We start from the raw sequence: 1,095,968 nt of genomic DNA on the forward strand, positions 1-1,095,968 counted from the left end.
GGGTCGCCTCCCTCTGCCTTCGGGTGGGGGGACGGGTTCTGACTGTTGTTTGTGCTTATGCACCGAACAGCAGCTCAGAGTATCCACCTTTTTTGGAGTCGTTGGAGGGTGTGCTGGAGCGCCCCCCCCCCCCGCCCCCCCCCCCGGGGACTTGCTCATTCTCCTGGAGTACTTCAATGCTCAAGTGGGCAATGACAGTGAGATCTGGAGGGGCGTGATTGGGAGGAAGCCCGCCCCCCCCGATTAGAACCTGAGTGGTGTTCTGTTATTAGACTTCTGTGCTCGTCACGGTTTGTCCATAACGAACACCATGTTCAAACATAGTGGTGTCCATATGTGCATTTGGCACAAGGAAACCCTTGGCTGCAGTTTGATGATCGACTTTGTAATCATGTCATCGGACTTGCGGCTGTTTTGGATACTCGGGTGATGAGAGGGGCAGAGCTGTCAATGTGATCACCACTTGGTGGTGTGTTGGCCCCGATGGCGGGGGAAGATGCTGGCCAGACCTGGCAGGCCCAAATTTGTGAGGGTCTGCTGGGAACGTCTGGCAGAATCCCCTGTCAGAAAAAGCTTCAATACCCACCTCCGGCAGAACTTCTCCCTTGTCCTGGGGGAGGTGGAGGACATTGAGTCCGAGTGGGTCATGTTCCGCACCTCCATTGTTGAGGCGGCCAATCATAACTGTTGCCGTAAGGTGGTCGGTTTCTATCGTGGCGGCAATCCCCGAACCCGCTGGTGTCCACCGAGTAAGGGATGTCGTCAAGCTGAAGAAGGAGGCCTACTGGACCTTTTTGGCCTGTTTTGGCCAATTATAGAGGGATATCACTCCTTAGCCTCCCCAGGAAAGTCTATTCAGGGTTGCTGGAGAGGAGGGTCTGTCGGGAAGTAGAATCTCGGATTCAGGAGGAGAAGTGTGGTTTTCGTCCCGGCCATGGAACAGCGGACCAGCTCTACACCATCAGCAGGGTCCTCGAGGGTGCATTGGAGTTCGCCCAACCAGTCTACATGTGTTTTGTGGATCTGGAGAAGGCGTTCAACCGTGTGCCTCAGGGAGTTCTGTGTGGGGTGCTCTGGGAGTACGGGGGTACCCTTGGTAAGGCTGTTCAGTCCCTGCACGACCGGTGTCAGAGTTTGGTCCGCATTCACGGCAGTAAGTCGAATTTGTTCCTAGTGAGGGTTGGACTTCGCCAAGGCTGCCCTTTCTCACCGATTCTGTTCATAATTTTTATGGAAAGAATTTTTATGCGCAGCCGAAGCGTTGAGGGGGTCCGGTTTGGTGACCTCAGCATTGCATCTCTGCTTTTTCCAGATGATGTGTGCTTTGGCTTTATCAAGCCGTGACCTCCAACTCTCACTGGAGCGGTTCGCAGCCGAGTGTGAAGTGGTTGGGATGAAGATCAGCACCTTTAAATCCGAGACCATGGTCCTCAGTCGGAAAGGGGTGGAGTGCCTTCTCCTGGCCGGGGATGAGATCCTGCCCAACTGCCCCCTCCGGGTCGGGGATGAGATCCTGCCCCAAGTGGAGGAGTTCAAGTATCTTAGGGTCTTGTTCACGAGTGAGGGTAGGAGGGAGCGGGACATCGACAGGCAGATCGGTGCAGCGTCTGCAGTAATGCTGACTCTTCGCCGGTCCGGTAGTGGTGAAGAAGGAGCTGTGTCGAAAAGCAAAGGTCTCGATTTACAGTGGGGAGAACACTGTACCAGTCGATCTACGTTCCTAACCTCACCTATGGTCACGAGCTGTGGGTCGTGACCATAACAAGGTCCCGGAACAGGGTCCCGGATACTAGCGGACGAAATGAGTTGCCTCCGCAGGGTGTCCAGGGTCTCCTTTAGAGATAGGGTGAGAAGCTCGGTCATCCAGGAGAGACTCAGCTTCGAGCTGATTTCCTTTTTTATAAATGACAAGTGTTTTATGAAAACATTTTCATTGGCGATTGCTTGCCAAACAAGGACACAAACGACTCATTACCTCAGTGGCTGCCATTGATGGTGATAGATGAACCAGAGTTGCTCTAAAAATGAGCCGTTTTTACATTGAACCCAGCAGGGGTAGCGTTAACCGAATATTTTCCGTCGTTGACCGATTTTTTAAAACGGTGGCGGAAAAAACTGAAGTCCATCCGTCATTTTGACCGGTTGCAATTCACACCCCAGACCACAGGGTGGCGAGTGAGCATATTAATTAGCTATTGTCTCTCTTGATGCATGACGTCGTTGGCCTTACTCTGAAAAAATGTCAAGTCAACTGAGTGTCCGAAGTGTCTTCAAAAAGCCCCAAAACGATGATGGTGTTGATAAAAGAGGTGAAAAAACAGGTACTGCACAAGCGGGCACACAATTCAAGTCCATGCGCACCTGGAGGAAAGTGTGAGACTACGTTCAGGCCACAGCAGGTGAACTGTTAATTTAATTGTTCCAAATGCTACATCTGGTAGGCTACCTACCTACTGGGGCCTCAGTGACGTTTCTTATTCTCGCTATATGATTATACAACTTTAACATTTGTTATTAATACGCTCTGTGTATAGTATCATCCATCGCTTTTCCTTTTTAAATGGGCACTTATAAGCGAACGCAAGAAGTAACAACGGGAACATTTTTAAACAGGCATTTCACGGGAGAGCGTTTCGACTCTTCGGCCAATCATATAGCGAGAGCGAGTGGATAGTGAGGGGACCGCACGCGGCTCTTAAGTGTCTCTGTCACGTGACTGTTGTAGCCGGTGTAGGCGCTTGAACCTACACCGGTAACGCGCTCGGCCAAATGGACACACAAGTACGGAAGGTGAATTATGCCAAACAATGGGTCACCACAATGTCATTATCATCATTTTAAAAATTTAAGTGACGGGTAAAAATAGATTATGACCGGATTTTTATGACCCTGTCAGTCAAAATGACAGACAACGAAAAAGTGTAGCGCAACCTCTGGAACCCAGTAACTTAGCATTTTACCATTCTACGACACTGAAAACATCAACAACCTTCCAACTGTTCAATTGGCTTTAACATTTTGATAAATGAACACATTTGCTACCATTAACAGCAATACACCAATGATTGCAAGCAATTCCAGTTCAAATAGATGTGAAGTCTGTTGCTGTCAATGGCAATGAATGAGTTAACATAAATGTCTGTAGGTCCAAACAATGTTCTACTCACCAGCTCACAACTTATGCGATGTGCAACTTGTTTGTGGGTTTTAGTTCAGGAGACATTTCGAGCACTCACACAGGATTTTAATATGGACAGTAATTCTAGCAGAAAGTCAAAAAAAGTCAGGTATCAAGTCAAAACCAACCAGAAACTTCTCCAACACTCTTACGGCTCTGCCACAAGGACTGCAGCGTGCACTTTAAATTGGATCTGTCTGCACCAGTTATGTGTGTTAGGTGCTTTTAATATTTATATATCTATATGGCGGAAAACACTCAGGTTACTTAAAGTTCCGCTCTCAGACCCCCAATTTGGCCAAATTTCAAAACTGTCCGATATGCACGTGTGATACATCATTGGAAAGTGCAAAATCTCAATTTTCTGGCGGAAGAAACATTTTGAACAGGGGGGCATTTAAAAAAAATAAAATAAATTTAAACAGCAAAACCCATCTGGAGGTGAGAGCACGCGAGAGCAGAATTAGGGACACCATTACTTTAATGAGATATTATCGCGTACTTACCTTGTTTTGATCCAAAAACTCCATGCAGCATGTATCACCGAGTGTCAAGACACAGCTGTGAATGGCCACAGCTAGATTTTTGGGGGATTTTATGGGTGAAACATGGTCATATAACAAGGGTCGCGATGCAGAAATCGCAGACATCAAGGAGTGGTCGAAATTTTCTTTTTAATATATTTATCCTTTTAAACTTTAAATTCATTTTTTTCTTTGTTTGGGTCGATTATTTATTGTCTAACATATTTGGCAAAAAGCGACAGTAGCAAAAAAAAATACAATTAAGCGATAGTTATGAGGTAGACATCCGTGACTTTTTTACAGAGAGCATTTTTTTCATTGTGACTTCATTTGTTTAAAATATGCCAGTGAATAATTTTTTAAAGTTGTTTTTATTTATTTTTTTAAACAAAATATTAGACATCAATTAATGATTCTAAATTAAAAATTACAGACATTTCGAATAATTAATACGATTACTTACCTTCTTTTTATATCTAGGTTGAAACAAAAGCGGTTGAGTGACGTCTGTAAACAGGGGTTTCCAGGGTAAAAAGGACAAATTAAAAACAGTTCAGGGGCTTATTGCGCCATGAATCTGCTATGGCAGCATATAGACCCTACCCACGTGACGTCACACACAGCCCTAAACCACGCCCCCGCACCATGTTGGCCGGCAACACATCGTTTTTCCCCATTGAGGCTACATACATTCCTCCTATTAACGGCGTTTTTCTGCTACTTAACGGCGATTAAACAAAATGGTGAAGGCGTGTGTGGCTGTTGGTTGCACTAACAGAGAAGATGGAAGGAGAGACGTGAAATTTTACCGTATTCCGAGGGATCCAAATAGAAGAGCGAAATGGACGGCTGCAATTCGACGTGAAAATTGGACACCAAAAAATCACCACAGACTATGTAGTAGTCATTTTATATCCGGTAAGATGCATTTAATATATATTTAGAGGGTTTTGGCCTGACAACCACAATTAAGATCATTGCTAGGCTAATCGCCGACAACATACGACGTAGTACGACATAGTTTCAAATTCAAGATGTTTGTGACTTCCCTTTCTTCCACCATCGTTATTTTTTGAATAATATTTAGCTGGTACCAAGTGAGGGAAACTGGCCTCGTCTACGGGGCTGACAAATAACCACAATTAAGATCATTGCTAGGCTAATCGCCGACAACATACACGTATGTATGTAGTGCGTGCTATCGCTAAACCATATAAACATTAAAAGCCTTAACTCCATTGACAGCGTGCTATCGCTAAACCATATAAACATTAAAAGCCTTAACTCCATTGACAAACGACATGAAATACATTAGACTTGACAGTGGATGTTAGCAATAACAAAAGAATTCGAATTGAAAATTTCGTAACTCACCTTTCCAAGCACAAGATAGATTCCTGCCAAACGAGGACCTGTTTCACCCAACCAGCAACGAAGTATTTGTAAGCGTCCAAGCTCTTGAAGTTTTTCGTGAGAATAGGCTGATTTTGTGTGGACAAGATCATTTTAAATATCAGCGTAGCAGATGTCAGGCAGACAGGGCGAAGACGGTGGGTCGAAAAACATCGATTTGGGCATCAAATATGGATCTGGCGACTGTATAGAACGAAGCTTTTCCTCATAACGCCTTTTATGCAACAGATCCAGTGAGTTTGCGGCATCAGAAAGCACCGGGTCTTCCATGAAATGCATTTTAAATTGCGCCATCAATTGAAACCAATGCAAATACAGAGTCAAAATGACGGCCAAGTGGGCGGAACCCTACAGCGAACACGTGGTGCGTGGGTAGGGTCTATAGACATGTTGTTCTATCAAACATAATAGTTATTTTGGCTTAAAATGCAGCAGTTTATTTTAAAGAGGGGTGCAAGAGCAGAAACTGCTTTTTCAGTCTTGTCTGTGTTTTCCGCCATATATATTTTACAGCTTTTTATTTAGTTGTTTTGTTTACTTGTAGTTCTAAGTCTTGTTCAGTAATTTGGTCTTGGTCAGAGATAACCGATGTTTCGTCCTTGCTATATGTCTTATATGTATAGCATATTAGACACATATTAGACTTGAAACTTGATACATTCCTTCTTAATTTTACTCGATTTATTTCACAGTGTTTTAGTCAGTTACTTTTTAGTTAGTTCGTCTGCTTTGAAGCATCACAGAACATTTATTTTATTTTGAATTTATTCTAAGGAACTTTTATCCTTTTCTGAGGCACCGTCTCTCAGGGCATTTCGCCAGTGTGACTCTCCATGCAGCCAAGTGTTCTTGGTCTATTTTTTTTTTTTTATTTGTTCTTTGTTGGTGGTGTCTTGGATGCGAATTTCTTTGTTTGGTCGTTTAAACTTATGTAGGGCACCAAAATACCCAAGACTACAGTAAATGTTTACAATCTTAATCTCTATGAAGGCAAGTTTGTCTGTTTGGTTGTCAGTGTGTGATGGATGCTGAAATGGCTGGGCGAATTCGAAGAAATCTTACACAGTTGTACGGTACTTTATGTGTGTGGGGGTGTTCTCTGATCTTTGTAGGCCTCCATTTAGTGCAGAAATTTTATTCAAAACTCCAAAAATTTGCATAGAAAATCTCTGATTGTCGAGGCGACAGTGCCGTCTTTTGGGCAAAAGACACATCTCTTGCGATTGCTATCTCGCAGTTGGCTTTCAAACTTTACGATTTCATGTACAAATTTAAAGGTGCTGTGATGATACATTGTGGCTTTTAGTACTCCACAACATGACGCTGGATAAAAAGACAAAATGTTTCCTGAATATTACTGAGGGATTCAGCTGGATATTTATAATGTACACAGTGATAGAAAAGCGATTGTGCATTTACTCCTTTATGGTGTCCTTTTACTATTAATCAGAGGTAGGTAGTAAAGTGTTGCATGTACTCCATTACATTTACTTGAGTAACTTTTCGAGAAAAATATACTTCTAAGAATAGTTTTACTAAGCCATACTTTTTACTTTTACTTGAGTAGATTTGTGAAGAAAAAAACGTTACTCTGACTCCGCTACTTTGGGCTACACATGAGTCGTTACATTTTTCCTCATTATTCTACGCATTAGATTTTTTTTTTTTTTTTTGCCAGCGATGCCAAGAGTAGCTCTACCAATTTCACCAATGAGACGTCACAACAATAATCACATGACTCCATTACACCGATCTGACGCAAGCTTGTCGTTCCATTTTTATTTGGCACTGATTGACAATGGAAAACCGGAGATATGTTTTTATTTATTTAATTAACTTTTTTTTAATTTTATTTTATTTTTTTTATTTTAAACCTGTCCTGTTAGCTGTTTGACACGGAGAATGGAAGTTTAAGTTCCCGGATAGTCTGAACAGTTTCAATGTTTCACATTGAGAGTCTGACATACTCCCATTGTGATCACTCAACATACCTCGTTTATTATGACAAAGCAACGAACAGGAAGGGGTTATGGGGGAACAGAAGAAAAGAAACACAAGAGAAGAAAGAAAAAGACATACTACAACAAGAAATACAATGAACATCTAGACCAATTACTAATATGTTGGTTCTATCGTCAGCTAGATGTATTTCCGGTTGACCCCATGTGGGAGGCCTGTTGACCAGGGGAAGAGGGGGACGTAGGCGGGGGAGTCTATAAGCTAAATGATTGAAAGGGGTAGAGTGTACACAAATAAGCTCTGTGAACTAAAACCCGGTAATCGTGTGAATCCCTTGTGAGTGTAAGCCTGTTGGTGACCAACCCTACACCACCCCATCACCAATCCCGGCACCGGGACCCCCCCCACCCCGCCCTATCACATCCAGCCGCACGCGAGCCCCACCAGGCGTGCGGAGACGCCATGCGGGCGCTAACCCAGGGCCACGGCCCCCACCCAGCCAGCCCAGGGAGGGAGGGAGGGTGGGCGGGGGCTGGGGGTCATGCGCAGTCCATCCCTCCTCCCGCAGCCCATTAAAGGAGCCATCACCCCCCCACACACACACACACACCCCGGATCCAGGGTGGTCCCCCGGGCCACCCGCGCACCCATCAACCAGCCTTCAGGGATGGCAAGAGGGGACGCACCACCAGCCGGGCTGGGACTGTAAAGCCCTGTCCCAACTCTCCCTCTGGAGATATGATTTTAATTATTATCATTTATTTTAATTTCATAATAGTAACTCTGAAGGAGCTATTCACTATTCAAACTAGGAACTATTTTCTCAAAGGAAAGTATGTTTTTCATCTGTGATTCGGTTGTATTACATTCATGTTACCCAAACCCGAGCAACGGCGGGCCATACTGCTAGTAGTATCCAATATCAAAACTTGTAAAAGTTCACCATTACATTCCTACAGACCATTGTTGGAGTAACTTGGTAGTTCAGTAAGGTAATGTCTGGACGTGCAGACATCCAATGCCTGATGAGGGATGGATCAGACGACCACATTATCCTTGGATCATCTCAGAAACTTGTGCCATTTAGTGGAGAAGGGGTGGGGGTGAAAAGGGTGAAGAACTTGAATGTAATCTGTAATGAAAACGAGCTGGCTTCCGATTACTGTTCCCTTGGTCATTATATGGCCATTTAGGCCAGCTTTCGCATCTCGCCTTTCACCCGTAGGGCCTCTCCATCTCTGGGCTACAAACTAATTAGCATGAGGAGGCTTAGCTAACACAGTGATGCCTCTCCCTCTGATCACATTCACTCAATGGCCGAGGATGCATGGAGAGATGAAATTAGAGTGATTAATTAGGCTTTGACACACCGCCAAAGGTTCTCAATTTAACGCTGTCACATCAATAAAAAAGGCATCTCCTTAGCAGCATGCCGGGTGACCTAAAGGAGATTGACGTGGGGGTATTACTAACAATTAAGACCAATTAGTGGGAGTAACCGGCATTGAAAAGACATACATAAATAAATGCTTTTATCAGTTGTCTATGACAGATTTTTTTTTCTTCATTTAAAAGCATTTTTTGAAAATCACTTGGCTTGTGATGGATGTATAGAATAGGGTTCATTGTTACTGTATTTATTTATTTATTTATTTTACATTTGTGGCCAATTCAAGTCATTAATTTGCATTCATTTTAAAACATACTGGTGCAATGGTTTCCTGACCAGCAAGCATGAAACAATTGTTCACAAACATCAGAAATACGATAGCATACAACCTGTACTAACTGGAATAGCACTTCTTATGAACAACTAATACAAATATGACATTGTAAATGTTCATTCATTTATTCATTTACTTCTTATTTGCATGAGGGTCATTGGGGTGCTAGAGCCAATCCCGGCTTACTATGCACAGGAAGTGGAGTAGAGCCTGAACTGTTAGGCAGCCAATCAAAGTGCCAAAGAGACAACCATTCAAGATTTCCATTTCATGTAAAAGGCTTACTGAGTCAATTTGCAAAAGTAAATACATATATGGCGGAAAACACTCAGGTAACTGCTGTTCTGCTCTGAGACCCCCAATTTGGCCAAATTTCAAAATTGTCCGATATGCATGTGTGATGCATCATTGGAAAGCTTAAAATTTCAATTTTCTGAGGGAAGAACATTTTCGAACAGGAGGACATTTTTAAAAGAAAAATGTTTTTTAAACAGCAAAACCCTATCTGGAGGTGAGAGCATGCGAGAGCAGAATTACAGACGCCATGACTTTAACGAGATATTATCGCGTGCTTACCTTGCTTTGATCAGAAAACTCCATGTAGCATGTATCACTGAGTGCCAAGAAACAGCTGGATTTTTGGGGAATTTTATGGGTGAAAGTCCAGGGGTCGCGTTAACCTAATATTTTCCGTCGTTGACCGGTTTTTTAAAACGGTGACGAAAAAAACTGAAGTCCATCCGTCATTTTGACAGGTTGCAATTCACACCCCAGACCACAGGGTGGCGAGTGAGCATATTAATTAGCTATTGTCTCTCTTGTTGCATGATGTCGTTGGCCTGACTCGGAAAAATGTCAAGGCAACTGAGTGTTTGCCTGGCACGGCCAGATTGTTCTCCCTGTATTTTTCAAACACTGAGAGAAAAGTCTGGGACACAGCCTCTCGAGTAGGTACAAAATCAATCGACAAATCAGATTTGTTTATTTGCGTGACGTGTTCTTCACGAGGAACGTCACTCTTGCGCGCCGAAAGTCGTCTCTACAACAACACGGATGGCGGGAGAGCCGAGAATATGTTCCAATCCGCGGTAAATTCAGTTTTAAATGAGCTAAAACACATCGACACGAGACATTGACAACAGTCTGTCTCGCGCTAGCCATGTTGAATAAACTCCGTTCTCCTCGTATGTTTACTTCCGCGCTCAAGTCCCTCGTCCTGCCCTCGTTGCTTTCCTAACGGCACGTCTGCCCGTCGCTGATTGGAGCACTCCGCTGTCTGTTTGCCTCTTGTTGAGCTTGTTCGGACGGAATATTAATTAAAAATGAATGAAAACTAAATACTATTGAGTATGTCATTATTATCTTTTTAAAAATGTAAGTGACGGGTAAAAATAGATTATGACCTGATTTTTATGACACTGTCAGTCAAAATGACAGACAACGAAAAAGTCTAGCGCAACCTCTGGGTGAAACATGGTAATATAACAAGGGTCGCGATGCAGCAATTGCAGACATCAAGGAGTGGTCAAGATTTTCTTTTTCATATATTCAACCTTTTAAACGTTTTTTTTTTTTTTTTTTGTCTGGATCGATTATTTATCATCTAAAATATTGGGGGAAATGCGACAGTAACAAAAAAAAAAAAAAAAAATACAATTAAGCGATAGTTATGAGTTAGATATCCGTGACTTTTTACAGAGACCATTTTTTTCATTGTGACTTCATTTGTTTAAAATCTGCCAGTGAATAATTTTTTTAAGTTGTTTTTTGTTTTTTTTAAACAAAATATTAGATCAATTAATGATTCTAAGTTAAAAATGACTGACATTTTGAATAATAAATACGATTACTTACCTTCTTTTTATGTCTAGGTTGAAACAAAAGCGGTTGCGTGACATCTGTAAACGGGGGTTTCTAGGGTAAAACGCACAAATTAAAAATAGTTTGGGGGCTTAATGCGCCATGAATCTGCTATGGCAGCATATAGACATATTGTTCTATTAAACACAACAGTGGTTTTAGCTTAAAATACAGCAGTTTCTTTTAAAGAGGAGTGCAAGAGCAGAAACTGCTTTTTCAGTCTTATCTGTGTTTTCCGCCATATATAAATATATATACTGTATATACATTTTTTTTTAATTCAAAATACCCACAGCACAAAACTTCCCAATACTCATCTGTCCTCACCTTGACAGACAAGGAGGAGAGCTCATTTAATCCAATCCAGCCATCCCCATGTCTGCTGGAAAGACTGCCTTGAGCAACCAGAGAAGAAACACAGCTTCATTATCCTTCTTTCCAAGCGACAAATCCTCCCTGAATGGAGCAGAATGTAAAAGTTTTCCGGGAACAGGCCTTGCTCGTGCTCTATTTAGATATACAGTGGAGTGCTGTCAGGGCAGAATGTGAGCCGCACAGCTGTGCGAAGCAAGTTTGAGGATGTGAACTTTGCATGGCAGCTCATGGAGTGGATGTGGGAACTTGCCAGGTTCTCCCCCTGGATGTCGGTGGGAATGCAGCACAGACAGCTGTCAGCAGAGAGGTGGCATTTCCTGGTCTGACGCTGACAGAGGCTGTCTGCAGGCAGCAGGAGCACAGCCAGACTGACACCCTGTTTACTCACAGATGACATCTGAGACGCGGATAGGTGTCACTGGCATTTTGATTCAAGCAATGTAAAAACTAGCCTGAAACACTTTGTGAGGAAGTGTTTGTGGAGAACACATAACCTGCGTAATTGAAGACCTCTAGTACGTGGGCAACCAGTTGGCCATCTGACAAACTGTGACACATACACTGAAAACAGGAAGAGAACATATTTTCCCCACATCCACCCACATGTGGTGGTAAAGTATTGCACAGACAAAATGACTCAACAACTAAACGTTCATTAAAACAATTCATGGCGATCCCTCACGACTGTATAGGAAATTAGTACAAAACTTTAACAACATGTAATTTTACAGAAACAACAGAGTCCTGCTTACCATTATTGGGACCTATGAGGTTGAAGTACATAATGTGAAAAAAAAAATCAAGTGAAAAGTATTTTTTTTACTATTTACCCTGTTAAGCTATTTTGGACCTCAAATTAAAAGAGCTTATTGAGCAATGAGCAATGAGCAATTAAAACACATTTTTACATAACAAAAGGAGCTTATTGAGCAATGAGCAATGAGCAATTGAAACAAATTTTTACATAACAATTTAAGTCAGGTGTGTGCCCAATCACTGATGAGTGGTTTAAAGCTGCCCTGCCCACTATAAATCACACACCTGGAAAGAATGAATTCTTGATGAGAAGCATTGTCTGATGTGCATCGTGACATCAGTTCAGCGCAGTATACTCAGAGAGGTAAAAAGAACCTTAGCGTCTCTGCTGAAGACTTACAGAAATCACTGGCACAGTCCAATATCTCTGTGCACACAACAACAATATGTAAATCCATGGCCAAGAATGGGAGGACTCCACGGAGGAAGTCACTGCTGTCTAACAAAAACATTGCTCGTTTAATGTTCGCGAAACGGCACTGGGACACTGCACAGAAGTTTTGTCAAAATATTTTGTGGACTGATGAATTTTTCGAGAGTAACACAGAATCTCATGTGTGGGGGAAAAATGGATCAGCTCACCAACATCAACACCTCATCCCCACCATGAAGCATGGTAGAGGGAGCATCATGCTTTGGGGCTGTTTTGCTGCCTCAGGGCCTGGGCAACTTGCAATCATGAATGAAAAAATGAATTCAAATGTTTATCAGGATGTTTTGCAGGAGAACCTGAAGCATTCTGTCAGACAATTGAAGCTAGAAAGAGGATGTATGCTGCAACAAGTCAATGATCCAAAACACAGAAGTAACTCAACTTCAGAATTGTTTCAGAAGAACAAAGTACACATTCTGGAGTGGCCAAGTCAAAGTCCAGACTTGAACCCCATTGAGATGCTGTTGCATGACCTAAAGACAGCAATTCATGCCAGACATCCCAGGAATCTGACTGAACTACAGCAGTTTTGTACAGAAGAATGGGCCAAGATTAGTCCTGATCGATGTGCCAGACTGATCTGCAGCTAAAGGAAGCATCTGGTTGAAGTTATTGCTGCCAAAGGGGGGCCTACAAAATATTACTTTATTATTTTTTCCCCCTTCTGTCATTGTTTGCATACTATCCACATTAAAATATGAAAACCTATACATGTTGGGTGGTTTTAGTTAAAGTAGACACCGTTTTTTTCATCTGTTTGATTTTGAAAAAGATCAGATCACATTTGATGGGAATTTTATGCAGAAATTTCCAAAAAGTTAAGATACTTTTTCATGCCACTGTTCTATGCAAACAAGTCCCCTCTACTGGCTGACTCATAACCTACAGGAAACACAGACACCGTAAGTCCATGTGCTATGTGTGCATTCCCTCTACTAGCTAAGTCGTAACATAGAGGTCACGCAGGCACCAATAAGTCCGCAATTAATTAATCAGCTCTGATACCAATAAATAAATAATTGAATAAATGTTTTTTTAAAAAATCAGGCTCCATGGATCGAAAGATACTGGTCCATGCTACATGGCTACTAGATTTCAAGATGATTGGTTGATGAATGACAGAGAAGAAGGACTTAAATGTTAGTGTCCAAAAGAAAAACAACTTAACTAGTGACTTGACAAGCCTTCAGCCTGTAAAAAGGATAGGGTGCAAATAATAACGAGAAGGACTTTGCATCCCATCTGATTTTATTTCTGACTGAAACTTCCAAATCTTCATTACTGCAAAGCATGATTTTAAGATCATATCAGAGACGTTATACAATGACCTTATGGACGTGGTAACACTGCACACCTTTTACAATGAATTTGTGTTAGGATTCACATTGTAGCCCGTGTGAGTTTACACTGCCAGATTAGGGAATGTACTGTGTATCATCACACACACACACGGGCATTTATACATAAGCAAACATAACAATATGCGCAAAAGCCACATAATACGTACTATATAAGATAAAATATAAACTATACTAACTTTTGAAATAGCAAAAGCATGTATCCAAATGCTATGACCAGATCCTGGATGATTAGGATTAAGATGAAAAAAGGTTATTATTATTTTTTTATTATTTCAGATGTAGTAAAATGGCAAGGTGCAACTTAACACTGATAGAGGATGTTTTTCGGAAAATATTTTTTTAACAATGTTGAAAAACTTATTAAATAAGTCTCTTAAATACAAAATGCAAATGAGAAATAAGAATAATCCTTTGAAGGTATCAGAAAATATCAGTTTTCTTTATTGAGCTCAACTCCTTTGGACATGTGTTTCATCAAACAAGCATGCTAGTTAGGTGAAATTGGAGATGTTAATATTTGCAATGGAAGAAGCCCTATTTTTAGACACAGCGTATCAGTGTTTCGTCAATGTAGCACTTTCTTGTCTTGTAAGTGAAAGAGAATACAATACCTTGACAACATCCCAAAAATATTTTTCATATTTTGATGCATTACTATGATTAACTATTGCAGTACATTGAACTGGTCTTACAAAACTCATTTAGTCCATATGTCAGAGCATCACAATTCCAAAACCTTTACAGTCTGTCTATGAAACAAAGAGATATATATTTCCCCCTTCATTATTGTGTCCTCCAGGATGCGTTTTAACACACATTGTGCTACACAGATACAAAATACATCAAGAAAAAAAAAAAAAAAAAAAAAAAACAGTGAATCCACAATTCAAATGCACGGATGCAAAGCATGCACAAAATCATCACCATATGCCGAAAGGGTCTCATTATAAATAAAGTTAGTCATGAAGCCAGGGAGCAGTGGCACATGATTGGAGGGAAAGTGTGTATAAGAAAGGTTACAAGCAGCCAGTGGGCCATTTATCTTGTTTGGATACAAACTACTTGATTCCCCAAATGAGTGGTGAGGAATCCTATGACACCAGAGCTTAATCACAGCCTCTTCACCATTATAAATCAGTTGAACTACTGACACCTGAACTTTATTCTGTGCAAAATGTAAAGGCCACAGGCAAAGGATCCCGTTATTAGCGGCACGCTGATCCATTGTGTTTGTACATTCAGGTCAGAAAGCAGGCCATGTGATACAAGCCACATGAATCACCTGAGCAGTTGTGAGTGCAGAGACAATAATATGACACACCATATAGGACAAATCTTAAGACTTTTTTTCCCCTCCACAGTGCTTATACAGTGGTACCTCGACATACGAACACCTCGACATACGATCCTTTCGACAGCCAACGTAAAATTTGACTCTTAATTGGTCTCGACATATAACGACATGCTCGAAAGATGACGCTTTACAACAGCGTTGCAATTTCATTGTAATCCCCCCAAGCAGCACGGCGGAATTTCTTGTGATAGAAAACAATAATGGGTCCCAAGAAGGTTAGTTCAGGTGGTGAAAAAAGTGATGCTTACCACTCAAATTAAGATAGAAATGATGGACTATGTCTACGATCTTGACGATCCTCCTCCGACCTCCGTTCGCCAGTCTTTATAATTTAAGATGGCAATTATTATTACTGTAACATCGGCAAGGAATAGGAATAGCAAGGAATCGGCATTTATTTCAGAACTTGTGCAACAAATCACGGCTACTGTCTGCCATAGTAGACGCCAACAACAACAACAGAACATGAAAAGTGAAAGTGAAAACTAACGCACCTCTCTCACTGTCTTGTCAGTCTGTTTAGGAACAGCATGCAAAACACAACCGCCACATTACAACCCGATTCGTTAGATTATTTTTATTATATTATTTTTGTTCTGATTTGTAATAATAATTTATCTGTTTTGCTATGTGTAATGTCTTATCACTAATTTAGTGCGATAGATTTTTATATACAATGCCCTTTTTATCATTGGGTGAACTGAATCTTATCCTAGCTGACTTAAGAGAAAAGCTGGTGTACATGGTGGACTGCTCATGACCCAATCACATCGCCGCACTCTTCACGCAATTCAGAGTGTTCAGCAACTTGCATGTTCTTCAAATGTAGGAGGAGGCGACATTACCTGGAAGAAACCCTTCGTAAACCGAAAGACAGAATGTAAACATTGTTGGTGAAGGCTGAAACTCAGATCTGTGAGACAGACCAAGGGGCCGTTTACCTGGTGACGCTGAGACACCAAGACGCAACGATTGTGCTGCAGAATGGCCTTACCTTTACATGGTGACGGAAAAAACAGAAAGTGAATACGCGAACTTTTGATTCCAGCCTCCAAAGTGGAATGATTCGATTGAGGGGCTTACTTAGCAACCATATAAATGGAACGCTCAAGCGCCGAAGAAATAAGCACTCACACGCGTCACTTTGTGCATGTGCAGTCGCTGCTATTAACTTTCAAAACAGCAAACATGGCGGATTGTCGGCTTTAATTTATTGTTTTTATAATATTTTTCATTTAAATATATTTAATGTTCGATTTTTTTTTTTGCCTTTTGAAGCAAAATAGAAAAATGTGTGGATGCTATTGCTTCGAGAGGGCGGGTATTCTGTCTTCCGAGCTGAGGAGTTTGTTTTCAAGGAAGAGCAGCATTGGCTGCCACCTTTTAAAACTGCACTGCCCCCAATGGCCTGACATGAATACTACAACATTTTCACGTGGAATTGCGACATCGTTCAAATGGAGATGGAACCATGTAAATGCAAACATGAAATGTGTCGTATTCTCGGAGCGTCACCATGTAAACGACTCCTAAGACTCACACAGACCCAATGGTAACTATTGTAACAATGGTAACTCATGCACAGCGTTACCTATTGTACATCTCAAATGTAAATGTCAAACAATTTTAACTGGATTTTTAAATGTTGAGTATGTCTGAAAGAATGATTTTAATTTGAGTTTTCACTGGTTCCTTGAAATACTGGCTTTTTCTCCAATGTTACACATCCGAAAAAGGAAATTCTATGGGTTTTTTTTTTCAATTTTTTCAACTAAATTCAACAAAATTCAAGAAAAAAGGTGCTGTCTTTCCCTTTAAACACAATCAAACTGACCAGAGAACAAGACGCACCTTGTCGAGTGGCTGGAGGAAGCTGATTGATTAACACAAACGAAAGGCTGACTAGAATGAGGTATGAATGGAAATGGCGAACTCAGTATTTCACCGTCTGCGTCTCATATGTAGTGGTATTTCTTGAGCAAAGATGGCCTTCTGCCATTGACGCCGGGTATCAAACATTTTAGATAATTTGGTGCTCAGGAGCAAGACACATGGGAGGTGATGAGTGATGGCAAAATGCGAAAGTCATCACCGTTTGGCTGAAAGCCAACACATGGGGAACGATGTGACTACAGTGGCATGCAACAGAGACACGCACCACCCTCTGCCTCTGTGTCATCACTCGTCACTGAATGGCTATGAATTTGTAGGGCATTTCAAAATTTACGGTCTTTTCAGAGCGCCAACAACCTCCCATACTGCTGCTTTTTGATTTATTTCCTGGAAATCATGCTTTGTGGTATCATAAAGTGTGTGCTGGTTGCACAATGCTAAAATGATACGCTGCTCCATGTTGACAAAGTTTGGCATCTGGATGTCAATTTCCCAGTTGGCCAGTATCAATAAATCCATTGCTGAGTGATTGTAGTGTCAGGCTACAGCGACAAAAATAAAACCATTTCCTAAATTTTTATATTGCATCAGTAGTCCGCGTGTGACCACGAGCACGAAATTTCATATGCACGAATGTCGCACGTTGCTTTGCCGCAAGAGGGTTGGCGATTTTCGCCTCTTTGTGGTCAGCCCATATAAAAAGTATTGAACACGAGCAGGGTTCACCGTCCTTGTGTCCTTCCCCTCAGGCGTCAATGGTACTTCGTGTGCGGTGAACAGGAGCAGTAACAGGTGCTTATTGCACCTATGCACTGCGTATGCCCTCATCATACTCAGAGGTCATCATCTTGAAATGGTCACGTGATTCTAAATAAATGAGCAACGCTCTTTTCTTTTCACAGCTGTGCCAACAGTGCATGGTGTGCGGTGAACATTGCTATCGGCTCTCAGGAGCCATCGGCCGACTGCACGGATGGCGTAGCGCCGATGGCGCCTCATGTGTGCCGGGCTAAATAAATTGATGAAATATGAACAAGTGACACAGGGAAGCCAGACACTGCACGAAACAAAATAAAATAACATTAAGAAAAAAAACATCGTGACAAGTGTGAGGAGTAACAGTGTCCCAGAAAGGATAGAGGTTCCCTTTTCTGATGAAGCAACTCCATTCAGTCGTCTGTTGACTAAATTGTCATTTGTGTCTTAAAATTCTGTTGCGAAAATACCATTACAACACTACTCTGTCTTAAGCATAATAAGGTTAACAGTGGATGAATTAAATGTTGTTCTTTGTGCTTTGGCATGTCCCAACAAATAGGATAGTGTTTAGGAAAGCTTACAATTCAGTGAGGCTGAACAAAGAATGACTGACAGTCCTTGGTTTCTTTTACCCATCAGCACGATCCCCACCTGGTAAGAGGAAGGTGAACATGTTTTTCAGAACATTCTTTGGGGCATAACACACTCCAAACATCTATTGGAAAACAGTTTCTGAAGCAAAAAAAAAAAAAAAAAAGCGATGAATCACAATTACTCTGAAGTTGACACAAACAATCATTCCAATCACTTGGAATATGTCATACTGTAATTACATGCAAAACACTGATTAGTCATTGCGTTTAGAGTTAATGTACATGTGAACACTCATTTTGTGAATTTTTCAGTGCTGAGATTCAGCTATCCTTATAATAGATTTGTGTCACAAAGAGCATCGCGCTACTTGTCTTGATGTTTCAATGACATGGTCAGTGAGTGGAGGGATTCTGAAAGCAGCTGAGCCAAGCTCAGTTGAAAAGCCTTGTTCCCAGCTTGTCCTGCCTTTATGAGGCTCAAACAATAGGCAGACCTCCCAGCAAAGCAGCTGGACTCGGCTCTCCATACAACCGAGTTCATTCATTCACTGTAAAACTTATCCTCACCCTAACCTTGTAACCCTTGTTTTGAATATGAACATGAACAACAGCGCTACCTGGTTGTGATGGTGTCACGTGTGTTAAAAGTACGGTTTAATATATTGAAAAGAATTTTGTTGCTGCACTTAACACAACTAGATTGTAATGAACAGAACACAAACACAGCGTGTGTGCAATGAAAAAATATATTTCAATATTAAGACATACTGTATAAGATCACGTATGTAAACGAGTGTAAAATGCATTTCGCGAAGATATTTTACAGTGTAACAAACCAATTCCTGTACTTGAGAGCAGTTGTCGGTGATTCAACTGTCACTCATGAGCACCCAAAAGCTTGGTGAAAGGCTCGGTGCCGGCTGAGTGGGGAGCGTCACTGAGGCCCAGGCGGGCGGAGAAGAAAAGCCTTTGTTCAGGGCTTCCCTCTCCACTAGGCTTGGTTTTTGGCTCTCTGGAAATGGGGCCACAGTAAACAAACAATACATCCTGATGAATGGATAATGATTCACATGTTTACTGAGTGGGATTTCTGCGGTGCATTCTTGGTTCACTTAATGAAAAAAAAAAAAAAAAAATGTGTAGAGACAAACAGATGCTTCAATTCGTTCATCATTTGTTTGAAAGAGGAATAGAAGGTTTGAATCAATAGTGTGGTAAACGTTGACGTTCTACTATTTTTTTATTCCTACTACTGCAACTACTGCCACTTTCAGAATGCAATCATTTTTATTACCTCTTATCACCTTGAGGTTTGAAGTCATTGACTGACATCAGTTGCATGTACTGACACATTTTTTTTTGTCAGAATATGGAAAGTTTGGATTTACTGGCCGTCTCAAATTTCAGTCAGACAATATGGACTTTGATAGACTCTACTGAATTTTATCTGTCTCTGACATGCTGGAGAAAAAAATGATTGCATCTTCCTATGTTCAGCATTTTGGGATTCTATGAGTCTTCAGTGTGCCGGAAGAGAGACTCCGAACAAAAGGCTGCGCTCAAATCCCTCTTCTTACATCACAAGGACCTCTATCTGACATTCCCATGCCAAAGAAGCTTTGGGCTCTCGGGGCAGCCCATCAAAGTCACTTGACTCAGGAGAGCCTCTCTCACAGTAGTTGGGGGCAATATCCTCTCTGGAGCCATTGAGTAGAAGCACCACACAGGGTACTTGTTCCAGTTTTGAAGCACTATATCTGCTCGTTAAATTCTGGCCTCCCCATGATTCTTCTCATTCAATCACTGGAAACATGTTCGGAGAAAAGGGTGTCTCTTATGCTAGTCTAATAAAGACCACTTGTGATTTAATGCAATTTCAACAAAAGTAAAATGAAAACATGTTTACAACAAACATGAAGGACAACTGTGATACTAATCTGAAAAAGACAACTATCATTTACTTGAGATAGTATAATTGTTGTTGATGTGCTTAAACATAAGGGCATCTGCAGGACTATCACATGTCTGACGAAACTCACGCATGACTAGGTGCAATTAGACACACTCAAGTAGGGAAACTCGGTGTCAGGATTAGCGATCAGGCAGCATAGAATAGGATGCCAACATATCCACACTCACAAGGGATACTGGGTTTTGCACCTGAACCTGTTGTACCTGCTCCTAGTGTATCCACCAAGCTGCATCCTTCTATGTCACCCATCTGTTCCTCGTTGTCTCGTTACCCCATGTCTCTGTGTGTATGTAAGCTCCCAGTTTCTTTTCACTCCTTGTCGCATCATTGTCAATGCCCATGTGCTCATCAGCGTTTGTTCTCTACAGTTTTCGCCTTCCAAGCCCTTGTGTTCCTCAGTATGTTTTTGATACCCAGTCTTTTGTGAGTAACAGTTTTGTTTGCCTCTGTACTTTCTTTGGATCATTACAGCCTTTGTTTTGCACTTTGTTTTTGTTGGCTTTCATTAAATAATTTTTTGCACTGCCGGTCTGCATCACCTCTTCTCCCGCAATTGGGTCCATACACCACCTACCTGCCCAAATTCCTGACAACATGGCTGATTTGTGTATACTTCACCCCTCCCAATCAGTTATCCTTCTGACCCCCCACCCCTCCTCTTTCTACTTGGTCATCAGGCCCCCCACACGTTGTCAACCAGAAATACAACTATCTAACGATAGCACCAACACATTCATAGTTAGTGTAGGCGTTCAATGTATTTCTTGTTGTAGTTTCTGCTTCTTCTGTCTCTGTCTCCTCTCTTTTTATGTCCCCCCCATAACCCCTTCCTGTTCGCTGCTTACTCCTAATAAAAGAAACACATTGAATAATTACAATGGGAGTATGTCATACTCCCATGTGATACATTAAAACTGTTCAGACCAGTGCTTTTTTTGTCAACGATGACGGGAACGAAAATATTTAATCAACGAACATTTTTTTTTCATGACGATGATACGCTGAAAATTTGTCTCGGGAGACTAAAACATAACGAGATAGATGACAGTGACGACACGAGAACGAGATGAAAGTTCGCCATAGTTTCCGCCATAAATTCACAGTGTGTGATATTTTCTTATTGTATGTGTAGTTACAACACATTTAGCAGTGTTTGGTCGTGTCACTCATGTGACGTGCTGTACCCCACCCCGCCCCACACACAGGCTTAAGCGTGTGCCCATTCCAGGCTCCTTTTGTGAAACGTGGCAGGTGCTGCTTGGTAAGCTTTGATTTCTTATCTTGGCTATGCCATGTTGCTTTAGACTTTAAAAGTCTGTGCTGAGTGATCATCACACACTAAACTAACTTGTTGCGTTAGCATAGCGTTAGCTCAGTGTTCACGTTAGCATTACTATGTAGCGCAGTGAATCGGTGTCTTCTTAAACTCTTGGAAAACATTTTACATACGTGGCATCCAGGTGAGTTTACTTAACTTCAAATAATGTGCTGTTTTCCTGTCATGTTCAATAGAAATTGTTAGAAACCTTTTATTTTTTTATTCATGGACGAAAACTTTTAAAGTTTATACACGAAAACATTTAGAGAATTGTCGACTAAAACTAGACGAAATTAGAGTTTTCGTTGACTAAAACTAGATGAAGACGAACACATTTTAAATCTACTAAAATATGACTAAGACTAATAGGTATTTTTCTCCAAAAGACTAAGATGAAAATTAAAATGGCTACCAAAAACAACACTGGTTCAGACCAATAGGGCACTCCAATACCTATTGTCTGTGTCAAGCAGCTGAACTGGACAGGTTAAAAAAAAAAAAAAAAAAAAAAAAACATAAGTGTACAACTGGGAGATAATGATGGTTACCAGATTTTCTTTAAGATTTTAACAAGGTTTTGTCACAGATTCCCAATCCCCAAAATATTATTATTTGAAATAATTAATGTAAATTCAAGACATATTATTACACGGAGACAGTGTCACCAATCAATTATAATTGCCGATCGGGTCCAATCACGTCATTTTCAAAGTATCGGAATCGGCAAAAAAATATCGGACATGCCTTTTTTTAATATATTTATATTTTTTAATTAAATCGTTTTCTTTAACGTTACAGACATAATATGTTACACTCATCCAGAGTATTTAGTTTAGGCTTAAAGTGGGGTTATCGAATTCATCCCGATAATGGCAGTAATTATTATTATTATTTTTTAAATGTATCATGTTAAAATATTTAACGCAATTAATGCATGCGCTGCACGACCCACTCATGTATTGTTGCGCTCAATCTGTAATGGCGCCGTTTTACCTATACAGAGAGCTAAAAGGCAGCGTAAAATAAGCAGAGTGAATTTTGGCAGCCTTTGGAGCCTTTTTTAATTGGCTTAAGCCTTACAATCCCTCTCCCTATGATTAGAATTATCGTGGGAAGCAATGTGGGGAAGCAAGGTAGTAATTGATCGTTTTCTTAACACCCTATGTTATTTCCCAATGCAGAGAAGATATATCAATTGGTTCCACTACGCACAGTCATGGTTGCACTTCCCATTATGCATTTGGGCATGGCTACAGTATCATTTACTGAAAGCTCAACAAATACACTAGATGGCAATATTTAGTCACAATATACAAAGTCACATTTATCCTTTAATATACAAAGTCACATTTATCCTTTAAGAATTACAAGTCTTTCTATCCGTGGATCCCTCTCACAGAAAGAATGTTAATAATGTAAATGCCATCTTGAGGATTTATTGTCTTAATAAACAAATACAGTACTTATGTACTGTATGTTGAATGTATATAATCGTCTGAGTTTTATTCATTTTTTTCTTAATGCATTGCCAAAATGTATATGATCGGGAAAAATTATCGGGAATGATTGGAATTGAATCGGGAGCAAAAAAAAAGCAATCGGATCGGGAAATATCGGGATCGGCAGTTAATCAAACTAAAACGATCGGATCGGGAGCAAAAAAACATGATCGGAACAACCCTAATTATAATCAGTTTGATTTAAAGAAAAAACATAAAAATTGAATAAAAATAGCAAGCTGATTTTTGGACTTTAAAAAGCACCCACCTAATTTTACAAAAGTATTCATTAAACCAAGGGGGTCTACTTGTTTTATGGGATACCTAAACCAAAAGACATGCTGCTCGTTAGCCAGTGAAAATCCTTAAATTAGCTACACTGCACTGTAAGCCGCAGGGTTCAAAACAAGCAGAAAAAGTAAAATTTTATAATTCAGAAATTATTATAATAGTGGGTCACAGTGTGCCATTTTGATTACACACGCCGAGTGTGAAAATAGATGGATGGAAATTCTCTTGGTTTGACTTGACCCATCCATTTACCTGATGGGTCAAGTAGGGAGTTTATAATTATCTGGTCAAATCGTCAATTTGGTCTTCAAATTTCATATGTTTTCACAATCTTCCATCTATATGATATCATTCATTTTAATACACACACATACGCAAATGCACACTCACACTTCCCTTACAAACATCAAACAGGGCTTTGATCACAATACTGGCAGCCAGCTCTGTTGGATCCTGTTTTCAGATTTGTGTCATGCCTTTTGTTTATGGAGTTGCATTTTCAGGATTTCCCTGATGTTTGATAGTAATACTGCTGTCTCAAAGGTATCAAAATAATGCCAGTTGGCAAATAATGAAATAAAATTAGTAATCACGGATTATTTTAACAAATTTAAATATGGTTATTTTCCCCTAAACTGTCGTTCATGAATAGAAAAGTGAACAAAGATAATTGCAATGCAATTGTTGTTGATATTGTTGATATAATTTAAACATAACCAACATTAATAACAAAAATACCACATTACCATTAATGGGCCAAATGATCTGCAATAAGATGAAATATTGAATAAATGAATTTTCTGTGAATGTTATGTAGTTATTTAGTGTCCAGTTTGTTTCTTTCATGATTCTGTCTCAAACCAAACAGAATCCGCCGGGCGTGCTATGGGATGTGTGGGTATATTATTCACGTGAAAACACGGTATCACAGAAACAATTTAATCTACCTGAGCTCCTCCCAAAGGGTATGAATTATGAAGGCTTTTATGGCGCCCCATATAGCTGTGTTTATTCTCAATTTATGGCTGACAGTATTGTGAGCAGAAAAGCCACTTTGAAACCCTTAAAAAAAACCCGTTTTTTATTGTGCCACCTCCACTGCACAGTTACAGTCGGTGCACAAATGACTCCCCATGGACCTGCCTCCACAGCCATCCATACATTCTTAATTTCTCAGGCATATTTCTTTTCAGAAAGACTCAGCCTCAAAGGAAGAACATGTTTGTAAAAATGTGATGAATTACCCTCATAAAAAGATAACATTTTTTTCCCTGTAGAAGACTGGAAATGCCCATTGTCAGATTATGAGTATACCTGGCATATGCATTAATGTTCTCAATGCAAGAATGAAAATAAAGGTACACAATATGCTTTTTAAATTAAATGTATAGAGTCAGTAGCATATTTGATATAACAGAAAATATGAAACATTGTTGTTGCTTCCTCTACACAATACAGTGCTGCCATAAGATAGGAGATAAATGTGTTCCATGTTTGTATAGCACAAACATTTGTGTGTCCGTTAATATTTTCCATATAGAATGAATATGAATGACATAAATCTATTCCTGAGCAAGATTCACCTGTGGCTATAGATGGCTCAGAACAAACAATACAGTGTTTAAACTACACACACACAAAAAATGCCCATTAACCCCCCCCCCCCCCCCCCCCCCCCCCCAAATTATCATTTTTTTTCTTTAACCAGGTAAGGAAATTGAGAACACGTTCTCATTTACAATGCTGACCTGAGAACAATTCCAGATGTTCTTGACCTTGGACGCTTTAACAGTAGAGAGAGCCAGTATTCAAACCCATGACCCTTTAGTCCAGGGTAGGGTTGCCACCTGTTCCTTAAAATAAGGAATAATCCGAAATTAGGAATTAAATGTTGCGCTCCGTATTGAACTAATACGGAATATAAATGAATAGATACATTTCTATGCATTTTAGGAGTTTTTGGGATGTCCCTTTTTTTCTCTGCCTGTACAGCTTTGGCCGCGAGGGGGGCGTCCCGTATTTCTTATTTCTGAAAGGTGGCAACCCTAGTCCAGGGGTGTCTAAACTATTCCACATAGGGCCGCAGTGGGTGGTGGATTTCATTCCAAAAAAACAAGACAACACTTTTTCACCAATCTGGTGTCTTACAAGTGTAATTAGCTGATTGCAGTCAAGGTGCTGCTTGTTTTAGTAGAAACATCTTTGGTTAAACTGTCTGTGCTCGATTGGTAGGAACAAAAATCACAGCGGCCCTTGAGGACCGGTTTGGACACCCTTGCTTTAGTCTGTTTATGACTTCCTCAACCACATGCACCGCTGTTGCCTCTTAAACAAAATAGATACACCAGACACTGATACATGACATACGTTTCATTTTCATTGTTAGTAGGCGTGACCAAGGGTTTAGATTTGGTCTCAACATGGGTAGGGACGATATAACAGCATAACCTTCATGTACACTTTAACAATGTAATAAAACCGAACAGATCAGGTGAACTGGGTTCAGAGCTACATTTCACTACAGTTCACTACTTTTCTCACAGTTCAATTAACGATAACAATAGAAAACACACTGCAAATTTATAATTAGACCATTAATAATTCTGTCAATCTTACTTTCAACTAGCTATTTTTCTTATTTAAAAAAATCTAAGTAAAATTTATGTAAAACAGTGGCAGTTAATTTCAATTATTTCTAGTAGATTTACACTGGTAATAAGGGATTTTAACTCGTTTTAGGGAGATGTGTTTTTGCATTGTACTCGAGTTTTGCAGGTTAGCAAGTTCACACAGTTTAATGCGATGCTAACTCTGATACAGGTCGGACTGTCAGTAGCAAAATAAGTGGCGTGTTCCCCACCGTCCAGAACATTGATGTCTTTTTACATTACCTACGGTGGCTGCTGCTGCTGGTGGTCGGGGTCTAGTCATCAGCCAATTAAACGTGCGTTTGGGGGGGGGGGGGGGCGGCACATTCAGCAAGAAAAAGGGGTAAGTCTGAACATAATGAGAATAATTCACTTAATAATGGTAGGGTCAATTCTATCTATACAACATTTGGAAAGACAATCTGAATGATCTACTGTACAGTGTATCACAAAAGTGAGTACATCCCTCGCATTTCTGCAGATATTTAAGTATATCTTTTCATGGGACAACACTGACAAAAAGACACTTTGACATAACGAAAAGTAGTCTGTGTGCAGCTTATATAGTAGAGTTCATTTATTTTACCCTCAAAATAACTCAAAATATAGCCATTAATATCTAAACCCAGGCAATAAAAACGAGTACACCGTATGGGAACTACATACATCTCTAAATGTCCAAATTGAGTACTGCTTGTTCATTTTCCCTCCAAAATGTCATGTGACTCGTTACAGGAGTGCTTTCAGCATTGCTGCAGAGATTGAAGAGGTGGTGGTGGTCACTTTTGTTGCCAGGGGTTTAGATATTAAGGACTATATTAAGGACTATATTTTGAGTTATTTTGAGAAGAAAATAAATTAACTCTATTATATGAGCTTCTTTTCATTGTGTCAAAGTGTCATTTTTTCAGTGTTGCCCCATGAAACGATATACTTAAATATCTGCAGAAATGCAAGGGGTGTACTCACTTTTGTCATACACTGCATATAACTGAAGTCATTATATAATGCAAGTAAGGTTAATTAAAAGTTGGTTTGGACAATTTGAGCATCCTAAAAAGTTGGTAGTGTTTTGTCCCTGCCGTCCCTCATTAAGGAAACGGGAAGACAACACAATGACAGACCATGCATTGATTTAGATAGATACATTTTAAATAGTCCAATCACATATTGTCAGTGATTTATTAATAAGAACCAATGTGTTCCATAAATTCAATGAAATGATGGATCTATGTTGCTGGATGTATACCATATAATACCTGCAGGTAGTAGCCCGCAACAGGCTGTGTTACATTTTTCATGTGCTTTAGAACTAGCCTAGCTGTTTCTGCAAAACAGGGACCTGTTTTTTTCTTACAATTCACGTACTTTCACAGACGACCAGTTCTCCTGGGGAATAAAAGCACAGAGACACCCTTTGGAGAAAAAAAGTGTCTTCCTTACTCTAATTTAACAGGGTAGTTAGGAAGATCAAAGCTTCTCTCTGAGTCAGTGTTGCCTCTGCCGCGTGAGTCAAAGGTTCTAAAAGTTATTGACGATGATGGTGATGATGATCGTATGGATTTTCCAAAAACTGGATCCTAATGCTTTTAAATAGACAGTTGTGGTTTACTTTCTATATATGTAGTTGTCATGGTTTTCAGTAAAGGTAAATTGGGGTTAGGCTCTGTGTAGGGTTAGGAACTGTCTTATGTTATCTCGATAGAAACCCCCAGACCTACACCATGGCTAGGGAGTTATGTAGAGCCTAATCAGCCACAGATACATCATTTCCAAGAGACCCCATTTGTACGCTACATGAAACCAGAGTAACTGAAGAAGTATAATATACCTTATTGTAATTTTTTCATTCAAATCATTTTAAAGTGTTATTAGCATCATTCAAATGTATTTCGTAACAACTATGTAGCATTTTTCACTAAAAAGTGATGTTTTCAAAATTAATTGTGACTATTCCTATTTGCCCCCAAGGGCCGTTGATTACAGACAGGTGTCGTTTGTTTCAGCAGAAACCTCATTCGTTAAACCGCATTTGCTGTCACAGTTGGAACAGAATCCTGCACTCACAGCGGCCCTTGAGAACCTGTTTGGACACCTTGAGTTAAGGGTTACCGTACTCAATATCAGTCTATACTAAAGGCAGCTATATCTGTCCATTTTAAAGAGGGCTACTGTATATCCTTCAATTCTAATACAATCTATCTAAATGATTGGTTATTTGTATATGCATATATATATATACATATATATATAAATACATATATATATATATATATATATATATATATATATATATATATATATATATTTTTTTTTTTTAAATATTTTTTATTTTTTTATATAATATTTTATATTATCAATTTATATAAATTGATGACTGTAAATCCATTCCAATGAAAGAAATATCCGCCAATCCCTATGTTTACTTTTGTGTATTCGTCAAGTTACCGACCAACAGAGTAAAGCATCCCCTTGCAATTTCACCAGAAATAGCATTTTCTGGTTTGAAATCTATTATATTAGCTTACCTATGATCTATTTTCTATTCAGTTCATCCTGTTCATCTTCATCTTCGTCTTTGTTTTAGGGTAAAATTCCACACTCTGAAACTGTCAATGATTTTGAGGATGATGACAATGACAATAAATTAATTAATTCATTCATTCATTCATGGTCACAGGAGAGATTGAGGCTATTCCTTCTGACTTCTGACAAAAGGCGGACTATACCCTAAATCAGGGGTCGAGAATTATTGCTCGCGAGCCAGATATGGCTTTTTTGACGGCTGCATCTGGCTCTCGGACAAATCTTCAATTACTACTAAAAAATAAAACATTTGTTATGTAAAGAGAAGGGCGCTAGGACCTCGGGGAAAACCTGGCGGGCGTTAGGGCCACAGGGGAAGCTTTAAAAAGAGCAACTAGTAAGGGGCGCTCACATTTTTTCCATTGGCAAGCCAGTGATCAGGCGACATTGAGGACAGATATGGCAGTGAAGAACGTTTGAAAAGTCTGATGATGCGAGTGGGAGTCGGTTGAAATGATAGCTATACATCTGTAGCGTGGTGCAGAAAGAAATTAAATGCTTCAGTCTGTTGCTACACATTTAATTTTGTTTTAGTTTCATTTTTCTAGTACAGCTGAAACAAACAAACACACAAAAAACGTCCGTCTCACATTGCTGCACACATTTCTTATTCGCGCTGAAATGCGAATTCTTATATAGTTATATTATTAAACAAATATATGTTTTTGTGACAAAACATTTAACTTCTGCATTTTAGACACTACTAGCATTCAGTCGTCGTCCGCTCGCCATTATGAACACATCTGCAGTCATAAATAAACATACTTAACGATTAACATATTTCTGAACTACATTAACACACAATCCACATCCCAATCAACCTAAAATAAAGCAATCCACTGATATACACAGTCAAATTATACTCTTTTTCTCACCTGAAACAAAAAAGTACTGGTTTACAACATCCGTCTCGCATTGCTGCAATGACTGCTCATTTCTTATTCGCTCTAAAATGCGAACATTTATTGCTCATGCACGCCAAGAATCGAACGCTGCCCCCTGCTGGTTTAAAACCGTAAGTACAACAGTCTTTTCAGGCTGAAACTCGTGTCTATATTTTCTACAAACACAACGAAATAAGATGAAACATTTTAAACATAGGGTGAATCTATCTGTAAACACAACAAAATATTATAATAACTATTTTAATATTATTTAATTATTATTTATTATTAAATTATTATTATTTATATAAGTTATTTTTAAAAATCAGAGACTTATTTTACTGTAAGTGTTGAAATTACATAAAATGCACATATTACTTGTATTTTTAGTTTATTGTATGACTCTCGCAGAATTACATTTAAAAATATGTGGTGTTCATGGCTCTCTCAGCCAAAAAGGTTCCCGACCCCTGCTCTAAATGGTCGCTAGTCAGTTGAAGGTGAAATATCCTCTATATTTATTGTTAAATCTGATCTCTTCAAGTAGTTATTCAACATTACAAAAAGAAATTTGACATTTAATGTGAACAGAATACTTCTGATAAGTGACCCGGATGGGCACAAAATTTATTATTAGTGGTATGGATATATTTTAGAATGAGTCAGTCATTTTCAACGAGTTATAGGGGAACTGCTTTCTCTCCTCCACTGCCCATTTAAAAATATAAATCTGGAAATATGTTCCTAATTTTGCAGTTCGAGTTTCTGCTCTGTTGTTCTGTTCTGTTCTTGTTAAAAATGCTGTGATTTGAATGTGTTACCTTGATTTTCTCTCCACTTTACATTGTCAAATTATGCATGTGAGAAAGTCATCGCCTATTGGTAATTGATTTTGTCTTGCTTGACAATTTTTATAATGGTATGTTGATCACTCTTTTACTCCAGACGTGTTATAGTACAATATACATTGTCAGGCTGTGGGGCTTTTCCTCCATTGAGAGGCCATACGGTTTCAAAAAATCAGCGAAAAATCAAGGTTGGTGACCTAGCAACAATAGGTAGTCCATTTGTCTTCTCTTGTGGATAGATGGAAACGAGTCAGAGGAAGAGACAGCCTTGAGTGGATAGAGAGGCCTCAGTGGGGTATATGATTGTGTGTGTATCGTCTTTTTTTCCCTAAGTTGGGTCTCCTTCAGAAGTATACGTAGTAGTATAAATTTAATGCAGAGGTCTTGGGGAGTAAATATTGAATAAGTGCAGCTCAATGGAGCCGAAAATCAAAAGCTCCTCCTCAGGAGCCGTTGGCCTCCAAAAGCTGTGCACTAGTTTGTTGACCTCTGCATTAGCATTATTTTAACAAAGATGCAATGGGAGGTTTGTAGGGAGAATAGCAGCTGGGTTGATGATGGGCACGTTGTGAAAACTAACAGACAAGAGCAAAGTCTGCATCGCAGAGGTCCTTCTACTCTGCTGCAAAGATTAGGAAGGGTTAGTAGCACCAGCCGCCATCAGGGCTGCCAAAGCCCCAGGCCATGATGAGGAGATTCACAGTAAACCTTGACTCTGTGCACTAAGCCCACACTCTGGATGGAATACTTGACCTGCAACAATTATTTGGCAGAGTTCTGGTTTTAGTTAGAATGCTTGGTCCACCTTTAACCCTGTGCACATAGCTTTCAACTTTGGATACCAGTATTAAAGATCCTATGCTCAAAGTGCATGGTTTTCCCACTCACATTTCTGTCATCATCAATTAATGACCACCAAGCCAAGTTTTTCCTGAAGGCGAGTTATGTCAAATGATAACATCCATTTTGCGAGTTATCACTTTTCTGTTGTGTAGTTGTTGTACAGTGCACAGATGCAGATAGGAATGTCAGTTTAAGTTAATCCTACTATCATTTAGCACAAACTGTGTAATGTGTTTCATGAATTTGGACCAGGCATTTGGACTAGATTAGCGAGAGAGTCAAAGAATATTATTCTAGTTGTTCTAGTTATTATTCTAGTTGAAACAATGATGTTTTGGATCGGACAAATATAAGAAATCGAAATAACATTTTTATAATCATCTTGAACCACAACCTGTTCATTGTGACAACATAAAGTAAATATCTAGCATTCATCTATATATATATATTTTTTTGTTTACCGAGAAGAGGTAACATTCAGCGCATTTGCAATCTGTTTAAAACCAGGTTTGCAAAGACCATGGGTGACCAACCTTTTTGAAACAGAGAGCTATTTCATGGGCACTAAGTCAAAACAAAGGGCTACCCAGTTCTTCTGAAATAACAAATTGGCACTGTTTGCCCTATGTAAACATTTTTAGAAATGATTGATACTCATCTATGTGTGGTGGTCCTAGCCCAGACTCCCATCTACTTTGACTTTTTTGTTGACCCTTCCTGTTTTGACATGTGGCATGAGTTCAACTTTGGCAGGCTGGGTGTGTCAGACCTGGGAGTGCAACTGCTCATCAGCAATCATCAATGCATTTAAGGAGCAGCCTGGGCAGCGAGCATGTGCCAGAATTCTGCCTGTGACAAGCGGGACTTTGGTCAACTAAGCCTTGATCTTTTTGTGAACTATTGATTCTTGAAGCGTTACCTTGTTTCTGTTCTTGCCATCAGGACACCTACCCAGCAAAATCCTCAAAGCCACAGCCACAAACATTGAACAATCAACCCGCCCGCCGCTCAACACCTTGCCTTTGCTCAATAAAATCCCTGATAGAACAATATGTCTATATGCTGCCATAGCAGATTCATGGCGCATGAAGCCCCTGAACTATTTTTAATTTGTCCGTTTTACCCTGAAAACCCCCATTTACAGACGTCGCGCAACCGCTTTTGTTTTAACCCAGCCATAAAACAAAGGTAATTAATTATATTTATTATTCAAAATGTCTGTCGTTTTTAGCTTAGAATCATTAATTGATGTCTGTATTTCGTTTAAAAAAAAAAAAAAAACGACTTTAAAAAATTATTCACTCACATATTTCAAACTTTTAAACAAGTTATGTCACAATGAAAAAAATGGCGTCTGTAAAAAAGTCACGGATATCTACCTCATAACTATCGCATAATTGAAATTTTTTTGTTACTGTCGCATTTTCTCCGATATTTTAGATGAGAAATAACAAAAAAACAAAAAATTTTTTGAAAAAAACGTTTAAAAGGCAAAACATATGAAAAAGAAAATCTCGACCACTCCTTGATGTCTGCGATTTCTGCATCGCGACCCTTGTTATATTACCATGTTTCACATATTAAAAAAAAACAAAATCCAGCTTTGGCCATTCATAGCTGTGTCTTGACACTCAGTGATACATAAAACGTGGAGTTTTTGGATCAGAACATGATAAGTATGCGATAATATCTCGTTAAAGTCATGACGTCTGTAATTCTGTTCTCGCGTGCTCTCACCTCCAGATAGGGTTTTGCTGTATAATTTTTTTTTTTTTTTTTTTAAATGCCGTCCTGCTCAAAATTTTTCTTCCCCCAGAAAATTGAGATTTTAAGCTTTCTAATGATGTATCACACATGCATATTGGACAATTTTGAAAGTTGGATAAATTGGGGGTCTCAGAGCGGAACTTCAAGTCACCTGAGTGTTTTCCGCCATATATTTTTTTGTTCATTTATTTTTGTTGCAGTTTTATTCCTTTACAACTTTTATATATACTGGATAGGAAAGTCAATTACATGCAATGACACTTTTCGCCCACCGGGCCCCCCCCCCCCCCTTAAAATCCGCTCATGTGCTAAATCCCCTGCACTTATCCAGATCCCAGTCCAACTGGTCAGCCAAGTTATCGGACATGGCAGACACCCGTCTGGCAATCGTAGATTCCCCCAGTTGGACATCAGAAAGAGTGGAGATGAGAATTGTTCAATTTTTCTCATCTTTAAGTACAATATTTACAATATTTACAAAAATCATCATTGTCTCTTTGACAACCTCTTCTTTTTCATCACAAAATTTGCAACTCTAATCAAGGCCTCAGTTCACTGCCCTTGTGGAAAAAGACTGCTGCTTACCCAAAGCTGCTTTTAGCTCGTGGGCTTTTTCTGCCTGTAGTGGGCTCCCAGCGGGTAGCATGGTAACTTTTGTGTCACATAGTAAAGCGTCTCTCCACATTGTGCTACAGCTGCCGCACAAATGAGACACACAAGATTCTTTCACAGTCCTAAAAAAGAAGTCTTCCACCTATTGCTGTAAAACTGCTGTGCTGCATTCAGTGCCCATCTAAGTTGTGCTAGCTAGCTTACTCTCCATTAGCACCAAAGTTTTGTCACATGCACAACACTGACCTTTGAACTTGTGTAAATCAGAGTTTACCTAACTGTAGCTAAACTACATAAATAATAAATGTATTTTTAAGATATTGTAAATTTGAAGATTTATAAACTGAAGTGTGATTTAAAAGAAAAAAAACAGAATAAAGTGTAATTTTAGCATGAGTTCACAAGTGAGTTGTGTTATCTTTAAAACAGGCCTGTGGGCGACTCACGTGGAACTTGCGGGCAACCTGGTGCCCGCTTGCACCGTGTTTGTGACCCCTGATAGACTGTTACGTACACATGCATTATTTTTGGAATAAGAACCTTTTTTACACCACGGACCGGTATAATGTGGGCCAATTTGTCACGGACCAGCAGAAATATAAAATAATGTTTGTTTTTAGCCCTGTCGTGTTAAGAGCAGGGAAAATGTAACTCACCAGACGCTGAATCAACCTTTTTTACCAGCGGTCTCTCCTAAAACTTAACGGCAAATATCCTTGGTCACAGGCATAATCAATTCTTCTCCAATCGTGAAAGGTTTCTTGGCTTTAGCATTACGGTTCGCCACGAGATATAATGCTCTCAGTGCATTCCCCTCTATTGATTGGTTTGGTTTGATTGATTGATTTGATCGTTTTTGTTTCAAAGATTACAAGGCTTTTATCCATTATTCCAAGGTGCTTAGTCTCTATGTGACGAAGCAGCTTTGAAGGCTTCATTGCCACGTTTGTTCATTTTTGGCCACATGTTATGCAGAGTGGACTTGGCGTAGGCGTCTCTTCCAGCTCCTCAGCTGGCCTTTTCCCCGTAAAAAGCTGTCCAAAGACATTGCGTTTTCAGTCATCTTCGCTAGCCTGTGGGATTATTATTTGTGGTAACAAATCTGATGCGCCTACGTCATACGTCGTTACCGAGGACAAGCGCACATAGATATACATTTAAAAGAAAAATGGATGAAAGCTCCAATTGATTTCTATTACGACATCCTATCCAGTTTTATTAGTATCTCTAAATCTTGATTATCTCTGCTTTGTGATTTTCTTTTGGGTGAGTGTCCTAGCAAAATGACTGGAAATACCCAATCTTCCATTGGTGAGGTGTGACGCCAGCAGCAGGCAGCTAAAGTTACTGTTTACATTGATTTACGCTGGGCTGCTACTGAGGTGTAAACACCCCAGTAATGGCGGCCACCACTAGAGGGCGATGTCCACATATCTGTCTCTGGGCAGGCAGATTGGTGTCTTAGGAGGCACAGGCCAGAATGCGGTCTTATTAAATTATTATTTCTGTGCGACCCGGTAGCATATGCGCCACAGACCAGTACCGGACCCCGGTCCGGTGGTTGGGGACCACTGCTGTAGACAATGAAAGCATGAGCGACAGTCATAGAGAGCGTGATCTGTAAAATAATAAATAAATATGCTCTTACCCCATGCTTGCCTCATTGCATTGCCCCAGGTTACCACACAAATCCTTATGCCTCAAAGCTAATTAAGTTGGTGCATCATCAACAATTAATCAGAGAGCAATAACATTATTATGAAACCTAAATTAAATATATATATTAAATTAAACATACACATTTTAATTGCAATGGTTTAAACTGTTGACATATGATTTAGAGTAAGCTTGAATTCTCAACATTTATACACAATCTGTGAATAATGTAGATTTTTTTTTTAAGTCCCCTTTTATCAGAATAAATATATATCTAATAGAGCCCTACTGCAGGCCTGTATGCCTTCTTGTTTTTTCCCTCCCAGTCATCAGCACTAATTCCAAACACCTGTCCTGCACACCTGGTAATTACCACAGCCTCCCTACATAAACACCCACAGCCCTATGCTCCATTGCGAGTTTGTTAGCCCTCACTGCGACATACGAGAAATCCTAGTTACCCTCTCTTGCCGGATTTTGATAGTTTTTGACCTTGTGGATTTTTTGCCTCTAGCATGCTCCTTGTCTGTACTTCTGCCTCGTTTCTGCGACCTGCTACAGGACCGGATCCGGATTGCGTCTGCCTGGGCCCTCGCCTTGCTGGTCCCCCCCTGCTCAAACAGCCCTCCGTGCCTCACCAAGAGCCAAGACTTCTTCCTCTCAAAATCATTGTCAATAAATCTGCTCTGAGCACTGCATTATTGGGTCCGTTTGTTCCCTGATCCTTGTCAATATCACTTTGTACGCTTCTACCGACTACCTCCTAATTGTTATCAATCCAATCGAAACAACTTTTTTTTTTTTTTTTTTAATTTAAAGTTAAACTTAAATTCATAGTTTAAATTAGAGTTGCTGTAACCTACTAAAATAATAACACGGTTTCTTATGTAATGAGGCTTTTTTATTTTTTTGTGCCAGTCAAAATGAGGCAATCACTCCTCATATATTGTCAAACATTTCTGGAAGAAGCATAATATTTTTCATAGGATGACCAGGTTGTAGGATGATGGTGATACTGCATAATGAATCTGGGACATTGCTGCTTTGATCAGTTGAAAGTTTATTATCACTTAACATTATACAATTATAACAGAAAGTTATCTATTCGAGAGATATGTGTCACAATTTGTGTTTGCCTTGAGTGTTTCACTTCGTTTGTTGCCATGCTTTACTTGTTGTTTTGGTTTGGTTTCATTCTGGTTTATTCCTCAGTTCACGTCACCTGTTGTTGCATGCGTCCCGGCATCCCGTTTGTGGCCGCCTCTTCAAGCTTCAGCTACGGCAGTGCCCTGGCGAGCCCCAGATCAGACGAACCCCCATCCTGGTGCACCGGCGCCCCGTCTCTCCTGGTCCTACGAGGCGAGGCCAGCGGCAGCCATGCGATGACATCTCACCTGTTCCATCGAGGCCAGCAGCCGCCACACAACGACATCTCTCCTGTTGCAGCAAGGTAAGCCTGGAAGCTGCCACCCAACGATGTCTGTCCTGGTCTAGCTGTGCAAGGCCTGCGGCTACTAACCAAGGTCTCTTCTGCTCCGTCAGACCAGCTCAGTCACAGTTAGGTAGAAAGGACGGCCGTGCCAGACGTCAACCACAAGTGGGAGGTAAAGGACAGCTGTGCCAGTCGGATGGTTCGCCGGCGCGGCAAGGATGGTCATGCCTGTCACCTGTTTTGCTAGTTTTGCTTGGCATCCTGGAAGCCCTTCTGACCTGCCTTGTCTGCCTCGCCACATCTGACGCCCACCAAACCGGCCCTGATGGGGACTCTTTGTTTTTCTTATAGACGTCTAGCATCCGTCCCTTGAGGAGTCATGGTTTGCCTTGTTTTTCTCCTGTGCCCCCTTCCATGCCTTTTTCCTGGTTTTGTCAGGATATGTTGTTTTTCATTACCAGTCTTTTGCTTGCATTCTTAGTTTTTGTTTACAATTTGTTTTTGGACTTTTTGAAAACTAAACCATTTTAAGCACACTCCTAACCTTTCTTCCTTACACTTAGTTTCATTCCTTGTTTCCACATCTGTTCACCCGTCTAGTACCTTTGTCAGCTTGATCCTTACTTTCTCTTCCCATTTGACTTTGTTTTCAAAAACTGCAAAATATCGAGGTCTCTTTTCTTTACTTTGACTTGTAATGGTCATCTTTGTTGACTTCGTAGACCCTCTATCAGCAGGTGATATCTATTAAACTCTTCAAGCTGCTCAGCACGTTTCAAAAATCTTTCATCCACTCCTCATATTTCCAGAAGAAATCATCCATTAATTTATTTTTTGGATCAAACCAGCTCCTTTGATCATCTACAAAATCCTCTTCAGCCATTAGTTTCTCAAGACCACAATTAGGGTCCAAAAATTCTCGCTGCAAGCCATAAAATCCACACGAAGCTTGATTGTATTTATTTATTAATTTACAGTATCAAAACCTACCCAGGGCCTGCAGAATCAGAAGTGCCGGCCCTTGCCAAACACTAACTAGGAGCAATGATAGTTTTTCTCAAAAATGAGCAATTTCAGAATCACAATACTTGACTTTGCAAAGACTTATGGAATTATGTTGATGGAGGTTTAACGCTCAAAACCTTTAGGGCTAGCCAGGAACACTGTCTTTAATTCTTCACATTGCATAGTGTTTTTGGGTATTTATTGTTTGAGGCTCCTTGATATACTTAACAATAGATGTTTCTGTAACCTTTTGCTTTAAGGGATAAAGGCCAAGAAAATAATTTTGGTTTAAATTATGCTTATGGAATTGCAAGATACAGAATATTAGTACTGTACATGGATATAAATTTCATTATCATGGACGGTGGTCCTAAACCGATGTCACTCGTTTCCCCCATGCACAGAGGCGGTCATGTTTTCATTAGCCACTGAAGGATAATTTCTTTAAAACTGATGAAAGGCAAGATATGCACAACTGTTTAAAATTTCATGCTCAAGATTTATAGACTAAGGCCTTTTCTTTCATGTATTAATAAACCTGCGGAACATCTGATCTGAGAGATTATGGACTGAAATCACCCTAAATGTGAATGAGTCAGCTTGTGTTAAAATGATTTGGATTCCTGCTTTTCATCTTAAGTGTTACAGCAGGACAGAAGGAGTCATTATAGTTATTAGGCAATGTGCCTTTGCTATTTCAATCAGACTTCCTTCCTGGCTTCTGTTTTACGAGGCCTGACAATCATTTACATCGCACAAGAAAATAGACTTGTGTTTTACTAACAGACTTGTTTGCAGTAATACACACACCTGGAGCAGCAGCGGTTCGAGTGAAAATTGCTTACGGTGGAAAACACTCAGGTGACTTGAAGTTCCGCTCTGAGACCCCCAATTTGGCCAACTTTAAAAATAGTCCGATATGCATTTGTGATACATCATTGTAAAGCTTAAAATCTCAATTTTCTGGGGAAAGAACAATTTTGAACAGGAGAGCATTTTGTTTTGTTTTAAAAAGTTTTTTAAACAGCAAAACCCTATCTGGAGGCGAGAGCACGCGAGAGCAGAATTACAGACGCCATGAGTTTAACGAGATATTATTGCGTACTTACCTTGTTTCGATCCAAAAACCTCTATGTAGCATGTATCACTGAGTGTCAAGACACAGCTGAGAATGGCCACAGCTGGATTTTTGGGGGATTTTATGGGTGAAACATAATATAAAAAGGGTCGCGATGCAGAAATTGCAGACATTAAGGAGTGGTCGAGATTTTCTTTTTCATATATTTACCCTTTTAAACGTTTTTTTTTTTTTTTCAATTTTTCTTTGTTTCGATCAATTATGTATCATCTAACATATCGTAGAAAGTGCGACAGTAACAAAAAATACAATTAATTAGGCGATAGTTATGAGGTAGATATCCGAGACTTTTTTACTGATTACAGCCATTTTTTTTCATTGTGACATAATTTGTTTAAAAGTTATGTGAGTGAATAATTTTTTTAAAGTCGGTTTTTTTTAGACAAAATATGAGACATCAGTTAATGATTCTAAGCTTAAAACGATAGACATTTTGAATAATAAATATAATTAATTACCTTCGTTTTATGGCTGGGTTGAAACAGAAGCGGTTGTGTGACGTCTGTAAATGGGGGTTTTCAGGGTAAAACGGACAAATTAAAAATACTTCGGGGGCTTAATGCACCATGAATCTGCTATGGCAGCATATAGACATATTGTTCTATCAAACGCAACAGTTGTTTTGTCTTAAAATACAGCAGTTTCTATTAAAGAGGAGTGCAAGATCAGACACTGCTTTTTCAGTCTTGTCTGTGTTTTCTGCCTTACCGGTACTTTTAAGAGTGTCAGGGCTGGTCAAAGCGAAGAGATTTTTTCTGAAGATTCATTACTTTTGTCTTTACCTCCTGCAGCCATGAGAAAAAAAATAATAATAAAAAGGATAAAAGGATCCCAATTAACTTACATTTCCCCTAATGTTCATGAATAACATCTTAAAATTAGCAATTGTTTGGTCCCATCCTGACTACGTTAACTTATATGGACTTACAATCCTTTGGTTCCAATATTTTACTCATATATCTTTATGTATTTAAGCAAATACCATCAAATGCTTGCTGTCACTATTTCACAATTCTATGTGTTTCATTACGAGCGCAATTTCGTACCTTGCATTACTCGACATTCATACCCAACTCAATGTGTGAAAATACAAGGACAATTACTGTAGTATTTTTAGATTTTTTTTTTAACTTCAAGCATTTTCTTTTCAATGAAGGTGGTTCATGGAAACATTTTGGCCTTCTTCACTGATGCACCCGTCAACAAATGTATTTTGAATAATAATAGTAATAATAATAATAATAATAATACCTCAAATTTGTATAGCGCTTTTTTGGACACTCAAAGACGCTTTACATAACATAACACATAGACAGAATTAAGAGGTGGGAAAAGCTGGTTTGAACAGGTGGGTTTTTAGGAGTGATTTGAAGTTTTGTAATGAGTCCGAGTTCCTGATGGGTTTTGGGAGTGAGTTCCAGAGTGAGGGAGCAGCAGCGGCGAAGGCTCGGTCCCCCAAGGTTCGGAGCTTAGTGCGAGTGATGGGTGTGAGGAGATTGGAGTCGGCAGAACGTAGGCGGCGGGAGGGACCGTGCTGTTGTAGAAGGTCAGTGAGGTAGGAAGGGGCCAGGTTATGGAGGGACTTGTAGGTGAGCATACCTGTTAAGTTGTAGAAATTGCAAATAGGGAGATTTCTGTTTGCCAACCCCGATGACGCGCGCGCGCGACAATCGCTAAGACAAAATGCAACCATTTTTTTTCAAGTTCATTTTGGTCACAACACTTGTGTAAAAATTAACTACCCTGTCAAAGAACCTCTTTTTGGTCTTCAACTTGCTCCATGTATTGTCTGGCATCATGTGATACTGCTATGTTGCCTGTGTCATGCCAGTTCTCCTTGTTCCTGTAATCAACATCTAGGATATCCTCAGCTTTCCTGATCATATCCATTTGCACAAATTTGGACATCAGCTTCCTCAGCAGCCTCTTCATCTCATCAACCATCACTCAAATTAGGGTTTCATCAGACTAAATCAGCAAGATTAAAAACATTAATTACATCATTTAGAAAATTCATCATATTTGTTTTTAAAAGTATCTTTGTCATGGCAGTTTTTTAATTGAATTGTAACCTAGAATTGAAACTTTATATTTTTTGTTTCAGCACAGTAATAATGATATAATGTAATAAAGTGTATAGTATACACTTTAGCTTTAGCATAATAGCGAATCTAAATGATTAAACTTCAAGTAAGTAACGATACGCTTTCTCACTTAAATTCATATATTGTGGGGGTAGGACCGCAGTGGTTTAATATTCCATGATGTTTGATCCACGAAAACACAGAGTAAAGCAGCGACTTCTTCCTCGTCATCGTTCTCCCATCATTAGCTCTAATGCTATTAGCATTAGGCTAGTTAGCTATCGCTGGCAGGTAAGACTTACGGCAATTACGTTGACGAACGTCGTTTTTCCCGAATACTGGAGGCCGACCAGGATCAGCTCCATCTCTTCCTTCCAAAATAAAGACTTGAACCAGTCTAAAAGCCGGTTTATTAGTGCCAGCATCTTGGGAAGTCGGTGGTGCTTCGCCTCTTCCCTCCCTGTCAGATGTTTGGTTGGGCTTTTCCAGCTCTGAAGGGGAGGGAGGGCAGGGAAGTTGGAGACGGCCAGGCTATTCGTTGTTGGTCACTTTCCGAATCGGGCCGAATGGTATCGTTACAAAACGGTGACAAACAAAAACGTTAAAAAAAAAAAAAAATTGACATTTTTGGAAAATCGGGAGATTTGGCTTTCTAATCGTGAGGCGTGAGCATTGGGGTCAAAATCGGGAGTCTCCCGACCAAATCGTGAAACTTAACAGGTATGGGTGAGGAGGAGGAGTTTGTACTGAATCCGGTATGAGATTGGAAGCCAGGGAAGCTGTTGGAGGATGGGGGTGATGTGCTCTCTGGAGCGGGTGTGGGTGAGGAGGTGGGCGGCAGAATTCTGGACGTATTGCAGCTTTTGGAGATGAGAAGATGGAAGACCATAGAGGAGGCTATTGCAGTAGTCGAGTCTGGATGTGATGAAGGCGTGAATGAGTATTTCAGCTGTGGCTTGGGAGAGGGAGGGACGGATGCGGGCGATGTTGCGGAGATGAAAGAAGGAGATTTTAGTGAGGTGGCTGATGTGTGATTGGTATGACAGTGTTGAGTCCATTATGATGCCAAGATTGTGTACGGAGGTGGAGGGGGTGACAGGGTGACCATCAATGAGGAGATTGAGGTTCTGTACAGAGGGGAGGAGAGCTTTGGGTCCGGTGATGAGAAGTTCTGTTTTGTTACTGTTGAGTTTGAAAAAGTTATTGTCCATCCAGGTTTTTATGTCGGACAGGCAGTTTGAGATTTTAGAGAGAATGACAGGGGTGATGGATTTAGCTGAAATGTACAGTTGAGTGTCGTCTGCATAACAGTGGAAATTGAGTCCATGGTGGCGAATGATTTGACCGAGGGGAAGCATATAGATTATGAAGAGGATGGGGCCGAGGACCGAACCTTGGGGGACACCATGGGTGACTGGAGAGGTGTGGGATTTATGGTTATTGATGGAGACGAAGTGGTGACGATCGGAGAGATAGGAGGTGAACCAGAGGAGTGCAGTGCCAGATATCCCTATTGACTGAAGACGGTGGAGTAGGATGTTGTGGTCAATGGTGTCAAATAGGGCAGAAAGGTCGAGGAGGAGGTTGGAGATGGAACCAGAGTCAGCGGCAAGGAGAAGATCATTGGTTACTTTGATGAGAGCTGTTTCAGTACTATGGTGTGCACGGAATCCAGATTGAAATGTTTCAAACATATGGGAGGAGTGGAGATGGTGCTGAAGTTTGGTTATGACGGATCGTTCCAGAATTTTTGAGAGAAGTGGGAGATTGGAAATGGGTCTGAGATTGTCCAGGTTGTCGGGGTTAAGGCCAGGTTTTTTCAGGAGGGGTGTGATGGTGGCGAGTTTGAGTGGGGAGGGGACTGAGCCAGTGGTGAGAGAGGTGTTTATGATGTTAATGATAAGAGGAATGAGATTTTGCCTCCAAAATTTGGGCTGGTTAAATCGCTGAGCGGCTACCAATTTAGGAAACAAGGAACTACAATACCTGGTGATCAAAACAGCTCAACTATAGGAGCCAGACAAAATTAACTAGCATACCAAAATATCTGTGAATTCTGAATTCCTGAATAGCTGATGACTATGCAGTGGTTTAATTACGTGTGATGTCATCCGTAACACATGCTGGCCAAATGTCCCAACATCCTGGAAGAGTTTTTTTTTTTTTTTTTTTAAATCACTGCCTTGCTTTACATCATAGCTTCGACTACCAAATCTCAAAGGAGGCTTCTGTTGGTCACGAACAGAGATGAAGATTAGATGAAAATTTCAAGCATCTTTTCATAATCAGGTGCTTGTCAGTAACCCAGTTTTGAATGCCCATAAAAACACATTTAAAAAAGCCTAAATATTGTTATGAAACGGCGAGCCGTCAACGATCCCAACATAGACAAGGAAGTTAATTTAGTATTTACATATTACAAAAAAAAAACTAAGGGAGCACACCAGAACACACAAGAAAAAATTACGAACAAAAATGGCACTAACCAAGTCGGCGAGAGAACCAAGGGGAAGGCAACAAGGGGCAGGAAAGGCAAATACAAATAACAGTAAAGTCCAACAAAATACTACCACAACAGCTACATTATAACAATAAATACAACCGTAAGCAGGCAGAGGTCAAGATGACGCACACAACAGTAAGCAATCAAGAAATTGTCCTGAAATCGCATCTGGTCAGAGGCGTCCTTAAATATTGAGCGTTCCTAATGCGCCACAGGTGTGCTGAATGTAAAAGGAACTGAGAACGCACACAAATACAACAAATGTATGCATATTATGCTTTTTTTTTTTTTAAAGGGAACTTCGGACCTAAAGACTTATAGGCTCTAATAAGCCACAATTGTTCTCTTTTACTAATATATTGTATTAGAAACATGAAATATTGCCATAGAATTAAAAACCTATAATATTTAGTACATGTTTTGACCTACGGAAGGCGCCATGTTGTATGCGTGCAATGGACACTCGGGGTGATGACATAGTTTGTCACTAAACGAACGTTCTGGAATTCTTACTACGTGGCGAGACGTCCAGCACAAGCACACGTCAGTTAAACACGGCCAGTACTTACTATTTGTGTTTTTATTGAGTCTTTTATTTCCTTTTCATTGCCTCAAAATGCTTTTTGCATGTGTTTCCCTCTCATATGTTTAAGCATTGTGTTATTTTGTGGTAGCTTTAAAGCAGATTGTTGATTTGTTTACCACATGAGTCAGGTAGCGTATTTAAACCACACTTTGTGATATTACGTTTAAGTATTTTCTTAAGGCAGCCTTAGGATGCTCTGTCTGTATGCATCTAAACAAAACAAGCTGACAGCGCAAGGTTTTGCTTTGGGTGTCAAATTTGCCTGTTATAGAACGTTTTGGCCGGTGTAGCACACCGGTTTTGTCATACTCTCATCTTGTCTCATCCCGTCTTTCCTGTTTAATTTGCTTTTTCTGCTCATTTTGTGAAATATTGACGGTGCTGTCATGCTCATTAATGTTCCTCTGGGGCTCAAATTTAAAGGGTTGAACAGATGACATGTGTAGGTTGCTAGCCCTTAAAGACCTGCGACATTTTTTTTTTTTTTATTATTATTTAATAGGGACAGTGCACATTGATGAACATCTAAAAAGATGTAAATATGCCAGATTGTAGCAAGTATATGCTAATTTACATCTGTAGTCCCTAAACAGGTGACACAAAGATACAAAAAGGAAAGAAATAACAAAAGATTACAATAAAACAACACAATACAATACGTTACTAAGAACTTAAAAGTCAGTGATTGCAAGACTGAGTTGCTTTCAACCATTGCTTGAGCTGAGTTTTGAAAGTTCGTATTGTGGGACATTGCCTGATGGCGAGTGGTAAACTGTTCCAGGTTTTACAGGGCTTTACAGAGAGAGAATTGTGACCGAAGGCTGTTTTTCTGATTGGAACCTCACAGTCCCCTCTAGAGGAGGCCCTGTTCCCGAGACCTCTGTGAGCCCTTTTTTTTAGAAAGTCCGACATGGGAGGTGGGGCAAATCCATGTAACACCTTGTACATTAGACAGGCAGTTTTAAAAACTTTAAAATTCTCAAGGCTCAATAAGCAGTGCTTTTTTAAAATGTTACACACATGGAATGACATTGGTTTTCTGGCAAAAACCTTTAACGATTTCTTGTAGTGATTCTATCTTACTGCATGTATTTACACCCGCCAGTTGCCAACAAGTAATGCAGTAGTAGTATATAATGTGTGATAAAATCATTGAGTGTAGAAACATTCTAGCAGCCTCAAGTGTTATAAAAGATCTTATTTGTTTAAAATTATTCAGGTTGAATTTTACAGTGTTAACAAATTCGTTTAATATGGCTTTTAAAAGAGAGTGTGAAATCAAGTGTAACTCCAAGGTACTTGAATTCGGAGACAATTTGTAGTTTCTGTTCTCCCAAAAATACGCCTGAATGTTTGATGTCCAAAGGTTTCTTTGTAAACATCATACAAACAGTTTTACTTGTGTTTAGTAGAAGGCAAGATTTGTTGAGCCAATCATTTACAGGAATCATAGCCGATGTGAGCGCAGAAGCTGCGTCTTGAGTATTTTTTGCACTGGTGAAGATGACGGCGTCATCAGCATACATTTGAGATTCATCATTTACACATGAATTTGGCAGGTCATTAATATACAGAGAAATTAACAGGGGGTCAAGCACTGACCCCTGAGGCAGGCCAAAAGGGACATCCCGAAATGCTGACCTGACACCCCTAATGGAGACACACTGTCTCCTGAATTCTAAATAAGATTTTATCCTTTGAATTGTGTCCAATAAGAAATTGAAACTGGTTAATTTAGACAAGAGTATGTCGTGATTTACGGTATCAAACGCTTTTCTCAGATCTAAAAATACTGCACCAACGCAAGGTTCAGAGTCCAACATGCGTTTGACCTTTTCTATAAAAAGACAATTTGCAAACTCTGTGGAATGATTTTCCCGGAAACCAAATAGTATTGGATGCAAAAGAGAGCTGTCTTTATGTAGATGTTCATTTATGCTTTTTGCTACCCATTTCTCAGCGACTTTCGAAATCACGGGGAGGATACTAATTGGCCTATAGTTGGCTATATTTAAACTGTCACCCGATTTGAAGATCGGAGTGACAGCAGCCGTTTTCCAAGATGATGGGACAATTTTTTGTTTAAATGAGAGGTTGACCATATTTGTTATCGGTGAAAGAAGGGATTCTTTGCATAGTTTAAGAACATATGTATCCAGACCGTAGACATCCTTGACTTTAGAATTATCAGAGAATCCCAAAATTTGAAAAAAAAGGTCCTAATGAAACCTTCGTTTCAAATTTGTAAAAAGAAAAGTCAAAATGAATATGTGTAATAAGTAAGGGTGTAACGGTACATGTATTTGTATTGAACCGTTTCGGTACGTGGTGCTCGGTTCGGAACGGAGGCGTACCAAACGAGTTTCTGACGTAGTGTTACCGTTACTTTTCGAGGCTGTGAGTCGATCGGGTTACAGTTTCTTTGTGTAGGTTATATTTACTCCGTCTTCTCTACTATAATGAGGACCAACACGGTAGGACAGTATAACCCAGAAACGGCAACTGCGCAACAACGTGGCCGCCGCAAGAACGCAGTGAAACGCGGGGGTTAAAGTCAATCAGCCAACGCACACCACTCGCAGTGCGGCCGCGTGTTAGACGCGTCCCAGAAGCGGCTCAACACGACGCACGCTAAAAGAACGGCAGAGTTTATTATTTGACGCGAGACCCCGCCCTCCTGCGTCAATACTACTACCGGTAGCTAGGATCGGGCAGACTGGAAGTCACTCGTGTAAAAATACGGTGGATCCAGTCAATTTTCAAACTAATATGCAATCGTAACCCACTTTTTGAGTCCATCAGATCTCTTGAGTGGTAGATCGGGGTACAGTTGACTTGTCTTTGTTGATTTACTGCTGTCTTCTCTGCTATAATAATAACCAACACGGCCCCGTGTTCAATACAAAACCCTCCTACCACAACAAAACAAGTACTACATCACATTTGTAAAATATAAACACATAATACAATAAATAATAGCCCATTTAAATAAAATAAATTGAAATGCGCTAAAAAACCTGTAATTAAATAATAAAAATAATACACAAATCCTGCTTACACAATTTAATTGATTAATATCTGTGTGGAGCTTTAACTACCAATAGAGCTTTTGAAAACCATTCAAAAGAAAAAAAAAATGATTCATTGAGGCATTTCATTTGTAAAATACATGTTAAAATCTTTGTCATTTGGATTGCTTTTCTCTTTAGCACAGAAATTCTTTTTTCTTCTTTCTTTCAGAAAGAAAGCTGACCAGTACGCGGGGTCTGAAAGGCAAATTGTTGTAGGATGATCTTTAAATACCCGCTACTTTTTGAACAGAATTCTAGCTTTGTATAGGCGAATGTTCCTATTGTTGAAAGCACAAAGGTGTGTAATAAACAACTAGCACATTTATATTTTGCATTTTGTTTTCTTACTGTACCGAAAATGAACCGAACCGAACCGTGACCTCAAAACCGAGGTATGTACCGAACCGGGATTTTTGTGTACCGTTACACCCCTAGTAATAAGCGCTCTAGTATCTATAACCCTTGCTAAATCCTTTTTTTTTTTTTTTTTTTCCTCATGGAAAATGCAGATGCATGTGTTGACTTGCATCCATCGTTTTTTTTTTTTTTTTCTTCAAAAAGAAATGTCAAAATTCTGAATTAGTCTCAAAAATCATGAAATTTATGGTGTATCAAATATGATACATTTGACAATATAGGGCTAGAGTCATACTCTAGAAGCCTGGCAGCGTAACATAGTGATGTCAACACCCTGCTACGTCAACAACAATGGCGACCTACTAGTTAAACTAATTTTACAAATTGTATAAAAATGAAAAACATCACGAGGGGGTTTGATATCAAATTATTTTAAATCATAATAACGTCTATCTTTTAAGAACTACAAGTCTTTATATGCATGGTTTCCTTTAAGATCATGATTACGCCCCCGGGTTAACCCTTTTCTTACCGAAAATATTGCCAAGGTATCTACACTCGGAATAGCCCCTTTGAAAGAAGCAATCTGTCCATGCTCCACTGGCAAGGAATCTTGTTTTTTTTTTTTATATAGAAAGTAGTCTTTGTTGTCTAGAAATGGTAAAAATATCAAATACTTTTGGAATGAGGAGGACATTTTGGCCTCTTTAGTGTAGTGAAAACCTAGTGATAATGTATTTTATTGGCAGAAGAGAACATGAATATTGACTGCATTTAAACACAGCTAGTGATCAGAGTTGTACAGTGGTGCTAAATAGAAGAGATGCTCGTGGCTCAATTACTGCTAAATAAAAAGAGAAGGAGTCATAATTGAAAGCGACACCAGCAAGCTGTGTGCACATGCCTGTAAAAAAAACCTCCTACAGTTAGAAAACAGATCTGGTAGAGGTGTTATCTATTCATCCGTCCATCCTCAAAACAGCTCACCATGCTTACAATCCTGTCTCCTGATATTTATATTTGGGTATGATTGACGGTTCACCCAAACCACTCTTCAATTACAGTTATAAAACAACAAAAAAGTCCATTTGAATTAATGTAGAAAAAAAAACAACTGATGAATGACTGCTCTCACTGAGTCAGGTGACTGGTGTCTGTCTGACAGCCGTTTGATGAGATGAGCCCAGCATTGAGCTTGTCTAAGCCCAGTGACTGGCCTTACTTTCTATCCTATAAGCTGCTCAGGGTCTGCTGGAGTGATTCAGAGTCCCCCTTCAAACCTCCACCTTTAACTGAACCAGCATCTTGAATACTAAATACAGAATACCTCTGTAACTCATAAACTGTGCTCTTGCCATGCATACATATTTGATGCCTTTACAACTTTTTGGTATTGTCCAACTCTTTAATATAAACTACAATTTTTCATTTACCTATTTTTTGTTGCAAAAGTATACCAGTATCAATGTAGACCTGTTTCATCATAGTCGTGAATGTGATTCGTTGATTATTAAAACAGCTGCATTACAATTATAAAGTGATGTAACCACAGTATCTATTTTTATTATTTATTTTTTTCTTTCACTCTCAAAATGACTAAAAAAAAAACAAGTCTCAATTGCGCTGTGCAGGCTGTACATCACATTAATGCTAGAAAAGGTTTTGAAATTATCTTTTATTTCGTCTCATTTTTTTTTATACCATGCAAATGTGGCATTTGAACAATATTTCATATATACTGCATACAGTGGGGCAAATAATTATTTAGTCAACCATTAATTGTGCAAGTTCTCCCACTTGAAAATATTAGCGAGGCCTGGAATTGTCAACATAGGTAAACCTCAACCATGAGAGACAGAATGTGGGAAAAACCCCAGAAAATCACATTGTTTGATTTTTAAAGAATTTATTTGCAAATCATGGTGGAAAATAAGTATTTGGTCAATACCAAAAGTTCATCTCAATACTTTATTATGTGCCCTTTGTTGGCAATAACGGAGGCCAAACATTTTCTGTAACTCTTCACAAGCTTTTCACACACTGTTGCTAGTATTTTGGCCCACTCCTCTTTGCAGATCTCCTCTAGAGAAGTGATGTTTTGGGGCTGTTGTTGGGCAACACGGACTTTCAACTCCCTCCGCAGATTTTCTATGGGGTTGAGACCTGGAGACTGGCTCGGCCACTCCAGAACCTTGAAATGCTTCTTACGTAGCCACTCCTTTGTTGCCCTGGCTGTGTGTTTGGGATCATTGTCATGCTGAAAGACCCAGCCACGTCTCATCTTCAATGCCCTTGCTGATGGAAGGAGATTTTCACTTAAAATCTCTCGATACATGGCCCCAGTCATTGTTTCCTTTACACAGATCAGTCGTCCTGGTCCCTTTGCAGAAAAACAGCCCCAAAGCATGTTTCCACGCCCATGCTTCACAGTGGGTATGGTGCAATTCAGTATTCTTTTTCCTCCAAACAAGAGAACCTGTGTTTCTACCAAAAAGTTCTATTTTGGATTCATCTGACTATAAGACATTCTCCCAGTCCTCTTCTGGATCATCCAAATGCTCTCTAGCGAACCGCAGATGGGCCTGGACGTGTACTTTCTTCAGCAGGGGGACACGTCTGGCAATGCAGGATTTGAGTCCCTGGCGGCGCCTTTGTTACTGTGGTCCCAGCTCTCTGTAGGTCATTCACTAGGTCCCCCCGTGTGGTTCTGGGATTTTTGCTCTTTCTTGTTATAACTTTGATGCCACGGGTTGAGGAGGGAGTTGAAGGTCCGTGTTGCCCAACGACAGCCCCAAAACATCACTGCTCTAGAGGAGATCTGCATGGAGGAATGGGCCAAAATACCAGCAACAGTGTGTGAAAAGCTTGTGAAGAGTTACAGAAAACGTTTGGCCTCCGTTATTGCAAACAAAGGGTAAATTACAAAGTATTGAGATGGTAACTTTTGGTATAGAACAAATACTTATTTTCCACCATGATTTGCAAATAAATTCTTTAAAAATCAAACAATGTGATTTTCTGGGTTTTATTTCCACATTCTGTCTCTCATGGTTGAGGTTTACCCATGTTGACAATTACAGGCCTCTGTAATATTTTCAAGTGGGAGAACTTGCACAATTAGTGGTTGACTAAATGCTTATTTACCCCACTGTATATATATATAAGGATATATGCTGTCAATTTGCTCATACTGTATGATTTTTGACAATACATCTCTATATGAAACATACAGTATAAGCTACCACTATCATTGTTCAAAAGGGACCAACATTTTATTAACTCTAAATCCACAACTCAAGCAAATGCAATGTTGTCAAAGGATATCAGCAGTGGATAACAAATATGTAAATGTAAATTAAAAAAACAAGTTTAATAAATCCTATTGCACGATACTGAGCATATTTTAGATTCTTATCCATCAACAGAAACAAGTTTTGTTTGTATCCTCTGTAACGCATGTTTATGCAGTTCTCTTTTCGATAATAAATCAGCTCTCGACCCCAATTGCACCTCTGTTCAACCGTGGTTTTGCGCATGCAAAGCATAGCATATCTTTCGGCTTGTTCTAACAATAAGAAAATGCTGCATTCACAATCTGAACAATGGCAGGGAACATAGAGAGTTGAGAAATGTTTATTCAGCAGCTAAAAGTAATGAGTATCCTCCTCCAATGACTGAGACCACATTACTAGCATGCGCTTAGTTAAAGGAGGCTCACTCTCAGGTTTAATGGGTTACTTGAGCAAACATAAACAACATCATAATGAGCAAAAATCATTTTTTTTCACCATATTCTGTCTGAAACAAAAATACCTCTGGTAAGCAAAATTAGCGACTTCAGTCTTTAGGCAAAATATCTACACATATTCATAGCACTTTGCTTATGCACATACTTACTCAGAACATTCTTTGCATATAATTAGTCTCTTAAAAAAAAAAAAAAAAAAAAAAAAAAAAAAAACATCGCAAATAAATGCACATGCTGCCAATTCTTACCGCTTTTGTAATTGTTTCCTTACTGTGTTTGAAGTTATGTATTGGGCAACTTGGGATTTAATGATCATCATATGGTGATTGTCACCAGTGCATATTAACATAAAATGAACAATCCTTTTTTTTTTTTAAGATTAAGAAAACAATGTTCAGTAGTTCACTAATTAAAAAAAAGAAAAAAATCAATAAATAAGCCGCTTCATTTTCGAGAGGAAGGGTTTTAATGGAGAGACAAAAAATTGTTCATAGTCTCATAGGCTCATAGTCCGAAAATTGCAGTATCATCCCTCGATAAAGGGATTTCTTTATTGCTTTACCATCGTAAACCGGAAGTGGTTCAACATAGAAGCACCCTCGCATACAACCCATGTTAGTACTGCTTGTTTTCTGCCGGTAATCTTTAAAAAAAAAAAAAAAGAACATGCCGAGAAACACTGCTGTTATGGAACACGTAGAAAACACTCTAGACATTCCGACACATGAAGGATGTTTTCTTAAATTAAATCTTTAATCTTAAATTAAAATGGTATCTGGCTGCCACTGTTGTTACCGATTCTGCAGTAAAAACAGCTTTAGTAAGGGGGAAGTGTAACTAAATTATAGAATCAAGATTTGTTATTAATGAAAAAAATTAAAAGTGTTCGTTGGCTGTCACTGAGTAGCATTTGTGATCGCTACACAAAAACAGCAATATAAACTATCCCCTAAGAACGATCAGAGACGTAACACAACCAGAGGATATAATATATAAAAAAGACAGGGCATATGGTGGTAAAGGATAGATTGTTGAAACAGGAGAATGTCATTGTCAGTGGCGTAAGGCAATGCACACAAGAAAAAGGTGTCGATAAAAAATCTACCTCTGGATCAGGTTGGCTCTTTTTATTAAGCCATCTCTTCAACTGAACATTTGTATGTTTTTCCACATCTTTACCAGTGATTTTGGAACCAGGGACATCATTTTCGGACAGAATTGTTAGGTTTAGCTCATTAAACATCTCATTCGTACACTATTCACATGAATTTAGCATTAGGGGCAACGTGAGCTTGACCCGCCTAGCAACAGTTGCTAACGTCATGAATATTAATGAGCAAAAGTGACATGTTGCGTACGGTACACCATTCATTCACTGCTAAAATCCTGATGCTGTATGGAAATTAGGGTTAATTATTTCCATATTAATTTTAACCAGCATGCCAATTACTACGCAACATCTAGAACGGCTGTAGCTGGTGCGCCACAACTTGGTGTATCATTATGACAGATGATAGCGTTGTAATTATGTCATAACGTTCCATATGACTAGATCTAATCCATCTTTCTTTTGTATGAAAGCTCTCCCTTTAATCAGACTCACTGTATGTGTGTATGGATGTTAAACAGGAAAGACTGTGAGTGTGAACAGTTGTCTGCCTGTCATGTGTTATGTTTTGTGTTTGGTTCCTCCCAGTGGAGCTTGTCCCTGTGATTGATTGATTATTATTTCACCTCTTGTGCCTACTCCTTGTGTGTCGACCAGAGGTCTCTTACCCCGCAACTTTGGGCTGCAATAGTCGTTACATTATTCCTCTTTATTCTACATATTATGATTTTTCTTCTTTCTTTTTTTTTGCCAGAGAGGCCAACAGTGACTTTACCAGTTTCACCAATGAAACGTTGCAATAATAATCACATAATTGATTTATACCAATCGGATTCAAGTTTGCTTTTCTATGTGATCAGGCCAACCTGTTCAATCACGTAGCGTCTTTAAAGAACCGTAAAAAATTAAGTATTTGACATGAAGCGCTGCTGTCAACACGACTTGAAAGGGCAGATTTTAAAATCTCTCCTGGTATTGTTTTGACACCGGCTGACCATGGAAAACCGGGAATATAATGTTTTTAATTTCATAATAGGAAATATGTTTTCTCCACTAGAGTGCACTCATGCTCTTTGGATAAATGATGCTTTATTACTGTAGATTTTTTTGTCACTAGGCGGAATTTCTTGTGCGACAATAAAAAAACGCATTGGTGCTTGGTACTAAAATAAATATGCTGGCCACTTTTGACTTCCTGACAACGTTTATGTCAGGCTTGGCTGTTCCCGTTTTGCGCTTGCCGAGGACTACTCTTCACACTGGGCTGACACTTGCGTGAAAAGGCCTTCATTCCTGACGTCCGAGCTGAGAGCATGCAAAACATCCGAGGTCCGAGCCCAGTGTGACAGGTCTACACGACTCATCACGTACTGTACACATTTATAGCCCAGCAACGTGCAAATGAGTGTTCGCCAAAGGTAGCGTGGATTTTAGGGGTACCATAAAATTTTTTTTAAAAATTAAAAAAAAAAACATTCAGTGATGGGATAGTTGTGAAAGAGTGTCTGCATGCGGGTGCAGAGAAATTGTTTGAAGGAAAACAAAAAGACAAAGTCTATGGAAAAATTAAACAAATCCCTATGTCAGCTTCAACAGCAACTAGAAAATCTGAAATATTAGCCGAGGATGTTCTTCAGAGCGCACCATGCATTAGGCTGGGGATTTTCGTTAACACTATTAGCTAGTCATGTCACCGCTTCCACTGTTTTTCCCATTTTTCCTGGTGGATGTGGTTGCTGGGTGGAGACCTATCAGTGATGGTAAATCATGCATTGTGTCAAGCCCCTCCCAATAACTTTGCCATTTACGCCCCCGGCCCTCCCTTCTGTGCAATGTGGCACGTGTGTGGTGAATTAGAGTTGGAGATTTCTATTTTCAGATGAGTAATGCATTCCACTAATTGTTACTGGGGAAAAAGTAATTTTATTCATTTATTTTGTTATTATTTTCAGTAAATGACACCCAAACTGTTTACCAGTAACCTAGCATGCTTGAGTATTTATATTTACTTTTTATTGTAGTTTAGAAAATTAAACACAATTAAAAAAAATATTTGATTTCTCTCATTTGCCTCATAATTTTTTTTCTTCATTTTATTTTCTAGCAGTTGAGGACTTAACTTCGGACAAACACAAAATACTTTGAAATTACCATATTTTTTGGGTGATATGTCACTATCCCCCCACCCCCTGCTTTGAACCCTGTTGCTTATAGTCAAATGCAATTTATATATAAAGAAATACCAATTTCTTGTTAAATTTGGTTGGTGAGGCTTATACCGTCTAGGCCCGAACATAAGACGGCCCTGATTATAAGACGACCCCTCTTTTTCAAGACTCAAGTTTGAAAAAAATACTTTTTGAACACCAAATTATTTTTTATATAGAAAATAATTACTGTACATCTGAAACAAATGATTATAACAATACGAGAGAAAAAGCATATTATCTTGCCTCATTCAAATCTTAATATCTGAACATTTAACCCTTTAAGGTCTGGGCCTATTTTGTCTGATTTTGCATGCCTTTGAAGTTGCCTTTATATTTCAAAGAATTGTTTACGATGGCCTGGTTTGGTCCCTTTTTTTGAACTTCATGTCCAAACTGTCGTTTCCTTCACTGACCAATTATAAATCATCATTTTGGGCCCAAAAAGACCAAAAATTCCAAAATTGTTTTGTCAAAATTTTTGATATTGATGTCCAATTGACAACCAAACATGCGTAACGAACCGTTTTGAAACTTTGTAATATTTATTCAACATGTTAGGATGAACATTCAACCCAAAAAAATTAGAATAAAGTCTTATATTTGACAATTCAACATAAACAACAGGTATAGCCATAGGCGTTTTTTACCTTTATACATGCTCTAGTCAAAACAGGTTATATACAGCAGACCAAACAGTGAAGAACAGTGAAAAAATATATACCATATAACACAAAAAGTGTTTAGAGGCCATCTCTTTATGAGTTTAGGTATTGCGGCCCATCACCTGATGAAAACTATGTACACACAATCAAGCTTCTTGAACACACATTTATATACACAAATTGAGAAGACTGATTGTGGGAAAAAAAAAATATATATATAACATTGGAAAAAGTATTTTCAAAAATATTTACAATAAACAAGTTAAATTTTTTTCAGGCATGCCACTCCGAAAAGCTGTTTCGTCCTGGAATTAGACACAGGGCTACATCACACAGCCCACATTTCCATAGGGTGTCGGTCCTCTTTCCACCCTTCCATTTTCATTTCACTTTACTTTCATTGTCACTATAAATGTACATGAAAAAAAAGTCAGTATTTATTAAAATAATAAAGTATAAAATAAAAATATATACAGGAATAAATAATAATGGAAATCTATATGTATGACAATAGAAAGAATACCATAGCTGAATATGTGCTACATCCCTAATCTTCATATAGAAAGAAGAACACCACAAATTATAAATTCCTGCCTGGGATACACACAGTGCACGTACGACTTTGATCTGATATGCACATTTTATTATTATATATGCAAACACACACTTATATTGCATCAAAATTAACTTTGTCTTGCAATATCAAAAGAAACTTTCAAAAGAAACTTTTTCAGCATAAAAAAAAAAAAAAAAAAAGTGAGTTGGCTTACCTCTGCTCGTCGATGGCGTCACCCACGTGTTCAAATCCGTCACTATCTTCACTCGAGGACTCTTCCGAAGAAGACGATGATGACGAATTTGGACCATCCTCTTCCTCAAGTTGATCAAAAAGCACAATTGCTTGCGCTAAATTTAGTTTTCCGTTCATTCTCAAAGTCACACAAAGTCGCTCGCTTGATCCAAACGGCTGTCGCTCACCACCTCGCTGCTTCAGAACACTCCTCCCTCTCGTTCGGTGGAACCTCACACGGCAGTTATATTTATTTAAAAAAAACGCATTTTGTGCTTCCACTGTGACTTCGAAAGGGTTCGTTTGATTTGTGTTTTTTTCATGGAGCTTCCGTTTTGAAAAAGGACAAGAAATGATGGAAATATAGACATAAACAAATGATCCATGCAGCGTTTTAATGTTTTTTTGAGAGGACAATAAAACTATAAAACTTAAATGACAATATCTCACGTTTTAGTTGGTCGATTGACTTCAAATAATAACGAGAGTAAACCGCAACTTCTGCACTTTAAAACGAGACCAACCAATGTCATGTGGGTGACGTAATTAAAACGTGAGGGCGGTTCAAAGACGACGTGCGCTGAGGACGCGCTGAGGACGCGCCGGCGCGTCCTTCGACTCTCAGGGGTTAAATATGTAAACTAAAGTGCAATCACATTTGTAAATGAATGTATTCTGGTTTTTGAAATGTGATAAAACAACAAAATTGCAATAACTGCATTAACCATCAAAGTGAAGTCTAACTGTAACTGTAGTCTTGAAACAAATCTGAATAAGGAAAAACATTGCAATAAAATAATGCAAACTGGTTAAACTTGAGAGTAGCTGAGATCTGTCATTACAGAACATCGCTTCAATGATATCTGGCGCCTTCTAGCGTCGTGAATGGGTATAACGTCTAGACCGCGAATATAAGACGACCCCCACTTTTTCAGTCCTTTTTCAATGCAAAAAACACAGTCTTATATTCGGGCCAATACGGTAGTCCAAAAATTACAGTGGTGATTTTTGCTGTAATACACATACACAACACATTTGATTATTATATAGTTATTTTTTAATGCTTTCCTTTTCCTTTTTAAAAAATTCATAGCACCATCATTCTTGACTTGGTCCAGGAATACATTTTCTACTGTGGTTTAGTTTGTACTGTATGAAGCGGAGTTCAGTGGAACCGAAAAGAGAAGGCTAGAGGAACACCAGAAGGTTTATCTAAATTACAAAAGGTTTAGACTTTTTTCACTGTGACAGCTACAGTACAACAGCAAGAGCGTGAAAAAACTACTACAGTAAGCTTTGAGATAATTCCGTAAAATTGACTTTAGGTTAATAATAACTTACATACAACCCCTAGTAAAAAGTGTGGCGTCACCAGTCTCGGATGAGCACTAACTCAGACATTATATCATGAAGAACAAACTCAGATAAAAAGCTTGAAAAAGTAATGAATTTGTTCAAAAGTGCAAGTCTTTAGCATTCAGACACACTAAAAGAAATGAATAAGAAACATTGCGGTGGTCAATAAATGTTAATTTTATAGAGCAAGTACAGGGAAATATATATGGAATCATAAGAAACAAACAAAGAAATAACAATCAAAACACATCTCTAGTATTTACTAGTAGCACCACCTCTGGCTTCTTTGACAGCTTGTAGTCTCTGAGGCATGGACTTGATGAGTATTCTTCATCAATTTGGTGCCAACTCTTTTTGATTGCAGTTGCCAGATCATCCCTGCAGGTCGGAGCCTTGCTGTGGACCATTTTTTTCCATTTCCACCACAGGTTATCAATAGGGTTGAGATCTGGGCTATTTGCAGGGCATGACATTGACTGGGTGAGTCTTTCTCTAAGGAATGCTTTAACAGTTTTAGCTCTGTGGCATGATGCATTGTCTTCTTCGAAAATGACAAACATATTTTCAATTGGAGGGATAAGAAAGCTGTCTAAAATTTCAATGTAAACTTGTGGATTTATTGAAGATTTAACCATCTCCCCAGTGCCTTTGACTGACATGCAGCCCCATATCATCAAGGACTGAGGGAATTTTGACGTCTTCTTCAGGCAGTCATCTTTGGAAATCTCACTGGAACAGCACCAAACAAAAGTTCCAGCATCATCACCTTGTCAAGAGTCAAGAATATGCATTGGACAAGTTGTCAGGAGTCAAGAATCTGCATTGGACAAGGTGATTGCAAGCTCTCATAAAAGCCAGAGGTGGTAATACTAAATACTAGAGATGTGTTTTGATTGTTATTTCTTGGTTTGTTTCTCATGATTCCATATTTTTTTCCTCAGAATGGAGTGATTCTATATTTCCCTGCACTTGCTCTATAAAAATAATATTTACTGACCACCTAAATGTTTTATTCATTTCTTTTGGTGTTTTTGAATGCTCGAGTTGCACTTTTGAACTAATTCATTATTTTTTCAAGCTTTTTATCTGAGTTTGTTCTACATGATAAAATGTCTGAGTGCTTGTCTGAGACTGGTGATTCCATACTTTTTGCTATGGGTTGTATTTCACATGATAACCGAGATTAATATTTAAAATCTTTGATCATAAATATTCCCTGGGGAGCGGGAAGGGATTACAAGATGTGTTGGGTTGTATTGTAGGCACACTTTACACACATGTCCTACAATGTCTTTCATAAAACGATTGTAGCAGCCCCTCGGAATGACGACGTGAGATCGACTGATGTGCAAGGTTTCTTTATTTTCCAAACCTCCTTACAACACCGTGAAACTAAAAATTCAATACAAAACAATTAACATTTTACAGTGATCAGTTATCAAACAATTCCAAAATAAAATACCTCGCTGCGCTCTCCGAGGCGTGCAAATCAACCCCAACACGGAAGTGCCGCTCCAAGACAAATTGAGCTGACATCAGCTGGTTAAATCAAATAACAGTTTAAATTTGTTAGATGGAAAAAAGGCAAAGCGTAGATATCGTAACTCAACAAGGAAGCGAGCTTACCGGCTCCTGCGTTGACAAGACGCGGCTGTCTGCTGATTGACAACCGGATGTTACGTCGTTTAAATATGCGCAGCATTGGTCCAAACAATTTATTAACAATTTACAAAATCGCAAAAGATCATTCGCAAATAAAAAATGCACTTAATTAATATTGGCCTTTTACAACGATCATTTGTAGCCATGCAAATTTATATCACTTTTTTAAAAAGGGCAGTTGTAAAAACGTTTCTCTCTGAGAATTGCCTGAACCAGAAAATAAAAGGCAGTCAGACATCAGCTTCAGAATAAAAAATGCATGTCATTGGTTTTGAAAATGAGCTTTTTAATTAATCTTTCACCTACTTTGCTGACATTGTCAAGTCAGTGAGCAATCATATTGAGATGTTACAAAAAACACCCAGCGTGCTTGCTCTGGACTCAGTGACATGCCGGACAACCATTACTTTTAGCAGGGTTTGCCTAATCAGTGTTGATGGAGTGTGAGGAAGGATGCTAATCTGGGTCATTGCATATGTAAATGCACAGCTGGGATCTTCGCAGTGCCAAAACAAGTCAGCTAGGGTGTCTGAGTGTCACCCAACATTAGCTCCAACACGGCGGGTGGAAAGAGGCGAGCAACACACTCAACGGTGTGCTGTGGGGGATTTGCGCAATCATCACCGGTGTCAATATCAAACTTCCCATCAGCCTTATTTAAAGCCATATTTAAAATACATTTTCACAAAAAGTTAAATAGTCATACAAAGTGCTCTGCTAGCAGAACTTCGGACTGGCTTGAGAGATTTTTACATGTGCTGAGAAGCCTTTTTACAAGGAGTGGCAATATTGCAGGCAATAGGTCATAAAAAAGTACCGTAATTTTCGCACTATAAGTTGCACCTCACTATAAGCCGCCACCCATCAAATATGACACAAAAACGGCATTTGTTCATAGATAACCGCACTGGACTATAAGCTGCAGATGTCCTCACTGTATTATGGGATATTTACACCAAAAGATAATAACACTTCATTTGACAGCGGCATCATACGACTGTCATAAGACCAAATGAAATACCATGAAGCTTGGAATCAATTGGCTGCAAAGCTTCATTGCTTCAAGAACCTTCATTTGGCTATCACTGCTTCCATGGGGGAGACTGTCAACCTCTGCTGCCAACACTGTTGTTGTCCAACATTTCTCCTAGCATGCATTGCTGTGCTCCAGATGTAAATAACAATCAAAATTCATGTTATATGGTAATTATTTATTCAGTTACTGTTCCAGTTAATTCATTAATTGCTAGTTATGGTATTTGGTAACACTTTATGTGACAGTGGCGTCAGAGGACTGTCATTAGACAATCATAATTATGACATGACACTGTCACAAGCATTAATGAATGCTTATAAAAGATGTCGTTTAGTGTTATCCGGGAAATTATCTCACTTTTGGATGTATGTAAAAGATCCGAGCTGGACATAAATGGAGTTAGTAACATAATTTACCAGATTACACTTAATCTGTCAAAAACATTCACTAATGCCCATGTAATGCCCCCTATTTTTGGTCAAAGTGCAACCAGTACAATCAACATTCCGCTTTTTTGTTTGTTTGTTTGTTTGTTTGTTTGTTTGTTTGTTTGTTTGTTTGTTTTTATTTTATTTATTTATTTTTATTGATTTTTATGTTCAAACTCAAATTAAAAAATAATAATTTTTTGATGTATCCTAAATCATTGCAACTAATTTTGGAGTGCTGTGGACACCAATTCTCCACCAAATTCCAAAAGATCTAATGTTCATTAATTGTTGGAGTTTTATGTTTTCCTTGTTTTTACTACAAGTTTGCAATATTGCAGGCAAAGAAGCTCACAGTTTAAAGAATGTGGATTGTTGCACATGGATGTTAAAGTCAGAAATTCTTATGTGTGATATTCATTTAAGTGCAATCAAATTTCAAATTGCACGTTGGTTTAATAACATCAACGATGCCCATTTAACTTCAGATAGACTTGAAAACATCAACAAGCCATTAAAATGACTTTCACATGCCAGAGGATGTGTTCACTTGAAATTCAGGTCAGGTTGTAATAAGGTAGGGCTTCAAAAAAGGGCAGTCTATGTAGAAGTTGGTGCTTTATGTACCAATGCAATAGAAATGTTACAAACGAAATATGAAAATAGAAATTTGAAGTTAAAAGTCAATGATATCTTGTGGTCTCTTCATGAATGACAAGTTTGGACAAAGTTGGCTCAAACTTGCAAAAGGACTGAACTGTAAAACAAACAAAAACACTTTTATCTCGGACAGGTGTATGAATTAGAAGTGTTTTATTCTTGTTTTGGCTGTTTTACTAAACAAATTGTGGGAGAAATTTAAAAAAGACAATGACAGAAAGACAAATATAGTCGTACCCACACTTAGCTTTACACATTGGCTTACCGCTTAAAAGCATACATGCCTGCAGAAGCTCCTTGGCCAGCTTGTTTGCCAACTCTGCTGTTCCACCAGTGGCTTGGTCAAACAACCACTCACACCTAACTCATTGTCCTTCATTGATGGCGCTAGATGTCCATTTTAATTGGGACAGCAGGCAGCCAATGAACAAATATTGCACCCTCCCATGTCAATTGGATATGATAAACTTCTTTAAACTCACATCAGAAGGATGATTGGACACCACACAGTTGGATATCTACCATCATTTTGGGAAGGGCGACATGAAGAGTTGTCCGATATTACCGGGGAGCCGATAATAGCAGTTCTTGCCATATCACTACGTTGTTTGTGACTTACACAAGCATCGCTTGTATATTTTTCCTGTTATATATTCATGAGCGTTGCATAGGATATTGGAGATCTTTAAATTTCGTTTTGTTTGGATTTGTGATAAAATGTGGTTATTTCTTTGCTTCCAAGCTTTACTACCAGTTGCAATTCAAATTGACAGATGGTATATTTTTTCTTTATTTTGTGACTTTATTTCATGTTATCTACAAAATGTTTTGTTGTTTTCAGTTTTACAAAAAGGATCAATGCTCCTGTCAAGAGAAAGATGACCACAGTAAAGCCAAATCAACTTTACTTCAGCGTCTGACTTCTTTTTAGAGCCTGATTTTTTCACTACCTATCAATTTGTGTACCCACACACACACACATTGAGAACAGAATAAGTGCCTTATTGGCACTTTGCACTTACACTTGATCCAAAAAAACGATGTTTGCACTATTTTGATTTCGATACACTTGATCCAAAAAAACTGATGTTTGCACTATTTTGATTTCGATAATAAATATAGTGGGGCAATATTTGCACTTTTTCCATAACTTCAGTTTAAGTTGTTCTCTCATTTTTCACAGACTGTTTATTTGGAAAACCTTGAAGTTGTTACATTCATCATTTTTAAAGCATCCAGGGGGGCATCGCAATACAATTAGCCATAAAATGTTCAGCCCAATACCGCATAAATCCATATCGGTTTGATATCGGTATCAGATTTTTGGAGTTGGATAATACCAGGATTTCGATTAGTGGTTAAAAAGCCATTAGCGGAAAACTCTAGCGACAAATGCTCCTTTTTTTACGGAGGCGTGCAAAGCTGTCAGCTATCTTGTGTAGGGCAACTAGCTGTTGGAAATTATAGCTCGAAAAGTACATTTCATTTATAATATTTATTAAAAAAATAATTGCTCTGTTTTCCGCGCTCAGCCTCAGTGCTCCAATATTCGGTAATAATTTGTATCCCTAGAAATCATTTTTTAATTTTATTTTTTTAAACTTGTGCAATCATAGCTTCATAGAGGCAGCAGCTCTGGGAGGCTGCTGGGATGCTGCCCATGTAGCTTGCATCAACAAATGCCACTGCATATTGATGCACACAGTTGCAAATTTTAAAACAAATAAAGAATACAACACAATACATACAACAAATAATGTATATTTATTTCTATGTTTTAATATTGTGGTCATTGCAATGTTTCATACAGGCTGTGATTTATGTGTTTACCTGTGTTTCCATTAATGGTTTTATCCACCCATACAACCATTCATTTTTCTGCTTATCTGGGTCTGGGTCAAAGGCAAGATCCTATGGGTGAATGTCTAGTCACTCAATGGTCGCCTCCTAGCCCCTCCCCCAGACCTGCCTCCAGGGTGAGGCCCCGATGCCCAAGGTCCTAATCTGGTGCCCTCCCTTTTTGTGTAATATTTACAGGATTTGAGGGGGTTGGGGTGTTCCTTCAGTACAAATAACTAATTTGATTTTGTCTCTTGAACTCCTAACATGCATGCTGACCGTCATACCATTCTCTCTTCTCAATTCGATCAGTCCTATACTGTCTCATGAGGGGAGAGTTTGGTGATGATCAAAGCTTGTGTTGCCCTTTAATTCAGATCGCACATTAGTTTGTACAGACTAGTGTCAGAACAGCAATATGGCTAAGACCAGCACAAAGGCCAGTGTCAATCAAACAGGCTATTCAACTGCCTCTGCAAGGTTTATGTTTCTCCTTTCTACTGGTTTGGCAGCAGTATGTACAGGGCAGGGGCGGACTGGGACTAAAAAGCAGCCCTGGACTTTGACTCAGCCCAGCCCACAAGAATCGCGTATGAAGGAAAACACAGACCCTGTAGGGGGGGCCGGGGGCATGTCCCTTCAGGAGAATTTTTTTTTTTTTTACATTTTATTGTAAAATGCATCAATTTCGTGCAATTTGAGAGAAAAATGAAGCGGCTATGAAGAACTACACATTACATTATTATACATTTTAACTTGAATACTCACAGAGAAATAAACAATTTCAATTTCAATGAAAATACAATAAACATTTCAAGACAAATCCCGTATACATAAGCTTCATTGGAAAGTATTAACCAGAAAACAAAACGTTATATAAATGATTAAAAATATATATCACATCAATTTAACTACCTAAACTTTAAAGTAAAACCATTCATTTTATTAATATTTTGTTATATTTCTTCTGAATTAATATTGCTGCTGCATGTGCATACAGTTTGTTGTTTTACAGTTATGGAGAGGCATAGTAGGACTAGCACACTGTAGCTAGACACGATTGCAAACGGGGACATGGACTAGCTGGCACTAACCCTTTATCTGCCATTTATTTCATTTAAAAGCTACCTGGTGGATAACAATTGCCAATATACCTAGCAAGTAACCCTCTTCATCCCTACTTACTTGCCCTGCGCTTGTCTGGGGAACTTCCACCAGCTCATCATTACCGTCTCCTTCGTCTGTTGTTTCTCCCTGCACCGGCTGCACGTGAGAGTGGCTGCCGCTCCCACTCTCACCATCGCCGGAGGCTGGGCTGTTGCTAGCCGGCGTGGCCGTTGCAGCCAGACTGCTGCTTGCGAACATGTGTGTCAACTTGTGACATTTCGATGCTTCGCTCTCGAGTTTCTTCAGTTTTTTTCTCTCTAACCTTCTCCGCGCCACCCTTCTCTTTTCTTTTTTAGCCACCACCATCCATATTGTTTATCACTCGTCGCTATTTTGCTTCCACAAGGAGTAAGGCTTTACCAAAGTAGGCTACTCTGTGCTTCTTCTTCTTCTTCTTCTTCTCCTATCAGATTGGCGGTTAACATCCAGGCGTATTGCTGCCACCTGTCAGATTGGATGCGAACTGTAGATAATCATAGAGGATGGGGGGATAAAAACAGTGATGTCTGTATGGCGGCCGTCCAGGGCCAGCGGCCGTTCTGTGATCCTCCAGAAGCTTCAGATTACCAGTCTGCCCGTGGCAGGGTGAATCACTGATGGTGGAGTGGTACAGTTTCCTGACTTCGGTGCAGGCAGCGTGGGATTGATTCCCAATCAGTGGCAGTGTGGTTGTGATTGTGAATGATTGTCTGTCTTTGTGTGTGGCCTACAACTGATTGGCGACCAGTTCAGGATGTACAGGAGACAAACAACCATTTGTGTTCACACCCATACATAGGGACAACTTTGGAGTGTCCAATCAGTCTACCATTTATATTTTTGGGATGTGGGAGGAAATCGGAGGTAATACAGGTACATTGAAAAGATGCAAACTCCACAGAGGAAGGCCTGAGCCCAGGATTGAACTCTTGATCTTAGAACTATTAAGCGAACGTGCTAACCACTTATTCACCGTGCCGTCAATGTTATATAATACTTCAACAGTATACCACTATCTGGCAAATGGTTATGGAACAAGTACTTAAAAATAGAGTTTACATAATTTAAGAGCATTATATGCTGCAGTTGACTGGCCCGTATAAATCTCTTACAATTCAAAGTCAATTCAATTTTTATTTGTATTTGTTTTAAACAACAGAGATCTGGGGTAATACTTATAAATGTACAATAAATTCACTATCCATTTTGCAAAAAAGAGCCATAAGAATAATACATATTGCTGGTTATAGGGATCATACTAATGTATTATTTTTAAAATCCAGAACTTTAGAACTTACGGACTTGGTTCATTTTCAAACAGCTCAGCTCATGTATAAGGTTATCCACATGTTACTTCCTGACAATATACAGAAGTTGTTTTCTAACAGAGAAGGTCATTACAGTTTGAGAGGGGAGCTTCACTTACAGCATCAGAGAGTACGGACTACATTAAAAAGCTTTTGTGTTTCTGTTCGTGGAGTAAGGCTGTGGAATAAGTTAGATGAGGGGCTCAAGCAATGTCCAAGCATGACCCAGTTTAGGAAGTAGTACAAACACATGGTTTTCACAGGGTATAGGGAAGAGGAAGGGTTTTAGTATAGGGGGTTTTCACATATCTGTTATTGGTTGGTACTTTTTATTTCATTTTATTTTATTTTGTCTTGCATCATATGTATATGGTTGCATTATTTCTTTGTTGATATGAGGCCTAATTAAATAAGGTGGACTGATATTATTGAGGAATAGAAAAGGGGGTAGGTTTTAATAAGCAAATGCTTCATCCTACTCCTTTTTGGACACAATGAATACATTCCAATATTTATTATTATTATTATTATTATTATTGTCTTAAATATTGTTGTTGTTATCTCAAGTATTATAATTGGTTTGTCTATTTTGTTTTGTTTGCTTGTTTATTACTTTTATTTTCTCATGTCCAAAAGAAAGCATTCTCATTCTCAAAAACATTAATGACCCTAGGTAAACTGTGCTAACCTTTACAAGCACCTCGCCTTCTAGATGTGAGTAAGGTGCGATTATAGGAGGTGTTTAGGAAATGGGAAAGGAAGCAATTTTTCATAGTGAGAAAATAGTGCAAGAGTTTTAACAGTAGCAGACTGGGGTGAGAGGAATGCTTTGGGGCACTCCTGGTGTATATCTGTACATCAACTGTCAAAGATAATTTTCCTCACCTCCCACTGTACAACTTAGGTGGGGGAAGGAACAGTATGATCCATGAACCTGTGTGAAAATCGATGTGGGCAGTCCAAACATTAAATCAATGCAATCAGCTGGCAAGGCAGAAGTAGGAGCTGAAAGGAAGCAGAGAAGGGTGGGAGTTGCACAGAGGAAAGAAGATGGTTCAGAGGAGTTCACAGATGCAGTGTGCACTTGGTGATGTATGGATGATCCTCCTAAGCTAGGCTGCATGGAGGAGTTAAGGTCATGGCAATGTGGGTGTGGAAACAGTGCTCAAGTTATTGGATGTGATAACTGAGCAATGCCATGGAAAGGTCGATCAGTTTAATCCCTTTTTTTTTTTTTTTTTTAACTACTGAAAATCTGAAAGCTGAAAATCAGGCAAAGTACTTGCATCTCCAAAACCATCACTTATCACGTACAGTGGTACCTTGACATACGATCGCTTCGACACACGATGTTTTCGACATCAGACATAAAATCTAACTCGCCATTTGTTTCTACATCCGACGACATGCTCGAAATACGACGATTTTTGATAGCGGCAAAGTTTCTTTGTTTTGACGGAAGACGCACGACTGATTTTCTTGTGAGGGAAATCAACATTGGATCCAAAAAGGTTAGTGCAGGTGGAGAAAAAAATAAAAGGTGACGCTTACCATTGAAATAAAGATGTGAATGATAGCAAAATATAAGCATGGTGTCTGCATCCATGAACTGGGTCAACAATGGGGCCGTAGAATGTTGATCTTGGCTGGCGGTCCTCCTCCGTTCGCCTATCTTGATAAGTTAAGGTGACAATTCTTATTGTGATAACATCGCCAAAGAAATCGCCAGCTTCTTCAGGTTTCTAATCATTCATCACCATCAAATCGCCTAGTGTCCGCTGCTGATGATGCCAGGATTGAAACAAAGTAAAATAGCGTTCTCTTGCTCACCGTTGCGTAAGCCCCGCGGTGCGCTCAGGTACAGCAAAAAAAGTCCGCCACATTAGAACCCGATTCGTTACATTATTACAGGTATTATTATTATTATTGCTATTATTATATTATTGTTATTCTGATTTTTATTCATAATTTATTTGTTATGCTCTTTGTAATTGCTATTTGCAATTGTAACAGCAGTATTTATTAAGGATTTAGTGTAGGTTTTTGGGCTGTGGAACGAATTAATGGAATTATAATGTATTCTTATGGGAAAATCCTGCTCTACGTACGACAATTTCGACTTACAAACAAGCTCCTGGAACGAATTAACATTGTATATAGCGGTACCACTGTCCATGTTTTTTTTTTTTTTTCCAGCCATAAACAAAAATTGCATTATCAAAGAGAGCAGACCATTTGTCAGGATTTGGTCCAAAATGTGTTACACAAATAAATAAATAAATAAAATAACAAATCCATGTAGGGACTGATTAAATGTACCAGTTTTAGAAAGTGTTGGATTAAGCATGGGTTGACTGGGTGTGTGAGGAATGGGTGTTAAAGGGCTGACTATGTTACCCACTTGTTTGCTGATTTCAATAGTCTGTGCAGTTTCCAAGAAAGTAGGATTTTGGGACTTTTGTGTGACAAGTGTTATTTTAGATAATGACAACATCAGAAATTAGTTTCAAACTGTCTGCACAATGAATAAAGATTGATCTAATCTAATTGCACTAAAGCTAATGCTTTGTGGTTCCATGTTCTTGACTGTTCTGCTGCATAAAATCACAATTGAAAAAGCATTTAAAAAAGAAGAAAAAAAAGGAAATATAAAAGGAGAGAAGGAAAGACAAATCTTTACTTGTGTATTAAACAATCCCAAAATTGTTCTTTTACTTTGGTAACAGCCCATACAAAATCAATTCTAAGGATGTGGATGGGTTTGTAGAAAATAATATTTTACCCAAGTAGAAGCTCTTCACTCAACTTGGGATGAGAAAAAAACAAAACAAACAAACAAAAAAAACAATATTGTGAGCGTTATTTGACTACTTAGACTCAGACACCTAGGAAGAGCCTGTAACAGCAGTCCTGGCTACAAGAGCAGCTCAGCAGCTCAGCAGGTTATTAGAAAAAATGGTTTGTATCTATCAGTCACCGCAAATTTAGAGCATAGACCTACTGCTTGCTCTAAACTTGTGAATTTTTCCAGATTATAAAGTACATTTCTGGTCGGCACGCAGGTTAATCGGTTAGCACGTCCACCTCACAGGTCTGAGTTCAATCCCGGGCACCGGTGTAGGCACACAAACTGTTCGAGTACACTAAGTGTTCAGGGAGGGCCCGCTTGTCACACTATTCACGATATGATTAGCTGAGGCGTTATAATGCACTCCTGTAAAAGTGCGTCGCGAACGTATCGGACCACCCAAACACTTCTTGTACAAACAGATTTTTATTACTTGATTTGAAAAAAATAAATAAATAAAACAGGCACATTTCATGTGACATCATATTATTAAAAGTTAACGTTACAAGCTATGGTTGACCATTTTCATTTTAAACATGTAAAATTATTAACAAATAAAATAAAAACATAACACGTATAGCTACAAGATGTGTTTGGGTAGTCAGATATGTTCGTGACGCATTTTTAACTCCTCGAATAGTGTGTGTACCTACACTGGCCTTCATGTATGGAGTTTACATGTTTTCCCTGTACCCGCGTGGGTTTTCTCCGGATACTCCTCCCACATCCCATAAACACGCATGGTAGGCTGATTGGATACTCCAAATTGTGTAAGTGTGAGTGTGAAAGCTTGTGTGTGTGTATTTGTGCCCTGTGATTGACTGGCAACTAATTAAGGGCAGTGGCGCGGAATGTGGGTGCGGAGGGTGTTGCAGCACCCTCTGGTGTTGGGGAGGAAAAAATTGTTTTGGTACATTCTTTTTTTGCTGTTGTTGTTAAAAATAAACAAATAAATAAAACATACTGAAACAATAGTATCTTTAACTTGAAAACGATTTTTTGTTAATAGCACCACCTGACACCTTGCTGGCTAACAGATCACATTAAATAAGGCGCTATTGGAATGTAAAAGTAAACCTTTGACAGAGGAGGCGTTAACATGGCACAAAAACCAATTTGTTATTTATCTCATTACAAAAACAGCAACATTTTCTAAAAATCAATTCGAGGTCGAAAATGAAGATGATTGTTCTTTGATGTCTTCAAAAACATGGGTAAAAAATGCTTGTATTGTAGCCATAGTACCTTTTTTGTTGGTGGTGTTGCTGCCGCCATGCAGGGCGCTGTTGGATATTCGTGTGCAATTTATTTTGGTGTCCTGAAAAGAGGGTGTTAAACCGAGGCTTATTGACTCTTTTAGTTTTCAAATGTGTTTGTTTGTCATTGCACTGTCTAGTTGCGGGGACTTATATTTTAATAATCAGGCACTTTTTTTTTTTTTCAATACAAAAACTCCAACACATACTGTCGGTGAAATAGATCGCTTTCTTTGTAGTAGCCTAGCAGGAGTAAGTAAACTATCCAGCATGGGTGTGTACTGCCATTGTGCATGCCTTGTATGGAGAAAATGCACGAGCATGACAAATTTGGACCAAAACGGCTGTTTTGGGATGGAAAAACTAAAAAAGATCCTCAGCACACCCTGCTGTGAGTGACTTTCAGCGCCCCTGATTAAGGGTGTACCCTGCCTCTGTGGTGGTTGCTGCCCAGACTCCCCTTTGCTTTTAATTTGGTAACAATTCCTGTTTTGACATGTGGCATTAGTTCAGCCTTGGCAGGTTGGGTGTGGCGGACCTGGGAATGATCCTGCAGCTCATAAGTAGTCACCACTGCAGCAAGTAGGTGCCAGAAAGCTCTGACAGTCACCATTGGTACATCGGCCAACTAAGCCTGCAGTTTTTGACTCTCGTTTTTTGAACCCTTGACTAATTCTGTTTTTGCCTTCAGGACACCCGCCCAGCTAAGCCTCCTGTTTGGAAGAAGCCACCTGCCACAGCCATTTACCGACCCATCACCCCTGCCAGCCACCCAGCACCTTGTCTTTGTTCAATAAAAATCACTTCACTGTCAATCTGCTTCCTGGTCGCACTGCAGTCCATATTAGCTTCACATACCCTGCCATAGCAGCCTCCTTCCCATAGTTAGCTGGGATAGGCTCCAGCACCTCCGTGCAACTTATGAGGACAAAGGATACAGAAGATAAATGAATAAATGTTTGTTACTGATACCTCCACAGATGGTGAGCTGGGACATGGGATATCAGAAGCATCAGAAGTCAGATGCTTCAAAATACCACATCTCACCGAGGCTGCACAGCAGATTCGGTGTTTCCTTTATAGACTGTAGACATGACACAATGAAAATTTTGAAAATGAAAATGAAAATTTTCTTCAATTTAAAAAAAACAAAACAATAAATGTCACAGATTAGGTTGGTCACTAGAGAACTCATTGTTCTCTAAATGTATTATCATTTTGGTCAGTTTCATTATTTCACTACCCCATTGTTGATTTTTCATTTGTTAAGGGTAAGGCAAGGGTATAACCAGTTCAGTCATTACTGCATATTTGACATTTTCTGTTGAAGCCCCAGAGTCTCACTTTCTCTAGGCTAAAAATCACACATTTATGACAGTTCACTGCTGTCTTATTTTCCATTGGTGTTGTACATAGCATCCCGAAAAGCCGGCAGCTGGTTGGTATTCAGTACGGCTTCTCTGCACAAAGTGTCTGGCGCACACAGTGGCCGGGGCATCCTCCAGGTCAGAGCAGGGGTAAGGGGGTTTGCTAGAAGCATTGCCCCAAGCAGACTGAGGCCTCAGTGGACTCATCTCTCTGATCCTCTCCCCCTCCCTTCCTTCATAAAGCACTACCATACAATTGAAACCCTGGTCTGCTCTTACTTTTGATTGTTTTTGGCTGCAATATAGAAATATTTTTTGTTTGTTTTCAAGTTAGTTTGCAAATGCAAAATTAATGTAGTTAGTTTTTCATAGATGAAAAGTAAAAACTAAACAAGGTTGGTAGTGTCTGTTTTTCCACTTGAGGTACAGTACATTAAGGTGGAAGACTATAAAAATGTTTTAAACTTGCAGCCTCCTCTACTTGTTTAGGAGGTGTTTTTCTTTTGTTTGGCGCACATGTCGATGGGTGACGTTTTTTTTTTTTGTTTTGTTTTTTGCACAAATCGTTATCAGGATATGACTATGTGATCCAAGAAAATGTTGGCAGATAAAACAGAACAAATGTAGTGATCTTGGTTTGTGGTCTTCTGTGAGCTGAACTTGCTTGTAAACGTGTTTATCAAGAAATACTTTTGAGCTTTTAGCTCATTTTTGGGGTATTATTATTTGAGATTTAAAAAATATCAGGACCGTGAATTCAGAATTCAGAAAGGCTAATATCAAGGAAACCAGGACTGCCAATACAGGCACAGGGAAGGCATACATGGAAAGATGAAACTAGACACTTGCAGTTGCGTCCTTCAGGGTGATGGAGGACAATGTTTGAGCTTTGTTCATGGTCAAGCCATGTCCATCTGGGTGCCCTGATGCCAGGGGCACTTTGCCAGCCTACTTACGACATTGGTGTGTCTCCTTTTTAACTGGGGATGTGTCGGGAAGACATGGAATTGATTGGGGTAGAGTAACCTTAAACATGTTGACTTTTGCTGTCTGACTCTGACCCCTCTGCCAAGATTCTAATTATCCTGAACTATATATGAAGGACATGTTGTATTATAAATCTGACTTGGCAGGTTATTATTCCTCTTGCCCAAAACAAAGGCCTAATTTAGGAAATTGTTTCTTGCGTTTCTTCACGGTCAGAGGTGTGTAGTAATGAGTTCGTCCGTTACATTTACATGAGTAACTTTTTGAGTAAAATGTACTTTTTAGAGTAGTTTTACGACACATTTCTTTTTTACTTGAGTAGATTTGTGAAGAAGAAACACTACTCTTACTCCGATACTTTGGGCTAAACTAGAGTCAGAGTACATTTTTTCCTCTTTATTCTACATCTTGATTTTATTTTTACCAGAGATGCAAACAGGGCATTTTAGTTTCACTAATGAGATGTCGCAAAAATAACCGCAGACTCCATTATACTAATCAGAGGTAATTTATTTTTTTTCTCCACTAGAGAGCGCCCATGTTCAAGCGTTGTTCTGGTCTGAATTCGATGATTTTTGTGTCATCCTTTTGGCCTAATTTGATCATGTATTTGGGTTTAGGTCAGTATAATAACAACAGTTCATGTAGATGAAGTTGTGCCAAGAAAAAAAAAAAAACATTATTATGAAGAAAAAAAAAAATCGGACATTGTAAGCAATTACTCACAATGTTACTCATAACTTGAGTATTATTTTCAACTAATACTTTTTTACTTGTACTTGAGTACATTTTTGATGGCTACATTTACTTGAGTAAGATTATTTAGAAGTAACGATATTCTTACTTGAGTAAAATGTTTGGCTACTCTAGCCACCTCTGTTCACGGTACCGTACCACCATAACATAAGAGGCCTAATTAAGACCAACACCATCACAACAATATAAAGACAAGGTACACAAATGCAAATGTGCAATGGCAGCCTATCTTTTAACATTTTTCGTCACACTGAAGCAGATTCGACAACTGGAAAAATTGTTAATTGGATATGGCAATAAATTTAATCTCAGATATATGAATGGAAGCTCTCTATATAGTTTATAATTTCATTTAAAAGTAAGGTAAATACACATTTAAGTTGGTTTGTCAGCAATCAAAAATATTTTGCCTTGTTAAGTTGGTGGTCACACATTGGCAGACACATTTGAAAAACAATGCTGCACCTTGTTCTGAACCTTGCTAAAGGTATCGACCCCAAAAGATGGTATCGACCCCAAAAGTTTCACCGACCCATTCGGAATTGAATAATGAAGCCATTTTTTTCAAAATCAAAACCGATATAGCTAAGCTAGCAAGCTAATATCTAAGTGAATTCCCGTTCAAATTTCTTCAAATTTCAAATTTACTACAAATAATTTTACCAATGTATGTTGATGTTTACATTGGAAAAAGAAATGAAATTCATTTAATTTAATGCTGTCCCTTTTTTGTTTTCATGTTTACAGTCAAATTTTTTGTTACATCCTTGCATTACATACTCATGGCGTAAATTGATGCAATATTATTATCTGCAAAGTCCATGCTGTTTGTAGATCTGTTTTACTTCCTCAAACCAAGCGTGAGTCAACCTTCCACTGAGCAAACCAGTTTCTCCTCCAATTAGATGGAGGACTGACAGTTGAAAGAATCGGAAGAAAGCCTGTAAATTGGGGGCAAACCAGTCCAAAATCCAGTCTAAAACGACTTTAATCCGCATATGAAAAAGGGCCCTGTGTGTCTTAACCTTCGTTGAACTCCTTAGACCTACTCAACAAACCCCTGGGGTTCGATCGACACCAGATTAAGAACCACTACTGTAGACCCTTTGAGCTTGTACTGTGATAATATAGAACTGTGAGAAATAGATATCATTACATCCTTAAGACACTGTATACATATACTATTGTGTCGATACTGTCACTGCTTAGGTAAGCAGCCATGCTAGCAAGTGGTCTTTTGCTCTTTCTGTACTCAGTACACATACACACAGCAGTTGTGCATGCGTATTATCATGCGGGGCGTTGTCTTCTGCCTGTTGCATTATGTATCAGGCTCAGGGGAGCCAGGCCAATGGTGTGTGAGACAGGCTGAAAGCGAGTCACACTGTAGGACACATGTCTTTGCTGTCACACAACCTCTCTATGGACATGAAACATACACACACAACACAGAGTTACGCAAATCACTCTGTGGCCTGACAAATCTGTTCACAAATACACTTGCCCATTAACTCAAGCTGTTAAAATTGATACTGACCCAGATGCAGTATAGTTAAATAGAGCTGCTGTAACCTTTGGGCTTCAAGTCATTAGGAACCATCAGAAAGGAAAAGTAAACTCTTTTTATAAAACATATATACAATGAGGCAAATAAGTATTTAGTCAACCACTAATTGTGCAAGTTCTCCCACTTGAAAATATTAGGGAGGCCTGTAATTGTCAACATGGGTAAACTTCAACCATGAGAGACAGAATGTGGGGAAAAAGACAGAAAATCACATTGTTTGATTTTTAAATAATTTATTTGCAAATCATGGTGGAAAATAAGTATTTGTTCAATACCAAAAGTTCATCTCAATACTTTCTTATGTATCCTTTGTTGGCAATAACGGAGGCCAAACGTTTTCTGTAAGTTTTCACAAGCTTTTCACACACTTGCTGGTATTTTGGCCCATTCCTCCATGCAGATCTCCTCTAGAGCAGTGATGTTTTGGGCTGTCATTGGGCAACACGGACTTTCAACTCCCGCCACAGATTTTCTATATGGTTGAGCCAGAACCTTGAAATGCTTCTTACAAAGCCACTCCTTTGTTGCTCTAGCTGTGTGTTTTGGATCATTGTCATGCTGAAAGACCCAGCCACGTCTCATCTTCAGTGCCCTTGCTGATGGGAGGAGATTTTCACTCAAAATCTCTCGATACATGGCCCCATTCATTCTTTCCTTTACACAGATCAGTCGTCCTGGTCCCTTTGCAGAAAAACAGCCCCAAAGCATGATCTTTCCACCCCCATGCTTCACAGTGGGTATGGTTGTTCTTCGGATGTAATTCAGTATCCTTTCTTCTCCAAACACGAGAACCGGTGTTTCTACCAAAAAGTTCTATTTTGGTTTCATCTGACCAAAACACATTCTCCCAGTCCTCTTCTGGATCATCCAAATGCTCTCTAGCGAACCGCAGACGGGCGTGGACGTGTACTTTCTTCAGCAAGGGGACACGTCTTGCAGAGCAGGATTTGAATCCCTGGCGGCGCATTGTGTTACTGATAGTAGCCTTTGTTACTGTGGTCACAGCTCTCAGTAGGTCATTCACTAGGTTTTCCCGTGTGGTTCTGGAATTTTTGCTCACAATTCTTGTTATCATTTTGACGCAACGGGGTGAAGTCTTGCATGGAGCCCCAGATCGAGGGTGATTATCAGTGGTCTTGTATGTCTTCCATTTTCTAATAATTGCTCCCACAGTTGATTTCTTTACACCAAGCGTTTTACCTATTGCAGATTCAGGCTTCCCAGTCTGGTGCAGGTCTACAATTTTGTCTCTGGTGTCCTTCGACAGCTCTTTGGTCTTGGCCATAGTGGAGTTTGGAGTCTGACTGACTGAGATTTTGGACAGGTGTCTTTTATACCGATAATGAGTTAAAACAGGTGCCATTAATACAGGTAACGAGTGGAGACTCGTTAGACTTCGTTAGAAGAAGTTAGACCTCTTTGACAGCCAGAAATCTTGCTTGTTTGCAGGTGACCAAATATTTGTTTTCCACTCTAATTTGGAAATATATTCTTTACAAATCAAACAATGTGATTTTCTGTTTTTTTTTTCACATTCTGTCTCTCATGGTTGAGGTTTACCCATGTTGACAATTACAGGCCTCTCTAATCTTTTCAAGTAGGAGAACTTGCACAATTGGTGGTTGACTAAATAATTATTTGCCCCACTGTACTTATAAAAACAGTTAGAATATATCCCACAAAATAAAAAATGCCATTCAATGAATGCATAACCACATTATGGACACACCAGACACACATATCATTGAATTTTTCCTTGAGTATGTGACTCCATTTTTTTTTTTTTTTAGAGAGAGAGAGAGAGAGAGAGAGAGAGAGAGAGAGAGAGAGAGAGAGAGAGAGAGAGAGAGAGAGAGAGAGAGAGAGAGAGAGAGAGAGAGAGAGAGAGAGAGAGAGAGAGAGAGAGAGAGAGAGAGAGAGAGAGAGAGAGAGAGAGAGAGAGAGAGTCTCACGGGGCTGGATTACCCCGCTGTCTGCTCCAGGCCAAACAGCTCTTGGGGGGATTACTGTAAAACCTGCACCCTGGCTGGATTAGAGCACTGGACCTCATTTCCATGTCCTTATTTACCGCAGTCCACAAGAGGAAATGCTCAGCTGCACAAAAACATGCTAATTGATGCCACAGAGAGGTGCAACATTCACGCATGGAAGCTCGAGTTTCGCAAATATACTTTGTCGGTTTGTTATAAATTCTTGTCAAGATTTGAAGGCTGTGTTTTGTTGTTAGGCTGAAAGTTATTTGGGAGTACATATTGTATACTGTAGTCTAAAATCTGTCTGGATTTTTTTTTTCATTGATACTACTCTCACCATTTGTCTCTACACTGTTTTCAGTAGTTTTTTAACCCTCCGTGTGCACTTGGTGTTTGTTTGAAAATGTGTGCATAAACGTGTGTGGCATCATAGTAAGGTCCTCATTACTTGGCAGGGTCGCTTACAGACATGGCCACGGCATGATAAGGACAGTTAGCGGACCTATTCCTGCAGCTTTTTAACGAGCAAGTGATGGGAAGAACAGGTTAGTTGCCTCAGCAACGGGATTGAACTCTGACCTCAGAGGTCGGTAACCTGTATATATTAGGATCACAGCCGTATGTAAATTAACTGCCGGCCCTCTTTCTCCTTCTCGTCTTCTGCCAGAATGTCCTTCTCATTCCATCCTGGGCTTGACATGCAAAACAGCGCCCTTGCTCTGGAGAGCAGAGTGGGTTCTGCATGTAACAGGCCCTCCATTAGTGATGACTGTGGAGACAAGATTCCATACTCCGGTACCAACTGTCTATGCATCCTACTCAGAGGAACCCTAGGTGACAGTAAGGTGATTTGTGCCAGGGGGAAGTTGTACCATTCCTGTTATCCAGAAAACCATAGACAAAGTTGGTCATGTGACCATTTTCCTCTTTGGGGGAAAGGGAAAGTAATTTCACTCATCCTGCAAACTAGAAAGACACATGGATTGGCATTTAAGCACAATTAAGCTCCAATTTTTTTTTTTTCTTAAGGGGCGTTTACACTCTACTCTCTCCGAGAAGACAAGAAATGTCATGTTTGCATCTATATGGTTCCGTCTCCATTCTTCCAATGTCGCAATTCCGCATGAACACGATGTAGTATTCATGCCAGGCCCTAGGGGGGCAGTGCAGATTTACAAGGCGACAGTGAATAATGCACTTTGACTCCAACAACCTCCTCAGCCCGGAAGACAACATGCCCGCCCACTCCAAGCAATGGCATTTTTCTTTTGCTCCAAAAGGCACAAAAATGGAAACATTCAACATATTTAAATTGAAAATATTATAAAAACAGTAAATTAAAGCCGACGTTCTGCCATATTTGCTGTTTTTAATGTTTAGTAGCACCGCTGCGCACGGCCAGTGTGACGTGTACGAGTGCTGACGTTATGGGCACGGGAGCTTTTGATATGCATGCAGAGCAAGCCCCCGCAATCAAATTCTTCCACTTTGGAGGCAGGATTCCAAGGTTTGCGTCTTTTCCTTCCGTCTTCGCCGACACCATATGAATGCGAGGCCACTCCGCAACACAGTCATTGCGTCTTGGTGTCGCAGATTCGTCATGTAAACTGCCCCTTACACTAAGGGTTTTTTGATTACCGTGTTTGAATAATTAATGAAATGTTTTAAAACCGCTTACATGGGTTTTAATGCTTTAGTCAACTACACAATTGGTATATACTGTCAGAGGTGGGTAGTAACGCATTACATTTACTCCGTTATATTTACTTGAACAACTTTTTGAAAATAATTTACTTCCTAGAGTAGTTTTACCACAAAATACAGTTTATTTTTATTTGAGTAGATTCTTGAAGAAACACTACTCTTACTACTTTGGGCTACACTAGTCGTTGCATTTTTCCTCTTTATTCCCCTTTATTGTTTTATTTGGAGGTAACAATGTTTTGCTACACTACGTAGAGGTCACTTATGCTTTTTGGGCAGGAAATCGGTCATAGCGTTCTGCTCTAAATTTGATGGTTTTTGTATCATCTTTTTGGCATAATTCGGTCAGGTAGTACTCAGCAGGGATCCCCAACCATCGGGTTACGAACCGGTACTAGAACATAGTGCTTTTGCTACCTGGCTGCAGAGAAATAATAAATAATTTGTTAACGGCCGCAATCTGGTCTATGCCTCTTGTCTAATCTGAGTAGAGATTTGCGAAGGTCGCCTTCTTGTAGTTGGCCGGCATTACTGTGTTGTTTGCACACCTTGTAGTAGTCCTGCATCAATCATTGTAAACAGTAAGGTTAGCTGCTGTTGCCTGTGTACTGTGGGCGGCGAGGTCTTTGGACAGCTTTTTTACAGGGGAAAAAGGCCACCTGCTGAGTCAGAAGAATTGTATTTTGCAAAATATATGGCTAAATGCTAGCAAACGAGGCAGCAAAAGCGAACGCACTGAGACTATCATACCTTGTGGCAAACTGTATTGCTAAAGCTAAGAAGCCTTTCACGTTTGGAAAACAACTCATTATGCTTGCGACCAAGGATATTTGCCGTCAAGTTTTAGGGGAGATCGCTGTTTAAAAAGGTTAATTCAACTTATGGTAGTTACATTTTCCATGCACTTAATGTTCGTTTTTAGCCCCTTCGTGGTATTTTGTATTTACTGTAATTTTCTGCCACACTGGTCCGTGGTGCAAAAAGGTTGGGGACCACTGGCTTATAGTACAGTATAATAATAATGACAACAGCTCATATAGGTGAATTTATGCTGAGAAAATAAATAAATATAATAAATAATACAGTAATTATTTTTTAAAATTGAAATTATTAGCTGTTACTCACAATGTTATTCATTACTTGAGTATTCTTTTCTACTAATACTTTTTTACTTGTACTTGAGTAAATTTTTGGATGACTACTTTAACTTTTGCTTGGGTAATATTATTTCGAAGTAACACTACTCTTATTTGAGTAAAATTTTTGGCTACTCTACCCACCTCCGTATACTGTTAACAAGATGCTAACTTTAAACAAACATCTTTTTCCAAAATAGTGAGCATAGGGTAATTTGAGTCACAGGACCTGGAGTAAAATGTTCGACTTGCACAACCTACCTCTCATATGATTATTTACAACATTTTATAGTATTATATGTTTTTTATACATTGCATTCTTACATTTTGATCACTAAAACTCTAAAGCAAAGTCTTAACATTTCTGTGGATGGAAAGCCCATCTTCACATTTGAAGAAAATGATGGAGTCATCCCAAAAGGTGATCTACTCAAAAAGTTACCTACACCATAAAACACTTGGTGATACAACAAGAACAGAGCTTATATTTATCATGTGCCTGAGCCTTCTCCACTAATTGTCAGCGCATTCCATCACACTCAGTCTGCTGCCACTCCACCTATCAGGAAGCTCATCTTCCAATCATTCCTAATCACCACAACCTGCAAACTGTTACCAGCTGTTCATTTAAGGCACGGCCTCATAGCATTCAGTGTCAGTTCGTCAAGGATTCAGCACGCTCCTACTCGTTCTTGACTGATCACCGCTCCTGACCCAGTAAGCTTAGCCCATCCTGCTTGAACTGACTACGCCAGAGCTCCAGCCTGACCTGCTCAACCTGGCTACGCCATTCCTCCAGTTCCTGTTTGTTTTCATTGCCAGCCTTAATAAAGCCCTGCTTTCTTTATACATAGTAATGGTGAGATGAAGCCTCATGAGTAGTGATGGTGAGATGAAGCCTCATGAGGCAAGCACCACATGAGCCAATTGGTTCGAGAAAGAGTTCATTTCTTGGAGCTTCATGTGTCCACGGAACCACCTACTGGCTAACTGTATAATCACAATAATTTGTCTCCCAACCACATGAGGGATTCGTTAATTTTTGTGTGTGTGTCTGTTGGGAAGGTATTATTTAGCAAAATATTGTCTGACGAAAGCCTCGATGTAAATAGATTATCACATCAGTATAATGTATCTATTTTTTCTTCAACTTTCTTTTCATTGTTTTCCAGTCACAGAAGTTGAATTTGGCCTACATCTTCAGCAATGGGATCAAACTCATAACCTGAGAGACCATGATGTATGGAAGGGGGCAGTACCTCTTGAATTATGTTAAAAAAAAAAAAAAAAAAAGGACCTAAACATATGAAACAAAAACAGTCATATAAAATATATGATATGATGTCTCTTGTAGGTTAGCAGTGTCAAGCAGCTCCCCAAAAATCAACGTACAACAAATTATACATATAAACGTTTGAACTTTTGGGTCCAGTAAGAGGAGTTGCCACATACAGTCACAGTCTCATATGTCACTCTTGAAGTAAAACCTATATGTATATATTTTTAATGTAGTCTGTATATGTGTGAAAATAATTTCATAAATGGCATTATCATAACGTGGTAGATTGTGCAATGTTTTTTTTTTTCTGATAATGACATGTGCATATGTCGCCGGTGTTGCATGGAACCGGGCCGCGCGACGCAATCCATACCCAGGACTGAACTCGAACTCACTCGCACGACGCGTCCAGCACGGTAGGCGGATGCTCTGACCACCAAGCCAGAAGCCCGGGATACCCACTTTGCCTGCCAGCGCACCCATATGAGGAAAGGGAGGTTTCGACACAACAGACTTGCGTGAACCCGTTACATGTAATCAAAGAGAACAGTAAACATGTTCGTGTAACATGAAAAGGTTACTGATGATGCTGGTGCAATTTGGACATTGATGTAGCGACAGGATGGTTGCGATTTTCATTGTTTTATTATTATTATTTTTTTTTTCACACAGAGAAAACCACCAAACCAAAATCTCCAAACCACCTCCAAATTATCCAAACTCTCACCTGATCACAACTCTACTGCTAACACCCACATTTTGAATGCAGGCAGAGGTGTTGATAGAAGGAAGCGAGCTGTCAAACCGCGCAGCAAATCTAAAGCACTCCATGAAGCCATCACGTGGTATAGCTTGGCAGCGAGGCGTCGGACGTCATCATTTTCGGAAATTCCCCTAAATCAGTACTTCTCAAATACTGGGGCGGGCCCCCCCAGGGGGGCGCAGAGCAATCCTGGGGGTGGCGCATGTGACCTTGGGGAACATAGTTTTTTGCTAGAATAAAGTGTAATTGCACATCCACTGAGTGTGTGGCAGTGGCGCTCTCATTTTCAGCATGTGCGCAGTATTTTTGAACCAAACAAAAGCACACAGCAAATAGCACTGGAGATATGAAAAGCTAAGACGAAGAAATATGACAAAGCGTATGTAGCATTTGGCTTTGCCTTTTAGTACAGTGGGAGACCAAATAAAGACCAATCTGGTTATTTTGTCAAAAAATGTTCGCAGCGGACAGCAGGAATGTTTTTTTTTTTTTTTTTTTTTTTTTAGTGAAAATGTCCCGAATATTGCCAACAATCGTCCTGTTTTGTCATTGTTACATCAGTAAACCAGCAAGCACTGTCAGCATCAAATAAGATGGCATACCAAGTTGCTCAATGCAAAATAACCCAACACCACAGCAAAGGAGCTGATGCAGCCTGCAGCAAAAATAAAAACTGTCTCTTTGTCCATTGACACTGTTGTTTTTGTTCTATTAATTCTTGTTTTTTCAGTACAATCGTTTGTCATTTTGTCCTCTTCATTTAATGTTGCTAATCAATTTGAATTAATGATTATTTATTGATTTTATTCATAAAAAAATGTCAGTATCCAAAGGTCAAAAAATGTATCTAGAGTCTATTTTTACAGTATGGGTGTGTTCTTTTTGTTTTTTTTTACACTTTGTCCTTTTTAATTTTAAAGAATTAAATAAAAATAATGTTATGCTGAGGTGTACTTATATAATAATAAGAATTTTATAGACAAATGTTACTACAGTGTATTTACAGTGGTGGCAGAGAGTTGGGGGGGCGCAGAACGTTTACGTCTTCCTGGGGGGGGGGCGTAACAGAAAATAATTGAGAAGCACTTCCCTAAATGAAGCGAGCCTCAGTACGCGCTTCGCAGAAAAGTCCCTTCATTACTCGACACACTCTTCGAAGACTCGGTGCACCTCGTGACATCACTACTCATGAGGCATTGAACCACTTGAGCCAATTGGTTCGAGAAAGGGTTCATTTCCCGGAGCTCCATGTGTCCACGGAATCACCTACTGGCTAAGTGGATAATCACAATCAGTTGTCTCCCAACCACATGAGTAATTCGTTGATTTGTGTGTGTGTGTGTGTGTGTGTGTGTGTGTGTGTGTGTCTGTTGGGAAGGAATTATTTCTCAAAATATTGTCTGACCAAATCCTCGATGTACAGTACATAGATTATCACATATGTACAAATATATTTTTTCCTCAACTTTCCTTTTCATTGTTTTCCAGTCACAGAAGTTAAATTTGGCAATCATCTTCAGCAATGGGATCAAACTCATAACCTGTGTGACCATAATGTATGAGGGGAGAGTACCCCCTGAACCAAAAAGAAAAACAAAAAGAGCCTATACATATTAAACAAAAACCGCACATGTACACATAAACAGTACCTCACAGTCATAAAAATATATGATATGGCGTTGTCACCTATAGGTCAGCATTGCCAAGCAACTCCCCAAAAATCAACATACAACAAATTATACTAGTCCTTCTCAAAAAAATTGCATATTGTGATAAAGTTCATTATTTTCTGTAATGTACTGATAAACATTAGACTTTCATATATTTTAGATTCATTGCACACAACTGAAGTAGTTCAAGCCTTTTATTGTTTAAATATTGATGATTTTGGCAAAAAAGTCAAGAAAAATAAAAAAATCCCTATCTCAAAAAATTAGCATATTTCATTCGACCAATACAAAAAAGGGTTTTTCAATACAAAAAAAAGTCGACCTTTAATTAATTATATCAGCTATGCACTCAATACTTGGTCGGGAATCCTTTTGCAGAAATGATTGCTTCAGTGCGGCCTGGTATGGAGGCAATCAGCCTGTGGCACTGCTGAGGTGTTATGGAGGCCCAGGATGCTTTGATAGCGGCCTTAAGCTCATCCATAGTGTTGGGTCTGGTGTCTCTCAACTTCCTCTTCACAATATCCCTCAGATTCTCTATGGGGTTCAGGTCAGGAGAGTTGGCAGGCCAATTGAGCACAGTAATACCATGGTCAGTAAACCATTTACAAGTGGTTTTGGTACTGTGAGCAAGTGCCAGGTCGTGCTGAAAAAGGAAATCTTCCATCTCCATAAAGCTTTTCAGCAGAAGGAAGCATGAAGTGCTCCAAAATCTCCTGATACCTAGCTGCATTGACCTGCCCTTGATAAATCACAGTAGACCAACACCAGCAGCTGACACGGCACCCCAGACCATCACTGACTGTGGGTACTTGACACTGGACTTCAGGCATTTTGGCATTTCCTTCTCTCCAGTCTTCCTCCAAACTCTGGCACCTTGATTTCCGAATGACATGCAAAATTTGCTTTCATAAGGAAAAAGTACTTTGAACCACTGAGCAACAGTCCAGTGCTGCTTCTCTGTAGCCCAGGTCAGGCGCTTCTGCCATTTCCAGCACATCCCTGTGCACGGTGGCTCTGGATGTTTCTACTCCAGACTCAGTACACTATTTCTGCAGGTGGATTTGGTCCTTTTCCACAATCTTTCTCAGGGTGAGGTCCCCTCTTCTGATTGTGCAGCGTTTCCTGCCACACTTTTTCCTTCCCACAGACTTCCCACTGAGGTGCCTTGATACAGCACTCTGGGAACAGCCTATTTGCTCAGAAATGTCTTTCTGTGTCTTAGCCTCTTGCTTGAGGGTGTCAATGATGGCCTTCTGGACAACAGTCAGGTCGGCAGTCTTGCCCATGATTGTTTTTTTGAGTAATGAACCAGGCTGGGAGTTTTTAAAAGCCTCAGGAATCTTTCGCAGGGGTTTTGAGTTACTGTAATTCGTTAATTCCAATGATTAGGTTAGTAGCTTCTTTAGAGTACCTTTTTTATGATATTCTAATTTTTTTGAGATAGGGATTTTTGTTTTTTTCTTGAGTTTTTGGCCAAAATCATCAATATTAAAACAATAAAAGGCTTGAACTACTTCAGTTGTGTGTAATGAATCTAAAATATATGAAAGTCTAATGTTTATCAGTACATTACAGAATGTAATGAATTTTATCACAATATGCTAAATTTTTTAGAAGGACTAGTATATTTTTTCCTCAACTTTCCTTTTCATTGTTTTCCAGTCACAGAAGTTAAATTTGGCATACATCTTCAGCAATGGGATCAAACTCATAACCTGTGTGACCATAATGTATGAGGGGAGAGTACCTCCTGAATCAGAAAGAAAAAAAAACAAAAAGAGCCGAAACAAATGAAACAAAAACCGCACACGTACACATAAACAGTACCTCACAGTCATAAACATTTATGATATGGTGATGTCTCCTATAGGTCAGCATTGCCAAACAACTCCCCAAAAATCAACATACAACAAATTATACATATAAACGTATGAACTTCTGGGTCCAGTAAGAGCAGTGGCTACATACAGTACATCACTCATGAAGTAAAACAGACTTTTTTTTTTTTTTAATGTAGTGTATGTGGGAAAAATGATTCCCCAAATAGGATTGTAATAATATGCCAGTGTGGGCAATGTTTTTTCTGAAAATGCCATAAGCGTAATCAGGGAGAGGACAGTAAGCGTGCTCGTGTAACCTAAAAAACGGCACATATTATGCTTGTGTAAATTGTGGGATATCAAAGAGTAAACAGTAGAAATCAAGTCAATTAGCTGTTCATTTTTAATGTTACAATGTTCCTGTTTCCCTTTTTCTAGAAAAATAGGTTTTCATGTTGCAAAATCTTTCAATAAATGTTAAATAAGTAATTATGCATGGTTTTGTCTTATTTTAATAGATCTTAACCATTTCTGAAAATGATCGGTTTTGCCAAAATCCAATGGCACAACCTACCCTGCACTAGGGGAAAGTGCCACAACTTCTCTTTATGAAGCTATATTTCACACACTGTAGATTTATGATGAACCGCATCCTAAACTAAATGTACATATCTCAGGTGGAGATATTACTGTAATCCTCTTGCTTTAAAGACACTTCAGGTAAAATCTGGCACAAATCACCCAACTCTCTCCAATTAACCCTCCCCAAAAAAGGACTAACCACTGTGAAATTACCTTGCCTTAGAATTTGTGAATGAAGGTGAAGAGATCCTGTCAAACGAACAATAAAATAGCAGCCCCAATCAATGTCTCTGGACTGTGTTGGTAGTGAACACACTGCTATTTGATGGCATTCGTCTGATTTTAAAGTTCCTGAAAATATCATAAAAACAAAAAAATTGACACACCACAGAAAAAGTAGTTAACTGTCATTCCGAATTTAAATGCTTCACACAGAGATGTCGAAGTGTTAGATGTGAGAACGCTTGCCTGGCACGGCCAGACTGTTCTCCCTGTATTTTTCAAACACTGAGAGAAAAGTCTGGGAACCACCCCAGTAATGGCCTCTCGAGCAGGTACAAAATCAATCGACAAATCAGATTCGTTTATTTGCGTGACGTGTTCTTAACGAGCAACGTCACTCTTGCGCGTCGGAAGTCGTCTCCACAACAACACAGATGGTGAACGGTAGAGCCGAGAATATGTTCCAATCCACGGTAAAATCAGTTTTAAATTACCAAAAACACATCGACACGAGTCATTGACAACAGTCTGTCTCGCGCTAGCCATGTTGAATAAACTCCGCTCTCCTCGTATGTTTACTTCCACGCGCAAGTCCCTCGTCGTTTTACTAACGTCACGTCTGCCCGTCGCTGATTGGTCCACTCCGCTGTCTGTTTGCTGTGGCTTGCGCCGCCCTGGAAATTGTATCCGCTGAATGGTGGCCAGACTCAATAGCTGGAACAGCGTTGAGTCTGGTGTACCAGGCAATGAGAACGCTGGATTTAAAAAATCAACTGTGAAGAAGAACTGGATAAAGTGCCGATCACGTCACTCATAGTATTTGGCTGCTCTCATTTGTATCTGGTTTTACTGGTCAGGCTGCCACCATGACTGCTGTCACTTTTTCATCTCGATGTTAGTGAAGCCCATATTCAGGGTATTTGGGTGGTACATGTTCTTTATGCAAATGATCAGACAGTGTAAAGATTCTGCACAATCCTGGAAATGCAAGAGGCCCTGACACCTCATTATTACTATTATTATTAGAGATGCACGATAATATCGGTCACTGATAATTATCGGCCGATAATGGCAATTATGACGTCACACAGATAATCCAGATAAAACGAAATTCAACCGATAATGCAATCCGATAATTATATACTATATTTAGCCTCCAAATGTGCACAATCAACAGTTTTGTCCAATTCTGCTAGTTTTAAGGAGGTGTTTTTGCAGTGTAGTAATGTGATATATGTTAGGAATGGCTTACTTTTAAAGGCATTTTTGTGCAACTTGGATGTTTACTCTCTAAGTAATTGTTGCCAAATCTTACCATTACACAACGTCATTGCCATTGTTTAGTTGTTGGAATTTACTACTTGTTCACATTTGATGTGGAAAAAAATAGCACTAAATTACATTTTTGCACAGTAACATTTGATCTTTGTATACTTAAAAATTTTACATACATATTTGAATAGAATTATTGGAGTGACATTATCGGTTATCGGGTGGAAGGGGCAGGAAATTATCGGTTATCGATATCGGTTGAAAAATGTATTATTGTGCATCACTAATTATTATTATTAATTTTTTTCAGAGAGACCGAGAATTATTGATTGACACTCCAATATAAACTGTCCAATGAAAAACGGTGCTTTCTAATACCAGAGGAGCCAGACACAGGAGCCAATGTCCAGGACTGCAGGCTTTTTATAACACTTCTGCGACCCTAATTTTGAAAGATGGGAGGTTGGACCTTGACTGAAAAGGAATGCCCAAGCTGCTTTGATGTCAGGGAATGAGGCCAGCTGTGTTTGTGCCTTTAATTATTACACCAGTTTTTGTGTGTATGCTAAATTATCAACACCCGGTAAACATGACTCGTATTTTGAGATTTGCGCTGGTCTCAAAAATACAGCCCATCACAAAACATGAACATGGGAAATTTATTTCTTACACTTTTTCAAGGCTCTGCGCATTCCCCAAGTCAAATCTGGCATGTTAACAGACTGCTCATTGCACACTACACAAGCTTGGCTGAATGGAACCTGATTTATGTGCTGACAAGTTGAGGAAATCCAGTGTGCCATAAGTGCATTGGAAGACATATCACTGCTGCAAGCTAAATAAGAAATCAATAAGAGTCAGGCTGGTTTGTCTGGAAGAACATTCTGTTGAGTGAAATTTAACAGTATTTTAAAAGGGACATATTGCAGGATTTCTTGAAATCTCCCCTATCTTCCCAAAGCCCTAAACACAATTCCATGACACGAACTGCACTCACAAAACTGACTTTTCTATCAAACTCAGAGGCAGTTTACATGGTGACTCTCCGAGAAGACGAAAAATTTCATGTTTGCATTTGCATGGGCCCGTCTCCATTCGAACAATGTTGCAATTCCGCATGAAAACGATGTAGTATTCATGCCAGGCCCTAGGGGGCAGTGCAGATTAACAAGGCGACAGCGAATGATGCACTTTTACCCCACCAAAGTTCCTCAGCCCGGAAAAAAATATGCCCGCCCACTCAAAGCGATGGCATTTTTCTTTTGTTCAAAAAGGCATAAAAATGGAAACATTCAACATATTTCATTTAAAAATATTTTTAAAACAGTAAATTAAAGCCGACATTCCGCCATATTAACTGTTTTTAATGTTTAGTAGCACCGCCGCGCACGCCCAATGTGACGTGTACGAGTGCTGACGTTATCGGCGCGGTGTCGTGCAGCGGGAGCCTTTGATATGCATGCGGAGATAGCCCCCCTCAATCCCCCGCAATCGAATTCTTTCACTTGGGAGGCAGGATTCAGAATTTTTTGTCTTCCCCTTCCGTCTTTGCCGACACCATATGCACGCGAGGCAACTCCACAACAGAGTCATTGCAGAGTCACCATGTAAACTGCCCCTCAAACTATCACCCTAATCCAATTATTGCATTGGCAGCTAGAACATGCCCTAAACCCAAATTCATGGTCAATGTATGTATGTATGTTGCTTCTGGAAGAGTAAAAAGTCACTAAATGTATTTTTCTTTTGCCTGGCAGTTAATGAAATAGTCCCATGATGCTCATCCTTGGATAAATTGTCGCCCTATATTGTCATGTCTCACCCCAACCGAGCTCCAGCCTTTTCTGACTGGCACTACCTGATCACCCTAATGAGGCTCAAGTACAAACCAGGGCAAGAGGGCACTGCCATTATCTGGTGTCTCTCCCATTAAAATCACCTCCAATGCCCGTGACCATCCAACGCATCACCCTCCAGTACAATTAACTGTGGAAAAAATATGCAAATCTAAACTAAAAGCTCTGTCGTGAGCATACGAGCACACAGACTTGAAAGGGGAGGGAGGTGAAGTGAAGGAGAACCATGGAGGAAACTTGTCCAGAGGGCAGCGAATGATTAGTGACACCAACCTATCCATCTTCACACGATGTTGTTTGGGTGAGGATGGTGGGGCGACAGAGTGACAGGGATAATTACTTAGGAAAGGTCAGCCTGGGGTGATGGGGGCGGACCAACATAGCTGGGGGACTGCGGGGCCTCCGTGTCACTGACAGTAACCTGCAGAACTCTCCCCTGCCTGCCTTGCTACAGAAAGGTCGCTGTACAAACTATATAGTACATAGCACAACACAGTTAAATAAATCAGCGTACTATCCAGCTCGTGTATATACTTATAAAACACACATATATGCACAAACACACCAGTGACACCAGAGAATCTTCCGCTGCTCGTTAATTTATGATTTAAAAGCAGATAAGATAAAATTTCAAGGGCATTTACCAACTGCACGTAGTGTTTTGTGAATTTAGCTTGAACGATAAAATTAACCCAGCATGTCAAGTATTTCTAGAATATTATAAATGTGCACTAATGTTATAAATGGGCACTAATGTATAATTCTTCATCACTCGGAATCAGAGGTTTACACTCTTTTGGAGTGCTGTAACTCAGTCCCTTATTAATTAATATAGAAAATGACAATGGAATGGAATGCAATTTTATTGTCATCATCATCGGTATCATTGACAATCATTGACAATTACAAAATGTGATATGATTTGCCCAAAGGAACCGAAGAAGAAGACAAAGGCGGACGAGATGAAGCATATGCTTATCAGTTTCCCGTCCCCCATACAACTAAAGACGCACATTCAGGCATGGAACATTCATCAAAACTGTACAATAACACAATCAACAATCTGAGTTTAGTAACTTAGCGTCCAGTCAAGCAGCTCAATTAATTTCAGGGCGTACAAGGTTAGGGCTTAGTCATGTCACTGACATTTTTGCACCAGTTTGCTGTGGAACATTTTGTTGTGGCTATGTGTGTGGCAAAAGTGATCATGTGTTATCACAGCTGGTGTGAGTAACGGCAACAATTGGCGCACACAAAGGTCACTGTAACAGTTTCATCAGACATGTATGTATAAAATCAAAAAACATGCTGTACATATTTTATCCCAAGATTAATGTCTCCACAACGAAAACATGCTTATTATTCGTTTTATACAGTATCTTTTCCCATTTACTAGACATTTGAATCAGGAGCTCTGTAGACACAGCAGATAATTATGTTTTTACAATTGGGGATTAGGAGCTCAATTGTAATACATTCAAGGAGATTGTCAATCATAATTGCAAACCACCCCCCCCCCCCCAGATGCCCGATTCATTCGTGTCATGTTATGAATGTCATGAGCCTTTGTTATCTTTAGTAGATAATCCATTGTGTGTTCGAGATTCTTGTAGAGACTCCTGCCGTTGATAGGTTTCAGCTTACCGTCCAAATCCACGAGTTGTTATACTGGTCCGCTGTGTAGTATTTACAGTTATCCAGCTATTATAGTTAGCTGGTCAAGACTCGTGATAGCTTTTATCTTCATATCTTGCATCTTGACAAGGATCCTGCAATCCGAGACCCAGGTCTTGGCTATTTTCCCAGCTTTCTTGAGTTGACATGCTTTTCTTGCAATTTCGGCATTTCGGCGTGTCAAGTTGTCATTCAAAAAAATCTTCGACTCTTTCAGGTGGTGGCGCTGGTTGAGCAGGGCAGTCTTGGTCTTGTGGTCTGCCAGCTTCATGAGCACCGTCGCCGGTCCTCTCCCCCCAGATGGGAGCAGAAGGCAGCGATGGATGTCCAGCGGTTCCATGTTTATTCCATACTCTTTCAGCTTAGCAATTGCCAGTTGCGCCACTGTGTCCCCTGGGCTAGGCGTCAGTTGTAATCCAGAAATAATGAGCTCATCTGCGCGTCGGCACTGGTCGAGATTGTCAGCCAAAATCTCCAGCCTCTTGATGCGAACATCTCTCTCCTCGACCGGCTGCTTGAGTTTCTCGTTTTCAGCGTGAAGTAACTGGAGCTCTCTGACGATTTCTTGATTCTGGTTTTGAATCAAGCCAGTCAAGGAGACCTCCAACTTCTGTATGGAGGATTTTATTTCATCCAAGTCTCCAGGTTTCAGATTCTTTGGAGCCATACTGGGAGTCGAGCTTGCTGGCCCTGAGCGCTTATCGGTTAAGATAAGAGAGTGCTTCAGGAGCTCAGAATGCGTCTGTACGCGGTGAAGGCTTAGCAGCGAATGCCCATAACTTTTTCAAGTGGTACAATGAATTGTGTGCTGTTTGGTGGTGTCAAGTCTTGCTTTTGCCAAAATGACCTGCTGGTTAATGTTCATGCGCGCCACCAAATTAGGAACAGATGTGATGTCAAATCGTTGACTGTGCTTCCCTCGTTTTTGTCATATTTTGGCGAGCAAAAGAACATTTGTGATTAACGGGTTTAGGCACACAAAAATTGTGCTTTGATTTTACAGTGAATTCTAGGTCTAGAATACTGTAAGTGTCTGCTATTGCAGAAACAAGGTTTGGCCCGAGAAGCAGACAAAATCTGAGGGATTCGATCAAGGGTTTATTTAAGACAAATAAAAATAGCACACGCGATCGCGGAAAAGTGATAACAAAAGGGGTCCGTGACAGCAAGTCGATGGGGCTCAATAATACTAACTCAAGGGTAACGGACGCGATGGGCAGAGTACGGTGGCTGAGAGGTGTCAAGTGAAATGCAAGGTCCAAGCACTTTGCAAATAGAAAAAAAGCACGAACCCCAATTGCAAACGCTTTGCAAAAGAAAAAAGCACGAATGCAAACTGCCACAACACGATCCCCAATTCCTCAAGCGCGATTGCAAATTGGCAAAAGCACGAACCCCAATTGCCACAACACAACAGCAAATGGCTCGCAGCACGACAGCAAATAGCTCACAGCATGAATGCAAAACGCTCAGAAAAATCCCGCAGCACGACAGCAAAAGGATGATCCAGAACGACACTTTGTATATTGCTATATGTGCTTTGTGACCATCTCTACGGACATCCATAAAGTTACACCCCTCTCCCCCCATCAGGCGCAAATTTTGCAGTAAAAGTTTTGTTTGTGCTGCTTTTAGAGATATTTACAATTCTTTTATTAATTTTGAGTGGTGACGTCACTCGTTGCTCTTCCTTAGCTTTCTCCTGCGGCTAAGGGAGCGTACCGAATCGTTCAATAACAGAGGGGTGTCCCAACAACTAGCACGATCATAACACAAACAAATTCGGGTCCATTTTGAAGTAAATTGGGGGGCTTGAGATATTGCTTTCGAGTGATGACTTCACTCTCAGCCCCTCAGTTACTCCAAAATGGTCCCGAAATGTTGCCATTCGTTTGTGCTACGTTCGTGCTAGTTGTTCGGACACCCCTTTGTTATTCAGACAGTTGGTACGCTCCATTAGCCGCGGTGAGCTAAATGAGTGACGTGTCCACTCGAAATTAATATCTCAATAAAAGCCTAATACTGTATCTACAAAACCTAGCTGACCTCATATTTACCTATATAAAAATTGTCAACATCTCTAAAACGAAAGCAGCACATAAAAAACTTTTACAGAAAAAATGATTGACATCATTTTTATATATATTTGCAACCATACGGAGGTCCGTAGAGATGGTCACTAAGCACATAGGTCTATAACAATATAGAATATACTAAGTATCGTACTTTTTTTTTTTTTTTTTTTTTTAACTTCCGGGTCATCCTTTTGCCGTTGTGCTGCATGATTTTTCTGTTGTGCTGCGAGCCTTTTGCATTCGTGCTGCGAGCCATTTGCTGTCGTGTTGTGGCAATTGGGGTTCGTGCTTTTGACAATTTCCAATCGCGCTTTCGGAATTGGGGATCGTGTTATGCCAGTTTGCGCTCGTGATTTTTTTTCTTTTTCAAAGTGTTTGCAATTGGAGTTTGTGTTTTTTTCTATTTGCAAAGTGTTTGGGCTTTGCATTTCGCCTGACACCTCTCAGCTACCGTAGCAGAGAGCCAAAAAGACAAAAAAACACTCAAACCTGTACAAGGGAGAGGATACAAACGAGAGCAACAGACGAACAAAACATACGCAGGGGACAACCTATGTAATGCAACTAGACTACAGGGATGTGTCGAACAACAATCAGCAATACAATTTCTCGGCCCCCTTCTCTTGCATAGGAATAAATTGATTGCAAAACCGAAAAGGCGTATTGAACCGTACAGGGCAAACCGTATGGTTCGGCTTTGAACCGCAAACCGTTGCACTGGTAGAATCAAGGTGATTTTTGTCCCATGCAACAATCAGCTGTGTTTTTATTTCGTGTTAACAATCCTCGGCAGGAATAAATAATTATGGGGGAATGAAGAGCTCTACGTGGTAAAGGAGACACTGTGAATAATGCATGAATTTCAACAATAAAAATATGGCTATGGAGGAAGTGGGTAAGTATGAAGGAATATGGCAATGTCGCGCATGTCAATAAAAACAGAAGAGGCCTGAAGGGAAGTGACAGTCGCCGGAAGTGTTGCACAGCCTGCTGTGAGTAAAGATGATCTCTCGCTCGCTTTCCATCTTTTTCTGTCAGTGGTTTGCATCTCTTCATTGGGCTTGTCATGATGCTCTTCTCTTCTTCACTTAAATGAAGTCATGGTAGGGGGAGGATGGGAGCTTAGCATTTTCAAACATTCAGGAGATTGGCATTAAAGTCTCGCATCTCCTTTCCACTTTCTCTGATGTTGGCCCAATGATTGTTGTAATCTATTTATTGTTGCTTGCTCATATTCACACCAAGCCTTGTTATGGGTGGGGAAATTGGGTGTTTTTTTTCTCCTAAGCAAACTTCAGAGAATCTTGATAATAATATATCAAATAAAAATGGTTGGTCAGATTGATGAACTGGGCACTGACCTCTTTTTTGTTGTTGAGACATGTGGGTTTATACAATGATCCCTTGTTTTTTGCGGTTAATGGGGACACCCCCCGATAATACACGAAGTAGAGTAGACTTTACCGGGGAGGCTGAGGAGGGGGATCCCTGTATAACTGGAACACACCCTCCGGCCCACCTTCTTAAAAAAGGGGACCACCATCCCCGGTCTGCCAATCCAGAGGCACTGTCCCCGATGTCCACGGGATGTTGAAGAGGCGTGCCAGCCACGACTGCCCCACAACATCCAGAGCCTTTAGGAACTATATATTCACTTTAATATCTTTATAATTTAAAAACTGTACACACTCTCACACACACACCTCTCTCTCACACACAGTCTCACTCCAGATTACTAAACTGTTGGTACATATCATTAAATCCTGGGTACAGATTGCCAATGAAAAATATTTTTTTCTGCCTTGGCACAAGTGGGGCTCCATGGGATTGAATAGATGAACGACAAACTACTTTATTAAACAACATCTTCAATTAACCCACCCAATGGAGCAGTGGGTGGCAAATACACAGCCCCAGGGGATTTTGTGTCAGCACTCAGATCAATGGAACTGCTTAAAAATTCAAACATCCCATGTGTAATACCCATGCAAAATCAGATCAGGAAAGGACCTAAACTCTAGGTTTAGGGCTAAACTGATCTGTTATTATGCCTTCAACAAAGTACTTTTAGATATTGTTCCTATATGCAGTTTGTTTGACATTAGAACTTTGTAACATAGCGAACGTTTAGAATTGTATATTGGTCTATATATTTAAACAAAAAATGGTGGTATCACAGGCGAATGGTACTGTAAATTCCTTGCGTTTAGGCTCATATGAACATTTTGGGGGAAGGGTTCTTTGTCTGTTCTGTATGGCAGTGCCCCTGTGCAAAAGATCAAGGTCGCTGCTGAGTGTAATGCATCAGAATGTTACTGACTCCCGCCCCATCAAGCAGTTTAAGGAGGAACTACAAAAAGAATTTGAGCCAAGCGTCCTCAGTGTCTGACTCAGAACTGCTTTTGTTGATCAGAGTGTGAGGCTGGTCTCCCCTGCATCAAATGATTTTGTGTAACCAAAAATAACAACCGACCCCCCCCAAAGATTCACAAAAGATATGGCTCTTAGGGCTCTTTTAAATGAATAACAGGAGCCACGTTTTACTTGTTTTTCCATTATAGCACGCCTAAATGATTGGTTATTCCAGTGGAGAGAGGAGGGAGAGATGACAATTACCAATACTCGGGTAAGAGACTAGAGGTGGTGGGAGAGAAAGAGCAGTAAGAGATGGAACACATACACGAACTTCTGCCGAAAAGAAAATGAATGTCGCATTTACAGCATTCAAACCTGGATCTTTTTGATGTCCGACGTAAAATTTGACTTGCTATTTGTCCCTTGCCTGGCACAGCCAGACTATTCTTCCTGTATTTTTCAAACACTGTGAGAAATAGTCTGGGACCCAGCCCATTAACGGCCTCTCGAGCAAGGTATAAAATCAATCGTCCAATCAGATTCGCTTATTTGCGTGACGTGTTCTTAACGAGTAATGTCACTCTTGCGCGCCGAAAGTCGTCTCTACAACAACACAGATAGCGAACGGGAGAGCCGAGAATATGTTCCAATCAGCGGTAAAACCAGTTTTAAATTACCAAAAACACATCGAAACAAGTCATTGACAACAGTCAACATGGCTCGCGCTAGCCATGTCGAATAAACTTCTCCATTCTCCGCTCACGCTAGTTACTTGTCGCTTTAACAACGTCACGTCTGCCCGTCGCTGATTGGTCCACTCCACTGTCTGTTTGCTGTGGCTTGCTCCGCCCTCGGAATTTGATCCGCCGGATGGTCGCCAGACTCAATCGCTGGAACAGCAGTGAGTCTGGTATACCAGGCAAATTTGTCCCTATATCCGACGACATGCTCGAAATACGACGACATGACAGCGCCACAGATCGACGAACGGCGGATTTTATTGTGAGAGAAACTAACACAGGTTCTAAGAAGATTAGTGCAGGTGGTGAAACAAGGAAAAAGGTGACACTTACCATTGAAATGAAAATGGAAATAATAGAAAAATATGAGCGTGGAGTGCGCTTCCCTAAACTGGCTCAACAATAAGGCCGTAGAATGTCGGCGATCTCCATGGTCATCCTCGGATGACCGTTCGCCAGTTTTTATAAGTTAAGGCAGTGCTTCTCAATTATTTTCTGTCACGCCCCCCAAAGGAAGACGTAAATGTTTCGGCACGTTTTCACTGAAAAAATCAAGCGGCTTAACAATGAGATTGGGGTCTAATGTCTTTAAGTGGCGTCTTAATTGATTTGGCTTCTTGCTGTCTGCTATAATTATTTTTAGACACAGTAAACAGTGGTCTTTCATCATCACCCACTGTATTGAAAGTCAAAGCTAAAAGGCAAACGGCACGAAAAAAGCGCATTCACGGCGGCCGAGGTAGAACCGTAGGTGAGGGCAGTCGTCGTGACGATCCCAAGCCGAAAATGGCACTTCTCGGGCGGCGACGTAAGAACCGGACAAGACGGTGGGTCGCTGCGTGAGTGAGTCCGGTCGGAAAATGGCGGTGGCACACTGCTCTTCATATCTGTTGTCTGTGTGTGCTGAGTGCTCTTCCTTAGTTCAAAAATACTGCGCGCACTCTGAAAATGAGAGCGCCACTGCCACCTACTGAGTGGATGTGCAAGTACACTTTATTCCAGTACGGCCAAAAAAAAAAACAAAAAAAACATGTTCCCCGAGGTCACATGCGCCCCCCCTGGCATTGCTCTGCGCCCCCCTGGGGGGGCGCGCCCCACTATTTGAGAAGTACTGAGTTAAGGTGACAATTATTATTGTGGTAATATCGCCAAAAAATCGCCAGCTTTGTCAGGTTTTTAATCATTTATTTCAGAACTTGTGCAACACAACATGCCTACTGTCCGCCACAGCTGAACAAAGTGAAAGTAAAAAGTCAGCCACGCGGTGCGTTCAGGTACACCACAAAAAACACATCTGCCAAATTAGAACCTGATTAGCGACATTACTATTATTATATTATTATTCCGATTTTTATTTATAATTTATTGTGTGCTCTGTGTAATTGCTATTTGCAATTGTAACAGCAGCATTTATAAAGGATTTAGTGTAGATTTTCGGGCTGTGGAACAAATTAATGGAATTATGTTGGTTGAATTTTTCTTTTATCGGGAAACTCCCGCTCAAATTACAACCATTTCTACTAACAAACAAGGTCCTGGAACGAATTAACGTCTTATGTACAGTCCCTGACAAAAGTCTTGTCGCTTATCCATTTTGTAGAAACAATTGCTAATAACCTCACTTTTAATTATTCAGTTGGTTTCAGAAATGGCTCATATGAAAGCTAAGACCGAAGACGAAACTTCACTGCGGGCTCCCTCCTGCAATATTTGCGGTGACTGTGGTGTATTTCAATGGAAGATTCATCTGAAAAATCCATCTTTTGCCACAAAATAGTGAAGTTTGGTGGTGGCAAAATCATTACTTCCAGTATGGGAGTGTGCGAGAGATCTGCAGGGTGGAAGGCAACATAAATAGTCTGAAATATCTACAAATCTTAGCTGCCGCTTACATTCCTAATCATAAAAAGGGACAAATTGCAGCAGGATGGTACTCCATCGCATACTTTAATCTCTACCTCAAAGTTCCTCAAGGCAAAGAAGTTCAAGATCCTCCAGGACTGGCCAGCCCAGTCACCAGACATGAACAAGATGAAAGAGGAAGCATGGAAGACGAAACCCAAGAATGTTGATGAACTCTGGGAGGCATGCAAGACTGCTTTCTTTGATGTTCCTGATGACTTCATCAATAAATTGTATGAATCCTTGCCGAACTGCATGGATGCAGTCCTTCAAGTCCATGGAAGTCATACAAAGTATTAAATTTGGATCTCACAGCACCACTACTTAATTTGCTTATGTTATGTAACATATTTTTGTATTTGAAGTACTTTTTTTTTTTCCCATTTTCTCACTACTTTCTGTAGGTGACAAAACGTTTGTCTTGCCAAAATTTGACCTTTATGTCTTCATTAAATGATAAATCTTTTTTCAGTGAAACAAATATATTTTTGTACATTCAACATCATTTGGGAGGGTCTTAGCTTTCATATGAGCCATTTCTGAAACCAATTGAATAATTAAAAGTCAGGTTATTAGCAATTGTTTCTACAAAATGGATAAGCGACCAGACTTTTGTCAGGGACTTTAGAGGTACCACTGTATTATGCAATAGGAAAAATAAAGATTTGATGACACTGTTTCTCCAACTCTACAGCCATTCCAACAAAACCAGATATTTCTTATAAAGTGCACAAATGAGATATAATTCTATTATGTGGCACACGTCCGAGCAGAGGAGAAGCTTGGGGAAAGTGGTGGAGGTAGGTACTAGGTACAACCAAGTTTTTCAGCAGACCCCACCGGCAGACAGGAGAGATTTAAAGATTTCTAAGACATATGTGAATGGTTCATAAAACCACTCCAACTGTGTTTTTAACCAGGGAAATTATCATATAGCATGATTAAAAGCTCAAAAAGTAAAATTTGCATGCAATCCCCCTTCAAATAAATACCCCAAAGTTGGGTGGTGGCGCCAAAAGCTTTAAGGAAATTAAATTACCATTCACAACTGCCTGGTGATTCTTTGCACTTTAGAAGCATACAAACTAAAACTATTAAAGGGTATGACAACACCTGGGGAAATGCTAATATTCCATCATTTATCCATAAACGCATGCCTTTTGGATTCGTTTTATGCCACTTCGTGTAATTACACACATCGCAACACCAAGAAAATGATAGAAATTTGGATCGATTGTCAAGCTAAAAGGACCCGCCCACGAGATCCCGGAAATCTAGCATATTGTGTGCGTGACGTCACTACAATGAAATAACCGGCTCAGCGCATAGTACTGAATGGCGGCGATGATAGCGGACAATTTTGTTTCTAGTTGCAGCGACGAATCCGACGTAACGAACATTCTTCTAATGGTGACGAGGAGAGTTATGAACCTTTCTTTGATGTTCTGGGTTATCAATTTGAGCCCAAACGAAAGCCATTGCAGCCTAATGAAAGGATCATTGAGAGGAGTAATCACACTGATGAAACACCGGCAACATCGTGTGGGAAACACCGAATGGCTTGTTTTGCATTTCTTTTTGTGAAGCTGATACATCGTGACCGCAAAATAATGTAATGTATAGAATAATTATCATTTATTGTGCTATCATAGGTTTTCGCTCTGCCAACAGACACAAATATGAATGGGATTCGAGGATTTGTTCTATATATTTTACGAGCGATAATTTATATATGTGTCCAGTCCTATATCCAATGCGTGATATGTTTTTATTATAAAAGAGTACTCACTCTGGCCATTTCGAGCTTGGCTGCTCCGCTCCTTTGGTTAGCCTGGGGTGGTCTCATCAGAGCCAGTCGTCCTCTTTCTTGATATCTCGGGACAGGTGGCTGCGCGTGTATGGTGGGCACCGCATCTGCTTTCATCAGCAATTTCTTAGCAAAACCTGATTTCATTTGTCCATAGTTTGAATAGCTTTCAGGTTTAAAATGCGCACCACACAAAACCATGCTGGAGGCTGGGTCCGCAAAATTAGCCCTCTTAGCACGGACGAACTTTACTCATTGTCTGCGTAGTCCAGCTCTTTTTCTCGCGTTCGGGAGCTCATGGGTACTACATTGCGACAAATGGCTATTTGTAGACCACATAGCATGACAGGTTTGAACCATTTTAGTGATTTTTTGATAAAACACGAACGCAACTCTCTCGTCGATAAACAACGATTGCACCTGCCTCGACCTTTCGTTTCTTTGTTATGACGTCTCCGCCCCATTCGGCTGTTTCCGGAAATGTTCGTAATTTTCTATCAATAGACTCTACCCACCGACGTCACAAAACCACGTGCTCGCTGTGTCGTTCCGCCCACTTGTCCGTCATTTTGTCTCTGTATTAGCATTGTTTTCAATTGATCGAGGAATTTAAAATGCATTTCATGGAAGACCCGGTGCTTTCTGATGCCGTAAACTCACTGGATGTGTTGCATAAAAGGCATTATGTGGAAAAGCTTCGTTCTATACAATCGCCAGATCCATATTTGATGCCCAAATCGATGTTTTTCGACCCACTGTCTTCGCCCTGTCTGCCTGACATCTGCTACGCGGATATTTACAATTATCTTGTCCACACAAAATCAGCCTATTCCCACGAAAATTTGAAAAACTTCAAGAGCTTGGAGGCTTATAAATACTTCGTTGCTGGTTGGGTGAAACAGGTCCTCGTTCGGCAGGAATCTATCTTGTGCTTGGAAAGGTGAGTTACGAAATTTTCAATTCAAAATCTTTTGTTATTGCTAACATCCACTGTCAAGTCTAATGTATTTCATGTCGTTTGTCAATGGAGTTAAGGCTTTTAATGTTTATATGGTTTAGCGATAGCACTCTCACTACATACATACGTGTATGTTGTCGGCGATTAGCCTAGCAATGATCTTAATTGTGGTTATTTGTCAGCCCCGTAGACGAGGCCAGTTTCTTTCACTTGGTACCAGCTAAATATTATTCAAAAAATAACGATGGTGGAAGAAAGGGAAGTCACAAACATCTTGAATTTGAAACTATGTCGTACTACGTCGTATGTTGTCGGCGATTAGCCTCGCAATGATCTTAATTGTGGTTATTTGTCAGCCCCGTAGACGAGGCCAGTTTCTTTCACTTGGTACCAGCTAAATATTATTCAAAAAATAACGATGGTGGAAGAAAGGGAAGTCACAAACATCTTGAATTTGAAACTATGTCGTACTACGTCGTATGTTGTCGGCGATTAGCCTCGCAATGATCTTAATTGTGGTTATTTGTCAGCCCAAAACCCTCTAAGTATATCTTAAATGCATCTTACCGGATATAAAATGACTACTACATAGTCTGTGGTGATTTTTTGGTGCCCAGTTTTCACGTCGAATTGCAGCCGTCCATTTCGCTCTCCTCTTTGGATCCCTCGGAATACGGTAAAACTTCAAGTCTCTCCTTCCATCTTCTCTGTTAGTGCAACCAACAGCCACACACGCCTTCACCATTTTGATTATTAATGTTAAGCAGCAGAAAAACACGCCGTAAATAGGAGAAATGTACGTAGCCGTAACAGGTTAACACTATGTTTTGACGGACAAGTGGGCGGTACCATTCAGGAGAGCGGAGTTGTGACGTCACGTGGGTAGGGTCTATATTCGATAATTGCTCATGCATGCGATTTATTTTTTGGTTAACTTTATTAATTTTTGTTATCTTGCCACATAACAGTTCTATTGACATCTCACAGCCCCTTAGTGTTTCAATACCTTTTAACAAGAAAAATATTTCATTTGCGTTTAACCCTTTCTGGTGATTAGTAATTGCAACTGTATTGCGACAGGGGATCATGTGTCTGCATATGTCAAAGAAAATTGGCAAAAAACAAAATGGGTGTGTGCGCGTGTGTGTATGTATGTGTTTATCAACATATTACGTTTGCATATTTCCAAACACACTTAACATAGTACTAAGTTTTTTTTTTTGTTTTTGTTTTCCAGATTTCAGATTTGATGGCCTATTTCTACAGTATTTATGAAACACATTGACAGTCAAAAAAAATAGTCCATGTGTGGCATATACCTTTAATTTGTTCCTTCACAAACACAGCCGTCCTGTACTGGGCTGACGGAGCAAGACAGATAAATTTAACCCTCCCTCAACCTCTCAGTTGAAGCATTCATCCGTGCAACCTCCCTCCTTTTGCTCTCACTAATCCAGTCACTCTCAGCTCTGACCATTAACTTCAATTAATGTGATGGTTCATCAGTGGTGGATGACTGTCACGGGCCATACCCTATTACTTACTTGATTACTCTTAATGGGAGAAAATACGATAAACAAATTCAATTATCCATGACCTATTTCTAATGGTAGGGACACGGGATTAATATTCATGTCATCTCTGAAATATGAATATGAAGACATCTAATTATCTTGGTGTCATGTTATAGATGGACAGGCTATGTAAATATATTTCATATTCATGGTGATGAACTACACGACTTTGTGAAGGCCAGAGAGGGAATGAGAGAGGCTGAAGACGAATACCCCCTGTTGTGTGCTCAGTAAACATCAATTCTTCACAGAAAGCAACCTTCAGCCACCCATATTGATGACCGGGCTGTTGTGGATTCCTGTAGCAAGCACACAAATGATGAAGACAGAGGGATGTAGATTTAATTAAATCCAAACCTGACTATATGAAGATGGAGTATGTTTACTTAAGATGGATGCACAACGGCTGCTCATTCAGGCAGCAATTTGAATCGTTGTTCCTCCAGCTATATAAGAACTGTTTTGTTTTACAATTAATAAACATGTTTTACACCAACTAAAATTTATTTTTTAATGTGTGTGTTTATATACTGTATATAGGAAGAAGAGTAAAGGCCATTGGTCTACCAAGTGGTGGGTGACAGTGTTTGTCACCCATTGGAAAACATTATTTAGAAAAAAAATAATGTCACAGATTGTTACTTAGTTATATGAAAATGCAGTTGAGCAAACACACTAATTATTATAAACATATTTACAATCACACAGTTACCACTTCTGCCTTAAAGGTCAGAGTTGATGGTTTCAAATCCGGAATCCGGCCTTGCTGTGTGGACTTTGGAATTTGTCACTATGCCTGCATGGATTTTCTCTGGGTATTTGTCGCAATCCAAAATCATTCATGCTATATTGGTTGAAGGTGCCAAAAGTGGCATTAGCTTTGAATTTGAGTATTGCTGGGCTCTACAGTATATGTCCTGCAATTGACTGGGGACCAGTTCAGAGTATTCCTGTAATGAACGGCAAGCTGTATATGTGGATCTCAATCACAGACTCAGAGAACACAAATGGTGAGTAGGTTTGTATTTAATAAAAGTTCAACTAAGGGAGAACGCCAGAAAATCACGCGAGTACAACAAAGTTCAAATCGGGGAGAATGCCATAAAACGCGAAGATAATACAGTACAATAAAGTGATCCAGACCCGGCGGCATGGGTGGGCATTAGGGGGCCGTGCCCGCCCTGAGGGACGGCTGTGCCCGCCCTAGCTCGATTAAACTGTACTGTGTAATTTTTTTTTTTTTTTTTAAATCTTCCACAAAAAAACACCCACACGGGGAGAATGAACCCTATATTCCAGTGTTTTTCAACCGATTGTGCCGCCGCCGCGAGAAATTATCCAATGTCGCTTTTTTTTTAACATCGTCGGGCAAAGTTGCAGTAGGAAGGAAGGAATGGGGAAAATGTTCTCGGTTGTGTGCAGATGAGTCGTGTTGCGTTCAAGAACTGCTCGGATTTCTAGCCGCCAGCCACCTTGCTCTCCGTAACAATGTGGACCCCAGCACTTCTACTGTTCATTATTTGACTCGTCAAGTGTCGATATATACAAAAGTGTCCTTTCCATTTTATCCATGTGTGACGACCGTTAATCCTCCCTCTTTGTTTTATTCCAACACATTATCGAGGACAGCTAGGTGGGAGATGCCTAGAAATCCGAGCAGTTCTTGAACGCGACACGAGCGGCTATCTAGCGCCATGGCGCCATACAAGCTTAAACGTCATCTCCAAATGAACGCCTGTCGCTTCAGAACAAGCCGATCGATTATTTTGTACGCCTTCGTGAAAACACAGAGAAATGGGCAACTTTTTTGAGGAAAACTACAAAGGTAAATAAGAACGCCCTGAAAGCCAGTTACTTTGTTGCTAAATCCCAAAAGTCCCAAACTTTGTCAGCGAGACGACCAGCCCTGATGTGCTTAAATGCATTGCTCAAGTCCCCTGTCTGATAGTTTTTCAAGCCTAATTGCTCACACTGAGTAAGTATAAATACTGAGAAATTATTTTATAATTAAACATACTATACAGAAAGTAATATTGGAACATTTTGGTGTGGTGTGCCGCGAGATTTTTTTCCAACTTAAAAACGTCCCGTGACTCAGAAAAGGTTGAAAAACACTGCTCTAGCCATCCTATCTTGATCTGTCGTCATTCAATTCAACCAATCAGAGCAGCGAATGTAGGCAATTTCAAGCCAATCACAGATAAGGGGGGCGGGCTGAGTAGCCGGCGATTGTGTACTGCAATTGGATAGGGATTGCTCCGGTTACAGAAATGGCATTTGAGCGACTCCTCCGTTGCTAATTCAAATTGGAATGGACATCCGTGTTTTTTCAAGAAACTAAAGACGAACTCAAGCCATGACAAAGACGCGGCCGAAAGTCAACATGAAGGGATAGCGCTGCCACCTCCTGCAGTTTCACTGACTGACACTATCATCAGAAAATATAACGGGTAAAAACGCGACTGTTACGGCTAAATTTACATTGAAGAAGTGTGCCCCCCCAAAAAAAATGTAATGCCCCCCCTGTAATTTCTTTCTGCAGCCGGGTCTGAAGTGATCATACTACAGTCCAGCTCCAAGTGTTGTCAGATTATGACTTTGAATGCAAAAATGAGAGACAAAACAATTGTGGAGTTAACCTTGTATTTATTTATTTATTATTTTTGTGAGGGTGGACCTATTCCCCTGCTTAGACACAGATAATGGTGAATGAATTTAAAAGGCTGAAACTGTTTTAATGTGCCACATGGGAGTTTGGTGTACTCCTTGTGGTTGTTTATATTGTATTGTTCATTAAGCATTTGCAGCCTAACAGAAAGGGGTAGAGGGGGAAGGCGAGACAAAAAAGAACAGAGGAAGGTGATACAAAAACATGTTTGAATATATGCATACAACCTAATGTAAGTAGCAGTGCTATCTCAATATGAGTTCTCTTACCAATGGGATACTATGTGGAAAAGCGAACACAAAGGAAGGAAGGATAAGATGAGGGAAAATAGGTCAGAAAGGCGTATGATTGGGAAAATTGAACCCAATATTGGGGAAATCCAATGTAAATATTAAAGTTGCACCGATACCGATACCAGTATAAGCGGGCGGGGCAATAAGGCACTAATATGATGGTATCGGTATCAGCATGTATAAAGAAATCGGGTGCCGAAACCATTTACTGGTATCACTTGCACACAGCCTGCTTTCTCTTGAGATTCACTACACTCTGTGATATGTGGCGTGACTCAGTGTTAGAGTAGTTGTCCCCCAACACAGAGGTTGTGGGTTCAATTCTCCGCCCTGATGAACTCGCCTAAGTGTCCTTGAGCAAGATACTGAACCCCACGTTGCTCCTGGTGCTGCGTCACCAGTAGGTGGATGGCGAGATAGTGTAAAGCGCTTTGAGCGCCTTGAAAGGTGTAAAAGTGCTATATAAGTATAACACCATTTACCATGAGTGTGATCACTTTGCATGCCAAGCAGCAATCACTATTGACCTGCACCAGACCAATGACAGCGGGCCAATAACCACTCTTAACCAATGCCGGGGCAGCTTTTTCATATGGACGAAAAACAAACCAGGAGAAGAAATGCCGACGGTCTGTGAATATTTCAGCATAGAAACTCCGTCGAGTACAATGGCTGCATGCAAGAGTTGTGGCCTGAAAGTTTCGAGAGGTGGAGTGAAATCGGCCAGTTTCAAAACCTCGAACCTGATAAAACATTTGAAGCCGAAACATGTGAATGAACACAAGAGGCTGCAACAAGCCCGCAACTGCTACCAAGAGAAAGAGGGCTGGACCGGACACCGGAGCAACAAACCCTGGTCAGTTCATTTTGTCTACTTTATTTTTATTGTCTTTTACTGAAAGAAATGCCGCAGTAATTTGAGACCTGTTTCAAAAGTGGGGTTGCCACCTTTCAGAAATAGAAAAAAGGGACACCCCTCCTCGAGCCCAAAGCGGTACAGGTGACGAAAAAAAGGGACATCCCCAAAACTGTATCACTTTATATATATTCTGTTTTGGTGCAATATGGAACGCAATTTTTAATTCCCAATTCGGAACGATTCCTTATTTCAAGGGACGGGTGGCAAGCCTATTCAAAAGTGCTGTTGAAGTAAGCTAAGCTAAGTGGGAAAGTTGTGTGTGTACGAGAGAGAGACTCACTCGTGTACTGCTCGCATTTGTGCTTTGCTATAAAGATCGAGTTGTTATGTTGCTGCTGGTTGAGACGCTGACTGATCGACAGGAGGCTGTGATCAATTATTATTATTAAATTACTATTATTATTATTTGTAACCCATATCAGGTATGCAATGGAAGTTGTACAGGATTCACTTTGTATATATAGATATATACATATAGTGTTTATATGAAGAGCTACATACTGGGATGTGAAATCATTACTATCATGGCTGTGTCAGGCCGCTGCTTACTCTTGTGAAACAGGAAAAAAAATAATACTAGTGAATCCAGTGCAACATTTTATTGCACACCTGGCATGGGTGACAAATAATAATAATATATATATATTTTTTTCCCAAACGGAGTGGTATCGGAATGGCATCGGTATCGGCCAATACTGCACAGCCAGGTATCGAGATCGAGGCCAAAAAATTGTACCGGTGCAACACTAGCAGTGTTGGGCAGGTTGCTTTAAAAAAGTAATTAGTTATAGTTACTCACTACTTCATCCAAAAAGCTACTGAGTTAGTAACTGAATTACTCCATAGTAAAAGTAACTAGTTACCAGGGTAACAAGAAATTATTTCCATTACTTAAAAAAAAAAGTTATTGTATGTCAAAGAATTTGAAATTTTCCGAGCAGTATTCGAGTCAGTTGAATAGAGAAGAACAGACAGGTAGTTGTGTTATAGAACCTTGTAATATTTATTGAACCTCACCAGCAACAGATTTATCCTACATTTGAAGTGCAACAAAAACAAACAGTAAACAATATAATAAAATAACAATCAGCAGTAAACAATATAAAGTGAGTTTAATCAATTAAATCTAACTCTCACGACCTGAGACAACTGGTCAAGTAGACAAAGCCTACTGTACTTCAAGTATTTTGACTTGAAATAGTGTTTATACCTCCACCTCATAAAGGACAAATGTTCCTCTAAATGCTCTGCCATCATATCCCTCTGCATCTGTTTTGCGTGTGTGTGTGTTTGCTGCACGCGCTGTTCCGGTTGATTCTAACCCTCAGCCAATCACAATCATTTCCATTGCATCTATCCAGGTGTTGCATTCAGGTAGCCTCGTCGCCCTACTCCTCCCGTCACCCTCAAAGCGTCTGCCATCCTCAAGATGGAAGCAGCATTCTTGTTGGCAGACAGTGGGGGATGGGAACGAAGCTAGCATTCAGGTTTAGCAAAAACAGAAACGTTAGCAAGCTTTGGAAAGCATTGTCTAATTGAATGAGCAGGGACGAACAGCCTGGAGTCATAAGAAGTATACGTGCTCAAATATTCTGATACAGAATTATCCGAGGCACCCTAAAGTGCACACGGCGCCAATATTGTTTTGCTCACATGATGCGGGAGTGAGTTAGAGACACGGCCTGCCGAGAGCCGTACGTTGTGTTAATGTTGAAGTTATATGTGCTATTAAAGAAAGAGAGTGCCGGCACGTCCTGTGTGGTGTATCTTTGCTAAGAAAAAGCACAAAACAAAACATGTGCGCTATTCTCGAACCTGGACGCACCCTAAGTCTTGGATGACAAATAAACAGAGCAGAGGAGACTCGCTACGGCTGGTAGTTTTTTCAATTTATTCTGAGTAAGTAACGCACCGCTTTTGACCATCAGTAATAGTAACGGCGTTGTAACGGCGGAAAAAATAATTAGTTAGATTACCCCGTTACTGAAAAAAATAACGCCGTTATGTAATGGCGTTGTTTATAACGACGTTATTCCCAACACTGAAAACTAGTAAATATTATTGACTCGACATCCAACATTTAGCAACAGTATGCGATCGCTAATCCTGGCACCAACAGTTTCATGCAACGGTATGTGTCTAGTGCCACTTTGTCACCAAGTCTAATGTGCGTCCTAGTCATCCGGAGAAATTAACTGCTGCACAGGAGCCGTCACCTCCATCAAGGGAGTAGCAGGCACAGCGCGTCCATCCACCCGCGGATGGAACACCAGCCACACCCCAGGACACCAGGGCGGTCCGCCAGCTCATCCCATTCACCCCAAACCAGCTATGGAAATAGGACAAGGGAGCTCACCACCACCCCCGCTCCCACATCCCTACCGGTGTGCGCACCTCAATTTCTGAAAACTTGTACGGTAATAGTGGTTGTAAAAAAATAACATTACAAATTATTTACAATTTTGCATACACAAAAACAATTGTTTGGTAGTTGTTTGGGTGGAATTTGGAATATGTTAATGCATGCATCCTCAGCATGAGTTTAAATGAATTCCTATTTCGTAAATGCAAACCCAAGGAACAGATCACAATGAGGAGAATGCTAAAATAATCTAGGGTGACCATATTTTGATTTCCAAAAAAGAGGACACTCAGCCCGGCCTCAAGATACTTGAATTTTACTCGGAGTTCACTCAAAGATGCCTATATCACTTTAATATATTTAAAGTGTGCCCCCTCACTCTGGATGGAAAAATGCAGTTTGAAAAAAAAATAATAATAAATAATGACTTATATATATATATATATATATATATATATATATATATATATATATATATATATATAGTTATATAGTTATATATATATATATATATATACATATAATATATACATATAATATATAATGCAGACCCATAGAAATGTAGTCCAGTCAATACACATACACATAGTAAGTAGGCTATGTGCCAACGAAACATTTTTATAAATTACTATCATGACAATTGTCCTTGACAAATTGTTATTCCCATTCAATTGATATTCTCATTCAATGTTCTAGATTGCACACAAACAAAAACCAAAATAAACTGACAAACTATTCAACCAGCATGTTTCCAAACGTAGCAGTTCAAAACTACGTTTCCCATTATGCCTAGCGCGGTTTAGCTTACTGATAGCTAGCTGAGGCAAAAATCAAACTTTGCTATAAAAGTTAACAAGCATCGGCAGCACAACGATGCGACACCAAACGGGATTTTAAAGTCAAAGCTCCGACAGAAGTCAACAGTTGCCATTATATTCGTATTTATCATAAAAAAAACTTATCAACTGGGCAGGCGTTGTGGCCAAATCGTCAACCCAGTAGATGGCGGTAATGCCTCATGATAGGGGTAAACTGCCAACAAAAACAAGAAAAACTACTCCTTCCCTCCCTACTACTAGGAGCCATGTCATCGCAGGCAGGCGCTGCCACCCAGCGGCCGGAGGGATTCTCTTCAAATTGGTCCCGTGAAAAATCATAAAAACTGGATATTTTTATTAATTTATAAAACCCGCCCAGACGTTGAGGATACTACGTGAAAGTTGGACTGGTCCGGGCAAAAGAGGACCTTTGGTCACCCTAAAATAATCAAATGATAGTGAGTCTTCTAACGCAGCATGGGTTTCTCCCCAGGTACTCTGGTTTCCTCCCACATCCCAAAAACATGCGTAGTAGGCTGATTGAACACTCCAAATTGTTTGTGCCTGAATTGTTGTTCGTCTAATTGTGCCCTGCAAATGGTTGGCAACCAATTCAGGGTGTGCTCTGCCTACTGCCCTTATAGTTAGCTGGGATAGACTCCAGCACCCCCACGACCTTTGTGAAGATAAGCGGCACAGTAGATTAATAAATGAATAAACAAACAAGCCTTTGGGAAATGTTCAAGTTTACTGTCATTGACAAGAGTAATTGTCATGATCATAGCTGCTCAATAGTTTCCTTTTATCAGTGTACTTTGTTTCATTGTCAGCAAATACTACTTATTTGAAGTATATGAATTGTACTTTTAATCTCAGCAGTACAGTATGAACCAAGTGATAGCCCACTGTCCTCTTATAGATAACTTTTCTTAAGCACAATTTCCTATCTGGAATAACTTGGGCTCCCTCTATTGGCCATCCCCAAAAAAGTCATGAGGCCAGAACCAGAAACGTTGTGGCCACTCTCTCGGCTCTATGTAAAACAGGTCATATACAGAAGCTTCTATTAAAGGCATTCACTTAATTTGATCCCCGCAGGAAAACTGACTGTTTACAAGGTCTATTTTCATAGAGCTGCTTGATGTTAGTGTACAAACCCCTTTGTACCTGCTTTCCTTTTGTCCCCTTTTCCATTTCTCTTGTACACTCTCCCTTTACAGACACTCTAGCTTCTGTACTTGTGTGTGAGAATATAGGTTTCTTTCTCTGTCTTGGAATACTTGTGAGTTCACTGACTCTAAAGGATCGATGAGAGGGAGAGATTCAGAGCCAATTATTTTCAGCTTAATGGTCCCAAGGGATCAGGGGTGAGCAACAACAAAACGCCTTCAAGAGACACCAATTCTAGACAAGCCATGTTCCCCTATATATGCAACACCACATTGTGGGCATCATCTCCTATGCAGTTTTCTTATATCACGCTTTTCTACATTCATGCAACATTGAACTTTTCAGTGTAGTAATGAATTTCTTTTCTGATAACAGATGGAGTGAATGAATCCACACAGGGAAATGCGCAGACACTCGTCCCACCAAACCCAAAGTTAATGAATACAAATAATATAAATACATTAACTAATTTCAAAATAGGGGTAAAAACTTACAAACAAACAATCGCAATGTAAAACACGCACCAGATAGCCAGAGCAAATGTTTACGACAGATCTAAATGCTAATACAGGTCATTTGTTTGAGTAATTTACTGAATGAGGAGAAAGAAATGCACTTATATGTATTTTGAGGCAAATGGTACAAAATGCAGCCCAAAATTGTATCCCTGACATTTCTTTTTGTTAAAAATTGTAATATGTGCATGTTCAGCAGCCTTAGAGAAAAAAAAAAAAAACACTTATGGGGAAATGTAATACAGTGATCCCTCCTTACGTGCTTCAAACTTTGCACCCGCAGTCCATCGCGGATTTTTTTTTTTTCAAGTAAAAAAAATATATATATATTTACACACACACACAGATGAGCCGACCACATAGTCTCATTCTCCCTCCCTCCCTGTCCCTGCTCTTTGTCGTCAGGCAGTGCAAGTGCACTGGAGTTGCTCATTAAAGTTAACGATGATTGACAGATGTTTGGGTTTGACATTGCCAGAGACACCAACTTCAAAGCGCTGCATGTGTCAATCATCGTTTAACTTGTTAAACTGTTGCTGTGGCAACTCATTGTGTGTAAGTGAGCAGCTTTAGGGGATTTGTGTGGACTCACTCAATGGAAGCATTTAATAAAGCCAAGCATTTTACTACTACTTTTTTCTTGTTTAAAAATAACTCGATGGGACAGTAACGTGTTTAAAACATAATTATTACATTTTAAGTGCTTATTAAACATTTATTAAAATAAAAATATAAATAAAAAAATCATTTAATTATACTTTGGGGGGGGTGAAAAAACATGTCTTATAGACATATATATTATCATATACATATATTTATATTAGGGCTGTCAAAATTATCGCGTTAACGGGCGTTAATTAATTTTTTAAATTAATCACGTTGAAATATTTGACGCAATTAACGCATGCACTGAATGAGTCGCTCTCGCATTGCCTCAAACAGATTTCAATGACGCCGTTTATGGACATTAAGAGTGAAGAGAATGCAACCGGCCGCTTGGGGGCAGCGCAGGGCCGTTCCATACTAATGTTATTCCTTCTAATAGTGGGAGAACTAGTAGTTGTGAGACGTTTATGCTGTTGCTTTGTGCTCCACACATATTTCGGTAAGTTTGCTTTCTTTTAGTGGCAATTATGTGTCTCTCGTTGTATTTTGGGTAAGATATGCACAGAGATACAGTATATCTGTTATAAAGGCGAGTGGACACAGGTTTTCTTTGGGCTGCGCCGTTTATTGGCATAAGCTTCTGCAACTCCTTCACAACAAACAGAAGTATCATTTAGTGAAAGCACAACAAAAAGAATATTGCTATCTCTCAAAAAAAATAATGTTCACAAAAAGAAAAGAACTTCAGTCTGTGGTAATTAGGCCCTATTCTCACACAGCTAAACAACAATGCAAAGTGAACTGGAATTACTCAGAGTTTGGTCACTCAATTCTTATTATTGTTATTTTTATTCTTCTTATTATTATATTAACTTTACTTTTGATTGAAAATTGTACAAATTTTATTAAAACGAAAATATGAAGAGGGGTTTTAATATAAAATTACTATAACTTGTAACTATAACATTTATCTTTTATGAACTACAAGTCTTACTATCTGTGGATCACTTAAACAGAAAGAATGTTAATAATGCCATTTGTGGATTTATTGTTATACAGCACTTATGTACAGTATGTTGTATGTATATATCCGTCTTGTGTCTTATCTTTCCATTCCAACAATAATTTACAGAAAAATATGGCATATTTTAGAGATGGTTTGAATTGCGATTAGTTGCGATTAATTATGATTAATTAATTTTTAAGCTGTAATTAACTCGATTAAAAATTTTAATCGTTTGACAGCCCTAATTTATATACATTGAACACACCCAATGTGGGGGATGGGGGCGCTACTTCGCGGTTTTCACTTATCGCGGCATGTTCTGGTCCCCATCAACCGCGAAAAACGAGGGATCACTATACATTCTATTTGTGCGACAAAATCCATTTAAACGGATAAATATTGCTAACGGTGTCACAATGTTTGGAACAATATGAAAATGCTGAATGCAAAAGACTACATGATTACAATATTATTCATTTAATGTTCATTTGAGAAAAAAAAGTCTTACTGATCTTTTAAGTCTGGCGTTATCATTGATAATAATGTAATAATTATTCTGGCCCAACAATTAGCAGAAATCATAAGTGGACTTGGAAGACACCAAGATTTATAAAAAGGTGAAATAAAGAAGTATGCAATTGCAACAGTTGAAATCAATGGTGTCCCCCCCTTTTGATAATTATCTTAAACATTTTTTGAGGTGATCTGAGAGCGTCTTTCTTCCCTGGTTTGCAAGCAGCAGGACGCCAGGTTGATTCAAGCGGTCCCGCAGGATGCCTCCGAAGCCGTGTTCAATGAGTCGCCGCCGGCGACACTTTCCCCCAACAGCTTAGTGCTCATCAACTATTTAGATATGCACTTAACGCTCTTGGAGAAGCTTAAGTCTAGCTGCTGGCAGGCACTGGGAGAGGAAGCCCTCGTCAATGTGATGATAGGTATGGGATCGGCCATTTCAATAATTATTTTGTTATGAAAATAGCGCTTTAAAAAAACTTTTGAAATAATTAAATAAAATTTGGTAGTTGAAATATTTCTTCGTGAGACGTGGTGTTCCTCTTCACCCCTTAGTATGCTTCGAAGGCAGTCTCTAGGCACAGCGATGAGGTGTCATGGTCTTTCATGAGACACCATCAGCTGCTTCTCTGCCTTCCTCGAAGCCAGTCTCTTGTGCTGTAAAACCCTACACCCACCAAGACACACCAAAACACATGCCTACCACCAGCAAACCTTCCATCTCTATTGCATCCCCCAGGCTCCCACAAGCAACTCCAAGAGGGGTCGCATGATGAATGAGTAGACAGTCAGCAGGACCTCTGTATGCATGTGTAGGGGGAACATCCGGGTATGTGTGTGCATGCTGGCCAGAGAGTGATGACCACAACTGCCAGGGTGATCACAGAGGGATTCATTACAGCGACAGACAGGGCCGCCTCTAAACCACGGACTGTGTGTGCGTGTGTGTGCATGTGTGAGTCTGGGTGTGTGTGCACGTGTGTGTTTCTTGACAGGCCCTCCACTAAAATGGTGTCTGAGGATTATACACTGGCTGAGATGGAATAAACAGTGCTGTGTGTGTAGGTTTGATAAATTATTTACATCAATGAGGAAGCAGCGTTGACACTGTTTATGCCCACACCTGCTCTTCTTAGTACTTAAAGGATGATTTATGTGTTATGGTCACAGTGGATTTCAGCAACTATTGGTCCGCCGTCTTTTGGGACAAAAAGTGGTGGATACAAACTACTGCTGGCTCATTTGGGAGGTAGCACAGAGTGAGGAGAGCGGCATCATATAACTGGACCAGGCAAATACCTGTCCAGAGAGCTGTTAAAGCAGTTTGTTTGCGCTTACACTCAAATGAGTTATGGACACACGGAGGGAAAGAAGGCTGACAACACTCACTGTGAATCTTGCAGCTATCATAAGAAAATAGTAAAGGTTAAAGATGAGGAAATAATGAAATTGCCACACATCTTGAAAGAATGGAAAATACTATATTTACTATTTGTATTTGTGTAAAACTGCAATAAGATAAAATTGCTTATTAATGAATATTAGAAGTGGTAAATCTTTACGACACTCAAAATGTAAGGGAGAATTTTTGCTTTTTTTTTTTTTTAACTCAGCCTCAATTTTACTTGAAAATTGTGTAACGTATTTTTCGGACTACAAGTCGCACCTGAGTATCAGTCGCACCAGTCATAAAATGCCCAACGAAGAGAAAAAAAACATATACGTCACACCAGAGAATAAGTCGCATTTTTGGGGAAATTTACTTGATAAAATCCAACACATAGAACAGATATGTCATCTTGAAAGGCAATTTAAAATAAAAATACAATAGACAACAACATGCTGAATAAGTGTACAGTGTACAGTGCATGAGCAACGAAATGTGGATATAGACCCTACTCACATGACGTCACAACCACGCCTCCGCGCCATATTGTCCGTCAACTCGTCGTGTTGACGCATTACCGCTACGTAAATTCCTCCTGTTACGGCGTGTTTTTCTGCTCGTTAACATTAATAATCAAAATGGTGAAGGCGTGTGTGGCGGTTGGTCTCAATAACAGAGAAGATAGACGGAGAGACTTGAAGTTCTACCGTATTCTGAGAGACCCGGAGAGGAGAGCGAAATACTGCTGCTGTGAAATTAAATTAGCTTCAAGTTGCTATAATTTCTCGCTGCGTATCTTCCCTGTAATGTTGTCGTACATGTCAGCGTGTCTTGTTCGGTAATATCATTATCGCGTCACATCAAACTCTTTGAAAACAGCGACTGTCTCTTTGCAAATGAGGCTGACACAGTTGCGTGTTTTATTGAAGAAATAGTCCAATATCCACCTATATATATTTTTTTATTGATTGTCGCCATTTTAGAAAAATTGGAAGTAAAGGGTCACACGGGTTAATGTTGCTTAGAGTGCTGCTCTTAAAGTTTTTCAAACTTTTGTGAGAGTAGGCTGATTTTGTGTGGACAAGATAGTTGTAGATATCAGGGTAGCATATGTCAGGCAGAGAGGGCGAAGACAGCGGGTCGAAAAATATCGATTTAGGCATCAGATATGGATCTGGTGAATGGATAGACTGACGCTTTTCCACATAACGCCTTTTATGCAAAGCATCCCATGAGTTTACAGCGTCTGAAAGCACCGGGGCTTCCATGAATTGCACTATAAATTGCAGGATAAATTGAAACCATTGAGAATACGGATAAACAATGACGGATAATATGGCGGCCGGATACAGCGACACGTCATTCTGTGACGTTGGTGAGTAGGGTCTATACTGTCCTCACCAGGACGCTACGGCTCGGTCCTGGCTATACAGCGAGCTAAACTTCAATTGACGATGCTGGATGTCCGTATAATTTGCTGAATCTACTTCGTCCTCGATACCAAACAGGTTCGCATCAACGTAAATTAATGATAATTAGGTGCTATTACAGCAATGACACAAACGGTTAGCATGCGTTCGCTAGCATCAGCACATCGTTGAAACGACCACGCAACTGGCTCTAAGTGTCCGATCGCGGGTGGAAAACACACAACAACAACAGAAAAGATGATACACACGGGCGTTGCCTCTGTTGAGATGTTTTACAAGGATAAACAATGAACGTGGGTTTGCAGCCGTGTTGTCCGTCTTCTTCTGGTATGTGAGCGTTCTTCTTCACGTAAACAAGTGCGAGTGCACCCCCACGTGGACATGAAAGCGCCACAAACTAAAAGCATGCATTTCAATATAAAAAAGTCAACAATACAATTGAACACACATTGCCAAAGGCAGACGCGAACGTGGCCATAGCTATTAAGAGTTATTCAGACAACTATAGAATAAAGAACATGCTAACAAGTTTACCAAACCATCAGTGTCACTCCAAAACACCAATATAACATGTGAAATGATATCATAATGTGTTAATAATTCCACACATAAGTCGCACCTGAGTATAAGTCGCACCCCCAGCTAAACTATGAAAAAAAAACTGTGACTTATAGTCCGAAAAATACAGTACGTATATTTTTCATTGCTATAGGTGAAATGTAACTGATTACGTGAAATGTGTACATATCGTTAGGAACTGTATTAATGCCATGATAATCGCTACATTGACTTATCACCTGATAAATGTACAAAATAGTCAAAAAATGTGTTTTTTATGGATTGCTAAATTACGTATGTGTCATCAGCATTCACGTTGCCTTGTTCTCGCTCTTCCATTGTAATCAAAGTAGCTCTCTGCTGTACATGCGACTCACCCATGTACAGATGGCGTGGTGATACGAAGCTGCATATTTTGGTTCCCATCTAGTCCAAGACTACAGGGGCTTGTTCTTCCGAAACGGATACGATACAGAAGAAAAATAAGGTAGATTGCTCATTGAATAAATAAATCTCGTTTTTCATTACCTTTCTGTGTTTCGGTGATGATATTTTGGATTATTATGCCAACAGAAAAGAAAAATAATCAACAATACTATCGTTTATCGGTTTAAAAATCATATTAAATCGATTGATTGAAGGCCCTTGAATCATAATTGAATTGTGGAAGACTTTTTAATGTCGTCAAATATTGTACAGTTATTTAAAGAATTGATATTGTATAGTATCCTCATCTAATTCATGGTGTCCACCCTTAGAAGTTACCCACACAAAACAAAATCACTACACCGGAATATGAGCAGTATTGCGTTGATGTAATGCATAAAAAAAAGTGGAGTCATTTCTCTGGATTCCTTCCTTTATAACTTCCCATGTCACCCAGTCAGTTATCTTTAAATAGAAATGATGTCAAGTTGAACATCAAATGATGATCTTATAACAATATGCTAATAACATCATATTATTACAACATAAAAGGGCATTCCTCAATTGAATATAATTTTGGATTTATCTAGTGTTTATTCAATCAAAATGAAGGCTTTCAAGCCAACTTCTCAGAGAACTGAAATTGTCATCATCCTACTTGAACATCTACCAACAATATTTGCATTCACATGATTTTTCACGAGAGACACAAACATTGCACTCTTGCGACGAATGAGCTGCAATTTGTCTACGGTATCTTAGCATCACGTTGCATCATTTCCCCTGTAGCATATCCTAACATGTCCCAGATATCAGTGTCCCACTGCAGACTGGGGTGTCACAGCCAAATTTACATACAAGCAACACAGACACCCAGCAGTAGGCCTATCACAACACCACACACCAACTCAATATTTTATACTCATATAAAATATGCCCGAATGTGTTCATGGCATCTGCCATCTTTGTGCCTTTGCAGGCCCCAAGAGACCCGTTTGATCTGTAATTGGGAACTGTGCTGAATTAATCAGCAGTTTATCCACTTTTTAATTGAAATAACACTTTCAAAAACCATCGAAACCACATAAAACAGCAGCTCTGTGTTTTTCTGCTTATGCACTTTTATGGGCTAACTGCTGAGATTGACCAAAAATTGTTTTGACAGGGATCACACGAAGATAATGAAGAGTTCTTGATTTTTTAACAGAAACATTGTATGACTACTCCTATGGCGATTCATGTGCTGTTGTTTTCTTTTGTCAGTTCCTTATGATCCCTTGTGCACCATTTTCTTGTTCAGTCAGTTAGTAGTTTACTTACTGACAGTGAAATTCTATTAGTCAGAAATTATCCACTTTTTTCTTGATGCTGCTTAAGGTGGAAGGCTCTTGAGAGAAACTAGGCTTTCATGCCATGACATAAGGCTTTTCCTTGAAAGTAAATTACAATATAATTTCTAAGTTATACTGTATGTTATGCTGTGGTATAGAAATGCCATCATTGTCTGAGTTATTGTAGTTTTGAATTTTTCTACACAGTTCATTCTTAGTTTGAATTCACTTATTGTTTTAATTCAATTTTTAGGTCAGTTTTTATTATATTTATTATTCGCTTTTCTATGCGGGGTATTTGCTAAGCTTGGGAACGATAAACCGATACGACCGGATATCCGGTTTTACAGGTGAGAGATACAGATGTATCGAAAGTAAAGTTATCATTCGACAGTAATTAGCCATTAAATATTCAATGAACCGATAGTAGAGATAGAATTCGGCTATCGCAAGCACAAAAATTGGCTTCTAATGCCTAGTTCAATGCATTGCTTAATGTGATAATAATTTAACTTTTACTTCACATGCTGCGCCTGTGTCATTCACCACACAGCGCACTTAGATCGAAACCGCACGCATGATATAATATGGACAAGCACTACTCACAGTCGTGGTTGCCTCAACTTGCCATGCATTTCGGCAGAACCGCTAGTAGTCGCCGTCATTACCCGATCGTCACAGGCGTGTCATAACAACGCGAGAGCTAACGAAACCACTGTAACGCACGCTCCGTAGCATTTTCTTCACAGCCCAAAACGAAACGAGTAGTGGCAACTAAGCAAGTAACTAACCAACATGCTAAAACAATGGACAGTGTGATCACCGACGCCAGTGACGTGCAGCGATTGATTTTCAACGCACCCAGGAAAACAAAAGTCGGACTTTGAAGTGATGAAGGCAGCCAGATCTGTTCGCATGGGACAGAGCTTGTGTGAAGTGTGGAGCGGTACAGAGATCGTGAGTTTTTAACCCTGAAAAATAACCCACTACAATGGTGGAAAGGGCAGCATATTGTTTCCACGAAACGCAGTCTACTTAAACATGAACGTGTGGATTAGTTGATCTTCCTCAAGAAAAATCTGCCCTTCAAAAAAGATATGGACAGTGATGAGGAATAAAAAATGAGGAAGCACAGGCATAACTGAATGACTTTGCTGTGTATTAGGTTAAAGTAATGATTATTGACCTGTCTGTCTAAAATGCCATGTTTTTATTCCCCCAATTATACCAGTCATAAAGCATAATTTATTATTTATTTATAAAAACATTAGCAGGTTTAATTCTTTTTTCTTCTAGAGCTGCTGCATATAATTAATATTTTTTGTTTGTAAGATGTTTACGTTGAAAGTTTGCACTTAAATTACTTACCTCTTGTGTTAAAAACACCAGGAAATACAGTAATTGAATTACTGCACTTTATTGTTGTCTGTCACTGGAGTTTTATTTTATTATCAATCCCATCCAATAAAATGACGGTCATATAGTAAGCCCTTTTTTTTTTTTTTTCATAAAAAAATAAAACATAACATTGGTATGAAATTTTGTTGTTTAATTTTGCTATATTAGAAATGTGGTCTTTTTATATGTTTAAAATACTGTACAAACGCACACAATAAATATTTACTATTGTATCGCTTTCACTCAATCGAACCATATCGTTCTTACACTGTATCGAATCGTATCAAATCGCTCGGCCTTAGAAATGTATCATTTTTTAATTGAATCATAACCTGTTATCTAGAAACATATCGAATTGGCTTCATGCCCAGCCCTAGTATTTGCTGACTGTGCTGTTAAAAAACTGTCAAGTTGATATTGTCTCATAAAACTCAGTAAAAAAAAATTAAAGCATGTACTAACAAACAAAAGAACATCCATCCACGTATCAAATACAGGTGCTGTACAATAGTCCACAATACATGCAGCGTAAATTGCCCATTCGCAAACTTTCCAAGTGGGCTTTCAAACTTTTATCTGTTATTTCCCTTGGGAAGTATTCGACTCCACTACAATGCACTTCATTTTATCTGTATTTGCAGCAGTCATAAATCCAAATTGTGCTTCTCGATGACAATGCTTTGGAGAAAAACACAGTAAAAGAGAATCACGGTTTCCTGACGACTGTTCAAATGAGGGTGTGCCTCACATTCAATCGGGTGTGCCAAACTGGCCACGCTGTGATATTCCAGTTTAAAGAGTTTTATGGAATTAAGTGACACAGATTATAATGAAAAGTGTTTACCTATAATTATACTTTTTGGTAACCTCTTGATGCCTATTGGTGCGAAATAGTCACGTTCCAGACCAAATCAGCCTAAATGTTTTTGTTTTTTTTTTAATCCATAGATGCCTGTTGGAACCATATTATTCATTAGCAAAGTTGTGTTCATAGTCCAATTTTAAATTTCAGTACTTGTCACCCATTGTATTGCTTATTGCAGTTTGGAAAGATGGCGCCCCCTTTGTGTAGTCGATGGTATGGTAGCTGCAAATTATGCACTAATCAACTGACACATATCAGGTGAGTTTAAATGGAAGTGAGAGGCTACATTTGTTTTGTTTTTTTGTTTGTTTTTTACACAGACGGGGTAGACACACAGTTTTTTGACCACTTAAACCGTTTGAACACTTTAATACACTTACAAGACTTAAGACCACGACTTACGACCAATGACAACAACTCAAGTCACTTTCCATAAGAAATCACTCACTATTATTGGGATCGTGAACCCACTTGGAAATGCCTAGATCGCAATAAACAACAATTGAATCATCATCAAAAGGTGCGTCTGAAATTTTATACCCCGATTTGGCCGGCTAATTAGTCATCAAAAGCCGGTACAATGCCTGCTGTTGCTTATTTGCATCATTCATGAAATTCTATGTACAGTGGGGCAAATAAGTATTTAGTCAACCACTAATTTTGCAAGTTCTCCCACTTGAAAATATTAGAGAGGCCTGCAGATCTCCTCTAGAGCAGTGATGTTTTGGGGCTGTCGTTGGGCAACACCGACTTTCAACTCCCTCCACAGATTTTCTATGGGGCTGAGATCTGGAGACTGGCTAGGCCAGTCCAGGACCTTGAAATGTTTCTTATGAAGCCACTCCTTTGTTGCCCTGGCTGTGTGTTTGGGATCATGTCATGCTGAAAGACCCAGCCAAGTCTCATCTTCAATGCCCTTGCTGATGGAAGGAGATTTTCACTCAAAATCTCTCGATGCATGGCCCCATTCATTCTTTCCTTTACACAGATCAGTCGTCCTGGTCCCTGTGCAGAAAAACAGCCCCAAAGCATGATGTTTCCACCCCCACGCTCCACAGTGGGTATGGTGTTCTTCGGCTGCAATTCGATATTTTTTCTCCTCCAAACACGAGAACCTGTGTTTTTACCAAAAAGTTCTATTTTGGTTTCATCTACCATAACACATTCTCCTTGTCCTCTTCTGGATCATCCAAATGCTCTCTAGCAAACCGCAGACGGGCCTGGACATGTACTGGCTTCAGCAGGGGGACACGTCTGGCAGTGCAGGATTTGAGTCCATGGCGGCGCATTTTGTTTCCGATAGTAGCCTTTGTTACTGTGGTCCCAGCTCTCTGTAGGTCATTCACTAGGTCCCCCCGTGTGGTTCTGGGATTTTTGCTCACCGTTCTTGTTATCATTTTGACGCCACGGGGTGAGATCTTGCATGGAGCCCCAGATCGAGAGAGATTATCAGTGGTCTTGTATGTCTTCCATTTTCTAATAATTGCTCTCACAGTTGATTTTTTTTTTACACCAAGCGTTTTACCTATTGCAGATTTAGTCTTCCCAGCCTGGTGCAGGTCTACAAGTTTGTCTCTGGTGTCCTTCGACAGCTCTTTGGTCTTGGCCATAGTGGAGTTTGGAGTGTGACTGACTGAGGTTGTGGACAGGTGTCTTTTATACCGATAATGAATTAAAACAGGTGCCATGAATACAGGTAACGAGTGGAGCCTCGTTAGACCTCGTTAGACCTCATTAGAAGAAGACCTCTTTCACAGCCAGCAATCTTGCTTGTTTGTAGGTGACCAAAGACTTATTTTCCACTCTAATTTGGAAATAAATTCTTTAAAAATCAAACAATGCGATTGTCTATTTTTTTCCCCCCACATTCTGTCCTCGTGGTTGAGGTTTACCCATGTTGAGAATTACAGGCCTCTCTAATCTTTTCAAGTAGGAGAACTTGCACAATTGGTGGTAGACTAAATACTATTTGCCCCTCTGTACGTATTTTACATATGAACAAAGACTCCACCATCAATTGACAAGACAACTCCCACAGACTTTGCGCCATGCACGCCCGTACCAACCCATAGAGGTGGCTTTCCCTGTCTACTGTGATAAACTCAAACACGCGCTGCGTTCTAACGGCGGATTTAGGTGGAAATAGGACGAAGGTTTTATTGCATTTAAGCAGGCAGGAGTGTCTCGAGTGATTTGGTAAAGGATTCAAGATAATTATTATATTTTTCACACCTGTTGTGAAAACAAGGAAATGAATGGAAAAAATAGCCTAACTTTAGCTTGAAATATCTATGTAAAATGAATGCCAACTGCCCGTTTGTTTTTTGTTTTTGTTTTTTGCTTTCAACCAAGAGTCTAGAGTGTTTTAGATTCATATCTACAGAAATTGCGTGATTTAAGCATTTATTTGTGAGAATTTTCAACCTAAAAAGCTCTTTGTTTTTAGTGACGGCTGCCATGTTGGATTTTGAATCCCTACACAATAGCGGAATTCAACCTAAATAAGTTGTGATTGTACACAGAAAAATGCAATTTTGCTTTGGTTGAGTAAAATTAAGATGATTCTGCATTCTTTCCTCAAGTATTAAATTTCTGATGTGAAAATTGAGTGATTTATCAGCTGTTGAAAACTTGCACTAAATTTAAAAAAAAAAATAAGTTGCTGTTTTGAGCAAAAACTTATGTTAAATATTGCTATTGATCCTGAAAATAAAGATGATTATCTCTGCATTTGGTGATTTTTGTACAACTAGCATAAAATTTGAGAATTTTATAGCAATTCTAAGTTTTGTTATCCTTGTATTAAAAAAATAATAATCGGGGATTTTATTCGGGAACGACTTTAAATTTTCTTGATGTTGCTGTTCATGGAGACTCCTATATGCCTCAGGGAGGCTGTTTTGGCTTTAGGTCACTGGCGGCTTTTGTTTTGAAAATATTTTAATTTTAAGTTTTTGAAAATAGGCCCCATACTGATCGGGCCTGAGCCCCGTGTCGCGTCAACTGATAGTGAAGTCTATGATATGATATTTATTATTATTGCTTAATATTAAAATGTATTTTAATTAACTTTCTCAATTTGATTTAGCATCTACCAGAAAGCAAAAATAAAATATTTTTAAATCTTTTTTTCTTTTTCTTTTTTTTTAAATATAATTTTGGTGTCAAGGGGTCATAAAAAATATGCCAATCTGAGTGCAGACTGGTCTACCAAATAGCAAAACGTGTATTTGATATATTTTATAGCGTATTCTTAATAGCTAATCACAGAATTCACTTGACAGGGTCTTAAATGGAGTGGGGCATAAACAACAGTTTGTTCTCCATGTTGTATGAAGTAGTGGAACTATGAAAATAAATTCAAAGGATTTTCTACTTTGCCTGAATGTTGACCATTAAACCAAGCGTCCCCCTTGACAATAGTAAAAGTGGTGGTGCGTCGTATAGTGTGATATATAGTTACAGTAGATCAATGTATGTGGGAAGAGGCGAGGGAGAAAGGAAAAGTCTTTCATTGTTTCTGCACTCTATATTGCCACTCTTTAAGGTGGATCCCAGGCTGCCCATATGACGAATGAACACCATTCTAGAGTCGCTGTTTGGTACTTGGCATCACAGAGGGTTGGGATTCTGGGGCCATTGGTTTCAGACGGTCTGTGTCCCTAGTGCATGCTAGGCATGACACCTGGGGGCCAAAGTTCTGCTTAGATGGAAAGGAGGAGCCATAAATCAGCCCGTCTGGGGGGCTGTGCTCTTTGTTTCCATCCATCTCTGCCCCTGATGGGGAAGACGGGGAATGAGGGAATGGGAGGCTGTGGGTGGAATGGGTTCACATACCTGGGGAGAAAGAAGAAAGGCTACAGATACATAGGACAGGGTTCTCTTCTCTGTCCTATGATCCTGTTACCAATGTCTTTGGAATAAATGTTTTGAACTACCAGAAAGAAAACATCAAATATTTAATATAACATATTGCATAAGAAGAAAATGACAATGATTTGGAGCATGAAGGTTATCATCATATGAATTACTAAAATACTATTTGCTGTTGTGAGACAAATGTCAGAACAGAAGGGTTCACAATGGTTCAATGAGTTCTTAATCTGAAATTGACTTCTGAGTTGACTTTTTCTGAACTCGAAAACTAAGATAATTGAGGTCCAGAATTGACTATCTGAATTATTTCAATCAAGACTGTTTTCACCTGAAGCTAAACTCATACATGGCCACAATGAAAAGACATCATCAATGGACCCGATATGTCAATTCAACATGAAAAGTTGTCAGGTCAATTTACTGGTATTTCTGCCCCTTAGGAATTAGAGGTTGAGGTTTCTCACTATGCCCGCAAGTAGTTACATATACCCCTCAAACATTTTCATACTGTTATCAATCACATTATCAATGATTATCAAAAAATAGACAAAGCATATAGCTTTATCAAATGGTAGCAAGAAGAAGCTGGAACTGTTTTAGATTGTATGGGAGGGAGTTTGCATGTATGAACAACTGCTGCACTATATGTAGCGAGTGCCATGCAAAATAGGCTTATTCTGCAAACCTTCAAAGAGTTGCATGGTTTTGTAGAGCAGAACCCTGCAGACGGTGGCAGTGCCAAGGGGTCCTGGGGTGTCTGTGAGGAGTAACACAGCTTCAAACAAGAAAGATTACTTTAGGGCAGACTTTCTGATCTAAGGATACTCTACATCCCTTAAACCATGGAAACAAGAAGGGGATAAAAGAGCAGTATCATTACAGCCCATTGTCCCTGTTTCCATCTCCCATTGCAAAAGTGTAAAACCATAAAATAAATTAGCTACTACATGATAATCAAAAATTTATATATTTTTTGTCCCTACACAGGCCAGAAATTCTGCTATTAGGCCAACAATGAGTGAAATACAGTGTATCACAAAAATGAGTACACCCCTCACATCCCTGCAGACATTTAAGTACTGTATATCTTTTCATGGGACAACACTGACAAAATGACACTTTGACACAATGAAAAGTAGTCGGTATGCAGCTTATATAATAGAGTTAATTTATTTTCCCCTCAAAATAACTCAAAATATAGCCATTAATGTCTAAACCCCTGGCAACAAAAGTGAGTACACCCCTTTGAAAAAATGTACATCCCTAAATGTCCAAATTGAGTACTGCTTATCATTTTCCCTCCAAAATGTCATGTGACTTGTTACAGGAGTACTGTCAGCATTGCTGCAAAGATTGAAGAGGTGCTGGTGGGGGGGTCAGCCTGTTAGTGCTCAGACCATATGCCGCACTCTACATCAAATTGGTGTGCATGGCTGTCACCCCAGCAGGAAGCCTCTTCTGAAGACGGTACACTAGAAAGCCCGCAAACCGTTTGCTGAAGACATGTCAACAAAACACATGGATTAATGAAACCATGTCGTATGATCTGATGAGGCGGGCCCACCTCTTCAATACCTGCAGCAATGCTGACAGCACTCCTGTAACGAGTCACATGACATTTTGGAGGGAAAATGACAAGCAGTACTGAATTTGGACATGTAGGGATCTACATTTTTTTCAGAGGGGTGTACTCACTTTTGTTGCCAGGGGTTTAAATACTAATGGCTATATTTTGAGGAGAAACTAATTACCTCTATTATATAACCTGCACACAGACTACTTTTCAATGTGTCAAAGTGTCATTTTGTCAGTGTTGTCCCATGAAAAGATGTAAATATCTGCAGAAATGCAAGGGGTGTATTCACTTTTGTGATACACTGTATGTTTTACAGATCCTAAATAATATCTGCAGAAATGCAAGGGGTGTATTCACTTTTGTGATACACTGTATGTTTTACAGATCCGAAATAACAAGCAGTGGCATATTTTAATGTAAGTTGAGTTAAAGCCATCAGAACATTCTTGGCTATCAGAAAACTAGTTCTGTGTGAGGGGTCAGGGTCATCTGATCAGATGCCTGCCCATAGCATGTCCTGCTTCACCCAAACCTCTTTTAATGCAACACATACATCATACTCTTTTGGAAGAGCTGGGGTGGGGGGGTCAGACACCGGTGAATCAGTTCTCTGTTGCTGTCCCTATGCTCCCTGGCCAAGCTCTCCTAACTCATACACTGCACTGCCTTCACCCTTCTTCTACGGTGTTGGGTTAATGGTTGTCTCTCAGTGGGTGGCGTTCTGCTCCCGCATTGGGCTGTTGAGGCTATGGGTGCCCCGCTGCACTCCAGGCTGTGTTGGTGGCATGGGTGGTGGCGGGGTGTGTGGGCTGACGTCAGGAACACATTAATAGTCACACATGATTTGCCCTAATACTGGGTTCCCCGCTACACATTCCAAGCATTGCTTGAGCACTCACCTTCCCAGATCACACTCTTATATGATCTGTCTTCCCCCTTCTTTCTTTCTTCGGTTGGTTGACTTCGTTTCCCCTCCACACACAATTTCCAGGGTCGACTGACACAGAGATTATGCGGACAATTAAAGGGTCACGTCGTAGTATAATGTCCAGGACTTTCCCGGGACGAGGCATATGTTGAAAGCAAGTGTTAAATTCTTGGGTCACAGCACGATGGCTGATGACGTAAATATCGTGGCTAGCTGATGGTTACTTCCTCTTTCTTCGCAGTAAGACGAAAAGCGGAAAACAAACATTGCAATTATCAAGCAAGCTTGGAATAGCTAAATTGGACTGAAAAAATAAAATAATTTGCTGCTGGTTCGTAGAGCCGAGGAAGAGAGTCCATCTTTGGAAATGTGTGGTTGACTTTGTTGACAATGTTAGGGTCTGCAACTGCGGAAACAAGGTTGTATCTCAAATCAGAAAACAACAGAGGGAAGTGTTCAAGGGTTTATTAAATGCAAACATAAATATACGCGATCGCGGAAAAGGGGAAATAAAACAATGAGTCTGTGACAGTAGGTCGACAGGGATCAATAATACTAACCTAAGCGGTAGGCAGAGAGCTGATAAGGCAACAAAACAAATACAGTCAAAAATCAGCACAATGTAGGGGAATTTAAAACAAGGGTAGCAGACGAACAAGCTAGCAAATGCAAGAAATTCGAGAGTAAAAGGTGTTGAATGGCGCCCAGCAATTTATTATTTCGGCACCCTTCTCTTGGATCACCTGGGCTTAAATACAGTCTTGATGAGCTTAAATTGGCTGCAGTTACAACGTCAGGAACGCTCCCACAACCGGCTCTGTAACAAAAACACGATTTGACCAACATTGTGACAGCCAATGACGACCAAAAATGACGTAATGTCCGAGTTATAAAATCATGGCAGCAGCCCTCCCCGCACAGAGAGCGCCAGTGGGCAACACGGGACAAGTCTGTGAAAGTGTCCAACCCGCGTCATTCCCAGGATATCATTACATACACAAAGCAATGACGCGAGTACATTTGGGGCTTAGGTAAGAGTTGTCAAATTGAGACAACAATGCTATTTACACGAGGTAGCTTATATAATTAATGATGTTTTCAATTCACTATTGTATTCTTCTATTTTATCCTTCTATTCTCTATTCTACTATTTTATGCATTCCCTTTGTCCCTAATAAACTCTTTACTCTCAAGATGCATTCTCTGAATAAACAACACAATCCAAACAACCACAATGGGAGTACACCAAACTCCCATAGAGCACATTAAAACTGTTTCAGCCTTTAAAGACCCTCAGTTTTCCCATTTCAGCAGCTGGACGGAAGAAAAAAAAAAAAAAAAAAAAAAAAAAAAACAAGCAAGAGAACTACCGTAATTTCCGGACTACAAGCCGCTACTTTTTTCTCTCATTTTGGGTCCTGCGGCGTGTGCAATGATGCGGACAATTTGTGTATTTTTCTGACGGCCGCCAGGGGCGCTCGAGCATGGAATGTGGGAGTGAGACACGTGGAATATATGTGTCGAGGAAGACGCTAGTTTGCACTACTACCGGTAGTTTAACTTTGTACATTGTGCATGAATAGAGGTGGCGAACCCTCGTCTTTGTGCATGAGTAGAATTGGCAGACCTGCATCATGGAAAATGCTAGAAGAAATTAAATTGGCCATCCGAGTTGTATGGGACGCTTTGATGACGAGCGGCGAGAGCTCTTTTGCCAAGATACGCCGAATGCGAAGAGCAGCTTTGGGGGAGCCTAGCATCGTGAAGCGCTGTGAAAGAGTCCGCCATCACCAGTGGGCTTTTAGGGGCCAGTCTGCTGCGAGGAGGACGGCACAGGCTGGGAGTGAATATGCCTCATTATGGGAGACATTGAAGGCAACGCGAAGGACAGACTGAGTAGGTGCGTGCGTGGCGAAGTGCATCTGAGCGTCTTCATATCCGACACTGAGGGTGAAGACTTTCATTTTTTGAATGCACAGGAAGAAGATGAAGATTGCTAACAAAGACTTTTATGTTTTTATTAACCAGCACAATTAGTGCTGCACCGCCATGCTGATGCTATGCAACTTCCGTGCCGCTGCTATATAACTGCCGTGTTTGCCGGCGCTGTTTGGAACGAAAAGTTAAGGTGTGTTATTAAACATTTGAAAACTGTATTTCTTTGTCAATGTCTCATTTTACTAAGTGGGCACACGCGGCTTATAGGCAGGAGAGGCTTATGTATGTAGAAAATGGTTTTTCCTTTAAAAATGTACTGGGTGAGGCTTGTAATCAGGGGCGCCCAATAGTCCAGAAATTACGGTAAATTGGAACCAACAGGCTCTAGAGCTTTATTCAAGGTCCAGTACTTTGGTATCCCAACACACTCAAATTAGAGTAGCTCCATCAGTAGAAATGTTTAAATCTCAACTGAAGACTTACTCTTTTTCTAGATTTTAGTTAGTTTAGTTAAAACCATACATAGGCAACTTTTATTTCCGCTTCTCCCCAGATTGCCGATCAAGCGTGTAATCAGACCAGACAGAAGGAATAAAAGAATAGGGTGACAAGTGAAATGTGGAACCCAGATCATTTTTACTTCACAGCTACCATCGCTTTCATTACAGACCCCCACTTCCCAATAATTAGCATCCTTGAGCTCATTTGCAAGTCAAACTGTGGCTGTAGGACTGGAGGCTTTGAGAGCGCCCCTGTGATCTCGGGGTCCTACAGCCCCTCCACCCTCGCACCCTTGTTACGAACCTTCCTGACAATTAATATGAAAAAAGATTCATCCTCTGTATAGCCAATACATTATTCATATTTTCCCTCACTTAAATAAATCATTATGTTCTTGAGGGTTTAGCTTAAACAACATACTTTCTCTTTTCTTTCTATACTCTCACTTCGCTAACATACAGATGAATTTGCATGCACTGACCTTGCACTATATTTGGTTGACTTCCCAAAAAGGCATGAAAAATCCATTCAGTCCTAGAATAGGGAAGCAGAAACTACTGCAGCAAATACTGCCATAAATTGTTTTGTTTTTATTGCTGTTGTTAGTAGACACCTTTTTAATTTGAAAGTCCTCCTTTGCACAGACATTAGAGCAGAATTTATCTTCATCGGGTGAATTACTAGTTTCTACGCGTCTCATGTCCTCTGAATTGATATACCGTATTGGCCCGAATATAAGACGGCCCTGATTATAAGAAGACTCCCTCTTTTTCAAGACTCAAGTTTGAGAAAAAAGACTTTTTCAACACCAAATTTTTATACAGAAAATAATTACAGTACATCTGACACAAATAATTATAACAATATATTTGAGAGAAAAAGTATGTTATTTGGCCTCATTCAAATCTTAATATCTGAACATTTAAATATGTAAACTAAAGTGCAATCGAATTCGTAAATGAATGGCTTCTGGTTTATGAAATGTAAATAAACCAATCTATTGTGATAAAACAAAAAAATTGCAATAACTGCCTTAACCACCAAAGTGAAATCTAACTGTAACTGTAGTCTTGAAACAAATCTGAATTAGGAAAAACATCGCAATAAAATAATGCAAACTGGTTAGACTTGAGAGTAGTTGAGAGCTGTCATGACAGACCATCGCTTTAATGATATCTGGCGCCATCTAGCGTCGTGAATGGGTTTAATGTCTAGACCGCGAATATAAGACGACCCCCTCTTTTTCAGTCTTATTTCATTGCAAAAAAACACAGTCTTATATTCAGGCCAATACTGTAGTATTAATAGTGACCTGCTGAATAATGAAACTTAAACAGAAAATGTCCACTTTGCCCATTCAGCAGTCTTTTGTACTATTACAGTCAGTTTGTAGCTGAAGACATGTTCAGTGACAAATGGACTTACAGAATTCAAAGCTTTAAAAAATATTTGTTCTTGCAACAATTAAGATGCTTTTTACTGGTAACCTACAATACTTGTATCAGTGAAAAGAATGCACGTTTCCATTGACAACTTTAGTATGCCCTTTCAGATTTTGATTTTCTTAATCAAATTTGGTCAAATTAGATATTTTCATTTCCGTTGCATGCATAGGAGTTTCCCCTGTTAAAAAAAAAAAATGTAACAGCGTGTGCTGTTAAAAGTTGCTTGTGAGTTCTTGTGTTGTACTTTTCTTAGAAGTTAATCATCTTATTGATGTTAAAGGGCACTTTCACATTAGACCAAGAGGATCAGGAACCGAACTATCCATCCCTCTGCCGGAAACAGTAGGGAGAAAAAACAACCGAAAAATGGAGCCTTTGGTGCAGGCATATCTTAAAGCTTTACCAACGACAAGGAAGTCGCCAGATTCGTCAGGTTTTTAATCCTTTATTTTAGAACTTGTGCAACACAACATGGCTACAATCCTCACTAGGCGATGCCAACAACAACAGAACATGGAAAGTGTAAGTATCCCGCACCTCTCTTACTCTGTATGGTGCTTTCAGGAACAGCATGCTAAACACAACTGCCACATTAGAACCCAACTCTGCATATCAAATGCAATAGATTAGTGCAGGACAACAGCATTTGTTCATGGTTTATCGTCTGTCCTCTTGCCATTGTTGATTTGGAATAGCGTGCGCACTGTACTTCTGCTTCCAAGGATGCACTGCGTGTAGCGTCACAGCCTGGAGCATCACAACTCCAGCCTTTGATGCTGCACGTAAAGTAGCAGAAGCGCAACCTGCTCCTCTTGCATTCAAAAGTGAAGCAGGGTGAACTTAAAGTGGACCGAGACCCCGATTTTGAGCGGACCATAGTTTTTTTGTTCGGTCCGGTCTAGAGTGCAGATGCGTGTTCACATTTACAAAAAGAAGCGGACTATCTGAGAAAAAGAAGTCTGGTCTATTTAAAACGGACCAAACACTGCTAGTGACCCTAACCCTAGTGAAAGCGCCCTAAGAGCGCGTGGTCTGAAAGAGCTACACTTTTTTAAAAAACTGTCATTTGGACTCAGGAAAAACAGGTAGCCCTATTGACCAGTTAACATGTTAATATGTCCACCCAAAAACAGGAAGGAGGGGTTGCATGGGGTGTGGCGCAGCCCCAACCTTATACAATCTGTTAGATTATTTAACAGTACTGAAACCTCTCACAAACACAAAGGGTGGGTGGGGGTCTTTACTCCCTCACCCCTACTCTTTCCAATTAGCAGAAGAGTCCCCCTTCTTCGGCATCTATTATACCTATTAAGTATTCTGTATGGTGCTATCACTTTTCCATAACTAGCTTGCACAAAGACCAAATGCTTCGTTTGGTGTGATTTGTTGCCCCGCTTGACCGCTTCTTTGTCCCCGGCCAGACTGGCTAAGAGCTGCGCAATGGGGCTCCCCTGCTGTTTATCAAGCTGACAGAATCTGTAATGAAATAAGTAGGGGTGACAATGACAGTGGAGCAGAGGTATAAGGAACACATAGCCTTATTTGAATCATTTAAGCAAGATGCAATTACAGCTGAACCCATCGCAGAGGAAAGGGGCCGATTTAAAGGAACCACAAATCAATGCATAGTGATGGTGATGTGTGTGACAGAAGTGCCTGTTAGCGGTACACAACTGCTCTCGAGCATCATTACACTCACTGTAGACAATATATTACTGCCTAAAGAGAGGAATGAAAACAAAAGACTGTGGGGGTCTAAGGAGGGCGACGGGGCTTTGGATAGTCATTTACGGATAGAAAATGGCAGCCAATTTGAATGTCTTGAAGGACTCTTTACCAATTTTCTGCAAGTTTCAAGTATTTGCACTTGTTTATTTATACTTTAAACTTCACATTATCTAATATATGTGGAGCCCAAGTCCCACTATAGAAGTTTCAGTATGGTTAACCTATTATATTTATGTTGCTTTCCTTTGTTTTTGTTTTTCCTTCAAAATAACTTTTGTGTTGTTGCAAAACTAATAAGCAAGGAACCGTAGATTATCTGGTTATACAGCATGAAATTCAGGTCCAAAGCTCAAGGGGAGGACAAATAAACGCTGTGCACTGGACATGGAATTTAAATTCTTGACTATGCGGTTTGATACCTGAAATATGGCCACCTGAGGTATCATAAATAACACAAGAAAACCGTGTTAGCAGGTGAGACATCGTTAAAGTAGGCCAATAAAGTAGGCATTGATCGACTGTTGAAATTTTGTTTATTGACTGACAGTTTAATAGGTCAATTCAACTGATTAGCTAGCAAACCTGTATTCTTATACCAGCATGTGCACATTTCTGGTTCCCATGCTCAAAAGAACGAAAGAAACATCTTAAAGGCGAAATAACAAGAAAATGGTCTAGCAGGTTGTTTGCCCTTCTTTTCAAAACTAGGAATTAAAATGAGGGCTTGTGAATTTCCAAGGTTTTCTTCGTCACAAACCCTTAGCTCTCTCTTCCGCTCCAGTCAATCACTTTAAGACCCATCCTTCCCTCACTTACTTCATCCATATCCCCGCCATCACCCTCAATCCCACCACAAGAAGTTTGAGATGTCGAAATGTTGCTACAGTCGGTTTCTTCTGGTTGGTTTCATCCTCCATTTCTTTGTCTCTTTCTTCTACGAGAGTCAGTGGTAGTCAGGAAACTAAATGTTCTTCCGTTTCCTCCAACTTGTTTAATTAGCGACCATCGAGAGTTGCAGTGGCCAAAGACTGGAATGCCAAGCCGGTGTTCCATCAGATTTTGCTCCGCATCAGAAATTGTGGTTCTACGTATGCGCGTAACCTTACAAACGGCCTTGAATCCAGCAAACTCAAACTCAATACTTTGTGTCCAAAGTAAACACCACTTACTTTCGATTAAGAAATGAATATGTACTGACTTTTGGTCATGGACGCACACATAGTTCTCCTCACTTACATCCTACCACCTGGCTTGCCTCAACTCGACCTCGCTCTCTCACAGCGTCTTCCTCCTGCCGTTAAACATTTATTTACGACGTATTCATGTTGTACAGGTAGATTCATAATGTAAGTTGTATATTGGCACCTTTATAAAATATTGAGAGTCCATGACAGAGACACAGAAAGGCTTTGGTAGAAACACCAGAAGAGCCAAACACCAACTACTGGTTGACAGAACTGTCGCCCGAGACTGCAAAACCAGAAATTTGATGTTGGCTAAATTACGGTCAGGGGTTACATCCAGTATGGGGTGTGCGGGAGATCTGCAGGGTGGAAGGTGGCATAAATAGTCTGAAATATCAACAAATCTTAGCTGCCTCTTACATTCTTAACCATAAAAAGGTACAAATTCTGCAGCAGGATAGTGGTCCATAGCATACTTCAATCTCTACCTCAAAGTTCCTCAAGGCAAAGAAGATCAAGATCCTCCAGGACTGGCCAGCCCAGTCACCAGACATGAACAGGATGAAAGAGGAAGCATGGAAGACGAAACCCAAGAATGTTGATGAACTCGGGAGGCATGCAAGACTGCTTTCTTTGATGATCCTGATGACTTCATCAATAAATTGTATGAATCCTTGTCGAACCACATGGATGCAGCCCTGCAAACCCATGGAAGTCATACAAAATATTAAATTTAGATCTCACAGCACCACTACTCAATTCGCTTATGTTATGTAACATATTTTTTTACTTGAAGTACATTTTTTGTTCAATTTTCAAACTACTTTCTGTAGAAGACAAAACTTTTGTCTTGCCAAAATTTGATCTTTATCTCTTCATTAAATGATAAATCTTTTTTCAGTGAAACAAATATGTTTTTGTACATTCAACATCATTTGGCAGGGTCTTAGCTTTCATATGAGCCTTTTCTGAAACCAATTGAATAATTAAAAGTCAGGTTATTAGTAGGGCTGTCAAAATGATCGCGTTAACGGGTGGTAATTAATTTTTTTGAATTAATCACGTTAAAATATTTGACGCAATTAACGCACATGCCCCGCTCAAACACATTAAAATGACAGCAGTGTCATGTCCACTTGTTACTTGTGTTTTTTGTCTCCCTCTGCTGGCGCTTTGGTGCGACTGATTTTAATCAGTCGCACAAAGAGCATTGTGTAATTATTGACATCAACAATGGAAAGCTATTTTATTTTTTGATTCAAAATTTTACATATTTTATTAAAACGAAAACATTAAGAGGGATTTTAACATAAAATTTCTATAACTTGTACTAACATTTATCTTTTAAGAACTACAAGTCTTTCTATCCATGGATCGCTTTAACAAAATGTTAATAATGTTAATGCCATCTTGTTGATTTATTGTTATCATAAACAAATACAGTACTTATGTACAGTATGTTGAATGTATATATCCGTCTTGTGTCTTATCTTTCCATTCCAACAATAATTTACAGAAAAAATATTTGAATTGTGATTAATTACGATTAATTAATTTTTAAGCTGTGATTAACTCGATTAAAATTTTTAATCATTTGACAGCCCTAGTTATTAGCAATTGTTTCTACAAAATGGATAAGCGACAAGACTTTTGTCAGGGACTGTATATATAATATACTCGGGTGCACATACGTGGTCCGCATGCGCGCATGCGTACTGGACGTAGACAAACGCGCTGGCCCTCAACGGCTTAAATGCGCTTTTGCGTACAGATAGCTGACCACTGTATTTGCGGCGGACACGAGAAAATCACTTCTCAAAATGTCAAAGAGGCAGGCCCCACTGAGTAATTATTTCCGTGTTCCCCCACCCCCATCAAAAGACAGACAGACAACAAGACGTCACCGGAGCTACAGAAAAAAAGGACTTTTGCTTAAAAGAGGCTACATGGCTAGAAGTAAATGATGCTTGCACGGAAATGTGGTGCAACATTTGCCGTGAGAATCCCAATGTCACTGATAAGAGCAGCGCATTTTATGTAGGGTCAAAGAATTTTAGCCATCCAAACTTTGAAAAGCACGAAAAATACAGAGCATGTGGCAATTAAGCAAACTATCGTCGTCAGACAGGACCCCACTCGCCCTATGGACAAGTGACGGAATAAACTTATTGAAGAACAGCGCCATGCACTGACAAACGTGTTTTTGCTCGCATTTCACAAAGCTAAACATGCACGTTCAATGAGCTCTCATGAGGATGACATCCCACTTTTACAAAGGCTTGGAGTTCATGCGGGAGCCGCATATGAATTGCCTGGCACGGCCAGACTGTTCTTCCTGTATTTTTCAAACACTGAGAGAAAAGTCTGGGTACCAGCCCATTAACGGCCTCTTGAGCAGGTACAAAATCAATCGACAAATCAGATTCGTTTATTTGCGTGACGTGTTCTTAACAAGTAACGTCACTCTTGCGTGTCGAAAGTCGTCTCCACAACAACACAGATGGTGAACGGGAGAGCCGAGAATATGTTCCAATCCACGGTAAAATCAGTTTTAAATTACCAAAAACACATCGACACGAGTCATTGACAGCAGTCTGTCTCGCGCTAGCCATGTTGAATAAACTTCGCTCTCCTTGTATGTTTCCTTCCGCGCGCAAGTCCCTCCTTCTGCCCTCGTCGCTTAACGAACGTCACGTCTGCCCGTCGCTGATTGGTCCACTCCGCTGTCTGTTTGCTGTGGCTTGCTCCACCCTGGAAATTATATCTGCTGAATGGTGACCAGACTCAATAGCTGGAACAGCGGTGAGTCTGGTGTACCAGGCAAGCATATGAATGCCCTTTATTTTGAATTAGTGCTTTTATGTTTATTTCTTTACATTTCACTTCAATGTAATGGCAATTTTGTTGTGCCAGTTGATGTTAATCAAGCGTTAATTGTTTATATAATTAAGTAAAGGTAATTGGCTCTAAGTAAAGCTTGTCATAATTTTATCTCATCAGGCAGGTCGGTTCTCAAGCTCAATGAGGACCAAGTCACATCTCCAGGTCTTGCTCTGATAACCTGGGCAAAAAAAATATGTGCACCCCTGAATATACTAGTCCGGCCCATTTGAGTGCTAATTGATGTGGTCTTGACCAATGAACAAAAATGAGTTTGACAGCCCTGATTGAACAAAACTATGTGACTTACCCAACTGCTCAACCCCTACACACATGTATCGTTAGTCAACTGTAAACCATTTCATCCGAAATTGGGTAAAACTGAGGAAGTCTTGGACCTTTGGGACATGCAAAGCATCAAGACGTTCTCTCTCTCACTCTTTGTATTTCTTTCCGCTGTTCTATTTCTTTCTGCCTGGGGTATGATGCCATCTGGCCTGGTGTTGGTGGAGGTAGACATGCAGCATGCACGGCATGGGTTTGTTTGACTCACATTGGAACACAAGGAGTTGTCTTGCCACAAACACTTGTGCTGAACATTGTTAAAAGAATGGGACGCATTTACACATTTGTAAACAAGCACCATGACTGAATCGCATCATTTACACATTACAATTGATTTCTGTATGTTATCTTTCTCCTTTCCAGAAGGAGAAGGAGAAAACGCAGGCACCTGGGAATACAAAAGTAAATGTAAGGTTTCTGGATGTTTTTTTCCTTCTTGCTCAAGTAGTCTCTCATCATGATGACCAGGGTGATTTACCCATCAGTGTCTGGAAATCAGACTCAATAACGGAACAGCATATACATTGAAGACAAGCACTATATTCCCAGGTTTTCCAGGGCTAGACTTTCCTATGCTTATTGCCCCTCACTACTGTAGCTACTATGGTTCTCTATAGAGGATTGTACTGGTCCACCCCTCATCTATCAATGACACTATTGGCTGACAGAGCACTTATTCACACTCACTCATGAATATTCAATTTACCCCCACTTCAAGGGTACATAAGACATATCTATACACAGGAGATAAGAACACCATCTCTCGCAGTGTGTCAAAAGCTTTACTCCATCTCCCTCCTCTTCTTCTTTCAAGGTTTTCATACATGACTAACATAAACATGAACAGCAACACGCGGACATTAATTTCAAGCACATGTTTCAGTAAAGGTGTCGACCATGAGACATTTTTCCCTGACACTTTGTGCAAGCCAACATAATCCTGCACCGTTTGCGCAACGGAAAAATCCCATTTGTCCTTTGTCAGCACAAACACCTTAATTTGAGGCTTTTCACTCCTGAGTAAGCAGCGACTCTCCTCTGGAGTGTAGTGAGACACAGGAAATTCATGCACACGTCTACCTCATCAACAGGGCACTTCACTCTGCGTTCATCATCCTTTATCTTTATGAAGGTATTGTTTTGTTTTGTTTTTTTTTCCCCAAAGAAAAATATATTTTAGTTATATTGTTAATTTCGATGCACAATGGAAACAAAAATTTCCAAAGCCCATCCAATACTTTGGCATATGACATATTATTTTATAAATGTTTATAAAAAGTAAGTCATTTGCTCAGACTTCATAGCAGCATTGTATAAACTTTTTTTTCTGAGAAATATCGAAAGTTGCAGGGGCCACTTTGAAATTGTTCAACTATTTTTAAAACACAAGAAAGTCAGCCTTTATTTACTTTTGACTAAACACACTGAATACTTGAGCAAGTTTAAATCATGACTGCTTCTTCTTTTTTGACAGTATTTCCCAAATTCATAGTTGATAAATTAAAAAAATCTAGGAGAGTAGAATATTTTTTTTCTAACCTATATGATACTTAGCATTATATGTTTCCTCCATGCTGCTGCCAAATCTGATCAAAATTATCTGATTTGGATAGTGTAAAGATATTTATTCCCACATATTTGTTCATTTTACATAGTATATTACCGTATTGGCCCGAATACAAGACAGTGTTTTTTGCACTAAAATAAGACAGAAAAAGTGGGGGTCGTCTTATATTCGCGGTCTAGACGTTATACCCATTCACGACGCTAGATGGCACCAGATATCATTGAAGCGATGTTCTGTCATGATAGATCTCAGCTACTCTCAAATTTAACCAGTTTGCATTATTTTATTGCAATATTTTTCCTTATTCAGATTTGTTTCAAGACTACAGTTACAGTTAGACTTCACTTTGATGGTTAATGCAGTTATTGCAATTTTGTTGTTTTATCACAATAGATTGGTTTATTTACATTTCAAAAACCAGAAGCCATTCATTTACTAATGTGATTGCACTTTAGTTTACATATTTAAATTTTCAGATATTAAGATTTGAATGAGGCAAAATAACATGCTTTTTCTCTCAAGTATATTGTTATAATCATTTGTTTCAGATGTACTGTAATTATTTTCTGTATAAAAATTAGTTTGGTGTTCAAAAAGTCTTTTTTCAAACTTGAGTCTTGAAAAAGAGGGGGTCGTCTTATAATCAGGGCCTTCTTATATTCGGGCCAATACGGTAATTTCTATAGTGTCAGTTTTTGTTTTGTAACTTGTGACTTTATTGGGAGTTGAAGTGGCGGCTTCTCTACCAAGGTTATTGAAACCAGATAAGGTTAGGGTTAACAGTTGCCAGTGACTTTCAACTTTCTTGTGATCCACTTAACGGGTTAACATGTTGGCTGCCAATTCACATTTAGAATAACAAACAAGGTATGACTTGGCCGAGACTGAATCTTTTCTAAGGCACCTGGGGCTTTGGTCCTGGTCAGGCAGCTTTTTATAAATTGCTTTTCTTAATAAATGTATTTTAGCTTAGGTGATTATTGCTTTCTTTTTGTTCCTGAATTATGTGTTGTCATCTCCTGCTCATTAACAGAATTAAAGAACCTCTTACAAAAGAAAATTAACTTTTTTCATCAATACATTATTTAGACCCCACAGATGCCTTGATGTTACACTGACCCGATCATGATCTTTCATATTCTCTGTCACTTTCAACAACACTAATTCTTTAGTTTCATAAACTAAAACGCTTTCGTATTGTGATATATATCTATTTCAACTCGTAGTTTGATTTTCTTTCCATGTTTCTATGCACAATTGAACCACACATTTTGTAAATCTAAGCCCAAAGCTCTGACTTCAAGATCATGAGTTCATCATAATTAAGTGCTTTGTTTTTTCATTAGAAAGCTTCCAAATTATTGCACCTTTTTGAAATTAAGATACATATTTAAAACGTTACAAACAGTTGAAACTTCTAAAAGGTCCTTTCAAATCTCAAGATATAATTTTTTGTTTTATATTAGTATGGTGTACATATTCTTTCAGTTTCACACTTGTCAATAATTTAATATTTCTCTCTGAGACTGAGAAACTACCATCAATATTACTCTGCTAATGCTGGTCTCATATTAATCGATTGAAATTTTATGCACATACTGACTCCACCTACCTGGCTTGAATTGTACCTTTCAACCTGCCATACTATTTGTCAAACGTTTGCTGCATTCAATCTTTTGGAGTCTCTTTTACAATCTCAACAACTCCTGTGTGTGTTAAATCCTTTTGCATTTATGTTGTCGACCACAGCACCTCATGAGGCAGTGAGTGATTACCATCGTGACAAAAGAAATTTGGCATACAGGGGTCGAAACCAAAATTTTTGCGCACTTGGGAATTTGGTGTGAAGTTAGTAACCATCTCTCTGTTTATTTACCTTGAAACAAATCTATCCTTGTGCTAAGACCAGTGCAGTGAAGCCTCTTGTCCTCCAGTTTTCTTGTTAAATTGTCTCCAAGAGACGACGAAAACAAGCACACCTATTGCGCATGGTAATATATCGGAGAAGTGAAAGATAGCATTGGACACGATCCAAAATCCTATTTTTGAAGTACATTCCACAGGCCATGAAAATATGGACGGGAGGCCGTACTTTGAACATGCCTGCTTTCCTCGAAATGTTGCCATCACAAAAAATTAAAATGGGGCAAGTTTATATATTATATTTCAAATCTGACATTTTGTTGGTTTTTTAAGAAATTTATATAATTTTAAAGGGAACCACAGATAGAAAGACTTGTTGTTCTTAATAGATAAACGTTATTAGTTGTTAAAATAATTCAAAATTAAAACCCCTCTTGAAGTTTTCGTTTTTCTACAATTTGTAAAGTTAGTTTAACTGGTAGGTTGCCATTGTTGTTGACGTCGCAGGGTGGTGACGTCACTGGGTTACGCTGACGGGCTTCCAGACAGTGGCGCCTCCAGAAATTTTTCATAGGGGTGGCCAGATGGGGCCACTAAAAATCTTGGGGTGGCACACCAACACTAAAAGCCATAATTTCAGGTTTTCATTATATTATTGCAGTAAAAAGGTCAGGGGAAAACTATCAGAAAGACTTAAAGACACGCCTACTGATATACTTTGGTGTATTGTGTAATATTTGATGTTACTAATGATTTAATGTGCATTGTACATAACTGTCCAGTCAACATTTTGAGTTATACAACCATTCTGTTTTATTGTGTGATGTATATATTAGGCATAAGGTGTACGTTTAACAAAACAAAATAAATGCATTCATTTGGGATTAAATGCGTAACTGATGCTACAACAATCTAACGATATACTGGCAAGCGGGGTGGCCAGTGGGGTGGCCAACAAATTTATAGAGGTGGCCATGGCCACTCCTGGCCACCCCCTGGTGGCGCCACTGCTTCCAGAGTATGACTCTAGCGACATAAACATGTCATCTGTGTAGCCCTTTCAATTTGAACCCGAGAGGAACGTTAATCAGCATGACAGCACAGTCGATATTACACAAAACGAGCAGCAAAAGCAAAACGAAAAGGAAATACTGGATGAGACAAGATGAGAGTAGGACAAACCCTGTGTTCTGCCAAAATGTGCGACACAGGCAAAACGTCTACAAGCATAAGCGGAGTTTAAGGGGGAGACAGGGGGGCCAGCCCCCCTTGGTGGCCAAAAAGTGTCATTGCATGTAATTGACTTTCCTATGTATGATTTTAAAATTAAGAATTTTCCGGTAAAATGTTATCTATAAAAGTTGTAAAGCAATAAAACAAATAACAAAATGAATGAAAATATATATATATATATAGCCTATATAATACAAAATTATTTTTCAAACAGATCATGTGACTATTGTAATGATATGAGCAAATCATATCTGCATGTTCGATTAGTGATGTCTGCTCGTCACAGCAAACGGAAGTCAGAGATAAGCAGTGAGCTCAAGAAAACTGATAAAAAGCTTGCCAGTGGACAGTTAAGGTTAATGCCTCTCTTCTGTTCTGTAACTAAAGACCTGTCAGTAAAAAATGTCAACTGTTTCAGTAAGTTGTCTTATTCAAGAAATCCACAAATACAAAGTAACACAACTAGCACCTTAGATGGTCATTTGCTTTGCTTAGCCAAAACCACCTTAGTAACGAAGGGGCAAGATGGATATATGTGATTTTTTTCAAACCTAAGCTTTCAAAAGCAACAACAACTACTGAGCAAGAACCAAGGATTGAAAATGTGGACCATGTAAAGCAGCTAACATGGCAGGATGTGTCTGAGGAGAACTTTTCTACATGTCCGTCCATGATCAAACGTAAGTAAATATTCCTTTATTTAAAGAAAGTTTGTAGTGTTTACTCTATAACCGCTGTATTCACAGCCATTTTTAACACAAACTTGCAATTTCTGATGGGTGAAAATTTTGACAGAACACCGGCAGGCATACCATATTCAATGGATGACGATATTGGTGAAAAGTGTAGTTATCCTAAGCAGCCTGATTTAGAATTCCCCTAAAAAATGATGAGAAACAAAAAAACGCTTATTTTCAACTTATTATTATAATTATTCTTGTAAGTTAATTTCATTGCTGACTCTACGTTTCTGGGTCATCAACATGTTGTGCCCCCCTGCCCCAAAAGTCAAAATCCGCCTATGCCTACAAGAGACGAATTTGACACCCAAAGTCCTACTTTGCGCTTTCAACTTGTTTTGTTTAGATGCATACATACAAAACATACGAAAGATGCCTTAAGAAAATACTTAAACGTAGTAATATTACTTAAAGGTGGTTATTGGTTAATATACACTACGTGACTAATGTGGTCAACAGATCAACAATCTGCTTTAAAGCTAAAACAAGAAAACACAATGCTTACAAGTATGAGAGGGAAACACATGCAAAAAGTAATAAAAGACTCAATAAAAACACAAATACTAAGTACTCGCGGCTTTTAACCAATGTGCGCATGTGTTGGACGTGTCTCCTCGTAGAAAGGAATTGCAGAACACCGGCAGTGTTCGTCTAGTGAAAGAGACGCCGTGATGCAGTGACGCCATACTTTCGCTAGATGCAGGGAATTTTTTTTTTTTTTTTTAAAGGAAGCGTTCAGGAACACACTGTTTGTAACATTAGTAACGCCACAAGGACCATGTTTTTTTTTTTTCTACATCGATAGTATGTGTATTGTTTATCGATCTGGTAGCTGCAATCAGTAACTCAAGTCCTCAGATGAAAACCAAATCTGTACGGTCCACGAATGCGGAAGCAAGGTAGGTCCCTAAATAGTAGACAACAATAGCAGAGGGATTGTGTACAAGGGTTCATTGAACAAACAAAAAACAGGCGATCGCGAAAAGGGAGACAAAAAAGGCTCCGTGACAGTTGATCGGGATCATTTTTTTAAAAATGAGGGAAAATCGCGATGAGAGGTAGACAAAAAAAAAACACACAAAAAAAAACAACCCAATGATGCAACGAGCAACGAAAGGATCTACAAATTGTCAATTGCCAGCAAGTCAATATCTCGGCAACATGCCTAGGATCGGTTTAAAGACACTGCCGATGAGCTGGAATTGGATGCAGGTAGGATGTCGGGAACTCATCCCACAGCTCTGTAACAAAACAATCTAAGCAGCAGCAGAATGTGAAAAAAATCATGGCAGTTGTCATCCTAGCTTCGCTTGATAGCTTGCACCGCTATTCTCCCAGTGCAGGCTAACTACGTAATCTCCCCAAACGTCCATTGCCCTCCGTTGGTCAAAACATGGACTAAATATTATAGATTTTTAAATCAATAGCAATATTTTATGTGTTTCTAATAACATATTTTAGTAAAAGAGAAGATTTGTGGTTTATCAGGGCCTAAAAGTCTTTAAGTCCGAGGTTCCCTTTAAAGCGGTTGTTTTAAATGTTGATGCATTAAAAACCAGAACAACAAGGTTTACAAACAGCTTTTTCCCATATGCAATAGGATTGTTAAACTCTTCATAATTATTCATCTTTCCCCTCCTTCTCAACACATGCACACAAACAGGACTGCTCTACACCCATGCACTTTACTGCTGCAAGGCCCTGGCTTTGCTGAATTATGAATGTGCAATACAGTACATCTATATTTAAGTTTTATATTTAAAAATGGCTTTTATCTGTATTTTTTGTATTCATTTTTAAAATGTGTATTATATTAGTGTTTTAAGATATTGTTACTATCTGAGCCATTGTATCGTAATTTTGTTGATGATGCAAATTAATAAGACAAAGTCTGTCTATGTCTGTCTAAGTCTATTGGCTTTACTGTACACTTGTGGCAGGTCAATCTAGGAACAATGTGTTTGTATAAATTTAATAGAAGAGGTTTAGGCAGGTGAGTCCCCTGATAAATGAGCCACTAACAATAATTTTATTTTAAGATTTAAAATTCTTTTTTCATCCATACAAAAAGTAAGAGTTTTTTTCCACCTTTTCGTGTATGAGGCATAAATACTGCTGGCACCCACAAACACACATGATTGCAGACAAGTGGGCAAAAATCTATTTTACAAGACAAACTTAAAATAATATAATGAATGCGTAACAGGGATTTTGACGCATACCTTAATTCATGTTGAAAGCTTATAGTTCTCTCTATGTAATGACGGTTATTGTGAAAGGCAGCAGCAATGACTGAGCTAAGTATACAAATCCATGTTACCTTAATTGCACATCTGTTCCCCATTGCCTGCGCCTGTAATTTCCTCCACCCCAGGTGACTGCAGGTGAATCAAGACGGGCAAACCCGTCTGCTCTCATGATCAGTGCTCACATTCAGTGACAAGTGGGGCAGATGTTTGGAACTGTCAGCGCTGGTGCACACAAACAGTCCGCTGGGTAAGACTTGAGCACCACCCAGTGGTCAGACTGAGAGTTGAAGTCTGCTGCTCAAAAACGACACATTTTAAAAAGGTTTTGTTAGACCGCACTTTGAACGGTGATTGGATAAATCGGTGTCGGTATGATTTTTTTGAGTTTGCTTTTTCTTTTGGTTTTCTTTTCTTCATATAGTTAGGCTTTCCCTCAAAATTAAAATTCACACCTGGGCCATTAGTATGAATTCATAGACTTTTAGAGCCCTCAGCCTGTGGTTTAAATAGATGTGAATGTAATTAAAATTACTGTCCATTTCAATCATTATAATGGCATATCATTATAAAACGGTTGCATTCATCTGATTTTAAAAGAAATAGATGATAAAGAGTACAGATTAAACTTGTCAACTTTTTTTTGCATCCAATTTCCTAATTGTAATAGTTTAGCTTAACTTTATGAATGAACATTTGTGATGTATTTAACATAAGGTAATTTATAGAGTGAGGCTCTATTCAAGGCGTTGGGAACCTATGGCTCGCCAGCTAGATCTGGCTCTTTTGACGGCTGCATCTGGCTCGCAGACAAATCTTTAACTATTAAAAAAAAAAAAAAAATGTTTTATTAATTCAATTCAATTTTATTTGTATAGCCCTATATCACAACAAAGTTGTCTCAAAGGGCTTTGCAGAGGCAATATGATACAGTCAGAAACAGCAGATGAAATAAATAAAGATCAAGTCCTGGGCATCCATGTCGGCAAGGAAAAACTCCAAAAACTCTTTGGGAGAAAATGAAAAACCTTGGGGAGTACCACAGTCAGGAGAGATCCACTCCCAGGGCGGATAGACAAGATGCACCAGGATTGCTAATGGGAATTAGCAGACGGAGTTACAGTTTGTAAAGATGCAATAGAGTAAGGGAACAAGAAGAGGTACATCTAGCCAGATGAGACGGGGGCGGGGGGGGGGGGATGACACGAGGACGTCCATCCAGCCAGGGGTCCGGATAGTCAGGAGGCTGCACCTGAAAAATAGCCCCTACCAAGAGGGGAGGGGGGAAGGGGGACACCGGGTGACTAGTGATGAAGAGACTAGTCAACTAGATATTAAAATTAGAAAATAGAAATAAAGTAAGACAAGTGGTAGGTAGAGTACGAAGGAGGATATAGGTCTCAGTGGCTGTACTTCCCCCAGCATTATAGCTTCTAGTGCAGCTTACACTGAACTGTGAGTCTAGTCCGATTTCAACTAGCCTGACCATAAGCTTTGTCGAATAGGAACATTTTTAGTCGAATTATATACTCATTATACTCTTTTGCTCATTTTGCAAAACGGTGACGGTCACTGGTCATATGCTGGTGTTGTGCAGTCATTAGCAGACGTGACTTTTGCGGCGTATGTTAACTTTTTTAATGCTCTGACAAAACTCGTGCAATTCGTTCGTACTAGATATCATCAAAAAGCAACCTAGATGTGCTACGTTAGATCACCTCAAGTCCCATGCAATTGGCTGCATGAGCCCAGGGTGATCATGAGACACGTAGTCCATATACTACAACTGGCGACTAGAAAGCCGGTTCGCAGTAATTTTATTGGGAAAGTGGCAAATATACACGTTGTTGTGTTTATAATATTTTTATTTATCAAATGCAGATGAGGCAGAGACACTGTTCAAGTGGAGTCGCCATATTTTGTTGTCAAAAATATGTGCGTGAAGTAAACTTCCGACGTTTTTAGTTTAGTTTTCCACGTTTGTCAGCTAATTTTAGAAACCCTTTTTAGAAGCTAAGGAAAAGGAAAAAAAGACGAGGATTATTGAAGTTTTCAGCAGGAACTGACAGAGGAATTTGATTTTGTGGAGAGTTTTTGACGACTTTTCGGATAAAGACAGTCATGATGTCAAATCAAATTGATGCAACGCAAGTGAAGGACATAAATGCGGCAACGTTTTTTCCCTTGCTTTGGATGAGTCAACAGACGTAGCAATTTATCCCAATTCAGCGTGATTGCAAGGTTTTCACTATGAAAGGGACAACAAGAGGGGATGATTTATTCAAGTCCTTTACTGAGTTCGCTAAAGAAAAAAATTTACCGATGGATAAACTTGTTTCGGTGTACACTGATTGTGCTCTGTGCATGGTGGGGAAAAACAGGATTCGTGGCGCTTCGTGAACACAAAAAGAGACGCACCCTAAGTCCTAACGCCTGCATGAAGCAAAATAATCATCAAAACCATGCAACACCAGAAGTCGCATTAATGGTAAGAAATACTCATCAGTGATTAGCAACAGCATAACAATGTTAATAAAAAGAATTCAGTGACCAATCCAAACCCTTAAAAAGTGTTGAAATTAGATCAAATGTATACATTGCTTGTATTTTTTGTTTGTTTGTTTGTTTTAAACTTATTGTATGGCTCTCACGGAATTACATTTAAAAAAATATGTGGTGTTCATGGCTCTCTCAGCCAAAAAGGTTCCCGACCCCTGCTCTATTCAATCATGACATGAAAACATGTTTGAAATAAACAGATTAGATTTAATCAAAATGGGACTTATTGTTCATTTAAAAAAACAGAAAAAGTGGGAGGTTGAGAAGAAGTGAAATGTTTGAGTACAAATGCACTTACATTGGCATGTGTTTTGTATTGATACAATAGCTTTCATATTACCGGAATGTTTGTGATATAGCATGACAATATTACAGTTAATAACTAAATATATTTATGTGCAATGTCAGCTTGAAACCCAAAGTAAAACAACAGTTTTATGTTAAAAACATTGATACTGAAGAAGTGTAAAAAGAATCTCTTTTTCAACTCCTCAGATGGCGGGGTTTTGGGTGGCGGGCCTAAACAGGGTCTCTGGTGACGTCACCTACAACCCTGCTTTCTGGACTGCCCCTACCACTATGTAAGCATATACTAAGCATCATAAGTGACTTTCTGGCGCAGCTGCAACGCGCTCATTTATTTTAGCATTGAGTAATGCCAACAAGTCATAGCCTACGATTCCCCAACTGTCATCTCTCGTGTGTTCATACTGTACGTTTCATGTTTTTTGGGCTTTGCATAATAATGCAAGGTTAAACAGACAGTTGGAAACGTGGAGAGACACAGCACACTTGAACCCCTGCAACCAAATAGTGTTTCCTGCAGCAGCGGTCATTAGATTCTTTACAGTCAACATTTGCACCAAGGGCCCGCTGAATTTCTATCACTAAATCCAAGGGTGTCAGCAAATAAGTTACAACTCACATCACCTAAATACTGTCTAGTGTCTTTATGTTTAATGCAATGTGTGCTTTGTGTAATAATACACAGAGAACTCCAGCCAACTGGCCAGTGGCAAATCCTGACAGCAGTGTGTCATGCATCACATGTCTACAGTAAGTGCGTTCTGATCAATTACACTTTTGCCAAGGTTACTTGTGAGGGTAGCAGTTAGATGTAGATAAAATGTGGCCCTGAGAGACAAACGTTAAAGTTGGTGCCACCGTCACGCTCCAGTCTATGGTGAGGCCAACTTCAACTTCCACGACAGGTGACCTTACTCAACCAAGTGCTGGCATGGGAGCAAGTAAAAATGCTGATAACGTGGACTCTCTGTACACGCTCACAAAACCTAGGCTGGCATGGGGGATAAGTGAATGCTTGTTTCATAAGTTTATACAACTTTTCTTTTGGACGCAGATCTAGTTTCATGACAGGCAGTTGGCACTTGAGCGGGGTGTGGTTGGAGTCAGCAGACACACCAGCAACGTCTGAGACCTGACGTTCCAGCGTTTTGAATCCATATTCCAAATACTGTACTTAGCAATGTTTTATTCAATTAAAATTGACAGGCTGATTATCAAAAGTATTTTCTTTCTACTACTACTACTAGGAACTAGTACACTTCATCCCCCTGCGAGACGGGAACACGTCACTCTTTGCCTGCCATCCCATCCCGCATATGTGGTCTTCCTCTTTGTACTGCAATGCATACAAAAAAAATCTATTATCTCTACACAAGACTGAAAAAGCAGTTTCTGCTCTTGCACTCCTTTTTATAAGAAACTGCTGTATTTGAACCCAAAACAACTGTTGTGTTTGATAGAACAATATGTCTACATGCTGCCATAGCAGATTCATGGAACATTGAGCCCCCGAACTATTTTTAATTTGTCCGTTTTTCCCTGGAAACCCCCGTTTACGGACGTCGCGCAACCGCTTTAGTTTCAACCCAGCCATAAAACGAATGTAATTAAGTATATTTATTATTCAAAATGTCATTTTTAGCTTAGAATCATTAATTGATGTCTAACATTTCATTCAAAAATAAAAAACGACTTCGAAAAATTATTCACTCGCATGTTTTAAACTTTTAAACAAATTACGTCACAATGAAAAAAATGGTGTCTGTAAAAAAGTCACAAATATCTACCTCATAACTATCACTTAATTCAATTTCATTTTGTTACTGTCGCATTTTCTCCGATATGTTCGATGATAAATAATCGATCCAAACAAAGAAAAATTGAAGAAAAAAAAGTTTAAAAGGGTGAAAATATAAAAAAGAAAATCTCGACCACTCCTTGATGTCTGCGATTTCTGCATCGCGACCCTTGTTATATTACCATGTTTCACCCATGAAATCCCCCAAAAATCCAGCTGTGGCCATTCAGAGCTGTGTCTTGACACTCAGTGATACATGCTACATGGAAATTTTGGATCGAAACAATGTAAGTACGCGATAATATCTCGTTAAAGTCATGGCGTCTTTAATTCTGCTCTCGCGTGCTCTCACCTCCAGATAGGGTTTTGCTGTTTAATTTTTTTTTTTTTTAAATGCCCTCCTGTTCAAAATTGTTCTTCCCCCGGAAAATTGAGATTTTAAGCTTTCCAATGATGTATCACACGTGCATATTGGACAATTTTGAAAGTTGGCCAAATTGGGGGTCTCAGAGCGGAACTTCAAGTCACCTGAGTGTTTTCCGCCCTGCCAAAATGGTGACAATTGACAACGCAGAAATTTTGACATAGAGAGCAAGTACCGAATTTCAATCATTTATCATCTAATACTAAAATAATATTTGCTGGAGCTATGAAAAAAATATCTAAAGCATAGAGAAAAAAAACTTTTTAAAAAATACAGTGCTTCTATGTTATTTTTCTGCAGTGAGAATGCGTGACTCAGGTCAGTATTGTCTGAATCCAACTGAGGCCTAATTCTGTCGAAAGACAGCTCACACAGCACCAGCCCAATCCCATCGCCCTCTGTCACTTTTTCTTTGTGTCATGCCAAAAGCCTATATCATTTATATGGCTGCTTTTAAATGCGGTTTCTGTGGCGACGACGTGACCCCTGCTGTTGTCGACAGGGCCCTGAGTAGCTAGGCTGATTGATGGTGCAGAGGTAGCCATAAAGACTATCTGCTGCTGCCAGATTAGAACAAGCAAACATGGCCCCTGATTGCTGACCAGCAAAGAATGTTGCTTTACAAGGCAGCATTCCGCCATTTTCTGCACTCAGACTTATAGTTACATACCCAGTTAGCGATGAAGAAACGACGCACAAACACGAATTAATACGTACATGATCATTCATATACAGTATTAATACAAACACACACCAGCAATAGGTGTAAATGCAATCATGATAATTCATCTTCAGTAGTTATATAATTCCTACATGATAAATCATAAGCCGCGTGCATGCCAAAAATGAAAAGTGAATCCTAAATCTACTGGAATGTTTGCAACAATGCAGTAACAAAAATTAGTTGGAAGGGTGATTATATTTCTTTTTCTGGTCACTGCTTGGCCATTCTGGGAAAACCTTTCATCCTTCCTCCACATGTAGGTCACTGGTCTTTTGTGTGCAACGATGCAAGCCCACCAAGTGTTTGACGTTTCCATACCATCCTTAGAATTGCCACGTTGCCATGGAAATGCACTGGGTGGCAGTGGAAGCAGAGTTACAGTGGAGGAAAGAGAGGAGCAAAGGGAGGGAGGTCAATTAGTCTACTTTCCTTTGTCAGCGCTGGCTCAATGCAGCTAAGTCTGTTGATTAAAAGAGCTCTGACCAAAGTTTGTTGACTTCAGGCTAAAAGCAGGACAGATTACTCAAATGACCGGGAAAAAACACACAGGAGCCTCGTTAAAAACTATAAGTCTTGCATGTGGTAAAGCACATGGGTTTAAAGTTGTTAGATTTATGTGACTTTACTAAGTGTTGTGAACAGTCCCCCTAATGTCTGCTCAAGTCAGTCGATCTTCACGACGTAAGCTTGTCTAAATAAGTGTGAAAACCTAACACAGGTGAAATGCTTTGAACTGATAAAACGCACTGCATATTAACTCAGTCACTCCCAGCCATTTCTACCGGTGCAACCCCCTTCACTGCAGGCCGTTTTACTGGATTTTGACTGACTTTGCAAGGCCCACAGAAAATTCTATTCTACTGCTATATAAACATGGAACCCACCAAAAGAAAGTTTAGACCCTCTTCTTTCAGCAGGAAAAAAAGTTAGTTCATATCTTTTTTCCATTCAGCATTAGAAAATAGCTTAGTTTGAGCAATTTTCCAATTTGTGATGAAAAAACAGAGAAATTGAGCTTTTTGTAAAAGCATACATTTCAAACATAACTTTGACTTTAACACAGCTATTTCTTGCTTTTGTGACATCCCAAACATCTGAATAATGTTTTTCTTCTACACAATAACATAAGCAACAAGACAAATAGAGCTTTTGATAGCAAAGTAACAATTTATTTATACATAACTGAACTATTGAACTGAGAGATGACGCTGCTGTGGCTGCTACAGCCAGGGTAAACATTTCCCTCATCGCCGCCTGTCTCATCAAGATGGATTTTTTTGAGTCTTTCTTTTGTGGTGACCACTGCCACGTGGTGGAGTTTGCCTGGGGAACTTGTGTGGGGCATGTTGTGTTCCTGGCGGGGGAACTGGTTTGGCCGTGCGCGATTCCGGCTGAGTCGCGGATCACTGGAGGGTCGCGGGGGACGCGAGCGGCTCGGCGAGCAGCATGGACTCAATGGCATCGTCCGCTGCACTGGTGGTCCCGGTCATTCTGCTCAGTCGTTCAGCGCCTGGCATCCCGGGCATCCTCCTGGTTGTTCTGCTCGGTTGTCCGCCTCCTGGCATCCTGGACGTCCTCCTGGTCGTCGAACTTGGTCGTTCATCGCCTGGCCTTCCGAACGTCCTCCCGGTCGTCCTGCTCAGACTTCCCACGCCTGGCGTCCTGGACGTCCTTCTGGTCGTTCCTTTCGGTCGTCCTCCGCTGGCGCCCCGGCCATTGAGTCAGGTTGCGGGTCTTACCAAATGCGCTACTGCCCTCCAGTGGCCAGTGTTATTGCTTTAAAATGCATTTTCAGCATTGTGCTTTGGAGCGAAGTTGCATCAGAACCTAGCGATGTCTCTTGCGAAAAAAAAAAAAAAAAAACGTAAAAGACGTATAAATACGTTTTTGGACGCAAATGGACGGTAGACCCACACTACATAATGCAATTTAAACAGTTGCAACTTAAATCTTTAGATATCTTCCGAAACTAAATAGTCCTGTAAAGTTTGTCAGTACTGTTTCCACAAGTTGTGGTCCATGTTGCTCATGGTTGCATGGAGAAATGCATGTCTTGCTCAGCATTACTGTTTTTATGATGTTAGTCACTAGACGAGTTAAATGACTCATGACCTCCCAGATTTCAACGTCTGTGAAGTTTATGACTTCCCTACAACACCTCAACTAAGAGGGGTAAAGACTAAGGAGCGCATATTTTTGCCCTGGGAGAGAGTATCATCCTGTTGACTTGATTCTGGTAAAACTTTTGGGTTTTAATAGTCAAAATGGGGCACGATGAGGCAGCGTGATGAACGTGAACCCACCTGGCAGCTTGGTGCGGCCCATTATGGTTGTTTTCAAGCATGTGTATATGAGAATACAGCTTTGAACCCAACAGCACTTTCGGCAGCTGCTATGGTCGCCCGAGACGCGCTGGAAGCAGGCAAAGGCACATAGAGGGTCAGTATGAAACCCCTCATCAGGTGAAACGTAACTTTGTCTTTTTTAGCCCAAAATGTGGCACTCTTGTCATTTATTACTGCAATGCACTGATAAACTGTGAATGAACGTGTAGAATGAAATAATTTGAACTTTCCTGTGCACACACCTCCTGCATGGAAGCTCCAGGCATTCACGCTTCCGTCACGACCGCGCGATGCTCATCATTTTTGGGCACCAAGACACTGAGAATTGGGGTGAAATCCATGTTCTCAGGCAAAACCTAACTTTGGCATTATAACCCAAAATATGGCAGTCTGAGGTGGCTTGCCGGGCACAAATTCCTCTGAAATCCTGAAATGCACGGATGTTCAAACTGTATAAGTGCTTCGGGAGACAGCCGTTTTGGCGAGTTCAATCATTTTATCCTTTAATATTTATATAGTTTAATATTTATTTATGTCATAAATAATATCAAATCAATGATAACAAATGATGTATCAGAGGGATGTCCTACTCACATATTTTTGCACCCGAGTCACCTAATTTTGCGAATCTGCCGATACCGAGTCCTGATCCGATACCGTAAAAAACGTGTTGTTAAAAAAAAAAAAAAAAAAAAAGTTTTAAACATGTCACTGTCCCAATGTGCCGCCTTCATAATGTGAATTATTTTTAAACAAGAAAAATGTAGAAAAATGCTTGTCTTTATTAAATGAGTGAGTCCACTCAAATCCACTCACGCTGCTGAGAACAACCTATCACTTACACAATGAGTTGCCACAGCACACTACCGCTAGTGTTTAACAAGCTAAACGATGATTGACACATTTGGGCCTTTGATGGTAGAGTCTGCTCTCAGACAGGCACGCCTTACGTCAAATAAACAACAAATTCCTCTGTGCAATTGAGTTATTTCACTATGTAAAGACCAGTGTTGTTAATAACGGCGTTACAATATAACGGCGTTACTAACGGCGTTATTTTTTTCAGTAGTGGGTAATGTAATTAATTACTTTTCTCATCTTGGCAACGCCGTTACCGTTACTGAGGACGGAAAGGCATGCGTTACTATGCGTTACTATATTAGTCGAAAAGTCTGAGGGAGACGGACTCACCGAGACGACAGAGCAGAGCAGGAGTGAGGAGGAGGCAAGAAAGTTGTGACGAGGAGCAAACGCGATGCTAGGTAGCTCCAATTATACATGTTGTAGCCGATAGCCTACAAACTACGCCCGCATGTTATGGTAGATATGGTAGACATGGTAGATATCACATGTACTGTATATAGATATAACTAGATGCAAAATGACAGACATGGCACTAAATGCGTTAGTAGACAGCTGCCATCTTAAAGCAGTAGACTTTTTAAGACGGCTCTGTTGTAGAAAACCTTCCTAGCGAACCTAAGTAACTTTTTATCTAAAATACTTCTAAATCGGCAAAATCATGACTTGAATCTATCTTTAAATGATGAAGCAGGCAATTTTAACAACTTTTAACAGTTGATTCAGGGTAAAGGGTAAATTAGGGTAAAGAATTGGGCTCGGGCCAATTGTACCAAAAACCTTCACAAAAAACTTCACATAGTGTGGCCAATGTTTTTTTTTTTTTTTCTTTTTTTTTGGAGGGAAAAAAAAAAAGTAATTATCACCAATTACTTTGCCAAGTAACTAATTACTCTTACATTCAGGTAATTGAGTTACTAACGCAATTACTTTTTGGGAGAAGTAATTTGTAACTATAATTAATTACTTTTTTTCAGTAAGATTAACAACACTGGTAAAGACACACAGTTTTGAATGTCAGCAGCATCGACTCCACCATTAATGTCGAGCTCTAGCTGTAGCGATGATGTGCCATATTTTACCTTAACTTGTTAAAAAAAACAACAAAAAAAACTTTTAAACACATTACTTTGCCACTGTGCCTCCTTCATAATGTGAATTATTTGTAGGGGCAGTTTGCATGGCGACTCTGCGTCACGAAGACGCAATGACTGTGTTGCAGAGTGGCCTCGCGTGCTTATGGTGTCGGCGAAGACGGAAGGCGAAGACGAAAAATTCTGAATCCTGCCTCCAAAGTGGAAGAATCCGATTGCGGGAGATTGAGGGGGACTTCCTCGGCATGCATATCAAAGGCTCCCGCGGCGCGAGACCGCGCCGATAACATCAGCACTCGTACACGTCACATTGGGCGTGCGCAGCGGTGCTCCTAACCATTAAAAACAGCAAATATGGCGGAATGTCATCTTTAATTTACTGTTTTAATAATATTTTTTAAAATTAGATATGTTCAATGTTTCCATTTTGAACAAAAGAAAAATGCCATTGGTTCGAGTGGGCGGGCATATTTTTTTCCGGGCTGACGGAGCTTAGTGGGATCAAAGTGCATCATTCGCTGTGGCCTTGTCAATCTGCACTGCCCCCTACTACATCGTTTTCATGCGGAATTGCGACATTGTTCGAATGGAGACGCAAATGCAAATGCAAATTTGAAATGTTTCGTTTTCTCAGAGAGTCACCATGTAAACGGCCCCTTAAACAAGAATAACGTAAAAAAATGCATATCTTTATTAAATGATCATTGAGTGAGTCCACTCAAATCCACTCACGCTTTGACGGTCACACTGCTGCTAGTGTTTAGCAATCTAAACGATGATTGACACATTTAGGCCTTTGATGGTAGAGGTACCAAGCTTATCTGGCAAGATCAAAGTTAGGAACCTGTCAATCATCATTTACTTTAAATAGCTAACTCCAGGGCACTGTTGAATAAGAAAAGCAGCAAGAGGGAAATTGAGAGGCTGTATGAGCATGAAGCAGAAAACATAAATATATATTTTTTTATATCCACCCGTTCCATTTCACCCGATTTAAATGACGCGAACAGCCCGATTCCCAATCACGTGATCGAATCTTGACTTCTTCTTCTTCTTTTCCATTCGGCTTTTCCCTTCAGGGATCGCCATAGTAAATCAGTTGTCTCCATCTAACCCTGTCTTCTGCATCCTCTGCTCCTCACACCAACTACCTTCATGTCCTCTTTAACTACATCCATAAACCTCCTCTTTGGTCGTCCTCTACACCTCCTGCCTGGCATGTGTAAATTCAGCATCCTTTTGCCAATAAACTATTGAGTGTCAGTCAAGGAAGGCAGATGTGAGCAAGAATAAAGAGAAAAGTAGGGGTTCATATCCAATGTTGTCACAGATTACTTTAAAAAAGTAATTTAATTACTGATTACTGATCACACCTCAAAAGTAATCTAGTTACTTTACTGATTACTTCATTATCAAAATAACTAAGTTACTGTAAAAAAAATAATCTATCAGTTACTGTTCACCAATTTTTCTCCCTTTGCCGACTCAACGTAAGAATGACATCAGAAAAATGCCATCACGTGTAACTGACTTTCTGATAATTGAATTTAAAGGGGATTATCAGAATTTTTCACATAAGCACCGTTGACTCGCGCTGGCTTAGCCACTCCGGAGCCCTGAAACTAACAAATAACTGAAAAACTGCGTGGAATTTGTTGAAATCAACTCCACCGACTAATTAAAGTCCGCTAACTCAAAGACTAAGCCCAATGTCAACACTTCTGAATTTTGGGTTATGGTTAACAGCTTATCAGTGCCAGTGTAAAGCAATGCAAACTGACTGCAAAATAATCATCTAGACACAAGTGAATTGTACAGTGCAATAAACACAAAGGTGGGGGCAGGCGAGGATGCGCGCGCAAAATCCGAAAGTACGCCGTACACACACGCGGTCCATTTGGCAACAAAGCATGGTGGCAACTAAGCACTTTACTGAATCTTACTTAAAAACACCCCAAAGATGCTAAACGCACACATCACCTCAAGACATAAATGTGCAACATGCATATGATGTAAACAAAGCTTGCCAACTTGGAGTGATGACTGCTTGTCATTGCAACTGCAAAGCTACAAAACGGCCGCGCATGTGGGGGTTCAAACATAGGCGGAGTTTGACTTTTGGGGTGGGGGGGCACAACATATTGATGACCCCGAAAAACAGTGTCAGCAATAAAATACAAGAATACTTACAAGAATATGTATAATAATAAGTTGAAAATGAGCGTTATTTTGTTTCCTATCGTTCTTGAAGGGAATTCTAAAACAGGCTGCTGGCAGGACAGCTATACTTTTCGCCAAGATCATCATCCATTGAATATGGTACGCCCGCTGGTGTCGTGCCAAAGTAGTTACCTCAGTCGAAAATTGTATTCCCTGGGCGGAGCCATATGGAGGTAGATTTGTGTCTTCATTATTCGATAAAAAAAAAAAAAAAAAAGTTGCTTCAATCAAAAAAAAAAAAAAGTTGCTTCGATCAAAATACATATGTTCAATTTAAAAAAAGACACTTCAATGAAAAAAATGTGTTTGAATGCAAAAATAAATTTGAAACAAAAAAAAAATTTGAAAGCTATTTTTATTTGATTTTTTGTTGATTTATTTATTTTATTTATTTCTTTTTTTTTAATGGAAGCAACTTTTTTGATTGAAGTAATGTTGTTTTGTGTTTGGGCATCATTTTGGCTAGGACATTTGTGTCTTTATTATTCGATGAAAAAATAAGTTGCTTCATACAAAAAATATATATATATATTTTCAAAAGAAAAATCAATCAAAAAAAAAAATTTCAATCATAGAAAAAAAGTTTTTGAACGCGAAAAAATATTTGAGACTCAAAGGTTTGCATTTGTACACTTAATTTTTCATTAAAAATGGTTTCTTTGATTTTAGCAATCATTTTTGTGTTTGGGCCATATTATGAGTAGGACATTTGTGTCTTAATCATTCAATCCCCCAAAAAGTTACTTCAATCAAAAAAATAATAATTTCAATCAAAGAAAAAATCATTTGAAAATTAAAATTGCTCTCCCCTATTTTTTATTTTTTTGGCGGGGGAAATAATATGCAAAGCAAATGACCGTCGAAGCTGCTAGTCACATGATATTTTCGAAAAATAATTTTGACCCATTATAAAAAATATTGTTTTTTGTTCATTTCATTCACTTTTGTTGTTTGTTTTCTTGCTTTACAACTTTTGTATCTCTATATATATATACATTATTAGGGTTGTCAAAATTATCGCGTTAACGGGCGGTAATTAATTTTTTTAATTAATCACGTTAAAATATTTGACGCAATTAACAGACATCCCCCGCTCAAACAGATTAAAATGACAGCAGTGTAATGTCCGCTTGTTACTTGTTTTTTGGTGTTTGGCGCCCTCTGCTGGCGCATGGGTTCGAATGATTTTATGCGTTTCAGCTCAATGAGTATAATTATTGACATCAACAATGGCGAGCTACTAGTTGTATTTTTTGATTGAAAATTTTACAAATTTTAATAAAACGAAAACATTAAGAGGGGTTTTAATATAAAATTTCTATAACTTGTACTAACATTTATCTTTTAAGAACTACAAGTCTTTCTATCCATGGATCGCTTTAAGAGAATGTTAATAATGTTAATACCATCTTGTTGATTTATTGTTATGATAAACAAATACAATACTTATGTACCGTATGATGAATGTATATATCCGTCTTGTGTCTTATCTTTCCATTACAACAATAATTTACAGAAAAATATGGCATATTTTATAGATGGTTTGAATTGCGATTAATTACCATTAATTAATTTTTAAGCTGTAATTAACTTGATTAAAAATTCTAAACGTTTTGACAGCCCTTAAATAAATAAATAAATATATATATATATATATATATATATATATATATGAAAGTCAATTACTTGCAATGACACTTTTCGGCCACCGGGGGTGGGGCATTGTCCCCCCCCCCCCCTTAAACTCCGCTTATGGAGTCAAACCTTATGCTGATACCCTCCACAATGAAGGAAAAACACTCACTTATATTCAACATTCCCTCGCACGTCTCAACACTTGGCTCGAATGTCCACCTGCCTGGCCCACGCCTTTCTCAGTCCCACAATACGTTTGGCTCGGGACCAAAACAGGAAGTAGCTAAGCGGTTGTCATGGAAACACGTACCGGGAACCTTTTATTTTAGCATTTTCAATTAAAAAATGCTCTTCGTACATGACTACAATATTCTTCATTCTACATACGTTACAAGGCAATGACAAAATAGTAACGTAGAGACACTAAGGAAACTAACTTGAATCAGATTAATAGTGTAGAAAAATGAATGCGTTAGATGACTCATTACTGAAAGAAAGTAATCAGATTACAGTAACGCGTTAGTTAGTAACCTGTTACTGAAAACACTGTTCATATAATAATTCTTGGATTATGGTGATGACTAGTAGATACATAATTGTAGCCATAAACATCACTTCCTTGTCCAAACAGCCAAAACAAATACAGGCATACAGGTTAAAATTGACCCGACTTACGTAGTCAAATTGAACATAATTGTACCTCTTATTGCTTGGTGGCGGAACTGCCTTGGTTCCACATCTGTCTTCATGAACACAAAATTTCCATATTCATGTATTAGGACATGGATGGTTCAGAGCTTTTCAGGTTCCTGATTGCATTTCCATTCACTGCCAATGCCATTAAATCATCAAAATTTTAAAAACTATTTTGGTTATGGCGACTTTAAGCCAGTTCTTCGTGTTGTCTTTCCATGTCGTGATGATGGCAGATGGCTACATTTCCAAATTGTCTTTTTTTAAGGGATTTTGATGTGTAGTGCCACTCCAGCTCCACTGTTGTTTTGGTTATACCAGTACTTCTCAAATAGTGGGGCGCAGAGCGATGCTGGGGGTGGCACATGTGACCTTGGGGAACATAGTTTTTTGCTAGAATAAAGTGTAATTGCACATCCACTGAGTGGGTGGCAGAGACACTCTCATTTTCAGCATGTGTGCAGTATTTTTTAACCAAACAAGAGCACACAACAAATAGTACTGGAGATATGAAAAGCTACGACAAAGAAATATGATGAAGCTTATGTAGCATTTGGCTTTGACTTTTAGAACAGTGGGAGACGAGTCAAGACCAATCTGATTATTTTGTCTAAAAATGTTCGCAGCAGACAGCAGGAATTCTTTTTTTTTTTTTTTTTTTTTCTCCCAGCGAAAACGTGCCGAATATTGCCAACAATCGTCCTGCTTTGTCAGTGTTACATCAGTAAAGCAGTGAGCCCTGTCGGCATCCCATAAGATGGCATACCAAGTTGCTCAATGCAAAATAACCCAACACCACAGCAAAGAAGCAAATACTGCCAGCAGCAAAGACAAAAACTGTCTCTCTGTCCATTGACACTGTTGTTTTTGTTCTATTAATTCTGGTTTTTAATACAATTGTTTGACAAATTGTCATCTTCAATTAATGTTGCTAATCAATTTGAATTCATGATTATTTATTGATTTTATTCTTTTTTTTTTTTTTCAGTACAAATGGTCAAAAAAGGTATCTTGAGTCTATTTTTATAGAATGGATGTGTTCTTTTTTTTGTTTTTTGTTTTTTTTACACTTTGTTTTTATTTTCTCCTTTAATATTAAAAAGGACACAATGTTATGCTAAGGTGTACCTACAGTATATAATCATAAGAATTTTATAGACAAATTTTACTTCAGTGTATTTACAGTGGTGGCAGAGTTGGGGGGGGGGGGGCGCGGAACGTTTACGTCTTCCTGGGGGGGGCGTAACAGAAAATAATTGAGAAGCACTGGGTTAGAGAAATTGTAAAACAGTTGAGAGCAGAAATGCTGAAGTAAAGCGGAAGTACCTCGGAAACCTGCCTATTCATGCCATGTAATTGGGGGCAGTTCAGTTTTACAATGCAATAGCCAATAATAGTTATTATTAATAATAATAATAATGCATTTAATTTCGGAGTGCCTTTCAGAGCACTCTTTCAATCATTCTGAACAGTGTCAAAATCCAGGTCAGACCACATGACTTCTGGTTTCACAACAAGAGCGGCTCGAAGTCTTAACATTAAAACTCGGCGTACTGTGTTACCTAAAGTCTCATGGTTTAGCGGTGTACATCTTACAGTGTGTCATAATATATTTTATAATACCTTTTCTCGTAAAAAAAATAAATAAATAAAAATAAAAAAAGTTATTCATTTAAACTAGCTGTGTGCGCTACATTGTCTATGCCATGTATTGGATTCGTTGGAAGGCATTTTTGTTCATTAATGTTGTTGCAAATGGGGGGGAAAAGTAGTTTTAGTTAAACAGGTCAAACAGGTTTGATGTAAAAAGCTAAAAAAAATAATAATAATTTGATTGTTTGCTGAATTACTTTTTGGCTAAAGACAACTTTTTATTTTTTTTATTTTTTTGTTAAAGCCAAATGGTGTTTTGGAGAAGTGAGAATTGTTATATCTAGCTATTTCATATTTTAAATGCTTTCAGACACAGGGCCCAGAATCTACCCTGCTGATGGCTTTCAGACATAGGCAAATGTACTTTATCGGCTCGTCCGTGTTTATGCATTCAAATAAAAAGAACTGCTTCTGCTTATTCAAGTGTCAAGTTGCTTTAACTTTTAAAAAGTTTCACTCGCTTTGGCTCACTGAAAAAAGCAAGAGAGTAAAGCTTGCTTCTGTTCTTTGGGAAATTCTTGGCACTCAAGGAGAATGTATTTAGTTCCAAGTGTGAGGAGCATGAGGCAGAGGGCCATGCCAGCATTTGAATAAGCCAGAAAAGAGATTTCTAAACTGGGGCCCTGACTATTTTCTTGAAGTTCAAGTGGACACTAGATGGAATACTAATAGAATGTTACACTAGTCTACAAAGTTTCGGAAAATATCTGCTTCAGAAAGAAAAATGGCTAAATCGTACTTGCTGTGGTGACATGGATTGGAAAATAAAATATTTTTGTGGTAGTTGGCTAAAATATACAAGATATTTAATGTTAATTTATAATTACACCAATGTACATTTGTAATGACTATCAGTTATATAAGTTGCAACATCTGACATGGGATGGATATATCAGTGTGTAACACCACTAATGAAATGTGTCTACATGAATGCATTTTGTCTACTTTCAAAACACCAGGATCTATGCCATACTATATTTCGCCTAAATTGCTTGGATTTTAACATTTTGGCCAGATACTGTGTCTAAAAAAAATAATAGCCAGTTGCCCCATTTTTCATTTTTAGTGACCCAAATTTAGTAAAGTCTCACTACTTTTATCCAGGAAGCATTTTGTTTGCAGACCATTGTTGCATTTCAAATGATCCTTGCCACAATTCAGCTGATAACAATATTACTGAAGAAGGATTTACTTCGGCAGTTGGAATGACAATACATCACTTCATTGAATATGTTGTGTTATATTCTTATTTTTCTCCGACTTTGAAATTTGTGGTTGTGTTAACATGTATGGACAAGTTTCCTGAGCAAAATATGGGCGGCGCCATCCAGGAAAATGTCTGCTCCCAACTTCCGGTTTAGAAAGAACAAATGAATTGCGGTTGAAGTTAGCAGTGTGTTGACAAAATTAAAACTGCAAAATCAAGCCAGAGGAACCCACGGAATCTCTAAAAATGGATTCAGCACGATTTTGTTGTTACAAGGAAATACTACAATGTAGGCCTATGTACATATAAAAAAAAAAATAGTATGTCTTTTTTTTTATGCAGATATTGATAGCAATAAAAAATTTGGACTAGTGCTGTCAAATTTATCGCGTTAACGGGCGGTAATTTTTTAATCATGTTAAAATATTTGACGCATTTAACGCATGCGCGGAATGACCCGCTCATGCATTGCCTCAAACAGATTACAATGACGCCGTTTTTTTGCACATTGAGAGCTAAGAGGCAGAAAAAAGCAAGTGGACACATGCGTTCATTGGACCACGCCGTTTATTGACATAAGATTCGGCAACTCCTTCACAACAAACATAAGTATCATTTAGTGAAAGCACAACAAAAATTAATATTCATATCTCCCAAAAAAAGTATAATGTATATATCCGTCTTGTGGCATATCTTTTCCATTCCAACAATAATTTACAGAAAAATATGGCATATTTTAGAGATGGTTTGAATTGCAATTAGGGCTGCAGCTATCAGTTATTTTTAGTAGTTGATTAATCGATAAACCATTTGTTCGAATAATCGAGTAATCGGATAAGCAACATGAAAAATTGAATTACCTGAGCTGAGCCTCAAACGGTATGAAAAAATAAATCATTGAGGATCTATGTACAACAAAATTTGCAAAAATTGGCTAATTTACATTGCAAAAGTCCGCTGGTTTAAATGCTATAAAATGCTAACATTTTTACAATGCTCTTAACAAATGGTTCAGACACATATTCCCACAAAAATTGACTAAATATACCTTTAAACTAAATCACGAATGCATTACAAAAAAAAAACAAAAAAAAACATTAGCTCAAAAAATTAATTTATGTTGGTCTTAACAGGGAGCACCTGGATTCAGCCATGTGAATTGAGGCAGACTAGAAGGCAGTGTATCCACCCAAATCAATTAAACTAAATGCAAACACTTTCAAAATAAACCATTATAACGTCACTTTAATTAAATGAATACTCGAAGCAGCAAAATTTAATTCGAATATTTTTTTCTGATCGAACACTCGAGTTAATCGATTAATCATTGCAGCACTAATTGCAATTAATTATGATTAATTAATTTTTAAGATGCGATTAACTCAATTAAAAATTTTAATCGTTTGACAGCCCTAATTTGGACAACACAATTCAATTTCTTTTTTTTTATTTAAAACGATTGCTGCATGTGCAAAACAGGTTAATAAATCACAATTTATAAAATTATTCGAAAAAAATACCATACGTGAATTTGATATCAGACAGCAGAGCTCAGTCTCGGTTTGAGAGCCTCGACAAACTTTGACCCGACATTGCTCAGACCCTCAGAGGCCTACAGACGGGCTTTCTCCCGCTGTCCTAAGTAATTCCAGTTCCAATAGCATATCTTTAAATAGCTGCAGTTAAAAAGCTCGTCGTTGGATCTCGGTATCGAGCTGACGGTCCTCCGTGAGGCGAGCCACCGTCCGTCCCAGCCTCTCGGCCGCCCCCGGGTGGTTGCAGTGAGTACTATTAAAGATCATCATAATTACAATCGTCATCGTAATAATATCAAAGGCAACAAGGCGTTTCATCCGCAAGATTTTAGGGGCAGTTTACATGGTGACTCTCTGAGAATACGAACAATTTCAAATTTGCATTTGCATTTGCGTCTCCATTTGAACAATGTCGAAATTCAGCATGAAAACGATGTAGTATTCATGCCAAGCCCTAGGGGGCAGTGCAGATTTACCGGGCGACAGAGAATGATGCACTTTGACCCCACCAAGCTCCCTCAGCCCGGAAAAAAATATGCCCGCCCATTCGAAGCGATATCATTTTCTTTTGTTCAAAAAGGCACAAAAATTGAAACGTTTGTAGCGGGATGCTTTGCTAAGTCTTCATTGCTCGATTGCTGTGTCCAACTCTCGTGCACTCTCTCTCTGGACTCTCATGAGCCGGAACGCGCGCAGCTCCTTATAATGTCTGTCACGTGACTGTGACGCAGCCGGTAACGCGCTCGGCCAATCAGACACACAATTACGGTGGGTGAATTATGTCCAACAAAAGGGTCACCACACAGGTCCCCCCAGAATTCACCCACACAGGACGCCAGGCGCAACCCGAATCAACAGAACAGAAAGCATGGGTTGCGCGGCCGGGGCGTCTGTGGAAGACGACCGAATGTCAGGCGGCCGTCCAGGATGCCAGACGCGGGACGCCCAAGCAGAACAGTCTGGAGGACGCCCAGGATGCCAGGCGGCGGGCGACGGAACGCGACGATCAGGCGGCCGTCCAGAACGCCAGATGCGGGACGTCCAAGCAGAACGGCCTGGAGGACGCCCATGACGAGGAGCGCGCCGTGCAGCACCCCCCAGGCGAGGCCGGAGAAGCGGACATCGAGAGAGGCGGCACGCGTTGATCAGCAGCGGTCGAGACGTGCGATGAGCAGCACCACCCGGTCGAGGCTGCAGACGAGGGCGACGGGCGCGGCGGCCGGAGTAGACTGGTCGAGGCCGGAGACGAGGGCGACCGGCGTGGCGGTCGGAGTCGCCCGGCCGTGGACAAGGGCGACAGGAGAGACAAACCATGTCGACCGTTCGTAGCAGGAGCAGTGGAAACGCCGAAACCAGAGACGAAGCGACGCCATCGCTGTCCAAAGGCGAAGGACGAGGAGAGACGTCGGGGGCGGCGTTCGCTGGCGCTGGCCGACGTGCAACCTCGGAGACTACCGGAGGCGCCGGCACAGCAGCAAGGCTAGCGGCGATGGCCAGCGGCGTAGGCTGAAGACTGACCTCGGAGACTCCCGGAGGCGTTGGAGTGAGGTCAGAGGCGGCGGCGTCCAGCGGCGCCAGTAGAGGGGCGACCTCGGAGACTTCCAGAGGCGCAGGAGCTGGAGCGGCGTCGTTAGGAAGGCCAGAAGCAGGCGCAGCGTCGACGAGAAGACCAGGGCCGGACGGGACGCCGTCGAGTAGACCAGGGCCGGACGGGACGCCGTCGAGTAGACCAGGGCCGGACGGGGCGTCGTCGAGTAGGCCCGAGGCGGACGGGGCGTCGTCGAGTAGGCCCGAGGCGGACGGGGCGTCGTCGAGTAGGCCGCAGGCCGGCGCACCGCCGTCGAGCAGGCCGCAGGCCGGCGCACCGTCGTCGAGTAGGCCGCAGGCCGGCGCAATGGCGCCGCAGCCGGGAGAGCCAGGGACGGGCGCAGCGGCGTCGACGGAGAGCGGCGACGGAGCCGAGGCGAGCGAGAGCGGGGCCGGAGGCAAGGCAGCAACGTCGGCGTCGAGAAGAGCCGAAGCGCGGAGAGCGGAAGCGCGCGGCGGTGGCGTGGGTACCGGGACCGAAGTACGGCTGCGAGGAACCGGGGCGGAAGCACCGCCATCGTTGGCGGGAACCTTGGGCAGCAGGGAACACGAGGCGGGCACCGTGGGCGTCGACGAAGTCAATTTGTATGACGGTACAAAAAGTCTGAGGAGGTGCGCTTTGAGCCCCGTGTACTTGTCGACCTTCGGCGGATGAACCACGAAGCGCTGTGCCTTGACCGCCGTTGAGCACCCGAGCGCGGCCACCACGTGGTAAAAGCGCATGGTATCCTCGGAAACACCATGGAGGACGAACTGCTCCTCGGCGTTAGCGAACCACGCGGCCGCAGAAGACTCATTGAACTTCGGAAGCTCGAGAAAGCCAGAGTCCGCCATTGCAAAAAAAAAAAAATGTTCAAGAGTGCCTCTGAAACTTCAACGAGGCAAGTCGGGGTCACCAGTGTAGCGGGATGCTTTGCTAAGTCTTCATTGCTCGATTGCTGTGTCCAACTCTCGTGCACTCTCTCTCTGGACTCTCATGAGCCGGAACGCGCGCAGCTCCTTATAATGTCTGTCACGTGACTGTGACGCAGCCGGTAACGCGCTCGGCCAATCAGACACACAATTACGGTGGGTGAATTATGTCCAACAAAAGGGTCACCACACGTTCAACATATTTAATTTTAAAATATTATTAAAACAGTCAATTAAAGCTGACATGATGATGATGATGATGATGATGAAACTTTTTTATTTCGAGCATGCACACACAAAAGAAACAAAAAACATACAATATAATTCCACAAAAATAATTGTACTCGAAAGGGAGTGGGAAGAAGAAAAACTTATTTTGTCCCACCCCTGATCTCATTGTCCAGCATCCTTACTCGTGGGATACTCATGTCCACACAATGAAAAGAAGAAAAAAGGAAAAACAGACAAAAACAACTAAACCAACAGACAACCAACTAATGTTGGCTCATTCCCAAAAATTTCAATATTTACACCAACTGACATAAACAGCAACACACATTGTCAGCAAATGTCATTATATTGTGACCAGACCATATTTTTATACAGCGATTTAAATTTTTGGATATTCTGACACTGCTTGAAATGATTGTCTAAATTGTTCCAGAGTTTTACTCCACATACAGACACACGAAAACGTTTACAAGTGGTTCGAAATCTTGGCAACATAAAATCTCCAGAGCCTCGCAGACTATGGATATTCTCACGAACCTTAAATAGGTTTTGTAAATTTTGGGGCAGTAATTCATTTTTTGCTTTAAATAGCATTCCGCCATATTTGCTGTTTTTAATGTTTAGTAGTAGCGCTGCGCACGCCCAATGTGACGTGTACGAGTGCTGACGTTAACAGCGCGGTCTTGCGCGGCAGGAGCCTTTGATATGCATGACGAGGAAGCCCCCCTCAACCCCCCGCAATTGGATTCTTTCACTTTGGAGGCAGGATTCAGAATTTTTCGTTTTCGCCTTCCATCTTCGCCGGCACCATATGCACGCAAGGCGAGTCCGCAACTCAGTCATTGCGTCTTTGTGTCGCAGAGTCGCCATGTAAACTGCCCCTTAGCTTTAGTATTTGTTGAGCACCGGACACATGAAAATGCAGGGATAGGATGAACATACCTTTCATAATACAGCGGCAACATGGCTACAAAAACACCCGGTCTTTGTGGAGGCACGACCTTGGTTCCACATCTGCCTTCATTAACTTGTTGTCCTCCTGTCGTAATGATGGCAGATGGATGCGATATTTTCAAATTGTCTTTTTTAAGGGATTTTGATGAGTGATGTTACTCCAGCTCCACTGTTGTTTTGGATGGAGAAATTCTAAAACGGAAGTTCCGAGCAGACATAAGGAAGTAAAGCGGTACCTCGGGAACTTATCTATAGATAAATAGGCTGTATCCAAGGATGCCATTAAATTCTATGTTCAGTCATTTTTTTCTAGGGCCCGTTCACCAATCACCATAAGGTGAAATGATTTGTTATGCCAATGTGATTTGGAGTGTTAATGTTAGATCATCAAAGTAACATCTTGTTGCCTATGAACAATGTTAAATTGGCACATGAATGGAAGTGGAGTAATAAAACTCTCTCAAAAACAAGCCTCAAATTTCATTAAGTACTATGATGGGTCGCAATAAACCAGATGTTCTGATTAACTTATAGAGTACTACACAAGTAATAAATAAGAACTATGTGGTAAAAATGTCTGCTCCACTGCTGCTCTTGATGAACTCTCTTTGCCAAATGCTTGACACGACTTGCGTAAGTGGTGTTCTTTTGGGGGGGTCTGCATTTGCATGACAAAGCTAGATCGCTTCAGGGTGCTAGAGAAGGAGGGGTATGATGTCTGGAGGGAGGGAGGAGAAATAAGGGAAAAGAGAAGAGGTAGAATAGATGCCCTGCTCACACAGACGCTGTGATTGCTGATTGTCTGCCAGTCTTGAGACCTCTGCTGGATATGTTGGACGTAGAGGCAGAGGTACTTGATGACGAGTCTGGATGGATTTACCTTCAGCTGTCCTACACATGTGGATTTTGCTTCCAGATTACTTAGGGTGTGACATTCAGCTATCTTTGCTGAAAAACACGGATTCAAGGCTTATTTTTTCTGTAACCTAATTTTTTTTTTTTAAAGCAACCTGTTGCTCTGTGTTCTGCTTCAATAGTTTCAATACACTTTTCAGTGTACTGATACAAAGATATTTTTCCTTCAAGATTTGTGAACCAGGACCTAAGGACAAGGTTTTGTTTTAACTGAACATTAGACTGATATAGAGATGACTGGAGCCTTGCATGCTGGACTAATATTGTTTTCTGTTGTGGTAAATAGGCTTCTCATTCTCTACAATATTATAAATATTTATCTAAGTTTGTTTGCTGTTTCTCTTATAGATTTATTTTTTCAATGTAATCGCAAGTATAGATCTCGAAAGAGTGACAAAAACAGGATTTTAACATCTATTCGTGATTGCTAAACATTAAATAGAAGTGTAACGTCAACTTGACTCTTTTCTGTAGGTTGTGTGCGAGAGTGAGCCAACACATGTTGGGCCTGACAAAGAGGGTGATTCACATGGTAAGTCATTCTTTATCAATCCTTCCATTGAATCTCATAGCTTTTAAATCATTTGATAAATGTTTAGGTGTGTGTGTGTATAAACCAAAAATCTGACTCCCCAGGACATTCCAGATTGGTCCACTTATCATCAAACTGGGCCTTAGTGCTGGTCAATGGCTCATTAGACTTTTCCCGGGCGGAGAGCTCCTGCCGAAGTCAGTTCAGCTCCCTTGCCACCTTAGACCAATTGGAGGTTCGTGAAGGGGCATTGGAGTTACTGCGTCAAACCGGACATCAGTCGCAGGTCTGGATCAACAGCCCCTCCAAACTGGAATCCAAGCCCTTGCCCCTGTCCAAGCAATGTGAGTGAGATCAGCCGCACAGTAAAATAAAAATTTGAAACGAAACCTGTAAAATTTGATAGTTATTCCTTTTCATTTGTTTAGATTTGCAGTTCTCAGCTCTAAACTTTCCTAAAACATCCAGGGAAGGATTTGTTCGCGTCAACAGGCCCTTCCCCGCTCTGTCATCAATCAGTGTGTGTGTTCGCATTCAGTGGGACCCAGAATGGAATGAAGTGTCGACCATCTTCTCCTATGCTGCTCGTGTCTTTACCAATGAATTCCTACTACGGGGTCAGGGTGACACGCAGGGACGAATCCTCCTGGCTCTCATTGTTCATGGGAAACACCTTCCATACAAAGCATATTTCCCTCATGATGGTGGATGGCATCACATCTGTGTCACGTGGAGCAGAAGTCTCTGGGCTATCTATGTAGATGGGGAAAGGAAGGACATGGGTTCAGGGTCAGACACTTCTCGAGATATCTATGCTGATGGGATACTTATTTTGGGTCAGGACCAGGATTCATTTGGAGGGAATTTCACAGAGCCCTTTTTTGGAAATATCACTGATTTAAATGTTTGGAATATTTCCCTGGAAACACGCCACATCCGTGCTTTGAATGGATGTTCTGCAATGAATCAGCCCATGCTTTTTAGGTGGGACCTTGACCATCTGATCAACCACCCAGCTGTCAAGGAGGTCCAGGCTCATTTGTTTTGCCCAGGTATGGCACATTTATAGTATTTGCAGTCGCTAATAGCTATTGGTCTATTAACAGGTTAAACATTCACTGACTGTTCTGACTTCACATCTGTGTCAGCACGGTGGTAGAGTGGTTAGCCTGTCAGCCTCACAATTCTCAAGATCAAGGGTTCACAGGGTTTATGCTCGTCATTAAAAACCATTAAACTAAAAGTTGGAGGCACTAAAAATATTGTAAACTTGATGGTTAAATAAACTTTTTATGCGTAATTTATTAGAGTTGACTGATATTATCGGCCGATATAAGCATTTTAAAATGATATCAGATAATATCTACATTGGTCTTGGGCTAATATTCATGTTGCGTTCAAAGCAAATGTAGAAGCTGTCTGCCTTTGTACAAGGGCTGGTCACAGCTTAGCACTGCAGGGATGTTTATTGACCATTAGATGTCTCCGAAATAAGATGCTTGGGAATTGTTATGTGAGCAGGGTCCTTGTACCTTTCGGTCATTCGTTTTTCCTTCTAATTCTGGAAATCAAAAAACGGAAAACAAACCCAATTCCATTTGTTGTTTTTATGTGGTTAACAAAAAACGAGAAATTGTCTCCCGTTTCCTGATTAAACACTGGAAATTCAATAACGAAAGATGAGCCTTCATCCGTTTTTCTAATATTACCGTATTGGCCCGAATATAGGACGGTCCTGATTATAAGACGATTCCCTCTTTTTCAAGACTCAAGTTTGAAAAAAGACTTTTTGAACACCAAATTAATTTTTATAGAGAAAATAATTACTGTACATCCGAAACAAATCATTATAACAATATCTTTAAGAGAAAAAGCAATATTATTTTGCCTCATTCAAATCTTAATATCTGAACATTTAAATATGTAAACTAAAGTGCAATCACATTCGTAAATGAATGGCTTCGGGTTTTTGAAATGTAAATAAACCAATCTATTGTGATAAATCAACAAAATTGCAATAACTGCATTACCCGTCAAAGTGAAGTCTAACTGTAACTGTAGTCTTGAAACAAATCTGAATAAGGAAAAACATTGCACTAAAACAATGCAAACTGGTTAAACTTGAGAGTAGCTGAGATCGGTCATGACAGAACATCGCTTCAATGTTATCTGCTCCATCTAGCGTCGTGAATGGGTATAATGTCTAGACCGCGAATATAAGACGACCCCCTCTTTTTCAGTGTTATTTCAATGCAAAAAACATTGTCTCATATTCGGGCCAATACGGTAGTTTATTGAACTGGAGTAGAAAAAGAAAATACGCCTAATATTTTTTTTCCACCAAGTTCGCTTTTGCAATGAGCCATGAGCCGGAAGACAATGGATGTTCTTCTCCTTCTCATATAGTATGCGGCAGGGGTTAATTTGTGCCGGATCATGCCGGAACAAGATCCGGCACCTCTTGGTTTTGGCCTCCCTGTGTTCCGGGACTTATTTGGGCAGATCCAGCACCTCTCGTGTATAGAAAATAATAATTTTTTAAAAAATGTATTTAAATAGCCCTGAATGGGGGGTACGAAGGAGGGGAGTCGTTGATGGCTTTCTCCACTTTATTGTGGCAACAATAAGAAAATAATAAACAAAATAACAGCGGACTGCCACTAATTCGACCGCGAACTTTTTCTTCTCGGCCCCCCCCCCCCCCCCCACACACACACTTCCGACTACTCACAGCTCTCCACTCCCAGCATCTCTTAAAGGGACCAAAAAGAAGGAAGACGGTTCAAAACTTGTCAGAAAAGCACAAAGAAAAGAAAGAAAAAAATAAAAGTCCCACAGCATGGAAACTGGGCATTTGCGTGTTGTTTTCAGCACCTTTTCTGCATATGTTCCGGGACCTGTGCCTGTCTTGTCTTTCCTGCACTGTCATATGTACTTTGCGTTCCGGCACCTTATGATTTACAAATTAAGAACTGGTATGCGGCTAAAACCTGGTCTTGTCTACTCGTATATATAAGAAGAAGAAGAATGTCTGCCGGGCCATGGCTGATTTTAAAAGCGAACTTGGTGGAATACAAATATCGGGAGTATTTTGCTTTTCGATTTATGTTCAGTAAACTAATATTGGAAAAAACGATCAAGGCTCGGTTTCTGTTATTAATTACCACTTTTTCAGGAAATCAGGAAATAGGAGACGATTCATTTATATTTTTTTGTTAACGCATGTATAAACAAAAATCGGATTTGGGCTCGTTTTCGTTTTTAGTTTTCCAAAACTAGAAGGAAAAACGAATGGTCGAAAGGTACACGGACCGAACAGACCATTTGCATTTATGGTGCAAATATTTAATGAACAAAAAATGATTGAAAAATAATGAATTATAAACTCATTACATACCTCATTCACTGTACTGAAGCTGCATGCTTTTGTTGTTATTATTAGCCAGAAGCGCTGTGTGAGCCATATATGATATGGCAGTGCCTTATTGGCACTTTGCACTTGCACTTGATCAAAAAAAAAACAAAAAAAAACTGATGTTTGCATTATTTTGATTTCAACAATAAATATAATGGTGTAATATAGGAACTTTTTTCCATAACTTCAGTTGAAATTATTCTTATTTTTCACAGAATGTTTATTGGAAAACCTTGAAGTTGTAACATTTATCATGGTTAAAGTATCCAGCGTGGCACCACAATTCAACTAGCCATAATATTTTAAGTCCACGCCCGCATATTTTGGTATCGATTTGATATCTGTACCGGATTTTTGGAGTTGGACAATATTGGGATTTCGGTTAAAAAGTCATTATCGGACAACTCTACTTACAATTTGTGTGTGTGAAATTATCTGCAGATGGTCATGCGCGTTGAATTAGTTTAAAGTGGCATTGAAATTGGCATTAAAAACCATTAAATTAGATTCGCTGATACCTGTAGAAACCCTGGTTCAGGCCCAGGCCCTGGGCTTTCTGTGTGGAGTTTGTATGTTTTCTCTGTAGTTAAGTGGGTTTCGCCGGGTTCACGGGTTTCCTCCCATACCCCAAAAACATGCACACTTAGTTACGACAGTGTGCGAGAAAGGTTGTTTGTCTCCTCTGCCCTGTGATTGGCTAGCAACCATTCCAGCACCGTCTTAAGGATAAGCGGGAGATGGAGAAGAATGAATAATGATATATAAACAGATATTTTAAATAATGGTTTTCGGTTTTCCGCCTCAGTTTTCTCATATTCGGTTTTGCCCAATAATTTATATTTCGGTGAATCCCTAATACAGTATATTGTATACGTATTTATATTTATAGAGTACAATTTGGTGTTCTGTTGCTAGGCTAGCTTGCTTGTCTGAGTCTGTTTTGTGAGCACTGTTATTCCTGTGTTGTTCGTGAACGTATCACTCTGCAGTCCACCCAAGGGAGCGAGAGTTGTTGTTGGCTCCTCGCGTTAATATGCTGTCGCTGTGTAGTGATTGAAATACATCTTGAGAAAACAACATCAAAAGCTTCACAGTGGTTTTGGACACATAAAAGCTGGGACTCCCCACCCGCCCGCTATCACACCTACACTAACTTATCAAGCAGGAAGGCAGATTTCTGAATTATCTTTTTTTTTTTTTTTTTTAAAGCATTTCTCATTTAGAATCAATTTTCGTGTTGCATACTCATCACTTGGCCAATAGCAAATAGAAAAGTGGTGGCGTTGCATGTGCATAACAGTGGCCAAGACAGCTGGAGCCCTCCAGTGCAGTTGTTTCGTGAGCCTCACGCTCCTGGAAATGGTGCCAATTTGACAGACAAAAAAGTAATGTCCGATGAAAGTTTCGTTTTCTCTTCATACGTTTAACTTGGGGTACCACACAGCTCATTTTAGTGGTTTAATTTTCCATTCGCATATTAAAATAGCCATATTTGCTCGGCACTGAATTAGGAAGGCCCAGCCCCTAAACTAGCTGAGCAGACAACTGAAGCTGACGAGCTCTCTCACCAAACAGCTACAAGTCTTGGAAGGCGAACTCTCCGTGCAATCTGCAACAGACAGACCACCGATGGGCAACGAATTGAAGCCTTTTATTGAGACGTATGTTTGAAGTGTCCAAGATTATTGTACATATGCTCCTCGTCATAGTTGGTTCATGTCAAGCGAGCCAGCCGGTTCCACACTTTAGGGCGCATTCACACTAGCACTGTTTGGGCCGTTTTAAATTGACCAAAGTTCTTTTTCTCAGATAGTCCGCTTCGTTTTGTAAATGTGAACGCGCATTCAAACTCTAGTTCAGACCAAACAAACAAACTCTGGTCCGCTTAAAAATCGTGGATCTCTGATCCTTGTGAATGCAACCAGGGCTGAATGCGCTTTTGCTACTTTATGTGCAACGTTACTGCCTTGAGTGGTGATGCTCCAGGCTGTGACGCAACACGCAGGGCATCCTTGGAAGAGGAAGTATAGCATGCACACTATTTAAAATCAACAATGGCAAAATGACAGACTCTTACCCGGCCAAATGTTGCTGTGCTGCGCTAAGCAGTTGCATTTGATATACAGAATCAGTGTTCTAATTTGGCGGTTGTGCATTGCATGCTGTTCCTGAACGTATTGCGTGAGGGTGACAGTGGCCGAGACAGGCGGAGCCTCTTGGGGCGGCCGTTTTGTGAGTCTCGCTCTCCTGATAATGGCGACAATTTGACACTCCAAAAATTCACGAAAGTGGGAGCAATTGCGGGCCTGTGTGACTTGAACTACCACGCGGTTCCCTTTCATGGTTTAATTTTCCCCTATGCATTTTTATATACTCTAGTTCGCTCGGCATCAAGTCGGAAAGGAGTGACACTGCCTTTATGCTACTTTATGCTAATTTATGCTACTTTATGTTCAGCATCACAGCACCCAGCTGTTATACTCCGCACTGCCTCCCCTCCCAGGATGGAGGTACAGGTAGTCCCTGGTTTATGAATGAGTTCCGTTCTTGCCCTGGCAATGTAACCCAGATGTCCGCGAAAGTCAGAATTAACCCTTAAAAAAAACCTAAAAACACCCTTTAATTTAAAAAAATATATACCCAAAAACATGTACTATACCTCATTGTACTTTCCTCGCCAAGACGTTGGAGCTAAATCCTAGCTTAACAGTGAGCTAAGTTCCGAAATGACGATGTCAGACATCCTTGTGGTTTGCTGACTTTATTCAGCTGCTCATGACATCAACACTTGCAAACTGAAATATAACGAAATTAAATCAGTCTCATCTTCAATAGCAGCAATTCAAATCTGTGTTTACAAATAGCTGCTGATACAGCAATAACAAACGATTAGCATGTATCAGTTAGCGCCCACACACCATCAAAAGCAATCACATAAACTCGCCCCAAGTATTCGACCAAAATTGAAAAACCACAATAAACGGTACAAAAGTGATTTTATACAGCCGTCGCCTCTGAATGCTTCACAAGCAACAAATGTGCGCGCAGGCTGTCACCTCTGCCAGTCGGTTGCTCTGTGTGCGAGTGTGTGGGGTGGGCGGGTGCATCTGTACATGTGCGTGCTTCCTTTTGTACGCTTCCTGCGCCAAAATAAAAGCATGCATCATAAAACAAAAGTCAACATGAAAAAAATAAGAATAATAACCACAAGACTCAGGCCTCGAAAAGTTGAAATCACGGGAATCGGGTCCGCCGTAACCCAGGAACTACCTGTATTTCCTCTTCTTTGTATTTGTCACATCAATGAGTGCTCCTTTCGTCCACATGAGGCTACTCGGAAAGTTTGGTTGGCACAGTGTGAATGTTGAAACTTTTCAACAAGTCATTTGCAATTGTTCTTGTTAGGTAGCTCTCCAATCAGACCCTGGTCCTCTTGGCCTAATGTGTAAGCGCCTTAAAATGTCGCTCAGCGGTTCCACACTTAAGATGTCGGCGGACAGCCAAATGCACTCATTAAAAGAGCCAGAAATGGCTCTCGAGCCATACATTCCAGACTCTTGGTCAACCGAGTCAGGTGTGTAATATTTGGTAGTGGGGAAATACAGTATATACAGTGGGGCAAATAAGTATTTAGTCAACCACCAATTGTGCAAGTTCTCCTACTTGAAAAGATTAGAGAGGCCTGTAATTGTCAACATGGGTAAACATCAACCATGAGATCAGAATGTGGAAAAAAAAACAGAAAATCACATTGTCTGATTTTTAAATAATTTATTTCCAAATTAGAGTGGAAAATAAGTATTTGTTCACCTACAAACAAGCAAGATATCTGGCTGTCAAAGAGGTGTAACTTCTTCTAACGAGGTCTAATGAGGCTCCTCTCGTTACCTGTATTAATGGCACCTGTTATAACTCATCATCAGTATAAAAGACACCTGTCCACAATCTCAGTGAGTCACACTTCACTCCACTATGGCCAAGACCAAAGAGCTGTCGAAGGACACCAGAGACAAAATTGTAGACCTGCACCAGGCTGGGAAGACTGAATCTGCATTAGGTAAAACGCTTGGTGTAAAGAAATCAACTGTGGGAGCAATTATTAGAAAATGGAAGACATACAAGACCACTGATAATCTCCCTCGATCTGGGGCTCCATGCAAGATCTCACCCCGTGGCGTCAAAATGATAACAAGAACGGTGAGCAAAAAATCCCAGAACCACACGGGGGGACCTAGTGAATGACCTACAGAGAGCTGAGACCACAGTAACAAAGGCTAATATCAGTAACACAATGCGCCGCCAGGGACTCAAATCCTGCATTGCCAGACGTGTCCCCTGCTGAAGAAGGTACACGTCCAGACCCGTCTGCGGTTCGCTAGAGAGCATTTGGATGATCCAGAAGAGGACTGGGAGAATGTCTTATGGTCAGATGAAACCAAAATAGAACTTTTTGGTAGGAACACAGGTTCTCGTGTTTGGAGGAGAAAGAATACTGAATTGCATCTGAAGAACACCATACCCACTGTGAAGCACAGGGGTGGAAACATCATGCTTTGGAGCTGTTTTTCTGCAAAGGGACCAGGATGACTGATATGTGTATAGGAAAGAATGAATAGGGCCATGTATTTAGAGATTTTGAGTGAAAATCTCCTTCCATCAGCAAGGGCATTGAAGATGAGACGCGGCTGGGTCTTTCAGCATGACAATGATCCTAAACACACAGCCATGGCAACAAAGGAGTGGCTTCGTAAGAAGCATTTCAAGGTCCTGGAGTGGCCTAGCCAGTCTCCAGATCTCAACCACATAGAAAATCTGCAGGGGGAGTTGAAAGTCCGTGTTTCCCAACGACAGCCCAAAACATCACTGCTCTAGAGGAGATCTGCATGGAGGAATGGGCCAAAATACCAGCAACAGTGTGTGAAAAGCTTGTGAAGAGTTACAGTAAATGTTTGGCCAAGGGTTTGACAAAGGGTACATAACAAAGTATAGAGAAGAAATTTTGGTATTGACCAAATACTTATTTCCCACCATGATTTGCAAATGAATTATTTAAAAATCAAACAATGTGATTTTCTGGGGTTTTTTTCCACATTCTGTCTCTCATGGTTGAGGTTTACTCATGTTGACAATTACAGGCCTCTCTCATATTTTCAAGTGGGAGAACTTGCACAATTAGTGGTTGACTAAATACTTATTTGCGCCACTGTATTTTATTTATACATATATTTATTATGAATGTATTTATTTAAATATTGTTATTTCTGGTGTAATCAATTTTCATACGTTATGCACTTACACTTCATTCATTCTGTCATCCTACAGACATAGAAGCCGAGTAGTGCGTGAAGTGTATTTTTTAGTGTTTGGTGGTTTTGTCCCAATGGAGTTACAGCTAATTACTTTAGAAAAAAATAAAATAAAAAATATGTATGTATTACATTTGGAAAGTAACTAGCCCAACATTGAGCAAAATATTGAACTATTCTGAAGTGTCTTTCTATGACCCCCTGATCAAATTAAAAAGCATCTTGAACATCTATGGAAGGAGCTAAAATATGCTGTCTAAATAAAAAAAAGCACTTTTCAAACTGAAGCAGTTTTCTCATAAAGACTGGAAAAAATATCTGCTGAGAGGTGTACAAGTCTCATTACAGGTCACAAAAATTGTTTGGATTTCAAAAATATCGAATTAAATTTGAATAGTATTTCTCGTCGAGGCCTGTTTCATAAGGTTTTTTTCTTTTTCTTTTTTTTTTTTAACGGGGATGTTTGAACAATTCAAATTCAATCACTGATTTTTGTTCATTGCTTTTTTTTTAATGATTAAAATGTAACTACCTTTTCATCAATATTGTTACGTAATGTTAAAACAATAAAAACTTTCCACAGTTTAATTTATCCTTGTGAGACATTCTCACAGAGTTTAAAATAAGCACACAGCAACGGGGCTAACAACCAACCCTGGATCTGAACCCACTTTTCACAGATGGGCAGCTGAGTGCACTGACCACGAGGCTGAACTGACATTCTGCCAACACAGCAACAAGTACCCTTTTTCTCCGCCACCCGCTGAGGCTGTAAAATGTTACAAACCTCTCTTGACAAAGTACAGATAACCGTGTATCGATAGGGAGTAAAAAAATTTTTTTTAAATAATAATAATATAAGACTCAACATTTTTGAAATATTTAAATTGAATTATAAGAAAGTAACAAGAGCGAAGAAAGATGGAACGGCAAAACACACATAGGTAGCCAGATTGCTACTTTCAACAACTCAGGGCAGGACAGAAATGCAATGAGTAGGTTCATAAATGTTGGGCTACTTTTGATTAAATTCAGCTGTTTTGGAAAGAATTATTTTATTAGTTTTAACGTTTAAACATGTATGTCAACACCTTAAAGCAGAGTCATCTAGAAGGAGAGTTGCGACACTGTGATCCCACTGTGGGTGCTCACGTGGTTCACGTAGACCTGAATAGTTCCAAGCACAAGTAGCTCTGTAATGGTTTTCGATGGAGCTGAAATTTTGGCATTTATGTTAAAAAAAATGATAAAATCATGTATATAAGTACTTCTTTGATTATCTCTTTGGGGACCACCCTCGCCGAAGCGCAGTGCTTAATTTGTAAATCATAAGGTGCCGGAACGCAAAGTTCATATGATAGCGCAGGGATGACGGGACGGGCACAGGTCCCGGAAGATACACAGAAAATGGTGCTGAAAACAACACGCAAATGCCCACTTGCCATGCTGTGGGATTTACAAGACTCAATTTCAGATAATATCCATGGTATAAATGTTATGAGAACAATTTACAATTATTTAGGTTATACTCTGCACAGCACGGGCAATTGCCCACATAACCACAGGTGGGACTTACAGTACACAGTCAGCAATTAGTTTCTCAACAGGTCTAACTTGTAAAATATAAAAAAAATAAATTAAAAAATTAAAAAAACAGGGATTACAATAAATAACACGAACCTATTCTTCTGTGATTTTCATCCCCTCTCTGGCCCCCAAATTCCCACTGCCTTACGAATTGTGCATCCCAAACGCAAATCTCCCATAAGGGTACTGGCTTGTTCCTCCGGCTGTTGATGGTCCACCTGGCTGACTGCTGGCGCTATAGCTGGCCCCCACTCCTGGTGGGGAACCAGACCAGCTGCTGCCATGGTAGCAGTCTCCTGCCCCGGCTTGACTAACTGACCGTGAACCTGGCTAGCTGCTGCAGCGCTAGCCTCCCGCTGCACCCGGCCCTGCCCGTTACCATGATCACTGCAGCTGCCCTCATCGGCAGTTGTTGCTTTTCTGACTCATTTTGAACAATCTTCCTTCTTTTTGAAAAAAAGACAGTAAATGCAACTCTTTTTGGCATGTTGAAATACCGTTTGATCCTGGCTGCTTGCTCCTCAGATGCCGCAAATGTCCAAATTTATTCATTTATTTTATGTCAGGGGCTTTATTTGTTGGTCCAGCTTTTCAGTGCATCAACAAATCTTTGACTCTTTCAAATGACATTATATTTATGTAAACAACATGCAATTCTTTGGATTTATTCTGTAAATGAATTTATGCATATTTTATTTTATACATGTTTTAAAAATGTTTTTATATTATTACTATTTTCTATACAAGAGAGGTGTCGGATCTGCCCAAATAAATCCCGGAACACAGGGAGGCCAAAATCAAGAGGTGATGGATCTTGTTCTGGCAGGATCTGGCACAAATTAACCCCTGCTGAAGCGATGTTTGGAACTATTCGAGGCTCCATTACCCGGAAGTATCCAGATGTAAAATCGTACAATGGATCCCTATTGAAGTGTGACAATTGTCTCTCTTAAACTTGGTGTGTTTTGAATCCTTTCCACATGATAGGTGGATTTCACTCTTGCTTTTGACACCAATCTCAATAGAAATACTTTGCCTAGAATGCACTTTGAAATCAGCTTGGGAAATTTTGGGCCTTTTCTCAATACTCAAGAACACAAATATGTGTTGGCAGACCAGGCTGGTGGTGGTTATACAAAAGAGGGAGCGGAGGGTGTGTTACAATTATAGGGGTATGACATTCCTCAGCCTCCCTGGGAAGGTCTACTCAGGGGTACTGGAGAGGAGGGTCGTTGAGAAGTCTAATCTCGGATTCAGAAGGAGCAGTTTTTGCCCTGGCCGCGGAACAGCGGTTCAGCACTATACCCTCAGCAGGGTTCTCAGGAGGATCATGGGAGTTCGCCCTACCAGTATATGCATGTGTTTTGTTGACTTCAACCGTGTCCCCTGGGGAGTTCTGTGGAGTGTGAGGTCTCGGAATCCCTATGACCCTGTATGACCGGTGTCAGAGTTTGGTCCGTGTAGCCGGTACTAAGTCAGATCCGCTTCCAGTGAGGGTTGGACTACGCCAAAGCTGCCCTATGTCATCAGTTCTGTTCATAAAGTAGTCATAAATAATAATAGTTATGTGTCTGAAAATCACATACAAACTTTCCAATGAATGGAAGGAAACAGTAAGTGAACCCTTTTATTTGATAACTGGGTAATCCTGGTTTGGCAGTAAAATATCACTGCCAATCAGATACAACAAATCAGGTTAAGTTGCTATGGCATGACCTCAAGAAGAGGTGTGGGGGGTCATTCCCACCACCATGCTTGACTGTAGGCATGACACACTTATCTTTGTACTCCTCACCTGGTCGCCGCCACACATGCTTGAGACATTCGGAACCAAACAAATGAATCTTCGTCTCATCAGACCATAGGACATGGTTCCAGTAATCCATGTGCTTTGTTGACAAGTCTTCAGCAAACTGTTTGCGGGCTTTCTTGTGAACCGTCTTCAAAAGAGGCTTCCTCCTGGGGTGACAGCCAAGCACACCAATTTGATGTAGAGTTCGGCGTATGGTCTGAGCACTAACAGGCTGACCCCCCACCTCTTCAATCTCTGCAGCAATGCTGACAGCACTCCTGTAACAAGTCACATGACATTTTGGAGGGAAAATGCCAAGCAGTACTCAATTTGGACATTTAGGAATGTACGTAGTTCCCATGCGGTGTACTCACTTTTGTTGCCAGGGGTTTCGATATTAAAGGCTTAATTTTGAGTTATTTTGAGGGGGAAATAAATTAATTCTATTATATAAGCTGCACAGACTACTTTTCATTGTGTCAAAGTATCATTTTGTCAGTGTTGTCCCATGAAAAGATATACCGTATTGGCCCGAATATAAGACGGTGTTTTTTCCATTGAAATAAGACTGAAAAAGTGGGGGTCGTCTTATATTCGCGGTCTAGACGTTATATCCATTCACGACGCTAGATGGCGCCAGACATCATTGAAGTGATGTTCTATCATGACAGATCTCATCTACTCTCAAGATTAACCAGTTTGCATTATTTTATTGCAATGTTTTTCCTTATTCAGATTTGTTTCAAGACTACAGTTACAGTTAGACTTCACTTTGATGGTTAATGCAGTTATTGCAATTTTGTTGTTTTATCACAATAGCATTGGTTTATTTAAATTTCAAAAACCAGAAGCCATTCATTTACGAATGTGATTGCACTTTAGTTTACATATCTAAATGTTCAGATATTAAGATTTGAATGAGGCAAAAAAGAAAAAACATGCTTTTTCTCTCTCAAATATATATAGTTATAATCATTTGTTTCAGATGTACTGCAATTATTTTCTGTAAAAAAATTAATTTGGTGTTCAAAAAGTCTTTTTTCAAACTTGAGTCTTAAAAAAGAGGGGGTCTTCTTATAATCAGGGCTGTCTTATATTCGGGCCTATACGGTACTTAAATACCTGCAGAAATGCGAGGGGTGTACTCACTTTTGTGATACACTGTATTTGAAGTGGCACAATATGCATAATAGGGCGTTTGGTTTTCAATATATTGCTTAAATATGTTGCTGAGAATTTTTCTGAGAAATTATTATCCATTTATTTTCTCAATCAGTTTTGCTCACAGACACCGTCTTCTTACAATGAGACATCACTGGTCAAAGTCACACGCATACATGATTCCCGTTTGAAGCTAGCCGCGACCATAGACAATGGATACTAGAAACCTCTTTGATTTGGGTTTGCTTGATACAACTATAACTATCATAATCTTATGATTAAAAAAAACTAATTTCACACAGTTGTCAGAAACATCAAACATGTACGCCTAGCAATATGGATATAGTTAGCAAGATATAATTCCTTAAAATTTTTGCAGGGAATACAAGTAATTAGTTTAACATCATTTAAAAAGGCTTTTTAATGGGGAATTTTCCCAATTGTATCTTGATAGCTGTGCACGTCTGATTTGCAACCACAGGAAAGATTTGTTTGAGGTTGTTGTTGCCATAAGAGGCGAGACCAGTTTGTAAATCAAAGAAGAATGTGTTTGCAAAGGATTTTTATTTATTAACTCTTGCAAGGTACTTTGTTGTTGCACGTTCTCATTGGGGTCTGAGCACCCATACTTCTCAATAGGACAAGCACTGCTTACAAGTAGGTAATTTGTTTTCAAGCTGTTTCATAATTGAAATACAAAATGTTAGGGTTTTTGTTGTTGTTGTTTTTTTTTTTTTTTTTTATGTTTGTCCTGTTCTTCTGCGGTGAGATGTATTGTTTTCTACTGAACAATGATGCTGCTAATGACTGATTGCTCTCATTGGCATTATGCCACGCAGAAAAACACCAGCAGATGGAGCTGCAAAGCTGCAGAACAATGCAGATCCAGTCAGATCGGCCGACATTCACGACTCTACTAGACTGCTCTGAGCCACTGGCATTTATCTGCATGAGTAGCAGAGGTATGTTCTGTTTTAAAGTATAATTCAATAATTCAATTCCAGTGGTGAATGTGGTATCCACGAATGTGTCAACCATAAACTAACAATTTGTCAATAGCCAGTGCCAAGTGTTCATTAGTTTGCAATCTAAAGCCAAATCTAGTAAAGGGTTCATTTTTCAAATTCCATTTTCTATATGGAACTATTCTAAAACTTTTAACTCAGTGCTGTCCAGAGATATCATAATAGGAGACAATGGTATTATATTTTTGATAGTGGTGGAGGTGCTGCTAATGCTGCTGCTGTTGTTTTTCACTAAACAACAAAAGAGACAGACATTGTATTGACATTGAAGTTCTAAAGGTAGCTGATATGTTGAGGATCCAGAATCAGCACCAACACCAGGGGGGCATATTTCTTTCTATTTAATGTTTGATTATTTTTACATTAATTTTCTATCAACAACTAATTCAGCAATTAGGCGAATGCGGCAAGATATGCGCCCATTATTCATACACACCGCATAGGGAGTGTCCTTGCATGTTCTCAGAGTGAAGCCCATCAATTACACATTAAAGCAAAACTATGTTTTGAAAATCTCTTGTTCCAATATGGGAAGCTTGTAAGATTTTTTTTTACTGGATACATCCAAGATGCCATGTCATTTTTAACTCCATTTGATGTAATTAATAAAATGCGTAAATAAAATGCATCGTTTTACACCACAGAATTCTGCGCTGACGCTATGTTATTGTTTGTTTGTTTTTTACCTAGAACGTTACCTGAAAATGAAACAGATAAGTGATTTCCAAAGGTCTCAGCCAACGGCCTTTATGAATCATCTGTTGAAGCACTCCAATAACAGCCAGGTAGACAATTTTAAGTTTTCCTTTCATGAGTTGACATTTATTTCTTGCTCCAAAAAGTTACACTCTAGGTTGTTGAAATAAGATGAACTTTGGTTACCGTGATTCAGTCAGCATGCTGAGTTGGTGAGGGTTTAGCAATATCAGAGCCCTAGCTTTGATGTGCTCATATTGAAATGGACTAGGGGAAAAACAGAAGGCCTGTCTCTCCTCTCAGGCCGTAGTGGGGCTGCAGTCATCCGGTCTGAGCAGCCTGGCTGAAGCATCCGCACTGCTGGACGCGTCTGTCCAGGCTCTACGGGACACAAGGCAGGAAGGACTGCAGCCAACAGACATGGTTTCCCTCATCCAGTTGCTGTCTTTGGCTGCTGATGTTCCCCCACAGCATTCAGATTCCACCGACCACACCAAGGAAAGTGTCCAGGAGCTAAGCCAGTACTTCATCAGTGTGGCAGACAGCGTCATCAGCCAAGACAATACCTTCAAGTGGCAGGCCATCAAAGAGGTAGCATATGCTGCTTTGCACCTTCTTATCTCCTATTTGCCTTGCTGTACTTTTGGCTTTGTACCACTTAATGTGGTAATTCATCTCAGGCTGATGTAAAGTAAAAACACAGCCTTACAATTGTAGAATGAATAAATAAAACATATTTTTTATGAGCTATGACCAACTTGATATCATTATGTTTCAAGGATTAAAGGACCGATGTTGTCATACCAAAAAATATTTTCACATTATATGGCACAAAATACCGGATCTGTGGTCTCAGGTTAGCTTCGTTAGTCCCAAGATTTGAAAAAAAAATTACCATTGCAATTGATTTTTAATCGTTATTTCTGCACTACCTAGTCATCTGCACACGGCTATAGACGCAAATATTATTCATGTACTTTGAAATGTTTTAATTTTCAACATTATGCTCACGAAAGGTTTTTGAAAATGCTGTCAGAAATGTTTAAATATGCCAAAATTGTTTTTTTTTGTGAGTTGCAGGGTGGACTAGTGAATAATGGGTCTGCCTTGGTTGGAATCATGGCCCGTGTCCTCCTGTGTGGTGTTTTCCATTTTCTTGTGCTTTCATGTTATCTAAATTCAAACCATTTTTAGGCCAATTGGACACTGTAAAATACACATAGGTGTATAAGCGATTGTTTTTCCATGTGTCTTACAAAGGCGTAGGTTTATATTGGGACGGTAGGGACATTACACTACCAACTTTTCAGGATGGTCAAGTTGTCCCCACCAACTTTTAAGTAACCTGATTTGCATTATATTATGAGTTCAGTTATATAGGTGATTTAGATTGTCTTCCCAAATGTTGTAAGGATAGAATAGACCCTACCATTATTAAGTGAACTAATTTCTATATATTCAGAATTACATTAACCTCTTTTGACTTGCTGAATGTGCCGGTCCATTTCTTCGCCCTTTAAAAGCACATTTGATTGGCTGATGACTTGAGCCCCCAACACACACACACGCACCTGCACACCCACGCAGCCCCGACAGATTCATGTCAACAACATGCCGCCTCCTCCGCCCGTTCGAAGAGGAGGGATTTTAGAAGTTTTATTCGGCCAGCAGCGGCAACTGTAAGTAATGTAAAAACATGTCAATGTTGTGGAGGTGGGAAACACACCACTAGCTTATCTAGAGAATGTCCAACCTGCATCAGAGTTAGCATAACCAGAGGCGTAGCAAGGGTCCCCAGGTAACAAGCAACATGGTGCCCTTCGAGCGTGTACAAGTAAGGGGGACAGTTGGACTTGGAGCAATAGCATATTTGTTAGGAATGTGCGACGAGAAGGGATCCAAATGCAGACACACGGGGATTGTGGCGAGTAGTATTTTATTGGTGATCACAAGAAGGTGGCTGATGTAGAATGCTCGGCTCGGGGTTGTTGATCTGGCGTAGTACGAGGAGGCTCGGAAGGGAGGCAGGCGTGGAATCCGACGAGGGCGCGCAGAGAGCAGGACCTGGGACGAAAGCAATGTAGTCGTAAGCCGGTGATCAAAGATATCATAAAGAGAGCGAGATACAACTGATGTGTGAAGCAGACAAGTTGATCGGGCGATGAGGTGGAGCGTCTGCTGGGCTTTTAAAGCTGGCTGATGTTCATTGCTCTCAGCTGTGGCCGCTCCACTCGTCTGACCTGCAATCAGCTAAAAACATGCACACCTGCCCAAGGAGTGACAGGCCTCAGGAGGAAGGGGAAGAGGACCTAACAGAACCCCCCCCCTACGGGCGACACCAGGCGCCCGACGGAGACGCCCAGGATGGGCGCGGTGGAAGTCCCGGATGAGCGCCCGCGACAGCACCCACCGGGCAGGGATCCAGGAGCGCTCCTCAGGACCATAACCCTCCCAGTCCACAAGGTACTGCAGCCCCCTGCCACGGCGGCGGACGTCCAAAAGGCGCCGCACCTGGAACGCAGGACCCCCAGCGACCGACAAGGGCGGAGGAGGGGGCGGAACGGGGGGGACAAGGGACTCGAGGAAACCGGCTTGACTTGGGAGACGTGGAAGGTAGGGTGGACCCGGAAATGGGCAGGGAGCTTGAGGCGCACGGCGCTATGATTCACCACCTTGGTGATTTCAAAGGGACCAACGAACCGAGGGGAAAGCTTGACTGACTCAGTCTTGAGCGGCAGGGTCCTCGAAGAGAGCCACACCTTTTGCCCAACGGTGTAGTTGGGCGCCGGCCTGCGGCGGCGGTCCACCTAAGCACAGGTCTTCTCGGAAGCACGGAGGAGCGCGGAGCGCGCCTTCTCCCAGACCCTGGAGCAACGATTGATGTGGGCTTGGACAGATGGGACGGCAATGTCACGTTCCTGTGAAGGGAACAACGGAGGCTGGTAACCCAAGGAGCACAGGTAGGGAGACATACCTGATGAGGCATTCGGCAGGGTATTGTGTGCGTATTCGATCCAGGGCACCTGATCACTCCAGGTGTTTGGGTGGGCTTGGGTGGTGCAACGGATGGCTGCTTCGAGCTGTTGGTTCGTCCGCTCGCACTGGCCGTTTGTCTGCGGGTGGTAACCGGAGGAGAGGCTTACACCAACGCCCAGGGCCGCACAGAAGGCCTTTCAGACCTGTGAGGTGAACTGGGGTCCCCGGTCAGAGACGATATCCGCCGGGATGCCATGTAAACGGAATACATGTGTGGTGAGCAGGGTCGTGGTTTCTGTGGCTGTTGGTAACTTGCGTAGGGGGATGAAATGGGCGGCCTTGGAGAACCTATCCACAACGAGTATAACTGTGTTTCCCTTGGAAGGAGGCAGACCAGTGACGAAGTCCAGGGCAATATGGGACCAAGGGCGGCTCGGGATGGGTAACGGACGGAGGAGACCAGAGCTGGGCTTGGTGGTAGTTTTGCTGCGAGCACATACAGTACATGCCAGAACATAAGACCTGGTGTCCTCTGGCATTGTAGGCCACCAGAACCGCTGGCGCAGCACAGCCAGTGTCCGTCGGATGCCGGGGTGGCAGAACAACCGGGAAGAGTGAGCCCACTCCAGCACCTGGGAACGGAGATCCTGGGGTACAAACAGGTCAGGTTGTGGGCCCGCTCGAGGGTCTGGGTGTTCACCGTGGGAGTCCTTCACCTTCCGCTCAATCTCCCACTCCATTGAGGCCATGAAGCAAGTTTGAGGAAGAATGGGGGCTGGCTCCTCCTTGGTTTCGCCGGTCTGGAATTGGCGCGACAGGGCGTCGGACTTGGTGTTTTTGCTACCTGGAATGTAGGACAGGGTGAAATCAAAGCGACTGAAAAACATGGCCCACCTGGCTTGTCGTGGGTTCAACCTCCGGGCGGACTTGAGGTACTCCAGGTTTTTATGATCTGTAAGTACGATGATGGGTTGGGGTGTCCCTTCCAGGAGATGGCGCCATTCCTCCAAGGCCAGTTTTACCGCTAGGAGTTCCCTGTCCCCGATGCCATAATTGCGTTCAGCAGGAGAGAGCCTGCGAGAAAAAAAAGCACAAGGGTGGATCTTGCCGTCTGCAGGCCGGCGTTGGGACAACACAGCGCCAACGCCAATCTCAGAGGCGTCAACCTCTACGATGAACTGAAGGGAGGGGCTGGGATGGACCAGCACCAGGGCAGTGGTGAACCGGCTTTTGAGGTCGCAAAAGGCAGAGTCTGCAGCGTCGGACCAGAGATACGGTTTGGCAGTGGAAGTGAGGGCAGTGGGCGGAGCCGCTATCCGGCTGTAATTGCGGATGAAGCGGCGGTAAAAATTGGCAAACCCGAGAAATCGCTGTAGCTGCTTCCGGTCAGAGGGGCGAGGCCAGTTCAGGACCGCAGTGACTTTTGCTGGGTACATAGGTAACACCCCCTGCCCTATGATGTAGCCAAGAAACGCAGTCTCCAGAACGTGGAACTCGCACTTTTCCACCTTGACGTACAGTCGGTTCTCTAGAAGCCGCTGGAGCACTTGACGGACGTGGTTCTCATGTTCTTTTGGTGTGCGGGAGAACACAAGGATGTCATCCAAGTACACCACAACAAATCTGTTAATCATGTCTCCTAGGACATCGTTTATCAGGTTTTGAAAAACCGCTGGAGCGTTTGTGAGTCCAAACGGCATAACCAAGTACTCGAAGTGGCCCAGAGGTGTGTTAAAGGCGGTCTTCCACTCGTCACCCTCCCTAATACGGACAAGGTGGTAGGCGCTGCGTAGGTCGAGTTTCGTGAATATAGTAGCACCTTGTAGGGGGGTGAAGGCAGAATCAAGAAGCGGAAGAGGGTACTTGTTTTTGACAGTTATGTCATTCAGGCCTCGATAATCTATACAGGGTCTTAGGCCGCCATCTTTCTTACCCATGAAAAAGAATCCCGCACCTACAGGGGAAGATGATGGGCGAATGGCACCGGTTGCTAAGGACTCGGTAATGTATTTTTTCATTGCCTCCCTTTCTGGTAGAGAGATGTTAAAAAGACGACCTTTGGGAAGAGCCGCACCAGGAAGGAGGTTGATAGCACAATCATAAGGACGGTGCGGAGGGAGCGATACTGCACGGTCCTCATCAAAAACCTGCCCCAGGTCGTGGTAGCATTTTGGCACGGAGGACAGGTCAAGTTTTCCCACGCTCTGGACAGGACGAGCAGGCACCAAAGCGGATTGGAGACAGTTAGAGAGGCAGAAATCGCTCCACGCGGTTAGCTTGGGGTGTGTCCAGTCTATGGAAGGGTTGTGAGTCTTTAGCCAAGGTAACCCAAGGACCAAGGGTGTGCGAGGACATACAAAGACAAGGAAGGGGGTCACCTCTTTGTGGTTGCCGGACAGGAGTAGGTTGATGGGCTCTGTTTGCTGGTCGACATGGAAGAGAAGTTTGCCATCTAGTGCAGTGGTTTTTAAGGGCACAGGGAGTGGGCGTGTCTCCAGGCCGAGTTGGGTTACCAGTTCATGGTCAATAAAATTTTCATCTGACCCACAATCCACAAGGGCAGTGACGGTGCGCGATTGGCCCTTCCAGGAGACTGTCGCGGTGAGCTGCAGCCGGCGTGAAGAACTGTGCGACATGTGACTCACCCGTATTCCTCCTTCAATTGGCGAGTTTGGACGAACAGGGCAGCTGCGTCGAAAATGCCCACTTTTCGCACAATATATACACAGGCGCTCTGCATATCGACGTGTGCGCTCCGCCTGGGTCAGCCTGTTGCGCCTCAACTGCACTGATTCGGCATAAACAGCGGGTGGCGACATCGCGGACGCAGTACAGGCGGCTGGTGTAGGAAGCGGGGCCGGCCGGAAGACAGGGGAGAGAGAAGGTGGGGCGGTCGGCTGTTCGCTATGCTGCCGCTGGCGTTCACGAAGTCGATTGTCAAGACATATCGCCCTGTGTATGAGGCCATCCAGAGAATCGGGCGGCTCTTGAGTGGCCATGAGGTCCTTTAGGGAGTCGTTCAAGGCATTTGTAAACACGGCCTGTAGCGCTTCGTCGTTGAAGCGGCTCTTTGTGGCTAACGTCCGGAACCCAACGGAGAACTCGGCAGCGCTGCGTGTTCCCTGTCTAGCGGACATAAGACGACTGGCGGCCTCTTTGCCACGGACGGGGTGGTCGAATATCTTGCGCATTTCTTCGGTGAAGCGGACGTACGTGGCGCAAATCTCGGAATCCTGCTCCCACACCGAGGAGGCCCAATTTAACGCGACTCCACGAAGGCCACTGATGAGGTAGGCGATCTTTGCTTTATCCCCCTGATACATGGACGGCTGCTGTTCAAAGACCAGGCTGCACTGGACTAAGTAAGCCCGACATGCACCAAGGTTTCCGTCGTAAGGAGCGGGCGCGGGGACGTGGGGTTCTCGCCTCGTAGACGAGGACGTTGGGTTAGTTGCGGGCTCGCGGCTCGGAGGAGGGGCAGTGTGATGGGGGGCTAACGTGGCTAAGTGTGCCGGAGGAAATGGTGAGAGTTGTGCTTGTATGGTCTGGAGTGATTGAGAAATGTCCGTTACCTTTTTGAAGAGGGATTCTATGGCTTGGTGGTGGTCGCGGAGTGACGTGGGCGAGCCGGCGGGGTTGTCTGCGGGATCCATAATGGCCCGATCAAACTGTTAGGAATGTGCGACGAGAAGGGATCCAAATGCAGACACACGGGGATTGTGGCGAGTAGTATTTTATTGGTGATCACAAGAAGGTGGCTGATGTAGAATGCTCGGCTCGGGGTTGTTGATCTGGCGTAGTACGAGGAGGCTCGGAAGGGAGGCAGGCGTGGAATCCGTCGAGGGGCGCGCAGAGAGCAGGACCTGTGACGAAAGCAATGTAGTCGTAAGCCGGTGATCAAAGATATCATAAAGAGAGCGAGATACAACTGACGTGTGAAGCAGACAAGTTGATTGGGCGACGAGGTGGAGCGTCTGCTGGGCTTTTAAAGCTGGCTGATGTTCATTGCTCTCAGCTGTGGCCGCTCCACTCGTCTGACCTGCAATCAGCTAAAAACATGCACACCTGCCCAAGGAGTGACAGGCCTCAGGAGGAAGGGGAAGAGGACCTAACAATATTTAATAAAAATATAATAATGCCTCGGTCTCATAGAGCGTTTTTTAGGACACTCAAAGTGCCCGGCTGCTACTACATTAGGACATAAAACTACAGTAACATAGTACACTCACTGCTGTCTTGCTTCCTTTTCTCCTCTTATGCTTTTTTTTCTTTCTTTTGTCGCTTCCGGATAACTTCTCTTCGTTTTGGATATACACCAATTTAGAAAAAAGCCGAATCGCCGCTCACTCTCACTCTGAGTCACGTGACGGAAGTGGCGGGGAGTGTAGAGCGAGTGAAGGGGCCCCTTCAGGGAACTCGGACACAAGGCTTTCACTGGCACTGTCGCACTTGTCGCTGCGATAGTGCAGTAAAGCTGCGTGTGCTAAATCTGTTGGCCCTCTGGGGACCCCTGCTTGCTGTGGGCCCTAGGCAATTGCCTGGTTTGCCTAATGGGACGCGATGCCTCTGACCATAACATTAAACTGTATGAACTTGCTAACCTGCAAAATTCGAGAAGGAAGCTGCTTAGAGAGAAGTGTCCTCCCTTATGTGTTTTCTACTGTTAACGTTAATTAAACTGTGAGAAATTTAGTGAACTCTGCTGGAAACTATCATAGCTCACACAATAACCACATACACACAACATAATCATAACTACCGGTATGTATATTAAAAACTTTTTTGGGGTGGGGGGATGCCGCGAGTCACCCTCACTAGCGTTGCGATCGACATAATGAGCACCCATGATTTAGCCTATCAATCAATTAGGTTCATATTTGTGAGAAATGTAGCCCTGACTGTCACACCGTGGTAAGGTTTGTCGTGTCATGGTCATTTCCTGCTTTATTTTGTAAGCCTTTCCCTCCTTGTTTCAGATCACTTACCCTTCCTCATGTCCTCCCTAATACTAATAGGTTCCACCTGTTCTCCATTACCTTCTGTGTGTGTATATATATAGTCCATCTCCCCTTTGTTTTGTGCCTGTGTGTCATTGTCTGACGTCGTGTCACCCATGCCCATGTTTGCCCTCAGCCTTCTGAAATTCTGATTGTGAACCTTTTGTAAGCATTTTTGTGTTTGTTTGCTAATTTGTGTTTTTGATAAATGTTTTTGCCTTCCTTGGTTAAGTGATTTTTTTGTTGAACAACCTGCCTTGTTTGTTTTTACCTTGAGAGAGATATTGTTAAATAAATCATTTTTGTAAACAAAGAAAACTGCATTTGAGTCCAGCCCTGACACTGACCCCTGTTCACCCAGTCTGTTTGGTCTTAATGTCCCGTCCCCAGCAAAAAGCGCCATGCAGGTTATGTTGTCTTATTGTCCCTACCAATGTTGAGGCGAAACCTACGCCCTTGGTTTCTTAAGAGTTTTGGGGACGAGGAGGTTCATCCTGGACTTAGTCATCAGTCAATCACAAACACATTTAGGCAAATAATCGTTGAAACGCACATTCTCCAGTATACTTATTAGCAAAGGAAAGCATTATTTCGCTCAAGGCAATACAATTACATGATCTTTAAGGTCACTACTTTTGGCAGTTGAAGTTCGTTTAGTCCAGGGGTCAGGAACCTATGGCTCGCGAGCCATATCTGGCTCTTTTGAGAAGTGCATCTGGCTTTTGGCAACTCCGTAATCTTAAATGTGGAACCGGCCGGCTTGCTTGACATAAACGAGCTGTGATGAGCTGATTGATTTTAAACATGCGTCAAACATGCGTCGCAATGATATGCTTCAATTCGGTGGCCATTGGTGGTCCTCCTGTCGCAGATTGCACAAAGATGGGCATTACACAGCTCACCTCGCGTGTTAAGTCACCACTCAGCTAGCAGCGTGGCTCTAAAGTATAGTACAGGAGTATATGAAAATGTGTAGGGGAAAATTAAACCACGAAAGTGAACTGCGTTTTACCCCAAGTCACACAGGCGGGCAATCGGCTTCACTTTCATTACTTTTTCGCCTGTCAATATATCGCCACTTCAAGGAGAGTGACACTCATGAAACAGCTGCCTTGAGAGTGTGATGCACACGTCCACCTAGTTGTCCCTGGTTGTGGTTTCCACTTCTAGGAAATATACGCAAAGCCAATCCAAGTTTCTGTTTGATTTTTATCAATCACAGCTCGGCGAGTATATAACATACTGTATGTATACTCATAGACGCAAACACTCTGTATGGCTCTTGTAGAATCACATTTTTAAATATGTTAGGTGTTTTGGCTCTCGCAGTCAAAAAGGTTCCTGACCCCTGGTTTAGTAGATAAATTGTAAAGAGAGGGTCGATTTCCGCCTTTTGCCACTAGAGGGCAATGTGTTTTTTCATAAATTGATGCACTTTGGGGTTAAAAGACTGTACAGAGCTGTCAATTGAGTTATCACACTCCATACCTTTGCTTATAAACGTATCCTAATTCAATTTCCACATTCTAGCTTTGGCATTTCTCCACATAATACCTACAACCTAAGAGTATTTTAAGCACCTCACAAAGGATGACATTTAGACATACTGATACGAGGAATGAAGAAAGAACTACCAGTACATTTTTTAGTGTAGTGAAAAGCGTTATGTAACATTCATTTATTTGCCAACCATTTTCTATACTGCTTGTCGTCATTAGTATCATAGGTAACCATATTGTATTTTAACTGACCTATGTGGTCTGGTCACTACTCAGTCACAGGGCACATTGACAAACAAAATTCCATACTCACTCGTGCTGCATGTCACTTTAAAAATGTAAATTAATAATAATAAGTATTAGTAGTATAGTCTGGGTTTCCCTGCTTAAGCTGCTGCCCCTGCGATCTGAGCCCGGGTTAAGCGGTGATGGATGGATGGATGGATGGAGTATAATAATAATAATAATTATTATTATTATTATTATTAATCAGGTCCACAGAAGCCTGAATTGAATCTTTATAAAACCCTTGTTCCACTAGTGATTGTGCTTCTGTATCCATATGGAGGCAACTCATGGCAAGTGTTGTGTTTGTATTAAGCGCTCGCCTCCCTCCCCCTAGCCTCTCAACACTCCAAGGCCATCTCATCCCAGATTCAATGGATGAGCATCTCTTTGACAAACTGTTGCCATGCTCTTCCTCTAACCGCCTCCTTGCCACACTGCCCCTGCTTGTATACAGGGCTCAGCTCTCAGGAACATTGTGTTTAGAATGAGAGGTTTCAAAACTGACAATGGAAAAATGCACGATTAACTTTGCATTACAGTCTTATCCGTTGGACTCTTTGAGTGTTTTTCAGGCAAACTGTGTTTAGGCTCAGGAAAGGGAAAACATTTTACTGTGAGATGGAGGACTAGGTTAATAATATTTGGAAACATCTCAAATAAGTCATTAGATAAGCAGCGTAGCCAAGCAGTTCTCTATTCAAGCTAAACATTGCATTTTCTTTGAGGACAATTATTGTGCTTTATAATCATTTAATTTTCTGGTGTCGCTAAATGTTTATCAATTACAGTGGGGCAAATAAGTATTTAGTCAACCACTAACTCTGCAAGTTCTCTCACTTAAAAATTTTAGAGAGGCCTGTAATTGTCAACATGGGTAAACCTCAACCATGAGAGACAGAATGTGGGGGAAAAAAAACAGAAAATCACATTGTTTGATTTTTAAAGAATTTGCAAATCATGGTGGAAAATAAGTATTTGGTCAATACCAAAAGTTCATCTCAATACTTTGTTATGTACCCTTTGTTCGCAATAACGGAGGCATAACGTTTTCTGTAACTCTTCACAAGCTTTTTACACACTGTTGCTGATATTTTGGCCCATTCCTCCATGCAGATCTCCTCTAAAGCAGTGATGTTTTAGGGCTGTCATTGGGCAACACGGACTTTCAACTCCCTCCACAGATTTTCTATGGGGTTGAGATCTGGAAGACCCAGCCACGTCTCATCTTCAATGCCTTTGCTGTTGGAAGGAGATTTTCTCTCAAAATCTCTCGATACATGGCCCCATTCATTTTTTCCTTTACAAAGATCAGTCGTCCTGGTCCCTTTGCAGAAAAACAGCCCCAGAGAAATGATGTTTCCACCCCCATGCTTCACAGTGGGTATGGTGTTCTTCGGATGCAATTCAGTATTCTTTCTCCTCCAAACACGAGAACCTGTGTTTCTACCAAAAAGTTCTATTTTGGTTTCATTTGACCATAACACATTCTCCCAGTCCTCTTCTGGATCATCCAAATGCTCTCTAGCAAACCGCAGACTGGCCTGGACGTGTACTTTCTTCAGCAGGGGGACACGTCTGGCAGTGCAGGATTTGTGTCCCTGGCGGCGCATTGTGTTACTGATAGTAGCTTTTGTTACCGTGGTCCCAGCTCTCTGTAGGTCATTCACTAGGTCCCCCCGTGTGGTTCTGGGATTTTTACTCACCATTCTTGTTAGCCTGGTGCAGGTCTTCAATTTTGTCTCTGGTGTCCTTCGACAGCTCTTTGGTCTTGGCCATAGTGGAGTTTGGAGTGTGACTGACTGAGGTTGTGGACAGGTGTCTTTTATACCGATAATGAGTTAGAACAGGTGCCATTAATACAGGTAACGAGTGGAGCCTTGTTAGACCTCGGTAGAAGAAGTTAGACCTCTTCGACAGCCAGAAATCTTGCTTGTTTGTAGGTGACCAAATACTTATTTTCCACTTTAATTTGGAAATAAATTCCTTAAAAATCAAACAATGTGATTTTCTCTTTTTTTTCCACATTCTGTCACTCATGGTTGAGGTTTGCCCATGTTGACATTTACAGGCCTCTCTAATCTTTTCAAGTAGGAGAACTTGCACAATTGGTGGTTGACTAAATATTTATTTGCCCCACTGTAGCTGATCCAAGCAATACAAATTACTAATCGGTACGGAAAATGACTGAATGTATGCTTTATATTAAGCAAATTGCCCTACTGTACTTGTATCTGATTGCTTTTCTATTTAGATTAGTACAGCAGAGAGCATGATTGATAATGTACCTGTGTTGCATGTTTTATATAGGTGGTCAATGGACCCATGGATGTGGTGAAGAGCATTGACCGGATGGTGACCAGCTTGAGCTCCGAGTTGGTGTCAGAGAGGGATCATCTGACGTTTCACAGCCCAAACATCAGTGAGTGTCACACCACAGAGGTGGGGCGCCCAAGTCACATAATTTGACTAGTCACCAATTGCTTGGCTTGCTTGGCTAACTTGATTTGGCAATGAACTTCAAATGCATGTTTAGTAAAGTCATTTTTGTCTATAGTTGAGCACATAAGGCTGCTATTCCTTTGGTTTAAGAAAGAAACACACAGGTGAAGCCGGAGGTTTACATGTACTGTGCAAAAGCACACACATCCTGCACCAACATAGGATGAATGACCACTCACCAAGAAAGAAGCCATTACTCCTAAATTAAAAAAATAATAATAATACTAAAAAAATAACGAATAACAGAGCCAGATTTCATTTTGCAAAAAGAAACCATTGCAAAGCTTTTAACTTCTGGAAACATGTCTGTGGTGTAATGAAACTAAAGTATGACGATGGCAGCCACTTGTTATGGGGCTGTTTTGTTCCAGCAGGTTCTGGAGCTTTTCATAAAACACTGTAGATTACATCATAAAAAAGAACATTACTTGGATATATTAAGGCAACATCTCTTTTGCACAGTGTGTGCAATTGGTCACAATTGCATTTTAAACCTCCACTTTGCCATATTTATATATTTGGTGAAGTTCATGCACCTAAATATATTATTTGTAATATAGAGTAATTCAGTAATCAAGAATTTGGACAAAAACCCTTGTGCAATTGTCAGAAAAGTATGTCCGAACCTTTGACAGGTACAATGTAATGTGTCTTTACAACATGCTGTTCTCTTAACATGCTCATATTAACGGTACATTTTTACCCTGATGGCTGGACAAATACTGTAACATGATTCCACAGCTTTTTAGTATTTTTTTTGTATCTGAAATACTTATATACAGGGAGACAGAGAATGTACAGTACTTCAGTGCAATAACAATGTATTTCCATGATTTGTCCTATACTGTATAAGCAATTTTCCAATTGTAAATCTTGTTATCTATAGAGTTGGCTGTGCAGCAGCAGAGGCTTCAGGAATCATCTAAGGGAACAAGTTTCTGTGGGCCTGAGAATGAAAAACACTCTAACTCTGACTGTATTTCAGTCCCACATCAAAAGATCCAGGATCTCCTTTACAAAGGTAGCCCGAACACTCCAAGACCCAACCATTTCTTTTACTTAAGTCAATTGCTTTTTCACACGTACAGTATTTGTCAGAATGCAGTCACATTACTTTGTTTACAAAGCAGACACATTCAGCCATACAGGTGAATGCATCAACTATAAACAGAAGTGAGAATGTTGTGTGCTTTCATATTTTTCCGTCCAAGGTCTTACAGGTGGAGGCACACTGTTGGGTTTTGCAACAACTATTCATGAACAATAAATGATCGTAAATGAACACTTTGACAACATTGTTTCATTTAATCTGAGGGTGGTGAAAAATGGGAAACTCTTTTTCATCTGTTATTGTGCTTATTGTACAGGATTTCATAAACTCACTTTGGTCAACACTTGGTATGGTTCTCTACGGCCACTTTTCAATCCTGAGGGGAACATTAGCATGGTTCCTACCGTCACGGATGGTAGCCAAAGGTATTGTTTGTTTGTGTTTTCTTAGCAAATTTGCTTTTTGGGCCGTCGATAGCAGTTTTATTTGCAATTTTAAGACACCTTCATCCATTTACAGACTTTACCGCTTATCGTCACGAGGATCACAGGGGTGCTGGGGCATATTCCTGACTATGGGCAGAGGGCATTGGTTGTTAATGCTGAAACAATGTAGACTACATAGCGCAAAGAATTAATATTTTCTTTTCCTTAGGCCCAATTACATGCACTGTTTATCCATAGACTTCATGGAACTAAACATCTGACAAAGAATTCACTATCAGTTGACAGGACACGGCGCTCGGAGCCAATCCATAGGGGGCCTTTTTTCAAGAACTTCAAATTCAAATATTTTCCAAACCCAAGCCGCTAGCAACCTACAACCAAAAACAGGCCTCTCTCTTAGTCATTTATGATTCTCCATTAGCAGCGACATCAAAAAATTCAAAGTCGTTCCCTAATAAAATCCCGATTAATTATTTTTCATTATATAGCTATAACAAAATATAAAATGGCTATAAAATCCTCAAATTTTACACTAGATTCACAAAAATCACCAAATGCAGAGATAATCACCTATATTTTTGGGCTCAATAGCAATATTTAGCATATCATATGAGTTTTTCCCCAAAATAGCAACTTATTTTTTTATTTTATTTAATGCAAGTTTACAACAGCTGATAAATAACTCAGTTTTCACATCAGAAAGTTAATACTTGAGGAAAGCATGCAATTCATCTTAATTTTACTCAACAAAAGCAAAATTTGCATTTTTTTCTATGTACAATCACAACTTATTTAGGTTGAATTCCTATGTTACTATTGCCTCTGCACGTCTTACCGATGTTCTGTCAAATTTTTCATGTTTTGCTCCCAAAGCTTTTGTGGTGGTGTATGAGACCTGTTTTGCATTCAATTGGACTCTGAATCCAAAGGTGCTATGTATATAAACAAGTTACATCAAACATAAATGCGCAACACGAAAATGGTGTAAATTAATCCTAACAAAACGGCGAAGTCATTAACAGTGAGAGAGTGGCGTGCAGTTGTTGTGTGCAGCTAACATGGTGGGATGTGTCTGAGGAGAACTTTTCTACATGTCTGTCCATGATCAAATGTAAATTAATGTTCCTTTCTTTAAAGAAAGTTTGTAGTGTTTACTTTGGAACCGCTGCATTTGCGACCATTTTAAACGTTATGCGCATTCGCAGAACCACAAAGTTGCACTTTAAGATGGGGTGAAAGATTTTGACAGAACACTGGCTATCTGGCCCTCATCGTTTGTAGATTGAAATGCTACATTAAATAAAACACGTAAAAGGCGGGAAAAAAAAAATGTATGGGAGCAGAAATGTCTAAATTACCACTTTTTGCGAAAAAATGGGCAGATAGCTGAAAATTACTTGATCATTTGAATGTAAAGTTATGCTACAGTGTATGGATACAATATGGCGGCAATCACAAAACAGAGAGATAAAGATATGAATATACAACAGTCTAGATTCTTGGTTAAAAGCAAAAAAAAAAAAAAAAAAAAAAACGGGCAGTTATCATTCATTTTACATAAATATTTCAAGCTAAAATTATGTAATTATGTAATCCAATTTAGCAGCCGTCACAAAACAAAGGGCTTTTTAAGTTGAAAGTACATTCATGGTGCTATTTAATATAATAATTACCTGGAATCCTCGACCGAATGACTCTTGAGACACTCCTGCTTGCTTGTATGCAGTAAAACCTTTGTCCTGTTTTCACCTAAATCCGGTGTTAGAACGCAGCGTGTGTTTGAGTTTATCACAGTGAAAGCCAACTCACTGTTCTGCCTGGGTCAGCCCCCTACGGGAAGGTGTGGTACAATGTCTTTAGGAGCTGTCTTGTCAACTGATGGTGAAGTCTATGCATCTGCCTTTTCAAGTATTACTAACAAACATTTGGGACTACACTATATAAAGCCCAGTAGATCCCCTGATTATCAAATACTTTGATGATAGGGACAAAACGTGCTATAAATCATCTGCAGACACACAGTGAATATTTTCCAAGTAAATATATGTGTGATTTAATGTTAGTTGGTGAAAGCATCATCACCGTGTTGATTGTTTTAAAATGAATGTTTGCACTTCAGGTATTTGGGTACTATCCTGGGCTCCTCTGTCATATCCACCACGGTGCTGGGAGACAACCAGCCCGTTAGTACAGCAGTCCACTTCCAGCTCCGTCACAAAGTGCAGGTGAAAAACGCAGTTATTTGCAGTTATCAAAGTAATTATTTCAATTAATTTATTGTAATTCTCTATTTATCTATTAGAATTCTGCAGGTGCTGTATACGATCCAGTGTGCGCCTTCTGGGATTTTAATATCAAGTAAGAACATTTTAGAACAAAATAACAATTTAGGAATTTGGATGCCTTTTTAATACAATATCCTACTGTGAGGTTACAAACAGTAACAATGCACCACGAATAGTTCAAGATGTTCTTCACATTGCTTGGGTTTGGATAAATATATATCTGTGTCTATCTAGTCCAGAGGCTGGTGGGTGGTGGAACACCAAAGGGTGTGAGGTTGTTTCCAAACATTATGGCTACACTGTGTGCTACTGCAATCACACAACCAATTTTGCATTGCTACTACAGGTCTACGAAGCACAGGTAACATTCAAACTGTGTTTATATAGTTATTTTCACAGTTTTTGCTGCTATTTAAAACTCAGAGTTTCATTATGTACTGTATGTGGGGATGGGGTGGGATGGTGATGGTTGTGTGTGGGAATGTGTGCGTGCACGTCTGAATGTGTGTTAGCCGAGCCCAGAAGACAAAAAAGCTTTGCAGGTGCTGACGTTCATTGGTTGTGGAGTGTCTCTGTGTGGCCTCCTCTTCACCTTCATCCTCTTCATTGCTGTGGGGTGAGTCACACATATCAAAGAGCACACCCTTTAAAACGCAGAGGATGAAAAGCATTTCAAAAACTCCAACGAGATTCACATCAGAAAGAACTATTTACTAATAGTTTTTTTCAAAGCAGATCTGAGAATTTTCTTTTTAAAGACTAAATATTCACATTGGATGTTGTATTACGTCTTTGATGACAGCATAACATGGAATTTGTATTCTTACATGAATATACAGGTAGCCAGCTTTTAAATGATTTAATTTTATGTCAGGAATTAGTTCAATTTGGAATATTTATGGTAACTTAAATACTGAATATATTTGAGTACATTGATATTCATCTGTGTTTGTCCTTATGTAGTGTTCCTAAATCGGATCGCACAACTGTCCACAAGAACTTAATTGTTGCGCTTAGCATCGCTGAGCTGCTTTTAATGTGCAGTGACTGGGCATCTGCTAATGAGGTGAGATTCCATGTTGTTTTTGTTGCCACTGCCTTATGATATGAATTTCATTTGGTCCCTGGTCCTTATAGACCCCAATCACCAACGTCACACAATCACGTGATCGCTGTGCTGTGCCGCCATATTGTCTGTCCGTATTCTCAATGGTCTCAATTTATCGTGCAATTTATAGTGCAATTCGTGGAAGCCCCGGTGCTTTCAGACACTGTAAACTCATTGGATGTGTTGCATAAAAGGTGTTATGTGGAAAAGCTTCTGTCGATCCATTCAGCAGATCCATATTTGATGCCTAAATCGATATTTTTCGACCCGCTGTCTTCGCCGTCTCTGCCTGACATCTGCTACCCTGATATCTACAACTATCTTGTCCACAGAAACTCAGCCTATTCTCACGGAACTTTGAAAAACTTTTAAGAGCAGCACTCTAAGCAACATTACCCCGTGTGACCTTTTACTTCCAATTTTCTAAAATGTCGACAATCAATAAAAAAAAAGTTGACTGCGATGGCCGACGCTTCAAGGATAGGTGGATATTGGACTATTTCTTCAATAAAACACACAACAACTGTGTCTGCCTCATTTGCAAAGAGACAGTCGCTGTTTTCAAAGAGTTCGATGTGACGCGATATTACCAAACAAGACACGCTGACATGTACGACAACATTACAGGGAAGATATGCAGCGAGAAATTATAGCAACTTGAAGCTAGTTTAATTTCACACACAGCAGCAGTATTTCGCATGAGCCCGAGTGTCGAAAGAGAACGCCACAAAGTCGAGATTGTTGAAATTATGAATTTAAAAAAATAATAATAAAGCAAATGTGACACACAGAACGGCTTGCTAAAATTTGTTTATTGTTCTACGTAAATCAGCCAAGGTAGCCCCCCACATTTTTACCACACCAAATCTGGCCCCCTTTGCAAAAAGTTTGGACACCCCTGTTTAACTGATGATCTGTAGACGAGGCCAGCTTCTTTCACTTGGTACTAGCTAAATATTATTCAAAAAGTAATGATGGCGGAAGAAATAAACATCTTGAATTTGAAACTGTATGTTGTCGGCAATTAGCCTCGCAATGATCTTAATTGTGGTTGTCAGCCCAAACCCCCCTAAATATATATTAAATGCATCTTACCAGGTATAAAATTACTACTACATAGTCTGTGGTGATCGTTTGGTGCCCAGTTTTCTCGTCGAATTGCAGCAGTCCATCTCGCTCTTCTCTTCGGATCTCTCGGAATACGGTAGAACTTCAAGTGCAACCGCCACACACGACTTCACCATTTTAATTATTAATGTTAACGAGCAGAAAAACACGCCGCAATATGAGGCATGTACGTAGCGGTAATGTGTAAATACGACGAGCTGACGGACAATATGGCGGCTCCAGTCAGGGGGGCGGAGTTGTGACATCATGTGATTGTGGTCTATAGTTTTGTAACAAAATTAATTTAGGTCAGCAAAAGACTTTAATAGACTGAAGTTATAGAGAAATTTAACACCTGAAAAGACAGATAAGGAATAAAGGCATCTTTTATAACAATGTCATTATTTCTCGACATTGATTCCTGCAGGGTGCTTGTTTTGTGGTTACGGCATTGCTCCATCTCTTCTTCATGGCCTCTTTTTCCTGGATGCTGGTGGAAGGTTTGCTATTGTGGAGCAAAGTTGTGTCAGTCAACATCAGTGAAGACCGCAGAATGAAATTGTACTACATTATTGGCTGGGGTAATCTCATACACATTTCTTTAATTTCATACTACACTGCCCAACAGTGTAAAAGTAACATACTTTGATATAGGGTATTTGTCTGGCAAAATTAATGAATTAATAACAAAGAGAATCAAGGAATAAGACATACCGTATTGGCCCTGAATATAAGACAGTGTTTTTTGCATTGAAATAAGATTGAAAAAGAGGGGGTCGTTTTATATTCGCGGTCTAGACATTATACCCATTCACGACGCTAGATGACGCCAGATATCATTGAAGCGATGTTCTGTTATGACAAATCTCAGCTACTCTCTCCATTCACGACACTAGAAGGTGCCAGATATCATTGAAGCGATGTTCTGTCATGACAGATCTCAGCTACTAGTTTAACCAGTTTGCATTATTTTATTGCAATGTTTTTCCTTATTCGGATTTGTTTCAAGACTACAGTTACAGTTAGACTTCACTTTGATGGTTAATGCAGTTATTGTGATTTTTTTTTTTGTTGTTGTTTGTTTTATCACAATAGATTGGTTTATTTACATTTCAAAAACCAGAAGCCATTCATTTAGGAACGTGATTGCACTTTAGTTTACATATTTAAATATTCCCATATTGAGATTTGAATGAGGCAAAATAACATGCTTTTTTTCTCAAATATCTTGTTATAATCATTTATTTCAGATGTACAGTATTTTTTTCTGTATAAAAATTAATTTGGTGTTCAAAAAGTTTCAAACTTGAGTCTTGAAAAAGAGTGGGTCGTCATATATTCAGGGCCGTCTTGTATTTGGGCCAATACGGTATTTAGCGCTGGAGTGAAAAACTGGTCATCATAGGTTCATTTTCTTAATATAAAGCATACATTCAGTCATTTTCCGTACCGATTAGTAATTTGTATTGCTTGAATCAGCTAAGTGCGTATCTTGTTGAAGTGGGTAAATAAGGATATTCAAACACATGCAACCATTATGACATACAATGGTACCTCGACATATGATTGCTTCGACATACGATCTTTTCACATCCGACGTAAAATTTGACTCACCATTTGTTTTTACATCCAACGACATGCCTGAAATACGACGATTTATGACAGCGCCGCGGTTTCATTGTTTTCCCGCAAGACTGACGCACGGAGGATTTTCTTGTGAGAGAAATCAACATGGGTTCCAAGAAGGTTAATGCAGGTGGTAAAAAAGGGAAAAAGGTCACGCTTACCGTTGAAATGAAGATGGAAATGAAAGAATCTGGACGGTCCTCCTCCTACCTCCATTCGCCAGTCTTTATAAGTTAAGGTGACAATTGTTATTGTGGTAACATCGCCAATGAAATTGCCAGCTTCATCAGGTTTTTAATCATTTATTTGAGAACTTGTGCCACACAAAGGGCCTAATGTCCACCACAGCTGACGTCAACAACAACAGAACATTAAAAAAGAAAGTAAAATCTCTACCTACTGTCACGTCAGCCAAGTGGTACGTTAAGGTACTGCAACGCAAAACACATCCGCCACATTAGAACTCGATTCGTTACATTATTGCAGGAATTATTATTATATTATATTTCAGATTTTTTTATTTATAATTTATTTGTTTTGCTATGTGTAATTGCAATGTGTAATAGTACCAGCAGCAAGGGCATAGGTTTGCATAGGAACAGTAGGGACATAACACTACCAACTTTTTAGGATGCTGACATTGTCCCCACCAACTTTTAAGCAACCTTATATAAATGATATAATGACTTCAGTTATATAGGTAATTTAGATTGTCTTCCCATATGTTGTAAGGATAGAATTGACCCGACCATTATTAAGTGAATTACAGTACTTTTATTATGTTCGCACTTACATTGATGCCTTTTCACTTGCTGACTGTGCCAGTCCATTTTTTCCCCCCTCAAACGCACATCTGATTGGCTGATGACTTGAAGCCCGTTTCCCCCCCCCGACACACATACACACTCATTCACGGCCCGACAGAAATACAACATGCTGCCTCCTCCGCCCCCTTCGAAGACGTGGGATAGTAGATTTTTTTCCCCGCCATCAGCAGCCACTGTAAGTAATGTAAAAAGATGGCAATGTTGTGAAGGTGGGGAACACTCCACTGATTCTGCTACTGAAAGTCCAACTTGCATCAGTGTTAGCATAACATTATTCTGTGTGAATTTCTCAAACTCGAGCAGGAAGCCGCGTTGAGCACAATTCAACACAAGGCAATTCAAAGCGCATTCCTGCAATTACTACTAATGATAATTGAAATCAGCAATGGGGATAAGCACAAGAGGAATAGAAAGCAAATAGATTGAAATATATACTGGACTGTCTCAGAAAATTAGAATACACAATATTCTAATTTTCTGAGACAGTCCTGTATATTGTTCTATGTAAAGGACGTCAGCCAAGGTCGGCCCCCCACATTTTTACCACGCCAAATCTGGTCCCCTTTGCAAAAAGTTTGGACACCCCTGCTTTAAATGGTGGATTAATGTACAGGACTGTCTCAGAAAATTAGAATATTGTGTATTCTAATTTTCTGAGACAGTCCAGTAGACAGTTATGAATATGCAGTGCTAAACAAAAGCATTTTTAGCCCTGATTTAAAGGAGCTAACAGTTTGAGCATACTTCAGACCATCAGGTAAATTGTTCCAGAGGTTAGGAGCATAATAACTAAATAATAATAATAATAACTGCCTCACCCTGCTTGGTGCTTGTTCTTGGAACATACAGGAGACCGGTTCCAGACGACCTTAGGGGCCTAGATGTTTCATAGGAATCTTAACAAATCAAGCATGTATTTTGGTCCAAGTATTTTATAGTCTATCCTTTGACTCACAGGAAGCCAGTGTAACGATTTCAAAACCAATGTAATGTCGTCCAGTTTCCTTGTATTTGTGAGGACTATGGCTGCAGCATTCTGTACTAGCTGCAGTTTCCTGACTGATTTTTTATCAAGACCTGTAAATTTACCGTTGCAATAGTCCAATCTGCTGAAAATAAATGCATGCATAAGTTTTTCCATGTCTTGTTGAGTCAGAAGCCCCTAATTCTGGCTATATTTTTAGGTGGTAATAAGCAGATTTAGTGACGGACACTAGATGGCTGAGAGAAATATCTGCCTGTATGTTTTCTACCTTAATTAAACTGTAAGAAATGAACTAAGTGAACTAAGAAGTGAACTAAGTGAACTAAGGATCACCCCCTTATAGGTAGTTAATTAATGATTAACAAGTGTGTATTTCTTGTGTAGGTTAATATTATTTGTGTTCAAATATTGCAATTTAGATTTACTAATAAAATCCAGACTTTTATTCTGGAAGTTTTCAAAATGTTTCTTTAGTAGTTTTTGAAAACAAAGGTTTTAATCGAACAGTGTATCACCTGAATCAATACACTTGAAAGTTAGTATAAGTCAATAGATTTATTTTGAATTGATCATTTAGCCTATCAATGAATTAGGGATTAACTGTAGGTTTTCGGAACGAATTAATGAAATTATAATGTATTCTTTTGGGAAAATCCTGCTCGACATACGACCATTTCGAAAAAAGGTCCTGGAATAAATTAACTTCATATGTAGAGGTACCACTGTATTTTATTGAAAATTGACAAAAAAAATGTTAACAGTACACATTCATTAACTCATACCAACCATTACTAGTTGGAAATGAACTCTTCGCTACCACACTACTACTTCGCTCACTGTGTAATCAGATCTGAAGCCTGGACGAACTGAACATGTCAGGGTCCTTCCAGTCAAATTGGAAGAGATGACAGTTGAGACTACAGTTAAACCACTATCAAAGATTTAGCAACAACAACAAAAACACACAAGCATGAAGTCAACCAGAAAATGTACAGTAAGCATACAAAGTGTGTTTCATGTTAGCATGTAAGAAGAGCCATCATGCATTGTTGACATAAAAGGACACATTGTTGTGTTTAATGGCAACCTTAACCCAGTCTTAACATTTCTTAAACATCCTGCAGCTGTTCATGTCCCAAATTGTGTCACTATGTTATATCACATAAGTCGCTGAGAACAGAATGTGAATAAGCACAACAATATTGAGATGTTTTCTGTAGCTCTCCATGCAGATGTGCAGAATGTTAGACAAAATAGGCTCGGTGATGAAGAGCAGACTAAATAGTCCAATCATGAAATGCCCAAGCAGTCACTGTTCCGTAAATATGTCTTTAAAAATGTGGCATATTTTCTCCCAACACCACAAACATGCTTAATGTGTTTTTCTTATTGTTTTGCAGGATTACCTGTTCTAATAGTCATTGTAACACTGGCAACTACAATAAATGAGTACAAGGCTGATGGTCACTGCTGGCTCAATCTGAAGACTGGCACAATCTGGTCTTTCGTGGGACCTGTAATATTTGTTTTGGCGGTATGTGGATCCATTTCATCCCCAAGGCAAAGAGGGGCTGAACTGTTTAAGACGATGCTAATGTTGTCCTCCATTTGCAGGTCAATTCAGTTGTGTTGTGCCGAGTTGTCATGGTGACTGTTTCGAGTGCCCGCCGTCGTGCTAAAATGCTCAGTCCAAGCTCAGCATCAAAAATGCACACCTTTGATCTCACCTGGTAAGATACATTGGAAATGCTACCTATCCCTGACATACGTTTTTATGTCCCACTTGTGTGTCTTCCTTCCAGTAAAGAACACACACACAAATGATGTTTCCTTGTTATTCCAGCAAACTATGGTCAATAGAGACAGTGGAGAGATTATGAGCTGTGGTTCGGGAGTCTTGTGTGGGAGTCGTTCAGCCTTATCAGTTTAACACCTGGTCCCAGTACAACTTACTCTTCGTGTGTTAATGCTAACTGTATTGTTTAATATTAAGGCCAAACAGGCAAACTAGGAATAGAAAGGTCAAGTTATTGCCATACAACAACATTCCAATGTTATTTAATGATTGTTTCAGAGCTTCCGCAGTTCAGAATTTCTACTTTTGATATTATTTCAACACTCCCCCAACACACACATTTTGCAAGTAGCATTAATCTTGCTACCTCCTTTCATTGTGTTTTACTTCAACCTGAATATGGCAGTTTTATTATTTAGTATTTTTTCCCGCTGTAAAAAGGTGCAGTTAAATATAAGAGAATGATCCTACACCCATAAATTATGATACTCCTGAACATTTTTCTAATGATGGCTTTGCCCCTGCTGTACACACAACCCTGCAGCTCCAACAAAACCTCTGAATTTGAAACAGTATTGTGTTGTTTCAAATGCAGTGGCAATATACAGTGAAGAAAATAAGTATTTGAATACCCTGCTATTTTGCAAGTTCTCCCATTTAGAAATCATGGAGGGGTCTGAAATTTTCATTGTAGTTGCATGTCCACTGGGAGAGAGATGATCTAAAAAAAAAAAATCCAGAAATCACAATATATGATTTTTTTTAGCGATTTATTCGTGTGACACAGCTGAAAATAAGTATTTAAACACCTGAGAAAACACATGTTAATATTTGGTACAGTAGCCTTTTTTTGCAGTTAGAGGTCAAACATTTCCTGTAGTTTTTCACTGCAGCAGGGATTTTGGCTCATCAGATCAGTCAGATTTCTGGGCTGTCACTGAGAAACACAGAGTTTAAGCTTCCTCCAATGGTTTTCTATTGGGTTTAGGTCTTGAGACCAGCTAGGCCATACCAGAACCTTGTTATGCTCCTATGGAGCCACTCCTTGGTTTTCCTGGCTGTGTGGTTCAGGTCATTGTCATGTTCGAAGACCCAGGCACGACCCATCTTCATTGATCTGACTGAAGGAAGGAGGTTGTTCCCCAAAATCTCACAATACAGGGCCTCAGTCATCCTCTCTTTAACACGGTCCCCTCGTCCAGTCCCATTCACAGAAAAATACCCCAAAGCATGGATGCTACCACCCACATGCTTCATAGTAGGGATGGTGTTCTTGAGATAGTACTCATCATTTTTCTTCCTCCAAACGCGGTTAGTGGAATAATGACCAAAAAGTTCTAATTTACTCTCATCTGACCACAAAACTTGCTCCCATGACATTTTTCTGCATCATCCATATGGTTATAGGCAAACGTAAGACGTGCTGATTTAAGCAGGGGAACCTTCCGTGCCATGCATGATTCCAAACCATGATCTCTTAGTGTATTACCAACAGTAACCTTGGAAACTGTGGTCCCAGCTCTTTCAGGTCATTGACCAACTCCTGTCGTGTAGTTATGGGCTGATTCCTCACCTTTCTTAGCGGTGCATTACTTACTTTGAATAAAGTGAAGAAACTACCTGCCGTAGCGAATCTACTCTGCTCTGTTTATTTTGTCATCCAAGACTTGGGGTGCATTCAGGTTCATGGCAATGAAAATAGTAAACGCACATAGCCTACCTTTGCAAGAACGATGGAGTTGCCATTTGATACGGTCATAATGTGCAGGTCCTGCACCCATCTGCAGCAAAACTGTTCGTAGCTTTGTAGCAATTTGTAATTTCGGAATCGCTGATGAGTTTAGTAACATACACCAAAAAATAAATACAGCAGAATGTCCATTCCGCGTAATTGTGGAAGCCCGTCGACATCTTTACTCCATTTGTCTTTGGCTTGCTCGTAAGGGTCAACATTGTTCATATCCTTAAGTTTGATCACATATCTGTTCTTCGCCTTAGTAACGAGTTTGTCTCTTTATCGAACTGGCAAGTTAAAGTTTAATGTCCCGCCAGCCAGACCTGCTTCCAATATGGCTGCGTTGTTGTCAAATCTCACGTGATTCCCCATTCTGTGACGTAAACGCTCGCGGCTAATAGCGCACGTATATGTGTATTTGATGTTAATAAAGTTTGTTTAAAAAAAAAAAAAAAAAACTTCAGAGCCGGTGCTTTCACACACAAACCGGAACAGCGCGTGCTGCAAACACACACACGCAAAACAGATGCATAGGGATATGATGGCAGAGCATTCAGAGGAAAATGTGTCCTTTATGATGTGGAGATATAAACAACAATTTCAAGTTGTCGAAATTAAAGGAAAGAACGTGCATGTAAAGTGTAATTTATGTCCAGGGGCAAAGCTTTTGTCGACATCTGTGGTAAGCAGTTCAAATCTGTTTATTTTTGTTGCACTTCAAATGTAGGATAAATCTGTTGCTGGTGAGGTGCAATAAATTACAAGGTTCTATAACACAACTACCTGCCTGTTCTTCTCTATTCAATTGACTCGAATACTGCTCAGAAGATTTCAAATTCTTTGACATACAACAAGTTCTTTTTAAAGTATCGGAAATAATTACTTTCCCTGGTAACTAGTTACTTTTACTATAGAGTAATTCAGTTACTAACTCAGTTACTTTTTGGAAGAAGTAGTGAGTAACTATAACAAATTACTTTTTTAAAATAACGTGCCCAACACTGCTAATGATTGCTCCAACAGTGGACCTTTTTTCACCGAGCTGCTTGGCAATTGCTCTGTAGCCCTTTCCATCTTGTGGAGGTGAACAATTTTGTCTTTGGACAGCTCTTTGGTTTTAACCATGTTATAAGTTTGAGTCTTACTGATTGTATGTTGTGGACAGGTGTTTTTTATGCTGCTATCGACCTCAAACAAGTTCATCTGATTCAAGATAATACATGGAATGGAGGTGGACTTTTAATAAGCGGACTAGCAGGTCTTTCAGGGTCAGAATTCTAACTGATAGACAGGTGTTCAAATACTTATTTGCAGCTGTATCACACAAATAAATTGTTAAAAAAACATGCATTTTGATTTCTGGATTTTTCTTTTTGAATTATCTCTCTCACAGTGGACATGTACCTACAAGGAAAATTTCAGCCTCCCTTATGATTTCTAAGTGGGAGAACTTTCGAAACAGCAGGGTGTTCAAATACTTATTTTCTTCACTGTACCGCCAACATTAAGCTCTCTACTCTAAAATCCTGCGAGAAAAAGTTTTAAAAAATAAATAACATGAAATACGTAGTCAAGATGCTGCCAAGGTTTTTTGCGTTAGAGAGGCTCTATACAATTAATCCACCAAAAAAGGGATTATTTTAAATTGAAATAAACTGCCTTTTTCTTATCACGGTCAAAAAGGTAAATGAGGTGGTCACGTGGACAACTGATTCGCACATCCATTTCACTGTCCAGATGTCATAGGTTTTATCAGGATTTCCCTCCAAAAACAAGAATCATGGGTTAATTGAAGACTAAATTGTTCGTTGATGTAAATGAGAATGCTTTGCTGTTTACCTGTACAGTGGGGTAAATAATTACTGGACTGTCTCAGAAAATTAGAATACACAATATTCTAATTTTCTGAGACAGTCCTGTATATTGTTCTATGTAAAGGACGTCAGCCAAGGTCGGCCCCCCACATTTTTACCACGCCAAATCTGGTCCCCTTTGCAAAAAGTTTGGACACCCCTGCTTTAAATGGTGGATTAATGTACAGGACTGTCTCAGAAAATTAGAATATTGTGTATTCTAATTTTCTGAGACAGTCCAGTATTTAGTCAACCACTAATTGTGCAAGTTCTCCCACTTGAAAATATTAAAGAGGCCTGTTATTGTCAACATGGTTAAACCTCAACGATGAGAGACAGAATGTGGAAAAAAAAAAAAAGAAAATCACATTGTTTGATTTTTAAAGGGGATGTAGCGCCCTGGGAAAATTTTGATATTCCATCATTTATCCATAAACGCATGCCTTTTGTATTCATATCATGCCACTTCGTGTAATTACACACAAGAAAATGAGAGAAATTTGGCTCGATTGTCAAGCTAAAACGACCGGCGCCCGAGATCTGGCAGATTGTGTGCGTGACGTCACGTCAAGTGAAGAGAGTGCCACCGGCCACTAGGGGGGCAGCGCCTGTCTGCATCAATATAATTCCTTCTAGTGTGGGGAGAATTAGGGGTGTTTTGAGCTGTTTATGCTGATGCATTGTGTTCGTCCTGCACATATTCCAGGTTCCCTCATGAAGAAACACCGCTCGTTGTCAATAAAAGAGAATTCAGAGTTGGCAGTGAGGGCTGTTTCTTCAACAAGAAAAAGGCTCAGTGCTTTAATACTGAATGGCGGCGATGATGGCAGACAATTTCGTTTCTAGTTTCAGCGACGAATCCGACGTAGAAGGACGTAACGAATGTTCATCTAATGGTGACGAGGAGAGTTGCAAAGCTTTAATCGGTGTTATAGGTGACCAATTTGAGCCCAAACGAACGCCAATGCAGCGTAATGAAACGGTCATTGAGGGGAGCAATGACACTGATGAAACATCGGCAGCAGATCGTGTGGGAAACACCAATGATTTGTTTAGCATTTCTTTTTGTGAAGCTGATACACCGTGACTGCAAAATAAAGGAATGCATAGAATAATTATAATTTATTGCGCTATCATAGCTTTTCGCTCTGCCAACAGACACAAATATGAACGGGATCAGAGGATTTGTTCTATATATTTTACGAACGATCATTTATACATGTGTCGAGTCCTGTATCCAAAGGCGTGACATTTTTTTTTTATTAATTATAAAAGAGTACTCACTCTGGCCATTTCAAGCTTGGCTGCTCCCTCCTTTGCGTAGCTTTAGCCTCCTTTAGCAGTCATCGTCTCTCTCTTGATATCTCGGGACATTTAGGTGGCTGTGCATCTATGGTCGGCACCGCATCTCCTTTGAGCAGCAATCTTTTAGCAAAACCCGATTTCTCTTGTCCATAGTTCGAGAAGCTTTCAGTTGGAAAATGCGCACCACAGAAAAGCGTGCCGGAGGCTGTGTCTAGAAAATTAGCCCTCTTTGCACGGACGAACTTTACCCATTTTCTGTGTAGTCCAGCTTTTTTTTTCGCGTTCAGGAACTCATGGATACTATATTCCGATAAACAACTATTTGTACACCACATAGCACAGCAGTTTTGAACCATTGTTGTGATGTTTTGGTCAAACAAACCCCAACGCTACTCTCTCGTCGTTAAAAAACAATGGCACCTAGCTCCGCCTCGACTTTCAATCACTTGTCGTGACGTCGCCGCCCCATTCGGCTGTTTCCGGAACACTTTCGGTAGTGTTCGTCATTTTCGATCTATTTTCGATAATTGCTCATTAATGTGATTGATTTTTTTGTTAACTTTATCAATATTTGTTATCTTGGCGCATAACGGTTCTATTGATGTCTCACACCCCCTTTGCCGAAACATCCCCTTTAAAGAATTTATTTGCAAATCATGATGGAAAATAAGTATTTGGTCTATACCAAAAGTTCATCTCAATACTTTGTTATGTACCCTTTGTTGGCAATAACGGAGGCCAAACGTTTTCTGTAACTCTTCACAAGCTTTTCACACACTGTTGCTGGTATTTTGGCCCATTCCTCAATGCAGATCTCCTCTAGAGCAGTGATGTTTCAGGGCTGTCGTTGAGCAACACGGACTTTCAACTCTCTCCTCACCCCGTGGCGTCAAAATGATAACAAGAACGGTGAGCAAAAATCCCAGAAACACGGGGGGGGCTACTTAATGACTTACAGAGAGCTGGGACCACAGTAACAAAGGCTACTATGACTAACACAATGCGCCGCCAGGGACTCAAATCCTGCACTGCGTGCAGGACGTGTCCCCCTGCTGAAGGAAGTACACATACAGGCCAGTCTGCAGTTCGCGAGAGAGCATTTGGATGATCCAGAAGAGGACTGGGAGAATGTGTTATGGTCAGATGAAACCAAAATAGAACATTTTGGTAGAAACACAGGTTCTCTTGTTTGGAGGAAAAAGAATACTGAATTGCACCATACCCACTGTGAAGCATGGGGGTGGAAACATCATGCTTTGGGGCTGTTTTTCTGCAAAGGGACCAGGAAGACTGATCTGTGTAAAGGAAAGAATGAATGGGGCCATGTATCGAGAGATTTTGAGTGAAAATCTCCTTCCATCAGCAAGGGCATTGAAGATGAGACGTGGCTGGGTCTTTCAGCATGACAATGATCCCAAACACACAGCCAGGGCAACAAAGAAGTGGCTTCGTAAGAAGCATTTCAAGGTCCTGGAGTGGCCTAAACAGTCTCCAGATCTCAACCCCATAGAAAATCTGTGGAGGGAGTTGAAAGTCCGTGTTGCCCAATGACAGCCCTAAAATATCACCGCTCTAGAGGAGATATGCATGGAGGAATGGGCCAAAATACCAACAACAGTAAGGGTGTCAACAATAATCGATGCAGCGATGCATCCCGATGCGGGGCAGGGACGATTCGATTCGATGCGGGCAACACGCTGAATCGATTCAGCGCATTTTAAAATATATAAGTACGTTCAAAAATCTTCCCTGCGCAATTCCGGTGATGCAATGGATTTGGTTTCCCCATTTGTATTGTTATTCTCATGTTTACCTGTAGAGAGAGCTACTTTACATTCAAAGCAAGCCCGTAGAGGTTAGATCGGGCCTAAAAAATTCCAGTCCAACCCAGCACGGCCCGCTGGTATTGAGGCCCGACCGGCCAGATCAATTAACTATAGATTTGCATGCCCGAGCCGAGTGATGCGGAAAAAAAAATGCAGCAGCAGCAATTTATTTTCATTTCTTCAAGTTTTCTTACTGTTTAAATAGTCTACATATTTTTAAAAGAGTTATAAAAGCATTTACACAACGAAATAATGCTGGGAAAGTTAAAAAAAAAAAAAAAAACACGGTTTTGCAGACACACAGAGGAGAAGATTCGAAAGGATCACATTTGCCTTTGTGTGCATAAATAAAAGTGTCTTTCGTAACGAATTCTCAGTTGGCAGGAAAAAAACGCAAGTTTACTCAACATTTAAATAGTCTACATATTTTTATGAGAATTATGAAAGCATTCACACAACGAAATAACGCTGGGGAAGTTTAATTAAAAACAAAAAACACGGTTTTACAGACACACAGAGGAGAAGATTCAAAAGGATCACATTTGCCTTTGTGTGCATAAATAAAAGTGTCTTTCGTAACGAATTCTCAGTTGGCAGGAAAAAAACGCAAGTTTACTCAATATTTAAATAGTCTACATATTTTTATGAGAATTATAAAAGCATTCACACAACGAAATAATGGGAGGAGAAGAAGAAAAAGAGGGCTGCGCCACAGACCTCTGCGCATTTAAAAAAAATAAAAATTATTAGTCCGGCGCGGCGGCCCGACCCGACCCACCGAAACGTGAATGCTTAACATTTCGGGTCGGATCGGGTTCGGGCACAAGATCTAACCTCTATGCAAGGGGGACGAGGAACCCAAATCCGCTTCCTCACCGGAGTAACGTCACAAACAAGCGCAGTTGTAATCGAGAGAGCAGAGAGATAGGACATAACATAACAATGGCTGAAACTGAGAAAGAGGGAGCGAGAAATATTATAGGTATAAGATAGGCTAGGCCTACATTTTACTTTTGTTCTACATTGCAATTTAGTTGATGTTTTGTTTGCAACTGAACTGATCCCTGGATTGATATTGCGATAAAGATGCTGCTGCACTACAATATTTTCTTTGTCGTTTTCTTTAATATTTACTTGAATATTTTTATTGATGGGTCGTTGTGACTAAAATACAGTGACTGTTATTACTGATTTTGCACAGGAGTTCAGATGTTGCACTGTGTGAAAGGCTGCTACTGTGTGTAAAAAAAAAAAGAGAAAGCCCTGGTCTCATTCAAAGCAATTAAATGCTGTGATCTGATTTTTTTTAATATATATGAAAGTATACTATTTTCATTTGACTTCAACCAGGAGTGACACAAGAGCCAATAAAAAGTTGTTTAATGTCTGTCCGCTTGTGTTGGCTCACGATTCACGAAAAATATGCTTTGCTTTAGAATTTTAATGCATCCCAGGCTTTAATGCATCGCAATGCATTGCCGAATCGAACCGAATCGAATCGTGACCCTCTGAATCTAATCGAATCGTGGCCCTCCGAATCGTAATCGAATCGAATCGTGAGGGCAGTGTCGATGCACACCTCTAAACAACAGTGTGTGAAAAGCTTGTGAAGAGTTACAGAAAACGTTTGGCCTCTGTTATTGCCAACAAAGGGTACATAACAAAGTATTGAGATGAACTTTTGGTAATGACCAAATACTTATTTTCCACCATGATTTGCAAATAAATTATTTAAAAATCAAACAATGTGATTTTCTGTTTTTTTTTTTTTTTCCCACATTCTGTCTCTCATCGTTGAGGTTTAACCATGTTGACAATTGCAGGCCTCCCTAGTATTTTCAAGTGGGAGAACTTGACTTAGAACTTGACTAAATACTTATTTGCCCCACTGTATGTGCCCCGCGATTGGCTGGTGACTAGTTCAGGGTGGACACCGCCGAGTCAGCTGGGATAGCCTCCACCACCAATATAAAGTAATTGGGGATATTTATGGATGAGAAAAGATTTAACAGGCAATAAAAACGATCAAAGATAAAGTAACCACAAACGAGATGCAAGGAATATGAATAATGGAATATGGTCTATTGTCATATTCTGTTGTCAACCAATGATAAAGATATGGTGGGGCTTTACTTTGAGTGTCGTTTGGGCCCAGAATGTACTGCTACACCCCATCTGATGAGACCCTATATTCTGTTGTGCTATTCAGTCAAATGTCCTTCAGCCTAATGTTAAACATACCACTACACCATACCTAATATAAGTGGGTGTCTTTATTCCTACACAAACTGTCTAAAAGTCTGTGCCAGCACAAGAGTGCGCAATCTGGGGATGGAAAGAAATTTTGAACATAAAAGAGAATAAAGTGAGTTCTGGCTTTGTCCTTGCAGATACAGCACCATCGGAAAACTCAATCTCATCCCCAGGTGCAGCAAGGTGGCAACAATAGTGGGTCAAACAAAAGGACTTTTTGCCTCATCCCTTAAAATGTTTGAAAGACACATGTACCACAAATTTTAGAAACGTTAGGACGGTTAAATTTTTTTTTTGTGACATTCCCTAAATCTTATTTGACGTCCTATTTTCTACAGTTTACTGAGATTTGTGTAAAATGCAGAAACAAATCAAACAAATCAGCATCAGTGAGGGAAGATGGTGCAGCCATTTTGCAGGGCCATACTGCTATAAACCTGTTTTTAGCTCATCACTTGGTGCATATTCTACCTTGTTTGCAGGGCTGTGACTCGACCAGTTCTCATCCTTCTGCCCGTCCTGGGCTTAACTTGGCTGTGCGGAGTACTGGTCCACCTATCGGTTGTAATTGCCTATATCTTCAGTGCTCTCAATGCCTTCCAAGTAAGTCATTTTTATTCATTTATCTATAACAGGGGTCCACAGTTGTTGTTTTTTTTTTTTTCATACAAGCATGGGACCATTTATGAAGGTCGGTCAAGTACAAGGCAGGTCGAAGGTGGTAAAGGTGGTTTTCTTTTGACCAAACAAAAATACAATGCACATTCTGATGAAATAAAAATAAATTAACAAAACATTTTCTTGACTTAAAATAAAATACAACAAAAACATGCAAGTACAAAGTTTACACATGTACACTAAATAATTGACAAGATCTGTCATTAAGGTGCAAACAATAACTATTGACAGTACATTTTGTAACTTTAAAACACTTTTGGACAAAAAAGAAAACGTGCAAGTAGTACAATACATGTTCACATGTACAGAACATAAATGACAAGCTCTGTCATTAACCCTTGAGAGTCGAAGGACGCGCCGGCGCGTCCTCAGCGCACGTCGTCTTTGAAGCGCCCTCACGTTTTAATTACGTCACCCACATGCCGTTGGTTGGTCTCGTTTTAAAGTGCGGAAGTTGCGGTTTACTCTCGTTATTATTTGAAATCAATCGACCAACTAAAACGTGAGATATTGTCATTTAAGTTTTATAGTTTTATTGTCCTCTCAAAAAAACATTAAAACGCTGCATGGATCATTTCTTTATGTCTATATTTCCATCATTTCTTGTCCTTTTTCAAAACGGAAGCTCCATGAAAAAAACACAAATCAAACGAACCCTTTCGAAGTCACAGTGGAAGCACAAAATGCGTTTTTTAAATAAATATAACTGCCGTGCGAGGTTCCACCGAACGAGAGGGAGGAGTGTTCTGAAGCAGCGAGGGGGCGAGCGACGGCCGTGTGGCTCGAGCAGCGACTTTGTGTGACTTTGAGAATGAACGGAAAACTTAATTTAGCGCAGGCAATTGTGCTTTTTGATCAACTTGAGGAAGAGGATGGTCCAAATTCGTCATCGTCTTCTTCGGAAGAGTCCTCGAGTGAAGATAGTGACGGATTTGAACACGTGGGTGACGCCATCGACAAGCAGAGGTAAGCAAACTCACTTTTTTTTTTTGATGCTGAAAAAGTTTCTTTTGAAAGTTTCTTTTGATATTGCAAGACAAAGTTAATTTTGATGCAATATAAGTGTGTGTTTGTGTATATAATAATAAAATGTGCATATCAGATCAAAGTCGTACGTGCACTGTGGGGATCCCAGGCAGGAATTTATAATTGTGATGATCTTCTTTCTATATGAAGATTAGGGATGTAGCACATATTCAGCTATGATATTCTTTCTATTGTCATACATATAGATTTCCATTATTATTTATTGCTGTATATATTTTTATTTTATACTTTATTATTTTCATAAATACTGACTTTTTTTCATGTACATTTATAGTGACAATGAAAGTAAAGTGAAATGAAAATGGAAGGGTGGAAAGAGGACCGACACCCCATGGAAGTGTGGGCTGTGTGATGTCGCCCTGTGTCGAATTCCAGGACGAAACTGCTTTTCGGAGTGGCATGCCTGAAAAAAATTTAACTTGTTTATTGTAAATATTTTTGAAAATACTTTTTCTCCCAATGTTGTATATATATTTTTTCCCCACAATCAGTCTTCTCAATTTGTCTATATAAATGTGTGTTCAAGAAGCTTGATTGTGTGTACATAGTTTTCATCAGGTGATGGGCCGCAATACCTAAACTCATAAAGAGATGGCCTCTAAACACTTTTTGTGTTAGATGGTATATATTTTTTCACTGTTCGGTCTGCTGTATATAACCTGTTTTGACTAGAGCATGTATAAAGGCAAAAAACGCCTATGGCTATACCTGTTGTTTATGTTGAATTGTCACATATAAGACTATTTATTCTAAATTTTTTTGGTTGAATGTTCATCCTAACATGTTGAATAAATATTACAAAGTTTCAAAACGGTTCGTTACGCATGTTTGGTTGTCAATTGGACATCAATATTAAAAAATTTGACAAAACGATTTTGGAATTTTTGGTCTTTTTGGGCCCAAAATGATGATTTATAATTGGTCAGTGAATGAAACAACAGTTTGGACATGAAGTTCAAGGTGTCACAAAAAAAGGGACCAAACCAGGCCATCGTAAACAATTCTTTCTTTGAAATATAAAGGCAACTTCAAAGGCATGCAAAATCAGACAAAATAGGCCCAGACCTTAAAGGGTTAAGGTGCAAACATAATAATTAGAGATGTCGATCGGGATGCCGATCGATCGGGTCCGATCACGTCATTTTCAAAGTATCGGAATCGGCAAAAAAATATCGGACATGCCTTTTTTTAATATATATATATTTTTTAAATAAATCGTTTTCTAATTGTATTTACCGTTACAGACTTAATATGTTACACTCATCCAGAGTCTTTAGTTTAGGGTTAAGGTAGGGTTATCAAATTTATCTCGTTAACGGCGGTAATTATTATTATTATTATTTTTTTTTTTTTTAACACGTTAAAATATTTAACGCAATTAATGCATGCGCTGCACGGCCCACTCACGCATTGTTGCGTTCAATCTGTAATGGCGCCGTTTTACCTATATATAGAGCTAAAAGGCAGCGTAAAATGAGTAGAGTGAATTTTGGCAGCCTTTGGAGCCTTTTTTTAATTGGCTGAAGCCTTACGATCCCTCTCCCTACGATTAGAAACGTCGTGGGAAGCAATGTGGGGAAGAAAGGTAGTAATTGATGTTTTTCTTAACACCCTTTGTTATTTCCCAACGCAGAGAAGATATATCATTTGGTACCACTACGCACAGTCATGAGTGCACTTCCCTTCATGCACTTGGGCAGAACAGATGGCTACAGTATCATTTACTGAAAGTTCAACAAATACACTAGATGGTAATATTTAGTCACAATATACAAAGTCACATTTATCCTTTAAGAATTACAAGTCTTTCTATCCATGGATCCCTCTCACAGAAAGAATATTAATAATGTAAATGCCATCTTGAGGATTTATTGTCATAATAAACAGATACAGTACTTATGTACTGTATTTTGAATGTATATATTCGTCCGAGTTTTATTAATTTTTTTCTTAATGCATTGCCAAAATGAAAGATTATCGGGAATGATTGGAATTGAATCGGGAGCAAAAAAAAAAAAAGCAATCGGATCGGGAAATATCAGGATCGGCAGATACTCAAACTAAAACGATCGGGATCGGAACGGGAGCAAAAAAAACATGATCGGAACAACCCTAATAATAATTATTGACAGTAACTTTAACTGTAAAGCACTGCTCAATGAGAGAAATGGCATTTGGGGGTCACAAAGCTGTTTACTCACATCATCAGCCAGTACTTCAGTGCATCTTGTGGTTGATGAATCTGGGAGTGAGATTTGTTTGATTTTTGTTGTCATTTTCTCCTTTTCTTTTCCTTCGTACATTGCTGCCATCACTTCAGTCCTACTCTTTTATTATTTCTCCATCAGAGAACTGCTTCATATGTCTGGCCAACACCCACGATACTCTGAGTGAGCACTCCGTGCAATTTGTTGTTGTGTCATAGATTTAACAATAATCTTGCTTTGACTCTTGATACGACTGCTTCAACCTGTTAATTTCTTCCCTCAATTTGTTGCCTCAATCCTTAATTCTAATTTAGGAGGAAACTTCTCTTGAAAAGAGCTGTGCTCTTTAACATAATGGCGTCTCACATTTGTACTTTTAACAGCACAATTGTCTTTAAACTAGGGCTGTCAAAATTATTGCGTTAACGCGCGGGAATTAATTTTTTAAATTAATCACGTTAAAATATTTGACGCAATTAACGCACATGTCCCGCTCAGAAAGTATTCTGCCTTTTGGAAAGTTTTACAGCAAGGCTTTTTATGCTGTCCAACAGCGAACTCTTGTGGTCGCTTTGCGACATGGTTTATTGTTTTCTTACCAGTTCGTTATGGCTGCACGACGTCTCGGGCTGATAATGTTGTGCTTATATGATCCTTGGACAAGATTTGTCCGTAAGTATGGTTGTTGTAAAGAATGTACATATTATGTTAGTAAGCGAAATGTTATATTTTTTGTATGAGACGCTTTTTGTTTATGTTTAGTGAACCTGTATAGCGTGCTAAGCTAACGTTGTTGCTAATCCAATGCTTGTGTACTTTTATTTTGTAGTTTTACGACGGTCTAAAGAGGACAATGGTTTGAGGCCATTTTATTAATAAATCAGATGAAAAAGGAAGAAGAATTATTAGGGCGTCGTTCACTAGCCGTCTAGCTTTGGAAAAAGTAGACGCTTCGGAGTGAGGACAGCATAGACAGATTTAAATGACAGTAGAGTGAAATGCCCACTACAGTCCTTATGTACCGTATGTTGAATGTATATATCCATCTTGTGTCTTATCTTTCCATTCCAACAATTTATTTTACAGAATATATATATAATTTACAGAAAAATATGGCATATTTTATAGACGGTTTGAATTGCGATTAATTGCGATTAATTACGATTAATTAATTTTTAAGCTGTAATTAACTCGATTAAAAATGTTTATCGTTTGACAGCCCTACTTTAAACTTGTTAAGCACATAGGTTTGGTACTTGCTGTTAGTAAAATGGACGCATATTTGTCAGTCCATTCCTCATTGAAACTGCGATTTTCGTTGTCCATTTTTCTTCTCTTGGTCAACTTTGAGCATGAAATATTGTTAGATTCGGTCTTCCACTGATGGCATGTGAACTGATTGCAAAGTGCCGGTTGCGACTCGTTTTTCACACTGCTGTGGTCCGTCAAGTCTAGCTAGCAGCATGCAGGCTCTCTCAGCCAATCAGCGCATCCATGCAGGCTCTCTCAGCCAGTCACCGCATCGTTGTCATAGAGATGACAACAGAAGTGGGAACATGGAAGAGATTTGACTAAAGATGAAACAGAATTTAGTGATAGAATAGTTGCGCTTAGCGATAGATTGGCGATTCCTACAAATAAATATATGTTGAAAATAAGTTGTTGTTTTTTTCGGGGGGTTTCCTGAAAAGTGCCATTTGCTCTGGGTCCGCAGAGAGGTGTGCTGTGGTCCAGTCGTGGACCGCGGTCCGCCAATTGAGGACTGTAAATTTCGGACTGTAAGGTGCACCTGACTTTAGGGCGCCACCCACCAAATTTGACACGAAAACGGCATTTGTTCATAGATAAGCCGCACGAGACTTTACGCTGTCCTCACTGTATTGTGGGATATTTACACCAAAAGATATTAACCCTTTCACACTTTATTTGACAACGTCATAAGATCGTCAGAATTATGACATGACACTGTCATGAGTAGGGGTGTGACAAAATATCGAAATGTTGATATATCGTGATACTTTGTATCCCAAAAGGTTATCGATATGCTCCTGCCAAGAATCGAGATATCGTTTTAAAAAGATGTCAATATCTGAAAAAATAAAAAGGAACCAACAAGTTGCTACCAAAATCTTCCACCATAATAGTGTCTCAGTTAACTCTAAGGCTGCATTGACGGTGCACGACGCCCAACCTCAACCCCAACCTTAGCTCATTGTGGGTATAAAAGACACCAGTCCACAGCTTCAGTCAGTCACACTCCAAACTCCACTATGGCCAAGACCAAAGAGCCGTCGAAGGACACCAGAGACAAAATTGTTGCACCAGGTTGGGAAGACTGAATCTGCAATAGGTAAAACACTGGGTGTAAATAAATCAAACTGTGGGAGCAATAATTGGAAAATGGAAGACATACAATACCACTGATAAACTCCCTCGATCTGGGGCTCCATGCAAGATCTCACCCCATGGCGTCAAAATGATAACAAGAACGGTGAGCAAAAATCCCAAAACCACACGGGGGGACCAAGTTAATGACCTACAGAGAGCTTGGACCACAGTAACAAAGGTTACTACCAGTAACACAATGCGCCGCCAGGGACTCAAATCCTGCACTGCCAGACGTGTCCCCCCCTGCTGAAGAAAGTACACGTCCAGGCCCATCTGCGGTTCGCTAGAGAGCATTTGGAGGATCCAGAAGAGGACTGGGAGAATGTGTTATGGTCAGATGAAACCAAAATAGAACTTTTTGGTAGAAACACAGGTTCTCGTGTTTGGAGAAGAAAGAATACTGAATTGCATCCTAAGAACACCATATCCACTGTGAAGCATGGGGGTGGAAACATCATGCTTTGGGGCTGTTTTTGTGCAAAGGGACAAGGACGATCTGTCATGATCTGTGTAAAGGAAAGAATGAATGGGGCCATGTATCGAGAGATTTTGAGTGAAAATCTCCTTCCATCAGCAGGGGCATTGAAGATGAGACGTGGCTGGGTCATTCAGCATGACAATGATCCCAAACACACAGCCAGGGCAACAAAGGAGTGTCTTCGTAAGAAGCATTTCAAGGTCCTTGAGTGGCCTATCCAGTCTCCAGATCTCAACCCCATAGAAAATCTGTGAAAGAAGTCTGTGTTGCCCAATGACAGCCCCAAAACATCACTGCTCTAGAGGAGATCTGCATGGAGGAATGGGCCAAAATACCAGCAACAGTGTGTGAAAAGCTTGTGAAGAGTTACAGAAAATGTTTGGCCTCCGTTATTGCCAACAAAGGGTACATAACAAAGTATTGAGATGAACTTTCGGTATTGACCAAATACTTATTTTCCACCATGATTTGCAAACAAATTCTTTAAAAATCAAACAATGTGATTTTCTGGGGCTTTTTCCATTTTCTCTCTCTCATGGTTTAGGTTTACTCATGTTGACAATTGCAGGCCTAGCTAATATTTTCAAGTGGGAGAACTTGCACAATTAGTGGTTGACTAAATACTTATTCATTGACTGTAGGTCATTTACTGTTGAGTCACTGCTTATTCATATTCACATTCATATCGTATCGTGAGGTACCAGTAGGTTCCCAGTCCTAGTCATGAGCATTACTTAATGCTTATGACAGATGTCATTTAGTGTCATCCAGCAAATTATCTCACTTTTGAATGGATGTAAAAGATTCGAGCAGGACATAAATGGAGTGACAAGATTTGCCGGATGACACTTAATGACATCCTTCCTAAGCAGTCATTAATGCCCATGACAGTGTCATCGCATAATTATGACGTTTTTTATAACAGTCTTATGAGGCCGTGTCTCTTATTAGGGTCTCTTAGTCTTAGTCTCTTAGGGTATGAATTCATACTCACAAAAAGTCTTTCTTTCCTCTTTCTCAAAGTGTCGTAGGTGTTGGCCAGGGAAACATGCCTCTCTGTGGAATAGGAGGCACATTCCACCTTTGGTGAGGTAAATTGACAATCCAGCTTTAATGGCTAAATCAACTTTGACCTTAAGCTATTAGGCCCGCCAAGTGTAGTATCAACACACAACTGCAATTAGCGGGACTTTATCAATGGCTTGCTCATCATGTCTCCTTTTTATATAAATTAACCTTGTCTTGGGAAGGTAAAACATTGCAGGTGACAAAGACTATACTCTGAAAAAGTGCAGGGGACAATTTTACATTTGAACTATTTAGCTGTTTAGCAATTTAGCTGCATCAAAAATCAATATGCTTTTAATTTTCGAGAGGACATCGGATGTGTTCCACATGTAAGTGAACTGTCAACTCAGATTCTCAAGTATTTACAGAAGGTGACAAATTGATTTTTTTTTTTTTCAATAATGCATAAAGCGGTTCGATTCTAACATTTTGTGTAACAGAAGAGACCCATTATTTCTCTAATCTTGCTCAAATTCCAAACTGCTTGACCTTCAGTGCATTCAGTGAGCTTCCTCAGAAGCCTACTCACCTAGCCTTATTTTGGCTGAAAGCTCGCTACACTAGAGAACATTTTGACTTACTATTATATTATATAATAATATTTTAAAAACACATAGAAACACACAACACAGATGCACGGCAAGTGAGTATCTAACACATAGAAATACACCATTGAGAGAACAAAACATTTGAGATCATTTGACTGAACATTATATTTTCTCCATTTTGACTTATTTTCAGGGCTGTTAAACGATTGATTTTAAATCGAGTTAATCGCAGCTTAAAAATTAATTAATCGTAATTAATCGCAATTCAAACCATCTCTAAAATATGCCATATTTTTCTGTAAATTATTGTTGGAACGGAAAGATAAGACAAGACGGCTATATACATTCAACATACTGTACATAAGTACTGTATTTGTTTATTATAACAATAAATCCACAAGATGACATTAACATTATTAACATTCTTTCTGTTAAAGGGATCCACGGATAGAAAGACTTATAGTTCTTAAAAGATGTTAGTACAAGTTAGAGTAATTTTATTTTAAAACCCCTCTTAATGTTTTCGTTTTAATAAAATTTGTAAAATATTCAATCAAAAAATAAACTAGTAGCTCGCCATTCTTGACGTCGCCGAGCGGTGACGTCACAGCCGTTCTTCCACAGTGTCTTTAACTACATAAGGTAGTGATTGAAATACACCACAAGGTGTCAAGGGCGAGTTTTAAATTAGAGATCTTGCCAAGTTTTTTAGTGCGTTTTGCCCCTCGACTGATGCCGTAGTTTCCGGGTTCATTGTACCTTACGTTCATTTGAGTGTTGACTTCACAACGTATGATAACTCTGATAGTTTGTATATTGTGACTAAGTATTGCCATCTAGTGTATTTGTTGAGCTAAACGAAATGTTTGAATAAAGTTTGACCAAAGTCTGAGTAAGTTTTATGTGTATTTTGCATAGCTATTTTGATTGGGAACGCCAGTTCTCTTTGCATTGAGCGCTTTTCTTTTTGTGAACATTATTTTTTTTGAGAGATAGGAATATTATTTTTTTTTTGTGCTTTCAGTAAATGATACTGTAGCGACTTAACTGTTCCGCCCAAATGCATGATGAGAAGTTAGGCAACCATGACTGTCAGTGGTGGCTGCAAATGGTATATGTTCTGCGTTGTGTTCAATGAAGCATGTTAAAATAAAAAAGATCATCTCCTGTCACTCTTCCCCACGCCACTCGCCACAATAATTATGATGGTTGTGAAAGAGTTGCCAAAGCTAATGCCAATAAATGGCGCATTCCCAATGAATTGCCTGTGTCCACTCGCTTTTCTCTGCCTCTTAGCTCTCAATAAACAAAACGGCGCCACTGTAGTCTGTTTGCGGCAATGCATTCGTGGTTCGGTCCGCACATGCATTAAATGCATTAAATATTTAACGTGATTGACTAAAAAAAAATAAATTACCACCCGTTAACGCATTCAATTTGACAGCCCTACAAGTTATTTTGTGTGTATTATGTGGCTGGCTTCTTTTAGTTGAACAGTTTTCTATAGAACAGCTTCATTGAAGTAAGATTTTTGCTCCTGACCTTACAGACATTAAAAAAAAAAAAAAAAAAAATTGTAATAATGATACATGAATATTACATTGGTCAAGCATTGACTTTATTTTAGGGCTGTCAAACGATTAAAATTTTTAATCGAGTTAATTACAGCTTAAAAATTAATTAATCGTAATTAATCGCAATGCCATATTTTTCTGTAAATTATATATATATATATTCTGTAAAATAACTTGTTGGAATGGAAAGAAGACACAAGATGGATATATACATTCAACATACGGTACATAAGGACTGTATTTGTTTATTATAACAATAAATCAACAAGATGGCATTAACATTATTAACATTCTGTTAAAGCGATCCATGGATAGAAAGACTTGTAGTTCTTAAAAGATAAATTTTAGTACAAGTTATAGAAATGTTATATTAAAACCTCTCTTAATGTTTTCGTTTTAATGAAATTTGTAAAATTTTCAGTGAAAAAATAAACTAGTAGCCCGCCATTGTTGATGTCAATAATTACTTACACAATGCTCATGGGTGCTGAAGCCTATAAAATCAGTTGCACCCAAGCGCCAGCAGAGGGCGGCAAAACTCCATAAAACACAATTAACAAGTGGGCATTTCACTCTACTGACATTTAAATCTGTCTGAGCGGGACATGTGCATTAATTGCTTCAAATATTTTAACGTGATTAATTTTAAAAATTAATTACTGCCTGTTAATGCGATAATTTTGACAGCTCTACTTTATTTATGTGTAGGACAGAACTTCAACTGACAAACTCGTGACACTTTTTGATAAGACGCACAAATTAAAAATAGGCATTAAGATTATCAAATACCAATCTCCCTTAAAAGCAGTAATATACAATATTACGATAAGCAAATGTTTGTACTGTGTCAGCAAGAATGCATAATTGCCTGCTTATTAGGGTTTAATAAATAAAAGCAAAAAAGAAAATTTGAACATGATACCTTCCATTCAGAATCGAGTATATCACTGCAAGTACTGTGTGCACAATGCATAGATGTTAGTATGTGGGAGACTCCAGTCAGCTCATACCATATCTACCTTTATAGTCCTCCTCCCCTGATTACTTAACAGCCACTTCCTCTCTCTTCTGGTCCTTCTTTTTTTTTTTCTTTTTACCCCCGTTTACCTTTTATTTTCCACAGACTCTCTGTCTTTTCTCTTTTTTTTTTTTTTTTTTTTTACCTCAACCACCCATCCGCCCTCCTCTGATCTTAAATTAATCAAAGCTAGCCCCTACTTGACCCCCAGAGAGTCGCTTGTTAATTTAGATTTACGGCATGTGTCCAGCTGAGGGCATGTGAGAAGACAGTAGGAGTTCTTCCTCATGTTGATAGGAGGAGGACGCTTAACTAGTCTTTTTTTTTTTCTTGGACCAAAATTGTTTCAGAATCATAGAATAACAAAAAATTGAATTACTTTATATGTATATATATATATATATATATATATATATATATATATATATATATATATATATATACAGTGCCTTGCAAAAGTATTCGGCCCCCTTGAACCTTGCAACCTTTCACCACATTTCAGGCTTCAAACATAAAGATATAAAATTTCAATTTTTTGTCAAGAATCAACAACAAGTGGGACACAATCATGAAGTGGAACAAAATTTATTGGATAATTTAAACTTTTTTAACAAATAAAAAACTGAAAAGTGGGGCGTGCAATATTATTCGGCCCCCTTGCGTTAATACTTTGTAGCGCCACCTTTTGCTCCAATTACAGCTGCAAGTCGCTTGGGGTATGTTTCTATCAGTTTTGCACATCGAGAGACTGACATTCTTGCCCATTCTTCCTTGCAAAACAGCTCGAGCTCAGTGAGGTTGGATGGAGAGTGTTTGTGAACCGCAGTCTTCAGCTGGATTCGATTGGATTCAGGTCTGGACTTTGACTTGGCCATTCTAACACCTGGATACGTTTATTTTTGAACCATTCCATTGTAGATTTGGCTTTATGTTTTGGATCATTGGCCTGTTGGAAGATAAATCTCCGTCCCAGTCTCAGGTCTTGTGCAGATACCAACAGGTTTTCTTCCAGAATGTTCCTGTATTTGGCTGCATCCATCTTCCCGTCAATTTTAACCATCTTCCCTGTCCCTGCTGAAGAAAAGCAGGCCCAAACCATGATGCTGCCACCACCATGTTTGACAGTGGGGATGGTGTGGTCAGGGTAATGAGCTGTGTTGCTTTTACGCCAAACATATCGTTTTGCATTGTGGCCAAAAAGTTCAATTTTGGTTTCATCTGACCAGAGCACCTTCTTCCGCATGTTTGGTGTGTCTCCCAGGTGGCTTGTGGCAAACTTTAAACGAGACTTTTTATGGATATCTTTGAGAAATGGCTTTCTTCTTGCCACTCTTCCATAAAGGCCAGATTTGTGCAGTGTACGACTGATTGTTGTCCTATGGACAGACTCTCCCACCTCAGCTGTAGATCTCTGCAGTTCATCCAGAGTGATCATGGGCCTCTTGGCTGCATCTCTGATCAGTTTTCTCCTTGTTTGAGAAGAAAGTTTGGAAGGACGGCCGGGTCTTGGTAGATTTGCAGTGGTCTGATGCTCCTTCCATTTCAATATGATGGCTTGCACAGTGCTCCTTGAGATGTTTAAAGCTTGGGAAATCTTTTTGTATCCAAATCCGGCTTTAAACTTCTCCACAACAGTATCTCGGACCTGCCTGGTGTGTTCCTTGGTTTTCATAATGCTCTCTGCACTTTAAACAGAACCCTGAGACTATCACAGAGCAGGTGCATTTGTACGGAGACTTGATTACACACAGGTGGATTCTGTTTATCATCATCGGTCATTTAGGACAACATTGGATCATTCAGAGATCCTCACTGAACTTCTGGAGTGAGTTTGCTGCACTGAAAGTAAAGGGGCCGAATAATATTGCACGCCCCACTTTTCAGTTTTTTATTTGTTAAAAAAGTTTACATTATCCAATAAATGTTGTTCCACTTCACGATTGTGTCCCACTTGTTGTTGATTCTTGACAAAAAAATAAAATTTCATATCTTTATGTTTGAAGCCTGAAATGTGGCGAAAGGTTGCAAGATATCAGATCTGCATTTGCAATGGCTTGGTCTGAACTAGACATGTGCCGATAACTGGGTTTTATGGTATAGGCTACTGTGGTTTGAAAACGTCAGTTTCAAAACCGCAAAAATTTTCTGTCACACCATCCCTATGATATTAGCGATTTTCTTTATGTCCCCAAAAGTCACGGAGCAATCCCACACTTGGAGCTTCAAGGCTTAACCCTCCCTCAGTGGTTGTTGCTCAGTGTCAGTGAGTCAGCTGTGCAACACGATGGCCGGAGGAGGTGAAACTCCTGAATTTTTCCCCCATCGAAGAAAACAAAATTGCTGGTATGGGAAACAGACGGACGCAGTTTAGAGGAGCAGGGCCAACAGACATATAAATATAAAAATTTTTTTTTAAAAAACATAAAACATGTTTGCGGAGGGTGGCTGCTGAGGAGGAAATACCTCCAATATGATTTCACATTTATACAAAATTAAAGGTTAGTAAACACTACCATGAATGTTTCCCACCAGCTACGAGACTTAACTTAAGCGTGTTTAGTGTGTCTAGCGGTGGTAAAACATATTTTTTTCTCTCTCTGGCAACTGTCTGTGTTTAGAAAAAGAGTGTGTATAATGTAAACATGATACGAGCCATACACACGTGCTTTTTATGGAATATAATTCATTTATTTCTGTTCTGATGGTAATAATGTTGAGCTGTGGCTGTGTGTTTATGCTCACCTACAGGACTGCATTTATTTTAATTTTATTTTGAATATTTTAGTTATTTTATTTGTTTGCTTTGAACTTAATATTATACTTATGTTCCAATTTGCTAATTTGTTTTGAAAAATATAAATCCTGTTCAATGAAAAAAAATTATTTTTGTTGAACCCAGATGTCTCAAAGTAACACATTTTAGAGCTGTAATTGCAATACTGTTATCATACCGTCAGAATTTCATACCTGCACATGCCTAGTCTGAACATTACGCTGTGGTCCGAATTGTACGTACACAGCAAATATTTGATTGTTTGGGGGTTTTTTTCCAATGGGAATTTTCTTGCCAAGGTTGTTTTTCCTGGGTGTTTTGATTACTGATATCAATCTCAGACAGGTTTGATTACATGCTTCATAGATAAGCTTTATTCAAGGCAACTTACTCAAGGAGGATGTACCACTTTGTTCAGCAAGTCGCATATATATCCACACATTTTATTGTTGTTGAATTTACAGTATGGTGAAATACTTGCAGTAGTGGTTGCCAGAATTATACAGTTAAAAAAAAAAAAGGGAAAAAAAGGAAAACATTCATTGTCAACTACAAACTACTTTAACCCCCTAAATACCTGCAACATGAAGCAATTATCAGTAAATCCCAAAATTTGAAAAATAAGGTCCTAATGAAACCTTTTTTTCAAATTTGTAAATAGAAAAGTCAAAATGAATGTGTGTAATAAGCGCTCTAATATCTATACCCCTTGCTAATTCCTGTTTTTTTTTCTCATGGAAACTGCAGATGCATGTGTTGACTTGCATTCATCTTTTTTTTTTTTTTTTTTAAAGAAATGTCAAAATTCTGAATTCGTCTCAAAATCATGAAATTTTAGTTGTATCAAATGTGATACATTTGGCAATAAAGGGTTAAAAAGAATTACATTTTATAAGTTATATACTGTAACAGTTGTTTTACATTAAAATTCTTGTATAATGTATGTATACCAACTAACCAGTCTGAGGGTGGTGACGTCACAGTGCTTCATTTCTTGTCGTCCTCCCTCTCCAACGAGTTTGAATCGACACTGTCACTGTGGCAGTCAGGTGTGCTAACTACTAGCCAACAGGACAGTCTAGCATCTGCCAGCAAACTCTTTTAAGATCTCAGTGAGCCTGCAATAGCTCAGTAGTTAGCGCATTCGACTAAATATGGTGTGTATTCAAATCTTGACTGGAGAGGGGAACAATGAGTAAAGGTGTAACATGATGTAACCACCAACAAGAGTGTTCATATATCAATTACAGCATAAAAAAGTAGCAATATTGAATTTTTCTAACATGATTTTCAGTTGAAAGAAATCTACAAAAGTGTTTCATAAATTTGATGATCACCACAGAACTATGCAGTGATCGCTCATTTTTCGCTGTTAATGGGGACCAGAACCCGCCGCGATAAGTGAAAAAGTGATTTTTTTTTTTTTCAAGCTCTTCAAATGTAATAATTATAACTTTTAAACATGTTACTGTTCCGCCGAATTATTTTTCAAAAAGAATAAAGAGGTAGAAAAATGCTTAGCTTTATTAAATGCTTCATTGAGGGAGTCTACTCAAATCCGCTCAAGCTGCTCACTTACACACAATGAGTTGTCACAGCAACTGATTAACCCTTTAACACCGAACGTGTTGGCAGCGACACGTTTACGCATATCCTATTTGAAGCTTCGTCCCGCTGTAATTACGTCACCCACGTGCCGCTGGTTGGTCTCATTTGAAAGTGCGGAAGTTAGATGTCCACACCAGTTTTTATTTAAAGTCAATCGACCAAGTAAAACGGGTTTGAGTTTTATAGTTTTATTGCACTCATAAATATGTATTAAAACGCTGCATGGACCATGTGTCTATCTCCATATTTCCATCATTTCTTGTCCTTTTTCAAAACCGAAAGCAGCACAAAAGACTACATATCCCAAGATCCGTTGTGATGTCAAGAAGACATTTTTAATAAATTACCGATCGAGGCGCCAACTAAGGAAAGGGAGCCATGCAAAGCAAGCAACGGCCGGTTGGATTGAGCGAGCGACTTTGAAACGTGCAGAATAATTCTAAAACTAAATTTAGCGCAAGCTAATGCATTATTTCATGAACTTAAGGAAGAAGATGAGCCTATTTGTCATTGTTTTCCTGGGATGAGTCGCCGTCTCGGCAAGTAGAAGTGACAGCAGCGCGCAAACAGCGAATTAGTAGGCTGTGTGACGTTGTGTGTGACACAGCTCCATGACCTGTTCAAGAAGAAGCTTTATTAAGTGCAATAAAAAAAATAATAAAATTTTTAATTTATTGGCTCACATGCCTGAAAATTTTGAATTGAACTGAACTACTTGTCAATGTTTTTGAAAATACTTGTTTTCAATTTTTTTTTTTCTTCAATATAATCTTTTCAATTTTTATATAGATGCGTGTTCGAGAAGCTTGCTTGCATGTACGTATATACTTTTGATAAGGCGATGGGTACAATACCTAACTTCACAAAGAGCTATCCTCCAAACCCTTTTTGTGTTAGATGATTTTTTTTTTTTCTCACTATTTTTGCACTGTATATAACCTGTTTTGACCTAGTATGTGTAAAGGCGAAAAACGCCTATGACCATACCTGCTTTTTGTGTTGAATTGTCAAACATAAAACTATTCAATCTAATTTTTTTCCTACTGAATGTTTATCCTAACAAGTTGAATAAATATTATCAAGCTTCAAAACGGTTGGTCGAGCATGTTTGGTTGTCAATGGGACATCAACATTACAAATTTTGAAAAAAGATTTTGGGATTTTTTTGGTCTTTTTGGGTCCAAAATGTGGATTATAATTGGTCAGTGAAGAAAACAACAGTTTGGACATGAAGTTCAAGGTGTCCTGAAAAAAGGGACCCAACTTGGCCATTGTGAACAATTTTTTTCTTTGAAATATAAAGGCAACATCAAAGGCATGCAAATTCGGCCAAAATAGGCTTAGGTGTTAAAGGGTTAACAGATTAAACGATGATTGATGCATGCGGCACTTTTGAAGTTCGTGACTCTGGCAAGATTGAACACAAGCATCTGTCAATCATCGTTAATAACAATAATAACAGGGAGGGAGCGAGAGTGAGACTAAACAATCGGTTCGGGACAGCTCATCTGTATTTTTTTTTTTTTTTTTTTGTTGAAAAAAAAAACGCGATAGACTGAGGGCGCTAAGTTTAAAGCACGAAGTAGCGAGGGATCACTGTACTGTTTTTACGTGGATTGTACAGTTTTCCCGTTTTTTAACGGTAAAAATTTCTGGCAACCACTGCTGCCAGTATTTTACCGTAAATATGACGGCTTTTTTTTTTTTTTTTTTTTTTTTTACAGCAAATAGATGCAAGCTCAGAAGGGTTTGTGGACCTCTGTTGATCAAAGAAAAACTGGTCAGAGAAATAACGGATAAAATTCAATCGAAATTCTAGGAAAACTAACCAATTAAAAGAAAACATTGCATATCCAAGAAAAGATTGAAAATAGTTTAACCAAAGGGACATGGAAGAGATCTACTCTGTTTGTATTTAGATTAAAATGATGATATATTATCTGTTGCTGTTGAAAACTAAAAATCAATACTGGTCTGTAAATGAAGTATATGTGACTTTTATTTTTGAGTTGCTTCCTAAATGCTGTATTTGCTTCTTCACAGGGCCTGTATATTTTCTTAGTTTATGCTGTTTACAACAGTGAGGTAAGTTGACATTCAATTCACGTTACTGTCACTGTCAGTCACTGCAGCAGTTTATTGGATTGGATTGTTTTGATTTATGAAGGGTTGACAACTTGTGATTTAAACAGTTTTTATGGTTTAGGTGAGGAATGCAATCAAGAGGATCAAGGAAAAGAGAAAAGCATTATCTTTCACAGTAAGCGTCTGAAATGTAGCACATATTGGTGATCAAGTCGAAATTAGATATACACACTGTATAAATGTATATACGTTTATACATCCATGAATTGATTCCACTTATAGTTTGAATTTGTGTCATACCTATCAATATAGAATTGTTCTCAGCCAACGACCTTCGTACCTTCTCAGAGAGTTCCCATAAGGTCTTGGGACCGCAGTCCGCTGACTCCTTCTAGTCCTGAGATCAGTGAGACCTCTGGAGCCCCCAGTTCTAGCTCCACTTCACTCGTTATCAAGAATGGTATGTTCTCTATAGTGCACATTGTCAAGACAACTGTGAAACATTTAATACATCCCTGTTTTGTGATTGTTTAATGATAAGTAACCTGTTCATGACACGTTAATTGCTCATCCTTGATGCGAGATTCTATAAGTCCCTTGAGCTATGCACCATGCCACACTCTGCCCACTCCATCTCTCTTTCATTCCTCTATGTGTGTGGTCTGCTTCTCTGTGTAGTGTGAAACAAAAATATTGAGCAATTTGTGAAGTTATTAGTTAGTAGGAGATCTCATTCAAATGTCTCTTTGAAATAATTTTTGTGGCAGAAAAAAAAATATTTTAAAAAAATGACAGGTTGTTTTTGGTCTTTCAGAGAGTTTCAGAAAAGAAAGCTTTGTGAGTTTCTCATTGAAACAACCACCAGGAAACCAAGTAAGCAACATTTTTCATTTTTAAGTACAGGTAGTCTCCTGAGTTACGAAAGAGTTCTGTTCCTGCGCAGGCGACATAACCCGAATTTCGTAAGTCGGAATTAACCATTTAAGTACACCTAAATTCCCTGTAAATTTCAAAATACCGTATTGGCCCGAATATAAGACAGTGTTTTTTGCATTGAAATAAGACTGAAAAAGAGGGGGTCGTCTTATATTCGCAGTCTAGACATTATACCCATTCATGATGCTAGATGACGCCAGATGTCATTGAAGTGATGTTCTGTCATGACAGATCTCAGCTACTCTTCCCATTCACGACGCTAGATGGCGCCAGCTATCATTGAAGTGATGTTCTGTCATGACAAATCTCAGCTACTCTCGAGTTTAACCAGTTTGCATGATTTTATTGCAATGTTTTTCCTTATTCAGATTTGTTTCAAGACTACAGTTACAGTTAGACTTCACTTTGATGGTTAATGCAGTTATTGCAATTTTGTTGTTTTATCACAATAGATTGGTTTATTTACATTTCAAATACCAGAAGCCATTCATTTACGAATGTGATTGCACTTTAGTTCACATATTTAAATGTTCAGATATTAAGATTTGAATGAGGCAAAATAACATGCTTTTCCTCTCAAATATATTGATATAATCATTTGTTTCGAATGTACTTTAATTATTTTCTGTATAAAAAATAATTTGTTGTTCAAAAAGTCTTTTTCCAAACTTGAGTCGTGAAAAAGTGGAGGTCGTCTTATAATCAGCGCCGTCTTATATTCGGGCCAATACGGTAACTATCCAAAGACATGCATTATACGTCATTCTATTGTCCTCGCCAAGACATTGGAGCTAAGTCCTAGCTAGATAGCGAGCTAAGCTGTAAAATTCCTCCTTTCTCTCTCTTTTGGCTTCACGACTTCTTCATGCGCTCTTCTTTGTGTTCGCAAATACGTTCTTCTTTGTGTGTCACTACAATTGTGACAGGCTACCAAATCGCGACGGATTGCTACTGCGCCTGCTCAAACCGACACCATTTTCACTACAGCGATGACGGCGGTATAGATATGCACGTGATGGAGTCAACTATGAATATACATTTTTCTTTTTTTGGGCGGGGTGGGGTGATAATGGTCTCTGAAAGGTTTACTTGGGTGAGGGGAGAAGAAGACTGTTTAAACTCCACTGTTTAACTCCTTGAAAGACATTAAGTTTGTGTATAGATCGTGAGGCTGAAGGCGCAGGCATGGGCGCTGCATATTTTTGTACACTAGACGGCGGTATGCGACTGAATGTTGCTTGCAATCTGCCATTAATCAAAGGAAGAAGATTGTGTTACGTGCCTCGATGTCCCTGATTTTAAGGTGATTTATGTGTTTAATTCAGACATTAAAAAAACAGAATTCAATCCACATGCCTGACCATTTGAAGAATAATTGATTCATATGTACAAATATCTCGCGTTTGTAAGCTTTAAGCCAGTAGAGGAAGTGACGTAAAGCAGTCACGTGAACAACCTATTGGAATTGGATGGCCGTACGCCGCATACACGTTAAAATTCTTCAGGCGGATTCCAAGCAACTTTCATGTGCATAACACCACCTAATGTACAAAATGCACAGCAACCATTCCCCCACCCTTATGATCGACACATCAATTTAATGTCTTTCAAAAATTTTAAAAATGCTTTCCTTACATATCTGTTTTTCTTTCCCCTCACCCCAATTAAACCACTCAAGACCATTCACACTGTTAAAATTTAAACAAAAAACTTTATTTAAACGTTACAGACTTTGTTATAACGTAAACGGTTTTTCAGATGTCAATGGTTTAACTAGCCTTTTTAGCAAGTCTTGGATAAGCTGTATATAAGAAAAACTGTTATTGTAAAAATGTACGAAAGCCTCAGAGTCCTTTGCATATTTGAATATGTGAGTATAGTTTGTTTGAGTTTATGTTCTACACATGTACATTAAAACAGTTTCAATTTTCTTTCAATGTCAAGTTCCGTTTTCTAATATCTACGGCCCTGGATTTAAAAAAAAAAAAAAAAAAATTCACCCCAAAAAGGAAAGAAAAATGTATTTTTGCCATTTAATCTCTCACGTACATATCTATATCTGCCGTCATCGCTCTAGTGAAAATGGCGTTGGTCCGCGTAGGCGCAGTAGCAATCCGTCGCAATCCGGTAGCACGTCACGATCGGTTAGTGGCAGTGTGTACATGCCCTCGTACTCGCGTGCAGAAGTACCACTTGCTCTACGCTTGCTGCACCAAAATAAAAGCATGCATCACAAACAAAAGTCAACATTATAGTCAAATAAACATTTCAACCAAGGGCAGAACAGTCATATTAATGAAATAATTTTTTTTTTAATTAAGGTACTGTGAGGTACAATAAGGTACTGTTTACGCAACTTTAAAAAAAAAAAAAAAAAAAAGACTGGAGACAAAATGGCGGACAAGACTCTGGCGTCGTAAAGTCAAAATCACGTAAGACAGGTGGCTCGTAGCCCAGGAACTACCTGTAGATTATTTGTTGAGACATATTATTTGCTGATCTGCTTCTGTTCTTTTTAATTAACAGGTGGTGCAACTCACAGCATTCAAACCATCAGGTACAGTGTCTAAAGGAGAAAATGTATATGAATGAGTAAATGTGTACAGTTGAATGTCTGTGAGAATAAATAATCTTGATTTTAGAAATTAAGTCCAATGAGAGTTGATTGGACAGGATTTGGAAAAGTGCATCCGACACAGTTGACATTGCATTTTAGAGCACAAACCAAGCATGAGGTGAAATCAATTACTTCCAGCAAGGTTGACTCAAGGAAAATATATGGTCATGGGTAGAGAAAGATGTATGCTGCTTGAATGTCTTAATGAGCATAGAAGACTGCATCAAAGTACCGTAATTCTTAGACTATAAGCCGCTACATTATTCACTCATTTTGAATCCTGCGGCTTATAGTTGAGTGCGTCTTATTTTTTTATTTATTTGGATTATTAATTAACACTTTATTTGACGGCGGCGTCATAAGACTGCAATAACACTTTCATAATTATGACATGACAGTGTCATGGGCATTAATGAATGCTTATAAGATATGTCATTAAAGGGATCCACGGATAGAAAGACTTGTGGTTCTTATGAGATAAACGTTATTGTGTGTTAAAATTATTTGATATTGAAGCCCCTCTTGATGTTTTCGTTTTTATACAATTTGTAAAATGATTTAACTAGTAGGTCGTCATTTTTGTTGACGTCGCAGGTCGGTGATGTACTGGGTTAAGCTACCGGGTTTCCGGAGTATGACTCTGACCACATAAGCATGTCATCTGTTCAACCCTCTCAATATGAACCCGAGAGGAACATTAATGAGCATGACAACACTGTCGATATTTCACAAAACGAGCAGCAAAAGCAAAACGAACTGGATGAAAGGAGACGAGAATATGACAAAACCGGTGGTCTGCCAAAATGTGTTACACCGGCGAAATGTCCTACAAGAGGCAAATTTGACACCCAAAATAACGCTTTCAGCTTGTTTTGTTTAGATGCATACAGACAGAGCATTCTAAAGATGCTTAAAGAAAATACTTAAACGTAGTAATATCAAATAAGGGGGGTTTGTATACCTTACGTGACTAATATGGTCAACAGATCAACAATCTGCTTCAAAGCTACCACAAGAAAAAACTAGGGTTGTCAAAAGATTAAAATTTTTAATCGAGTTAATCTTAAAAATTAATTAATCGTAATTAATTGCAATTCAAACCATCTCTAAAATATGCCATATTTTTCTGAAAATTATTGTTGGAATGGAAAGATAAGACACAAGACGGATATATACATTCAAGATACTGTACATAAGTACTGTATTTGTTTATTATGACAACAAATCCACAAGATGGCATTAAACATTATTAACATTATTTCTGTTAAAGGGATCCACAGATAGAAAGACTTGTAGTTCTTAAAAGATAAATGTTAGTACAATTTATAGTAATTTTATATTAAAACCACTCTTAATATTTTCCGTTTCAATAAAATTGGTAAAATTTTCAATCAAAAAAAAAAAAAAAGTTCGCCATTGCTGACGCCGTGATGTTACATGGGCTCCTTATCGTTTTCCACAGTGTCTTTAACTACGTAAGATAGTGATTGAAATACACCACAAGGTGTCAATGGCGAGTTAAATTACTTAGACAGCAAGTCAATGAGTATGTTTTGTCCCTCGACTGACGCCATAGTTCCCTGTTTACTGGGTCCATCCATTTAATTGTACTTCACGGTCATTTGAGTGCTGGCTTCACAACGTATGAGACCTCTGATAGTTTGTATATTGTCACTAAATATTGCCATCCAGTGTATTGAGCTAAACGAAATGTTTGAATAGAGTTGGACTAAAGTCTGAGTAAGTTTTATGTGTATTTTGCATAGCTATTTTGATTAGGAAAGCCAGTTGAATCGCTTTTCTTTTTGTGAACATTATTTTTTTTGAGAGATAGGAATATTATTTTGGTTGTGCTTTCACTAAATGATACTTATATTTGTTGTGAAGGAGTTGCCAAAGCTTATGCCAGTAAACAGCGCGGTCCAATGAACACCTGTGTCCACTCGCCTTTCTCGGCCTCTTAGCTCTTAATGTGCAAAAAATGGAGTCATTGTAATCTGTTTGAGGCAATTCATCAGCGGGTCATTCCGCGCATGTATTAATGCGTCAAAAATTTTAACGTGATTAATTTAAAAAATTAATTACCGCCCGTTATTCCGATACATTTGACAGAACTAGAAAAAACAATGCTTAAAAGTATGAGAGGGAAACGCTTTCAAAAACTATTTTGAGGCAATAAAAAGGTAATGAAAGAGTAAATAAAAACACAAATATTAAGTACTCGCCACTTTTGACCGATGTGCGCATGTATTGGACGTCTCGCCGCGTGGAAGGAATTGCAGAACACCGGTAGTGGTCATCTAATGACAGTGACAAACTATGTCATCGCCCCGAGCGTCCATTGCGCGCATAAAACATGGCGCCCTCCGTAGGTCAAACATGTACTAAATGTTATATATTTTTAAATTAATGGCAATGTTTTTTGTGTTTCTAATACCATATTTTAGTAAAAGAGAACAATTGAAGCTTATTAGACCCTACAAGTCAATAAATCCGAGGTTCCCTTTAATGTCATCCGGTGAATTTTGTCACAAACTCGATTTATGTCCAGCTCAGATCATTAAATCTTTTCAAAAGTGAGATAATTTGCCGGATGACACTAAATGACGTCTTTCATATGCGTTTATTAATGCTCATGTCATGTCATAATTATGACGGTTTTATGACAGTCTTATGACACCGCTGTGAAATACAGTGTTACTGGTTTAACAGGAGTGGGAACCTCTTGGTACCTCATGATATGATAAGATTTGCGATACAAAGCTCGCGATAACAATGATCTGACGATATGGTGATACAACGATTATCGATACATTTGTCAGAAAATCATTCTTCATTCAATCATAAACAGAAAAACAAGCTTCTGCTGTGAATTGGAATGAGTTTATCACTAGTAGACGTCCAATCCATTTGAACTGGGAGGGTGGCAGCGAATGAACATTTGTTCATTCGCTGCCATCCCTCCCACTTCAAACGGATTGAACGTCTATGGCCGTCAGTGGCAGCCAATGCCAGGCAATGAGGTAATTTTGGGCCAGTTAAGGTCATTTACCTGTTGATTCTCAGTTACTTCCTGTTAATTTTGGGGTATTTTATGGGTCACTTCCTGTTGATTTTGAGTTACATAACAGGAAGTGACCTGGGAATCACCCAAATGAATAGGCAGTGACTCAAACGCAACAGGAAATGACCTGTAAATGCCCTGAAAATCGGACAGAATGACTGTGAATGCTCTGGTTTCGAATGATTGAATGTTTCTAGTCTAAATGGATTGGGCGTCGAGCACCGTCAATACAGCCTTAGCGTTAACTGAGACACTATTATGGTGGAAGATTTTGGTAGCAACTTGTTGGTTCATTTTTCTTTATTTTTTTTAGACATTGACACTTTTTTAAAACGATATCTCGATTCTTGGCAGGATCATATCGATAACCTGGGATACAAAGTATCACGATATATCACCATTTCGATATTTTGTCACACCCCTACTGGTTGATATCTTTTGGTGTAAATATCCCATAATACAGTGAGGACAGTTGCGTCTTATAGTCCGGTGTGGCTTATAGTCTGAAAATTACGGTAAATGGAAGAAGTTCAAAACCAAAAGGACCCTTGGCCTAAACTGCGTGATTGAGGGGAAGGACCTTTGGTATCAAGGTGACTCAGAAACAGGGGGTCACTATGTCATAGTTCCAGCATTCCTTCTTGGAAATAGGTGAACCTCACAGAAGCACAACCGTCTCTACAGAAGCCAAGCTCAACAACGCATTAATGCCTATGTGGAGTTTAGTCAGAGGCACCTGAAAATTCCAAAGACCTTGAAAATTTTTTCTAGTCCGACGAGAAAATTATTCGACTATTGGTCAACAAACCCCAGTCCCAATTAAATTTGAACTTTGTGGGAAAATGTAAATCAAAAGAGACCTTTCCCAACCAATATACAATACTCTTTGTTCTTCCAAATCAAGAAAATGGGTGCTCCAACTTGTTTTTTTTCCAAAATATTCACTTGTTTGAATTTGTTGCCCTCAAAATGTTTCAAAACAGCTACTGTAGTTTTGTATTTGTGTTTGCGTGTGCGTGTGTGTGTGTATTTGTAGTTTCTTCAGTATTTTTTCTAATCAGTAATTTTGTTTTTATTTAAGGAAATATTGTTAGAATTAATTTACTCAGTTACATTTTAAAAAGCTTATGTTACAAAGTGGAAAAGAAAAGAAAGGCGCGAGAGAGGGGTATGATAATTTTGTGTCTGCATGCCAGTACGTTTTTAATTTATGAAGTTGATTGTTTGCTTATTTATTCTGTTGTATTATAAAGGCTGGCAGCAAGGCCAAAGAGGGACAAATGTAGTTTTGCATCTCAATTTACCTGCTCGGTGCACATCATTAGACCTGTGTGAAAACTCAATGTGTATTTTTGCAATCTGAATTAAGAAGGCACATACAACAGATGGTGCCGAGGGTTAAGTCACTTTCAATAGCACCGATCTGCCCATCAGTGGCAAGAACCAAGTTTGAAATTGATTCATTAAATGTTTTAGCGTCTGTGAAGAACGCCTGCCGGGTGCTGGAGTGCTCCTGGACGTTCATTGTTGATTAATGAGACAAAGAAGAAGTTCATTCCTCTAATCAGCAATGGCCATGTCTGGCTATTCACAGCATTAGCCATTAACCACTCCAACACCTGCTCTCTCTCTCACTCCTCGCTTTTCAATGGGCCTCACTTCTTTTTTTCTCTTTTGTATGCAAACACACTTGCACGCAATACCAAAGCATCATATTCTGATATAGTCATAGCTAATGCCCTTCTCTGTATTTCACCACAGGTTCTTGAACTGAAAATGGAGCCCCATCCGGAAACTCAATACATTATAACCTTGGATCACAATAAGAGGATAGAACTGGACACACAATTAGACTGCACAGCTACTTCACACAAATACACACATCTTGCTGATGTAAAGGAAACTCAGAATTAGGGATTAAGTGTTTTGCAGATGTTTGCTTCTCAGATCAGATCGATGCTGAAACCCAAATCTTCAAAGAGCCCTGCTCTGATATTACATATGTTGATAACCAAGATGCACATTTTTACAGGATTTGTAACCATGTACATATGTAGGGAAATAATCATGAATTCTAATAGTTGTGTCTACCATTATGTCATTTCTGGTTATGAGTACCAATTTCCTACTTGTTGAGGATTTCAAAAGTTTCAAAATTAAGTACCGTAATTTTCAGACTACAAGCCGCGCCTGACTGTAAGCCACCACTCACCAAATTTGACCCGAAAATGGCATTTTTGCATAGATGAGCCACACCGGAATATAAACCGCAGTTGTCCTCACTGTATCATGGGATACTTACACCAAAAGAAATAACTGGTAACACTTTTTTTGACAGTGGCATCATAAAACCAAATGAATCCCATGAAGCTTTGAACCAATTGGCTGCAATGTTAGTCGTCCAACATGCCTCCTAGCATGCATTGCAGCGCTACAGATGTAAATTACAATCAAAATTTATGTTGTGTGCTAATTATTTATTCAGTTACTGTTCTAGTTGTTTCATGAATTGCTAGTTATGGTATTTGGTAACACTTTATGAGCATTAATAAATTCTTATGACGGATGTCATTTTTGTGTCATCCGGCAAATTATCTTACCTTTGAATGGATTACATAAATGGAGTTACTAACATAATTTGCCAGATGACACTAAATGACAACTTCATAAGCATTTATTAATGGGCATGATAGTGTCATGTCATAATTATGACGGTCTTATGGCAGTCTTATGACGCCGCTGTCAAATAAAATGTTATCTATTAACCCAAATAAAGCAACAAATAAGCCACTATAACTGAACTATACTAACTGAACTATAAACCACATGATTGAAAATGAGGGGAAAAAAGTAGCGGCTTACAGTCCGAAAATTACGGTATGCTTTTCCAAATTATTTCAATCGGAGACAGAAATGTCTGCTTGGAAGATTATGAAAAATGGAACAATCAATGGATGGATTATATATGGAATTTTCGTACTATTACTAAACAACCTTTAGACTTCTGTTCAAGAGAAATGTCCTTCTACAGTCTGTTTTCGTTTTCAAGCTCTGAACATGTTGCATAATGACTCATCTCAAGTGGCATAAATGCAATGATGTTGAAACACACCTGTTAAATGTGATGTGGAGAAAAAAAGAAAAGAATGAAAAAAACATATTTCTGAACCTTTAAACATCCAATCTGATAGATATGTATACATTAATTTGAAAATTACCTTTATATTGGGTAAAAATTGCAAACATGACCAGTTTTTATAATGTACACAACAAATGACATTGGAATCACTGATTAAATCCTGATAAAATTTAGCTAACATAGTATTAACATTTTTGTTTTCAGGATGTGTGGTTAAAAAATGAATTAAGTTATAAGTCAGAACAACGTTAGGAAGAATAGCTTCCTCATCAGATACACGACGCCGTACTCTCCCTTGAGGACATGAACACGTACAATTGATGGCAGTGAGATTAGCAAGATTATAGTTACCAATCATCATTACTTTGGTTCAATAACTCCGCTGATCTTGGATTTTGATTGATATGCTTTGAGTTCATGAGTGACATAAATGATTTGAGCAATTCTGCGTAGTGCTAATTTGAAAAAAATGAAAAAAAAAAACCATAAAATTAAGAGTTGTGCAGTTTTTACTTCGTTGTTGCCCTTTGTACCCATCAAATATTTTAATCATTCCATCACATACTGTACATAATCAGCAAATAACAATCCCACGTACCAAAAAATTGAATGGAATATTAGCTTCATAGAAGAAGTAAAATAATTTACATTATGACAATTACGAGCAATCAACCAATGCAAGGTTTTTTGCAAGGCCGGAGTTATTACCCCGCCACCAGTGTTGTTAATAACGGCGTTACAATATAACGGCGTTACTAACGGCGTTATTTTTTTCAGTAATGAGTAATCTAATTCATTACTTTTCTCATCTTGGCAACGCCGTTACCGTTACTGAGGCGGGAAAGGCGTGCGTTACTATGCGTTACTAAGTTGGTTGAATAAAAAAAAGTCTGAGAGAAACGGACTCACGGGGACGAGAGCAGAGCAGGAGTGGGGAAGACGCCGTTGCAACCGCGATGCTAGGTTAGCCTGGTACACCAGACTCAACGCTGTTCCAGCTATTGAGTCTGGCCACCCTTCCCACGGAAACAATTTCCAGGGCGGAGCAAGCCACAGCATACAGACAGCGGAGTGGACCAATCAGCGACGGGCAGACGTGACGTTAGTAAAATGGCGACTTCAGGATGACGGACTTGCGCGCGGAAGTAAACATACGAAGAGAGCGGAGTTTATTCGACATGGCTAGCGCGAGACAGATTGTTGTCAGTGACTCGTGTCGATGTGTTTTTGGTCATTTAAAACTGATTTTACCGTGGATTGGAACATATTCTCGGCTCTGCCGTTCACCGTCTGTGTTGCTGAAGGGACGACTTTCGACGCGCAAGAGTGACGTTGCTTGTGAAGAACACGTGACGCAAATAAACGAATCTGATTTGTCGATTGATTTTGTATCTGCTCGAAAAGGCCGTTAATGGGAGGGGTTCCAGACTATTTCTCTCAGTGTTTGAAAAATACAGGGAGAATAGGGAATGGGACGTACTACGTCATTGTTTGGACGCGCCTCCATGCTGGCAATATGATTCACTTCCGGTTCAGCAGACTCAATGCGGATTGTAACGTGTGCTCGTGCTAAGCTAACTCTTTCGCTGTTTTAGAAAGAAAATATGGGTGCTTATTGTTGCGTTACCGGGTGCAACAGCGTCTCCTACGACAAAAAAAGGGGCTAGGAAAAATGGACTCACTTTTCACCGTTTTCCTGCATGGAGGACCAAATATCAGATCACGAAGGTACGACAGATGGCTGGATTGCAGCGGTTCGTCGGAAAAGCATTTCTTATGATCATATTTCTGCTGGAATGAGAGTGTGTTCCTGTCATCTCTACTCTGTAAGTTGAACGATTTATCCACTTTTGGTTTCAATACGTTTTTTGTTTGTTTGTTTTTTTACACCGTTGTGTAAATCTGCCTCGGTAGCAATGCTCGCCTACTACGACTCACCTACCTGTTGTGTTCCTAGGTAAACCTGCTGACAACACATCCTGATTGGTCACCATCTCTCTTCTTGGATCATTTGACAAAGAAAATTTGTTCAATGGAGTGGTTCCATTTGTCCTGTGTCGGACTCAAACAAGCCCCTGCAGCAGACGCCATCTGGGTCTGCCCTTCTTGTTGATGAACAGCGGGCTTTTGTGAAAATGCAAGGACTTTAATGCACATATTTATTCTGACTGGCTATTTAACTATGGCCAGTGACGTGTTTTTTGTTTTTTTTTTAACCACTTTGACAAAGACACGTTTCATTGTAATGTTTAATTTATATATTCTATTATTATTTTTAATTTATAATATTCTTATTTGCTCTAATGTAGACTTTAGACTGTCAATTCAAATAGTGTTGGAAAAGTTGCAATACCTACAATAGAAATGCAAGAACTGTAAAGTACATATTTATACACCTTTATTTACCTAAGGGCACTGGATGTTTTTTTAACTGCTTTGAAAAATACAGGTTTTGTTGTGATCTTGTATTTATATAGTATATAGCTTTTTATAATGTATTATATTATGTATTATAATATTTGCTGGCCCCTGCCAGAGTGTGGGCCATTTTGTACTAAAATGGTTTTAAACTGTCAGTTCAAATACTGTGTTGGAGACTAGTACTTGCAATACTTAAAATGGAAATGCAAGAACTTTAAAGCAAATATTTATCCTGTCTGGCAATTTACCCAAGGCCAGTAAATAGTGTTTTAAACTACTTTGACAAAGACACGTTTATTGTGATCTTGTATTTGTGTATTACTTATAATTTATTATATAATATTTGCTGCCACCGTCAGAGGGTGGGCCTTGTTTGCACTAATTTAAAGATATTAAACTGTCAATTCAAATATCGTATTGGAGAAATTGCATTACTTGAAATAAATCTATTGCAATTTATCAGTCCCAGTTTTTGTCTACAACACTGTCCAAAAATTGTCAATGCATACTCCAAATAGAATAACAAAATTAAGTCACCTGACTTTGTAATTATTACACCTGTTTATTATGAAGACCTGAAGTACACAACAAGCAGTTACAGTTTGTCAAGAAGTTGTTCAAGTCATGTTTTGGTATTCATATTTTACTGACTTTTCACAACAACACTTGGGCTCGTGTTTGTAAGAGCAGAGCAAACTGAAGTTTCAGCGTGCACTCTTCGCCTTTCCAACCTCTCATAACGCTCCGATGTGGTGCGCTTGACCTCAGAATAACCCAAGACGAGATATGGTGACCAATCGGGATGTGTTGTCAGCATTTCATATGCAGGTTTTCCTAGGAACATAACAGGTAGGTGAGGAGGAGCAGTAGGTTAGCATTGCTACCGAGGCAGGTTTACAAAATGGTGAAAAAAAACAACAAAAAAAAAACGTATTGAAACCAAAACGGATAAATCGTTCAACTTACAAGAGTAGAGATGACGGGAACACACTCTCATTCCAGCAGAAATATGATCATAAGAAATGCTTTTCCGACGAACCGCTGCAATCCAGCCATCTGTCGTACCTTCGTGATCTGATATTTGGTCCTCCATGCAGGAAAACGGTGAAAAGTGAGTCCATTTTTCCTAACCCCTTTTTTTGTCGTAGGAGACGCTGTTGCACCCGGTAACGCAACAATAAGCACCCATATTTTCTTTCTAAAACACCGAAAGAGTTAGCTTAGCACGACCACACGTTACAATCCGCATTGAGTCTGCTGAACCGGAAGTGAATCATATTGCCAGCATGGAGGCGCGTCCAAACAATGACGTAGTACGTCCCATTCCCTATAGTCTGGCAGAGCCAGGCTAATGCTAGGTGGCTCCAATAATACCTGACTGCAGCCATAGCCGACAAACTACGCCCACATGACACGGTAGATATCATATTATAGAACTAGATGCAAATGACAGACACTGCTGCACTGCAAACATGTTTTAAGGACTACATGCGTTTGTAAACAGCCGCCATCTTAAAGCAGTAGACATCTCAGGAAGGCCCTGATGTAGAGATCCTTTCTAGCGAACCTAAGTAATTTTTTAAAATCTAAAATGCTCCTAAATCGGCAAAATCTTAACTTAAATCTATCTTTAAATGATGAAACAGTTTTAAAAATTACACATGTTTAAAGTAGACAGAAGAGAACTAATGCAATAACGGGAGAAATTTTAACAACTTTAACGATTGATTCACAACTTTAAATGACTTCCACACATAGCAAAGGTTACTAGCTAGTTATCGCAATACCCTTGTGTCTAGTTAAGTGGAGGGTAAAGAATTGGGCTAGGGCCAATTGTCCCCCAAACACTTTAAGCTTCACATTGTGTGACCTGTGTGTTTTTTTGTTTTTTTTTTTTTTTTTTGAGAAAAAAAAATATCACTAGTTACTTTGCCAAGTAACTAATTACTCTTACATTCAGGTAACTGAGTTACTAACGCAATTACTTTTTGGGAGAAGTAATTTGTAACTGTAATTAATTACTTTTTAAAAGTAAAATTAACAACACTGCATGGCACTAAATGCGTTAGTAGACAGCCGCCATCTTAAAGCAGTAGACTTTTTAGGACGGCTCTGTTGTAGAGAACCTTCCTAGCGAACCTAAGTAAATTTTTATCTAAAATACTTCTAAATCGGCAAAATCTTGACTTCAATCTATCTTTAAATGATGAAACAGTTTTAAAACTTTTATATGTCGAAAGTAGAGAGAAGGGAACAAATGCAATAATGGGAGCAATTTTAACAACTTTTTACAGTTGATTCAGGGTAAAGGGTAAATTAGGGTAAAGAATTGGGCTCGGGCCAATTGTACCAAAAACCTTCACAAAAAACTTCACATAGTGTGGCCAATGTTTTTTTTTTTTTTTTTTTTTTTTTTTTTTTTTTTTTGAGGGAAAAAAAAAAAAGTAATTATCACCAATTACTTTGCCAAGTAACTAATTACTCTTACATTCAGGTAATTGAGTTACTAACGCAATTACTTTTTGGGAGAAGTAATTTGTAACTATAATTAATTACTTTTTTTCAGTAAGATTAACAACACTGCCCGCCACCCCTCTTGCTCAAAGTCATCTGGAATAGCGTCCAGCTCATCCATGCTCATAATGAGGATCAGCGGTATCGAAAATAGGTGCATGCAAACGGCACGAGAACTTTAAAACTCTAAGTGTATGTGAGAAAGGAATGTGACCTTTTTTCTCCACGCTTTAAAAAGGTACGTTTAAAACACCCCGGCACATCACCATGAGAACAACCAACCCATGGTAAAGTATGGCACTGTACCGACAAGAAAAAAGAAAAGAGGTCACTCTTCACTTGGAATTGGGACTTTAGAGAGGGAATTATGAGCAGTTCGTAAAGCTTCCATGTGTCTATCAAAAAGCTGAAAAAGAATTTCACCTTTCATCTTAACACAGCGCAAAAATGCCAAAAATTGGCTTCATGAATTGAAATGTTTGAAAAAGCCGAGTCGTAACTCCAACCAAAATCCAAATGAATTTCTGTTGGGTGATCTCAAGTGGGCTGACTTGCAATGTGGCATATCTTTTTAATTTTTTTTTTTTTTTTGCAAGGAAAACACTCCTCATGCCCTGCGCTGATGGACTGTTTACCTACTGTAAAAACCTAAACAGCGCTGTAGTAAAAGGAAATCTATTGGAATGGCTTTAATTCCTTTTTTCCCCAGTTATTCTGTCAAAATATATTGGTATATAATACCTATGATACCTTATTTTAAAAATTACCAAAACTGAATCTCTTACAGGGTGTATTGTTGAGTCCTATATTTCTCTCTGGAATGGCGCCAGATCATCATCACCTGTATAGAAGTGTACAGTATGTATAACTTGGACTTCCGTGTACAACACTGTGAAGTATCTTATGTCACCAACAGATACCATACCGATACATACCGTTAACGTGCATTTACACAAATGAATACAAAATCTAAGGAGGTTAGGGCTGCACCTATCGATTTATTTTAGTAGTCGATTAATCGATGAACTAGTTAGTTCGAATAATCGAGTAACCAGATGAGGAACATAAAAAACATTAGAATACCTTAGCTGAGCCTCAAACGGTATGTACAACAAAAGAACTGGCTAATTGATATAGCACAAGTCCGCTAGTTTAAATGCTATAAAATGTTAACTTTTTTTTTTTTTTTTTTTTTTTTTTTTTTACAAGGCTGTTAACAAATTGTTCACACACATATTCCAACAAATAATGGCTAAATATATCTATAAACAAATTTAAAAAGCATGAGCTTAAACAAAAACTTAGCTAATGTTGGTCTTAACAGGGAGCAGCTGTATTCAGCCATGTGAAATGAGTTATGTCATATTCACTGTTGCCACTAGAGGGCAGTGCATCCACCCAAATCAATAAAACTCAATGCAAACGCTTTCAAAACAAAGCATTACAACGGCACTTTAATTAAACGAATACTCTAAGCAGCAAAATTTAATTCAAATCTTTTTTCTAATAGAATTACTCGAGTTAATCGTTTAATCATTGCAGCACTAAAGGACATTAATAGTGATTGGGGGGAAAAAACTATTTAAATTAATTTTTGGGTTTGGTAGATTTGGTACCCCTGTGTTTTTCATCATCCATTAACCAGTAATTAGTCTGCTAACTAACTAACATGCACAAACAAACCCAGATGAAAAGATCTCCGTGAATTGTTTAATAGATCACCCTTTCATTGCACATTATATGATTATCGGAGCACTACCAAAACAAGTCCAACGGTGAACCAAGACATTTGCACAGTGTTTAAGGTGTGAAAGAGTGAAGACTTAAAAGTGCAAAAGAACATAACAAAAAAGATTATAAACTTGAATTTTGTGCTGTATTGTACAATATCTGCTAAGCCCTCTATTTTATTTACATTTTAAGATCTCTGGTTTTTTATAGGGAAGTACGGTGTTTGAGTGATTAGCACGTACACCTTATAATTCTGAGATTCAATTCAATCCCGGGCTTTGGCCTTCCTGTTTGCATGTTTTCCTCGTGCCTGTGTGGTTTTTCTCCGGATATTCTGGTTTCCTATCCAAAACATGCATGGTACGCTGTTTGACCACTGAAAATTATCCCTGGGTATGAGTGTTCGCATGAAAAGTTGTTTGGCTGGCAAACCACTCAGTGTGTACCTCGTCTACTGCCCATAGTTTGCAGGGATATGCTCCAGCACCCCTGCAACCCTTGTGAGGATAGGTGGAATAGAAGATGAATGAATGTTTTCTTCAGACTCTCGATTTTAAGTTGACATGAATCACACACTGTCCATTTGTCCAAGTGTGTAAAATACTTTGCATTTGTGTATATCCTGTAAGTCCTCTCTGATTTAGCACCTATTTTAGTCGCTGATGCACGATGTTTATAAAAGGCAGGTGTTTGTGTTAGTTGATATGACACGCAGTCCGAATTTTCATTTTGATGCACAGTATTTGTTGTGAAACATTAGAAGAGTCTAATGAATAAACATAGACTTCACCATCAGTTGAAAAGACAGCTCCCATAGACATTGCGCCATGCCTTCCCGTTGGGGGGCTTTCACTGTGATAAACTAAAAAACGCTGCGTTCAAACGCAGGATTTAGGTGGAGAAAGGACAAATGTTTTACTGCATACATGCATGCAGGAGTGTCTCAAGAGTGATTTGGTCGAGGATTCAAGGTAATTATTATATAAAATATCCCCATGCATTCACTTTGAAACATTGTGACAAAAATGCATGGAAAAAATTAGCGTAACTTTAGCTTGAAATATTTATGTAAAATGAATGATAACTGCTCGTTTTTTTTTTTTTTTTGTTGTTGTTGTTGTTGTTTTTGCTTTTAACCAATAATCTACAATGTTCTATGTTCATGTTTATGGAAATTCCGGCATTTCTTTACGCGACTTTTCAACTTAAAAATCTTTATGTTGTGATGGTCGCCACGTTGGATTACACAATAGCATAATTTTAGCTTGAAATGTTCTCGTAAAATCAATGATAACTGCCCGTATTTTTTTATTTTATTTTATTTAACTGCCTGTATTTTTTAATTTTAAAAAAAAAAAAATGTAAACCATGAATCTAGACTGTTCTATGTTCATATCTATAGAAATTCCGGGATGTATGCATTTATTTACATGATTTTTTAACTTAAAAGGGTCTTTGTTTTGTGATGGGCGCCATGTTGTATCTATACACAGTAGAGTAACTTTACAGTCAAATGATCTGGTAATTTTCAGCCAACTGCCCGTTTTTTAGTAAAAAAGTTTTTAATTTACACATTTCTGCGTCCATACAAAAAAAATCGACTTTCACGTGTTTTATTTTATCTAACATTTCAATCTAAAAACGACTAGGGCCATATAGCCGGCAAGACGTGCCTCTGTGATGAGGCAATAGTAACATCGGAATTCAACCTAAATAAATTGTGATTGTATATAGAAAAATGCTAATTTTGCTTTTGTTGAGTAAAATTAAGATGATTCTGCATGTTTCCTCAAGTATTAAGTTTCTGATTTGAAAATTGAGTGATTTATTATCTGATGCAAACTCACAATAAATTTAAAAAATATATTACTTTGCTATTTTGGGCAAAACTTACATGATATGTTAAATATTGCTATTGATCCTGAAAATATAGGTGATTATCTCTGCATTTGATGATTTTTGTACATCTAGTGTAAAATTTGAGAATTTTAAAGCCATTTTAAGTTTGGTTATACTCGTATAAAAAAGAATTACGGTAATCAGGATTTTATTAGGGAGCGACTTTGAATTTTTTGATATCGCTGCTCGTGGAGACTCATATATGCCTAAGGGAGGTGCCTGTTTTGGTTTTAGGTTGCTAGCGGCTTTATTTTTGAAAATATTTTAATTTTAAGTTTTTGAAAATAGGCCCCCTACGGTTCGGCCCCGAGCCCCGTGTCACGTCAACTGATAGTGAAGTCTATGTGAATTGACTTAAACGGTAAAAACAAAAAAATCAAATGTATTTTCGATCTCCTATTTTGCTAAGCATTACTGTTTTAGATGAAGAAATTATATTTGTTGTGTATTGTACTTCATTAGACAAGGCTAAAAATAGCCACACCGACTGCTGTAATAGTTGGAAATAATATGGACACTGTTGAAAAGCGGCAAAAATAGCCAACTCACAAGTGCAGCTTTATTTCATTGACTTTTATTGGTGTGATACAGTTACAATAAAATTGAAAGAAAACAAAATGCTTTGGTCAGTCACTGTGTCTTTTGGATGAAAAACACTAACATTGGACGGACTGTCAAACTACAAGGGGGAAAGAGTTGAAGGACAAAAAAAAAAGCACAAAAAAAAAAAGCTGAGAACTTCTTTAGCATTTAAATGAATCATTTTGTCACTTCACAACATAAAGATACACCATGTACAGTACATCATGTTAACGCGCACCTGCTTCACAAAAATGAATCAAGGAGTGCGCTGTCTTTAATGTCTTTCGTTGGGTGACCGTCTTATTAAGGCAAACTTAATGATTGTCTATGATATCTTTAAAATTTTGACATCAATTATTTAAATGAGAACATTCAAAATTTAGACTGTGTGCTGCACAATGTTAGGAACCTTTTTTTTTTCGTCCATCTTCATTTCAGTGAGCGCTCATGTCATTTGTATTGTGGTGTTCTCTGAATGTTCTCATCGCAGAAGTCAACGTTTCTTTTCAACTTGCTTTTTTTTTTTTCAATACAGTAAATGACACAGATACCAACCACATTGATGACTAGCACTACCAAGAACAAACGCATATTGTTCTGTTAGACGCATTATTGGGATTTCCAATATTATCCACATAAGCTTCATAAATGGAAAATATTGGAACGTAGGAACATATAATAAGCCAATAAATATTTAGGCAACAGGACACTGGCATTGTTTAAAAACAACAACTGCATGAGTGCTACTGTAAAGGACATTCTTAAAAGTTGAGCAATTTGCATTGGTTCTTTTGTGTAAATAGTTTATCACAGATAGAAATACAGTAGACAAACACTTGCATTTGTATTAAAAGTTCAAAAACCTACAGAAACCAACACTTGTACTGAGTTACTGAGCCTCTCTGAAGGAAAAAATGAAAATGTAATTGTTGACTTCATATAGAATTTTCAAACCTTTTAGAAGACAACAGCCTTGAAGCTGATGGCTGAGGAAATATCAAGTTAGGTAGAGTCACATTGCTGTCTTGTCATTGTTTTCAAGTGACTACTACACTGACAAGGCCACTATCATGGTCCCAAGTTATGTTCCCACAATGCATCATACGAATATTTCTTTGTTTTTAGGCACATGTCCAATCATTACATGAATGTCATTTGGAAAATCTAAATGCGAAGTGTCATAATTTGCCTCTGTTGTCTGTTTGTCTGACTTTAATATCTATTTGCAAGAAAATACTCCCATGACCACTGATTTCATTTTATTACCACATTTTCTCACTCCTACTGGGTAGTTTTTTTTTTTTGGTCATTTTATGTGTGTGTCTTAACAAATCTTTGTTGTGACTTCAATATATTAACATCTAAATAGATTTAAACCCAACTATTTTGACTATAAAATGTGACAAAATAAAATTGGACATTCTACAAAGAATGTCCTCACCTGTAATATTATCAGTATTGTCATCACCAAAAATCATCTGAATCCTAGAATCACAAATCTGCAATATTTTGATCATTAGAAAACGAGACTACGCTGACATTCAATTTCTTAAAAAGAGGCTATAAAATCTGTCATAAAAAGTGCACAGTTAATCGCCACCATTTATAAGATGGTTCCAGTCTAATGGGGCCATCCTAAATGACAGTTGAGCATCCGCTTCGTCAGCATGCAATAGAATCCCATAATACTATCAACATTCAAACAACTTTGTCATTGTCATTACATGCGTTTGGCTGTGGTTGTCATCGCGAGTCGGAAGCAAGTGAGCACATTGTGTTGGCAATATTAAATTCATTGGAGTCGGGTGGCAAGGATAGTGTTCATTTGCACTAAATCTGATATCATTCAAAATCTTTATGATCCAATTTAAAGAGGGCACATAAATATACAAACTTTCACGCTGAATGCTCAGAAGAATGTGGAACGTACAGTAGCTGTGGCTCCATCAAACTCGCAAGAACCTTTCTCGGCTATAAAAACTCCCAAAGATGAGCTAGCATCAAGTCCACTTTCATCACTGACTTTTTGATCCCACACATCATCTCACCAAGAACCAACAGGGTGAAACATGTAGTCTTCAACCCTCACACGCACGCTCGCTTGGCGTTAAGCATCTCAATCAGCAGGTTGTGGCAGGACACCTCTCCACTAAGATGCATGTACCACAAGTAGTCCTCAGCCTGTGTGCTGAGGGAGCGAAGCTCTGGCAGTCGCATCACCAACTGGCTGAACTTCTCCTGGAATTGTGGGTAGGTGGACAGGGTGTACTCCAGTAGAGCTTCATTCACCTGCTCCTGGACACGCACCACAAATGCCTGGTTCTCCAACGGCTTTACATCTGCAAACAGGTAGAAATCGTAAGGATAAATTAACATGAATGTACATTAGGGTCCCACTTATACGAAACTTCTCTGGTTGGATACGGAAATGAAATAAAATGATATTTGGTGTGCACGCCATGGTCGTCGCTAGCCCTGGTAAATATGCGCTGTGCCCCTCTGAAAAATTCTCAATGTAATTTCACGAACGGGTGTATATTTCATCATAGTAAGTTTCGAATCAAAGACTAATGTCCACACCTCAGCATATTTGTAACTAATGTGCGTCGGAGGTCACCCAGCCAGTAAATCCAGAAAAGGTACGTGCGACACCTGTTGTGCGGAATCAAGGGCGTAGGTTTGGTTTTAACATTGGTAGGGGCGATAAAACAGCATAACCTGCATGTACACCTGCATGCAATACACATACAGTCGGGCAAATAAGTATTTAGTCAACCACTAATTGTGCAAGTTCTCCCACTTGAAAATATTAGAGAGCCCTGTAATTGTCAACATGGGTAAACCTCAACCATGAGAGACAGTATGTGAAAAAAAAACTGAAAATCACATTGTTTGATTTTTAAAGAATTTATTTTCAAATCATGATGGAAAATAAGTATTTTGTCATTACCAAAAGTTCATCTCAATACTTTGTTATGTACCCTTTGTTGGCAATAACAGAGGCCAAACATTTTCTCTAACTCTTCACAAGCTTTTTACACACTGTTGCTGGTATTTTGGCCCATTCCTCCATGCAGATCTCCTCTAGAGCAGTGATGTTTTGGGGCTGTCGTTGGGCAACACAGACTTTCAACTCCCTCCACAGATTGTCTATAGGATTAGAGTTAGGGTTGAGATCTGAAGACTGGCTAGGCCACTCCAGGACCTTGAAATGTTTCTTTGAAGCCACTCCTTTGTTGCCCTGGCTGTGTGTTTGGGATCACTGTCATGCTGAAAGACCCAGCCACATCTCATCTTCAATGCCCTTGCTGATGGAAGGAGATTTTCACTCAAAATCCCTGTACATGGCCCCATACATTCTTTCTTTACACAGATCAGTCGTCCTGGTCCCTTTGCAGAAAAAAAGCCGCAAAGCATGATGTTTCCACCCCCATGCTTCACAGTGAGTATGGTGTTCTTCGGATGCAATTCAGCATTCTTTCTCCTCCAAACACGAGAACCTGTGTTTCTACCAAAAAGTTCTATTTTGGTTTCATCTGACACTAACACATTCTCCCAGTCCTCTTCTGGATCATCCAAATGCTCTCTAGCGAACCGCAGACGGGCCTGGACGTGTACTATCTTCAGCAGGGTGACACGTCTGGCAGTGCAGGATTTGAGTCCCTGGTGGCACATTGCGTTACTAATAGTAGCCTTTGTTACTGTGGTCCCAGCTCTCTGTAGGTCATTCACTAGGTCCCCCCGTGTGCTTCTGGGATATTTGCCAGGTCTCAACCCCATAGAAAATCTGTGGAGGGAGTTGAAAGTCCGTGTTGCCCAACGACAGCCCCAAAACACCACTGCTCTACAGGAGATCTGCATGGAGGAATGGGCCAAAATACCAGCAACAGTGTGCGAAAACCTTGTGAAGAGTTACAGAAAACGTTTGGCCTCCGTTATTGCCAACAAAGGGTACATAACAAAGCAGTGTGATGAACTTTTGGTCTTGACCAAATATTTATTTTCCACGATGATTTGCAAATAAATTCTTTAAAAATCAAACAATGTGTTTTTCGGGGGGGGGGGGGGGGGGGTCCACATTCTGTCTCTCATGGTTGAGGTTTATCCTTGTTGACAATTACAGGCCTCTCTAATCTTTTCAAGTAGGAGAACTTGCACAATTGGTGGTTGACTAAATACTTATTTGCCCCACTGTAATGCAAACAATTATTCAAATGAGGGACGGCTAGCTTGGCCTCGTTGTTCGTTGTGGAGGCTGGCATGACCGTAGTAGTTTGACAGATTAGCTGGTTCACACAGTTTAATGTTATGCTAACTCTGATGCAGGTCAGACTTTCAGTGGCAAAATTAGTGGTGTTTCCCCCACCTCCACAACATTGTTTTTTTACATTACTTACAGTGTCTGCTGCTCATCGAAAAAACTTCTAATATCCCTCCTCTTCGAAGGAGGTGGCATGTTGTCGACATGAATCTATCAGGACAGTGTGAGTCTGCATGTGTGGTGTCAAGTCATCCGCCAATTAAACGTGTGTTTGAGGGGGAGAGAAATGGACGGCACATTCAACAAGTGAAAAGGGATAAATATAAGTCTGAACATAATGAAAATAATTCACCTAATAATGGGAGGGCTATTCTATCCTTACAACATATGGGACAATCTAAATGACCTATATAACTAAACTCATGATATAATGCAAAAAAAGGTTGCTTAAAAGTTGGTGGGTAGGATTTGAGCATCCTGAAAAGTTTGTAGTGTTATGTCCCTACCGTCCCCATGCAAACCTACAACCCTTGTGCGGAATTTCAACAAGCACGTATCAATCAAAATTTAGTACATACATATTACCCTGATAACCGGCGATGGACATCAGATGTTTAAAACAGATGTTTAAAAAAAAAAAAAAAAAAAATTGTTAAAAACAAGCAGGAGTGTGCTACAAGTTGATGGTTACGATAAAGAGCGCTCATGCCCTCTACTGTTTTACTCCTAAACTACAACAACAAAAAGTCTGCAATTAATTAATCAGCCCTGATATAAATTTAAAATATGAAAGAAATAAATAATATTTTTAAAAATAAATAAATAAATAAAATTGGGCTTTGAGAACCAATAGATACCGACCCATGCTACTGTACGCAGCTACCAAGTTTCAAGACGTTTAGTTAACAAAGGAGGAGTAGGACTTCAAAGTTAGTGTTCACAAGAAGAAAAACACCTACTTGAGTGTGACAAAGGAAGCAGAAGGGAGTTGGAATGTGAATGAGAAGGAAAGGTAGATTACCTCAATGTTTGTTCAAGCAGTGAGATATCAATTCTGGAGCACCTAATATAATGTAACATGTAGCTATGCTAACAGTTAGCATGCTTATCAAGTTTAAAAGGATTGGGGCACACAAAAAGAAGTAAGACAAATGATTTAGATCGTTTCTCACCTTTAATTTAACACTTTTTTATACTTCCTCTTGTTTCTTAATCAAACCCAAACAATGAAGAAAACAGCCTACATTTGATACTAGCAGTGTTGTTAATAACGGCATTAGAGTATAAGAGTGTTACTAACGGCGTTATTTTTGTCACTAGTAAGTAATCTAATTAATTATTTTCCCATCTTTGCGACGTCATTACCGTTACTGACGATGTGAAGGCGTGCGTTACTGCAATTTGGTTGATTGATGAGAGATGTCTGAGAGACACGGAGAGAGCAGAGCGGATGAGGGAAAGGGGTTATGATGTCATTGGAAACGCGACGCTAGGTGGCTTGGAGTGTTAGCATAGCATTCGCATTCTTGCTAGCATTAGCATTTTATACAGTTCGTTGCGTTCAGGTGGGTATAATTGATTGAAAATAATGGACTGTTTTACAGTTAAGTGTGCATTATCGTCACTAAGTGGGTGTTGTCCTTGTAGATGCTACAATATAATAACAATGTTTTTTATTACCAAAAATACTCCCTTTAAACTTTTGAATGATGTACAGTATCTATAAACCTTGTGTGATTTTTTTTTAATCAAAGCAAAGAGAGCAAAGATTTAAGAGGAAAGAGATTCAAAGCCTCACCTGCATATTGAAAAGTACCTACATCTATGGAGGAAAACACAGACAAGACTGAAAAAGCAGTTTCTGATCTTGCACCCCTCTTTAAAATAAACTGCTGTATTTTAAGCCAAAAGAACTGTTGTGTTTGATAGAACAATATTTCTATATGCTGCCATAGCAGATTCATGGCACAATAAGCCCCCAAACTATTTTTAATTTGTCCGTTTTACTCTGAAAACCCCTGTTTACAGACGTTGCGCAACTGCTTTTGTTTCAACCCAGCCATAAAAAGACGTCAGCCAAGGTTGGCCCCCCACATTTTTACCACAGCAAATCTGGCCCCCTTCGCAAAACGTTTGGACACCCCTGGCTTAGAATCATTAATTGATGTCTAATATTTCGTTTAAAAAAGAAAAAACGACTCTAAAAATTATTCATTCGCATATTTCAAACTTTTAAACAAATTACGTCACAATGAAAAAAAATGGTGTCTGTAAATAAGTCACGGATATCTACCTCATATCTATGGCTTAACTTTATTTTTTTGTTACTGTCCCCGTTACGTTAGATAATAAATAAACGATCAGAACAAAGAAAAATTGAAAAAAAAACATTTAAAAGGGTAAATATATGAAAAAGAAAATCTGATGTCTGTGATTTCTGCATCGCGACCCTTGTTATATATGTTTCACCCATAAAATCTCCCAAAAATTTGGCTGTGACCATTCACAGCTGTGTCTTGACACTCAGTGATACATGCTACATGGAGTTTTTGGATCGAAAAGAGGTAAGTACGCGATAATATCTCGTTAAAATCATGGCGTCTTTAATTATGCTCTCGCGTGCTCTCACCTCCAGTTAATATTTTGCTGATAAAAAAAAAATTTTTTTTCAAAATGCCCTAGGGGTCACGGTTTGGTGCGGGTTCAATACAGCAATTCAAATCAATATTATTGCTAGAAAAAAAAAACCAAGAAGGCTTTTTTCCCCACAGCATTTAAAAGTTAAAGATAGGTAAATCTAAGAAAATGTAAAAAGGGTGACCTATGTTTTTTTGTTTTGTTTTTTTTTTAATGAAAAAGTTGAATTCAATCAATTAAAATAAACATATATGATGTGAAAGACATAGAATGGATCATGTAGTAACGTGTCGAACATGAAAAGTAATGTCAGTTACTTTGCCGAGTAAATAATTACTCTAACATTGAGGTAACTGAGTTACTAACTCGATTACTGTTTGGGAGAAGTAATATACAACTGTAACTAATTCCTTTTTTAAAGCGAGACTAACAACACTGCATAGTAGTAATGATAATGTAATTATTGTATGTAATTATAATCAAATATATAACTAATAATAATGTTCCATAACACCTGACTGTCTTGGCTCTTTAGAGGGATCAGGTTGACCATGTCAGTCACAGTCAAGTCATTGACCATTTCTCACAGTCTACAGAGAAGAAACAGACCTAAAGAAAAACAACCTAAAAATCTGTCCTTTTGCATTGTGAGTTTCCTTTAGGAACTGTAATTTCATCCCGCATTCCAAAAACATGCATGGTAGATTAATTGAAGACTAAATTGTCCTTAGGTGTGAATGAATGAGTGAATTAATAGTATATTTATGGTGAGCGTGCATGTATGCATGTGTGTATGTCCACGTAAGCGTGTGTTTGTGTGTGGAAGCGAGGAAGAATAGCAAAGCCCTCAAGTGAACTGGCATTCAGCATCAGCTGAGCCCATCTTGTAGAATCCATTCAGACAGTAATTAAATGCTTTGAATCAATGTTATGAATCATCCTTTCAAACTGCTTCGGGGCAATTAAATTACCCCTGACAAACCTGACTCTAAGGATGAGGAACAGGACTACTGTGTGCAAAGAAGCTGCCAGTAAAGACAGCAAATATTTTCTGCCTATAACAAGTGCTCTTTCCATTCAAAAGCTCTTTGTTACTGTCTTGCCTACGCCAAACAGCAAACACTTCTGGGAATCTGGGCAAACCACATCTATGCTCTTTCCATCTGCGCAAGCCACTGCATAAATGTCAGTTCTTCCACCCAATGATAGACTCGTCACGCTCCTTTAGAATGCCATTAGTGGACAATAGATGAGGATTTCTATGTTAAAATTGGCTTTTCACAAGAATAGAATTTTAATTACGGTATGTGAATTCATTCGAGGGAAAAGGCCAGTAGTGAAAACATAATATGCCTCAATATTTCATCAAATAGAATTGTTGCCATTTAAACTCTGCCTACAAGAAAAATCCTTACAACATAACAATGAATATTAAGACTTTAAATACAGAAGACTGAACAACATACCCCGCAAACAAAGATACGACAGACGAATAATAGACTGAATGAGGAAAAACACATTTTACCCAGAAAAACTAAAATTGTGTGCTTAAATAAGCATAGACTTAACTTTAAAAAAAAATGTTTTTTAATTAAAAAAAAAGATGATTATTATCAATGTACAGAATAATATAATTATTTTTGTTACTTTTAAGAGTACAGGCACGGAGTTCATAATATATTGCGTAGGCAGAGTTTGACTTTTGGGCCGGGGGGGCACAACATGTTGATGACCCCAAAATGCAGTGTCAGCAATAAAATTAACTGAATATTTATAATAATAAATTGAAAATGAGCGTTTTTGTTTCCCATCATTCTTGAGGGGAATTCTAAATTAGGCTGCTTATGACAGCTATACTTTTTGCCAAGATCGTCATCTATTGAATATGGTACGCCCGCCGGTGTCGTGCCAATCTAGTTACCCCAGTCAAAAATTGTATCCCCCGGGCAGAGCCATATGGAGGTAGATTTGTGTCTTCATTATTCGATCAAAAAAAAAAAAAAAAATGCGTTTGAATGCAAAAATAAATTTGAAACTCAAATTTATTTTTGCATTCAAACCATTCAAATGCATTTGAAAGCAATTTTTTTTTTTTTTTAGATTGAAGTCATTTTTTTTTTTTTTTTTTTTTTTGATTGAAGCAACTTTTTTGATTGAAGTAATGGTTTTGCGTTTGGGCCACATTTTGGCAAGGACATTTGTGTCTTTATTATTCAATCAAAAAATAAGTTGCTTCAAACAAAAAAATATATATTTTCAAACGTAAAATCACTTCAATCAAAAAAAAAAAAATTCAGTCATAGAAAAAAAGTTTTTGAATGCAAAAAAATATTCGAGACTCAAATATTTGCATTTGAACACATTTAATTTTTAATTTAAAAAGTTTCGATTTTAGCAATCCTTTTTGAGTAGGGGCCATGTTATGGGTAGTACTTTGGTGTCTAAATCATTAAATCCCCAAAAAAAGTTGCTTCAATCAAAAAAAAAAAAAATAAAAAAAAAATATATATATATATATATATATATATATATATATATATATATATATATATATATATTTTTTTTTTTTTTTTTCATTCAAACAAAGATGAAAATCATTTGAAAAATAAAACTGCCCTCCCTGATTTTTTTTTTAATAATATGCAAAGCAAATGGCAGTCTAAGGTGCTAGTCACATGATCTGTTCGAAAAATTATTTTGACCCGTTATAAAATTATTTTTTTTTTGTTAATTTCATTCATTTATTTTATTTCCTTTAATGCTTTACAACTTGTATACAATGGGGCAAATAAGTATTTAGTCAACCACCAATTGTGCAAGTTCTCCTACTTGAAAAGATTAGAGAGGCCTGTAATATACATGGGTAAACGTCAACCATGAGAGACAGAATGTGGAAAAAACAAACTGAAAATCACATTGTTTGATTTTTAAAGAATTTATTTCCAGATTAGAGTGGAAAATAAGTGTTTACAAACAAGCAAGATTTAGGTCTAACTTCTTCTAACGAGGTCTTACGAGGCTCCACTCGTTACCTGTATTAATAGCACCTGTTTTAACTCATTATCGGTATAAAAGACACCTGTCCACAAACTCAGTCAGTCACACTCCAAACTCCACTATGGCCAAGACCAAAGAGCTGTCGAAGGACACCAGAGACAAAGTTGTAGACCTGCACCAGGCTGGGAAGATTGAATCTGCAATAGGTAAAACACTGGGTGTAAAGAAATCAACTGTGGGAGCAATTATTAGAAAACGGAAGACATACAAGACCACTGATAATCTCCCTCGATCTGGGGCTCCATGTAAAATCTCACCCAGTGGCGTCAAAATGATAACAAGAACGGTGAGCAAAAATCCCAGAACCACACAGGGGGACCTAATGAATGACCTACAGAGAGCTGGGACCACAGTAACAAAGGCTACTATCGGTAACACAATGCGCCGCCAGGGACTCAAATCCTGCACTGCCAGACATGTCCCCCAGCTGAAAAAAGTACACGTCCAGGCCAGTCACCGATTCACTATAGAGCATTTGGATGATCCAGAAGAGGACTGGGAGAATGTGTTATGGTCAGATGAAACCAAAATAGAACTTTTTGGTAGAAACACAGGTTCTCGTGTTTGGAGGAGAAAGAATACTGAACTGCAGCCGAAGAACACCATACCCACTGTGAAGCATGGGGGTGGAAACATCATGCTATGGGGCTGGTTTTCTGCAAAGGGACCAGGACGACTGATCTGTGTAAAGGAAAGAATGAATGGGGCCATGTATCGAGAGATTTTGAGTGAAAATCTTCTTCCATCAGCAAGGGCATTGAAGATGAGACGTGGCTGAGTCTTTCAGCATGACAATGATCCCAAACACACAGCCAGGGCAACAAAGGAATTGCTTCGTAAGAAGCATTTCAAGGTCCTGGAGTGGCCTAGCCAGTCTCTAGATCTCAACCCCATAGAATATCTGTGGAGGGAGTTGAAAGTCCGTGTTTCCCAACGACAGCCCCGAAATATCACTGCTCTTGAGGAGATCTGCATGGAGGAATGGGCCAAAATACCAGCAACAGTGTGTGAAAAGCTTGTGAAGAGTTACAGAAAATGTTGGGCCTCCGTTATTGCCAACAAAGGGTACATAACCAAGTATTGAGATGAACTTTTGGTATTGACCAAATATTTATTTATTTTCCACCATGATTTGCAAATAAATTCTTTAAAAATCAAACAGTGTGATTTTCTGGTGGGGGGGGGGGGGGGTTCCCCCACTGTATATATAAGAAAGTCAATTACATGCAATGGCACTTTTCGGACACCAGGAGGGCCCCCCCCTTAAACTCCGCTTATGTCTTGACATGACTCTACCCCAGACCCTGCACCACACCTTCGGTAGGGGGCATGCCCACACTCAGCATCAGTTAAGGCTGAGTTATGCTTCGCAGTCGGTTGCAGTTATTCTCAAACACGCAACGCCGGATTTAGGTTGATTTAGGTTAAAAAATTACGAAAGCTGTACCGCATACAAACAGGAAGGATTGTCTCAGGAGTGATTTGTTCGAGGATTCAAGGTAATTATGATATTTTTCGTGCTATGCATGCATTTATGAAACGTGAAAAAAAAATCAGTGGGAGAAAATAGCCGCTACGACATCATACTTCGCAATATTTACGTAAAATAAATGCTAACTGCTCGTTTTTTGCTTTTAACCAAGAATCGAGCCTGTTTTACATTCTTATCTACAAAGAATTCAGGGATTTAAGCATTTATTCACAAGAATTTTTAACGTAAAAAGGTCTTTGTTGTGATAAGGGAGCTGCCACATTGGGTTTAACTGCCTGGTTTTTTGCTTTTAACCAAGAAACTAGACTGTTTTATGTTCATATCTCATGGTACAGGAAATGTTGGGTCTCATTTTCATTCCAAAAAATAGTCCCGTATATTGTTTAATCGACATTATCAACATAGGCATTATTATGTTGACTCACTGGGGTTGAATAGGAGCAGGAACTTCAGACAGGCAATCTCCCTGCGGTCCACCTGCAGGACCCTCAACCTTACAGCTAGGTCCTGCCCTCTTTGGACCAAACTTGACAGTGTTGCATCGCCTTGAGACAGAACAGAAGACAGCTCAATCTGCAAAACAAAAGCGTCAGATTAATTCTGAGCATTATTCACAGATCAGAAGCAATCCTGAATATCTGTGTCTAAAATAAAAATGAAAGGTTCGGTATTAGTGTTACTAACACACTAGCTCAAAGGTCAGCAACATGCAGCTCCAGAGCCACATGTGGCTCTTTAGCGCTGCCCTAGTGGCTTCCTAGAGCTTTTTCAAAAATGTTTGAAAATGAAAAAAGATAGGGGAAATATTTGTTTTGTTTTAATATGGTTTCTGTAGGAAGACAAACATGACACATACATTCTTCTAATTCATTAATTTTGTAATGAAGTTAAACTTGAGGCGGCATCGTACAACAGAGTGGGCACTTGGCGCGTCATTCTCTATAGGATGCACTGCAGGGAAAATAAACATTTACCGTAATCATGAAGGCTCATGTGTTTTTTAGACAGCTTAGTCATTTTGATAGTAGGCTAATATAGCTAATATAGATACATACAGCATTTGTTGTCTTCATTATAAGGCTTATATATGGCTTGTAGTTTTTTTGCGGCTCCAGACATATTTGTTTTTTGTTTTTTTTTGGTCCAATATGGCTCTTTCAACATTTTGGGTTGCCGACCCCTGCATTACCTAGTAGTTGGCACATTTAGGTACTGTATGCCTCAGAGACTGGAGGGTCTGGGTTTAACACTCAGCTTCCACATTCCAAAAACACATTATCATTATTTTCTTCTGTATGTCAGGTAAAGTGTGCTAATTCAAAAAAAAAAGAAATTTCCATGTGATTTATGGCAAATTGATATCTTTTTGAAAGCATTTGAAAAATGACGAGGATCCTGTCTCGCCCACTCCTTTGCATGGTTGCTTTCAATTATAAAATTATATTAGTACGTTCTCCTGTCACTGCTAAATTAATATTTTACAAAATTATATAATTCAAGAGCTCTAGAGTTTGAGATTTTCCAGTTTACGAATATGTGGTGGGTCAACCTGCCCCACTGATCAACTCTTCCCCAAAACATTTGTAATCCTTTGTTTTCAAAGACCATTGGAAATTCCAAATGTATGTTGAAAATGAAATGAAAAACAAAACAATCTGACTGGGGAAAGTGAAAGATAAATTCAGAATTACTGCTTTATTTTTCTGTTAGCAGTGTGCTGGTGGAAAGCTGCGCGGGGGAGTTGTTACCTCCTGGCCAGTCACCAGCAGGATACTGTCTCCCTTTCCATGTTGAACTTGTCTGAAAATGTGATCCAAGACCAAAAGGTCAGACCAGCAGTTGTGAAGCAGCTTCATTTGATCTTCCACCTTCAGGAAACACATGCAGGACAAAGACGAGAAAAACAATGTAAACCAAAAATTAGTCCATAGCATAGTATGAAAAATGTTTTCAAAGTATACAGTATATAATCCGGTGCTGTGAAAAGAAATTACACAATGAACTTCTTCTGATATTTTGAACAGCTTTTCTACAGTAAAAACAGTCAATAGTATGGCCATTGTTTTTATTGGGTAAATATTGGAGTAGTTTTATGCGTTTTTCTGTGCGTCATTTTTTAAATAATGTGCCATATAAACACACAGAACTGGTGGATTACACAACAACTGCAGCTAAATGGTTGCTACTCTTGCCAAAAGAGTGACAACTACGGCTGTCATTGTCAAATATTTTCATAAGCGAGGTATTCTAAGGATTTTTTTTACATCGATTCATCTTATCAACAAAAAATATGTACAGTGGGGCAAATAAGTATTTAGTCAACCACCTATTGTGCAAGTTCTCCTACTTGAAAAGAATAGAGAGGCCTATAATTGTCAACATGGGTAAACCTCAACCATGAGAGACAGAATGTGGGGGGGGGGGGGGGGGGAACGGAAAATCACATTGTTTGATTTATAAAGAATTTATTTCCAAATTAGAGTGGAAAATAAGTATTTGGTCACCTACAAACAAGCAAGATTTCTGGCTGTCAAAGAGGTCTAACTTCTTCTAACGAGGTCTAACGAGGTCTAACAAGGCTCCACTCGTTACCTGTTTTAATGGCACCTGTTTTAACTCATTATCAGTATAAAAGACACCTGTCCACAAGCTCAGTCAGTCACACTCTAAACTCCACTATGGCCAAGACCAAAGAGCTGTCGAAGGACACCAGAGACAAAATTGTTGCACCAGGCTGGGAAGACTGAATCTGCAATAGGTAAAACACTGGGTGTAAATAAATCAACTGTGGGAGCAATTATGAGAAAATGGAAGACATACAAGACCACTGATAATCTCCCTCCATCTGGGGCTCGATGTAAGATCTCACCCCGTGGCCTCAAAATGATAGCAAGAACGGTGAGCAAAAATCCCAGAACCACACGGGGGGACCTAGGGAATGACCTACATAGAGCTGGGACCACAGTAACAAAGGCTACTATCAGTAACACAATGCGCCGCCAGGGACTCAAATCCTACACTGCCAGACGTGTCCCATTGCTGAAGAAAGTACACATCTAGGCCTGTCTGCGGTTCGCTAAAGAGCATTTGGATGATCCAGAAGCAGACTGGGAGAATGTGTTATGGTCAGATGAAAGCAAAATAGAACTTTTGGTAGAAACACAGATTCTCGTGTTTGGAGGAGAAAGAATACTGAATTGCATCTGAAGAACACCATACCCACTGTGAAGCATAGGGGTGGAAACATCATGCTTTGGGGCTGTTTTTCTGCAAAGGGACCAAGACGACTGATCTGTGTAAAGGAAAGAATGAATGGGGCCATGTATCGAGAGATTTTGAGTGAAAATCTCTTTCCATCAGCAAGGGAATTGAAGATGAGATGTGGCTGTGTCTTTCAACATGACATTGATGCCAAACACACAGCCAGGGCAACAAAGGAGTGGAGTGGCTTCATAAGAAGCATTTCAAGGTCCTGGAGTGCCCTTGCCAGTCTCCAGATCCCAACCCCATAGAAAATCTGTGGAGGGAGTTGAAAGTCCGTGTTCCCCAACGACAGCCCCAAAACATCACTGCTCTAGAGGAGATCTGCATGGAGGAATGGGCCAAAATACCAGCAACAGTGTGTGAAAAGCTTGTGAAGAGTTACAGAAAACGTTTGGCCTCCGTTATTGCCAACAAAGGGTACATAACAAAGTATTGAGATGAACTTTTGGTATTGACCAAATACTTATTTTCCACCATGATTTGCAAATAAATTCTTTAAAAATCAAACAATGTGATTTTCTGGGGGGGGATCCACGTTCTGTCTCTCATGGTTGAGGTTTACCTGTGTTGACAATTACAGGCCTCTCTAATATTTTCAAGTGGGAGAACTTGCACAATTAGTGGTTGACTAAATACTTATTTGCCCCACTGTATGTATACAAGTTTATTGTGAAACATTTCAAACCTCTTTATCAACAGTAACACAAAGGGTTAATAGGTTCAGGTGGTTCAGGTTCAACTACATGTCAATTGCACGCTAGTCATATCATGACTACAAAATACAATTGCCGTAATTTTCGGACTATAATGCGCACCTGACTATGAATCGCCACCCACCAAATATGACACGAAGGCATTTGTTCATGGATAAGCCGCGCCGGACTATAAACCGCAGCTGTCCTCACTGTATTTTGGGATATATACATCAAAAGATATTAACCTGTAACATTTTATTTGACAGCGGCATCATAAGACTGTCATAAGACAGTCATTATTGGGACATAACACCAAATGAGCCACCACGAAGCTTTTAACCAATTGACTGCAAAGCTTTATTGCTTCAAGAAGCTTCATTTGGCCATTACTGCTCCCTTGGGGAGACAGTCAACCTCTGCTGCCACCTGCTGTTGACACTGTCTTCATCCAAAATGCCTCCTAGCATGCACTGCAGTGCTAAAGATGTAAATAACACTCAAAATTCATGTTTTGTGCTCATTATTTCTTCAGTTACTGTTCCAGTTGTTTCATAAATTGCAAGTTATGGTATTTGGTAACACTTTATTTGACAATGGTGCTATAATACTGTCATAAGACCATCATAATTACGACATGACACTGCCATAAGCATTAATGAATGCTTATGACTGATGTCATTTTGTGTCATCCGGCAAATTATCTCACTTTTGAATGGATGTAAAAGATCCGAGCTGGACATAAATGGTGTTAGTGACATAATTTGCCGGATGACACTTAATGGCATCTGTCATAAGCATTCATTAATGCACATGATCGTGTCATGTCATAGTTATGACGGTCATAAGGCAGTCTTATGACGCCGCGGTCAAATAAATTGTTACCTATTAACCCAAATAAATCAACAAATAAGCCGCACTGGACCGTAAGCCACAGGATTCAAAATGAGGGGAAAAAGTAACAGCTTTTAAACTGAAAATTCTTATTCTTGTCACAGATTAAACCAACTACCCCCCCACCTCCATTATTCAATGATGGGTTAATGACTGATGTAATGCATAGCGTGTCAAAGAAAAGGTTTTCCAACTGTTCTATATTGATTGAAGACAAAGATATTATTATGCTTTCATGCAGCACTTTAGAAATCAGAGCATATTAAATGATGAGTGTGAGAATTTTTTCAATTTTACTTAAGCGCATTGTTTAAAACTAGCAATTTTCAAAATACAGTAGTAGAAATTTTGTTGATCAAATGATTATTTTTTACTTCTCTCGTAACAGCCAACAATCCTTCATTATTTAGATATATTTTTAAGAAGTTAACTCCTCTTTTGTAACTGCGCCATGTGAGTTTTATTGAAATAATAATGTTTTCTACCATTCTCCTGTACATACAGTAGAAAATTTGATTGAAAAACGCATTCAAAAGACACAAGTAAAATTGAAAGCTGAGCATAATAACGACATGAGAACATACTGTAAATGATTAGCAATGGTTGTATTTGTGTGTCAGGTATTATATATTGGCATGTACAGTGGGGAGAACAAGTATTTGATACACAGTCAATGGGAAAACCCATTGGCAGTTTATCAAATACTTGCTCTCCCCACTGTATGTCTTGAAACTACTAATCTCCTTCCCCAGTTGGGTAAACTATGGCACGTGTGTGTATGTGAGCGTAGTTGTCTGTAAAGTGAAGGACACGGCAGACGGTAATTCCACTGCCACAGCTCGCAATGGGTTTTGACATACATTCATCTAGCAAGGAGCTGACAGAATTACTGTCCATCTAAATCAAACATTATAGTAGCGACAAAGGAGAGGGTCCAATCTGGGCCACACACACCCATCTGCTACAGTGGGGGCCTGGGATTGAAGTGATAAAGGAAGGGGTTAAGGAAGTAAGAGGTCTCGGCGACCTTCTGAGCTTCCTCCACCAGAGGAGTTGGACTCTCAGCTGCAGCCAAAAAAATCTTCACATGCAACATGCAGATTAAAGAGAAAGTAATTTCATTGAGAGATTAATGTGGGTTTGTGTATGTATGCATGCATTAAATTTGTTTCTATACTTATTGAGTTTCACCTTTTCTACTGTTGGGGTGATATTCTTAAACAGCCACAAGCTATGATGTCATTTTTGAGACAAAAATGATTGTATTTCCTGTCTTGGATGGCCCTGATTCTCTGGAAAGAATGCCATAAAACCGACTGGGCGAAAGTCTGACCAAAATATAGAGTCATGTGCAGCTTTTCCATGACCACTCTTTCTGTATATTGTAACAATACAACAGTATGACAATAGTTTATCAAGATTAGAGCTAAGCAAATATTACAAAATTCGCATTGTTAGAAATGGGGATATCCAGATAACATTTTTCGTTATTCCATTCAATAACTCGTCAAATGTAACCAGTTAATACTCAAACTAAAAACGTGAGATGCTCCAATTTACAGATGTAATCATATAAGAATATTTCTCGAAACTAAAAACAACGTGATATGCTCCAATTTACAAATGTAATCATATAAGAATATTTCTCGTTATAACCATATGTTTCATCACACAAGCCCAGACAATTTAACAATCTATCAAAAATTCTGGGGAGAAAGAAGCGGATCTATACATCCTGCACTGATTAACAGTCACTCACAGAGACTGCAGGCTCATATTCACGATTTCACGCCCATATTTGTGATTTAAAGGGCCTATTTTCAAAAACTTAAAATTTAAATATTTTCAAAACCAAAGCCGCTAGCAACCTAAAACCAAAACAGGCATCTCCCTTAGGCATATATGACTCTCCATGAGCAGCGGTATCAAAAAATTCAAAGTCGATGCCGAATAAAATCCAGATTAATTATTTATATATACGTACGTAAGTATAATAAAACTTAAAATAGCAATAAAATTCTTAGATTCTACACTAGATGCACAAAAATCGTCAAATGCAGAGATAATCACCTATATGTTCAGGATCAATAGCAATATGTAACATATCATACACATTTTTGCTCGAAATAGCAATTTTTTTTTTGTGCAATTTTGACATGAGTTTTCAACAGCTAATAAATCACTCAATTTTCTCATCATAGACTTAATAAGTGAGGAAAGCATGCAGAATCATATTAATTTTACTCAACAAAAGCAAATTTTGGATTTTTCTGTATACAATTACAACTTATTTAGGTTGAATTCCCAATGTCACTATTGTAGTGCTTCAGTACGTCTTGCCGGCTATCTGGCCCTCCTCATTTTTAGATTGAAATATTACATTAAAAAAAAAACACGTAAATGCCAAAAAAAAAATTGTATGGACGCAGACATGTCTAAATTGGTATGTTTTTGCCAAAAACGGTCAGTTGGTTGAAAACTACCTGATTATTTGAATGTAAAGTTACGCTATTGTGTATTGATATAAAATCCAACATGGCGGCCATCACAAAACGAAGAGCTTTTTAAGTTGAAAATTCTTGTGAATAAATGAGTAAATCCAGGAATTTGTATCGATATGAACGTAAAACGGTTTAGGTTCTTGGCTAAAAGCAAAAAACGGGCAGTTATCATTCATTTTACGTAAATATTTCAAACTAAAGTTACGCTAATGTCTTCCATTCATTTTTTTCACAAGTGCATGTATGGTACTATTTTATATAATAATTACCATGAATCCTCGACCAAATCACCCTTGAGACACTCCTGCATGCTTGTATGCACTAAAACTTACGTCCTGCTTCCACATAAATTCGGAGTTAGAACGCAGCGTGTCTTTGAGTTTATCACAGTCAAAGGTGCCATGACGCTCTGCCTGGCCCGGCCCCCTAAGGGGCTGTCTTGTCAGCTGATAGTGAAGTCTATGTATGAACCTAACATTGATATTTTCCATAACGGCTACTGTAATAATGAGAGTAAAACCTTGATACAGCACACACAAACACAAGGAAAGAATGTACATAAGCAACACAACAAAATGTTTTTTACAGAAACAATAAACTGTGGTGGGATCTAAATTCGAGTTAAAGTATAATACAAGCATAAGCGGATTTTAAGAGGGGGCAGGGGGGACTGGCATCCCCCTGGTGGCCAAAAAGTGTCATTGCATGAAATTGACTTTCCTATATATATTTATATATAAAAGTTGTAAAGCAATAAAACGGCAACAATAATGAATGCAATAAAAAATATATTTTTATAATGGGTCAAAATTATTTTTCGAACAGAACATGTGACTAGCACCTTAGATGGTCATGTGCTTTGCGTATAATTTCAAAAAAAAAAAAAAAAAATAGGGTAGGGCAATTTTATTTTTAAAATGATCTTTTTTCTTTGATTGAAAATATATATATATATTTTTTTTTTAAGCAACTTTTTTTTGGGGGGGGGGGGATTGAATGATTTAGAAACAAATGTCCTCTTGATAATATGGCCCAAACACAAAAGGATTGCTTCAATCAAACTTTTTCAATGAAAAATTAAGTGTTCAAATGCAAATATTTCCATCTCAAATATTTTTTCGCATTCAAAAACATTTTTTATGATTGACATTTTTCTTTTTGAAAATATATTTTTTTAAAGCAACTTGTTTTTTGATTGAATAATAAAGACAAAAACGTCCTAGCCAAAATGTGGCCCAAACACATACCAACATTACTTCAATCAAAAAAGTTGTTTCAATCACAAAAAAAAAAAAAACAATCCCTCCCAAAAAAAAAAACAATCAAAGAAAAATAGCTTTTACATGAAAACGACCTACAATTGCCTGGGATAAAAGAAAGAGTTTGACGAGCTTTTACATGCATTTTTTTTTTGTTTCAAATTTACTTTTGCATTCAAACCCATTTTTTTTTAATTGAAGCAACTTTTTTTTGATTGAATAATAAAGACAGAAATCTACCTCCATATTGTTCCACCCAGGGGATAACATTTTTGACAGGGGTAACTGCATTGGCACGACACCGGCAGACGTACCATATTAAATGGATGACTATCTTGACGAAAAGTATTGCCTAAGCAGCCTGATTTAGAATTCCCCTCAAGAATGATGGGAAACAAAAAAAACGCTTGTTGTCAACTTATTATTATAACATTCTTGTAAGTTAATTTTATTGCTGACTCTGCGTTTCGGGGTCATCAACATGTTGTGCCCCCCCTTCCCCAAAAGTCAAACTCTGCCTATGAGTACAAGCAATACAACTGGTCACAGTCCTGCATATTTTATGAGGTAAAAAGTCAAAGTGATTCTTGAGAATGTTGAAAACATTTTATTTGATTCTAAAGACTAAAGTATCTAAAGTATTTGACTTCGGAGGATGAAAATCAAAAACCCTTAAAAAGTGCAGAGAAGTGCTTTGCATCATTTAGGCTACTTTTGTGCCACCTTCAATTTTTTGTTGTCGGGTTTTTAAAATGAACTACAACTCTGTTGATGTGCCCTTGCATGACCGTTCAATACATTCAATATGTTTCACTTGTTGGGTACAAGCAGCAAGTATCGTTATCCTGCACCTCCATGGCTGCGAGCTACTTGAGTTGCTGGTTCAGTTGTCCACTGAAAAGAAATCTTTTCACATGGTGGTTGCATTTTTCATCGTATTAGGAAAGATTTTGCATCAATCTTGACAGCAAGCAAATAAATTTTAGGGTTTTTGATAGGCCTTCATCTCTTAAGAGAGGAAATTTTAATATACTCAACTAGTAACTACACTTCCTTTGGGTTTTGTTATTAGGACACATTTACATTCAATCCACTCAGAATTTTTTTTGGAGGTGGGTGTGAATGGCATGCACAAAGAAGAAAGCCAGGGTCAGCAAATGCTTCAAAGTCAGTTTCTGATATCTATTTTCAGCTCTACTATAAATTTGCAAAATTGTACGAAAAAAGTATGCATCTTTCCTTATCCATCGTTCAAATATTTCATTCTAGAGATAAATTTGAGAACTGTCTTAGGTAAAGTTCCTTCCAAATTTCCTGTCCAGTTCATTGCCCTTGCGCTGAACCATAATGATGTTCATTGTGCACACATCATGCGCAACATCTGCCATTCAACAGGTGAATGGAAGGTCAAACCAAAGACATGACAAAGGCTAGCTTTGAAATATCGCAGCAATCAATAGCTTACAATTTTATAACAATGTGGGCGACTAGAGTGCAGCGCTGCAATGGAAGGCTGACATTCCCCCGTTATCGTCGGCATGGAATGTAATTATCTAGTGCCGAGAAACAGCTCTTTCCTCACAGCTTTGTTCTCACTGTGCACACTGGCTGCTGAATGGCCATATAACAGTTTGAATTTCGCAAGAAACATTCATATGCACCTGCGTCCATGATGACTTAGGTTTTAAATGGAAAGTGCGTTGATTTCTATTCACATTGTATGATGTTGACATAGCGATAAATAAAGAAATACTTTAACAGAAATCATGTAAACACGTCAGCACTATTTTTGTCATGATCAATCAAACAAACAATTAATGATAAAAAACATGGAATAAATAGAATTTTTGTTGTTGGTTGGTTGAAGTTTACAGGTTAGATTTATGACTCTAAAAATTATTTAATTGTCTGTTGCACATTTCATTTCCTCGTGTCACATTGTTGTTGGTTTGATGAACAAAAATCTTGTTTTGGAAGAACTTTTTGATTAACGTGTTGAGCATTTGAATCTATCTGTTTGGAATGTATGACAAGAAGCGTGGAACTACAATGCAGTGATTCCTCACTACTTCGTGCTTCAAATTTCGTGCCCTCAGTCCATCTCAGATTTTTTGTCCAATTAAAAAATAAATAAACAAATGCAGTATTGTATAGAGCTGTCCCGATCCAATCACTGAGTCTCTCATTCTCGCTCCTGCCACTTTTCTGGGTCAGGCAGTGCACGGGAGTTGCTTATTAAAGTTAACGAATATTGACAGAAAGTTAAGGTTTGATCTTGCTAGAGACGCTTGTAAACCGAGACTTCAAAGCGCCGCATGCTTCAACACCGTTTAGCGTGTTGAACAGTTGCTGGGGCAACTCATGGTGTGTAAGTCAGTAGTTTGAACGGATTTGAGTGGATTCACTCAATGAAGCATTTAATATAGACAAGCATTTTTCTACTTTTTTTTTTTTTAATGGATTGGGTGTCTACTATTTTTCTTGTATAAAAGTAATTTGGTGGGACAGTAACATGTTTAAAACATATCATAATTATTATATTTGAAGTGTTAAAAAAAAAAAACATTTATATGGCGGAAAACACAGACATGGCTGAAAAAGCAGTTTTGCACCCATCTTTAAAATGAACTGCTGTATTTTAAGCCAAACGAACTGTTGTGATTGATAGAACAATATGTCTATATGCTGCCATAGCAGTTTCATGGCACATTAAGCCCACGCACTATTTTTAATTTGTCCGTTTTACACTGAAGACCCTCGTTTACAGACACCGTGCAACCGCTTTTGTTTCAACCCAGCCATAAAAAGAAGTGATTATATTTATTATTCAAAATGTCTGTCATTTTTAGATTAGAATCATTAATTCATGTGTAATATTGTTTTTAAAAAATGACTTTAAAAAGTTATTCACTCGCATATTTTAAACTTTTAAACAAATTACGTCACAATGAAAAAAATAGTGTTTGTAAATAACATATCTACCTCATAACTATCACTTAGTTGATTTTTTTTGTTTTGTTTTGTTTTGTTTTTTTTGTTACTGTCGCATTTCCCCCGGTATTTTAGATGTTAAATAATCGATCCAAACAAAGACAAATTGAAGAATAAAAATGTCTAAATGGGTAAATATTTGAAAATGAAAATCTGGACCATTCCTTGATGTCTGCAATTTCTGCATTGCGACCCTTGTTATATTACCGTGTTTCACCCATAAAATCCCCAAAAAGTCCAGCTGTGGCCATTCACAGCTGTTTCTTGACACTCGGTGAGACATGCCACACGGAGTTTTTTGATCAAAATAAGGAAAGTATGTACGCAATAATATCTCATTAAAATCATGGTATCTTTGATTATGCTCTCTCATACTCTCACCTCAGGTTAGGGTTTAGGAGGGTTTTTTTGTTTTTTGTTGTTTTTTTTTTAATGTCCTGCTGTTCAAAATTTTTCTTCCCCCAGAAAATTGAGACTTTCAATTTTCCAGTGATGTATCACACATGCATCTAGGCCAAATTGGGGGTCTCAGAGCAGAACTTCAAGTCATATGAGTGTTTTCCGCCAAATATAATTTAATGATCATTTGTGGAAGGTGCATTCAGTACCCTTCCTAGTTCTCCACTGAAGTGACTGAAAAGTGTTTTGTTGTGTATTTGAAATACGGTTTGTACAGCCCATTTATAGTTTGAGGCCTGAAAATACTGTAACATGTTTTATGCTGTTAAACTCATGTCACTGGCAGCAGATTTCTGTTTATTGACTGTCAGTGTCGCTTTGATTTGAATTGTTGTGTCTTTGTGTGTGCCCTGCGACTCACTGGCGACCAATAGTCTGCCTTTCGCCCACAGAAAGCTGGGATATAATCCACCATTGCAGTTTTTAGATAATGCCCAGTGGTGACTCCAAAATATATACAGTATATCATTAAGACTGATTTAACGCTCGCATTGACAAACTTTCCTATTTTAACTCAAATGTTATATGAACTTGCGACATTATGGCCAAATAAGGCAAATACCACATTGGCCCGAACATAAGACGGCCCTGATTATAAGACGACCCCCTCTTTTTTAAGACTCAAGTTTGAAAAAAGACTTTTTGAACACCAAATTTTTTTTTTTTTTTACAGAAAATAATTACAGTACATCCAAAACAAATGTTTATAACAATAAATTTGAGAGAAAAAGCACGTTATTTTGCCTCATTCAAATCTTAACATCTGAACACTTAAATGTGTAAACTAAAGTGCAATCACATTCGTAAAAGAATGGCTTCTGGTTTTTGAAATGTAAATAAACCGATCTATTGTGATAAAACAACAAAATTGCAATAACTGCATTCACCATCAAAGTGAAGTCTAACTGTAACTGTAGTCTTGAAACAAATCTGAATTAGGAAAAACATTCCAATAAAATCATGCAAACTGGTAAAACTTGAGAGTAGCTGAGATCTGTCATGACAGAACATCGCTTCAATGATATCCGGCGCCATCTAGCGTCGTGAAAGGGTATAATGTCTAGACTGCGAATATAAGACAACCCCCTCTTTTCCAATCTTATTTCAATGCAAAAAACACCGTCTTATATTCGGGCCAATACGGTAATTCTTAAGGTAAAAAAACACAAAGGATCACACTCACTATAAAAGTTATTTTCAATTCAGGATTCAACCCAGTTAAACCCAGAAAAAGTTTAGTTTTACTGATGCAAGTAGAAATGATCCATTCTTAAATGACAAGCTGAAGCCTGAAAATTACAATTTGCATAAACTGTGCGCCTTTTCCCCTATGCTTATGCATCTACTAAGCCAAAGCATGAAGGTATGAAGCGGTGAGGGATGGCTTCAAATCATTTTTATTAATTTTATTAATCATGAATCATTTTTATTAATTAGAAGAAGCAAAAAATACCGCTCAGGGTTACAATGCAAGCGACACTGCCAGCAGCGGCTAGTGTGCAAAACCTTCAATTTACATGGAAGAATCGAATATCCATCAAGTACATTTTGATTGAATCAATATCAACGTTTTTTTACTTCCTATACTCAAGTACAATGTAAATGTACAAACAGTGCACAACGTTACCGTGCTTAATAATAATTTTAGAACTAAAAACTCTTTCTCGGTTTGAAGAACAGTCGCGCATGTTACACCACTGTATTTTAAGGGTGATGCCTGTCAAGCTAAGTAATTCTTAAAGGACAAATGTGACTAAATATTGCCATCTAGTGTATTTGTTGAGCTTTCAGTAAATGATACTGTAGCCATGCCCAAATGCATGATGGGAAGTGGAACCATGACTGTGCGTAGTGCTACCAATTGATATATCTTCTCTGCGTTGGGAAATAACATAGGGTGTTAAGAAAACAGATCAATTACTGCCTTGCTTCACCTTGCTTCCGACGATATTTCTAATCGTAAGGAGAAGGATTGTAAGGCTTTAGCCAATTAAAAAAAGGCTCCAAAGGCTGCTAAAATTCACTCTACTCATTTTACGCTGCCTTTTAGCTCTCTATATAGGCAAAACGGCGCCATTACAGATTGAGCGCGACAATGCGTGAGGGGGTCGTGTAGCGCATGCATTATTTGCATTAAATATTTTAACGTGATGCATTTTTTTTTTAAAATTAACTACCGCCGTTATTGGGATAAACTTGATAACCCTACCTTAAGCATAAACTAAAGACTCTGGATGAGTGTACCATATTATGTCTGTAACGTTAAATACAATTAGAAAACGATTTAATTTAAAAAAATATATATATATTAAAAAAAGGCATGTCCGATATTTTTTTGCCGATTCCGATACTTTGAAAATGACGTGATTGGACCCGATCGATGCCGATCGATCGGGACATCTCTAGTGTTATATTATATTATATTATATTATATTATATTATATTATATTATATTATATTATATTATATTATATTATATTATATTATATTATATTTATATATATATTTTTTTTTTTTTTTTACTTTTGTTTCGTGAAGAATCCAGAAAGCGTTATTTGATTGTGGCTTTCTGAAAAACAAGGAATTTTTACATTTAGGCACTCCTGCAATCGTCACACTTTTTCTGTTACAAACTGACCCCGGCCCCTCATCAGAGAAGGCAAAAGTTATGTGGCCCTCACAGGAAAACGTTTGGGGACCCCTGGACAAGAGGAGGAACCAACTACCCACACAGGGAAGAACTGCAAAACTGCTTTCTGCTCACACCCAAAGAGTCTCAAGACAACAATGATTTAAAAACACTTGTGACAATAGGCGCTCGCTAAGAGAAAGCAAGAGAACATATAAACTATAAATGGAAGTATATAGATGAATTCATATTTATTGAAGAACTACGGTAGCTTCACCTCTTGATATTGTGATAATGAATTAATCAATCAGGGGCTTGTGTCAACCTCCTCATCCTTCAATCCATCAATTTTTAAAAGTACAAGTGTCTCCATTAGAGCCATGCATAAGACTTGCACACCCATACAAATTACATACCCTATTCGGATTTATTTCATTTACTAAATCGATGCACGTTTTTCTGTCATTCCTAATTTGTGCTGATTTATCTTATTTACTGAGACAAGGGGTTGCAATATGACAGTCATAAAGCCGTTTTTCTTTTTTAAAGTAAGAATTTTTGGAAAAGTGTTTTTGCATTACAACAAAATAATACATAATTTGAATACAAACTTCATCCATTTTTCTTGTATTATATAGTTATGGTTCACAAAACTATATATTAACTGATGTTTACTGTTTAAAAGCGTTTTTAAAAACTTTAATACTGCATTTGCCCCTTAAATTGTCCGGTAAATAGCAAGTTGAGCTCAAACATCAGAAATGTTTACCACATGAGGAATACATTTGTGAATAATAATAATGATAATTATTATTGTCATTATAACAACAATAACAACAAGCCTTACATGCATTCTAAATTTATTAACTCCACCGATTCTGTAGGATTGATTGAACTGGATTTTCTCATTTCTAGGAGGCGCTAGGGAGCAGATTTTTTTTCACGCCCATTTTGTCACCTCACATTACAATTTTCGCTGCATCAGATTTTTCCTCCAACTCTTACAACTTTTATTTTTAACTGGAACAGCCTCAAATAATCATTTGAAGTGGCAGGATAATAATAATAATCATAACAATAATCATCCTAACCGTAAGCACCAGAAATAATAGCCTCCTTGCAAAACTGACTTCGTTGCCCACTCAGGCCCGAAAATCATGCAATGATGATAATCATAATCATAATATAAATCTGTCAACAATTCAATGTGTTGTATATATGATGGATTTTACTCGTGTCCTAGTGTGCCTTTATATGCAAAAGAATCATATACTCGTAAATCGAATCGTATACTCACCCTGAGCTCCTTGAAAAAGATGCAGCTGCGAGCCCACTCCACGATGGAGAAGAGGGTCTGGTCAGCCATGCGACACATGAGGCTGAGGGCGCTGGGCTTCTCCAAGCGGCCTCGGCTGCCCTGCTCTTGCTGCAGATGAGTAACGATTTTATTCTGGACCACCAGCTCGTCCGGGTCACATCGCAGCATCTCCAACACAAGCGGCGGCAGGCTGGGGGGCTGCGGTGAGGCCGAGGGGTATATTTCAGGGTAGGCGTATCCTGTTAGAGACTCGGGAGAGCTGGTGTAGTCGGGGCACTCTGCTTTGATGACCCTGCTGGGGAAGGCTGTGTATTGGTACTGGCCGCTCAGGGCCACTTGGGACTGCATGCCCAGGGCCGGCGGGGCATAAAGGTTCGCCTCGTAGTCTGTGGGGGTGATAGAGCATGGGGTGGACGGGAGGATGTTTTTGGGGATGACTGGCATGCTGTTCAGGGTTCCGCCGAAGCCGTAGTCAGCGTGGAGCGGAGAAGCGGACGGAGGGGCTGCGCTCTCCAATTTGAAGCCATTGGATCGTATCAAAGCCTTTTTCTGTTGCTTCAAGGCCCTGTCCCTCTTGTACATGGGCCCGAATTTATTCCTCCCCCCACGCATGCGATCTGCACGCACCGCTGCCAAAAAGAGCCCAACAAGAAATCAAGCACAATGTTGGAATTCATCATGACTTTTTCTGTTCAATTTGCTGCTTATTTTACCACAATGCTCAATTTAACGGACAAGTAACTATTTCTTGTAGTTTAAAAAAAAAAGTATTAATTATTATATATTTTTATTATGTTATTACTATTATTACTTTTGGTTCTTTTTATCTATATTTTTGCACACAAACATAATTGCTTAATTTATAAAATATGATCAAAACAAAATTATCACAGCAAGATGACTTTTTTAAAATAACATGCTGCAGTTGATTTTATACTTGTATTTTTTTTTATTCTATTATATTTTATTATTTCATAGTATTTAAATCATTGCCTGCCACTGACAGCAGTGCCAGCCTCCCTCTCAAAATGGATTGGCGGTCTAGCGTGGTCAATAGAATAGAATAGAATAGAATAGAATAGAATAGAATAGAATAGAATAGAATAGAATAGAATAGAATAGAATAGAATAGCCCTTTATTGTCATTACGGTTGAACAATGAAATTGTTGAGCATCTCCCTTTACAGTGCAGGACAAAAAAAAAATCTCGAAAGTGGCTTGCAAGAATAAAGTCTAAAATCCAAATAAATATAAAATATGTATGAGGTATAGTCCTACGTATGTTCATATAGTGCAAATAATTGAAGAGAGGTACCAGCAGTTGACAGGGAATGCATTGAATATTGCACAAGTTAAAATCTAGAAAGTTGCTTGCAAGAATAAAAGAATACAATCTAAATAGTAAAAAATATGTATGTTCAGGCAGTGCAAATAATTGAAGTAACAGCAGTTGACAGTGAAGGCATTGAATATTGCAGATTAATATTGCATGTAAATAAGTATTGCACATAGAATATTTGTGAATAGGGGAGGCAATGAGTTAAATGTGTGCCCTATAAAGGGTTAAACGCATGGAATTAACACAGACACACGCACGGATATACACACACGCGCGCGCGTTGGCTTCCCTATTAGGGCTGAGAAGATTCCCAAGAGTCTGCACTCCTCCTTGTATAGCCTAAATAGAGCTTTTGATTTAAAACACGGGAGTCTCCACAGTTTTATCAGTAACTCCAGAATGTGTGCTTTTTCCTTGCTTGGAAGAAGCAGGTGCTTTCTCGCACGGCTGTCTGGCAATTAATCCCATCTCACGCGAATAGGAAGTGATGACTGAGTCACTGCCCTAAAAAGTTTTGGGCTATGTTGGAATTTTATGATTAGAATGTGTTAGAAAACGCTACAAATTCTGAACGCAAATTCATTATAACAATAATTTGACCAATGTGTTACTTTGAAACCAATGAAAAGTCACTTTGGAATGACACATGAACATTCATTGTTTCTTTAACATTCATAGGGCAAATGATCATAATTTTCACACACACAAAAAAAAGTATAATAAAAAAGACCAGACGTCCATCACATTTTGAGCATTGCTATTAACATTTGATGTGGCCTGCATGTCCCATGTGTGATGTCCACATATCACTCATTATTTTTACATGTATATTTTAAGGCGAAAAAATAAAATTGACAAAATATCAATAAAAGCATAATTAATCAAATTAAAATGAATAAAAATATAATTATACTCTGTCAAGGCCCCCAATATTATTATTCTTATTATTTCCTAGTATTTAACTTATTGCCTGCCTTTGACAACGATAGATGTCCAATTCATTTAAACTGTGAAGATTGCCTGCATGTGAATACTCATGTTGCAATGCCATTTACGGCTCTAGACGTCCAATCCGTTATGAGAAGGTAGGATGGTAGCGATCACTCGTGAATTATAGCTGCTAACCCTCCCAGTGAAAATGAATTAAGTTAAACATATACGTGGACATCACATTTTGTGCATGGCTATTAACATTTGCTGTAGCCTGCATGACCCATGTGTGATGTCCATATGTCACTCATTATATATAATATGTATTTTAAGGGAGAAAAAAATAAAATTATAAATTAACAAAATATCAATAAAAGCATACTTAATCAAATGAAAATGAACAAAAACATATTTATACTCTGTCAAGGCCTCCATTATTATTATTATTATTATTGTTGTTGTTGTTTCCTAGTATTTAACTCATTGCCTACCATTGACAACGATAGATGTCCAATTCATTTAAACTGTGAATATTGCCTGCATGTGAATGCTCATGTTGCAATGCCATTCACGGCGCTAGACGTCCAACCCGTTATGACTGGGTAGGTTGGTGGCGATCACTCGTGAATGATCGCTGCTGATTCTACCAGTGAAAATGGATTGGAGGTCTAGCGCCGTCATGAAATGAGTTCAATGAGTGCCCTTTAAAGAGTAAAATTCCACCAATCATTTGCCTTTTTCACTTCAGTTATGAGCACAAAAATAATAATGAGAATAATAAATAAGCAAACGTACCTTCTAGTCGCATCCCGACGTTGAGACATTTTTGAAAGCGACAGAAAGGACATCTCTTTCTCTGAGTCTTGTCGATTTTACACTCCTGATTTTCAGCACACGTGTATCTCTTGTTGTTTTGCACTGTCCTTTTGAAAAATCCCTTCAACAACATTCAACACGTTTCAACATATTAGTATTTTGTCATTTTTAAGTATGCAAATATTTATTTTGAAAATATTTGATACTCTCAAACATTCGGTCTGGCCATAAATACGTAAATTCAATAATGATAAAATATGATGAATACAAAACTATACAATTGGTCTGTAAAAACAGAATGACTGAGATCTTAAAAACTTTTGAATATTTAGGTCAGCATTAACATTGACCAATGCAAAAACTAAATCTTTAACCTCAGCTTCCTTTTTAACGAAATAAATCTTGTTCTTATTTTTATTTTTGCAGCACTGGAATGACTGTTTACCTTGCAGCTTTCACAGGTGAGCAGCCCGTAGTGATACCCGGACACCTTGTCTCCACACACAGGACACAACTCTTCCAGATCGTCATCATAAGTGTATTCCATAACCTTCAAAGTCACACCTGTACATGCACATACACGCACGCGCGCACACACACACAGCCACGCACGCACGCGCGAATACCAAGGACATTCAGAACACGAGTGTACAATATCAAGGCTGCAACTGTAAAGCACATTTGAATTAGTTGTGTAATATCTGAAGTCATATTTTACCTTCTCTAAATAAAATTCCTTTTGTTCGTATCAGATATGTAATCAAATCTACAGTACAGTTTTTTATGATTACACTCTTAATTAAATTTAATTCCTCAAATGTTATTCCGGTGCTGATAAACAATTGGTAAAAACTGGAAACATATAATGTGTGTATTAGGTATAAATGCATAGCTCGTTTTTGAAATTCACAAAATTATTTTAATCTTGTCTTTAACATAATCTCAGATTATTGTCGTTAAAAAAATCTAATAAATTATGGTTATCGTTTTGTTTAGAGTGACGCTGTTGCATTCACATGGCGTTGTGGTAGGCCAAACACAATTAGCATACCAATCAAAATACCACAAGTGTGGTGGATAACGAATGAATGAATGAAAATAATTTCTACACCATTTTGTTATAATTATTCAATTTTAAACAATTACAATTGCAAAAAAAAGTTTTATGTCCTCCAAAGCACATTTTTTAAAATTACATCTCAAGAACGCCTACATTTTATTTGGAAGGACTGATGATTTCAAGGCCACTACCTATTTTATTTTGGGCATCATGAACCTGTAATAACACATATATTCAGCGTTATTGATATTTTAATTATATGAATGACCAAACAGAATTTAAAAAACGTTGATCCGTTGTTGTTGGAAAGTGGCATTGCATTAATATTCACGTTTTACCATTTTAGTATAAAAAAAAAAAAAAAAAAAAAAATTCTTCTCGTTTGCCTAAGTGCAATCGATGCTGTTAAGAATTTCTTTGCAACAAGCTTGACAATGAAATATTTTTCTTCGTTTTGGACTGAATGAACAAGTGACTCCTGGCCCCGAAGCACATCGCGACAGAGAGAATTCCGGGAAAAGTAGAGAACCTTACCGTGAGCCTTGTCTCCCAGCATCTGAAGAGAAGGCTGCAGCCAGTCTCTATGATTGTCTGATTATTAAAATGTGGACGAAGGCGTTTCTGCAGTCTTGCATATGCTGCTTAGGACAACGGCAGGAGGAGACCAATAAAGAAAAAAAAAAACGTCTGTAACGGGATTGGTTTGGGTCTCTCCCACAGCCTCCTAGCTCTACTGTCTTTCCCTTATCGCAAATTTATGTTGCTCTGCTGCTGCTATTGGTGGACAGAGACTCACGTGGTCGCTTATAGTTGCCTCCTGGAAAATGCCTGGACAGGAGAGAATGGCGTTGATTTAAGCGACTCACACCATGAAGTATAAATATTTTCAACCTATACAGATTTTTAATTACAGGAGGAAGGCTCATTCATGTAATTCAAATTATAATTAATAAGAGATATGGGAGTAAGAGATATGAACGAATTGAATATGAATTTTTGTATGTATGTATATATTTGGGGGGGGTGGATGGGTGTATATGTATGTAGTGTATGTATACATACGTTTGTATACATTAATTTATATTATACAGTTACCCTACATATTTGTCACATACATACACGTACGTACGTACATACATACATACATACATACATACAAACAGTGGGGAAAATAAGTATTTAGTCAACCACTAATTGTGCAAGTTTTCCCACTTAAAAATATTAGAGAGGCCGGTAATTGTCAACATGGGTAAACCTCAACCATGAGAGACAAAGTGTGAAAAAAAAAAACAAGAAAATCACAATGTTTGCTTTTTAATAAATTTATTTGCAAATCTTGGTGGAAAATAAGTATTTGGTCAATACCAAAATTTCATCTCAATACTTTGTTATGTACCCTTTGTTGGCAATAACAGAGGCCAAACGTTTTCTGTAACTCTTCACAAGCTTTTCACACACTGTTGCTGGTGTTTTGGCCCATTCCTCCATGCAGATCTCCTCTAGAGCAGTGATGTTTTGGGGCTGTCGTTGGGCAACACACACTTCCAACTCCCTCCTCACCCCGTGGCGTCAAAATGATAACAAGAACGGTGAGCAAAAATCCCAGAACCACACGGGGGGACCTAGTGAATGACCTACAGAGAGCTGGGACCACAGTAACAAAGGCTACTATCAGTAACACAATGTGCCGCCAGGGACTCAAATCGTACACCGCCAGACGTGTCCCCCTGCTGAAGAAAGTACACGTGCAGGCCCGTCTGCGGTTTGCTAGAGAGCATTTGGATGATCCAGAAGAGGACTGAGAGAATGTGTTATGGTCAGATGAAACTAAAATAGAACTTTTTGGTAGAAACATAGGTTCTCGTATTTGGAGGAAAAAGAATACTGAATTGCACCATACCCACTGTGAAGCATGGGGGTGGAAACATCATGCTTTGGGGCTGGTTTTCTGCAAAGGGACCAGGACGACTGATCTGTGTAAAGGAAAGAATGAATGGGGCCATGTATCGAGAGATTTGGAGTGAAAATCTCCTTCCATCAGCAAGGACATTTAAGAAGAGACGTGGCTGGGTCTTTCAGCATGACAATGATCCCAAACACACAGCTAGGGCAACAAAGGAGTGGCTTTGTAAGAAGCATTTTAAGGTCCTGGAGTGGCCTAGCCAGTCTCCAGATCTCAACCCCATAGAAAATCTGTGGAGGGAGTTGAAAGTCCGTGTGTCCCAACGTCAGCCCCAAAACATCACTGCTCTAGAGGAGATCTGCATGGAGGAACGGGCCAAAATACCAGCAACAGTGTGTGAAAAGCTTGTGAAGTTACAGAAAACGTTTGGCCTCTGTTATTGCCAACAAAGGGTACATAACAAAGTATTGAGATGAACTTTGGTATTGACCAAATACTTATTTTCCACCATGATTTGCAAATAAATTATTTAAAAATCAAACAATGTGATTTTCAGGGTTTTTTTTCCACATTCTGTCTGTCATGGTTGACGTTTACCCATGTTGATAATTACAGGCCTCTCTAATCTTTTCAAGTGGGAGAACTTGCACAATTAATGGTTGACTAAATACTTATTTGCCCCACTGTACATACATACATACATACATACATACATACATACATACATACATACATACATACATAAAAAGGAAAAATGTTTTATATATTTCATTTGATAAAATCCAAGCAAAGTCACTGGGATCCCCACTGAGTTGTGGTGTATGTGAATGGGTCATTTGTACTGGCAACCAGTCAAGAGTGTAGTCAGCCTCGTGTTCATGAACTGGGTAAAATGTAAAGAAGATGGATGGATGCTTTACGTGAGCGATTCCAACACACCATGTGTTTTCTCATACTTTCTGAGATATTGCACCCTTTAGATACAATGAATATACTATATTAATTTTTTATTGATATATTCAAAATCATTAATGAATGAATTCTCACCTCAGAAACTTTAAGGTTTGCTTTATAAATGTGTTTAGCATGCTTTTGTATCCAGGCCTATCATCAGCGTTGTGCTATGTACTATAATGCATTATACATAATGTATGTATAATGTATTATAGATAGATAGATAGATAGATAGATAGATAGATAGATAGATAGATAGATAGATAGATAGATAGATAGATAGATAGATAGATAGATAGATAGATAGATAGATAGATAGATAGATAGATAGATAGATAGATAGATAGATAGATAGATAGATAGAGAGATAGAGAGATAGAGAGAGAGAGAGAGTTATTTTTTATCTATTTTTATTATATATATATATATATATATATATATATATATATATATATATATATATATATGTGTGTGTGTGATACATCTCTGGAAAGCCTGAAGGAAGGAAGAAATTTTTTAAAAATTAAACACCTAAACCCTAACTTGAGGTGAGAGCATCAGCGAGCATAATTAAAGACACCAATGATTTTAATGAGATATTATCGCGTACTTACCTTGTTTCAATCCAAAAACTCTGTGTAGCATGTCTCACCGAGTGTCAAGACACAGCTGTGAATAGCCACAGCCTGACTTTGGGGGAATTTTATGAATGAAACACGGTAATATAACAAGGGTCGCAATGCAGAAATCGCAGACATCGAGGAGTAGTCGAGGTTTTTATTTTTCAAATATTTACCTTTTTAAACATTTTTTCCTTCAATTTGTCTTTGTTTGGATCGATTATTTATCATCTAAAATATCGGGGAAAATGCAACAGTAACAACAAAAAAAGCACAATTAAGCGATAGTTATGAGGCAGATATCCATGACTTTTTAACAAACGCCATTTTTTTTCATTGTGACGTAATTTGTTTAAAAGTTTAAAATATGAGAGTGAATAATTTTTTTTAAGTCGTTTTTTGTTTGTTTGTTTTTTTAGCTAAATATTAGACATCAATTCATGATTCTAGGCTAAAAATGATGGACATTTCAAATAATAAATATATTTACCTTCTTTTTATGGCTAGGTTGAAACAAAAGTGGTTGCAGGGTGTCTGTAGACGGGGGTCTCCAGGGTAAAACGGACAAATTAAAAATAGTTCGGAGGCTTCATGTGCCATGAAACTGCTTTGGCAGCATATAGAAATATTGATGTATCAAACACAACAGTTCTTTTGTCTTAAAATACAGCAGCTTATTTTAAGAGGGGTGCAATAGTAGAAACTGCTTTTTCAGCCTTGTCTGTGTTTTTCGCCGCATATAGTCCCCTAAACTGCTCATTTTTGAGAGGCATGTTTACAGACATAATCCATCTTAATCCCGGTACAACATGCTGAGGGGAGAATTGGTGGCATCATTTATTCATAATTGAAAAAAATTAGTGTGAGATCTCAGAAAACTGTTGTTTGAAATTTAGAAATGGTTGCCACGGGGGCACATCTTATGATATTTGGCAATTTTCTCACATTTTAGGATGTTTGAACTTCTTCAAACTTGAAAAAGGAAAAAAAATGAAATGGAATTAAAATTAAAACATTTTTGCATTTTTGTAATGCTCGTAGCACAATAAAAAGAGCAAAAATGTTATTAATCTTTTTTTTTTTTTTTTTTTAATCCAAGTCTCTGTTTTTAATTGAATTGAATGATGGATGCTGTAAGTATACAAAGTATGGAAATGTGACCTTCAGTTGTTTTATTGGTCTGCCCTCACCAGTGAACCTATGGTGTTGCTGGTTTTACGTTAAAGCATACACTGTACCTATTGACCCATTGTCTGCTATGAACAGCCAAAGTTAGTCATTTTTTGGACATAAGGCCCACCTGACATGGCACACATACCTACTTTAGCAAGAAAATTTTATTTGTTCATACTGTATATAACCCACAGATTTCCAAATTGTATTCCGGAATACTTACTTTTAAACTAGTGCTGTCAAATTTATCGCGTTAAAGAGCAGTAATTAATTTTTGTTAATTAATCACGTTAAAATATTTGACGCATTTAACGCATGCGCGGAATGACCCACTCATGCATTGCCTCAAACAGCTTACAATGACGCCGTTTTTGCACATTGAGAGCTAAAAGGCAGTGATATGCAAGTGGACACATGTGTTCATTGGACCGCGCCTTTTATTGGCATAGGCTTTGGCAAATCTTTCACAACGAACATAACTATTGTGGTGAGCGACGTGGGAAAGAATGACAGGAGATGATATTTTTCTTAACACGCTTGAACACAACACAGAACATATACCGTTTGCAGCCACCACTGACAGTCATGGTTGCCCAACTTCCCATCATGCATTTGGGTGGAACAGTTAAGTCTCTACAGTATCATTTAGTGAAAGCACAACAAAATAATATTCCTATCTCTCAAAAAAAATAGCAATGCAAAATACACATAAAACTTACTCAGACTTTGCCTTGGCTGGATCTCTCATTAATTTAAAACTCACCATTGACACCTTGTGGTGTATTTCAATCACTAACTTACGTAGTTAATGACACTGTGGAAGAAAGGCAGGTAACCCATGTGACGTCCCGCTCAGTGACGTCAACAATGGCGAGCTATTATTTTATTTTTTTGATTGAAATTTTTACAAATTTTATTAAAATGAAAACATTAAGAGGGGTAATTACTATAACTTGAACTCACATTAAGAACTACAAGTCTTTCTATCAGTGGTTAATAATGTTAATGCCATCTTGTGGATTTAATTTCTCATCCGAAAATTATTTGATGTAAAATTATCTAAAACAGGTTGGATTTACAGTGGGGCAAATAAGTATTTAGTCAACCACTAATTGTGCAAGTTCTCCCACTTGAAAATATTAGAGAGGCCTGTAATTGTCAACATGGGTAAACCTCAACCATGAGAGACAGAATGTAGGGGAAAAAATAGAAAATTACATTTTTGTTTTTTAAAGAATTTATTTGTAAATCATGGTGGAAAATAAGTATTTGGTCAATACCAAAAGTTCATCTCAATACTTTTTTATGTACCCTTTGTTGGCAATAACAGAGGCCAAACGTTTTCTGTAACTCTTCACAAGCTTTTCACACACTGTTGCTGGTATTTTGGCCCATTCCGCCATGCAGATCTCCTCCAGAGCAGTGATGTTTTGGGGCTGTCGTTGGGACACACGGACTTTCAACTCCCTCCGCAGATTTTCTATGGGGTTGAGATCTGGAGACTGGCTAGGCCACTCCAGGACCTTAAGATGCTTCTTACGGATGCTGAAAGACCCAGCCACGTCTCATCTTCAACGCCCTTGCTGATGGAAGGAGATTTTCACTCAAAATCTCTTGATACATGGCCCCATTCATTCTTTCCTTTACACAGATCTGTCGTCCTTGTCCCTTTGCAGAAAAACAGCCCCAAACCATGATGTTTCCACCCCCATGCTTCACAGTGGGTATGGTGTTCTTCGGATGCAATTCAGTATTCTTTCTCCTCCAAACACGAGAACCTGTGTTTCTTCCAAAAAGTTCTAATTTGGTTTCATCTGACCTTAACATTCTCCCAGTCCTCTTCTGGATCATCCAAATGCTCTCTAGCAAACCGCAGATGGGCCAGGACGTGTACTGGCTTCAGCAGGGGGACACGTCTGGCAGTGCAGGATTTGAGTCCGTGGTGGCGCATTGTGTTACTGATAGTAGCCTTTGTTACTGTGGTCCCAGCTCTCTGTAGGTCATTCACTATGTCCCCCCCCTGTGGTTCTGGGATTTTTGCTCACCGTTCTTGTTATCATTTTGACGCCACAGGGTGAGATCTTGCACGAAGCCCCAGATCGAGGGAGATTATCAGTGGTCTTGCATGTCTTCCATTTTCTAATAATTGCTCCCACAGTTGATTTCTTTACACCAAGCGTTTTACCTATTGCAGATTCCGTCTTCCCAGCCTGGTGCAGGTCTACAATTTTGTCTCTGGTGTCCTTCGACAGCTCTTTGGTCTTGGCCATAGCGGAGTTTGAAGTGTGACTGACTGAGGTTGTGAACAGGTGTGTTTCATACCGATAATGAGTTAAAACAGGTGTCATTAATACAGGTAATGAGTGGAGCCTCGTTAGACCTCGTTAGAAGAAGTTGGACCTCTTTGAGAGCCAGAAATCTTGCTTGTTTGTAGGTGACCAAATACTTATTTTCCACTCTAATTTGGAAATAAATTCTTTAAAAATCAAACAATGTGATTTTCTGTTTTTTTTTCACATGCTGTCTCTCATGGTTGAGGTTTACCCATGTTGACATTTACAGGCCTCTCTCATATTTTTAAGTAGGAGAACTTCCACAATTGGTGGTTGACTAAATACTTATTTGCCCCACTCTTATTGCATAATTATGAAATTCATAACCACTTCAAATATAATTATTAACATGAAAGATATTTGTTTGAAAGGTATGTATGTTATATACTGTATATAATGATAGGCTATCTTGCCTCGAGCCTGAAAGTTGCTCATCTGTGCTATCCAACTGATTGCTCAGCAGAAGTTGCAAAGCGGAAGATGAGGGAGAGAAGTTATAGCAATCAATCTGCCTCACCTCTGACCTCTCAGAGTCACAACAAGGTCCTCGATTTGTCTGAATCCGTGCCTCTGGTCAACAGGGATCACAGACCAGAAAACAAGCCTGGCTTACCAGGAGAGGGGGCCTCGTGCTAAGTCGAGCCCTCTGTCACTGGGACCGAGAATGATGGTCTATCTGTTGTTTGTCTCGAGCATGATTTTGTTTTGCAAGTGTGCTGTGGCTAGGTCAGCAGAGCCCCAGCATCAGACAAGCTCTGTCTCTGTCTCCAAGATATATTTGTACAATAAATAAAGGCAAGGGATAAGGCCAAGCTCATATTTTGACTTCATCATTTGTATTTTGTTTAATGTACCACTCCCCGACAAACCACCCCAACCCCCTCATAGGCATCATCACGTGGAAAATCTTGCTGTAAGCATGTAAAAGATAGTATAGTTTCTATCACAGTGGGTGAAAGCTTCAGTCAAATGAACTGTTTAACGGTGGTAATATAAATTTCCGAAAATTTGCCCACAGAAAAACATTTCATTCTCATTGAATTAGTTTCGATCATGCAGCTTTTCCTTTCCCTACATTTTAATGTTGTCTTCGAGAAGGCTGACTCGATGAATACTTAAAGCATAACTTTTCCGTGAAAAGTCATCTAATTTCACTCAGCTTGCCAAGGTGAAGGCGCATCCAGTCTAAGTAGGATTACCAAGTTTCTCTTTGTGTACCTTGTCACATTGCTTCGCTTTGGTTGACGTTAAGTTTCGTCAAGTACTACGTACTGTATGCACAGGCGTTCACATACCACACATTTTATAGTTACTAAATCTTAATTTTAAAGGCCTTTTAAGGTACACTAAAACCCCAAAGATGACCTTAGCTTTAAACATTTTATCAAGGGAATATTCATTGCATTGTATTCATCAATCTAAAATAATAAATTAAATTTACACAAGCGGTACTTTTGTCTTTCATACCAGAAAAATAAGTAAATCACATGTACTAAGGTTTAGGCATTCAAGGAGAAATGTCAGAGTGAAAGTGGCCAGCTCTTGAGTTGGGGGTGTTGGCCAGGGGCGTAGGTTTGTTCTCAACATTGGTCGGGACGATATAATAGCATTACCTGCATGCACACTTTTTGCTTAGGTTGGGACATAAATAAGGCAAAGGCAAGGCAAGGCAAATTAATTTATATAGCACAATTCAAGACAAGGCAATTCAAAGTGCTTTACATCACATGAAGATCATAAAAATCACATTTAAATCAATACAACGTAAAAACCAAGACAAAAGATCGCATTTAATCACAAATAGAATAAAAATAAATAAATAAAAATAAAACAAAAACTACTACTAATAATAATAATTGAAATCAGCAATGGAGATAAGCACAAGAGGAATAGAAAGCAGGTAGATTGAAATATATAGCCAGTTATGGATATGCAGCGCTAAACAAAAGCGTTTTTAGCCCTGATTTAAAAGAGCTAACAGTTTGAGCATACTTCAGACGTTCAGGTAACTTGTTCCAGAGGTGAGGAGCATAATAACTAAATGCTGCCTCACCCTGCTTGGTTCTTGTTCTTGGAACATGCAGAAGACCGGTTCCAGACAACCTTAGGGGTCTAGATGTCTCATAGGAATCTAACAAGTCAAGCATGTATTTTGGTCCAAGGCCAATAAGTGTTTTGTAGACGAGCAGTAGTATATTATAGTCTATCCTTTGACTCACTGGAAGCCAGTGTAGCGATTTCAAAACCGGTGTAATGTGGTCCAGCTTCCTTGTATTTGTGAGGACTATGGCTGCAGCATTCTGTACTAGATGCAGCTTCCAGACTGATTTTTTATCAAGACCTGTAAATATACCATTGCAATAGTCCAATCTGCTGAAAATGAATGCATGCATAAGTTTTTCCATGTCTTGTTGAGTCAGAAGGCCCTTAATTCTGGTTAAGACCAAACAGATTGGGTGAACGGGGGTCAGAGCTATATTTCTCAAAAATATTAACCTAATTAATTGGTATGTTAAATCAGAGGTGCTCATTACATCGGTCATAATCGACCAGTCGATTGCAACGCTAGTGTGGGTAGCTCGCGGCTCCCCCCCCAATTTTTTTTTTTTTTTTTTTTTTTAATGTACATAGTTAATTATGATTGTTGTGTTGTGTGAACAACATTTGTGGTGTCAGGATTAGTCACGTGAGGGTTGGAACCAGAATGCAGATTCAGCAACAGGCTTGACAGTTTGGCCAGGAGGCCGTTTATTGCAATCAGAGGCAGAATGTAGGAACAGCAGCAAGAGGCAGACCAGATTACTTGAAAGCAGGCTTGGTTGGAAGTCCGTCAAGAAGAGCAGGCAGGATATCACACGAAGCAGGTCTCAGGACGTGAAGCTGTGTGCTTGAACGATCAGACAGTGAAGTGAAGTGAGTCTGCCACTTAAATACTCTCCAAACGATGATTGGTAGCAGCTGTGCCCAGCTGAGAGGCGGGAAAGGTAAATGAGTGGGCCAGAGAGGCAGGGAACATGACAGGGCCCCCCCTCAACGGCCGACACCCGACGGCCCAGGCGCCTCAGGATGGGCTGCGTGGAAGGCCCGGACGAGAGCAGGGTCCACAATGAACCGGGAGGGAATCCAGGAGCGCTCCTCCGGGCCATACCCCTCCCAATCGACCAGATACTGGAAACCCCGGCCGCGACGCCGCACCGCCAGGAGCCGCCGGACAGAGTAGACCAGGCCGCCATCCACAAACCGGGCGGGGGGCGGGGGTCTGGCCGGAGGGACAAGACGACTTGCACGGGCAGGTTTCAGCTGACTGACATGAAACGTGGGGTGGACTTTCATGGACTTTGGCAACTGCAGGCGCATGGAGACAGGATTAATAACTTTGGAGACCGGAAATGGACCCACAAACCTGGGAGCAAGCTTCTTCGACTGGACCTTCAAAGGCAGATGTTGTGTGGATAGCCAGACCTGGTCACCCGTAGCGTATGTCGGGGCAGCAGACCTCTTGCGATCCGCAGCGGTCTTGTAGATGGCTGAACGACGGAGCAAAATGCGTCGAGCTCGTTCCCAGGTCCGAAGGCACCTACGGATCAAGGCGAGAGCCGAGGGAACTGGAGAGTTGTTATCAAGAGCAGGAAAGAGCGAGGGCTGAAAGCCATGTACAACATGGAAGGGTGAGAAGCCAGTTGCTGATGATGGAAGAGTGTTATGTGCCACCACATCAGCTTCTCGCTCCACGTGGAGGGGTCCTGGGACGCCAGGCAGCGAAGACCAGTCTCCAGGATTTGGTTCAGCCTTTCCGCTTGACCGTTGGACTGGGGGTGGAACCCAGATGAAAGACTAACCGTAGCCCCTATCATCTTGCAGAAGGCTTTCCAGAAAGATGAAACAAACTGTGGTCCCCTATCAGAAACCACATCAGTAGGGAAGCCATGCACGCGAAATATATTGAACATGAGTACTTGTGCCAATGCTTTGGCAGAAGGCAACTTTGGTAAAGGGATGAAGTGTGCCATCTTGGAAAATCTGTCTACAACTGTGAGAACAACAGTGTTGCCAGAGGAGGGGGGTAAACCAGTTACAAAGTCCATACATATATGTGACCATGGTTTGGATGGAATAGGCAAGGGATGGAGCCCACCAGCTGGTCTGCGCGAAGATGGCTTGCAAGAGGCACATACTGAACAAGCGTTGACGTATTCGGTCACATCATTGCGCATGGCTTTCCACCAGAACCTCTGAGATATGACAAAAACGGTTTTGGTGATACCCGGATGACAAGAGGTCTTGAGAGTGTGGGCCCAGTGGATAACCTGACCTCGAAGATCAGGCACCACGTATAGCTTGTCTTTGGGGCACTCTGATGGGATATCTGCGGACTCGAGAGCCGATTTTACTTTGGCTTCGATATCCCATGACAGCACAGATAAGAAACAGGTTTCAGGTACAATTGGCTTCGGTTCAGAGGGGGTTTGTCTAGGATATTCGATTCAGGGAAAAGCGTCAGGTTTGGTGTTCTTTGACCCAGGTCGAAATGAGATGTGAAACTGGAACCGGTTAAAGAACAGAGACCAACGGGCCTGGCGTGAATTCAAACGTTTGGCTGTTTTGAGATATGACAGGTTCTTATGGTCGGTCCAAATCAAAAAGGGTTGGGAAGCGCCTTCAAGCCAGTGCCGCCATTCTTCTATGGCTAGCTTGATTGCTAAGAGTTCTCTGTCCCCAACATCATAATTCTTCTCTGTCTCTGACAGTTTCTTGGACATGAAATAGCAGGGGTGAATTTTACCATCTTTGGGATTTCTTTGGGAGAGCACCGCTCCGACTCCAACATCTGAGGCATCGACTTCCAGAATGAATTGGTGAGCAGGGTCTGGCAAGGAGAGAATGGGGGCTGAGGTGAAACAGTTCTTCATCAGATCAAATGCCCTCTGGCATGGCTCTGTCCACAGGAAGCGTCTGTGGGTTGAAGTGAGAGAATGCAGGGGTGAGGCAATAGTGCTATAATTCTTTATGAACTTTCTATAGAAATTTGCAAAACCCAGGAATCGTTGTAGCTCTTTCAGGTTTTTTGGTATGGGCCAATTTAGGACGGCTGATATCTTGTCAGGATCCATTTTGACCTTACCCTCTGCGAGAATGTATCCAAGAAATGGGACTGAGGTTTTATGGAAATCACATTTTTCGGCTTTGACATACAACTGGTTCTGTAGCAGTCTCTGAAGCACTGCCCGTACATGCTGCTGGTGAGATTCCTGGTTGTGGGAGAAGATCAAGATATCATCAAGATACACAAATACGTTTTTATTCAAAAGGTCCGCAAGAACATCATTTACGAGGTTCTGGAAAATGGCAGGTGCGTTGGTGAGTCCAAATGGCATGACAAGATATTCATAATGTCCGGAAGGCGTGTTAAAGGCTGTCTTCCACTCATCTCCTTGCCGAATTCGCACCAAATGGTACGCATTACGCAGGTCTAGTTTCGTAAAGATCTTAGCCCCTTCGAGTAACTCAAAGGCAGTAGATATTAGTGGAAGAGGATAACGGTTCTTGACAGTTATTTGATTTAATCCCCTATAGTCAATGCATGGCCTTAATGTTTTGTCTTTCTTCTCTACGAAAAAGAAACCGGCCCCGGCCGGGGATGAGGAAGGACGGATCAGACCGGCGGCCAGGGATTCCTGAATGTACGAGTCCATGGCCTGACGTTCAGGTGTCGACAAGGAATATATCTTGCCTCGTGGAGGGGTGGTACCAGGCAAGAGTTCAATAGCACAATTAATGTCTCTGAATGGGGGGAGTGAGGTAGCTTTGCTTTTGCTGAAGACTTCAGAGAGGTCATGATAACAACCTGGAACATTGGCAAGATCAGAAGGAGGGACAAGGGTCTGAGGAAGCCGAGGAAAACACAATTCAGTGCAATTTTTTCCCCATTTTATTATCTTGCCAGTGTTCCAATCTAATTGTGGATTATGTTGCTTTAACCACGGCAGGCCCAGGATTAGGTCATGGGGCATTTGATCAAAGACATGAAGGCAGAGATGTTCTGAATGGGTGTCCGTAAACGTCACACAAACCGGTTGAGTTCGGTGAGTGACTGATCCAAGGGGAGTGCCGTCAACAGCCTTGACCGCCAGGGGATTTTTCAGCCGGATCAGGCAGGGTGACAGATGCCTAGCGAGACTAAAGTTAATCATGTTAGCTTCTGAACCAGAGTCAATAAAAGCAGAAACCGTGATATGACTATGGGGTGAGGACAAGGTAACTGAAGGAGTGACGTTTCCTGAATTATTAATAATAGTCTGGCTCACCTGGACAGAGGTGTTAGCTGGGTACGAAGCGGCCTTGACTTGACATTTGTTGACTACATGACCATGTTGTCCACAGTAAAAACACAGTCCACCTATTGCTCTGCGGTGACGTTCCTCTGGAGTCAGACGGGTACGGCCAAGCTGCATCGGCTCCTCAGGTGTTTGTTCTCGCGGTGGAAGGGAGTGAGGCGAGAGCTGTTGAGGTGACGGCAGGAAAGAGTGGGCATTTCGTTGATCGTGATGATAATGATAATGTTGGCGCGGCACGCGTCTTCCTTGCTTTTCTTGCTCGGCAAGGCGTCGGTCGATTTGCATGGCCAGTGCAATCAGGGAGTCCAAGTCGCCCGGGATGTCGACGGCTACCATGGCAAGCTTGATGGGGTCAGACAGGGCTTGAAAAAATGCGTCAGTCAGTGCAGATGGGTTCCAATCACTGTCGGCTGCTAGCGTTCGGAAATCAATGGCGAAGTCAGCCACCCGGCGTTTCCCCTGTCGCAAGTTCATTAGGGCTAACGACGCCTCTCTCCCCGGTGGGTTACTTTGAAAAACTTGTTTCAAGGAGGTGGTGAAAGTCTGATATGATGAACAGACAGGCGAGTTGCGGCTCCATTCAGCAGTGGCCCAGGCTGCGGCTTTTTCAGAGAGGTGAGAAATGGCATACGCCACCTTGGAGCGCTCAGACACAAAAGCAGAGGCTTGCAACTCAAAGTGGAGCTCACATTGCGTTAGGAAAGTGCGAACGTCTCCCGTGTCACCCGAAAAGCGTTCTGGGCGGGACAGTTGTAAGTTCACCTGTGTGACAGGAGCCCCCGCTGGACCCTCGGAGAGAGAATTGGGTTGAAGTTGAAGAGTGATGTTTGCGAGCTGAGAGTTCAAGTTCTGGATCATTGACGCTTGTCGATCGGTGGTCTTTTTCAGGAATTCATGGAGGGAGGAAATCTGTTCCTCCTGCTGCAGGATTCGCTGTCCCTGGACTCTGAGTGCCACGTGAAGCGGATTGGAATCTGCAGGTTCCATGTTTTGGTCTGATCGTTCTGTCAGGATTAGTCACGTGAGGGTTGGAACCAGAATGCAGATTCAGCAACAGGCTTGACAGTTTGGCCAGGAGGCCGTTTATTGCAATCAGAGGCAGAATGTAGGAACAGCAGCAAGAGGCAGACCAGATTACTTGAAAGCAGGCTTGGTTGGAAGTCCGTCAAGAAGAGCAGGCAGGATATCACACGAAGCAGGTCTCAGGACGTGAAGCTGTGTGCTTGAACGATCAGACAGTGAAGTGAAGTGAGTCTGCCACTTAAATACTCTCCAAACGATGATTGGTAGCAGCTGTGCCCAGCTGAGAGGCGGGAAAGGTAAATGAGTGGGCCAGAGAGGCAGGGAACATGACATGTGGTTATGCAGCACCAGTCTCTCTCTAAGAAGCTTCTTGCTCACATTTTGCTGGTTCTATAGTTTTCAGCAAAGCTCACTAAATTTCTCAGTTTAATTAACGTTAACAGTAGAAAACACAAACAGAAGGACACTTCCCTCTAAGCAGCTTCCTACTCGAGTTTTGCAGGTTTGCAAGTTCACACAATTTAATGTTATGCTAACTCTGATGCAGGTCGGACTTTCAGTAGCAAAATTAGTGGCTTTTTTCCCACCTCCGCAACATTGACCTCTTTTTAAATTACTCACAGTGACTGCTGCTGGCCAAAAAAAACTTCTAATATCCCTCGTCTTTGAAAGAGGTGGAGGAGGCGGCATATTGTCAACATGTATTCCTACTGGGGATGTGTGTGTGTGTTGGGGGCGGGTCAAGTCATCAGCCAGTGCAACGTGAATTTGAGGGGGAGGGGGGTGGCGCATTCAGCAAGTGAAAAGGGGTAAATGTAAATTTGAACATAATGAAAATTATTCACTTAATAATGGTAGGGTCAATTCTTTCCTTACAACATATGGGAGGACAATCTAAATGACCTGTATAACTGAACTCATTATATAATGCAGGGGTGTCCAAACGTTTTGCACTGGGGGCCGGATTTGGTGTGGCAAAAATGTAGGGGGCCGACATGGCTAACGTCCTTTACGTAGAACAATATATTTCGGCAAATATTAGTAAGCCATTCTGTGTGTCACATTTGCTTTATTATTATTATTTTTTTTTTTTAATTAATAATTTCAACAATCTTGCAACTAGCCTTTGTGGCGTTCTCTTTCGACTCTCGGGCTCTTGTGAAATATTGCTGCTGTAAAATTAAACTAACTCAAGTTGCTTCAATTTCTCGCTACGTATCTTCCCTGTAATCTTGTCGTACATGTCAGCATGTCTTGTTTGGTAGTATCGCCTCACATTGAACTCTTTAAAAACACCGACTGTCTCTTTGCAAATAAGGCAGACACAGTTGTTGCGTATTTTGGTGAAGAAATAGTCCAATTTCCACTTATCCTTGAAGCGTCGGCCGTCGCAGTCAACTTTTTTTGTTGTTGTTGATTGTCGCCATCATAGAATATTGGGAGTAAAGGGTCACACGGGATAATGTTACTTAGAGTGCTGCCGCCTTTTAGTGGGTAAATGAGGAGCAGCATTTAGTGTGTAAGCTGGTAGCAGTACTGCTGACCAATTTATTAAGTCCATGTGCGGGCCAGACGTTATTGATTTTATGACAGAGGCTGGGGGCCGGATGAAATTTGACAACAGGCCACATTAGGCCCCTGGGCCGGACTTTGGACATGTCCTATATAATGCATATAAGGTTGCTTAAAGGTTGGTGGGAACAACTTGAGCATCCTGAAAAGTTGGTAGTGTTATGTCCCTATGCAAACCTACACTCTCGGGCACATTGTTTTGCTCGATGGCATTTAGAAAGTAGTCAGGAACCAGATGAGAAACTCTCCAAAAGCTAGTTGCCACACATTCTCCATGGTGTGACTTGGAGTTAAAGAGCGAGGGGGTGAATAAATGTGGAGTTATTCTGTCAAATGAGACATCAGTGTCCCACCAGAGCTTTCAAAGCCTTTCAGAACAATTGACTACATTTACAAACTAAATTGTATTCATTCATTTTTAACAGCAAAGTAGCCCTGTAGTGTGTATGTGATTTTCTATTTATTTATTTAGCTAAATCAGATGTTAGTGTTTAAGTGTTGCCATGCCAATGCAATCTGCCAAAGACTTGTGGCACATGAAGCTTGTTTGTTTTAACCAATCACATTTTGAACTATATACCTCCTGTTCAGATAGAGACTCAAATAATTTGTGCATGCGTAGAAAAAATTGATTTACCTTTTGACACTATGAATGTCAAATCTACACAACTACAGCAATTTTGTGTGAATTCTGAGAGGTCATTTACAAATATGTATCCGTAATATCTCCACATGCAGTAGGACTTAATATGGTGTCCAATATATCTTATACCTCTGATATACCTAGTCACCCTCCCAGTTTTTTATTGGTTTGTCAATATCAGCGAGACATCTAAACAGCTGGAAAAACTACAGAAAATAAATTGTTTCGTTGGATTAGAAGAAAAGTGAATTTGTTTGGTAAACAGTCTCCAATCACTGTGCATTTGTCTGTCCTTGACCAACCGTGCCTCAACATCGACAAACCACTTGGGGGAAAAAATTAGATACCATTACACAAGAATAGGGAGAACATAAGCTTGACGAGTTTCCTTACAGTCATTTGACAAAGTCCAAAAAGTAACCTCCATAAATTCAGGGATCCTTTCAACAATTAACTGTAATTATTATTGTTACTCATACAGTATAGGTGTAAGGCAGGATAATAAATGTGATTACTCATGCCCCCTGCTGGTGTATTGTGACTGGTAGCTGATGCAAATTAAATAATTCTGGGTGGGTGGGTGTGTTTGTTTGTTTGTTTGTTTGTTTGTTTGTTTGTTTGTTTGTTTGTTTGTTTGTTTGTTTGTTTGTTTGTTTGTTTCCCCCAAACACGTTTAGGTTTTTCTGAGACATTTATTTACGCTAACCTTCAAAATTTATAAGGATCATTTTTAACCCAAAAAAGAAGTGATCAGTTTCAGTATAGTGTAATATAACAGCATGCATCCCGTTGAGCTCAAGTCAAATGATGTTTCTTTTTTTTATTATTATTTCTTTCAAAACTATATTATAAATATATATGGCGGAAAACAGAGACAAGACTGAAAAAGCAGTTTCTGCTCTTGCACTCCTCTTTGAAAATGAACTGCTGTATTTTAAGCCGAAAGAACTGCTGTGTTTGATAGAATAATATGTCTATATGCTGCTATAGCAGATTCATGGCGCATTAAGCCCCCGAACTATTTTCAATTTGTCCGTTTTACCCTGGAAACCCCCGTTTAGAGACGTTGCGCAACCGCTTTTGTTTCAACCCAGCCATAAAAAGAAGTCATTATATTTATTAATCAAAATGTCTGTCATTTTTAGCTTAGAATCATTAATTGAGGTCTAATATTTCGTTTGAAAAAAAAAAGACTTTAAAAAATTATTCACTCTCATATTTTAAACTTTTAAACAAATTACGTCACAATGAAAAAATGGCGTCTGTAAAAAAAAGTCACGGATATCTACCTCGTAACTATCGATTAACTGTATTTTTTTGTTGTTACTGTCGCATTTTCCCCAATATGTTAGATGATAAATAATCCATCCAAAAAAAGAAAATTTGGAGAAAAAAAAAAAAAACGTTTAAAAGGGGAAATATATGAAAAGAACTTCTCAACCACTCCTTGATGTCTGCGATTTGTACATCACGACCCTTGTCATACTACCATGTTCCGCCCATAAAATCCCTCCAAAATCCAGCTGTGGCCATTCACATCTATGTCTTGATACTCGATGATACATGCTACATAGAGTTTTTGGATCGAAACAAGGTAAGTACACGATAATATCTCGTTAAAACCATGGCGTCTTTAATTCTGCTCTCGCGTGCAGTTAGGGTTTTGCTGTTTAATTTTTTTTTTTTTTTTTTTAAATGCCCTCTTGTTCATAATTTTTCTTTTTGCCGCCATATGCGGAAAACACACAGGTGACTTGAAGTTCTGCTCTGAGACCCCCAATTTGGCCAAATTTCAAAATTGTCCTATATGCATGTGTGATACATCATTGGAAAGCTTAAAATCTCAATTGTCTGGGGGAAGAAAAATTTTAAACAGGAGGGCATTTGAGAGGAAAAAAAGAAGAAGAAGAAAGAAAATTAAACCCCTAAACCCTAACTGGAGGTAAGACCATGAGAGAGCATAATTAAAAACACCATGATTTTAACAAGATTTCATCAGTTACTCACCTTGTCTCGATCCAAAAACTCTGTGTAGCATGTCTCACCGAGTGTCAAGACACAGCTGTGAATGGCCACAGCCGGACTTTTGGGGGATTTTATGTGTGAAACACGGTAATATAACAAGGGTCGCAATGCAGAAATCACAGACATTAAGTAGTGGTCGAGATTTTCTTTTTCATATATTTACCCTTTTAAACGTTTTTTTTTTTTTTCTTACAAATTTTCTTCGTTTGGATTGATTATTTATCATCTAAAATATCGGGGGGAAATGCGACAGTAACAAAATAATACAATTAAATGATAGTTATGAGGTAGATATCAGTGACCTATTTACAGACACTATTTTTTTCATTGTAACGCAATTTGTTTAAAAGTTGAAAATATGCGAGTGAAAAAGTTCTTTTTTTTTTTTTTTTTTTTTTTTTTTTTAAGCAAATATTAGACATTGATTGATGATTCTGAACCAAAAATGACAGACATTTCCAGTAAAAAATATAATTACTTACCTTCTTTTTATGGCTGGGTTGCGCAAATGCGGTTGCGCGGTGTCTGTAGACGGGGGTCTCCAGGGTAAAACGGACAAATTAAAAATTGTTCGGGGGCTTAATGCGCCATGAAACTGCTACGGCAGCATATAGACCCTACCCACCGACGTCACAAAATCACGTGCTCGCTGTATGGTTCCGCCCCCTTGTCTGTCATTTTGTGTCTGTATTATCAATGGTCTCAATTGATCGGGCAATTTATAATGCATTTCATGGAAGACCCGGTGCTTTCGGATGCCGTAAACTCACTTGATGCGTTGCATAAAAGGCGTTATGTGGAAAAGCTTCAGTTTATCCATTCGCCAGATCCATATTTGATGCCTAAGTCAATGTTTTTCGACCCGCTGTCTCCGCCGTATTTGCCTGACATCTGCTAGCTACCCTGATATGTACAACTATCTTGTCCACACAAAATCAGCCTATTCTCACGAAAGTTTGAAAAACTTTAAGAGCTTGGAGGCTTATAAATACTTCGTTGCTGGTTGGGTGAAAAAGGTCCTCGTCCACGAAAATTCGGCAGGAATCTATCTTGTGCTTGGAAAGGTGAGTTACGAAATTTTCAATTCAAAATCTTTTGTTATTGCTAACATCCACTGTCAAGTCTAATGTATTTCATGTCGTTTGTCAATGGAGTTAGGGCTTTTAATGTTTATGCGGTTTAGCGATAGCACTCTCACTACATACATACGTGTATGTTGTCGGCGATTAGCTTAGCAATGATCTTAGTTGTGGTTGTCAGCCCAAAACCCTCTAAATATATATTAAATGCATCTTACCAGATATAAAATGACTACTACATAATCTGTGGTAATCGTTTGGAGCCCAGTTTTCTCGTCGAATTGCAGCAGCCCATCTCGCTCTCTTCTCTCCGGGTCTCTCGGAATCCGGTAGAACTTCAAGTCTCTCCGTCTTCTCCGTCTATCTTCTCTGTTATTGCAACCGACCGCCACACACGCCTTCACCATTTTGATTATTAATGTTAACGAGCAGAAAAACACGTCGTAAATAGGAGGAATGTACGTAGCCGTAACAGGTAAACATGATGTGTTGACGGACAATTGGGCGGCACCAGTCAGGAGGAAGGAGTTGTGACGTCACGTGGGTAGGGTCTATAGACATATTGTTCTATCAAACACAACAGTTCTTTTGGCTTTAAATACAGCAGTTTATTTTAAAGAGGGGTGCAAGAGCAGAAACTGCTTCTTCAGCCTTGTATGTGTTTTCCGCCATACATAAACTACAACTTACACAATAGCTTTAAGGAATTTAGGGTTACTGATATACCGTAATAGCATAAAAACCTTAAATTCTTCAACCTTGGCCCGTTTAACTGGAAACATGAATTTGAGGACACAATTTCATCCACCTGTACACCCATTAGAACAGTTTCTAATGTCACACAGTCACTAACGCAAGTATGGTCTGCACCTCAGTGTTTAAACACTGGATACGTAATATACTAAAGGATGCGTACTCCCTCAATTACGACAATTAACTTGTATTTCAGTACCTGAACATACATTTTTAGGTTAGTTACTGAAAATGCAATATAGTTAAAATCTTACAGTATTAATATCACAGCTAACTGTGGCAAATAGCCATCCCTGAACCCGTCCTTGACTGTCACACCCCTGGAAAAACCTGGAGCAAGATCTTAGAATTGCTTCCATACGTTTCATAACAATTGGAATTGGGAGGAACAACTCTTTCACCAGGTAATCGCCAGGCTTATCACCATGTATGCCTAATACAAATTTGTTACAGCGTGGGTCTTGTGCTAAGAATGTTTTTATTGCGCAGACACCAGATGTTCAAGTATAGATTTATGCCAAAATCCCATTCACTCTCAAGGCTACAGGAGGCGAGTAGATAATTAGGTGTTATAAAAGGAGCCCTGAACAAAACCATGAACATCACACTAGAGAATAAAAAACAGAAAGAGGGAAAAGGCTGAAAGCATTAACTTTTGAAACAGGATAGCAAAATGTGAAATGAAATGAAATCCTTAGTGATCCTTGTGCCATTTCTAGGCCAGGTTGGTCAAGCAATTAATGTGGTGTCAATTAATGTCAATGCTTTTCTACATGACTGCAGGACAATGGTTTGTCTGTAACGTGTGTAATGTTGTCTAAATACATTTGTCTAAAATAATTCATCCAAATCATCTCGTGTTTTCATCAAGAGTCATGACTCTTTCCTTTCTCTGTTGTGGCCATTTTAGAAGAGAAAAATTGTCAATTTAATTTCAAATGAAAGGCAAGGCAAGGCAAATGTAGATAGCACAATTCAACACAAGGCAATTCAAAGTGCTTTGCATTGCATGAAGATTTTTAAAAATCACATTAAATCAATAGAACGTAAAAACGAATACAATCAAAACAGGAAATAAGATTATACATAAAAATCGCATTTAATCATGAATAGAATACGAAAAAATTATATATATTACAATAACAATTGAAATCAGCAACGGAGATAAAGCACAAGAGGAATAGTAAGCAAATACCGTATTGGCCCGAATATAAGACGGCCCTGATTATAAGACGACCCCCTCTTTTTCAAGACTCAAGTTTGAAAAAATACTTTTTGAACACCAAATTAATTTTTATACAGAAAACAATAACAGTACATCTGAAACAAATGATTATAACAATATATTTGATAGAAAAAGCATGTTAATTTGCCTCATTCAAATCTTAATATCTGAACATTTTAAATATATAAACTAAAGTGCAATCACATTCGTAAATGAATGGCTTCTGGTTTTTGAAATGTAAATAAACCCATCGATTGTGATAAAACAACAAAATTGCAATAACTGCATTAACCATCAAAGTGAAGTCTAAATGTAACTGTAGTCTTGAAAAAAATCTGAATAAGCAAAAACATTGCAATAAAGTAATGCAAACTGGTTACACTATTAGCTGAGATCTGTCATGACAGAACATCGCTTCAATGATATCTGGCGCCATCTAGCGTCGTGAATGGGGAGAGCGGCTGAGATCTGTCATAACAGAACATCGCTTCAATGATATCTGGCGTCATCTAGCGTCGTGAATGGGTATAATGTCTAGACCGCGAATATAAAACGACCCCCTCTTTTTCAGTCTTATTTCAATGTAAAAAACACCGTCTTATATTCGGGCCAATACGGTAGATTGAAATATATAGATAGTTATGGCTATGCAGTGCTAAACAAGAGCGTTTTTAGCCCTGATTTAAAGGAGCTAACAGTTTGAGCATATTTCAGACCTTCAGGTAACTTGTTCCAAAGGTGAAGAGCATAATAACTAAATGCTGCCTCACCCTGCTTGGTGCTTGTTCTTGGAACATACAGGAAACCGGTTCCAGACGACCTTAGGGGTCTAAATGTTTCATAAGAATCTAACAAATCAAGCATGTATTTTGGTTCAAGGCCATTAAGTGTTTTGTAGATGAGCAGTAGTATTGGAGTATGGAGTTTTGCCGCCCTCTGCTGGCGCTTGGGTGCGACTGATTTTATAGGCTTCAGCTCCCATGAGCATTGTGTAAGGAATTATTGACATCAACAATGGCGGGCTACAGTTTATTTTTTGATTGAAAATGTTACAAATATTAAAACGAAAACATTAAGAGGGGTTTTGATATAAAATTTCTATAACTTTTACTAACATTTTTTTTTTTTAAAGAACTACGAGTCTTTCTATCCATGGATTGCTTTAACAGAATGTTAATAATGTTAATGCCATCTTGTTGATTTATTGTTATAATATACAAATACAGTCCTTATGTACCGTATGTTGAATGTATATATCCATCTTGTGCCTTATCTTTCCATTCCAACAATAATTTACAGAAAAATACGGCATATTTTATAGATGGTTTGAATTGCGATTAATTGCGATTAATTACGATTAATTATTGTTTAAGCTATAATTAACTCGAATAAAATTTTTAATCATTTGACAGCCCTAATACATACATATATATATTTTGGGGGGGGGGGGCGGGGGTTTGTTTGTTTGTTTGTTGTTGTAAAGCAACAAAAAATGAATGAAATGAACAAAAAAATACGTTTTTTTATAATGGGTCAAAATAACTTTTCAAACATATCATGTGACGAGTGCCTTAGACGGTCATTTGCTTTGCATATTTCCTGAAAAAAAAAAAATTTAAATAAGGGGAGGGCAATTTTATTTTTCACATGATTTCTTTTTCTTTGTTTGAAAATATTTTTTTGGGATTGAAGCAACTTTTTGGGGGATTGAATGATTTAGACACAAATGTCCTACCCATAATATGGCCCAAACACAAAAAGGATTGCTAAAATCAAAGAAAACGTTTTAAATTAAAAATTAAGTGTTCAAATGCAAATATTTGTGTCATAAATATTTTTTTCTGTGACTGAAATTTTTCTTTTTTTCATTGAGGTGATTTTTTTGTTTGAAAATATATATTTTTTGTTTGAAGCGACTTATTTTTTTGATTGAATAATAATGACACAAATGTCCTAGCCAAAATGTGGCCCAAACGCAAAACAACATTACTTCAATCAAAAAAGTTGCTTCAATAAAAAAAAAAGACTTCAATCAAAAAAAAAAAGCCAAAGAAAAATAGCTTTCAAATGCAAATTTATTTTTGCTTTCAAACACATTTTTTTCATCAAATAATGAAGACACAAATCTACCTCCATATGGCTCCACCCAGGGGATACCATTTTTGACTAGGGTAACGACATTGGCACGACACAGGCAGGCGTACCATATTAAATGGATGACAAGCTTGGCAAAAACTATAGCTATCCTAAGCAGCCTGATTTAGAATTCCCCTAAAGAATGATGGTAAACAAAAAAACGCTCATTTTCAACCTATTCTTATAAATATTCTTGTAAGTTAATTTTATTGCTGACACTACGTTTTGGGGTCATCAACATGTTGTGCCCCCCCTGGTATAGCATTGCTAAGTTGCTATTAGCTTAGCGCCACGGAGCTAACCATTTTAATTGTTCTTTAGCATGTTGTGGCGAGCCCTGTGGGAGTGACCAGCTCGCATCGTGTGCGTGTGTTATGCAGGTACAATTATTGTTAATTCTTTGTTTATGCCGGCCAGTTGTATTTTGTCATCAGCAAAGCATGTTGTGGCGAGCCCTGTGAGACTGACCAGCTCGCATTGTGTGCGTGTGTTATGCAGAGGCAGACAATAAAAAGTCGAAACCATCCACGTCTCCTGTAACTATTTTAAAACACAACACAACGCAGAGTCCAGGTCGACGCTCCAAATCGCAGCAGACAAAGAAAAAGGGGTGACACACTGTCAATATATTTGCAACCTTTTGTAAGATGCCACAAATTGGCAATTAAGAATAAAGTTGAAGTAGTTCTTACTGAGTCAAGGGCAGAGAGCAGTCCAAAAAAGGCCAGAACAGGCATCAGAGAAATATAAGGGAACAAGGTCTTCCCCCTTCTGGAAGTGTGTCAGTTGGCAAGGGGTGAAGAATGGTGGACTGTTATCTGCTTCGAGGTCGTGGCGTGTCAGGGTCAAGGGGAATGAGATGAGAGCGACTAGGAGTGGAAGGGGTGGGGGTGTCGTGAGGGAGGAAGACCACACCAGGTGAAGGCACGCTTGTGGAGCGTGCTCAGTGCACTTGCTCACCAACATGAGCCAGCAAAAGTCAAAGAGGAAGGGTTTGGCAGCGCGCACAGCCCATTGCATCCTTGACACATGTCCCGACTGACGTCAGCACAGTAGGCCCAAACCAAACTGAGCGCACTTTATGTAACTATGAGTGGTGGGACGAGGACTGAAGATTACTCCAACAAAGGTTCGTCTGGATGTGTTACAGTATACACTACAGAATATTTATCAGATTTAGCATAGTCCAAAAATTTGAACCAGACACCTATTGCCTGTATTTGAATACAGCACTGTATGTAAAAGTGTGAAAATGGATTTGGCTTGAGTAAATTTTGACACAAAAAGGAGGATGTGAATTATGCAACCTCACACCATGTTATTTATTGTATCTTTTTGCAGCAGTACATATTCTTCTTTAAACAAACCACTGATCGAGGTCTTGACTGAGTCAACTTTGTGACTAGGTGATGTCAGAACTGTTCCATTACACACTAGTGATAACATATTTTCTCCCAACTTTTTCAAGGTCATTTGTCCAAGAAAAATATTGACAGTCTTCCTTCTTTGTAATGCCAAACAGATAAACATTGTGTAAGAAACATCAGTAAGTGCAGAACAGAGCTGTCTTGCTTCTCTGGTAAATAATGCAATGAATTAAGCTCCATCTTAGACCTAAGAAGCTAGACAGCCAGCAACATACCTATTGATGCACTGCAATAGAAAAACTGACAATGTTTGCATGGACACATTTATTCGTATTAAAATCCATATCGGAATAAAAATCCCTCATGTACACACCCCATGCAAAGTATTGTGACCTGATAAAGCCCGTTCCGATCATGATTTTATTCATAATGAGAGGGGTGGTTTTTGTGCATTTAAAATCCGATCGGCACACATGAAAACACTCACTCCAAAATATCAGAATAAATCGTCTTGTTTACGCACATGTCTTGACGTCAGTATACAGTGGGGCAAATAAGTATTTAGTCAACCACTAATTGTGCAAGTTCTCCCACTTGAAAATATTAGAGGGGCCTGTAATTGTCAACATGGTTAAACCTCAACCATGAGAGACAGAATGTGAAAAAAAAAAACAGAAAATCACATTGTTTAATTTTTAAAGAATTTATTTGCAAATCATGGTGGAAAATAAGTATTTGGTCAATACCAAAAGTTCATCTCAATACTTTTTTTATGTACCCTTTGTTGGCAATAACGGAGGACAAACGTTTTCTGTAACTCTTCACAAGCTTTTCACACATTGTCGCTGGTATTTTGGCCCATTCCTCCATGCAGATCTCCTCTAGAACAGTGATGTTTTGGGGCTGTCGTTGGGCCTCATGTTGGAAGCCTTGATGTTACCGTTATCATAAAAGCACCAAGGCACTCTCAATCAGTGGTGATGTATTGTGTGTCAACTGTCGTTGAAAATTAAAGTTCTAAATAACTCTTTTGACACCAAACCTGTGCTTTATTCTTTATATACGTGAAGTGTGACACGTAAATAGGTCGCAGACTCACAGCAAAAATATGTACACAATAAATTATGAAGTGCACCAACCAAAAATACGACATAAAGTGATAAAAAGCTGGCAGTTTTTGGCCAACTGGGTCACCGCTGTGGCCACTCGATTCCGAACACAAGTCTCGGTGGTTCTTCCATTTTTTTATTGAATCCCTGACCTTGCCATTTGGCAATCTTTATGATGTCTTGACGAGACTTGCTCTTCGATGATACTCCCGTCGGCTTGGTCCATTTTTGCGTGTAGAAAAATAATGTTTGATTCTATTCTACAATGGCGGTGATATCACGCTGAACCGGAAACAACAGCCTGAGCAAACCAATCACAGTCCATTTCCGCCAGGTAATATGCGTTGACGTGACGCTAGGGTTTGAAAATTCAATAGGCACACGTCAGGCTACGGCGCAGGGTCGTAAATCGGGTCTTCCTTGACGCGGAGGCATATCTCGGCCTTTAGGGTGAGACGCTCGGTCATCCGGGAGGGACTCTGTGTCGAGCCACTACTTCTCCGTGTTGAGAGGAGCCAGTTGAGATGGCTCAGGCATCTGGTTCGGATGCCTCCCAGACGCATCCCTGGAGAAGTGTTCTGGGCATGTCCCACTGGCGGGAGGGCCCAGGGACAACCCAGGACACGCTGGAGGGATTATGTCTTTCGGCTGGCCTGGGAATGCCTTGGAATCATGTCGTAGAAGCTGGTTGAAGTCATAGGCGTAGTTTGACTTTTGGGGCGGAGGGGCACAACTTGTTGATGAACCCGAAATGCAGTTTGAGCAATAAAATTAACTTCCAAGATGAATTATAATAATAAGTTGAAAATAAGCGTTTTTTCTTTCCCATCATTTTTTAGGGTAATTCTAAATCAGGCTGCTTAGGACAGCTTAACTTTTCGCCTAGATTGTCATCCATTGAATATGGTACGACTACCGGTGTTAACAGGTGTTCTGTCAAATTTTGCACCCCATCAGAAATGTCTACTTTGTTTTAAAAATGGCCGTGAAAACAACGGTTACAAAGTAACCACTACAAACTTTTTTTAAATAAAGGAATATTTACTAACATTTGATCATGGACGGACATGTAGAAAAGTTCTCCTCAGATGCATTCTGCCATGTTAGCTGCACACAACAACTGCACGCCGCTCTATCCCTGTTTACGTCTTCGCTGTGTAGTTAAGCATTAATTTACGCCATATCAGTGTTTACAATGTTATTTGTTTATTTAGCGTCTGTGGATAACATTGGGAATCCAGTTGAATGTAAAAGAGGGCTTATTCACCGCCACAACAGCTTTGGGAGCAAAATATTATAAGGGTGCAATTAGCGTCTTTAGTGGGGCAAATTGAAACTCCACTCACCATTTTGGCAGTGCTCTCTGGCTTTTCATGGTCCACATTTTCGATCCTTGGTTCTTGCTCATTAGTTATTGTCAATTTTGAAAGCTTAGGTTTGAAAAAATTATGTATATCCATCTTGCCTCTTTATTCCTCAGGTGGTTTTGGCTAAGCAAAGCAAATGACCGTCTAAGGTGCTAGTTGTGTTACTTTGTGGGTTTCTTGAATAAGACAACTTACTGAAAGGCAGGGCTGGCCCAGCCTATACGCAGACTATGCAGCTGCTTAGGGCCCCTGACCACTAGAGGGCCCCCAATTTGGCAATTGTTTAATTTCTATTTTGTTTACTACAGTTTGCTTTATTTGACTTTTGTGAGTTTTGATACTTGATTGCAAGCTTAAAAAAATAAAAGTCCTTCCTTAACTTCTTTCTTTCCTCTTTTAGAAAAAGGTTTGGCGCTATCTACTGTAAGTTCTGACAATCATTTGGGGTGAGAAGTTTGAAGTATGCAGTGCAACAAAATCTGATTAATATAGAAAATATGGACGTATGGGTTGGAATGCATGTATGGGTTTCACAGTACACTGTGACAAAATGGTGGGCCAAAAATATGGGCCCCTTTGCATTATTTTGCTTAGGGCCCCCAAATGGCCTGGGCCGGCCCTGCTGAAAGGGCTGAATGACAGATCTTCAGTTACAGAACAGAAGAGAGGCATCATTAACATTAACTGTCCACTGGCGAGCTTTTTATCAGCTGTCCCGAGCTCGCTGCGTATCTCTGACTTCTGTGTGCTGTCATGAGCAGACAATACTAATCGAACATGAAGCTACGATTTGTTAATATAATTACAATAGTCAGATGATCTGCTCGAAAAATAATTTTGATCCATATAATTTTTTTTTGTTCTTGCCTGGCCCCCCTGCCCCCCGTAAAATCTGCTTATGGTTGAAGTGGCTGGGGAGAGAGAAGTCTGGGCTCCCCTGCTAAAGCTGCTGCCCCCGCGACCCGACCCCAGATTAAGCGGTAGGTAATGCATGGATGAATGGATGGACAACACAAGTTGCTGGAGACATTAAAATACTTTAAATTGTTGAATGTTAAAGCGAGAAAACAGGAAATCCATGCAAAATAACGCTAAGCTTTAATGTAGAAATGGGTGAAGCGATATTTTATTGACTCCAAAGATGCTACTGTTTCTTCTACCACAATTTCCGGTATATTTGGTCAATCCGCACATGTAAGACTTCTTTGTTCTGACAGAAAGTGTGATGCATAAACACAAAAAAATCCCGCTCGACATACAACCATTTCGATTTACAAACCAGGTCCTGGAATGAATTATGTATATTCGTATGTAGAGGTACCACTCTATATACAGTATGTTGTATTAAAGCTGCTGCCCCCGCGACCCGACCCCGGAACAAGCGGAAGATAATGGATGGATGGATGGATGAAAAGAACTCTGCAAATATGTGGGGGTCAGTAATGTGAACCATTAGTCTTTTTTCAAAGACCCAGATAGTGTTATTCTAGTTTTTTTTCTGAATGGGATTTCTTCGGCGCGCCGCACAGCCCGAACCCATTCACTGATCGGCACCGTTCAAGTATCGACACGTCCGGTTTTGTTTTGCGCAACACAGGGAATTTTTCAAACAGCTCCGAAAAATTTTCCGTTGCGCCGCAAACGGCAATTTTCCGAAAAGAAAAAAAAAAAAAAATTTCAAATTGTATCTAGTCCTACAATTTTTGACCAAATTATAAAATTTAGGTATCAAAAATTCTGAGACAGTGAGGGGCATTAAATTGTGTACAGAATTTGGAAAAAATTTACGGTTCCCTGGAAATTTGACAAAAACTTGCCCATTCATTTTTAATGAGAAAAAAAAAAGTTTCAAAATGTATCTAGTCCTTCAATTTTTGACCCAATCACACAATTTGGGCATCAAAAATTCCGGCACTATGAGGGGCATAAAAATTATATACAGAATTTGAATAAAATTTACGGTTTCCCGGAAATTTGCCAAAAACTTGCCCATTCATTTTTAATGGGAAATGTCCTATTCACTTTCAATGGGATTTCCAATAGAATTTACATTGCATTGTTGCCATTGACGGGCATGTATGTCAAATCTATTGATGGTAATGTACTTGGATTCCATTGATGCATCTGTGAATCGATGCCATTGACAGCCATGGACATCCAAATTTTTTCCCATTCATTTTCAATGGGTAAAGAAAAATGTCCCCGAATCAACAGGAAATGACCAGATATCAACAGGAAGTGTGCCCCAAATGTACCCAAATCCATTGACGCTTATAGAGGGTGCTGCCATTGACGTCCATGGACGTCCAAATTGTTTCCTATTCATTTTCAATGGGTAAAAAAAGTCCCCAAATAAACAGGAAATGGCCAGATATTAATAGAATGTCTCCCCCAATTGTCCCCAATCCATTGACGCTTATGGAGGGTGCTGCCATTTACGTCCATGGAAATCCAAATTTTTTTCTCATTCATTTTCAATGGATAAAAAAAAATGTCCCCAAATCAACAGGAAATGAGCAGATATCAATAAGACGTGGCCCCCAAATGTCCCCGAATCCATTGACACTTATGGAGGGTGCTGCCATTGACGTCCATGGACGTCCAAATTGTTTCCTATTCACTTTCAATGCCATTTAATCATGTTTTTTCATTCTGTTGAGGCTAATGTACTTGGATTCCATTGACGCCTATGAAAGTCGATACTATTGACCCAAATTTTTCCCATTCATTTTCAAAGGCAAAAAAAAAAAAAAAAATTCCTCAGATCAGCAAGAAATGACCAGATATCAGTACGACGTGTCCCACAAATGTCCCGGATTCTATTGACGCTTATGGAGGGTGCTGCCATTGACATCCAAATTTTCTCCCATTCATTTTCAATGGCAAAACAAATATTCCCCAAATCAACAGGAAGTGACCTGATATTGTCCCGAAATATCCCCAAGCCAACCTGGGCGGTGTTAAGATCTGTATCACCACAGAGCAAAGACCCAGAATAATTTCTCCAGAAATTGCGGTTTCTAGTACTATGAATGACCCCCAAATCATACTAACTTAAAAATCAAACTGATACAGTGTATATGCTATACAACTTAACTTTCCCAATACATATACAGCTTGGGACTTGGAAAGTCATCCGCTGTATTCATCCAAAGTGTATTCAATCATTGAGAAAGCAAATGTAGGACATGTGCTGAGTCCATCCAAAACAAACGTAGTAGTTGGTGTTACAATCTGCCAAGGTGAGACCACAGACACCAAAACGTCAGGCAAATAAACAGAGATAATAAACATGTCCGTTCTCCTGCGAGATGCTTATCACTCAGCTGATAGTGGTGCTTAAGTCCTGCACTCTTAAATATATTCATGTCAAAAATCCATCACTAGACCGCCCACCTCCTGGCTATCACGGGTGTTCTTGTACTCAGGGGGATTCACAGCCTTGACTGGCCTCAATCTGATTAGAGGCTTGTTGGGTGGGGTGGGAGGGTTATAGGGGAGCATGTCAAAAGTCAATCTGTCAACCTTGAGGAGATAAAGCTATTGCATCCTGGTTTACCGTCCTACACAGCACTCATGATGGAGATCTGATCACAACTTACATTTAATAAAACAATAGTACAGCACAATACGAATTCGCTTGATTATTGCCTTCGTGACAAATGGAGTAGTTGCATTTAGCTATCTCACTATTTATCAGAGAATAATAAACATACAGTTTAACAATATCTCGAGCCATCACTTTTCTATAATTCTTGTCCTCATTGGGTGAGGGGCAAGTTAAAGCTCATCTCAGCTGACTTTGAGTGAGATCACCTGCTTTGAAGGTCTTGGAGCAGCAGCAGAGGAGGAGCTGCTTTCCTGATGGTGTTTTCCTATGGCACTGTCTATTTGTTTTTCGTGAATGGACTGTTGCGTTAGTGTCTTTATGCAGCTTCTCCTCGAATGCACTGTTACATTTGTTGTTTTCTCAGAATGCCCTGTTGGTGAGATCTGTGGTATGATTGTCATCCATGGCAACATGGTCTATCCTGAAAGGAGTATTCCATCCTTTCTGTGGCCTTCTTTTTCCCCAAAATGTTTTTTCCCCACAGTGTGAGGGCTTAAACAAGTGGATGTCATCATTCATTGCATGAATTGCTTTTTATTGTAGATATTTTTTTAACATTACAATTTTGTTGTACTTTTTTATTATTTCCTTAATATGTTCATGCAGTAGAGGAACAAATGTGAACAGGGCCCAGGCGCAATGGGCCCCTCCAGACAACCGGCCAAGTGGCTGGCAGAGATATTTTAACACTTTCATTTATGTTACAGCTCCGTGCATCATCTTATCTTCCTGTTTCACCCTTCCCTTGCCCAACCACACCCACTTTACACCTGCAAATGTTGTCGCACCCCAAGCATCCCACTGTTCCGCCCCTGTGTTCATGTTTACTGAAAGGTATTTATATGAGAATCCCTTTGGGATATTATTCTTTATTTAGGTCTATTAATAAATTTGATGTAACCATCAATTGTATATGGGAAATGGAGATAAGCGGTTCTCAAACTTTCCATGCCAAGTACCACTTAAAAAATATATAGCGATTTAATTACCACTTTCATAATGAACTTTAAAATCAGGTGTCTATTGTATTCATAAAAAAAAAAATCAAATGTTTTTCTTACTGTTGGTGGACTTTTAAGGGGGGAAAAAGTTTTCAATTTCCAAACAATAAATTTTACAAGGAAAAATATTATGAAGGAAAATAATCCTTGAGTCAAGTTGTGATTGTGGTATTGTGGCGGAAAAATTAACCCTAACTTTAAAGTAATATTGACATAATATTATATGGGGAAACAATATTTGACCCTAAGTTGGAATAGTAGAACGATATACATAAAAAAAATATATGCCAAAAGAAAGAAAACAATACATCAAACAACCATAAAGAAATACATTAATTATTAATTTCATTACTAGCAAATGTTTTAGATTTTTTATTATTTTTTTTTAATAGATAAAATTCTATGGAACTAAAACCTGGAAATTCCAGTAAAACCACCAAAGCAACAATATTATATAAAAACAATTACTGTTTGTGTCAGGTTTTATGTAAAAAAAAAAATAAATAAATAAACAGAAAAGACAATTTAAGAGGATCCATGGATAGAAAGACTAAAAGATAAATGTTATTATGAGTTAAAATAATTTGATATTGGAACTCCAGTAGATGTTTTCGTTTTTATACAATTTGTAAAATTAGTTTCACCAGTAGGTCGCCATTGTTGTTGACGTCACAGGGCGGCGATGTCACATGGTTACGCTGCCGGGCTTCTATAGAATGACTCTGGCGACATAAACATGTCATCTGTTCAACCCTTTCAATTTGAACCAGAGAGGAACAATAATGAGCATGACCACGATGTCGATACTTCACAAAACGAGTAGCAAAAGCAAAATGAACAGGAAAGACAAGATGAGATGAGACGAGAGTAGGGAAAAATAAATTGGTGTTCTGCCAAAATGTGCTACTCTGGTGAAACATTCTACAAGAGGCGAATTTGACGCCCAAAGTACTATCATGTGCTTTCAGCTTGTTTTGTTTAGATGTATACAGAGAAAACATACTAAAGATGCCTCAAGAAAATACTTAAGCATAGTAATATTGAATAAGGGTGGTTTAAATATTCTACTCAACTAACGTGGTCAACAAACTGCTTTAAAACTACCACAAGAAAACACAATGCTTAAAAGTTTGAGAGGGAAACACATGCAAAAGTATTTTGAGGCAATGAAAAGGTAATAAAAGACTAAATAAAACCACAAATAGTAAGTATTTGTCGCTTTTAACCAATGAGCGCATATGTGTGACGTCTCGCAGTAACCCGGTAGTATTTTTCGAGTGACTGTGACAATCTATGTCATCACCCCGAGCATTCATCGCGCACTTAAAACATGGCGCCTTCACTAGGTAAAAACATGTACTAAATATTATAGATTTTTAAATCAATGGCAATATTTCATGTGTTTTCAATAACATATTTTAGTAAAAGAGAACAATTTATTAGCTTGTACGTGCTTATTAACGCATACAAGTCTAAGTCCGAGGTTCCCTTTAACAAGTGTTATTTCAAAAATTACTCGTAATATAGAAATATGAAATAGAAGTTGCAATATGAAAAAAGATGTTTTAGAGTCAAGTATGTACCAGTAAGATTGTACAGTTTTAAAATTAAGACGTGATTCCAAGAGCATTAAGACAAAACATTATTTCAGTCAAATGTCTGGCACATATCCGTTTTATTTATTTTCAAATTGTGCATAAATAAAAAGTGTTTTTTTGTTGTTGTTTTTTTAAGAGAGAAAGAACATGTAACACCCCCCCAAAAAAAAAACACTAATGCTACTCGCGGCGTTCCAAAAAAAATCGATTGTTGGATGCATCGAGATTTGACATGTGAGGATTCGATTACGATTCATAAATGGTTAAAAACAATGACTTTCCCTCATAACTTCATGACAGCCATTAGTAGCGGAACAAAATTCAAGACACGTCTGCCTCCCGGACACTTTTAATGGACGCACGCACAATGTTTTGATGGATGCAGCTGAAGTTACTGAGAGAGAGATTAACTCCTGTCCAAAACACTCGAAAATAAATTTGTGTATGAGAACGGCAGGGACCAGGCGGTCGCGCTTTGGGTCCTCTTCTCTGTGCAAGTTAATTTTTAGAGACAGAGGGGAAGAGACATAGTTAGTTGCTCGTTGTCTTTCAGTTGTCCAGCAGTAGGTTCAAGTCGTGTTAATTGGAAAAAGTCCCTAGTGTTTTGCTAAGTCCCGTGTCAGTCCATCAAAGGTGACTAGATAAACCCTCTTGTACTTTTTAGCTTTTATTGTTGTTGTTTTTGAGATGTTACTAGATAGTAGAGGTGGGAACCTAACGTTTAGATTATGATTCAGAGACTACGATTAGATTATAAATCGATTATTGATGCACACCCACCCCCAGCTATTATCTGTTTTTAATGTTTCGTAAATTAGTTATAAAAATTGTACAAAAATCCTCCCATACTGAAATGACTATTTCATTATCAAGTTAACAGTTCAAAACAGTAAAAAATAAAAAATACTCAAGTCCCCATTTTGTATCAGCAGCTTTAAACTACATTCAATTCATTTAATGTTGTGAATCAACCGTTAAAGTTGTTAAATTGCTGTCGTTATTCCATAATTTCCCTTCTGTCTGCTTTCGAAGTGAAAGTTTTAAAACTGTTTTGAACATATATTCAAGTCAAGATTTTGCCGATTTAGGGGTATTTTAAATAAAAAGTTAATTAGGTTCTTTTGGAAGGTTCGCTACAACAGCCTTCCAGGGAAGTCTACTGCTCGAAAATGGCAGCTGTTTACTAACGCCGGCAAATCTGTCAATTTGCATTTAGTTCTTTATAGATGTGATATCTACCGTAACATTATGTGGACGTAGTTTGTAGCGGCTGTTGGCAGCAGTCAGGTATTACTGTTTTTTTTTTGTTTTTATTTTATCTAGCGGCATGAGTTGAGTCAGAGCCGTGAGTTGAGCATTGTCATTACCCAGGTAATGACAAGCATGATGTTTAGTCTGTGTCCCTTCATTATTGCGTCCCGAAGAACGTGCTGACATTGTTTTAGTTCTGCTTTACTTCACTTAACCGGAATTTGGATGTTTGTGAATCGTTCTCAAATCTTCCACGGCTGAATCGCGAATATTCTAAGAGTCAGAAATTTCGCACGCCTCTACTAGTTAGTGCAGAGTGCTATGCTAATTAGCGACTTCACTAACATGTATTTCCATTAGGGGTGTCAAACGATTAAAATTTTTAATCGAGTTAAATGCAACTTAAAAATTAATTAATCGTAATTAATCGCAATTAATCGTAATTCAAACCATCTATAAAATATGCTATATTTTTCTGTAAATTATTGTTGGAATGGAAAGATGAGACAAGATGGATATATACATTCAACATACCGTACATAAGTACTGTATTTGTTTATTATAACAATAAATCAACAAGACTGCATTACCATTATTAACATTCTGTTAAAGCGATCCATGGATAGAAAGACTTGTAGTTCTTAAAAGATAAATGTTAGTACAAGTTATAGATATTTTGTATTAAAACCCCTCTTAATGTTTTCGTTTTAATTAAATTTGTAAAAATTTTCAATCAAAAAATAAACTACTGTAATTTTCTGACTATAAGCCGCTACTTTTTTCCTTCATTTTGATACCTGTGGCTTATAGTCCAGTGCGGCTTACTTGTTGATTTTTTTTTTTTTTTTTTTTTTTAGGTAACACTTTATTTGACAGCAGTGTCATAAGACTCATAAGATCATCAAAATTATGACATGACACTATCATGGGCATTACTGAATGCTTATGACATTGTCATTTGGCAAATTATGTCACTAACTCAATTTTTGTCCATCTTGGATCTTTCGCATCCATTCAAAACTGAGATAATTTGCCGGATAACACTTAATGACATTTGTTATAAGCATTCATGAATGCTCAGGACAGAGACCTGTCATAATTATGATTGTGTAATGACAGTCTTGGCATCACTGTCAAATAAAGTGTTAGTAAATACCATAACGAGCAATTGATGAAACAATTGGAACAGTAACTGAAGAAATATTTGGCACAGAACATGATTTTTGATTGTTATTTACATCTGTAGCGCTGCAATGCATGCTAAGAGGCATGTTGGATGTCAACAGCAGGTGGCAGCAGAGGTTGGCTGTCTCCCCCAAGGGAGCTGTGATGGCCAAATGAAGCTTCCTGAAGCAATAAAGCTTTGCACTAATTGGTTCAAAGTTTAATGATGGTTCATTTGGTCTTATGACAGTCGGTCGTATGATGCCGCTGTCAAATAAGGTTGTACCGGTTAATATCTTTTGGTGTAAAAATCCCATGATACAGTAAGGACAGCTGCGGCTTATAGTCCAGTGCGGCTTATCTACGAACAAATGCCGTTTTCGTGCCAAATTTGGTGGGCTGCGGCTTATAGTTAGGTGCGCCTTATAGTGCGAAAATTAGGGTAGTAGCCCGCCATTGTTGATGCCAATAATTACTTACACAATGCTCATGGGTGCTGAAGCCTAATAAAATCAGTCGCACCCAAGTGCCAGCAGAGGGCGACAAAACTCCAAAAAACACAACAAGTACACATTTCACTGTGCTGTCATTTTAATGTTTGAGCGGGGCATGTGCGTTAATTGTGTCAAATATTTTAACGTGATTAATTAAAATTTGTGCTTTGTTTGGTGGTGTACAAAAGTTACTCCAGATGCAGAACGTTTAAAACCAGGATTAATAATATTTTAAACAAATAATGGTCATAAATTTGTTTGGCTACTTTATTAATTAGTAATGTATGATGCAGCGATAATCTTGATAATCGTCAATACCGTGATCATCGTTCAATAATCGAATTGTAGCACCCTGGATCGTAATCGAATCGAATCGTGGGTTGCCTAAGGTAGCACAACCCTAAATGCTACAACTGAACTTTACTGATTTTTTAAAACCATTTGTGGTCGTAGTAAAACATTTTGAGAACCACTTATACAGTAAAAACAACCAATCACGTAATTTCAAGTCTTCAATTAAACAAATACGCACTCAAAACTTTCTGCATTCAATTCAATGATTCTTTTGTACAACCATAAAAAGGACCCTGACTCATACCACACTGTGAGAAGCACTTGCAGTATCTCGAACCAAATCAGTTGATCAGACCGGTATTTAGTCAGCCGCCTGTATTCCTCTCTATGACTAAAAAAAAAACAGAAAAATCAAGGACGTGCTTATGCTTGCATAACGTTCACATTTATTTGGTTTTTATTTCCTAACACATTCTAAACATGCTTTAAACACATAATGGATCACATTCTTCACAGGTAGTTAAAGTAATGGGAGCAGACAAGATTTCCGAAGAGAAAAACACGAAGCAGTTTCAATTGTCTGTTCACAGTAAGCAACAGTGTGTACATCAATGAATTCCCTGAGATACATCATTTTTAAACTACTTTGACTTGAGCCCTAGACTTTCCTCACCTTGTGCTCCAGTAAAACAGGCTATGAACATATTACTTGACAAAGGTTGGACACATTATACATGGAGATGCAGGTTAACACAATATAAGACAGGCAAATAAAACGTTTAACTGCATATTAAGCATACATTGTAAATAGAAAACATGAAACATTTTAATCGAACAGTTGTGGCATGAAATACGGTGTGAAATCAGCTCCGCATTCATACACAGCAGGTCAGAAAGGCTAATAATCATCCCTGAACAGAAGGCCCGTCTTGAATAAACTCATTATTTGCATGTGTAATATTCTGCAAGTAAAGCTGTAGCCTATATTCATAGAGTACGAGTCCGAACCCAGTGATAAAACCGCAGTAGTCTCGTGCCGTAGTGCCAGGGTCACCCGACTGAGTGGAAGCATGTAAACACAAGGAGATGTCAGCGTGACCACAGCTACATTCCCTGATTGATAATTGATCACAAGCAGCATCAGATATGATAAGCAGCCCCGCCGCGAACACTGGATTACCTTGAATGGTGAACAGCAATCATGTAGCTCAATAGAAAAAAAAAAAAAACACATATCATGACGTGTTGAATATCGTGTACACACAAAATCAACTAGCATTCACAAGATAGCAAGCTGTTTGAAATAAAAAGGTCAACACGGGAAAATAAAGCATTGCTTCACGTGAATAACAATCAGTACGCTGACATTGTCATGGGCATTCTTTCATCTTTGGTTTTGGATTCATGATACCAGAGCAGAAGTGAAACAGCAGATGACGCTAATTGAAAACGAAACAAAGGGTTGGGATACACAAGGATCCCTGACAAGTATAGATTAAAATATTTGTTGTGTTCAAGCCAGAGGTCAGCAAAAATGAGCGGCGGATGGAGACTAACGACAGCAAGTAACATGAGGCAACATGCTTAAAAAGTTACAATAATAAGGTTGGAAGAACTTTCAGAAATCTGTGAGGTCGCTGAGTGAGAAAAGTTAGGCAATGAATCCAATAAATAAGACAAAAGAAAAAAAACACCTACAGTATTTGTAGTGTAAGTAAATTGATGACAAAGAGGTAGTTTCATCACAGAAATTGCAAATGACATTTTTCTGGTATTAAAAAAAAAAAAAGACAATTAAAAAAAAAAAAAACATCACGTGTATTAGATTATGAGAGAAATTGGCAGTAAGGTAGTGGAGATGACATGAAAGGAAAAATCCTCCTTCAGATCTTTTTTCCACAGTCAGATCTGAGATGTGTGTGATGTTCAATGCATTCCTGAAGTCGAGAAAAGAGTTTCTAGTGGCTCTGTTGTTGACCACCCTGAACTTTTCTCCTTCAACTGCATCACTATTGCTGTACTGAGAGGCCTCTGTGGCTACTCGCACAGGTTAATGGAGCAAAACGTAGTATTTAGCATTTAACATGGCACATCCATCAACGATGTCTCCAAGTCCCTGAGCTGAAGTAGTTGAACATGAGTGGTTCACCTAAGATCATGAACTTGACACAACTACTTATGTGTGAACTACGTGCAACGTGTTATCTTTAAGGTCCACAGGGTCAAGAATTATTTTTCCAATGACTACAAAGAAAAAAACAAAACAAAACAAAATGACAAAACGTGATTTCTCGAGTACATGTATAGTGCACTATTTATTTAGTTTTTGCTAAAATATTAGATGTACTGTTTATTGCTAGCTAAGCCTGCTGGAAAAAGCGTTGCTTTAATCCTAACATGGTTTGTATTGTCTAATGTTTCTGATTTACTGTAATTTTTGGACTATAAGGCGCACCTGACTATAACCTGCCACCCACCAAATTTGACAAGAAAACGGCATACATTCATAATAAGCCGCACCGGACAATAAGCCGCAGCTGTCCTCACTGTATTATAGGGGTGGGAACCTCTTGGTACCTCATGATACGATATGATTTGCGATACAAAGCTCACGATTTCGATAATCTCACGATACGGCATTACGACGATTATCGATACATTGGTCAGGACATCATTCGCGGATATTCTACAAAATAATTAATAAACAGAAAAACAAACTTTTCATTCTTCTGCTCGGAATTGGAATGAGTTTATCACTAATAGACATTCGTTCATTGGCTGCCATCCCTCCCACTTCAAATGGATTGGACGTCTATGGCGGTCATTGTTAACTAATTATATTAATGTAGGCGCCTTTGAGGCCATTTGCCGTTGATTTTTGTTCACTTCCTGCTGATTTTGCGGCACTTATGGATCATTTCTGGTTTATTTGGGGGCATTTATGGGTCATATCCGTTTATGTTGAGTAACAGAACAGGAAGTGACTCAAGAATCTCCCCAAATCAATTAGCAGTGACTCAAAATCAACAGAACGTGACCTGCAAATGGCTTACTGTAAAATGAACAAAAAGTGATCTCTAAGTGCCCCGATGATATATCGATTCTTGGCAGGAGCATATCGATAACCTTTTGGGATACAAAGTATCACGATATATCACATTTTTGGTATTTTGTTATACCCGTACTGTATTATGGGATATTTACACTAAAAGATAATAACCGGTAACAGTGGCATCATAAAACTGTCATTAGACCATCATAATTATGACATGACACTGTCATGAGTATCAATGAATGCTTACAACATATGTCATTCAGTGTCATCCGGCAAATGACCTCACTTCTGAATGGATGTAAAAGATCAGAGATGGACATAAATTGATTGACAAAATTTGCCAGATGACACTTAATGATATCTGTCATATGCATTTATTAATGCCCATGACAGTGTAATGTTGTAATTATGACAGTCTTATGACGCCGCTGTAAATAAAGTGTTACCTAATAACCCAAATAAATCAACAAATACGCCACACTGGACTATAAGCTGCAGGATTCATAACGAGGGGAAAAAGTATCGGCTTATAGTCTGAAAATTACGGTAGATTTAAATATTTCACTTCACAATGAATCATGACATTGCGAGCATCCTGTGTGTGTTAATATCTGCTATCATTAGGGTTGGGCTTCGTTTGAATTTGAATGGTTCCAGTTCCGATTCAGATTCCATGTTTCGATTCCGGTTCCAAACGATTCTCGATTCAGATTCTTTTAATAGGCAGGCTCCAAAAAAATGGCATAGTTTATATTAATTTCGTCTCGATTATTATTTTTTTTTTTTAATTATATGAACTTTCAATTAATTTTGCTATGAATTTCTCACACGGCTATTTTTAACATGTATATAAATATTAGTCTTTGAACTTGAATATAATGAGGTTTCTTACCAGAGGAGTGTACTTTCACAAAGATGTTTATTTTTCAAAAGCTCAAATAGAAAACATTTTCACATATTGTTTTGCCTATGCTTTAGAGTGTCTTATGCTGCATACATTTATTGTACTGCATCGCTTATTTTGTTTTAGGTGGTATTTCTGCAAGTTAGTTAAGGGCTGATGTCAGGCGTGTTCTGTCACTTGATCTTAAGTTGACTACTTTTTAGTTTGATTTCTTTCTAAACTGATATATTGTTCATCTGTCCACAAGATGTCACAATTGTAACTCCGGACTCTACAGTTTTTCTTTGGTTTTGCTATGTGCGCTTGGCTTCCCCTAGTGGTGACTAGGGGACCAAAAAAAACATTATTTGGAAGAGAATCCTTGAGGTGTACAGACGCTACACACCTCCTCTGCACTACACATCGTTTGGAACCCTTGATAAAACAAAATCTGTACCCGTCATTGCACGTTTTAACAGAGGTTCTGATATCATTTCAGTGTGTTTATTCTGTTACTTTCTTGCCATTTAAGTGAAGCAAAGCAACATGTTTTGTGCTAAGCTAAATTAGCGACGTCAAATTATTTGCTCATAATGGAGCTAGTCTTAATGTGGCTTCTTCTTCATGGTGTTCGGCAGCTATTTCTTCCGGTTTGCGGTCAGGGCATCGAAACTTGTAATTGAAATTTTAAAAATTCGAACGGTTCGGGGTGAACCAGAGTGTTAGTTCCCGATCCCATCGATGCTCGATGCCCAACACTAGCTATTATATTGTATAGGGGCAATAAATAATCACTAAAATGTATGCAGAAATAGCAACTCATGCTTACTTTAATCTATGAAAATATCACAATGACGCTCCAAATTATGGATTTTATGGACGAAAACATTTGCCTTCAAGTAATGTGCAAAAACAGTGATCACCACTTAAGTTGATGTAGACATACATACTCACAGTCACTTAATTTTGAGAGGTAATTTTGGAGAGGAAGTACTATACACAAGAGCCTTCTGTACTCGAGAAATTACGATATTTATTGTAGGGTTAAACTATTGCCTCAAAAAAAAAAAAAAAATTGTGAATCTAACTAAATGGCTTCCACTGGACTTGTGAAACAAATACTTGCATAACAACACCACTGGTGAAAATGAGAGAAAAAAAACAAAGAGGAATCCTAAGCGATCCCAAAACACCTAATTTCAGAATATCAAGTAATCCAAAAACGCTTCCAAGATGTCAGTCACGTCTCATAAAATGTATCTGACATCACATCACCTGAGTAACACTTTCATAAACTACTGTGCACAAGGGAATGAGTCTTAAATCAAGTCCACAAAAAGTTAAGAAACAGAAAATGAGAGGTTACCCTCAATTCACAAAAAGAATGAATACATGAGAACAAAAAAACAAAAAAAACAACCCAAAACATTCAAATAACTACATAGGTACTGTACATGAAAATGTCTAAAAATGAAAAGATGAAAAGGGAACTGAAGCATTTGAAAGAGAAATGCAGCGCTACTTTTGATGGTGTTAACACTGCAGATGCACACAGATATGTGGCTAAAAAGGGCAACTTGGGCCAAGCTGATTTTCCAGAGATGCGACTGCCCAAACCCCTTGAGTTTCACTTTCAAATTACATCCACTTTTTCCTGCATGAAGCAGGCGGGATAACCCTCACGCATATCAAGCGGCAACATTTTCCTACAGAGGACCTTCTATGTCCTCCTGAAAACTAAATCTACTAACACAACAAACACATCAGCATGGTCACTGGAGTAACTCATGAATGCAATACATAACACTCACTTTACCCTGTTTCGATCCAGGCCAATAGGGACCTGAGAGGAACACACTGGGTGGGCAGTGGCCGAGGTCAAGGTCTCTGAACATCACCGATGTGTGCAAAAAAAAAAAAAAAAAAACAACCAAAAAAAAAAATAAAACAAAAAAAGTCTTTGCACTGAATGCATTTTTGTCTGCGTTTCAAATGGTTTTGCACATGAATGAAACTGCTAAAAACTGGAGGAATCACAGAAGACACTGGAGCAGTTCCAGAATTAAAGACCATTTTCTACAATAATGTGCATATCCGTCACAGGGAGCAAAGGCCAGAAGTCTAGTCGTTGCCCTAAACTGAATCAATCACACTAAAATCATCACCACATCATAAACTGATTATCTGCAATCTTGTTGGCTGAACTTGGAACAGCGCATAATAAACATTCATTTTCCTAGTCTGCGGAGTCAATCGTCCCAATCAAACTCACTGAGCACCACTTAGACAGTACCTGAGGCAGGTTCAGGTCAAATCTAATCTTCAGGTTTTGGGGCTGTGCAAAAATATGATTGGACTCGACAGTACTTGATAAACGTCTAGTAGCAAAATTGCTAGGCTGATGGGTTAGAGGTGTCATCTCGACATCCTGCTCATGGATATAGTGAATCACAACTGCTCATCAGTTGTCATCTTTCCCCTAAATGATAGGAAAACAAGTCTGCTGAACACATACAGTATGTGGGTGCAGGTTTAGCAGCATTTAGGAGAAAATCTGGCAATGTGCTCATCTGTCCATCAGAGGGTCTCCCATCTGATTACAATGGATTCATTTCTTATACTTATCCTTCATTGACAAGAAATGTCTTTGTCGAGCTATCAGCTCCATACCCATCAATGGGCATTTCAAAAAAGCATTGCATAATACTTTGGTCAAAAAAAAACAACAAAATATTAAAACAAAAAGTAAACCAAGCTATCCTCCCTTACCCTTGCAATAAAGCCTTACATCCCCAGTCTATGATTGTAAAATATACCCGTATACTCCTTTTCCAAAGAAGATCCAAATGATCCAAATAGCTGTCACCTTCACTCATGGAATGTTAAGCCTCCCAAAGGCAAAATGTCTAAGATTCCATGCAGCTAAAGTAGCTCATCTTATCAATATCTAGTATTTTCCATGTAACAAAACATCATTTCGTAATGTTTGATTTGCACAGCTCCTTTGAACATCCAGACTCTGATTGAGGTGCCAAAGCATCCACTGGAATTTTGAATAAGACTGGGCAACTTTTTATTCACACCACGAAAATAGCAATAACATCTTCCTGAGGTAGTCTCAAAACACTTGTCAACACGTGTCTATCTTCCCCCATCTGAATAAAATAAACTCTTTTTTTTTTTAAAGTCTAGTTCTAACAATGGCAACACTGACGCATTGAGCAAACTGGATACACACTTGTAAACTCCAAAGACCAATGCATCTATGAGCATTTGTTTTGTACAGAAGCATGTGCACAGTGTAAATCAGCATACATTCAGCTCTGTCGTGTAATAAATATAAAAAGAAAAAGTCATTAAGAAAAACAAACTAGCTGCTTGTCACATTCATTAGAGGTGAGACCAGTCCCTCGCCTTGAGGGGTAGGAGGTTAGGGGAGGGAGGTTGTGAGGTCAGGGTCAGGAAGGCCTCTAATTTCCAGAGGAGGTGGTCACACAGGGTGACGGGGCGGTCCTGTAGCTGGTCAAACTGGATTTGCAGGAGTGCAAGACTGCTTTGAACAAGAGAGGGAGCTGCTCCAGAGGGACATTGACCAGCTTCCCTGAAAACACATTCCACTGGTTTAGCTTTTCTTCACACTTGAAAACAAAACATAATTTTTACTGAAGCCTTCTTGCGGATCTTTGGCATTAACGACAAGGTTGCCCTAAAGTTAATCTAGGGCTGTCAATAAGTGTTGTCTTCGTCAATGATGATGATAATGAAAATATTTCCTCAACGAGCATTTTTTTCACATCGATGATGTCACAATGACGAGCTAAAAGCGTGTCTTCAGAGACTAAAACATAACGAATTGGATGCCAGTTGTCGTCAGACGAGAACGAGACGAAAACTCGCCATAGTTTCAGTCATGAGTTCACAATGCGTGATATTTTCCTATCATATGTGTATTTAGCACGTGCTACTTGGGAAGTTATCTTTTCTTATTTTGGCTATGCCACGTTGCTTTAGCCTTTAAAGATCTGTGCTCAGTGATCATCACACACTAAACTACGGTAACTTGGGGCATTAGCATTGCATGTGCGTTAGCATTAGCATTTAGCATGGTGACAGAGTGTCTTCGGCTACGTTCATACTACAGGTCTTAATGCACGAATCCGATTTTTTGTCACATGTTTTTTTGGCGTGCCCGTTCAGACTGCCTTTGTCCATTGAGACCATTCAAGTATTACGCATGCGCACTAATTCGCAGTCCGACAAGCGCTGAGCAAGACAACCCGCATGCGCAGAAGCATCAGAACAAATGACCACACATGCTGGCTGTCATCCGTCATTCCAGGGATATCATATTTTGCTTTTTAAAAAGAGGACACAAATAAGAGACATAAATAATCCCAGTTTAGGTTTATATTCAAAGTATATGGATCGATAGCATGCACGCACTGTCCGTGCATGTCACACACATGTACGCGCAGTTTGCCCCGACTCTCGGCCGTGTAAGCAATGTTGAAATATTGCTTATATGGAGCAGACAGAAAACCGATCATTCTCAGGCTTATCCTCAACCCATTTTTATTTTTTTTAATGACTGTTGTCAAGTCCGACCCTTCCTAAAAAGCCGTGTTCAAGGCAAGCTAGGCGCTAATAACGCATAGCTGCACCACTACCGCGGCGTCTCTCTCGCTTTTTGATGACGTAATTGCTGCATGAATTCCGATTTGAGAGACTGGACAGTACAGACCGCCGCGACAGTCTGGAAAAATGTGGCCCAGATCGGATTTGAACCACATACGAAAGTGACCCAGATCAGATTTGAAATGGTCCAGTTCTATGCGACTTGTCACGTTCAGACCGTCAAGTTAATGCCTAACTCGAGGCGGAAAAACACGAAAAGATCGGATTCGTGCATTAAGACCTGTAGTATGAATGTAGCCTTCTTAAACTCTTGGAAAATTTTACAAACAGTTCGTAGCGTCCAGGTGACTTTAAATGATAGGAAATAAAGTAGTGTTTTCCTGCGGAGTGTGTATTATCATCATGAGGATGTTGATGTCCTTCTTGTAGACTGTACAATTATGTGCTCGTCTGTCAATGTTCATTTGAACTTGTTGGAAAACATTTATTTATTTCTTAATTAATTTATTTATTTATTCATTCATTTACTAAATTTTTTTAAGTTCATAGACGAAAACATTTTGAGAATTGTCGACTAAAACGAGACGAAATTTGCCTGAGTTTTCGTTGACTAAAACTAGACGAAGACAGACACATTTTGAAATAACTAAAATATGGATAAGACTAAGTATTTTAGTCCATAAGACTAAGGCAAAAATTGAAAGAGCAGCCAAAAACAACACTGCTGTCATTAGATTTAACCAATTATTCACACTTTTTCTGTAATTAATCTCAATCACAATCACTCACAATTACTGTAATTCACCAATAAATTAATGTGATTAAAGCTTACAAAGCTTACAACGGACATGTACAAGAAAAGTCATCAAATTAACTCAATGAAAATATATTAACATTAAAAAGATTGAAGAAATGTAGAAGCAATGCGTGGTGCCTCCTCATACATGTAAATTCTCCGAGCTCTCTTGTCATTATAAAAAGTCTGTATTATTGACACTATTGTACCTCATATGGGCGGATCCTAATTGCGATTCCCTAGTGCTTCGCGAAAAATCTTTCTCAATCGGTCATCTTCAACCAAGTAAAATTGTGCGACAGTTCTGCGCGAGCCACATCACAAGAGAATCTGTTACCTTCTCACTTACGGGTTAAAGTGCATATGACACGAGAAATAAGTCTTAAATGGCATTATTATGTGAATTAGAATCATATTTTGAGACGATTCGACTATATACAACAATTTAGCAAAGCACAGATGACGAGAAATTAGTCTTTTAATCTGCTGGTTAGCCACGCCCACCATTATAGGGCTTTAGCGTCCCCAACAGGTGGATGACGTCAGCGGTAGACTGGGCTCATCGGTTTTACTTTTCAGCCCATTGAGGGGGAATTATTCAGAAAGGGGAAAACGCGACGAAGAGAGCCACAAAATGTCATTGTTTCAGTCTCTCTACTCCAATATTTTTACAGGATATTCTTTTTATCCAAGTATTTGTCCCCAATAGCTATATAAATGGCTTGAGAAGAACCAGTCAGCCTGTCGAGGGGGAACTATTCACAACGAGGAAAACGCGACGAAGAGAGCGGCAAAATGTCATTGTTTCTCTCTCTTTACTTCAATATTTTTACAGGATATTTCTTTTTATCCAAGTATTTTCCCCAATAGCTATATAAATGGCTTGAGAGGGACCAGTCAGCCCTTCGAGGGGGAACTATTCACAACGAGGAAAACGCGACGAAGAGAGCGGCAAAATGTCATTGTTTCTGCCTCTTTACTTCAATATTTTTACAGGATATTCTTTTTATCCAAGTATTTTCCCCAATTGCTAAATAAATGGCATGGTCATGACAAATAACAGTCTTGTGCTGAATGGAATATGAAATAATAAAAATGCATTTATTCAAGACGACATGGCAAAATTACTCCATAATGGTCAAAACTGTCGACTTCACCTTTACTGTCGCACCTCCCGAACGATATTTTATGACACCTAAATCGGACATATGTCATTTCCCTTCCCCGGCTTCGGAGAATGTAAACAAACAAGAAGGCGTGACAGCTAGCCGACATGCTAACCCGAACCGAGTGATGTTTCAAAGTCTTCGAAGCGGAAAATCACACATAACTATCCTGGATTATTAGACATGACGACCCGGTTGTTGATTGTGTTTGCGGATCGGCAAACCGCCCGGCGGAGAGCAATTTACAGTTTGTTCCCCGGAGGAGGGTGGCTGGAGTTGTTGTGCAGCTAACGTGCTGCTGCTAATGAGCATTAGGAGAGCTTTTTACATGCCTATCAATGATCAAACGTAAGTAGTCCTTCATTTAAAGGAAGTTTGTAGTGTTTACTTTGTAATCGCTGTATTCGTATTTGACATAATACAAAACAAGATGTTTACTCACTTCCTCGTAAGTCCAATGGTCCCACAGTAAATATCCACGGTGAATGGGAACCTTTTGAAACTCCAAAAAGGTGCATACGCCTCTCCCTCATACAGAATGATTTTTCTGCAGCCGTTTGGCTGGCGTGATGCGAAAAATAAACGTATTAATCCGCAAAATCAGCTGAATCCTTCGTCCTCATACACAACAGTAAACTGTAGCGTGAAGAGGACGTCTTCTACCGTACACGTCACAGCGCCCTCCTCCTCAATGCAAGACCGAAGCCGGAAGTCACTCATTTTCATGGCGCGGGCTTCAAAAAACTAAATAAAAATAGCGATCGCTTCCACACACATCCAAGCGGCCCATATCATTCAGGGGCATAAAATACCGCGTGTATTATGAAATAAACATGCTTTTTCGTTTCACAGGCACTTTAAGTTATCCACTCATGAGCACACTTTACTAGCATTGATTGTTAAGACCCCTCTCACAGTAACTTCAACAGAGTGTTTTGCTCTCAGATGGCATGCCAATGACATACAGGTAGTCCCCGGGTTACGACATACCCGACTTACGCGATTTCAAATTCACGACGCCTGTCTCGTTTTTTGTTTTTGTTATTGTTGTCTTTTTTTTTTTTTTTTAAATGTTGACTTTTGTTTTGTGATGCATGCTTTTATTTTGGCACAGGAAGCGTAGAGCAGGTTACACACCGCTCAGCCCACACACGCACATATGAGGAAGAGTGAAGCGGTGACGGCCTGTGCGCAAATTTGTTGCTTGTGAAGCATCCAGACGCGACGACTGCATATAACCCCTTTTGTACTGTTCATTGTGCGTTTTCAATTGTAGTCAAATACTTGGGGCGAGTTTATGTGATTGTTGTTGATGATGTGCAGACGCTAACTGAGACATGCTAATCGTTTGTTATTGCTGTATCAGCAGCTACTTCTAAACGGAAATTTGAATTGCTATTATTGAAGACGAGACTGATTTAATTTCCTTTTATTTTAGTTTCATTCTGCAAGTGTCGATGTCATGAGTAGCTGAATAAAGTCAGCAATGCACATGGACATCTGGTATCGTCATTTCAGAGCTTAGCTCGCTGTCTAGCTAGGAATTAGCTCCAAAGTCTTGTCGAGGACAGTACAATGGCATATAATACATGTTTTTGGATATTTTTTTAAATTGTTTTTTTAGATAGGTGTTTAAAGGGTTAAATCCAATTTACACGGAAATCCGGATTACATCGCCAGCAGAGGAGCGGAACTCGTTCGTAAACCGGGGGCTACCTGTACTTTTATGGTATTTGAATTTTGAAATTTCAAATCCGACTTAACATCAAACAGCTTTTCAAAGTGAAACTTTGCTGTCCATTTTTCAATGTCCTCCTAGTTTGAATGGACACATGAGCAGAGGTTATGAGTTTGCTGACACGGGAAGTAAATAAAACTGGTACAGAGGGGCAAATAAGTATTTAGTCAACCACTAATTGAGCAAGTTCTCCCACTTGAAAATATTAGAGAGGCCTGTAATTGTCAACATGGGTAATCCTCAACTATTAGAGACAGAATGTGGAAAAAAATACAGAAAATCACACTGTTTGATTTTTAAAGAATTTATTTGCAAATAGTGGTGGAAAATAAGTATTTGGTCAACACCAAAAGTTCATCTCAATACTTTGTTATGTACCCTTTGTTGGCAATAACGGAGGCCAAACGTTTTCTGTAACTCTTCACAAGCTTTTCACACACTGTTGCTGGTATTTTGGCCCATTCCTCCATGCGGATCTCCTCTAGAGCAGTGATGTTCTGGGGCTGTCGTTGGGCAACACGGACTTTCAACTCCCTCCACAGATTTTCAATGGGGTTGAGATCTGGAGACTGGCGAGGCCACTCCAGGACCTTGAAATGCTTCTTACGAAGCCACTCCTTTGTTGCCCTGGCTGTGTGTTTGGGATCATTGTCATGCTGAAAGATGCAGCCACGTCTCATCTTCAATGCTCTTGCTGATGGAAGGAGATTTTCACTCAAAATCTCTCGATACATGGCCCCATTCATTCTTTCCTTTACACAGATCAGTCGTCCTGGTCCCTTTGCAGAAAAACAGCCCCAAAGCATGATGTTTCCACCCCTATGCTTCACAGTGGGTATGGTGCAATTCAGTATTCTTTTTCCTCCAAACACGAGAACTTGTGTTTCTACCAAAAAGTTCTATTTTGGTTTCTTCTGACCATAACACATTCTCCCAGTCCTCTTCTGGATCATCCAAATTCTCTCTAGCGAACCTCAGACGGGCCTGGACGTGTACTGGCTTCAGCAGGGGGACACGTCTGGCAGTGCAGGACTTGAGTCCCTGGCAGCGCATTGTGTTACTGATAGTAGCCTTTGTTACTGTGGTCTCAGCTCTCTGTAGGTCATTCACTAAGTCCCCCCGTGTGATTCTGGGATTTTTGCTCACCGTTCTTGTTATCATTTTGATGCCACGGGGTGAGATCTTGCATGGAGCCCCGGATTGAGGGAGATTATCAGTGGTCTTGTATGTCTTCCATTTTCTAATAATTGCTCCCACAGTTGATTTCTTTACACCAAGTGTTTTACCTATTGCAGATTCAGTCTTCCCAGCCTGGTGCAGGTCTACCATTTTGTCTCTGGTGTCCTTCGACAGCTCTTTGGTCTCGGTCATAGTGGAGTTTGGAGTGTGACTGACTGAGTTTGTGGACAGGTGTCTTTTATACCGATATTGAGTTAAAACAGGTGCCATTAATACAGGTAACGTGTGGAACCTCGTTATACCTCATTAGAAGAAGTTAGACCTCTCTGACAGCCAGAAATCTTGCTTGTTTGTAGGTGACCAAATACTTATTTTCCACTCTAATTTGGAAATAAATTCTTTAAAAATCAAACAATGTAATTTTCTGTTTTTCTTCTTCCACGTTCTGTCTCTCATGGTTGAGGTTTACCCATGTTGACAATTACAGGCCTCTCTAATCTTTTCAAGTAGGAGAACTTGCACAGTTGGTGGTTGACTAAATACTTATTTGCCCCCACTGTAGCTCTTATTTTTATTAAATACGTTATATCATTTTAAGTAATCTCCAGATTAAGATGCAACTTTGAAAGCACTTTTAATAAGACAAAACCAAAGATAGTTCCTGGTGCCTTGGATTTCTCTTGCCGTGTCAAAAATCATATTGATTACTTTCCTCATACTGGTCTTACCTGCTATACAGCGGATCTCCGGCAGACACATCATGATCTCAGGGAAGCGTTTGGGCTGGTGCGGATACTTATACTCAGTATAGTCTTGACACACGTACCAGTAGCGCTTGTTCAGCTGCTCAAGCTGAGAGACGTTTGACAGTCCTCTTATATCTGCACGGGTCCGAAAGCATATAACAGTCATGAGGAATTGGAAAAAAAAAAAAACAAAAACGCATTAACAATAAAAAAGAAAGAAAGGGAAAAATGAGTTACAGTATAATGTTTGCTCTGATACCTTGGTTTAGGAAGTTGATTGCTTTCATACAGGCATATTCTTCATTGCTGATCTTCAACTGGTGGAATTTGCGAAAGAGATATATCAGCCTCTCCATTACCTCCATGCCATCCTCACCAAAACTGAAGGATAAAACAGAAAATGTAAAAAGATGTACGACAGGTTTCAGTAGGTGTACTTTATAACAAAATGCAACTAATGACGTTTGCATTATTTGCACGTCTAATAATTGTTTTCGTCACACAGCTTACAGGAGATCAGCCACAAAGTTTCATTTACCTCAGAAAACATTTTTCTTATCTAATTCATCAGAACAACACTGAAATAGGAGTTGCCGCTTTAAATCACACATTCACTCCGAAAAGACCAGGACTACAAACTGAGGATTCAGAGTTGTGCTGTATATTAAGAGAAAGTGTGTCATGAGGTTAGATAATTTTGGCCTGATTTACACTCACTCTCTCACCCCTACACATCCTTTATTACCAATAGTGAGAGACATAACATCACATGCCAGACAGACGGTGCTAGCCACAGCACTGTATTAGGGAGTCCTCCTGTTCATGGACTGGTTCACTGGCCCCATTCCAATTCTATTTTCCCTAAAGTGATTTGAGGAATTATAAACCGTTTTGGACATACAGAGCTAACAGACTAGAACGTCTGTCTGTCTTTAGGAAGAGTTGCTGCTGTGATATCTACCTAATTCTTGGTAACGTACTGGTTGGCCATTACAGGACCCTAAAATTTGACATCTGCTATTATTTAAAACAGAGCCCCCTCACCCAAAAAACAGTAGGAGGAGGCAATAACAGGCAGTAAATAGTATAACATGTCAAATGAAGGCAGTGAAATACACTGTTGTTAGTATGATTACAAAATTCTTGTCAAAAAAATCTGGGAAATGTTTTCATCTGTCAATTTGTTTTAAAAAGCAAGTTATATACCGTAATTTTCGGACTATAAGACACTACTTTATCCCGTCATTTTGAATCCTGCTGCTTGTAGACCAGTGCGGCTTATTTATTGATTTATTTGGGTAAATAGGTAACACTTTATAAGACAGCGGCATCATAAAACTGTCATAATTATGACACGACACTGTCATGGGCATTAATTAATGCTTATGATTAGGGATGGGAATTGATAGGATTTTTACGATTCCGATTCCATTATTGATATTGCTTAACGATTCGATTCTTTATCGATTCTCTTATCGATTCTCTTATCGATTCTAATTTGGGGGAAAAGAACAACAAACGTTTTGATTGGCATCGAGTTTGTTTAATCAGAACTCACAACCTTACAAACTCACAACGAGATCAAAAGAGGCCCAAAGCCTCAATGTTAACTGTGGCAATAAGTGGCAAATACACAAGAATGTGTAACATTTTACTGAAACATTTATCTCATAGAAATAAAAAATATTGGTATATATTGGGAGATAGGTTGTTGTTCTGCGTTTGGCAATATGTGTTAAAGCAGGGGTCCCCAAACTTTTTCCTGTGAGGGCCACATAACTTTTCCCCTTCTCTGATGAGGGGCCGGGGTCAGTTTGTAACAAAAAAAGTGTGACGATTGCAGAAGTGCATAAATGTAAAAAATTATTGTTTTTCAGAAAGCCACAATCAAATAATCCTTTCTGGATTCTTCACGGAATGAAAGTAAATAAAATAAAAATAATAATATAATAATAATAATTAATAATAAAAACACTATTAATTAAATAGATAATATCCAAATAACCCGCTCTGAATTCTTCAAGGAAAAAGGCCAGGAAATAAATAACACGATTGAGAAAAAAAAAATACATTCAAAATGGCCGGACCAAATGTGGAGGCGGGCCGTATTTGGGCCGCGGGCCGCAGTTTGGGCACCCGAAGAAATGCCGCATCCAAGCGAGTGAGCGTGCGAAGTGAGAGAGGGAAACACTTCTACGAGCCTACGTTCTTTGTTAATGTTAATATCTACAGAGGCAACGCGTGTATGTATAATCTTTTGTGTTGTTGTTGTGTTTCCACTCGCGATCGGACACTTAAATCCAGTTGTGTAGTGGTTTGAACGATGTGCTAATGCTAGCGAACGAATGCTAACCATACTGTTATTAGCAGCTAATCATCGCTGATTTACGTTGATGCAAACCTGTTTGTTATTGGGGACGAAATTGATTTGTTTCATTTCTATTCTTAGTTTCACTCTTCAAGTGATGGTTGAATAAAGTCAGCAAATTATACCAACGTCTTCTGTATCGTCATTTCGGAGTTTAGCTAGCTGTGTAGCTGTCTCGGTGAGGACAGTGCAGTCTATTCCCTCCCGATGCAGTTATCTCCACCTTGCAATGACTGCAAGTCGCTTTGTTGTAATTTTTCCTCGTGAAGTGAAGACACACTGTCGAGCGTTTGAACCTACGTGCTGTCATTGTTATGTTTATGGCTGCAATGCTCGTGCTTACCCGTCGTAACCTTTCATTTTCACACTCTTTCCTGGTGAAGTGTAGTCCAACTTTGGAGCGAGTGGTTCTTGGCGCCATGCTAGTTTGATGCGTCTGGACAACAAGACACGTCACGACGCAATACGCGTCTTTAGGACTCATTCAAGGGATCGTTAAGGCTTTTTCATTGTGATGTCGAGGCCTCGAAACACTCAGAACCGGTTCCGAATTGGAATCGGATTTCGATTCCCATCCCTACTTATGATAGATGTCATTAAGTGTCATTCATCACTAACTCCATTTATGTCCAGCTTGCATCTTTTGCATCCATTCAAAAGTGAGATCATTTGCAGGATGACACTAAATGGCATCTGTCATAAGCATTCATCAATGCTCATGCCTACTATGTTTCATCACCAATGACAATTTCTGCACATCATTGTACCCTTTATCAAAAAGTTGGATGGTCTTCACTACAGTCAAGAAGAAATATCCACCTCATGTTATTCATCTATAAGGCTTTACTGTGCAAACTTCCTAACTACCTCACATCTCTCCTGTCGTTCAAATCCAGCAACTACAAAACACGATCAACTAACTACTTAAACCTAAACATTCCACTAACACGCACTAATGTTGGTAGAACTGGCTTTAGCGATTATGCTCCTTTTAAGTGGAACGAATTGCAATCTACTCTTAGACTACAGTCAATCATTAATCTTGGTGATTTTAAATCTCTTTTGTCTAATGTTTTTACTGATCATTGTAACTGTTTCCGTTAGTGTATTTTGTGTTGTCTGATATTTGTGAATTTTTCTTTGTGCTCAGGCCTCTCTTGTAAAAAAGATATTAATCCCAATGAGACTGCCTGATAAAATAAAGATTGAATAAATAAAATGAAAAATGCCTAGTGCTGCAATGATTAATCGATTAATTGATTAAATCGAGAAATTCGATTAGAAAAAAAGCTTGGAATCAAATTTAGCTGCTTTGAGGATGTTTGATTAGAGCAGACATGTCCAAAGTCCGACCCGGGGGCCAAATGCGGCCCTTGGTCAAATTTCATCCGGCCCCCAGCCTCTGTCATAAAATCAATAACGTCTGGCCCGCACACAGACCTAATAAATTGGTCTGCAGTACTGCTACCAGCATATGAAGTTGCCTCCACACTAAATGCTGCTCCTCATTTACCCACTAAAAGGCAGCAGTACTCTAAGCAACATTACCCCGTGTGACCTTTTACTCCCAATTTTCTAAATTGGCGAGAATCAACAAAAAAAAGAAAGTTGACTGTGACGGCCGACGCTTCAAGGATAGGTGGAAATTGGAATATTTCTTCACTAAAATACGCAAAAACTGTGTCTGCCTCATTTGGAAAGAGACAGTCGCTGTTTTTATAGAGTTCAATGTGAGGCGATATTACCAAACAAGACACGCTGACATGTACGACAAGATTACAGGGGAGATACGCAGCGAGAAAATGAAGCAACTTGAAGTTAGTTTAATTCTACAGCAGCAGTATTTTGCAAGAGGCCGAGAGATGAAAGAGCACCACAAAGGCTAGTTGCGAGATTGTTGAAATTATTAACTAAAAAAAATAATAAAGCAAATGTGACACACAGAATGGCTAAAATTTGCTTAAATATACTGTTCTACATAAAGGACGTCAGTCAAGGTCGGCCCCCCACATTTTTACCACTCCAAATCTGGCCCCCATTGCAAAAAGTTTGGACATCCCTGGATTAGAGTGACATTGTAATAGTTTGTTTTGAAAGTGTTTGCATTTAGTTTTATTGATTTGAGTGAATACAATGCCCTTTAGTGGCAACACCTAATGGGCCGTAACTCGTCTAACACGGCTGAATCCAGCTGCTCCCTGTTAAGAACAACATATGGTATGTTATTGTTAGAGCTAACATGTTTATAATAGGGCTGTCAAACGATTAACATTTTTAATCGAGTTAATCACAGCTTATAAATTAATTAATCGTAATTAATCGCAATTCAAACCATCTCTAAAATATGCCATATTTTTCCGTAAATTATTGTTTGAATGGAAAGATAAGACATAAGACGGATATATACATTCAGCATACTGTACACAAGTACTGTATTTGTTTATTATAACAATAAATCCACAAAAAGGCATTAACATTATTAACATTCTTTGTGTTAAAGGGATCCACAAGAAAGACTTGTAGCTCTTAAAAGATAAATGTTAGTACAAGTTATACTAATTTTATAATAAAACCCCTCTTAATGTTTTCGTTTTAATAAAATTTGTAAAATTTTCTATCAAAAAATAAACTAGATACACTAAATACACCACGAGGTGTCAATGGCGAGTTTTAAAATACCGTACATTAGAAATCAAGCCAAATAGTGTGTTTTGTCCCCCAACTGACGTCGTAGTTTCCAGTTTACTGGTCCATCCATTGTAATTCACGTCATTTGAGGGCTAGCTTCACAACGTACTTGACCTCTGAAAGTTTGTATATTGTGAATGAATATTGCCATCCAATGTATTTGTTGAACTAAACAAAATGTTTGGATAGAGTTTGACCAAAGTCTTGAGTAAGTTTTATGTGTATGTTGCATAGCTATTTTGATTCGGAATGCCAGTCTCTTTGCACTGTTGTTTAACTGTGTGAGAATGGACCTCTTTTATACAGATTGAAGCGCTTTTCTATTTGTGAACATATATATATATATATATATTTTTTAGAGATATTATTTTTGTTGTGCTTTCACTAAACAATGCTTATGTTTGTTGTGAAGGAGTTGCCGAAGCTTATGCCAATAAACGGCGCGGTCCAATGAACGCCTGTGTCCACTCGCCTTTTGTAATATTCTGATATAGAATTACCCGAGGCACCTTGAAGTGCATGCTGCGCCGAAATGTTGTTTACTCACATGATGCAGGAGTGAGTTAAAAGTTATTGCCTGCCAAGAGCCGTAAGCTGTGTTAACGTTGAACCTGAATGTGCTAATGAAGAAACAAAGTGCCAGCTCGTCGCGTGTGGTATACCTTTGTTAAGAAAAAGCACAAAACAAGACACCTTTCTCTGCCTCTTAGCGCTCAAGTGCGTCATTGTAATCTGTTTGAGGCAATGAACGAGCAGGTCATTCCACGCATGCGTTAAATATTTTAAAGTGATTAATTAAAATAATTAATTACCGCCCGTTAACGCGCTAAATTTGACAGCCCTAGTGTTTAATGCATTATTTATTTCGTTTAGAAGTATATTTCGCAGTTTATGTGGAAATATGTGTTTTAACGATTCGTTAAGATCATTGTTTGAAAATGAAAAATAAAAAAAATAAAAACATTTTTTAAAAAGTCTGCATTTTATTGCATTTAAGCTAGCGGACTTTTACTAATTAAGTTAGCCGATTGATCTTTTGTTGTACTTAGATCCCTCATTTATTTATTTTTTTATATCGTTTGAGGCTAAGCTCAAGTATTTTAATTTATGCATTTATTGCTCTCGTGAAATGAAAATCCACTTCTGCATAGTTTGAAGAAACACTCAGGAATTTTACTTCGCATTCACATTCAATGCTCTTTTAAAAGTGTAATCTTAGCAAGCCAAAATAAATATTATTGCAAGCATAAACGCTTGTTTATTTGTTTTATATATCCTTAAATCTTTTCTGCCAAATATTAAATGTTCGTAATCTGATATCTTGATTATTTTACATAAACTGTACATATTTTTATGTATAACGAATCCATAGCTGCAGCCCTACACATGACAGTGTCATGTCATAATTATGACGATCTTATGACAGTCTTATAATGCTGCTGTCAAATAAAGTGTTACCGGTCAATATCTTTTGGTGTAAATATCCCATGAGACAGTGAGGACCGCTGCTGCTTATAGACCGGTGTGGCTTATCTGTGAACAAATTCCGTTTTTGTGTCAAATTTGGTGGGTGGCGGCTTATATTCAGGTGCGCCTAATAGTTCGAAAATTACGGTACTTGGAAAATGAAGAGGACGCCCTGTAGGGACATTTTTAAAATTTGCTGTGTGTGTTCGGTATGTCTTAACTCTTCAAAGAGGAAAAATGGAGCACAAATTAGCCGAGTAACTGAGTAGTATGGTAATAATCCATAAAATAAGGGGTTGCTACACTGTAATTTTCAAAACCGCTCACCCCTGCAGCTCGTCATCAGAAGGTGTGTACTTGGCCGTGACATTGGCCAGGTTGCCAAAGATCTGTGCGCTGTAGATTGTGAGACAGGAGAGCAGGATGAGCTCCTGCCAGGTGGAGCTGAGGAGGCAGGTGTAGTCCTCGATGGAGAGCTCACAAAAGAAAGGCAACTTCTTTATCCATGAGATCTGGCGGAAGAGTAGCTCATCTGCCAGGCGACACAGCAAGGCAAACAGCTCCACCTGTGTTACCTTGTAGCTTTTAAGAAAAATACAAAACAATGACTGGTTAAAGCAATGCTTTTCAAGTGTTTTCTGTTACGCCCACCCCAGGAGGACATACAGTAAATGTTTCGTGCCCCCCTCCGTAACTCTCTGCCGCGACTGTAAATAGTATCATTTCTCTATAATATTATTATAAGTACACCTCTGCATAACATTGTGTCCTTTTAAGTATTAAAGAAAAAAAGCTATATATATCAATAAAGTCAAACATTATTAACATTGTTTTGTTTGTAACAGTAAAGACTTAAAGCGCATCAATTTGTCTGAATTAAAAAAAAAACAGTCACATCAAAACTGTAAAAATACAGTCAAGGTACATTTTTGACCATTTGATACTGAAAAATAAAATCTAATAAAACCAATAAATAATAATAAATTCTAATTGATTAGCAACATTAACTCATGACAACAATATGCCTAACAATTTGACTGAAAAAAAAATTAATAGAACAAAAACGACAGTGTCACTGGACAGATGGACCATTTTTATTTTTGCTGCAGACAGTATCAGCTCCTTTGCTATGTTTTGGGGTTATTTTGTGCTGAGCAACTTGGTATGCCACCATATATGATACTAACAGTGCTCGCTGATTTACCAATGTAACACTGACAAAGCGGGGTGATTGTTGGCAATATTTGGCACGTTTTCGCTGAAAAAAAAAAAAATCAAGCGGCTTATCAATGTGATTGGGGTCTAATGTCTTTAAGGGACGTCTTAATTGATTTAGGTTCCTGCTTTCCGCCGCAAACAGTTTTAAACACTCCTCTCCCACTGTATTAAAACTCTTCATTTTTCCTCGTCTCAGCTCTTTATATTTCCACTGCTCTTTGCTGTGTGCTCTTTTTTGGTTAGACATTACTGCGCACTCTGAAAATAAGAGCGCACTGGCAACTACTGAGTGGATGTGCAATTACACTTTGTTCTAGTATGCCAAATAACAACATTGAAACTTACATAGAGTCAAAATGAAATATGATTACCTCTATAAATGCAAAGTGTCTATTTAATACTTTTATAAGTCAATATTTTCATAGGTTTGCAGAACGACACACTAGGTACTGTACTGTGCAGTCATGATGTACACTGCCTTTGTAGAAATTTTCAACTGTTAATGAAATAAAGCAGTTTCTGGATGGCTGGCAATGTCTCTTTTTCTTTGGCCATTTCTCAGAGTTTTTGATCTCGAGTTTCCTCAAATATGAAGATGTGAAAATGCAAGTCGCCAAATATAACCGAATGTCAAACATTGCAGTTTACAGAAAGGACAGCTGAAATTCACACTTTAAAGTGTTTGACCCACATGTCTGGTTTCATTGGAATGGCTCAAATATAGTAGAAAATATATATACTTTGAAAGCTGAGAATAACTATTTGTGATATGGCTATCAATAGTCACATAATTTTATCACAAGGTTCTGCTTGACCTTATCATGACTATTGAACTTAGTGTGTGCTCATCGGTGGACTTTATTCATTTTTATCCAGTACAGTGCCAGCATTTATACGCCTGAGTATGAATAAAAATAAAAAATGGTTCACCCATTACAGTTGTTTTATTTCTTCTTGGAAGATTTTCATCAAAGTTTGGGAGTTTACGTGAATTAAAAGACCATTTGTAAGGTCACACATGGACCTGATATTTCTATGTATAATAACACAGGTATGTTGGAAAATTCCACAAACTGTTTTCATTTAGTTATACGCAGACAATTTATCAAAAACTAAAGCAAATTAGTCATGATTGGGGTAAGTTAATAACCCATTTCATATCAAATGCCTTGTGAAGAGTAGCAAAAGTTGACTGGTTAATACTTACTGTGGGAATGGAATAAAATTTGAATTATCGACATAGTATAACGTGATAGTGCCGGAAAGGGATCCGCCGATAGAAAGACTCGTAGTTCTTAAAAGATAAACATTATTATGAATTAAAATAATTTGATACCGAAACCCCTCTTGCCGATTTTGTTTTCATACAATTTGAAAAATTAGTTTAACCAGTAGGTCGCCATTGTTGTTGACGCCACATGGTTACGCTGCCGGCTTCAAGAGTATGACTCTAGCGACATAAACCTGTCACCTGTTCAACCCTTTCAATTTGAACCCGAGAGGGACATTAATGAGCACGACAGCACTGCCGATATTTCACAAAACGAGCAGCAAAAGCAAAATGAACAGGATGAGACGAGAGTAGGAAAAAAAAAACAGTGTTCTGCCAAAATGTGCTACAACGTCTACAAGAAGCGAATTTACCACTTAAAGTACTACTGTGAGCTTTCAGCTTGTTTTGTTTAGATACATACAGATGGAACATACTAAAGATGCCTTAATAAAATACTTAAATGTAAAATCAAATAAGGGTGGTTTAAATATGCTACGTGACTATAATGTGGTCAACAGATCAACAACCTGCTTTAAAACTACCACAAGAAAACACAATACTTAAAAGTATGAGAGGGAAACACACGCAAAAAGTATTTTGAGGCAATGAAAAGGTTATAAAAGACTAAATAAAAACACAAATAGTAAGTACTAGTCATTAATCGATGAGGGCATGAGTTGGACGTCTCGCCACGTGGAAGGAATCGTAGTAACCCGGTAGTATTCATCGAGGGACAGTGACAATTTGCGTCATCGCCCCGAGCGTCCATAAAACATGGCGCTCTCCGTAGTTCAAAGCATGTACTAAATATCAGGGTTTCCGCTACATATAAAAGATTGTGGCGCACCGCCACACCAAAATAAAAGCCGCCACGCCTTGCAAATAAGATTTTGAGTATGAGTTTTTTTTTTATTCATTTTTTTAAAAAGGCCGTTTCACACTAGCGGCAGCCTATTGTGAAGGGTTCACCGGCAACCTATTCATTGTGTATTGTAATGTCCGTAACTAAGCGCAGCCCCCTGAAGAGACAATCGGACTGGGGAGCTGTGACGTAGGGGCCAGCGAGTAAGAAGAATGGGAGAACGGGTGAGATGGCGAGAGATAGCGGTCGCATGTCGTGGTAGCCCGCTGTTATTTAGTTACCGTTTTTCTTTATTATTGTTGCCACAATAAAGTGGGTAAGCCAATACAGACTCCTTCTTCCCCCTATCCGGGGCATCACAGTATTTTGGATCGGACTTTTCGGCGATAATGAGTGGTGGACGGCCGTCTTGGATGGAACGGCAAGTTTGAATGAATTTGAGGCGGGGCCCAAAATAAAGCCTAGCTCTATTTTCAGAGCGCCGCCACGCTAACGTCAACAACGTATCTAAAAGCAGTGGGGTAGGCGTACTTACATCTATACACGCAATCATGGCTGACGAAACATTGATAATAGTGCTGCAACAATTAATTGATTAACTCGAGTATTCGATTAGAAAAAAAGATTTGAATTAAATTTTGCTTTGAGCATTCGTTTAATTAAAGTTGCGTTGTGATGGTTTGTTTTTTAAAGTGTTTGCATTTAGTTTTATTGATTTGGGTGGATACACTGCCCTCTTGTTTGCCTCATTTTACATGGCCAAATCCAGCTGCAACCTGTTAAGACCAACATAAGCTAGGTTTTTGTTTGAGCTCATGTTTTTTTTAATGCATTCGTAATTTCGTTTGAAGGTATATTTAGCCAATTTTTGTGGGAATATGTGTCTGAACCATTGTTAAGAGCATTGTATATATATATATATTTTTTTTTTTTAAGTTAGTATTTTATAGCATTTAAGCTAGCGGACTTTTGCTATGTAAGTTAGCTAACTGTTCTTTTGTGGTACATACAGTAGATCCTTATTTATTTATTTTCTATACCGTTTGAGGCTCAGCTCAGGTATTTGTTTTTTGTTTGTTTGTTTATCCGATTACACGATTATTCGAACTAATTAGTTCAGCGATTAATCAACTTCTAAAATAATCGATAGCTTCCGCCCTACTTGATAAAAGCGCTTTTTCCCCAAGTTTCGCGAGCTCTGGTACACTGGAAAAATGACACTCAAATCTCTCTTTGCTAAGCTAAATGGTACCTCGATGTACATTAGTGTGTTCACGAACAACAAAAAAACTATTCACCTTCTCACCGAAACTTGTAAAACTCTCTACATGGCTATTAGAATTTCCCCTTACTCCTTGAAATGGGTCCATTAACAGAAGGACTATTATTGTTGTGGTAATGTAGTACAAATTAGGGCCAAATAAAAGGAAAAGGACTACGAGATGTAAGTCGTACTATTGCTACGAGAAAAAAGTTGTATTATTACGTAGGGTAACGTAGCTGTAATCAGATACGCATTTTACTTACATGTACCGTAGCTGAGAGCTACAACATTGGCATGACGAATGAAATATTTCGAATAGATCTTTGTTATGGTTCTTCTTGGGGGGAAATGTGGAAAAAGTTGTCATTTGTCATGATATGACGCAATTTCGCCGTAGCACAACATGGTAAGGCTGTCCAATGGAGCCCACCACAACAGCTTCAAAAAAATCCTCGGGGAAACCCTGAAATATTATAGATTTTTAAATCAATGGCAATATTTTATGTGTTTGTAATAACATATTTTAGTAAAAGAGAAAAAATGTGGCTTATTATAGCCTACAAGTAAGTCCGAGGTTCCCTTACGAAGGGGTGCACATGAACTCACCCATCCTCTATGAGCATCGGGGTAGCCAGGGGTGCCAGGTCTTCTGCTGCCACCAGCTGCAGCACTAGTGGATGGGACTGTGGGTAAAGGCTGCGGGGCTGCGGTGCTAGCAGGCCAGACTGGGCAGCATAACTGAAGAGGTGCGGAAGTAGCTGGTAGTGTGTTGACATGGAGGTGTTGATGTATTGGTCTCTGAGGGCTGCTGTATAGCCGTTCATCTCTACGGAGCGACTGGAAAAGGTAAAAGTTAAGTTCAAGAAATGAGTGATGGATGATATTGGGAAATTCAAAAGCTACATCATATTCAATATATATGTTTAACTTACATTAACGCATCATAGCATTCAACCTTATACACAAATTTATACTGATACTGTACCTGCATTCCATGGCGTATTCACCATTGGCATTTTGTTATTCTCGTTCATTTTATCATAGATTGTATTCGATAAGACAAAGACAAGTATTTCTCCGATTAGCTATCAGCTGCAAATCTGAGGAGATAAAGCCGTTTATATAAAATGAGGTGAAAATAAATATTGCCACGCAAGGGCCTAGAAGCTATTTGTCCTTGTTGAGTAAAGATAGACAGTTTGCATGTCTCCGTTACAAGAAGAGCTGATAGTTGAGTGAGTTCTTTATGTTTGATGTCATCACCATGCCTGAAGAGCCGCAAACAAAGGCATTCTTCATGCAATGAATACTTTAATACAGTTTTGTAGAAATAAATGAGGTATTATACCGTCAGGGCCAGCTCATTATCTCAGTGGCAGCCTGGGTGGCGGCGATATGCAATCGAGTGGATCAGACAAGCGACTCACTTGGATGACAGCGTGGAGGCAGGTGATGGCTGGTTACCCTCTGAAGCACCATTGCTTGGAGAGCTGTGGTCGCTGTCGCCGTTGTTGCCCCACGGAGCTTCTTCCTTGAATTCTTGCCCTGACATGATGCGCTCAATCTCCTCTTCTGTGATCTATCACAAACACAATGACGCTTCTGAGACTGGGGGAAATTTACCGCATGTCCTTTTGACCAAATGCACAAAGTAGCTCACTTCTGTTAATTAGCACATACTACCACGACAGTGCTTTACACTCAAATATTCAGGAGCAAGGACACCGTCACACAATGAAAGGAACCTCGAGAGGAAAGAAACAAACTAGTGTGTTTGTGGAGGTAAATGCACAATTAAATTTGCACAGCATACGGAGAGAAAACTGACAAAAAGCTATGTTCGACATATTAGAATGTCATGAATGTTTCTGGCCAGGGTCAATTTAGTTTCATCTCAGCCCATAATCTGAAACGGTAATTCATTTCTCATCAATGGAATAAATGATTCTGCCTTTTAATGCATGCCAACATGGCAGTTTTTTCTCTCTCTCCCTTTTATCAAATGAATTGAGCCGGAATGAATTGAGCACATCTCCACTTCTCTCCTCAATTGTGTGCTGGCGCTTCGTAGCCTCACATCTCGCATTTTCCTTTCCGAGCGCGTTCACGCTCTCCAAAGTTAAAAACAAAATCCACACTGAATAGAGAATATTGTGCTAATATACTGATGACACAACAAGGTCAAGGTTTACTATCATTACATACTTCATGACGAGCATCCTCCCACAAACTCTATTGGAGTCACAGTGTTCCACATTTAAGTGAAGAGTTCGTACTCGCGTCATTATGCAAACATCCTGGCTTTGAGCCTGAATGATTGTTTACATTTCAAGAAAGACCAATGGATATTCCAGAGACATCTTTAGTATTCATTATTAATTGACAAGTTATCTACCTGAACTGGTCCGATGCTTTTGTTCCTCCCCCCTGGCATGCCATCCTCTCTGATTGCTGAATGGTAAAGAGATAAACAATGAAAATTGTTAATTGTTACTTTTCATATCATGACAGTGATTACAATGGGGATTATATACAGTATACTTTAGCACTATCTAGTGGTGAAGTCCAAATTCTCCAAAAGAATCCAAAAATTTACTACCGTTTGAGATTGGCAGGGACAACAAGGGTTTTCTTACAAATTTGAAAAAAAAAGAGCTTTTTGGGAAATGTTTAAAACGTGAGTCAATCATATTCTTTTCCTGAGTCAAGATTTAGGTGATGTAATCAAAATCCTTGAGAAGTCCAGTTATTTGGTAATCAGGATCAATATGTAGTAGTTAGTGCAACTCGCAATTTATCCATAAGAGGGCAGTAGAGAACTGGGGGAAAATGCTGACATTCTCAAACTCTAGTTAGGACTATCAACCACACGTCTTGAAATGTTTTCAGTCTTAATGTACCTGTATATAAATTGAAATCCAAAACTAGTCATGAATCTTGATTCAGAGTGAGGGGTTTTATGGCTGCAAATGACAAGTGAGTAACTGACGGCAAATGCGTGAAAAAGCATTTAAGATAAAAATTAAAGAAAATAAAACATTTTATAACAAAATCAACAGCAACAATCAAAATAAATACAATAACTTATTTTACAATATTAAGCACAAGGATCCTGGTATTTTTGTTGTTGATGTTGGTATTTTGTATGCATGCATGACAGTTTTGACACAGTTACCTTTTGTTACTTGATTTGACTTGATTTTTACTGATTACTTGATTTTAACATGACTATATTACAAGATATTTAATTAGTTACGTTCAGCAGATGTCGAGAAACACACTTGTCCTAGAAATCGGTTTTGTATATATACTGTATTTTTTAGAAGTGCATTTTCAATAGCAATGATCAGAAATTTTTATTTAAACTAAATGACAAAAGTACAAAATTTTTACTTTTCTTAACATAATTCTTTTTTTGTTTTAAATGAAATAAAGGCTTGTTTAGGATTCCGCTTAACATACGTAACCTTCTTTATACAGTGGTACCTCTACATACGAAGTTAATTCAAAATGGTTACATGTCGAACAGGATTTTCCCATAGGAACACATTATACAGTGGCACCTCGACATGCGATCGCTTCGACACACAATCTTTTCTACATCCAACGACATGCTTGAAATACGAAGATCTATGACAGCACCGCAGTTTTTTTGCTTTCCCACAAGACAGACGCACGGCAGATTTTCTTGTAGAGAAATCTACATGGGTTCCAACAATGTTAGTGCAGGTGGTGAAAAACGGAAAAAGGTAATAATTACCGTTACCACTGACATGAAGATAGATACGATAGAAAATGTGAGCGTGGGGTGCGCATCCGTGATATGGCTCGCTCAACAATACAGCTGTAGACTGTCTGAGCTCCGCGGTCCTCCTCCGTTCGCCAGTCTTTATAAGTTGGCAACTATTATTATGGTAACATCGGCAAAGAAATCGCGAGCTTCGTCAGGTTTCTAATCATTTATTCCATTAACTTGTGCAACGCAACAAGCCTAGTGTCCCCCGCAGCAACTAAACAAAGTGGAAGTAAAAAGGCTCACTATCAAGTCAGCAACGCGATGCGTTCAGGTACACTGTGCAAACACATTCGCCACATAAGAACCCAGTTTGTTGACAGTTTGTAATTGATACTTGCAATAGTAACATCAGTATTTATTAAGAATTTAGTGTAGGTTTTCGGGCTTTGGAACGAATTAATGGAATTATAATGTATTCTTATGGGAAAACTGCTCGACATACGACCATTTCGACTTACAAACAAGGTCCTGGAATGACTTAACTTCTTTTGTATAGGTAACACTGTAATTCCATTAATTCGTTCCACAGCCCGAAAACCTACACTAAATCCTTAATAAATACTGCTGGTTCTATTCCAAATAGCAATTACACAAAGCACAACAAATAAATTATGGATAAAAATCGGAATAATAATATCATAATAGTAATAACAATAATAATACCGTAATAATGTAACAAATCAGGTTCTAATGTGTTGGGTGTGTTTTGCGTGGTGTACCTGACGAACCTGGTAATTTTTTTGGGCGATCTTACAATTATAATAATTGTTACCTTAACTTAGAAAGGTTAACAAACAGAGGTCTGGGGAGGACTGTTGAGATTGTAGACATTCTACGGCCAGCTCACGGATGCGCACACCACGCTCAGATTTTTATCATTTCCATCTTCATTTCAATGGTAAGCCTCATCTTTTTCCTTTTTTCACCACCTGCACTGCCATTCTTGGAACCCATGTTGATTTCTCTCACAAAAAAATCAGCAGTGTGTCCGTCTTGCGGGAGAACAAAGAAGCTGCGGCGATGTCATAAATCGTCTCGTTTTGAGCATGTCGTCGGATGGAGAAACAAATGGGGAGTCAAATTTTACGTCGAATGTCAAAAAGATCGTGTGTCGAAGCGATCGTATGTCGAGGTACAACAGTATATCTTAAATTATTACCGTAGTGGCCCGAATATAAGACTGTTTTTTGCATTGAAATAAGATTGAAAAAGAGGGGGTCGTCTTATATTCGCGGTCTAGACATTATACCCATTTACGACGCTAGATGACGCCAGATATCATTGAAGCGATGTTCTGTTATGATAGATCTCAGCTACTCTCCCCATTCATGAGGCTAGATGGCGCCAGATATCATTGAAGCGATGTTCTGTCATGACAGATCTCAGCTACTAGTTTAACCAGTTTGCATTATTTATTGCAATGTTTTTCCTTATACAGATTTGTTTCAAGACTACAATTACAGTTAGACTTCACTTTGATAGTTGATGTAGTTATTGCAATTTTGTTGTTTTATCACAATTGATTGGTTTATTTACATTTCAAAAACCAGAAGCCATTCATTTACGAATGTGATTGCACTTTAGTTTACATATATAAATGTTCTTATTTTAAGATTTGAATGAGGCAAAATGCTTTTTCTCTCAAATATATTGTTATAATCATTTGTTTCAGATGTACTGTAATTATTTTCTGTATAAAAATTTGGTGTTCAAAAAGTATTTTTTTTCAAACTTGAGTCTTGAAAAAGAGGGGCTCATCTTATAATCAGGCCTGTCTTATAGTCGGGCCAATACGGTAGTTTGCTAGCACATCCGCCTCACAATTCTGAGATCAAGGGTTCAATCCAGCCTTCCTGTGTGGAGTTTGCATGTTGGGTGCCTACGTACATTTTTGTGTCTATGTGTGCCCTGTGATTGGCTAGCAACCAGGTAATGGTATACTTCGCCTCCTACCCATAGTTAACTGGGATATTCTCCAACACCCTCGCGACCCTTCCGATGATAAGTGGTACGGAAGATGACTGCATGAATGAACAATTGTTTTACTGAATGCACCTTGATTGAATAGTCTGTCATGTTTCGTAACTTGCTTCATTGTGCTTACTTCTGCCATCTTGTAGTGATTGTTAGTACTTTCTAATTTAAAGCAAAACTCCTTAGCAAAGCTAAAGTGCCTCTCAACGGGCCTTGTGATACACCATCTTCATAATACAGTAACACAAAGTGACTTAAATGAGCAATTTTAATCTAATTACTTGTCTGGAAATACTATTGCGTTAGTCAATAAATAGAGGGACAGTGATGAAATATTACCACTTGACTCTGAATTAGGCCAGGGAGTGATTATTTTGGAACTGTATTGTACTGTATTTGTATTACGCATGTGATGTCGAGCCATAAATTGGCAGCACATAGTATACCTTTGCGATTCATCCCCATTTGTAGACACTTGAGTAGGCGGCAGTACTGGCAGCGGTTGCGTTGCTTGCGTGACATCTCGCAGTTCTTGTCCCTGCTGCATCGGTACACGCGCTTGTTGCAAATGCTGCGCTTGAAGAAACCCTTGCAGCCTTCACAGGAGATGATGCCATAGTGCAGGCCTGTGGCTCTATCTCCACAGATAAGGCAAGTACGTTGCTCAGCTGCATCATCTGCAAGTTCAACAAAAATACAGAAAGAAAGTGCATTCTTTACTAGGGGGATTTTGTTGGCCCAAATCTTTGCTATGAAAAGGAAAAATGTGGGTGTCAAAACCTCCTTCCAGGCACAAGTTTGTAATTGCAATTTTGGGGGTGGTTGGTACTTATGTGCTAGCGGAGTATGGCTAATCTAGTGGGATTTTAAACTATAACTCTTATTTTGTGAAAGTGGAGGTGTAATCGGCGCAAAGACATACTTCTTATGTATATATTATTCAGAAGCTCTGATGAGGATTTGTTTACAGTCTCTCCTTTCTCTGTTTGCTCTAAACAACAGCCATGATTATCACATGAACAGGAAACAACGTTGTACTGAGTCAAAAATTAAGTATGGCATGAGGTAAATGATTTATCCTCTTATTATTTCATGGTACATGTCTACAAAGCGGAAACATTCAGCCATTAGGATGGCGAGAAGAGGACAAGTCTTTGAAGCTGATAGAGTATTTGGTGTAGCAGAGAATTAAGAGTGGATTAAAAAGAAACACTTTAGACTGCAGCCTGCTCAAGAAACTTCTATGCTCCTCACGGTAGGTGCTCTGAAAAATGTTACGACAGGAGTGTAGAAAAGCTGTCAAAAAGCTTTTAATCCTTCATGCCCCATCTACCTTCATGCTACATAATGCAGAAAAGGAAGAACAGCTTTAATGAGGAGCATATTAACTGCTGTTAATAATGTTACACATGATCACGGACTGGCAGTTGAGTTAATTGTAGCTCTACTGATTGGTCCTGCTGCTGATCTATAAAACTGTCAATATTTTTAATGTGTTACACCTTTTATAATGCCTCAAGTGGAAATCAGCTCAAGTGAAGCTTTTTGCCTTGCACCACATATGCAACCAGCTCACAGACGTACAAGCAGTGTTGTTAACCTTACTTTACTTTTAAAAAAGTAATTAATTATAGTTACAAATTACTTCTCCCAAAAAGTAATTGCGTTAGAAACTCAGTTACCTGAATGTAAGAGTAATTAGTTACTTGGCAAAGTAACTGGTGATAAATTTCTTGGGTTTTTTTTTTTTCCCTCCAAAAAAAAAACAAAAAAACATAGGTAGCATCAGTGTTGTCAGTAACGCGTTAGTTAGTAACGCGTACAGTACAGTAACGCGTTAGTTAGTAACGCGTTACTGTAATCTGATTACTTTTTTCAGTAACGAGTAATCTAACGCGTTCATTTTTCTACACCAGTAATCTGATTAAAGTTAGTTTCCTTAATGACTCTGCGTTACTATTATTTCATTGCCTCATAACGTATGTAGAATGAAGAATATTGTAGTCATGTACGAAGAGCATTTAGAATAGAAAATGCCAAAATAAAAGGTTCCCGGTACGTGTTTCCATGACAACCTCTTAGCTATTTCCTGTTTTGGTCTCGCGTCACGTCTTGTGGGACTGAGGCGGGTTGACATTCGCGCCGAGTATTGAGATGTTGCGAGGGAATGTTGATCTGTGGATATCCATGAATGAAGGTGAGTATTTTTCCTTCATTCTGGAGGGTATCAGCAAAAGGTTGGACCCCCTACATGCGCGGCCGTTTCGTAGCTTTGCCGTAGCAACGACGGGCAGTCATCGCTCCAAGTTGGCAAGCTTTGTTTACATCATATGCGTGTTGCACATTTATGCCGTGAGGTGATGTGTTTGTTTAGCATCTGTGGGATGTGTTGTAAGTCCGAGTGAGTGTAAAGTGCTTAGCTGCCGCCACGTTTTGTGGCCAAATTGACCGCGTGTGTGTTGAGAGGAGTTACTTCCGGGTTGTTAATGTGCACGGCTGCACGCGCATCCGCGCCCGCCACCATCTTTGTGTTTATTGCACTGTACAAACCACTTGTATAGTGTTGATTATTGTGCCGTCAGTTTGCATTGTTTTACATTGGCACTGATATGCTGTTAACCATAACCCGAAATTCAGAAGTTTTGACATTAGGCTTAATCTTAGAGTTAGCGGGGTTTAATTGGTCGGTGGAGTTGATTTCAACAAATTCCAAGCAGTTTGTCAGATATTTGTTAGTTTCAGCGCTCCGGAGTGGCTAAGCTAGCACGAAATTCTGATATTCCCCTTTAAATTCAATCATCGGAAAGTCAATTACATGTGATGAAATTTTTCTGTTGTCATTCTTATGTTGAGCCGGCAAAGGGAGAAAAATGGGTAAAAAGTAACTGATAGATTACTTTTAAAGCAACTTAGTTACTTTGATAATAAAGTAATCAGTAAAGTATAGATTACTTTGTTGAGGCGTAATCAGTAATCAGTAATTAAATTACTTTTTCAAGTAATCTGTGACAACAGTGGGTAACATTATGTGAAGTTTAAAATGTTTTGGGGACAATTGGCCGTAGCCCAATTTCTTTACCCTAATTTACCCTTTAACCTGAATCAACCGTTAAAAACTGTTAAAATTGCTCGCATTATTGCATTAGTTCCCTTCTGTCTACTTTTGACATGTGGAAATTTTAAAACTGTTTCATCGTTTAAAGATAGATTCAAGTCAAGATTTTGCCGATTTAGGAGTATTTTAGATAAAAAGTTACTTAGGTTCGCATGGAAGGTCCTCTACAGCAAAGCCTTCCTAAGAAGTCTACTGCTTTATGATGGCGGCTGTTTACTAACGCATCTAGCTCCTATACTGTACATGTTGCTAACGCCGCCGTGTCTGTCATTTCGCATCTAGTTCTATATATACAGTATGTGATATCTACCATGTCTACCATATCTACCATATCATGTGGGCATAGTTTGTAGGCTATCGGCTACAGTCAGGTATTATTGGAGCCACCTAGCATCGCGTTTGCTCTGCATCACAACTTTTTTGCCTCCTCCCCACTCCTGCTCTGCTCTGTCGTCTCGGTGAGTCAGTCTCCTTCAGACTTTTCTTGCGTCATTCAACCAATATAGTAACGCATAGTAACGCACGCCTTTCCATCCTCAGTAACGGTAACGGCGTTGTCAAGATGAGAAAAGTAACTAATTAGATTAGTCACTACTGAAAAAAATAACGCCGTTAGTAACACCGTTATATTTTAGCGCCATTATTAACAACACTGCGTACAAGCATGTAAAGAGGTATTAGAATGAAAAGGGGCTCAATATACGAGGAACCTGACATGCTGTCTCCAGTATGAGGGATATTTTTTCTGCACTGCCCCTTCTTGCCAGGAGGGGAACTATTTGAGCTGATGACCCAAACCTATGGTCTACTAGAATAGCATTAAGTGGTGTTCAATGAACTCTCACTAGCAACGGAAAACTAGTGACTTTCAACATTTAGTATTAATGATTTCAATTAAACTAAATAATTTCAATTTAACTCTGACTAGTGGCAGTGACATGATCTGTCGACTATAATTCAAAATTTTCATATCAACTACTATGTGGTTGAAGCTTAGCATAATCGAACTTCATAATGATATTGACGGGACACATTCCCTAGACACTGCGCCACGCCTTCAAGTAGGGGGCCGTCCCACACTCCGCTTCAGTCGGTCAAAGTCGGTCGCAGTTATTCTCAAACACATGCAGCGATCCAACGCCGGATTTCGATTGAATAAGTACGAAAGCTGTACTGCACACAAACCGGAAGGATTGCCTCAGGAGTGATTTGTTCGAGGATTCAAAGTAGTTATTATATTTTTCGTAGCATGCATGCATTTTGAAACGTTGTGAAAAAAAACAATGAGAGATATTAACCGCTACGGCATTGGCGTCATGATTCGCAATATTTACGTAAAATAAATCCTAGCTGTCCGTTTTTTTACTTTTAACCAAAAATCGAGACTGTTTTATGTTCATATCTATAAAGAACTCAGGGATTTACGCATTTATCCACAAGAATTTTCAAAGTAAAAAGCTGTTTGTGGTGATAAGGCCGCACCACAATGGCTTAAAGACTAGCAGCACATTTGACATATTTACGTAAAATAAATGCTAACTGCCCATTTTTTGCTTTTAACCAAGAATCGAGACCGTTTTACGTCCATATCTATAAATAATTCAGGGATTTAAGCATTTATCCAGAAAACTTTTCAACGTAAAAAGCTCTTTGTGGTGATAAGGCGGCGCCACAGTGGCTTAAAGACCAGCAGCACATTCGACATATCTACGTAATATATATGCTAACCGCCCGTTTTTTTTTTGTTTTTTTTTTGGCTTTTAACCAAGAATCAAGACGGTGTTACGTCCATATCTATAAAGAATTCAGGGATTTAAGCATTTATTCACAAGAATTTTCAACATAAAAAGCTCTTTGTCTGCGTTTCCCGCGCCCCGTCAATATATTATAAAGTCTATGGCATAATGACCTGAAAACATACTTAAATGATTATAGTATACATTATATAAATATATTTATCATGTACAGTATATATCTGCAGTATATCATGTGATATACTGTACATGATATACTGTATATAAAACTGGGGTGGGGGGGTGATTGTTGCTTGATGTTGCCAGAACTAAATGCTACGAAGATGCTCAAATTTTCTGTCTTCTGGCATTAGAATTTTGCAGCGTTAAGTTTACAGATGTTGGAGTGCTAGCTATTGTGGAACCTAATCAGGGACAAATACGTCTGCAAAAAGAGGAGACTATGTATGAGGTGTGGGATGCCGGTTGTACTATTTTATGCCTTAACTGCCCCCCCAACCCCCCGACCCCCACGTCAGCCGTCGCGGTCAGTCAAATTCAAAGTAAAGGGAGCAACCTGGTCAAATAACAACATGGCAAAGCGCATTAGGCAGTGTAATGAATGAGTTTCTGTAATTAGAGTGGAATAGTAGACTATTCTTGAATAATGTTGAACGCAATTAGGCTCCACGGTTGCTACTTGAAGACATGTTTTCATAGTATACACTGTCGGACTGTCTGTGTGCACTGACGTCATCAGTATCTTCTCCCCCTTCACTTACAAATATATTGGAGCATTGTCGCCACCTACTGTTCCGGAGCTCAGCCCCTCAAAACCCTGGCTAATAATAATAAATAAGGCTCCCAGGAAATGCTTTTGCGTTGTCACCCCCATTTCCGTTGTCGTGTAAACGGGCCCTTAGAAGTGATGAGGCGACTGAAGATGCTTCCAAAAATTCGTATATGCGGAGAACTGACGTCACATTTTGTCACGTTTGACAAAACTAACACAGCCAACTCGGCCCGTTAAAGGGATTTTGAAAAAAAGAAAGCTATCACTCTATTTTGCAATGCCATGCCATACCTATGCACGACGTGTGATTGGAGCCAATTTTATCCTACAACAAGGCAATGACCAAGAGCACCTCCAAATTATGCAAAAACTATTTTGGTAAAAATCAGACATCTGGTATTCTATCTGTAATGGAGTGGCAGACACAGTCACCAGATCTCAATCCCAGTGAGCTGGGAGAATTTTGAACGTGTGCCACGCAAGACGTGCCCATCAATCCAATACAGTACTGTGAGGTTTCATTTTTTTTTTCACAATTCACAATTTCACTGTGGGGTGAAATTTGTCCAGATCATCTCAACATATTATGAGCTAAAACGCCAAAGATCTGCAAAGCTGCATTTGCTGCAAATGGAAAATCTGTTGCCAAAAGCAGAGTATGAAGGGGAAAAAAATCAAATAAAATTATTAACAGGAATATATTTTCTATTCATTTTGCAACTAGTCTTGTGACCTTTTGTATAAAACACTAAATTGCCTTGGTGACCCAAAACTTTTGAATGATGGTCTGTATCCTTTTCACCAGAACTTAATTTTCAAATAGCCAGTTGGATGAAACAAGTTGTACTCTAATGCTAAAAATATAAATAAATGAACGAGGAAGCCACATTTAGTCTGTAAACCACAATCTCTGTCCACTAATTCCTGCAATGGCAGTAAATGCAAAATAATCCCTGTATTCTAGGTATCCCAGATTTCAGACCCCCCGTGTCAGGAAAAAAAGGCTCTTCAAATTCTGAATCTTCAAACAGTGTGCAACTGGCAACAATCCTGGAAAAGTTCGAATATAGAGTAGCCAACTAGTTTTTTGAATACCGTCACCTCAACACGCAGCTTGAAATCATATTTCTGTTACGGAACTTTGTTCAAAATGGGATTCAGTGCTTTAGATATCACTTGTCTGTTTGAAGATTGATATGTTTGTCCTCCTCCTGTGTTTCTGTTATGTTCACTGTCTTAGTATTCATTGACCTAAATCTACATTTAAATGGAAAAACATTATTGCGTCAAATTATTTTATTTCATGAATATGTTGGTAATTACAAAACCTTTGATGTCTTAATATAGCCCCATTACCATCAAACGTAGCTGGCACAGTGTCAAATAGGATGCTCATACAAATTAAGAATAACTTCTGTATTGGTCATGGGTACATTATTGCTTCAAACGTATAGCAGATGAATACACCCCTGCACACACACACACGTACCGAATTTTTCGGACTATAAGTCCCACCTGAGTATAAGTCGCACCAGCCATAAAATGCCCAACGAAGAGGAAAAAAAAACATATACAGTTGTGGTCAAAAGTTTACATACACTTGTGAAGAACATATTATGGCTCTCTTGAGTTTCCAGTTATTTCTACAACTCGGATTTTTCTCCGATAGAGTGATTGGAACAGATACTTCTTTGTCACAAAAAACATTCATGAAGTTTGGTTCTTTTATGACTTTATTATGGGTTAGCAGAAAAAGTGATCAAATCTGCTGGGTCAAAAACAACATACAGCAACACGAATTAGCAATTTCTAGTGAGTGATTATTGACTTGAACAATCATTGACTTGAACAAGTCAGGAAAGTCACTTGGAGCCATTTCAAAGCAGCTGCAGGTCCCAAGAGCAACAGTGCAAACAATTGTTTGTAAGTATAAAGTGCATGGCACTGTTTTTTCACTGCCACGATCAGGAAGAAAACGCAAGCTATCACTTGCTGCTGAGAGAAAATTGGTCAGGAAGGTGAAGATTCAACCGAGAATCACCATAAAGCAGATCTGCCAAGAATTAGAAGCTGCTGGAACACAGGTGTCAGTGTCCACAGTCAAGCGTGTTTTGCATCTCCATGGACTGAGAGGCTGCCGTGCAAGAAGGAAGCCCTTGCTCCAAAAGCGGCACCTTAAGGCTCGACTAAAGTTTGCTGCTGATTACATGGACAAAGATAAGACCTTCTGGATGAAAGTTCTGTGGTCAGACGAAACAAAAATCGAGCTGTTTGGCCACAATGCCCAGCAATATGTTTGGAGAAGAAAAGGTGAGGCCTTTAACCTCAAGTACACCATGCCTACCGTCAAGCACGGTGGTGGTAGTATTATGCTGTGGGGCTGTTTTGCTGCCAATGGAACTGGTGCTTTACAGAGAGTAAATGGGATAATGAAGAAGGAGGATTACCTTCAAATTCTTCAAGATAACCTAACGTCATCAGCCCGAAGATTGGGTCTTGGGCACAGTTGGGTGTTCCAACAGGACAATGACCCCAAACACACATCAAAAGTGGTAATGGAATGGCTCGAATGGACTTCCCAAAGTCCTGACTTAAACCCCATTGAGAACTTGTGGACAATGCTGAAGAAACAAGTCCATGTCAGAAAGCCATCAAATTTAACTGAACTGCACCAATTCTGTCAAGAGGAGTGGTCAAAGATTCAACCAGAAGCTTGCCAGAAGCTTGTGGATGGCTACCAAAAGCGCCTAATTGACGTGAAAATGACCAAGGGACATGTTACCAAATATTAGCGCTGCTGTATGTATATTTTTGACCCAGCAGATTTGACCACTTTTTTCTGTTCACCCATAATGAAGTCATAAAAGAGCCAAACTTCATGAATGTTTTTTGTGACAAAGAAGTATCTGTTCCAATCACTCTATCAGAGAAAAAACAGAGTTGTAGAAATAACTGGAAACTCAAGAGAGCCATGACATTATGTTCTTCACAAGTGTATGTAAACTTTTGACCACAACTGTAAGTCGAACCGGAGTATAAGTCGCATTTTGGGGGGAAATTTACTTGATAAAATCCAACACATAGAAAAGATATGTCATCTTGAAAGGCAATTTAACATAAAAATACAATAGAGAGCAACATGCTGAATAAGTGTACTGTTCAATTCAATTCCTTTATTGTCATTGCAAGCCAAGCAAACAACAAAATCGGAAAGCTACTCTGCGGGACCATAAAACACAAGACAGTAAAATAACACACAACTTAAACATACTACTAAATAAAAGACAAAGAATAAATTATTGTGCAAAAGTCGCTACATAGCAGCATCATGAACAATTAGTGCTGTTCAGTGTTGAGAACGCGGATGGCCCTGGGTCTGAGTCTAGTTGTACGTGATCTCATCGCCCTGTATCTCCTCCCAGAGGGCAACAGTTCAAACAGGTGATGACCAGGATGGGAAGAGTCTTTAATAATGTTCTTAGCTCTTTTGAGGTGTCGCGCAGCAGCAATGTCCTGTATGATGTATGATGTTACATGACGCGTGAACAACGAAATGCGAATATACTGTCCTCACCAGGACTAGGGATGGGAATCGAAATCCGATTCCAATTCGGAACCGGTTCCGAGTGTTTCGAGGCCTCGACATCACAATGAAAAAGCCTTAATGATCCCTTTAACGATTCCTAAAGACGCGTATTGCGTCGTGACGTGTGTTGTTGTCCAGACGCATCAAACTAGCATGGAGCCAAGAACCACTCGCTCCAAAGTTTGACTACAATTCACCAGGAAAGAGTGTGAAAATGAAAGGTTACGACGGGTAAGCACGAGCATTGCAGCCATAAACATAACAATGACAGCACGTAGGTTCAAACGCTCGAAAGTGTGTCTTCACTTCACGAGGAAAAATTACAACAAAGCGACTTGCAGTCATTGCAAGGTGGAGATAACTGCATCGGGAGGGAATACGACTGCGCTGTCCTCACAGACAGGCTAAGGCTCAGTCCTGGCTATACAGCTAGCTAAACTCTCAAATGACGATGCAGAAGACATTGGTATAATTTGCTGACTTTATTCAACCATCACTTGAAGAGTGAAACTAAGAATAGAAATGAAACAAATCAATTTCGTCCCCAATAACAAACAGGTTTGCATCAACGTAAATCAGCGATGATTAGCTGCTAATAACAGTATGGTTAGCATTCGTTCGCTAGCATTAGCACATCGTTCAAACCACTACACAACTGGATTTAAGTGTCCGATCGCGAGTGGAAACACAACAACAACAACACAAAAGATGATACATACAGGCGTTGCCTCTGTAGATATTAACATTAACAAAGAACGTAGGCTCGTAGAAGTGTTTCCCTCTCTCACTAACTCGCTCACTCACTTGGATGCGGCATTTCTTTTTTGGGTGTAAGCGCGCTCTTCTTCACGTGAGCGCGTTTGTCTTCGCGTGAGGAAGCGCAAGGGCGCCCCCACTTGAGCATGTAAGCGCCACAAAAACTAAAAGGCATGCAATTCAATGTAATGGTAAAATAATACACGTTAACCCAGCAGTCCCCAAACTGCGGCCCGCGGCCCAAGTACGGCCCGCCTCCACATTTGGTCCGGCCATTTTGAATTTTTTTTTTTTTCTCAATCGTGTTATTTATTTTCTGGCCTTTTCCTTGAAGAATTCAGAGAGGGTTATTTGGTTATTATCTATTTTATTAATAGTGTTTTTATTATTAATTATTATTGTAAAGAATCCAGAAAGGGTTATTTGATTGTGGCTTTCTGAAAAACAATAATTTTTTACATTTATACACTTCTGCAATCGTCACACTTTTTCTGTTACAAACTGACCCCGGCCCCTCATCAGAGAAGGGAAAAGTTATGTGGCCCTCACAGGAAAAAGTTTGGGGACCCCTGCTTTAACACATATGCCAAAGGCAGAACAAAAACCTATCTGCCAATATATACCAATATTTTTTATTTCTATTAGATAAATGTTTCAGTAAAATTTTACACATTCTTGTGTATTTGCCACTTATTGCCACAGTTAACATTGAGGCTTTGGGCCTCTTTTGATCTCGTTGTGAGTTTGTAAGGTTGTGACTTCTGATTAAACAAACTTGATGCCAATCAAAACGTTTGTTCTTCTTTTTCCCCAAATTAGAATCGATAAGAGAATCGATAAAGAATCAAATCGTTAAGCAATATCGATAATGGAATCGGAATCGTAAAAATCCTATCAATTCCCATCCCTAACCAGGACTACGGCTCGGTCCTGGCTATACAGCAAGCTAAACTCCCAAATGACTATGCTGGACGTCCGTATAATTTGCTGAATCAATTTCATCCTCGGAACCAAACAGGTTCGCATCAACGTAAATAAATGATTATTAGGTGCTATTACAGCAATGACACAAACGGTTAGCATGGGTTCGCTAGCACTAGCACATCGTTCAAACAACCACACAACTGGCTTTAAGTGTCCGATCGCGGGTGGAAAACACACAACAACAACAGAAAAGATGATACACACAGGCGTTGCCTCTGTAGAGATATTTTACAAGCATAAACAATGAACGTAGGTTCGCAGCCGAGTTTCTCTCTCTCTCTCTTGCCCACTCGCTCAGAGGCGCTACGTCGCTGTCCACCTTCTTCTGGCGTGTGAGCGCTCTTCTTCGCGTAAACAAGTGCGAGTGTGACCCCACTTGGGCGTGAAAGCGCCACAAACTAAAAGCATGCATTTCAATATAAAAAAAGACAATAATACAATTGAACACACATTGCCAAAGGCAGAACGCGAACGTGGCCCATAGCTATTAAGAGTTATTCAGATAACTATAGCATAAAGAACATACTAACAAATTTACCAAACCATCACTGGCACTCCAAAACACCAAAATAACATGTGAAATGATATCATAATAGGGGTGGGAACCTCTTGGTACCCCACGATACGATACTATTTCCGATATGAAGCTCACAATAACGATGATCTCACGATATAGCAATACAGCGATTATCGATACATTGGTCAGGAAATCATACTACAAAAAAAACTAATAAACAGAAAAAAAACAAGCTATAGTCATCCTTCTGCTGTAAGTTTATGTCCAGTCTAGAGCTGAAACGAATACTCGAGCAACTCGAGTAACTCGAGTTTAAAAACTGATCCGAGTAATTTTATTCACCTCGAGTAATCGTTTATTTTGACAGCTCTAAGCATCACGTTTTGCTCGGACTACTTTTAATGTGGGACAACGCGCTGATGTTGAGGAAGAAGCAAAAAATAAATAAAAATAAAAAACTTACATCAGCCGACAGCTGCTACAAACGACGCCGACGTTGCTGAATACGAGCCCGCACGATGCTACGTTGATAGCAGGTAGCGTCTGATGAGTCTCATGGAGATCACTAGTATGTTGAACTAGATGCAAAATGACAGACTCGGCCGCGTCTGGGCAGCGTTAGTAAACAGCCGCCATCTTAAAGCAGTAGAGCGCTAAGCGCTAATAAAGAGCGCTAAGCACTAATAAAGAGCGCTAAGCGCTAATAAATAAGATTAACGTTACTGTCAATAGCTCACGTAACGTAAGCCCTGCGGAGGGCTAGGTTTCTATTAATTATGACCACTGTCGATGCGTGGCTAACGTGTCTTACATACAGGCTTTAACATAACATAGCGTTGTGGAGTGATGAGGGTGTAAAATAAAAACTCAATAATGCTAACTATCAATTTTAGCTCAGTAGTGATTGCTGGATAAAACACCAAGTAGCACTGGTCCCTAATGTGCTCCAATACAGCCTGTATCATACATTTATTTTGAACACTGCAAAAACTCAAAATCCTATCTGGACTTACAGTTTTGACTAACTTAAAACTTAACTAGAACCTAAAAATGGCTTGTCACAAATAGAAATTCAATTGAAACGCGTGGGAAAAATCCTAACTTTTAAGTGATGTGTGTTATCAAGCGTAACGGCATTTTTTTTTTTTTTTTAAATAAGATCTAAAGGTATTTTTGAGTGAAAGCGCTGAATTAGTCTTTTTTTTTATTTTAGTTACATCTGAGATGCAATTGTTGGCTGTTTTCAACAATATACAGTACATCGAAAATAAAGACATTGATTGGCTGAAAATGGTTCAAGATTAGATGAAATGTCTTGTTTACTCATGTATATTTATAATTGCTCTTCACCTAAAAATATATTTGTTTTATCCAATTACTCGATTAAGCGATATAATTTTCAGTCGATTACTCGATTACTAAAATATTCGATAGCTGCAGCCCTAGTCCAGTCCATTTGAACTGGGAGGATGGCAGCAAATGAACCCCTCCCACTTCAAACAGGCCCCTCCCACTTCTATAGCCACAAGTGGCAGCCAATTAATGCCAGGCAAGGAGGTGATTTTGGGCCATTTTAGGTCATTACCTGTTGATTTCCAGTCACTTCCGGTTGATTTGGGGGCATTTTATGGGCACTTACTGTTGATTTTGGGTTACAGAACAGGAAGTGAGCCATGAATCCCACAAATGAATAGGCAGTGACTCAAACTCAAAAGGAAGGTACCTGTAAATGCCCTAAAATGAACAGAAAGTGACCTGTAAATGCCCTGAAAATCAGAAAGAGTGACTGTCAATGGCTGGCGTTGAGTTAACTGAAACACTATTATGTAGTAAGATTTTGGTAGCAACTTGTTGGATCCTTTTTTTTTTTTTTTTTTTTTTTTTTTTAAAAAAAACATTGATACCTTTTCAAAAAGATATCTCGATTCTTGGCATGAGTGTATCGATAACCTTTTGGGATGCAAAGTATCACGATATATCACCATTTCGATATATTGTCACACCCCTATATCATAATGTGTTAATAATTTCAGACATAAGTCGCTCCTGAGTATAAGTTGCACCCCCAGCCAAACTATGAAAAAAACTGCGATTTATATTCCGAAAAATACGGTATATTTAAAAGAAAACCAAAAAAAAAAAACTGTTGAGGGATGCAATCGTGACAATTTCAAGAGTATCTGTAAATTTCGAGAGTTGAGGTGGTGAAAAGTTAATGTTGTGATTTGACCTTTGAGATTTGAACATCTTGACCATATTGTATTGGAGATCCTGAAAAATCAATATGGTTTTTAAACTTTAATCTGTGGCAGATTAAAGACAATCCGCCACACCCAACAGTCTCTTAAATCTTTTGATATGCAAATTGAATGATACAAATAACCTTGATGTTTAGTAAATATATACTAGTACATATATTTTTTTATATTAAAAAAAAAAATTTTTTAATTAAAAAAAAAACATTATTATAGTATAGACACTAATCCCTCCAAAGAAGAATTTTCAAACACCAAAAATAAAACAACAAACACAACTGTGTAATTGCATAACACTAATTGAGTTAATGCATCTGGTCATTGCTATTTTGTTTAAAACGTCACATTTTTTAAACCTGAACACTGCCTGAGAGAATTACGTTGCTATGGGTGAAATAAGAATGTCAGTATGTGTGCTTTCCTCAAGTAAATGCAGGCGTTGCCACTGGAGCGGCTGGGCGGGTGTAAGGAGATAGACATAACAGGTCGGAAGCTGCAGTCCAGCAGGTTAATGCTGCCTGCCAGGCCGACAGATTAACCTGGACTTCTGATTAATGTAAGACTCTTGTGTAATACAACAAACTGTTCTCCACAGAGGAGGGACCTTTACCCTCCAATGGGATTACATGTGGTTACAGCCAATAACAACAGGAGACTACCTGTTTCCCGGGTTTCTTTTTGTACAGAGCCACCTTATCATGCAGATGTTTTGTGGAAAAAAAAAGAACCACACAAAATGCTAAAAGGAATATAATACACCGTCAAAGATTACACTTATTATATTTGCCTGCCTTGTTCATCTATGATATGCGCATTGGAAAATCAAAAAAAAGATTAAGAAAAAAGCCAAAATTGACACAATTTTGCACAAAATTAAAAAAATGCACTTGACATAATTTGTTGGCACCCTCAACTGTATATTTGGTTGCACACACTTTGGGAGAAATACCAAAGCATTCGCTTCCTATAACCATCAAGTATCTTGAATCTCTCAGTTTAAATTTTAGACCACTCTTCTTTTGTGAAGTGCTCCAGGTCTCTCAGATGTGATGGGTGCCTTCTTGCAACAGCAATTTTGAGATCTCTCCGTAGGTGTTCAATGGGATTTAAATCTAGACTCTAGTCTCCAGATTTCATGACTCCTTGCATACTTTAAGGCACCCAGTGCCAAAACAACCACAAAACAACATTTAACATAAATGAGTAAAAGCAATGTGTTCCTTTCTTTGTAGGCCTCATTCTTAGTTCTATCTGACCAAGGATAACCCCGCTGCTGACTAAGAGACATAAAAATGCCAGACTGGAGTTTGCAAAAACGTACCAGAGTAAGCCATCATCCTTCTGGGAGCACGCTTTGTGCACAGATGAGACTTAGGTAGAGCTTTTTGGAGAAGCACATCATTGTAGAGAAAAAAACCAATGAGCTTGAAGACTCTCTTTTATATCACTACTGTTGGGCGTGCCCACCTCAAGCGACGGGGTCGCGGAAATGCATGCCCGGACTGTGGCCATGGGGACACGCTACGACCGGTGGTAGCGTGAGGGAAAACTTTTTGGGTTCCCTGTTAACTTAACAAAGGATAAAGGGATTGGACAAAGTGGATTTTTGTGGCATAATTGCTGAACGGATATGTTAACCCACTTAAAATGGCACAATCAGGCAATAAATGTTGAATCTACATAGGGGTGTGACAAAATATCGAAATGGTGATATATCGTGATACTTTGTATCCCCAAAGGTTATCGATATAATCCTGCCAAGAATCGAGATATCGTTTTAAAAAGGTGTCAATCTCTAAAATAAATAAACAAATAAATAAAAAGGAATCAACAAGTTGCTACCAAAATCTTCCACTAAAATAGTTTCTCAGTTAAGTTAAAGGTTGCATTGACGGTGCTCGACGCCCAATCCGAGGCTGTTCATTTTAGGGCATTTACAGGTCATTTCCTGTTGAGTTTGAGTCACTGCCTATTCATTTGGGTGATTCCCAGGTCACTTCCTTTCTGTAACTCAAAATAAACAGGAAGGGACCCATAAAATACCCCAAAATCAACAAGAAGTAACTGAAAATCAACAGGTAAATGACCTTAAATGGCCCAAAATTACCTCATTGCCTGACACTGGCTGCCACTGACGGCCATAGACGTTTAATCCGTTTGAAGTGGGAGGGATGGCAGCGAATGAACGAATGTTCATTCGCTGCCACCCTCCCAGTTCAAATGGATTGGACGTCTACTAGTGATTAACTCATTCCAATTCACAGCAGAAGCTTGTTTATCTGTTTATTAGTCGTTTGTAGAATATCATTGAATGATTTCCTGACCAATGTATCGATAATCGTTGTATCGCCATATCGTCAGATCATCGTTATCGTGAGCTTTGTATCGCAAATCTTATCGTAAGGTACCAAGAGGTTCCCACTCCTAAATCTACATGTAGCTAGATATTTTTACTGCAACCACATATGTGCTTTCTGCAGAATGGTTAATCCCACTAGGAAAAAACTTTAAAACCTCCCTACGGTATTAACTATTTTTTATGTCCCAAAAATCCCTCGCTTTCAGCTGCAAGGCTCAACCCTCCCTCACCAGTTGTTGCTCAGTGTCAGTGAGTCAGCTGTGCTACATGATGGCTGGAATTGGTAAAACTCCTGAACTTTTTCCCCCTTGGAAAAAAATAAAATTGCTGGTATGGGAATACTTGGGCTACAAAAAAGTTAGACGGCTGCGGCTTAGAGGAGGAGTTCCAACCAATTTGTAAAACATGTTTGCGGAGGGTGGCTGCAGAGGAGGCAATACCTCCAATATGATTTCGCATTTATATAAAATTAAAGGTTAGTAATTCTTTTATAGTTAAATCTGAGGTCAGCTAGCCCCCTGCCTGTTTTTAAGGGTGTCCTAACAACAGTTGGTATGCTCCATTAGCCACGGGAGCTAAGCTAAGGAAAAGCTACGAGTGACGTCACCACTCGAAATTAATATCTCAATAAAAGCATTATACTGTATCTACAAAACCGTTGCAGCACAAACCAGCACAAACGACTGACATAATTCTTAATCTAAATGGGCTAGCTGACCTCAGATTTACCAATAAAAGAATTGTAAATATCTGTAAAACGAAAGCAGCACAAACATGACTTTTACTGCACAAACGATTGACATCATTTTTATATAAATTTGCATCTGATGGGGGTGGTGGGCAACTTCACGAAGGTCCGTAGAGATGGTTAAGACTGTCGCAATATGCAATAAGCCAAATAATCGCACGGTAACTAAAAATGAGGACGGTAATTTTCCCGGCTGCGAGTTTTTGCTGCGTGCATGTTGATTACATGAGACTCCAGTAGCTTTTGCAGATGTTTATTGGCCAGCAACACGCCGTGGAATTAAAGTTCAGACATACAAAATACGGAAACACTTCTTTATTAAACATTGTAAAACGTTTGCATTGCTACATTAAGGCTAATGGAAAAAGGACAATGTACTAACCACTTCTGCTATAAAACATTGAGTCTTCTTCACAACGTAAAATTGCGGTTAAAAAGTGATAAATCAAACATGAAAACTCGCTGGATAAAACAATTTGCAAGCCATGCGAACAAAAGGAAAAAAATCTATTACTGATACAACATGCATGACGAAAGAGAAGTGCATGTTGTTTTTGTTTCTTTTTACTGAGTGTAAAGCTTACGTGGCAAACGTACTTCCGGTGAAAATTTCAAGATAAAAGCATGTCATGTTCAGATTTTAGGAGGCAATCGCATATACTTCAGATTCTACACTAAAAATTGTCAGGGAAATTATATTTTGAACTCCAAGACAAGTATCAACTCGATAGCTCGATGAGAAATGAATCAGACCTCAACCATGGATTGCTTGCTTCGAAGGCTTTATGAACAAAAGCTCTTGGGTACAGACGCGGAGCCATGCACAAAGCATCCTCTCCGCATGTGGACAAAAGAGAAATGCAGAGCATGCCTCTATTTATGGAATGAGATCATAGACACAAAACCGAAACTTACTATAGCATATCCTGGTAAAAACATTTCAAGTTACAGGAAAAACATCTCTAGTAGGGGAAAAACACCTCAAAACACCTACAATAGTCAAGGCTATGGGAAGGCACACTCAAACAGGTTAATATAACAATGATGCTCTACGCTACAATGTTCTCATGCAAGCATAACAAAAGCATACAAAATATGATGTATAATGGTTGTGTTTTAAGCATGAATAAAATTCTCTCACAAGAATAAATTTAAAATAACCCCATTATGAAAAATCTGATTGGCAATGGTAATATGATGTAATAACTGATAATATTTTGGCTTAAAATTTGTTGCATGCGCATTTAATAGGACAAGGCGACAGTCATTTTGGATCAAATTAACACTTTTAATGTGCTCTAATTGGCAGACAACAAAAATGACATCGGGTTTTTTACCTATTTCATATTCTGCACCTAACTAGCTTTAAAATGACTCATTATGCATTGTTTTTTTTTTTTTTAAATATTTATAAACTTTAATATAGGTTGTGTTTTATTTAAGAATAACAATTTATTGCATTTCAATAGGTGATTTATTAGGGTGTATTGTCACTATATTCGTGGTCTAATAGTAATAATAAAAAATCAGGCAATAATATCGTATATCGCAATAATTTATGAGACAATATATCGCCTACTAAAATTTGTTATCACGACAGGTCTAGAGATGATCACAAAGCACATATAGCAATATACAAAGTGTCGTCCTTTTTTATTATTTTTATTTTTTAACTTCCGGGTCATTCTCTTGCCGTCGTGCTGTGGGATTTTGCTGTTGTGGTCTTTGCATTCATCTTGCGAGCCTTTTGCATTCGTGCTGCGAGCCAATTTGCAATCGCGCTTTAGGAATTGAGGATCGTATTGTGGCAGCTTGCATTCGTGCATTTTTTCTTTTGCAAAGTGTTTGCAATTGGGGTTCGTGCTTTTTTCTATTTGCAAAGTGTTTGGACTTTGCATTTCACCTGAAACCTCTCGGCCACCGTAGCCCGGTCCTATTCGATTAAATCACAAACATGAAGTTTTTATCTGACTCATCATCTCCAAAGCAGCAACTTACAAAACATTATAACAGCATCTGATCAAAAGTGTTCAAAAAATGCACACAGACTAAATTTTTTGCTACCAGTAGAGGAAACCTGATTGTGACTGTTGTCAATAGTTCAGCTGGTCAAACAGCACAGTGCACTGTTGCGCAATTATCAACAATCATCTTGAATACTCAAATTAGCAGGATTGCATGGAGTTTTAAAAGGTTACACACCCCGAGCACGTGAATAAGTAGCAGGCTAAGAGCTTTCTGGGGAGCATGTGGGGGTTTAATAAAAAGCTGCAGAGTTCATTTATTAAAGCTAATTCGAAAGAAGCTGTGTGTGTGTTGGAGGGGGGTCTGTATGGTAGAGGGGCACATGGTATAAAGTCTCTTGAATGAAGATTTGGGGACTTCTAACACTGACAGACAGATTACCATTTAAATGGTGTGAGGTTTAAATTTGAGTGGTGGTGGGACAGCCAGACTTTATATATGAGACAATGGAACATCACACAGTGAGGCCATTCTAGGATTAGAAGTTATCTATGTTGGTGATTAACACGGTACAGTAAAGGTTAAGAAAGATGTGAGAAGAAGTGGCACCTGAGTGAAAGGAATTTCATTGTTAAAAAAAAAACAAAAAACTGCCTTTTGAGATGATACATTTGTGATTTCTTACAGTTTTGCAATGAGAATATACTGTATGTAATGATATGCTGGATGCTCAAATCAAACAGCAGGTTTGAGTTTCTTTGTTTAATATTCCATATGTTTAAAAAAAAAAAAAAAACACTTTTGCAACAAGTTTATTGAAACTTGACAATTGAAAATTGGATTACCGTATTATACTTAGATTTTAAGGGAAACCAAGTTCCTCTTGCATGTTGAAACAAATATATCACGGTTGCAAAAAGACGTCCCACAATAACTGAAGTAGGACTGTCAAATGATTAAAATTTTTAGAGTTAATCACAGCTTAAAAATTAATTAGTCGTAATTAGTCGTAATTAATCGCAATTCAAACCATCTCTAAAATATGTCATATTTTTCTGTAAATTATTGTTGGAATGGAAAGATGAGACAAGACAGATATATACATTCAACATACTGTACATAGGTACTGTATTTGTTTATTGTAACAATAAATCCACAAGATGGCATTAACATTAACATTCTTTCTGTGAAAGGGATCCACGGATAGAAATACTTGTAATTCCTAAGAGATAAATGTGAGTTTGTATATTGTGACTAAATATTGCAATCTAATGTATTTGTTGAGCTAAACGAAATGTTTAAATAGAGTGTTACCAAAGTCTGAGTATTATTTTGCATAGCTATTTTGATTGGGAATGCCAGTTCTCTTTGCATTGAGCGCTTTTCTTTTTGTGAACATTATTTTTTTTGAGAGATAGGAATATTATTTTTGTTGTGCTTTCAGTAAATGATACTGTAGCGACTTAACTGTTCTGCCCAAATGCATGATGGGAAGTTGGGCAACCATGACTGTCAGTGGTGGCTGCAAATGGAATATCTTCTCTGCGTTGTGTTCAATACAGGGTGTTAAGAAAAATATCATCACTTGTCATTCTACCCCGCGTCGCTCGCTCTAAAGCTTTTGCCGATAAATAGCGCAGCTCCAATGAATGCCTGTGCCCGCTCCACTCGCTTGTCTCTACCTCTTAACTCTCAAAATACATAAAACACGCCATTGTAGTCTGTTTGCGGCAATGCGTGAGTGGGTCGTTCCGTAAATGCGCTAAATGCGTTAAATATTTTAACGTGTTTCATTATAAAAATTATTTACCGCCCGTTTACGCGATAAATTTGGCAGCCCTAAATTAAACATTGAAGGGGAAGTTCAGAATTTTTGACATCAGGTTTAATCTTCGATTTAGCATGGGTTTAATTAGCCGGTGGAGTTGATTTCAACAAATTCCGTGTAGTTTGTTAGTTTCAGGGCTCTGGAGTGGCTAAGCCAGTGTGAGTCGATTGGGCCGACATGCCAAAAAAATATATGCACGTTTGAAAATCATTGATGACCCATGCAATCAATAGTGTTATTAAAACTTACCACTGCATCTCAATAATTGCAGTATGAACAGCAACAGCTGTAATCCAGAAGCTCTGCAGAGGAGCAGTGCGGAGTGATATCACATTGTTTTTTGCACCACTAATTTCTTATGTTGTAGCCAGCAGCAAATAACCAGTTTATATTGTTCCTCATTCTTCATAGGGATTTTTCGAAAACTTTCCTTTGCCCATTTCTTCTGTCTGTTTCTACAGCCTCTAAATGCACATTTCGCAATGTTGCTGGCCGTCAGTTAACTCAGCGGACTGATGCTGCATTCGAGGAAGGTGGGAAGTGAGTTTCCAACCTCCGATCTGGAAAAATATTACAGGAACGCCTCCACCATTTGATCGCTTACGAGAAGGCACGTTTGCTGGAGGTCAAAATGTCTTTCGATGGCCAAAATAAAAAACAACTTGTCACGATCTTTGCCGTTTACATTTGCTTGGAACGCTTTGAGGTCGCAACTGGTACCCTCCGAGCGGGATAAAACAGAATTCCCACATTCCTCGAATGCAGCGAGAGCACCAGTGGCCGAAGCACTCCTCTCTATTGTGGTCGTATTACACACCTAAAAAAATAATCCCGCAGAATTAAGTGAATTACGGCAGTTTTATGTGACATTGTTTCGGCCTCATGGGTGTTTTGCGACAATGAGCTGAATTTTTAATTTATATGACTATGTTGGATCTGTTGTAGATCTGTATCTTTTTTTTTATTGGCATGCTAAATGGCATGCACAAGCTTAGCCACTTCGGAGCTCTGAAACAAACAAATATCTAACAAAGTGCACGGAATTTGTCGAAATCAACTCCACCAATTAATTAAACTCCCTCTAACTCAAAGATTAAGCCTAATGTCAAAAATTCTGAACCTCCGCTTTAATTTCGAAGAGAATATGAGAAGCGGCTGTGTATGTCAATTTCATTAAACATTTTACAGTATTCTTTATTATGATGCATCAAGAGGAAATTAATTTAACGCTCATTTCTTGTTGTACACCACATTGAAAATCAGATACTTGCAGGCATGCAAGGAAAGATTCAGACTGAAAGGTGTGCGCAAACAATGCTGCATCACAGTGAGCTGGATATTGAGCCGGTGATTTGCTCAAGGGAACTTTGACAGGACCCACTCCCTTACAAGCAGATTAGTATCAGTTGCCTACTAGTAGTTTACATTTTTGTCAGCATCAGGACTTAGATTTGTAAGAATAAAACAAAACAAAAAATATTATGGTAGACAGCCAATCCATTTCAAGGTTTGCTGTTCTTCAAATGTGCAACCTGGTAACGTAAACTCATGAAAGTTTTTCTCTCAAAATAAAGAACATCAAAAATGTTGTTAAATCACCATCTGCCGTTGAAGATATGTATCAATTGACTAATTCTACTAGTGCTGCAACGATTAATCGATTAACTCGAGTATTCGTTTAGAATTAAATTTTGTTGCTTCGAATATTCGTTTAGTTAAAGTGGCGTTGTAATGGTTTATTTTGAAAGTGTTTGCATTTCGTTTTATTGATTAAGGTGGATACACTGCCTTCTGGTCTGCCTCATTTCACATGGCTGAATCCAACTGCTCCCTGTTAAGACCAACATAAGCTAAGTTTTTGTTTGCGCTAATGCGTCATAACTTAGTTTATAGATATATTTAGCCGTTTTTTTTTTGTTTTTTTTTTTTGTGGGAATATGTGTCTGAACCATTTGTCAAGAGCATTGTAAAAAAAAAAAAAAAGTTAGCATTTTATAGCATTTAAGCTAGCGGACTTTTGCGATGTAAGTTAGCCAATTCTTCCTTTTTAGTACATAGATCTTTTTTTATACCATTTGAGGCTCAGCTCAGGTATTTTAATGTTCCATGTTCCTTATCCGATTACTCGATTATTCGAACCAACTAGTTAATCGATTAATCGACTACTAAAATAATCGATAGCTGCAGCCCTAAATTCTACATATCTGATTTTCCAGGTTTTCTCATCAGAGGAAATGCATCAAGGTAAAAGTAGATGTATGTTTTATTTTAGATTCATTTAGATTATGTGGAATGGAATAAAATTTTAAGTTGGAATTTATTTTATTTATTTATTTTTTTTAGGGGGGGTGAAGTGAAGTACAGATATGCAAATACTCTACTATAGTACAGTAACAATGTATTTGTGCTCTGTTACATTACAGGTAACCCATTTATTTTGTTGATGTAACAGTACCCATTGTCTTTTTCTGTGGAGCCTATTTCACCCTATCAGCTTCTGAGGTAAAAGTTCTGCCAGCTGACAATATAGGGAAGATCACACAAGCGACGCGATGAATCCTCACCTACAGTACGCAGTCAGCCATTTGTCAGCCCATGTGCTCATTCGGAAAACACATTAAAACCATATATTTCACTAACCTCCCATTGTGAAATTCCCAACTTCCTTCAGTGAGGGAAAAAACACAACAACTCTTGTGGCAGTCACTCAAGCTTATTTGCCAAATTTATCACCCTGTCTTTCAAGTGCATGGCCACCATATAAACAGGCTGATTCACACCTTCACACACTTGATCTCAGCGTGTCATGTCCTACGACTCCTCCTTTTCCTTCCACAGCACATGACAGTTAAATATTCATGACATTTATTGAAGTGCTTCACTTCCTTAAAGATTCTGAGCAATATAGTATTACTTATACGATTGGTCTTCAACTATTGTGACCCCGGGACCGGCATTTTGCTATTGTCGCAAAGTTGTGATTGTCTTTCGTCGCTAAGTTGTGATTCTCTTTCAGAGACCTTTAAAACAATGAAGTGCCGTTTCCCCAAAAGTAACCTTTAGTAATGTTAACAAAACTTTAGTTACATGATTAAACATAGCTACATGTTTACATGTTAAAAGCATCTTAAAAACCAGACTTGCTAGCTCGCGTGGCTAAACTTGGTGCCCGGTCCTCTAAAATAAATTTATCGATTGCTGCGAAAAAGCTACTATTCTGAAAAGTCGTTATCAAACAAGAAGGATAAGTAGCAAAAGTAATAGGACAAGATTGCTAAATCACGCTAAACCTACACTGTAAGCAATCAGTAACGCCCGGAATTTGTGATTAGTAAGGGTGTAACGGTACATGTATTTTTATTGAACTGTTTCGGTACGTGGTACTCAGTTTGGAACGGAGGCGTACCGAACAAGTTTCTGACGTAATGTAACCCTACTTTTCGGGGCTGTGAGTCGATCGGGTTACAGTTTCTTTGTGTAGATTATATTTACTCCGTCTTCTCTATTATAATGAGGACCAACACGGTAGGACAGTATAACCCAGAAATGTCAACGGCGCGACAACGTGGCCGCCGCGAGAATGCAGTGAAACGCAGGCGTTAAAGTCAATCAGCCAATGCACACCAGTCGCAGTGCGTCTGTGTGTTAGACGCGTCCCAGAAGCGGCTCAACATGTCGCATGCAAAAAGAACGGCAGAGTTTATTATTTGACGCGAGATGCGAATCTCCTGCGTCAAAACTACTAGCTAGGATCGGGCCGGAAGTCACTCGTGTAATAATACGGTGGATCCGGTCGATTTTCAAACTAATATGCAATCGTAACCCACTTTTTGAGTCCATCAGATCTCTTGAGTGGTAGATCGGGGCACAGTTAACTTGTCTTTGTTAATTTACTGCTGTCTTCTCTGCTATAATAATAACCAACACGGCCCCGTGTTCAATACAAAACCCTCCTACCACAACAAAACAAGTAGGAACTAATATTCGCATAGGAACTAAATTTATACAACATAAAATATACAATATAAATGAATACTACATCACATTTGTAAAATATAAACATAATTACACAATAACACATAATTAAATAAATAATAACATATTTAAATAAAATAAATAAATGAGCTAAAACACATGTAATTAAATAATAAGAATAATGCACCGATCCTGCTTACACAATTAAATTTATTAATTTCTGTGTGGTCGCTTTAACTTGAGAAAATCCACCAATAAAGCTTTTGAAAACCGTTCATTAGGGAAAAAAATGATTCATTGTGGCATTTCATTTGTAAAATACATGTTAAAATCTTTGTCATTGGGATTGCTTTTTTCTTTAGCAAAGGACTTCTTTTTTCTTTTTTCTTTCAGAAAGGAAGCTGACCAATACGCGGGGTCTACAACGCAGGTTGTTGTTGGATTATCTTTAAATACCCGCTACTTTTTGAGAAGCTTTGCATAGGCTAATGTTCCTATTGTTGAAAGGTGTGTAATAAACAATTAGCACATTTATATTTTGCATTTTGTCTTCTTATTGTACCGAAAATGAACCGAACTGTGACCGCAAAACCGAGGTACGTACCGAACCGAGATTTTTGTGTACCATTACACCCCTAGTGATTAGTGAGTGAGAAAGAGTAAATGAAAACCGGAAATGGAAAAAAAATACTTTCTCAAGGAGGAGTTCTATATAGCAGGGGTGTAACGGTTCACGCGGATGTATTGAACTGTTTGGTGTTGGTGCATGTTCAGTTCGGTTCACTTGTACCGTTTTGGTTTTGTTTAATGGATCTTTCTCTGCATTAAATTTATTATTAGTCAAGCTAAGCGCTACGTGCGGAACTGAAGTCCCGCACAGACACCTTAAGTGTTGAACACCCAGGGATCAGAATGAGTAGTATTTGCAGGCGTGACAAATGCCGTCATGACAAATTCAAGCAAGAAGCTTGAGCTAGAAGACCCTTTTACGGTACTTCACTACTGTTGGGCCGGACAGCCTCTGCATCCCGCAGAGAGGGTACAACCATGGGCACATTGGCACATTTTTCCCTTCCCTGTTAAACTTACCAATGGACAAAGGGAGGTGGATAAATCCAAAGGTACACCGACATTGCCGTACAGATACTGTATGTTAACCCACTTAATACAGCACAATCCAACAGCGAAAGTTGAATCTTCACATAAGAAAATCACCAAGATGTTGCCACTACAACCAGAAATCTACTTTCTGTAGAAAATGCGTATATGTTTATCTTGCCAGCAAAAACTTTGATCTCGGATAATTGCATTTGTCATGTACAAATTGTTGTTGCTAAGGGTTCAATGTTTAAAGTTTTGCTTGTTCATTTATTATTTTACTAATATTTTATAATGTTACAAATTATTTATATATTTATTGAACTCAGAGTATAATTTGTTTAATTATTGTTGTTGAAATGTTTAAAAATAAAAGCATTTTAAGCATTTTTCCCTTCCTTTTCTTGCACTGAAAATGAACCAAACCAAGCACTTCAAGAAACCGAACTGAACTGAAATTACATTTAGTGGATCGTTACACCCGTCCTGTATACTGTAGTTATTTGACTATTTATGATATAAGCAATGTCATTTTTAAAATTTTGCATTATATCATGCTCGTACTTTTAATCAATTTAGCTTTGCTTAAGGACCATATAAGGTGAAATTTCTTGTCATGGGTCGTTTTCTAAATAAACCTCACTCTATTAGTGGATATACAGATATTCAATTTAGCGTCGAGACACCATATTAAGGGAATCTAACTGAAATAAAAACAAAAAGCTCAAAGCTCAAATCAATTCTTAGTCCTTCAAAACTATCGAGGAAATGAAAATAGAAATAAAATATCAGTTGCTTTTCGGTTTCATGTTTGTTTGTTTAAGCTGAGACACAAATGTTCTTCACAACTTAAAATGTTCTAAACGGAGTATTCAAAATGCTCCTGAGAGTTAATCAGAGGGGTTTTCACTTTTTAAGCATGATTATTATATTTCAATTACTGCATTAATTACCGTAAACACTTTTCGCATAGAAAAAAGATAATTAAAAGGTGACTGTTATCAGACTGGCCGGCCCTACCAATGAGGTGCCCCTTATTTTTATTTTCAGTGAGTTGGCAAATCTAGCAGCTGCTAACATTACTGTTTAGATTGACTGACGCTGGGCTGCTACTGAGGTGCGTAAACACCCCAGTAATGGGGTGCCACCACTACAGGGCAACGTCCACAAATTTCTACTCAGATTAGTCAATACATGTTGCTCGACCCCACGCAGACAAAATAAACAGTGAATCCCATTTTCCCATCTTGTTTATTCTGAAATTGTTTATCCAGGCAGAGGAGAAAACCGTCACTATTATGACACAAAGTGCCTTCGTCGCTATTACTGATTGACAGTTGCTTGTCCTCCCCCTTCCGACAATATCAGCTGTAGGACTGCGCACTTCGCAGCAGTACAACGCAAAAAAAATTGTTTAGTCTGGGTCTTGCATTACTGGAGTAATCATTTGCATTAGACCAGGGGTGGGCAAACCGGTCCTCGAGGGCCGCAGTGGGTCCTGGTCTTTGTTCCAACTGGTTCAGCACAGACAGTTTAACCAATAAGGTTTCAGTGGAAACAAGACGCACCTGACTGCAATCACCTGATTGCACTTGTAAGAAACCAGATTGGTGAAAGGTTGTCCTCATGATGAGTATGAACAAAAACCCGCACCCACTGTGGCCCTTTGTGGAATAGTTTGCCCACCCTTGCATTAGACTAATGTTAAAATCAACACGCCAAAAACAAAACTGCTTCATTTTACAGATGAGCTTACAAAACTATTTCCATTTTTAAAAAGACAAAAACAACTGATCAAATGCTTGTCAGGTCAAGGGTTTTTATTATTAATTCTTATTTTCCTTTATGTTTGCATAATATACATGATGTTAATGTTGCATAATATACATTATGTTAATATTTCTTTAATACATTCAATATTTATAAATATATATAGATATATGACCCGTACTAACGCGTTACATGTTCTCCGCTACATTTACTTCAGTAACTTTTTGAGAAAAATGTACTTCTAAGAGTAGTTTTACCAAGCCATACTTTTTACTTTTACTTGAGTAGATTTGTGAAGAAAAAAACACTACTCTTACTCCGCTACTTTGGACTACACAAGAGTAGTTACATTTTTCCTCTTTACTCTACATAGTAGATTTATTTATTTATTTATTTTTGCTAGCGATGCTATTGCCAAGAGTAGCGCTATTAACTTCACCAATGAGACATCGCAACAATAATCACATGACTCCATTACACCAATCAGACGCAAGCTTGCCGTTCTATAGTCAGGCAAGCCTCTTCAATCACATGTCTTTAAAGCATCGTAACAAATGAATTTGACAGAGTGCTGCACTCAACATGAATCAAAATCGCGGATTTAAAACTCTCTCCTAGTTTTTATTTGGCACCGATTGACCACGGAAAACCGGAGATACCATCCTTTCAATTTCATGATAGTAACAATGAACGAACTACAGTATTCACTACTCAAACTAGGAACTATTTTCTCCACTAGAGGGCAGGGCACTCATGCTTTTGGACGAATAATGCTTTATTACCGTTTTTCTTTCTCTTTTTAATTTTGTGATATATATGTATATATTAGGGCTGTCAAAATTATCGCGTTAACAGGCGGTAATTAATTTTTTAAATTTTTCACGTTAAAATATTTGACGCAATTAACGCACATGTCCCGCTCAGACAGTATTCTGCCTTTTGGTAAGTTTTACAGCAAGGCTTTTTGTGCTGTCTAACAGCGAACTCTTGTGGTCGCTTTGCGACATGGTTTATTATTTTCTTGCCAGTTCAATATGGCTGCACGACGTCTCGGGCTGACGCCTACATTGTAATGTTGTGCTTATATGATCCTTGGACAAGATTTGTCCGTAAGTATGGTTGTTGTAAAGAATGTACATATTATGTTAGTAAGCGAAATGTTATATTTTTTGTATGAGACGCTTTTTGTTTATGTTTAGTGAACCTGTATAGCGTGCTAAGCTAACGTTGTTGCTAATGCAATGCTTGTGTACTTTTTTTTTGTAGTTTTACGACGGTCTAAAGAGGACAATGGCTTGAGGCCATTTTATTAATAAATCAGATGAAAAAGGAAGAAGTCTGATTATTAAGGCGTCGTTCACTAGTTGTCTAGCTTTGGAAAAAGTAGACGCTTCGGAGTGAGGACAGCATAGACAGATTTAAATGACAGTAGAGTGAAATGCCCACTACAGTCCTTTTGTACCGTATGTTGAATGTATATATCCATCTTGTGTCTTATCTTTCCATTCCAACATTTTACAGAATATATATGTATATAATTTACAGAAAAATATGGCATATTTTATGGTTTGAATTGCGATTAATTACGATTAATTATGATTAATTAATTTTTAAGCTGTAATTAACTCGATTAAAAATTTTAATCGTTTGACAGCCCTAATATATATACACACATATATATATGTACATACATATACATTCATTCATTTTTTTATTCCTTTGCCTTAATGTGGTTATGTAATGGGTTATTGTACAGTATCATTGTAATAACACTTCATTTAGATAAGTTTGTGCTGAGAGAAAAAAAAAAAACATTGTTTAAAAAAAATAAATAAATAAGCAGTTACTCAAAATGTTACTCATTACTTGAGTATTCTTTTCATTGGATACTTTTTAGTTGTACCTCAGTACATTTTTGGATGACTACTTTTACTCTTACTTGAGTAATATTATTTTGAAGTAATGCTACTCTTAATTGAGGAAAAAATATGAATAATTATATATATATATTTATCATACTTTTCTTATCTAATAATAACATTTATCTTTATAAAATATTTTGTTGTTAGAAAATAAAAATGAAAAATGAAATTTATGGCATTTAAAAAAACAACAACAACAAAACTAGAGGGATCACCAGTTTCTATATCCATTTCTGTTTTGCAGGGTGTCTCCATTCACAACATAAAAAGTAGGAGATTTCCTTCTTTCTCAGTGTTGAAAAATGGCACCTAAAACCTGTGAACAAATGCGCTTCAGAATCTATCGCATACCTTGCTTAGCTTAGGAAGGCAATTATAGTATTAGAAAAGAACATTAAAATAAAATAAAGAGAGAGAGAGAGAGAGTGCAAGAGAGAGAGAGAGAGTGAGAGAGAGAGAGAGAGAGAGAGACCACCCTCAACACCCATTAAAGGCTGCATTGTTTCCCAGGGGTCAGCCTGGGTTTCATTCCAAGCTTTAACACAAATCAGGAAACGGAAGTTGAGCATTCTAAGGTGATGTCACAGGCAAAGATCAATGTCACTATTTTTTTTTTTAACATTATTAATGTTTCAGTTTGGGTTCAGTGTAAGGCTCATGACTCAGTGAGACGTACTTCACTTGTCATGTAGAAGAAGAGGGCTGTTCTTTATTATACACACATATATATGTATATAACATTGTTTAGGACTGGTATATTTATGAGGAGCATTGCTCGAACTGCAACTGGTTGGGGCTATTGGGCTGAAAATAATAATAAATCACTAATTACTGATGCATCTGCAAAGACGCTTGCAGGTTTCTCAAGCCCCAAACCTCTCCAAGCTTCATCATGCTGAGAACGCACAAGTATGGTGGCCAAATCTCTCTATTGTCCACACCATGAGCACACAAAGGCCAGTGCATAGTGTAAAGCAGCCTTTTGAGAGGTTGGCAGCGCAACAAGGCCTGCTACTAAGGGGCTTCTCTCTTCAGGTTTTGTTTCGTGCTTTCCATCACAATCGTGCCCAGCTGAGACGCAGAGCGGGGGTTGGAGGAATCTGCTGTACTTTTCCACTTGAGCCACACACCCCTCCTTCCAAGCCTACCCATTTCCTATTTTTCCACATTTCATGTCTGGTTTTCTCCTTTACTTATCTTTACAAACTATGGTGGAAGAATGGTGCGGGTGTAGTAAAGGTTTGGGACTACAACTGGTATGTACATGACATGGTCACACATCAAACACATTCACAGAGGTTAAAGGCATCTGAAGACCCTCTGGGATCGAGATCCCAAATTCCTGGCAAGCCACACTGTGATGTTAATCTTCTAAGTTATGTGCATGCAGTTGTAGATTGGGTACTTCCAAAGAAACAATTGTGACTTGTTGACATACCCATATTGATAATATAAACCCAGGCTTAAAAGCTAAATAATTAGCATTGAGTATTACTACACCAAGCAGAGGTTCATATTAATTATATGCAAATGTGGCCACACGCAATGTCACTTGGCTAAATAATGTGGGGAATCACCGTCAGCCTTGTTTGCATCTTTTGTCTTTATTTAAATGTGTTAGGTTTTTTTTTTGTTAGACTTCTCTATCAGTACGAATCTTTTCAGTGACAACGTCCTAGCCAATTTGTTTCTGTCTTCTAGCCTTTAACGATTGGTAAAATACTGTTTAAATACAATCTAGATTTTGTTTTTTTACTAGTACAGTACAGAAATTTAACTCTTTACATAAATTTAACTCCAACTTTGAAAAGGTAGCAGTGATCCTTTTTGTTTATTTACAGTTCTGTAGTCTCATACTTCTCAAGTTGTACGATTTTGGCGTAATTTGTACAAGTGAGCACTGATTTTTAAACGTGTAAGCCGTACGTTCAAAATCTGTACATTTTTCGTGCGTTATGTTTTTTTTTCTCCGTTAGGATTTTGTTACCGTTTCGGTAAAGAGAAAATGTGCGTTACTATGCGTTACTACGTTGGTTGAATGACGCGAGAAAAGTCAGAGACACGGATTGAGAAGAGTGTTTGTTGAGACGCTGTAGCAAACACGATGCTAGGCTCGATGGCTGCAATATTTCCTGACTGTGGCCAACAGCCTACAATTTACGCCTAGATGTCACATGCATATAAAACTACATGCGAAATGACAGACTCGGCGGCTTTAGCAAACAGCCACCATCTTAAAGCAGTAAACTTCTGAGAAAGGTTCGCTAGGAGGGTCCACTACAACAGAGCCTAAGTAACTTTTTATCTTAAATACTCTAAGGGGCAGTTTACATGGCGACTCTGCGACACATAGACGCAATGACTGAGTAGCGGACTCGCCCCGCGTGCATATGGTGTCGGCGAAGACGAAAAATTGTGAATCCTGCCTCCAAAGTGGAAGAATCCGATTGCCGGGGATTGAGGGGGGTTTCCTCGGCACGCATATCAAAGGCTCCCGCTGCGCGAGACCGCGCAGTTAACGTCAGCACTCGTACACGTCACATTGGGTGTGCGCAGCGGTGCGACTAAACATTAAAAACAGCAAATATGGCGGAATGTCGGCTTTAATGTACTGTTTTAATAATATTTTTAAATTAAATATGTTGAATGTTTCAATTTTTGTGCCTTTTTGAACAAAAGAAAAATGCCATTGCTTTGAATGGACGGGCATATTTTTTTCCAGGCTGAGGGAGTATGATGGGGTCAAAGTGCACCATTCTCTGTCGCAATGTAAAGCTGCAATGCCCCCTAGGGCCTGGCATGAATACTACATTGTTTTCATACGGAATTGCAACATTGTTCAAATGGAGACGCAAATGCAAATTTGAAATTTTTCATATTCTCGGAAAGTCACCATGTAAACGGCCTCTCAATCGACAAAATCTTGACTTGAATCTATCTTTAAATGATGAAACAGTTTTAAAACTTTCACATGTCGAAGGTAGACAAAAGGGAACTAATGCTAAAACGGGAGCAATTTTAACAACTTTAACAGTTGATTCACAGCAATAAATGACTTCCAAACATAGCAAAGGTTACTATGTTTTTTGTTTTTTTTTTAAATGAAAAAAATAAAACATGAAAGGTAACACCAGTTACTTTGCCAAGTAACTAATTACGCTTACATTCAGATAACTGAGTTACTAACTCAATTGCTTTTTGGGAGAAGTAACTTGTAATTGTTATTGATTAGTTTTTAAAGTAAGATTACAACACTGGTCATAAAGATTTGCAGTTTGCAGAATAAAAAGTGACGAAAGCGGAGATTTTATTCTGCCAATTTGTTGCCAAACACAATTTGCCCGCAACTATTGCTGATCACTTCTCAGAATTAGCAAAAGAAAAGTTCCCTGACTCGAAGATTGCATCGGTAAGTTAATTTTATCAATTGACCTTTTTAATTTATAATTGGACACACTAACAAACTACCTTCAAGTCAAAGTGAATTGCGAGCTGAAGTGCCATTGAGTGCAGCCATCAAAACATGATAGAAATTGCCAAAAGTGCTACATACAATTATAACAAAAGTCACTGTTAAATTGTAGTAATCATGATGTAGCTGAAGATATTGATTGTTCTTTGATTGCACCAGGTTATATGTTACAATATTACCAATAAATGTATATTATTTTAAAAATTGAGTTTTATTTTTGTTTCATATTGCACGCTTTATACTAGTACAACTTTGTAAGATTAGTCACCAATTTGTAAGGGCATACGTCAGTATAAGATTGCCAACGGCCTCGGGTTGACTGTTATCTGTAGTTGACTTATTAGTAAGCATATTTTTTGTTTTGAAAAATACTTTTTTTAAACATATTTTTGGGAGGACAAAATAGATATTAAGGTAATCACATAAGCAAATAAAGCTTTCAAACTATCTAACCACGGCGTTAATTTTTACGAACTTATTAGTCACAACACAAGTATATTTACTAGAGGCGTGCAAAATTTCCGATTCTTAGATTATTCGCGATTCGGCCGTGGAAGATTCGAGAATGACTCACAAACATCCAAATTCTGATTATTGAATTATAGCAGGTAAAGCGGAAATAAAACGCATTGAGCGCGGTCTTCGGGACGCAATGAGGAACGAACCGAGAGTAAATATCATGTGCAGCTAATGCCGCTAGGTAAAAGAAAAAACAATAATACCTGACTGCGGCCGTCAGCCGCTACAAACAGCGCCCAGTTGCTAGTTGCTATAAACATACGGCAACATACGGCTATGGTAGATATCACATATATCTAGACTAGATGTAAAATGACAGACTTTCCCGCGCTAGTAAACAGGCGCCATCTTAAAGCAGTAGACTTCTCTAGAAGGCTCTGTTGTAGAGAACCTAATTACTTTTTATCTAAAAAAAAACCTAAATCGGCAAAATCTTGACTTGAATCTATCTTTAAAGGATGAAACAGTTTTAAAACTTTCACATGTCAAAAGTAGACATGAGGGAAATTATGGAATAACGGGCGCAATTTTAACAACTTTAACGGTTGATTCACAACATTAAATTAATTGAATGTAGTTTAAAGCTGCTGATACAGAATGGGGACTTGAGTATTTTATTTACTGTTTTTAACCGGTAACTTGACACTAAAATAGTAGTTTGGTTCATTTAGCATGAGAGGATTTTTGAACAATTTTGGAACAAATATACAAAACATTAAAAAAATAATAATAATAAAAATGGGGGGAGGGGGGCATCAATAATCGATTTATAATCGAATCGGTCTCTGAATCGTAATCGAATCGTTAGGTGCCCAAAGATTCCCACCTCTAATATTTACATTATCATATATTAAGTCAGATCGTCAATCTGTAGGCAAATATTTAAAAAATACAACTTGATGCGAGTCTTACAGTGTGATTTAAAGTGTCATAAATGACTAATACAAAAGCAATGTTCCTCTTATTGTTATTAACTCCAAAATGGGTTGCCTACAGTATTTGTGGAGAAATGAAGTGGGTTTGTACATGCATGTGTGCGTGCGTGCGTGTCTGTGTGTGCGTGAGTGCGTGTGTGCGCTGGGGGAAGGGTTCAGTCCAGTTGAAATAACACACCCTTGAAAGACAAAGGTCTGCAACATGATTGACTTGATGGTTTGGTTTGACAAGACAGTGGCCTGAATGATGGATCAGTTTCAGTGAAATTAGGAAAATGAGTAAGTAGCACGAATGAGCAGCTTCTGTCATCTGCTATTTATAGTTGAGTATTACAGTCCCTGACCTCCCCCACCGTTACTATTGATCCTCTCACTACTCCTGTCGCCTGTATCTGCATCACATAAACAACCTACCATTATTCATTTCTAGCACGTCTTTCGTTTTTAGTTGAATTTTCTTCTTAAACATGGGGAATAAAGAACTTCTCAACCAATGACTCCGATGAGAAGATATAAAGCTAAATGCAATGTGTTAAAGTGTAGCATTAACCCTGCCTTAGCTGGAACACAACCTACATGGTTGCTGGCTAAAGGATTAACATGGGGGAGGGGAATGAATACAGTAGAAAGGTTCCCCCACATGCTATGCAAGAAGTTTGAATGAAAATCTAAGAATGAAGTTAAGGTTTTTCTTTGCATAAATGTGTGCCCGTTTAATTTAGCTGGTAATCCATATTTAAGATGAATTTGAGAGAGGGAGGAATCTAAAATGGATGAAAACTATTTTAACACTTTTTTTTCAATTCACAATGTGGATTATGTCATCTGAAACTACAAAATATTGGGGTGCAAAGGAGGTTGACCATAGCTCTCTGCCACTCAATATTTTACAAATTGATTAAATAATCATCATTATCATTTCAACTTCTATGGTAAAAACACACTAAATGGTCAACACAAAACTGGGAAATGGGGTACTGGACAAAAAAATAAATCTTTGATTTTGAAACTCCTAAAATGAGGAAGAAGCAACAGCACTGAGCCTAATGGCAAATATGAGCCATCAAGTATAGTAATGTCCATCAAAAATGTTAACCCTGCAATCTTGCAGCTCCACATTAAAAACATCAGATTGACTCAATCACTGAATCAGTTGAGGACCTTCATAGATAGTAATGCTGAAAAGCTGAAATCTCTACGCCTCTCCATTTGGGCTAAAAACCTCAAACAATCAATATCAAAATGGACTCAAAACTGGAAATGATTGAGCTTTGTTGCCATATGTTTTCTATTACTCTAGCAACACACTGCTTCCCACAGAAAAGACTTCACTAGAACTTTGCTAGCAATAAAACCACTCGTGCCACAAAAAATAGCCTCCCCACTTCCACATATACAGTATTTCTCATTCACATAAAAGTAGGCTGTTAAATCTTGCTCAATTACAAGAAAATATTAGCTTTCATTGACAGCATCACTTACCTTCCCATGTATCCATTTCATGCTTCTCCCAGGTTGCCTGGAACCCATTCAAACATGGAGTCTGCCAAAGAATTGCTTCATAGCGTTTTTTCCCCCTTCCCCTCTGTTCTCTCCCCCGGCAACCTCTTTCCTCGACAGCCTGCTCCTCTCTGACCACAGCCGGAGCTAAGTAACACCACTGGTCACTTTACTGCCTGGTCACATGACCGCAGAGTTCAAGCCCCGGGGTCGCGGGTTGGCTTGAGGTCCAATGACAGCTAGGGGTTATCTGAGTGGAACTGATAGTCCTATTTTCACTGCCGTCCTACAATACAATCCGTTCAACCCCGCCTCTCCCCCACCAAAATTAGCCACCCCTCCCCTCATCCATGCCTCTAGCAGTTGTGCAGAGGACCAAAGTGCATGTCCAAGCATAAACACAGGTTCAAGCTGACAAAACACACCAACATTAACTAATTGAAGTGTTATGTGTGCCAGCAGAGAAGATCCGTGACAACTGTTTTTTTTTTACCAACAGGTTGGCAGAAAATGGATTTCCATCAAGGCCAAACGCAGTTTTTTTGGTTTTTCAATATCAAACTTTTAAATCCATATAATAACACTTATTAGTTCCCTTCCACTGGTGTACTCACCATAGTGGTGCTGTATCGGTAGTGTGGAGTTTGACACGCTGTGTCAGTTAATTGGTTGACAGTCAATTGTTATTTCCACCCACAGGAATATGTAGAAATGTGCCATTTTGAAAATACACTTACAATAGGGAAATTACCCCATATCATTCCTGTATGTAGTTACCCACATTTGTCAATTGTAATTGCAGTTCAATTGGTAATTACACCTAATTGCATCCGCCTGTTTTAATAAACATAATGTTACTAACAAACTTAATTGGTTATCCAGTGGGTTGGGGTTTATTTACCGGTTAGGAAAATGTGTATATTGTTTGTTTTAATAAGGAATTCAGTATGTTGAGGAGGAATTTGTAGCTGTCTGAAATGAACCTAAATTGTGAACACTAAGTTTTCTTAATAACCAGTGGATTCTCTTCCTTTATTCCCTTTAGTTGAGCATAATGAGAAGCATCCAGTGTTTAACTCTCTAATAAACTGTACAAAGCCATCTTGACATGCCCTGTAGGCTCCCCTTGAGCTAGAACGGACCGCCTAATGTAGTGGACAAGCCATTCCGGATCCTCCGGCCCGTCTACCGCCTGACCCTTTCCAAACTGCTCCGCCCAACTAATGCCACAAGCTCACTTTCTCAGTAGTTCTGCAACCCCTCCACCCCCAATGTGAATGCTAATGACCGAGTCACACGAATCGTATGTATGAGTAGTATGTATGAATGAATGTGGAACGAACCACAATAGACGTTAGGTATTTCAGGTGCTGCATATACTAGTCCTTCTCAAAAATTTTGCATATTGTGATAAATTATTTTCTGTCACGTACTGAAAAAACATTAGACTTTCATATATCTTAGATTCATTACACTCATCTAATGTAGTTCAAGCCTTTTATTGTTTTAATATTGATGATTTTGGCAAAAAAGTCAAGAAAAAAACCAAAATCCCTATCTCAAAAAATTAGCCTATCGTGAAAAGGTACTCCAAAGAAACTACTAACCTAATCATCTGAACCAACAAATTAACTCAAAACCCCTGTAAAAGATTCCTGAGGCTTTTGAAAACTCCCAGCCGGGTTCATTACTCAAAACCGCAATCATGGGCAAGACTGCCGACCTCACTGCTGTCCAGAAGGCCATCATTGACACCTTCAAGCAAGAGGCTAAGACACAGAAAGAAATTTCTGAGCGAATAGGCTGTTCCCAGAGTGCTTTATCAAGGCACCTCATTTGGAAGTCTGTGGGAAGGAAAAAGTGTGGCAGGAAATGCTGCATGACCAGAAGAGGTGACCGCACCCTGAGAAAGATTGTGGAGAAGGGCCGATTCCAGACCTTAGGGGACCTGCAGAAACCTGGAAATGGGCTACAGGTGCCGCATTCCCTAGGTCAAGCCACTATTGAACCTGAAACAGTAGCAGAAGCGCCTGACCTGGGCTGCAGAGAAGCAGCACTGGACTGTTGCTCAGTGGTCCAAAGTACTTTTTTCAGATGAAAGCAAATTTTCAAGTGTCAAGTACCCACAGTCAGTGATGGTCTGGGGTGCCATGTCAGCTGCTGGTGTTTGGTCTACTGTGTTTTATCAAGGGCAGGGTTAATGCAGCTAGCTATCAGGAGATTTAGGAGCACTTTCCATCTGCTGAAAAGCTTTATGGAGATGAACATTTCATTTTTCAGCACAACCTGGCTCCTGCTCACAGTGCCAAAACCACTGGTAAATGGTTTACTGACCATGGCATTACTGTGTTCAATTGGCCTGCCAGCTCTCCTGACCTGAACGCCATAGAGAATCTGTGGGATATTGTGAAGAGGAAGTTGAGAGACACCAGACCCAACACTGTGGATGAGCTTAAGGCTGCTATCAAAGCATCCTGGGCCTCCATAACACCTCAGCAGTGACACAGGCTGCTTGCCTCTGTACCACGCCACATTGAAGCAGTTATTTCTGCAAAAGCATTCCTGACCAAGTATTGACAGAATAGCTGATATAATTAATTGAAGGTTGACTTTTTTCATATTAAAAAACACTTTTTGTATTGGTCGGATGATATATGAAATTTTTTTTAGATAGGGATTTTTGTTTTTTCTGGACTTTTTTGCCAAAATCATCAACATTAAAACAATAAAAGGCTTGAACTACTTCAGTTGTGTTTAACGAATCTAAAATATATGAAAGTAATGTTTATCAGTACATTACAGAAAATAATTAACTTTATCACAATATGCTATTTTTTTTTTTAGAAGGACTAGTACTAAAGAAACCAAAAACATATGAATTATTGAGCGACAGGTATATTATAATAAGACAGTGGAGCTGGTTGTTGTGCAAGTATTAAAAATGGAAGCTCATGTACCCTGCTTGTGTGATCAAAGCCTGTCTCTTATCAACCACTTTAATGTTGCAATACCATAAAGCTTACAACCTTATTTTACTGCATTGGAAGCATGGCTTTAAATTAAGAGCTGGCCATGCTGTTGTAATTGAATATTTATTTGAACTTCAAAATCCTTTACACTTTACAATGAGTGAATAGTTCAGTGGTTTAGAAAAAGATTCCTATAAATGAGTATGTCTGTCACTACTACTGTACTATTGTCTGTAAAAAAAAATTGGGGGGGACAGCACTAAATACATGTTGACATGTTGCAACAAGCACAAGAGCAACAAAGCAGGTCCTAAATAAAGCAAAACTATTTGCTTTACAATCAAGTCACATTAACCAAAAGATGTGCAGGTTTGTACATAGATTCTGGGAAGAAACCTCCGCTGTAAGTACCAGAATGGTAAACTTAATTGTTTATGCCAACAGAAAACCAAACCTGATCAGCCAAATTTAGTTGTTGATGCCAACAGGAAATCAAACCTGAGCAGCCACATGTTACCCTTGACCTTTGGGAACCCTTTTTCCAATTTAGATAAACTGCATAATCAGCTATGTTGTCTTTAACCTTGAAGTAGGCAGGGGTGAGGCCAGCTATGGATCGTCTGCAAGTGTCAGTTTTGTTCTTAAACAAAATCAGTTCATATGAAGAAGATAGTGTATCACCTAAATGGGCAAATACGAATAATTAGTAGGTTATGTCAAAGTAGAACATGAGCAAAAATCTGCTTTTACTTTGGAAAACAACTATCCACATTTTTGCCAATTTTCAGACATCTTACTGTCCAAACTAGCATCTTAATAAAGCTGCAACAACTAATCATTTAAATCAATTAATAAATTAGTTGCCAAAGAATTTGATAATCGATACAGTTGAATGAAATAGTCTTCCATTTTGTCTTCATTGCTACTTACAACAAGCCGAAAACAACTTCAGGTAAATTGTGAAGGTAATTGAAGGAAGTGATAGTCACCCGATTAATCAATAATCGTTTAATTAATCGTCCGATTAATCGATTATGAAAATAAACGTTATTTGCAGCTACAGAACCAACAAGTTTACTCCCAATATCTTCCACTAGAATAGTGTCTCTGTTAAACCAATGGCTGCCATTGACAGAGTTGGGCGCCCAATCTATTTAGACTTGGGTTGAATGAACATAGAATCCAGAGCATTCGCAGCCAGTTTTTCCAATTTCTGGGGGATTTACAGGTCACTCTCTGTTCATTTTAGGGCATTTACAGGTCACTTCCTGTTGAGTTTGAGTCACTGCTTATTCATTTGGGGAGATTCCCGGGTCACTTCCTGTTCTGTAACCCAAAATCAACAGTAAGTGGTCCATAAATTCCCCCAAAATGAGCAGGAAGTGATCCATAAATTCCCCTAAATCAACAGGAAGTGACAGAAAATCAACAGCAAATGACCTGAATTCTCCCAAAATTAAACTCATTGGTTGGCATTGACCGCCATAGACCTCCAATCCGCGTTCATTCAAACGGATTGGACATCTACTCGTGATAAACGGAATGAAATTCCCAGCAGGATGAAAATAGCTCGTTTTTCTGTTCATTACTTGTTTTGTAGACGATCGTAAAATGATTTCCTGACCAATGTATTGCTATTTGTTGAATCGCAATATCGCGAGATAATCGTTATCGTGACCTTTGTATCGCAAATCGTATCGTATCGTGATGTATCCAGGGGTTCCCACCACTGATGAAGATACTGTACCCCCTAAATGGGCTTATACAGATAATTACCGTAATTTTCCTAATATAAGGCACACCTGAATATAAGCCGCCACCCACCAAATTTGACAAGAAAACGACATCTGTTCATAGATAAGCCGCACTGGACTATAAATCGCAGCTGTCCTGACTGTATTACGGGATAGTTACAAGATATTAACCAGTAACACTTTATTTGACGGCGGCATCATACGACTGTCATAAGACAACATGAAACACCATGTATGCAGCCAAATGGTTCAAAGCGTCATTGCTTCAAGAAACTTCATTTGGCCATCACTGCTCCCTTGGGGGAGACAGTCAACCTCTGCTGCCACCGGCTGTCAACACTGTAGTAGTCCAACATGCCTCCTAGCATGCATTGCAGCACTACAGATGTAAATAGCAATCAAAATTCACGTTCTGTGCTAATTATTTCTTCAGTTACTGTTTCAGTTGTTTCATTAATTGCTAGTTGTGGTATTTGGCAACACTTTATTTGACAGTGGTGCCATAAGACTGTCATGATACAATCAGAATTATGACATGACACTGTCATGAGCATTAATCAATGCTTATAGCAGATGTCATTTAACGTTATCCGGCAAATTATCTCACTTTTGAATTGATGTAAAAGATCCAAGCTGGACATAAATGGAGTTTGTGACATAATTTGCCGGATGACACTTATTGACATCTGTCATAAGCATTCGGTAATGCCCATGATAGTGTCATGTCATAATTATGACGGTCTTATGACGCCACTGTCAAGTAAAGTGTTACCTATTAACCCAAATAAATCACTAAATAAGCCGCACTGCACTATAAGCCGCAGGATTCAAAATGAAGGAAAAAAGTATCGGCTTATTGTCCGAAAATTACGGGTAGTAGCTTCCCTTTGAAAATGATGACATGCTGTAGGAAAAGTGACATTGCCTTGAAAAGAACATTTGCACTCTTCACATTTCCACCTACAGTAATTCATATAAATAAATCACACCGCTATTGCTAAAGAGGGAAAAGCCAATTCAACACAATTAACACTCCCCAATCCATTGAACTGATTGTTCTTGGCTCCCCCTCCCATACAAAAACAATGTTTTTAAATCATGAATTTGGTCTTTGTTCTTCAGAAATGTCACATAAACCTAAAACAGCTGAAACCAGTATTTGTGCCAAAACATCAAAAGAGAATAAAAGGCTAATATAAAAAAATATATATATGAAAACATGAACAATAAATTCTAAATGAATAAATTAAATGTTAACTTGATTTATGTGTCTCTTAATGTTTCTTCTTGTAAGTTAATAAAATAGACAGATTAATGAGGCTGGGAAAGCATTTTAAGTAAATATGTTCAATATGTTTAAACATGCCAGTAGCAATCAATGAATTGTTTATCTTTGAACTGGACGATCCGGCTTCTGACAAACATGAAGAATTTTAAACAAATACCTATTTTGATCTGGTACCATTCCACATACGTACGAGTTAAATCTAGTATTTTTTAGCATTTCCCCAACATCTGTGTAACAAAGGGTATTTCTTTTGTTAGAGCTCCCTTCCCCCCAACACACCGACACATAAGACAAACCTTTCTACTTCTTAGACAAAGAGCTTCAAGATAAACAGGAACACACTACACTGCACCTGTTCTCATCCAATGAGCCAACAGTATTAGATGTATTCCTGTTGCAAGGGTATGTCAAGTACCTCTGTTTATGTTAACAAAAATGCATCAGAACGTTTCTCATCAGACCATACATATTACATAAATTATTTACAGATCAGGAATGGTAATCCTTAGTTTAGTTTTATTAAATGTCCTGTAAATTGGAAGTCAACATCAATTACTGTCATTTTGACAGGCCGACTAAAACATTGTTGAAAACAAGCATGCTAAGTTTAAATAATAAAGAATTCTGAATAAAGGGGAATAATGAAGAAAATAAGGATGGCTTGTTAGGTCTCAGAGGCTTAAGGCGTGTCCGCTGACTGTGCTTAAACTACGTCACTTTAGTCACATTTTTGGCATGCCTCGCTCCAACCTCCAAACCAGCAGGGCTTCGCGAGAAGGTGCCCGTTGACAAACATCTCCCTCATGACCACATTTTCGACATGCCCTCCTCCAACCTCAATGCCAGCGAGGTTCGCAACACGAGCTCTGGGAGAATTACTCTCGGCCACATTTTACACACGCCTCGCTATTACCTCAAGAAGTAATGCTTGGATTATGGGCTTAGTTTACTTTTTGTGCTACAGTGATTGGCAAATGGACCAAGAACAAATAACTATTTGGCAGCCAGGCAACTTCGACTGCACCCTGGCAGAAGCTGCAGTTATAGAAATTCAGCTGGCACTTGTCGGCTACTACTTCTAAGGTAGAAATATTTTTAATTTTGCAAATCAAAGTACAGTAATTGATGCGAAAAATATTTAATTTTCCTGCTCAGAAACTTAAAATCAATGACTTCATCTCCTCCTTCAATGGACACACAATCATTTACAGTAATACAGTATTCAGCCAAATATGTAATATGTATTCAGTAACAAATGATTGGCATGCCCTCCAGAAACTGTATGTATATACATGAACATTTTTAATTGATGCTCGCACTAAAATTTGTCCCCGTCAGTAGGTGAAACCTATGGAAGCGGGTGAATTCGGTTCTGTTTGTTTGTTATTTGTTTGTGTTCAAAAAAGCTCTGTGAATATATATGAAACGGAAGAGGTGATTCAATTTTGAGATCAAAGGTCACAGCCCCAAATTGAATTTGCCTGCTTAGAGGGAGGTCTGCACTTTCAGATTGCCTCTCTCATTTTGGATATTCTGTATTTTTGTTTAAACATTTTCTTAGCACATCTATAGATCACACTATTAGTGTTTTTTTTAATCATACCATAATAGCATATTATTCATGTGGAATCTGATGACTACAGACTTACCAATGAAGATACTGGTAGTGAGCAATCTTCATGGTAGGGGGGAATGGGGAAGAGGAAATGCGCTGGACAAAATTAAACTGGATGCCCCCGATAAGTGATAAAACATCTTTTTTTTCTGTTCAATATTATTTTTTCCAGATCTGTTATTGAAAAGAGATACATTTAAGCATTTTTTAAAAACCTTTTCCTCCAAAATATAATTTAAAAAAAAATTTTTACGTAGATATAGTTTAATAAATCTTTTTTAAGTTCTTTAAATGTCATAATTATGATAGGTTTTAAACATGTTACTGTCCGCGGAATTATTTTTAAAGAAAAAAAGTAGACGCGCAATCCATTAAAAAAACAAAAAAAATGCTTGTTTTTATGCTTCATCGAGTTTCCACTCAAATCCACTCCGGCTGCTCACTTACACATAATGAGTTGCCACAGCAATTCTTTAACAAGTTAAACGATGATTGACGCATGCGGCCCTTTGAAGGTCGAGTCTCTGGCAAGATCAAAGCTTAACCGTCCGTCAATCATTGTTTACTTTAATAAGCAACTCCAGTTCACTCTCTGATGAACAAAAAGCAGGGAGAGGGAGGGAGCGAGCAAGCGTGAGACTGCGCTATCGGATTGGGACAGCTCATCTTTTTATTTATTTATTTATTTATTTATTTATTTTATTTTCTTAATTGGAAAAAAAAAAACAGCGATGGCCTGAGGGCGCGAAGTTTGAAGCGCGAAGTAGCCAGGGATCATTGTAATCCATGCTTTTTGCTAATTTCATACATTATATTAACATTTTACAATGTCAGACTTTTAGTGGCTGTTTTAATTTAACAGAGAGCAAACAATATCTACTCACAATTACATTAATACAGTATAGTGATTTTTTTTTCTTTCAGAATAATATATGTACTGTTATTGTTTTCCAATTTCCCGTATTGTGATCAGAAGTGCAACACTTGAGAGGGACTGCGACCCAACCCTCCAGCATTTTTTTCCCCCAGAATAATACTGTATATGTAATGTTATTGTTTTCCAATTTCCCGTATTGTGATCAGAAGTGCAACACTTGAGGTGGCCTGGGACCCAACCCTCCAGCATGGGCAGCACAATCATGGCCAAGATCATAAAGTGGCAAAAAAGAAAGTGTTTCTGAGATAAGTCACGACACCTGCTTAAAATACTAATCTCAACACTACAAGCATGATCCACTTGGTCATAACCGTTGCTTTGAGAGTCACATTTTTATCCAATTTTTTCCTATTAGAGGAAAATTATAACAAACACATTTGATTCTGAAGATAGCGTGCTCGCAGAGCAGAGCCAGGCCAGGAAAGATGAGTGCGTCATCGCGCATGTGACTAAAAAGACCAATCATGACAGATGGTGTGCGCAACATTTGACTCGCAGATAGAAAAAAAATGCTTGTGTTAACTGTCAAAGATTCTAAGCAGAGGTGCTGCGCAACCCACTGTGTAGGTCACATGACAGTTGTCGCATTTGCGTAAGCTATGCAGTCACAGGAGTATAAATTGGCCTTAAGATGCACTTAAAATCCTATATTTTTCAAAAAATTTACAATATGCCTTATGTATGAATTCTGGTTGTTCTTAACCACATCAAACCTATTTTGGTGGAGCATAACTTTATTATAGTGCTTCAGTAAAGTCCTCAAGACACACATTTATCATTTATCAAAACACTAAGTAAACAAAAAAAATAATGAATAAATTAACAAATAAAACTAATTATAATGTTTAAAGATAAAGACCAGATAACAAGAGTAGTATATTCAGGCACTAATGCACCTTATAATCAGGTGCATAATATTTATGAAAAATGACATGTTCGATATGTTGGGTAATCCGGCGCACTTCATAGTCTGAAAAATACGGTAGGCTACCTAAATGACGAGATTTTTAGGGGGAGGGGGAGGTGTAGTCATGAATTCATCAGAATCACAAAACGGAATCTGTGGGAATGGTGCGTGTCAGCATGAGGCCAACACTTTTATCACTTACAAAAGTGAACTGGCAAAATACTTGGCTTGTATAGTTTTCCTAGAATTTACCAAAGCACTTCTTCATATCAAAATAAGAGTAAAATCAAATACCTAAATGACAAGCTATAAAAAATTGTTAATGTCATTATTTCAGTCAACAACTGCAATCAAGAGTCGTATAAAAGCAATGTAAACCTACGGTATACTCTTGTTCATAAGATTACAGTGGTACCTTTACCTACATACGAAGATAATTTGTTCCAGGACCTTGTTTGTAAGTCGAAATTGTCATATGTCGAGCAGGATTTTCCCATTGGAATACATTATATTTCCATTAATTCGTTCCACAGCCCAAAAATCTACACTAAATCCTTAATAAATACTGCTGGTACTATTACAAATGGCAATTACACATAGCAAAACAAATAAATTATAAATAAAAATTGGAATAATATAATAATAAATAATAATAATTCCTGTAATAATGTAACGAATAGGGTTCTAATGTGGAGGACGTTTTTTGCTGTACCTGAACGCACCGCACCCGAGAGCAGTGAGCTTGAGGGTTTCACAACAAATAAATTATAAATAAAAATTGGAATAATATAATAATAATAATTCCTGTAATAATGTAACAAATAGGGTTCTAATGTGGTGGACGTTTTTTGCTGTACCTGAACGCACCGCACCCAAGAGCAGTGAGCTTGCTTGAGGGTTTCACTTTCACTTTCAATGTTTTCTTGAGAACACTGTCAACTTTGGCGGTCAGGAGGTGTTTTGTGTTGAATAAGTTGTGAAATAAACGATAAAAACGTGACGAAGCTGGCGATTTCTTTGATGATCTTACCACAATTATAATTGTCAGCTTAACTTATAAAGACTGGCGAATGGTGGTCGCAGGAGGACCGTGGAGATGTATTCTTGAGCCAATTCTCGGGTGCGCACCCCACACTCATATTTTTCTATAATTTGCATCTTCATTTAGAAGGAAAGTGTTGCCCTTTTTCCTTGTTTCACCACCTGCACCAACCTTTTAGAAACCTGTGTTGATTTCTCACACAAGAAAATCCGCCGTGCGTTCATCTGCGGTGCTGTCATATCGTCGTATTTGGAGCATGTCGTCGGATGTAGAAACAAATAGCGAGTCAAATTTTACGTCGGATGTCGAAAAGCTCGTGTGTCGAAGCGATCTGATGTCAAGGTACCACTGTATTTTCTAAAATGCTTGATTCATTAGATGTTGCAGTCAATCAGTATATTTAACTAATACTAATCAGTTCTCCACCCCTATTGGAAATGAATTTAATTATTATGAATGATTATTATATAATTTTAAAAGGTAGGCAGCATTTATTCTATTCATATCATCAATTTTTAATTAGTATAGTTACGTATAATTAAGAAGTAGTATTCCATTAATTTGTGAGTATCCTCTTTAAGCAGTGTCACAAGCTTCAAGAAGCTGGTGGTTTCAAGTAGAAAGCAGTACCAATTGCACCAAAAGAGGGCAGCCTAGTACAAATATTAGGAGCTGATCAGTTGGCAGCTTAAACCAAAGTGTCTTCTCACATTCCAGAGGCTGATCAAAGTAGTCAAGTAAGACATGAGAGACAGCCGAGCAACTACTATGAGCTAAAGATCACAGCCAGCAGTAAGATTGATAAAGACTAATCAGCTGTTTTATCTTAAGTCCTGTGATATTGTTTTTTTTAAATACCTATATGAAAATTAAGTCAAGCCTTTTAAAAATTACCATATGATGTGTTTCCAGTAAAACAAAAATCTATGCTGAACAAGTAGTCATTGCCATTAACATTTTTGATGCAGCTGATTAGACAGAATTCCTACATCACCCAAAAAAAATACGACAACGTTTCGTCTAATTTTGGGAATCATGTTACACGAGCGTGTTTAATGTCCAACTGGGCCTCTGTAAGGAAATTATACCAGGTCTTTTTGTTTTGTCTAAAAGAAATGTAAGACTTTTTTCATAAATGTCTTCTGCTAATTTAGTGCCAGTTAGATTGTAAATCTACTGACTCACCATAAATGGTTTGATAAAGAAAAACACTTTACTGTTTTGGTTCTACTGACTTTAAAAAAAAAAAATTTTTTTTATTTAATTGAATTTTTTTTTTTTTTTTTTTTCAGCAAAAATGATAATGTCTTCAACTGTGAATATAGATGTGATGATATCCTCCTTTAAAAGATTTTAGAAAGCTAGCTTTAAAAAAAAAAAAAGGTCGAAATATACCAATTAATCACTGCGGAGGCAATCCATGAGTCTCTCAGAGTTTCTATAATAAAATTCACCGTGGCAGTAGTTCCATTCTCTTTCCTGTTCCCTGAGAAGTCCTATGTCCTTATTTTACAAAAGAAACTTTACCAACACTATTTTCAGCTGCTGTAGATGTCACCAAACCAGATAACAATCGCAAACTTCTGACTGACAACAAGCACAAAGCAGAATAGGTCTGTGTGTCACATATATAATCATAGGTTACCTTGGCAGCAGGTGTCCACAGGGCCTTTCAAAGAACCTGCTGCTGAAACAACCAGGATTGGAACCTGTCAAATTAAAGTAGGATCCCACTTCCATTACCCTTCCGTCTGCTGTCTAGTTCTTCACTGACATACTTAAAAATAATAATAAGAGAAATTATTTATGTTTTGTTTTTTTACATTTTATCATTTAAAGATTGAAACATGTTTCCATGTATTTTGGGGTTCTGATTTTGCTGTATAACTAAATATTGCATTGTCCTCCTAACATAAAGCTCAAATTGGGCATTGCTTAGTTAGGTTTGCCACGGTACAGGATGTTATAGCCCAATCTGGTGCTAGAAGTGACAACAACTAAAAAGTTCCAATAACAGATGAATGCCATACGTACTGTGGTGTGTGGTGACAGTGTATACAATGAACACAAAAGCATTCTTCCACTATAATATTTTATAGTATTTTTGACATCGACATTAAAAATGACATATATTCATGGATGCTCCCAAATGAAAATTGATGCTCGAAACTGAAAACTGAAAATGAGAGAAACAAGGCCGAAACCAGAAGGATATGATACTCTATTTTTATCATTGTTATAATAATAACGAAGGATGTCCCAATGGAAAATTTTTGTACCCGAGTCCGAGTCACCTGATTTAAAAAATCTGCCAATATAGAGTACCGATCCGATGCTGAAAAAATAATATAGCCTATATTAGGGTTGTTCCGATCTTTTTTTTTTGCTCCCGTTCCGATCCTGATCGTTTTAGTTTGGGTATCTGCCGATCCCGATATTTCCCGATCCCATTGCTTTTTTTTGCTCCCGATTCAATTCCAATCATTCCCGATAATTTTTCCCCATCATACACATTTTGGCAATGCATTAAGAAAAAAATGAATAAAACTCAGACGAATATATACATTCAACAAACAGTACATAAGTACTGTATTTGTTTTTTATGACAATAAATCCTCAAGATGGCATTTACATTAGTAACATTCTTTCTGTGAGAGGGATCCACAGATAGAAAGACTTGTGTATATTGTATATTGTGACTAAATATTGCCATCTAGTGTATTTGTTGAGCTTTCAGTAAATGACACTGTGGCCATTCCAAATGCATGATGGGAAGTGGACCCATGACTGTGCGTCGTGCTACCAATGGATATATCTTCTCTGCTTTGGGAAATAACTGAAGGTGTTAAGACAAAAATCAATTCCCACATTGCTTCCCATGATATTTCTAAGCATAGGGAGAGGGATTGCAAGGCCTTAGCCAATTAAAGAAAGGCTCCAAAGGCTGGTAAACTTCACTCTACTCATTTTGCGCTGCCTTTTATCTCTCTATATAGGTAAAACGGCGTCATTACAGATTGAGCGCGACAATGAGTGAGAGGGTCGTGCAGCGCATGCATTAATTGCATTGAATATTTTAACGTGACACATTTTTTAATAGATAAATTGCCACCGTTATCGGGATGTTTTTGATCACCCTACCTTAAGCCTTAAACTAAAGACTCTGGATGAGTGTAACATGTCTGTAACGTTAAATACAGTTAGAAAATGATTCAATTAATATATATATATATTTAAAAAAGGCATGGCCGATATTTTTTTTTTGCCGATTCTGATACTTTGAAAATGACGTGATCGGACCCAAACGATCGGGACATCTGTAGCCTATATATTATTTTTAATACATTTTGGGAGGTGGGGTGGGGGCGGACAAAAGTTCCAAACATGTTAGAGTACTGTATTGTTTACAGTACTTCGTTTTCCGCTTTTTCCGGGAGTGTTCCAGAGTATAAAACGTAAATATTTTTGTTTCGTTTGGCAATGCCATTATATTTCTGGATTATTTTGTTACTTTTTAGCCCTTAAAAAATAAAAAATATATATTTTTTAAAATTATAAACCCGATCCTCTTCACCCGATTCCGATCCTCTGAAAAATGGCCCGATTTCCGATCACGTGATCAGATCGAGGACATCCTTAATTATAATTCTATGGCTTGATCATTTTGTGTAATTCCTAAATACAATATGTATAAGCGGGAGCTCATCTTTTGCTTATTTGGTAATGTGTCAGTCAATAAAACCTTTCGTCATATAGCACTTTTTATGCACAGAAACTGAAGTACAAAGTGCTTTAGATACCAAAACAGAAGCAGAATAGAGGCAATACGAGTGCACATATTATGTAGACATACATATTTTACAGTTTTTGTTTTAACATACCGGTAGTTGGATTTTATCTGATACCAGTTACTACTCGATACTTTTTCCAATGGTTCCGATTCTTAAATGGTTCGTAAACCAATACTTTAAAAAAAATAATAAAAAAATACACACTGTCAAAAACCTTTTTATATCCAGGGTCAAATTCAACGCATTATCAACTCACTGTGAATATGTCAAAAATATAAATACAAGGCTAACAATAGAAAATGGATATCATATGAAATTAAGCAATATTGTAAACAAATACAGTATATCAGTGAGATGAATAAGGGATTTCAACAGTGACGGAAAAGATGAAGGCCCATCACTACAAATTTGCTGACTGCCTTGTGGCTTTCCACTTTCCAACTTTAATTCAGAAAGTGCAGCTTTCTTTACCGGAGTGGATGGAGTCACTGTGGGAACTTTGAAGAAAGAAGTGTAAGATAGGTGAGTAAAAGGTTTGCTCTAAATGCCAATAATAACCCGTTATTAATACACAGACACCCCTTTTTGGTTTATTTTCACTTTTTCTTTTTATTATATTTGGTTCTCTAACTTTTTTTCACAATGTTAATTGAAGGCATCACTCTGAAAGCTCTTGAATGCACCTCATTGTTTGTGGGTGAAATCAAAAAAAGCTTGGCCACATGAAGGAATGGGAGAAAAAGAGAAAAGTCGATGCTTAAAAGACAACCTTGTAAATTCATTTTTGCCTTAGAGCTGCAACATTCACATATTACAACTTTAAGCAGAGAAATATCTGACACTGACCACACACCGTACAACAATGAGTAGTGGTACCGATAGCAAGTCACATAGCTAAATATGCTCATCTGCCTGCCTGTTGTGTATGTTTTCGTAAAAGTGTGCATTCTCAATCTCTAATTAAAACGTTTTATATAAAAAGTACATGCACAAATTGATATGAGTTATACATTGAACAGAACGTCAGTGCAGTAAATGCCACGCAGAATTAGTCCCATTTGCTAGCCGAGGGGAATTCATGAAATACTTTCAAACATGCACTCTTTTGAATGGTCACAATTGCCATCTTAATATGATGTGTATGTGGTCGGTAATAAATTACTTACCTAAAGAGGAAAGGAAGGTCCGCTGTCCTCGTACTCATGCTTTGATCCTCTCACCTCAATTGTCGGATTAATATGTTTCATGCATAATAATGTTAAGTTAGTAAGGAGCTCTGCTTTCACGAAACAAGCGGGTACTAAGAAGGAACTGAAATGTTCGCTTTTATTTGGTCCGGTTACCACCAGTTGAGTCGGAACCGGTACCAATTTATACGAGGTTTCTGTATTCTTCCTTAATGTATAGATGTTTTATATGAATAAAAAATGCTGAGAAATTCTTCCAATGTATAATGAAACTTTTATTGTGCTTCTGGCATTTCAATCAAAACCCTGTTTTGAGGACAGTTTCTTCCCCTAAAGATTTTAGCCCTGCTGTTGTGAATTTGGGGATTTCCTGTTTGAGCATTAAAAAAGGCGGCAATTAGAGGTCATTTTTCTACTACCACCAACAATCGAGGTCCAAACGGTATTACCTCTTTAGACCTTCCCTTTCCATATTCTTCATCCCTTCTTTGTCCATATCAAGCTCATCCCCTCTTCTCTCTCATCCAACATGCCCTCCCATATTCTCTCATCCGCGCCCCCCATCCATCTCTTTATTCCACCATCTCCACCCCTCCTCCCGCTCTCTCTACTCTCTCTCCTCCTTTTTGTACAACCCTCCTCTTCTTGCTCCAGAACTGTCAGATGGCATTAGCTCTTTTCACACTCACGGCCTGTAGGAATAACAGCCATGAACCACGCCGAAAAGCGCCATTCTCCTGCTCCAGTTAGCGCTCCACTCAGTACAGGCTGTTGCGCAAACACCAATATTATTCATATGTGCCCTTCACATAGAAATATGCACCAATAAATAAGTGGGAATCTTAGCAGAAATGGTCCTGGTACTGGCTAAAGATTCTCATTGATTGCACGCAATATCTCAGTCACAGTGGAATTCCATTTGCAATTATCAGCATGAGCCCTTGATTGAAGGATCACCCCACAGCTTTGCAAAGATTTGTTTCACACGGATCAAAAACAGATCTACTTCTTATGTACTTATGAAACTGCTGGCCTTAAAATTTAGCTAAATACTGTATCACTTGCTCAGATTATTCCCATGAAGCTTTGGCCGCAGGGCAAGTTATTCAAAACTCACTGTGACCAATAAGATGATGAAAAAATATGTTACTGTGTTGAGAAACAGAGTGAAATCATTGGCATACAGACACTTTAACCTCGTGTAAGAAGGTGTGGGGAAACATATACTGTATTGTAAATAGATAGCAGTGCAGCTGTGAATGATTTTAAATCAAACAATGAGTATCAATTGTTGACAAAATATAAATATTTAATCAATTATTAATTGAAATGTTTGGGAATGTAAAAAGGAGAACCCTGAAGTGCCGTCAATACAGGGATGTATACCTCCCACAATATTAAGGACCAATCTGATACAACCGATCAAATAGGTGTAGAGTTTTTAAATTGCCTATGAAAAGTAGTCTGCCAGCTGTCACAGGCTTATACGCGGGACGCAAACTCAACAGCCGAGGTAAGTAAGTAAATACGATGATTTAAACTCTTTTTTAGCATAGGTACTAGAGGTGTGCAAAATTGACGATTCTTAGATTATTCGCGATTCGGCCGTGGAAGATTCGAGAACGATTCACAAACATCCAAATTCTGATTATTGAAATATGCGAAGTAAAGCGGAAGTACACAACACTCAGCGCGCCGCGCGGTCTTCGGGACGGAACGGAGCGGGAGTAGCTAAACATCATGCTTCCCATTACCCGGCCCCTCGGGTAATGCCAATGCTCAACTCACGGCTCTAGCTCAACTCATGAAACGAGACAAAAAAAAACACAACAACATACCTGACTGCTGCCGAAAAGCTGCTACAAAGTACATCCATTACAACGTTACAGTGGATATCATTTATACAGGACTAGATGCAATATAGATTTGGTAGTGTTAGCAGCACATCTACAAAAAGCTAGATGCGAACGTAATAAACGGCCGCCATCTTAAAGCAGTACACTTCCCTGCAAGGCTGTTGTTGCGAACCTTCCAAGCAAACCTAATTAACTTTTTATCTAAAATACTCCTAAATCGGTAAAATATTGACTTGAATCTATCTTTAAAATAGTTTTAAAACTTTCACATGTCGAAAGTAGACAAGAGGGAAATTATGGAATAACGGGAGCAATTTTAACAAATTTAACGGTTGATTCACAACATTAAATTAATTGAATGTAGTTTAAAGCTGCTGATACAGAATGGGGACTGGAGTTTTATATTTAATGTTTTTTTTGTATATTTGTTTACTGCTATATGTTAACTTGATACTGAAATAGTAGTGTGGTATGGCCTGAGAGTATTTTTGAACAATTTTGGAACTCATGTACAAAACATTTAAAAAAAATAAATAAAAAAAAAGAGAAAAAAAAAAAGGAGGGGGGTGCATCAATAATCGTTTTATAATCTAATCGGAGCCTCTGAATCGTAATCGTAATCGAATCGTTAGGTGCCCAAAGATTCCCAGCTCTAATAGGTACTCTCTAGAATGAAGTAGACAGGGTCAGAAAAAATGAATTACAATTAAATGAAATGGAAAGCCTTAACATTAGAGCTGTCCCGACTAATCGACGTCATCTATGACGTAAATGCGTCGACGAGTACAACATCCCGTCGACGGTTAATGAAGGGTTAAAAAAATATACAGTGGGACAAATAAGTATTTAGTCAACCACTAATTGTGCAAGTTCTCCCACTGGAAAATATTAGAGAGGCCTGTAACTGTCAACATGGGTAAACCTCAACCATGACAGACAGAATGAATGTGGGGAAAAAAAGCAGAAAACCACATTGTTTGATTTTTAAAGAATTTTTTTGCAGCTCATGGTGGAAAATAAGTATTTGGTCAAGACCAAAAGTTCATCTCAATACTTTGTTATGTACCCTTTGTTGGCAATAACGGAGGCCAAACGTTTTCTGTAACTCTTCACAAGATTTTCACACACTGTTGCTGGTATTTTGGCCTATTCCTCCATGCAGGTCTCCTCTATAGCAGTCATGTTTTGGGGTTGTCTTTGGGCAACATGAACTTTCAAATCCCTCTTCAGCCCGTGGCGTCAAAATGATAACAACAACGGTGAGCAAAAATCCCAGAACCACACGGGGGGACCTAGTGAATGACCTACAGAGAGCTGGGACCACAGTAACAAAGGCTACTATCAGTAATACAATGCGCCACCAGGGACTCAAATCCTGCACTGCCAGACGTGTCCCCCTGCTGAAGAAAGTACACGTCCAGGCCGGTCTGCGGTTCGCTAGAGAGCATTTGGATGATCCAGAAGAGGACTGGGAGAATGTGTTATGGTCAGATGAAACCAAAATAGAACTATTTTAGTAGAAACACAGCTTCTCGTGTTTGAAAGAGAAAGAATACTGAATTGCATCCAAAGGACACCATACCAACTATGAAGCATGGGGGTGGAAACATCATGCTTTGGGGCTGTTTTTCTGCAAAGGGACCAGGACGACTGGTCTGTGTACAGGAAAGAATGAATGGCGCCATGTATCGAGAGATTTTGAGTGAAAATCTCCTTCCATAAGCAAGGGCATAGAAGATGAGACATGGCTGGGTCTTTCAGCATGACAATGATCCCAAACACACAGCCAGGGCAACAAAGGAGTGGCTTCGTAAGAAGCATTTCAAGGTCCTGGAGTGGCCTAGCCAGTCTCCAGATCTTAACCCCATAAAAAATTTGTGAAGGGAGTTGAAAGTCCGCGTTGTCCAATGACAGCCCCAAAACATCACTGCATAGAGGAGATCTGCATGGAGGAATGGGCCAAAATACCAGCAACAGTGTGTGAAAAGCTAGTGAAGAGTTACAGAAAATGTTTGGCCTCCGTTATTGCCAACAAAGGGTACATTAAAAAGTATTGAGATGAACTTTTGGTATTGACCAAATACTTATCTCCACCATGATTTGCAAATAAATTCTTTAAAAATCAAACAATGCCATTTTCTGGGTTTTTTTCCACATTCTGTCTCTCATGGTTGAGGTTTACCCATGTTGACAATTACAGGCCTCTCTAATATTTTCAAGTGGGAGAACTTGCACAATTGGTGGTTGACTAAATACTTATTTGCCCCACTGTATATGCATGGAAAGTTGAGAATGTCGGACGATGCAAGCGGGGAAAGCGCCACAAAGCCAAAAAAGCGCACCAGAGTGGCTAAAACATTGACTTATTTCAACAGAACAAAGGAGGGTCCACTGTTGTGTCCTGTCTTTTCAATGCCAAGCTTGGCTGCATGTCAGCCGTGAATGAACACCTAAAGCGCCGTCGCTCAGTTGAACTAACTAACGAAGTTGCTTAGCCTGTCGCAATATGCAATAAATCCATTTATCCCAGGGTAAATGAGGGCAGTAATTTTCACGGCTTTATCGCGTGCGTGCGTGCGTGCATGCGTCCATACATTTATGCGTGCGTCTGCATGTGCGTGTTGATAGCATATGAGACTCCAGTTCCTTGCACAGATGTTTACTGGTCATCAACACGCCGTAGAATTAAAGTTAAAACATACAAAATAAGGAAACACATCTATATAAAACACTGTAAATGTTAGCATTGCTACATTGAGGCAAATGTGGAAAAAAACGACAACTACTTTAGCCTGCTATAAAACATGGGCAGTCTTCTCCAAAACACGAACTTGCAGTTAAAAGGCGACACTTCAAACATGAAAAATCGCTGGTTAACAGCATTTGCAAACGGAAAAAAAGAACAAAATATATTACTGACACCACATGCAATGACAAAGTGCTTTTTTGCGGAGTGTAAAGCTTACGGTTAGCGGTTTGGCGAACGTACTTCTGGTGAACATTCCAAAATAACAGCACATCATTTTTGTCATATAAATAATTCTGGAGTTAAACCCCACTTACTTCAGAATTCAGATTCTACACTAAAAATAGCTTTAAAATGACACCCTTTATGAAAAATCTGATGGCAATGAATAATTATTACAATTATTATAGTACTATTATACATAGTAGTATACAAAAATATTAATGCTAGATTTTTTTTTTTGTATTGTTTTGAATCATGTTGGAAAGGCAAAGTCAGTGTTCTGAATCTGTTTACATTCCATTCTTTTGCACTAGTTAATGCTATCAGCATTTGACCTCATTGTTTATTTGTGATTAATTACTGTTATTGTTTACATTCCATTCTTTTGCACTAGTTAATGCTATCAGCATTTGACCTCATTGTTTATTTGTGATTAATTACTGTTATTTACGTGTTTATTTGTAATTTAATAAAGAATTTAAGTGTTCCAAAATGATTTGTGGCTGTGGATTAATAAGCGTCAACAAAAATTTCATTGAGAAATTAGTAAAATAAATAAATGATTAAATAAATTATTAGATTAGTCGACTAATCGCAGAAATAGTCGGCTGACTAATCGGGGGAAAACTAGACGTTTGGGACAGCCCTTCTTAACATCTTGAGGTTAGCACCCGTTCAGACAAATTTCTGTATGGCAATGGCCTAAGCGTCAAATAATGACAATGACAACAAGACTGCTATACAGAACAGCAATTAATGAGTAGTCAGGCAGGCACCCTTTGGCTGAGAAAGCCAACACCTGAAGAACACAGCATGAGAGGGCATTTCTATTTGTAGCTGTTTTCATCATTTCATAATTGATTATCTCTACTTCATCTGATAGTCCAGGGGCTTGTAAGACTGGAACGGAGAAATTGATTTGCTTTTATTTGAAAGTCGTTCTACTTTTGAACATTGTGAGATAAGACACTACATCCATGCAAATGATGGAACGTCAGATACATAATTAGCGTTTTCTCTGCTCTGATTTGCCCTTTACCCCTCTACGCCGCGTCAACGCAGTGAAACGCGGCTGTTGAAGTCACGCAGCGCGTGCACACCAGTCGCAGTGCAACCGCGTTTTAGAGGAGTCCTACACGCGGTTTAACGCTTTGCACTCGAAACGAACGGCAGAGTTTATTATTCGACGCAAGACGCGACCCTCCTGCGTCAATACTACTAGGTAGGATCGGTCAGACCGGAAGTCACTCACGTAAAAATACGGTGGATCCGGTCGATTTTCAAAATAATATGCAATTAATTTTATTAATTTCTGCGTGGCGTTTTAACTTGAGAAAATCCATCAATTAAGCTTATGAAAACCGTTCATAGGGGGGAAAAAATGATTCATTGAGGCATTTCATTTGTAAAGTCTCTTTAGCACAAGACTTCTTTCTTTCAGAAAGACAGCTGCACAATATGCGGGGTCTGAAAGGAAAATGGTTGTTGTATTATTATCTTTAAATACCCGCTACTTTTGCACAAACTTGCAATCCTCACATGAACCGATCGAGTCGCTCCACAGACGCTCTGCGCGTAAAACGCGTCCTGTGGAAATTGGGGGCGAACTTCAGTGGTGCGTTGGCGTGCCGGCAACGTTGACGACAGAGCTGTCCCGACTAGTCGACATAGTCGACGTCATCGATGACGTAAATCCGTCGATGAGCACAACATCCCGTCGACGGTTAATGAAGGGTTAAAAAAAATATATGCGTGGAAAGTTAGGAATGTCGGACGCTCTGTATGCAAGCGGGGAAAGCGGCACAAAGCCAAAAAAGCGCACCAGAGTGTCCAAACCATTGACTTATTTCAAAGAAACAAAGGAGGGTACACTCTTGTGTCCTGTTTCTTCAATGCCAAACTTGGCTGCACGTCGGCCGCGAATAAACACCTCAAGCACCGTCACCCAGTTTGTAAGTTCATCTAACTAACTAACGACATGTTTTATTGAGGTTGCTAAGCCTGTCGCGATATGCAATGAGTCTATTTATCGCACGGCAAATAAAAATGAGGGCGGTAATTTTCACGGCTGCCTTTTATCGCTGCGCACGTGCGTGCGTGCGTACGTGCGTGCGTGCGTGCTGATGGCATAGGAGACTCCAGTTCCTTTCTCTTATCAACACGCTGTAGAATTAAAGTTCAGACATACAAAATAAGAAAACATATCTATATTAAACACTGTAACTGTAACGTTAGCACTGCTACACTGAAGTGAATGGGGGGAAAAAAACTTTAGCCTGGTATAAAACTGGCAGATGTCTCGTGAAAGCAAACTTGCGGTTAAAAGGTGACACTTCAAACATGAAAAATCGCTGGTTAACAGCATTTGCAAATGAAAAAAAAAGACCAAAAAAATCTATTATTGACACTACATGCAATGACAAAAAGTGCTTTTTGCGGAGTGTAAAGCTGAAGTTAGCGGTTTAGCGAACATACTTCCGGTGAACATTTCAAAATAAAAGCATGTCATGTTCGTCATATAAATAGCGATTTCTGGAGTTAATCCCACATACTTCAGAATTCAGATTCTACACTAAGAATACCTTTAAAATGACACCCTTTATGAAAAATCTGATTGGCAATGAATAATTATTATAATTATTATAATACTATTATATATAGTACTATACTATAATATTAATGCTAGGTGTTTTTTTAAGAATTGTTTTGAATCATGTTGGAAAGGCGAAGTCCGTGTTCTGAAACTATTTACATTCCATTCTTTTGCACTAGTTAATTCTATCAGCATTTGAACTCATTGTTTATTTGTGATTTATTTTTGTGATTTATGTGTTTATTTGTACTTTAATAAATAATTCAAGTGTTCAAGTTTATGTTTTTGTGAATTGATAAGCGTCAACAAAAATTTCATTGCTAAATTAGTAAAAAAAAAAAAAGTATTATTATTTTTTTTAATTATTAGATTAGTCGACTAATCGTAAAAATAGTCGGCTGACTAATCGGGAGAAAATTAGTCGTTTGGGACAGCCCTAGTTGACGCGCCACAGATGTGCCGGGTATATTACCGGAGTTAGTGTTTGCACTGCTAAAAAATCTAAACTTATAAAGAAATGGAATTTTGTGTGTTTGCTCCCTATGGACTGGAAACGGCTCAACCAATTTTCTTGAAAATTTGCACATTTCTACTTACTTAATATCTCATTACCTGTTGATTTTCAGTCACTTACAGTTGATTTTGGGGAATTTTATTGGTCACTTCCTTTTGATTTGGGGGAATTTTATGGGAATGAATAGGCACTGACTCAAACTCAACAGGACATGGCCTGTCAATGCCCGAGATCAGGGTTCACTAAATCCGGACCTCGGTGCCACTTTTCCTGTCGTGTTTTCCAAGTCTCTCTCCCCTGAGACATGGAAAACACGACAGGAAAAGTGGCACCGAGGTCCGGATTTAGTGAACCCTGCCCTTTAGAACAGAAATTAACCTACAAATGCCCCGAAAGACTAGCTGTGAATGCTCTGGTTTTGATTCGCCCCTCCCTGCCTAAATGGATTGGGCGTCAAGCGCCGTCAATGGCAGCCATTGAGAAACTATTCTAGTCGAAGATTTTGGTAGATTGTAGGTTTTTCTTTTATTTTTTAAAATACTGACACCATTTTAAAACGATATCTCAATTCTTGGCATGAGCATAAAGTATCCCGATATATCTCCATTTCAATATTTAGACACACCCCTATTTTTACTATAAGTGTGAGAGTGTTCTTACTGTGGGTAGGTTTTGTATCGAATTACACCATCGATAAGTATCGAAAAATCGATAATCGCAAAAATCGGGTTGCAAAAGGAATGGCACGATTTTAACAAAATTTGACACACTCAAAGAGAGTGACATCAATTGTGTTTCACAGAGGTTCCAAGGTTGCAGTGCTTTCAATAGTGCAGAAAATAAAAAAAAATCAAAACGTATATATTCTGATTGCTCCCAAACCGTATGCCGGCTTTTAACGAAAATTGGCAGATTCGTTGTTGGGGTCATTGTCACCATCGATATTTTCACATTAAATTGATAGAACTACTTTCAAAAGTGTTGTTTTTGGAACGTAGGTCACGATAAGGTCACGCTATGCGAGAGAAGGAAAAGTAGGTCGCAATGCAGTGGAGTGTGGAAAAGTTGTTAAAAACATTCTATAAAAAAGTTGTATAGTTTTCCGACACTCTTTGCCTAGATTTTTTCATTTACCTTAACAAATACTCTTCACCCTTGACCCTTTTATGTAACCAATTCTTTTTTTTGGGGGGGGGGGACTGTTGCGTGCAATAAAACAGACAACAGTGGTACCACTACATACGAAGTTAATTCGTTCAAGGACCTTGTTTGTAAGTCGAAATGGTCGTATGTCGAGCAGGATTTTCCCATAAGAATACATTATAATTCCATGAATTCGTTCCACAGCCCAAAAACCTACACTAAATCCTTAATAAATACTCCTGTTACTATTGCAAATAGCAATTACAAAGAGCAAAACAAGTAAACTATGAATAAAAATCAGAATAATAAGATAATAATAGTAATACTAATAATAGTAACACCTGTAATATTGTAACAAATCGGGTTCTAACGTGGAGGACTTTTTTTTTTTTGCTGTACCTGAACGCATCGCAGGGCTAACGTGACGCTGAGCAAGAGAGTGCGGTCCTATTTTACTTCCTGTTTTGATGCTGGCGTGAGTGTTGCACAAGTTGATGGAATAAATGATTAGAAACCTGGCGAAGCTGGCGATTTCTTTGGCAATGTTACCAAAATAAGAACTGTCACCTTAACTTATAAAGACTGGCGAACGGAGGAGGACCGCCGCCCGAGATCGACATTCTACGGCTCTATTGTCGACCCAGTTCATGGATGCACACGCCGTGCTGATATTTTGCTATCATTTACATCTTCATATCATTGGTAAGTATCACCTTTTCTTTTTTTCTGCACCTGCACTAACCTTTTTGGGTCCAGTGTTCATTTCTCTCACAAGAAAATCAGCCGTGCGTCAGTCTTCCGGTAAAACAAAGAAACTGCGGCGCTGTCAAAAATCGTTGTATTTCGAGCATGTCGTCGGATGTAGAAACAAAAAACTACATTGCCTTTGATGTTGTTAGATGGTTTTTGGTAGGGTTGTTCCGATCATGTTTTTTTGCTCCCGATCCGATCCCGATCGTTTTTGTTTGAGTATCTGCCGAACCCGATATTTCCCGACCCGATTGCTTTTTTTTGCTGCCGATTCAATTCCAATCATTCCCGATAATTTTTCCCGATCATATACATTTTGGCAATGCATGAAGAAAAAAATGAATAAAACTCGGACGAATATATACATTCAACATACAGTACATAAGTACTGTATTTATTATGACAATAAATCCTCAAGATGGCATTTACATTATTAACATTCTTTCTGTGAGAGGGATCCACGGATAGAAAGACTTGTGATTCTTAAAGGATAATGTGACTTTGTAAATTGTGACTAAATATTGCCATCTAGTGGATTTTTATGAGCTTTCAGTAAATGATGCTGCAGCCATTTAACCTCTGCCCAAACGCATGATGGGAAGTGAAAACCATGACTGTGCGTAATGGTACAAATTAATATATCTTCTCAGCGTTGGGAAATAAAATAGGGTGTTAAGAAAAATATCGACTTCTACCTTGCTTCCCCACATTGTTTCCCACGATTTTTCTAATCGTTGAGAGTAGTGCTGCAACGATTAATCGATTAACTCGAGTATTCGATTAGAAAAAAAGATTCGAATTCAATTTTGCTGCTTTGAGTATTCGTTTAATTTAAGTAGCGTTGTAATGGTTCATTTTGAAAGTTGGCATTTAGTTTTATTGATTTCGGTGGATACACTGCCTTCTAGATTGCCTAACTTCACATGGCTGAATCCAGGTGCTCCCTGTTAAGACCAACATAAGCTTTTAAGCCATAGCTAGACCATAAGCTAAGTTTTTGTTTGAGTTAGTTTTTTTTAAAAATGCATTCGTAATTTAGTTTATAGGTATATTTAGCCTATTTTTGTGGGAATATGTGTCTGAACCATTTGTTAAGAGCACTGTAAAAAAAGTTTATAGCATTTAAACTAGCGGTTTTTTGCTATGTAAGTTAGCCAATTGTTCTTTTGTTGTATATAGATCCTCATTTATTTATTTATTATACCGTTTGAGGCTCAGCTCAGATAATTTAATTTTTCATGTTCCTTATCCGATTACTCGATTATTCGAAGTAATGGTTCATCGATTAATCGACTACTAAAATATTCGATAGCTGCAGCCCTAGTTGAGAGAGGGATTGTAAGGCTTTAACCAATTAAAAAAAGGATTCAAAGCCTGACAAAATTCTCTCTGCTCATATTAAGTTGCCTTTTAGCTCTATGTATATGTAATTCGGTGCCATTATAGTTTGATTGCGACAATATGTGAGTGGGTAGTGCAGCGCATGCGTTAATTGCGTTAAATATTTTAATGATATTACCGCCGTTGACGCGATAAATTTGACAGCCCTACCTTAAACCAAAACTAAAGACTCTGGATGAGTGTAAGACATTTTGTCTGCACATTAAATACAATTAGAAAACGATTTAATTAAAATTATATATATATATATATATATATATACATATATATATATATAAAGGCATGTCCGATATTTTTTTGCCGATTCCGATACTTTGAAGATGACGTGATCGGACCCGATCAATCGGGTCTTTAGTTTTTGGGCCTTAGAATTATGTGGTCTTTATTTGGTCCTGTAATCTGACATTGAGATTCTTTTTTAAAAACGTAACCAAGTTTCTTATATATCGATTTAACAAACTTTGGCCCCAACAACCCAGCACAAGTAGTATTCCTGGCAACGCCGGGCTATACTGCTGGATTTGCTGGTTTCTGTCCTAGCAAAAGCATTGAGAAACATACTATATCATCCATGAAGGCTTTGCTGTATGTGTTTTGTTTTGGTACTGGTCTTGCTCGTACAGAAACGAGCATATTGTGGATTTCTTGGCAGAGTGTCCATTTGTAGTATATACTAGTACAAAAAAATACCCTGACCTTCATGCGTACACCACTAAGTTGCAAAAACAGTCACACAAAAATACAGTAGGAGGAGAGTGAAGTTTCTCATCACTTGGCCGTTGGCAAGCCCAGCGTGAAGAGCGGCTTAGAAACTAATAATAATCAAAGCAGATTAGCCGCAAGCGCTGATAGATTCTACACAAGCCGACAGCATCAAAATTATAACCGTGAATCATCCAATCATTGTCATAAATGAGCAGTGTGGTTCCACTAATGATTGTGATAGAATGATTATCAGTATCAGCAAAACATCACCATAGCTCTCTTTGACTTCCATTTGCCTCTGACAAGTCCATGCCGCAATGATTCTTCCATGTTAATGCTCTGCGTTACACATTAAGTGTGGTGAGGAAGGATGAGTGGAAATAGTGGAGCTTCAGAGCACTCATGTGACTGTGATCTCTGGCTTGCATGCCCTGTGATTTAGGCCTTGAAATGACAGACATGCCCCTCATTGGAATACGGGTGGAGAGCTAATGACATACTGTGTGGGCTAACGTGACTATTAGCTCATTGGAGTTGAAGGAACGGACTGGAACACAATTCTGTCATTATGCCCTGACAGAGCCGACTAGAGGAGACCTCTAATCATGAAGGCAGAGCAAGGAGATGAGAGTAACACTACCCTGGTGAAATAGAGGAAGCTTCCTTGCTTTCACAGATACTTCCTTCGGATTTTTATGTTTGAGGGTAAAATTGAGGCCTTAGATAAAACAGCTAAATCATTTATGGGAATTCATATTTTTCAATATAGTCATGGAAAAATACATGGATAACTCTCAGCTTTGTTGTTCCTTCAATGAATTGAAAACATATGACCAAGGTGATGCATATTATGTCTTCATTAAAGAGGTTTTCTAATGATGAATACAAACTACTGATTGATAAAAATACCATTAAAAAAAAAACTCTTAAAAGAATGGAAATCAAAGAGTCATGAAAGACCTGGCTACCAAATCCAGTTCTTGTTTGTCCTAAATATTGTCGATGGGAGTTAGGTTAGGATTCTAGTCAAGGTATTTTACACAAACCTGCTGATTATGCTGTATGTATGTTATGATTATTGTGTAGTGGGGCACAGTAATACTGAAAGAGAAGGGAAGTACAGTCTCGCGGCGGCCACGTTGTCGCGCCGTTGACGTTTCTGTGTTATACTGTCCTACAGTGTCGGTCCTCATTATAGTAGAGAAGACGGAGTAAATATAATCTGCACCAGGGTCCCCCGAGAATTGATAAATCTAAATTCAAGACTTTTAAGACCTTTTTTAATGCCATTTCAACTGAAAATTAATACTTTTCTTGCACCCATTATTTAGATCATATTGAATCATATTAAATTAATAAAGCACTGAAAGTCAAATTTAACCTCAATTACTAAGTGTGTTTGACAAAAGAATGCACATATATTGAAGATAGAATTAAAACACAATTAAAGTAACATTATAAAGTCTGTCAGAATTTTTTAAAACACACGCACACAATAATTATGGACAAAAAGAGGAGGAGGACAGGACTCAGACCAGCCATCTTCTGTAACATGCTAGCTGCTAGTGCATCTGCCAAGACCCCAGTGAACATGGCTAACTCTCAAGTTAAAACGGCGAAATTCACATTCATTCGAAAGGCAAACCGAAATGTTTAAGCAGATCCACTGCCTTCGCATGACCCATAAACTGCAACCTAAAGTATCTGGATGTAACTTGAGCCCCTATCACATACTCCAAAACAACGGGAATATCGCGGGCCGGGCCAGGGTTCTTTCTCGCAAACTTTTTGAAAAAACTATATATTAATGATGTATGAATGATAAACTAATGAATACTTGTTATAAAATAAATAATTTGGATAAAAAAAAAGAAGGCGCTGTATGGTCATTCCAGAGCGTGCCTATACGCCCTTTTTAATCTTCCCCTCTGCGAGTCCGCAAAACCGCATCTGTTTAATTATATTTAACAAGCTTTTCCAGCGTTATTTTGTTGTGTAAATAAATTTATAATGATCTTAAAAATATGTAGTCTATTTAAACATTATGAAAATGTGCGTTTTTTTTCTGCCAAATGAGAATTCGTTACAAAAAGACAGGCTTTGATGCAGACATCGTCACAAATGTTATCACACAAGACGCGGGTCGGGCTGTAATACCCGTGGACCAGTTTAGGTCGGGCTGGATTTTTTAGGCCCGATTTTACCTCTATCTTTACGTCTTGATGAGCTTAAATTGGCTGTTGTTACGAAGTCGGGAATGTTCCCTCCGGGAAAAAACACGATTTGACCAACATTATGTTTAACATGCTTTTCCAGCGTTATTTCCTTGTGTAAATGCATTTATAATGATCATAAAAATATGTAGACTATTTAAACATTAAGAAAATATGCGTTTTTTTTCTGCCAACTGAAAATTCGTTACAAAAGACAGTTACGACATCAGGAACGCTCCCGCTGGAACAAAACGCATTATGACCAACATTGTGACAGCCGGTGCCGACCAAAAATGATATAATATCCGAAACAGATCACCAATGGACTCATTTGAAGTATATTAATGGTGGTCTGTTTTGGTGTTCAGAATCCACAATACTTCTGCCTGCAGGGTTTTCGCTCCACCGACAAACGGACGCATTCCCGATGGAGAGGTGGGTGGACTCTCCGTTTTGCCGGTTGTGGTGGTTTGGCACGCACGAGTTGCATTTCAATTTGTAGTGCATTGAACCTTAAAAATTCTATGCGTCATCTTCGTTATGGATTTAAAAAAAAAAAAAAAAATTAATTTAAAAAAAAAAAAAAATTGTCACGGATATAATTTAGGTTGCACTGAGATGTTCTTGAAAATTAACACCACGGTGAAAAAATTCCAGACTTACAACAGCTAATTTGATACTTTTAATACCTTTAATAATGGAAAACTAAATTCAATGCTTTTTTTAATACTTTTAATAACCCGCGGGTACCATGTACACAAAGAAACTGTAACCCGATCGACTCACAGCCTCGAAAAGTAAGGGTTATATTACGTCAGAAACTCGTTCGGTACGCGTTCGTTCCTAACCGAGCACCACGAACCGAAACGGTTCAATACTATTACATGTACCGTTACACCCTTAAGTGGTACATCTACATACAAACTTAATTTGTTCCAAGACCTTGTTTGTAAATTGAAATGGTCGTATGTCGATTTGGATTTTCCCATAAGAATACATTTTAACTCCATAATTCGTTCCACAGCCCAAAAACCTTAACTCCAAATCCTTAATAAATACTGCTATTAGAGGTGGGAATCTTTGGGCACCTAACGATTCGATTACGATTACGATTCAAATTTCAGAGACTCCCATTCGATTATAAATCGATTATTGATGCCCCCCTCCCCCCATTTTTTTTTTTTTTTTATTGTTTTGTATATTTGTTCCAAAATTGTTGAAAAATTTGCGTCCGTCTGAAGCACTGTCATGATGTCGTATTTCGAGCATGTCGTCAAATGTAGAAACAAATGGCGATTTCAATTTTACAGTGGATGTCAAAAAGATCGTGTGTCCATCTTCGGTGATCATATGTCGAGGTACCACTGTAATAGCCTAATGTAGACATCAGTAACTTTTAACAAGTTTTTTTTAAGTTCCCTTTCTGCATTTTGGAGGTGTCTTCCTACTTTTGTGCATTGTATGAAAGACCATGCTAACTAACTTGACTTTAATTCAGTGCTTCTCAATTATTTTCTGATACGCCCCCCCAAGGAAGACGTAAATGTTTCGCGCCCCCCCCAACTCTCTGCCGCCACTGTAAATAGTATCATTCGTCTATATTACTATTGTAAGTACGCCTCAGCCTAACATTGTGTCCTTTTTTTTCTATTAAAGAAAAAAAGTAACATAGATCAACTTATAATAAAGTATAACTTTTTTAACATTGTGTTGCTTGTAACAGAAAAGACTTAACGCGCATCAATTTGCCTGAAGTTAAAAAAAATAAAAAATAAAAAAAAAGTCACATCCAAACTGTAAAAATACACTCAAGGTACATTTTTGACCATTTGATACTGAAAAATAAAATGTAATAAAATCAGTAAATAATAACAAATTCAAATTGATTAGAAACATTTACTCTTCAGGACAACATGCCAAAAAATTTGACCGAAAAAAAGACAAAACTGAATAGAAGGGGGGAAAAAGGTCTTTGGACAGAAGGAAAGTTTTTATTTTCGCTGATTCACCACAGTGCTCACTGGTTTACTGATATAACACTGACAAAGCAGGACGATTGTGACAATTGGCAATATTCGGCACGTTTTCGCTGAAAAACAATCAAGCGGGTTATCAATGAGATTGAGGTCTAATGTCTTTAAGTGGCATCTTAACTGATTTGGCTTCTCCGCTATAATCATTTTTAGACTCAGTAAACAGTGGTCTTTCCTCATTTCCCACTATATTAAAAGTCAAAGGCAAACGGCCCGAAAAAAGCGCATTCTCGGCGGCCGAGGGAGAACCGTAGGTGAGGGCGGTGGTCGTGACGATCCCAAGCCGAAAACGGCACTTCTCGGCCGGACACGTGAGAACCGAAGAAGACAGCGGGTCGCTGCGTGAGTCCAGCTCTGCATGAGTCTCTTCCGTGTGCTCTTGCTTACTTCAAAAATACTGCACGCACTTTGAAAATGAGAGCGCCACTGCCACCCACGGAGTGGATGTGCAAGTACACTTTATTCTAGTACGGCAAAAAAAAAAAAAAAAAAAAAAAAAAAAAAAAAGCAGTTCCCCGAGGTCACTCGCGCCCCCCCTGGCATCGCTCTGCGCCCCCCTGGGGGGGCGCGCCCCACCATTTGAGAAGTACTGCTTTAATTGAAGGGGGTTCCGACAGTAATTTGCATTTACATCAAATACTACACCCTGAACCGGTTGCCAGCCAAATGAAATAAACAAATATACAAAAATATAATTAAAAAATAAAAGAGTAAAGGGAAAACTGTTGAACATATACATAGATAATCAAAAGTGCTCAATTACATTATTCATGCATGTCTGAACTCTGTCTGTCCAGCCTCTTAACCAACATTTGCAGCGCAATGTCTTCACTCTAGTCTTATTTGACAATAGTAACACTGTGAGACTCCTAAATGTTTCCTCACAGTCAACACCCCTGGACCTCTTCCCATCGCCGTGCAGGAAAGAACTAATGACACTTTCGCAAGGCAACTTTTAAAAATAGCCCATCACGGGGTAAGACTAGTCTCTAAGCATGGGTAGTGGACCAAGGCCATCTGCCTAGGTTGGATATAGTGGAACACATGGAATGTTATGACAAACTTTATGCAATTCCCCTTCACAGTGCAACTTTTCTTCTGTAAGCCATAGGTTGACCACAAAAATGTAACACACTTAAATAGTGAAGGTAACATTCTATATCAATGTGTTAAACATAATGGTTGCCACAGGCACATTCCTAAAGTCAAATGTCTAGAATTAACCAAAAGAATATTGACTTTAGACAACCATTCACAACATACTATATTTCCTAGCTCTATTAAAAGACCTGCAATCTGTAGCTTATTTTGATCATGTCCATCATTAAAACATACAGTACACAATTGTGGCAGCATTGTGGCAGCAAAAACACAAAATGATTAATGGAAAGGAATGGTCATCACCACATCTGCCTTAATGAATGACAGACACTGGGGCTCATGATTTTCCATGCAGTCTACATGACAAACACGACTTGACACAAAACGATGCATTCCTGTATGAATAATTGTCAAAGGTGCCTGAAAGAGCTGAGTAGAATTTAAAAATAAGTAAATACCATATTTTTCGGACTATAAGTCACACCTGAGTATAAGTCGCACCAGCCATAAAATGCCCAGCGAAGAGGAAAAAAACATATAAGACGCACCGGAGTATAAGTCGTATTTTTGGGGGAAATTTACGTGATAAAATCCAACACATAGAACAGATATGTCATCTTGAAAGGCAACTTAAAATAAAAATACAATAGAGAACAACATTCTGAATAAGTGTACAGTATGATAATGTTACATGTAGGGCTGCAGCTATCGAATATTTTAGTAATCGAGTAATCGACTGAAAATTCTATCTATTAATCATATAATCGGATAAAACTTTTTTTTTTTTTTAGGTAAAGAGCAATTATATATATACATGAGAAAAAAAGACATTTAATCCAATATTGAACCATTTTCAGTCAATCAATGTCTTTATTTTCGATGTACATTGTTGAAAACAGCCAACAATTGCATCTAAGATGTGACTAGAAAAAAAAATTCACTGCTTTCACTCAAAAAACTTCTAGACCTTATATAAAAAAACAAACAAACCTATTTCTTACCTAAAAATGTAATTATGCTTGATATGATAACACACATCACTTGAAAGCTACGTGTTTTTCCCACATGTTTCAATTTAGTTTCCATTTGTGTCAAGCTATTTTTAAGTTAAGTTTTAAGTTAGTCTAAACTGTAAGTAATGGTAGGATTTTGAGTTTTTGCAGTGCTCAAAATAAATGTATGATACCTGCTGTATTGGAGCACATATATTCAGCAATGACTACTGAGCTAAAACTGACAGTTAGCTTTATTATGTTTTAATTTTACACCCTCATCACTCTACAGCGCTGTGTTTTTACAGATTAAATAAAGCCTGTATGTAAGACACGTTAGCCACGCATCGACAATAGTCATAATCAATAGAAACCTAGCCCTCCGAAGGGCTAACGTTACGTGAGCATGCGACACTAACGTTATATTTATTAGCGATGAGAAGTCTACTGCTTAAAGATGGCGGCTGTTTACTAACGCTGCCCAGACGCGGCCGAGTCTGTCATTTCGCATCTAGTCCTAAATGCATGCGATATCTATGAGATGCATCGGACACTACCTGCTACCAAACTGGCATAATTGAGGCGTAGTTTGTTGCAGCTGTCGGCTGCGGTAAGTTTTTTTTTTTTTTTTTTTGCTTCTTCCTCTACGCACGTGACGTCAGCGCGCTGTCCCGCATTAAAAGTAGTCCGTGCAAAACGGGATGCTTAAAGCTGGCAAAATTAAACGGTACCTCGAGGTGAATAAAACTACTCGGATCAGTTTTTAAACTCGAGTTACTCGAGTCGCTCGAGTATTCGTTTCAGCTCTAGTTACATGGTGCACAAACAACCAAATGCGCACATGCTGACAAGTTTATCAAACCATCAGTGCCACTCCAAAACACCAAAATAACATGTGACATGATGTAATAATGTGTTAATAATTTCACACCTAAATCTCTCCTGAGTATAAATCGCACACCCAGCCAAACTATGAAAAAAACTGCGACTTATAATCCGAAAAATACGGTAATTGTTTTCTACAAAACTTTGAAGATGGCAAATTGACCCTTACATTTGGATTAAGATTGTGCATTTTTCCACTTTTTCTAGTCCTTTTTCGCTTGCATATGTAACCAATTGTGAGAGTGATCCAACAAACCCAGGAGTTGGAGGTAAAGTAAAATTAGTCTAGTGTGTGCGTGTGGCCACTACAAGTTATTTCATTTAAGAAAAAAAAAAGGCCAGTCAAGCATACAGTACATGTTTGGCCTTGGAAGAGTTCCTTTGAGTCTCTTTCAAGGTAAAAACTTCACTGAGCTGATTGTGGATCGCTATTCTTAAAGCACACTTTCAGGCCACAGCATGCCCACACAGACACAACACAAGTTGGGAAGCCTTCCTGAATAGGTGTCAACATTCCACCTCTATTGCTCACATGTAGTGATAAAAATGTGAGGTTTTAAAAAAAATGTAGCCAACAACAATAATAATAAAGAAGCAATACAACACTATCAATCAATCAAATCTTTCTGTGTACTGTATTTTTCAAACTATAAGCTACTTTTTTTCTCTCTCTGTTTGTACCTTGTGGCTTTTATAACAAAGTGGCTTATTTATGGATTCCTTTTAAACAGTAGTGTTTTTTTAATGACGATTTTGTGTCCCTTCAATTCGCGGCCAGGCGCATCATTATGACGTTGCCACATAGGGGTGCATTTAAAGTATCTAACTTTAACATTTGGACAACACCCTTGAGTTCTTGTAGGTATTCATGCGCGCTTGATGCATAGTCTTTTCTCCGAGTGCACCATTAACCAGTTGGCTTAAACTAGTTAATTTCAAGTACATGCCAACTTCTTGGTAAGAGAAGACCCATGCCCCAACTACAGGAGAGCCATTTACAGTTGTGGTCAAAAGTTTACATACACTTGTGAAGAACATAATGTCACGGCTCTTTTGAGTTTCCAGTTATTTCTACAACTCTGATTTTTCTCCGATAGAGTGATTGGAACAGATACTTTTTTGTCACAAAAAACATTCATGAAGTTTGGTTCTTTTATGACTTTAGTTATGGGTTAACAGAAAAAGTGATCAAATCTGCTGGGTCAAAAATATACATACATGGATCTGAAAAAGCTAATCATTGACTTGAACAAGTCAGGAAAGTCACTTGGAGCAAGTTCAAAGCAGCTGCAGGTCCCAAGAGCAACAGTGCAAACAATTGTTTGGAAGTATAAAGTGCATGGCACTGTTTTGTCACTGCCACGATCAGGAAGAAAATGCAAGCTATCACCTGCTGCTGAGAGAAAATTGGTCAGGAGGGTGAAGATTCAACCGAGAATCACCAAAAAGCAGATCTGCCAAGAATTAGAAGCTGCTGGAACACTGGTGTCAGTGTCCACAGTCAATCGTGTTTTGCATCGCCATGGACTGAGAGGCTGCCGTGCAAGAAGGAAGCCCTTGCTCCAAAAGCGGCACCTTAATGAAGTTTGCTGCTGATCACATGGACAAAGATAAGACCTTCTGGAGGAAAGTTCTGTGGTCAGACGAAACAAAAATCGAGCTGTTTGGCCACAATGCCCAGCAATATGTTTGGAGGAGAAAAGGTAAGGCCTTTAACCCCAAGTAGACCATGCCTACCGTCAAGCACGGTGGTGGTAGTATTATGCTGTGGGGCTGTTTTGCTACCAATGGAACTGGTGCTTTACAGAGAGTAAATGGGATGATGAAGAAGGAGGATTACCTTCAAATTCTTCAAGATAACCTAACGTCATCAGCCCGAACATTGGGTCTTGGGCGCAGTTGGGTGTTCCAACAGGACAATGACCCCAAACACACATCAAAAGTGGTAATGGAATGGCTAAATCAGGCTAGAATTAAGGTTTTCGAATGGCCTTCCCAAAGTCCTGACTTAAACCCCATTGAGAACTTGTGGACAATGCTGAAGAAACAAGTCCATGTCAGAAAGCCATCAAATTTAACTGAACTGCACCAATTCTGTCAAGAGGAGTGGTCAAAGATTCAACCAGAAGTTTGCCAGAAGCTTGTGGATGGCTACCAAAAGCGCCTAATTGAAATGAAAATGGCCAAGGGACATGTTACCAAATATTAGCGCTGCTGTATGTATATTTTTGACCCAGCAGATTTGATCACTTTTTTCTGTTCACCCATAATAAAGTCATAAAAGAACCAAACTTCATGAATGTGTTTTTGTGACAAAGAAGTATCTGTTCCAATCACTCTATCAGAGAAAAATCAGAGTTGTAGAAATAACTGGAAACTCAAGAGAGCCATGACATTATGTTCTTCACAAGTGTATGTAAACTTTTGACCACGACTGTAGGTTGGACAGTCCTTGTTTAAATGAAGATGTTGGACACTTATTTTTTGATTAAATAGTCTGAAATAGTCAATGTTTTGTTTTGCTTTGTTTTCCCCTCAGTTGGCTATGAATTTCTCACAAGGTTTTCCTAACGAATTAATCCTTTCAGGGACAGTGATCACTAGAGTGGACAGCTATTCAAAAGTTTATACTTAAAGACCAAATGTGAAGTAAGGTTGGCCAACCATGTTTTTGAATAATATCAATGGCTAAACAATTATAAGCATATTTTCGTTATTTTTTTTTTTAACGCAACCCTTACAGATTCTTTGATTAACCCATAGCAACGCCCTTGACAACAAAAATGCTTTTCTTCGACAGTCTTCGGAAATCTTCGGAAATTACGTCACACCGAGAACTGTGAGGGAAGTCCGCAATACACACAGTATTGTTGCATTGCTTCTCGGTAAGATGCCACTCGGTGTGTGGTGATGTATTGTTCTCAATCTAAAGAAATGTTGTATGAGTGGCTGAAGGATAGCAGGGCAAGTAAATGGACATCTTTTGTTCGCACTAAGCGAATGAATTTCACGCCATCATCGAGTCGTGTTCTCTGCTACAAAGACTTTGAAGATGCCTGCTTCCTCAATCGGTCTGCTTATGGCCAAGGATTTGCACAAAAAGTAAGTGTGATTTTTGGATAGATGACTGATGACTTTGTCAAAGCAGAGCTGCCAACTGTTGTGGAACAGTCCTTAATTTGTAAATCATAAGGTGCCGTAATGCAAAGTACATAAGACAGCGCAGGGATGACGGCACGTGGACAGGTCCCGGAACATATTGTAATAGCCCGAATAGGGAAATAGAAAGGAGAGGAGTGAATGATGGCTTCCTTCACTTTATTGTGGCAATAGCTAAATAACAAATAACAAAAATAACAGCAGACTGCTGCAACATGCGACCGCCAACTTCGCTCTCACGCCGCACTCTTCTCCTCACTTCCCGCTACGTCACCACTCTGCTGTCCAATGGCCCCTTCACGGGCCCGCACCATTACGGACATTACATTATGCAGAAAATGGTGCCGAAAACAAAACGCAAATGCCCACTTGCCATGCTGTGGGACTTTCCTTTTTTTCTTAAATGCAACAGTCTTTTTGGCATGTTGAAATACCGTTTGATCATGGCTGCTTGCTCCCAAGATGCCGCAAATTTCAAGTTTTTTTTTTTTTTTAAATGTCAGGAGTGTGATTTGTCGGTCCAGCTTCTCAGTGCACCAACAAATCTCCGACTCTTTCATATGACATATGACGTTAATTTTCATAAACTACATGCAATTCTTGGGATTTGTTGTGTAAATGAATGTATGCATATTATTTTTTTATTTTATACTGTAATGTCCTAACTGCGTGTAATATTCTGATATCATGTTCTACGAGGCACCCTGAAGTGCACGCAACGTTACTCTTGTTTTGGTCACGTGACTCGGGAGTGTGATAGAGAGGCACAGGCTCTATCTATCGCTCTGCACAGCCTGCCGAGAGCCCCAAGCTGTGTTCGTACTGTTACCTCCATGTGTTAATGAAGAAACAAAGTTGTCAGCACGTCGTGTGTTCGATACCTTTGTCAACAAAAAGCTCATAACAAGACACTATGCACGATCCGTTTAAGAGACGCTGGGACTGGAGAGCTGTGAGTAGTAGGAGGCGAGGGGGAGATGAGCGAGAAGCAAAACTTTGCGGTCGAATGTGGCGGCACTCCGCTATTATTTTGTCTTCTTATTGTTGCCACAATAAAGTGGAGAAAGCCAACAACGACTCATCTCCTTCTTTCCCCCCAATGTTTTTATAATATTATTTTATATGCATGATAGCTGCTGGATCTGCCAAAATGAACATGAAGTCTGATTATTATTTTTTTTTAAACAATGTCATCAGATAGGCAAAAACATACAATTACGTGCAAATGCCTGCGTCTTCAAATCATGAAAATAATAACTGCCTATATCTTACCAATCTTGTAATCTCGACAGGTCTTGTCTCCATTCCATGTCAGGTAGTCTAGGCACATTGTTTAGCGTCTGATTAGCATCTGGCTAATACATGTTAGGTCCAACATAAAATTCCAACCTCCTCTTCTTCCTCCAACTCTTCAAAACCTTGGATCTCCTCCCTTGCGCTCGATCTATCGCTTATATCGCTGTTTGAATCATTGTTTGAAGGGCTTTGTATGGCGGCCGTATGTTCGAAGCGCTGCCATCGCTGTTCTCGGTGTGACGTATCACTCCCGGGTTCGTCCCCTTTCAGGCTCGAACTTCGGAAACACAATTATTTTGTGAAATATACAACATAAATTATCTTTTTCATGCTTTGTTTGTTGGACAATGTTTAATTACTTTAATTGTGACCCTATTTGGCATGTTATGAAATTACTTCACATTTGGTCTTTAAGGCCTTTAACCATTTATAGAGCAAGTGACTTTTTGGTGATTAAAAAAATATATATATTTGCAATTATTATTTTTATGTTTTATTACTATAAAATCATTAATGTATTTCCTATTACTTTGTATAATTATTGATTAAATTAAATACAATACTAATAAAAACTACATTAATGAAAAGAAAATGAATAACAAATATACTGTATATACTGGTTGTAACTAACACTAGAGTTGTCCCCCCCCACCCCCCCACCCCCAAAGTATCCAACTTATTGCATGCTATACTTGCCGAAAAATGTCCAATTCCTTTAAACCAAGAAGACAGGTTGTGAATGCGCATGTTTCAGCGTCATTGTTAGACGTACAATACATTTTGACTGGGAGGGGTGAATGAAAAAAATTAATTCAGCCCTTCCAGGTAAAAATGCATTGGCTGGCTAGCGCCATCAATGAGTTGAATCAGTGTCCTGTTAAAGTTTAAAATATATACGGCGGAAAAAACAGACAAGGCTGAAAAAGCAGTTTCTGCTTTTGCACCCCTCTTTAAAATAAAGTGCTGTATTTTAAGCCAAAAGAACTGTTGTGTTTGATAGAACACAATGTCGTTGTGCTGCCATAGCAGTTTCATGGTGCATTAAGCCCCCGAACTATTTTCAATCTGTCCGTTTTACCCTGGAAACCCCTGTTTACAGACACCGGCGCAACCTTTTTTGTTTCAACCCAGCCATAAAAATAAATAATTATATTATTTGAAATGTATCTTTTTGAGCTTAAAATCATTAATTGATGTCTAATAATTAGTTGTTTTTTTTTAATTAACTTTATAAAATTACTCACATATTTTGAATTTTTAAACAAATTACGTCACAATGAAAAAAAATTACGTCTGTAAACAGGTCTACCTCTTAACTATTGCTTAATCTGATTTTATTGTTAGTGTTGCATTTTCCCCGATATTTTAGATGATAAATAACTGATCCATACAAAAAAAATTTGAAAAAAAAAAAAAAACATTTAAAAGGGCAAATCTCGGCCACTCCTTGATGTGATTTCTGCATCGTGACCCTTGTTATATTACCGTGTTTCACCCATAAAATCCCCAAAACGTCCGGCTGTGGCCATTCACAGCTGTGTCTTGACACTCAGGGATACATGCTACACTGAGTTTTTGGATCGAAATTAGGTAAGTACACGATAATATCTCGTAAAAATCATAGTGTCTTTAACTATGCTCTCGCTTGCTCTCACCTCAAGTTCATTTCACAGAGCATTTTGCTTTCACTAGTAGCATTGTCACGATGCTAATGTTTTGAACTAATTTTTTGAATTTTTCATTTCATTGGACCCGCCTCAATGTTGAAATGAAACATATTTAATTGTTTACTCACACAACTCTGACTTCAGTGCTGTGGGTCCTAGTAGGAGGAAGCAGCTACGTACCCTTCTTGGCAAAATATAATAATATAATATATATATAATAATAAATATATACAGTAAATAATATAAAAATATAATAATAAATATAATAATTTTTCATACTGAATTATATGCACACCTGATTATAAGGCGCATTAGAGTATTTGTTCTTTATTTTTCAACATTGTCATTATTATTTTATCGTTCAATTCATAATTGATATTTTGGATCTATTTATAGCTTTGATAAACGATGAGTGTGTGTCTTGGACACTTTATTTGAGCTGGATAATACAGTTAAGCCTGAGTTACGCTCCTGCGTTGCGGTGACGGTGAAGTGACTACGGCGTCAATTAGTATTCGATAGGTCTTCGGTGAGGGAACACGTTGCTCTGTAATTCACTGCCAAGCCACTAGAGGGGTGTGGCGTTATGTTTGTACAGTTTTGGGGCAAGCTTGTTGACTTCCTCTAGTCTAGTTTAATGGAGAAAAAAAATAAATAAACAACTCAAGATGGAACGCTTGAATGTGGATCTTGAGCTCATCAACATTGAATAAATGTTGATCATACAAATGTTGAGGCGCAGGCGACGCAGAAGACTGTTTCGAGGCAGTCTGTCAGACTTTTGATGCCGCACAGAGACTTCTAGCCTGGGTGGAAACCAGCAAGCTGTGGTGGCTAGCTTCAAACTTTCATCAGCACTGCGTCCAGCGTTTTGTCCTCGCGCCTGATTGGTTTGGCGTGTCCTACAAGCAGCCAGTGGAAAGCCATAGCAGATTTCTAGGCACTGTGGAACTTCTCAAACTGCGCATCATAAAAGGCACCAAGGCACTCTCAATCAGTGATGATGTATCGAGTGTGAACTGTCTGTTGTTGAAAATCAAACATCAAAACAACTCTTTTGACACCAAACCTGTGCTTTATTCTTCATATACTTGAAGTGTGACACGTATATGAGTCAGACTCACAGCGAACATATGTACACAATAAATGATGTGCACCAACCAAAAATAGGACAAAGTAATAAAAAGCTGGCAGTTTTTGGCCGACTGGGGCACCGCTTCATGTGGCCATTCGATTCCGAACACACACATGCTCGTCTCGGTGGTTCCTCCATTTTGTTTTATTCAATCGTTGGCTGACCTCCAGCCCCGTATTTTCAGCAATCTCCTCCCACGAATTGCTTGCCATTTGGAAATCTTCATTATGTTTTGACGAGATATTGTAGAAGTTGTCGTACTTGCGCTTCGTTGGCTTGGTCCATTTTTGCGTGTAGCAAGATAATGTTTAACAATGGCGGTAATTTCACGCTGAACCGGAAACAGTCTGAGCGGACCAATCACAGTCCATTTTCGCCACATCACACGCGTTGACGCGATGCAAAGTCAAAAAATTGAGAAGGAGCAAGAGAGACTACGGCGAAGGGTCATAAATCGGGTCTTCCTTGACGCCGCAGGTCTGACGCGGAAGCATAACTCGGCCTTTACGCTCCAACCAAATAGGTTCAGGGTCTTTAAACCACACCAGAATATATAAATGATAAATAATAATAATCCAGTGCGCCTTTATGTAAAGCAGACTGTCAATTTTGGAGGGAAAGTTAAGAATTTTAAGTTTGCGATGTGTGAAAGAGTTGGTCACTTAACACTTGAGCAATGAATATATGTTTTTGTGTTCAATTTAAGATAGGTTAAAATATTTTATATGTGTTTTACACAACATTCCAACGTCATTGGAATTGGAGTTTGTACTTAAATTGGTTTTAGGAATGGGGAAAAATTTGATCATAACGTTTTACTTTGCCTGAAGAAATCCCTCAAAAGCACAGGTATAACATGCAAAATCTAGACATGTTCCAAAGGAGAGTCAAATTAAGAACTTCTGCATTTTAAGCAACAGAGGTAACCACTATCACACAGTACTGCCATAATGAGCACTTTTCCCCCCCAAAGTGATTCAAAGGGTCATCAAATTTGAGTCATAGAGCATTCAGAGTCATATACAGTTCAAGATGTGCACAGAATTTCTGAAAGATTTAAAGGTTACCAAACCGCTGTCCCCCTCATCAGAATCTTAACAAAAATGCTCCTGACATCCTCACACGGAGCGCCAAGAGCAAGGCTGCCTTATGAAGCAGATCAGCCGAATAACAACTAAACAAAATAGGCCACAGCTGTTTGGTTCTTTGGGCTACAAATTAGACTCAATATGTCAGCCAACATCAAATCATCAAGGATGACTGAAGAAATAAGCACCACTGAACTAAGCCAATGTTCTCTCCTTCCACTTATTTACCTCCAATGCTCTGTGAACAATGCAAATAGCAACAGAGAATGCTAATTTACACGAAAGGAGAAATGAGTACAGGAAGCTAGCTGTATTGCGCGTGGTAGATAAATTATGCAGCTATTTAAATAATGAATGGATCCTTTTCAACAAGACAGGAGTGTCTTGAAAGTGGCAGACACTCAAGGAGTTATTGGGGCACTTTGTAGAAGCCATAGACTCTTTGGAGCTATCTAGGGCATATGAATTATACCTTGCTGGCTCCATTATCACTTATCAAACCATTAAATGAATTATTCTGAGGAAACAATTGAATGTCCATCCAGTTCGCAACAGAAGGACACAGGAATGCTGGCATCTGAAAGACTGACACATATGGGATACTGTATTTGACCACAGCATATAACTTACAGAATGAAAATCTGTCAGTTTAGGATCGTGATCTAACAAAAAGAGACACTGCTAGTGCAGTGCTAAAATCCTGTTGCCTTTTACGTGGGGAAAGTAGGTTTCATTTTCAGCAAGTGCCTCCACTGAAGACTTCCACTGCCAATCAGAAGACTAGATAAGTTAGAGCAGGGGTTTTCAACCCAGTCCTCAAGGCACCCTGTGGGTCCTGGTTTTTGTTCCAGCCGATCCAGCAGAGACAGTTGAACCAATGAGGCTTCTGCTAAAACAAGCCACACCTGACTGCAATCAACTGATTGCACTTGTAAAACACCAGATTGGGGAAAAAGTGTTGTCATCTTGTTTGGTAAGAATGAAATCCTGCACCCACAGTGTGCCTTAGTGGAATAGGTTGGGAACCCCTGAGTTAGAGGACTGCGTCAAGAAGGTATATGGCATGAAAAAGTCATGAACATGACTCACTATAGCCAGCTTCTGATGGAAGGATCTTAACGTCAACCACATAAAAGTTTAAAGAAAGATACAGCCCAGACCAGTCTATGGCCACCTCCTTTCGCTCCATTGGCAAGACACCATAGTGTCTCCAAGCTAGCTGCGAGAATTGCTCTTTCACAAAACGTTCCAGCAAAATTTGGTACCATTAATGGAAATAAAAGCAGAACCCATTTGACGTTCAGAGAGAATTATCCAAAAACAAGCATAATAACAATAACAACCATAAACAATTGAACAGAGAAATACATCTGTGACAGCATGTAATACAGTGGGCCAAATAAGTATTTAGTCAACCACTAATTGTGCAAGTTCTCCCACTTGAAAATATTAGAGAGGCCTGTAATTGTCAACATGGGTAAACGTCAACCATGAGAGACAGAATGTGGAAAAAAAAAACGAAAATCACATTGTTTGATTTTTAAAGAATTTATTTGCAAATCGTGGTGGAAAATAAGTATTTGGTCAATACCAAAAGTTCATCTCAATACTTTGTTATGTACTCTTTGTTGGCAATAACGGAGGCCAAACGTTTTCTGTAATTCTTCACAAGCTTTTCACACACTGATGCTGGTATTTTAGCCCATTCCTCCATATAGATCTCCTCTAGAACAGTGATGTTTTAGGGCTGTCGTTGGGCAACACGGACTTTCAACTCCCTCCACAGATTTTCTATGGGGTTGAGATCTGGAGACTGACTAGGCCACTCCAGGACCTTGAAATGCTTCTTACGAAGCCACTCTTTTGTTGCCCTGGTTGTGTGTTTGGGATCATTGTCATGCTGAAAGACCCAGCCACATCTCTTCTTCAATGCCCTTGCCGATGATGGAAGGAGATTTTCACTCAAAATCTGTCGATACATGGCCCCAATCATTCTTTCCTTTATACAGATCAGTCATCCTGGTCCCTTAGCAGAAAAAAACAGCCCCAAAGCATGATGTTTCCACCCCCATGCTTCACAGTGGGTATGGTGTTCTTCGGATGCAATTCAGTATTCATTCTCCTCCAAACACGAGAAAAGTTCTATTTTGTTTTCATCTTACCATTACACATTCTCCCAGTCCTCTTCTGGATCATCCAAATGCTCTCTAGCGAACCACAGACGAGCCTGGACGTGTACTTTCTTTAGCGGGGGACACATCTGGCAGTGCAGGATTTGCGTCCCTGGCGGCGCATTGTGTTACTGATAGTAGCCTTTGTTACTGTGGTCCCAGCTCTCTGTAGGTAATTCACTAGGTCCCCCCATGTGGTTCTGGGATTTTTGCTCACCGTTCTTGTTATCATTTTGACGCCACGGAGTGAGATCTTGCATGGAGCCCCAGATCGAGGGAGATTATCAGTGGTCTTGTATGTCTTCCATTTTCTAATAATTGCTCCCACAGTTGATTTACCTATTGCAGATTCAGTCTTCCCAGCCGGGTGCAGGTCTACAATTTTGTCTCTGGTGTCCTTCGGCAGCTCTTTGGTCATGGCCATAGTGGAGTTTGGAGTGTGACTGACTGAGATTGTGGACAGGTGTCTTTTATACCGATAATGAGTTAAAACACGTGCCATTAATACAGGTAAGAAGTGGAGCCTCGTTAGACCTTGTTAGCAATAAGTTAGACCTCTTTGACAGCCAGAAATCTTGCTTGTTTGTAGGTGACCAAATACTTATTTTCCACTCTAATTTGGAAATAAATTCTTTAAAAATCAAACAATGTGATTTTGTTTTTTATCCACATTGTCTCTCTTGGTTGAGGTTTATCCATGTTGACAATTACAGGCCTCTTTAACTTTTCAAGTAGGAGAGCTTGCACAATTGGTGGTTGACTACTTATTTGCCCCACTGTATATACAATATTTATTAGAAACAATTGTATTTGACTCAGTGTAAAGGAAGAAATGTTTGCTATCCCGATACACAAGTGCCTGGCGCAATGATAATAATTATTACAAATAGCAAACTTCTTACTCTATCATCATAACATCCTTCTATCATCACTATCGCCATTTATTAGGTATAGGCTCCGTATGCTGACTGCACACTACACTAAGGAGCTAGTACCTCTATCAACAACAGAGGTTTTTCATGAAACTTCACAAAGCTTCCGTCCAAATGGTCTGCTGCCATTCTGGCTGTCTACCAAAGCTGGTACACACAAACACACTTGCACCGTGCTACACCTTTACACCTTTTTTTCAAATTTCAGAATTTTTAACTGCTTTCGACTTTTTATACCCCCAAACATGGATAAATATAAATATTAAAGTAGAAAAAAATATATAAGTCTGCACTTTAATCAGTTACACTAGGAGAAGAATTGACATGAAGTGGCTTCCTGCAATCAAGGTATAAAGAAGCAGGAAAAAAGGCATACCTTTTAAAGTTACTAAACCTGTTCTGGTCTTGCGTTCTTTCTCTTTTTTCCATCTTAGATGCAGACGAAGGCTATTTCACATTCTGGCTTGGGTGAATTGAAACGGTGTCATCTTTAAACGAGGCGTCTTTTTCCCCCTCGATGCCTTTCTTTTCTCCAGTTTTTCATCCGGCCTGACCACAGTGGTTTACTAGTCCAAATCGACCATGAAACAGTTTGGCAAAAAAAAAAGCACCGAACAGAATTTCAAAGCTTTTGTAGGTATGAACCCGTCTACAGACTGTGTGATGTCAGTACACATCTCCCATTGGCTAATGGCCGTCTCAGACTACACGATTTCAACCCGATTTTAGCCCGACGGACTCGTCGTGGCGAATCAGTGACTGTTGTGACCGACATGTTGAAGTGTGTGGGTGGCGCCTCATGTAGTGTAACATATCCACCGACTGCCGATCTGGCGAATCGGACGCTTCCCGAACACGTCGCAGGAAGTTTGGCATGTCAAAATGTCTGCTTGTCATGGCAAATATGGACAGGTCCTATGTGTTCTTACTATTCATTGATGAGTATTTATAGTGTAACTTGCGCATGTTCTCTCACTCTTGTTTTTTTACACTGAGCATGTGACATCTAGACATTGCCTGCAGATCAGGACACACAGTTGTGTTCGTCCACCCCACGCAGAAAAAATAAACAGTAAATTCCATGTTTCCATCTTGTGGATAGCGAAAGTATTGATGTTTTTGAAAAAGCTATCATAATCATTATCATTTACAAATAATTTTCACATCATGGCATATCGCCATCATGATATAAAATGGCCCGTCCTCATAGATTCACACATTCAACATTCAATTCAATTCAAAAATTATGCGGATGACGGTCACTCAGTTGCATTTCTAGGTTTCCCTCTGTTTCATAAATCGAAGAAAACTGTGACAAAGTGTGTCATATAGGGATCACAAAAAGTCTGATAACCCTTTAGAGTTAATGGACAAGTATACTCCATTTGAGTGGGTGGACATGATAAGATGTTTGGCTTGGGGTAGACAGGCAGAAAATAAATACAGATGAAACGGTTACAGTCTTAATGGGATAGACTGTATATCCCCACAGCAGTAGATTTTTAATAAGATTAGCTGTAATCTTAAATGAAGAGCAACAGTATCACCATAAACACTAAATTGAAGAAACTATTTCACTCAATAAATGTGCAAACCACTAGATTATGGTGAAAAAAAAGATTAAGGTTAGCTATAACCATCAGTAAGGCGGCTTGGCACAAGAGATTGAGTGGTTGTTTTTTCAACTGAATGATGTAGGTCTGATCCTCCACTTCCCTGCGGTCCTGTCAAAGTATCCTTGAGCTAACTATTGGAGGCAATGTAATCCTTTCCTGGATATGCCATCAACAATCCTTGTGAATGTGTTATTGCCATGATACTAGATCAGTGTTTTTCAACCGGTGTGCCGTGGCACACCAGTGTGAGTCAGGTGTGCAGCGAGAAATTATTCAATATCGCATTTTTTGTATATCATCGGGAGGACTTGCACTCGGAACGAAGGAGGAGGTAGAAGGTTGTGGTCTGTGGCCGCATTCAAGAACCGCTCGGATTTCTAGCAATAAGCCACCTGGCTGACCGCGACAATGTGGACCCCAGCACGTCCACTGTGCATCATTTGATCAGACTCGTCAAGTGTCGATACACGCGAAATTGTCCTTTCTATTTTATCCATATGTGACGACTGTCAATCCTCCGCCTGTGTTTTATTCCAATGCATTGTCGAGGGCCGCAAGGTGGCTGATGGCTAGAAATCAGAGTAGTTCTTGAACGCGACACGAGCAGCTATCCAACCGTCGCTTCAAAACTAGTCGATTTTTGTTCACCTTCGTGAAAACACAGAGAAACAGGCTACTTTTTTGAGAAAAACTACAAAGGTAAATGAGAAAGCCCACAACGCCTTGTTGCTGAACTTGTTGTTAAATCCAAAAAGTTCCACACTGTGACGGAAACATTAAGAATGCCTGCCTGCAAAGCATTGTCGGCAAGATGCTCGACTCAGATGCAGTTAAAGACATTGCTAAGGTTGCCCTGTTTGATAATTCTGAACTTTTCAAGCCAAATTGCTATTTAAAAAATTAAAAACAGAGAGGGACTGGGAGCTGTTGACGAAGATTCCTGCCAGGATATCGGCTTTGAGTTCATCTAAACAGGCTCATGTTTCACATTGAGTAAGAATAAAAATTGAGAAATTATTAATTAAATATATTGTACGGAAAGTAATTTTGGAACATTTTTGGTTTGGGTTGTAACACGAGTTTTGTTCCATTGTAAAATCGTGCCTTGAAAAAAGCAAAACAAAGAATACCATTAATGAACCTTATTGTGTTCCAATGTACACAATATAGTAAACTACCACTGATTTATCAATCAATAATGTTGCAATTACCCATTATCAGAATGACTGTTAAGTCAAAGAGCTGTCCTTTTTGGCCACTACAGTGCATGGATATAATTGTATTAATTTTAAAATTTGCTAAAGAAGAAGTTTTCAATTCTACATTTGATTTAAAAAGATTCGCCAAAAGCACTGAAATGTTTTTCAGGCTTGTTCATGAACCTGGGAAGAAAAAAAAAAATCAGTTTTCCGCCAATATATATATATAGGCTTAAAATGTACAAGCCTGCAGCCTTTGCGTATGTACTGGTCATAGCTTTGCACAGCAACTATGATTAGAATGACCCGTAGATGTCTCAAAACTAAGAAGCTTTGCGTTCATGGTGCACAAATAAAATGAACAATACAGTAAATGAAAAATAATGAATTAAAAACTAATCACATATAACTACTGCGTAACCAGAAAGAAATAGTCACTAAAAAAGAGTAATAAAACACCATTTATAATTAATAATTCGCGCAAAAGTCCAGCCAAATGCATCGAAATATCGGTTATATGTGTTAAAAAAAAAAAAAAAAAAGTCATTATCGGACAACTCTTATTGTGTTACATAATTTCTGCTTAAATAATTGGGGAAGTTTATGCTTACAATACTTTATACATACTGATCACTTACCAGGACCCCTCATTGGTGTATTAAGGACGTATATCAAGTGTAACCACAAGGTTAAGAAGATTATTGGCAAACGATAGTTTTTACTATCAGACAATAAATCGATATCGTAATTATCGTGACAGGCCGAATCACAGGGAAAAGAACATTACTGCACATTTAAATACTGAAGCAAGATCTCAAGTCATCAGCCAAAAAAAATTCAATCTACCCACATTATAAAATACATGTGTGCAAGTTTCTTCATACCTCATACAGAACAGGAAATTTCAAGCATCTAATCCTGTTTAAACACTAACAAACATGCCCGAAGGAATTCCTTATCTATGATAGCAGATCAAGGATGTTTGTCATAAGATCATATACTGTAGCAAAAGATATACAGTATATGCCCAAGGATAACACCACTCAGTTGTACTGTATAGCTGCTATCAAACATAATTTACCGGAACATTACCAAGTAATATGACCCAGAATCAACCCTGCTCGGGGTTTTTAGACATAGGGAAATGTACCGGTACTTTACTGACACGGCCGCATTTATTCTAGATGGGAAATTTAGCGGTATTTAACCGGGTCGCCAGCTTTTAAATGCAGTGTGCGACACGGGCAAGACATCAACCCTGTTAACATTTTTAGATTCCATTCATTTACCGCACTGATCGGACCCCATTATTTCCAAGTGACCAGACTGAACAGTGACACGTTCTCAAATACAACATTTAAAATAATAATAATGATGATAATAATAATGAAATAATACATAGAAAATATGTTTTGAACAATCGTTATGCCTTTGCTCAGCCACAGAATGTCGCGCCGTCCCATTCAAAATGAAGTTTCATTCTAAGATAGGCAAACAGTTGTCTTATCTATTTTGTTGATAAGTTAGTAGTTTTTTTTTTTTTAATTTTCTATTAATCAAATGCTGGTATTTCATTTTACGATGAGGAAAAACTAGGAATGTAGTGCACCGCACTATACTGTAGTCCTACGATAGCTTACATCATCAACCTCAGTGCTCTAAAGTGGAACATTACCTGCTGCATTCAGACACAGCGTGAGCCGGTAATGTTCCGGATATGTCAACTAGATCATGAGCCGGTAATGTTCTGGCTAATGTCCGTGTCAGCTGAGGCAGCAAATTGTGTTTACACTTAGAGCGTGCCGGGTAAATACCGGTACATTACCGGATATCTCAGTATGTCTTAAAGGTGCTTATGTTTAAACATGATTCAATTGTTTTAAAAGGAAACAGCTATATTGCTTTGCAAAGGTTGCATCAACAAATCTTAGCTAGAACTATAGCCATGTAGAAAGAGATTTGCGACACTCTCTGATCTCGCCATGGGTGGTCAAGTGGTTCATGTAGGTTAGGGGTGTGACAATATATCGAAATGGTGATATATCGTAATACTTTGTATCCCAAAAGGTTATCGATATGCTCCTGCCAAGAATCGAGATCACTGTGTAATGACTGTTTAAAAAAAAAAAAAAAAAACGGGGTGGGGGGGGTGGGGGGGTGAGGGGACCAACAAGTTGCAACCAAAATCTTCCACTATAATTGTGTCTCAGTTAACTATAAGGTTTCATTGATGGTACTCGACGCCCAATCATTTAGAGTGGGAACGTTTGTTCATTCGAAACCAGAGCATTTACAATTATTCTGTCCGATTTTCAGGGCATTTACAGGTCATTTCCTGTTGAGTTTGAGTCACTGCCTATTGATTCGGGTGATTCCAAGGTCACTTCCTGTTCTGTAACTAAAAACAAAAAAAATTAAAAATACCCCAAAATAAACAGGAAGTAACTGAAAATCAACCGGTAAATGACCTTAAATGGCCCAAAATTACCTCATTGACTGGCATTGGCTGTCACTGACGGCCATAGACGTTCAATCCGTTTGAAGGGGGAGGGGTGGCAGCGAATGAAAATGGATTCAAATGGATTGGACGTCTACAAGTGATAAACTCATTCCAATTCACAGCAGAAGCTTGTTTTTCTGTTCATTAGTTGTTTGTAGAATTTCCTAGAATGATTTCCTGACCAATGTATCGGTAATCGTTGTATCGCCATATCGTCAGATCATCGTTATCCTGAGCTTTGTATCACAAATCATATCGTATCGTATCGTGATGTACCAAGAGGTTCCCACTCCTAATGTAGGTGTCAATAGTTCCAAGCACAACCAGCACTGTAATGGTTTTTGTATGGAACTGACAGCGGTAATTGCGACATTTACTGTATGGGAAAATTTGATAAAATCACGTACCTAAGTACTTGTTTGATTGTTTGCTTTATAACATATTTGTAATGCTAGTTTTACATTTGGTGTGGTAAGGCAACAACTGAAAACTAATGTTGCACTAATAACAATACCAGTATCGGCGGCGGGGCCAGTCCGGCACTAAATAGTGGTATTGGTATTGGCGAGTACCAACAAATAGGGCGCAGATACCATTTACCAGTATCATTTGAACGCGTATATACAGTATGCATGCCATTCACATAAAGACAGTTGAAAATTCAAAAGAGGTCAATTTTTAATCAACTTACCTCCGAATATACTACATGACAGCCAGCCGTTCAAATAATTGGGGTCCGCCCTCGTCGAAGCCATGTTTGGAACTGTTCGAGGCTCCATTACCGGGAAGTACCCGGAAGTAAAATCGTATAATGGATCCCTATGGGAGTGTCGCACCTCTCTTTCTACATGGCTCCGGCTAGAACCTCAAGACTAATGACGACACCAGTATTTTTGTAAGCTATACTATTTGACTCAAAAGATGAAAAGGACAAACCAGAACAACTGGCATGTTGGGACACCTCCAGCAGCTCTTTACTGTTTGTATTGGGTCTGATGTTGTAACCAGATCTGAGGCACCGGCTGGGGATGTCACTCCTCAACTAGATCCCAAGGGATGTCCTTCTAGGCTAAGGCTCTCTGAGCCCTGAGGAACTATGAAATGGTACACTGGGTGTGCTGAGTTCATTGCAGTTACGTTCAAATTATGGTACAAACCCAGTCTTGTCTGGGTAGGCCTAAAGTAGCCAGCAAGTTAAGTGCAGGTCAAAGATCAGAAAAAGTTACATAGGCAGAATGACCCAAAAACAATAAAGATGTGTTCTCCATCTATTTAGTTTTTAGTTAACTTGGCTTTAATAAGGGAAATTTGTGGTCCCTTCAAGACTAAATCGAGGTGAAAATAGTTGTAAAATCCAACTGGTTGAATGCAGACAAAACTTTAACATGAATAATACCTTGCATCCTAACACCTTTGATCAGTGCCTACATGGGTAGAACAATCTAGTATAGCAGGGTTTCCCAACCAGTGCGCCGCTGCACAATTATATGCCAAGAAGTCATAATTGGAATACATATTCTGAGAGAAAAGTAGTAATTTTACAAGATTAAATTCGGAATATTATAATTAAATCATATAAGATAACAAAATTAAAATTGTAATATTACTGAACTGATACAGCAGAAAATGCATTAATTGATTTTTTTTTAAATGAAACTTTTCTAAACAAAAAGCAGATGTTTACAAAACTCTTATTTTGATTAATCACAAGTAAATTATTCTGATTTCATGGAGGGCTACACAAATCTGAAAATACTTTCTGCTGCTAGGCTGAAAGCTCTACGATTTTACAATGACAATAAAGGCTAATTGCTCTACACAATACTCAATGTATGGACCGGACAACCTTATACTTACTTGAACCATGTCGACCATTTTCATATATACACTCACCGGCCACTTTATTACGTACACCTGTCCAACTGCTCGTTAACACTTAATTCCTAATCAGCCAATCACATGGCGGCAACTCAGTGCATTTAGGCATGTAGACATGCTTTAAGAAAATCTCCTGCAGTTCAAACCGAGCATCAGTATTGGGAAGAAAGGTCATTTGAGTGACTTTGAACGTGGCATGGTTGTTGGTGCCGGAAGGGCTGGTCTGAGTATTTCAGAAACTGCTGATCTACTGGGATTTTCACGCACAACCATCTCTAGGGTTTACAGAGAATGGTCTGAAAAAGAAAAAATATCCAGTGAGCGGCAGTTCTGTGGGCGGAAATGCCTTGTTGATGCCAGAGGTCAGATGAGAATGGCCAGACTGGTTCGAGCCGATAGAAAGGCAACAGTTGCCACGTTTACATGGAGCCAAATATTCCAATTACAATCGGAATATTTGTTCAAACCGAATAAATGTGTTCCATATAAACACCTCATTCGGAATGAACAGGCCCAAACCGAATGGAATTTCATTCCGATTCACAGGGGTGGAATATTCCTTTTCCCAAACCGATTAGAAGTAAAATTATATCATGTAAACAGGGAAGCGGAATGGTGTCTGGTTGCGTTCTTTCTGCGCATGCTCCGTACTGACGTGGTGACGTCACTTGGTGACGTAAGTAACGTCACTTGCAACATGGCTTCCAAGCACACGCACAGCGCACCCACACAACTTTTTAAATGAACGGCGTATCATTCTGAAGTTTTGTTTCCACTCGAAAAGTTAAAACAGCAGCTGATCTGACGATCGATCTCCATGTTTTGCAACGTGACGGTTTGTTTTGATTAATATGCGCATGTCAGACGGCAGTTGTCAAACGTCCTTTCGGAATAAAGGCAGTCACATGTAAACGCTGGATCGGAATAGATGAAGTGACATGTAAACAGCTGATGTGAAATTTCCATTCGGAATGATTTGAATCGGTATGAATAAAAGTCAGCATGTAAACGTGGCTAGAGACTCAAATAACCACCCGTTACAACCAAGAAGAGCATCTCTGAACACACAGTACGTTGAACATTGAGGCAGAGGGGCTACAGCAGCAGAAGACCACGCCGGGTGCCACTCCTTTCAGCTAAGAACAGGAAACTGAGGCTACAATTTGCACAAGCTCATCGAAATTGGACAATAGAAGATTGGAAAAACCTTGCATGGTCTGATGAGTCTCGATTTCTGCTGCGACATTCGGATGGTAGGGTCAGAATTTGGCGTCAACAACATGAAACCATGGATCCATCCTGCCTTGTATCAACAGTTAAGGCTGGTGGTGGTGGTGTAATGGTGTGGGAAATATTTTCTTGCCACTCTTTGGGCCCCTTGGTACCAACTGAGCATCGTTGGAACGCCACAGCCTAGCTGAGTATTGTTGCTGACCATGTCCATCCCTTTATGACCACAATGTACCCAACTTCTGATGGCTACTTTCAGCAGGATAATGCGCCATGTCATAAAGCTGGAATCATCTCAAACTGGTTTCTTGAACATGACAATGAGTTCACTGTACTCAAATGGCCTCCACAATCACCAGATCTCAATCCAATAGAGCATCTTTGGGATGTGGTGGAACAGGAGATTCGCATCATGGATGTGCAGCCGACAAATCTGCCTCAAATGCGTGATGCCATCACGTCAATATGGACCAAACTCTCTGAGGAATGCTTCCAGCACCTTGTTGAATCTATGCCACGAAGAATTGAGGCAGTTCTGAAGGCAAAAGGGGGTCCAACCCATTACTAGCATGGTGTACCCAATAAAGTGGCCGGTGAGTGTATATTATAGCCCTTTTTGATTTTTAGAGAGCTAATTTTGTCATTCTCCAGACAGTAGATACTTAATGAAATCATTATCGCACAACTTCAAAGATATAGAGAAACCAAATTATGTAAGGCACACTGCCATATGTATATAATATACGTATATATGTGTTATCAAACTGTAATCCATAGTCCAGCATGAATGACATTGCTGAAATAGGCCACATTCTTCATTCACTAAGAGTTAGCGAGTATTTTGTAAAATTGTGCAAATGACAGCTTTTAATGTGGCAGCATTCATTGCCGCTGCTTCTTACCCCAGCTTCCCCCAACACTTGATGGAATTTGCCATTGCACAATGGTTAGAAAATACACTTCAAAGGAAAAGCCTCATCTAATCTCCTCTACTCTGCACATTGCAAATTTGCTGTGATAATAAGATCCTGCCATCCCAAGCGTTCTTAAGGATCTGAACCAAGGATGAGAATTTCATCTTGCTCTCTCCCTCTATGCATTGCCCATAGTTACCATCTCTCACTGTGGAAGCACAAGGATTGAAGGTTTGTGTTGCCACAACAGTCACCTGCATCATCTGTAGAACATTCCAATCATTACACAAAAATCATTGCTGAGACATACTTTGTATTTAGAATGCATACATAGAATAAAAAGGCACTAATCATGGCATAGCCAGGTGACCTTTTATCCACTTGGCACAGTAGGCACCATAATTACATGGGCACAAAAACCTCCTTCAATGAATTCAACCAGGTCAGTGCACATCAGTAAGCAACTAACCTACTAATCACTTAGTGATACTGTGTCATGGAGACTTGTGCAATACATTTTCATGTAAATCCATGCTACAGAGACTCTGAAAAATTACCACAATTCTACTGAACTCACAAGTCAAGTGTAACGGCCAATGGGAATGGAAATAGGAAGCCCTACAGGTAAAGTTGTCTGTTGTGTTTAGTCTGGCTACAGCAGACTTGTCATCGTAAACACAGCTGCAGGACATGCTGCAGCCTCCTCCTGCAACCTAACCTACCCAACCCGAGAGACAATGTTCCACCCCCTCCATTTTGCCATTAAATATGAGGAACGATATGAACAGATTATATCAGCACATTAGCACAACAAAGGGGCATTTTAGATCTTTGAATTCTGGAGATGCATTATTGCTTACAACGCTGTGGCCATAATCTGTTTTATTTATGAAATCTCTAGACATTCACGGTATTCCCAAAGGAACATAAACTGCCCTGTGTCAGAAAACTAACCAAAGAATAGTTAATGAGTAAATAAGGAAAATAAAATTCTGTATTTTATTAATATTAGGGTGCGCATTATAAACGGGTACAATAATTTTCACTAGATTTTACAAGTAAATTTGGGGTGCGAATTATACACGGGTGTGCCTTATATTCGGGAAATTACGGTAATTGTATATTTTTTTGGGTTTTTTTTTTTTTTTTTTTTTTTTTTTTTTTGTTACTGTCGCATTTTCTCCGACACGTTAGATGATAAATAATCGATCCTAACAAAGAAAAATTGAAGAAAAAAAAACGTTTAAAAGGGTAAATATATGAAAAAGAACATCTCTCAACCCAGCCATAAAACAAAGGTAATTAATTATATTACTCAAAATGTCTGTCGTTTTTAGCTTAGAATCATTAATTGATGTCTCATATTTCGTTTAAAATAAAACGACTTTAAAAAATGATTCACTCACATATCTTAAGCTTTTAAACAAATTATGTCACAATAAAAAAAATGGCGTCTGTAAAAAAGTCATGGATATCTACCTCATAACTATCACTTGATTGTATTTTTTTTTTTGTTACTGTCGCATTTTGTCCCATATGTTAGATGATAAATAATCGATCCAAACAAAAAATAATTGGGGGAAAAAAAAAACGTTTAAAAGGGTAAATATATGAAAAAGAAAATCTCGACCACTCCTTAATGTCTGCGATTTCTGCATCGCGACCCTTGTTATATTACCGTGTTTCACCCATAAAATCCCCCAAAAATCCAGCTGTGGCCAGTCACAGATGTGTCTTGACACTCAGAGATAACATGCTACAGAGAGCAGAGCTTTGACAAGACAGCAGAGAAAAAAAAATTGAGCTTCACAAAGCTGGAAAAGGCAGTTGCAGCATGTTAGAAAATGGAAAAGGCTAAACATGACTGATAATTTACCTCTGACTGAGGCACCATGTAAAATCTCTCCTCGTAGGGAATCACTCATGATGAGAAAAGCGATGACTCAGTCTAGAACTACAGGGCAGGAGTTGGTCAATGACCTGAAAAGAACTGGATGCACAGCTTCAAAGGCTACTGTCAGTTGAACACTACGGTGCAATGGTTTAAAATCATGCATTGCTCAGAAGGTTCCCCTGTTGATGCCAGTCCATGTTAAAGCCTGTCTGAAGTTTGCCATCTGAATGATGCAGAGGGGTTATGGGAGCAAGTCATGTGGTCAGATGAGACCAAAGTAGTTTTTTGGTGCAAACTTTACTCATCGTGTGTGGAGGAAAAAGAAGGATGAGTACAATCCGAAGGACACCATCCTCACTGTGAAGTATGGGGGTGGAAACCTCATGCTTTGGGGCTGCTTTTCGACAAAGGGGACAGGACAACTATACTGTATGAGGCAGAGGATTAATGGTGAAATGTATCGGCAGATTTTGAGCCACATCCTCCTTCCCTCAGTCAGAGACCTGAAAATGAGTTGTGGCTGGATCTTCCAACATGACAATGATCCTAAGCACACAGTCAAGCTGACCAAGGGATGGCTGCATAAAAAGCATATCAAGATTCAGGAGCGGCCTAGCCAGTCTCTTTTCTTTGGATGGAGCTGAAACTTCATGTTTCTCAATGACAGCCCCGAAACCTGAAGATTTGTGTGGAGGAATGGGCCATAATCCCAGTTTCCATATGTGAAAACCTGGTGAAGAACTAAAGCGTCTGACCTCTGTAATTGCAAACAAAGGCTTCTGCACTAAATATTAGCACACATTTTCTAGAGGAATTCCAAAAAAATTGATTATTACATGCATCGCGATTCGACCCGTGACGATTCGATTACGATTCATAAAGGTTCAAAAACAATGTTTTTCCCTCATAACTTTATGGCAGCCGCTCATAGCAGAACGAAATTCAAGACACGTCTGCCGCCAGGCACTGTTAACAGTAGGGCTGTCCCAAACGATTAATTTCCTCCCGATTAGTCAGCCGACTATTTTTACGATTAGTCGACTAATCTAATCATTTTTTTATTTTTATATTTACTGTTTTAACAATGAAATTTTTGTTGAAGCTTATTAATCCACAAAAAACATTTTGGAACACCTAAATTCTTTATTAACGTATAAATAAATAACATAAATATCAATAATAAATCACAAACTATGAGGTCAAATGCTGCTGGCATTAACTAGTGCTAAAAAAATGTAAACGGAAACACTGTGACTTCACCTTTTTAACAGGAGTCAAAACAATTCTTACTCTTTTTGTGGTATGCCATTGTCTATATTGTTCTAAATGTTAAAATGAATTGCAATGTCCCGGAAAACCATTTTCAGAATACTTTGTGTGTGTTCGGATGCTTTTTCTGGTGTGCATTCTGCATTTTTGGGGGAGGGGAAAAACTGTTCAACTTTTGTTAGTTTTAACCTGAAAATAGATAAAGTAGAGGGCACACTGAAATATTACCACAATTATTTTGAATGAAAGGCACAAATACTCACAGTAACAAAAATTAAATATATAGTATTAATTTTATAGTATACTACTATAGTATATACACAATAATACTTTATAATATAAAGTAACTAACATTAGTGCAGTCATGGATTACAGTAAGCAGGCCAGTGCTGTTTCCATATATATATATATATATATATATATATATATATATATATATATATATATATATATATATTTTTTTTTTTTTTTTTATTATATTATGTATATACAGGATATATGTATATATTTTCCCCAAGTGGGAGCTTCCATGACCCTAATATATTTAATAATAATTAAGAAAAATATTATATAATTATATTATATATATATTTTTTTTTTTAATTATTTTATTAAATAAAAATGCACGTTGATACAACGCACATAAAGGCAACTTCCATTTTTTAAAAAATCATGAGAAAGTTGTATGGACTTACAATCCGTTAGCTTGTTGTTTCTTGTTGTCTTCGGAAATTACACTTTGGTGACGGCGTTTCAAGTGTTCGTTCATAGCCGACGTGCCACCGTGGTATGCGAGCTTAGCTTAGCAAAGAGTACACACAGTGGCACCCTCCATATTTTCCTTGAAATAATTCCAAACTCTGGCTATTCTGGTCCGCTTTTTTGGCTTTATGCCGCTTTCATGTGTTACCAATTTTGCCCTTTTTGGTAATTGGCGGTGTTTTCAACTCCTCTCCGTAGTGAGTAGTGAACCTGCCATTCACTTGGCTCGTTGTCGTCGGTTCATCCGATTTCCTCCTCAGGAAGGCGGCGGCGTGCATAAAAACACCGAGAGGCGTCGGATGGCTCTTTATGGATACTTTGATTGACCAAAACAAAAACGCGGGGAATGCTAACTCCGCGCTACCCGCGCACTTTCCCAACTTACCGATCTCGCTCCCTCTCTCTCGCTCGCCCACTTTCTTCCTCTTTGCTCAATCTGACAATGCCGGTCACATTGAAATAACAGCGGCCCCCTTGGGGGTGCCAGTAACAACCGCTTGTATCGCCAGTGCCCGCAATTCTAAACTTTATCCGCATGTGATTATTTTTTTAACCCGTCATTGCCCGTCGACGGTATGTTTTGCCCGTCGACGCATTTACGTCATCGATGACGTCGTCAACGTCGACTAGTCGGTACAGCTCTAGATAACAGGCACGCGCACGTTATGATGGATGCTGCTGGTTACTGAGAGAGAGATTTACTCTTTTTTAAAAGACTGGAAAATATATTTGTGTATGAAAGAGGCCGGAACAGATGCGCAGCTGGTCGCGCTTTTGTGCGCAAGTTATTTTTTTAGAGCAACAGGGGAAGAGAGATAGTTCGTTGCTCCTTGTCATTTAGATGTCCAGCAATAGTTTTAAGGCATTTCAATTGAAAAATGTCCTGAGTGTGTTGCTAAGACCCATGTGCATGTAAAAGAGGTGAGTACATGAACCCTCTTGTACTGTTTAAGCCTTTATTGTTGTTGTTTTTGAGATGTTAATAGTTAGTGCCGAGCGCTAAGCTAATTAGCTAATTCGCTAACGTGTATTTCATATGCAGAACGTGTAAAACCACGATTAAGTACCGCGGTAACACTACAAACATGCAAATAGTACAGAATTCTGTGAAAACAAAGTATATTAGTTAAAAGAAGTCTTATTTCTAAAGACACTGGAATTCATTCCACCTGTGTAAATGTTATTGTATTGTTGAGAGAAATAAGTACTCCCTTTGAAATGGTTAATGTTTTTGCACTTTCTTGTAAAAAATAAAAAAATAAATGAATAAATAAATAAAAGCGGCTTAAGGGCAGCTTTTTGTTGTATGGGCATGTTTCCATCGTTCCTGTTGAATCAATAGGATATTTTAAATAAATAATGGACATACATTTGTTTGGCTACTGTATTAAGTAGTAATGTACGGTGCATCAATAATCGTGATAATCGCGATCATCGTCAATACCGCGATCATCGTTTAAGAATCGGATCGTAGCACCCTGAATAGTAATCAAATCGAATCGTGGGGTGCCTAAGATGGCACACCCCTATAATTTTCTCAGGGATACAAATACTTATGAATCCTAGTAAATTACAAATCAATTATTGAAAAATCATACAATATGAGTTCCGGATGTTACAAATAAATTATTAAAAAATCATACAATATGAGTTCCGGATGCTTTATATACAGTGGGGAGAACAAGTATTTGATACACTGCCAATGATTGGCATTATATATATTACAGCTTAAAAATTGTAACTAATCGCGATTCAAACCATCTATAAAATATGCCATATTTTTCTGTAAATTATTGTTGGAATGAAAAGATAACACACAAGACATATACATTCAACATACGGTACATAAGTACTGTATTTGTTTATTATAACAATAAATCAACAAGATGGCATTAACATTACTAACATTCTCTTAAAGTGATCCATGGATAGAAAAACTTGTAGTTCTTAAAAGATAAATGTTAGTACAAGTTTTAGAAATTTTATATCAAAACCCCTCAATGTTTTCGTTTTATTAAAATTTGTAAAATTTTCAATCAAAAAATAAACTGGTAGCTCGCCATTGTTGATGTCAATAATTACAACATGCTCACTCCCCAAACCCATAAAATCATTTGGACCCAAGCGCCAACAGAGGGCGCCAAACAACAAAAAACAAGTCACAAGTAACAAGCGAACATTACACTGCTGTCATTTTAATCTGTTTGAGAGGGGCATGTGCGTTAATTGCGTCAAATATTTTAACGTGATTAAAAAATTGATTGCCGCCCTTTAACGCGATAATTTTGACAGCCCTAATATATATACACTCACCGGCCACTTTATTAGGTACACCTGTCCAACTGCTCGTTAACACTTAATTTCTAATCAGGAAATCACATGGCGGCCACTCAGTGTATTTAGGCATGTAGACATGGTTTAAGACAATCTCCTGCAGTTCAAACCGAGCATCAGTATGGGGAAGAAAGGGGATTTCAGTGACTCTGAACGTGGCATGGTTGTTGGTACCAGAAGGGCTGGTCTGAGTTTTTCAGAAACTGCTGATCTACTGGGATTTTCACGCACAACCATCTCTAGGGTTTACAGAGAATGGTCCGAAAAAGAAAAAATATCCAATGAGCGGCAGTTCTATGGGCGGAAATGCCTTGTTGAGGTCAGAGGAGAATGGCCAGACTGGTTCAAGCTGATAGAAAGGCAACAGTGACTCAAATAACCACCCGTTACAACCAAGGTAGGCAGAAGAGCATCTCTGAACGCACAGTTTGTCAAACTTAGAGGCAGATGGACTACAGCAGCAGAAGACCACGCCAGGTGCCACTCCTTTCAGCTAAGAACAGGAAACTGAGGCTACAACTTGCACAAGCTCATCGAAATTGGACAATAGAAGATTGGAAAAATGTTGCCTGGTCTGATGAGTCTCGATTTCTGCTGCGACATTCGGATGGTAGGGTCAGAATTTGGCGTCAACAACATGAAAGCATGGATCCATCCTCCCTTGTATCAACGGTTCAGGCTGGTGGTGGTGGCGTAATGGTGTGGGGAATATTTTCTTGGCACTCTTCGGGCCCCTTGGTACCAATTGAGCATCGTTGGAACACCACAGCCGACCTGAGTATTGTTGCTGACCATGTCCATCCCTTTTTGACCAAAATGTACCCAACTTAAGTTCTGATGGCTACTTTCAGCAAGATAATGCGCCATGTCATAAAGCTGGAATCATCTCAGACTGGTTTCTTCAACATGACAATGAGTTCCCTGTACTCAAATGGCCGCCACAGTCACCAGATCTCAATCCAATAGAGCATCTGTGGGATGTGGTGGAGCGGGAGATTCACATAATGGATGTGCAGCCGACAAATCTGCACCAACTGTGTGATGGCTTCATGTCAATATGGACCAAACTTTCTGAGGAATTCTTTCAACACCTTGTTGAATCTATGCCACAAAGAATTGAGGCAGTTCTGAAGGCAAAAGGGGGTCCAACCCGTTACTAGCATGGTGTACCTAATAAAATGGCCGGTGAGTGTAAATACGTATTATATATATATATATATATATATATATATATACTGGACTGTCTCAGAAAATTAGAATACACAATATTCTAATTTTCTGAGACGGTCCTGTATATTGTTCTATGTAAAGGACGTCAGCCAAGGTCGGCCCCCCACATTTTTACCACGCCAAATCTGGTCCCCTTTGCAAAAAGTTTGGACACCCCTGCTTTAAATGGTGGATTAATGTACAGGACTGTCTCAGAAAATTAGAATATTGTGTATTCTAATTTTCTGAGACAGTCCAGTATATATATTATGTATATATTGGGTCCTTAACAGAGGCCTTAGAGTTTGAGGGTTCTGCGCAGTATCTTAGCGGTTCCTAGGACTGCACTCTTCTGGACTGAGGCTTCAGATGTTTAACATAAATTGTTACATAGGCATGCTTATTATTTCCATATACTTGCAATAAATGTAATTTCAAGCTTCCTCAACCTGTGGTATTTAAATCTGTTCCAGATGATGTTTAATAGTTTCATAGGGTGATGTGGTTCAGTGGTAGAGTGGTCGTTCCCCAACCCAGAGGTTGTGGGTTCGATTCTCCACTCTGATGACCTCGTCTAAGTATCCTTGAGCTGAACTGAACCCCACGTTGCTCCTAGGTGGATGGAGATGTAGTGTGAAGCGCGTTGAGGGCCTTGAAGGTGGAAAGGTGCTATACAAGAATAACTCCATTTACCAAGAGACCTCAAATAAAAAAATAAGAGTTAAATTCATTTTTCAAAGACTTTAAAATTATTTTTTACCAACTTTTCTTGAAATTTAGGAGAAAAATGAAGACATTTGTATTTTCCAAAAACAAAAGACAATAGTGTTTATTTAAAGAATCTAACAATAGCCTAGAATCTATAATTCTGTTAGGATGAGATACCAAAGTCTATTACACTCAGGTAATTGGGTCAGCTGTACTAGGTTCAATTTGAACAATTGATGAGGTTGCAATAAATCTGAGAAAAGGAAAAATCTTTGTAATGGTAATGAAGTAATTTTCAGTCACTGGATCTCATTCTTTAATAAGTCTATTTCTAGTTTCAAATTAACATTTTCACACAGAAGCAATCATGACTGACAACATGGATGGGAAATCCAAGCTTAAAGCGCATGACGATTTCCACATTGGAACACAACAATATTCACGGTATCATTTCTGCTGCTTTTGAGGAAAAGGCACTATTTTCAGACGTTTACTTGATACTGTGAACATACAACTTTCATGTTGGACTAAACCAGAATAGAGTAAAATGTATTATCCCCAACGGATATGATGTCACAGCAGGATGTTAAAAGAGCCAGTTTCCATCCCTTGGGACAGGACCCTATTTGGTTAAGATTGTTAAAAATCCTGTGTGGCAGCATGTTGCTGAGTATGGAGCACTACATTATCCAGGTCAGAGTGATATAATCAGCTGTGCATGAAAGAACTTGGCAGTGCTCCAAGCCTCTCTACGTCATCATCAAGAGAAGCGCACACATTACAATGTGTGAGGACATACAGTAGGTACTGTATGATTTGAGTTTGAATTGATGTTTATATCACTCTACGTTGTGTTTTTCAAGTGATCTGTGTAAACCAAGTTTGTGAAATTATTCTTTTTTAAATGCCACTTCACTTGTGCACATTTGGGAGTACCATCCTTAAAGAGAGGTAATGCCTCTATGAAATGCCATCATTCTAAATGTAATATAACAATATATACAAAGGTATACCTGTACACTGACATGGGACAATAAAAAAATGGTACAAGTGCAAATAGCAACAGTAGTTGCTTCATCAGCAACTTTCAAACATGGCACATGCTTAATGGGGTTTCATTTAAATTTCATAGTAATCAAAGTGGTTTAACACCTACAATATCAAACTTATGGATGACAGAATCATCAGATTTTTTTGGGGGGGGGGGGGGGATCTTAACCTATTGTTAGTTACCGTTTTTTCAGGGGGGAAAATTTGATATTTATTTTTTCAAATTAGAAAGGAGTTTTCTAAGAGATCGGAAAGAGCCTCAAGCCCAATTACAGTTGAATTTTGAAATTTAAATATAAAAAATTAAAAAGCACATTTACGACCACTCATTCAAGATTTTTTTTTTTTTCATGTTAATGTATCTTTTCTTTCTTATCTTTTATTATGAACGGATAAAAAAATAATTCACATTGAAGTGGAATCAATGCCGTTTCGCCAATAAAGATCATAAGAAAAAGGATATAATACTTATCAAGACAGAAATGGTTAAAACTATTCTATTATTTTCATCTGAATTACTAATAATAATTACCATATACTGTATGTATTCAAAATCAAACATCTAAAATCTATGTTTGCCAATAGAAACCACTGTAAGAGTGCAACTTTGACAATATTTTCTAGAGTTGGTTCAAAAGTAAATTTTTGGAAAATACTGTATTTCTGTTGAGATTGGTGTCAAAAGCGTCAAAGGAAATCCAGGTCACTAGGAAACGATTCAAAACACACCAACAAAAACACCAAGGCAACAAAACCAACCTAAAAATTTTTGTGCATCTAACGCATTTTTAAGGTTGACACTGGAAGTGTGAAGCTCAAGGTCACAGCATCGTAAATAATCATTCATTTTTTACATAAACTGGACATTAAACTAAGATCTGATCTTTATCAAAATCAGAGAAATAAAAAGTCGATTTAAACTAATACCAGAAAAAATGTTTACATACTTTAAGAGTTATAATGTGGTTGTCCCCTTCTCCCTTTTACTGCGATTTCTTCAACCAAAGTTACTGTACTTGCAGATGAGACGTGCACAACGATAAGGATGAATTTTGGACCATTCCTCTTTGTAAAACTGTAGGATGTGTGGTTTAAATGGCTCTCTTGAGGAGATGCCATTCCAGATAGACTGCGTTGAGGTCAGGACTATGATTGAGATGAAAGAGAAGTCTCAGCTTCCTTGCTGAAGCTGTTGCCCCTCGACCTGACCTTGGATAAGCGGATGATGGACGGACGGACGGACGGACGGACGGACGGACGGGAAAAACAATACTTTAAGCATGTCTCTGGATGTTTTCTACCACTTTTCATCCTGAGCCATGTCACCTAGACTCCACCCATGCCGGCTATCATTCAATGGAGAAGCATTCTCCTTTTAATGGTGTGAGCTCAAACCAATCACAACACCCCCTGGTCCCCCTCCGCTCCCAAGCCTCCAGCCAATCCTAAACACCCTCTCTCCACTCATGAGACTATGTGCTGCTGTCCATCAACTGCCACATATATAGTGCATGCACAAAAATGTGGAGCAGTTTCCTAACTTCTGTCTCGTCTTTTCTGTGTGTTTTCGCATGTGTGTATTTATATGTGCACCTTTGTGTGCGTTTCTGGACGTGCATGCATTAGTGTGTGTGTAATTTTGTGCCGAGTGGGGGGTGGATGCATGTGGGAATGTGGTTTCTTGTTTATCTATGTAGCTGTGCAGAAGGCGCGAGAGGGAAAGAGGGAGGGAGCGAGGGAGGGAGGAAGGGAGGGAGAAAAAAAAAAGAGAGCGAGAGATTTGTGAGCCACTTGTATTTGCAAACTCCTGGCTGAGGTCCCATTGGCGGCAGGGAGATCGGACTGAAAGACTGCATGTCAGGATTGTGCTTCAGTGTGTATTTGTGCATGTCTGGGTGAAATATATAGAAGAGATGCAGTCAACCCATTTCACATAGACAAGATAGTTTGTATTTTACCCCCGATTAAGGAGGCCTTCTCCCATTTCTACTATCCAGACATCGTAGATTGCTGTTGCCCAACTTTTGGTCCTGCTACCGGTAAGTATTTGAACTGATTGACCTTTTCTTTTTGCTTAAAAACCTTAAAGATAATGCGTTTCTATAACACTTTTGCATGTGCCCATAATTTGTTTGACAATAGTGTACAATCTTTAAAGTTTCACTTAAATAATAAACAATTATTAATCAGATAATGGGTCATGTTATAGTTTTAACTGTTTTACTCCAAGTGAACACAATGGCATGTTGCGAGAACTTAATGTGTGTGAAAGTGTACATGTTTTAAGTGTGAGTGAAAGACAGAACCCCAGTACGTGGGAGAACTTTCAGAAGAATGTATGCGAGAAAGAGCAACGAGACAGAGATTGTGTGTGCTGGACAAAGTGTGCCGAGTGTGAAAATTGCATGTGTGTGTGTGTACGTGCGTGCGTGCGTGCGTGCGGGTGTGATTTAGTGTTTGCTCTGTGGGAATGTAGACTGCAGCAGGCAGTAGCAATGTTTGACTGAGAGGAACTGAGCCAGACAGAAGACAAAAGCAAGTGGGGCAGTCCAGACAGGGTAGGTCAGCCATTAGAGACTGAAGCGGAGGGAGAGGGTAGCCAGCTGCTGCCGTGATGGGAGGGGAACCCCTGCCATTGGTCATCAACAAGAGTTAAGGATGTACCTCTTAATTTTCTGCTTTTCAAAGTGGTGTCCTTGCCTCTCCAACTTGCATGCTAGTTAAAGGAGATAGGCCCGATCTTCTTTGAATCATTGGTTTAAAGCATTTTGAATCAGTGAGGCCTCAATCAAAAATTGATCACACTCCACTGTTTTCAAATCTGCCTTCCACGATGGGGAAATGTAGAAAAGGAAGTCTAAATTTAGATGTGGTTAAATATAGACGACGAATAGGAGAGAATGCCTTATCCTTACAAACTCTGCTTCTTCCTTGGTTTTCCCCACAAAATCACATGGGGAGTGACTGGAATGTATTTAGTGACAGGAAACGATGGCTATTCCTATGCAGACTTTTTTTGTGTCCTGGTCTGCTTTTGTCCAAAGCTCTTAATCCACAGCAAAAGGTTGAGTGCAAAAGAGAGTAAGGACAACAACAAAAACATCCCTAAAGACCACAGATGTACGCGTGGCTGCTGCAAACACACAGAGGCTTAAATCCGGCACAACAACAACAATCCTACAACACGTCCCTTCAGGTCATACAAAACCAAGTCTTCATATAAGACAGCTCTATGTGTGTACGAACCTCCAAAGTGGAAAGCAAATTAAAATACCTGCACATGTAGAGTCTTGTCAACCTGATACACATCTTATTCCACATGTCACAGACCCATTTTCAGTGGCGGCCGACAAACTTCAAAGTCTCAGATACCAGATATTTCTTCATAAAAATTATTTTCTTCACAAACTGGTAAAACAATGTAGTAATTATACTTTCTAAATTCAGGGCCTTCAAATAACCACATTTTTCACTGACCAACATGTGACTGTGAATAATTTGTTTGGGTTTGAATCATCTCAGCATCTTTGATATGATGTCCTTAGTTGATGGGACCTCCCGGCATCACTTGTAGAGCTAATGTGTAGTGTGCTCAGTTCAGAGAGGGCAGCAGTTGTGTAAGCAGCTCCTCTGACCCTTCAACTCAGTCCTGCCTGGACTCAGCTGAGTCCTCGAAGGACTTTGGTCCCATGCTTGACGCTCTATAAGCCTCTCTACACGCTTTGTTCCCTCCCAGGCTTGTGTGTACCTGGATTTGAATAGAAACCAGACAGCATTGCAACCCCCTCCCCTCAAAACGCACACACACACAACTGACGGACTCCTCTGACACCACTCTTGCACAGGACAATGAGGATTTGTTAGTGCTCAACTGAACTGCAAGCCCTCGGACACAAAGCATATAGCCTCCCACCGCAGTCCTCAGACCCGGAGTGCAGCAAACTGAAGCACAGCCAGGCAGGACAGCAGCAGGGGGGCCCAGGGTGGGGATTGGGAGAGGGTGGGGGTTGTGTGCAGGGGTGGGATTAGCAGACAAGAGCTCAGAGTTGGGGGATGGGGGCCAGAAATGAACAGGAAATTACTGCCTTTGATGAGGCTGTGGCAGATTCGCAGCAACTGAACTCCTCTAGGCGTCTTTCCCCTGCCGTAAAAAACCTTTTTGAGCAGAAAATGCCAGATCACTTGAAGGCCCCATATGTCACTTTCCTTTGGCTGCAATGGATTTGTACAGGTGCTAAGTAAACGCTCGCAAAACTTTGCCTTCCCCCTTCGGATTCCTTCTTTAATTTTCAACCTTTGCTTCGCCTTTTTCCTCTGCTTCAGACACCAGTCTCGGAGCATGTCATGGAAATCCTATTATGCTCAAAGTCAATCCAACCCATTTTCACACACTGAAAAATACGAATTCAGCCCTCTTTTTCCAAAAGAAAGAACATATAAAATTTAAAAAATAAAAACTGCGTCAAAATTTTCCTCCTGCGTTATTGTTTTATAATAATTAATGCAAAAGAAAGTTGGTACTGAACGTTGTCTCATGTGCATTCGGCGATGTTTGAACCAAACACCACTCATCTTAACAATGCAGTTAGTTAAATAATGATTCAACACTGAACATTTGAACCCTTTACACGACAAATACACAAGCCCCATCCGTGCTGCAAGTGCGTTTTCTAAGCATGAGAGAAGATGATAATATGTGTTCAGTGAATATCAGGGTCGATTAGAGAATTTTGTCTGGTCGAGCTACAGCAGATTAGACATTGCCTGCCTAATAAAGCAGATACAGGCCGCGGGCCAGTCGTCTGGCGCTCTGACCCACATTGCTCTGATGTGCACGTCACTTCCCATTACTCTGACAATTGGACGGCACATCAGCTGAGTGCACCGCGATCTGCATACCCTCCCCACAGGCTTAGCCTTGCTCGCAATAACCTCATGTTGTCACTAACCTTGGCTTCAAGAAGTGTGGCGTGAGTCACAGTGAGGCATCGCCATTGCGGCCGTCAGTCCAAAGTGTCAGTGGTAAGTTGGTCACGCGAGCAAAATTTTGACCTTGATGCTAACAGATCTAAGCTTGAAGTCATGCCATGTCATGATGAATAAATGCAAGTTGAACATCTTGGCATCAAACACCATTAATTAACATGAAATACCATTAAAAGCTTTGCAGACGAGAAGTAGTTTGTCAGTTTGTCTGACTTCAGAATTTAATACTCCTCAGACTCTCTGAAAATAATGCAAAGTAGCAACATTTGAAATACCAATCAGTTATCTCAACTTGTAGTCAAAACCCAAATACTTCATTTAAATCATCCAGGGGGCCAGCCAGTTGTTGGAGAGCCACACATGTGTGCCTTCTATATAATGTAAGCAGTTTGGTGGCGGTTCTGCAGCTGGCTGACAGAGACAAGTCTGTTTGCAGGCTGCCTGAAAGATAATTGGCAGCTACGGAGTGAAAAGCGGCCTCAGCAACAGATAAGGACTGTGCGGAAAGCTCCATAATCAGCACGGATTAGCAAATGATAAATCATGGGTTCACATAAGTATGCTGTCACTGCGAGAAGAGCGAGAGAGGTAGGGGGAAAGCAGATGAGGGGAGTGAAAGAGTGGGACAGCGAGAGAGGAGAGTGAATAGTGGTGAGGATGTGGATGTTTTTTCTGTAATTCAAAAGAAAGACACAATAATACCATCGAGCAGGTCAGCAGGAGAGACGGGCTGTGAGCCGGGAAATGAAAAGAGAGGAGAAATTAAAAGCTCTGCCAACACTCTGGCTAATACAATCTTCTGCCTGTCAGATTACCTCCTTTAATCCAGAAAGGTTTAACGCCTCTTAGAAATCTGAAAGAAGACATGAATTCAGCAGAGATTTTCCTCCGCAAGAGAAGAGGAAGGTGCCAAGGAGGAGGGTTAAGTCTCTGAGCAACTCAGAAAAGCACCGGCCTCAACAGTCACCAAAGTTCTATGCGAAGGATCAGCGTTTGAATTCAACCTCGCTGACTTTCAACACCGCAATATTCCATTTACTTTCTCAGCCATCACTTTGAAGTAACACATAAGACCATGCGTGTTGTAATGCAATATGACAAGAAGACGATCTTAACTTGGTTTTAGCAGAGCCGATAAGGTCGCCAAAACAAAAAGCACAGTGCAGTGGATAAAGGGCACAGTGTCACCGCTGGCTTAATGCAGAAACGCACAGTGACGGCATATGTGTTCACTTAAAGAAAAAGACAAAAAAAAGGAATGGGAATCATAGAGCAATGTGACAAAATAGGAGAGGGGTTTATGGGCTTCTACCCAAAACACTAAGTAGGCTGAGTAAGTGGTAAATCAACAGCAACATTAAATCCATCATCATTTTAGTCAGTATATGGTGGTTGTTATACGATTGGCGGAGGGAGGTGTGCTGATATTTACACACACAAAAATGCAAAACATTTTTCTGGAACAACAGCATATCTTATCTCAAACCACTCCCTGTATATAACTGCTATGTCTGCTTAGTTATTTGGCCAAAAAAGAGGTTTAGCCACAGGCTCCGTCGAGGCTTTAAAGTAGAACAGACTGCATGTGGACAGACAAAGTAATAATCTGTTTTTTCTTTCTCCCTTTTATTATAATCTTTTTGAAAATCAGAATTGTGTCAGTGCAGGGTGCAGCTGATTTGCACGTCGAGTCTAGCGATTGATTGATTTTTTTTTTTTTTTTTTTTTAATTAAAAATGTTTGCGGACTCAAGAAAAAAGTCACGGTTAAATTCAGATGACACCCACAAAGGGACTCTTTCATCCCACTTTTTTAGAAATGCGCCAAACTACAGTGAAAAAAAGCATGCGCTACATATTCATCAGCCTCAGCATTCATAAAATAAACCAACAAAGCTTTGGAGAGGGGCGAGGAGTGAGACATGCAATGCGGTTCTCTCAGGCGTGCTGCACAAGTGGATAAGTCAACGAGAGCCAGATTGACATGATCAAGTGCTTCAGTACTGAGTTCAAAAAGGTGCAAGGCAAAGAGACACGAACGATATTGACTAAAAACAGTAAACACACAGGAGCATCGGCAGAGGAAAAGGCAAGAAATACTGACGGCTACAAGGACGAGCTAAGGAAAAGACAAGCAGCAAGTCAGAAACACTGCAAATGTGCCGTTCGAACGAAGTGTCACCGTTGAGAGTCAAGGGTTAATGCTGAACAGCAAACTAGCTTTTGGAGAAAAGAGTTGGGATGGTTATAGTCAAGGTTGCGAGTGAATGCCTGCAGCCTTGGCAGGATGATCCATGGCACGTGGATGCTGAGTGATTCTGCAAAGGCTTGGCAGTCGGCCTGAAGGAGTCCCATAGCTGGAGCAGGGCTAGCCTCTGATACTAGTCCCTAAGTGAGCCGCTATCTTCAGTTGTTGACTCTGAACAGTCAAATAAATTATCATTGAGCCCCTGAAAAGGAGATGAGTGGCTAGACAGCTTTGAAAGACTTGAGCAAAACCCAATAGTTTTTCCTGCAGTTAGTTCTTGTTCTTATGAACTGGGGAAAAAAGATATTATTATGATTTTTTTTTTTTTATTAGTTTTAAATTCACGGGTAGATAGGGTTTTTTGCGTCAACAAAATTAAATGGGAAATGGTAACAAACATCACACAAAAACCAGAGGGGGGCAGAGTAGACAAAAAAAAATTACACAAGTAAGAGTAGCACTACTTCAAAATAATATTACTCAAATAAAAGTAGCCAAACATCAAGTGAAAAGAATACTCAAGTAATGAGTAACATTGTGAGTAACTTTTTTTTTTTAAACAATGGTATTTTTTTTCTCATCGCGCACACCTATCTATATGAAGTGTTGCTATAATGATAATGTACAACAACAGATTACAGAAATACAACAACAACAAAAAAATTGAATTCCGGCGAGAGAAAACAAAAAAAGGCCGAAATGAAGCATTATTAATCCAGAAGCATGAGTGCCCTCTAGTGGAGAAAAGAGTTCCTAGTTTGAACAGTGAATACTTCCTTCCTAGTTAATATTCTGAAATTAAAAGGATCATATCTCCAGCTTTCCGTGGTCAATCGGTTCCAAATAAAAACTGGGAGAGAGAGGTTTAAATCTGTGCTTTCGATTCATGTTGTGGGCAGCGCTCTTTGTCAAATACTGTATTGGCCCGAATATAATACGGGGTTTTTTTGCATTGAAATAAGACTGAAAAAGTGGAAGTCTTGTTATATTCGCGGTCTAGACGTTATACCCATTCACAACACTAGATGGCGCCAGTTATCAATGAAGCGATGTTCTGTCATGACAGATCTCAGCTACTCTCAAGTTTAACCAGTTTGCATTATTTTATTGCAATGTTTTTCTTTATTCAGATTTCTTTGATGGTTAATGCAGTTATTGCAATTTTGTTGTTTTATCACAATAGATTGGTTTATTTACACTTCAAAAACCAGAAGCCATTCATTTACGAATGTGATTGCACTTTAGTTTACATATTTAAATGTTCAGATATTAAGATTTGAATGAGGAAAAATAACATGCTTTTTCTCCCAAATATATTGTTATAATCATTTGTTTCAGATGTACTGTAATTATTTTCTGGATAAAAATTAATTTGGTGTTCAAAAAGTCTTTTTTCAAACTTGAGTCTTGAAAAAGAGGGGGTCGTCTTTTAATCAGGGCCGTCTTATATTCGGGCCAATACGGTACTTAATTTTTTGCTGGGCTTTAAAGACACCACGAGATTGAACAGGCTGGCATGAACATAGAACGGCAAGCTTGTGTCTGATTGGTGTAATGGAGTCATGTGATTAGTGCTGCACTGATTAATCAATTAACTCAAGTAATTCGATAGGAAAAAAGATTCAAATTAAATTTTGCTGTTTAGAGTATTCGTTTAATTAAAGTGACGTAATGGTTTGTTTTGAAATTGTTTGCATTTAGTTTTATTGATTTGCGTGGATACACTGCCTTCTAGTGGCAACAGTTAATATGACAGCTCATTACACATGGCTTATTCCAGCTGCTCCCTGTTAAGACCAACATAAGTTTTTGTTTGAGTTCATGTTTTTTTAATGCATTCATAATTTTGTTTATAGGTATATTTAGCCGTTTTTTGTGAAAATATGTGTTTGAACCATTTGTTGAGAGCATTGTTAAAAAAAAAAAAAAAATTTACATTTTATAGCATTTAAGCTAGCGGACTTTTGCTATGTAAGTTAGCGACTTTTTCTTTTGTTGTACTCAGATCCTCATTTATTTATTTTTTTTATACTGTTTGAGGCTCAGCTATTTTGATTTTTTTATGTTCTTTATCCGATTACTCAATTATTCAAACAAACTTGTTCATCGATTAATCGACTACTAAAGCCCTACATGTGATTATTGTTACGGCGTCTCATTGGTGAAATTGGTAAAGCTACTCTTGGCATCGCTGGCAAAAAAAAAATAATAAATCTTATACGTAGTATAAAGAGGAAAAATGTAACGACTATTGTGTAGCCCAAAAAGTAGCTGAGTAATACCCCTTTCCCACTCGCCAAAAAACCCATGTCAACCCGCTAACAATCGGCTTTTGGTGGCAGTGGGAAAGGTGCAGCGACCCGCCTCGACCCGTGTCAATCAACCCGCCAAGCGACCCGCGTTAAAATCACCTCGGCTCTGATCGCCATGCAGTGTGAAAGCAAAACCCCGGGTCAACAGTCAACATCCTAATCTAAGTGGTGACGTAGGCTAGTACGTGATGCGTCATAACAAAAAACAAAAACCATGTGCTCTAGCCCGGATCCACATACGGCGAACAGTCGGTGTAGCAGCGTTAGCAATAGCCATAACAGACGAAACAAAGGCTCTTCTCCTCCTCCTGTGACGTACACGACTCCTTTCAATTTCAAACCAAAATTTACGTCGCCTACGTTGCCTCAGCACAAGCACAGTGTTGATCCTTTGCTGCATTTCGACCATTTTTCGGGCAGTGAAACGCATGAAAACAAAGAACACAAACGGAAAGGAGGCTTCCATGTTGCTTTGCATTGTTAACTTCCTTGAACTGAATGAATTTGGTCGCACTTGTCGAAGCGCATCTTAGCGTGGTGACGTCACGCACCTTACGCACGGCTGAGGAGGGGTGGGGGTTAGACGGGTGAAAAAAAAAAAAAAAAAAAAAGACAGCTTTTTTCGTCAATGGGAAAGGTGCCAAATGCCAATTGCTAGTGGGATGCATCGGCTTGAAAAAACGCGCGTTGACCCACTAGTTTCAGTGGGAAAGGGGTATAAGAGTAGCGTTTTTTTTTTTTTTTTTTTTCACAAATCTACTCAAGTGAAAAGTATGGCTTAGTAAAACTACTCTTAGAAGTGCATTTTTCTCAAAAAGTTACTCAAGTAAATGTAACGGAGTACATGAAACGCGGTACAACCCACCTCTGCCAGAAACACTAAGGTTTCATTATGACCAATGTCATACAAATCCAAATCTGGATAGTTTTTGAGTACACACACTGCCAATTAAAAAAATCTAATATTGTAATATTCAGAGCTATTTAAAGTCTATGTTTTACATTTCACGCGTATATTCCTTTCCATTCCATTAAATAATTTAGTCATGCCAGCGCTACAAAATATAGGATACAAGCTGCTGCGGTGGGAAATCTCACACAATTAGTAAAAGTAAAAGACCGACAAAATGTCCAATCTTACTTCAAGCCTGTTGTGAGTGCAACAGTAATTAAGGAATATTTGTTGAAATGGGTTGAGATAGCTAGAGTCACAGTTCTATGATTGAGATTTTATCTTTCATAACGAGAAGTCTCCAAGAAATGTGGAACAATGGAGTATTCAAGCATGCAAGTACATTTGCTGCAGGCATCACAATCTATGCAATAAAATATGGTGGTCATGTGAAATTAAGTGAACAGATATAACAAACATGGTTTTACCGTATGATTTAGGGTTGTAATCTGCTTCTATAAAAGTAATGTTTTCCTCATGCTGCTCAGCTTTTCGCTGTTTTTTAGGTCGACCTTTTGAGATGTATAGCATATATTATGGATTATGAATGTATTCAAAAGTAATATGCTCTTGAGTAGTCCAACTGTATTGTCTGTAGTGCTGAAAATGAATTCCAGTGAGTTCCAAAATTAAAAATGCTGTACATTCCGACAGCTTAATGTACTGTACAGTATGTTAGCTTGATCTCAATGCAATAGTCACTGAGTAAAATGACCTTACTTACACGAACCTTCCTGTTCACACGGAGCAAATTTTATGAAGTAATGACTTCATTAACATTTGCTTCAATTTGCACCAGCTTTGAATATGACAGCATGGAGGCCTGGCTGTAGACCAGCCGGCAACACGACAGAGTACACTGTGTGCTTCTCATTGTCCAACCCGCGGAATGTGCTGACGATGTAGGGATCACACTAGTTCAGTCACATTGTTGCACTCTTCACTCAAGCCCAGTTAGGCTCTCATGCTTGCCCAGCTATTTTTACACACCATAATTATAAAGTTTGCCTGTTATTTAAAGTGTCTGAGGATGGCACCAGTGTCATTACAATGCTGTCTTGAAAAGCAATATGTTAGTATTATCATGCTTAACCATTCGACAGAAGCAAATTAACCCAAAAGTCCAGTCAGAATGGAAATGGCGGAGTTAGTATGAGAGGATGACTTATTTGAGAATGGGGCGGGGGGGGACTCGTGTATCTACGGCACAGAGCCAATAAGTCCAAGTGCCAAGGAGGGAAGCCACTTTAGCCTAAGCCAGAGGGACTGAAAAAAACTATTAACTCCCTCCTCGTCTGTGAATGGAAACACATATAGCGAAGAAATGCGGGCACATGCATTCTTGAGGCAAGCAAGGCTCTAACTGGAGCAACTAAGGAAATAAAACAGCAAAAACTGCTCAGGGCCATGGTATTGGGTTTTACACTAAAGCTTGGAAAACAAATGTGGGCACATTTCTCCGCATTCTACTTCTCAGTTCTCACCTAAATTTAATTTGACACTTATTATTATACAGAGTTGAGTACTTCTAACTCAGGCACTGCATTTTGGTGGAAAAGGGTAAACAGTAGATTTTAGATAGTAAGCAATGTCCAGAGATCTAAAAATATATGACTAACTATACACAATACACCCAGAAAATCAGCTTTAACTGGTATTCATGAGCAAAGTATTATGCAGTATCAATATGCGAATTTAACTAAGCACATGAAAGCATCTCTCAAATAGCGAGTTTACCACTTGTTAACACTTGCATGTCAGTGTGGGCTGAGTGAGAAATGGTGTTTGGGGGGTTTATTTTGTGCAAATCAGCGCTAACGTTAGCATTAGCCCTTGTTTCATAGGAGCTAGGTTTTGATGACCATTTAATGAAATTGGATTGGGATTCTGGATTCTCCCAGATGTGGGAGATGGCTTGCCACCTTTGATCTTCGGACTCTGACAGCTGTTTCATATCACAGATAGGGATGTCTCGATCGCATATTTTTCACTCTAGTACAAGTCCAAATCACCTGGTTTTGAGAATCTGCCGATGCAGAGACCCAATCCGATACCGAAAAAATGTTGGGGTTTATGTGTTTTTATTTGAACAAAAGTTCTTAACATGTTATAGTATTGTACTTTTTACAGTACTTCTTTCTCCAGGAGTAATGCGGAGTATAAAATGTCTTTCTCTTTTGGCAATGCCATTGTATTTCTGGATTATTTTGTTACTTTTTAGCCGTAAAAATGTCTTTCTCTTTTGGCAATGCCTTTAAAAAGAAAAAAAATTAGCCCTGAATGATATTGGAAAAAATTAACATTGCGATATATATTGCCAAGGCGCTACAGTTACTTTTTGCATTGGTTGCACTGGTGCGCCTCATTTTTTTTCTTAAGGTGCAACAGAATAAAATGTAGGCGCACCCACATTTTTCATTGCTTCACATATAGTATAACGCCATACTTTTAATCACTCTCCATAACATCTAATTTATATGCGTGATTCCACTCAAATTCACTCGCGCTTTGACGCTCACACTGCAGAGAACAGCCTCTCATTTACAAAATGAGTTGCCACAGACTGGGCTTCTGTTCTTATAACAAGCTAAACGATGATTAACACATTTGTGCCTTTAATCGTAGAGCTACTGAGGCGTCGCTGGCAAGATCAAAGCTACAAACACGTCAATCATCATTTACTTTAAGTACCAAACGCAAGCTGCAATGCTTAGACGGAGGTGGGATGAGAGGCTGTATGAGCATGAAGCAGAAAAACATATTTTTTAAAATTAAAAACCCAGTGCTTTTCACCCGATTGTAATCGTCTGAAAAATGGCGCGATCGGCCCGATTTCCGATTATGTGATCGAATCAGGACATCTTTAATCGTGAAGTTAGCTTAACAAAAAGTGCACTTGACTTTTATATAAACTTTGGGTTTCCGATTGTGAAAACCACTGCCATTATTTTTGGAAGAAACACTTTATTAAATTTTCGGTAACAATAGTAATCGCGTTGTGCGTTGGAGAGCCGGCTCTATTATATAAGTGTTGAAATTTTTTTTTTTCTCTTTATTGTAAATACAATTTTTCCATTTAACGCTTCGTGGCTCCAGTTGCCTATTGTCTTATTACTTAAGTCCTTGATGCCTATTGTAACAAAGTAGGCACATACCAGCTCAAAATCAGCCTCATTGTTTGTTTGTTGTTTTTTTTTTTACCATAGATGCCCGTTGTTGTGAATTTGCATCGTACATAAAATTATATGTATTTTATGATTATTATCTTATTCTTTTTTGTTTTATTTTTTTTATTTTTGTTGTTATTGACTTTACCATGTTTTTTTTTCATTAACTTTCTGAACTTGATTTAGCATCTACTAGAAAGCAAAAACTGAGGTAAAAGATTCTTAAATATTTATATCTTTAAAATTTGGGCGTTGATTCACCCATCTATTCCTTCCTGAGACAACCCTCAGATCATTCAAGAATCTTATTGGACAACCAGTAGGGTTACAATATAAAAATGAATGAAAAAAATAAAAATGTGCGTTATACTCGAGACACAACGTCAATCATTTTTCATCATATCAATCAAACAGAAGTCCTGCATAGCAACAAAAATCTCCCAGCTATTGCCTGAATTAAACTACCAGGTTTCACTTGCGAATATAAAACCTCAAGCTACATAAGTAGCCCAAATGTATCCCAAAAAGAGGACTGAGAACAAACACAGTATAGTGTTCTACATTTCTTCATCTGTGTTAAAGGAACCACGCAAGACAGGGAGGAGGAAGACAGTGTATTGTCGAGGAGGCCCAGATAGACATAGAGAGCATTAATAAAACATGGCTGCATGATTTTCCAACCTCAAAGACGCGAACACAGGAAGGCGCACTCCCAGAGCAGAAACTGAGGTTCAGCGCAGGGTAAAGGGAACAGTAATCTCTAACTAGCACAGCACTGCAATGCACTAAGCTGTGGGGCACAGCCACATTCTCTGATCACACTTAGAAGCATTAATTCAACTGCTTCCACAAGCCAGACTGACAACATGTTCTGCCCTTTTATTCATGCTTTTTCAGATGTTTCCCCCTTGTTTTGTTCCCCCCCTTTTGCTGCAGGCTGAAGGAGAGAAGAGAGTGCTGCTCACAGTTTTGAAGGTGGGGAAGAAGATAAAACGAGGAGCTAGTTTACCACCGTATCTGAAGAGCTATTTTAAGGAAATCCAAGCCGCTGCATCATCATCTTTCTCATTCCTTCTGGTTTGCCATCAACGTCATTTAAACCCTCAGCACGAGCATAGGCGGGAACACACTTTGGCATATGGCCTACCCACCCAGGCCAAAAGAAACACACAAGCAAAAAGATAAACAGCAGTGAAGTTTGAAGGCTTCAGTTTTAACTGACTGATGAAGCGTGAGGTGAGCCGAAATCACAGAAAGACTTGATACCGTGGCAAATTTACAAACGCTACATCCTTTAAATCTGGATCTGCTGACATTTTAAGTGACGTTGTCTGGGTGGGAACCAACAAGCCAGTGCGGGATTTTCCACTTGTCTGAGACAAACTTGAGCTTCAACAAGAGCTTGGGGACCAATGGAAATAAACTCAGTAGCGCTATTTGATTTTACTCAAAGATTGTGACTGATAAATTTACAGAAAAAGACCAGTCAAACATCTGACATCAATCAAACGGTGAGGCCCAAGATCTCTATCGGTGTCCACAGTGAACATTCAACGCTGTCGGTGAGTTTGAACTCAGACAAAACCATCGACCGTTGACTGTACCCTGAGAGGCACCAAAGCGCATGTTCCATTATCTTCTTAAAATATACATCTGGAAGCATTTGACTTATGCTCGATTCATTGTGGAAGCCTGTTTGAGAATTTATTTGGGGGCGACTAGACATTTTGGCTACACCTGTAAATGCTGCAATAAACATTCATTGCTGTCGGTGGGTTTATATGAGAAGAACTCACTGATCAATGAATGCAAATTGCGGTAAAATGCCTCAGAGAGCCTGATGTGACCACTGAAGAAATTATGCTACACAAAATTGTGATATTGGGTAAGAACAACAACAAAGAAATGAGAATACGCTGTACTAGTTGTAGCCCTGTGTCTTCTGATTAAAAAAATTAAACTTCATTGAGCTCAATAATAGTACTGTTATTGGTAGTTGTGACTATTAAGTCTTTTCTGCTCTGAAAACATTTCTATTGCGATGGGTGGATTTAACAGGACATGATTATTCTGATGAATAACTGTATACAAGTCACTTATGTGAGACTAGACATGGTTACCGGTGTCAAGCTATACCGTGGTATGAAAACATCAAGGTTTCAAACCGCTTAAAGTTTCTGTCATACCGTCCCTACAGTATTAACTATTTTTTCTGTCCCAAAAATGCATGGAGAAATCCCTCACTTGCAGCTGCAAGGCTCAACCCTCCCCCACCGGTTGTTGCTCTGTGTCAGTGAGTCAGCTGTGCTACATGATGGCCGGAGGAGGTGAAACTCCTGAATCTTTTTCCCCCACGATGGCTGTAAGAGGTGTAACTCATGAACCACCCCCCATCGAAGAAAACGAAATCGCTGCCATGGGAATACTTCGGCTACAGAAAAGTTAAAGACGTCCGCAGCTTAGAAGAGGAGGGCCAACCGACATGTAAAACATGTTTGCGGAGGGTGGCTGCCGAAGAGGCAATACTTCCAAAATGATTTCGCATTTATATAAAAATTAAAGGTAAGTAAACAATGTCACGAACGTTTCCCACCAGCTACGAAAGTCTACTCCAGCGTGTTTAGCGTGTCTAGAGGTGGTAAAACGTGGTGTTTTTTTCTCCCTAGTAACTGTCTGTGTTGGGAAAGAGCGTGTGTATAATGTAAACATGAGTCCTTCACACGTGCTTTTTATGGAAAATAATTTAATATAATAATAAATTATTTCTGTTCTGATGGTAATTATGTTGAGCGATGGCTATGAGTTTAGGCTCACCTAAAAAGACTTAAGTATTTTCATTTTATTTAGATTTTTTTTTAACTTAAAATTATATTTATGTTCTAATTTGCTAATCTGTTTTGAAAAATAAAAATCCTGTTCAATGGAAAAAAGTTTTGGGTTTTTTTTTTTTTTGTTTAAAACCAGATATCTCGAAGTAACACATTCTAGAGCTTTAATTGCAATACAGTGACGCCTTGAAACCGTGATATTTTGGCTTATTTGGCTTAAGGTTATCATATTGTCAGAATCTCATACTGGCACATGCCTATGTGAGACCAAAGTGTGGTATGCACTACAGAAGACAGATTATTCCTAGAACACAGGTCTTTACTATATAAAAATAAAGAATAACAAAAGCTTTATTTTGCATTCTTTTGATTGCATACAGAAGTCACTGATGGTGCCGTAGTGCATTGGCTAGACTTCGGCACAGATAAATTCCCCCTCGGTCGCGGTGTGATTGTTGGTGTGAATGGTTGTCTGAATGTGATTGTTCCCTACAACTGACTGGTGACGTTCGGGGCATAGTCCGCCTTTAGCCCAAGGTCAGCTGGGATAGTCTCCAGCACCCCACGACCCTGACGAGGATAAGCCAAGTTGAAAAATGTAAAACTTAAATCATATACTTTAATGGTTAACATATAACAGCAGTTCTAAATAGGTACATACTGCATTATAATTGCAAAGCCAATAAAGGCCTAGTTGTAGGTCTTGTGTCTATAACAGGCTTTCCGGCAAGAACTAAAACAATATTTAATTGCTTTCCACACTTAGTTAAATTATGGTCAAAACTGAACCTCAAAATTAACAGAAAAAAAATGTATGGTCCCGCACAAAAGACAGAAATGATCACCTGCAACAGATGTGCATGTGTATCAGTCTTGTTTTAATGCATAAAAGATACAAAATGTATTATTTTAAATCCATTCCGCTAAATTTAATATCTAAACATCATAATGTCATGCCTACTAAAGATCTACTGATGAGGCAGAACAGCATTTTATTCAGTGTTTGCGCATACAGTAAATAAAACCTGTTGTGTTCTATCATAAAAACAAAAAAAAAACAATGTTAAAATAACCTGTGCCAGGAAAAAAGTCAATATTTGCATCTCAGTGTATAAAAGATACAGACATCTGCAAATAGTCTTTGACTAATTGCCTCATAAAGGTTAGATAAACATCCCCTCTCAATCGTGCCAGAACCGAAGTAGTGTATATTTTTCCACTATTATTTCAGTAATCTCCCCATGCTTGCGTGGGCTTTCGCCGGGTACTCTGGTTTCCTCCCACATCCCAAAAATATGCATGGTAGGCTGATTGAATACTCTGAATTGTCTGAAAGTGTGAGTGTGTGCGTGAATGGTTGTTTGTCGCTATGTGGCCAGCGACTGGGTGGCAACCAGTTCAGGGTGTAACCTGCTACCTGCCTGTTGTTCGCTGGGATAGGCCTCAGCGCCCCCGCCACGCTTGCGAGGATAGGAGTTCATAAAATGAATGAGGAATAATTCAGTAATCGAAATAAAGTGGAAGTTGTTGACAATCCAGAATCAGTTACAATGTCTTCTGTCAAAAGTCACCTTTTTTCCCCATTTGGTCACATTTAATGGCATGCAGACAGAAATCTTTACATTGACTGATTCCAAATTAATTAAATTATCCATTCTAACTATCCAATATGAATTTGATAATATTTTTATGTATAATTTATTGAATTTCATTTTTATATGCACTGTACGATAAATAAAATATATATCAATATACACAAAACTCAAATTGTAAAATTTAAGAAAAAAAATCTGGTTTCGTTGAGGAACAGTACCGGGGATGGCTTCGAGAATTTATATTGTTTTGTTATAGCAATAACTTATTTTTTTTGTGGTTTCAAATGCGCGCAAATAATCGATTTGCCCAGATTTGGCCAAGTGTACCACAAAGAAAGTCATAAAGCTGACAAAAGATACAGTACTGTTTGACACATGCAATACTGCATATCAGGGCCAAACAAAAGTCTGCTTGTTCATCCCCATGGTGTTGCGGCTTTGTCCTCCCAAATTCTAAAGTTATGGGCAACGACACTGGGAACAGGATGACCCACTTTTCCTGACCTGGAAACACTCCGCAGGCTGACCCTGAGTCGAACGCCCACATGATGGCAACCAAGCGAGCAAACACTGGAAATTGGGGGGATAGAATCTAGGGTAATCATGAATTATTAAGGCTGAAATCATAAAGCATGGAAGCTAACAAAAATAGTTCCAGAATACTGCTTTATTCATCCCGTATTCCAAGGACGAAGAGAGAGGAGAGACAAATGGGAAAATAATCAAGTATCAGCCTGATAGAATTAAATTTTATAATCAAAATCTGCTCTTAACACTTAAATCACTAACTAAAATTAACTGCATTAGAAAGAAAAGGGGAAAAACGTAAAAAAAAAAAACATGTTTTTTTCTTTTTTTCTGATGCTTCGTTTCCAGGCAAACGAAAACTTGAAGTTCTTAAATGACTTTTGGACTCGCATATAAAAAGTCAGCCCGGCTATGCGAAGACAAAGAAAAAAACATGAGTTGGGTTTCAGCCAAGTGCTTCCATATGCATGCAGAGTTCATCGGGTCCAGGGGGCACGTGGGTGCATATGTCACATGGATATTCACAATGCATTTAACGCCCTCTGTCGGCCTCAAACGGGCTGTGCAACTGGAATTTTCACAATGCCGCTGCAATGCTGGCGCTGCACATTGCAGATCAATCATGATTTAAGGGTCGTGATCCAACCCGACTGCTAAACATAATTACATTTAGGGAAACGTAATGAATAAAATACTGTTCAATTTTCAGTATGATTAAACCAACTAATTTCCATAAAAAACTGAGATTTTTGTACATTATGAAGCAAAGCATGTTACAATTTTTCCTAGGATAATCACTAACTGTATACGGCGCAATATTGTAGAAAAACATACATCTGTAAAATTAATGTAGAAAAATAATCGGGCTGGAGAAGTGTGCTACTGAGTTAGAATAGGCACTTGGTGATGATTAACTATGGAACATAAGTAGTCACCAAAGATGCCTGATAACCCAATAACAGCAATTGAACAATAAAGACTCTTAGCAAAGCATCCCGCTTCAACATCAGAATTTTATCAGAGTACTTTAGTTCAATACTTGGGGTAGTCTAGTATACCCCAGAAGTGGAACCGTCCCAGGATATCAACCAGATTTTTTTTAAATCAATTTTTGAAATCGGGCGAAATGACAGCAAAAATGGGCAATTTTCAAAGTACTTTTATTTTGAAATGATACATCAGAATTTTATCAGAGTAGTTAGAGTCTTAGGGTCGTCTAGTATACCTCAGAAGTGGACCCGTCCCGGGATATCAGCGAGATATTTTTAAATTAAAATTTGAAATAAGGGTAATTTTCCAAGTAGTATTACTCGGAATTCCTAAATTATTTTTTATATCATAATACTTTAGTTTGGGTCTCGGGGTGCTCGAGTGCCTCTCTCAAGTGGACCCGTTCTTGGATGGCTTCCCGTTTTTTTATTTATTCATATTTATTTATTTTTTTTTTTTTTTCCAATAAAGGGGCTAGCGCTGTGAAGAACCCGGGGGACTTGCGCTGTGAAGCCACCGCGTTCCATTATGAAGCCAGCGCGTTGCAGTACCATAATGCACACAATGCAAACAATGATCCAAATGAGGGGCGGCTAGCTTGACTTCGTTTTTACGAGTGGAGGGTGGCTTGACCGCAGTAGTCTGGGAGCGGGTCATATTAGCTCCCGCTTGGACAGTTGAAGAGGTTCGAGAGTTGCTCGGTCTAAAAATGTCTCTCATTTCACTTTCGACTGCGTCATAATTAGCACTGTTGGGTGCAGTTGATTGTGTCCTTTGCCGCCGCTCGAGACAGGAAGCCAAAGAAGTTAGTTTCTGGGGTCGACAAAATGTTTTGCAAAAGTCCAACTGCTTGCCGAAGTGATTGTGCGTCCTCTTCCTTGTTATTTTATGAACAGTAACCCGCGTCAGGTTCTCAGCCAATCAGAGCTTACCATTCAGAGCTAGCCAATCAGAGCTGGCTTCCGTTTCAACTAGACTCCTTCCGTTTTCACTATACTTTCACTCATACATACATACATACATTCTCCTCTCACGTTCATACATACTTTCCTCACATACATATATATTCACTCTTATACACATATATTTTATTTATACAAACATACATTTCACAGACTAAAAATGTGTGAATGTGAGAGTAAACATGTATGAATATAAGAGTGAAAATGTATAAACGTGAGAGAGAAAATGTATAAACGTGAAAGTAAAAATGTATAAATGTGAAAGTAAAAATGTATGAATGTAAGAGTGAAAATGTATAAATGTAAAAGTAAAAATGTATGAATGTGAGAGTGAAAATGTATAATTGTGAAAGTAAAAATGTGTGAATGTGACAGTGAAAATGTATAAATGTAAAAGTAAAAATGTATGAATATGAGAGTGAAAATGTATAAATGTGAAAGTAAAAATGTATAAATGTGAAAGTAAAAATGTATGAATGTGAGAGTGAAAATGTATGCATGTGAGAGTGAAAATGTATGAATGTGAGAGTGAAAATGTATAAATGTGAAAGTAAAAATGTATGAATGTGAGAGTGAAAATGTATGAATGTGAAAGTAAAAATGTATGGATGTGAAAGGAGAATGTGTGCATGTGAGAGGAGAATGTATGTGTGTGAGAGTGAATATATATGTATGTGAAAGGAGAATGTATGTGTGTGAGAGGGCCAGAATGAAAAATGTCTTGTACGGCCCCTCATATGCGCGTGCCAGTACGTGTCCATGTAAAAATACATGGACTCACACAATCTTAATTTTACACACTATATGTACATTATTTATATCATTTGACTTTTATACAAATCAAAAATTTAACATTTCAAGTTTAATTATCTAAATTGATGAATAAATTAGATTTGAGTTGGGTGTGAAGTTTCAGGAGGATTTCATTTTTTGCCACCTTCCCCCTAAGAAAAAAAAAATCTTAAAGCAGGGCACACAATTAAAACTGGACAATTTGGCAGAGGTGGGTAGAGTGGCCAAAAATTTTACTCAAGTAAGAGTAGCGTTACTTCTAAATAATATTACTCGAGTAATAGTAAAAATAGACATTCAAAAATGTACTCAAGTACAAAAAAAAGTATTCAGGGAAACGAACACTCACGTAATGAGTAGCATTGTGAATAAATGCTTCCAATGTCTTGATTTTTGAAAAATAATGGTATATTTGTTTTCGTAGCACAACTTAATCTATTTGAACCGTTATTACTATTATACTGTACTAGTACTTGAATGAGCCGTATTCCAGATTTGTATTATTATTTGAAGTTTTACTCCTTGCCACTAGAGGCTGTCAATTGCATCTGTCAACTGACCTGGAATCAGCCCACGCTTAAATGAACTAGGATTGTTCCGATCATGTTTTTTTTGCTCCCGATTCGATCCCGATCGTTTTAGTTTGAGAATCCGCCGATCCTGATATTTCCCGATCCGATTGCATTTTTTTTGCTCCCGATTCAATTCCAATCATTCCCGATAATTTTTCCTGATCATATACATATACATTCAACATACAGTACATAAGTACTGTATTTGTTTATTATGACAATAAATCCTGAAGATGGCATTTACATTATTAACATTCTTTCTGTGAGAGGGAACCAGGGATAGAAAGACTTGTAATTCATAAAGGATAAATGTGACTTTGTATATTGTGACTAAATATTGCCATCTAGTGTATTTGTTGAGCTTTCAGTAAATGATACTGTAGCCATTTAACTGTTCTGCCCAAATGCATGATGGGAAGTGCAACCATGACTGTGCGTAGTGGTACCAATTGATATATCTTCTCTGCGTTGGGAAATAACATAGGGTGTTAAGAACAAGATCAATTACTACCTTTCTTTCCCACATTGCTTCCCACGATATTCTAATCGTAGGGAGAGGGATTGTAAGGTTTTAGCCAATTAAAAAAAAGGCTTCAAAGGCTGCCAAGATTCACTCTACTCATTTTACGCTGCCTTTTAGCTCTATATACAGGTAAAACGACGCCATTACAGATTGGACGCGACAATGCGTGAGTGGGTCGTGCAGCGCATGCATTAATTGCGTTAAATATTTTAACGTGATAATTTTTTTTTTTAATTAATTACTGCCGTTAACGGGATAAATTTGATAACCCTACCTTAAGCCTAAACTAAAGGCTCTGGATGAGTGTGACATATTATGTCTGCAACGTTAAATACAATTAGAAAACGATTTAATTTAAATATATATATATATATATATATTTAAAAAAGGCATGTCCGATATTTTTTTGCCGATTCCGATACTTTGAAAATGACGTGATCGGACCCGATCGGTCGGGACGCCGATTGATCGGGACATCTCTAAAAATGACAGTTAATCATGACACAGGTGTTGGTAGTTAGGAGGTCAAACCAGTTTTTGACTGTGTCTTAGTGCAGCATGTAGGAATGGAATATACTGATTTTGTTTATTCACTTGTGGATATGTTTTTGAGTCTTTTGGTTTGTTACTTTTATTTGGATAACTGCCCTTGAGTTAAGTTATTAGGACACCACCTAAATAAACTATTGGAACTGAGAAATGTTGTTGCTGTTGTATGCTTCGCTTCTTCAACTGCACTGGGCGCATATCATCATCACAAACTCCTAACTATTATCCAGTATTTGACTGGGTACGGGGCTTAGTCAGTACAGTACTATAACTGATTTCATTAGGCCAAAAAGATTAAACAAAAATCATTTAATTCAGACCAGACAACGCTGTGAAACATCACCCATCCAAAGAGCATGAATGGCCTCTAGTAGAGAAACATTATTACCTCTGATAAGTACAATGGAGTCATGTAGTTTGAGTTGCGACGTCTCATTGGTGAAACTGAGACAGCCACTTTCGGCATCTCTGGCAAAAATAAAGTCAATATGTAGAATAAAGAGGAAAAATGTAATGACTAATGTAGCCCAAAGTAGAGAAGAGTGTTTCTTCTTTGCAAATTTATTCAAGTAAAAAGTATTGAGTTGCAAAACTACTCTAAGAAGTACATTTTTCTCAAAAAGTTACTTACGTAAATGTAACGGAGTAAATGTAACGCGTTACTACCCACCTCTGCAATTTGGCATTAAACTCAAATATTCTGGGGCAAATCCATTTTAATATGAAAACATTGAGTAATCTCATGCTGATAATGTTTTAGATGATTGAAACTTAATCTCCAAGATAGTGCTGAAAACAGCTGTTACTAACACAGCTATTTGGCCCCTGACCTAGGTTTCTGGTCACTGAATGGGGGTCTCTGAATTCCCACCCCTGTTAGAACATTTACAAGGCCTTCCTCAGCCCCCCTTGACCTGAGCATCACCCTTACCCGATGCATGCACTGAGGCATCATAAGTGTAGAATAGGGCCAATAGCAGGCGAGCAAGTCGCCACAGCCAGAAGCCCAACTCGTCAAGTTTACAACCCTATCAGGTTTGGCCTCATAAATCCACGACTCCTCCTGCTGTACACAACAATGCCAGCTATTCACTTGGTGTGCAGGTTTAATAGTTCTTCTCTAACTTCCTTCCACTTTTTCACCCCCTTCCCCTTCGATTCTCCTCTCACACATTTATAGAGGGAGTGATGAGAAAGGCTGGAGTAGAGTCGCAGACAATCGGGCCAGCGAGTCACGTCGAGGTCAGCATTTTCTGAACTGTGTTCAACCTCTGACCCTTCCTACGTGCCACCTGGCGCTGCAATGGCAGCAATGGGTGTCCTGGGTGAACTTCGCCTGAACCTGGACCTTAACATTGGACCATCACCTCACCCCTGCCTCTTTGTTCTAAGTATCTTCCTGAGATGGGCACATTACTAGGATATTTACATACCATACTGTTGTTTTGCACTTGTGTTGACTTCATGAAAAAGGTAGAAGAAATTGATAGCAAAAGCAACAATATTTTCCTCACACAGTAAATATCAAATCAATGTCAGAATTGCCTTTCATTGTGTCGTTTCATTTTTGTGTTTTATTTATGTATTTTTGATTTGTTTAGCAATCTTTTCTGCTCTATTGTGTTTAAAAATTTGAGAGTTGCATGTGAAAGGGCTTTATTTTTAGGGTTATACTCCCCTCTTGTGGATATCATAAGGAAGTGTTACTGAGCCATTAATTTAATCATTTACCTCCAAGGTGAACCTTGCCATCTAACGGCTATGACTAGTCCACTGAGGATACACCACTGAATGAATTAATTAAACTTTCAACTTGATACTTAACCCTAACATACACTGGGGCAAATAAGTATTTAGTCAACGACCAATGGTGCAAGTTCTCCAACTTGAAAAGATAAGAGAGGCCTGTAATTGTCAACATGGGTAAACCTCAACCATGAGAGACAGAATGTGGGAAAAAACAAACAGAAAATCATATTGTTTGATTTTTAAATAATTCATTTCCAAACTAGAGTGGAACATAAGTATTTGGTGACCTACAAACAAGCAAGATTTCTGGCTGTAAAAGAGGTCTAACTTCTTCTAACAAGGTCTAACGAGGCTCCACTCATTACCTGTATTATTGGCACCAGTTTAAACTCATTATCGGTATAAAAGACACCTGTCCAAAACCTCAGTCAGTAACACTCCAAACTCCACTATGGCCAAGACCAAAGAGCTGTCGAAGGACACCAGAGACAAAATTGTAGACCTGCACGAGGCTGGGAAGACTGAATCTGCAATAGGTAAAACACTTGGTATAAAGAAATCAACTGTGGGAGCAATTATTAGAAAAAGGAAGACAAACAAGAACACTGATCATCTCCCTCGATCTGGGGCTCCATGTAAGATCTCACCCCGTGCTGTCAAAAAGATAACAAGAACGGTGAGCAAAAATCCCAGAACCACACGGGGGGACCTAGTGAATGACCTACAGAGAGCTGGGACCACAGTAACAAAGGTAACACAATCAGTAACAATGCGCCGCCAGGGACGCAAATCCTGCACTGCCAGACGTGTCCCCCTGCTGAAGCCAGTACACGTCCAGGCCCGTCAGCGGTTCGCTAGAGAGCATTTGGATGATCCAGAAGAGGTCTGGGAGAATGTGTTATGGTCAGATGAAACCAAATAGAACTTTTTGGTGGAAGCACAGGTTCTCGTGTTTGGAGGAGAAAGAATACTGAATTGCATCCGAAGAACACCATACCCACTGTGAAGCATGGGGGTGGAAACATCATGCTTTGCGGCTGTTTTTCTGCAAAGGGACCAGGACGACTGATCTGTGTAAAGGAAAGAATGGGGCCATGTATCGAGAGATTTTGAGTGAAAATCTCCTTCCATCAGCAAGGGCATTGAAGATGAGACGTGGCTGGGTCTTTCAGCATGACAATGATCCCAAACACACAGCCAGGGCAACAAAGGAGTCTTAAGAAGCATTTCAAGGTCCTGGAGTGGCCTAGCCAGTCTCCAGATCTCAACCCTATAGAAAATCTCTGGAGGGAGTTGAAAGTCCGTGTTGCCCAACGACAGCCCCAAAACATCACTGCTCTAGAGAAGATCTGCATGGAGGAATGGGCCAAAATACCAGCAACAGTGTGTGAAAAGCTTGTGAAGAGTTACAGAAAACGTTTGGCCTCCGTTATTGCCAACAAAGGGTACATAACAAAGTATTCAGGTGGAATTTTGGTATTGACCAAATACTTATTTTCCACCATGATTTGCAAATAAATTTAAAAATCAAACAATGTGATTTTCTGGGGGGGGGGGGTTCCACATTCTGTCTCTCATGGTTGTGGTTTACCCATTTGTACAATTACAGGCCTCTAATATTTTCAAGTGGGAGAACTTGCACAATTAGTGGTTGACTAAATACTTATTTGCCCCACTGTATGTTAGATTTACAACTGGATAAAGTGAGTCATCAAAAGCTCAGGGTTAAATGAGAAAAATGCCCCTTCACAAAATGTTGTGCTTTTCTAACGGATGATTAGCACTATGTTGTGTAAATCAGTCAAGACGTGCTAAAGACAAATAAAAGTCTTCTAGATTTGACACAAGACAGAAGAGTGTTAACAAGTTTAAATGAATAACAAAATTGGTGAGTATTTAGAATTAAGACTCCAAATCTGTGGAAAACGGACCTTGCCGCTGATGGGTGGTAAGGGTGTGTCAACTGAATGCACAGAAAACACAACCCAGGAGACCTTCATCTGTCAGTCAAATATGTGCCTGTGTATATGAGCCACAGGCTGAAGTACGTGTAAATCAAACTCTCTACAAATTGTCTTTGTTGTTTGGACCCACGCGTGGCGCATAAGCAAGTTGCCTCACAGATCGGCGGTAGGGCCATCCAATGGCGTACCGCACGCATGCTTTTTTTAGACTTTGACGTCGCATCGTAAAGCGGAAGTAAAGTAGAAATGGGACATTATAGACCCGCCCTCGCATAGAAGCAATTTTAATTCTGCAACTTTTCTCCTGTAATCTTTCAAAAACGAACATGCTGATCACACATTGCTTTTTTGGAACTTGTAGAAACGACTAGACATTACGACATATGAAGGATGTTTTCTTCATATGTTTCCCGAAACCAAAAACAAAAGAATGAATCAACTTGCGCGGATGTTTTAACGCTAGCTAGGTGAAGCCAGGGTGAAGCCATTCACATTTTATATGCAGTAAACATTTTGTTGGGTTGGCATGCTCCTTCAGAGGACAAAGAGGTAAGCAATTTTGATATTTTTTAACTTATTTTTTAGCGTGATGTTGTGCCGTGCTGCTTCTGTCTGACAATGAATGACCTGAAAAGAATTAAAATGGTATCTGACTGCCAGTTACCTTTTCTGTTGTAAAAAAAAACAACTTTAGTAAGGGGGAAGTGTAAATAAATTATACAACTAAGATTTGTTATGAATGAAAAAATTTAAAGTGTTCGTTGGCTGTCACTGAGTAGCATTTGCGATCGCTACACAAAACTAACTAAATTACCCCTAAGAACGGTCAGAGACGTAGGACAACCAGGGGATATAATATATAAGAAACAGGGCTGGTGGTAAAGGATTGCTTGTTGAAACAGGAGAATGTCATTGTCAGTGGCGTCGATAAAAAAGCTAAGGCTATGCTTAGGTCGGCTCGTTTTATTCATCTTTTTCAGCCTTTGACACTCAAGCCATCTCCTTAACTGCACATTTTTATGTTCTTCCACATCTTTGCCAGTGAATTTGGAACAAGGGACATCATTTTCGGAGAGAATTGGTACGTTTAGCTCTGTAAACATCTCCTCTGTACACGATTTCCATTCATTTCCTATTAAGGACAAACAGTGGTGTGTCCCCCCTTAGCAACAGTAGCTAATGTCATGAATATTAATGAGCGGAAGTGACGTGTTGCCTGCGGTACGCCATTAGGAACCACCTTGCTTCATGCGCCACATGTGGGTCCACAATCCACACAACAGATGGACTGAATCCCAAAAAAAACACCAAAAAAACATAACACAGATGTGACATATTTATGTCACACTGCTGTTGCCATAGTGTGCACTTCCTGTGGGTGTGGTATTACAGTATAAAAGGAATCTCTGTGATGTGTCGCTGACACATATGCTGAGAAGCACACTGAATAAAGAAGTGTTGTTTCATTCAAGTCTCGGCCTTACATGTACTTAGATTAGGGAAGTAAGAAGCATTTTAACATAGGTAGTTAGCCAACCACGTGTTATAGTTCTAGAAATGGGAAAAGTAACTTGCAGTAACACTAATTTGAGATTGGTTTTAACAACACGCAAAATTTCCAGAAAACTGAAATGAGGAAAATGAGTTTAACACTCCATCTCATTCTCAACAATTCACTACTAAATTCATCGGTCTTTGCATATTTTTATCCCTTATCTTGAAATATTTTGCAAGTATTTGAAAACAAACTACGAAAATTGCTCTTAAGGGTTTTTCTTAATTGATGGATTATAGATGGGTAAAGTAGGTAGGAAGATGAATGACTCACCCACGCTGTCACTGTTTTCTGGCTCGAGAGAGTGGTCTCCAAAAAAGCCTAAAAGAAAAAAAAAAACATAAAAAGTTGAACCACAAAAGAATTATATGGCACATTTACTGTAAGCTGAGAAGTTAATGCCGATATGCACACTGTGATGTTTCTTCCTGGATTTGCCTTTTGATAGACACACAGGTTAACCAGTCAGGTTTTAGTGAAGAAAACAATATCAAAGCAATTTAGCCCATCACCCATTAGGGGTGGGAACCTCTTGGTACCTTACGGTATGATACGATTTGCAATACAATACTCCCGATAAAAATAATCTCACGATATGGCGATGCAACGATTATTTATACATTGGTCAGGAAATAATCATATGATATTATACAAAACAATTAACAAACAGACAAACAAGCTATCTTCATCCTTCTGCTGTGAGTTAATCACTAGTAGATGTCCAATCCATTTGAAATGGGAGGGTGATAGCGAATGAACCCCTCCCACTTCTAGGGCCGTCAGTGGCCGCCAATGCCAGGCAACGAGGTAATTTTGGGACATTTCAGCCTGTTGATTTTCAGTCATGTTCTGTTGATTTTGGAGCAATATATGGGTCACTTCCTGTTGATTTTGGGTTACAGAACAGGAAGTGACCCGGGAATAAATAGGCAGTGACTCAAACTCAACAGGAAATGACCTGTAAATGTCCTATAATGAACAGAAAGTGACCTGTAAATGCCCTGAAAATTGGAGAGTGACTGTCAGTATTCTGACTGTCAGGATTTTGGTAGCAACTTGTTGGTTCCTTATTTTATTTTTTTAAATCGTCACCTTTTTTAAAATGATATCTCGATTCTTGGCATGCCCGTCAGGGGTGAAAGTGAGCCAGAACGGTCAGGAACGCAGTTCCGGAATAAGATTCAGGGCCAGAACGCAGTTCCGGTATAAGATTCAGGGCCGGAATGCTGTTACGGTACACGGTGCTTTGATTCTGACAATTTGACAGCAACTGTCAAAACGCTATGTAAACAAAAAAAAACAAAAAACAAAAAAAAAGCGTAATCCGTTTCCACCAATATTTATTATTGATATTATTCCACGGACGGCATGGAGGTTTCCCCAGCTGCTGCAGTTATCCGAGTCTGACGATGATGAGTCACGTCAATGTGCACGCAGCAAAGCAAAACGCCTGGACTCATTTATCCGTTCAATTGGCTGACATACTGACATGTGATCAGCAGAGATGGTTAGCTCTGACTGGTTCAAATGTGCATGTTTTCTGGAACAGAAAAAAAAAAAAAAAAAAAAAAAAAGCTTGTTGAATTGATGCGACAAAAAAAGGGCAATGCAACATAAAATGGATCAAATCTTTAAGAGCAAAGAAAGAGTTCGGGAGGCTTATTTATCATATTTTGTTTTATATGCTCTGATGGGGAGGTTCAGAACATCTTAGCTGTCAATGTGCACCTTGGACTTATATTTGTTCATTTATGTTAGGCTACTTATTCATTTCCTTATGATTTAAAAAAGTCAATGTTTGCGCGATCTTCAAAATATATTCCATTTCACTCTGCATAATATAAGTCATTTGTACTTATTTTTCTGAATGTATGTTACTTATATCTTTATTATTTTAAAAAAAAAAAAAAAAAAAAGGAAATGTTTACATTAACTCAATTTTAAAATATATCCTATGTTCTAAAGTAGTTAAAATTGAGATTTGGTATTTAGTATGTGAGGAAATGAGGGAAAATAAAAATTAGGAGATGGAGGTTGGAGTTATTGCTGTTTTTGTAAACTTTTATTTTGCAAATCCTTGAAAAAATATAATTTTGAATGAAAATCAGTTTTAGAAATAAAAATAACTGTGCCAAAACAGTTTTCTTTGCATTTCAGTGGTTTAAGAGGTTCAGAGGATAAAAGTAACAGCTACCGCTAAAGCAGTGCTTCTCAATTATTTTCTGTTACGCCCCCCCAAGGAAGACGTAAATGTTTCGCGCCCCCCCCCAACTCTCTGCCGCCACTGTAAATAGTATCATTCGTCTATATTACTATTATAAGTACGCCTCAGCCTAACATTGTGTCCTTTTTTTTCTATTAAAGAAAAAAAGTAACATAGATCAACTTATAATAAAGTATAACTTTTTTAACATTGTGTTGCTTGTAACAGAAAAGACTTAATGCGCATCAATTTGCCTGAAGTTAAAAAAAAAAAAAAAAAGTCACATCCAAACTGTAAAAATACACTCAAGGTACATTTTTGACCATTTTATACTGAAAAATAAAATGTAATAAAATCAGTAAATAATAACAAATTCAAATTGATTAGAAACATTTACTCTTCAGGACAACATGCCAAAAAATTTGACCGAAAAAAAACAAAACTGAATAGAAGGGGGGAAAAAGGTCTCTGGACAGAAGGAAAGTTTTTATTTTCGCTGATTCACCACAGTGCTCACTGGTTTACTGATATAACACTGACAAAGCGGGACGATTGTGACAATTGGCAATATTCGGCACATTTTCGCTGAAAAACAATCAAGCGGCTTATCAATGAGATTGAGGTCTAATGTCTTTAAGTGGCGTCTTAACTGATTTGGCTTCTCCGCTATAATCATTTTTAGACTCAGTAAACAGTGGTCTTTCCTCATTTCCCACTATATTAAAAATCAAAGGCAAACGGCCCGAAAAAAGCGCATTCTCGGCGGCCGAGGGAGAACCGTAGGTGAGGGCGGTGGTCGTGACGATCCCAAGCTGAAAACGGCACTTCTCGGCCGGACACGTGAGAAAGACAGTGGGTCGCTGCGTGAGTCCAGCTCTGCATGAGTCTCTTCCGTGTGCTCTTGCTTACTTCAAAAATACTGCACGCACTTTGAAAATGAGAGCGCCACTGCCACCCACGGAGTGGATGTGCAAGTACACTTTATTCTAGTACGGCAAAAAAAAAAAAAAAAAAAAAGCATGTTCCCCGAGGTCACTCGCGCCCCCCCTGGCATCGCTCTGCGCCCCCCTGGGGGGGGCGCGCCCCACCATTTGAGAAGTACTGCGCTAAAGAGACAGTTGAACAGTCGGTGGAAGAATTTATGTGCGGGGGGACAGGGGTACACAGATCTCAGGTCGCATTTTGCCAGATATCAGATTATAAAAAGTTGGCTTTCGGATGTTTTATGACACTTCAGTTTAGTGCTGCAACGATTAATCGATTAACTTGCGCAATTCAATTAGAAAAAAGCTTTGAATAAAATTTTGGCTGCTTTGAGTATTCGTTTAATTAGAGTGGTGTTGTATTGGTTAGTTTTGAAAGTGTTTACATTTAGTTTTATTGTTTTGGGTGGATACACTGCCCTCTAGTTTCAAAATTTATTATGACATAACTCATTTAACATGGCTGAATCCAGCTGCTCCCTGTTAAAACCAAGTTGTTGGGTTTTTGTTTGGATAATAATTATGAATGCATAAAAGAAATAAGTTTATAGGTATATTTAGCCATTTTTTGTGGGAATATGTGTTTGAACAATTTATTAAGAGCATTAAAAAAATAAAAATAAAAAAAATAGAAAACCAACAGCGTAGCATTTTATAGCATTTAATCTAGCGGGCTTTTGCTATGCAAGTCACCCAATTGTTCTGTTGTGGTACTTAGATCCTCTTTTTTTTTTTTTTTTTTAATACCATTTAAGGATAGGCAAAGGTATTTTATTTTAAAATGAAAGTTCAGCTCTGCATAATTTGAAGAAACACTCAGGAATTTGATTTTGTATTCACATTTAATGCTCTTTCGAAAGTGCAATCTTAGCAAGCCTTTGTTTTACATCTCCTAAAATTTATTATGTAACGAATTAAATGTTCCTGATCGGATTACTCGATTATTCAAACTAACTAGTTGATGGATTTATTGACTACTAAAATAATCGAAAGCTGCAGCCCTCTTCAGTTTACTGTGAAACTAAACACACAACTAATGTACTTCCACATATTGTAGAAACACATCAGTTTTTATGTACATACCACCAATGCACAATTTAAAACATACAAATATATGCCCTAAATCTGTAACTTCTAACCAATAAAATTTGACTTTGCTGACCTGTTATGTGCCAAAATATCAAATAATCATACTCAAAACCTGTAGGAACACATATAGACCCACAATATTCACCTGCATACAGTATATTTAACAGGGATACTAAGAATAGTTGACTACTCACGATGGCGTCGACAATCAATTTGTCAACAACTAATCAAATAAACGATGTCATCTCAAAGTTTTTACTTGTTAGCAACTCAAATCTTTGCATTCAACACAAAGTAAACAACTGTGATTGTAATTGTTCTCTTCACAGATGGACCACATTTATCAGAGTGATACCATACAGTTTCGATTGCAGCATTCATGCAGTGAGGTCACAAGTAATGTTTTCCCCCCAAAACTCTGGCAGCACCATTGCATACAGGTACAAATTATAGCCCCGCCCCCACACCCTCAATAAGTATTTTTCTTTGCTGTCAACACATATAACTTTCCTCATTGTGCCAATTAAATCTGTCCATCATCCAGGGACTTTAGCTCTAACTTCTCCTTCATGATGCCCTGCAACTCCATCACTCAAATCAAGAAGCCTACTTGGTGTGGGCTCTCAAAGCATCAGATGCCCCTATCTATGTCAGTGTACCATATTATCAACAGCTGCAGACCCTTGACCCAACACACGCCACCTGCCCCCCGCCACCACAAGCACCTCCTCCACTCTCTTGCCCCACAGTCAACACTAGCATATGTTTTCCCTAGAGCATACATCCAACACAAGCTCTATTCCGACAAACACGTGCCTCACTGGCCCGCATTGAATAGACACACTTATATTGACATATGACACACAAACGGGCGGAGGACAAGCAAGCGTGTGAGACCACCTCCCACGATGATAATTCTGAATCCAACAGGTTGTACATACTGTAAATAAGACATATGAAATAATAAAGTTCAATTGGCACAACACTTAAGTCCGAGTATTTCAGTTTCCTAACAAAATCCAAAATAAAATGCATGTTCAGTTCAATTAGGACTCTAGTCTAAATTGTCCCTTGGTGTGAATGGTTATCTGTCTAATACGCAATGTGATTGGTTAACAACCACTCTAGATTATCTCAAAATCAGATGGAATAAACCGCAAACCCCTTCTGGAGAATTAGAGGTAAGTATATGTAACATGGAGATGGATTTGTTAATAATAGATTTAATAGAAACGTTTTTCAAGTTCCAATAATTTTAAAGATGCAACACAAAATGTATTAGCCTGTTGTAGGCATTCATTTTGTGACAAGTTTTGAAAATCTTCCAAATTACTGTACGATGGCTTAAGAGCTTGAATATTTAGAGAAGAATAAAAGACATACGTCCTCATTAGAGCTGAAAGAGTAATCAAATTAACTATCATTGTCATGTATCTAAATCCAACGATTTATGACAGCGCCACTTTCTTTGATTTCCCGCAAGATGGACGGACAGCAGATTTTCTTGTGAGAGATATCAACATGTGTTGCAAGAAGGTTAGTGCAGATGGTGAAAAAGGAAAAAATGAAGATGCAAAAATATGAGCGTGGTGTGCGCGTCAGTGAACTGGCTCGACAATACAGCCGGAGAATGTCTACGATCTAGACGGTCCTCCTCCGACCTCCGTTCGCCAGTCTTTATAAGGTGACAATTATTATTGTGGTAACATCGCCAAAGAAATCGCCAGCTTTTCATTCATTTAGTTAAGAACTTGTGCAACATGCCTACTGTCCGCCGCGGTGGACGCGAACAACAGAACATTAAAAGGGAAAGTAAAATCTCTACCGCACCTATCTTACTGTCACGTCAGCCACGCGGTGCGTTCAGGTACAGCACACAACACACATCCGCCATATTAAAACCCAATTAGTTTCATGTTTACAGGAATTATTATTATTATACTGTATTATTATTCCGATTATTATTTATTTATTATTATTTATTTCTGTTGCTATTATATTGCCATTCGTAATAGTACCACCAGGATTTATTAAGGATTTAGAGTAGGTTTTCGGGCTGTGGAACGAATTAATGGAATTATAATGTATTCTTATGGGAAAACCCTGCTCAACAAATGACCATTTCGACTTACAAACAAGGTCCTGGAACGAATTAACTTCGTATGTAGCGATACAACTTGACTATAAACAGTGTATCACAAATGTGAGTACACTCCTCGCATTTCTGCAGATATTTAAATATATCTTTTCTTGGGACGACACTGAAAAAAATGACACTTTGACACAATGAAAAGCAGTCTGTGTGCAGCTTATTTAATAAATAGGGCTGTCATAATTATCGCGTCAACGGACGGTAATTAATTTTTTAAATTAATCACTTTAAAATATTTGACGCAATTAACGCACATGCCCCGCTCAAACAGATTAAAATGACAGCACAGTGCAATGCCAAGTTGTTACTTGTGTTTTTTGGAGTTTTGTCGCCCTCTGCTGGCGCTTGGGTGCGACTGATTTTATGGGCTTAAGCACCCATGAGCATTGTGTAATTATTGACATCAACAATGGCCGGCTACTAGTTTATTTTTTGATGGAAAATTTTACAATTTTTATCAAAACGAAAACATTAAGAGGGGTTTTAATATAAAATTTCTATAACTTGCACTAACATTTATCTTTTACGAACTACAAGTCTTTCTATCCATGGATCGCTTTAACAGAATGTTAATAATGTTAATGCCATCTTGTTGATTTATTGTTATAATAAATACAGTACTTATGTACCGTATGTTGAATGTAAATATCCATCTTGTGTCTTATCTTTCCATTCCAACAATAATTTACAGAAATATATGACATATTTTATAGATGGTTTGAATTGCGATTAATTACGATTAATTTTTAAGCTGTAATTAACTCAATTAAAAATTGTAATCGTTTGACAGCCCTAATAATAAAGTTAATTTATTTTCCCCTCAAAATAACTCAAAATATAGCCATTAATATCTAAACCCCTGGCAACAAAAATGAGTACACCCCTACGTAAATACCTACTAGTACATCCCTGAATGTCCAAATTGCTTGTCAATTTCCCTCTAAAATGTTATATGACTCATTACAGGAGTGCCGTCAGCATTGCTGCAGAGATTGAAGAGGTGGGGGTCAGCCTGTTAGTGCTCAGACCATATGCCACACTCTACATCAATTTGGTGTGCCTGGCTGTCACCCCAGGAGGAAGCCTCTTCTGAGGACGGTACACAAGAAAGGGCGGGCTTTCTTCTGTACCGTCCTCAGAAGTTGACCACCTCTTCAATCTCTGCAGCAATGCTGACAGCACTCCTGTAACCAGTCACATGACATTTTTTGAGGGAAAATAACAAGCAGTACTCAATTTGGACATTTAGGGATGTACGTATTTACTAAGGTGTGTACTCACTTTTGTTGCCAGGGTTTAGATATTAATTAATATATTTTCAGTTATTTGGAAGGGAAAATAAAATAACTATTATATAAGCTGCACACAGACTACTTTTCATTGTGTCAAAGTGTCATTTTGTCAGTGTTGTCCCATGAAAAGATATACTTAAATATCTGCAGAAATGCGAGGGGTGTACTCACGTCTGTGATACACATTATATGTGAAAATCTATTTTGGAACTTCACAGTTTTCAAAAGAGTCATTTTCTATCAGAAAACCAAGTGCCAACTTAACTAATTGTCATTCCCAATCAAGGATTGAAAGCTGAATTTTTAACTGATTCATATATTCAAGTAAGCTATATTTAATGTTTCAAGGACATTTAGTCAATGAGCAGTTAAGCCAGTTGTTGGCCATTTTTGCTTGAGGCTCCAAGTCTATCGTAACAGAACAGGTGCGTTCAGTCTGCCATTCTAGGACATAAATCAGGGATACCTGCACTTTAGGGCTAATTCACAGATCCAAATTGCTTGGGGTTTTCTCTGTGACTCCACAAGCTTTATTAAGTGCAACGTGAAGGTCACACATAGCTACACTTTTGATTTCTCGTTTGTTCTCTCTTACTCCTTTGGCCCCAAGCACAAAACAATACATACATTAAATTCAGATGTTTAGAACAATTTGATACTTTTTCATGGTTTATTACAAACCATTGCATCCCTATAGCCATCATTGTCATAATATTCCGGAAATCAATTCATTATTGCAGGCATTTCCAAAATTAGGTTTGGGCTTATTTTTTTGTTTTTGTTTATACTGTACTGTTTGGTAGCAATGTGTACTGAAAATGAATAGTGTGTGGTCCTCTGTTGCTAATCCTCATGACATCTTATTGACCATTATAGCCAGAGGCTAAGAAAGCTTTAAGAAGCTGCCAATACAGCCGGAGCCTGGTCTGCCTTGGCCCATTGTGTGCTGACAAAGGAAGGCTGCATCTTTAACCTTTCACCTTTAAAACCTCCACAACCTCCAGCTCTATCAGCTCCCCATCAAAATAACTTACAGGCTTGTGTCCCTCATATCTTCCTCCTTGGATGTAGAATAGAAAGTTTAGTCTGGTATTTACTGCAGTGGTTCAGTACTGTATCACGCCTTTCTCTCAGACAGTTCTCGAACGCACTGATGACAAGGAACTTAGATGCATGTCTTTAAAGCAACTCATGTTTGGCATTTTTGTCATTTTAAAGCATTTTGCATGTTCAGGTTCAGGTTAATCAGTTTATTCACACATCAAAATACAGTACATGATCATACGCTAGCGGTTCACATGATAAGATGGGCAAATAGGACACTCCAAATAAGCTACTTAAAGCTTTTAGCAGGGGCCCAGTTGGACAACACAGACACACATCCGCACACACACACAATTAACTGTGGATAATTACACAATTCTGGTTACATTGGATTTGATATGAGACACCAGTAGTGTTATTCAAAGAATCGGCATATTATATATACATCGATAGGTGATGAGTTTTGAGTTTTTTCTTAAAGATGGAGATGGAGTGTGACATTTTAAGTGTTTCGTCCAGTTCATTCCAAATCTGTGGTCCTTTGCACACAATGCCAAAGCTTGTACACAATAGCCTTTATTTTTTTCCCTTTGATTTGATTTTTTATTCTGGTCATATATATATGTGTATGCTGAGGAGTACAGATTGGGATGAGGTCAACTAATTTATGGTTTAGTCTATACACGATCTGATATATTACACAAGCATTTTGGTAGTAGTTGTGGTCTTTAAGGCTCAGAAGGTGGTGGCAGTGAAAAATTATTTTAATTGGAGCATTAAAGTCAGACCATGTCAGAGCACGTATGACTTTTTTCTGTAGTATTTCAAGCTTTTTTAGATAACTTGGATATGTGTTGCACCATATGATGTTACAGTATTGTAAATTGGTTCAAATAAAGATTTATACAAAATGAGAAGTGCAGAGAGTGGGAGATAATGTCTCAGTTTAAAAAAAAGAGCAGCATATTTTGACATTTTTTATTTGCAAGATCATCAAAATGTTTTCTAAAATGAAGGAACTCATCAATATTCTTATAATACATTAGAGTTGGAGAAATAAGAAACATATACTTTGTGTGTAAAATAAATAACTATTAAATGCACCAAATAAAATGTCTGTTTTCAATACAACCTGATCCATTTCACTCAATGGAAAACACCATATGGTAGAGTTGTGTGTCAAAGAGGCCACAAGAAAACGCTTCAACCATTATTAAAATGCATCTGATATTGAATTTACACTAAGTACCCCGCCTTTTGAAATCCTCAACCGTCAAGCAAGCATTAGCAGCGTCTGGAATCTCTCTCCGACATGTGCAGCGCATCTAACAGTCCATCACTGTCCCTGTTTTTCACTCACAGATGGCAGAGGTTACGCATGGCCACCCTAGGGTAGCGTCATCTTGTTATTTGAGTAGCTTGGCCTCTACCTGCCAGCTTGGCACAATATGGGTCCGTTCTGTTCAAGTCAACCATAACCAATGGCATCTTTTGGTTCTGGCTGGACAAATTTAAAGGCGTTTTACTAGATGGTGATAATAAAGGAATAAATAAATGTTGAGAAGCTAATAGAAGTCAACGATATTTACTTAACTGCTGATTCATTTCCTTTAAAATTGTTTGTATACCATAGCCAGATGCAGGCATTTTTTAAGGAAAAGTAATGAAAAAAATACCATTATTATTTGAATTTAGCATCTAATTAGTCCTTATCTATAGGAATATCTTTGTTGACATATTTTCGGCACATGAAGGGTTGGTTAGATGGCAAAAGGTCACAAAAATGATGGCAAGTAGTGAACAGTTCGTAGAGGAAATCTCCGATATAGAAACACTTTAAATGTCTAAAGACCGGAAGAGGTTTAAAGAGAATCTTAAAATATGTATTAGGCATTTGCCAATAACTGGTTTCAAGGTATGCCGTGGTATGAAAACGTCACGGTTTCAAAACCGCAAAAAAATTCCGTCATACTGTTTTTTGTACCAGAAATGCAAAGAGAAATCCTTCCCTTGCAGCTCCAAGGCTCAGTCTTCCTCCTCTGGTTGTTGCTCAGTGTCAGTGACTCAGCTGTGCTACACGATGGATGGAGGAGGTGAAGAGGTCCCCTTATCGAAAAATACAAAATCGTTGGTATGGGAATACTTCGGTTACAGAAAAGTTACAGACGGCCACGACTTAGAGGAGGAGGGCCAACAGATATGTAAAATATGTTTGCGGAGGGTGGCTGCTGAGGAAGTAATACCTCCAATATGATTCCGCATGTATACATAATTAAAGGTTAGTTAACACTATCATGAACGTTTTCCACCAGCTATGAGAGTTGAGTCCAGCGTGTTTAGCAGTGGTAAAACCTGCGTTTGTTTTTTTTCTCTCTGGCAACTGTGTTGAGAAAGAGCGTGTTTGTACAATGTAAACATGATACGAGTCATACGCACATTCTTTTCATGGAAAATAGTTCAATTATCTTTGTTCTGAGATAATAATGTTAAGCTGTGGCTTTACGCTCACCTAAAGTATTTGTTATTTTATTTCTTTCATTATATTTATGTTCCAATTTGCTTTGGCTATAGGTTTTGAAAAATAAAAATCCTGTTCAATGTAAAAAAGTTTTTTTTTTTACCCAGATATTTCAAGTAACACATTTTAGAGCTGTAACGGCAATACTGTGATACCGTCAAACCGTGATATTTTTGCCTAAGGTTATGCTACTGTCAGAATTTCATACCAGCACATGCCTACTATGTATTGGACGTAATTCATAACCCTAGGATTGGTTCTGGTTAATAAAAATGGGGCCAATTTCTTCTGTGAAGAACCATGATGTGCTCAAATTCAACGTGAATAGTATACAATGCATTTTTTTCTTCTCTAAATAACAAATAAATAATAACTAGGACATACCATGAACAAAGTAAGCCTCACAAACCCTGTCAATTACATCTTGAATCAGGCTGTCGTTGGAGCATCCAGTGTTCTGTCAGATTAGCATACTTTGTCAGATTAGCATACTTTGTCAAAGTAGCATACCCACATTACCGTATAGCACTTTCACACACATTAAATGTTGCTCAAACTCAAAGTGCTTCATAATATTTATTAAATAAAAGCTGTAGTTGTGCTCTAAGTCTGCGCAGAGTACATTGGACTGCATTTGATAAAGTTGTTTGGCCATTTATGTTGTCATATTAAAATTTGATGTCAGACATATACTTAATACAATGACAGTCATCAATTCATTGTAATACAGACAAGATGGCAGCCACACAACCTTATGAAATGCAGCTCGATCTACCAAATGTGGTAAATCAACAATTACATCTATAAATTACAAAGTATCACAAAGCACTTCAAGCAATATTTAATGTGTGACCTACCGGTACTCAAGTGGGTTTTTAATCTCCTAATTACTGCAACTATTCCTTTGTTTTGGGATATGTCTTTTTGAGAAATTGAAAAAACATTTTTTCAGGCCATTAACAGGTTGTCAAATCAACCACACAGCAAGCGTGAAACATCTTTCTCACATCAAATCCTCCACCAAACGTGCAAAACAATGGAACTACAGATAACGACAGATAAAATAAACTGCTTCTGGCTACATGCAACAACAGAAATGTAAACAATAACATCACAAAAGATGCTCCTAGTGTTGTTGTCAGCGATCCATAACTTTTGCATTGAACATCGTACAACATTTTTAATCGTACTATAGAACACAGCAAAGAGAACAAAAGAGACAGCGACCACACGGTGGAAGCTAAAGAGAAATATTCTCTAAATAAGGTGTAGGTGATGACACTGCGATGCATGACAGAAAAAATAAATAATACAGGGGATGATTTTTGTAGTAGTCCAATAGGCTTTAATTTCCTTTAACATAGTACGTAATGGAGAATTTATACCTAACAAAACCAACTATTCCCACCCAGCTCCCTCTACTGGCTAAGTCAGAACCTACGAACATGCAACAATAAGTCTGTAATTATTGATTGATTATATGTATATCAGCCCAAAATAACAACAACAACAAAATCAGCTACAAATATCAAAGGATATAAACCCCGAGAATATACCTTTCATATTCCATTCTAATCCATCCACGAATAAAGGAGTAAAAGAAAAATTTAATTCCATAATCAATTAATCTAATTACTCAACCCTGGGACCAAAAAATAAATTTGAGCTTTAAGAAATGTGTGCGATTTATATTAGGGGTGTGACAAAATATATTGTGATACTTTGTATCCCAAAAGGTTATCGATATGCTCCTGTCAAGAACCGAGATATCGTTTTAAAGAGGTGCCAATGTTTTAAAAAAAAAAAAAAGTCGCTACCAAAATCTACCAGCATAATAGTGTCTCGGTTAACTCTAAGGCTGCCATTGACGGTGCGCGACGCCAAATCCATTTAGACTGGCAACGTTCGTTCATTCAAAACCTGAGCATTCACAGTCATTCGGTCTGATTTTCGGGGCATTTACAGGTCACTCAATGTTCATTTTAGGGCATTTACAGATCATTTCCTGTTGCGTTTGAGTCACTGTCTATTCATTTGGGTGATTCCCAGGTCACTTCCTGTTATGTGACTCAAAATAAACAGGAAGTGACCCATAAAATACCCCAGAATCTACAGGAAGTAACTGAAAATCAACAGGTAAATGATCTTAAATGGCCCAAAATTACCTCATTGCCTGGCATTGGCTGCCACTGACGGCCATAGACGTTCAATCCGTTTGAAGTGGGAGGGACCCTCCCACTTTAAATGGATTGGACGTCCACTAGTGATAAACCAATTCCAATTCACAGCAGAAGCTTGTTTTTCTTTTTATTAGTTGTTTGTAGAATTTTCTAGAATTATTTCCATACCAATGTATCGATAATCGTTGTATCGCCATATCGTCAGATCATCATTATCGTGAGCTTTGTATTGCAAATCATATCATATCGTGAGGTACAACAAGGCTCCCACTCCTAATTTATATATTCCAAGAATATACCTACCAAATTTCGTTCTGAATAGTCCACAAATAATGGCAGTAATTTTTTTTTTTTTTTTTTTTTTTTTGAAACTTTGTTTATTGGTCACATAAGTCATGACATAAATAACAAGATGTGAGCATTTTTTCCTTTTCCACCATATCAAAAGAACACAAAAAAAAAACAACAACAAAAAGATAATAAAAGTAAAAAAAAACTCAACCCACCCAAAACCCAAGGCACATATCTAAAAAAAAATAAAAATAAAAAAACTATGATTATTTTCCCGTTTAAAGGGGAAAAAGGCACAGGTCAAGAAAAACTAATATTACCAAAATATTTAGGACAAAGTTCAAACATCCACACAAAGATGACATTCTGCGCTTTTAACATATACCAAAAAAGGGTTCCAGACGTCCTCAAAGTAGGGGTGGGCGATATGGCCTTAAACATGTATCACGATAAATGGAGCAGATTTATCTCGATAACGATAAATGACGATAAAGTCGTCCAAGCGGACTGTTATATAATTTGAAAATTTGAATCAATGCATGAAATACAGATTAACAGTTTCTTGTTGATTTAGTTACCAGCATTCAATTTGATATATTTAACAAATGTACATGCAGTCTAGACATTAGGTTTATACAAATGAATTGTAAACAATAAGAATTCAAGTATGAGCATTTATAACAGAGTGTATGGCTTGAACAATGTACATTGTCAAAATCGATATGCCTGTGCAAACATGTCATTGTAACACAAATGACTTGCAGCTCGAACAGTACACTTCAAAAAGACAATTTATTGTTAATGGCTGCTGTGACATAATTATTCAATACAAGTGTTTACTTTATGGTTTCAGGGTCCAGGGTCCCCCCCCAGTGCATTTTTTAATAAATGCACACATACATGAACCCCCAAACAGACAGACACACATTAAAGTTATATTGATCTTCTGCAAATGAAACACTTAAGATTTTATGATAGCAATAATGACACAGAATTAAACACATACAGAAAAATAGCTGGGGCCATTTGTGCTTTATGCTGAATGCTTTACCATCACAAAAGCTATCAGAGAAATCACACACAGTCCGATACAAAATAACGCGACATAGTAATTGCTAGAGGCAGTCCATGCCCAATCCACTCATTAAATTCAGCCGTTTCGACAAGGTTTGAGCCGCTATCCGACTCCATCACGTTCATTTGTAGCGTTAGCCGCTAGCGGCCGCTAGCGTTAGCGGCTAGCGTTAGCCTGTGGCCTGGCTACCGGTAGAAAGCACTGAAAGCACCATCTCCCGAATTTGTGAGAACAAGGGAGGACAGCTGGTGAAAGCCCGTCTGGATGCCACCAAGAGTCTATTAAATGTCGGGTGAAAGTTTGGCGAACCTCCCTTAAGCCACACTCCATCACGTTTTGCTTGTAGCATTAGCTGCTAGCGTTAGCTTACCGGGCTTCTGTTTGATTGGCTTCCTGATGATCACGTGACTCCCTACGTAAGTACATTCACTGCTTTCTTAAAGGGGAATGAGCATAGATGAACAACACAGAGTCAAAGCGGGATGAAAAGACTATTTTCTTGTTTTATTAATTTACCGAATTTACCGACATGGTCAAAATTACGTCGGTCATCGTGAAGAATTTCGGTGACGGTAAATTTTCGGTTTACCGCCCAGCTCTACCTCAAAGGACTCAGCCGATCCACTGAGTGTCAGTCTAATTTTTTCCAATTTGAGAAAAAAAAACATCTCCTTGAGCCAGTAGGCTTGCGTCGGTGGGACTGAAGACTTCCATCTTAACAAAATTAGCCTCCTAGCCAGCAAGGTTGAAAATGCTATAAAGTCCCCTTTCTGAGAAGGTAGAAAATGTGCTGCTGGAACCACACCGAACAGAGCAGTCAAGGCATTTGGAGCAATATCCATCCCGGTGATCTTTGACAGAACAGCAAAAATATCAGACCAATATGCAGTTAAAGAACAACATAACCAAAACATGTGTACATAATCAGCTGGAGCCTGCTTACATCGATCACAAGTGGAGGAGACCGCATCAAACATTTTGGCTAGCCTAGCTTTGGTATAATGTGCTCTATGTAGGATCCTGCACTGGGTAAAACAGTGTTTAGCACAGATTGAGGATTTGTGCGTCCTACCCAAAATTTCTCTCCAGACCTCTTCAGGTATACTCATCTCCAAACCCGACTCCCATATCGCCCTAAGGGTGTTTAAAGTGGAATCAGAGCTGATTTTGTAAATACTGGAATAGACTGTGGTAATGGCACCCTTTAGCGATGGCAAAGGTTTTAAAAAATTATCTAAAACAGAGGTAGCCGGGAGTATCGGGAAACTTGGCCAAAGTGAGCGAACATAACTGCGGATTTGAAGATATCTGAAAAAATGGCAGTTAGGTAATGAAAACTTTTCAGCCAGCTGTTGAAAGGAAGCAAAGGTTGAGTTCAGATACAAGGCCTTGAATGTTTCAATCCCCAGCCTAGACCACATAGTAAATGTGTTATCCAGTAGAGAAGGGGGGAAAGCATGATTAGGTGAAATTGGAGCCTGAATGGAAGGCGCCTGTAGACCAAAATACGCTCTAAATTGGTTCCAAATTCTGAGACAGGAGAATACAACAAAATTTTGTGAATATGGAGAGGTAGATGATAAGAGCGGTGAAAACAACAGGGATTTCAATGTCACCGGTTTGACGGAGTTGGCTTCAACATCAAGCCACAATGGGGTGCTATCAGTACTCTCATAGCAGAGCCAATACGTCAAATTCTTAATATTAGCTGCCCAATAGTAGTACAAAATATTTGGAAGAGCCATCCCACCTAGTTCTTTGGGTCTTTGGAGTGTCTGATAGCACAACCTGGGTTTCTTTTTATTCCATATAAAATCCCTAATAAGAGTGTCCACAGATTTGAAAAAGGAAAGAGGAAGAAAAATCGGAATACACTGGAACAAATAAAGAAATCGAGGGAGAATGTTCATTTTAACCGAATTTATCCGAGCTGGAACAGAGAGATTGAGCAAGGACCATCTTTCGAAGTCTTGTTTGAGCTGTACAAGCAGCGATTTAAAATTCATCTTACGAAGGTTGCTCAATGTGTCTGCCACATAAACTCCAAGATAAGCAAAACCTGATTTAGATACTCTAAATGGCAATGTTTCTAACGGCTATACTTTGGCTAGCTGATTTACAGGAAATATTTCACTCTTTCCCAAATTCAGTTTATATCCTGAGATTCTACTAAAATCACTTAAAACAGTGAGTGCTGCAGGAATGGAACGAGATAGATCAGACAAAAATAACAAAAGATCATCAGCATATAATCCAACTTTCAGCTCCACACCATGTCGCACTATACCACATAGGTCAGGGTGACATTTCAGTGCAGCCGAAAGAGGTTCCATGGCCACCGCAAACAACAATGGGCTCAGAGGACAGCCCTGCCTGGTAGATCGAGATAAGTGAAAATATTCGGAATTTGTATTATTAGTTCTAACTAGAGCAGGGCGGTAAACCGAAAATTTACCGTCACCGAAATTCTTAACGATGACCGACGTAATTTTGACCATGTCGGTAAATTAATAAAACAAGAAAATATAGTCTTTTCATCCCGCTTTGATTCTGTGTTGTTCGTCTATGTTCATTCCCCTTTAAGAAAGCAGTGAATGTGCTTACGTAGGGAGTCACGTGATCATCAGGAAGCCAATCAAACAAAAGCCCGGTAAGCTAACGCTAGCAGCTAACGCTACAAGCAAAACGTGATGGAGTGTGGCTTAAGGGAGGTTCACCAAACTTTCAACCGACATTTAGTAGACTCTTGGTGGCATCCAGACGGGCTTTCACCCGCTGTCCTCCTTTGTTCTCACGATTTCCGGAGATGGTGCTTTCAGTGCTTTCTACTGGTAGCGAGGCTAACGCTAGCTAGCGGCTAACGCTACAAATGAACGTTATGGAGTCGGATAGCGGCTCTAACATTGTGGCTGAACTTAATGAGTGGATTGGGCACGGACTGCATCTAGCAATTACTATGTGGCTTTATTTTGTATCTGTCTGTGTGTGATTCCTCTGATAGCTTTTGTGATGGTAACGCATTCAGCATAAAGTACAATCCAACGGCAAAACTTATAATGACCGAGAAATGGCCCCAGCTATTTTTATTGTGCGTGCATTTATTAAAAAATGCACTGGGGGGGAAAAAACCCTTAAACCATAAAGTAAACACTTGTATTTAATAATTATGTCACAGCAGCCATTAACAATAAGTTGTCTTTTTGAAGTGTACTGTTCAAGCTGCAAGTCATTTGTGTTACAATTACATGTTTGCACAGGCATATTGATTTTGACAATGTACATTGTTCAAGTCATACACGCTGTTATAAATGTTCATACTTGAATTCTTATTGCTTACAATACATTTTTATAAACTTAATGTTTAGACTGCATGTACAATTGTTAAATACAGTATATCAAATTGAATGCTGGTAAATAAATCAACAAGAAATAGTTCATCTGTATTTCATGCATTGATTCAGATTTTCAAATTATATAACAGTCCGCTTGGGCGAATTTATCGGCATTTATCGTTATCGAGATAAATCTGCTCAATTTATCGTGATACATGTTTAAGGCCATATCGCCCAGCCCTAGTTCTAACTAACGCTTGTGGAGACGAGTACAGAAGCCTAATCCAAGATACAAATTTCGTTCCAAACCCAAATTTCCCCAAACAAAAAAATAAATAATCCCATTCCACTCGGTCAAAGGCCTTCTCAGCATCTAGGGCCAACAAGGCCTCCGACCGGGCTTCAGTTGAGTGGTTATACACAACGTTGAAAACCCTTCTAAGATTGAAAAAAGAGTGTCTATCACGAATAAAACCAGTCTGGTCTTGAGAAATAATCAATGGTAGTACTCGCTCTAAACGAAGAGCCAACAATTTAGACAAAAGTTTAAAATCTACATTCAACAAACTGAGAGGGCGATAAGAGCTGCATTTTAATGGGTCTTTACCCTTCTTGAGAATCAGAGAAATACATGCCTGATTCAGCGTTTGAGGGAGAACGCCCAGCTCAAAGGCCTCTGTAAACACCTCCAACAAATAAGGAGCTAATGGCTTCCAAAACGTTTTATAGAATTCACTCGGAAAACCATCCAAACCCGGGCTTCTCCCGCTCTGTAAGGATTTAACTGCCTTTTCGAGTTCAGGTCCAGTAATAGGGCGTTCTAGCTCCTCTCTCAAGGTTTGATTTAGGACGGGTAGCGGTATTTTGCTAAAAAATGGTTCTAATTGTTCAGGCCCAAAGGAGTGATCCGACGTATACAGTAATTTGTAAAAGTCTAAAAATGTTCTGTTTATTTCTAAGGGATCTGACGTAATGCCTGACTCAGTCTCCACTCGTGAAATCAGCTGAAAGGATGATCTTTGACGTAGCTGGTGAGCCAAAAGCTTACCAGCTTTATCTCCCTGTTCATAAAATTTTGACCTTGAGAGAAGTAAGAGCCTAGTAGTTTGTTGAGAAATAATGGACTCGTACTCTGCTTGAAGAGCCATCCGCTCTCTATAAGTCTCAGGCAATTTAGAAACAGCATACTGAGCGTCCAGCGCTGCTATATTCTGAGAAAGTTTGGTCAATTTTGTCATGATTGTTCTCTTTTGATGTACTTCATATGAAATTATTTCCCCCCTCATAAATGCCTTCATTGATTCCCATAGTACCGCAGCTGAAATACCTGAAGTTCTATTAACATGAAAATAAAAATCTAATCGCTCTGTCATACGGTCAACAAAATTCTTGTCTAATAGGAATTGGGTATTAAGATGCCAAGGTGGCCGTGTATTTATGAACTTGCGAAAGTATATCTTCATGGAGACTAAGGCATGGTCAGAAAGAATTATTGGGTCATATTTACAGCCAGAAGTAGCAGTAAGTAAACAGTTATCTATTAAAAAGAAATCAATCCGATTGAAAGTTCGATGCACGTGTGGAAAAAAATGAGTATTCCTTTTTATCTGGATTAAAAAAGCGCCACGGATCAGAGACATCAAACTCGTTCATAAAGGCTCCAATTGTTTTGGCTGATTTTGATTGTGGTACTGAGGTCAAAGAGGAGCGATCCAATGAGGGATCTAGCCAGCAATTAAAATCGCCGCCAAGAATTAATTTATATTGTGCCAAATCTGGTAACATTGAAAAAATCTGTTTGAAGAAACCCTCATCATCCCAATTTGGGGCATATATGTTTGCAAAGACAACCTTCACATCATAAATATGGCCTAAAACAATAATGAACCTACCGGTAGAGTCCGAAATGGTCTTAATATGAACAAAAGGAATGCTTTTATGTAGGAGTACTGCCACCCCTCTTGCTCTACTGGTAAAGGAGGAGAGAAATATCTGGCCTACCCAGCTTCGTCTTAATCTAAAGTCGTCTGTATTTTTAAGATGAGTCTCCTGCAAATAAGCAACATGAGCATTAAGTTGAGATAAATGATGTAAAATCTTACTTCGTTTAATAGGGTTGTTCAAGCCTTTACAATTCCAGCTCACAAATTTGACATCTCCACCTAGTTGAGCATTGGCCATCGCAAAGAACAAGTAAAATTGGAAAAGAGTACACCTGATAAGGCCAGTAATGAATAAACTTGACCATATGCATACAAAGAGAGATATGTGCCACCCTCCCCATGTTGAACAGCCCAACTCATCCTGGGCTTCAACCCCAATATAACCCATTGAAAAACAACAAAAGTAACAAAACCAAAAACAAAACTCACTCTTAGCAGAAGCATCCCAAAAGGGGAGCATGCTATCTTACCTAATGACATACTAAACTCTGTCATAACTTAACAAAACTACCGTTCCTTTTAACGGCCTGGGGAATGCTAACATGAATTGTCCATCCACATTACAGTGCTAATATTAAACACACAATGCTCGAGAAAAAATTAAAATAAAAAATAGTAGAGCTACACTGTGCTAAGACCATGTAGCATACTATGCGCCGGGTAACACTGCCCCTGGTCATACAGGAAGTGAACGATGCCGAGGATCCACAGCATTGGAGGGCAACACCGAATAATACATTCATAACAATAATAATAAAATTGAGAAAAAAGACAAAAACAAAACAGAAGTCTGCGCACGTTCCCAACATTAATATAGGGCCCGATAACATCAGGACATGATCGGAGGCAAAAAAAAAAAAAAAAAAAGGCCGATCATCCTCAGCATTTCAGTGTCAGAGCAACGTACCTTGTAGGAACAGAATCGCAGAAATTACTTATCTCGAGTCTGAGGTCTCTCCACAGTAGCATCCGGATGAGAGGGAGAGAAACAAAAAAAATCCAGCTGGTGAGAGAATCCAGCCTCCTCCAAGATGCTCAAAAAGTCATAATTGCTCCAAAATAATTCCAGATCAAGGGGCAGCGTCAGGACAGGGTAAAAAAAAAAAGGCGAGGAGAAAAAATTTTAAAAAGTCAAGTTCCCTCTTGATCCTGGGATTTCAAGAGAGTTTTGTTGACGAATTCCAAAGCCTTGTTCGGGTCTTCGAATCGATGAGTTGGACCATTAGGGATTGTAATGTGTAGCGTGGCCGGGTATCGGAGTCCAAATCTCACATTAGCACATGAGTGAAGCTCCCGCTTCACCTTAGCAAATGCAGCCCTCTGTTTTGCTACAGTAGGGGTGAAGTCTTGAAAAATATGGAGCCTCTTCCCATTGTGCAGCAATGGTGATGCTTCTCCCGCCCGACGCAAAATTGTGCTCTTTTCCTGGAACATGTGGATCCTAATGATCATCGGTCGCGGAGGTTCGCCATCCATCGGTTTCGCACGCAGCGTGCGGTGTGCCCAGTCAAGCTCGGGTTCGTTCTCGAGGCTTAGCATGTCGCCCAAGAGCTTAGCAACAAACTTAGTAGGTTTGGAACCCTCAGCACCTTCAGCTAAGCCCACAAGTCTAATATTATTTCGTCTTGAACGGGCTTCCAGGTCTTCACATTTCGTGTTTAAGGACACCACCGTTTCGGACAGCTTATCCACCTCAGCCCGTAGGCTAGCCAGCTGACTTCCGTGCTCGTTAGCCGCACGCTCAAGGTCCGAAATAGTTTCTTTCTGAGCTTCGATCGTCATAACTACGGGCTTCAGAGCTTGTGCTCGAATTTTGTTACAATTTCCGTTCGAAGTTCATCCATCATGCCTTTGATGCTACGTAGCATATCGTCGTTTGCCGCCGGCCGTGGCGGGGATTCGGACGCCGTTCGTTGCTTACCACGGCCACTTTTCGATGGGTCAGTTCTCTGTCGGAGGCTCGCCATTTCCACAACCGCCGATCTCAAAATACACAGCAGCACAGTGTGTGCTAAATTCCAGCAGCGGACAGTTTCACGAGTTTGAATAGTGGCATTAAATATAGCATTCCCACGGAGCGCCTGCGACACACGTCCTACATGGCGCGCCCACTCACCGGACCTGATGCTGTTTTTTGCACATTGACAGCTTCAGTAAAAATTTTAACCCCGCAATTATTTCAACCTAATTAATTAGTCCTGGAGCAAAAAATAAATAAATGAATAAAAAATGGCGCGCCGAGGATCGATGCCTATACATACCTAGAATATACCTACCAAATTTAATTCTGATCCATCCACGAATAGGAGTACCCATTTTAATTCCGCAATCAATATAACTAATTATTCAACCTTGAGACAAAACTTTTTTTTTTTTAAAACACAAATCCGACTCTCAGAATCGATACATATACAGTACATCCCATGAATATACCTAAAAAATTTCATTCGGATTCATCCATAAATAATGGAGGACCAGTAATTTTAGTTCATGTCCTCCCCAAGAACAGCAACAAGAACGACAAGAAATTTGTGAGACCTCCTTCCGGGCCATCTAAGCAGTTACAAACAATAAAGTGGATAAATTGACATCTATGTATTTTATTTATTTAATCATTCATTCATCTCACAAATTGTCATCTTCTGATGTACTATTCACCTTGTTGTCCAAAAGTAACTTCCTGAGGTTGTGGCTCTCTGTATGTCGCTGGTGCTGCAAGTGCAGCAATTGCATTCAAACTGGATGTGTGGGGCTGACATTTTTAAAATGTTTTTTTTTTTTTTTTTTTAACACATCAAGGTGTGGGTTTATCAACGAATGTGACAAAATTGGATTTACTTAGATTTTGTAAGGCAAAATATAGGTTGAATATATTTCTATTTCGATATCTCCTTTTACAAATGTGGTTATTGAACTGTTAAAAGAATTGTTTGAATACATTTGGAGCCTTATTATATTTATTAATTTTCTAATGACAAAAACGTATGAAAAATTAACTAAAAACTTAGTAAGCTTATTTCAATTGTCACCATGAAAATTTACAAGATTTTAAAAAATAATGGTTGTTTGGAGTTTGGAAATTAAGCTTGGCTTTGTGGTTTGCCGATACAGGAAATGGTTTGTGAGGTTGCACAATACAGCTGAGGTTTGGGTGAATGCAGCACTCGGCAAAATCAATCAATCAATCCATCAATCTAACCTCGCAACTGTAAGATGGATGGGAGGAAACTAGTAGCCACAAATAGATCATTGTTTTCACACTGCACTGTGACAGAATGGGTGCTGGTCACGCTGCGAGGTCAGAGCCGAGATGAGCTTTTCAACCCTCAGGCATTACTTCATCCAACACCCCTGTAGCGGAGACACCGGAGCATGGCATTAGAGTTTCAGTTTGCCACAGAAAGCTTTGAAGGAGCAGCTGGGGTCATAACCAAGTGGGAAATTTTCCTTTTTTTTTTTTTTTAACTGCCACCTGCTCGTCGTAGTCTTAATGTTATGAAAACTTTATTATGCCTTACTTGATGTCTCGCTAACTATGGGCTACCGACAGGGAAATTTTGCTCATTAGAGGATAGATAGCGGACATGGGGAAGTCTTAACTTGCACCAAACCCAACACATTCAAAGATAATGCCTTCATACATGGGCGTGGTACTGTGGAGAAAAGTGGACCTACTGTAACTACCCAGGGCCTAAGGAGGGGGGGAGCCCTTTCTGATTTTCTGATTTTTTTTTCCATGTTTGTAATTTCAAATTAATTAGAATCTCCAATTAAATTTCATTCACTACCAAAGACCTATTCGTAACACTTATACTGTAAATGGCTCATGGTGTTATATCAGGGTGGATACGTAAAAGTATTGAACTGTTTCGGTTTTGAATGTTTGGTTCAGTTCACCTGAGGTTATGTTTTACGCATTTCTTTCTCATGAAATGTATTTTTAACACGAACAAAGCGCTGTGTACGGATCCAAAGTCCTTTGGGAGTTTCTGCATGGACGCCTTAAGTGTCGGACACTATTGACAATGGGGGCTTCAATTGAATACCTTGCAGTCATGACAAATGGCATAATGACAAATGCAAGCGAGAAGCCCGAGTTAAAAGACCTTCCTATTTCACCACTGTTGGGCCAGCCCCCGTCAAAAGGCGCGTGCGGCGGCAAGGGTCATGCTCAGCTACCCTTCACCCCTGGTCCCAGGTTGGACTGCAGCCAGCAGGAGATGCTACCGCAGGTGCCAGAGTGGAGGAGCACTTTTTGGCTTCCACGTTCAACTCACCGAAGAAGAAAGACAAATGAACAAAAATGTTTATGTTGTGGTAAAGTAGAGATTGTTTAGATTAGGGATTCCCGAATTAGGGATGTCCCAATCGGATCACGTGATCGGAAATCGGGCCGATCACGCGATTTTTCTGAGGATTGGAGTCGGATGAAAAGGAACGGGTTTTTAATTAAAAAAGATACAGTGGGGAAAATAAGTATTTAGTCAACCACTAATGCAAGTTCTCCCACTTGAAAATATTAGACAGGCCTGTAATTGTCAGCATGGGTAAACCTCAACCATGAGGGACAGAATGAGGGGAAAAAAACCTGAAAATCACATTGTTTGATTTTTAAAGAATTTATTTGCAAATCATGGTGGAAAATAAGTATTTGGTCAATACCAAAAGTTCATCTCAATATTATTCTTTGTTGGCAATAACGGAGGCCAAACGTTTTCTGTAACTCTTCACAAACTTTTCACACATTGTTGCTGGTATTTTGGCCCATTCCTCCATGCAGATCTCCTCTAGAGCAGTGATGTTTTGGGGCTGTCGTTGGGCAACACTGACTTTCAACTCCCTCCACAGATTTTCTATGGGGTATGTATTCTGTCTCTCATGGTTGAGGTTTACCCATGTTGACAATTACAGGCCTTTCTAATCTTTTCAAGTAGGGCAACTTGCACAATTGGTGGTTGACTAAATACTTAGTTGCCCCACTGTATATTTATGTTTTACTGCTTCATGCTTGTACATCTTCTTACTCTCCTTCCTGCTGCCTTTCTTGCGCACCAGTGCAGCTGGTATTTGTTACTTAAAGTTGACCATCATTGACAGGTTTTTAGCTTTGATCTGGCGAGAGAAAGGCTCGGTAGGTCTACGATAAAAATCACAAATCTGTTAGTCATCGTTTAGTCAATCTTCGTTGTCGAGAGGCTGCTCTCAGCAGCATGAGCGTCAAAGCGTGAGGGAATTTGAGTGAACTTGCTCAATGAAGCATTTATTATAGACAAGCAGTTTTCTACATTATTCTTGTTTAAAAATAAGTGTGGGTTTTCTCCAGGTTTCTGACACATTCCAAAAAAATGTGCAAGGTATGCTGATTGAACACTCCAAATTGTCCATAGGTGTGAGCGGGAATGGTCGTGTGCCCTGCGACTGGCTGGCAACCTGTTCAGGCTAGAGGTGTGCGAAATTTCCGATTCTTAGATTATTCGTGATTCAGCCGTAGAAGATTCGAGAACGATTCACAAAGATCCAAATTCCGATTACTGAAATATTTCAAGTAAAGCGGAACTAAAACAGTCAGCGCGTTCTTCGGGACGCAATAAGGAACGGACCGAGAGTAAACCTCATGCTTGTCATTACCCGGGTAATGACAATGCTCAACTCACGGCTCTGGCTCAACTGATGCCGCTAAATAATAAAAAAACAATAATATCTGACTGCTGCCGACAGCCGCTACAAAGTACTCCCACATAATGCTACGGTAAATATCACATGTATGAAGAACTACATGCGCAATGACGGACTCGGCGGCGTTAGCAGCACATGTATAGAAAACTAGATGCGAAATGACAGACTTGCCGGCGTTAGTCAACAGCCGCCATCTTAAAGCAGTAGACTTCCCTAGAAGGCTGTTGTAGCGAACCTTCCAAGCGAACCTAACTAACTTTTTATCTAAAATACTCCTAAATTGGCAAAATCTTGACTTGAATCTATCTTTAAAACAGGTTTACAACTTTCAAATGTCCAAAGCACACAGAAGAGAAATTATGGAATAACGGGAACAATTTTAACAAATTTAACGGTTGATTCACAACATGAAATTAGTTGAATGTAGTTAAAAGCTGCTGATACAGAATGGGGACTTGAGTATTTTATTTACAGTTTTGAACTTGATACTGAAATAGTCGTTTATTTAAGCCTGAGAGGCTTTTGTACAATTTTTGTAACTAATGTACGAAACAATAAAAGCAGCTAATAGCTTGGGGGGTCATCAATAATCGATTGATAATCGAATCGTAATCGAATCATTAGGTGCCCAAAGATTCCCACCTCTAGTTCGGAGTGTACCCCACGTTCTGCCTGGAGTGAGCTGTGACAGGCTCCAGCACCCACATGACCCTCGTGAGGATAAGCAGTTCAGAAGATGAATGAATGAATGAATGAATGAATGAATGTTATGGTGATTCAAAGTATCGGGTTAAAGGTGATGCAATGAAAAATCCTAACCCTGCAACCAATGTAAACAGTAAGTGTGGAGCCTTGGCAATATACAGTGGGGCAAATAAGTAGTCAACCACCAATTGTGCAAGTTCTCCTACTTGAAAAGATTAGAGAGCTCTGTAATTGTCAACAAGGGTAAACCTCAACCAAGAGAGACAGAATGTGGAAAAAAAAACAGAAAATCACATTAATTGATTTTTAAAGAATTTATTTCCAAATCATGGTGGAAAATAAGTATTTGGTCACCTACAAACAAGCAAGATTTCTGGCTGGCAAAGAGGTCTAACTTCTTCTAACGAGGCTCCACTCATTACCTGTATTATTGGCACCTGTTTTAACTCGTTAACGGTATAAAAGACACCTGTCCACAAACTCAGTCAGTCACACTTCAAACTCCACTATGGCTAAGACCAAAGCGCTGTCGAAGGACACCAGAGACAAAATTGTAGACCTGCACCAGGCTGGGAAGACCGACTCTGCAATAGGTAAAATGCTTGGTGTAAAGAAATCAACTGTGGGAGCAATTATTAGAAAATGTAATCTTCCTCGATCTGGGGCTCCATGCAAGATCTCACCCCGTGGCGTCAAAATGATAACAAGAGAGGTGAGCAAAAATCACAGAACCACACAGGGGGGACCTAGTGAATGACCTACAGAGAGCTGGGACCACAGTAACAAAGGTAACACAATCAGTAACACAATGCGCCGTCAGGGACTGAAATCCTGCACTGCCAGACATGTCCCCCTGCTGAAGCCAGTACACGTCCAGGCCCGTCTGCAGTTCGCTAGAGAGCATTTGGATGATCCAGAAGAGGTCTGGGAGAATGTGTTATGGTCAGATTAAACCAAATAGAACTTTTTGGTAGAAACACAGGTTCTCGTGTTTGGAGGAGAAAGAATACTGAATTGCATCTGAAGAACACCATACCCACTGTGAAGCATGGGGGTGGAAACATCATGCTTTGGGGCTGTTTTCTGCAAAGGGACCAGGACCACTGATCTGTGTAAAGGAAAGAATGGGGCCATGTATCGAGAGATTTTGAGTGAAAATCTCCTTCCATCAGCAAGGGCATTGAAGATGAGACGTGGCTGGGTCTTTCAGCATAACAATGATCCCAAACACACAGCCAGGGCAACAAAAGGAGTGGCTTCGTAAGAAGCATTTCAAGGTCTTGGAGTGGCCGAGCCAGTCTCCGGATCTCAACCCCATAGAAAATCTGTGGAGGGAGTTGAAAGTCCGTGGTGCCCAACGACAGCCCCAAAACATCACTGCTCTAGAGGAGATCTGCATGGAGGAATGGGCCAAAATACCAGCAACAGTGTGTGAAAAGCTTGTGAAGAGTTACAGAAAACGTTTGGCCTCAGTTATTGCCATCAAAGGGTACATAACAAAGTATTGAGATGAATTGATGAATGGTATTGACCAAATACTTATTTTCCATCATGATTTGCAAATAAATTCTTTAAAAATCAGACAATGTGATTTTCAATTTTTTTGTCCACATTCTGTCTCTCATGGTTGAGGTTTACCCATGTTGACAATTACAGGCCTCTCTAATATTTTCAAGTGGGAGAACTTGCACAATTAGTGGTTGACTAAATACTTATTTGCCCCACTGTATATTGCAAAGTTCATTTTTACCCAAATCGTTCAGGCCTTATTTAAAATTATTTTTAAGGGCTAGAAAATAACAAATATAATCCAGAAATACAATGGCATTACCGATCATTTATTTGGTTTTATGCCATCTGCTGCCCACATTTTTAGAGTTGACACACCTTTCATTGTCACCCACCGTAGTCACAGTGAAGCCAATTTTACGCTTTGTCATATTTACTGGTCTTAACTTTTGGGGGACTTTCTTTTGTCTCTTTAGCTCAGTGTCTCTCCACCTTTCCTTTCATCCCAGTGAATGATCAAATGATCAATGCATAAAAACCATAGCCAATGTTCCTCAGCGCACCCTCTGACAATGAGAACACCTTTGCAGTTTACTGTAGTGGATGTGCAATTAAACTTTATTCTCGTATGTTTATGAAAAAAAAAAAGTCACGTTTCCCCAGGATTACATCACCACCACCCTCTGCTGACAATAGAAATTAACATTACCAACACTTACCTCCTTACACTATCTTCGGAACATCATCTGACCAAACCTCGGAAACACGTAAGCGGAATCTCTGTTTATGCTGTGATAACTAACATACAGTACATGTTGATGACATGACAGCAGGGAGAAAATTGTTGTAAATCAGTTTTCCAATTTGATCAAAATCCAGTATTTTTCCACAGCTGTAAGCAAAACATAGTGTAGGTCAAACTTTGTCAACTGGTTGAGGTTTAATTGCAATAGCCTCTGAAAAATAAACCTCTTTCAAAACAAAGACTCAACCAGCCACCACATCACAGCCACGTCATACAAATATGATATATAAAGTACAGTATATAAAATTCACAGTATTTTGTGTTTTACAGCAATATTAAACATAGGGCTGTAATGATTTATGCTATCATCAATTGACTATTCGTGGTTGCCGATTCAATTCAAAGACGATATTGGTTCATTTGCAATGAGAGGTGTGGCACGCTTTGCTCCTCACTGCATTTCATATGACAGATTGTGAAGGAACTTGAGGGTTGGTTTCACAGACTGCTCTGTGATCCTTTTGACCTCTACACCTGACCCTTGACCTAAGTGTGTAACACAATTCAGCACAATGTCTACTCTGTCCTCCCCGCTGCTTCTGGCTGACAAAGCGCACAGACCCTGTGGTGTAGCATCCAAGCGCCACTCAAGTTCACAGCATCATTGTGTCGCTCACAACACCTGATACTGATGTATTTAGTTTGTTGCAATGTTATTACAGCTCCACATACAAAATATAACTTATTTCCTGGTGCTTTAAGACAAATGGTCCTTAGAAAATGATCAAACTTGACATTGCCACATGACATGAAAAAATCATTTCATGATGGATAACAAGTAGACAGGCTTATTGTACAGTTTATCACAACCAGGTGAGCTGCTTACACAGCATTCAATTCTGATTCTAAACAAACCATAATTGACTCAAGCTCTGAAATTAATGTGCATGGAGTAATCAATCCAACCAGACTGCTTTTGCAAGAAAGCAAACAAGTGTATGTAACGAATAACAATAAGAGACAAAAATGTGTTTGAATGTAATTCATGGTAAAAGCTGAAAAGAATTGTTTAAATATAAAGTAATCATTTTCTTTTTTGAGGAGATGTTGAGTAAAATGTATGCCTCACCATAAATTCAAATTTGGGAAACGTTTAAGATTAATGAGATTGATATCAAGTATTTGGATGTATCGGTTGTGTTGCAAAATGAAAATACTGTAAGTCATTGATTAGAAATGTGTGATAGTGCCCCCACCTAAGGTTACAGTTTAGGGTCGCTTTATTCAGTGATGCCACAGAGCAAATACAGTTCTTCGAGATCAAACAATAGGATGAAGGCCAGTTTTATAGCCCCTGAGAGTTGAGCATTTTGCAGTCATCAGCGTATGTTATGTTAAGCTAATGAATGTATGTCTTTATCTGCGCTAATCCCGGCGGGCGTCCCGACTGAGGGTCACGTTGTGGTCATCGGGTGGGGGCTTCTTCACCGTGGCTTGACACGCTCAAAGGAGCAACTTCCCTTTCATCATGCCAGGGGTCAGAGTTTTACTACCTCACAGAGTCAGCCAGCATACTGCACTGCGCAAACTCAAGCCTCGGGCAGCCATCTGATAATCATCATCACCTTATAAACACAAACCTACAAATCTACTCAAGTTTTTAAAAAGTCCTTAAGTATTCTCACAGTATATGCACATGCTTTCTTTCTGACAACTGTAGTGAATAAAGGATTTCCTGTTGGGATGAATCCAATTCTTGACCTCTTAGCTCTCTTTGACCATTGTCTGCGTTTTTTTAGGGGGTGGTGTATGTGTGCGTGTGTGTGTATGTGCGGCCGGGGGGTTATAAAGGTTAGAAGCCACACATACACCTTTTATATTAAATCTATTGTAGAAACACCTTCGGATTGTGAAATCATAAAACAAGATGATTTCAAATTGAACATGTTTTTTACATAGTAATTCTTCGACTGCAATAAAGTCCTGCCCTATACTCAACACTTTGTATAAATAGACAAACACCTTGTAGCCTTTTTAAAACCAAAGTACTCCCCATTTAGCTCCAAAAGCTGCGTGTTTGTGTGAGTTAGTAATTTGAACTAAAAGGTTTTAGCAGATTCTTGCAAAGAGTCACTATATGCTGCTCTGTGTGTCTTTTCTGTTGGCTGTGAAATGATTGTGGTGCCGCGACTGTGTCTGTGAACTAGTTACCGTGGGAGGACATGATGCTGTAGTACATGGAGCATCTTCATCACATTTTTAGCCTAGGATAGCACTATCACTAACGATGTACCCTCTTATCCAGGAATATTCAAACAACAACGGAGCAACAAGTCCATTTTGATCAACAACCTTTTTCGCTGCTCCTTTACAACTTTGTGGTCCAGCACGGGAAATTTTAAAGGGACGACATTTCTAATTGGCATACCAAGTTCAGTCCTTTGCAGCTGCTTGTGAAATCGCCTCCCTCCTAAATTCAAACTCAAATTGTAGATGTTTATGGCGTGTTGAATATCACACAGGCTTGATAAAAGCATAGACGGCACCTCACTAACATTATTATACCAATTTCCCTTGACAACCTTATTTATGCATCAAAATATGATTGATGCGCACTGTGGCAATTTCCTGGCAGCTATTGGGTCGTGCCAGGACGCAGCCATCGGAGACCTCTGAAATCAGCTTCACTGTCATGCAGCCTGTAGCTCATGGATCAAGTGGAGGCTGTAAATACTTTCCTGGGTTACGCGGAGGTCAGCAGAGCAGGCCATTAATGCTTCAAGAGCAACATCCCACTGACCCTGGTCACCGTTCCCATAGTGCTTACCGCCACCTCCCCCGCGTGACCATCACCGCTCACACGACAACAAAACACACAAACATGAAGCAAGATGGCTGATGATGAATGAGCATAATACAAACGTGATATATTTTGGGTAATATAATCTGAGCTATTTCAAACACCGAAAGTGTGTCTCTTGAAATTTTGGGGAATTAATAAACTTTAAGGAACTGACTTTGCCCAGCCATTGTCATTTTTTTAAATTAAATATTATTTGGTGAATTGATTTCTTAGCTGTAGGTAAAAGTGGAATGCCGAACGATATGTGTAGTTCTCAAATCACCACGTGACCCTTCTATGGCAACTACACAAATGTGTGTTGCCTGGAAACAGCCACATGAAGGACGTTCCACCTTAACACCTCTTGGACAGAGGCAGTCCTTCATTACCATTTAGTGTCCTCTGCACTAATACTGGATTTATATCAGCATTCTCAATGCCACAATCTATTTCTTTTGGTGAGCAAAGGACAGTACACCTGAAGAATTAAATAGATTGTACATGAGGACCCAATGTTAAAATATATATATGGTATTTTTAATTGAATAAATAAATGAATAAAAATCTGATACTTCTGTTGCTAGGTAAAGAACAATATTGTTTATGTGCTATGGAATGTGGAGGATTAAAACAGTATATAAACTCAACAAATAAAAAATGTGATTAAAAAAATATGAATTTTATTCATTTAAAATTACGATTAAAAAAACATAGTTGCTATTTCATATCAACTTTTAATTTGATGAACAGTGTGCAAATTATTTTTATGTCATTACATATTATTTGATTTGTACATGTTTTTAACGCATTTTTATTTGTGCACTTTCCTCCAAAAATATATAAAAATAAGTAATTTACAGCTTGGTGCACACATTTTGATTGTGCGTATGACACTCACCTCAATCATGTACCGTACATTTCCTTTACAATTGTTCTTTGACATCTTTTTAACTACATTAACGAAAACCAAGTATTCAAATGGGCCAAACCATCTGTCACTGAGTGTGCTGTGAGATGAATCACTTGGCACTGTTTGAAATGCTAATGAACCTGCTGAAAGAATTATCTTAAAAGTGGGGGAATTCAGAAACTCTTCCTCCTTTGGTGTTTTTAACTGATGGATATTGCATTTGAAAAAATATATATTCATATACATATATATGTAAAGACACGAGATCACAGATTTTAAATCAACCAATTATTTGTATTTTTATGTAGTTAATTTCAGTTCATATTGATTAACTTCAATAATTTATCAAATAATTGATGCGATTAATCTTATCCAATATCTATGACCGAAGCCCATAAAACCAAATATTTCCTTTAGCAAAATATTTTAATCAAAACAAAAGGTGTTACATTTAGATTAGAGAGATAGGATTAAAGAAATTTGGGGAGCAATTTGACAGGCTAATAGGGATCTCCCAATGCTGCCTGAGTAATCCCTCTCAGTCCGTAAACTTCAGCTAAATTAATTGGGCGACAATTCTTCACAATCTACATAATGACGGAATCCGTTACCTTTTTGCTTACATGTTTAGTTATCTAACCTCGAGGACCACACTTCAGAAGCCTTGATTGTCGAGCCCCGTAGAGGTAACTCCAGAGGAGTGTTTTGCCCTGAGAAGGCACGCCAATGTTGTTCTACTTCTAAAATATTTAATTTAGCTCTACAATGGTGACAAATTACTTTAGATTTATCTTAAGAGACATCAAATAATTTATTAAAATCAGGTGTAAAGTAAGTAAATTTAGCTGCTAACGTGAGCAGAGGTCCACAATAAAACTGCATAGAATATTTATTTATTCCAGCACGCCAACTCTTTTTAAAGATTTAATTGATTTTAATTTTGGTAGAAATAAAATAGGTTGACTAAAAAGGGAATGCTGTCACACCCAAAAAAAAAAACAAAACAAAAAAAACAGGAAATCCCAAAATAATTTATCCTATCTAGTATCTGCATGCACGGCCTCGACATCCAACCCTGCCCAGCTCCACCATGAACCCATACCCTACTGTACTCCTCCCAGCTCATCATTCAAGCATCTTGGCGGCTGGAGAGGGGGGTTGCATCCTGTCACCGCCCCACCCATTGCCAGCCGTCCCCTTCACCATGCCCCAAGGGACGGGACAGATCCCGCAGCCAACTTCTTTCCACCCAAGCAGAAGCTGACAAAGCACTTTCTTTCAACCTATCTGCAACACCATGCCAGCCCGTGAACCCCCTAGGGCCAAACATATGCAAGCCTCCAAAACAACCTGTCTTTTCGCTTTGTCCTCTACTTCCAGTGAGTTTAATTACATTATAAGCAGCACATATCATTGAGTAGGAAGGTGGGGAGTAATTCCTTCTTAATTCAAATGTCAATAAAAATTAAATTTGTTCTTTGAATGTGATTTTGTGGAGAAGCTGCAACAGAAGGTGGATGAGGGGGGTTAAGCTGCTTTGTTCAAAATACAATGTGAGGTAATAGAAAGGCTTAAGCAGTCAACACTTCTGCATTTCTCCATCCAGTGAGTGACAGGTTAACCAGCTGGACTTTACCATATGACGCAATAAGAGAAATATTATCAGTAGACAGTAGACACCAATCTAGAAATTGATCAAGTGGTCTGCATGTGAGAGAAACATTACTATATAAAAAAGAAAAAGTCTATCAATTAATCAATCATCTTGTTTAAGTGACAAATACTATACAAAATTTAAAACTAAACCTCTAAACCATAAGGGTAAATTATCAAATGATCAAGAAAAATATGTGATTGAGTTTAATATGGTAATTGACAATTAAGCACACACAAAAGACCACATGACTTTTCTTTAGCAAAAATATATATTATTTAGAGGTGATTATATGTGAAAACAAGTTTAATATTCAAAGATGTGAAGTTGATTAGAGCTGAAACGATTACTCGAATAATGATTTTAAAAATTGATCGAGGAATCATTTAATTTTGCCTGCTTTAAGCATGACGTTTTGCCCGGACTAATATTAATGCAACACAACGCGCTGACGCGTACAGGAAGAAGATCTGAGGCGGCGGATATATTTGATTTCAACCACGCATGAATATAGAGGTAACGACGAAGAAGCCGACCAAAGCGAAGAGAAAGGCACCAATAAAAAGCAGAAAATGTCAAATTTTTGGGAGCATTTCAAGCTGGAGACCAAGGCGAATACTGTTTCATGTATTTACTGTAAGACAGCGCTTGCATAACACTACAGTGTGTCTTCTATGCTGCAGCTCCACCGATGGCCCCCGTTTACTCCGAGAGCAGAGGAGTGATACTCGGGACAAGGTAAAATTGAGTTAAAGTAGCGCTAATAAATAAGATTAACGTTACTGTACCTTGCTAACGTAATGTTACCCCCGCGGAGGGCTAGGTTTCTATTAATTATGATTACTGTCGATGCGTGGCTACCGTGTCTTTCATACAGGCTTTATTTAATCTGTAAAAACAGCTCTGTAGAGTTATGAGGGTGTAAAATAAAAACATAATGAAGCTAACTGTCAATTTTAGCTCAGTAGTCATTGATGGATAAAACACCAGGTAGCACTGGTGCCTAATGTGCTCCAATAAATGTATTTTGAACACCCCAAAAACTCAAAATCCTATCAGGACTTACAATTTGGACTAACTTAAAACTTAATTACAACTTAAAAATAGCTTGACAGATGTGGAAATTCAATTGAAACACATGGGAAAAACACCTTTAAGTGCTGTGTGTGATCAAGCGTAATGACATTTTTAGGTAAGAAGTCAGAATTTTTTTTATAAGATCTTAAGTTTTTGAGTGACAGCAGTGAGTTTGTCGCTTTTTTCTAGTCACATCTAAGATGCAATTGTTTGCTTTAGACATGTGCCGATTACCGGTTTCATGGTATATAGTGGTAGGAAAACGTCACGGTTTCAAAACCGCAAAAGTGTTCCATCATACCGTCCCTAAGGTATTAGTTATTTTTTATGTCCCAAAAATACAGGGAGAAATCCCTCCCTTGCAGCTGCAAGGCTCAACCCTCCCGCACTGGTTATTGCTCAATCTCAGTGAGCCAGCTGTGCAACACAATGGCTGGAGAAGGTGAAACTCCTGAACTTTTTCCCCCCATCGAAGAAAACGAAATCGCTAGTATGGGAATACTTCGGCTACAGAAAAGTTACAGACGGCCGCGGCACAGAGGAGGAGGGCCAACCGACATATAAAATATATTTGCAGAGGGTGGCTACTGAGGAGGCAATACCTCCTATACGATTTCGCATTTATACAAAATTAAAGGTTAGTAAGCACTGTCATGAATGTTTCCCACCAGCTACAGGAGTTAACTCTGGCGTGTTTAGTGTGTCTAGCAGCTGTAAAAAGTCTTGTGTTAAAAAAGAGAGTGTGTGTATAATGTAATGTAATGTAACCATGATACGAGTCATACACACATGCTTTTTATGGAAAAAATTTCGCTCATTTTTGTTCTGATGGTAATAAAGTTGAGCTGAGGCTGTGGGTTTACGCTCACCTAAAGGACTGCATTTATTTTCATTCTATTTAGAATTTTTAAAAAAATAATTAAAAATGACTGAAATAATTTAACTTCACATTATATGTACAGTGGGGAGAACAAGTATTTGATACACAGTCAATGGGTTTTCCCATTGGCAGTGTATCAAATACTTGTTCTCCCCACTGTATGTTCAAATTTGCTAATGTTTTGAATAGGGGTGTGACAAAATATCGAAATGGTGATATATCATGATACTTTGTATCACAAAAGGCTATCGATATGCTCCTGCCAAGAATCGAGATATCGTTTTTAAAAGGTGTCAATGTCTAAAAAATATAATAAAAAGGAACCAACAAGTTGCTACCAAAAGCTTCCGCCATAATAGTGTCTCAGTTAACTCTAAGGCTGCATTGATGGTGCACAACGCCAAATCAATTTTGACTGGGAACGTTCGTTTATTCGAAACCAGAGCATTCACAGTCATTCTGTCCGATTTTCAGGGCGTTTACAGGTCATGTCCTGTTGAGTTTGAGTCACTGGCTATTCATTTGGGTGATTCCCAGGTCACTTCCTGTTCTGTAACTCAAAATAAACAGGAAGTTACTGAAAATCAACAGGTAAATGACCTTAAATAGCCCAAAATTACCTCATTGCCTGGCTTTGGCTGCCACTGACGGCCATCGACGTTCAATCCGTTTGAAGTGGGAGGGATGGCATTCGTTCATTCGCTGCCACCCTCCCAGTTCAAATGGATTGGATGTCTACTAGTGATAAACTCATTCCAATTCACAGCAGAAGCTTGTTTTTCTGTTTATTAGTTTGTAGAATATTCTAGAATGATTTTCTGACCAATGTATCGATAATCGTTGTATCGCTATGTCGTCAGATCATCATTATCCTGAGCTTTGTATCGTAATACCAAGAGGTTCCCACTCCTAGTTTTGAAAATAAAAGATATCTTAAAGTAACAAATTTCAGAGTTGTAATTGCAATACCGTGAAATTTTGGCTTAAGGTAATCATACCGTCAGTCTCATATAACGGCACTAGTTGGCTGTTTTCAACAATGTACATCTAAAATAAAGACAATGACTGTTTAAACATGGTTCAAAATTAGGTCAAATGTCTTGTTTTCTCATGTATATTTATAATTCCTCTTTACTTAAAAAATGTTTATCCAATTACTGGATTAATAAATAATAAAATGAATAAATAAAATGATTTTGTTTTCAATGTTAAAAATCAAGATCCATTCCTTTTGATCATATTAACCTGTAGGTCTTGTGCAATTAATTTGTTGTTTCAATCAAATGAAAGGCACGCATCAGAGAAACCTCACAATTAGTGTGCACATCCGTCATGTGGGTTACAGGAATTTTAATCTGGCAAATGTCAATAAATCTTCAATCATCCGCGTGGGGGTACGATATGCGACTGGCGCCTGACAGACATTGCTGTAAGGCACAGTTAGCAGGCCTATTAATGTGGGCCCGGGGCCCATCTCCCGACTTGTCGCAATATAGTAGAAGGTACAAGTGACATCAAAAGCTATGCTAATATACATTTGTCATTTACTTCTTACCACCTTCATTGAAGTCCTTTTCCATTTTAGTGGGGCGCGTGCAACACCGGATTTGGGGACTAATGGCGTCAGTGTTTTTTCCAAGTTCAAAAGTTCACCTTTTACGATCACCCCGCGCCTGACTGACCACCACCAAATAAAAACATTCCGACCTCTGTTCCTAAAACACGCACGCGCACGGGTGCACGATACAAGAAGCAGGGAAGCCAAGTCGTGGAGATACACCTTCACTTCATTGTCACTCAATTAAAAAAAAAAAAAAAAAAAAATTGGGGAGGAAAAAAAAAAAAAAAAAGTGACAAGTGCACGTGTCAAAAAACACAACAACCAGGACGAACATTACCTTATAGAAATAACTTTCATTCTCGTTAGTGGACACATTTTTGTGTTACAAGTAGTGATGTAGGCAGCCCATTGAGTTGCTCACAAGTTTGAATATGTGTTTAATGACAGCTAGCAGCTAATGAAATGTAATTGTTAGCCTACCGTTCACCGGCTTGGCGTTGCTTCTTTCCGGGTAGTCGAACCCATTCGTCCTCTTCTCTATCTCCATCCTCAGGGACTGATACCGAATCAGTCCCGCGTTGATCTTTTTCTTTTACCGCCACACCCGAAGAAATGTCAACGAGTGGTTTAAAGGTGGTGCCAAAATACGAATGGGTGACGGGGTGAGTGCGCACGTACAGGTTAAAAGGCTGTCCTCAGCCTAGTCGCCTCACCGCTCGATGCTGTGTCCCATGCTTTACTGCTGCCAGCCAGTCTGGGAAGTGGAAACACACAATCACAGACCCCCGAGTGTGGTGCGTTCGGTGCCCGTGGGAAGTTTGGCGTCATCAACCGACTATTCATTTGATTATTATTTAGTTTTCTTTTTAATTCCTTCATCATGTCTATATCATATGTCATAAATTTAAATATATGCAAGGGCTCACCATGTGACTATTAATTTGATTATTATTTAGTTTTCTTTCTAATTTCTTCATCATGTCTATATCATGTCATACATTTAAATATATTATTTGCGAGGGCGTAGGTTTGGTCTCAACATTGGTAGGGACGATTTAACAGCATAACCTGCATGTTTACCTTTTGCTCAGAAGGGCTACATTTCTCACGAATATGAACCTAATTAATTGGTATGCTAAATCAGAGGTGCTCATTTCGTCGATCACGATCAACCAGGCGATCGCAACGCGAGTGTGGGTAGCTCGCGCATCCCCCCAATTCCGATTTTTTTTTTTTTTTTTCTAAATGTACACAGTTAATTATGACTGTTTTGTGTATGTTGTGTGAGCAACATATGAGGTTATGCAGCACCCCTCTCTCTATAAACCAGTGTTTTTCAACCTTTTCTGAGTCACGGCACGTTTTTAGAATGGAAAAAATCTCGCGGCACACCACAAATCAAAAAAGTTCCAAGATTACTTTCTGTACTTTATATTTATTTATAAAATAGTTTCTCAATATTTATACTTACTCAGTGCGAAACTTGGGCCTGTTTAGATGAACAAAAAGCTGATATACCAGCAGGAATCTTCATCAACAGCTCTCAGTCTCTGTTTTTATTTTTTATAGCAGTCAGGCTTGAAAAGCTCAGAACAATCAGACTGGGGGACTTAAGCAATGTCTTTAACCGCATCAGGGCCGAGGAGCTCGCTGACAATAGCTTTGCAGGCAGGTAGTATTAAGGTCTCTGCCACAGTGTGGGACTTTGGATTTAGCAAAAAGTTTAGCAACACGGTAACTGGCTTTGGGGGCTTTCTCATTTACCTTTGTAGCTTTTCTCAAAAAAGTTGCCTGTTTCTCTGTACTTTCACAAAAGCGAACAAAATAGTCCATCGACTTGTTTTGAAGCGACGGGTGTTTCGTTTGGGGATGACGTTTAGGATAGCTGCTCGTGTTGCGTTCAAGAACTGCTCAGATTTCTAGCCGTCAGCCACCTTGCTGCCCTTGACAATGTGTTGGAATAAAACACAGGGGGAGGATTGACTGTCGTCACACATGGATAAAATAGAAAAGACACTTTCGTGAATATTTACTCTTGATTAGTCTAATCAAATGATGTACAGTAGATGTACTAGGGTCCACATTGTCGCGGACAGCAAGGTAGCTGATGGCTAGAAATCCGAGCAGTTATTGAACGCGACAAGAGCAATACCAAGCTCATCTGCACACGACCGCAACTTTCTACTTGCTCCTTCCGTCCTACTGCAACTCCGCCCGACGACGTAAAAATAAAATAAAATAAAAATGCGATATTGGATAATTTCTCGCGGCACACCTGACGATCTCCCACGGCACATGTGCCGCGGCACACCAGTTGAAAAACACTGCTCTAAAAAGTTTCTTGCTCACGTTTTTCTAGTTCTATAGCTTCCAGCAGAGTTCACTACATTTCTCACAGTTTAATTGATGTAAACAGTAGAAAATACAAACAGGAGGACACTTCTAAGCAGTTTCCTACTCGAGTTCTGCAGGTTAGCTCACACAGTTGAATGTTATGCTAACTCTGATGCATGTCGGACTTTCAGTAGCAAAATTGTTCCACAACATTGGTGTCTTTTTAAATTCCTTACAGTGACTGCTGCTGGTCTAAAAAAAACTAATATCCCTCCTCTTCGAAGGAGGTGGCATGTTGTCGACATGCTTTTCTGTCGGTGCTGTGTGAGTGTGAGCGTGCAGGGGTGGGTGAAGTCATTAGCCAATCAAACATGTGTTTGGGGGGGTGGGGGGGGTGGACCGGCACATTCAGCAAATGAAAAGGGGTAAATGTAAATTTGAACATGATGACAATAATTCACTCAATAATGGTAGGGTCAATTCTATCCTTACAACATATGGGAAGACAATCTAAATGACCTATAACTGAACTCATTATATCATGCATATAAGGTTGTTTAAAAGTTGGTGGGGACAATTGGAGCATCCTGAAAAGTTGCTCGTGTTATGTCCCTACCGTCCCTATGCAAACCTATGCCCTTGATTATTTGCAAGGGCGTAGGTTTGATCTTAATATTGGTAGGGACGATATAACAGCATAACCAGCTTGTACACTTTTTGCTGGGAGCAGGACATTAATAAGACCAAATATATTTGGTGAATGAGAGTCAGGGCTACATTTCTCACCAATATGAATCTAATTAATTGATAGGCTAAATGATTGATGCATAATAAATCTGTATTGACCAATACTAACTTTCGCACTGCAAATTTATAAAGTTTTAATCTGATAATTTTTGTCAAATAATTTTCTCCATGTTTTTTTTGAGTGTTAAAGGCTAGTTAACAGATTAATGCGAAGGATTCTTTCATTTACTTTAAGTAAATTTTATTATTTGTTTGTATTGAGCCCATATCATAAGCGGAGTTTAAGGGGGGGGTCAGTTCGAAAAGTGTCATTGCATGTAATTGACTTTCCTACATATATATAACGGAAAACACTCAGGTGACTTGAAGTTCCGCTCTGAGACCCCCAATTTGGCCAAATTTCAAAATTTGTCCGATATGCATGTGTGATACATCATTGAAAAGCTTAACATCTCAATTTTCTGGGGGAAGAAAAATTTTGAACAGGATGGCATTTTTTTTTTTTAAATGTTTATTAAACAGCAAAACCCTATCTGGAGGTTAGAGCACGCGAGAGCAGAATTATAGACGCCAAGACTTCAACAAGATGTTATCCCCAATTTGGCCAAATTTCAAAATTGTCCGATATGCATGTGTGATACATCATTGGAAAGCTTAACATCTCAATTTTCGGGGAAGGAAAAATTTTGGACAGGAGGGCATTTTAAAAAAAAATGTTTATGAAACAGCAAAACCCTATCTGGAGGTGAGAGCACACGAGCACAGAATTACAGACACCAAGACTTGAACGAGATGTTATCACATACTTACCTTGTTTCGATCCAAAACCTCCATGTCGCATGTATCACTGAGTGTCAAGACACAGCTGCGAATGGCCACAGCTGGGTTTTGGGGGGATTTTATGGGTGAAGCATGGTAATATAACAAGGGTTGCGATGCAGAAATCGCAGACATCGAGGAGTGGTCGAAATTTTCTTTTTCATATATTTACCCTTTAAAACTTTTCAATTTCCGATCATTAATCATCTAACTTATCGAGGAAAATGCGACAGTAATGAAAAAATACAATTTAGCGATAGTTATGAGGTAGATACCAGTGACTTTTTACAAACATCATTTTTTTCATTGTGACGTAATTTATTTAAAAGTTTAAAATATGCGAGTGAACAATTTTTTAAAGTCGTATTTTTTTTGACAAAATATTAGACATAAATTAATGATTGTAAGCTAAAAATGACAGACATTTTGAATATTAAATATAATTACTTACCTTGTTTTCATGGCTGGGTTGAAACAAAAATGGGTGCGCGACATCTGTATACGGGGGTTGCCAGGGTAAAATGGGCAAATTAAAAATATTTGGAGGGCTTAATGCGCCATGAAACTTCTATGGCAGCATATAGACATATTGTTCTATCAAACACAACAGTTCTTTTGGCTTAAAATAAAGCAGTTTATTTTAAAGAGGAGTGCAAGAGCAGAAACCTTTTTCAGTCTTGTCTGTGTTTTCCGCCATATACTGTATATATAAAAGTTGCAAAGCATTAAAAGAAACAACAAAAATGAATGAAATGAACAAAAAAAGATATTTCTATAACAGGTCAAAATATTTTTTGTCTACACTGTAGCACCTTCGACGGTCATTTGCTTTGCATATTATTTAAAAAAAAAACAACAACAATTCGGGGAGGGCAATTTTATTTTTCAAATGAATTTTGTCTTTGTTTGAAATTTTTTATTTGTTTTTTTTTTAATTGAAGCAACTTTTGGGGGGATTTAATGATTTAGACACCTTTTTGGGGGATTTAATGATTTAGACACCAATGTCCTACCCATAATATGGCCCCTACACAAAAAGGATAGCTAAAATCAAAGAAAACCTTTTTAATTAAAAATTAAATGTGTTCAAATGCAAATATTTGAGTCTCAAATATTTTTTCGCATTCAAAAACTTTTTTTCCATGAAATTTTTTGGGGCAATTGAAGTGATTTTTTTTTGTTAGAAACAATCTTCAATCAAAAACTAAATGACTTCAATCAAAAAAAAAAAAAATCAAAGAAAAATAGCTTTCAAATGCATTTATTTGAGTTTCAAATTTATTTTTGCATTCAAACACATTTTTTTGATCGAATAATGAAGACACAAATCTACCTCCATATGGACCCGCCCAGGTAATACAATTTTTGACTGGGGTAACTACATTGGCATGACACCGGTGGGCGTACCATATTCAATGGATGACGATCTTGGCGAAAAGAATAGCTGTCTTAAGCAGCCTGATTTGGAATTCCCCTCAAGAATGATGGGAAACAAAAAACACTCATTTTCAACTCATTATTATAAATATTCTTGTAAGTTAATTTTATTGCTGACACTGTGTTTTTGGGTCATCATCATATTGTGCCCCCCCCCGGCCCAAAAGTCAAACTCCGCCTATGGCCAATATATCTAAAAGTTGGTAATTTTTCACCTAAATCAAGAAAAAAAACTTTCAAATAATGTTTTGAACAATGTTCTTGAATTAAGAACATTTTTGACAAGTTTTTCTTTTAAGATTAAATATAGAAACGTTTTGCTTAAAATAAGTCTTTTAAGCTTATTTTCAAGTAGCTATTTTTCCTATTTCAAGAAATCTCAGTGAATAAAATAGACTTGGAGCACTGTAGCAGTAGCAAAATTAGTGGAGTGTTCCCCACCTCCACAACATTGACGTCTCTTTACATTATTTACATCGGCTGCTGTTGGCGGAAATAACATTTCTAATATCCCTCGTCTTTAAAGGGGACGGCGGCATGTTGTGTTTCTGTCGGGCTGTGAATGGGTGTGTGTGTGTGTGGGGGGGGGGGATTCAAGTCATCAGCCAATCAAACGTGCATTTGAGCGGAAAAATGGACTGGCACATTCAGCGAGTGAAAAGGGGTCAGTGTAAGTCTGAACATAATGAAAGTTCTGTAATTCACTTAATAATTACCTTAATAATACCTACAGTGGGGCAAATAAGTATTTAGTCAACCACTAATTGTGCAAGTTCTCCCACTTGAAAATATTAGAGAGGCCTGTAATTGTCAATATGGGTAAACCTCAACCATGAGAGACACAATGTGGGAAAAAAAAAAACAGAAAATCACATTGTTTGATTTTTAAAGAATTTATTTGCAAATGATGGTGGAAAATAAGTATTTGGTCGATACCAAAAGTTCATCTCAATACTTTGTTATGTACCCTTTGTGGGCAATAACGGAGGCCAAACGTTTTCTGTAACTCTTCACAAGCTTTTCACACACTGTTGCTGGTATTTTGGCCCATTCCTCCTTGCAGATCTCCTCTAGAGCAGTGATGTTTCGGGGCTGTCGTTGGTCAACACGGACTTTCAACTCCCTCCTCACCCCGTGGCGTCAAAATGATAACAAGAACGGGGAGCAAAAATCCCAGAACCACTTGGGGGGACCTAGTGACTGACCTACAGAGAACTGGGACCACAGTAACACAATGCGCCGCCAGGGACTCAAATCATGCACTGCTAGACGTGTCCCCCTGCTGAAGAAAGTACACATCCAGGCCCGTCTGCAGTTCGCTAGAGAGCATTTGGATGATCCAGAAGAGGACTGGGAGAATGTGTTATGGTCAGATGAAACCAAAATAGAACTTTTTGGTAGAAACACTGGTTCTCGTGTTTGGAGGAAAAAGAATACTGAATTGCACCATACCCACTGTGAAGCATGGGGGTGGAAACATCATGCTTTGGGGCTGTTTTCTGCAAAGGGACCAGGACAACTGATCTGTGTAAAGAAAGAATAAATGGGCCCATGTATCGAGAGATTTTGAGTGAAAATCTCCTTCCATCAGAAAGGGCATTGAAGATGAGACGTGGCTGGGTCTTTTCGCATGACAATGATCCCAGACACACAGCCAGGGCAACAAAGTAGTGGCTTCGTAAGAAGCATTTCAAGGTCCTGGAGTGGCCTAGCCAGTCTCCAGGTCTCATCCCCATAGAAAATCTGTGGAGGGAGTTGAAAGTCCGTGTTGCTCAACGACAGCCCCAAAACATCACTGCGCTGGAGGAGATCCGCATGGAGGAATGGGCCAAAATACCAGCAACAGTGTGTGAAAAGTTTGTGAAGAGTTACAGAAAACTTTTGGCCTCCGTTATTGCCAACAAAGGCAACATAACAAAGTATTGAGATGAACTTTTGGTATTGACCAAATACTTATTTTCCACCCATGATTTGCAAATGAATTCTTTAAAAATCAAATAATGTGATTTTGTGGGGGGTTTTCCACATTCTGTCTCTCATGGTTGAGGTTTAACCATGTTTACAATTGCAGGCCTCTCTAAGATTTTCAAGTGGGAGAACTTGCACAATTAGTGGTTGACCAAATACTTATTTGCCCCACTGTATATAACTGAAGTCATTATATATTGCAAATGAGGTTGCTTAAAAGTTGTTGGGGATAATTTGAGCATCCTGAAAAGTTGGTAGTATTATGTCCCTACCGTCCCTATGCAAACCGATGCCCTTGATTATATGTATAGTACATATTGGCGACAAAAAGAAAAGAAAAAAAATCTTAATCTATGATCCATGTGGTGCCTGAGAATATATCAGAACAAGAGATGGGTAGAGTAGCCAAATATTTTACTCAAGTAAGAGTAGCATTACTTCAAAATAATATTACTCAAGTAAAAATAGTCATCCAAAAAATGTACTCAGGTACAAGTAAAAAAGTATCCGGTTAAAAGAATACTCAAGTAATGAGTAACATTGTGAGTAACTGCTTGCTTTTGTTTGATTTTTTTTTTTTTTAACAATGGTCTTTTTTTCTCTTAGCACAAACATATCTATATGAACTTTGTTATAATCATACTGTACAATAAACCATCAGTTAACCCCAATAAGCCAAATACAAAAAAAAAAAAAAATAACTGAATTCCGGCAAGAGAAAGAAAAAACAGAAATTAAGCATTATTTGTCCAAAGAGCATGAGTGCCCTCTCGTAGAGAAAATAGTTTCTAGTTTGAACAGTGAATCGTTTGTTCATAGTTACTATTATAAAATTAAAATGATCATATCTCCGATTTTCCGTGGTCACTCAGTGCCAAATAAAATATGGGAGAGAGGTTTAAATCTGCGCTTTCGAGTCATGTTGAGGGCATCGCTCTCTGTAAAATACTTCATTTTTTACTGTGCTTTGAAGACGCCATGTGATTGAAAAGGCTGGCGTGATCATAGAACGCCAGGCTTGCGTCAGATTAGTGTAATGGAGTCATATGATTATTGTTGCGATGTCTCATTGGTGAAATTGGTAGAGCTACTCTTGGTATCGCTGGCAAAAAGAAGAATAAATCTAATATGTAGAATAAAGGGGGGAATGTAACGACTCTTTTGTAGCCCAAAGTAGCGGACCAAGAGTAGCGTGTGTTTTTTTTCTTCACAAATCTACTCAAGTAAAAGTGAAAAATTATGGCTTAGTAAAACTACTCTTAGAAGTACATTTTTCTCCAAAAGTTACTCAAGTAAATGTAAAGGAGTACATGCAACGCGTTACTACCCACCTCTGATTAGGGCTGCAGCTATCGATTATTTTAGTAGTCGATTTATCGATGAACTAGTTAGTTCGAATAATCGAGGGATCGGATAAGGAACACAAAAAATCAAAATACAAAAGAACAAATGGCTAACTTACATAGCAAAAGTTCGCTAGCTTAAATACTATAAAATGCTGATTTTTTTTTCACAATGGAAAAGTGTGATATCTTGATCTAGAATACATATAGCTCCTGAGAGTGTAGGATCCAGTTTCAGAACCCTCAATTTTCATATGGCGGAAAACACAGACAAGACTGAAAAAGCGGTTTCTGCTCTTGCACTCCTCTTTAAAAGAAACTACTGTATTTTAAGCCAAAACAACTGTTGTGTATGATAGAACAATATGTCTATATGCTGCCATAGCACAGTCATGGTGCATTAAGCCCCCGAACTATTTTTAATTTGTCCGTTTTACCCTGGAAACCCCCGTTTACAGATGTCGCGCAACCGCTTTTGTTTCAACCCAGCCATAAAACGAAGGTAGTTCATTATATTTATAATTCAAAATGTCTGTCATTTTTAGCTTAGAATCATTCATTGATGTAAATGACTTTTAAAAAAGTATTCACTCGCATATTTCAAACTTTTAAACAAATTACGTCACAATGAAAAACATCGTGTCTGTAAAAACGTCACGGATATCTACCTCATAATAATCGCTTAATTGTATTTTTTTTTTGTTACTGTCGCATTTTGTTGGATATGTTAGATGACAAATAATCGATCCAAACAAAGAAAAATTGGGGAAAAAAATGTTTAAAAGGGTAAATATATGAAAAAGAAACCACTCCTTGATGTCTACGATTTCTGCATCACCGCCCTTAATATATTACCATGTTTAACCCATAAAATCCCCAAAAAGATGCAGCTGTGGCCATTCACAGCTGTGTCTTGACACTCAATGACAAATGGTATATGGAGGTTTTGGATTGAAACAAGGTAAGTTCGCGGTTATATCTCGTTAAAGTCATGGCGTCTGTAATTCTGCTGTCGCGTGCTCGCTCCTCCAGATAGGGTTTTGCTGTTGAAAGAAAAAAAAAAATTAAATGCCGTCCTGTTAAAATTTTTTCTTCCCCCAGAAAATTGAGATTTTAAGCTTTCCAATGATGTATCACACATGCATATAGGACAATTTTGAAATTTGGCCAAATTACGGGTCTCAGAGCGGAACTTCAAGTCACCTGAGTTTTTTCCGCCATATGCAAATGAAGGTTTTGATGAAAAAATCTTAGAAAATATAATTTGGGAAAGGACATCATTTTTTCCTTCTTTATCGTTAAATCATGTCGTGCGTTTCTTCGTCGTGTTCCCGAATGCTGGTTAGAGGCAACTCGAACAAGCAGGGAAACCACCCTGCGTGACTGCGGGCGGAGAGGAGCCCCGTGCCCACTCCTCCCTTGCTTGGTGCAGGCGGTGCCAGGCCTACTCAACAGCTACTCAACAGTTAGCTCCTGCACAGCAGTTATATTTTCTGCATGACTAACACCATGCCAGACTGGGTCCACGCATGACTAGATGCATTCAGACACATTCAGGTATCTTAAACTGTCGGTGCCAGGATGAGAGATCAAATTGCTGAAAAGCAGGGCATCAATTCATTCATGATCACAGGGGATTTGTCCTAATAATGGGTTCACCATTACACACTACTAACACTGCTTGTGCACTTACTTTACTTTATCACCTTTCAATCTGATCTGCCCTCCTCTTGCCTTCTGATTCCTCTGTGCTCTCCCATCATGTGTACTCTAATGAGAACAGTCATATAGTGATAGCGATGCTACTTACATTAGATAGCATGTGTACGTAATCATGTTTCATGTAACGCTTCCGTTCTTTCTTTCTGTCTGTCCCCCAAACCCCTTATTAATTAATTAATTAATAATTCCATGACCACAGCCATGATAATGAATGCTGGAAAGTATTTAAAATGGCTTGTTTTACATTCTATCTGAGCTGGAAAAAAAAAAAAACAACCACAACAAAAATTCACTGACTCACATATTTTTAATACAGTTAACTGGACTCTCCCCTTTCACACACTCCGAAACACCGGGAATATCGCAGGATTTAACCGGGCAGCAGCTGTATGTGAAAACAATTTCCCGGGTCGACTGACACGGAGATTAAACGGACATTTCACAGGCCGTGTCTTAGTATCATGTCTGGGACTTTCCCGGGAAACGGTTTGCGTGAAAGCAGGCGTTAAATTCCAGGGTCCGATTGTCACCTCCTCTACTACTCTACTTTTGCTACTGCCGAAATAAGGTTGTACTTCAAAGCACAAAACAACGGAGGAATGCGTTCAAGGGCTTATTACATACATATTTGCTACTACAAGCAAGATCTGCACCCGCTGCGGCTCAATCCGGGCCTGCGCCCTAGGCTTCCGTTCATACCGAGGCCGCCTTTCTACTAGGCGGGGCCTGCGGCAAGGGGAGCGAGCGAGCAGCAGCGGGGAGACGGGACGGAGGGATGCGTAAATGGTTTATTAAATACAAAAATACACGGGATCGCTGTCTGAAACGGGGGAATTACACAATGCGTCCGTGACAGTAGAACCGAGGAAGAGAGTCCATCGTCCATCTTTGGAAATGTGTGGTTTATTTTGTTCCCGATTTTAGGGTACTGCGGAAACAAGGTTGTACTTCAAAGCAGAAAACAACGGAGGGATGTGTTCTATGGTTTAATAAATACAAAAATACACGCAATCGCTAGCTGAAAAGGGGTAAAAACACAATGGGTCGGTGACAGTAGGTCGATGGGGATCAATGAAATACTAACCTAAGCGGTAGGCAGAGAGCCGATAAAACAACAAAACAAAGCCAGCGGGATTCTTCCTTGCACCCTTCTCTTGGATCGCCTGGGCTTAAATACAGTCTTGATGAGCTTGAATTGGCTGCAGTTACGACGTCGGGAACGCTCCCTCCGGAACAAAACACGATTTGACCGACATTGTGACAGCCGACGCCGACCAAAAATGACGTCATGTCCGGGTCATAAAATCGCGCCAGCAGCCCTCTCCGCACAGAGCGCACCAGTGGGCAACACGGGACAAGTGTGTGAAAGTGTCCAACCCGCATAATTCTCGGGACATCTCTACATGTGTGAAAGCAATGACGCAAGTAAATCCCACGTCACCTTACACGGGAATTTACCTGGATATGTGTGTGAAAAGGCTTTAATTGGTTATTGTTGTGGTTGTTTTACAAGAAAAAGAAAGACGTGCATGTTTTTTGTGTGTGTGTGTGTGTGTGTGTGTGTGTGTGTGTGTGTGTGTGTGTGTGTGTGTGTGTGTGTGTGTGTGTGTGTGTGTGTGTGTGTGTGTGTGTGTGTGTGTGTGTGTCTTCTTTTACCTTTTAAATTTTCGACTGTTGATGACCCTTGGGAAGGACGTCCTAAAATATCAGATAATCAGATAATTATTAAATAACTAAAAAAATAATAATTTGAAAATAATCATATTGGTTTTCCACTGTTTTGAACCGAAATACAAGTAATTGGATTTTTCCAGAGTATACTATTACGACAATTCATTAGCCCACTTTCATTTGAAAAAAGAAAATTTGGGGGGTAAATATTCCAACCCGAGTGAAATGTGATTAATCAGGAATAATTGATTACAAAGGATCTAATTAATTAGATTAATCTGTATAATCGAGTCCTACCCCTAATGTGTGCGTGTAGGTGGGTGTGTGCATGTGTATAAATTAGGGCTGTCAAAATTATCGCGTTAATGGGCGGTAATTAATTTTTTTAATTAATCACTTTAAAATATTTGATGCAATTAATGCACATGCCCCGCTCAGATTAAAATGACAGCAGTGTAATGTCCGCTTGTTACATGTTACCTGTTTTTTTGTTGTTGTTTGGCGCCCTCTGCTGGTGCTTGGGTCCAAATGATGTTATGGGTTTGGGGAGTGAGCATGGTGTAATGACATCAACAATGGCAAGATACTAGTTTATTTTTTGATTGAAAATTTTACAAATTTTAATAAAACGAAAACATTAAGACGGGTTTTAATATAAAATTTTTATAACTTGTACTAACATTTATCTTTTAAGAACTACAAGTTTTTCTATCCATGGATCGCTTTAAGAGAATGGTAATAATGTTAATGGAATCTTGTTGATTTATTGTTATAATAATCAAATACAGTACTATGTACCGTATGCTGAAGGCATATATCCGTCTTGTGTCTTCTTTTCATTCCAACAATAATTTACAAAAAATATGGCATATTTTATAGATGGTTTGAATTGCGATTAATTACGATTAATTAATTTTTAAGCTGTAATTAAGTCGATTAAAAATTTTAATCGTTTGACATATATATATATATATATAAATATATATCACAATTATTAAGATAAGAGTCACTGATGGTATAGTGGTGCATTTGCGGAATGAGAAAGTTACTTGTCGAAACGAAAAAGTTACTTGTCCAGAAGAGAAAGTTTATTGTCCAAACGAGAATTTTTTTTTTAAATTAAAAATAAATAAATAAATCTAAATGTCTGTTCGGGCTCTGTACCTCGGGCAAACGTGTCTGGTGTTTCTCCTCCAACTGTCCAGTAGATGTCCACATACCCCTGTCCCTCCAAAACTATTAGGACGTCATCCCATACGCTGCAAAAACACACCTCTTTGAAACTAGTTAAATTCCCTTATAAATAAATAAGTGAAATTATCTGCCAGTGCTTCAAGTAAATTTTACTCAGATTTCTTGAAAAAAGTGAAATATCCAGCTAAAAATAAGCTTAACAGACTTATTTTTGGGAAAATAAATAAATAAATAAATAAATAAATAAATAAATAAATAAATAAATAAAGTATATTTAATCTTTAAAAATATATTTAAAAAAAAAAAACACTGTCAGAAATGTTCTTAATTCAAGAATAGATATTGTTCAAAACATTATGTTAAAGCAAATTTTTCAATTTTTCTTGATTTAGGTGAAAAACTACCTACTTTGAGATGTATGGGTTTAATAAGAACAAATCATAGTATTTACTTAAAGTGAAATACAGTATTCTGACGCATTAATCTGTTAACTAGTCTTTAATGCTCAAAAAAGAAAATTATTGGAGAAAATTATTTGACTGGATTCAAGAAAAATGGTTGCCGAAAAGTGTCATTGCATGTAATTCACTTTCCTATATACTAGTAAATAAAAGTTGTAAAGCAATAAAACAACAAAAATGAATGAAATTAACAAAAAATGATGTTTTCATAATGGGTCGAAATTATTTTTCGAACAGATCATGTGACTAGCACCTTAGACGATCATTTGCTTTGCATATTATTTTCCCGAAGAAAAAAATAGGGGAGGGCAATTTCATTTGATTTTTTTTTTTTTTTTTTTTTTTTTTTTTTTAGATTGAAGCAACTTTTTTGGGCAGCATATCTCTTTTAATTGCGAATGTCTATATCTGGGTGATTTGAAGCTGGAAAATTGGAAAGTCAATGAGAAAAAACAGTTGAAGATTCTTTTAGCAGCCACTGAGAAAACTATCACCTACTATTGAGGAATGGATAGCTATTGTACCTTAAATTTACATCAGAGAGATGCTGTCATTTTCACTTAAACTTGAGATTGATACATTTTATTTGATATGGTCCAAATGGACAGAGTACGTGAAACCAATTAGAATGGATATCAGTTGACGCTCAAAAGAGAAAGAACTTCCTAATTATGTTGGGTGAGAAAACAATACCTGATGTGCTCCCAAATGTTTTAAGTTGCTGTGCGTTATTTTTATTTATCTATTTATTTATTTTCCTAGATTGTTTATTATTATATTTTTTCTTTGTTTTCTTTAAAAGAAAAATGGAATGAATTGAGAAATAGACCATCTCTACTCACAAAAAAAACAACAACTGAAATTTATATTTTGTATTTTATTAGAATCCTCATTAGCTAACGAACACATCCGCTACTCTTCCTGGGGTCCACACAGAACGTAAAACAAACAAGACATCAACATACGCTATATCTAAAAGAAAAAACAATTCTTATGTTGAAAATTCACACACTAAAATGGACACAATTCAACATACCGACAGAAAAAAAGACAGTAAGGAACTTAAGGAAGTAAATAGACAATAAGTAATATATAAATAGACAACAACAAAGAGAATTCCATAACAATTTGCATCAAAGATCAAATTCAGTTGACTCTAAATTATGTCTTTTAGTTTTGGTGTGTCAGCCCAAGATTTTAAATGGCCCCATTTGCCCACCCTTATGAAAAATTTCTGGAGGCGGTACTGGAAGAGTTTCATTTTCTGCAAGTGAAATGTTCATGAAAATGTCTTTATCGGAGCCGAAATTGCTAAGTAATGAGTGTCCGCATGATGGCGCTAATGGCATTTACAGTATCAAGTGTCCTTTCTATCCGCGCTTTATTTGCGTTTAATGATGTGAATTCACGCTCATTTTTCTTGCATATCTTTTGTAATTTTGTGTGCAACCAAGAGTTATGATGATAATGATGTTTTATTTTTTGTTCCTACTTGCAACACTACAATATCTGTATTTTTTTAATGATTGTATAAATACTGCATCTATGTTTTTATGAATGGGATGGTAGTACAGTATATGCTTCTTTGTTCAAACTTTGCTGTAGACCCAAGTTGAGTGTGAATTAGCCCCTCCCAATTGGAGGATAGCGGACGCCAACCTCTATTCTATACACACGGTCATTCACTGTATGATCCTCCTGTGTGAAATGGAGCTGAATTAGGGGCCCTTCACTTTACGGTCACTTAAAGGCTGAATGCACTGACCGGCGGGTTGTATTGCGTATGAGCGTTCACGGCTGGACTCACGCGAGAGATGATGTGGAGGTACACGAATTTGTTCGCATGTCTGCTGGTCCTGTGTAAGGATGCGACCTCACAGAGCAAGGTAAGTGGAGATTAAATGCAACAAATGACAAATAACACATCACAGTGGTGTGTCATTCGTCCAATATACGCAAAGTTGTTGTTGTTTAGTGTGTCACTGTCACCCTTTGTTTTTGTTTTCTTTTTAAAAATGCGTCAAATTCTAGTTTTCATTTGAGGAAATCCACTAAAATGTGCATATTTAAGAGGTCTGCAGACACTATATGCCACTTGAGTGAAGGCACTGAAGAATGACATTTGTTGGGCAAGCAGTAATATGCAGCCTTGATTGGAAGGCTTGCTGAGCTGCAGGAACCTTTTAATTTTAAAGTTAAACAAAATCAACACACACACAACCACTTAATTTGAGCGCTTTTTAAAAGCATTTTTGAGATAAAGGAAAATTTATTTGCAGAAATGTGACAACTAATTTCAATAGAACTCAGTCCCCCACAATCATTCAAAGTGGACCTGTCTCATTTTGAATAAACACCCAATTAAAAATTTCATAGAAACACAACTTTTCGCGTGCGCAAATTTGTTGTAGGGCTGTTTGATTTTGCCTAACAAGAAAATCTCTATTATTTTTTTTCCCCTCAAGCCCGATTTTACGTTTACGATTTCTTGTCAAAATAAAAATAATGGCAAAGTATTCAGAATGTCTTCTATTGAAACTGATTTTTTTTTATATTACAACTGAAAGTGCCAGTGAATTTTACACTGTTAATATACAAAGAACAATCCAGTGGGATTAAGAGCATTTTATTTATACAACAGACTTAATTAAAGCAATAATGAAAGAAGAAAGTGCATATACCAATTGAAATAAAATCCAACATGCGAAAAAGTCAGTCAGTCAGTCTGTCTGTAAACCATATAGTCTGTCAGTCTGACAGCCAGCTAGCCAGCCAGTCAATCAGGTGAAGTAGGTAGGCAGCCAGGCCCAGGGTGATGCGCTGTCACATTTCTTTCTGTCCTTACATAAATGAATGATTAGTGCAAAACTGTCACTTTATAATAACAATATGCAAGGTGTCAGTCACCTAGTCTAAACAAAAAAATGCACCCTAATGAAGGTAACAAACAGAATGTTCCCCTCGGTTTATGAGTGTCTCATCTTTACAAAAGACATCAGTTCAGACAAATTAATAGGCCAATGAACAATGTGCATATAGATTCAAATTTCAAATGTACCTATGCATTTGGGCCAAATATGTGATTGCATTAAAACAAAAAACAACATGACATCCGTTTAGTGGGAGGAAGCAGAAATGCAGAGGAAATAATGGCGGCTTAGATAGACCAAAATGGTGCGGTTTTGAAAGTCGAACGTACCAATTTGAACGTTTTTAACATTGTTTTAACCGGAAAAGTCTGTTTCTGTTCAAAATCGATTAATCGAAAAGCCTTTATTTGTTGTTGTTGAGTTTAATGCTTATTCAGGAGGAAAAATAACAATTAAAACTTGGCAAAACAGATTGATTGATTGATTGATTGATTGATTGATTGATTGATTGATTGATTGATTGAAACCCCAAAACCTCTACAACCCCAAGAAAGACCCCAAGAAAAAGACCAATCAGCTATTGTATCCTCTTGCATAACTGTCAGATTGTATCAATATTTCCAAGATGTAGCTTGAGAGGTCACCAAGTCTGTTCAAATTGTTGTGCGAAAGACAACACCTAGTGTAAATGACATTCATTTAAAGCACAGTTGCTTAAAGTATTTAAGTATGCAAATCACAAATGCCAACGTGCACAACATGCAGCCATTTTGTGATGTTAATTATAGACAAGTTTCCTAAGCGAAACATGGCGGCGCCATTTTGGAAATTTTCTGCTCCGAACTTCCGGTTTGGACAAAACTTCATGAGACGGGTTGAAGTTAGCAGTGTATTGACGAAGTAAAAATCAAATCAAAGGAACCCACTGATTCTCCAAAATTGGATTTAGCACAACGTAAACGAGGGTCACACATGCGCTCCAATTTGCAGTCCGAGATGCGCTGAGCAAACTATCCCGCATGCACAGGAGCATAGAGAAAACCAAGCATTGTCAGGCTTATTCTGAACCCATTTTATTTTTTTATGACTGTTGTCAAGCCCGCTCCTTCCCTAAAAGCCGCGTTCAAGCTAAGCGCTAACGCTAATGCACAGCTGCACCGCTACCGTAGCACCCTGTCTCTCTCGTTCTTTGCTGATGTTAATTGCTGCATGAATTCCAATTTGGGGGAGTTGACAGTTTGGACCGCAGCCACATTCTGGAAAAATGTGGCCTGGATGGGATTTTAACCACATACGAAAGTGACCTGGATCAAATTTGAAAATGGTCCACTTTTATGCGACTTTTCCCGTTCAGTCGAGTCGGAAAAACACGAAAAAATCGGATTTGTGCTAGATTTACTGCTGAAATGGTCCTACAGATGTTGGATGATGGAGAGGCAGTGACGGGGTTGGACTCAAGTGTCCAAAATTTCTGATGATGAGGACCCAGACTATTGTCCAGGTGGCAGTGGCAGTTGTCCACCTGGAAATCCAACTGAACAGGATCAATGTGTCCACTTATGTGTCCTCTGAAGAAGAAAGTGTCCAAATCATGGCCAACAGAATTAGTTGGTAGGGTTCTTACTAGAGAGAATTACCTCCCACCCAGGGCAGAACACAGAGCCACAATATCCTCAGAAATCGGTCAGTGCCTCCACAAGGGCTTAGCACCGCTGTCTTACCAAAAAGATGCATGGGAGGTCTTCATCACTGATGATAAAATACAAGGAAGGATGAAGTCTATTGCTGTTCTTCCAAAAAATTTAATTGAATCGTAAAGATATTTCAAGCATGAAATCATTCTTGTGTGGCCCTAAATATCATACTAATTAATATACAAGTAATTACTGTTCACCAAAATGGCATAAAAACACATTGGTTCTAATATGGGTCATTTTTGACCCTCTTATGGAAGAGTGTAAGGTCCAGTAACTTGTGCATCTACGGGTTAATTAATTAATCAGAATTATTTCCACTCGGATGGACATGATAAAGGTGTTGTCATTACCTTTAGAGCCCGAAAAGAACACAATGGCATAAAACAGCAGTCCAGCAGCTTGCTGATCTTGGACACCTGAGTCAAAGATGTTGCAGTAGTTCTTCAGAAAAATGACACATAAACAGTTCACTGTCTGACTGAAATGGACCACACATCTATATGTAGCCATAGTCATGTGCAGGTTTTACGCCATACCATGAGAGACGTGTGTTTACCAAACACAAGGTACAAAATCACAAAATCACTCAACTATGTCCAAGTATGGTGCATGACTGTCTAACAGCTGTCTGCTCTGGATACAATCAAAAGAAGGGGGCTGGGGGGGTCATTGAAGAGTAAAACTGTCATATTGTAAGTCAAGGGTTGTTGTTGATGGATCAGTCCTAATTAGAGGCATCATGTATCCAGAGCTGCACCGTCAGCATACATTGGTGCACCCTAGTTCATGAACATAGTGCACAAATACAACTCTTAAAAAAACATTTTTTAAATAAAAAGACTTAACTATTTCAAGCCTACCAAGCAGACATGAAGAGGATGAATTATATGCTTTGCATCAACTGGATGTGTTGGCTTGAATGCTGTGTGAGAAAAACAGGGGAACAGCTGGAGGACAAAAAAATAAACAGCACCTGGTTTTCCACCACAGTTCACATTTAGTTGCTATAAAAACCCAGTTCTGAATATGTTTGCTGTCCGTGGTTTGAAAGCTTTAAAGCAGAAAAGTGGAACTTGCTAAGGAGACTCCACCTTTAAATTACAAACTAAAGGGTTCTCAAATGTAACCAGCTACAAGCAGCCTGACGTAGCACATTGAGACATCTGTAAGAAGCAGCATAGTGACATCACGACTGTTGTAAAAAAAAAAAAAATGGGAAAAAAGCATTACTTGAAGTATCTGTATGTTTTAATATCATATGATCTGTAGTATTCTACATTGCCTCCAATTCATGTATTTCTGAAGAGTCATGCTCTGAAGCCACATTGGTATGATTGGCAAAAACAAGAAACAAAGCCCTTTCAGAAGAGGCTGGGGGGCATGGAGGGCACCAGCAAGTGGCGTGGGAAACAGAACGGGCACCTGCTTCGTGTTTTGGTCATAAACAAACCAAAAGACAATCAGTGCAAGGTCAGGGGTGAGTGGTAACAAAAAGGAGACAGTTGCTCAGTCTACTGTGTCCAGTGCTTGGCACGTTGGCAGATACTTGGCGTCATTAAATGAATTTTACAAGTCTTTTGTTTTTTAGCTCAGTGCCAAAATTTGTATGAATGGGCATTTGGGCATTCCACCGTTTGACTAAAGGCTATGAAAACAGTCTTGATTTAGAGCAAGCAATCTGAAGTATTGTTGAAAAGAGGAATGAGAAAGCTTATTGGGCATTTTTATACTACATTCACAGTAAATAAGGCTAGGTTCATACCACAGGTCTTAATGCACAATTTTGATTTTTTTGTCATATCTGTTTTTTTAGCGTGCCCGTTCAGACTGCCTTTGTCCATTGAACCTGTTCAAGCATCACACATGCGCACTAATTCGCAGTCCGAGATGCGCTGAGCCAACTGACCCGCATGCACAAGAGCATCAAAACGAATGACCACACATGCTGGCGCAACATCATTCAAGGGTGATCATATTTTGATCTACCAATATTTCAAGAACTACTGCGCATTTGGAGCAGAGAGAAAACCGAGTATTCTCAGGCTTATCTTCAACCCATTTGATTTTTTTATGACTGTTGTCAAGCCCGCGCCTTCCCCAAAAGCCGCGTTCAAGCTAGGCGCTAATGCACAGCTTCACCGCTACCGTAGTGCCCTATCTCTCTCGCTCTTTGCTGACGTAATTTCTGCATGAATTCCGATTTGGGGGACTTGACAGTTCAGACAGCAGCAACATTCTGGAAAAATGTGGCCCAGATTGGATTTTAACCACATCCGAAAGTGACCTAAATCGGATTTGAGATGGTCCACTTTTATGCGACTTTTCCCATTCAGTCCGTCAAGTTAATGCCTCACTCGAGTAGGAAAAACACGAAAAAAATCGGATTCTTGCATTAAGACCTGCGGTATGAACCTAGCCTAAGTGTATCTGCATTGTCAGGGTTAGAAATATTAGCACGACAATTTCAGTTTTTATTACGAAGGTAAAGTAATTGTGACTTTGGAATTAACTAAAGATGTCCCGATCGATCGGGTCCGATCACGTCATTTTCAAAGTATCGGAATCGGCAAAAAAATATCGGACATGCCTTTTTTTAATATATATTTTTAATTAAATCGTTTTCTAATTGTATTTAACATTACAGACAAAATGTCTTACACTCATCCAGAGTCTTTAGTTTTGGCTTAAAGTGGGGCTATCAAATTTGTCGCGTTAATGGTGGTAATTAATTTTATTTATATTAATCACGTTAAAATATTTAACGCAATTAACGCATGCGCTGCACGACCCACTCACGCATTGTCACGTTCAATCTATAATGGCGCCATTTTACCTATATATAGAGCTAAAAGGCAGCGTAGAATGAGTAAAGTGAATTTTGGCAGTCTTTGGAGCCTTTTTTTAGTTGGCTAAAGCCTTAAAATCCCTCTCTCAACAATTAGAAATACCGTGGGAAGCATTGTGGGGAAGAAATATAGTAGTTGATCTTTTTCTTAACACCCTATGTTATTTCCCAACGCAGAGAAGATATATCAATTGGTGCCACTACGCACAGTCATGGTTGCACTTCCCATCATGCATTTGGGCAGAACAGTTAAATGGCTACAGTATCATTTACTGAAAGCTCAACAAATGCACTAGATGGCAATATTTAGTCACAATATACAAAGTCACATTTATCCTTTAAGAATTACAAGTCTTTCTATCCGTGGATCCCTCTCACAGAAAGAATGTTAATAATGTAAATGCCATCTTGAGGATTTATTGTCATAATAAACAAATACAGTACTTATGTACTGTATATTGAATGTATATATTCGTTTTATTCATTTTTTTTCTTAATGCATTGCCAAAATGTATATGATTGGGAAAAATTATCGGGAATGATTAGAACTGAATCGGGAGCAAAAAAAAAAAGCAATCGGATCAGGAAATATCAGGATCGGCAGATACTCAAACTAAAACGATCGGGATCGGATCGGGAGCAAAAAAACATCATCGGAACAACCCTAGAATTAACAGAAAGGGGGCTCAGCATTGAGTCTTGATGTTGATTCTGATATGCCAGATGAGGCCGGTGGTTCTGCCTGTAATACTGTCTCAGAATCATCCAAATACCCAGGTCGTCTTCAAGGCCCCATCTCACACTAGTTACTTATTCAGTCGGTGAGAAAATGTGAAAATGGCAGGTCGGGTATGCAAAACAGGCAAAATTGTTTTGCCAAAGAGATTATATAAGATTTTTTTACCTGCATATATTGCATTTTTTTAACTGATACAGTTGATCTGTTGTCAAAAATACAACAAATCTGCCGGACAAACAAACAAACCATCTCCATTGTTAGATTATCATAATTTAAGGGGTTGTCTTCATCCATATGATTATCGAAATAGTTCTAAGAGCAAGGACAAGTTGTGTCTTTTGTATCCCTTGAAAAATCCCATGAAATCTCATTTTAACGACATTTTTGTGGATCTTGGAACTGAGCCAGTTGGCTCACTTTTCACAATGCAAATGTTGAGTATGCGAAACAGTGGGTCACCAAAAGACCATCTAGATAGCCTGCATGTGCTTACATTGTACATGGATGACTAGACCAGTCATTTTGACCTTTGTTGTAATTTTTACATCTGCTTGGAGAAAGCAACTAGTACTAGCTTGACAGAAATGAAATTAATACAATCAAGACATCGCTGCATTGTACATGAGACACAATAGCAGTGGACAAGTCCCATAGATCCTTCTATAATTGCACTGTGGTGTAAAGTAGCAATGTGCAGCACTTAAATGATCCAGAAAGTCATTGAACTACCGTAATTTCCTGAATAAAACCCGCACTTTTCCCCCCTAAAATCAACTTGTAAAATCCTGGTACGCATTATAAACGAGTACATGGATGGAGACAGAAATCATAACAAGTATTTGATACACTGCCAATGGGTTTTCCCATTGACTGTGTATCAAATACTTGTTCTCCCCACTGTATATATATATATATATATATATATTAGGGCTGTCAAAATTATCGCGTTAACGGGCGTTAATTAATTTTTTAAATTAATCACGTTAAAATATGTGATGCAATTAACGTAGATGCCCCGCTCAGAGAGATTTAAATGACAGTACACAGTGAAACGCTCACTTGTTGTGTTTTACGGAGTTTTGCCGCCTTCTGCTGGCGCTTGGGTGCGACTGATTTTATAAGCTTCAGCATCCATGAGCATTGTGTAAGTAATTATTGACATCAACAATGGCGGGCTACTAGCTTATTTTTTGATTGAAAATTTTACACATTTTATTAAAACGAAAACATTAAGAGGGGTTTTAATATAAAATTTCTCTAACTTGTACTAACATTTTTCTTTTAAGAACTACAAGCCTTTCTATCCATGGATCGCTTTAACAGAATGTTAATATTGTTAATGCCATCTTGTTGATTTATTGTTATAATAAACAAATAGTCCTTATGTACCGTATGTTGAATGTATATATCCATCTTGTGTCTTATCTTTCCATTCCAACAATAATTTACAGCAAATTTTTTTAGCTGTAATTAACTCGATTAAAAATTTTAATCGTTTGACAGCCCTAATATATATATATATATATATTATATATATATATATATATATATATATATATATATGAACCTTTTTTTTTTTTTTAATTGACACGGCCACGTTGTGTTGAAGAAACGTGTGCGGCGATGAGTTGCTGACCATTACGGTACCTGACGTCACCATTTTGTTTCGGTAATACTTCACTCTGATCGGCCGAATGAGTTCGTCTGTGTTAAATTCTGCTTTTTTCACTCTTCATAAAATACAGAATTTAGTTTCTTGAACTCATTTGAGTCAACGTTTATTGCAGCTCCGCAACTCGGACCATAACAAACGTAACAACACAGACTTCCTGTGTGTGTCCGTCAACTATATCTGTCCCTCGGGAAACTCAAACCCAAATAACAATAGTTCCTATTGTTACTGTCGTGTCTGTTTTATCTTGTCTTGAAAAAAACTAGAATACTTCGAGTGCCGTGTTCAACGTTTTATTTCTTGCTTTCAATGAACTTAAATGCCGACAGTCCGGCTATAATGCGGCGCTCTTTTGTCTAGCCTCAGCGGCCCTCTGGCTCATAGACAATCACAACATAGATAAGACAATACAGCAGCATGGATCCACCAGTGCCACAACATAGAACAACATAACATAGAATAACAATACGTCCCAGTGTCGACAGCGATGAGCTCTCTCGGATTTCCGACTTACGTTCTCACTTTCATTTTACCGTATCAATCCATGGAAGAAACATTTATTCATCATGATGAAATGAGCAAGTTATACAGCAGCCTTTAAAAGAAAAGTCACATCTGTTTTGTTTTCTCCTAGATTCTGGTAAATTGGAGAAGTTGTCAAATCATATTATTACCATAAATATTGTCAGTTTATGGTAATGTTTTGAACTACCAATATGCTATGCTTATGCTGTGTTTCACCAGTCAGTAATATGACATTTCTGTATCTGTACACGAGCTCTGTTTTCTTGTATTCTTCTATTTATTGGTGCTAAAATTAGGGTGTGCGTTAAAAACGGGTACAATAATTTTCCCTAGATTTTACAAGTAAATTTGGGGTGCGCATTATACACGGGTGCGGCTTATATTCGGGAAATTACAGTAGTTGATCATTTTAGGCAGGGTTCTTATGTGTTCTACTGGCTTTTACGTAGTTATTTGTCCCTGTATTGTTTGTTGTAACAATGTACTGTGATGAGTAAAGACTTCAGAGTATCTGGACACACAAAGAGCAGCAGGAATGTAGATATGTACTTCCAAATGCAATAAGGGCTTGATATACTTTGTGTTTAACTAATTAGCATCTAAGTGCCGATGACTTGAGTTTTAGGTCTGTCTTGGCTACTATTCTGAAGGAAGTCATTTTAAGAAAAAAAAAAAAAAGTCAGAAAGAATATTTGGACTGGAATTTTTCTTTAACAAGTGTTTACTGTCCGTGGAAGTGGAATTTTAAATTTCTATTCTTTTAAGTTGAATTGCTAAACGAGTTACTGAGTTAAATGTTATTTCATTGTGGGTAAAGTGGTCCTAAGAAAACACGAGTTAAAACAAAGCTGGAACATACAGCATTTGAGGTTTGACACAGGACAACATTGTAGCCTCCTCGCCTTTTAGCGTACCATTGTGCAGCTAATTACTTGCTGGCAAAGCACTAAAGGCTGGACATGCTTGTTTATATGAGCATGGTTATACATACAAAGGGCCACACAACTGAAGCTCTAAGGCCAGCAAAAGCGTTTACATGCACCATCTATTGTATCGCGCATCTTATGTTTTTGTAACCCTGAGTACAATTAGAGGTTCACTTCATCACTGTCAGAAATTGTTATCTATAAGTGATCTAATAGAGCTCTCGTTGGCTCGTGTGGTTTTTTTTTCCTCCTCGCATTGTGTCATGTTAGTTCTGGGTTGAGCCCTGTTATTTTGACCTAATACTTGATGGCATGAGAGAACTATGCTAAAGATTAGAAAACCATGCGATATACGGTGGGGCAAATAAGTATTTAGTCAAGCACTAATTGTACAAGTTCTCCCACTTGAAAATATTAGAGAGGCCTGTAATTGTCAACATGGGTAAACCTCAACCATGAAAGACAATGTTGAAAAAAAAAAAAAAACAGAAAATCACATTGTTTGATTTTTAAAGAATTTATTTGCAAATCATGGTGGAAAATAAGTATTTGGTCAATACCAAAAGTTCATATCAATACTTTGTTATGTACCCTTTGTTGGCAATAACGGAGGCCAAACGTTTTCTGTAACTCTTCACAAGCTTTTCACACACTGTTGCTGGTATTTTGGCCCATTCCTCCACGCAGCTCTCCTCTAGAGCAGTGATGTTTCGGGGCTGTCGTTGGGCAACACAAACTTTCAATTCCTTCCACAGATTTTCTATGGGGCTGAGAGCTGGAGACTGGCTAGGCCACTCCATGACCTTGAAATGCTTCTTACCAAGCCACTCCTTTGTTGCCCTGGCTGTGTGTTTGGGATCATTGTCATGCTGAAAGACCCAGCCACGTGTCATCTTCAATGCCCTTGCTGATTGAAGGAGATTTTCACTCAAAATCTCTCAATACATGGCCCCATTCATGCTTTCCTTTACACAGATCAGTCGTCCTGGTCCCTTTGCAGAAAAACAGCTCCAAATCATGATGTTTCCACCCCCATGCTTTACAGTGGGTATGGTGTTCTTCAGATGCAATTCAGTATTCTTTCTCCTCCAAACACATGAACCTGTGTTTCTACCAAAAAGTTCAATTTTGGTTTCATCTGACCATAACACATTCTCCCAGTCCTCTTCTGGATCATCCAAATGCTCTCTAGCGAACCGCAGACGCGCCTGGACGTGTACTGGCTTCAGCAGGGGGACACGTCTGGCAGCGCAGGATTTGAGTCCCTGGCGGCGCATTGTTACTGATAGTAGCCTTTGTTACTGTGGTCCCAGCTCTAGGTCCCCCCGTGTAGTTGTGGGATTTTTGCTCACCGTTCTTGTTATCATTTTGACGCCACGGGGTGAGATCTTGCATGGAGCCCCAGATCGAGGGAGATTATTAGTGGTTTTGAATGTCTTCCATTTACTAATAATTGCTCCCACAGTTGATTTCTTTACACCAAGCGTTTTACCTATTGCAGATTCAGTCTTCCCAGCCTGGTGCAGGTCTACAATTTTGTCTCTGGTGTCCTTCGACAGCTCTTTGGTCTTGGCCATAGTGGAGTTTTGAGTGTGACTGACTGAGATTGTGGACAGGTGTCTTTTATACCGATAATGAGTTAAAACAGGTGCCATTAATATAGGTAACGAGTGGAGCCTCGTTAGACCTTGATAGAAGAAGTTAGACCTCTTTGACAGCCGGAAAGCTTGTTTGTAGGTAACCAAATACTTATTTTCCAAAAAAAATTCTGAGAGCTATTTATTTAACCTTTTATTCAACTTCAGTAGAAATGTTTCTGAATGTAGAATATTCAGGCACTTCTGGAGCTATTATGTTCTATATGTGTGATTCAAGAAACATGCTTGAGGCATTTCAATGAAGTTCTGTGTTTGCATTATTAAATTTCTTTATGCCAATTTTACACTTTTACTGCAAACTGATATCGGCTCCAAAAATCTGTCATCGGCCTCACTAACTACTAATAATTGGTAACGGTCCTGAAAAACCCATATCAGTCGATCTGTAGTCTAGGCAACACAAGCCAAGATCAAATCAAGCAACATTTTTTTTTTTTAATGTTGATCTTTAGTTAATCTTTAGTTATTTATGCGGAAAAAAAATAATGCAGTTGCTTTTTCATGGTGTTTTTTCTTAAAATCACATTAATGAATTTGAAGTACTGTTCTTGACGGAAAATCCTGTGTTCACCCGACCAGCCAGGTGGAGACTGAGAAAAGACCAAAACTTGAACAAAAGTGGTCTCGGCCTCGACTCCCTAAAGTCTTGGTCTCTTCTTAGTCTCGGCCTGGCTCATAGGGGGGGGGGGGATATCTCAGATCTAAGCTTTTGAATTTAATGTACAGTGATACATATTTGACCCACCTGGAAGGAGGTTGAGGAGGTTTCATTTAAAGGGTGTGGGTTGTCTGGCCAACAGGGTGACAAAGGCAAGAACGGTCTGCATGAAACAAAGAAGTTTAAACTGCTAATCCACTCTTGTTTTCATGTGGTTGTAGCATTTGTCAACCTGCTGTGTTTTCACTTGACATGGGTCAGGTTGGGTCTGGTTTTGCACACAGGAGTCCTGCTCTGCTTCAGACGTACCCCTCCTCCTCAGTGTTCGTACAGTAATGGATGGAAGGAAAGTCACCCCCGCTAAACAACTTCCCCCATCACTCACCCTGCATTCCTTCACTAATGAGCCCCCAACTCCACCAATCATCGACCCCCTCTACTACTTTCTCCGCTAAGCTTGCTGCTACATGGCAAGTGGAGAGTAAATGCAAAGATGAAGCCTAAAATGAGCTGTAAAGGTCAATTTGCTACATTTCTATGCATATTGAAAAAAACGGGAAAAAAACAATACTATAGTTTTCTTCCTTAAAAGCTGCAAAAAAGATATCAAATAGATATTGATCACATCATTGCGATTGACTCACTTCTGTGGGAACCCTTGGGCAATAAAAACGTAATGTATTTTCATGATGCTGTAATAAATAAATCATTATTATATTACATTACTAAAATATTGAAAATGGAATAATTGAACGACCATTTTAAAATAAATATATTTAAACAAAAAAGTAAACGACCAAAAAAATTGCAAATATAATATATGCATCTACTGTTTCGACTGAGAATTAAGTCTTGGCCTGCACATGATTCCTAGCATGCCAAAATGAGGCAAGGATTGTGTTGTGGGTCTTGCAAATTAAGCTGGGCAACAATTTGAAAAAATAATAAATCTGTTGTTTTATATCTGACAGTTGTTTTAATATGTTTTTGGGTGCAGAATCCAAAACTATTCTCAGTATTTCTTCACATGTCATTGTTTTTCTACACATCTTGCTTACTTCCTGTAATTTTCGCACTATAAGGCGCACCTGACTATAAGCCGCCACGCACCAAATTGATAGACAATAGACAAGTCACACTGGACTATACACCGCAGCTGTCCTCACTGTGTTATGGGATATTTATACCAAAAGATATCAACTGGTAACACTTTATTTGACAGCGGCATCATAAGACTGTCATAAGACCAAATGAACCACCATAAAGCTTTGAACCAATTGGCTGCAAAGCTTCATTGCTTCAAGAAGCTTCATTTGGCGATCATTGTTCCCTTGGGGGAGACAGTCAACCCCTGCTGCCACCTGCTGTCAACACTGTTGTCGTCCAACATGCCCCCTAGCATGCATTGCAGCGCTAGAGATATAAATAACAAATCATAATTCATGTTCTGTGCTAATTATTTCTTCAGTTACTGTTCTAGTTGTTTCGTTAATTGCTAGTTAGAGGATTTGGTAACACTTTTACATTGGCGCAATAAGACTGTCATATTACCATCATAAATATGACATGACACTGCAATTAGCATTAATGAATGCTTATGACAGACATCATTTCGTGTCATCCGGCAAATTATCTCCCTTTTGAATAGATGTAAAAGATTCGAGCTGGCCATAAATGTTAGTGTTAAAGTTAGTGACATAATTTGCCAGATGACACTTAATGACATCTATCATGAGCATTCATTATTGTCATAACTATGACGTAGGGTCGGTTGCCAACGGGCTTACACTCACAAGAGAATTCACACAATTACTGGGTTCTAGATCACCGAGCTGATATGTGTACACTCTACCCGTCCCAGTCACTTAGCTTATAGACTTCCCCACCCCCCTCCCCTTCTTTCGCTGGTCAACAGGCCCCCCACATGGCGTCGACTAGGGGTGCAATGGTTCCGTAAGCCCACGGTACGGTTTGAACCTCGGTTTTGGGATCACGGTTTCGGTTCGGTTTCGGTTTGCATTTTTTCTTTTTTTTCTTTTTTTTTTTTTGTAATAAAAAAAAAAAACTGCCTTTATTTTGCTTTTAAGAAAGTGAAATAAACACTTAAAATGTAAACATTTTCGACTGTTAAAATGCCTCTTAGCTCTTTGGCTAGTGTAGTGACTACTAAATACACACACAGTAGTAAAAAAGTTACTTGGCAAAGTAACTGGTGTTACCTTTCATGGTTTTTTTTTTTCCATTTTTTCAAAACCTTTGCCATGTTTGGAGGTCATTTAATGTGAATCAACCGTTAAAGTAGATAAAATTGCTTCCGTTTTTGCATTAGTTCCCTTCTGTCTACTTTCGACATGTGAAAATTGGAAAATTGTTTCATCCTTTGAAGATAGACTCAAGTCAAGATTTTGCCGATTTAGAAGTATTTTAGATAAAAAGTTACTTAGGTTCGCTAGGAAGGTTCACTACAACAGAGCCTTTCTTTACTGCTCTAAAATGGGGGCTGTTTACTAACGCTACCGAGTCTGTCATTTCGTATGTAGTTCTATATGCATTTGCCTGGTACACCAGACTCACCGCTATTCCAGCTATTGAGTCTAGACACCATTCAGCGGATACAATTTCCAGGGCGGAGCAAGCCACAGCAAACCGACAGCAGAGTGGACCAATCAGCGACGGGCAGACGTGACGTTAGTAAAACGACGAGGGCAGGACGAGGGACTTGCGCGCGGAAGTAAACATACGAGGAGACATGGCTAGCGCGAGACAGACTGTTGTCAATGACTTGTGTCGATGTGTTTTTGGTAATTTAAAACTGATTTTACCGTGGATTGGAACATATTCTCGGCTCTCCTGTTCACCATCTGTGTTGTTGTGGAGACGACTTGCGACGCGCAAGAGTGACGTTGCTCGTTAAGAACACGTCACGCAAATAAACGAATCTGATTTGTCGATTGATTTTGTACCTGCTCGAGAGGCCGTTAATGGGCTGGTTCCCAGACTATACTCTCAGTGTTTGAAAAATACAGGGAGAACAGTCTGGCCGTGCCAGGCAAATATGCATGAGATATCTAGGCGTAGATTGTAGGCTGTCTGCTACAGTCAGGAAATATTGGAGCCACCTAGCCTAGCATCGCGTTTGCTAGAGCGTCACAACAAACACTCTTCCCTCTCCGTGTCTCTGACTTTTCTGGCGTCATTCAACCAACGTATTAACGCACATTGTCTCGTTGCCGAAAAGGGTGACAAAATCCGAACTGAGGAAAAAAAGACGTAATGCACGAAAAACGTACACATTTAAACATCAGTGCTCACTTGTACAAATTACACCAAGACCGTACAACTTGGCAGGTATGAATTATAGTGGACCGTCACAGTTAGGTAGTAGCGCTCTGTAGCACAGGACGTCCAACTATCAGTGGTCATGGCGAAACTATGTGCTTTAGCAAAATCATCTTCGATGGCTTTGCGTGCCATTTCATAAATGTCAGGGATTACATTGTTGGAGAAATATGTCCGCGAGGGAACAATGTAACGCGGGTCAAGCGTTGCAAATAAATTAACGAAGCCCGCCGTGTGTTTTCACTGGTGTCCTCTTCGGGGTAGTCCTGCTCTGAGAAAGTAATATCTGTGGGTATTGTCGGCCGGCTGAGGTGCCGGAGTCATGTTATAAGTGTTGCCATTAGCATAGGGAACAAGCGCTGAGCAATGCTTACAAATTGTTTTTTGTTTTTTTTTCCCTCAATATTTTCTCTCCCTCCGCATTGTAGTCCACGGGGAAACCGCAGTTTTGAAAGAAGCCAGTGCTTCTGCAAAATTCGGTTTCTCCACTCCTCCGCTCGTCACAGCGTTTTGTTTTCTTTCTTGTTTCACTTTGCTCGTAAGCGAGAGAGGGCATTTCTCTGCTTCTATTACACAGGTGCTTGACAGCGATCGGACATTTTCTTGTGGAGCGGGAATTTCTCCACAGCTGTGCTTCACGTCACACACAGGCACACAGAGCTCGACCAATTCATTCCACAAGCGTTCGGAATAAATTAATTGCAAAACTGAAAAGGCGCGGTTCATAAAGGCGTATTGAACCGTACAGGGCGAACCGTACGGTTCGGCTTTGAACCGCAAACCGTTGCACTGCTAGTGTCGACCAGAAATACATTTAGCTGACGATAGCACCAACATATTAATAGTTAGTGTAGGCGTTCAATGTATTTCTTGTTGTTTGTGTTTCTGTTCTTTCTTCTTCAGTGTTTCTTCTGTTCCCCCGTAACCATTTCCTGTTCGCTGCTTTGTCATAATAAATGAGATATGTTGAATGATCGCAATGGGAGTAAGTCATACTCTCAATGTGAAACATTAAAACTGAACATTAAGACTTCCATTCTCCGTGTCAAACAGCTGAACAGGACAAGTTTAAAAACATTTTAAAAATAATTATGACAGTCTTATGGCAGTCTTATGATTCCGCTGTCAAATAAAGTGTTACCTATTAATCCATGTAAATCAACAAATAAGCCGCAGGATTCAAAATGAGGGAAAAAAGTAGTGGTTTATCATTCTTATCATCATCAAAATTACGGTAATATTAACTGCACACAACAAGCCATTTCCTTTGAAAAAAATCAAGGGCGTAGATTTGGTCCCAACATTGGTAGGGACAATATACCAACATAACCTTCATGTACATTTTTTGCCCCTGGTCAAAAAGATAATCCTAACCCATCAATAAGACCAAACAGAGTTAACGTGGATCAGGGCTACATTTGTCACGAATATGAACCTAATTATTTGATAGGCTAAATGATCAATGCAAAATAAATCTGTATTGACGGTACTAACTTTAACGTGTATTGGCTCAGACGATACACTGTTCGATTCAAATCTTTGTTTTCAAAAACTACTAAAGAAAAATTTTGAAAACTTCCAGAATAAATGTCTGGATTTTATTAGCAAATTTACTTGAGTATGCTAGCATACTCAATAAATACACACTTGTTAATAATAATAAAATAAACATCAACATTGTCCATTAGATAAATAAATATAACTGGAAAAAAAAACAAATTCTGAGTCAGGGTATAACAAAATTAAATAAAAATGGAGCCTTCCTTCAGGTAAAGCACAATTGCTTTTGTCCACAAACACAGCTAAATGCAACAAAAACTGAAAACATTTTACCTCGACTATGATTAATGTATGAATATCTGGAGAGAAAAAAATGTCTGCATATGCTCGGAATAAAAATATTTTTAAATAAATAATGCAGAAAATAAATAAATACATTTTAAATAAATGCAAGTTATCTGCCAATCAAAATTGCGTTTGAGGGGAAAAATGGACCAGCACATTACGCAAGTGAAACAGGCTAAATCTAAGTTTGAACATCATGAAAATAATTCCCTTTATATTGGTAGGGTCAATTCAATCCTTACAACATATGGGAAGACAATCTAAATTACCTATAACACTGAAGTCATTTTATAATGCAAATAGGGTTGCTTAAAAGTTGGTGGGGACAATCTGAGCATCCTGAAAAGTTGGTCGTGTTATGTCCCTACCGTCCCTATCAAGGCCGGCCCAGTCTATACACAGACTATGCAGCTGCTTAGGGCCCCTGACCACTAGGGGGCCCCCAGTTAATAGAGCATCATGAAAAATGTGACGCGCATTGCCGTTTATCTATGCAAACATCCGTTTACGACAGTTTGCTTTATTTGACTTTTGAGAGTTTTGATACTTGATTACAAACTCAAAAAGTTCTTCCTTAACTTCTTTCTTTTCCTCTTTTAGAAAAAGGTTTGGCGCCATATATTTAAGTACTGACAATCATTTGGGGTGAGAAGTTTGAAGTATGCAGTGCAACAAAATCTGGTTAATATTCAAAATATGGAGGTATGGGTTGGATTGCATGTATGGGTTTCACTGTACACTGTGAGGAAATGGAGGGCCAAAAATATGGGCCCCTTGGCATTATTTTGCTTAGGGCCCCCAAATGGCCTGGGCCGGCCCTGGTCCCTATGCAAACCTACGCCCTTGGCATAAAATATAAAAGCTTTCATTGTATGTCGTTGTATTTGCCTGTTTTTAGAAAAACAAGTACGTAAGTATGTTGAGTGGAATATTTTTTTGGGTATATTTTCTTTAAAGGCATCCTCGGACTTAAAGACTTTTAGGCTCTAATAAGCCACAATTGTTCTCTTGTACTAAAATAAGTTATTGAAACTCATTTATTATTGCCATTGATTTAAAAGTTAATTTGATATTACTACGTTTACGTATTTTCTTAAAGCATATTTAGTATGTTCTGTCTGTATGCATCTAAACAAAACAAACTGAAAATGTGCAGTAGTACTGAATAGAGACACTATAGATTTCTGGAATGAGTGATAGCTAGCGTCACAAACACGTGGAGTGGAGTTGTTGATCTGGTGATGAGGTGAGACCAGGGACTGGCTTAAGTAAGCCGTTAACGATGATCACCTGCACCTGGTCCCAGGCTCACCCATCTGTCCAATCTTGCAATCAAGGCAGACACACAAGGAGGAGGAGCAGGGCTCAGGGGGCAGGGGTCCTAACAGGAAATGGTAACTGGAGTTACACTTGTATGGCGCCTATCCACCTTTTTTAAGGCCCTGAAAGCGCTTCACACTATATCCTTATCTACCTACTGGTGATATAATATTTAGAACCGGTTTTGACCTATGGAGGGCGCCATGTTTTACGCACGCAATGCACGCTGGGGGTGACTACGCGGTTGGCCTGAAATGGAAGAATAGCTGTGCGAGCTAGCAATCTAAGCTAGTATGACGACTGGCATGATTTTGTCACATTCTGCTGCTGATCAGATTGTTTTGTTAGAGAGATGTGGGATGAGTTTCCAGCGTTGTACCTGCATCTAATTCCAGCTCATCAGCAGTGTCTTTAAATCAATCATAGGCGGCTTGTATTGACTTGCTATTTGACAGTTTGTATATCCCTTCGTTGTTAGTGGCATCATTGCCATGTTTTTTTTATGTTTGTCTGCCTCTCACCACTGTTTTCCCATATTTATTTTTTTGTTTTTTGTTTTGTTTTTTTGTGTGTGTTTTTTTATTGATCTCGACCTACTGTCATGGACCCATTTTGTGTCTCCCTTTTCGCGATCAAGTGTTTTTTTGTGTGTTCAACAAACCCTGTGTTTTTGTTGTCTGCTTGCTGTCTGAGGTGAGACACGTTTTTTAATTCCATGGTCAAGCCAGCCGAATTTTCTTTTTAGTTGCGTTTCCCTTTCAGGTTTTATCGCACAGACACCGCATGTGGGCCGCGATTGCTTTATAAGGATAAATCATTACCCCAATACCCCTTTCCCACTGGCCAAAAAACCCGTGTCAACCCACTAACAATCGGCTTTTGGTGGCAGTGGGAAAGGTGCAGGGACCCGCCTCGACCCGTGTCAATCAACCCACCAAGCGACCTGCCTTAAAATCATCTCGGCTCTGATCGTCATGCAGTGTGAAAGCAAAACCCCGGGTCAACAGTCAACACCCTAATCTACGTGATGACGTAGGCTCTTACGTGATGCGTCATAACAACGTGCCAATCGCTTCCCATTTAACACGCCCCACAACCGTAGTTACCTCAATGCTCACAACAAAGCTAGTAGAAGGAGCCAGTAGCGCAACACATTGAAAAACATGTCCAAGCATTGGAAAGATGATGAGACCTGCCAGCTCCTTTCCATCTGTGGAGAAAGGAGGCTTCCATGTTGCTCTGCATTGTTTACTTCCTTGAACTGAATGAATTTGGTCGCATTTGACGACGCGCATCTTAGCGTGGTGACGTCACGTAACCTTACGTGAGGAGGGGTGCGGGGTTAGACGGGTGAAAAAAAAAAAGACACGGCTTTTTTTTGTCAATGGGAAAGGTGCCAAATGCCAATTGCTAGTGGGTTGCATCGACTTGGATAAAAACGCGTATTGACCCACTAGTTTCAGTGGGAAAGGGGCATAACAGAAGTGTATCCCTGTGTCTAAGTGCTTGTATGTCGCATGGGAAACGCGGGTTCAAAGTCCGCTGGAGACTTTCCTTTTAATTGCTTTTGCTGCTCACTTTGTGAAATATCGACCGTGCTGTCCTGCACGGGTTCAAATAGGAAGGGCAGAACTGACGACATGTTTATGTAGCTAATGAGTGAGACTGCAAGTAGAGCAGCGCTGCCCAGTGATGTCACCACATTGCGTCATCAACAACAATGGTAACCTACTAGTTAGACTAATTTTTCAAATTTTAATTAAGAGGGGTATGAATATCAAATTATTATAACTCGTTCTAACATTTATCTTTCAAGAACTACGAGTCGTTCTGTCTGTGGTTCCCTTTAAAAATAAAAAAGAAAGAAACAAGGATCCACACGTTCAAAAACTTTATGTGACAGAGGAAAGCTGATATATTGATTCTGCACCCAAAAATAGAAGCTCATAACATCTTTCTGACCTAAAACAACAAAAACTGTTCCGCAGTGTTATCATTCATGTTTTTCATTATGACTGTAAATCAGCCTTCCCAATGTTGCTTTAGCTGTGTGGTCTGGCTGCCTGTTTATGACAAGTTAATCTATTAAAAGATCTGTTAACCCTACTTTGTTGTTCTCGTGCTGTTAAGCTGTTTATACATTTGACACAACTGTCACTGTCAAATATGAAATAAGGAATCTGTTCTTTTATTTTTGTTGGTGTGTTGTGTTCTCTTTGGCCAGATTACCATGGCACGTTTCCTGTTTTTAAGCAAGCCATTATTCTGCCCTTCCAAATCCCAGCTAACATACAGTATATAACAGTGAAGCTCATTGGGATGTGAAGTCCCTGCCATGTCGCAGGTGTTTTTTTTAGGGGGTTGGGGGGTGGTGTTTCCTCTGAGTCACAATGGTGAACTTGAAAATGAAGGGAAGTGTACTTTTTTCACCCCCATTCTTTGGATCATTTTCAGTAGTAGGCAGTAATACAATAGATGGGTTGGCTAACTCACTGATAGGTGAGGGAATAACATACTGGAATAATTACCCAAGTGTAATCCACTTTTTTTGGTTTGTTTGTTTTCCTAGTGGCACACACTAGAACAGGAAAAAGCTTTTGATTTAATGCTCGGAAATGACAATCAATCGTCAACAAAATCAATGTTGATGTATTTGGAGAGCATACTATACATAAGAGCTTATTAATCACTAAAAATTGCACTAATAATTATGGTAATGATTAGCGTGCTGTATTTGTAGTTTAGTACATGTGTTGCCTTGCATGATGCGGAATGTGAATAGTTTCATGGTAAAGGAAAATAAACTCATTATTCATGTTTTCAGATATTTGGAGAGACAGAGCCAGTCCGTATGGTGTCTGAGGGCTCCGACTGCCGCTGTAAATGCATCATGCGACCTCTGAGCAGGGATGCCTGCATGCGGCTGCGGACCGGCAGTGTGCGCGTGGAGGATTTTTATACAGTGGAAACAGTCAGCTCGGGATCCGACTGCAAGTGTTCCTGCACTGCGCCGCCGTCCTCTCTGAACCCTTGTGAGAATGAGTGGAAGATGGAGAAGTTAAAGAAACAGGCCCCTGAGTTATTAAAAGTGAGTTCATGAAGTTAAAGCCCCCCTAACTTTGAAAATGATACATTAAAGCAGAGCTCAAAATCCTAAACAAGAACTGATATCTTGGTGTCAGGATTAGCGATGAGACAACATAGAATAAGATGCCAACATACTCACACTCACAAGGGATTCACACAAATATTGGGTTCTACACCACATGGCTGATTTGTACACAGTCACCCCTCCCAATCACTTATCTCTCAAACAACCCCCCACCCCTCTTTCCTTGATTATCAGGCCCCCCCACATGGTGTCAACCGGAAATACAACTAGCTAACGATAGCACCAATATATTCATAGTTAGTATAGGCGTTCAATGTATTTCTTGTTGTGGTTTGTGCTTCTTCTGTCTCTCTCTCCTTCTTTTCTTCTGTTCCCCCATAACCCCTCCCTGTTTTCTGCTTTATCCTGATAAACGAGGTATATGGAATGATCACAATGGAAGTACGTCATACTCCCATGTGATACATTTAAACTCTTCAGACCAATCGGTTACTCAGATCTCCATTGTCCGTGTCAAGCAGCTGAACAGGACAGGTTAAAAAAAAAAAAACTCATGCTTATGCTAATTTAATAGCATTGTCAGCTGGTAATCACACAAATGTCATGCAAATGTATTTCAGTGCACTTAAAGGGTAGCAGAAGTGCTTTTCGGATTTCGGTGTAATTTTACGAATATAAACTTGGGACGAGTTCGTCAAAACAACCATGTCATTTTTAACGCATAACTGTGAGGATAATTTGCGTTTTTTGTTTTTTTTGCACTCCGTTAGTAGTCCCTTCCCAAACCCGGAAGTGTGACGTAAATTCCTGAATGCAACAGAGGACTATCCACAGCGAGCATAGCATCAGCAACGATATCAGTGATATTTCCACCGAAAGTAACCATTCAGGATCGCTCTTTCGTGACTCTTACGAAGCCAAAGGCTCCCAGGAAATATTATCTACAATCAATACCTACATGTCTGAACCTGAGGCGTCAGATGACGACGATTTACTCGGCACAGGAGTCGTTGGTGATGAAAGGAAGAGTGGTAGGCATCTAGCATCGTGATTCCTCTCTGAACCAAAACAGACAAGTAGTTGTATAGATCTAGTAATAAATTTCGCTGCTCAGCCTTCACCGCGTACAGACGCACTCTGAGCTCCTGAAGCACTCTCTTATCTTAACCGATAAGCGCTCAGGACCAGCAAGCTCGACTCCCAGTATGGCTCCAAAGAATTTGAAACCTGGAGACGTGGATGAAATAAAATCCTCCATACAGAAGTTGGAGGTCTCCTTGACTGGCTTGATTCAAAACCAGAATCAAGAAATCGTCAGAGAGCTCCAGTTAATTCGCGCTAAATGGAGAAACTCAAGCAGGCGGTTGAGGAGAGAGATGTTCGCATCAAGAGGCTGGAAATTTTGGCTGACGATCTCGACCAGTACGCCCTGAAATTAATCGAGCTGCTTGACTGGATGCTAAGTTACTAAACTCAGATTGTTGATTGTGTTATTGTACAGTTTTGATGTATGTTCCATGCCTGAATGTGCATCTTTAGTTGTATGGGGGACGGGAAACTGATAAGTATATGCTTCATCCCGTCCGCCTTTGTCTTCTTCTTCGGTTCCTTCAGGCAAATCATATCACATTTTGTAATTGTCAATGATTATCAATGATACCGATGATGATGATGACAATAAAATTCCAAATGTACCGTAACGAATTGGGTTATAATGTAGCAGGTGTATTTGCGTGTGTTCTTAAATGCATCGCGTGACATACGGGATTAATCGAGGTGCGACGGAGCGAGACGTTTCCCGGTTGTTGCGGGTTGTTTTCTTGGCGCTGTGTTGTTCCCACAAGTTCCAAAAATAAAGAATTGCAACCTGACTAAGCGGTCAACTCTTGTCGGGACTACAGTATTAAATTGACATGAAAAGACAAACTGTCAGCTGTCTTATGACAGGCAAGCAAAAGCAACAACAACAAAAAAACAGTTCACAATCAAGTAATAAACGTATCAAATTGCCAGTAAGGGTCTACTTTTGTCTTTGAAAAACCAAGGTTGTATCCTCCTAGGCTATCACAGCTGTCATCGCTGAAATGTTGAAAGCAAAGACGCGATCGAGGAGCCGGGGAGAAGTTCTTCCGCTTGACTCTTACAAAAGACTTCCGAATCCTTGCAGAAGAAGGTTTTTTTGGGCCACCAATGGAGTCTCGAGCCTTCGTGTGAGCAATTCATTGCTACACATCGAGATGGCATGACGAATCTCACGAGTAAAAACCCAGAAACTGTTTGCAATATGTGGCGAGGATCGTGTGGTGCTATATTAGAGTGCTAGTGGGGTTTTCAGGAATTGACGTTATAAGAATAGGGCCGGCAGCGAGGTGCGCCACTCGTTGCTAATAGGAGTGGGAACCTCTTGGTACCTCACGATACGATACGATTTGCGATACAAAGCTCACGATAACGATGATCTGACAATACGGCGATACAACGATTATTGATACACTGGTCAGAAAATCATTCTAGGATATTCTACAAAAAACAAATAACCACAAAAACAAGCTTCTGCTGTGAATTGGAATGAATTTATCACTAGTAGACGTCCAATCCATTCGTTCATTCGCTGCCACCCTCCCAGTTCAAACGGATTGAACGTCTATGGCCGTCAGTGGCAGCCAATGCCAGGCAATGAGGTAATTTTGGGCTATTTAAGGTAATTTACCTGTTGATGTTCAGTTACTTCCCGTTTATTTTGAGTTACAGAACAGGAAGTGACCTTGGAACCACCTAAATGAATAGGCAGTGACTCAAACTCAACAGGAAATTACCTGTAAATGCCCTAAAATGATCAGCGAGTGACCTGTAAATGCCCCGAAAATTTTATTGAATGACTGTGAATGCTCTGGTTTTGAATGAACGAACGTTCCCAGTCTAAATAGATTGGGCGTCGAGCACCGTCAATGGCAGCCTTTTTTTTTTTTTTTTAATTGACACCTTTTTAAAACGATATCTCGATTCTTGACAGGAGCATATCGATAACCTTTTGGGATACAACGTATCACGCTATATCACCATTTCGATATTTTGTCACACCCCTAGTTGCTAAGGTGTTGTTATGGGACTAACTCAAAAACTATGTGGTCAATTTAAAAAAAAAAAAAAAATTAAAAAAAATTGGGCAATGTGAGTTTTGAGACAATGAATGATGCCTTCAATACAATTTAACCGAGTAAAATGTAAACCTAAAATTAATCGAGCTGCTTGACTGGACGCTTAGTCACTAAACCCAGATTGTTGACTGTGTTATTCTACAGTTTTGATGTATGTTCCATGCCTGAATGTGCGTCTTTAGTTGTATGGGGGACGGGAAACTCATAAGCATATGCTTCATCTCGTCCGCCTTTGTCGTCTTCTTCGGTTTCTTTGGGCTAATCATATCACATTTTGTAATTGTCAATGATTGTCAATGATACCGATGATGATGATGACAATAAAATTCCATTAAAAAAACGCTCATGAAGTCTTCAGCTACCTTTTAAAATTATATATGTGTAAGACTCAGATGTACAGATTACATTAAAATACCAGGGGAAAATGAATAACAGTTGTTCTGCTTCCATTTGTTCAACCATCAGCTCCAATCGATGGTGGACCTCCTGGAGGGAACCCTTTACAGCATGGATCTACTGAAAGTCCACTCATACATCAACAAGGTGGTGTCGCAGATGAACACACTGGAAGAGGTAGACAATATTTTGACATCAAGCTGGGTCACTGTGAAGACTTTTATAGCGACAGTATTCCAAATAACTGGAAACCGTAAAAACACAAATAATTTGGATGTCCCATTTTGCAGACAATCAAGACAAACCTAACACGAGAGAATGAATTTGTCCGTGACAGCATGACGAGTCTTACCAACCAGTTTAAAAGATATGAAAATTACTCCAACATTATGATGAGCATCAAGAAAGAAATCTCCGGTCTCAGTCTACAGCTGCTTCAGAAAGACTCTTCTGACACCAAAGTTCAGGTTAGAAAGAAATCCGTAGTCTTGTTTCAGCATCGTTATCGCTGTGTAGCTGGTTGTATATGGTATTAAAGGTACCTAAATGTTCACTTTTCCAGCATAATAATGATGAAAAAACCAAGAGCGTAGTAAAGCCGCCCAACAAAAAGCCGCCAGTACCCAAGCCGCCTCCTAAACCTAAAGAAAAAGTCATCAAGCCCAAGAAGGAGGTCACTAAACCTGTGAAAGCACTCAAGCCTGACCCTACGGCCAAAACTAAGGTGGTTGGCCACCAGCCAGGTGTGATCCGAGGCATTACTTATTACAAGGCTGCCAAGTCTGATGAGGATGAGGTCAGAGGAGGTGAGAGTTTTCATCTTGAAAGTTTCACCTTGTTCAGTCGCCCAGCGTCATGCACTTCACTGAAAGCAAACTTCTCAGAGCTAAAGCAAACACCGATCGTCTAGTTTACGTTTCATTTTTTTTCTTCTACCCTTGTGCGATCATCTGTACGTGATTCACCGTGTGTGTTGGAAATGATCCAAATTAGTTTTTCCAGCAATTTCATTTGACCCCACTTGACGCTTTGTTGGATCAGCCAGCAGCTCTGCAATTAAGCGTGATTTGACAGTCACTCAGAGTACCAGCTTAAACATTTCTGCTTAAGATTCGAAATTTACTTGAACACAAGATGTTTTTTTTTTTTTCTTCTTTTAACTAACCGATCGAGACTCTGGGTTGGATTGCCGCTGTGCATTTAGAGAGCAGGAAATCCAAATCTTTTATTGACAAAATACATGGAGCAAATGGAATGCCGTGTCAATGGAGCGCTGCCATGGCCATGACATGCCTCAGATCCGCTCTTCACAACAATGCGTGGGGACCCTCACCAACACAGAGAAAACATTTCCTGACTCCTTCCAATCCTCTTTAAGTCTAGTTGAGTGAATAGGTATGCTGCGTTTGCACAGGGCACACGCACATAACGCTGTCAGAGCGGGTGTTCTGCCATCAATGTGAGGCTCAAAGTGCTCAGCCATCCCTTTCAAATCACTGAAAACTTTGCCTCCATATTTGTAATCTCTAACAAAGAGCAGGACTCTCCTTTAAAAGAATACCTTTATTTATCCTCGGGAGTTAATGTCGCAGAGGATATTGCAAACGCTTACATTTTCACTGAAAGTGTTTTCAAAGTTCTCTGTTGATGACCACAGTGCCACCACAACAGCTGGCCTTAAGCATTTGTTGTTGGCGTTGTTGGAGGAAGTTTCTAGAACCTGTATAGGTTATGCCGATGAAAATTCTCGTTCATCCAGGCAAGGGCGTAAGGTTAGTCTCATCATTGGTAGGGACGATATAACAGCAATACCTGCATGTACACTTCTTACTAGGGACAGGACATTAATAATACCAAACAGATTTGATGAATGGGGGTCAGGGCCACATTTGTCACGAATATGAACCGAATTAACTCATTAACTCCCAGCCATTTTCAGCAGAGCAAGGCCCTTCGCTGTCAGCCGTTTTACTGGATTTTGACTGATTTTGCAAGGCCCGCAGAAAATTCTGTTCTATTGCTATATAAACATGTAACCCACCAAAAGAAAGATTAGACTGTCTTCTTTCAGCAGGAAAAAAAGTAAGTTCATATCTTTTTCCATTCTTTAGAAATCAGCATTACAAAATAGCTTAATTTGAGCAATTTTCCAATTTCTAATGAAAAAACTGAAATTGAGCTTTTTATGAGAGCATACATTTCAAACATAACTGACTTTAACACAGCTATGTTTTGCTTTAGTTACATCCCAAACATCTGAATGTTTTCCTTTTACAAAATATCATAAAGAACAAGACAAATAGAGCTTTTGATAGCAAAGTAACAATTTATTTACACATACAGTGGGGAAAATAAGTATTTAGTCAACCACCAATTGTGCAAGTTCTCCTACTTGAAAAGATTAGAGAGGCCTGTAATTTTCAACATGGGTAAACATCAGCCATGAGAGACAGAATGTGGGGGGAAAAAATCACATTGTTTGATTTTTAAAGAATTTATTTCCAAATTACAGTGGAAAATAAGTATTTGGTCACTTACAAACAAGCAATATTTCTGGCTGTGTTACGTGCCAAAGATGGCTCGCGAAAGGCGTAACAAAACAATCCACATAAATGTACAAGTGGACACAAATTTATTTACACAATAATCAAACTCGCAATGAATATGTACAAAATGCCGAGGAAGCGTGACTTCAGGGTAGGCCCAGGCCAAAACAACAAACAAAAGGAATTACACTCAAACCCCACCCGCTAACTAAGCCCTGATCATGTAAAAGGAACAAAGAAAAGACAGCTTCTAACCTAACTTCCTACGCTATACAAAAGAGGAGAAAACGGGTTGAACAGAAATGGCGACATACCCTTACTTGCTTCAGTGCTCTTATTTACAGTGGTGAACAAAAACGATCCAATAATGAATAAACACAAAAGACCTCACTAGGGCTGTCCCAAACGACTAATTTTCTCCCGATTAGTCAGCCGACTATTTTTACGATTAGTCGACTAATCTAATAATTAAACATTAAAAAAAAAAAAAAAAAATTTTTAAACTAATTTAGCAATGAAATTTTTGTTGACGCTTATCAATGAAAAAAAAAACATATTGGAACACTCAAATCATTTATTAAAGTACAAATAAACACGTAAATAACAATAATAAATCACAAATAAACAATGAGTTCAAATGCTGATAGAATTAACTTGTGTAGCATCCCGATTGAAAAGATGGTCTCTTAAACTGATGGTTTACAACTTTTATTCCATCCTTGATGTAAACACAGCGTAAGAGCTACGGTGCACACAAATAAAGCAACACAATTAGAAACTAACAAAAACTTTTCACCTTTTTCCTTTTAAACCTTATTTATATATCAAAAAATTGCCTATATGAATTGCCTTTACCTTATTACCTTATCATTGACAATCTCTCCCTTGAGTGCAATCACTGTATATACTGTATATATTTATGACTTTTTAACCTTATATAATTTTCTATACCATAAAATAAACCATAACATGAAATAAACCTTTCAATTAGCATTAAGAACAATACTAATAGCACTTATAGGCCCATTGTCAATGAAACTTTATTATTTAGTAAGGCGACAGCACCCTCTGGTGTACAAAAAAATGAAAAAAAAAAAAAAAAAAAAAACTTACAAACTGCATAGGCGCTTAAGGTGTTTATTCACGGCCGACGTGCAGCCAAGCTTGGCACTGAAGAGACAGGACAGAAGAGTGTACTCTCCTTTGTTTCTTTGAAATAAGTCAATGTTTTGGACACTCTGGTGCGCTTTTTTTGGCTTTGTGCCGCTTTCCCCGCTTGCAAACAAAGCATCCGACATTCTAACTTTCCACGCATATATTTTTTTAACCCTTCATTAACCGTCGACGGCATGTTGTGCTCGTCGACGGATTTACGTCATCGATGACTTCGACTACGTCGACTAGTCGGGACAGCTGTAGACCTCACCGAAAAAGCGGGAGTGTATCAAATTAGCGATCAAAATGCAAACGAGCGTGAATGGCGAGCAAACAGCTAGCGAGGAGGAACGCGGCAGAATGCTGCCAAATTGCGACCTCTCAGAACGTTGACAGCGGCAGGTTTAAGAAGCTTGGCGCCTTTTCCGGTGGCCAATCCGCGGTGGTGACGTCGTCGGTCCGTCCTGCGTCAATCAGCTGTCGTCACAGTGGGAGGGGAAGCAGCCAGCTGGTGGAGGCGATGATCAGCTGACTGGAAGAATCTCAGAAAATTAACTATTAAACGGCCAGGGCCGTCACAGACTGTCAAAGAGGTCTAACTTCTTCTAACGAGGTCTAACGAGGCTCCACTTGTTACCTGTATTGATGGCACCTGTTTTGACTCATTATCGGTATAAAAGACACCTGTCCACAAACTCAGTCAGTCACACTCCAAACTCCACTATGGCCAAGACCAAAGAGCTGTCGAAGGACACCAGAGACATAATTGTAGACTTGCACCAGGCTGGGAAGACTGAATCTGCAATAGGTAAAGCGCTTGGTGTAAAGAAATCAACTGTGGAAATGGAAGACATACAAGACCACTGATAATCTCCCTCGATCTGGGGCTCCATACAAGATCTCACCCCGTGGCGTCAAAATGATAACAAGAACGGTGAGCAAAAATCCCAGAACCACACGGGGGGACCTAGTGAATGACCTACAGAGAGCTGGGACCACAGTAACAAAGGCTACTATCAGTAACACAATGCGCCGCCAGGGACCAAAATCGTGCCAGGCCCGTCTGCGGTTCGCTAGAGAGCATTTGGATGATCCAGAAGGGGACTGGGAGAATGTGTTATGGCCAGATGAAACCAAAATAGAACTTTTTGGTAGAAACACAGGTTCTCGTGTTTGGAGGAGAAAGAATACTGAATTGCATCCGAAGAACACCATACCCACTGTGAAGCATGAGGGTGGAAACCTCATGCTTTGGAGCTGTTTTGCTGCAAAGGGACCAGGACGACTGCTCTGTGTAAAGGAAAGAATGAATGGGGCCATGTATCGAGAGATTTTGAGTGAAAATCTCCTTCCATCAGCAAGGGCATTGAAGATGTGACGTGGCTGTATCTTTCAGCATGACAATGATCCCAAACACACAGCCAGGGCAACAAAGGAGTGACTTCGTAAGAAGCATTTCAAGGTCCTGGAGTGGCCTCGCCAGTCTCCAGATCTCAACCCCATAGAAAATCTGCGGAGGGAGTTGAAAGTCCGTGTTGCCCAACGACAGCCCCAAAATATAACTGCTCTAGAGGAGATCTGCATGGAGGAATGGGCCAAAATACCAGCAACAGTGTGTGAAAAGCTTGTGAAGAGTTACAGAAAACATTTGGCCTCTCCGTTATTGCCAACAAAGGGTACATAACAAAGTATTGAGATGAACTTTTGGTATTGACCAAATACTTATTTTCCACCATGATTTGCAAATGAATTCTTTAAAAATCAAACAATGTGACTTTCTGGGGGGGTTTTCCACATTCTGTCTCTCATGGTTGCAGTTTACCCATGTTTACAATTACAGTCCTCTAATAGTTTCAAGTGGGAGAACTTGCACAATTAGTGGTTGACTAAATACTTATTTGCCCCACTGTAACTGAAGTCACTATATAATGCAAATAAGGTTGCTTAAAAGTTGGTGGGGTCGATTTGAGCATCCTGAAAAGTTAGTAATGTTATTTCCCTACCGTCCCTATGTCCTTGCATCCAGGTAATTTCATTCTCAGGGAGTTGAATCGATCGACTGATTGATTGATTCAATGCACAGTTAGTTATTAGCCATGTATATGTAACAAATCTATTAATCAAAATAAAATGGAAGGTCTGAAAAAAAAAACAAAAAAAACAATTAAACGCAAAACACATAAATTATACTTCGTATTATTTGAAAAGATTCACCAAAAAAACATTTGTGCGAGTAAAACATGGATTAAGTCAGTATTATGTAAGTATATATTTATACAACATTACAGCAATAAGTACGCCCTTCATGTGGATTGTAATGTTCAGTTTGTGTCGAATGAGCATGAGAGAGGTGTTTATTTATTTTAGTGGCAATGGAGGCTGTAATTTGTGGTGCTATATATATATCAACACTACAAATTATAGCCGCCCACAAATGGGATCAACATCGGTCAAAATCCAGCTGGGGACAGTTATTCCAGGACCTCTGCTCCCAATCCCTCCCTCCTTCTCTATAAAGGAGACATACAGTATGGAGTGAAGAAAGTCATTCATATTACAGTATACTGTACACTGTACTCGTTTACATTTCATTTTCCCATCATTATTATACAACTCCAGCGACTGGCTGGCAACCAGTTTAGGGTGTACCCTGCCTACTGCCTGTTGTTTGCTGGGATAGGATCCAGCGCCACTGTCACCCTCGTGAGGATAAGTGGTTCAAAAGATGAATGAATAAATATTATGCAACCATAGGCAGAGTTTGACTTTTGGGGCTGGGGGGGCACAACATGTTGATGACCGCAAAACGCAGTGTCAGCAATAAAATTAACTTACAAGAATATTTAAAATTATAAGTCAACAATGAGCGTTTTATGTTTCCATCATTCTTGAGGGGAATTCTAAATCAATCTGCTTAGGCAATACTTTTCACTAAGATTGTCATCCATTGATTTGGTATGCCCGCCGGTGTCGGATCAATGTAGTTACTTCAGTCAAAAACTGTATCCCCTGGGCGGAGCCATATGGAGGTAGATTTGTGTCTTTATTATTCAATCAAAAAAAAGTTGCTTCCCAAAAAAAAAAAGTTGCTTCAATCAAAATATATATTTTCAACCCCAAAAAAAGTCGCTTTAATTTAAAAAAAAAAAAATTTTTTAAGTGTTTAAATGCAAAAATATATTTGAAATTCCGAACACCAAAAAAAAAATGCATGTGAAAGCTATTTTTCTTTGATTTTATTTTGGTTATTTTTTTTTTGTTTGTTTGTTTGATTGAAGCAACTTTTTGATTGAAGTAATGTTGATTTGTGTTTGGGCCATATTTTGGCTTGGACATTTTTCTCTTTATTATTCAATCAAAAAATTGGTTGCTTTAAAGAAAAATAGATTTTCAAAAAGAAAAATCACTTTAATCAAAAAAAAAAAAAAAAAAAAAATTACAGTCATAGAAAAAAAGTTTTTGAATGCGAAAAAATATTTGCGATTGAAAAATTTGCATATGGACACTTAATTTTTCATTGAAAAAGTTTTTATTGAAGCAATCCTTTTTGTGTTAGGGCCATATTATGATTAGGACATTTGTGTCTAAATCATTCAATCCCCCAAAAAGTTATATTTTCAATTAAAGAAAAAAATCATTTTTAAATATATATATTTTTTCTAATATATATATATATATATATATATATATATATATATATATATATATATATATATATATATATATATATATATTTTTTTTTTTTTTTATTATATGCAAAGCAAATAATTTCGACCCATTATAAAATGTTTTTTCGTTCATTTCATTCTTTTTTGTTGCAGTTTTATTGCTTTACAACTTTTATATATATATATAGGAAAGCCAATTACACGCAATGACACTTTTTTCCCCCCTGGCCCCCCTTTAAAATCCGCTTATGTATGCAACTCTTGTCAATTTCCCCAGTGATGACAGTGTAGTGAAGACAAATAGATGACTCGTTTAAATCCTGAAAAGGAATTAGTCAAATGTAAAACCACAACAATTTCAAGCTGTTTATGCTAAATGTCATTATAAACATGAACAAGAAGAGTTTTAATCTGAGGAGAACAGTATCAGTAGGATACGATTTGGGATAGCTGGGACTTCTGCATATAGGCAGGCAGATATTCCAAGATGAGAAATTACTCTACACAAATTAGGCAAACAATTTACAAAAAGAGACTTTAGGACTGATGTTACTTTCACAAGAGTTGGTGCCAATTCGAAACTGAGACAGACAAAGAGTACAATGACAAGTCTTTAGATTCAGGGAAAGAAAAAAACCCTAAAATACAGCCAAAGATTTGAAGGAATTACTGGAACTTGCCAATGACAGTTCAGTAGTCCACAATACAGTATGTCAAACATTAACAAGTCGGACGTCTACAACAGGATCTGTAATTACAGCTTGTTCATATGCTGTCATGTGACCAAAAGCTGACCAACCAATGTCTCTGCTTCTTGTCAGACAACCTAGCCAAAACATACACACGGCATCATGTCACCGAAACCCAGTCTGAGGACGGCGGAGCTGAAATGGTTCTCGAAACCATGGATGCGACACTTGCACAGGCTACTGCACCCAATGCATTTCCCACCAACATAACTCCTGCCACCACTAGGACTGTTGACATTAATCCAACCACTACCATTGCACCAACCGCTACAATCATCTCAGGCCAAAGCATAGCAGCTACAGAAAGGCCTGCTCCCACTATTGTGCTACTGCTGGACAACAGCAACAACAACAGTCGACCCACTCTCCACAGAGCAGGTATGAAAAAATTTGCACATTACGTTTTTGTTGGTTCTCCACAAGCGGAACCAAGAAAAAAAATCTCCGATCAACATGCTTTTTTTTTTTTTAACAGGGAAAATCCTTCACTGTGAAGGCACTCTAGCGTCAATCGATCAGCCAGAGAAGCAACACAGTTATGGCCGCAATGAAGGAGCCTGGATGAAGGACCCGTTGGCCAAAGACTCTAAGATTTACGTCACAAACTATTATTACGGCAACAATCTGGTGGAGTTTCGCAACCTGGAGAACTTCAGGCAAGGTGTGATTGTTAGAAATTTTTATCACAAGTTATATGCATGAAGAACTTGATTGCTGGTGTGATAACTGAAACCAAAAATATTTGAGGCGGAAAACATCTGATGAACTAGACAACCATTCATCCATCCATCATCTACCGCTTAGTACGGGGTCGGGTCGCGGAGGCAGCAGCTTTAGCAGGGAAGCCCAGACTTCCCACTCCCCAGCCACTTTAACCAGGTCCTCCGGCGGGATCCCAAGGCATTCCCAGATTGGCTGAGAGACACAGTCTCTCCAGCGTGCCCTGGATCGTCCCCGGGGCCTCCCGCCGGTGGGACATGCCCGGAACACCTCTCCAGGAGTCTTCCAGGAGGCATCCGAACAGGATGCCTGAGCCGCCTCAACCGGCTCCTCTCAACGCGGAGGAGTAGCGGCTCGACACAGAGTCCCTCGCGGATGAACAAGCTTTACACTCCATCTCCGAGGGAGAGCCCAGACACCCTGTGGAGGAAACTCAATTCGGCCGCTTGTATCTGAGATCTTGTCCTTTCGGTCACGACCCACAGCTCGTCACCATAGGTGAGGTTAGGAACGTAGATCGACTGGTAAATCGAGAGCTTCACCTTTCGGCTCAGCTCCTTCTATACCACTATGGACTGGTGCAGAGTCTGCATCACTGCAGACGCTGCACCGATCCGCCTGTCGAACTCCCGCTCCCTACTACCATCACTCGTGAACAAAACCCCAAGATACTTGAACTCCTCCCCTTGGGGCACAATGTCATCCCCGACCCGGAAAGGGCACGCCATTCCGACTGAGGACCATGGTCTCGGATTTGGAGGTGCTGATCTTCATCCCGACTGCTTCACACTCTGCTGCGAACCGCTCGAGTGAGGGTTGGAGGTCATGGCTTCATGAAGCCAACAGCACCACATCATCTGCAAAAAGCAGAGATGCAATGCTGAGGCCACCAAATCAGACCCCCTCAACACTTTGGCTGCACCTAGAAAGTCTGTCCATAAAAATTTTGATCAGAATCGGTGACAAAGGGCAGCCGTGGCGGAGTCCAACCCTCACTGAGAACGAATTCGACTTACTGCCGGCAATGCGGACCAAACTCTGACACCGGTAGTACAGGGACCGAACAGACCTTACCAAGGGGCTCGGTACCCTGGACTCCCGGAACACCCTCCACATGACTCCTCGAGGTACATGGTTGAACGCCTTCTCCAAATCTACAAAACACATGTAGACTAGTTAGGTGAACTCCCATGTACCCTCGAGGACCCTGCCGAGGGTGTAGAGCTGGTCCGTAGTTTCACGGCCGGGACGTGCTGCTCCTCCTGAATCCGAGATTCGACTTCCCGATGGACCCTCCTCCCCAGCACCCCTGAATAGACTTTATCGGGGAGGCTGAGGAGTGTGATCCCTTGGACAACCATTCATTTCATTTCTTTGGTTGTCTATTTCATATAGAAATATGTCTATTTCATATAGACAACCATTCATGTCCTGTATATGAACTATCACATTAGCCTTGTAAATATGGTTAAACAATGTCGAATCATTAAGATAGTTTTGGTGACTCTTTTTTAATTGAGTGTATGGATGTCAGGTGTTATTTTGTTCAAGTTGGTGGTGAGAGGTGTGCAGTGAATCTAGGGGAAACTGCCAATGTCTTCATGACCAAAGACACTATCCCCGATGTCAAGATGTCAGAGAGTCATGTCAACAAAAACAGCCCCATAACATCTAGGCAGGAGTGTCCAAACCTTTTTTTTCTAATGGCTACTCCAGACAAATCTAAATGTGCTAGGGACATTAAAACGCAACTATATTTTTTTAACACGCTAAAGCTAATTCAGTGGAGGTACAGCTACTGTATGCAAAGTAGTTACAGTGGTACCTCAACATACAAATTTAATTCGTTCCAGGATCTGGTTTGTATGTCGAAATGGTCATATCTCGAGATAGATACTCTAGATAAGGATACGATTCGAATTTGAGCCACAGCCCAAAACCTACAATTCTTTAATAAATACTGCAGGTACAATTACAAATAGCAATTACACATAGCAAAATAAATACATTTTTAAATAAATAGGAATTTAAAAAAAAGGATGCTTTGACCATTTTGATGGCTTATATCTGCTAGAGGACTGTCGAGAACGTAGACATATTCCAACCGTAATGTCTAACCAGTTCACTCACACGCACATCACGTAATATTTCCTGATAATTTATTTCGTCATTTCAATGATAAGCGTCACCTTCTTCCTTTTTTCACCACTACTAGCACATACATTAACCTTCTTAGGACCAATAATGATTTCTCTCACAAGAAAATCCGATGTACTGCTGTCTTGCGGGATAAAAATGAAATTGCGACGCTGTCATAAATCGTCGTATCGAGCATTTCGAGTCAAATTTTGCGTCAAATGTCCAAAAAAATCGTATGTCGAGGTACCACTGTACATGTATTTCCTATTCATATGTAAACAAAAACAAAGATGATCAGAGTGGAAAAAGCCAACAGTTTTGTAGGATTTTGGGATGAGTGGCAGCCCTGTACAAGACAAACCGTTAATCACACCTAAACCTTCAGAACCAAAACAAGCACTATCTGTACAAAGGTGACCTTGGTGTTGTGACATACCAAATGATGTGTGATTGGTTGAAAAACAAGCAAGGGAGCGAGGAGAATGAATTTCATCTCTTCTCTTAACTTGCCACCCAGTGCAGAAGGCAGGCAGTACAATACAAGCAAATAACACAATCCATGTCAAATGTTAGTTTTAAGCTGATAAAAATTGATAGTGCACCAGATGGCTCTGGGCCAAAGTTTGAGCATCCCAGATCTAGAGCCTTAAAAAAGACTGCCATCAAGGAGCTTCTTTAACTACCTTGGTGACTTTACTTCAGAGTTGCTAGAAAAGCTACTTACCTCATTAAAAGGACTGTCTAAGGAATTGAAGAGTATATTGAAAAATTAATTTCCTATGTTCATACATTGAGTCTCCTATATTTGTAAGCAAGGAAAGTTTAATGGAACACTACAAGTCTTTAATTACTCAACATGAATAAAAAAGCACAATCCTTAAAATTACTTGATTGTACTAAATCATGATTAAGTAGAAAACGCCAAAGGGATCCACGGATAGAAAGACTTGTAGTTCTTAAAACATAAATGAGTGAAAATATTTTGATATTGAAACCCCTCTTGATGTTTTCGTTTTTCTAAAATTTGTGAAATTAGTTTAACTAGTAGGTCACCATTGTTGTTGACGTTGCAAAGCGGTGACGTCACATGGTTACGCTCAGGGGTGAAAGTGGGCCAGAACGGTCAGGAACGCAGTTCCGGTAAAAGATTTAAGGCCAGAACGCAGTTCCGGTGTAAGATTTAGGGCCGGAATGCTGTTCCAGTATAAGATTCAGGGTACACGGTGCTTCGATTCCGAAAATATGACAGCAACTGTCAAAACAGTATGTAAAAAAAAAAAAAAAAAAAAAATGCGAAGCTGCCACACATGCATTTCAGCTCCAAGAAGAAAACAATCTACCAACATCAGATTTACATACAGAAGTGTTAAAAACAAGCATAATAAAGTGCTTGTGTAGCGTAATCCGTTTCCACCAATATTTATTATTGATTTTATTCCACGGACGGCATGGAGGTTTCACCAGCTGCTGCAGTTATCTGAGTCTGATGATGATGAGTAACGTCAATGCGCGAATCTGGACTCATATATCCGTTCAATGGCTGACATACTGACATGTGATGAGCAGAGATGGTTAGCTCTGATTGGTTCAAATGTGCTTGTTTTCTGGAACAGCAAAAAAAAAAAAAAAAGATTGTTGAAATGATGCGACAAAAAATGGCAATGCAACATAAAATGGATCAAATCTTCAAGCGCAACAAAAGAGTTGAGGAGGCTAATTTATCATATTTTATCATATTTAGTTGCTTTGATGGGGAGGTTCAGAACATCGTAGCTGTCAATGTGCACTTTGGACTTATATTTGTCCTTTGTGTTAGGCTGCTTATTCATTTCCTTATGATTTAAAAAAAAGTCAATGCTTGCGCGATCATCAAAATATATTCCATTTCACTCTGCATAATATAAGTCATTTGTACTTACTTATCTGAATGTATGTTATTTATATCTTTATTATAAAAAAAAGTACATGTTTACATTACCTTTACATTATATTAACTAACTAAATTTTAGTATATATCCTATGTTCTTAAATAGTTAAAATTGAGATTTGGCCTTTAGTATTTGAGGAAATGAGGGAAAATAAAAATTAGGAGATGGAGGTTGGGGTTACAGCTATTTTGTTAACTTTTATTTTGTAAATCATTGAAAAAATACAATTGTGAATGAAAAATAAAGAAAATGTCTGGCTCCGTGGCGACCTTCACGTCGGGGAGTTCCGGCAAGAAATTCTAGCCACTTTCACCCCTGGTTACGCTGCCGGAATTATAGAGTATGACTCTAGCATCATCTGTTCAACCCTTTCCATTTGGACCCAAGAGGAGCATTAATGAGCATGACAGCACTGTCGATATTTCACAAAACGAGCAGCAAAAGCAAAATGAGCAGGAAAGATGGGATGAGACAAGACGAGAGTAGGGGAAAAAACGGTGTTCTACTGGTGAAAATGTCCTACAAGAGGAGAATTTGACACCCAAAGTACTACCGTGCACTTTCAGCTTGTTTTGTTTACATTTTGCATACAGACAGAACATGCTAAAGATGCCTTAAGAAAATACTTAAACATAGTTATATCAAATAAGTGTGGTTTAAATATGCTACGTGACTAATGCGATCAACAATAATGCTTAAAAGTATAAGTGGGAAATACATGCAAAAAGTTTTTTGAGGCAATGGAAAGGTCATAAAAGACTGAATAAAAACACAAATAATAAGTACTCGCCTCTTTTAATCGATGAGCGCATTGTTTCGACGTCTCGCCACGTAGAAATGTAGTAACCCTGTGGTATTCGTCGAGTGACAGTGACAATCTACGTCATCACCCCGAGCGTCCATTCGGCGCTTAAAACTTGGTGCCCTCCGTAGGTCAAAACATGTACTAAATATTATAACATATTAGTAAAAGAGAACAATTGTGGCTTAATAGGGGTGTTTAAGTGTTTAAATCAGAGGTTCTCTTTAAACTAGGGGTGTCAAACGATTAAAATTTTTAATCGAGTTAATTACAGCTTAAAAATTAATTAATCGTAATTATTCGCAATTCAAACCATCTATAAAATATGCCATATTTTTCTGTAAATTATTGTTGGAATGGAAAGATGAGACACAAGATGGATATATACATTCAACATACGGTACATAAGTACTGTATTTGTTTATTATAACAATAAATCAACAAGATGGCATTAACATTATTAACATTCTCTTAAAGCGATCCATGGATAGAAAGACTTGTAGTTCTTAAAAGATAAATATTAGTACAACTTATAGAAATTTTATATTAAAACCCCTCTTAATGTTTTCGTTTTAATAAAATTTGTAAAATTTTCAATCAAAAAATAAACTAGTAGCCCGCCATTGTTGATGCCAATAATTACTTACGCAATGCTCATGGGTGCTGAACCCTATAAAATCAGTCGCACCCAAGCGCCAGCAGAGGGCGATAAAACTCCGAAAAACACAACAAGTACACATTTCACTGTGCTGTCATTTTAATGTTTGAGCAGGGCATGTGCGTTAATTGCGTCAAATATTTTAACGTGATTAATTTTTTTTTTTTTTTAATTACCGCCCGTTAACGTAATAATTTTGACAGCCCTACTTTAAACATTTTTCTACCTTCAAGTGGGCGAACAGTTGAGCATTTCTGAGATTTTTAAGATGAGTCATTCTTTGTACAAGTATAAGGAAGTATTTAGATACGGTATATTTGCGCTTTTTCAAGCATGTACTGTATATTTAAGCAATCGGTTTAATAAGTGACAAACTAAAGGCAGTTCTAGTTTCAAGCGGTTGTCATATGTCATGGGGCTACCTTGACTGACTGACTTAAAGCTACCTTTACTGAATGACTGCTTCAGAGAAGCCTTAAGTTGAGCAGTTGAGCAATAGACTTCATAATGTAATTGACGGGACATAGGGCGCGGGGCCGATAAATAGGGGGCCTGCATTGCTGGCGAAGCTGTCAAAGCTGACCGAGTGGAATCACAAAGAGCTTTTTTCGTTGAAAGTTCTTGTGAATAAATGCTTAAATCCCTGAATTCTTCATAGATATGGACGTAAAACAGTCTCAATTCTTGGTTAAAAGCTAAAAAAAAAACGTGCAGGTCGCATTTATTTTACGTAAAGATGTCGAATGTGCGGCTCATCTTTAAGTTCACTGTGGTGCCGCCTTACCACTACAAAGAGCTTTTTATGTTGAAATGAATGCTTAAATCCCTGAATTCTTTATAGATATGGACGTAAAACAGTCTAAATTCTTGGTTAAAAGCAAAAGAAACCGTGCAGGTAGCGTTTATTTTAAGTAAATTTGTCGAATGTGCGGTTCGTCTTTAAGTTCACTGTGGTGTCGCCTTGCCACTACAAAGAGCTTTTCATGTTGAAATTCTTCTGAATAAATGCTTAAATCCCTGAATTCTTTATAGATATGGACGTAAAACAGTCTCAATTCTTGGTTAAAAGCAAAAAAAAACGTGCAGGTCGCATTTAAGTAAATTTGTCGAATGTGCGGCTCGTCTTTAAGTTCACTGTGGCGCCGCCTTACCACAACAAAGAGCTTTTTATGTTAAAATTCTTGTGAATAAATGCTTGAATGCTTGAATTCTTTATAGATATGGACGTAAAACAGTCTCAATTCTTGGTTATAAGCAAAAGAAACCATGCAGGTAGCGTTTATTTTAAGTAAATTTGTCGAATGTGCGGCTCGTCTTTAAGTTCACTGTGGTGTCGCCTTGCCACTACAAAGAGCTTTTCATGTTGAAATTCTTCTGAATAAATGCTTAAATCCCTGAATTCATTTTAAATAAGGACGAAAAACACTCTCGATTCTTGGTTAAAAGAAAAAAACCTGCAGGTAGTATTTATTTTAAGTAAATATTGCGAACTATGATGCCAATGCCTTAGCGGCTAATTTCTCAATTTTTTTTCACAACGTTTCAAAATGCATGCATAGTAGGAAAAATATAATAATTACCTTGAATCCTTGAACAAATCACTCCTGAGACAATCCTTCCTGTGTGTATGTGGTACAGCTTTCGTATTTTTGAACCGAAATCCATCAGTTCGCTGTGTGCGTGTGTTTATGAATAGCTCCTCTTGAGGTGGGCGGCCCCCCGCTTGAAGGAGTTGCGCAGTGCGTGGCCGAGCTGACCCATCAATAATGATGATGTCTATGGTTGAGCATTAAATAGAGAGCTACTGTTAGCAACTAATGTCAAATAACCATAGATATCACATATAATAAGCTTAGGACGGGGGGGAAAGAAAGCATTGAATAAAAGGGAAACCTAAACCATTGCTTTTTTTATGTGGTCATAAAGCGATATCTAGTATAAATTTGTCAGGGCATTTCTGTTATTTACGTTTTACAGCTTTCCAACAGTAGTTGTAGACACATCGTCATCCGTTTGAAACGGTAGCACTCAGTCACATAATCTGTTCCAGTCAATTACTGATCAGGAACATTCCCTTTCCAGTTTGGGTGACTTGTTTTTTTGTGACGGCTGAATTATTATTATTTTTTTGGTGTGTGTGATTTGTTCCGCACTTCTCAGTCACCGCACTGTACCCTGTACTGAAAACCATAATTGGTACTAGACAACCATTGTAAGTTTACTTACAACACAACACGTTTATTTTAATGTATCAGTTCATTTTAGCTAACTGCATTCATGTAAAGGCAAGTGCTCAAAAATGTATTTAAATGTATTTACCGGCACATATAAATTATCAAGACTGCAAAAGTACTGGTTCTCACTTACCGCAATTACAGCTATTTTCGATACTATAAGACCGTGTGCTTGTTTTGAAGTCTAACAGGAACATTGGCTGCCCATTAAAACCATAACAATAGAGCTTGATTGGATGTACGGTTAATGGAATTAAGCCCATTCTGTGCAAGCTCTCTGTGAAACTGCTTAGATCTTAAGGAATTTATGTCTCGGTTGTTTCATTGCTTCAGAGGGTGGGAAAATCAACTCCTTCTACTTGCACATCAACCGAGGAATTGGATTACACTCTTAAAAAAAGTTAAGATGATCCGCCTTCATAGGATTTGGCTTGTTGATGTAGATGTGTTTAGACAATGGGCTTTCTAAATTCACTTCCATTCAGAGCATCCTGCAGTGAGGTGAGCTCACAGCTGTGTGCGGATGACTAGCTATCTTGGTGAGTGGCGGTGATGCCTGCTGCTCTCTGACATGTGCTCTGGCCTTCGCTTTGAGCGGGGCCCAGTAGGAAGGGATTAGCAGTGTGGGTTGGCTCTAGTGATGTGGGTGGTTGGGGTGTTCAGTCGCGCTGTTTTTGTCCTTGGGATTTTTAGATGATCAAATTTATATCAATCTTCTTGAGGTTGAGAGGTTAAGAGGACTTTTAGAATGTGATTTCAAAATGAAACCAGATGTACACCAGATGTTGGTTCAGAAGTGAACTACTAAACAAACGTTGGCAGTGTCACATGACACAGTGTCTGTGCACAGTCTGGTATTGTACAAACATTGTCATTAGCACCGTGGAGATAACATTATAAAAGGGTGACCAAACGTCCTCTTTTGCCCGGACATGTCCACTTTTTACATCCTGTCTGTGGCGTCCGGCGTTTTTTTTTTTAAAGTCATGAAAATGCCCGGTTTTCATTATTTTTCATGGGATCAATTCGCGTGTGTTAAAAATTGACTGGCGCTTTGCACAGAATACTACGGCGCTGTGCTGCCTGTGACATGTTCCCAGAGAGCCTGCCCAGTTAAGACTTATTAAGACCAACAGGTACAGTGGGGAGAACAAGTATTTGATACACTGCCAATGGGTTTTCCCATTGACTGTGTATCAAATACTTGTTCTCCCCACTGTATATAATCAAATACCCATGTATGTAAAAGAGTAATTAAGTCGAAAATATATTTATTCTACTTCGGATACCAATTTGCATGCGCAGTCACAGACTGGCTTTATCGTTGCGTCATTCCCAAACAAACCTTCGTCACGCCAGGCGCTCACAGGCTTTCGGTATGTACCCTTGCTAAATTTACCTTTCGACAACTGTTGACTTCTGTTGGAGCTTTGTACTGGTGTGATCCGTAAAATCCCGTTTGGTGTCACATTATTGCGCTGCCAATGATTGTAAACTTTTATAGCAATGTTTAATTTTTGCCTCGGCTACAGGTGCTCGCTAATAGGGTAGTTGTCGGTGAGCTAAGCCGCGCTAGGCATTATGGGAATGTAGTTTTGAACTGCTGCGTTTGGAAACATGCTAGTTGAAGTGTTTGTCAGTTTATTTCGGTTATTGTTTGCGTGCAATCTAGAACATTGAATGAGGATAATAATTGAGTGGGAATAACAATTTGTCAACGACAATTGTATTGATAGTAATTTCTAAAAATGTTTAGTTGTCACATAGCCTACTGCGTGTGTGTATTGACTGGACTACACTTCCATAAGTCTGCGTTATATTCATAAAATATTTAGCTATTAGTTGTTGAACAACTTCTGTGTAATGATGACGTTGCTGACAGATTATCGTAATTTTTGCACTACAAGGTGCACCTGACTATAAGCCACCACCCACCAAATTTGGCACGAAAACGGCATTTGGTCATAGATAAGCCACTCTGGACTATAAGGCACAGATGTCCTCACTGTATTATGGGATATTTACACCAAAAGACATTAAACGGTAACAATTTATTTGACAGTGGCATCATACGACTGTCATAAGACCAAATGAACCACCATGAAGCTTTGAACCAATAGGCTGCAAAGCTTCATTGCTTCAAGAAGCTTTATTTGGCCATTACTGCTCCCTTGGGGGAGACAGTCAACCTCTGAGCCACCTGCTGTCAACACTGTTGTTGTCCAACATGCCTCCTAGCATGCACTGCAGCGCTACAGATGTAAATAACAATCAAAATTTATGCTCTGTGCTAATTATTTCTTCAGTTACTGTTCCAGTTGTTTCATTAATTGCTAGTTATGGTAAATGGTAAAACTTTATTTGACAGTGGTGCCATAGGACTGTCATTAGACATTTAGAATTATGACATGACAGTGTCATGAGCATTAATGAATGCTTATAACAGATGTCATTTAGTGTTACCCAACAAATTATCTCACTTATAAATGGATGTAAAAGATCCGAGCTGGACATAAATGGGAGTTAGTGACATAATTTGCCGGATGACACATAATGACATAAACATTCAGTAATGCTCTTGATCGTGTCATGTCATGTTTATGACGGTCTTATGACCGTCTTATGATGCCGCTGTCAAATAAAGTGTTACCTATGAACCCATATAAATCGACAAATAAGCCAACCTGGTCTATAAGCCGCAGGATTCAAAATGAAGGAAAAAAAGTAGCGACTTATAGTACGAAAATTACGGTGTATATGGAGGTAAGATTTCTGTATGTAGTATTCAATCCAAAAAAAATTCGAAGAAAAAAAGTATAAATAAAACTCAACTTTCCTATCCAGACGGAGGAGGCACACTTTTAAATATATTAAAGTTTTAACGCATCTTCGGATGAACTTCAGGTAAAATTTAGGTATCTCGAGGCCGAGCAGAGTGTCCTCTTTTTTGGAAATCGAAAATGGTCTCCTTACAATATAATACACAGAACAGTGGAACATATTAATAATTATAACACATTGGAATGGTCTTAAACTTCCTGAATAAATTGACTTTACTTTTCAAAATGCAACAGTACATATACAGTGTGAACAAAATACGCACAATGTGAAGTTCCCACAACTGCATCCATTTATGTGCTTGTCCTGAATGGATCTAATTAGATATCACATGACCTGGTATTTTGACTTTTGAATTCCCAAGTTTTAATAAGCCACATAATTTGGATCACGGCCATTTTCAAAAGATTAGATCAAGTGTGGCAATTCCCACAGGCAGTTTCACTTCAAATGTCGCACATGTCACATGGAGACAACTCTGTGCTAGGTTCTGTGCATGTCCAAAGCATTTTCTCTGTGCTCAGTGTGGCAACAGACAAAATTGGAAGACACCTTTCAGCAAACACAAACTAGAAATACTATACAGTGGGGCAAATAAGTATTTAGTCAACCAATAATTGTGCAAGTTCTCCCACTTGAAAATATTAGAGAGGCCTGTAATTGTCAACATGGGTAAACCTCAACCATGAGAGACAGAATGTGTGTGTGTGTGTGGGGGGGGGATAAAAATTATATTGTTTGATTTTTAAAGAATTTGTTAGCAAATCATGGTGGAAAATAAGTATTTGGTCAATACCAAAAGTTAATCACAATACTTTGTTCGGTACCGTTTGTTGGCAATAACGGAGGCCAAACGTTTTCTGTAACTCTTAACAAGCTTTTCACACACTGTTGCTGGTAGTTTGGCCCATTCTTCCATGCAGATCTCCTCTAGAGCAGTGATGTTTTGGGCTGTCGTTGGACAACACGGACTTTCAACTCCCTCCACAGATTTTCTATGGGGTTGAGATCTGGAGACTACTCCAGGACCTTGAAATGCTTCTTACGAAGCCACTCCTTTGTTGCCCTGGCTGTGTGTTCGGGATCATTGTCATGCTGAAAGACCCAGCCACGTCTCATCTTCAATGCCCTTGCTGATGGAAGGAGATTTTCACTCAAAATCTCTCATACGTGGCCCCATTCATTCTTTCCTTTACACAGATCAGTCGTCCTGGTCCCTTTGCAGAAAAACAGCCCCAAAGCATGATGTTTCCACCCCCATGCTTCATAGTGGGTATGGTGTTCTTCGGATGCAATTCAGTATTCTTTCTCCTCCAAACACGAGAACCTGTGTTTCTACCAAAAAGTTCTACTTTGGTTTCATCTGACCATAACGCATTCTCCCAGTCCTCTTCTGGATCATCCAAATGCTCTCTAGCGAACCGCAGATGGGCCTGAACATGTACTGGCTTCAGCAGGGGGACACGTCTGGCAGTGCAGGATTTGAGTCCCTGGTGGCGCATTGTGTTACTGATAGTAGCCTTTGTTACTGTGGTCCCAGTTCTCTGTAGGTCATTCACTAGGTCCCCCCATGTGGTTCTGGGATTTTTGCTCCCCGTTCTTGTTATCATTTTGACGCCACGGGGTGAGATCTTGCATGGAGCCCCAGATCGAGGGAAATTATCAGTGGTCTTGTATGTCTTCCATTTTCTAATAATTGCTCCCACAGTTGATTTCTTTACACCAAGCGTTTTACCTATTGCAGATTCAGTCTTCCAAGCCTGGTGCAGGTCTACAATTTGGTCTCTGGTGACCTTCAACAGCTCTTTGGTCTTGGCCATAGTGGGGTTTGGAGTGTGACTGACTGAAATTGTGGACCGGTGTCTTTTATACCGATAATGAGTTAAAACAGGTGCCATTAATACAGGTACCGAGTGGAGCCTCGTTAGACCTCGTTAGAAGAAGTTAGACCTCTTTGACAGCCAGACATCTTGCTTGTTTTTAGGTGACCAAATACTTATTTTCCACTCTAATTTGGAAATAACTCTTTAAAACAAACAATGATTTTCTTTTTTTTTCACATTCTTTCACATTAGGAGAACTTGCACAATTGGTGGTTGACTAAATACTTATTTGCCCCACTGAATCTTGTTTAAGTTGTATTAAATAAGTGCTGTATTGAGAGATCTTTTGTGCTTTTTTATATTGAATATCAGTTTGTTTTGGTGAAAAACTCCTTGAATCTAGTTTGTTTGATGCAATAATAAGAAATAGTATTGAATTGAAAAGTTGTGCTTCATATGAAAAATTTCTTTTCATGACAGTGAATCGGAAACTAATGTACTATTTTCCCCGGTGTAGGTCGATGGAGCAATCTTTTCAAGCTTCCTTACAACTGGATCGGCACAGGTCACGTGGTTTACAATGGCGCCTTCTACTACAATAGAGCCTTCACAAAGAACATTATCAAATATGACCTGAAGATGCGATATGTGGCTGCCTGGACGCTCTTGCATGATGTGGTTTACGAGGACACCACACCGTGGAAATGGAGAGGTCATTCTGATATTGACTTTGCAGTGGATGAAAGTGGACTGTGGGTGATCTATCCCGCCATGGACTATGACTACAACCAACAGGAAGTCATCGTCATCAGTAAACTTGATCCGGGAGACCTGTCCTTGAAAAAGGAAACAACCTGGAGGACAGGTCTCAAGAGGAACTCTTACGGCAATTGTTTCATTATCTGCGGTGTCTTGTATGCTGTCAATGTATACAACCAGAAGGAAGGGGAAGTGCGTTATGCTTATGACACCCATACCAACACAGAGGCCACACCACGTCTGGTCTTTACCAATGAGTACTCGTTCACTACGCAAATTGATTATAACCCCAAGGAGAAGGTTTTGTATGCCTGGGACAATGGCCATCAAGTCACATATCGGCTCCACTTTGTCGACCAGTGAGAGCAGCGATAAATACAGTAAGCTAACGGCATGCCTGCTGTTATGGACCAGAAGTGCTCAGAATTTGATAGCTTCTTTGTCCCAAGAAGACCACTTCCAGTAACAATGCATGTTGTTAAACAGCTGACCTCACTATGGACTGAACAGAGACTATGGACATAATCTTACAGGTTGAGTTGAAAGTCAATAGGCAGAGCTCAAGTAGATACAGTATATTATGTACATTCATGAAATGTCAGCAGGCTGGCTAACTGAGTTTTTGTAGAGAGAAAAACAAATACACACGTTGGTAAAACTATGTTTTAACCCTTCTGTGAAAGAAAGAAAAAACTAAAATTGGCATGTCCTCTCACAGTAGGTCATTGCATGAAAAAACAATTGCAGTGATTTGTCAAAAACCTACTGTTTTGTCTTTATGAAAGAAATTCGCCAGGAAACGGTTTAATCAATATCAGATTACCGTAATTCTCGTACTACAGGGTGTCCATAAAGTCTCTACCATTTCAAAAATGTATTAAAAATGCAATTGATTAGATATTTTATTCAGATTTGTTCTATTGTATTCAGCGTTTATTGAAGTTTTTTTTAACCTCTTTTAATACACTTCTACATGGGCACCATTAGTTGCACAAAGCACATCAAGACGGTGCTCAATTTCTTGCCATGTTCGCTGTAGCATAGCCTCATCAATTGTGGCAAAGGCATCAGTAATCCTTCGCTGAAGGTCAGTAATGTTCCTTATCTTTGTTCGATACACAATATCTTTAACATAGCCCCATAGAAAGAAGTCATTTCCAAACCAATGGATTGGAAGGGATGGGCCAATTCCTTGGCCGCCACGTTCACCAGATATCACGCCCCTGGACTTCTTTATATAGGGCTATGTTAAAGATAAGGGACATTACTGACCATAAACGAAGGATTACTGATGCCATTGCCACAATTGATGAGGCTAAGCTACAGCGAACATAGCAAGAAATCGAGTACCGTCTTGATGTGCTCCGTGCAACTAATGGTGCCCATGTAGAAGAGTATTAAAAGAGGTTAAAATTTTTTTTTAAAAACTTCAATAAGTGCTGAATACAATAGAACAAACGTGAAAAAAAACAATCAATTGCATTTTTAATCAATTTTTGAAATGGTAGAGACTTTATGGACACCCTGTATAAGGTGCACCTGTCTATAAACCGCCACCCACGTAATTTGACACGAAAACGGCAGTTGTTCATAGATAAGCCAAACTGGACAATAAGCAGCAGATGTCCTTATTAACCAGTAATCCTTTATTTGACAGTGGCATCATAAGACTGTCATAAGACCAAATGAACCACCATGAATTGCTTCAAGTTTCATTTGGCCATCACTGTTCTCTTGGAAGAGACAGTCAACATCTGCTGCCACGGCTGTCAACATTGTTGTCGTCCAACATGCCTCCTAGCATGCATTGCAGCACTACAGATTTAAATAACAATCAAAATTCACGTTCTGTGCTAATTATTTCTTCAGTTACTGTTCTAGTTGTTTCATTAATGGCTAGTTATGGAATTTGTAACACTTTATATGACAATTGTGCCATAAGATTGTCATTCGACCATCATAATAATGACATGACACTGCCATAAGCATTCATGAATGCTTATGAAAGACATTGTTTTGTGACATTCGACAAATTATCTCACTTTTGAAGGGATGTAAAAGATCCGAGCAGGACATAAATGGAGTTAGCGACATAATTTGCCGGATGACACTAAATGAAATCTGTCATAAGCATTCATTAATGCCCATGATAATGTCATGTCATAATTATGACGGTCTTATGGCAGTCTTATGACGCCGCCATCAAATAGTATGTTACCTATTAACCCAAATAAATCAACAAATAAGCAGCACTGGACTATAAGCCACAGGATTCAAAATGAGGGAAAAAAAGTAATGGTTTTTAGTCCACAAATTACATAATTCAGTGACAATCGTGGGTTTTTCTTCCTATATCAGAAGGTTACCAACATTTTTGCCAATGTATTTGACAGATTTGTGACATGAGCCACTTAAAGGGAATTCCAGGCTTGCATTTTCATAGTTTCATCTCCCTCAAAACAGAGATGAGAGTGGAGACTTTAGGAGCCGAGAAGCAAGGACTAACCAAAGGGTAAAAGGATAAAGTAAATTAGTCCCACCAGGAATTAGTGGGGAAAAACTGTCGATTCCGCAGGGACCCATCCTGAATTCTGAGGCGAGCAATTCTTGATTCCATGGCTCGAAAGCTGTTTTTCCTCGGGCATTAAAAAACAACCAAAACGGACCAGTTTTAAAGGATCTACGGATAGAAAGACTTGTAGTTCTTAAAAGATACACGTTATTATGAGTTAAAATAATTTGATATTGAAACCCCTCTTGATGTTTTTGTTTTTATAAAATTTTTTAAATTAGTTTAACTAGTAGGTCGTTATTGTTGTTGACATCACAGGGCGGTGACGTCACACGGTTACGCTACCGGGCTTCCAGAATATGACTTTAGCAACATAAACATGTCATCTGTTCAACCCTTTCAATTTGAACCCGAGAGAAACGGTAATGAGCATGACAGCACAATCCATATTTCACAAAACGAGCAGCAAAAGCAAAATGAACAGGAAAGATGGGATGAAATGTCCTACAAGACGTGAATTTGACACCCAAAGTACTACCGTGCGCTTTCAGCATGTTTTGTTTAGATGCATAGAGACATAACATTCTAAAGATGCCTTAAGATAATACTTCAACGTGGTAATATCAAATAAGGGTGGTTTAAATATGCTATGTGACTAATGAGGTCAACAGATCAACAATCGGCTTTAAAGCTACCACAAAACAATCCTTAGAAAGTATGAGAGGGAAACACATGCAAAAAGTATTTTGAGGCAATTAAAAGGTAATAAAAGACTCAATAAAAACACAAATAGTAAGCACTTGCCTCTTTTAACCGATGTGTGCATGTGTTGGACGTCTCGCCGCGTAGAAGGAATTGGAGTAACCCAGCAGTGTTTGTCTAGTGACAGTGACAAACTACGTCATCACCCCGAGCCTACATTGTTCGCATAAAACATGGCGCGCTCCGTAGGTCAAAACATATACTAAATATTATATTTTTAAATTAATGAAAATATTTTATGTGTTTCTAATAACATTTTAGTAAAAGAGAAAAATTTTGGCTTATTAGAGCCTATTAGTCTATTCACCCGAGGTTACCTTTAAAGCAAATTAATGCAATAATGATGTAAGATTTTTTTATTGAAATGATTTCCAATACTAAAACATTGCAAAACATTGTGGTTATAAATGATTAAAAAAGCATTAATCCTGTCTTTGTAACACTTGGGCAGATTTATTTGCATTCCTGTACTAATAAAAAGGTAGAGAACAAATGGGTTTGAGGCAGAAGTAATATTGAAGGACACTGGACCTGGACGTGGTAAACATAGACTGCTTGCTTAAGAAAAAACTTATGAAGTGCAGAACATGGCATTTAAAAGAACAACTAAAACTGGCTACTAAGTACAAATTAGCCACTTATAAATATTACTGCTGGCTGCTGGAAGAATTAAAACATTCAATGCTCGCAGTTATTTTTCTTATTTTAAACACAACAAAAAAACAAGAAAATGTTTTGGCTATACGGTTTTGCTTTTTCAGAAACAAAGTACATTTGTTGAAAGGCCCACAATGGAAGTAAGCACACACGTGCATTTGACTGGCTAACGTTAGCTGCTAATGTCAGCGCGATCTCTATTGGATGATAACGTTAGTGGCTAACATCATACAACAATCTCTACTGGATGACTACTTCTGAGAAGTAATGTCATAAAAAGAGATCTGCCAAAGTCTGAATCTGTTTTAGGTCCACTTCTGCTCTAAGGCTGTATTTGTGGTCACTTTGTGTTTGTGTTGCGGTTATTAGCATTTGTGTTTTTTTTTCTTTTGCAACGCGTTTGGCTTGCTAGTTTCCTAACATATCACGGACAATGTAAATGAAGCAAAAGCCATAGACATAATATATTAACGGGACGCGGGTCCGATTAATAGGGGGCCTATCTCCATCAAAGCTGGCCGAGTGGAAACACAGACAAAGAGCTCTTTACGTTGAAAATTCTTGTGAATAAATGCTTAAATCCTTGAATTCTTTACAGATATGGATGTAAAACAGTCTTGATTCTTGGTTAAAAGCAGAAAAAACAGGCATTTCGCATTTATTTTAGGTAAATATATCAAATGTGCTGCTAGTCTTTAAACCACTGTGGCGCCTTATCACCACAAAGAGCTTTTTACATTGAAAATTCTCGTGAATAAATGCGTGAATCCCTGAATTCGTTATGGATATGGACGTAAAACTGTCTCGATTCGTTGTTAAAAGAGCAAAGAACCGGGAAGTTAGCATTTATTTTACGTATATATGTTGAATGTGCTGCTAGTTTTTAAGCCACTGTGGCGCCGCCTGATCACCACAAAGAGCTTTTTACGTTGAAAATTGTCATAAATAAATGCGCAAATCCCTGAATTCATTATAGATATGAACGTAAAACAGTCTCGATTCTTGGTTAGAAAGCAAAAAAACGGGCAGTTAGCATTTATTTTACGTAAATATTGCGAATTATGACGCCAGTGCAGTAGCGGTTAATTTCTCCCACTGATTTTTTTCCCAACATTTCCAAATGGATGCATGGTACGAAAAATATAATAATTACCTTGCATCCTCGAACAAATCACTCCTGAGACAATCCTTCCTGTTTGTATGCGGTACAGCTTTCGTACTTTTTCAACCTAAATCCGGCGTTGGACCGCTGTAAGTGTTTGAGAATAACTGCGACAGACTTAAACCGACTGAAGCGGAGTGTGGGACGGCCCTCTATTTGAAAGTGTGGCGCATTGTCTGGGGATTGTGTCCCGTCAATATCATTATGAAGTCTATGCAAAAGCATTTTAATTTTTTAAATTTTTTTTTTAAGCCGACTTCTTCTCTTTCTATAACAATCAGGGCCAATGGCGGATGCGATTTTAGCCAGGCCAGGATAAAAACTAGAGGTAAAATGAAATATTCTGCACCTCGCCCTGTATTCCGTGATCTGTTTTGATTTCTGCGAAAGGTGTTGGAATACGCGGTGAATTCTGCAATCACGAAATTGCAGGGTAAAACACACATTTTAAAATAAAAAAAATGGGACTTCAAGCAGACTACCTATATTATAACATTTTTAACACAAGCCAAAGAATGTTTGCATGACAAAAATAGATATTTTCACTTCATGCAAGATGATAAATGTAAATCACACAGACCTACAAAACCAGTCAAACCCCGTGTAATATGCATACCAGCACATTGAAACAGCTGGGTCAGCCCTATAATGTACAGTCCGTTCGGGTCAATTTAGAGCTGAGGTGTAGCCAGATTCTATTTAGACAAATTCACTTTCGGACTGCTGCTTGTCTGGCCAACTACAGTCGCTACACTCTCGTAGCAATGTTCTGAAATTGCAGTTGTTTTAAGCCTCCTTTAATGGACTGCCAACATTTTACACAGCGAAAGCTGCTTGTTTCTATCCATGCCATTTAACTCAACCAATAAGATTATTTCTCCTTTCAGATTGCTTCTGCAACTGAGAAATGTTTGCCAAACTTAACAAATGACTTTTATCTTGAAATCCATCCGATCACAAAGCACTTTGTTACTAATTCTGTTGCCTTTATTGTAAATCCGCCCCACAATGCCTTTTTCTTCTTTTGCTGTGCTTTGAGGTACGGGTTATATCAACAAAAACAAAAAATACACATTTCTTAGTGAACGGTCTTTCTAATTTACTTTCTACTGCCTGAATTCATATGATTATTACTATCGCTTTTTTTCCGTTATTTTTCTCTGTGGAACATTTCGTAGGGTGTGGAAGTTTTTCATCTTCGTTGCTTGCATTAAACAGACAAGAATTAACTGTCTGGGTAAATAATGAATGCGATCAACCAGGAATGTTTATTTGCTGGCATTTTAAAGCACCAATAAGCCTGAAGTGACCAGTGTACAGGATGGACTTTATTCATATACAGTTCCTGACAAAAGTTGCTAATAACCTGACTTTTAATTTTTCAATTGGTTTCAGATATGGCTCATATGAAAGCTAAGACCCTCCCAAATGATGTTGAATGTACAAAAATATATTTGTTTCACTGAAAAAAGATTATCATTTAATAAAGACGTAAAGGTCAAATTTTGGCAAGACAAACGTTTTTTCGCCCACAGAAAATAGTGTGAAAATTGAACAAAAAATGTATTTCAAATACAAAAATATGTTACATATCATAAGTGAATTAAGTAGTGGTGCCGTGAGATCCAAATTTAATATTTTTTATGACTTCCATGGGCTTCAGCAAGGATTCATACAATTTATTGATGAAGTCTTCTAGAACATCAAACAAAGCAGTCTGGCATGCCTCCCAGAGTTCATCAACATTATTGGGTTTCGTCTTCCATGCTTCCTCTTTCATCCTACCCCAGACATGCTCAATGATGTTCATGTCTGGTGACTGGGCTGGCCAGCCCTGGAGGATCCTGATCTTGGGAATGTAAGAGGCAGCTAAGTTTTGTTGATATTTCAGACTATTTATGTTGCCTTCCACCCTGCAGATCTCTCGCACATCCCCATACTGGATGTAACCCCAGACCATGATTTTGCCACCATCAAACTTCACTATTTTCTGAGTGAATCTCAGATCCATGCAGGCTCCAGTAGGTCTCCTGCAATATTTGCGGCGACTGTGGTGTAATTCAACGGAAGATCAATCTGAAAAATCCACCTTTTGCTACTTTTCCAGCATCCATCCTTTTGACAGGTTGTGGGCCTTGGCAATTGCCACACGATTTTTTAATTGTCTGCACCCTGAGAGATAGTCTGAAATATCAACAAATCTTAGCTGCCACTTACATTCCTAACCATAAAAAGGGACAAATTCTGCAGCAGGATGGTGCTCCATCGCATACTTCAATCTATACCTCAAAGTTCCTCAAGGCTAAGAAGATCAAGATCCTCCAGGACTGGCCAGCCCAGTCACCAGACATGAACAGGATGAAAGAGGAAGCATGGAAGACGAAACCCAAGAATGTTGATGAACTCTGGGAGGCATGCAAGACTGCTTTCTTTGATGTTCCTGATGACTTCATCAATAAATTGTATGAATCCTTGCCAAAGCCCATGGAAGTCATACAAAATATTAAATTTGCATCTCACAGCACCACTACTTAATTCGCTTATGTAACATATTTTTGTATTTGAAGTACATTTTTTGTTCAATTTTCACACTACTTTCAGTAGGCGACAAAACTTTTGTCTTGCCAAAATTTGACCTTTATGTCTTTATTAAATGATAAATCTTTTTTCAGTGAAACAAACATATTTTTGTACATTCAACATCATTTGGAAGCGTCTTAGCTTTCATATGAGCCATTTCTGAAACCAATTGAATAATTAAAAGTCTGATCGTTTCTATAAAATGGATAAGCGACAAGACTTTTGTCAGGGACTGTATACTAACAGCATACTTGGTCTTTCTCTCCGCATTGTACTTTATTCACAGTGTACCATAACCTGCAGGATCAGGGGAAAAAATGAGCTTACAGAGTTTTTTCACTGTCCTTTTTTTGTCTTCATCTGCTGTATAGATTTACAAATTATACTTGGTTCCATTTCATTTCAGCTCTTGCTTCTTCAAAAAATCTAATTACTTTGAAATCAAGTATGAATAGCTATAGAATGGTTGATGGATTGTGTGTCAGAAACACATCTTATTCCACTTGGAAACATCCTGAATCTTACAAATCTGAATTTTAAGGTTGTCAGGCTCGTTCTAACAGCATTGCATGATGATATTTTAGTAATATTTCATCATTTAGACACATTACTAATTATAATAATATTTTGCAAGGTGATGTCTTTGTTAGTAAATATGTCATGAACCAGTTCTTGGAATAAAGATTACCTGACCAAAAAAAAAAGTCTGCTGTAACTTGACACATGAATCTACAGTGAACCAGTAAATACTGAGTGACAACCAGACCGCCTTGAGCACCTCCCGTTGGGGAGATAATGAACTATGACTCAAATCTTCTGATTTCCAGATAACTGAGTGCATAAGAGCTGCTATGCGATGCCGTGTCTTTGCTCAGCTTGATCTTGAATCCAAGGAGCACGGCTGCGGGATTTCTTGGCAGAAGATTTGAAAATCCCCAAATCCATTTCCATTTCATGCAACTCTGGAGGGAGGCATCAGAATAAGAAAAGATCTGAAAGACAGAGGATGAAGGTGTGGTGGCATGTGCTCTCAATTTATTCTATTTAAAGATCACACTGTTCTTATACACAATGAATGAAGTCAGCCATTCATTACTGAGGAAAGAATTCAAACTTGATGAGACACTACAGGGGAGTCCCTTTAGAACTCTGTCACGAAATGTTGACATGTTGTTGTCATGGAACAATGAAGTCCAAACTGGCTGTGTTGATGAACACTGACAAGTCACGTGACCCATGCTACCTCGGCCCCAGCGCCTCATGAAAAACAAAAGCCCTACTGTTGCTTAACACGACTCCACTTGATCTTGCTCACATTTGGCATGGCCTCTTGTTCATCACTATGGACCATCATGACCTCAGCGCGACAGGAACTGAAGCCATTATTCTCATGTAAATAACCACTTTGGAGTAAGAGTTGTCATAACTTGTGTAAACACAACATATGGTTTGAAAATAATGAAAGATGTCTTGCTCCCATGTCAAAACCTTACAGTTTTATTCAATGCAAATGTAACCACAGGAACCTAGAGTAGTGAGAAAATGTATAAAGTCCCTGATATTGTTACAATTTCAGCATAAATTGGTCATAATTTTTTTTTCTACAGCCCTTCTGTTGGAAATTTAATACATTGTCTTGTTGCAACACCCATTCTCTTTTGAGCATCAAATGTTTTTTACTTACTTATGAATTCATTTTTCTATTGATGATAACAAGCTGTCCAGGCCTCGAGGAAGCAGCGTATGCCCATATTTAGCTCCCCTCATGCTTCACGGTCTGGTAAAGCTAGTGTGCTGTGCCAATTTTGTTCTACACGTGATGTCGTGCCTTTTTACCAAACATTTCACCTTTGGTTTCATTTGTCCACAGTATGCATATTTTGCCTGTAGGGCATCATGGCTTAGTGGAAGAGTTCCCCAAACCAAAGGTTGTGGGTTCAATTCCAAGCCCTGGTACCTTGTCTGAGTATCCTTGAGCAAGATAATAAACCCCACGTTGCTTCTGACTCTGCATCATCAGTAGGTAAAAGATGGTATAGTCAGGGCTGTCAACAGACTTGAAGGGGCCCGAGGACAAGAGACCATTATAGCCCACCCCCCTCACCCCACCCCTGCCACCGGCTTGCCACGACAACATACGCATACATAAATTTTATTAATTTGAGATGGACAGTTAAATTTAACAGACCGTAATGTGATGTGACACAATATAAACAATTTCCATCTATTGTCCCATGTAGACTACACTACAATACAACTGAGAGTGCTATGCCTGCCTGCTAAGCAACAAAACAGTATCACTAAACATCCTGTGCCTGCCCCCTCCACATCCCTGGGGTTATCAAGTCCTTAAACACTGATGTGCCTCGATTTTTTTGAAAGCAAAGTCATTTAAACAGCAGTGAAATCCAGTTTTTGAGCAAGCTCATGCTAAATGGAAAGTATGGCTAGGTTGTTAACCCAAAATAAATCCAGTCGCCGGACCAGAGTCTGTTCAGCCTCACGCGCCTGCTCCCCACAGACTAACATACTGTATATCCCTGATCTCCCATCACCTTCTCTCTCCTCGGCTTCAACGCAAGCATGTCTTGTCATACCACAGCTTAATAGGCTACTAGAAGCCGGTGACAGACTTGAATCGGGCTTTGGTCACGGTGATCGCGAATGTAAACGTTCCGTGTTAGCGGCTGTTGTTCACTTACCGACATCACCGTCCACAGCCAACTTTAGCCCCAATTCTCTGGCTTCTTGTCCCCCTTTTAAAAATGTCATCATTTTTTCTCGTTCACCACCATGCTCTTTATCTCTTTTTCTTTTTTCTTTTCTGCGCACCAGATTTATGACGACTCGCCATGTTTGGAGTTTATAACAACGACAGATTTTAATTTCCCGCTTAAGGGCACATACGTAGTGTAGTCTTGAGTGCGCCAGAGCGGGGTCAAACCATTATCTGCTAAGACAGAGGGATGGGGGGGAGGAGGTTGTGCAAGAAAAGGAAAAAATATCTATTTCAAATATTTAATATGTTAAAGTTTTTAAGTATATACAGTGCCTTGCAAAAGTATTCGGCCCCCTTGAACCTTGCAACCTTTCGCAACATTTCAGGCTTCAAACATAAAGATATAAAATTTTAATTTTTTGTCAAGAATCAACAACAAGTGGGACACAATCGTGAAGTGGAACAAAATTTATTGGATAATTTAAACTTTTTTAACAAATAAAAAACTGAAAAGTGGGGCGTGCAATATTATTCGGCCCCCTTGCGTTAATACTTTGTAGCGCCACCTTTTGCTCCAATTACAGCTGCAAGTCGCTTGGGGTATGTTTCTATCAGTTTTGCACATTGAGAGACTGACATTCTTGCCCATTCTTCCTTGCAAAACAGCTCGAGCTCAGTGAGGTTGGATGGAGAGTGTTTGTGAACAGCAGTCTTCAGCTCTTTCCACAGATTCTCGATTGGATTCAGGTCTGGACTTTGACTTGGCCATTCTAACACCTGGATACGTTTATTTTTGAACCATTCCATTGTATATTTGGCTTTATGTTTTGGATCATTGTCCTGTTGGAAGATAAATCTCCGTCCCAGTCTCAGGTCTTGTGCAGATACCAACAGGTTTTCTTCCAGAATGTTCCTGTATTTGGCTGCATCCATCTTCCCGTCAATTTTAACAATCTTCCCTGTCCCTGCTGAAGAAAAGCAGGCCCAAACCATGATGCTGCCACCACCATGTTTGACAGTGGGGATGGTGTGTTCAGGGTGATGAGCTGTGTTGCTTTTACGCCAAACATATCGTTTTGCATTGTGGCCAAAAAGTTCAATTTTGGTTTCATCTGACCAGAGCACCTTCTTCCACATGTTTGGTGTGTCTCCCAGGTGGCTTGTGGCAAACTTTAAATGAGACTTTTTATGGATATCTTTGAGAAATGGCTTTCTTCTTGCCACTCTTCCATAAAGGCCAGATTTGTGCAGTGTACGACTGATTGTTGTCCTATGGACAGACTCTCCCACCTCAGCTGTAGATCTCTGCAGTTCATCCAGAGTGATCATGGGTCTCTTGGCTGCATCTCTGATCAGTTTTCTCCTTGTTTGAGAAGAAAGTTTGGAAGGACGGCCGGGTCTTGGTAGATTTGCAGTGGTCTGATGCTCCTTCCATTTCAATATGATGGCTTGCACAGTGCTCCTTGAGATGTTTAAAGCTTGGGAAATCTTTTTGTATCCAAATCCGGCTTTGAACTTCTCCACAACAGTATCTCGGACCTGCCTGGTGTGTTCCTTGGTTTTCATAATGCTCTCTGCACTTTAAACAGAACCCTGAGACTATCACAGAGCAGGTGCATATTTACGGAGACGTGATTACACACATTTGGATTCTATTTATCATCATCGGTCATTTAGGACAACATTGGATCATTCAGAGATCCTCACTGAACTTCTGGAATGAGTTTGCTGCACTGAAAGTAAAGGGGCCGAATAATATTGCACGCCCCACTTTTCAGTTTTTTATTTGTTAAAAAAGTTTAAATTATCCAATAAATGTTGTTCCACTTCACGATTGTGTCCCACTTTTTGTTGATTCTTGACAAAAAAATTAAATTTCATATCTTTATGTTTGAAGCCTGAAATGTGGCGAAAGGTTGCAAGATTCAAGGGGCCGAATACTTTTGCAAGGCACTGTATCGAGTAGAACATAATATTCAATCAGACAATGATTTAGATAAATAAGAAATATGTGAACATAAAGTAAAATAAATTAATTAAAATTATGTAAGATAAATTAAGGGGGTAAAAAGCGTCAAGGTTCCTTTGTTATTTTTGCTTCCAAGCTTTCACTTAGCAAGTGTTACAATTTAAAGCGACTGCTTTCTGTTCAGCCCAAATGCTTGATGAAAAGTTTGGACAACCATGACTTTAGAGTGGTGTTTTCCAGTGCTATGTATTGTGTGCTCTGTTGGGCAATGCGCAGTGATTCGTGGCGTTATTTATCGTAGAGGGTGCTAGCGTTGCAAGTGACGATGATGAGTTCATCGCCTCACATTCTCGTCCACGTCGCCCGGTATAAAATTATCATTAATATTTAAACCCCAAAGGTGCCGGATCGGACTAGATAAGTCCCGGAACACGTGGAGTCCAAAATCAAGAGGTACCGGAACATGATCCGGCACAATTAACCCCTGCTTCCATATAGGTGTTCTCCCATGAATCCCATTCTCTTGTTATTTTTTGATGTATGGTAGATTCGTCAAAAGTGATGTGTTCAGTCTTCCCAAAAGAAAAGGCACGTGACTAAAAACACAGTGAGCAACTTCCTTAAACAATCTCTAAAGAACAGGATGTCAGAGCAGACAAGGACAACAGTTCTGTAGTGCCATCCTGTTCAAAACTGTTGGACAGCTAAAGAGGAGGTTGCACTTGGTTAACCTTCTGTTAATCTCTTTATCCAAATGCAGTCTGATGCAAAATAAAAAACAGAGACTATCTATAACTCACTAAGAATCCAATTTACTCTAGTCCGGTTTCCTTACCTGTCTTTGTCTAAGTGAGTTGGCTCACATTCAATAATGATCTCTGTTCTAAGTAAAAAAGGCTTTCCTGTGGTTAAGGCCATTCAGCAAAGCGCACAGAAAAGAACATCTTTGTACAATATAAAACGGAGGGAGACTTTTACACATCAGAATTGACATGAGGTCCTGTCAAAATTTTGCTGCTGAGGAGCTGACAAAAAGCGATTAAACACAGCCACACTATTTTGAGCAAGGGAATTAAATTGACACGGAGACATCATGGGCCTGCTTTATCAAAACTTTGAATTTAAAACTTTTGCTGGCCTTTAAAGTGCAGTTTTTCAGGTGCGCAGTTCAAGGTTTTGGTCACCCTAGTCAACAATCCACAGCCCGTTGTTGCACCAACTTGAAAAATGGTGCAGTAAAAGAAATAATACAAGAAGATGATAACCCATATGAAAATCCTCAGTTTCCTCAGGTGTCGTCATTAACAGATTTCCCTCAAGAAAAAACTATTTTTCTTCTTCTCTTTTTAATGGAGTCTTATTTCACAGGTCTAAATCCATTAAATGAGTCTTTGGAACTTCCATTACAACAAACAGTATTTAACTGGCCAGAAAGCAGCCAAGACATCCAACAGGGATTTTACCAGAGAGAAACCCCCTCCAAAAAAAATTCCTAATTTAGTCCGAGTGAGAGCATCATATTGGACAGGAAACCTGATATTGGTTGTTATACTAAGGGTTGGAGGTGTCTTGGGTTTTGGACCAACAACAATGTAGATGCTCACAAGGGACACCACCCACCCATTGACCTGTAAAAACTGACAAAGAAACTCAGCTGCAACAGCTGCAGTGGGGGCACTTACTACCACACCTCGTTAGAGTCTGCTATCCATCACAACATCTCTCCAAATGCCAGACAGCAACTCTAAAGAGGGTGAATTGCAACACTTCATTCCAGCTGTTGAAGTTTGAGGGACTGAAGTGTCATCTCAATGGAAATACAGTAAGTATAGAAAGCCAGTTAGCCATGTGTGGGCTGTAGTGCAAAGGTGCTGTGCAATGATAGCAGTGCAAGTGATAAAGAAATTGGTCCAACACTATAAAGTGATCTGAAGTGCAGTTCTGTGGCCTCTAAGTGAATATAAATTGAGAAATCGCCCTGTATTAAATAGAGAAATAGAGGGAATGTGTGTGGTTTGAGATCGCTTAACTCAGTGACAATTTCAGTGAGTTCTGTTCGCAGTTTCACTGTTCTAACACAAGGTTCTGTGATTACACAGCTAGAGTTGTTTATATATGCATGCGCAAGTCGAAATTGATAAATTCCAATAATTTTAGTGGGAATCTTTGCAATTACGCTTTGCACCCACGTTTCAGCATTTAACAAGATTTAATATAGGAGGACTAGAGAAACGACAAATGTCAGACATGAGCAGTGTTGTCACTAACGCGTTACAAAGTAACACGTTATTGAATCTGATTACTTTCTTTCAGTAACGAGCAATCTAACGTGTTCATTTCTCCAAACCAATAGTCTGATGAGTCTCCTTAATGTCTGTGCGTTGCTATTTTTGTTATTCCCTCATAATCTACAGTGGGGCAAATAGGTATTTAGTCAACCACCAATTGTGCAAGTTCTCCTACTTGAAAAGATTAGAGAGGCCTGTAATTGTCAACATGGGTAAACCTTGAGACAACCATGAGAGACAGAATGGGGAAAAAAAACTGAAAATCACATTGTTTGATTTTTAAAGAATTTATTTCCAAATTAGAGTGTAAAATAAGTATTTGGTCACCTACAAACAAGCAAGATTTCTGGCTCTCAAAGAGGTCTTCTTCTAACGAGGTCTAACGAGGCTCCTATTAATGGCATCTGTTTTAACTCATTATCGGTATAAAAGACGCCTGTCCACAATCTCAGTCAGTCACACTCCAAACTCCACTATGGCCAAGACCAAAGAGCTGTCAAAGAACACCAGAGACAAAATTGTAGACCTGCACCAGGCTGGGAAGACTGAATCTGCAATAGGTAAAACACTTGGTTTAAAGAAATCAACTGTGGGAGCAATTGTGAGAAAATGAAAGACATACAAGTCCACCGATAATCTCCCTCGATCTGGGGCTCCATGCAAGATCTCACCCTGTGGCGTCAAAATGATAACAAGAACGCTGAGCAAAAATCCCAGAATCACACGGGGGGACCTAGTGAATGACCTACAGAGAGCTGGGACCACAGTAACAAAGGCTACTATCAGTAACACAATGCGCCGCCAGGGACTCAAATCCTGCACTGCCAGACGTGTCCCCCTGCTGAAGCCAGTACTCGTCCAGGCCCGTCTGCGGTTCGCTAGAGAGCATTTGGATGATCCAGAAGAGGACTGGGAGAATGCGTTATGGTCAGATTAAACCAAAATAGAACTTTTTGGTAGAAGCAGAGGTTCTTGTGTTTGGAGGAGTAAGAATACTCAATTGCATCCGAAGAACACCATACCCACTGTGAAGTATGGGGGTGGAATTATCATGCTTTGGGGCTGTTTTTCAGCAAACGGACCAGGACGACTGATCTGTGTAAAGGAAAGAATGAATGGAGCCATGTATCGAGGGATTTTGAGTGAAAATCTCCTTCCATCAGAAAGGGCATTTTAAGATGAGACGTGGCTGGGTCTTTCAGCATGACAATGATCCCAAACACACAGCCAGGGCAACAAAGGAGTGGCTTCGTAAGAAGCATTTCAAGGTACTGGAGTAGTCTCCAGATCTCAACCCCATAAGAAATCTGTGGAGGGAGTTGAAAGTCCGTGTTGCCCAACGACAGCCCCAAAATATCACTGCTCTACACGAGATCTGCATGGAGGAATGGGCCAAAATACCAGCAAGTGTGTGAAAAGCTTGTGAAGAGTCACAGAAAACGTTTGGCCTTCGTTATTGCCAACAAAGGGTACATAACAAAGTATTGAGATGAACTTTTGGTATTGACAAAATACTTATTTTCCACCAATTCTTTAAAAATCAAACAATGTGATTTTCTGGTTTTTTTTTCTCCACATTCTGTCTCTCATGGTTGAGGTTTACCCATGTTGACAATTAAAGGCCTCTCTAATATTTTCAAGTGGGAGAACTTGCAAAATTAGTGGTTGACTAAATACATATTTGCCCCACTGTATGTAGAAGGAACAATATTGCAGTCATGTACAAAGAGCATTTTGAATAGAAAATGTTAGAAAGTTTCCCACTACATGTTCGTTTCCATGGTAACCACTCAGTTACTTCCTGTTTTCGTCTCGAGTTACACACGCTAAGTATTTGGTGACGTGTGAGGATCGCGGGTGCACATTCGAGCCGAGTGCAGCCACCTGTTGAGATGTGCGAGGGAATGTTGATCTGTGTACGTCCATAAGTGTACGTGATTATTTTTCCTTCATTCTGGAGGGTTCCAGCGATAAGTTGGAGCCGCTACATGTGCGGCCATTTCGTAGCTTTGCCGTTGCAATGGCGGGTTGTCATCGGGGAGCATTGTTTACATCATATTCGTGTTGCACATTTATGCCGTGAGGTGACTTGTTTGTTTAGCATCTTTGGGATGTTTTGTAAGTCTGATTGAGTGTAAAGTGCTCAGTGGCTGCCATGTTTTGTGGCCAAATTGACCAGGTGTGTGTACGGCGTACTTCCGGATTGTGCGTGCCACTCGCACCCGCCCCCATGTTTGTGTTTTTTGCACTATGCAATTCATTTGTGTGTTGTGGATTATTATGCAGTCAATTTGCATTGTTTTACATTGGCACTGATATGCTTTTAACCCCTAAACCCTAACCCGAAGTTCAGAATTTTTTACTTTAGGCTTAATCTTCGTGGGGTTTAATTAGTTGGTGTGTAGTTGTCTTAAAAAAAAATCCCATGCAGTTTGTCAGTTATTTGTAAGTTTCAGGGCTCCGGTTTGGTCGAGTAAATGGTGGTTGAAATCAACTCCATCGACTAATTAAACCCCCGCTAACTCAAAGATTAATCCTTGTGAGAACAATTCTCATCTTCCCCTTTAAATTCAATTATCGGAACCTTAATTACATGCTATTAGGGTTGTTCCGATCATGTTTTTTTGCTCCCGATCCGATCCCGATCGTTTTAGTTTGAGTATCTGCCGATCCTGATATTTCCCGATCCGATTGCTTTTTTTTTTGCTCCCGATTCAATTCCAATCATTCCCGACAATTTTTCCCGATCATATACATTTTGGCAATGCATTAAGAAAAAAATGAATAAAACTCGGACGAATATATACATTCAACATACAGTACATAAGTACTGTATTTGTTTATTATGACAATAAATCCTCAAGATGGCATTTACATTATTAACATTCTTTCTGTGAGAGGGATCCACGGATAGAAAGACTTGTGACTTTGTATATTGTGACTAAATATTGCCATCTAGTGTATTTGTTGAGGTTTCAGTAAATGACACTGAAGGCCATGCCCAAATGCATGATGGGAAGTGGAACCATGACTGTGCGTAGTGCCACCAATTGATATATCTTCTCTGCGTTGGGAAATAACATAAGGTGTTAAGATCAATTGCTACCTTGCTTCCCCACATTGCTTCCCATGATATTTCTAATCGAAGGGAGAGGGATTGTAAGGCTTTAGCCAATTAAAATAAGGCTCCAAAGGCTGCCAAAATTCACTCTGCTCATTTTACGCTGCCTTTTAGCTCTATATATGCAAAACGGCGCCATTACAGATGGAGCGCGCCAATGCATGAGAGTGGGTTGTGCAGCGCATGCATTAATTGCGTTAAATATTTTAACGTGATACATTTTTTTAAAAATTCATTACCGCCGTTATTGGGATAAATTTGATAACCCTACCTTAAGCCTAAACCAAAGACTCTGGATAAGTGTAACATATTATGTCTGTAACGTTAAATACAATTAGAAAATTATTTAATGAAATATATATATATATTTTAAAAAGGCATGGCCGATATTTTTTTGCCGATTCCGATACTTTGAAAATGACGTGATCGGACCCGATCGATCGGGACATCTCTACATGCTATGACATTGTTCTGTTGTCATTCTTATGTTGAGGCAGCAAAGGGAGAATTGGTTAAAAAGTAACCGATAAATTCCTTTAAAGTAACTTAGTTACTTTGATAATAAAGTAATCAGTAAAGTAACTGGATTTCTTTTTCTAGCTGTAATCAGTTATTAGTAATTAAATTACTTTTTCAAGTAATCTGTGACAACACTGGTTAGACATGAGTAAAACATTTTCAAAGTTTTTGGGGGAAAATGGATATAGTGAGGATTCTATCTAGAATTAATATGGATTTTCATCCAAGTCTTTTTAATGATTTCAAGCCAGCACGGACGTACAGCTCTTGACATTCAACACAAAGCTGTTTTCTTGCATAGCTGTGGGGAATGCTGGCTCAGTGACAGCCAGCCTGAATCTCAGCACATAAAGAATGCGACCATTGTGGTGACGGTTAAATCTTCTCTTTCATTCAAGTGCCAACACTTCTTGTTGTACCACAGACAGCTGTTGTCTGGAGGCTAAAGGCTGCAACACATTTCTACTGTAGTCATCTATAATCACACAGGCTTTCTTCATTCAAGAGCACCAGCACAAAATTCTACAAATGATCTAAACAGCATTTGAATAATGGAAATTTTGAAAGGTTTCGAGAACCAAAATGTGCTTTCTTTTGTCAGATGAGTGTTTCCACTACACTCGTGGCTGCAACACCACCGCATAAGAATCAACATAAACACTTGGGTTCGCACACTGTAACCGCCTGGTGGCCTATAACAGTACCTTTTGACCTCTCTTTGCTCTAACGACACAATAAAGTGAGCCAAGTCCACATGTGTACTTTAGAGCAGCTTAGTTATTATCTCAACTGTGATTGGAGTCATGTGTCTTTTGCAGAACAGCCAAAAGCAAATGAAACTTAAAAGGTTCAATAAAAGCTTATGTGCCATCACCCATATCTGTTGTTTTCCATATGTATGCTACGTACTGATTTTTTTTTCTTTTTTTTTTTTTTTTTCATTCTGAAGAGCTGTCGCCAGACGCACAAGGCTGAGTAGTAAAATTCATTGATGACTGCAAAGCTGTATTATACATCACATCATATCAGAGCATGTGTTCCGCATACCCATGTATCAACCTTCACATCGTGCCTTCTTCGTAAAGTGTATTGTCTGCAGACATAAGGATGTCTGTAACTGTTATGATGAACACTTAAAAAATACAAGTTACCTGCAGCTTGCTACAAATAATATGTCTGGTATTATCCATGCTTTCAAGATGACATGTCTTTTTACAGATGAAGAAAGATGCACTCCATGACATTCTTACAGCATTGTCCATGTTTTAATAAAATGTACAGTGCCCTCCATAATTATTGGCACCCCTGAAAAAGATTTGTTTTTTAGCTTCTTATATTTTTTTTAATTCAAATAATATGGGACCTTAATGGAAAAAAAGAGAAAAATCCAACCTTCAATACAAGTGCATTCATTCAGTGGGGGAAAAAATCCCACATAAAGAAAAAATTACTCTGGTGTTAATACTTTGTACAACCCCCTTTTGCCAAAAAAACAAGGTCTGGGGACTGAGATGGCCATGGGAGGAGCTTGATTTTGTGTCTGGTGAACCATTTCTGTGTAGATTTGGCCATATGTTTAGGGTCATTGTCTTGCTGAAAGACCCAGTGACGACCCATATTTCAGCTTTCGGGCAGAGGGCAACAGATTTTGATTTAAAATGTCCTGGTATTTCAAAGCATTTATGATGCCATGCACCCTAACAAGGTTCACAGAGCCTTTGGAAGCGAAACAGCCCCACAGCATCACTGACCCACCCCCATACTTCACAGTGGGTATGAGGTGCTTTTCAGCATGCGCATCTTTCGTGGCACGCCAGACCCACTTAGAGTGTTTGTTGCCAAAAAGCTCAATCTTGGCCTGGGACCGTGTGCTTTGGTAAAATGAGATTGAGATGAGATGAGATTTTTTTCCCCACTGAATGAATGCACTTGTATTGAAGGTTGGATTTTTCTCTTTTTTTCCATTAAGGTCCCATATAATTAGAATGTTTTAAAAATTATTAGAAGCTCAAAAACACATCTTTTTCAGGGGTGCCAATAATTATGGAGGGCACTGTATATCGAATGTATAACATCATTCATCCGTCTTATTATACCTTGGTAAATTTGCCATATTTTCTGTCACCACAAACTCGCGATTACTTCAGAATCTGGGATCCTTTTACGTCATATAAATGTTCGTATGATATTTTAGCATTCATAGTTTGCACATAGTTAAGTCAATACTTATTTCTCAGCATTCACAAATGTGAGTAATTCCATCAAAACTAGAGACTTGGTGAAACAAACACAAATGTACTACTACTGGTATGAACAACAAGCCGCTGATGTGGATCCCAATCACAGACCCGGAGACCAGGAATAGTGTACGTTTGTGTTTAATAAGTATAACAAAGGGAGCATGCCAGAAAACGCTTATATAATAAGGTACAAAAAAATCTGATTACAAAGTCCGAAAGTACAAAAAAATCTGATTACAAAGTCCGAAATAGCACAAAAATAAAAAAACGATCAAACTAGGACACAACCGTAGAAATGTCGAGAAGCACAAAGATGATTAGGCACACACAGCGGAAAGCAAGCCAAGTAAGCAAGCAATAGTCCGACACTTGCAGATGGTGATAGGCGTCCTTAACTCATTTGCTCCCAAAAACGTATAAATACATTCTATTTTTAATTGTTTCAGTGTCCCAAAGACGTATTTTTACATCTTTTACATTTTTTTTCACAAGAGACATCTCTAAGTTCTGATACAATTTAGCTCCAAAGCACAATGCTGAAAATCCGTTTTAAAGCAATAAAACTGGCCACTGGAGGGCAGTAGCGCATTTGGTAATACTCGCAACCCGATTCAACGGAATGAAGGGCCGGGCCGCACGTTGAGCATGCATATCAAAAGCTCCCGCGGCGCGGGACAACGCCAATAACATCAGCACTCATACACGTCACATTGGGCGTGCGCAGCGGTGCTACTAAATATTAAAAACAGCAAATATGGCGGAACATCGGCTTTAATTTTTTTATAACATTTTTAATTCAAAAAGGTTGCATGTTTCCATATTTGTGCCTTTTTGAACAAAAGAAAATGCCATTGCTTGGAGTGGGCGGGCATGTTGTCTTCCGGGCTGAGGAGGTCAAAGTACATCATTCGCTGTCACCTTGTAAATCTGCACTACCCCCTACGGCCTGGCATGAGTACTACATCGTTTTCATGCGGAATCGCGACATTGTTCGAATGGAGATGGAACCATATAAATGCAAACATGACATTTTTCGTCTTCTCGGAGCGTCACCATGTAAACGGCTCCTAAGGAAGGTGCCTGTGTTGGTTTTAGGTCGCTAGCGGCTTTGGTTTTGAAAATACTTAAATTTTAAGCTTTGAAAATAAGCCCCCTATGAAGCGGACCGTTTCCCGTCAACTGATAGTGAAGTCTATGAATAAAACAGCAAAAAAGAAAGCCCGCAACAACAGTCGAGCCTGCACTAAGTGCAAAACACTAGTTTGAAAAACCTTTGGTATTTCAGGTCCCCAAATGTGTTCATTATAATTCTAAAAATTGGAAAAAGCAAGTCACAATCAAAACGAATCTCAAATCAGGATTGTAGTATGACACGAATGTTTATCTGGAGTTTAGCATTATATCAATATGTGACACTGATTGTGCCTTTTACTAAATTCCTAACGAGACAAATTTTTCAGATTTTACCCTAGAAGCAATGTCGCTCTTGTTATACTACTTTGGGGCCAACATCTGCTTAAAACACTCTTCCACTGTCAGATGAAAGAAGACCTCTAAGAAATCCCTCGGTTAGTTCACACGGACATCAACCAATAGTCCGGGTCATTTTCACTTTTGCATGTGTTGGCATTCTTTCTGAACAGTAATGCCTCAATGTGTCCAAATATTCAACACCCAATGCTGTCTCTCATAAAGGTTAAATTAACGTAACCCAAATAAACTCTTTCATGGAACTGATGCCGTAATGAAATATGAGGTTATGTGTGTTTTAAAGTCGCTGTGAGTAATGTTTGCTCAATATATGATATATGAGGGTGGATTTATCACATAACCATGTTTCATGTTTCAAGTTTCAAAATGAAAACTGCTTACATTTAATGTAGTCTGCTCTCAAGATGTAGTTAATCAGATTCGTATGGTATTTGAACTGACACCCTATGATCACATATGGCGGTTTATGAAACGACAAATGGAACCTCTTTCTTTTTGCAAAGAAGCATTTTCAACTAGGATCTTTAAGTCTTTAATCTCGATGCAACCAAAAGTATATTCATTTTTTGTCAGACTTTGTCACAGCCACTGCACCCTAGCAATATTAAGCGGTTCTTAAAGTGCATACAGTTCGAACGAGCGCCTCCATAATTGAGACAGAACGGCTCATTCAAAGCCGTGAAAGTGCTGATGTAAACACCATTACACCTTCATTATGGAATGTCAGGCCACTGGTGGGGCATTTTGGTGCCAGTAGGTTTTGTGTGAGCCAGCAGCACAACATTCTAGGGGGTTTAATAATAGAAAAATGTCAAACAAAAAGAGGGATGTGTGAGTCATATAAATTGTAAGATTGAACCACTCAAAAAAGGAAAAATAAGCAACTCAGGTACCGAATCTATCCTGTTTGGATCCGAAGTTGTAATAAATATACCTATCACTTAGGTACACTCTAACCCGCCCATTGATCATTGAAAATTATGTTGAATCAAATTAATATATTAAAGTAATATCACAGACTTCATAATGATATTGACGGGACACGGGGCCGATTAATAGGGGGCCTGCATTGTTGGCTTGGCCACCAAAGCTGACCGAGTGGAATCACAGATTCTTGTGAATAAATGCTTAAATCCTAGAATTCTTGATATATATGGATGTAAAACAGTCGATTCTTGGTGAAAAGCAAAAAAAAAAAACAACAACAAAAAACGTAGAGTTAGCATTTATTTTACGTAAATATGTCGAAGTATGATGCTAGTCTGTCAGCCAATGTGGCAGCCGCCAAATGTAAACAGTTTTTCTGGTGAAAATTCTTGTGAATAAATGTTTAAATACCTGACTTCTTTATAGATATGGACGTAAAACAGTCTCAATTCTTGGTTAAAAGTTAAAAAAAAAAAAATAATAATAAGTGCAATTAGCATTTATTTTACGTAAATATGTGGAAGTACGATGCGAGTCTGTTAGTCAATGTGGCGGCCGCCATATGTAAAAGGAGCTTTTCCAGTGAAAATTCTTGTGAATATAGGCTTAAATCCCTGAATTCTTTATCGATATGGATGTAAGACGGCCTCGATTCTTAGTTAAAAGCAAAAAAAAAAACTTGCAGTTACCAGTTGTTTCACGTAAATATGTCGAAGTACGATGCTAGTCTGTCAGTCAACGTGGCAGCCGCCATATGTAAACAGAGCTTTTCCGGTGAAAATTCTTGTGAATAAATGCTTAAATCCCTGACTTCTTCATAGAAATGGACGTAAAACAGTCTCAATTCTTGGTTGAAAGTAAATAAAAACGTGCAGTTAGCATTTATTTTACGTAAATATGTCAAAGTACGATGCTAGTCTGTTAGTCAATGTGGCGGCCGCCATATGTAAACGGAGCTTTTCCAGTAAAAATTCTTGTGAATAAATAATTAAATCCCCCAATTCTTTATCAATATGGATGTAAGACCGTCTCGATTATTAGTTAAAATAAAAAAATAAATAAATAAATAAAAACGTGCAGTTAGCATTTATTTTACGTAAATATGTCGAAGTACGATGCTGGTCTGTTAGTCAATGTAGTGGGCGCCTTATGTATACATAGATTTTCCGGTGAAAATTCTTCTGAATATATGCTTAAATCTCTGAATTATTTATAGCTATGTAAATAAAACAGTTTCAATTCTTGGTTAAAAGCAAATAAAAATGTGCAGTTAGCATTTATTTTACGTAAATTGGTCGAAGAATGATAATAGTCTGTTAAACAATGTGGCGGCAGTCTTACAACAAAGAGCTTTTTACGTTGAAAATTCTTGTGGAAAAAACGAAAAATATAATAATTACCTTGAATCCTCGAACAAATCACTCCTGAGACAGTCCTTTCTGTTTGTATACGGTACAGCTTTCGTACTTTTTCAGCATAAATCCGGTGTTGGATCGCTGCATGCGTCGCTGCAACCGACTGCGAATAACTGATGATGATTGTGGGATGGCCCCCTACATGAAGGCGTGGCGCAGTGAATGTCGAATCTGAGCCGTCAATATCATTATGAAGTCTATGGTTATATGTTTTTGGTTGAATCATGTTTTGAGTCCAACCACTGTTGAGTCGCGGGGTTCAGAGTTTTAAGATTTTCCCGAGGGTGTGCCATGCCTCCCTCAGAATCAGATTGAGCTCATGTGTGATCAGATTGAAAAGAATGGAGGAATGTTGCATTTAGGAAAAAAATAAGGGTTTTTCCATTTCTTTATATTCACTGGATGAGTGAATGTATTTGCTATACAAAATCAGACAGAAGAAACAGGGAGTGTGTGTAGTTTTTGTCACCTGAATTCAAGAAGACACTGTTTGTTTTAGATTCCAGTTTCGAACACAAACATTCCCTCCCAATCACCACCTCTCATTTGGCTCCACAGCAAAAAAGGTGACCCCAACGCTCCCCGCAGAACTGACCTCAGGCTGAGAAATAAATCAAGCTGATGGAACTGGATTTGGAATGTGGACTGTACCTTGTAAAAAGTTAGTTCCCATAGCATTCAATTCACCAAAGAGGTATTCTGCTCTGCAAGTATCACATGGAAGTCTAGTTTTGGAAGGTTTATAAAATACTCTAACAAGTATATTTAAAATGATAGCAAACCATATTTTTGACACAAATCCATCAAAAAAGTAACAGAAAAGCTTAATAATGAAAGTAGAGTCTCATATCTTCTTTTATTAGCTGCTTTCGCCCTGCCCACTAAAAACCTACAAGCAGAAGATGATGTCAGACCCGGAAAGAAATCAGATTTATGCAGTCGGCTATTACACTATCCAACGACTTTCTATTCTGTTGCTGCCATGTGGCCGTTCTGTCATTCTATCAACATGTACTAGCTAGCACAGCACTTGAAAGCGAGGCATGATCATCAATTATAATTGTGATATCACACCCAAAATTTCTGAGGGGGAAAAGTGGGCGTTCCCTAATGCACTGTTTTTGATGGAATATCTCATTTTTATTTCTTAGGATCTTTAAATATTAAAATCATAGCCTGCAATGTGCATAATATCAATTTTAGGACATTAAAGTTGTTGAATGGTTTAAATGGTTTCATCATACAAAGAAGGTTCAGGGTTTGGATCATAGAGGTTTCGGTGTGGTATGGCTTTTCTCCAGGTACTCAAATGTTCCTTCCGAAGTCCAAAAGTAACTTCAATAAAAGACTAAATGAAAATGTTACAACCCCAACATGTGTTCCTTTATATATCCATCCATCCATTCACTTTACTGCTTTTCCTCACTGGGATTGAGGATGGGCTGGAGTCTATTCCAACTGGCTTGGGGAATGAGGTGTGGTCCACTCTAACCTGATTGCCAGACAACCGTGAGGCTAAACTGACACAGAAAGATGTGTGTAAAGAGGACTGAGAGAGCAGCAGAAACTAACAAATCAATCAGTGATATATTTTATTATTATGTAAGCCATTTTCACCAGTGCAACCCCCTTCGCTCCCGGCCGTTTGACTGGATTTAAACTGATTTTGCAAGGCCCACAGAAAATTATGTTCTACTGCTATATAAACATGGAACCACCAAAAGAAAGATTAGACTCTTCTTTCAGCAGGAAAAAAAGGTAGTTAATATCTTTTTCCATTCTTTAGAAATCAGCATTAGAAAATAGCTGTTTGAGCAATTTTCCAATCTCTGATGAAAAAACAGAGAAATTGAGCTTTTTGTAAACGCATCAATTTCAAACGTAACTTGGACTTTAAAACAGCTATTTTTTGCTTTAGTTACATCCCTAACATCTGAATAATGTTTTCCTTTTATAAAATAACATAAACAACAAGACAAATAGATCTTTTGATAGCAAATTAATAATTTATTTACACATAACTGAAAGATGACGCTGTTGCGGCGGCGACAGCCGGGGTAAACTTTTCCCTCACCGCCGCCTGTCTCATAAAGATGGATTTTTTGAGTCTTTCTTTTGTGGTGACCACTGCCTTGTGGCGCAGTTTGCCTGGGGAACTTGTGTCCCTGTGGGGGAACTGGTTTGGCCGTGCGACACTGGAGGGTGCGGGGGACGCGAGCGGCCGAGCAAGGCTGCGCGGGCTCTGCTTGGCAAGCAGCAAGGACTCAACATCGTCCGCTGCCCTGGTGGTCTCGGTCGTTCTGCTCGGTCGTCCAGCGCCTGGCATCCCGGGCATCCTCCCGGTTGTTCTGCTCGGTTGTCCGCCGCCTGGCATCCTGGACGTCCATTTGGTTGTCTTCCGCCGGCGCCCCGGCCGTCTGTTCCATTGAATCGGGCTGGGGGTCTTACCAAATGCACTACTGCCTTCCAGTGGCCAGTTTTATTGCTTTAAAATGGATTTTCAGCATTGCGCTTTGGAGCTAGGTTGAATCAGAACCTAAAGATGTCTCTTGTGAAAAAAAAACACATAAAAGACGTATAAATACATCCCAAAGACTGAAACAATTTTTCAGCAAATGAGAAAATGGGAGCAAATGAGTTAAGGACAACAAGCAGCCTACTAGCTCTATTTCTGACATAAGTTCCTGACACCTGTTCTACACTCTAGATCAGTGGTTCTTCACCTTGCTAAAGGTACTGAACCCCACAAGTTTTACATGTGGATTCATTGAACCCTTTGGCATATGCGGAGATTAAGGGGGGGGGGGTGCATAGCCTTCACCCCCGGTGGCCAAAAAATGTAATTGCATGTAATTGACTTTCCTATATTTGAATTAAAAATTAATACTTTGCCGGTAAAATGCTGCCTATAAAAGTAGTAAGCAATAAAACAACAACAAAACAATTTTTTAAATAATGGGTCCAGATTATTTTTTGAACGGATCATGTGACTAGCACCTAAGAGACAGTCATTTGCTTTGCTTAGCAAAACCACCTGAGGACAGAAGAGGCAAGATGGATATACTGTATGCATTTTTTTTTTTTTAAATAAACCTAAGCTTTCAAAAGCGACAACAACTACTGAGCGAGTACCAAGGTTTGAAGATATGGACCATGGAACGCCAAAATGGTGAGCGGAGTTTCAGTTTGTCCCACTAAAGGCGCTAATCGTACAACAGAGCCAGTTAATTTTGTGGCTATGCTAACACTGCGTTTTGGGCTATGCTAACACTGCATTTTGGGGTCATCAACATGTTTTGCCCCCACCTCCTGCCACAAAAGCCTAACTTCACCTATGCCCTTAGGAATAAATGATCAAAACCGATATATCTAAGCTAGCAAGCTAATAATTTAACAAATTCCTATTCAAAATTCTTGTAATTTTGACATGTTTTGTAAACAGGTCAAAATTTGTGACCGCGCTGCCCATTGTTCTGTTGTATTTCCTCATACGAAGTGCGAGTCAACCTTCCACTGAGCAAACCAAGTCCTCCTCCCATCAGATCGAGGACTAGCAGTTTAAAAAAATGGATTAGGGCTGTGCATTGGGAGCAAACCCGTCCAAAATCTGGTCATAAAAGCCACTTTGCCTAGATTTAATCAGCGTACGAAAATAGAGCTCTGAGCTTCTTTACCTTCGCCGAACCCCTCAGACTCACTCACTGAACCCCTGGGGTTCAATCAAACCCAGCTTAAGAACCACTGTTCTAGATGATAAACCATAAACAACGACTGTGGAAAAGAGGAGCAGTAATGCTACGTCTTGATCGTCCGCCTTCATTGTTTACAAGGCCATCATGCCACACTAAAAATGGTGATGGCACGCTCCATGACGTCATTTCCTTAGTATCCGATTGTTGTACGGAGACACTCGTCTATATTAGGCAGCGGGTAATATGAGCCCGCTAACTTATCAGTGTAAGTTCTTGCACGGATAAGAGGCACATTAGTGTAGCCGACATGCCGTATAGTATAACTTAGGAGTGGGAACCTCTTGGTACCTCACAATACGATACAAGTTACGATACAAAGCTCACGATAACGATGATCTGACGATATGGCGATACAAAGATTATCGATACATTGGTCAGGAAATCATTCTAGGATATTCTGCAAACAACTAATAAACAGAAAACAAGCTTTTGCTGTGAATTGGAATGAGTTTATCACTAGTAGACTTCCAATCCGTTTGAGCTGGGAGGGATGGCAGAGAATGAACGATTCGCTGCCATCCCTCCCAGTTCAAACGGATTGAACGTCTATGACCGGTAGTGGCAGCCAATGCCAGGCAATGAGGTAATTTTGGGCCATTTAAGGTCATTTACCTGTTCATTTTCAGTTACTGCCTGTTGATTTTTGGGGTATTTTATGGGCCTCTCCCTTTTTATTTTGAGTTACAGAGCAGGAAATGACCTGGGAATCATTCAAATGAATAGGCAGTGACTCCAACAGAAAATGACCTGTAAATGCCTTAAAATGAACAGCAAGTGACCTATAAATGCCCTGAAAATCGGACAGAATAACTGTGAATGCTCTGGTTTCGAATGAAAGAACATTCCCACTCTAAATGGATTGGGCGTAGAGCACCATCAATGCAGCCTTAAGGTCCGAGTTATGCTTCCGCGTCAGACCTGCGCCGTCAACGAAGACCCGATTTACGACCCTGCGCCGTAGCCTCTCTCGGTCCTTTTTTTTTTCTGACTTCGCGTCTCGTCAACGCGTGTGATGTGGTGGAAATGGACTGTGATTGGTCGGCTCAGACTGTTGTTTCCGGTTCAGCGCGAAATCACCGCCATTCTCTAAAACTGTTTTTCTACACGCAAAAATGGACCAAGCCGACGATCAACGAAGAGCAAGTACGACAACTTCTAAAATGTCTCGTCAAGACATTATGAAGATTGCCAAATGGCAAGCAATTCGTGGGAGGAGATTGCTGAAAATATGGGGCTGGAGGTCAGCCAGCGATTGAATTTAAAAAAATGGAAGAACCACCGAGACACAGTACAGTATGTGTGTGTTCGGAATCGAATGGCCTCTCGAAGCGGCGACCCAGTCGGCCATAAACTGCCAGCTTTTTATCACTTTATGTCGTATTTTTGGTCGGTGCACTTCATCATTTATTGTGTACATATGTTTGCTGTGAGTCTGTGACTTATTTACGTGTCACACTTCAAGTATATGAAGAATAAAGCACAGGTTTGGTGTCAAAAGAGTTGTTTTGATGTTTCATTTTCAAAAGTAGACAGTTCACACACGATACATCATCACTGATTGAGAGTGCCTCGGTGCTTTTATGATAACGTTAACATCAAGGCTTCCAACGCAGTTTGGGAAATTCCGTAGACGCCAGAAATCTGCAATGGCTTCCCACTGGCTGTTTGTAGGACACGGCAAACAAATCGGGCTGGAGGACTTTGCAGACCTCGGAAAAAACGCTGGACTCAGTGCTCAATGCCAGTTTGAAGCTAGCCGCTACAGCTAACTGGTTTCCACCCGAGGCTAGAACTCTCTGTGCATCAAAAGCCTGACAGACCACCTCAAAACCGTTTTCTGCGTCGCCTACGCCTCAACATTTGTATGATCAACATTTATTCAATGTTGACGAGCTGAGGATCCACATTCAAGCGTTCCATCTTGCATTGTTTATTTTTTTCTCCGTTAACCTAGACGAGAGGAAGTCAACAAGCATGCCCCAAAACCGTACAAACATAACTCCACACCCCTCTGGTGGCTTGGCGGTGAATTACATAGCAACGCGTCACCTGGACGGAGAACCATCGAATGTCAAATGACGCCGTAGTCGCTGCGCTGTCACCGCAACGCGGGAGCATAACTCCGGCTTTAGAGTTAACTGAGACACTATTATGGTGGAAGATTTTGTTAGCAACTTGTTGGTTCATTTTTTGTTTTTTTATACATTGATTGACACCTTTTCAAAACGATATCTCGATTCTTAGCAGGACCACATCGATAACATTTTGGGATACAAAGTATCACGATGTATCACCATTTCGATATTTTGTCATACCCCTCGTATAACTAATTACACGTTTAAGGCCATATCTGTCCTAGTGTAGGAGTAGCCATAGTTAAGCATAGTTAAGCAGTAGCTAAGACCCTCAAAAGTCTGTCATGAAAATGAGCCACTGATGTGCTCAACACTTCAACCTCAACTGTTAGGCCAATACCGAGTATGGCTTTCGTTACCATAGTGAATGGGGAGGAGTTGTGCTCACATGTTTACTATGTGTTAGAACCAACACTTGAGGAAAATCTGAACTGGTTTCTTTATTTGGGATAATAACAGGTTTTGTGTTTTAGGAATGTGAGAGTATTTTTAAAATGTTTTGGCAAAAACATAAGTAATAATGTGTTTGGTGCTTAAAAAATATTTTTTGATATTTTTTTCTTCTTCTTATAATTAGAGGCCACGTTTCTTGTTTGTGTTTACTGTTCACTGCACATCACAGGATCTCCTCCTGAAAAGGAAAAGAAAATCTCAAGTGTTGCATTCTGCTTCTTTATATCACGAAGCAAGAACAGCTTCAAGTGTGACATTTCATATCATAGTGACATCTCTTTATGTTGAAGTGAGAATCACAAAGGCTTGCATGAGGTGTAAACGCTTAAACAATGCTCTGAAGACATAAGAGAAAAGGGCAGGTGTCTCAATGCCTCCCACCCACAGAGAGCAATTTGGACACCCACAGCTGAGTCTGAGAGGGCCATGATGATGTCATGTAACCAGGAAAACCCCCAAAACCACAGTGACATAAAGATCCTTTCAATAAGCGCAGCAGCGTGGTGTTATAGTTCAACATTCACACACGTCAGTGCTCACTTGGATTCTTATCCTGTGGGGGTGGTAGGACATTACCCACGAGTCTTTTTTTTTTTTTTTGGATAAAAGGCAGAGTACCACTACAAGAAATATACCTTATTTGGGAAGAAAAACCTTCCAGTTGAGCATTTTACAACTACAACATCAATCACTTAAGCAAATGCTTATACAGATCGAATACTTGATTTTTCCCACAGCCCACAATGTCCTGGCATTAAGGCGTAAAAGCAGGATTGTTAGGGATACAGCGTGACCACAAGCAGTTCACTTTAGTGTGATGAGTGATGTAATGGGAATGTTTAATATAAAATCTGGGATTTTCTACCCGTCACTTTTATTCCAAACAAAAGGCCAGGGATTTGTGGTCAGGGCAGGCAGAGCCTCTTCACTGCATATAATGAGTAATCCAATAATGTCCATGATTTGAATGTTAAACCAGGGGTCCCCAACCTTTTTTGTACCACAGACCGGTGTGATTTGGGTCTTTTTTTCACGGACCGGTGTTCTGTCAAATTTTGCACCCTTATAAAACTTTGCTCCCAAAGCTTTTGTGGCAGTAAAAAAAGCCTTTTATATTCAGTTGGACTCTCAAGGTTATTCAACGGTACTAAAAAACTATTTACATCATAAACTTACAAGTGCAACACGAAAATGGCGTTAATTAATGCTTAACGACACAGTGAAGTCGTTAAGTGAGAGAGCTGCGTGCAGTTGTTGTGTACAGCTAACAAGACAAACGGAAGTTAATATTCCTTTCTTTAAAGAAAGTTTGTAGTGTGTACTTTGGAATCGCTGCATTCGCGGTCATTTTTAACGTACGCGCATGCCAAATTTGTCAGAACACATGCAATGTGCGGCAGAAAAATACATCAAATATAAAATAACATTTGTTTTTAGCCCCGTCGTGTTAAGAGCAGGGAAAATACAACTCACCCACTGAATCAGCGGGAGGCCCGAGCTTGTTTCGTTGAGACGAGATGATGACGAGATGGGAGAGTGAGAGAGGCCCGTTTCACAAAGATACGATGTTGGAAATTGTAGCAGTTTTCAGTGCTCTCCTAGCGATGTCAGGATACTCCAAAATGACTTTAAACCACCAGAACCTCGGTAGAGTTGTTGTCTCAAATGTACGTTTAAGGTCGCCGTCATTTGCGATCTTTAGAAGCTGATATCCTGTTGCACAGACATGCTGGAATCACTCGATTTATTCAAATACGGGTCACGAATCCATTACATCACAATTCGTGGGTCTTTAGTGATTGGGAAGTAGCATAGATTTTGTTTTCTTCGAGGTTGTAGGCTCATCTTCTGGCTCATCAGGTTCCCTTTTCCCCGTATAAAATCTGTCCAAAGACGTCTGTTTTTCAGTCATTCTAGTGTCGGGGCTAATTATTTCCGGGAATAAATGTGATGGGCGACGACCTACGTCATACGTTATTATCGAGGCCAAGCGCACATAGATATGCAAAACAAGATGTACTGCTAACAGTCCAATCAATGCAATTCTATGACAACCTCCTATCCTCTAGTTGTATATCTAGAGTAGACAGGGATATTGGTGTGTTAAGCGGCACAGGCCTAAGTCAATCGGCCAGAATGCAGTCGTTAATAAATTATTTATTATTTCTGCGCGGCACGGTACCAAATGCGCCACGGACAGATGTGTGTGATATGAACAGCAGCAACCAGTTAGCCTCATCTCAGATTGCTCAATTGGTTACATTTACTGTATTTTTATTGAGATTAAAACCAAACCAGATCCAAACGACTCTTGCAAGTACAGCTGTTCAACATGTTTGGCTTTGTCTATTGTTTTTGTCGGTTTTATATTTTGAGTGCAAAGCATGTAGCTGACAAGAAAAACTGTAACTATAATAAGGGTGGGTGGCTATGGAACATTGAAGGAATGGGAAAATTGTTGCAGTGACTAAATCTGATTGTTTATTGTTGAAGTAATGCCCCCACAGGGATTACGAAGGGTCACTCTCTCAATATATATTTTAGGGGAAAAAAAGCCTGATCCCAGGCCTTCACTCAAAATCTTTGTTTCTGTCTTTTCTTTAAGCATTTTCTTCAGTAACTGTCTTAACTGCCTGTTCGCAGGTAAGAAACATCGCAGAGACGTCTGACTTTGACAGCAGCAACTAAAGGTCATGTGAAACATTGTCTCCATTGGCTTTAGACAAAAACACACACACATGCTTCCCATTACAAGCATGCGGTTGAGGCTATGATTTGCTAAAGTGCTAAATCAAAACAATGTTTTTCAGTCAGTTCCGAAGGTGTGCGCACGAGAAACAAGGCGTGTGAAATTAATTTTACTTCATGACACAAAGTTGGACAGATGTTTTTTTTTCTTACCAGCCATGCAGCTGCAAATGTTTGTTTTGCCTTCAAACTTAAACTGATCAACCACTCAGTTATGAAGTATGGGTGTATGAAGGAGGTACTGATGCTTGAAAAGAAAATCTGTGCAATGGAGAAGTTTTATGTTTTCCTTTTACTACACCAGAGATAGGTAGTAATGCGTTATATTTACTCGAGTAACTTTTTGACAAAAATTTACTTTTTAAGAGTAGTTTTATAAAGCCATACTTTTTACTTGAGTAGATTTATGAAGAGGCACTACTCTTTCTCCGCTACTTTGGGCGACACTAGTTGTTACATTTTTTTTTGCCAGTGGTGCCAGTAGCTCTATCAGTTTCACCAATGAGATGTCGCAACAATAATCACATGACTCCATTATACCAATCAGACTCAAGCTTACAGTTCTATAATCACACTGGCCTGTTCAATCACGTGGCGGTATTTAAAACACCGTAAAAAAAAAAAAAAAAAGACAATTATTTAATGTGCAGTAAAATTGGCAAGCATTTGACATCGAGCGCTGCCATTAACATGACTGGAAATCGCGGATTTAGACCTCTCTCCCAGTTTTTAATTGGCACCGATTGACCACGGAAAACCAGAGTACAGTGAGCCATCGTTTTTCGCGGTTAGTGGGGACCAGAACCCACCACGATAAGTGAAAAACCGTGAAGTAGCGCCCCCCGACCAAAAAATAAGTTTTATACACTAGTATAGATATACATATATATAGATAGTATATATCGAGTGATCCCTCGTTTTTCGTGGTTGATGGGGACCCGAACCCGCTGCAATAAGTGAAAAACCGCAAAGTAGCGCACCCCACTCCCCCCCCTCAAAAACTTTTTTTTTTGTTTTTTGTGTGTTCATTGTATTCATTTAGATTTAGCATTGGAAAGATACATACATGTTTTTTTCACCTTTTTTCCCCTAAATATAATTAAAAAAAATATATATATATATATATATATATGTATATTTTGATATTTTTAAGTACTTTAAATGTAATAATTATGATAAGTTTTAAAAATGTTACTGTCCCACCAAATTATTTTTAAGCAAGAATAAAGCAGTCGAAAAATGCTTGGTTTTATTCATTATGAATTAATTATTTATTATTATTGGCTAACCGTCATATGCTATTTTTTAGCCACAACTGGATCCATTACCTCATTACTATTGATCCTTCACACAGCTGCTGAAGACAGAAATGTCGTTTAATCCACCTGCAGGTGACAGGGAGATCATGATTTTACGACACTATGCAAGTGTGAGCTGAACCTTAAATGAAATGCTTCCTTCAGGCAAAACACTACCACTTTTGTCCGAAGGCGTCGCTAAAATTGTTACCTAGTGTTGCTTTAAGGGAGGCTAGTTGACACTAAAGTGCTTCAAAGAAATCCAGACAAGGTGGGATGAAGGCATTAAAAACTGTTTTAATGTGCTGCTGAGAACTGTAATTTCCCGAATATAACGCGCACTTTTTTTCCCCAAAATCAACTTGTAAAATCATGGTGCGCATTATACACGGGTACATGGATGGAGACCCGATTTTTTTTTTTTATTGACACGGCCATGTTGTGTTGAAGAAACGTATGCGGCGATCCGTTGCCGACCATTACGGTACGTGACGTCTCCATTTTGTTTCAGTAATACTTCACTCTGATTAGCCGAATGATTTCGTCTGTGTTAAATTCTGCTTTTTTCACTCTTCATAAAGCACACAATTTAGTTTCTTGAACCCATTTGAGTCAACGTTTATTGCAGCTCCGCAACTTGGACCAAAACAAACGTAACAACACAGACTTCGCGTGTCCGTCAACTATATCTGTCCCTCGGGAAACTCAAACCCAAATAACAATAGTTCCCATTCTTACTGTCGTGTCGACAGCGATGAGCTCTCTCCGATTTCCGACTCACGTTCTCACTACCATTTTACCGTATCAATCCATGGAGGAAACATTTATTCATCATGATGAAACGAGCAAGTTATACAGCAGCCTTTAAAAGAAAAGTCACATCTGTTTTGTTTTCTCCTGGATTCTGGTAAGTTCAAGACGTTATCAGATCATATTATTACCGTACATATTGTCAGTTTACGGTAATGTTTTGAACTACCAATGTGCTATGCTTGTGCTGTGTTTCACCAGTCAGTAAAATGACATTTCCATATCTGTACACAAGCTGTTTTCTTGTATTCTACTATTCATTGGTGCTAAAATTAGGGTGCACGTTATACACGGGTACAATAATTTTCCCTAGATTTTACAAGTAAATTTGGGGTGCGCGTTATACACGGGTGCACCTTATATTTGGGAAATTACGGTAAATTGAGTCCTCTCTGCACCTGTCTTCGTTTTAAGTTTAAATGTTACGACGGAATGACATTGCTGAGCAGATCTAAGACCATTTAGGATTATTTCAAATTGATCCATTCTTGTTGAAATTTCTTCGCTTGTGAATTATAACACAGAACAGATGGAATGTGGGTTCATGACCCAACTATCTCTTGCCTTCAGTCAGTGCAATGTAGAACACATGGGCAAACGGATATACAAACTGCAACACTCTTTCCTCGTACACTGTAAACGTTTTATTTTATGTATAGCCCTGTAGTCGTATAGTTTCCATGGTTTGGTTACTCAAAGAGGGCGAAAACTTACTACACATACAGCAACTTTGATGGACTGCTACATGTAATTGGGCTACTAATAGGTACTGTATATGGAGACTTTAGGTGTTAAAATATGCCCATTTTAAAATGGTGTAGCATATTCATAATAATTGTTACCTTTGTCAGTTTAAAGTGACCTTTGTGGGGGGTTTTCTTTTAACTAAACTACCAGGATTTTTGTCATACTCGTAGACCTCACAGCATGTCATCCCAACTCATTCATGGCAACATTACTCTCTTGAGAGGTTGCAATTTCAGTCAAGTTCCAGCTGTCATATTCTCATCTTTCCACCAGATGATCTAAATGAGAAAACAAGACAGAGGTCAAGTGAGCCGTGTGCTATTTACTTTCTCAATCAGCTGGTTCACACTAACAGGAGACCAAGATCAATCCTAATGGTATTGTGACACTCACACTCACTCACTTTACCCTTCCCCCACCAATAATCGTTAACAACCACAAACAAGAGAGTGAGCTCATGGTCCCTTAGCAACAAGTAAGAGAATCTACACTAACAGTCCTGCTGATTCAATTCAATTTGGGTGGATCCATGTACAGAAGAACCACACACAAATGAAGGGAATTTTAAAACTTTTTACATGAGTCCAATGGGAGCAATGATCATTGTGCACTAAATAGGAGCAGGTAAGAGTGAACATAGATCTTTTTCACAGTGCAAACATCTGAAGAGCATTATTATGAGCTGTGACTCACACACATTCAGGTGCATAGCAACCATTCTTTGAGGTGTGAGCCTGTGTTTTTGTCTAAATAATTGAACAAAAATGGAAAAAGTTCGAGGTATCCTTTTGTCTTGTCCATCTAACTCTGAACTGAGTATAAATAGCATAGATTGGATAGTTTTTTTTTTTCTTATCTTGCCACAGCATCCTTTGGTGTACCCCATGGGGGTGCACTTGGGAAACCACTCGAGTATAAAATTACCTTACAAATGCATCTGTTTTTTAATCTCTTTAGATACAGTCTGAGTCCAAAGTCATATGAACCCAGTAACCCTGTTTCTTCATATTGTTGAGGCACTTCTTTTTTTTTTTTCAAATGTGATTTGAACAGAAACAGCTTACATATGGCTTTGTGAAAAAAAAATCCCTTTGTATTGTAAGAGTTTTGGTGCCAAGTTATTTTAACTTTGATGAAAAAAGAAACATTAAATGTTTAAAAAAAAAAAAAAAAAAAAAAAGGCTAGATTTCCTTTGGACATGATGGGGCAGGCTGATTGGGCCATGTGGATGACATACCGCATTACTTCACATCTTGAATCCAGTTTAAATACTGGTTTCACTTTGAAGATGCAAAAAAAGCGACGAGTCTCTTCTCCATTTTTCAAAAAATACTGTTGATAAATAAAAAGACCATGTGTTTGTAAACTTCCACAATGTGCAATTCAAAGAGCACAACTATTGTTCTAAACACAGCATGCCTGTTCCATGACTTCTTTCCTGCCTTACTTCTAGGTGCGTGTTGAAGAAAGGGTCAAAGGAGGACGCCTGGTTCTGATGAACGCATGGATGTCCAGGCTAAACGGAGAGGGAGTTGTCAGTCCAAAGAATTCCATTTGACCACAAAGTCCCCTTTCCTCCCAGGGTCCCATCATAGAAAAGTCGGGCTATCCTCCACACACTTGGAGCTTGTGGGGCTGCAAGGTGAAAACAAACTTTTCCTACCAGATGTGTTGTGTCCAGAAATTTCTTTTGTGTGCATTTGTATTATTGACTGCGTCTGAGACCAAACTTCAACTCGCGCCACCCTTACAGTCTTCAGAGAACAATCAGTCCTGTGGCCTTGTTTTGGAGGAATTTCGCCAGCTGTCTTCTCAGCTGGTCAGCTGTCACTGTTACATGAGAGCATGTTAATCCAGTTGAAGATGAGGAAGTTCAACCTCTATTAGATACGCAAGAGTGTCAAATATTAGAAACAGTATGATGCAGCACAGTTAGAGTGACCATATTTTGATTTCCAAAAAAGAGGACACTCAGCCCTGGCTTCAAAATACTTGAAAATCAATAACATAATGCAGACCCATGGAAATGTAGACCAGTCAGTACACACACACACAGTAAACTATGTGCCAACGAAACATTTTTATAAATTACTTTCACGACCGACAATTGTCGTTGACAAATTGTTATTCTCACTGAATTGTTATTCTCATTCAATGTTCTAGATTGCATGCAAACAATAACCGAAATAAACTGACAAACGATTCAAACAGCATTTTTCCAAACGCAGCAGTTCAAACCTACATTTCCCATAATGCGTAGCGTGGCTAGCTCACTGACAGCTACCCTATTAGTGAGCACCGGTAGCCGAGGCAAAATCAAACATTGCTATTAAAAGTTTCCGATCATCAGCAGCGCAACGATGCAACACCAAACGGGATTTTACAGATCACACCAGTACAAAGCTCCGACAGAAGTCAACAGTTGCCGAAAAGTATGTTTAGCAAGTGTACGTACCGATAGCCTGCGAGCTCCTGTTGTGACGAAGGTTTGTTTGTTAATGAGACTTCACAGTTGACGCCATGATAAAGCCAGTCTGTGACTGCGCACGCATGCGCAAATTTGAATCCAAAGTAGAATAAAGGTATTTTTGTCTTAATTACTCTTTTCGGGTACATGAGCATTTGAAAATATACGTATTGATCATAATAAAAGTCTTAACAACTGGGCAGGCTCTCTGGGAACTCGTCAGAGGCCGAACATTACCGTCGTATTCTGTGCAAAGCGTCAGTCAATTTCAACACACGCTAATTGATCCCGTGAAAAATAATGAAAACCAGACATTTTCATGATTTTATCAAACCCCGCCGGAAGCCCCGCACAGGATGTGAAAAGTGGACATGGCCGGGCAAAAGAGGACGTTTGGACACCCCTAAGTACAGTCCAATGCCACTGTAATCCACAGTGACTTTTATAACATCTATATAACGTCCGCTAATCTGACGTTATTCCATTGCTGAAGGTGTTATAAATGTACACTGTTACGTGGCCTTCAAATAATAAGCTTTTGTCCAGTGCTGTAGTCGGGTCACTTACACTTTGCGCACCATGCGCACTAGTGTAAATGCCGGTGTAGTTTTTGCAACTAAATAATCAGGCAAAAACAGTCATATCTACACAAACTTTGTCTTAAATTATTTTTTCTTGATACAACTTCTGTCTTTTCATCACAATATTCATGATTATTCCCATTTTAGTTCAGGGGTTCTGCTGCCCCCTTCAGCAGAGGCCTAGCAGTGGGAGGCTGCCACCACATGCCAGAAGAGCAGGAAATGGGAAACTGAGAGAGCTAACCAGTGTCAATGGACGCCTGAGAAGAGGGAAAGAACCAGAGATGCGGTTGGAGAGAGCTGGGATGAGCTCAGCAGGAAGTGAATCAGTCAGCGAAAGTGCAGGTGAAAGAATGAGTAAGATGAATGGCATAACTTCAAAACTTTGGGACACAAACTTGGGTTATAAAATTATGAATGAAAACATAACATTAGAATAACTTGTTATGTTACCTTTTGCAATTATGTGCTTTAACTGATCAAATTCTGTATCTGTTTATCTGACTGCGACAGACTTTTTTCTCTCTCCTTTTCAGAAGTTCCTGATGTCGACATTAAAGGGCATGCACATCATGAAAAAGCAAGTACTGCACTTCATTCAGAGCTACATCTCTATTTGCCTTCTTCGTGCAGTGACGAAGAGAGTGCAGACAATCAAGAGATGGCGTATGAGTTATATACAGTACAGTATTTGGTTTGAGGAATAAAAATGGTTGTAAATCAAGAGACAGTGGCCACCTCATAACTTTCATGAAGTCTTCGTCTAAGTATGTGTTTCACACCACATCTGTAATTTCCAGATCCATAAGAAAAAATAGATCAGGTTATAGAAGCTATGTCATCCTTTTCCCAAGGAACCGCACATGTAAACGCATGTCTTCCTCCCTCTATTGGAATCTACTCTCGCCATGAATTTGTTCCAAGTAATAATAATAATAATAATAATAATAAAAGACAAAGGCAGAGTTGATAAAGTTATTGAAATTTCAAAAACCGTGTGCAATATTTTCTGCTTAAACCCCCCCAGCTGTCATATTGGTAGGCATACAGTCTCAATTTGAATACTCTATAGGTGGAATTCTTGTCACATGATGTTGTGCATATAAATCATTGTCCTATCATTTAGGTTTTTTAATATCTGAATATCCAGTGCAGGAAAGCTACAGAACTACTTACTGTGTTAGTCTTGTTTAGTGAGCAAGATGATAGTCTGAAGAAGGAAACCAAATTTTCATAATTCCAATGGACTTTACCACCAGATTGTTACAAACTCTGTGTCTTCACTACTAACAGACTTCCAGCAGTTAGGGGAATTTAAACAAAATTGCGCACAAGTGGAGAGCTGATCAACATGAGGCAGGGCAGCACAGGTACCTTCCATTAGTGCAAGGGATTTCTATTTTTGCTTTCAGCAAGACATTAGTGACATACCATGTGTGCTATCTATGTTTTTCATTAAGGCAAACAAACAAGCATTAAAATGCCCCCCTCCCCCAAAGACTAAAAGGTAAAGTCCAGTTTGCTAACCCAAAATTTCTCCCCCATTCACGAATGATTGGATATAATGGTAGTACACGTGCATTTTTTTATGGCTGCACTCCATCCTCAGAGCGTAGTGTGAGAACACTGCACACTCACAAAAGACGCCGCAAACAAGAAATGCCTGGAAGTGTTTTGTCTGGTAGATGCGATACCGAAACGGCCGTAAAAAAATCAAATCGTCGCTGCAGGTAACATTTCACCACACTGCTACAAAAATTGGCTATCATGGCAGATGGGTCACATGTTAAGGTTGGAGTTGAACCCGTTAGCTGTGCCAACAACTTACCCTGAAGCCCACCAGATTCTATTTAATATGATTCGTTACCATCTATTACCTACTAGCCTACAGCTCCCCAAGTCCCATGTCTTGATCCCCACCATGGCTTGATATATTCAGCTTCCTCTACATAGGAATGTTCCCTGCCGTGCAAGGATATCCGCACTATGGCTGTGTACAACTATAAACTCACTAGGTACATAGAATTAAGGCGTGTACTGCTTGGTCGGCTCTGGCAGCTACAGTGGTATCTCATCGTGATCGCGTAGGCCTATTTTGTACTTGACAGGCATACGTCAGCAAAATGCATTTCAGTCCTTTAAATCAGGGATAAACATGCTATAATGAAAGCGTATTCTTAACTGCCCTTACCGTTCAAATACACAGACTTGTGCTTTTTAACCATTTGTTTGTATTACTATTTCCTGTTTTGTTTGTTTTCAACTTTTATGTATCCTTTTACGCATAAGCAGATTTTAAGGGGGGCCAGCCCCCCCCCCGGTGGCCGAAAGGTGTCATTGCATGTAATTGACTTTCATATACATACTACTATATATAAAAGTTGTAAAGCAATAAAACTGCAACAAAAATGAACGAAATGAACAAAAAAGAAATAATTTTATAATGGGTCGAAATCATTTTTCGAGCACATCATGTGACTAGCAACTTAGGCGATCATTTGCTTTGCATATAATCCCCCCCCCCCCAAAAAAAAGTAGGGGAGGGCAATTTTATTTTCCAAATGATTTTTTTCTTTGATTGAAAATATTTTTGATTGAAGCAACTTTTTTGGGAATGAAATGATTTAGACACACGTCCTACTCATAAAATGGTCCAAACACAAAAAGGATTGCTTCAAAGACAACTTTTTCAATGAAAAATTAAGTGTTCAAATACAAATTTTTCAATCTCAAATATTTTTTCGCATTCAAAAACTTTTTCCATGATTGAATTTTTTTTTTTGATTGATTTTTCTTTTTGAAAATATATTTTGAAGCAACTTATTTTTTTGATTGAATAATAAAAACAAAAATGTCCTAGCCAAAATGTGGCCCAAACACAAATCAACATTAGTTCAATCAAAAAAGTTTTTTCAATCAAAAAATAAAGATAAAAATCAAAGAAAAATATCTTTCACTTGCATTTTTTTGTTTTTTTTTCAAATTTATTTTTGCATTCAAACACACATTTTTTGATTAAAGCGACTTTTTTTGGTTGAAAATATATATTTTGATTGAAGCAACTTTTTTGGGATTGAATAATAAAGACACAAATCTACCTCCATATGGCTCCGCCCAGGGGATACAATTTTTGACTGGGGTAACTACATTGGCACGACACCGGTGAGCGTACCATATTCAATGGATGACGATCTTGGCGAAAAACATTGCCTAAGCAGCCTGATTTAGAATTCCGCTCAAGAATGATTGGAAACCAAAAACGCTCATTGTCAACTTATTATTATAAATATTCTTACCATTTAATTTTATTGCTGACACTGCGTTTCGGGGTCATCAGCATGTTGTGCCCCCCCTGCCCCAAAAGTCACCGCCTATGCTTTTATTTCTATTTCTTTACTATGATGTTTTTGTCTTGCAGATTTTATTGGTATTTAAAGCACTTTTAATTACCTTGTGTTGAATTGTGCTGTACAAATACATTTGCATTGTCTTTAATCAACATGAAAAATGTTTTCACCTACCAATAGTCCAAATCTTGTCAGTGATGAGCAGCATCCACATCTTCATCCATCTCGATTGTCATGTTGATGTGTTTTCTCATCTTCGGAGTTGTATGTCAATTTTAATGGCTCGGGTTGAACCCCAAATATCCTTTAAATTACAACATCCTCCTCATCTTCGCTCAAATAGATTTCGTTCAAAAAGTCTGATGTGTCCAAGAAATCTCCACAGGTTTATGATCAGATTGCAGTGTTGCATAGTCAGCCATGGTGTTCCACTCAGCTGTTCACCTCTTGTGATGTCACAATATTTCACAGAAGGCTTATTGTTGTAGTTGCCATTTTTCCGGGTACCAACACTTATTATGCGTGCACCTTTACTATAATATATATATTATACTAATACTAATATACTACAGTATAAATTAATTAGTGCTGCAACGATTAATCGATGAACTCGAGTAATTCAATTAGAAAAAGTTTTGAATCAAATTTTGCAAACACTTTAAATATACAAACAGAGTTTATGCGTTTACAAAAAAACACATAAAAATTGATGTTCTTCGTAACTTACACCTAAGACACCATCGAATCTTTCACTGTTCCTTCAGAATGTGTCAAATCTGTATATCGTCTTCTTGCCGGCCTTTTCTCACTGAAGAGGTAGCAGATCATACACCATACACTGTGTTCTGGAGAGATTTGAACACCACTGCTGCTTCGAAATGGTCTTAGAGCGCAGGACCCTGTAAACAGTGCGCAGTTGTGAAAGTGACATTCTATTGAGATTTTTGCTGTATACTACAGTATATGATCTGAAACATGACAATGGTCCCAAAAAAGTTCACTGCACCCTATGTTAAACATAAAACAATTACCAAGTAAGAAGTAAGCAGTGGCGCTGACAGATAGGATAATAAGGAAGATCGAGCCGAGACCCAGATCTCCGATAGCACAGGCATTTGGACAGGCACAGGGACTCTCCACCCAGATCTGCAGAAGCTCCTCTACTCTCAGCTTCTGGTCCCGAATAAAGGATGAGGACTCATTTGGATTACAGTGAAAATGCACAATTGTCAGCGGGAGTTCATTGGGCCCTGAAACAGGTAGCGTGGCTGTCAATTAAGTGAATGGCATTAAAATGAACCTGGCAATTAAAACTCACCAAAGTAGGAGACAGAAAGTGTCCTTAGGGTGTCATTGTAATGAAATTCATTACCGTTATGTCCACCAAAGCTGATATAGCGGTGAATGTATCTGTTGAACCTGTGATACCTGTTGACAGGCAAAATACAAATATTTCCATCTTTACTGTTGTACATGTTATGTTGAAGTTATGATAATTGCAGAGACAAGTCTATATAGAACAACAGCTTACAAGGATCTAAAAAAAACTTGTCTAATGACGTTATTCCAGGGTTTTCGATTAAAAATAAGCTGAATATTACTGTCATACAAAAACATTTATAATGTTAATACACTGCATTCGATTTGGGTGAAGACAATAGTATCTTTGAATCAGGTTTTTACATTTATTATATTGATTACCAGTAGCTATATTTGATTTCTGTATGCAGGTTTTAAAACCAAACAGTTCAAATGCCACATGAACGTGACATAGCGTAATACATGTGTTTAGGTTGCCCCCTGGTGGTCACCAGATCAACATGATGCTTGGCTTCAAGCAAAAAACGAAATAAAACCATATTCCAGTCATTGCAGTTTTTGTCCCAGAAACTACTTAAAGGCACAATAATAGGTAGGATAAGGCTTAACAAATATATAGTACTAAAAGAACTGTAGCATTATTAATCTACAATTGTGTGTCTTAAGAAGAAAATTGTGGCTAGATAGCATGATGGCATGGAAACTTGGAAAGTTTCTGAACATGGCTAGCTATAATGTGACTAAAATATTTTCAAACATTTTTTTTGATTATTCTCTTGACTTCTTATCAGCTATGGACGTACCTGATAACGAGGCATGCAGCAACACTAGTACAATCACTTCCTGTCAGATCCTCCGGTTGTGAAAAAGGCTGGCAGGGGCTAAAGGTCAGCAGGTATTCCACATTGATTGGCCCTTCATCTGCAAGAAGAGGCTTCATCCGTCCTAGGAAACCATCGTCGTCCCCCATAGCTTGCAGGTTTATCACCCCAGTGCCATCCTTCATGATACATTTGCAGTTGTTGACTCTGATGCAGCCGTTCTTGGTTGAGGCCAGATTGGGGCACACAAATGAGGTGAACATGCTAAAACGGACAGTAAGTCTAAGGAGAAAGTTCATGTTGGTTGTGTGCACCAGAGTGGTGGACCGTGAAAAGAGTTGTTTTGTTGCTTAAGTGACAGGCAGATGACAGCAGGCTGTTACTAGAAAAGTAATTAGAATTAAGGTGGCTTTCATTCCTGACATTCCACGGGTCCATTTTGCTCACAGCAAAGCAGTATCATTTTCATTTTATTAATTTGTTGTACACTGTTTAGATGATTTTAATTTTACAAATAAATGTCCATACAACGGCACAACTACCTAGATGCCCTACTGTAGTCAGGTCCATAAACATTTGTGTATCTTTTTCTGCTCTAAGTGTTGTTAATCATAAAAATGCAATTAGTTACGGTTACTAATAAATTCTCCCAAAAAGTAATTGAGTTATTAACTCAGTTACCTCAGAGTAATTACTCGGCAAAGTAATGTTACTTTTCATGTTCTAGATGTTATTACGTAATCCATTTTATAACGTCTTTCACAGAAAAGGTTTAAAATAACTGATTGAATTGAACTGAACCCATATGTCACACTCTTTACATTTTTTTACATTTACCCTATAAAAGTGTAATTATATACAATCAAATCCTGTGAGAAAAAAGCCTTTTTTTTCCCTGTTGAACTGAACCCGCACCAAACATTGACCCCCATACCGAGGTATGTACTTAACCGTGACTTGTGTGTACCGTCACACCCCTAATATACTAGATATATTTTTCAATATGCAGGTGAAGCTCTGTTATCTTTGCTCTGGTTGTTTTGATTCATAATAATTTAAAAATAAATCACACAAGGTTTATGGATACGTCATTCAAGTTTAAGGCAAGTGACTATTTTTGGTAATAAAACAAATGATCATTATGTTGTAGCATCTACAAGGACAGCGCCCACTTGGTGATAATAATGCATACACAACAGGAAAATAGACCATAATGTTCCAATTAATTGTACCCACCTGAATGCCACGAACTGTTTGCTTAAAAAAAAAAAAAAAAAAAGTTGCCCGAGTTTTAACATGACGCTCATCACGCTAAATGCTCATGCTAGTGAGAACGCCAATGCTATGCTAAAGCTATGAGCCACCTAGCCACAACACCCTTACCTCCTTCCCCTTCTCTCCCCCGCGTCATTCAACCAAATTGTAGGAACGCGCGCCTTTACATCCTCAGTAACGGTAACGGCGTTGCAAAGATCGAAAAAATAATTAGGTTGCTCAATACTGACAAAAAATAACGCCGTTATTAACAACACTGCCACCAGACCCGTGACGGTCATAAGGCGATTTAGGCAACCGCCTATGGGCGCGCCAGCGTCCAAAAAGGCATCAAGAAAAATATTCAAATGATATTTGATGATAGCAGTATTCAAAAAATTATACAAAACAATAAAACAAGAACAACAAAACCATTAGCAATAAGTCTTTAAATAATAATGAAATCATTTTTCTAGTGTGCCTTCTGCCCGTTTCACTTTTTCCTGTGATGCGATAATTTCACTACAGACCCTAGTCTCACTCACCACCCAGCAGACCAGCGAGCTACCTGAAGGTGCTATTTTTAGCCTCTGCAACTGAGTGACATTACGGTGACAAGTCAACTTCATGAAAAGACAAAAACCCTCCAAAGAAAAAGAAAGAAGACAGCAAAGACATGAAGAAAAACAGGTTTGTTGTGATTTTTTTCAACAGCATAAGCACGTAGATTTAGTGCAACTGCAAGCTAGCAGTTATTTACATAGAGCTTATATGACTTAATGCTAAAGCAAAATTATACTGTATCATTAGCCAGGCTGTTGTTTTAGAAATATTTTCAGTATTCAGCCAGCGGTGGATTAGTTTCAGTTAAATTTACTCCCCCTCCAATTTTAGAGAAATTTGAACAAAGTGTATGGGGGACTAAAATGGTCTTGCTTATTTTCATGTGATGTGAACCACTTTTACCTTGTGTTAAAGTGTGCTTTTCAAATAAATTTGCCTTGCCTAAAAGTGCCAAGGTTAATTAAATAAATACACCATTAAATATGGAATTACTCATTTCAAAGTTCTGCGGTATGGGGGACTATAAGTGCCACAGATTTAAATGCAAACATTTGTTATTAAATGTGTCATTAATTCATTAAAATGGCGATCACGTTCATGTAAAAACATTCAATTTATTATTATTTTCTTCTATCATATATTATTTAATTCATTATTGTTGGATAGTCTTGTGTAGTTGACGTGCTTCAAGAATTTATTTTCTTTTAGATACGCTCATCAAAGATAGTGGCCGGATCCAATAGACAGGTACAGTAGGCTGAAAGAATTTAGGCGCTATTATGGTTATGTCATGCTGGTTCCACAATCAACAGCTATTTGACTAATATAATGTCACATTCCACTTTCTTCTCTTTGTAGATGCTCTTCTGAAATATTTTCCCTCTACCTCTGTACATCCCGGGCCATCTTTTACAGCAAACTTATCCACATCAGCACCAAGTCCAAGCCCACCAAGTCCAGGAAAGAAGTGCACCTTCCAAAACAACTGTCACATGAAAGTGCAATAGATCCTTTTGTATCAGTGAAGCAAAGGTGAGTAAGGTTATTGGTCAAGGTGGGGGGAAAAAAAAAGTTTCATTTTAAAGTGTTCTGTGTGTCTTTATATACAGTAAGTTTGTGTGGGTGGGTGTTAATCATATTGTAATAACAATTCTAATTTATTTAATGCATTTGTTTTTGAAGTGTTCTTTTATTGTTGCTTTTGAATAGTTATTACAGCTTTTTTAAATTTATGCACTTGTTCGTTGTCTTTTTTATATATTACAAAGAGATCATGTGCTTCTTAGGTCTGTTTATATGTGGTGAAAGGGGGGGGTGGGGGCAACAAATGTGTTGCCTAGGGCACCAAATTGGTCAGGAAAGGCCCTGACTGCCACCTTTTCAATGGATTTGTAAGTGAACAAATGTGCTTCAACTGCAGACTTTCAGCGGTTAGATTTTTTTTTTTTTTTTTTTTTTTTTTAAACATTTTAGATGTATAGATATACACAGATAATTTATGGTTTTATATAACTGTTTCACTGGTTTGTGACAATGAATGGCATGAGGAAAATTCTAATGAAGTTGAGCATCTCGTATGGCCGTTACAATCCCAAGACCTCAGCATTATAGAGCATTTAGGGCCAGTTTTAGACATTCAGTTGAGACATCGATTACCACCGCCATTGTCTCTAAAAGAGTTAGAGGTTATTCTAACTGAAGAATGGCTTAAATTTCCATTGGAAAGAATCCACAAGTTGTATGAATCAATACTTCAGAGAATTGCTGTAATCGCCGCAAAAGGCGGACATACACCCTGTTATTTTTTGAAGGTGCTCCCATTATTTTGTCCAACCCCTGTACATCCAAGTCAGATAAAATGTGCAGAAAATACTGTCATTTGTGTATACCTCCTACTTTTTAAGGGGTCTAAGGAACCGTTAGCTGCTTTTGCATAGTCAAGTGGGCAATTATGGAAGCAAGTTTCCTTAATTACAATAATCGCTGACAAAGCATAAGGTTGAATGTACTAAATCCAGCCAAATGATTCAAAACTCATTGGATAGCACTTCACAATGCAGTTGGACAATGACCAGAAGCATACTAAAAATTTTATGATGTAACTGACCTGAAGCTGATTGAGAATGCTTTTCAATGTGAAAGTTCTCAGAAATGAACTGTCATGCTTTTTTCTACCAGCTTTAAAACAGATTTTGAACATTATTAGTAAACTTGCCTAATTTGTATGCCCTGACTATATGCTTTTGAATATGGCAATGAACAAGACTTTGAAATCAGATTCTATTAGTACAAAATGTGTATTATGCATCAATTTTGTTACTTTGACAAAAAATGCAATCATTTTCAAGCTGGTTTGCTTCTTGAATGTTGTTACACAAAGAATTTTTTTTCTATTTATGATATCAAGGTACAGAAATGTTAAACACTTTTCTCCAAGTAAGAAGCAACAATGCACAAATGGTTTAGCCAGTTAACAATGAACAGAGGACAAAGGGTCCATCTTTAACATGTTTTATTGAGTGGATAGAAAACACTAAGCTTTAACAGCAAATTTGCGGATCGAGTAGAGGAGATCTTTCTTCTGCTGTTTCCTTGTGCGCAGACTCTCTTCATGTTTATTGAGGCGGCGACGCAGAGCTCTGGTCTTCTTGGGTCTCAGATCCAAAGGCTTGTATTTCTTCCCCTATAAACAAAGCCAAAAACATTAGGAAATGAAAATGAAGATTTTAAATGCTTTACAGTAGTTAGTATGCAAATTGACCGTACCAAAAAAGGTGGCGATGTTACCTTTACCCCACCATTTCCCAAAACAGACCAACGCTTTATATATGACCACTTGTTTGCCAAGGTAGACCGAAAGGTGTGTGAATATGTGGTTGACTGAGCAAATCAAGCATCATTCAGCTAAATAAATTAAGTCCTCTTTCATTGCCTAAAAAGCTTGCAGTTAACACACCCAAATTTTAGATTCTTTATCAATCCCCTGAGGACAATTGAGTTGTCACCGTGGCAATAAATGTTATTTATTAAGGGGCGGTGGAGGTCGTCCAAGCCATTTCATAATAAAGGGTAAATGCATAGTACAAAAGTTGAGCAAATACAGTGGTACCTCGACATACGATCGCTTCGACATGCGATCTTTTCGACATCCGACAAAATTTTACTCGCCATTTTTTTCTATAGCCGACAACATTCTCGAAATATGACAGCGCAGTTTGTTTTCCCGCAAGACGGACGCACGGCAGACATTCTTGTGAGAGAAATCAACACGAGTTCCAAGAACGTTAGTGCAGGTGGTGAAGAAAGGGAAAAAGGTGAGGCTTACCATTGAAATGAAGATGGAAATAATAGAAAAATATGAGCGTGGTGCGCGCGTCCGTGAACTAGCTCGACAATACGGCCGTAAAATGTCTACGATCTCGACGGTCCTCCTCCGACCTCCGTTCGCCAGTCTTTATAATCATGACAACCATTATGATCGTCACATTGCCAAACAAAATCGCCAGCTTCGTCAGGTTTTTAATCATATTATTTCAGAACTTGTGCAACACAACATGCCTACTGTCCGCTGTGGCTGAAAATGAACAGTGAAAGTAAAAACGTCTGTCAAGTCAGCCATTCAGTGCGTTCAGGTACACCACGGTAAACAATTCGCCACATTAGAACCAGATTTGTAACATTATTACAGATGCTATTATTATATTATTATTGTTTTGCTCTGTGTAATTGTTACTTGCAATAGTATCAGCAGTTTTTTATTAAAGATTTAGTGTAGGTTTTCGGGCTGTGGAATGAATTGATGGAATTGTAATGTAATGTGTTCTTATGGGAAAATCCTGCTCGAAATATGACCATTTCAACTTACAAAGTCCTAGAACGAATTAACTTCGTATGTAGAGAACTCAGTCATGATTAGTTTATAAGATCAACAGGCCTCTACTGTAGGGAATATGCGCGAATACTCATTTCCCTTGCAAACATGTTGGTGCAAATGTTCTTACCTTGTAGAATTTCCTCAAATTCTCCTTCTGAGTCTGGTTGATTACTGTCAAGACTCTGGCGATAGATTTGCGAACAACACGGCTGCAAGACAGGTATAGTGCAAATTAATTCAAACAGTGGAAAGATTAGCTACAACTAAATGAATCTCAGGTATGGACTATTATCTAAATATGTCAGTTTAATCAATTCATCAATCTACGCAATGTAGTAATTATAGCCAGATACACACCAACTCAAATAATTTACTCCAGTACTTACATCTTCGACAGCTTAGAGGCAGCTCCCCCAGTTACTTTGGCCACACGGAGTTGTGACAGCTCATTTTTCAGGTCATCTAGCTGCTTGAGCAGTTCCTCCTTCTTTTTACCCCGCAAATCTCTTGCCTTGATCTTGGCCTGCAGAAGAAATGATTTTATGGGATATCGAAAATGGTCAGGAATGTATCTTGGTTGAAGGCCTACATGGGAAACCTTGGTTTATTTTTGAATGGAATCGCGCTGAAGAAAGTGGGTGGTTCATAAACAACAACAAAAAACTACATTTAGTGACACTATTAATGACAGTTGTGAACATATCAGAAACCTCGAGCTCAAATATTTTAGTCGAAAATGCAATTAAAGTCTACGATTTCTCGGCCCCTACGTTTTAGCTTTTCGGTTCACAATTCACACGTTTATTCAATCTGCAAAAAATCGCCACATCTAATATTCAAAGTACATTACTGATTTACCGGCTGTTCGCGAGCCACGTTTTATTTCAGTCCATCGTGCGGCAAAAATTGTGTCAACGTTAACATTGTCGTCATTACATTAGCACATAGCAAGGTTTGCTAAGCGACGCTCGTGTCAGTCCAGCTTGAAACTGTCCCGTTATTGTCTATTGCCGTTTACTTGACTTTACAGAGTAAAATAGCGAGCCAACGTGCTTAGGCGTTTGCATTTACCAACCGTTTTGGTGGCAAACATCTATAACCACTATAATATAGTAATTAGTCGAGACCCGAAACGAGACTCACCATGTTTCCTCTTGTGAGCCTGCTGGAAAGGCCGGACGTACCGCGTGTTCACGAAAAGCAGTTTCCGGTGAATTTCTTCTTCGTCTTGTTCCGGGGTCTGCCTTAACCTTGTACAAACAACAGCGCCACACCTTGGCCTGATTGTTAAATGTTGACGGTCACTCGTTATGATAGATATCAACACTAAATTTCGATCTAAAGAACAAAATACCCAGATGAGCTGTAACTACACGTAAATAATTACAAAATCTGTACATAGTTTATATTAATTTGATCATTTTTCTCATAATTTAGCAGGGAAATGAAGCCTTTGTTGCTAGAGGCATTGTCTGGTAAAAAGTATACTGTATATATTTTTGAAAGTACTCATTTGGTTTTGGTGGACATTTCCCTGTCAAAAAAAAAGTTTTTTTCTGAAAACAACTGACTTTGCCAATCATGTTTCCAACACGAAATTGTATCAAATAAGAATTTTAAAGTGACAATGACACATTTTCTATGTGTATTTTCAAATTCATATGAAGTGAACCACTGCATACGAACTTTGCTGAAAAAAAGCTCCAGGACTGGTTAAACAAAACACTAGGGGTGCACGATATCCATTTTTTCAAACCGATACGATAACTCATAATATATATATATAATTTTTCAATGTATATTCACCTGACTTTTTGAACACCTGTAGGTCAAAAATACTATTGGTTGATTCAGCATAGATTTGCCTTTGACCGAACCGCAATTTTCACGATGACATGAACATTATTATAATGAACAAAAGAAAGACAAGAACAGTTTTGACTTAGGATAAAGTGCCCGTATTATTTTTTTTCAAATAAATATAATTTGAGTCAATCACAATCAATCAGTCAATATCATTGATGATGTGTTCACCTGAACAATTAGCCCTGATCTGAAACTATCAAACATAAACCCAACAAGTATTGTGCTTTGTCAGCAGATATTATTATTATAAAATATTTGGTGCAACAGGAGAGGAGACTTGTCATCTTGGTCCATGAAACAACTTTCTTAACCTGGCAATTATAGAACAGCAGGCCTATCAATAACCAAAAGGCCTTTCAAGAACTTGTAAACATAAGACTGTAAAATGCAAACATTTGCTAATTGCCATAGTAAGGTTTATAACTCAGTGAAGGAAAAATACGGCCACTAGAATAGTAAGAAAACTTTGCATACTGACAAAACAGGCGCGGAAACAAACGCACACATCCCAATTCGACACCGTGCCAAAAATATTATTAATAGGCCCGATAACATTTTGTTATCGGATTTATTGGGATGACGTCATAATTCCTATTATTGGACCGATAATTATCGGACCGATAATTATCGTGCACCTCTACAAAACACACATTTAAAATCCAAACTACAAATAGCCATTAAGATTTTCCCTTTCGAGGAATCCCTCAGAGACCAAGTAAGACGACAGCCTTCTTTTGCCACGCTGTTATGATATTTTTTTGAAATCTTTTGCAGCATTGTTGCCACAGTCATCTTGATGTCATCGACATATTCAAACTTGGTCTCCTCGTTCCATCCCTTGAACTTTTGAAAGAGGAAGAATATGCACGCACCAATTTAAGTGAGTAGGAATGTTGCTTTTAGCACAGCAATGTTGTTTTAGGACAGGAACTGGAAGATACTCTGGGCATTGTAACGTAAGCTAAAAACTTGTACTTGTTGTTGTTTAAGCACACTGAACGAAGACAAAGCAACAAAAACTTCGTCAAAGTTTTTGTCGTCTCATTGACATTGAAAGGGGAAATTCTTAGGTTGTGTTAAAAGGATCTTTTCTGAAGCCAGGTGTCTACAAAGCGTATGTTCTTCAGTCCTGCTTTTCAGTCTGTTTTAATACCTTGCAGAACTGAGATAAAATTATTAGATCATGGACTTTTACAAAGATCTTAAATAAGATCCATCAGGAGACCTAGACTGCCCAGTTGATCTGAGAAAAACTTGGGCCCTTCCCTTAATGCAAATAAAGTACAGTAGGCATGTTGTGCAAATAAAAAACAAGACAACTCCACTTCCAGTGTAAATGTGTCTTTAACAATGCCACTGGCTTTGAACTCGATAGTGTCATTTTTTTAAAATCAACAACTGATTACAAAAAAAAAATATCCATGCAGCCCTTCTCCTGAAAAGAGATTAAAACAACAGTCCTTGTCCCACCGAGCCACAGATATTTTAGTGTATCAGCAGGATGCTGCTTAAAGTTTTGGAGTGAGCTTCCAAGTAAATATTTGGAGCCACACACAAATATGTCATTTCCTCTTGATGGTTGTCCTCTTATTTCTGTCTCTTGATCATTGCCTTCCTCGTAGTCCTCGTAGCCTATCACCTCCGGGTAGAAGAGCCTGAGACTGAGGGCCGGATAATTCCCTTTGGAGAAGGCTTGGATCCAAACCAGGACATCTGGAACAGAAAACACACAAGTAATTGAGATTTAAATCAAATGAAACAGAAAAACCATGGGAATTGTATCTAACATGAAAGTTTAAAATAGACTTAAACTTAGACGTTAAAAAATAAATAAAATACATAAGTAACTACGGTTCTATGACTACTTCACTACACACCCCCCTCCACCTCAGGTGCACAGTCATTCTACCAGAAGCGTTTCTGAGTCTTGTCCCTGGAGGATGTATGCGCTGCTGGATCGTGGTCAACGTCTGGCACATTTTTTCAAATCGAACCTCTCCCAATTCTGTCTAAAATACGTAATTATATCTGGTTTCGTAAAAAGTCACTACACTGTTCTGTTTGTAGATTTTAGGAGGTGGTGTTCATAGGAAAAAAACTAAAGTCAAAGAAGTAGAAATGAGTGGTTAAAGTATCAACAACAAAACAGGTTGAATTAATTTTCAATGGTACGAAAGTGAATAGGACTATTGTTAATAATACTATTAAAGATATTTAGCGTTATATTTTATGCTTACTTTATACTCAAGGGTTTCTTTTAACATGTCCTCCTCTTCACGAGTGAAGCTCAGCAACACCGACACAGCTCGTATTAGCTGATATGCCTAAAAACAAAATATACACACAGTTTCTAAAGCAATATTTTGCAGTTTACAATTTGAAAAACTTCTTAGAATATCTACTGGTGACTTACCTCAGCGTCTCCAGATGACATGAATTTGAGAACTACATGTTTCAAGTATTCAAAGTTGATTTCTCTTGAGTCGTTAAGGTTTGAGGTGTTGGTCACTGTGGTGCTTGCAGTGGAAAGGCTTGGACTAGACACGGCCGGGGGTTCTGCACATACGGTTTCTTGTTTTACCACTAAACTTTCTGTTATCTTTTCCTTCGTTTCCTCTTCTGGCTCAGGCTTCAACTTCTATAATGAAAAGAAAACGGTAGCATTTCGGAACAATTGGCATTTAAACATTGAAGGGAATAGGTACCGTTCTCGCACACACCATATAATTGTTTGCATTAGTCTAACACATTCATCTAACTGTAGTTTAGGCAGACTTCACTCCATGCCTTTGAACACAGTAAAGTGAATCACCTTATCGGGACTTATGAAGGGGAAATGGAAAAATGGTACCGTTTCTCGTAGGCACCGTCTAACTGTTTGCATTACTCGAACACATGTAATTAATCATGGAATAGTATCATTTCTCAAATATACTGTATGTAGGAATGCACTACTCTAACACACCTAATATAAAATAAATAGCACACCATAGTTTAATGAAAAGCAGAATAGATAAACAACGCCATCTTATCACCAGTGTTGGGCACGGTACTTTAAAAAAGTAATTAGTTACATTGCTCACTACTTCTTCCAAAAAGTAACTGAGTTAGTAACTGAATTACTCTATGGTAAAAGTAACTAGTTACCAGGGAAAGTAACTATTTCCGTTACTTTGTTGTATGTCAAAGAATTTGAAATTTTCTGAGCAGTATTCGAGTCAGTGGAATAGAGAAGAACAGACAGGTAGTTAACTTGTTAGGTGCTTCAGCAGATTTGAATTGCTTACCACAGATGTCGACAAAAGCTTTGCCCCGGGACATAAATTACACATTACATGCAGGTTCTTTCCTTTATTCCGACAAATTTGAAATAGTGTCTATATCTCCACCTCTTAAAGCACAGGTGTCAAACCGATTCCAGAAAGGGCCAAGTGGGTGCTGGATTTTGTTCCAACCGACGCCGTGCAGAGAGTTTAACCAATGAACTTTCTACTGAAACAAGCAGCACCTGACAAAGTTTAACTGATTACACATGTAAAAGATCTGATTGGTGAAAAGGTGTCCTCTTCATTGGTTGGAAAGCAAACCTGCACCCACTTGGCCCTTTCTGGAATCGGTTTGACACCTGTGTCTTAAAGGACAATTTTTCTTCTGAATGCGCTGCCATCCCGACCCTGTGCATCTGTTTTGCGTGTGTGTGTGTTTGCCGCACGCGCTGTTCCGGTTTGCTTGTGAAATCACCGGCTCTGATTGGCTTACCACGACACATGACTCTAACCCTCAGCCAATCACAATCACTTCCATTGCATCTCTCGAGGGGCTACATTCAGGTAGGCTCGTTTCTCAACAATTCACGTCACCTTCAAAGCGTCTGCCGTCCTCAAGATGGAAGCAGAATTATTGCTGGCTGACAGTGGGAGATGGGAACGAGGCTAGCATCAGGTGTAGCAAACACAGAAACGTTACCAAACTTTGGAAAGCATTGTCTAATTGAATGAGCAGGGACAAACAGCTTGGAGTCAGATGTACGTGCGCTATTCTCGAACCTGAACGCACCCAAAGTCTTGGATGACAAATCAACAGAGCAGAGAGTCGACTTGACACGGCTGGTAGTTTCTTCAATTTATTCAGCGTAGGTAACGCACCGCTTTTGACCGTCAGTAACGGTAACGGCGTTGTAACGGCGGAAAAAGTCATTAGTTAGATTACCCCGTTACTGAAAAAAATAACGGCGTTACTCCCAACACTGCTTATCACAGAAGCCCAACGTGTGCGTCACGAGCAAGATTGACGCACCAACTATCGCAGTCAGTTCTCCTGGCCACAACAAGGACAAAGAGCAGTGCCCTTTGTCCTAAAACAAGTAGAGCCAGCCCGGACAACAAGGTGGATAGCGGGCGCTTGGGACGTCAAGACCAGCATCGGTCGCTGTGGCAACCACGTCCCATCCACGGACGAACCTAACAGCCCAAAATCGGCCATAGAGGGATGGTCCCAAAACAACATGCAGCCACACCTTCGGCCCAGCGTACTCCATCACGGACTTAAAAAACACTGTACACTGAGATAACACAGATTTTTCTGCTCGGAGACTTTTCTATGTAGCATTGCTTTGGATTTAACATTGTTCCTCCGTCGTCTGTTTTTGCCTTGTTTTTGACCATTCTCGACGAATATATTGTCAATCCGCTTTCGGTGAGTCTTCTTCAAACTTTTGGAACATGGAGTCAGTTCAAAGGGTTAACATAAGAGGTGAACACGCGGAATATCCGCCCTCCCGGTTGGCGCACGGAAGCGTTAAGCAGCAGAATTCCAACAACATCAAAGAATAGCATAATTTGCAACAAAAACATATTTTTAGAGGGAGAAGAAAGTGAAGTACTGTCGCACCCAAATGCCAGCAAAGTAGTAGTAGTCTGTTAACAACAACTTTGAAAAATTAAAAAACCATGATGACATTTACGTTGTCCTACCAGTTCTTTCTGCAATGTCCTTTTTAGTTCTGCCATTCGTTGCTGCAGTTGTTTGATAGTCTGAAAGTAAACCACAAACTCTCTTAGCATGGTGATTTTAATTACTCTCCTTTTACCAAACATTTGCATGTTATTTTCATCATACTTGTTATGATAAAGAATATTCAATAGTCAAAAAGAGATAAACTCTTGGGTTTTTTGCCTTTTATGCTTTTTTCATAGCTGGTAGACAAGCTTGATGAGACAAAATCACTAGTAGATTGCAGGGACACCATTTTAGATTTGAGATTAGCCCTGTTTGTGATAGCACATAACAGAATTTCATCAAGACACAATGGCGGTACAAGCCCACTTTATGAAGGTCAGATAAGTTTAGCAATGTTAAACAATACCAACCTATATGTATTTCGAGTATGTGTTGTAGTGGTGAGCAGAAAAATGTGTACCACAAATGTAACAACGCACAATTGAGATCTTGGATGTATGCCGAGGATCACATATTATGAATGGCACAACTGAAATGCCATTATGGTAAATAACATCCTTCACAGAATGTGTAACTGAATAAATCATAAGTTATAGTGCTGATCACTAAAGAACAGAAAACAGGAGAATACACTTTTTCCTGTAGTTAAATGAGGAAGTCTATTCTTTCATTTAGCGTATTTGGTCCGCATGTAATAATATGATGCAATATTCTGAAGGTCTTGAAAGATCAGTAAAACTCATTGTCATTTTGTAAAATGGTTGGAATTGTTTGGAACTACAGAGCATTTGGCCCCTTTTGAAACATAAGAGCTGAGGTGACACAATAAGAATGAAAATACATCATACCCTGTTCTTGTCACCGAGCTGCTGCTCGAGGTCTTTGTTAACCTTCTGAATGTGATCGAGATCATCCACATTCACGCTGCCATTGTGGTCCTCCTTGCACACAGAAGGGCTGTGAAGCTGCTCAGTCAGAGTCTCTACCTCCACCTCTAAATATGAGATCTGGAAACAAACCAGCATGGACACACATGCAGTGGTGGAACAGTAAGCACTATAGTACATGTGCACATCTCATTTATATTTGTTGAGAGTTGCAAGGCTCGGTCAGTATTTAGATATGCAGGAATGCAAATAAAGTTTTCATAAAGGTACTAACCCGAGCCTGACAAGTGTCTTGTTGTTGGGTCTGGTCGAGTAGCTCTTCTCTCAAGTGAGCTAGCTGGGAGTCTTTGTCCAGCTCAATCTGCTCCTGTTGTACCCGCAGCTCCTCAAATTCTTGACGGAGCTGGACCAGCGAAGCTTGGCGACTCTGTACTTCTGTAATACGTTTTAACAAAGTGTACTTCTTAAAATGCAAAATCCATCACAGAACAAGTGGAAATGGTGAATTGAAAAATTGCGTTAAGCCTGAAATCAACCATTACATGAATAACAAAAATAAAAAATGAACAGATCATGAATATAGAAAATAGAATAAAAACATGTCAGAATTAACTGGTATGAAAGTGACCCTGAAAACACGCAGTCTTTCAATATTTAAGACATTCAAGATACTTTCAAGATATTTAAAAGAAAGAAATCCTAGTAACTAATAAAAATGGCTCAAAATAAAGTTGGGTGTGCTGAAACTAGCTCAAACTTTTCCTAATCTAAATGCCATTGTATATGATTGTCAACATCTCTCAAAAACCCTGTTTAAAAAAAAAAAAGATGACTCCTAAATGTTCTGGGGTTAGAGTCCCTCAGGTTTTTAATTTTATTGTCTTTTCTTACATAGCTGTGCCAATGGGAAACCATACAAGAGGTTTAGAAATAATCAATGTCTCATGGTGCTGAGATAGATGTCGGTAGTTCTTATTTATGTTTAGATTTGGAAATGTAATTAAGGTTAGTCATTTTGAACTGTCTTCCTTGTATTAAAGTGCATGAATGTACCATCACGAAGACTTTGGACTTCTTTTTCTCTCGACATCAGCTTCTCACTGACCGTAGACAATTCCTTTTGTGATCTCTCTAGCGATGTGGTCGACAGTTCAACCTGAATTCAAATGTAAAATAATGCTCTTAATTTCATATCACAAACATACAGCAGACACTTAAATTTGATCAAGAGAACATAGCCCGCAAAGTGCGCTTGCCAACAGACCTGTTTTTGTAGTTCCTCTCTCTGCCTCCTACTTTCTTCTAGAGCTTTGGCGATTTCAGTGCTTACTGTCTGCTGGCCATCTAATTCCACCTGCAACAGAGTGCAGATTTGTCCATTTTCAATTATAAATAAAAAAAATAAAATTATAAAAAAGGCCACAAGACAATACGAGTTCCAATCGTTATCAGCTCTGACCTTGCATTGTTGTAACTCTTCCATCTGCTGTCTCAGTGTTGAATTTAACTGATCTCTTTGCCTTTCTAGGTCAGCCTAGGGCAAAAAAATTGATGGGAAAGATTAGCTTTTGCTCATCATGTTTACCAAATGAGCTGTAGAAAGGTGATAGCTCCAAGAGCATCTGTTCAAACCTGACATCAAGACAAAACATTTTAAGATAGATGAAGCAACGAGTACTCAGTTTTATAATGTAATCCATTGGACCCCAATGCGGTATTATTATGGCTAAATTACTAATCCTAAACCCCTCAAAAACTGTGACGCATGTCCAATACCCACACACACAGACGCACAAATGTCAACAGCGACAAATGAGGATTATGGAGGCCCATTGGTGGGATATAACTGCATGATGAAAGAGTAGTTAGCAAATTCGCCTCACATTTCTGAGATCAAGGGTTCAAGCTTTCCTGTGTGGCGCTTGCATGTTTTCCCCATGCCTGAATGGGATTTCTCTGCGAAATTTGTTTCCTTCCACATCCCAAAACCATGCATTGTTGGGTGATTGAAACCTCCAAATTGTCCGTAGGTATGAATATGTGCGTGAATGGTTGGTTGTCTTATTGTGCCCTAAGATTGGGTGGCAATCAATTCAGGATGCACCCCGCCTACTGCCCGTAGTTAGCTGGGATGAGCTCCAGCACTATTTAAGTACCTTACTGGCCCGAATATAAGACGTTTTTTTTTGCACTGAAATAACACTGAAAAAGAAGAGGTCGTCTTATATTCGCGGTCTGGACATTATACCCATTCACAACGCTAGATGGCGCCAGATATCATTGAAGCGATGTTCTGTCATGACAGATCTCAGCTACTCTCCCCATTCACGGTGCCAGATATCATTGAAGCGATGTTCTGTCATGATCGATCTCAGCTACTCTTTTTAGTTTAACCAGTTTGCATTATTTTATTGCAATGTTTTTCCTTATTCAGATTTGTTTCAAGACTACAGTTACAGTTAGACTTCACTTTGATGGTTAATGCAGTTATTGAAATTTTGTTGTTTTATCAGAATAGATTGGTTTATTTACATTTCAAAAACCAGAAGCCATTCATTTACGAATGTGATTGCATTTTAGTTTACATATTTAAATGTTCAGATATTAAGATTTGAATGAGGCAAAATAGCATGCTTTTACTCTCAAATACATTGTTATAATCATTTGTTTAGGATGTACTGTCATTATTTTCTGTATAAAAATTAATTTTGTGTTCAAAAAGTCTTTTTTCAAACTTGAGTCTTGAAAAAGAGGGGGTTGTCTTATAATCAGGGCCGTCTTATAGTCGGGCCAATACGGTATCTGCCAAAATATCTTATCTTTCAAGTATTCCCTCTAACAGCATGTCAAGAGAAACCGTTTGCTTTGCATTTGCTTGCTGGTGTACTCATTTTCCCTTCTTACTTTCTAACATAGTTGGATGTGAACGAAATGCTTTAACCCTATAAAGGTGACTAAAAATCAACTGGTGAGAATTGTAAAGCGCCTACCATTGTGTCTTGCATTGTACTTTTGTCTGTGTGTAAAGTAGTGATAGTGTCCTCCAGTCTTTTTTTCTTTTCCATACTCTCCTGCATCAATAAAGACAACTGCTGATCCAAACGAGCCTTCTCTGCACTCCACTCTCCGTGCTAAAAAAAAAAAAAAAAAAAAAATGGATCACTTGCTAAATAATTTCTCTGGTAAAATGAAAGAAGTGATTTAAGGAGGATAGAAAAGCTAATCCTTAACTTAGCTTTTTAACTACTGAACTTTGACTATGTCATGGAATGAATGAGAATTTACCAGTTTTTCTGTCTCCTGTTTTTTCACTTCAAGCTGCTGCTCTGCACTCTTCAGTCGATCACAACTGCTTTGGACTTGCTGCTCCAGGGTTGCTATCTTAATTACAACACAGTCCAAGAACAGGTAGATGATGGCTTTCAAAAAAAGTATTTAGCAGTTCAATATAAAGTATTTTTTTAAGTATGCTGATGAGTGATTAATGAAACAATGTACAGAAAATTCCAGCTTACAACAGGATTTGAAAAATGAAACGCCGTATACGAGACTTTAAACTTTACATAGATATTGTACGTTGATAGCAAACGATTAAAATAAGATTTAAAATCTGAAGTGTCTTCAGTATTTTTTTTTTTTTACGAATGATGTTTTTGCTCACTTGCGTGTCTGTTCTCTCTCGGTAGGACTTTGAAGATTCATCTTTATGTCGGAGAAGTGTTTGCAGCTCTGCAATGCTGCATGTCATTTTGGATATCTGAGGGCAGACAGAAAAGATAAAAATAAAAAGTTGCAGACAAGCAGATGAGCTTGCAAAAGGAACCAGATGGGCAAATTTGATGCTTACAAGCCACAAATGTTTTAGCCACCTAATGTGCCATAGCAAAATTCTGAATATGTATACTGGTAGTAAGTTATTTGGTTCAATGGAGCTTCAATTCAATGGAGCTTCAATTCTTGAATGGAATTCCTTTACTTCCTGTAAATTCTATCCTACCCCACGTTCTTTATAGGCAGTCCCCGGGTTACGACGTACCCGATTTGCGGGATTTCGACTTTACGACGCCAGAGTCTCGTCCGCAGTTTTGTCTCCAGTTGTTTTTTTTAAGGTAACTTTTCAACCTTTATAAAATATTTCCATAACATTTGTGATGATATGTCGACTGACAACTAGTTGAAAGACACCTATTTTATATCTTGAGGGGGTCTGTATCGCTTTCACCAGCACTAATTAACTTTGAGGAGGGTGGCGGCAACCCTGCCAAACAAAATGCTACAAATGTGCTGACTGCTTTACGGCATACATCACTTCCCCCTTTCATTATAAAGGCAGAGGTCGATGAGAACGCTTTCGCGCGGATTCTGCAAAGATGACAGAGTAACAAAAGAAACATATAGTTTTGTCTGAGGACAAGAGAAAAGGTAGGCTACCAGGGATAAAAGGAAACTCAAGAATAAACATTGGCACGGCTTTCACTTGCCCCTTCAACCGAACTCCACTAAACCACACAGTTGCTAACTGTCATATGCTATTGTTTAGCCACAGCTAGATTCATTACCTTATTACTATTCTTCCTTCACACAGCCGCTGTAAACAGAAATATTGTTTAATCCATCTGCAGGCGACCGGGAGATCATGATTTTACTACACTGTGCAGGTGTGCGCTGGTCCTCATGGGAAACGCAGTCTTCCTTCAGGCAAAAAACAACCACTTTTGTCCACTGGTGTCGCTAAAATCGCCCCCTCGCCCGTTAGCTCGCTATTAACCCGCTAGCTCATTGAGCAGCGTTCTTTTCACCGCTGGACCGGTGCCACTAATAGCTGCCGTTTTCCTTGTTGAATTGCCCAAGATTTTGACCTTATTTCCCTCGGTATAATTTTGCAGCCATTGAGGTATGTTTTTGTCAGCAAACATGTCTCTACTGATTTACTTTATAGCATGATTGTACGCTCTTTCATGATTGTATTTTCTAAATGTGTGTTCATAATTTGTCAGTTGTAAGAAGAACAATGGTGTGATCGATATTAAGGTAGGGAAAAAAATATCCATTTTTTTTTCAACTTTATTTTATTAATAGGGTGTATAAAACATGTTTTTGGATAGTTATTTTGAGATTAAGGGTACTTAAAGAGTTAATTCCAACTTGCGCGGAAATTCAGGTTACGTCACCAGCGTAGGAACGGAACTCATTTGTAAACCGGGAACACCTGTTTTTCCAATTTTCTATATATCAAATTACTTGCAACACATATTTTTAAAAAATACAATTGTTAACACCAGCTAGCCTGTGGGTCATGGATCGCAAGGAGTTCATGAGCACCTGTGCCTCCAAAGAGCTGACTGTTTCAGTGTGGTTTGTCCGAAGTTCTGTTAGTTCTGCTCTTGTCTCTCTCAGTCTTTGCTCAAGACTGGATCTCTGTAAAAGCATAACGACAAATGAACAACGGACAGATCGACAGATTTTATGAATACAGTGAGGTAAATTAATTTGGCTTTTTAAATGTACCTCTTGAACAAGCTCAAGTAGATGATCGTCCTGGCTCAGGTTTCCTTGCAATTGCCTCTCTAAGGAGTTTACTTTTGTTTGAAGGTCCCTCAACAAATGCTCCTTGTCCTCCTCTTTAACAGCAGCCTAATGAATTCAAGAAATCATCTTTAAAATTTGAATATGTTAAATATTAAATTCTAAATTTTGATTAGATTCGGTTGCATGAAAAACTAAGTAATATATCAGTTTCTTCAGTCATAAACTGTAGTAGTATGACAAGCAAATGTGTTTTTTCTTTGACCTTTTGTTGTTTCAACTTTAGGGCATTATACTCAGTCTGAAGATCTTGGAAGAGGCACTCAGAAGAGGACACCATACTCTGTGACTGCAAAAAAACACATTGTGTTGTGTTGAGCTTCTTATAGTAAAATTAAAATAGGTAAAATGTAGACAGACGGCAAGAACAGATATTAAAACTACCTTCTGCAAGTCTGCCGAGACTTGCTGGTTGACCAACTTTAGCTTCTGATTTTGTCCCTCTAACTCTCCAATTTTCTTGTCTGCCTCTTCTCTAAGCAGCAGTAGTTGCTCTCTGTGCAAAAAAAGTTTTGTTACAATAATGTTCATGACTCATATATGCTATTAATCAGATAAAGATTTTTTTTTTTAACTTTGCAATTATTTGTTTTATTTTTATTCTGATGGAATGATTCACTTTTATCTGTGCTTATATTTTTTATGAGCACAACAAGGTAATAAGGTAGTGGCTATTAAAAAAAAAATAATAATAATAGTTTAGGAAGTAAACCAGTGAATTCAATGTTTTTGACTTTTTATTCATCAATTTATTTACCATAGATTTACCATTTATGCTTCTGCTTTTGGACAAATGTTGTGTAATTATTCAAAAGCACTACTATTGAAGAAAGATTTCGGTCAAACCAAAAAGCTCATCCACAAATAAAATGTACATAATTTTCTGACCACAAACTGTATACTTAATACTAAGGGGGTAACGGTAAATGTATTTGTATTAAACCATTTTGGTACATGGTGCTCGGTTCGGAACGGAGGCGTACCGAACGAGTTTCTGACGTAATGTAACCCTTACTTTTCGAGGCTGTGAGTCGATCGGGTTACAGTTTCTTTGTGTAGATTATGTTTACTCCGTCTTCTCTACTATAATGAGGACCAACACGGTAGGACAGTATAACCCAGAAACATCAACGGCGCAACAACGTGGCCGCAGCGAGAACGCAGTGAAACACGGCCGTTAAAGTCAATCAGCCACTGCACACCAGTCGCAGTGCGGCCGCGTGTTAGACGCGTCCCAGAAGCGGCTCAACACTACGCACACGAAAAGAACGGCAGAGTTTATTATTTGATGCGAGATGCGGCCCTCCTGCGTCAATACTACTACCGGTAGCTAGGATCGGGCAGACCGGAAGTCACTCGTTTAAAAATATGGTGGATCCAGTCGATTTTCAAACTAATATGCAATCGTAACCCACTTTTTGAGTCCATCAGATCTCTTGAGTGGTAGATCGGGGCACAGTGGACTTGTCTTTGTTGATTTACTGCTGTCTTCTCTGCTATAATAACAACCAACATGGCCCCGTGTTCAATACGAAACCCTCCTACCACAACAAAACAAGTAGGAACTAATATTCACATAGGAACTAAAGTTATACAATATAAAATATACAATAAAAATGAATACTACATCACATTTGTAAAATATAAACACATAATAAAATAAATAATAGCCATTTTGTTTGTAAAATACATGTTAAAATCTTTGTCATTGGGATTGCTTTTCTCTTTAGCACAGGACTTCTTTTTTCTTCTTTCTTTCAGAAAGAAAGCTGACCAATACGCAGGGTCTGAAAGGCAAATTATTGTTGGATTATCTTTAAATACACGCTACTTTTTGAGCAAAATTCTAGCTTTGTATAGGCTAATGTTCCTATTGTTGAAAGCACAAAGTGTGTAATAAACAATTTACAATAACACATTTATATTTTGCATTTTGTTTTCTTACTGTACCGAAAATGAACCGAACCGTGACCTCAAAACCGAGGTACGTACCGAACCGAGATTTTTGTGTACCGTTACACCCCTACTTAATACTGATTAAAGGATCAATTTTCTAAAATTATCGTTTTTACTGGTCTATTACATTTTTACCGATGACATTGCAAATTCTAACGTAAGTAATTTTTGTGGAGATTAGGGGTGGGAACCTCTGGTTACATCACAATACAATATTATTTGCGATACAAGATTCATAATAATGATTATCTCACGATATGACAATACAATAATTATCAGGAATTGTCAGGAAATCTATGATGTTCTACGGTACAAGTATTAAAGACAAAAAACAAGGTACTGTTTTTTCTAAACGGAATAATAAACTTTTTTTTTTTGCCTTTCAAAGCAATTGTCTGGTCTTATGACACTATTTCAGTGCAACATTTCTGTAAATAAATACAGCAACAATATATTATTGCAACATTCTTGTAATCAAATGCGTTTTTCTTATATTGTAATTTCTTATCACCATCTTAACTTTTTTAAGGGCTGAAAAGTAACAAAATAATTCAGAAATACAATGGCTTTGACAAAAGAGACAAAAATATTTAGTAATTTATATTTAATAGTTTTATAGTCTGCAACACTCCGGGAAAAAGCGGAAGAGGAAGTACTGTAAACAGTAAAGTACTGTACTACTTTAAAAATACTTACAGTGCCTTGCAAAAGTATTCAGCCCCCTTGAGCCTTGCAACCTTTCGCCACATTTCAGGCTTCAAACATAAAGATATAAAATTTTTATTTTTTGTCAAGAATCAACAACAAGTGGGACACAATCGTGAAGTGGAACAAAATTTATTGGATAATTTAAACTTTTTTAACAAATAAAAAACTGAAAAGTGGGGCGTGCAATATTATTCGGCCCCCTTGCGTTAATACTTTGTAGCGCCACCTTTTGCTCCAATTACAGCTGCAAGTCGCTTGGGGTATGTTTCTATCAGTTTTGCACATCGAAAGACTGACATTCTTGCCCATTCTTCCTTGCAAAACAGCTCGAGCTCAGTGAGGTTGGATGGAGAGTGTTTGTGAACAGCAGTCTTCAGCTCTTTCCACAGATTCTCGATTGGATTCAGGTCTGGACTTTGACTTGGCCATTCTAACACCTGGATACGTTTATTTTTGAACCATTCCATTGTAGATTTGGCTTTATGTTTGGATCATTGTCCTGTTGGAAGATAAATCTCCGTCCCAGTCTCAGGTCTTGTGCAGATACCAACAGGTTTTCTTCCAGAATGTTCCTGTATTTGGCTGCATCCATCTTCCCGTCAATTTTAACCATCTTCCCTGTCCCTGCTGAAGAAAAGCAGGCCCAAACCATGATGCTGCCACCACCATGTTTGACAGTGGGGATGGTGTGTTCAGGGTGATGAGCTGTGTTGCTTTTACGCCAAACATATCGTTTTGCATTGTGGCCAAAAAGTTCAATTTTGGTTTCATCTGACCAGAGCACCTTCTTCCACATGTTTGGTGTGTCTCCCAGGTGGCTTGTGGCAAACTTTAAACGAGACTTTTTATGGATATCTTTGAGAAATGGCTTTCTTCTTACCACTCTTCCATAAAGGCCAGATTTGTGCAGTGTACGACTGATTGTTGTCCGATGGACAGACTCTCCCACCTCAGCTGTAGATCTCTGCAGTTCATCTAGAGTGATCATGGGCCTCTTGGCTGCATCTCTGATCAGTGTTCTCCTTGTTTGAGAAGAAAGTTTGGAAGGACGGCCGGGTCTTGGCAGATTTGCAGTGGTCCTATGCTCCTTCCATTTCAATATGATGGCTTGCACAGTGCTCCTTGAGATGTTTAAAGCTTGGGAAATCTTTTTGTATCCAAATCCGGCTTTAAACTTCTCCACAACAGTATCTCGGACCTGCCTGGTGTGTTCCTTGGTTTTCATAATGCTCTCTGCACTTTAAACAGAACCCTGAGACTATCACAGAGCAGGTGCATTTATACGGAGACTTGATTACACACCGGTGGATTCTATTTATCATCATCGGTCATTTAGGACAACATTGGATCATTCAGAGATCCTCACTGAACTTCTGGAATGAGCTTGCTGCACTGAAAGTAAAGGGGCCGAATAATATTGCAAGCCCCATTTTTCAGTTTTTTATTTGTTAAAAAAGTTTAAATTATCCAATAAATGTTGTTCCACTTCACGATTGTGTCCCACTTGTTGTTGATTCTTGACAAAAAAAATTACATTTCATATCTTTATGTTTGAAGCCTGAAATGTGGTGAAAGGTTGCAAGATTCAAGGGGGCCGAATACTTTTGCAAGGCACTGTAAACAAAAGACTTTTTTGAATATCGGATCGGGACTCGGTATCAGCAGATTCTCAAAATCAGGTGACTTGGAGTCGGTTTCAAAAATATCATGTCTATTATGTGGACTAAAGGCGCACTTATTGACAAACAGAAGAGGAAATACCTCCTTCCATGGAGGGAAGGGAGCGTGGAGCATCACAGCGTCGTGCTGTGACACTGCATGTAATGTATCATAGCATAGCAATTAGCCACTAGGCCAGCGACGGGTTCGAGCAAAATGTAGTACATAAAAAATGCATAGGGGAAAATTAAACCACAAAAGGGAACCGCGTGGTACCAAAGTCACACAGGCACGGTATTGCGCTCACTTTCCTGATTTTTTTGATTGTCAAATTGTCGCCACTTACAGGAGAGCGAGACTCATGAAACAACCGCTCAGAGAGGCTCCGCCTGTTTATGCCACTGTCACTCTCACACTGTACGTTCAGGGACAGCATGCAAAACACAACTGCCATAATGCAACTGCTTTGCAAAGCACAACAACATTTGGCCATGGCTAATCGTCTGTAATCTTGACAGCGTACGCACTGTACTTACGCTTCCAAGGATGACTTGTGTGTACCGTCAGAACTTGGAGCATCAAAGCTCCATGTTGTGACGCTGCACATAAAGTAACAAAAGCGGCCCTTGTTCCGGTTGCATTCACAAGTGAAGAAGGTTGCGCTTAATGAGGACGGAGACCAACGATTTTTGAGTGGACCAGAGTTCGTTTGTTTGGTCCGAAGTAGAGTTCGGATGTGCACTCACATTTACTAAACGAAGCGGGCTATCTAAGAAAAAGAACTCTGGTTTGTTTAAAATGGACCATACAGTATTAGTGTGATAGCACCCTCAGACTCAAATGCACACATGTGGTAATTCAGCAGGCATTGATTCCATGCTGTCTCCATGAACTAAGTGAACAGTCCCTACGCTGAATACCGTACTTTACCAAAAATATGCAGGTAAAGGTTAAAATAGTAGTTCTGTTTACCGCTCTATTTCCAGCTCAGTGTTGGATCTGGAACTCTCTGCGTGTTGCTTTTGTAAAGCTTGAAGTGTCCCCTTTGTTTCTGAGAGTCTTTGCTTTGATAAATCGAGTTCAGTCTCTTGCTGCTGGAGGTCCAACTGAAGCAGGCCGAGCTGTTCTTCCTTTCTCAGCAACTGGTAGACATAACAGATATTTCATGTAATATTTCTTAAAACTGCCATTGTGACCAGACAGTAGCTTATGATACATATGAATTTAACAAAAACAGGATTTTCTACTGAACTGAAAAACCCTTTGTGAAGACATGGCAGCAAGGGACTATCAGAATTCATACAAAATACATACCATGTGTTTGACTTTAGCAAGTTCCTGTTGCTGGAAACCTTCAAATTCATCCATATCATCCCGCTTCTGAAATAGTGTCAAGCTTTGCTCCATCATTTCGTCCAGTCTTGCTGATAAGGCAGCCTTTTCCTAAACAAAGATACATAGGTGGAGTTTTTTCATCGTGGAAATGATGGATTGATGGCGAAATGCTAAAACAATTAAATATTCCAAATAATGATTGATGATCATCACAAAACACTGCTTACTTTTTCCACAACGGCCAGTTTCCTCATCCATTCCTGTCGGGAAAGGATAGATAACCATGAAGGAGTCAGAACGCAATAAAATGACCATATAACAAGAATGAATTGAAGAAGTTTCTGCCAACTTCCTGATTTGTTTTCTTTTTGGGCGGTGGGGTGCATAAGAATTCGTGACCTTGTTCTTTTGGTCTTAATTTACAGCTCTTAACCATAGGTGAGAACGTGGTATAGTTTGATTGGTAGCTTTCCTTTTCCGCACAGCTCTCTCCATCGCGACAATCTGCATCACTGCAGACATTTCACTGATACGTCCCTAAAGCAGGGCAAAAAGTAACCAACCAGACACCAAGGTACTCAACTTGCTGTAGAAACTCACCCCCTTTTCTAACTAAAGACCCCCAAACATTGATGTGGTCCTACTGTCTTACCACACCAGATAGAGTTAAAGATCACGCTTCTTAAATATTGAGAATTCTCTCAGTCTATTCTGTGAGAGAAAGTGTTATGATTATAGCTGCAACTTTTAGTCGATTAGCGCGAGCTTTTCGATTTCAAAAATGCTTCGAAATAAATTTTGCTGCTTTGAGGATTTGTTTAATTAGAGTGGCGTTGTAATGGTTCGTTTTGAAAGTGTTTGCATTTAGTTTTATTGATTTGGATGGATACACATCCTTCTGGTAGCATCAGTGAATATGATATAACACATTTAATATGTGGGAATCCAGCTGCTCTTTGTTAAGACCAACATAAGGGAAGTTTTTGTTTAAGCTGTTTTTTATGCATTCATAATTTAGTTTATAAGTATATTCAGCAGTTTTTTGTGGAATGTGTGTTTGAACAATTTGTTCAGAGCATTGTTAGAAAAAAATATTAAAAAACTAGCATTTTAAGCATTTAAGCTAGCGGACTTTTGCTATGCAAATTAGCCAATTGTTCTGTTGTTGTACTTAAATCCTCATAGATAGATTTTTTTTCATACCGTTTGAGGCTAAGCTAAGGTGTTTTAGTTTATTTTTAAATGCATTTATTTGTCTTGTGAAATGAAAATGCAATTCTGCATAGTTTGAAGAAACTGGAGTTTTATTTTCTATTCACATTTAATGCTCTTTTGAAAGTGCAATCTTAGCAAGCCTTTGTTTTATATCTCCTAAAACTTATTCAGCAACGCATTAAATGTACCTGATATGATTACTCGATTATTCAAACTAGCTATTGATAGATTAATCGATTACTTAAATAATCGGTCGCCGCAGCCCTAGTTACGATATGGGCATACATTCTACACAATCTAACTCAGACATCAAAACAAAGTCAAAGTTGTCCTTTTAAACATTTTTTAATGTATTTCTTCAACTCCCCACCTTGTAATAGTACCTTAAAGAGCATGTGACACGAAAAAGCATTTTTATTTCATAATACACGCGGTATTTTATGCCCCTGAATGATATGGGCCGCTTGGATGTGTGTGGAAGCGATCGCTATTTTTATTTAGTTTTTTGAATCCCGCGCCATGAAAATGAGTCACTTCCGGCTTCGGTCTTGCATTGAGGAGGAGGGCGCTGTGACGTGTACGGTAGAAGACGTCCTCTTCACGCTACAGTGTACTGTTGTGTATGAGGACGAGGGATTCAGCTGATTTTGCGGATTAATACGTTTATTTTTCGCATCACGCCAGCCAAACGGCTGCAGAAAAATCATTCTGTATGAGGGAGAGGCGTATGCGCCTTTTTGGAGTTTCAAAAGGTTCCCATTCACCGTGGATATTTACTATGGGACCATTGGACTTACGAGGAAGTGAGTAAACATCTTGTTTTGTATTATGTCAAATACGAATACAGCGATTACAAAGTAAACACTACAAACTTCCTGTAAATGAAGGACTACTTACGTTTGATCATTGATAGGCATGTAAAAAGCTCTCCTAATGCTCATTAGCAGCAGCACGTTAGCTGCACAGCAACTCCAGCCACCTTCCTCCGGGAAACGAACTGTAAATTGCTCTCCGCCGGGCGGTTTGCCGATCCGCGAAGACAATCGACAACCGGGTCGTCATGTCAAATAATCCAGGATAGTTATGTGTGATTTTCCGCTTCGAAGACTTTGAAACATCACTCGGTTCGGGTTAGCATGTCGGCTAGCTGTCACGCCTTCTGGTTTGTTTACATTCTCCGAAGCCGGGGAAGGGAAATGACATATGTCCGATTTAGGTGTCATAAAATATCATTCGGGAGGTGCGACAGTAAAGGTTAAGACAGTTTTGACCATTATGGAGTAATTTTGCCATGTCATCCTGAATAAATGCATTTTTATTATTTCATATTCCATTCAGCACAAGACTGTTATTTGTTATGACTATGCCATTTATTTAGCAATTGGGGAAAATACTTGGATAAAAAGAATATCCTGTAAAAATATTGAAGTAAAGAGACAGAAACAATGACATTTTGCTGCTCTCTTCGTCGCGTTTTCCTCGTTGTGAATAGTTCCCCCTCGACGGGCTGACTGGTCCTTCTCAAGCCATTTATATAGCTATTGGGGAAAAATACTTGGATAAAAAGAATATCCTGTAAAAATATTGGAGTAGAGAGACTGAAACAATGACATTTTGCGGCTCTCTTCGTCGCGTTTTCCTCGTTCTGAATAATTCCCCCTCAATAGGCTGAATAGTAAAACAGATGAGCCCAGTGTACCGCTGACGTCATCCACCTGTTGGGGACGCTAAAGCCCTATAATGGTAGGCATGGCTAACCGGCAGATTAAAAGACTAATTTCTTGTCATCTGTGCTTTGCTAAATTGTTGTATATAGTCGAATCGTCTCAAAATATGATTCTAATTCACATAATAATGCCATTTAAGACTTTTTCTCGTGTCGTATGCTCTTTAAGCCTAAAGAACAAACATCCAGTTACGCACTTCTGGACAACCACCCTGTATAATTATTAAAACTATAAATCCTTGCCATGTCAAAGGCTGCCATATTGAGACAAGCTGAATTACCTTAAATGTGCATCTCATGCTCGTAAACCCTCGGCTATAACTGAGTATGGCAAAATGTCCTTGTAAAGGTTTCACCACCAGTTATCACAGAGATCTGATTTCACTAACTGCTGCCACGAGTAGCACAAACCTTTTAATTGAATTAAAATGACCAAGGCTTTAAACACAGGCATGATAGGCTGGAATTCTTTTCCTTTAATAAAATCATTATTTATAATATTTGCATTTAATATTTGCTTTAAATGAATTTGTGAGCATTAATTGGTTTGATGATCTGTAACATGCAAGTCATTAATATGCAAAAAAAAAAAAAAAAGAAAAAGAGGCAAATTCTTTTAAACAGCACCGTATATGTATGTAAGGATGAATCAGATGAACATTTACCTGATCCTTTTTGTCCAGTGCTAGAGTCATCCCCTCTTCCATTTTGGCTTTGTTCGCCTGGTGAAACTCATTCTGCTCTTGAAGTTTTTTTATGGAAGCTAGACAAAAAAGTGAGATAAAGTAAAACAAAGGGGAAGACTAAAAATAAACACACACATCAAGTTGACTGCAAGCAAGAGGCAAGCCAAAACAGCAAATGCTAAAAAGTAAAACAGTGAGCATAATAGAAAAGTATTGTGATGTGATCCAAAACAAGGGCTGCCTTACAAGCTGTAACCCCACTTGATTACTGTTGACAGCAGAGATGGGTAGTAACGCATTACATTTACTTGAGTAACTTTTGAGAAAAATTTACTTCTTAAGGTAGTTTTACCAAACCAGAATTTTTATTTTTACTCTGACTCTGCTACTTGGGCTACACTAGTCGTTACATTTTTCTTCTTTATTCTAAATAATAGATTTTGCTTTATTTTTGCCAGAGATGCACACAGTGGCTCTACCAGTTTCACCACTGAGATGTCGCAATAAGAAACATGGCTCCATTATACCAATCAGACATAACAATACAGTAACATAACCACACACAAGCTTGCAGTTGGAAGTTCTATGATCACGCCAGCCCAATCAACCTTACAGAACCATAAAAAATAAACTATTTCACACTGTTTTTCTTTGGCACCAATAGACCATGGAAAACCTGAGATATGATCAATTCATGGGAGGAAAGGTTTTCTCCACTAGAAGGCAGACATGGTCTTTGGACAGGTGATGTTTCATTTCTGTAGATTTTTCTAGTCAGAATCTGATGATTTTTGGGGGGGGGGTTGCCTTATATTGTCATGTAATAGGTAATAGTAAAGCATTATAACAGTTGATATAGATGACTTTGTGCTAAGAAAAATAAATGTACCATTGTTAAAAAACAACAACAACAACAACAACACCAGACACTGTAACCAGTTACTCATTACTTGAATATTCTTTTAGTGAATACTTTTTTACTTGTGCTGTACTGTAATTTTTTTGGATGATAATTTTACTTTTACCTGAGTAATATAATATTTTTGAAGTAATGCTACTCTTACGTGAGTAAAATCTTTGGCTACCCTACCCATCTCTGGTTGACAGTAGCTTGGGCATGCATGCATGTAAAATCATTGTGAGAGTTGATTTGGGCCCAAAGAACAGACGAAAGAACCACATATTGTGATATGTGATGGATAGAGTTAAGATAGTGTGAAAAGCAAGATGAGAAAAACTGGTGTCATTGAAATGTTACGGGTACTGCTTTTGGTTTTGTGAGATGACAATTATAGTAGACTGGATCCCAATAATGCAAAGGGTTCTTAAAGAGGGTTTCTTCAACACACCATTTCAGTCAATTTAGGGTATCAGATATTTAAAGGCCCAATGCAAAAATCCTAGCAAATGCATACCTATACACAGTGAATTGAATATGTTGTGTACACTAGTATTGGATTAGAAAAATCTAAAAATATGTAATCTTGCACATTAATATAGGAGGCATTTGATACATTGCATACTGCACAAGAGCATGTCAACGGCTGTAGCAAAACCTCCAAAACATAATTCACAACGAGCAAGTCCACATTTCTAGGTAACAACTTTATTTACTAATCATACTACATTTCATTTTTATATTTACACTATATTCTTTAAGCGGATTCGTTTTTCGTTTTTCCTCAAATGATGCATAGGTTTACATATTTAAAGGTTGGATTTTTCACCGTTATAACTGAATGATGTGGTAAAACATCACTCCAGCAGTCCAAATATTAAATATCTAGTTAAAAAAAAAAAAAAAAAGAACCTTCGATATAGGATTCAAGTGAATTAGAAACTCAACGAACAACTACTAAATTTCCTTTTTTAATTTTACACGTATACTACCCCAAGAGCTAATTTGCATACACATTTTATAAATACAATATTAGGAGTGCATCACGAAGTTAGCATATTATTATTAGTAGTGTATCTTAACATTGCTCACCAGACTATGAAATTGTTTACAAGAGCTAGGTCGAGAAAAGTAAACATCAGACTGTCTTGAATTTAAATGGGATGAGGACAGCCAAACAATGCTCTTGAAATAAGAGCAAAACGTTTCAACTTCCTTTCAAAATTAAGGGTCTCTTTAAGTGTCCGAAGAGAACAAATCACTGTATGCTTAAATCTGGCTCATGATCACATCAGTGTATATCACACTCAGAAGACCAGTAACATTTAAGCATTAAAACATCTCCAAAGTAGTAAAAAATAAAAAACAATCAAACATGGAGAGCACGGCTTGACAGGAGTAGCTGTTAGATTTCCCAGAGTATCATTAACACTGACTGAACAAAGTCAGTATTAAAAGGTCTTGGGATTCAAGATCCTTCACTATGACAAAAAACATTTACACAGCATCTGTAGCACACATGAAAAGTAGAAACTACTTTTTGGAGAAAAGGAATGAAGCAGTGAGTTGGTTAATACAGCTGATTGACAGATAAGAGAAAAGTAGCTCACTGGTAGGAGGGGAGCGAGAGGAGAGGTACGTACAATCCTGATGGTTTTCTAATGCAATTTCAAGCTTCTCCTTGGTCTTCTGCATTACTCGCAGCTGCTCAGCATAGTCTAGTGATGTTGGGATGCAGGGTGATGAAATGAGATATCAATGAAAAAAAAACTACAATTGTTGTAAAACTGCAGAATAAAAATTGCAACACCCATGTGGCATGCTTCAATCAGGTCAACTGCTACCACCATTAAAACATTTTGTATTACATATTGTATTATTTGTATACATATTCTTGTCTTGTCTTTCAAATTGACTGTGTTTGTAAGAATAATTACGACCCAATTACTCTTGCAAGTATTTCGACCTGGACTTGCTTTTGTTCTTGAGTTGGACTTGCAGATGTTGACAACTGCAAAATGACAGTCAATACGATGATAAAATTGAGCAAAACTACAAATAATTGTTGCGTCATAAGAATGTGATTGCACACAAGTGTAATAATTAGGGCTGTCAAACTTTTTTAAAAATTAAAAATTTTAATCGAGTTAATTACAGCTTAAAAATTAATTAATCGCAATTAATCGCAATTTAAACCATCTCTAAAATATGCCATATTTTTCTGTAAATTATTGTTGGAATGGAAAGATAAGACACACGACGGATATATATACATGCAACATACTGTACATAAGTACAGTATTTGTTTATTGTAACAATAAATCCACAAATGCCATTATTAACATTATTTCTGTTAAAGTGATCCACGGATAGAAAGACTTGTAGTTCTTAAAAGATAATTGTTATAGTTACAAGTTATAGTAATTTTATATTAAAACTAGGGCTGTCAAACGATTAAAATTTTTAATCGAGTTAATTACAGCTTAAAAATTAATTAATCGTAATTAATCGCAATTAATCGCAATTCAAACCATCTATAAAATATGCCATATTTTTCTGTAAATTATATATATATTCTGTAAAATAAATTGTTGGAATGGAAAGATAAGACACAAGATGGATATATACATTCAACATACTGTACATAAGGACTGTAGTGGGCATTTCACTCTACTGTCATTTAAATCTGTCTATGCTGTCCTCAGTCCGAAGCGTCTACTTTTTCCAAAGCTAGACAGCTAGTGAACAACGCCTTAATAATCGGACTTCTTCCTTTTTTATCTGATTTATTAATAAAATGGCCTCAAACCATTGTCCTCTTTAGACCGTAGTAAAACTACAAAAAAAAGTACACAAGCATTGCATTAGCAACAACGTTAGCTTAGCACGCTATACAGGTTCACTAAACATAAACAAAAAGCGTCTCATACAAAAAATAACATTTCGCTTACTAACATAATATGTACATTCTTTACAACAACCATACTTACGGACAAATCTTGTCCAAGGATCATATAAGCACAACATTACAACGTAGGCGTCAGCCCGAGACGTCTTGCAGCCATAGTGAACTGGCAAGAAAGCAATAAACCATGTTGCAAAGTGACCACAAGAGTTCGCTGTTAGACTGCACAAAAAACCTTGCTGTAAAACTTACCAAAAGACAGAATACTATCTGAGCGGGACATGTGCGTTAATTGCGTCAAATATTTTAACGTGATTAATTAAAAAAATTAATTACCGCGCGTTAACGCGATAATTTTGACAGCCCTAATTAAAACCCCTCTTCATGTTTTTGTTTTAATAAAATTTGTAAAATTTTCAATCAAAAGTAGAGTTAATATAATAATAATAAGAAAAATAACAATAATAAAAATAGAGTGACCAAAGTCTTAAGTTTTATGTGTATTTTGCATAGCTATTTTGATATGGAATGCCAGTTCATTTTGCATTGTTGTTTAACTGTGTGTCAGAATAGGGCCTCATTACTATAGACTGAAGTGCTTTTCTTTTTGTGAACATTTTTTTGGGGGAGAGATAGGAATATTATTTTTGTTGTGCTTTCACTAAACGATACTTATGTTTGTTGTGAAGGAGAAGCTTATGCCAATAAACGGCGCGGTCCAAAGAACGCCTGTGTCCACTCGCCTTTACTGTATAACATATCTGTACATATCTTACCCAAAATACAACAAGAGACACATAATTGCCACTAAAAGAAAGAAAACTTACCGAAATATGTGTGGAGCACAAATAGCAATTTGCATTGCATTGTGAATACAGCATAAACGTCTCACAACTACTAATTCTCCCACGTTTAGAAGAAATAACATTAGTATGGAATGGCGCTGCCCCCAAGCGGCTGGTGGCATTCTCTTCACTCTTAATGTCCATAAACGGCCTCATTGTAATCTGAGGCAATGTGCGAGCAGGTCATTTAGTGCATGCGTTAATTGCGTCAAATATTTTAACGTGATTAATTTAAAAAATTAATTAACGCCCATTAACGCGATAATTTTGACAGCCCTAGTAATTATTTATCAAAATTTTGACTTATATTCATTTACAATGGGGAGAACAAGTATTTGATACACTGCCGATTTTGCTGGTTTTCCCATTGGCAGTGTATCAAATACTTGTTCTCCCCACTGTATTTTTGGCACTCCTGCTGATAATAATAATAATAACGATAACGTATTGGCCTGAATATAAGACGGTGTTTTTTGCATTGAAATAAGACTGAAAAAGTGGGGGTCGTCTTATATTCGTGCTCTAGACATTATACCCATTCACGACGCTAGATGGCGCCAGATATCATTAAACCGATGTTCTGTCATGACAACTCTCAGCTACTCTCAAGTTTGACCAGTTTGCATTATTTTATTGCAATGTTTTTCCTTATTCAGTTTTGTTTCAAGACTACAGTTACAGTTAGACTTCACGTTGATGGTTAATGCAGTTATTGCAATTTTGTTGTTTTATCACAATAGATTGGTTTATTTACATTTCAAAAACCAGAAGCCATTCATTTACGAATGTGATTGCACTTTAGTTTACATATTTAAATGTTCAGATATTAAGATTTGAATGAGGCAAAATAGCATGCTTTTTCTCTCAAATATATTGTTATAAGCATTTGTTTCAGATGTACTGTAATTATTTTCGGTATAAAAATTAATTTGTTCTTTTTTCAAACTTGAGTCTTGAAAAAGAGGGGGTCGTCTTATAATCAGGACTGTCTTATATTCGGGCCAATACGGTACATGTTTTAATTACTATTATTATATTGTACAAAAGTGGTAATAATACACCAGCACTACTTGCCGAAACTGTTTACATTATAAAGTACAAAGTTTTTCTAACCTAAATACCAAGTCATCCACCATGAACCAAAACAAGACATGCTAGACTGAAAACAAAAACCTTAGCAAACAGGTTTTTGCACAAGAAAATCCATCTACTGCGGTTGGCTGGCAGTCAGATGAGGGTGTACCATGCCTTCTGCCATTAGTTAGCTGGGATAGGCTCCAAGACCCCTTCAACCCTTGTAAGGATAAGCGGTACAGAAAATGAATAGGAAAAAAATAGTCCATCCATCCAGGACTTTATCTGGGGTTGCAGATAGGGTGAAGTCTATCTCAGCTGACTTTGAGTGAGAAATCACTCAGGAGGCACATTAAGATAAACAAGTCATATTTACATTCACACTTATGGACAATTTAGACTTGTCAATTAACCTTATTTGCATTTTTTTAAAAAGTGCAAACCCACACAGAAAAAATGCACACTCCACACAGGTAGGCTGGTCATTGGAATATTATTTTCTGACTATTATAGACTAAATGTCCCCACCTGATAGCTTTGCCTCTAGTTTACGGATCTGATAGTTCCTTCTGAGCAGCTGGGCAGGCAGGTCATCCCTGGAGCTGCTTCCATCAGATGCCTGTATTTGAAAGTGAGTAGTATTATTTAGATGACTCAAATATCTACACTGCCTATGTGTTCCATTTTGTGATTTTTTTTTTTAATTCTAAAACTGCAAACAATTTACATTTTTAATATGAAAGAATATGAAGGCTTGCACGGTGCAATAAATGTTGCAACATCAACTGCCATCACTGCTTGGACAACTCTAAATCATTTATGTAAGTGTAGCTGAGCTGTGGCTTCAACTGCAGGGAAAACAATAACCATGATACGTCTAAGAAAAATAGAGAATTCTCAGAATAAACATGACAGCATTTACCGAGAACAATACCATCACATTCACAGCATCATTTGAACAATGTAACACATGAATATACTGCATTTAAAAATAATAGTAAAATGTAAGCATAAAAAATATATTTTTTTATAATTCCAAAACAAGTGTTTCAAATTAACAAATCCAAACATACAGTTTAATGTTTTGTCAGAACTCAAGTAACACAATATCCTTGTGTAGAGTTAGCTTTGGATCCCAGAGTCCAGCCCTTAAAGTCATCATGGTTGTTTAGCAACGTTACACCAAACCAACTGTCTGACAGGTGACTATTTCACAAGTGTTTGGATCATTATTCCATGATTTGACTTATGCTGGTACAGCATTAATACCTTTTAAATAAAACACAGGAGCTCTTAGCAACTACCATATATCAATGGTGCTCTAAATATGATAATTCAGACAGAGTAAAGCAGGGGTGTTCAAACTATTCTACATAGGGCCGCAGTGGGTGCTGGATTTCATTCCAACAAAAGATGACACCTTTTCACCAATCTGGTGTCTTACAAGTGTAATCAATGTATTTCAGTCAGGTGCCATTTGTTTTTATAGAAACTTCATTGGTGAAATTTTCTGTGTTTGATTGGTAGGAACAAAAACCAGGACCCACAGCGCCCATTGAGGAGCGGTTTGGACAACCCTGGAATAAAGTATCTAGTAAAATAATAATAATAATAATTTCTCAAACTCTGTGGCAACTTTTTAATCAATTATCTTAAAGGTATAATAAAAGGTACAGGTTTTCAAGAAGTGAAATAATTTGGTAATTTTAGAGTGGACTTTGTTAAATAGTTAGAGATTTTAGATACATGTGGCAATAGCAGTGGTAATGAATTTTCTGCACTAACATCATTTGATGCTTATTCATTTCTATTTCTATGTATTCAAAAAGTCATGTTTGACAGAAAACCCTCAAGACATCATGAGCAAAGCAATGCCTTAAAGCAGACGTGTCCAAAGTCCGGCCCGGGGTCCAAATGCGGCCCGGGGTCAAATTTCATCGGGCCCCCAGCCTCTGTCATAAAATCAATAACGTCTGGCCTGCACACAGACTTAATAAATTGGTCAGCAGTACTGCAACCAGCATATGAAGTAGCTTACACACAAAATGCTGCTCCTCATTTACCCACTAAAAAGCAGCAGCACTTTAACCCTTTGTTGCCAAATGTATCACATTTGATACACCTAAAATTTCATGATTTTGAGACTAATTTAGAATTTTGACATTTCTTTTTGAAAAAAAAAAAAAAAAATGATGAATGCAAGTCAACACATGCATCTGCAGGTTCCATGAGAGAAAAAAACATGATTTAGCATGGGTATATATTACACATATTCATTTTGATTTTTCCTCTTACAAATTTGAGAAAAAAGGTTTCATTAGGACCTTATTTTTCAAATTTTGGGATTCTCTTATAATTGCTTCATGTTGCAGGTATTTAAGGGCTAAGCAACATTACCCCGTGTGACCCATTACTTCCATTTTCAAAAATGGCAACAATCAACAGAAAAGAAAGTTGACTGCGACGGCCGACGCTTCAAGGATAGGTGGAAATTGGACTACTTCTTCACTAAAATACGCGACAACTGCCTCATTTGCAAAGAGACAGTCGCTGTTTTTAAAGATTTCAATGTGAGGCAATATTACCAAACAAGACACGCTGATATGTACGACAAGATTACAGGGAAGATACGCAGCAAGAATTTGATGCAACTTGAAGCTAGTTTAATTTCACAGCAGCAGTATTTTGCAAGAGCCTGAGAGTCGAAAGAGAACGCCACAAAGGCTAGTTGTGAGATTGTTGAAATTAGTCATTAAAAAAATAATAAAGCAAATGTGACACACTGAATGGCTTGCTAAAATTTGCTTACATATATTGTTCTACTGAAAGGATGTCAGCCAAGGTCGGTCCCCCAAATTTTTACCACACCAAATCTGGCCCCCTTTGCAAAAAGTTTGGACACCCCTGCCTTAAAGGATATGCTTCAGGGAAATATAAACCATTAAAGAATACAATCTTAAAGAGAACTTACAAAGTCATCCCCTGAGTCTGCCCCCACTGAGGTGATGGATTCTTTGCTGAAGGTACGAGGTAAACGAACCCCGCTACGCGGGGCCGTGGCTGCCTCGTCTGCAATCTTTTTCTTCAACTTAGCAAACATGTCTGTTCGAGCAGCAAACTCCTTAACAGAAGCTTCTAGGATGTATGGACCACCATACAGTAGATAGAATTCATTGTTTTTTTGCGTAACAAAAAGACGTTCTTCGGCAGCACCCCTCAGATGAAGAACAGATTAGTATTGCCATTCTGCTAAATCTGGAGGTAGAGAGAGAAAGATTTCTTGTAAATAAAAAAAATCTGACCACACTTTCGACAAAAACACAATTGTTGGAGACAAAACTTTTGCAGAGAAGGCTTGCGGCGGCAAAGCCAACAGATGAGATTGCAATAGCAGTGAGTGGAGCAATTGTGAATTGACCATCACCACTGTTGTCAACAGGCAATGATCAATAATATCATAATACAGTATATACAAAGGCGTAAATTTGGTCTTAATATTGGAAGGGACGATATAACAGCATAACCTGTATGTACACTTTTTGCTGGGGACGGGTGATTAAAAAGACCAAACATATTTGGTGAATGGGGGTCAGGGCTACATCTCACCAAGACTAAACTAATTAATTGATAGGCTAAATGATTAATGCAAAATGAATCTGTATTGACCTACACTAACTTTCACACTGCAAATTTATAACGTCTTAATCTGATATTTTTTGTTAAACCTAGTCAAATAATTTTCTCCATCTTTTTTGAGTGTTGAAGGCTAGTTAACAGATTAATGCGTCAGATTCTTCCACTTACTTTAAGTTAATATTACAATTCGTTTGTATTGAGCCCATACATCTAAAAGTTAGTAATTTTTCACCTAAATCAAGAAAAAAAAATCTTTCTAATAATGTTTTGAACAATATTCATGAATTAAGATTAAATATACACACTTTTTGCTTAAAATAAGCTTATTTTCAGCTAGCTGTTTTTCTTATTTCAAGAAATCTGAGTGCGTAAAATCGACTTGAAGCACAGTAGCAGTAGCAAAATTAGTGGAGTGTTTCCCATCTCCACAACATTGATATCTTTTTACCTTACTTACAGTGGCTGCTGCTGCTGTCAGAAAAACTTCTAATATCCCTCGTCTTTGAAGGGGGCGGGGGAGGCGGCATGTTGTATTTCTGTCTGACTTTGAATGGGTGTGTGGGGGGGTTCAAGTCATCAGCCAATCAAACGTGCATTTGAGGGGGGGGGTGGACTGGCACATTCAGCGAGTGAAAAGGGTTCAGTGTAACTCTGAACATAATGAAAGAACTGTAATTCACTAATGGTAGGATCAATTCTATCCTTACAACATACAGTATAGGAAGACAATCTAAATGGCCTATATAACTGAAGTCATTATATGATGCAAATACGGTTGCTTAAAAGTTGGTTGAGATAATTTGAGCATCCTGAAAAGTTGGCAGTGTTATGTCCCTACCGTCCCTATGCAAACCTACGCCCTTGAGCATATATTATATATGATTTATAAATATTACATGACATACTGAAAAGATGGGTAAATTAAGTTCTAAACTAAACCCGTGTGATTTTAAATACGACTGAAGTGTATAGCTAGTATCTTACTGACGCCAATAAATCAGACTTTACGTGATATCGGAGTTTATTTAAATAATAGCACGTTTTTGGAATAACGTCATGAACAGGGCATAATTTAACTTTATTTGTTGATTGTGTTTCAGCGAGGAAATCTTACAATGGCACAAGTTTTATTTAAATATAGAAAAAAATGTCAAGTGACAGCTTTCGCTTCATTGTCGGGATTTTGTTCGGTAGGTCTTATCAATCGAATATTTTCGATGTGCAGAATGTAGGTACATTGTTTTGAAAAACATTACCAAAGGGTGATTATCAGGCGCTAAAGCGGTCATAAACTTGTCATAATAATCAAAGTTAACATTACAACCACCCGGCTCGGTTAGCAATTGTTAGCTTGTCTGCTCATTAGAGTAGACTTTCTCTTACCTAAACAACCCCGAATTTAGCTGGCGAGGTTTTATCATGCCAGATGAGTTTGCCTTGGCCGCTCGAGAAAAAGTGTCGTTGCGATAGTCACCCAGTTGTTTCTCTTACATCTGTCAAGCTAACCAGCGTAGTTTGTGAGCTACACGTAATCGCCGAACAGATGAAAAATGACGTCACGGCGCAGACTTTTTGTTCATTGGACGGGCACTGGAACCAACAAAGATGCTGCGCTCTCTAGCAGTGAGAAAGGGAAGAGCAAGAGCAGCATTCATATCTCACATTAGTATTTCATTTTTTTTACTGGATGAATTGCAAAATTATTCATAGCTTAAAAATAAATAATAGCAACCAGTTATCTGGCAACAGGCAGTTGTAGGCCATACTGATATATATATAGCTTGTTTAATATTCCATATAAGGACATCAATATTCCCAATGCGGTGTCCATGTGTCTATATACATACTGTTTGATTTCACTGACATGGGAGCAGGGCCGTGAAGAGACCGATTGAGGGGCAGATGCTCATAGATCAAAAGGGGCACATGTACAAGAATTTAATACACCTTACAACAACATAACTTCCAGTTTAACCAGCTTTGCAGTATAATTGGCTGTGACTGTGACACTTTAATTGGGAGTGGGGAATAGTGAATAGAAATCAACACTGTCATCAACACTTTCTGACTGTGACTCAGTCAGTCTTTGCCTCTTTTCTTCCTTCAACCTCTAAATCAAAACTTCCTTCAACTTGTTTATCTGAGAACAAAACACATAAGATGTTCACTGAGCCACCATCAGCAGTTTTTTCAAAACTATTATTTCGTTATCCATATTTGACAACTCTAGCACATAATAGTGGAAAAGTAATGACATAAAATGTTATAGACTAACATTGTAATTGTGTTTATAATTGTTGTATTTTATACCTGAATATCCTTGCAAACTCTGTTATTCTTATCAATTGTGCTCTTCACCCAACTGATGAGGGATCCACTGCCTTTAGCAGCCTCATCCAGCGCCTTTTTTTTTTTTTTTTTAATCTCTTAACCTCCTCTCCTTATGAGGCATGTCTACATAATGAAATATAAATCTTAAATTTAAAAACTCAGATTCTAGGGTGGCTTTGATTTTTAAAACTTTCTTAATTTCTTTCTCTCAATAACGATGTGGAGAGAGAAGACACAACACTTAACAAGGGTGAATAGCGGGAACGATACAAAAACATTACCACAAAACACATAGAAATGGAATTACCAAATTATCACATTAAGATTCATACAAACACCGGAATCACAGAAAAATAAATAAAGGGACAGATTGCAAAGATTACATCTAGATTAAAACGAGAACTTGTACCTTTCTCGATAACGTAAAGCGAACGGACAAATATGGTTGCCTACAGGGAGTAGAGACACACGGATCAAAATAGCCATGGGGGGCGAGTAATCATTTAAATAGAAAATTGTATAAGAAAAAATTATGTATTATTATTATTTTAAACACAATAAACCTGGTCTCCAACACAGCTTATAAGGGTAACACCGTTTGTTTCCAACCAACAGATGTCCTTGGACTCCTCACCACACACCCAGGTCAAAAAAGAACAGCATGGAGGGGGTAGGGGGAGGTATGCGGCGGTTTAGCGCACAGACAGATTTTTAAAGCCCAGTCAAAAGTGGCACATTGGGCATGTAGGGGCAAGGGGGCAGGTGCTCATGCACCCTCTGCCCCCCCTCTGCACGTGCCTGCATGGGAGGCATGTGCCGGTATGATATTCTGATGGTATGATAACCTTAAGCCAAAATATCACTGTTTCATGGCCTCAAGGTATTTCAATTACAGCTCTAAAATGTGTTAGAGGTATGACTATCCTGCCTCTTAGTCCTTGTGGGTCTTTAGGTGGGCATAGAGGCTGATTCTGGACCCAATTATTCTGCTGCAGTGTGGGCAGGGTAAAGTAGTTGTGGTGGGTTTGGGTTGGTCCTGTTTAGAGGTCACTCTCTCCTTCCTGAGTCTGCGTTTGTCTTGTTCAGCACGGTGGAGATCAGTGTTGTACTGTGCAGCACCCTCACGGACGATGTTTCTCCAGGACGACCTGTCGGCTGTCATGTCTTCCCAGGCTTTTACGTCAATGTGACACTTCTTTAGGTTTATGTTGTTCTTAAACCTCTTCTTTTGGCCTCCAGGCGACCGCTGCCCTTCAGCAAGCTGCGAGAAGAGGACTTGTTTTGGGAGGTGAGAGTCAAGCATTCTGACAACATGGCCAGACCATTTCAGTTGGTTTTGGGTAATGGTGGCAGTGATGGTGGAAATATTTGCTTGCTCCAAGACGCTGATGTTGGTCCGTCTGTCCACCCAGCTGAAAGGCATCTTTGATGGTGAGCCTCAAGTGCCTTTGAGTGCCTGCTGTACGTGGTCCAGGTCTCTGATCCATATAAGAGAGCGGGGAGCACCACTGCTTTATAGACCAGGATATATGTTATTGCCTGGATATCGCAGTTCTCAAAGACTTTTCTCCTTAGCCTTGAGAAAGCCCCACTGGCACTGCTGAGGTGATGGTGTATACGCCATTCACCATGTCATGTTTAGATTATACACTCTCTCTTGCGCAACACACAGTGGCCGGAGAGGAAAAAAACATGTTTTACCACCGCTAGACACACTTAAAACGCTGGAGTTAACTCTCGTAGCTGGTGGGAAACGTTCATGACAGTGTTTACTAACCTTTAATTTTGAATAAATGTGAAATCATTTTGGAGGTATTTCCTCCTCGGCAGCCACCCTCCGCAAAAATGTTCTAAATGTCTGTTGGCCTTCCTCCTCTAAGCCACGGCCGTCTGTAACTTTTCTGTAGCCGAAGTATTCCGATACTAGATTTTTTTCTTCGATGGGGGAAAAAAGTTCAGGAATTTCACCTCTTTCAGCCATCGTGTAGCACAGCTGACTCACTGACACTGAGCAACAATCGGTAGGTGAGGGTTGGGCCTTGCATCTGCAAGCGAGGGATTTCTCCATGCATTTTGGGGACTTAAAAAAAATAGCTAAAACCTTAGGGACGGTACGACAGAAAATGTTTGCGGTTTTGAAACCTTGACATTTACATACAACAGTATACCTTGAAACCCATAATCAGCACATGTCAACATGGGACTAGACCTGAAAATATTTTATCGAGGAATTTTGTCTTCATACTTAATTTGGGAAACAAACAAAGGATAATCGTCTATGTTTGGCAGCAAACTGCATCAAGCACGATCTAAAAATATAGACTTTACTTCACACACGCATTGTTCTCAAACTAAACAGCATTTTTATATATAAATATGGTGACCAACATGAGCCTTGTTATTCAGGATCATGAAAAGGCTGCTGTCCAAACCAGTTCACAGGCCGAGCAGTTCTGCTGCTCTCCATGAGACAATGGCAGTTACAGTTGCCACAATATGTTCATATTTATCACTTATGCTAAGACAACCTTTATAAAAATGTCATTTACAAATCACTCAACCAGGAATTGGTTCATACATCTTTATTGTAAATTAAACAGATCTGCAAATATGAACATTGTAACAACGGTCAGTTGTCCTCAGCACACAGATTCCAGCTTACTTAGCAGTGAAATATTTTTGTGATTTAAGCCCCAAGAGAGAACTGAAAGTCTGTGAGGAGTTACAAGTCTGAGGCAGTTGAGTTAATTGCCACTTCAGTAGAAAAAAAAATATTAATAATAAAAGTACATAACTAGATTAAGCTACCATGTATGTAAATGTACAGCATATCAAGTTTTGGTGTTGTGTTTTGTTATTTTTTAACTTTCTGAGCTATTAAAAGTAATTTCACATTGGAAAAATGAAAATAAAACGCGAGTGAGAGAATTGCAGAAGGACTGCAAGTGAACATAAATGAAGAAATTATGACTGGTTTATGTCTACTGTATACTCCATTACCAAACCACCACTTGAATATTGCTAAAAGTGTAGAACAAACCCATATTGACATCATGTAGCTTCTCGCAAACTTCCAGGTTGAGGTGAAGGGCTTCTGATTCAAGCTGCTGAACATGGCTTTAAATGTACAGAGGGGAATAAACAATAGTTGGCACTGTAAATACTTTAATTTTACACTACAAAAATCATACAGACTCACAAGTGCTGTCGCCACTCTCCTTGTGTCTTTGCACTAAAGAACAAAACAAAAATAAAACGACAACAAAAAACAATTGAACTTTTTGGATTTTATCATCTTAGAGAAAATAAGGTGTCGTTGTTCGAGGTGGGATGACCCTTTCCGAATCAGGCACTGCTCTAAAGAGCTTTGGCTCTCTTGTGTTAGCATCTTTGAAGACCATAATGGAGGCTATGTTGCCACAGCGATAGCAGTAGTTGGGAGCCGACCACACCGTGACCAGTTTCTCGTCAAACATAAACTTGTAGCCCTCGTGGACCAGTTGATGTGCCCGGCAAATCAGCTTTAGGTTGTTGATGTGGACGAACTGCAGAATTTGGTAAGAGATAAAGAAATGAAGAAATATTGCAAATAAATTAAAGGCTTTCCAAAAAAACACAAATGTACTTAATACTGAATTGAACAACTATATAAATTTGAGCATACAGAAAACAATGATGGACAATTTGTGGATACACCTCTATAGATTCAAAATAGTACGCGGAGCAAATTCCTTCACACACTGCTAACCTAGCAAGTAGTATGTTCGTTGTGTGACTCATTTTACATCTGAATAACAAATGTGATCATACATAAAATAAAATCATATGCAGTTAGCGGACATACTACGAAACGTACATACTTGTACTTGGAGTAAATTCTCTGTCTACAGTCCACACAGATCACTAACTTATGAGCCGTTTACATGGTGACGCTGCAACACCATGACGCAACAATTGTGTTGCGGAATGGCTAATCCTGTCACGATATGCAATAATTCCATTTATCGCACGGTAAACGAAACTGAAGGCGGTAATTTTCCCACTGCGATTTATTGCCTCACGTGCGTGTGTGCACGCGCGTGCAGCAAATGTGCGGCGGACGTGCTGTTAAAAGTTCAGCTTCCTTGTTACCAACAATGCAATATGCTGTGACGAGGATTCACTCTGTTTTATTGACTTCTGGGTATGTTCGTTTTTATACATTTGAGTTTGCGTGACCATCATTTAATGGGGAGAGGTGGGGCCGAGTCCACTGTCGGCGTACAGCGAGCAGAGTGAGGAAGACAAAAATGGACGGAAAATGCTGATTTCCAAGCCAGACACCACAGCCCCGGTGTGGGAATTTTTTTATTTTAAACCAAATGAAAATGACGAGGCAACCAAAAAGGATGAAGCAGTCTGCAAAATGTGTTTGGAGGTTGTTTCAACAAAGAGGGCTGACACAACAAATCTACATGCTCATTTGAAACACTATCCCCCTCTTTAGTTTGCACTGCTTGGTAAGAAAACTGCATCGCAACAAGCGGAGCCTTCCTCATCACTTCAATCGACAATTACAGAGGTAATCGCTTGATTTGAGAAATACAAACGAGATCGCGCAAAATGGCGTTCCCTCACGGAAAGTGTAGTTCGCTACATTGCTGAAGAAATGAGACCATTTTAACTTCTGTTTGACACTTGTTGTTTGACACTTTCATGTTCATACTACAGGTCTCAATGCACAAATCCGATTTTTTCGTGTTTTTCTGACTCAAGTGAAGCATTAACTTGACGGTCTGAATGTGAAAAGTCGCATGGAAGTGGACCATTTCAAATCCGATCTGGATCACATTGGTATGTGGTCTAAATCCAATCTGGGCCACATTTTGCCAGAATGTGGCTGGCGGTCTGAACTTTCAAGTCTCCCGAATCAGAATTCATGCACCAATGATGTCAGCAAAGCAAAAGCGGCAGGCAGGACGGGAGCGATGTAGCTCTGCATTAGCTTCTAGCTTGAACTCTGCTTTTATGCAGAAGCGGGCTTGACCACAGTCATAAAAAAATTAATGGAGGATAAGCCTTACAGTTTTCGATTTTCATTTCATGCGCCGAATGAGCAATATTTCAGTATTGCTTACATGGCCATAACGGGCGCAACTTGAACGGGCTCCCTGGACAAAGGCAGTCTGAACGGGCACGCCAAAAAAACAGAAATGACACAAAATCGGATTTATGCATTAAAATACCTGCAGTATGGACCTAGCCTTCGTGAAGCCAAATTTTTGTTATTGCTACTTAATTAATGCATTTTTCTCGTTGTCGAAGTGCAATTGTTTGTGTTACTACAACTTTTTTTTTTTTGCGTATAAATGGGTGTACTTAATATTACTTAGTATTATTAATACAGACTGTATTCTTACCGTGTTACTGTAAATTGGTTTAAAAAAAAAAATAGGGGCGCAATAATATCGCATATCGCAATACTTTATGAGAGAATTTATCGCCCACTAAAATTTGTTATCGCGACAGGCCTAGGAATGGCCTCGCCTTTACCTGGTGATGGCGAAAACGGAAGACGAAGACGTAAACGTTTGATTCTGTTGTAGGTACACAATACGCTTGGGCTGCACAATCTGCTCAGAGGGCCTGCGCCTGCTGATGATGACACTGCAACGCTCACGAAGCATTCGGGGAATGTGGGAAGTCGGACTTTTCCAACCTCTGACCAGGAAAAATATGATTGGAACGCCACTCGAACTGGGAGATCCAAGTCGCGAAGTCGGGGGGGAAAAAGTATCACTTCACCAGTTGCTTTAATCTGACGTCACTCAATAACATAATTAAGTTAAATTAAGTTTGTTTGTTTGAAGCGCCATGTATTTTTCCTCATAGAGTGAATTAGTTTAATGAATTGATTTTTTTTTATGTTGCCTTTCAGCAAGGATTTAACTAAAGAAGGCAGTCACGGTGTGTGCAATTATCTCAACCGTAATTTTTCCTCCACTTTTCGATCGCTTATGAAAAGGCAGGTTTGCTGGAGATCAAAATGTCTTTAAATGGCCAAAATAAAAAACAACTAATTGTCGCTATCAAAAATCTTTGTTGTTTACATTTGCTTGGAACGCTTTGAGGTGGCAACTGTGACATCCAAGTGGGATAAGTCCGATTTCCACCTTCCTCAAATGCAGTAAAGTGTTCGGGTTGGTTTTTCCATTGTGTCAATAATGGACGATTTATATGAAGTAGGGCTGCAGCTATCGAATATTTTAGTAATCGAGTAATCGACTGAAAATTCTATCGATTAATCGAGTAATCGGATAATACAAATATATTTTTAGGTGAAGAGCAATTATAGATATACATGAGAAAACAAGACATTTGATCATTTTCAGTCAATCAATGTCTTTATTTTTTATGTATATTGTTGAAAACAGCCAACAATTGCATCTCAGATGTAACTAGAATTTTAAAAAATGACTAATTCACTGTTTTCACTCAAAAAAACCTTTAGATCTTATTTTTAAAAAAGTATATATATATATATATATATATATAAACACACCTAAAAATGCCTTTACGCTTGATAACACACATCACTTAAAAGTTAGGATTTTTTCCCACGTTTTTCAATTAAATTTCTATTTGTGTCAAGCCATTTTTAAGTTCTAGTTAAGTTTTAAGTTAGTCTAAACTGTAAGTCCTGATAGGATTTTGAGTTTTTGCACTGTTCAAAATAAATGTATGATACAGGCTGTATTGGAGCACATCAGGGACTAGTGCTACTTGGTGTTTTATCCAGCAATGATTACTGAGCTAAAATTGATAGTTAGCATTATTGAGTTTTTATTTGACACCCTCATCACTCCACAACGCTATGTTATGTTATAGCCTGTATGTAAGACACGTTAGCCACGCATCGAAAGCGGTCTTAATTAATTGAAACCTAGCCCTCCGCAGTGCTAACGTAAGGTGAGCTAGTAGTGACAGTAACGTTAATCTTATACAGTATATTAGCGTTTAGCGCTCTTTATTAGCGCTTAGCGCTCTACTGCTTTAAGATGGCGGCTGTTTGCTAACGCTGCCCAGACGCGGCCTAGTCTGTCATTGCGTATCTAGTTCAACATACATGTGATCTCTATGAGACTCACTGGACGCCACCTGCAACTAACGTAGCATGAGCGGGCTAGTATTTAGCAACGTCGGCGTCGTTTGTAGCGGTTGTCGGCTGCAGTAAGTTTTTTTTTTTTTGCTTCTTCCTCTACGCACGTGACATCAGCGCGTTGTCCCGCATTAAAAGTAGTCCGAGCAAAACGTGATGCTTAGAGCTGTCAAAATAAACGATTACTCGAGGTGAATAAAATTACTCGGATCAGTTTTTAAACTCGAGTTACTCGAGTTGCTCGAGTATTCGTTTCAGCTCTAATATGAAGAAAATTTTCATTATTTAAAGAAAGAAACATACAACATCAGTACAGATGTCAAAAGCAAGCAAGCAAAAAACTAAATAAATATAAAATAAAATAACAAACCATAACACATTAAAAGGATTGAGGCTGACGCAGGGTTAAAAGCCAGGGGCCAGGGAATAAAACAGATTAATTTTTTTAAAAACTAGTTTTAGAGATGGACAGCGATGGGCCCTGATATTTAATGTCTGATGGACAGGTGTGCACACACGTTTGCTCTATTTTTAACTTTCACATTTAATTGTTAATAATCATCTCTGTGTGTGATATCATCAATCGCTTTCCATATGCATTTTTAAACTGGCACTTATAAGCGAACGCATTACTACGACTCTCAAGAAAAACTGTCACACTTTTAAACTGAAATTTTACAGGAGAGCACGGCTCTGGGTGTGCATTTCGACACTTCGGCCAATCAGATCTCAATAAAAAAAACGAACGTCACTGTCATGCAAAGGGGCCCCCAAGCGGATTGTGCACCCTAGCGGATCGTGCAACTACACCGCCCTCCAAAGCGGAAGGACTCGATTGCGGGGATTGCCCCACAACTATATGAACGGAACGCTCTCACGCCGATCACGTCAGCACTCGCACAAAGTTACTTTGGGCATGCGCAGTCGCTGCTAGTAAACATTCAAAACAGCAAAACATGGGGGAGAAAGGCGGCCTTAATTTACTGTTTTTAATATTTTTAATTTATCATTCATTCATTTTCCATGCCGCTTTTCCTTTTGAGGGTCACGGAGGTGCTGGAGCCTATCCCAGCTAACTATGAGCAGTAGGCAGGGTACACCCTGAACTGGTTGCCAGCCAATCGCAGGGCACAAGGAGACATAAATATATTAAATTTTTTGAGTTTTTGTGCCTTTTGAAGCAAACGGGGAAAAAAAGAACACCGTTGCCTAATTTTTTTTTATTGACAAGCAATGTTATACAACAGGGGTGCTCAATCCCGGTCCTCGAGAGCCCCTATCCAGCTTGTTTTCCATGTCTCCCTCCTCTAACACACCTGAATCAACTAATCAGGATCGTTATCAGGCTGCTGCAGAGCTTGCTGATGAGCTGATCATTTGATTCAGGTGTGTTAAAGGAGGGAGACACAGAATACAAGCTGAATAGGGGCTCTCGAGGACCGGGATTGGACACCCCTGTTATACAATCATTTAAACTTAAACGGAAAACTAGTTATACAGAAAAAACGTGAATAAAACTGCAAAATAAAACATGGGGCGGGGGAGAAATAAAAACGCCATTGCTGCGAGTGGGCGGGGTATGTTGTCTTCCAGGCTGAGGAGGTTGTTGTCAAGGAAGCTCATCGTTGACTGTCGCCTTGTAAAACTGCACTGCCCTCTAGGGCCTGGCATGAACACTACATCATTTTCATGTGGAATTGCGACATTGTTTGAATGGAGACAGAACCAAGACGGAACTATGTAAATGCAAACATTAAATTTGACGCATTCTTGGAGCGTCACCATGTAACCTCGTTTTATTTCAACACCCGACTGAACAATAAATAGAGTTTAGGGAGGGCGAAAGACAGAGAAAATGCTGTTATGGAAAACAAGCAAAAAAATCTGCATATTTAACACTGGACTATAGACATGAAAAAAGTGATTTTCATTTATCTTTTTAGGATGAATGCAATATGCAATGTTTTCTAAATGTAAGGGTAATGAAGAAAAATCCACTATCAACCTAAGATGTAGATACTACTCAACATGAAAATGAATTTCCCCAAAAACATTACACTCTCTATAGCAGAAACTGATGCAACCTACCTCATTTGTGACTTTAGCACCAAAAAGCCAGCCTGCTCCTCTAGGGCTGATGGCCCAAGTGTCAACGTCTTCAGGGTCAGACCAAACCAAATCACAAAAGGCTCCTTTGTGAGGGATTTCCTGGTTCCGCTCAATGGTCCGAATTTGATCGAGGGTTTTAATGTCAGGAGAAAGGCCTCCGTGTACACACAAGATCTGTTCATCCATCAGCTGGCGAAAACAGGAAATGTGTCAAAACATTTCATATGCAAACACGATTCCAAAAAGCTTGGGAAGCGACACAAATTGTGAATAAAACCTGAATGTGGAAAATTTCAAATTTCAATATTGTATTCAAAATAGAACATTTGACAGATCAAAGGTTTAAACAGAGTGTCAATGAATTGCTTCCCAACATATGCTTCTCAAATGTTGATATACTAGGATAGCTTAAGCTTTATTATTGTACAAGTGTTATCTAAAAATTCATAATTCAGAGCACAGCTGTCTACATCTTGAGGCGAGGGAGGGCAGGCAGGCAGGTGCTCTCAAGAGCAAAGATACAATGTAACATTTAATTGGTGAAGCGCTGCCTGGCCGCCCATCTACACTTCGTGATATGACGTGGTTTTTTTTTTTCCTGATAATCATATGGCAATTGTTTTAACAGTTAACACCGCCTTTCAGTATGATAAGTCCAATGAGCTCTGCCACGTCAGAGCATCATTGTACTCCGTGTGTGATGGATGTTCACCTTGTGATCATAAGTAAACTTTTAAAAGACTTCTGGAATAAGAGCCTTATTCTTCTAAAAAAACAAAGGGAGAATAGATTCACTCCCCGGACACAAAGTCAATGAGTTAAGATAAAATTGTGGATTTTAAATTTCATGGTTTCAATTGCAAAAAAAAAGTTAGGACAATTGCACATTTAACCAGTGCTTAATTTGTAAATCAAAAAGTGCCAGAACGCAAAGTACATCTAATTGCCCAGAGATGCAGACAAGTCCCGGAAAACATACAGATTGGGCTAAAATTTAACATGTAAATGCCCGCTTGCCACGCTGAAGGACTTACAAGCCACTGTTTCTGATAATATCCATGATAAATGTTGATGAAAATTTGAAAAAAATATATGGGAAAAGAAAACATTCCTTTGCACATGTATTAGAAATTGAAATGGCCATCTTGACTCAGTAGTACATTTTCAGTGAACGAAAGCTCACGCAGACAACAACACAGTACAGAATATAACAGTACACTGAAGTAAAAGAGGCGCAATGTTTGTTCCGCTCGCTTTATTTTCATGCAGTAAGAACAAGCGCAAAATACAACGAAGCCACTCTCGGCCGCAGCGGAGCAACCAATGCCAGTCATCGTTGCCGCCAGACTGACTTCTTCCGCATAGTTCTTACCTCCATTGCATCTATTCTGTATATAACACGACATAATACAACAGCACCGCCCAGCGATCACAGCCAACAACTGATGTTAAATTTAATACTCCACAACTGTGGCTGTGTCTACAAGTTGAGGCTTGTCCCAACTTCTTTTGAGATTTGCTGACACCATGGAATTTGAAATCTATATATTTTTTACTTTAAAACTATACATTTTCTCAGTTTAAACTTTTGACCTATCATCCATGTTCTAATCAGAATAAAATATTGAAATTGGGCCCCTCCATATCATTGCATCAAGTTTTATTCACATTTTGTGTAGCGTCACAATTTTGGAGTCCGGTCAGTAAAAATTGCTTAAATATGCTTTCATTCATTCAGTCAGTCATTTTTGATAGCTTAAAATTTACTTTAACTTGACAAGCAGCCAGGATCCCTTTTTCAGTTAAGGGTTTTAAAATGATCAAAAATGTCCTTTTCATCAAGGGGAACCTATGGGTCCTATTTCTGCTCATGTCTTTCTGAAAAAATGTTGCATAGTGCTGATAAAACAGCTGGCATTGCAGGATCTATTCCAAACTGAGACTTCACTGCTTTTAGCACACTAAAACTATATTTTAATGACCGTATTTTTCGGACTATAAGTCGCACCTGAGTATAAGTCGCACCAGCCATACAATGCCGAAGAGGAAAAAAAACATATCTCAGTCGCATTTTAAGGGTAAAAGTTACTTGATAAAATCCAACACATAGAACAGATACCGTAATTTCCCGTATATAGCGCGCACTTTTTTTCCCCAAAATCAACTTGTAAAATCATGGGTGCGCATTATACACGGGTACAAGGATGGAGACAGAAATATGTATATATTATATATACCTGTATATATATAAAGACAAGATTTTTTTTAATTGACACGGCCATGTTGTGTTGAAGAAAACGTATGCGGCGAGCCGTTGCCGACCATTACAGTACATGACGTCACCATTTTGTTTCGGTAATACTTGTTTCGGTAATACCACTCTGATTGGTCGAATGATTTCGTTTGTGTTAAATTCTGTTTTTTCACTCTTAATAAAGGACAGATTTTAGTTTCTTGAACTCATTTGAGTCTACGTTTATTGCAACTCGGCAACTCGGACCATAACAAACATAACACAACACAGACTTCCTGTGTCCGTCAACTATATCTGTCCCTCAGGAAACTGAAACCCAAATAACAATAATTCCTCTTGTTAGTCTACAGCATGGGTGTCCAAACACGTCTTCAAGGGCCGCTGTGGGTCCTGGTTTTTGTTCCTACCAATCGAGCACAGACAGTTTAACCAATGAAGTTTGTGCTAAAACAAGCAGCACCTGACTGCAATCAACTGATTACACTTGTGAGACACCAGATTGGTGAAAAGATGTCGTCTTGTTTTGTAGGAATGAAATCCAGCACCCGCTGCGGCCCTACGTGGAATAGTTTCGACACCACTGGTCAGCGATGTGCGCTTTCGGTTTTCCGACTTTTTAGCCTCACTTTTATTTTACCATATCAATCCATGGAAGAAACATTTATTCATCATGATGAAACAAGCATATTATACAGCAGCCTTTAAAAGAAAAGCCACATCTGTTTTGTTTTCTCCTGGAGTCTGGTAAGTTGGAGAAGTTGTCAAATCATATGATTACCATACATATTGTCAGTTTACGGTAATGTTTTGAACTACCAATGTGCTATGCTTGTGCTGTGTTTCACCAGTCAGTAAAATGACATTTCTATATCTGTACACGAGCTGTGTTTTCTTGAATTCTTCTATTTATTGGTGCTAAAATTAGGGTGCGCGTTATACACGGGTACAATAATTTTCCCTACATTTTACAAGTAAATTTGGGGTGCGCGTTATACACGGGTGCGCCTTATATTCGGGAAATTGCGGTATTTCAGCTTGAAAGGCACTTTAAATTACAAAATACAATAGTGAACAACATGCTGAATAAGTGTACAGTATGATAATGTAACATGATGCATGAACAACGTAATGTGAACGTGGCCGGTATGTTAACGTAACATAGCTATCAAGAGTTATTCAGATAACTATAGCATAAAGAACATGCTAACAAGTTTACCAAACCATCAGTGCCACTCCAAAACACCAAAATAACATGTGAAATGATATAATAATGTGTTAATAATTTCACACATAAGTCGCTCCAGAGTATAAGTTGCACCCCCCAGCCAAACTATGGAAAAAAAAAAAACTGCGACTTATAGTCCGAAAAATACGGTACTTTCTTTTTACTGCTATGTGAGAATCCATATGATCCACCATCATGTATGAAACAGAAGTCAAAACAAACAAGTAAATTACATGAATGTAATACTTACAGCTGCCACTGTTAACATATCAAACACTTTGGTGCAATAACGCCAGGCATTAGCATTTCCATATTTGGTCTGGCACTCATCTGCACAGAAATAAAAATTACAAACACAGCTAAGATTTCTGTCCAGAAAGTGCAAAAATTGAATATTGTATCGATTGGAATGGTTTAAAAACAGATTTTGACTCTCATCTCACCGTAAAAACCATAAACTTGAGTAATCTGTCTGCTCTCATGATTTCCACGTAGAAGAGTGATGCGGTCTGGCCATTTGGCTTTCAGCACCAACAAGTAGGTAAAGGTCTCCAAACTGTAATATCCTCGGTCAACAAAGTCTCCCTAGGATCGTAGAGGTTTATTATCAACATGACGCCCTTCAGAAAATTTGTTCTGAAGTCACAATAATAAAAATAGATACAAACCATAAATATGTAATTCGTGTCTGGAACTTGGCCACCGGTTCGAAACAATTCACAAAGATCATAAAACTGGCACAAAATAGAGGAGAACAAATCTTAGAAAAAACATACATTCCACATAATGCACAACTCGAAAAAAATTAATTTGTTACACTAGCATTTCACCTGTCCGTGTATGTCCCCACATACTGTGACTGGAGTAGAAACAGGTTGAACATTAGACTCCTCCAGCAAAAGATCACACACGTAGTCACATAATCGCTGTATAGGCAAAAAAATGAATACAGTAAATACACGGCAAAAGTACTGTACAGGTGGGAAACTTTGACAAAGACAATTGAAATCGGCATTATGAAACCAATGTAAGAGTATGTATCAAACTACGGCCCGCGGGCCGGATACAGCCCGCCTCCACATTTGGTCCGGCCCCCTGAACAATACCAGAGAGCATTTTGAATTTTTTTTTTTTTCTCAATAGTGTTATTCATTTTCTGGCCTTTTTCTTTTATTTGGTTATTATCTATTTAATTAACAGTGTTATTATATTATATATCATATCATGTCATATCATATCATATTATATTATGTTATTATTTTATTTACTTTTGTTCCATGAAGAATCCAGAAAGGGTTATTTGATTGTGGCTTCCCGAAAAACAATACATTTTTACATTTAGGCACTCCTGTAATCGTCACACTTTTTCTTTTACAAATTGACCCTGGCCCCTCATCAGAGAAGGGAAAAGTTATGTGGCCCTCAAAGGAAAAAGTTTGAGGACCCCTGTTATGGGGCATACTAATATTAAAAACAATTAATAAAATCATGAAGTTAGTCAAGTTAGTCAAGTAGCGTTATTGAGATGAATATTTTTCTATTAAGTCATAAAGATTTGCATTTTAAAAAAACATTAAATTAATGAATCAATTGATTAATTAAATGCTGGCTAAATTCCTTTTAATTAAGAAAGTCATTTTCTCTCAGCCAGTGCTTGAAGATTAAATCACATTAACCCATAAAATATTGCGAGGGTAACATAACAAGGCAGTTTCATGTTCTAGCTAGGCATGTGCCGGTTACCGGTTTCAAGGTTTACCGTGGTATGAAAATGTCACCGTTTTAAAACCACCAAGTTTTCCGTCATACCACACAGTACAGTCTTAGCTATTTTTTATGTCCACAAAATGCAGCGAGAAATGGCTTGGAGCGACAGCATTCACCCCTCCCCCTCCAGTTGTTGCTCTGTCGGTGACACTGCTGTTGCGATTGAAACTACACCTAAGCTTTTTCAAAAACCCCTTAAAAGAGTCTAGTCTAGTATGGGAGTATTTCGGCTACCAAAAAGAAACAGACGGCCGCAGCTTAGCGAAGGAAGGACAGCCGACGTGCAGGCTACACCTCCAACATTAACGTGACCATCATCCTTCACTTTACACAAAATTGAAGGTAAGTAAACGCTGTCATGAACGTTTCCCACCACCTACGAGAGTTCACTCCAGTGTGTTTCGTGTGTCTAGCGATGGTAAAACAAGTGCTAAAACTTAACTGCTTGTTAATGTGGCTAGTTAGCATGCCAAGACGGCTAACTTGTTTCCTCACTAACCTCACTATAAGCGTACTATTGTAAAGTTTTCCGCCATTGTTTACATCTGTTCAAAATAACATTTTCATACTACCATCTGTGTTTTTTCTCTCTGGAGACTTTCTGTGTACAGAGAGGGTGTGGGTGTGTGTGTGTGTGAATGTGTAAATAATGATACACGAGTCATACACATGCGCTCCGTCTCTTAACTTTCGCTCTCCATTAATAGTCAACTAATAATTAGTAGTGGTATATTAACCCAGAAAAAGTGAACATACTCACATTCCTGAATCATAACATGGACCGAGAGAGAAATGAGCAAGTCTCTAAAAATGTTGAGACGGAGCTTTAAAGTCAGTGAAGTGCCTGATATACATATAATTTAAATTTTATTTAGAAGTGTTTTTACTTTTTTATGAAAGATAATTATTTTGTATCGATTGTTTAGCAACTTGAGCTGTTGTTGTGGGTTTAGTCTATAAGTTCTATGTATTTCAATTTTTAATAAAATATTTCAGTAATTTATTTTGTTTGTTATTTTATCTATTTTAACATTCATGTTGATGTTCCAATTTGCAAAGGTGTTGTGAAAAATTTTAAAATTCTGTTCAATTGATTTTTTTTAACACACACATCTCAAAATGACACATTTTAGAGCTATAATTGCAATACCGTGAAAACGCGGTATTTTTACTTAAGGTTATCATACCGTCAAAATTTCAGAACGGCACATGCCTAGTTCCAGCCTTTGTGAGATAGCCTAAATGCATGACTTTATCAATTTAACTCATGCGGTGACGAAGACGTGTCTTTATATTCTTTATGGGTCTCAGGCTTCTTTACTATGAATTCCAACTTTGTAAACAAGATTAACTTATTCTCTGCCATTTACGATGACAGATGCACAACACATTTTAACACCAAGTCAAAATTGATTCCACATCTATTATTTCCATTAGTGATGTACCAATCCAAAACTCAGTATCAGTATTGATGCCCGACAGCTATTTTTGCCGTATCTGCCTGTTGAACAGTATCAGATTTGGTGATAAGATTCATTCACATGAGTTTTCACTACCATCTCACTTTACGGCTGCTGTAAATCAAACCACTAGGCAAACATGTTCGCTGAGTGGGGCTACTTCTCTTTAGAAACTAATGATATAACAGAGCATCATGTAATATTTGTAAACTGAGCTTTTCTTGAGGAGGTACCAGCAGGGCTCACTTTATTACAAAAAATATGATTTGCCATTTCCCGGTTGCATTATTTTTACTGGTCTAAAAATTATGAGTATCAGATCGGCAATGGATTGGTATCGGCAAAACAAGAAAAAAACGGAAGTCAAAAATTCAGCATCGGGACATCCCAAGCTACCAATGACAATGGCTTAGTTCATAAACATGCCAGTTAGCGAAACCTAAAATTATGAAAATTATATTAATTAAATGGATGAGTATTGAAGTCATGTACAAATCACACTATGCATGTATAACCCTTTCCTTCTGTCTCTAGGCAGAGACTGAAATCCTTTACCAAATCACAGACTCCCATGTTCCCTATGAGAGCTAACTGTAATATATTTTAAGTTATTTCATTCACTAGATAACGTTGCATGTCTTTCATTCACTGATGAGATTGATTCTATTGACAGGCTGGAATCGTTGTGCATAAATACATCATTTATGCAGTCCACACAGCATCTCTAACAATTCAAGTTTAGCCGTCTCATCAAAATGGCAGTCACCCCACTGATTCAATACAGTGATTTTTGGCAATGTTATTTTTGCGAATGATTGATAAACAGTTGGTGACCGTGTCGAATGTTGAATAATTGCCTCCTTGGCTGGTAAAGACGCTCACTTCCTGGCCACACAGTCTAAATAGCCCGGTGTGCTAAACGCTACTAGCTAGCTTAGCTAACCCAAGTTAATTACATATTTCATCCACAATACACGTAAAGCATAACGACCACCCTACTTCTTCTAACTGTATGCGTATATAGTATTTCTGGTTTACCTTTAGGTCATTTTCTGGAAGGTATTTACACTGTTTGGCGATCTCCGCATATTTATCCAAATCTAGAGGCGCCATTGTAAGTGGCTGCTCGTCTTGCGCAACTTCCTGCAAAGCTTTTGGGGGTCGGCCCAGTGTTTTAGGGTTGCTCTACTGCCATCTACCAACCGCGTCCTACAACGCGCCTTTTAAAATTATTTTTTGACGTAGTGGCATATTTTAACCGCCTGGGTGAACTATACGCGTGTTTAATAGATAGGCTACTGCAATCCAAGAAAACTGAAACAAATAATCTAAATGTCTTGTGCCGTCAACATATATGCGCCATTTTAGTGTGGTTTAACATCACAACAAGGGCGTAGGTTTGCATATGGACGGTGGGGACATAACACTACCAACTTTTCAGGATGCTCGGTTTGTCCCCACCAACTTTTAAGCAACCTTATTTGCATTATGTAATGAGTTCAGTTATATAGGTAATTTAGATTGTCTTCCCATATGTTGTGGGAAAAGAATTTTCCCTACCATTATTAAGTGAATTATTTTCATTATGTTCAGACTTACATTTACCCCTTATCACATGCCGAATGTGCCGGTCCACCCCCGCCCCCCTTAAACGCACGTTTGATTGGCTGATGACTTGACCCACACACACACGCACAAAGTCCTGACACAGACAACATGTCAACAACATGCCGCCTCCTCCGCCCACTTTGAAGAGGAAGGACATTAGTAGTTATTTTTTCCGGCCAGCAGCAGCCGCTGTAAGTCATGTAAAAAGATGTCAATGTTGCAGAGGTGGGGAACACACCACTAATTGTTCTACTGAAAGCCCGACCTGCATCAGAGTTAGCATAACATTAAACTGTGTGAACTTGCAAGCCTGCAAAACTTCAGTAGGAAGCTGCTTGGAGAGAAGTGTGCTCCTGTATGTGTTTTCTACTGTTAACGTTATTTATACTACGAGAAATGTAGTGAAACGAGCTTTACCCTCTTCGCCCCAATTTTCATTTTTATTTTATTTATGTGGTCTTAAAGCTGCCCAAAGGAGCTTTCATTTTTTTGTTGATTTTGGTTGTGATTTTGGACAAAAGCAGTAATGTTTTACCAGAAGGAAGGCTTAATTTATATTTATTTTTGTTATTGCCTGACTAACAATTTTTTTCAGTTAATTTCATTATTTAGACAGACAAAGTTGAGTGGTCCTAAGACAAATGTTTCTCTTTCTTTTTTAACTCCTGGATAGTTAAGAGATTATTAACAAGTTTGTATTTATTGTGTATATTAGTATAATTTATGTTCAAATATTGCAACTTAAATTTGCTAATAAAATCCAGACTTTTATTGTGGAGGTTTTCAAAATGTTTCTTGAGTAGTTTTTGAAAACAAAGGGTTGAATTGAACGGTGTATCATCTGAAGCAATACACATAAAAGTTAGTATAAATCTATACAGATTTATTTTGCATTGATAATTTAGCCTATCAATTAATTAGCTTCATATTTGTGAGAAATGTAGCCCTGACCCCCGTTTACCCAATCTGTTTGGTTTTATTAATGTCCCGTTCCCAGCAAAAAGTGTTCATGCAGGTTATGCCGTTATATCATCCCTACCAATGTTGATACCAAGCCTACGCCCCTTGCATCACAACCAGGGGCGTTGGGGGGGGGGGGGGGGGGGGGGGGGGATTGCCCACCCACGGACACGCTCTGCCCACCCAAAGAAAACTGGATGTAATACTAACGGCAGTCTGGGCACCGTGTATGGTATCCCATTCATCTAGTACTGATGTGTTCTTAGTTTTAACCCTTGCGTTGTTACCTCCTCTTTCACCTTAAAAAAAAAAAAAAAAAAAAGATGAAAGTACTTTTTTGTTTTTTTCTCGCCCCCCAGGTAAGACTAATGCCCACCCACACCTGGCATCCTGGTAACATCACTGATCACAACTATGTTTAATTTCAGTCATGAGTCTGATGAGTATGGGATTGGGTTTTGTGTGCTGTTATTTTAATTAACGATGTTGTCTCTCTTTATTTCTTTAATTTATTTTATTTAACCCCCCCCCCCTCCCCAATTTCGATTGCTCATTGAAAATAAACATCATCAAAAACATTTTAGGCTTAAGTGGGAAATACATTGGTAATTGGAATTATTTTTTTAACAGGGACTTGGCTTCTGTCTGATTAGGTTGGTCGTAAAAAACGTGGAAGATGTTTTCTGTGAGGATCTTTGCCCTCTCGAAATGATTGTTATGACGCTCATCCAATCAGCGAAAGGAGGCGTTCTTTATTGGTCTGCTCGAATTCCTATTGGTTGTTTAAAGAAAGAACGTGCTCAGCAGCGCCACAGTTAGGTTGCAGAGCAATGACTTGTGGTTCATGAGGCAACAAACAGCACCGTACGCCGCCAGGAGACATCAATGGTGGAGTACGCATCCATTCAGGGAAAGGTCTGATAGAGACCGTTACTGGGGCTTACATGGAGAGCTGAGACTGAATATGAGGTTCACGTCCTTAATGATGTACATATCGTCGGTTCTGGTATTTATTTTGTATGTATATATCGATTTTTCTGAAGCTGCACCTCGCATCAGTCTATACGATGCGTCGCCTATCTCCAGGAAGCCAGACACAGCCTCCGACACCTGGAAGACCTTCCATACGGATACGTCTCGCCGTTTGCCCGATAACAGCTTCCTTTTGACACAGTCGTCTGCTATCGGCATAGCTAGCCATATCCCCCAAAACGCCTTCCCATCTGCACCAACTGAGCCGACCACGACCGATTTCGACTCCGGGATCATTTCTAACGCAAAGGAAGAAATAGCATTGCTGACTTCCAGGTTGAAAAGATCTACTGATGCACACGGAGCACTCTTTGCCCCGGAAAAAACGCTGCAGACAATGATGTCCATGGTTTCTCAACGGTCAGCCAACGATGCGTGGTCGGCAGACACATCTGTTACCTCAGTGGAGAATAGCCAAGGTGAGTGTCGTAGAATGCAATATTAGTGAAAGTGGATGATTAGGTCTTAAATGTTTCGCTTTCACTTAATTAATAGTATAGCGGGAAAAAGCCTGGAAAACGAGCTATTCACGTATCTGTAAGAAGAGGAAGAATAGCACTGAGCGTTTGACGCAGAGAGACCAAATAAAGCACATTGCAACAATGGCCAGACCCTATCAGTTTATGGATGCTGCACCCCTTCAAAGAATCTTAACACGAATTGTAATATGGTACTGTTAAAAACAGTATCCGTGTGCAGTGAACATTAACGTGGCCTGCATGAGGCCTCTTAATAAAAGATGAGTGTGCCACATATTACACTGTATAGGAGGAGGAAGGGCAAGGGTGGGGGTGTTAAGGTTGATCCTGTTGTTGTTCAATGTGGGTATCCAGTCTGCTTGGCCACACAGCATCCACGCAGCCCCATAGTCATTTTGTATTAGGCCAAGCAGGATTTATGTTCTGTTATGATCTGAAATTACATGCAGATCTCCCAGTGTATGCCGCTTGTAATGGATGTGGAATATGTAGAACAAGGATACTCAACCAAAATGGCTAAGCAGCCCAAGCCATGAATGAGCAATGACAGTGGCACCCCCTCCTCTCCTACGTCAATGTGTAAGTCTTGATTAAGTCCCAGCCAGAAGCACAGTTGTGACAATTTATCTTTTAATGGCTGTGGTAAGCAGATGTTTGGGATTGTATTTTTTCTCTCGCCCAGAGTACTTATAGAAAGCTGATTTCCCCAAAGTAGTTTTAAACAAAACATGACTGCTGATTTTTATTTTGTGTAGGCAGATATTGTTTAAAATGTTCTGTGTCCCCAGGGGAAAAAACGTTGGTCTTGATGTTACTCCCTTCTGAATAGAACAAAAAGTGGAGTTGTATTTCATATCATGTTCTGACTAATCTTGACTCCTCATTACACAATTTAGTGGTGCATTTGCATTGACTCAATCCTACCTAAGTAAAATTGTTGCTGAGATAAAAGTAGCTTTTAAAAAACAAATAAGGATTCAATGCAGGACAAGCAAAATTAATTGGTCTGCGATTATTAAGACTCTTGAATTGAGTGGAGTGCTGGATGTCTACAGTATTGCAGGATCAGTTAGTTAAAATGCTGTTAAAGGTATCCAGATGTTCACCTTTCAGTTGAGTTTGGCCGACTGAGATTTTTCCCTCAATTTGACTGCATTTGTGTAAAACTAAAATCATCTCTGACATTATTTTTGATGCTGTTGTGTTTTGTGTTGGTTCCTCTGCTATTTCAATTGGTGACATAGAATACCTGTCTTGAAAATGTATTCTAGCAGGGAAAATTTTCCAAGCATTTATTCTGAATTTGGCTTAAGTTTTAGAACCTCCATTGTCTGTTTACTTTATTATGTAATTAATTGTTGCCTTTTTGACCCCGAAGACCAAAATGCCTCTTTAATTTGAAATGAAGCTTGAGGGTGGTGAATTCCTAAGCTCCGGTCATTGTTCCATTGAAAAGGAACTCTCATGATAATATCACATAAACAAAGGCGTCATCTCCCGCACATCTCAGGATCTCACAGACAGCTGCAGCATATAAGCCTTTTCTTTCCCTCCAACATTTTTGCAGTTTAATTCCAAGAAGAAAAGGAAGAATAAAATTGGTTTTCACGGTAGCAACAGACAAGCAAGTACCGAGCGAGGCTCGAGAGGAATTTTGCGACTTGTTCTGAACGGCCTGCACTGTTTGAATAACAGCCATGCTGTCACAACACGTCGCAACAGTCAAACAGATAAACTAGACAAGGGAGATGTGAGCCCAGCCCCCCTACTCCCTTTCCCATGCACACAGGTCCTATACCAATGGACATCAGACACAGTGCCTGTGTGGGGCTGTAATAGGTAAACCTCACATGTAGTGAAAGCCCACTTTTTAAGAATCAAGAATGGTGTGCGTGCGGGTGGTGGAATATGCATTAACTGGATTTCACACAATCTTTGGCATGACCGGTGCTGACAGTTCTTCTGTGGCTGTTACTGTAGCAAAGAGCCCGGGAGTGAGGGCTTGCATAACCACAGGCCTTTTGTAGTTACATAAAAGTACAAACAACACGAGAAGTCGAACACCACCTGAATCGTATTCCGAAGCAAGAGTATATTCAAATTTAAGTATTCGTTTCACCTTATCTAACTGTTAAGGAGCATGGTTATTGTTGTTTTTTCAACCCTGCATTTTATAAAAAATAAAAAATAAAACTTTTGCATTGTACTGAACATAAATGTGAGATATTGTAGTGTTTAATGAGGTCTGTGGTCCCAACTCACTGCACTGAATCTGATCTGATTAATAATGGATAGCTACTAAGTGCTTGTCAAGGTCATTTTTGTGTCAACAAATCCTTGATACATTTGTCAAGTATACCATCGTGAACTATACAATGCATTTCAAACGTTTTTTAAAAATCACTTTATTATTTTTAAACATGTAATTCATTTGTTTTCTGTTATATCACCTAATGCAAGGGCATTCAAATTTTATGTAGTTCTTCCAAGAAAATGCAAAAATTAAAAAAAGAAATGGTTTTGAAAAGCAGATGCTTTCTGCCAACCATTTCTAATATGTTACTTAAGTTATACCATAGACTTCATTATGATTGACAGGTCAAAATCGGCCTTCACCGTGCATCTACCGATAAGGTGGGGGCCGCCCTGAAGTCCGCTTCAGTTATTCCCAGTCCGTCGCAGAGTAAAAACATGTAGGATTTTAACACGCCGGATTTAAAAAGTACGAAAGCTGAACCACATACAAACAGGAAGGATTGTCTCAGGAGTGAGTTGTTCGAGGATTCAAAGTAATTATTATATTTTTCGTATCATGCAGGCATTTTGAAACGAAAAAAATCAATGGGAGAATGGGAATCGCTATGGCTTTGGCGTCATTCTTCGACATATTTACGTAAAATAGATGCGTAAATGCCCGTTTTTTTTTGTTTTTTTGCTCTTTTAACAAAGAATCGAGACTGTTTTACATTCATATCCCTAAAGAATTTGGGGATTTAAGCATTTATTCACAAGTATTTTCAACGGAAAAAGCTGTTTACAAATGGCGGCCGCTGCATTGACTTACAGACTAGCCTTGTACTCAGACATATTTACGTAAAATAAATGCGTAACTGCCCGTATTTTTGCTCTTTTAATAAAGAATCTAGACTTTTTTACATTCATATCTATAAAGAATTTGGGGATTTAAGCATTTATTCTCAAGAATTTCAAAAAAAGCTTTGTTTACAAATGGCGGCCGCTGCATTGACTAACGGACTAGCCTCGTACTTCGACATATTTATGTAAAATAAATGCGTAACTGCCCGTATTTTTGCTCTTTTAACAAAGAATCGAGACTGTTTTACGTTCATATCTATAAAGAATTCGGGGATTTGAGCATTTGTTCGCAAGAATTTTCAACAGAAAAAGCTCTGTTTACTAATGGCGGCCACTGCATTGACTAACGGACTGGCCTCATACTTCGACATATTTATGTAAAATAAATGCGTAACTGCCGTTTTTTTTTGCTCTTATAACAAAGAATCGAGACTGTTTTACTTTCATATCTATGAAGAATGTGGGGATTTCAGCATTTTTTCACAAGAATTTTCAATAGAAAAAGCTCTTTTTCTTTGATTCCACTCAGCCACGCCAACAATGCGGGCCCCCTATTAATCGGCCCCGCGCGCCGTGTCCCATCAATTGTTATGAAGTCTATGGTTAAACTGTGTACAAAACATGTTTTTAACCAAACATATTTCAACTTTTGCCCTAATGTAGCTGTTTATTGTGCACACTGCATACATTAAATCAGATGTAAATTATGTTAATTGACTAACTGCATCAGAGACTGATTACCATAATAAGATGAATTGAATCCCTTTACAGTAAGGTTATAGTTGAGATTATTTTAAGTATCTTTTTTCAATGTGATATTAAAATGTGAAATCTAAATATTTTCCTGTCCACCGGGCAGATGTGAACCGATGTATTACTTATTACATTAGATTCTGGACCAGTCAAGCGCACATGAAATAAATCATGGCCTTTATGATTTCATAATTGCGATGTTTAAATCCACACATCTTTCAACCATAATTGTGATTTTATCATTGTTTTTTGTACAGTGTTTTTTATGGCTGAAGTTGGCCTTTCAAAAAACAAATCCGTTATAATTTTACACGATCTTTAGTAATGTGTTTTTACTCCATACTATCAAGCACCAAAGAATTGGATGACATCCAGTTATGTAAACACGGTCTCACACATTGTCTCTGTCCACCCAGATGGCTTCTGTAACTGCAGCACTGGAGGTGAGGGGATTTTGTATCCAGATGAGTGCAACCAGAGTACTGGTCAGTGCTCATGTCTGGACGGCTATACTGGACTACAATGTGACGAATGTGAGGAGGGATACTTTACCAATGGCACCAGCGGCTGCCTACCCTGCGCCTGTGACTCATTTGGTGCTGAGAGCCACCTGTGCGACAGGTACTATACTGAAATGTTTCAATGCTTTCACTCAGGCCATTGGAGGTTTCATTGTATTGTTTGCGCTATCAATCAGAAGTGTGTGTTGGTGGAATTTGTTTCACCTCGTGGATGATAAAATAACTGACGACTTATGCTGTGTATGACATCTTTGAAAGATGTTTAAAAGAAAAAAAAAGATCAAATAAATGCTCAAATGACCCAAGTTAATATTACATGTATGCTTGTGATGATACATAAAGAAACTTCTAATCACAGCTTTAAATACTCTTGTAATTAAGCATTAGTCTACGGAGAAGCACTTAGCCACTCTACTCTGTACTGAACTCTTAATGACATGGAGGATGAAATGGGAGTACAAAATATGGAACCCCCAAAGGGTCAACATTAAGGGTGTAACGGTACATGTATTCGTATTGAACCGTTTCGGTACTTGGTGCTCGGTTCGGAACGGAGGCGTACCAAACGAGTTTCTGACGTAATGTAACCCTTACTTTTCGAGGCTGTGAGTCAATCGGGTTACAGTTTCTTTGTGAAGATCATATTTACTCCGTCTTCTCTAATATTATGAGGAACAACACGGTAGGACAGTCAGAAACGTCAACGGCGCGACAACGTGGCCGCCGCGACAACGCAGTGAAACGCGGCCAATAAAGTCAGTCAGCCAATGCACACCAGTCGCAGTGTAGTGCGGCCGCGTGTTAGACGCGTCCCAGAAGCGGCGCAACGCGATGCACGCGAAAAGAACGGCAGAGTTTATTATTTGATGCGAGACGCGACCCTCCTGCGTCAATACTACTAGCTAGCAGACCGGGCAGACCGGAAGTCACTCGTGTAAAAATACGGTGGATCCGGTCGATTTTCAAACTAATATGCAATCGTAACCCACTTTTTGAGTCCATCAGATCTCTTAAATGGTAGATCGGGGCACAGTTGACTTGTCTTTGTTGATTTACAGTTGTCTTCTCTGCTATAATAATAACCAACACGGCCCCGTGTTCAATACAAAACCCTCCTACCACAACAAAACAAGTAGGAACTAATATTCACATAGGAACTAAAGTTATACAATATAAAATATACAATATAAATGAATACTCCATCACATTTGTAAACTACAAACAAATAATAAAATAAATAATAGCCCATTTAAATAAGATACATTGAAATGAGCTAAAACACCTGTAATTAAATAATAAGAATAATACAAAGATCCTGCTTACAGAATTAAATTTATTCATTTCTGTGTGGCGCTTTAACTTGAGAAAATCCACCAATAAAGCTTTTGAAAACCGTTCATAAGAAAAAAAAATCATTGGGATTGCTTTTCTCTTTAGCACAGGACTTCTTTTTTCTTCTTCCTTTCAGAAAGAAAGCTGACCAATACGCAGGGTCTGAGAGGCAAATTGTTGTTGGATTATTATCTTTAAATACCTGCTACTTTTTGAGCAGAATTCTAGCTTTGTATAGGTTACTGTTCCTATTGTTGAAAACACAAAAGTGTGTAATAAACAACTAGCACATTTATATTTTGCATTTTGTCTTCTTATACCCCTTTCCCACTGGCCAAAAAACCCGTGTCAACCCGCTTTTGGTGGCAGTGGGAAAGGTGCAGCGACCCGCCTCGACCCGTGTCAATCAACCCGCCAAGCGACCCGCGTTAAAATCACCTCGGCTCTGATCGCCATGCAGTGTGAAAGCAAAACCCCGGGTCAACAGTCAACACCCTAATCTACGTGGTGACGTAGGCTAGTACGTGATGCGTCATAACAAAAAACAAAAACCATGTGCTCTAGCCCGGGATCCACATACGGCGAACAGTCGGTGTAGCAGCGTTAGCAATAGCCATAACAGATGAAACAAAGGCTCTTCTCCTCCTTCTGTGACGTACACGACTCCTTTCAATTTCAAACCAAAATTTACGTCGCCTACGTTGCCTCAGCACAAGCACAGTGTTGAGCCTTTGCTGCATTTTGACCATTTTGCGGGCAGTAAAAAGCATGAAAACAGAGAACACAAACTGAAAGGAGGCTTCCATGTTGCTTTGCATTGTTAACTTCCTTGAACTGAATGAATTCGGTCACAGTTGTCGAAGCGCATCTTAGCGTGGTGACGTCACGCACCTTACGCACGGCTGAGGAGGGGTGGGGGTTAGACGGGTGAAAAAAAAAAAAAAAAAAGACACTGCTTTTTTCGTCAGTGGGAAAGGTGCCAAATGCCAATTGCTAGTGGGATGCATCGGCTTGGAAAAACGCGCGTTGACCCAATAGTTTCAGTGGGAAAAGGGTATTACTGTACCGAAAATGAACCGAACTGTGACCTCAAAACCGAGGTACGTACCGAACCGAGATTTTTGTGTTACACCCCTAGTCAACATGAATTAAATAAAGACAACATTTTCACATAATTATCATTTTGATAAATAACAAATTGTGTTATACGGGCCTTAAATTGTAAAAGGTTATGAAGGAGATTTAAAAGATTTTACAAGATGATAAAAAGCCATTGTCACAAAGTGTTTTTTTTTTTAATTTCATAATGCCTTTTTCCACAATCGCATTTTTATTTCATAATGTCGTTTTTCAGCACAATGAGATTTTACATGATAAAAAGTGTTTTTTTACCAAGAATTTTTTTTCATGATGTCTTTTTCCACAATGGCCTTTTTATTTCACAATGTCATTTTTAACACAATGAATTGTCTTCTGTCAATCAAATACAATACATAAGGCTGAGTCAGTTAGGTGCTTGGCTGGATCGTGGAGTCTGGTCGTTAGCATTTGAAGGGTCGATGAACTGTGAGGTAAACTTCCAGAGAGCTCAGGTTAAGGTAAAGGCCTTTCATTACTATCCAACTGGTTTGCAACATCTCTGAGTAACTCTGAAAGTGTTACTCAGAGAAGTTACAAAATGCTAGCGCAGCTAGCCAGACTCCACAATCCAGCCAATCCCTTAACTGACTCCGCCTTATGTATTTGATTGAGAGCACACGTAGGTTTGTGCTGGAAAATGGCATTATGAAATAAACAGGCCTTGTGGAAAAAGACATTATGAAAAAATGACTTAGTGAAAAACGCTGTTTATCTTGTGAAATTTAATTGTGCTGAAAAAAGACATCATGAAATAAAAAGGCTATTGTGGAAAAAGGCATTATGAAATATAAAAAATACTTTGTGAAAAACGCTTTTTAGCTTGTAAAATATTTTTCATAATAATACCTTATTTTACAATTTGTCATTTATCAAAATAGTATTTATTTCAATGTTTTGATTTTTTTAAAATTTTGACCCTTTTGGGGTTCCATAGCTACCGTCCAACCCATAAATGCTCTGTATGTAATTTTACATGTAAACATTTATCACCAACATTTAATCCAAGTAACAAAAAAAACTTGTGCATCACAGAAAAAACGTTGCAAAAAAGGTACGTTTGAATACTGTTTTGCATAGAGAAACTTTTATAAAACATAAAATACAATCAAAAATGTGAAATTCCACTAATTGCCGTAGAAATGTCAGTACCGTATTTTTCGGACTACAAGTCGCTCCTGAGTATAAGTCGATCCAGCCATAAAATGCCCAACGAAGAGAAAAAAAACATATACAAGTCGCACCGGAGTATAAGTCGAATTTTTGGGGGAGATTTACTTGATAAAATCCAACACATAGAACAGACATGTCATCTTGAAAGGCAATTTAATATAAAAATACAATAGAGAACAACATGCTAAATAAATGTGCAGTGTACAGTGCATGAACAACGAAATGTGAATATACTGTCCTACGCTATGGCCTGTCCTGGCTATACAGCGAACTCCCAAAAGACAATGCTGGACGTCCGTATAATTTGCTGAATCAATTTGGTCCTCGATAGAAAACAGGTTCGCATCAACGTAAATAAATGATAATTAGGTACTATTAGTAATAAGTAACAGGTTAGCATGCGTTCGCTATCATTAGCACATCGTTCAAACAACCACACAACTGGCTCTAAGTGTCCGATCGCGGGTGGAAAACACACAACAACAACAGAAAAGATGATACACGCAGGCGTTGCCTCTGTAGAGATGATTTAAAAGCATAAACAATGAAAATAGGTTCGCAGCCGTCTATTCTCTCTCGCTAACTCGCCCCTCACTCACTCAGAGCTACGTAGCTGTCCGTCTTCTTCTGGCATGTCACGTAAACAAGTGCGAGAGCGCCCTCACGTGGGCGTGAAAGCGCCACAAACTAAATACATCCATTTCAAGATAAAAAAAGTCAATAATACAATTGAACATACACTGCCAAAGGCAGAACGCGAACGTGGCCATAGCTATAAAGAGTTATTCAGATAACTATAGCATAAGAACATGCTAACAACTTTACAAAACCATCAGTGTCACTGCAAAACACCAAAATAATATGTGAAGTTATATCATAATGTGTTAATAATTCCACACATAAGTCGCTCCTGAGTATAAGTCGCACCCCCAGCCAAAATATGAAAAAAACGCGACTTATAGTCCGAAAAATACGGTAAATCAATTTTACACAGTGCATTAAGTAACTCTACTTCTAAAAAATAAATATATTTCAAAACCACATCTTTTCTACCTGATTCCCATCCTCTAAAAATAAGGCAAATCGCGCCCGATTTCCAATCACATGAGCGGATCAGGCACATTTTTAACTTTATCATTATTAATAACTTCAGTGCTGAAAGTAATGGTTATTAGCAGAACAAAATGTTTTGCAATTATCTAAGAAATGCAGGTGAAGAATTCTAATTTACTCCTGTGGAAATGTTTTTTCTTTGTTTGAAGAATATAATAGCACAATAGATTTTTGCAATTTTATAAAGTGAACATACCAACAGTGCTGGACTTAACTTGCTAAATGTGCTTTTGAAACATTTTTTAAGAATTTTGCACCACTGCTCATAAAGGTGCAACATATAGAAGGTTATTTCAGCACTGTATAGTCTGTCTTAGACTGTCTGAGCCTGGCCACTGCCAACCCCAATAGCCTCGCGGGGACCCCTATTGGAGCTAATCACTGTGAGTACGAAGATTAGCCAGCTTTCCAACCCCCTAGCCTGCTGTTGCTTTCAGCATTTCTCTCATTAAGTAATGTGAGGCTTTTTATGCTGCGCACTGCTCAGGGACTAATACTATATGGTGGCAGTGAAAACTTAGCAGAGTAGTGAGCTTAGTGAGCTGACCTTATGGACCCAAGAACATTGTGGAATCCGCCTGCAAATCACAGTTTTAAAGGGAACCACGGATAGAAAGACTTGAAGTTCTTAAAAGAAAAACGTTAGTTTGAGTGGAAATAATATGATATTAAAACCCCTCTTGATGTTTTCGTTTTAATACAATTTGTAAAATTAGTTAAACTAGTAGGTCGCCATTGTTGTTGACGTCGCAGGGCGGTGACGTCACTCGACTACGCTGCCGGGCTTCCAGAGTGACTAGCGACATAAACATGTAATCTGTTCAGCCCTTTCGATTAGAACCCGAGAGGAACATTACTGAGCACAAAACGAGCAGCAAAAGCTAAATGAACAGGAAAGACAAGACGAGACGAAAGTAGGACAAAACCAGTGTTCTGCTAAAATGTTCTACACCAGTGAAACGTCCTACAAGAGGTAAATTTGACACCCAAAGTACTACCGTGCGCTTACAGCTTTTGTTTAGATGCATACAGGAAGAACATATTAAAGATGCTTAAAAAAAATATTGAAACGTTTTAATATCAAATTAGGGTGGTTTAAATACGCTGCGTGACTAATGTGGTCAACAGATCACCACAAGAAAATACAATGCTTAAAAGTATAAGAGGGAAACACATGCAAAAAGTATTTTGAGGCAATGAAAAGTAGGTTTTCAGCTACCGAATATTTTAGTAATCGAGTAATCGACTGAAAATTCTATCGATTAATCGAGTAATCGGATAAAACATTTATATTTTTAGGTGAAGAGCAGTTATAAATATACATGAGAAAACAATACATTTCATCTAATATTGAAACATTTTCAGTCAATCAATGTCTTTATTTTCGATGTACATTGTTGAAAACAGCCAACAATTGCATCTCAGATGTAACTAGAATAAAAAAAAGTTAAAATTCACTGCTTTCACTCAAAAAACTTTTAGATCTTATAAAAAAATATATATATATACAGTATATATATTTCTTACCTAAAAATGCAATTACGCTTGATAACACACATCACTTAAAAGTTAGGTGTTTTTCCCACGTGTTTCAATTGAATTTCTATTTTTGTCAAGCTATTTTTAAGTTGTAGTTAAGTTTTAAGTTAGTCTACTCTAAACTGTATGTCCTGATTGGATTTTGAGTTTTTGCAGTGTTCAAAATAAATGTATGATACCTGCTGTATTGAAGCGCATTAGGGACCAGTGCTACTTGGTGTTTTATCCAGCAATGACAACTGAGCTAAAATTGACAGTTATAAAGCATTATGTTTTTATTTTACACCCTCATCACTCTACAGCACTATGTTTTCACAGATTAAATAAAGCCTGTGTGTAAGACACGTTAGCCATGCATCGACAGTGGTCATAATTAATAGACACCTAGCCCTCCGCAGGGCTAACGTTACGTGAGCGAGTGACAGTAACGTTAATCGTATTTATTAGCGCTTAGAAGTCTGCTTTAAGATGACTGCTGTTTACTAACGCAGCTGACTCTGTCATTTCGCATCTAGTTTCACATACATGTGATCTCTATGAGACGCATCAGACGCTACCTGCTACCGCCGTAGCATCATGCGGGCTAGTTTTTAGCAACGTCGGCATCGTTTGTAGCAGCTGTCGGCTGCAGTAAGTTTTTTTTTTTTTTTTTTGCTTCTTCCTCTACGCTCGTGACATCAGCGCGTTGTCCCGTATTAAAAGTAGTCCGGGCAAAACGTGATGCTTAGAGCTGTCAAAATTAAACGATTACTCGAGGTGAATAAAATTACTCGGATCAGTTTTTAGACTCGAGTTACTCGAGTTGCCCGAGTATTCGGTTCAGCTCTAATGAAAAGGTCATAAAAGACTCAATAAAAACAAATAGTAAGTACTCACCGCTATTAACCGATGTGCGCATGTGTTTGACATCTCGCCATGTAAAAAACCAAGGCAAGCAACGAAGGGATCGAGAATACAAATTGTCATATGGCAGCAAGTCAATATCTTGGCAACCTGCCTAGGATCGGTTTAAAGACATTACTGATGAGCTGGAATTGGCTGCAGGTACGACGTCGGGAACTCCTCCATATCTCTGCAACAAAACAATCTGACCAGCAGCAGAATGTGACAAAATCATGGCAGTCGTCATACTAGCTTCGCTTGCTACCTTGCACAGCTATTCTCCTAGCCCAGTCCAAACCCGTCATCACTCCGAGCGTCCATTGCGCGCATAAAACATGGCGCCCTCCATAGGTCAAAACATGTACTAAATATTACAGATTTTTAAACCAATTGCAATATTTCATGTTTTTCTAATAACATATTTTCCTAAAAGAGAACAATTGTGGCTTATTGGAGCCTACAAGTCTTTAAGTCTGAGGTTCCCTTTGAGATGAAGTATCATACTAAAAATGACTGCTATCGATTTCTACGTTTAATTACTATCATATAAATCATTATTGTACCATGCATCAGTGAGAAGTAACAACAGCTCAAAACAGTCAGTTGAGCAGGTTTGTTTATAATTTTACATACTGTAATTCTTCCTGTTTCTTACATTCAAAGCAGTCATTGACATACTTAGACATAACTCAACTTTGAAAGGCCCTTTGTGCAGCTTAGCAGAAAATCTGATGAGCTGCATATTTAGAGGCCGCAAGCTAACATTCAAACATGTGCATCTCACAGTGAGCTATGGAGCAGTGGTAAAACATGAGAGTACTTTTTAACCTCTTCTCTGACATTTTGGGAAAATTCAAGCTCTCGATTTTCATATTGCTGGATCATTACTGCATCCATTTCACTATTTTTAGTAATGCTGCAGTTTTTTCTGGAGTTTGTATTTTTTCTAATATATACAGTATATTATTATAAAATGGCCCAGCTGTTTTGCAGTTGGTTGAGCGGGTCTCCCAGAAACGCAAGGGTGATTAGTCCGAGTCCTGCTCTGACTGCCCACTGTTGATGTGTCACAATTAGAGGTGTCAAACGATTAAAATTTTTAATCGAGTTAATTACAGCTTAAAAATTAATTAATCGTAATTAATCGCAATTAATCGCAATTTCAAACCATCTATAAAATATGCCATATTTTTCTGTAAATTATTGTTGGAATGGAAAGATGAGACACAAGATGGATATATACATTCAGCATACGGTACATAAGTACTGTATTTGTTTATTATAACAATAAATCAACAAGATGACATTGGCATTATTAACATTCTGTTAAAGCGATCCATGGATAGAAAGACTTATAGTTCTTAAAAGATAAATGCAAGTTATAGAAATTTTATATCAAAACCCCTCTTCATGTTTTCGTTTTAATAAAATTTGTAAAATTTTCAATCAAAAAATAAACTAGTAGCCCGCCATTGTTGATGTCAATAATTACAGAATGCTCCTGGGTGCTGAAGCCTATAAAATCAGTCACACCCAAGCGCCAGCAGAGGGTGGCAAAACTCCGAAAAACACAACAAGTACACCTTTCACTGTGCTCTCATTTTAATCTGTTTGAGCGGGGCATTTGTGTGTTGATTGCGTCAACTATTTTAACGGGATTAATTTAAAAAATTAATTACCGCTCGTTAACACGATAATTTTGACAGCCCTAGTCAAAATAAACCCCAAAATGCTCCCAGTTGTTGGCATGCCTTGTAGCCAGCATGCCACCACTAGTATATGAATGTGTGTGTGTGGATGGGTGAATGTCAGCCACTGTAAAGCGCTTTGGGCACTGTAACCGATATCAAATGAGGTTGCCACCTGAACTCAATATAAATTATCCATTAAAATTCTGAGGAATGTGTATTTTATCTTTGTAACATTGCTAGGGTGACCATATTTTGATTTCTGAAAAAGAGGACACTGTGCGGTCATATGTTAACCGTAGATATACGTATAGGTATATGTATTCGGGCACCCAAATCAGATGGGAGACGTATCCAAGATAGTTACTGCCTGGTACGTTAGCCTCTTTAGGCAACCCAATTCTACGAAGCATCTATATATAGTACACGTCAATGTGTGCGGCTGCCGTAGACTTAAGAGTTCATTGTCTGTATCAATACGAAGGCTGCAGGCAAAAGTAAATTGAATGGTTCTAAGATCAGGCGACTTAGTTTTTATTTTTTTTATTATGACAATGGTCAAGTTGTATTTTTGTGCGAGAGTTGAGAACCTACAACACCTACAACCTACAACTGCAATACACAAATTCAAGGGAAACCTCAAATTATCTTCAGTGTATTAAAAGAAAACCGGACAAACTGGACAGGAAGTAAAAAGTGGACGTCAGGGGAAAAGGGGATGTTTGGCCAACCTAAACATAGCGTTATATGATGTTAGCATAACCAAATTTCCTATTTAAACACATCATTGCTGTGACAGAATGTGTTCATCAAACATAACCCTGTTTATTTTAAAGCTAAGAAATAATACAGTTTAAGCCTAATCTGAGCTAGCCAAACAGTTTCTTTGAGACTAACGTTTATCCTCATCAGAAATTGAATATGTTACGGGTCTTTTTTCTATCGCGTACCATTTGCACGTAATGGAGTGGACACTAACAGAGGGCACATTTTATATAAAGCCTAGCTTTGGTGGCATAATAGCTAACACGACTTTTGATATTTGATGAGAAATCTATAATGTTCCAAATAAACCTTTTGAAATGATTCAATTCAATAAATTTCTTCGATATTTAGCTTTAACACAGTGGACATTTTATGATCACACGCTGACACAATTGACAGAGTGAACAGTGACACTGGGGACGAACAGAACACGTTTATTTGTTTCAATTACCATAATTTTCAGTCTATAAGCCGCTACTTTTTTCCTTCATTTTGAATTCTGCGGTTTAAAGTCCAGTGCGGCTTATTTATTGATTTATTTGGGTTGATAGGTAACACTTTATGTGACAGCGGCATCATAAGAACGTCATAACTATGACATGACACTTGAGGTGCACGATAATTATCGGTCCAATAATTATCGGTCCGATAATAGGAATTATGTCATCCCAATAACTCCAATAATTATCGTGCCTATTAATAATGTTTTTGGCACGGTGTCGGATTGGGATGTGAGCGTTTGTTTCCACTCCTGTTTTGCCAATATGCAGTTTTGTTAGTGTTCTAGAGGCCGTATTTTTCCTTCAGTGAAATATAAACCTTACTAAGGCAATTAGCAAATTTTTGCATTTTACAGTGTTATGTTTACAAGTTCTCCAGAGGCCTTTTGGTTATTGAAAGGCTTGCTATTGTATAATTGCCAAGTTAAGAACATTTTTCATTGACCAAGACGACAAAAGTCTCCTCTCCTGTTGCACCAAATGTTTTATCTGCTGACAAAGCACAATACCTGTTGGGTTTATGTTTTAGTTCAGTGCTCATTGTTTAGGGGAACACATCGTCAATGACAATGACAAATTGATTGCGATTTACTCAAATTATATTTATTTGAAAAAATTCATATTGGCACTTTTTTTAAGTCAAAATGGCTTCTGTCTTTGTTTTGTCCATTATAATAATGCTCATGTCGTCATGAAAATTCTGGTTTGGTAAAAGGCAAATCTATGCTGAATCAACCACTAGTATTTTTGACCTACAGGTATTTAAAAAGTCAGGTGAATATACATTCAAAAATTGTATATGTATATTATCTGTTATCGTATTGGTATCGGCCTTGAGAAGCAGGACGTTATCGGTATCGGTTTTTTAAAAAATTTATATCGTGCACCCCTACATGACACTAATGTGCAGGGGTGGGCAAACCGGTCCTCGAGGGCCGCAGTGGGTCCTGGTCTTTGTTCCAACTGAGCCAACACAGATAGTTTAACCAATGAGGTTTCAGCAGAAATAAGAAGCACCTGACTGCAATTGACTGATTGCACTTGTAAAACAGTAGATTGGTGAAAAGGTGTCCTCTTAATGGGTTGCAACAAAAACCCGCACCCACTGCGGCCCTTTGTGGAATAGTTTGCCCACCCCTGCTATAGTGGGTATTACCGAATGCTTATGATGGATGTCATTGAGTGTCATCCAGCAAATTATGTCACTAACATTTATGTGCAGCTCTGATCTTTTACATCCATTCAAAAGTGAGATAATTTGCCGGATAACACTAAATGACATCTGTTATAGGCATTTATTAAATGCTCATGACAGTGTCATGTCATAATTATGACATGCTTATGGCGCCACTGTCAAATAAAGTGTTACCAAATACCATAACTAGCAATTAATGAAACAACTGGAACAGTAACTGAAGAAATAATTAGCACAGAACATGCATTTTGATTGTTATTTACATCTGTAGTGCTGCAATGCATGCTAGGAGGCATGTTGGACAACAGGTTGACAGCAGGTGGCAGCTGAGGTTGACTGTCTCCCCTAAGGGAGCAGTGATGGCCAAATGAAGCTTCTTGAAGCAATGAAGCTTTGCAGCCAGTTTGTTCAAAGCTTCATGGTGGTTCATTTGGTCTCATGACATTCGGGATGATGCGGCTGTCAAATAAGGTGTTACCGGTTAATATTGTTTGGTGTAAATATCCCATAACACAGTGAGGACAGCTGCGGCTTATAGTCCATTACGGCTTATCTACGAACAAATGTCATTTTCGTGTCAAATTTGGTGGTTTGGCGGCTTATAGTCAGGTGCACCGTTTAGTGCCAAAATTACAGTAAATAAAATACTTTAAAAACAACACATAATTCACGATAGTTTAGAAAAATAAAATCCAAACAATTATTTTGGATTTTTTGAAAATTTTTGTAATTTTATAGACTGAATTTGAAAGAAACACACACACAATTGTCACCAAATACCCATCCATCCATCCATCCATTCATCATCTGCCGCTTAATCCGGGGTCGGGTCGCGGGAGCAGCAACTTTAGCAGGGAAGCCCAGACTTCCCTGTCCCCAGCCACTTCAGCAAGCTCTTCCGGCAGGATCCCAAGGTGTTCCCAAGCCAGCCGATAGACATAGTCTCTCCAGCGTGTCCTGGGTCGTCCCCGGGGTCTCCCCCTGGTGGAACATGCCCACTTCTCCAGGGAGGCATCCGAACCAGATGCCCGAGGCACCTCAACTGGCTCCTCTCAACACTGAGGAGGAGCGGCTCGACACCGAGGTCCTCCCAGATGACTGAGCTTCTCACCCTATCTCGAAGGGAGAGCCCGGACACCCTGCGGAGGAAACTCATTTCGGCAGCTTGTATCAAGGATCTTGTCCTTTCGGTCATGACCCACAGCTTGTGACCATTGGTGAGGGTAGGAAAGTAGATCATTTTTCACCACAACGGACCGGTGCAGAGTCCGCATCACTGAAGACCCTGCATTGATCCGCCCGTCGATCTCAGGCTCCCTCCTGCTATCTCATCTCCAACCCGGAGAGGGCATGCCACCCTTTTCCGACCATGGTCTATGTTTTGGAGGTGCTGATCTCCATCCCAACCGCTTCAGACTCGGCTGCGAACCGCTCCAGTGAGAGTTGGAGGTCACAGCTTGATGAAGCCAACAGCACCACATCATCTGCAAAAAGCAGGGATGTAATGCTGAGGCCACCAAACCGGACCCCCTCAACACTTCAGCTGCGCCTAGAAATTCTGTCCATAAAAGTTATGAACAGAATCTGAGACAAAGTGCAACCTTGGCAGAGTCCAACCCTCATTGGGAACGAATTCGACTTACTGCCGGCAATGAAGACCAAACTCTGATACCGTCGTACGAGGATCAAACAGCCCTTACCAAGGGGCCCAGTACCCCGTACTCCCGGAGCGCCCACCACAGGACTCCCCGAGACACATGGTCGAACGCCTTCTCCAAATCTACAAAACACATGTAGACCTGTTGGACGAACTCCCATGAACCTTCAAGGAACCTGCCGAGGGTGTAGAGCTGGTTCACTCTTCCATGGCCGGGACGAAAACCACACTGCTCCTCCTGAATCCAAGATTCAACTTCCCGATGAACCTTCCTCTCCAGCACCCCTGAATAGACTTTACCAGGGAGACTGAGAAGTTTGATCCCTCTATAAATGGAACATCCCCCCAGTCACCAAATACCAGAGGTAGCAATTAATGAAACATCTGGTAGAGTAACTGAAAGACATGAATGTTGATTGTTATTTACATCTGTAGTGCTGCAATGCATGCTAGGAGGCATTTTCGACAACAACAGTGTTGACAGCAGGTGGCAGCAGAGGTTGAATGTCTCCCCCAAGGGAGCAGTGATGGCCAAATGAATTTTCTTGAAACAATGAAACTTTGCAGTCATTTTGTTTGTGAAACTTCATGGTGGTCTTATAACACTCTTATGATGCCGCTGTCAAATGAAGTGTTCCTGGTTAAAATCGTTTGTTGTAAATATCCCATAATTTAATGAGCTCAGCTGAGGCTTGTAAACCAGTGCGGCTTATCTATGAACAAATGTCGTTTTTGTGTCAAATTTGGTGGGTAGCGGCTTAAAGTCAGGTGCTCCTCATAGTCTGAAAATTACAGTAGTTGATCAGTTTAAATATAAAATATCTTGTTCTAGTGGTGTATTCAATTAAAGGCTTTTTGAGATATTTCATTGTTTGGTGTGCACACAAATGTTTCTAAACCTGTTGTCTGTCATCTAAGTATATTCATCCTTGGTGGGATTACAAGCTTTTCAAAGTCAGGTGACATCTGTAATTGGATCCTTGTTCAGTGTACTTAAAGGCCCCTAATCAGATTTCCTCCTCTTGTCAAGTCATAATATGACATTCGCTCTCCACCCTAGTACACTTTTCATATGACAAAAAATGGACTCACACACCGTTAGCCCCTCTTTGTTGGTAATGCATTATTGGACCAAACCACTGGTATCTGTCAAAACACTTGTGTCACCCTTTATTTGGGTCAACTCCTGTCGGTATTGTCTGAGAGGCATTTTTTGACAATACTGCCTCAAGGCTGCCAGTCTGGAATGAAATATTGATTGCGGGTGCAGATGTTTCTGCCTCTGCATTTTGTCAGAGAATTTATGATTCCTTGCAGTCAGTGCATCCGTGTATCATTTTGCCATGTGGAAAAGGTGAAGTACTGGGAATAATTTCTGGATCCACCGTTGTAGTATTACTACATTGTATCAGTTTGATGATGAAGAAAATTTCATTAAAGATTCTGTTATAATGAACGGAGACGGCTAACACTCATTCCAAACACTTTGATACTGTGTTCAAGCAACAGTGAACTAATTGCAACGTAGCATCTGGTATCCATTTACCGTAAATTTCAGGTTATAGGTCGCACTTAAAATCCTATATTTTCCCAAAAATTAACAGTGTGCCTTTTGTGTGAATTCTGATTTTGCTTAAGAGACCTTGAAATATTTTAATCCTCATCTTTGTGTGTTATATTTTTACTTATGTATCTATTTTTTGTAAATGTAGCGGAAAAGCATTTACCAAATGCAGGCTTATTTGGGAGAAATACTCTATAAGCAGTATTAGTCAATTGAATGTGTTGAGTGATTATCGTTAGACCAATTTAAAGGAAAAGAAAGAGACTAAGTTTAAATGAACTTTATGTAAAATATGATTGCTCAAAGAACTTCTTTGAGCTATGATAACAGGAAAAATAATGTTTAAACTAGGGCTGTCAAAATTATCGCGTTAACGAGCGGTAATTAATTTTTTTAATGAATCCCGTTAAAATATTTGACGCAATAAACGCACAAATGCCCCGCTCAAACAGATTAAAATGAGAGCACAGTGAAAGGTGTACTTGTTGTGTTTTTCGGAGTTTTGCCGCCCTCTGCTGGCGCTTGGGTGCGACTGATTTTATAGGCTTCAACACCCATGAGCATTGTGTAATTGACATCAACAATGGCGGGTTACTAGTTTATTTCTTGATTGAAAATTTTACAAATGTTATTAAAACGAAAACATGAAGAGCGGTTTTGATGTAAAATTTCTATAACTTGCATTTATCTTTTAAGAACTACAAGTCATTTAACAGAATGTTAATAATGGCAATGGCATCTTGTTGATTTATTGTAATAATAAAGAAATACAGTACTTATGTACCGTACGTTGAATGTATATATCCATCTTCTGTCTTATCTTTCCATTCCAACAATAATTTACAGAAAAATATGGCATATTTTATAGATGGTTTGAATTGCGATTAATTACGATTAATTAATTTTTAAGCTGTAATTAATTCGATTAAAAATTTTAATCGTTTGACACCTCTAGTTTAAACAGACAATGACACGACTTGCGAGTGCAGCCATTGTGTGACAAATGCGATGTCAGTCATGCCACACGTAAACAGCACACTATTACACTAAAAACAGGTAAAAAGTAGCTAAGAAAAAATGCATGCCGTCTGTATAGTTTATGTATCTGTGCAATTGTTTTGTCTATCACCTTTCTCGGTCTCAGACCAAGCTCGCATCTTTTCCTGGGTTTCGCCAATAGCCATGCGTATCGAGTCGGTGTGACAATCTGAAATACTTGCATTGGATTGCCTAAAATTGTACTGGCAAACATCTGATAATGGCTGGTTTGCCTACTTCTGGGGGAAATGGGCTATTATTTACGGCTTTTCTCCTCTATTACACATTGGAAAAATGAAATTTTGTGTCTTTTCACTTCATTAAAAAGATTCTTTCCATTGGGATGTACTTATTAAGGCCTTGACTTGCACCTTGATACAGTGCTTATGTATGCATGTTGGACATTTTGTCTCTTGTAAAAGAAAATGAGCTCGTGCATATTTTGTCATAGAGATAAAGGTGCCCATCCCACCTTCCGCTACACTGTAAAGTCCAATGATGGGTGGAGCAATTTTCAACAGCCACGGGTCTTATTGCAGAAAGGGGGGGGAAAAAAAAAAAAAAAAAGATTTCACAATGAATTTATCGTTGTGATAGTGTGTACATACTGTAGATAATGTCGCCATGAGAAAAAAATATATACTGTGTGTGTCTGTGTGTATGTATTTCAGCCAACTGTTTCCCACATGCAGTGGGAAATATGCTTTGTTCTGGGGCAAACAAATATCCGTTTTTTATTGAGGTTTTTGTGTTTTCTAATGACTGTTAGGATTCGCGGAATGGAGACTGTCTCTGAGCAGACTCAAGCAAAATGTGATGATGAACAAAACAATTTATTAGTGACAAGACGAAGCTCTCCGCTCGGGGTAGTTGAACCGGTGTGAAGCGATGTAGCTCGGGAAGGTAGAAGCCATAGAATCCGAAGAGAAGCACGCAAAAGCAGGACCTGGGGCGAGAACAAAGAAGTCGTGTGCCAGGGATCAGATAAACAATAAAGAATGCGAGATGTAACTGACATAGGAAACAGACTTGTTGATCGGGCGACTAGGTGGCAGAATGTCATTGTCGGCACCTGTGGCCGCTCCACGCCCCGTCTGACGTTCAACCTGCAATCAGATAAAAACACCTGCCAAGGTGGGCCAGCTCTCAGGGGGGAGGGGCAGTGGCCCTAACAATGTATGAGTTTTAAATGCATGCTTTTGTTCTCAGCAGATGCAGATAGATAGATTAACGTGGTAAGTGATTGGGTTTTTTGTTCGCACATTCCTTGCATCAGGAAAATGATGTGCAGTGAACATGATCGCCCTGCATACGCGGAGCTGACTTTGTGGTGTAAACTCCATAGTCCTTTGTTTACAGTATATTGTCAACTGAGTGTACTTTCTGTTCATTTTGAGCAATCCCTAGGTAATTAAACCTAATATTTCTTCACCATAGAGATAGAATGTTTGCAAACAGATCATTCTGATTCAATACTGACTAACAACCATGGCAAGGTACGCCGTCCACTGCATGCTTAGTCATGCACAGGTTTATCAGTTTTGTAATCCACAATATTCCATTTTAGTGTAATCTGGGTGGCAAACTGCAGATAGACATTGGTTTTTCAATAATACTTGCAGCTTACAAATACTGTCATTTAAGATCAACCCATAGAAGTGTGGCTTTGTGCTTTGTGTTGTTTTATATTAAGAAACTATCATAAAAAAGGGTCATTCTTATGTAATTATTTTATTTTAATTCATCTAATTTACAGCGACATGCAAAAGAGAAGAAACAAATTTAAAATGCTGGATGCCATTTCTGGGTAGATTCTGCCATGTAAAGCCATTTGTTTGCAAGTGTCTTTCCACTGTCTGAACATGTGTTCTTGTCAGATTAGTTGTTGATACTGGTCAGCAAAAGTACTGTGTGCTGCCAAATGTGGAGAAACTAGCCCCTTTCTCAAACCCATCTATAAAAGTTTTGCCACTCCCAGTGATTTGTTGAAAAGGGGAAGTAGGAACTACATCATAGTGCGTCATTGCCGTCATACCACACATAATCTGCCAATGTTTTTTTTTTTGTTTTTTTTTATATACTATACAGATAAGACATTTGAGTCATGTATTAAATAAGGGTGAGACTAAACAGAGAGGCAAAAATGCTGTAGAATATTCAACTTTATTCATAGATTGCTTTTTATACATTTTTTTAAATAGAATATTTAACTTTATTCATAGATTGCTTTTTAATTTTTATTAGGGCTGTCAAAATTATCGCGTTAACGGGCGTTAATTAATTTTTTAAATTAATCACGTTAAAATATTTGACGCAATTAATGCAGATGCCCCGCTCACAGTTTTAAATAACAGTACACATTGAAACGCTCACTTGTTGTGTTTTATGGAGTTTTGCCGCCCTCTGCTGGCCCTTGGGTGCGACTGATTTTATAGGCATTCATGAGCATTGAGTAAGTAATTATTGACCTCAACAATGGCGGGCTACTAGTTCATTTTTTTAATTGAAAATTTTACAAATTTTATTACAACGAAAACATTAAGAGGGGTTTTAATATAGAATTTCTCTAACTTGTACAACATTTTTCTATTAAGAACTACAAGTCTTTCTATCCATGGATCGCTTTAACAGAATGTTAATAATGTTAATGCCATCTTGTTGATTTATTGTTATAATAAACAAATACAGTACTTATGTACCGTATGTTGAATGTATATATCCATCTTGTGTCTTATCTTTCCATTCCAACAATAATTTACAGAAAAATATGGCATATTTTATAGATGGTTTGAATTGCGATTAATTGCGATTAATTACGATTAATTAATTTTTAAGCTGTAATTAACTCGATTAAAAATTTTAATCGTTTGACAGCCCTAATTTTTATACATAAAATTTAACTCAAACTGGGGATTAAACTTCTGCTACTCGTCATTACACGAACACATGTTAAAAGTATTGGCCTAATATTGGGTATAGCGTATCCAGGTAAGGGAAACACCATGTTAAATTTTAGAAATTAAAAATTTTATTTGACATTTTAAACCTGGACATTTTCCATAGTAAAAAAAAAAAAAAAAAATTTTTTTTTTTTGTTTAGGGTACAACAAGCAAGCACAAAAACAATATGACATAGACCACCCGAACACTTGGCTTTACTTGGTAATAACATGAGACATCTGGACTTGTACATAACAGGAAATGTCTACATTAGCTGCCCTGGTCAAGACTACCTGATCGAGTAATGATGACCTTATCACACTTTCTTGGAACAAAAAACTGACTTCTCTTATAATGGCTCAGGCCGTGTGACCTTAGCCACGTTAGCCAATACAACTGCTTATTGTTTGACTGACGTGAATCACTTTATCTCCAATCTGCACAAACTTGGAAAACACTAGTATACCATGATGGATAGTAGTGCTGCAACTATTAATCAATTAACTTCTGTAGTTCGATTAGAAAAAGATTCAAATTAAATTTTGCTGCTTCGAGTATTCGTTTAATTAAAGTGGCATTGTAATGGTTTGTTGTGAAAGTGTTTGCATTTAGCTTTATTGACTTGGATGGGTACACTGCCCTCTAGTGGCAACAGTGAATATGATATAACTCATTTCACATGGCTGAATCCAACTGCTCCCTGTTAAGACCAACATAAGCTAAGTTTTGGTTTGAGCTGTTTTTTTAATGCATTTGTAATTTAGTTTAAGTATATTTAGCCTTTTTTTGTGGGAATATGTGTTTGAACCATTTGTTAAGAGCACTGTAAAAAACAAATGTTAGCATTTTATAGCATTTAAGCTAGCAGACTTTTGCTATGTAAGTTAGCCACTTTTTCTTTTGTTGTACTTAGATCCTCATTTATTATTTTTTTTAATACCGTTTGAGGCTCAGCTCTCGTATTTTAATGTTTTATGTTCCTTATCCGATTATTCAACTAACTAGTCCATAGATTAATCAACTACTAATATATTCAATAGCTGCAGCCCTAATGGTTAGGCTTGTGTGCTATTACACTCAACGTTTAGACTTGCGTGCTATTACAGTCAGTGAATTATGGTTGATGAAAAATACCAAAAGAAATAAGGAGATACAAAGACTGCTAATCAAAGGTACGAGAGACAATTATTGACATTTAAGTTTATCACTCACTACAAAATTTACAAATGCATCTAATCTTCATCATCTTCCTTATATTATTTTTTTAAATAAAATGTTTGGCAGTTGAAGGTGCCGGACCATGGAGCCTAAAGCAGACAACATAAGTTGAACAATCGAAATTTAATAAGCAAGGGTGGCTGCCAGGTTGAATTGAGAGAAGCAAATTCTGAATACTTGATTAAATTGGCTAAACGATAACTTGTTTTCATAATAAAATAGCATACCAAGGGAGTACAGTAAGCAGAAAAAAAATCTGCTTTGAAGATGTTGGTAGTGCATCCCTCTGCTGCAAATTCCAAACGAATGAAAATTTATTAATGCAATCCAACCGTTGAAAGGTTTGATACACTAAATAACAGAAGTAAATAATGTAAATAAATTTGAAAATGAACGAACAAATTGTAAAAACACAACTGGCAGACAATACAAACTTCAAAATAAAAAATACCAAGGAGAGGCAAGCAATGCAATAATATGCCGTCTCTCTATAATTTGGTGTCGTTGCATCGTATGCAGTGGACCTTTGGTGAACATTTAACAGATACTCTATTCCTACCACACCACTGTCTTACATTGTACATTTCTGATGCAAGGTTACATAGAGGTTTTTAACTTGGTTACCACAGCATATGACACATTAACATTTCTATTTGCCTTGCATGTGACCTTTAGAAACACTGTTTACTTTCTATTTCCCCACTTTCTTCTGAATGATCTGGAGACATCTGCTGTACGTGTATGTTCTTCCCAGCCTTGTCTTCAGCATTGCCCACGCCCCACTAAGCATCACCGCCGGCCTCATCATTTGCATTAAGTGCAGTTGTTACACAAAGCCCCATTTGTATGTGGACCCATGCACATGCTCAGAGAAATCGCTTCCAGTCACTTGTGATTTACTTCCATTGTTTTGAAGTCATTGTCTGTAATTAATGTTTTTGAGTACATTGTCTGAGTTGGAGGGTGTATCATGCTTGACTTGGCATTGTGTTTGTTCTTGTTGGAGATTACTTTGAATGAGGTAGCAATTGGAGGGATGACGCTCATTTGTCATTCAAAATTTATTTTAACTGGAGCCTCCTGTATTTACTTGAATCCGCAACCTACAATTATTATTGTCATTTTTAAAAATAAAGTGTGATCATGAAACTTGAATAGTTGCTGGTCTATGAACATGCATGAAGTTGTTAAAACCGTGCCCTCCAGTTGACAATGTGTTTACAGTAACAAGAGGACATCTAATTGGAGTTGCCTGGCTCTGACTGTAGTTTCACAAGTATTATGACAACAAACAAGACAGGGTGTTGTAGTAAATATACTTATAGAATAGATGCAGGTGATTATCTGGTTAAGAATCACTACTTTCCAACATGCTTTTCCTACATGATGGTTAGGTTTGTCATAAATGTTGCTTGAGATCTGAAAATATGCTACCAGTCAGTGTTACGTTATTTGAATGAGAAAGTAAATCCAAGTAAGGGTGAAATGTTTTGCGTTCTGGTTGGGCGACAGTCCTACATTATTATCTTTTGTCTTTCATGGTAATGCAAAATAAAAAATACATCCCGAAGAACACAAGGGATTTTAGTTATAAAAAAATATGTATATATATGAAAAAGGCTAAACATTAGCCTTTGAATAAAACATTTAAAATATATATATATATATATATATATATATATATATATATATATATATATATATATATATATATATATGAAAAAGGCTAAACATTAGCCTTTGAATAAAACATATATTTATCCAAATAAGAATAAAATTAATCAGTTAAAGGATAAACTAAAGAAAAAGGGGGGGGTCTGCTTTTTTTGCCATGATTATGAGTGTAGGCATGTGCCGGTATGAGATTCTGACGGTATGCTAACCTTAAACCAAGATACCATGGTTTTACAGTATTGCAATTTCAGCCCTAAAATGTGTTACTTTGAAATATCTGGGTTAAAAAAAAACAACTTTTTTCCATTGAACAGGTTTTTTATATTTCAAAATATAGTAGCAAATTGGAACATAAGTGTAATGTTAATTTAAAAAAAAAAAAATTTAAAAAGAAATATTCTAAATAAAATTACAATAAATGCAGTCCTTTAGGTGAGCCTAAACCCACAGCTCAACATTATTACCATCAGAACAAAAGTAGTTGAATTATTTTCCATAAAAAGCACATGTGTATGACTCGTAACATGTTTACATTATACACATACTCTTTCTCAACACAGGCAGTTGCCAGAGAGAAAAAAAGATCACGTTTTACCACCGCTAGACACACTAAACACGCTGGAGTTAACTCTCATAACCAGTGGGAAACGTTCTTGACAGTGTTTACTAACCTTTAATTTTGTATAAATGCGAAATCATATTGGAAGTAAGCCTGAACGATATATCGTTTAAACATCGCCATCGCGATGTGCGCGTGCGCGATAGTCCCATCGCAAGCACGTGCGATAGTTTAAAAAAAATTTTTTTTTTAAATCCATATACGCCTTGCTTTATACTCTGCGCACAGCCTCACACCCTCCCTCTTCCAGCCCTTTGTTCCTCTCAGTCACTGCGGCCCTTGCTTATTAAAGTTAACAATGGCTTTGATCTGGCCAAAGAAGCAGACTTCACACGGGCATCTGTCAATCATCGTTTAACTTGTTAAACAGTTTCTGCAAGGAAGCCGCGCTGGAATGAATGTGTGTGTGTGTGGAGACGTAGGAGACATATAAATGCCAGAAGTGCTCATGAGGAGTTTGAAATTTCTACATGTCACTCCAACCGTCACAGCTAAGGTAGATAAACAGAAGCATTTAATAAAGCCAAGCATTTATCTACTACAGTACTTTATTCTTGTTCAAAAATGATTTGGTTGGACAGTTATGTTTAAAACTGATCATAATTTTGACATATGAAGTGCTTAAAAACCATTTTATATACAATTTTTAAATCATTTTGGGGGGAAAAGTGAGAAAAACATGTCTTTCCAATGCTAAATCTGAATAAATACACTGAGCACAAAAAACACACACAAAAAAAAAAAAAAATGAGGGGGTGCGCTACTTTGCGGTGTTTCACTTATCGCGGCGGGTTCTGGTCCCCATTAACCGCGAAAAACGAGGGAACACTGTACACTGTGGTGATGGTGAGTCATCCAAAGTCTTTCCAAACAGCTATTCAAGTCATCAAGTGAAAATTTCTTTTAAAAAAAATATATGTAAATTTTTTTTAATATCGCAATGTAATATCGCAATATATCGCAAACCCCCCAAAAAATCGCAACAATAGTTTTTTCCAATATCGTTCAGGCCTAATTGAAAGTATTGCCTCCTCGGGAGCCACCCTCCGCAAACATGTTTTACATGTCGGTTGGCTCCCCTCCTCTAAGCCGTGGCTGCCTGTAACTTTTATGTTGCTGAAGTATTCCCATACCAGCGATTTCGTTTTCTTCAATGGGGGAAAAAGTTCAGGAGTTTCACCTACTCCAGCCATCGTGTAGCACAGCTGACTCACTGATACTGAGCAACAACCGGTGGGGGAGGGTTGAGCCTTGCAACTGTAAGCGAGTGACTTCTCCCTCCATTTTTGGAACATTAAAAAATAGCTATTGTAGGGACGGTATGACAGAAATTTCACGGTATACTTTGAAACCAGTAATCGGCACATGTCTAGTGTATGTATGTGTTGTGTTGTTACCATAATTCTTATGTTTGTACTGTGTTAAAATAATTGTATCTTGCCTACACCTTTTACAGCTCAGGGATTTGTGTATGCAAGGCAGGAGTGTATGGACCCAAATGTGACGAGTGCCACCCAGGCTTCTTCCACTTCAGCAGCACAGGATGCCAGCCCTGCCAGTGTCACAATCATACCAACTACTGCCATCCACAGTCAGGTATGTCTTTTGATGATAATGGAAATATGTTGCAAAGTTTATCCTCTATCGGTAGGGGGAGGAGTTTTGGGCTTGCAGGACCATGGGACACAAGTGCAGGTCCTGGTCCATTTGCACAACAATCTACTGGCATCAACACTCAGAGGAAAAAGAGAGATGAAAGCACACGTATCATGGATTTAAATTTTGCTCAATAATGAGCACAATTCGTAGACGCACATAAGACATGTTGAAATGGCGAGACGAGCAAAAAATATGACACACCAGATTTTCTTGTGTCATGGTCTGGAGGCGTTCTTTGAATGGACGCCAAATCGGCAGTCTGTAAATGTCATACCACACCAGGTGATCAGTAACTTCAAACTAGAGGTGTCGACGAGGCCATTCAACGTTTCTCCACAATGTGTCTGGTGAGGCCATAATCGGGCTACAATTGTTTAGTTTGAGCTCTGCTTAAAGGGTATTATAATACTAAGGAGCTGTGAGATATCAATAGAACCGTTATGTGGCAAGATAACAAATATTAATAAAGTTAACAACAACAAAAAAATCACATTCATGAGGAATTACCGAAAATAGATCGAAAATTACGAACATTTCCAAAAGTATTCCGGAAACAGCCGTATGGGGCGGGGACGTCACAACAAGGAAACGAAAGGTCGAGGCAGGTGCCATCGTTGTTTATCGATGAGAGAGTTGCGTTTGTGTTTTATCAAAAAATCGCTAAAATTGTTCAAACCTGTCATGCTATGTGGTGTACAAATAGCCATTTGTCGCATTGTAGTACCCATGAGTTCCCAAACGCGAGAAAAAGAGCTGGACTACGCAGACAATGAGTAAAGTTCGTCCGTGCTAAGAGGGCTAATTTTGCAGACCCACCCTCCGGCACGGTTTTGTGTGGTGCGCATTTTCCACCTGAAAGCTATAGACCCTACTCACATGACGTCACAACCACGCCCCCGCGCCATATTGTCCATCAACTTGTCGTGTTGACACATTACCGCTACGTAAATTCCTCCTATTATGGCGTGTTATTCTGCTCGTTAACATTAATAATCAAAATGGTGAAGGCGTGTGTGGCGGTCGGTTGCAATAACAGAGAAGATAGATGGACAGACTTGAAGTTCTACCGTATTCCGAGACACCCGGAGAGGAGAGCGAGATGGACTGCTGCAATTCGACGAGAAAACTGGGCTCCAAACGATTACCACAGATTATGTAGTAGTCATTTTATATCTGGTAAGATGCATTTAATATATATTTAATATATATTTAGAGGGTTTTGGGCTGACCACAACCACAATTAAGATCATTGCTAGGCTAATCGCCGACAACATACACTCAGACGTTGTGAATGAACTACCTGAAAATATATAATTATAAGGGGATAATAAGACAGTTGTCATACAATTAATTTACAATTTCACTATTGAGGTCAAAAGCCAAAAAATAAATTCAACTAGGGACAATCTGGAGTAGTGCTATCGCACTTCATATTTATTACATATTATATATGTATATAGCAGGGGTCGCGTTAACCGGATATTTTCCGTCGTTGACCGGTTTTTTAAAACGGTGACGGAAAAAACTGACGTCCGTCCGTCATTTTGACAGGTTGAAATTTCACACCCCAGACCACAGGGTGGCGAGTTAGCATATTAATTAGCTATTGTCTCTCTTAATGCATGACGTCGTTGGCTCTTCTGTCAGAATATTGTAGCGTCACCGGGGTCTGGCGGCGGCACCGTGATTGACACATCAACGCGAGGTTCTTATTGGTGCACCCGGTGCGCCAGCGCGTCATCCAATTGATGGACAAGATTACCGCCCAATCACATGACGCCACAACTCCGCCCCCTGACTGGAGCCGCCATATTGTGTGTCAGCTGTTCATGTTTACACATTACCGCTACGTACATGCCTCCTATTACGGCGTGTTTTTCTGCTCGTTAATATTAATCATCAAAATGGTGAAGGCGTGTGTGGCGGTTGGTTGCTGTAACAGAAAAGATAGACGGAGAGACTTGAAGTTCTACCGTATTCTGAGAGACCCGGGAGGATGAGAGCGAGATGGACTGCTGTAATTCGACAAGAAATCTGGGCACCAAACGATCACCACAGACTATGTAGTAGTCATTTTATATCTGGTAAGATGCATTTAATATATATTTAGAAGATTTTGAGCTGACAACCACAATTAAGATCATTGTGTGACGTTGGTGATTGGGGTCTATATCGTTGCCTCTTTTTCTTTGGGGGCGGAGTTGTTGGCGGTAAGCAGAGTAAAAAGGGAGAAAAATACCACGACTCCCGTGTCTAATTTTTCGCCGCCAAGCAAGCGTTACAATATTAATTAAAAATGAATGAAAACTAAATACTATTGAATATGTCATCATTATCATTTTAAAAATTTAAGTGACCGGTAAAAATAGACTATGACCGGATTTTTATGACCCTGTCAGTCAAAATGACAGACAACGAAAATGTCTAGCGCAACCTCTGGTATATAGTGAGAGTGCTATCGCTAAACCATATAAACATTAAAAGCCCTAGCTCCTTTGACAAATAACATGAAATACATTGGACTTGACAGTGGATGTTAGCAAGAACAAAAGATTTTGAATTGAAAATTTCGTAACTCACCTTCCCGAGCACAAGATAGATTCCTGCCGAATTTTCGTGGACGAGGACCTGTTTCACCCAACCAGCAACGAAGTATTTATAAGCCTCCAAGCTCTTAAATTTTTCAAACTTTCTTGAAAATAGGCTGATTTTGTGTGGACAAGATAGTTGTAAATATCAGGGTAGCAGATGTCAGGCAGAGACGGCGAAGACAGCAGGTCGAAAAACATCGATTTAGGCATCAAATATGGATCTGGCCAATGGATAAACTGAAGCTTTTCCACATAACGCCTTTTATGCAACGCATCCAATGAGTTTACAGCGTCAGATAATCATAACACCGGGGATTCCATGAATTGCTCTATAAATTGCACGACTAATTGAAAACATTGAGAATAGGGCTAAAAAATGACGGACAATATTGCGGCCGGATACAGCGACACGTCATTTTGTGACGTAGGTGAGTAGGGTCTGTTCATACTATGGACAAATGAAATCAGGTTTTGCTAAGACATTGCTGCTGAAAGCAGATGCGGTGCCCACCATACACGCGTAGCCACCTAAATGTCCCGAGATATCAAGAAAGAGGACGATGACTGGCTCTGAGGAGACCACCCCACCGTCCCAGGCAAAGCAAAGGAGGGAAATGGCTAGAGTGATTACTTTTATGATAAAAAAACATATCACGCATTGGATATAGGACTGGACACATGTATAAATTATCGCTCGTAAAATATATAGAAAAAAATCCTCTAATCTCATTCATATTTGTGTGTGTGGGCAGAGCGAAAACCTATGATAGCACAATAAATGATAATTATTCTATACATTACTTTATTTTGCGGTCACGGTGTATGAGCTTCACAAAATGAAATGCAAAACAAACCTTTCGGTGTTTCCCACACGATCTCTTGCCGGTGTTTCATCAGTGTGATTGCTCCCCTCAATGATCCTTTCATTAGGCTGCATTGGCTTTCGTTTGGGCTCAAATTGATAACCCAAAACACCAAAGAAAGGTTCATAACTCTCCTCGTCACCATTAGAAGAACGTTCGTTACGTCGGATTCGTCGCTGCAACTAGAAACAAAATTGTCCGCCAGCATCGCCGCCATTCAGTACTAAGCACTGAGCCGGTTGTTTCCTTGTTGTGACGTCACGCACACAATATGCTAGATTTCCGGGATCTCGGGTGGCGATCGTTTTAGCTTGACAATCGATCCAAATATCTATCATTTTCTTGGTGTTGCGATGTGTGTAATTACACGAAGTGGCATTAAATGAATCCAAAAGGCATGCGTTTATGGATAAATGATGGAATATTAGCATTTCCCCAGGTGTTGTAATACCCTTTAAGGCACCCTTCTTCTTCCAAGGTTTATTACGAAGAGTCTAACTACAAGATCACGCACAAGCAGAAGGGAACCCTTCCGAATATGCTCACAGGAAGAAAAGGTTACCGCACGATATCATTGCAATTACGGCATGACCGAGAGCACTTTGTGGTGTATTAAAAAAATAAAAGAAACCATTGCTAATTAAACTATTTACACATTTCTGCTTATTGTGGCAGGTCTATAGCCTCTTTGAATAGTGAAAGTGAACTATACACACAAATATAAATTTATCCTCACCAGAAGCATCCAAAGTGGGTTCTTTTGACAGAGACACTATTGTACAGTATGTCGATCTCAAGATCTGTCTTTTAACCTATGAGTGAACAAGAGGATTAAGACACAAAAGACAGCTTGGGGTGTTTAAGGTCAATCAGTGTATTAGCAGCTTGCCTTTTTTACTATTTTCACCCTCACTTCAGTCTAACATTGCTTCATTTAGAACAAAACTGCTAAACTGCTCAGTTTTCCCACTTAGCACGGTGTCGTCAATGTTTTGTAGTTTCTCATTTACATTCTTTGTCTTGAGTTGGTAATGGTATTATTTAGCATGTTTTCTGGAAAGAGATCCTGATGTGGAGAATTGTGCTTTTAACAAGAGCATCTGTATACTGAATGGTGATCAGTATCCAGTCCCTTTGTGGATTGACAGTTCTTTACCAGTATGGTTGGTCTGACTAAAGGAATTAGTACTGTGGACAAAAGTAGTATAACATTCATCTATAGCAGTGTTTTTCAACCACTGTGCCATGGTGTGTTGTCTGGTTTGCTGTGGAAAATTAGCCATTTTCACCCTAATTGATGTAAAAATGTTTTTGAAAATTGAATCCGCAAATGCACAAAATCTGGTGTCTGTGTTGTCCAGTGGTCGGTAATTATGGAATACTCTTGCGTTTCAGTAGGTACTGTAGAGATAAGAGTGGCATTGGGGCTAGCGGTAGCGGCTAGCTAGCGAAACTGTAACGGTAACAGTGATGGTAAAGGTTTTTAAAAAGGAAAAATGTTAACTCAGAACTAGACAAAATTAATTGAATGGCGGGCAAAAGGAAGCTCTCTGAGATTCTGGTGTAATGCAATAAGCAAAAGCTATCTTTCATTGGGATTTACGCTAGAATGTAAAGAACTGAACATAGCGTGATTAACTTTCAAGGGGAAAGCACTGATGTCTTCTCGAGTACAGAATCCCAGGTGTCACACTGCGTGAGTAAAAATACGATTATAAAATGTGTTTTCTTTGTGTTTTTTGATTCCTATTCAGTATACGACTTTATATTGCTGATATAGTCAACAGAGATTAATTTTTACATTTTTTGCTGGTTGCGTGCCTTGGGATTCTTTTAATGAAAAAAGTGTGCCATGACTTAAAAAAGGTTGACACTAATCTACAGGACACAGCAAGGAACAGAGCAGTCTCGTCAAAGAAATCTCGCATGTCATGAAACCAACAATTTGTTTCATGTGAAATTAGTTTAGTTCAAGTTGATCCTCTTCAGGAAGATCTCTGCTCACCTTTCAGCAGCCAAGCTTTTAGTCGCTTGAAGGACGAAAGGTGAAGGGGTCCATGGTAATGGATGTGATAGTGGGGTGATGAGGGGGGAGTTTAGTAGCCATATGTCTTGTTGCTATTATGCGTGAGCAGATGGACTTCTAAGGCCTCACTTGGACTCTGTGTTCACAGTACTGTGGATTAACTAAGGTTTTATGGTTCTCCTAAAGACTGATCCTGGCCTCTCTAAGAGGAAACAATACAGTGCACTCAAATAAAAACACTAAAGCTAAGTTAACATTTTTCTGCATCCATACTGCATTAACCTAGTAAACAGGGGCATTTCGATCAAAGGATGGGGAAAGCTGTTCATCATACATTTACTTGCTTGCTAACTCACATTCGCCGCTTTTATAGCTAAAAACTGATTCATAAATTTTTCACCAAGCAAATGATCGTGGGTTTTTAACTTAAAGATATTTTTCCTCTCTTGTTGTCTGTTAGTATTCCACTGACAGAGAGAGTTCTCGTTCATCCCGGAAGGTGTTTGATGAAGTTGAGATTAGGGCACTGTGTTGGCCAGTTAATTCATTCAGCCATGCCTTGATGAACGTTGTTTTGTGTGTTGGCATACAATCATGCGAGAATAGGAGTCAAATTGAAAGACGCTCAAAAATGTCCATCCTCCTATTAAGTGTTTTAGATAAATGCACGTCTTTTATAATTCAGCATCTATGTCCGATATATGTTGTATACGTATATGACTAGTGGGATCAAATTATGAAAAATAATTTGAATTCCTGCGCCAGAAATACTAGATGAAATTTACCGTATGATTTATAATCATCCCACTTTGGGAATAAATTTATGCCTATGATGTATGTATGTAAACCTGTATGAGGACAGTGATTTTTGCTGGTATGTCTTTTTTTTTAATCATGCTACGTTCTTGCTTTATGGGTGTTTCACCTTACTCTGTAAAAAAAATAAAGATTTTATGAACATACTTTCCTCAGGTGTGTGTCTGAACTGTGAGGGCAATACCCAGGGGTCAAATTGCGAGGAGTGTAAGCCAGATCATTACCGCAGTCGTGGCACTGCCTTGACTGAAGCCTGTGTTCTATGCCCCTGCTCCAACTCTTCCTCCACTGGCACCTGTCACGCTGGTAAGTGATTCTCTGGCTACACATAGACACACACACTTGCTGGTTGATTTGAATCCTCATTGTTACGTTTACAAAGCAAAGCTTTTCATCCATCTCGCCATTTTTGTCCAATACCACCTTCTGTTGCCATCCGAAATTAAAGTCATAACAAGGCTTTCCCCAGACCCAATCACAAATTTTTCAGAGGATTGGAATCGGGTGAAAACTATCTGTTTTTTTTTTAAATGTGTGTATTTTCATTTTGAAATTATAGGGCTACAAAGCAACTACAGTAATTTTTGGACTATAAGCCGCTTTTTTTCCCCCTCATTTTGAATCCTGGGGCTTATAGTCCAGTGTGGCATATTTGTTGATTAATTTGGGTTAATAGGTAACACTTTATTTGACAGTGGCGTCATAAGACTGCCATAACACTATCATGGGCATTAATGAATGCTTATGACAGTTGTCATTTAGTGTTATCCGGCAAATTATGTCACTAGCTAACTCTGTTTATGTCCAGCTAGGATCTTTTTTTCCCCCATTCATTCAAAGTGATACGATTTAAAAATATTTTAAAAAAAAAAAAAAAATAGTGATATAATTTGCCGGATGGCACAAAAGGGAATCTGTCATAAACAATCATTAATGTTCATGGTAGTGTTATGTCATAGTTATGATGTTTTTTACAGTCTTATGGCACCTCTGTCAAATAAAGTGTTACTAAATACCATAACTATCAATTAATGAAACTAGAACAGTAACTGAAGAAATAATTAGCACAGAACATGGATTTGGATTGTAATTTACATCTGTAGCGCTCCATTGCATGCTACGAAGCATGTTGGACAATAACAGTGTTGACAGCAGGTGGCAGCAGAGGTTGACTTTCTCCCCCAAGGGAGAAGTGATGGCCAAATGAAGCTTTTTGAAGCAATGAATGAGGTTCATTTGGTCTTATGACAGTCTTATGATTCCTCTGTCAAATAAAGTCTCACCGGTTAATATCTTTTGGTGTATATATCCCATGATACAGTGAGGACAGCTGCGGCCTATAGTCAGGGGCGACTTATAGTCTGAAAATTACAGTAAATATTTCAGATCTACAATGATATTTCCAAAAGAATTAAAAATCTTGATGTTTTACACTACACAACATAACAAAACAAGCAGAAACAGCAGAAGCGGAAGTAAACGTCATCTGAATGTTCTGGTAGCTCTCGCTGGAAGCTAATGCTAAGATAGCATCAGGCAAGAGTGTTCATCTCTGCAGTATAGATGTATTTTCCATTTGAATGTTTTTTTCCCCTTTTCCTTAATACTTTACCAATCTGATCCAGACTCGGTATCAGCAGATAATCAAAATCTGGTGACTCAAACTCAGATTGGGGTCCAAAAATGTGTGTTTGGAACATCCCTAGTCATAATAGCTCTGAGGTATGCATGTGAATGTCACTCAACCATGTAAAAAAAAAAAAGTAATCAATCGTCACCAAAATGTATTTCCACTTCAACATCTGAAAATATCACAACACACGCTTCGATATATTTTGGATTTCATGGACGTTTTAGACTGCATCACCGTGCGCCTTGTGTTGGCATTTTGATTCCAATTACTAAATAGCGATTAACACAGGAATCATTTGCTGAGTTCACAAAGATTAACATCTAACTAGTTTTGTTCTGTTACTGTCATGCACTGTGTCCACTCCAGCTGCATTTTTTATCTATTTACTCAGCACATCATTGCAGACCAATAGAGCTTTCGTTCTCTCTCACACACATATGCATGCACGCGCACACACCCACACATGCAAACCTGCTTTGCTCTGATCTTCACTAGAGCGGGAGGATGGGTGAACAAGTGCACAGCTACTGCACATCATGATGAGAGCTCTGCGGTGATTCTTTGCCATTTTGCCTGTTAAATGTTTTTTTTTTTTTCCCCATGGCATCTCAGAAAATCAGATTCCTTACTCATGTCATGGTAAACTTGCATATAGATGGAAGAGGCAATGATGGGATTTTTTGTTCGTGGTTGCAAACAATTTAGGAGGACTGTATGTCTCCCACAAAAAGAGATTTTTTTTAGCCACAGGAACAATGTAACCTCATTGCTAATTTAAATCTCCCGCTGTCTTGTACTGGGTGAGGCAGACACAAATTTTTTGTTGTTGTTGTGTTTTTTGTTTTATTTTTACCTGATATGTAACTCGCATTTCATGCTGAGTGCTAAAATTTCTGAGCCTCCTAATGCTAGGAAGTGATTGTTTACTCCATAAAACTCATAACTTGTTGTGATCATTGTGATATTTTCAAAGGTTGAGGTAGGCATGAGTAGATTAAGCCACATTAAGTTTTTTATTTTAATTTTAGGCTGTTCCCTCAAAGCTACACATCCTTGATTTATTGATACATTATTATTTCTGTAACTATGAAATAATTGATAAAATAACAATCATGTAATTTGATGTTGCATACCTTATTGGAATGAAATTACACATTTTTCCACAAGCCCTAGCTATGGTCAACCATCTACAGGTTTACAGTATAACGGATTTTCTTAACTTTGCTGACACAGTACTAGGCATGTGCTGGTATGATATTCTTACGGTATGATAACCTTAAGCCAAATATCACGGTTTCAAAGTATCATGGTATTGCGATTACAGCTCTAAAATGTGTTAGAGATACAGTATCTGGGTTTAAAAAAAGAAAAAAAAAAAACTTTTCCATTAAAGAGGATTATTATTTTTCAAAACATATAAGCAAATTGGAACATAAGTATAATGTTAAAATTAAGTAAAAATACATTCTAAATAAAATTAAAATAAATGCAGTCCTTTTGGTGACCCCAAACTCACAGCCCAGTTCAACATTATAACCATCAGAACAAAAATAACTGAATTATTTTCCATATAAAGCACTCGTATCATGTTTACATTATACACACACTTTTTCTCAACACAGTTGCCAGAGCCAAAAGAACCCACGTTTTTCCACCGCTAGACACACTAAACACGCTGGAGTAGGCCTGCACAATACAGTGTATCACAAAAGTGAGTACACTCCTCGCATTTCTGCAGATATTTAGGTATATCTTTTCATGGGACAACCCTGACAAAATGACACTTTGACACTTTTCAATATAGCCAATAATATCTTAACCCTTTGCAACAAAACTGAGTACACCCCTTAGTGAAAGTTGTCAATATTAACATACAACATGTCAACTGTCAATATTTTGTGTGGCCACCACTATTATCCAGAATTGCCTTTATTCTCCTGGGCATGGAGTTGACCAGAGTTTCACAGGTTGCCACTGGAATGCTCTTCCACTCCTCCATGACGACGTTGCGGAGCTGCCGGATATTTGAGACTTTGCGCACCTCCACCTTCCGCTTGAGGATCCCCAAATATGTTCTATTAGGTTCAAGTCTGGAGACATACTTGGCCAGTCCATCACCTTTACCCTCAGCCTCTTCAGTAAAGCAGTGGTCATCTTGGAGGTGTGTTTGGGGTCATTGTCATGCTGGAACACTGCCCTGCGATCCAGTTTCTGGAGGGAGGGATCATGCTCTGCTGCAGTATTTCACAATACATGTTGGAGTTCATGTTTCCCTCAATGGAATGTAACTCTCCAACACCTGCAGCACCAGACCATGACATTCCCACCACCATGCTTGACTGTAGGCATGACACACTTATCTTTGTACTCCTCACCTGGTCGCCGCCACACATGCTTGAGACCATCGGAACCAAACAAATTAATCTTAGTCTTATCAGACCATAGGACATGGTTCCAGTAATCCACGTGCTTTGTTGACATGTCTTCAGCAAACTGTTTGCGGGCTTTCTTGTGTACCATCTTCAAAAGAGGCTTCCTCCTGGGGTGACAGCCATGCACACTAATTTGATGTAGAGCGCGGCGTATGGTCTGAGCACTAACAGGCTGACCCCCCCACCTCTTCAATCTCTGCAGCAATGCTGACACCACTCCTGCGACGATCTTTCAAAGAAAGCATTTGGATGTGACGCTCAGCACGTGCGCTCAGCTTCTTTGGACGACCAACACGAGGCCTGTTCTGAGTGGACCCTGCTCTTTTAAAACGCTGGATGATATTAGCCACTGTGTTGCAGTTCAGTTTCAGGGTGTTCTTGTAGCCTTGGCCATCTTCGTGTCGCGCAACAATACATCTTTTAAGATCCTCAGAGTTATTTGCCGTGTGGTGCCATGTTGGAACTTTCAGTGACCAGTATGAGAGGGTGTGAGAGCAGCACTACAAATTTGAACACATCTGCTCTCTATGCACACCTGGACCTTGTAACACTAACGAGTCACATGACATTTTGGAGGGAAAATGACAAGCAGTACTCAATTTGGACAATTAGGGATGTAGTTTCTAAGGGGTGTACTCACTTTTGTTGCCAGGGGTTTAGATATTAATGGCTATATTTTGAGGGGAAAATAAATTAACTCTTATTATATAAGCTGCACACAGACTACTTTTCATTGTGTCAAAGTGTAATTTGGTCAGTGTTGTCCCATGAAAAGTTACACTTAAATATCTGCAGAAATGCAAGGGGCGTACTCACTTTTGTGATACACGGTATATCGTTTGACTATCGCCATCACGATGCACGCATGTGCAATAGTCCTATCACAAGATGTGCGATTATTTATTTATTTATTTATTTTTTTTACTTTTGCCTTGCTTCATAAAACCAGGACATGTGCAGAGACATGGCTTTCTGTATCCTTTCTGTATACAGCATTCTTCGTGATTCACAGATAAACCCCCTTCACCTGGATTAAACGGTATTATATGAATACAATCATATATTGCGATTTTGCAAATTTTTTGCACTTTCAGTTCTTAAATAAATGAATAATAACTAAATAAATAAACTAGGGCTGTCAAAATTATAGCGTTAACAGGCGGTAATTAATTATTTAAATTAATCATGTTAAAATATTTGACGCAATTAACGCACTTGCCCAGCTCAGACAGATTTAAATGACAGTAGAGTGAAAGGCCCACTTGTTAATTGTGTTTTGCGGAGTTTTGCTGCCCTCTGCTGGCGCTTGGGTGCGACTGATTTTATAGGCTTCAGCACCCAGGAGCATTGTGTAAGTAATTATTGACATCAACAATGGCGGGCTACTAGTTTATTTTTTGATTGAAAATTTTACAAGTTTTATTAAAACGAAAACATTGAGAGGGGTTTTAATATAAAATTTCTATAACTTGTACTAACATTTTTCTTTTAAGAACTACAAGTCTTTCTATCCATGGATCGCTTTAACAGAATGTTAATAATGTTAATGCCATCTTGTTGATTTATTGTTGTAATAAACAAATACAGTCCTTATGTACCACATGTTGAATATATATATATCCATGTTGTGTCTTATCCTTCCATTCCAACAATAATTTACAAAAAAATATGGCATATTATATAGATGGTTTGAATTGTGATTAATTACGATCAATTAATTTTTAAGCTGAAATTAACTCGATTAAAAATTTTAATCGTTTGACAGCCCTAAAATAAATACAATTAAAGTGAATTAAAACACCTTAAATTTATAATGCTACAATAAAAAATTATAGAACCTAATATAACATTTTTTAACAAAAAATATGTTTTAAATTGTTTAAAGACTATAAAATAAACAAGAAAAAATAAGAATACAAAGATAAATGAGAAAAAAATTAGGGGGAAATTCAGGGAAAACAATCTAATGAAATATTGAATGCAATGCACTAAAACAAAAACTTAGTTTTAATTTTGCAATATAGTATATCGCAATATATCGCGAACCCCAAAAAAGTCGCAATGTAAGGTTTTGCAAAATCCTTCAGCCCTACGCTGGAGTTAACTCTCGTAGTTGGTGGGGAAACGTTCATGACTGTGTTTAGTAACCTTTAATTTTGTATAAATGCGAAATCATATTGGAGGTATTGCGTCCTCGCAAGCCAGCCACCCTCCGCAAACATGTTTTACATGTCGATTGGCCATTCTCCTCTAAGCCGCGGCCGCCTATAACTTTTCTGTAGCCGAAGTATTTCCACACCAGCGATTTCCAGAGAGGGTTGAGCCTTACAGCTGCAAGCGGGGGATTTCTCCATTAGGAGTGGGAACCTCTTGGTACCTCACGATACGATACGATTTGCGATACAAAGCTCACGATAACAATGATCTGACGATACAACGATTATCGATACATTGGTCAGGAAATCATTCTAGGATATTCTACAAACAACTAATAAACAGAAAAACAAGCTTCTGCTGTGAATTGGAATGAGTTTATCATTAGTAGACGTTCGCTGCCACCCTCCCAGTTCAAACAGATTGAACGTCTATGGCCGGAGTGGCAGCCAATGCCAGGCAATAAGGTAATTTTGGGCCGTTTAAGGTCATTTACCTGTTCATTTTCAGTTACTACCTGTTGATTTTAGGGTATTTTATGGGTCTCTTCCTGTTTATTTTGAGTTACAGAACAGGAAATGACCTGGGAGTCACCCAAATGAATAGGCTGTGACTCAAACTCAACAAAAAATGACCTGTAAATGCCCTAAAATGAACAGTGACCTGTAAATGCCCTGAAAATTGGACAGAATGACTGTGAATGTGCTGGTTTCGAATGAGCGAACGTTCCCAATCTAAATAGATTGGGCGTCGAGCACCGTCAATGCAGCCTAAAGGCCCAAGTACACCGCATGCGTGATCGTTGCGTTTGCGGTCCGGTTCAGTGTTGCCTGCGTGCCACGCAGTCCGTCAAAAACAGGCAAATCATACCGGCTGCTGCACGGCTGCGGTCCGCCAACCTCGTCCCCCCCGTGAGCTCTCGCGTGATCGCGCGCGATAATGTGCCATTTAAAACAACGAAAAACACACGGAGTCTATACTCATCAGAGAAGCAGAGAGAGAGCACATATTTTCTTTGCATATTGATATTTTAGTTAATCTGGAATTAAGAGACAGACATGACTGCATCATGATGAGATCAGGACAGAAAAACACACATAATAGGACACCTTGCAGCTTCCTTTTTTATATTGTCCTTATAGAAAGGATTGCTGCATCATAAATGATTTTGTGGGTTTCCACCTCCATGATGAAGCGCTCATCATCCATGTTCGCTGGTGTTTAAACCGTGATTAGGCACCTGGGTTGTTACGTCCAGGCCCAGCTCCGCCCATTTTGCCAGATGCGTGTCCGGCAAAAATAGAAAATAGCCTATACCATGCGGCAGGCATGCGGCACGCCGGAGGTGGTTCGCAGTCAAGCCGGAGCACTGACGCGGCCGGTATACGTTGAACAATAGGATATAATGGGAACGGATTGGCTCCGGCGCTATTTTTTACCGGAGTCGGACCGCAAACGCAACGATCACGCATGCGGTGTACTTGGGCCCTTAGAGTTAACTGAGACACTATTATGGTGGAAGATTTTGGTAAGAACTTGTTGGTCCATTTTTGTTTCATTTTTTTTAGACATTGACACGTTTTCAAAACGATATCTCGATTCTTGGCAGGAGCATATCGATAACCTTTTGGGATACAAAGTAACACGATATATCACCATTTCGATATTTTGTCACACCCCTATTCTCCATGCATTTTTGGGACATAAAAAATGGCTAATACCTTAGGGACGGTATGACTGAAAATTTTGCGGTTTTGAAACCTTGATGTTTTCATACCACAGTATACCTTGAAACCGCTAATCGGCACATGTCTACACAGTGATCATGTATTATACGCACCCCATAACTGGTGATGATATTCTTAGCAAAAGAAAAATTTATATTACAGATTTTCTCAAGTGTGCTTGTACTCATATATTATATGACCCCAACATGTGATGTGTTGGGGTCATATAATATAATATATAATAATAATATAATAATAATATAATATAATATAATATAATATAATAATATAATGTTGTTGGGAAAATATGCTACATTTTAGTTCAATAAATTAAACGTTGCATGCTTTACATAGAGCTGGCTGAACCTTAGGTACACATTTAATCTTGGTTAGTCGAGTTTAAAATTTTTCTTCAGATTTGTGCTTCTTGAAATCATGCTTTAATTTGTCAACGAGCAAAATTGTGTAAATTGGGATTGAGTGACCTTTATGCTCCGGGCTACGTCTGCCCTAGTTTAACACCGCACCTAAATGTTTTTCTCGGCAGCGTTCTGGGTTGATTGACTGTTGCCATTGGCTGAAAGCTAAAGATTTGTCCACCAGAATATTGTGGGGCTCGAATAAGTACGCACATAATCTCATTTTCACCAGTTTTCATCGTCATAAAGATAATTAACAGCATGGAAGGCAGTGTGATTCTGGTCTAATTAGTGAGAATTTGTTGGGAAAACCCACTCCCCTCTCACCTTTGTGAGAAACCCTCTGTGCACACAGCAATTCTCCTCTAGTGTTAAACTCCAGGTTATTTGTGAATGACAATGCTGTTTTCATTGAGTCACATTGAGTTTACATCACGCCACATTTTTTAGTCCAAAGTTCCAAAATGATGAGATTGAAAGTTCTCTATCATTTCTCATGTTTTTGTTTGCTTTTTCACATCTTTTAGCTTTGCCTCAATATTATCACCTTTCCCTTCTTAGGCCAATCATTCCCAGCCAACCATGTCGTGCAAGCTTCATCCTGCATTCAAACAGCCATGTTTAGATACGCTTTGATTGTTATGTTAGGATTCTGCCTGTTGGGGACCGCGCTAGTGGTGCTGCAATGTGGAAGGGAGGGGAAGGGACATGAACCAGGCTGAACTGAGCTGGGACAGCATGAGCACAGTTGGGCCATTGCAGCGCCACTCAGGCAGTAACAGACTGCGGGGGGGATGGGCTGTTTTCAGACAGCATCGCTATAGGAAGAAGTGAAAAGACATTTGGTATCATATTAACAGTGTTGTGCCTGTGGACGATTTAAGGCCAAACATAAGAACTGACCCCTATAACATGGGTCATCTAGCCAACCACAGTTGAGATTATACAGTAAAGTACACTAGCCTAATGTTGTACGATAAATGATTTGTGAATATGTCATTTTCATAAATGACGATCTCCGTAGTGATATCCCGAGAGGTGAAGTGGAACACTGTTCCAGATCAGAATGTGGGTCACACATTAAATCACTCATGTATGATTATATCTGCACCTACTGCTGAAGAGTGTCCTCCATTTTTAATGTTCCCTGTGTTTTTCTAAATAATGTGTCAGACAGTGCCTACTCAGTTACCAGTGTGCTAGTGGCCTAACATAGAATACAGAAGAATGGTGGTTGAAGTAGCACATCAAGTCTTTTAGCCCAGTGTGGCGCTACTCATGTTTCTTTTGCATTACATAACACTGCAGGTCAGCTGCCTTTGAACCTTCAGAAGCTTATCAGCAGCACCATGTGCCCAGTTGCAATACAACCTAGTCATGTGATCATTTGAGATATAGAACAACATCTAGGCCAGTGTAGGACACTGCCTAAGTCATTCCACATGGATTGCTTGCAAATCATCGTGTTGAGATTCCAGTGGAGGGCCATGAATTTTTGTCATGCCCACCTCAGCTTCTGAAATTATCCGGATGATCGTCCCAACAATTAAAATTTTATGGATGATAAGGGTTTTCCTCTAGCCATTTTTCCCCTTACAATTCAATTATGATAAGATTTTTTTTTTCCTCCCTCATTTTTACTTCTACATTGTGTACAAAAACATAATTTATTGAAATTATGGATTTAAAATAAATGAATGTTACTGTTACTACTGTGTTACAGCTGCAGCTCCTCACATTATCATAAAGAGATAACCTGGCAATAATGAGGCAGATTCTAATTCATATATTAATCATTTTAATAACAAGGCCGGGGGACGACTACCACTGTTTCAAAATGCCCTTATCAAAGCTCCCTGCTAATGAATGTATTGCGTTGGAGGAAAAAAGACATATAACCTAAAATTGTGGTTGACACAGCTGGGAAACCTGTGACCATAACATACAGTGGGGCAAATAAGTATTTAGTCAACCATTAATTGTGCAAGTTCTCCCACTTGAAAATATTAGGCCTGTAATTGTCAAAATGGGTAAACCTCACTCATGAGAGACAGAATGTGAAAAAAAACCCCAGAAAATCACATTGTTTGATTTTTAAAGAATTTATTTGCAAATCATGGTGGGAAATAAGTATTTGGTCAATACCAACATTTCATCACAATACTTTGTTATGTACCCTTTGTTGGCAATAACGGAGGCTAAACGTTTTCTGTAACTCTTCACAAGCTTTTCACACACTGTTGCTGGTATTTTGGCCCATTCCTCCACGCAGCTCTCCTCTAGAGCAGTGATGTTTCGGGGCTGTCGTTGGGCAACACTGACTTTCAACTCCCTCCACAGATTTTCTATGGGGTTGAGATCTGGAGACTGGCTAGGCCACTCCAGGACCTTGAAATACTTCTTACGAAGCCACTCCTTTGTTGCCCTGGCTGTGTGTTTGGGATCATCATCATGCTGAAAGACCCAGCCACGTCTCATCTTCAATGCCCTTGCTGATGAAAGGAGATTTTTACTCAAAATCTCTCGATACGTGGCCCCATTCATTCTTTCCTTTAGACAGATCAGTCATCCTGGTCCCTTTGCAGAAAAACAGCCCCAAAGCATGATGTTTCCACCCCCATGCTTCACAGTGGGTATTGTGTTCTTCGGATGCAATTCAGTATTCTTTCTCCTCCAAACACGAGAACCTGTGTTTCTACCAAAAAGTTCTATTTTGGTTTCATCTGACCATGACACATTCTCCCAGTCCTCTTCTGGATCATCCAAATGCAGACGGGCCTGGACGTGTACTGGCTTCAGCAGGGGGACACGTCTGGCAGTGCAGGATTTGAGTCCCTGGCGGCGGATTGTGTTACTGATAGTAGCCTTTGTTACTGTGGTCCTAGCGCTCTGTAGGTCATTCACTAGGTCCCCCCGTGTGGTTCTGGGATTTTTGCTCGCCGTTCTTGTTATCATTTTGACTCCACGGGGTGAGATCTTGCATAGTGCCCCAGATCGAGGGAGATTATCAGTGGTCTTGTATGTCTTCCATTTTCTAATAAATGCTCCCACAGTTGATTTCTTTACACCAAGCGTTTTACCTATTGCAGATTCAGTCTTCCCAGCCTGGTGCAGGTCTACAGTTTTGTCTCTGTTGTCCTTCGACAGCTGTTTGGTCTTGGCCATAGTGGAGTTTGGAGTGTGACTGACTGAGATTGTGGACAGGTGTTTTTTAAACCGATAATGAGTTAAAACAGGTGCCATTAATACAGGTAACGAGTGGAGCCTCGTTAGAAGAAGGTAGACCTCTTTGACAGCCAGAAATCTTGCTTGTTTGTAGGTGACCAAACACTTATTTTCCACTCTAATTTGGAAATAAATTCTTTAAAAATCAAACAATGTGATTTTCTTTTTTTTTTCACATTCTGTCTCTCATGGTTGAGGTTTACCCATGTTGACAATTACAGGCCTCTCAAATCTTTTCAAATAGGAGAAGTTGCACAATTGGTGGTTGACTAAATACTTATTTGCCCCACTGTATTTAGAAAAATCCTCTTTGTATTTGGTCTGGCCACTGCCATTCTTCAGAGCAGTACAATACTGACACCTAGTGGTCCATTGTTGTAATCTAATAAAAATCATACCTGGAGCCTTGAAGTTGACATAAATGAAGACCCAGTGTAATTTTACAGTGGAGTGGGCCTCGACTCTCCTTGAGACATTGAGATTTGGCCTGACTGAGAATATTTTAAATGTAAATAAAATGTTAAAATGCGGTAATAAAATGTTAAAATGCGGTGGGGGGCGGTCTGTGAATCCCTCCTAATAGGTATTGTTGTGTGTTCTTGTTCAGATCCCAGTGGCTCTCCAGTGTGTGACCAGTGCCTTCACCCTTATTCTGGCTCACTGTGTGACCAGTGCAGCGCTGGATTTCACAAAGCACAAGGGGCTTGCGTGCCATGTGACTGTAGTGGGAATGCAGATCCTCAGGGTCCCACCCAGGTTTGTCACCCCGACACTGGCCACTGCCTCAGCTGCATTAACAACACCACTGGGCCCCGGTGCCAGCTTTGCGCTCCTGGATTTTCAGGGGATGCCCGGGCTCATAACTGCAGCCGTCAAAGTAAGTATATAACATAAATCTGCCCTGAAATTAAATTGTTCACCCATATGACATTTCTTCAAGATTCACTGAGAAATTACTACTGTTTTGTCTTGTTGCATTATTGTATGTACTATATTTCTAGACAATGGTTTCCTGAGTCATTGAAGATAGCTCATGTTTATCAATACAACCAGTAGCAACAGCGTTGGAGGAACTTTTAAGGATTAGGAGGGAATAGTCTAATTAAATACTATCTCACTGAACACTTACCTTAGCCAAGCCATTATCCATTGTTTTTCAAAATTCCTAAATACCACCCCAATTTATTGTTACTTTAATTGAGATGTATTGTTAACAGAGTCTGCGGATAGGAAGACTTGTAGTTCTTAAAAGATAAACGTTATTATGAGTTGAAATAATTAGATATTGAAACCCCTCTTGATGTTTTCGTTTTTATACAATTTGTAAAATTAGTTAACTAGTAGGTCGCCATTGTGGTTGACGTCGCAGGTAGGTAACGTCACATGGTTTCGTGCTGGGCTTCCAGAGTATGACTCTAGCAACATAAATATGTCATATGTTCAACCCTATCAATTTGAACCCGAGAGGAACATTAATGAGCATGACAGCACAGTTGAGATTTCACAAAACGAGCAGAAAAGGTCAAATGAACAGGAAAGACAGGATGAGACGAGAGTAGGGGGAAAAAACTTTGTTCTGGCAAACTATGCTACACTGACGAAACGTGCTACAAGAGTCGAATTTGACACCCAAAGTACTACTGTGCGCTTTCACCTTGTTTTGTTTAGTTGCATACAGACAGAATATACTAAAGATGCCTTAAGAAAATACTTAAATGCAGTAATATCAAATAAGGCTGGTTTAAATATGCTACGTGAATAATGGATGGATAGTGGTCAACATATCAACAATCTGCTTTAAAGCTACCACAAGAAAACACAATGCTTAAAAGTATAAGACGGATAAAAGTAAAACGGTTAATAAAAGTAGAGTATAAAAGTATTTCGAGGCAATGAAAATGTAATAAAAGACTCAATGAAAACACAAATAAAATTAACCGATATTATTAACCGATGAGCGCTAGGCATGTGCAGATAACTGGTTTCAAGATATACCATGGTATGAAAACATCACGGTTTCAAAACCGCAAAAAATTTTCCATCATACCGTCCCTAAGGTATTAGCTGTTTTTCACGTCCCAAAAATGCAAGAGAAATCCCTCACTTGCAGCTGCAAGGCTCAACCCTCCCTCAGTTTTTTGCTCAGTATCAGTGAGTCAGCTGTGCTACACGGTGGCTGGAGGAGGTGAAACTCCTGAACCCCCCCCCATCGAAGAAAACGAAACAACTGGCATGGGAACACTTTAGCTACAGAAAAGTTAGACGGCCGCGGCTTAGAGGAGGAGGGCCAACCGATGTGTAAAACGTTTGCGGAGGGTGGCTGCTGAGGAGGCAATACCTCCAATATGATTTTGCATTCATACAAAATTAAAGATTAGTAAACACTAGAGGCGTGCGAAATTTCAGATTCTTAGATTATTCGCGATTCGGCCGTGGGAGATTCGAGAACGATTCACAAACATCCAAATTCCGATTATTGAATTATACCAGGTAAAGCGGAAATAAAACACAGTCAGCGCGGTCTTCAGGACGCAAGAGGAACGGACCGAGAGTAAATATCATGTTCAACTCATGCCGCTAGATTTAAAAAAAAAACAATAATACCTGACTGTGGCCGTCAGCCGCTACAAACAGCGTCCAGTTGCTAGTTGCTACAAACATACGGCAACATACGGCTATGGTAGATATCATATATATCTAGAACTAGATGTGAAATGACAGACGACGGCAGTGTTAGATCATATACCAAGTACTAGATGTGAAATGATACTTTCCTGTGCTAGTAAACAGGCGCCATCTTAAAGCAGTAGACTTCTCTAGAGGGCTCTGTTGTAGCAAACCCAATTACTTTTTATCTAAAAAAAAACAAAAAAAAAAACAAATCGGCAAATCTAGACTTGAATCCATCTTTAAATGATGAAACAGTTTTAAAACTTTCATGTCAAAATTAGAAGGGAAATTATGGAATAACGGGCAATTTGAACAACTTTAATGGTTGATTGACAACATTTATTGAATGTAGTTTAAAGCTGCTGAGACAGAATAGGGACTTGAGTATTTTATTTACTGTTTTTAACGGTTAACTTGATACTGAAATAGTAGTTTGGTTTCGCCTGAGAGGATTTTTGAACAATTTTGGAACTAGTGTACAAAAAATTAAAAGCGGGGGGCAGGGGGGGGTTGTGGTGCATCAATAATCGATTTATAATCGAATCGGAGCCCAAAGATTCCCACCTCTAGTAAACACTATCATAAACGCCTCCCACCAGCTACGAAAGTTAACTCTAGCGTGTTTAGTTTGTCTAGCGGTGGTAAAAAGTGTTTTTTTTTCCTCTCTGGCAACTGTCTGTGTTGAGAAAGACAGAGTGTGTAAATATGATACAAGTTATACACACGAGCTTTTTATGGAAAATAATTCAATTAGATTTTTCTGATGATGATGATAATGTTAAGGTGTGGGTTTACACTCACCTAAAGGACTGCATATATTTTATATTTCAGTTATTTTTTTGGTCATTTTTTAATTTATTTTAACTTAACATTCTAGTTAGGTTCCAATTTTCTTATATGTTTTGAAAAATAAAAATCCTGTTAAGTCAAAAAAGAAAAAGGTTTTTTTTTAAACCCAGATATCTCAAAGTCACACATTTTAGAGCTGTAAATGCAATACCGTGATACCGTGATAATTTTTCTTAAGGTTATCATACCGTTAGAATCTCATACCGGCACATACCTAATTTATTGAACGCATGTGTTGGACGTCTCGCCGCGTAGAAGGAATTGCAGTCACCCAGTAGTATTCGTGGAGTGACAGTGACAATCTACGTCATCACCCCGAGCTTCCATAAAACATGACGCCCTCCGTAGGTCAAAACATCTACTAAATATTATACATTGTTAAATCAATGGCAATATTTGATGTGTTTCTAATAACATATTTTAGTAAAAGAGAACAATTGTGGCTTATTAGAGCCTACAAGCCTTTAAGTCCGGGGTTCCCCTTAAAGTTTGGTTGTGTGTGTGTGTATCTGGTGTAGGAATTATATAAACTCATCCACACGCAACATTTTCCAGGATGCAAAATAAACTGTTTTTTGTAATTTTCCAATTTAAAAATTTGTGGTTTGAAATCCATGCAGGAAATGTGCTAGATGATTTTTTACCACTAGGTGTCAGACGACACTTGCTCATTTACTTTTAAATACTGAACAATGACATGTTAAATTCTGATAAAACTTGGGAGAATATTGTTGCTTTAAATGATGTCTTGTTTTCTAACTGTTTTAATGCTTTTCTCTCCTCAGCACCTCAGCACATTTTTACACCAGCAGTTCGTACCACGACAGAGCACCCAACTTCTAGCACTTCGTCTTCCTTCAGCAGCACCCCGACCACCACCAGAGCGAGAAACGTTCCCGTGTCTACGTCCGACGGTAACCTGAGCACAACGCTGAGCACGACCACCACCACTCAAGCCCTGCTGACGAGTCTGAGCAGCCCCACCGACAACACGACTGCGGCGCTGACCGACGTGTCCTGGACGCAGTTCAACATCATCATTCTGGCCGTCATCATCCTGGTGGTTGTTGTGCTCCTGGGCTTTGTCGGAGGCGTGTACACTTACAGAGAATACCAGAACCGGAAACTCAACGCGCCCTTCTGGACCATCGAACTGAAGGAGGACAACATCAGCTTCAGCAGCTATCACGACAGCATCCCCAACGCCGACGTGTCGGGCCTCCTGGAGGACGAGACCAACGAGGTGGCGCCTAATGGCCAGCTTGCGCTGACTACACAGGGCAATTGCTACAAGGCTTAGCACCCCTTCAGCCGCCTATGGACTGGGACTGGACTTACATTATTTTCCAGATCACACAAAGCTGCTGCAAATCACCAAATCCAAAGCCCCCTCTTGTATGGCTCACTGCCGTCCTCGTCAATTAACAGCTCCTCAAACCAATAGCGATATCAAGCCACAAAGTGAGAGAATACATTTCCCCTTTTTTCTTATGATTTTCATGAGGAATGAATGACCAGTGAGAAGCGTCCAAAGAGAAACGTTTTATTGATGTTGTCTTTTCTGAAGACATTGTGCTGCGTTGTTTGCTAATCGGAGCTTCTATCCTGAAGTACTGACCTTAACGTCAGTTCGGATTTATAGTTAATGAGCCAAGCATTTTCACATATTTGTAAATGGGACTTCCGACTGTTTGAGTTGATCACTCCCCCGTGATCTTAAACTAAGACCATGATTGTTATTTAATTTGTATTTTGTTATGTATTATTTATTGGTTGACGTTTCATTCTCGAGAGAAATGCTGCACATGTATGACGTGTTTATTCATGGTGTTTTATCTTGTTCGATAGGTTTAAGTGACCGGTACGTTTTTCATGTATAGTTTGTGTGTTTTTCAGAAAGAGGGACGATGAAGGCTGCTGGCATATGCATCAGCTGTTTATAGCTTACTGTGGGTTTGTTTCTGAAAAGATGCCAGTACACCTGATGTATCCTCGGGGAGTGATTCTTTCAGAGGCCTCAATGACCATTTAGGAAAACGCACTATGATCCACAGCGACTGCAGGCCAGTGACTTATATCAGTGTAAAATTCTTACTGAAAACACCACCATGTAATTGGCAAGCTTTTGCCGAGGTAAGTTGGCAGCAGCCATTGAAATCATTCATTACCAGTTTTCCCAGTTAATGTGGATGTTTGACTGCTTTCGTCTTCATTGGCAGCGTATAAGTTTTAAGGATCTGATCACCTTAGGTGGGGCTTGATGAGTAATTGCTGTTTGTTAAACACAATGTTTAAATTTAAAATTGTTTCATGTGAGACTAGCTAGCATATATTGTTAACATTCCCGAACCTGCTGGGTCTTGATAATCATTCACACGCCAAATTTGCACCACGCAAAAGTTTTATCGTGGTCCATGACTCACCGAATTTCGAATTTCATTTTTTGGCTGGCCTACAACTGAATGAGTAATTGAGATTTATCTCCTCAGGTCATTAGGCTTTCCCTAATGTGATCTCTGTAAATGTGTACAGTGAACGAATGTGAATAGTTGTACAGGTAGAATATTGTGTGTGTACTCACTCACCAGGGCACATCGTTGCAAGTCAGCCCACAGCTTTTTGATATGTTTTCTCTTTCTTATTGTCACTGTCATATATGCAGATGGAGGACTCGAATGCACCACCAACTCGTATCAAAAGAGCAAATGTGAATAATACCCCAAAAAGTCAGAGCTCAACTCATAAATAAAAAGGATTTAACAGCCTTTGTGTTTCTTAAAGGTGTTTTTTTTTACTATAAGATGCGATAACAGACTACACAATACAGTTTAAACAGTATGATCGTTCTACCTAGAATTCCCATCTCCTTTCTTTTTATTTGGAATGACCCTAGCAATAGATGGGTGTCTTGCCCCAAGGGCGTAGGTTTGCATAGGGACGGTACGGACTTATCCCTACCAGCTTTACAGGATGCTCAAATTGTCCCCACCAACTTTTAAGAAACCTTATGTGCATGATATAGGGGGTTCAGTTATATAGGTAATTTAGATCGTCTTCCCATATGTTGAAATAATAGAATAGACCCTACCATTATTAAGTGACTTATTTTCATTATGTTCGGACTTACATTTATCCCTTTTCACTTGCTGAACGTGCAGGTCAATTTTTTGCCCCCTCAAAAAAACGTTTGGTTGGCTAGTGACTTGAAGCCCCCCGTACCGCCACAAAGACACACACACATATACTCCCACAGCCCCGACAGATTAATGTATACAACATGCCGCCTCCTCCGCCAGAGATATTAGAAGTTTTTTCTCGGCCAGCAGTAGCCACCGTTAAAAGTTGTGGAAGTCGGGGAAACACCACAAATTTTGCTACTGAAAGTCCAACGTGCATCAGAGTTAGCATAACGTTAAACTAGCTAACCTGCAAAACTACTGCGGTCAGGCCAGCCTCCACAAGGAACAACGAAGTCAAGCTAGCCGTCCCTTATTTGGATCTGTCACGGCCCTGCCCTGCCTGGTATGGGCCGCTCATTGTTTGCATTAATTACAGTATGACCATTAGGGTAATATCGTCCCTACCAATGTTGAGACCAAACCGACACCCTCGTCTTGCGCTAATAGGGAATTGGGGAAGCAAGCTGGCAACTTGAACTTGTTTGCCTATGTGTGTGCACGTAGGTGGACTTAATACATGTGTGTAAAAACATTTCCATGTAGCAATATGCATGAAAAATGTTTTTATCTCAACTTGCATTCTAACAGGGCCTTCTGGAACTAATTCTGCCATTGATAGTGTGGAACCACAAAATAATTGGCTGCAATGACTTGTGACTGTTGGAATAATTACAACAAATCTAGTAAAAATACCGTATTGGCCCAAATATAAGACTGTCCTGATTATATGACGACCCCCTCTTTTACAAGACTCAAGTTTCGAAAAAAAGACTTTTGGAACACCAAATTAATTTTTATGCAGAAAATAATTACAGTACATCCGAAACAAATGATTATAACAATATATTTTAGAAAAAAAGCATGTTATTTTGCCTCATTAAAATCTTAATATCTGCACTTTAGTTTACATATTTAAATGTTCAATCACATTCGTAAATGAATGGCTTCTGGTTTTTGAAATGTAAATAAACCAATCTATTGTGATAAAACATCAAAATTGCAATAACTGCATTAACCATCAAAGTGAAGTCTAACTGTAACTGTAGTCTTGAAACAAATCTGAATAAGGAAAAACATTGCAATAAAATAATGCAAACTGGTTAAACTAAAAAGAGTAGCGGAGATCTGTCATGACAGAACATCGCTTCAATGATATCTGGCGCCATCTAGCGTCGTGAATGGGGAGAGTAGCTGAGATCTGTCTTGACAGAACATCGCTTCAATGATATCTGGCGCCATCTAGGGTCGTGAATGGGTGTAATGTCTAGACCGCGAATATAAGACGATCCATCTTTTTCAGTCTTATTTCAATGCAAAAAACACCGTCTCATATTCGGGTCAGTACGGTAATTAGTAAGCATACACATACTAGTACGTACAGTACATCTACTGTATATGTATTCATACTGCCAGCGCAGCCCATCACTCCTCCCGCAGCCCCGCAAAGAGGCCATCGTTACACACACACACACAACCTTTCCCCCCCGCCCGGGAACCAGGGTGGTCCCCCAGGCCACCCGTGTCCCCATCAAGCGGCCTTCAGGGATGGGAAGAGGGGACACACCACTAACCCCACCCCCATCCGCCCACCCGGGCCATGAGCCACAGCCCCAGCCCCCCCAACCGGCACGGCATGCCATGGGACCCCCAAAGGCCCACCAAGCCCAGGGCAGGCCAGGGTCCCCCACCGGTGTTGTGCCGAAAAATAGCCGCCCCGCGTGAAATGTCTCCCTTGACGGGAACGCTTATTATAACGCTTTATTGAGCGTTTATTTCATTTATTTATTTGTTTATTTATTTTATTATTGCGCGCCCACACGTCCGGGGCCGGATGTATGGGGGGACTGGGGTGGGCACGGCCCACCCAGACGTGAGTCGTGCCCACCCAATCAAAATGTCGGTGTTCTGTTATGCATAAAAGATTGATGGGTTTTGTGATTGACTACCTGAGTTTTATTGCTTTTACGTCTTATTAGCATCATCTAGTGGACGCCTCGATTTACTGCATCTCATGCGCACTTTATTTGAAAGAAACTGCAACACGGAAGTGACGTTATTCAGTAGAGATTAACAGGATGACGGCCGCAGTCAGTTCCCGCCGTCTCTGTGACCACTTTGCCTTGAATTTGAGGTTGCATCGCCGGTATGTATTGTTTAAATGTGTTTAAAAACGTAAATATGTGGACTGTGTGTATTTCCGTGCTAAAAAGTGAGACGGATTCACTTAGCATGAAACTTGTGATATGCTAGTTACCCACGAGTTAGAGGTCGGCAAAATGGCGTCTCGGGCGCTCTGCTCATTGTTTATTCATATTTTCATATGCAGTTTGCTACAGATAGGGCAGTACATATGCGATTTCATATATTGTGCATATTTTGATTGTGTTGTTTTGTGTGTTTTCTTTAGTTTCACCCTTTTGAGTGTTAATAAACCTGCTTAGACAAAGCCACGTCTGCAGAGTCGTTGATACGAGAAAGATGTTCATAGCCACGACTATCGTGACGGCACAGTCGGGAATATCTATTGTAGCGACGCACTGGATATAGAGAACGCACAGAGAGTTGGTCTCACCAACTTTTTTATTCCAGGATTAACGGTTACTGTTGGCCGCAACCACGCCGAACAAGCAATCACCAAAACAAGCTGGTTTTCCAACCTCATTTGTTATCTGCGCGCTTCCTCTCTCCTCCAGACACATTCTCGCAGTCGGACAACCGGGCATTAATGACGTCCCCAGCCACAACAAAGCATCGCCATATTGAAATGGGGGCAAAACACGAGTCACAAGCAGTTGCGCTGTCGTGCATTGTAGTACAAACGCGTTGAACTTTTGTCTTATTTGCGGTCTTTTTTTCCGTCTGAATGACTAAAAGTTGCCGTGTTCCGGGTTGTAACACAAGGAAGAGTTCGGAGCCGCATTTGAAGTTCTGCATTCTTCCTCACGAGAAGAAAAGGACAAGCAAATAGCTGAAAGCAATCAATTGAGGAACAGGAAAAGAAGACGGTTCCGTGGACCATTCTCGCCAGTGGGGACCTAAATCCAGGCACATTTACGTTTGCAGCTGACATTTTATTACTGGTGAGTAAACTTAATCGATAATTTTTGTCCCAATTAGCTGCTACGATTCAATAGACTAGGCAGTAGTTTTATTACCGTAACCGACAACTCGCAAAGCGTTATTTTTCTTTAGCCGTGAACTGCTCTGATCGGTCAATCGGTATATTATTGGCCTGGTGGGTTTTTTTCCCGTGACGTGTTCACGGCTAAATAACGCTTGGAGGCGAATTACCGGTTACGGCAGAAATAATCACTCCGTTTATACTACCACTTTTCTTAGTTCTACACAGTACATATTCCACGTAATTAATAAAGGACAACTTACTGGGTTACTTTATGAGGTAGTTGTAGATTTTTCCGAACTCCACTGCAGGTAATTCCTTTGGATTGTTTATTCAGCTATCAGCTGCGACTTTGTATGGGCAGATTTGCAGGCCGATACACGCTAATTTTAAGTTGTAACGCCTCCTCGCGTCTATCGGCAGTGACTCGTGATAATAATAAGTCATGTTTAAGACGTTTTTATGAAAAAAAGACGCAAAATACAGCTGAAATATATGAATTTCAGACAACGTTTGTCTACGGATGTTTACCTGTGCGTGCCCCCATCTCAAAATGGCGACACGTTGCTATGCGAGATGACGTCATCGTGACATCATGCCGACTGCAAGAATAATGAGATAGATGAATGAAGGAAAAAAAAAAAAAAAAAAAATTGATGCAGCCTCAACGGGACACAAACCAGTGTTCTACTTGCGCCGGTCCCAAGCCTGGAGAAATGCAGAGGGTAAAAAAAAGCCTGCATTGGGGGTGCCCCCTCAAGTTTTCTTAGTGCCCACTCTGGTGAGTAAACCTAGAGCCGGGCCTGCACACGTCACTCGTACAAACAGCTTTTTCTCACCAATCGATAGACATGGAAACGATTTTCTTGTACCGTGAATATGCATTATTTTACTCTGCTTGAACTAATAAATGTCATACCTGTGTGATTGTCATTGGGATATGGTCATGAAAACCTGTAGACCAGGGGTTCCCAACCTATTCCACTAAGGCACACTGTGGGTGCAGGATTTCATTCTTACCAAACAAGATGACAACACTTTTTCCCCAATCTGGTGTTTTACAAGTGCAATCAGTTGATTGCAGTCAGGTGTGGCTTGTTTTAGCAGAAGCCTCATTGGTTCAACTGTCTCTGCTGGATCGGCTGGAACAAAAACCAGGACCCACAGTGTGCCTTGAGGACTGGGTTGAAAACCCCTGCTGTAGACTAATACATTTCTGTTCAAAGATGGTTATGTGGCCCAGTCCACGATTTGTTACTAAAATACAGTACTAGTATTTTGTGTAATTTATTTAAAACTGATTTTACAGTCGTAAATCCATTACTGTAATGCGTCCATGAAAATATTTGATGTTTTCACCTCAATAAAGCGTTATAAATAAGCGTTCCCGTAAGGGGGGGACATTTCACGCGGGCGGCTATTTTTCGGCACAAAACCAGCAGCCAAGGCAGAAGGCCACGCCCCGGGAGCCTCGCCATAGAGAAAAAGAGTGGGACCCACCTACCACCCTATTACTGTGGCTGCCAGGTCCCTGGCTGGTAGCCATTACCCAGCACCATCACTGATTTTTTTTTTTTTTTAAATATTGTACGGCGACCTTGAGTGCCAGAAAGACGCCTTCAAATAAAATTTATTATTATTATTATTTGGGCACCCCTATGAAGAATTTCTGGAGGCACCAGTGATTTGGAATAGGCAGTATAGCGCCTCTCCAACACCTTGTGGTTGTTCTTTTCTTGCATGTAAGTGAACGACGGCAGGTGTTTTAGAGCTTTTGCTCCCCCTCCACCCAGTTTCCCTTTGCCCTCCAAGTGACCCGTGTGACGTCATAGAACGTGCTTAGGGCAAGTGAGTGAGGGCAACTCACCGTAAATGGAACCCAGCCAAACATGAGCTGTCTTTAATGACTCAGGTCTGGAAATCCCCCAAAAAGAGCTGGGGAGAGGGAAGTCGTCTGGGCTTCCCTTCTGAAGCTGCCGCCCCCGCGACTTGACTTCGGATAAGTGGGAGAAAATGGATGGATTAAAAATATATTGCGTGGTGACCCTTCATGGTATGTTCATAATTCATCCATGGAACTAACCTGGGGAATGTTGTGTGTGCACCAATGTCCTACCCATAATATGGCCCCCTACACAAAAAGGATTGCTAAAATCAGTTTTTTAATTAAAAATTAAATGTGTTCAAATGCAAATATTTGAGTCTCAAATATTTTTTCGCATTCAAAAACTTTTCTATGATTGAAATTTTTTTTTGATTGAAGTGATTTTTTGTTTGAAGCAACTTATTTTTTTGATTGAATAATAAAGACACATATGTCCTAGCCAAAATGTAGCCCAAACAAAAATCAACATTACTTCAATCCAAAAAGTTGCTTCAATCAAAAAAAAAAAAAAAAAAAAAAGGGAAGAAAAATAGCTTTCAAATGCATTTTTTATTTTTGCATTCAAACACATTTTTATTGATCGAATAATGACACAAATTTACCTCCATATGGCTCCACCCAGGGGATACAATTTTTGTCTGGGGTAACTACAATGGCACGACACCGGCAGGCGTACCATATTCAATGGATGATGATCTTGGCAAAAAGTATAGCTGTCCTAAGCAGCCTGATTTAGAATTCCCCTCAAGAATGATGGGAAACAAAAAAAACGCTCATTTTCAACTTATTATTAGGGCTGTCAAAATTCTTCAAAGCGCTGCATGCGTCAATCATTGTTTATATATAGTTATACATATAATTTATCATTTTTTTAGGGCTGTCAAAATTATCGTGTTAACGAGCTGTAATTAATTTTTTTGATTAATCATGTTAAAATATTTGACGCAATTAACGCACATGTCCCGCTCAAACAGATTAAAATGACAGCACAGTGTCATGTGCACTTGTGACTTGTGTTTTTGGGTGTTTTGACGCCCTTTTCTGGCGCTTGGGTGCGACTGATTTTATGGGTTTCAGCACCATGAGCAATGTGTAATTATTGACATCAACAATGGCGAGCTATTCTAGTTTATTTTTTGATTGAAATTTTTACAAATTTTATTAAAATGAAAACATTAAGAGGGGTTTTAATATAAAATTTCTATAACTTGTATTAACATTTATCTGTTAAGAACTACAAGTCTTTGTATACATGGATCGCTTTAACAGAATTTTAATGCCACCTTGTTGTTTGTTATAATAAACAAATACAGTACTTATGTACAGTATGTTGAATGGATATACGTCTTGTGTCTTATCTTTCCATTCCAACAATAATTTACAGGAAAAATATGGCATATTTTATAGATGGTTTGAATTGCGATTAATTAAGTTTTAAGCTGTGATTAACTCATTAAAAATGTTAATGGTTTGACAGGCCTACTTATTATAATAAGTACTGTTAGCTCTTTTAAATCAGGGCCAAAAACGCTTTAGTTTAGCACTGTATATCCATAACTGTCTATATATTTCAATCTACTTGCTTTCTATTCCTCTTGTGCTTATCTCCATTGCTGATTTCAATTATTATTAGTAGTAGTAGTTTTTGTTTTATTTTTATGTATTTTTATTCTATTTGTGATTAAATGCGATTTTAATGTATAATTTTATTTCCCATTTTGATTGTCTTGGTTTTTATGTTGTATTGATTTAAATGTGAATTTTATGATCTTCGTGTGATGTAAAACACTTTGAATTGCCTTGTGTTGAATTGTGCAATATAAATAAATTTGCCTTGTCTTGCCAATAAATATTCTTGTAAGTTAATTTTATTGCTGACACTACGTTTTGTGGTCATCAACATGTTGTGTCCCCCCTGGCCCACAAGTCCAACTCCGCCTATGGTTGAATACAGGTTCAATCATGTCTTTGTGTTTGTGTAATAAAGATTTACAAAACACTTTCAATGAGTCAATACATGAGTAACGTGGCAAAAAGTAGATGTTCTTAAATTGGACTGTTTTTGGTTTTATTATTGCAGCTATTTCCGTTTTAACGCAATTGTACCCCCCAACGCACACACACGCACACACACAGAGAGAAAGTATTAAAATAATTGTTACTGTCGAAGTAGAGAACGTGAAAAGTGTGGGAAAGTTTATCTCTAAACACCCACACATTTAATCACACGGTGTGCCCCGGCCCTCCAGGTGAGTTGTGTTGTTTCTTTTCGCCGGGATTCTTACAAGGGTGGCGAGCGGGATTTCCCAGTTTTCACAGTTTTCACCGCCAAATCAGTAGGCGCAGTCCAATCACGTAGGCGACTCCTGTCTCATAAGGCCATATGTCAGACCAGGGGCGCAAATGGAATCCACGAGGAGCGTCATGATGGAGGAAGGCATGTGTCGCCGAAACACGAAGAGCAGAGCCGTTCTTTCAAGAACTACGGCAGGCCAGTACTGCATGTACCTGGCGTTATGTTTGCTGTGCGCTGCGGTATTTGGGTTGGTGTTGCTATTGCTCCGACGGGGATGTCCCCAATCACCTGCACCTGACTCTAAGGTAAGAGGCATTTTATAACAGGTGCTAGCAACTAGTGCGCATCAACCGAAACGACAAACGCTCAAAAATGTGAAAAAAGTCATTTTTTTTTATCTTCTTAAAGCAAGGGCGTAGGTTTGGTCTCAACATTGGTAGGGACGATATACTAATTATGGGGCGCCGTTTGTAAAGCAGTACATGCTAAAAATTACGACATCATTTTCTCACATTTAGCGCCACACAGTTTAAAATGGTTTGAATTATTTATTTTTTGCACATCTACAACGCAATTTAGCAACTTAAATATTTAGTTTTTAATAGGAAGTTTTAGACCTGAATGTTTAAATCCAGAACTAAATATTTAATTTTAATCATAAATTTATATCCTAAATGTTAAATCTGGAAACAGTTGGAACTAAATATTAGGCTCGTATGACGTCGCACTCGCGAGGTTTCCGCCGCTATCGCCATTTTGGAAGCGAGAAACCTAAACAGTGAGGCATTTCAACACAGGTCGCTCTTTAAAAATGGTTGGAAATTATTGTGCGGTAAAGAATTGCAACAACCGATCGAATAGACAGGAGAATGTACAGCTCGACGGAACACAACATTGAGTTTCTTCCGGATCCCAACATGGAGAAAAGGCGAGGGAAAGGTCATATCTGAACTTACCAAACGTCGAAGAATAGCATGGGTGGCCTCGATCAGAAGCAAGGGCATAACGTTTGATTCTCCAGTTACACACTGAGTTTGCTCTATGCACTTCCACTCCGGTAAGTTAATTTCGTTTGTTTACGCAAATTTCAGTAACTTTATGCCCTAAATCGGCCTGTTGTTAGCTATAGCTACAGCTAAACAACTAGCATGCATACATGTGCATTGTCTTCATAAGACATAATTCCTGTCATTGCTAAATGAAAAAGCTGTAATATTTTGACGTGAGAGAGTGGCAAAGAATTTGTACACAGGCTACATTTTCTGCAGCAAAAAATTTGTACATCCGTGGTCACAGACTAATGTAAACACACATTGCCTACCTTTGCTAGAAAGATGGTGTTGCCGTTTGCTATGGTCATAATGTGCAGATCCTGCACCCATCCGCAGCAAAACTGTTTGTAGCTTTGTAGCGATTTGTAGTTTCGGAATTGCTGATGAGTGTAGTAACATACACCAAACACTAAATACAGCGTGAGGTCCATTTCGCGTGTGGTGGAAGCTTGTCGACATCTTTATTCCATTTGTGTTCGGCTTGCTCGTGAGGGTCAACATTGTTCACATCCTTAAAATTGCTCACATATCTGTCCTTCGCCGTGGTAACAAGTTTGTCTCTGTATCGAACTGGCAAGTTTTCCCTACATTTTTCCATCTTTGGCACTCGTAGTTGAATTGTATTTCCGTTAAGTTTAAATGTCCCGTGATGCAGATGTGCTTCCGAAATGGCTGCGTTGTCGCAAATCTCGCACGATCCCGTGCTGCTGTGACGTAAACGCTCGAGCTTAATTTAGCTTAATATGCAAATTCGCGTGACTGGAGACCGGAAGTAACAAAATAAAAGCTGGAGCAACTCAAACTGTCTGTTAACTTTGATTACAGGGTACCCGCGGGTCATTAAAAGTATTTTAAAAAAGCATTGAATTTAGTTTTCCATTATTAAAGGTATTAAAAGCATTAAATTAGCTGTCGTAAGTCTGGAATTTTTTCACCGTGGTTTTAATTTTCAAGAACATCTCAGTGCAACCTAAATTATATCCGCGACGTTTTTTTTTTTTTTTTTTAAATCCATAACGAAGATGACGCGTAGAATTTTTAAGATGCGCTGCACCTCGTGCGTGCGCTCCGTTAGCATCATTAGCATAAACATCACAACAGCAGGCAATCGCACAGTACTGTGTGCTAACTCAAGGAACTGCTCAGATGCCTTAGTTGTTATGTTCGACGAAAGCCTCGACAAGACAACCAAGTCCAAACAGTTGGACCAGCATGTGAGGTATTGGATCGGCAACCAAGTCGCATCCAGATACTTTGGGTCGCAGTTTATGGGTCATGCGAAGGCAGTGGACCTGCTTATCATTTCAAAATAAGTTGCCAATTTCTCCAATTAAAATGTGTTAGATGCAATAATGTATTTCTGCACAGTTTGCCTTTCGAATGAATGTGAATTTCGCAATTTTAACTCAAGAGTTAGCCATGTTCAATGGGGTATTGGCAGGTGCACTAGCCTTAGCATGAATAAACCGGAGTCGTAGATTCACCATCACTCTCAGATAAACAACACGGTTGACACTGTCTATTATTGGAACGAGTGCGGGGTAATGTATTAACGTTGATCTGAATAACATGGCATGGTGATAGGCAAATTATAATGTAGGTGATCGTAAAACACCTCTTGGTATATTTAAATGTTTTTCTTGATTAAATAAGAGTATGGATTTTCTCTGTCAGATTAAAAGAAATGTCTTCAATAGCTAACAAAGGATTAACATGTGTTTTTTATACTTCTTGTAATGTGATTAGAAATAAACAATTACCAAGGGAAATGGTCATGTGTAGCTTTTTTAGTAATAAGTAATTAATGGTAAACTACTGCCATTTAGTGGCTGTTTTATAAACTTTCACTGCCATTTGCAAGCACTTTACAGTTAAGGTGGCCAACTTGACAATCACCTACCTACCACCTTGACTAGGTCCTCTTAAAAGGGAAACCTGCTGAATTGCAAATGTAATTTCTGAAGTTGCTTTACAATAATAGTGTAAAATCCATTTTATCCTGGGAGAAAAAATTCTGAAAGACCTTATATTTAAATGTATTTTCAACAAATGTGCATTCTTTTGTCAAACACACTTAGTAGTTGAGGTTAAATTTGATGTTCAGTACTTTATTTTTTTAATATGAGTCAATATTATCTAAATAACGGGTGCGAGAAAAGTATTAATTTTCATTTGAAATGGCATTAAAAAAAAGTCTTAAAAGTCTTGAATTTAGATTTATCAATCCTGGGGGGACCCTGGATTAAAAATTAATAAAACCTACTCAACGGTGGCAGTCGGTCAGCTCTTGGACATGAGACATTGTGATTATAACAATATATAGCTAAAATACACATTTAGGAGAAACTATTTTAAGAGTATTTTGTGTGCGCCAGCTTTAATTTTGTTACTTCCGGTCTCCAGTCATATGAATTTGCATATTAAGCTAAATATTTAGTTCCAACCGTTTCCAGATTTAACATTTGGATATAGGATATAAATTACAAAAGAAACAACCTCATCTTTTTTCTAAGTAGACGCACACCAAAAAAAAAAATTGTACTGGGGTAACTCATTAACTCCAGCTGGCAGTTTATGACTGCTGTAGATATGCCCATCCTATTTTTTCATTGAAACAATTTCATTTAAAAAAATTTTACATTTGTTTCCTTTTCAGTCTGAGGTGCATGTAGACGGTACTTCATCAGGTAAATGCTGTACATTGGCTTATATTCTTGCAAAATCTCTGTTGTAAAGTATTAATGAGTGGATTTTCCTTGCAGCCCTCAGACATTCACAGAAGGATGAATACCAGAGTGCTCTGCTAACAGGTAAATATGTGTATATATATATATATATATATATATCTTCAAACTTGTGGGAACTACCAAGTTAAAATACAGACAGTTTTCCCATTTCAAATACTTGAAATCTAGAACGGTCTAAAACTAATATTTCACGTGCCAAAGGAGAGCAAGTCATTTCTGTATGTACAGTGTGGCAAATAAGTATTTAGTCAACCACCAATTTTGGCCCATTCCTCCATGCAGATGTCCTCTAGAACAGTGATGTTTTGTCTGGCTTCAGCAGGGGGAGACGTCTGGCAGTGCAGGATTTGAGTCCCTGGCGGCGCATTGTGTTACCGATAGTAGCCTTTGTTACTGTGGTCCCGGCTCTCTGTAGGTCATTCACTAGGTCCCCCCGTGTGGTTCTGGGATTTTTGCTCACGGTTCTTGTTATCATTTTGACGCCACGGGGTGAGATCTTGCATGGAGCCACAGATCAAGGGAGATTATCAGTGGTCTCGTATGTCTTCCATTTTCTAATAATTGCTCCCACAAGTTGATTTCTTTACACCAAGCGTTTTACCTATTGCAGATTCAGTCTTCCCAGCCTGTTGCAGGTCTACAATTTTGTCTCTGGTGTCCTTCGACAGCTCTTTGGTCTTGGCCATAGTGGAGTTTGGAGTGTGACTGACTGAGTTTGTGGACAGGTGTCTTTTATACCGATAAGGAGTTAAACAAGTGCACATAATACAAGTAACGAGTAGAGCCTTGTTAGAAGAAGTTAGACCTCTTTGACAGCCAGAAGTCATGCTTGTTTGTAGGTGACCAAATTCTTATTTTCCACTCTAATTTGGAAATAAATTCTTTAAAAATCAAACAATGTGATTTTCTGTTTTTTTTTCTACATTCTGTCTCTCATGGTTGAAGTTTACCCATGTTGACAATTACAGGCCTCTCTAATCTTTTCAAGTAGGAGAATTTGCACAATTGGTGGTTGACTAAATACTTATTTGCCCCACTGTATATATAATTTATCATTTTTTGTTAGCTGTTTGTGAAGTTTTTTGCTTGTACGCTTTGTTCACTTACATCCTGCGTAACTCCTGGGGGCTAAGCCCCTCCCTTTTCTTCAAACCTAGCGATGCCCCTGGATCTGTATCTACCACAGCAAAGCCCATTTGTAATTTCTCCAGAAATTGCAGTTTCTAGTTAGGGCCCGAGCACTAAACGTGCGAAGGCCCTATTGTTTTGCAAAGGATTTTTAAATTTTAAAAAAAAAAAATTTTTTTTTTCAGGGCAAATGAGAACGGCCAATTTGGAGGCCTGAACATGCACGAAAAGTCACCAAAATTTGCACATACGTGCGGAAAATTGTAAATTTCGATCATTTTGCAACGTTGAAAAAAAATCTAACAAAATGGCTCAGTGGCGCCCCCTTGAAATTTTAAACTTGGCCTATAACATTAGGGTCTGTCAGCGTAGAGCGATGAAATTTGGGGAGTCTATACCATGTCTAAAACCGCTCCAAAAAAGCATTTACACCCATATTCCAAACCCAACAGGAAATCGGTTATTTTGGATCGAATATGAAATTTTTATTGATTTACAGGGTGCACATTTGAGACCTTTTCGCTAGGGGATTTAGTTGGATCATCTTCAAAATTGGTGAGACTGTTCAGGAGACATATGAGATCTTAAGTTGTTAAAATGGTGCGTTTTCATTCACGGGTCTGACCTGGGCGTGCTGCCAAAGTCGGCCATTTTTTCGGCAAAATGACAAATTCAGTAAATGACTAATAGTTCCTTGGCACAACGTTCAATCTTTTTCATATCTGCCATGCAGTGTTGTTAATTTTACTTTAAAAAGTAATTAATTACAGTTACAAATTACTTCTCCCAAAAAGTAATTGCGTTAGTAACTCAGTTACCTGAATTTAAGAGTAATTAGTTACTTGGCAAAGTAACTAGTGATAATTTTCATGTTTTGTTTTGTTTTTCTCAACAACAACAAAAAAAAAGGTCACACAATGTGAAGTTTAAAGGGTTTTTGGGACAATTGGCCCTAGCCCAATTCTTTACCCTCCACTTAGCTAGACACAAGGGTATTGCGATAACTAGATAGTAACCTTTGCTATGTGTGGAAGTCATTTAAAGTTGTGAATCAACCGTTAAAGTTGTTAAAATTGCTCCCGCTATTGCATTAGTTCCCTTCTGTCTACTTTCAACATGTGTAGGGTTTAAAACTGTTTCATCATTTAAAGATAGATTTAAGTCAAGATTTTGCCGATTTACGACCATTTTAGATTACAAAAAAAAGTAGGTTCGCTAGGAAGGATCTCTACAACAGAGCCTTCCTGAGAGGTCTACTGATTTAAGGTGGCGGCTGTTTACTAACGCATGTAGTCCTTAAAACATGTTGCCAATGCAGCCGTGTCTGCCATTTGCATCTAGTTCTATAATATGTGATATCTACCGTATCATGTGGGCGTAGTTTGTAGGCTACAGTCAGGTATTATTGGAGCCACCTAGCATCGCGTTTGCAACGGCGTCTTTCCCACTCCTTCTCTGCTCTCGTCTCCGTGAGTCCGTCTCTCTGACTTTTTTTTATTCAACCAACTTAGTAACGCACGCCTTTCCCGCCTCAGTAACGGTAACGCGTTGCCAAGATGAGATAAGTAATTAATTAGATTACTCACTACTGAAAAAAACGCCGTTACTAACGCCGTTATATTGTAACGCTGTTATTAACAACACTGCTGGCATGTATGTGCGGTATCCCACCCTTAACACGAGTGCATTGAAATATTACCCATTAGGCCTAGCGCCCCCTAGTGAGAACAGGAAATGCCTTTTTTTACAAGACAGGTTCCTCCTCCAAGGGAAAAAAATCTGTTGACCTCAAACCTGCATCAGGGGAGCCTTAAGACCTGTGTTCAGGTGCCTGATGAAAAATATTGAGGTTTCGTTGAAGCGGAGGGGTCCAAACAGGAAAGTAAAAATGACCGTCAACAATTTGTCTCGCAAAAAACTTTGAACAGTCATAACTCAGCAGATATACAACATATCTGCGCCAAACTTCCCTTGCTTGTTGAGAGTCATACCCTGAAGGGTCTTATAAGGGTCATTTGCATCAACTCTACAGTGCCAACTAGTGGCGACAGAAAGGAGTTTTAAAACAGGCCTTTCCTATTGGGTTTTTTCAACGTAGAGCAATGAAATTTGGGGAGTCCATACCTTATGCAAAACTGTTCCAAAAAGTCTCTTGCACCCATTTTCCAAATCCAACAGAAAATCGGGTATTTTGGATCAAATGTGAAATTTTTATCCATTTGTAGTATAGTTTACATTTGGAGGCCTGAACATGCACGAAAACTCACCAAATTTTGCACATACATGCGGCTTTGCGTAGATTTCGATAATCTTGCGACGTTACAAAAAAAAATGTAACAAAATGGCTCAGTGGCGCCCCCTTGAATTTTTCAAAAAGGCGTTTCCTATTAGGTTTTTTTAACGTAGAGCAATGAAATTTGGGGAGTCGATACCTTGTTTAAAACTGCTCCAAAAAGTCTCTTGAACCCATATTCCAAACCCAACAGGAAATCGGGTATTTTGGATTGAATGTGAAATTTTTATCAATTAACAGGGTGCACATTTGAGACCTTGTCACAGAGGGAGTTAGTTGGATCATCTTCATAATTGTTGAGACTATTCAGGAGACATAGGAGCTCTAAAATTTTCAAAATGGTTCGTTTTCATTCATGGGTCTGACCTGGGCGTGGTGCCAAAGTCGGCCATTTTTTTGGCAAAATAACAAATTCAGTAAAAGACTAATAGCTCCTTGACACAACGTTCAATCGTTTTCATATCTGGCATGTATGTGCGGGATCCCACCCTTAACACGAGTGCATTGAAACATTACCCATTAGGCCTAGCGCCCCCTAATGGGAACAGGAAATGCCTTTTTTTACTAAACAGGCTCCTCCTCCAAGGAAAAAAAATATATTCACCTGAAACCTGCATCAGGGGAGCCATAAGACATGTGTTCAGGTGCCTGATGAAAAATACTGAGGTTTGGTTGAAGCAGAAGAGTCCAACAGGAGAAGTGAAAATGACTGAAGCCATTTCGTCTCACCACAAGTTTTGAACAGTCATAACTTCTACAACATATCTGCACCAAACATCTCGTGCTTGTTGAGTCATACTCTGAAGGGTCCTGTAGGGGTCATTTGCATCAACCCTACAGCGCCAACTAGTGGCAATAGAAAGTCACTCATTTTTCTAATATATGCCCAGTTCTTTTCAGGTTGGTCATTGTAGTTTCAAGACCTTTTGAAATACTTAATTTACGGCCCATGTCCACATGTCTCTGTCTGTTGCCGTGATGACCCTTTATTCGCTCCTTTTTTGTAGGACTCTCTCCAATAGGGGTTTTTATCTCTTAGGTGTGTGAATGTTAAGAGGCGACTTTCGAGCATGTTAGGTTCTAATGAGATGATTAGAGAGGACGATCTGCCACCACCCTGACCTGCACACTGTCCGAGTTGCGCTAGATTGCGAGGGCCCGTTCAGTCCTGCTTGCAGGCCTAGTTAACTTCTAGGGCTGTCAAAATTATCGCTTTAACGCGCGGTAATTAATTTTTTAAATTACTCACGTTAAAATATTTGACGCAATTAACGCACATGTCCCGCTCAGAAAGTATTCTCCCTTTTGGTAAGTTTTACAGCAAGGCTTTTTTTGCTGTCCAACAGCGAACTCTTGTGGTCGCTTTGCGACATGGTTTATTATTGTCTTGCCAGTTCATTATGGCTGCACGACGTCTCGGGCTGATAGTGTTGTGCTTATATGATCCTTGGACAAGATTTGTCCGTAAGTATGGTTGTTGTAAAAAATGTACATATTATGTTAGTAAGCGAAATGTTATATTTTTTGTATGAGACGCTTTTTGTTTATGTTTAGTGAACCTGTATAGCGTGCTAAGCTAACGTTGTTGCTAATGCAATGCTTGTGTACTTTTATTTTGTAGTTTTACGACGGTCTAAAGAGGACAATGGTTTGAGGCCATTTTATTAATAAATCAGATGAAAAAGGAAGAAGTCTAATTATTAAGGCATCGTTCACTAGCTGTCTAGCTTTGGAAAAAGTAGACGCTTCGGAGTGAGGACAGCATAGACAGATTTAAATGACAGTAGAGTGAAATGCCCACTACAGTCCTTATGTACCGTATGTTGAATGTATATATCCATCTTGTGTTTTATCTTTCCATTCCAACAATTTATTTTACAGAATATATATATAATTTACAGAAAAATATGGCATATTTTATAGTTGGTTTCAATTGCGATTAATTGCGATTAATTACGATTAATTAATTTTTAAGCTGTAATTAACTCGATTAAAAATTTTAATCGTTTGACAGCCCTACTTTTGTTGTCATCTTGACAATTCTCATTTCGAATTTGCAACACTAAAAAAAAGTTTGGAACATTCCTAAAGTAAGCCAGTTAGATGGAAATATTGTAGGTATTTGACCCCTGCCCCCCAAACCCTCCAATGTTTCTCAATGCATAATTTGGGATTTTGTCATGATCTCTCAAAACATAAAATGATTTTGCGTCACTGAATCGCTTCATTAACACCATGTATAAATATTCATTGATTTGAGACACTAAATATTGCTTCTCCACTGTCACTATTCTAGCTCCTTTTGGCAATAAGACAAATGGAAAATATCTTCTATGGGAAAGTAAGAAGGGAAACGCTTATTGCCATGGGGGCATCCTCTACTCCAATGGAAACCTGGTCCTTCCCAGTAAAGGTGTCTACAGAGTCTTTCTGCAGATTACCTACGAGAGTAATGGCGACTTCACGTGTGAAGGTTTTGTGAAACTCGTCAACAAGGTGTTCCTTTACCGTGTTACTTATACCAAGGATGTGCCTCTCCTGGCCTCTGTGGACACAGTAAGCTGCAGCACAAACCAGTGGAGTAAATCCCTACATACGAGTGGCATCTTTGATTTGGAAGCAAACAGCACACTGCGAGTGACGTCGGAACACGTCAACCTCATTTCATCGAAAGAATATTTGGTGTTTTTTGGAGCTGAACTGATTTAGTGTGCTGGTTAAGATTAATCAAATGCAGCTTTGTAGCCTGCATTATTAGGCATTGTGTCGTGTAGAGATATTTGTTCCTATATGATTGTTCATTGTACTTTGTATATTCATTTCTATATCATTTTGAACTGGAAAAGAGTTGCACAGCTGTCAGCTTCTTCTCTGAAGCAAGGTCACTTACAGATAACACAGCTGCCTTGTAAAATTCCAATTCTTGTTCGCCACTCAATGGGTTAACATGGGGGCCTCCCTATTTGCATTGGAAATAACAAAAAAAGTGTATGCATTGAGAGTTGGGGGCAGATATTCTCGAAGCCGTCTGGGTGGGGCTCTCGGGGACATACAGTATTTCCTGGCTGGCCAGCTTTTAATTATTCTTCCCTTAATATATGTATTATCTTAGGTGATTATTGCTTTCTCTTTGTTCCTGAACTGTGTGTTATCATCTCCTGTTTAATAAGAGAATAAAAAACCTGTAAAATGAGACAATTGTACAAATATTCTGTGCACTGTTGACAAAACAATGCTGATACAAATATTTCAACTTTACAATTTCAGGATATTGTTATTCATGTGTTGCTTCTATTACAAGTTGAAAAACTCGTTTGTTGGCTTCTAATCATTATCATTTGCAAAGCGGAAGAACTGATGTCTTTGAAAGTGCTGATAGAGTAGGTAGAATCTCTGGCAACTGTAGGCTTATAAAAACTTTTATACCCTATGCTATTAGCATCTTGAACTCTGTAAAGTTTTAACATATCAATATTTCCTGTCTTTTAACAAATAAATAATTGTACTGTACTATACATGACCACATCTCAATGAATCCTAAGGTGTAGGGCTGGAACAAAGTTGTCCCTATTGATACTGATAATGATAAATGCTTCGCTATTTTCTGGTAATAATGAAGACAAACTGTATAGAATATGGACAATCGGATAAAATGTTAGACTTAGGGCCCAAATCCACCAGATGCATGATCGTTCCGGTTCCAGTCTGGCTCAGTGTTGACTGCGTGCCACGCAGTACATCAAAAACAGGCAAATCATACCGGCTGCACACGGCTGCCCATTTGTTGTTTAGATTAAAAAACATCACACAAGGTTCATGGATACGTCATTCAAGAAAAGTGTAGGGCAAGTGTCTATTATGTGGAATAAAATATATATATATGGCAGAAAACACTCAGGTGACTTGAAGTTGCGCTCTAAGACCCCCAATTTGGCCAACTTTCAAAATTGTCCGATATGCGTGATACATCATTGGAAAGCTTAAAATCTCAATTTTCAGGGGGAGGAAAATTTTTGAACGGGGGGCATTTTTAACAAGTTTTTTAAACAGAAAAACCCTATCTGGAGATGAGAGCACGCAAGAGCAGAATTACAGACGCCATGACTTTAACAAGATATCGCATACTTACCTTGTAGCATGTATCCCTGAGTGCCAAGACACAGCTGTGAATGGCCATAGCTGGATATTTTGGGGATTTTATGGGGGGCAGGGTTATATAACAAGGGTCGCGATGCAGAAATTGTAGACATTAAGGAGTGGTCGAGATTTTCATTTTCATGTATTTACCTTTTTAAACTTTTTTTTTTTTTTTTCCAATTTTTTTGGTTTGGATTGATTATCATCATATCGGAGAAAATGCGACAGTAACAAAAAAAAATACAATTAAGCGATAGGTACGAGGTAGATATCCGTGACTTTTTTACAGACGGCATTTTTTTCATTGTGACATAATTTGTTTAAAAGTTTAAAATATGTGAATGAATAATTTTTTTAAAGTCGTTTTTTTTTTTTTTTTTTTTTTTTTTTTTTTGGAAACAAAATATGAGACATCAATTAATGACTCTAAGCTAAAAACGACAGACATTTTGAATAATAAATATAATTAATTACCTTCGTTTTATGGCTGGGTTGAAACAAAAACGGTTCCACGACGTCTGTAAACGGGGGTTTTCAGGGTAAAACGGACAAATTAAAAATAGTTTGGGGGCTTAATGCGGCACGACTCTGCTATGGCAGCATATAGACCTATTGTTCTATCAAACACAACAGTTGTTTTGGCTTAAAATACAGCAGTTTATTTTAAAGAGGGTTGCAAGAGCAGAAACTGCTTTTTCAGTCTTGTATATATATATAATATATACACCTCGACATACAATAATTTCGACATCTGACGTAAAATTTGACTCTCATTATTGTTGTTGTAACATTGGCAAAGAAGTCGCCAGCTTCGTCAGGTTTTTAATCATTTATTTCCGAACTTGTGCAATGCAACACTGCTACTGTTCACCGTAGCCGACTCCAACAACAGCAGAACATCGAAAGAGAAAGTAAAAACTGCCGCACCTCTATCAGTCTCTCATCATTCACGCGTTCAAGAGCAACATGCAAAACACAACCGCCACCTTAGAACTCAATTCGTTCCATTATTATTAATACTACCCTATTATAATTCTGATTTGTTTTCAAAATGTATTTGTTTTGCTATGTGTAATTGCTATTTGTAATTTATTAAGTATTGGGCATAGGTTCTTGGGCTGTGGAACAAATTAATCAAATTATAATGTTATGTGATGTAATCTTATGGGAAAATCCTGCTTCACGTTCGACCATTTCGACATACAAGCCAGGTCCTGGAACGAATTAAATTCATATGTAGAGGTACCGCTGTGTATTATATGTATATATACTGCATATACAGTGGGGCAAATAAGTATTTAGTCAACCACTAATTGTGCAACTTCTCCCACTTGAAAATATTAGAGAAGCCTGTAATTGTCAACATGGGTAAACCTCAACCATAAGAGACAGAATGTGGAAAAAAACAGAAAATCAGATTGTTTGATTTTTAAAGAATTTATTTCCAAATCATGGTGAAAAATAAGTATTTGGTCAATACCAAAAGTTCATCTCAATACTTTGTTATGTACCCTTAGTTGGCAATAACGGAGGCCAAACATTTTCTGTAACGCTTCACAAGCTTTTCACACACTGTTGCTGGTATTTTGGCCCATTCCTCCATGCAGATCTCCTCTAAAGCAGTGATGTTTTGGGGCTGTCGTTGGGCAACATGGACTTTCAACTCCCTCCACAGATTTTCTATGGGGTTGAGATCTGGAGACTGGCTAGGACACTCCAGGACCTTGAAATGCTTCTTACGAATCCACTCCTTTGTTGCCCTGGCTGTGTGTTTGGGATCATTGTCATGCTGAAAGACCAAGCCACGTCTCATATCCAATGCCCTTGCTGATGGAAGGAATTTTTCACTCAAAATCTCTCGATACATGGCCCCATTCATTCTTTCCTTTACACAGATCAGTCGTCCTGGTCCCTTTGCAGAAAAACAGCCCCAAAGCATGATCTGTCCACCCCTATGCTTCACAGTGGGTATGGTGTTCTTCAGATGCAATTCAGTATTCTTTCCCCTCCAAACACGAGAACCTGTGTTTCTACCAAAAAGTTCTATTTTGGTTTCATCTGACCATAACACATTATCCCAGTCCTCTTCTGGATCATCCAAATGCTCTCTAGCGAACTCAGATGGGCCTGGACGTGTACTTTCTTCAGCAGGGGGACACGTCTGGCAGTGCAGGATTTGAGTCCCTGGCGGCGCATTGTGTTATTGATAGTAGCCTTTGTTACTGTGGTCCCAGCTCTCTGTAGGTCATTTACTAGGTCCCCCCGTGTGGTTCTGGGATTTTTGCTCACCATTCTTATCATTTTGACGCCACAGGGTGAGATCTTGCATGGAGCCCAAGATCGAGGGAGATTATCAGTGGGCTTGTATGTCTTTCATTTTCTAATAATTGCTCCCACAGTTGATTTCTTGACACCAAGCGGATTCAGACTTCCCAGCCTGCTGCGGGTCTACAATTTTGTCTGTGGTGTCCTTCGACAGCTGTTTGGTCTTGGCCGTAGTGCAGTTTGGAGTGTGACTGACTGAGCTTGTGGACAGGTGTCTTTTATACCGATAGTGAGTTAAAACAGGTGCCATTAATACAGGTAACGAGTGGAGCCTCGTTAGACCTTGTTAGAAGGTAGACCTCTTTGACAGCCAGAAATCTTGCTTGTTTGTAGGTGACCACTTACTTATTTTCCACTCTAATTTGGAAATGGATTCTTTAAAAATTAATGTGATTTTCAGTTTTTTTTTTTCCCACATTTTGTCTCTCAATGGTTGAGGTTTACCCATGTTGACAATTACAGGCCTCTCTAATCTTTTCAAGTAGGAGATTGTTGTTGATTCTTGACAAAAAAATTAAATTTCATATCTTTATGTTTGAAGCCTGAAATGTGGCGAAAGGTTGCAAGATTCAAGGAGGCCGAATACTTTTGCAAGGCACTGTATATATATTATTAGTTATTATATTGTGGAATCTACAAGGACAACACCAACTTGGTGATGATCATGAACAATCAGCAGGAAAATAATACTTTTTTAAAATTAACTTATTGGCCCGAATATAAGACAGCCCTGATTATAAGAGGACCCCCCTGTCATGACAGAACATCGCTTCAATGATATCTGGCGCCATCTAGCGTCGTGAATAGGTATAATGTCTAGACCGTGAATATAAGACGACCCCCTCTTTTTCGGTCTTATTTCAATGCAAAAAACACAGTCTTATAATACGCTAATTGTACCCACCTGGACGCCACAAACTTTATGTAAAAAAAAGTTGCCCGAGAGTTAAAGATGACGATCGCCACGCTAAATGCTAACGTGAACGCTAATGCTAATTCTCCGAGCTACCTAGCCTATCATCATCGCGCTTGCAACGGCGTCACTACCCCAGTCCAACCTCCCCGCTCTGCTCTCTCTCAGGAAGCTATGACAAAATCCGACAACGAGCACTTCATTCAACCAAATTGTAGTAACGCGCCCCTTCACATCCTCAGTCACGGTAACGGCGTGGCAAAGATGGGAAAAGTAATTTATTAGATTACTCAGTACTGGAAAAAAAATAACGGATACTGCCAATTAGCGTTCAGCTAAAACAAGCAGCACCTGACTACAATCAACTAATTACACTTGTAAGACTCCAGATTGGTGCAAAAGTGTTGTCCTGTTTTGTTGGAAAGAAATCCAGCATCCACTGCAGCCGAGTGTGGAATAGTATGGGGACCCCAGCTCAAAATAAACAAAGCAAGATCTTCCTGGTGTGAGTCATGTATTCAGAAATATGGTTGTTTTTACAAATGCAACCCACTGTACCAATTATATTCAACCCTTAAAAGGAATTGACACAATGCTTTAATTCCTAAAGAGTAACTTGCATACATTGTTTCATTAGTTTAAATTCTTCACTGAGATTTACATACATACAGGTTCTTTAAAATTTGACCGTGGAGTGGTGGATTTAAGGACTGTAATGTTACGAATAAGACCTTCAAAGGAATATCACTATTACACTCGTCTTCGTCTCGGTTCAGTGCAGGCTTGTTTGCTTTTTTGCGTGATTTACACACTACACACCCTTAAAATAACCGACTTGTTTCAAAAGACACACAACACAAAATAGATGAATCAGATAAAGTGCAGCAAGTAAACAGCACGAGAGGTTTACAGTGTTAGCTTAAAGTTTCGGTACAAAAAAGAAAAAACTTGGACATGAAGACCTTCATTTAACATACATAACAACATTCTTAAATTCAAACAATTTTGGGTCGTCTTACATTATTTCACTATACAGTATTGCCCATTTGTGAAGGTTAACTGGAATCCATATGAACAGGAATTAGTTAATTTATGACATAACACTGAAGCAGGTACAATTGTAGGAAGGTTGTCGATTTATTCCCTAGGTTTCAGTGTTGAAACTAATAATATGCCAAAGTTACTGCATAGTAAATGTAAAAACTGTTCATTTTTGGACCAGATCTGGTTCCTCAACGAATGCCAATGCTAGCCAATGAGTTAATATCGTGGAAAGATTTTATAATGGCATTGGCGGTGGAAGACAATAACAAATGACTACAAACATGATTCATCTCGATCAGAATGTTGGAATGGAAAGTGTTTTGAAAGTTCTTCACGGTGAAACCTGACTTAGGTCATGGAGGATTGTTGTCAAGCAGGTATCACTGTACTTGTAACACATTACAGCTGATGAAACAATGTGAAACATTACACGGTTTGTTTAGAAACATGCTAGTGAAAGTAGAGTAAGTGTAATTTGAAGAATTAATTAAGGTGAAAGGAGTATATTAATGGCTTCAGTAGTACTCATTCATGAACTTCTGTGTCGGTGTGTTGTTTAGCTGAGAAGCTCCAAGTATGTGACAGGCACTTTTCCTTTTTGGTCCCCCTTTTCGCCAACCAGCCAGTCCGAGTCCATGCCTGGGACTGTGTAAACTGTAATGATCTGCAACAACAACAAAAAAACACATAGTTTCTCTTGAGATAATGATACACAACAATTTTACTCATTCATTTCATTCCCTTTGTGTGCCCCTCCCTATTCATTTTCTAATCACAAAGTTGTCAAAGCAATACACGTATCTGTTCACACACACGTACGCACTCGCCCACCCACACACCAGGTTTTCAGACTGCTCCTAAATGGGGGCATTTCACACCTAAAATTTGACACAACGCAAGTAAATTTTTCATCAACTGGCACCTGTGCAAGTAAGAATTTTGCAGATTTAATTTTTTTCTTAAAGCAGAAATGTGAAGTAATTTCTTCACATGCCAAATAGGGTCACAATTAAAGTAATTAAACATTGTCCAACAGATAAAGCATGAAAAAATAATTTATATGTTGTATATTTGACAAAATAATCGCGTTTCCAAAATTCGAGCCTGAAAGGGGACGAACCCGGAAGTGATACGTCACACCGGGAACAGCGATGGCAGCTCCATACATACGGCCGCCATACAAAGCCCTTCAAACAATGATTCAAACAGCAATATAAGCGATGGATCTCCACCCTTGCGCTCGATCTAAGTTTTTGAAGAGTTGGAGGAAGAAGAGGAGCTTGGAATTTTATGTTGGACCAAACATGTATTAGCCAGACACTAATCAGGATGCAAACAATGTGCCTAGACTACCTGACATGGAATGGATACCAGACCCATCGAGATTACAAGATTGGTAAGATATAGGCTGTTATTATTTTCATGATTTAAAGATGCAGGCATTCGCACATAATTTTATGTTTTTGTCTATCTGATGACATTGTTAAAAAAAATAATAATCAGACTTCATGTTCATTATGGCAGATCCAGCAGCTCTCGTGCATATAAAATAATAATATAAAAACGTTGGGGGGAAAGAAGGAGATGAGTCGTTGATGGCTTTCTCCACTTTATTGTGGCAACAATTAGAAAACAAAATAATAGCGGACTGCCGCCACATTCGACCGCGAAGTTTTGCTTCTCGCTGATCTCCTCCTCGCCTCCTACTACTCCAACGTCTCTTAAACGGATCGTGCATAGTGTCTTGTTATGAGCTTTTTGTTTACAAATGTATCGAACACACGACGTGCTGACGAATTTGTTTCATCATTAACACATGGAGCTAATAGTACAACACAGCTCGGGGCAATGCTTGAAGCTTGAAGGTGGAAATACATAATACAAATACAAATAAATGTGCACAAACTCACCGGCGGTGTGTGTCTCTTACAGCAACGTGACCGTGAATTACCGCAACGCCGACCCGCTTATATGCACATCCACACCCCTTTCCCGATTGACAGTGCACAATTTAAACACGCTTAACCTAGCGAACGCAACAAAAACTATGATCGGGGATTGCCACGAGTTAACTTTCGGCTAACGTCGCTAGCTTATACTGTTCATTCCACAACAGTTGGCAGCTCTGCTTTGACAAAGTCATCAGTCATCTATCCAAAAATCACACTTACTTTTTGGCAAATCCTTGATCATAAGCAGACCGGCTAAGGAAACAGGCATCTTCGAAGTGTTTGCAGCAGAGAACACTACTCGATGATGGCGTGAAATTCATTCGCTTCGTGCAAACGAAAGATGTCCATTTACATGCCCTGCTATCCTTTGGCCACTCATACAACTTTTCGTTTCAATGAGAACAAAACATCGCCACACACCGCCGTGGCACCTTACCGAGAAGCAATGCAACAAACAATACTGTTCTATGGCGGACTTCCCTCGCACTTCCCGGTGTGACGTAATTTCCGAAGATTGCCGAAGAAAAGCATTTTCGTTGTCAAGAGCGTTGCTATGGGTTAAACAAAGAATCTGGAAGGGTTGCGTTAAAAAAAATAATGAAAATATGCTTTAGCCATTGATATTATTCAAAAACATGGTTGGCCAACCTTACTTCACATTTCCGCTTTAAGTCAATCATTGAGAGTGATTAATGTTGCTGTAACGTTTACACGTACAGCATCTTTAAGCTATCTTTGTTTTGTTTTACTCTTATATTAATAAACCAAAGCATTATGTAACATACTTAATTTCCATATTTTTTTGTTTGCTTGCTTAGTAGATAAAAAACGATATAAAGTTATAGTCAAAAGTTTACATACACTTGTGAAGAACGTAATGTCACGGCTCTCTTGAGTTTCCAGTTATTTCTACAACTCAGATTTTTCTCCGATAGAGTGATTGGAACAGATACTTCTTGGTCACAAAAAAACCTTTTATGACTTTATTATGGGTTAACAGAAAAAGTGATCAAATCTGCTCGGTCAAAAATATACATACAGCAACACGAATTAGCAATTTCTTGTGAGTGATTATTGACTTGAACAATCATTGACTTGAACAAGTCAGGAAAGTCACTTGGAGCCATTTCAAATCAGCTGCAGGTCCCAAGAGCAACAGTGCAAACAATTGTTTGTAAGTATAAAGTGCATGGCACTGTTTTGTCACTGCCACGATCAGGAAGAAAACACAAGCTATCACCTGTTGCTGAGAGAAAATTGGTCAGGAGGGTGAAGATTCAACCGAGAATCACCAAAAAGCAGATCTGCCAAGAATTAGAAGCTGCTGGAACACAGGTGTCAGTGTCCACAGTCAAGCGTGTTTTGCATCTCCATGGAATGAGAGGCTGCCGTGCAAGAAGGAAGCCCTTGCTCCAAAATCGGCACCTTAAGGCTCGACTGAAGTTTGCTGCTGATCACATGGACAAAGATAAGACCTTCTGGAGGAAAGTTCTGTGGTCAGACGAAACAAAAATCGAGCTGTTTGGCCACAATGCCCAGCAATATGTTTGGAGGAGAAAAGGCGAGGCCTTTAACCCCAAGTACACCATACCACGGTGGTGGTAGTATTATGCTGTGGGGCTGTTTTGCTGACAATGGAACTGGTGCTTTACAGAGAGTAAATGGGATCATGAAGAAGGAGGATTACCTTCAAATTCTTCAAGATAACCTAACGTCATCAGCCCGAACATTGGGTCTTGGGCACAGTTGGGTGTTCCAACAGGACAATGACCCCAAACACACATCAAAAGTGGTAATGGAATGGCTAAATCAGGCTAGAATTAAGGTTTTCGAATGGCCTTCCCAAAGTCCTGACTTGAACTTGTGTACAATGCTGAAGAAACAAGTCCATGTCAGAAAGCCATCAAATTTAACTGAACTGCACCAATTCTGTCAAGAGGAGTGGTCAAAGATTCAACCAGAAGCCCACCAGAAGCTTGTGGATGGCTACCAAGAGCGCCTAATTGAAGTGAAAATGGCCAAGGGACATGTTACCAAATATTAGCGCTGCTGTATGTATATTTTTGACCCAGCAGATTTGATCACTTTTTTCTGTTTCACCCATAATAAAGTCATAAGAGAACCAAACTTCATGAATGTTTTTTGTGACAAAGAAGTATCTGTTCCAATCACGCTATCAGAGAAAAATCAGAGTTGTAGAAATAACTGGAAACTCAAGAGAGCTATGACATTATGTTCTTCACAAGTGTATGTAAACTTTTGACCACAACTGTATCATTTTTGCTTCCCACTGAATCGCATTTGATTGAACTAATTTATCAAAAAGCATCACAAACAGGTGTATCTTATCGAAGTGCATCACATCGTATCGGGAACAGGTTGTATTGTATCATATCAAATTGGGACGAAGGATGAATCATATCGCATCGTATCGAAAACATGGATTAATCGTAAGTATCGTATCGGGCAGGGATTTAGTGTATCGCAAATTATATCGCTGGCAGGGCATCGAGATGCATATCTAATCGCCACAGTAACGGAGATCCACACCCCTATAGTAACGTTTCTCACCAGCTACGAGAGTCAACTCCAGTGCGTTTAGTATATCTAGCAGTTGTAAAACGTGGTGTTTTTTTCTCTCTGGCAACTGTATGTGTTGAAAAGGAAAGTGTGTATAATGGAAACATTGTACAAGTCATACACATGAGATATGTATGGAAATTAATTTAATTATTTTGTTTGTTCTGATGGTAAGCTGCGTCTGTGATGTATGATGATGTGTCTGTGTGATGTTGAGCAGTGCCTGTGGCACACACCCACGCCGCCCCCTCCACATACACACCGACAATGTAGAAATTGCTGAGAATGTTGCAACTGCTTCTTGTCATCTTAGCCAATAGTCTCTTTTATACTCTTCAGCAAAAATCACACAAGTGGAATCCCCGTACAAGTGCATTGTAGGTACGAATGCAACTTTGCCATTAAAGTTCGACAGGGATGTATACATGTACACTACAACAAAACAACTGTGCATTAAAGGTGCATTTAAACATGTTAATAAGACTATTAATTAGGGGTGTAACAGTGCACAAAAATCTCGGTTCGGAACGTACCTCGGCTTTAAGGTCACGGTTCGGTTCATTTTCGGTACAGTAAGAAAACAAAATGCAAAATATAAATGTGCTAGTTGTTTATTACACACTTTTGTGCTTTCAACAATAGGAACATTAGCCTATACAAAGCTAGAATTCTGCTCAAAAAGTAGCGGGTATTTAAAGATAATCCAACAACAATTTGCCTTTCAGACCCCGCGTATTGGTCAGCTTAAGAAGTCGTGTGCTAAAGAGAAAAGCAATCCCAATGACAAAGATTTTAACATGTATTTTACAAATGAAATGCCTCAATGAAACATTTGCTTTTCTTATGTACGGTTTTCAAAATCTTTATTAGTGGATTTTCTCAAGTTAAAGCGCCACAGAAATTAATCAATTTAATTGTGTAAGCAGGATGTGTGTATTATTCGTATTATTTATTTACAGCTGTTTTAGCTCATTTCAATTTATTTTATTTAAATGGGCTACTATTTATTTTATTATGTGTTTATATTTTACAAATGTGATGTAGTATTCATTTATATCAGGGGTGTCCAAACGTTTTGCAAAGGGGCCAGATTTGGTGTGGTAAAAATGTGGAGGGCCGACCTTGGCGGACGTCCTTTACGTAGAACAATATATTTAAGCAAATTTTAGCAAACTATTTTGTGTGTTACATTTGCTTTATTATTATTATTATTATTTTTAGTTAATTTAGGGCTGTCAAAATTATCGTGTTAACGGGTGGTAATTAATTTTTTTAATTAATCACATTAAAATATCTGACGCAATTAACGCACATGCCCCGCTCAGATTAAAATGACAGCACAGTGTCATGTCCACTTGTTACTTGTGTTTTTTGGTGTTTTGTCGCCCTCTGCTGGCGCTTGGGTGCGACTGATTTTATGGGTTTCAGAACCAGTAGCATTGTGTAATTACTGACATCAACAATGGTGAGCTACTAGTTTATTTTTTGATTGAAAATTTTACTAATTTTATTTAAAACAAAAACATTAATATAAAATTCCTATAACTCTTTTAAGAACTACAAGTCTTTCTATCCATGGATCGCTTCAACAGAATGTTAATGTTAATGCCATCTTGTTCATTTATTGTTATAATAAACAAATACAGTACTTATGTACAGTATGTTGAATGTACTGTATATATCTGTCTTGTCTTATCCTTCCATTCCAACAATAATTCATAGAAAAATATGGCATATTTTCTAGATGGTTTGAATTGCGATGAATTACGATTAATTCATTTTTTATCTGTGATTAACTCGATTATAAATTTTAATCGTTTGACAGCCCTAAATTAATTATTTCAACAATCTCGCAACTAGCCTTTGTGGCGTTCTCTTTTGACTCTCGGGCTGTTGCGAAATACTGCTGCTGTAAAATTAAACTACTTTCAAATTGCTTCAATTTCTCGCTACGTATCTTCCCTGTAATCTTGTCGTACATGTCAGCGTGTCTTGTTTGGTAATATCGCCTCACATTGAACTCTTTGAAAACAGCGACTGTCTCTTTGCAAATGACACAGACACAGTTGTGTCCTTTAAGCGTCAGCCGTCACAGTCAACTTTCTTTTTTTTGTTGATTGTCACCATTTTAGAAATAGGGAATAAAGGGTAACACAGGGTAATGTTGCTTAGAGTGCTGCTGCCTTTTGGTGGGTAAATGAGGGGCAGCATTTAGTGTGTAAGCTACTTCATATGCTGGTAGCAGTACTGCTGACCAATTTATTAAGTCTATGTGCGGGCCAGACGTTATTGATTTTATGACAGAGGCTGTGGGCCGGATGAAATCTGACCACGGGCTGCATTTGGCCCTCGGGCCGGACTTTGGACATGTCTGATTTATATTGTATATTTTATGTTGTATAACTTTAGTTCCGATGTGAATATTAGTTCCTACTTGTTTTGTTGTGGTAGGAGGGTTTTGTATTGAACACAGGGCCGTGTTGGTTATTATTATAGCAGAGAAGACAGCAGTAAATCAACAAAGACAAGTCAACTGTGCCCCAATCTACCACTCAAGAGATCTGATGGACTCAAAAAGTAGGTTACGATTGCATATTAGTTTGAAAATCGACCGGATCCACCGTATTTTTACACGAGTGACTTCCGGTCTGCCCGATACTAGCTAGTAGTATTGACGCAGGAGGGCCGCGTCTTGCGTCAAATAATAAACTCTGCCGTTCCTTTCGCGTGCATCGGGTTGAGCCGCTTCTGGGACGCATCTAACACGTGGCCACACTGCGACTGGTGTGCATTGGTCGATTGACTCTAAAGCCCGCGTTTCACTGCGTTCTCGCGGCGGCCACGTTGTCGCACCTGACGTTTCTGGGTTATACTGTCCTGCCGTGTTGGTCCTCATTATAATAGAGAAGACTGAGTAAATATAATCTACACAAAGAAACTGTAACCCGATCGACTCACAGCCTCGAAAAGTAATAGTTATATTACGTCAGAAACTCGTTCGGTATGCGTCCATTCCGAACAGAGCACCACGTACCGAAACGGTTCAATACTATTACATGTACCGTTACACCCTTCCTATTAATTATAAAATGAAAATGGAGGAAAATATCAGATGTTTTTAAGTTATTCTAAAATGGCAGTGAAATTACTGTAAATATCCATAACAACACTGACTTCATTTTGAGTTTGAGCGCTGTCGGAAATCCAAGGAATTTTCTCAGGATACATAATGGTGTGAAAATGGATTGATTCCAATTAAATGCTATTCAAACAAAGATGTTAATGATAGCTTGACTACCTAATCATTATTGCAACATAAACTCTGGTAGGGAATTGGAATTAGTCTCGAGTGAAACCAGTTTCATTTTTAGATGATTACGCAAGACATGACATGATGACTGCTTTAAGAGTGAAAAGAAAGTCTGTGAGCATGTGTTCTTGTAGTAACACACATTCTTTAGGTGTGGCTGGTACAACCACAAAGATGATAGGATTGCGATCATATTGAAAATGACTCAACAAACATGAAGGGCCATTGGCGTGTTTGTTTTTCTACTATTTCTTCATATCATTAACAGGGTTTCACCTAGGGATTTTTTGAAGCTGTGGTGGTGGACTGTATCGGAGTCAGACAGTCTCGCTGTGTCGTGCCACGGCGAAATTGCGTCATGTCGTGACAAATGAGATTTTTTTTTCACATTTTTTCCCCCCCATGAAAAACCATAACAAAGATCTATTTGAAATACTTCATTAGCCAGGCTATTGTCGTAGCTCTAAGCTACGGTACATGTACGTACAGTGCCTTGCAAAAGTATTCGGCCCCCTTGAACCTTGCAACCTTTCGCCACATTTCAGGCTTCAAACATAAAGATGTAAAATTTTAATTTTTTGTCAAGAATCAACAACAAGTGGGACACAATCGTGAAGTGGAACAAAATTTATTGGATAATTTAAACTTTTTTAACAAATAAAAACTGAAAAGTGGGGCGTGCAATATTATTCGGCCCCCTTGCGTTAATACTTTGTAGCGCCACCTTTTGCTCCAATTACAGCTGCAAGTCGCTTGGAGTTTGTTTCTATCAGTTTCGCACATCGAGAGACTGACATTCTTGCCCATTCTTCCTTGCTAAACAGCTCGAGCTCAGTGAGGTTGGATGGAGAGTGTTTGTGAACAGCAGTCTTCAGCTCTTTCCACAGATTCTCGATTGGATTCAGGTCTGGACTTTGACTTGGCCATTCTAACACCTGGATACGTTTATTTTTTAACCATTCCATTGTAGATTTGGCTTTATGTTTTGGATCATTGTCCTGTTGGAAGATAAATCTCCATCCCAGTTTCAGGTCTTGTGCAGATACCAACAGGTTTTCTTCCAAAATGTTCCTGTATTTGGCTGCATCCATCTTCCCGTCAATTTTAACCATCTTCCCTGTCCCTCCTGAAGAAAAGCAGGCCCAAACCATGATGCTGCCACCACCATGTTTGACAGTGGGGATGGTGTGTTCAGGGTGATGAGCTGTGTTGCCTTTACGCCAAACATATCGTTTTGCATTGTGGCCAAAAAGTTCAATTTTGGTTTCATCTGACCAGAGCACCTTCTTCCACATGTTTGGTGTGTCTCCCAGGTGGCTTGTGGCAAACTTTAAACGAGACTTTTTATGGATATCTTTGAGAAATGGCTTTCTTCTTGCCACTCTTCCATAAAGGCCAGATTTGTGCAGTGTAAAACTGATTGTTGTCCTATGGACACCTCAGCTGTAGATCTCTGCAGTTCATCCAGAGTGATCATGGGCCTCTTGGCTGCATCTCTGATCAGTTTTCTCCTTGTTTGAGAAGAAAGTTTGGAAGGACGGCCGGGTCTTGGTAGATTTGCAGTGGTCTGATGCTCCTTCCATTTCAATATGATGGCTTGCACAGTGCTCCTTGAGATGTTTAAAGCTTGGGAAATCTTTTTGTATCCAAATCCGGCTTTAAACTTCTCCACAACAGTATCTCGGACCTGCCTGGTGTGTTCCTTGGTTTTCATAATGCTCTTTGCACTTTAAACAGAACCCTGAGACTATCACAGAGCAGGTGCATTTATACGGAGACTTGATTACACACAGGTGGATTCTATTTATCATCATCGGTCATTTAGGACAACATTGGATCATTCAGAGATCCTCACTGAACTTCTGGAGTGAGTTTGCTGCACTGAAAGTAAAGGGGCCGAATAATATTGCACGCCCCACTTTTCAGTTTTTTATTTGTTAAAAAAGTTTAAATTATCCAATAAATGTTGTTCCACTTCACGATTGTGTCCCACTTGTTGTTGATTCTTGACAAAAAAATTACATTTCATATCTTTATGTTTGAAGCCTGAAATGTGGCGAAAGGTTGCAAGATACAAGGGGGCCGAATACTTTTGAAAGGCACTGTAAAATGCTTAGATGAATACAGCTAGATTACCCCACGTAATAATATGGCTTTTTTTTCTCGTAGCAATAGTACGACTTACATGTCGTAGTCCTTCTTTGTCCTTTTATTTGGCCCTTATTTGGAATGAGCTCGACGACAAACTAAAAGTGTTGAAATCCATCTCCACCTTTAAAACGATGCTAAAAAGCATTCAGGTCAGTAATTATAAAAAATCCAACATAACTAGATTATAAATTCTCCTCTTCTAGGGAAGTATTTCTTTCTTTTGTGTGTGTGTGTGTGTGTGTGGGGGGGGGGGGGTGTATTAGGGCTGCAGCTATCGAATATTTTAGTAATCGAGTAATCGACTGAAAATTCTATCGATTGATCGAGTAATCGGATAAAACAAATATATTTTTGGGTGAAGATCAATTATAAATATACATGAGAAAACAAGACATTTCATCTAATCTTGAACCATTTTCAGTCAATCAGTGTCTTTAATTTCGATGTATATTGTTGAAAACAGCCAACAATTGCATCTCAGATGTAACTAAAAAAAAAAAAAAAAAAGACTAATTCACTGCTTTCACTCAAAAAACCTTTAGATCTTATTTTTTAAAAAAAAAAAATATATATATATATATACATATATATACATATATATATATATATACATATATATACATATATATATATATATATATATATATATATATACCTAAAAATGCTGTTACGCTTGATAACACATATCACTTAAAAGTTAGGATTTTTTCCCCACGTGTTTCCATTGAATTTCTATTTGTGACAAGCCATTTTTAAGTTCTAGTTAAGTTTTAAGTTAGTTTAAACTGTAAGTCCTGATAGGATTTTGAGTTTTTGCAGTGTTCAAAATAAATGTATGATACAGGCTGTATTGGAGCACATTAGGGACCAGTGCTACTTGGTGTTTTATCCAGCAATGACTACTGAGCTAAAATTGATAGTTAGCATTATTCAGTTTTTATTTTACACCCTCATCACTCCACATCGCTATGTTATGTTAAAGCCTGTATGTAAGACACGTTAGCCAAGCATCGACAGTGGTCATAATTAATAGAAACCTAGCCCTCCGCAGGGCTAACGTTACGTTAATCTTATTTATTAGCGCTTAGCGCTCTTTATTAGCGCTTAGCGCTCTATTGCTTTAAGATGGCGGCTGTTTACTAACGCTGCCCAGACGCGGCCGAGTCTGTCATTTCGCATCTAGTTCAAAATACATGTGATCTCTATGAGACTCATCAGACACTACCTGCTACCAACTAGCATCGTGCGGGCTAGTATTTAGCAACGTCGGCGTCGTTTGTAGCGGCTGTCGGCTGCAGTAAGTTTTTTTTCTCTTCTTCTTCTTCCTCTACGCACGTGACATCAGCGCGTACTGCATTAAAAGTAGTCCGAGCAAAACGTGATGATTAGAGCTGTCAAAATAAATGATTACTCGAGGTGAATAAAACTACTCGGATCAGTTTTTAAACTCGAGTTACTCGAGTTGCTCGAGTATTCATTTCAGCTCTAGTGTGTATTTAGTGTTTAATGTTATTGTTTCTCAGTATATTATTGAATGAGGATACTATAATATGCGACATTTCACCCATTTCTCTCTTCTTATAGTTTTTCTTATGATTGTCTTAATGTATGCAGGTCTTGGCCATAGGCTTTGAGTCGCTTCTTAAGGAGACCTGACTCACACATGATCCTAGCTCAGCATTATGAGATGATGTACATTTTGTGAATATGAATGTGTGTGTGTGTATAAATTGAAATTAATACGTACTACATTACCACAACAATAATAGTCCTTCTGTTAATGGACCCATTATAATGAGTAGGGGGGAATTCTAATAGCCTTAAAAAGAGTTTTACTAATTTCGGTGAGAAGGTGAATAGTTTTTTGTTGTTGTTCGTAAACTATATTTCCACGTAAACGCACATCGGCGTACCATTTAGCTTAGCAAGGAGAGGTATGAGAGTCATTTTTTGAGTGTCCCAGAGCTCGTGAAACTTGAAAAAAGCGCATTTATCAAGGTTTCTTCAGTCGTGATTGTGTATATCCATCCGCCGAAACAGCCTGATAGCACAGATATAGGTACGCAGCCCCTCTGCTATTGGATGCGTTGTTGACGTTAGCGCGGAGGCGCTCTGAAAATACAGCAAGGCAACGCAAATTCATTCAAACTTGCCGTTCCGTCCAACACGGCCGTCCACCACTCAATTTTGCCGAAAAGTTGGATCCAAAATACTATTGGCTTACCCACTTTGGTGTGGCAACAATAACAAAAATAATAATAATATTAAAAAAATAACAGCGGGCTGCTGCGACATGCAACCGCTGTCTCTTGCTATCTCGCCCTCTCTCCCATTTTTTCCTACCCGCTTCCCCTACAACACAGCTCCCCAGTCCGATCGTCTCTTAAGGGGGCCGTGCATAATTACGGACATTGCAATACACAATGAATAAGTTGTCGCTGAACCCTTCACACTAGGCTGCCACTAGTTTGAAATGGCCTTAAAAAAAAAAAACATCTTATTTGCAAGGCATGGGGGCTTTTATTTGGGAGTGGCAGTGCGCCACAATCTTTTATTTGTTGGGGAAACCCTGATTAATCATGCAGAGGTAACATATGCAAGCAGATGTTGTTCAGCTTAGAAAGAAAATTAACATTGATACATTCAAAAAGCAGGCTGGTGGCTGTGCTGACTCAGCCACATCATCACCACTCCAGACCGGTTACGCAAGAACACTGCAGTTTAGATAACTACTATTACACTTTCTGTTACCGGCTGCTTAATGAGTTCTGTTTCAAATACTTTATTCTATAAACATGAAGCACAAGACATGTTCATCATTGCTAAGCTAAGGTGGACATTTTTATTGAAAGAAAATGGCATACCACTAAACAAAATGTCCCAATAAGTATGATCTCATCTCAGTAATGAGATCATCTCAATTTACACCCACAAGTAATTACACGGTGTAAAATTAGGACCATTTTATTTGAACAGAAAGCTGAACAGCGAAGCAATGACTCATTCTGTTCTATGAATTGCAGCAAGTGTTTGGAGATTGTAGATCTATTGTACCTTCTGTTATCTATTACAAGAGCATTTAAAGGTTCTGCCTCTCGCTTCATGTTACTTGCAACACTGGATAAACAAAGATACTGTATATAGCAGGTACCAAGACTTGTGAGTGCCCCCCCCTTTTTTTTTTTGGTACAGGCCATGGTTTGACTTTTTTTACTTTTTCAGATAAACTCCCACAGCACCATACACAGTTGTGTTCAAATTTATTCAACCCCCCCTCCAGTAGATAATTTTGACATTCATTTTTCATCTTGTTTATAACCGCATCAAATAATGACATGTCAAATAGACAAATACAACTCAAATAACAAAAATATTCTTGGGAATATTCCAATTAATGGCCTTCCTGTGATTACCTCACTGACAAAATTATTCAACCCCCCAAGTCCATCACTCTTAAGAACAAAGGTTTCCATCAGGTGTTGTCAAACAGCTGATGAAAACATCTGTAGATTTGAACAAAATCCTAATTAGTGGTAATTAAGCAGATTTAAAAGGACAGTGACACATGGCTCTTCTTGGCAGTTGATGGCATCTTTACAACATGGTGAAGTCCAAGAACGGTCAAAAAATTTCAGCGAGGAGATCATTTTGCTTCATAAGCAAGGATATGGATATAAAAAGATAGCAAAAGGACTAAAAATGTCAAGTGACATAATTGGGAGCATAGTCCGCAAGTTTAAAGCTAAAGGCACATTGGAAGCGCTACCTGGGCGTGGTAGAAAGAGGTTACTGTCTGCAACTGCTGTGCGATACCTGAAGCGAAAGATGGAGAAAAATCCTTGGGTGACAGCTGAGGAACTACGACAGAACATGTCATAGGAAGTTGTTCAGGTTTCATCCCAGACAATAAGACGCACACTGCAAATTGATGGCTTCCATGCAAAAACTCCCAGGCGCACCCCCCTGCTGACTCCAAAGCACAAGAAGTATCCGAAAAACCATGTGGACAAACCACAAATGTTTTGGGATACTGTTCTCTGGAGTGATGAGACCAAACTAGAACTTTTTGGGCCAATGGATCAACGGTACGTGTGGAGGAGAAAGAATGATGCCTATAAAGAAAAGAACACCATATCTACTGTGAAGCAGGGTGGGGGGGTCAGTCATGCTCTGTTTTTTTTTTTTTGCTTCTTCAGGTACAGGGAATCTTCAGCATGTGCAAGGTATTACAAATTCAGTTCAATATCAGGAGATCTTGGATGCAAATGTCATGCAGTAATTGACAAAGCCGAAGCTTGGGTGAGGTTGGACCTTCCAACAGGACAATGAACCTAAGCATATCTCAACATCTACCACATGTTGGTTGCAAAAGAAGTGCTGGGAGATTCTGGAGTGGCCATCATAATCACCAGACCTAATTCCCTTTGAAAATCTCTGGTAGTACTTGAAAAAGGCAGTTTCAGCACGCAAGCTCAAAAATGTTACTGGAGGCCTTTGCCCATGAGGAATGGGCAAATATACCTGTGGATCACTGCAAGAAACTTGTGTCAAGCTATGCTTCACGTCTTAAGGATTTTATTGTTGCAAAGCAGGTTGTACTAAGTACTAAAGTTATACATACAGTGGTATGAAAAATATGTATAAAGCTGGGAAAGGATACAAACCATCTCTAAAAGTCCGGATCTTTATCAATGGACACTCAGAAAAGTTGTCTACGAATGGAGAGAGTTTGGCACTGTTTCTTCTCTCCCAAGGAGTGGCTGTCCACCAAAGACGATGCACAGAATACTCAGAGGGGTAAAAAAGAACCCAAGAGTTTCTGCTAAAGACTTACAGAAATTACTGGCACAGTCCAATATCTCTGTGCACACATCAACTATATGTAAAACTATGGCCAAGAATGGTGCTAATTGGAGGACTCCACAGAGGAAGCCACTGGTCCCTAAAAAAAATATATATATATTGTTGCTCGTTTAATGTTCACAAAAAGGCACTTGGACACTCCACAGAAGTTGTGGCAAAATATTTTGTGGACTGATGAAACCAAAGTTTAATTGTTTGGGAGTAACACACAACGTCATGTGTGGAAGAAAAAAGGAACAGCTCAACATCAACACCTCATCCCCACCGTGGAGCATGGTGGAGGGAGGAGCATCATGATTTGGGGCTGTTTTGCTGCCTCACAGCCTGGACAACTTGCAATCATTAATGGAAGAATGAATTCAAAAGTGTATCAGGATGTTTTGCAGGAAAACTTGAGTCCGTTTGTCAGACAGTTGAACCTAAAAAGAGGATGGATGCTGCAACAAGACAATGATCGAAAACACATAGGTTAATAGACTTCAGAACGGTTTCAGAAAAACAGAATACACGTTCTGGAGTGGCCAAGAGAAAGTCCAGACTTGAACTCCGTTGAGATGCTGTGGCGTGACCTAAAGACAGCGATTCATGCCAGACATCCCAGGATTCTTACTGAACTACAGAGGTTTTATAGAGAAGAATGGGCCAAGATTAGTCCTGATCGATGTGCCAGACTGTTCTGAAGCTACAGGAAGCGTTTGGTTGAAGTTATTGCTGCCAAGGGAGGGACACAAAATATTAGATGTGATCATTCACTTACTTATTTTTCCCCCTTCTGTCATTGTTTGCATACTACCCTCATTAAAATATAAAAACCTATAAATATTTGGGTTGTTTTAGTTAAAGCAGACAGCTGTTTTTTTCATCTGTGTGATTTTGACAAGGATCAGATCACATTTGATGGTGATTTTATGCAGAAATGTGAGAAATTCCGAAAGATACTTTTTCATACCGCTGTACCTAAGGGGTTGAATAATTTTGTCAATGAAGTAATCACAGAAAGGACATAAATTAGAATATTCCCAAAAATGTTTTTATTTCCATTGTATTTGTCTATTTGGCATGTCATTATTTAATGTGATTATAAACAAGATGAAAAATTAATGTCAAACTTACAAAAACACTTATCTACTGTGGGGGTTGAATAATTTTGAACATAACTGTATAGGTATCACTAGTCTAGATGAGAAAATATTACACTACTGGTACACAATAACCATGTTCTTGTTGTTGTATTTTAAAGAAAGTGTAACGTAGTTTGTCTTCTTTTATCAACAAAAAATTATGCTTCAGTAAAAGACGGCTGCATTTTGAGTTAGGCAACTAATGTATAAATGTCCAATTAAATCAAATGTTCCCTAGACCATACTTTTGGACCATTTCCCAAGGTTGGTATTGAACTCAATCAAATCTCACCTCATCTGCTACGAGGAAAAGTTCACTGGAATCGGCAGCATCGTAATCATAAAGGACTTTGGCCTTGCGCGTTCCTGCAGCAGGAGCTTGCACTTCCTCAATCTTCAGTGTATCCATCTCCACAGAACTGTTGAAGCCTTCTGATATCAAGTCCGCGGTAGCTATGGTGCCGGAGGAATTCAGTGCAAAAGCATTTGGTAGTCTAGGAGGAAGCAGAGAAAATGTAATACATTACTGTAATCAAAGGGTATGGCTACACAGACAAGAATGCATTTCCCACATGCACCCTTTATTAGCATCTCCCCTATGCTTCGGCGGAAAGCTTGAAGAGAGAAAAAAAAAAAAAAGGAAATTGTACAGTAAAGTTTGTAAAAATGAAATTGACACTTAGGAACAACTTTACAGAAAAAAACTACAGTGGGGCAAATAAGTATTTAGTCAACCACCAATTGTGCAAGTTCTCCTACTTGAAAAGATTAGAGAGGCCTGTAATTGTCAACATGGGTAAACCTCAACCATGAGAGACAGAATGTGGAGAAAAAAACAGAAAATCACATTGTTTGATTTTTAAAGAATTTATTTCCAAATGAGAGTGGAAAATAAGTATTTGGTCACCTACAAACAAGCAAGATTTCTGGCTGTCAAAGAGGTCTAACTTCTGGTAATGAGGTCTAACGAGGCTCCAAAATGGGTAAACCTCAACCATGAGAGACAGAATGTGGAAAAAAAAAACGGAAAATCACATTGTTTGATTTTTAAATAATTTATTTGCAAATCATGGTGGAAAGTAAGTATTTGGTCAATACCAAAAGTTCATCTCAATACTATGTTATGTACCCTTTTTTGGAAATAACGGAGGCCAAGCATTTTCTGTAACTCATCACAAGCTGTACACAAACTGTTGCTGGTATTTTGGCCCCTTCCTCCATGCAGATCTCCTCTAGAGCAGTGATGTTTTGGGGCTGTCGTTGAGCAACACAGACTTTCAACTCCCTCCACAGATTTTCTATGGGGTTGAGATCTGGAGACTGGCTAGGCCACTCCAGGACCTTGAAATGCTTCTTACGAAGCCACTCCTTTGTTGCCCTGGCTGTGTTTTTGGGATCATTGTCATGCTGAAAGACCCAGCCACGTCTCATCTTCAAGGCCCTTGCTGATGGAGGGAGATTTTCACTCAAAATCTCTCAATACATGGCCCCATTCATTCTTTCTTTTACACAGATCAGTCGTCCTGGTCCCTTTGCAGAAAAACAGCCCCAAAGCATGATGTTTCCACCCCCATGCTTCACAGTGGGTAGGGTGTTCTTCAGATGCAATTCAGTATTCTTTCTCTTTCAAACACGAGAACCTGTGTTTCTACCAAAAAGTTCTATTTTGGTTTCATCTGACCATAACACATTCTCCCAGTCCTCTTCTGGATCATCCAAATGCTCTCTAGTGAACCACAGACGGGCCTGGACGTGTACTTTCTTCAGCAGGGGGACACGTCTGGCAGTGCAGGATTTGAGTCCCTGGCAGCGCATTGTGTTACTGATAGTAGCCTTTGTTACTGTGGTCCCAGCTCTCTGTAGGTCATTCATTAGGTCCCCCCGTGTGGTTCTGGGATTTTGCTCACCGTTCTTGTTATCATATTGACGCCACGGGGTGAGATCTTGCATGGAGCCCCAGATTGAGGGAGATTATCAGTGGTCTTGTACTGTTTGTCTTCCATTTTATAATAATTGCTCCCACAGTTGATTTCTTTACACCAAGCGTTTTACTTATTGCAGATTCAGTCTTCCCAGCTTGGTGCAAGTCTACAATTTCGTCTCTGGTGTCCTTCGACAGCTCTTTGGTCTTAGCCATAGTGGAGATTTGGAGTGTGACTGACAGAGGTTGTGGACAGGTGTCTTTTATACCAATAATGAGTTAAAACAGGTGCCATTAATACAGGTAACGAGTGGAGCCTCGTTAGACCTCGTTAGAAGTTAGACCTCTTTGACAGCCAAAAATCTTGCTTGTTTGTAGGTGACCAAATACTTATTTTCCACTCTAATTTGAAAATAAATTCTTTAAAAAATCAAACAATGTGATTTTCTGTTTTTTTTTTTCCACATTCTGTCTCTCATGGTTGAGGTTTACCCATGTTGACAATTACGGGCCTCTCTAATCTTTTCATGTAGGAAAACTTGCACAATTGGTGGTTGACTAAATACTTATTTGCCCGACTGTACTTTCAAAAGATGCACAATATGAGGAAACAGTAGAAAACAAATACTGATGCGCTTGGATGAAGAGTGCGCATGCTATATGCTGGCTAACTCCTAAGCCACAGGCAACAATAAGTCCACAACAGTGTTATTTTCGTCAACCATGACGAAAATATTTCGTCAACAATTTTTTCATGACGATGACGAGCTAAAAACCTGTCTTGGGAGACTAAAAAAATAACGAGATGGATGTTTTCATCTGACGAGACGAGAACGAGATGAAAATTCGCCATAGTTTCCGTCATAAGTTCACAATGTGTGACATTTTCTTATAGTACAGTATGTGTGGTTAGCACGCATCGTAGCAGTGTTTGATCGTGTGTGCTACGCTGTGCTGCTATGCAGATGAGTCCACTCCAGTCTCCTTTTGTGAAACACGTGTTCGGTGCTGCTTGGTAAGTTTAATTTTCTTATCTGGGCTAGATATACCATGTTGCTTTAGCCTTTAAAGTGCTGAGTCATCATCACACACTAAATGCAACTTGTAGCGTTAGCATAGCATTCACATCAGCCTAGTCTTCGCGTTAGCATTAGCTTTTAGCGTTGTGAGCGTTGTCTTAAACTCGCGGAAAACCTTTCAAATACAGTGCGTGGTGTCCAGCTGAGTTTAATTAATGCTGTACCGCACGCTACACGTCACTTCCGCTTATTAATATTCATGACGTTAGCTAATGTTGCTAAGGGGGCACATGCTACCGTTTGTCCCCAACAGGAAATTAATGGAATTCGTGAACGAAGGAGAGGTTTACAGAGCTAAACCTACCAATTCTGTCTGAAAATGATGTCTCTGGTGCCAAATTCACTGGTAAAGATGTGGAAGAACATAAAAATGTTCAGTTAAAGAGATGACTTGAGTGTTGAGGGCTGAAAAAGACGAAAAAAATGAGCCGACCTAAGCATAGCCTTAGCTTTTTTATCGACACGTATTTCTTTCGCGATTGACAATGACATTCTCCTGTTTCAACAATCTATCCTTTACCACCACATGCCCTGTCTATCTTATATATTATATCCTCTAGTTGTCTTACGTCTCTGACCGTTCTTTTGGGCAATTTACACTGATATTTATGTGTAGCGATCACAAATGCTACTCGTTGAGAGCCAACGAACACTTAATTTTTTCATGAATTACAAATCTTAATTCTATAATTTATTTATACTTCCCCCTTACTAAAGTTGTTTTTTACAACAGTAAAGGTAACAGTGGCAGTCAGATACCATTTTAATTCTTTTCAGGTCGTTCATTGTCAGACAGAAGCAGCACGGCACAACGCCATGCTAAAAAAAATAAGCTAAAAATATCAAAATGACTTAACTCTTTGTTCTCTGAAGAAGAATGCCAACCCAACAAAATTTTTACTGCATATGAAATATGAATGGTTTCACCATGGTTTTACCTACAGTGGGGCAAATAAGTATTTAGTCAACCACCAATTGTGCAAGTTCTCCTACTTGAAAAGATTAGAGATGCGTGTAATTGTCAACATGGGTAAACCTCAACTATGAGAGACAGAGTGTGGAAAAAAAAATACATTGTTTGATTTTTAGAGAATTTATTTCCAAATTAGAGTGGAAAATAAGTATTTGGTCACCTACAAACAAGCAAGATTTCTGGCCGTCTAGGAGGTCTAACTTCTTTTAACGAGGTCTAATGAGGTCTAACGAGGCTCCACTCGTTACCTGTATTAATGGCACCTGTTTTAACTCATCATCGGTATAAAAGACAATTGTCCACAACCTCAGTCAGTCACACTCCAAACTCCACTATGGCCAAGACCAAAGAGCTGTCGAAGGACACCAAAGACAAAATTGTAGACCTGCACCAGGCTGGGAAGACTGAATCTGCAATAGGTAAAACGCTTGGTGTAAAGAAATCAACTTTGGGAGAAATTATTGGAAAATGGAAGCCATACAAGACCACTAATAATCTCCCTTGATCTGGGGCTCCATGCAAGATCTCACCCCGGCGCGTCAAAATGATGACAAGAACAGTGCGCAAAAATTCCAGAACCACACGGGGCGACCTAGTGAATGACCTACATAGAGCTGGGCCCACAGTAACAAAGCATCAGTAACACAATGCGCCACCAGGGACTCAAATCCTGCACTTCCAGACGTGTCCCCCTGCTGAAGTCAGTACACGTCCAGGGCCGTCTGCGGTTCACTAGAGAGCATTTGGATGATCCAGAAGAGGACTGGGAGAATGCGTTATGGTCAGATGAAACCAAAATAAAACTTTTGGGTAGAAATACAGGTTCTCGTGTTTGGAGGGGAAAGAATACTGAATTGCATCCGAAGAAAACCATACCCACTGTGAAGCATGGGGGTGGAAACATCATGCTTTGGGGCTGTTTTTCTGCAAAAGGGACCAAGACGACTGATCTGTGTAAAGGACAGAATGAATGCGGCCATGTATCGAGAGATTTTGCGTGAAAATCTCCTTTCATCAGCAAGTGCATTGAAGATGAGACGTGGCTGGGTCTTTCAGCATGACAATGGTCCCAAACACTCAGCCAGGGCAACAAAGGAGTGGCTTCGTAAGAAGCATTTCAAGGTCCTGGAGTGGCCTAGCCAATCTCCAGATCTCAACCCCACAGAAACTCTGTGGAGAGAGTTGAAAGTCCGTGTTGCCCAATGACAGTCCCAAAACATCACTGCGCTAGAGGAGATCTGCATGGAGGAATGGGCCAAAATAACAGCAACAGTGTGTTCCACATTCTGTCTCTCATGGTTGAGGTTTACCCATGTTGATAATTACAGGCCTCTCTAATATTTTCAAGTGGGAGAACTTGCACAATTAGTGGTTGACTAAATACTTATTTTCCCCACTGTAGCTGTCTGCGCAAGTTGATAAATTCTTCACATTTTTTCCTCCGAGTTTTTGGTTTCGGGAAACGTATGAAGAAAACATCCTTCATATGTCGTAATGTCTACAGTCGTTTCTACAAGTTTAAAAAAAAAGCAATGTGTGATCGGCATGTTCGTTTTGAAAGATTACCGGAGAAAAGTAGCAAAAGTAACATTGTTTCTATGCGAGGGCTGGTCTATAATGTTCCACTTCCGCTTTACGATGCGACGTCACCGTCTACAAATAGCTTTTGTGCGGTACGCTATAGAAAATAATGTAATGTTTTCCTGCTGAGTGCGTATTATCATCACAAAGATGGTAATATCCTTGTACACTCTACAATTACGTGCTCGTCTGTCAATGTTCGAATTTGTTGGTATCCTTTTATTTATTCATTTATTCATGGAGTAAAGTTTACAGACGAAAACATTTTGAGTAAGTAACTAAAACTAGACGGAAATTGTCAGCATTTTCGTGGACTAAAACTAGACTAAGACAATCACACTTTGAAATGACCAAAATATGATAAGAAAAAAATAAAACTAATAAGTATTTTCATCCAAAAGACTAAGACCAAAACTAAAAGGGCTGCCAAAAACAACACTGGTCCGCAGATAATCACCCGATACAATTTTTTTTTTTTTTTTAAACGGGCTTAATTTCGGACTTATTGGTGCATGTATTGCAGGTTACGAGATAGCCAGTAGGTGGCATGAGCGCACAGCCTTCAGTTTGTTGTGTGCCGTAGTTGTGCTTTTGTTTGTTTTTTCAAGTTTCTGTTGACCGTGTGATAAATTGTAGACATGCAACATGTGAATTACTCATCCACCTACACAATCTGTCATCTGATGCTCACCTTCCAAGTTCTTTCTGTAGTTCCTGCATGTGGAAATGACACTGCTTATAATAAATTGCTTGCGCCTCCACAAACTCATGTAGGCAGCGGAGGTGATTCACCTGGAGTCAAATTACAATCCAATAGTCAGTTTATTTGCAGTCACTCATTCAGAAGATCACAATTAGGTTATTTAAAACTGAGTCAGACATGGACATAGAACATTTAGTGTGTGCTACTAGGTTAATAACCATGATATGAAATGTATTGTGGCTGACATACATGCGTACTGCTAATACCCTCCAAAAGAAGCCGTGTAACCTCTGCCTGGCGGTCAAACTCAGTTTGGGCAACTCTGAGTTCATGTTCAGTCTGAAGTGATAAAAAGAACATTAATAAAGTTTCATTTAAAATAATGAAGTGAAACTTCAATCTAGAACCTTGGTGGAGAATAATACAGGTGTTTTTTTTGTGTGTTTTTTTTTTAGTAATTATTCTTATTTCGCAGGGTTAACACCTCATGTTAAAATATTTTGTTGTTTTTGTTTTTTTATAATATCCTCCTTTAATTTGAAGTAAATATTGCAGAACAAAATCTGAAAAATAATGTCATACTTACTTTTTCAACTTCCTCACTCCAAAGCTGTAAGGTGCAAATGTATGGCAAAAGAAAAATGGAAATAACAATTACAGTTGTGGTCAAAAGTTTACATACACTTGTGAAGAACATAATGTCATGGCTCTGTTGAGTTTCCAATTATTTCTACAACTCTGATTTTTCTCCGATAGAGTGATTGGAACAGATACTGCTTTGTCACAAAAAACATTCATGAAGTTTGGTTCTATTATGACTTTATTATGGGTTAACAGAAAAGGTGATTAAATCTGCTGGGTCAAAAATATACATACATGGATCTGAAAAAGCGAATCATTGACTTGAACAAGTCAGGAAAGACACTTGGAGCCATTTCAAAGCAGCTGCAGGTCCCAAGAGCAACAGTGCAAACAATTGTTTGTAAGTATAAAGTGCATGGCACTGTTTTGTCACTGCCACGATCAGGAAGAAAACGCAAGCTATCACCTGCTGCTGAGAGAAAATTGGTCAGGAGGGTGAAGATTCAACTAAGAATCAACAAAAAGCAGATCTGCCAAGAATTAGAAGCTGCTAGAACACAGGTGTCAGTGTCCACAGTCAAGCGTGTTTTGAATCTCCATGGACTGAGAGGCTGCCGTGCAAAAAGGAAGCCCTTGCTCCAAAAGCGGCACCTTAAGGCTTGACTGAAGTTTGCTGCTGATCACACTGACAAAGATAAGACCTTCTGGAGGAAAGTTCTGTGGTCAGACGAAACAAAAATCGAGCTGTTTGGCCACAATGCCCAGCAATATGTTTGGAGGAGAAAAGGTGAGGCCTTTAACCCCAAGTACACCATGCCTACCGTCAAGCACGGTGGTGGTAGTATTATGCTGTGGGGCTGTTTTGCTGCCAATGGAACTGGTGCTTTACAGAGAGTAAATGGGATAATGAAGAAGGAGGATTACCTTCAAATTCTTCAAGATAACCTAACGTCATCAGCCCAAAGATTGGGTCTTGGGCGCAGTTGAGTGTTCCAACAGGACAATGACCCCAAACCCACATCAAAAGTGGTAATGGAATGGCTAAATCAGGCTAGAATTAAGGTTTTCGAATGGCCTTCCCAAAGTCCTGACTTAAACCCCATTGAGAACTTGTGGACAATGCTGAAGAAACAAGTCCATGTCAGAAAGCCATCAAATTTAACTGAACTGCACCAATTCTGTCAAGAGGAGTGGTCAAAGATTCAACCAGAAGCTTGCCAGAAGCTTGTGGATGGCTATCAAAAGCGCCTAATTGAAGTGAAAATTGCCAAGGGACATGTTACCAAATAGTAGCGCTGCTGTATGTATATTTTTGACCCAGCAGATTTGATCACTTTTTTCTGTTCACCCATAATAAAGTCATAAAAGAACCAAACTTCATGAATGTTTTTTTTTTTTGACAAAGAAGTATCTGTTCCAATCACTCTACCAGAGAAAAATCAGAGTTGTAGAAATAACTGGAAACTCAAGAGAACCATGACATTATGTTCTTCACAAGTGTATGTAAACTTTTGACCACAACTGTAAATACTTGTTTATATCATACAACATAGGGTTGGGGCACATACAGACTGAGTAGCGAGCTTGGACACGGAAAATATTTTGTAATGGCATTTTACATCTTTAATAACTAAAACTTGAATTGTACTCTTTTGATTGTGAACAATTATTTAGCTTTTTTCAGGTAGTATAAAACCAATTGAATTATATTATAAATGTAAAGATGATATGGGGACACAAAAATACTACTTTGTACAAATAAATAATCTTGGTGTTATGTTATTTTTGTAAACCGATAGTAACCATGAGTGTTCATAGTACAGGTGTGAATTTGCAATAGTATAACAGAATCTTACAGCAGAGGCGCTGGCAGACAGCACATAGTTGCGCGGTCTGGTCTCCTGAAAATCTGGCGCCACCTATAGAAGATAATGAAACATATTTTTGTAACCTTTCAATTCAAGTACTGTTTTTTAATTCACAGTGTTCCAAGAGCTGTAAACATTGTAATGCACTGAAACTGCATCAAACCATGATAGTAACTGTAGTAGCAGTGATTTGACATGCAAATGCTAACTCACGTTAATGAAGAAGATTTTAATCTTTAGGAAATTGACAGTGACAATTAACCAATCAAATCTAAACAAACACAGAAGTTCAATATAATGGCATTAAAGTTAAGGCCGTAACGATACGGGTATCGAAACCAAAATTGCAATACTCAGAGTCACGATCCGGAGTGAGACGATAGAATCATGGCACCTTCAAGCAAAGTTAAAATGTTTGCATCTTCTGGTAACTTGCAACGAGATGAAATGAGACAGTGAAATTGACCGCGGGGAGAGCACGAAAGAGGAAGAGCCTTCGAGCGAGAGAGACTGCGTCCCTTCCCTACTCTACCCTTCAATCTTGCACCTTATCCTAAATTTGACTCAATGCCATTATATTTCTCGCATGTCAACATTGTCAAAACCAAGTTGCTAATTCATATGTATTACAGTACAACATTCTCCAGTGTCTATCTGTGTTCCTCAATGCTGTTGAAGCGCACGCAGTACATGACGTGCTTACAGTGCTGCTTCCGGTTTCACAATAACAGCGTGCCAAGGTTTTTGGAGACATTTTTACTGACAGAGGTCCATTTGTTTATTAATGTTTTTACGAAGACGAAAAAAAAAAGTTTTTAAATCAGCAAAACAAGTTTTGGTGTCGAAAGCTGCCAAAGACTTGTTTTCCCCCCCCCCATTTCATTTTTCAAACACACTCACCAAAAGCATTCTTATTAGAGATGTCCGATCACGTCATTTTCAAAGTATCGGAATCGGCAAAAAAATATCGGCCATGCCTTTTTTTAATATATATATATATATATATTTTTTTTTTTATTAAATCGTTTTCTAATTGTATTTAACGTTACAGACATAATATGTTACACTCATCCAGAGTCTTTAGTTTAGGCTTAAGGTAGGGTTATCAAATTTATCCCGATAACAGCGGCAATTCATTTTTTAAAAAATGTGTCACGTTAAAATATTTGACGCAATTAATGCATGCGCTGCACGACCCTCTCACTCATTGGCGCGCTCAATCTGTAATGACGCCGTTTTGCCTATATTGCGAGATAAAAGGCAACGCATAATGAGCAGAGTGAATTTTGGCAGCCTCTGGAACCTTTTTTTAATTGGTTAAAGTCTTGCAATCCCTCTCCCTATGATTAGAAATATCATGAGAAGCAATGTGGGGAAGCAAGGTGGCATGTGATCTATGTCTTAACACCTTATGTTATTTCCCAACGCAGAGAAGATATATCAATTGGTAGCCCTACGCACAGTCATGGTTGCACTTCCCATCATGCATTTGGGATGGCCACAGTATCATTTACTGAAAGCTCAACAAATACACTAGATGGCAATATTTAGTCACAATATACAAAGTCACGAGTCTTTCTATCTGTGGATCCCTTTCACAGAAAGAATGTTAACAATGTAAATGCCATCTTGAGGATTTATTGTCATAATAAACAAATACAGTACTTATGTACTGTATGTTGAATGTATATATTCGTCAGAGTTTTATTAATTTTTTTCTTAATGCATTGCCAAAATTTATATGATCGGGAAAAATTATCGGGAATGATTGTAATTGAATCGGGAGCAAAAAAAAAGCAATCGGATCAGGAAATATCGGGATCGGCAGATACTCAAACTAAAACGATCGGGATCGGATCGGGAGCAAAAAAACATGATCGGAACAACCCTAACTCTTATTATTATTATTTTGGAGGACGGGGTTTGAGAATAGTTTATTTATGTGCAGTGTATCACAAAAGTGAGTACACCCCTCGCATTTCTGCAGATATTTAAGTATATCTTTTCTTGGGACAACACTGACAAATGACACTTTGACACAATGAAAAGTAGTCTGTGTGCAGCTTATATAATAGAGTTCATTTATTTTCCCCTCAAAATATAGCCATTAATATCTAAACCGCTGGCAACAAATGTGAGTGCACCGTATGAGAACTACGTTCATACCTAAATGTCCAAATTGAGTACTGCTTGTCATTTTCCCTCCAAAATGTCATGTGACTTGTTACAGGAGTGCTGTCAGCATTGCTGCAGAGATTGAAGAAGTGTGTGTGTGGGGGGGTCATTCCCACCACCATGCTTGACTGTAGGCATGACACAATTATCTTTGTACTCCTTACCTGGTCGCCGCCACACATGCTTGAGACCATCGGAACCAAACAAATGAATCTTCGTCTCATCAGACCAAAGGACATTGTTCCAGTAATCCATGTGCTTTGTTGACATGTCTTCAGCAAACTGTTTGCGGGCTTTCTTGTGTACCGTCTTAAGAATAGGCTTCCTCCTGGGGTGACAGCCATGCACACTAATTTGATGTAGAGTGTAGCGTATGGTCTGAGCACTAACAGGCTGACCCCCCACCTCTTCAATCTCTGCAACAATGCTGACAGCACTCCTGTAACGAGTCACATGACATTTTAATGACAAGCAGTACTCAATTCGGACATTTAGGGATGTACGTAGTTCCCATGCGGTGTACTCACTTTTGTTGCCAGGGGTCTATATATTAATGGTTATATTTTGAGTTATTTTAAGGGGAAAATAAATTAACTCTATTATATAAACTGCACACAGACTACTTTTCATTGTGTCAAAGTGTCATTTTGTCAGTGACAAAAATGTGAGGGGTGTACTCACTTTTGTGATACACTGTATTTATTTTACGTATTAGCGTCAAATTTACAGATTATTTGTTCCATAAAACCTTATAATCCAATTTAAAATATTTTTCACATTTAAAAAAAATCCCCTTATGTATCGAATAGTGGGTCAAGAACCATGAAATGAACGTGTTGTAAATTTTTGTATTGTTACAGCCCTAATAATAACTTTCTGTGACCACTGCAGGCTTTTCTTCCATTAACAGTGAGGTAGCAACAATTTTGCCTGTATGTATACATACTGTACAGCAGGGGTGCCCATTACGTCGATCACTATCGACCAGTAGTGAGCAACATAACCTCATATGTTGCTCACACAACATAATTAACTAAGTACATTTAAAAAAAAAAAAAATCTTTTTTTTTTTTTTAACCCCACCTTGTTCAGGTCGATCGCGGGAGGTTGTCTCCTTGAAAAGTAGATTTTGGAGCAAAAATCAATGAGCACCGCTGCTGTACAGTATAATGTACACCATTATCAGAAATGCAATAGAAATTAAAACACTGAAAACACAAAATGTTACAATCGTAGTGATGCTCTGCTTTGACTTGCTCCCAAGGGGACAGAAAGAAAAATGGTGATAAGAATATTGTCAATACTCACATCGACCTCGCACTTCCATGGTTGTGAACACAAAGTAAGTGAAATCATGAATACTCGCATAATCATGAATAAATTAGTGTGATGATGCATTAAGATGATGACATGTGGTTAACTCACCGCAGCCTTTGCCTCCGCTGCTTTGGCCTTTTTCAAACGCGATTTAGCAGCATCCAGATCAAGGCGAAGATTCTCCAATAGACGCCGTTCTTTCTGCATTGACATGTTAAGAGTTTAACGATTTGACGACGTACAAAGACCTTTTGTTAAACATACGGTCCTTCTAAAAAAAAATTTGCATATTGTGATAAAGTTCATTATTTTCTGTAATGTACTGATAAACATTAGACTTTCATATATTTTAGATTCATTACACACAACTGAAGTAGTTCAAGCCTTTTATTAATATTGATGATTTTGGGAAAAGACTCAAGAAAAAACAAAAAATCCTTATCTAAAAAAAATTGCATATCATGAAAAGGTACTCTAAAGAAGCTACTAACCTAATCATCTGAATCAACGAATTAACTCAAAACTCCTGTGAAAGATTCCTGAGGCTTTTAAACACTCCCAGCCTGGTTCATTACTCAAAACCGCAATCATGGGCAAGACTGCCGACCTGACTGCTGTCCAGAAGACCATCATTGACACCCTCAAGCAAGAGGCTAAGACACAGAAAGAAATTTCTGAGTGAATAGGCTGTTCCCAGAGTGCTGTATCAAGGCACCTCAGTGAAAAGTCTGTGGGAAGGAAAAAGTGTGGCAGGAAACGTTGCACAACCAGAAGAGGTGACCGCACCCTGAGAAAGACTGTGGAGAAGGGCCGATTCCAGACCTTGGGGGACCTGCAGAAACAGTGGACTGAATCTGGAGTAGAAACACCCAGAGTCACCGTGCACAGGCATGTGCTGGAAATGGGCTACAGGTGCCGCATTCCCCAGGTCAAGCCACTTTTGAACCTGAAACAGCGGCAGAAGCGCCTGCCCTGGGCTACAGAGAAGCAGCACTGGACTGTTGCTCAGTGGTCCAAAGTACTTTTTTCAGATGAAAGCAAATTTTGCATGTCATTCGGAAATCAAGGTGCCAGAGTTTGGAGGAAGACTGTGGAGAAGGAAATGCCAAAATGCCTGAAGTCCAGTGTCAAGTACCCACAGTCAGTGATGGTCTGGGGTGCCATGTCAGCTGCTGGTGTTGGTCTACTGTGTTTTATCAAGGGCAGGGTGAATGCAGCTAGCTATCAGGAGATTTTGGAGCACTTCATGCTTCCATCTGCTGAAAAGCTTTATGGAGAGGAAGATTTCATTTTTCAGCACGACCTGGCACCTGCTCACAGTGCCAAAACCACTGGTAAATGGTTTACTGACCCTGGCATTACTGTGCTCAATTGGCCTGCCAACTCTCCTGACCTGAACCCCATAGAGAATCTGTGGGATATTGTGAAGAGGAAGTTGAGAGACACCAGACCCAACACTGTGGATGAGCTTAAGGCCACTATTGAAGCATCCTGGGCCTCTATAACACCTCAGCAGTGCCACAGGCTGATTGCCTCCATGCCACGCCGCATTGAAGCAGTCATTTCTGGAAAAAGATTCTCGACCAAGTATTGAGTGCATAGCTGATATAATTTATTGAAGGTTGACTTTTTTTGTATAAAAAAAAAACCTTTTTTGTATTGGTTGGATGAAATATGCTAATTTTTTGTTGTTGATATTTTTGTTTTTTCTTGACTTTTTTGTCGAAATCATCAATATTTAAACAATAAAAGGCTTGAACTACTTCAGCAGTGTGTAATGAATCTAAAATATATGAAAGTAATGTTTATCAGTACATTACGGTACATTGCAGAAAATAATGAACTTTATCACAATATGCTAATTTTTTTAGAAGGACTAGTACTTCAGGCAATTTAGACAGTTGTGATTTGTCACAATACTGTTAGATCTTGACACTATGACTTGCCCTAATTTAATCCCCACCCTGTTTGTAATTAACAGAGTAATTGTAATAGCCTGGGGGCAGGTTTAACATGGCTTCATTGTTTTATTCTTAGAAAGAGGCAGTCTTCCTAATGCTTTGAACAGGAACACTGAGCAAAGATGATCAGTAAGTCCAAATATACAAAAGTAGTAATGTATAGCACACTGACTGTAATAGTCCTCCAGTCTCCTTCCAGAAAGTTCCTGAGGGGTGTCAGAAAACTGATGGCTGACGTATGAAGGAACTCCCTCTGAGCTGCTCCTAATCTTTGCTCACATTCTCCCACTTTGATTAGAGTGCTTCCTGTAGGAGATTGAAATGAGCTGAGAATACAATTGTTGCATTTGTCTACTTTAAAACAGAATGATTTTACAATCTTTGTTTCGCCATTTGGGCTGTGAAAATTAACTGATAAACTAATGGATCATGAAATTAATTGACAACTATTTTGACAATTGAGGAATCATTAAGCACCATTGTCAAACTTAAAATTGTGCAAACCTTTTTTAACCTCTATATAACAGAAAGGCAATTAAGCAGTAATCTCACAGAACGAAGTATTCAATGGGATTCATTTGGCACGTACCATATGGAGTGTCGGGACCAAATTCGTTAGCAGCATCCTGCATATAATGACCGAGAAGTTCTCCATTGGTAACTCTGGATGGTGCTTTCCTGTCCAACTTTTCATACACAAACTCTTCAATTCGAGCACCTGCAGAAAGTTCAAAAGTTGATCTATGGCAATCAAAACATTTATAAACGTAATTGAAACTTCTGTAGTGTTAACCCTCACACATTGAATCACGATTTGACGACATTGATGACAGTTCTTTAGCAATGCAATCCTATTGGTCAGAATTCACTTCAGTTGTGCAAACATCCCTTATGTGATTTTTCACAATTTTTATGATTTAACACTTCTAAAATGCTACTTCATATCATTGCACCGCAATGTCTCGTTGAGATTAAACAAGGGATGTCCGATAATTTTTTGCCTCTACTTACTTACATATGTAATATTACAATATTACATACATGGTATGAAAAAATCTGAACCTTTTGGAATTTCTCACATTTCTGCATAAAATCAGCATTAAATGTGATCTGATCTTTGTTGAAATCAAACAGATGAAAAAACAGTGTCTGCTTTAACTAAAAGCACCCAAACATTTATAGGTTTTCATATTTTAATGAGGATAGTATGAAAACAATGACAGAAGGGGGAAAAATAAGTTAGTAAACCATGACATTTAATAATTTGTGCCCCCCCCCTTTTTTTTTGGCAGCAATAAATTTAACCAGACGCTTCCTGTAGCTGCAGATCAGTCTGGCACATCGATCAGGACTGATCTCGGCCCATTATACTCTACAAAGCTGCTGTAGTTCAGTCAGATTCCTGGGATGTCTCACATGAATTGCTGTCTTTAGGTCATGCCACAGCATCTCAATGGGGTTCAAGTCTGGACTTTGACTTGGCCACTCCAGAACGTTTATTTTGTTCTTCTGAAACCATTCTGAAATTGACTGACTTCTGTGTTTTGGATCATTGTCTTGTTGCAGCATCCATCCACTTTCTAGCTTCAACTGTCTGACAGACGGCCTCTGGTTTTCCTGCAAAACCTCCTGGTAAATGTTTGAATTCATTCTTTTGTTAATGATTGCAAGTTGTCCAGGCCCTGATATAGCAAAACAGCCCCAAATCATTATGCTTCCTTCACCATGCTTCACTGTGGGGATGAGGTGTTGATGTTGGTGAGCTGTTCCATTTTTCCTCCACGCATGAAGTTGTGTGTTAATTCCAAACAATTCAACTTTGGTTTCATCAGTCCACAAAATATTTTGCCAAAACCTTTGTGTCCAAGTTCCTTTTTGCGAACATTAAACGAGCAACAATGTTTTTTTAGACAGCAGTGGCTTCCTCCGTGGAGTCCTCCCATGAACACCATTCTTGGCCATTGTTTTACACATAGTTAATGTGTGATACTGGACTGTGCCAGTGATTTTTGTAAGTCTTTGGCAGACACTCTAGGGTTCTTTTTTTTACCTCTCTGAGTATTCTGTGCTGAATTCTTAGCGTCATCTTTGGTTGATGGTCACTCCTTGGGAGAGAAGCAACAATGCTAAACTCTCTCCATTTGTAGACAACTTCTCTGACTGTCGATTGGTGAACATTCAGAGTTTTAGAGATGGTTTTGTATCCTTTCCCAGCCTTATATAAATCAGCAATACTTAAACGCAGGTCTTCAGACAGCTCTTTTAACCGAGCACATCAGACAATGCTTCTCATCAAGACAATTCTTACCAGGTGTGTGTTTTATAGTGGACAAGGCAGATTTAAACCACTCATCAGTGATTGGACACACATGTGATTTAAATTGGTTGGTAAAATTTGGTTTCAATTGCTCTATAAGTCTCCTTAGGGCCAAAGGAAACTTAAAGGGCAACACTCTGCCTATGGCTTAGGGAGAGGGTTCACTTACTTATTTTTCCCCCTTCTGTCATTGTTTGCATGCTATCCTCATTAAAATATGAAACCTATAAATGTTTGGGTGGTTTTAGTTAAAGCAGACACTGTTTTTACATCTGTGTGATTTTGAACAAAGATCAAATCACATTTGATGGTGATTTTATGCAGAAATGTGAGAAACTCTGAAAGGTTCAGATACTTTTTCATACCACTGTAGCTTGGCACCTTCCTATTGTTTCGACTTGGTTACACCGTATGTTCCTGGGAAGGCGCATCCAATTGTACATTCCCAACACCAGCCCGACACCGAGAGAACAAAAGAAGTTTGCAGGTTTGCGAGCGCCCTCTACAGGGGCTTCGGGACTCTGGAGCGCCTTACCCATGGATATTAGAGTGGCTACCTCAGTACAAATGTTTAATCTTAAGACTTGTTCTACACTCTGGCTTTTAGTTCAAATCATATGTTGTCCACGTTAATTGACTGTGACCTTTCAGCCTTTGACCCCAAAAAATTTAATGAAATCAGTAGCTTAGCAGCCGGTCTTAGATAAACACATGCAATGAAAGTCCAGATGAGTCTCATCATCATCTGGCATATATTTTATAATAATGGCACTGATACTACACACTACACATTACTGCACAGCATCACTACACAGACTCACAAACGTCTAAGTAGCCATACAATAAGTGGTCACAAGTGATGTGTGGAGACCAAGATGAGTGGGAATTGGGTAAATAGCAAATATAATCTCAAGAAGTAGATAAAACCTGCTGCTTTGTGGAAGATTTTCTATCCCACTGGCCTGTCTTGTTCAATGAATCATAGTATTGTTAACATTCTGTTCATGTACATTAACGCCTTAGCTACAGTCTGGTATTATACGAACTGTTGACTTTTTAAAGCACCCAGAATGAGATCTCAAAATCTCACTTACTTTGTTCTTGTTTTTATTGTTCTTTTGAGGTATAATAACTGAAATTTCTACTCCTCAGTTACATGGAGACAGATCAGAATCAAATTTGCTAGGTAGATTCTAAGGATGTATACGACTTGATCCTTAGAGCCCAATTTTTGACTTTTTAAAATTTCATTTCGTTTCATCTTTAGTGTTAAATTACCAGAATAAAACAACTTTTACTTGATATTCTAATTATTTGGGTAGTAATGTATATTCTAGTGATGTATACACATCGATCCATTGAGCCTGATTTCTAATTTTTTGTCTCTGGGCTGATTAATTACATTCTTATTGTTGCCTGTAGGTTCCGAGTTAGCCAGGAGAGGGAGCCAGTGGCCATAGTTAATTTTGAACTGGTGTCTAATACCGGTACATCAAATTATATTGAATGCAGATCAAGCAATAATTGCGTTAACTGTTGTAAATAGGACTTTAAGATCTGGTAAACTAATACTCCAATCAGTATAGATTGTAGATTTTAAGAACATTGTGAAAACTAGGCTATGCAATTCTTTAAATATATATACAGTTCAACAATACTATTTTTTTTCTTAAAATACTTTGAATTTTGAAATTCCTGTACATCTCAATAAAGACAAAGAACAGGTGCAGAACTAAAAAGGAGGTCTTTATGTTGCAATATTTTGGGTTTCAAATTGGAAAGGCCGACCAGTCAGCATTCACCCATTCCGACTCAACATTATACTTGTACCACATTAGGATTCATTACCTAAATCCTGTTGTATGAAACTGTATGCCATTGAAAAATATAACTGACAATGAAGTCTAGCCTTCATACAATTACAGTGTATGTAAAATTGACTAATGTGAATGGACGTGTCCCATAACTGGGCTAGAATAGAGAGACAAAAAACTCACCAGAGTGGTCGACTGTAGCATGAAGAATCAAACAAACCAAATGTTAAGCTACAATACTTTAGTGTACGACGGTGAGCTTTGTTTTTACTTTAATTCACCATTTGTTACCTTCTAGTTTTGTTTAAACAGCAATATTACTTGTCCATTACATACAAACGTTTACTATTCTGTCAGGGCTTGACCCCCAACTCCCACAAATAGTGAGGGTTTGTTGCGTGACGATGACAGTTAAACGAAATAACGTGCTGGGGGTTTAACGTTCAGTCTTGTCTGTTTCAATCTTAGACCTCGTTAGATTCAAGAATTCAGCCCTGTTGTTGTGCGCTTTTGAATGGACTGATTGGTAAAAAAGATTAGGTCCCTCAAGGTGAGGTTGAAGTTTACGATCAAATGTGACACTGGGATGAGAGAAAGTGAAACGACGTGGATTTAAAAAATGGTAAAATTAATATTATATCAAACAGAGAAGGTATTTTGCTTGACCTTGCCGTCATTTATTGAACTCTCCATTGTCTCGTTGCATACTAATGTCTTACTTGGGTTTGGCTGCAGTAAAACTTCTGTTTGCCTGTAGATCTTCTCAGTCCAGTTTTTTGTGCAGTCTGCGCGGCTCATTAGGTTTTCATAGTGAGCATCCAACTCAGTCTTCTCTGCCTGGCCCAGCTTCTCTTCTGTAAACTGGATCAGCACACAGGCAGGTGAATTACAAACACAGTTGATCCCAAGGGCGTAGGTTTGCATAGGAACGGTGGGGACATAACACTATCAACTTTTCAGGATGCTCAAACTGTCCCCACCAACTTTTAAGCCACCTTATTTGCATTTATAATGAGTTCAGCTACAGTGCCTTGCAAAAGTATCCGGCCCCCTTGAATCTTGCAACCTTTCGCCACATTTCAGGCTTCAAACATAAAGATATGAAATTTAATTTTTTTTGTCAAGAATCAACAACAAGTGGGACACAATCGTGAAGTGGAACAACATTTATTGGATAATTTAAACTTTTTTAACAAATAAAAAACTGAAAAGTGGGGCGTGCAATATTATTCGGCCCCTTTACTTTCAGTGCAGCAAACTCACTCCAGAAGTTCAGTGAGGATCTCTGAATGATCCAATGTTGTCCTAAATGACCGATGATGATAAATAGAATCCACCTGTGTGTAATCAAGTCTCCGTATAAATGCACCTGCTCTGTGATAGTCTCAGGGTTCTGTTTAAAGTAAGGCTGGGACTTTAACGCATTAATTTCGATTAATTAATTATAAAGCTTTTAACGCGTTAAAAATTTTAACGCAATTAATTGTTTCAGTTCCATTTGTCCGCATGCGGAACCTTCCTACTCATGTGTTTCTGGTACGCCGGTAAATCTGACGCACACAAACAAACGCTAACAGCAGCAGTGATGGGAGGCGACATTTTATTTGGACAGTTAGGGGCTAGTTTTCCCCTATAAAACGCATCCTGATGGGACAATGGACAAGAGCATTGTTTTGTGCAAGCTGCCGACGCGGCCGCGCGCCTTCCTCGTCCCCCTCTTCCCGCCCGCCCTTTACCCAGGGCGCCGCGGCGGCGAGGGTCCCGGCGCGGTCGGCTTGGCGGTCACGGTTGCACCCGGCGGGCTGCCTCAGCCGGCGCTTGTGCAAGCTGCTATTCGATGATGAAAAGCAGACCAAAGAAGACCGATTGAAGTCTGTCGAGTATGTTGGTTTGACACGGGACCACTGGACTTTCTTGAGCAATTCTAACTATCTCGGAGTGACCGCACATACAATACAAGTCGTCAACAATGAATGGCATTTGGCGTCTTTCGTCCTGACTGTGCAAAAAGCCAACGACAGACGCTAAACAGTAAACTGTGCAGACCAGTTTTTTTTCGGGAGCTGAGTCCTGGGAGATTGAACGAAAAGTCACAACAATTGGTACGGATTGTTGAATAACTTAATGTTGAAGTGTTGCACTTTGTTATTTTCTTGCAGTTTAATTATCAGTGTTTACATTTCACTATTTGAAAGAAAATATTTGGCAATATTTTATGCCTCATAGTTTTATCTTGTAACTACTGAAAAGTAGTTATGTATACAGTTAAAAAACAGTAACTATCTAAAGAAAAATGTTTTCAAAGAACATAAATAATCCGGGTGCCTGAAACACTTTAAACCTGAATAGCTGTATGAGCACTTTGACCAATTGTATGCTGATGACATTACATATTAACAGTAATAAATTTGTTGTTAAGCTCACAAAGGCTTTTTTATTGAGAACACGATTTGTTTTGTCAATATATGGTTTTCAATTAGAATGCGATTAATTTCGATTAATTAATTACAGACCCTGTAATTAACTCGATTAAAAATTTTAATCGAGTCCCACCACTAGTTTAAAGTGCAGAGAGCATTATGAAAACCAAGGAACACACCAGGCAGGTCCTAGATACTGTTGTGGAGAAGTTTAAAGCCGGATTTGGATACAAAAAGATTTCCCAAGCTTTAAACATCTCAAGGAGCACTGTGCAAGCCATCATATTGAAATGGAAGGAGCATCAGACCACTGCAAATCTACCAAGACCCGGCCGTCCTTCCAAACTTTCTTCTCAAACAAGGAGAAAACTGATCAGAGATGCAGCCAAGAGGCCCATGATCACTCTGGATGAACTGCAGAGATCTACAGCTGAGGTGGGAGAGTCTGTCCATAGGACAACAATCAGTCGTACACTGCACAAATCTGGCCTTTATGGAAGAGTGGCAAGAAGAAAGCCATTTCTCAAAGATATCCATAAAAAGTCTCGTTTAAAGTTTGCCACAAGCCACCTGGGAGACACACCAAACATGTGGAAGAAGGTGCTCTGGTCAGATGAAACCAAAATTGAACTTTTTGGCCACAATGCAAAACGATATGTTTGGCGTAAAAGCAACACAGCTCATCACCCTGAACACACCATCCCCACTGTCAAACATGGTGTTGGCAGCATCATGGTTTGGGCCTGCTTTTCTTCAGCAGGGACAGGGAAGATGGTTAAAATTGACGGGAAGATGGATGCAGCCAAATACAGGAACATTCTGGAAGAAAACCTGTTGGTATCTGCACAAGACCCGAGACTGGGACGGAGATTTATCTTCCAACAGGACAATGATCCAAAACATAAAGCCAAATCTACAATGGAATGGTTCAAAAATAAACGTATCCAGGTGTTAGAATGGCCAAGTCAAAGTCCAGACCTGAATCCAATCGAGAATCTGTGGAAAGAGCTGAAGACTGCTGTTCACAAACACTCTCCATCCAACCTCACTGAGCTCGAGCTGTTTTGCTGTTTTAAGTCTCTCGATGTGCAAAACTGATAGAAACATACCCCAAGCGACTTGCAGCTGTAATTGGAGCAAAAGGTGGCGCTACAAAGTATTAACGCAAGGGGGCCGAATAATATTGCACGCCCCACTTTTCAGTTTTTTATTTGTTAAAAAAGTTTAAATTATCCAATAAATTTTGTTCCACTTCACGATTGTGTCCCACTTGTTGTTGATTCTTGACAAAAAAAATTAAATTTCATATCTTTATGTTTGAAGCCTGAAATGTGGCGAAAGGTTGCAAGATTTAAGGGGGCCGAATACTTTTGCAAGGCACTGTAGGTCAATACAGATTCATTTTTGCTTTGATCATTTCGCTTATCAATTAATTACGTTCATACTCGCGAAAAATGTGGCCCTGACCCCAATACACCAAATCTGTTTGGTTTGATTAATGTCCCATCCCCAGCAAAAAGTGTACATGCAGGTTATGCGGTTATATCGTCCCTTCCAATCTTGATACCAAACCTACGCCTTTAGTTGATCCACATATTCTGTATTGTCCAATTCAGAAATGTTGACACAGAATTACACTAGAGCACTCATCTGTCTCGGCTGTCATAGACGGCAACAGATATCCAATCCATTTTGAGCATGAGCATTTTGAGTTTTTGATTTCTGTAGTATCAGAAATTATATCTAGAATCGAGATTTTTTTATATCATCAATATCAAGTAAAAAAAAAAAAAAAAAGTATCATGACAACAGTATTGCATTAGAAAAATGTCAATATTGTGGCCTACATGACCCAAAATGTGATGTCAACGGATGTAGACGCCAGATCTTTAGTTATTTTTTTAATATTACCAAAAATAGTCACGTGCATAAGCGGATTTTAAGGGGTGGCTGAAAAGTGACATTGCATGTAATTGACTTTCCTATTTATATATATATAAGTTGTAAAGCAATAAAACTGCAACCAAAATGAATGAAATAAACAAAAAACATTTTTATAATGGGTCGAAGTTATTTTTCGAGCACCTTAGACGGTCATTTGCTTTGCATATAATTTTCCAAAAAAATAATGTTTTTAATCGAAAAAAAAATATTTAAAAAAAGATATTTTTTCTTTCATTGAAATTTTGTTTTTTTTTTTTGATTGAAGCAACTTTTTGGGGGATTGAATAATTTAGACTCAAATGTCCTAATCATAATATGGCCCAAACACAAAAAGGATTGCTTCAATCAACGAAAACTTTTTCCAATGAAAAATTAAGTGTTCAAATGCAAATTTTTCAATCTCAAATATTTTTTCGCATTCAAAAACTATTTTCTATGATTGAAATGTTTCTTTTTTGATTGAAGTGATTTTTTTTTTGAAAATCTATATTTTTTTTTTAAGCAATTTATTTTTTGATTGAATAACGAAGACAAAAATGTCCTCGCCAAAATGTGGCCCAAACACAAATCAACATTACTTCAAAGAGTTGTTTCAATTAAAAAAAAACAACAAAAAAAACTTGACTTAAAAAAAAAAAACAATTAAAAATTAATCAAAGAAAAATTTTACATGCATTTTTTTTTTAGATTTTTTAATTTCAAATTCTAATCTATTTTTGCATTCAAACACTTTTTTTTTTTTTTGATTGAAGCGACTTTTTTTTGGTTGAAAATATATATTTTGATTGAAGCAACTTTTTTTGGATTGAATAATCAAGACACAAATCTACCTCCATATGGCTCCGCCCAGGGGATAAAATTTTTGACTGGGGTAACTACATTGGCACGACACCGGCGGGCGTACCAAATTCAATGGATGACGATCTTGGCGAAAGGTATTGCCTAGGGAGCCTGATTTAGAATTCCCCTCAAGAATGATGGGGGGAAAAAAACGCTCATTGTCAACTTATTATTATAAATATTCCTGTAAGTTAATTTTATTGCTGACACTGCCAGTGGCGCCACCAGAGGGTGGCCAGGGGTGACCACGGCCACCCCTATAAATTGGTTGGCCACCCCACTGGTCACCCCGCTTGCCAGTATATCGTTAGATTGTTGTAGCATCAGTTATGCATTTCATCCCAAATGAATGCATTTGTTATGTTTTGTTAAATGTAGGGCTGTCAAATTTATCACGTTAACGGGCGCTAATAAATTTGGGCAGGACAGTTAAGTCGCTACAGTATCATTTACTGAAAGCTCAACAAATACACTAGGTGGCAATATTTAGTCACAATATACAAACTCACATTTATCCTTTACGAATTACAAGTCTTTCTATCCGTGGATCCCTTTCACAGAAAGAATGTTAATAAAGTTAATGCCATCTTGTGGATTTATTGTTATAATAAAGAAATACAGTACTTGTGTACAGTATGTTGAATGAATATATCCGTCTTGTCTTATCTGTCAATTCCAACAATAATTTACAGAAAAATAGGCATATTTTAGAGATGGTTTGAACTGCGATTAATTACGATTAATTAATTTTTAAGCTGTGATTGACTCGATTAAAAATTTTAATCGTTTGACAGCCCTAGTTAAATGTACACCTTATGCCTAATATATACATTACACAATAAAGCATAATTGTTGTGGAACTCAAAATGTTGACTGGACAGTTACGGACTATGCGCATTAAATCATTAGTAACATCAAATATTACACAATACACCAAAGTATATCAGTAGCCGTGTCCTTAAGTCTTTCTGATAGTTTTCCCCTGACCTTTTTACTGCAATAATATAATGAAAACCTGATATTATGGCTTTTAGTTTTGGCTACCCCAAGATTTTAAGTGGCCCCATCTGGCCACCCCTATGAAAACTTTCTGGAGGCGCCTGCGTTTCGGGGTCATCAATATCTTGTGCCCCCCTGCCCCAAAAGTCAAACTCCGCCTATGGTCACTCGACCTATAAAATGTACATGGCAACAACTGACAGCGATAGATTTACGATCCATTTCAACTGGGAGGGGCTGGCAGTGAATTATCCTAATTCAGTGCCATTGACGGCTGAAGACGTCCAGTTCATTTGAACCAGGAGGGGCTCGATTGGACGTCTATCGCCGTCAATGGCAGCCAGTGAGTTAAAGAAATACGTCATGCTGCTCTCCCCAACATTTTCCAGCAGTGCAGTATTAACGGGCATTGCTAACTTTTAAAGCAATGTAACCCTAACACTAACAAAGCCAAAGCATGTTGGGACTTATCTGCCAATGTTGATAGCGTTAGCCGGTAGGTTCGAAACATACGGCAGAAGCAAAGCTTCGAATCGCAACACCAGTGTAGCGGCACACGAGCTTCTAGTGAGAACATTTCCTACCTGAACAGCCCGTGTAAAAAGCAGCCCAGCACCCGTGGCAAGCTTTTTCACGTTAAAGTCCATCGCGTAGATACCCAAAGGGAGGCTGTTGACTCCACTCTGATCTGGTCCGGCGATGTCACGGCTCCAGAGCAGATCGAGGACCTCTTGCCACCAGTCAGACGTCACGAGTCACGACATCACCCATACTTTAATTTATCCATCTTCCGCCTATGTTCCTACTTTTCTTTAATAAATTGATCATTTAAAGCTATGTTCTTGTTTAGAGAATAGAAAACAACACAAAACATCTCTTTCGACTTAAAACACATTTACCCTAATAATTTGACACTCAGTTTGTTTTTGCATTTTTGCTTTCAACAATTATAATTGAACTGTGCTTATTATAATATTGCCAAAAATATGTTTATAGTAGGATATTGTTGTTGTTTTTTTGTGACGAATGGAGCAACCGGAAAGCAAGGTGGCGGTAATGACACGACAATCAGCTCGCATCCTGAAAGCGCGTAGCAGATCGATAACGACGTGAGTTCATCAAATATAGCCATTTATATTCCGTTATTTAATGTGTCGCCAACTTTTTGTACACCTCTCTTGACCATAGTTTGTCCTATCTGTTGTCGGATAGAGTTAAAATACAGTACTGCAGTCAAGCTAACTCTTGTAAAGCTAGCTACCGATTTGTTGGATGAGATAGCAGGGTGCGTTGAATGTTGTATTTTTTAAACCTTTTGTTTTGCTTTTTTTGAAACGCATATAATTTAATGTGTTTACATTAATCCTCTTTCCAGTTTTGGGGTCAGCACCGTAACGTTATGCAGAGCTGTCAGGCATGGCTTGGAAGTCAAGGACCCGCAGCCTGCAAGTGTTTGACACAGAGTTGAGTGCTGACACCGTCGAATGGTGCCCCGTGCCTCACCGCCACGGATTCCTGGTCTGCGGGACTTACCAGCTCCAAAAAGGGGTCAGTGTCCTTGCTTTCCTCGTTTAATAGTTTGGTTCCAATGGACCAGAGGTGGGTAGAGTAGCCAAAATTTTTACTCAAGTAAGAGTAGCGTTCCTTCAAAATAATATTACTCAAAAATAAAAGTAGTCATCCAAAAAATGTACTCAAGCACAAATAAAAAGTATCCAATGAAAAGAATACTCAAGTAATGACTCACATTGTTAGTAAATGCTTTTTTTTTTTTTTAAACGATGGTATTTTTTTCTCTCAGCACAAACTATCTATAACAGGAGTGTCCAAACTTTTTGCAAAGGGGGCCAGATTTGGTGTGGTAAACATGTGGGGGGCCGACCTTGGCTGACGTCCTTTATGTTGAACAATATATTTAAGCAAATTTTAGCTAGCCAATATGTGTGTCACATTTGCTTTTTTTTTTTTTTTTTTTTTTTTTTTTTTAATTAATAATTTCAACGATCTCGCAACTAGCCTTTGTGGCTAAGCTTCTGACTCTCGGGCTCTTGCGAAACACTGCTGCTGTAACATTAAACTAGCTTCAATTTCTCGCTATGCATCTTCCCTGTAATCTTGTCGTACATGTCAGCGTGTCTTGTTGGGTAAAATCGCCATGCATTGAACTCTTTAAAAACAGCGACTGTCTCTTTGCAAATGAAGCAAACACAGTTGTTGCGTATTTTAGTGAAGAAATAGCCCAATTTCCACCTATCCTTGAAGCGTTGGCCGTCACAGTCAAATTTCTTTTTGTTGTTGTTGTTGATTGTGACCATTTTAGAAAATTGGGAGTAAAAGGTCACACGGGATAATGTTGCTTAGAGTAGTGTTGCTTTTTAGTGGGTAAATGAGGAGCAGCATTTAGTGTGTAAGCTACCTCAAATGCTGGTAGCAGTACTGCTGACCAATTTATTAAGACTGTGTGCGGGCCAGACGTTATTGATTTTATGACAGAGGCTGGGGGCTGGATGAAATTTGACCACGGGCCGCATTTGGCCCCCGGGCCGGACTTTGGACATGTCTGATCTATAATATGAACTGTTATAATGATACTGAACAATAACAATTACATAACCACATTAAGTCAAAGAAATACCAAACAACAACAACAAAAATCAGTGAATTCCAGCGAGAGAGAAAAATAAGACAAATTAAGCATTCTTTGTCCAAAGAGCATGAATGCCTTCTAGTGGAGAAAATAGTTCCCTGTTTGAATAGTGAATAGTTCCTTCAATTACTATTATGAAATTATTCATTCATTCATTCATTTTCCATGCCGCTTATTCCTCACGAGGGTCGCGGGTTTTCTTGGGTTAATCGGTGCCAAATAAAAACTGAGAGGTTTGAATTCGCGCTTTCGAGTCATGTTGAGGGCAGCACTCAATGTGAAATACTTCATTTTTTACGGTGCTTTAAAGGGTATTAAAACACGAAGGGGCTATGAGATATCAATAGCACCGTTATGTGGCAAGATAACAAATATTAATAAAGTTCACAAAAAAAATAAATCACATTCATGAGCAATTATCGAAAATTACGAACATTTCCGAAAGTATTCCGGAAACAGCCGAATGGGGCGGAGACGTCATAACAAAGAAATGAAAGGTCGAGGCAGGTGCCATCGTTGTTTATCGACGAGAGAGTTGCGTTCGTGTTTTATCAAAAAATCGCTAAAATGGTTCAAACCTGTCATGCTATGTGGTCTACAAATAGCCATTTGTCGCAATGTAGTACCCATGAGTTCCCGAACTCGAGAAAAAGAGCTGGGCAGACAATGAGTAAAGTTCGTCCATGCTAAGAGGGCTAATTTTGCAGACCCAGCCTCTGGCACGGTTTTGTGTGGTGCGCATTTTACACCTGAAAGCTATTCGAACTATGGACAAATGAAATCAGGTTTTGCTAAGAAATTGCTGCTGAAAGCAGATGCGGTGCCCACCGTACACGCGGAGCCACCTAAATGTCCCGAGATATAAAGAAAGAGAACGATGACTGGTTCTAATGAGACCACCCCAGGCTAACCAAAGGAGCGGAGCAGCCAAGCTGGAAATGGCCAGAGTGAGTAGTCTTTTATAATAAAAACATCACGCATTGGATATAGGACTGGACACATGTGTAAATTATCGCTCGTAAAATATATAGAACAAATCCTCTGATCCCATTCATATTTTTGTCTGTTGGCAGAGCGAAAACCTATGATAGCACAATAAATGATAATTATTCTATACATTACATTATTTTGCAGTCACGGTGTATCAGCTTCACAAAAAGAAATGCAAAACAAACCATTCGGTGTTTCCCACAAGATATGTTGCCGGTGTTTCATCTGTGTGATTGCTCCCCTCAATGATCCTTTCATTAGGCTGCAATGGCTTTCGTTTGGGCTCAAATTGGTAACACAAAACACCAAAGAAAGGTTCATAACTCTCCTTGTCACCTTTAGAAGAATGTTCGTTACGTCGGATTCGTCGCTGCAACTACAAACAAAATTGTCCACCATCATCGCCGCCACTCAGTACTAAGCACTGAGCCGGTCCCGGTTGTTTCCTTGTCGTGACGTCACGCACACAATATGCTAGATTTCCGGGATCTCGGGGGCGGGTCCTTTTAGCTTGACAATCGATCCAAATTTCTATCATTTTCTTGGTGCAGTAATAGGAGGAATGTACGTAGCGGTAATATGTAAACACGATGAGCTGACAATATGGCGGCACCAATCAGGGGGGCGGAGTTGTGACATCACGTGATTGGGGTCTATAGGACGTCTTGCGCCATTTGCACTGAAAGATGAGCATTCACAGCCAGTCTTCCCAGTCAAAATAGAACGTTTATCACCGTCAGTGGCATGCAACGAGTAAAACATTACAGCATTGGTTCTTAACTGGGGTTCGGTGAGTAAGCCTAAGGGGTTCGGTGAAGGTTAAGAAAGGCAGAGCCCTATTTCGTATGCTGACTAAATTTAGGCAAAGTGGCGTTTTTAGACCAGGTTTTGGACTGGTTTGCCCTAAATTTACAGGCTTTATTCTACTTCTTTCAACTCCTAGCCCTCTATCTAATGGGAGGAGAAATCGGTTTGCTCCCTGGAAGGTTGACTGGCACTTGGTATGAGGAAGTATAACAGACCTACAGACAGCGTGAACTGTGTAATTAACTCTTTCACTCCCAGCCATTTTCACCAGAGCAAGGCCCTTCGCTCCCGGCCGTTTTTTCTGGATTTTGACTGATTTTGCAAGGCCCACAGAAAATTCTGTTCTATTGCTATATAAACTTTGAACCCACCAAAAGAAAGATTGGACTCTCTTCTTTCAGCAGAAAAAAAAAGTAGGTTCGTATCTTTTTCCATTCTTTAGAAATCAGCATTAGAAAATAGCTTAGTTTGAGCAATTTTCCAATTTCTGATGAAAAAACGGAGAAAATGAGCTTTTTGTAAACGCATACATTTCAAACATAACTTTGACTTTAACAAAGCTATTTTTTGCATTAGTTACATCCCAAACATCTGAATAATGTTTTCCTTTTACAAAATACTATGAACAACCAGACAAATAGAGCTTTAGATAGAATAGTAACAATTTATTCACACACAACGACTGAGAGATGACGGTTTGTCGCCGAGATGACGCCGTTGTCGCCACGTCAGCTGTGTAAACTTTTCCCTCATCGTTGTCTGTCTCACAAAGATGGATTATTTTTGCATTTCTGCGGGGTCTGCTAGGCGAGCCGCTCCACGGGGGGTTTCACTCGTTTTGCACGATCGTCCAGCGCCTGGTGTCCCAGGCGTCCTCTCGTTGTTTTGTCCGGTCGGAGCGCCGCCTGGGCTCAATCCGCCAGCGCTTTGACAATGCTGGCCGGCCGTTCACTGCTGTTGAATCGGCTTGTCTAGTCTTCCAAAATGCGCTACTGCCCTCCAGTGGCCAGTTTTATTGCTTTAAAATTGGTTTGGAGCGTTTTTCTTTGTTTCTCAGATACAGCGGAAGCTATATATGCTTCTTATTAAAAAAAACGCAAAAGACGTGTAAATACGGTTGCGGGACAGTTGAGCATTTAAAAATAAAACATATTTATACGGTTCCGGGAGCAAATGAGTTTAAAAAAAAAAAAAAAAAAAAAAAAAAAAGCATCATTTTACATAATGAAAATCGTATATGATGCAAGGATATGTCACTAGAATGAGAATGTGGACATGAAAAGTAGAAAGTAGAAAAGTAGAGCCGCTACTCCTCCATGTCGAGAGGAGCCAGTTGAGGTGGTTTGGACATCTGGTTAGGATGCCCCCTGGACGCCTCCCTCGGGAGGTGTTTCATGCATGTCCAATTGGGAGGAAACCCCAGGGGCGACCCAGGACACGCTGGAGGGATTATATCTCGGCTGGCCTAGGAACGCCTTGGGATTCTCCCAGATGAGCTGGTAGAAGTGGCTGGGGAGAGGGCTATGTGGGTCTCTTTGCTGAGGCTGCTGCCCCCGCGACCCGGATTCGGATAAGCGGGAGACGACGATGACATGAAAAAAAAAACCAGTGTGAAATGAAATGTTTCATTTCATTTACCAACGTGAAAATCTACTGCAAAATTATTTGTGGTAAATTTGAAATCTGGAAGAAATTTGAACAGGAATTCACTTAAGTGTTAGCTTGCTAGGTTTTGAATTTGTAAAAAAAAAAAAAAAATGGCTTTGTTAAGAAATTCCGAAGGGTTCGATGAATGCACCTGTGAAACTCGTGGGGTTCGTGACCTTTAGCTAGGTTCAGAGCCACCGCATTTGAGTCTTACTTGGGACCATAACAAGTGTGTATTTTTGTTATGATTGATTTTAATTTCATTATTTTTTTATTAAAATTTATAATCATTATAAAATATTTTTACAATAAAGATTATTAATTGAAGAAAAATAATATATCAATAATTGGTAATGTTTAAGTTGTTTTTTTTAATTACCCAAAATAGTCACTTGCCATATAAGGTTAAAGGTCTTAAGTGTTTTTTTTATTTTTTATTATTGCATTCATTTAGGAAAAAACGATTTTTAGCTGTCCACTGCAGTGACCAATGTCCCTGTAAAGGTTAATCAGACTAAATTGCATTTAATTGGTCGGGTTTCTTTTGGGTTCCCTCACAATTTCAATGAAACAAAAAGAATGGATACAGCCTACCTGTTGGCTCAATTTCCAGCATCGAAATGTGACAAAAAGTATGGATACTGAAAAAGTGACCAGTTTATCTCAAATTTACTTCCAAATTGAAATCTGTCCGAGTCTTACCATTCGTCAGATCAAATTTTGTAATAACTATATTCTGCGCTATGCAAAGCTAAATAATTCCTAGTAACTACCTTCTCATACAATGTTTTTTTATTTTCTGGACCATTGATGATAATTTGCACGTTTACTTTCCTGTTATAGAAAGGGGAAGAAGATGGTGCCCCCACCCGTACTGGCCGTTTATACCTTTTTGAATATCAACACAAAGGTTTGACGAGTCCCCCTCTCACTGAGCTTCAACATATGGACACAGCTGCCATTTTAGATTTGAAATGGTAAGACCTTTAAAGACTTTCTTAAATTGGTAACAGACGGCATAAGGAAGTTTGAACTGTGAAACAGTTGTTTGAGAAGGCAGGACATTACCATAAATTGTCAGCACTTAACTCTGAGCACAGAATTATTATTTTCTCAGGTGTCATGTGCCTATATCAGGAATGGTCGTGCTGGGGCTGGCAGCTGCCACTGGAGAGCTGCAGTTGTATACACTGTCAGACTGCCAGGTTAGAAATGTGCCACTATATTTCTGTATCAACAATGTCACGGTGGTGAAATCTTTCTAATTACAACAACAATTGCAGATATACAGTGCTGTTTACATCATTTTGCGATTGGTATTAATTTCCTTCGACATTTCACTGGGCTTTTTACTCATTTATGTGACTGGTTATCTACACTCATTGCTGTGTATTCAGTAGGAAGGCGGCAGCAATCTGCAGGCTCTGAGCAGCGTGGAGCTGGGAGGAGATCAGTTGGCTTTGTCCTTAGATTGGTCAACTGGAAGATTGGACAGGTAAGTGAATGTGCTCCACAGCCAGCTGTACTTTATAACTGATATCATGGGCACACCAGTCCCTGTATTGTTTTTCATAACCTACGGCTCTTGTCAGCAGCAGTGATGTACGGGTGGTGTGCAGCGACTCTGCAGGTCGTGTTAGTGTGCTCTCTTTGGATGACGGTGCCCTGACAACTTTGTCACAGTGGAAGGCACATGACTTCGAGGCATGGATATCAGCCTTCTCCTATTGGGACACACAGTTGGTTTACTCAGGTAACACCCTTTTTTAGAAATTGTACATATCACTTATGTAGCAGTCACAATTATTAGCTTTTTTTTTTTTGCATGCATTGTGACAGAACAAGGCACACTATTAGTAGATGTAGCTCCAGCAAAAAAACAGACAGAGGTTATATTCAAGGGTGTCAAAACTTGGGGCGCAACGGTTCAGTTAGCCCACTGTTTGGTTTGAACCTTGGTTTTGGGATCACTGTTTCGGTTCGTTTTTTTTTTTTTTTTTTGAACTGCCTTTATCTTGCTTTTAAGAAAATGAAATAAACACTTAAAATGTAAACATTTTCGACTGTTAAAATGCCTCTTAGCTCTTTGGCTAGTGTAGTGACTGACTACTGAAATACACACACGGTAGTAAAAAAGTTACTTGGCAAAGTAACTGGTGTTACCTTTCATGTTTTTTTTTTCCAAAAAACAAAGACATAGTAACCTTTGCTATGTTTGGAGGTCATTTAATGTTGTGAATCAACTGTTAAAGTTGATAAAATTGCTCCCGTTTTTGCATTTGTTCCCTTCTGTCTACTTTCGACATGTGAAAATTTTAAAACTGTTTCATCCTTTAAAGATGTACTCAAGTCAAGATTTTGGCAATTTAGGAGTATTTTAGATAAAAAGTTACTTAGGTTCGCTAGGAAGGTTCACTACAACATAGCCTTTCTGAGAAGTTTACTGCTCTAAAATGGCGGCTGTTTACTAACGCTTCTGAGTCTGTCATTTCGCACGTAGTTCTATATGCATGAGATATCTACGCGTAGATTGTAGGCTGTCAGCTACAGTCAGGAAATATTGGAGCCACCTAGCCTAGCATCGCAATAAACACTCTTCGTTCTCCGTGTCTCTGACTTTTCTCGCGTCATTCAACCAACGTATTAACGCACATTGTCTCGCCGCTGTAGCGGTGACAAAATCCGAACGGAGGAAAAAACAAACGTAATGCACGACAAGCGTACACATTTAAAAATCAGTGCTCACTTGAACAAATTACACCGAGACTGTACAACTTGACAGGTATGAATTATAGTGGACCGTCACAGTTAGGTAGTAGCACTCTGTAGCATGGGACGTCCAACTATCAGTGGTCAGGGCGAAACTATGTGCTTTAGCGAAATCATCTTCGATGGCTTTGCGTGCCATTTCATAAATGTCGGGGATTAGGTTCTTGGAGAAATATGTCCGCGAGGGAACAAAGTAACGCGGGTCAAGCGTTGCAAATAAATTCACGAAGCCCGCCGTGTGTTTTCACTGGTGTCATCTTCGGGGTTGTACTGCTCTGAGAAAGTGATATCTGTGGGTGATGCCAGCAGAGGTGTCTGAGTCATGTTATAAGTGTTGCCATTAGCATAGGGAACAAGCGCTGAGCTATGCTTGCAAATGTTTTTTTTTTCAATATTTTCTCTCCCTCCGCATTGTAGTCCACGGGGAAACCGAAATATTGCCACACCGCAGATTTGAAAGAAGCCGGTGCTTCCTCAAAATTCGGTCTCTCCACTGCTCCGCTCTCCATAGCTTTTTGTTTCCTTTCTTGTTTCACTTTCACTTCGCTCGTAAGCGAGAGAGGGCGTTACTCGGCTTCTATTACACAGGTGCTTGACAGCGATCGGACATTTACTTGCGGGGCGTGAATTTCTCCACAGCTGTGCTTCACATCACACACAGGCACACGGAGCTTGACCAATTCATTCCACAAGCGTTCGGAATAAATTAATTGCAAAACCGAAAAGGCGTGGTTCATAAAGGCGTATGAACCCTACAGGGCGAACCGTACGGTTCGGCTTTGAACCGCAAACCGTTGCACTGCTAGTTAAAACAAAATTGAAAACAAAATTGAGCAATGCTTTAGTGTTTGACTCACGCCACCCAACAGAACACAAAAGCATTAACCTCTTGTGTGGTTTTAGGTGGAGATGACTGTAAACTCAAAGGTTGGGACCTCAGGATCAGTCCATCCAGCCCTACATTCATCAGTAAAAGGTAATTAATATGGCTGTGACTTTCGGTGAACTACTAAAACAACATCTGTGTTTTTTTTGTCAAAAGGCATTCAATGGGTGTGTGCAGCATTCACAGCAACCCACATCGGGAACATATCCTGGCTACAGGAAGGTTATTGTTACAGTTATCAAGCAATGATTTTTTTTTTTTACTATCAGTGCATTGGACATTTTGTATTTTCCCTCTCACAGCTATGATGAGACTGTTCTGCTGTGGGATGGAAGAAATATGCGGCAGCCTTTTAGTGAGAGTTTGCTCGGTGGTGGGGTGTGGAGGCTGAAGTGGCATCCGACTCATGAGCATCTGCTGCTGGCAGCATGCATGCACAATGACTTCCACATACTTCACTGTCAACAGACTATGGGTGAGGAGAAGGGTAAAAGCCACAACATATGTTGATTTTGTCTGGAAACCTTTTTTTTCTCCTCCTAGAGTCTAACAAAGGAGCCTGTCCAGTTGTAGCCTCGTACATTCTCCACAACTCTCTGGCATATGGGGCGGACTGGTCTCGATTGTCCCTGGAGGAACCTGCTCCTCTCTCCCCCCCTGCTACAGAAGCAAAAGAACTTCACACAGATAGCGGAGGACACTTGAGGATCCAGTATGAATCTCCCACTGCCAGCTTTGACACTTCCCTAGAGGATGACTGTGGGCAATACATCCCAGAGGGCATCACTCCACCATCCACCAGCTCTAATGCAGGCAACACCTTCACACCTGATGATGCTTCCTCATTGTCATTTCTTCTTGCAACTTGCTCGTTTTATGATCATATGCTTCACTTGTGGCGGTGGGACTGGGCACCAGTTGAGGCACAGGTAGCGACAAATACATGTTGACCAACGCTTTGAGGACTGGCCGTGTTGACGATCATGTGTGTATTGTAATAAATGGTACAGAATGTACAGTTCTCAAATTCCATTGACATACTGTGGTACTGTTAACTAACTTCTTAACCGGATATATTTTATATCATGACAAGTACAATATGTACAGTTCTGGTAAATTCACTGAAATATGGCTAGATTCAGTTGACGTCGCCCACCACTAATTTTGCCATTGAATTTGAAATACATTGAATAACCCATGACAACAAATATTTTCTAGATTTAGTAATGCTCAAAAGGCAAATGCAGTTTCACCTCCTCTAGGCACCTTGTAGCACAGCTGACTCACTGGCACTGAGCAACAACCGGTGGGGGAGGGTTAAATCTTGCAGCTGCAAGTGATTTCTCCCTGCATTTATGGTACATGAAAAATAGCTAATACTTTAGGGAGGGTATGACAAATTTTTTATGGTTTTGAATCGGTGACATTTTCATACCACGGTTTACCTTAAAACCGGTTATCGGCACATGCCTATTTTGCACAAACTGAGTGATGGTGGCTGGAAAATGAAAATAACACAAATACAGAAGGCCAAGGAGACTTCTAGTAATGCAAATATCATATCAGGCTTCTTTGTTTGGTTTTATTGTACTTGAGAAAAATATGACAATAAAAAGTATTAAGTTTCAGCAGTATCACAGCAAAAGATTGGTTGGCATCCACTGTCAGTAGAAGTCTTCCCCTGTAATCTGGTGTCTATTTTAACGCACATAGTTCTTTGGATACAGTTTAAACAACTTCCCGTCCTGTGTGGGTTCAAATCCGTATTCCTCCAGTTTCTCTTTGTCAAAAATCCCTTCATTGAAGTCCTTCTTAATCCGAGGCGCCGCCACTTCAGCAAACAGACTCTCTGCAGTGACTGGAGGGTCTGTTCCTTCTGGACACCGGTATGACACGTAGGGCTTTAGTTTAAAACCGTCCAGATTAGGTACCACAAACTCTGGAATCATAGCCCGTATTGCCATAAACTTTCCGCTAGAGAGATTTATTCCACTTGGTCTTGCACCTCTGCCTTTATTATGAGTCCTTGAACCTCTCTTGCTGGTGAATTCAGACATTCTGTCTGCTCCTCTTGTAAAGCCCCTTATGAGTGTGGACAACACTCCCATTGTGGCCCAACAGTAATTTCCACAGAAAACCTAGAAAATAGAAATCTATGAAGTGGAATGTATTTCAAGTGTTTTTCAACCTTTCATTGGCTGTCAGACGATGATAGATGCCTAATCTGTTAGAGCTGGGAAGGCTGGCTGTGATCATTCGCTGCCAACCTTCTCAGTTCAAATGGATTGGATATCTATCACCATTAGGGCTGCAGCTATTGTTTATTTAATCTATTAATCAATCAGTTCAAATAATCGAGTAATCGGATAACGAACATTTAATGCGTTGCATAACAAATTTTAGGAGATGTGAAACAAAGGCTTGCCAAGTTTACACTTTCAAAAGAGCAGTAAATACGAATACAAAATAAAATTCCCGAGTGTTTTTTCAAACTATGCAGAATTGCACTTTCATTTCACTAGAGCAATAAATGCATTTAAAAATGAATTTAAATACCCGAGCTTAGCCTCAAACTATTTAACAATAAATGAGGATAAAAGTACAACAAAAGAACAATTAGCAAATTTGCATTGCAAAAGTCCGCTCGCTTAAATGCTATAAAATGCTAAAATATTTTTACAATGCTTTTAACAAATCGTTCAATTATATATTCCAACATAAAAATGCAAAATATACCTCTATATTATGAATGCATAAACAATTATATTAGCTCAAACAAAAAAACCTTACATTGGTCTTAACAGGGAGCAGCTGGATCCAGCTCCATGTTAGATGAGTTATACTGTTGCTACTGGAGGACTGCATTCACTCAAAAGAATAAACCTAAATGCAAACACTTTCAAAACAAACCATTACAACGCCACTTTAATTAAACGAATCCTCGAAGAAGCTAAATTTGATTCGAAGCTTTTTTTTCTAATCGAATTACTCGAGATAATCGTTGCAGCACTAATCGCCATCAATTTTACCACAAAACATTTTTGACGGCATACTATCAAACTAAATTGTCATAAAAATATGGTTAACAATCTTATTTGCTTACAAATTGACGAAGTATACATTAAGTATATAAATTCTTAGATAGTTCTTGCTGTACAAAATGCGGAACACAAAATGTGTGGGTAATCTGATGTCATTGGTCGGCTAGCTTGCTAGCTAAAGATAGTGTATTTGTACTGATAATTGGCTCTCATCGCGAATGTTGCGTACAGTACATAGAGACAGATATAAACGTTGCTGTCTTAATACTGTAAGCATTTGTGGAAAATTACAAACATAATCGACCCATCTCACCTTGAACACGCGTTGCACGGAAAAAGAATTGATAGACTATCAAACAAAAACGTCAGTTGATTGGCTAGAAAGGCAACAGTGTTCACCAATTGGATTCCAAGATACTGGTGTCGAACAAGCCACATTCAGGAACAATTCATGAAAAGCAAATTCCGCCATGTATACTTTCAAAATAATGCAATCCATATACATTTGAGTAAAGGGAAAAAAACACTTTGTGTTGCGTGCATAAATAAAGGTGTATTTCCTATATTTTGATCATTTATACTCTACGTAGGGCCGGGTTTTGAGGCTGTGGGAAAAAAGCCTCTTCAAATAAGACGTATCCTGGAAAGATTAGTTTTATTTTGAAGGGTAAAACAGGATATTCTATCTGTTACCACAAACGGAGTCTTAACGTTGTTGTTATAGACATGCATTCACAAAAGCTGAAACGGGTACGTGAGAAAATAATTTATCCAACTCCATTTGCAAGTTAGTTGCGCATAATTTAAATTAATCGTGCGCACGTGTTGTTTGAACTTCTCTCTTTTACTATATCGTGAACGTAAATTTGTTGTGCGTCCAAAGAGGCGGAGTCCACAGTGAGTGAGTGAGTAATCATGTGGCATTGACACTGCTTTTAGGAACTGTAGCCCCACCAGGCAAATTGTTTTACTTATTTCCAAATTCATTATAATCCTGCTTGCATACATAAAAATTGAAGTCAAATATATATATACATTTTTTAAAGTTATTTGTGTATACACACATGCACTCTCCTATAACTGTCAACAATGCAATTAAGTGAATATAATTGGATATCATATTTGGATTCAATTTTGAATATAGTATCCTGGATTTATGTACCTCTGAATTTGCTTTTCACCCTGTGTGCAAAGTCGCCTCTGCTTCTCCTGGAACAGGATAGATACAGAGGAAAATGACATGATGAATGCATGGAAAACATGAAGTCATCGGGTTAAATTTATTTTCCATTCTATAGATCTAGCAAGCCTTAACATAAGTTTCGAAATTGACTTAGACACGTGAAAACGGACTGAGTAATGTTTCTGTGGTCAGATAAGCAATATTTGTTAGTAAATTCTGCTTGCCCTTTGCCCAGATTGGGAGTGGTGACTGAACATAAGAGAGACCACTTGAGGGTGTGGAATAGGCTGTCGTCTCAAGTTACTGACACAAGGGTTGATCTAATAGCTGACCTTTTTTTTGCTGAGGGCATGTGATCTTTAACCTACATTGGATTGTCTACATGAATTACATGATCCCGATTAGGGCTGCAGCGTATCGACTATTTTAGTAATCGAGTATTGTACTGAAAATTCCATCGATTAATCGAGTAATAAAATAAAACATTTTTTTTAACGTAAAGAGCAATTATAAACAAACTAGGCATGTTCCGGTATGATATTCTGATGGTATGATATTCTTAAGCCAAAATATCACAGTTTCACGGTATTGCAATTACTTTTTATTGTTAGGAATGTAAGAGGTAGCAACGATTTGTTGATATTTCAGACTATTTATGTTGCCTTCCACCCTGCAGATCTCTCGCACACAAGGCCAGCCCAGCCTATACGCAGACTATGCAGCTGCATAAGGCCCCTGACCACTAGGGGCCCCCAAATCTGGCAACCTCGTTTTATACGTTGTTAATAGAGCATCGTGAATAATGTTGCGCGCATTGCCGTTTATCTATGCAAACATCCATTTTCTTGTCATTACAATCTGGCAACCTGGGGAGTGACGTTGAACCTGCTTTAAACTGTATATACTTTATTTGCTGTTGTGATATTTGACTTTCACTTTATACAACAGTTGTGTACTGTTGTACTGGTTGTGACAGTACAGTACATTGTGAGACTGTGAAATTGTTTAATTTATATCCTATTTTGTTTACTACAGTTTGTTTGATTTGACGTTTGTGAGTTTTGATACTTGATTACAAGCTTAAAAATTTCAAAGTTATTCCTTAACTTCTTTTCCTCTTTTAGAAAAAGGTTGGCACCATCGACCGTACGTACTGACAATCATTTTGGGTGAGAAGTTTGAAGTATGCAGTGCAACAAAATATGATTATTATACAAAATGTGGACCTATGGGTTGGATTGCATGTATGGGTTTCACAGTACACTGTGACAAAATGGTGGGCCAAAAATATGGGCCCCTTGGCATTATTTTTCTTAGGGCCCCCCAAATGGCCTGGGCCGGCCCTGCTCGCACACCCCCATACCGGATGTAACCCCAGACCATGATTTTACCACCACCAAACTTTACTGTTTTGTGGCAAAAGCTGGATTTTTCAGATGAATCCTCCATTGAATTACACCACAGTCGCCGCAAATATTGCAGGAGACCTACTGGAGCCCGCATGGATCCGAGATTCACTCAGAAAACTTTTGTCAGGGACTGTATATTGAAATCAAATATATCTGCCGCCTCTGTCTTCTTACTGTACGTACGTGACGTCAGCTCATTGTGCCGCATTACAAGCAGTCCGGGCAAAACGTCATGCTTAGAGCTGGCGAAAGTAAACGATTCCTCGAGGCGGAGAAAATTTCTCGATCAATTTTTAAAATCAACTTACTCGAATTATTCAAGTAATCGTTTCAGCTCTAATCCGGATTCATGATGCATATTTCTACACACAGCAATCATCTTTTCCATTAGTCTTCTTATTACTCAACATCCTTATGTTTCCCATTATCTCACACCTAGGGGTCACCTGCTTAGGCTGTTGTCTAAACCTCAGTCAGCCATGGAAGTAAACAATGAACAAGAGAGTTGCAGTATATATCAGGTAGATTTGTCACTGCATTTATAATTTTAGTGAATGTTTGTGAACAAACATATTGTTCTGGCCTTTGCTATTAGTTATTAGGTAAATAGTACACAGTAGTTGCCTTCTAAATGTCATACTGTATGAAATTATTACTTCATATCTTTTGTTTTAGAACCTGGCTCCATTTGGAAGTGAGATCAAGGCCAAGATGCAGCAGATTATAGAGGAAAGGACAGAAGCCAACATGGTATAAACACACAAAGAGTGTTTTAGTTTACTGAAGTTTTGTTGCTTTCTGAATGAACTTTTAGAGCTTAATCTGTCCCTGTCAGTCTATCAATATTTATTTTGATGGTAAACACAAGTTGTAAATGTTTTATTAAAGAGACATTTTTATGTTGCGTGCTTTGTTCTAGTGGACAGCTATTCTTATTGGAGCGGTCACAGTTGTTTCCCTTGTGGGAGGTGTCGTTTTCCTTCTCTACAGAAGATACAGGTTGTCAAGTCAGTACATATACTTTGCCTCCTTTTTTTGTTTGAGTCATTGGACTAATTCCAGTTTGAAGTGTTTGTTTTAAGTTACTACGATCAGTGTTGTCACAGATTACTTGAAAAAGTAATTTAATTACTGATTACTCCTAAAAAAGTAATGTAGTTACTTTACTGATTACTTTATTATCAAAGTAACTAACTTACTTTAAAAGTAACTTGTCAGTTACTTTTGCCATTTTTTCTCCCTTTGCTGCCTCAACAGAAAAATTTCATCGCATGTAATTGAAATTTTCAGATAAGGCATTATCTTCGACTTAGCAGGGGTTTAGTTAGTCGATGGAGTTGATTTCAACCACCTTTGACTTGCGCTAGCTCAGCCACTCCGGAGCCCTGAAACTAACAAATCACTGACAAACTGCACGGAATTTGTTCAGAACAACTCCAAGACTAATTAAACCCCCGCTAACTCGAAGATTAAGCCTAATGTCAAAAATTCGGAATTCCCCATTTAAAATAAAGACTTAGCCATTAAAATGCTGTCTATAAAAGTTGTAAAGCAATAAAACAAACAACAAAAACAAATGAAATGAACAAGAATCCTTCAAAGTATTTCATAATGCATGCAGTATAGGCCAAAAGTTTGGAGACACCTCAAGGGTGGATACTTTGAAGAATGTAGAATATAAAACCTGTTTTCAAGTACATGTTCTCATGTTCATTCATAGTTTTTATATTTTCAGTGAGAATTTACAATAGTAGTGAAAATATATAAAAAGCACAAATGATGAGGCGTGTCCAAACTTTTGACACACAATGTCGCATTCCGCCTATGGTTACAAACTATAACTATAAAATGTACGTAAAGGCTGGTTACAAACTGTAAAATTGCTGGCTGTCTCGTTACCTGATGGCTTTGTTTCGATTTTTGTCGTGTTGTGCTGTAATTCCAAGTGGTTCCATGAATTAGATGTAGAGTTATTAGCGGTCGACTGCCCTTTTGAGCCAGCGCAAAGTTTGCGAGGCACGGAGATATTTTTGGTCATCTTTATTGGAGAGAAATGTGAAGTCATGGCTGTATGTCCAAAGAGCAAATGCAGCCGTTTGTGGGGTTTCTCCTACATCTTCCACTGTTAGCATCCTGAGAGGTAGCCAGTTGTATGTTGGCCGCCAACAGCGCTCATAGCATGGTAATACACGTGACCCATTTTTTTTCCCCCGATGAGAAAACGTGACATCCGATGTCACTGCAAAACTCAAGAGCAATATTTTCTATTCAGATTCTCTTCATACATGACTACAGTATTCTTAATTCTACATACATCATGAGGAAAAAAACAAAAAAGTAACGCACAGACACTAATGAAACAAACTTTAATCAGATTACTGGCTTCGAAAAATGAAAGCGTTAGATTACTCGCGTACACGTTACTGACAGCACTGACTACGATGCCATCTGTCTGAAATATAACCTCATTGTTTGAATGTGATTATGATTTTGGAATTGGCATTCAATTGGCAGGTGCTCTCCTTTAAATTGGCATGGGTTTTATTCCTATGGAATGGAAAACAAGAAAAAAAATCACTCATTTTGTTAAAAAAAAAAATGTTGTTTTAAACAATTTGGATGTGGAGAATCAGTACACAAATAACAGTAGTAGATTTCTGAAAATAAATGTTACGGTCTAAAAAAATTGCTTGTGTGTTTTAGAGGAGGAGGCAGGTATCCCACATTATCGTTTCCGAAAAAGAGACAAGGTTATGTTCTACGGCCGAAAGATAATGCGAAAGGTTAGTATATTTGTTGATACCTTTTTCTGGACGCGAAACTTGAGGAAGTGGTTGTAAAATGACTGATTGCCTCCTGAATAAATCTCTGCAGGCTTTAAACAAGATCATAGACTATGTATACTAGTACCAGTACTGTTTTTACTACCATTGTTGGTGAACAAAGAAAACAGTTTATAAACAATAATATAATCACTTTTACTGTATGTATATGGCGGAAAACACTCAGGTACCTTGAAATTCCGCTCTGAGACCCCCAATTTGGCCAACTTTCAAAATTGTTCAAAATGCATGTGTTATACATCATTGGAAAGCTTAAAATCCCACTTTTCTGGGGGAACAAAAATTTTGAACTATAAGGGATTTAGAAAAAAAAATTTTTTAAACAGCAAAACCCTTATTGGAGGCGAGAACATGCGAGAGCAGAATTAAAGACGCCACGATTTTAACGAGATATTATTGCGTACTTAACTTGTTTCGATCCAAAAACTCCATGTAGCATGTATCACTGAGTGTCAAGACACAGCTTTGAATGGCCACAGCCGGATTTTTATTTTATTTTATGGGTGAAACATGGTGATATAACAAAGGTCGCGATGCAGAAATCACAGACTACAAGGAGTGGTTGAGATTTTCTTTTTCATATAGTTACCCTTTTAAACGTTATTTTTCAATTTTTTTTTTTTGGATCGATTATTTATCATCTAACATATCGGGGAAAATGCGACAGTAACAAAAAAAAATACAATTAAGTGGTAGTTATGAGGTAGATATCCGTGACTTTTTTACAGACGCCAAATTTTTCATTGTGTCGTCATTTGTTTAAAAGTTTAAAATATGCGAGTGAATGATTTTTTAAAGTTAAAGTTTTTTTTTTTTTTTAACTAAATATTAGACATCAATTAATGATTCTAAGCTAAAAATGACAGACATTTTGAATAAAAAATGATTACTTACCTTCTTTTTATGTCTAGGTTGAAACAAAAGCGGTTGCGCGACGTCTGTAAATGGGGTTTTCAGGGTAAAACGGACAAATTAAAAATAGTTCGGAGGCTTAGTGCGCCATAAATCTGCTATGGCAGCATATAGACATATTGTTCTATCAAACACAACAGTTGTTTTGGCTTAAACAATAGCAGTTTCTTTTCAAGAGGAGTGCAAGAGCAGAAACTGCCTTTTCAGTCTTGTCTGTGTTTTCCGCCAAATACACTTTTAATTCAGGATTTAAAACAACAGAGTATACACTTTTAACCTCATCTGTAGGTATGAAATTTTATGGAGAGTCGATGAATTACATACAGTATTTTCTGCTTGTTTAAAGGTCCAGACATTGTCCTCTCCCACCACCACCCCCTCCAACTCTGCTTCCCGTCAGAGGGTGCGTAAAAGGACCAAAGTCCTGTCAATAGCTCGCAAGTAAGTCACGTTGAATGTTTATTTTATTTATTTTTTTGCTGTATTTTATGTTACATTTCACAGAGAACACATTAAGTGATATACAGTAGTCCGTACATGCAAATTACGTTAATATACAGTTGTTGTTTTTTTTAATCATTTAAGAAAGACAAAACTAAAAGTGAATAAGGTTAGTTTCTTGAATAATTACTACCAATCAAGAGTGATAGCCTTGTCTGTATGTGCACACGATTTAGGATCCTCCGTATCCGGAAGGAGCCCACCTCCTTGCAGCCCAAAGAGCCCCCTCCCTGTCTGCTAGAAGCAGACTTGACAGAATTTGATGTGCAAAACTCCCATCTACCATCTGAGGTGTTGTACATGCTTAAAAATGTCAGGTAAGTTGGATAAAAAATAGGGTTGTTCCGATCATGTTTTTTTGCTCCCGATCCGATCCCGATCGTTTTAGTTTGAGTATCTGCCGATCCCGATATTTCCCGATCCGATTGCTTTTTTACGCTCCCGATTCAATTCCAATCATTCCCGATAATTTTTCCCGATCATATACATTTTGGCAATGCATTAAGAAAAAAGTGAATAAAACTCGGACGAATATATACATTCAACATACAGTACATAAGTGCTGTATTTGTTTATTGTGACAATAAATCCTCAAGATGGCATTTACATTATTAACATTCTTTCTGTGAGAGGGATACACGGATAGAAAGACTTGTAACTTTGTATATTGTGACTAAATATTGCCATCTAGTGTATTTGTTGAGCTTTCAGTAAATGATACTGTAGTCTAGCCCAAATGCATGATGGGAAGTGGAACCATGACTGTGCGTAGTGCTACCAATTGATATATCTTCTCTGCGTTGGCTAATAACATAAGGTGTTAAGATAAAGATCAATTGAAACCTTGCTTCCCCACATTGCTTCCCATGATATTTCTAATCGCAGGGATAGGGATTGTAAGGTTTTAGCCAATTAAAAAAAGGCTCCAAAGGCAGCCAAAATTCACTCTACTCATTTTATGCTGCCTTTTATCTCTCTATATAGGTAAAACGGCGCCATTACAGATTAAGTGCGAAAATGCGTGAGTGGGTCGTGCAGCGCATGCTTTAATTAAATATTTTAAATATTTTAACGTGATACATTTTTTAAAAAAATAATTACCGCCGTTATCAGGATAAATTTGATAATCCTACCTTAAGCCTAAAGACTCTGGAAGAGTGAAACATATTATGTCTGTAACGTTAAATATAATTAGAAAACGATTTCATTTAAAAATATATATATATATATATTAAATATATTAAAAAAAAGGCATGGCCGATATTTTTTTGCCGATTCCGATACTTTGAAAATGACGTGATCGGACCCGATCGATTGGGATGCCGATCGATCGGGACATCTCTAATAAAAAATTTGAATGATAACTATTTCTATTGCGCCACATACAAAATATTGTACATTTTACAATAACAACCAAAATATATCTATACATATGTACAGTGAAAATGTCTTTTCCACATGGTCATGTTGTAAGATTTTATTTCATTATTCCGCACAATTTGCATGCCACAACAAATATAAAAATGTGTGTGGGGGGGGGGGGGGGTGTATGTGCGTGTATACAATGACAGTGGTACCTCCTGGACGTGGTTTGTAAGTCGAAATGTTCATATGTCGAGCGGGATTTTCCCATAATAATAAATTATGAATTCGATTAATTCGTTCCACAGCCCCAAAACCTACGCTAAAACCTTAATAAATACTGCTGGTACAATGACAAATAACACTTACACATAGCAAAAACAATACAAATCAGAATAATAATAATAATGTAACAAATCGGGTTCTAATGTGGCGGTTGTGTTTTGCATGCTGTTCCTGGACACATTGGGTGACTTACGAGAGGGGATAGAGTGGGAGGTTTTTACTTTTTTTCATCTTTTTGGTGTCGGCTACGGCAGACAGTAGCCGTGTTGTGTTGCACAAGTTCTGAAATTAATGATTAAAAACCTGTCAAAGCTGGTGATGTCCTTGCCGATGTTACAATAATAACAATAAATCAGAAATAAAAAAGCATTTTTATTGTTTTTTTTTTTTTTTTATCGCACACCACGCTCATATTTTTCTATTATTTCCTTCTTTATTTCAATGGTAAGCATGACCTTTGTCCTTTTTTCACCACCTGGACAGATCTACTTGGGACTAGGCATGTGCCGGTTACCGGTTTCACGGTTTACCGCGGTGTGAAATCGTTGCGGTTTCAAAACCACTAAAATTTTCCGTCAGACCGTAGTACGGTATTCGCCATTTTTCATGTGTCAAAAATGCAGCCAGAAGTGGCGTGGCGCGGCAGCGCTCACCCCCTCCCGTTTGTTTCTGTGTGTGAAAGTGACGCTATTGGCTAAACAGCAAGCAAACCCAAAAACAAATACTCCAATCATAAGTCGTTCTTTTCTTCAATTTATTGAGCTCTCAAATCGTGGTAAGTGTAATATACAAAATAAATACATTTAAAACGTTGTACAATTGTATTTTGCCATGTGTGAGACGTGAGTAGCTTCAACAGATTAGCACCATGGAAAAGTTCGCTAAAAACAAAACACACATTTTCCTTTCAAATTCGATATACGCACTAACTAAAAGCTTACAAAGATGAATGTTAGCCTAGGCTTAGCTGGAAGAGCAACTTCGTCGAGTGTTACAGCCGCAGAGTGAGAAAACAAGCTTGATTTGCTTGAATGAAGGGGGGGAAAAAAAGGCATATCATCAAAGATCGTTAATTGACGAAAGATGATCTTGCCCTAAGCACAAATCCACGTTTGTTAGCTCAAGAAGATGTCTCACTCCCAATGTTTTTTTTTTTAGATGAAACCTTTCCACAACAATATTTACATTTTAACTAACTTGTACATTTTTAACTAACTTATTAACTTAAGAATTCTTTATGTTCTTTTTAACACAAAGGCATGACCAGATTTGACACAGTGGCTGAAAATGGCAAAACTTCACTTGAGCTTTTCCACCCTCAAAAAAAAAAAAAAAAATGTCATGCAGTATACATTTTAAAAAATTTTATTCAGAAGTGTTTTTACTTTTTTACAGAAATTATTTTGTTCTTGCTCTAATCTTAAGCAACTTGAGCTGTGGCTGTGGGTATAGTCTATTAGTTACATTTTAATTTTATTTAAAATGTTTTTTTTATTGATAATGTATTTATTTTAACAATATATTCATGTTCCAATTTGCAACTATGTTCTGAAAAACAAAAAAAAATCCTGTTCAATGGAAAAAAGTTATTTTTTTTAACCCATACATCTCAAAATAACACATTTTGTAGCTATAATTGCAATACCGTGAAACCGCGGTATTTTTGCCCACGGTTATCGTACCGTCAAAATCTCATACCGGCACATGCCTACTTGGGACCCATGTTGATTTCTCGCACAACAAAATCCGGCGTCTGTCAGTCTTGTGGAAAAACAATGAAATTGCGTCGCTGTCATAAATCGTCATATTCTGAGCATGTCGAGACAAAAGAGGAGCCAAATTTTACTTCGAAAGGATCGTATGTCAATGCGATCTTATGTCGGAGTAACACTGTACTACGTATATACATACAGTCAAGGGCAAGTGAATTATTTTCATTATGTTCATACTTAAATTTACCCCATTTCACTTGCTGAATGTGCCAATCCATTTTGCTTCACCTCCCCGACCCACACGCACAGCCTTACAACCCTGACACAGACAATATACCTCCTCCTCCGCCCCCTTCAAAGAGGAGGGATATTAATAGTTTTTTTTCGGCCAGCAGCAGCCACTGTAAGTAATGTATAAATGTTGTGGAGGTGGGGAACACACCACTAATTTTGCTACTGAAAGTCCGACCTGCATCAAAGCTTCTACAACATTAAACTTAACTTTCAAACTGGCAAAACTTGTGTAGGAAGCTGCTTTGAGAGAAGTGTCCTCCTGTAAGTGATTTCTACTGTTAACGTTAATTAAACTGTGAGAAATGTAGTGAACCAAGGTGTACCCCTTCTCCCCAATTTTCATTTTTATTTTCCGAAAAATTTTCCATTTTCACGTAAACGCCGATTTTCCGATTTTTTAAAAAAAATTCAAAACGCTACTTATCCTACAATTTTTGACCAAATCACATAATTTGGACATCAAAAATTCCAGGACGGTGAGGGGCATAAAGATTGTATACAGAATTTGGGAAAAATGTACCGTTCCCCAGAAATTTGCCAAAAACTTTCCCATTCATTTCTAATGGGAACATTTCCGTTTCACTTCCAATGGGATTTCCAATGGAATTTACATTGCATTGATGCCATTGACGGCCATGCATGTCCAATCTATTGATGCCAATGTACTTGGATTCAATTGACTATATGGATGGCGATGCCATTGACAGCCATGGACGTCCAAAATGTTTCCCATTCATTTTCAATGGGGAAAAAACAAAATTTCCCCAAATCAACAGAAAATGACCAGATATCAACAGGACGTGTCCCCCAAACTTCCCCGCTTCCATTGACGCTTATAGAGGGTGCTGCCATTGACGGCCGTGGATGTCTAAATTTCCCATTCATTTCTCCTGGCATTTACTTTGTTTAATGCCATTGACGGGCATGTTTCTCCATTGTATGGATGCCAATGTACTTGCTTTCCGTTGACGCCTCTGTAAGTCGATGCCATTGACAGCCATGGACGTCCAAAATTTTTCCCATTAATTTTTAATGGGGGGAAAACCAAAATTTCCCCAAATCAACAGAAATTGACCAGATATCAATAGGACACGCCCCCAAATGACCTGATATGATCAGGCCACGCCCCCAAATGTTCCCAAATGACCTTATATGATCAGGCGACGCCCCCTAAATGTTCCCAAAGGACCTGATATGATCAGGCCACGCCCCCTAAATATTCCCAAATGATCTGATACGACTAGGCCATGCCCCCAAATGCTCCCAAATGACCTGATATGAATAGGCCACGCCTCCAAAATGTTCCCAAATGACCTGATATCATTATTCAAGGCCCCATAAATGTCCCCAAATAGACAGGAAGTGACCTGATATTGTCTCCGAATTGTCCCCAAACCAACCTAGGCTGGGGCTAAGATCTGTATCGCCACATGGCAAAGACCAGAAGTAATTTCTCCCGAAATTGCAGTTTCTAGTTTTATTTATGTGGTCTTAAAGCAGCCCAAAGGAGCTTTCATTTTTTTGTTGGATTTGGCTGTGCTTGTGGACAAAATCAGTCGTGTTCTACTTGAAGGAAGGCTCAATGTTATTTATTTTTGTTGTTCCCTGACTAAGAAGGTCAAAGTTTTTCAGTTATATATTATTTATTTGGACAGGCAATGCTTCGTGGTCTAAAGACAAATGTTTATTTTTTGCATTCCTGGATAGTTAAGAGATTATTAACATGTTTGTATTTATTGTGTATGTTAATATAATTTATGTTCAAGTATTGCAATTTAAATTTGCTAATTAATTAGGTACATATTTTTGAGAAATGTAGCCCTGACCCCCGTTCAATAATCTGTTTAGTCTTATTAATGTGCCGTCCCGAGCAAAAAGTGTACATACAGGTTATGATTTTATATCGTCCCTACCAATGTTGAGACCAAACCTACGCCCTTGCATACAGTCCATACATACACTAAGATTGCAGTGAATTCATGTTTTCTGTAGGGTGCTTGGACACTTCGAGAAGCCTCTGTTCCTTGAGCTATGTCGCCACATGGTGCTGATCCAGCTTCATCAGGGGGAGGCACTATTCCGCCCAGGTGATACAGATGACAGCATTTATGTTGTTCAAGATGGCCGCCTAGAACTATGCATCCGCGAGAGTGTAAGATTACCAGAGAGTCGATTATTTGCTTTTTGCCCATATCGGTGTTTGTGAAATGATAATTTGATTTGTGTGTGTTTTTTTTGCAGGATGGGACAGATGTTGTGGTGAAGGAAGTTCTACAAGGAGATAGTGTCCACAGTTTGCTTAGTATCTTAGATGTTATCACTGTAAGCATCAGTCCATCTTTACCTTGACGATAACGTTTAGGTTTCTTTTACTTGTAGGTAATGAACATTAGGGCTGGGCGATATGGCCTTAAGTACGTATCACGGTAAATTGAGCAGATTTACCTCGATAATGATAAATGACGATAAATTCGCCAAAGCGGACTGTTATATAATTTGAAAATCTGGATCAATGTATTAGATACAAAATAACTGTTTCAAGTTAATTTATTTACCAGCTTTGAATTTAATATATTTAACAATTGCACATGGAGTCTAAACATTAAGTATATAAAAATTTATTGTAAACAATACGAATTCAAGTATGAACATTTATAACAGCTTGTATGACTTGAACAATGTACAACCATAGACTTCATAACATGGGTTATGAAGTCTATGCTAAAACGTTACAAAAAATAATTCGACAACTGTGCAAACATGTCAATTCAACACAAATGCCTTACAGCAGGAACAGTACAGTTCAAACAACTTATTGTTAATGGCTGCTGTGACATAATTACTCAACACAAGTGTTTACTTCAAGGTTTCAGGTTTTTTTTCCCTAGAGCATTTTTTTAATACATGCACGCACACATGCACCCCCCCCCCCCACACAGACACACACACACACACTTTAAAGCTATATTGCTCTCACGCCAATGAAACATTTAAGATTTTATGATGGCAGTAATGACACAGACTAAAGCAAGCACATACAGAAAAATAGCTGTGGCCATTAAACGGTCATATTATAGGCTTCACTGTTAGATTATAATTTATGCTAAATGCTTTACCGTCATGAAAGCTATCAAAGAAATCACACACACACAGAGATACAGAATAACGCGACATACTAATTGCTAGATGCAGTCTGTGCCCAATCCACTCATTAAGTTCAGCCGTTTCGACAAGGTTATAGCCGCTATCCGACTCCATCACGTTCATTTGTAGCGTTAGCCGCTAGTGTTAGCCTGTGGCCTGGCTACCAGTAGAAAGCACTGAAAGCACCCTCTCCTGAAATCGTGAGAACCAGGGAGGAAAGTGGGTGAAAGCCCGTCCGGAGGCCGCCAAGAGTCTACTCAATGTTGGGTAAAGGCGAAGTTCCCTTAAGCCCGACTCCATCACGTTTGCTTGTACCGTTAGCTGCTAGCGTTAGCTTCTGTTTGTTTGATTTCCTGATAACCACGTGACTTCATACGTAAGCACACCGACTGCTTTTTAAAGGGGAATGAACATAGCTGAACAACACAGAGTCAAAGCGGGATTAAAAGACTGTATTTTCTTGGTTTGTTAAATTACCTTTACCGACATGGTCAAAATTACGTGGGTCATCGTGAAGAATTTCGCTAACGGTTAATTTTCGGTATACCGCCCGGCTCTAATGGACATCCAAGGTTTTTCAGTCTTATTTGTTTTGTGTTGTTGTTATAGCACTACTTGATGTATTTACTAGTCTGTACACAGCATGTTGCCGTTTTGTAGTGTCATATGACAAACACAAAATCCTAAAAACTTGCCAGGTTTACAATGCAGTTTGTATAGTTGAAGTTATATCATATTATGCTTCATTATATTGTGCATCTGTCTTCCTCAACACTATTGTTTCTCTGTTCTTTAAGGGCTACCCAGCTCCATACAAGACAGTCTCTGCAAGAGCTGCTGTCCCCTCAACTGTATTGCGTCTTCCAGCGATAGCATTTCAATCCGTCTTTGACAAATATCCTGAAACTCTGGTCCGTGTCATTCAGGTAAAGTGACCAGTATTTAAATCATTGATGGATTTACAAATAATACATTGACAGATATTGGCTACAAATATTACAATGCTCTTCTGCCATGTGTAGATCATCATGGTACGTCTTCAGAGAGTGACCTTTCTTGCCTTACACAACTACCTTGGCCTCACTACTGAGCTCTTCAACACGGTATTTTATCCAATTTCTCGACAATGTCTAATCACAATGACGTTATTTAGATTTTTGAGAGGTTGTTTGTTTGCCTGAAATTATTTTGAATAATTTATTTAAAATTGCAAATAAACTAGCCTCTATTTTCAGAGGATTTAATTAAATAGCAGCCCACACAATGATGACACAACATTAGCAATGATCTTGTTCAGATCGGCTCTGTAATCTCATCAAAAGAGGTTGCAGTTTTTTTTTTGTTTGTTTTTTTTTTTTTTTCATCTACAATTTTGTTTTCTTGTTCCAAATTAGGATATGAAACAACTTTAGGAGCTTTTCCATTTACATATAGAGGGCTGTTTTGACAAATTTCAAATGTTATAGGCGAGTCAAGCCATCTCCTTGGTGTCAGTGGCTCATGTCTTAGGAGAGGTCCATCCACATAGAAGTCTCCACAGGCAGCCTTCTCACTCTGATGAGTTAGTGTCTGAAAAAGCAGACCCAGGTCAGAAAATATGGATTTTTTAAAATTATTATTATTAATGTCAGGATGTAATATATTATCTCATGCTTTTTTTAATTTGTTGAAACAGAAAAGGCAATCTTATCTGAAAATTCCAGTTCAAAATATAGGAAAACCCGCTCGCTGTCCACCCCAATCGCTGGTACAGGTAATAGCACATTCATTTTTTTCAGTACTTGCTGTACTGTTTTCAGTTAGTTCAAATAATTTATTGGAAAACAAATCTGTGCCTTATATTCTGGAGTTTTTATTAAGCCTCCAGTACAATGTTGAAACAGTCCCATGCACCATAAATTTTGAGGCTGCAACTAACGATTATTTAAACAATCAGTCAGGCAAGTACGTATCGAAATTTCTATTAGGGCTTCTGTAGCTGATGACAACCCCTGATTAGTGTATCTGAAATGTGTTTCAGCTACAAATCTCCTGTATATGGTCAAAATGAGCACAATGAAAAAGGTCATTAAAACGGAAGTTACGAATGTAACGAAAGTATGTAACTACTGTTCTAACAATCCCAGTCCGCCAGAGTGTTCTGGCCCTCAGAATCCTCGTGCTCATACGAGAAGGTTCTGTAGGGACTGGACCTGTGATGACACCAGAACATATACAGTGGGGCAAATAAGTATTTCGTCAACCACCAATTGTGCAAGTTCTCCTACTTGAAAAGATTAGAGAGGCCTGTAATTGTCAACATGGGTAAACCTCAACCATGAGAGACAGAATGTGGGAAAAAAAACAGAAAATAGCATTGTTTGGTTTTTTAAATAATTTATTTCCAATTAGAGTGGACAGTAAGTATTTGATCACCTACAAACAAGCAAGATTTGTGGCTGTCAAAGAGGTCTAACTTCTTCTAACCAGGTCTAACGAGGCTCCACTCGTTACCTGTATTAATGGCACCTGTTTTAACTCATTATCAGTATAAAAGACACCTGTCCACAACCTCAGTCAGTCACACTCCAAACTCCACTATGACCAAGACCAAAGAGCTGTCGAAGGACACCAGAGACAAAATTGTAGACCTGCACCAGGCTGGGAAGACTGAATCTGCAATAGGTAAAACGCTTGGTGTAAAGAAATCAATTGTGGGAGCAATTATCAGAAAATGGAAGACATACAAGACCACTGATAATCTCCCTCGATCCGGGGCTCCATGCAAGATCTCACCCCGTGGCGTCAAAATGATTACAAGAACGGTGAGCAAAAATCGCAAAACCACACGGGGGGACCTAGTGAATGACCTACAGAGAGCTGGGACCACAGTAACAAAGGCTATTATAAGTAACACAATGCGCCGCCAGGAACTCAAATCCTGCACTGCCAGACGTGTCCCCCTGCAGAGGCCAGTACACGTCCAGGCCTGTCTGCGGTTCGCTAGCGAGCATTTGGATGATCCAGAAGAGGACTGGGAGAATGTGTTATGGTCAGATGGACCCAAAAGAGAACTTTTTGGTAGAAACACAGGTTCTCGTGTTTGGAGGAGAAAGAATACTGAATTGCATCTGAAGAACACCATACCCACTGTGAAGCATGGGGGTGGAAACATCTTGCTTTGGGGCTGTTTTTCTGCAAAGGGACCAGGACGAATCATCTGTGTAAAGGAAAGAATGAATGGGGCCATATATCGAGAGATTTTGAGTGAAAATCTCCTTCCGTCAGCAAGGGCATTGAAGATGAGACGTGACTGGGTCTTTCAGCATGACAATGATCCCAAACTCACCACCAGGGCAACAAAGGAGTGGCTTCGTAAGAAGCATTTCAAGGTCCTGGAGTGGCCTAGCCAGTCTCCAGATCTCGACCCCATAGAAAATCTGTGGAGGGAGTTGAAATTAACAAAACATTACTGCTCTAGAGGAGATCTGCATGGAGGAATGGGCCAAAATACAAGCAACTGTGTGTGAAAAGCTTGTGAAGAGTACAGAAAACATTTGGCCTCCGTTATTGCCAACAAAGGGTACAAAACAAAGTATTGAGATGAACTTTTGGTATTAACCAAATACTTATTTTCCACCATGATTTGCAAATAAATTCTTTAAAAATCAAACAATGTGATTTTCTGTTTTTTTTCCACATTCCGTCTCTCATGGTTGAGGTTTACCTATGTTGACAATTACAGGCCTCTCTAATATTTTCAAGTGGGAGAACATGCACAATTAGTGGTTGACTAAATGCTTATTTGCCCCACTGTACCTGTTCCAGGGGTCAAACTGGGGTCACAGGTGACTATTTTGTTATGCATCCTTGGACTGTGCACGTACAAAAAGAATCATTGTCTACAACTAGCAACCAATTGAAACCTCGATGTGTTTGTGGAACTCTTGACACCTGGAGAAAATTATCCATCATGTGTGCTGGATAAATATGAAAATTGGTTTTCTGATTGGCCCTGATCAGTACCAAATAACATGTATGTTTGTCATACAGGTGAAATGTCATTGGATTTTAACAGAGTTTCTGATGGGGCTAGAGTTGCTACTGATGAGGCTGTGCCCAGTGGTCAAGTGAAGGTATTGCTTCTATTTTTTGACTACCCAGGAAACACAACAAGAGCATAATGCATACAGATAAACCTAAACTAAATGCCATGTTTTCAAAATTCATTCAGCGTGTATTATTTGCAGTCTATTTTAAAGAAGACTGTGACAATGCAGCGGAGTCCTTCTGCAGTTTACCATTACAGTGAAGCTGGAGCAGGAAATGAGCACCACAATAAAGTCAATGCCATTTTCCAAGCTGCCAAAAAGGACTTACTGCAGGTTATCCAGCTCCAGGTATACCACACACTAACTTTTTCATGTTGTTGCTACTCACACTTAATATGGCGGAAAACACTCAGGTGACTTGAAGTTCCGCTCTGAGACCCCCAATTTGGCCAAATTTCAAAATTGTCCTATATGCAACTGTGATGCATCATTGGAAAACTTAAAATCTCAGTTTTCTGGGGGAAGAAATTTTTGGGACAGGGGGGCATTTAAAAAAATAATTTTAAAAAATGTAACAGCAAAATCCTAACTGGAGGAGAGAGCATAATTAAAGACGCCATGATTTTAACAAGATATTATCGCGTACTTACCTCTTTTCGACCCAAAAACTCCATGTAGCATGTATCACCGAGTGTCAAGACACAGCTGTGAATGGCTACAGCCAGATTTTTGGGGGATTTTATGGGTGAAACATGGTAATATAACAAGGGTCGCGATGCAGAAATTGCAGACATCAAAGAGTGGTTGAAATGTTCTTTTTCATATATTTTTCCCTTTTAAATGTTTCTTTTTTTTCAATTTTTCTTTGTTTGGATCGATTTTTCATCATCATTTTATCATCTAAAATATTGGGGAAAATGTGACAGTAACAAAAAAATACAATTAAGCGATTGTTATGAGGTAGATATCCGTGACTTATTGACAGACACTATTTTTTTCATTGTGACGTAATGCGTTTAAAAGTTTAAAATATGCTCGTCAATTATTTTTTAAAGTCGTTTTTTTTTTTTTTTTTTTAACTAAATATTAGACATAGATTAATGATTCTAAGCTAGAAATGACAGACATTTCGAATAATAAATATAATTACCTTCTTTTTATGGCTGGGTTGAAACAAAAGCAGTTGCGCGACATCTGTAAACGGGGGTCTCCAGGGTAAAACGGACAAATTAAAAATTAATTAAAAGTTAATGCGCCATGAATCTGCTATGGCAGCATACATGCATACACAAATAAACATATTGTTCTTTCAAAAACAATCGTTTTTTGGGCTTCAAATACAGCAGTTTATTTTAAATAGTGGTGCAAGAGCAGAAACTGCTTTTTCAGCCTTGTCTGTTTTTTCCGCCCAATACAGTACAGGCCAAAAGTGTGGACACACCTTCTCATTCGTGCGTTTTCTTTATTTTCATGAGTATTTACATGGCAAATTCTCATTGAAGGTAATAAAACTATGAATGAACAGGTGTGGAATTATGTACATTGAAAAAAGGTGAAATAACTAAAAACATGTATGATGTTCTAGTCTCTTCAAAATAGCCACCCTTTGCTCTGATTACTTTTTGCACTCTCTTGTCATTCTGTTGATGATCTTCAAGAAGGAGTCACCTAAAATGGTTTTTGACTTTTTATTAGGGTTGTTCCGATCATGTTTTTTTGCTCCCGATCCGATCCCGATCGTTTTAGTTTGAGTATCTGCCGATCCCGATATTTCCTGATCCAATTGCTTTTTTTTCTCCCGATTCAATTCCAATCATTTCCGATAATTTTTCCCGATCATATACATTTTGGCAATGCATTAAGAAAAAAATGAATAAAACTCGAACGAATATATACATTCAACAAACAGTACATAAGTACTGTATTTGTTTATTATGACAATAAATCCTCAAGATGGCATTTACATTATTAACATTCTTTCTGTGAGAGGGATCCACGGATAGAAAGACTTGTAATTCTTAAAGGATAAATGTGACTTTGTATATTGTGACTAAATATTGCCATCTAGTGTATTTGTTGACCTTTCAGTAAATGATACTGTAGCCATTTAACTTCTGCCCAAATGCATGATGGGAAGTGCAACCATGACTGTGCGTTGTGGTACCAATTGATATATCTTCTCTGCGTTGGGAAATAACATAGGGTGTTAAGAAAGAGATCAACTACTACCTTTCTTCCCCACATTGCTTCCCATGATTATTCTAATCATTGGGAGAGGGATTTTAAGGCTTTAGCCATTTAAAAAAAGGCTCCAAAGGCTGCCAAAATTCTCTCTACTCACTTTACGCTGCCTTTTAGCTCTATATACTGTATGGGTAAGACGGCTCCGTTATAGATTGAACGCGACAATGCGTGAGTGGGTTGTGCAGCGCATGCGTTAATTGCGTTAAATATTGTAATATTGTAACGTGATAAATGTAAAAAATATTAATTCTCGCCGTTAACGCGATAAATTTGATAACCCTACCTTAGGCTTAAACTAGACTCTGGAAGAGTGTAACACATTATGTCTGTAACGTTAAATAGAATTAGAAAACGATTTAATTAAGAAATATATATATATTAAAAAAAGGCATGTCCGATATTTTTTTGCCGGTTCCGATACTTTGAAAATGACGTGATCGGACCCGATCGATCCCGATCGATCGGGACATCTCTTTTTATGTATGAGTACAAATCTTTTTGACGGCTATCTACTGTAACTCCATACCGTATCAGGGTTGATTATTCGAATTTATAGCTTTCTTAATGGGGTTGGGACTTGTGTCACAATATGCAATAATTCAATTTATCACACGTTAAATAAAAATGAAGGCGGTAATTTTTCCGCTGCTATTTATCGCCTCGTGTGCATGTGTGTGTGCGCGTGCAGCAGACATGCTGTTAAAAGTTCGGCTTCCTTGTTACCAACTACGCAAAATGCCTCTTCGTTCCGGTTCTGGCAAAAAGAGCCAATCCGTTCCCATTATATCCTATTGTTCAACGTATTGCGGCCGCATCAGTGCTCCGGATTGACTGCGGACCATCTCCGATGTGCTGGGTCCCGCCTGCTACTTTAGGCTATTTTTTATTTTTGCCGGTGACGCATCCGTCAAAATGGGCGCCGCCGGGCCTGGAGTCAACAGCCCAGTTGCTTATTCACGGTTTAACCAGCGAACATGAACGAAGAACGCTCCATCATGGAGGTGGAAAGTCACAAAGTGATTTATGATGCAGCAGATCATCATTATAAGGACAACATTAAAACAGAAGCTGTATGGTGTTATATTATGTGTGTTTTTCTGGCAATGATATCAAACACACGACGTGCTGACATCTTTTGTTTTTCATAAACATACGGCGCTAACAACACTTCCTCAACCTGTGACTCTTGGCAGGCTGTGTCTCGCGCTCTCACTGCACGTCACATGAACAAAACATCACCGTTGCATGCGCTTCAGGGTGCCTCGGAAAACATCCAATCAGAATATTACACATGGAACCCCATAGCAGAAGCTATGAGGGGGAAAGTTTTCATTTGCCTAAATTCTTAAGTTATTAAGTGCAATTTTATTTTTTTCTTGAAAAAGACATTTTATTTATTCTGTGTTTCTGTGCGGTATTAATATTGTTGTCTTTTACTTAAAAGAGGCATGGTCTATTGTTTTTAGTTGTGATTTCTTTAAAAGTATTTTTGAATTTAGGGGTAAACATTTATCGCGTTTAAATGGGTGTACTTGACCTATTAATACATAGTGTATTTTCCCTGTGTTTTGTAAATTGGTTTAAAAAAAAAAAAAGATATTGGGGGAGGGGACGCAATAATATCACATTTCGCAATAATTTATGAGGTAAATTATCGCACACTAAAATTTGTTATCGCGACAGGCCTAGTTGGGACCTTCATTTGTGTTGCATTGAATGAGGTGTGTCCAAACTTTTGGCCTGTACTGTATATACAGTATGTATACTTTTGAAATAACAGCTCAACAGTGTAAGTGTGTGATTTGGAAAGCCTACATTTTTAAACGTTCTAGCTTTCTGTTTAATCATGAGGGTACATTTACAATGTTTCAGCAGTTGTAGTGGATTAAAAAAATGTTTATATATAATATAATGAAATGGAACTATTTTCCCCAGTTGCGATCGGTCCAATTCCCCTGAGAAAGTAACGTAGTTTAGATTCATTTAGATCCTGAACAGTGGTAAATAAGTAATAATGAGAATACAGTGATCCCTCGCCACTTCGCGCTTCAAACTTTGCGCCCTCAGTCCATCGTGGATTTTATTTTCAATTCAAAAAAAGTTAAATACAGATGAGCTGTCCCCATCTGATCGCTAAGTCTCACACTCGCTCCCTCCCTCCCTCTCCCTTCTCTTGGTTGATCAGAGAGTGAACTGGCGTTGCTTACTTTGCCAGAGACTCGACCTTTAAAGGTCTGCATGCGTCAATCATCGTTTAACTTGTGAAACAGTAGCTGTGGCACCTCATTGTGTGTAAGTGAGGAGCTGGAGTGGATTTGAGTGGACACTCAATGAAGCATTTCATAAAGACAAGCTTTGTTTTTTTTTTAACTTTTTTATTTTTTTACAATGGATTGGGCGTCTACTTTTTGTCTTGTTTAAAAAATAATTCTGTGGGACAGTAACAGGTTTAAAAGTTATCATAATTATTACATTTAAAGTGCTTAAAAACATTTAATAAAACATGTATATACATAAAAGTTTTTTTAAATACTTTGGGGAAAAAGGTAATAAAAAACATGTCTTAGATGTATCTCTTTCCAATGATAGATCTGAATATATACATTGAACAAAAAAAACAAAAAAATGGTGGGGGAGACAATACTTCGTGGTTTTTCACTTTTTTCACGCCGGGTTCTGGTCCCCATTAACCGCGACAAATGAGTGATAACTGTACTATTGAGAGCAAAAATAATTATAACGTGAGGGAGCACAGAGTTGGAAAAAAAAATCCCTGAGGTTATTGTGCACTAGAGAAATAAATAGAATTCTCTCCATCCATCTTCCACTGCTTATCCAAGTTCGAGTCGCGGTTGCAACAGGTTCAAAAAGGAAGCCAAGACCACCCATTCCCAACCATTTTGCCCAGCTCTTCCGTTTCTTATTTAATATGTTGAAAATGATTTACTATGACACAACTGATGCTATTTAATTTCCTCAGGATCCCAGTCTACTGGAGGGTAGGGTGACTTTTCGCCAAGTTAAAGCCAATTCAATCGTGGCCCATCAAGGAGATCAGGTAATCACCTCAAGGCTGTTTTATAATGTGTCATATCCAGTGTCCTCTATATTGCAGTATAACCAAAATTGACTGATAGGGATAGAACCTTTTTTTGTAATTGGTTTTCCATCCCTTTCCCAGGATGTGAGCGTGGCATTTGTCATATCAGGTTTACTCCATGTTTACCAGCGCATGATTGACCGTGAGGATGAGTCGCTGCTTTTTGTGACCCACCCAGGAGAGATGGTGGGACACCTGGCTGTACTCACAGGAGAACCCCTTATCTTCACCACACGTGCTCACAAAGACTGCACATTCCTCTCCATATCAAAGGCTCATTTCTATGAGTAAGAACCTAAAGTTGTCAACAGCCATTATAAACAAAAAAATTTTTTTTTTCAACTTTTGTTTTCAGGATAATGCGTGAGGAGCCCAGAATTGTGTTGAATGTAGCTCATACTGTAGTGAGGAGGGTGTCACCTTTTGTCAGGCAGATTGACTTCGCCTTAGACTGGATGGCTTTGGAGGCCGGCCGTGCTGTTTACAGGTACATTTGAAGACAGTGATGAACTGGTACAAACCATTATGCTTTGGCCATTAAATTAGCATTGATTTATGATTTAAATGTTATTCTCAGAACAAACAGTTCTGGGTAACCAAAGACTATATACTGTAATTCACTATCGAATTCCCTTCCCTACTTCATAACCAGGGGTGAAAGTGGCTAGAACTTCTTCCCGGAACTCCCCGACGTGAAGGTCACCACGGAGTCAGAATTTTTTGTTTGTTTATTTATTTATTTTCATTTGGGGTGGGGGGGTCAAACCCCCATAAAACAACTGAAAAGCAAAGAAAACTGATTTGATACACATATTTCTATAACACATACAAAAACTGATTTTCATTCAAACTGTATTTTTTTCAATGATTTGCAAAATAAAAGTTAACAAAAACAGCAATAAGCCCAACCTCCATCTCCTAATTTTTCTTTTCCCTCATTTCCTCACATACTAAATGCCAAATCTCAATTTTAACTACTTAAGAACATAGGATGTATATTGAAATTGAAGTTAATGAAAACATTTAGTTTATTTTTTAAATAATATAGATATAAGTAACATACATTTAGAAAAATAAGTACAAATGACTTATGCAGAATGAAATGGAATATATTTTGAAGATCGCGCAAACATTGACTTTTTTAAATCATAAGGAAATGATTCAGTAGCCAAACGTAAATGAACAAATATAAGTCCAAAGTGCACATGGACAGCTAAGATGCTCTAAACCTCCCCATCAGAGCAAATAAAACTAAATATGATAAATAAGCCTCCTCAACTCTTTACCTGCTCTTAAAGATTTGATCCATTTTCTTTTGCATTGCCCTTTTTTTGTCGCATCAATTCAACAAACTTTTTTTTTGCCATTCCAGAAAACACGCACATTTGAACCAATCAGAGCTAACTATCTCTGCTGATCACCAGTCAGTATGTCAGCCAATTGAACGGATAAATGACTCCAGGTGTTTTGCTTTGCTGCTTGCATTCGCACATTGACGTGACTCATCATCGTCAGACTCAGATAACTGCAGAAGCTGGGGAAACCTCCTTGCCGTCCGTGGAATAAAATCAATAATAAATATCGGTGGAAATGGATTACGCTACACAAGCACTTTATCATGCTTGTTGTTAACACTTGTGTATGTAAATCTGATGTTGGTACATTGTTTTTTTTTTGGGAGATGAAATGCATGTGTGGGAGCTTAGCATTTTTTTTTACATAGCGTTTTGACAGTTTTCGTCATATTTTCGGAATCAAAGCACCGTGTACCGGAACAGCATTCCGGCCCTGAATCTTATACCGGAACTGCGTTCCGGCCGGAATTTTATACCAGAACTGCGTTCCTGACTGTTCTGGCCCACTTTCACCCCTTTTCATAACAGATTTGGAATGTTTTCCACTAGTTTATTTTTTAGCTTCCCAGTAGTTGTGCTGTTAGTGTGTTTTAATTTTTAAAAAATGTCAGTATTTGATGGTCACTGATGTATGAGGTGGATAAGCAGTATGGCTAGTAAATGAATGAAATGTGAATAACACAATGCATCAGATTATGTTGAAATTTTAAAAGTGGGCATCACAACTACAAATGCTATATTTTCTGATTGGATGTAGACAAGGAGATAAGTCCGACAGCACCTTCATTGTCCTCAGTGGCCGCTTACGCTCTGTCATTGCAAAGGATAATGGGAAGAAGGAGCTGGCAGGAGAATATGGCCGCGGGGACCTAATTGGTGTGGTGAGTGTTCCATCACTGGATTGTTTAGGATTTGAAACTGAAAATAGCAAGTTGTATCTAGGTTGAGGCTCTAACCCACATGAACCGGGCCACCACGGTCCACGCTGTGAGGGACTCTGAGCTGGCTAAACTGCCAGAAGGAGCTCTCAACTCCATCAAGAGGAGGTATCCTCAGGTCGTTACCCGTCTCATTCATTTGCTGGGACAGAAGATTTTGGGCAATATGCAGCAGGTCAATGGGCCTCTGACAGGTATGTTTTTAAATGCGGTAACACTTTAATTATTTTCAAAATAATGATGTGGCAGTGATGTAAAAACTTCCCAAATCAGGGGGTTATGTTTATTTTATGTAGCAGAATATCTATTAGTAGAATACACTGTAAGAAGAAGTCCTTTAAACGGAACAACGGACAGAAAGACATGTAATTCTTAAAAGATAAATGTTAGTATAAGTTCTAATAATTTGATATTCCAACCCCACTTAATATTTTCGTTTTTATAAAATTTGAAAAATTTGTTTAACTAGCAGGTCGCCATTGTTGTTGACGATGCAATGCACTCTGGGCTGTGATGTCGCTGGACAGCGCTGCCGTACTTCCACAGTGTCACTCATTAACTACCTAAACATGTCGTCAGTTCGGGTCTACCAATTTGAACCCGTGCGGAAAAGCGATGAACGAGCAGCTGAAGGACTCCAGCGGGATTCGAACCTGCGTTTCCCGTGCAACAGACGAGCGCGAGGGTCACAGGACTGTAATTCCGCGTTACGTTTGAGTCGTGATTTTCCCTATAAAGGAATCGCAACCCACATGCGTTGTCTGTCCGTTCGGTAAAATCTGAAGGGGAAACGCAACTGAAAAGAAAGTGCGTCTGGCTTGACCACGGAATTAGAAAACGGGGCTGTCTTCAGAAAGCTAGTAGACAACAACAACATAGAGATTGCGTGAAAGGATTTATTGGACACACACAAAAAAACACGCAATCGCAAAAAGGGAGACAGAAAAAAGGGTCCGTGACAGTAGGACGGGACCAATTTAAAAAAAAAAAAAAAAAAAAAAACGAGGGAAAACCGCAGTGGGAAGCAGACAAACGAAATAAACAAGGAAATGACGCAACTACCAACGAAGGGATATACAAACTGTCAAATGACAGCAAGTCAATATCTCGGCATCCTGCCTAGGATCGGTTTAAAGACACTACTGATGAGCTGGAATTGGATGCATGTATGACGTCGGGAACTTATCCCACAGCTCTCTAACAAAACAATCTGACTAGTAGTAGAATGTGACAAAATCATCCCAGTCGTCATACTAGCTTTGCTTGCTAGCTAGCACAGCTATTTTCCCAGTCTAGCCCAACCACGTCATCACCCCCAGTGTCCATTGCACGCATAAAATATAGCGCCCTCCGTAGGTCAAAACATGTTCTAAATATTATAGATTTTTAAATCAATGGCAATACTTTTTGTGTTTCTAATTACATATTTTAGTAAAAGAGAACAATTGTGGCTTATTAGAGCCTATAAAGTTAAGTCCGAGGTTCCCCTTTAAGACATGTCAAGGGGACAGGAAACAATCACCCCAAGCAGTTGGTGTGTATTTGGTATATGGGTATTTTAGATTAACAGTATTTTGTGTTATAAAGTATATACTCATTTGACTTCTAGCTCGAAGCCTCCCCCTCCACAACCCCAGCAGTAAGTGGGATGCTGGGAATCCTGCCTCCAACTTGTCCACTGTAGCCATTCTGCCTGTGTCTGATGAGATTCCGCTCATGGCCTTCACCTTGGAGCTGCAGCATGCACTCAGTGGTATCGGTATGATCATCTATGTGTTCTCGTTTTAAAGCCTTAGCTAATCCTCTCTGTACACCCTCATTAACAGGCAGAGTTTAGCAAAACACAGTCATTCCTTTTCCACTTTTCATATTGGGTAAATACAAAATGTAGGCAGTGGAATTCTATCTTGATCTGTATTTGACCCAATATAGTATATGATTTGGCCACGTGAGATCCTTAGACATTTTACTACCAATAAAAGAGATATTTTGAGATGAGAAAAAGTATAATGTGAATTTTTCAAATCGGGTCATTCCATTGGAGTGGACCAAACATACACCAGGACACTGGTGTTTAAACTTGTGAAAATTCAATTTAATAAAGTCACAAAACAGTTTAACAACATGTCTTGGGCCCATCATAGTAGGGGTCAACATAACAAGAGCCTTCAACCAAACTGACGTCCAGACACATCTTTGTGACCGTTTAAATAAGGGTGGACTTTTTTAATGACCACCTGAGTGAGCATATGAACCAAACATTGCCAACTTAAATAACAACAGATGGGAAAAAAATACATACATTAACTTTAAGCAATAAATCAACTAATGTGCATTTCAACAAAATGGAAAAATTACCCCAAACCATCATGATTAAATCAACTTAAATATCCCCCCCTTCCAGATGGTAGGTTCCAGATCTTAACTGCAGTGGTCCTTACCTCAAATTACAAAATCAAAATCCAGTAAACATTCAGATAAATATTAACTAAAGTGTGCACCCATTAGAAAATACATGTCCAAAAAGTATCAAATAAATAATTAACTAAATCTTGAAAACACTAAATTGTGGTAGTAGTGGTATCCACCACATCCATTATAGACAATTTTGACAAGTTGGTGATGGGTAACAATGTTTTACACATCCCAATCAGCAATATAACCTATAAATGTATAGTAATACCCCACTTCTAAGAGTAAAAAGAGTACACTAGCCTAAAAATAACTGTTTAAAAAAAACTGTCCTATCCTTGTTTTCTTTAGGGCCTACACTACTCTTGACAAGTGACATCATTAAACAGCGCCTGGGCACTGCTGCTTTGGACAGGTACAACTGTTAAAATTGTGTGTTGACTGACAAAGGGATAAGAGAAACAGGAAATACGAATGTAAAGAGATAGAAACGGGAATCTCAGTGCTTCCTGGCTGCCCACCCTATTAGTTCATGAGCAGTTCAACTAACATCGCGTTTCATGCCGTAACCTTTCATTTTGCTTCTGTTCTTTAAAGCGTCCACGAGTACCGTCTGTCAAGTTGGCTCGGCCAGCAGGAAGACATCCACCGTATCGTCCTTTATCAATCTGACTCAGGCCTTACTCCTTGGACGCAGCGCTGCATCCGCCAGGCTGATTGCATCATTATTGTGGGACTGGGTGAACAGGAACCCACAGTGGGAGAGGTCTGCTAATTCAATCAGACCGTTTCAGTGTGCTAAATGAAAAAAGTAAAGGTATTTAGTTACTATGCTTGTTTCTCTGTAGTTGGAGAAAATGTTGGAGGGTAGTGCTATTCGGGCCCAGAAGCAATTAGTGTTGCTGCACAGGGAGGATGGTCCACCACCCAAAGGGACAGCGGAGTGGCTGAACATGCGAAGCTGGATCTCCAGGCACCATCACTTGTCATGTCCTCGTAGAGTGTTTTCCAAGAGGAGTTTACCTAAGCTGGTATATCAAGTGCAGAACCCTCACACTACACAGCAGCATTTACACAAAGTCTTAGCGATTCATCATTGTATTGTAAAAATGGGTTGGCTGTACTTTCTGTGGTCCATGTGGCTTTCTGTGTTTTGTTCACGGTAAATGTTGTTTTTCACCAAAGAGAGAGCTGTACGAACGTGTGTTTGAAAAGTGTCCAGATCGTCACTCCGACTTCTCCCGCCTAGCCAGGATTCTAACAGGAAACAGCATCGCAGTTGTGCTAGGTGGTGGAGGTGCCAGGTAATGTGGCTGCTTACTTAAAATGTTGAGTTTTCGGCCATAACTTGCATATGTAAATTTTCCAACAAACCTTGCAAATGGAAGTTAAATAGGTTGAGCTGAAATGTAAAAATCAGCTAAATTCTTTTGCAGTGTGAATGCAGAGTTTGACATCCTCAATTTCAAGACTGACTCAGAAGTGTTCTGTAATTTTCGGACTATAAGACGCTATTTTTTTTCTTCATTTTAAATCCTTCGGCTTATGGTCGAATTTGTTGATTTATTTGGGTTAATAGGTAACACTTTATTTGACAGTGGCGTCATAAGACCGTCATGACATGACACTATCATGGACATTACTGAATGCTTATGACAGATGTCATTAAGTGTCATTCGGCAAATTATGTCACTAACTCCATTTATGTCAATCTTTTACATCCATTCAAAAGTAAGCTAATTTGCTGGATAACACTAAATGACATCTGTTATAAGTTAATATGTTATATTAACATTTATTATATGTTAATCTAACTTTAAAAAAGTAATTCAATTCAATTCAATTTTATTTTATTTGTAATTAATACATGTAATTAATTACAGTTACAAATTACTTCTTCCAAAAAGTAATTGAGATAGTAACTCAGTTACCTGAATGTAAGAGTAATTAGTTACTTAGCAAAGTAACCTGTGTTACTATTCATGTTTTTTTTTTTTCATTCAAAAAAAAAAAAAAACAACAATAAAAAAACAAGTCACACAATGTGAAGTTCAAAGGGTTTTTGGGGAAAATTGGCCCTAGCCCAATTCTTTAACCTAAACTTAACTAGACACAGGGATATGGCGATAACGAGATAGTAACCTTTGCGATGTTTGGAAGTCATTTAATGTTGTGAATCAACTGTTAGTTGTTAAAATCGCTCCCGTTATGAACGTAGTAACGGCGTTGCAAAGATGAGAAAAGTAATTAATTAGATTACTCACTACTGAAAAAAAAATAACGCCGTTAGTAACGCCTTTATTAACAACACTGGTTATAAGCATTCATTAATGCTCATGCCATTGTCATGTCATAATTAGGATTGTCTAATGACAGTTTTATGGCGCCACTGTCAAATAAAGTGTTACCGAATACCATAACCAGCAATTAATGAAACAACTGGAACAGTAACTGAATAAGTACTTCGCACAGAACATGAATTTTGACTGTTATTTACATATTTAGCACTGTAATGCATGCTAGGAGGCATGTTAGACAACAACAGTGTTAACTAGGGATGCACGATATCTATTTTTTGAAACCGATATCGATAACTGATAATATATGTATAATTTTTCAATGTATATTCACCTGTGTTTTGAACACCTGTAGGTCAAAAATACTAGGGGTTGATTCAGAATAGATTGGCCTTTGACCGAACCAGAATTTTCACGATGACATGAACATTATCATAATGAACAAAACAAAGACAAGAACAGTTTTGACTTCAAATAAAGTGCCCATATTAATTTTTTCAAATAAAAATAATTTGAGTCAATCACAATCAATCAGTCAATATCATTGACGATGTGTTCCCCTGAACAATGAGCCCTGATCTAAAACAAACATAAACCCAACAGGTATTGTGCTTTGTTAGCAGATAAAACATTTGGTGCAACAGGAGAGGAGACGTTTGTCGTCTTGGTCCATGAAACAACTTTCTTAACTTGGCCATTATTGAACAGCAAGCCTATAAATAACCAAAAGGCCTCTCAGGAATTTGTAAACATAACACTGTAAAATGCAAACATTTGCTAATTGCCATAGTAAGGTTTATAACTCGGTGAAGGAAAAATACAGCCTCTAGAACAGGGTTCACTAAATCAAGACCTCGGTGCCACTTTTCCTGTCGTGTTTTCCATGTCTCCCTCCTCCAACACACCTGAATCAAAATAATCAGGGTCATTATCAGGCTTCTGGAGAGGTTGCTGATGACATAATCATTCGATTCAGGTGTGTTAGGGGAGAGAGACGTGGAAAACACGACAGGAAAAGTTGCACCGAGGTCCGGATTTAGTGAACCCTGCTCTAGAACACAAATACCCCTTTCCCACTGGCCAAAAAACCCGTGTCAACCCACTAACAATCGGCTTTTGTTGGCAGTGGGAAAGGTGCAGCGACCCGCCTTGACCCGTGTCAGTCAACTCGCCAAGCGACCCACGTTAATCCCCTTGGCTCTGATCGTCATGCAGTGTGAAAGCAAAACCCCGGGTCAACAGTCAACACCCCAATCTACGTAATCCGACACCGTGCCAAAAATATTATTAATAGGATAATATACAATGTTATTCGACTTATTCGGATGACGTCATAATTCCTATTATCGGACCGATAATTATCGTGCACCTCTAGTGTTGACAGCAGGTGGCAGCAGAGGTTCACTGTATCCCACAATGGAGCAGTGATGACCAATTGAAGCTTCTTTGAACTAATTGGTGATGAATCACCAAATCACCAAATGAATCACCATTGGTCTTATGACAGTCGTATGATGCCGCTGTCAGATAAAGTGTTACTGTTTTATATCTTTTGGTGTAAATATTCCATATTACAGTGAGGACAGCTGCGGCTTATTGTACAGTGTGGCTTATCTATGAACAAATGCCATTTTTGTGACAAATTTGGTGGGTGGCGGCTTATAGTCAGGTGTGCCTTATAGTGCGAAAATTACTGTAACCAATTTAATAATTTACAATCTTGAACAAAAAGCTTTAATATGTGTCATTACATGTTAAAGGGAAAAAATGGGATTCACCTTATAATGACAAAAAATAGGTCCAGTTGTTTCTACTGTTACTAATCTATTCTTTTTCTTCACTGCTTCGACTTGCCATGAAGCTTTAACAAGGTATGGACGGTATACATCTTAGCTTTCATCTGAGACTACTAGTATATGGCGGAAAACACAGACAAGGCTGAAAAAGCAGTTTCTGCTCCTGCACCTCTCTTCAAAATAAACTGCTGTGTTTTTAGCCAAAAGAACTGTTGTGTTTGATAGAACGTTATGTCTATATGCTGCCATAGAAGTTTCATGGCGCATTTAGCCCCAGAACTACTTTTAATTTGTCCGTTTTACCCTGGAGAACCCCGTTTACAGACACTGCGCAACCGCTTTTGTTTCAAACCAGCCATAAAAACAAGCTAAGTAATTATATTTACTGTTCGAAATGTCTATCATTTTTAGCTTAGAATCATTAATTGATGATGATATTTAGTTAAAAACAAAGAAACGACTTTTTAAAATTATTCACTCGCATATTTTAAACTTTTAAACAAATTCTTTGTCTGTAAATAGGTCACGGATATCTACCTCATAACTATCGCTTAATTGTATTTTGTTTGTTACTGCCGCATTTTTCCCGATATTTTAGATGATAAATAATCGATTGAAACAAAGAAAAAAAACATTTAAAAGGGTAAATATATGAAAAAGAAAATCTCGACCACTCTTTGGTGTCTGTGATTTCTATGTCGTTACCCTTGTTATATTACCATGTTTCACCTATAAAATCCCCCGAAAATCCGACTGTGGCTATTCACAGCTGTGTCTTGACACTCGGTGATACATGCTTAATGGAGTTTATGGATTGAAACAAGGTAAGAATGCAATAAAATCTCATTAAAATCCTGGCGTCTTTAATTATGCTCTCACTTACAGTTGGGGTTTCGCTGTTTAAATTTTTTTTTTAAATGCCCTCCTGTTCAAAAATTTTCTTTTTGTGATATTTATATTTATTTTTGTGAGATTTTAAGCTTTCCAATGATGTATCACACATGCGTATAGGACAATTTTGAAATTTGGCTAAATCTGGGGTCTCCGTGCGGAACTTCAAGTCACCTGAGTTTTTTCCGCCATATACATAAACCACTACAAAAAGGCTAGACTTCTGGTCAGTAATGGTTGCTACATTTCTTGTTAACCTTAAATGAACTACCCTTTATTATAAATAGTATATAAAATATGAAAAGTTGACCCTCGACTACGTTCCATCTTCTGACAATTAATTGCCTGCCTCTATAGCTGTATTTACAAGAATGTTTCCGTTTAGTATGTTGCATTTTTACAGGTTGGAATTAAATATTCATCCACACCTGGATATAACTTTGAACTGCTTTGTAGTTGTTTGATTTATATATTAGCATCATCATTCCTTAGTGGCGGTCTTACCCTCTGTGAATATTCTTGCTTAAGATGTGGGTTCCTTTTCAGGGGTTGCTCCCAGGTTGGCATCATTCGGGCAATGAAGGAGGCAGGGATCCCTGTAGACATTGTGGGTGGTACCTCCATTGGCTCCTTCATTGGAGCACTGTATGCTGAGGAGAAAAGCAACAGTCGAATGAGGGTTCGGGCTCGTGAATGGGCCATGGTAGGTTAATAAAAAAACAAATGCATCTATAATATAGATGTTTTGTCGTTGTTTGATTAGTACTGTTTTTGTTGTTCTCTGACATTTCTACTAGACAATATAAATATTTGAATTCCTGCTACATTTTTTTCTTTATTCAGGACATGACATCTCTCTTTAAGAAGATTGTGGATCTGACCTACCCTGTCACTTCCATGTTTTCCGGGGCAGCCTTTAATTCTGGCATTCGATCAGTTTTCAAAGGCAAACAGATAGAGGTATGATGCATTGCTGAAGTAAACAAATATTTAAGTCTGTTCTCTTCAAAACTCATTGTGATTTTGAGATTATGACTTTACAAAAGATCAAAAACAACATTTTTTTACCTATTGAAAAACACAATAACCTCACAAAATCAGTTTGTTTGTTTTTTTAAACTTATCTACCAGGACTTGTGGCTGCCTTACTTCAACATTACCACAGATATCACAGCTTCTTCCATGAGAGTTCACACTGACGGTAAATCTAACAAACCCTACTGCCTTTTTGCTCCAAAACATCAACGTTTAAACGCTACATTTTCTCTCAGGTTCACTGTGGCGTTATGTAAGAGCCAGCATGTCACTATCTGGTTACCTGCCCCCTCTCTGTGATCCAAAAGATGGACACCTACTGATGGATGGGGGTTACATCAACAATCTGCCTGGTGAGACCAATCATAATTAACTCATTCACTCCCAGCCATTTTCACCGTTGCAACCCCCTTCGCTCCCAGCCGTTTTACTGGATTTTGACTGATTTTGCAAGGCCCACAGAAAATTCTATTCCATTGCTATATAAACATGAAACCCAGCAAAAGAAAGATTAGACTCTGTTCTCTCAGCAGGAAAAAAAGTTAGTTCATATCCTTTTCTATTCTTTAGAAATCAGCATTAGAAAATAGCTTAGTTTGAGCAATTTTCCCATTTCTGATGAAAAAATGGAGAAATTGAGCTTTTTGTGAAAGCATTCATTTCAAACATAACTTTGACTTGAACACGGCTATTTTTTGCTTTAGTTACATCCCAAACATCTGAATAATGTTTTCATTTTACAAAATAACATAAACAACAAGACAAATAGAGCTTTTGATAGCAAAGTAACCATTTATTTACACATAACTAACTGAGAGATGACGCTGTTGTGGCTGCGACAGCCGGGTAAACTTTTCCCTCATCGTCGCCTGTCTCATAAAAATTAATTCTTTTGAGTCTCTGCGGGCTCTGCTCGCGAGCAGCATGGACTCAACGACATCGTCCGCTGCACTGGTGGTCCCGGTCGTTCTGCTCAGTCGTCCAGCGCCTGGCATCCCGGGCGTCCTACCGGTTGTTCTGCTCGGTCGTCCACCGCCTGGCATTCTGGACGTCCATTCGGTCGTCTTCCGCCGGCTCCCCGGCTGTGCGGCCCGGCCGTTCGTTGCCGTTGAATCGGGTTACGGGTCTTACCAAATGCGCTACTGCCCTCCAGTGGCCAGTTTTATTGCTTTAAAATGGATTTTCAGCTTTGTGCTTTGAAGCTAAATTGAATCAGAACCCAGAGATGTCTCTTGTGAAAAAAAAAACTTAAAATACCTATATATACGTCTTTGGGACACTGAAACAATTAAAAATAGAACGTATTTATACGTTTTTGGGAGCAAATGAGTTAAGATCACAATGTCACACTGAAGATATGGTATATCCAGAAAGATTTTTCTGCTAGATTTTAATTCATCCACTTCCTTTTTTTCATTCATGTTTGGCTTCTGTATCCCAATATGAAATAAAATAAAAAAAGCTGATGTGGCTCGCTCCATGGGAGCCAAAGTCGTGATTGCTATAGATGTTGGAAGTCGGGATGAAACCAATTTAACCAACTATGGTGACTCCCTGAATGGATGGTGGCTTCTTTGGAAGCGGTTGAACCCATTAGCTGAAAAAGTCAAGGTATGTGCATCATGAGTATGTTGGCAAAAATCACTTCATTTCGTGTTCAGAATGCTTATGCTGCAATTTACTGTGCATAATAATGGATACAGTTGTGGTCAAAAGTTTACATACACTTGTGAAGAACATAACGTCATGGCTGTCTTGAGTTTCCAGTTATTTCTACAACTCTGATTTTTCTCTGGTAGAATGATTGGAACAGATACTTCTTTGTCACAAAAAACATTCATGAAGTTTGGTTCTTTTATGACTTTATTATGGGTGAACAGAAAAAAGTGATCAAATCTGCTGGGTCAAAAATATACATACAGCAGCGCTAATATTTGATAACATGTCCCTTGGCCATTTTCACTTCAATTAGGCGCTTTTGGTAGCCATCCGCAAGCTTCTGGCAAGCTTCTGGTTGAATCTTTGACCACTCCTCTTGACAGAATTGGTGCAGTTCAGTTAAATTTGATGGCTTTCTGACATGGACTTGTTTCTTCAGCATTGTCCACAAGTTCTCAATGGGGTTTAAGTCAGGACTTTGGGAAGGCCATTCGAAAACCTTAATTCTAGCCTGATTTAGCCATTCCATTACCACTTTTGATGTGTGTTTCGGGTCATTGTCCTGTTGGAACACTCAACTGCGCCCAAGACCCAATCTTCGGGCTGATGACGTTAGGTTATCTTGAAGAATTTAAAGGTAATCTTCCTTCTTCATTATCCCATTTACTCTCTGTAAAGCACCAGTTCCATTGTCAGCAAAACAGCCCCACAGCATAATACTACCACCACCGTGCTTGACGGTAGGCATGGTGTACTTGGGGTTAAAGGCATCACCTTTTCTCCTCCAAACATATTGCTGGGCATTGTGGCCAAACAGCTCGATTTAAGTTTCGTCTGACCACAGAACTTTCCTCCAGAAGGTCTTATCTTTGTCCATGTGATCAGCAGCAAACTTCAGTCGAGCCTTAAGGTGCCGCGTTTGGAGCAAGGGCTTCCTTCCTGCACGGCAGCCTCTCAGTCCATGGAGATGCAAAACACGCTTGACTGTGGACACTGACACCTGTGTTCCAGCAGCTTCTAATTCTTGGCAGATCTGCTTTTTGGTGATTCTCGGTTGAATCTTCGCCCTCCTGACCAATTTTCTTCTCGGCAGCAGGTGATAGCTTGCGTTTTCTTCCTGATCGTGGCAGTGACAAAACAGTGCCATCCACTTTATACTTACAAACAATTATTTGCACTGTTGCTCTTGGGACCTGCAGCTGCTTTGAAATGGCTCCAAGTGACTTTCCTGACTTGTTCAAGTCAATGATTCGCTTTTTCAGATCCATGTATGTATATTTTTGACCCAGCAGATTTAATCACTTTTTCTGTTAACCCATAATAAAGTCAAAAAAGAACCAAACTTCATGAATATTTTTTGTGAAAAAGAAGTATCTGTTCCAATCACTCTATTGGAGAAAAATCAGAGTTGTAGAAATAACTGGAAACTCAAGAGAGCCATGACATTATGTTCTTCACAAGTGTATGTAAACTTTGACCACAACTGTAAAAACCTCCTAACACTGCCCTTTAGGTTCTTAATATGGCAGAGATCCAAACCCGGCTTGCATATGTTTGTTGTGTCCGTCAACTGGAATTGGTGAAAGGCAGTGACTACTGCGAGTATATCCGGCCGCCAATCGATCGCTATGGCACACTAGAATTTGGCAAATTTGATGAAATTGCTGTAAGTATAATTGTCTTCCATTGCTACTTGCTCTTTCATTAATGGGTGGAGAAACATACATTTATCTGCCCACATGCTCCAGGAGGTGGGATACCAGCATGGGAAGACACTGTTTGATGTCTGGCAACGTAGTAATGTAGTGGACAACATGCTTAAAGACAGACATCAGGAGGAGTTCCACAAGACCAAAAGCAGTCATGTGAGTTTTTTTTAATGCCAGAATATAAATTACAATTCGCAAGGTACAAGATGATTGCATACAACATTGCAATGGCGTAGGTTTGGTCTCAAAATTTGTAGGGACGATATAACTGCGTGTACACTTTTTGCTCAGGATGGGACATTAATAAGACCAAACAGATTGGATGAAAGGGGTTAAGTGCTGCATTTATCACAAATATGAACCTAATTAATTAATATGCTAAATCAGGGGTGCTCATTACGTCGATCACGATCAACCAGTCGATCGCAACGCTAGTGTGGGTAGCTTGCGGCATCCCCAAAAAACCTTTGTTTTTTTTATTTACATAGTTAATTATGATTATCTTGTGTTGTGTGAGCAACATATAGCAGCACCCGTCTCTCTCTAGGCAGCTTCTTTGTTGTGTTTTTTTGGTTCTATAGTTTCCAGCATAGTTCACTACGTTTCTCACTGTTTAATTAGCTTTAACAGTAGAAAATGCAAACAGAAGGAAACTTCTAAGCAGCTTCCTACTCAAGGTTTGCAGTCTAGCAAGTCCAACACAGTTTAATGTTATGCTAACTCTGATGCAGTTTGGACTTTCAGTAGCAAAATTAGTGGTGCGTTCGCCTCCTCCACAACATTGGCGTCTTTTAAAATTACTTAAAGTGGCTGCTGCTGGCCGAAAAAAAACTCCAATACCCCTCCTCTTCAAAGGGGGCGGAGGAGGCGGCATGTTGTCAACATGTATTTCTGTCGGGGCTGAGTGAGTGTGAGCGTGCATGTGTGTGTTGGGGGTGGGTCAAGTCATCAGCCAATCAAACGTGCGTTTGAGGGGGAAGAGAATGGACTGGCGCATTAAGCAAGTGAAAAGCGGTAATGTAAGTAAGTTTGAACATAATGAAAATAATTTACTTGATAATGGTAGAGTCATTTCTATCCTTAGAACATCTGGAAAGACAATCTAAATTACCCGTATCGCTGAATTTATTATATAATGCATATAAGGTTACTTAATTGTTGGTAGGGACAATTTGAGCATCATGAAAAGTTGGTAGTGTTATGTCCCTTCTGTCCTTATGCAAACCTACGCCCTTGCAACATAAAAATACAACTCATAAAGATCAACAAGATTTTAATGCTATATCTCAGTCATTCGGTAATTGTTTTGCTCATGTTTTCAGCACAAAATATTCTATCTATTCTGAAGTAAATCAGGAGAATGACTTTGTATTTCATCCCTCCTGTCCGTCAGAACGTTCTGTCACTCAGTGCATTCAGCACTGCCCTCTAGCGGTCATTCGGGATTCATAGAACCGTAGTTATTACATTTATAGACCCTACTCATATGACGTCACAACCACGCCCCCGCGCCATATTGTCCGTCAACTCGTCGTGTTGACGCATTACCGCTACGTAAATTCCTCCTATTATGGCGTGTTTTTCTGCTCGTTAACATTAATAATCAAAATGGTGAAGGCGTGTGTGGCGGTCGGTTGCAATAACAGAGAAGATAGACGGAGAGACTTGAAGTTCTACCGTATTCCGTGAGACCCGCAGAGGAGAGCAAGATGGACTGCTGCAATTCAACGAGAAAACTGGGCTCCAAACGATTACCACAGATTATGTAGTAGTCATTTTATATCTGGTAAGATGCATTTAATATATATTTAGAGGGTTTTGGGCTGACAACCACAATAAAGATCATTGTTAGGCTAATCGCCGACAACATACACTCAGACGTTGTGAATGAACTACCTGAAAATATATAATTATAAGGGGATAATAAGACAGTTGTCATACAATTAATTTACAATTTCACTATTGAGGTCAAAAGCCAAAAAATAAATTCAACGAGGGACAATCTGGAGTAGTGCTATCGCACTTCATATTTATTACATATTATATATGTATGTAGTGAGAGTGCTATCGCTAAACCATATAAACATTAAAAGCCCTAGCTCCATTGACAAATCACATGAAATACATTAGTACCACAGTAGGGACCACAGTAACAAAGGCTACTATCTGTAACACAATGCGCCGCCAGGGACTCAAATCCTGCACTGCCAGACGTGTCCCCCTGCTGGAGAAAGTACACGTCCAGGCCATAACACATTCCCCCAATCCTCTTCTGGATCATCCAAATGCTCTCTAGCGAACCGCAGACGGGCCTGGACGTGTACTTTCTTCAGCAGGGGGACACGTCTAGCAGTGCAGGATTTGAGTCCCTGGCGGCGCATTGTGTTACTGATAGTAGCCTTTGTTACTGTGGTCCCAGCTCTCTGTAGGTCATTCACTAGATCCCCCCGTGTGGTTCTGGGATTTTTGCTCACCGTTCTTGTTATCATTTTGACGCCACGGGGTGAGGAGGGAGTTGAAAGTCCGTGTTGCCCAACGACAGCCCCAAAACATCACTGCTTTAGAGGAGATCTGCATGGAGGAATGGGCCAAAATACCAGCAACAGTGTGTGAAAAGCTTGTGAAGAGTTACAGAAAACGTTTGGCCTCCGTTATTCCAAACAAAGGGTACATAACAAAGTATTGAGATGAACTTTTGGTATTGACCAAATACTTATTTTCCACCATGATTTGCAAATAAATTATTAAAAAATCAAACAATGTGATTTTCTGTTTTTATTTTCCCACATTCTGTCTCTCATGGTTGAGGTTTACCCATGTTGACAATTACAGGCCTCTCTAATATTTTCAAGTGGGTGAACTTGCACGATTAGTGGTTGACTAAATACTTATTTCCCCCACTGTATTTCATTAAATAATAGGGGTTGATAAGGTTTTTTGTATGTCAGGTGGTCACTTGTCCAAATGCCTCATTCACTGACCTGGCAGAGATTGTGTCACGGATTGAACCTGTCAAGACTGCATTGGTTGAAGGTCTGAGTTTTTTTGTTTTGTTTTTCTGTTTAAATAGTCTTGTTAAAAGATCCTCAAAGCAAATGTACTGTATCTCCATTTAGATGAACTATCTGAAGAATACCAGACAGATTATGATGAGGAAGCTTTGGAAAGCGCTCTGTCTGACAGTGAGACATTCATGCCTGGCGGCGAACACACAGAAGAGGGAGACAGTTGATACTGCTGAAACGGTGTGTATCAAAGATTTCATCTCACTGACTGATTGAGATATTAATATATACGTAATTGTACATTACTAGAAAATCTTATTCATTTCATTGAGGGAAAATCCAAAATGTAGTCCCATGTAATGGAAGTAAGTGTGTAAGGTTGGAATTTGTGTTCGTGCTCTGTCCTCAAAAATTACCTCAAAGCTAATTCATTTTTGCCATTTTTATTTTTTTCATTGATTAGAGGTGGGCAAAAATAACAATTTTTCCTGCCTGTCCCTTTCATTGATAATGTAAGTGTTCTTAATGTATGTTTATGATGTTTTTATGTGTTTTAGCTGTAATTTCCTCACAATTATAATATTTTTTCATGGATCATCAATTATGACCAAAATAATTCATTCGACTAGTAAATGACTAGTTTTCCAAATGCAATCTTTATAGCCGGAAACCTATTTTTCTTAACATAGCCTCAGTCAAATTGCTGCAAAAATAGAAATATACATTTAAGCAGATTTTTTTTCTAAAATATTATTACTTTTTCCCCCCAGGATGAAGAAATGCAGATCAAATACGACATCGGGTGAATCATTCCCATGAACATCAACGACTCAAACATCCACCAAGTGTCAGAAGTGCCCATCAGGAATGCTGCTCATGTTGTGCAAATGATTTTCAATATTTTCAGTACAGTATTTCCTGGTGGAAATTCACCTTCACCACTTTCAGAACCGATAGATCGATGATCTTTAAACCATCCCAAATTACTGCAGTATAATAACTTGACTGAATTGAACGACTGAGAAAACTCTTCCAGTTTTAATTGTGGAAGTTAGCCAACTGTGTTTGCCGCTGTATTTTTCTTCATTGGTAAACGTCAGTAAAAAACACAATATAAATTGTTTAATGTACTTGAATGCCATCCATCTGTTATGGCAGCAAAATCTTACTACAATGTGAATGGAATGTGTACTTTGTATGAGAGGCAGTGGTGCTTTTGGAGACATTTTCATAAATACCTCATGAATTGCATTTCACAGTGTTATAAAAGAAAACTAGTGTGTCTATATGTTGGTTTCCACAGTAGCCGACAGTATAACTATAACCAGGGGCAACAGTAGACTGGGAACAATTAAGGACTTTAGAGCAGGATACATTATACGGCTATCAAAGTATCTTTGTCAATATCCCCCTGCTTATTTTAGCAAGGGGATGCCAGGCCACATTCTGAACCTCCTTGAACCTTCTCTTATAAAAGTGGCTTAATAGTAACAACGTGTCAGTACTTAGCTGACTGACTAGCAGACCAGAACTGTCTCCCATTGAAAAATGTGAGGTGTGTCACTACTGTAGGGTTGCCAACTCCCTGGGAATAAAAATAAGGGACACATCATTGGTAGAGCCATGCGGCCCGATAACCGTCACCCTTTAATGGTTTTTTTGTATGTGAAAAGTGAATTTTTAAGAAATTTATGATTATAATGTATTAATAATTTAATCAAACCTCACTTATTTAGGTTCATATTTGAGTGACATGGAAATACAATAGTTATGAGCAATGTATTTTTAATACAAAAAATACTAAAATAAATTAAACATGTGCCCTGTTAAACTTAAAACAGTATAATTTAACCTCTTAAAGTCCTTTTGTGCATGTGCGTGGGTCTGTGTATTTTGACGTTTTTGTGTTTAAATATTTTTTTTAAAAAGTGCAAAAATAAACTTTTTTTTTTAATTAACTTAGGTGCCCTCAGCATAACAATAACATTTTTGCATATGATCACTCCAAATATAATGTGGAAATACAACTGAAATTGACAGAACACAAACATATAACACAATTACCGTAGTAAAAAATAAAGTACACAGAGAACAAGAAAACAAATGATCATTTTGAAAAATTTTTCCACTCACTTTCACTCAAACCTCTTATCTCCCACACTCTTTATGTTGTCTTCTGTGATCATCATGGCAAGCGACAACTTTGACCAATGAGGTGATTCGGATTTTGTATTGTCATTGTTCTGTCAGCTCACTGGTCAAAAAACAGGAGAGGCTAGGGAATGAGTTTCCTTCATATTCTTGTAAAGCATAATACCAGAATTTGTTTTACAAATAAGACACTATTATTTTAGTAAAGTTTCATGATAATACGGGACATAATGCGTCCCTTGAAAGCTCAATATGGGACACATGCTTTTGTTTATGAATACGGGACGATTCTGTTTTTCAAGCAAGGGTGTAGGTTTGCATAGCGACGGTAGGGACATAATGCTACCAACTTTTCAGGATGCTCAAATGATCCCCACGAACTTTTGAGCAGGGCTGTCAACAGACTTGCAGTGGCCCGGAGACAAGAGACCATTACAGTGCCCCCCCCCTCCTGCCACCGGCTTGTCACGACAACATACTCAGTACTTTTAACGCTTTGCAGGCAATGACATAATTTGAGATGGACAGTTAAATTTAACAGACCGTAATGTGATGTGACACAATATGAACAAACAATTTCCATCTATTGTCCCATGTAGGCTACAGTACAATACAACTGAGAGTGCCATGCCTGTCTGCTAAGCAAAAAAACAGTATAACTAAATATCCTGGGGTCATCAAGCCCTCAAACAGTCGTGCGCCTAGATTTTTTTGACAGCAAAGTCATTTATAACATCAGTGAACTCACAGTGAACTCACGCTCAACGCGAGCAGCATGTCTTGTCATATCGCAGCTCAATAGGCTACAAGCGGCCGGTGACAGACTTGAATCGGGCTTTGGTTACGGTGATCGTGAATTTAAACGTTCAGTGTTAGCGGCTGTTGTTCACTTACCGACACCACCGTCCACAGCCACCTCTAGCCCTAATTCTCTGGCTTCTTGTCCCCCTTTCAAAAACTCCATCATTTTTTCTCGTTCACCTCTATGAGTTTCATCTTTTTTTTCTTTTCTTTTCTACGCACCCGAGTTATGACGACTCGCCATGTTTAGAGTTTGTAACAATGACAGATTTTAATTTCCTGCTTCAGGGCACGTACGTAGTGTAGCCTTGAGTGCGGCAGAACGGGGTCAAACCATTCTCTGTTAAGACAGAGGGGATTGGGGGGGGGGGGGGGTTGTGCAATAAAAGGAAAAAAATATATATTTGCAATTTTTAATATGTTAAAGTTTTTAAGTATATATCGAGTAGATCAGAAAATGATTTAAATAAAAAAAGAAATATGTGAATGTAAACTAAAATAAATTAAGGGTCATTCAGGGGCCCCTATGGTCCTGAGGCCCAGGACAACATACCCGGTTGCCCCCCCCCCCCACCCCCGTCGACAGGTTTGCTTTTAAGCAACCTTTTTTTCATGATATAATTACTTCAGTTTTGTGGGTTCCGGGATGAGTATGGTTGCAAAGCTGAAACTTAAAATAATTGACGGAAGGGCACCACCAGTGCGCAATTTGACTCAACACGGAGGATTGATAGGCATTTCGACAACATGCTGCCTCCTCCGCCCCCTTCGGAGAGTAGGGATATTAGAGGTTTTTTTTAGCCAGCAGCAGCCACTGTAAGTCATGTTAAAAGACATCAGTGTTGTGGAGGTGGGGGAAAAAAACACTAATTTTGCTACTAAGTCCAACCTGCATCAGAGTTAGCATAACATTAAACTCGCTAACCCGCAGAACTACTGCGGTCAGGCCAGCCTCCACAAGGAACAACGAAGTCAACCTAGCTGTCCCTTTTTTGGATCATTGTTTGCATTATGTGCATTACGGTAATATCGTCCCTACCAATGTTGAGACCAAACCTACACCCTTGTTTTCAAGGGACAGTTGGCAACCCAATGCGTTACGAAGTACAAACTGATAATGGCAAAAATTAGATTTTACATCAGGCAAAGGGGGAAAAAATCCACCCAAAAAGTTAGAACAATTTTGTATTCTCAGTCCCCAAATGCTTATTAACACATTCACTCCCAGCCATTTTCATCGGTGCAACCCCCTTCGCTCCCAGCCGCTTTAATGGATTTTGACTGATTTTGCAAGGCCCACAGAAAATAATGTTCTATTGCTCTATAAACATGGAACCCACCAAAAGAATGATTAGACTCTCTTCTTTCAGCAGGACAGAAAAGTAAGTTCATAGATTTTTCCATTTTTTTTTATAAATCAGCATTAGAAAATAGCTTAGTTTGAGCAACTTTCCAATTTCTGATGAAAAAACAGAGAAATTTAGCTTTTTGTGAAAGCATACATTTCAAACATAACTTTGACTTAAACACAGCTATGTTTTGCTTTAGTTGCATACCAGAAATCTGAATAATGTTTTCTTTTTACAAAATAACATAAACAACTAGACAAATAGAGCTTTTGATAGCAAAGTAACAATTTATTTACTCATAACTAACTGAGATGATGCTGTTGTGGCCACGACAGCCGGGTAAACTTTTCCCTTATCGCCGCCTGCCTCATAAAGATGGATTTTTTTCTTTAGTCTCTGCGGGGTCTGCTCAGCGAGCAGCACAGACTCAACGGCATCGTCCGCTGCACTGGTGGTCCTGGTCGTTTTGCTCGGTCGTCCAGCACCTGCCTGGCATCCCTGGTGTCCTCTCGGTTGTTCTGCTCGGTCGTCTGCCCGCCCGGCGCCCCGGCCGGCTGTTTGTAGCCGTTGAATCGGGTTGCGGGTCTTACCAAATGCCCTACTGCCCTCCAGTGGCCAGTTTTATTGCTTTAAAATGGATTTTCAGCTTTGTGCTTTGGAGCTCAGTTGAATCAGAACCCAGAGATGTCTCTTATGAAAAAAAACGTAAAAGTCGTATAAATACGTCTTTGGGACAGTGAAACAATTAAAGATTGAACCTTTTTATATGTTTTTGGTTGCAAATGAGTTAAATGCTGTTAAAAGGAAAGGTGATGCAACACAGTGGTAAATATATATTCCCCATCTGTTTGCTCTGCCAGTTGGTAAAATCAAGGGAAGAAGGAGATTATTGTTATTGATGAACAACAACATTCAGTTTTAACATAAATGTCTTTGTATAGCATCCAAATAAATATAGAAAGGAAAGGATTTGGAAATCATTGTCATTATTATGTTTTTACAACCATCCAACTTCATTTATAAGGGGGTTGGTTTGTTTTATCAAGTAACCTTTTGGTTTAATAAAATCATGCAAAAATGCTGATTTAGTATAAATGAATTTAATTATTCTGCTACATTTTCATGAGCATAATGACAAGTACATGCTACACTTGTCTTTACTGTACTGGTTGTCTACTGCGCATGGTCGCATACGCCATTTCCGGGTACGACATGTAATATAAATACGCTGACCTATTCGATCGTCGAAAGAACATACAAAACCAATGATTCCCATATGTCCTGTTGTATCCTTCACCTATGGTAGGTGTCACTAAGGCATTAGTGCGTACAGTGTTAGAAGATCTAGACACTATATCGAAACAATAAGCCTTTTTTCGTCCGAGCTCTCGGTTTAGCTTATTGCTAACAGTTAGCCTAGCGTAACACTGTATGTATCTGTGTCCTCCGCAGTGCCCAGCCGGCTTGGTGAAGATGCCAAAATGGCTACCGGCAATTACTTTGGATTCACACACGGCGCTGCCGCACAGTATAGGTAAGGGGATCGCCTCTCCGCAAGCTGTCTTGTGACATAAGGTTGTCGTATACTGCATGTGTCCACGCAGTCGACTTTATCGTGGAATTCTCACCACTGCTGCCATTGTTCATGCGGGGGGAGGGGGGAAGTACAGTATCCCTCTGCTCCAGTTGCATTGAAGTAAGGAGGCTTTCAGAGTAATTACTCAAGTGCGCTTAAGAGCATGTGGAGATGGTATTTGTCGGCCCTGCAGGTTGTCAACAGTAACTTTGCATATGAGTGAGAGAGCTGTGACTAAAACATCAATTTCCCTAGCACGTATTGTATTCTGAGGTGAATTTATCGTGACCTCATGTTCTGCTATTGACAATGATGGACGTCCAATTCATTTAAAATGGGAGGAGTGGCTGTAACTGCTCAAGTTTCAGTGACATTTACAGAGCAGAGGCGTCCAATCAATTTTAACTGTGATTGCTGCAAGTTAAGTTGTTATTACTAGTTATTTATGGCCCTACATAGGAATTACAGGAGTGCCAACATGTAAAAAAAAAAAAAAATGCATGAATGAAAATGTTATTCTTTGACAAAAATTGTCATTTTTTTCCCGTCTGTTTATGAAAAAGGTGAGGCAAATTTATTTGTATAGTACAATTCAACACAAGGCAATTCAAAGTGCTTTACATCACACGAAGATCATAACAATCACATTAAATCAAAAGAACGTTAAAACGAAGACAATTGAAACAGGAAGTAAAACTATACATAAAAATCGCGTTAAATCACAAATAGGAAAAAAACGAATAATTTAATTCAGAAATGGAAATAAAGCAGAAAAGGAATAAAATGCATATACAGTGGTACCTCTACATACGAAGTTAATTCGTTCCGGGACCTAGTTTGTAAGTCAAAATGGTTGCATTTAGTGCTGCAACGATTAGTCGATTAACTCGAATATTCAATTAGAAAAAAATGATTTGAATTAAATTTTGCTGCCCCGAGTATTCGTTTAATTAAAGTGGGGTTGTAATGGTTTATTTTGAAAGTGTTTGCATTGAATTTTATTGATTTGGGTGGCTACACTGCTCTCTAGTCTGCCTCATTTCACATGGCTGAATCCAGCTGGTCCATGTTAAGACCAACATAAGCGAAGTTTTTGTTTGAGCTAATGTTTTCTAGTGCATTCATAATTTAGTTTACAGGTATATTTAGCCATTTTCTGTGGGAATATGTGTCCTAACCATTTGTTAAGAGCATTGTCTTAAAAAAAAAAAAAAAAAAAAAAAAAAAAAAGTTGGTGTTTTATAGCACTTAAGGTAGCAGACTTTTGCTGTGTAAGTTAGCTAATTGTTCTTTTGTTGTACATAAATCCTTATTTTATCTTCCTTATAACGTTTGAGGCTCAGCTTGGGTATTTTAATTTTTCATGTTCCTTATCCAATTATTCGAATAACTAGTTCATCGATTAATCGACTACTAAAATATTCGATAGCTGCAGCCCTAGTTGTATGTCGAACAGGATTTTCCCATAAGAATACATTATAATTCCATTAATGCGTTCCACAGCTCAAAATCCTACACTAAATCCTTAATACATACAGCTGGTACTATTGCAAAATGGCAATCGCACAGAGCAAAACAAATAAATTGTTAATAGAAAATTGGAATAAAAATATGATAATAGTAATAATAATAATTCGTTTAATATTGTAAAGAATCGGGTTCTAATGTGGCGAATGTGTTTGCGTGGGCTACCTGAACGCATCGCATTGCTGACTTGACAGAGTGAGATGAGACTTTTTAACTTTCACTTTGTTTAACTGCGGGTGACAGTAGGCGTATTGTGTTGCACAAGTTGATGGAATAAATGATTAGAAACCTGACGAATCCAGCGATTTCTTTTGCAATGTTACCACAATAATAATTATCACCTCAACTTATAAAAACCGGTGAACAGAGATCAGAGGAGGACCGTCAAGGCTGTCATAGATCGTTGTATTTCGAGCATTTCGTCGGATTTCTACATGGCGAGTCACAATTTACGTCGGATGTCGAAAATATCGTGTGTCAAAGCGATCGGATGTAGAGGTACTACTGTAGCTTGAAATATGAAATATGTAGACAGTTATGGATATGCTGTGATAAACAAAAGCGTTTTAAGCCCTGATTTAAAGGAGCTAACAGTTTTAGCACACTTCAGACCTTCAGGTAATTTGTTCCAGGGGTGAGGAGCACAATGACTAAATGCTGCCTCACCCCGCTTGGTTTTTGTTCTTGGAACATACAGGAGACCGGTTCCAGACGACCTTAGGGGTCTAGACCTTTCATAGGGATCCATCATCCAACAAATCAAGCATGTATTTTTGTCCAAGGCCATTGAGTGTTTTGTAGACAAGCAGTAGTATTTTATTGTCTATCCACTGGAAGCCAGTGTAACGATTTCAAAACCGTTAACGTGGTCCAATTTCCTTGTATTTGTAAGGACTCTGGCTGCAGCATTCTGTACTAGCTGTAGCTTCCTGACTGTTTTTTGTTTTGTTTTGTTTTTTTCATATCAAGACCTGTAAATGTACTGTTGCAATAGTCAAATCTACTGAAAATTAATGCATGCATAAGTTTTCCATGTCTTGTTGATTCAGAAGCCCCATAATTCTGGCTATATCTTTTAGGTGGTAATAAGCAAATTTAGTGACCTGTAAATGTACTGTTGCAACAGTCAAATCTACTGAAAATGAATGCATGCATATGTTTTCCATGTCTTGTTGAGTCAAAAGCCCCATAATTCTGGCTATATTTTTTAGGTGGTAATAAGCTAATTTAGTGACGGACTTTAGATGGCTATCAAATTTTAGAAAAGTCAATGACAAAATATACCCTTATGTTTTCATGTATTTATTTCTCTTTATTATTTATTTATTTATTTTTATTTTGGCATTCCTGTGATTTACATAGAATTTTAGGTAATATTGTTAATAACCATTTTATGCAATAAATCTTGCCCACTTCCCCTCCATAGCAGTGTGGTCATCCTGAAAGGAGATCCCACCACTTGTGGTCCCTTGTCCAGTTTCCTCTTTTTTTTCCTAGATGGAGATTAGATCAGGGAATGTCTTTGATCTCTGTCCACTATATATAAAAAACCTAACTCCAATTTGACTTGTTTTGCATGTGGAGAGAAAAATGCATACCGTCATCTTTTACTTTGCTAAATCGTCAAAATAAGTAATTGCATAGTCTATCTTTTGGGAATTATCCTAAGTGTTCGACCCCCCCCCCCCCCCCCCCCCCCCCAATTTTAATGTTGCCTTGAATTTCTTAATTAATTCAATGGGAACTGATTGATTTGTTCCAATTTAGAAAATGTAAAATATTTTTTTAATGATCAATTCTACATTGACACGCAGGTATTTGCATAATTTTAAGAAATATTAACATTCTTAACTGTCATACAAGTAGGAAAGCAAAAAATTAGCAACTACAATTTGTTATAATTATGTTGAAATTGGATACCGGATCTTGATTACTTTACTTTCAAGGAAAAGACAAGAAGCCAGTATAAATGACAATGTGAAATATGATTGCTCAAAGAATCTAAATGTGCAAATCACAAATTTCTTAGGACTAAGATGATGTTGAAACACCTTGTCTTTCGATTTAAGTTCAAGTCAAGTGAGACCTTTTAAAGCTAACGCAGATATAAAACGGTACAGAAAGCAACTTTCTTGATGCAACATGCGACTAAAATATTGTTTTGTATTTTTTCCTGCCAGTCAGCAGCCAGCTGCCGGGGTAGCCTACACACATCCCACCACGGTGGCCAGTTATACAGTTCATCAAGCACCTGTGGCAGCTCACACTGTGGCTGCAGCCTATGCTCCAACAGCAGCCACTGTAGCCGTTGCCCGACCTGCGCCTGTTGCTGTGGCTGCCGCTGCTACTGCTGCAGCGTACGGGGGATACCAGCCAACTCATGCTGCGGCCGACTATGGCTACACTCAGCGGCAGCCTGAAGTTCCACCACCGCCACCTCCAGTCACTTCTCAAACATACCAGGTACAAGGCACATTAAGATTCTAACAAGCCTGGCGGGTGGGTCGAATGGTTGTAGTGACAGCGGGAAGCTCGATTGAGCAAGCGGCAGTCAAATGGCAGAAAGCGCGTTGAGCAAAAGCACAAAAATTGCCCTAGTCGGCCCTCCAACTCGACTTGCAGCCGCCATTTGACGTTAAGTTAGTGGCCCTGCCCTGCGGCTTGTGAAGTTGCACCCCCAAGCTCTGACCCTGCTGGGTTGGCACGTCACGCTGGCTCGTGCATTGCTGCCGGTGGATCTCTGCCTGGCGCGCTCGCGTCTTGGCAAGCCCGCTTCTTGGCGGGTCCTTATTGGCCTCGGCCAGACTTTCCCGGGCCACCACTTCGCGTATTGGCTGTTCGCTGGCTGTCATTACGGGATCGTAGTTATAGTGTAGGCAAACTGCTCATGGCATTGTCAAAGTGTGACTGCAATACAGTGAACTAAGTGCAGTGTTTTATAGAGATGTCCCGATCCGGACTCTCACTCTCGCTCCTGCCGCTTTTCTTGGTCAGGCAGTGCACTGGATTTGCTTATTAAAGTTAACAGTGATTGTTTGATCTTGCCAAGATGCTTGTAAGCATAAACGTCAAAGTGCCGCATGGGTGAACATGGGTGGATTTGAGTGGACTCACTCAATGAAACGTTTACAACATTTTAAAAATGGATTGGCGTCTACTTTTTCTCTTGTTTAAAAATGATTTGGTTGGACAGTAACATTTTAAACTTTTCATAATTATTACATTTTGAGTGCTTAAAAACAATGTATTGAAATATAAATATGCACAAAAGTTTTTTTTTAATTGTACTTTGGAAAAAGGAGAAAATCATGTCTTATATGTATCTCTTTCCAATGATAAATCTGAATAAATACATTGAACACACACACACACACAAAAATTGGGGGGGGGGCGCTATTATGCAATTTTTTTTTTGTTTTTTTGTTTTTTATTTATAGTGGCGGTTTCCAATTAACCTCAAAATAACGATGGATCACTGTATACTCAGCGTCACAATGAGCTTGGTGACAAGCTGGCAGCACTCTCTTCTTATCTACCCCGCTGGTCAAAGGTTTTGAGACACTTAACCATTCAGTAGGACGAGAAACTCTCAAAACAATTAACCTTTTGAGTATGTGGTGTACTTTAGCCCACAGTGACTCGATAGATTTTACCCTCAAACAAGGAGCTCCGCGGCGGTGACAAACATTAGTTATTGCGCTTGATCGGAGAGCTTTTTCCCTTTTTTCTGCTTGTTAAGTGTTCATATTTACGCTTAATAAAGAGACTGGGTTAAGGAGCAGCATTTTTTATTGCTGTGTGTAATTTCTGGAAATTTGATTGACAGTCTGAGTCCCTGAAATATTCTGGAATGTTGCATTTTCAGGAATCCTACTCCTATGTCCGGTCAACAGCTTCTGCTGTAGCATATGAGAGCAAGCAGTACTATCAGCAGCCAACTGCTACTGCAGTGGTGGCGGCGGCTGCCGCTCAGCCACAACAAACAGTTGCAGATTCCTACTATCAAACAGGTACTTTGTTAACTCTACCAAACATTTGTAATTATGTGATAGTCCTCTGAAAATCTGCTATTTGGTTGACCAGCCCCCAAACCAGGGTATAGTCAGGGGGTATCGTCATACAGCCAGACCCAGCAGACACGTCAGGTGACTGTGATAAAGCCAGCAGCACCCAGTCCTGCGACATCCTCTTTCTCCATCTACCCTGTGACCTCCACTGTCCAACCTGTGGCTGCAGCTGCGTCGGTTGTCCCGTCATATTCCCAGAGTCCAACTTACAGCACAAATGCTGTCACCTACTCTGGTAAATTTCTTTCAGTGCAAAATATGCTGGTTATTTGCCCGCATTCCACATCATTAATAGTGGGTGTTTGTTATGCTGCCATACCAAACTGATATATATATATATATATATATATATATATATTTTTTTTTTTTTTTTTTTTTTGTGAAAAAGGAACTTCATATTCTGGATATGAAGCAGCAGTGTATTCAGCAGCTTCAAGTTATTATCAGCAACAGCAGCAGCACCAGAAACAGGCAGCAGCTGCTGCAGCTGCAAGTGCAGCATGGACCGGGAGCACTTTCACCAAGAAGCCTCCCTTTCAGAATAAGCAACTCCGACCCAAGCAGCCACCAAAACCCCCTCAAATCCACTATTGTGATGTCTGTAAGATCAGCTGTGCTGGCCCTCAGGTGAGTTCAACCATTAAATTAGTAAACAGTTTATGCAACTTTCTAATAGATGTAAGACTGGGCGATTTTAAGATCTAGAGCAAAGATCGAAAAAAAAGAGTTTAAGTCGATTTCGGTGATCAGCATACCATAATGTGGTGTTGATGGAAATGAACTAGTTTGGCAAATTTTGACTTTTCCATAAAAATCCAATGTTAAGGGTTTTCAAGCAGTTTTTACACTCCCGGTGAGGTAAACTGGAACGCTAAACACACATAACAATGAAATCACACATATTGCGCACTAGAATTCAAAATACATTTACATTTTTTACCACCCGCGAGCTTAATGCTAATATACAGCAGAAGGTGTCAGTCACTCACCAATGAAAATAACGAACACTTTACAATTTTAGGCCTCAGAAACATTCATTGACAAAAAAAAAAAAAACTCAAGCATATACTAGTAGTCTTAGTTTATATACAGCCAAAAACAACTTACCGTATTGGCCCGAATATAAGACGGCCCTGATTATAAGACCGCCCCCTCTTTTTCAAGACTCAAGTTTCAAAAAAGACTTTTTGAACACCAAATTTTTATACAGAAAATAATTACAGTACATTTGAAACAAATGGTTATAACAATATATTTGAGAGTTATTTTGCCTCATTCAAATCTTTAATATATGGACATTTAAATATGTAAACTAAAGTGCAATCACATTCCTAAATGAATGGCTTCTGGTTTTTCAACTGTAAATAAACCAATCTATTGTGATAAAACAACAAAATTGCAATAACTGCCTTAACCATCAAAGTGAGGTCTAACTGTAACTGTAGTCTTGAAACAAATCTGAATAAGGAAAAACATTGCAATAAAATAATGCAAACTGGTTAAACTTGAGAGTAGCTGAGATCTGTCATGACAGAAGATTACTCCTCAAGTTCAGCATTCGCTTCAATGATATCTGGCGCCATCTAGCGTCGTGAATGGGTATAATGTGTAGACCCCGAATATACAGTAAGACGACTCCCACTTTTTCAGTCTTATTTCAATGCAAAAAACACCGTCTTATATTCGTGCTAATACGGTATATCAACAAACACTGCCAAAAATATGTTATGTTGTTTATCTTTGAATGTTCCAGACTTACAAGGAGCACTTGGAAGGCCAGAAGCACAAGAAGAAGGAAGCAACACTGAAAGTTTCGCAGAACAGCAGCAGTGGCAGTGGTAGTGGTAGTGGGTTATTGGCCCGAAGTTCTCAGAACCAACTCCGTTGCGAGCTTTGTGATGTTTCCTGCACTGGTGCAGATGCTTATGCTGCTCATATTCGGGGAGCCAAACATCAGAAGGTATGGGAAATAATGGATCCATGAATTTCAGTGGTCCCTCGCTATTTCGTGCTTCAAACGTCGCACCCTCAGTCCATGGTGGATATTTTTTTTTCCCAATTAGAAAATAAATGAATAAATACAGATGAGCTGTCCCGATCCGACCATGTAGTCTCTCCCTCCCTCCTGATGCTTTTCTTGGTCAGTTTCAGTTTATTCGCACATCATCAAATACAGTACATGATCATACGCTAGCAGTTCACATGTTAAGATGGGCGAATAGGACACTCCAAAGAAGCTACTAGGTCTAGCAGTGTGCTGGAGTAGCTTATTAAAGTTAACGATGATTGACAGACGTTAAGGTTTGATCTAGCCAGAGATGCTTGGAAGCCGAAACTTCAAAGCGCCGCATGCATCAATCATAGTTTAGCTTGTTAAACAGTTGCTGTGGCAACTCATTGTGTGTAAGAGCAGCTTGAGTGGATTTGAGTGGACTCACGCAATGAAGCATTAAATAAAGAAAAGCATATTTTTACTTGTTTAAAACTAATTCGGTGGGACAGTAACATGTTTAAGTGATCATAATTATTACAATTAAACTGCTTCAAACCATTTACTAAGATCTATTTGGCTGAAAACACAGACAAGACTGAAAAAGCAGTTTCTGCTCTTGCACTCCTCTTTAAAAGAAAACTGTATTTTAAGCCAAAATAAGTGTTGTGTTTGATAGAGCAATATGTCTATATGTGGCCATAGCAGATTCATGGTGCATTAAGCTCCCAAACTATTTTTAATTTGTCCGTTTTACCCTGAAAACCCCAATTTACAGATGTCGCACAACCACTTTTGTTTCAACCCGGCCATAAAACAAAGGTAATTATATTTATTTTTCAAAATGTCTGTCATTTTTAGCTTAGAATCATTAATTGATGTGTCATTTTTTTTTTTTTTTTAAACTACTTTAAAAAAATTATTCACTCACATATTTTAAACTTTTAAACAAATTGTGTCACAATGATAAAATGGTGTCTGTAAAAATGGTGTTTTTTTTTTTTTTTTTTTTTAAATGTCCTCCTGTTTAAAATGTTTCTTCCCCCAGAAAATTGAGATTGTACACTTTCCAATGATGTATCACACATGTATATCGGACAATTTTGAAATTAAGCCAAATTGGGGGTCTCAGAGCGGAACTTCAAGGCACCTAAGTGTTTTCCGCCATGTACATTAGTGGTTTTTTTTTTTTTTTTTTTTTCAATATACATTGGGAAAGAAAAAAGTGACAGAACATGTCTTTCTGTATCTCTTTCCAATCCTAAATCTTAATAAATACATTGAACACACAACATCTTGGGGGGAGGGGGCACTACTTCGATTTCACACTTATCGCAGCGGGTTCTGGTCCCCATTAACTGCGAAAAAGGAGGGATCACTGTACATCAGCCGTGTAAATGCAGATAAATTTGTCTTAAAATATGTTCACGACAGTTCTTGAGATTGCAACATTGGTTAAAAAAAAAAAAGTCTATGATCATGTTAGTGACATTCCAAATTCCTTTTGCTGCTTCTTAATACGAGTGTTGCACCGATACCATTTTTTGGCCCCGATACCTTGCTGTGCAGTATCGGCCGATACCATACCCATGCCACTTCGTTTGATATATATATATATATATATACATAGACACAACGTGAGTCCAGTTGAACTTTTTGTTGCACACCTGGTATGACAAAAGTTAAATAAACCTTTGGCTCTCAAAGGCAAAAATAGTGCTAAATTCGTGAAATTAAAACATGTATAATACCAGCCCAACAGAAAAACTTTTTTAAAACCCTGACTATTGGCTCTCTAAGGCCAAGCAGTGCAACGTTCATGAAATTATAAGTAATAATAATTGACCGCAGCATCATGTCTCTCTATTAGCCTCCCTCTTTGTGCACCACCAGCAACATACACTTAGCCACTGAGCTTAGCTTACTTTTACAGCACTTTTGAATAGGCTTGCCACTCGTCCTTTGAAATAAGGAATCATTCCGAATTGTGAATTAAAAGTTGAGTTCCGTATTGAACCAATACGGAGTGTATATAAACAGATTCATTTCTATGCCTTTTAGGAGTGTGGGGATGTCACTTTTTTTGTAGCCTGTATGGCTTTGGGTGGGAGGGAGTAGTTCCTTATTTCTATTTCTGAAAGGTGGCAACCCTACTATGGAAACAGGTCTCAAATTACTGTGGCATTTCTTTCAATAAAAGACAATAAAGTAGACAGTAGATTGTTGCTCCGGTCCAGCCCCCTTCTTCTGGATAGCAGTCCTGCTGTTGCAGCCTCAAACTCTTTGTGTTCGTTCACGTTTCGTCTTCAAATGATTTATCAGGTTCAAAATATTGAAACTGGGCAATTTAACTGCACCTGTCAAAACTTTCAGGCCGCAAATCTTGCATGCAGTTATTGTACTCGATGGAGATTATAAACTGACTTATGCCCAGACCGCTGACATTTTACTCTCGTAGTTTGTTTTTCCTACATGTGAAAAAGCTGCCCCGCCATTGGTTGAGAGCAGCTATTTCATCGGTCCGTAACAGGCCAATAGCGATAGCTGCTTGGCATGCAAAGTAATCACGTGTCATCACACAACACAGAGTGCTGTGACTTTCTGGAGAAAAAAAGCAGCGTTTAGTGTTTGCAGAGACTGTCAGGAGAAAAATAAGCTGCGTTCAGTGTTTACCGGTAAATGGTATCGGCGCCCTGTTTGTTAGTACTCACCGATACCGATACCACCTTTTCGGGATGGATCGCCCCCTTTCCCCACCCCAGCTGATACTAGTATCGGTGCATCAATACTTAATCCATAAGATACAACTGACTGCTAACAATAGTGTTTCTAAACGAATCTCAATTTCTTACAGGTTTTGAAGCTTCATACCAAACTTGGAAAGCCTATTCCCTCGACTGAACCCAGCATGGTGACTCAGACTTCGTCCTCGAGCACATCTGCTCCAAGCAAGTCCATCACTTCAACCTTGAACAGCTCCTCTACCGGTAGCTCTCTGGGTGTGGCTGCGTCTTCATCCGGTACTACCTATCTAAAACCTGGGAGCCTCGTCAGCAGTGGCGTGATTGGTGTTAAGAACCAATTAGCCGGCAATTTGTCCGCCGCCAACTCTGCTGCAGCCGGAAAGAAAGTCAACACAGCCAAGATCAATTTTGTTGGTGAGTCGAAATAACTTATAATCTCTTAAAACTTTTGAATAAAACTAAATCCTTTTTATTCTATGGGTGGAATGTAGGGTGCGCTGTATTTGTATTTGGCCATGCACTTTTCCGCTACCATTTTACAGTTACCTTTAAGCTTTACAATTCTTTAACATTACTTGATATATCATAGACTTCATAATATATTGACGTGGCGTGGGGCTGTTAAATAGGGAACCAATCTCCGTCAAAGCTGCCCGAATGGAAACACGGACAGAGCTTTTTACGTTGAAAATTCTTGTGAATAAATGCTTAATTCCCTGAATTCTTTATAGATACGGATGTAAAACAGCTTCGATTTTTTGTTAAAAGCAGAGAAAAACCGGCAGTTAGCATTTATTTTACGTAAACATGTCAAATGTGCTGCTAGTCATTAAGCCACTGTGGGTTCCGCCTTAACAACACAAAGAGCTTTTTATGTTAAAAATTCTTATGAATAAATGCTAAAATCCCTTAATTCTTTCTAGATATGGACGTAAAACAGTCTCGATTCTTGGTTAAAAGAAAAAGAAAAGAAAAAAAACGGGGAGTTAGAATGCCGGAATGGCTAATTTCTCCCATTGATTTTTTTTCACAACGTTAAAATGCATGCATGGTAAGAAAAATATAATAATTACCTTGAATCCTCAAACAAATCACTCCTGGGACAATCCTGCCTGTTTGTAATGCGGTACAGCTTTCATACCTTTTGAACCTAAATCCGGCGTTGGATCGCTGCATGTGTTTAAGAATGACTTCGATCAACTGAAGCGGAGTGTGGGACGGCCCCCTACTTGAAGGCGTGGCGCAGTGTCTGGGGAATGTGTCCCATCAATATCATTATGTCGTCTATGGATATATTTTTTCAATTTTCATTGTTATTGCATTACCTCAGCTTTTCTTTGAGGCCTGGTTTAATTTACGCTTTATTTGAACTGCAGGTGTCAGTAATGTGTTCTGTTTGAGAAGTACACTTATAGTTTACAGTACAGCTTAATCACTTTCAATGAAACTGAGTAATTATTTGTCAGGATTTTTCATGCATCTTAGATTGTATGTGGATATGCATCTACCCTGGAAAAACGAAGCCAGTTCCTGTAATTCTGTTTAAGACCAAAAACATTGAGTTTTAACATGAAAAGATCAATACGAGACCAAAGATGTACAATCACTGGTGCCCAACCACCGGTTTTGTTACTGTCATAAAAAAATTAAAAAACTAACAATTTGAAAATTCTGGTAAAATCACTTTGAAATCACAGTGATGTCTTTTTGACTGTAGGTGGAAATAAATTGCAAACTACAGGAAAGCCCGATGAGTGTAAAGGTGATGCCTCCAAGACTTCGTCTTCCTTGGGTGCTGCAGATACCAAAACTGAGGTATCCGAATCTCTGTCAGCCCTGGCTGCACTGCAGAGTGATGTCCAGCCTGTTGGTCACGATTATGTTGAAGAGGTTAGTTTTGACACAATTGTGTGCGACCAGTTAAGCTGAAAAATAAGAAACGAAACTGAATCTTGAACTGATTTCTAGGTCCGAAATGATGAAGGCAAAGTCATCCGCTTTCATTGCAAGCTCTGTGAATGTAGTTTTAATGATCCAAATGCAAAGGAAATGCATCTCAAGGGACGTAGACATCGCCTGCAATACAAGGTTTGTTTTCTGCTTTTCTGAACGCTTCTTTATGCTCAAATCTTATAAGGCTAGGTCAAATGAGAACATTTCTGTCAGATTCCAACATTCATACTCTTGGGACCTCTGACTTATTTCACTTTGATGTGGTTTTCTACTTCTTTTAACTAATATTTGATAATGTGTAATCATATACAGTTTATTTGGGATATGGATTCAGCTAAATGGCTTCTGTAAAACTGATAAATCAATGTTTCTACTTTTCATTTAAAGTTCACTTTATGTTTGACATGTCAAAATACTAAAGATGTGTTTTGTAACCATGTGCACTAATACACTGTTTGCATAATTATTAGGCAAGTTGCGGCCTTGAAGCCTTTGTTTTCCTTCTGCAATGTCTTTAGCGACAAGAGAGTACTTTGATGCATGTAATGGAACATTTTCTTGCATAAAAGAGTCTTTTTGAAAGACGCAGTTATTTTCATGAGCCATTGCAGAATGAAAGTGTCATCTAAAAATTGGCAGTAGGTCTGAGATGATTGAGTCAATTTTCTACAACAAATGATCCAACTAGTATACTACATCTTTATCATAACCATACCAGGGCCCCACATCCAGCTTGCTGGCGCCTGAGTCAATGGCGCCATCCATCCGGTCAGCCTAGAATCAATCTCCTCTCATCAGTCCACAAAACCTTTAAACGTTCTGTCTTCATATATGTCTTAACCCATTCTTGATGTTTCAATTAAGTAACTGTCTTGCTCAGACATAGTCAGGTTTTAGCACACCTTGATATTGGGCGTTCATCTCACCTTGGCCACACCCTACAAAGTTTCACAAATACGCATCATATAATATGCGTTACTTCCAATAAGAATTCAAGTTCATACAGGTGGAGTTGGAAAGGATTTTGTCAAAATAATCACTTACCTCGTACCGTAATTGTGCACGCAGTGTACTGTAGTTAATACAGAGCCGAAATCGAGCAATTATTCTCAGGCATATTCAAGATAGGCCAATCAAACACAGAAATAAATTCAAAACAATGCTAATTCTATTCTTTTTGTTTTCCTTGTTGAAAAATGCAGAAAAAGGTTAACCCAGATCTGCAGGTGGAGGTAAAGCCTAGCATCAGAGCAAGAAAGATTCAAGAAGAAAAGATGAGGAAGCAGATGCAGAAAGAGGAATACTGGAGAAGACGAGAGGAAGAGGAACGTTGGAGAATGGAAATGAGGTATGGAGTTGTTCTGTATCCTTTTATAGTAGTTATAGTTATTTAAAGCTGTTGTTGTAGTTCATATTTATTTATATACAAGTAGTCCCCGGGTTACGACATACTCGACTTAAATGAGTTCGACTTTACGACGCCGGAGTCTGTTTTGTCTCCAGTCTTTTTTTTTTTTTTTTCCAGTTGCGCAAACAATACCTAATTGTACCTTACAGTATCTTATTTTTTACTTTACTTTATTAACATGACTTGCTGTGTCCTCACTAAATGTGAAGTTTTACAGCTTGACTGACAGCAAACAAAGCATTGTGTTTTTTGAAGCATTTGACGTCCTTCACTTTTGACAATTTGTAAAGCTGTAACACACATAAGTACACGTCTGTTCAAAACGACACGCATTTTAACAATAAAACAGTCGACACAAAAGGATTGGTGTTCAAACGTCCATCTAGTCTGATCAAAATGTAAATTTCGTTGATTATATCAGCCTAATTTGCTTCACAAAAGTCGGCTAGCTTAAATGCTACTAATGCTAACGTATTAACAATTCTCATAGCAAATCGCTGAAACATAACTCCACAAACTGTAGCTCTAAATTTAATAACAAACTTGACTCATTCACTCTCAGCCATTTTCACCGGAGCAACCCCTTTCACTCCCAGCCGTTTTACTGGATTTTGACTGATTTTGCAAGGCCCACAGGAAGTTCTGTTCTATTGCTATAAAAAAATGGAACCCACCAAAAGAAAGATAAGACTCTCTTCTTTTAGCAGGAAAAAAACTACGTTCATATTTTGCCATTCTTTAGATATCAGCATTAGAAAATAGCTTAGTTTGAGCAATTTTCCAATTTCTGATGAAAAAAGAGAAATTGAGCTTTTTGTAAAAGCATACATTTCAAACATAACTTTAACAGAGCTATTTTTTGCTTTTGTGACATCCCAAACATCTGAATAATGTTTTCCTTTTACAAAATAACATAAACAACAAGACAAATAGAGCTTTTGATAGCAAAGTAACAATTTATTTACACATAACTAAACTATTGAACTGAGAGATGACGCTGTTGTGGCCGCAACTGTATCGGCAGACGGGGTAAAATTTTCCCTCATCACCGCCTCTGTCTCATTAATATCGATTTTTTTGGGGCTGTCAAAATTATCGTGTTAACGGGCGTTAATTTTTTAAATTAATCACGTTAAAATATTTGACGCAATTAACACATGCACTGAATGACCCGCTCACGCATTGCCTCAAACAGATTACAATGACGACGTTTATGGACATTAAGAGTGGAGAGAATGAAGCGCCGTTCCATACTAATTTTATTCCTTCTGGGAGAATTATTAGTTGTGAGACATTTATCCTGTTGCATTGTGCTATTTGTGCTCCACGCATATTTCTGTAAGTTTTCTTTCTTTGAGTGGCAATTATATGTCTCTTGTTGTATTTTGGGTAAGATATGTACAGAGATATATATGTTATAAAGGCAAGTGGACACAGGCGTTCTTTGGACCGCGCCGTTTATTGGCATAAGCTTCGGCAACTCCTTCACAACAAACATAAGTACCATTTAGTGAGAGCACAACAAAAATAATATTCCTATCTGTCTCAAAAAAGGTTGGTCACAAAATGTTCACAAAAAGAAAAGCACTTCGGTCTGTACTCTGTAGTAATGAGGCCTATTCTCACACAGTTAAACAACAATGCAACGTGAACTGGCATTCCCAATCAAAATAGCTATGCAAAATGCACATAAAACTTACTCAGACTTTGGTCACTCTATTGTTATTATTGTTATTTTTATTCTTATTATTATTATATTAACTTTACTTTTGATTGAAAATTTTACAAATTTTATTAAAACGAAAACATGAAGAGGGGTTTTAATATAAAATTACTATAACTTGGACCTATAACATTGATCTTTTAAAGTGATCCTCTGATTTAAATACATGTAGGCTCTAATAAACCACAATTGTTCTCTTGTACTAAAATATCTTGTTGGAAACACATAAAATGTTAAATCAATGGCAATATTTTATAATAATTAGTCCATATTTTGACCGTTAGTTAGCGCCATGGTTTGCGGGCTCGCAGTGATGACGTCATTGGTATCTTTCCGAATGTGTAGCGTATTCAACAATTGCTTATTGCTGCCTAAACTCGCGAAGTAAAATGCCACGATGTGCTGCTTTTGGATGCAATTTCCAGTCAAATGGAAAAAAGGGGAGTGAAGTGAGTGGTCAAGGTGGAATTATTATTTTTAGTGAATAAATGTGCATAAGTGGAAGCTTCTCCCCCGTTTTGGTCCCTGTATGCATGTATCCTACCCACCACGCGTTACAACTGGCGCCCAAACATTTTTCCTGGATCCTGAGTCAAGTAAGGGTCCCATCGCGTCTGCAATAATGGTTTTGGATCCGTCCATTTATTTTTATTCGTCGGTCCCACAGCGGCTTTTCGGATCAGTCTATTTTGTGGAATCGACGGCCTAATCGCGGCTGCGATATAGGAAGGGTAGAACTGACGACATGATGGGAACACTAACGAGTGACAAGCTGGAATTTCGTCATTCGGGGCCAGTGACGTCATGCACTGCGACGTAACAAGAATGGCGACCTATCACTTAAAATAATTTTACAAACTTTATTAAAACAAAAACATTAAGAGGGGTTTTAATATCGAATTATTATTACTCATACTAACATTTATGTTTTAAGAATTACTTGTCTTAAAAATAGAGGATCCCTTTAAGAACTACAAGTCTTTCTATCCATAGATCACTTTAACAGAAAGAATGTTAATAATGCCATTTGTGGATTTATTGTTATAATAAACAAATACAGTACTTACGTTCAGTATGTTGTATGTATATATCCGTCTTGTGTCTTATCTTTGCATTCCAACAATAGTTTACAGAGAAATATGGCATATTTTAGAGATGGTTTGAATTGCGATTAATTACGATTAATTAGTTTTTAAGCTGTGATTAGCTCAATTAAAAATTTTAATGGTTTGACAGCCCTAATTTTAAAAAAAATCTTTCTTTTGTAGAGACCACTACCTCATAACAGAATTCACCAAGGGAACTTGTGTGGGGCATGTGCCTTGTGTTTACATCGTTCTTTACATTTTTCTCACGCTTCTTACTTCTTCCAACATCTGTTTCCTGCCTCTCTCATCATTCATTTCCGTTCATGGTCCGATATGAGTTCTTACCAAATGTGCTACTGCCCTCCAGTGGCCAGTTTTATGGCTTTAAAATGGATTTTGAGCATTGTGCTTTGGAGCGAACTTGCATCAGAACCTAGAGATGTCTCTTCTGAAAAAAAAAAGACGTATAAATTTGGGCTGTCAAACGATTAAAATTTTTAATCGAGTTAATTACAGCTTAAAAATTAATTAATCGTAATTAATCGCAATTAATCGCAGTTCAAACCATCTATAAAATATGCCATATTTTTCTGTGAATTATATATATATTCTGTAAAATAAATTGTTGGAATGGAAAGACACAAGATGGATATATACATTCAACATACGGTACATAAGGACTGTAGTGGGCATTTCACTCTACTGTCATTTAAATCTGTCTATGCTGTCCTCACTCCGAAGCGTCTACTTTTTCCAAAGCTAGACAGCTAGTGAACGACGCCTTAATAATCAGACTTCTTCCTTTTTCATCTGATTTATTAATAAAATGGCCTCAAACCATTGTCCTCTTTAGACCGTCTTAAAACAACCCAAAAAAGTACACAAGCATAGCATTAGCAACAACGTTAGCTTAGCACGCTATACAGGTTAACTAAACATAAACAAAAAGCGTCTCATACAAAAAATATAACATTTCGCTTACTAACATAATATGTACATTCTTTACAACAACCATACTTACGGACAAATCTTGTCCAAGGATCATATAAGCACAACAGAGACGTCGTGCAGCCATATTGAACTAGCAAGAAATCGATAAACCATGTCGCAAAGCGACCACAAGAGTTCGCTGTTAGACAGCGCAAAAAGCCTTGCTGTAAAACTTACCAAAAGGCAGAATACTGTCTGAGCGGGACATGTGCGTTAATTGCGTCAAATATTTTAACGTGATTGATTTAAAAAATTAATTACCGCGCGTTAACGCGTTAATTTTGACAGCCCTAGTATAAATATGTTTTTGGGACACTGAAACAGTTAAACATAGAACATATTTATACGTTTTCGGGAGCAAATGAGTTAATACACAAACGTACAGTATGTTAGCTGAAGCAACTTACAGCCTAATGTAGGCCAAACCAGAGCACAGCTATTCTGTATCCATGTCAGACATCTGAGTTCCCCTATATGGAAGCATTATTGAACAACAGTCCAGCCAGACCCAACATTGCCACGAGAGGGCAGTGTATCCGCCACTATTCAACAAAATACAATACTTTTGGACTTTTTGGATAGTTATTTTGGGTTCGTAACCCTGGCACTACCTGTATTATCCACTTATAGTTCTAGAGTAGTTCTTAGAATGCCAAGATATATATTTTTTTTTTGCCAACCATTTTGCATTAGAAAATTCTCCACTAAACAAATGTTTACACAGTCATAACAAATGTCAAACATGGCAAACTGACGCTAGAGTAGTTCTGGATCATGACTTAAAGACCAAACTAAGTTTAGCTGGCACATATTTTAGGCGATATGAAGAAGACATGTACTGGAGACGTATGGAGGAAGAACAGCACCACTGGGACGAGCGCCGTCGTGGACCAGATGGAGGCTACCCACAGGGTCCCCCTGGCCCTCCAGGTCTACTTGGAGTCAGGCCTGGTATCCCAGGTTTACAGCCACACGGTCCTATGGTAAGGCAAAGTGACAAACGAATTCCCCTAGGGGTCAATAGTCAAGCCATAGTTTAGAGTTGTTGAGATTGAGATAAATACCTTTGTATCCTGCAGCCCCCACGCCGGCCTGACTCTTCAGATGACCGCTATGTCATGACCAAGCATGCTTCCATCTACCCTTCGGAGGAGGAGCTGCAATCTATTCAAAAAATTGTGTCAATAACCGAGCGGGCCCTCAAACTGGTCTCTGACATCATAACAGACGAGGACAATATCAAGGACGAAGATGACAAAGAAAAGAAAGAAGCCTCAAAAGATCGGAGTGACATTGACAGGTATGATGATTTTGATTGTCGAGTGGACATTTTTAAGAAGATTTATGAGCTAAACAGATGGAGAATTGGTTGCCAGAGTGAAAGACGAATGAACGAAATGTGTTGAGAAAAAAATAATGGAAACACAACACTTTTTTATGTCAATCCCAGCGGAAATGATCATGTTTAACAATTTGAAAAAACGGAATTTTATTTTTCTGATGTGTAATAATGAAGGAAAATGGACCGTATTGTTTTTTCGACTAGGTGATATAATTGCGGAAAAACATCCAAAATTATTGCATTACTACATACATATCTTCAGGTATATTGTCAGATTACTAATTGAACTTTTGACGTTTTAATTCTCATCTTCCTTTTTTATTCCAGTAGAGCCCTGAGGGGTGTCATGAGGGTGGGAGTCCTGGCCAAAGGATTGCTCCTTCGTGGGGACAAGAATGTCAACTTAGTCCTCCACTGCTCTGAGAAACCCACCAAGACTCTTCTTACACGAATTGTGGAGCTCCTCCCCAAACAACTCGCAGTACTAACTTTACTATTCTCACTCAGTTTTTTTTAAACTGACAAGTTAACCCTTTAACACCTTTAAGACCTTTCCAAATTTGCATGCCTTTGATGTTCCCTTTATATTTCAAAGAAAAAAATGTTTACAATGGCCTGGTTGGGTCCCCTTTTTCAGGACACTATAACCTTTATGTCTTCACTGACCAATTATAATCTACCTTTTTGGACCCAAAAAGACAAAAAAAAAAAAAAATCTCAAAATCTTTTGTCAAAATTTGTAATATTGATGTCCCATTGACAACAATACATGCTCGACGAACCGTTTTGAAGCTTGATAATATTTATTCAACTTGTTAGGATAAGCAGTCAACAGGAACAAAATAAAACTGAATAGTTTTATAGTTGATAATTCAACACAAACAGCAGTTATGGTCACAGGCGTTTTTGGCCACATACGATGGTCAAAACAGGTTACATACAGTAGATCAACAGTGCAAAAAAGTGAATATATATGTATACTAAATACCTATATATAACACAAAAAAGTTTGGAGGATATCTATTTGTCAGGTTAGTTATTGCACCCATCACCTTATCAAAAGTATATGGCGGAAAACACTCCGGTGACTTGAAGTTTCGCTCTTAGACCCCCAATTTAGCCAAATTATCAAAATTGTCCAACATGCATGTGTGATACATCATTGGAAAGCTTAAAATTTCAATTTTCTGCAGGAGGAAAAATTTTGAACTGGAGGGCATGTTAAAAATAAACCCCTAAACCCTAACGGAAGGTGAGAGCATGAGATTAAAGACACCGTGATTTTAACGAGATATTGTCACGTACTTTGCTTGTTTCGATCCAAAAACTCTGTGTAGCATATCTCACGGAGTGTCAAGACAAAGATTTTTAAATGGCAACAGCCGGACTTTTTGGAGATTTTATGGGTGAAACGCGGTAATATAACAAGGGTCGCAATGCAGAAATCGCAGACATCAAGGAATGGTCGTGATTTTCTTTTTCAAATATTTACCCTTTTAAATGTTTTTTTCAATTTTTCTTTGTTTTGATCGATTATTTATCATCCACAATATTGGGGAAAATGCGACAGTAGCAAAAAAATACAATTAAGCGACAGTTAAGTGGTAGATATCCATAACCTGTTTACAGACACTATTTTTTTTCATTGAGACGTAATTTAAAAGTTTGCGAGTGAATCATTTTCTACAGTTGTTTTTCTTTTTTAAACTAAATATTAGACATCAATTAATGATTTTAAGCTAAAAATGACAGACATTTCGAATTATATTACTTACCTCCTTTTTATGACCGGGGTAAAACAAAAGCGGTTGCGCGGTGTCTGTAAGCGGGGGTCTCCAGGGTAAAACAGACAAATTAAAAATAGTTCAGGGGCTTAATGCGCCATGAAACTGCTATGGTAGCGAATAGACATATTGTTCTATCAAGCATAACAGTTCTTTTGGCTTAAAATCCAGCAGTTTATTTTAAAGAGGGGTTCAAGAGCAGTAACTGCTTTTTCAACCTTGTGTTTTCCGCCAAATACAAATTGAAAAGATTGATAGTGAAAAAAAATCAGATATAACATTGATAAAAAGTCTTTTCAAAAATCTTGACAATAAACTAGTTCAGTTCCATTTTTTCAGACACGCCACTCATTTCCCCTTAAACAGGACACGGAGCTACGTCACACAGCCCACTCTTCCAGCGTTTGCGCTGTCAGCCTGTCACTCTTCCCAACTCGCTGACTCATCCGAAGAAAACGACAAATGTGGTCCATCCTCTTACTCGAGTTGATGAAATAATGCATTAGCTTGCCCTAAATTTAATTTTCGATTTATTCCGCACGTTTCAAAGTCACTCACTCAATCCAACCGGCCGTCGCTCACTACCTTGCCTCCCTCTCTTTAGGTGGCGCCTCGCTCGGCAATTTATTAAAAAATTTAACATTACGTCCATCCTTCTTGACATCACATTGCTCCTGGGATATGTAGTCTTTCGTGGTGCTTTCGGTTTTGAAAAATGACAAGAAATGATAGAAATACGGACATTAACACATGCAACGTTTTAATGCTTATTTATGAGGGCTACAAAACTCAAATAACATTATCTCCCGTTTTACTTGGTCGATTGACTTCAAGTAAAAACCGGCTTGGACCTCAGCTGCTGCAACCAGCCGCACGTTGGTGACGTAATTACAGCGTGACAAGTTTTCAAAGAGTATATGCGTAATTTTGTTGCTGCCGGCATGGTCGGTGTTAAAGGGTTAATTTGACAGACACAGCGGCAATGTTTTCAGCCTAATTGTTTTTCTTGACATTTATACATATTTTCTGAATGACTCAGGCTCCTTACTTCTCTGTATACTGTTTGTTTATTTGACATGTACCTTTGTCGTTCTAGATTGTAGCCCCAGAAAAATATGATGTTAAAGGATCTCTTCAAGAAGCAGCCATCATTCTTACCTCCTCTACAGAGCCAAAGATGCAAGTGACCATCACTTTGACTTCACCTGTCATCAGAGAGGAGACCGGCCAGGACGGAGGTTTGAAAAGCATAACAGCTTATGTTATACCTCCACATATTGTCTCTGCTACTTCCCGATGAAATCATTTCCAGTATGTTGGTTCACACTGAGAGTCTTGTGCTGCTGGCACGCCGTAAAAATAGGTTGGGCCTTAAAGAAGCATCCTGGCAACATGTTCTTTCATGGTCGTTTCTGAAAGTTAAAAAAATGAACCCTTTCTTTCAGGCTTTAATCATGTAAATCTTAAAATCATTTTCTTTGTCCCTTTCAAAGTCCGTTGGGAGCCCAATAGAAAATGTTTTCCTGCCTTTAACTTATTCTGTCCTCCAATTATTAGAGAGAATTTCAACTAAAAGAGGGTGCCAGCAGTATCGCTCTATAGTCTTTCCGCTCTTTAACTCTTCTCAGATGCTATCCCTTTCAAGCAAAGCATGATCAGTGTTTGCATTGTGACAAGTCTAGTTACACCCTGGAGAAATTTTGTTTCCTGTGTCCTCAAGGATTCTGGCTGTATTTTAAAGTTATCTCAAAAGAGTGCGTTCTGGTCATTAAAAGAAATACTAATAACAAAGAAATAATACTGGGAAAATGTGTTAACACAATTCAGAAGATGGCACTTTTTTCCTTTTTAACTAAACATATGCATTCATTATCTATAACTGTCAGGGTTGTTTGTTCGCAACCCTGCATTCAAATCAAAATTTAGCAGATCAGAATCCCCACACAGCAAATTAGAAGGCGAAAAATGTTTATCCACAGGAAACAAATCTTATTCTTGTGTTCTGGTGAACAGTTCACCATGCTGTCTCTTGATCCAAAGTGCTCCCCTGAGTAGATTGAAATCTTTTCAATTCCAAATGTGGCTAAATACATGTAAGGATACATCCAGCAATGTCAGATTCACCCAACCACAGTCTTTACGAGCTCTCGTCTTTAAAATTAGACGATTGCATTTTCTTAGGGGAGTATTGTTGAGGCAAAGGTATGAAGGCTTTGGTAGACTGGTTGGTTAGACCTGGGTACAGCCTTTGACATACATTGTCTGTTAAGGTCTTATTCCAGCCCACTGATGCCCGGTATGCATGCAGTGATATCCTAACCTCTTGATTGCTGGCATTTTTTTCTCTCCTTCAGCACTCGTTGCTGCTTCGTTTTTCTTTAATTTCGTAGTAGATACGTATCCAAATAAAAACAAACCATTTTTTTTTCTTTACCCAAACAAAAACATTTAAATTTTCCATCACTTTGTCCTATCAGAGATTGAGTAGGGCCTAACAGCTCCGGAAGGATTTTTGACCAAGGTTTCCCCACACCCCACAAATGTTGCCACACCTACCATTGCCAAGACGCTTTTTATCAGGTTGCTTTCTTACAGGAGTTTTTTTTTTGTCTGTTCACCTCTTTTATGGTCATCAAGATTCATCATCTTTCCCTGTGTTTCAGTGAAGGTCAACTACTTCTTATGATAACTTGAGTAAAGATATGTTTTCAGTTTATATATTACCTGATAAAATGGTAATGGCTACAAATAGTGTCAGCCTGGACTTGAGTGGACGCTCTAGTTTATAATTAGGGGTGCATCGATCACTATTTTCTGACCGATCAACAATTTATAAAAAGACTGACCGGCCGATCTTGATTTTTGCCGATCCCAAGCAACAGCTTGCACCTTTTAATATTCCAATCTTGTTTTATTGTAAACCACTGAACATTACCCATGAACCAAGATGGCGGCCGTCATGAAACAGCGCTTTGTTGAAAGAAGTTGAAAATTCTAGTAAATATATGCTTAAATTGTGGAATTTCTATAGCTATGAACGTAAAACAGTCTAGATTCTTGGTTAAAAGCAAAAAATGGGCAGTTATCATTCATTTTACGTAAATATTTCAAGCAAGTTACGGTATTGTGTAATCCAACATGGCGGCCGTCACAAAACAAAGAGCTTTTTAGGTTGAAAATTCTTGTAAATATATGTCTAAATCGCGTAATTTCTATAGATATGAACGTAAACCAGTCTAGATTTTTGGTTAAAAGCAAAAAACGGGCAGTTATCGTTCATTTTAGGTAAATATTTCAAGCAAAACTTGCAGCATTGTGTAATCCAACATGGCGGCCATCATGAAACAAAGCGCTTTTTAAACTGAAAATTCAAGTAAATATATGCTTAAATCGTGGAATTTCTATAGCTATGAACGTAAAACAGTCTAGATTCTTGGTTAAAAGCAAAAAACGGGCAGTTATCATTCATTTTACGTAACTATTTCAAGCAAGTTACGGTATTGTGTAATCCAACATGGCGGCCGTCACAAAACAAAGAGCTTTTTAGGTTGAAAATTCTTGTAAATATATGTCTAAATCGCGTAATTTCTATAGATATGAACTTAAAACAGTCTAGATTTTTGGTTAAAAGCAAAAAACAGGCAGTTGTTCATTTTACGTAAATATTTCAAGCAAAAATACCAGTATTGTGTAATCCAACATGGCGGCCGTCATGAAACAAAGAGTTTATTAGGTTGAAAATTCTTGTGCGTAAATCGCGGAATTTCTATGGATATCAACGTAAAACAATCTAGATTCTTGGTTGAAATAAAAAACGGGCAGTTATCATTCATTTCACATAAATGTTTGTGGGCCCTGTCTTGTCAAATGATAGTGGAGTCTATGCCAAAATGTAATGCAACAGTATTTTTCTTTCCAAAAAGGACATGAATGGAGAATCAGAAGATTTTTTTTTTTTAAATGGTAGCGGGCTAATGTGGCTAACTGACGCTAGATGCGATCGGCGTACAAGATCGGTTATATTTGCAGTGATCCATCTATCACAGATTCCCCAAAATTTATTAAATCGGCACGTGATAGATCGATGCATCTTTAATTATAGTACCTTCCAAATAAAGCAATCTACAATATTGAGTCCAAAATCAAAATTCAATGACTTAACATACATTGTCAGGATGCAGCTATCCATTAAGTCAGATTTTGAATGTTCTTATTTTTTGCAATAATGTTGAACAAATGAAACAAAATGTGGGTTGCTTTGTAAAAAAGAAAAAAAATACCTTGGTATGTGTGGCAATGTGTTCTTTGCCAGCCTCGCTGACCTGGTCAAACACCCGTTCCTCATCAACATTTTCACACTTGAAATCCATTTTTAGATGTAACTTCGGGTTTGGTGAAAGACCCAGCGGACGTCTTGGACAGGCAAAAATGCCTTGACGCTCTGGCTGCTCTGCGCCACGCTAAGTGGTTCCAGGTTCGGAACATCATTTTACTCTATTATTGTAGCCTTATGAGATGCATTATATGTTTCACTTATTTTCTTTGTACACATTTGACTCTATTACTGAGAAAAATATGCACTATTTAATTTTTTTCTTTAACAAAAGGATGCCTGTAAATCATTTGATTAGTAACCATTTTATGAACTAAATATGAAAATTGGCATCCTAGAATTGCCTTTTCAAGCGTAGTTGCAAAGAATTCCATAAGGCTGCACGTTAACTTGCACCAAGTTGTGTCACCAGTATCTTTTATTCTATTTATGGTTGAAATGGGGATTGAGAGACGAAGGAAAATCGTAATAGTTTCCTGTGATGCCACTTCCAGTGCAAAATCGCAGGTAAATGATTGCAATTTTCCTGAGCTCCTTCAGTCTCCATTCTCAGGTGAACTCTTGTATTTTCAAATACATGTTCGTGGATTTCCTCGGGTCAGGGTTTAGAAGATGGCAAGGAAGATTTCTTGTGCATCTTGCAAACTTTGAACTCCCTTACTAACGGTGAGGTACAAGACTACTGGCAATGGCAGCTGAAAGCAAATTTTGATGGCTCATTAATGCCTTAAACTATACTCAAGCTTCCATGATGTACAGTAGTTGTTGGACCTCTAAGAACAGATGTTTAATTCCGCAACTCATCCTTGATTTGGCACATAAATGTAATTGTATTGCATCACAAGGCTAGAGCAAATGGACTGCAGTCATGCGTGATCATCATTCGGATACTCCGAGACCTCTGTCAACGTGCTCCTACATGGTCGGCGTTCCCAGGATGGGTGAGTGTTTCGCAGTAAGGTGGTGAATTTTGTCATGTAAGGAAACTGATCTTAAACATGGGGTTACTGGTTCAATCCTAATGGATACAATTACAGTGGGGCAAATAAGTATTTAGTAAACCACTAATTGTGCAAGTTCTCCCACTTGAAAATATTCGACAGGCCTGTAATTGTTAACATGGGTAAACCTCAACCATGAGAGACAGAATGTGTGTGGGGGGGGGGGGAACTGAAAATCACATTGTTTGATTTTTAAAGAATTTATTTGCAAATCCTGGTGGAAAATAAGTATTTGGTCATTACCAAACGATCATCTCAATACTTTGTTATATACTCTTTGTTGGCATTGTGGGTATGGTGTTCTTAAGATACAATTCAGTATTCTTTGTCCTCCAAACACGAGAACCTGTGTTTCTACCAAAAAGTTCTATTTTGGTTTCATCTGACCATAACACATTCTCCCAGTCCTCTTCTGGATCCTCCAAATGCTCTCTAGCGAACCGCAGACGGGCCTGGACGTGCACTTTCTTCAGCAGGGGGACACATCTGGCATTGCAGGATTTGAGTCCCTGGCGGGGCATTGTGTTATTGATAGTAGCCTTTGTTACTGTGGTCCCAGCTCTCTGTAGGTCATTCACTAGGTAGCCCCATGTGGGTCTGGGATTTTTGCTCACTGTTCTTGTTATCATTTTGATGCCACAGGGTGACATCTTGCATGGAGCTCCAGATCGAGGGAGATTATCAGTGGTCTTGTATGCAGGCATGAAAATCTCTCACCTTTCGGCGAAATTCGCCGTTTTGTAGTCAAAAAGGATGACTTACGTGAATCGGGTAGATCCGAGGAGAAAATTTTTTAAGGGGGATGGGGGGGTCGGGTGTAGGCATGTGCCGGTTACCTTCACGGTTTACCGTGCTATGAAAACGTCGCGGTTACAAAACCACTAAAATTTTCCGTCATAGAGTAGTACGTATTCGTTATTTTTCATGTGTCAGAAATGCAGCCAGAAGTGGCTTGGCGCGGCAGCGCTTACCCCTTCCCCTGTTTGATGCTGCGTGTGTCAGTGACGCAATTCCAGCAAACCCAAAAATAAACACTCGAAACACAAGGCGTAAATTCTTCAATTTATTGATCTCTCAAATCGTGGTAACGGAAATATACCAAATGAATACATTTAAAACGTACAATCGTATTTTTCCACGTGTGAGTAGCTTCAACAGTTTAGCTTCATGAAAAAGTTCGCCAAAAGCAAAACGCACATTTTCCTTTCAAATTCAATACACAAAGTTACTAAAAACTTACAAAGACGAATGATAGGCAAGGCTTAGCTAGGAGAGCAACTTCATTGAGGTTAATCACAGCCGCTGAGAGAGAAACAAGTTTGTATGCAGGGGGGGAAAAAACAGAGAGCGTCAAAGATCGCTGATTGCGACAGATGATCTTGTCCTAAGCACAAATTCACGTTCGCTGGACGAGATGAGGTCTCACTCCAAATTTTTTTTAGATGAATGCATTTGCCAGCATATTGAATTTGGTGAGTAATGGTTTCAAACGTTTTCATATTTTGCAGTATGACAAAGTTACTGCCGTTCGTTGCAGTTTGCGTTGACCACTGCCAGGGCTAGCCAAATCTCCAGTGAAAAACTAGCTCCCGTTAAGTTAGCGTCAAGCTTGTGTATTTAACAGTAATATAAAAGCAGTGCTGTCAGTTACACGTTATGTGAGTAATGCGTAACTGTAATCTGATTACTTTCTTTCAGTAAAGAGCAATCTAACGCGTTCATTTTTCTAAATCAGTAATCTGATTAAAGTTACTTTCCTTGATGCCTGTGCGTTACTATTTTGTTGTTGCCCCATAATGTATGTAGAATGAAGAATACTGTAGTCATGGGAGTGACATCACGTGTCACATTTTCTAATCGGGGATGGAAAAAAAACGGGTCATGTGTATTACCATGATGCGTGAGCCGTGACCGCTGGGAGTTCGCGGCAAAAACAACATAGCCTTGCTACCTCGCCAGGATGCAATGAAATAGGCAGGAAATATACTAAAAACGGCTGCATTTGCACACTGGAAACACAGCCATTACTTCACATTTTTGTCCAGTAAATATGACAAAACATCTCCGTGCGCTGCGAACTTTGCGCTGGCTCAAAAAGACTGTCGACCGCTATAAGCATCCAATTCAAGCACCACTTGGAATTACAGCACAACACGTAACACGACAGCCAGGACTTTTTGATACTGCTCGTGTTCAATCCTTGGTTACAACTCAGTTGTTGTTGAAGGTTTTGAAAGCATAGGTTTAAAGAAATTCTAAATATCCATCTTGCCTCCTCAGCTGTAGTTTTGGCTAAGCAATGCAAACGGCTGTCTCTAAGGTCACATGATCTGTTCGAAAAATAATTTGGACCCATTATGAAATACTTTGAAGGATTCTTGTTCATTTCATTCATTTTTGTTGTTTGTTTTATTGCTGTAAAACTTTTATAGACAACATTTTAATGGCCATATTCAATGGTCTTTATTTTAAAGGGGATGTTCAGAATTTTTTACATTAGGCTTAATCTTTGAGTTAGCCGGGGTTTAATTAGTCGTTGGAGTTGATTTGAACAAATTCTGTGCAGTTTGCCAGTTATTTGTTAGTTTCAGGGCTCTGGAGTGGCTAAGCTAGCGCGAGTCAATGGTGGTTGAAATCAACTCCTTCAACTAATTAAATCCCCACTAACTCGAATCTTAAAGAGCATATGACACGAGAAAAAAAGTCTTAAATGGCATTATTATGTGAATTAGAATCATATTTTGAGACGATTCGACTATATACAACAATTTAGCAAAGCATAGATGACGAGAAATTAGTCTTTTAATCTGCCGATTAGCCACGCCTACCATTATAGGGCTTTAGCGTCCCCAACAGGTGGATGACGTCAGCGGTAGACTGGGCTAATCGGTTTTACTATTCAGCCCATTGAGGGGGAATTATTCAGAACGAGGAAAACGCGACGAAGAGAGCCGCAAAATGTCATTGTTTCTGTCTCTGTACTTCAATATTTTTACAGGATATTCTTTTTATCCAAGTATTTTCCCCAATTACTAAATAAATGGCATGGTCATGACAAACAAGTCTTGTGCTGAATGGAATATGAAATAATAAAAATGCATTTATTCAGGACGACATGGCAAAATTACTCCATAATGGTCAAAACTGTCGACTTCACCTTTACTGTCGCACCTCCCGAACGATATTTTATGAGACCTAAATCGGACATATGTCATTTCCCTTCCCCGGCTTCGGAGAATGTAAACAAACCAGAAGGCGTGACAGCTAGCCGACATGCTAACCCGAACCGAGTGATGTTTCAAAGTCTTCGAAGCGCAAAATCACACATAACTATCCTGGATTATTTGACATGACGACCCAGTTGTCAATTGTGTTTACGGATCGGCAAACCGCCCGGCGGATAGCAATTTACAGTTCGTTCCCCGGAGGAGGGTGGCTGGAGTTGTTGTGCAGCTAACTTGCTGCTGCTAATGAGCATTAGGAGAGCTTTTTACATGCCTATCAATGATCAAACGTAAGTAGTCCTTCATTTAAAGGAAGTTTGTAGTGTTTACTTTGTAATCGCTGTATTCGTATTTGACATAATACAAAACAAGATGTTTACTCACTTCCTCGTAAGTCCAATGGTCCCACAGTAAATATCCACGGTGAATGGGAAGCTTTTGAAACTCCAAAAAGGCGCATACGCCTCTCCCTCATACAGAATGATTTTTCTGCAGCCGTTTGGCTGCGAAAAATAAACGTATTAATCCGCAAAATCAGCTGAATCCTTCGTCCTCATACACAACAGTACACTGTAGCGTGAAGAAGACGTCTTTTACCGTACACGTCACAGCGCCGCCCTCCTCAATGCAAGACCGAAGCCGGAAGTCACTCATTTTCATGGCGCGGGATTAAAAAAAACTAAATAAAAATAGCGATCGCTTCCACACACATCCAAGCGGCCCATATCATTCAGGGGCATAAAATACCGCGTGTATTATGAAATAAACATGCTTTTTCGTGTCACAGGCACTTTAAGCCTCATGTGAAAAATTAAAATAGTCAAATTCGCCTCATGTAGGACGTTTCGCTAACGGAGGACATTTTGGCTGAACGCCGGAACATATTTCCTCCACACCTTTCTCGCCTTTTTAACCCCTGACCCATTTTCATGCCTGTGTATGTCTTCCATTTTCTAATAATTGCTCCCACAGTTGATTTTTTTACACCAAGTGTTTTACCTATTGCAGATACAGTCTTCCAAGCCTGGTGCAGGTCTACAATTTTGTCTCTGGTGTCCTTCGACAGCTCTTTGGTCTTGGCCATAGAGGAGTTTGGAGTGTGACTGACTGAGATTGTGGACAGGTGTCTTTTATACCGATAATAGCTTAAAACAGGTGCCATTAATACAGGTAGTGAGTGGAGCCTCGTTAGACCTCGTTTGAAGAAGTTAGACCTCTTAGACAGCCAGAAATCTTGCTTGTTTGTAGGTGATCAAATACTTATTTTCCACTCTAATTGGGAAATAAATTCTTTAAAAATCAAACAATGTGAGTTTCTTTTTTTTCCCCACATTCTGTCGCTCATAGTTGAGGTCTACCCATGTTGACAGTTACAGGCCTCTCTAATCTTTTCAAGTAGGAGAACTTGCACAATTGGTGGTTGACGAAATACTTATTTGCCCCACTATAGGTACTTTTTAGCAGAGGCGGGTAGCTGCTGCAACTCCGCTACTTTGTGCTACACTAGAGTCGTTACATTTTTTCTCTTTATTCTACAAATTGGATATTCCATTATTTTTGCCAGGGATGCCCGCAGCGTGCCTACCAGTTTTATTAATGAGATGCCGCAACAAAAATCTCGTGACTCCATTATTCCACTCAGAAATAACAATATCGTCTAATAACCACACGTGAGTGTGCAGTCAGAAGTTACATTAAGAAGCCGGCTTGTTCAATCACATGCCGTCTTTAAAGCATTATTTTTAAAAACTAACTCTTTCACATACAGCTCTGCCGTCATTATTACTTAAAGCATTGATTTCAACCTCTCTCCCAGTTCATATTTGACACCGATATACCACAGAAAACCAGAGATATTATTGTTCTAATTTCATGGTTGGAAAAGTTTTCTCCTCTAGAGGGCACTCATATGCTTTGGACAGGTGATGTTTAAATTTCTGTAGCTCTTTCTCGTCGGAATGGCGTACCGCATGCATGCTATTTTTAGACCGTGACGTCGCATCGTAAAGCGGAAGTGAAACAGAAGAGGGACATTATACACCCGCTCTCGCAAAGAAACAATGTTAATTCTGCTACCTTTCTCCGGTAATCTTTCAAAAACGAAGATGCCGATCACACATTTGCTTTTTTGGAACTTGTAGAAACGACTCTAGACATTACGACATATGAAGGATGTTTTCTTCATACGTTTCCCGAAACCAAAAAGTCAGAGGAAAAAATGTGAACAATTCATCAACTTGCGCGGACTTTTAATGCCAGCTTGGTGAATGCATTCACATTTCATATGCAGTAAATATTTTGTTGGGTTGGCATGGTCTTTCAGAGGACAAAGAGGTTAGCCATTTTGATATTTTTAACTTATTTTTTAGCATGACGTTGTGCCGTGCTGCTTCTGTCTGACAATGAATGACCTGAAAAGAATTAAAATGGCATCTGACTGCCACTTACCTTTTCTGTTGTTAAAAAAAACAACTTTAGTTAGGGGGAAGCGTAAATAAATGATAGAATCAAGATTTGTTATCAATGAAAAAATTAAAAGTTGGCTGCTACTCAGTAGCATTTGCGATCGCTACACAAAACGTAACAATATAAATTACCCCCAAGAACGGTCAGAGACGTAGGACAACTAGAGGATATAATATATAAGAAAGACAGGGCTGGTGGTAAAGGATATATTGTTGAAACAGGAGAATGTCATTGTCAGTCGTGTAAGAAAAAGGTGTCGATAAAAAAAGCTAAGGCTATGATAAGATTGGCTCGTTTTTTTCTCTTTTTCAGCCCTCGACACTCAAACCATCTCTTAAACTGAACATTTTTATGTTCTTCCACATCTTTGCTAGTGAATTTGGCACCAGGGACATAATTTTCGTAGAGAATTTGTAGGTTTAGCTCTGTAAACATCTCTTTCGTACATGATTTCCATTCATTTCCTAATGGGGACAAACGGTGGCTCAACCTCCCTTAGCAACAGTAGCTAACGTCATGAATATTATTGAGCGGAAGTGACGTGTTGCTTGCGGTACGCCATTTGATGATTCATCTTTGGTCTAATATGGTCATGTAATAAGTTACAGTATAATTTAAAGATGTCCCGATCGAGCGGGTCCGATCACGTCATTTTCAAAGTATCGGAATCGGCAAAAAAATATTGGACATGCCCAGGGGTCGCGTTAACCAAATATTTTCCGTCGTTGACCGGTTTTTTAAAACGGTGACGGAAAAAACTGAAGTCCATCCGTCATTTTGACAGGTTGCAATTCACACCCCAGACCACAGGGTGGCGAGTGAGCATATTAATTAGCTATTGGTAAATGGTGGTAAATGGTAAATGGTGTTACACTTATATAGCGCTTTTCCACCTTTCAAGGCGCTCAAAGCGCTTTACACTATCTCACCATCCACCTACTGGTGACGCAGCACCAGGAGCAACGTAGGGTTCAGTGTCTTGCTCAAGGACACTTAGACGTGTTCATCAGGGCGGAGAATCGAACCCACAACCTCTGGGTTGGGGGACAATTACTCTACCACTGAGCCACACCACCCCAAATTCCGAGTTGCTCAACGACAGCCCCAAAACATTACTGCTCTAGAGGAGATCGGCATGGAGAAATGGGCCAAAATACAAGCAACAGTGTGTGAAAAGCTTGTGAAGAGTTACAGAAAATGTTTGGTCTTCGTTATTGCCATTAATGACTCCGTATTGAGAAGAACTTTTGGTATTGACCAAATCAGGGGTCGCGTTAACCGAATATTTTCCGTCGTTGACCGGTTTTTTAAAACAGTGACGGAAAAAACTGAAGTCCATCCGTCATTTTTACAGGTTGCAATTCACACCCCAGACCACAGGGTGGCGAGTGAGCATATTAATTAGCTATTGTCTCTCTTGATGCATGACGTCGTTGGCCTTACTCGGAAAAATGTCAATGCAACTGAGTGTTTGCCTGGCACGGCCAGACTGTTCTCCCTGTATTTTTCAAACACTGAGAGAAAAGTCTGGGACACAGCCTCTCGAGTAGGTACAAAATCAATCGACAAATCGGATGTGTTTATTTGCGTGACGTGTTCTTCACAAGCAACGTCACTCTTGCGCGCCGAAAGTCGTCTCTACAACAACACGGATGGCGAACGGGAGAGCCGAGAATATGTTCCAATCCGCAGTAAATTCAGTTTTAAATGAGCTAAAACACATCGACACGAGACATTGACAACAGTCTGTCTCGAGCTAGTCATGTTGAATAAACTCCGTTCTCCTCGTATGTTTACTTCCGCGCGCAAGTCCCTCGTCCTGCCCTCGTCGCTTTGCTAACGGCACGTCTGCCCGTCGCTGATTGGTGCACTCCGCTGTCTGTTTGCCTCTTGCTAAGCTTGTTTCGGACAGAATATTAATTAAAAATGAATGAAAACTAAATACTATTGAATATGTCATTATTATCATTTTAAAAATGTAAGTGACGGGTAAAAATAGATTATGACCGGATTTTTATGACACTGTCAGTCAAAATGACAGACAACGAAAAAGTCTAGCGCAACCTCTGGACATGCCTTTTTTTAATATATATATATATATATATATATATTTTTTTTTTTTTTAATCGTTTTCTAATTGTATTTAACGTTACAGACAAAATGTCTTCAACTCATCCAGAGTAGTTTTGGCTTAAAGTAGGGCTATCAAATTTATTGCGTTAACGGCGGTAATTAATTTTTTAAATTAATCACGTTAAATAATTAACGCATGCGCTGCACAACTTAATCACGCATTGTCGCGTTCAATCTATAAAGACACCGTTTTACCAATAGATAGCGCTAAAAGGCAGCGTATATTGAGTAGAGAGGATTTTGACAGCCTTTGGAGCCATTTTTTATGTGGCTAAAGCCATACAATTCCTCTCTCAGCAATTAAAATTAACGTGGGAGGCAAAATGGGGAAGAAAGGTAGTAGTTGATAATTTTCTTAACACCCTATGCTCTTTCCAAACGCAGAGAACATATATCAATTGGTGCCCCTACGCACAGTCATGGTTGCACTTCCCATCATGCATTTGGGCAGAAGTTAAATGGCTGCAGTATCATTTACTAAAAGCTCAACAATACACTAGATGGCAATATTTAGTCACAATATACAAAGTCACATTTATCCTTTAAGAATTACAAGTCTTTCTGTCTGTGGATCCCTCTCACAGAAAGAATGTTAATAATGTAAATGCCATCTTGAGGATTTATTGTCATAATAAACAAATACAGTACTTGTGTACTGTGTGTTGAATGTATATATTCGTCCGAGTTTTACTCATTTTTTTCTTAATGCATTGCCAAAATGTATATGATCGGGAATGATTGGAATTGAATTGGGAGCAAAAAAAAAAAAGCAATCGGATCGGGAAATATCGTGATCGGCAGATACTCAAACTAAAACGATCGGGATCGGATCGGGAGCAAAAAAACATGATCGGAACAACCCTTGTATAATTATATTAATTCATATCGATGATGTGCTGAGAAGACTATACTGGACTGTCTCAGAAAATTAAAATACACAATATTCTAATTTTTTGAGACAGTCCTGTGTATATATACAGGACTGTCTCAGGAAATTAGAATACACAATATTCTAATTTCCTGACTGTCTCAGGAAATTAGAATATTGTGTATTCTAATTTCCTGAGACAGTCCAGTATACCATTGTTTAAAATAAAATCTCATATTCCAAGCACTTACTCATATCTTGAGTATTCTTTTCAGGGAATATGTTTTTACTTGCGTACATTTTTGGATGACTTGAGTAATATTATTTTGAAGAAACGCTACTTTTACTTGAATAAAACTTTTGGCTACTCAACTCTGCTAACTAACGATACACGAAAGGTAAGATTTCATTCCCACCCTGGGGTGTCTATGTGCCCTACTTAAATTCTGAATGATGTCTTCGGAAGTGTCTGAAGTTGTCTATTGTCAATGTTTCAAAGTGTTGATGTCAACATTTGGAATTAACTCTGTCACCCCCTCAACCTCTCAGGCCTTGGAGCTGCTCGTGGAAAAGGCCATCAGTAGTGCCTCGGCGCCACTTAGCCCTGGCGATGCTCTCAGGCGTGTCTTTGAATGTATTTCTTCGGGCATACTACTCTCTTGTAAGATTTCTTCCCTTTGAAATGACATTTGCTGTTGTTTTGTTGCAGTCTAGCATTTTTTTTCACCTGTTTCTCGCAAATTCAAAGACATCCGTCATATTTGTATTACAACAGGTGGGCCCGGACTGATGGATCCCTGTGAAAAGAGTGTCGTAGATACCCTGGCTGCTATGGGAGAGCAGGAGAGAGAGGACGTAACCTTAAGTGCCCAAGTATGAACACTTCATTTTTTTCCCCCCAAATGTTTGACTCGATAATTAATTAAACTTAATGTCTTTCGTCTATACAGTTTGCGCTGAGACTGTTGGCATTCCGTCACATTCATAAGGTTTTGGGGATGGATCCTCTGCCGCAGACGAACCCTCGATTCGGCGTCAATAGCAGTCGCAAGCGTCGCCACGAGAACAGCGACGGGGCAGACAGCTTTGAGGGTGAAGGCAAAAAGGATAAGAAGGATTATGATATTTTGTAAAGGCCATTGTGCCGACCAGTTTGAAGAGAGAGAAAAAAAAGTACTAACTTGTTTAAAATGGGGTCCACCATCGTGTGTGTACTGACTTAGCTCTGTCAAGCTTTTTTTCCCTTTTGGTTTTGTCTTTGTTATTAAGCTATAGATGCTTCAGTGTTATGACAGCCTCACGTGTACCAGAGAAACAAAGCTGTGTTTGTGTATTTGTTTTAGTTGTAGATATCTTAATGGTTGTGTTCCATCTGTACAAGTTACAGCAGTTTTTAACCTCAAACAATTGACTTGTTTTGTGATATTGTCAAGTGTTGGTCGCATTGGCTTCCTTAACAATTCACTGTTACTTTCCTTGCTGGCTTTGATGTGATGGAAAAATACGGTTTTGTTCAGTTGTCTCGAGTAGGCAAGCAGTCACCAATGTCAACGCCTTCAATCACCTGTATAGTTCCATTCCAAGTTGGATTGTGTTTTTTTTCTATTGTGACGCGTTCATCTGGCCAGTTAGCTTCTATAAAGGGTCTTGAAGTAGAGAATTGCTTGTGTAATTTTGGAGACCCTGTAAAGTGAAACAAAATAGCCTGAATTTGACACACCACAGAGTGCAGAAAGGTTTTGTTAAGTCTACCAAATTTGAATGAGGGGGCTAATCGGGCCTATTAAATTGTTCTCGGTCTTGATTCGTTTGAATACATTTGAAGAGAATGCTTAAATCTATTGACAAAGAAATCACTTTACAGGCTATTTAAGTAGAAGACAGACTTGGATTTGTGGAAAGCATGGTTATACTCCCAACGCATTCTATATTGGAAATGTATTTTTGCTGTGGGAAATTGGTCTTGCTGCCCTTTTGTCTTGGCTAGGTGCTACATTCATTGCTGCTTCCTAGCGTGCAATTCCACTAGCACAATAAACTCATTTCCTGATTCAAAGCTGTGTGTTTTTTGCTGTTGAAAATATTTAATCTATAATCGTTTAAATTAGAGATGTCCCGATCGATCGCGTCCGATCACGTCATTTTCAAAGTATCGGAATTGGCAAAAAAATACCGTGCCATGCCTTTTTTTAATATATATATTTTTTAATTAAATCGTTTTCTAAATGTATTTAACGTTACACACATAATATGTTACTCTCATCCAGTCTTTAGGCTTAAGGTACCGATAACAGCGGTAATTAAATTTTTAAAAATATCACATTAAATATTTAACGTAATTAATGCATGCGTTGCACGACCCACTCACGCATTGTCGCGCTCAATCTGTAATGGCGCTGTTTTACCTATATAGAGAGATAAAAGGGAGCGTAAAATGAGTAGAGTGAATTTTGGAAGCCTTTGGAGCCTTTTTTTAATTGGCTAAAGCCTTACAATCCCCCTCCCTACGATTAGATATATCATGGGAACAATGTGGGGAAGCAAGGCAGCAATTGATCTTTTCCTTAACACCTTATGTTATTTCCCAACGCAGAGAAGATATATCAATTGGTAGCACAACGCACAGTCATGGTTCCACTTCCCATCATGCATTTGGGTTGAATGGCTGCAGTATCATTTACTGAAAGCTCAACAAATACACTAGATGGCAATATTTAGTCACAATATACAAAGTCGCAAGTCTTTCTATCTGTGGATCCCTCTCACAGAAAGAATGTTAATAATGTAAATGCCATCTTGAGGATTTATTGTCATAATAAACAAATACAGTACTTAGGTACTGTATGTTGAATGTATACTGGACTGTCTCAGAAAATTAGAATACACAATATTCTAATTTTTTGAGACAGTCCTGTGTATATATACAGGACTGTCTCAGGAAATTCAGTATATTCGTCCGAGTTTTATTCATTTTTTTCTTAATGCATTGCCAAAATGTATATGATCGGGAAAAATTATCGGGAATGATTGGAATTGAATCGGGAGCAAAAAAAGCAATCGGATCGGGAAATATCGGGATCGGCAGATACTCAAACTAAAACGATCGGGATCGGATCTGGAGCAAAAAAACATGATCGGAACAACCTTAATTTAAATGGTATTGATTATGTCTACTGACCTTGTAAAGTTCATCAATGTGTTTTGTCTCGTTCACGTATTTTTACGAAGTTACGCAGGGTTCCCGCAAGTCCTTAAAAAGTCTTAAAATGTCTTGAATTTGAAATCGGGGTCATCAAGGTGTTAAATTTAATTGAAAATTGCAGTAGGTATTACATTTCAAGACGATACGTTTAATGCCACAGAAATGCCGTAAAACTTCTAATAGTGTGTATTTGTTTCATTAATGGACCTGCACTAAATACGAGCGTATAGGATTAAAGTGCATGTGAGACCATAAAAAAAACTTAAATAGCATTTTTATTGGAAGTAAAATATTTTGAGACGATTCGACTACAACAATTTGGCAAAGCGCAGATGACGAAAAGAGTCGATCTGACATTTATCTCCTTTCATTATAGCGCTCTGGCGCCTCCATCTGGGTGATGAGCGTCAGCAGAGTAGCGATTTTAGTGGATTTGAAATTCAGCCCAATGGAGGAGGAAGATTCAGAACGAGAAAAAGGAGACAATAGCAGACTGCAAAATGTTATTCATTGTTTTAATCTCTGCTCCAACATTTTTACAGGATATTCTTTGTATGTATTTTTCCCCCAATTGCTAAATGAATTGTATGGCATGACTAGGGTTGTTCCGATCATGTTTTTTTGCTCCTGATCCGATCCCGATCGTTTTAGTTTAAGTATCTGCCGATCCCGATATTTCCCGATTCGATTGCTTTTTTTTTTCTCCCGATTCAATTCCAATCAATCCCGATAATTTTTCCCGGTCATATATGTTTTGGCAATGCATTAAGAAAAAAATGAATAAAACTCGGATGAATATATACATTCAACATACAGTACATAAGTACTGTATTTGTTTATTATGACAATAAATCCTCAAGATGGCATTTACATTATTAACATTCTTTCTGTGAGAGGGATCCACGGATAGAAAGACTTGTGACATTGTATATTGTGACTAAATATTGCCATTTAGTGTGTTAAGCTTTCAGTAAATGATACTGTAGCCATGCCCAAATGTATGATGGGAAGTGGAACCATGAACGTGCGTAGTGCTACCAATTGATATATCTTCTCTGCGTTGGGAAATAACATAAGGTGTTAAGAAAAAGATTAAATGCTACCTTGCTTCCCCACATTGCTTCCCATGATATTTCTAATCGTAGGGAGAGGGATTGTAAGGCTTTAGCCAATTAAAAAAAGGCTCCAAAGACTGCCAAAATTCACTCTACTCATTTTACGCTGCCTTGTATCTCTATATAGGTAAAACGGCGCCATTACAGATTGAGCGCGACAATGCGTGAGTGGGTCGTGCAGCGCATGCATTAATTGCGTTAAATATTTTAGTGTGATAAAAAATTTTTTTAAATTAATTACCGCATTATCGGGATAAATTTGATAACCCTACCTTAAGCCTAAACTAAAGACTCTGGATGAGTGTAACATATTATGTCTGTAACGTTAAATACAATTAGAAAAAGATTTAATTAAAAAATATACGATATATCAAAAAAAGGCATGGCCAATATTTTTTTGCCGATTCCGATACTTTGAAAATGAAGTGATCGGATCCCGATCGATCGGGACATCCCTAGTCATGACAAAAAACAGTCATATGTTAAATGGAATATGAAATTTTAAAAATGGGCTAAATTACTGAATAATTATCAAAACTGCCTTCTTCTTAACCCCTTTAGACCGGCATTTTTTCTGCTGGGCAAAAAGAAAAATATGCGCTGATTTTTACACAACTCGAACATCAGAACAAAGTGCAATTTTTGGGTCGGAGATATTTCATGATTTTATTGGTTATTTTTAATGTTAACGTGTTTTAATGAGAAATGAGCACTTTACGTTATCCTTTTTGAAGTTGCGTTAGGTCAGCAATTTTCAAAGAGCCAGAAAAGCAAAGAGGGCGTGCCAAATCTCAAGATTTGATTTCGAAGGGTAAAGTTTCATCCAATCATCTCCCAGAAGTGGCAATAGCAACTAAATTCTGTTTATTTATTGGTTTAGAGATGCAAACGCCTCATGTCCTTCAGCATCATGGTTAGGTCTGAAGAGGTTAAACCTTCGGAACGGTATTTTATGCCACCGGAGTCCGGCTCTTGTCATTTCCCTACCGGAACTCGGAGACTAAAAGGTAGGCTACATACTAACCCCCCCCCCCCGTTGACCGGAAAGTGTCATTGCATGTAATTGACTTTCTCATATATATATAAAAGTTTTAAAGCAATAAAACTGCAACAAAATTTTATGAAATGAGCAAAAAATATATATTTTTAGAATGGGTCAAAATTATTTTTCTAACATCATGTGACTAGCAACTTAGACATTTGCTTTGGTCATTACTTAGGTCATTTGCTTTGCATATAATTAAAAAAAAAAACTAATATTTTTTCGCATTCAAAAACTTTTTCTATGATTGAAATATCTTTTTTTGAATAGATTTTTCTTTTTGAAAATATATATTTTTTTAAGCAACTTATTTTTTTGTGTGGCCCAAACACAAATCAACATTGCTTCAATTAAAAAAAAAAAAATCAAAGACAAATAGTTTTCACATGCATTTTTCAAGTTTCAAATTTATTTTTGCATTCAAACACATTTTATTAAACTGAAACGACTTGTTTTTGGTTGAAAATTTATATTTTGATTGAACATTGAGCTACTTTTTTTTATTAAAGCATCTTTTTTTTTTTGATTGAATAATAAAGACACAAATCTACCTCCGTATGGCTCCGCCCAGGGGATAACATTTTTGACTGGGGTAACTACATTGGCACAACCATAGGCGGATCTACTATTCAGGCGAAGTAGGCGATCGCCTTAGGCCCCCAACCCATAGGGGGCCCACAACTAGCTGCCCTTGCCCCAATGAGCAAGGGCTTGAAAATTGAAAATTTATATTTTGATTGAACATTGAGCTACTTTTTTTAAATTAAAGCATCTTTTTTTTTTGATTGAATAATAAAGACACAAATCTACCTCCATATGGCTCCGCCCAGGGGATAACATTTTTGACTGGGGTAACTACATTGGCACAACCATAGGCGGATCTACTATTCAGGCGAAGTAGGCGATCGCCTTAGGCCCCCAACCCGTAGGGGGCCCCCAACTAGCTGCCCTTGCCCCAATGAGCAAGGGCTTGGGCCACCGGAGCCAGCAGCACCCCCAACTATTCGTCATGTATAATTATGCCAGCGTACCAAACAAACAAATAACAAAACAAAAAAGAAATGCTGTATTTATATTATCTCTCCCCCACACTAACACACTACAATGGACTGTTCCACGACGACAGACTGAGTATCAGTCGCTTAGCTTCATTTAGCGCCGTTTAGCTTCGCTTAGCTCTGTTTAGCATCGCTTAACTCCGCTTAGCTGTTCGTTAGCTTCACTTAGCTCTCCCGCGTTTTTCACGCCACTAAGCTCGCTATTTTTACAGCTCACTTGCTACTTTGCACGTCGGCTATTGTTTATTTCGAACACATGAGCGAACGTGCTCTCCATGAAAGCCAAAATGCAGTGAGGGAGAAGTTGAGAACAGGCCGCTAATGCGTCGTCTAACTTTCTTCCTCTTCTTCACAACGAACATAAAATACACGACAGCACACCCTGTGGCGAAACAATGCAGTACAGTTCCAATCAGTCATACAATAACACTCAACAGCTGGTTAACAGCATTTGCTAACAATTTTTTTTTTTTAATCTATTTGTGACACCACAAGCAATGACGAAGAATGTTTTTTTACGGAGTGTAAAGCTTTCGGTTAGCGGTTTAGCGAACGTACCTCCGGTGAACATTTCAAAATAAAATCACGTCATGTTCGTCATATAAATAACAATTTCTGGAGTTAATCCCACATATTTCAGAATTAATATTATAATATGGTGACTGAGTAAATACTACAGAATACAGATTCTACACTAAGAATTTAACCTCATTCTTGATTTGTGATTAATTATTGTTATTTACATGATTATTTGTACTTTATTAAAGAATTTAAGTGTTCCAAAATGGTTTTGTGGATTAATAAGCGTCAACAAAAATTTCATTGCTAAATTAGTAAAAAAAAAAAATTATTAGATTAGTCGACTAATCGTAAAACTGAACGGCTGACTAATCAGGAGAAAATTCGTCGTTTAGGACAGCCCTAGTATACCGGAACATATTTCCTCCACACCCTTCTCACCTTTTTAACCCCTGACCAGAGGTTGCGCTAGACTTTTTCGTTGTCTGTCATTTTGACTGACAGGGTCATAAAAATCCGGTCATAATCTATTTTTACCCGTCACTTAAATTTTTAAAATGATAATAATGACATTGAAGCGGCATGCAATGTTAAAGAGTCTTGTGAGCTCGAATTGCTGTGTCCAGCGCTGTAACTCTGCTGCACTCTGTGAACTCTCGTGCACTCTCTAATGAGCCAGAACGCGCACGGCTCTTTTTAGTGTCTCTGTCACGTGACTGTAACGCAGCCAGTAACACGCTAGGCCAAACAGACACACAAGTACAGTGGGTGAATTATGACAAACAAAGGGTCAACACAACATATTCAATAGCAGTGTTGGTCAAAAGTGGTGCGTTACTTACTCAACTCTGAATAAATCGAAGAAACTACCAGCCATGTTGTGTCTACTCTCTGCTCTGTTGGTTTGTCATCCAAGACTCGGGGTGCGTTCAGGTTTGAGAATAGCGCACGTACTTCTGACTCCAAGCTGTTTGTCCCTGCTCATTCAATTAGGCTATGTTCATACTACAGGTCTTAATGCACAAATCCGATTTTTTTGGCGTGCCCGTTCAGACTGCCTTTGTCCATTGAGACCATTCAAGTGTTACGCATGCGCTCTAATTCGCAGTCCGACATGCGCCGGTTCGCAGAAGCATCAAAACAAATGACAAGTCATTCGTCATTCCAGGGCTATCATATTTTGCTTTTCAAAAGGAGGACACAAATAACAGACATAAATAATCCCCGTTTAGGCTTATATTCACAGTTTATATGGATCGATAGCATGCACGCACTGTCCGTGCATGTCACACACACACATACGGGCAGTTTGCCCTGACTCTCCCAGACCCCTCTCCCGACTCTCGGCCGTGTAGGAAATGTTGAAATATAGCTCACATAGAGCAGAGAGAAAACCAATCATTCTCATGCTTATCCTCAACCCATTTTTATTTTTTTATGACTGTTGTCAAGCCCGGCCCTTCCCCAAAAGCCGTGTTCACTGCAAGCTAGGCGCTAATAACGCACAACTGAAATCGGATTTGGGACACTGGACGGTACAGACCGCCGCGACAGTCTGGAAAAATGTGGCCTAGATCGGATTTGAACCACATAAAAAAATGACCCAGATCGGATTTGCAATGGTCCACTTCTATGCGACTTGTCCCGTTCAGACCGTCGAGTTAATGCCTGACTCGAGTCGGAAAAACACGAAAAAATTGGATTCGTGCATTAATGTCATGATTGTTTGTGTTCTCAGTTCATTTTCCTGTATTCAGCACCTGATTGAGCCAGCTGGGCGGGGTAACGTGACACACCTGTGCTGCATTAGGAAGGCTCAATATTTAAGGAAGCCTGTCACCATCTGCAAGTGTCGGACTATTACATGCTAACCTGCTTGCTTACCGCTGTGTGCATCATCTCGAGTTCTACTTGCCAGTTACGGTTGCATTCTTTGTTATCATATTGTTGTGCTAGTATTTTTGTTCGACTTTGCTATCATTTAGTTTAGCCTTTTTCCGGCCCTTGTGCCTTCTCCTTAGTTTACTCGCCGACTAGGTTCGTACCATTTCTATTTTGTATTTTGTCTCGCGTGTTCTGGCGTGCTCCCTTACTTCTCGTTTTGTAATAAATACGACAAACTTCCACCTCTGTGTTGGATCCTTGCTTAACGGCTTGCCGAATCATAACAATTAAGACCTGTAGAATGAACGTAGCCTTAGACAATGCTCTCCAAAGCTTCTTAACGTTTCCGTGTTTGCTACACCTGAATGCTAGTTCTGACATTTTTCCGTGTAAGGCCAGCGACGTCATGCATCAAGAGAGACAATAGCTTATTAATATGCTCACTCGCCATCCTGTGGTCTGGGGTGTGAATTGCAAACTGTCAAAATGACGGATGGACTTCAGTTTTTTCCGTCACCGTTTTAAAAAACCGGTCAACGACGGAAAATATTCGGTTAACGCGACCCCTGCCCCTGACCGAAGAAGAGGGCCCCTGGATATGTTCGCTTTAGGCACCAAAATTGCCAAGTTCGCCACTGGGCACGACACCTGTGGGCGAACCATATTCAATGGATGACGATCTTGGCGAAAAGTAATGCCTAAGCAGCCTGATTTAGAATTCCCCTCAAGAATGATGGGAAACAAAATACTGTCATTGTCAACTTATTATTATAAATATTCTTGTAAGTTAAGTTTATTGCTGACACTGTTTCGGGGTCATCAACACGTTGTGCACCTGCCCCAAAAGTCAAAACTCCGCCTATGGAAAAACGGACATATCAAAAATAGTTTGGGGGCGTAATGCGCCATGAATCTGCTATGACAGCATACACAGTGGGGAGAACAAGTATTTGATACACTGCTGATTTTGCTGTTTTCCCACTTGCAAGCCATGTAGAGGTCTGTAGTATTAGTGTTGCACCAATACAATTTTTTGGGCCCGATACCGATACCTGGCTGTGCAGTATCGGCCGATACCGATACCATTCCGATACCACTCTGTTTGCCAAAAAAAACAAAAAAACAAAAACACACACACATATATATATATATATATATATATATACATATATATATATGTGTGTGTGTGTGTGTGTGTGTGTGTGTGCGTATAATGGATGCAAAGTTACAGTTAAGTCACGGTTCGGTACGATTTTCGATACAATTCAATACATTTAATGCTCTGAAACAGAAAATACAACTGTTATTATTATTATTTTTTTTTTTTTTTTTTGCCAACAAGCAAAAATAACAGTGCCATCATATAAACAAGCATTTTAGTGCATAATATTTATGTGCTTACTTCTTACTGATCTGAAGAAAAAAATTTGTATATAAGTGCTGAGAACAATTTTTACTGTTTGTAAAGTGGGTCACACTGTTGACTGCTGCAGCTCTCTTAGCAGCTATATTTAAACATCCTATTTGTGGTCCGAGTCCATGTAACATGTACTGAATTAACAGTATTTGCAGCATTATCTATAGTCACTGGTATGGGTTGATTTGGCCTGCTTAACTTCCATTCAGTCATGGCGGTTTCTATTTAATCATTGTAGTCTATGGACTACGCGTCGCTCTGGGCTCACGCAGCTAATGGCATGGGATCTAATGTCGTACATCTAGGTTGCTATTTGATTATATCTAGTGTGTGCGTGCGAGAGTTGGCATGGGATCTAACTTAGGACATCTAGATTGCTATTTGATGATATCTAGTGTGTGTGCTGCGCCTCTTGAGTGTTTTCCGGCCACAGAAGTCACTTCTGCTCATTACTGCACAACACCAGCGTATTACAATTGAATTTCATAAACAGGACGAGTTTGAAGTACGGCGCTCTTAATTTGCCACTCATTGTTCATCATGAACCCATGAGTTTGCTGAGTCTCTTACGGTCTTAACCTTTCTGATCCCATCGGCGCTACAATCGCAAGCATTAGCTTACGCATGCTAATCGTTTTTGAATACCATGTTAAATGAGCAGCGTAACATCGCGAATATGCGTTGTAGTGTACATCCGCAATATTGAAGACGAAGGTGTAAATTTCGTGTGGTAATTTCGAGACAAAGACATACAGTGGTAATGATTAGGGAAGTTAGCTCGCGTGGGGAGGACAGTATTTTTGCTTTCAAATGATGCCAGTAGATGGTATCGGCGCCCTAAATGTTGGTACTCGTCGATACCGATACCACCAATTCGGGCCGGATCGGTGCCCCCTGCCGATACTGGTATCGGTATCAGTGCAACTTTAGTTTGTATCGTAAGTTCTCTTCAACTGTGAGGGACGGAATCTAATACAAAAATCCTGAAAATCACATTGTATAATTTTTAAATAATAAATTTGTATTTAACTGCATGAAATAAGTATTTGATACATTACCAACTAGTAAATATTTCGGCTCTTAGTTCTTTTTTAAGAACCCATCCTGTTCTCCACTCATTACCGGAAGTAACTGCACCTGTTTGAAATTGTTACCTGTATAAAAGACACCTGTTCACATGGCCAAATAAACAAAACTTCAACCTCTCCACAATGGCCAAGACCAAAGAGCTGTGTAAGGACATCAGGGATAAAATAATAGACCTGCACAAGGCTGGGACGGGCTACAGGAAAATAGGCAAGAAGCTTGGTGAGAAGGTCACAACTGTTGGAGCGATTATTAGAAAATGGAAGAAGTTCAAGTTGCCGGTCAATCTGCCTCGTTCTGGGGCTCCATGCAAGATCTTACCTCGTGGGGCATCACTGATCATGTGGAAGGTGAGGGATCAGCCCAGAACTACATGGCAGGACCTGGTCAATGACCTGAAGAGAGCTGGAACCACAGTCTTGAAGAAAACCATCGGAAACACATTACGCCGTCATGGATTAAAATTCTACAGCGCACGCGAGGTCCCGCTGCTGAAGCCAGTGCATGCCCAGACATGTCTGAAGTTTGCCACTGACCATATGGATGATCCAGAGGAGCAATGGTAGAAGCTCATGTGGTCGGATGAGACCAAAATTGAACTTTTTGGTCTAAACTCGGCTCTTCGTGTTTGGAGGAAAAAGAAGGATGAGTACAACCCCAAGAACACCATCCCTACAGTGAAACATGGAGGAGGAAACATCATTTTTTGGGGCTGCTTCTCTGCCAAGGGTACAGGACGACTGCACCGTATTGAGGGGAGGATGGATGGGGCTATGTATCGCCAGATCTTGGCTGACAACTTCCTTCCTTCAGTGAGAGCCCTGAAGATGGGTCGTGGCTGGGTCTTCCAGCATGACAGCGACCCAAAGCACACAGCCAAGGCAACTAAAGAGTGGCTCCGTAAGAAACATCTTAAGGTCCTAGTGTGGCCTAGCCAGTCACCAGATCTGAACCCGATAGAAAATCTATGGAGGGAGCTGAAAGTCCGTGTTGCCCGGCAGCAGCCCCGAAACCTAAAGGCTCTGGAGAAGATCTGCATGGAGGAGTGGGCCAAAATCCCTGCTACAGTGTGTGCAAACCTTGTCAAGGACTACAGGAAACGTTTGGTATCTGTAATAGCATACAAAGGTTTCTGGACCAAATATTAAGTTTGATTTTTGTGATGTATCAAATACTTATTTGATGCAATTAAATGCAAATTTATTATTCAAAAATCATACAACGTGATTTTGTGTTTTTTTGTATTAGATTCCGTCCCTCACAGCTGAAGAAAACTTATGATACAAATTACAGACTTCTACATGCTTTGCAAGTGGGAAAACCAGCAAAATCGGCAGTGTATCAAATACTTGTTCTCCCCACTGTAGACATATTGTTCTATCAAACACAACAGTTCTTTTGGCTTAAAATACAGCAGTTTCTTTTAAAGAGGAGTGCAGGAGCAGAAACTGCTTTTTCAGTCTTGTCTTTGTTTTCCGCCTTTTCTTTTTTAGTGAACCAAGGGAGCATTTTCCTTGTGGACCAGTTTTCATTGGGTTATTTTTCCAGTGGTGCAATGTTTTTCTCAAAGCTAAAATCATGCTTCTACCAACAGTGGCTCAGTCAAAAGCCCCCTTATGTAAAACATCTCTTTGTTTTTCATACAACTATTCCTGAATGACATGTTCTACACAGCCTTGCCTAGAAAAAAATGCGTCTGCAGCCTTGAACTTGACTGTGACGTTTGGTGCCTTTTGTAGTATCCTACGATCGTCAATGAATAGCTGGAGGTAGAAAAGAAATGAGTCCTACCTGCGCACATGCTTGACTAAAGACTAATTCCACTACTGCGTCAGCTCACAGTGTGATGTGCTGTCATTGGCTGACAACTCCTGCTGCTGCCACTCATTTGTCATATATTAGTCCAGGCTGCCTCCTTTCACCAGTCGCTCCGGTCCTCAGAACGTCGCTCTGCCTGCTGGATGCTCCCGAGTCTCATTGCTGCACACTACCTGACCTCATGGAAAGGAACCTGTGCTTATTACTTTTAGCGATGACATTTCATAGGGTAAGTCTAAGGGAGACATTAGTATCTCCGTTGTGTGTTACATCGATCGTTTTCTGCTAAAATTGCTCGTTTATGTGTCGTCACCTCGTACAACTGCATCCACTTTTTCTGCTGTACTCACATAGGAGGAAGCCACATCGTTTTTCCGGCTTTACTCTCGAATTACTTGAATATCAATGAGGCAACAGGGCCAACATTCATGTTTCTTTGAAAGAGCCGTGATGAAAAGTTACGGATTGACATTTCACTGCTGTGTCCCTTCGTCATTAGGTATGCTGTCTGTGTTAGGGGTGGATGAAGGCCAAGCCTGACTCCTCAATGAAGCATAGATGAGGGTTTGAATGTCATCCTGGACAAAAAAAAAACCCTATACAGGTTAAAAGCAGACTCTGAAGTCCTTCCGGACGATCCTGTTGGCTTCTATCGATCAATGAAAGGCTTAAAAAATGACTTATTATTCATTGTTACGACAAATATCTTCATCAAACTTTGTAGAGGGAGGAACTATTCAAGAAAACGCATACTGTTCCAAAATACAAATATTCGAAATAGGCGCACCGTTTTCGTGTAGGAACCCACATGATGGATGATACACAAGGGCGTAAGTTTGTATAGGGACGGTAGGGACATAACACCACCAACTTTTAAGGATGCTGAAATTGTCCCCACCAACTTTTAAGCAACCCTATTTGCATTATATAACGAATCCAGTTAAATAGGTAATTTAGATTGTCTTCCCATAAGTTGTAAGGATAGAATTGACCCTACATGATGTTTAGACTAGGGCTGTCAAATGATTAAAATTTTTAATCGAGTTAATTACAGCTTAAAAATTAATTAATCGTAATTAATCGCAATTAATCGCAATTCAAACCATCTATAAAATATGCCATATTTTTCTGTAAAATAAATTGTTGGAATGGAAAGATAAGACACAAGATGGATATATACAGTGGGGAGAACAAGTATTTGATACACTGCCAATGAAAACCCATTGGCAGTGTATCAAATACTTGTTCTCCCCACTGTACATTCAACACACGGTACATAAGGACTGTAGTGGGCATTTCACTCTACTGTCATTTAAATCTGTCTATGCTGCCCTCACTCCGAAGCGTGTACTTTTTCCAAAGCTAGACAGCTAGTGGACGACGCCTTAATAATCAGACTTCTTCCTTTTTCATCTGATTTATTAATAAAATAGCCTCAAACCATTGTCCTCTTTAGACAGTCATAAAACTAAAAAAAAAAAAAGTACACAAGCATTGCATTAGCAACAACGTTAGCTTAGCACGCTATACAGGTTCACTAAACATAAACAAAAAGCGTCTCATACAAAAAATAGAACATTTCGCTTACTAACATAATATGTACATTCTTTACAACAACCATACTTACGGACAAATCTTGTCCAAGGATCATATAAGCACAACATCACAACGTAGGCGTCAGCTCGAGACGTCCTGGAGCCATAATGAACTGACAAGAAAACAAACCATGTCGCAAAGCGACCACAAGAGTTCGCTGTTAGACAGCACAAAAGCCTTGCTGTAAAACTTACCAAAAGGCAGAATACTGTCTGAGCGGGACATGTGCGTCAATTGCGTCAAATATTTTAACGTGATTAATTTAAAAAATTAATTACCGCGCATTAACGCGATAATTTTGACAGCCCTAGTTTAGACTTACATTTATCCTTTTCGCTTGCTGAATGTGCTGGTCCATTTTTTCCCCCCTCAAACGCACTTTTGATTGGCTGATGACTAGAACCCCCGCATTCACACAATCCCGACAGAAATACATGTCGACATATTCTTTGCCCCCTTTGAAGAAGAGGGATTTTAGAAGTGTTTTTTTCTGTCCAGAGGCAGAAGCCACTGTAAGTAATGTAAAAAGACGTCAATATTGTGAAGGTAGGGAACACACCACTAATTTTGCAACTGAAAGTCCGACCTGCATCAGAGTTAGCATAACATTAAACGATGTGAACTTGCTAACCCGTAAAACTCGAGTAGAAAGCTGCTTAGAGACGTGTCTTCCTGTTCTTTTTCTACTGTTAACGTTAATTCAACTGTGCATTTATTCCCTAATTAAAATGTATGCATTTTCTACATCATTAAAAAAAGATTTTTTATTTGCAGCCTATGCACATTTTTAACCCCCCCCCCCCCCAAAAAAAAAACACAACCACTGTAAATTTCTTTTATATGAAGCAAGCACTTAGAAAAATGACTTCCTCCCATGAAAATAATTTTACTGTAACTTTTTTCATTTTTATGTACGAACCAGCTATTTTTGAGAAATCTGTTTGGTCTTATTAATGTCCCGTTATGCTGTTATAGCGTCCCTACCAATGTTGAGACCAAACCTACGCCCTTGATGATACATAAACCTTATCGGGATTCACGGATAGAAAGACTTGTAGTTCTTAAAAGATAAACGTTATTATGAGTTAAAATAATTTGCCCGACATGGGAGCATCAAATTTGATCAATGCCGGTATTATTTTAGCCAATCAGATTTGAATTGCCCAAATTTCTGCCCTTCCTCATGATGTCATCAGTACCCATTTTCACATGCACATGCACTGAAGTCAATAGCGTACCGCACGCAGGCTATTTTTAGACCATGACGTTGCATCGTACAGCGGAAGTAGGACATTACATACACGGCCTCGCATGCAAACCATTATATTTCGGCCTTCTTTCTCCGGTGATCTTTCAAAAACTGACATGCTGATTATTCACTGCTACCATGGAACTAGTAGAAACGACTCTAGACATTACAACAAATAAAAGATGTTTTCTTCATGCTCTCCCGGAACCATAAAATGTGAAGAATGGAGCTACTATGCCGCGGACGTCTAAAAGACCAGTTTAACGCCAGCATAGTGAAGCCGTTCACATTTCATATGCAGTAAACATTTTGTTTGGGCCAAGAGGTAAGCCATTTTGATATTTTGAGTTATTTTTTTCACGTGGCGTTTTTCGTGCTGCTTCTATTTGACAATGAATGACCTGAAAAAAAAATTAAAGTGGTATCTGACTGCCACCGTTGTTACCTTTTCTGTTGTAAAGAAACAACTTTATTAAGGGGGAAGTGTAAATAAATTAATATAATTAAGATTTGTTATTAATGAAAAAATGAAATGTTCATTGGCTGTCAACAAGTAGCATTTGCGATGGCCACACAAAACAGCAATGTCCCCCAAAAGAATGGTCAGAGACGTAGGGGATATAATATATAAGAAATATGTGGCTTATGTTAGTAAAGGATAGATTGTTGAAACTGGACAATGTCATTGTCAGTGGCGTATGAAAAAGGTGTCGATAAAAAAGCTAAGGGAAGCTTAGGTCGGCTTGTTTTTTTCCGTCTTTTTCAGCCGTCGACATTCAAGCCATCTCTTTAACTGAACATTTGTATGTTCTTCCACATCTTTACCAGTGAATTTGGCACTAGGGACATCATTTTTGGACAGAATTGGTAGGTTTAGCTCCGTAAACATCTCCGTCGTACACTATTTCCATTCATTTCCTTTTGGGGACAAACAAGAGCTTGTCCCCCCTTAGCTAACAGCAGAGCCACAGAAGCTAACGTCATAAATAGGGCTGTCAAAATTATCGCGTTAACGGGCGGTAATTTTTTTTAAAAAAATTAATCGCGTTAAAATATTTGACGCAATTAACACACAAATGCCCCGCTCAAACAGATTAAAATGACAGCATAGTGAAATGTGTACTTGTTGTGTTTTTTGGAGTTTTGTCGCCCTCTGCTGGCGCTTGGGTGCGACTGATTTTATAGGCTTCAGCACCCATGAGCATTGTGTAAGTAATTATTGACATCAACAATGGCGGGCTACTACTTTATTTTTTGATTGAAAATTTTACAAATTTTATTAAAACGAAAACATTAAGAGGGGTTTTAATATAAAATTTCTATAACTTGTACTAACATTTATCTTTTAAGAACTACAAGTCTTTCTATCCATGGATCGCTTTAACAGAATGTTAATAATGGTAATGCCATCTTGTTGATTCATTGTTATAATAAAGAAATACAGTACTTATGTACCGTATGCTGAGTGTACAGTGGGGAGAACAAGTATTTGATACACTGCCAATGGGAAAACCCATTGGCAGTGTATCAAATACTTGTTCTCCCCACTGTATATATCCATCTTGTGTCTTATCTTTCCATTCCAACATTAATTTACAGAAAAATATGGCATATTTTATAGATGGTTTGAATTGCGATTCATTGCGATTAATTACACTTAATTAATTTTTAAGCTGTAATTAACTCGACTAAAAATTTTAATCATTTGACACCCCTGGTCATAAATATTTTTGAGCGAAAGTGATGTGTAGCGTGCGGTACCCCATTAGTGTGTATGTGTGTGGGTATAACTGACACCACAAAACGGTTTAAAGGGATCCACAGATAGAAAGATTTGTAGTTCTTAAAAGATAAATGTTATTATGAGTTAAAATAATTTGATATTGAAACCCCTGTTGTTTTATTTTCTTCACAATAGGACAAATGAAAAATGAAATTTAGTGGGGGGGGTTTTCCCTCAGTTTATGAAACGAGATTCTTTCTGCTGGGTTCGGAATGATAAAGGTGTTGTCTTTCCCTTTAAGTTACATGGAGAACAAATGTCAGGAAAGTCAGAAATATGAGTGTGATGTGAGTGTACTAATTCTGCTATGAAAAATACAGTACTTTCTTATATAAATGACCTTGAGTGTTGTACGGTACATGTAAATGCTGTTCCCTGGTGACACAAGTAAATAAACTTGCTTTAAAACTTGGATGAGATACAGTAAAAACAAGGTCATACAGTAGGCTGCAGAAACAGACAGACAGACGACATGTTGGTTAAGATAAAAAATCAAATCAATTATTTTTATACAAGTATAGCCCTTTACAAAACCCCGAGAGGTCCTCAAAGTGCTTAACAGCAAAGCAAAATATAGTACATGACTAATACAAGGCAGGAAAGAACTATACAATAAAATTGAGGGGGAAAAACTCCTCCACTATAAAGCGCATGGATTGTGTCAGTATATTCTCGATGATGAGTTTGCTATTAGTCATACTGAAATTGTGGTTTGGATATATTAAGTAGCCAGCATGAATATTGTTCAGTGGCAAGGAAAAAAAGTCTCTTTTAAAATTCTCGTTTTCCCAATGTAATATTTAAGCTCATCGTGTGAACGTAAACAGCAAAGATAACCCAAGTAAACATAAAATGATGTTTTTAAAACGGTGATATCTTTTATTCACTAAAGAAAAAGAACTAATTAAAGTCGCTCAGGCTTGTGCAGAAAATCAATTCCACCCTTGTTAACTTGTGATCTAACTGTGGCTCAAGATTTTTTTTTTAAAAAGGTGACTTTATTTCATCTATCTCAGTAAAAAAAAATCAGAACCTGTCTGATAAAAATAAAATCAGCCAAAATATCTCAAAAAGTACCAACAAAATGCCACGATTCAAAGAAATGGAAGAGATAAAGAGGTAAAGAGATCCTCTATTAGTCTTGAAGTTTACAGTTCATACTCTATTTCTAAACCTAAATGTGACAGCCATTACTCACAAATGGAGAAGAGATGGCGAACTTAGGTGAATGAAATGTCAATGGAAGTCACTCATAGTAGGGGGTGCTGAGAATCTTATTTTGTTTTTCCCATCTAAAAACAGCCGTTTTGGTCCAAATTTGCTATGATCGCGCTTTTTCTCCATACAAGGCGTGCACAATTGCTGTACACAGGCATGCTGGATAGTTTACGTACTACTACTAGGCTACTACAAAGACAGTGTTCTATTTTCTCTACAGTGTGTGTTGGAGTTTTCGCATTGGAAATAAAAGCGCCCGTGTATTATAATGCAAATCCCCGCAGCTAGACGGCGCAAGGACACACAAACACATTTAAAAACTATAAGGGCCAATAAGCCTCGGCTTAACACCCACTTTTTACAACACCCAAATAAATTGCACACAAATATCCAACAGTGCTCTGCATGACGGAAACTCAACAGCAACAACAAACAATAATATGGCTACAATTCATCCTATTTGAAGTTCCCCACTCGGCTGCAGACGGCTCCAGTGAGAGTTGGCGATCTCGGCTTGATGAAGCCAACAGCACGACATCATCTGAAAAAAGCAGAGATGGAATGCTGAGGCCACCAAACCTCAACCCCTCAACGTATAGGGACAGTAGGGACATACAGTGCCTTGCAAAAGTATTCGGCCCCCTTGAACCTTGCAACCTTTCGCCACATTTCAGGCTTCAAACATAAAGATATAAAATTTTAATTTTTTGTCAAGAATCAACAACAAGTGGGACACAATCGTGAAGTGGAACAAAATTTATTGGATAATTCAAACTTTTTTAACAAATAAAAAACTGAAAAGTGGGGCGTGCAATATTATTCGGCCCCCTTGCGTTAATACTTTGTAGCGCCACCTTTTGCTCCAATTACAGCTGCAAGTCACTTGGGGTATGTTTCTATCAGTTTTGCACATCGAGAGACTGACATTCTTGTCCATTCTTCCTTGCAAAACAGCTCGAGCTCAGTGAGGTTGGATGGAGAGTGTTTGTGAACAGCAGTCTTCAGCTCTTTCCACAGATTCTCGATTGGATTCAGGTCTGGACTTTGACTTGGCCATTCTAACACCTGGATACGTTTATTTTTTAACCATTCCATTGTAGATTTGGCTTTATGTTTTGGATCATTGTCCTGTTGGAAGATAAATCTCCGTCCCAGTCTCAGGTCTTGTGCAGATACCAACAGGTTTTCTTCCAGAATGTTCCTGTATTTGGCTGCATCCATCTTCCCGTCAATTTTAACCATCTTCCCTGTCCCTGCTGAAGAAAAGCAGGCCCAAACCATGATGCTGCCACCACCATGTTTGACCGTGGGGATGGTGTGTTCAGGGTGATGAGGTGTGTTGCGTTTACGCCAAACATATTGGTTTGCATTGTGGCCAAAAAGTTCAATTTTGGTTTCATCTGACCAGAGCACCTTCTTCCACATGTTTGGTGTGTCTCCCAGGGGGCTTGTGGCAAACTTTAAACGAGACTTTTTATGGATATCTTTGAGAAATGGCTTTCTTCTTGCCACTCTGCCATAAAGGCCAGATTTGTGCAGTGTACGACTGATTGTCGTCCTATGGACAGACTCTCCCACCTCAGCTGTAGATCTCTGCAGTTCATCCAGAGTGATCATGGGCCTCTTGGCTGCATCTCTGATCAGTTTTCTCCTTGTTTGAGAAGAAAGTTTGGAAGGACGGCCGGGTCTTGGTAGATTTGCAGTGGTCTGATGCTCCTTCCATTTCAATATGATGGCTTGCACAGTGCTCCTTGAGATGTTTAAAGCTTGGGAAATCTTTTTGTATCCAAATCCGGCTTTAAACTTCTCCACAACAGTATCTCGGACCTGCCTGGTGTGTTCCTTGGTTTTCATAATGCTCTCTGCACTTTAAACAGAACCCTGAGACTATCACAGAGCAGGTGCATTTATACGGAGACTTGATTACACACAGTTGGATTGTATTTATCATCATCGGTCATTTAGGACAACATTGGATCATTCAGAGATCCTCACTGAACTTCTAGAGTGAGTTTGCTAGACTGAAAGTAAAGGGGCCGAATAATATTGCACGCCCCACTTGTCAGTTTTTTATTTGTTAAAAAAGTTTAAATTATCCAATAAATGTTGTTCCACTTCACGATTGTGTCCCACTTGTTGTTGATTCTTGACAAAAAAATTAAATTTCATATCTTTATGTTTGAAGCCTGAAATGTGGCGAAAGGTTGCAAGATTCAAGGGGGCCGAATACTTTTGCAAGGCACTGTAACACTACCAACTTTTTAGAATGCTCAAATTGTCCCCACCAACTTTTAAGCAACCTTATTTGCATTATATAATGAGTTCAGTTACATAAAAAATGTAGAGTGTCTTCCCATATGTTGTTAGAATAAACCCTACCATTATTAAGTGAATTATTTTCATTACGTTCAGACTTATTTTTATCCCTTTTCACTTGGTGAATGTGCCCGTCCATTTTTCCCCCCTCAAACGCACATTTGATTGGCTGATGATTGATGAATGAGACCCCCCCACCCCCACCACACACAACACACAGACTCACACAGCCCCGACAGATTCATGACGACAACATGCCACCTCCTCCGCCCCCTGCGAAGAGGAGGGATATTAGAAGTTTTTTTTGGCCAGCACAGGGCCGGCCCAGGCCATTTGGGGGCCCTAAGCAAAATAATGCAAAGAGGCACATATTTTTGGCCCGCCATTTCGTCACAGTGTACTGTGAAACCCATACATGCAATCCGACCCATACGTCCATATTTTGTATATTAATCAGATTTTGTTACACTGCATACTTCAAACTTCTCACCCCAAATGATTGTCAGTAGTTACAGTAGATAGCGCCAAACCTTTTTCTAAAAGTGGAAAGAAAGAAGTTAAGGAAGAATTTTTATTTTTTTAAGCTTGTAATCAAGTATCAAAACTCACAAAAGTCAAATAAAGCAAACTGTAATAAACAAAATAGAATAAAAATAAAACAATTGCCAGATTGGGGCCCCCTAGTGGTTAGGGGCCTTAAGCAGCTGCATAGTCTGCGTATAGGCTGGGCCGGCCGTGGGCCAGCAGGTGTAAGTAATGTTAAAAAGACATCGATGTTGTGGAGGTGGGGAAAACACCACTAATTTTGCTACCAAAAGCCCAATCTGCATCAAGACTTGGCATAACATTTAACTGTGTGAACTTGCTTACCTGCAAAACTACTGCGGTCAGGCCAATCTTCACAAGGACCAACAAGTCAAGCTAGCAGTCCCTCATTTGGATCATTGATTGCAACATGTGCATTATGGTAATGCAATGCAGTGGCTTCAGAGTGCAAGTCCCTTTATGCAAAAAAAAAAAAAAAAAAAAAACTGGGCGCGATTCAAGAATGGGTCCACTTCAGGTGGACACCGACATGAAAAAAAAATCTGTGAAAGGAAATCACACATCAGAATTTCATAGATGCTGTTATATTGTCTCAACCATTGTTAAAACCAAATCTACGCCCTTGCCCTCAACGCTTCAGCTACACCGAGAAATTCTGTCCATAAAGGTTATGAATAGAATTGGTGACAAAGGGCAACCTTGGCGTAGTCCAACCCTCACTGGGAACGAATCCGACTGACTGCCAGCAAAGCGGACCAAACTCTTGCATCGGTCATACAGGGACCGAACAGTCCTTATGAAGGTGCTCGGTACCCCATCCTCGTGAAGCACCCCCAACAGGACTCCCCGAAGGACACGGTTGAACGCCTTCTCCAAATCCACAAAACACATCTAGACCAGTTGGGCAAACTCCCATGCACCCTCGAGGACCCTGCAAATGGTGTAGAGCTGTTCCACTGTTCCACGGCCGGGATGAAGACCACACTGCTCCTCCTGAATTCGAGATTTCAGTTCCCGGTGGACCCTTGGGAACCCGTCGGAGGAGCTGGTTGAAGTGGCTGGGGAGAGGGAAGTCTGGGCTTTCCTGCTAAACCTGCTGCCCCCCGCAACCCGACCGTGGATTCAGCGGCAGATAATGGATGGATGGATGAAAAAACAAGAATCTACCAAAACACTTTTTTCTCCCTAACACCAGAGGGTGCTGCAGCACCCTCAGCACCCCACTTCCCGCGCCACTGGTGGCCAACCCACAAAAATCAGATATAGAACTGAACACCCTTGCTTCAATTAAGGTTGGTGTTCATGGCTCAACAATAAGGACGAGACTGGGCAAACATTTCATTCACAGCAAGGTTGCAACATGAAAAGCACTATTAACAAAAAAAAAAAAAAATTACAAAATTAAACAACAACAAAAAAAACATCCGAAGATTTTTGGTAGGCTATTATAAAGACTGAATATGTTAGAGTTAAACATTTTGGTAGATGAATGTTCAACATCTGGCATTAAAAAATTTAAGGAAAAGAACACGTTGTGAAACTGGGGCAGCTTTCCTGATCAGGACCTGGATGACTTGCTGAGATTGATGGAACAGTGAGTTATTCTCTTAACCAGAAGATCCTGAAGGAAAATGTTCATAACTTCACTTAGATTCTGCTTCTGGACAATGATCTAAAAGATATTACCAAGTCAACATCTGAAAAATATAGAAACGATTTCACAATTAGCAGTTGCCAAAATGAGATGGATTGTAACAACCTTCTCTTTTTGTTTTTTATAGGCAATGTGCACCTATGAATGAGTGCCCTGTTTTCAGGATGCTAAATATTAATCTGAGGCAAATAAACAATGGATGAATCAAGAGAAGTACGAACAGATGGCAATTCTCTCCTGAAGGCTGTCTATTTGAGTCGTCTACGTCTGACTCGGCTGCTTCTGGAGGGAGGGGCCTACGTAAATGAGAGCAATGAACACGGCGAGACGCCGTTAATGGTGGCTTGCAAAACACGTCACTCGGATACACAGAGTGTGGCCAAACACAAAATGGTCCAGTAAGTACAACTGACCACTTAAAACTAAATTCTAAATACAGGTAGTCCCTGGGTTATGACGTACTTGACTTAGACGATTTCGACTTTACGACGCTGAAGTTTTGTCTGCCATTTTGCCTCCAGTTGTTGTTGTTTTTTTTTTTTAAGTCGCTTAAACAGCACATTATTGTACTTCACAGCATCTTATTTTTTATTTTACTTTATTAATATGATGTGTTCTGTCCACACTAAACATGAACTTTTTCGGCTTTACAGACAGCAAAAAAAGGCAATTGTGCTTTCCAAGCGTTTTACTTCTGTCACTTTTGACAATTTGTAAAGCAGTAACGCACATAAAGTCCGCTAGCTTAAATGCTACGAATGCTAATGTATTTTACATTCTCATACCAAATCAATCACACATAACTCCACAAACTGTAGCTCTAAACTTAATTACAAATGCATGCACAAACATATAAACAGTGGGGCAAATAAGTATTTAGTCAACCACTAATTGTGCAAGTTCTCTCACTTGAAAATATTAGAGAGGCCTGTAATTGTCAACATGGGTAAACCTCAACCATGAGAGACAGAATGTGGAAAAAAAAAAAACAGAAAATCACATTGTTTGATTTTTAAAGAATTTATTCGCAAATCATGGTGGAAAATAAGTATTTGGTCAATGCCAAAAGTTCATCTCAATACTTTGTTATGTACCCTTTGTCGGCAAAAACGGAGGCCAAACGTTTTCTGTTACTCTTCACAAGCTTTTCACACACTGTTGCTGGTATTTTGGTCCATTCCTCCATGCAGATCTCCTCTAGAGCAGTGATGTTTTGGGGCTGTCGTTGGGCAACGTGGACTCTCAACTCCCTCCACAGATTTTCTATGGGGTTGAGATCTGGTGACTGGCTAGGCCACTCCAGGAACTTGAAATGCTTCTTACGAAGCCAATCCTTTTTTGCCCCGGCTGTGTGTTTGGGATCATTGTCATGCTGAAAGACCCAGCCACGTCTCATCTTCAATGCCCTTGCTAATGGAAAAAGATTTTTACTCAAAATCTCTCGATACATGGACCCATTCATTCTTTCCTTTACACAGATCAGTCGTCCTGGTCCATTTGCAGAAAAACAGTCCCAAAGCATAATGTTTCCACCCCAATGCTTCACAGTGGGTATGGTGTTCTTCGGATGCAATTCAGTATTCTTTCTCCTCCAAACACGAGAACCTGTGTTTCTACCAAAAGGTTCTATTTTGGTTTCATCTGACCATAACACATTCTCCCAGTCCTCTTCTGGATCATCCAAATGCTCTCTAGCGAACTGCAGACGGGCCTGGACGTGTACTTTCTTCAGCAGGGGGACACGTCTGGCAGTGCAGGATTTGAGTCCCTGGCGGTGCATTGTGTTACTGATAGTAGCCTTTGTTACTGTGGTCCCAGCTCTCTGTAGGTCATTCACAAGGTCCCCCCGTGTGGTTCTGGGATTTTTGCTCACTGTTCTTGTTATTATTTTGACGGCACGGGGTGAGATCTTGCATGGAGCCCCAGATCGAGGGAGATTATCAGTGGTCTTGTATGTCTTGAATTTTCTAATAATTGCTCCCAAAGTTGATTTCTTTACACCAAGCGTTTTACCTATTGCAGATTCAGTCTTCCCAGCCTGGTGCAGGTCTACAATTTTGTCTCTGGTGTCCTTCGACAGCTCTTTGGTCGTGGCCATAATGGAGTTTGGAGTGTGACTGATTGAGGTTGTGGACAGGTGTCTTTTTTACCGATAATTAAACAGGTGCCATTAATACAGGTGACGAGTGGAGCCTCATTACACCTCGTTAGACCTCGTTAGACGAAGTTAGACCTCTTTGACAGCCAGAAATCTTGCTTGCTTGTAGGTGACCAAATACTTATTTTCCACTCTAATTTGGAAATAAATTCTTTAAAAATCAAACAATGTGATTTTCTGTTTTTTTCCCCCCACATTCTATCTCTCATGGTTGAGGATTACCCATGTTGACAATTACAGGCCTCTCTCATCTTTTCAAGTAAGAGAACTTGCACAGTTGGTGGTTGACTACATACTTATTTGCCCCACTGTAAGCGGAAACAACTTACAGCCTGATGTGGGCCAAACCTGAGCGCAGCTATCCTTTATCCATGTCAGACGTCTGAGTCTGCTGTTCAGTCATAAAAGGCGACAGTCCAGCCAGACCCAACGCTGCCACCAGAGGACAGTGTACACTCCATCATTAAACGAAATACAACACTTTTGGTTACGTCGCCAGCGTAGGAACGAAAGTCATTCGTAACCCGGGGACTCGCTGTACATGCATTTGTGTATGAAGTTTCTAGCAGTTGTCTTTAAATACAACAGGTATCTCCTGGAAAACGGTGCTGATCCAAACATTCAAGACAAAAGTGGGAAAACTGCTTTGATGCATGCATGCCTTGAACAGGATGAAACTGAAATCCTGTCCCTCCTGCTGACGAATGGTGCCGATCCAACGCTGGAGGACCACTCCGGTTCGTCGGCACTTGTTTACGCCGTTAATTCAGGTAACAGGGACATTCTCAAGATCCTCCTAGAGGCTTGCAAAGCTAAGGGAAAGGAGGTCATTATCATCACATCCAACAAGCTACCATGTGGCCAGCAGAGAACAAAGCAGTACCTAAATGTCCCTCCACCCCAACATCTAGAGGAACATCCGTATTGTACACAAACCTGCTCGTCTCCTTTTGAGACCCAGCAACAGGGTTCCTCGGCAAGTGCTTCTCCACAGCCTGGCAGTCCTCTATTTAGCCTTAGAAATACCAAGGGTCCTGGCGTATCGGTTAGCCTTGATAGATCTAGACCAGATTCTCCAGTTAAACATCCTAGTCCGTTACGCATTCCTAGTGTGGATAAGAGGCTAACTCTGCAGCGACTACACTCTCAGCAATGGACCAAAAGTCCAACCCCACTTCTTCAGAAGAGCCAGACCTCCCTGTTGACAGAAGAGCAAGTAGAATCACCATCAGAGGAGATCTCATCGTTCAGAAGCCTTAATTTCCATAGTCGGGCTCCAGCTTTTTTGCGCCACCATAGCATGGACATAAAAGATGGGCTCCTGAAAGCACTGGACAACATATCAGGGGGCCACAGTGGAAGATGCTTTGCCCGAAAGATGTCATATGATAGCGCTGCAAGTGCACAGTATTCCACATCTAACCCAAACTTACATCAAGAAAACAATCTCCCATTTCCTCTTGAAACCATTCCTGCCGATGGCGATGCATCTGACAGACAGTTAAACATTTCCAGTCTGCAAAACGTTATCCATCGACGCAACATTGGCGTTGATCATTACAGTTCAGACTCTCACTTGCCGCAATTTGGTGGTAAAGACTCAAACTGTCTGAAAAAAGGATTGGACAGGTCCAAACTGATGAACAGCAGATCCTCTACTCTGTCAGGCTCCAGAGAGTCTCTGGGTAGTTTTTCCCAGAGACGAGGTGCTGTTGGATTAGAACGAAGAGGCTCAGGGGCCCTCCTCCAGGATCACATCTCCTCTACTCGGCCCGGATATCTCCCCTCTCTCAACCCGCATGCTCCCATTCCAGATATTGGGGCCAACTCTGTCTCTCTGTGTCCCAGTGGAAAAACACTCAATGTAGTTTTTAAAGGCTCTAAACCTATTCTGCCCTGTGTACAGATTTTCCCAAGAGATATGAACACCAGTAAAATGCTGTGGAGGCGTCACTCCATGCAGAGTGAACAGATTAAGCAGCTGTCTGACTTTGAGGAAAAGTTGACTTTTAATGAATTTTAACTTTTTGCTTATTGCTTGATTTTCTCCCATTCTTACCGGTTGCAGGAGCAAAACTCAATCGGAAACTGAAAAATGCTCTGTTTTCTTGTTACATACTGTACATCTAAATAATCCCCATACTTGAACCCTATCAAGTATGATGATCTCAATGGGTCACTAATTTGATGCAGTTTTGGCAAGTGTATTTTCAGTTCGCTTTATTGTTTCTACTCACAAAAAAAACAAAAACCCTACAACAACTAGAAGAGCACTCAGACAGCAGATAATTTCGAAGCATCGCCATGTTTAGAAGGGTGGGAAAAAGGACTTTGACTTTTTATGACTTTTGACCTTATGCCACCCGACTGTCTTATACATTTACAGTGGGGCAAATAAGTATTTAGTCAACCACTAATTGTGCAAGTTCTCCCACTTGAAAATATTAAAGAGGCCTGTAATTGTCAACATGGGTAAATCTCAACCATGAGAGACAGGATGTGGAAAAAAAACCCCAAGAAAATCACATCGTTTGATTTTTAAAGAATTTATTTGCAAATCATGGTGGAAAATAAGTATTCCATTCCTCCATGCAGATCTCCTCTAGAGCAGTGATGTTTCGGGCTGTCGTTGGGCAACACGGACTTTCAACTCCCTCCACAGATTTTCTATTGGGTTGGGATCTGGAGACTGGCTAGGCCACTCCAGGACCTTGAAATGCTTCTTACGAAGCCACTCCTTTGTTGCCCTGGCTACGTGTTTGGAATCATTGTCATGCTGAAAGACCCAGCCACGTCTCATCTTCAATGCCCTTGCTGATGGAAGGAGATTTTCACTCTATAACTCTAAAAAGTTCCATTTGGTTTCATCTGACCATAACACATTCTCCCAGTCCTATTCTGAATCATCCAAATGCTCTCTAGCGAACCGCAGACGGGCCTGGACGTGTACTTTCTTCAGCAGGGGGACACGTCTGGCAGTGCAGGATTTGAGTCCCTGGCGGCGCATTCTGTTACTGATAGTAGCCTTTGTTACTGAGGTCCTAGCTCTCTGTAGGTCATTCACTAGGTCCCACTGTGTGGTTCTGGGATTTTTGCTCACCGTTCTTGTTATTATTTTGACGGCACAGGGTGAGATCTTGCATGGAGCCCCAGATCGAGGGAGATTATCAGTGGTCTTGTATGTCTTTCATTGTCTAATAATTGCTCCCACAGTTGATTTCTTTACACCAAGCCTTTTACCTATTGCAGATTCAGTCTTCCCAGCCTGGTGCAGGTCTCCAATTTTGTCTCTGGTGTCCTTCGACAGCTCTTTGGTCTTGGCCATAGTGGAGTTTGGAGTGTGACTGACTGACATTGTGGACAGGTGTCTTTTATACAGATAATGAGTTCAAACAGGTGCCATTAATACAGGTAACGAACAGCCAGAAATCTTGCTTGTTTGTAGGTGACCAAATACTTATTTTCCACTCTAATGTGGAAATAAATTCTTTAAAAATCAAACAATGTGATTTTCTGTTTTTTTTTTCCACATTCTGTCTCTCATGGTTGAGGTTTACCGATGCTGACAATTACAGGCCTCTCTAACCTTTTCAAGTAAGAGAACTTGCACAATTGGTGGTTGACTAAATACTTATTTGCCCCACTGTATATGCCTAAGGTAGGTGCCTGTTTTGGTTTTAGGTCACCGCCGGTTTTGAAAATATTTTGATTTTTAAGTTTTTGAAAATAGGCCCCCTAATGAGTGGCCCCGTGTCCCGTTTCCGGTTAACTGATAGTGAAGTCTATGGCTCATGATTAGAAATATCAAACTATATTTGTTAACTTGCATTCCTGACTAAGAAAGTTCTAACAGTAAATGTTACATTTGATTCATTTCAGACTTCTCAGGGAAGGCCCATGTGGCGACTCAAATTGAGCATCAAAACATGTTCCATTTTCCCACAGAGTTCAGTAAAAAGGCTTTTTGCCTTCTCTTCTCCTTCTACATGGAACCTGTTGCGAAATGGCTGGAAACTAACAGAATTTATCTCACTGAATGACTTCAGATCCTGACTGAGAGCACTCGAGATAGCCTCCTTTAACCTGTAACTGTTTTCTCTCATTTGAATGTCGTTTTAATTGTGGTGAAACTACTTGCTTTCATGTGTGATTTTAACTATGTTGTAATTGTAACTTTATGCCTCTTGGCCAGGACTCCCTTGAAAAAGAGGTTTTTAATCTCAATCAGGGCCAGCCCAGGCCATTTGGGGGCCCTAAGCAAAATAATGCAAAGGGGCCCGTATTTTTGGCCCACCATTTCGTCACAGTATACTGTGTAACCCATACATGCAATCCAACCCATAAGTCCATATTTTGTATATTAATCAGATTTTGTTGCACTGTATACTTAAAACTTCTCCCCCCAAATGATTGTCAGTACTTACAGTAGATAGCGCCAAACCTTTTTCTAAAAGAGGAAAGAAAGAAGTTAAGGAAGAACTTTTATTTTTTTAAGCTTGTAATCAAGTATCAAAAGTCACAAAAGTCAAATAAAGCAAACTGCAAAAAAAAATTGCCAGATTGGGGGCCCCCAAGTGGTCAGGGGCCCTAAGCAGCTGCATAGTCTGCGTATAGGCTGGGCCGGCCCTGATCTCAATGGGATAATTCCTGGTAAAATAAAAAGTTATTAATAAATGTATATTTTGAAAAACATGAATGCAGTTTAAGACTGATCAAAAAAATCAACAGGTATTATCAGTAGTTTCAGGCTGTGCACTTTTTGAGAGATTTCGAAATATTTGTTCTTAACATTAATGTATGATTGATGATATGTGTATGATTGCTATGAGACTAATTTATTAAAAATATTGGAATAACAAGCTATGACAATACATTTAGCTTTAAATCTTGGCATATTTTACACCACTTTGGCCTAAAAAATATTATTTTCTAAGAGCTTGCCAAATTTCTTTTGCAACAATACAATGCTGTATTAAAAATGGAATCTTCACTGTTGGAATAAAAGAATATTATAGAACTTAATGCCCACATTATGAAATCTGAAAAGCACTGATTGTTTCAAATCCTTTATGAAATAAAATGTTGGTCTTTGTTTAAAAAAAATGTCATTGTCCAAAGGAATGCAAGCATAGTTTGATGAATTTGTGCACTAACCGTAGTGCCACATATGGGTGTGTTCAGTGGTCTCATCCCACCTTCATTCATTTATTGTGAATTTTCTAGCTCAGTTCACAATAAAAATCATTGTGTAAGTTGTCTCGTGCGTACATCCAAGTGTGATGTAATACTGTACAGTTAAGAAGTGAATGTTGGAAGTTGAGTGCAACTGTTGCCACTGGCAACCTGTTTTCCTTTTGAGCATGCAGTTCTAGCTTCAAGGATGCAATCCTATAAATGGGCAATTTGGATAAAAAGCTTTCTAAAGTGAAAAGCTACAATATACTATACAATATAAGGCTGTAATGGACTACAAGTAATGTTTTAGTTTCTAAGAAGGAATGCAGCTTATACTGAGGTATTTTTGTGTCTTTTATTTCTGATGTCCAACACAAGACACAATCCTCTAAAAATGAAGGTAGTTTTATACATGCATGCATAAAATTACCCTGCGATACAACAACAAAAAAAAAAAAAAAAAAAAAAAAAAGGTAATGTCATGATAATCAGTGTTGTCACTAGCGTTATTGTAATCTCATTACCGTAATTTTTGGGCCATAAACCGCAACTTTTTCCCCCTCATTTTGAATCCAGTGATGCTTATTTGTTGATTTATTTGGGTGAATAGGTAACACTTTAACTGACAGCGGCGTCATAAGACTGCCATAACTTCTGAGGCGTCGCGTCCCATTAGGCAAACCAGGCAATTGCCTAGGTCCCCCAGCCAGCAGGGGCCCCTAGAGGGCCAACAGATTTAGCACACGCAGCTTTACTGCACTGTCGCAGCAACAAGTGCAACATTGCCAGTGAAAGCCTTGTGTCTGAGTTCCCTGAAAGGGCCCTTTCACTCGCTCTACACTCCCCCCCTCACTCACGTGACTCAGAGTGAGAGTGAGTGGCAATTTGGCTTTTTTTATATCGGCTTTTTTTAAATTGGCGTAGATCCAAAATGAAGAGAAATTATCCTTCTGGAAGTGACAAAAGAAAAAAAACAAGCAGAGGAGAAAAGGAAGCAAGATAGCGGTGAGTGTACTATGTTACTGTAGTTTTATGTCCTAATGTAGTAGAAGCCGGGCACTTAGAGCGCTTTTTAAGACACTCAATGAGACCGAGGCGCTTTTATCGAATTTATCGTGTTAACGGGCGGTAATTAATCTTTTTAATTAATCACGTTAAAATATTCAATGTATGCGCGGGACGACCCACTCATACATTGTCGCAAAAAGACTACAATGGTGCCGTTTTATGTATACTGAGAGCTAGGAGGCAGAGACAGGCAAGGGGAGTCGACTCAGGCATTCATTGGGGCCGCGCTATTTATTGGCATAAGCTTTGGCATCTCTTCCACAACAATTATAACTATCGTGGCGAGCGATGTGGGGTAGAATGAAAGCAGATAATCTTTTTCTTAACACCATGTATTGAACACAACGCAAAGAAGATGTGCAATTTGCAGCCACCACTGACAGTCATGGTTGCCCAACTTCCCATCATGCATTTGGGCAGAACAGTTAAGTCGCTATAGTATCATATACTGAAAGCACAACAAAAATAATATGCCTATCTCTCTCAAAAAAAAAAAAATGTTTACAAAAAGAAAAGCGCTCAATGCAAAGAGAACTGGCATTCCCAATCAAAATAGCTATGCAAAATAATACTCAGACTTTGGTCAAACTCTATTCAAACATTTCGTGTAGCTCAACAAATACACTAGATGGCAATATTTAGTCACAAAATACAAACTATCAGCGGTCTCGTACGTTGTGAAGTCAGCACTCAAATGAACGTAAGGTACAATGAACTCGAGAGGCAAAACGCACTAGAAAAACTTGGCTAGAGCTCTAATTAATTTAAAACTCGCCCTTGACACCTTGTGGTGTATTTCAGTCACTACCTTCCACAATGGCGAGCTATTAGTTTATATTTTGATTGAAAATTTTACAAATTTTATTAAAACGAAAACATACAGAGGGGTTTTAATACAAAATTACTATAACTTGTACTCACATTTATCTTATAAGAATTACAAGTCTATCTGTGGATCCCTTTCACAGAAAGAATGTTAATAATGTTAATGCCATCTTGTGGATTTATTGTTATAATAAACAAATACAGTATCTTTGTACAGTATGTTGAATGTATATATCCGTCTTATCCTTCCATTCCAACATTAATTTACAGAAAAATATGGCATATTTTAGAGATGGTTTGAATTACGATTAATTATGATTTATATTTAAACTGTGATTAACTCGATTAAAAATTTTAATCGTTTGTCAGCCCTAGTTATTATACTATTATTAAATATGCTATTGCGCCAAGTCCAACTGTCCCCTTTACTTGCACACGCTCTAAGGGCCCCATGTTGCTTGTTGCCTGGGGCCCCCATGGACCCTTGCTACGCCTCTGGCCATAAGACAGCCATAATTATTACGAAACATTATCATGGGCATTAATATTCATGACAGATGTGATTAAGTGTCATTCGGCAAATTACGTCACAAAGGCCATTTATGTCCAGCTCGGATGTTTTACATCTATTCAAAAGGGAGATGATATGCCGGATGACACAAAAAGACATTTGTCATAAGCATTCCTTAATGCTAATGGATGTGTCATGTCATAATTATGATGGTCTTAAATTGCCTGGAACTCCATACTCACCGCTGTTCCAGCGATACAGTCTGGCGACCATTCTGCGGATCAAATTCCCTGGGCGGCGCAAGTCACAGCAAACAGACAGCGGAGTGGACCAATCAGTGACGGGCGGACGCGACGTTGGTAAAGCGACAAGAAACTTTAGCGTGAGGAAGTAAACATACAAAGAGAATGGAGAAGTGTCTTCAACATGGCTAGCGCGAGACAGACTGTTGTCAGTGGTTCGATTTGTTTTTGGTCATTTAAAACTAAATTTACCGCAGATTGGAACATATTCTCGGCTCTCCCATTCACCATTTGTGTTGTTGTGGGGACGAATTCCGGCGTGCAAGAGTGACGTTGCTCGTTAAGAACACATCATGCAAATAAACGAACCTGAGTGGACGGATACGTTTGTCCTGGTTTGAGAGGTCAGTAAGGAGCTAGGGCCCCGACCTTTCTCCCAATGTTTGAAAAATACAGAGAGAACAGTCTGGCCGCCATGTTTTGTGGCAGAATAGACCGCGTGTGTGTACGGCGTACTTCCTGGTTGTGCGCGCGCGTTTGCGCCCGCCCCCACCTTAGTGTTTATTGCACTGTGCAAATTATTTGTGTGTTATTGATTATTTTGCAGTCAATCTGCATTGTTTTACATTGGGCACTGATACGCTGTTAACCCTAAACCCTAACGCTGTTAACCCTAAACCCTAACCCAAAGTTCAGAATTTTTGACATTAGGCAAGGCAAGCAAGACAAGGCAAATTTATTTATATAGCACAATTCAACACAAGGCAATTCACAGTGCTTTACATCACATGAAGATAATAGAAAAAAATCACATTAAAATCAATAGAACGTAAAAACAAAGACAATCGAAATAGGAAATAAAATTATACATAAAAATCGCATTTAATCACGAATAGAATAAAAAAATAAATAAAAAATAAAACAAATACTACTACTACTGCTAATAATTGAAATCAGCAATGGAGATAAGGCTTAATCTTCGAGTTAGCTGGGGTTTAATTAGTCGGGTGAATTGATTTCAACAAATTCTATGCGGTTTGTCAGGTATTTATTTAATTTCAGGGCTCCGGAATTGCTAAGCTAGCTCGAGTGACTGGTGGTTGAAATAAACTCCATCCACTAATTGAACCCCGCTAACTCGAAGATTAAGCCTTATGTGAAAAATTCTTATCTTCCGCTTTAAATTCAATTATCGGAAAGTCAATTACATGCGATGATATTTTTCTGTTGTCATTCTTATGTTTATGCAGCAAGGAAAAATGGTTAAATAAATAAATTGTTTTTAAATTAACTTAAATACTTTGATAATATTCAGTAACTAGATTACTTTTTGAGGCATAATCAGTAATCAGTAATTAAAATCCTTCTTAAGTAATCTGTGACAACACTGATGATAACGATTAGTACACAATGATTTCACGATTTATTTTTAGGCGCCCATTTTTGACTGAATAAAGATTGTTGATGTCTCATTTTTTAAGATCTTTTGTCAGCATTGACCTTTGCGCTTCTGGTAAGTCATAGCAGATCCTGGTGATATCAATACATGTTCTGTAAGGCAGCAGGTCCTGTACTTGGAATTTGTCATTCTTGCCGGTCCACACTGTTAGAGAATACCTGCACACAAAAAACATGTATAATAGTTTTAAAGGTACTTGATTTTTTTTTTTGGTCTCCAACCACAATTTTCCAATTTTTAAAAAATCCTCAAAAAATTTTTTTGGGACAGGGAGCACCGGGAAATTTTCCAAACACTTGTCAGGAAACTTGGCACAGCCCAAATATGCCAAAATGTGTATTTTCAAAGGGAGTCAATTTTTGGCAGTTTTTAAGGCTTTACACTTTTTCCCTCCAAAACATAAAACATGCTCTAAAAACACCTAAGTGGTAAAGAGTCAAACAATTTTCTAAGTGTCACCAGGTCAAATTATTTTTCTAAGTGTCACCTACTAAAAAGTTCTTGCTATAGGCCTATGTTACCGAGTCCAAACAAACATTCTAAGTTTCGCAGTCTATTATTATTTTTTTTCTAAATGTCACAATTCATGGCACTATTTGGCAATTAAAGAGTTACCCTCAGTTTTTTCATGAATATTGACTGGACTTCTCCAGTGGAATAATTGATGATACCCAAACTAACTACAGAGCAAAAACACACGACACGCAAGTTTCCTATTGGTGCGACCGATGTGCCAACGCGACACTCCCATTGGTTGGATTCGCAGGCAAACTGTGTGCTAACTGACACCACTATTTACAACCAATGGGAACGTCGTTGGCACATTGAACGCACCAATAGGAAAGTTGCGCTGACACACCATCGCGGCGCCGGCATATTTTACTTCATATGTATGTCCCAATTAAAAATATTCCAAGCGGCTGAAGATGTATGGATGGATTTATAGCGCAAGCCACGTTCGAGTCTTTGGTAATGCTCAATTTTAAATACCACACCACATACGAAATAAAAATGGCACATACCAAAATCAATTTTGCAACATACCAGAAGAAAAAAAATGCCACATAACAAATAAAAATGTCACATAACAAAATCCATTTTGCCACATATCAAAATCCATTTTGCCAAATACCAAAAAAACGCCACTTACAAATATCTGTTTTGCCACATACCAAATAAAAATGCCACATAGCAAAAAAAAAAAAAAAAAAAGCCACATACCAAAATCAATTTTGCCACATATCAAAATCCATTTTGCCAAATACCAAAAAAACACCACTTACAAAAATCCATTTTGCCACATACCAAAAAAAAAAATACCACATACCAAAATCCATTTTGCCACACACCAAAAAAACATGGCACATACCAAAATCAATTTTGCCACATACCAGAAGAAAAAAATGCCACATAGCAAAATCCATTTTGCCACATACCAAAAAAAAAAAAAAAAGCCACATACCAAAATCCATTTTGCCACATACCGAAAAAATGGCACATACCAAAATCAATTTTGCCACATACCAGAAGAAAAAAAATGCCACATAACAAATAAAAATGCCGCATAACAAAATCCATTTTGCCACATATCAAAATCCATTTTGCCAAATACCAAAAAAAAACACCACTTACAAAAATCCATTTTGCCACATACCAAATAAAAATGCCACATACCAAAAAAATGCAACATACCAAAATCCATTTTGCCACATACCAAATAAAAATGCCATACATGAAAACCCATTTTGCCACATACCAAAATCCATTTTGCCACATACCAAAATCAGTTTTGCCTCATACCAAAATCTGTTTTGCCACATACCCCAAAAAAATGTCATATACAAAATAAAAATGCCACATACTAAAATCCATTTTGCTGCATACCAAAAGAAAAAAAAAATGCCACATACCAAATAAAAATGCCATATACGAAAAACCATTTTGCCACATACCAAAATCGATTTTGCCACACACCAAAATCAGTTTTGCCTCATACCAAAATCTGTTTTGCCACATACCCCAAAAAATGCCACATACAAAACAAAAATGCCACATACCAAAATCAGTTTTGCCTCATACCAAAATCTCTTTTGCCACATACCCCAAAAAATGCCACACACCAAAATCAATTTTGCTACATACCATTAAAAAAAAAAAAAGCCACATACCACATAAAAATGCCACACACCAAAATCCACTTTGCCAAATAGCAAAAGAATGCCACATACCAAAATCCGTTTTACCACATACCAAAAAAAAATGCCACATACCAAAAAAATGACACATACCAAAATCCATTTTGCAACATACCAACTACCACTTTTCGCTCTCACCGTCTCTCGAAATGACATTAGTCTTGTTCAATTATGTTGGCATCACCATAATTACTGATAGCAATAGAACAAAATTTCATTTATGTACAGGTACATCCTATTATGTGTATATAGTAAGCTCTGAGCTGCATTCCTATTATGCTTCACTGGGTAAAACTAAGCTCTTTCTGCAACATGACTGACAGAATGAATCATCGCACCCTCTTATCTACGTTCACCTTTTCCACTTTATGCTGCACCACTCACCCAAAACACAATGGGAGGTGCAGTTTGAAACGCCCACACACAGTCTGTGGGCCCAAGAACATATTGCCTTGTTTTTCCACTTGCTCACTTCATACATTTGTCAAGGCAACATGTGGTCAAAACTGTCCTTGCTTAATTTAGTTCAGTAGTGAATAAGCAGACGTCATTCCGTACAGTCGCATTGTAAAAGTTATATCTTACTTGTAATCACTGCCATAAATGTTAAATTTGGACTTCTAATGATTAATTTTACTGTTGGTTTTGCACCATGAATGCAGCTGATATAATTTTGATATTATTTCTACTTTGGTTAAGCTCATTCAGCTACATGGGAATATCAAAAACACTGTGTTCCCAATAAGAGTCACATGTTGGATTTCCAGGAAATATACACTCAAAAGCTAACTATCTGAAATTTTATCATGGCTTATCTGGTCACCACAGAATACACACACACACAAACAAACTTACACACAGAGCTAACTTATTATGTCATAATGTTCCCACAGCATCGGCAAGAATCCTATGTTCAAACAGTAATGCCGGTCTAAAGTATTATGAATTTTGTCCAGCCAGTTTCAAAGTCAATTAGTCTCACGACAATGTAAAAACGTGTATTACTTGTTAGGATTGAGGTGATTTATCACAGTTAATTATCCTATCCAATAAACATTACAACAACTGTAAATAAGAGAATGTGTCAGACCTGTCTGACTGTTGCAGCAGCCATGTGAGCTCAGAGACAGACTGGGCCAAAAGGGCCGCCCGTACTGGGAAGGTGATAAGATGTTCCAGCCCTCGACATATGTCCTCCATCTCGTGCACCATTTCCCAACTGTAACCTGAAAAATAGGTTATGTCACATTGAGCGTTTACTTGGCTGCTTCTGAGGAAATCCCATAATGTCTTTTCCTCTGCATATTTAATATTTTTACTGGATAAATGGGGGAATATTTGAAGCACCACTTTACTGTATACCCTGAAAAGTGGTGGCAGTACCATGTATGGTATTTTTAACTAGGGATGTCCTGATTGCATATTTTTGCACCAGAGCCCAAGTCACGTGATTTTTAAAATTTGCCAATACCGAAAAAAAAAAAAAAAAAAAAAAAGTACTTCCTCTTCCACTTTTTTCGGGAGAGTCGTGGAGTATAAAACGTACTCTGCTGGCCAAAAGTATTGGCACCCCTGCAATTATGTCAGATAATCCAAATTTCTCCCAGAAAATGAAGGCAAATGCAAATGCTTTGTTAGTAATATCTTCATTATTTTGCTTGCAATGAATAAACACAAAAAAAAAAAAAAAAAAAAAAAAAAAAAATTTAATCGTTATCATTTTACACAAAACTCCAAAAATGGGCCAGACAAAAGTATTGGCACCCTCAGCCTATTACTTGGTAGCACAACCTGTAGCCAAAATAACTGCGACCAACCGCTTCTGGTATCCATCAATGAATTTCTTACAATGCTCTGCTGGAATTTTAGACCATTTATCTTAGGCCGACTGCTCCAGGTCTCTGAGATTTGAAGGGTGCCTTCTCCAAACTGCCATTTTCAGATCTCTCTACAGGTGTTCCATGGGATTCAGGTCTGGACTCATTACTGGCCACTTTAGAAGTCTCCAGTGCTTTCTCTCATACCATTTTCTAGTGCTTTTTGAAGTGTGTTTTCGGTCATTGTCTTGCTGGAAAACCCATGACCTCTGAGGGAGACCCAGCTTTTTCACACTGGGCCCTACATTGTGCTGCAAAATTTGTTAGTAGTCTTCAAACTTCATAATGCCATGCACACGGTCAAGCAGTCCAGTGCCCAAGGAAGCAAAACAACCCCAAAACATCAGGTAACCTCTGCCATGTTTGACTGTGGGGACCGTGTTCTTGTCTTTGAAGGCTTTGTTTTTTTCCCCCCGTAAACTCTACTGTATGTTGATGCCTTTTCCCGAAAAGCTATACTTTTGTCTCATCTGACCAGAGAACTTTCTTCGAAAACATTTTAGGCTTTCTCAGGTAAGTTTTGGCAAACTACAGACTGGCTTTTTTATGTCTCTGGGTCAGAAGTGGGTATCCTACCATAGAGTCCCTTTTCATTTAGACGCCGACGGATAGTACAGGTTGATACTGTGGAACTTGTTTGGATGTTAGTCGAGGTTCTTTATCCACCATCCGCACAATCTTTCGTTGAAATCTCTCGTCAATTTTTCTTTTCCGTCCACATCTAAGGAGGTTTGCTACAGTGCCATGGGCTTTCCACTTATTGATGACACTGCGCACAGTAGACAAAGGAACATTCAGGTCTTTAGAAATGGACTTGTAGCCTTGGGATTGCCCATGTTTCCTCACAATTTTGCTTCTGAAGTCCTCAGACAGTTCTTTGGTCTTCTTTCTTTTCTCCATGCTCAATGTGGTACACACAAGGACACAGGACAGAGGTTGAGTCAACTATAATCCATTTTAACTGGCTGCAAGTGTGATTTAGATATTGCCACCCCCTTTTATGTGCCACAGGTAAGTAACCGATGCTGTTAATTGCACAAACTAGAGAAGCATTACATGATTTTTCAAAGGGTGCCAATACTTTTGTCCGGCCCATTTTTGGAGTTTTGTGTAAAATGATAATGATTTTTTTTAAAAATTCACTTTTGTGTTTTTTCATTGAAAGCAAAATAAATGAATATATTATCGAAGCATTTGTAATTGCAATCATTTTCTGGGAGAAATTGAGCATTATCAGAATTGTAGTGGTGCCAATACTTTTGACCAGCAGTGTATATATTTTTGTATCTTTTGGCAATGCCACTGTCTTTCTGGATTATTTTGTGGAAAAAAAATCGAAAATAGCTAAGTGGAAAATAGAAGTCGTGACCACAAACCCAAACTTTTTGGGAAACATAAGGGTTTTTATATGTCAATGCGACGAAACAAACTACCGTAATTTTCGTATTATAAGGCGCACTTGACTATAAACTGCCACCCACCAAATTCGACACAAAAACAGCATTTGTTCATAGATAAGCCGCGCTTGACTATAAGCCGCAGCTGTCGTGAACCAACTTTCTGCAAAGCTTCATCGCTTCAAGAAGCTTCATTTGGCCATCACTGCACCCTTGGAGGAAACTGTCAACCTCTGCTGCCACCTGCTGTCATCCAACATGCCTCTTAGCATGCATTGCAGCACTACAGATGTAAATAAAAATAAAAATTCATGTTCTGTGCTAATTGTTTTTTCAGTTACTGTTCCAGTTGTTTCATTAATTGCTAGTTAGTATGCTATTCGGTAACATTTTATTTAACAGTGATGCCATATGAGTGTCTGTCATAAGACCGTCATAATTATGACATGACACTGCCATGAGCATTAATAAATGCTTATGACAGATATCATTTTGTGTCAACCAGCAAATGATCTCACTCAATAGATGTAAAAGATCCGAGCTGGACATACTGTAAATGAAGTTAGTGACATAATTTGCCGGATCACACTTAATGACATCTGTCATATGCATTCACATTCGTGCCCATGATAGTGTCATAATTACGACAGTCTTATAGCAGTCTTATTACAGCGCTGTCAAATAAAGTGTTACCTATTAACCCAATAAATCAGCAAATAAGCCGCACTGGACTATAACCCGCAGGATTCAAAATGAGGGGAAAAAAGTAGCGGCTTATAGTCTGAAAATTACGGTAGGAAATAACACTTAAAACCTGGGAATAAAATACTGTATGTATTACGTGGTTTAATCGATTTGTCCTCACCTGGGTTATCAGTCCCTGCAGTCCACTGCGTTGTCCAACCGAGGGAAAGAACAACATTAGTGGGAAGAGTCCTGACAGCAGCCAGGAAAGCTTGTGGGTCCAGTGGTGCTCCCCGATTTCCAGGTCCTGTAAGGACATCAGCGTTGATCCACACCGGAATGGTCATCTGAGCCAGCGCTTCTTGCAATAAGGCCACAGAAAGAGACAAAGCCTCCAGGCTGCAAAGAAACATCAAAATGGGTTTGCAATTCAGCGTCATATCAACACTCACCACTTTTTAAGAATACAAATTGATTACGTCTCACCTCTTGAAATCTAGTTTGATTCCCTTGTCATGCATCTTCACAACTTCAAGCCACTCTTTCAGTGTGATGTCACTGTCAGTGTCAGGTGGGTGGCCCATGATTGGCTCCTTGGGGTCATGACCTCTTACGATGATGTCAGCCTCAATCATATGTGTAGGCCCTTAGAGTTTAAGGAATATATCAGCATGCATGCGTGCATAGGTGGACCTCAGGAATCTGTCATAGGGCTCCTCCTCTTTATCATCAGCTTCCTTCCCTTGGTAATATTTTCCATGAATCTAACATTTCCTTCCTTTGCTAGGCTGATGACACCCAGCTCTATCCCATCATCAAACCCTCGTCCACTCTACCTCCTGTTTTTCTTACAGACTGTATCTGACATTTAAAAAAAAAAAAAAAAAAAAAATTAAAAAAAACAGGTTCACGGAAAAATAAAAGCCAATACAAACTGGATAGACCAATGCAAGTAAAATATTTGTAAATGCAAGAGTCAATTATTTGCAGGCCATACTAAAAACCTAATGTACATACTTATCTGCAGGAAAATGATTATTTAGTGAGGCCATATAGTATATTCGTACTTTTTAAAAAGATTGTTTTTTTTAATGTATTTTTTATCTTGTTTATCTATGCCTGAACATTGAGTTTGTATTCTGCAATAAAGCAATCCCTTTTTGAAATTTCCATTGTTCTATTATTCTATGCATATGACACCAAAAAGCATGTTTATTCCATATTTCACGCTGTGCTTTATGCTCCTGAATGAAATGAACCGCTTGGATGTGTGTGGAAGTGATCGATTTATATATTCAATTTTTGAATCCCGCCATGAAAATGAGTGACTTCCGGCTTCAGTCTCGGGTTTAGGACGAATGCGAATGTGACGTCACCCCGGTCAGCATCTCGCAATGCAGCATTGCTTTATAGCGTACAGATGGACTGCGGATTCAGCTGATTCTGCAGATTAATTTGTTTATTTTTTACATCACGCCAGCCAAACGGCTGCAGAAAATTGTTGCTGCACCAGCGAGAGGCGTGTGAGCCTTTTTGGGTTTCAAAAGGTTCCCGTTCACCGCGGATATTGGTCAAACCAAGCCCTACTACTGTGGGACCATTGGACTCACAAGGAAGTAAGAACACATCGTATTTTGTATTATGTCAAATACTGGGATCATGGCACACGTTTTAATAGGGAGGTGGCTTGCACTTTGAGGCTGATTGGCCACCGAAAATACCACTCGGCCAATGACTGGTGGCTTGTCCCCCCCGCCCGCGCTGGGAGAGCGCTATACTTGGCTTATTGCCCTATTCAACCCCATCAGAAATTGCAATTTTGTGTTAAAAATGGCCGTGAATACAGCGATTACAAAGTAAGCACTACAAACTTTTTTTAAATAAAGGACTATTTACTTACGTTTGATCATGGATGGAAATGTAGAAAAGTTCTCCTCAGACACATCCTTCCATGTTAGCAACAACTGCACGCCACTCTCTGTTTATGTCTTCGCCGTGTAGTAAAGCATTATTTTACGTCATTTTCGTGTTGACCACGTGGCAGCTACGCGCTCCTCCGATGTCGGCTGGTTTGTCCGGCGGCGGTACTCTCCAGCTGCTTCTCCGGCGAGCTCTCTTGTCCGTAGCAGGGGAACGAGCTCTAACTTTCTCGCCACCAGGTGGGTTGCCGGACGGCGAAGACAATCGACAACCCCGCCGCTGTGTGAATTGATCCGGGCTAGTTTTATGAGATTTTTCGCTTCGAAAAGCAATAATAAGACTTTGAGACGTCACTCGGTTCAGGTTAGCATGTCGGCTAGCTGTCATGCTTCTTGATTTGTTTACATTCTCTGAAGCCGGGGCAGGGAAAAGAGAAAAGCCTGACTAACTACGGTGGCATAAAGTATCGTTCGGGGGTGCGACAGTAAAGGTGAAGTCGACAGTTTTGAAAATTATGGAGTAATTTTGCCATGTCCTACTAAATAAATGCATTTTTATTATTTCATATTCCATTTAGCACAAGAATGTTATTTGTCATGACCATACCATTTATTTAGCAATTGGGGGAAAATATTTTGATAAAAACAATATCCTGTAAAAACAGTAGAGAGACTGAAACAATGACATTTTGCGACTAGCTTCGTCGCATTTTCCTCGTTTTGAATAATTCCCCTCAACAGGTTGAATTCTAAATCAGATGAAACCATGACCCTGCTGACGTCATCCTCCTGTTGGGGACGCTAGAGCCCTATAATGGTAGGCGTGACTGAACGGTGGATTAAAAGACTAATTTCTCGTCATCTGCGCTTTGCCAAATTGTTGGAAATAGACAAATCGTCTCAAAATATGATTCTAATTCACATAATAATGCTATTTAAGACTTTTTTTAATCCTGTCGTACGCACTTTAACCCTTTCATGTACGAACTATCATTTTAATTTTTAACCCTCAAAGCAGGGGCCTCCAACCTACTTCACAAAGGTCCGCTATGGGTTCAGGATTTCATTCCAACCAAACAAGATGACACCTTATCACAAATCTGTTGTTTTACAAGCACAATCCATTGATTGCAGTGAAGTGCTGCTTGTTGAAGCAGAAACCTCATTGGTTCAACTGTTTGTGCTGGATCAGTTGGAACAAAAACCAGGACCCACAGCAGGCCTTGATGACTGGTTTGGCTACCCCTGCCTTAAAGGGTATTCATTTAACTCAGTGACTGTCGTTGATGGCGCTAGACGTTCAATTGATTTTGACTGGGAGGGCCGAATATGGATTGGACGTCTAGCGCCGTCAATGGCACTGAAACATGACCGTTCACTGCCAGTCTTCCTGGATTAAAGGAATTAGACGTCCATCGCCACAAATGAACATGCAATGAGTTAAATAGAAAGAAAGAAAAAAAAAACCTAGTGTTACTTGAGCTGTAACTCATGTGTATTTCTGTTTCTAAAATTCTAATTTCACTTATTTAGTTTTTAATTGACATAGTGTTAATTCATAAATTTTTTCTATCACAAAAAATATATAGAAGAAAATACACTGACGAATAATTTGCAGGGGTGAAAGTGGCTAGAATTTATTGCCGGAACTCCCCAACGTGAAGGTCACCACGGAGTCAGAAATTTTTGTTTATTTATTTATTTATTCTCATTTTTGGGGGGTGGGGTGGGGGGTCAAACCTCCTAAAACTACTGAAATTCAAAGAAAACTGTTTTGACACACATATTTCTATAACACATACAAAAACTGATTTTCATTCAAACTGTGTTTTTTCAATGATTTGCAAAATAAAAGTTAACAAAAACAGCAATAACCCCAACCTTCATCTCCTAATTTTATTTTCCCTCATTTCCTCACATACTAAATGCCAAATCTCAGTTTTAAGTACTTAAGAACATAGGATGTATATTGAAATTGAAGTTAATGTAAACATTTACTTTTTCTTTAAATAATATAGATATAAGTAACATACATTCTGAAAAATAAGTACAAATAACTTATGCAGAGTGAAATGGAATATATTTTGAAGATCGCACAAACATCCATCCATCCATCCATCCATCCATCCATCCATCATCTTCCGCTTAGTCCGGGGTCGGGTCGCGGGGGCAACGTAAATGAACAAATATAAGTCCAAAGTGCACATGGACAGCTAAGATGCTCTGAACCTCCCCATCAGAGCAAATAAAACTAAATATGATAAATAGGCCTCCTCAACTCTTTACCTGCTCTTAAACATTTGATCAATTTTCTGTTGTTTTTTGCTGTTCCAGAAAACATGCACATTTGAACCAATCAGAGCCAACTATCTCTGCTGATCACATGTCAGTATGTCAGCCATTTGAACAGATAAATGAATCCAGGTGTTTTGATTTGCTGCTTGCATTCGCACATTGATGTGACTCATCATCGTCAAACTCAGATAACTGCAGCAGCTGGGGAAACCTCCATGCCATCCGTGGAATAAAATCAATAATAAATATCAGTGGCAATGGATTACGCCAGGGGTGTCCAAACCTTTTGCAAAGAGGGCCAGATTTGGTGTGGTAAAAATTAGGGGGGCCGACCTTGGCTGACGTCCTTTATGTCGAACAATATATTTAAGCAAATTTTCCAAGCCATTCTGTGTGTCACATTTGCTGTATAATTTTTCAAATTAATAATTTCAACAATCTCGCAACTAACCTTTGTGGCGTTCTCTTTCGACTCTCGGGCTCTTGCGAAATACTGCTGCGGTGAAATTAAACTAGCTTCAAGTTGCTTCAATTTCTCGCTACGTATCTTCCCTGTAATCTTGTCGACCATGTCAGTGTGTATTGTTCGGTAATATCGCCTCACAATGAACTCTTTAAGCGTGTTTAAATTGTGCGTCATCTACGATCTTGTCCGAAAGGGTTAATCCACTGTCAATCGGGAAAGGGGTGTGGATGTGCATATAAGCGGGTCGGCGTCGCGGTAATTCACGGACACGTTGCCGTAAGAGACACACACCGCCGGTGAGTTTGTGCACATTTATTTGTATTTGTATTATGTATTTCCACCTTTATGCTTCAAGCATTGAATTGCTTTTGGACGGTTCGGCGTTTCTTTCACGGTGATCGCATGATAGCCTTCTAGTTTGTGTTTTACGAGAGCCGCAGACAGATGACAGCTGACAACTAGCGTGTTGGTTTAGCGTAGCCATTGAGTCAATCTCGCAGCGAATCAGCGAGCGGCGCAGGTCACGCAGTGAATCATGGGAAATGTAGTCTCGGGACAACACTGAAGTGGTGCTTTGTAATCTGTTCACTTGTGTGAAAAAACTACATTTCCTCACGCCATTAGACGCCACTTCTACAGGCTCTATCTATCGCTCCGCACAGCCTGCCGAGAGCCCCAAGCTGTGTTCGTACTGTTAGCTCCATGTGTTAATAAAGAAACAAAGTTGTCAGCATGTCATGTGTTCGATACCTTGGTCAACAAAAAGCTCATAACAAGACACTATGCACGATCCGTTTAAGAGACGCTGGGACTGGAGAGCTGTGAGTAGTAGGAGGCGATGGGTTAGATGAGCGAGAAGCAAAACTTTGCGGTCGAATGTGGCGGCACTCCGCTATTATTTTGTTTTCTTATTGTTGCCACAGTAAAGTGGAGAAAGCCATCAACTACTCATCTCCTTCTTTTCCCCCAACGTTTTTATATTATTATTTTATCTGCCAAAATGAACATGAAGTCTGATTATTATTTTTTTTAAACAACGTCATCAGATAGACAAAAACATAAAATTATGTGCAAATACCTGCATCTTCAAATCATGAAAATAATAACAGCCTATATCTTACCAGTCTTGTAATCTCGATGGGTCGTCTCCATTCCATGTCAGGTAGTCTAGGCGCACTGTTTGCATCCTGATTAGCGTCTGGCTAATACATGTTAGGTCCAACATAAAATTCCAACCTCCTCTTCTTCCTCCAACTCTTCAAAAACTTGGATCTCCTCCCTTGCGCTCGATCTATCGCTTTTATCGCTGTTTGAATCATTGTTTGAAGGGCTTTGTATGGCGGCGGTATGGAGCGCTGCCATCGCTGTTCTCGGTGTGACGTGTCACTTTTGGGTTCGTCCCCTTTCAGGCTCAAACTTCGGAAACGCGATTATTTTGTCAAATATCCAACATATAAATGATTTTTTCATGCTTTATTTGTTGGACAATGTTTAATTACTTTAATTGTGACCCTATTTGGCATGTTATGAAATTACTTCACATTTGGTCTTTAAGTGCCAACTTTTGAATGTCCACTTTCCCTGAAAGGGTTCAATTCAAGATATATGTACTCACTTTTGACTTGTATTGTAGGTTTATTTAATCCTAGTACGTTAGTTTGAAGATTTTAAGTCTCTCTGGAGTATAACCAATTCCTCAATTCCTTTAACGTTACCAGTAGTGTAATTTGTAAAAAGAAAACAGGTGTCCAACCTTGAATAGCCACGTTCAGTTTGCCCCTGCTGTTCACTCCGTGTGACCATCTCACCTCAGCGGCGTCTTTCTTTGGTAACTGATCCTTGAAATACGTTACCATCTGCTCACACATTTTATTTTTAACTTAAATTGAATAATGGTAAGACAGTCTTGTTCTTGTTGATATTCTCATTCATAGAATAAAATGGGTTTAAAAAGGAGGACGAGTCCACTAACTGCACTAAACGGACAGGTCTAAAAAGGAAAAATAAATAAAAGTAAATACGAATTCACATTTTTAGTATTGAACGTGGTGCATAAATAATGTACTATGAATAATATTTCTTTCGTCTTTATTGATTTTAACCCCTTTTAGCAAATTTCTATGAGCTTCCTCAATGGCTTAACCCCCCCGTCAACAGAATGGTTCAGTCCTGCAGGAACTACGTCGCCGAATCCAATAGATATCACATAAATAACGATAGAAAGTTGTACGCGCTGTGAGCCAAGAGGAAACTGCGTTATCATTGGTCGGCCATTTTGCGTCGGGGCTTATTGACATACATAATATTTTAATTATAAGCGCCAGAGGTGCAGTTATGTAGGACCAGGAGTGCAAAATGTAAATACATACATACATAATTAAATAAATTATTAAATGTGTCATTGAAATGCTTCTTTTTCAAAATGTATTTATTTCAATATTTATTTCAACATTTGTTTCAATGTTTATTTCAAATGTTATTAATTTCAATTTATATTAATTTCAATTTTTATTTCTTTTCACTTTTTATTGATTTCAATATATATTTATTTCAACATTTATTTCCATTTTTATTTGTTCATTTCAACATTTATTGATTTCACTTTTTATTTATTTCATTCTTGCATTCTTATTGATTTTTATTCTATTTCATTTCACAGTCACACTGGTACAATTTGACCAAAAAAAAATCTGAATCAATTTCCAGACACTGAATTATTTCGGATCGTAGTAAATGAACAAATATCATCATTGAATCGAATCGGCAATCCAATCAGGTTTTTGTTTTGTTTTGTTTGTGACACCTGTAATATGCTGAACAGCATATAAAATATATCAAGTTCGTGGTTCAGTTGGGTCAGGCGGGGTCCACCCCGCCCACATAAATTGCAAAATGCTGAGAACGGAGCAGGTGCTTCCAATGTATTTGTGGAACAGCGTTATCAAACTGATATGAGCCCTGCTGGCATTTAAAAACATCGAAGTTGTTACAACACTGAGACACAAAACACCGAAAAGACAGGTAAGATTAAGGCACATAACTTGTCATATTGCTTTTGACACTTTGAACTATTGTTTTTTTCTACACTAAATGCAAGCGAGGTGTGATTATAAAATTAAAAATCTGGATTGAAAATGATTTATTTGATGGGAAACACTCAAATTAAATTTCTATCATCCTTATGTATTCCACCTTTGCTGTCTGATAATCCAGTTTGACTAAGAAACTGTCGTGATTGTGAATAAACTGAAAAGGAATACTTTTCAAAGAGTATGTACTTATGTGGAGGACTATTTGTAGTCTTATTTAAAAGATTTTCCAGTTCGTTTAATTTGACATTCCTGAAATGTTTACGTAATCCCATTTCCACATGACATTAAAATATTCCTATAGATTTTAATGTAACATTATAAAATATTACTCCTATGTTTACTACTACTTATATTAATAATGTGTTATTCTCTACTCCCTTAACAGCCATGGTCTCAGGTCTGTCACATTTCCTTCTGGTTCTGTCTGCTCTGGCTGTGGCTCAGGCCCAGCTCAAGGTGTTTAACTTGCGTGCCAGTGGTCTACCCTCTGACATTCTGGGGATCACTGATGGCTATGTCAAGGTGTTTTGCAGCTCCGAGTATCTGGGCAAAACAGAGGTCCGTGATGACAATGCCAACCCCTGGTGGGAGGAAGAGTTCTCCCACTTTAAGGCCCAGGAGGGTGACGTTTTGAGGCTTGAGGTTTATGACCGTGATTTAGTCTTCCACGACCTGTTAGGAGTGTGTCAGAGACAGATCCGACCTGGAACCCATGAGCACGACTGCTACCTGAAGAAAGGTGGCACCCTCCATTATGTCTATAACCTCAACCAAAGCAACCAATAAGCATGAAATTCAACTTATAGTTTTCTTTTAAAAGTTACAAGCATTTCCTCAAAGGAGTCCTGAAGTTGCGGTACGCAAAGCTATGGATTTCTCACTGTAGTCCTTTGACAATTTCATGGTAAACAACTCATTGGCTGTTTCACTGTTTTTCAATGTTGTTGAAAGGGTATACAGTAAAGTATGTTTAAAAAATCTGAGGTCTGATTCATTTCACTCATAAATAAATGAAATATAAACTAACTTTCTGTGACCATAACGTAACTTCAACGCTCTGTCAAGTTCACCCAAGAGAGGTACATACATCATGCATGAAATTATTGGCACCCCTGGAATTCTTCCAGAAAAAATGGCATTTCTCACAGAAAGTAATGCAATTACAAATGTTTTCAGTATGAATGTGTTTATTTCTTGGATGTGCATTGCAAAACCAAAACCAAAAAAAAAAGCTGAAAATAAAAGCCAAAATGTACACAATTTTACAAAGAATGCAAAAAATGGGCTGAATTGTTGGGACTCTCAACTTAATATTTGGTTGCACATCCTTTAGAAGAAATAACAGAAAGCAATCACTTCCTATAGCCATCAACAAGTTTCCTGCACCTCTTAGTTGGCATTTTGGACCTTTTCTTCTTTTGCGACCTGTTCCAGGTCTCTCAGATTTGAAGAGTGCCTTCTTGCAACAGCAATTTTCATATCTCTCCATAGTGTTCAATATGATTTAGACCTGGACTCATCGATGGCCACCTCAGAAGAGAACACAGTGCCTATAGTCTAACATGTTGGAGGTTCAATAATGTTTTGGGGTCGTTTTGCTACCTCTGCCACTGGATGCCTTGATAGTGTGCAAGGAGTGATGAAATATGGAGACTATCAAAATGTTTTGTGTCAAAATGTGGGGTGTAGTGTCAGAAAACTGGGTCTGTGTCAGAGGTCATGGGTGTTCCAACACGACAATGACCCAAAACGTACCTCCAATAGCACCGAGAAATGATTGGAGACAAAGCGCTGGAGAATTCTAAGGTGGTCATCGATGAGTCCGGATTTAAATCATATTGAACACTATGAAGAGATCTCAAAATTGCGGTTGCAAGAAGGCACCCTTCAAATCTGAGAGACCTGGAACAGTTCACTAAGAAATGTGGTCCAAAATTCAATCTGAGAGGAAACTTGCATTGAGTTGAGGGTGCCAACAATTTTGCCCAGCTCATTTTTTGCATTCTGTGTAAAATTGTGTACCTTTGGGCTTTTCTCTTCAGCTTTTTGTGTTTTTCCAATGCACTTCCAAGAAATAAACACATTCATATTGAAAACATTTGTAACTGAATTAATTTCTGTGAGAAATGCTGTATTTTCTGGAAAAATTCCAGGGGTGCCAATAATTTCATCCATGACTGTAACTGGAATTGCAAAATGAACAATGTGGATTACAGTGATCCTTCATTATTTGTGGTTAATTGGGGCCAACCCTGCTAAAATCCGCTAAGTACAGGTGGAGCTTATTTACATTTTAAAAAATTAATTAAAACTTATGTGTTCAACGTATTTCTTCAGATTTAACAGCACTGGAAGAGGTACACGTAAGACACCTACACCCCCCAAAAAATATATAAAAAACAACAACAAAAAACTAGGGCAGCCAAACGATTAAAATTTTTAATTGAGTTAATCACAGCTTAAAAATTAATTAATCGTAATTAATCGCAATTCATACCATCTCCAAAATATGACATATTTTTCTGTAAATTATTGTTGGAATGGAAAGATAAGACGGATGTATACATTCAACATACTGCACTTAAGTACTGTATTTGTTTATTATAACAATAAATCCACAAGATGGCATTAACATTATAAACATTCTTTCTGTAAAAGAGCACCACGAATAGAAAGACTTGTAATTCCTAAAAGATAAATGTAAGTTATAGTAATTTTGATAGTTTGTATATTGTGACTAAATATTGCCATCTAGTATATTTGTTGAGCGACACGAAATGTTTGGATAAAGTGACTCTGAGTATTGTTTTGTACAGCTATTTTGATTGGTAATGCCAGTTCTCTTTGCAATGAGCGCTTTTCTTTTTGTGAACATTATTTTTTTATGAGAGATAGGAATACCATTTTTGTTGTGATTTCACTAAATGATACTGTAGCGACTTAACCGTTCCTAACTGCCCAAATGCATGATGGGAAGTTGTGCAACCATGACTGTGAGTGGTGGCTGTCAATGGTATATCTTCCCTGTGTTGTGTTCAATACAGGGTGTTTAGAAAATGATCTCCTGTCATGCTTCCCCACATCATCCACCACCATATTGTTGTGGAAGAGACGACAAAGCTTATACCAATTGATACCGAGGCTCCAATGAATGCCTTTGCCCACTCCACTTTCTCTGCCTCTCAGCTCTCAATACTCATTAAACGGCGCCATTCTAGTCTATTTGCGGCAATGCATGAGTGGGTCGTTCCGCGCATGCGTTAATTGCGTTAAATATTTTAATGTGATTAATTTTTAAAAATTACCGCCCGTTAACGCGATAATTTTGACAGCCCTAAAAAAAAAAACTCAAATGTACAGTGGGGAGAACAAGTATTTGATACAAGTATTTGATCAAATACTTGTTCTCCCCAATGTATATGTACTGTGTAATTTAAGTTTTTAAGCACTGCAAATGTAATTATTAAATCTTAACATTTTAAAATAAAATACTGTAATTTATTTTGTTTAATTGAAAAAAATCCGCGATGGACTGAGGACGCGAAGTTTGAAGCGCAAAGTAGTGAGGGATCACTGTAGATCCAGTGAAACCAATTTTATAACGGCTGCTTCTGCTCATACATTTCAAGTTGTTTCGAAATGGAATTCCTTTGGACAAATATCCACCAATTAATAAGCAATATATAGACATGCCACTAATTTTCAATTATATTTGACAGCTAAGCCAGGCCAATGTTGCACACGAGTTAAAGATTGCTTGATATCCTGTAAACTGACGCAATACATCGAACTTCCAAATTATTAAAAATTTGCATTAAGCTGAAAGGACTGATGATTTATTCAAGAAGACATGCAAATTTGACTTAGGTTGTACTGTTTTTTATTGTGTTAAAATTTATTTCTATTACAAAAACATCTCTTTGCAACCAAAGATTCTCAGCTGTTTACATTTCATACTACATGTCATTCCATAGGTGAACTGAGAGCACATGAGTGGAAAAGGTTACATTGCACTAGGTTACATCGTGATAGCGCTAATGCTTGTACTAAATTATACTGCATAGCTTGTAAAATCATTACACTAATTCACAGTAATATTAGAGTAACTTGCATAAAGTTGAATTTTATTTACATTTTTCATTCACAGCTACAGATATTGGCATAGCCTATTAAGCTTATGTTGATGTCCAGTTGAAGAGAAATTGGATATGCATTGCTAGTGAGATTGAGTCAAATCTTCAAGAATTGTGGAAGGAGCACCGGTGCACGTAATAAACGGGGGGTAGTAAATCCTTATATGGCTTTAGAACTCATAATTCTCACAGAGGTATTATTACTATGTATGGAATTAAAATAGACAAGGTAAAATACTAAATACCTTTTGTTTGTTTTTTCAAATCAAAAACCAACAAAACACTTATCATCTGCAATTGTTATAATCAAGGTTAGTAATATAAATGGAATAATTGGATGTCTAATGTTTATAATGTCTTTTACAAGTAAAACATGTTCATGCCAGATGTACACTCCCCTCTAAAGTATTGGAAAAGTGTAGCTAATTAGTCTATTCTAGTCTAGTCTAAGACAAAAGAGGACAATACAATAAAATGAAAAACTCATCTCCTAAAATTCTACACAAATTCTAATGCTACCCATTTCGAGTTTTCTGATTTTCTTTAAATGTAACCCCATCTAAAAAATAATTTCATTGGCTCTGAACAAATTCAATAAAAGATCAGAGTGCAAAGACTTTACTGAATGTGAAAAGACTTTACTGAATGTGATAGAAGTCAGTGATCAGCCTCTGTTGCCCATTTCAAAGTTTTGATATTGTTTGTGGGTGTTCATTTGGTTTAAGATGGTCTAAACGACTCATTTGACATTTTTTAAAATCTTTGTTTGAACATTACAGCAAAACCATGTTGGAACTGAAACGGGCCTATTTTGGTTTAGTGTGTTCACAAGTACAAGTGGAAACAAATGTGATAACAGTTTAAGTTGTTGTATCGAGTTCATTTTGTCTACACTTATTAAATTTTTTCTTTTATCACAGACAATCGTTATAGGTTTTTATTTACCTGACATGTTACGGCGACTACTTCCACCTTCATTAGAATGTCACTGGTTTTGGTGTGACGAGTCTATCAGCTGATGGATGAGAGCGTGACTCATCTGTCAGATTTGACAGGCGAGTCACGTTCCCTGCTGACCATTCACTCCTCCAGGATGCTGGTCCACCCAGAAAACAAATGCAACTCCTTATAAGAAATTCCATGCTAATCATGCAATAAATTATACATTGCGGAGACAGGGAGGAGCTTTATTCCAAGAAAAAAAAAAAAAAAACACAAGAAGGAGTGTGAGAAGGAGACAGCAACAAGACAAACAACAGCAATAAAAGAACAGGCACAACACGAACACCACAGGTCAAGTCAGCCATCACCGACCACTGCAAAAGGGAAAACCACATTATGGACTGGGCAAAGCCCAGAGTCATCCGCACCGAAGAAAACAAACATCGGCGCTGGATCAGGGAGGCCATTGAAATCCACAAGCGAGGCCCGAGGACCATCAACAAGGACGAGGGGGCGTACATGCTCTCTGCTACCTGTACCAGCATCCCGGAGGACGGAATGGTCAGCAGAGGGCGTGACTCACCTGTCAAATCTCACAGGTGAGTCACGCTATCATCCATCAGCTGATAAAGACACGTCACACCAACACCAGTGACACTCTGATGAAGGCGGAAGTCGCCGCAATATGTCGGGTAAATAAAAACCTAAATGTCTGAGATAAAAGAAAAAAGCAACTAACATTTTAAGTTGATTGGTCAGGTAGTTAGCTGGGGTCCATAAAACTATAATTAAATAACCAATATATACAACACATGGTAAACTGTCCTTAGGTTTTGCAGAATCTCTAACTGTATATTGTGATGGACAATTTACTTTCATGCGTGGACAATTTACTTTCATGTGTAATGAAATTTGGGCAGTGAAAAAACAGATTGAGCAAGAGCTAAGAATTAAATATGCATGAAAAAGCCTTACCCCCACCTTTCCAATAAGTCAGAAGAAAACATGTTTTGGATTGTTCTATCTTGAAGGTTTGAACTCTGTATACAGAGTTTTGCTGAAGTCGTTAATGAATTGTGTTACGTTTCTTTAAGGTTAAGTCTTCAAGCGCAGAGCAGGCTTGAATGTATAGACTACGGCTCCCCAACTAAATTGGCAGGAGGTCAACTAACTCAATGAGCCAAGTAGCCCAGGCCAGGGCGAGAAAATTAAAATCATAAGATCATTAAAAGAAAATGGATAACTGACAAAAAACACACTCTTTCACATACATTTTAACATTGTGGTGTATATAAGTGTTTGACTTGAAAAGTGCAACAGGCAAAAAAAAAAAAAAAGTACCTCAAAAAGCATACATTTTTGGACAAAGATAAGAGAATCTGGTGGACCTTTTTTAAGATGCTCAAAAAACATTTTCTGCCTATGGCTCTGTATACTCAAGAGTATATAAAAGGCTTGTTGTGCTTGCCCAAAATCAACTGCACTTCCAGGGAGCACTCGTGAGCAGCGTGTTGCATGCTCATAACTGTTCTTTTTGTCCACTTAGTTCCCATTTTCTCATTGCTGATCCTGACGAGTAAAATTGTGTCGAAGGTTTTGTGCCTTGTTTTGTATTGCTGCTTGATTTTTGGCCCTTTTAACACTCAGACTAGACTGAATATACTGTAAGACACACTAGCCTTGAAAAACTCGCTGCTGGCAAAGTGAAAGCACAAGCTTCAGTCCACTCATCTCGAAGGATGCAGTTTCAGGCCATGTGTACACGTAGCAGGGTGTTTTGCAAAAAGAACTTTTTCTATGGTTTTGCATATTATCCACACGCGCATTTTGGATTAAAAACGAGGGTTCCTCTAACTCGAGAAACGATACAAAAGTTCAATGAGTACCTTGTTAAGGTGTTGCTGACAGCAAGCAAAAAAGTAATCACGAGACTGTGGTATAAAGCTGGCCAGCCAACTTAGGAACAGTGGATGTGTACAGTGGAGGAGATATGTGAAATGCAGAGAATTACAAGACTACGAATACAAGAAAGACAATTCGAAGACAAATGGAAGAAATGGAAAGACTTTAGAAAGGAAAAATAGGACACCAATTTAAAATGATATTAAAGAACTTTGACATGTGAACAAGATGATTAAGGGGAAATTGAAGGTCAGGCCATGATACTATAAATCAGTGGTATTATTTATGGATTACTATGTATTCATTCTATGTATTCATTTTTTTACTTTTGGGTTGGTGTGCTTTGTTTTGGTTTGGTGTTTGTCATTTCAATACACTGGGTGTAAGGGTGTTTGGTTTTGGAAAATTCAATAAAAAAAGTTAACAAAAAAAAAAAAACCCCGAGAGTTCCTAAAAACTCCGTCCAAAGTGAAGATGTGCGAATTCTGCGTTTGTAGCGCCGTTATATGGACACTGATAACTGAAGATTTAACAGTGGGAACGTCACTATCTGCTACAAACGTTGTTCCTACGTCACGAGACCAATGTTTACATTTGGAGTCAACATGGACACCTTTGCATAATATCAGTGATTTTAAACAACCTGATGTCAAAATTTGACAAATTTTTGTGGATCACATGTATCCATTTTCTTTAAATAGAAATTGAATTATGCCTTTAAAAAAAAAAAAAGATGTTGAAATCATGACCAAAGGCAAAGGAAGTTCATTATAAAATTGTTGTAATTTCAGACGTATGATTCATGGTTATTCCTTAGACTTGTCTGTTATGTTTAAATTTCGACAACAATATACCATGCCACTTATGTTGTATATGTGAAAGTATAATAAATAAATGAAAAAAAAAACTTCGCAGTGGGTTTAGATCTAATTATTAGACAGGTGTTTTTTTCTTTATTTTCAAACTCTGGCATTGCTTCATATTGAGGAACACATGCAGAGGACAAGATTAGGGAAAATTATTTTTCGCGCATTGCTATGAATGTACTTTAAAACAGATTAATGCTGTTGGCTGTGGATGTTTTTTTTCTACAAACTTGGTGGTGTAGACATATTTTTTCCGGGCATACGAGGGCTGGATCCTCGGTTTTAAAAAAAATCCTGCTATGTGTAGACACGGCCTCAGAGTGCACTTTTCCATTTTTAGACCACACCATAATTCAATCGAGTTTCTCATTGCACGTACCATGAAAACAACAGCACAACAGTTGTGACCGCTTGGAGATCTGCCCATCTGGGTTGCCACTCAGGGGACCCCGGGCCAGACATAGCTGACCTTGCAAACGCCTAGTCAAAAAATCTTTCACTAAGAAAATAATATTTCTTCACTAATGAACAAAAATGCTCCAGCCTAGAAGCACTGTCGGCCAGTTGGAGTCCCTGGTATGGAGGTTGAAAAAATATTAACAGTTCTTGGGTCTTGGCTTAACATTTGTCTATACAGTGTTGTTAGGTGCAGACTTGCAAGCTGGAGTGATTTCATGAACAGTTCTTTGGCGTAGGTGACTTTTCTGTGCTAACAAAGGACCCTTTTTCAGATTTTTCCCAGCCTTTATCAGATAGAGACCTCTGAAATCTATCAGGTGTCGTACTGCGGCAACTTGTTTCAGAGTGTGGTAGTAGGAATATAGTAGGAACTCTGCTGCTTCTCAAAGCTATTTTCCTAATGACGGTTGGTTGTACAAAGTTGTTTGATGCAATCGACTCTTCATCTATTGCCCCTTCCTCTTCATTGTCAGATCCTCAATTCTGTGTGTCAGCACCTAAGTTCTACACAGGTTCCATGGTACATTTGTTTCGTTCCTCCTGGATCTTATTGACAGAAGCTTCCTCTTCCGTGTAGCTTTTGGATTCCTCATACATCTTGAGTTCATCTTCCTCCATCTCATCATTCTCAGCGTATTCCATCCTTACTGTTTTTGGCTTCAGGATTTTCTCAGTTTTGTCTACAATTGTTTTTTGTTCACTTTGAAGCATTTGTTTTTCACAGGTGCTGCTGTATCTTTATGACTTTCTGAGGATGTTTGTTTTTCTAATTCTGCTTCTTTGACGATTTTAAATGTTTTCACATTCTGCTTGTTAGCTGCAAAAGTTAGAAGAAGCTGTTACTTCATGTTTCAGGTCTATTAGTCAATGGATTTGGTGTTTTGGTTTCATTCTGAGGCTGGACCTCATTGTCCATGGGAACTATGCTTGTTACTGATCTTTTTATCAGTAGTTTTTTTGCTCATGAGTGATTTTTGATCAATAACGAGTTCCATCTCTGAGATTTGAATATCTTTTTCTCCTTCTGTTTGGTTCCCTTTTTTCTACTCCCAGTCCTGGTCTTCACTTGATATCCCGATTCTGCCTTCTAAAATGTCTTCTCAGTTTGAGTGTTTGCGTGCCCGTTTGCCTCTACGCTGAGTGTTGAGGGAAGTAGACTTTTGTTTTTCTCAGTACTTTTGTTTCTATGTTGTTCTTGTTTCCCTTTGATCCGTCTCTTCTATCACCAAAATAAATGTGTATCCGTTTTCCTGTGTTTCATGCTGTGTTATAATTTTGGCCCGAATTTTCTTTCCACTAAAACACAGTTTCTTCTTATCCCTTTGTTCAGTCACCTTATCCTCATCCTTAACTTTAGCTTTTTTAAGTAGCTCTTGCCTTTGCTCAACCTCTATTTCCTATTGAATAGCTGTATTTTGTCCTTTTTCACCTTCTGACTATGATGCCATCTCCAGGCTCTTTGGGGTTTATGTTGAATGGTGGAAAGAGCCGAACATTTCCTTTTTTTTCTTAGAAGCCTTTCTTCGACTGGATTACCAAGATCTGCCCTCTTTCTCCCAGAGCGTCTCACTTCAAAACTCTGATCAACTGTTTTTGTAACTTTCTCCACCTGTATCTCCTGTACACTGTCTCCTGATGGAACGCTGGCCAGTACAGATTGGGTCTGTTCATTTGTTAATTGGGTCTGTTCAGTTGAAGCTTGTGTTTTCATAGATTCTTGTGTAGGATCTTTCAATGTGCTCCCCTCTTCAGGAATGTTTGCTGCAACTTCTTGTTCAGTTGCCTGATGTTCCTCTTTTTGTGTGTCTTGAAGGTCCTCTTGTTCCATTAGACAATCTTCAGTGACAGTGTTCTCTTTCTTGCCATTTGTTTTTAGATCTATACTTTGTATTTGTAGCTCTACATCTATCTCCTCAGGGCTGCTATCTAGACCACACATCTGCTGTTCATCCTGAATGAATTCGTCGTTTTCTTCAACTTTGCCATCGTGAGCGTACAGAGTTTCCTCTGTACACTCTTCCCGCTCAATGTCTGATTCAGTAACATGTTTCTCTGCTGTGGTTTCCTTGCCCGTCACTTCCTCAAGTTGCCCTCCAATTTTAGGCAACAACTTTTCTTGGACTCCCTGATCCACTACCACTACCGCAATGGTTTTCAGATCCAATATCTCCGAAACCATTTCTTCACTCTGTTCTTGTGCTGCAGTTGGTTCTGTTTCCTGCACTCTTGGGGGGACAGGATTCTCTGCTTGTAATTCATAGTTTGAAGTCACAATCATACTCACTGAATTTGTTTCCATTGTTGTCACCGTTTCTTTGTCGTCCTTTAAGGAAACAGATATCAGTGAAGTTGCAGTGTGTTTATCCTTCTCTGTGTCTTTTGTTAAAACTGCAGCCTCTTCCTCAATCATAATGGAATCATCTTCATTGAAATCTTTTACAGGAAGAAGTTTGTCTTCTTCCTGAGGTTTTTCAGTTTTGCTTGTTCCAACTTTCTTCCTGCCGCTCCTAAGAACTCTTACTTCATCAACTGGCATGACTTCCACTTCATTCACATTTTCCTCATTTTGTTTTTCAGAACTATTATATTTTAGTTTGTAAGTGCCCATTTCTCTAATCATATAAATTGGACTGTCAGGTTCTTCTTGCCCGTTTTTCTCCAATGCTGTTTCAGACTTTTCGGGCAGTGGTTCCTCTTCAATACAAATGGGCACGTCTTTTTCCTTTTTTACTTCTGGTCCAGTTTCTTCAATTAATAATTCAGCAGAAGCCTCCGTAGCTGGTGATTTTTCCACTTCTTTCTCACTGAGTGGATGGTGTGCTGTTTTCACGTCCACTAGTATGACTCTAGCTTCCCGGAGCTTGGGCAGATCAGTGACTCCTTCCTGTGATGCTTCTGTTTCTGCTGGATCAATTAGGTATTCGTCTGTCTTACTGTTTTCCAAACTAACAGTGGATGTATCAAGCTCGTGTGTCAAGTTATCTCTATCGCTCTCCTTATGTTCTGCTTCCACAATTACAGCCTCTGCCATTCCCTTTGTGATTTTATCTTTCTTCCTGTCTTGCAGGTTATCTTCAAGGAAAGGTCTGGCTTCATCTTCACCAGTCCTTGGAGCACCATCTCTCCCCAGTGAACTCAGTTCGTCAGCAGTTCTTTTTCCTTCCTCTTCATGAACAGCCTTGACAGGGTTTACTTGATCATTACTTAGGCCACTCAAAGGCAAAAGGGTGGACCCATCTTGGTCATCATCATCAGATACCTCAGAAAGAAAATCTGCTTTTACCCCAATGTTTTGATCACTGGCTAAATCCATTTCTTCTATAGCTTTTTCTTTTTCCTGGGTCACCTCCTCAGTTCCTTCCATTTCTGACATGTTTTTATTTCCAATGTGAGAATTATCGCAAGCCTGTGTCAGATTCTCTCGGTCTTGACACACCTCTGCAGCGAGTTCCGTTACATCTTCATCTTCTCGTGGAATTAAAATAGTACTTATCTCTGCCACTTCTGCAATGGCAATGTCATTCTTCCCTTTCTCTTCTGCTAGCATGTTAACTATTCCCTAAAACATAAAAACACACAGTTAAGACACGATTGTCGATTAAATGTTAATTTTGACAAAACTACTATAAATATATATATCTATATATATATCTATGTATATATATATATATCTATATGTACTGTATATAGATATCTATCTATCTATCTATACACACCTTAGTCACGGCTTCATCAGAAAAAGATGTTATCTTCCATTCACCCAAAGTATGTTCATGTGGGGTCTGTGCTTCAATATACTGCCGTCTAATAGATACAAGAATATTATTTTATATTTTTTGAACATCAGAATACAGTGATCCTTCGCTACTTCGTGCTTCAAACTTCGCGCCCTCAGTACATCGCAATATTTTTTTTCAATAAAAAAATAAGTAAATGCGGTATTTTATGAGCTGAACCGATCCGATCACTTAGTCTACCACTCTCGCTCCAGCCGCTTTTCTTGGTGAGGCAGTGCACTGGAGTTGCTTATTATAGTTAACGATGATTGACAGAGGGTCAATCTTGCCGGATCTTGCCAGAGACGCTTACTTCAAAGCACCGTATGTGTCAATCATCGTTTAACTTGTTAAACACTTGCTGTGGCAACTCAATGTGTGAAAGTGAGCAGCTTGAGCGGATTTCAGTGGACTCACTCAATAAAGCATTTAATAAAGACAAGCATTTTTCTACCTTATTCTTGTTTATAAATATTTCGGTGGGAGAGTAATATGTTTAAAACATAATTATTACATTTGAAGTGCTTAAATACCATTTATTAAAAAAGATATCTATACATAAGTTTTTTTTTTTATACTTTTGGAAAAGCAAGTGAAAAAACATGTCTTATATGTATCTCTTTCCAATGCTAAAGCTGAACAAATATATTGAACACACACACACACACAAAAAAAAGTAAATTTTTTTTTGGGGGGGGGCGCTACTCTATGGTTTTTCACTTATCGCACCGGGTTCTGGTCCCCATTAACCACGAAAAACGAGGGATCACTGTACAATTATTTCTCATTACTAATTAGACAAATGAATGGAAAAAAATGTAAACTGACAAGGAAAGAAACAAAGCTGCTATAGTACTCTAATGAATGTTTGCTGTGTGTAACACTATGGCAAAAAATTCCATTGAATATATTTTGTCAAAAGGCGTCACAGCAAAAAAAGAAATTTGTGGTTACCTGTCAACTTTTTTAAATGCATTCCTTTGAATCTTGTCAGCTTTCTTTTGGGGCTTTTGAGCGCTGCTTCTACTCTGACTTCCAACAGGCGTTTCCTCAGTATCTGTTCGGATCATTACGTTAATTTACTTAGTTTCCTGTAGAAAATGTTGAAATGCATACCTGCAGTAGCTCCACCCACTAACACTTTATCCTGCAAATTCAAAATCAAAAGGTGTGGAAATAACAATAAAGGTGTTAGAAAGTAATAGCTATCTTTTGGGCTGGACTAAAAACTGAAATACAATGAGGAAACATACCGCAATTTCAATCGTGTACACAATAGACTCAGCTGCTTTTATCTGTGCGGCGATTGTCACTTCCTTCTCTGCCTCTTTTGTGACCTCATATGGAGTCTCTGTACATAACAAACTTGTGGATGCAGCTGTATTATGTAAATAAATCGATATTCATTAATAACATTTTAATATGAGCATTTGAATTTGACACAATATGCAAGTTTTAAAAGAGCTAAGAAAAAGAGTTTTAGAGATGAAGATCTGCATTTCATATTCAAACCACTGTTCGTCTTACGTACATTTTGAATGAAAGAGTTCAAAGAAGGAAATTTGGTCATAACATGGGCAGCACAGTTCTGGTCCATTTGTAGTTCATGTAAATGTTGAGAGGAAGGCCAGAGGGGAGTAACAGTGATCAGGCTATAGGATGTGATCAGATCTTGGATGTGAGGAATGAACAGGTGATGTTGTGTGTAAGGACTGTATAACATATTTGGTATGGTATATGGCTGTATGGCATATTACCTGTCAACGCCATAGTCTGAACCTTACTGGCAATGTTAAACCTCTGGTTTGGTCGTCCTTCTCCCTCGACCTCCCAAAATAAGTCTGCATCTGCTGGGAACTGGTGTAGGTACTTCTCACACACTGCAGACAAAGGGCAATTGACATAGTATTAATATTATTATTACAATCGGTATACTGTAGTAAACATCACAGATGCATTATTTTAAATACAAAAGTAAATCAAGCAATCTTTTCCACTTTTAGGACATTAGAAATTGTAAGCAGAACACTATAATTTTCAAGCATTAAAATCCCCATACCAAAACCACTAATTGTGCAAGTTTTCCCACTTGAAAATATTAGAGAGGCCTGTAATTGTCAACATGGGTAAACCTCAACCATGAGAGACATACTGTGGGGGAAAAAAAACAGAAAATCACATTGTTTGAGTTTTAAAGAATTTATTTGCAAATCATGGTGGAAAATAAGTATTTGGTCAACACAAAAAGTTCATCTCAATACTTTGTTATGTACCCTTTGTTGGCAACAACGGAGGCCAGACTTTTCTGTAACTCTTCACAAGCTTTTCACACACTGTTGCTGGTATTTTGGCCCATTCCTCCATGCAGATCTCGTGTAGAGCAGTGATGTTTTGGGGCTGTTGTTGGGCAACACGGACTTTCAACTCCCTCCACTGATTTTTTTATGGGGTTGAGATCTGGAGACTGGCTAGGCCACTCCAGGACCTTGAAATGCTTCTTACGAAGCCACTCCTTTGTTGGCCTGGCTGTGTGTTTGGGATCATTGTCATGCTGAAAGACCCAGCCACGTCTCATCTTCAATGCCCTTGCTGATGGAAGTAGATTTTCACTCAAAATCTCTCGATACATGGCCCCATTCATTCTTTCCTTTACACAGATCAGTCGTCCTGGTCTCTTTGCAGAAAAACAGCCCCAAAGCATGATGTTTCCACCCCCATGCTTCACAGTGGGTATGGTGTTCTTCTGATGCAATTCAGTATTCTATATCCTCCAAACACAACCTGTGTTTCTACCAAAAAGTTCTATTTTGGTTTCATCTGACCATAACACATTCTCCCAGTCCTCTTCTGGATCATCCAAATGCTCTCAAGTGAATCGCAGACGGGCCTGGATGTGTACTTTCTTCTGCAGGGGGACACGTCTGGCAGTGCAGGATTTGAGTCCCTGGCGGCGCATTGTGTTACTGATAGTAGCGTTTGTTACTGTGGTCCCAGCTCTCTGCACGTCATTCACTAGGTCCTCCTGTGTGGTTCTGGGATTTTTGCTCACCATTCTTGTTATCATTTTGACGCCACGGTGTGAGATCTTGCATGGAGCCCCAGATCGAGGGAGATTATCAGTGGTCTTGTATGTCTTCCATTTTCTAATTGCTCCCACAGTTGATTTCTTTACACCAAGCGTTTTACCTATTGCAGATTGTCTTCCCAGCCTGGTGCAGGTCTACAATTTTGTCTCTGGTGTCCTTCGACAGCTCTTTGGTCTTGGCCATAGTGGAGTTTGGAGTGTGACTGACAGGTGACTGTGACTTGTGGACAGGTGTCTTTTATACCGATAATGAGTGAAAACAGGTGCCATTAATACAGGTAACGAGTGGAGCCTCATTAGACCTCGTTAGAAAAAGTTAGACCTCTTTGACAGCCTGAAATCTTGCTTGTTTGTAGGTGACCAAATACTTATTTTCCACTCTAATTTGGAAATAAATTCTTTAAAAATCAAACAATGTGATTTTCTGTTTTTCCCCCCCACATTCTGTCTCTCATGGTTGAGGTTTACCCATGTTGACAATTACAGGCCTCTCTAATCTTTTCAAGTAGGGTAACTTGCACAATTGGTGGTTGACTAAATACTTATTTGCCCCACTGTAATTGTTGATAACAGTCGCTTTGTCATTTTGTTAATTTTATTCCACTTCTTCTGACATTCATTACACAGTTACTCCTTCGTTTGTGACATAAATCATGTCACATGATTGTACATGGGAAGCATACATACTCTTATACATGGCTTTGGTGAGTGGATATCTCAATCCCAAATAGTCATCTTCAAAACTCAGCACAAAGTCCTTCAGCATGTGAATGCCAAAGCCATTACGACGATGACATTTCCTCACAAATATAGATTCCATCACAGGAAGTTGATATCCTGTTGGAAGAATAATTATATAAAGTGCCTACAAGGGAAACAAATGTACACAACCATAAATAAGGATATATATATGGTGGAAAACACTCAGGTGACTTCAAGTTCCTCTCTGTGACCCCCAATTTGGCCAGATTTCAAAATTGTCCGATATGCATGTGTGAAAAGCTTAAAATCTTAATTTTCTAAGGGAAGAAAAATTTTGAACAGGACGGCATTTAAAAAAAAAAAAATTAAACAACGAAACCCTAACTGGAGGTGAGAGCATGAGAGAGCATAATTAAAGAAGCCATGATTTTAACGAAATATCGCGTACACACCTTGCTTTGATCCAAAAAAACCCATGTAGCATGTATCACTGAGTCTCAAGACACATGTGAATGGGCACAGCTGTTATTTAGGGGGATTTTATGAAACATGGTAATCTAACAAGGGTCGCAATGCAGAAATCGCAGACATCAAGGAGTGGTCGAGATGTTCTTTTTCATATATTTACCCTTTTAAATGTTTTCTCCCAATTTTTCTTTGTTTGGATCGAAATTCTATCATCTAACATATCGGGGAAAATGCGACAGTTACAAAAAAATTACAAATTAGCGATAGTTATGAGGTAGTTATCCGTGATTTATTTACAGACACCATTTTTTTCATTGTGACGTAATTTTGCATGTGAGTGAATATTTTTTTTTAGTTTTTTTTTTTTTTTTTTTTAAACTAAATATTAGAACTCAATTAATGATTCTAAGCTAAAAATGACATTTTCAATTATAAATATAATTACTTACCTTCTTTTTATGGCTGGGTTAAAATAAAAGCGGTTGCGCGACGTCTGTAAACGCAGGTTTCCATGGTAAAACAAATTAAAAGTAGTTCGGGGGCTTAATGCGCCATTAATCTGCTATGGCAGCATATAGACATATTGTTCTATCAAACACAACAGTTCTTTTGGCTTAAAATACATCCGTTTATTTTAAAGAGGGTTGCAAGAGCAGAAACTACTTTTTCCGTCTTGTTTTGTGTTTTCCGCCATACACACAGTATAGGCCAAAAGTTTGGACACACCTCATTAAATGCAACACAAATGAATGTCCCAAACCCACTGATAAAACAGTAAATTCCACTAATTACCTATGAAGTCAAAAAACATTTTAGGTCACTCCCTCTTGAAGCTCATCAAAAACATGAAAAGAGTGTGCAAAAAAAAGTCATCAGCGCACTGGCTACTTTGAAGACACTTGAATATTATACATGTTTTTAGTAATTTCACCTTTTTTTTTTTTTTTTTGCTAAGTACATAATTCCACACATGTCCATTCATAGTTTAATTACCTTCAGAGAGAATTTACAATGTAAATAGTCATGAAAATAAAGAAAATGCATGAAGGAGAAGATGTGTTCAAACTTTTTGTCTGTACTGTATATGCAGTATATTAGCGAGACACACACACACACACACACACACACACACACACACACACACACACACACACACACACACACACACACACACACACACACACACACAGATATAGTAGTATGTATATATATATAAGTATCTGAACCCTTCGGAATTTCTCACATTTTTGCATAAAATCACCATCAAATGTGATTGGATCTTTGTCAAAATCACACCGATGAAAAAAACAGTGTCTGCTTTAACTTAAACCACCCAAACATTTAGGTTTTCATATTTAATGAGGATAGTATGCAAACAATGACAGAAGGGGGGAAAATAAGTGAACCATCACATTTAATATTTTGTGACCCCCCCCCTATTTTGTGACCCCCCCCCCCCCCTTGGGAGGAATAACTTCAACCAGACGCTTCCTGTAGCTGCAGATCAGTCTGGCACATCGAAAAGGATTAATCTTGGCCTATTCTTCTCTACAAAACTGCTGTAGTTCAGTCAGATTCCTTAGATTTCTGGCATGAATCACTGTCTTTAGGTCATGCCACAGCATCTCAATGGGGTTCAAGTCTGGACTTTGACTTGGCCACTCCAGAACGTATATTTTGTTCTTCTGAAACCATTCTGAAGTTGATTTACTTCTGTGTTTTGCATCATTGTCTTGTTGCAGCATTCATCCTCTTTTTAGCTTCAACTGTCTGACAGTCGGCCTCAGGTTTTCCTGCAAAACATCCTGATAAACTTTAGAATTCATTCTTCTTTTCATGATTGCAAGTTGTCCAGGCCTGAGGCAGCAAAACAGCCCCAAATCGTGATGCTCCCGCCACAGAGCTTCACGGTGGGGATGAGGTGTTGATGTTTGTGAGCTGTTCCATTTTTCCTCCACACATGACGTGGTGTTCTACTCCCAAAACAACTCAACTTTGGTTTCATCATTCCGCAAAATATTTTGCCAAAACGTCTGTGGAGTGTCCAAGTGCCTTTTTGCTAACATTAAACGAGCAAAAATGTTTTTTTTAAGATAGCAGTGGCTTCCTTCGTGGAGTGCTCCCATGAACACCATTCTTGTCCATAGTTTTACATATAGTTCATGTGTGCACATTAGTATTGGACTGTCCCAGATATTTCTGTAAGTCTTTAGCAGACACGAGGGTTCTTTTTTACCTCTCTGAGTATTCTGCTCAGAACTCTTGGCGTCATCTTTGGTGGACGGCCACTCCTTGGGAGAGAAGCAACAGTGCCAAACTCTCTCCATTTGTAAACAACTTCTCTGACTGTCGATTGATGAACATCCAGACTTTTAGAGATGGTTTTGTATCCTTTCCCAGCTTTATACAAATCAACAATCCTTGATCGCAGTTCTTTAGACAGTATTTTCACCAGTGTGATTTTGACAAAGATTAGATTACATTTGATAGTGATTTTCATGTAATTTGAGAAATTCAAAAAGGTTCAGATACTTTTTCATACCACTGTATATACATTTTTGTTTAGACACGTATGACAGTAAAAGTTCTCCGTTACTTTCTAGGACTACTTTACTTAGGACTACTACTACTTCTACTTCAGCATCCAAAACAGATTGCAATAGTGGTTCCATATTCCACATCCATAATGAAGGTCACCTGAGTGTTTAACTGAGTAGAAGCCAACAGCCTCCCCATTGTGCCAGCAAATCTTTGCATAATCCTCCTCCCCATGGCAGAGGAATGGAAATTCATCTTCTGAATTGATCTCCCTTACTCTATAGATCAACCGATTCAGAACATATAACACAATTCTTTCGCCAACTGTCTCCACCTGGGGGTAAAACACACCATAAAATAGCAGCTATATCGGTTCATTTACAAAACTGGACGAAAGTTGGACATCCAATAGAAGAGTTTGTCAGCTATGAGTAATTGTTAACAACATGACGTTTTGCAAAAGTCCTTTTACCGTCAAAGTCCCATCTCGAGCATGATCAGAGGTTTTGAGAATATCGTCTGCAGTCCACCACTTGCCCAAAAGGTAAAGAGCAATGGCATTGAGTGGGTTGGAAGGAGAAAAGAGGGCCAGTGTCCTATCTTTGTCACTGGAAACATACAGAGGAACATAGCCTACCCCGGAAATGGCTACACTGACCTAAAGACGAAGAGGACAGCACAAAAATGAGTATGTTAATATGAGTTAATATGAATTAACTCGGGTAATTCAATGAGAAAAAAAGCTTCGAATCAAATATTGCTGTTTCGAGGATTCGTTTAATTAGAGTGGTGTTGTAATAGTTTACTTTGAAAGTGTTTGCATTTAGCTTCATTGATTTGGTGAGATACACTGCCCTCTAGGGGCTGCAGTGAATATGACATAACTCCTTTAATCCAGCTGCTCCCTGTTAAGACCAACATAAGTTTTTGTTGAGCAAACGTGTTATTTTTTCATATCATTTAATGTAATTTAGTTTAATTTCTAATTTAGTGTATAAGTATATTTAGCTGTTTTTTTTTTGTTTGTTTTTTTGAGGGAATATGTGTTTGAACTATTTGTTGAGAGCGTTGTAAAAAAAGTTAGCATTTTATAGCATTTAAGCAGGCGGACCTTTGCTACGCAAGTTAGCCAAATTTTCTGCTGTTGTACTTAGATCCTCTTTTATTTCTCTTTTACCGTTCGAGGCAAAAGCCAGGTATTCTAATTTACTTGAGAATGAAAGCGCAATCCTGCATAGTTTGAAAAAACATGCTGGAATTTTATGTTGTATTCGCATTTAAAGCTCTTTTAAAAGTGCAATCTAAGAATGCCTTTGTTTTACAGCTCCTAAAATGTATTCAGCAACGCATTAAACGTTCCTAATCCGATTACTCGATGATTCGAACTAACTAGTTGATTAATCGATTATTAAAAATCGATTATTAAAATAATCGATAGCTGCAGCCCTAGTTAAGACTACATTATGAATATATTTACATGAAGTTCTCCTCACATTTCAGATTACGTTCCAGTTTCGCATGTAAAACGGGCAGAAGATCGGTTACTAAAAGGCAGCGTTATCTGCTCGTCTGCATTACCATGACCTGGATGAAAATTTATACACAACACAAGCATATTTCATAAACTATCATTTCAATTTACATTCATGACCGCCCTCTAACAATATTTATTAATTTCACCAGTTAGCAGAGGGGTAGTTCTGCAATGTGGAATTCATGAAACCCAACTGAATTTGAAACTGATATCCTCTGTGAGAATGAACAAAATGTAACTTTTAACTTGGCATTTCTTTTCAAATAGCGGATGCACTGATAAAACAGAAATCTAAGCTTCCCCTGAGTGATAGGTTGTGTAACCTTGGTGGAGTCCGAAAGGGTTATTTCTTCAACAGAATCTGTGTTGCTGTAAAGGAGATTGTGCATGTAGTTTCTAGCTGATGCTTCAAGCCGAGCCTGGCTGACATCAGCCAGGAAATCAACAGGGAACTTCATACCTAGAATACATAAACACATCCGGTTTAATAGTTGGCACTTTAATAATTTTATGTACTCAATACAAGTGTTATATGAGGAAAACTTGCAATATGCATGACTTTCTTTGCTGCCTTTCACAGGTGTATGTGTTCTGTTATATGCAAAGACACAAAATGTCTGAGTGCAGTTGCATGCATTTGACCAGTGAAAGCTGGCCCCCACACAACCCCCGAGGGCAGGGCGCTGTTAATACAACTCATCTGTAACGTAACTTGCCAGGCATGGAATGTTCTTTACAGCAGGTTTGTGGAGGCTTTGTAACCCATTGAGGACTAAATTCACATTAATAAAATATACATAAAAAACATGCCTAACTTCATGGCCAAAATCTTAAAAGTTAAACATATATAAAGTGGAAATGACAACATAAAAGATTAAATGGAGTAGAACAAATAAATGAGCACTGAGAGCTGAGCAAGGAATAAAAATAGGTTTTAAGACGAGTTTCTAAAATGGACAGTGAGGGGGCTTGTCTAAAAGGAAGACTATTCCACAAGTTTTTGACCACAGACCCAAAAAAAAAAGCTCTATCCCCTTGGAATTTCCGCTTGAACCTCGGTACCTCAAGGATCAGCTGGTCGGCCGACCTCAGGCTCTAAGCAGGTGTATGCGGATAGAAATGCTCAGAGGTACAGTGCTAGGCCATTTAAAGATTTAAAAACACAACAAAAAATACAGCTACAAATGTAAATTTCTAAATAAGCAGAGACCGAGCTACCCCATTTAATATGAAAAGTTGATTTGCATACCAGAAGGCTAGATTGCGGTTGATATTTTTGGGCACCCCTTTGTGTCAACATAACAAAAAGTTTGCTATGATTAATCCGATCAAAGGCTTTCAATGAGTCAATAAAGCACAAAAACATTGTTGAGTTTAGGCTTTGATACTTAAGTAATGGTTCCTTTAACGCAAATATGCACGTCTCCTTTTCCATGTTTCCTTTTAAACCTGAACTAATTGTCACTAGTGGAAATAAATATTGCTATTCTATTCTGTATGGTTGTATCCAGAGCACACTTATGGCAAAGATGGCAGAGCAACAAAAAAGACAAAAAATTTTGTCCGAGCCGAGGAGACAAAAAAAAAAAGGAAAAGGGGAGGCTACCAGGATAAAAAGACACTCAAGAACAATCATTGGCCCTGCTTTCATTCACTGGTGTGACGATGCCCAAAAGGGGTTTGGGGGGGAGGGATTAAGTTGGAGGGAAGGTGGGGATATACAGTACAAAATCAAACGTTTCTTATTATCAACATCGTCATATGCTATTGTTTAGCCACTCCTGGATTCATTACCTCATTACTATTCACAAAGCCGCTGGAAACAGAAATGTCATTCATTCCATCTGCAGGCGACCGGGAGACCATGACTTTACGACACTTCGCCCTGGTCCTCGTGGGAAACGCAGTCTTCCTTAAGGCAAAAAACTACGACTTTTGTCCACTTGGGTCGCTAAAATCGACCAAAACTGAAAAGTTACCTAGTGTTGCTTTAAATGCTCAGCTGTAATACTATCAACACCACAAACCTTGTTTTCTAGATCAATAATGGCTTTATGGATTTCATCTGGTGTTATCACTGAAATCTCACTGAGATCAACATTATTGGGTAGGAATATATCACTCTAAAAACAGTTAAACAGTTTGTAGTTGTGCTTTCTCCATAATTCCGCAACGTTATAAGAGCCATATACTCCTTTGATATTAAATAACAAGGGAGCTTTACAATTATTCTATACTTTCACCTCCTTCCAAAAGTCAAAGTAAAAAATCTTATGTATACAAGGCTGTCATGCTTACTTGACAGTCAACAGCCTACTGAGTCCAACCAAACTAGCAACTACTGCGTGCCTGTTTGGAACACTTTGTTCCATACAGTGTGGAAAGTAATTGAAATGATTGTTGTTGTTTGTAACGTCCAAAAAGAACGGTACAGTACAGTACAATACAATACAATACAGTCCAGTCAGCCCAGTACAGTGTGTATTGAATTCCGTCTATTTTCACACTGAACCTGTCCCCCCCACGCTGTCCCGTGCAACACTGTCCCGTGCAACACAGCCTGACATCAGACACTCACACATATGCGTTCGACAGTACATAAACATTAACCTACCGTCGATTTGTCCAAAATCTCACACAATCCTAACTATTTAACAGATTTAAAGGATGAAAGTCTACAACTGCTGCGCGAGCTGATGATAGAACAATGTGCGCATGCCCTGCTCAAGTCACCGGAATCCTTTGGTGCTCTTATGTAACTCAAGTTTAATCTCCTCTCTTTAATACAACGGAGTATTAGGGCCAAACATACAAAGAAAAAATGGGCCAGCGAGAATAAAGTAATAATTTTACAAGATTAACCCTTTCAGAGACAACTATTCAAGTTAATTCTTAAAACCTTTAACCCTTTACAAGCCGAGTGGGAAAAAAAACTTCAATATAAGCAATTTTTATTACATTGATACATATTATATATATATATATAAATAAAACGTTTAATTAAAAAACATTAATCATTAGGTTTTTTTTTGTTGGTTTTTTTTTTTTACATTCTTTTGAATTAAAAAAAAAAAAAATCATAAATTAATACAACGTTAATAAAAATAAAATTAAAAAAAAAGATTTAGGTGGAAAAAGGACAAAAAGTTTTACTGCATGCAAGCCGGCAGGAGTGTTTCAAGAGTGATTTGGTCGAGGATTACAGGTAATTATTATTTAACATAGCCCTATGCATGCACTTTGAAATGTTGTGAAAAAAATGCATGGGAAAACAAATTTGTGTAACTTTAGCTTGAAATACTTACGTAAAATGAATGATAACTGCCTGTTTTTTTTTTCTTGTTTTTTTTTTGCTTTTAACCAATAATCTAGGCTGTTCTATGTTCATATCTATAGAAATTCCATTGCATACGCAATTATTTACAAGAATTTTCAACTTAACAAGCTCTTTGTTTTGTGATGGCCGCCACATTGGATTTACACAATATTGTATTTTAGCTCGAAGTATTTACGTAAAATGAATGATAACTGCTCGTTTTTTTGCTTTTAACCAAGAATCTAGACCAGTGGTTCTTAACCTTGCTAAAGGTACCGAACACCACACGTTTCACATGTGAATTTACCTTACCCTTCAGAATTGGATGATAAAACCTTTTTTTTTTTTCCAAATTCAAAACCAATATATCTAAGATAGCACACTAATAGCAAATTCCTGACAAAAGTCTTCTAATTTTAAATTTTAATGAACAGTTCAAATTTTGAGACCGCGCTGCCCATTGGTCTGTTGTATTCCCTCATACCAAGTGTGAGTCAACCTTCCACTGGGCAAACCAGTTCTTCCTCCCATCAGATCGAGGACTAGCAATTAAAAGAAATGGATTAAGCCTGTAAATTGGGAGAAAACAAGTCCAAAACCTGGTCTAAAAAGCCACTTTGCCTAGATTTAATCAGCGTACGAAAATAAAGCTTTGTTTCTTTACCTTTACCGAAACCCTTTAGACTTACTCACCGAACCCCTGAGGTTCGATCAAACCCAGGTTAAGAACCACTGATCTAGACTGTTCTATGTTCATATCTATAGAAATTCCGGTGATGTACGCATTCATTTACAAGAATTTTCAACTTAAAAATCTCTGTTTTGTGATGGCCGCCATGTTGTATCCATACACAGTAGTGTAAGTTTACATTCAAATGATCAGGTAAATTTCGGCCAACTGCCCATTTTTTGGGCAAAAAGTAGTAATTTAGACATTTCTGTGTCAATACAAAAAAATCACTTTGCCTGTTTTATTTTATGTTACATTTCAATCTAAAAACGATGATAACCAGATAGCCGGTAAGACGTGCCTCCGTGCTGAGGCAATAATAACATTGGAATTAAACCTAAATTAGTTGTGATTGTATATAGAAAAATGCCAATTTTGCCTTTGTTGAGTAAAATGAAAATGATTCTGCATGCTTTCCTCTAGTATTAAGTTTCTGATGTGAAAAGTGAGTGATTTATTAACTGTTGAAAATCATGTAAAAGTTGCTTTTTTCGGGCAAAAACTTATATGTTAAAAATTGCTATTTATCCTGAAAATATAGGTTATTATCTCTGCATTTGGTGATTTTTGTGCATCTAGCGTAAAATTTGAGAATTTTAGAGTTTTGTTATGCTTGTATAAAAAATGATTAATCAGGATTTTATTAGGGAACGACTTCGAATTTTTTATGCCCAGGGGAGGTGCCTGTTTTGGTTTTAGGTCGCTAGCGGCTTTGGTTTTGAAAATATTTGAATTTTATGTTTTTGAAAATAGGCCCCTACAGATCGGCACCGAGCCCCGTCAACTGATAGTGAAGTCTATGAATGAGTAAAAAGATACACTCCAAAGTAGATTTTTAAAAAAAATAGCATTAACACGTCATATGCTACTGACAAAGGGCAAATGAAAAAACGTTCATTCGCCCCTCCAAGAAAAATGGATTGGACGTCTGTCGCCGTCAATGGTAGCCAATGCATTAAATGAGAGCTCAAGGATAAAAAAAAAAGGTCATAATTCGTGTATGAAAGGGTTAAATTAAAGCAAACGTTATTCATTATTCTGGTGGGAATGTTTTAGGGAGCTTCATCTTGGAAGAGCTCTCTCCTCTACATCTGACAGCTGACTTTAACCCTTTATTCGCCAAGGGATGATTGTTGGTTATTTAAAACAACGCTAAACAATTAAAAAAAACACACACAACAATATAAAGACCTGGCGTCCACAAACATTAACATCACATTTGAGACCACAATATTAACATTTGAAAATTATACATGTGTGGCCTACAACAGGTTACAATTATAAATATTATAATTATTTTTTTTTTTTAAATATATTTTTATAACTACATTTTAAAAATATAATTTAACACAGTGTAGCCTAAAAAAACAATAAAAAAATAACAGACAAATGGGTTTCAATAACTCTTAGGTTGCTTTTCCCCTCCATAGTATGTAATCATTACCTGCCATTAACAAGGATAGATATCCAAATTTATATAAAGTGGGAGGACTGGCAGGGAATGATCGCTGTCAACCTTGGACATCTAGTGCCGTCAATTAGTTAAATTTTGAGAGACTGATAAAGGGTTAAAGAAACAGCAACTTTTAGCGCTGTCCACAGGTTTGGATTTATTTCACTTATTGGAAAATAAATTCCGTTTTATAAATGCGTAATGATTGAACGTGCTGTGATCGACATCATGACTAAACGCAGCTTTTTTTTTATTAGTACTGTATCCGTACAGTAGCCTACATTGAAGACGCCAGTTTAAGTGTTGTCCAACAGAGGGCACTATTTTTAGTAAATTAAATTTGAGGCCTTCATATGAGGATAACTGCTCATTTGGGCGCATTAGAAAACGAATGAAAGACACCCCTGGACTTCCCACATTGTAAAAAATGCGGGATGACATTTTCCTACTGTATAATGGGAAATTAAATAGTAGGCACTCTGAGGGTGTCTGAAGGGGAAAACCTGGACCCTAACAAATATGTGGACTTAATTCTGCCTAGGTATAAAAAGAAGTGTGTGTAGTAAAATGCACATTCATACACTGCAAATATAGCTACAGTATATCTGCCTGTGTTTGACGTTTCCAATATTTGATCGTTTAGGAAGTGTTTGAATGATCAAATCTGCCATGTTTCAGTTGAATGTGTCACTAGTGCGTAAGTAGGCCTACTGTTCAAGCAGGGGAGGAGTATGTGAAGTTATCGTAGACAGTACTCTGTTATTCAGTCACTTAGCTCATCAGTGAGGTGTTGGTTGGAACCAGGAGCTGTCTGCACAGACAAGGCCGCTATTGTGCTGACAGCGCTGGTGCACGGGCATTTTCTACTTTGGTGTTCACTTATAAAGCATTCACTCAGGTTCACACCTTTGGGCTATTTAGATATCAATTAAAAATCCATGTGAGAGGAAACCCGAGTACCTATAGATAACACACACACACACTCACATACACAAAATTATGTTATGTTATTATGTTATGTTTTTAGACAACAACATGACTGACAAAGATGGAGTCGACTTTCATGCTTTTTCTTTAAACGAGAACTTAACCTGGAGGATATTTTTGTTCATTGTCATACTTTGTAAGCAGGCTATGGGCAAATGTGGGAAAAGAAATGCTCTCATCCTTGGGAATTGACAAAATTCTAGTAGTCTACAACTGCATCTGGTAATGAGGACAATAATAGTTATTTCAGTCCTATTGAAGTGTATCATACATTAACAATCTTTGGAGGACTTCCCCAAGCTGTAAGGGGGAATGAAAACAGTCGGGAACCTTTCCAAAATACCATACTGCAGAGAATGAATGATGGTTATTGTTCATTTAATACCTGCAGAAAATAAGAGGTGGGGGCAGGTGGAAGGCGTTCAGATTTCACCTACCTTCCAAAACCCCCATCTGCAGTCATGAATTGAGTTGATTGTAAGAAGAGGGCAAAAATAGAAAGACTATCTGCAAGGCTCCTAGTGTGCACTCAAAAATGATTAATTCACGGGTGAACTTACAGTATAGTCCAGTGACTTTAGTGATGTGTGAAGACCTTCGAATGAACATATCCCAGTAGATCCATGGACTTCCAAGAACTGTGTAGATGACCGAGTAGAAGCTCAGTCTCAGCCTTGAAGAGGTGACTCCCACATTCCCTATAGCAGCTCTTTTTTGTTGTAGAGTTGGTATTAAAATGTAGCAAAGTAGCATTATATAAAATGTAACTATATAAACAAAGCATGAAAGAGTCAACGTTTGGTACCAGGATCAGAAAGAAACATGAAGCTGTAAAAAATATTCATGCTTGCCAAAAACAAGAATTATTTGATGAACTAATGTTAAAGCAAGGTAAGGTAATAAAATAAGAAATAAAATCTGTCATTCTGAAGTTTGGTCTCTTATTCATCTTTGCTCTTGAACCCAAATGTCCTCAGTATACAAAAAATAAATAAAACCCCAAATGTCTTCAATATACAGGAAAAAAAAAGGAATTGTCCTCGCCGTTCCAATGCTTTTAGAGGGGACTCCATGAGATATTCGTCAAGTTACAATCAAGGATTCCACAAAAGTACAATTAATCCCATATTCTCAATCTTTATTAAAACACACTAAAACAATAAAGGTTCTTCAGAACATGAAGAAATTTGTGGTCACATGGATACCCCTAATCACCCAGAATAATGTCCCAGATGCCTCAAGTGGCCACCATTCCTCAAATTTGTGACCGCTGCTCTATAGCAACGTCAATTTAACTGGCCTGCAGACTTTTACGACAAAGAAACATGACATGATATCTCAAGCGAAGGTTATTAAAATATCTGTTGTCAATATGAAGGTAAACACCCATTAAAAATGACATGCACTACTACGCTTTGTATTTATTATGCACAATTTTATTTTCCTAGGGCGTAGGTTTGGTCTCAAGATTGGTAGGGACGATATTACCGTAATACAAATAATGCAAACAATGATCCAAACAAGGGACGGCTAGCTTGACTTCGTTGTTCCTTGAGGAGGCTGGCCTGACCACAGTAGTTTAGCAGGTTAGCACAAACAATGTTATGCTAACTCTAATGCAGGTTGGACTCTCAGTAGCAACATTAGTGGTGTTATCCCCACTTCCATAACATTGACATCTTTTTACATTACTTATAGTGGCTGCTGCTGCCCCACCCCCAAAAAAACTTCTAATATCACTCCTCTCCAAAGGGGGTGTAGGAGGCGGCATGCTGTCGACATGAAACTGTCGAGACTTTGTGAGTTTGTGTGTGTGTCTTTGTTGTTGGACGGGGGGATTTGAACTCATCAGTCAACTAAACGTTCGTTTGAGGGGGGTGGGAAAATGGGAGTTTGGCACATTATTCACTTAATAATGGTAGGGTCTATTCTATCATTACAACATATGGGGAAAAAATATATATAACTGAACTCTTTACATAATGCAAATAGGGTTGCTTAAAGTTGGTGGGGACAGTTTGAGCATCCTGAAAAGTTGGTAGTGTTATGTCCCTACCGTCCCTATGCAAACCTACACCCTTGTTATTTTCCCTTTATGGTTCACATCAAAACTTGACCGAAATTCATGCTATGCTTTGAAAGATGACAGGAATATTTCATGTTTAAAATTTAAATTATCTCAACTTCAAACATTTTTTTTTACATTTTGCACAAACATTAGAGTTTTTTCACTCCATTTACAACAAGCCCTCCCAGTTAAAACAGATTAAACATTTACAGTATCACACTGAACATCCATTTGTAGCACTGTGTTTCAAATCAAGTTTGGTGGGTCGTCACCGTTCAGTGCAAATGTACTGTACTGCTGGGCCAACACAAAGTATTACTTTAGTTCCCATGACAACTGGTAGCTGAAGAAGCAACAATGTGAGATCTATGACTTGCCCAGACTGAGGATAAGGTGAGTGTCTGAAATAGTTCTTTTTTTTTTTTTTTTTTTTTTTTTTTTTTTGTGAAGGTAGCGATTCATTACCTAACAGTAAAACCCGAATTTCCCACATACCATATCGACAACAATCGAGTATGTGCCAGTTATTTAGCTTGCTCCTTTTCTTGCTGCCGGGCCCGGTAAAAGTGTAGTTTTGTATTTATTCTGCCGATTTGTGAGGCCAAATGTAACCCAGGACGTCTAAATTTCGTGTTCTTCCGACTCATAGAATTCTGTGGAAAATGAGTAGTGGAAGTAGAAAACCGCAAAAAATTGTTTACCATTTTATAGCCTGACAAAGGTGCAATGTCCAAAATGGCAGCACACTCTTTGGGCGGAAGTACAATGACGTAACCTCTATTATGACATTTGTACGGTGAGGGCCCTTTTTCTTTTTCACAGACTTAAATTGTAATAAATACAACCTTTGCAAAGAACTCACAGTTTGATATATAATATTAAAAACTTTATTTCAACGTAGGTTGTCATTCTTTTTTACGTCGCCATGTCTTCGGGCAAGGGACATAAAACTTTTTGAAGACACCAAGTAAAAGATAGCTTCCCATTGTACAACTGCACCGCACATGTCTGTCAGAGTAGGTGCATTTGGTATTTTATTACAGTCAGGGTTCCCTTTTAGACTGCACTTCCATCAACTTCATTTCCAAACATTGTATCAAGATTGGGTTAAATTTGAGATCAAATTTGTTAGCAAACCAGTGACCATCATTGAGGAGCCAACGAAGTTCTGCAGCTCCATAGATGCAAACACTTCTAACGTGTTTACCTGTGCAAGGAGGATAAAAGCGCCCTTCTAAGTACTGCCATTTTACAAGTCGTGTTTTACTCTTTAAGTCAGTAACATCTGGTTCGGAGTTGGAAATGTGTCCTGGCACACCTGGCATCCTGACAAGGGAGGCCCAGAAGTGTTCATCTGGTGAGTAAGTGTCTGCTGACCATGCAAGAAAGTCCTTCACCACTTTGTTGCTGCTTATATATTTCACAAACTCCCATGACAGGACAAAATACGCACTTCCAACAAACACCTCAATTCCATGTGGAGGAACATCTTTTGCCAACTCTGTTATGATAGGAATACGTTTGTACTCATACGACACATTTTTTAGCTCATGATGGAAGCTGAAGCGTTGTTTCTTCAATTCACTTGGGCGGCAAGACTCAAGCATATTTCTCCCATTCAGTTGCCTCAGCTCCCTGACGAGTTGATAGTTGGACTTGAGAGGAAAGTCTTGGCCGCAGAGATTAATCACATACTTCCACTTGACCTCGGACCTCAGTAGGTCAGAGAGGCAGTTGAGGTCGGCGTTAAGTCTGCTGATATGGGCATATTCAACTGACTGCAGTTGTGAAGCAACAAACACATTAGACAAACACTGAGCAAGGTTCTCCATGGCCCTGATAAATGTTGGCGAAGACTTTTGGTCATAGTGAATGCAGTAAATGTTTTGAGGTGCATAAATGGCGTGAAGAATACGCTCCACCATGGGAGCATCTTTATGCACCACCAGGGAGTAAGCCAGTGGAAAGTTGCGCTCCACCTCTGATACTAGGACACTATCATAACGTCTCGTTTTGATAAACATTACACAGTCCAAGGTCAGACTCACGGTGGTCTCATCATCCACGGCAATGGTTTTTTGTTCAATCTGGAGAGCCTTGCCTATCTCCACTGGGTCAAGCTCATAGATGGCAGTGCAGTTGACTTCATATGTGTGGCTGTGAACTGGAGATAGCCTATCAGAGATTCCAAATGGGTCAAAGTAGATGTTCTCTCTTACTTTGACTTTGATGTACATGAGCTTGAGCAAACACACTGCTGCCAGAGACAGAAGAAACAGGAAGTACTTGTGTCTCAATCTATGTCTGTAGCAGCCACATCTTATTTTCATTCTAGAAAAAGTTGAAAACAGACACATAAACATTTTAACAGATAAAGGAAGCTATGTCACAGTCATTGACATACAACACACACAAACACATGAATATTTAATAGGGTTGCCGACCGTACCTTGAAAAATAGTATCATCCCATATTCAGAATCAAGTACGCGTCCTGAATTGATCTTACAAAGGACGCGCGTTGTCCCGTATTATGATGAAACTCAAGAATAGGTCTGATTTTTAGAACAAACAAATAATGGCAGAGTTCTTCTGCCAACTGACCACTGAATAACGTAGCCGACCGAGCGTTCCTTGCCACCAAACAGACAGTCTCTCTAGGCCGGTGTTCTGAGCATTATTGAGAAGCAATTGGAACTGGACAAAAAAGTCAATTTGTTGCCCTCATAATGAAATGGCTTGGACGATAATTTTCACAGGCATTGTTCAGATGGTGCCTTGGAAGGTCGAGGCATGCTCGTGATTGACAGCTGGAGGTCTGCTTTAACGGGCCTGCCCACACAATCCTGCAATTGTAAGCAGGCATGCAAACTGGTTAGGGGTGAAAAAAGGTGACAAAGTAACATGGACACACGGCATGCGCGGAAAAGCAAAAACAGCGCGGGAATGGGGGTACTTTCAAATGCAACCTGTAGCGGAGCTCTCCGGTTTGATAAACTCTCGATGGCTAAACAAATGAAATGACCTCCACAAAGAGGCTAAACTCTTCCCTTTCTGGAATTATCGGACAGTATAGAAGGGCTTTAAATAACTCGTTGTCAAAAATAACTGGTGACCATTCAGAACTTTACTAACAAAGCCTTGAACATGACTTGTATGGAAGGCACTAGTTCATCACTCTAGTTACCTCATTGCTCTTTTTTTTCTTTAATCGTTAACAAGCGCTTTACAAAGGGGCCTTAAATAACTCGTCACAACGCCAACTGGCGACAATTCAGATCCCAACTGACGTTCGCTAACTTTACTAGCACAGCCCTGTGTGAAAGGGGCTAGTTAGCCCCTCTGCAGTTAGAGCTACCTCGAGTAACTGCGTTCTACGAGGCGGTGAAAATCGAGGACTATCTGAAGCAGTTATTAAGAAATTAAGCGAAAACTTGTGTTATAGACACCATTACAAGCGCAGGAATTGATCGAACGACACGACTGAATGATTTATGAAGACTATTATAGGCCATCACTCAAACTTTTAGCTTTAAGAAGTTAACAATTTTTGCCATTCATCCCTTACCTTGCCGCAATTTCCAACAGGTCCGGGGGAGAAACTGGGATGGAGAGGGGTTCCGCCTCCTCATTGCTGATTGGTTATAATTGTGCTCCTGTCTCTCACTATAGACCCCAATCACGTGATGTCACACTCCGCCCCCCTTACTGGTGCCGCCATATTGTCCGTCAGCTCATCATGTTTACATATTACCGCTACGTACAATCCTCCTATTACTGCGTGTTTTTCTGCTTGTCTAAGGAATCACTGCCTAGTAAACAAACCCAAAAATCTTCCTGACAATCGTTAACATTGATTAATCAAAAATGGTGAAGGCATGTGTGGCGGTTGGTTGCAGTAACAGAGAAAATAAACGGTCATTTTAGTAGTTATTGTGTGCCTATTGTTAAAAGGGCACATCTCTAAAGCAGCACGGTTTGTTTATCTCGGTCCATGATGCGTTTGTGTCGACACTCAACAGCCATCAGACAGTGGCGAAAACATCAATAGTCGTGATGCAAACACGATCGCAGACATAATCAGACGGAGACTACGAAGCTCATCGCCACGGTCGCGCAGCAAGAAGGTGAGCGCAACAACAGGTGTTATGCATAAAAATAGCCTCCCTGCGTGAAATGTCCCCCCTGACGGGAGCGCCCACACGGAAACGACTTACTTGTACCGTGAAAATGTATTATTTTACTCTGCTTGAACTAATTAATGTCATACCTGTGTGATTGTCATTGGGATATGGTCGTGAAAACCTGAAGACTAATACAGAACAGCAGAACATAACATCTGTTCAAATATGGTTATGTGGCCCAGTCCACGATTTGTTACTAAAATACAGTACTAATATTTTGTGTAATTTAATTATTTAAAACTGATCTTACCGTCGTAAATCCATAACTGTAATGCGTCCATGAAAACATTTGATGTTTTCACGTCAATAAAGCGTTATAAATAAACGCTCCCGTCAGGGGGGACATTTCACGCGGGGCAGCTATTTTTCGGCACACACCGGCCCGTTGTCGATCAAGTTTCATTTTACAATCGTGACAACGGTGACGCTCAGCTGACCAAATGTCGGTTTATATTCGGGCCGGTGCCGATTTTGGGTACCCGACTCCTCATCGTGACATAAACTGGAGTAAGTTTGGAAATTTTGTGGTCTCAGGACGAGCTCTGATGCATGGGACCGGACGGGAGGAAACATCGGTTTGGGCATCAAATATGGATCTGGCGACTGGATCGACCGAAGCTTTTCCAAATAACGGCTTTTATGCAACTAATCCAATGAGTTTACAGCGTCTGAAAGCTGCGGGGCTTCCATAATTTGCAAGTGAATCCACCTTTACAAACTACGATCATTGACAATACAGACACACAATGACGGACAATATGGCGGCACAATACAGCGATCACGTGATTGTGTGACGTTGGTGATTGGGGTCTATTGTCATCTGTTGTCACGAGGAGAGTGGCGGTGATAGGTCTAGGTCATCTGACTAGAGTGTAGGTTTGAGCATGGACTACGGTTTTGAAGTTAACGGTTTCACTCGCTCGTTGACAGCCCCCCCTTGCCCCATTTTTTTCTCCTCGGATCTACGTGATACAGAAGAATTACCCATTTTGATTTCAAAACGGTGAAATTTCGCCGAAAGGTGGCAAGTTTGCATGCCTGTCAGTAAGGCAGGGTCTGTTTTTCATGAATTTGGAGCTCTCTTTCATATTGTTGACAATATTTTAACACATTTAAATTTGGATGGTAATAATTCTCTTCTCTTTGGTGTTTCACTTTCACAAGACAAATATTTTTCATTTTACAGAATCTTTAAAAAAAAGGGAAAAGCATGAATATGGTTTTTATGTGTACCATGCCAGCACTCAATTTTTTTAAGGCTGTGTGCGTTAGTTTTACAAGGTAAAACATACAGTATATCTGACATCTGATTGTAAAAAATACCTTTTGTACACACAACCAAAAAATGGGACTTTTACAAACGCTATAAATTAAAATAATTTCTTCAAAGTTTTGAATGATGATCACTAGTTCTGATAGAATTTAGTAAATTGTCAAGGACTTGAAAGGACTAACTGCTCGCCACTGATACAGGTACAGATGTAAAACTATGTATAGGCTATGGTGGCATATAAAGTAAATTATATGAAAAATCATTGAAAAACAAAGCAATAACTATAGATTTACCTTGCTCTGTAGAAATGTCCTAAAGAGTGTTATCCCAACTTCTTCAGCAAGTATGACTGCAGTTGAAAAACCTTGAATGACATATAAGAGTAATTTTTTAAAAAATGAATAGAACCACCAGATACTTAATAATAAAATAAATAGCAATAAAATCAAGTCAAAAGAGAAATGGACTTCTATATCGTGAGGGACTAAATGGTGTCCAAAGGATGACAGAAAGTGTCACATGATAAGTCTCAGTGCCATACAAACATATTTGCAAAATACTGCACAACAAAATGAGTCTTGAACTGTTACCTTGAAAGATGTCCTTTGGCGTTACAGCACATTGAAAGGAAACCATCAGGAAAAGTTCCCCATATGTGAGGTAAGTTTTGGCAGAACACGTCGACCGTGTGTCCTGTCTGCTATGTGTGCAGCTCCATCGTGGACTGGAAGTTGTTCAGGGCGGAGTGATGGTGGCTAAGAGTGGAGGGTGGTAGGTGGGGAAGGAGTCCCGGCAACAGTCCGCCCACTGGCCCTCACAACCACATAACTGTGTCTAACACTATTACTTCACATCCACCATGCTCCTTCTACCTAACCCTGTGAGCTGCTGAACCTACATAAAACTGGTCCCTCAACTACACAGAAAATGTTTGCAAAATGGTCTCATTCAAAAGTGTTGATTTATAATGTTGTATTTTTTTTCTGTGTGCTGCTATATAGTTGAGATTATTTTAAGGGTCACTCCAAGTGCAACTTTACACTGGCATATAATGATTAACCCTGCTATGGTAAGCCTTCCATTAACTTCATTACAGACATCTATTATTTATACAAGTGGTCCTGGTGACCATTACAGATACTGCTGTTTAGGAATTACAAAGCATTGGATACGCTTAGGTAGGAAAAGCTACGAAAAAACAAAATTCAGTTGTTTCAAGTTTTTATTTTTTTTCTGCCCATTTATTGGAGTATTTCTAATGCTGTTATTGGCGCGTCATTCTTATTTAGGTGCATGCGAAGTAAACAAAACGTGTCTAAAATTGTGAAAACATTTTGAATTGACACAAAAAAATGATGAGAAAATACTAGAGACATTTAACAGGCAAAATGTCAAACCTGAAATAAAACAGTGATATAAATCCATGTCTATAGGTGAGCAAACCGATGAAATTTTACACTTATTCTTTGAGACACCTAAAATGAAATATTGGAGTTGGTGAAGTGGTTACCATTCTAATCGTGTGTCACCCTGTACGAGCATCTTCCAGTAGTTGTCAAGTACAGCATTTGGTATCAGCTCTTCATCAGGCACCAAATAGACAGTCTTGATTTTCATTATATGATTCAGGTTGCTTGCCACTGAAAGATATAAGAAAAATACACCACATATATCTGAAAGAAAAGGGCAATGAATCATCTGTTCACAGATCTTTTCGAAGGCAGACATGATAAAGAGGAAATTCTGAAATCGTCACTTCACTAGCTGCTTCATATTGTTCGTATTTCGAATTACCCTTTAGGAAGTAGCCAAGGCAGGAAGTGAGTTCAACTGCCGGAATGAAACTTGTCAGCATGTAGCGACAACTGACCTGTTATCACTGTTTCCTGAGTAGAACTCGCACTGCCATGTAGTAAAGCCGTTTCAGAGCATTCTGATTCAGGCCTTTTATCGAGAGGATGAAAAAAACGGTTTTCATGGAACACCACCTGATAAAGGACAGGGACAACAAAAATAAAAAACACTCATTTGTACCACTCAACTAAAACATCTACTAATGACGGACATGTGAAACCCTGAGTTGATCAAATGACGTTCAACATAATGAAAACCCAGGCAGCCATTATAAAGCCCTCTTCAGTATTCCTAATTGCCTCAATGAGCTGCCATGTGTGTGAGTGCGGGTGTAGAAGCGCATGCCTCCCTGGAGCTCTTGGGCATGGGACAGTAGAGACAGTTAATTTATCATGAACTTACAGTGCGTTTGCGTGAATACTTGAATTCAAGAGTTGCTAACTGCAATATACAGAATAAAATGTGGAATAACTTTTGTCGTGAACTGACACTTTATAATTTAACTGATTCACTGTCATTGATGGCGATAGACATCGCATCAGTTTTTTTTGTTTTTGTCTTCATTTTATTAAAACTAAAGATAAAACGTACATATGTACACATTCGTAAATGTACAGTGGTACTTCTACATACAAAGTTAATTCGTTCCAGGACCTTGTTTGTAAGTCGAAATGGTCGTATGTCGGGCAGGATTTTCCCATAATAATACATTATAATTCCATTAATTTGTTCCACAGCCCAAAAACCTCACTAAATCCTTAATAAATACTGCTGGTACTATTGCAAATAGCAGTTACACAGAGCAAAACCAATAAATCATGAATAAAAATTGGAATAATAATAGTAATACTAATATCTGAAATAATGTAACGGGTTCTAATGTGGCGGATGTGTTTTGCGTGTTGTACCTGGTTAGGGCAGACAGTAGGCATGTTGTGTTGCACAAGTTCTGAAATAAATGATTAAAAACCTGACGAAGCTGGCATTTTTTTTGGCGATGTCACAATCATAATAATTGTCACCTTAACTTATAAAGGCGAACGGAGGTCAGAGGAGGACCGTCAAGATCTACGGCCGTATTGTCAAGCAGTTCACGGATGGGCAAACAACACTCATATTTTTCTATCATTTCCATCTTCATTTCACTGGTAAGCCTTACCTTTTTTTGTTTTTCACCACCTGCTTCAACATTCTTGGAACCCATGTTGATTTCTCTCACAAGAAAATCTGCCGTGCGCCCATCTTGCGGGAAAACATTGAAATTGCGACGCTGTCATGAATTGCTGTATTTTGAACATTTTGTTGGATGTAAAAACAAATGGCGAGTCAAATTTTACGTCGTATGTCGAAAAGATCGTGTGTCTAAGCTATGTTATGTCGAGGGACCACTGTATAAACATAACTCTGGTTGAAAAGCGTGTAGAAAGAAGTAAAACAATGTCACTGTTGCAGTTCCAATGGACATCTGTCGCTGTCAATGGCAGTTAATGTTTCGTTAGTACATTGGCTAACCTCGTCCTGGATACACGAAGGACTGGGACTAACTGGGATGTCGTTATCTCTGATGGACTGCAACCGGAGCTCTGGAGAAAGGCTGTCCTTTACAGATTCATCCCCTAGCACACAGCGTCCCTTAGTGGACGAAAAAATGTAGCGTAAGCATGTGTTGACCACAAATCAGATAATTAGAAAAGAGTATGGTGCCATAATAGAAATAACAGTAAGATTTACAAAGTTTTGGGGGTTTTGAATATGGTCTACATTCCTTACCTTCAACAAAAACTTTACAACACCTCGGCTTGGAATTGTCATTTTTTGTATGAGCTGACCTGCTGGGTTTTGCACCGCTTGACTCATATGACTGGTTGGGTGACTAGTGAACGTTGCACTGTCGTGCAATCGTATCAAATCAAGTTGCCTCTCAAGGATGGCCACTAGGTTCCTTTGTCGTGAAGCAAGGGAGATAAGTTGAATTTTCACCACATGTGGACCATTGGCTGAAGAAATACTTCTGTATTAAGGAAACATTGTTTTTTATTGATAAAGTGTGTGTTGTCTGGAAAATAGAACAAAATGAGTCACAGTGATCCACTTTTCAAAACTGACATTTTGCCATTTAAAAATAGTACTGCACTACTGTCTCAGCTTTCCAATGACATATCAACTATTTTTGCTATGTTTAATGCCAGAAATTGCGACTTGGAATTAGGTGGTCCGCGTATGTCGGATTTCCAAAATTAGGAGAAAACGGACACAGAAAAAAGCACTTACATTTATTTTTTCATTTGTGCTTAGCAAGCCGCATGTTACCTAAACTGGACAAGCACCAAATTTGCCACAAAAGCCCAGGACATACTGAGGAACAATTTATGCTTAAGCCATGAAACAATGAATTGAATATACACTCACTGGCCACTTTATTAGGTACAGCATGCTAGTAACGGGTTGGACCCCCTTTTGCCTTCAGAACTGCCTCAATTCTTCGTGGCATAGATTCAACAAGGTGCTGGAAGCATTCCTCAGAGAGTTTGGTCCATATTGACATGATGGCATCACACAGTTGGTGCAGATTTGTCGGCTGCACATCCATGATGCGAATCTCCCGTTCCACCACATCCCAAAGATGCTCTATTGGATTGAGATCTGGTGACTGTGGAGGCCATCTGAGTACAGTGAACTCATTGTCATGTTCAAGAAACCAGTCTGAGATGATTCCAGCTTTATGACATGGGACATTATCCTGCTGAAAGTAGCCATCAGAAGTTGGGTACATTGTGGTCATAAAGGGATGGACATGGTCAGCAACAATACTCAGGTGGGCTGTGGCGTTCCAACGATGCTCAATTGGTACCAAGGGGCCCAAAGAGTGCCAAGAAAATATTCCCCACACCATTACACCACCACCACCAGCCTGAACCGTTGATACAAGGCAGGATGCATCCATGGTTTCATGTTGCTGACGCCAAATTCTGACCCTACCATCCGAATGTCGCAGAAGAAATCGAGACTCATCATACCAGGCAATGTTTTTCCAATCTTCTATTGTCAACAAGGCATTTCCGCCCACAGAACTGCCGCTCACTGGATATTTTTTCTTTTTCGGACCATTCTCTGTAAACCCCAGAGACGGTTGTGCGTGAAAATCCCAGTAGATCAGCAGTTTCTGAAATACTCAGACCAGCCCTTCTGGCAACAACAACCATGCCACGTTCAAAGTCACTCAAATCACCTTTCTTCCCCATACTGATGCTCAGTTTGAACTGCAGGATATTGTCTTAGGGCTCAAGTACACCAGATGCATGATCGTTGCGGTTCCGGTCCGACTCCGGTAAAAAGTAGCGCCGGAGCCAATCCGTTCTCATTATATCCTATTGTTCAACGTATACCGGCCGCGTCAGTGCTCCGGATTGACTGCGAACCATCTCCGGTGTGCCACATGCCCGCCGGATGGTATAGGCTATTTTCTATTTTTGCCGGACACACATCCGACAAAATGGGCGGAGCTGGGCCTGGACATGACACCCCAGTTGCATATTCATGGTTTAAACACCAGCGAACATGGATGAAGAACGTGTCATCATGGAGGTGGAAAGTCACAAAGTGATATACGATGCAGCAGATCGTTATTATAAGGACAGCATTAAAAGCGAAGCTGCAAGGTGTCCTATTATGTGTGTTTTTCTGGCAATGATATCAAACACACGACGTGCTGACAACTTTGAGCGAAAAAAAAAAAAAAAAAAAGCAGCGTATCTGGAAGTGGTTCCACCGCAGAAATTCTCGTGCCCGGCGCACACACAATGTTGGTTTATATACAGAGTCGAGGGGGAAAAGTACGAAAGAGAATAGAGACACCCACAAGTTTCGACCTGGTGGTCTATTTGAGACGTTTCTCTTTCTTTCCTACATTTTACTTGACTTTTCATAGAAAAATCAACAGTTTGCGCTGGGCCCAGGAATCTGCAGTGTTGAGACACCAATTCCAAGTACAGTGGTACCTCTACATACGAATTTAATTCGTTCCAGGACCTTGTTTGTAAGTCGAAATGGTCGTATGTCGAGCAGGATTTTCCCATAGGAATACATTATAATTCCATTAATTCGTTCCAAAGCCTAAAAACATATACTAAATTCTTAATAAATACTGCTGGCACTGTTACAAATGGCAATTAAACATAGAAAAACAAATAAGTTATAAATAAATAATTCAGAATAATATAATAATAAGAAGAATAATTAATAATTATTCCTGTAAATAATGTAACGAATCGGATTCTAATATGGCGGACACTTTTTACTGTCCCTGAACGCACCGCGAAGTGAGATAGGTCGGTGCGGTAGAGATAATACTTTCGTTTTCTTGAGAGCAGTCAACTGCTTAAGACAATGGGCGTTTTGTGTTGGATAAGTTCTTAAATTAATGATAAAAACGTGACGAAGCTGGCGATTTCCTTGGCAATGTTACCACAATGATAATTTTCACCTTAACTTATAAATAGTGGCGAACGGTGGTCGGAAGAGGACCACGGAGCTGTATTGTTGAGCCAGTTCAGGGACACGCACTCCAAGCTCATATTTTTCTATAACTTGCATCTTCATTTCAAAGGTAAGCATCACTTTTTTCCTTGTTTCTCCAACTGTATCAACTTTTTTTGAAAACTGTGTTGATTTCTCACACGAGAAAATCCACCGTGCGTTCGTTTGCAGTGCTGTCATGTCGTCGTATTTCGAGCAACTCGTCGGATGTAGAAACAAATGGCGGCTCAAATTTTACGTCGGATGTCGAAAAGATCGTGTGTCGAAGTGATCGTATGTAGAGGTACCGCTGTACGCTGTTTTTAGCTCGTGTAGTATATAATTCGCTATCCATTTTATAAATATTGCAGAATATTTAACAGTTGTTTATAACAGCTCTATGAGATGTTATGTGCCATAAATTTTAAATGTGCACAGAGATATAAAAGCCACCGACACAACCAAGGGCACAATAGGGCCCCGCACCCGTCCCCCACACAAGGAGCCCTGATCTCAACATGATGCAGTCAATCTGGAATTAAGAGACAGACATAACTAAAATATCAATATGCAAAGAAAAAATGTTCTCTCTCTCTGCTTCTCTGATGAGTATAGACTTCGTGTGTTTTTCGTTGTTCTAAATGCCACATTATAGCGCGCGATCACGCGAGCGCTCAAGAGGGAGCGGAGTTGGCGGACTGCAGCCGTGCGCAGCCGGTATGATTTGCCTGTTTTTGACGTACTGCGTGGCACGCAGTCAACACTGAACCGGACCGGAACCGCAACGATCATGCATCTGGTGTACTTGGGCCCTTAAACCATGTCTACATGCCTAAATGCACTGAGTTGCCGCCATGTGGTTGGCTGATTAGAAATTAAGTGTTAACGAGCAGTTGGACCTAAGTGTACCTAATAAAGTGGCAGGTGAGTGTATTTCATTTCACTGCTGAAATATTGTCATTGAACCTCATCAACAACCAATTGGTCATGATTGATTAATTAATGTTGAACATCGTTTCTATTCATTCCTATTGATACAAACATCCCCAGAATCATTTTTAAATGTATTAGTGCTGCCGTCAAGCTCTGATTCTTCCCAATCTCTGCCTTCACATCCATTAATGTCAAAAAAGTATGTGGACAGGATACTAGTTCCTTCCACTGCCATGAGTTTAAACCACCAACCAAATTGCAGGCTGACATCTGATTCTGATTTTCAGTAACTTTCGTCTTCTTCAAAAAGCCATTCAGTTTTCTTGAGTCAATCTTGTTTTCCACTTTTAAAATCCATAGAAAAGGTTGTCTTTGTGAAAAGATTCATACATCGCATTTTCCAACTATAGACTTAGTATCCCACAATGCATTTGCGAGTGATACTAGGCTAAACAGAGGCTAATATATCGGGCAGTAGACTAAATTAGAGGCCGTTATCTATAAATATAATATAAGTTATAAGTACTTTTCATATTATGGAACTTTTTATGCATTTGGTAGCTAATTTTAGCTCATGACTACATAGAATTATTGAATTGAGTAGGGAAACTGGCAAAATGATACATTTGTCTTTATACAGATACCTGTAAATTGGATACATACAAGGAAAAATGAAATGGGCAATTGTAATGGTATATTTTGAGACAATTTCTAACATCTTGATGGGGTACCTTCACCAAAATTTGATTTTTAAACACTTGGCGATGTTTATTTCATGATAATGGAATCTTCAATCTTTAAAAGAGGTGTTTATTGAATGTCAAATGAGGAACATTTTTGCGTTTTATCTTCAAAATCTATTTGTGCGACCTCTGGCTCATTTTGCTATGCCAGGTCACAAAACCAAAAGTAGAAAGATGTTCTTTGGCTGTTGTGGAAGGAAGTGATTTACTGAAACCTCACCTATATTTGTTGACGAGTTGATGCTTCTCCAGGCGTTGCCTGGCAAGTACGTCAATTAGTGCAGCAAGAATTTCTGTAAATGCTGCATAATATCTGACTGTAATAAAGCAAAACGAAAATTACACATTCTGGGTTTTGTTTACTTTGAGCTACATCATAAAAATTTTGCACAATATTGAAATGGCATTAGCATCATCAGCTGTTACCGAGTGATAATATTCATAATTGCAGTTGTCGTTACAAATAAAAGTAAAGATCAACACTATTGTTGCTTTCAACGAGGATGCAGCATTACCTCCATCCTCTGGTTGTGTCAGAGCCCAGGTAGACATTTCCATTTGCTTCTTCTCCACATCCTTCAAAATTTCCTTTATAGCCACTGATTGTTTCCACTACAGGAAAGAAAGGGGAAAATTTGATGCCATTATATCATTGACGATCCAGACAAACCAAACAATATAATAACTTAGCAGTATTAATATAACAACTCTATTCAGTAGCCACAGTGGTGAGAGTTTTACCTGAAACTTAACTCACGTTATCAGTTGCTGTGTCATTCTTTCTCATCTGAACTTCTGCAAATTGTATGGCTCTGTCTCCATCTGCTGATACTCTAACTAGAATATTTTCTGTTGTGTTACTTTGGGTGGGACAGTTGCTTAAAAGCGAGGGCAGTTGCTTACGGCAGGAAGCCTCAGTGGATAACTCACCTGGAGGTAAAAACACAATTGAGCAAAAATTGTTGGACTCAAACAGGTTAGAAACCATTTTTGTGTGGAATTAAATGTGATTGGTGAAATGCTATGATATTTCACCAGGCTGGACTTGAATCGAGGATGGTGCCAGCAACAGCTCTTTTATGTCCTCTCGCTCAGCCATGTCAAGTGCACTGAGGCCAAGTATATTCCTATCACAAGGCTTTGAGCCGTGCCGGAGCAGAATCTCCACTACCTGTGCCACAAACAGAACATACACTTTTCTTGAGGAAAATACAATAACCCTAGCTGAGCGACCTCTTAAATAAATTAGGAGTGAACGGTAACCTAACTTTATCATGGGGGAGGGGTTTTGTGTTCTATGTGATCCTATGAGATACAATATGAGTAAAATTAATGGATTAACACTTCCCCTGCGGGACAAATTTAAATAGGGCCCACAACTGGATCCAGGCCTCCAGGTGGGACGGGAACTCCCTCATTCTGCTTTAATGCTTATGTCTAGTGAGTGCTGGACCCCCCCGACGAAAACCAGTGTAGTGTATTGTTATTTGACGTCTGTGCTCATCATGGACACGAACACTATGTTCAGACACGAGGGTGTCCATGTGTGCACTTGGAACTAGCATTCGAGGATCAACTTTGTTGTAATTCCATCTGACTTGAGGCTGCATGTCTTGGACACACTGTTAAAGAGATGGGTGAAGCTGTCAACTGAACACACCCGGGTAGTGAGTTGTCCCTGATGGTGGTGAAAGATGCATTTTTGACCTGGCAGATGTAGATGTCTTTTGAGGATCTGCTGGAAACATCTACTGAACGTTGCCAATGTTTCGGGGAAGGTGGTTGACATTAAGTCTGATTAGACCATTTTCTATGCCTCCATTGCTGAGACGGCCGAATGGAGCAGTGGCTGTACGGTGGTCAATGCCTGTTGTGGCGGCCATCCCTGAACCCATTGGAGGGCACCATACATAGTTAGAGGCGCTAAGGTCATTTCCCAATATTTCTTAAACTGTTCCATGCATAGCTAAGGAGTGGGAAATGGGAATGTGCCCTGGTTAAAATGTGTTATCCGTGTATTAAAATTTTTTTTTTTTTTAAATGATTGCAATCACAATTGCAGGTTAAATCATTCTGCATATGGTATGTTTGAAATTGCTCACGATAAAGCTGTCTGAAGGTTGCCACTTCCTTGTTCTAAAATGTAGCACAATAAGGATTCATTTATCTTCCATTTCGCTTATTCTCACGAGGGTCGCGGGGCTGCTGGAGCCAATCCCAGCCAACTACGGGCAGTTGGAAGGGAAAACCCTGAACTGGTTGCCAGCCAATCGCTGGGCACAATGAAACTAACAACCATTCACGCACACACTAATACCTAGGGACAATTTGGAGTGTTCAATCAGCCTACAATACATTTTTTTAGAATAAGGGAGGAAACAGGAGTACCCGGAGAAAAGCCACACAGGCATGGGGAGAACATGTAAACTCCACACAGGAAGGCTGGAGCCTGGGATTGAACCCTTGATCTTTTGAACCCTGAACTCAGGAGACGCTCTAGCTGCACAAATTGTATGTGGAATGGGAGATCTGGGCTTCCCTGCTGAAGTTGCTGCTCACATGATACAGACTCGGATAAGATGAAGATGGATTGATGGAAGGAACTCAAATAGTGTGTTGATATTTTTAAATCTATTAACCTCAGACTAATTCAACATAGAGGATTTCAGTGTGGATGCATGAATCTTCATTAAGTATCGTCCCAGAGTACAAAAATGTTGTTTTAACAAATGTGCTCACACGCTAAAGAACCCTCTGCAAATTAGTGACATTTGTAAATAAGACTACAGGCTTAGCACTAACTCTCCTCCACCATAAGGATTTTTTTCAGTATTAATGCCATACAACCTTAACTAGGTTTAGATTTGAGTTTTACTGAATGTTATTATGGTGGTACGTTTGTCTTCATTTGAGTTGTCCAATAAAATCGACCACCCAATAATATGTGCCATCAAACTCATTTAAAAATACTTTCGAATTTGTCAGTATCGGTTTTGTACTAGCTTGTACAGTATAGTGTGTTATAATTTTATAAACAAGCCTGCAGCCTTTATGCATGGGCTGGTCACAGCACCTGTGCTTTGAGTGACCTTTTTGATGTCTCCAAACTAAAATGCTTGGGATTTGTTAACTGAGGGAAAGCCAACTCAATCATGGTGTAAATAAAATGAACAATAAATGAAAAACAACACGTTATAAACTCGTCACATATAATTACTAGTATAGTCACTAAGAAAAGTAATAAAACACATAATAATGAATAAAAATTTGTGCAAAAGGACAGCAAAATGCACACTGGGAATTGTCATTGTATTGGCATGTCATATGATTGCCTGTTTGTATTGCTTGGTCGCCCCCTAGTGGCATTTTGGGTTAATTACGGACATTTTGGCTCATTTCAATTCATTTACTTATATGGGATATTATTTTGGCAATTTTTTTTATAACTTCAGTTGAAGTTGTTGTCATATTTTTCACAGAATATTAATTCTATTTGGAAAAGTTTTCAAAGCATGCGGTGTAGCGTCACAATAAAATTAGCAATAATATGTTGAGTCCAAGAGCGCATATACCTGTGCCAGTTTGATATCGGTATCAGATTTTTGGGTTGGGCAACATCGGGATATCAGTTAGGAAGTCATTACAACAACTCTAGCCTTCATCACCTGGTAGTATCCATGTGCCACAGCATCATGTAAAGGGTTGATACCATCATGGTTTGAAACATTGACATCAGCTCCAGCATTCAACAGCTCCCTAACCACTTCTACATGACCCATTGCAGAGGCCTCATGGAGAGCTGTCCAGCCTGAAAAAACAACGGGTAGAAAACAAGACTGTTATAGAATGATTAAGAAAAAAAATTAAAATGAACTATCAGACAGTGACTATTAATACTAAACCAACCAGCATAATCTTTCATATTTACACAGATCCCATTTTGAATGAGGGTTTTGACACAAGTCACATCTCCTCTTCTGCATGTTCTGTGAAGTATAGTTTCTCCTTTGCTATCTCTCCTGTAAAGTTTTATTTTGCTAAGCACTTTCCCATTTCCTGCAACAAACATTCAGTAGTAGTATGAAAAGTAAGCTTTACTAAATATGTATGGAACTAAATGTCTGTGACTGGTTATCACTTACCGTTGTTTGCTACACACTCTGTCAACTTTCCCCATTCTGTCCCTGGAGGAGTCTTTACAAGACTTGCTGTTGACTTATTTTTCTGGCTGATTGTATTAGTTTCTAAAGATGTATGATGTCTTTCAGATCCTACATGTGTTCCTCTTCCCCGGCTGGGATCCAAGTCTTGTAATAGACTTATAGAGTCATCACTGGATGGCTCACATTCCTGATTGCAGGGGTCACTCCTTTCTCTTTAACAGAAAAATGTCAAATGTACAGTAGCCCATTTTCTCAAACAATTGTTTGTGTGGCTACTGTATATTTAAAAAAATGTGTAACATAACCTTTTTATTTAATACTTGTCATGTAAATACTTTACAAGACAATTTTGAATGACCAGCCCAAAAATTTTCTGCTTGCGCCCCTAAAATTCTGGGTTACGGAATACTGTGCTCAGACTAAGAAATCTTAGTTTGGGGCCCAGAATTACATTAGGATAACCAACCAATTACTTCAAAATGAAATACTTTGTCTACCACATCACACACAAATGTCACACTCACCCATTTGTAAAGCAATTACTGTTGACTGGGTCAAACATGTCCTGGCTATCCATCTATACTTTCGGTCCTGGAAAACAAACGTGTGAAACTTGAGCAAAATAGATTTAGGTACAGTAAACTACAAGAAATTGTCAACCATGTTTCAAATTTTGCAGATGATAACATTTAATTCACAGAGCAGGACGGAGTAGCTCTATTACATTTATAGGTCATGTTTTACTTTTCTTTATGGAGGATTTTGGACAATGCAAATCATCACATGGACTACCGAATTACTGTCAGAAATGCTTTATTGAAGACCTTCAGTATGTGCTAATTATAGAAATATATTACAATGAGTGAGAGTACACTATTCAAACCATCTGTATCTAACATGAACAAATTACTGTATGTTGCATTATTGAGCTGCACGGACATATGGAATGAAATCTGAAAACAAAGGACAACATATTTTCTGTTAATTACGTAGGTACTCAGTCTCTTCCTTTGAATCAATCATGGAATTGCAGCAAGGCCAAATTCCTTGTAAAACAAAGCCGAAACGTTTTCAAGCAGCTGTTTTTTTTTTTTTTTTTTTTTTTTTTAAATCTTCTCGTCGGGAGGATATAAGAATCAGAAGAATCAGCTATCTGAACATTGCTTCAAGAAAAACAGAAATCTTGTGTGGCGTAAATAGGCCAGTCCTCTGACTGAGAACTCTCTGTAAGCATGTAATCAACAGTTTGGTCACTGTCCATATCTTCTGCTAGAAAATCCCAAGACAGGCCAGTAACATCCTCTGTTGAAAGCAGCAGGCTTGCTGAAAGCGAATGAACGTTTTCATTTTGGACATGTTCTCCCTGTCACAGAAGAAGGAAAAAGTTAATGTTTGACAATGTTCCCCCATGCTACGTAAGATTGCACCTATTTGTGGATTTTTTAAACACTTTATAAGGCAATCATTCAACTCATTGGCTGCCATTGACAACGCTAGACATCCAATCCATTAATCCAAAAAGATGTTCATTCATAGACAGTCATTCCAGTTTAAAAATTTATCGCTGTCATTGACAGGCAATGAATTTTACTATGAGTACATACATATATTTTTTAATCAACGTGGGAGTGTTATTGTGGACCAAAACCAGAGTGCAATTCGGTTTTTATTTATTTTAATTATGGCAATTGTGGTTTTATTAACATTTTAATATTTTAGAATTAAATTTATTCATAGAAAATATATAATAAATACATTTATGATTAATATAAGTGAGACCTGGTGTCAACATACGTGGACATCATGTAGGCCACACTTGTATACCAATTAGAGGCGGGCGGTATACCGAAAATTAACCGTGACCGAAATTCTTCACGATGACCGATTTAATTTTGACCATGTCGGTAAATTCTGTAATTTAATAAAAGAAAAAAATATAGTCTTTTCATCCCGCTTTGACTCCGTGTTGTTCAGCTATGTTCATTCCCATTTAAGAAAGCAGTCAGTGTGCTTACGTATGAAGTCACGTTGTTATCAGGACCTCAAACAAATAGAAGCCCTGTTGGCAAGCAAACGTGACGGAGTCGGGTTTAAGGGAGCTTCGCCAAACTTTCACTCGACATTAAGTAGACTCTTGGCGGCCTCCAAACAGGCTTTCACCCGCTTTCCTCCCTGGTCTTACGATTTCAGGAGAGGGTGCTTTCTACTGGTAGCCAGGCCACAGGCTAACGCTAGCGGCTAGCACTATAAATTGGACGTGATGGAGTCAGATAGTGGCTCTAACCTTGTGCAAACGGCTGAACCTAATGAGTGGATTGGGCACGGACTGCACGTAACAATCAGTATGTCGCGTTATTTTGCATCTGTGTGTGTGTGATTTCTTTGATATCTTTAATGAGGGTAAAGCATTCAGCATAAATTAGAATGCAACAGTGAAGCCTATAATATGACCGTTTAATGGTTTAGATATATCACCATTTCAATATTTTGTCACACCCAATTTTGTGTAAGTGGTGTGGTTCGGTCCGCTTCCCTGAGAATAGTAGATTTCTTGTTACTGCTGAACAGACAGCCAGTCTCCTGCCCATTCACACCAAAAAACCCGCACAGTTCAATAAAACAAGCCCAAATTACCCCCTGTTCAAGATAAGATGGTTCCCTAATCCAACTCAATTAATATTTTTATATTATAACCAGAAAAAAATAAATCAACAGTGGGAGACACTTTGTAGAGGAACAAGTGCGGTTTTGCCAATAAGTATCATGGGAGATATAGTTCTTAGAAAAGTTTAAAACAATTGGATTCTTTTCATTTCCATGAACACAATAACTAATGATAAACGGTATATTTATTCAGTAATTAACCTCAAAATACATGTTTGTCAATAGAAATCACTGTCGAGGGGCAACTCAGACTACTATCTTTTCTAAAGCCGATTCTGGGTACCCTTAGGTTTTGTCTTAGGCACCTGTACTTGAAAGGAATGTCCCTCGGTAATTCCAAATGTAGCTTGTTCCTCTTCGGCTTTCAACTGTTGTTGTTCTCCATGTTTTTGAAACAGCTCGACTATCTGCAGTCAAATAAAAGGATCAACATTATTTATTGCAAATGGAAAAAAGAATGTTTCTTTTGAAGTATTACTTAAAGTATTTTTAGTACCCTTTTATTGCCAAATGTGATAGCTTCATGCAACGGTGTAATTTTGTTTCGTGTTTCAATGTTGACCAAAGCTCCAGCATTAATCAAACAACAGCAAGCTTCATACTGATCCCGAACAGCAGCTTCGTGTAGAGCGGTTCGTCCTGAGGGCAAGAAAACTGAAAGCATAAATAAAAAAAAACTTCAAACAGTTCCAGTTTACACTGCATCTTACCTGTATTGTCACCTCTATTGACATTTATTCCAAGCTTCAGGATTTCTTTCAATAGCTGAATATCTGCCTTGAGTACAGCTTGATGGAGCAAAGTCTCGCCAAAGCGATTTCTCCTGCTTATATCTTTGAGTTTGAGAGTTGTGCCATGTCAAGAAAATAAATAAAACATTCAGAAACTATCATAAATTTCAGTATCAGCTCTTGAATAGCCATTCTAAATGTAAGTCAGGATATTTCAAATGAAATATTAATGCTGTGGGAAATTACTGTACTGCGTGCAAAATTGCAAATGAAGTATCAGGACAATTGAAATGTTGATAACATGAAACGAGGGAAATTTAAAAATCATAGTGTTTAAATTCCAAACCTTTCTTCGTTGGTATTTTATTCTTACTTGCAGAAGCATGTGTCTTTACTGTCTTTTGTACACGTCTGCAACAGACAAATTAATTAATTAATAAAAATGATCAATAATCAGAGTCCTGACACACGTCGTAATACATCATATTTTCAAGGGATGTCCCGATCGCATGTTTGCACCTGAATTCGAGTCACCTGATTATGAGAATCTGCCGATACCGATTACCAATCTGCTACTGAAAAAAAAGTTTTTTTTTCTTTTGAACAAAAGTTCCAAACCGTTACTGTCCTACTGTGCCACCTTCAAAATGTGAATTATTTTTTAAAGAATAACATTGGTAAATGCTTGCCTTTATTAAATGCTTCATTGAGTGAGTCCACTCAAATCCACTCAAGACTTGACACTCACGCTGCTGAGAACAGTCTCCCACTTACACAATGAGTTGCTCCTGCACACTTATGATTGACACATTTGTGCCTTTGATCTGACACCTACCAAGCTTCTCTGGCAAGATCGAAGCTACAAACCTGCCAATCATCGTTAACTTTAAGTACAAAACACAAGCTGGACAGTTTGGCCACACTGTTTAGCAGAATAGAGGGTGAGAGGCTGTGGCTCTGTATGAGCATGAAGCAGAAAAAAAAATATATTTTAAAATTAAAAACCCGATCCTTTTCACCTGATTCCGATCCCCTGGCGCGATCAGCTCGATTTCTGATCACGTGATCGGATCGGGACATCCCTAATATTTTCCAATCCATTACATGCCTGAATTTGGAAAAAAAAAGACAATCTACAGGTGATAGAAGCATGTAGAGAACAGTACCTTGTTTTCCGAACCATGTTCCCTTGAATAATGATGATGTTTGAATGAATTCCAGTGATATTTGTGAGATGATGGACCTCACTTGCTGACCTGGAGCCACCTTTGTGGAAATAAAATGGTATAAAATCCAAACACACCTAACATGAAATTAATTTCAGGCGGTGGGAAAACTCAAGTTTGTTCGGTCATCATACTAACTGAATATCTTTTTGTCTTTTGTTCCTATTTTTTCAAATTCATGTCCTTAAAACGAAAATAATCTTGTTAATTGGGAGATGTACAGAAAATAATTTTCTAGGGTGTGTAAAATTGACTTACCACTCTAAAATTACATTTCAAAATAATAATCAGCTTTCAGCTAGACTTCCAATATGTTTTTTGTCAAATCAGATTTACACTTCCATGTTGACATATCAATAATCATGAACTCCTGAATCCTGTTAATTTTATAGTCACCACCGTCACGTCTTTGATGTCTTCAGTTTTCTGTTCTCTGATTGACTGAGCTAAATGAAATAGAATTTTAATATGGACTCCTTTGGTTGGTTGTGGTATTGTAAATATTCATACCGGAGATTGACGTACAAAGGAGAACAACGGCAGACACAAGACGTGATTAAAAAATAAAAAATTTTAAAAATCAGGAAAAAATTACTTTGAGGACAGGTTGGCCAAAACGATATACAGTACAGTATTTAGTACTCTCAGTACATTAAGAACTGACTACCTCTGACAAACCTTTTATTGAAAGGTTTATGCGCCTGTCATGCAATTTGGTACAGTAAATATTAATTGGGCACTTTAATGTGTTGCATATAATTTTGTGTAGCGGTTTGGACATGTTTAGAGGTGGTGTAAGATTTTTTTTTTTTTTTCTTAAGTAACACTGGCATTTAGGGGTGTGACAAAATATCGAAATGGTGGTATATCGTGATACTTTGTATCCTAAAAGGTTATCGATATGCTCCTGTCAAGAATCAAGATATCGTTTTAAAAAGGTGTCTATTTAAAAAAAAAAAAAAAAAAAAGGGCTGCCATTGACAGTGCTCGACGTAGAGCTGGGCGGTAAACCGAAAATTTACCGTCACCGAAATTCTTCACGATGACCGACGTAATTTTGACCATGTCGGTAAATTCGGTAAATTAATAAAACAAGAAAATAGTCTTTTCATCCCGCTTTGACTCTGTGTTGTTCGTCTATGCTCATTCCCCTTTAAGAAAGCAGTGAATGTACTTACGTAGGGAGTCACGTGATCATCAGGAAGCCAATCAAACAGAAGCCCGGTAAGCTAACGCTAGCAGCTAATGCTACAGCAAAACGTGATGGAGTGTGGCTTAAGGGAGGTTCGCCAAACTTTCACCCGACAGTTAATAGACTCTTGGTGGCATCCAGACGGGCTTTCACCAGCTGTCCTCCCTTGTTCTCACAATTTCCGGAGATGGTGCTTTCAGTGCTTTCTACCGGTAGCCAGGCCACAGGCTAACGCTAGCCGCTAACGCTAGCGGCCGCTAGCGGCTAACGCTACAAATGAACGTAATGGAGTCGGATAGCGGCTCTAACCTTGTCGAAACGGCTGAATTTAATGAGTGGATTGGGCATGGACTGCATCTAGCAATTACTATGTCGCGTTATTTTGTATCTGACTGTGTGTGATTTCTCTGATAGCTTTTGTGATGGTAAAGCATTCAGCATAAAGCACAAATGGCCCCAGCTATTTTTCTGTATGTGTTTAATTCTGTGTCATTATTGCTATCATAAAATCTTAAGTGTTTCATTTGCAGAAGATCAATATAGCTTTAATGTGTGTCTGTCTGTCTGTCTGTCTGTTTGGTGGTTCATGTATGTGTGCATTTATTTAAAAATGCACTGGGGGGAGGGGGGGGGGAGACCCTGAAACCATAAACACTTGTATTGAATAATTATGTCACAGCAGCCATTAACAATAAATTGTCTTTTTGAAGTGTACTGTTCGAGCTGCAAGTCATTTGTGTTACAATGACATGTTTGCACAGGCATATCGATTTTGACAATGTACATTGTTCAAGCCATACACTCTGTTATAAATGCTCATACTTGAATTCTTATTGTTTACAATTCATTTGTATAAACCTAATGTCTAGACTGCATGTACATTTGTTAAATATATCAAATTGAATGCTGGTAACTAAATCAACAAGAAACTGTTAATCTGTATTTCATGCATTGATTCAGATTTTCAAATTATATAACAGTCCGCTTGGACGACTTTATCGTCATTTATCGTTATCGAGATAAATCTGCTCCATTTATCGTGATACATGTTTAAGGCCATATCGCCCACCCCTAGCTCGACGCCCAATCCATTTAGACTGGGAACTTTCGTTCATTCAAAACCAGATCATTCACAGTCATTCCGTCCCGATTTTCGGGGCATTTACAGGTCACTTGCTTTTTATTTTAGGGCATTTACAGGTCATTTCCTGTTGAGTTTGAGTCACTGCCTATTCATTTGGGTGATTCCCAGGTCACTTCCTGTTCTGTAACGCAAAATAAACAGCAAGTGACCCATAAAATTCCCCAAAATCAACAGGAAGTAACTGAAAATCAACAGGTAAATGACCTTAAATGGCCCAAAATTACTCATTGCCTGGCATTGGCTGCCACTGACAGCCATAGACGTTCAATCCGTTTGAAGTGGGAGGGATGGCAGCGAATGAACGAATGTTCATTCACTATTCGTTCATTCGCTGCCACCCTCCCAGTTCAAATGGATTGGACGTGTACTAGTGATAAACTCATTCTAATTCACAGCAGAAGCTTGTTTTTCTGTTTATTAGTTTTTTTTTTTTTTTTTTTTTTTTTTTTTGTGGAGACTATGTCGCTTGGCTGGGCTGGGAACGCCTTCGAATCCCGCCGGAGGAGCTGGCTGAAGTGGCTGGGGAGAGGGAAGTCTGGGCTTCCCTGCTAAAGTTGCTGCCCCCGCGACCCGACACCGGACTAAGTGGAAGATAATGGATGGATGGATAGTTTTTTGTAGAATATCTTAGAATGATTTCCTGACCAATGTATCGAAAATCCTTGTATCGTCATATCGTCAGATCATCGTTATAGTGAGCTTTGTATCGAAAATCGTATCGTATCGTGAGGTACCAAGTGGTTCCCACTCCAAGTGGCATGCATCCTTATATTTCCAAAATATCTCAAAAGCTCTGAAATGCCGCTCGTATTTAAATTGTGATTTCGTAAATTTATCTGTGGTGTAATAGCAGTATAGTACGTTTAAAATATTGAAAACTTCATTCAAATCTCAATTGAAGGCCCATGTCTGGGTTGCCCCCCCTCAAACCCCCTATCGCTGATCCTGAATAAAATCATACAGACTGTGAAATATGGACCCAATTTTATATCTGCGTCATGATTTCAGTGTTGAACAATTAAAAGGTAATTAGGCAGTACAGTGAAAGAGCTCATATTATTAATGGGCTGAGGCAAGTATAAGGCCTACTGTTCACAAGCAGGTTTTGATTTGAAAAAGTCAAAATATCACCATGCTAAACACATATATGTAGACAGTTAGGAAATTGCCGTTATATTGTCCGTTATAATTGTAATAATATCGCTTTAGTAGGCCTGTTACTCAAATCAAACTTGCTTGCTAGCTTAATGCAAATGGTCAGTCTTTACTTAGGTTTGCCGTCACGTTTTCTCTCATTTAGCCACCTAAAAAAACGGAAGCTATTGGGCAGACTGAACTAAATTTACCTGGAAAACTCGTCGTCCTCCTTTTCGTAAGGTTTTAGTAAACTATTTGTCGAAGACTGAATAAAAACTAGGGTATGGAGTATATACACTTAGAGTAGCACAACGACGTCATTCGAGTGGCGCGAACCCCCTGGTTGAAGTACTCACTGCGCATGTACATGAGGAACATAACCTTCCCATGACTACACAACTAAATGTGAGTGACGTCATATTTGAAATACTTAGTTTATCGACGTCTGTGTCTCCTCTCCGCCCCGACACCACTAGTGCAGCTGCTTTGGAATTTTTTAAAGGTAACTTAACAAACGTCAACATGACATGTCGTTTTACTGCGAGACAAATTTAGGGACACGTGGAATAGTAATTTTGATGCCTTAAAAATGATACTGAGACCTGCTTTGTTTTGTACTGAAGTTTAAATGTAGCAAAACCATTGCTGTAATATGCACAAAAACAAACGTCTGCCGACAGCCGAGCTGGTCTGACTCTCTGATATCTGAGCATGTGTAGTGGTTCGATGAGGCGTCCTCACGCGGGCCCTGCCCACATCGGCGTCACCTAGGAAACGGGGCGTGGAAGTAGCGTCACCGAACAAGGTGAGCCCTGTGATTGGCTCAGACCTCGTATGATGTAGTAGCGTGCCATGGTTCTATGTGGCCTTGCTTTAATTGCAGAATCCGCTCAACTTGTTGATGGGACTGATTATGCGAGAGGTCCAGTCCAGCCCCTTTACTTTACTTTGATGGCCAAATCTTCGTAACATTCCACCCTCACTTCCTCTTCACTCCTCTTCACTGTCACAGGTAAGTCAGTCTTACATCTATTGTCTTGACATCAAGGTCGGAGTTTTGGCCTCAGCATTGGTAGGGACGATATAACAGTATAACCTGCATGTACACTTTTTGCTGGGGACGGGACATTAATAAGACCAATCAGATTGGATGAATGGGGGCCAGGGCTACATTTCTCTCGAATGTGAACCTAATTAATTGATAGGTTAAAATGATCAATGCAAAATACATCTTTATTGACTTAAACTAACTTTCATATGCATTGGTTCAGGTGATGCAACGTTCCATTCAAACCTTTGTTTTCAAAAACAACTCTAGAAAGTTTGAAAACTTCCTGAATAAATTTCTAGATTCAATGAGCAAATTTATATTTAATATTTGAACATAGCTCAAATTATATTAGAATACACACTAAATACAAACTTGTTAATTATCTCTTAACTATCCAGGAATGCAAAAAAAATAAACATTGGTCTTAAGACCACTCAACATTGTTGAGAAAGTAATATGACAATATATTTATTATACATATTGGGCTGCAGCTATCGAATATTTTAGTAGTCGATTAATCGATGGACTAGTTAGTTCGAATAATCGAGTAATCGGATAAGGAACATGAAAAATTAAAATACCTGTGCTGAGTCTCAAACGGTATATTTTTTTTTCTAAAAAATAAGGATCTATGTTCAACAAAAGAACAATAGGGTATCTTACATAGAAAAATTCCGCTAGCTTAAATGCTATAAAATGCTAAAGTTTTTTTTACATTGCTCTTAACAAATGGTTCAGACACATATTCCCACATAAAAACGGCTAAATATACCAATAAACTAAATTATGAATGACATTAGCTCGAACAAAAACTTACATTTGTCTTAACAGGGAGCAGTTGGATTCAGCCATGTGAAAAGAGGCAGACCAGAGGGCAGTGTATCCACCCTAATCAATAAAACTAAATGCAAAAACTTTAAAAATAAACCATCACAACGCCACTTTAATTAAACGAATACTCGAAGCAACAAAATTTAATTTGAATATTTTTTTCTAATCGAATACTCGAGTTAATTGATTAATCGTTGCAGCACTAATATACATATATATATATATATATATGTATATATATATATATAACTGGGGAAAAAATCTTAGTCAGGGAATAACAAAAATAATAAAAAGTCTGCCTTCCTTCATGTAAAACACTACTGCTTTTGTCCTCAAGCACAGCCAAACTCAACATAAAAATGAAAGCTCCTTTGGGCTGCTTTAACACCACATAAATAAAATAATAATGAAAGTTGCAAAGAGAGAAGGATAAACCTCGGCTTACTATATTTCTCATTAATTAACGTTAACAGTAGAAAATACATACAGGACGACACATCTCTCTAAGCAGCTTCTTTCTCAAGTTTTGCAGGTTAGCAAATTCACATAGTCTAATGTTATGCTAACGCTGATATGGGTCGGACTTTCAGTAGCGAAATTAGTGGTGTGTTCCCCACCTCGATAACATTGACCTCTTTTTACAATGTTTACAGTGGCTGCAGTTTGATGGCATGATGTAATTCCATGTCAGATTTGTAAATACTTTGCGAATTTTGCATTGAAGAAAATTGGGAATCGAATAAAATTTGACAATTTGACCAGAAAAATTGTGATTAGATTTTTTCCTAAAATGTTTCTATTACTCAATAACCATACTGTTGGTAGTTATGATATATGTTTGCAGTGAGGCCATTTATATATTATGACAACACATGATTAGTATATATAGTAAAAGACACATCTTAGGTCATAATTTTTTTTAAATCCTATTAAATATGGAATCAATTTTAAAATAAATAGGACTGCAGTGGCTTTAGGAAGCTATTTATCCATTAGGGGTATAACGATAAATCAATCTGGATTGAAACATCGATTGGTTAAGCAATGATCCAATCATATTGATCGACACGGAAAACATCGATCAACATCGTCATCTTTAAACCTGCTCTTCTGTTCAAATGTTGTGTTCATTCAAATATCTGAAATATTTTTGCAAATAAATTGTCAAAAACCTCTACATTGCTTTCTATTTTTATTGCTCTAGATGAAGTCTTACTGATTTTATTGAATGTGTACATAATATTTTAAATCGATCAAAGACCTTTCAATCTGATCAAATCGTTGCAGACAAAATAAACATTGGCAAATACCGTATTGTTGTCTAAAGAATCGATACTATTATGAAATTGATGATTTCTATCCATGTGATTGCTGTCATCCTAATCAATCAGTTGCTAACAATTTTGTTGTTAAGTTGATTCAGATTATTTTGCATACAGTGTATGGAAAATTGTACTTCATTTTGCTCTCACAGTGTTGTGATTCTCTTATTCTGCTTTTGGACAGCCCTCCACCATGCTGACCCATCTGTTCCGCATTCACGGCCTTGTGGTGGCCTCCCATCCTTGGGAGGTCATCGTAGGCACCGTGACCCTCACTGTCTGTATGATGTCCATGAATATGTTCACGGGAAATGACCAGATCTGTGGCTGGAACTTTGACTGCCCTAAAACAGATGAGGTAAGTGAATGCAATGAGTAAACCTACATTGAAATAGATTGCAAATATATTGTAACACCTTATTCTATTTAGGGGGCTGGAATATTAAACCTTTTTTTAAATTTGCTTTTACAATCTTTTAACAGCAAATGCTGAGCAGTGACATCATCATCCTTACCATTACACGTTGCATTGCCATTATCTACATTTACTTCCAGTTCCAGAGTTTAAGACAATTGGGATCCAAATACATTTTAGGTATGACATTTGTTGATGTTACAAAGGGGAGAGGAGGGGATGACTAAAATTACAACTGTATGTGATTTTTGGCTCATCCTTTACTTTTAGGCATTGCAGGCTTGTTCACAATTTTTTCCAGCTTTGTATTCAGCACAGTGGTCATTCACTTCCTTGATAAAGAACTAACCGGCCTCAAGTAAGATTTGTTTTTAGCATAATGCTGCTATCAAAATTGTTAACATTTGAGAACGTTTATACTCATCAACATTGTTTTGGCATGCCTTCCAGTGAGGCGCTACCTTTTTTTCTGCTTCTGATTGACCTCTCCAAAGCTTGTGCTCTTGCCAAGTTTGCCCTCAGCTCCAGTTCTCAGGTACAAAACTTGTGCAGTGGAACCTATATCAAATGATTAAGTGATTTTTTGTTTTAATTTTATTTTCTCTCTCTCTTTTTTTTTTTTCTAGGATGAAGTCCGTGAGAACATTGCTCGAGGTATGGCAGTGTTGGGACCTACATTCACCTTAGATGCCCTGGTGGAATGCTTAGTGATCGGTGTGGGAACCATGTCAGGTACGGTTATATTTTATTAGTTCTCGGTGAGATATTGCAAGTATAACTAAAGAATTGATATCACTATCAGGTATTAATGTTATTGGGGATCGTCATGTGTGATGCAGTCTGTGGATTATTAGGTCAATAAGGAGAAAAAAACTGAGTAAAAACATTAAACCAGTGGATTCATTGAATGTACATTCTTTTAATATCGAATTTCTAAAATGAAATTGTAAAATAATTTATAACTTTGTATATTTCAGGTGTTCGACAGTTAGAAATAATGTGCTGCTTTGGCTGCATGTCTATTTTGGCCAACTATTTTGTCTTCATGACATTCTTCCCTGCGTGTGTGTCACTGGTGCTGGAGGTAAGAGTTTAATTTTTCCCTGTGGGTTCTTTTGTGTACAAAAGATTTTAGTTTTATCTAATTATTGTATGTATTTCCTGTAGGTGTCTCGTGAAAGCCAAGAAGGCCATCCAATTTGGCAGCTGAGCCACTTCTCTCGGGTGCTTGAGGAAGAACAGGATAACAAACCGAATCCTGTCACCCAGAGAGTCAAAATAATTATGGTATTTTCAGTCATACATCATTTTTGTTATTGTGTTTTGATTCTTTCATGGGTGTTTTTCTTCATTCTGAGAACGTGTGTGATGCGTTGTGCATCTCCTTTGTCTGCAGTCGTTGGGCCTTGTTATGGTTCATGCTCACAGTAGGTGGATTGCTGAGCCCCTGTTGTTCAATGCTACAGTGGGGATTCCACTGGGTGGCATGGATGAAGAACACCTCTCACCCAGGAGAATTGAGCCAGAGATACCTCTGTGGCACTTTTACCTCACAAGGTACCGTAAGTGGATGTGAATTACTTTAAAATGTTGTTTTTTTTGTGAAGAACAAAAAGTGTCATATAAACTTTTTGTCCCAATGTTTTCCCACAGAATGATAACAATGGATATTGAGCAGGTGATCTGCCTAGCCTTGGCTTTGCTGCTGGCGATCAAGTACATCTTTTTTGAACAAGTGGAGATGGAGTCTCCCCTATCTATAAGGAATCCAATCACAATGCCCACCCAGCCATTGCCTCCGCGACAAGCCACTGAGACTTGCTGTAGGAAGGAACTTGCTCTTCCCCAGTGCCCTCCACCCTCTCCAAGTTTGCCTTCTATCACACCAGCCAACAAGGAAGATATTGGTATGTCTATGCTCAATTATATTCAGGTAGCATTCTTTCCTAGATTACTCCCTTGTTCTGCTGGTGGACTTTAATTGATGATTGTCATAGTGTATCAGTAGAACGTTTATTCTAACGGCCAGTGTTGTCACAGATTACTTGAAAAAGTATTGCAATTACTGATTACGCCTTGAAAAAGTAATCTAGTTACTTTAACAATTACTTTATGAACAAAGTAACTAAGTTACTTTAAAAGTAATTTATCGGTTTTTACCAATTGTTCTTCCTTTGCTGCCACGATATAAGAATGAAAACAGAAAAATGTTATTTCGTAATCTAGTAATTTAGTAATTGAAATTTTCAGATATGTCTTAATCTTTGAGTTAGCGGAATTTAATTAGTCGATGGAGTTGATTTCAACCACCATTGAGTCGCGATAGCTTAGCCACTCCGGAGCCCTGAAACTAACAAAGAACTGACAAACTGCACTGAATTTGTTCAAATCAACTCCAACGACTAATTAAATCCCCGCTAACTCTAATTCTAAACTTCCCCTTCAAAATAAAGACCTAGGCGTTAAAATGTTGTCTATAAAAGTTGTAAAGCAATCAAACAAACAACAATAATGAATGAAATGAACAAGAATCCTACAAAGTATTTCATAATAGGTCAAAATTATTTTTCAAACAGATCATGTGACTAGCTTGTTAGTGTCAAGATGGATATATGTATATGTATGTATATATACACAGTACAGGCCAAAAGTTTGGACACACCACAAGGGTGGATACCTTGAAGAATGTAGAACATAAAACCTGTTTTTAGTTCTTTCACTTTTTTGCCAAGTTCATAATTCCACATGTTCGTTCATAGTTTTGATATCTTCAGTGAGAATTTACAATAGTAGTGAAAATATATAAAACGTACAAATGATGAGGTGTGTCCACTTTTCCACTTTGACTTTTGTTTCAGGGTCATCAACATGTTTTGCCCCCCTCCCACAAAAGTCAAACTCCGCTTATTGTTACAACTATAAAACATACTTAAAGGCAAGTTACAAACTGTAAAAGTGCTGGCTGTCTCGTTACCTGTAGGCTTTGTTTCGGGTTGTGTCGCGCTGTGCTGTATAATTCGAAGTTGTTCCTTGAATTGGATGTAGAGTTTTTAGTGATCAACAGTCTTTTTGAGACCGCGCAAAGTTTGCAACGCCCATTGAGCAAATGCAACCGTTTGTGATATCTCTCCTGCCTCTTTCACTGCGTCCTGACAAGGTAGCTAGGCTATGTTGTTGGCCGGCGCCGTGATGCAGACAGCACTTACCTAGCTTGGGGATACACTGGACCCTTCTTTTTTCCTGATGAGAAAACGTGATATGTGATGTCACTCCTAAAATCAAGAGCAAAATTTTCTGTTTGAAATGCTCTTCGCACAAGACAACAGTTTTCTTCATTCTACATACATTATGGGACAACAACAAAATAGTAACGCACAGGCACTGAGGAAACTAACTTTAATCAGATTTGTTAGGTTTTGTGTTGGTATCTCCTAGTGTGACTTGTCTCTGTGATTGCCCATTGATTTCATCTGTTGTGCCTTCTCCTAGTGTATCTTGCAATCTGCATCCTACTGTGTTACCCAGCTGTTCATTGTCTCGTTACCCCTTGTCTGTGTGTGTGTATATAAGCACCCAGTTTCTTGTCACTCCTGGTTGCGTCATTGTCAATGTCAAAGTCTATGTCAATGTCGTTGTTCATGCCAGCGTCAACTTTGCCTCTTCCTACGTCACAGCCCTCATGTTCCTCTGCCTAGTAAGTTTTTGAGACCAGTCTTTTGCCAATACCCTGGGTTTTGTTTGCGACTGTTTTTGGGATTACCTCAGTTTTGGTTTGTACTTTGTTTTTCTGTCGGCTTTAATTAAATTACTTTTGCACCAGCTTGCCTTGCTTCCCTTTCCCTGCACTTGGGTCCACACACCACCTGCCTGCCCAGCATTCCTGACAAGATTACTGGTTTGGAAAAATAAACGCGTTAGATTGCTCGTTACTGAAAGAAAGTAATCAGATTACAACACTGCTAATGGTACAGCAACAACAATTCTTCAAAATCACTTCTTCCTATTGCTTCTCTAGATGAAGTTATCCGGCCCCTGCTTGTTTCTGTCAATGATCCTGGGTCAAGTAATGTCTCTATTCTTGAAGAAGAGGAAAAGAAATCTGAAATCACAGAGTTACACCTTCTGCCTCCCTTAAATCCTCGGAGCCTTGCTGAATGTGTGGCCATTCTCAACAATCCAGAGGTATGAAACCTGTACTTACCCTCTACACCGGCGGTCAAAAGATTTGAAACACTTTCTCTTGGTATTGATCAGTAAAATGTCTCAAAACCTTTGACAACGGGTGTAGTCCTACATGCAAAGCTTTTGACATCTGATCTCAAGCAGATCTCTGACATACAGTATATGGCATGTTTTGCAGCAAGGGGCTCGTTTTCTCAGTGATGCTGAGGTGATAATGTTGGTCAATTCGAAACACATTCCCTCTTACAAACTGGAGGCGGTCATGGAAACACCTGAGAGAGGTGTGGCCATACGTCGACAGATGATATCCGCAAAGCTTCCCTCTCCCTCTGCTCTCTCATCGTTGCCATTCACTGATTATGACTACTCAAAGGTGAGGTCACTCTGCTGCGGTCATCTTCTATTGCATATTTTACATAGCTGTGAATGTGTCCTCCAGGTTATGGGCACCTGCTGTGAGAATGTGATTGGCTATATGCCTGTGCCGGTGGGTGTGGCTGGGCCGTTACATCTGGATGGAAAGCAGTTCCAAGTTCCCATGGCAACGACTGAGGGATGCCTTGTTGCGAGCACCAATCGGGGATGTCGAGCAATTGCGGTAAATTTAGTTGTTTTTAAAGCGTTATTAAGGGGCAGTTTACATGGTGACGCTCCGAGAATACGACAAATTTAAAATTTGCATTTATATGGTTCCGTCTCCATTCGAACAATGTGCAATTCCGTGTGACAACGATGTAGGGAAAACGATGTTTAGTAGCACCGCTGCGCACGCCCAATGTGATGTGTGCGAGTGCTGACGTTATCGGCGCGGGAACTTTCCATTGATATGGATGTGGAGCAAGCCCCTTATAGCCCCGTCAATCGAATCCTTCCACTTTGGAGCCTGGATTGAAAGGTCTGCGTCTTTGCCTTCCGCTTTCGCTGACACCATATAAAGGCAAGGCCATTCTGCACCACAGTCATTGAGTCTTGGTGTCGCAGAGTCGCCATGTAAACTGCCTCTAGGTTATTTGATTTTTGCACTATTTAGCCAATTGCAAGTCCAGCTGAGTTATAGTACAGTGGTACCCCTACATACAAAGTGCATTCCAGGACCTGTAAGTGGAAATGGTTGTATGTCGAGCAGGATTTTCCCATAAGAATACATTATAATTCATTAATTCGCTCCAAAGCCCGAAAACCGACACTAAATCCTTAATAAATACTGCTGGTACAATTACAAATGGAAATTACACATAACAAAACAAATAAATTATAAATAAAAATCAGAATAATAATAAAACAATAATCATTGTAATTCCTGTAATAATGTAACAAATCGGGTTCTAATGTGGCGGATGTGTTTTGTGTGCTGTGCCTAAACACAATTTTCTCGTTTATTGTTCTGTTGTTGGCGTCAACTATGGCGGACAGTAGGCATGTTGTGTTGCACAAGTTCTGAATTAAGATTAAAAACCTGACGAAGATGCCGATTTGTTTGGCGACGTTACCGAAATAATAATTGTCATCTTAACTTATAAAGACTGGTGAACCGAGGCCGGAGAAGGACCGTCGAGATTGTAGACATTCTACGGCTGTATTGTCGAGCCAGTTCACGCCACGTTCATAATTTTCTGTCATTTCCATCTTCATTTCAATGTAAGTGTGACCTTTTTCATTTTTTCACCACCTGCACTAACCTTCTTGGAGCCAGTCCGCCGAGCTTCCGGGAAAACAAAGAAACTGCAGCGCTGTCATAAAGCTTCGTATTTCGAGCATGTCGTCGGATGTAGAAACAACATGTCGAAAAGACCGTGTGTCGAAGCGATCGTATGTCGAGTTACCACTGTATTTCGATATCTATAAGATTTTGTCACTAAAGCTGTGCGTCAAGGCTATGCATATGAGAGAGAAAAAAACAAAAGTCAATCGAGAACCAGGCGAGGAGGATGACTTTTGGCAGAGAGCAAATTGAGCAAGTGCCTCTCAGCCGGCTATACGGCGAACAGCGGTGATGAAGTTTGCGGGAATAGGCTAGAAGGCTGACCTTTAAGCAAAGTGCCTCTCAGCCAGCTAGACACCAATAAATGTGACTTTACTTGTACTAAATTAATAAAGTTAATCCCTGCTGTTAGTTTGATAACTGTATTATGTTCTCATCCTGTATGTGTCCGGCTGGCCTCTGTCTCCGTAGCTTGGCGGTGGAGCCAGAAGTTGCATCCTAGCTGACAGTATGACCCGAGGACCTGTGGTAAGACTTCCTTCTGCCTGCCAGGCTGCTGAGGTCAAAGCTTGGCTAGAGAGCAAAGATGGTTTCCAAGCCATCAAAGAAGCCTTTGACAACACAAGCAGGTAAATTGTCAGCTAGCTTGTTGGCATTTACACCCATTTTATGTATTGTGTTGGCCATAGTGAGTTACACGTGTGATTGATTTATGCCAGGTTTGCTCGTCTCCAGAAGCTACTGGTTGGTCTGGCAGGGAGAAATCTGTATATCCGTTTTCATTCAAAGACAGGGGATGCAATGGGAATGAATATGATCTCAAAGGTGAGAGGTTCATTAAGTCAGGCATAATTTTTCTGTATTGTGTAAAAAAGTGTTAGAATGGAAAAATGTAGTGTACCACACATTCTGAAAGTGTGTCTGGTCCTGTTTCAGGGTACAGAGCAGGCTTTGAGCAAACTTCAGCAAAACTTTCCAGAGCTGCAAGTTTTGGCTGTCAGTGGGAACTACTGTACAGATAAGAAACCAGCTGCAGTCAACTGGATAGAAGGAAGAGGAAGATCGGCAGTCTGTGAGGCTACTATCCCTGCTAATGTGGTCAAAGAGGTACGTTTAAAGAGTATTACAACACCTGAGGAAATGCTAATATTCCATCATTTATCCATAAACGCATGCCTTTTGGATTCATATCATGCCGCTACGTGTAATTACACACATCGCAACACCAAGAAAATGATAGAAATTTGGATCGATTGTCCAGCTAAAACGACCGGCGCCCGAGATCCCGGAAATCTAGCATATTGTGTGTGTGACGTCACAACTAGGAAACATCCGGCTCAGTGCTTAGTACTGAATGGCAGCGATGTTGACGGACAATTTTTTTTCTAGTTGCAGCAACGAATCCGACGTAACAAACGTTCTTTTAATGGTGACAAGGAGAGTTATGAACCTTTCTTTGGTGTTGTGGGTTATCAATTTGAGCCCAAACGAAAGTCAATGCAGCCTAATGAAGGGATCATTGAGGGGAGCAATCACACTGATGAAACACCGGCAACAGATCGTGTGGGAAACACCGAATAGTTTGTTTTGCATTTCTTTTTGTGAAGCTGATACACCGTGACAGCAAAATAAATTAATGTATAGAATAATTATCATTTATTGTGCTATCATAGGTTTTCGCTCTGCCAACAGACACAAATATGAATGGGATTAGAGGATTTGTTGTATATATTTTACGAGCGATAATTTATACATGTGTCCAGTCCTATATCCAATGCGTGATATGTGTTTTATTGAAAAAGAATACTCACTCTGGCCATTTCGAGCTTGGCTGCTCCCCTCCTTTGCTTCGCCTGGGGTCAGGGGCGGACTGGGACTAAAAAGCAGCCCTGGACTTTGACTCGGCCCAGCCCACAAGAATCGCTATACGAAGGGAAACACGGACCCCCTAGGGGTCGGGGGGCATAACCGGGAAGACTTTTTTTTTTTTTTTTTTTTTTTTAATTGTAAAATGCATCAATTTCGTGCACTTTGAGAGAAAATGAAGAAAATGTGTCTAGATTGTGACTGTCTGACTTGGGGCGCTCAAAGTACTGCAATGCTGAACTGGAGTTGGGTTCATTTTCTGTACTAGCTCTATGATCAACCTGAAAAAACAAATGAAAGAATTTATTTTTCAAAGCTAGTTTTATGTATCTAATTTATTCTAATATATCTCTATATATCTCTGTCTATAAAATGATTTCATTGTTCATGCCATAATTCAGTGGTCTCCAAACTATTCCACATAGGGCCGCAGCGGGCGCAGGATTTCATTCCAACAAAACAAGACAACACCTATGCACCAATCTGGTGTTTTACAAGTGCAGTCAGGTGCTGATTGTTTTAGCAGAAACTTCATTGGTTAAACTGTCCGTACTCGATCGGTTGAAACAAAAACCAGGCCCCACAGCGGCCCTTGAGGACCGGTTTGAAGACCCCTGCCATAATTAATCTTGCCATACAAATAATAAATTTCAATGAAAATACAATAAACATTTCAAGACAAATCCTGGATACATAACCTTCATTGGAAAGTATTAACCAGAAAACAAAACGATATATACACGATTTAAAAAAAAAAAATCATATCAATTTGACTTACTAAACTTTAAAGTAAAACCATTCATTTTATTAATATTTTGTTATATTTCTTATGAATTAATATTGCTGCTGCGTGTGCATACGTTGTTTTACAGCTAAAATATTTTTCTTTAGGAGAGTGATAGTAGGACTAGCATACTGTAACTTGACACGATTGCAAATGGACTAGCTGGCACTAACCCTTTAATTGTCATTTAAAATGTAGCTACCTGGTGGATAACAATTTCCGGTATACCGAGCAAGTGACTCTCTTCATCCCTTTTTACTTGCCCTGCGCTTGTATGGGGAACTTCCACCAGCTTATCATTACACCCTCCCTCTTCTTTTCTCTCTCCTTACACCGGCTGCACGTCAGAGCGGCTCCCGCTACCCCTCTCACCATTGCCGGGGGCTAGGCTGCTGTTACCCGACATGGCCGTTGCAGCCAGACTGCTGCTTGTGAAAATATTTGTAAACTTAAGACATTTAAATGCTTTGCTCTCCTGTTTCTTTGATTTTTTTCTCCCTAACCTAAGTTCTCCGTGCCACCCTTTTTTTGTTATTTTTGCCACCACCATCCATATTGTGCATTAACGCTCGTCGCTAGTTTGCTTCTACAAAGAACCAATGAAGGGCACTTTGTGTTTTCTTCGTTCTTTTATCAGACTGGCAATGAACAGCCAGGCGCATTGCTGCCACCTGTCGGATTGGATGCGAACTGTAGATAATGAGAGGCTAGGGGGGATAAAAACAGTGATGTATAAGGAATGGCGGCCGCCGGCCGTCCAGGGCACCGGCCGTTCTGTGATCCTCCAGAACCCACAGATTACCAGTCCGCCCCTGCCTGGGGTGGTGGGGTGGTCTCATCAGTGCCAGTCATCGTCCTCTGTCTTGATATCTCGGGACATTTAGTTGGCTGCGCGTGTATGGTGGGCACCGCATCCGCTTTCAGCAGCAATTTCTTAGCAAAACCAGATTTTGTTTGTCCATAGTTCGAATAGCTTTCAGGTTTAAAATGCGCACCACACAAAACCTTGCCGGAGGCTGGGTCTGCAAAATTAGCCTTCTTTGCACGAACGAACTTTACTCATTGTCTGCGTAGTCCAGCTCTTTTTCTCGCGTTCGGGAAATCATGGGTATTACATTGCGACAAATGGCTACTTGTACACCACATAGCATGACAGGTTTGAACCATTTTAGCGATTTTTTTGGGGGGGATAAAAAACGAACGCAACTCTCTCATCGATAAACAACAATGGCACCTGCCTCGACCTTTTGTTTCCTGGCTGTGACGTCAAAGCCCCATTCGGCTGTTTCCGGAATACTTTGGGAAATGTTCGTAATTTTCGATCTATTTTCGATAATTACTCATGAATGTGATTTATTAATATTTGTAATCTTGCCACATAACGGTTATATTGATATCTCACAGCCCCTTAGTATTATCATTCTCTTTAAGTGCACCTTGTCTGGTAACTTTGACACTTAATCCTTTTTAAGGGTGGTCGTTTGCCTTATTGACTGCTATTGACGATGCTAGACATCCACTGGGAGAGGCTGGTGGTGAATAACCATTGCAAGCCCTCCCGATCAAAATGGATTCGGCGTTTAGTCCCATCAATGGCACCAAAACATGATTATTCCCAACCAATCCTCGCAGTCTATCGTTGTTAGTGGCAGGCAGTTGGTTAAATTCTATGAAAACCAAAATCAACCTTAGAGTGTTCTTCTGGTTTTATTCATTTTTATTTTATTAATGTTGTCTTATAAATCAAAAGTTGTATTTAGTCATAAACAATATATGAAAATAATGATTATTAATTAAAAATATATATAAATATTTATATTTAAGACCTAGCATTTACATAATGTAGACCTCTCATTTTGGGTCATATAGGCCATAATTGTATATCAAATGTTAATATTTTTTGGCCTACATGACCCAAATTGTGATGTCCACACATGTGGACTCAGTGTTTCAATTATTTAATAATTTATAGTAAGTTTTTATTTAACTACTTTTTTTTTTTTTACATTACTAAAAATACTCACTAGCCCTATAAAGGGACATGTAGTTATAAGGAAAAGGCAACCATTTACAACATAAATATCCTTCTAAATATAGCAATTGCAAGTTTGTTGGCATTTACGATTGTTGATTACTGTTTTTCAGATTTTGAAGACCTCGACGAAAGCTTTGGTGGAGGTGAACATCAATAAAAACCTTGTGGGTTCAGCTATGGCTGGCAGTATTGGTGGATTTAACGCACATGCAGCCAACCTAGTAGCTGCCATATACATTGCCTGTGGACAGGTAGTAACATTCTATTTGTGCTTTTTTTGATGGCATTCCTAGTTTCATAGTAAAAATGTTTACCTCAGGATCCTGCTCAGTCAGTGAGCAGCAGTAACTGCATCACCTTAATGGAGGAGTCAGGCCCTACAGGTGAAGACCTTTACATCAGCTGCACCATGCCCTCTATAGAGCTTGGCACAGTAGGGGGTGGAACCAACCTGCTTCCTCAGCAAGCTTGCCTTCAGGTATGCTCACATGGCATGATCACTAGTAATAATAGTGCAACTATGGTGTATACAAGGGGTCCCCAACCTTTTTTGCACCACGGACCGGTGTGATTTGGGTCTTTTTTTTCACGGACCGGTGTTCTGTCAAATTTTGCACCCTTATAAAATTTTGCTTTCAAAGCTTTTGTGGCGGTGAAAAAAGCCCTCTTTTATATTCAGTTGGACTCGCAATGTTATCCAATTGTGCTAAAAAACTATTTACATCATTAACATACATGCGCAACACGGAAATGGCGTAAATTAATGCTTAACGACTTGGCGAAGTCGTTAAGTGAGAGGGCTACGTGCAGTTGTTGTGTGCACCTAACATGGCAAACGTAAGTTAATATTCCTTTAGTTAAAGAAAGTTTGTAGTGTGTACTTTGGAATCGCTGCATTCGCGGTCCTTTTTAACGTTACGCGCATGCCAACTTTGTCAGAACACTGGCAATGTGCGGCAGAAAAATACAGGAAATATAAAATAGCATTTGTTTTTAGCCCCATCGTGGACAGTTGCACAGACATGCTCGAATCGCTTGGTTTATTCACATACGGGTCACGAATTCACTCCTTCGCAGTTCGTGGGTCTTTAGTGATTGGGAAGTAGCATAAATGTTGTTTTCTTCGAGGTAGTAGGCACATCTTCTGGCTCGTCAGGTTCCCTTTTCCCCGTAAAAACTCTGTCCAAAGACGACTGTTATTCAGTCATTCTAGTGTGGGGGCTAATTATTTCCGGGAAGAAATGTGATTGGCGACGACCAGCGTCATACCTTATTATCGAGTCCAAGCGCGCATAGATATTCAAAACGAGATTTAGTGCTAACAGTCCAATCAATGCATTTCTCCTATCCTGTAGTTGTATATCTAGAGTAGACAAGGATATTGGTGTGTTAAGCGGCACAGGCCAAAGTCCAGAATGCAGTCGTTAATAAATTATTATTTCTGCGCGGCCAGGTACCAAATGCGCCACGGACCGGTACCGGTCCGCAGCCTGGTCGTTGGGGACCCCTGGTGTATACTTTTAGTCAGCATAACTCACCATATTATCATTTAAAATGTTTAGATTTTTTTGTTGTTGTGTTTGTTATTGATAAAAAGTGTTGTTTTTGGAAGCCCTTTTATCTCAGTTTCTTGGACGAAAATACTTTTTAGTCTTAGTCATATTTTAGTCATTTCAAAATGTCTTCGTTTCGTTTTAGTCGACAATTCTCAAAATGTTTTTGTCTATAAACTTCAAAAGTTTTAGTCCATGAATAAATAAATAAAAGGTTTCCAACAATTTCGAATGAACATTGACAGACGAGCACATAATTGTAGAGTCTACAAGGATATCAACATCTTCATGATGATAATACACACTCAGCAGGAAAATGGCACATTATTTTTGCAATTAATTAAACCCACCTGGACCTAGGGTGTGCCATCTTAGGCACCCCACGATTCTTGAACGATGATCACGGTATTGACGATGATCACAGTTATATAAATATCCTAATGATTCAACAGGAACGATGGAAACAACAAAAAGCTGCCCTTAAGCTGCTTTTTTATTTATTTATTTTTACAAGAAAGTGCAAAAACTTTAACCATTTTAAAGGGAGTACTTATGTCTCTCAACAATACAATAAAATTTACACAGGTGGAATGAATTCCACATTTTCTGGAAACAATGTGTCTTTAGAAATAAGCCTTCCTTCAACCAATATACTTTGTTTTCACAGATTTCTGTACTATTTCGCATGTTTGTAGTGTTAGTACCGCTATACTTAATCATGGTTTTACACGTTCTGCATATGAAATACACGTTAGCGAATTAGCTAATTAGCTAAGCGCTAGGCGCTAACTATTAACACCTTAAAAACAACAACAATAAAGGCTAAACAGTACAAGCAGGTTCGTGTACTCACCTCTTACAGACGCACACGGGTCTTAGCAACACACTCAGGACATTTTTCAATTGACATGACTTGAAACCACAGCTGGAAATCTGAAAGTCGAGGAGCAACCAACTCTCTCTTCCCCTCTCGCTCGAAAAAATAATGTGCGCACAGAAGCGCGCCGGGTCGCGCCTCTGTACCTGCCTTTCTCATACACTAATTTATTTTCCAGTCTTTTGAAAAAGAGTAAATCTCTCACTCAGTTACAGGCAGCATCCATTATAATGGGGGGCTTAAGGACACCTTAAATGAAGTGTGGGCAGGTATAAAAATAGTCGGCAAAATACCCTGGAGAAAATTATCTGTCCCAGTGTAGACATAGCCTTAGTTTCCCAAGACACGTTTTTAGCTTCTCATCGTGACGTCATCGACATGCAAAAATTTTTCATTAACAAAATATTTTTGTTATCGTCATCGTTGATGAAAGCAACACTGTTGATAAAGCAATGGTGGCATAGTTTGTACTTACACATTATTTGGCCATTGTGGTGGTTAAAAGTTCTTGAGTCAGGCATTTTGTTTGGACGTCTGCCCAGATGCTGGGCGTACAGGGGGCCAGTGAGGCTTGTCCAGGGGAGAATGCCAGGCAGCTTGCCAAAGTGGTTTGTGCCACTGTGCTGGCTGGGGAACTGTCACTCATGTCTGCTCTGGCAGCTGGCCACCTGGTCAAGAGTCACATGACACATAACAGGTAAGCGTTCTTTTTCCTGTTTTACAAAGTAAATTATTTACGTAGCTGTTTAAAGGGAACCACGGATAGAAAGACTTGTAGTTCTTAAAAGATAAACGTGATTATGAGTTAAAATAATTTGATATTGAAACCCCTCTTGATGTTTTCGTTTTCATACAATTTGTAAAATTAGTTTAACTAGTAGGTCGCCATTGTTGTTGACGACGCAGGGCGGTGAGATCACTGGCTTAATCTGCCGCAGTATGACTCTAGCGACATGAACATGTCATCTGTTCAGCCCTTTTAATTTGAACCCGAGAGGAACATTAATGAGCATGACAGCAAAACGAGCAGCAAAAGCAAAATGAACAGGAAAGACAGGATGAGACGAGACTTATGACAAAACCAGTGTTCTGCCAAAATGTGCTACACCAGCGAAACGTTAACAAGAAGCGGATTTGACTCCCAAAGTACTACCGTGCGCTTTCAGCTCGTTTTGTTTAGATTAGGGCTGTCAAACGATTAAAATTTTTTAATCGAGTTAATCACAGCTTAAAAATTAATTAATCGTAATTAATCGCAATTCAAACCATCTCTAAAATATGCCATATTTTTATGTAAATTATTGTTGGAATGGAAAGATAAGACACAAGACGGATATATACATTAAACATACTGTACATAAGTACTGTATTTGTTTATTAAAACAATAAATCAACAAGATGGCATTAACATTATTAACATTCTGTTAAAGCGATCCATGGGTAGAAAGACTTGTAGTTCTTAAAAGATAAATGTTAGTACAAGTTATATAAATTTTGTATTAAAACCCCTCTTAATGTTTTAGTTTGAATAAAATTTGTAAAATTTTCAAACAAAAAATAAACTAGTAGCTCGCCATTGTTGACGTCAATAATTACACAATGCTCATGGTGCTGAAACCAATAAAATCAGTCGCACCCAAGCGCCAGCAGAGGGGCGACAAAACACCAAAAAAACACAAGTAACAAATGGACATGACACTGTGCTGTCATTTTAATCTGTTTGAGCGGGGCATGTGCGTTAAATGCATCAAATATTTTAATGTGATTAATTTTAAAAAATTAATTACCGCCCGTTAACGCGATAATTTTGACAGCCCTAGTTTAGATGCATACAGACAAATAATAATAAAGATGCCTTACGAAAATACTTAAACGTAGTGATATCAAAGAAGGGTGGATATAAATACGATACGTGACTAATGTGGTCAACAGATCAACAATCTGCTTTAAAGCAACCACAAGAAAACACAATCTTAAAAGTATGAGAGGGAAACATGTGAAAAGAATTTCGAGGCAATGAAACGCTAATAAAAGACTCAATATAAACACAAATAGTAAGTACTCGCAGCTTTTAACCAATGTGCGCATGTGTTGGACGTCTCGCCGCTACGGAAGGAATTGCAGAACACCGGTAGTGTTCGTCTAGTGACAGTGACAAACTACGTCATCACCCGGGGTGTCCATTGCACACATATAACATGGCGCCCTCTGTGGGTCAAAACATGTCCTAAATATAATAGATTTTTAAATCAATGGCAATATTTTATGTGTTTCTAATACGATATTTCAGTAAAAGAGAACAATTGTGGATTATTAGAGCCTACAAGTCTTGAAATCCGAGGTTCCCTTTAAATGTGAATGTTTTAGTTTTAGTTCAACCTACTGAAAGTGAATGTTCAGAGAGAGAAAAAAAAAGCTTATAAGGTGATGCTTAATAAGTTATATTCTTTCTTTAGATCCAAGGTGAACCTCCAGGAGAGTGTGGGAACTTGCATCAAGCAAGCCTCTTGAGCATGATACTTGAACAGTATGCATAAAAAAGGGACTGAAATGACTGCAAAGTGATTTCAACACCAGTATTTGGTCTGGTTATCCTGATTTCTGTTTTTATTCAACCATGAAACAACTCATACGACAATAAATGCAGAAAGAAAGAAACTTTCAAACGTTAACTGTGTGAATGTTGAACATTGATTCCACATAATGTACATAGTAATGTATCATATTGTAAGAAATAATTTGTTTTAGCACCATGGAATATGGACAAAATTGAATTTCATCGAGTCTTCACCACCACTATGTATGTAAATAAGCAACCTTAAAGTAGTTGCATTGCTTCAAATAATTTCACATGTAAGATGTTATATTTCTCTTGGATTATCATTTGGAAGAGGTACCCATGCTAAACCGGTTGTGACGCGATTCTTGTGATTAATGTTCTTAGTAACAATGACTTGTACATTGACAATGCACTACATTTTTATTTTGGTAAAAAAATTTTAATGCTGCAAAAAAATGGTCACATTTATTGATGCCTGAAAACAAACCAAAGGAAATTTTGCCCAAATAGCTACGTATATGTTCCTTTCTCTAGGAGGCCCTCGGAACAATAAATGTTATTTTAATAAATGGTTTTGTTCACGGGAATTATTTTATATGAACCCTGATAGAAAAATATAAATTAACAATATGATTTAACTCTTACAATGGTTATACCTAAACCCTTGAAGGAGTGGATTTAAAATACTTCAATCATTTTGAAGTCCTGAAGCTATAAAAACCCTCAAAAATGGTTAAAATCAACTCTAAGGATTTGATTGAACACTTTTGCGGTTTACCTGCAGAGACAAAGGATTTTATGGCCACATACAATCAAACAAAAATTAATTAAATAGGTGAATAAACATTTGAAATGTGGTGAAATTATGACATGAGACTTTTCAATTGCTTTTAAAAAATGTTGCCACAAGAGGGAGCTTGCACACCGGAAAATAAAGGGTATAGCAATAACAGGGATGTCTGTCAGAACTCATCCTGTAGCAATTCATACCTAATCAAGCTGACTTTAAATTGACTTGATGTTATGTATTAATCACATAGGTGACAATTAGAGTGTTAAACTACATTTAAAATCAACAATTTAAATGAATTGCGGTGGAGCTGGACAAAATCCAAAGGACTGTCATTTTTCCAATACTTCTGGTCCTGTTTCTGAGTACATTAAATTGTTAGACAGATACACCATTTAATTGCAGCTTGTATACCAAACAACACAGAACCTTCGATATATTAATTTGTATATTGGACCCTAAAAGGACACTTGTTTTCACTGACGGCGCGTGTCAGTGCATGAATTCACCAATTAGACAGGTATTTTGAGTTTTAAGCCTTCTAATTAATGGCTCTGTATGTTTGTATTACACCAAAAGAATAAATATAACCACTGCCTACTGATTTTTTTCTCACCATTTGCATTATTTGATTCTGTTGAAATCTTTTAAAATGAAGCTCAGTCAGCTCTTTGGGGCGAATATTGTTAAGGTCGTTGTGGCCTTGGCTACCTCTGAAAATTACTGCCCACTCCACTGGCCATTATACTGTAGATTTTAATAACAACTGTTGGTCTCTGTGCACATTAGATAACTAACATTGCATGATAAACCAAAGTATATCTGTTGGCATCTCATTTAAGGGACACCAAGTACGGTGGCTCAAAGTACTTGAGCATGCAAATGGTGAAGAAAATACTAACACAAAAAATTAAACCGCTTAGGAGCACAGTGATTTTGTGACCTTATATCCATGCATACTGTATATACAGTGATGTAGAGTCGAGCACAGACAGGTGCCTGTGAAAATGGGTATTAATGACATCTCGAGGAAGGGTTTGCAAACTGGGATACTTGCATTTGACTGCTGCAATCCCATCGACAGGGGATATATATACTTAAAAACTAACATATTAAATATTTCAAATATATATTTTTTCCTTTTTTGCACCACGGCCCCCCGCCTTAGCAGAGAATGGTTTGACCCCACTCTGGCGCACTCAATGCTACACTACGTACCCTGAAGCGGGAAATTAAAATCTGCTATTGTTATAAATAGGGTTGTTCCGATCATGTTTTTTTGCTCCCGATCCGATCCCGATCGTTTTAGTTTGAGTGTCTGCCGATCCCGATATTTCCCGATCCGATTGCTTTTTTTTGCTCCAGATTCAATTCCAATCATTCCCGATAATTTTTCCCGATCATATACATTTTGGCAATGCATTAAGAAAAAAATTGATAAAACTCGGACGAATACATACATTCAACATACAGTACATAAGTACTGTATTTGTTTATTATGACAATAAATCCTCAAGATGGCATTCACATTATTAACATTCTTTCTGTGAGAGGGATCCACGGATAGAAAGACTTGTGACTTTGTATATTGTGACTAAATATTGCCATCTAGTGTATTTGTTGAGCTTTCAGTAAATGATACTGTAGCCATGCCCAAATGCATGATGGGAAGTGGAACCATGGCTGTGCGTAGTGCTACCAATTGATTTATCTTCTCTGCGTTGGGAAATAACATAGGGTGTTAAGAAAAAGATCAACTACTACCTTTCTTCCCCACATTGCATCCCACGATATTTCTAATCAGTGGGAGAGGGATTGTAAGGCTTTAGCCAATTAAAAAAAGGCTCCAAAGGCTGCCAAATTTCACTCTACTCATTTAATGCTGCCTTTTAGCTCTATATACAGGTACAACGGCGCAATTATAGATTAAACGCGACAATGCGTGAGTGGGTCGTGCAGCGCATGCGTCAATTGCGTTAAATATTTTAACGTGATAAATTTGAAAAAAAAATTAATTACCGCCGTTCACGCGATAAATTTGATAACCCTAACTTAAGCCTAAACTAAAGACTTTGGATGAGTGTAACATATTATGTCTGTCACGTTAAATGAAATAAGAAAACGATTTATTTAAGAAATATATATATAAAAAAAAGGCATGTTCGATATTTTTTTGCCAATTCCGATACTTTGAAAATGACGTGATCGGACACGATCGATCGGCATCGGGACATCTCTAGTTATAAACTCTAAACATGGCGAGACGTCATAAATCGGGTGCGCAGAAAAGAAAAGATAAAAGAAAGAGATGAAGATCATAGAGGAGAACGAGAAAAAATGATTTTTTTTTTTATAAGGGGGACAAGAAGCCAGAGAATTAGAGCTAGAGTTGGCTGTAGACGGTGATGTCGGAAATGAACAATAGCTGCTAACACTGAACGTTTACATTCGCAATCACCGTGAACAAAGCCCAATTTGAGTCTGTCACCGGCCGCTTGTAGCCTATTGAGCTGTGGTATGACAAGACATGCTGCTCGTGTTGAGCCGAGGAGATAGAAGGTGATGGGAGATCAGGGATATACTGTATGTTAGTCAGTGGGGAGCAGGTGCGCGAGGCTGAACAGACGACATGAGACATTAATAAAACCAAACAGATTGGGTGAACGGTGGCCAGGGTTATATTTCTCACCAATATGAACCTAATTAATTGATAGGCTAAATACTACTTAACCTATACATGGAACTACGTTGGCTTTCATTGTCCTTCACCACAAGAGTAAAACATTGCTTTAAATAGTTGTCTATTTCATCTTCTCCCTTATTTTCATCTCTGCATCAGGGGGTTGAGCAATTATGGGAAAAGCTAAATAGGGATGAATTAAACTTTTTAACACAATTATAATTAATGTATGATTATATGAAAAAATGTCTGCATAGGGTGCAAATAAAAATATTAAATACCGTATATAATGTAGAAAATAAATACATTTTAATTAATAAAGAAATGCACTAATAGGTATTGGGTGATACTCTATAAGCAGCTTCTTTTCAGTTCTATCGTTTCCAGTAGAGTTCACTACATTTCCCACAGTTTAATTAACGTTAACAGTAAAAAAGACGTACAGGAGGACACTTCTCTCTATGCAGCTTCTTACTCAAGGTTTACAGGTTAGCAAGTTCACACAGTTTTATTATTATATTAACTCTGATTCAAGTCGGACTTTCAGTAGCAAAATTAGTGGTGTGTTCCCCAACCTCCACACCACTCATGGCGTGTTCCCCACCTCAACAACACTGACGTCTTTTTACATTACTTACAGTGGGTGCTTCTGCTGCTGCCCGGAGGAGAAAAAAACTTCAAATAGACTGCATGTCGTCGACATGTAATTCTTTGGCGGCTGTTTGATTGTTTATGTGCGGGAGGAGGGGGAGGAGGGGTCAAGTCATCAGCCAATCAAATGTGCATTTGAGGGGGAAAAAAATGGACTGGCACATTCAGCACGTGAAAAGGGGTAAATGTAAGTCTGAACATAATGAAAATAATTGACTTCATAATAATAGTGTCAATTTTATCCTTACAATGTATGGGAAGACAATCAAAATTACGTATTTAACAACTATTATAATATAAAATGCAAATAAGATTGCTTAAAAGTTGGTTGGGACAATTTGAGTATCCTGAACAGTTGGTAGTGTTATGTCCCTACCGTCCATATGCAAACCTACGCCCTTGCCATGTACTAGTCCTTCTCAAAAAATTAGCATATTGTGATAAAGTTCATTATTTTCTGTAATGTACTGATAAACATTAGACTTTCATATATTTTAAGATTCATTACACACCACTGAAGTAGTTCAAGCCTTTTATTGTTTTAATATTAATGATTTTGACAAAAAAAAAGTCAAAAAAAACCGAATAGGCTGTTTCCAGAGTGCTGTATCATAGCACCTCAGTGGGAAGTCTGTGGGGAGGAAAAAGTGTGGCAGGAAACGCTGCACAACCAGAAGAGGTGACCGCACCCTGAGAAAGATTGTGGAGAAGGGCCGATTCCAGACCTTGGGGGACCTGCAGAAACAGTGGAATGAGTCTGGAGTAGAAACATCCAGAGCCACAGTGCACAGGCATGTGCTGGAAATAGGCTACAGGTGCCGCATTCCCCAGGTCAAGCCACTTTTGAACCTGAAATAGCGGCAGAAGCGCCTGAGTTGGGCTACAGAGAAGCAGCCCTGGACTGTTGCTCAGTGGTCTAAAGTACTTTTTTCAGATGAAAGCAAATTTTGCATGTCATTCGGAAATCAAAGTGCCATAATTTGGAGGAAGATTGAGGAGAAGGAAATGCCAAAATGCCTGAAGTCCAGTATCAAGTACCCACAGTCTGTGATGGTCTGGCGTGCCATGTCAGCTGCTGGTGTTGGTCTACTGTGTTTTATCAAGGGCAGGGTCAATGCAGCTAACTATCGGGAGATTTTGGAGCATTTCATGCTTCCATCTGCTGAAAACCTTTATAGAGATGAAGATTTCATTTTTCAGCACGACCTGGCACCTGCTCACAGTGCCAAAACCACTGGTAAATGGTTTACTGACCATGGAATTACTGAGCTCAATTGGCCTGCCAACTCTTCTGACCTGAACCCCATAGAGAATCTGTGGAATATTGTGAAGAGGAAGTTGAGAGACACCAGACCCAACACTGTGGATGAGCTTAAGGCCGTTATCGAAGCATCCTGGGCCTCCATAACACCTCCGTGCCTCCGTGCCACGCCGTATTGAAGCAGTCATTTCTGCAAAACGATTCCTGACCATAGGCTTGCCACCCGTCTCTTGAAATATGGAATCGTTCTGTAATTGGGAATTAGAAGTTGCGTTCTGTATTGAACCAATACGGAACGCAGTTTATTCCGTATTTCACAATTGTCCAATGGGTCGACCCCGCGCGACCCGCGGCTCCTGCGTGTTGAGCAGCGGTGCGCCCAGCCCATGCACGTCTGTCACACAAACACACACCTGCGCTCATGAGTGACCACTGAACTGAGCCAACAATAATGAACAAAAAGGGCAGGAGATATTAAAGACAGCAAGATAGTTATCTGCCTGCCCGCTGCTGTCTGCCCTGCACTGCGCGCCACTTCCGGGTTCGTTGCCTAGTTACCTCGCTCTCTCTGCTCAGTGCACCGCCCAGCGCGTTTTCTAAACTAACATGTCTCTTCAACATTAGAAGTTCAGGACACCCCACGTCATCCTCAAAAGGGGAAACGTCTCCAAAAATTAGACTGGAGTGGCTCGATAGAGTCACTGATGATGATTATAATGCGAACTGCAAGGCAGGCAGGAAAGTTTTTGCAGTGTCTCACGGAAGTGTAAAACAGCATGCTGCAGGGGACCTCCACAAACGGAATATAAGATCCCAGAAGAGCCTTCGTCACAATTCTTTGTACCTGAAACATCCCCTGAGCTTGATTTGGTATGTTATTATGCTCTTGTATATGTATAACATATAGGCTATATTTATATTTACCTTCATCTTGCATTGATAGGAGCATAGCTAGGCTATTTCAGTTGCTACTATGGTTGATTACTTTTGGGAATGTTGATTTTTTTTTTTTTTTTTTAAACATGCATTTATTATCAATCAATACGGAATGAATTTATGTACCCATAAAGAACATGTTATTTTGTTACGCTAACTAATGCTACTTATTTGGAATTATTCCTAATAGATTAACAGCAAATAAACACCGAATAAATAGTCCTACTGCAAATATATGCTATCTATTGATTGATTAATATTGAATTTGACATCATCCCACTCCTACCCTCTAAAGTACTGCAGCTGAGGTGACACAGGTATACCACACAGTAAAACGTAGCCAGCCAGAGCTACAATAGTGCTGACTGTGGACACAGGCTCAATCAGAAGATTTTTATGTGATTCCAAAATGGTGAAGAAAATGACTTTGGGGAGAACAAGCAAGAGGCACTGTTGAAACAAGTCCTGCGTCCAAAGGCAGTGGGTGATGTGCTTAAGATCTTAACGTCACACATCCCATTCTCCATACAGACTGATGCCTCGAATAAATTGAGCAGGAAGATGTTCCTCTTGCTGTCCAGTACTTCAGTCCAGAGTATGGGCTCACCAACAAAATGCTGGACTTCATAGAGAATGCAGACGAGTCAACTGCTGGAATTGTAGCTTCCCTTAAGAAATTTGGCTTGTCAATGCATCACGTGACCGGATTCAGTGCCAACAACACAAATGTTAATTACGATATTCACAACTTCGTTTTCACTAACCTGCAGAAAAGAAAAAAAAAAAACAATCTGCTGCAACGAAACTGCCATGCCCGCAAAGTGCACAATACAGTTTTCTCATCTAAAAATACATACATTTCTATGCATTTTAGGAGTTTTGGGGATGCCCCTTTTTTTCGCCCGTAAGGCTTTGGGCGCGAGGGGGGGCGTCCCTTATTTCTATTTCTGAAAGGTGGCAACCCTACCCGACCATGTATTGAGTGCGTAGCTGATATAATTAATTGAAGGTTGACTTTTTTTGTATTAAAAAACACTTTTTTGTATTGGTCGGATGAAATATGCAAATTTTTTGAGATAGGGAGTTTTGGTTTTTCTTGACTTTTTTTTGCCAAAATCATCAATATTAAATTAATAAAAGGCTTGAACTACTTCAGTTGTGTGTCATGAATCTAAAATATATAAAAGTCTAATGTTTATCAGTACATTACAGAAAATAATGAACTTTATCACAATATGCTTTTTTTTTTTTTTTTTTTTTTTTTTAGAAGGACTAGTATATATACTAGTACATGACTTGGCTGCAAGTGTCATATGAGTGCAGGTATCACCAGGCTGTAGCTGGACCCTTTTCCTATGCATTGCTGCTGTGTAGCTTTAAGAAGGAGGTGGGGAGCGTTCCAATGACGCACGACGAAGCCCAAGAAGATGCTTCAAAACTCCAGGCCACAGCCAGCGTGTGTAATGACCACATACTGGTGGAGACTATCCTAGCTGGCAAACAGTTGAGAAGATCATTTAAAACAAATTCAAGGAGATCTCAATTCAAAATAAAACATGCACTTTTGAAGATTTTTTTTTCGTCCAGTAGAGTAAATAATAAATAAACTACTGTCACGGCGGAAGGCGACTACAAGTGCATTGCCAAGTGGAGCCTTGGGGGGGAAAAAACACAGTTGAGCCTCTCGACTAACATTTTTTGGTGATTTAACAGGTCGGGTCATGTCACTCTTCAGTTCGCTGTGGGTGTGCTTTTTTATCTTGTGTAAACAAGTCGTGACACACACCATCACCGATGAGATAGATGTGGTGGTATTTTTGCCCCAAAATGACACATATCTTTTTTCATACGCGAGGGTCGCTCCGGCGATCCGGTACGCGCAGATGAAGCTGAAGACGACCGGAGCCCCGTACTCCGATCTCCACTTCAACATCCACTTCGAGAACTCCAATTGCGTCAATGACGCTGTCTTCAATTTGGTGGACAGGTCGTGCGAGAAGAAGCCCGATCTGATTTTGGGTCCAGTCTGCGAATACGAGGCGGCGCCAGTGGTGAGACTGGCTTCCCACTGGAATATTCCGGTGATCTCAGCAGGTGCCCTGGCCACGAGTTTTAGCAACAAGACGACCGAATACTCCCATCTCACCCGCATCGCACCATCCTACGTAAAAATGGCAGAGACCTTCAGCGCTATGTTCAGGCACCTCGCATGGAAGACGGCAGTGCTCCTCTATGAAGACGACAAAGAGGAGCAGAACTGTTACTTCACTGTGGAGGGGATTTATCTGATGACAGACCTGAGCATGAAAACATATGCTTTATCCCATGAAGTCCCGCTGGACACTGACGATATCATCCAAAGCATCTATGACACTCAAGGTAATGAGTCATTTCGTTAGGGACAAAAAAGATCTTGTCATTTAACTAGAAAATAGGATTAAATCAAGCAAACAATTCAATCAAAACTTTCCTTACAGAAGTTGATTCCAATCGGAAAATATTTATAGTGCAACAGATATCGCATACTTTAATATTATTGTGTTTTTTATTTAAATTGAATGATAGTTGACTGACAATTTCATATGTACAGTGATCCCTCGTTTTTCGCGGTTTATGGGGACCAGGACGCGTCACAATAAGTGAAAAACCGCGAAGTAGCGCCCCCCCCCAAAAAAAGTTTTTTCCCCCCTGTTTTTGTATGTGTTCAATATATTTATTCAGATTAAGCAATGGAAAGAGATACATCTCAGACATGATTTTTCACTTATTTTCCCCCAGCGTATAACAATAATAATAAAAACACTTCTATGTATATGTATATTTTAATAAATATGTTTTAATGCAATAAGTATAAGTTTTAAACATGCATTTGTCCCGCCGAATCATTTCTAAACAAGAAGTGCAACAGGTTTAATACATACAATACATACATATACATATAATACAACATAATTTAATATTTATTGTGTTTTTTATTTAAATTGAATGATAGTGGACTGACAATTTTATATATACAATGATCCCTCGTTTTTCACGGTTAATGGGGACCAGAACTCGGCGCGATGAGTGAAAAAAACATAAAGTAGCGCCCCCCCCACCAAACCCCCCCCCCCCAAAAAAAATTTAACAATTTTTTTGTGTGTGTGTGTGTTCAATGTATTTATTCAGATTTAGCATTGGAAAGAGATAAATACTGTATAAGATATTTTTTTCCACTTTTTTCCCTCAAAGTACAAACAAAACAAAAAAACAACAACTTATGTATAGATATGTATAGATATATATTTTGATAAATTGTATTTAAGCACTTCAAATGTAATGGTTATGTTTTAAACATGTTAATATCCCACCGAATTATTTTTAAACAAGAACAAAGTGTAAAAATGCTTGTCTTTATTAAATGTTTCTTTGGGTTAGTCCACTCAAATTTGCTCAATCTCCTCACTTACACACAATGAGCTGCAACAGCAACTGTTTAACAAGTTAAATGATGATTGACGCATGCGGCACTTTGATGCTGAGGCTTCCAGGGATCTGTGGCAAGATCAATCAGAAGACGTCTATCAGTCATTGTTAACCTTAATAAGCAACTCCAGTGCATTGCCTGAACATCAAAGAGCAGGGAGAGGGAGGGAGAGGGAGACTACGTGATCAGCTCGGGACAGCTCATCTGTATTTTTTTTTTGATTGAAAAAAAATCCACGATGGACTGAGGGCGCGAAGTAGTGAGGGATCACTATATAAATATATACTGCATATAATACTAAGGCTGTCAATTGATAAATGTTTGAAATCAGATGGTCACATTTTTGAATTTTGATTCAATTACTTAAATCATGTAATTTAGACATATTGAGGTGATTTTTTTTTTTTTTTTTTTAAGCTAAATTTGCTGTTAAGCACACCAGTCCGAACCTTTCCACTACTCTTTGCACTGGAAAATGGATCTACCTGATTCCTGATGGAACACCTGATGAATGCAATATTGTTTGTGGTTAATCATGAAGTCAACTTGTTAACTTTGACAGCCAAAATCTCTTAGTGAGGAAAATAAGTATTTAAACAACCAGCAATTTTGCAACTTCTCCCATGTAGAATTGATGGGTGGGTTTGAAATTTTCATGGTATGTGCTTGTCCACTGTGAGAAACAATCTAAAAAAAAAAATCCCAAAATCACAGTGCATGATTTTTTTAAACAATTCATTTGTATTATACTGCTGCAAATAAGTATTTGAACACCTGAGAAAAATCAATGTTAATATTTGGTACAGTGGTACAGTAGCCTTTGATTACAATTATAACGGTCAGACGTTTCCTGTAGCTTTTCACCAGGTTTGCACAGACCGGAGCAGGTATTTTGCGACACTGCTCCACACAGATCTTCTCTAAATCAATCAGGTTTCTGGGCTGTCACTGAGAAAAAAGGAGTTTGAGCTTCCTCCAAAGATTTTCTATTGGGTTTGGGTCTGGAGACTGGCTAGGCACCTACAGAACATTGATATGCTCTTTACAAAGCCACTCCTTGGTAATTCTGGATATCTGCTTCAGGCCATTGTCATGTTGGAAGACCCAGTCACGACCCATTTAAATGCTCTGACTGAGGGGAGGAGGTTGTTTGCCAAAATCTCAAGGTACATGGCCCTGGTCTTCCTCTCCTTAATGCAGTGCAGTTGTCCAGTCCCATGTGCAGAAAACACCCCCAAACCATGATGCAACCACCCCTTCACAGTAGGGATGGTGTTCTTGGGATGGTAGTCATTATTCTTCTTCCTCCAAACACTATGAGTGGAATTAAGACCAAAAAGTTCCATTTTAATCTTATATGACCACATGACTTTCTCCCATGACTCCTCTGGATCATCCAAATGGTCATTGGCAAATTTAAGACAGGCCAGGACATGTGCTGGTTTAAGCAGGGGAACCTTCCGTTCCATGCATGATTTTAAACCATGACGTCTTAGTGTACTACCAACACTGAAATTGGAAATTGTGTGTCCCAGCTCCTTCTGTGTAGTTCTTTGCTGATTCCTCACCATTCTTAGGAACATTGAGAACCTACAAGGTAGCTCTTGCATCGAGCCACAGTCCTAGGGAGATAGACACTAATGTTTAGCTTCTTCCATTTTCTAATAATTGCTCCAACAGTGGATCTTATATCACCAAGCTGCTTGGCAATTGCTCTGTAACCCTTTACAGCCTTGTAGAGGTCTACAATTCTGCCTCTGGTGTCTTTGGACAGCTCTTTGGTCTTGACCATGTTAGTAATTGGAGTCTTCCTAATTGTATGGGGTGGACAGGTATTTATATGCAGCTAAACACCTCGAACAGGTCAAAAAGTCGGACTCAAAAAGACTACCTCCACTCCACTTATTTGTTGGACTTTTTAAAGGGGACTAAAAGGTCTTAGAGGCTCAAAATTCTAGCCAATAGACAGGTGCTCAAATACGTATTTGCAGCAGTTTAATACAAATAAATTGTTTAAAAAAAAAATAACACACTGTGGTATCTGGATTTTTTTCTTCTTTAGATTATCTCTCACAGTGGACAAGCACCTACCATTAAAATTTCAAACCCACCCATCATTTCTAATTGAGAGAACTTGCAAAATCACAGGATGTTCAAATACTTTTTTCCCCTCACTGTTCATGTACATATACATTTAGATTCAAGAGAAACAGCAGAGTAGAGATATTGGTCACTGTGTAGTTGTAGCAGGGAAACTAGAGCTAGAGGGTGCTCTTTGCTCCCTTGCTTAGTGTAGTATATGGTATGCATGCACTTGACTTGGAATGACTTGTAGCTAATTAATATAATGCGTGAAGGTGCGCTTGACTCCAGAATCCCATTCTGACTACTACAATTGGATTTAAATTTTGTTAATTATGAGAAACTTTGAGAGGAGGTATAATTGAAGGTTCAACAAAAGCTATATATCATAGGCAAAATCACAGATTATAATGATAAATTGTTCAAATAAGTTTTCCTCTCTGAAGTAAAGCCCTTTGACTCATAAGCACTGTCCTAACCTTCATTGCAACTCTTTCATGCACTCCTGGAAGGAGTCTTGGGTGTTCCACATAGCTCATTTATACACGACTTTAAAACAGGATACTTTGTCATCCACATTGAAACCTTTTTTGATGGGGTACAATTGCTGCTGTAATGTTAATACACCCGGATGTTCTTAAAGTCACACTAACGGATGTAGTACGCTAAAAAGGTGATATATTTCACTTGAATACAATCTTACTAATGCACAGCACACCAGTCACTGAATGTGTAGTTCATGTGGATAAGATAATGCACTTTTACAATGTTCAAACAAAGTGATAGACTCTTTGATTAGCAGGCTTTTTTTTTATCATAATGTGAAATAATTATGCTCATGTGGTCTGTTTTGGGAGCTTTCATCAACGTGTCTCACACAGAGCAACATTGCTGCCGAGAGTTAGTTTTAAATGTTGAAACAATTGAACTGTGCTTCTCACTTTGGTATCAACAACCTGCTAGCGGTTTCTAATAAACGTACTTTGCGTGTTTTGACCTTCCACACTAAAGGGAGCCAGGGATAGAAAGACTTATAGTTCTTAAGAGATAAATGTTATTATGAGTTAAGATAATTTGATATTCGAACACCTCTTGATGTTTTCGTTTTTATACAATTTGTAAAACTAGTTTAACTAGTGGGTCGCTATTGTTGTCGATGTCGCAGGGTGGTGACGTCACATGGTTTACGTTGCCGGGCTTCCAGAGTAGCGACATAAACCTGCCATTGATGGAACATTAATGAGCATGACAGCACTGTCGATATTTCACAAAACGAGCAGCAAAAGCAAAATGAACAGGAAAGACGGGATAAGACGGGACGACAGTAGGAGAAAAAACAAAAAGGTGTTCTGCCAAAATGTGCTAAACCGGTGAAACGTGCAACAAGAGGCGAATTTGACACCCAAAGTACTAGCATGCGCTTTCAGCTTGTTTTGTTTAAATGCATACAGACAGAACATACTAAAGATGCCTTAAGAAAATACTCAAACGTAGTAATATCAAATAAGGGTGGTTTAAATATGCTGCGTGACTGATGTGGTGAACAGATCAACATTCTGCTTTTAAGCCACCACAAGAAAACACAATGCTTAAAAGTATGAGAGGGAAACACATGCAAAAAGTATTTTGAGGTAATGAAAAGGTACTAAAACACTCAATAAAAACACAAATAGTTAGTATTCGCCACTATTAACTGATGAACACATGTGTTGGACATCTTACCGCGTAGGAGGAATTGCAGTAACCCGGTAGTATTCCTTGAGTGAACGTGACAAACTACGTCATCACCTCGAGTGTCCATAAAATATGGCGCCCTCCGTAGGTCAAAACATGTACTAAATATTGTAGATTTTTAAATCAATGGCAATATTGTATATGTTTATAACAGTACTTCTCAAATAGTGGGGCAGGCCCCCCTAGGGGGGTGCAGAGTGATACCAGGGGTGGTGCATGTTACCTTGGGGAACATACTTTTTTGCTATACTAGAATAATGTATCATTTTCAAAGTGTGCGCAATATTTTTGAACAAAACAAGAGCACACAGCAAAAAGCACTGGAGACGAGCTAAGACGAGGAAATATGACTAAGAGTATGTAGCGTTTGGCTTTGACTTTTAATACAGTGGGAGACGAGAAAAGACCAGTCTGTGTCTAAAAAATGTTTGCAACAGACAGCAGGAAGCCAAATCAAATAAGATGTCACTTATAAACATTAGATCCCACTCACATTAATAAGCCACTTCATTTTTTTTCAGCCAAGATGTGCCGAATATTGCAAACAATCGTCCCGCTTTGTTTCGCAGTGTTACATCAGTAAACCAGCGAGCACTGTTAGCATCCTATAAGGTGGCATACCAAGTTGCTCAGTGCAAAATGGCAAAAATAACAACTGTCCCACTGTGCAATGACACTGTTGTTTTTGTTCGATTAATTTTTGTTTTTACGGTTAAATGGTTATTTTGAATTTCATAGTATTTATTGATTGATTTTATTAAAATTTATTTTTCACTATTAGATGGTCAAAAATGTACCGTAAATGTATTTTTACAGATTGGATGTGACTTTTTTTTTTTACTCCAGGCAAAGTGATGCACTTTGTCTTTTCTATACTTTTTTTTGTTTTTAATTCAGGCAAAGTGATGCACTTTTAAGTCTTTTCGATACTTTATTGTAAGTTGAGCTATATACTTCTTCTTTAATATAAAAAAGGACACAATATTATGCAGAGGTATACTTATATTAATAATTTATAGGCAAATAATACCAATTACAGTGGCAGCAAAGAGTTGTATGGATGGGGGCCGCGAAACGTTTACGTCTTCCTAGGGGGGGGCGTAACAGAAAATAATTGAGAAGCACTGGTTTATAATAACATATTTTAGTCAAATAGAACAATTGTGGCTTATTAAAGCCTACAAGTCTTTAAGTCTGAGGTTCCCTTTAAGCAAGTCAGTTTCATCTTCCCCATTGTCAAGGACAGCATGCGCCACATTTAAAGTGAATGATAAGAGCAGGGTTAATTGGCAGTGAATGGCGCTGGTGATAATACTTGTAGTCCATGCATTCTCATTTACGCACCAGAACTCCTATATGTTATTGTCCAATTTTACTTACTCCACTGTGCTAACGTGTACATAAAACAATCTCTGAAATTACAATTTGTATCAACCATAAAGGCATGAAGCAAACACATAGTGTTCTTCCCACTTCTGATGTTGAGATTCCAAAATCTTGAACGCCAAAATGCAGTCTCTATAAAATATGTGCCATTTGAGAGAGCTCCCTTGGGCTCCTGCAAAGTTAAAACCAATGACTTACTTTTACGGTAAAGCTCAAACATCACATGGTGCTCCCTAGAAGGGCAAAGACAGCAATATCATTCTGCACATACAGTAACGATAAACAGGAAATGCATCAGTCAACTTATCCGGCAGTCATTCAGTCAACACTAACGGAGACGGAATAATTTAAAAGGTTTGCGCCACTTAAATGTCATTTCTGTACCCTGTTCATAAGGAATTCAGCAACACACTGTACACCCTTGTTTTAGGAGTAACGATATTACAAATTTGTACAACAGTCCTTTATATCAAATAAACTCTTGTGTTACAAGTTGCTAGCCAACAGGGCAGTTGCAATCTAGCATTCACAGTCAATCAGTGCGCCATGTGCAGACCTCTGATAGTTTGTAACTGCTATTGGTGCTCTCGTAAAAGGAATATCTTAACGTTTAGAAATATTGCTGCTTGCTCGCATTGGCCCATGGAATCACTAACACAGGGAAAGCAGTGTGTGGAGAGCTTGGTGTAATTAAAGGTGCTGAAGTGCTGGCAAGACTGAGGTGAAGTTTGTCCCACTCACTCAGGGCATATTTCAGGAGGTGTGTTTAAGTGACAGACTTGTGAGGAATGTTCCAGCTAGAGTCTGAATCTTCCTTATTAATGTTAAGAGGGCAGGGGGGCCAATTGCTTGGCTTGTTTTTGTATATTCTCAATCTATTCATTAATTTATATACTGAACTAATTTATTTTCATTATTTTTTAATTAATTTGTTTTACAACTGGTGCAACAAAGAAAAGGATTGTATTTAAATTTCACCAGCCATTTGCACTAAAGTAAGGCTAAAGGCACTAAACCATCAATGACCACAGTATATACTAGGAGTGGGAACCTCTTGATACCTCACGATACGATACGATTTGCGATACAAAGCTCACGATAACGATGATCTGACGATACAATGATTATCGATACATTGGTCAGGAAATGATTCTAGGATATTCTACAAACAACTAATAAACAGAAAAACAAGCTTCTGCTGTAAATTGGAATGAGTTTATCATTAGTAGACGTCCAATCAAAACGGATTGAACGTCTATGACCGGTAGTGGCAGCCATTGCCAGGCAATGAGGTAATTTTGGGCCATTTAAGGTCATTTACCTATTCATTTTCAGTTACTTCCTGTTGATTTTGGGGTATTTTATGGGTCTTTTCCTGTTTATTTTGAGTTACAGAACAGGAAGAGACCTGGGAATCACCCAAACGAATAGGCAGTGACTCAAACTCAACAGAAAATGACCTGTAAATGCCCTAAAATGAACAGCAAGTGACCTGTAAATGCCCTGAAAATCGGACAGAATGACTGTGAATGCGCTGGTTTTGAATGAACGAACGTTCCCAGTCTAAATGGATTGGGCGTCGAGCACCGTCAATGCAGCCTTAGAGTTAACTGAGACACTATTACGGTGGAAAATTTTGGTAGCAACTTGTTGGTTCGTTTTTAGGTTTATTTTTTTAGACACTGACACCTTTTCAAAACGATTTCTCGATTCTTGGCAGGAGCATATCGATGACATTTTGGGATACAAAGTATCATGATAGATCACCATTTCGATATTTTGTCACACCCCTAGTTTATACAGTATCTACTCATATTTTTTTTTTTCATGGTAATGCTATCTTTCTCCAAATTTACTAATAATCTCTCTTGTAGAAGTGGACGCCTATTATCTTTAACATTTAACACACCCATAACAAGGTCCCAAAACAAGTCTGATTGGCTCATTCTACTCCTATCTGTACATGTATATACACTGCTGGCCAAAAGTATTGACACCCCTGCAATTCTGTCAGATAATGCTCAATTTCTCATTTACAAATGCTTTGGTAGTAATCATAGGAGGAGTTTGACTTTTGGGGCCAGGGGGGCACAACATGTTGATAACCCCAAAACGCAGTGTCAGCAATAAAATTAACTTACAAGAATATTTATAATTATAAGTTGACAATGAGCATTTTTTGTTTCCCATCATTCTTGAGGGGAATTCTAAATCAGGCTGCTTAGGCAATACTTTTCACCAAGATCGTCATCCATTGAATATGGTACACTCGCCGGTGTTGTGCCAATGTAGTTACCCCAGACAAAAGTTGTATCCCCTGGGCGGAGCCATATGGAGGTAGAGTTGTGTCTTTATTATTTAATAAAAAAAAGAAAAGTTGCTTCAATCAAATATATATTTTCAACCCCCCCCCCCCCAAAAAAGTTGCTTCAATCAAAAAAAAATTTTTTTTGAATGCTAACAAAGAAAATGTATGTGAAAGCTATTTTTCTTTTGATTTTTTGTTTGTTTGTTTGTTTTTGTTGTTTTTTTTTGACTGAAGCAACTTTTTCGATTGAAGTAATGTTGATTTATGTTTGGGCCACATTTGGGCTATGACAATTTTGTCATTTTTAATTCAATCAAAAAAGAAGTTGCTTCATAATTTAAAAAAAAAATTCTATTTTTTCAAAAAGAAAAATCACTTCAATCAAAAAACAAGAAAAATTTCAAATCATAGAAAAAGTTTTAGAATGCGAAAAAAAATATTTGAGATTGAAAAAGTTTTTGAAGCAATCCTTTTTGTGTTTGGGCCATATGTGTCTCAATCATTCAATCCCCCCCAAAAGTTGCTTCAATCAAAAAAATATTTTAAATCAAAGAAAAAATTCATTTGAAATATAAAATTGCCCTCCCCTAATATACAGTGTATATATATATATATATATATATATATAAAAATTTTAAAAAAATTATATGCAAAGCAAATGACCGTCTAAGGTGACACATGATCTATTCGAAAAAATATTTGGACCCATTGTAAAAATATATTTTTTGTCCATTTCATTTATTTTTGTAGCAGTTTTATTGCTTTACAACTTATATATATATATATATATATATATATGAAAGTCAATTACATGCAATGACACTTTTCTACCACCGGGCCCCCCCCTTAAATTCCGCATATGGTAGTAATATCTTCATTTATTTTGCTTGCAATGAAAAAACACAAAAGAGAATGAAAAAAATGAAATCATTATCATTTTACACAAAACTCCAAAAATGGGCCCAACAAAAGCCTACCCACGTACCACGTGCTCGCTGTATGGTTCCGCCCACTTGTCCGTCAAAACATAGTGTTAACCTGTTACGGCTACGTACATTTCTCCTATTTACGGCGTGTTTTTCTGCTCCTTAACATTAATAATCAAAATAGTGAAGGCGTGTGTGACTGTTGGTTGCACTAACAGAGAAGATGGAAGGAGAGACTAGAAGTTTTACCGTATTCCGAGGGATCCAAAGAGGAGAGCGAAATGGACGGCTGCAATTCGACGTGAAAACTGGACACCAAAAAATCACCACAGACTATGTATTAGTCATTTTATATCCGGTAAGATGCATTTAATATATATTTAGAGGGTTTTGGCCTGACAACCACAATTAAGATCATTGCTAGGCTAATCACCGACAACATACGACGTAGTACGACATAGTTTCAAATTCAAGATGTTTGTGACTTCCCTTTCTTCCACCATCGTTATTTTTTGAATAATATTTAGCTGGTACCAAGTGAAAGAAACTGGCCTCGTCTACGGGGCTGACAAATAACCACAATTAAGATCATTGCTAGGCTAATCGCCGACAACATACACGTATGTATGTAGTCAGAGTGCTATCGCTAAACCATATAAACATTAAAAGCCCTAGCTCCATTGACAAATGACACGAAATACATTAGACTTGACAGTGGATGTTAGCAAGAACAAAAGATTTTGAATTGAAAATTTCGTAACTCACCTTCCAAGCACAAGATTCCTGCCGAATTTTCGTGTACGAGGACCTGTTTCACCCAACCAGCAACGTAGCATTTATAAGCCTCGAAGCTCTTAAAGTTTTTCAAACTTTCGTGAGAATAGGCTGATTTTGTGTGGACAAGAAAGTTGTAAATATCAGGGTCAGGCAGAGACGGCGAAGGCAGCCGGTCAAAAATCATCGATTTAGGCATCAAATATGGATCTGGCGACTGTATAGAACGAAGCTTTTCCTCATAACGCCTTTTATGCAACAGATCCAGTGAGTTTGCGGCATCAGAAAGCACCGGGTCTTCCATGAAATGCATTTTAAATTCCGCCATCAATTGAAAACAATGCTAATACAGAGTCAAAATGACGGACAAGTGGGCGGAACCATACAGCGAGCACGTGGTACGTGGGTAGGCTCTACTGGCACCCTCAGCATAATACTTGGTAGCACAACCTTTCGACAAAATAACTGCGAACAACCGCTTCCGGTATCCTTCAATGAGTTTCTTACAATACTCTGCTGAAATTTTAGACCATTCTTCTTTGGGCAACTGCTCCAGGTCTCTGAGATTTGAAGGTTGCCATCTTCAAACTACCATTTTCAGATCTCCTCAAACGTGTTCTATTGGATTCATGTCTGGACTCATTGCCTGCCACTTTACAAGTCTCCAGTGCTTTTTCTCAAACCGTTTTCTAGTGCTTTTTGAAGTGTGTTTTGAGTCATTGTCCTGCTGGAAGACCTATGACCTCTGAGAGGGGCCCAGCTTTCTCACACTGGGCGCTACATTATGCTGCAAAATTTGTTGGTAGTCGTCAGACTTCATCATGCCATGCACACGGTCAAGCAGTCCAGTGCCAGGGGCAGAAAAGCAGCCCCAAAACATCAGGGAACCGCGCCATGTTTGACTGTGGGGGCCGTGTTCTTTTCCTTGAATGCATCATTTTTTCCCCGTAAACTCCATGTTGATGCTTTTTCCCCAAAAAGCTCTACTTTTGTCTCATTTGACCAGATAACATTCTTCCAAAACGTTTTTGGCTTTCTCAGGTAAGTTTTGGCAAATTCCAGCCTGCTTTTTTATGTCTCCGGGTCAGAAGTGGAGTCGTCCTGGGTATCCTACCATAGAGTCCCTTTTCATTCAGACGCCGACGAATAGTACATTAATAAACCCAAACAGATTGGGTGAACAAGGGGTCCGGGCTACATTTATCACAAATATGAACCTAATTCGTTGATATGTTAAATCAGGGTTGCTCATTATGTCAATCATGATCGACCAGTCGATCGCAACGCTAGTGTGAGTAGCTCGCGGCACCCCCTCCCCAAATAAAACTTTTTTTTTTTTTTTAATGTAAATAGTTTATTTTGTGTGTGTGTTGTGTTGTGTGAGCAACATATGAGGTTATGCAGCACTAGTCTCTCTCTAAGCAGCTTCTTGCTCAATTTTTTCTGTTTCTATAGTTTCCAGCAGAGTTCACTACATTTCTCACATTTTAATGAATGTTAACTTTAGAAAATACAAAGAGAAGGACACTTCTCTATAAGCAGCTTCCTACTCGAGTTTTGCAGGGTAGCAAACTGACAGTTTAATGTTATGTTAATGATGATGCAGTTCGGACTTTCAGTATCAAAATTAATTGTGTGTTCTCCACCTCTGCAACATTGGCATCTTTTTAAATTACTAACAGTGGCTGCTGCTGGCCAAAAAAAACCTTCTTTGAAGGGGGGCGGAGGAGAGGCATGTTGTCGACATGTATTTCTGTCGGGATTGCTTGTGTGTCGGAGGTGGGTCGAGTCATCAGCCAATCAAATGTGCATTGGGGGGGTGTATCTGCGCATTCAGCAAGTGAAAAGGGTTAAATGTAAGTTTGAACATAATAAAGCACCAGACAATCTAAATTACCTGATTAATTGAACTCATTATGTAATGAATATAGGGTTACTTAAAGGTTGGTGGGGACAATTTTGAGCATCCTGAAAAGTTGGTGTTCCGCTCTGAGACCCCCAATTTGGCCAAATTTCAAAATTGTCCTATATGCATGTGTGATACATCATTGGAAAGCTTAAAATCTCAATTTTCTGGGGGAAGAAAAATTTTGAACAGGACAGCATTTAAAAAAAAAATATTCAAACAGCAAAACACTAACTGGAGGTTAGAGCACGCAAGAGCATTATTAAAGACGCCATGATTTTAACGAGATATTATCATGTACGTACCTCTTTTTGATCCAAATACTCCATGTAGCATGTATGACCGAGTGTCAAGACACAGCTGTGAATGGCCACAACCGGATTTTGGGGGGATTTTATGGGTGAAACATGGTAATATAACAAGGTTCGCGATGCAGAAATCGCAGACATCAAGGAGTGGTCGAGATTTTGATTTTCATATATTTACCCTTTTAAACTTTTTTTTTTTTTTTCCCCTTTTTTTTTATTTGGATTGATTATTTATCATCTAAACTACTGGGGAAAATGCGACTGTAACGAAAAAAATACAATTAGGCGATAGTTATGAGGTAGATATCCGTGGACTATTTACAGACGCAAATTTTTTCATTTTGACGTAATTTGTTTAAAAGTTTAAAATACGTTAGTGAATAATTTTTTAAAGTTGTTTTTTTTTTTAAACAAAATATTACACATTGATGAATGATTCTAAACTAAAAATGACATTTAGAATAATAAAAACGATTACTTAGCTTCTTTTATGGCTAGGTTGAAACAAAAGCGGTTGCGTGATGTCTGTAAACGGGGGTTTCCTGGGTAAAACGGACAAATTAAAAATAATTCGGAGGCTTATTGCGCCATGAATCTGCTATGGCAGCATATAGACATATTGTTCCATCAAACACAACAGTTCTTTGGGCTTAAAATACAGCAGTTTATTTTAAAGAGGGGTGCAAGAACAGAAACTGCTTTTTCAGCCTAGTCTGTGTTTTCCGGCATATACATTATATACACAACTCAGGTTATCCACCTCCTTCACCACATCCATAAATCATTCTTTATTCACACACATGCACTGTCTTGTTACAACTGACTGTCTGACCTCTTCTGTTGATCTTTTAGTCACCACTGCAAAATAAACGGCCGACCTTCAATGCATACACACCTTCACATTTGTCATCTGTCACTCCGGCAGTGCAGCTCACAACTGTCTTGTTGCTCCAATCATTCTATTTATCCATTGATGAAACTATAACAGTCTTTTCCTCATGGACTGACATTAAATCCAACTAAACTTCTCAGGTTAAAGATCAATTAGGAAAACCAAAAAATATTTCTATTTGCTAAATGTCAGGATAATAAGATCATTAAGGAGAGACCTGGTGGTTTCTCTTCTTCCATTTATGGATAGTGGAGTGCACTGTCGAGAAGGAAACCTTCTAAGGTGCAGAAACTACTCTGTACACTTCTCTAGATCTCTGCCTCAAGGCAGTCTTGTCACAGAAGTCTGCAGAGTATTGTTCAAACCTCAAACTTGGTTTGTGCTCTGACATACAGTCAACTATGTGACCATATAAGGGGCAGAAAACACAGAAGGCTGAAAAAAGCAGTTTCTGCTCTTGCACTCCTCTTTAAAAGAAACTGCTGTATTTTAAGCCAAAACAATTGTTGTGTTTAATAGAACAATATGGCTATATGCTGCCATAGCAGATTCATGGCGCATTAAGCCCCCGAAATATTTTTAATATGTCCGTTTTACCCTGAAAACCTCCGTTTACAGACGTCGCGCAACCGCTTTTGTTTGAACCCAACCATTAAACGAAGGTAATTAATTATGTTTATTATTCAAAATGTCTGTCGTTTTTAGCTTAGAATCATTAATTGAAATCTCATATTTCGTCAAAAAAAAAAAAAAAACAACTGTAAAAAATTATTCACTCACATATTTTAAACTTTTAAACAAATTATGTCACAATGAAAAAAATGGCGTCTGTAAAAAAGTCACAGATATCTACCTCATAACTATCGCTCAATTGTATTTTTTTTGTTACGATTGCATTTTCTTCAATATGTTAGATGATAAATAATGGATCCAAACTAAGAAAATTAAAAAAAAAAAATGTTTAAAAGGGTAAATATATGAAAAAGAAAATCTCGACCACTCCTTTATGTCTGCGATTTCTGCATCGCGAACCTTGTTATATTACCATGTTTCACCCAAATCCAGCTCTGGCCATTCACAGCTGAGTTTTTGGATCAAAACAAGTAAAGTATGCGATAATATCGCATTAAAGTCATGGCGTCTGTAATTCTGCTGTCGCGTGCTCTCACCTTCAGGTAGGGTTTTGCTGTTGAAATTTTTTTTTTTTTTTTTTTTTTTTCAAATGCCCTCCTGTTCAAAATTTTTCTCCCCCCAGAAAATTGAGATTTTATGCTTTCCAATGATGTATCACACATGCATATCAGACAATTTTGAAAGTTGGCTAAATTGGGGGTCTCGGAGCGGAACTTCGACTAACCAGAGTGTTTTCCGCTATGGGTATGCTTTTAAAAATCATGTTAACTACATTTAACGCAGGTGGGCTCCAATTAGGATGTGGAAACACCTCAAAGAACCCAACTGAATTTTGTGCTCTGTGGCAAATATACATGCTATTTCTGTTTGTCTCAATCCTAAAAAGAATAAAAATGTCGTTTCTATTGTCATTCTGAGTTGTTTGTTTATCATTATGGTGCCAATGTGACAAAATGTGTAGAAAGTCACGGAATCATACTTTTAACCCCACCCCTCTTCTGGTATGATCAATTTTGTTAAACTTTGTCTTTTTCTTGCAGTGGTAATCTTGTGTATGGACGCCAATAAAATTCGAGAAATTATGCTTGCTGCACACCGGCGCCGATTGACCAGTGGAACGCATATGTTTTTTAATATTGAACTCTTCAATGCATCCTCTTATGGTAAAGCTTATAGAAGCAACATTATGTCTGAATAATGCATCCTGTTTACCGTATTTTTTCGGACTATAAGTCGCACCTGAGTATAAGTCGCACCAGCCATAAAATGGCCAACGAAGAGGAAAAAAACATATATAAGTCGCATTTTTGGGGGGAAATTTACTTGATAAAATCCAACACATAGAACAGATATGTCATCTTGAAAGGCAATTTCAAATAAAAATACAATACAGAACAACATGCTGAATACGTGTACAGGATGATAATTTTACATGAGTCATTAACAACTAAAGGCGAACGTGGCCGGTATGTTAACATAGCTATTAAGAGTTATTCAGATAATTATAGCATAAAAAACATGCTAAAAAGTTTACCAAACCACCAGTGTCACTCCAAAACACCTAAATAACATGTGAAATGATATTATAATTAGGGTTGTTCCGATTATGATTTTTTGCTCCCGATTCGATCCCGATCGTTTTAGTTTGAGTATCTGCCGATCCCGATATTTCCCGATCCGATTGCTTTTTTTTTTGCTCCCGATTCAATTTCAATCATTCCCGATAATTTTTCCCGATCATATACATTTTGGCAATGCATTAAGAAAAAAATGAATACAACTCGGACGAATATATACATTCAACATACAGTACACAGGTACTGTATTTGTTTATTATGACAATAAATCCTCAAGATGGCATTTACATTATTAACATTCTTTCTGTGAGAGGGATCCACGGATAGAAAGACTTGTAATTCTTAAAGGATAAATGTGACTTTGTATATTGTGACTAAATATTGCCATCTAGTGTATTTGTTGAGCTTTCAGTAAATGATACTGTAGCCATTTAACTGTTCTGCCCAAATGAATGATGGGAAGTGCAACCATGACTGTGCGTAGTGGCACCAATTGATATATCTTCTCTGCATTGGGAAATAACAGGGTGTTAAGAAAAAGATCAACTACTACCTTTCTTCCCCACATTGCATCCCACGATATTTCTAATCAGTGGGAGAGGGAATGTAAGGCTTTAGCCAATTAAAAAAAGGCTCCAAAGGCTGCCAAATTTCACTCTACTCATTTAATGCTGCCTTTTAGCTCTATATATAGGTAAAAGGGCGCCATTATAGATTGAACGCGACAATGCGTGAGTGGGTCGTGCAGCACATGCGTTAATTGCGTTAAATATTTTAACGTGATAAATTTGAAGAAAAAAAAATTACCGCCGTTAACGCGATAAATTTGATAACCCTACCTTAAGCCTAAACTAAAGACTCTGGATGAGTGTAACATATTATGTCTGTCACGTTAAATGCAATTAGCAAACGATTCAATTAAAAAATATATATATATTAAAAAAAAGGCATGTCCGATATTTTTTTGCTGATTCCGACACTTTGAAAATGACGTGACATCTCTAATTATAATGTGTTAATAAGTTCACTCATAAGTCGCACCAGAGTATAAGTCCCCCCTCCTAGCCAAACTATGAAAAAAAACTGCGACTTATAGTCCGAAAAATACGGTACTTTGGAGACCCGTGTTTGTCATAAGAAATTCAGATTTTAAAAAATGTTTAACATTAATCAAAAAGTACTTAATTTTGTGCTTGTCACTGTACTGCATTTCAGGCAATGGATCATGGTGGAGAGGAGACAAGTTTGATAATGAAGCAAGACAAGCCTATGCATATTTGAACACTGTGACACTGCTTCGGACAGTCAAACCAGAGTTTGAAAACTTCTCCATGGAAATTAAAGCAGCCAGGGAAAGTATGGGACTGCACAATTGCAAAGACTGTGAAAGTGTAAGTATAATTGAATAACCAATGTTGCCAACTCCGCAGCAGTGTTGTTTTTGCCAGCCCTTTTAATTTGTCTTCATCTGTCTTTTGGACGAAAATACTTATTAGTCTTAGTCCTATTTTAGTAATTTCAAAATGTGTTAGTCTTCGTCTGGTTGTTGTTGTTGATGAAAACGCAGGACTAATTTCATCCCTTTGTAGTCCACGTTTACTCAATATTTTCGCCTGTCCAAAAATAAATAGCGTAATTTTCACACTATAAGGCGCACCTGACTATAAGCCGCCACTCAGCAAATTTGACATGAAAACGACATTTATTCATAGATTAGCCGCACTGGACAATAAGCCGCAGCTGTCCTCCCTGTATTATCGGATATTTATACTAGGACTGTCAAACGATTAAAATTTTTAATCGAGTTAATCACAACTTAAAAATTAATTAATCGTTATTAATCGCAATTCAAACCATCTATAAAATTTTTCTGTAAATTATTGTTGGAATGGAAAGATAAGACACAATACGGATATATACCTTCAACATACTGTACATAAGTACTGTATTTGTTTATTATAACAATAAATCAACAAGATAACATTAACATTCTGTTAAAGCGATCCATGGATAGAAAGACTTGTCGTTCTTAAAAGATATATGTTAGTACAAGTTATAGAAATTTTATATTAAAACTAGGGCTGTCAATTGATTAAAAATTTTTAACCTAGTTAATTACAGCTTAAAAATTAATTAATCGTAATTAATCGCAATTAATCCCATTTCAAACCATCTATAAAATATGCCATATTTTTCTGTAAATTATTGTTGGAATGGAAAGATAAGACACGAGATGGATATATATATATTCTACATGCGGTACATAAGGACTGTATCTGTTTATTATAACAATAAATCAACAAGATGGCATTAACATTATTAACATTCTGCTAAAGCGATCCATGGATAGAAAGACTTGTAGTTCTTAAAAGATAAATGTTAGTACAAGTTATAGAATTTTTATATTAAAACCCCTCTTAATGTTTTCGTTTTAATAAAATTAAAAAAAAATTTCAATCAGAAAATAAACTAGTTATTAATAAACCATTGTTGATGTCAATAATTACTTACACAATGCTCATGGGTGCTGAAGCCTATAAAATCAGTCGCACCCAAGCGCCAGCAGAGGGCAGCAAAACTCCACAAAACACAATTAACAAGTGGGGATTTCACTGTACTGTCATTTAAATCTGTCTGAGCGGGGCATGTGCGTTAATTGCGTCAAATATTTTAACGTGATTAATTTAAAAAATTAATTACCGCCCGTTAACACGATAATTTTGACAGCCCTAATTAAAACCCCTCTTAATGTTTTTGTTTTAATAAAATTTGTAAAATTTTCAATCAAAAAATAAACTCGTAGCTCGCCATTGTTGATGTCAATAATTACACAATGCTCATGGTGCTGAAACCCATAAAATCAGTCGCACCCAAGCGCCAGCAGAGGGCGACAAAACACCAAAAACACACAAGTAACAAGTGGGCATGACACTGTGCTGTCATTTTAATCTGTTTGAGCGGGGCATGTGCGTTAATTGCGTCAAATATTTTAACGTGATCAATTTAAAAAATTAATTACCGCCCGTTAACGCGATAATTTTGACAGCCCTAATTTATACCAAAAGATATTAAACTGTAACACTTTATTTGACAGCGATATCGTAAGACTTTCATAAAATCAAATGAACCACCATGAAGCTTTGAACCATTTGGCTGCAAAACTTCATTACTTCAAGAAGCTTCATTTTGCCATCACAGCTCCCTTAGGGGAGATAGTCAACCTCTGCTGCCACCTGCTGTACACCGTGTTGTCGTCCAACATTCCTCCTAGCATGCATTGCAGTGCTACAGATGTAAATAACAATCAAAATTCATGTTCTGTGCTAATTATTTCTTCAGGTACTCTTCCAGTTGTTTCATTAACTGCTAGCTCTGGTATTGGTAACACTTTATTTGACAGTGGTGCCATAAAACTGTCGAAAGACCATCAAAATTATGACATGACACTGCTATGAGCAATAATGAATGCTTAATACAGATGTACATTTTGTGCCATCTGGCAAATTATCTCACTTTTGAATAGATGTAAAAGATCCGAGCTGGACATAAATTGAGTGTTTGTGATATAATCTGCCAAATGATACCTAATGACATCTGTCATAACACATAAGCATTCATTAATGCCCATAACAGTGTCATAATCATGTCATAATTATGACTGTCTTATGGCAGTTTTATGACGCCGTCGTCAAATAAAGTGTTATCTATTAACCCAAATAAATCAACAAATAAGCCGCACTGGACTTAAAGCCACAGGATTCAAAATGAGGGGAAAATGTTGCAGCTTACAGTCCAAAAAATACGATAAATAAAAAAAGGTTCCCAACTATTTCAAATGAACATTGACAGACGAACACATATTGCAGCATCGACAAGCATCTACAAATCTATCACGTGATGATACACATTCAGCAGAACGCAGTACATCATTTTCAATTAATTGCACCCACCTGGATGACACGAACTGTATGTAAAAAAAAAAAAAGTTTTCCGAGCGTTTAATAGGACGTTGGCCGTTAGCAATAGCCTAATTCTTACGCGAACGTGAATGCTATGCTAACGCTACGAGTTACATTAAGTGAGTGATGATCACTCAGCACAGACCTTTAAAGGCTAAAGCAACACGGCATATTCTCTCTTGCCAAGATAAAAACACAAATCATACCGTGTGTGTCTCAAAACAAGCAATGGGGAGACCGGACAGGACACTAGAGCGTGAGTTGGGGGGAGCGCAGAATGTCAAATGAGTGACACAACCAGACACTGCTATGATGCAGGCTCACTACACATAAATGTCACATAAATTTTTCAAATGACCCCCTTAAATTTTCCATTCGCCCGTAAACGTGGGGTTTTTAAAACTTTTTTTTTCCAAAAATGTATCTCGTCCTACAATTTTTGACCAAATCGCATAATTTACACATCAAAAAATCCAGAACAGTAATGTAGAATTCGCCAAAAACTGTCATATTCATTTCTAATGGGATGCCATAGACAGCCATGTTCGTCCGAATTTCCCATTCGTTTCAATGGGAGGAAAACATTGGTCCTTGTGATTTTTTTTTTTAATCAAAAACATACAATTGCAGCCAACTGACATTCAACTGGCGCTCAAGTAAGTCGATGCCATTGACAGCCATGCACGTCCATGCCATTGACGGCCGTGTACGTCCAAATTTCCCCATTCATTTACATTCATTTTTTATTGATTTTTGATTGACGGATGATTTTACAACACTGCACGGGTGGCGCTGGTCCCCATGGGAAACGCAGCCTTCCTTAATGCAAAACAATAATAACGCGTTTGTCCACCAGTGACGCTAAAATCGACCAAACTGAAGTTTCCAAATGTTAGGCCTGTCGCGATAACAAATTTTAGTGTGCGATAATTTATCTAATAAATTATTGCGGTATGCAATATTATTGCACCCCCCCAATTTAAAAAAAAAAAAACAATTCAAAATAACACAGTGACAATACAGTATATATTAATAGATCAAGTACACCTATTTAAACGCGATAAGAAATCACAACTAGAAATAACAGACTATGCCTCTTAAGTAAAAGACAACAATATTAATACCGCACAGAAACACAGAATAAATAAAATGTGTTTTCACGGGAAAAAAAATACAATTGCAGTTAATAACTTAAGCACTTAGGCAAATGAAAACTTTTCCCCTCATAGCTTCTGCAATGGTGTTCCATAGGGATGCAACGATACAGTTAAGTCACGGTTCAGTACGATTTTCGATACAGAGGACACGATTTTCGATCTGATTCAATACATTTACTGTAATCCTCTGAAAGAAAAAAAATAACAACTGTATTTTTTGTTTCGTTTTTTTTTTTTTTTTTTTTTTTTCCAAACGAGCAAAAATTAAATTGCCATCATATAAACATGCATTTTAGTGCATAATATCTATGTGCTTACTTCTTACTGATCTGAAGAAATTTAGTATAAAAGTGCTGAGAACAATATTGTTTGTAAAGTGAGGCGGGGCACACTGTTGATTGCTACAGCTCTCTTAGCAGCTAGGTTAACTACATGAGCAAGACGTCCTATTTGTGATCACAATCCATCTGTGTCACGTACTGAATTAACAATATTTGCAGCATTATCTATAGTCACAGGTTGGATTGATTTGGCCTTCTCAACTTCCATTCAGTCATGGCGGGTTATAATTCATCGATGTAGTATATTGACTACGTGTCCCATAATCACTCTGGGCTCACGTAGCCAATGGCATGGGACGTAGCACATCTAGTTTGCTATTTCATGATATCTAGTGTGTGTGCGCATTAAAAAAGTTAGCAAACGCCACAGAAGTCACGTCTGCTCTTTACTGCACAACACTAGCATATGACAATCGACTTTCAGAAACAGGACGAGTTTGAAACACAGCGCTCTTAATTTGCCACTCAAATATCCGGTGTTGTGCCGAAAAATAGCTGCTCCGCGTGAAATGTCACCCCTGACGGGAGCGCCCACGCGTCAACAACACCGGCAAGCCAGAGATGGTCCGCAGTCAATCCAGAGCACTGACGCGGGCGTTATACGTTGAACAATAGGATATAATGGGAACGATTGGCTCCGGCGCCATTTTTTGCTGGACCTGGAACGAAGATGCATTTTGCGCAGTTGGTAACAAGGATCCAAACTTTTAACAGCATGTCTGTCGCACGCGCGAACGCAAATGCGGCAGACAAAGGCGATAAATCGCAGCGGAAAAATTAACGCCTTCATTTTTATTTTTCGTGCGATAAATGGAATTATTGCATATGGCGACAGGCTTACGAAATGTTGCTTTAAATCTGCTTAAAATTGAACCACATTTTTACTTAAAATTTGAAGAAATTCAAGAGCATGAAATGTAAGAAAATGGCCAAATGAGATCAAATGTTTGCTTTTCAACAGTCCTTAGCATCTAGATCAAGATGTCAAATTTTGATTTCACTTTTTTTATTTCCTTCCAGGTTTTTGGATTTTTTCACGTGTTTTCAAGCATGGCATGGCATGTCAATTCAGAGTTGCAACAACACCTAATTATTCACGCAAGATTAGTACCCATTTAAAGTCTTTTATGTTTTTATTAAAGTCTTAAAATATCAAACTAGAGCTTCACATTAGTCGTCTTTATGGCTAATAATACAAAACATACAAACAAACAACAAAAGATCAGTCCTTTTCTTTTCCTTGCCAAAATTTTGAACGGTTTCCAAGTGTCGTATTAGAATATCCCAGAAGTTCTTAGTAAACAAAGGATAAAGAACTGCAGTTTACTTACCATACACTTCACACTCTCATGCAAATTAGCCACGGCTTAGCCCGCCTGTGCAATGCAGGGTACAGCTTTCATTACCACAATGAGCTGGCACATTGAGACTAGGTCAGCAGCTGCTTCATCTCAAACAATCAAAGTTAAAAGAGAAAAGTAAGCAGCATAACCTTGGCACTGAAAAGTTGTACAAAATAGTTTAATATTACAACAATGTGGCCTATGATGTTTTTAATTTCCACTAATTTCAGCAGTTGTGCACCAGCATTCTGTTGCCAGCTGGAGGGTTTTTTGAGCCATGTCAGGGTACCTTTTTAATCTGATAAACTGAGTCTTTATTTTACAAATATTGTATGTTAGAGAACTTGGCAGTGGTTGAAAGAAGTGGAGTTGGTCCCTGGAAACTTGGCAGGATATCCGATTGCTCGGTTGGGAAAAATTAGGACGTAATCTCTGCAATAACATTTACACAACATCCTATAATTAAATGGAATCATCTTGTCCTCATGGGCCCCACTGACAAACCAAACAATAATTTAGCAATGCTAAATCTAATCCTCTATCACAATTTACATTTTGCCTTCATTTGCCGCTGCAGGTCAACATGTTTGTGGAGGGATTCCATGACGCGCTGCTGCTCTATGCCATTGCTTTAAAGGAAGCCATGAAAAGTGGATACAGTAAGAAAAATGGATTAGAAATCACATCAAGAATGCGGAACAGAACCTTTGAAGGTAAATTGCACCTTGAGGAAAAAAGTCATAATCATGAAAGAATTTGTTTTGAAAAGAGTTTATTGGCGTCCTAACATGACGTCATATAGGCCATATGACATTCCGTAATGAATTTTCATTTTAAGAGTGAATACAGTGATCCCTCGCGACTTCGCGCTTCAAACTTTGCGGCCTCAGTCCATCACTGACTTTTTTTTCCCCAATTAAAAAAAAAGTAAATACAGATGAGCCACAGCGAGCCGATCACATAGTCTTACTCTCCCTCCTGCTGCTTTTATTGGTCAGGCAGAGCACTGGAGTTGCTTATAAAAGTTAACGATGTTTGACAGACGTTTAATGTTTGATCTTGCCACAGATGCCTGGAAGCTGAGGCTTCAAAGCGCCGCACGCGTCAATCATCGTTTAACTTGTTAAACTGTTGCTGTGGCAACTCATTGTGTGTAAGTGAGCAGATTAAGCGAATTTAAGGGGAATCACTCACTGAAGCATTTAATAAAGACAAGCATTTTTCTACTTTATTTATTCTTTTTTGAAAATAATTCGGTGGGACAGTAAAATATTAAAAAAGTTACTATAATTATTACATTTGAAGTGCATGAAAACCATTTATTATTTTTTTTCCTTTTTTTAAATAAAGTGATTCCTCGCTACTTCGCGCTTCAAACTTTGCGCCCTCAGTCCATCGTGGATTTTTTTTTTCAATTGAAAAAAATAATAAAATACAGATGAGCTGTCCTTAGCCGATCGCGTAGTCTGAACGCTGAGTTATGCTTCTGCGGCAGACCTACGCCGTCAAGGCAGACCTGTTTAACGACCCTTCGCCGTAGCCTGACGTGCAGCTAAACAAAATTCTGACTACGCGTCGCGTCAACGTGTGGTGACGTGACGCAAATGGACTGTGATTGATCCGCTCAGACTGTTGTTTCCGGTTCAGCGCGAAATCACTGCCATTTACAAACATTTTTGCGCTAACGACCACCTTCGCAACCGTCTTCTGCGTCGCCTGCGCCTCAGCATTTGTACGATCTAAATTTGTTGTTCAATGTTGATGAGCTGAAGATCCACATTCAAGCGTTCCATCTGTTGGCATTGTTGTGTCACCGTAAGAAAACTAGAGGAAGTCGACAAGAGTCCCCCAAAACCGTACAAACATAACGCCACACCCCTCTAGTGGCTTGGCGTTGAATTACATAGCAATACGTTCCCTTGCCACAGAACTATCGAATGCTCATTGATGCTGTAGTCGCTACGCCGTCACCACAACGCAGAGGTATAACTCAGGCTTAACTCTCGCTCCTTCGCTCCTTCTCCCTGCTCTTTGTTCGTTGCTAATTAAAGTTAACAATGTTGACAGATATCTGTGTTTGATCTTGCCAGTCACGAGATTCTAAAGAGCCGCATGCGTCAATCATCATTTAAATTTGTTAACCAGTTTTTGGCAACTCATTGTGTGTAAGTGAGAGGATTTGAGTGGAATCACTCAATGAAGTGTTGCGAATGCTGCCTTGGAACAGACAAGCTCTGTGTGTGCATTCACGGGGGGGGGGGGTTACGTGCTGGAATGAATGTGTGTGTGTGGCGACGTTCGAGGCAGCTGGTCGTGTTGTGTTCGCAGCAATAAACGCCACATGTTAAAAGTGATCCTGAGCAGTTTGTAATTTCCACTTGTCACTCCAGGAGTCACAGCCAAGGGAGGTAACAGAAGCATTTAATAAAGCCAAGCATTTTTCTACTACAGTACTTTATTGTTGTTTAAACATAGTTCGGTTGGACAGTAACATCTTTAAAACTTATAACTATTACATTTGAAGTGCTTGAAAACCATTTATTAAAATATACTAGTATATATGCATATCTTTTTAAATTAAACTTAGAGGAAAACATAAAAAACAAGTCTTATTTCCAATGCTAAAGCTGAATAAATACATTGAACAAAGTCACACACACAAAAAAAAGTTTTTTGGGCGGGCGGGGGGCGGGGGGGTGCTACTTTGCGGTTTTCACTTATGGTGGCGGGTTCTGGTCCCATTAACTGTGAAAAACGAGGGATTACTGTACTTAACATTTGTGAAATAAAGTTAACAAACTTTAGGGAATGTACAGAATGATTTTAAGTCATGACATTAGACTAGGGAAGCTTTCACACTTGCACTGTTCGGTCCGTTTTAAACGGACTCAAATTCTTTTTCTCAGATAGTCTGCTTCGTTTTGTAAATGGAACGCACATTTGAACTCTAGTTTGGACCAAACAAACGAACTCTAGTCCGCTCAAAAATCACATATCTCTGTCTGCTTTAAGCGCAACCTGTATCGCCTGTGAATGCAAGCGGACCAGGGCTTATGCTACATTACGTGCAGCTGTTGTGACGCTCCATGTTCCCTCGCCTCCCGGGATTCCATCTTCTAAATTTGTCCAATCAACGAGTGCGCCTTTCGTGATTATACTCGGAAAGTTTGAATGGTGCAGTGTGAATACTGAACTTTTTCAACAAGGTATTCGCAAGTGTTGTTGCGAGGTAGTTCTCCAACTGGACCATGGTGCTCATGGTCTAATGTGAAAGTGCCCTATGTTAACTCAGGACTTCAGGAAATTTAGAAGTGGTTTCATCCACTGCATCATCACCAGTGTTGTTAATCTTACTTTAAAAAAGTAATTAAATACAGTTACAAATTACTTCTCCCAAAAAGTAATTGCGTTAGTAACTCAGTTACCTGAATGGAAGAGTAATTAGTTACTTGGCAAAGTAACTGGTGATAATTTTCTTTTTTTTTCTCAAAAAAAACAAAAAAAAAAAACAGGTCACACAATGTGAAGTTTAAAGGGTTTTTGGGACAATTGGGCCTAGCCCAATTCTTTACCCTAAACTCAACTAGACACAGGGGTATTGCAGATATTGCGATAACTAGATAGTAACCTTTGCCATGTGTGGAAGTCATTTAATATTATGAATCAACCGTTAAAGTTGTTAAAATTGCTCCTGTCATTGCATTAGTTCCCTTCTATTTTCGACATGTGTACGTTTTAAAACTGTTTCATTATTTAAAGATAGATTTAAGTTAAGTTTTGCCGATTTAGGAGTATTTTAGATAAAAAGTTGCTTAAGTTCGCTAGGAAGGTTTTCTACAACAGAGCCTTCTTGAGAAGTTTACTGCTTTAAGATGGCGGCTGTTCACTAACGCATCTAGTTCTTTATTATACTTGTTGCTAATGCCGCCGTGTCTGTCATTTGCATCTAGTTCTGTATATATGTGATATCTACCGAAGCATCATGTGGGCGTAGTTTGTAGGCTATCGGCTACAGTCAGGTATTATTGGAGCTACCTAGCATAGTAGCATTGCGTTTGCAATGGCGTCACACTCCCTTGCCAGCCACCTAGCATAGTAGCATTGCGTTTGCAATGGCGTCACACTCCCTTGCCTCCTCCCCACTCCTGCTCTGCTCTTTCGTCTCCGCGAGTCCGTCTTTTTCAGACTTTTCTCGCATCAGTCAACCAACATCGCAACGCATAGTAACGCACGCCTTTCCCGCCTCAGTAACGGTAATGGCGTTGTCAAGATGAAAAAAGTGATTAATTACATTACTCACTACTGAAAAAAAAAAAAAACACCGTTATTAACAACACATCACATCACATCTACCAGTGACGAGGGGGAATTCATTCATTATGTATGTAAGCGGGGGCTTCTCGGCATAATCGAGTGGTGGCATCCGTTTTGGATGGAGTGGCAAGTCTCTAATGAATTTTTGCAAAAAAGAAGCTTTTACTATTTTCACAGCATTGCTGCAATGACATCAGCAACACATCCAATAGCAAAGGTGCTGGAGTGCTGATATCTGTGCCATCAGGCTGTTTCGGCCCAGCGGATACACACAAACGATGGCCAAGGAAACCTTGACGAATGTTCTTTTCTTAAGTTTTACAGACACTTGAAAAATAACTTTTAACTCTCTCCTTGCTAAGCTAAATGATATCTCGATGTGCGTTTGTGTGGGAATGTAGTTCACAAATAACAAAAAAAAACTAGTAAAACTTTTTACACATCTATTATAATGTCCCCTACTCCTTGAAATAAGAAAACTTACCGTTTTCTTGTATAAAAATGAAAAATAAATGCATTGGTGCTTGGGAATTTGGTAAATATGCTCGCTGGAGTCCGCCCACGTTACACTTCCTGACAGCATCTACGTTAGCCTACGTGGCTCCTCTCGTTTTGCGCTTGCCGTGGGCCGCGAGTGTGAAACAGCCTTATAAACAGCCTCAAATTTACACTATAGTGCCATTTTCCATTTTTCACACTCGCGACCAGTGTGAAACAGCTTTAAAAACAGCCTCAAATTTACACCACAGTGCCATTTTCTGTCTCACCACCCATGTTGTTACTCTGAAGCACAAAACCAACTGTCCAAAAGAGGCGCATTGCAGCCATCCACTGGTTATAATTCATCATTACAACACTTTCTCAGTTTATTATGAACGTCTTTGGTGGCCAAAACTCATCCCTATCCATCCCCATAAAAAAGCACAGTTGAAAGAAAATGGCATCACTCCACATTTGGATTCTAGCTGATAGATTTTTACATCAGTGGCGCTAAAAGAGTTTACGACATTTAGACTCTCACGTTGTCTGTTGCCGCACAAGCCAAGTCTACTGACAATGCTCCCTCCATAGACTTCACCATCAGTTGACAAGACAGCTCCCACAAACATTGTGCCACGCCTTCCCGTTGGAGGCCGACCCAGGCATAGCGTTTGGCTTTCACTGGGATAAACTAAAACACATGCCGCGTTCAAACGCCAGATTTAGGTGGAAAAAGGACAAATGTTTTACTGCATGCAAGCAGGCAGGAGTGTCTCAAGAGTGATTTGGTCGAGGATTCGAGGTAATTATTATATAAAATATCCCCATGCATGCACTTAGAATTGTGAAAAACTAGCGTAACTTTAACTTGAAATATTTACGTAAAATGAATGATAACTTCTCGGTTTTTTTGCTTTTAACCAAGAATCTAGATTGTTATATGTTCATATCTATAGAAATTCTGAGATGTACGCATTTATTTACAAGAATTTTCAACTTAAAAAGCTCTTTGTCTTGTGATGGCTGCCATGTTGTATCCACTGTAGTGTAATTTTTCAGTCAAATGATCAGGTAATTTTCGGCCAACTGCCCTTTTTTTGTTTTTGGCAAAAAAAAAGATGTAATTTAGACTAGAGATGTGGGTCTGATCACGTCATTTTCAAAGTAACAGAATCGGCAAAAAAATATCGGACATGCCTTTTTTTGATATATACAGTGTATATTTTTTAAATAAATCGTTTTCTAATTGTATTTAACGTTACAGACATAATATGTTACACTCATCCAGAGTCTTTAGTTTTGGCTTAAGGTAGGCTTATCAAATTTATCCCGATAATGGCGGTAATTAATTTTTAAAAAATTGTCGTGCTCAATCTGTAATGGCGCCGTTTTACCTATATAGAGAGCTAAAAGGCAGCGTAAAATGAGTAGAGTGAATTTTGGAAGTCTTTGGAGCCTTTTTTTAATTGGCTAAAGCCTTACAATCCCTCTACCTATGATTAGAGCTATCGTGGGATGCAATGTGGGGAAGCAAGGTAGTAATTGATCTTTTTCTTAAAACCCTATGTTATTTCCCAACGCAGAGAAGATATATCAATTGGTAGCAATACCCACAGTCATGGTTCCACTTCCCATCATGCATTTGGGCATGGCTACAGTACCATTTACTGAAAGCTCAACAAATACACTAGATGGCAATATTTAGTCATAATATACAAAGTCACATTTGTCCTTTAAGAATTACAAATCTTTCTATCCGTGGATCCCTCTCACGGAAAGAATGTTAATAATGTAAATGCCATCTTGAGGATTTATTGTCATAATAAACAAATACAGTACTTCTGTACTGTATGTTGAATGTGTATATTCGTCCGAGTTTTATTCATTTTTTTCTTAATGCATTGCCAAAATGTATATGATCGGGAAAAATTATCGGGAATGATTGGAATTGAATCGGGAGCAAAAAAAAGCAATCGGATCGCGAAATATCGGGATTGGCAGATACTCAAACTAAAATGATCGGGACCGGATCAGGAGCAAAAAAACATGATCGGAACAACCCTAATTTAGACATTTCTGCATCCATACAAAAATAAAATGGGCTTATATGTGTTTTATTTAATGTAAGGTTTTAATCTAAAAACAACATGGGCCAGATAGCCGGCAAGACATACTGAGACAATAAGTGACATCGGAATTCAACCTAAAAAGGTTGTGATTGTATATACAAAAATGCAAATTTTGCTTTTGCTGAGTAAAATAAAGTTGAGTCTGCATGTATTAAGTTTCTGATGTAAAAATTAAGTAATATTTTAGCTGTTGAAAACTGCTATTTTGGGCAAAAACATATGTTAAATACTGCTATTGATCCCGGAAATATAGTTGATTATATCTGCATTTGGTTATTTTTGTGCATGTCACGTAAAATTTAAGAATTTTATAGCCATTTTAAGTTTTGTTATACTTGTATAAGAAAATGATCAATCGGGATTTTATGTGGGAAAAACTTTGCATTTTTTGATGTCGCTGCTCATATATGCCTAAGGTGCCTGTTTTGGTATTTAGGTTGCTAACGGCTTTGATTTTTAAAATATTTGAATTTTAAGTTTTTGAAAATAGGCCACCTACGAATTGGCTCCAAGCCCCATGTCCCGTCAACTGATAGTGAAGTCTATGGCTCCCTCATTCATGGTCCTATGTGTCAGTTTCTGCACAGAGATGTGAGAATATGAATATGCCAGATTTAAAGGGAATGAGAGACCCATCTTTGAGTGGCGGTGAATAGACAGCAGCACAAACCGACACAATACGCTGAAATGTAGATGTTTTCATTGTGGTGCACAGGAATCGCAGGCCAGGTGTCCATGGACGACAATGGTGACAGAAATGGAGATTTCTCTTTGATGGCAATGACCAATGTTAATGCAGGAACATATGAGGTAAGACATCAATTCAAATTAAAGTTTAAAAGTTTTAAGTTTAAATCTGATTTGTATCCCTCTTATAATTAATATCATGTGATTTTAGGTTGTTGCCAATTATTTTGGTCTGAACAAGAGCTTTCAACTCCTGCCAGCCTTCAACTATGATCATTTCACTCTGCAAGGAATACAGATAACGCATACAGAAATATCAGACAAATCATGTAAAGCAATACTAGCACTATTTTTTGTGAACTTGTATGGAAGTTAACTGCTGTGGCCAATTATTTCCTCTGACAACCAGGTGGACTAGGAATGTCAGCTTTGACTGGAGTCATAGTGGGAGCTCTTCTGGGAACTGCAATGCTTACAGCCTTCTATTTTTTCAGGTATTTATTTAGTGTAAATCACGCTTGTATCCGTCACGTTATAGATTCTAAATTGAGTTTAAATGAGCTTTATAAAACATATTTTCTCTCTCGTCGGCTTTAGAGTGCATCGCCATTTTCTTGTTTTCTCTCAGCCTATTGACCGCTTCTTGCTTTGAAAAAATGCCAAATACTGATAATTGCTGGTCACAGTATCTAAGGCTAGCTTCATACCGCAGGTCTTAATACACGAATCAGATTTTTTTGGTGTTTTTCTGACTCGAGTGAGACATTAACTTGACGGTCTGAACTGGAAAAGTGGCCTAAAAGTTGACCATTTCAAATCCGATCTAGGTCACTATTGTGTGAGTGTCCAATTAGTCACATAGAGGGGAGAGCGGGGCTCTGTCTGACGCGCTGCATCCACGACGACTCGGGTGAGGCTGGGACGGTCATCCGATGGCGTTCATTTGTCTAATTTCTTAATGTGATCGCGTGTATAATAAACTTTGATCACATGACTGCTTTATACGCTGTATTGCAATAGTGTGCATCGTCACCGTGATCGTGTAGAACCTAAAGTGAACCAAACATAAACTATCAAATGTGAGCGTATAGGGCGAATCTAATACGATCGGATGGAATACTAGATGAAATGCTGCGTATGGAAAGCTGGCGTTAGCGGTCAACAGAAAATTGGCACCCTGCCTCCTCTCTTCTTACCTCAATCAAACTTTCCCAGGTAGTCACAGGTGGTATTAATTAGGTGACAGAGTGACAGTGACACACCCACTCCAAGCAAACACACTCATTAACCCTTTGCACACCAAACCAAGTAGTGCTCAAATTCCTGCCTCTAACAGTCACTTTCGTATGTGGTTAAAATCCGATCTGGGCCACATTTTTCCAGAATGTGGCTGCGGTCTGAACTGTCAAGTCCCCGAAATCTGAATTTCATGCAGCAATTACGCCAGCAAAGAACGAGAGAGACAGGGCGCTACGGTAGCGTTGCAGCTGTGCATTAGCGTTAGCACCTAGCGTGCTTTGAACACAGCTTTTGGGGAAGGGGCGGGCTTGACAACAGTCATAAAAAATTGAATGGGTTGAGGAGAAGCCTGAGCTTGGTTTTCTCTCTGCTCCAAATATGCAATATTTTGGGATTGCTTACATGGACGAGAGTCGGGGCAAACGGTCAATATGTGTGTGTGTCATGTACGGACATGTGTGCATGCTATCGATCCATATAAACTTTGAATATAAGACTAAACGGTGATTATTTATGTCATTTGTGTCCTCTTTTGGAAATCAAAATATGATCACCTTTGAATGACGTTGAGGCAGCATGTTTGGTTATGTTTTGATGTTCCTGCGCATGCGGGTCAGTTTGCTCAGCGCATATCAGACCGCAAATTAGTGCGCATGCGTGATAATTGAACGGGATTAATGGACAAAGGCAGTCTGAACAGGCATGCCAAAAAAAAACCCAGATATGGCGGAAAAAATCGGAATTGTGCATTAAGACCTGCTGAATGAACCTAGCCTAAATTTCTGTACTTTTTCACCATAATACCGTAATTTCCCGAATATAAGGCGCACCCGTGTATAATGCGCACCCCAAATTTACTTGTAAAATCTAGGGGAAATTATTGTACCCGTTTATAACGCGCACCCTAATTTTAGAAGAAAACAGAGCTTGTGTACAGATACAGAGATGTCATTTTACTGACTGGTGAAACACAGCACAAGCATAGCACATTGGTAGTTCAAAACATTACCGTAAACTGACAATATTTACGGTAATAATATGATTTGACAACTTCTCCAACTTACCAGAATCTAGGAGAAAACAAAACAGATGTGACTTTTCTTTTAAAGGCTGCTGTATAACTTGCTCGTTTCCTCATGATGAATAAATGTTTCTTCCATGGATTGATACGGTAAAATGAAAGTGAGAACGTAAGTCGGAAATCCGTGAGAGCTCATAGCTGTCAACTCGACAGTAACAAAAGGAACTATTGTTATTTGGGTTTGAGTTTCCCGAGCGACCGATATAGTTGACGGACACAGGAAGTGTGTGTCCTTACATTTGTTATGGTCCGAATTGCGGAGCTGCAATAAACGTCGACTCAAATGAGTTCAAGAAACTAAATTCTGTGCTTTATGAAGAGTGAAAAAAGCAGAATTTAACACAGACTAAATCATTCGGCCGATTAGAGCAGGGGTTCCCAACCTATTCCACTAAGGCACACTGTGGGTGCAGGATTTCATTCTTACCAAACAAGATGACAACACTTTTTCCCCAATCTGGTGTTTTACAAGTGCAATCAGTTGATTGCAGTCAGGTGTGGCTTGTTTTAGCAGAAGCCTCATTGGTTCAACTGTCTCTGCTGGATCGGCTGGAACAAAAACCAGGACCCACAGTGTGCCTTGAGGACTGGGTTGAAAACCCCTGGATTAGAGTGAAGTATTACCGAAACAAAACGGTGACGTCACGTACCGTAATGGTCGGCAACGGGTCGCCGCATACCTTTCTTCAACACAACGTGGCCGTGTCAATGAAAAAAAATCGGTTTATATATATATGTAATACATATATATTTCTGTCTCCATCCATGTACCCGTTTAAAATGCGCACCATGAGTTTACAAGTTGATTTTGGGGGAAAAAAGTGCGCGTTATATTCGGGAAATGACGGTAATCACGTTCTCTGCCACTGGTCCTCGTTTCAAAAACAAAACAAAAAACCGTACTTGACGATAAACGTAATCCGTGGGAATTAACATTTGGATTCTATTTGACAGTTTATAAGTGAAAATGACACCGAGTTAAAACTGCATATGTGGCACATACAGTACAGTGTATCACAAAAGTGAGTACATCCCTCGCATTTCTGCAGATATTTAAGTATATCTTTTCATGGGACAACACTGACAAAATGATACTTTGACACAATGAAAAGTAGTCTGTGTGAAGCTTATATAATACAGTTAATTTATTTAAATAATTATTAATTAATTACCGTAATTTCCCGAATATAAGGCGCACCCGCGTATAATGCGCACCCCAAATTTACTTGTAAAATCTAGGAAAAATTATTGTACCCGTTTATAACGCGCACCCTAATTTTAGCACCAATAAATAGAAGAATACAAGAAAACAGAGCTTGTGTACAGATACAGAGATGTCATTTTAGTGACTGGTGAAACACAGCTCAAGCATAGCACATTGGTAGTTCAAAACATTAACGTGAACTGACAATATTTACGGTAATAATATGATTTGACAACTTCTCCAACTTACCAGAATCTAGGAGAAAACAACTCGACTCGACTCAAATGAGTTCAAGAAACTAAATTCTGTGCTTTATGAAGAGTGAAAAAAGCAGAATTTAACACAGACGAAATCATTCGGCCGATTAGAGTGAAGTATTACCGAAACAAAACGGTGACGTCACGTACCGTAATGGTCGGCAACGGGTGGCCGCATACGTTTCTTCAACACAACGTGGCCGTGTCAATGAAAAAAAATCGGTTTATATATATATATGTAATACATATATATTTCTGTCTCCATCCATGTACCCGTTTATAATGCGCACCATGAGTTTACCAGTTGATTTGGGGGGGGGGGGTGCGCGTTATATTCGGGAAATTACGGTAATTTGTTTTAATATTTAATTCATTTTCCCCTCAAAATATAGCCATTAATATCTAAACCCCTGGCTACAAAAGTTGGTACACCCCTATGAAAAAACGTACATCCCTAAATGTCCAAATTGAGTACGGCTTGTCATTTTCCCTGGGGGTCATTCCCACCACCATGCTTGACTGTAGGCATGACACACTTATCTATGTACTCCTCATCTGGTCATCGCCACACATGCTTGAGACCATCGGAACCAAACAAATTAATCTTCGTCTTATCAGACCATAGGGCATGGTTCCAGTAATCCATGTGCTTTGTTGACATGTCTTCAGCAAACTGTTTGCGGGCTTTCTTGTGTACCGTCTTCAGAAGAGGCTTCCTCCTGGGGCGACAGCCATGCACACCAATTTGTTATAGAGGTTGGCGTATGGTCTGAAAACTAACAGACTGACTGCCCCACCTCTTCAATCTCTGCAGCAATGCTGACAGCACTCCTGTAACGAGTCACATGACATTTTGGAGGGAAAATGACAAGCAGTACTCGATTTGGATTTTAGATATGTACGTAGTTCCCATGCGGTGTACTCACTTTTGTTGCCAGGGGTTTAGATATTAATGGCTATATTTTGAGTTATTTTGAGGGGAAAATAAATTAACCCTATTATATAAGCTGCAGACAGGCTACTTTTCATTGTGTCAAAGTGTCATTTTGTCAGTGTCGTCCCATGATAAGATATACTTAAATATATGCAGAAATGCGAGGGGTGTACTCACTTTTGTGATACACTGTATAAACATATCTTTTTTTTAAATGATAAATAATAAATAGAATAAAAAATGAATAAAAAAGAAATTATTTAAATCATGACGACAAAAAAAGTCCATGTAAATCTGGATTGTTTCGCTTAGTTGGCAGAATATTTCGCTGATCTACATCGCATTGCGGTGATGGCATCAGATGGGTGAGTCAAAAGCCCTTCTGTAAATTGGCCAATGAGAAAACATGATCAAAAAATGTACAAAAACAGCATAGGCTCAGACACCAAACACTGGTATAAGTGTATCCCTAATTTGTCCCATATATTAACCCAATCAGACCTAAGCATGTTACTGAAAGACATGACACGTTCACATCTCTAAACCAATAAATGCACAGAATTTTAGTTGCTATTGCCACTTCTGGGAGATGATTGGATGAAACATTACCCATCGAAATCAAACCATAGGGTTTGGCACGCTCTCTTTGCTATTTTTGACTTTTAAAAATGTCTGACCAAACGCAACTTCAAAAAGGATAACGTAAAATGCCCACTTCTAATTTAAAACACATGAACTCATTTGCTCCCAAAAACGTATAAATACGTTCTATTTTTAATTGTTTCAGTGTCCCAAAAACGTATTCATACGTCTTTTATGTTTTTTTTTTTTTTGACAAAAGGCATCTCTAGGTTCTGTTGCACTGTAAGATAAGCTTGTTTTTGTATGCCAGTTTGCTCTCCCACAGCTATTATACGCGCACTCCCAAGCTGTTATGAAGAATACAGTTTTAGCCCATAATCATGTGCTTACATTTTTTTATTACCGGCAATTGCTCACATTCTGCTGATAAATAGATACACACACATATGTTGATTCATCACACATCGTCTCAGTACTTTTCCACCAAGCCACAGTACTTTGAGTGCAAATGTGTGTTCAAAACAAAGATATCTTGCCCGCTCAAGAGTGTGACTGTTAATTCAATCAAGAGTGTGACTGTTCAATCAATGACTAGAATAAGGAACTTGCCCGATAGAAACTGCCACGTTGGACAACAGTGTTGTAACTGTATTCTGCTCAGCAACAAGCCCTCAATAAAAGTTAGCAGCGCGGGGGAGCTCGGAGAGGGACTTCGATGAGACAGCATTGGTCGCGGAACTCTGTCTCCTGGCTCTCCCAACCTGCAGGTTGAAAAACGTTAACTCTCTGACTCTGTCTCACTTCATGCCCTGCCTTTTGTCAGCTTGCCTTGGGTAAATAACTAAGTTAAAGAACGAGTTTTAGACCCAACATGCACCTAAACTGCAATGCACAATGCTCAAAACTCATTTTAAAGCAATAAAACTGGCCACTCTTGATCAGGACTTATCAGATTACTGGGAGCCACCTCATTCAACCGGGAGCAGCCGAGAGCATTCCCCGTTGTTATGTGTGCAAATAGTTCAATAGTTTAGTTATGTGTAAATAAATTGTTACTTTGCGATCGAAAGCTCTATTTGTCTAGTTGTTTATGTTATTTTGTAGAACGTAAACATTATTCAGATGTTTGGGATGTCACAAAAGCGAAAAATAGCTGTGTTAAAGTCAAAGTTATGTTTGAAATGTATGCTTTTACAAAAGCTCAATTTCTCTGTTTTTTCATCAGAAATTGGAAAATTGCTCAAACTAAGCTATTTTCTAATGCTGATTTCTAAAGAACGGAAAAAAGATGAACTTTTTTTTATGCTGAAAGAAGAGAGTCTAATCTTTCTTTTGGTGGGTTCCATGTTTATAAAGCAATAGAATAGAATTTTCTGTGGGCCTTGCAAAATCAGTCAAAATCCAGTAAAAAGGACAGGAGCGAAGGGCCTTGCTCCGGTGAGAAAGGCTGGGAGTGAATGAGTTAACATTAAATTTAACCAATTAAAGCATGAAATATCCCCGAGCAAAAAATTGCACTTTGTAGTGGTGTTTTAATAGAGTAAAAATAAGCGCAGATTTTTTTTTGCCCAGCAGAAAAATGTGGGTCTGAAGTGTTTAAAGTTCTATGACAGTTGAATTGCTGGAACATGTAAATAAAGCAAGGTTCCTTTCTGTTTTGCAGGAAAAATTACAGAATTACCATTGAGCGTCGAGCACACAGTGAAGCATGTAACACCAGGAAGCACCGCCATTTACGAGAGGACTCCATCAGATCAAACTTATCGGCTGCTTAGTGAGACAGAAAAAAAAAAAAAAACTGTTGCCACAAAGTTGCCTCTTTGTGGCTGTTAATAAGGAAATACTCTTAGAAATTAGGTGGTTTTATGTTTGTAATTGTTAAATGTTTTACCTTAAAATGTAACTCAGGACAACTGTAACAGTCTCAAAGCACCACTTGGATTTTTTTGGTTTTGTTTTTGCAGGTAAAGATTTGTGTGAGGGTCCATTTGATCATGGAGGATTTTATAAAGACATTTTTTTTTTGTAATTATACACTGTATACAATTTGTATTCCTGGCTGTACATAATTACATGCTGTAGATATATATTATGCTACATTGTCATGCACTACTTATGTTTGGTTCAATTGAGCTGTCAATTTTGTAATGAATTATAAAGGTTGCATTTTGTGGTTGAATTTGGCATAAAATGTGTAGAATAATATGACAAAATCGAAAAGAGATATCTGAACTCACCAACTGCAGTATGCGGTACACGATAATACGAAGACGACACTGGGTTTCCTAAAGTAATCTGAAATTAAACAAGCATAACACTCAGATAAACTGAACTGTAATTGCAAATATACCGTGACTCATCGGGGGTTGCAAGTGTATTTTGTCTTCCTAAATTACACTTGTGCAGTAGCGTTGGAATGAAATGTTCTTAATTCTCTTCCCCTGACCACACATGCCAGAGATGTACAAGATAACTACTACACTTGGTTGCCCAATTAAAGATCTAAATGCATACACAAAAAAATCAGATTGTGTGATGAAGGCAGACTGAAAGTTCTTTCCCCAAGGATAAACATGTGTACTTGGGGGTCTGAGATGGTGAAAACCTTTAGGGGAATTTATCAAAAGGAAGTGCTGATAAGCCCATCAGTTTGTAACTGTTGTCACAATGGGACCCGCAATTTCCTATGGTCACCGAGTCGCAACACTTTAATTGACGTTAAAAACAATAATGTACCAGTCAGCATAATCTTTTCGAGACATCCGACTATCGTGCTTTTGCTGAGTTTGATTGGAATTACAGGGAAAATGCTCAAATTAGGCCCATATTGGATGGTGGTGTACAGCCCTAATTCAAATTAGATTCGAGCATTATGTTAAACATAAAAGCTATTAAATGTTCAAACTGATGAACCTCATTGTTTTTAATCCAGTTTTGACTGTTTAATCGTTAACTCAGAATTTTATTAGCTGCAACACATTCTAAAAGAGCTGAGGCAGGTTCAATAAACAACAACAACAACAGAGGAACAGAGGACACCACTTGTTGAAGCTTTGTAGCCGAAATTCATTCCTATACTTGCTTGATGTACAGCTTCAGGTTCAACAGTCCGGGGTCACCGTTGTCGTATTATTCGCTTCATAATGCACCATATAGTGTCAGGAAAATAAGTATTTCAACACCCTGCAATTTTGCAAGTTCTCCCACTGAAAAATGATGAGCGGGTTTGAAACTTTCATGGTAAGTGCTTGTCCACTTTGAGAGACAATGTAATGAAAAACAATCCAGAAATCACAGTGTATGATTTTTAAAAACAATTTATTTGTATTATACACCTGCAAATAGGTATTTGAACACCTGCCTATTAGCTAGAATAGCTAATGAATGAGCCTCAAAGACCTGCTTGTCACCTTGGAAAAAGTCCAACAAATAAGTAAAGAGGAGGTGGACGTTTTAAGTCGGACTTTTTCACCTGTTTGAGGCGGTTAACTGCATATTAACACCTGTCCACCCCATACACCCCAAAGAGCTGTCCAAAGTTACCATAGACAGAATTTTAGACCTGTACTAGGCTGGAAAGAGTTACAGGGCAATTGCCAAGTAGCTTGGTGACGTAAGATCTACTGTTGGAGCAATTATTACAAAATGGAAGAGAGCTAAACATGACTGTCAATCTTCCTCGGACTGCAAGATGCAAAATCTACCTCGTAGGGTCTCTACAATCCTGAGAATGGTAAGGAATCAGCCAAGAACCACACAGGAGGAACTGGTCAATGACCTGAAAGGAGCTGGGACCAGCATTTCCAAGGTAGCTGTTGGTAAAACACTAAGACGTTATGGTTTGAAATCATGCATGGCACAGAAAGTTCCCCTGCTTTTAACCAGCACATGTCCAGGCCTGTTTTAAGTTTGCCAATGACCATTTGTATGATCCAGAGGAGTCATGGGAGAAAGTCATGTGCTCATATGAGATCAAAATGGAACCTACCATGTTGGCCAGAATATAAGACAGTGTTTTTTTGCATTGAAATAAGACTGAAAAAGTGGGGGTCGTCTTATATTCGCGGTCTAGACATTATACCCATTCACGATGCTAGATGGCGCCAGATATCATTGAAGCGATGTTCTGTCATGACAGATCTCAGCTACTCTTAAGTTTAACCAGTTTGCATTATTTTATTGCAATGCTTTTCCTTATTCAGATTTGTTTCAAGACTACAGTTACCATTAGACTTCACTTTGATGGTCAATGCAATTTTGTTGTTTTATCACAATAGATTGGTTTATTTACATTTCAAAAAACAGAAGCCATTCATTTACGAATGTGATTGCACTTTAGTTTACATATTTAAATGTTCATATATTAAGATTTGAATGAGGCAAAATAACATGCTTTTTCTCTCAAATATATTGTCATAATCATTTGTTTCAGATGTACTGTAATTATTTTCTGTATAAAATTAATTTGGTGTTCTAAAAAGTCTTTCAAATGTGAGTCTTGAAAAAAAGGGGGTCGTCTTATAATTAGGGCCGTCTTATATTCGGGCCAATACGGTAATTCCACTCATTGTGTTTGGAGGAAGAAGAATGTTGATTACCATTGCAAGAACACCATCCCTACTGTGAATCATGGGGGTGGTAGTATCATGCTTTGGGGGTATTCTCTGCACAAGGGACTGGACGACAGCACTGTAATAAAGAGAGGATGACCAGGGTAATGCATTGTGAGATTTTGGGGAATAACCTCCTTCCCTCAGTAAGAGCAATTAAAATGGGTTGTGACTGGGTCTTCCAACATGACAATGGCCTAAGGCAGGCAGCCAGAATTACTAAGAAGTAGCTTTGTTAAAAGCATATCAAGGTTCTGGAGGGGACTAGCCAGTCTCCAGACCCAAACCCAATAGAAAATCTTTGGAGGAAGCTCAAACTCCTTCTCAGTGACAGCACAGAAACCTGACAGATCGAGAGGAGATCTGTGTAGAGCAGTGGTGCAAAATCCCTGCTGCAGTCTGTGCAAACCTGGTGAAAAGTTACAGGAAACGTTTGACCTCTGTAATTGTAAAAAAAGGCCGCTGTGCCAAATATTGACATTGTTTTCTCAGGTGTTCGAATGCTTATTTGCAGCAGTATAATACAAATAAATTGTTAAAAAATAATAATTCACTGTGATTTCTGGATTTTTTTTTAGGTTGTCTCTGACAGTAAAGAAGCATGAAACCATGAAAATTTCAAACTCGTCCATCATTTCTAAGAGGGAGAATTTGCAAAATCGCAAGGCGTTCAAATATTTATTTTCCTCACTATGGGAGAGAGGTTGCGATGGCAGGCAGGCCAGTCTAGTTCCCATACTGTTTTACTACGATGTAATACTGTAGGAACATGTGCAGAATGTTGTTTGACATTGTCTTGCTGATAGAAGCAAGGGTGTCCATGCAGAAGACGTTGCTTGTATATGTTTCTCCAAAACCTAAATATACCTTTTTGCATTTACAGTGCCTTTCCAAATGAGCAAGCTGCCCATGCCACATGCACTCATGCAACCCCATACTATCACAGGCACTGGCTTTTGGATTGAGCACTTACCGTAATTTTCAAACTATAAGGCACACCTGACTACAAGGCGCCACCCACCAAATTTGACACGAAAACTGCATTTTTTTTCATAGATAAGCTGGACTGGACTACTGTCTAAACCGCAGCTCACTGTATTATGGGATATTTACACCAAAAGATTAACCGGTAACACTTAATTTGACAGCGGCATCACAAGATGTTATGAGACCAATTGAACCACCGTGAAGCTTTGAACCAATTGGCTGCAAAGCTTCATTGCTTCAAGAAACTTTGTTTGGCCATCACTGCCCCTTTGGAGGAGACAGTCAACTTCTGCTGCCACCTGCTGTAAACACTGTTGTCGCCCAACATGCCTCTTAGCATGCATTGCAGCGCTACAGATGTAAATAAAAATCAAATTTCATGTTCTGTGATAATTATTTCCGCAGTTACTGTTCCAGTTGTTTTATTAATTGCTAATTATGGTATTTGGGAACACTTTATTATACAGTGCTGCCATCCGGCAAATTGTCTCACTTTTGAATGGATGTAAAAGATCCGAGCTGGATATAAATGGAGTTAGTGACATAATTTGATGGATGACACTTAATGACATCTCTCATAAGCACTCATTAATGCCCTCGATAGTGTCATGTTATAATTATGACAGTCTTATGGCAGTCTTATGACGCTGCTGTCAAATAAAGTGTTACCTGTTAACCCAAATAAGACGCACTGGACTATAAGCCGCAGGATTCAAAATAAGGGGAAAAAGTACCCCTTTATAGTCCGAAATTTACGGTAGTTTGTGCCCTCTTTAGTTGGTTAACATGACAACCCTATTTTCCATAAGAACTTCAAATTGTGATTTGTCTGACCGCAATTTGTGATTTGTATTTGCAATGTAGAGTTTCATCCAGCAATGCTGGATTGCTCAGTGGATTGTGTTTACCGACAAGGGTTTCGGTATTGCTGAGCCAATTCTGTGATTTCCTTTACAGTAGCATTCCCGTTTGTTGTGAAGTCACGTTTAAGGGCCAAGATCACAGGCGTCCAGAATCTTTTTTTTAACTCCATTACATGGATTCAGATTCTCAAACTCACAAATGATGAAATCTCTAAATTCCTTGCAATTGTACACTGTGGAAAACGATCCTTAAACCGTTTGACTATTCTCACATAATTGTTCACAAAGCGGTGAACCTCTTCCTATCTTTACTTGTGAGTGAATGCGCACCTTAAGGGGCCGTTTACATGGTGACTCTCCGAGAAGAGGGAAAAATTTCATGTTTGCATTTATATGGTTCCGTTTCCATTCGAACAATGTCGCAATTCCGCATGAAAACGATGTAATATTCATGCCAGGCCCTAGGGGGCATTGCAGATTTACTAGGCGACAGCGAATGATGCCCTTTGACCTCCTCAGCTCGGAAGACAACATGCCCGCCCACTCCAAGCAATGGCATTTTCTTTTGTTCAAAAAGGCACAAAAATGGAAACATTCAACCTATTTAAATAAAAAATATTATAAAAACAGTCAATTAAAGCCGACGTTCCGCCATATTTGCGGTTTTTAATGTTTAGTAGCTCCGCTGCGCACGCCCAATGTGACGTGTACGAGTGCTGACGTTATCGGCGTGGTCCTGCGCCGTGGGAGCTTTTGATATGCATGTGGAGCAAACCCATCCTCGAGCCCCCGCAATCGAATTCTTCCACTTTGGAGGCAGGATTCCAAGGTTTGCGTCTTGGCCTTCCGTCTTTGCCGACACCATACGAACGCGAGGCCACTCCGCAACAGTCATAGCGCCTTCGTGTCGCAGAGTCGCCATGTAAACTGCCCCTTAGGGAAGCTCCTTTTATACCCTCTCATGACACCCACCTGTTCCCAATTAGACCTGTTCACCTGAACAAACAAACAGGTGATTGGTAAGCATTCCTTAACTTTTCTGCCTTTTTTGCCACATGTACGAGCTCTTTTGGAACATGTTGCAGCCATACAATTTATGGATATATCTATAGTAATTAGAGATGTCCCGTGATCGGACCCGATCGATCGGGATGCCGATCGATCGGGTCCGATCACGTCATTTTCAAAGTATCGGAATCGGCAAAAAAATATCGGACATGCCTTTTTTTAATATATATATATATATGTATATATATATATTTTTTTTAAAATTAAATCTTTTTCTAATTGTATTTAACGTTACAGACATAATGTGTTACACTCATCCAGAGTCTTTAGTTTAGGCTTAAGATAGGGTTATCAAATTTATCCCGATAACGGCGGTAATTAATTTTTTAAAAAATGTATCATGTTAAAATATTTAATGCAATTAATGCATGCGCTGCACGACCCACTCATGCATTGTCGCGCAGAATCTGTAATGGCGCCGTTTTACCTATATAGAGAGCTAAAAGGCAGTGTAAAATGAGTAGCGTGAATTTTGGCAGCCTTAGGAGCCTTTTTTTAATTGGCTAAAGCCTTACAATCCCTCTCCCTACAATTAGAAATATCGTGGGAAGCAAGGTAGCAATTGATCTTGTTCTTAACATCCTATGTTATTTCCCAACGCAGAGAAGATATATAAATTGGTAGCACTACGTACAGTCATGGTTGCTAAAGGCGTGTTACATCCACCCATCATGCATTTGGGTATGGCCACAGTATCATTTACTGAAAGCTCAACAAATACACTAGATGGCGATATCTAGTCACAATATACAAAGTCACAAGTCTTTCTATCCGTGGATCCCTCTCACAGAAAGAATGTTAATAATGTAAATGCCATCTTGAGAATTTATTGTCATAATAAACAAATACAGTACTTATGTACTGTATGTTGAATGTATATATTCGTCCGAGTTTTATTCATTTTTTTCCTTAATGCATTGCCAAAATGTATATGATCGGGAAAAATTATCGGGAATGATTGGAATTGAATCGGGAGCAAAAAACAAAGCAATCGGATCGGGAAATATCGGGATCGGCAGATACTCAAACTAAAACGATCGGGATCGGATCGGGAGCAAAAAAAAACATGATCGGAACAACCCTAATAGTAATAATACCTTTTAAATTTACTCAAAAACAATAAAGTTGTTCAGTTTGAACATTAAATCTTAACTTTCTAGCTAAGGTGTAGGTTTTGGTCTCAAAATTGGTAGGGACAATATTACCGTAATTCACATAATCCAAACAATGATCCAAATAAGGGACGGCTAGCTTGACTTCGTTGTTTGTTGTGGAGGCTGGCCTGACGGGCAGAAGTTTTGCAGGTTAGCAAGTTTAATGTTATGCTAACTCTGATGAAGGTTGGACTTTCAGTAGAAAAATCAGCGGTATTTCCCCCACTTTTACAACATTGACATATTTTTACATGATTTACAATGGCTGCTGCTGGCCGAAAAAAAAACTTTTAATAACCTTCCTCTCCGAAGGGGGCGGAGGAGACAGCATGTTGTCAACATGAATCTGTCGGGGCTGTGTGAGTATGTGTGTGTGTCTATGTGGCCGGATGGGGGGCTTCAAGTCATCAGACAACCAAACATTTGTTTGAGGGAGAGAAAAAATGGACCGGCACATTCAGCAAGTGAAAGGGGATAAATGTAAGTCTGAACATAATGAAAATAATTCACTTAATAATGGTAGGGTCTATTCGTTACAACATATAGGAAGACAATCTAAATTACCGATGTAACTGAACTCTTTATATAATGCAAATAAGGTTGCTTAAAAGTTGGTGGGGACAATTTGAGCATCCTCAAAGTTGGTAGTGTTATGTCCCTACCGTCCCTATGCAAACATATGCCCTCGCTTTCTAGTGTATTCAATTTGTAAAATAGGTTGAACATGATTTGCAAATCATTGCATTGTTTTCATTTATGTTAAACACAACGTCCAACTTCATTTTAACAGTGGTTGGAAGTGTGAATCCTTTTTACAAATATGACCGTTAATCGATTCATTGATAGATTTGAAATTACATTAATTTTCAAGCTTATATTATTAATAAATTGATAATTATTGAACCTAATTAACATATTTTGAGTGGTTCAAATGCGACAAACCACTGCAAGTAACATAATGTGCTGCAGTAAAGTGGAACAAACTAATGAGAGGAAGTATGAAGTAAAGAAGGAAGGAAGCTATTTCTTCCATAGCTGAAAGAGAATGCATTCCAGCGGTTTTAGATTGGCAGCTTGGCAATGAAGAGTGTGAGCATTCTATCTGATAAAATGGTTTTGACGTCATTCAAACCAACAAACGATGGCCAGATGGATACTTTGCAAATCAGCATTCAACAAACAACTTTCTGATTGGTGTATAGGGAAACGACTGATATAAATTGTTTGTTGAGTTTTAAAATGAGTGACTCCTTCTGTTGTGCATTTATTCAAACCGAACTCATGTGTAACCGGAGGTCTTTCATCTTGCTACCCCTTCATGGTGTTGTGCCTAGTTGGAAGCTATGCAGAGTCATTTAGTTATTTAGTGTTGCAGGTGAACTCACATCAATCTGTCTTTTGGATGCTCCGTGCACTCATCGTGGTGTGGCAGGGCACACCGGAACTGCGAGAGGATGGTGAGATGAAAGCCTTTGTGGTCCTCTGTAGTTCGGGTAGAATTAAAATTCCCTTAAGCTCTTTTTGGTTCAGTGTTTCCAGCCTCTAAAATGCTGGTGAAAACACAAACAAAAATATTTTGAAAATGCTTGAGCCCCTGTATGTACATGCACATGCATCCTACAGTGAAACGGTAATATTGGGGGAACAGTGACTTATCAGAGTGCTAACTATTGAGCAGCCCCAAAATAGATATAGGGGATTAAATCACCAATTTAATGATGACACTGCGCTATCATAATATGATTGTTTGGACAACGACACAAAATTTGCTGATATCACAAAGTCTGTCATGACTCGATTCAAGGACCCTGGATCAATTAGTGATCCGTCGCTACTTCGTGCATCAAACTTCTCGCCCACAGTCCATCGCAACTGTTTTAAAAAAAATAAAAATAAATTAAATAAATACAGATGAGCTGTCCCGAGCCGATCGCATAGTCTCACTCTCCCTCCCTCCCCTTCCCTGTTCTTTGTTGGTCAGGCAGTGCACTGGAGTTGCTTATTAAAGTTAACGATGGTTGACAGACGTTTGTGTCTGAACTTTCCAGAGATGTGAACCTCAAAGCGCTGCATGCGTCAATCATCGTTTAACTTGTTAAACAGTTGCTGTGGCAACTCATTGTGTGTACGTAAGCAGCTTGAGCAGATTTGTGTGGACTCATTCTATGAACCATTTAATAAAGACATTTTTCTACATTATTCTTGTTTAAAAAAAATTGGTGCGACAGTAACATGTTTAAAAGTTAGCATAATTATTACATTTGAAGTACTTATTAACCATTTATTAAAAAAAAAAAAAAAAATATATATATATATATATATATATATATATATATATATACCTATATTTATCATAGTTTTGGGGGGGGGGGGGGGGGGGAACGTCCTAAATGTATCTCTTTCCAGTGCTAAATCTGAATAAATGCATTGGACACACAATTTTTTTTTTCTTTTTTTTTTTGGTGCTACTTTGCGGTTTTTCACTTATCGTGGCGGGCTCTGGTCCCCATTAACCACAAAAAATGAGGGATCACTGTATGTACAGTATGTACACATTTAACAATCAGTTAAATTTCACTTAAAGCAATATAAAATGCAGAGCAATTTTGTTGGTCTTGACAAATTTGTTGCAGAAACCTTGTAGACCTTTGATGATTATGCTGCTTATTAATATTTGGCAATTATATCAAGTTTGATTCAATTGTGCTTAAATAATCTATAAGTTATTTAAATTTGTGTACAAGAGGATGTATTCAATTAAGATTTTTAAATCGAAAAAGTTGATAACTGGTTAGCACATAGGACTCACAGTTCAAAGGTGATGGGCATGTTCTTTATGTAACATCATAGAATCACAAGTCTTAGAGGATTTTCATGAGTTGTTTAATTTTGTAGAAAAACAAGCAGATCACACACTTGACACAGCTTAGTCTGTTACCGACTACCAAATCTTTTTTTCTTGATTTCTTTCTTAAAGCCAGAAAGTTACCAATTACTTTAGTTTTGTGTCATGTCTGTGATCTGCCTTTTTTCTACAAAATTAAACAACAGCATGAACATCCTCCGAGACTGGTGATTCCATCATTTTTACCAGGGGTTGTACATGGTAGGTTAATTGAACATTGTAATTTGAACACAGGTATTAATGGTTGTTAAACGTTGTGAATACCTTATACAGTGAGGAGCTGAAGTATTTGCACCCCTTGTGATTTTGCAAGTTCACCTCTTAGAAAGCACGTAGCGGTCTGAAATTTCAATCACAGATGCATTTCCACTCATAGAGAAATAATCTAAAAAAACAAAATGCAGAAATCACATTGTCTGATTTTAAAAATAAAATAAAATAAATATATTTCATTTGCAGTTTACTGGGGTTCATAAGTATTCGTATCCCTGAGAATTAGCTATAATTATGACCCTCAAAGAGTTGTCAGTCTACCTTAAAATAAAGTCTACCTTTACCCCATGAGTAACCACCCACCCAGCACCCATTTCAGCTCAATATTGCCACCTGCGCACCCCACAGTCAGTCATAATCCAACTGCTACTATGGGCAAGACCACAGAGCTTTCGAAAGACACCACAGAAAAGATATTAAACTCCATAAAGCTGACAAAGGCTACGGGACAATTGGAAAGCAGCTTGGTGAAAATAAATCAACAGTTGCAGCAATTGTTAGAAAATGGAAAAGGCTAAACATGACTGATAATCTACGTCGGACTGGGGCTCCATGTAAAATCTCTCCTCGTGGGGCATCACTCCTGATCAGAAAACTGAGGGCTCAGCCTAGAACTACACGGCAGGAGCTGGTCAATGACCTGAAGAGAGCTGGATGAACAGTTTCAAAGGCTACTGTCAGTAGAACACTACAGTGCAATGCCTTAAAATCATGCATTGCTCCGAAGGTTCCCCTGTTGAAGCCAGTACATGTGAAGGCCCGTCTGAAGTTTAGGAGGGGCCATCTGAATGATGCGGAGGGGCCAAGGGAGAAGGTCATATGGTCAGATGACACCAAAAGTAGACCTTTTTGGTGCAAACTTTACTCGTCGCGTGAGGAGGGAAAAAGAAGGATGAGTACAATCCCAAGAACACCATCCCCACTGTGAAGTATGGGGGTGGTACCTCATGCTTTGAGATGGCTTTTCGGTAAAGGGAACAGGACGACTGTACTGTATAAAGCAGAGGATGAATGGTGAAATGTATCGTCAGATTTTGAGCCACAACCTCCTTCCCTCAGTCAGAGACTTGAAGATGAGTCGTCGCTGGATCTTCCAACATGACAATGATCGGAAGCACACAGCCAAGCTGACCCATGAGTGGCTGTGTAAAAAGCATATCAAGGTTCTGGAGTGGCTTTGCCAGTCTCCAGACCTCAATCCAATAGAAAATCTTCGGATAGAGCTAAAACACTGTTTCTCAATGACAGCGCCGAAACCTGACGGATTTAGAGAAGATTTGTATGGAGGAATAGGCCAAAATCCCTGTTTCATCTGTGAAAACCAGGTGAAGAACTACAGAAAGTCTCTGACCTCTGTGATTGCAAACAAAGGCTTCTGCACTAAATATTAGCATTGATTTTCTCAGAGGTACAAATTCTTATGACCTCAATAAATTACAAGTAAATTATTGTAAAATCATACAATGTGAGTTCCAGATTTTTATTTTTTTTTTTAGATTATGTCTCTATAAATGGAAATGCATCTATGATTGAAATTTTGGACATCTACCTAAGTGGGTGAACTTGCAAAATCACAAGGGGTGCAAATACTTCTGCTCCTCACTGTATGCCCTGTACTTTGCTGGAAACAGGTAATGATTGAATGAACGTTGACAGCGCACTTGTAGCTTGCCTTTGTATTAATTGCTCCATTGTCAAGACCCATCCATTTACTTTTGTTGAAGTACAAATTCTTGAAGGGAAACACTTTTTTCATTCTTAAATGCATAAATTAATCAACAAATGACTTCCTAAAATTGGCTTCAAGCCACACGATACTTGCAGAAATATGGCCATACAGTCAGTTTAAACATGATTTTCAGTCAAGAATTGCAGTCACAGCCGCCTCCACACCAACAGTTACCTTGGGAACAGTGCAGTTTACTCAGTATGTTAGCGGTTTCCTATTGGCTTGTTACTTTGACAACCGGAATGTCATTTAGCAATGCTCTCAAAAGAAACTTTTTACAGCCTTTAGAGGAATCATTGGAGTTGCTTTACCTAAAATCAATAACAGTTGCTATAAATCAACATGATTCCTCATTAACATTGTCAAGTGGTGTCATTTAGAACTCTGCAGTCCATTTGACAGTCACAGCAAGACACATAAAGACAACTACAGTGGCATGAAAAAGTATCTGAACCTTTTGAAAGTTCTCACATTTTGCACAAAATCACAATCAAATGTGATCTATTCTTTGTCAAAATCACACAGATGAAAATACAGTGTCTGCTATAACTAAAACCACCCAAACATTTATAGGTTTTCATATTTTAATGAGGATAGCATTCAAACAATGACAGAAGGGGGAAAAATAAGTAATTGAACCCTCTGCCTAAAGAGACTTAAAGAGCAATTGAAACCAAATTTTAACCAAACATTTTAAGTCAGGTGTTTGCACAATCACTGATGAGTGGTTTAAAGCTGCCCTGCCCACTATAAAACACATGTCTTGAAATGTCTTGATGAGAAGCATTGTCTGATATGCATCATGGCTCGGTCAAAAGAGCTGTCTGAAGACCTGCGATCAAGGATTGTTGATTTGTATAAAGCTGGGAAAGCATACAAAACCATCGCTAAAAGTCTAGATGTTCATCAATCGACAGTCAGAGAAATTGTCTACAAATGGAGAGAGTTTGACACTGTTGCTTCTCTCCCAAGGAGTGACCGTCCACCAAAGATGACGCCAAGAGTTCCGCGCAGAATACTCAGAGAGCTAAAAAAAGAACCCTAGAGTGTCTGCTAAAGACTTACAGAAATCACTGGCACAGTCCAATATCTCTGTGCACACATCAACTATATGCAAAATTATGGCCAAGAATGGTGTTCATGGGAGGACTCCACATAGCAAGCCACTGCTGTCTAAAAAAAACATTGTTGCTCATTTAATGTTCGCTAAAAGGCACTTGGACACACCACAGAAGTTTTGGCAAAATATTTTGTGGACTGATGAAACCAAAGTTGAATTGTTTGGTATTAACACACAACGTCATGCGTGGAGGAAAAATGGAACAGCTCACCAACATCAACACCTCATCCCCACTGTGAAGCATGGTGGAGGGAGCATCATGATTTGGGGCTGTTTTGCTAACTCAGGCCCTTGCAATTATTAATGGAAGAATGAATTCAAAAGTTTATGAGGATGTTTTGCAGGAAAACCTGAGGCCGTCTGTCAGAGAGTTGAAGCGAAAAAGAGGATGGATGCTACAACAAGACAAAGATCCAAAACACAGGAGTAAATCATCTTCAGAATTGTTTCAGAAGAAAAAAATACACGTTCTGGAATGGCCAAGTCAAGTTCCAGACTTGAACCCCAGTGAGAGACTACAGACAGAGATTCATGCCAGACATCCCAGGAATCTGACTGAACTACAGCAGTTTTGTTGAGAAGAATGGGGCAAGATTAGTCCTGATCGATGTGCCAGACTGATCTGCAGCTACAGGAAGCGTCTGGTCGAAGTTATTGCTGCCAAAAGGGGGCCCCACAAAATATTAAAGGTGATGGTTCACTTAGTACTTATTTCGCCCTTCTGTCATTGTTTGCATACTATCCTCATTAAAATATGAAAACCTATAAATGTTTGGGTGGTTTTAGTTAAATCACTGAAATTAATCGAGCTGCTTGACTGGACGCTAAGTTACTAAACTCAGATTGTTGATTGTGTTATTGTTTTGATGTATGTTCGATGCCTGAATGGGCGTCTTTAGTTGTATGGGGGACGGGAAACTGATAAGCATATGCTTCATCCCGTCCGCCTTTGTCTTCTTCTTCGGTTCCTTCGGGCAAATCATATCAATGATACCGATGATGATGACAATAAAATTCCATTCCACTGTTTTTTCATCTGTGTGATTTTGAAAAAGATGAGATCACATTTGATGGTGATTTTATGCAGAAATGTGAGAAATTCCAAAAGGTTCAGAATCATTTTTATACCACTGTATGCATCCATGTCTTCATGTTTATTATACCTCTAACTGCAATGTAGTTTGCACAAGCAAAACCCAAATCTGGGCAGAGTTATTCAGAACTATTTATTGTTCAAATAAAGATGCACCTAGGCAACAAAACACAACTGTAACACATTCATACCTCTGCTAAAATGAAAACTAGGTGTCTTCAAAATTGAAATCCAGATGCAAATAGCTGGAAATAAAAGCAGTCGATCTTGTCTCATATTTGTTGTTTTGATTCCAGACCCAATGTTTTCAGGCCACAGCAAAAATAAAGAAATTAGTCTTTGCCTTCCTAATTAGCCTTAAAACATGCACACGCACTTCCTCATCCTGTTTAACTGTTTACCCTTGCTGCAAGGGTTCAAGTTGGCAGTCACAACACCTGCTTATTTGGACACACACATCCTCATCCTTTCATTTTGATTTATAGCTTTATGCTATCGCACACACATTTTGCAGTTATGTTATTGAGCCTGTAATCGTGAAATATTATTAGTTCGTTTTTAATCATAAGGAACGGTAATAACCAGACCTTTTTTCTTTTTATCGTACGATTGCTGTTCCACTATTACTGCACTTATCCTTCCATATAAAAACCTTTACAAGATTTGCCCTGGTTTTGCATTTGAGGTTTCTCGCTTGTAGCTCCATACAACAGGTGGCATGCTTAATAAATAAAGCATTAAAAGCATGTGTTTTTCAGTCTCACATTGTTGTGTGACTGCTTGTTGGAAAGTGCACACAACAGTAAGCGCCTGGGAAATGTCAACAATGTCGCCTCGTACTTTCTTGACAGGGCCAGTAAATAGTAAATTCTATTCAAACAGTTACCAGCACACTTTTCTTCACAGCAGGCATCAAGATGATGTGAACTTTACTCAGAGGCATTCTGTAGAGGCATTCTGTTCTCACAGAATGGTCTATTTAACAGTTTCTGGGAAATGTGTCAGTATGTGTGTATATGTGAGGTTGATTCTATTTCATCTATTTATTTAATTGTAAGAGAATTTGAATGTAAAAAGTATCAAGATGATTCTCTGTGAATTACACTTGCTACAGCACAAGAAATCTCTTAGTCAAGTAAGTTTGCACAGCTATCACTCGGTTATCATTTGTAGCATTACGTAATATAATGAAAAATATTGTTTTTGCATGTTGGACAAAGCACTAACATAAAGCTGAGAATTTCTCTTGCATACGTCTCCAACTACCTAGGAAAGATCCAAACCATACAAATCTGTCATCACCAGGCAAACAAAAAGGGAAAAACTTGTCAGCACATCATCAACACCACAGTGCCATCCATCGGCAGTTGTCAAACACCAGTTTAATCTCTGCTTCTGTCGTTTCTCATGTTGCTTCCCTTTCTTAGTTTGTTCAGCATGTTGTTTGCACGACTGTTCAAATTCCTCCACCCCCGCATGTTTGTGTATGGCTAGTAAAAAGAGAATAAATCAAGAGAAAATGATCGTTTTTTTTCTTGGATTTGGTGTAGAGTATACTGTATGTCACTGTTTTTATAACAATGGTCATTTTTATTCTCGATATTGAAGCATAAAGGTGAAAATAAATGTATTCCTGAAAAATATTCCTGGCAGAAGAAGATTACTTAAGAGACTTGGAATGTCACTTCTATGCAGAGAAAGAGCCTGAACTTACGTGTGAGGTTGAGAGGTTCCAGTGGAGCTAGCCTCAATACATGACCTGGGCTCTGGAACCAATCCTCTTGAGATGTGTTGGACTTTGTTCTATACTGGTGTTTCTTGTAAGCTTTGGTATCCAACCTGAGGCAGGATGCATGGTACATTGAATATTACGCTACATTCAGTTATTTTGTCATGGGTGGCTGTTTAGGATGAAATTAATTTTCTGTTTATAATGGTCCAAAGTAAACAATTCATATGTAGAAGATCATGAACAAGATGCATTACAACATGCTTTCGTGCATGGAAAAATATATAACGACATGAAGCTAAGTTTGAGAGGCCAACAGCTCGATTATCAACTAGCACATACTTCAGCTGTAGAGAGCATGTATCCATCCTGATCGCTTCACTGATGTGAATCTTTCGCCTCCTTCGATCTAGCTTTTAAGTAGGGTTGTTCCGATCTTGTTGTTTTGCTCCCAATCGTTTTAGTTTGAGTATCTGCCGATCCCGATATTTCCCGATCCGATTGTTTTTTGTTTTTTTTTGCTCCCGATTCAATTCCAATCATTCCCGATAATTTTTCCCGATCATATACATTTTGGCAATGCATTAAGAAAAACATGAATACAACTCGGACGAATATATACATTCAACATACAGTACATAAGTACTGTATTTGTTTATTATGACAATAAATCCTCAAGATGGCATTTACATTATTAACATTCTTTCTGTGAGAGGGATCCACGGATAGAAAGACTTGTAATTCTTAAAGGATAAATGTGACTTTGTATACTGTGACTAAATACTGCCATCTAGTGTATTTGTTGAGCTTTCAGTAAATGATACTGCTGCCATTTAACGTCTGCCCAAATGCATGATGGGAAGTGCAACAATGACAGTGCGTAGTGGTACCAATTGATATACCTTCTCTGTATTGGGAAATAACATAGGATATTAAGAAAAAGATCAACTACTACCTTTCTTCCCCACATTGCTTGCCACGATATTTCTAATAGTCGAGAGAGGGTTTGTAAGGCTTTAGCCAATTAAAAAGAGGCTTCAAAGACTGACAAAATTCTCTCTACTCATTTTACGTTGCCTTTTAATTCTATGAATACGTAAGATGGGGCCATTATAGATTGAACGCGAAAATGCATGAGTGGGTAGTGCAGCGCATGCGTTGATTGCGTTAAATATTTAAATGTTATTACCGCCGTTAACTCGATAAATTTGATAACCCTATTTTAAGCCAAAACTACAGACTCTGGATGAGTGTAAGGCATTTTGTCTGTAACTTTACATACAATTAGAAAACAATTAAAATATATATATATATTAAAAAAAGGCATGTCCGATATTTTTTTGCCGATTCCGATACCTTGAAAATGACGTGATCGGACATCTCTACTTTTAAGTGCCCGTGACACAAAAAAGCATGTTTATTTTATATTACAAGCAATATTATATGCTCCGGAATGAAATGGACCACTTGAATGTGTGTATAAGGGATCGATATATTCATTCAGTTTTTTAAAAATCACGTGCTATTAAAATGAGGGACTTTCGGCGACTGTCTCGGATTCGGATCGAGGAAGAAGGCAAATGTGACGTCAACGGACTAACCATCTCACAATACAACCATTACTATCGTCGGCAGAAGGACTGCGGATTAGGCTAATTTTGCGGATTAATTTGTTTATTTTTTTGCGTCAGTGTCACGACAGCCCAATGTGCTGCCGGCATTTGTTGCTACACCAGGGAGATTGGTGTGAGGCTTTTTTGATATCCAAAAGATCCTGAAGAATGGGCAAAACAAGTCTGAATATCAAGAGACCATTGGATGGATGATGATGTTAGTATGTGTTTTATGTTATGTCAAATACTGATATCATGGCAAACGTTTTAATAAGGAGGTGCCTTGAATTTTGAGGGTGACAATGCTCCACTGGGCCGACAATCGGCGGCTTGTCGCACACAATGGTCGCCGGCTGATGAGCGTCTGTGCTCGGGCAGCCATGCGCTCTCGTCTGCAGTTCTTGATTGCGTAGAGACTCCCACCTCCCTATCCTCTTTGCGTGCCTGCCGACAGAGCACTATCCTCCGCTTGGGCTCGGGGAGCCGCCAGCTCTCGTCTCCTGTTCTCGATTGTGTCCAGACTTCCAACCCCCTTCGGTTCTTTTTGCGTGCCCGCCGAGAGAGCACTATCATCAGCTTGGGCTCAGGGAGCCCCCCGCTCTTGTCTCTGGTTCTCGATTGTGTCCAGACTTCCAGCCCCCTCAGTCCTCTTCGTATGCCAGCATAGAGATCGCTATCATCGGCTTGGGCTCAGGGAGCCACACTCTTTGATGTCGGCCAGTTTGTCCACCGAGAATGCACCAGTTTCGGCGTTTATTCCCCTCTGCGTCCTGGCGGCGAGCACTGCCTGCTTGCCGGGCCCGCAGCAGAACGACGAGCCGGCACTTGATTGCCGCCGGGGGCTGGCCGATCGGTGAAGACAATCAATCCCGCCGCCGTGTGTGACATGAGTCGGGGTAGTTTTGTGTGATTTTTCGTTTTTGAAGGCGAGAAAAAGACTTGGAAAAGTCACTCGGTTCGGGTGAGCATGTCATGTTTTTTTTACTCTCTTTTCTTCAATCTCCGAAGCCGGGGCAGGGAAATGACAAAAGCTGGGCTAACTCCGGTGGCATAAAATACCGCTCAGGAGGTTTAAGACGTCGGCAGTTTTGACCATTAACTCATTTGCTCCCAAAAACGTATAAATACATTCTATTTTTAATTGCTTCAGTGACCCAAAAACGTATTTATACGTCCTTTGCGTTTTTTTTTTTTTTTTTATAAGAGGTATCAAGAGGTTCCGATCTATCTAAGATACATTGCACAAAACTCAAAACTCATTTTAAAGCAATAAAACTGGCCACTGGAGGGCAGCAGCACATTTGGTAAGACCCTCAACCCTATTCAACGGCAACCAACGGCCAAGCCGCAAAGAGGGCGGAAGACGACCGAATGGATGACAGGCAGCGGACAACCGAGCAATACAACCGTTAGGACACCCGGGATGCCAGGCGCTGGACAACCGAGCAGACTGAATGGGATCACTAGATGCCGTTTAGTCCGTGCTGCTCGCGAGCAGAGCCAGCAGAGGAAAAAAAATCCTCTTTTTGAAACAGGCAGCGATGAGGGAAAAGTTTAACCCGCCGTCGCGGCCAACACGTCATCTTTCAGTTAGTTATGCATCAATAAATTGTTACTTTGCTATCAAAAGCTCTATTTGTCTTGTTGTTTTTGTTATTTTGTGAAAGGAAAACATTATTCAGATGTTTGGGATGCGACTAAAGCAAAAAATAGCTGTGCTAAAGTCAAAGTTATGTTTGAAATGTATGCGTTCACAAAAGTTCAATTTCTGTTTTTTTTCATCAGAAATTGGAAAAATGCTCAAACTAAGCTATTTTCTAATGTTGATTTCTAAAGAATGGAAAAAGATATGAACTTACTTTTTTTCTGGTGAAAGAAGCGAGTCTAATCTTTCTTTTGGTGGGTTCCATGTGTATATAGCAATAGAACCGAATTTTCTGTGGGCCTTGCAAAATCAGTCAAAATCCAGTCAAATGGACGGGAGCGAAGGGCCTTGCTCCGGTGAAAATGGCTGGGAGTGAATAAGTTAAGGAGTCATTTACCCCCGTCATACTGAATAAATGCATTTTTAATATGTCATATTCCATTAAGACAGTTTTTTTGTCATGACCATACAATGTATTTAGCAATTGGGAAAAAATAATAAGATAAAAAAGAATATCCTGTAAAGCTATTGAAGTAGAGAGATTAAAACAATGATGACATTTTGCTGCTCTCCGTCGCATTTTCCTCGTTCTGAATCTTCCCCCCCAATGGGCTGAATTCTAAATCAGCTGAAATCATTACTCTGCCATCGTCATCACCCAGCTAGAGGTGCTGGAGCGCTATTAAAAGACTCATTTCTCGTCATCTGCACTTTGCCAAATTGTTGTATATACAGTAGACGAATCGTCTCAAAATGATTTTAATTCACATAACGATGCTATATAAGATTTTTTTTATCGTGTCACAGGCACTTTAAATTAAGGCTCATTATTTATTTGGCATTAGAGCTGGGTTATTCGGTGTCCCATCTCGGCCATTTATAAAATACTTTCAAACGCTGACCTGTTACGACTAGGTGTCAGGCTAGATTCCAGTTGGAAAGACGATGTCAAGTCAGGCCTCAGAGTAGGATCCCTCAATTTCGTTTTGAATTTTCATTCCCTCGAATAATCATAGCTGTAACACTTCGCTGTCCCTCCATCGCACAGCGTCGTCCCTTCGCTATTTACTGTTAATGATCAATACAAATTGATCGTCGTTGCATTAGTTCTGATTTTGGGTCACTGGGAGGTTCAGACAACAGTTATCAAAATACCTAACCCATTTCAGATTTAAAACAACATAAGTGGTCTACGTAGAAATCTAAAAGATCTGATTCATTGTGAATTGGCCTATTCAGACCATCACGGAAGGATCTCAGTCGAGTTAACTTAAAGGCAAAGATCCGATTTTGGGCACTTTATGCTGCAGTCTGAACCGAGCAATTGTAGTTCACCCTTCCCAACGCTGCAGAGTAGTCTGACTTGGTCACTTTAATATTGCTCTACTTTTGCAGGTACCCTGGTTATCTCACCTTCATAATTCCTCAGCTTTCATTAGTTTGCATTACTATGAAGGAGCTGAGATGAGAATTAGCACCTCCAAATACAAGACCTATGTAGAGTTCCTTCAGAGACAGTGGTTGGGGATAAGATCCAGCCCCAAGTAGAGACGTTTAAGCACTGTATCTTGGTGTCTTGTTTACAAGCCAGGAGTCAAATGAGATAGCTCAGGCATCTGGTTAGGATGCTGCCTGGAAACCTTCTCAGTGAGGTGTTATCCTCAAGTCCCAACAGTTAGTAAACCTCGGGGAAGACCCAAAGCACATTAAAGAGACATCTATCCTCTAAAATGTCCAGGGTGTGCTAGAAACTGAGCAAATGACGTGGAAAACATTTCTGCCCTTGGGAACATTTTTTGAAAACCCAGATTTTAAAATGATCATCATTTGAACAACATAGTTTTAGTGCTCCAAAATAATCAAAGGGTTGAGAGGAGTCAGTCACAACATGTCATGTCATTTAAACTAAGACAAACCTCATATCAACTCTTCATTTTGATGTGTCTGAATCATTTAGGGCACTGTGTGCGGTTTTTGGGCTGTGCTGCCCCAAGTTTTGAGTGTAATGTTACACAGGATGGCCACACACATTCAAATTCCACACACTCGAGTCAAGTTGAAAACTGGACTTTTATGTGGTTTCTCTCTATCAGAAAATTCCATTTATTTTCCGTACGGATGAAAACCATCAATGCTGCCCATACAAGCCCATAACCTCTTTTAAATATGGCGGTGGTCACTTTTACAACTAGCAGCCCATGCAGTCTGTTAAGAGTGAACGTGTAATTTCAACCCAGCTATTTGGAATCTTCGTAAACAGAGTTCAATGTGTATAAAACTATATATCTAGGCTGTCCTTGAATGCCTTAAGTTAGATTTTGCAGTTTGCACTGTCGCCTTTTTCTCGTTCTGAATCTTCCCCAACCTACTCCAAATAGGACTCCAATACATATTGCTTTATGTCACATACTTCCTCCAGATCGACAATATCGTTCCAAAAATCCACACCTGAACCAGAATCGCTGAAAAATGCTTCCTCCTCAATTAGGCTCGATGCTAAATCAGCTGAAATTGCTCGTTCTCTGATGCCAGAGCGCTCTAATGACAGGAGCTTAACGGCAGATTTAAAGACTCATTTCTCGTCATCTGCGCTTTGCCAAATTATTATTCATCGTCGAATCGTCTCAAAATATAATTTTACTTCTAATAATAATGCTAATTAAGATTTTTTTCCATGGTGTCACATGCACTTTAAAAGAGCTGGACAAAGACGCGGGGGAAACAGAAATTCAGTCTTTTTGGTTAACCTGCTGCCCCAGTGAGCCAACACCAAATGATCAATATCCGTGAGGGAGGAATAGAGGGATGTTAGTTGTTTAACACTTGAATAAAAATGTATGCAATGTTATAGTAAAGACACCTTTCTATGGTTGCCTGTTAAGGCTTACTTATTGCCACAAACTCATCACTATTACCAACATGCACGACGCCAGAATTCTTTTCCCTCCCTCCCGAATGGAGTACATTCATTCAACAGTCTTGGTCCCGAATGGTGTAATGCTACTGTTGCACTGTAATGCACTCAAAATTGACTTAAATAGGTTCCTATAGCTTTCATCAAATAAAATTTAAGACTTTTTTAGGACCATTCTAATGCCAATCCTGGAGCCAAGCTGGCAAAACAAAATTACCATTTAGTAAATCTTACAATGTCAGCAATTTTTTCTTGACATAAGTCCATGCAATGCAGCACAATTTAAAGTGAAACTAATTTAAAAGTGTCAATACAAAACTCAATGCCTTTAAAATTAAGGCACTTTATAAAGATTCGTACGTAAATTTAAGACTTTTAAGCAGGGGTTGAAGTGGACCGGAACGGCGTTCCAGCTAGAGATTCGGTGCGGGAACGGGGTGGAATGGTGCTTTGATCCCGAAAATGTGACAGCAACTGTCAAAACCCCATGCTAAAAACAACTTACCTGGCTGCCACACAGGCATCTCCAAGAGTTAATGACAAGCATAATGAAGTGCTTGCGTAGCGTCATCAGTTTCCACCGATATTTATTATTTATTCGACAGACAGCATGGAGCTCCACAGATGCTGCAAATATCCTAGTCTGAGGAGCCGCGAGCTTGTTGAAATAATGCGATAAAAAAGCAATGCAACAGAAAATTTATCAGCTCTTTGAGCGAAGAGGAAAGAGTTGAAGACTTATTTTCTCTGATGGGGAGGTTGAGATAATGCCTGTCCCCAGAAATAATGAACAGAAAAATCAAATGTTTTAAATTTGAAAGCATTATGTGGTCCTTAAATATAATTTGAAATACACTTTTTTTTTTTTCAAACTAATTTGTATACTTATGTTCTCTAATTTGTATCCTAAATGATACAGTAAGCAGTACATGCAGTTCTCGTGGTAAAACAAATATAATTAAAGTGAGATAGAACACAATAAGGTTTTAAACATAAAAATTTCACTGCAATGAGGTCCAGAAATGTGCACTTTGGACTTATTTTTGTTCATTTACCTATGTTAGGCTACTTATTACCTTATAATGTAATGTTTGTGTTATCTTCAAAATATATTCCATTTCACTATGCATAATGTGAGTCATTTGTACTTATTTTGTTCACGCATGTTACTTTATAATACCATTTTGAATGAAAATCAGTTTCTTGTGCTTGCCTTGTTGGAGTCAGTGTAATGCAGTAGCCTAATGCATGTGTAAATCCTGTTTTTTGTTTGTCTGTTTTCTTTATTTCTGTGGTTTTAGGAGGTTTTTTTTGGGGGGGGGGGACCCCAAAAACTCGTGTGGGTCAGGGAATTCCGGCAAGAAATTTCACCCCTGCTTTAAGACTGCGTCTTTTGGGGGCGGAGGGTGTCACGGTACACCCTAGAGGTCTCAAATTAGACAACAGCGGCCTCTGCAGTCATAAAAGTGACATGAAAATGATAGCACGAGTGCCTCTGCAAAGTGTTGTCCCTTTGAACTCGTTTTTCCTTTATTATTCAAACATGAGGCAAGCCGGAATATTTTTTTTCTGTTTAGTTGTGACTTGTGTATGCATGTGTTGTTTCAGTGTTTGTCACGGACTTCCATGTGTTTGTAATGAGGTCATCATTTACACCCCCCCCCCCCGAGATGTTCATATGAACTGGTCAAAACGTTAAATTTGATCATTTGATTGATTCTCAAAGGCATACAGGATAATATGTACACATACATGGCGGAAAACACTCAGGTGACTCAAAGTTCCGCTCTGAGACCCCCAATTTGGCCAAATTTAAAAACTGTCCTATAGGCCTATGCATGTGTGATACATCATTGGAAAATCTATTTCCTGTGGGAGGACAAATTTTGAACAGGAGGGCATTTTTGACACCTTAAAGTAAGTCAAATCAGGTGAGTGAAAAATTGACATTTTTGAGATATGACATTTTAAGTTTCTCATTAAAAATAGGTTTTGGACACCCATTCTGTGGTACATAATAAATAACGAACACTTCAAGATGATCCCCCTTTGTCTGCTCAAGTCTTTGATAATCAATATGCATGCTCTCAGACATGGATGCACAATAATAAAGGAAATAGGTTTGTGAGTAAATGTAAATTTAGCCACGTGTTTTATTTTGTAAATAAACATGGCTAAACGGGGAGTTGCATGTATCACCGAGAGAATGACCACAGCTGGACTTTGTGGGGATTTTATGGGTGAAACATGGTAATATAACAAGGGTCGCGATGCGGAATTCACAGACAAGGAGTGGTCGAGATTTTTTCCCCCCCATTTACCCTTTTAAACGTTTTAAATTTTTTCTTTGTTTGGATTGATTATCATCTAAAATATCGGGAAAAAAATGCGACACTAACAAAAGAAAAAAAAAATTTAAGCAAAAGTTATGTAGAAATTTGTGACATATTTACAGACAGTATGTTTAATTGTGACGTAATTTGTTTAAAATATGAATACATTTTTAAAGTCTTTTTTTAAAAACTAGATATTAAACCAATTGATTCTAAGCTAAAAAATTATAGACATTTCGAATAATACTTATTCTTTCTATGAAACAAAAGCGGTTGCGGAGTGTCTGTAAACTGGGGTCTCCAGCGTAAAACGGACAAATTAAATATAGTCCGGGGGTATATTACACCATGAAACTGCTATGTCAGCATATAGACATATTGTTCTATCAAACACAACAGTTCTTTTGGCTTAAAATACAGCAGTTTATTTTAATGGGGGTGCAAGAGCAGAAACTGCATTTTCGGACTGATCTGCGTTTTCCGCCATATATATTATAATAATTATCCAGGGAGCTAACAGGAACTTCCTGAGATTCTAAGAGACATGATAATGGCAAATACAGCATCTGGCCAAAACTATAAAAACATTTTAAAAGACGGCTGCTCTTGATATACCCCAAAAGAATGGGAAGATTAAAGACAACCAGGACTCCTCCTTTTGTTAAAATGAACAATCTGCTTTGGAGAGAGATTTAATAGTTACTCTTTTCAGAGTTTCACTTATTTTGCTAGGAAATTAATTCCCACCATTGCAGGTTTCCCCAAATAAATCCAGCCCACTGTGCAAAACACATGAATGGTGAGTGAAGTATCACAACTCGATTTTAAGTGGCGTGAGAGCATTTGACAGACAGCCGCAGATAATCCAAACCTTAACTTAGTTATTTTTGCCAAATATTTTCAGTAATCATATTTCAACCATGCAAATGATTGACTGCATATACATGAGTGAGACTTGAGAGTCATTTTTACCAGTTTATAAGTCCTCATTGTGAATATTATTTCTAAAGATGTCCCGATCGATCGGCATCACGTCATTTTCAAAGTATCGGAATTGGCAAAACAATATCGGAAATGCCTTTTTTTAATATATATATCTTTTTTATTTAAATAGTTTTCTAATTGTATTTAACGTTACAGACAAAATGTCTTACACTCATCCAGAGTAGTTTTGGCTTAAAGTAGGGCTATCAAATTATTGCATTAACGGCGGTAATTAAATTTTTTTTTAAATTAATCACGTTAAGTAATTAAAGCATGCGCTGCACGACCCACTCACGCATTGTCGCGCTCAATCTATAAAAAAGCCGCTTTACCTATAGATAGCACTAAAAGGCAGTGTATAATGAGTAGAGAGAATTTTGACAGCCTTTGGAGCCATTTTTTATGTGGCTAAAGCCTTACAATACCTCTCTCAGCAATTAAAAATAACGTGGGAGGAAGAAAGGTAGTAGTTGATCATTTTCTTAACACCATATGTTCTTTCCGAACGCAGAGAAGATATATCAATTGATGCCCCTACGCACAGTCATGGTTTCACTTCCCATCATGCATTTGGGCAGAAGTTAAATGGCTGCAGTTATCATTTACTGAAAGCTCAACAAATACACTAGATGGCAATATTTAGTTACAATATACAAAGTCACATTTATCCTTTAAGAATTACAAGTCTTTCTATCCGTGGATCCCTCACAAAAAGAATGTTAATAATGTATCACAAAAAGAATGTTAATAATGTAAATGCCATCTTGAGGATTTATTGTCATAATAAACAAATACAGTACTTATGTACTGTATGTTGAATGTATATATTCGTCAGAGTTTTATTCATTTTTGTCTTAATGCATTGCCAAAATGTATATGATCGGGAAAATTTATCGGGAATGATTGGAATTGAATCGGGAGCAAAAAAAAAAAAAGCAATCGGATCGGGAAATATCGGGATCGGCAGATACTCAAACTAAAACGATCGGGATCGGAAGCAAAAAAACATGATCGGAACAACCCTAATTATTTCCAGTCTATAAATATTTGTCTAAGGCTCAAATGAAATTTTAGTAACAGTAAAAAATTGTATTTCCGAATAAATTAAAAAAAGGCTCATGAAATATCAATGTGGATTAAATGGGTGAAGATTTCGTTGTTGCAAATCTGTAACACCTGCCCTGAGAAGGTCAACAGGCATTTATTGCTGAAATTAGTCCTTTGCCCTCATTTCGATATCCCAATTGTTTCCTTCCAATACACCAAGGGTCTCTAAACCAGTCCTCGAGGGCCGCTGTGGGTCCTGGTTTTTGTTCATACCGATTAAGCACAGACCATTTAACCGATGTGGTTTCCACTACAACAAGCAGCACCTGACTGAAATTACACGATTACACTTATAAAACACCAGATTGGTGAAAAGGTGTGGTTTTCTAGTTTTGTTGGGAGTGAAATCCTGCACCCACTGCGGCCCTATGTGGAATAGTTTGGAGACCACTGCAATACACTGAGCTGTCACTATTCAGCCCATTTAAGAACGCTCCATGTCAGGAATATATTAGATAAATACCGGTACACTCAAGTGGGTCCTCTGGACACTTTGGCTCACTACAATATTATAGTTTATCTTATTTTAAGAATGCACAAATTACACTGGGTGGAACTGGAAGTTATGTTAACAAATTTGGAACATTCTCCATCAAAATCTTCATTTAAAAAAAAAAAGTTTATAAACTGAGGTACTTAATACCACATGTTTTCATAAATACAGTTTGAGTGCAGGGATTTGACCCTATGGGCTCAGTCGTCAGGTATACACAGTATCAATATTATCGCTCTTACTTTTAAGATCAGTTAAAAATTATTTCTCTTTGTGTGACAATCTATGAACACAAATTTGCACATTTGCAAAACTTTTAATACCAATCCACTTTGTTTTACTAGGAAATGTCATGTGCCACAACATGAAGAGTAATCACCTACGCCTAGCGTTACTACACAGCTCAAAAGGTACACTGTTCACGTGGAAAAACAAAAGAAAAAAACAGCAACAGCACTAAACCGTGACAAATTAAATATACTGTCAAAGTCAGTTACAAAAGAATCCAAGGCTTTTTACAAAAACAGCCAAAATTTGCAACGGTGACAAGAATTGCTCATATTCTTTTAATGGCCTCATCAATTTCTGAAATCTGGTCCTTCAGTTGGTTCCATTGTTCAGGATTAAGGGCGATGCCTGTAAAATTTGAAAACAGCATTTAACGTACATTTCCACAAGTATACTTCCAAACTATGTAATGGAGGTCAATGTACAAATTAAAAAATCCATATTGCTTGTATTGGAATCACGTTTTCAGTAAAACTACTGTGGTACCTCGACATACGATCGCTTCGACACACTATGGTTTCGACATCCGAAGATTTGACTCGCCATGTTTCTTCATCCGATGACTTGCTCGAAATGACTTCGCAGTTTGTTTTTTCAGCAAGACTGATTTTCTTGTCAGAGAAATCAACATGGCTTCCAAGAATGTTAGTGCAGGTGGTGAAAAAAAGGAAAAAGGTGAGGCTTACCATTGAAATGAAGATGTGAAATAGAAAAATATGAGTGTGATTATTACGTCCGTGAAGTGGCTCGACAATGTGGCCCTAGAATGTCTACGATCTCTACGGTCCTCCTCCGACCTCCGTTTGCCAGTCTTTATAAGTTATGGTGACAATTATTATTACTATTACATCGCCCAAAAAAATCGCCAGCGTCATAAGGGTTTTTAATCATTTATTTCAGAAATTGTGCAACTCAACATGCCTACTGTCTGTCGCAGTTGACGCCAACGACAAAACATTAAAAGTGAAAGTAAAAAGTCCTCTCTCACTGTGTCACGTCAGCCACGTGGCGCTTACATCATGCAAAACACATCCGCCACAATACAACCCGATTTGTTGCATTATTACATATTCATAATGTATTTGTTTTGCTCTGGGTAATTGTGATTGCAATAATACCAGCTGTATTTATTAAGGACTTGGTAAAGGTTTTCGGGTTGTGGAACGAATTAATGGAATTACCGTAATTTCCGGACTATTGAGCGCCCCTGATTACAAGCCTCACCCATTACATTTTTAAAGGAAAAACTATCTTGTACATACATAAGCCTCTCCTGTGTGCCCACATAGTAACATGAGATATTTATAAAGAAATACACAGAGTATTCTATGTTTTAATAAAATACTTTAACAAATCGGGTTATAATATAGCGCGTAACTTATGGGTTAAGGGAGGGGCAGAAGAGCGAGAGACATGCGTTCCTGTTGTTGTTGCGGGTGTGTCTGTGTGTGCGTCGACTGCTGCAGACAGCAGTCGAGTGTTGTTCCATGAGTTTCCAAAATAAAGAACTAGCGAACTAGCGTCGTCCTCGACACATATATTCCACGTGTCTTACGCTTACATTTTATGCTTGAGCGCTCCTGGCGGCCGTTAGAAAAATTGATAAATTGGCCGCATCATTGCATGCGGTGCAGGATTCAAAATGAGCGAAGAAAGTAGCGGCTTGTAGTCCGGAAATTACGGTATAATGTATTCTTATGGGAAAGTCCTGCTCAAAATACGACCATTTTGACTTACAAACAAGGTCCTGGAACGAATTACCTTCGTATGTAGAGGTACCACTGTATTTTGTTATCCATAAAGCCAAATAAGTGTCATAATTTGAGGGGATAAGACAATCGGATTTACCTTTCTTCCCAGGCTTCATATCGCCATCTGGATTTGTCCAGTACTCTCTGATGTCGATCAGAACTTTACCTTTGAAGTCCCGAACAGAGACATATCTCATCCTTCCAATCTGTCAAAAGATATATTTTAAACTTATATTATATCTCAAATATATTCAGCCTTATGCAATTCCAACAATGTATTTTATCCTGGCTGCAAATACCAAAGTGCTGTGCTCAAACACTCATGGCAGATAACCAAAAATTATATTGGAAGTGCAGTTTTATCTATTAGTACTCTCAGTCTTCAAAACGAACAAAGTCACAAATAAATTGAAATTAGAGTGTCACTTGTGTATCCAACTTTCAATGTACTCACTTGGAACATGTTGTCCTCGGTGTTATTGTCGCCTTTGGAAGATCCGGCAGTCTTACCGCTCTCTCCAGTCTTTGGTTTCTTAGCCGGCTTCTCTGGTGCACTTGGCTTCTTTCGCTTTGCCTAAATCCATATATTGACAAATGGTTACAATATTTACACATGTTCGCAATTCATACAGAGTATGCAAATGTTTATAATTAATTGGAAGAACAAGAAATGAGCACCAAAATATTCCAACTGGAAAACAAACCTTGGTTTCGACATCACTATCAGATTCACTCCCAGATGAGGAGGAGAGCACTTCCTTTGATTTAGGCATTCTGCAGAAAAAGCAATGAATATTTCATTTTTTAGATGTTTGGTCCGACAATTGGCATTCAGCTTTGAGTACAGTACATGTGTGAACAGGACAACAGTTAATATCAATACTTAAGTACTATATTGGCATTTTAAAAATTATATAACTGATAAATTAACAGGGTCCACTATTTTGTTTTACGACTGTGCTTTTCTGAAAAGTCTGATAGTTAAACTTGAATAATTAAAAATGTGTATAAAATGACCACTAATGTTTTCTCAAGAGGATAGTACTCATCTCACAATTTCTGCCAGTGTAGTCAACCTATGAGCAAAATGTGTATTAAAGGTCTTAGGTGTCAGTATTTTTTTTTTTTTTAAATGACCATTAAAAAAAATAGGTTAATTGGCCAGTATTTTGCTTTAAAGCCGACAACAAAGCAGAAGCACCACTTATCTCATTATTTCTCATCATCATCAAAGTGATGATGAAAAACGAGACATGATTTTTACCTGTAAAGTTGTTGTTTACGTATTAAGATGAAGTTGCTCTGATGATGCCATACGTCACGCCTTGCCGAGCACAATGGACGCACGATTGAAAAATATCGTTCCAGAGTGTGCGTGGTTTTTATTTTAAAAAAATAAAATACAAACAGACTCAACAAAATATAAAACAGAACTTATTGGGAGGTGAAGTCAACATTTTGACTATACTGACGTAAAACGTTCAAATGAATCTTTTAGCTTCGTAGGCCAATATTTGATCAAACATGCACCTCAATAAACCATGTGAAGGCCTAGCTGCAAACGTAATTTGGATTTCAAGCACCTCAGCAATACAAAAGGCTAAAGACTAAACCAAAACTAATTTTACATAGCACATGGGAATCTTATGAAACAACATCAAGGCAATATTCAAATATTAAACCCTTACATTATTTCGTAGATAATTTCTTGACTGTAATGTACCGTCTCTCGCCAAGTTGTTCCTCTTCAAACGCTTCTTCTTCTGTTTCTTCATCTTCGTCGTGTGCTTGCAAATCAGCTTATTGGCTCTCTACCGCCACCGATGGAGCTACAGTATACTACGTGACCTTGTGTCGCACATTTTGGTAATAAGTCAGAATTGTATGATGATTTCAATGTTTTATTTAATGTCTGCTAGTCATTTCAACAATTTTACCCCCCCCCCCTTCACTATTATTGGTTGAAAAATACATCCTAAGGACGCAAACTCTCACCAGGATCAGCTGGTTTTGCAGCACTGCCATCCTTCCCAATTCGCAAAAATCGGATTTCTATCACCGTCAATGGCAGCCAGTGAGTTAACAAATATACTCCTAATTTTAAAATGTTTTTATCAATGTATAAGTCACACCGGTAACTCCAACAGGGATAAGCCTGAGTAAGAAATGTGACATGTACACTATTATGTAATGTACTGCAAGCAAAATAGCAGTAAATTGTAAACTCATCGGAATAAATAAGTACCGTAATTTTCACACTATAAGGCGCACTTGACTATAAGCCGCCACCCACCAAATTTGGCACAAAAACAGAATTTGTTCAAAGATAAGCCGCACTGGACTATAAGCCGCAGCTGTCCTCACTGTATTATGGGATATTAACTCCAAAAGATATTGATCGGTAACACTTTATTTGACAGTGGCATCAAACGACTGTCATAAAACCAAATGAACCACCATGAAGCTATGAACCACTTGGTTGAAAAGCTTCATTTGGTCATCACTGCTCCCTTGGGGAAGACAGTCAACCTCTGCTGCCACCTGCTGTCAACACTGTTGTTGTCCAACATGCCTCCTAGCGTGCATTGCAGCGCTACAGATGTAAATAATAATCAAGATTCATGTTCTGTGCTAAATATTTCTTCAGTTACTGTTCCAGTTGTTTCACTAATTGCTAGTTATGGTATTTGGTAACATTTTATTTGACAGTGGCGCCATGAGACTGTCATTAAACAATCATAATTATGACATGACACTGACGTGAGCATTTATGAATGCTTATCTGGCAAATTATCTCACTTTTGAATGGATGTAAAAGATCCAAGCTGGACATAAATGGAATTAGTGACATAATTTGCCGGATGACATTTAATGACATAAGCATTTAGTAATCCCAGTGATAGTGTCATGCCATAATTATGACGGTCTTATGACAGTCAAATAAAGTGTTACTTATTCCATAAGGATCAGTCCTCGGGCCCATCTTGTTTATGCTGTATATGCTTCCTCTAGGTAATATCATCAGAAAACATAGTATTAACTTTCATTGTTACGCTGACGACACACAACTGTATTTATCAATTAAACCTGAGCAGGTCAGGCAAGTGGACAAACTAAGCACCTACGTCCGAAATATAAATACCTGGATGAGCACTAACTATCTTCTACTTAACCCTGAAAAGACAGAAGTCCTTATGATAGGCCCGAAAAGTGTGAGAGACTCTTTAGCTGCCCAGATAGTCACTCTAGACAATGTAAGTGTAGCCTCCGGCACCACAGTTAAAAACCTAGGAATTTTATTTGACCCTGACTTATCGTTTAAAGCTCACATTAAACAACCCTGCAGAACGGCCTTCTTTCACCTGCGCAACATAGCCAAAATTAGAAATATTTTATCTACAAGCGATGCAGAATAATCAATTCACGCGTTCGTTACATCGAGATTGGAGTACTGTAACTCCCTACTTGCAGCTTGTCCTAAAAGTTCTCTAAAAGGTCTTTAGCTAGTCCAAAAGGCAGCGGCAAGACTTTTAACAGGAACCAATAGAAGAGAGCACATCACCCCTGTGCTCCAGGCCCTTCACTGGCTTCCAGTCGAGTTTAGAATTAAATTTAAAATCCTCCTTCTTACATTTAAGACCATTAATGGGTTGAGGCCATCTTATCTCACCGATGCTCTGGTTCCATACTGCCCCAACAGAACACTTCGCTTTCAGAATGCAGGTCTACTGGTAGTTCCCAGGGTTTCTAAAAGTACTGTCGGAGCTAGAGCCTTTAGCCACCTAGCTCGTTTTATGGAATCAGCTTGCAGCTAATATTAAAGAAG

General features: G+C 39.0%; 24 protein-coding genes and 1 long non-coding RNA gene across 48 annotated transcripts; 12 read left to right on the forward strand and 13 right to left on the reverse strand.

Moving 5' to 3' along the window:
* Nucleotides 1-167,294: 167,294 nt before the first annotated feature.
* Nucleotides 167,295-243,329, forward strand: adgrd2 (adhesion G protein-coupled receptor D2). Its single transcript, XM_057832957.1, has 25 exons — nucleotides 167,295-167,686; nucleotides 167,883-167,940; nucleotides 168,045-168,284; nucleotides 168,369-168,992; nucleotides 182,041-182,163; nucleotides 182,917-183,011; nucleotides 183,226-183,513; nucleotides 194,990-195,101; nucleotides 196,068-196,202; nucleotides 196,549-196,657; nucleotides 198,798-198,903; nucleotides 198,981-199,036; nucleotides 199,198-199,324; nucleotides 199,476-199,579; nucleotides 199,927-200,029; nucleotides 201,606-201,759; nucleotides 206,017-206,150; nucleotides 206,231-206,346; nucleotides 215,866-215,986; nucleotides 232,814-232,855; nucleotides 232,977-233,030; nucleotides 233,168-233,315; nucleotides 233,670-233,728; nucleotides 236,318-236,348; nucleotides 241,234-243,329. Exons 1-25 carry the CDS (start codon nucleotides 167,642-167,644, stop codon nucleotides 241,239-241,241), a joined length of 3,192 nt encoding a protein of 1,063 aa, XP_057688940.1. The 5' UTR covers nucleotides 167,295-167,641; the 3' UTR covers nucleotides 241,242-243,329.
* An 8,367-nt stretch (nucleotides 243,330-251,696) lies between these two features.
* LOC130913803 (nuclear receptor subfamily 5 group A member 2-like) lies at nucleotides 251,697-284,108 on the reverse strand. The gene is made up of 7 exons (XM_057832674.1): nucleotides 283,892-284,108; nucleotides 282,743-282,861; nucleotides 282,277-282,418; nucleotides 279,192-279,841; nucleotides 264,954-265,073; nucleotides 263,631-263,778; nucleotides 251,697-254,097 (listed from the first exon to the last, which is right to left on the reverse strand). Exons 1-7 carry the CDS (start codon nucleotides 283,911-283,913, stop codon nucleotides 253,844-253,846), a joined length of 1,455 nt encoding a protein of 484 aa, XP_057688657.1. The 5' UTR covers nucleotides 283,914-284,108; the 3' UTR covers nucleotides 251,697-253,843.
* A 40,960-nt stretch (nucleotides 284,109-325,068) lies between these two features.
* On the reverse strand, nucleotides 325,069-518,676 carry LOC130913162 (nuclear receptor subfamily 6 group A member 1-A). 3 transcript variants are annotated; one of them, XM_057831527.1, is made up of 11 exons: nucleotides 518,625-518,676; nucleotides 518,392-518,500; nucleotides 480,524-480,571; nucleotides 351,941-352,171; nucleotides 348,120-348,175; nucleotides 347,152-347,303; nucleotides 346,331-346,561; nucleotides 341,435-341,689; nucleotides 334,844-334,965; nucleotides 334,567-334,719; nucleotides 325,069-327,925 (listed from the first exon to the last, which is right to left on the reverse strand). In XM_057831527.1, the coding sequence occupies exons 2-11, from the start codon at nucleotides 518,456-518,458 to the stop codon at nucleotides 327,795-327,797; spliced, it is 1,446 nt and encodes a 481-aa protein (XP_057687510.1). In that variant the 5' UTR covers nucleotides 518,459-518,500; nucleotides 518,625-518,676; the 3' UTR covers nucleotides 325,069-327,794. The 3 variants fall into 3 exon arrangements, with proteins under 3 accessions (XP_057687510.1, XP_057687511.1, XP_057687512.1); XM_057831528.1 differs by lacking the exons at nucleotides 518,392-518,500; nucleotides 518,625-518,676 and adding an exon at nucleotides 517,906-518,033; XM_057831529.1 differs by lacking the exons at nucleotides 480,524-480,571; nucleotides 518,392-518,500; nucleotides 518,625-518,676 and adding an exon at nucleotides 387,307-387,440.
* Nucleotides 518,677-533,307: 14,631 nt separating this feature from the next.
* Nucleotides 533,308-618,215, forward strand: LOC130913977 (olfactomedin-like protein 2A). Of its 2 annotated transcripts, XM_057832984.1 has the most exons (9): nucleotides 533,308-533,493; nucleotides 554,526-554,789; nucleotides 558,437-558,544; nucleotides 558,658-558,834; nucleotides 558,930-559,173; nucleotides 566,558-566,863; nucleotides 566,961-567,146; nucleotides 580,145-580,766; nucleotides 618,146-618,215. In XM_057832984.1, exons 1-8 carry the CDS (start codon nucleotides 533,422-533,424, stop codon nucleotides 580,747-580,749), a joined length of 1,962 nt encoding a protein of 653 aa, XP_057688967.1. In that variant the 5' UTR covers nucleotides 533,308-533,421; the 3' UTR covers nucleotides 580,750-580,766; nucleotides 618,146-618,215. The 2 variants fall into 2 exon arrangements, with proteins under 2 accessions (XP_057688967.1, XP_057688966.1); XM_057832983.1 differs by lacking the exon at nucleotides 618,146-618,215 and having other exon boundaries at nucleotides 580,145-581,330.
* A 4,589-nt stretch (nucleotides 618,216-622,804) lies between these two features.
* On the reverse strand, nucleotides 622,805-625,623 carry LOC130913842 (uncharacterized). The gene is made up of 4 exons (XM_057832739.1): nucleotides 625,211-625,623; nucleotides 624,406-624,515; nucleotides 624,119-624,337; nucleotides 622,805-623,986 (listed from the first exon to the last, which is right to left on the reverse strand). The coding sequence occupies exons 1-4, from the start codon at nucleotides 625,525-625,527 to the stop codon at nucleotides 623,817-623,819; spliced, it is 816 nt and encodes a 271-aa protein (XP_057688722.1). The 5' UTR covers nucleotides 625,528-625,623; the 3' UTR covers nucleotides 622,805-623,816.
* A 1,351-nt stretch (nucleotides 625,624-626,974) lies between these two features.
* LOC130912846 (uncharacterized) lies at nucleotides 626,975-628,062 on the forward strand. Its single transcript, XR_009062653.1, has 3 exons — nucleotides 626,975-627,172; nucleotides 627,755-627,793; nucleotides 627,905-628,062. It is a non-coding gene; the product is annotated as an uncharacterized LOC130912846 (long non-coding RNA).
* A 1,479-nt stretch (nucleotides 628,063-629,541) lies between these two features.
* rpl35 (ribosomal protein L35) lies at nucleotides 629,542-632,218 on the reverse strand. Its single transcript, XM_057830927.1, has 4 exons — nucleotides 632,064-632,218; nucleotides 631,307-631,443; nucleotides 631,048-631,129; nucleotides 629,542-629,729 (listed from the first exon to the last, which is right to left on the reverse strand). The coding sequence occupies exons 1-4, from the start codon at nucleotides 632,064-632,066 to the stop codon at nucleotides 629,580-629,582; spliced, it is 372 nt and encodes a 123-aa protein (XP_057686910.1). The 5' UTR covers nucleotides 632,067-632,218; the 3' UTR covers nucleotides 629,542-629,579.
* Nucleotides 632,219-632,716: 498 nt separating this feature from the next.
* Nucleotides 632,717-664,427, reverse strand: golga1 (golgin A1). Of its 2 annotated transcripts, none has more exons than XM_057832838.1 (24): nucleotides 664,245-664,427; nucleotides 662,197-662,480; nucleotides 659,754-659,844; nucleotides 656,012-656,119; nucleotides 653,483-653,580; nucleotides 650,104-650,136; nucleotides 649,856-649,984; nucleotides 649,514-649,683; nucleotides 644,603-644,714; nucleotides 644,424-644,507; nucleotides 644,141-644,266; nucleotides 643,955-644,050; nucleotides 642,294-642,389; nucleotides 641,918-642,013; nucleotides 641,623-641,763; nucleotides 640,092-640,166; nucleotides 639,897-639,986; nucleotides 639,686-639,788; nucleotides 638,907-639,067; nucleotides 638,594-638,752; nucleotides 637,760-637,819; nucleotides 635,200-635,424; nucleotides 635,024-635,110; nucleotides 632,717-634,499 (listed from the first exon to the last, which is right to left on the reverse strand). In XM_057832838.1, exons 2-24 carry the CDS (start codon nucleotides 662,323-662,325, stop codon nucleotides 634,422-634,424), a joined length of 2,547 nt encoding a protein of 848 aa, XP_057688821.1. In that variant the 5' UTR covers nucleotides 662,326-662,480; nucleotides 664,245-664,427; the 3' UTR covers nucleotides 632,717-634,421. The 2 variants fall into 2 exon arrangements, with proteins under 2 accessions (XP_057688821.1, XP_057688822.1); XM_057832839.1 differs by having other exon boundaries at nucleotides 656,045-656,119; nucleotides 664,245-664,426.
* Nucleotides 664,428-667,759: 3,332 nt separating this feature from the next.
* Nucleotides 667,760-682,329, reverse strand: ppp6c (protein phosphatase 6, catalytic subunit). The gene is made up of 7 exons (XM_057832890.1): nucleotides 682,184-682,329; nucleotides 678,749-678,844; nucleotides 678,587-678,652; nucleotides 678,362-678,503; nucleotides 678,169-678,248; nucleotides 674,419-674,628; nucleotides 667,760-668,737 (listed from the first exon to the last, which is right to left on the reverse strand). Exons 1-7 carry the CDS (start codon nucleotides 682,256-682,258, stop codon nucleotides 668,489-668,491), a joined length of 918 nt encoding a protein of 305 aa, XP_057688873.1. The 5' UTR covers nucleotides 682,259-682,329; the 3' UTR covers nucleotides 667,760-668,488.
* A 2,217-nt stretch (nucleotides 682,330-684,546) lies between these two features.
* On the forward strand, nucleotides 684,547-737,456 carry si:ch211-158d24.2 (multiple epidermal growth factor-like domains protein 9). 3 transcript variants are annotated; one of them, XR_009062802.1, is made up of 7 exons: nucleotides 684,547-685,164; nucleotides 689,490-689,694; nucleotides 713,085-713,224; nucleotides 719,740-719,889; nucleotides 731,781-732,050; nucleotides 735,478-736,825; nucleotides 737,355-737,456. XR_009062802.1 is itself a non-coding variant. In XM_057832439.1 (6 exons), exons 1-6 carry the CDS (start codon nucleotides 684,558-684,560, stop codon nucleotides 735,990-735,992), a joined length of 1,887 nt encoding a protein of 628 aa, XP_057688422.1. In that variant the 5' UTR covers nucleotides 684,547-684,557; the 3' UTR covers nucleotides 735,993-737,453. The 3 variants fall into 3 exon arrangements, 1 of the variants encoding a protein (XP_057688422.1); XR_009062803.1 differs by having other exon boundaries at nucleotides 735,478-736,153; nucleotides 736,589-737,453; XM_057832439.1 differs by having other exon boundaries at nucleotides 735,478-737,453.
* Nucleotides 737,457-739,739: 2,283 nt separating this feature from the next.
* On the forward strand, nucleotides 739,740-755,885 carry LOC130913662 (lymphotoxin-alpha-like). 2 transcript variants are annotated; one of them, XM_057832441.1, is made up of 5 exons: nucleotides 739,740-740,014; nucleotides 745,256-745,478; nucleotides 748,882-748,912; nucleotides 748,988-749,035; nucleotides 754,690-755,885. In XM_057832441.1, exons 1-5 carry the CDS (start codon nucleotides 739,947-739,949, stop codon nucleotides 755,100-755,102), a joined length of 783 nt encoding a protein of 260 aa, XP_057688424.1. In that variant the 5' UTR covers nucleotides 739,740-739,946; the 3' UTR covers nucleotides 755,103-755,885. The 2 variants fall into 2 exon arrangements, with proteins under 2 accessions (XP_057688424.1, XP_057688425.1); XM_057832442.1 differs by lacking the exon at nucleotides 739,740-740,014 and adding an exon at nucleotides 745,030-745,126 and having other exon boundaries at nucleotides 745,215-745,478.
* A 1,109-nt stretch (nucleotides 755,886-756,994) lies between these two features.
* sh3glb2a (SH3-domain GRB2-like endophilin B2a) lies at nucleotides 756,995-802,462 on the reverse strand. 6 transcript variants are annotated; one of them, XM_057832451.1, is made up of 13 exons: nucleotides 801,868-802,462; nucleotides 795,800-795,941; nucleotides 795,264-795,275; nucleotides 791,539-791,667; nucleotides 791,122-791,255; nucleotides 789,097-789,189; nucleotides 788,980-788,991; nucleotides 785,485-785,547; nucleotides 783,633-783,656; nucleotides 783,296-783,385; nucleotides 783,035-783,135; nucleotides 777,082-777,283; nucleotides 756,995-761,476 (listed from the first exon to the last, which is right to left on the reverse strand). In XM_057832451.1, exons 1-13 carry the CDS (start codon nucleotides 801,928-801,930, stop codon nucleotides 761,369-761,371), a joined length of 1,173 nt encoding a protein of 390 aa, XP_057688434.1. In that variant the 5' UTR covers nucleotides 801,931-802,462; the 3' UTR covers nucleotides 756,995-761,368. The 6 variants fall into 6 exon arrangements, with proteins under 6 accessions (XP_057688434.1, XP_057688439.1, XP_057688440.1 ...); XM_057832456.1 differs by lacking the exon at nucleotides 783,296-783,385; XM_057832453.1 differs by lacking the exon at nucleotides 795,264-795,275 and having other exon boundaries at nucleotides 756,996-761,476; nucleotides 801,868-802,460.
* On the forward strand, nucleotides 802,110-812,596 carry dph7 (diphthamide biosynthesis 7). Of its 2 annotated transcripts, none has more exons than XM_057832449.1 (10): nucleotides 802,110-802,392; nucleotides 802,659-802,831; nucleotides 808,218-808,351; nucleotides 808,492-808,579; nucleotides 808,775-808,869; nucleotides 808,967-809,127; nucleotides 811,047-811,119; nucleotides 811,186-811,251; nucleotides 811,332-811,504; nucleotides 811,573-812,596. In XM_057832449.1, exons 2-10 carry the CDS (start codon nucleotides 802,700-802,702, stop codon nucleotides 811,977-811,979), a joined length of 1,329 nt encoding a protein of 442 aa, XP_057688432.1. In that variant the 5' UTR covers nucleotides 802,110-802,392; nucleotides 802,659-802,699; the 3' UTR covers nucleotides 811,980-812,596. The 2 variants fall into 2 exon arrangements, with proteins under 2 accessions (XP_057688432.1, XP_057688433.1); XM_057832450.1 differs by having other exon boundaries at nucleotides 802,162-802,392; nucleotides 808,970-809,127; nucleotides 811,573-812,592.
* mrpl41 (mitochondrial ribosomal protein L41) lies at nucleotides 812,518-814,502 on the reverse strand. Its single transcript, XM_057832458.1, has 2 exons — nucleotides 814,384-814,502; nucleotides 812,518-813,167 (listed from the first exon to the last, which is right to left on the reverse strand). The coding sequence occupies exon 2, from the start codon at nucleotides 813,135-813,137 to the stop codon at nucleotides 812,730-812,732; it is 408 nt and encodes a 135-aa protein (XP_057688441.1). The 5' UTR covers nucleotides 813,138-813,167; nucleotides 814,384-814,502; the 3' UTR covers nucleotides 812,518-812,729.
* Nucleotides 814,503-814,775: 273 nt separating this feature from the next.
* pnpla7b (patatin-like phospholipase domain containing 7b) lies at nucleotides 814,776-857,461 on the forward strand. Its single transcript, XM_057832443.1, is given in 35 exon segments — nucleotides 814,776-814,820; nucleotides 817,102-817,183; nucleotides 817,338-817,412; nucleotides 817,582-817,669; nucleotides 819,366-819,445; nucleotides 820,764-820,858; nucleotides 821,095-821,235; nucleotides 826,564-826,723; nucleotides 826,813-826,893; nucleotides 828,513-828,641; nucleotides 828,738-828,818; nucleotides 829,182-829,302; nucleotides 829,391-829,468; nucleotides 831,748-831,830; nucleotides 831,945-832,094; nucleotides 836,971-837,048; nucleotides 837,172-837,377; nucleotides 837,446-837,577; nucleotides 839,203-839,326; nucleotides 839,388-839,577; nucleotides 840,993-841,142; nucleotides 842,147-842,210; nucleotides 842,393-842,561; nucleotides 842,644-842,826; nucleotides 842,981-843,099; nucleotides 847,326-847,482; nucleotides 847,623-847,739; nucleotides 847,911-848,029; nucleotides 848,031-848,167; nucleotides 849,277-849,425; nucleotides 850,987-851,139; nucleotides 851,222-851,338; nucleotides 854,131-854,215; nucleotides 854,299-854,427; nucleotides 854,958-857,461. Coding segments are annotated over 33 exon segments (3,969 nt in total). The 5' UTR covers nucleotides 814,776-814,820; nucleotides 817,102-817,141; the 3' UTR covers nucleotides 854,415-854,427; nucleotides 854,958-857,461.
* A 2,155-nt stretch (nucleotides 857,462-859,616) lies between these two features.
* On the forward strand, nucleotides 859,617-896,770 carry zfr (zinc finger RNA binding protein). Of its 3 annotated transcripts, none has more exons than XM_057832445.1 (20): nucleotides 859,617-859,790; nucleotides 859,941-860,022; nucleotides 863,772-864,054; nucleotides 865,457-865,601; nucleotides 865,675-865,893; nucleotides 866,047-866,285; nucleotides 867,412-867,618; nucleotides 870,503-870,806; nucleotides 872,110-872,282; nucleotides 872,361-872,480; nucleotides 873,548-873,693; nucleotides 878,372-878,537; nucleotides 878,634-878,854; nucleotides 879,227-879,377; nucleotides 881,777-881,918; nucleotides 885,057-885,154; nucleotides 885,859-885,954; nucleotides 895,255-895,366; nucleotides 895,481-895,578; nucleotides 895,656-896,770. In XM_057832445.1, the coding sequence occupies exons 1-20, from the start codon at nucleotides 859,754-859,756 to the stop codon at nucleotides 895,836-895,838; spliced, it is 3,222 nt and encodes a 1,073-aa protein (XP_057688428.1). In that variant the 5' UTR covers nucleotides 859,617-859,753; the 3' UTR covers nucleotides 895,839-896,770. The 3 variants fall into 3 exon arrangements, with proteins under 3 accessions (XP_057688428.1, XP_057688429.1, XP_057688427.1); XM_057832444.1 differs by having other exon boundaries at nucleotides 859,621-859,790; nucleotides 879,224-879,377; XM_057832446.1 differs by lacking the exons at nucleotides 885,057-885,154; nucleotides 895,255-895,366; nucleotides 895,481-895,578; nucleotides 895,656-896,770 and having other exon boundaries at nucleotides 859,619-859,790; nucleotides 879,224-879,377.
* An 11,172-nt stretch (nucleotides 896,771-907,942) lies between these two features.
* On the forward strand, nucleotides 907,943-922,727 carry ankrd34bb (ankyrin repeat domain 34Bb). Of its 2 annotated transcripts, none has more exons than XM_057832447.1 (3): nucleotides 907,943-908,075; nucleotides 918,336-918,606; nucleotides 920,955-922,727. In XM_057832447.1, the coding sequence occupies exons 2-3, from the start codon at nucleotides 918,404-918,406 to the stop codon at nucleotides 922,387-922,389; spliced, it is 1,638 nt and encodes a 545-aa protein (XP_057688430.1). In that variant the 5' UTR covers nucleotides 907,943-908,075; nucleotides 918,336-918,403; the 3' UTR covers nucleotides 922,390-922,727. The 2 variants fall into 2 exon arrangements, with proteins under 2 accessions (XP_057688430.1, XP_057688431.1); XM_057832448.1 differs by lacking the exon at nucleotides 907,943-908,075 and adding an exon at nucleotides 910,360-911,016.
* Nucleotides 922,728-928,912: 6,185 nt separating this feature from the next.
* fam151b (family with sequence similarity 151 member B) lies at nucleotides 928,913-942,546 on the reverse strand. 2 transcript variants are annotated; one of them, XM_057830856.1, is made up of 5 exons: nucleotides 942,288-942,546; nucleotides 936,286-936,445; nucleotides 935,981-936,198; nucleotides 932,932-933,067; nucleotides 928,913-929,804 (listed from the first exon to the last, which is right to left on the reverse strand). In XM_057830856.1, the coding sequence occupies exons 2-5, from the start codon at nucleotides 936,432-936,434 to the stop codon at nucleotides 929,657-929,659; spliced, it is 651 nt and encodes a 216-aa protein (XP_057686839.1). In that variant the 5' UTR covers nucleotides 936,435-936,445; nucleotides 942,288-942,546; the 3' UTR covers nucleotides 928,913-929,656. The 2 variants fall into 2 exon arrangements, with proteins under 2 accessions (XP_057686839.1, XP_057686838.1); XM_057830855.1 differs by having other exon boundaries at nucleotides 942,233-942,539.
* Nucleotides 940,770-944,544, forward strand: LOC130912805 (perforin-1-like). 3 transcript variants are annotated; one of them, XM_057830859.1, is made up of 2 exons: nucleotides 940,770-940,775; nucleotides 943,957-944,544. In XM_057830859.1, the coding sequence occupies exon 2, from the start codon at nucleotides 943,959-943,961 to the stop codon at nucleotides 944,355-944,357; it is 399 nt and encodes a 132-aa protein (XP_057686842.1). In that variant the 5' UTR covers nucleotides 940,770-940,775; nucleotides 943,957-943,958; the 3' UTR covers nucleotides 944,358-944,544. The 3 variants fall into 3 exon arrangements, with proteins under 3 accessions (XP_057686842.1, XP_057686841.1, XP_057686840.1); XM_057830858.1 differs by lacking the exon at nucleotides 940,770-940,775 and adding an exon at nucleotides 942,228-942,307; XM_057830857.1 differs by lacking the exon at nucleotides 940,770-940,775 and adding an exon at nucleotides 943,405-943,500.
* A 3,124-nt stretch (nucleotides 944,545-947,668) lies between these two features.
* fam169ab (family with sequence similarity 169 member Ab) lies at nucleotides 947,669-966,778 on the reverse strand. 3 transcript variants are annotated; one of them, XM_057832366.1, is made up of 11 exons: nucleotides 966,591-966,778; nucleotides 964,300-964,436; nucleotides 962,915-963,100; nucleotides 962,602-962,776; nucleotides 959,422-959,571; nucleotides 957,407-957,529; nucleotides 956,903-957,000; nucleotides 956,766-956,796; nucleotides 956,604-956,706; nucleotides 955,590-955,677; nucleotides 947,669-955,432 (listed from the first exon to the last, which is right to left on the reverse strand). In XM_057832366.1, the coding sequence occupies exons 2-11, from the start codon at nucleotides 964,432-964,434 to the stop codon at nucleotides 953,264-953,266; spliced, it is 3,258 nt and encodes a 1,085-aa protein (XP_057688349.1). In that variant the 5' UTR covers nucleotides 964,435-964,436; nucleotides 966,591-966,778; the 3' UTR covers nucleotides 947,669-953,263. The 3 variants fall into 3 exon arrangements, with proteins under 3 accessions (XP_057688349.1, XP_057688350.1, XP_057688351.1); XM_057832367.1 differs by lacking the exon at nucleotides 966,591-966,778 and adding an exon at nucleotides 965,226-966,515; XM_057832368.1 differs by lacking the exons at nucleotides 962,602-962,776; nucleotides 964,300-964,436; nucleotides 966,591-966,778 and having other exon boundaries at nucleotides 962,915-963,063.
* A 1,450-nt stretch (nucleotides 966,779-968,228) lies between these two features.
* Nucleotides 968,229-978,663, reverse strand: LOC130913401 (beta-1,3-galactosyl-O-glycosyl-glycoprotein beta-1,6-N-acetylglucosaminyltransferase 4). Its single transcript, XM_057832004.1, has 3 exons — nucleotides 978,577-978,663; nucleotides 978,280-978,350; nucleotides 968,229-974,861 (listed from the first exon to the last, which is right to left on the reverse strand). Exon 3 carries the CDS (start codon nucleotides 974,858-974,860, stop codon nucleotides 973,574-973,576), a length of 1,287 nt encoding a protein of 428 aa, XP_057687987.1. The 5' UTR covers nucleotide 974,861; nucleotides 978,280-978,350; nucleotides 978,577-978,663; the 3' UTR covers nucleotides 968,229-973,573.
* A 93-nt stretch (nucleotides 978,664-978,756) lies between these two features.
* Nucleotides 978,757-998,910, reverse strand: LOC130913400 (ankyrin repeat domain-containing protein 31-like). The gene is made up of 13 exons (XM_057832002.1): nucleotides 998,498-998,910; nucleotides 990,719-990,785; nucleotides 990,174-990,406; nucleotides 989,938-990,087; nucleotides 989,697-989,839; nucleotides 987,067-987,202; nucleotides 986,789-986,961; nucleotides 986,547-986,643; nucleotides 986,252-986,348; nucleotides 981,611-981,851; nucleotides 981,353-981,472; nucleotides 979,857-979,974; nucleotides 978,757-979,626 (listed from the first exon to the last, which is right to left on the reverse strand). The coding sequence occupies exons 2-13, from the start codon at nucleotides 990,769-990,771 to the stop codon at nucleotides 979,493-979,495; spliced, it is 1,695 nt and encodes a 564-aa protein (XP_057687985.1). The 5' UTR covers nucleotides 990,772-990,785; nucleotides 998,498-998,910; the 3' UTR covers nucleotides 978,757-979,492.
* Nucleotides 998,585-1,018,782, forward strand: hmgcra (3-hydroxy-3-methylglutaryl-CoA reductase a). 2 transcript variants are annotated; one of them, XM_057832001.1, is made up of 22 exons: nucleotides 998,585-998,790; nucleotides 998,999-999,093; nucleotides 999,172-999,300; nucleotides 1,001,677-1,001,850; nucleotides 1,001,976-1,002,087; nucleotides 1,002,178-1,002,265; nucleotides 1,002,358-1,002,442; nucleotides 1,002,534-1,002,639; nucleotides 1,002,885-1,002,991; nucleotides 1,003,075-1,003,194; nucleotides 1,003,304-1,003,464; nucleotides 1,003,561-1,003,814; nucleotides 1,005,923-1,006,089; nucleotides 1,006,268-1,006,462; nucleotides 1,006,529-1,006,687; nucleotides 1,008,263-1,008,420; nucleotides 1,008,511-1,008,616; nucleotides 1,008,728-1,008,898; nucleotides 1,012,587-1,012,727; nucleotides 1,012,796-1,012,954; nucleotides 1,015,449-1,015,603; nucleotides 1,017,363-1,018,782. In XM_057832001.1, exons 4-22 carry the CDS (start codon nucleotides 1,001,686-1,001,688, stop codon nucleotides 1,017,415-1,017,417), a joined length of 2,664 nt encoding a protein of 887 aa, XP_057687984.1. In that variant the 5' UTR covers nucleotides 998,585-998,790; nucleotides 998,999-999,093; nucleotides 999,172-999,300; nucleotides 1,001,677-1,001,685; the 3' UTR covers nucleotides 1,017,418-1,018,782. The 2 variants fall into 2 exon arrangements, with proteins under 2 accessions (XP_057687984.1, XP_057687983.1); XM_057832000.1 differs by having other exon boundaries at nucleotides 999,008-999,093.
* Nucleotides 1,018,783-1,025,163: 6,381 nt separating this feature from the next.
* Nucleotides 1,025,164-1,068,978, forward strand: npr3 (natriuretic peptide receptor 3). 2 transcript variants are annotated; one of them, XM_057832938.1, is made up of 8 exons: nucleotides 1,025,167-1,026,163; nucleotides 1,041,240-1,041,362; nucleotides 1,042,992-1,043,167; nucleotides 1,049,154-1,049,289; nucleotides 1,056,215-1,056,309; nucleotides 1,056,398-1,056,515; nucleotides 1,056,596-1,056,680; nucleotides 1,063,147-1,068,978. In XM_057832938.1, the coding sequence occupies exons 1-8, from the start codon at nucleotides 1,025,506-1,025,508 to the stop codon at nucleotides 1,063,256-1,063,258; spliced, it is 1,503 nt and encodes a 500-aa protein (XP_057688921.1). In that variant the 5' UTR covers nucleotides 1,025,167-1,025,505; the 3' UTR covers nucleotides 1,063,259-1,068,978. The 2 variants fall into 2 exon arrangements, with proteins under 2 accessions (XP_057688922.1, XP_057688921.1); XM_057832939.1 differs by lacking the exon at nucleotides 1,041,240-1,041,362 and having other exon boundaries at nucleotides 1,025,164-1,026,163.
* Nucleotides 1,068,979-1,090,399: 21,421 nt separating this feature from the next.
* sub1b (SUB1 regulator of transcription b) lies at nucleotides 1,090,400-1,093,928 on the reverse strand. Its single transcript, XM_057830917.1, has 5 exons — nucleotides 1,093,831-1,093,928; nucleotides 1,092,847-1,092,916; nucleotides 1,092,597-1,092,716; nucleotides 1,092,240-1,092,348; nucleotides 1,090,400-1,090,739 (listed from the first exon to the last, which is right to left on the reverse strand). The coding sequence occupies exons 2-5, from the start codon at nucleotides 1,092,913-1,092,915 to the stop codon at nucleotides 1,090,660-1,090,662; spliced, it is 378 nt and encodes a 125-aa protein (XP_057686900.1). The 5' UTR covers nucleotide 1,092,916; nucleotides 1,093,831-1,093,928; the 3' UTR covers nucleotides 1,090,400-1,090,659.
* Nucleotides 1,093,929-1,095,968: the final 2,040 nt, after the last annotated feature.

Source organism: Corythoichthys intestinalis, chromosome 3 (genome assembly GCF_030265065.1).
Source record: "Corythoichthys intestinalis isolate RoL2023-P3 chromosome 3, ASM3026506v1, whole genome shotgun sequence".
In the NCBI taxonomy this organism is placed as follows: Eukaryota; Metazoa; Chordata; class Actinopteri; order Syngnathiformes; family Syngnathidae; genus Corythoichthys; species Corythoichthys intestinalis.

Excerpts from the sequence above, each read along its gene's own strand:
- adgrd2 (XM_057832957.1), top strand. The coding sequence starts at position 167,642 with ATGACTGGAGCCTTGCATGCTGGACTAATATTGTTTTCTGTTGTG. Across the intron at positions 206,151-206,230 it reads CTGTAATATTTGTTTTGGCG|GTCAATTCAGTTGTGTTGTG; the intron begins GTATGTGGATCC and ends CTCCATTTGCAG. Across the intron at positions 215,987-232,813 it reads GTGCTCTCAATGCCTTCCAA|GGCCTGTATATTTTCTTAGT; the intron begins GTAAGTCATTTT and ends GCTTCTTCACAG.
- LOC130913803 (XM_057832674.1), bottom strand. The coding sequence starts at position 283,913 with ATGCTGGGAGACAAGGCTCACG. Across the intron at positions 282,419-282,742 it reads TCACCTGTGAAAGCTGCAAG|GGATTTTTCAAAAGGACAGT; the intron begins GTAAACAGTCAT and ends ATGTTGTTGAAG. Across the intron at positions 254,098-263,630 it reads CCTGCTCCTATTCAACCCCA|ATGTAAAGCCGTTGGAGAAC; the intron begins GTGAGTCAACAT and ends ACCTGTTTGCAG.
- LOC130913162 (XM_057831527.1), bottom strand. The coding sequence starts at position 518,458 with ATGGAGATAGAGAAGAGGACGAATGGGTTCGACTACCCGGAAAGAAGC. Across the intron at positions 480,572-518,391 it reads CAACGCCAAGCCGGTGAACG|GCTTTTTTGGAGACCACTCT; the intron begins GTAGGCTAACAA and ends TTTTTCTTTTAG. Across the intron at positions 347,304-348,119 it reads AAAGCATCGGACCAGTTCAG|ATCACAGAAGAGGAGATTGA; the intron begins GTAGATAACTTG and ends TGTTTGTGATAG.
- LOC130913977 (XM_057832984.1), top strand. The coding sequence starts at position 533,422 with ATGATGTGGAGGTACACGAATTTGTTCGCATGTCTGCTGGTCCTGTGT. Across the intron at positions 533,494-554,525 it reads ATGCGACCTCACAGAGCAAG|ATATTTGGAGAGACAGAGCC; the intron begins GTAAGTGGAGAT and ends TCATGTTTTCAG. Across the intron at positions 558,545-558,657 it reads AGATGAACACACTGGAAGAG|ACAATCAAGACAAACCTAAC; the intron begins GTAGACAATATT and ends CCCATTTTGCAG.
- LOC130913842 (XM_057832739.1), bottom strand. The coding sequence starts at position 625,527 with ATGAACTTTCTCCTTAGACTTACTGTCCGTTTTAGCATGTTCACCTCA. Across the intron at positions 624,516-625,210 it reads GCTGCATGCCTCGTTATCAG|GTATCACAGGTTCAACAGAT; the intron begins GTACGTCCATAG and ends GCCTGTCAACAG. Across the intron at positions 623,987-624,118 it reads CACTGCTTACTTCTTACTTG|GGTCCTGCGCTCTAAGACCA; the intron begins GTAATTGTTTTA and ends CACTGTTTACAG.
- rpl35 (XM_057830927.1), bottom strand. Across the intron at positions 631,130-631,306 it reads GCCTCTAAGCTGTCGAAGAT|CCGTGTTGTTCGCAAATCTA; the intron begins GTAAGTACTGGA and ends CCTGTCTTGCAG. Across the intron at positions 629,730-631,047 it reads ATTTGAGGAAATTCTACAAG|GGGAAGAAATACAAGCCTTT; the intron begins GTAAGAACATTT and ends CTTTGTTTATAG.
- golga1 (XM_057832838.1), bottom strand. The coding sequence starts at position 662,325 with ATGTTTGCTAAGTTGAAGAAAAAGATTGCAGACGAGGCAGCCACGGCC. Across the intron at positions 653,581-656,011 it reads CTCTCGCTCCCCTCCTACCA|CTTCCATAAAAAAACTTCAA; the intron begins GTGAGCTACTTT and ends TTTTTTGTCTAG. Across the intron at positions 641,764-641,917 it reads AACAGGAGACAGAAAAACTG|CACGGAGAGTGGAGTGCAGA; the intron begins GTAAATTCTCAT and ends TTTTTTTTTTAG.
- ppp6c (XM_057832890.1), bottom strand. The coding sequence starts at position 682,258 with ATGGCGCCTCTAGATTTGGATAAATATGCGGAGATCGCCAAACAGTGT. Across the intron at positions 678,653-678,748 it reads GTGGGGACATACACGGACAG|TTTTATGATCTTTGTGAATT; the intron begins GTGAAATGCTAG and ends ATTTTGTGCCAG. Across the intron at positions 668,738-674,418 it reads GTGCTAAAGTCACAAATGAG|TTCGTCCACATCAACAACCT; the intron begins GTAGGTTGCATC and ends CAAATTCTGCAG.
- si:ch211-158d24.2 (XM_057832439.1), top strand. The coding sequence starts at position 684,558 with ATGAGGCAACAAACAGCACCGTACGCCGCCAGGAGACATCAATGGTGG. Across the intron at positions 713,225-719,739 it reads CTACTGCCATCCACAGTCAG|GTGTGTGTCTGAACTGTGAG; the intron begins GTATGTCTTTTG and ends TACTTTCCTCAG. Across the intron at positions 732,051-735,477 it reads TCATAACTGCAGCCGTCAAA|CACCTCAGCACATTTTTACA; the intron begins GTAAGTATATAA and ends TTCTCTCCTCAG.
- LOC130913662 (XM_057832441.1), top strand. The coding sequence starts at position 739,947 with ATGACGGCCGCAGTCAGTTCCCGCCGTCTCTGTGACCACTTTGCCTTG. Across the intron at positions 740,015-745,255 it reads AATTTGAGGTTGCATCGCCG|GCCATATGTCAGACCAGGGG; the intron begins GTATGTATTGTT and ends CTGTCTCATAAG. Across the intron at positions 749,036-754,689 it reads CCAGAGTGCTCTGCTAACAG|CTCCTTTTGGCAATAAGACA; the intron begins GTAAATATGTGT and ends TCACTATTCTAG.
- sh3glb2a (XM_057832451.1), bottom strand. The coding sequence starts at position 801,930 with ATGGACTTTAACGTGAAAAAGCTTGCCACGGGTGCTGGGCTGCTTTTT. Across the intron at positions 795,942-801,867 it reads TTTTTACACGGGCTGTTCAG|TTTACAGAAGAGAAGCTGGG; the intron begins GTAGGAAATGTT and ends GTGCTGATCCAG. Across the intron at positions 783,657-785,484 it reads TGTCTGCCAGCGCCTCTGCT|CTTTGGAGTGAGGAAGTTGA; the intron begins GTAAGATTCTGT and ends TGCACCTTACAG.
- dph7 (XM_057832449.1), top strand. The coding sequence starts at position 802,700 with ATGGCTTGGAAGTCAAGGACCCGCAGCCTGCAAGTGTTTGACACAGAG. Across the intron at positions 808,352-808,491 it reads GCCATTTTAGATTTGAAATG|GTGTCATGTGCCTATATCAG; the intron begins GTAAGACCTTTA and ends TTATTTTCTCAG. Across the intron at positions 808,580-808,774 it reads ATACACTGTCAGACTGCCAG|GAAGGCGGCAGCAATCTGCA; the intron begins GTTAGAAATGTG and ends TGTATTCAGTAG.
- mrpl41 (XM_057832458.1), bottom strand. The coding sequence starts at position 813,137 with ATGGGAGTGTTGTCCACACTCATAAGGGGCTTTACAAGAGGAGCAGAC.
- zfr (XM_057832444.1), top strand. The coding sequence starts at position 859,754 with ATGATTCCCATATGTCCTGTTGTATCCTTCACCTATG. Across the intron at positions 867,619-870,502 it reads GGGGAGCCAAACATCAGAAG|GTTTTGAAGCTTCATACCAA; the intron begins GTATGGGAAATA and ends AATTTCTTACAG. Across the intron at positions 881,919-885,056 it reads GGAGACCGGCCAGGACGGAG|ATGTAACTTCGGGTTTGGTG; the intron begins GTTTGAAAAGCA and ends ATCCATTTTTAG.
- ankrd34bb (XM_057832447.1), top strand. The coding sequence starts at position 918,404 with ATGGATGAATCAAGAGAAGTACGAACAGATGGCAATTCTCTCCTGAAG. Across the intron at positions 918,607-920,954 it reads GCCAAACACAAAATGGTCCA|GTATCTCCTGGAAAACGGTG; the intron begins GTAAGTACAACT and ends TAAATACAACAG.
- fam151b (XM_057830855.1), bottom strand. The coding sequence starts at position 942,347 with ATGTGTGAGCAGATGGTAACGTATTTCAAGGATCAGTTACCAAAGAAA. Across the intron at positions 936,446-942,232 it reads ACTGAACGTGGCTATTCAAG|GGCCTACACATATGATTGAG; the intron begins GTTGGACACCTG and ends TTAAACTCTAAG. Across the intron at positions 936,199-936,285 it reads ATCAAACTAGATTTCAAGAG|CCTGGAGGCTTTGTCTCTTT; the intron begins GTGAGACGTAAT and ends GTTTCTTTGCAG.
- LOC130912805 (XM_057830859.1), top strand. The coding sequence starts at position 943,959 with ATGGTCTCAGGTCTGTCACATTTCCTTCTGGTTCTGTCTGCTCTGGCT.
- fam169ab (XM_057832366.1), bottom strand. The coding sequence starts at position 964,434 with ATGAAGTTCCCTGTTGATTTCCTGGCTGATGTCAGCCAGGCTCGGCTT. Across the intron at positions 962,777-962,914 it reads CTCGAGATGGGACTTTGACG|GTGGAGACAGTTGGCGAAAG; the intron begins GTAAAAGGACTT and ends TTTTACCCCCAG. Across the intron at positions 957,001-957,406 it reads TCAGACTATGGCGTTGACAG|AGACTCCATATGAGGTCACA; the intron begins GTAATATGCCAT and ends TGTTATGTACAG.
- LOC130913401 (XM_057832004.1), bottom strand. The coding sequence starts at position 974,860 with ATGAAAATAAGATGTGGCTGCTACAGACATAGATTGAGACACAAGTAC.
- LOC130913400 (XM_057832002.1), bottom strand. The coding sequence starts at position 990,771 with ATGGATAGCCAGGACATGTTTGACCCAGTCAACAGTAATTGCTTTACA. Across the intron at positions 989,840-989,937 it reads AAATATGAAAGATTATGCTG|GCTGGACAGCTCTCCATGAG; the intron begins GTTGGTTTAGTA and ends TTGTTTTTTCAG. Across the intron at positions 987,203-989,696 it reads TGGCACATGGATACTACCAG|GTAGTGGAGATTCTGCTCCG; the intron begins GTGATGAAGGCT and ends TTTGTGGCACAG.
- hmgcra (XM_057832001.1), top strand. The coding sequence starts at position 1,001,686 with ATGCTGACCCATCTGTTCCGCATTCACGGCCTTGTGGTGGCCTCCCAT. Across the intron at positions 1,002,266-1,002,357 it reads AAAGAACTAACCGGCCTCAA|TGAGGCGCTACCTTTTTTTC; the intron begins GTAAGATTTGTT and ends CATGCCTTCCAG. Across the intron at positions 1,002,640-1,002,884 it reads CGGTGTGGGAACCATGTCAG|GTGTTCGACAGTTAGAAATA; the intron begins GTACGGTTATAT and ends TGTATATTTCAG.
- npr3 (XM_057832938.1), top strand. The coding sequence starts at position 1,025,506 with ATGTCACTCTTCAGTTCGCTGTGGGTGTGCTTTTTTATCTTGTGTAAA. Across the intron at positions 1,056,516-1,056,595 it reads AGAAATATCAGACAAATCAT|GTGGACTAGGAATGTCAGCT; the intron begins GTAAAGCAATAC and ends TCTGACAACCAG. Across the intron at positions 1,056,681-1,063,146 it reads ACAGCCTTCTATTTTTTCAG|GAAAAATTACAGAATTACCA; the intron begins GTATTTATTTAG and ends TCTGTTTTGCAG.
- sub1b (XM_057830917.1), bottom strand. The coding sequence starts at position 1,092,915 with ATGCCTAAATCAAAGGAAGTGCTCTCCTCCTCATCTGGGAGTGAATCT. Across the intron at positions 1,092,717-1,092,846 it reads ATAGTGATGTCGAAACCAAG|GCAAAGCGAAAGAAGCCAAG; the intron begins GTTTGTTTTCCA and ends ATATGGATTTAG. Across the intron at positions 1,092,349-1,092,596 it reads CCGAGGACAACATGTTCCAA|ATTGGAAGGATGAGATATGT; the intron begins GTGAGTACATTG and ends ATCTTTTGACAG.